The sequence below is a fragment of the Pan paniscus genome, chromosome 6 (assembly GCF_029289425.2).
Source record: "Pan paniscus chromosome 6, NHGRI_mPanPan1-v2.0_pri, whole genome shotgun sequence".
NCBI lineage: Eukaryota > Metazoa > Chordata > Mammalia > Primates > Hominidae > Pan > Pan paniscus.
This window is the reverse complement of record NC_073255.2, coordinates 17,709,777-18,863,209: the sequence shown is the minus strand read 5'-3', so window position 1 is coordinate 18,863,209 and position 1,153,433 is coordinate 17,709,777. Positions and strand designations below refer to the sequence as shown.

The 1,153,433-nt window shown below is 35.8% G+C and overlaps 1 protein-coding gene, 2 long non-coding RNA genes and 1 pseudogene across 8 annotated transcripts; 1 reads left to right on the top strand and 3 right to left on the bottom strand.

Moving 5' to 3' along the window:
* The first annotated feature begins 16,451 nt into the window (after window positions 1-16,451).
* ETV1 (ETS variant transcription factor 1) lies at window positions 16,452-115,698 on the top strand. Of its 5 annotated transcripts, XM_008978692.4 has the most exons (14): window positions 16,452-20,179; window positions 20,278-20,474; window positions 20,603-20,734; window positions 21,569-21,656; window positions 23,054-23,101; window positions 32,260-32,313; window positions 70,473-70,602; window positions 73,823-74,011; window positions 77,961-78,208; window positions 97,636-97,704; window positions 99,236-99,304; window positions 102,330-102,499; window positions 108,099-108,200; window positions 112,880-115,698. In XM_008978692.4, the coding sequence occupies exons 3-14, from the start codon at window positions 20,690-20,692 to the stop codon at window positions 113,099-113,101; spliced, it is 1,434 nt and encodes a 477-aa protein (XP_008976940.1). In that variant the 5' UTR covers window positions 16,452-20,179; window positions 20,278-20,474; window positions 20,603-20,689; the 3' UTR covers window positions 113,102-115,698. The 5 variants fall into 5 exon arrangements, with proteins under 5 accessions (XP_008976940.1, XP_034819617.1, XP_008976939.1 ...); XM_034963726.3 differs by lacking the exon at window positions 20,278-20,474 and having other exon boundaries at window positions 16,452-19,189; XM_008978691.4 differs by lacking the exon at window positions 20,278-20,474.
* A 20,390-nt stretch (window positions 115,699-136,088) lies between these two features.
* Window positions 136,089-138,802, bottom strand: LOC129398305 (large ribosomal subunit protein uL24-like; annotated as a pseudogene).
* An 88,936-nt stretch (window positions 138,803-227,738) lies between these two features.
* Window positions 227,739-247,006, bottom strand: LOC134730735 (uncharacterized). Its single transcript, XR_010112690.1, has 3 exons — window positions 245,389-247,006; window positions 228,609-228,790; window positions 227,739-227,846 (listed from the first exon to the last, which is right to left on the bottom strand). It is a non-coding gene; the product is annotated as an uncharacterized LOC134730735 (long non-coding RNA).
* Window positions 247,007-274,009: 27,003 nt separating this feature from the next.
* On the bottom strand, window positions 274,010-899,342 carry LOC117980882 (uncharacterized). Of its 2 annotated transcripts, XR_008626150.1 has the most exons (7): window positions 899,209-899,342; window positions 785,383-785,506; window positions 692,772-692,886; window positions 305,724-305,784; window positions 279,440-290,384; window positions 276,578-276,650; window positions 274,010-275,384 (listed from the first exon to the last, which is right to left on the bottom strand). It is a non-coding gene; the product is annotated as an uncharacterized LOC117980882 (long non-coding RNA). The 2 variants fall into 2 exon arrangements; XR_008626149.1 differs by lacking the exon at window positions 276,578-276,650.
* Between the last annotated feature and the right edge of the window lie 254,091 nt (window positions 899,343-1,153,433).

The following is a 1,153,433-nucleotide window of genomic DNA, read 5'->3' as shown; positions in this document are numbered from 1 at the left end:
TCCCAAAGTTGGAGATGGGGCCTAATGGGAGGTGTTTAGGTCATGAGGGTGGATCCCTAATGAATAAATTAGTATCCTGAGGGGCTGGATGGAGGGAGGAGTGAATGAGTTCTCACTGTTCCAGGTTGTTAACAAAAAAGCCTAGCATCTTCCTCCCCTTTCCCTTGCTTTCTCTCTCCCCATGTGCTCTCTGCACACAGCTCCCTTTTACCTTCCATTGTGAGTGAAAGCAGGCCCTCTCCAGATGCAGGCGTCCAATCTTGAATTTTCTGACCTTCAGAATTGTGAGCCAAATAACCTTTTTTCTTTATAAGTTATTCAGCCTCAGGATCTTTTAGAGCAACACAAGATGCCCACAACAATAAATTTCATGTCCAAGTGAACAATTCTGACTTTGTTTTTCTTTTGCCACATACAGTTCAATAACAGCAGGCTCTCTTTTTTTCCAAGAATTCTGAAGAAGGTGACACATTGGGTGTGTTATTCATCCCAAGTCACCATAGGTAAGAATGGGTAAAGGAGGTCTCATAGGAAAATGGACCCCCATTTTCAAACTTTCATCAACAAAGAAAATATACCAAAAATTATTTATTATGTCTAAGCATTTCAATTATTTTGCAGTGTCTATAAGGTGGGGTGGAGAGGCAAGAGGAGAATTCCAATTTGAAACAATTTGTGATGAAAATAAGTTGTTTATTTTTATATGATTACCCAGTGTTTTATTAATTGGTTTAGCTAGGGTTCAGGTCAAGGCAAGAGCTATGTGCGAATTACTCTGAAACTATTGCTAACTTTGGCAGTGTTGGTGCTTTAAAAAACTACTCAGCTTTCATTAGGATCATTTATTCCCATTCACAAAAAAAAGCCTTTGAATTTTTCTAATACAAAAAATCCTGGACTGGTAATTAATACTAACTTCACCAGGCAGCAAAGTATTTAATAGTAAGATGTCTCACTCTGGTCCTTAATTTTATTTCCTGTAAAATAAAGAATTAGTATGACATCATCTCCAGTGCTTCCTCTAATCTTAAGATATTGTAGTAGTAGAGACTTGTTTAATTATTTTTTAATATCAATCCATAATTCTAGGCTGTCCTAGGTGTGGAGCATGTGACAGGATAATTTGTTGAAATACTATTTTGTGTTTTGTTTTCACTGCTACACAAGGATTAGAAAAAATCCGATCTATTTTTATTTTTATATCTGTATTCCCCTCCTTCCTCATTCCAAAAAGTAGCTAGAATTTGTGTTCCTTTTGTTACTTGAAGGTAAACTCTTTTTCCGGCTTTTGTTTTCAAAAGGCTTAGCTTATTGAGGGGTGATGCTGAAGGTTGGAGAGGGAAGCAAAGAATTGGGGCAAGGTGCAGGGTACCACAAACATCAAAGAAGAGAAAGAAAGTTGTCTTGACTAGGAAAGGGATGGAGACCTGCTGGGCCCATGATGAACAGGGATCCATGCCCCAGTGCCTGCTGAACCCCCTGGGGTATGGAAGAATTGGGGGAGATTGGCTGAGACATGAGATGTCCAGGGACGTTCCTGAAGGACTTAGCAAAGTTCCCCATGGCTGTCACTATCTACCTTCAAGAAGAAGTGGGCTTGGCATAAAGAAAAATGAAATCATGTCCTTTGCAGCAACATGGTTGCAGCTGGAGGCCGTTATCCTAAGTGAACTAACTCAAAAGCAGAAAATCAAATATCTCATATTCTCACTTGTAAGCAGGACTTAAACAACGGATATATATGGACATAAAGAAGAAGATAATAGATCCTGGGGACTCCAAAAGGTGAGAGGGTGAGAGGAGGGTGAAGGTTGAAAAATCACCTATTGGGTACAATGTTCAATACTTGGGTGATAGGTATACCAGAATCCCAACCCCCACCATTATGCAATACACCTGTGTAACAAACAAATACATGTCCCTCCTGAATCGAAACTAAAAATAATTTTTTAAAAAAGAAGTGGGTTTGGATAATGAGCATGTCATCATAGTCGTGCTTGACTGAGCCATTGAGATCTTCCCTCATTTTTCAGTCATCCAGCAAAATCCTAAATTCCCCAGTGGCTCTGCAGAGGTGGACGGATGTTGCTAGAATAACTAACGTTGGCTCCCTTAACAGCCAAAAAAGATAAGGTTTGGAATCAGATTCAATTTGATTTAATGACATGAAGATAATATGACATTTCTTGCTTGTGAGTTTAGGAACTAAAAATTATAATGACTGCAAGTATTGAGCAATAAAAATGTCCTTAGCAAATGAATTATAAACAGAATTCTGAATAATGAGATTAAAATTATCTTCCTCCGCTGTGCACATCAAAAAGCAATGTTCAAACCATATATATTGAATAAACATATATGTTGCAATAGAATGAAAATACTGTTATAGTTTGTTAGGATAGATTATTGTAGGTAAAGATCCTCTAGGGTTTTTCAGTGCATACAAAAATTTAAAGCTCTTAAATTTATTTTTATAAACCCAAGTGATGAAACCTAAAATTAAAAGAATACAGCATTCTTCAGCACTTATCTGTATATATCACCAAACATTTAGGAGGTTTGACTCTATAAAGCTTAGTTACTTTGAAAGAGAACCCAGCGAACTTGTCACCATTCACGTACTGTGTCAAGTATACTGACTCTAGTCCCAATTCTGATCTTAACACGGTGGATTTGGTTAAATCAGTTAACTCTTCTGATTCTCAGTGGTATCATCTGTAAATTAAAAAGATTGTAACGGGAGGTTCTACAGCTTCAACCAACTTCAAATTTATTTTATAATCATAATTCTTCCAAACATTTTATTTTCCTGACCTTTAGTCAAATATCCCAAACCTTGCCATCTTCAATATCATTTATCTAAAAGAAATACTGTCAGTTAAAGTAGTCACTAAAATGATTCTGTCATCAACTATAATTTTCAGAATTCCCTTTTCTTATCATCTTAAGAGTCAATCTGAGTAACACATCAAAGTCTCAAGGCTACTAGTTAAATTCACATCACTGTTGAATAAAGGCAGCACTGCCCACCTTGTTTTGTTCACAAGAAGCCCTCCAAATAGTTTAAGTTGTTTCAACGAAAACCCACACTCAAAGACTCTCTTATATTAAAATTATTTACCCAAAGTATGTTGCCAGCCTTGACACCAGCTACAAAGGATGAGATCTGAAAATGTTTTAGGCAATGGCAGCATCTTTGAAATCAGCATCATCTTTTAGTGTTATATATTGTATTCAATTCACTAAAAACAAGGAATGTGCATTAGTCTCATTTATGATTTTCTTTTTAAAATGCCTTTTTCTAGACACATCTATTAGGCAAGTGCCAACTGCGGAACAAAGATCCAGAATCTCAGAGTACCAGCATTCTTTTAAATCTAAAGTTCTTAAATATTTGCTGGAAATCGGTCTAATCCCTGTAAAAATCACAATTTGTATACATAGTTTTGTACGTTAGCTCAATGAGAATTATTTGTAATACTTTACTGAGACTAAAATGAAGGCATTCATTTGAACTCCAAATATTTGGATTTGCCCACATGCTTTTAGGACTGGAAAGCAGAGAAAAGTAGTAATTCCATTTATAGTTCAGAAAACTGCAGCATAGACATCATTGATTTCCGCAAAATTATGGAGTAGGCACTATCAAGTCTACAATACAAATAATCTTATGCTATTTGTCTTTCATTTTGATGAGATATGACAATTAACGTCAGATAGATTCATTCTCTCAGTAAACCTTTCTGGTTATACTTTGTACTTACTGAAGTGCAAGAATATTTCCCCAATAAAGTAAGTTTTCTCACATTCTCTGAAGAAACAATAGAAACAACTAATACAAAATAGAGAATACTGTAGGGACAGAAAAGTGTAATACTTCTCTTCACCCATCGTAAGTGTCATGGCCAACACTCCAATAACAAAAGACAGGTTAACAAGAGAAAAGCATAATGAATGTATTTAAATTACATGGGAAACCTCAGAAATGAAGACCTGAAGATCCAGGGAAAACTGTCTTTTGATGCTTAGGTTTGATGAAGAATGGACAGCCAGGTACAAATATGACTGGACAAAACAGTATGATCTTATGCTAACAGACTGAGGGGGGAAACCCAACAAAGCCTGTCTGTTCATATTCTTCTTGGTGGTTCAGTGTAGCATTTCTGCATCCCAGATATGGGGCAGGACTCCTCTGGAACAGAGATCATCAGGGAGAAGGGAGAGGGAAGAGAGTGACCTTTCCAGGTTTTATGGCTTACTTTGGAGAAGAAGGGTTCTAGTTTTTTGACCTGCCTTGGGGAAGTTGAATTCTGCTTTCAATAACTTGCTTCAGTAGAGAAAGTGTGGGAGGGGGAGAGGAGACAGCAGGACTGGAGAAGGTCAGACAGATCTTGCTTCTGAGGCCTTTTCAATATCCTTCAGTTCAAAGTACCTATCACTCCAAGCCACCACACTTCGGGATATTGTGTTCTGAGCCCCAATAATACCATGGGTGATGCAGCCTGTCTTACTGAAGTATCTGTGAAAGTTTTTTGGTTTTGTTTTTGTTTGTTTGTTTGTTTTTGAGACAGAGTCTCACTCTGTCACCAGGCTGGAGTCCAGTGGTGTGATCTCAGCTCACTACAACCTCTGCCTCCCAGGTTCAAGCGACTACAACCTCCACCTCCCAGGTTCAAGCGATGCTCCTGCCTCAGCCTCCCGAGTAGCTGAGACTACAGGAGTGCACCAACATGCCCAACTAATTTTTTGTATTTTTAGTAGAGATGTGGCTTCACCTTGTTGACCAGGATGGTCTCAATCTCTTGACCTCATGATCCGCCCGCCTTGTTTATATTTAACATACAGAACTTATTCTAAGTGTATGTTCTTTGTACCATTTTATTTTCTGTTAAAATGCATCAATGGACAAAATTTAAACAACTTTAGTATAAAGATCATAACTGGGTTTTATTTACTATTCTATTGCTGGAGCAACACCTCATTCCATAAAATAGAATGTGTGTTCTGATGAGCCCAGCAGAGAAACTTGGTTTTATTAACGTAGACAGAAAAGAGCTGAGGAAAACAGAATCAAAAAACAAAAGCAGACTGGTATTTTCTAAGGATGTTTTTGTTTGTTTGTTTGTTTTTTGTAAAGGTCTAAGCAGAGGGGACTTCCTCATCATACTGGCTAAAACTAGCTTGTGGGGAATTGGCTATTATCTCTCTTTCCTGATTTCACCGAGTATCAGATAAATGCTTAATTTCTACTTGGTGGTTTGAAACGTCAGTGTGAATAATTCCATTTGGTTTTGGTCTGTTGAGTGTAGTAGAGGAGTTCATTCCAAACCAATGGCTTCCTAGAAATTTAATTGAACAAACGTATTCTTTTCATAAAACAATTTGATAGTCAAAAGTAGGTTATTCCCCCCACCTTTTTTGTTGTTGTTGCTTTTAATTGACAAATAAAATTGTATATATTTACCATATACAACATGATGTTTGAAATATATATACATTGTGGAATGGCTAAATGGAGTTAATTAACATATTCACTACCTCACATAGCTATCGTTTTTGTGGTGAAAATGCTTAAAATCTACTCTTAGCATTTTTCAATACAATACATAGTATATTGAAAAATGTTAAGAGTATGATAAATACGTATTCACCATCTTTACAATAGCCGTGTTCTTATCTGACAAAATAAAATGTTGTTAGCTTAATGTTGACCTTTCAATATCTTTTTTTAAAATTTTATCAACCTAAAATTTGAGCAAACTGATGAGCTATTCAGAAACATCAAGTCTCTACAAAAAACTGTTCCTGGTATTCTAAATGTGAAACAATTTCTCCATTTTCCTAGATGACTAAGTGGTACCTGATGAACTGATAGACTCAGGGCACCATAGAGGAAAAAAGAAACATAGAGATGGGAAAAAAGGCAAAGAAAAAGAAATGCGCCGCGAGCAATCATTTCAGATAATATTAATTGATACCAACTTACACTAGTCTTATTATAACCTTTTCTTAGAAAACAGCATTTTTATGTCTACATGGTGATATCGAATCAATATATTTAGCAGTTCTCATGGTAAACTCCCTGAAAATTATTTTATTGTTTTTACTGTCATAATTTAGACACATATTTCACAAACTGTAATCCATAGAGCATCAGTCTTACAAGATGTTTTGCCAAGGGAATAAAATAATCAAACACATTTGGAAATTTTAGCGCAGTCTGTCCTTACCTCATCCTGGCTCCACATCCCCATCTCTTGGAGGCATCCTCCCCACCAAAACACTACCCTGAGATTTACTCACAGGAAACATTTTCTTATTAAAGGCTTTGAAAAGGCTGGGCACGGTGGCTCACGCCTGTAATCCCAGCACTTTGGGAGGCTGAGGCAGGTGGATCATGAGGTCAGGATATCGAGACCATCCAGGCTAACACGGTGAAACCGCGTTTCTACTAAAAAATAGAAAAAATTAACCAGGCGTGGTGGCGGGCGCTTGTAGTCCCAGCTAATCGGGAGGCTGACGCAGGAGAATGGCGTGAACCCGGGAGGCGGAGCTTGCAGTGAGCCGAGATCGCGCCACTGCGCTCTAGCCTCTAGCCTGGGCGACAGAGCGAAACTCTATCTCAAACAAACAAACAAACAAAAAGGCGTTGAAAACTGCCAGAGCGGGGCCCGGTGCGATGGCTCACGCCTGTAATCCCAGCACTTTGGGAGGCCGAGGTGGGCGGATCATGAGGTCAGGAGATCGAGACCATCCTGGCTAACCCAATGAAACCCATCTCTACTAAAAAATACAAAAAATTAGCCGGGTGTGGTGGCGGGCGCCTGTAGTCCCAGCTACTCTAGAGGCTGAGGCAGGAGAATGGCGTGAACCCGGGAGGCGGAGTTTGCCGTGAGCCGAGATCGCGCCACTGCACTCCAGCCTGGGCGACAGCGCAAGACTCCGTCTCAAAAAAAAAAAAAAAAGAAGTGCCAGAGGGTTTTTTGTTTAACGTTGTTTAAAATCAGTTTAATTGTGTCCAACCCAACATTTCTCAAACTTTCAAACTTACCCTGGCAACTTTTTGTTTTTCGTTTCCAGCTAACTTCTATTATCATTCCAACATAATGTTCTTTCCTCAGGATATACTTCGGGAAACTGTGTCCTTCTGTTTATTGTGTAATCACAGGTGTTTAGACTGCACATTAGAAAGGGCTTGCAATCAGACCTGAACAGTTAACTAGCAACCAGCTATTCACAGTCTGAGGGGCTCTGTTGGTTCATTTGCTGGCTCTATGACTTTGGGTGAATCCTTTCACTTTCTTGAGCATCTGTTTCCTTCGCTGTAAAATGACACACTAGTCTGCCGAAGCAGGGTTGTTCTAAAGATCCAGTGAAATAATTCATGCAGTAAATAAAGTGTCCAGTTCATAGCCTAGCACCAAGCAGAACTCCATTAAATGTCTGTTCTCAGCCCTCCACCACCCAACATTTAACAAATGAACAGGTAAAAATTAAATTTTTAAAAAATGCTTCTCATATTCAAAGTTTTATAAATCCCAAGGAAATGGTCTACTCTACTAATCTTGGGTTAGTGGGCTATCTGTTATTTCCATGACTACTGAAAAATAATTTTACATATGGATAATTGCAAAGCAGATCAATTTTCAGAACAAATGTCCTTGAAAATGTCTCTTTAATTTCCATTTAATTTGAAGAGATTCACTTGCAGTCCTTATTCATGCAAAACACCCATTGACATCACTTAGTTCTTAACTAAATTAGGTAATGTAAATTATAAAAGCAAAATCATTGAATAGACACAAGAATCTCGTGCTCATATTGTGACTCCACAACTTAAATTAAAAACTAGGGAGAGGATGAGGACTCAGAGTAAAAACGAAACAGTGATTAAAATGTTGAGAAGTAAGACTTTAAGTGAAAGCATAAATGAAACAAAGCAGAATTTTACACCTCATCACAGAAAATCTGAAACAGGATTTATAGGAAAGAGTAATAGATTCCATCTTACCTCAAACAGGCTAAATCCTATGATGAAAATAAAACAGATTAATACGTTAGGTACTGAGTTAGAGGTGTCAAAGATCAAAGTTTCAACAAATTGAGTTTCAGAGACCTAATTAGCTTTTTATTAGTGATTCATGAATCAGACAGCATTCAATCTGTAAATTAGAAGGGAGTTCTGATGAACTAAACTGAGCGGGTGAGTTTTACAGGCAGAAAAAAGGGAAAGAAAGCAGGAAAAAGGGACAAATAGTGGATTGGCCATTTCAAGGTTACTTTCCTGGTAGGGATGTAAACAAAAACATGTTGGTTTAATGAGATTTGGCTATTATCTTCCTCTTGATTTCTTGGAAGATCAGATCTTACAAGTAATCAACTTAGGTTTCAGTTTGGTGGTGTGGAGCCTTAGCATGAGTAACTCCATTTTTAACTTGCTATCTTTTCTTTAACAGAGGAAACATGAGGCGGATTACAGAAGACCCCATGAAGAGGTGTTTCGTGGTTATTATGTCTCTACTTTTAGTTTACTCTCTCGATTTGGTGGGGGGATGTTATATTATCTGTGCATTCCTAACATAATACAATCTTTGCACACTGTAGATGATGAGTGTGAATAGAGACTTTAACGTGAAGAAATAAGTTTAAACTTCAGTATAGCAGATTTCGTTTTGGTATAATTAACATAACCTAACCCCAAGATGTTAATTACCTAAATAAAATTGTTACTTGAAGCTATGGATTTTCTTTATTTTAGCAGCTTTAAAAATAGTATGCATACTTATCAATTCCATCAACAAATAGTCATTGAATATCTACAATGTGGTAAACATTCTGCTAGATGATGAGAATACAATCATGAATAAGATAAAATGCCTGTCCTCCTGGAAGTCATAAGCCTAATTGTGGAAACAATATTGCATTAACAAGGACAGCAAATAAATTTATTCAATCTGTGATAGGTTGAACATCCTAAAAAGAAAAAAGGTCTTTAGCCAACTTCTAAGATGTCCACCAATGATCCCAGCATCCTGGTATTCACACCCTTATGAATTCACACCCCACCTTACACTGTAAGAAGATTGACCTGTGTGATCAATAACATATGGTAGAAGTGATGGTTAAGTCACTTCCAAGAGAAGATTGCAAAAGACCATGGGCTCCATCTCGGGCTCTCTCGGCTTATTCACACAAGGAAGGTCATGTTGTCAGCAGCCTTATGAAGAAACTCACAGGGCAAAAAGTGAAAGTATATGGCCAAAAGTCAACAAGGAACTGAGACCTGCCAACTACCATGAATGAGCTTAGAAGCAGATTTCCTAGTCACAGATGACTGCAGCCCTACTCAACAGCTTGACTACTACCTCAAGAGAAACCGTGAGCCAGAATCTACCAGCTAATTGCTCCTAGATTCTTGAGTCATAGAAACGGTAAGATTATAAATGTGGATTAATTTAAGCTCCTAAATTTTGGGATAGTTTGTAACTCAGTGATTGATAACTAATACAGATCCTTCACTGCAGATAGTTTGGGAAGCAATAATTTAGAGTGTTCTTGGCCAATAAAAAGATATTCAAGGCTTAAATATGAATTGACAAATTCCTATTAAGCATGATTCTGTGTTGGAAAATAAGAAGAGTAGATATGCCATTGATAATAAACTAGATGATCTACTGATGCCTCTTCCTGTTCCAAGATTGAAGTATCCAGAATCCAAGCACTGATATCCCCCATTACATCAGAAATGAGTCAAGTAGCAAGAGCTATTTATAATAAATGTCATGGCCTTTTCCTCTATTTTAACTGATAACACATTATTTTAAGAATTCTCAGTAGATTTTAGTAGGAGTGGGTGTGACAACGTGCGTATGTATAGAAAAGAATATTTTTGTTTTAACTCTAAAAGCAAAGATTATTTTTAGGTCCCATCCATACACGTACCTGAAGTAATGGTATTCTGCTTCCTGAATGCCTTTCTGAAAACGCTGCCTGCCTTTATTGACTCAAATGTTGTCAAGCGTGTTACATACACATTTTTCTTAACCAAGGGAAGACTCTTGTTCCTAAATAACTTATTTTTTGGGTGGATCACTTGCTTCCAAATATATTTGATAAACCAATGAGCATTGATGTGATATGACACAATAGAAATGAGTAATTTTAACTTACAATGTAAAAGTGAATCAAGAACAAAAATCTGAGTTTTATTTAGAGTGTGTCATAAGATACAAAGAAGATTTGTAGCTTTCTTTGATGTGCTCACATGAAATGCCTGTAGTCAAACGGCTATTTTTAAACTTGAGAAGAAATTCAGGACAAAAGGAACATTTTAAATATAAAAGGGAATTCAGGGAGATCACAAAGAAGTGAAATCACTATTACGAAAGTTCAAAGACACATTGTTCTTCAAATATCAAGAAGCTGACTTAAATACCATTGGTGACCCTTATTCAGGGGATACTTTCTAGGGTTTAAGGAAGTGACAGACATGAGGCCATTCTTTTGCCCCCTTTTCAGAAACTCTTGGTTTTGGATCACTATTGTGTTTAACTTCCTTAAGACTAATTCTCCTGTTGTGCTAGACATTTTGAACTCAGTGAGATCTCAACTGCAATATAATTGGTATGCTGTGTCAGACATCAGGTCAGCTGACCACCAGAGACCAGGAAGAGGACTCTCATGTGGCAATCCCCTGTCTGGGCAAAGTGAGTATTGCATATCAGGAATTTGCCCCTACATGGATGGGAAGCTAGAAAATTTTTCTAAACGTAGGCGGGATGTCAGGCTATTGCCAGATGTAAAGGACAGTCCTAAAAGCCATCCGGAAGGTCTTATGGATAGATCTCAGTGGGAACAGGCCATGGAGGCTGAACTAGAGAGGAGAGGTCTATTATCAAATGTTAGAGAAAAAGCTCTAACAAACAAGAATGGCAACTTTTACAGAGTACCAATTCTGCAAGGCAATTTCAATATGTTAGCATATTTCCTTCTCACAGCAATTTTGGAATATAGGTTTTATATCCATTATCCACATGTGGAAACAGACTCAGAGAGATGAAGTAGTTTAACCAGTGATGGAGCCAGCATTCAAATCCATGACTGTCTCATGCCAAATCCTCTTTCCACTACATTGTCTTTTTGTTTTTTTCCTTAGTGAGCTCAACATAACCAATGATTAAAATTTAAAAAAAATCAGGGATTTCTTTTATAATGGATCTTAAGGGCACCAAGTACACATCCTTTATTTAATAAGTTTAAAAAAGAGAAAGAGAAACAAAGTTCACATTAGTACAAGCTATGATTCTGAATTATAAACTTCAGATACTCTGTGTTGGTCACATAAATACCACATCCTTAGAAATCACAAAGAATCTGTTTCTGTGCCAAAGGAAAAAAAAAAGGAAAGAAACCTACGCATTAGAGAAATGTATTTAGCTCAGTACAGCTTTTAATTTTCTTTTGATAATGATTTTAAGAAAAAACTCATTTCTTTTTATTTTTCAGCTTTATTGAGGTATGATTGACAAATAAAACTTGTATATAATTAAGGTATATAACGTGATGTTTTAATATACATTCATGTACTGCATAACAATCTTTTAGTCAACAACAGACCGCATATACAATGATGGGCTCCTAAGATTACAATGGAGCTGAAAAATTCCTATTGTCTAGTAGGCAAGGCATCATAGTGCAATGTGATACTCACCTGTTTGTGTTGATGCCGATATAAACAAACCTGCGGCATTGCCAGTCATGTAAAAGTATAGCGCACACAATAACATACAGTATATAATAATAATAAATGACTATTACTGGTTTATGTATTTGCTGGAGGGGCGGGGCCCTCAGGGACAACCTCTTGCTAGGGCAATGAAGAAGGGAAATGTGGGGTCAGAGCCCCCACACAAAGTTCCTACTAGGGCACTGCCTAGTGGAGCCGTGGGAAGCGGACCACTGCCCTCCAGACCTCAAAATGTTGGATCCATTACCAGCTTGGATTGTGTGCCTGGAAAAGCTGCAGACGCTCAATGACCGCCCATGAAAGCAGCAGAGATGGGCGCTGTAGCCTGCAAAGCCACAGTGGTGGAGCTGCCCAAGACCATGGAAACCCACCTCTCACATCAGCGTGACCTGGATGTGACACATGGAGTCAAAGGAGATCACTTTAGAACTTTAAAGTTTAATGACTGGTCTGTTGGATTTTGGACTTGTGTGGGGCCTGTAGCCCCTTTGTTCTGGCCAATTTCTCCCACTTGGAAAAGGTGTATTTTACCCAATGCCTGTACCCCCATTGTATCTAGGAAGTAACTAACTTGCTTTTGATTTTACAGGCTCATAGGCAAAAGGGACTTGCCTTGTCTCAGATGAGACTTGGGACTTGGACTTTTGAGTTAAAGCTAAAATGAGTTAAGACTTTAGGGGACTGTTGGGAGGGAAGGCATGATTGGTTTTGAAATGTGAGGACATGAGATTTGGGAGGGGCCAGGAACAGAATGATATGTTTTGGCTGTGGCTCTACCCAAATCTCATCTTGAATTGTAGTTCCCATAATCCCCATGAGTCATGGTAGGGGACCTTGTGAGAAGTAATTGAATCATGAGGGGCGGGCTTTTCCTGTACTGTTCTTGTAATAGTGAATAAAGTCTCACGAGATCTGATGGTTTTATAAAGGGAAATTCACCTGCACACTCTGTCTTTTCTGCCACCATGTAAGACCTGTCTTCACTCCTCCTTCACCTTCTGCCATGATTGTGAGGGCTTCCCAGCTAGAGGGACTTGTGAGTCCGTTAAACCTCTTTTTCTTTATAAATTACCCAGTCTCAGGCACTTCTCCATAGCAGTATGAAAATGGACTAATACTCTAATGAAACCGTTTTTTCAGAACATATCCCCATCATTAAGCTATTCATGACTGTATATACGTTGTGAAGTGATTCGTATGATCAAGTTAATTAGCATATTCATCACTGCACATAGTTACCTTTTTTGGGGGGAGAGTATGGTAAGAGATCTACTCTCAAAAATAAGAAAAATCTTTTAACTAAAACTTATTTGTACTCAGATATTCAGGCTGTTTTAATTGTCCAGTATTTTTGTTTGTTTGTTTTCAAAAAAGTCATTTCCCAAAACATTGCTTAGGTTAATACTTAAAGTTAGTTTAAATCTGTAGAGAAAGGCAGTTCGAAAGTATGCTATCCTTTCATTAATTCATTCATCCAAAAACATGCATTAAATACCTTCTATGTGCCACTGAATAAGAACACAAGGTCCTAAAAAGTTTATCAAATGAAAAAACAGTAACAAATATTTATACAGAATATAAAGCTATGGAGAAATGCTAGCTTTGAAAGTTCACAAGATGAGGTTCCCTAAGGCTAATTTGAGGTTCAGAACTGGGGAAAACCAACTTATTCCGGAAAGATCTTACAGAGGAGGTACTTTAGGCAGCCAGGTTGGAAATATTATTCCTCTTAATGGCTAATACACATAAAACACTAACTTTATTGTTTGTGCTTTAAATCATTCCAAATCAAGTTGTAACTCAGGAGAATAAAATTATCTTTCTAAACAAACTTTTGTGATGCTTTTTTTGTCTTTGTTACTAACCTGTCTTTTACATTTAAATAAACCATAGCAACCACACCTGCATCTCTCACTGTTGTCCATGAAGTGGAGATTAGTGAAGTCTGGTAATGTTTCACTGTTTACTTTAAAGTCACCAAAGTCATACTTTTCATTCTAAAAGAAATGCAAATAATCTTTTTTTTTTTTTTTTTTTTTGAGGCAGAGTCCCACTCTGTCACCAGGCTGAAGTGCAGTGGCACGATCTCAGCTCACTGCAACCTCCGCCTCCCGGGTTCAAGCGATTCTCCTGCCTCAGCCTCCCAAGTAGCTGGGACTACAGGTGCACGCCACCATGCCCAGCTAATTTTTGTATTTTTAATAGAGACGGGGTTTCACCATGTTGGCCAGGATGGTCTAGATCTCTTGACCTTGTGATCCGCCTGCCTCAGCCTCCCAAAGTGCTGGGATTATAGACGTGAGCCACTGTGCCCGGCCAAACGATCATATTTTTAAAGGCAGGTAGAGATTTGTGTTTTGTTTCTTGCTTATTAGTTTTTTGCAAACTTTATATATTACTCAAAAATTAAGATCTATAACCACCTAGATATATTGCTGTTCTATAAATAAAAATTTCTGTTGTCCTTGCAAACTCTAATTTGAATGCTAATAATTTATCTCTAATTAATTAACTCTAATAAACTACGAATTTCTTCCTTCATGTAGTGGGTTAAGAAAAAATACGTCTATGAAACTTGCATGTTGTAACAAACCATTTCAAGTATTAGAAAAAAATATTATCTTTTGATTCCCACTTGCAATCCAAACTATTAGAAAAATGTAACTTAATGTAAAAGATAAGTGTGTATCCTTCCCTGCCACTTATTTTATCATAAAAATTTTAATATTTATAGGTAATATAGCATCTTAAAAAATAAAACTATAGATATATATACCTTACATTGTTAGTGGGGGTGATATTACTCCCAAGTGTTGAAAACTGGCTCTTGGAGGGATGTATCTTAGGTGTCATAATGGTTTGTGACACTCTAAAGGACTACAGGACACAAACAGATACACAGTAAAACTGTGGTATTAAAATATAATGAGAAGGAGGTGATAAGGAATAAACATGTCTAAAAAAGCTCCTTGGGGACAATAACAAAAAAAAGGTTGTGAATACATATATATGTGTAAGTGTATATACACACCTTTATGTACACTATTTTTTTCTTTTTAACAAAAACAGAATATATGGTACTGTATATTCTGTCTCTTGCTTTTATTATCATTCAATATGCTATGTCACATGTAAATCATAGTTGCATGCAAATCATTTCAGAGGTAAGGTAGGTAACATCAACAAGACAAACAGGGTTTGGGGAAGAATGTAGACCATGGCAAAACTGTGAGCCCATGCTTCTTCATGAGGAACATCAGCTCCTTTACATCAGCTCCAGCAGATGGTTGCTATGTGGGAATTTAGGCCCAGTGTTACCATATTCTCTAATTTTTCAAGCAATGGAAGTCTAAATGTTTGTGTATAATATGAATTTTGAATGTTGACAATAACTTTCCCATGAGGGTCAACATTATGTGGGTCAAGCAAAACAGGTCTGGACTAGCACACAATGCTGGCTTCCTTTTGGACTTGTGAGGTAGAAGTTCAACTCACGGTTTTTCAAAGAAATGTTGACAGACTAACTGCAACACAACCTCCTGCAACAGAATTCCCACGTGATTTGCTCAAGCCTACGGAATCAGAAACTCTATGAATCCACCCAGGGATGTCACTTTTTAACAAGGAGTGTCTTATATAATCTCAAATTTGAGAACCAACCATATAGCATACTTTTTAACAGGTGTATAATGATAATTGAATTCCAAACTATAAGAGTATCATACTTTGTCAAATCCATTTCCTTATTGGTGGATACTGAAGTTGCTGCCAGATTTTTTCCTTGGTACCTAATATTTCAATAAATGTCTTCATGCACCATTGCTTTTATTTTTGTAGTATAGATTTCCCAAATGAGGATTATTGGATATAATTTTAGGGTCTAATAGATGTTCATTTTAAAGTCTAGTAGACATTGTAAGCTTACTTTCAAAAGGTTTCAAAAAGTCACATTCCAACCAGCAATATACATGAGTGCCCTTATCCTAGGATCCAACTCTAAGTATATTAGAAACTTCCTTCCAAATTGATGAGTTAAAACATTCTTTAAGGCAGGGCGCGGTGGCTCACGCCTGTAATCCTAGCACTTTGGGAGGCCAAGGTGGGCGGATCACAAGGTCAGGATTTGAGACCAGCCTGACCAATATGGTGAAACCCCATCTCTACTAAAAATACAAAAATTAGCTGGGCATGGTGGTGGGCACCTGTACTCCCAGCTACTTGGGAGGCTGAGGCAGGAGAATCACTTGAACCCAGGAGGTAGAGGTTGCAGTGAGCCGAGATCACGCCACTGCACTTCAGCCTGGGTGACAGAGCAAGACTCTGTCTCAAAATAAATAAATAAATAAATAAATAATAAAAATTAAAAAATTCTTTATTTTTTAAGTGTACAGTATAATGTACTGATTTGGGGTGCAGTTAAAAGTTTTTTTTTTCCACATTTATAAGTTGTTTGCAATTCCTCTACTTGAGGGAGTTTACAGATAGTCACCAGCTGAAAATGGCAGTATTGAGAGTGAGAGAGGATACAGCTACATAGTATCAGTTTCCTTGATACCCTTACCTTCTTCCCAGGCTCCCCCCTCCTCTCAAATTTCTACTACTCCTCACATACAGTGTTCCTGAAGCCACTGATTATATTTCACCCTCCTGTGAGGACTCTATGTTTTCCTTTGGAATTATTTTCACTTGTTCATTTTCTTGGCCAATTTTGCTGTTTAATTTTATATCTTTTTCTTATCTATTTGATGTAACTGTGCAAACTAGATCTTTAACAATTTGCCTTACATACTGTTTTAATACAACAAATTTTAAAAGTTACTGTTTTACTTAATACTCTACTCAATTTTGAGCAAACTTCATTTGATTTTAATTATAGCAACCATTTAAAACAAGCAGCGCCATTTTAGCTTGTTGCCTTTCTGTAACTGCTTTTAGAAATTCACTTTCTTTAACAACATGCATTTTCAGCATAATGCCATAGTAAGTTAACTGTAGAGAAGTCACTAATGAATATTATTTTACTTTATTAAATAACAGCAAGGGAAATATAAAAATTTAAATAGTTTTACATGCAACCTAAAAACTTTCCAAACTCAAAAATGGACTTCTTTTTGGAGGGGGGTAGCTTTCTCTCAAGAACTCTTATTTCAAAATCCAAATGGGATTTCAAAATACAAGTAAATAAATGTCAAAGCCTCTTGGCCTCTGCGCTGCCATTCTATGCCTGAAATCCTGCCAAAATGAAATTTTCCGTTCAAAAGGACTGGCATTTACTAAACTGATGTTTTAAAGACATTCTCAAAAAGTAGTGGAAACTTTGTCCAGCTTTTTATGTTCCTGTCTTGTAGACAGAACAGCTGCCTTTGCAGATATTTTCCAAGATCTTACATTTTCTGAAAAACAAATTTTCAGCCCTTCCACTGTCTTCAGCAACTGGGTCTATTGGTTTTTCCCAGTGCCAAGCATAGAAGATAAACAACTGCCAAACTAGAAGCTAGTGTCTCACTGAGTATCAAGGCATAGAAAGTACAGAAGAGATAGTGTTTCAGTAAGTATCAATGCAGAGAAAAGACAGAAGAGAAAGTGGGAGAAAGAAAAGAGGGTGGTTCAATCGTTCACAGGCAAGAGGGACACATTTATCTCAAAATTTTAGGCTGTTTCAACAAAACCGAGCTGTAGCGAGACTAGCTGCTTATTCACACGAGAACATCATTTTCAGTTACTATGAAGATCAAAGAGTTAAAAGATATGAGTTCATTTAAAGAACTCAAAAGGGAAAATATGAAGCCACCGCAATACGTAGTAAAATCTGAGGCTAACAGCGCAGCGCCTGAGAGTGCCAGTCCACTAAAGGGAGGAAGAAGGGGCGCAGAGCTTATGGGGGCCTGGGAAGGAGTGAGAAGTCTTTGGAAATGGAAACTAAAACTATCAGCCAGCGAAAACCATCAATATTCCTAAAAATATATAATACTAATAATACATAAAAGCTTTAAAAAACTAACAAGACACTGTGGGATACAAAAAAAGGTAGAAATGAAAATTACAGAATGTTAAGTGAAAAAACTGAAATCCATCTACAGTCGAACAGTTTGCACCTTTAAAAGCAATGACTTGAAGCAGCAAGCAAAAGTTTCCAGTCCTTAAGACTTTCTCCCCACTCTCAATTCTTTCTCTCCTCTAGTGCAAAAGCTGTCTAAGCAGTGCACGCCGGAATTATCCCCACGTGAGCCTTCCTTTCATTTCGGTCTTAATTTTTTTCTCTCTTGTTATTACTCCCAGACCCCAACCTCTTTTTCCTCATCTAGTATCTGTTTCAGGGACAGGACAAAGAGGAGGCAGCGAGCTGAAAAAAGTTTTGTGGTTTGGGATACTTGGGCCTTTGTTGTGTCATTTCCTCTACCCCTCCACGCCCCCAACCACGTGACCAAGAAGGGCCGGAATTTTGTGAATGGAGACGAAAGGTGGCTGTTGGGGCGAGCGGGACTCCGCCCCCTTCCCTAAAGCGGCCAATCTCCTAGCGGAGCGCTGAGGGGTCAGCAATAAACAACAATGGGCTGGGGATTTACGGCTCGTTATTGGCTGCGGGAAGAACCTCGCCGGGACCTAACCCGAAGCTCCGCCCCCTCGCGGTTACCCTGGATACCCGTCAGGCTCGGGCTGCAGAGAAGGTCTTTGGAAACTGTTGCTCAGATTACAGGCGCTGGGTTATTCCAGGAGTGCAGGGTGGTGGAGGACCCTTGTTATTGACCCCCTGCTTGGTTGCACCCTCAGATAGTACCCATGAGCTTCACTGTTCAGCCTCGGGGCCCAGGCGCTTCCTGGAAGCTCTCCTTGGCCGGGGTTAAAATGCAGTTCCCGCTCAAAATGCTTATAGGTGCGCGCGTTGTGAACTCCGATTTAGTAGTTTCAGGGAATGCGCGGGGTCTGTCTTTGCTGTCCATAGTTATTGGTTGTTTTCCCAGTAATAAGTGTTGATTGTTTGTTTGTTTGCTTCTTTTTTAAGTAGATCTTTCTCCTGCCCAGGTCCGGGGTTGAGTGCTGTGCGCTCTTACACTCCATTTTAATGTGTCTCCATAACGTTCTATTTAAGGAAGGAAACTTTCAAATAGAAATTGAGAACTGCAGCACGTTTCCTAACGGGCGGAACAGCTGCCGGAAACGTCTTTTGGTCACTAGTTCTGGTCACAAATGAATTTCAACAGCATTGAGTCCCTGGTCCTATCCCCGCGGCCTCCCGTCCGCTGTTGGACACTGGCTCCTTAAAGTGACGCTTTACTGTTCTGAGTCCCATAGGAGGATCAGGGCAAGTGGCTTCAGAGATGCAGCCCTCACTGCTTAACGTCCTAGTTATTGTCCTTGAAACCCGAGCCATCTCACCGCTCGCCCCCAACCCTGGGCTCTGGCTGTTTAAAAGCTGGAGAGGAAGTGAAAGCGTCAAGTACAGTAAGTGACACCCTCCGCCTCCGTGTATACATAACAAAAGCTCAGGAAACGTGCGGGTCCTAGGATTTACGAGCAACCCCAAGCCCTCCCTCCTACTCCCCACAGCCACAGTGGACTGGAAGTACCTTTTCCCAGTGCACACGTAGGGACCATTTTGACTTATACTTTTTCACCTAGCTTGCTCTGTTATCCTCCCATCACAACCTCTGCTAATCAGCAATTCTGCATCTCCTAGGTGCCTTCCTTATAGATTCTTTATGTTTCTGTCCCACGAACGATAGGATCTAATTTTAGTTGAGGATGACTGTTTAAAAAATGTTTTGATAAACCATAATGGTGATGGTGGGTTTTGAAAAACGGGAAAATAAATTGGGCCAAAAGCTGAGTGGGAATGAGGATAGAGAGCGAGGTGAGCTCCTAGTCAGGGCAAGAGTAGAGGGGTTGGAGATCCTGAGGGGAGGGCAGCTGAATAAGGCGGTACGGGCTTTGTGGATCGCGGCTCTAAGGGTATACCAGAACCGCACAACAGTACTTTAAGGAAACCAGCCCAATAGTGGACCTAACACCCCAATAATGGGAACTGGCGACTCGAAACACACGGTTTCAGTATCCCCAGGCGCCTTAACAATAAGCAGCGGGTTACAGAGGAAATCAAGTCTCTCCGTGGCGCTTCCAGGCTGAGGACCCAGCGCCTACCGGCCGAGCACCCCCTAGGGCAGAGGGGCGAGGGAGACCCGCGGGAAGGGGCAGCAAGCCGCCTGATTGACAGCCCGAAATCTGATCTTGTGAAAGAGACGCGGAGCCAATGGGAGGAAGCGATCCATCAGTTTGGATTGGAGGCCCCTGGAGGAGAAGTAGAGGAAAAACCACCGAATTGAGCTCTGTCAGAGGCGCTTTCGGCTTCCAAGGGGGAAGTGCTGGGCTATAATTAATGTTTTTATTAAATTTGGAGGGAAGTTTTTGCAGCCTTTCGCCTAGCGTGGCCTTCAGGTGGGTCTTTCCAACAACTTTTTATGTCTCTCCAGATAATTGCATGGTTGTGGGTCGCAAAAACTATCCGGATGAAAGAGGTGTCTCCGTCTCTTTAGTCCCGTTAGGTGCAAAGCAAGTCTCGTTGATCGCCATTGCTAGTTTTGCACACGTTTGCGAATCAGAGCTGCCCGGGGTACACCGACCGTGCAGGGAAACATCGAGAGTGTAAATAAATACATCGCCTCTTGTTCGGATTTTTGCTACTACCGAAAATATGTAAATTGTGAACTCTGTTGGCTCTCTTTGGATCCAGGTGAAGGAGGCGGTGTAGGGAGGGTTATTTTTGTGAATGGGACTGTCGGAGGGTAATTAGCTATGCAAATTCAAGAGCTTCATTCATGATTTTTTTTTAAGCCTAAAAGCCATCTTGTTCCCCTCTAGGTTGATAGAAGTCCAGATCCTGAGGAAATCTCCAGCTAAATGCTCAAAATATAAAATACTGAGCTGAGATTTGCGAAGAGCAGCAGCATGGATGGATTTTATGACCAGCAAGTGCCTTACATGGTCACCAATGTGAGTGATCAGTTTGAAAGTTGCTGTTTATAAACTTGACTCCGTCGGGGGTGGGGAGAGGGAGAAAATGAGAAGGGAGGGGGCACGGGGGTTGGGATTGCAGATACTTATCTGCTTTGTTGCCACTGTAGGGCGACTCTGCTTCTAGAAGCCCAGTCTTCAAAATGAGCTTACCTTTCAGTGATTTGGATAAGGCATAGTTTTGTTTTTAAGACCCCTTTTTCTGATTAAAGTGCCCAACATGAGTGGAAGAGGAGATGGAGGGCAGCAGCAGCTGCTGCACTCAAAGTTTTTGGCTGGGTTTGTCTGCCACATTGAAAAGAATGAAGTTGAGACAAATGCTGACACTTTTTGTTTATATGGGGTGTTTTTGTTTCTTTTTTTTTTTCTCATTTTCTCTTTTTTTTTTTTTCATTTCTCTACTCTTTTTGCTTTTTTTTTGTGTGGGGGTGGGGTGGGGAGGAGGGGCTGTCCAAGAGAGAATAAAACCCACTGTTTTAATCTAGCATTGAACCAGCCTAAAAACAACTTTAAGTGTAAATGCTTCAGGTTGTTTTGATGCTGAGATACCATGAATATATGATTGATAAATAGTAATGTGCTAAGATCGGCACTGGGAAGCAACTGTCCCTGCCTGCTTAACATAAGCTTTCACTGTCAAATAAGTGAGAAAATGAATATTAGAGTTGATACTATGGACTTCTATTTTTCTATTCAGAGAAGATCCATTAGACTTATGTATGCATGTCTGTGTGTGTGTGTGTGTGCGCGCGTGTGCGTGTGTGTGATCTGAGGTTTACATTCTTTTAAAGGATTTTATCTTTCCCTTTGTAGAGTCAGCGTGGGAGAAATTGTAACGAGAAACCAACAAATGTCAGGAAAAGAAAATTCATTAACAGAGATCTGGCTCATGATTCAGAAGGTGAGGTTTGATTTTGGGCTGAATCCCCATTTTTTTACCTACACTCTCCACCCTGCTAAAAGAAAAGGAGCACTTCAGTCTTATCTTAAAAATAATAAACTTTGAAATTACTGAATTTAACTAAGACTTTAACTTGGAACGATTTACATAATGTGGCAGTTTGCATGGGAGACTATTTTATGGTCCTATCACAAAGTAATGAAAGAAGGAAATAAAAACTTCTCAATGACAACCTTCTTTTAATCATTGTTTTGTGTTTAAATACCTTTGTCCATGTGGCATATAACTCACCCCATTCACTAAGATAACAATTTAAAAATATCCAATACAGTGGGACAAATTCAGCAGCTATGTACACTGCTTACTTTTTTCTTTCTCCTTTATTACAAGTTAAACAGTATTAGTGATTGTTTGGTTTCCCACCTCCTTTACACTAAAACCATCTACTATTAACAGAATTTTCAAGGGTGATTTTGATGACTAAATTGTGAGGTCATAATACCTTGTTTATCGACCATAATGTGTTCACTGAATCATACTTAAGGACTCCTTAATAATTATAATACTATTTGGGAAATTAGTTTGCAGATTCTTTTTATGAACTGTTGCTAGGATGTCAGTATGTTACAAATTATTTTAGCCATGAGGACATTCATAATAAACTTAATATACTTAGATTTAATTATCAAAGTTTAGTTGGCAATTTTAATTAGATATACTGAATTCTGAAACTTCCTCAAATCTTCATACTATTTAAATACCTCCCTCCCTCCCTCCCTAACATGACCATATAGTTTAGAACTTGATGAGAACCTGGTGCCAAAGAATTATCTTTCTGACTTTTATAAACCTATTAATGTAGAAATTTTCCTCTAAAAACTTGTATTTGAAGTGGTTTCTTTTAGTTTCGAGGTATTGAAGTTGAAAACATAATACTTTGACAGTTGTACCATGTACCATTATATACTTTATGTAAGATTCAGAAGATATAAATAAAATGCTTTTCAGTCTTTGTAATCTTCCCCCTACTACTATTTTAGCAAGAGTTAAATATATTTAAGGAAGATTTCAGTGAACAGACACATATTCACCTCAGCCTTTTTGTGAATTCTGGTATCCCTGAGCTTATTTATTAAGCTGTTTGTTAAAAAGAAGAAAAGATGATTGACTTTATTCTTTAGTTGACTAAAATAATTTCTTAAAGAGTTGCTTAATAGGCATGAAAAGTAGGCAGTATTACTGAGATATTTAAGTTATGCCTCTTTTTTTATTTTTATGTTGACTGTGTCTCTTGAAATTAAATTTATATTTAATACCAATTTCATGACAAACATTTCCATTTAATGAAGACTAAAGATTTGCAAATCTTATGTTTATGTCTTTGACTTGTTTTTTAGAACTCTTTCAAGATCTAAGTCAATTACAGGAAACATGGCTTGCAGAAGGTAAGGCAAAATTTGCTTTAAAAGGGGGGAAAGCAACTCTAGAAGGAGAAAAAAAAGAAGTCCTGAACTTGCTGTCTTAATATTCAGCCCAATTAATTGAGCTCTAAAAGAGCCACCTCATGTGTCATGCATACATTAGAGCCTCTGATGAGTTTGTCTTTGGGGACTCTGGGGCTGTACTACCCAGTGTCATCACAAATTACCAGGAGAAATTGCTTCCAGCTCACAATCACATCTGCTTTTGGCAAGAACTAATGCACCAAGACTTCAAGTTCTAAGCCTCTGTTCAGATTTTAATTGCAATTGATCAGGTTTATATTATTGTACCTCCAGAGACCTCCTAGAGCCAGAACCCGGCTGGCTTGCTGTTTCCTTTAGAGCAGCGCATATCATTATTTGGTGTTCTGGTGGAGGACTTTTCTGATGGCAGAAATTAGTTTCTCTGGGTTCATCAGGACGGGATGCTTCAAGATTTAAGTGCAAGTGTCTTCTTTCCACCTTGTTCACAACACAGAACGTTAGGTGTGTATCTAATACTTAGGAAATCTATGGGTTTAAAATAAATGGGAGATATGAGGATTTTAAAAATGTTTTCCATGTGTTACTATTCATGTTATGTTTGTTGAAATTGACCGTTGCTATTTTGTCAGTTTTGTTAGGATTTATTTAATAGAGCAAGGATACATTTAAAGGCATTACTTTTATTTTGAATTATTTTTTGTTAAAATTTTGTGGTGCAATCTGTTATATCTTTTATCGTATGCAACTTTATAGGAAAATGAGATTGCTTCATAAAGCTTTATACAACTTCAAAAATGCCTAATGTTGAGGGACTTTTGTTGGCATTCATAATTTGAAATTTTTCTTTTGGATTTGGCATAAAAATGTGAAACATTAATTTTATGGTGTGGTTTGTGGGAAATACAAAGAGAAAAACTATAGATATTTAAGCATTGAGTGTATAACAGTATTATTTGTGTGTTCACATTATGTGGGAAACATGCAAATTTTGGAACAGATTTTAAGATGGTTAAAAAGGAGGGAGTGGGTCTCTTTAAATGGAACCCAGGTGTTACTGTAGCTACTTTGAGGCAGACTGATGTGTTTTATCGGTGGTCTTGAATGCAGTTGATCAAGTTGCTGTTAGCATGTAAAATAAGTTTCTTTGTTTTGCTGATAGTCTAGTTCTCCAAAGAGCTTTTTCAATCTTTATCAATCTTTAAAGTTAAATAGCTTTCCTAATAGTCCTTTGAAAGGATGATTGTATTTATATGTTAATGAAGGTAAGACTTACTGAAAGTTTTGGCTATATTTAAGGATCATTTTGCTAGTCTGTGTAAATGAAACTTACTGCAATACATTACTTTTTATTGCAACATAAGTCATATTCAGATATAAGTTTTTCAAGGAAAATTTGCATGGAGATTCTTGTATTAACTTATGCCTATTAGTTTTGCAAAGTCAAAGGTTGTGAGAACATTACCTTTATGAGAGAATTTTTTTGCTTCTCCAAAATAACTTAAAATATCTATTTTAATTGTTCTGGAAGGTTTGTTGGTTCTTAGATGTTTAAATCTCATTGATTCCAAGTCAGTGCACTTGCTGGCAGATTTTGAATGTGCATAGCAACTCTGTTCCTGGAATTTTAAAATGTGGAATCTGTGACAGACTCTTACCATTTTATAATCAGTTTCAGTACTTTTTTTTTTTTAACTTTTGACTTGTTTTGTGTCTTGTAGCTCAGATAAGTGATTGCAATAATTTATCCAAATTTATCTTTTAAAACTCTGCAGAGAATAGTCTTTCTCTGGGATTATTAACATACCTGTAAATCAAACCTGAAGATTTAGCACTACAAAAAATAAACCTAGAAAATGATCAATGTATTTGGAAGAACATGGACCTTTACTTAGAAAAGAATTATAATTTCAATTAAGTTCAGGAATTAATCACGAGTGTTTTATATGAATTCCCAGGTGGACTACTATTTACAAACTATGGATAAGATTTCATTTTAGAATAATTTAAGCATTTTCAAAACAGTTTATGTGAATTTATCTAATCATGATGTAAGTAAAAAGTTGTTAATGTGATGTTTAAAACCTAATAGTGAGAAAAGAGATCTTTTTAACTTCTTGTTTCTAGACTCCACTTTTTTTTTGTTTTGAGAAATTAAATATATTATTTTGCACTGATATTTTAACTTGACTTATCCCACCTCTTGAACGGTATTAGCTAAGAAGAGATCCCCAAATTACCCTAGTTTATTTGTAGTGAGATGTGTCCATTTATGTCTTTCTGGACATCCAGAAATTAAAACATTGCCAAATTGGCAGACCATGAACCGTTTACATATTTCTTTTCATAATGCTCCATAGCCAAGAAAGTGACCATGGAATTTTAAGACATCTTGACCCTTTTAAAAAAGATCATTGGCAGTTAATCAAGTTTCTCCCATGAGTTAGAATTCCACTGGGAAGTTAAACAGGTCTAAAAACCTTATTAGACATAAGAGTCAAGTTAGTTGTCATATGTCATATGATAATTGTGTTTTTGAAAAATTATAAAAGTCCTCAAATATTTGTGAAATGATATCTTAGCATGTTTAGTTTGTTTTTTTCTGTAAGACTATTCATAAATTTTACCCCAAATGCAAAATATGGATTAGTCATGGGTAATTATTATGGATTATAAAATTTCTTTTATTTCTAAGGGGAAGTTGGAATAGATAAGGCAGGACTGTTTGAGGGTTGGGATGGGACCAGTCTTTTCAGTTCAGTAAAGTCCTCTGTAAAAATACACTTGCATTCTACCAAGAAAGTTAATTCCCATACAGAGATTTAAATATGTTGGTGGAGAATATAACTTTACATTAATATCATTTCCCAAGAAATAACACTGCAATTTAAAGGTTTTTTTTTTTTTTTAACATCTAAACACAGTTTAAAACAATTATCTTATTCTGAAGAAAACTGAAAAGTTAATGTTTTCAGTAACCACAGTAGTTAAAAAAAAAAGAGTCAGGGAATATGCCAATTTTAAAATGTTGCCATAGTCACTTTATGTTATAATTTTACTATGTGCAATTCTTTATTGATTCTTTGTCTTTTAAATTAGACTGCTACTGACAGAAAGGCAATTGCAATTATTTGATCCCATGAAATAATGAGTTTAAATATCAATTCTATCAACATCACGGTGATGTCTTATTCTTAACAACCTGAAAGTCATAGTTAAAATGGAACCTCTTGTGTATCCAGAACAAAAATAGAAAGATGTAAAAAATTAAGACAGGATTGCATTCTTCCAAATTTGCTTCTTAAAGCTCACCTACTAACACAACTTAAAGGGAAATAATAATTTTCAGTATATATCTGATGTAAATGTGTAGCTGCTCTCTTGACTGTTAGTTTGTTTCTGGTCTAGATGTTCTTTCAGGTTCACTTTCATCAACAATATTCTCTGTCTTCAGGGTAAAATGTTTTTCAGTGGTTTTGTATTGAGTCAAGTTTAGTGCTGCCGCCACACTTCGAGTAGGAGTTTTATCTGCAAGAACAACCTTTCTACAGCAAAGCTTATTACATCATACGAATAAGGGTTTTTTCCTTTTGGTTTTATGTGACCTTCAAACAACAGTCAGGTCGACTTAAAAGCAGAGATGTCATTACTTTCCCCTCAATTCGCTTTAATGGCTGATGCTAAATTTATATTCAAAATCATAAGTAATATGTGCTATTGTTACTCACTATGTGTAATGTCATCCACAATATACAGTAGTCATAATACACTCATTTTTATTTTTCAGAAATCCTACTTTTTTTTAATGGAACATAAAATTGGTTATGTGCTCATGAATTGTTTTCCCCCACTTGGTGCAATAAGGATTAAAGGCTTTAAAAACGACATTATTTTATGTGGTTTACATAAAACATGAATTTAGAATTAAGCATTGAATTACAGAAGTCCATATAATTTCTTATAATTGAACAACAATAATTTCATGTGTGTGTGGGCGGGGAGAGGATGGGCTATCACCCCTCTTTTTGATGTGCTAGAAAATAATCTAAAATATGAGAGAAAGACTTCCCATTTGAGTTTGACTTAAAGACAGCAGATAAAGTATATTTTATTTCTAAACATTCATTGGAATTGCATAAATGTTTTTTCATCCATGTTTTATTTACAAAATAGAAATTTTTTTAAAAATAGAAAAATAGGATTTGGTATAGTATAGTGTAGTTTTTCCAGAGGATCCTAATAAATAAAATATTGCTAAGCTTTTCTATTTCAGTTATAGGAAATGTGCAGTTTGTTACATTTTGTAGTATAACTTTATTCCCTTTGACTTGTGTATAATGTTATAATACAAAAATAATAATAGAGTCAGACCTCTGTAGCATTAGAGAAAATATTTGGCTAGAAACAACGGCTAGTTGGCTCTGAGCTTCCCTTAAGTTTTCAAGTTACTGCAGGTCAATTTTAGTTAGGAATTGAAGCTGATTTGACACAACGACTAAAACTTTACTGTTATAGTAAGAATATAGAAATATGGAAATAATGCCTTGGTCAAGTATTAAAGGTGTTTTGTCATTGGAAAGTTGCCTCCTTTTTTGTATGTTTAAATATGTTTATACTTCTGCATAATTAATGCTTTTACATTTGTACAATCATTTTAATGTTAAAAGTGGATGTGGTATAAAACCAAGCTTAGTGGACTCATGATTATTTTGTTCCATGGCCTGTAGCTTCAATTTAGGATTAAACAGCATACCACTGTAGGAAGGTGGATTTTTCTTTTTTTACTTCTTATTTGAAATAAAATTTAAATTTCTCACAAGATATTTGTTTCTAACTCTTTGATTCAAAGAGAAATGCTACAAAGTTCAGCAAACAATCTACAGTATTCTTATGATAAAAATAGTTGGATAATAGGCAAGAAAAATAAGGCATTTCCGTAATGGTTTTTCTTTTCCCTTTCTTGAAATCTTCTTTGCATCTTTCTGTCTTTTCCTTTTTTCTTCCTTAGTTTTATACATGCAAGTTTCTATAACAAGTCACTCTGTAAAGCAGGATGCATGTATGTATTTGTGTGTGTGTATATATATATGTATGTATATATGTATGTATGTAACTTTGTAAACTTGTCATTTATTTAAATGTGTTCCTTTAATGGATCTGAGCTCTGAGACAGAGCAATAAAATTGGTGTGTTTATATTGCAAGTCCAAGTTTACTTGCTTTAGCTCCCTGGAAGGGTGTGACATGAAAAGATTGTGGTTGGGCCACATGGCTCATATGCTGGACTGTGTTTTTGTGAATGGAGGCAGATCTCCAGTTCTGCCTGCTTGTCTTGAGGAATTGCTGAGGAGATCAGCTGTCTCATTCACGGGCAGAAAGAATGACTCATACATCTTCCGCCTTGTTTGGCTCCAGGTCATTGTTACAGTGGATAGAACTGGTTTTAATTAAATATTAACCCCTTTTATACTTGACGTTTGTTTTATTTGTAATTCTTCCACTTTTTCCTTAGCTTTAAAAAAAAACCCAACAGGCACATAGTTTGTAAGAATAGGAGGGTTTTCGCTTCCCTGCAGCCAACCTTGGAAACTTTTTCATCGCTTACTTTTTCTTAAGTAATGATTATTTTTTCATTTGAAAGTTAAAAATAAGCATAACATAAAGGCAAGCTATATTTAAAATTACCCATCCCTAAGGCAATATTAGTTAAGAAAAGTATTAAAATTAAAAAGGAGAATCGGTGAGTTTGTGACATATAGGTCATGATTAATATTTTTATGAATTTCTTTCTGATAATATGCATTGATACGTAGCAAAAAGACAGAAAACAGTAAAACAACTATGGATAATAATCTAGGTAAAACAAATAGCTGAGAGTGCAGATACTGCCCTTTTAAAGCCGAGATCCTGAGACTTGATGGCAACTGGTCTATTAATGTGCAATGAACTGATAGAGCCGCTCCAGCTATTACCAATAAAATCCACATGCTTAATCTCCTTGAAAGCATTTTATTGGTCTTTTGGTATATACTTTCTCCCCTTCTCCTTTCCTCCTCTTCCCCTTCGTCTTTAATTACATAGTGTGGGGAAACATTTTCATTCCCCAAAGGTGATTATATCCAGCACAGTTTATAATAGATAGTAGTGGAAAAAACATTGCTTTTTTAGGTTGACCTCTATTGTTAATTTTCAACTTTGGAGTTGGTATGGCTTGCTGCAAATTTTCAGGCAGCTGCAGTTTGCTCCTTCACAGTATTCCCCTGAATTGAAGAAAAAAGGAAATGTATGATACAAGTGTGGCAATACTTTGTCATATTTTCCTTGCCTAGATCCAACTTGTGTTTTTAGTTAACTGCTTTCCGTTTACTGTAACTTGAAATTAGAGGTATACTTAAGCCTTTGTCTATTTAAGTAGCATGCTGCTTCGTTTGGTCTATTCAGTTTCTTAAGATTAGCTTCTGTGAAAATGTGAGTCATATGTTTTTTGTTAAAATTCTGTAATATGTTCAGGAGTAAGTGTGAAGTATTTATTCAGTATGTTAAGGAGTTAGAACAGAAATAGGAATTCTTATTCTTACTCTTTACAGATTGTTATTGTGTAGCTTTTTTCTGTATATTTGCGAGGTATAACTTCTAGATTATTCTACTCCTAAAATTTGGCCCTTTTTTCCTCACACATATTCCAGCACACATCACACATCCATCAGTGAGTCTGTGCTGCTCTTGCAGTGACATATATTAGGAAGTTGCAAATCTGCTTACGATGCTACAAAAACAAACAAAAGACCTTTAGGACATTCATACCATCATATTCAGTTACAAGTATACTTTTGTTACTCACCAGCTATTTTTAACTTTTCCTGTAAAGGGATATTATGTTTTTATTAGATTCTTATAAATGTTGGCTTTTTAAAAGCCCAGTAATTGTTGTGGTTGATACATTTGCATCTCAATAGTTATATCTGTTTAGCTGTTAATTCTGAGGGAAAACCAAAACAAGGATATAATGGGAAAAATGTGCAGGATTTGAATCTGTGTACTTGCTGTTATTTATTAAATACATATTTAAAACACTTGTAATTTTTTTGATATGAAGACTTATTTGAAAGCACACCCTTCGCCTTGTAATTTATGAATCTTTTAGAACATTTTTTTCTGCAGTGTCAAAAAAATATGTTGTGTTAATAGCTGAGAGAATGCTAATGTACAGATTTTAGCTGTTTCGTTGCCTCTCTAGTAGACTTCATTAGAAGTAAAGATATTAAACTGAGCATTGCAATGACATGTACTTTTTTGTGGATGACTTGAAAGACAAGGGTTGGTGGGTAGAGGACTGGAAAGAAGAAAATAAGGAACATTTCTTGAGTAGCTGGCATTGCGTTTAGACTGTTCCATTTAATCCTCACCAAAAAACTGTATTTTCACTAGTAAACTGATAAGTAAAATTCAGTTCTAAGAGGTTCAGAAACTTAACCAAAGTTGCACAACTAGCATGTCACAGAATTAAGATTTGCAGTTTGCTAACTTTGAAGTTGTTACCCACAGTATCAGATATTGGAGCAATATGAAGAGAAAAAAATTCTCCTTGCAATATAGGCTGATCAAATAGGCATCAGTTAAAACTTGAAAAATTTATTAATTTGTTTGATTTTGTTTGGTAGCGGGGGTAGAGTGCATTCGTAATAAGGTTAATTATTGGCGTACAGAAGAGAGTTGTTAGAAAACAGTTGAATGTCAAACTGCATACATTTTTATAACAGGCACAATTATCAGATTCTTATGCTCTTCATAATATAACGTAAATTTTATTCAGCCAAATGTCTGTTTTTAAACAATAATATTAAACTAATAAAAAGAAACTTTAATTCTGTATATTGTATTCTTTTTTATATAAAATTTTTTTAAAATGTAGAATTCCTTTTTATGTAGATTTTTTTCTTAAGCCATTCAGTTACCAACCTGAAGCATTTTCAAAAGAGACTGTTTATTTTAATAAGCATTCCTCATGCAGAATAGGCTCATTTAAGAAAGTTAATTAACATCTATTTAAATATGACTTGGCTGGATAAAAAAGTTTCATTATTACATAACACTAATAAAGTAATACTACCTAGTCAAATGACAGCTAAAGTTAATTAGGATGATAATTCATTATATTTTTATCAAATTAAAAGTAACCTAACTTCTATTTTTTGGGCGTGTGTGTGTGTGTGTGTGTGTGTTTGCATGTATTTATGTGTGTTTGTGAAAGCTTATTACTAATATTCAGTTTGGAATAGGTTACTTCGATGTCTAAATCAACTGTGATGAAAACATTTTAGAAGTGAAAAATGCACTTGTGTTTTGATTGCTGCCAAATGCATTAAGTCCTTGCTATTCAGTATTTTTCCTTGACTAAAAATAGGAACGTCTTTTGACATTAGGACTGACAAACTAGTGATATTCTTTTTGTTAATGTCTAGTAGTTGCCAGGAAAATATTTTGAATGAAAAGATGACATTTGTGTTATTGTTTGTTATTTTATTAATGTGAATATAATCTTTGAAATATAATACTTTATTATATATGAGCCAAATCAAGGACCATTCTTCCGTTTAAAAACCTTTGTAGCATACTTTGGCAAAATTCAGTGCAAGCATCTTAAAATATGGTGTATTTTGCAGGACAGAGAACATACCAGCAGACGTTTCTAAAAAAGCAGAGAGATGTGTGTGATAACTGCACATCACTTAAAATAATTGTGTGGTTAATTTAAATGGGCTGCTTACACACTGGCAGTGGGTGAATTGAAATAGCTTTTGCTCTATTCTTGAAAAAAAAATGCAGAAAATGGAAATTCTATAGCTTTCTTTATTTTGCATCTCTTTTATTTCCATCTGGCAGGTGAAATTCGGAGGGAATACACCTGCCATCATCCTATTTCTGACATATATATGGTTCCTAGTTGACATCAATGATCCCCTTCCATTTCTCCTCCTAAGTAGTGTTGTCAATACCATTTTAAATAGGAGCTCATTGGCAAATAATCATAGATTTGATCTCAGCCCAAGAAGATCTTACTTGACAGATTTTACTTGACATTCCTTATGCTTTTGGCAGTTTCTCTCTTAATTTTTTTTTAATTTTCTTTTTCTTCTTCAGCTCAGGTACCTGACAATGATGAGCAGTTTGTACCAGACTATCAGGCTGAAAGTTGTAAGTATAGTATGACTCATTTCTTGTATTTTTCTGTCTTTCTGGTTTCTTTCTTTCCTTCTTTCTCTTTGGTTGGTTTTCACGTCCAGTGTCTTGTCTTACATTGTACCAGCGCCTTTTTAACTTACAGCCATAAGATGATTTGATTTGTTAGGTTGTGACATCAGCAGAAACTCTGTTTTGAGCAGAATCCTTGAATTCTGTATATCGGAAGAGAACTCCAAATAGTAGGCAAGGAAGACTGAGTTGATTGAAAGATGGTCTTGTTCTTCATATTGGTAAATATCTTTGGGAGGAAATAGCGTGTGATCCATGAACATGCACATGTTTACTTCCAGTTTGCCAATATGCTTACAGAGAAATGCCTGGATGCTGATGGGAGATAGAGTTAAAAACTACTTGATATTAGTTATTGTATAATTTATAAAAGATTCTGGACCAGACATTCATTGGCTTATTGTAGTATTGTACATTCATGAATTGTCACCTGCTTTTATTTAATTTTTAGCCTGAAATTTTCTGCTTCCTGGTTGCAGTAGCACAAATGGAAGCAGCCATTGGCTTCTCTCAGGGTTCCTCCTTCCGCGTTCCTTTCCCTGAGCCTTGCTCCCGGGTCTGTCAGAGAATGCGCAAGGAGTGATGCGTGGAGTACTCACTGTCCCTTAATTGCAGAGTGAGCGTTTTGCCTGTACAAATGTGGTTGCCTTGGGGTTTACTGCTGATATTTATAATCTGCCATTCTACCAGCTAACTGCCACTACTGACCAAAGGAGCAAATACTAAGGAAAAGGGTATAAATGCCATCTTAATTATGAAACTGGCCTAATGCATTTTTGTTCTGTTGGTGACATCTAAATTTGTTTTATTTTTTCTAATACAAATACCTGCATTACTTCAAGTAACAGATGTTGTGGGCAGTGTTTTCAGCATTTATGTTTGATATGTTAAATTTCTCAGGCATAGAGGGTTGTGCAAGGTTTTGTCCAGATTCTCTAACATGTTACATGTTTCAACTCAGCTTGGTTATACTGTGGTAAAATATACATACCACAAAATTTATCATTTCAACTATTTTTAAGTTTGTAGTTCAATGGCATTAAGTACATTCACATTGTTGTACAACCTTCACCACTATTCAACTTCAGAACTTTTTTGTATCCCAAGCTGAAGTTCTGTACCTGTAAAACAATAACTCCCATTTCTCTGCCCTCAGTCCCTGGTAACCACTGTTGTATTAGCTTTATTTTTGATCCAAGAAGAAAACTGTATAATGCTGTTTGATGTCTAAATACAGGTATTTGACATAGGCTTTCAAGAAACTTACTCAGCAACTATATAGACCTTAATTAGACACCCTTAGAAACACTCCCAGAAGGATGATGGCTAATACAAGTCCTCCCCTTCTTGATTAAAGTATGGGAAGAGAATGGTCATATTTCCAACATTTCCCTTCCTACGGGCAACTGAATTCTTCTTTCTAAAAGCTAAACACGTCGTCTGAGTAAAAGAATTAATCTCGTTGATATTTTACATCCAAAGTAATTGGTAACAATTCCAATACTATACCAATTGTCAGGGTAAAATGAACCACCTACAGGTAATTTTTTACTCCTTTTCTTATTTGACCTCTTTTCAGCTTTTCTTATTATTGAATATTTAGTCTCTTTGAACTCTTTTCTGAAGGTCACACTGGCGTGATTTTCTTCCTTTATTTTTTTTTGTTTTTTACTCCCTTGACCACTCCTTCTTACTCAACTCATCTTCCTTCCCTCCTCTTTGTGGACCTCTTCTTTCCCTAGGGTTCTGTCCCAAAACCTTTCCTTTTTTTTTTTTTCTTTTCTTTTTTTTTTTTTTTTTTTTTTGAGACAGAGTTTCACCCTATTGCCCAGGCTAGAGTGCAGTGGTGCAATCTTGGCTCACTGCAAGCTCCACCTCCCGGGTTCACGCCATTCTCCTGCCTCAGCCATTCTCCTGCCTCAGCCTCCCGAGTAGCTGGGACTACAGGCATCCGCCACCACTCCCAGCTAATTTTTTGTATTTTTAGTAGAGATGGGGTTTCACTGTGTTGGCCAGGATGGTCTCGATCTCCTGACCTCGTGATCTGCCCGCCTTGGGCTCCCAAAGTGCTGGGATCACAGGTGTGAGCCCCTTTCCTCTTATTTTACATGCACCATGCCAGCACTGTCCCATAGAACTTTCTGTGATGGAAATGACTACACCTGTGCCACCTGATACGGTGTCCACGAACCACATTGGCCATTGAGCACACGAAATGTGGTTAGTGGGACTGAGGAAATGAATTTTTAACTTTATTTAATTTTGATTATTTTAAATTTAGACATGTCTGGATACTGGCTACTGGCTACTGTATTGGTCAGCACAGCTTTGAACAGCGATGTCTTCCACATTGTTGTCTCCAGCCTGGCTCTTCCCTCCGAAGCTGTCCATTGGACATCCTCACCTGATCCCTGCTAGTGTCCCTGTGCAGATTAGAAAAAGGCAACACCTCTGGACTCGCTCCCTTAGCCCTTGGCTGTGCATTGCACAAAACACCATCTACACGCCAACTCCAATCTTTAACGCAACACTCCACAGACAATTTACACTCAGCAAGTCCAACAGTGAAATCATGATTTTTCCTGACCAACGTTGCTCTTTTACTTCTGTTGCCTTTCTAAGTTAGTGGCATCACCATCCAAACTGAAATCCTGATATTTATCCTTAGAGACCTCGGTTCTTTACAATAAACCTCAAATTGCTAACCAAATTGTTGATCCTAGCTTTCAAAAATATCTTAATTTCATGGCCTCTCCTTCATCCTTATTTCATTGTTTTAGTTCACACACCTACATTCTGCCTTGACTGAACTTCTGAGTCAGCCTTTTGGTTGGTTTTCTTGTCTTTTGATTTTCCCTGTTTGCAAGCCACCCTGTGCAGTAGCATTAACACACAGCTATTTGGCCTTGTTACTTTTCTTCTTAAACTGTCTGCAGGACAAAGTCCTATTTCTTTAGCTGTACGGAAAATTCTTCTATAACCCAGGCCTTGACTGTCCTTTCAGTTTAAACTCTTGCTACTCCAGTACCCTGACTTTTCCTTTCCTCTGTACTTTAGCCCTTCTAATTTTTCAGTTTTCTGGGCAGATTGAGCTGTTTTAAATCTATTTGCCCTTGCATATGTTCATTTTGCTTTAAAACTTTTCATTTTTGTTTTGCAATCTGGTGAACCTCCTATTTCAGACTCAGCTTAGATTTCACCTCACTGAAGTCTTTCTCAGCCTTTTCTTGCCACCCTGACCCCACAGAGTTAGCTGGACTCCACAGCATCTTGTATATTATATTTATTGTATTATAGTATTTTAGATACATTTGTGTCTTTGATAAGATTGTGAACTTCTTGAGGGTACAAGAAACACGTCACATTCAGCATGGCTTACATGTTATAGAAGAACAATAAGTAAAATTATCATTGTATTCATGATCACCTTCTTAGTGCTTATTTCCTCCTAAGCATCTTCAGAGTCTTAATTCCTTTCTTAAGGTAGAAACATATGATATGCCTTAAAACTGCACGTATAGTCTCATTCTGGGAAAACTTGCCGAAACTATGAAAGTTTAACCAAATGTTTTCAGAATTGTGAAGGTTTATTTTACTTTAATTAGAGAATATTTACAGTTTAACAAATATGGCTTTGGGACATGTAAATAAGACACACAATAATTTAAAAAAACCTATAAACAGAGGCAAAAATAAGTCTGAAATAGCCTAATTTAAAAAAAAAAGTGGAAGGATATGTTATTTCAGGTTTTCACAGACATGAAGGACTATTGTTCAGATCATAATAACCAGCTAATTTTATTCTTCACCGAAGAAAGGACAAGAGGGAAATGATTTAAAAAGAAGAATAGGACATTTGTATTAGATACTAAAGAGGATTTCTGGATGCAGAAGTTTATCAAATATTGGAATTGAGAGGTTAGATGGTCTCCAAAATGCCTTTAAGCAGATGTTTGATTCTCGTGCGTCTGGGTATGCTTAGTGGGGGCAGAGGGATCTATCTCTAGAAAGAGAAAGAAACTGCATCCCCTCTGTGTGGCCTGTCTGTAAATTCTATGGGGATATTTTTAAAAATGTGAGTAATCAGGTTTCCTTGCATACCTCAATGAAATAAGATGCTTCTGCCTTAGCTTTTACTGCTTTAGTCCTTTGGTAAATGAAGGTTAAGAGAGTGAAGAGCAAAATTTTGCTCAATACTAGATTATAGAACATGCATTTGACTGTAACATGTTTAAATGCATGTAGAATAATAGAGACCAGAGCATCCAAAAATTGTGAAAATGAGATTAAATCACAGCACTTCAGAACTTTCTAAAAATTTCCCTGAGCATTGTTTGTTGCTGTTTACAAAATATTTTAATTGGAAATGTGGAATCCAGTGATGGTATATTATAGATTGCTAACCTTTGAAGGACACTAACTTTGAAGCAAGTATAGGCATTAAAAATAAGTGAAAACAGAGCCTGGGCATGGTGGCTCATGCCTATAATCCCGGCACTTTGGAAGGTTGAAGCGAAGAATTGCTTGAGCTCGGGAGTTGGAGACCAGCCTGGGCAACATAATGAGACCCTGTATCTATTAGAAAATAAAAATAAAAACCAAGTGAAAACAAGTTCCTACAAGTGCATGCCAGGAAATCGATGAAGGCTAAGAGAAACAATAACATGCTTTTAACAAACTGTTTATTCCTTAGCAATAAATCTTTTCATAACTCAGACACTCTGTTGGAAAAAATAGAATTACGTTAGGATGTGCTTAATCCAGAAGAAATAGAAGTGTATCTTCTCAAAAAGGACAAATTAAGGAGTATTTCAAACATGGGTGAACCTTATGTTTCTGAAGTGGATATACATTTGTATTTAAACAGAATTTTCCTAAATTGTTTCCTTTAAGTTTAATTACATCAATAATGTTATGTTTTCAATCTTATTTGATTCTGAGACAGGGTCTCACTTGGTTGCCCTGGCTAGAGTGCAGTGGCATGATTTTGGCTCACTGCAAACTCTGCCTCCTTAGTTCAGCAGTCTACCCTACTTCAGCCTCCCAAGTAGCTGGGACTACAGTCACGCACCACCATGCCTGGCCAATTTTTGTATTTTATAGAGAGATGGGGTTTTGCCCAGGCTGGTCTTGAACTCCTGGGCTTAAGTGATCTGCTCAAGTCGGCCTCCTGAAGTGCTAGGATTGCAGGCATGAGCCATCATACCCAGCCTTAAATCATATATTTTAAATTTAGTTATATCATTTTTTTTTTCTTTTTGAGGCAGAGTCTCGCTGTATCATCTAGGCTGGAGTGCAGTGGCACGATCTCGGCTCACTGCAACTCCTGCCTCCCGGATTCAAGTGTCTCTTGCCTCAGCCTCCCAGGTAGCTGGGATTACAGGCATGTGCTACCATGCCCGGATAATTTTTGTATTTTTAGTGGAGACGGAGTTTCACTATTGTTGTCCAGGCTAGTCTCAAACTCCTGACTTCAAGTGATCCGCCCTCCTTAGCTTCCCAAAGTGCTGGGATTACAGGCGTGAGCCACTGTGCCTGGCCGTTATATCATTCATCTTTAAAAATCTACCACCTTTCATTTTGTTCTTCGTAACAAAGTTATGTGTTATTTTTATAACTAGTTTGTTTCCATTTGGTTACATTAGTTCATTTCAGTCTTTTCTCTGTAGTGATTCACATGATAGTGACTTTCACATTTACATTTTATCTTCTTCCAGAGCATTTCCAGGAGTGTGCATAAGTCCCAGGGTTATGCAAAATTCCCAAAAGATCCTTGTAACTCTACTGCTTTGTCTTACACTCAGTAAAACACACTGGAATGCAAGTCAATTGGAAAAAATGTTATTAAAGAAATAACGATAACCCTGACTCTTCACTATTTACAAAAGTAAATCTTTTGCAAACTTCTGTACTTTATCAGATATCTGTAATACAATACTAGCGGACCATACAAAAATCATCCAGACAGACCCTTGTGTGGGGACTCAACTGTTTAAAACCACTATTATTATTACATGGATGGCACTTTAAGTAAATGAAAATCATAACTACACTTTGTTTCTTTAAGAATTTCTGGTTTTAAGAATAGCATTTGGGTCGGGCACATTGGCTCACGCCTGTAGTCCCAGCACTTTGGGAGGCTGAGGCAGGCGGATCACCTAAGGTCAGGAGTTCGAGACTAGCCTGGCTAACATGGCGAAACCCCGTCTCTACTAAAACTACAAAATTATCTGGGTGTGGTGTCGCATTCCTGTAATCCCAGCTACTCAGGAGGCTGAGGCAGGAGAATTGCTTGAACCTGGGAGGTAGAGGTTGCAGTGAGCTGAGATCGTGCCATTGCACTCCAGCCTGGGTGACAGAGTAAGATTCTGTCTCAAAAAATAAATAAATAAAATAAAATAAATAAAAGAAAGAATAGCATTTGACTTTTTTTTTTTCAATGAAGTGGAGAAAATAAATACTTAGATTACTGTTACAAATCTGCTTCTAAAAAAACTGAAGTCAGTCAGGTCTGTGTAGACCCTGACTGAATAATTTATATTAACACGTACTTGTCCAGTATCAGAAAAATTCCATTTGTGGTTTGTTTTCATAATTTCCTGCCTTTTTACTAAGTTACCTTCCTACATCTTGTTTCTTTCAACACATGCAGTGAGTACTTTATAAAGTTGATTTTTTTATTACTAATTTTGAAAACTTTCTTGCCCGATTAAGTTTTTTTGATATGATTGGTCAGGAAAACTTCATCTTCTTTCGTTTTTCTGACTGCTTTTACCAAAATGAGAGCACACACTGAAAGAGAAATGGCATTTTTTTGGATTTAAGAACATGAGTTTTTTGGTTTGTTTTCAATTTCAAAAAGATTTAAAACTTTTTTTGAGGCATATTTAAACATGTTACCAAATAGACTCAAACTATCCATTTCAAGCATGACTAGTTGCATACCTTCTCGCCCAAGTTAGTATTCCTGAGAGTTATACGATAGCTACCTCTTGATGGTTCTGAGTTTCTTTTGGGTGTGCTTTTTGTAGTTGCTGCTTTGTGTGTGTGTGTGTGTGTGTGTGTGTGTGTGTGTGTGTGTGTGTGTGTGTGTGTGTGTTTTGTTTTGTTTGTTTGTTTGTTTGTTTGTTTTGAGACGGGGTCTCGCTTTGTCGTCCAGGCTGGAGTGCAGTGGCGTGACCTCTGCTCACTGCAAGCTCCGCCTCCCGGGTTCACGCCATTCTCCTGCCTCAGCCTCCCGACTAGCTGGGACCACAGGTGCCCGCCACCACGCCCGGCTAATTTTTTTTTTTTGTATTTTTAGTAGAGACAGGGTTTCACTGTGTTAGCCAGGATGGTCTCCATCTCCTGACCTCATGATTCTCCTGCCTCGGCCTCCCAAAGTGCTGGGATTACAGGCGTGAGCCACTGCGCCTGGCCCAGTTTAAATATTTTGTCAAAGCAGTTTATGTACACAGTAGGAAAAAGTGCAAATAAAATTATTCCCCATTCCTGCAACCCACAACTCACAGTCCTCTCTAGAAGCAACTGCCTTTTAGTTGTCCTACATACTAAATAATATGCTTGTACTGCAACTTCTTGTTTTATCAGTTTTAGATTTTACCTGTTGTCCTACGAAGATAGAAAAACATTTTGGATAGGTTTTAATTATTTTAATGCCGGTAATCAGCTGTCTGATTCTACTTCAGTCCGTATTCAGACCTGGGCATGAATAAAAATCATTTGGGAAGCTTGTGCAAATGCAGCTTCCTGTTTCCTATCCTGTGAGAGCTTGACATTACAGGCCTAGAACTAGGCTTCTGTATCTCTAAGGAACTGTTAGGTGATTCTGATGCAGGCCTTTCGTGGAGTACAAGGTTAGATATTTTCTCATATACTTAATTGTAAAATAAAGACAGCAGTATCAGTCTTTTGCAATTAAGTTGTAAGATGAACCTTGCCATTCATACCCATATAAAATTTGTTATGTGATAGAGGCAATCAGTTTCTGGAAAATATTATTTAAGTAATATATTGTCATCTTATTTTTAAAATATACTAGGGAATCAAAAAGCGAAGGCTATATAAAAATGATATTTTAAATATATTCTTATTTTATCATCTTTGCTAGAATTATACATATTTTCCACTTCCAAAGATTATTCTCTATTTTAGCTGTGAGAAAGTCATTGCTGATTGTAGATTTCTGTTATACTGGAACCAATTCTAGTTTAGAAGGAACTTCCCAATGCTGATGAGAGAGAGCCAAGGCATTGATGACCCACCCTGTTCTAGGTGTGTCTAGTAGGAATTCTTGTCATTAGATGTTCTACTGTTCCACTGGTGCAGATGTGTTCCATGTCTGTCACAAAGCCCAGCAGCCCCCTTTCCAGTAAAGCGAAAATTTTAGTTTGGTACTTGATTGTTTTACAAGGAATACATTTTTTAAATCAAAATGAAAATCCAATGAAAAGTACTCTCCACCTTGCAAGTAGGCTCTCTTGCAAGAATTTTTATTTTAGTTACCCTCCCAGGAATCTGTCAAGTCCAGTAAAAGAAATAAAATCTAAATCATAGACCTTGGGTATGTCTCTTAACCTTTACTTACTTATCTGTAAGTTCACAGGGAAACAAATCTTTCAGGCCCAGAGTCACATTATGATTTTGTGCCAGAAGGAAAAGAGAAAGGATACTAGCTAAATCTGGTGAATGCATGCTTGACTTGAAAAGTGGGTTTTAGAAAAAAACGTAATTCATGGGGGAATAATGTAAGTAGAATTTGCTATGAAGGACACTTTCCCTTATAGGAAGTAGGTGTACTTTCTTTTATTGGTATACTTATAATTTTCTCACTGTAAGTATACGGAATATAAGTATTGGACAGGTGCAGCCAATACTTATATTCTGTATACTTACAGTGAGAAAATTACATTAGTCTTGATTTTAGTAAAGTATGCTCTAGTAGATACTTTTCACTATTTTTGGTTTTACCAGTTTAGTCTTGTTAAGGTAGATAGGGCAGGCTTACTGCCCAGATGAAAACCAAAAACTAAAATTCAAAACTCTACAAAACTGGTGCTTGCTCTTCCAAAGATGAAAGCTAAAAATATATATATTAACCCAAGTCTTTAGCTTTTTCTTTCCTATTTTTCTTCTTTAATTTTGTCCTTAATATAACAATATATTGTAGAAATTGACTTTTGAAATGTGCTCAAAGGAAGTTACGTCAGCAAATATTTTTTACTTACCCTCCCTATAATTAGTCACAAGTTATTTTGAAGAAAGTGATCTATACCTTCTTTGGTTGAACTTGACCTCATATTAAATAATTATTTTGTTATACAATGAATGGACTTGATAGAAATATAAGCCAAACAATATTTATTGGAAAAATCTAGGTAAAGGATGTCAGTGGAAAATATTTGCAGAACCGAATATTATACTTTTTGTCCCCATATTTTTAATAAATACACATACATCTATATATTCTGATATGTAAAAAAGTAAACACAACAATTATTAGTATTTGAAACTAAAATAAAAGCAGTCATGAAAATAAATATATTTGGGGGCTACCACCTCATAGAATATGTAAGTTTCATGAAATAAGATATAAAGAAGAAATAACCTGAGCTAAACTAGTACATGTGGACCTTCACATCATAATTGTATACTTAGTGTTTGTTATGGGTTTTTATTGGTATCATTTTTCCCTTTTTTTAAAATCATAATAAACATCTATTTAAGATGCACAATGCATATTTGCTTCTGTCTGTTATTGAATTTTTTCCTAATGAGAGTTGGTGCTGTATCTTACTAGGTAAAAATTTTGGTTAGATGCTATTGTTTTTTTAAATCTAAAGCACTATTTGCATTTGACAGTAGCTAAGGGTAATGTTAACTCAAGAACTCCATTATTGGCAATATATCAGGAATGGCTAGATTAAAAATACTGTTTATACAATGTCTGATTAAGCTTTAAGATCAGAAAAGTACCTTTGTGCAATGGTTTTGTATGTAATCTTTTGAATCTTTTGTAAATCTAGAGTTTAGCAAAGAAGTTTTTTTGGTTTGTTTTGCTGTAGATGTGACATTATTAAACTATTCAGAGATTTGTTTCATAGTTACTCCTAGTTATTGCCTATATAGTCCTGTTTTGACGAGTTTTTAGGTCCTGTTGAAGAGGCTTGAATTGTGATGGACCCTTTAATTATCTTTTATTGTAGCAGAATCTTGTATTCACATTTCTGTTGCAAAATTGGAAAGATTATATTTTGCAAATGAGATCCGTATCCATTACCGTTATTTTTTATGATTTTTAAATATGAATAATAAATCTTAATGTATAACAGTTCTTATTTTACCTGTGAGAGTTTAGTTTAATTAATTTATTTATTGGGTACATACGCTACACAGTTGTAGTCTGTACAGGTGTTACGTAGGGTTATAAGACTCTAGATGTTTATTCATTCAACAAATGTGTTTTGAGTCCCTATTATATGCCAGGCTTTGTCCTAGTCACTGGAGATACAGTGGTGAAAAAAGTCAGAAAAATATCTCTATCATGGAGCTTATGTTCTTATTGCATATAATTGATAAATGAAGTTGTATTTATCACATATTGAGTAATGTGAAATTATATGAGTGATGTGAAATCTATGCATAATCACTGTGTATTCAGACTCTGATCTATTACATATTGAAGAAAATGTGCTTCGGTTTCATGTAATTTTAGGTTTTTTTGTTTGTTTGTTTGTTTTTGTTTTTGAGACAGGGTCTCACTCTGTCGCCCAGTCTGGAGTGCAGTGGCATGATCTCAGCTCACTGCAGCCTCAATGTCCTGGGCTCAAGTGACCTCAATCTCCTGGGCTCAGATGACTCTCCCGTCTCAGCCTGAGACCATAGGCATGCACCACCATCCCCAGCTAATTTTTGTATTTTTTTGTAGAGATGGGGTTTTGCCATGTTGCCCATGCTGGTCTTGAACTCCTGAAACCAAGCAATCCTCCCGCCTTGGCCCCCTACTGTGCTGGGATTACAGGTGTGAGTCACCACACCCGGACTTAATTTTATACTTACTTTAACAAAATGTATTCTGTCCAAAGGCAAGGCCACTGGATTCCCTAGTGGATGATGGCTATCAGTGTCTGTGTTAACACCTTGTTGACCTATGCTAAAATTCATGTTATAGGGGACTGACAAGAATATCTTTGGACTTTTAAAAAATGAGGTACTCTACTGTTAAGTATTACTATTTACAGAGTATTGTCCTATTCATTGAGATCATATTTGTTCTTTAAGATTCAGATCAGATGTTATTTTTCCCTTGATTATCTTAGTCAGAATTAACAAATTTTATGTGCCAATACATACTTTACGTAGATCCTAATTTTAATCCTATTTTCATTGACTTGTAGAGGATGGTTCATGCCTGGTTTATGTGTATGATTCACATGTTTGAGGTATTCATTGAATACTGAATTGAATGAATAGTTTCTTGGGTATTTAGAATCTTATTTTTTAAAGAACATATTCATGCACAGGTGGCTTGAATTGTTTGAAAACAAGTGCCAATATCTGCTTTTATTTCCCTCTGTTTTATTTTTCTTTGAGGGCTAATGGAAAGCTGTTTGCATTTATGTAACATTAGAGCTAAATCTCAGTTATCAGATTAGGGCACTCTAATAAATATTATTAGATACTCCTATCTCACCACACATTTCTCAATAATCTCTGTTAGGACAAATACTCTGAAATAACTTGATATTATTCCTGTTTTACATGAAGAGAAACCCAGGGCATAAAATAATCAAATAACTAAGGCATGTGATGACTGAAATTACACAGCTGAGAATCCCATCTCATGGTTGCTTAGTCTATGCAGATCTTCCCTCCCTGATAGCCAATACTCAGACTACACGTACAAGCTTCAAAACTGTTTCTATTCTGAAAAAAAAAAATCTGCGTGGCTAACAAAGAATGTGTTTCACTAATACTTTTTGAAAATTATTCTCATCAAGGTATGATAGAGGAAGAGAGACCAAGAGCACCTTGCAATAGAGGTTTGTCTCAAGAAAGATGTTCTGTGAACTCATCTGAGCGAATAGCTGTGAGAAAAATAGATGGGAGAACATGGTGTTTGGGAATTATTCCAGTCCTTGTCTAGGCTGCAGTGTGTGCGCTTCTCTGTCTCAAATATTTTCTCTTATTTACCAGAATTCGAGAGATGTTTATGATAACACTGTATATTTATGTGTTGTTTATGCACAGGTTTTGGCCCCAGAATGTTTCAGACATGGTGTATTTTTCTCACTGGAGGAGAACAGCCGTTTGGGAATGGAGGCAGTAGTAGTAGCAGCAGCAGCGGCGGAGGTATTAGTAGTAGTAGTAGGAGTATTACTAGTGTTCATGGAATTCCCATTATAGTAGTAAATATTCATAGAAATTTCAAAGCTGCAGCTTGAGACGATAAAGATTAATGATATCAACACCTTTAATTTAAAGATGAAAAACTGAAATCCAAAAAGATTATCAGGCTCTTTATGATTTTAAAATAAAGACTGTACGCCCTTAGCTGTGTGTTGGGAAAATAGCAAATAAGAAAAAGTAGGAACCTGGATACTTTCACTCATTAGTGATTTTTTTCTTTATCAGATTCACTATTTGTGACACTGGAATAAGAAATACTTTTCTCACCCATTTTGTTATTCAAAAGGGTATTTTTAAATTCTGCTACATCACTAGCACAAATGTATATTTGTTGGATGAAGGAATGAATTCAATTCAATATTTTTATGCCAGGTTTTGTCTCGTTTATCAATGTTAATGTATCTATGCATAATTCTTAGCTTAGTATTATGTCGATTTTTCACATTAAGTATGATCGTGATCTATAAACCAATACAAAGTTCTGGATAAATTTTGATTAGAAATATATGCCCCCCTTTTTCCATTTATCCCCCAGAACTTTTCAACACTGAATTTAGTCCTAAACCATAAGATGTTTTTCTTAGAATTATTTCCAGCTGCAGAGTTACCAGCAAAAGTTCTGTCAAATACTATCAAGGCCACCGAACATGGTTAAAAATGGCTCATCCCTATCAAGATGTATGGGTAGTATTGAAAGAAACCTCTCAGTAGTGTTAGCTTTTCCTCTGAAATGGTGGTCCTGCTGTGAAGTGAACTTTTACTGCTGTTTCGGGTTGTTTTTCTCCATCCTCATGAACACAACAGCCTTATTATGTTGATTTGATTTGATTCCCTAGTCCTTGGCACTGGGGCCAGAATGTCAGGTGATGCAGTTGTCTCAACTCACGGGTCTGTAGGGAAACCCAAATAGCTGGATGTCATTGCTGTGTTTCTCTGGATGTTTTTGCCATCTGAAATCTCCATGTTCTTGTATTCTTTCAGGAAAATCAATCCCTGTTTTCCTTTGTCAAAGCTCTATTTTCATTCATAGTTTTATTGCAGATTAAAGGCTGTTGCATTAGAAAGTTATCAGCTAATCAATAAACGTCAGTCATCCCATTTTGTGATAAAGCTGTCCCATTGATCAAAGTGGAAATGTGGGCTTTTGGCTTTTACATAGCAACTTCTGAAGTTCGGATAATGTGCTTATGGAATATATAGACCTATCCTCTTATTTATAGGTCTTACGTAGAGACGGACATATGAATTTATGTGTGCGTAATGTACATATAAGCAGGCTAATATATACAAACATCTGAATTTTATGTAAAATATAACATTCTTTTCTTAGAATTTTGGTTAAATTCTAAGAAAATGAGAAGTCATCAGTAAACTTCTCTCTCTATATATACGTATAGGTGTGTGTGTGCATGAAGTTTTTTTTTTTTGCCAAGATTGGTATTAAAATGTTTTCAAAAACCTTAATGCAAAATTTCAATAGTTGTGAATATAGTAAAACACACATGAATTTTGTGATTACAAAATTGGAAAAATATGCTCTTATTTTCGTATTATTTATAATAGTTAAGGGAATAGCAGTTTTAGACTCTTTAGATTTGGCATCTTTATTTTGGTAACATGCAGCTTGTCCTGTTGGTTAAATTCTTACCGTGGCTTTTTTTCATAATGAAAAATAAGTTATGTTCACAAATATTCATAGTGCCAGGCATTGTGCTAGGTGCTGTGAACGGAAAGATGAATACAATACTAGCAATAATACTAATCATTTATATTTGTTCAGCATTTTAGATTTCATAGGCCATTTTCACATCCTGTATCTCATTTGATTCTCACAGTTACCTTGGGATATAGACAGAGTAGACAAAGCTCATACAGGTTTAGTGTGGTTCCTTTATAAGGAACTACATTCATAGGTGTTGAATGGCAGAACCAAAACTCACCTTGTAACATTTTCCCTTGTATGCATTCCAGTAAAATGTACAAAGCTGTTATTCATTGATTTGCCATGACTATACAAGTGAATTAAAGACATAAAATAAGTGTTTTTGCCACATCCGTGTATACATACATATATTTGTATGCTTGAGTAATACAATAAAAGAAAAATGGAAAATTTATCAAAAATGATTTTTATTCTTCATGGAATTATTCTAATTTATAACATAATGCACAAACTAATACGTATATGGAAAGCAAGGGTGGAGTAGACAATCCCTGAAGTTCCCTGTTTGTCTATGAAAATCTTTATGCTTGTGCTTTGGATTGTAGAAATGTGGTTAAGTTCTATGTATACATAGGTCTTCAGCTTCAGGAATCCTGAATGTTTGCTTAACAAAATAATGATGCTCTCAAAAGAGAATTTTAAAATTTTGGTTTGGACTCTGTTTGGCAACACATCATTAGGCCAGGAACATTTGCTAATGTGCTGAAATTAATTGAATATCACATTTTGCATCTTGTCTGATACTACTTTTTTATATTATTTCATGCTGCTGATAGTGTTGATGTTGAAGACACTAAAGCCATATGATATAAATGTGATGAGATTTATCTATGGGACTGAGTACATTGTACTGTATAAGAGTAGGACATTGGACCTAGGCCTCTTGAGTTCAAATCTCTACTATTTACTAGCTCTGTGACCTTGTACAAGCAATTTAAGATCATTGTGCCTCAGTTTCCTCTTGCATAAAAATGGGATAAATATTATCTTCCCTAGGGTGACTAAATGAGTATATATATATATATATACACACACACACGTGTGTGTGTGTGTGTGTACATAACATTGTATATGTTTATGTGAAATATCTAAGTAATATATTTGGCACATGGAACATACTATATAAGCTTTTATTCTGTGTATACAAAAATATATAGATATATGAAATACACAAAACATAACATTCATAATATATCACACGTGCATTCATTTCTGATCAACTTAACTTTTTGTGTTTTTCTTCATACTCAAATAATGTCTACGCCTACCAACATGTGGGCTTTATCTACTGTATCTACACATACTGTAAATAGTTGTAACAACTTGACCTTTTGCTGTTGATCACACTAAGTAGTTCAGTGTATATCTGTAATGATACTGTCAGAAGAAACTAAGAAGTGTTGTTTGTTCAAATCTACTTTGACCATAGGAATTCAAAAACAAAAAGTGTTGCACTGGAAACATTTTGTTACTTGTAATACAGACCCTACTATAGGATCAGTTAGCATCTTATGTGTAAGATTATGGGTTATGAATTCTGGCCAATCAAGGACACCCTAATTTGTGGGTCTAACAAAATTGCTTCTATCCTCAATGTTTTTTTTTTTTATTTCAAAGTTGATGTATTCATTGAAAGGGAAAAATGTGTTGATTTTTCAATTAGGATGCAACCTTTACAATGTAAAGCAATAATAATTATAGTGTTCGCTCAGCCTGAAGAAAAAATTTCACTAGTTAAATAGCAATAATCAAGATGAGAACTACATTAGAAGGGTGCTAATTTTATGATCATTGCTATTTAAATAATAAAAATGAATCCACAGGACCCTTGCTGTAACACTATTTGCAATGAAGTGGTATTCAGCTTTAAAATGGTCCTCTTGAAGCCCATTTAAAATTAATGGGCTGCTTAAATTGTGAATGACCAAAGATCACCTTATAAAATAGCTACTTTTCCAATCAATCAATTATTAGGCTATGGCTGGGCTTCTACAGGACCAGATGTATTTGACCCAAAGTATTTCACAAATATTAGTGCAATCATTCTTATATAATAACAGATTCTTTTTCTTTTTCTTTTTTTTCTTTTTTTTTGAGATGAGGTCTTGCTCTGTTTTTCAGGCTGGAGTGCAGTGGGGCAATCATGGCTCACTGCAGCCTCAACCACCCGCGCTCAAGCGATCTCCCAACTCAGCCTCTTGAGTAGCTGGGACTCCGCTGTGCGCTACCATGCCCAGCTATTTTTTAATTGTTATTATTATTTGTAGAAAGGAGGTATTGCTGTGTTACCTAGCGGTCTTGAACTTGTGGACCCAAGTGATCCTTCCTCACAAAGTGTTGGCATTGTAGGCATTAGCCACCACTCCCAGTATATGATAACAGATTCTTATATTTTCAGCCCCCAAGGAAAATCAATAACAACAACAAAACAAATCAGAATTTGAGTTTCATCAATTGGATTCTGCATGCTAAATATAAGAAAAATAGGTTCTAGTTTTTCTCTCTCCAAAAAGAATTACTAGCATCAGAGAATTTGGCACTGAGGTAAAATCTTAAAGTAGCTATAAGCTCACACGGCAACATGTGAGCTTTGGAGTAGATTTAAATCTAAGTTTTATAGATTTATAAATTTTATAAATTTATAAATTTTATAGATTTATAGATTGGAGTAGGTTTAAATCTAGGTTTAAATCTAAGTTTTATAATTTGCTATTTTTGTGATTTTGAACTAATTAACTTCTTTAAGCTGTGTAAGTAAAAGGGGAAAATAAATGGGTGAATGTAATGATTAAATGAGGTATCTTGTCTGAAGAATTTGGCACATAGATGAGTATTGAATAACTCAGTAGCTCTGTAGAAGTCAGGCAGTATCAATATCTACTTAATTTATGTACTGTTTTTAGGGCAGAGGACTTTATAAGCTATAGTAACAGTAATGAAGATTCAGAATAGCAATGTTGATAATATAATTAAAGGAATTTAAGATGATCGCATTTGATTAATTTAGCCATGAAAGAGTTGGTTTGTGATGTCATTACTGCTGCCACATACTGGTAGCATATCTTCCCTAGACAGATGTAATTATTCATTATAGATTGTTCTCTAAGAGGTGAACACCGTTTTCCTTTCCATTGTCCTCCACTAGCAACTCAAAAAGAAGAAATACTTTAGATGTAGCAGCAAATACATTACAGATCTGTGAAAGAGCCTGCTCTTTATTTTATGTGGTAGGTTGTCTATGCACAGTACTCCAAGTATTTAACTTAAGAAAGATAAATAATCTATGTATGGCTCCCAATTTAAAAAAAAAAAGGTTCCAGAGAATAGATCTTTTTTTTTTTTTTTTTGAGACAGAGTCTCACTCTGTTGCCCAGGCTGGAGGGCAGTGGTGTTATCTTGGCTCACTGTAACCTCTGCCTCCCAGGTTCCAGCCATTCTCCTGCCTCAGCATCCCGAGTAGGTGGGATTAGAGGCATGTGCCACCACTCTGGCTACTTTTTGTATTTTTAGTAGAGACAGGGTTTCACCATGCAGGCCAGGCTGGTCTCGAACTCCTGACCTCAAATGATCCACCTGCCTCGGCCTTGCAAAGTGCTGGGATTATAGGTGTGAGCCACTGTGCCCGGCCAGAACAAACCATTTTTAAGCAATCATTTTGAGACTCATTCCATTTTAGACATTATATGAATTACTTGCAGAGTTATAATGCCAGGATAAAGATAGATAGGTACTTAAGTATCTATTTATATGGGATATAATTCTTATGCATAAAAATATTTAAAAAAACATGATTCCTGCCTTCTAAAAGCATACTGTGAAGTATGGAAGAAGGGGAAGCATATGCTGGGACTAGTTAAGGTACAGTAGAGTGGGAAGTTAAAATAGCACCTAAGAGTGCAGGCTTTGGAGTCCTACTAGTTAGGCTCAGTGCCCCATCTACTACTTCCTATTGATAGCCAGGTAACCGTGGTATGTCAGTTAATCTCTTAGTACTTCCATTTCCTCATCTTTCAAAGGGGCTTTGAAGAGTGAGGATACTATAGATGTGTAAGGAGGATAAAATAGAGCATTCATAATTATTAATATTATTACTATTATTGTATTAACGATTAAAAAAATACTACCTGACTACAAATTAAATGAGTGGTCCTTACAGATACTAAATTCTATAGTTTTTTTTTTTTTTTAAGTAAGATCAACACAGATTGGAGTACTTGAGAAAGACTTCATGAAGAAAATGAAGCCTGACCTACAATAGAATGAGAAATCTACCCAATGAAATATTAGGAATGACAGGAACCTGGAGATGATTCACTCAATATCTCTGTGTTTGTTGGATAATAATAGCTAATACTTGTGTAATGCTCACGATGTGCTAGTTCCTCTTCTAAACACTTTATGAATATCTTAATGCAGCCAATCTTCATAACATCCTTATTTAGTAGAAACTATTATTATCTCTTTCTTTTGGTGAGAAAATCGAGGCACAGAGTAGTTAGGTGGATTGTCCTGTGTCACACAGCAGCCAAGTTGTAGATCTCGCTCCAGAGTTTATACTCTTAACCACGATGCTACACTGTCTTGTAGATAGAGCTGTGTGCCAAAACTAAGATTGTCGGGAGCAAAACAGTTTGCCCATAGTAACAAACAGTGCCCAAGTAGTGACAGAACTGGAACGATCTTCCTTGGCACCTAATTTTTAATACATGTGTGCTTACTACATATCGACTGGGCTTCTCAAGGTTTGTATGATTTACCCACTGATGAGGGGAGGGCCTATTAAGTTGGGACAAGACCAGGTATTAATTGCTCTGTCCATCAGAGAGAATGGTAGCAGTGTTTGAATATAGACATACACACTGGATAGCAATGGGAATGAAGTTTCATAGGTCATTTTGTGGGCTAGCAAAAGTCAGATGTATTCAAGGTTTATCTGAACAACAGCAAATGGGCCAACCTGGAAATTTCTGAGGATGAAAATGTCGTGTTATTGGGGAGGAGAAAGTGGAAAGAAAAGCAAAGGGTATAATGTATTTTTGTAAATGGATTTTAGTATATAGGCACACTTCTAGTTAACCATATTTAAAACAAATACATGCTAAATAATGCATATATACCAGAAATTTTATGTCAGTGGAATCAAATGTAGTAATTCAAAGAAATAGTCACTGGCTAGGAATTTATGTATGCCTTGTATGGTAAGAGGAGAATCAGGCTTTATCTGACTTAACTTTTATCCCTATGCACACCCTCATTTTACAAAGCTTCTATTTACTTCAAAGGGGTGAGGAGGAGAATGCAAACCAGGCCTATCATGGTTGTGATCATAGGATTGTTTTGCAGGTGGTATCCATGTGTTTCTCCAAAGTTCATCTTTTCTATTTGCACACTTGGAAGGAGAGCAGAGCGCTCTTTCATCTTCATACTTTTCTAGTTTTTTGGAACTATCAATTACAAAGGAGTGCTGTATAAATCTTCTTTGTGTGTTTAAGTGCTAATATAAGCTGCTGAATATATCAGCTGGCTACAGTATTTGATACACCTTACACCTGGAGTTACAGCAGACGCTTTGGCAGAGCTCATTGTTCTAAAGAGCTAGATTATAATGCAGAAAATAAAATAAGACAGAAATATTAAAAAATTCATTCCATATGCAAGTTTCCACCATTGTATTGTGTTGGTAGACAACCAATGCTGTTTGTTGTCATTGTTTACCATCCTCTTTGATCACCAAGTTATAGAAAAATGATTGTCCCTATAATTGATTTGTGATCTAGAGCAAACATTGTAATACCTGTTCATTCAAATGGGCTTGATGCCACCATCTAAGCATCTCAAAAGGTTACATTTAAATAGGTGCCTTAGGCCGGGCGCGGTGGCTCACGCCTGTAATCCCAGCACTTTGGGAGGCCGAGGCGGGTGGATCAGGAGGTCAGGAGATGGAGACCATCCTGGCTAACACGGTGAAACCCTGTCACTACTAAAAAATACAAAAAATTAGCTGGGCATGGTGGCGGCCGCCTGTTGTCCCAGCTACTCGGGAGGCTGAGGCAGGAGAATGGCGTGAACCTGGGAGGCGGAACTTGGAGTGAGCTGAGATCGCGCCACTGCACTCCAGCCTGGGCGACAGAGCGAGACTCGTCTCAAAAAAAATAAAAATAAAAAATCAATCAATCAATCAATCAATAGGTGCCTTAGGTTTACGTAGCAGTAAATATAGTTTGACGTTTTAAAAAAAGGCAGTTAAACATTAGAACACTTGAGTATTTGGATATACCTCCTCATTTAATAATAGAGAGCCACCTTAATAATCACATCTTAGTTTTTTTGACATTTTGCAACTTTTCTTGGAGTCTTTTAAAAATTTTATTAATCTACAGAAATTAGTAACTGATATTTACTTAAATGAAATTTATGTGACAATAAAATCAAATGCAGAGTTTGTTTCCTATGTAGTGCCTCTGTATACTGTATATTATGTATAACATAAAGACTTGCATTGTGCAAGGATTAGTATGATTTGATATGTATTTTGATGTTTCTACAAAATGCTCTGCCCAAGATAGAAGTAAAAAGATTTGTAATGTTCAAGTATTATTGCTTCCATGCTGAGATTTTCTATTTCCAATAACACCTGTACACCACTGCTACCTAGTTATGCTCTACATTTTATGCTTAATGTAGTAATCTAATTTCCCCTTATTTGCAGTTAGCAAGTCAAAGTAAAAAATATACATTGGAATGTTGCCATGACACTATTGCTATGGAGTCAAATTTAGTAACAGGTGAACTATCTTGGTTCCCATCAGACAAGGCTTGGTTCCTGAAGGATGGAAATGATCTTATTATATGGAGTTCTCTCCTGTAATATAGCCTTAAGGGTACACTCCTGGAATAGTGTAATAGGGAGACTCTAGAGCCGATAAAAAAAAAAAAAATCCTGTGAACTAGCAGCTGGGAGGTTATATCAACAACTCTACAAAGTGTAACAAGAATTTAACGAACATTTAAGAAGGCCTTCTGGATTATTATAAATAGGGTGAAAATTAAGAACATTTCTTAGGTTACAAGTGTATGTAATTAGTGAATACTTGTATAATACTTGATTTTATATTTTCAGCTATTGTAATATTTCTTTATCACTAGATCATATCAACTAAGTCAAATGTAATTGTAATTTTGTATAAATATGACTTAATATAAACTGCATGCGGGGTATTGGTATTGAAATCAGATTTAACAAGCTGCATATCTATGATTACAGCACTTCTCAGTAACTGTTCATTTTAAAGACTGTGCAGGTGGACAAGAGTAATCTCTTAAACTCCTTATGAAATACTGTAATTTGGCTTGGTTCATTTGTGATTCAGAACTCCCAAATGGATCCCGATGAAAAATTAGAGATGTGTTCTTGTAGAAAAAAATGAGTGTTTTAAGAAATCACAAAAATTACTCATAATATGCTAATATAATTCAAAAATTCTTCATTCCAATAATAATTTTCTTGGGAGTGTATCCTCTAGGTATGGAAATGTGATCTGTGCATTCACTGATCCAATACATTTAGTTCCTACAATACTTGCAAAGTATTTAAAGAGGTATTCAAATTAGTTTCTTACATAGGTGTCTTACACAGTGTCTCCTCATGGCCACGGTTAAGTCCATCCAAGGCTTTCTTGCTTGGCTTTCCTTGTCAGCGTTTGGCTTGTTTGCTTCTTGTTTTATTGGCAATGGCTGGCTTTGTGTCAGCAGAGACTCTTAGAGTTCATTATTCTGATGTAGCTCTTGTGCCGTAAATGTTTTTAAGTTAATATTTATTTTATTGTTAAGAAATTAAAAAAGGACTTGACTGCTTTAAAAAAAAGTGGCCCTGCCCAATCACAGTCTTTACTTTTGTATGTCATACATCTCCCCTTATTTTGAGGGGGGATTCTTAATCTCATACAGTTAAATGAAAAATTTTCAGGTTGGGTGAAATACTTTCGGTAGAAGCTTTTCTGTAAGAGTGGCAGTTCCTCATGGAAACTCCTTCAATATACATTGAATTAAATATCAGAAGGGATTTTTAAAGAACATTTTCAAATTTATTTTGGGGTAAAAATTATAAAAATGTGCCAAATTAGTAGTTGGTTCAAATAAAATGTTTTTGCAAGATTTACCCCAGCCAGTATTAACAGCTGTAACAATTGAGACCAGGTGACAGAAAATTTCGTTTTAAGAAGGTGTTTATTGTCAGGAAAATTGTGAAGTTTCCTTTGTAATTACTCTATCTTTGTTATTTTGGCAGCCTGTAAAGTTTTATTGGCATTTACTGAAAGGTACTTTTTTTGGCCCTAGCCAGCTGGCTTTCTTTTTTTGGGCAAACTTTCCTAGCTCTGGTATTCAGAACATATTTTCAGCTTTGATTGTCTACCAATGGGGTTGTTTTGAACAAGCAGCCAAGTGACTAGTGATGTCTGAATTGATCTCAATCATGTCTTCAGTAGGGTGACATCAGAATGCTGCAGGTGTACTTCAACCATTGAGGGTTGTTTCCAGCATGTCATTTTGGTTCTAAAATAGTCAATTTAAGACCATTCAAACTACAGACCCTTTTTACATACAGACTGGAAGAAAAGTCTGTGAAATGATGTATCAAAAGTGAGGATTCAATAACTCAAAAGAGAATAAAATTTTTCAAACAATATAGGATCACCAAACTGAGATTGAAAGATCCTTTCCAGGAGCTAAATATTAAACAGGTAATGCACAAACATTTGAAGAATGGAACAATAATAGTATTTCCCTAGATTCATGAGTATGGTGTATAGATGTGGAGTTTTAGTCATCTTGGTGTTGGCCTTCTCCACTTTGTAAGCCATGTACCATTGCTCTTACCTCTGGGCTTATTTGAAGAATTGTTTAGATCATGCTAATCCATGTGAGATGAATTCTAAATTTAGAATTATAGTGCTCTGGTTCTGAAGCCCACAGTAATAAATTCATTTAAGCAAGTATTTGCATCACTGATTACTTATTTTATTGCCTTTAAAATACTGCTGGAGAAAATGATTTTATTTTATTCCATGTTAATATATTTATTTGACTACTTGTTGTTAGTGAGTAATACTTACAAATCTTAGAAATGCCTTTTTAGTAGTTATTATTTCAAAGCGATGACAGGCATATTAGTATTTGGTAGTCTTCTATGGCAATGCAATATTAATTTTGTTTTGTATGTTACTATGGTGCATTGATAAAATAACTAATGTAAAATCTTAAGGTGGAGCTCCTGTGTTTGTGATTTAATAAAAAAGGAAAATTAAAGATCATATTTATCATTTACTTCTGAATAAGTCATCTTTAGATGCTACATCTTCATCCACTATCGTCTGTTTATGATCTGCTTTCTTTTTTGTAGCACTGGATTTCAAGGAATATATTTACCACTTTGCTCTAAACTATTTGTTAGAGATCTATACAGATTGCCTACAGAGGATAGCACTGTGGAATTTGTTCTGGCATCCTGGTGGAGGTGTGGGGGATGCAGGGTAGAAGGAAGCCCACCTTTTTTTTTCTTTTTTTCTTTTTTTTTTAACACGTTCTTATGGGAAGAACCTGTCTTCATAGTCACTCAGTAGCCAGGACAAAGCACCTCTGGTGTCTGCACATTCTGCAGGCCCATCTGCCGTAGCATTCCTCAGTACTTCATCCTGGCCTGAGAAACACCCGGAAGTGCTGGGATCTTCCAGCTCCTACTCAGCTACGAATAATAACAAACACTTCCCAGTCTCTTCTAAATATGTATTGTCCATTATTTGAAAAAAACTACAGAATTACTAGGCAGAGAAGAGATTTTTATTTTTGGAACTTTGCAGGGCTTAAAGAGTGTCCCTATTACAGCAAAGTGGGACAATTTCTGTAGAAGAGGTGTTTTCAATATTCATAAAGGTCATAATTAGGTAATTTATTAAGTATAGCAAATTTTGAGAGGTGTGGATTTGGATGGGTATCTTGATTCAGGCACTTCATTTCAATTTATTAGATCTGTTTCTCAAATAGCTCCAGCTTGTTCAGGTTTTATTCCTGCCAGTTGGATATGAAGTACTGTATGTTTGGGCTCCCTGTACAGAATTTGTTTCCAAAAAAATAGTGTCGTGCTGCTTTCCATCTACTGGACCAGTAGGGGTAGGAAGATCTGATTTGAAGCCAGTGCAAAATGCAAAACTGATTAGATTTGGATTGTTCATACATTAGGCCTTCCTTTCCCTGTTCTTATCCTTTTTCCAGATGGAAGAACCAGTTTCCTCCCAGGGCACTTTCTCCTGGCAATTAGACTGTGAAGATGAGGATCATTTAGTACTACTACTGCTGAAGTACCATTATATTAAGTTTGGGCTTTAAAATTTAGAGGAATGAATCAACATATTCTGCATTTGGTCTCTTTATTTTGCAATTAATGATGCTTGTGATGCTTTTAAAATTAGGAATCTACCTTCGTCTTTCAGTTCTACCTTTTCTTTATTAATATAATAACATCTTACTTTCCCACATTTCCTACTGAAATGTGGGAGGTCCCTGTCCCACTGAAATGTGGGAGGTCCCCTACTGAAAAGGGGGGGTTCCCTGTAGTCAAATTTTAAAGCATCAAGTGTTTTAAAATGTTAACCGTATTGCATGTACCTCTTTCTAACGTGCATTTTGTACCCTCCCTCCCTTCTTAAATATAGTACTTACACCCAACTTTGCTTTTTCATGGTGATTAAGGGTTGCCATTATGAACATTGGTTGCCACCCTTTTGCTAAAATGCAGCAAATGCCCTCAGTTATTATTGAGGCTTGTAGAGCTCTGTGCCCTTATTAGTAAATGGCTTTAGAATGTTATGCTCTTGGAATTCTTGTATCAGACCTTTGCCATTTTCCTCTTCTCTCTTACATCAGTAAGTGAGCAGGCACTTACACGCAGGCATTACATTTTAGAGCTATAAAAAAGATGACTTGGCCTCATGGCTTCAGCTTGCAGATTAGGAATGGAAGCCCAGGGAGGTTGCACAGTTAGTCCATGATTATGCAGCTAGCTGGGGTAGGAACTGGGTAGAGATTACTCGACTCCTAATCCACTGTTCTTTCTACCAGGCCACACCTTTTGCTTTTTCCTTCTGTCGGGATACCTTGTCCTAATTGACTTTTTCCATGTTTATTTATTGATTTATTTATTTTGCTCTTAGTGTGTAGTTGACTGATAGAGAAATTGGAAACAAGATTAAATAGAAAAAGTAGTGAAGTAACATCTGATGGCTTGAAGCTCTGTTTCTGCAAGTCAGTGTACATCCTTGAGTCTGTTTGTCTTCTGTATAAGGAAGTGGTTGGACTAATACTAGTAGTAACAAACATTTACTGAGTACTTGCCACATGTCAGCTACTATTAAGTTCTCATATGTGTTACGTCATTAAATTCTTACACAGATCCCATGAGGAAGTTCTGTGGGATTTGTGACTTTACAATATTTGATATTATAATTAATAATTTTGATATTACAATATTTGATATTACAAAAGGGGAAACTGAGTAACACAAAGGTTACCTAGCTTACCAGAAGTCCTTCAGTTAGTAACTGGCAAAGCCAAGATTTAGTCTCCATGTTCGTAACCAGTCAGCTTTTATGTGGCTGGGTCATCTATATGTTCTCTTTTGGCTGTAACACTTGATGATTCTGGGTTTGAATAATAACACCAACAATTAACATCATTAAGGACTCAATACACACTTTATACGTAGCAGCTCCCTTGGTCCTATCAGCAACTCTATGAGGCAGGTGCTGTTATTATCCCATTTTATAGATGAGAAAACCGAAGTACAGAGAGGTTAAGTGGATTGCCCAGTCTTATAGTTAATAAGTGGCAGTGGCAAGATTTGGAACTAGGCAGATTTAAGTGCCTGCTAGCTTTGCCACTATGTCTTATTGCCCGTGAGCAGGTACTTGAGTATTTAACTCATGAGTGTAACATAAGTTTTATAATATTTATTTTTGCCAATTAGAGATGATGTGTATGTGTGTGTGTGAGAGAGAGAACATGCACATGCACATTTACTTGTACATATGATGATTTCTTATCTATGTGTTAAATAGGGGGTAGGCAGGCTGATAAGTGAGTGAAGTGAACTTAGCCCAAGTGGTATGGGGAATGGAGTGGTGGGGACTGTGGGACTGTGGCATATAGGAAAGAACAGGTCCTGGCCAAAGGGGCAGCTGAGAGTGGCTCAGCCAACTCCTGACCTCTTTTTCAAGCAGGAAATTGGACCCAGTATTGCTCGATATTTTGTGTGTGTGTGTGTGTGTGTGTGTGTGTGTGTGTGTGTGTTCCTAGAGAAGCCAGCAGTTTGGATTTCTAAACCAGAAGATTTTGAAGCTGATTTTTAAATGATCACAGTTAATTGGTTATTTGCAACCACTCTGAAACAAAGAAATGTTGTCAACCTCTGAGTTAGATCATCAGGGCTGGGGGAAAGTGACCTTCTGAAAGTGAGAGTTGGCCACATCTTGGTATCCCCACTACTTTTTGAAAAGATGAAAGATGGACCCCAATCTGGAATACTTACCCATTCTCTTCTATTAAGATGTTATGGTATTCTCCAATGTAGAGACAGTTGAATTTTTAAGTCTGCTTTTGAGAAACAGCTGCCTTATGAGGCTGCAGCATTCATCCGAAGGCCACTGGTCTGTCCTCAGCTCTAGTTTCCAAGTCTGTAGACACCTGATCACTTCCAGGGCTTTTTCAAACTGTATCTCCTTCATTTAGGTACACCCTGGCAAGACTACTCAGGGATCCCTGCAAGAGAGTGTGAAGTTACTGTTACTGGTAGGAGTTTGGGATCTCTCTCTCTCTCATACACACACACACTCACAAAAGTTTGATGCTCCCTTCTGTGAAATGAATTTTGAGACTCAGCACTTATTTTTGAACTGCCCAGGAAGATCCTTGCACGTGCTAAGGATCTACTTCAGGAAGCAAGGTGGGGGCATATTGATGACTGCTTGCCTTCCCCCATAAAGGTAGCTCCACTCTCATCTGTTTTGCACATTGGGCTTCCAATTGTGATTCCTTTAGTACAAAGGTCTCCGAAGCTAAAACAAACACTGGCTCAATGCTGAAACCTTAATCATATCTAATGTCTGCTTCAGTTTAAAAACGCTGATGTTCCTAAAAAGGGATGAGAGTTCACATAACTTTTCCCCTGTGTTGCCAAAATAACTTCCAGGGGCAAACTGGGTATCTGATCTCTGCAGACTGACAATACTCCTTTAAAACTTGGTGGCATTTTTGTTTTCATGGCTGCTCTCCTTAAAGAATATTATTTAAGAAAAAAATACATATCAACTTGCTGTGCTATGGTCTAAATTCCTGTCTCAGAAATATTATAGGTGAATGTATTTCCAGATGCTGCAAATAATGGAAAATCATGAAAACTTGAATCAGGGTCCCTGTCCTTAAATGTGTTTCAGTTTGCATTTTGATAGCAGTTTAGAAATGTTATCGCTTGTTTTGTCACAGACATAATTCACATGTTTCTTCAGGCACTGTAAACAAGAGAAATGGTTTAATGGCCCCATAAAGGCACTCTGCTGATGGCTGAGATTAGGCCCTTTAGTAATGGATATTGGTGTGTGTATGTGTGAGTGGTATATGTACACAGTGGGGGTGGGGAGGGCTTGGAAGAGGTAAATGTACTAGAAAGAACCTTTGAGAGCCTCAGATGCAGCTGAAAATGCCTTCTGCTTCTGTGTGTCTTAGAAGATGGATTCACAAAGCATGTGACACCATTGTCTTTATTTATACTCAAGCCTTCCCCTTTGCTTCTAGAATTTAACTGAGCACTAATTGAGGTCATTGCGATCCATTTATTACCTGAAATTGAAGTGATATTAACTTAAAGTGAATGCTTTTCATCTACTGAGTGTATTCCTAACTACATATATTTGTATAAAAGGCTGTGTGCATTTTTCATGCCATGCTTGTATCTGGTCTTAAATAATCTAATTTATGTATACCATTTACTTCCCCCCTCCCTTTTACAGATTTTTTTTTTTTTAAATCACTGCTATAGCCAAGTGAAATTTTTTTTACAAGCACTTTAGTATCCACACTATGATTTGTTTTGACTTTTTCAGTTATAGTTTTTAGACAGGTGCAAAAAATTCTCCATGTTATACATCATCACCCTGATCTAAGTAAATTCCTTGAAATTTCTCAAAGCACATAAATTTGTAGTTTTAGTCTCAATTTTGTGTCATTTTTTTAATCAGCTAGTTTGTGTATATTGCTGTAAAATTGGCTACACAAGGCTGCACATTTTTGGTTTTGAGAGTCAGAGTAAACCAAGAGTTAAGAGATTAAAATTAAGTGTCCTTTGTTGACTAGTTGAGCTGTCTCTGTCACTAGCAGGTGTCACTTTCCATCCAGCCACTTTGGTGTTTTCCTTCTCCTTTTTTTATTATAGACTATATTCTGGAACAGGAATCAGCAAACTTTTCTCTGTAAAGAGTCAGATAGTAAATATTTCAGGCTTTGTGGGTCATATGGTTTCTGTTACAACTACTCCATTTGGCCATTGTAGCTCAAAGTAGCCCTAGACTAGACCGAAATGAATGGGTGGGAGAGTGTTCTACTAACACTCCATTTACAAAAACAGGTGGAAGGCCGGATTTGGCCCATGAGCTGTAATTTGCCAGCCTCTGTTCTAGAACAGCATACAGAAGACTATTCTAAATCATAATTTTTGAACAGACCAGAAAACGCAACCTCAAAATAAAGAGACTGTCTTCAAGGCTCTTCCTCCAAAACTATAGATTTTATTTCTGTTTAGAGAAGAATTAAAAATGTGACGTGTTTCTCTTCCCAGGGTAATTGTTTGCTACTCACAGAAACTGATAACCCTATTTCACTCTTAAGACAAGAGTTGGGAGGAAAGCAGAGTGAAAGGTCAGAGCCAAGACAACTTATCACTGTATTTACTTTCGCTGTCCACATATAGAAGGAGACCTTTCCATCATTGTGACATTTTGGTTATCAGAGTATAAGGGAAGCTTCAACTTGAATAGCAACATTCTTCCTTCAGTGGAATATGAGTGGTGTGAATTTTTAAATGCCTTTGGTCACAGTAATAAATTGAAAGAAGGCAGATTGCCTAAAAGCAAACGTGAATACTCTGAGAAGTGTTTTTATTTAGATACACGTGCCAAGAATATAGTACTAATGTCATACATACAGATACCTGTATCTGACACACGTGAATTAGTCAAACTTAAAGAATACTGCCTAATGTCTTTATTAGGGAATTTTTAAAACACCAAATAAAGCTCTAATTGGACTTCCATGAGCTCTTGATAATAAGGACTGTGTCTTACTATTTATCTTCATTCCATAGCTCCATATTCCTTCACCCTTTCAGGACCTGCCGTAGTGTCTGGGGCATGGTAGATGAATTAACAAATGAATTAATGAATTAATTGCTGAAGAAATGAATGAATAAACATCTCATATAATGTGATAGTGGTGCTCATGCACGAAGGAAATAATGAGTGTCTGTGTATAAATCAATTTGAATTATATACTCAAGAGTTCAACAATTACAACCTTAAGATTGAGCCCAGGGCTCTAATTCTTAATGTGTTATGACTTAGTGTTAGATCTTTAGTCAGACATGGTGCTTAGCTTCTTTGTGCCTTTTTAAAAGATCTGTTAAGTGGGAATTATTATACATGTTCCTGTCTTAACTGATGAGAATCAAATAGAGTATGGGACAATTCTTTGAAAATGGTTAAATATTATGTATGTTTGAGTTTGGTTTTTTTTTTTTTTGTATAGTTAGTGTTTTCTATTAGGATTACAATTAGTATTTTCTATTAGAATTCCAAACTCAACCAGAGTTTGTTAAGTCAACACTTAAACATATTATCTTTGTTTAATTTACAAGACATCATCATCTTCACTGTAAAAATATAAACAAAAACATACATCATTCATAGATTTCATTGTTCATTCTCTGGATTTACATTAACCAGTCAGTTGTAACAAACATTATCTGTTTTCAATGTAAGGATACAAATAATGCCCCAATGTTATGATTGTTTGGGAAGTTATTCTCCTATGAGCAAATCTTAAATTCATATTCTCAGCCAGGTGTGGTGGCTCACGCCTATAATCCCAGCACTTTGGGAGGCCGAGGCGGTCTGGAGTTTGAGACCAGCCTGGCCAACATGGTGAAACCCCGTGTCTACTAAAAATACAAAAAAATTAGCTGAGCATGGTGGCACACACCTGTAATCCCAGCTACTTGGGAGGCTGAGGCCGGAGAATCACTTGAACCCGCGAGGCAGGGGTTGCGGTGAGCTGAGATCGTGCCACTGCACTCCAGCCTGGGAGACAGAGTAAGACTTTGTCTCAAAATAAATAAATGAATGAATAAATAAATAAAATAAGTAAATAAATAAATTCATATTCTCCACTTATATTTCAAGTGTTCAAATGTGATTTTACATTATGTATCTACCCTCAACCAAAGCTGTAGTTGTATACCAGCATTGTTGCTTTTAGAAAGCTAAGGGCATTTCTATCCTCTGGTAGAATAATAATGACAAGATTGTGCCCTCTTTCTAAAATATAGGTAGAAAAAATTGAAAGCAATGATGTGTCATAGTTCATAGTTCTAAAATGAAAACAGTTACTAGTTAAGCAAACACTTCATGAGGAATACCATAACCCCAAGTAAACTTCTGAATTAAGAAGTGGTTAAGTTTATTTTGGAAGTGCATTTTTTAAAGTCTTGATATTTTGGAGCTCTTAAATTTAACCATTAGAAGAACTCAAGTGATCATTAGTCAGCCTTAAGATGTGGTTTTAAAGGTCAAGCTTCCATCAAAGAAAAAATGCAAGACACATCTCTTGAGTGTTCTTTCTGCCTTTCCTCCCAAAAATTTGATTGTCCGGAGGAGTTGTGGATCATAAAAGTTTCCATGGAAAATGTGTTTGAAGAATGCCAGAGGAAGACTGCAGATTTTCTAGATAAATTATCTGACCTGTCTGAAGTCAGGGATAAAAAATATAATATCATTTTGAACCACCACTTTGCAAATGAAATGAAGGAGTTAACTCACTTGATTTGGTACACTTGAAGAAGGAAAGATTCACTTTAATTAAAACTACAAACAATGCAGATGCCTGTAACTCTGTTCCAGACTCAGCAAGGATGGTACTGTAAGAGAAATGAAAAGTACCTAGCAGCCTCGGCAGCAGGCTGGAGCCGTGTTCAACGAAAGTAATTTAATTAGTGTTGATCATGACTCCAGATGATGGTGATTTGATAAGGAATAATTTAGTACTTAACAGCCTTTTACATGCACCAACTCCATGTGGGAAGGTAAAGCAAATTGCACAAAATGAATGTGCTGCTTTCGCTTGTGCCTGTGCCAATGAACTGGAAAACCGCCTGTTAGCAGACTCAGATTCTCAGCCCTGTGATGAAATACCCAACACGCTTTCAAGTCAGCCCTCTCTAATGGGAGTCTCTACACTACTCTTATTTAAGAATAAATAAGAGAAGTCATTTTTGTGACATAGAATCTCCAGGAAGCAGGAAAGTTGAAATAAGGAAAATAATGTAGCCTACGGCTTTTGTGCTGTAAGTCGAAGATTTTTAGGTTGGCTTTCTCTTTTTTCCTCACATGCAGCAATTCAAAAAAAAAATTTTTTTTTTGCCAACTCAGATTCATTGGATTACTTATTTGGCTTATGATTAGAAAAAAAAAATCAGTTTCAAGGGCCCATAGTGACTGAGGCACACATCGGTTGAACCTGTTATGGAGAGAGTTGGGGATCCCAAAACTACTGGAGCGGGAGAACTTGTAAGAATCCTTGAGCGTTGGCATCTAAGGAAAAGGAAGGTGTTGCTGGATTAAAAAAAAAAAAAAACTCTTTTCAACTACTGGACCTATTTGAATGCGGCATACATCAGATCACAGTGGATTCAAATTTGCTCAATTATGAGCATCACCTAAAAAGTTTTATAAGATTCAGAATCCTGATACAACCCAGCTCTAATGAATGGAATTTCTGGGAGTGGTGTATTAGTTTTCTCGAGCTGCTGTAACAAAGTATCACAAACTGGGTTGCTTTGTGAAATTTGTTGTTTCACGTTTCTGGAGGCTGGAAATCCAAGATGAAGGATGTCAGCAGGGATCGGAGGGCTGTGAGAGGGAATCTATTCCCTGCCTCTTCCCTAGCTTCTGGTAGTTTCCTGGGAACCTCTGGCATTCCTTGGCTGGTAGAGGCCTCACTCTTACCTATGCCCTCATTTTCATGTAGCAGTCTCCCTGTGTGCATGTCTCTTTATCCAGATTCCCCCTTTTATAAGGATACTAGTCATATTGGATTAGTGCTCACCTTAATGATCTTATGTTAATTTAATCTTCCAAATAAGAGATTCTGGTGTTGAAATTTCAACATGTAAATTTTGATGGGACACAATCCAACCAATAACAAACGAGGTCTGAGAATCTGTGTCTCCAGCAGCTCCCTAGATAATTTGATGATGTGCCAGATTTGGGGCTCCCGTGTTCAGGGATCAGCTTGCCTCTGATAACCCTTTGAGAATCCTTATGCCCTGCGGTAGACTGAATGTTTGTGTCCCCGTCCCACCACCCCCGCCCCAGCAAATTCGGATATTGAAACTTACTCCCCAGTGTGATGGTATTTGGAGGTGAGGACTTTGGGAAGTAATTAGGTCATGAAGATGGAGCCAATGGGATTAGTGCCCCTATTCCCTTACTAAAGAGATCCCAGGGAGCTCACTTGTGATTTCTGCTATGTGAAGTTGCAGCAAGAAGATGGCTATCTGTGAACCAGGAAGTGAACTTTTACCAAACACTTAATCTGCTGGTGACTTGATGCTGGATTTCCCAGCTTCCAGAACTGTGAGCAATAAATACCTGTTGTTTATAAACCATACAGTCTATGGTATTTTTGTTACAGCAGCCTAAACAGACTAAGACATGCCCTTTCTTCTAAGGTCACTTCAGGAAACTCACTGGGCCAATCTGAAAGCAGTAGAGCACCAAATAGCATTTCCACTAGCATGGATCATGCCTTTTGCTTCTAGGTCCATGCTAATGGACATCTTGATAGAAGGCTGTTCTTATGCTAGCAGCCATTCCTGATGGCACCCCAAACATGCCATTCCTCTCCACCCTCCATTTCCTACCCATCTGGAATAATTTCTCCTGTGAAGTTGAAGCACATTTTCAGATGTCTCAGCTGGGTCAGAAGGCCAGACATGTTCAAGTAACTTAATTAGTGTAGCTTTGATTAATGTCCCTCAGAGTTTTTTAAACTTTATATTGATATACATTCATTATAATGCAAAAATCTGAAGTGTATAGTTTGATGAATTTTACATGTGTATATATCCATATAACCACCACCCAGAAGCAAGATATAAAATGTTTCCAGCAAGATATATTTCCATAACTTTGTACCTGTGAGATCATCTGTGTTTTTGCATGTAATTTGTCCCTTTTTATTCCTGTATAGTATTCATTCCGTTGTATGCATATGCCATGATTTATTTATCCATTTGCCCATTGATGAATATTTGAGTTCTTCCAGTTTTTGCTATCATGAATAAAGCTTCTTTGAACATTCTCACACATGTCTTTTCGTGAACATATGCACTCCTTTTTCTTGGATGTATCCTAAGGTTGTATTAATGGATCATAGAGTAGATTTCTGTTGCCCTAGTAGATATTGCCAGAAAGTTTTCCAAAGTGCTTATTATACTAATCCATACTCTCAGCAGCTTGTATAAAAGTTCCCATTGCTTCATGTCTTCACCAAAACTTCATAATGTCTATCTTTTGCAGGTTAGTCATTCTAGTGATATCTGTAACTATCTGATACAGCTATATAGTGATAATCTCATGTGGATTATTTTGCAGTTTTCTGAAGAATAAAGATTTTAAATACCTTTGCATATATTTTGTTGTCGTTCTGATTTGTTTTGCCATCTGGATATCCGCTTTTGTGAACTACTTGCCTGTTTCAAGACTTTTTGCCCATTTTTTAAGTGGGGAATTTGTCTTGTCTTACTGATATTTTGCAATTCTTATTTTGTTAAATATGAGTTCTTCATCAGATCTTTCTACTTAAAACATCTTATAGCTTGTGACTTACTTTCCTTTTTTTTAATAGTGTCTTTTGAAAAAGTGTTCTTCATTTCATTGAAGCCTAATTTGCTGATATTTTTTCTTTTACGGTTAGTGCTTTTTGTGTCCTGTTTATAAATATTTTCCTACTTCATGGTACTCAAGACTTAAAATATAGTAATAGTAAACATTATAGTCTCCAATATGGCTGACATTTTGATAAATATGATAAACTTTACATCATACTGCATGCATATTTATTAGCTATAGAGGTCATCAATTTTTAGTCATGTAAACCTGATCTAATCTCTCAAGTATAATATGATTTGTTACTTGAATTCCTTATATGTTGCTGCTGCTTTTTCTTATGAAAATGTAAAACCAATACTTAATCTGAAGTGCTAAAACTTGGATATATGCATGTTCTCACTTATAAGTAGGAGCTAGATGATGAGAACACATGGACAAAGGAGAACAGACACTGGGTGCTACTTGGGGATGGAGGGTGGAAAAGCGAAGAGGATCAGAAAAAATAACTACTGGGTACTAGGCTTAGTATCTGGGTGATGAAATAATCTGTACAACAAACCCCCATGACACGAGCTTACCTATATAATAAATCTGCACATGTACCCCTGAACCTAAAATGAAAGTTAAAAAACAAAACAAAACTTGGAAATACACACTTTGCTAAATATGTTCAAAGATGTAATAAATAATTGAAAACCACTTGTTTAAAAAAAAAAAAAAAAAGAGGCTGGGCACGGTGGCTCATGCCTGTAATGCCAGCATTTTGGGAGGCCGACGCAGGCGGATCACGAGTTCAGGAGATCGAGACCATCCTGGCTAACACGATGAAACCCTGTCTCTACTAAAAATACAAAAAATTAGCTGGGCGTGGTGGTGGGCGCCTGTATTCCCAGCTACTCGGGAGGCTGAGGCAGGAGAATGGCGTGAACCCGGGAGCTGGAGCTTGCAGTGAGCCGAGATCGCGCCACTGCACTCCAGCCTGGGCGACAGAGTGAGACTCCGTCTCAAAAAAAAAAAAAAAGAAATGCATGGTTAATGTATTACAAAGCTGTGTCATTTAGTATTTGTTATTCTAAGATCTCACTTACACACACACAACACGCAGATATACAATGGGAGACAATTTTCTTACTTTATTTATTTATTTATTCGAGGCAGAATCTCACTCTGTCACCTAGGCTGGAGTGCACTGCCGCGATCTCGGCAAACTCTGCTTCTCGGGTTCAAGTGATTCTCGTGCCCCAGCCTCCCGATAGCTGGAATTATAGGTGGACATCACCATGCCTGGCTAATTTTTGTATTTTTAGTGGAGATGGGGTTTCACCATGTTGACCAGGCTGGTCTCCAACTCTTGGACTCAAGTGATCTCCCCACATTGACCTCCCAAAGAGCTGGGATTACAGGTGTGAGCCACCGTACTGGGCCTAGAGCACTACTTTAAATTCTTCGTGGGTTTTCTTTTCACATTTAAAGAATGTTTACCCAGGAAATTTAGGACACATAGACAAACGTTAAGAGAATAATGTTAATTCCCTCCTGCCCTTCAATTCGCTTTTACCGTTTATCAACATTTTTCTAGTCTTATTCATCACTTTCCTCATACACAATTATTTTTTCTAGAGTATTTTAAAGAAAATTCTGGATATTTTATCTGTAAATATTTTATGAACCTCTAACATTAAAACTTTTTAAATACAACTATTGTCACATCCAACAAAATTAACAATGACTTATTAAATTATCTAATAGCTAGTCTATACTAAAATGTCATATTTATTGCAGAGTTGTCTTTTTATAGTTGGTTTGTTCAAATCAGAATTCAAGTCCTCATAATTGATTCTTGAGGCTCTTAAGCCTTTTCTTTCAGAAGAATTAGAGCTTTCTGACTTGGTAAAGTTAATGCACATGAGTATTCTTGATATATGGAGATAGACAAAATTTCTCTTTTTTCTTTTCTCTTTACTTTGAATAGGCGTACTAAACATGTATGTACACACACACACTACATTAAAAAATGCTTTGAAATAGTGTACTCAGGGTAATTATTTTATTATTATGTGTTAAGTTTCTCTTAGATCACTTAAGTAAAATGTGCGTATTTGGCAAATTTGTTTTCTAGAATATTTCAGACGACTCTTGATTGCTGTTGAACACTTGTATCAAAATTATATGCATATAAAACAAATAGTATTTGTTTTCCTGAAGCTTGGTAGTTTGTGATATCAAATTTTTATGTTAAAAATTATATATAACATTCAAGCTAATGCAAGTTTATAATTCTGTAATGCCATCATTAAGATTGAATGACAAATGACATCATAAACCACAAAATTCCTCTTGTCATATCTTCCTTTTTGGAAAGCGGATTTAACATACTGTGTTTTAATTTCAGTTTGTATAAGAGTTAGAATAAATCTCCAGAACGTGTGTCTCTGTTATGTGTTTATCCCTTGACTATTCATACCTGTGGATATTATATGTAAATTACAAAATCTATTCTTATGACTATTTTTTCCTTTTTTAAACCAATTTCCCATTTATACCAAAAATTTAATTATTCTGATAAGATTTCTAATAGGCATTTCTTCAGTTTCATATCGAAGAATAAAAAATATATAGCTTTTTTTTTCTTTCTTTTTTTTTTTTTTGAAGTGGAGTCTAGCTCTGTTGCCCAGGCTGGAGTGCAATGGCATGATCTCGGCTCACTGCAACCTCCACCTTCTGGGTTCAAGCAGTTCTCCCACCTCAGCCTCCCAAGTAGCTGGGATTACAAGCACCTGCCATCATACCTGCCTAATTTTTGTATTTTTGTTGAGACAGGGTTTCACCATGTTGCTCAGGCTGGTCTTGAACTCCTGACCTCAGGTGATGCACTTGCCTCGGCCTCCCAAAGCGTTGGGATTACCGGCGTGAGCCACGGCGCCCAGCCTATAGCATGTTTTTTATTTATTGGATTCACAGCTGTGATTCCCTCCCCATATACGTATTTTTCTAGTTTTCATATTTTGTGATGTAGCTTTGTACGTTATTAAACATAAATGCATATAAGCATTACTATGCATTAAGTCACAGTAAAAAGGTGAAAACCTCATTTCATATAGAATAATTGTTTCATGGTAGATTACATGTGACAAACAACATTTACATATTTCTCAGATTTCATCTTCACAGTTCTGGTAATTAGATAGGCAGATACTTAATCTCTATTTTATAGATGAGAACTGGCCTCAAAGATGTTGAGTTTTTGCCCAAAGTAATATCAGTCACTTCTGGACCTGCGCCTGGATTTTCTTTGCCCCAGTCTAGTTGTCATTTCATTAAACTATTATTATTGATGCAGTTGATATATTTTCCTTTCAATAATGCTTAAAATTATATTTTGGTCTTTAGTTGATTCTTGGCTAATCAGTTGTAATTTTTCTGCTTTAGTCATTGGAAACCTTTCTGATATGTTTTCAAAACGTACTTTCTTGAAACTGAGCTTCTAGCATTGTTAATATCAGTTAAGCAAATTACAAGTGATTCACTTAAGTAATGAGAGAAAATTCAAGCATGCATTTTGTTACACAATAAAGGCAGAAAAGGAGTATATGAAGATTCTCTGAAATCTTCTGCTACTGAAATTCATCAAACGTGATTTTTCTTACATATGTAAGTTAATATGAAGTGTGAATGACATTTTTAACAACAGAAGTAGAACACATTAATCTCCATAATTCCTAACAGCATTTAATTTTTGTGGATATTTTTGTTCTTTTTTCTAGTGGCTTTTCATGGCCTACCACTGAAAATCAAGAAAGAACCCCACAGTCCATGTTCAGAAATCGGCTCTGCCTGCAGTCAAGAACAGCCCTTTAAATTCAGCTATGGAGAAAAGTGCCTGTACAATGTCAGGTAAAGCCACCAGGTGTATGTATGTAGGATAGTGGTTCTTATTGAATCAAAAAGTCCAGAATAATATGAAATCTCAAGTCATATTTTATGAGTTACATCTTTAATATGTAACAAGCTAATTAGGTAATGCATTTAGCAGAACTCTAAAGAACCATTTACCATCCAATCACACACTTTGGATTCATTTTAAAGCAATAATTTTTATCCAGATCATTAGTTGCTTTTCTACTGTAGTGATGCATCTTGGGTTTGAAAAAGGGGTTTTACTTGGCACAAGCAGCTTTTGAAAGTTCCCATTAGAATGAATGCATTATACACTTTAGATAGAGAGTTTGCAGAAAAAAATGAAACATTTGGCAGGTCTGAGCAGTACATTAGTTATCTGCCAGGCTTTGCAGATGATCTGTAAGATGAGTTCATGGACAATTGCAATAAAACTGGAATTTCATAAGGCTTAGCAGAGGCTATTATCTAATAAAAAGCTGGTTGTTCTTCTGATGATAATAAAGGGTGGTGCAGTAAAAGTGCATTGTTCATTTATTAGAAAATTTGATCACATATATGTTCATTAAAAACCCTTCAAAGTAAATTGTATGATGCTACTTTTCATATTGGCCTTTAATTGCATAAAGAAAAAGTTGGCTGTCTCTACTGAGTATTATCACTCTCAATTACAGTAGAAACTTAGTTCTTAAAAGAAGTTAGTTTGCAGACTTACACAAATTATTCCAAATATTCATACTGTTTTATAAGTTATATCAATTCAGATTCATTGTACATTATGACCCAAAGGGGTCTTCTATTAAATAATTCCTCAGATATTTATTGCATACACTGTTTATGTCCAAGATATGTAAGATTCTAGAAACATAGGCCAGACGCGGTGGCTCATGCCTATAATCCCAGCACTTTGGGAGGCAGAGTTGGGCGGATCACCTGAGGTCGGGAGTTCAAGACCAGCCTGACCAACACAGAGAAACCTCGTCTCTACTGAAAATACAAAATTAGCTGGGCATGGTGGCGCATGCCTGTAATCCCAGCTACTCCGGAGGCTGAGGCAGGAGAATCGCTTGAACCTGGGAGGTGGAGGCTGCTGTGAGCCGAGATCGCGCCATTGCACTCCAGCCTGGGCAACAAGAGCGAGACTCCATCTCAAAAATAAAAGAGAAACATAGACTTGTGCCATTATGGCAGCTGACCAATGCTCAGATATTTTATTACCATTTGTTCTTGCAAACTTGTCTTTTATATCTGCTTTTCTAAGAGGTTCACCAGAGCCTGAAATTATGAGCTAGCTCAATTGAAACTGCAAAGTTTTATAAAAAAGGTCTCTTGTAGAAGGTAACTATTAAAGCATAATGAGTTCAGATAAGACAGTATTGATCGATCTGAGTTTTATTTTATAGTTTAGTTTTGTTTTTGCATTTTCTCCTTACAAGTACTGTGTATCCACAGCATAATTATTTAACATATTGAGGAATTTCTAGTCAATGGCAGTTAGATATAGAATTGTCATTGCCTTTCAGCATTAATCAGAATTGTGACTGTGAAATCATCACTGTTTTATATGCCATATCTGACATCCACAAATCAATAATAAAGGAATTGCCTGAATATTTTGTGTTTCTTTTGGGGGATGAAAAGTCCCCACAGTGATATATGGCATATGCAATAAATTCTGGTACTTCCATCGCTATACAGAAAATATTATTGAGTACAGCATTTCATAGGGGAATAGTATCATTTTTTTCTTCATTCATGAGAATGAGTTAGGTGAACCATTTCACAAAAGAAGTGGGTTTTTCTTCAGAAATACTGGTAAAGAACATAGGTGGAACCAAACATGCAATTCATTATATGAACACTGTTGACTTTGCTTTGAAGCAAGAGCGGCCTTGTGCAGCATATATTCCTTTACTCCTTGTAAAAGATTTTTGCAGCTGGATATAATTCCGTTGCATTGATGGAGCAACATAATAAATTATTACATAATTTAATTCAAAAAGAAATATTTCTTTCTAAAGAAAAAAAGTGTACTGATGATTGCTTTTTATTTTATTTTACTTATTTTTTTTGAGACAGGGTCTCACTCTGTCAGCCAGGCTGGAGTGCAGTGGCACAATCTGGGCTCACTGCAACCTCTGCCTCCCGAGTTCAAGTGATCCTCTCACCTCAGTCTCGTGAATATCTGAGCCTACAGACATGCATCACCACGCCCAGCTAATTTTTTGTATTTTTAGTAGAGACGGGGTTTCACCATGTTGCTCAGGCTGGTCTTAAACTCCCGTGCTTAAGCGATGCTCCCACCTCAGCCTCCCAAAGTGCTAGGATCACTGGCATGAGCCACTGCGCCCAGCAAAATGAAATACAGCATTCTAACTTAGAAATGCCCTGTTGTTAAAAAAAATTTAAGAAAATTTAGTTTTAGTAAAATATTTTATAGATGACCAAAATTAGTTAAATCACATTCCTGAAAGTTACACATAGGAAAGCAGTTTAAAATCATAATATAAAATCAAGCTTACTCATTTTATTCTTTTGTAACTGTGTTTAGAAGTTAGGCTATAATAGGATTTTATTCCTAATAACATTATTTTTTACTTATTCTCTAAGAAAGTTTAAATATATCAGACATTTTAATTTACCTCATTAATCTTCATTATCCCATGTGGGGAAGTTAATGCCAAGCATCATTTATTTAATATAATAAAATGAAAATAAAGTAAAAGCGTTGCCTTCTTAAAATCCCACCACAAATAAAAGCAAGCCAGGTGTAGTCTCTACCTTATTAAGCTGATGTTAGTTCTTGTTTTAAAATCTTACATAATATAAAAGAAGAATATAACATCAGAAGTATTTAATGATTTAGGAAAGATCTATCAAACTTTCTCAAATAGATATATCAAGAATAGATGGAAAAAATACCACTGCTTTTTTGGACGTAATTTTCCCTGTACTAAGTTGTTTGTATATGCGTTAAAAATACACATTTAATATTTGTTCTGTTACAAGGTTTTGCATTAATCATCCTATTTTCTGTTTAAGGGTGTTGTGATTTTGAAGTTTATCTGTTCTGGATTTAAACAACAATAGCAACAACAAAGTTTTCATTTCCATTTGACTTAAGTCTAAAATATCTTTTCTTCCTTTGGATTAGAAACTTTTTTAAAAAATTGCTCCAAAGAAAGAAATGTTCTCTCTTCTTTTGTCCCCTGGGTAGTGCCTATGATCAGAAGCCACAAGTGGGAATGAGGCCCTCCAACCCCCCCACACCATCCAGCACGCCAGTGTCCCCACTGCATCATGCATCTCCAAACTCAACTCATACACCGAAACCTGACCGGGCCTTCCCAGCTCACCTCCCTCCATCGCAGTCCATACCAGATAGCAGCTACCCCATGGACCACAGGTAACCTGCAGATACCAGTTTTCTAGAAACTGTTTTTTGCGTTCTTGGAAGAAATTTCTATTAACAATTCTGAAGGCCTAGAGTAGATTTAAGGTGAGCCTATTAATTTTGCACATCTGTGCAAAATATTTTTAGAAAGAGCTCACTCTATCTATACTTATAATTTGTGGAGAAAGTCATTTATAAACATTCCTTTTATAAACATTTAAATTGGTTGCTAAAATGGAAAATTAATCTATCTACTGACATTTGAGCATTTCCCTTTCGCTTTGCTTGAATTAAATTGCTTCACTTAAACTTTAAATCAGATCATCCCATTTTTATGAGCATATGTGTGTACTTGTTCTGTAAAGTTAGGAGACTAATTTTAGTAGGTAGCTTATGGAATTAGGTTTTCTACCTTATATTGAATGGTTCAGCTGTACATAGTTTTGCAGAATATAACTTATTTGATTAAAACTGTTGACCATCTTTTCCAGGTGATTAATATTTAATATCAGTAGACGCATGACTCTGGACACTGAGAATATACAATTAAAGAGATAGAGACTCAATTAGTATTACTTAGAAAGGAGCAAGGCAAGAAACATAGCATAGATCTAAGGAGAATACTGCGTTAGGTAATTCATGACTCCTTGAGATTAAGAAATTCATATTTAAATAAAATACTAAATAAAACCTGTAGAGGTTCTGAGATGTACTACCTTAATATACAGCTTAAAATCAGGTTGCTTATATACAGCATCTCTCCTTTATCTTCTCTTCTGCCTTGTGCTTCTGTATGCAGTGGTGTGCTGGTAAATGTTTAGCAACAGCCTGCATGAGAGAAAAACAAAACGCCCTCATCAGTAGCTTTTGCTGGGTCTGTGATGTACATATTGCTTTCATGGCCCACTATGAGCCATCACTGTGACAACCCTGAATGCCGAGTTGCAAAGATGCAATAGCACAGCGTAATGTAGTATTTCTAGGATACGGATACCAGAGACATAAGTAACCTCAGGTGTATAATTGGTAATGAAATGTAGTAAGATAATTAGAAAGTGATGAGTTTTGCATTTTTATCTTCTGTTTTTAACATATTTTTTGATTGTGAAATTATATAATTTAACTCTTAATAGTGGCTGTGTTTAAGAACTGGCTCAAAAAATTCCTGCAAGTTTGACAATAAGTCAGTGCAAACTGGCTCTGAGACACCATTGTAAAAATAACTCAGCCAAAGGAATCTTCTAGATCAGCAGAGGAAAGCAGAAGATGTGCCACTGGCAACTTTCTGAAAATAAGGGAGCACTCAAACCTGCTTTTTATAGGTTTTTTCATGGGACTCAATCTCAAATTCAGAAACTCATTTTGCTATAAAGGGCATAAGATGAAAGCGTTCTTTACAATGTGATACAAAGCCTTGTCTTTTCCACCCTTGTTTCCATCACTAAGTCCTCTTGTGGGGTAGTTATTAAATGCTTCCTATTATCTTTTTCTTCTCACCCCGTAGCCTTGAGACTTTGTCAGAGTGCAATGGTATGTGCATCTGTGTAAACAGTTTTGTAAATACAGATGAAAGAATTCTTATTGCAGGGTGGGCCATTAAACAGATGGACATTGTGCAGTGCTAAAACGGAACAAAAAAGTATGAACAAACAAAGTTTTATTTTCTCCACTACTGGTGACTTCTGAGTTCTTGATAACTGAATCTCACTCTTCTGATCAGTGCCAGAATTATAGATTGTATAATTCGCTTTTTGTGCAAACTGGTTATTTCTTAGGGAAGGTGACTGCTGAATAAGCAGTGTGCCTGGTTTTAGGTGACCTAACTTGAAATGCTTTAGCCAAATTCATTTTAGTTTCTCTACTTGAAGTCAAATATTTCAGACTGAGAACAGCCGGCCCGGAACTCCAAGAGGGAAGCTCGGGGTCTTTTCCCACTGACCCCTGACTGAGTTTTGAGGACAGTACCAGCTGGCCAGTCCCAGGAAAATCTCTAAAGCCGTATGTTTCTGAGGAGGATTTCTTAGAGGGCTCTGGCCAACAAATGACAGTCCCTCAGTTATAAATGGCAAATTTGCTCTGGGAACAGATCCTTTCCCCAAAACACCCCCTCCAGCCAGGCACCCCACTTCACTCTGGGAATGCTTTACGGCCAACTGGCCTGCACCCTGCTTCCTTTCCTCAGCCTCACTCTGCTCCTGGGGCCAGCCCTTTGGCACTTTTTCCTGAACCCACTGTGCAGGAGCCCTGTCTCTCTTTCTCAGTGTTTCCACCACTTACACCCTGTTTTTCTTTATCTGGGAGTTCATCAGCATGTTCTCCTTATCTGTTAACTCCTTTCCAGAAGCTTCTTGAATCACTTTCTCTTTACTATTGGTCAGTGGCTCCTAAGAATTGCACCAAAACCTTGCAAATTCCTGAGAAGCATGCGTGTTTGATATATACATGTTCCCCAGCAACTTCCAACTGGAATCAGGTCGACTCGTAAAAACAAATGGCTTGATTCCTTACAAAGCTTTCAGTTACAAGTATTATTAACTTCCTTTTAAGGCTTCACAAGTGAGCCAGTTTCTTATTTTAACTTCAAGTTACAATTTTCTGATTCACTCCTTGACAGTTCTTAATGATAATTTCTGTTTCTTTTTTTGGCTAATGAAATAAGCAAGAGAAGGGAAATGAATGCAGTGCCAGTCAGCCTAACTGCTTTGCAATATCCGAGTTTCTAAGTTTATTTTCTGCAGGTGTAGGTGGAATTTCAGTGCTTTCCATGACCACCAGTGAGCCTAGAGTTAAATCACAGGATGGAGTGTTCTTAGAAATGCTAAAGCAATCGCGTTGCCATTCTTTAGCTTTTACCTTATTTTCATTTAACATTACCAAAATTAAATGCTAACTTTCCAAATTAAAGTCTCAGGAATGCTTTTAGTGGGGGGGTTAATAGGCTTATATTTGCTCATAGAAATGTTTTATAGGTTATTTTTAAGCACTCCTGGGGCATTTTTAGAGCACTTTTAAATCTTTAATTAATCCACATCTTTGTGGTGGGTCAATGATATTATGGATGAGAAACACAGAACAGAACGATTATGTGATTAGCCAATTGTTATAAAGTATAACCAAGAACAAAGAGGCATAGGACTCATTTCTAGCCTTCTGCTGAGGCCTCAGAACTTCCTCATGTCCTAACAGCGGGACTTGCCCCAAACCTATACAACACTATATGTTATTTTCACCTTTGGAGATCAGCTGTGCATTTATGCTTATTTTTATCAACCTGATACTGTATTTGAATCTATTGGAAGCCAATATGGTCTGCATTGCTGTTTGACAGTAAAGAGGTAGTCTTTTTACAACCAGCTTGGGTTTGAGTCCTTATAATACCTAGTTTTGTTTCTTACTAGAACGCAATGTTAATTAGGACATTGTTGAGGAATTGAAAGTCGTGCTGATTTGAGAAAAAAGTCATTCCTCTCTTGCTTCCTCAGCAGGTTTTTGTTTGGTTGGTTTTTTGTTTATTGCTCAGTTTGGTAACAGAATTAAAAGATAGAAGATGCAGTTTGAGATCTTTTTCTGGTATATAATGATTTAAGACTCTTGTGTGGAAATTATCAGTGATCCAATTGATTTAGAACTAGGCATTTTAGCCATTAATCTTTTTGTGTGTGTGTGTGTGTGTAAAATCCTCAAAGTTTTTCATTGCTCTCCAATCCTTACTCAAAGTACATCTTTAATTCATATACTGCAACAGTGCTGCAAAAGACTGATTAGAAGGGGAATATAAGTCATATGATTAAAAAACATAGAGCTACTAATCCAGGAAAGAAAAATGTAATGCTTGTTAAAGATTTACGCTTCAGGTCAGCTGGTATCATGTTCGTTCACTAAGAAATGAAAAACCGTATCCGTATTTTAAAGAATGTTCCATGTTACCGTTTCATCTGAAACACACTCTCTTATTCCCTAGATTTCGCCGCCAGCTTTCTGAACCCTGTAACTCCTTTCCTCCTTTGCCGACGATGCCAAGGGAAGGACGTCCTATGTACCAACGCCAGATGTCTGAGCCAAACATCCCCTTCCCACCACAAGGCTTTAAGCAGGAGTACCACGACCCAGTGTATGAACACAACACCATGGTTGGCAGTGCGGCCAGCCAAAGCTTTCCCCCTCCTCTGATGATTAAACAGGAACCCAGAGATTTTGCATATGACTCAGGTAGGCCTGTGCTCTGCGCAAATTACATTCAAGGCACTTTTTCACCTCCCTTGTCACATTGGTTAGTGTTGGTATCAGACTAGGTAGCTCCTGACCATTTTTTAATAAGATCTTTCAGATTTTGTCCGTTCATTGAAACTTCATCTACGTGTAAAGATTTGAATAATATAAGATCTTTCAGATTTTGTCCGTTCTTTGAAACTTCATCTACGTGTAAAGATTTGAACTATCAGGTCATTTTGACATGAGGTGATGGTTGAAATAGTGTCTGGAAACAAAACCAGTTTAAAGAAAAATACACTTTACAGAATTATGCACAGTCTCAGCTCGAGAGGGACATTGCAATTTTTTTTCTTAATTCTGCACTTCTTTTTCTTCTTATTTTGCTACTACAGTGCTACTTAATAAAAATGTTTACAGAAAGTAATATTCTTCTGAACTAGGTCACATATTGCTTATAACATTTAAGAAACAATTACTGGGGTCCCGGTGCAGTGGATCACGCCTGTAATCCCAGCACTTTGGGAGGCTGAGACCGGTGGATCACGAGGTCAGGAGATCGAGGCCACCCTGGCTAACACGGTGAAACCCCATCTCTACTAAAAGTACAAAAAATTAGCCAGGCATGGTGGCACGTGCCTGTAGTCCCAGCTACTCAGGAGGCTGAGGCAAGAGAATCGCTTGAACCCGGGAGGCAGAGGTTGCAGTGAGCCGAGATCGCACCACTGCACTCCAGCCTGGGTGACAGAGAGAGACTCCGTCTCAAAAATCTCAAAAAAAAAAAAAAATTATTGGTGGCAAAGATTCTAAGTGTTCGTAAGTAAGAATTCTTACATATTAAGAGGGGAATAACAGATTATTCATAGAGTTTAGCTTTGTCTCTGTGAGCTAGAAAGTAGTACAAAGCAGCGGGTCAAGTGCGGGAGTGGGGTTTCCTGAAAGGAGGGAGGGTTTAAAATCTTTTCCAGTGTGGTGGCTCACGCCTGTAATCCCAGCACTTTGGGAGGCCGAGGTGGGCGGATTACGAGGTCAGGAGATTGAGACCATCCTGGCTAACACGGTGAAACCCTGTCTGTACTAAAAACACAAAAAATTAACCGGGCATGCTGGCACGTGCCTGTAGTCCCAGCTACTTGGTAGGCTGAGGCAGGAAAGTTGCTTGAACCCAAGAGGTGGAGGTTGCAGTGAGCCAAGATTGCGCCGCTGCACTCTAGCCTGGGTGACAGAGTAAGACTCCGTCTCAAAAAAAAATTTTTTTTCCAAATAGTACCACCAACTTTGCCAATATTTGAACCTTGAGACTTTAAAAGAATTACTTAACCCTGCTGAGTTTTTCCTTCTATAATCTGCCAAATCAGGACATCTGTTTTTAACACATCTCAGGTATTTTGAAAAATAATCTATGAAATAAAAGCTAATGTTTATAAGGTTACCATGTACCTGTAAAATATTGTTAACATTATTGTATCTGTGGTCAATAGATGGTTGTGGATGTGGAAATATTTGAGAACAGTTTCATTTCCTTTTGTCTGGATATAAAGTTTGGTCATTCTTTATGAAGGGAGTATTGCGTCTTCTGCTGAGTTTTTCTATCATCAGTCTACTTGAGTAAAGAAAACTACCTCCAGGTCTTGAGTTACCAGTTTGCGTATAAGATTACCTGCTTGATAATGAACTGCCCTGAAGGCTCTGCAAAAGAGAGCCCTGTGACTTAGAAGTCTCCCTCTGGTCATCCTTCTACACTGGCCAATAGGTTCAAAGGACGAAGGGAATTGGCCCCCTTGAGGCATGCCTCAACTTCTAGAAAGCATGCAAGCTCCCCAAAACCTATGAATTCTCTGCCCAAGTGGCCTTGAGTCTACTTCCAGGGCCTGAGCAAGTGCATCCCAGGCCCTGTTTTCTGAAAGCAGAGCACATTGCTCCTATATATAGTGCTAGGTTCAAGGGTGGCTAAAGGGCAGTTGTTCGTGAAGGCATGAGGATGGATCTTGATGTGTGAAACTCTCACAGTGTGGCCCAATATTGAGCTCAAGGATAGGAAGAGAGACAAAAAGTGGGGTGTGTCAGGATCTGAAGACTGGGTACTAGCTCTCTCCATACCACATACTCTTCCAGGCTCATTTTAGAGATTTCCTCAGCTACTAAACTTGACGTGGCTGAGAGGTTGTTATGGTATACAGTTGCAAAGATGAGAAGACACCTTATTTATCAGTTTGCTTGGCCGATTTATAATTTAAGAAATTTTAACAGATTGTATAAGAGTCTTTATTTGAATTTTTGCCCCAGGGACTGTAATTTGGGGAGTATCTTGAAATTCCCATTGTGGTTTCAGTTTAGAACCTTTTGTATCGTCCACTGGTGTCTCTAATTAAGAACCCTGCAATACAGTGGGCTTTATTATAAATAGTACACATTTATCTCTGTAAATTTCAAATCCTGTTAATTGATATTATCCTTATTCCCCAAACCACATTTTAATTTGTTGTAGTTTTTAAAATTCATCATGATTTCAAGAAACTTTATGTGGAAATCATATAAATTATCTCAAATAATCATTCCAAAGAACATGTATAGCACAGCACTTAAAATATTTCTTTTTGTGCTCTAGAAATGAATTTTTTTTGAGATGGAGTCTCGCTCTGTCACCCAGGCTTGAGTGCAGTGGTGTATTCTCAGCTCACTGCAACCTCCGACCCCCGGGTCCAAGCAATTCTCCTGCCGCAGCCTCCCGAGTAACTGGGATTACAGGCACCCACCACCACACCCGGCTGATTTTTGTAGTTTTAGTAGAGACGGGGTTTCACCATGTTGGCCAGGCTGGTCTCAAACTCCTGACCTCTGGTGATCGGGCCACCTCAGCCTCCGGAGTAGCTGGGATGACAGGCATGCGCCACCATGCCCGGCTAATTTTGTATTTTTAGTAGAGACAGGGTTTCTCCATGTTAGTCAGGCTGGTCTCAATCTCTTGACCTAGTGATCTGCCCGCCTCGGCCTGCCAAAGTGCTGGGATTACAAGCGTGAGCCACCACGCCCAGCCTGAAACTGTTTTCTTGATTCTGTGATTGCTCCCTGTATATCTTCTCCTCATATTTATATTGTATATACAGTTATATGTAGTGTGGTATTGAGAATGTATAACTTTTCTTAAGAAGATGTGAACCTAATGGAAAAGAGATTTTAAAATTCTAATAAGGGCGAAATACAGCATCTTGTGCTGTAAGAATGACATTCATACATAATATGGACTTCAGAGCCAGTCACTATTTGACCCTCAAAAGCACAGATTGAGTCATATATAATCTTCAAAACATAGTCCAGCATCGTTTGTCGAAGGTATGTATGGCATCTCTTTTGTAAGTTAAGTATGCCATGTCTTGTGGATTACTTGTAAAATTCTTACCTAAAAAGCTGTTAATTTTATACTGCATTCTCCCTTTTAAATTATATTTAAAATTACCAAAGTTGTATACCACCTTTGAGTTCTAATTTCAATATTGCCAGTAGGATACAGTTGTGTTTTGCTTGAAGAGTTAAATGGTAAAATTATATCTTTCTGACAGGATTTAAAATAAATATAGTAACCCCATAACCAGGGCCTATGAAAACTTAATCTGTGGGTATCAAAATGTATTTTACTTGCCACGAAATTGCTGCAGTTAAGTTGACACATATGTATATGTCATACATTGCAATCAACAAATATGATCCGTAGATATTTTGTTTGGTTGTCATTAATTTTTTCATCCTTGCTGAAGGTACACTTAATAACCTTTGAGGAAATCTAATGCATTTATCACTGAATCAGTGATTTCTTTTTTCACCTATTGGTGTTGAACAAATAGCACATTAGGAAGCTCATAGATTTATATGTGGTTTAAAAACAATGTAAAAAGCATTTTCTTTATTTGTATTTGTATTTTGAGATGTAGTTTCATCCTGTCGCCCAGGCTGGAGTGCAGTGGTGTGATTTCGGCTCACTGCAACCTCCACCTCCCAGGTTCAAGCAGTTCTCCTGCTTCAGCCTCCCAAGTAGTTGGGACTACAGGCGTGTGCCACCATGTCCAGCTGATTTTTCTATATTTTTAATTAGAGACAGGGGTTCATCATGTTGACTAGGCTGCTCTCAAACGCCTGACCTCAAGCGATCCGCCAGCCTCAGCCTCCCAAAGTGCTGGGATTACAGGCATGAGCCACTGCGCCCTGCCGTAAAAAGCATTTTCTAAGTCAGTTAACTCAGCATCTATGATACAAAGGCTATTCTTACGGAAGACCTTTAGAACTCTTTATTGCTTAATTCTATACACCATAAATGTTGTGAAAATAAAAGAAGCCTAGTAAGGGAAAAGGTAGCTTATGATTGTGCTCTAATAAAGCCTGACATTAATTATGACATGGGAAATGGGAGGTCTATTAGTTATAATTATAATTACAGGAATGCAATTTCAACTGCCTAATATTTAAGATAAAAAATGCAAAATACTATGTTAGTAGAGTATAAATTTTTATTCAGGAGAAAAGAAAAAAACTTCAATCAGAAGACAGTGAGGAAACAAGAAATAGATATTTAGGGCTAGCTTAATGAACCAGTACAATATGATCATGATTGTATCATGATACTAGGTTCTAAAAGATCCAATCCAGTCCATCTATTATTGTCCCTTTCCTTCTCTTCTCTAGCCTATTATGCTGCATAAAGCAGTACACATTTTTTGTTGTTGTTGGTTGGTTTTTGTCTAAATCCAACATGATATTTTTTTTCATGCCCTTATGGTCAAATGCCCACATAAGAAGTGTTAAATACACATTGAGTGCTTCATCTGGAGTGCGTCATGGAGATTCCTGTAGAAAGTATCCTATTTTCTTAGAGTCAAGACTGTTTTCTCATTTTCATGACCACATAAGAGGTTTTGCAAATTCAGAATGTCCAGTGACGCAAATATTTTAGATGTTTATAGCAATATATTTTATTAGAGCTGAATGTGTTAGGTGGTTGGTTGATATTTTGCTTCTTTGTTTCATTTTATTTTACTTTTTGATATCTTACAGTAGATTTTTTTAGGGAGTAGTGAGCACATGAAACTAAACTTTGACTTTAGAGAATATCAGCACACAATGTTCACATGGTAATTTCACTCTCAGGAATTTATTCTAAGAAATAGTGAAAGATGCATAGTGAATGTTTGAGAGAGACAGAAAGCTAAATATTAAAAATATATAATAGGTGAATGGTAAAGTAAGTTATGGGTACTTGTAAAAGAAATATTATGCAGCCATTAGAAGTCAGATTTTTGAAAAATATTTAATGAAATGAGACTACTGAGTTTTTTAAAGTATGCAAGGCATAACTCACGCAAATTAAGAGCCAGTACAGAAATACCTTGGCTATATATAGGTGGTGATATTATAGGTGATATTTTGTATCTGTGAAGTATTAATATTTTATATTTTAACAATGCTTATGTGCTGCTTTCCTAAGCAAACAGAATGATTATTTAAAAAAAAAAAATCAATCGGGCCAGGCGCAGTGGCTCATGCCTGTAATCCCAGCACTTTGGGAGGGCGAGGTGGGCGGATCACGAGGTCAGGAGATCAAGACCACGGTGAAACCCCGTCTCTACTAAAAAAAATACAAAAAATTAGCCGGGCGCAGTGGCGGGCCCCTGTAGTCTCAGCTACTCGGGAGGCTGAGGCAGGAGAATGGTGTGAACCAGGGAGGTGTAGCTTGCAGTGAGCTGAGATCGCGCCACCGCACTCCAGCCTGGGCAACAGAGCGAGACTCTGTCTCAAAAAAAAAAAAAAAAAAAAAATCAATTAATTTATAGTTGAAGAAGAGAAGTGTCCAAACTCATCACGTCAGTCCTATAAGTGAAAACAAGTAAATGATGTTATAGTCTCACACGTTGTAAGCGTAAATGACTTTCTATTGGTTTGTGTCTAGTACTGCCTTAGAGGAGGGAGGGAAAATAATGCCTTACTTAGTGGGATTCATGTTCACCTTGCACAGTGCTTGCAATGCTACCATTAGGGTTTTATTCCTTTGCACATTGCAGTGTATTAAAAATCTTAACCCAGTAGTTGGTTGGAGGAGTAATGTACATTAATAAGGTGTTTTTAGCCCTTAAGACCTATTCTGTTATCCTAATAGGTTTAAACAATGCTTCTAGGCCATGTGGTGGAGCAACTTAATCAGAGTAGGGAATGAAGAGAGGGAAAGAAGAACTTTCAAAGGCAAGAGGAAGATAGCTAAAATAAGAAAATAAAGGACAATGCTGCATACTTTGAGCTTAGAGAGAGCAGGAAATAAAAGCAGAGGGTAGAGGTGAGAACTCAACATCATATGTTTGCCGAAGAAACGGTTTTTGCATTTTTAAATTGTGTTTCTTAAGGCCACTCCTGCTGCTACTCATGAGGCCTTTTTTCAATTTGGAGGCACGTAACTCTTTGGCAGCAAATGTTGTTAGTGCTATTTTAAATTGGGAAGTTGACACAAATAAATGTTTCATAGAATTCTAAATCCTTTTATCATGAAAGCTCTTGAAGTTCACCTACTTCAAACTTCTTCTCCACACCCAAATTTTACAGATAAATATCTGAGGTTCATCCAAATGAAGTAACTTACCGTCAGTTACAGATATATTGTGAAGCAGCCAAAACTAAAATTAGGATTTTCTAATTCTTAGTTTAGTGAAGAGTTCATGATTTGTCTTTCTACATAATTGTTCAGATTAAAGGGAAATACTGAGTGTTTTTGTATGGTTTTCGAAGGATCTTCATGATCCAGGGCATCTGCTTGAAGATATGAGGTGTGCTTTCACTAATTTGGGAGGAGCACATTTCACATTAAATAGTGCCCACATTTTACTCTAAATGTTAGGTGTTCACCGCAGTGAGGTAGAAAAATAGAGCAATTCAACGATATAAATTATGAAGATGCATTCTGCTTTCTTTTAAAAAATATACCACGACCATTCTTAAGAACTGAGATTATCAAAGAAGTGATCTTTTATAATAGCTCTTTTGAAAAAGACTGAAAAATAATGAGAAGAAAAAGTGGCTAATTAATGGCCCTTCCAAGCTCTAAGTCCTTGATTGCATGAACATAGAGTTTGAGTCTTCTCATTGGACCTCACTCTTTCTTTCTTAATGCCCTTGATGGCTCAGTGGCTTACACTTCACCTTCAGCTGTGCTTTTCAGACCATTGTCAGCTGAATCCATTCTTCACAAGTAAGCTTATGAGGGACTACAGGATCTCAAATCGATGTAAAGAAAGCTGTTGTTGAGGAATAGGGTGCTTTTTCCATTCTTCATTTTATTTTATTTTATTTTTTTAATTTTTTTTTTTGAGACAGAGTTTCACTCTTGTTGCCCCGGCTGGAGTACAATGGCACGATCTCAGCTCACCACAACCTCCGCCTCCCTGATTCAAATGATTCTCCTGCCTCAGCCTCCTGAGTAGCTGGGATCACAGGCGTGCGCCACCACCATGCCCGGCTAATTTTGTATTTTTAGTAGAGACGGAGTTTCTCCGTGTTGGTCATGCTGGTCTCAAACTTCCGACCTTAGGTGATCCGCCCGCCTCAGCCTCCCAGAATGCTGGAATAACAGGTGTGAGCCACCGTGGCTGGCCCATTCTTCATTTAAAATCCATCCATTATTCACCCCAACAACCCCTCCCAGGCTCCTCATATACTTCCTTATTACCCTATTAGGGCTTTGACAAAAGCCAGTAGAAAAGCCTGTAAATTTAGAGAACGGTTATCTGTCCTTAGCACATCGAAAAATTATGTGTAGGCAGAAAAATGATGAAATAAATACTGAAAAAATATTTACCTTATGTTAAATATGTTAAAACTGGAATATGTTTAACTCTCATCTGTCAGAGCTGACAAATCTATCTGCTATTCACATAGGCCCAAGCTGGCACTTTAATCAAGAAATTTAAATACTCTTGGGTTTCTGAAATGGCAAGAGAGGAATGTTTTTATATTGTAAATGTTATTCTATGTTTTGCTGTGTTGGTGGATACTCATCCTAATCAAATAGTAGGAAAAGTATTGAAGTAATTCCTAATGCTGCCTGTAGTAGTACGCATTGCTTGGGCTTCCCCTTGCAGAGTTTATAATATGGTTTGAAAGTGAAAGTTGTAGGATTAAATAATTGGGTAATGGAGCAAGAACAACATGGTTATTTTCTGCATCCATATAAAAATATAAATGTGTAGTGTTTTATAGGTTTGGAGATGACGTGTCAGAGCCTCAATCAACTGACTAAACTTGCACAAAACTTAAGAAAAAAATAACAACATTCAGAGGGCTAAAATATCCCAGTCATTTATTTCTAAACTATTACTATTGCATTTATTACTACTACTCATCTAGCAATATCTCAGAAATTGTGTCATCAGGATATTTTACCTTAAAAAACAATTTATTGCTATTTACTTACAAGATGAGATACGTGTTCTAGGGAAACTAACCTCATACATATTTTCCAATACACTTTTCTTTCATCCTTTCTGAACAATTGGGGCACACATAAACAACCAAAAATATTATCCAGGAAACAGAAAGTATGCAGTGATTACAAAAAGGAAAGCTGTTGAAAGGCACTAATTAAAGTCAGATGGAACACAGGGAGTAGAAATAAAGGTAACTGATATTTATTTTGAATATTCAAGGCTTACCATAAACTAGCAGGCTTCATTATTTCCAAAATGGAAAGCCCATGATCAATAATTTCTCCCTCTTGAACATTCTATGTGTGTGTGTCTTGTTTTGTTTTGGCTGATGTGTTTTAAAGAGATAGGGTCTCGCTGTCTTGCCCAGGTAAGTTGCTAACTCTTGGCCTCAAGCAATTCTCCCTCCTCAGCCTCACTGTAGTTGCGATTACAGGTGCATGCCACCACTGTCTGAATATTCCAATGTCAGTTACTATTCAGTGTTTTCACATTGAAGACATTATTTTATCTTAGTTATTTTTTAAAAATTGTATTATTGCTGGGATTCTAATTAGGCAGCTAAGGAGGAAAGGAAGTAGAATAGTATTTTTCTATTCATATTCCCTTTGAAAGTATGGAAGTGTCACCAAGTTGTTACGAATGTATGCCTTCTTCTCTTCTCAGCAACCACAACAGTCTATCTCAAGGCCCGTGTCCCTCTTATATAGTTATAGAAGGCCTAGAATTATAAAAACCACAATATCTAAAACTCTGAACACCTAAACAAATTATTTCAATATAGATAATGCATATACTTCTCAAATCAATCTATTATGAATTTTATATCCAGCCCCTAATAATTATAAATTTATAATTCATGTATTACATTGATCAGACTTTAAATATATTGAATAATGGAAGTTAGACAACATATTACAATTATTTTAAATATGAAATATTACATTTGAAGATATTCATTTTCAGTTTGTCATTTTTATTTCCATATTTTTGAACCACTTTAAAAAGTAATTCCTTAGAAAATATTGAATATTTTTAAAGCCCTGGAAAAAAGTTAGCAATAAATTAATAATTCGGTATACGTTCACTTTTTGGTGATTTTCCTCTGTCCAATATTTTTTTCTGAATGGTGGGTTCATCTCCCACCTGCCTATGTTAAGTATTTTAGTTTTGAGCTCTAACATATGGCCATAAATTTATTTATTCTGTATGACTGTATTAATCAGATATTAGAAATTGGAGGTTGAATATTTGTCATAATGCCATAATAAATAATCCTTCCCAGGTTTAAAACCAAAGACTGGGCAATTTTTCTGTTTATCCTCTTCCTTTTCTGAGGCATGGTAAGGATCTGTTGCTCAGTGGTTTAGAGATATACACAGGGACTGTTTACTGCAACTTTTTTCTCACATGGCTTCAGGTCACTGGAAGAAAAAAGTGTTTTTTTCCCCTTCGGAGTCAAGGAACAAAGTACAAATGGCTGATAAAACCCACTCCATATTTAATACTATTCAGAATAGGATTGACTCTTCAAAAAATATTTCCATAATTGCTTATATATTGCTTCCTCTCCCTAAAAACTCTGGATATTTTTAAATATTGCCATCTTTAGTAATTTCCAGGGCAGCAGTGATTATGATTCCATGAACTTTGGCCTTTTGTGCTTGATATGTAACACTTCCAAAGGCCAAACCGTGGCCTTATTCCATTACAAAACATCATTTGCTTATGGCTACATTTTCTCCTGAAACATGGCAGCTCATTTTTTCCCTCGTAACTCTAAAGCTATTGCTTAAAGAAATTCAAGTGTAGGATCACTTGGGAACTTTAAAGAGTGAGCTATTGAACTTTCAGAAAATGTTAACATCTTAGCTCTTTCTCAATATCCAAAGATAATTTTCTTTTACACAGCCAGTGATTTGTGGACTAGTAGATCACTTAATCTCTGATTTTTAGGTGCTTCAATCGTGAAAAGTGACAGTGATGTCTTCCTAATTGATTTTGTTATTGCAATAGAGGTCATAGATTGGCCTCACAATTTGACTTTGCCTTTTATTGCTTAGCATGTCTCATATGAGTTTTCCTCATTTCTTTTGGAGTTAAAATTGCAAATCTCCCAAATCAGTACTCTGGCCCACTATATCAGTTTTTCTAAGAAATACTTAAATATGCTCTAAATCTACAGTTACAGTAAGTGGCATTGGCTCTAGTGATTTGATTTGAGAATTGAGACTACAGTCTGGATTTACTCTTTATGCATTAACACAGGCCAAATGGACAGGGACTGCATTTTAAGGCAGTAATGGAAGGCTGAAGGCTGTCTTAAACCAATCATACCAGTTTTACCCATGACTGATTGATCCCTAGGGGCAGAGCCCTGTAAGCATTTCTCTTACATGAATGGACGCTATAGAGCCTGGAGTTTCATTCATAAAATGGAGACTGAAAGGAAACACACACACACACACACACACACACACACACACTCACTCTCTCTGGAATGTCCATTTATACAGAGCTGAAGAGTGTAGTGTTCCATCAGCTGCTGCTTATGCCAGTTGACTGGAAGTAATGATTAATGCTCATTGGTCCTGCTTGCAAGTAACCTGACACTATTTATGGCCTTGCAGTGTTCCTAATGTATAGTGAATGAGAAGACAACATTCTCAAATCAGAAACATAAACAGGAACTGGTGGGTCTGAATTCCATTCAAATATGTCATTTCAGCCCCACAGTGTTTGTCTAACTTGGATTTTACAGGCAGGAAAGGGGGAAGGGATGGATAATCTCCTTGTGAGTTGTACTAGCTTGGAAAAAGGCAATTAGAAGGGAGTGGAGTGTGCTTTTATAGTGTGGGACTTTTAGTTTCTTTTTTAATAAAACAACCAGGATATTTAGGCCCAGAACTGCTTATTTCAAGTGGGTATAGTGAACTTACAACTGTTTTTATAAGTGGAACTGAGATTTGAAATTAAATGAGACAGTTTAAAGATACATGTTTGGATCTCTCTTTTCTCTCTCTCTCTCTCTCTCTCTGTGTGTGTGTGTGTCTTTGTGTGTTTTTGTCTGTTTCATGAATGTGAACAAAAGAAGGGAACATATAACATTTTTTAAAGTGTTTACATAACCAAGTATATGTTTTTAGGTTTCGAATATAGTTTTAGAATTTTTACTCTTAAATGATTTCTATACTTAAATGAGTTAACAAATAGGTTTGAGGAAAAGAGACATTTTATTTCATAAAACATTTTCAACTAGGATATGAACAACTTGAAAAAATTTTCAAGGAATTTTTATCAGATTAAATGGATGGTTATTGTTCTTATTTTGTGTGTGTGTGTGTGTGTGTGTGTGTGTGTATGGTTTCTATTTAGTTGTTTCTAACAATCTGGAAAATTTTACAGGAGAGTAATTCAAAGATAAATATGAAAAGTATCAAAAAAAAAAAAAACAAAGGAACAACAAGCATGTGTTATTGTGATTCACTTAACTATTCTCTTTAAAAGTATTTTTCAACTCTCTGTTCTGGTAATTTTTTTTGTTAGTATGTGGGTCTGTACATTTCACTGCTCCATCTGTTTTTCTTAGTATTAAAAAATAAAACCACTCACTTAGTATGACCCTGGAAATATTATACTAAATCCTGGGCCTGACATCCATTTACGATTTGTGTCATATTGAGCATGTTTTGTAACCCCTTATGCCTCCAGTTTCCTCATTTATAAAAGGGCAAATAACTCTCATCTTTTAGTGTTTTTGTAACAGGTAAATATGGTTATGTTTATAAAGTCACTGATACCGTTTCTAGCACATAATAGGGGTGCAGGCAATAATAAAGGATTTCCATTGACATGATTTTATTTTGACTAGATACTTCTTCAAAGACTGCTAGTCCTTTATTAAGATGCCATTAGTATTTCTAATAATTTAAAGTACAGTATTTGGGGCTAGAGGATAAGATAAAATAAGAGAGACAATACTCTTAAAACAATCATATTGTGCTAGTCCAGCAAGAGAAACAGTCTTGCTGAACTTCTTACTAGTATTATTCATATTCAAAGCAAATAGAAAAAGTTATCTGAATATTGTGGTGATCCAAGGAGAGATGAAAACAAGAGGACAAAGCTGTTCATGGTATGTTTTTTTTCAAATCATGTAGATTCCAGCAAGAGAGAAATTTAGCATTGAAATTCCACATTAAAACTACTATGTCTTCAGAGTTTTGTGTGGCCCATTTTGGCAGCTAATGGCATCCTGTATCGTATTTTCTTTTTCTTTTTCTTTTTTTTTCTGAGACAGAGTCTCACTCAGCCTCCCAGGCTGGAGTGCAGTGGTGCCATCTCGGCTCACTGCAAGCTCCGCCTCCCGGGTTCACGCCATTCTCCTGCCTCCCGAGTAGCTGGGACTACTGGCGCCCGCCACCACGCCCGGCTAATTTTTTGTGTTTTCAGTAGAGACAGGGTTTCACCGTGTTAGCCAGGATGGTCTCGATCTCCTGACCTCATGATCCTCCCACCTCGGCCTCCCAAAGTTCTGGGATTACAGGCGTGAGCCACCGCGCCCGGCCTCATATTTTCTTTTAAACCTCTGTTAATTGTCAGAGTATGGTAGTATGAAATAAATACTCAAAGTTGGTCAGGCGTGGTGGCTCACCCCTGTAACCCCAGAACTTTGGGAGGCCAAGGCGGCAGATCACCTGAGGTCAGGAGTTCAAAACCAGCCTGACTTAAGATAGTGAAACCCTGTCTCTACTAAAAGTACAAAATTAGCAGGGCATGGTGGTGCATGCCTGTAATCCTAGCTACTAGGGAGGCTGAGGCGGGAGAATCACTTGAACCCAGGAGGCAGAGGTTGCAGTGAGCTGAGATCGCACCATTACACTCCAGCCTGGGCAACAAGAGCGAAACTCCGTCTCAAAATAAATAAATAAATAAATACTCAAAGTTAGAGTTGTGTCTATGTTTTCTATCACTTCAACTTTATTTTAAAATTTCAGCTTAGTAAGACTATCACAGGCTTGTAAAACTTGTAATAGTGTGAGCCTAGTAGATCATATAATCTAATGTTGTTTGGATCTGGTCATTATTTGTGTGGGGTATTGTCCAAAAGAAAACCCCAGGTGCTTACAAGAGAAGTTTATAATTGTGTAGATAAAATTCTATACTGTTATTTTTTGCCGTGTAGCCTTAAACTTTCAAAAGCACATAAATTCAGATAACTGCGATAACTGCATTATTTACTTATTTTACTTTTACTTTTTCTTTCTTTACTTTACTTTTACTTTTTTTTTTGGACAAGGTCTGGCTCTGTTGCCTAGGTTGGAGTGCAGTAGTATGATCTGGGCTCACTGCAACCTCTGCCTCCTACGCTCAAACCATCCTCCCATCTTAGCCTCTTGAGTAGCTGGCACTACAGGTGTGTGCCACCACATCCAGCTAACTTTTCAAGTATTTTTGGTAGAGATGGGGTTTCACCATATTGCCCAGGCTGGTCTTGAACTCCTGGGCTCAATCAATCCTCCCACCTCGGCCTCCCAAAGTGCCAAGATTACATGCATGAGCTACTGTGCACAGCCTACTCTTTTTCTGAGATGGAGTCTCACTCTGTCACAGATGGAGTGCAGTGGCGCGATGTCGGCTTACTGAAACCTCCAGCTCCTGGGTTCAAGCGATTCTCCTGCCTCAGCCTCCCGAGTAGCTGGGATGACAGGCACGCACCACCATGCCCGGCTAAATTTTGTATTTTTAGTAGAGACAGGTTTTCACCATGTTGGCTAGGGTGGTCTCGAACCCCTGACCTCAGGCGATCCACCCACCTTGGCCTCCCAAAGTGCTAGGATTACAGACGTGAGCCACCACGTCTGACCTCTACTTTTCTCTCTTTTTTTAAAGATTTTGCAAATGCTATTACAAGCATATTAAAACCATCTGAAAATTAACATAGTTCTCCCCCTATACTCAATCAATAGTAGATTCAGTACATCTGAGCTATTGTGAAGTAAGTATCTCTGCAGATTTTACATTATTTATATTCACAGTTTACTTAAAACCCTAAAGAGAAAGATCCCATCTAAGTGTGAGTGAGGTAATACTAAATTCATCACTCCCTTGTCAGGATTTCTCCAGCTTTGCTGCCTTCTTCACATGAGGTTCAGTAACTAAGATGTTACATTCACGTGAAGTTCAGTAACTAAGATGTTATATTCACATCCAGTTCAGTAACTAAGATGTTACATTCACATCAAGTTTAGTAACTAAGATGTTATATTCACATCCAGTTCAGTAACTAAGATGTTACATTCATGTGAAGTTCAGTAACTAAGATGTTACATTCACATCAAGTTTAGTAACTAAGATGTTATATTCACATTGAGCTTCCTAATGAGCAGCAAATAGGTCTTATAAAACTTGACTTTTTTGCTATCATTCTCACATGAATTCAGATATATATGTCCTTATTTTGGAAGATAATTACTTTTAGACTTGTTCTGCAATAGAGTGGTCCTATGGTAAAAGTAAAAAAAATTTATTTCCATTATCATTCATTCTAGGAAACTTTATGAAATAAGTTTTCTCAATTGACTGCACTCAATTTGACATGTGACAATTGGAAAAGCAGGCTAAAAGTATGGCATATATGTGACGGCTTTGCATTTAAACACATCTGCGTAAAACTCAGGTTATCTATGCACCCTTGTAAACCTTTGGATTTTAAACATAAACTATGAGCTTACCAGCAAATGAGAAGAAGTAAGCAAACAAAAAATCTAGTGAAGTACTAAGTTTAAAAGAGATAAAATATTGGCAAGATCTGTCACTATGCTCATCTTTCTTGAATGAGGTTGGTGATATTAATTCTTAATACAACTCAGTATTTTTTACATAATAGACAAATGTTTTTGAAAAACTAGTTGAAACTCCTAGGTATGCATTGATACACACATTTTTTACTGAGTATATGATAATTTCAGATATGTGTTTACATACACATTTTGGCTCTGGATATTTTATGCGCCAAGTTTTAGAAATCATCAATATACAATAGACAAGTTTATGTGCACTTGATTTTGTCATATCAACTCCACAAGGAGTTAGTCAAGTGTATAATCAATCCAGCTTTGCACTATATACTTATAGGAAAGCAAAACCACATTAAAATACAACATCAAACATATTTATATTTTACTGAGATTTCTCATTTACTCTAAGAGATTCAAATGCTTAATTAAGTTATACAGTCGTTATTGCTAGAAGAATTTAACCAAAAGCATCAAATGAAAAAGACTTGTTTTTCTCCCTTATTTAGAGGTTATAATATGTTATAATTCCAGATTTACACACTATTTGATAGCAGAGTAATTTCAGCCACCTCTGTACAGATATTTCAGACAACTGTGGCAAATCTTTTCTCTTTGCCGTGGCCTGATGTAGATCCTTGAAATTTTAAGCAAACTCTGCCCTAAAGGAGAGCCTCTATTCTGCTATAGAGGCAGCAGATATGCAAATCAGAGAGTGCCTAGCAATTTTAAATGTGCAAATTCAAAACTGCACTTTGTGGTCAAACCTTTGGTAAAGCTTCCCAAATCAATATTATGTTTCCCAGCATAGCTTGAAAATGCAAATCAAGAGACAGAGAAGAAGGTAACTTTTTTTTTTTTTTTTTTTAGTTTCTTGTCTGCGTATTTTAATTTGAAGAGAACTTTACTGATGTTACTAAACGTGAAAACTAATCAAATTAGATAATTTGGGGTGTTCGTTTATTATTCTTCTTAACTTCCGCTACATTGATTAGTGCATTAAAATGACAACAGCGCTTTGTTGCTTTGAATTTTTACAGCATATTAGATCAGCTTTCATCACCATGAAGTCATCTGTAACAAATTATAGGCAGTTTAATTTCTGTAAGCTGATTTGGCCAGTACTAATATGTCATAGAGCTCTTTGATCCACAAGTTTTGAAACAAATAAAATTCTTTGTCCTAAATTAAATTTACATAATTTAATTTTTAGATTTAATTTAAAACTTTTAAAACCAGAGCCCTTTAGGAGCTAACATGAGGGGGTAATACTGTAAAAAGAAGCTCAAAAGAGGTACCCCTGGCCGGGCGCGGTGACTCACGCCTGTAATCCCAGCACTTTGGGAGGCCGAGGCAGGTGGATTACTTGAGGTCAGGAGTTCGAGACCAGCCTGGTCAACATGGTGAAACCCCGTCTCTACTAAAAATACAAAAAATTAGCCAGACATGCTGGCGGGAGCCTGTAGTCCCAGCTACTCAGGAGGCTGAGGCAGGAGAATGGCCTGAGCCGGGAGGCGGAGCTTGCAGTGAGCTGAGATCGCGCCACTGCACTCCAGCCTGGGCGACAGAGCGAGACTCTGTCTCAAAAAAAAAAAAAAAAAAAGAGGTACCCCCAGATAGTTAAAGCATCTACTGGAGAGTCTGGCTTAAACCTTATAAGTTTATAATGAATTTTATTGTATTTTAGATATCATAGATTAATAGATAGATTTGTGAAAAATATTCCAAAATAGATACACTAATAATCAACAAATCAGTCATCTCATATAATTTAAGAACAGCAGAGTAAGATAACAAATGTAACTTATTTAGATATGTAATTATTTTTAGTTTTAAGTACTGTGGTTAAAGTACTCAGTTTAAATACTTGTGAGGATCACTTAAAAATAGTGTTATTAATAATAAGTCCCATATGGTGAATTCTTACAGTGTGCAGATACTGTGCAAAATGTTGCACGTAACTTACTCCACATGGTCCTCCCAACAACCCTTTTAAGGATGTCATTATTATTATTATTCCCATTTTACAGATGAGGAAGTTGGGAGTTAGAGATGTTAAATAACAACAAAATGTTGTACTCCCATGCAATGTCAGAACTGAGATTCAAAATCAGTTCTATCAGATGACAAGGTGCCTGTTTATAACCATTGTGCTCTACTTGTACTAATGATCCTTAAACTATAATCTGTGGATGCATAATAGGACAGTGTGAATATGCTGTCATCTTAATATTTTTGCATGAGTTAAACTACAGCTTGTTACAGTTGTTGAACTTTGTACATTTTATTCGTGAAGAAACAGAACTGAATGCATATGCAATGCCTCCTTCCTCTGCCACAAAACATTTGCCTTTGAAGTCGCCGCTTAGCTAGTTTGGATCATAGTCAAGCATTTAACAAAAGTTAAAATGTAATGCCAAACTTCATTGGTTGGATTTTTTATTAGATAAGGTAGAAATGAAAGCAGCAGGCAATTTAATTAGCAGTAATTTTTCTGGGCAAGTCATTACTTTGATGAACTTCAGAGCAATGTTTATGGCTCCTAATTAACCATGTTAGTCATTTGATTGAATAATCACTTTGGAAATGTTTCTACAATTTGATTAGAGTCTGACCCACTCTGATAGTCATAAATTAACTGATATCACTTAAGGATAACATGACTTTACTTACTTTATGTTGATAATCTCCCCTTAGCCATATTTTTTCAGGCTTCTCTGGACTGTATAAAGGACACCAATTTTAAGTATAGACCAGATTTAAACAATGCTAGCCAAGTGTATCCATTTTAAGAACTAGATGTTAATTTTATTTACACTAGAGTATAAATAGTAACAGGAATTGGCAAAAACACAGTCGTATTCCATATATTTCTAAATTGCCATCCATTGCTTTTTTGAGTTCACAAGTTGGGCCTTTGGAAGTGTAATGGAGATTCTGGCATTAACCTTATTATATGTTATTAATTTATTATGAATTTTAAATCAGTATATCTTAAATATCATAGATTAGAATTTATTAAGAATATTATAAAGTAAATATAGCAATAAACAAATCAGCCATTTGAATAGAGATGGTATTAGTGAAATTATCCATCAGATCTCAAATTTGATGTCAAATATCTAGTTTTCCAGGGTTATGCTAATTTTGTCATATGTTAAAACAATTTTATAAGGTGTTCTTTGACATTAAATAGTGAATTTCTCCAAAATGTTTGCACTTCCTTTCTCCCTCCTTTTCTCCCACTCTGGGAAGGAAAGACTGCATTTAGTCACACTTATATGTAATAGAGTTTAGCCTATCTGTTTTCCTCTGGCTGCCTCCAGAGTCAGCCAGCTGTTTTTATAGCCGCAATCCAGGTGTGCAGCAGTCAATAAAAGTATTTTGTGGCAGGGTGTCAACATTAGTTCAACAAAATGCTTGCCTCAAAGCAGCTGCTGAGCTGATGGCAGAGTTATTAACACTGTCCCTTCCAGTCCCAGCTGCTTTAAGGGACCTTATGTCTGGGAATAAATCAAAATAGCATTAAAAATTAATTTGAAGTACCATTGGTTAAGAAGTTGAGCTAAAATGGATTGCTAACTATTTGGTAACCCAAAAGATTAACTATACTGCAACCCTATTATAAATGCAGATATCAGGAAACAGTGTTAACTCTGTCTTTTATATGGTCAGAATTATATGCTTCATAATACTTCATATGAAGAAGGCATAGTATAATAGCATAATAAAACTTTTGATAATACATTCTACAGTATTTTCAACTTGAAAGCTTCTAAATATTTCCAATGTTGCTATATTCATAGAATGCTATGGGATTATACAAATTTATTTGCTAAATGTCCTGATGCATATTTAAAACTTGTGACCCTGTTTCAAGGACACCATCTCATTCATGTGGGTTGCTGTTTGAGCTGACTTTTAGCAAGGTTTATTTGGGTAAAACTTTGAATTCACCTTCCTATTCAAGAGAATCAGCATTCACCAAGATATATACTCTTCATTCTTTCATTTCATGTGTGGGCCCTGCCTGAAATGTTGATTATATGTTGACATGTTCCCCACATTGGAACCTGTGTCCGTTTCTGTATCTTCTCTGTCTGCACCCTGTGCATTGATAATCGCAGCGTTTCAGCTCCAGACTCTTTGTGACCAATATTGTTTCCTCTTTCAGAAGTGCCTAGCTGCCACTCCATTTATATGAGGCAAGAAGGCTTCCTGGCTCATCCCAGCAGAACAGAAGTTAAGTTGTCCACCACTGAAATTCCGTGTAAATACCGTTCAGAATAATCAGACATTCCCAAATATGACGTCATTTAATTAATCATTATACTATTTGGGAAAAATCATTTATGTTCCCTAAGCAATTGTTTTAAGACTATCTCCAAAGTAAAAAGAAGATGTTTCAAGTAGTGGTATCTTGTTAACATGAGTCATATGCGTAGAAACAACTGAAAAGTGGATTTCTGTGTTCTTTTTTGCCAAGAACCACATCCTTTTAAAATAGAACATACGCTTTATAGATTAGCCCACTTTACTACTACTGAAATGTATCTTTGAGGAATATTTGGTTTTGCTTTTACAGACCTAGTCATAGTTTTGGAGTAAAATACCATCGATTTAAAGGTTTTCACCTTTAAATGTTCTGGATTTTATATTTTTGGACAAATAATTTATATGAATGAGATTTCACATAGGAGGCCTAGAGAAAGAGTTTTCTCATAGACAGGCTTGTGGTAACTGTGGTAGGAAAGCTTTGCCTGTAAAGGACTTTGATACCTAAAAAGTAATGGTAAAAATGATTTCGTCTGGATATAATCCTCAATAAAGGATTTCTGAAATATGTGCATGGTTCCTAACCTAACACTCTGCATCTCTTCAATAGGATTGACTTGGATGCATTCTTTTAGGCTAGGTCTAATATTGGTTATTTTGTGTAAATGATATTAGTAGAATTTTAAAGGGTAGTATGAGATGGTAAATGTAAAATATTTGAAATTAAAAGTTTTGCAGAAATGCAATGTAATTATTGTTGCTTCTGTTGTTAGTATTATATACCCACCATAAAGACCAATACATTTGAGAAATAAAAGTAAACTCTATGAAATTTATTCCTGGTAATCACAGATAGCAACAACGAAAGTTCACAGTGAAGGATATTTGAGAGAGGACATTATTATGAAAAGCTGTTGATTTATTTTGCATTTTTTTCTGTGGACTTACCTTACAGCAAAAAAAAAAAAAAGGGAAACTTTTTTTTCCCTCTTATCTTGCTAATTGAGTACAGGAAGGTTAACCCACCTAAATATTTTTACAAGAAAGTAAGAGGATAAAATACATCTGTCTCAGAGCATCAGACTAATAATATAATGTGAATACCAGTAATTCACCTTGCTTTCTCACTTTTTCATTGAACAATAAAATTTAGACGAAATCTGAAAAAGGAGACGATACATTATAAATCCTTGCCAATGTTTAGGTGAGCTCTGGCTTGAGTTAACAATGTAAATAACTAACTTTTATATTTCACTGTGTACTAGGCATCACTCTAAACTACAGCAACCCTATAACATGATAAGTGGTGTTACTGTCATCCCATTTAATAGATGAGGAAACAGAGGCACAGAGGTTAAATAATGTGTCCAGGGGTCGAGGAACTGAAAGGTGGTGGCAGAGTCATTTTCTATCACAATTTTTATGTTAAATGGTTATATTTTAAGTGTTTGTGAGCTTCATTTCTATCATGAATAAATGTATTCCTTTTTCATCCACAGGCTGTATGTTTGAAAAGGGCCCCAGGCAGTTTTATGATGACACCTGTGTTGTCCCGGAAAAATTCGATGGTAGGTTTTACACTTTGCCTCAAGTTCTGATTTTTTTAAAGATGGAGTGATCACCTTCGCTTCTTCCGAAAACAGTGGACATCCCTAAAGATTCCTATGCACATAATTCATCATGCACTTAATTTTAGCTAACGTTGACCTATTACAATTTATCTCTTCCTTGCCCCAGTAGGAAACCTTTTCTTTTGTGTTAGGAGGGAGTTCATTTTTGGAGAAATAGCCAAAGAGCATCATTCTTGCTGAGCTTTGTGTAGTGTAAGAGGGGGCTTTCCATTGCCCTGCTGAGCACATGCAGCTTGTTATTCGAGATTTATTGAAAGCTGATCCTGTAATTAACAAAGCAGAGCAGAAAACGTGCTGCTGTGGATGGACCGATGACTAACGCGGCCTCTCTTCTTTCATTGTTCATGGAAAGATGCATTATGGAACACAGGAACAACATAACTGCCCATTTAGTTAGTGATTGTTAGTCCCTTTTTTTTTTTTTTTTTTTAACTGGGGAAGATGTATGTTACTAATGTAGCATGACTTTGTAATTGCTTAAAAGGGAGTTAGGAAAGCATTACCTTTTTAATATCACTTACTATTGCAATGCAAAGGTCTCAGATGTTAGAAAAGGGTGTCAAGTTAAATTGAATTTTTTTTTTGACAAAGTTGACAAAAGTTGGCATCTTGAGGAAGCTTGGGTAAAAAGTAAACAGTTAATTGATTTAGTGGTTCTTCAGAGTGGTTTTCGTATTTCCTGCTTTGATCGTTTGACAGGAAACCAGCAGGCGCCCTGTGATTCACTGATTGCACAAACTTTGGGGATCATGGCTATAATGACTTGGGTGCTCTCTGAAGTTTTAAATTGTCATTATTTAAACAGCAATGTACATGCTCAGATTGCTTTTAATTTCTGATTAGTTGCTTGAAGACTACCCCATGTTCCCGAGCTTTCTGCTACCCTTACCCTTCTCAGAAGGGCTGGTAAGTCTAGGGAAGATCTGCTTCTTTATCCTCCTTTAGATTTCTAAATTCATTCAAGGTCAAAAAAAAAATTATAGGAATCACATTTTTTGTTTTATTCTACAATAGATGTTAGCTTTAAGCTTTGCATTTCAGAGGGGTGAGCCGTACTATTTAGCAACATTAGCAGAGCATCAGCATTCTTAAAATATAGCATTTTCTCTTAGACAAAGTATATAAAGCCTCTTACTCTTGGAATGACCTTCATTAGTTTCTTTCGTGTTTGGTGAGCTTCATATTTGCAGAGATCTTGAAAATTAGTAAGGACATATAAGAAAGAAAAATATCTCAAAATTATGGACAGAATTACAATATAATCTGACAGGCCAAAGTCACACTAATATTTAGGGAACAAGCTGCCTTGATTATTTATTCCCTTCGACTTTTAAATACTCTTAAATTTTACACTAATAAAACATTTTTTGGAAGATAGTATTTGTCTTGTATTTTATAAGTAATGTAGAACAAGAAGAAAGAAAAATGAGGGGGTTATTTTTTCACTGTACATGGTCAGTGTGATCAGTCACATTTATAGCCAGAAGCAATATAGAGACTATAAAATGTAACAGTGTTTCACTCTATCTGCATAATTACTCAGTTACTCCCATAAAAAAAATTGTAAATCTCAGAAGGAAAAACTGAGATAAATAAAACTGTCATTGAAATCAATATGAAGATACACTTCTATATTATCATGTTAAGACCAAAACAACATAATGATTTTAGCAGCTATTGACTCACACATTTTATATTTTGGTTTAGGTTTTTCAAATGTTGCCCTTTCTGTAATTATTTTAAGAGGTATATGTCTCTCTATTGACCATAGGTAAGTTTTAGAAAGTGTGCAATTTGGTCTATTTTATAATGCACACTTAGTATGACTACATAGGCTTAGATATATTTTGTCTGGATTGTTTCTTTAGTGGAGAAGAGCAATTTATGCATTAACAATGATATACTTGCAGGGCCCTAGACACTCAATCCCCAATGTGAGCAGTTCCACATATTTTTGAGACATGTGGCTGAAGATGGAAGTAAATAATCAGAAGTCATGAAACTTTGTATTTTTTTTGTAAAATTAATATAACTGACCAGATTTATACCAGAAGCATTGCAACATGAATACTTTTATTGCTGTGCTCTATTTAACAGATTTTTACACTAGATATGAATATCAAATAAATGTAACACAAACTTTTTGTGCTTAAAAATACATACTTACAGAAATCTCTCGTGCATGCGTTTTTAAATTGGACTTTTAGAAAAAACAATAGCAAGTTAAATTCAAGTGAGTGAAGTACAAACAAGAGATAAAGAAAAATGAGAGAGAATTTTTGTTACCAGTTGAAAAAGTAGTAGCTTTAGTAGGAAGGTATATGATGCGGTGAAGGAAGTGTAGTACTATGATAATGCAGTATGCCCTGAATTACCCACAAGATTTTCCTTATTTATATAAAGTGAAGATTACTTAACTCAGTTTAGGATACTATTAAATTTGCTTTGAAATATTTGCATTAAAATTTTCAATAGTTTGTCATGAGCAGGTCAATAAGATATTTATAAATTATAGTTTGCAGAATTTAATTTGTATGAATCAAATGCCCAGAGCATAAGATTGATTATTCCCTCTTCAGTGTTGCCTAGAGCAGTGGGTAATAGCATTAACAATAAAAGCAAAGAAGTCTGATTAGATACGATGGTTTTTAAAGAAATCAATTTAAAAAAAAGATAGTTCCACAATATTTTTGTAAGTAAATGATGTGTGTCATTCATATTGACACAGGATTTATTCTGCACCTGTGTTATATATAGTTATCTGTAAGTTTGTACAGCTTGCTCATTTATATTCAACCATTTAACTATTTTAAATTCCTCTTTAATGGTAATAATATATTTCATAAATGCCCATAAAGTGGTTGATTGTGGTTTAACCATATTAGTGATTGATTTAATGTACATTTTATGTAAGATAGCATAGTATTGCTAATAATAGAAACTTAAAAATGTTTTAATTTAGGAGACATCAAACAAGAGCCAGGAATGTATCGGGAAGGACCCACATACCAACGACGAGGATCACTTCAGCTCTGGCAGTTTTTGGTAGCTCTTCTGGATGACCCTTCAAATTCTCATTTTATTGCCTGGACTGGTCGAGGCATGGAATTTAAACTGATTGAGCCTGAAGAGGTTAGTTTAATAGATTTTAATTAGGACACTCAGACATGTTATAACATAAAGAAACTGACACATTTGATTAATATACCAAAAATGTATTCTTAATCATTTCAAGACTTTAGGGAAACTTTCTGAATTAAAAAGCATGCAAAGATAAAACATGTCTACCTTTAAAATCACCAATGTATTGCATGTTCCTTCCAGTTGTATACAATCCTACAAAACTGATGTTGGAGAAAATTAACCAGAGCATGCTTTGCACCTTTATTTAAGAATGTCTGGCTTCAGGGTTTCTAAAGGAGCATCTGAATTAGAGAAAAGAGGCAGGAGGGAGGTTTTACTGTCCTTAGGAGAGAGGAACGATGTCTGCAAAAGTCAACTGGTTGGGGGACGGGTGAATTGTTCTTTCAAATTAGCAATCATTATTTGGACAACTTGGATTTTGTCATGAGGGTTGGAGAGGAGCATTTAGAGGCCAAAGTTATGTTCAAAAGAAGATTGGGGAAAAACAGCTATGGCGGATAAAGGGATGCAAGGGCAACAGTGGAAAATTCTCAGCCCTTAAGTGTCTCTTACAAGACACAGGCCTGGTAGAAACATTTTCCTTTGTCCGTGACACTTGTTCCAAGTCAGCTGGACTGGCATACTCCATTGGAAGGTTGGGATGAAGTTTAAAATGTTGCCATATCACATAAAAAATTACTAAAATAAGAAGAGCCTGGACAGAGATAATACTATACAGAGAAATGGAGGACACCTTCAACTAACTTCAATTGTCCCCTCCTTCAAAATACTCCCCACATACAAATGGAGTATTTCCATGAAGAATTTCTCAGTTCAGTTTTTATTCTTCCCAGAACTAGCTTTAGGCTTAAGGCTACTATTGTTCCTGTAGCATAACTCATCAATAGCATTTTGGACTGCTGATGGAAAGGTGAAGTTAATATCAAATTGTTGTGTCTTCATTGCTAAAGATACTTTCTCTGCTGCTATTAAAATTGACTTTAGTTTATATCAGCCAAAAAAGCAATGGAAGATTTTTAGCTAGCATACCTCTAACTGATTATATTAGGTATTGAATCTAAACACCTCAGTAATATTGAAAAATTCAGTAAGTTTAAAAAATGTTTGAACCCAAAGTGATTTTCATATACACTGAACATCCACACCCTTGACTACTGGGTCCATCATCTTGAATTTTCTGTCTTTATTAAACCACGTATTCAATTATAATCAGATAATATGCCCTAATTTGATGCCCAGAAGATAAGTTTACATAACTTCTTGAAATTTAAGAGATTATCTGACTCAAGAATATACTGAAAGTATGAAATAAAAGGCACTGGTTAGAACAGTCAAGTCTCCTTCAGTTTATATCAATACTTTAGTAACACTAGAGGGTTAGTTTTTCAGTATCTCCCTTGCCCCACATCAAGCACACACACACAGAAGACTCAATGTCAGTATTTGAAAATTCTCATTATCTAGGATGACGTTTGGGTGTTTGAATGCTGTAGTGTGTTTAAAATTAACTTAGCTGTCAAAGAAGATTAGTTTTTTCATAGATACTCTTACATGATGTAAGTGAAAGAACCACAAAAATGTTAAGCACTAACAATTGAGACTAGAAGCATTTAACAAAGTAATTTGAAAGCCCTTTCGCATGATGGGAGTGTGTGCTCTTCACCTCATGGAAGATGTTAATAATCACTGCAAGAGTTGGTTCATGCTGGAACTGAGCACTTTCTACAGGGATTTGTATCAGTTAAACAGTTATTTCCCTTCACCTGTGATTAAAATAAACTGAGCAGAGGTTTTTGTTGTTGTTCCTGCCGTATATTTGTTAAGATAGGGAACATTACTGAATTATGCCAGTATTTCTTGATCCACTCAGAAGAAGAAAAATTCTTTTGCAAATGATTAAGCTTTTTATATAGCAACTGTTGACTTTTATGATGTTCAGATTTGAGTAAGTAGGAGATTTGACTAGATGACCATTAAGATTCATCAAATTCTGAGTTACTGTGATTTTTAAATGGAGGGAAGAAGTAGAATTACATCTGTTCCATACAACAGACTGACATTTAGACAACTCTTCTGTAGCAGCCTCATAAAGTTAAAAAGAGGCTGGATAATTCAGAGTCAGTAGAGCGTTTCCAAATAATAACCAACTCAATGGGAATTGTGCAATAAGCACTGAATGTCTCCTAAGGCTTTTGTTCAAAATGAAACATCCCATATCTGATTGCTGCATTGCTGACTGTTGCAATTACTTCCATCAGGCAATGACTGTAGGGTCTTGTTTAAATTTCTTCTTTGGAAAGGGTTTGTGAAATTTCTTGTCTTTGTGACCTGTGGTCACCCTGTTCCCTCTACTGCCTAGCAGCTCATTGGGTGCCTGTGTCAGCACAGTCCGTGAAAGATGTCTCTGAAGCCATCTTATTGGAATTACTGATGGGTTCCATTTCTTTATATTTCATCTTGCAGTTTAAAATGATATTGAGTGAGACTCCAGACCTGCACAGATTATCTGCTCAGTGTGTTTAGGGTGACTTTAGAAAACGCATAATCTTTAACATGTCTTTTTCTTAGATATTTGAGATAATGAAATACTATTTTTGAATTAGTCATGTCTCCTAGGGAATTGTTCCGGGAAACAATTTTTTTTTTTTTTTTTTTTTTTTTTGAGATGGAATCTCACTCTGTCACCCAGGCTGGAGTGCAGTGGTGCGACCTTGGCTCACTGCAATCTCTGCCTCCCAGGTTCAAGTGATTCTCCTGCCTCAGCCTCCCCAGTAGCTGGGACTTCAGGTGTGCACCCCCACACCCAGCTAATTTTTGTATTTTTAGTAGGGATGGGGTTTCACTATGTTGGCCAGGGTGGTCTTGAACTCCTGACTTCAGGTGATCTGCCCACCTCAGCCTCCCAGAGTGCTAGGATTACAGGTGTGAGCCACTGTGCCCGGCCGGGAAACAATTATTAACATAGAAAGTCGTCTGTAAGACTCAGTATAAAAGTCTTTTGATGAAATTGAAGCTTGTTGAGCTGGAAGAGTTACCAGGAAGTCTGATAGCCAGGCCCTGATTGTTGTTTTCAGGTTCAGTGTTACATATTCAAGCGTGATATTTTAAAATAAGTTGATTAATGCTTGAACTATTACATTGTCTTATTTAATTTATTTGACAATAAGGGTGAATGCCATAGTGCTATCATCTTTTTACTGTCTTCACTAACAACTCAAGTTTTCATTTGAAGGCGTATATAAGGAAGTCACTGGAAGTTTTCCCACCATTTTTCCCCTCCATATTGGAAACTATGCCTTGACTTTGAGTGCTGTTGGATATGGTGGCGATTGGTTGGTCGTATGTGAAGGCTGAATGAACATTCTTAGTTGGTGGTTGGTCTACCTGGCCTGGAATTATTTACGCTGTTAATTTATAACTTTTGTCTTGTCTGCATCTCTTAAGCATATTGCTCTCTCCCATTTACCTCAACTTTATGAGGAATATGACACTAAAACAACTCTAAGACTACATTTTATTGTTTTTAAATGTCCACTAATACCCGTGATGCTGAGAATGAACTGGCATGATAAGTATCAAACTCCGTGGTATTTTTAAAAATCATATTTCTCTCTCCAGAGACCTCCACAACATTGTATTAAAGTTGTTGTGAGTATGTGAGTATTTTATTTTCTAGGTGCATCCTGGTGAGTTTCTAGAAAATAATCATTTATAAATGAATAAGGATTCAGAAATTATTGTTTAAGGAGATACTAATACTTTATTTTCACATCCCCTCCAGGTTTGCGTATAGTTCGGCTGCTATGCCTATTAAAGGTTCACTGATGTCCATAGTTAGGTTTTTGAAGGAAATATTCTTTAGAAAATGCTTTCATTTCTTATTGCCTCCCCCCAGCCCCCCCACCCCCGCTTCAATTCACTATTGCTCAGAAGATTTACATTAAAATGAAGTTTATCTTTGGGAAATTGAGATGTACCTGCCACTGTGATTGTCTGCTGGGATATATGGTGTTATCCCTGTTACATCGCATCTCTCTACTCTTGAAAAACATACTGATGCATGTCATTAAAGTACTTTATTTCTTCATTCAGAGAATAAAAATTACTGAGAGGGAAAATATCTAGGATCGGTATTTCTAAAAGAAAAAATAAACCTGGAGAAAGGTTATTACTAATAAAGCAAAGAGAGACAGAATGATCTCTTTGAAAAGCATTCTATTTTAGTATATATGACATAGCAACAACTTGGAATTTTATGGAAATGAAGGCACTCCCTAGCCCTATTAGATAATGTCCTCTTGGGGTTGCCTAGGTTTGCATGGCAGTTGCAGTTTCTTCTCAGACTAATAAAAAGTGGAAATTAATGAGAGAGTGACTTTAGCTGGGGTAGGAAAAGCAAGCTACACTATTCTGTATACTGCTTTGGCTAGCCTGGGGTGGTGATGAGGTAGGGATATATATACATTGAGGAGAGAGGATTTTTTTTAAAGCTCTATTGAAAAACTCTTAGATACATTGCTCCTCCAAAGCCACATAATGAAAACCTCTGAGATTTTTTATTAAACAACAGAGTAGACATTCTGCTTTAGAGATTTTTGTTTGTGGACTCATACACATGGTGACCTTTTCCACTTCCTTCTTATTTTTAGCATCCAATTACTGTTCTCTAAATGAATGCTTAATTCTTCAGTTTGATATTGCCACCAGTTTTATTCTGCTGCTGCTTTAGGCAATAAAAAGTATTTGCAGTTTGGTTTATTAATTTGTGTACTGTTTCCTCTGCTACACACATTGTCACTTGTTCACTCTTTCATATAGTATTGAGCAGGGTATCTTTTTTCCTTTGGCTTATCATAACCTCAGTAAAACACCTTTACAAGGAGATCACTAAGCTGCTCTTTATCTATAGTTTTTGTCTGAAAAACCAAGAAGGATAAAACAGACAGTATGTCTCAGAATGAAAAACGTGCCTCATTTTGGTGAACTGTAGCCTGTTCATTCCTGTTGTAAAAACATTTCCTTATTTCCATTTAATTTTGTATTCAAAACAATAGTGACAAATAATTCTATTGTGGTGTTTTAGAAGGATCACTGCACGCCTGGTTTAAAATGCAAACCAGGCCAGGCGCAGTGGCTTACTCCTGTAATCCCAACACTTTTGGAGGCCAAGGTGGGTGGACCACCTGAGGTCAGGAGTTCGAGACCAGCCTGGCCAACATGGTGAAACCCCACCTCTACTAAAAATACAAAAATTAGCCGGGCGTGGTGGGGCCCACCTGTAATCCCAGCTACTCAGAAGGCTGAGGCAGGAGAATTGCTTGAACACAGGAGGCGGAGGTTGCAGTGAGCCAAGTTCCCGCCACTGCACTCCCAGCCTGGGTGACAGAGCAAGACTCTGTTTCAAAAAAAAAAAAAAAGCAAACCAGGAGACAGGAAATCCAGATTACGATAGCTCTTGCTACTTTACTTATATCCTTGAGTTGGACATTTTTGTGGGTTTGGAAGTAATTAATTAATTAAATAATTTTTATGAAATATGCTGATAACTTAATACTTAACACTACAATGTAATTCTGTTTTGCGGCAGGTGGCCCGACGTTGGGGCATTCAGAAAAACAGGCCAGCTATGAACTATGATAAACTTAGCCGTTCACTCCGCTATTACTATGAGAAAGGAATTATGCAAAAGGTGAGCAGCTGATACAGCATTAAAATTCATTGAAATGTTGCACATTAATCTGAATATCATACTTTAAACGCCACATATCATTGCATTGCTGAAGCAAGGTTTTCACTCATTTTAACAAATGCTTAGCTCTTGGTTTTGGTATTACAAGCCTTTCTATGTATAAATGCCTAGACATTGTAGACAAATGTGTAGTGATATTGTATACAGAATAATAGGCTTTCTGGAAGGTCCTACTTTGCTGCACATGGTTAAAAAAGATTGTTTTAGTATTAATAGCACATCTATCTTCAGAAGTTTTTATTGCGCGTTGTCTACAATTATATAATTTTGAAATGCTTTTGTTTATAGCAATAAAGAATCTTTAGAATAAATTTGTACTTTTTTCTTGTTTTGATTCTTAAAAGACATTTCTTTTTCTCATTTGTGAAAACATTTTCTTCCTTGCCTCAAATCTTGCCTAGTTTTATCATCTGATAGTTTGACATCCTAAACCATTCATTAAAAATGAACATTTGATCTTATTTGGTTGGTGGAAGTTCAATATATTTTATTTCAAATGAGCTTCCCATAATATTTGAAAGTAGCTTTTTGTTTGTTTGTTTGTTTTGAGACAGATTCTAGCTCTGTCGCCTAGGGTAGAGTGCAGTGGCGTGATCTTGGTTCACTGCAACCTCAGTCCCCCAGGTTCAAGCAGTTCTCCTGCCTCAGCCTCCTAAGTTGCTGGGACTACAGGTGCGCACCACCACACCCAGCTAATTTTTGTGTTCTTAGAAGAGACGGCGTTTCGCCATATTGGCCAGGCTGGTCTTGAACTCCTGACCTCAGGTGATCTGCCTGCCTTGGCCTCCAAGGGGCTAGGATTACAAGCATGAGCCAATGCACCCGGCCAAAAGTAGCTTTTTAAAAAAGAGTAGAGAAAAAACAAGTGAATTACACTTAAAATAAAATACAACATTTTTGAAGAAAGGAATAAATAAATGAATGAAGATAAAACATGGATATTTGTTTTTATTACACCCTTTAGCTTTGCAAGTGTACAGAAATCTAATTGCTTTGACTGTGAACCAAGTTTATGATTTACCTTTTGTGAACGTTACAGTTTTATTTTGTATCATTTGTTTATTTTAGGGTTTGTAAACATAGTTACATGTTATAGATTGTGGCACATTTTTATGTCACCATAGTTTTACCCAGAAAAACTAGACCAGTTGCTACATGAAGCTTATTAGAGCAGCGAAAAATAGCACTGTTGACTTTCCTAGAACATTGTCTATTGACAAGAGGCATATTATCTCACTGCTCTAGAATTTGCTGGCTCAGACGTTAGAACTTCCATGATCCTTAAAAGAAAAGGCTGACTTCGATTTTCAGTTGCTTCCTGTTTTCTCAATCATGCCTTCAAAATGTATAACAGTTTACTACCTGCTCCTCCTGTCTTTTTCATCTCAACCCTGGGGTCGTTTCTACTTCCTCCTTTTCTCTCACCTACCTTTTTGTAGTAAGATCCTTCAAATACATTCCATTCCTTTCTTTTCACCACCATCTTCCTAATGCGGGGGCACATTGCCTGGGCTGTCACAGATGGTGCTCAGCAGTGTCCCCGGGCAGTATTGCACAGCAGTAACAGATAAGGCAGTCAGGAATTAGGTTTGAATGCTAGCCTCTCACCAGATTACATTCTTGAACAGATTATTTTCCTAGTAAATGGTGATATTCTTGCCTCATTAAAGTTGCTGTGATTATTAAATGAAATAATGTACTTGAGATACTTTACATTGTAACTGGCACAATGTAAAGTATATCTGAACTCCTGGGCTCCAGCAATCCTCCTGCCTCAGCCTCCTGAGTAGCTGGAACTACAGGTTTGCATCACTGCACCCAGCTAATCACATTCTCGGATATGTACCATTCTGATGTTCAAGTAAATTCTAGTATAGTCATTCAGAGGAAAACTATGCTGTCCTTTTTTAAATAGCAAAAACTATGATGTTGAATTATATATTTTAACATGTAGGAGAAAATATTTATATGGCTATATTTGTTCACTAACTTAAAACTTTGTGGGCATATGTGGTGTATATAATATAGAAAATTAGAAGATTAGAGAAAAATAAAAATAACTTACATCTGAACATGTTAAAAAAATTGAAAACTGGTAATTAATTTTAGTAATACGGAAGAAGTAAGAAACAATGGAACAGTGTATATTTACCTTACAGACAATGCCTATGTGTACTTCTATTTCAAAATTAGGAAATGCCTAGAACAATATATACCAATATGTTAATGGTGATTATATTCTGGATGATATAATTATAGACCCTTTGTTTTAACTTAATTGATAATTTCTAATTTATCCTTCAGTATCCCCATATTACTTCTGAAATTTTAAGAGATAAAACATAATTTGAATATCCAGCCATTGAAAGCACAGCTCTAAAGCTATCTCCTTGTTTACTTTTGATTTATCTCCCTGGAAAAATTCCTGTTTTTTCTGTCTGTCTCAGTGTTGCATTTTGGCTATACTTAATGTACAGCATTTTGCACGTTAGTACTTCTATTACTCATAATGGAAGACATCATTCCCCTTGGTTGGTTATCATCCCTTGTTCTAAACTCAGTAGCATTTAACATAGTCCAGCAAATGAAGTAGTAGCCCTAAAAATGTTTATTCAAAAGCAATACAGAAGGAAGCAGTGAGGAAAGGCAGAGTCCTTGAGAGATTGCATAAGCTTGATTGCATGTTACACATTTTAATTCATTTATTACATAATTTTTAAGTATAGCCAATAGCAACCCGTCAAAGGAAGTCCAGTACTTAAAGCAAATGTCTCTTCCTCCACAGCCCCAAACAAAACAAAGCACATTATAAAACACTCAGAGGTATGCAGGCCATTTATTTTATTTTATTTTTTCTCCAAATACTTTGAACAAAGAAAAAAATAAAGGAAAACTAGGATTTACTATCTCAGCTTTGTTCCTGATAGTGCTATTTTTATGTTTATGGTCATTTCATCATTTCACCTTTAAGATCTTAATTTTCTTTGTATGAAGGACTAAAGTAAATAAATGTATGCCAGACTCCTCTGTTTCTGGCACAGTGCTCTGTGCTGGAGACTTCCATCCCAACCTTGCAATGGGCTTTCTGAGGCGCCATTCCTGTCTCCATTTCACAGCAAAGGCCACTGAGAGGTAGTCTAAGAAACAGGTCCAAATTCATAAAAACTACTAAATGTTCATTCTTTCAAACCTAGGTACATTCAGATTATTTGAATTCTCTAAAGTGGTTCCTCTTACTTAAATTCAGGGCAAAAGAAACAGAAAATGTTCTAAATTTGAATTGAGAGCAGCAGCATTCATTGACAATTGTTACTTTTCCCTCAAAGATATAGCAATACTTTATAACCCAGGAACACACTGTTGCCCCACATCAAAAATCAACTAGCAAATGCCTTGTTGATATACAGGAACATGGAGGTGTTGTGTCACCTTCAGCTTTCTAAAATCTCATACCTCTACACACCCATACAAAGTGACTATCAAAGTTAATAGAAAGAACTGTATTCATCCACCCATCCCCCCGCCCCCCCCGGGTTTTGAGAGCATCTCAGCATTGTCTATTAACAAGAGGCGTGTTCATCTCACTCAGTTGTTTATAATTTTCTAGGGAAGCATTACTCTTCAGAATTTAAGTTTGGGGTATGTCATACCCTATAAATTATGCTACTTCTTTATTCCAGGCAGTTGTCACATTTCTTTTTCTCATTTCCTCCCTGTGCATTGTGTATTTTAAATTCCTTTCACTTTTTTACACCTCTTACTTCAATTTGACACTTTACACACATCCTTAACTCTGTCTAATGCATCTTGCCTTCATTTTTAAAAGTGATGTACCCAGGATACTGTCCTTTTGATCCATCTTTCATTTAAATGAGGCTGTGTATCCTTTCTTTCTTTCTTTCTTTCTCTTTCTTTCTTTCTTTCTTTCTTTCTTTCCTTTCTTTCTTTCTTTTTCTTTCTTTCTTTTTCTTTCTTTCTCTTTCTTTCTCTCTCCTTTCTTTCTCTCTCTCTTTTCTTTCTGTCTTTCTTTATTTCTTTCCTTTCTTTCTTCTTTCAACACACACTGCCAAAAAAGAAAAAAAGTAAAGAATCCATTTATTCTGTAAATCAGTGAATTACTAGTCTAGTCTTATTGGGAATAAAGCACATTTTTCTTTTAAATTTTGAATTTAGTTTTTCTACCATTTCAGATATGTAATATTAAGAGGGACAGTGTACCTTAAAAGTACAGATTTGTAGATACTACCTTTTAAAATGCAGAAAAAAAGCTTTCAATATGAAATGCCTGCATTAAATAATTGACTTTTTTTCAAAACAACGATGTAAGTTTACCTCTATATTAAAACAAGCAAATTCCTGTGCTTCCTAGCTATATCTGGAATTAATTAATTATTATTCAAGGTCAACATTTTGCATCTCCCTTGACTGAACTGTAGTGTATTCCACAAAGTAAAGACTTTTTTTTTTTTTATGTGTATCTGCTATTAGTTGTTGGCTTTTTTGGGCCAGAGTTACCCATCCTTTCCTGTATATTAAACCACGTTTTTGGCTTTTTCCTTCCCGTCCTTCCCCATCTGGCGATGGTGAGGATGGGTTTTTCTCTTTCATGTTATCATCAGGTGGCTGGAGAGAGATATGTCTACAAGTTTGTGTGTGATCCAGAAGCCCTTTTCTCCATGGCCTTTCCAGATAATCAGCGTCCACTGCTGAAGACAGACATGGAACGTCACATCAACGAGGAGGACACAGTGCCTCTTTCTCACTTTGATGAGAGCATGGCCTACATGCCGGAAGGGGGCTGCTGCAACCCCCACCCCTACAACGAAGGCTACGTGTATTAACACAAGTGACAGTCAAGCAGGGCGTTTTTGCGCTTTTCCTTTCTTCTGCAAGATACAGAGAATTGCTGAATCTTTGTTTTATTTCTGTTGTTTGTATTTTATTTTTAAATAATAATACACAAAAAGGGGCTTTTCCTGTTGCATTATTCTATGGTCTGCCATGGACTGTGCACTTTATTTGAGGGTGGGCGGGAGTAATCTAAACATTTATTCTGTGTAACAGGAAGCTAATGGGTGAATGGGCAGAGGGATTTGGGGATTACTTTTTACTTAGGCTTGGGATGGGGTCCTACAAGTTTTGAGTATGATGAAACTATATCATGTCTATTTGATTTCATAACAACATAAGATAATGTTTATTTTATCTGGGTATCTATGGTACAGTTAATTTCACGTTGTGTAAATATCCACTTGGAGACTATTTGCCTTGGGCATTTTCCCCTGTCATGAGTCTCTGCAGGTGTACAAAAAACCCCAATCTACTGTAAATGGCAGGTTAATTGTTAGAAATGACTGTTTTTGCACCACTTGTAAAAAGGTATTTAGCGATTGCATTTGCTGTTTGTTGTTTTATTTTGCTTTATATATGACTTGCAGAGGATAACCATAAAATGGGTGATTCTCTCTGAAGTTGAATAATCACCATGACTGTAAATGAGGGGCACAATTTTGGACTCTGGCTCCAAACTGAGTCATAGGCCAGTAGCATTACGTGTATCTGGTGCCACCTTGCTGTTTAGATACAAACCATACTGTCTTTTAAATATTTTGAAGCCCATTTCAGTTAAATAATGACATGTCATGGTCCTTTGGAATCTTCATTTAAATGTTAAATCTGGAATCAAAATGAAGCAAAAAAATCTGTCTCCTTTTCACTTTCTTCAGTACATAAATACATTATTTAATCAATAAGAATTAACTGTACTAAATCATGTATTATGCTGTTCTAGTTACAGCAAACACTCTTTAAGAAAATTATCCAATACACTAAATAGGTACTATAGTAATTTTTAGACATGGTACCCATTGATATGCATTTAAACCTTTTACTGCTGTGTTATGTTGATAACATATATAAATATTAGATAATGCTAATGCTTCTGCTGCTGTCTTTTCTGTAATATTCTCTTTCATGCTGAATTTACTATGACCATTTATAAGCAGTGCAGTTAACTACAGATAGCATTTCAGGACAAAATAGATGACTCAAACCATTTATTGCTTAAAAAATAGCTTACGCCATGCTATGCTATAAGCAGCTTTTATGCACATTGACAAATGAAGAGTAAGCTTCAGCTTGCTAAAGGAAACTGTGGAACCTTTTGTAACTTTTGGTGATATGGAAAATTATTTACAAACCGTCAAAGAATATGAGGAAGTTGCTGTATGACATAGTGCTGGCACTGATATTATCCATCATCTCTTTTTGGACACTTCTGTAAATGTGATTGGATTGTTTGAAAGAAGATTTAAAGTTTCAAAGTTTTTTGTTTTGTTTTTGCTTTGCATTTGGAGAAAATATTGAAAGCAGGGTATGTTGTTTCATTCACCTGGAAAAAACCATGAGTAAATGGGGATATAGAATCTCTGAATAGCTCGCTAAAAGATTCAAGCAAGGGACATGAATTTTGTTCCATCTATCAATAATATCCAGAAGAACAACTTTTTTAAAGAGTCTATAGCAAAAAGCAAAAAAAAAAAAAAAAAAAAAAAATCTAAACACAAAGTCAAAATAAACCTATTGTAAAAGCATTTCGTGATGAGCATGAAAAAGATTGTTTAAAGATGATCCCCCCAGCTACCCATTTTCCAAAACTACACAGATCACAGCTCATTTCTCTAAGTGGAGCAGTTATCAAGAAACCCAAACACCAAAATTGCTACTCTTCACATTTAATCCTACAAAAAATACTCCAATTTCAAAATATGTATGTAACCTGCGATTTCAATGATTGTTGTTCATATACATCATGTATTATTTTGGCCCATTATGGGCCTAAAAAAGAAAACTATGCCTTAAAAATCAGAACCTTTTCTCCCCACTATGCTCATGTGGCCATCTACAGCACTTAGAATAAAAACAGATGTTAAAATATTCAGTGAAAGTTTTATTGGAAAAAGGAATTGAGATATATAATTGAGATTTGGTGAAATTGAAGGAGAAAATTTAAGTGAGTCTTTAAAATATATTCTGAATGAAAACTGTATTGAGGATTCATTTTTGTTCCTTTTTTTTCTTTTTCTCTTTTCTCCTTTTTCTTTTTAATAGTCTAGTTTTAGTCAGTCAGTGAGGAAGAATTGGGCTCTGCTAACGTTATCACAAGAGAACAATGGCAGAAATGGTATTAGTTATATAATATTTAAGGACAAACTAAATGTTTTGCTATTTTAACGTAGTGACTCACTGAACTAAATACATAATTGACCAACATTAAGTGTATTTCCAATACAGAAGGGTTGAAAATATTACATTATAAACTCTTTTGAAAAATGTATCTAAAATTTTTTAAGTTCTGTTTTGATTCCACTTTTTGGTTGAGTTTTTATGTTTTTATTTTCAGGTAGATTAATAAATCTGGCAGCTGATTTCTGCAAGATTCTTGTGTTTTGAATTTCTCATTGAATTGGCTACTCAAACATAGAAATCATTTGTTAATGATGTAATGTCTTCTCTCAGCTTTTATCTTCACTGCTGTTTGCTGTCTCTTGATGATGACATGTTAATACCCAATAGATTAATTGCAACAAACACTTATACTCAAATAACTAAGTAAAAATAATTTTTCTTGTTATGTCCGTGAAAAGTGCTTCAAAATAAAAATCCACAAGACTGACAGTGCAGAACATTTTTCTCAAATCATAGGCGGATCTTGGAGGTCTAGTTTCCCGTAGATGCTGTAACCAATTACCACAACTTCAGTAATTTACACAAATTTATCTTATAGTTCTGGAGGCAGAAGTTCAAAAGAAGCCTTGAGAGACTAAAACCAAGATGTCCTTAGGTCTGGTTCCTTCTGGAGGCTCCAGGGGAGACTCTTCCAGCTTTCACTTCTAGAGTCTGCTGACATTCCTTGGCTCCTGGCTACATCACTTCGATCTCTGCTTCCGTGGTCACATACTCTTCTACTGTAGTCCAATTTCCTTCCTGCCTCTTAGAAGGATGCTTGTGATTACATTTAGGGGATGCTCAGATAATCCAGGACAATCTCTCCATCTCAAGATCCTTAACTTAATGACGTGTGCCAAGTCCCTTTGGCTAGAAAATTATTCATAGGTCCCAGGGATTAGGACATGGATGTAAGGGGTGAGGGCAGGGCTGTTATTCAGAACACTGCACGGAGGAGGAAGACTGTGTAGCAAAGACTCTAATTGATTTACTCAGGAACAGTGGAGTTCTGCTGAGGGATCTAGGATTTGAAAGTACTAGAGTTTGTTTTTATTTACCACTGAGATATTTTCCCCTTATGCTGCATAAATAATTTTGAAAACTTGCTATATTAAATTTCATCTATTCCACTAAAATGTCTGGTAATCACATCAAGCCTTTTGATTATTCAAATCCTTCCCCAGCCCCCAGGAAAACACTAAGTCATGAAACAGAAAAACAGAAGGTATGATAATAATAGTAATAACAGTTAAATCAGTGGTCTAATCCAGATTTTATTTTTTAATACATTTCTTTTGGTGTTAATATGGGTTACTATGTGATCTTATCATTTGCTAGTGATTATTACTTATTAGGTAAGAACAATGTGTAAAATATGTCTATTACTCAAAAGAGCAATTGTAAAATGAGTCAACTTATCTTTATATAACCAGGAAAGAAATATATTGCCAGAAGCTACAGAATTTTGCCAGATGATAGGGATTTCTAAAATGAGCCACTTGGTCTATCATGCAGCCTTTTCAGAGCTTATAATGAGAAAACATTACAGAGGAGAAGGTCATTTGGATGTTTGTTACTTGGAATCCTAGAAAACAAAAACTAACATTTAAAAATAAGAAGTGAGTAAGCTATTTTCCATTTGCAATTTGGTATGGAGAAGAGAGGAAATAGAACTATTAAAAAAATACAAATTGGGTAAAAGTGATGGTGGAAAAAATATGAAGAAGGCAAATGTACATATTAAGCAATTCTACTAAGAATTGCAAAAATCAAGTTTCAAAAAGATGGTAATAGTTGGGCATGATAGTAGAAAATTTCACCCAGTTTATTCAGAGCTCAACTAGTACTTTTAGGACTTCTTTTTTTATATACATGAGACTCACTTTGACATACTTAAAAAAAAACAGTTTATGGAAAGTATAGTTTAAGAGGAGAATTTGATTAGACTAAGTGGATATCTTTATAGAAATATTAATGACTTCAGAATTTTCAATTAAAAGTGTATATACCGTGGCTATTGTTTATGGATTCATATGTAAGGTAGGGTCTTTTTTGCATATAGACTCCAGTATTAGTTACTTTCATTCTAAAATTATATTTATGCTTCTATGGGGAAGAAAATTTTTAATTCACTTGGTTGTATTAAAATTATACTTATGGTTCGAGAAAACATGCTATGAAAATCGTGATTATAGCAAATTAAATATGCTCAAAATTTAAATCTAAAATAAAAGCCCAGAAACTGAAAATATTGGACTGTCGTGATCACTCTGAAAGGTAGCACATCTAAAACTGATAAATGTCATCTAAATTTTTGACTGTCTTCTAATCATCTTGTCATTTTTAATAGTTTATGACCACAGCACTCAAGTAATGTCTTTGCACTACTTTGCCATATATTATTCTTTCTTTTAGATAATTTAGATACCAGGACACCTGATAAATCCTTTTTGAGTTCTACGTTCTAATCTCTGTAAATATCTTGTTTCACATAAATCCTTCAATAAATGTATCATGGAGAAATTTGGGGAAGGGAACTAACTAAATTATTTCAGTGACTCCCACATGCCAGACAGCACAGATATGTGAATTATGTTACTGCCTCCAAATTGCTTGGTTTTGTCTGATGAGAAACTGAAGCTAATGGCAAAACCAGTATGTCTTGGTGTCAAGATATCGTGGTCACAGGCAAATCATGAACCCTACCTTTTTGTGGAACTTGGACCTAGCTACTTTTCTGATTTAATTTCTAATGACAAAAATATCTATAATAATAACACATTCTGCTGAAACATGATGTTATTTAATTTTTTTCTTTTTTGAATATTCCTTGTAGAAAAATCTAAAAAGAAATCAAGCACTATTTAAACAACAGCAACAATAAACTGAGTTGTTTTTTAAATGTTTTTAAGCATTTAGAAATCAAACTGATTGAAGTACCTCTTTGTTTCTTTCTATTGGAGATGGGTACAGCTTAATGAAGAAACAGAAATACTAATCAAACTCTTCAGAAAGTTATATACACTGTCCCCATAATTTATATTATTAGACAGGACTTCTGAAAGTAATAGAATTTTCAGGAAACTTTTAAAGCATGGAAGATTCAAGTCAAATGATTCAGAAAAAGCCAAAAAATTGTTTTTAAAATAGAAAGTAAGACTAAAGGCCGGGCGCGGTGGCTCACGCCTGTAATCCCAGCACTTTGGGAGGCTGAGGCAGGCAGATTACGAGGTCAGGAGATTGAGACCATCTTGGCTAACATGGTGAAACCCCGTCTCTAGTAAAAATACAAAAAATTAGCTGGACATGGTGGCGGGCACCTGTAGTCCCTGCTACTCGGGAGGCTGAGGCAGGAGAATGGCGTGAACCCGGGAGGCGGAGCTTGCAGTGAGCTGAGATGGTGCCACTGCACTTCAGCCTGGGCAACAGGGCGAGACTCTGTCTCAAAAAAAAAAAAAAGAAAGAAAGAAAGAAAGAAAGTAAGACTAGAAACATAGAAATTATTGTATGAAAGAGTACTGTTTTAAATGACATTTCTGCAAAGGGGACTATGGCATTCTTGTACACATTTAAGTAACATTAAAATTATTTGTCTTATAGAAAGTTTAATGTGGGAATTTAATTGGCAATGTTGGTGGGAAGAAAAAAATTAAGATTACACATGTGACATTACTTTTTTTATTTTTATTTTTCTTTGAGACAGGATCTCACTCAGTCACCCAGGCTGCAGTTTCATGCGAACACGGCTCACTGCAGCCTTTACCTCCTCCCAGGCTCAAGCGATCCTCCCACCTTAGCGTCCCATGTAGCTGGGACCACAGGTGTGCACCACTATTCCCAGCTAATGTCTCTGTTTTTTTATAGAGGTGAGGTCTCACAACTTTTTTGACTGTTTTTTGTTTTTTTGTTTTTTTGTAGAGATGGGGTATCCCCATGTTCTTATGTTGCCCAGGCTGGTCTTGAACTCCTGGACTCAATTAATCCTCCTGACTTGGCCTCCCAAAGCGCTGGGATTACAGGTGTGAGCCACCATGCCTGGCCATTACTTTTTAAACTGCAAAATACTATTCTACTTTCAGTGACCACAGAACTATTTTTCTTTATTCTTAAAAATATTTGCAAACGTTACGTTCTTTAAACAAATATTTTTATACTTAAAAAAACTGCAGTAAAATGTATATGAAATACTACTCATCATTTTAACCAGTTTTAAGTGTACAATTCAGTGTCATTAATTACATTCACAGTGTTGTGTAACCATCACCATTATCTATTTCCAAAGTGTTTAGATTTTTTTATTCATAAAGTATTATCAAAAATGGTCAGGGAGACCAGGTGCAGTGGCTCATGCTTGTAACCCCAGCAATTTGGGAGGCTGAGTCAGGTGAATCGCCTGATGTCAGGAATTAGAGACCAATTTGTCCAAAATGGCAAAACCCTGTCTCTACTAAAAATACAAAAATCAGCCTGGCGTGATAATCTGCACCTGTAATCTTAGCTACTCAGGAGGCTGAGGCAGGAGAATCACGTGAACCCAGAAGGCAGAGGTTGCAGTTAGCTGAGATTGCACCACTGTACTCCAGCCTGAGTGACAGCAAGACTCCATCTTTAAAAAATTGTTTTTTAGGGTCGAGCATGGTGGCTCATGCCTGTAATCCCAGCACTTTGGGAGGCTGGGGCGGGTGGATCGCCTGAGGTCAGGAGTCCAAGACCAGCCTGGCCAACATGGTGAAATCCTGTCTCTACTAAAAATACAAAAAATTAGCTGGGCACGGTGGCAGGCGCCTGTAATCTCAGCTACTCGGGAGGCTGAGGCAGGAGAATCACTTGAACCTGAGAGATGGAGGTTGCCGAGAGCCGAGATCGCACCACTGCACTCCAGCCTGAGCAGCAAGAGTGAAACTCCGTCTCAAAAAAAAAAAAAGAAAAAAAATGTAAGTAAAAATAAATTTAAAAAATGGTCAAAGAAATGCTTTTTCATATATTACAATTAGTAATTTAAACATGCAAATTTATGCTTTCTAATAATTTAAGTTAATTGTAGTTTACTTACTAATAGGTTGTTCTTGATTTTATATTGTAGTTTAATAGCTTTATTTATTATTATTATTATTATTATTTTTTGAGACGGAGTCTTGCTGTGTCACCCAGGCTGTAGTGCCATGGTGAGATCTCGGCTAACTGCAACGTCTGCCTCCTGGATTCAAGCAATTCTCTGCCTCAGCCTCCCGAGTAGCTGGGATTACAGGCGCCCCCCCACCATGCCCTGCTAATTTTTGTATTTTTAGAAGAGACAGGTTTCTCTGTCTTGGTCAGGCTGGTCTTGAACTCCTGACCTCATGATCCACCCACCTCGGCCTCCCAAAGTGCTGGGATTACAGGTGTCAGACACTGAACCTGGCCTGATAGCTTTACTAAGGAAAAAAATGAACATTGTATATAAATAGTGTTGTGTAAAACACTATTTTACATAGTTCCAATAGCCGTTGCAAGAAAAAAAGTTTAACTAGCTTATTGAATATTTTGAAATCACTCAGCATTTTATATTTATATTTACAAACAGCCCCTTAAACCACATCAAACAACAAACTGATCTTTTGAACTCATGTTTATTTAGTTCGAATTAATAAATTTGATTAACATAAAGACACAAACATATTGCATAGATTATTATTAAACTTTTTAGGACCGTAATAATTTCACATAACATTTTTTTAGGAAAAAAATTCCAAAACAAACACGCTAGATCTAACAACAGTATTTAATTAAAGTAAAATTAGGCTAATGGGATAAATTGGCCCTCTCTCCACTATCCTCTTACCATATTATTGGTTTAAACATTAATAACTTCCTAAATTAAAACAGAAACTGAATATTTTTCTGTGACTTTTCAGACTTGAATGCCCAGATTTGAGTACATATGGAGGTCCTGGAACCAATCTCTAGCATACACCATGGGACACCTGTGGTACCAACCCTTAATGAGATGCGTTCCAAGTGTGTCCATTGTTTCTGACTTGGCTTTATGAAGAGCTTGTTTTGCAGGTATAAATAGAAAATACTACAAATGTAACTCATAAAATTGCCACTCAAATTATGTCACATGCTTACCTCTGAAAACCAGTATCAAGAAAATTATGAAACAGAATCAAGTGAAAAAAGACTTCTTCCCCTGCATTAACTGTTCACTTATTTTCACGAGAATCTGTGATTCTGTAGAAAGCTTGAGGCAGTATTTCTAAAACCAAAACAAGGAGAAATATGAAAATAAATATTTGGATAATTTACATCCTAAAGGAGAAAAACTGTACACTGATTCATTCATTGAGTGGATATTAATTCACTCATATTAGAACACACTCTGGATTATTCATTTCACTTTGTTCTATGTTAGGAAATCCATTTACTCAATCCTTCAGAATACCCAAATATGAATATCTTCCTAATCAGTTTTAAAGACCACTATAGCATCAGTGGACTGTGTGTTTTCTGGATCCAAATTCATAGGTAGATTCTATGGAAGATATAATAGAGTTATAAAAAGTGATCCCTGTCCTCAAACTAAGACTAACCCACATTGATCTAACACACACTTGGATGATATATGATGTCATATCTCATTTAGTGCTCAACAATGTGGTTTACACCCTATATAAAAGGAGTACAGTAAATAACTAGCTTTAAGATTGCTGATGGCAGTGAAAAGCCTGGATACTTTTATTCAAATTCATGAGTGTTTAAGTTCAATCATATCTGTTGCTATCAAATAAAGTAATTAATCACTAAAGTAGGTCTACATGGCATAAAATGCAGTAGGATGTTGAAAATTTAAGTTAAAATCAAGGCAGGGCAGATCACTGACTCATTAACTTGTGGACTGCCTTGATCATGACCATCTTGATTAAAAGCATTTATCAACTGCCCACTTGCTGTGCACACGTACATACTAGGAATCCTCACTGTGTTCTAAAAGGGTCACTGTATTAGTGAGTGTTTGCTGGTTCCAAGCAACAATTACCAACCGGTTAGGAGGTTTTCAAAGCCAAGAGGCCCCATTTTGTGGATGCTGTGGAACACACCTAACAACTGGCCCCCTGCCCCGACCCCACCACCATGGATGCTCAGAAAGGACACTAGAAGTGAGTCACAGGATCTTTCCGACACTGAGGGATTCCAATCCTTGATCTACCTGTCCATTGCAGTGACTATTTTGTAAAAGGAAGCTCCTAACTTGGTACTGCCTATGTACAACAGTTTGTCTCAGGACAGTTCCTGTTTACATCTATTTTCTCAGCATATTGCTAACAGCACTCACTTTTACTCTCAAAGTTTAGAAAATAAATTGACACTTTACCTGCACCCTAGATCGGACAACCTGGTTGAAATGCACTTCATGGGTTGCCTTGCAGGAGAAATTTTATCATTGAATTATCACAACATCCTTCCAAAACAAATATCCCAAACAGGAAGACTTTTCTGTATCTGGTAAAATTAACCTTTTTTCCCCTTATTTATCTATGGTGACCCATAATAGCTTTCATCTTCTATTTTATCACTCAACCAATTGTGGAAATTTATAGCAATTAAGGACATATGTGTCTGAGTTTGTGTGAGGCTGTACTGGGTAGATTTTAAGGTTTATAAATTTTAGATATATCTTCATGAAAATGAATGTAGCATGGCTATGCCTGCTTTAAGTAGACAAAGAGCATAGCAGAAGGATGTGAATAGATGGCAAAACTGATGGAATAATGGAGAACTTTGCTTTAAAAACTCTTATTTATTGGTTATTCCTATTGATTCTTCCAGCAGGAGACAATCATAGGTCTATTTAGGTCACTGTTGCTGAAATCAATGATCACCAACTACCTTTCCATTCTTGTATTACTTCTCACAAGATTCAGAACCCAAACGAGAGAAACCAAAAATTTTCCCTTGATTTGTATCCCTACCCTGTGCCTATAAAAAGACATGGGGTCTTATCTTACCATCTCATTAAGCCCTTGCCCAATGGATGAGAGGTAATTGAAAACTTAAAAAGAAATAGAATTAACTCCTGGGTGTCAAGTCTTTCTCAAAGTCACTAAAAATAATATAATCCATCTTTAGATGTGGAAAACTGCTGGATATATAATATCCTTTTTTTCTTCCATTTTTTCAAGAATATTTTGATTCCTAAAGTATCTTAAAGCTTGCTGTGGTGGTACATGCGCATAAAAGCAGTAATTAGTAAGAACCAGAAATATTTGTCACATTGCGGAAGAGTGTAATCTAAACAGAATAACGATGATAACAAAATAATGTACATGTACGATAGGCACTACATTGGATGGCCAGGGCTGCTGTAGCAAAGTAGCACAGACGGTCGTTTAAACAACAGAAAAGTATTACCTTGTAATTCTAGAGGCTAGAATTCCAAAATCAAGGTGTGAGCAGGGACGGTACCTTCTGAGGGCTGGATCTGTTTCAGGCCTTTTTATTTGACTTGTAGATGGCATCCTCTCTCTGTCTCTCTCATCTTCCCTGTACGCATTTCTGTTTCTGACTAAATTTCCCCTTTTTGAAGGACACCAATCATACTGGAATTCAGACCTACCCAAATGACCTCATTTTAACTTATGCCTATAAAGACCCCTAGCTCTAAATAAGGTCACATTCTGAGGTACTGGGGTTAGGATTCCAACATGTCTTCTTTGAGAGACACAATACAACCCATAACAAGTTCTTAAATTATGGCCAAATGAAAGTGATCCATAAAAATGAAATGATTGCCACCAGTATATTTGAGATTAAGAGATGAATTGCAAATCTATCTTTCTTATATTACATGACTAATATGGAGAAAGAAATTGTTTAAATATAACCAAGGCGTCGTCCGTTATTCTCAATGGAGATACTTGAAATAAATTGTATTCTCATAGTCTTCTTGTACCTTCACTAACACTTTTCTTAAACAGATATTGTATGAAAATAAGAATAAAGAAATTACTGACATTGTAAATTTAATGAAAATCTAATAAGAAAATGTAGGAATAATAAATTGGGAAAGGAATAATACAAAAGCAAAAAAAAAAAAAAGGTACTGTAATAAAGCTAGTGTAGTCTTTCTGTTCTCTGGTTTTTAGGACCTAGAAACTAGCTATGTGCCAGGAAGAAATCTATGAACAAAAACAGTATAGACTTTTCTGAGCTAAAATGAGAAGTTAGATGAGGAAATTTGCGTTGAGCACTACTTATCATTTAAGCACCATTGAGCAATAAGCAGCATGGATTTACACGGAACAAATCATGCCAAACAAATCTGATTGCTTTTTTTTTATTGAATTACAAGATTAGTGGATGAATGCAATGTGAGAGATGTAATACATTTGGATTTTAGCAAAAACATTTGATACAGCATCTCATGCACTCTAAAACGAATTCAAATAGTCAGGAATGTTAACAGCAAGGTAAGGAATGGAAATTAAATGAAGGATTGCAAAGAAAAAGAAGTAATAATCAACCGTGATATGGCAGCTTGGGAACACATCATTATAAGGTACTATAGTGATCACAGGGTTTATTCAGTACCTATTAACATTCACACTGCTTTCTTGGGCTTGATAAAAAGAAACGGAATAAAGGACTTAGAATGCACCCCATGACTACAGACAATATATACAATCAATCCAGATTTAGAGAAAGAAGAAAATAGATTTTGCCTCAAAGATTTTTGCTGCTGTTGAAAGTTACTTATATTACTAACTCATTTATTCACTTCATGCCCTAAAATTCGGTCGTGGATGCCTTTATTTGGCTTTTCTTGTGTCTTAGGACAAGCCAATTTTTTCAGTCATCCAATCTTCCTGGTCTAATACTAAGGATCCATGGAAAAGATGTCAGAGGCACTCTTGGTTTCTTGACTTTTTAGTGATGAGGATACTTGGATTCCACCAGAGTCTGTGGATACTTTATGTAAGATACTGCCCTCAAGGTGAAAGTTAAATATGATAATTAAGGAGAAGGCAGTAGAAGTATTCTAACCAAATTCACAGTTGATACAAGGTGCTACTAGAAGCAGTGAGGCCAGTAAAATTACACCAATGCCCCGGCACAAGTAAGAACTACATATATTAAATGCAATGCACAAGAGTAACTTGAAAAGGAGAGAAACACGCAGCAGCAATGCCAAGGATGCAACGAGCTGACAGGAAACAGCAACTTGCATATGAGTTTACAGTGTCAGGTATCACCCAAGAGATATAACACAATGTTTGATCTATTAGAACAAGACGAACAAGATTCATCAGTTTCTGAATATAATATTAAATTTTCTTCTGGAAGGCAGAATTTATTCTCTTTAGAATCATTTCTTTCTAGAATAACAAAAAGGTACAGAGGAAAATCAGAGCATAGCAAAAGGAATGATGATGAAGCGGCAGGATCAGCCTATGATGAAAAATCAAAATATGTATGGTATTGTTAAACAAAGGGGAAAGGAGCTATAAAGTCAGTCTGCAGATATATAACATCTGTTAAGGATAGTAGCAAAAGATAATATTTTCTAAAGGGCGGGAAAACATACAACTGGTAAAACTGGGAATAAATATATTTATACCTACATTAGTAACAATTAAAAATCTTGGTAGGGGGGAACAGGTTATGTCAGGAAAAAAGTCTTCATCAGCCTTTGATTAACGAATTGGCTTAAGAATGTACCATAAAATTAGAAATGCAATGACTTTCTGAACAAGGGTTTGGAAGAATACATGTGAATATTCTTGACAAACTAGTAGATTCAGTAATCTATTTAAATGAAGGTTAAATTCTAGTACATGCTTTTGATAAATCCACTATGAAAATAACTAATGAATCTGCACATTTGTCACTGGTTTGCGTGGTCCAGTGTCTCTCCACCAAAGCAATGGGTATTTAGGCTTGACAATTCTTAAGCAGGGCTCTCTTTTGGATTGCAGGATATATAGCATCTGTAGCCCCTAGGTACTACATGACGGTAGGTCCCCCGTAACTATAACAGCCAAGCCCCTACACACATACACACACACCAAAGAGTTCTAAACGTCCCCGTGTTCACTCTCTCCCCACAAAAAGGCTCAAAACACTGTTGAATGCACCATAGCAAACCCAGTAGCTGAGGTTTCCATGTTCAGGCTAATTGTCATATCTGCTTGGGAAATTCTAAGATGCTTATGATTATTCAAGAGTTAGAGTTCAATGTCACAAGAGCATTTCCTCAGGCAGGATATACCAAACCGTGCTAAGGGGTTTGCAAAAGCATGGTGTATTTTGTTGTTTCTTTACATATCCACTTGACTCAACTGCAGTCCTGTTTTAGTTTTCCTTCTGATGGTACAGTATCAACCCAGAACATTGATAATATTTGCTGCATAGGGGAAAAAATAAGCGACTTGGTAATCGTCTGCTGGCTGTTGGAGCTTCTGCTCTGAACTTAACGCTCAGCACTTTCATTCATAGTGATTGGCCATAGAATGTCACATGGCTATGTTTGAGGTGAAGTGAGTGGGGATATACAATCTTTTTGCAGGAATGGGCATTTAATATGTGAAAACAATCTGCCATTATCCTTTAATAACGCCCTTTGAGTTTAAAGGAAAATAAAATTGGAATTCATCATAAAGTTTCCCATAGTGGAGATGACACCTTTAAAGGAGATGATGATGACTACACCGATATTCATAGTGAGAAATTTAAGAACACATGGATAGAACTGCTTTGCATCTAGCCACACAGAGTTTGCTGAAGACAAGGGTGTCAACATTGCAAAACTGGAACTTGCCTTACTTCTCTATTACTTTTACTGAGGGAATTGTTTTATTGTGTTTATAAAACATGCAATTCTTAATTACTTTAATATAATTTATCGAGCATGCTCTGGACGTAACAAAGATAAAGAAGACAGCACCTTCTCTTGAATTCAGTTAAGTAGACAAGAAAGACACAGAGGCCATCGATTATAATTCAGTGTAGGAAATTTTGTATTATAAATATCTAATAAGTATTTGAGTACAGTTATGAGAGCAGTTAATCTTGCTCGAATGTGAATATGTAGACATTTTTATAGATGAGTTGATATATGACCTGAAGATATAAATTTGATGGACAATTTCAGTTGGATAATGGGGCCGGGCAGGCAGAAAGAAGAAAGAGAGAGAAACAGAGAAAATCTAGGATTTTTAGATTCTTCTGGAAAACTTTCTTAAACTATGTACCCTAATCCCCAACTCCAAAGACAACAGAAATCTGGAGGTACACTCGTTCTGATCAAACTTACAAGATCATTTTAATTCATCTTTAACCTGTATGAATGCCACCACCACTCCATGTTTTGAACTGGAGTTCTGGGCTGGGCTCTTTAACATTCAAATTACTTGGGGTTTTATTTTAAAATAGAAATTCCTGAGTTTCAGATGTAGCCCTTGGGTGAAGTTCAGGAATCTATCTCACGTAATTCTACTGTAGGTGATTCATCGACCTCACTGATTGTGAGTGGGTGATTAAGGGAAGTATGCCAGGGGATGAGACTAGTGAAAGCTGAGACTAAATTTTAAAAGTCTTTTGATGGCAAGATAAAGAGCAGGGATTATAGCCTATTTCTCAAGGACTATCTGCTTAATTAGACTCCTTTGAGTTAGGATATATTAATAATAGCCCTCAGGTACTTTTTAAGAACAACATAGTTTAAGAATCACTTATTTGGGCCAATATTTCCCAAACCTGCTTGATCAAAAAATCACTTGTGGCAAATGTGAAAATAGAAATCTAGGACAAAATAAGTAATCTGGCACCTAAAAAGTGAACCACAGAAGCAATTCAATAGAAATATGTAAGTGATAGACTCATGTCTGTTGGCATTCCATAATAAACAAGAGTGAAAAGGGTCTGGACAAAGTGTGGAACAGTCAAAGCAAAAGTGTAGCTGGCCAAGGCTCATCAGTGGGTGAATAGAAACCAGTGGAACAGGAAGGATCACAACAGGGCCTAAAGACTGACTACACCCAGTGTCAACACAGGCAGGCAGGTTACACCAAGGAAAAATGGAAGGAACCTTCTTGCCATGCACCAGATACTTCAGAACATAAGAGGCAATTTCTCCTCTGCGTGGAGAAGGCATGCTATGATAAAAATGCATCTAGCACTTACAGAAATTTCAATTCTAGGATGACTTGTTTGGGATCTAGGGACAAAGCCTTTTTGTAACACTTGGTCCCTTTCTCCGCCTTTAGGAGGCTTCCAGGTTTTGCTTTGCCTTGCCTTTTGAGTCACTGCCTTCAGGTCCCTGTGTGAGTCATTTTTTCTCTGGTGCCCATCCTTAGCTTTCTCCTAGTCTCATTTCATGCATTCCACCACTTATTCTGACATGTTGTAAAAACCTAAATCCTACCACCTACCTCCAAATTCTAATTCAAACTTCTAGTAAGTTTGAAATCTCAAACTAGATATTCCACAATATCCCCAAGTCTCTCACATTTAGTGTGTCCAAAACAGAATTCAGCAATCATCTTTGAACACACTCTTTGTTCTACTGTGTTGGTCCTTTATCTCACCCTATGTTTCCTTCTCTTCTTATAGGCAACCTGCCCTTCTCAGATACAGAAATCTGGGGAGCATTTTAGAGCATCTCTTTTCATATCATCTTGTTGCTTTCTCTGACAACATCTTCCCAACTATTCTCCTTGCCTGAAGTTTTGTTCTTCTCTCATCTGTTCTTCAGAAATGCATTCAGAGACTTTTTCTAAAATCAGCATATAATCCTGTAGCTCCACTGTTTTAACCTTTCAATGGCTGTAATTCTCAAAAGTTAAATGAAATTCCTTAGGATATTATTTGAAGGCTTCATTATTGGACCTACACTATCTTTCTAGAGGCATCCACTTTATTTTACACACACACACACACACACACACACACACACTCCTTCACTCCAGTGTTACAGAACAAGTTGTGGCTTCCTGAATGCATCCAAGTTTCCTTAATGTTTCTATGCTTTTGTTCATGGTCTTCCTTCTGTCTGCAATTCTTCATACTTTATCCTCTAAATCCTACTCATCTTTTAAGACATTTTCACTACATCTTAGATTTCCTCTCAGACCTTATCTCCAGGATACATCAACTGATCTTTAGAAACTATGCATTAGCTAGTTTTATCAAAATCTAAAACACATTGTTATACTAAATAAAGCTAAGTATTGTATCAATCGTATAATCTAGCACTCTCAATGCAGAGAAAAAATATTCTTGAATTAACAGATGAAAGATTGAGTGAATTAAGGAATAGATTATTTATTTAATGTCACAGCCAATGGGCTTGGCTTGGAAACACTTTGTAGTCTGTGCATCAGTCTGTTTTCACACTGTCGATAAAGACATATCTGAGACTGGGAAGAAAAAGAGGTTTAATGGACTTATACTTCCACATGGCTGGGGAGGCCTCACAATCATGGCAGAAGGCAAGAAGGAGCAATTCACCTATTAAATGGATGGCAGCAGGCAAAGAGAGAGCTTGTGCAGGGCAACTTCCATTTTTAAAACCATCAGATCTCATGAGAGCCATTCATTAACACGAGAACAGCATAGGAAAGACCTACCCCCATAGTTCAGTCATCTCCCACTGGGCCCATCCCACAACACTTGAGAATTATGGGAGCTATTAGATGAGATTTGGGTGGGGACACAGAGCCAAACCATATCAGTCTGACAAATGACATCCAGGATGATCCCATGCACACCCAGTATATGTTGTGTACTAGCACAACATCTGAGATCCATGTTGTAAACCCTAAATTATTTGCTACAGCAAACCCAAATTGAAGGGAGAGAGCACACTAGATTCAGGGAAGAGACTTATGAGTGAATATGCCACCAGGGGCTAACCTATGAGGGTTATTCAATCATCCAAATCACATTGTGTCTGCTTATGGGATTTTGGAATCTCTAAGTTCAATTATTTTTATATTTGGTCCAATTTCCAAAGGAAATCATCACAAATCAATTTTTGTGGAAAGATTTTAATTCATAGATTAGTGTGCCCTACACTCCTTAGGACTGGATAACTGTGCCAAGTTGCTGAGGGCAGAGTGATTTACTCATTCAGTCAACAAAGATTTATTCACATGTCAGGCATATTCCAGCATTTGGGATACATCAGTTAAGACAAGAGACAAAAATGCATGTTCATGAGTCTTACATTCTAATGGTAAGACATGGAAAATATGCAATGAAATGAATAGATTAATTAAACAGTATATTAGACAGTTTTAGGTCATATGAGAAAAGACAGAACAGAGAAGGGTATATGTGTGAGAGGCAGATACAATTGTAATTAGTGTGGACAGAGTAAGCCTCATGGAGAAGGTGACATCTCAGAAAATATTTGAAGCAAGAAAATGACTTAATCAGGTAAATATCAGGGAAGGAAAGCAGCCAGTTGAAAGAGGCTAAGATGGTGAATATCTGCCCTATAAGAAGAGCGAGGAGGCCCGTATGCCTGAATTAGAATGAGGGTTGGGGAAAGTAGCAGAAAATGAGCAGCTGGAAAGATGTAATTGCCAACAACTGAAATGTTGAGAAGGGATCAGGCACTCAGTTTCAGACATGTTAAGTTTGAGATATCTACCAGACATCCACTGGAGATAAAATTCATTCTTGGCTAGAATATTCGATATTTATAGGTAGATACAACCACCATTTTGTGTGATGGGAAGTGTTTGATTATTATTTCCTATGAAACAGTTAAAGTGGGAATATCAACACTAAGGAAGAGGAGTTAGCATCATGGAATATAAACTTGAGTTCTTAACATGTAAAATGGTATTAAGCTTGAGTTCTTAACACTTTATATTGTTACATTGGACTGGACTAACAAAAACAATACAATATTTTAACTAGTTTAAAAAAAGGCAGTTTGTTGGTATAGAGAATTAAAAGAGGTAAAAGGAAATGCATGATTCAGGCATGATTTGATCAAGACAACTAGTTCTGCAGTTCTTCCAGTCCTGTCCGACTTTTTGTGTCAGCTTCATCTTGGGTTGTGTATTAGTCAGGGTTCTCTAGAGGGACAGGACTAACAGGATAGATGTTATATGAAAGGGAGTTTATTAAGGAGTATTGAATCCCACGATTACAAGGTGAAGTCCCACGGTAGGCCGTCTGCAAGCTGAGGAGCAGGGAAGCCAGTCTGGGTCCCAAAACTCTCAAAAGAAGGAAAGCCAACAGTTGAGCCTTCAGTCTGTGGCTGAAGGTCCCAGATCCCCTGGCAAACCACTGGTGTAAGTCCAAGAGTCCAAAAGCTGAGCAACTTGGAATCCGATGTTTGAGGGCAGGAAGCATCGGGCATGGGAAAAAGATGAAGGCCGGAAGACTCAGCAAGTCTGGATCTTCTAACTTCTCCTGCCTGTTTTATTCTAGCCATGTTGGCAGCTGATTAGACGGTGACCACCCAGGATGAGGGTGGCTCTGCGTTTCCAAGTCCACTGACTCAAATGTTGATCTCCTTTGGCAACACCCTCACAGACACACCCAGGAACAATACTTTGTAATCCAATCAAGTTGTCAGTATTAACCCTCATGGTAGCAAAATGTCTGTTAGTGTTCAAAATTTCACTGCCCTTCACTGGACTGTCAAGATGAAGGAACTCTTCTCTTCCTTCAAATCTCCAAATGCAAATCTTTGGCTTTATCTTGTGATATAGTTTGAATTTGTGTCCCCACCCAAACCTCATGTGGAATTGTAATCCTCAGTGTTGGAGGAGGGGCCTGGTGAGAGATGACTGGATCATGAGGGCAGATTTCCCCTTTGCTGTTCTCATGACCATGAGTGAATTCCCACTAGATCTGGTTGTTTAAAAGTGTGTAGCATCTCCCCCTTCTCTCTCTTCCTCCTGTTCCTGAAACATAAGACGTGCCTGCTTCCCCTTTGCCTTCCACCATGATTGAAAGTTTCCTGAGGCCTCCACAGACATGCTACCTGTACAGCCTGCAAAACTGTGAGCCAGTTAAACCTCTTTTCTTTACAAATTACCCAGTCTCAGGTATTTCGTTATAGTAGCATGAGAGTAGACTAGTACACCTTGATTGGACCAACTTGGGTTATATGCTCTGCCATAGGTGAATCACTGAGGCAATGATAATGGAATTTATCTGATTTATTTATTCCAGTTATAGCCAACTTTTGGAACTGGGTATGGTTAATTCTAACCAAATTGATTGTCAATAAAGCCTTGGGAAAAAATGGGGGTAAGCCTTATGCATGTTGTGTAGGTACCCACAATATATATCTACTATGTTATATGAAATTTGAGATTGTGGATACATAACTGTTTACTTGAGATGGGCCTGTGCTGTTAGATAGAACCTATGTTTATTTCTACTGCAGACGGTGCATTGTACCTTTAAGTTAGGACATGAATATAGGATAATACCTGTTTTAAGTTAAAACCACGATTATTGGGTGGTTTTGCCCATCTTCATCCAGCTATCTCTTCCAAAGAAGATCAAGTATGCCTTTCTACATTGTTGATGATATGGTTTGGCTGTGTACCCACCAAAATCTTATCTTGAATTCCCACATGTTGTGGGTGGGACCTGGTGGGAGGTAATTAAATCATTGGGGTTAGGTTTCTCCCATGCTGTTCTCATGACAGTGAATAAGTCTCATGAGATCTGATAGATTTATAAGGGAGAGTTTCCCTGCACGAGCTCTCTCTTTGCCTGCTGCCATCCATATAAGATGTTACTTGTTCCTCCTTGCCTTCTACCATGATTGTGAGGCCCCTCCAGCCACGTGGAACTGTAAGTCGATTAAACCTCTCTTTATTTTGTAAATCGCCCAGTCTCAGGTATGTCTTTACTCAGCAGTGTCAAAACAGACTAATACAGTAGGGCATACTCATAATTGTGTTCCTTGGCCAGAAGAAATTCTAGTATAGTATTTCCACTTTCTTTCAAATGTGTCTTCTGTTTTTACGTCATTAAACACTTTGTCTCCCTGTGCAGTACAGCATAATGGTAAAGAGCACAAACTTGAAGTCAGGTAGACCTGGGATCATAGCCTGCTTCTAACACTCTGTATACATTTACCTAAATTACTCAATTTTTTTGAGGCTTGGTTTCTCCATCTGTAAAATATATTTAACAGTGCCTGATGTGTGGAGGAAATTGAGGATTACTAAGAAAATATACACAAAGGGATTGGCAAAGCACCTCCCAGGTAGCCAGAAGTGAACACATGACAGCTGCTGATGTGATTATTACTACTGCTTTAATCAAATTCAGAGAGTTGTTATTATGTTGCTCTCTCTATCTACTGGAGACATGCTTTTCTCAGAATAAAAAAAAAAAAAAGACAGTTTTATGTACTCTGAATTTGGCGGACGTGTTCATAGCTGTTGATTTAGTTGTGGAAATTACTGAAGTTTTCCCAGCACTGCTATATCTTGCTTTTTTGCCAGGATTGTGGTTTGTATTATGAAAGACTCAACCATATCTTTTTTTTTCTTTTTGGAGAGTCTGTGGTATACGGTAGCAGTGACAGCAGCAAATCTGTTTCACTTTTTGTCCTCACTCAATGCTTTCCTTGGTTTAGTTAACCTCTTTCTTCTTAACTCTTCTTAAGAAAATACCTTATATGTCTTTTTAATTTTGCTTTCTATATATCTTGACACTCATTTTCAAGTATAGAAAACCAAATATTGTTCCTTGAGGAAATTTTTGCACATTTATCTTTTCGTTGCTTCATATTCTCTTTTTTTCTGTTCTATCCATGACACAAAGGAATAGCAAAACCATCACTTGTGTGCCAAGACATGTAGTTTCCCACTCAGTACTTTAGTTGTGGCAGAAAGCTATTTCTGGTATCTCTAATTGAATTCCGAGCTCCCTCCTGAAGCAGTAGAAGTGTCTCACAATCATAGGCTTGCTGAGTTCGTGTCATATCTTCTTTACTCAGTCCAGGGGGACAACACACCTCCTGGTTAGTGTGTCAAGTTCCTTCCACGTTCTGCACTGACACACAAAGAAATCTGTGAATGAAATCTCTGCTGGCTCAAATCAGTGAAGTCTATAAAATTTAAGGAGAACAAAATAAAGAAAGAAGAATATAAATTTTAAGTGAATGCTAAAATGAGGTCAGCTGCTGAACTCAGAGAGCTGCTTATTGGAACTGGTAAAGAAAGAGCATGTTTTGTTGCTTCAGGGGAAGGATTAGTAAAAGTCGCATATAACAAGTTTACCAAAAATAAGCTTATTCATTAGTGGGTTAATACAATATACAATAATAGATCAACTCCAGATACTAATTTCATCTTTCTATCTTTTCTCCCATTAAAAGTTTTGTTCTTTGCACCTAGACCCCAAAATACCATTTGACCCAGCAATCCCATTACTGGGTATATACCCAAAGGAATATAAATCATTCTACTATAAAGACACATGCATGTATGTTCATTGCGGCACTATTCGCAATAGCAAAAACATGGAATCAACCCAAATGCCCATCAATGATAGACTGGATAAAGAAAATGTGGTATACATAAATAATGGAATACTATGTAGTCCTAAAAAGAAATGAAATCATGTCCTGTGCAAGGACATGGATGGAGCTGGAAGCCATTATCCTCAACAAACTAATGCAGGAAAAGGAAACCAAATACCACATGCTCTCACTTATAAGTGGGAGCTGAACAATGAGAACACATGGACACAGAAAGGGGAACAACACGCACTTGGGCATGTTGTGGGTGGGGGGCAGGGGCAGATAAAGCATCAGGATGAACAGCTAATGCATGCAGGACTTAATTGCTAGGTGATGGGTTGTTAGGTGCAGCAAACCACCATGGCACATGTGTACCTGTGTAACAAACCTGAATGTCCTGAACATGTGTCCTGGAACTTAAAATTTAAAAGAAAGCAACATTTCAAAAGAAAGCAAAAAGACAATAAAAAAGTTTTGCTCTTTGCGATGTCTCTTCTGGATTCTTCTTCTCCTCATGTTTGTTTTGTTTTTTCTTTCTTTTTTTTTTAAAAAACTATAAATGTGCTTTAAAATGTCTTCTTTCAGGTGACTGGTGCAACAGACACATGTACTGGTTTTGAGTTGAAACAATTTTAGGATAAATAGTTGTGATTTTTAAATTCAAAATGGAATTCAGACTCTATTGGCCACTAGTAAAACATGAGTAGAAAGTAATCAACTAATTGTTTAGCTTTAACTTGGTTTATAAGTTTAGCCAATGAATTTATTACCCACGAGTAGTGTTTTACTAGTGGCCAATGGAATCTGAGCTCAGTTTGGAACTGAAAATCACAAATGCTATTTATATTATTGAGTCACAGAAGAAAAGTATTTTCTTCTTCTTCTTTTATAAAACTGGTATTTAAAAAATTTATTATTTAGTACCAGTTTGGAAGAAAGTATGGCTCAGATAGCATTAAAATGTCTCTCTGTGTTATTTTGCTCTTCTGTTTGTCATATATCAAGGACTATTAGACAGCTTGATAACCTTATGGGAATATAATTAAATTGTCAAATATTTATTCAGAATACACTCTGTGTCAGATCCTGGCCGGAATTTAGAGTCTCTGTATTTGATTGGCACATTCTTTTCCACAACTCTATATCCTTGATTCCCATGGGGAAAAGGAAACACTGCAATGTAGGACTAGGACAGGAGTCTAACAGAGTAGATCAGCATAAGCTGAAATGCATATGCATCAAGTTCAGAATAAATCCTGGGAAACTTAGTCCTGATCCTTCACACTACCTCTCAGTAGGGTGGTAACATAAAGAAGTCTCCAAATCAGGTGTTCTTCCAGATCAGTAATTACCTGGTTCTTAACTGGCTTCAGGGTGGTGCATCTATTCATTTCTTTCTTTTTTTTTTCATTTCAAGTTTTAATCAAAGCTTGTATATAAGATTACTTTGTTCCTGCATCTTCTTAATTGTTTCTTCCTTGTATTTGCCCGTTTCCTTTCCTACTTGGTGAGATTTGGCTTTCCATTCAAGAATCTTTTTGCGGGACACAGGGAGGGGAACATCACACACCGGGGCCTGTTGGTGGGTGGGTGGGTGGGGGGCTAGAGGAGGGATAGCATTAGGAGAAATACCTAATGTAGATGATGGGTTGATGGGTGCAGCAAACCACCATGGCACGTGTATACCTATGTAACAAACCTGCACGTTCTGCACATGTATCTCAGAACTTAAAGTATAATAATTTTCTTTTTTAAAAGAATCTTTTTGTGGTCTTTGTCCAGTTTTAGCCTAGTGATAACCACCTTGCTGGGGTGAATGCCTCCATGGACAGCTGAGCCATTAGCCTTTTCCCGCTGTACCCATTCAATGTAGGTGACATATTTCTTCCTGTAAACCAGGACTGCTTTGCCAATTTGCTGACCTTTGTAGTGTCCTCCTACAAGTCGAACTTCATCATTCTTTCGGATGCCATGGATCACACATTGTACTTCTGTCTCAGCTCTTCGGAAAGTGGGGAAGACATAATCTTCCTGCGAATGTGGGAAGGTGCTTTGAAATGCCTTTTGCGGTTCTTGCTCCGGTCGGAAGTCACAAAGGGATTGAACTTTATTTTGGCTGCTCCCGCTTCGATGATGGCTGCAAAAGGCACATCTATTCATTTCTAACAGTTACGTATCTTCACCTCTGTGTCATCCAGTGTAATAGATGCTCAAAATACAGAGCAGAATAAGATGAGGTCCTTGCTCTCAGAGTTTATAATGTAACAGGGGAAGCACGTCAATCAACTTACCATATAAAAAAACTGTACAAGACTATAAATGGAGTGAATAATTCTTCTTTGACAGTTAGTGAGGAAGATAATACATGAGCTAGTGACTGAGTTATGAATAGAAACTCACTGGTGGTTAAACAGAGCATGATCAAAAACATGGACGTGTGACACAAATAAAAATGAATTCATTTGCCAAGTTCTAGAATTCAGGAAAGTAAATGAGGTTGACTAGACAAAGTTGGTTAACTTAGATGTGAAATTTTAAAAGGAGGAAAATACGACCAATACATTCTAAGGAATATCATGAAAATTCAGGTATTGGTCGTGTCCATAGGAATAGTGTCAGGAAAGTCCACAATTTTAGTGACTAATAGAATTTGCCAGATAGACTACTAATGTTAATGTTATTCAGAATCATGGGAGTCTGTAATATGATTTATAAATACCATCAAGAGTAAAATTAACAAGATGAAAAAAGTGCTTCTACTTTCACAAAGAAGTAAATTAAATGAACTTCAGTTGTAAGTGGTGATTGCAAGATAGTTCTCTAAGTGATCTTGGACTGATCCAGCTCTCCCCACTTTCTTGCTTATGGTTCTCAAAATTAATCATAGAATGTGCTGGGAATGCAACATCTTGAGGTAGCAAGGGACTGGCTGGAACAGCCTAGGCTCTGTTTCAGTCCCCCAGGAGAACAGGATGTCTTCAACACTTCAGCCCAGCACATCCCGTCACCCTGAGGTATAAAACCTAAGGTGGGCTGCTTTCTGGGGTTCCTCAGCTGCAGTTCAGGCAGGGTATGTGCAGATGAGACTCCATTCATTTTTGACAGCTTTTCTGAGCATTGGGGGACTGAAATATGAGGCATAGGCATTCTAGGTTTCTGTTGTTTTTTGTTGCCTATCTGTAAGAAATAAACTCTCTTCATATAATCTGTTGTGTGTGTTGGAGGGGTATTTACTGGACTCAGAGAAGCTGGTAACCAGGGAGCAGTAAACCTACTTTACCCCCAAGCCCATAGATCTTAAAACCGATCTGTCCAGTTGGAGAAAATCATAGATGCCTGTGTTACTTAGTTGTATAAAGCTTCACGGGAGTCCCAATCATAGGATATGAAAAGATGGACAATATAAGGTAAATTTTTAAATAATCTTTCTAATGACCAGATACAAAGAAGTGGAGGTAAAAGGTGAATTTGTTGATTGTAATTTGTCAGTTACCATTTTGTGTTCAGCTACTAAAAACCTCTTGCTAGAGAATAAAATTTTAATTGCACAGAATTATATAAAACATGCACTCCAGGAGTGTTTTTCAACCAGGAATTTGAATTGAGAATGAAAATAAAGAGATTGACAGAAATTAGCTCCTTTGAAAACACAACTGGAGAATATAAGTAAAATGAACATAAGAGTTAATACAGGTAAGCCTACAGTGACTTTTTTCTTGAACTTGTTTGTGACCTTCAGCTTAGGCAGGTTAGCATTAGTACCCAGTGTCATCTGATAGAGATCCTTCAGATATCTGGAGGTATCTTCAGTGGCAGAAACGAACATGTAACACAGCTCTGGAAAGTCTTATAAAATTCACGCTCAACTGTATCTCCCTCTTTTATCTGTATTCTGCATTGGTGTCTTATAACTGATTGAAATAATAAGTTGTTTAAATTTCACCGGTTACAAGATATAATTTAATAAAATAAATATATCATGCCTGTAATCCCAGCACTTTGGGAGGCCGAGATGGGCAGATCACGAGGTCAGGAGATCGAGACCATCTGGGCTAACATGGTGAAACCCCAACTCTACTAAAAATACAAAAAAAATTAGCCGAGTGTGGTGGCGGGCACCTGTGGTCCCAGCTACTCGGGAGGCTGAGGCAGGAGAATGGCTTGAACCCGGGAGGCAGAGCTTGTAGTGAGCTGAGATCGCACCACTGCACCACTTGCCTGGGCGACAGAGCAAGACTCCATCTCAAAAAAATAAAATAAAATAAAAATAAATTAATAAATATCAAGCAAATTGAAGAATCATGTTCCAGTACAAGTTTGATAAACACACAAGAGAACAGTGGAACAATGGAATTCTAAATTTCCTGTGTGTATAGATGTGAAGAGGAGAAGGTATAAATCAATTGGCAGTTTAGAGCAAATCTTTTCCTTTGCATGTGGCCCAGGAAAGGTACTAATGAGTCTGTGATGGTTAATAATGAGTGTCAGCCAGGTGGTGGCTCACACCTGTAATCCCAGCACTTTGGAATGCAGAGGCGGGCAGATCACGAGGTCAGGAGTTCAAGACCAGTCTGCCCAACATAGTGAAAACCCATCTCTACTAAAAACACAAAAATTAGCTGGCCATGGTGGCATGTGCCTGTAATCCCAGCTACTCAGGAGGCTGAGGCAGGAGAATCACTTGAACTCGGGAGGCGGAGGTTGCAGTAAGCCGAGATCGCACCACTGCGCTCCAGCCTGGGCGACAAAGCTATACTCCATTTCAAAAAAAAAAAAAGTGTCAACTTGATTGGATCGAAGGATGCAAAATATTCTACCTGGGTGTGTCTGTGAGGGTGTTGTCAAAGGAGATTAACATTTGAGTCAGTGGATGGGAAGAGGCAGACCCACCCTCGGTCTGGGTGGACACCACCTAATCCACTGCCAGTGCAGCTAGGATAAAAGCAGGCAGAAGAACATGGAAGGACTTGACTTGCTGAGTCTTCTGGCCTTCACCTATCTCCCGTGCTGGATGCTTCCTGCCCTCGAACACCAACTCCAAGTTCTTCAGCTTTTGGACTTTGGACTTACACCAGTGGTTTTCCAGGGGGTCTCTGGCCTTCTGCCACAGACTGAAGGCTGCACTGTCGGCTTCCCTACTTTTGAGGTTCTGGGACTCGGACCGGCTTCCCTGCTCCTCAGCTTGCAGACCATCTATAGCGGGATTTCACCTCGTGATTGTGTGAGTCAATATTCCTTAGTGAGCTCCCCTTTATATATACATCTAATCTATTAGTTCTGTCCCTTTAGAGAACACTGACTAACACAGGGTCTGTTAGTGTCCCCTATCTTTGTCATCTAGATGCAGAAGATAAAAGACATGAAAACCAATTGCAAAATTATCCTGGGCTGTGTTGACTGGGTGTTTCAGATCTGACTTGCATTTATTTACCTTTCACAGGTATATTAAGGCTCTTATGCATAGGCTGTAATATAGCCTTTTCATGCAGCTTCGGGAGAACGCAATCATTTTGTCTCTGGCATAAGATATATCCCAACTTTGTCCATGGGCTGGAGGAAATAAAAGGAGGATTTGTGTGAGGTTCATCACTTTGCTTGGAATGGATAGCTGGATGACTTAAGAAAGTTGACCAACAGTGATAGGTTACGGAAGAGGACTATAAACTGTATACACTGCTGAAAGAGTCTGATGCTCCTCCCTGAGCTTGGTAAGGTCCTTGGTCGAATCCTTAGTGTGACAAGCAGGGAGGCTGAATATGGTGAAGCTCTGAACCTGGGAAGTGGCCATGGGGAGGCTCTTGTTATAAAGGTATATTATTATTGGAAAGTTATTAATACACAAGGCACTGTGTCAAACTGATTTTGGCCCTGAAAAGGTAAAAAACAGAAAAGTATTTTCAAATCCATGTATGTTGTCTGCAGTTTCCCTCAAGAACATTTCTAGTTTTTGCTTTTGTTTCTGCTTTCACTTTGCCTTTGGAGGAAGAAATTCTGTCTAGTCCCAGCTTTTGCTATCTAACCTAGAAGTAATTCTGGAATAACCAACTGACAACCTGTTATTGACCTGAACAATTTTCTATGTTCTTAAATGTTGTACAGTATAAATTTTATTTATTTATTTATTTATTTATTTATTTATTTATTTATTTATTTATTTTTTAGACAAGGGTCTCACTCTGTCACCCAGGCTGGAGTGAAGTGGCACAATCATGGCTCACTGCAGCCTCCACCTTCAGGCTCAAGTGATACTCCCACCTCAGCCTCCCAAGTAGCTGGGACTACAGGTTTGCACCACCATGCCCCGCTAATTTGTTATTTTTCTGTAGAGATGGGGTCTGGCTATGTTGCCTAGGCTGGGGCTAGAGCAATCCTCCTGCCTTGGCCTCTCAAAGTATTGGGATTATAGGCATTGAGCCATGAGCCACTATGCCTGGCCAGTATAATTTTTAAAGATTATGTCAAAGTTAATTGTATAGATATCCTACAATTTTTTTTTTTTTTTTAGATACGGAGTCTCACTCTCTTGCCAGGCTGGAGTGCAGTGGCGTGATCTTGGCTCACTGCAACCTCTGCCTCCTGGGTTCAAGCAATTCCCCTGCCTCACCTCAGCCTCCCAAGTAGCTGAGACTACAGGTGTGCGCCACCATGCCCAGGTAGATTTTTTTTTTATATTTTAGTAGAGACAGGGTTTCACCACGTTGGCTAAGATGGTCTCAATCTCCCGACCTTGTGATCCACCCACCTTGGCCTCCCAAAGTGCTGGGATTACAGGCTTGAGCCATTGCACCCAGCAGATGTCCTGCAATTTATTTAACTAGTTTTCTAATATTTGGTATTTAGTTTTTTCCGGGTTGTTTTCATTTATTTTGCACCATTATGAAATATATATTTATGTTTGTATTTTTAACTGATAGTTTTTTGGCTAAATTTTTAGAAGGGAATATTCTGGGTCGCAGAATAAGCTGCTGTGCCATTATTTAACTTTTGCTGATGTTCAATCAACCAGGAGGCAAATCATGTCAAGGTCATTTTAGAGAAAAATAGCAAAGCCATATCTCTGAATAAAAGGTAACCATGCAAAAACAAATCAATGAAATCTTTTTAGTTAAAGTAAGTGACTATGGGAGTTCAGAGTGGTTTATTGAATATTAGAGTCATTGACTTATTTCTAGCTACAGGGAGATGTAAATATACTGTGGGCTTAGGAGAAACACTGGAAAAGGCCTGGGAACATTGTTTTCTTTCTACTCCTGGAGGAAAAATAATTTTTCTTAGAGAGAATATAATATCTCATATCCAGACAATCATAGAATCCCAATGTACTTCCAGACCTAGGCATAACTGTGGGCATGAGAAGGGGATAAACATAGTGGTGTAGCCATAGCAGGAGAAAGTGGAAACACCAGTTACGTGTTTAGATTTGATGGCAGCAACACAGAGAAAGAATGAGAGAAGGAAACAGCAGAAGGCAACAAGAACAACAGTCTAGTAGGGTATATAGAGAGACACAGAAAGTATAGGATCAAAATGAATATAAAAAGAAGAGTAGGCCAGGCGCAGTGGCTCAAGCCTGTAATCCCAGCACTTTGGGAGGCCGAGGCGGGTGGATCACGAGGTCAGGAGATCGAGACCATCCTGGCTAACACGGTGAAACCCCATCTCTACTAAAAATACAAAAAAATTAGCCGGGCGTGGTGACGGGCGCCTGTAGTCCCAGCTACTCGGGAGGCTGAGGCAGGAGAATGGCGTGAACCCGGGAGGCGGAGCTTGCAGTGAGCCAAGATCGTGCTACTGCACTCCAGCCTGGGCGACAGAGCGAGACTCCATCTCAAAAAAAAAAAAAAAAAAAAAAAAAAAAAGAAAGAAAAGAGCAACCTTAATGTCCAGCATTGTTAAACTGTTAGAACTAATACAAATTTAGTAAAGCTGCAGGTTCCTAAATCAACCTACAAAAATGAGGCAACACCATACTCTCAGGTCTTAAAAAGACAGCTTGTTTGTGTAGGAGATAATAAGATTCAACATGCAAAATTAAGGAGAAATGAGACAGAAAAAAAATTTTTAATTTCATATTATATTTTTAAACCCCTGGGTCCAAGGATATCTGAAACTTGAAGATGTAAGTGCAGACTTCCTTGTTATACTAAGCCAAATCAACTCCCTTTACTTTGAGCCTGTGTTCTGCAATTGTTGGGTTGGGTACACTATATTTGTCAATTATGTCAACATAGTTAATCAAGTTTTTCAACTCTTCTATAACCTTACTGATGTATCTGCTTGTCCTATCAGTTGCTGAGAGGGGTATCTTAAAATCTCTCAACGTATTTGTGAAACTGACTATGTCTTCTTGTAGTTCAGTAAAATTCTGCATTACATCTTTTGAGGCTATGTTATTAGGTGTATACACATTTAGAATTATATTTTCCTAGTGCCTTGAAATATCTCTTCCATCTTTAATAATGTGCCTTGACTTAGAGTCTGCAGTGTCTGATATTAGCGTAGCTTCAAGCTTCTTTTAGTGTTGCTCAGTAATTTTTATCATCTTTTTAAAATGTTTTTGAATATTAAAATTGAAAATGTCTCTTAAAAGCAGCATCGAGTTTAGTTTCTTTAGATTATTTTAATCTTCATTTTTAATTCTAATTTTAGTTCATTTACATTGAAAGTGTTTATATGACCTGTGTTTAAATCTAGCATCTTCCAATTTGCTTTCTATTTGTCATCTGTTCCATGCAATTTTTTATTAATTATTAAATTCTATACTCATTTGCTTATTAGTGACACATTATTTTACTATTTTTACTATTATAACATTCCTTAACATATTAATATCCATCTAGAGATTATGATACTCTCTAATGAAAGTCTAATGGAAATTAAGACTTTTACTATTTTCGGACAATGCAATGACTTCCAAACTGCACACATGCATGTGCATGTGTGCACACAAAGACACACACACACACACACACACACACGCCTAAACATTGGATTTCTTTCATTTAGGTTTCCCTACAGCTTTATCTTTACTGCTGCTCTTCTACATATTCTTTCTTCATTTCTACGCTTCCCTCTTTCATCAGTTTCATCTGCCTAAGAACTTTCTTTAGTATTTCACTAGGAAAATGTATGGACTCTGAGGGTGTCTGGTCAGAAGTGAATACAGCCTTCTTCTGGAGATGCAGATGAGGGATCATTGATAGCTATGTCTAAGCTGTTCCAGTTGAAGAGTGGACAACAGTACACAGCCAAACCCTCTTTCGAATCTCTTCTGGCTCTTGACTTTCTACTACACTGCTATCTTTGAATGTTGGCCTCAGTCCCTAATATTACCTGTCAGACTCCCAGATCTTTATTTTGGATGCCTGGAATGAAAATTGCATGGCTTTATGTCTGGCAATTTACTTGACTTCTCTGTGGCTGAAACAAACTCAGAGGGACAAGATTAATCTGGTTAAACTCAAGAAATTGGAAGTTTTAGTGAATGATACTTATGAGATGATTTATATTGAACAAAAATTACCTTCTAAATAATGTGAATTCCCCAACACCATGCAAATTATAAAACATCTTTACTTCTGTTGTATGCTCCATTAATGCATATAATTAATTTGCTGTGAAAATACTGAATTATGTTGCTCATTTTATAAAATCTAGACCGTTTAACATTTTTAAAGATGGAATTTCAAATATGTTCATGTATACACATTCTAACTACAAAAAGTTACTGACGATTGTTCAATGGGTTTTGTCTACACTATTCAGTTATAACATTCCTTTGAGTGAAAAAGCATTTCATGTTCTCAGCATAAAGTTCTTTGTTACTGAGAGTGTGCTTTTCCCCTGTCTGAATAGCCTGAATTGAGTTTTATTTTGAGTTTTGTATCTGCTTCAAATATTGTTGGCACACAGGCAAAGCTTTATGAAAATACAGAGGTTGTAAATGCCATTTTTCTATTCTTGAAACATATGTCTGTAAATGACAGATGATTATTGATTTGTTGGTAGAAAAATGCACAAAAAGTTCCAGTACCTGAGTGCCATATAAACTCATATATTTTTTATATGTAGCAGAAAAATAACAGACATTATATACTTTTCAACTCATAACAATGGAACTGATAGTGTTCTTGTTCCCATGTGTCCTTCCATTTTGATTCTTGGATTAGTCTCATAAGTATGCCCCTTTCCAACTCCAGCTCTCTACCACATACCTTGACCTGAAAACAGGTAAGATGCTACTTTACAAAGCACTATACTCAAAAAAACCCAGCTGTGCTTTTAACAAGTTGATCTACTGAAGAAAAACCAAATGCAACTTATAGCAAAATATATCTTTATCTTTCTGAGTCCATCAGAGATGAAAAACAGCTCCCCTTTCCACCTCTTACCTAATCAAAAGCTTAAATCTGCTCACAGGCTTTACAGCCCAGCATTGTACTATTGTATATTGATTGCGCCAGAGGGCACCTCCTTGTGGAGAACAATTGATTTTTCTTTGTTAGCAAAGCGATTTTAATAGTCTTTCTATAGCCTGTCATGTTTCAAGGCCCCCGAAGCAAGATGCACCTGTTACTAGAACTTAGTGATCAATCGTTCAATCCACAGAAAATGTGCCTCTCTGCTGTGTGAAAACCCCTCCACAACAATTATTCAGAAGGTGACTTTAACTTGTTTTGATAAATATGCCGCTTGGGAGTCTCAGGTGGGTTGCTTAAGCATTTTTACCTCTGAGCCTGAAATTAGGTGTTTTGTTAAATTGCCATTAAGATAGCATAGTCACAAGAACAGATTTTTTGCCGTTTAATGTTACTTTAGCAGCTTCATGCCAAACTTCCTTGCCAAAGAAACTAGCCCAAAGTAAAGGTCATTGCTTTGAAGAATGAATGATGATAACAACTCTATTTGTATTGCCCTTGATATTTGAAAATGGCTCTTCTGGCTAATTGTGAGGCGTGACTAAATAGTCAAAGGTAGGATCTGTAGTTTAATTCTGCACAATTGCTATCTGTTCTCCTTGACCAGAAGTGACCACTGTTTCCTTAAGATTATATAAAGTGTCTCTTATTTTTTTTTCCTCTTCATGAATCAAGCTCAAATAGTTTCTCTGTGTGTATGGAGGCTTCTCTGTGATCTATAAACATGTTAAAGTCTTTAAAAACTTCTTGAAAGCCTTTAAAAAGCTTGTCAGCACTATAAATAGCAATAGGTTATCTAGGTGTCCTAGACAACAGTATTATTAGCTATCGCTGGTTAAGACGTTGCATATATTATCTTAATCAACTTTCAGTCAAATCCTTTAGGGTGGGGATTACACGTCATGCTTTATAAATTAGAAAATTTGAGGGAAATTTGTGAGAGGCTACTGTTATCAGGTTATATAAATATGGACATATGTGACAAAATCAGAATTAGGACTCAAGTCCATTCTCTTAATCAATACTGTACTATTTCTCATCACTATGGTGAAAATATGACCTAGAAGGGTAGAGGCCTTGCTTGGATCTTAACCTGCATGAAAATCCCTGTCATCTCTAGAGTATAGAAGACAAAAGAAGACAAAACCTTCTCTTCAACCCAGCAGACTTTTTTTTTTTTTTTTGAGACGGAGTCTCGCTCTGTCGCCCAGGCTGGAGTGCAGTGGCGCGATCTCGGCTCACCGCAAGCTCCGCCTCCCGGGTTCACGCCATTCTCCTGCCTCAGCCTCCCGAGTAGCTGGGACTACAGGCGCCCGCCACCACGCCCGGCTAATTTTTTGTATCTTTAATAGACACGGGGTTTCACCGTGTTAGCCAGGATGGTCTCAATCTCCTGACCTCGTGATCCACCCGCCTCGGCCTCCCAAAGTGCTGGGATTAAGGCGTGAGCCACCGCGCCCGGCCTTTTTTTTTTTTTTTTTTTTTTTGGTGTTTTGGGTGAGACAGGGTCTCTGTTGCCCAGGCTGGAGTGCAGTGGCGCTATCTCAGCTCGTTGCAGCCTCGACCTCTCGGGCTCAGATCATCTTGTCACCTCTGCTTCTCAAGTAGCTGAGACTACAGGCTTGCGTTGCCAAGCCCGGATAACTTTTTGTATTTGTTTTTTTCTTTTATTGTAGAGACGCGGTTTTGCCATGTTGGCTAGGCTGGTTTCAGACTCCTGAGCTCAGTGATCCGCCTTTCTTGGCTTTCCAAAAGGCTGGGATTACAGATATGAGCCACACTGCCCATCTTACAGCAAACATTTTTTGATGTCTGTTGAATACCAGGCAACATGATAGACTTTGGGGTAAAGTAACAAATTGAGAAATACACAATCCCTGATTTCAAGAAATTGGTCATGAAGTGGAAAGAAGGAATGGTTACTAAGAGGCTCAGCAGAGGAAAACATGTCAGCCTAGAGGTAGGAAATGTTTCATGGAAGATATTGCTTCTGTATAAGGCCTGGAAATACAAAGAGGGCTATTATGGGCTGAATTTTGTCTCTCTACAAATTCATAGCAAAGTCACATGTGTGTCATATGTTGAAAGGATAACTCCTCTTGCCTCAGAAAGTGATTTTATTTGGAGAAAAGGCCTTTGCAGATGTAGTCAAATTAAGAAGTCATTAAGGTGGGCTCTAATCTAATCTAACTAGTGTCCTCATAAGAAGGGAAAATTTGGACAGAGAGACACAGGGAGAAGACCATGTGAAGCTTGGATATATGTTGCCACAAGCCAGTGAATGCCAAACGTCACCAGCAAACCACCAGGAACTAAGGCAAAGGTATGAACAGATTCTCCTTCACAACCCTCAGAAGGAACCAACTCTTTCAAATAGACTTCTGGAAATTTGCTAACCTTAATTTCAGACTTCTGATCTCTAGAACTGTGAAGCAATAAATTTCTGGTTTTGAAGCCACCTAGTTTGTGGTCCTCTCTTACCGCAGCTCTAGCAAACCAATGAGAGGGTTTTGATAAGAATAATGGTAGAGAGAGAGATACAGAGCTTTGTTTTGTTTTGTTTTTATGTGAAGGAAAGAACAAGGAAAACTTGAAGACAAGGAAATGTTTGTAGTCTGAGGAGGCAGTAAGGAGCCTCTGAATGTTTATGAGTAAGCAGCAGAGTGGCATTTTCAGAACTGTGTTTTAGTGAAGTTACACATCACAGGTAGGAAGACCGGCAAAGGCAGACTTAGCTCACCTTGAGACTGTTCTGTAGCTGCAAGTTACTGAAAAAGAAGGGAAGGATCCTTGATTTGAGATTATTTTTAAAACTGAACTTTCTTTAAAGAACTAATCAACTCTGACCTTTATGTTTGTAAACCACTGGAGGGGGGCGGGAAAATAGATGAGAAAACAGGTTCCAGTCATTTTACCTGAGGGATCAGAACCAAGAATAATGATGCAATATGTTAGATCAACAGAAGAAAAAAACGCTTTGAAAATGCTTCTGTCTTGTTCCACATGTTCAGGTCTCATGAAGTTAGAGCCCTTAGATGGTGAATCAGCGGATCTGGGTTTTAGAATCAGCTCTCCAAAGAACTCTATAACCAGTTAAATAAATGACCCTGAATTTCCTGATTTCATTTTTCCTTTTTCTTTTTAAACTTTTAAGTTCAGGAGTACATGTGCAGGTTTGCTGCATAGGTAAACTTGTGTCATGGGGATTTGTTGTACAGATTATTTCATCATCCAGTTATTATTAAGCCTTCTACCCATTAGTTATTTTTCCTGATCCTCTCACTCCTCCCACTCTTCACCTTCCAATAGGCCCCAGTGTGTGTTCTTTTTTTAAAACATAAAAGAAAATGGTGGATGTATTGGTGGTTACATTCCTTCCAGTTCTAATAAAGTCTTAAGGAATGTAGTAAGCTTACTTCCACTTTAGATGTGCGTTGTTTCATCTTGTTTCTCTTTCTCAGTGTTTCTATGCTGCATTAGTGCAACTAAACTTTTGAATAAAATTGAACTCATAAGAGTTTTCTCACTAAATCTGAATTTCCTAACCATTTGAAGTGCTCTTAGAATTTATGTGTGGCCATAGTCCCAGATGCTATAAGCATACATAAATGTGTTAAAATTAGAGCAGAAGAAGGGAAAGACAGCAAATGAAGTTCAAGTCACATAATTTTTTTTTAAAGTAAAAAATTCAGAAACCAAGTAACCTTTCAGAAAAAAATAGAGGGTAGCTAAGAAGAAAAAGGTACAGGTGTAGGAAATGATGAAGGTCAATGTAAGCAAGCGGCATGCAGGTGATGAACAGGTGCAGCAGGAGGTGGAAAAATGAGTGATCTATTATGGAAAAGTCACATCAAGGGTCTGTTTCTGTCTCTGTTACCCGAGGAGACTAGATGAACTAAGTGAAATACATCAGTGCAGATTACTAACACCTTACCAATTTAAGAGAGGTTAACAGTAATAGAAGAGAAAGTGGGGATGCAGCCTTAAATGCTATTTTCTTAAGTGATGCTTTAATAAGACTGAACAAATCATTTGCCACAGCAGTTAAAAGGAGTCAGGGATTAGCAAACTAGGGCCTGTGGGCCAAATCTGGCTGACTTCTGTTTTTGGAAATAAACTTTTATTGGAACACAGCCGTGCCCATTTGTGTACATATGTCTATGGCTGCTTTTGTACTACCATGGCAAAAATGGTTAAGTAGTTGCAAAAGAAGCCATACAGCTCCAAAAGCTGAAAATACTTACTATTTGGCCTTTTACAGGAAAAGATTTCTGACCACTGCTCTAGAGGGTTTCTAACATTCCTTTTAGAAAATTCTCAGCTCCTGGAATTTAACTGCTTGGGTTAAAGTACTTTTTTTTTTTCTACCTATTAGCTCTGTGGTCTTGGACTTGACATTTACCACTCTTCAACTTTTAGTTTTCCTCATGTGTAAAACAGATATAATAAAAGTCTTTCAGAAATAGAGTTCTTGTTAGGACCAATGAAAGAGTCTAAGCACTCTAAGCACCACTGTGCTCAGTCCACGTCTATTTACACTACTGATTTGTTTCCATGTTTTTTCTCCCAGGGACTACTGCAGTCTCCATCAACCAAGTTGACACTTCAGGGATACTTTTGTGACCACCAGGCATTACAAGGATCCTCAAAGTTCCCCAGGTATTTGTACTAGTTTAGAATAGAATGCCTCATACCATCATATTGTTTTAGAATTTGTTAGGTGCATACCAAAACACTACAAGTTGTGCTCCGAATTTTCATTTCTATTTATTTATTTTTAATTTGCATACATTTAAAGGATACAAGTGTAATTTTGTTACATGTATAAATTGCATAGTAGTGAAGTCAGGGCTTTTATGGTAGTCATCACTCAAAGAACGTATATTGTACCCCTTTCCAGTGACATTGCTCTTTGGGTATTAACTCAGAGTCATCTATAGCCATTAAGACCTAGGTAGAAATTCATAGTGTGGGGCCAGGGACAGTCTGACAGGAGGCTATCCTAAGAATCACTCTTTCCTTCTGAAAATAAAATGTAGTATGGAATCAAGTTCGTCATTGATAGCTCCCTCTTCTCTCGGAATGAGTTTTCATGTGGCACATTCTCAGTTCTCCATGCAAAGAGTCTTCCTAGTTACTCTTTATCATTTTGGCAGACAGTATCAAAAATATCAGATTTTCAAAAGATGACACAGCATAGGCTAAAGGTGGTGACACTTTTGCCACTTCGTACTGTTTTAGTTCTTATACTGCTCAAAATAGAGATTCCTGAATATATTTAGAAATAGTCCCCTATATCCTTAAGATAATGCCAATTGCTAATATTTACTGGACAGTTACTATAAGCCAGGTACTATGCTAATCACACTGATGTATTATCTTATTTAATTCTCTAAAAATTCTGAGGTATTGTCATAATTTCTACTTTATAAATAGGAAAATTACAGAAATGGCCTGAGGTCACAGTTCGTGATGGAACAAGGCCTTGAACCAGGGCTTTTTCATTCCAAAGCCCATGCCCTTGAGCACAGCCTGTACTGTTTCTCAATATCAGTAATTGTTACGGGTTGAATTGTGTCTCACAAAACATGACATGTTGAAGTCCTAATCCCCAGCACCTCAGAATGTGACCTTATTTGGAAATAGGTTCTTTGCAGACGTAATTAGTTAAGATGGGGTAATAGTGGAGTAGGGTGGATTTTTAATCCAATATGACTAGTGTCCTTATAAGAAGACAGCCATGTGAAGACAGAGAGGCACAAAGGGAGAATGCCATTTGACAAACCAGGCAGAGATTGGATTTATGTAGCTATAGGCCAAGGGATAACAAAGATTGCTAGCAAACCACCACAAGGTAAAAAGAGGCAAGGAAGGACTTCCCTTCAGAAGGAGCATGGTCCTGCCAACACCTTGATTTTGGACTTCTAGTCTCCAGAATTGTGCGAAAATAAATTTCTGTTGTTTTAATCCACCTAGTTTCTGGCATTTTTCTGCATCAGCCCTAGAAAAACAGTACAGCCATATAAATAGAGAAACTCTAAGAAAAAAGATGATATACTATAAACAGAGAATCTAAAATGTAATATAGCCTAAGAGGAATGAGAGACTCCAAACATAAAACAACTTTGTGAGTGTGATGGTTAATACTGAGTGTCAATTTGATTGGATTGAAGGATACAAAGCATTGATCCTGGGTGTGTCTGTGTGGGTGTTGCCAAAGGAGATTAACATTTGAGTCAGTGGGCTGGGGAAGGCAGACCCACCCTTAATCTGAGTGGGCACAATCTAATCAGCTGCCAACAAGGCTAGGATATAAGCAGGCAAAAAAAATGTGAAAAGAGAGGCTGGCCTTGCCTCCCAGCCTACATCTTTCTTTGGTGTGCTGGATGTTTCCTGCCCTCCAACATCGGATTCCAGTTTCTTCAGTTTTCGAACTCAGACTGGCTCTCCTTGCTCCTCAGCCTGCAGACTGCCTATTGTGGGACCTTGTGATTGCGTGAGTTAATATTTAATAAACTCTCCTTTATGTATATATCTATTCCATTTGTTCCGTCCCTCTAGAGAACGCTAATACACTGAGTAAGAAAAAGAAGAAGAGGAGACCCAAAAACAAAGAAAAGAAAGAAAAAAGTAAACAAACAAAGTAATCTGGTTGTAAAATGAGTTCGCTAGATTTCTGGTGACATCTGATTTTAATAGGATATTCATAAAAAATGAAAGCAGGGATATAAAACCAAAGTAAATAAATACTTATAACTCATTGCGAACAAGGTTAATATTTAGGGGTTTGGTGGTGGTGACTGGGGAGAGGAAATTACAGACAATTAAAGACCAAAACAAAATAAAGCTTGGATTTAATGTAAACCTCAAATTTAAAATAATATTCCCATGTGGCATCATAGAAATGGCATCCAAAAGAATAAAAGTAAAACTACAGCAATAATTTAGATCTGTAACTATAAATCCTCTGATGGAAAAATAGCTAAAATTGTTCTCTATTGAAATAGTTATGATTGTTATCTTTCTCATCTCAGCTGGTCTCCCTATTTCTAAATATTGGAATAGAGCATCAGGGTGTCCCAATTCTTCAGTGGGCTCAAACCAATTACTATTGGTTTTCATATGGTTCTGAATAATAGACACTTCTAATATGCAGATGCTTTCAGAGATTCATACAAATGTTAATGTATTTAAAAAACCTTTTATTTTTTAAAACCCTAGTTAATCCAAAAATGGACTATCTAGCTATGGAAATTGGAGTTGTGTATGCAAGAAGTGTGTGAATTATCAGGTGTGCAAATGCCCTGCATCTAAATCCATACTCTTTTATTTCTTCTTGCCTCTGTGGCTGCTTGGCTTTCTTTCATTCAGACCTTATCTACTTGACAAATCCTATTCTTCCTCTGAGGTACAGCTTAAGAATCACTTCCTCTGTCAAGCCTCCCCAGGCTATTATCCCATAGCCCTCATTGCTAATTTTCATCTTTGTGCTAACAGTGCACTTCTTTTATATTATTTATAATAATTATATTTTTGTGCTTGGCTGTAGAATGTGGGCTCCCTCAAAGCCAGGGCCAGGTCTCTTCTATGTTTTCATACCTAACACCTAGCACAGTGTTTGGCTAAGTGGCTACAGTAGCCACTTACTGATTAATGAGTTCCATGGACACCTACAGCCCAGACAACCAAAACAAAAATAAACGGGTGGGACTACATCAAACTAAAAGACTTCTGCATAGCAAAGGGAACAGTTAACAGAGTGAAAACTTAACCTATACAATGAGAGAAAATTTTTGCAAACTACATATTTGATAAAAGGCTGATTTCCAAAATATGTAAGAAACTTCTACAACTTCATAGAAAAAAAACTGTAAACTGATTTAAAAATGGGCTAAAGACTTGAATAGACATTTTTTTAAAATGAGATAAAAATGACCATACAGGTACATGAAAAGATGCTCAACGTCAATTAATCACTAGGGAAATGCAAATAAAAACTACAAGATATCACCTCAGACCTGTTAGTATGGCTACTATCCAAAAGTCAAAAGTTAACAAGTCTTGGCAAGGATGTGAATAAATTAGTGCCCTTGTACACTGTTGATGGGAATGCAAAATGGTGCAGCTGCTATGGAAAATAGCATAGAGGTTCCTCCAAAAATTAAAAATTGAGCTACCATAGGATTCAGCAAACTCACTTCTAACTATGTATCCAAAAGAAATGAAATCAGGATCTCAAAGAGATATGAGCACTCTTATCATGTTCATTATAGCACTACTCACAATAGCCAAGATGTGGAAACAACCAAAATGTACATTGACAGATGAATGAAAAGAAACAAACGATGCTATATACATACAAGAGAATATTAACTTTTCCTTCAAAAAGAAGGAAATTTGCTATATGCAACAACATGGATGAACCTTAAGAACATTATGTTAAGTGAAATAAGCCAGTCACAAAAGGACAAAAACTGCATGATTCCGCTTGTATAAGTTATATAAAATAGTCAAACTCACAGAATCAAAGAGTGGAATAGTGATTGCAAATGACTGAGTAAAAGAAAAAATGGGGAGTTGCTAATACATAGGTGTAAAATTGTGTTATTCAAGATGAATAAGTGCTAGAGATCTGCTGTACGGTATTGTTCCTATAGACAACAAAACTGTTTTGTACACTTAAACATCTGTTAAGAGAGTAGAATTAATGTTTGGTTCTTACCACCATACATTTAAAAAAGAAATTTAAAAAATTTCTTTGTGGGGCACTGTGGCTCACGCCTATAATCCCAGCACTTTGAGAGGCCGAGGTGGGTGGATCGCTTGAGGTCAGAAGTTAGAGACCAGCCTGACCAACAAGGTGAAACCCTGTCTCTACTAAAAGTACAAAAATTAGCCGGATGTGGAGGCATGCGCCCGTAGTCCCAGCTACTCGGGAGGCTAAGACAAGAGAATCGCTCGAACCCAGGAGACAGAGGTTGCACTGAGCAGTGATGGTGCCACTGCACTCCAGCCTGGGCGATGGAGCAAGACTCCATCAAAAAAAAAAAAAAAAAAAAAAAAAGCTTGAACATATGTAATTAGAGAAAAATATTAGGGAAATTGCAAAATAATTTATTAGCCTTATTCAGATCTAGAGATGATCAAGGATAAGCTCAGCCTACTCAAGCAGAGATAACATCTGTGTGGAAACGCTAAATGCCTAGTCTGCTTCTATCTTGTGTTTAAAGGAGAATCCTGTTGAAAATGAAGCCACTGTCATGGTTAAGAGGATTTGAAATCTAAGATCAGGAGTGACTGCTTTCGGTGAATACAAGTTTCTAAGACTAGAAGATGGACATTCTAAAGTTCAGAAAAAGTCACTTCTCAAATCACTAAGTTATGTTGTTTCCTTCACAATGTTGACCAAGAATCCCTTCACCCCTTTTCTTGTTATCATTGCAGTCAAACATTGATTATCATGCACTTTAATAAAATAATAGCCAAATTGTTATCTCATTTCTCTGCCTCAAGTCTGTTCTTTTCTCAGTTCACATTGCACACTGCCTGGCTTGGGCCATTCCTTGGTTCAGAAATCTTAAATTGTTCCCCATTTTCCTACAGACTAAAGTTTATTTTCCTTAACCTAGCCCTTCATTGCTCCTCCAAATTTACTCGTCGCACAAACCATCTTTCTAGCATCATTTCCAATAAAGTTATTTTATTTCATTTTTTTTTGAGTGGAGTAATTCATTAAATGGATCACTAAATCTAACTGGATTATTTTACTTTTGAATGAATGCTTTGACAGGGCTTGCCACTATCTGCCAGTGAAGGACCCAAGTTTCCTGGAAACTTTCCTTCTCTTCTGTCCCCTTGATATTTCTGAGAGTGACTTGGAAGATTCTCCCATCTTTGTGGTTCCACCAAAGTCCTTAGATTTGCCAAAGGAGCTGTCCTCCTGGTGCAAAGGGCCTAGAGAGTGGTATCAGTCACAGTTTGAACTATGTTCTCTGCTCTAGGATGTCACAGCTTACCCCAAATCCTGGGTGAATCAGAAGTACATTTATCTCATTATTAATCTCATATCACTTAGTCTGTAACACTCATGTGGCACTTATTATTATCTGTTTGCTAGTTTAATCATCCGGCTTGGTTGGATTATCTGCTATTAACACAGCATCGTAATTGCTTTCTTTATCACAGAAAGAAGGTTGGAACTACATTTCTCAAAATTGCCTTTTCTGTAAGGCGCCAGGTTAGGGGTCATCAACATGAAACACTTGACTGAAATTTAGAATGTGAAGAGCAGTGGCTGTTATTCTTCTCAGGAAGAAGCAGCCAGACATATGGACAGATGTGACTTGCCCTGAAGCTCGGATGATTGTCTTAGTTTGCTGGGACTGCCAGAACAAAATGTCACAGACTGGGTGGCTTAAACAACAGGCATTTATTTCACATAGTTCTGGAGAGGGCCCTCTTCCTGGCTTACAGATGGCTGCCTTCTTTTTTTTGAGATGGAGTCTCACTCTGTCTCCCAGGCTGGAGTGCAGTGGCGCGATCTCGGCTCACTGCAAGCTCCGCCTCCCAGGTTCGTGCCATTCTCCTGCCTCAGCCTCCCGAGTAGCTGGGACTACAGGCGCCCGCCACCACGCCGGCTAATTTTTTGTATTTTTAGTAGAGACGAGGCTTCACCGTGTTAGCCAGGATGGTCTTAATCTCCTGACCTTGTGATCCGCCCATCTCAGCCTCCCAAAGTGCTGGGATTACAGGTGTGAGCCACCGCGCCTGGCCGGCTGCCTTCTTACTGCATCCTCACTTGCAGGAGAAGCAGAGAGCTCTGTTGTCTTAGGACACTAATCCCATCACGTGGGCCACACTCTCAAGATCTCATCTAAACCTAGTTATCTCCCAAAGGCCCTACGTTAAAAACCATCACATTGCGGTGTTAGGTCTTCAACATGTGAGTTTTGAGGGCACACACCGCATCCATAGCAGCTGAGATAATGAGTGAGAACATTCCAGAGAGTCTTGAGAATTACATCACCTTTTGGGAGAGTTTTTGAGAACCATCCCTTCGGTGCTTTCATTTGCGATTGAACGTAGCAATTTTCCTGACCTTAGCTCCCCACCCCTCCCTATGATTGTTTAAATCTTTAGTTTCGTGTATTGAAATCCTTCAAACTTAGAATGCAGGAGGTAACTTTTGTTTTTATTAACTGAACTCTGATGGCTACATGAATCTTTCATAATTTAGAATTAGGATGTCCTGTTGGAGTAACTATTTCTGTTGAATGTACAGCTTGTTCTATTCCAGCCTCTTGCCAACCCACACCTCTCGTTGTACCTCCTCTCTGTGACTAAGCAGATTGCTACCACATTTGCTGCTGGGTAAGGCAATCAAAGTCAATTTAACCTTGGGAACATTTGACACTTTGGCTGGAATCTCTCAGCGTAGTGGTTAACATATGTTGGCCTTAAAAGTACAGAAATGAGACTCCACTACTGTGATTTGTGCTATGGATACACTGTCTGTGTCTTCCATATTTTCTACTCAGCAATCAGCACCCCACTTCATAGCTAGCATCCTGAAATGTGTCAATCGCAAAATGGATTTTCCCTTGCCCTAGAAGGGAATCCCCATATAAGAATCTGAAGATACCTGGATGGCTTGAAAGCAGATGGGAAAAATATTGAAAGGAGAAATATTGGACTTCTTGCTTCAGTCAAAACATGATATTTCTAGCATCGCACTCTGGATCCTGACTGATGTTGTGAGAATGTCCTTCACAGATCTCTTGGACTCCTGCATGTCTTGCCAGTATGCCATGAATGCAAGGCACTGACTGCTCTTTAAGGGAACCATTTCCCAGGGCTGTGTTTACAGAGAGCATCCTCAGGGGATTAGGTAATGTCTTCATGACAAGCAGCAGGCTTGCTTACTGCTTACTATGAAAATTGTAGATCTCCTAGGTGCAGTATTCCTCCCCTGTAACACAATCCACTGTGCATCTGTCCGGGCATTGTGCACCACCCCCATGGACTTGGGAGGGGGCAGCAAGAGAAATCGACACAAACATGTTGATGCTTATGCTGCTTGCTGTGCCATGCATGATTAATGAAGTTCTTTGTCTCAAAACCAGGAGTCTCCTGTCTCCTGCCAGTATCTATGAAGCAGAAACAGGCAAACTTATTAGTTTTAAGCAGGATAAAATCAAATTCAAGACCTGACAACTGGGGCACACAATTTGCATCTCACATACTAAAGAGGGGCACCCAGTTCCATGCTTTCTTTTTCTGTTAGGTGATGAGCTTCATGAAGACAGAAATTTCGATTTTATTTTATCCACTTTTGTAAGCCCAATAGCTTTATATATTTTGCAACTGTATCAGCACTCATTAAATATTTACTGAATAAATTAATGAAAGGTATGAATACATCTTGCTTTCAACACCTTGAAACATTCATTAGAATACCACAAAATCTCTGTGGAAATATAGATTAACATCCTTTATCTCTGAAATTCTGATTTAGTAATTTTGATTTTTTTAAATGTGAGAATGAAAGTTACTTTGTGAAGTAACTCGTAAGTTACAGGTTCTCAATATTAACCACCTACTTCTCTATCCCTTATTTCCAAATCATTCATTTTTTTAAAACAAACTATAAGCAATCTCTGGTGTCTGGATTTTTTTTTATATTAAGAATTTCAACTTAATAATGCTCACAGATAGCTGCAGTTTCCTTAAAAGATTCTGACTCTCCTGGTAAGATCTCTGTGGAATAAAATCAGGCATTTATAAGATGAGTTCAAGGAACTATTACTTCTCTTGCTTTCTTAAAGTAAAAGCATCATCGCTATCAACTACTATTAACTGAGAACTTTATATCTTCAATGGCATAGATGCTACCTCTTCTTTACCATTTCTGCATTATCATGCCTGTTGGAATACAACTATCTTTAACTTTGTAAGTTATGATTCTTACAGTAATACAGTAACCGTATACGTTGTGAGTTTTCAGATTGATTTTTTTTTCCCCAGACAGCCCAAAGACCCCCTGTAATTATCCCCAGAAATTCAGCAATTACATATCACTGGAAGCTCCTGGTGCCCTCTGAAGCCTAATTGCCACCCAGTCTCTGATTCCACAGCTGAGAGTCATGGTTTCATGGCTCTGCCTTGGAGAGGCTGGCAGTAAGCCAGTAAAAGTAAACCAGTAGGTAGGTAAGAGTCAAGTGAAATGGGCCAACATGGTGGAGTTTGCCAACCTCTGAAGTAAGAGCTTAGCTCTTTGGTTTTGGAATGGCAGAATACATTTTGGTTTTAATTTTCTAATTTGTGGTTAAAAATGCCTCAAGATTTAGTCAAGGATTAATCCTGTGGTTTAACTTCCTTTTTCCTGGGGGTATGAAATGTTTGAGTCAAGCCACCAACCCATATCCCAGCAAATGAAACCTATTTGCATTTCTCATGTGTGTAAGCCTAGTAAATGTTGATTGCTTCCAGCTCACTGACACAGCAGCAGTGTGCTTTCCATTTTGTTACCAAATAATCAAACCTCAAACAGAGGCACTGTCTCTGGGCTTAACAGGAAGCATGACTCACACCTCTAACCACGAGAAGGGGAAACAGCAGTGATGCACTTAACTTGTTTAAAATGCTTGTTAGCATCAACTTTGTAACATGCATTAGAAACAGTGGTCTTCCCAGCACAGTCTCTCCTGCTGAGCATGGTTAGGGGCTGAAGGGTAATTTTACTTCAATAAGAGAGTGTGTGAAATAACATACCGTGTTCTAATGGGCCCAGCAGAAGAACCCCACCATACGGATTTTATAATTATAGATTTATTTTTCTGCATCTCTGCTTATGTATCAGGATCTTTTTCCAGTCGAAATGCAAGAAAACTCCACAACCAAACAACAACCACTACCACAAGCACCACAAAAATACACCTCACATTGGCTTAAACAATACAGCTAATATTTCGTTAGTGGACTTTAGACAATATTTGAAGATCAGGCTTGTGCTCTGTATTCTCTAATTGTCTCAGGCATTTTTCTCTTTCTTTCTTTTTTTCTTTCCTTCCTTCCTTCCTTCTTTCCTTTCTTTCCTTTTCCTTTTCCTTCCTTCTTCCTTCCTTCCTTCCTTTCTTTCTTTCTCTTTTTCTTTTCTTTCACTGTTGCTGTTTGCTTGTTTTGTCATAGTAAGAAAATGGCCGCAGTGGTGTCAGGGTGCCTATCTCTAACCACAAGATCTGGAATAATAGAGCTTTTTATCTTTATTCAACTGCTGAATAAAAGTATTAGGCTTTACTGATTAGACAAAATTAGGTCATTCACATCCCTGCCTCTGAACTAACTACTAATCACTGCGGACAATGTAGGGCTTAGGCCTGTACCCCTGACCATCCTGAACCTGTGAAAGCAAAGGCAGTTTACTGGATGAGGCCGCTTAGCCCTCTCCCATCACCCCCCAGAGATAAGAGAGGGCTTGTCCTGCCAAAGTCAGCTAAATCCAGGACACAACAGCATGGCAGTGACATGGTGATTCCAGGGAGGAAAGCCACAATGTCACTATACTGTGCAACCCAGTATTGGCCTAAATTGTGGAGCTTTTTGTTGGTGACTCCAATGTTAGCAAAATTATCTTTGTGATTTTGCCAAATCTCCTAATCTGATTCCTCAGTTGTACGTCCATTTTCCTTTTACAGTGGATATTTCCTACAGAACTACTCCTGGGCTTTAGCTGTGTGTGTGTGTGTGTGTGTGTGTGTGTGTGTGTGTCTGTTTTAAATTTGTATCCAGTTTATGCAACCTCATTCCAACACCAAAAATAATTCAGTCAATTAAATGCCATATGGAATAAATAAATGTTTCAAAACAAATCAAACTTAATTCCCTGTAAAAATCCTCAGCATTGGTGACTCTGATTAAATATGTAAGGCCAGCAAAGGCCCAGGCTATTGGCAGGCTTATAAAGGAGAAATGAAAGGAATTAGAAAGCAAGAGACTAAAGTCACTTTATGAATTGATGAAGTGATGGCAGGAATGTTATTTTTATAATTTCTCAGAATAAAAAAAAAATACGGGTTTGCTGCCGAAAATTGGCTGGTGATCAGAGCCTGCCGAGTCACGCCAGGGCACATGCACTGTGTACGTGAGGGAGTAGCTCATCCAGACTCTCATATTAGAAAATAACCAAAATTGGAGGGAAATCTTACCACTCAGTTCTATTCAATTCAAGAAACAAATATTGATTAAGCACTCTGGGAGAAGGGAGAGATTGAGTGTGTCATCAAGGAGCTTACTATATTTTAAAGGAATGATATAATTATCTAACAGTTAAAAAATTAAAAACACAAGTCACAAGTCTCATTTTAGAAGAAGGAGTTGATAGAGGTTGTCAGTAGTGATATCTACCCTGTATAAGGAAATTAATCAAATAAGATATCTGTAATTTTATGTTCTCAAAAGAAATAAAAGAGCAAGCTGTGAGTTAAACTTTATAATTTTAAGTTTACTGATAAAGTCAAAGAAGAAGAGAAAGAATTATTTATATTTCTCAAAATCTCTGTTCCTAAATGGCACAGCCAACATAAAAAATGGAGTTGTATATGAAACTAAAATATGTCACTTTTTCCCACACCATGTGGCTTCCTTAGGTGTCTTCTCTGGGTTAAGAGTTTGAACATCTTGGTCAAACATCAAAGTCAGATAGAAGTGAAGGAAAACTAAAGTCGTCGCCTCCAGGGAGATGTCATTGTGGAATGAATCTCTGGCCAGATTTTAATAACCTAAGAAAAGGAAATCTATGTTTGTAAATTGTATACATAAAATTTTGTTTTTCCTGTACCATCCTACAGGGAAAGAAATTAATCAATTTCTATGTCAAGATAAAAAGGGAGATCATTCAATATTTCTCCTGCAAACAGTTGTTAGCTTTGTGTTAGTCACCAGAGAAATGAAGTTCACTAAGACACAGTTGCTATCCTCAAGTATTTTATAATCAAATACTATAAACAAATTTATAACCAATTAAAATACAATGGGAAAAGTACTATAAAACAAATATTTATAATTCCTGTGAGAACAGAGATGAAATGGAAGAGAGGGAGATTGCAGGATCGGGGAGATGCACAGATGGTTATATTGAGGATTGAAGAAAGTACTCAGCTGAAAAGAGAAGGCAGAAGAGAATTCAGGCTAGAGACACTCCACAAAGATATAGAAAGAGCATTTCACCTTGGCTAAATTTAAGCACCCAGTAGGTTGAGATATGATTTAATTTGGCTATTTTTTTCTGCATGTCAATTATGAAACGCATCTAAACATTTTTGAATATGCATACCCAAGATAAGTGTATTTCTGTAGTTATCACTGCTGTTACTGTTGTAAATATAGGCAAAACTCAACCTGTGTCTAATTAAAAAATGAACAACAGCAATAATAATAGTAATAACAATAATTGCTACCATTTATTGATCAAGGAACTTTCTTCCAAACTATTTTAAATGCTTTTTGTGAATTAACTTATATACCCTTTGAAACAACCATATGGAATAGATACTACTATTAATCCTTTTTTTATTAATGAGAAAAATGCAGGTGTAAACACACATATTAAATTTTTCTACCCACACTCCATAGATCATCTTGCACACAAGAACTCTCTGCAGTAGATGTTATAGAGACCAGGTGCAATTATTATAGAGACAAGGTGTGGTAGTGACACGCAGGGCCCTGGTTGAGTATCTTGATGAATATTAGAGGTGCTTGAAAGTGCATGTGTTTGTGTGTGTATATGTGTGCGTTTAAGCATGGCAAGAGTCAATATTAAATGTCAATGAACATTCTTTCCTGCCTTTGGTTTTTCATAAAATGGTTTTTATTTTCAGTCCTATAATTAAACAGGTAACCTCTCTGGATCTTTATTATCTCTTTACTAACCTTCACCTTTATCTATTGCAGAATAAGGATGGTGTTAGGGAGAAGAGATTTATTGGGTGCCAGAAACTGCAAGGGATAAAAAAGTAATTTCTTTTTCACCCATTGCTAGGTTCATGTGAAAAAAGCATGTGAATTTATTTAATGTAAGTTTTACATGACATGGGAGCCTTTGTAAATGAAGACCCAAGGAAACAGGAAAACCTATATATTTTTATGCTAGGTTTGATGAAGCGTGAATAGTTGCTTAGAAGTATAAATGAACAAAGTATGATCTAATGGTAATAAAGTAGGGGAATTTCGCAAGATCTTTTGCTTCAGATTCTTCTTCATGTTCCTGTGTCCTCAGAGGTAAAGACATTACTTTCCTCTGGGAATAAGGAGGGCATCTCTGGAATGAGGATCTTATGATCCACTCAGAGGAAGTTTAGATAATAATAATTATTATTTTTTTGAGACGGAGTTCCACTCTTTTTGCCCAGGCTGGAGTGCAATGGCGTGATCTTGGCTCACTCCAACCTCCACCTCCCGGGTTCAAATGATTCTCCTGCCTCAGCCTCCCGAGTGGCTGGGATTACAGGTGTGCACCACCACACCAGACTAATTTTGTATTTTTAGTAGAGATGGTTTTTCACCATGTTGGCCAGGCTGGTCTTGAATCCTGACCTCAGGTGATCAGCCCACCTCGGCCTCCCAGAGTGCTGGGATTACAGGCTACAGTGCTCGGCCAGATAATTCTTTTATGGCTTCTATCAGGGGACAAGTGTGGGAGAATGTGAGAGTGGCCTTTCTGCTTCTGCTGTTTTCTCAGATGCTGAGGTATCGTGTTTGGGGTATCGTGTTGGGAACCCCATCAATAATAAGAGTTTCCTCATTATCTAAAATCAATGTTCTGTTCTGGTGCTTAAGATAATTTATATGGTATTTCTTAAAACCAATGACTTCATAAAGCTTCTAAAGTTGCAATTAACTGGGCAACTGTGTTGTTTTTCTTATTTATTTTTCAAAATAACATGTTTTTCAAATCATATATTTGTGACATTTTCAATGTAGAAAATTCGAGGGAAAAGAAAAACATGATGAAAACATCATGACTGTACTTTCCCTCATCCAAAGAAAATATTTTGGACACGATGTACTTCCGTTGTTAGTTATAGTATTGTTATCATTTCTAGACAGGTTTAGTCCTTCAGTTAAGATCTCCTTCTATCTCCTTATCCCTTCTATAGCTGCACACATTTTCTTTACATGTGGCAATTTAGTTTAATTTTTGCCAGATTTAAATACAGTAATGTAGCCAGATTTCACTTAAGACTACTTATTGATATCTAAATAAGTGAAAATTTCCAGCCCTTTGTGAGAAAATTTCTCATAATTTCCTTTGAAAGCCAACATATTTATGGGAGCACTTTGCTATAAATCTCCTTTAATCTCTTTTAAATTAAACCTACATTGTGTGTGGAAATCTTTGAAAGTTATAAAAATAATTATTATCTCACTCATTCCACTGTAAAACATGGCTGCACCTGAGACAGGGAAACCAGTTATATAGACATTTAAGTGGAATAAAATGCACTAATGCTCTCATAAAAATAAGTAGGGCTCTAGTACTGAGATTAGTATTGGAGACAGAGAGACCACCAAAAGGATATGCATAGGTCAAGTAGATGTAAAATGCATTGTCTGATAAGTTTGTAAATGTCAACACTACACGCAATTTACTACTGGTGCTTCTAGGGAGTGGCTATGTGAGAGTAGAGTGAGATCAGAGGAAGCAGAGAGCAAAAGTAGAGACAATTAACTTATGCGGAGGAAGTGTATGTTCTCAGTGTCACATAAAGAACTTAAGATTTTATATATAGGCACCAGGAGGCAAACTTGGATTTAAATTCAAATTAATTAACTTACCTGTATTTTCTTTATCTGGAATAATAAATATTGTTAAGATTTATTGCCTAGAGTTGCATAGCCAATAGATAGCTCAGTCATATTCAAACCTTGGCATTTTAACATCAGATACCATGAACCTGATAATAACTTTATTATCGGGTTATCACAATAATAACTTTCCAAATAGTGGTAGAATAATTAATATAGTATAAATTATAAAGTTGGGAGCATAAGTTTTGGAGGGAAAGTGCTATTTTAAAAGCATGGAATAGCTTTAAGAATGGAGTCCTGGCCTGGCGCAGTGGCTCATGCCTGTAATCCCAGCACTTTGGGAGGCTGAGGTGGGCAGATCACCTGAGGTCAGGAGTTTGAGACCAGCCTGGCCAATGTGGTGAAACCCTGTCTCTACTAAAATACAAAAATTAGCCGGCCATGGTGGCGTGCACCTGTAATCTCAGACACTTGGGAGGCTGAGGCAGGAGAATTGCTTGAACCTGGGAGGCGGAGGTTGCAGTGAGCCAAGTTCGTGCCTCTGCACTCCAGCCTGGGTGACAGAGTGAGACTCCGTCTACAAAAAAAAAAAAAAAAAAAAAAGGAGTCCTGAGGGTGACCAAGTGGTCCTGAAGATCCTTCTAGGAAGTTTGCAAAGTTGAAAATATTTTATTAATACTACCAGAAAGTTATCTGTTTTAGTACTAGAAAGGTATCTGCTTATTCCCTCTGTGTTAAAATTTGCATTCATGTTGCAAAAGCAATAGTGGATAACATTCCTGGTGCCTTAACACAAATAAAGGCAATGGCACCAAACTTACTGGCAGTCATTATTTTTTTACCACCATTCATTCACAGAGAGGGGGAAAAGACATACAAATTTTTTATTAAATCTCAATCTTTGAGTTCATGCCTATTTAATAGTGTTTGTGAAGAAACAAGAAGTACTCATAAAGAACATCTACTAAATATCAAGATAGGATAGTTATTTCAAGAAAATGCACTGGTACGATTGTTTCAGTTGCAAGCTGAACTTGCCACATTATTATTATTATTGTAGGAAACTGGTTTTACTTGAAAGTGGCTGAAAGACAAAAACTATGACTATTCACACTTAGGCAGTAGACAAATTTTCTTGAAAATGGAAGAAGTGAGTTTGTAACTTCAGAGAAAATAATGGGCAGGTGTTTGTTGTCAATAATAAAGTTTAAGTGTTCAAGAGATAATAATATTTTGTAAAACTTGTATCCACCACTTTTTGGTACTTAAAGTCTTTTCTGATAAGATTGGAAGTGATATTAGTAAATGTGATTTCTAAAATGTATAATGAACGGTGTCAGTATTTGAAAGATCTGCTTAATTCAATAAATTAGTATGATCCAACTGGCCAATAAATTATGTTACAAAGGTTTGAGTGGATAATAGATATATTTATAAAGCATGATAAACGAATGAATGTTAATGCAATACATTCCCAAAAGGTTATTGATATGATTTCAGATACAACATTGTAACAAATATTTTTTTTTTTTTGAGACGGAGTCTCGCTCTCTCGCCCAGGCTGGAGTGCAGTGGTGCGATCTCGGCTCACTGCAACCTCCGCCCCTCTAGGTTTAAGCAATTCTCTGCCTCAGCCTCCGGAATAGCTGGGATTACAGGCCCGTGCCACCACACCTGGCTAATTTTTTGTATTTTTAGTAGAGGCAGGGTTTCTCCATGCTGGCCAGGCTGGTCTTGAACTCCTGACCTCGTGATCCACCCACCTTGGCCTCCCAAAGTGGTGGGATTACAGGCGTGAGCCGCGGCACCCAGCCACAGTGTAGCAAATTTTTAAGAAGCTACTGCATGTTGAGTTTTGCTGTGCTATCAAAGAAGAATATTGACAATTATCTGAAAAGGTTATTAAGATACTCTTCCATGTGTAATTATATAACAGTATGAGGCTCGGTTTTGTTTATTCATTTCAACCAGTACAACATATTTTATCAGATGAAATGCAGAAGCAGATATGAGAATATGATTGTATTAAGCCAGACAATAAAGAGATTCACAAACATTTAAAACAATAGCACTGTACTCATTAAATATTTCTGTTTTAGAAAATTTAGTTATATTTCTTAAAAAAAGTGCAATTAGCAAAATATGGGGCTACTGTTTTGTTTAATGATGAAATTTAAGTCAACACATGTAATTTTAGAATTTCCAGGTATTCTCAAGTATGACCCAAATAAGCCAAAGCTTTTATAGGTCCTTAATGACTTTTAAGAGTATAAAAGTATCCTAAGGCAATATAGTAAAGAACTATATCGTTAGATTTAGAGCTTCGCTGAGATGCTTAGTTGCTGTGTATCTTTTGGGGAAGTTGTTGAACCCCATTTAGTCTCAGTTTCCTACTCTAAAGATGGCCATAAGATTAATAACTACTTTTAAGGATAAAATGAGAAAACTACCATTCCAGAAATAACAATAGAGATTGTGAGAAGGGCTCTGATAAAGTAGGAGACAAAATCTGGAGCAATTCCTGATGAACTATATGAAGATATGGGAAGGGTGTAGACCGTGATGTGAATGGCAGTTTTCTGAATGTGATGACTATAAAAATGACCTTCCGTTTTATCATGATAAGAAATAGGAATATATATGGGTGCTGTTGTGGGGGTTATGATTTCTGGTTTGGACGTGTTGATTTTGTACTTACAGAAGATACCCATTTAGTGATCTTGATTCAAATGTTGAAAATATGATTATCTACCCAGAGAAGTGGACTGGGCAGGGGATATGAATTTGGTAGGTATTAGTAGCTTCAGATATAAATTAATGGAACAGGTAAAATTCCCAGGATAAACATGCATATAGATAAAAGAAGAAAATGGAGAATGAGTCTATCATTCTCAGAATAGGTAGGACTAGAAAAGTTTAAAAAGAATACTAAGAATGAATTATCAGAGAGGCAGAAAGAAAAGAGGATGTTTGGGAGAGTATGTGAGGAAACTTTCAAGGAATCAGTTTTAAACGCTGCACAAAGTTAAATAAAGACCAGAGGTGGTTCATTAGTTTGGGACAATAGTTCTTTTATGACGGTCTAAGCCAACAGTTCTCAAATTTTAGCCGGCATCAGAATGAGCTAACAGGGCTAATTAAAAAAGGTGATTGAGCCTCAGCCCTAGAGTTTCAGTAGGCCTATGATAGGGACCCAAAATGCGCATTTCTAACAAATTCCCAGGTGGTTCTGATGCTGTCAAGGACCACATTTGGAGAGCCATTGGTTTAGTCAGAAGATCCCTGCCAATATTTACAGAGAAGCACAGCAGGGATGTGGAACTAGAGTTCAGGGAGGTTATTGAGAAGTGAGAAAGTGAACCTGGCAGTTTATTTTTTAAGAAATTCATCTATTAATGTAGGACAGTAGTTGCAAAAGAAGAAGAATATGAGAAGGAATATTTGAAACTAAAGTGAATAAATGGATAAATTAAATGGTTGAGACTTAAAATTATCTGTAACTGATGTTGAAGTAGACAGGAAAGTGATGATGCAAGAACTTGTGGAAACAGGTTTCACAGTTCAGGTGTGGGGATTAACATTGAACAACAAGCCATGCTGGTACAGTGAGGGCTACAACACATTACAGGTTTTCTAGCAAATGTTAGATACTCACTTTCACAGTTAATATTTCAATAACCCTATAAGGAAGAGGGTAGGGAGAAGAAGAGACGTTTCTCTAAGATTCATGGGAAGGAGGAAAGAATGGCTTATTTATAGATAGGTTGATTGATTTCAGGTTTAAACTGAAAAGAAATTGTTAAAATTCAGAGAAGAGGGATGCCTTGGAATGAATCAATGGAGAAAGGTTTGACTATGGTTTAAGGAGCTAGGGTAAGCAGCCTTTAGGATGGTCCCAAATGATCTTCATCTCATGATATTTATTGCCTTGTTTAGCTCCCTTCCTTTGAGTATGGGAAGAACCTAATGACTTCTTTCTATCAAACATCACAGACATGCTGGGATACTACTTCTAGGGTTAGATTATAAAAGACAGTCATTTCCATCTTGGGCTCTCTCTCTTGCTGTCTTTCAGATTGCTTGCCCAACTAGAAGAACATGTCAGGCATTTACTACCAGCCTGTGCTCTGGCCAGCTCTTGGCCTCACTGACTTAAACCTCTACTAGTATGTAATGCTGTTTTTCTCCCGAATGTAAAAAACAAACAAACAAACAAAAACAGAAGGAAAGAAAGAAACCCAGTTATTAGATTGTGAGATTTCTTTTTGAATACACAAATGTAAGTTTTTCAGAATAAATTCCTTTATATTCACTATGTTAAGGAAGTATATTTGCTGTTTTGCTATTTACATTTAAGATTATGAGAAATTTCATGAAATCTACCTGCTTATCTCTTTTTGTATACTATTGATACATACAACTCTCTATGCAGTTATGGTGAAGCTATTTTTAGCATGTTTTTCATCCCATAGATTCAGAGATTTGAGTCAACTAATCTGATGGATTATAACTATATATTTGTCTCCTTCTATTCTGCGCAGCCAGATAAGAAGATACTCTTATGATTTGAAGAGGACTGCTATTTACCACCTAAGGAGATTTTTCCTCTATATTTTAATTAAGGTTTAGACAGAATAAAGTTTAATGTATCTTCTATCCAGTCATCCATCCATCCATCTATCTATTTGCTCAATATATATATAGTTATTGGATGTCAACTGAATCCAAGTGCACTTGTAAATGGACAGGTCCTCCTTTGCAGTCATCTCTCTAACACCACCATCCTAAAAGATAGAAGAAAAAAGAGATTTTTAACAAAGGGTAAATAATATATCTTAACATTATAAATTCAGTAGTATTTAAACTCCATGGTTATTGGCAAATTTCCACAGAAAATAAACACCAGTGAGCTCTCTCTATTTTCTTCCCTTGTCTCTTCCTCCTTTCTTTTCTCCTCTTTCCTTTCTTTTGAAAAATGTATGCATCCTTGAGAAATCAACATGCAATAATGAGTTTACACTGGGTGTGTATGGGTGTGTGTGTATTTGTATACACTTGCTTTTTTAAGACCTGCCAAATACAAGGAGTTACTAATCATCACATTACAAACATGTTCCTGAATCAAATATTCATAAGAAAGTAAAGATAGATACTTTTCTAGCAAGTGAAAAAATGTGCTATTCAGATGTTTGTAGCATTGAAAATAACACTCATCTAAATTGTTTGAATAAGGAAATAAACAAAAGTTCATTTTCATTCCACTGACTCTTTCAAAACAATGAAAGGAACTAATTTGTTAACTGAATTTTTATTTCATTCATCAGTTCTTAAAGGATTAAAACATTGGAAAATCAAATATTTTGGTACCTAATGACTAATTTGGATGTAGGAAAAATGGACACTTTCCACGTTCAATATCACTAACAAAACCGAACAGAGGGTTATCTGTGAAAAGCAGTTTCTCAGTAAACAGATTTACAGGTAGCCTCAACAAGAATCAATAATACTGTTAATTTTTTAGATAGCATGTCAAATTTAGGGCAAATGATGCTAAAAATATGTTAAAATAGTCCCTAGTCTCTGCTCTTATAAAAAAATGATCATAGCATTTCTTTCTTACCATCAAAGCAGATGGCTCTAATGATTTTTCAAGCCATAGTTAATTCATTTGCAAACAACAGAGATCGGTTGGCAAATGTGTACTGAGAGTGAGACATTACTGTTCATAAATGCTCCCAAAGTTTGTTTTGTCCTGTCATTACTGGAAAATGGTATTTACCTAAGTTAAATTATTTGTGTGAACCATTCCTGAGACAGTGCTGCAGTTATAATAAATTACCTGTAAAGTAAGTGAACATCACTTGGTTAATGTGGTCGTGGTAGTGCAATTGACCTCATGGAGTAAGTGAGTGCATCTATGTTCTTTAAATTAAAATTTTATAAAAGAAACATCATGTCTTTTTCTATTTTGGAAATATATTTACTTGGATATGTTTAATGTCTCCTCCAAGACACAGAAAGTAGTATATGTATTATCAATAATTTTGAATTAGAAATGTTATCATATAATTAATAAAAGTTATTTAATAGTACAAATATCAAATAAGAGATTATTGAAAACTTCTAGCACATGTCATTCAGGATAAAGCCAAATAAGCTAATTCATTAAAGGTTTTGAAACATACTAAAACATTTACAGAAATTTATTGGGCATTTTCTTTCAAGTTGTTCATAAGCTGTAGTTTTAACCAGAGAATAAACTATAAATAGAATACGTGTGTTTATGTTTTTGGCAATATAAGCAATCTTTTGAACCTGAAATTGAGGGGTTTTTTTTTGACAACTTTTATTTTCACAAAAGCTTTCAGTTGCTTTTATCAATATCTTTATGGCCTGAAGTTAGAAGGTGATTGGAGATTTTAATCTTGTCCATATTATACATTACAGACAGATCTGGGGGATAAATATTCTTTCCCAGAACAAGCATTTATCACTTATGGATGTGAATAATGTTTCCAATTAGGCCACACAAGCCTTGTTTTCTTTCTTAACTGATCTTACTTGAGCTAAAATATGTTTCATGATTTGTGATTGATGGTTTGCCAGATAAACCATTTAAAAGGTAGCGAAGATAGACAAAGGTGTTGGGATGCCTCTGACTATAATAAATAACATGAGATACGTGTTAAGAAAACTGTGAAATTAGATATTGAAGAGCATTGATGCTTGGGGTAGTAGATGCCTTGATTCAAACTGGAATTATAAGTAAAAGAAAGTTGTATTCTAAATTGCTTAAACCAAAGAAAGTTACAGGTGGTATTGGTGATGGCCTGCCATCTGTTTTTCATGTTGGAATAGTATACCTAAGTGTTCAATTAACTTTCTCCACCCCAAAAGATTTACTACACTTGCACTTTAATAAACACTTTGAATTGAAATGTCTATAGTCCAGAATCCTGGAGAATCTGATATGTAACAGCAAAAATAGTATTCTTAATTTTCTCTATGTATTAAAAACATATTTATAATATGTAAAATAAAATGTGCTATCCTAGAATGTATACCATGGTTAAATAAATTAAAAGTCTTTTGCTGCACAAATAATCCTGTGATACTTGGGCATCCATATCTACTTTCGGAAATATGTTTTATTTTCATCCCTAATCCTCTTCTCTTCAAAAGAGACTATATTTTCTCATTAGTTAAGTTCATAATTTTTTTGTAATATTTTAGATACTTTAAACAAACATTTGTGACCTTGTTTTCAGAGAAATCATAGAAAACAAGTGCTCTACCTGTGAAGTTTGAAGAGTAGTGTTGGTTATTAAATAGTAATTTGGAAGTATGGTTGTTTGAATAAAGAAATCAGTTGTTTTTTCATTGTTTTGTTGGTATCTATATTTTCATCTTTAATATGACTCTCTGGGAAAAAAATCTCCTTGTGTTTTAAGTATCTTAGCAAGAAAATGTGTTTGTTCTGAGTTTTTTTCCAACTTTTATCATTAATTAGCTTATTTAAAAATATTTATCAAACCTCCCATGTGAGCCAGGCATTGTGTTAGGTTCTGAGAATAAAATGCTGAACAAGAAAAGGTCCTGAAGAAATGTAGCTCAAACTCCTTTGGTCTACAGACCTTTTATACTACCACTTAACTTGCAAAGGTGTATGAGTTTTTGAAATTTATCAAACCCCTTTACTTAGCATAGCAAGTGAGGCATGACCTGCAATACCCGATTACTGCATGTGACGAACACTGATTGTTTTAATGTCAAGACTGTCAGAGAAAATATGATGTATGAAAATTCCTTTCTTTAAAAATGTGTTCTCATACCTTATGTAAAGAAAAAAACATAACCCTACAGAGAGAGAGTAAACTCTCTCTGTAGGGAAATGTTTAAAAGAGTGAGAGGAACTCAATATCAATTTAATATCATGTTGTGATACTGAACCAATATTTTTAAATCTTGACTTCAACACCCACAGTGAAAATTGTAATTACTACCTAGGTGGTAACAGCTAGGAATCCTTGGCTCTTGGAATTAAGGTTTCCCTCCGAGAATGAAATTAGAACAATCGTCATGAAACCACTGAGATCAGCCATCTGTAGAAATAACTGAACTAAAGTAATAATCCATGGCTGAAGAGTCTAGAAACATCTAATAATACATTTCCATGACTAGGGTGTTGGGTGGCTGCCATAGCATCGCTAAAGCTATCATATACTCAATTTTGTTTGACCCTTTCTGTAAAAAAATGTATGTTATCACAAGAGAACCTAGAAAAACAAAGAGTGACATAAAAATCTCCAGTTGTGAAGCAAGGCTAGTTTTGAATGTCCTCATTTTGGCCTGAATAGTCCATCCTGTTTATTTTTTTTCTTGCTTACCAAGGAGTTGCCTGAATTTGCTTACCTTTGTATCCTGGTTAAGACAGGCTATGACCACAACTAGATCACATCTCTAATAAGTGTTCTCTAATATTTTTAAAGATTGGATTAAGAGTAAATTTTGGATGGGGAAGGGGATTTGTGGCTTTGGGTCAAACTGGAGAGAGGAAGCTCTGCCTAGATAGCTGTCAAACAGGACATATCTGTGGGCCAAACTCAGTGTATAATCTCTGATGGATACTTTTAAACTGAAACAAGAATTTATTGAGAATCACATTAGTTAAAGAAGACTTTAGGATTTCCCTCCTGCTTCTGTATAAATGGAGAAAAAAGTTATGTGATGATTAAAGTATATGTGTACGTATGTATGCATATATATATGCATATGTGAATATGTGTGTGTGTGTGTTCCTATTTATATGTTCCCTGGGTAACAACTTTTTTAAAAAACCAGGAATATAGTTTACTCTCTTATTCTAAAGATGATACTAATTTTTATTTTATATCTGGATTTTTATCAAATCAGTTCCTCAAGATAGTTTCTTCAACGGGGAATTTTTGAGCTTGTAAACTTTTCAGGAGATCTTGTACTTTGAAGGTAATAAAATATTTTAGGTTAATTTGTGATTCTATTTCAAGTGTTCTCTGAATACTGAACAGAAGCTTTTCATTTCTTCAGTTCTGAGAGAGCTCATTGATAAAGGTGAGGTTTGCATAATCTTAAAGGCAGGCAACTTCACCAAAAGCAAGCCTTGGGCAGACCCTCTAAGGAGTAAAATATGCTTTAGTAGTTGTTGAGAGTGTAGATCTTGGGATTTTTCTCACATTTCCCTCCCGTCAATCCCCCTTGCAAAGTAAGAATGAAGTGAGGGTAGGAAAGAGGAGACCCTGAGCCCATGCCACCTGCAGTTGTAGCCTGAGTGACCTCATCAGGATAATCTCCTTCTTCCTACTGCAATGATTGTTTCACAGAGTTTACCACTGAGCCTTGCTTCCCAGGATGTTCTTCCACCAATGGAATTGATTTAGGAATTGGCAGCCTCAGACAAAGAAACTTGGCTGGATGTTTCTGAGTGAATGGGGAGAGTTCCCCGCTCCTCTAAGACAGCTGGCTACAGCCAGCTATTTCTGTCTTTCTGAATGGGATGGTATGTGGGTATGGATTTTGAAACTGTGCAGCCATTTATGTAGCCTTAGAATGAAGGTAATACTATGCAAATCAATATATTAATGGAGACAATAAGTATCTTAAATGACACCCTTGAGCTGTTGAGTCAACCCAATATCTGAAGCCCGTTCTGCCTCTGCATCATCCACATATATAAGCCAATCTCTTTTTCCTTAAGCTAGTTTGATTTTCATTCTCTGTTTCTTAAAGAAAAAAACAGTTAGTAAAATGAAAACTAGTCACCAGATATTAATGTGGTCTTTTTCTCCCATTTTATATTCAGATGAGTGTAGACTGCTTTGCATACATTGAACCTGTGCCCAAATGCCCCTTCCTGTTGTTTAACTTTGGTGAAGAATGGTAATACTTGCTCTCTGTCTTTATCTTAACGTTATAAGACACTGAAGGTGATTAGGTTGTTAAAGTTAAAAAAGTGAACATCATGAAATCCTTCCATTTGTGATAAAAGGGTTATAAAATATGCTCAAAAGAATATGAGTAACTTCAGTATACCGATAATTTACACTGAAGACTGGTTGAAAATCATTCATAGAGATAGATATTTGTAAGTAGATTCCCTTCAACACAACGACTTTTGTCTCACCTTGAGTATATACTATTAATTCCTATTTCTTTGTGATTCTTTGAACTATATCATTCTCATTATGAGAAATGTCATGAAAAAAAAAGGCAGCAAGCCTCTGCATGAAGAACTGTGAAATCCATTCGTGAGTAACAGCAATCAACTCGTTCATCTAACACAGTGCCCACAAGAATGATGCAAAAGTACAAAATGCAGGGAAAACAAGAAAATCTAAAACAGGCCTGGAGGAGATATGCCTTCTAACTTAGTCTGGTGGAAGAGAGGTCAGAGTGGTGTGTCTGGCACTATGACACCAGCAATGGTTTTAGTGGGGATAATTTAGTCCGAGTCTTCATGTCTGGTGCCAGAAAAGCAGCTGGCATCATGAAGGAAATCTATTCTAATGAAGTAGGAGAGGAGATATGGTGCCATTTAGCACAGAAAGGTATTGGTTTGCAGTTTCACTGTGGAATGAATGCTATGTGGCACCAGCATGCTGTCTGGCACCCAAATGTTGGCTTCCGATTTAAAACAGCTCTTTGTGTCCCTGTAAACAGGGAATTTCAGCGAGAAAAGACAGAACTAAGGTGAAATAAAAGCTTAAGAGAGGCAATTAGATCATACAACTGACATTTCATTAACTAAGGTATGAAAATTCTTATATAAGAGGAACAGAACATGCAAACATTTGACAAATTGCATTCTACTGTTGGGAAAACCTTAGTAGCGTCTCCTATCTGACTATATACAGTCAGGCAGGGCTCCTTGGGAACCATAGTCTCTGGCCAACTTATAGGTGATTGTTCTATTTTTTCCCATGTTCCCTTCTCCTTCACACCACTATCTCAAGGCAACAGTTTCGTGTATAGAAGAAAACTCTGAAATATTTCACACACTATATTTACATGCCAAAAAATGGAATTTTAACAGTTCATTGTAGAATGTTTACAAGTCCAGGATATACACTGAAACAATGAGGAAAAACAAAGGCCAGGGAAATAAATAATAAGGTTTAGAATTATAAGCTAACCACTTCACAAATATAGCCTATCTTTAAATAGAAAAGAAGTGTAAATTATCCTTCCAAGGATTCAACTTTATTTGCATATTACACTTTGACTTCATTTCATTCATTCTCATTTTAACTAATCTCTCTCTGGATGAATTCTTGTTCTTAGCTGTTTCATATCCTTTTCTCTCTGTTGTTTTCAATAGGCTCGTATTTAGATGTTGATTTCAGGCCGGGCACGGTGGCTCAGGCCTGTAATCCCAGCTGGGAGGCTGAGGAGGGCGGATCGCGAGGTCAGGAGTTTGAGACCAGCCTGGCCAACATAGTGAAACCCCATCTGTACTGAAAATACAAAAAATTTGCCAGGCGTGGTGACAGGCACCTGTAAATCCCAGCTACTTGGGAGGCTGAGGCAGGAGAATTGCTTAAACCCAGAAGGTGGAGGTTGCAGTGAGCCAAGATCGCACCACTGCACTCCAGCCTGGATGACAGTGTGAGAATCCAACTCAAAAGACAAAAAAAACAGTTGCTTTCAATAATGAAAAGGTACTGCAAGGTAGCTCCAGGGACTTGGAGCTACCTTACAGTAGCTGAGAAGATATCAATTTAAATTTAGTGATTTATTTCTTTAAAAGTAATAAGTAATTTCTGGCTGGGTGTGGTGGCTCACACCTGTAATCCCAGCACTTTGGGGGCCGAGGCAGGCGGATCACAAGGTCAGGAGATCGAGAGCATCCTGGCTAACACTGTGAAACCCCATCTCTACTAAAAAATACAAAAAAGCCGGGTGTGGTGGCACGCGCTTGTAGTCCCAGCTATTCAGGAGGCTGAGGCAGGTGAGTCACTTGAACCCGAGATCCGGAGGTTGCAGTGAGCCGAGATCGCGCCACTGCACTCCAGCCTGGGCGACACAGCGAGACTCCACCTCAAAAAAAAAAAAAAAAAAAAAGGTAATAAGTAATTTCTAATAACTAAAAAAGGGCATGATGAAATAAAATATTCTTGTTTCTAAAATATGCTAAAGAAAATAATTTATCAGCGATACACTCTGGCCTTGAAAGATCTAAACTGGAGAAGAAAAAATATAGAAATTAAGACAATTGAATTTATGGAAATAATCAACTGCTAATACAAAGTGGGGGTCAGAAAAAGTAATATTTTTCATTTTATAAATTTCATATAAATATATTATTTAGACCTTGAATAGAATTCCACAGTATACCTTTAAATTAGGTTATATGGTTATTATTATCTCAATATTACTGATGGGAAAACTATTGGAACAAACCTAAATAGTTCTGTCTAGAATAAAGTCAACATATTTATGTGCTTCTGTTAATGTGTCATGAATTATGCAACCTTTATGTTATCTGATTTGATACTTAGAACAACAACCTCTGAAACCCAGTGGCTTAATCCAGTAGAAGATATTTCTTATTTGCATTACATACCCAAAATGGGGTAGTGGGGAAGACTCTGCATATATTCAGAGACCTAGACTGACGGAGGTCCTCATCTTCATATTAGCTGCAACAATCACAACAGAGACAGAGAATAGAGAGAATTGTCCACTGCCCTTCAGTTTCCCATCCAGTATTGACACATGTCATTGGCCAAATCATATGGCCACATGTAACTTTAAAGGAGGCAGGGAATTACAACCTTACTGTGTGTTAAGAGGAAAAAAAGTAATAATATATTTGGAAAAGTCCTAATAATCACCACAATCCACCACAATCTTTATTATCCTCACATTACTGATAAAGAGGTGAGGTAACTCAGCAAAGACTATTTACACATTCCCTGATTTTTCTCTGCGATTCTTACCACTACACGGTCTCTTATCTCCTATTGATAGATGAGAAACATAACTTGATGCATGTAGGGTTTGAAAACACTACAACTAATTGCCACATAGGGTTTGTTTGCTTGTTTAAGTGACTTATAATTAAGGACTTAAAATAAATAATAACAACAGCACATAGGCACTTTTATTATATTATCTCTTTCAACCTTTATTCTGTAATTACTTTTTACATGCTGGGATTTGAGACTTGGTGATTTTTTTTTTTTTTTTTTGAGATGGAGTCTCACTCTGTCGCCCAGGCTGGAGTGCAATGGCGCTATCTCAGCTCACTGCAACCTGTACCTCCCGGGTTCAAGCGATTCTCCTGCCTCAACCTCCCAAGTAGCTGGGCTTACAGGCAAGTGCCACCATGTCCAGCTAATTTTTGCATTTTTAGTAGAGATGGGGTTTCACCATGTTGGTCAGGCTGGTCTTGAACTCCTGACCTCGTGATCTGCCCACCTTGGCCTCCCAAAGTGCTGGGATTACAGGCATGAGCCACCGTGCCCCGCCCAGACTTGGTGATTTTAACTCATAATTTTTATATCCCTGTTACCCTTAGTTGCAAAGAATAATATAAGCAAATGAAAAACTGTCATCAATAAACTTAAATATGTAACACATAAGGAATTTGGAAACAAGCAGTTAAAGAGTTAAAAAGTTAAAGGAATTACAGTTGTCCCTCGCTGTCTGTGGGCAGTTGATTACAGGCATTCCAGCAGATACCAAAATCTTTGGATGCTTAAGTCCTGTATAGAAAATGTAGTATTTACATATAACCTATGCACATCTTCTTGTATACTTTAAGTCATTTCTAGATTAATTGTAATACCTAATACTATGGAAACAATTGTTAAATGTACTATTTAGAGAATAATGTCAAAGAAAAAAAGTCTATACATGTTTAGTACACATGCAAACATTCATTTTTTTTCAAACATTTTTGATCTGGGGTTGATTGAATTCAAAGATGCAGAACCTGCTGAAAGGCAGGGCCAACTGTATATTGCTAGAGAAATCCCAAGACTGACAATCAAAGTATGTTGTTATTCTGCATTTAAAGCAAAACTCATTACTTACCCCAGAAGAATCTGGGCTACTGAAGGACTCAAACCCTCAGAAAGAAAATCTTCCTCCAATGCACAACTCATATTTGGTCAAGAGGAATTTATTCAAGGAAGATTTACTAGAGAACAGAATTTTGAGAAACTCAATTAATTGAGCAACTTTCTCATTGTCAGGGCAGACAGCCAATGCTCCTCCCATCCCTGGATATTGCTGTGCTTTGAGCCTTGCTATAGTCTGAATGTTCGTGCCAATGTGATAGTATTGCAAGGCAGGAATTATGAGAGGTGATTAGGTCATGAGGGTAAAGCTCTCATAAATAGGATTAGTGTCCTTCTAAAAGAGGCCCCTCGCCCCTTCCACCATGTGAAAACACCACAAAAACATACTATCTATGAATCGGGAAATGGGCCCTCACCAGACACCAAATCTTCTGGCACCTTGATCTTCGACTCAGGACTGTGAGAAATAACTTCCTCTGTTTCTTTTGTTTATAAGCCACCCTGTTCAGGGGATTTTAGTATAGCCACCCAAGCAGACTAAGACAGATTGATAATTATTGTTGCCCTTTGTCCCCTTTTTCAGATGGATGTTTTCAAAGTTATCCTGTTTACCCTCTACCATGGTATATTGATTGTGTTGAGGGAGTTTCATTATTTTTCTTGGTTTATTGCATATTAGGATGTAACAACTGAACAAAATTTTGAATTGTCTCTTGATGGGATGGAGACATTTTTGGTTGTATATGGGATCGTTGCATCATATAAGGCCAGGCGGTTTTGCATGTTTATTTTGGGAGACTAGTGTGAGTGGATGTTAGCAACCAAGGAGCAGAACATAATAAAAACATATTTTTATTTTGGACTGCTGCCCAGAATCTCTGTGGGGAAAACCCCTTCCCTATTCTTAGTCCATGTGATTTTGATAGACTGGCAAACCCCACCCTTATCCTCCAGTTTCAAGCATGGGCAAAAGACCTAGGCTTGGCCAGGGAAAGTGTGCCATCCTCCTGACATAGTACTTGGTTCGAGGATGGATGTCAACACCTAAAGAGAGTGACTAGAGTTATCTCTGGGTAATTGGAGGGAACTCTTGGAAAAACATGCTCATTTCTATGAACTTGCCACCAATAAGGACAATGTAAGGCTTGAACTATTGGTGGCCTTTTCGATTTTTATTCTAAAGGTTAAGATTTCTGATTTTGTAATAATACACATAAAATATTTCTATTCTGTAAGATTGTTATGAAGATTAAATGAAATGATGTTTATGTAGACATCAATCCATGGCTTTGTCTAGCTTAAAATACGTAAACATAAATGTTAGCTAAAGCTATAGTATAAATATACAATGGGGATTTGAAATATACAATGGATTATGTCTCTATAAAATAGTGCCTATATTGTAGTATTCACTGCTTTATTATTTTCAATTATGGTTATGTTTCAATGACTCAGTATTGAACTAATCACTACAAAAATATTCTCCTCATGACATATAAAAGGCATGACAAATACAATGAATTTTGTACATCGGTAGAGATGCATTATACATGCTCATGATGACTCTAGGGCTTGCAAGTTATAAAAGTTGTTCAACATAGCTTTAGTGTTGAGTGTGTTTTATTCCATCCAGATGCTTTGAAATCACCATCAGTAGAATACACGTCGTTGTAAAATTGGTATTGTATAACAAGAACACCCTATCCCCTTGTATAGTGTTGGTATTTTTATGCATTTCAAAATTTCACCATGAGATTCATTAGGCAGTGTTAACATACTCTGTGCAGAGGCCCGTTTTAGAAGAATAATTCATCTCTGTGCAGCTTTAACTTTATTCTCAGCAGTCTCTTGAAACACTATTGCCCTAATTTCCAGTCACTAAAAAAGACAGGTAGCAGATTAGGTGCTGGTAATAATTATCAAATGCAAGACACCTGCTGTTAAACTCAAACTACAGTCTCAGCTACCTGGGCAACATTTCTGATATAAAGCTGCTTTCTTCATTATTCTCCAAGAAGGAGACAGAGTAAGTCTCCACTCAGCTCCAAAAGTGACAAATTTATGTTGAGAATAGTAATTTAAACTGTGATCCCAAGCTACGGGGACTTTCAGGGTAGAAACACAGAATTAGACATTTTCATTGAAAAAATTTTCAGGAACTGGTGTTTGATATTGCAAACTAGAAAACTCGTTAAGTAGGCATTCACTAGAATTCTTCTTTCTGTAATTTACACACAATGACCAGAATCTGAAAAGTGAACATGCCGCTTTTGAGAGTCTTTGTTTTTTTTTCTATGCAACCTATGAATTCCATGTAAACATTCAAATCAAGAACATTTCGCATCTATATATAGACCATCCTCCATAAAATTCAGTCCCATTATGATTAAGGACTCAGGCTTTTTGTTTTGTAAAGTTAGAAATAAAAGGGGAAGGCCGGGCGCGGTGGCTCACGCCTGTAATCCCAGCACTTTGGGAGGCCGAGGCGGGTGGGTTACCTGAGATCAGGAGCTTGAGACCAACCTGACCATGATGAAACCCTGTCTCTACTAAAAATATAAAAATTAGCTGGGCATGGTGACGGGTGCCTGTAATCTCAGCTACTCGGGAGGCTGAGGCAGAAGAATCGCTTGAACCCGGGAGGCAGAGGTTGCAATGAGCAGAGATCGTGCCATTGCACTCTAGACTGGGCAACAAGAGTGAAACTTCATCTCAAAAATAAATAAATAAATAAATAAAAAGAAATAAAGGGGGAAAAGAATAAATAGATATCCTAAATACCAGACTCCAGACTTTCAAATGCCACAAACAGAAAACCTTCTTATCTCCCAATGTGGGAAAAGTAAGTTTCTATAAAAACATTTTTAGATGACATGAATGTTTTTATGAGGGCTGATTTTGTTTCTGACTGTACAAAACTGGATCATACAGCCACAAAGAGGGCATGATGAGAGAAGAGAGGGAGGGGAAAGTAGAAGACAGAGGTAAGATTTTTAATGAATGGTTCTTTTGCAGACAATTTTTTTTCCGTTTTCTCTTTGAGTTAGTCATTTAAGGATCCAAACAATGACATCAGAATTCCTTTCAGAATAGTCTAATTTGGATCATCAAAGCCACTGGATTCATGACATCTTGGAGATTAGCTAAGGGAAGCATGTCCCAAACGCCTTTGACTTGAAAAAAAGCTTTCGGTCCAATATATAGCTCCACACAGTCTGTAGAATTTTAATTTTTAAAGTAATTTTTGGGTGACACGTAATAAATATATTTTAAGTAAGTAAATATATACATATAGTTTTGGGTAAATGAATTATTTAAAAATATAAAATATTTAAGTGCAACCTTAAGAACAGAAATAATACATAAAAATATAAATTTCCACCTTTTCCATTAAAAATCAGTTTCTAAGAAAATTTTAATTTTATTTTAAAGGCCAAAATTTGTTGAAAAAGAAACAATCTAATAGTATGGCATATTTGGTTTTGTGAATAAATAGCAATTGAAATATACATTTAAAATGCATGTTATAATATGAAAAAAACTGCTAAATTATGACCAGATGTGTAGAATTCTTGCTCCGTACTTAAAAAAAAATGGACTCTTTTACCTTTATGATTATCATGTTTTGTTTCTGACTGCATAGATAAGAAGAGATTCAAATTGGTATTTGAAATGTCTGCAAATAACACATTGTTTGTGGGTTAATTTTTTTATTTCTCATGATTCAAAGCCATGTTTAATAATCATTACATTAGTTTATGCTTTTCAAATGGATTTTTGAAGTACTAAATACACATAAGAATTTTGATCTGATGAAGAGAAAATGAACAAAATTTGCAGAATTATATTATTATGTCCCTAGTTTCCTTATTGCATTTCAACATCAGTGTTCCCTGTGCTTCCTGTCTTTAACAAATGGTCAGTTATGGATATAAATTAAACAACATTTGACCTAGAATTTAAAAAAGCAATGTGCTGTTTAAAACTAATGTACTAGCTAGGAGTTATCAACTGAGTCAGAAACGGTAACTGAGTCGTGAGCCAGCTCATCTGACTTCTCAGAGGACCATAAACTAGTCTGTTCTAAAGCAAACATCTCCTATATAATTATTTGATTTTTAATTTAAGTAATGGATGTTGCAATAGGTAAATTAATATTATCTTTTTTTTTTTTTTTTTTTCTTGAGATGGAGTCTTGCTCTGCTGCCCAGGCTGGAGTGCAGTGCCACGATCTCGGCTCACTGCAAGCTCTGCCTCCTGGGTTCACGCCATTCTCCTGCCTCAGCCTCCCGAGTAGCTAGGACTACAGGCGCCTGCCACCACGCCCAGCTAATTTTTTGTATTTTTAGTAGAGACAGGGTTTCACCATGTTAGCCAGGATGGTTTCGATCTCCTGACCTCGTGATCCGCCCGCCTCAGCCTCCCAAAGTGCTGGGATTACAGGTGTAAGCCACCGCACCTGGCCAGTATTATCTTTAGTTACATAAACTGCTAGACCTGAGGATCAATGGTTGGGAAAAACTATTGTGATCTAAGCTCTTCGGTTTCCCCAAAAGGAACTTGAGGCCCAGAGAGTTGATGCTTTCACTAAGTGTTTAACGGTAGTGTGATGTTTAACACAAAATGGCAGTTTATCAATATTTGTTTGGTGTTGTTATTATTGGTATTTATGGTTTTAAAATCATTATTTATTTTTATTCATTTTGGTGTTACATTTTTGTTTCATAGTATATCTTTTATTGTTATCACATTGGAATAAAAAATAAAATTCGGTTTCTCTTCTTAGAATAATTATGCCATTATTACAGATATGAAAGGTCAAGCAAAGTGGGATTACTGGCATTTTCTGTTTATAAAGATTTGATAGTGTTTATTTTCTTCTTTGTTATTGTGCTAGGTGTTGTGCATAGCCTTTAAATCCTAATTATTTGACTGCTGTGTAATAGCCTATATTTTAAAAAAAATCTCGGAATTTCTGACATTGATTTTTCAAAAAATACATTAGTAATTTGGACTCAAAAGCTGATCTTAAAGTATAAAACAAACATGAAAGAAGAAATGAGATAATTATTAGTAATTTCTAACCACTCAATTCTTTGCACAAAGAAGATCCCAGATTTAGAGAAGGTTTACATTTTCCATTCTTAATTTTATTTGTCTGATACACGTAATAGTGTATCAAAGTCAAATAGGAAAGTAAAAATCACAAATTATTTTAAACAGAGGGAATTAAATGGCTAGAATGGGTTGTGCACTTGATGAAAGATCAAAGGAACCAAACAGAGGTTGTTTAGGTAACCCAGAGATTGGTATCAGCAGGAAGCTGCTGCCATTCTGTAGTGTGGAGGACCTCCTGGTATGGAGGTGATGTGGAATCTAGAAACCTGCCAGGAGGCTTGGCCTGTGCCAGAGTTAGTGAGGAGACTTACCCACTACTGAAGATGCTGTCCAAGGAAATGAGAGAAGGACAGAGATACCTTGGCTTCTATCTTCCTCTGCCCTCCAATTTCCCAGCAGTGCCCAACTTGACCCATGCTCAAACAGAAGCACCATTGATTTCCTCTCCCCGTTTCTCGTCTTCTGCATTGGAAAGTATTCTTGTGATACAATGCAGACATGTGGAAGGTTCATATAACACCCTGATTTATTTATTTATTTTGTTAATGGACTATGGAGACAATGTTAGCTACTTCTTGTTCTGCAATCACAATACACTTTACATAAAATATTTTCACACATTTCATGTGACATCCATTACTCACTTGAAGATGTCCCTTCCTCAATACGTTTTGATCTTCCTGAGTAAAGAAGCCACCCTTTCATTTTCAATGCCAGGGAAATCATCTTGTATATACCATGCACCATGTATGAACAGAGCTGTGGAACGTTAACCCACCAGCCCCTATAATTAAATGATGCCCGAATGACAAAAGCTAGAAATAGATGAGTAAATGTCCATCGTAATAACGCCTATGCCTCATAGCTACATACCTTCACATTCTGCTTCCCCTCAGAGCGTTTTTGCTAATGTCACTACTCCCCTCACTAGTAAGAAGCCTATTGTATTCCTTAATAAACTCAACCTCAACACCCAAACATAGGCCCTAAAGGGAAAAATCTCTATATGGGCCATGATCAGGTGATAAAGGATGGCTGCTACTTCACACACACACACACATACAAATAAAAACGTCTTCCTCATTGCTAATTTTAGTATATTTGGTTTGATTTTATTATCTGAGCCAAGAGTTAGTTAACTGCCTGCTAAATTAACATGGCTTAACAAAGGACAAATATTATCTCACACCTGCCTTATGTTTGTTAGAGTTATGGCCTTTACTAGGCATCATTAGATTATAAACCAAAGTATATTGAGTTTTCCTCCCTCCATCAGTCTCAGAAAATATTTGTAAAGCATTAGGAACAAAGCGGGGTTCGAAGGTGTACCTTGGTGTACCCTTTCCTCACTGGCGTGCCTGGCTTTGACAGGTATATAGAAGGCTGACATTGAGGCCATTATTGAAGTATCTGTTCTGTTGACTCTGACTACAGATTTAGAGGAAGAGCTATAATCACTTTAAATCGCATTTCCAACAAATGTGTCCTAACTAAGCTCTGTAAATGAACATTGGACCACATAGTTTCTCTTCCATGCATTTGTTTATTCTGCAAATGTTTACTCGGTGCCTGCCCTTGCCCTATATAATAAGCTGAGAATACAAAGATGAAACAAAACCCTTGTGTTTGGTCCTCAAGAAGCACAGGTTGTTTCAGTCTCACCGAAAGTAAGACACAAAAACATTCATTTAAGTAGACAATATACAGGCTATTCTGATATACGTATACATAAAATGCACAATGAAAGCGTTGATAAAGAACTCACCCAGAAGGTTGTCTTTGGGCTGATGGGGTGAGAAACATATTCTAGGCAAAAAGAAGATTTGCAAAGGCATGCAAGCACAAGAGAGCATGAGGTTATCAAGGAGCTAAAATTACTGCATTTATGGGATCAGGGGTTGGGAGGAAGTAATAGAGATGAGACTGAAGGGGTAAACTGAGGCCAAGACAAAGTTCCTTGTGTGCCAGCCTAAGGTGTTTGAATGTTTATCTTGTAAGTCTTGAAAAGCCGTTGAACATTTTGCAGCATGGTAAAAATACTTCAAAGATCTACCTGTTAACAGTGGGGGAGAATGGACTGAAGTGAAGATTAAGTTTACAAACAGGAAATCTAGTTAGAAATACATTTTACCAATCAATGAAGAGTCTTTTACTTAAAACTCACAAAACAGATATTACATTAAGAGATAGCCAGGGCTGGGCATGGTGGCTCTCGCCTGTAATCCCAGCACTTTGGGAGGCCGAGGTGGGTGGATCACGAGGTCAGGAGTTCAAGACCAGCCCGGCCAAGATGGTGAAACCCCGTCTCTACTAAAAATACAAACATTAGCTGCACATAGTGGCACGTGCCTGTAATCCCAGCTACTTGGGAGGCCGAGGCAGAGAATTGCTTAAGACCGGGAGGCGGAGGTTGCAGTGAGCGGAGATCACACCACTGCACTCCAGCATGGGCCACAGAACGAGACTCTGTCTCAAAAAAAAAAAAAAAGACATCCAGTATGAAGTCAGTCAGTGGGCCTACATAGAGGAAAAAAATGGTCACAGGCTCTACCCTTGTGGAATCATGGTTCGGTGATGAAGTAAGATACTGCAAAGGCAGTTGCAGTGGAGCTGGAGAAAGAGTTGAACATTAGAGAAGTGTGAAGGTGAATGAAACTGAACTTTGAGACAATAGTACATGGAAAGATGGATACATCTAAGATTTTTTATGGGTTGAGTTGTGTTCCCCATAAAAAAATTTAATAAATTGAAGTCCTAACTCCTACTACTTCAGAATGTGTTTCTATATGGAAAAGGGTAGTTGTAGATGCAATTAAGATAAAGCCATGCTGGAGTAGGGTGGGTCTCTATTCCGATATGACTGGTGTTCTTATATATATAAAAAAAAGAAAATTGGTGTATTCGTCAGGGTTCTCCAGAGGGACAGAACTCAGAGGATAGATCTAGATATGAAGGGGAGTTTATTAGGAGACATGACTCACACAATCACAAGGTGAAGTCCCACAATAGGCCATCTGTAAGCTGATAAACCAGGAAGCCAGTCTGAGTCCCAAAACCTCAAAAGTAGGGAAGCCGACAGTGCAGCCTTCAGTGTGTGGCCAAAAGCCTGCAATCCCCTGTCACATCACTGGTATAGGTCCAAGAGTCCAAAAGCTGAAGAATTTGGAGTTCAAGGGCAGTAAGCATCTAGCACAGGAGAAAGACAGAGGCCAAAAGACTTAGCCAGTCTAGTCTTTCCACGTTCTTCTGCCTGCTTTTATCCTAGCTACACTGGCAGATGATTAGATGGTGCCCACCCGGATTGAGGGTGGATCTGCCTCTCCCAGTCCACTGACTCAAACGTTTGTCTCCTTTGGTAACACCCTCCCAGACACACCCAAAAACAATATTTTGCGTCCTTCAATCCAGTCAATTCGACACTTAATATTAACCATCACAATTGGATACATGCACACAGGGAGTACGCCATGTGAACATGAAGACAGAGATTGGGGTGACAGGTCTACAAGTCAAGGAATGCCAAAGATTGGCAGCAAACCACCAGAAGCCAGGGGAGAGACATGGAACAGATTCTACTTCACCACTCTCAGCAGGAACCAACCCTGCCAACACTTTGATTGTGAACTTCTAGCCTCTAGAACCGTGAGACAAATTTCCGGGTGGCTTAAAAAATCCAGCTGGCGATACTTTGTTATGGCACCCATAGGGAAATAATACACATGATTGTCAGGTTCCCAGCTTGGGCAATTTTATTTCAGAGTAAGAAACATAATAGGACCCTGATTTCTTCCCTTTATGTGTCATTAAAAAGGGAGAGCCTTTTTTTTTTTTTCTTGCTTCCCTCGTAAGTCCTGAGATTTTTGCTTTCATCATTGAATTTTTGCAATTCTTACTAATTAATTGTATTTGAAGTTGAAAAAGAACAGACTTTTGATTTCTGGTGCCAACATTGATTCTTGTTTCAAACATTACTGGTTTACTGCAGTCAAACAATGAATCACTTGCAGAATTTTGTTAAAAAATCAGACAAAAATTAAGAAAATCTCTTCTGATTGTTCAGATTGTTCAATCTGTTCTGATTGAACTGATTGTGGGCCACACAGTTCTGGAACTAATAAAAATAAAGTGTATTCCTTGCTCATATAGTTATATGAACAACCTACCTGTATAAACTGTCAAGCAATTTGATGGTTTATTGCTTTATAATACTTTAAACTCCACCTTTATAAAAACCATAGCCTGTTAGCACTTTCTCTTGATCTTTGCAGAATACTATGAAAATAATAATAAACCTCTCGGTGGAATAAACAATCTGCCTGTGACAATTGCCCAACTGCCTTCTGGCAAGTCTAGTCCTTTCTGCTCTCTTTAAAGTTTTAAAGTGCAAATTGCTTCGCAGCAGCAATATATTCTGGTCAAAGTGAGGGGAAAAGTACGAGTCTGACTTAAAACTTGAGGTTGACGATTGAATCATCTGAACTTCATCAGTGGTTTTGTAAAATTGGTTCTTTTCTAGGGAAGCAGTTTTTGCCTATGAATCAGATTTTAAACTACTATTGCCTTCTACTACTCTTCAATAAAAAATGGAAATAGGCAGGAAATACGGTGACTCACAATTTACGGTCATGTTTTAGAGAACACATTTGCTCAGCATATAATGTGATATTGCTTGATAATATTACATGTCCCCAAAGCAAGCCATGTGCTGTCCTTAATCACTATATAAACATGAGGCACTTTCTACTAACATGAGGATGGATAGAAATTGGCCCTTTGTAGGGCAGGGCGCGGTGGCTCACGCCTGTAATCCCAGCACTTTGGGAGGCCGAGGTGGGCGGATCATGAGGTCAGGAGATCGAGACCATCCTGGCTAACACGGTGAAACCCCGTCTCTACTAAAAATACAAAAAAATTGGCTGGGCACGGTGGCGGGCGCCTGTAGTCCCAGCTACTCGGGAGGTTGAGGCAGGAGAATGGCGTACACATGGGAGGTGGAGCTTGCAGTGAGCCGAGATCCTGCCACTGCACTCCAGCTGGGGCAACAAAGAGAGACGCCGTCTCAAAAAAGAAAGAAAGAAAGAAAGAAATTGGCCCTTTGTGAGAATGTCCTCATGGAGAATTGCTTTCAAAGGACTTAAGAATTATAATGTACCATTAACTACTCTTCACACCCCAAATCTACCTTGTTTATTTCTCTTTTCCACTCCTATTATTCTTAGATACTGTTTGTATCATGCGGCAGTGTTGTCTGCCTTTTAATGTTGGTATTACTCCATCTTTTAAAATTTGTTCTATTGGCTGGGCGCGGTGGCTTACCCTTGTAATCCCAGCACTTTGGGAGGCCGAGGCGGGCGGATCACGAGGTCAGGAGATCCAGACCAGCCTGACCAACTTAGTGAAACCCCGTCTCTACTAAAAATACAAAAATTAGCCGGGCATGTTGGCACGCGCCTGTAATCCCAGCTACTCAGGAGGCTGAAGCAGGAGAATCGCTTCAACCCGGGAGGCGGAGGTTGCAGTGAGCCGAGATCGGGCCATTGCACTCCAGCCGGAGCAACAGAGCGGGACTCCATCTCAAAAAAAAAAAAAAAAAGTTTCTATTATAATCTAATGCACATAAAGTATAGAGTCAGAGATTTAGAAAAATTGTCGTATAGTACTAGGTCCCTGATGAAATAACAAAAATTAGTATTGGGTTTTATTTTCTTATTATTGATATTTGAGAACCTGCCCAATTATTTTGCCTGACCGTAGTAACACATTCACCTCTTATTTATTTATTTTTCCACTATAATATGGCTTCTAATTTTTCCTAATAGCAAACTGAGGCCTTTCCTAGTCTTTTTTTTCCTAGTCCTCTCTTCTGTATTTGCCATGTGGGTTATTCTATTTCTCCTTCACTTCGCGTTTGTGATACGGCATTCTCCTGGGTCTTAATCTTTCTTACTGTTTTTTCTTTGTCTCTATCTTCTTTTCATCCACCTCAGTTTCTCATGCTTACTGGGTTATCTAATCTACTCACACAGTTTCATCTTCTAAGCTTAAATGCATGGTCCAAACCCCTCCCCAGATACATATCCTACAGTCTACTGGACATCAACAAATGACCGTCCCATAGAAAATTTACAAACAATATGTTGAAAAGCAAAATTATCTCCCCCTACCAAATTTCTTTCCTCATCCTATATTTTTTATCTCAGTTGATAGAATCATGGCCAGGAAATGTGGGCAAAAATTTGTAATAAATTTACCCCTCCCTCGTGTATACCAACCATATATAATTAATCACAGAATATAGATAATTTTAAAATCCTAATCCATCCTTTCTAATCCATCCCTACAGTCATCAGCTTAGTTTACATTCTCATTATCCCTTATCCATCTGCTGCTTCTTCATTAGTTTATTAATCGGTCTTATTTTCCCTTTCTTGTCCCAGTCAAATCCATCTTCAACCCAGCTGCTAGAATGATTCTTCAGAAATGCAGATTTAAACACATGGAACCCTGTGCTTAAAGTCTTTCAACGTCTTCTTGTAATTTAGGAGATATATCTCAAACTGCTTAACTCAGAGCAAAAGCTCTCTTCTCTGATCCTTGCCTGTATCTCCAGCGGCACCTCCAGCTAGCTGCTCCCTTGCACTTTATGCCTCAGCAATGCCAAACTGCTTGGATTTTTGTCAGACACCGTTAGCTCCTCTGTGCTGCATCTTTGCTTTTGCTATTTGGAAGACTTTCCTTTCCCCCCGTGACCTAGCTAACTTTTGAGAACTCACTCAGGTGTCACTTTTTTCCAGACACCTTTCATTGCAAACCATCCTCTGTTCTCCACAGGGTATAGCAGTATTCAGTAAACATTTGTTGAAGGAATTACTCCACTTCATTTTGTTGATCTAAGTGGTGAACAATCTAAAAACATATCAACATAATATTAGAACTACTAATACTAATTTTCAGGTCAATGTAAAATGTGTATCCCCTGTATTGACTTATTCCATGTGGAGCTATGAAAGTGAGACTGAGCTCTTCTCTACTTTTGGAAAAATTGTTCTCTTAACCTTTGTATAATTATTTTCTCTTTATAGCATCATAGTTTCTCTTTATAGCATCATGTGCTATTATTTGAGTAAGCAGAAAATATTTGTATAAAATTTCTACAAAATATACAAATTATATGTCTTTGTTTAGGATTGGGGAATCAAATATTAAATTCTGTCTATAAGCTATAATCTAAATGTTTATTCTTCAGTTTTGACAGGCACGTTAATAGCATTTCCAGCAGGCTCAGTGTTAAAACAAAACTATAATGCGTCATGGAGGTAGTGATAGAGATACTAATAGCTCTTTCCACTAATTCCTAATTATATTGATAACAGTATATTTTCTTACCATAGAAGACAATACCGGTGGGACACTTGAATTATAATTAACCTTATTTAGTTTACCTATTAGATTGTATCCTTGAAGTTCTTAGATCTAAGGAGACCTACCTGAAAGGTTCGTAGATTGAGATTCTCCTAAGAACAAAAGCAAAGACTATGGCCACTTTAGCGAGGATAGTGATGCTGAAGTAATTCCCTGAGATTTATTCCTGCCATTTCAATTAGATCAATGAGTTAACAGAGTCAGGGGCAGGTCTTTCCTGTCATGTGATGATTTGAGAATCATCACTTCTCAAAGGATTTTTAAACACAATTATGTCTTTTCACTATTTTTAATGGAATGGAATATTAGATACACAAAAGAATACATGCAATGTATACATGTAATTCATGGAGCATATTACAAAAGTGATAATCACTGACAGAGTGATTCTCATTGGTAAGAAAATCCTCTTAATGGAAACTAAATGTTGGGTACTCATGAACATAAAGATGGCCTATTAGTCTGTTTTCATGCTGCTGATGAAGACATACCCAAGACTGGACAATTTACAAAAGAAAGAGGTTTAATAGGCTTACAGTTCCACTTTGCTGGGGAAGCCTCACAATCATGGCAAAAGGCAAGGAGGAGCAAGTCACATTTTACATGGATGGCAGCAGGCAGAGACAGCTTGTGCAGGAAAACTCTGCCTTATAAAGCCATCAGATATCATGAGACATATTCACTACCATAAGAACAGCACAGGAAAGACCTGCCCCCATGATTCAATTACCTCCCACCAGGTCCCTCCCACAACATGTCAGAATTAAAAATGAAATTTGGGGGGGGACACAGCCAAAACATTTAATTCCACCTCTGGCCCCACCCAAATCTCATGTCCTCACATTTCAAAACCATTCATGCTTTCCTAACATTCCCCCAAAGACTTAACTCATTTCAGCATTAACTCAAAAGTCCACAGTCCAAAGTCTTATCTGAGACAAGGTAAGTCCGAGCCTTTAAAGTCAAAACAAGTTAGTTACCTCCTAGATACAATGGGAGTATAGGCATTGGATAAATACAGCCATTCCAAATGGAAGAGATTAGCTGAGACAAAGGGGCTACAGGCTCCATGCAAGTCCAAAATCCAGCAGGGCAGTCAAATCTTAAAGCTCCAAAATAATCTCCTTTGACTTCATGTCTCATATCCAGGTCACACTGATGCAAGACCACTATCAGGGGAAGGAGAGAAGGGGGCAGTGGTTGAAAAACTAACATTTGGGTACTATGCTCAGAACTTGGGTGACCGGATCCTTCATACAAACCTCAGCAACAAACAATACACCCAGGTAACAAACCTCTACATCTACCCCTGGAATCTCAAATAAAAGTTGAAAATAATAATAATAAATTAAAATAATAATAACAATCAAAATAACAACAACAACAACAACATAAAAATCCCCAAAGGATACTTGTGATGGCTGGCTTTATGCATCAAGTTGCCCAAGCTATAGTACCTGGTTATCTAATCAAACACTTATTTAGGGGTTTCCATTAAGGCATTTTATAGATGTGATTAACATCTATAATCAGTCCACTTTAAATTAAGGAGATTGCACATGATGATGTGGGTGGGCCTCATCCAATTAGTCGAAGGCCATAAGAGCAGAACTGAAGTTTCCAGGAGAGGAAATTCTGTCTCAAGACTGTCTCAAGCTGCAGCATCAACACCTGCCTGAGATTTCAGCCTCCTGGTCTGTCCTACAGGTTTCAGACCCGCAGTTCCAACAATCATGTGAACCAGTTCCTTAAAATAAATCTCAATGTCTCTCTCTAAAAAAAAAATAAACATAAAGGTAAAATAACAATAAAAGTTCATAAAAAAGAACACCCTCTTAATGCCAATCCTAATTCCACAGAAGCAGTACAGTGAGCCACTTCAATTAATATTGAAACTGTAAAAAAGGGTCAATGGGAGAAACTCAGAGAGTAGCTATTTTTTTCACTGACATTTGTCTTCTTTTTATCTAGTATGAGTAATACTAAACTGGCAGAGAGAAATATGTGTGCAAATCATTCAATTAATTTCTTACTTTTTCTTTGTCCTGCTGTATAAAGGGTTTTTTTGTTTGTTTGTTTGTTTTGTTTTGTTTTGAGACGGAGTCGCACTCTTTGGCCCAGGCTGGACTGCAGCGGCGCTATCTTGGCTCACTGCAAACTCCGCCTCCCGGGTTCACGCCATTCTCCTGCCTCAGCCTCCTGAGTAGCTGGGACTGTAGGCCCCAGCCACCACGCCTGGCTAATTTTTTGTATTTTTGGTAGAGACAGGGTTTCACCGTGTTAGCCAGGATGGTCTCAATCTCCTGACCTCGTGATCCGCCCGCCTCGGCCTCCCAAAGTGCTGGGATTATAGGCGTGAGCCACCGCACCCGGCCTAAAGGGTTTTTAAAAATCATTATACTTTAAGTTCTGGGATACATGTGCGGAATATGCAGGTTTGTTACATAGGCGTATACGTGCCATGGTGGTTTGCTGCACCCATCAACCGTCACCTACACTAGGCATTTCTCCTAATGCTATCCCTCCCTTAGCCCTACACCTCCTGACAGGCCCTGATGTGTGATGTTCCCCTCTCTGTGTCTACGTGGTCTTATTGTTCAACTCCCAATTATGAGTGAGAACATGCAGTGTTTGGTGTTCTTTTCCTGTGTTTGTTTGCTGAGAATGGTTTCCAGCTTCATCCATGTCCCTGCAAAGGACATAAACTCATCCTTTTTTATGGCTGCATGGTATTCCATGGTGTGTATGTATCACATTTTCCTTATCCAGTCTATCATTGATGCGGATATGGGTTGGCTCCAAGTCTTTCCTATTGTGAACAGTGCTGCAATAAACATACATGTGCATGTGTCTTTATAGGAGAATGATTTATAATCCTTTGGGTGTATACCCAGTAATGGGATTGCTGGGTCAAATGGTATTTCTGGTTCTAGATCCTTGAGGAATCACCACACTGTCTTGCACAATGGTTGAACTAATTTACACTCCCACCAACAGGGTAAAAGTATCCCTATTTCTCCATATCCTCTCCAGCATCTGTTGTTTCCTGACTTTTTAATGATCGCCATTCTGACTGGCGTGAGATGGTATCTCATTGTGGTTTTGAGCTTTTTTTCATCTGTTTGTTGGCCGCATAAATGTCTTCTTTTGAGAAATGTCTGTTCATATCCTTCACCTACTTTCTGATGGGGTTGTTTTTTTCTTGTAAATTTGTGTAAGTTCCCTGTAGATTGTGGATATTATCCCTTTGTCAGATGGATAGATTGCAAAATGTTCTCCCATTCTGTAGGTTGCCTGTTCATGCTGATGATAGTTTCTTTTGCTGTGCAGAAGCTCTTTAGTTTAATAAGATCCCATTTGTCAATTTTGGCTTTTGTTGCCATTGCTTGTGGTGTTTTAGTTATGAAGTCTTTGCCCATGACTATGTCCTGAATGGTATTGCCTAGGTTTTCTTCTGTAGTTTTTATGGTTTTAGGTCTTACATTTATATCTTTAATCCATCTTGAGTTAATTTTTGTATGAGGTGTAAGGAAGTGGTCCAGTTTCAGTTTTCTGCATATGGCTAGCCACACCATTTATTAAATAGGGAATCCTTTCCCCATTTCTTGTTTTTGTCAGGTTTGTCAAAGACCAGATGGTTGTAGATGTGTGGCGTTATTTCTGAGGCCTCTGTTCTGTTCCATTGGTTGATATATCTGTTTTGGTACCAGTACCATGCTGTTTTGGTTGTAGTATAGTGTGAAGTCACGTAGTGTGATGCCTCCAGTTTTGTTCTTTTTCCATAGGACTGTCTTGGCTATATGGGCTCTTTTTGGGTTCCATATGAAATTTAAAGTAGTTTTTTCTAATTCTGTGAAGAAAGTCATTGGTAGCTGGATGGGGATAGCATTGAATCTACAAATTACTTTGGACAGAATGGCCATTTTTACAATATTGATTCTTCGTATCCATGAGCATGGAATGTTTTTCCATTTGTTTGTGTCTTCTCTTATTTCCTTGGCGGTGGTTTGTAGTTCTCCTTAAAGAGGTCCTTCACATCCCTTGTAAGTTGTATTCCTAGGTACTTTATTCTCTTTGTAGCAATTGTGAATGAGGGTTCACTCATGATTTGGCTCTCTGTTTGTCTATTATTGGTGTATAGAAATGGTTATGATTTTTGCACACTGATTTTGTATCCTGAGACTTTGCTGAAGTTGCTTATCAGCTTAAGGAGATTTGGGGCTGAGAGGATGGGGTTTTCTAAATATACAATCATGTCATCTGCAAACGGAGATAATTTGACTTCCTCTCTTCCTATTTGAATACCATTTATTTCCTTCTCTTGCCTGATTGCCCAGGCCAGAACTTCCAATACTATGTTGAATAGGAGTGATGAGAGAGGACATCCTTGTCCTGTGTGGTTTTCAAAGAGAACGCTTCCAGCTTTTGCCCATTCAGTATAATATTGGCTGTGGGTTTGTCATAAATAGCTCTTATTATTTTGAGATACGTTCCATCGATACCTAGTTTATTGAGAGTTTTTAGCATGAAGGGGTGTCGAATTTTATCAAAGGTCTTTTCTGCATCTGTTGAAGTAATCATGTGGTTTTTGTCATTGGTTCTGTTTATATGCTGGATTACATTTATTGATTTGCGTATGTTGAACCAGCCTTGCATCCCAGGGATGAAGCTGACTTGATCGTGGTGGATAAGCTTTTTGATGGGCTGCTGGATTCAGTTTGCCAGTATTTTATTGAGGATTTTCACATCAATGTTCATGAGGCCTATTGGCCTGAAATTGTCTTTTTTTTTTTTTTTTTTTTTTTCGTGTCTCTGCCAGGTTTTGGTATCAGGATGATGCTGGCCTCATAAAATGAGTTAGGGAGGATTCCCTCTTTTTCTATTGTTTGGAATCCTTTCAGAAAGAATGGTACCAGCTCCTCTTTGTACCTCTGGTAGAATTTGGCTGTGAATCAATCTGGTCCTAGGCTTTTTTTTTGTTGGTAGGCTATTAATTACTGCCTCAATTTCAGAACTTGCTATTTGTCTATTCACGGATTTGACTTATTCCTGGTTTAGTCTTGGGAGGGTGCATGTGTCCAGGAATTTATCCATTTCTTCTATATTTTCTAGTTTATTTGTGTAGAGGTGTTTATAGTATTCTCTGATACTAGTTTGTATTTCTGTGGGATCAGTGGTGATATCCGCTTTATCATTCTTTATTGTGTCTATTTGATTCTTCTCTCTTTTCTTCTTTATTAGTCTGGCTAGCGGTCTATCTATTTTGTTAATCTTTTCAAAAAAAGCTGCTCCTGGATTCATTGATTTTTTTGAGAGGTTTTTCATGTCTCTATCTCCTTCAGTTCTGCTCTCATCTTAGTTATTTCTTGTCATCTGCTAGCTTTTGAATATGTTTGCTCCTGCTTCTCTAGTTCTTTTAATTGTGATGTTAGGGTGTTGATTTTAGATCTTTCCCACTTTCTCATGTGTGGCAATTCCTCAAGGATCTAGCTTTTGAATTTGTTTGCTCCTGCTTCTCTAGCTCTTTCCTGCTTTCTCCTGTGGGCTTTTAGTGCTATAAATTTCCCTCTAACCACTGCTTTAGCTGTGTCCCAGAGATTCTAGTACGTTGTATCTTTGTTCTCATTGGTTTCAAAGAACTTATTTACTTCTGCCTTAATTCCGTTATTTACCCAGTAGTCATTCAGGAGCAGATTGTTCAGTTTCCATGTAGTTGTATGGCTCTGAGTTTATTTATTTATTTATTTATTTATTTATTTATTTATTTTTATTATTGTACTTTAAGTTTTAGGGTACATGTGCACATTCTGCAGGTTAGTTATATATGTATACATGTGCCATCCTGGTGCGCTGCACCCACTATCTCGTCATCTAGCATTAGGTATATCTCCCAATGCTATCCCTCCCCCCTCCCCCCACCCCACCACAGTCCCCAGAGTGTGATATTCCCCTTCCTGTGTCCATGTGATCTCACTGTTCAATTCCCACCTATGAGTGAGAATATGCGGTGTTTGGTTTTTTGTTCTTGCGATAGTTTACTGAGAATGATGACTTCCAATTTCATCCATGTCCCTACAAAGGACATGAACTCATCCTTTTTTATGGCTGCATAGTATTCCATGGTGTATATGTGCCACATTTTCTTAATCCAGTCTATCATTGTTGGACATTTGGGTTGGTTCCAAGTCCTTGCTATCGTGAATAATGCCACAATAAACATACGTGTGCATGTGTCTTTATAGCAGCATGATTTATAGTCCTTTGGGTATATACCCAGTAATGGGATGGCTGGGTCAAATGGTATTTCCAGTTCTAGATCCCTGAGGAATCACCACACTGACTTCCACAATGGTTGAACTAGTTTACAGTCCCACCAACAGTGTAAAAGTGTTCCTATTTCTCCACATCCTCTCCAGCACCTGTTGTTTCCTGACTTTTTAATGATTGCCATTCTAACTGGTGTGAGATGGTATCTCATTGTGGTTTTGATTTGCATTTCTCTGATGGCCAGTGATGACGAGCATTTTTTCATGTGTTTTTTGGCTGCATAAATGTCTTCTTTTGAGCAGTGTCTGTTCATGTCCTTTGCCCACTTTTTGATGGGGTTGTTTGTTTTTTTCTTGTAAATTTGTTTGAGTTCATTGTAGATTCTGGATATTAGCCCTTTGTCAGATGAGCAGGTTGCGAAAATTTTCTCCCATTTTTTAGGTTGCTTGTTCACTCTGATGGTAGTTTCTTTTGCTGTGCAGAAGCTCTTTAGTTTAATTAGATCCCATTGGTCAATTTTGTCTTTTGTTGCCATTGCTTTTGGTGTTTTCGACATGAAGTCCTTGCCCATGCCTATGTCCTGAATGGTAATGCCTAGGTTTTCTTCTAGGGTTTTTATGGTTTTAGGTCTAACGTTTAAGTCTTTAATCCATCTTGAATTGATTTTTGTATAAGGTGTAAGGAAGGGATCCAGTTTCACCTTTCTACATATGGCTAGCCAGTTTTCCCAGCACCATTGATTAAATAGGGAATCCTTTCCCCATTGCTTATTTTTCTCAGGTTTGTCAAAGATCAGATAGCTGTAGATATGTGGCGTTATTTCTGAGGGCTCTGTTCTGTTCCATTGATCTATATCTCTGTTTTGGTACCAGTACCATGCTGTTTTGGTTACTGTAGCCTTGTAGTATAGTTTGAAGTCAGGTAGTGTGATGCCTCCAGCTTTGTTCTTTTGGCTGAGGATTGACTTGGCGATGCGGGCTCTTTTTTGGTTCCATATGAACTTTAAAGTAGTTTTTTCCAATTCTGTGAAGAAAGGCATTGGTAGCTTGATGGGGATGGCATTGAATCTGTAAATTACCTTGGGCAGTATGGCCATTTTCACGATATTGATTCTTCCTACCCATGAACATGGAATGTTCTTCCATTTGTTTGTATCCTCTTTTATTTCCTTGAGCAGTGGTTTGTAGTTCTCCTTGAAGAGGTCCTTCGCATCCCTTGTAAGTTGGATTCCTAGGTATTTTATTCTCTTTGAAGCAATTGTGAATGGGTGTTCACTCATGATTTGGCTCTCTGTTTGTCTGTTGTTGGTGTATAAGAATATTTGTGATTTTTGTACATTGATTTTGTATCCTGAGACTTTGCTGAAGTTGCCTGTCAGCTTAAGGAGATTTTGGGCTGAGACAATGGGGTTTTCTAGATATACAATCATGTCGTCTGCAAACAGGGACAATTTGACTTCCTCTTTTCCTAATTGAATACCCTTTATTTCCTTCTCCTGCCTAATTGCCCTGGCCAGAACTTCCAACACTATGTTGAATAGGAGTGGTGAGAGAGGGCATCCCTGTCTTGTGCCAGTTTTCAAAGGGAATGCTTCCAGTTTTTGCCCATTCAGTATGATATTGGCTGTGGGTTTGTCATAGATAGCTCTTATTATTTTGAAATACATCCCATCAGTAACTAATTTATTGAGAGTTTTTAGCATGAAGCGTTGTTGAATTTTGTCAAAGGCTTTTTCTGCATCTATTGAGATAATCATGTGGTTTTTGTCTTTGGCTCTGTTTATATGCTGGATTACATTTATTGATTTGCATATATTGAACCAGCCTTGCCTCCCAGGGATGAAGCCCACTTGATCATGGTGGATAAGCTCTTTGATGTGCTGCTGGATTCGTTTTGCCAGTATTTTATTGAGGATTTTTGCATCAGTGTTCATCAAGGATATTGGTCTAAAATTCTCTTTTTTTGTTGTGTCTCTGCCTGGCTTTGGTATCAGAATGATGCTGGCCTCATAAAATGAGTTAGGGGGATTCCCTCTTTTTCTATTGATTGGAATAGTTTCAGAAGGAATGGTACCAATTCCTCCTTGTACCTCTGGTAGAATTCGGCTGTGAATCCATCTGGTCCTGGACTCTTTTTGGTTGGTAAGCTATTGATTATTGCCACAATTTCAGCTCCTGTTATTGGTCTATTCAGAGATTCAACTTCTTCCTGGTTTAGTCTTGAGAGAGTGTATGTGTCGAGGAATTTATCCATTTCTTCTAGATTTTCTAGTTTATTTGCGTAGAGGTGTTTGTAGTATTCTCTGATGGTAGTTTGTATTTCTGTGGGATGGGTGGTGATATCCCCTTTATCATTTTTTATTGCGTCTATTTGAATCTTCTCTCTTTTTTTCTTTATTAGTCTTGCTAGTGGTCTATCAATTTTGTTGATCCTTTCAAAAAACCAGCTCCTGGATTCATTAATTTTTTGAAGGGTTTTTTGTGTCTCTATTTCCTTCAGTTCTGCTCTGATTTTAGTTATTTCTTGCCTTCTGCTGGCTTTTGAATGTGTTTGCTCTTGCTTTTCTAGTTCCTTTAACTGTGATGTTAGGGTGTCAATTTTGGATCTTTCCTGCTTTCTCTTGTGGGCATTTAGTGCTATAAATTTCCCTCTACACACTGCTTTGAATGCGTCCCAGAGATTCTGGTATGTTGTGTCTTTGTTCTCGTTGGTTTCAAAGAACATCTTTATTTCTGCCTTCATTTCATTATGTACCCAGTAGTCATTCAGGAGCAAGTTGTTCAGTTTCCATGTAGTTGAGCGGTTTTGAGTGAGATTCTTAATCCTGAGTTCTAGTTTGATTGCACTGTGGTCTGAGAGATAGTTTGTTATACTTTCTGTTCTTTTACACTTGCCGAGGAGAGCTTTACTTCCAAGTATGTGGTCAATTTTGGAATAGGTGTGGTGTGGTGCTGAAAAAAATGTATATTCTGTTGATTTGGGGTGGAGAATTCTGTAGATGTCTATTAGGTCTGCTTGGTGCAGAGCTGAGTTCAATTCCTGGGTATCCTTGTTGACTTTCTGTCTTGTTGATCTGTCTAACGTTGACAGTGGGGTGTTAAAGTCTCCCATTATTAATGTGTAGGAGTCTAAGTCTCTTTGTAGGTCACTCAGGACTTGCTTTATGAATCTGGGTGCTCCTGTATTGGGTGCATATATATTTAGGATAGTTAGCTCTTCTTGTTGAATTGATCCCTTTACCATTATGTAATGGCCTTCTTTGTCTCTTTTGATCTTTGTTGGTTTAAAGTTTTTTTTATCAGAGACTAGGATTGCAACCCCTGCCTTTTTTTGTTTTCCATTTGCTTGGTAGATCTTCCTCCATCCTTTTATTTTGAGCCTATGTGTGTCTCTGCACGTGAGATGGGTTTCCTGAATACAGCACACTGATGGGTCTTGACTCTTTATCCAATTTGCCAGTCTGTGTCTTTTAATTGGAGCATTTAGTCCATTTAGATTTAAAGTTAATAGTGTTATGTGTGAATTTGATCCTGTCATTTTGATGTTAGCTGGTTATTTTGCTTGTTAGTTGATGCAGTTTCTTCCTAGTCTCAATGGTCTTTACATTTTGGCATGATTTTGCAGCGGCTGATACCGGTTGTTCCTTTCCATGTTTAGTGCTTCCTTCAGGAGCTCTTTTAGGGCAGGCCTGGTGGTGACAAAATCTCTCAGCATTTGCTTGTCTGTAAAGTATTTTATTTCTCCTTCACTTATGAAGCTTAGTTTGGCTGGATATGAAATTCTGGGTTGAAAATTCTTTTCTTTAAGAATGTTGAATATTGGCCCCCACTCTCTTCTGGCTTGTAGGGTTTCTGCCGAGAGATCCGCTGTTAGTCTGATGGGCTTCCCTTTGAGGGTAACCCGACCTTTCTCTCTGGCTGCCCTTAACATTTTTTCCTTCATTTCAACTTTGGTGAATCTGACAATTATGTGTCTTGGAGTTGCTCTTCTCGAGGAGTATCTTTGTGGCGTTCTCTGTATTTCCTGAATCTGAACGTTGGCCTGCCTTGCTAGATTGGGGAAATTCTCCTGGATAATATCCTGCAGCGTGTTTTCCAACTTGGTTCCATTCTCCCCATCACTTTCAGGTACACCAATCAGACATAGATTTGGTCTTTTCACATAGTCCCGTATTTCTTGGAGGCTTTGCTCATTTCTTTTTATTCTTTTTTCTCTAAACTTCCCTTCTCGCTTCATTTCATTCATTTCATCTTCCATCGCTGATACCCTTTCTTCCAGTTGATCGCATCGGCTCCTGAGGCTTCTGCATTCTCACGTAGTTCTCGAGCCTTGGTTTTCAGCTCCATCAGCTCCTTTAAGCATTTCTTTGTATTGGTTATTCTAGTTATACAGTCTTCCAAATTTTTTTCAAAGTTTTCAACTTCTTTGCCTTTGGTTTGAATGTCCTCCCGTAGCTCAGAGTGATTTGATCGTCTGAAGCCTTCTTCTCTCAGCTCGTCAAAATCATTCTCCATCCAGCTTTGTTCCATTGCTGGTGAGGAACTGCGTTCCTTTGGAGGAGGAGAGGCGCTCTGCTTTTTAGAGTTTCCAGTTTTTCTGTTCTGTTTTTTCCCCATCTTTGTGGTTTTATCTACTTTTGGTCTTTGATGATGGTGATGTACAGATGGGTTTTTGGTGTGGATGTCCTTTCTGTTTGTTAGTTTTCCTTCTAACAGACAGGACCCTCAGCTGCAGGTCTGTTGGAATACCCTGCCGTGTGAGGTGTCAGTGTGCCCCTGCTGGGGGGTGCCTCCCAGTTAGGCTGCTCGGGGGTCAGGGGTCAGGAACCCACTTGAGGAGGCAGTCTGCCCGTTCTCAGATCTCCAGCTGCGTGCTGGTAGAACCACTGCTCTCTTCAAAGCTGTCAGACAGGGACATTTAAGTCTGCAGAGGTTGCTGCTGTCTTTTTGTTTGTCTGTGCCCTGCCCCCAGAGGTGGAGCCTACAGAGGCAGGCAGGCCTCCTTGAGCTGTGGTGGGCTCCACCCAGTTCGAGCTTCCCGGCTGCTTTGTTTACCTAATCAAGCCTGGGCAATGGCGGGCGCCCCTCCCCCAGCCTCGCTGCCGCCTTGCAGTTTGATCTCAGACTGCTGTGCTAGCAATCAGCGAGACTCCGTGGGGTAGGACCCTCCGAGCCAGGTGCGCGATATAATCTCGTGGTGCGCCGTTTTTTAAGCCCGTCGGAAAAGCGCAGTATTCAGGTGGGAGTGACCTGATTTTCCAGGTGCCGTCCATCACCCCTTTCTTTGACTGGGAAAGGGAACTCCCTGACCCCTTGGGCTTCCCAAGTGAGGCAATGCCTCGCCCTGCTTCGGCTCGCGCACGGTGCGCGCACCCACTGACCTGCGCCCACTGTCTGGCGCTCCCTAATGAGATGAACCGGGTACTTCAGATGGAAATGCAGAAATCACCCGTCGTCTGCGTCGCTCACGCTGGGAGCTGTAAACCGGAGCTGCTCCTATTCGGCCATCTTGGCTCCTCGATTCTGAGTGAGTTTCTTAATCCTGAGTTCTAATTTGATTGCACTGTGGCCTGAGAGACTGTTTGTTATGAGTTCTGTTCTTTTGCATTTGCTGAGGAGTGTTTTACTTTCAATTATGTGGTCAATTTTAGAATAAGTGTGATGTGGTGGTGAGAAGAATGTATATTTTGTTGATTTGGGGTGGAGAGTTCTGTAGATGTCTATTAGGTCTGCTTGGTGCAGAGTTGAGTTCAAGTCCTGAATATCTTTCTTAATTTTCTGTCTCGTTGATCTGTCTAATATTGACAGTGGGGTGTTAAATTCTCCCACTATTATTGCATGGGAGTCTAAGTCTCTTTGTAGGTCTCTAAGAACTTGCTTTATGAATCTGAATGCTCCTGTTTTGGGTGCATCTATATTTAGGATAGTTAGCTCTTCTTGTTGCATTGATTCCTTTAACATTATGTAATGCCCTTTTTTGTCTTTTTTGATCTTTGTTGGTTTAAAGTCTCTTGTATGAGAGACTGTGATTGCAAACCCTGCTTTTTTTTTGCTTTCCATTTGCTTGGAAAATATTCCTTCATCTCTTTATTTTGAGCCTATGTGTGTCTTTGCACGTGAAATGGGTCGCCTCAATACAGCACAGTGATGGGTCTTGACTGTTTATGCAATTTGCCAGTCTGTGTCTTTTAATTGGGGCATTTAGCCCATTTACAGTTAAGGTTAATATTTCTATGTGTGAATTTGATCCTGTCATTATGATGCTAGCTGGTTATATTGCCTGTTAGTTGTTGCAGTTAATTCATGGTGTCGATGGTCTTTACAATTTGGTATATTTTTGCAGTGGCTGGTACTGGTTTTTTCCTTTCCATATTTAGTGCTTCCTTCAGGAGCTCTCGTAAGGCAGGCCTGGTGGTGACAAAATCTTTCAGCATTTGCTTGTCTGTAAAGGATTTTATTTCTCCTTCGCTTATGAAACTTAGTTTGGCTAGTTATGAAATTCTGGGTTGAAAATTCTTTTCTTTAAGAATGTTGAATATTGGCCCTCACTCTCTTCTGGCTTGTAGGGTTTCTCCCAAGAGATCTGCTGCTAGTCTGGTGGACTTCCCTTTGTCGGTAACCGGACGTTTCTCTCTGGCTGCCCTTAACATTTTTTCCTTCATTTCAACCTTGCTGAATCTGACGATTATGTCTTGGGGTTGCTCTTCTCGGGGAGTATCTTTGTGGTGTGCTCTGTATTTCTTGAATTTGAATGTTGGCCTGTCTTGCTAGGTTGGGAAAGTTCTTCTGGATAATATCCTGAAGAGTGTTGTCCAACTTGGTTCCATTCTCCCCATCACTTTCAGGTACACCAATCAAATGTAGGTTTGGTCTTTTCACATAGTCCCATATTTCTTAGAGGCTTTGTTTGTTCCTTTTCATTCTTTTTTCTCTAATCTTGTCTTCATGCTTTATTTTATTAAGTTGATCTTCAATCTCTGATATCCTTTCTTCTGCTTGATCGATTCAGTTATTGATACCCGTGTATGATTCACAAAGTTCTCATGCTGTGTTTTTCAGCTCTGTCAGGTCATTTATATTCTTCTCTAAACTGGTCGTTCTAGTTAGCCATTCCTCTAATTTTTTTTCAAGGTTCTTTGCTTCCTTGCATTCAGTTAGAACATGCTCCTTTTCCTTGGAGGAATTTATTATTACCCACCATCTGAAGCCTACTTCTGTCAATTTGTCAAACTCATTCTCCGTCCAGTTTTGTTCCCTTGGTGGTGAAGAGTTGTAATCCTTTGGAGGAGAAGAGGTGTTCTGGTTTTTGGAATTTTCAGCCTTTTTGCACTGGTTTTTCCTCATCTTTGTGGACTTATCTACCTTTGGTCATTGATGTTGGTGACCTTCGGATGGGGTTTTTGTGTGGATGTCCTTTTTGTTGATGTTGATGCTATTCCTTTCCATTTGTTAGTTTGCCTTCTAACAGTCAGGACCCTCTGCCGCAGGTCTGCTGGAGTTTGCTGGAGGTCCACTCCAGACCCCATTTGCCTGGGTATCACCAGCGGAGCCTGCAAAACAGCAAAGATTGCTACCTGCTCATTCCTCTGGAAGTTTCTTCCCAAAGGGGCACTCACCAGATGCCAGCCAGAGCTCTTCTCTATGAGGTGTCTGTTGACCCCTGCTGGGAGGTGTGTCCCAGTCAGGAGACACGGGGGTCAGAGACCCACTTGAGGAGGCGGTCTGTCCCGTAGCAGAGCTGGAGTGCTGTGCTGGGATCTCTGCTGTTCTCTTCAGAGTGGGCAGGCAGGAATATTTGAGTCTGGTGAAGCTGCACCCACAGCTGCCCCTTCCCCCAGGTCCTCTGTCCCAGGGAGATGGGAGTTTTATCTATAAGCTCCTGACTGGGGCTGCTGCCTTCTTTCAGAGATGCCCTGCCCGGAGAGGAAAAATCTAGAGAGGCAGTCTGGCTACAGCAGCTTTGCTGAGCTGTGGTGGGCTCCACCCAGCTCAAACTTCCAGGAGGCTTTTTTTTACACTCTGAGGGGACAACGGCCTACTCGAGCCTCAGTAATGGCAGACGCCCCTCCCGCCATCAGTCTCAAGCATTCTAGGTTGACTTCAGATCGCTGTGCTGGCAGGAGAATTTCAAGCCAGTGGATCCTAGCTTGCTGGGCTCTCTGGGGGTGGGATCTGCTGAGTTAGACCACTTGGTTCCTTGGCCTCAGCCCCCTTTCCAGGGGAGTGAATGGTTCTGTCTCACTGGCATTCCAGGTGCCACTGGGGTACGAATAAAAAAAAACTCCTGCAGCTAGGTCTGTGTCTGCCCAAACAGCCGCCCAGTTTTGTTCTTGAAACCCAGGGCCCTGGTGGTGTAGGCGTCTGTGGGTTGCAAAGACCGTGGGAAAAGCGTAGTATCTGGCCTGGAATGCCCCGTTCCTCACCACACAGTCCCTCAGGGCTTTCCTTGGCTAGGGGAGGGAGTTCCCCAACCTCTTGTACTTTCCAGGTGAGGCCACGCCCCACCCTGCTTCTGCTCACTCTCCATGGGCTGCATCCACTGCCTAACCAGTCCCAATGAGATGAGACAGATACCTCAGTTGGAAATGCAGAAGTTACCTGCCTTCTGCATTGATCTCTCCGGAAGCTGCAGACAAGAGCTCTTTCTATTCGTCCATCTTGCCAGCCACACCTGTATAAAGGGTTTAATGTAGACTGAAGGTGTCCTCAATGTTTCCAACTAGTCATCCATTTGTCTACTGTGATTGTGTTCTTTTGGGAGTAAAGTGTCTTTTGGGTTGGGGCAAAATTAGTTTTTGGCAAGGAAGGTGGTGTTTTTATTGTCAATGCAATAATGGGAAAGGACAGTTAGAAAAGTTATCCCTCTGTCTCATGGCTGTCACTGTAGCTGATACTGATTTAAAACCTAAAATAGGTGCAGCACTGACCTGCTTCAGAATGATGCCTGTAGTGGCAGATGGTGGGATTCTGTTTAAACCAGATTGTTCATGCCCAATCTCATGCCCTTGTGCATTTCAGCTGCTATTTTTCATTTATTATAAAAATGCCATTATCTTGACCAGTAATGCAGTTTCTCAGATATTTTGAAATCCTTAAATCCTTATTTTGTAGAGAGTCTGTGCTGGAACACCACCGGCTGTGCCTTGTGTGCATCACATTAGGCTAATGTAGGGTGGAAATAGCAAATCGACTTTGATAACGGATTTTCAAGTGTGCTCTTTGTGGATGAAATGCTGTTTCACTTACTATGATTTTTTCAGGCAGTAATTTATTTGTAAATGTCTTGACTGTACTTTAATGCCACTCTGTCTCTGGGGGTGAGTCTCTGTTACAACCAGTTATAGAGATAACAGGGTTAGGAATACATCCTCACGTGGTATTTGTCTAGGGCCTGAAACTTTTTTTGTTGTGACAGCCTGACAGGAACAAATGATTTGAAAAGATTTAGCAGCAGAAGGGTAGGGAGGCTACAAATTAGCATATAATTGCCCACAGGCATTATATATGTAGGGTTTTATTTTTTTAATAAGGAAGTCAGAAGATGGCATCTGAACATTAAGAAACCATTTTAATATCTTTTCTGCTAATACTGTTGTGAACTGGTGATGGTGGGTGATAGTGGGTGAGGAAGCCACAAACTGTTTCTTTCCAAAGGGTAAAGAATGTGAGTCAAGTATGTTAGATACTGTTATTATAGGGGTTCTTACTGACTTCTCAGATGGAATGAAAGTTCATGTCCATATGTCAATTGTTAGAGGGATTTATGTTGTAGCGCAGAGTTCAGTATGCTTTCTCTGTAGAAGATCATAAACATTTCAACTTTCTTGGCCATATGATCTCTTATAATGACTCATCTCTGCTACTGTAGTGCAAAAGCAGCCATATACAATGCACAAGTTGAAGAACATGACTGTGTTCCAATAAAACTTTATTTATAAAAACAGGCAGTTGGCCACATTTGATCCATAGGCCATAGTTTGCCAACTCTTGTTCTAGGTTAAGTGAAGAAGAGTGTTTGAAATGCTTACACAATGCACTTGCTACTCTTTTTAAAATAGCTGTGAAGATTCCTTACCCCATATAATCTAAGTTATTCTGTCCTAGGCTCCTTCTCCACAGCTTTGTTAAAATTACAAATTTCATACACTTATCACTATCAACCTCCACTTCTGTGCATTACAAGTGATTTGAATTTAAAACATTTCTTGAAGGACATCAGAAAAATCTTTTAGTGCTGACAAATTCAAGTAAAGTCCTTTGGAGAGAAAGTTATTATTGTCTTAGACAAAGGTTTGGGATGGAGGTTGATTGTATTTTCAAATAATAATCTTCAAGGGCTAAAGGTTTTGTTTTCCAAGCAGGTGGACTTACTTTGCTCTTTCTTTGTTTTTTTCTTTTTTCTTTTTTTTTTTTTAATTTCTCTCTCCCCTCCCCTCTCCCTTTGCCACTTGACTGTATCATACTGTGTTACTGGTTGAGGAGGTGCTGCGTCACCTTCTGTATTGTTGCTTGATCTTTGATTTCCTGTGAAGCACAATGAATCTTACATTAGACTCTTCTGAGTCAGGTGGTGCACCATCTGTTCCCAGGCCTGGAAAACATGAGTAACACAGAGCAACAGAAAGCAACAGCTACCCCAGTTTTTAGCAGAATATTCATATTTACATAGCAAGAGAGAGGGAGACAATTCTGATTTTAGGCAGGGTAGAAGTTTATTTTTCTCACACTCGTCGAATACATTTGACATAAAACCTTTATAAAAATTATTTTACACATTAGTACACTCATAGGATGGGATAGGTTTGAACCTACTTGCCTTTGTTGTCCTGGGGTGATGTTAGATTTAAGTGGTTGGGAATGGTTGTGTAATTGTACATAAGAGCTGCATTGCATGAGGCTACCCAGAATACACGAGAGCAGCTGGCAAACCTAGGTATTGAAGCTGATAGCAGGTAGCCTATAACAAATTGAAAGAATGAAGGCCAACCAGATCTGGCTGCCAACATGTGATAGCATTTAAAAGGTTGAACTAAACTTCTGTTAAGAACATGAGAAGCCCATTACCGCACAGCTTTAAATCCCCGAGCTAAATAATTAACTATAGATAAAACTCTTTTAACTATACATTGCCCTGGTAGTACTTTATTCAAATTAAAAGCAAATCACTTTCATAATACACTCATCAGTTTAAACGCATGGTATACACTAACATTATTAAAACATATGTCTGTCATGAATTAAAGCATTAAAGGCCCACCTCATTAGGGTCACACAGGTCCTCAATATGCCATAATGACTTCCCTAAATATATTATGTTGATTACAGAAAAAAAATAGCATACTTTTAGAAAGTATTTAAAATAATTCATTGATCATCCTGCACTGCTTTAGTTCTTACTAGATATTTTTAAGAACTGGCATTCAATAGGAATCTAAAACACTGCCAAGAAATTGTAAAAAACTGAGGAACCTATAAAAATAAATGACACAGAAAGCTACTTAGGTTAACTCTATAAACTGCTGGCTGTCCCCTTCCGAAGTCTGTGGAATCACCAGGGAGTGGAAAGTTCTGTTTTATTCAATTGCTGAAGGCGCCTCCTTTCAGTATCAACCCTGGCACATCTGGTATCATACTTGAAGGCAAAACTTAACAATTTCAGTTCATATTTGAAAGAGTATCAAGCAATGGTGGTTTATTCAATTTCAGGAGATTATGAGAGGGTAGACACTGTTGAGGACATAGATGAATAGGTGTCTAGTCATCAGAGACAGTTTTGTAGATTTTCTTGGCTTCAGGAAGAGATATTTTGGGACAAAAATTGGACTATTTGGAGCAGCAAGAGGTAAAGAAAATGTGATGTCATGTTAGAGAAAAAGGGAAAAGATGAGTTAATGGAGCACTGCCACTTTAAAAAAATATTATTTTAGTATGATTGATCATAGCCTTACCATATTTTTCTACTTTGCCTTTTCATAACTAGAATTAATACAGATGCAGTCCAAGCTCAGCAAAAAACATTTCTGATAATGGGAATAGCTCTACTTCTGGAACCCCAAATGTAATCTTGACACGTTTATAATCACCTTTAAGAAATACAGAACAACAAGCCAGTGTTGCTATAAACAGCATGCTATTTATTTTCAGAACTGAAAGTTTAGTGTGGAGCATGTTAAAATCCATTCTGCCTGTGTTGAAGGTATTTTTAGACTTCCAAAATTCATGTTGAAATTTTATGTGATTAAAAAAATCTAAGCACTTTCATTTCCATCTTTTCACTAATATGTGGTCCTTCCGAGGGACTTCTGAACTGAAGGCCTTTGACTTCTCTCTATGCAGTCTTTATGTCAAAAATATATGTGGTTCTTGGACCATAGGGTTTTTCACAACATTAAAATAAAAATAGGTTTTCCAACCTTTGATCTACACCCTGGTCTACACAGCTGTGTTTTTCGTGGATCCAAGATCCACATTGCCAATTGGAGCAGCTTGTCAGGCACTTCCAACCCATTCCAGGAGAACACATTGCAGATTTTGCTTCCTGATTCCACTCATGTTTCCATTTGCTTGACATTAGTGGAATTCAAGGACTCCAAAATGTACACAAAACTCACAAATGTTGTGCATAAAGATTCAAAAATGAAGAACTGAAGCAATTTTCGAGCAAGTCAAACAGCAAAATAACTGTGACCTCAGGATTCATATCTCAGTACATCCTAAGATGATTTTTGACTTCTTGTGGGTCTCAACTGGTTTTTTGAATTTCTTTGCATCTGTTTTAGTGTTGTGATGAAGAATTCACTGTCCTGTCCTAGTAAGTACCACAATGCGTATATTTGCCTAACTGGTACCTGACAAGTACACACTGCTTCCTAGTCTATCTTCTTAGCGATGGATTTGCTTTGAGTACAATTGCTTTACATTGTTGAATCATGCTAGATTTGGTAGTGTATAGCCAGAATTTTTCTTCCTTTGTAAAAATCATCTATAATTCCTTTATGCATACTTCCCTAAACTTATTACAAATAAATTTAATTTGGACAATTTCACAGTTGGAATTATTGGACTAGCTCTACATAGCACTTAGAGCAAACCTCTGTGCTCCTCAGTCAGTAGCTCCAGCCTGCCTGTTGGTGCCTCTATCTCTTCTTACTAGTAACCTCATCTTTTCTTCATTTCTTTTTGGTCCAGTTTGAATTCTATGGTCCACGCTTTGAGTAACTCTCCTCCAGTGACATAAGCTCTCTTGCCTTTTCATTATATTCAGGCAAATAATCAACTGACTTCTTTATCTGTGCCAGTTCCTGGGTAGCAGAGCATAGCTAAAGAAAATAATACAAGATAATAGACTGATATGGTATGGTTATACCTCCTTATACCTTCCATGATTTCCATTCACTACCATATTCCATCAGTTTAACATGGTAATTATCTCTTGCATCCATTTATATTCATGTGTGCAATCACTATTCTAGTTAAAACCACCATTATTTCTTTTTCTATTCCTATAATTGTCAGCAGATGATATTCCAAGACCTACTCTTAACCCACTCTGATTCTTTTTCTCTAATACTCTTTTAAAAATTCATGTATGTTTAAGTGCCTCCCCTACTGTTAACGCTCGAAAGCTGCCCAATCCTCTTAGGATTAAAACCAAAATTTTTGACTTGGCCTCTATGATTCTGCACAATCTCTACCACTTCTCAGGCTGTCTGTACTGCACTGGCTGGCATCATCTTCTCATGATCTTTGGTGACCAGAGACCTCTTTGCTACCTTGAATGTTCTTACTCCTTTTCTTTTCCAAGGTAAATGCTATAAAACCTTCAGATCTTAACTTGGATAGCATTACAAAAAAATTGCTTCCTCCTGTCAACCCCACTCTATCTGGTGGCCCTCACCCAGTGACTAAATGACCAGGATTACAAAAAGGACATATCCTGGCCTCAATGTGGCATAATTCAGTGGTATAATTCATGTTCTCCAGAGCTCCCCATGGGGTGAAGTTCAAGTCAGTTTCCAGCTGAGACCACATTCTTGCTTAGCTTTCTTCCCTGCTTATCCTGATTTCCTGAGAACACTTCCTCAATTACTTACTCACACAAGAATCCTGATTTCAGGCTCTGTTTCTAGAGACCTCAACGTAAGGCAGCACTCTACATTTTTCCTTATTACACTATTCAGTCCTTTATATGTATATTTGTGCCTTTGATTTTTGTGTTGGCCTCTATTTTGTAAGCTCATAAGGGAAGGAATTATGTGTGTTTTGCCCTTCTTATATATACAGTACCTCACAGAGTGCCATGCACATGGTGTTCAATATATAATATTCAATGGATCTAAGTATCATTATACTGCCCCAGTGAGGGACAGGGTTTAACTGTAGGTTTCTGACCAATTTCTGGCCATGATGAGTATTTGTAGGCACAGGGATTCCCACTCCAGGAAGAAAGTAAAATGAGAGGTCATGTGTTTATTCTTTGGTCTTTTTGACCTTTGAATCCTGTCTACCATGAGTTTAACATGGACATACCAAATCATGATTTTATCTTATTTTGGCTAATTCTTGCATAGCTATATCAATATACATGTCCAATCCCTCGATATTAGCTAAACTCAAGACCTTTGCCCATTCTTATTGTCAATCCATCATCCAAACCAGTTCATTGATCAAACTGTGACATATTCTCCATGTCTGGAAGTATATGGAAATTTTTAAAGTTCCATGATTTAGAAAATAGAGACAACAGGTCAACAGAAATATGTTTATTTCTACAGAAAATTTAGCTTGCCTAGATCATTTCTGTAATTTTTTAAATCCTAAGTTTTCCATTTTTGTTACTGCTACTCTTTCAAAGTACCTATAAGCATATCTTTTATTAAGTATTTTATTAAAATACTAAATAATTTCAATCCAAGATTATTCTCTCTGTATTTCTGATTATAATATTTTCTGAGATTTTGTATTTAGCATTAAAAAATTGGGGTTCTACTTAAATTACATTCCTCAAATATAATTATATTTTATTTTCTATGTGTTTCTCTGTATGTAAAGGGGAGAATGCTAAAGTTAGACCTTAGTTAATATGAGCAAATTGCTTTCAGTAAAGACGTTTTCTGAAGTAATAAATAAACAACTGCGAGAGGGTATTATGTATTTTTTTTCTTTTTAGTAAATTTTAGTAAATTAGAGTTCCTGTGCCACCATTTATAGTCCCCCTAGTAAAGTTCCTTTTAACCTAATTCACTAGAGTGAATTATTGGGCATTGATTGAGTGAATAGTTATCAGGAGTCACAATCTGGCAGGTGGTGAGAAAAATTTTTATGAGAAAATGTTTGTAAAAATTATATGAGAAATATCTTCTCTTAAGTATGTCTCCAAGGTTGGTTATGAGTTTCATTATGCCATTGAAAAGAGAACCAAAGTTTCCATAGAACCACAGAATTCAGCAATCAAGTGAAGCTAGTTTTAGATTGTGAAGCACATGCATTAAACTCAGCCAATGCTTCATTTCACTGAAGTCACTTTTAGAAGCAATTGTTGCATGATTTTGGAAGGAAAATTTCATGGTTGGTCATTGAAAAGAGAAGAGAACAAACTGACTGATCTGTTTTTTAGTGGTTCCTCATTGCAGTTATCCTTATGTTATGAATACCCCTGCATGGTAATTCATCTTTACTTCTGCCCTTTTTCACGTTATGATCAATTAGCAGGCAATGGTAGAGCTGCTGATTAATTTCAGAAAAAAAGGTTTTAATAATTCTTGGATTCTAATTACTGAAAGGTAGTTAGGACTGGCATAAATTTCCACCTCCCTGGCATCATTTGGAAATACTTTTGCAAAATTAAATATATATCATTAGAAAGAAAAAGTAGAATAGAGGTCTTAAAGAAAAATAATATTTTAATAAAGTACTTTACATTTAAAATATAATTTTCAAAAATTTAAATATATTAAAATTTACTTTTAAAATATATTAATTTTAAATAATTTTTATAATTTTATAAGTATATTTATACTTAAAATATAATAAGTACCAACATAAAAGCTCCATTTGTTTTAGCTTCAAATTCAAACAATTCTTACATAAAATGTGATGGAGAGCTCATTAAGTTAACTAAAATCATAAAAGTATCCTCAGTAATTGGTTGATGGCTTTAACAGGTATTTGTCTCATACAAAATCAGAAATAAGATAACTGATTTCAATTTTGGCAGGAAAATATGGTAAATATTTAATTCTAAAATTTATATCTAAAAATGACCCACAGAAAGTTTCAAACAAGTTTTCATTAACAGATGCTGGGGAAGGAAAGGGGAGTTCTATTGTGGAAAAGGAACAAAACATGTTTAATACACATCTTGCTGCTTGCATTTTTACATCTTGGACTTTAGGAAAGCCTTTTCTTTTTTCTTCTCTTTCTTCTCTCTCTCTTTCTTTCCTTCTCTTTTTTCTTTCTTTCTCTTTCTTTTTTTTTTTGAGATGGAGTTTCGCTCTTGTCCAGGCTGGAGTGCAATGGCACCATCTCGGCTCACTGCAGCCTCCACCTCCTGGGTTCAAGTGATTCTCCTGCCTCAGCCTCCTGAGTAGCTGGGATTACAGGTGCCTGCCACCACGCCCAGCTAATTTTTTTTTTTTTTTTTTTTTTTTAGTAGCGACAGGGTTTTCGCCATGTTGGCCAGGATGGTCTCTGTCTCTTGACCTCGTGATCCGCCCACATCGGCCTCCCAAAGTGCTGGGATTACAGGCCTGAGCCACCGCGCCCAGCCCACATTCATTTTCTATGTGGCACTGTTCTTTTTGAAATTCTTCTCTGATTCTATATGCACTGACATAAGCATTCTCTATTAAATTTTCCCACCTTCTGTGCCATGCTTCTATGCTGTTTTGGGTATATGGAAGTAAATTCCAAACACACTAGTATACTGACCACAAAATTGGTGGAAACGATACTAGTGATCCAACAGCAACAGTGCTGGGTGACTTCTGATGCTACCATGCACGTAATTTTCAAACCAGTCAGCAACTGCACTGGCTTCTTCAGGCAAATGAAGCTTTAATTCATTAAAAGCTCCCAGAATGTCATCAGCTGGAAGGAATGCCAATTTAGGCAAATGATGCATTTTAAAACTAAAGTTTTTGTTGTTGCTGTATTACATGGCCAATCTACTTATCTAAAGTTTTCACCAAATGGATTGCGTTGAAAGGAAAAAAACAAACTTTATTGGTAATACTTTGAAATTCATTTTTAAAAGCCTTGATTGCACTTAATTCCAAATCTGTTGTTACAGTTTGGGGATTCAGTTGAAATCCATTTTCTTCTGTAAAGTTCACCAAATCTTCAAATAAGTGTTTATATAGTGCTTCACTTTTTTCAGTCATTAATACATAAAGGAGATAAGTTCTAGAATTTTTGAAACCAACAGGGGTATGAATTGTATATAGTTGATGAAAACAGTAGGGACAATTTTGAAAGTGTCATCCATTAGCCAAAGTGAAGCATTTGCTAGTTTTTCTGCGTTAGACTTAGTGGTAAATATAAGAAGTATATTTTCTTTGATAGTCAAATCTCCAATCAAGAATACTTCACTATTTGATGTGTTTTATAACACTGGAGAAAGCTCAATATCAGCAAGTGTCTTTGGTTCGGAAAATTGCTGAGTTTGTCAAATTGTTTTTCTTCTCCAAAGAGGGGCATTTTTGAGGGCAAGCATGACACTATGCGTGTTGGGGCAGAAGCTGAATATGATTGATTTGTCAGGGGAAGATTTCTTGTACATTTCTCCTCACTTTTAACTTCTGTGATCTTCAAAAAACTAGCTGCACTTGTATTTGGAGGGTGGTTCTGGCTTACCAATTTTGTAAGTATATGCTGTTCCTATGTGATGGTTAATAGTGAGTGTCAACTTGATTGGATTGAAGGATACAAAATATTGATCCTGGGTGTGTCTGTGAGGGCATTGCCAAAAGAGATTCACATTTGAGTCAGTGAGCTGGGGAAGGCAGATCCACCTTTAATCTGGTGGGCACAATCTAATCAGCTGCCAGCGAATATAAAGCAGGCAGAGAAATGTGAAAAGGAGAGACTGGCCTAGCCTCCCAGCCTACATCTTTCTCCTGAGCTGAATGCTTCCTGCCTTTGAACATCAGGCTCCAAGTTCTTCAGTTTTGGGAGTCAGACTGGCTCTCCTTGCTCCTCAGCCTGCAGACAGCCTACTGTGGGACCTTGTGATCGTGTAAGTTAATACTTAATAAACTCCCCTTTATATATATAGTTTTGTCCCTCTAGAGAACTCAGACTAACACACCCTATGAAAGTCTGGTTATTGCTTGGCTGTCACAAGTAAGCAATTTTCTGCCTTCCCAGCACCAATAATAATTATCTTTTAAACTTTTGTCTTTCACTGTTAAATAGCCTTGTACACTTATCATAGCCTTTTTGCAAGGGAACAATTTTCACAAATCTCTCCATTGTGTTGTAAGAAATACAATCAGGAATGATATTCATCTTCCCCAATACCAAATCTGTATTAGATAGGGTTCCACAGAGAGACAAAACCAACAGGACATACACACATAAATATATGGGATAAGACTTATTAGGGGAATTGGTTCACACAATTATGGTAGCTACAATATGTTAAGCCCATGACAAGCCATCTTCAAGCTGGAGACTCTGGGGATGCCAGGAGTGTGGCTCAGGCCTAAAGTCTTGGAATCCGGGGCAGCTACTGGTGTAAGTTTTGGAGGCCGAAGCCTCGTGAGCTTGGAGTTCTGATGTCCAAGGCAGCAGAAAAAAAGTCTGTCCTGGCTCTCAGAGAGGGTCAAACTCACCTTTTGTGTTTGTTCTTTCCAGGACCCGGTGGACTGGATGATACCATCCCTCTAACATTGAGGACAGATCTTCCTCACACATTCCACTCAGACTCACACACTAATACCTGGAAACACTCTCACAGACACACCCAAAATAATGCTTTATCAGATTTTGAGGTATCCTTTAACCCAGTCCAATTGACACCTAAAATTAAGTCCACAAAGCCACCCCTTTTCAATTTAGCACCCATACCCATCTCCTCAAACCATGCTTAACTTCCTAATACAGACTATAATAAGGCAATAGTTCCACCTAATATGATGCCACTATACTGTGATTGTGATTTTCAGGATTTCAGACTTTAGAAATTTTAGACTTTACGGATTTTAATTTTTTAGAACTTCAAGATCTGGGATTATGGCATTCAGGATTGTGTCTTTTGTGATTACGATTCACACTGGAAAACATAGAAAACACTTACCAGAGAGCATCTTAATAGACATGATAACCTACAGATCACATTTGGCCGGTTTCCAAATTAACGACATGGAGATGGTCTTGTGATTAGTAGCTGACATCCTGTTCCTGAGTAAAAAATCTTATTGTGAGTCCCTCAAACTGTTATACTGATGAATACGTAACCTACTGACACGGAATAAGACACTGGCTTTTTTCTGAATCATAAAGTTTTGCTGATTATCTTGCATGTGAAACATTTTAGCCTGTGTGTGGTCATCTGTAGCCAATGACTGTCACCTCTGTATTGTGCCCTCCAATAAAAAAGGACAACTTTAGTATGAGGAGTCCCCCTTCCTTTTCCTATACTTTCTTATAAAAACATTTCAACTTGTAACAGATTTTGGAACATGCCTAATTTTGTTGGTGTGTCTTCCTGGTTCAATCTTCACATTTGGCTAAACTTTTATCAATTCTTTTCTGCCTCAACAGCCTTAATTTTGGTCCACAGAAACTTTGTCTTGCTTCTCTTCTTTCTGAGTATTTCTTGGACTCCTGCATTTCCCCATGGTGTATCATTTTATTGTAATTGAAACACAGTGATTGGTTTTTGGTGTTTGCAGGTACAATCTTTGGGGGAGGAAATTCCAAAAAATAAAAATTCCAAAACCCTGTGATACTGTCAAATATATTGGGTAAGTGGTAAACAGATTATTCTTGATTTATACACTATTTGGTGCGGACTTTTTGTGATATTGCAAGAGATGATTGAAAATAACAAAAAATAATCAGTTAGCAATTCACCTTACTCTTGGTTATAAGTAAGTTTTTACATTGATCTGTTAAATCAATTATTAGGGCTTTCAGTATTCAATTGATAAACAGGTACGTACTGGTCACTGTGCTTGTGCTATGTGATTAGAGAGATACAAAATAAATAAAGAAAACATGGGGTGCCTGATCACTGGTAACTTGAAATTCCTGCCAGGAGACAAAACTAGCATAGGTAAGACAGTAACAGAACAATAATTTGCCAAAGGGAAAAAATATTTTCTGATTTAGTTAGAAAAGGCTTTAAGCCAGAGTGAAATTCAAGTCAGTACTTCTGAGTAAATTTTATTTCTGTAGGCAGACAGGAAAGAGGGAAACCTTCTATGTCTGGGAGAGCAGAAGTATGTAGTGATAAAGAACTGTGTGTAAGGACAGTTTAAGCAGTAGGACAAACAGGCAGTCATCCTGAGAACCTTTGCCTAAGTGGAGTTGAAACAACACTCAGGAGGAAAAACACCATTGAAATACAAAAAGATGGAGAAAGCTGATGTTTTCTAGACTTTCTTTCAGAGAGAATGAATACTCTATGTTCCTAGAAGAGTATTTTAATAAGAACTGGAGTTGCTATGAATGATCCTTAAACTTAGTTCTTCAGAGGATAGATTTGGTAGGTGTCAGGGCTTGTTTTTGGGAGTGGGATTGTAAGTTTGAGATGGAGCTAAGTTGCCTGGGACAATAGAAAAGAGTCTTTTTCCGCCCTTCTCTTAAAGTGCACCTGGTTTCTGCTCTGGATAAAAGTCACAGTCTACTATTTTATGAGGTTATTAAATTTCTAGCATGATTGGGGCAACCACAGTTTGTCATTGTGCATGCTTTGATCTTGATGCTATTCTGGATGAATGTGGAAGGCCACTATTGCAAAGACCGAGACTATTAAGGGAGAAGGAATGTATGATACAGAAGAACTTAAAAGCCGGGCAAAATGAGTTGTTGGTATTTGTCATATTAAGCAATGATGATAGGCACTTGGTAGGAGAGCAGAGTAGTAGTTTGAAAAAGAACTTGGGCAGAGGGGATGCCAAGACAGAGAATAGCTATAAGGAGACGGGTTTTAAATTATGTCATTTATTTAGGTGTAAGATGATAAATATTTTGACAACAATAACGACTGTTAGAATGAAATGGAAGAGATAAATACAAAACATTGTTCAACTGATAAGTAGTAGGGCCTAGAAAGAGTGCATACAAATAGAGTGAAGAATTGAAGATGATTTTTTTTTCAAGTTTGGTTAAGAAGAGTCACATAAATATTTGGAAAAAGAGGCAATTTGGTGAAGTTAATGCTACACTTTGAATATATGGAATTTTAGGTTGAAAAAGGAATATTTATGCTTTTTTTCTAATGTCTGCTAATTTGTTACAATCCTTACATAATTTAGCAATTGTACAATTTAAGAAAAGAATGCTACCTCACAAGTGAAAAGTAGTTGTAGATAAATTCTAGGATAAATTGAATATGAAGTAATAGTGTTGTACAATTGTCTTGAAATTTAGCTTAGTGTAGTTGTTTTTAAATTTCTATCTTGAAAAATGATAAACTTTAAATGATTATAGAAAGAGTTAAAATCATGACAACTATTCACCATTTGATGATTGTTCTGTTTATGTCCCTATTTTTTAAACTGGTAAGGAAACCACAGTAAATAAAAATAAGATGTAAATAAAGATGATTAAATTATATCTAATTTATTTTATATAAATATATATTATGCTTAATTATTACTATAAATACAGCTACAAATTACTTGTAACCTGGTACATTTATATCTGTGTGATGAATCCTCAAAACAAGATTTGCTGGCTCAAAATATGTGTCTTTTTAATTTTAGTAGACTTAGAAAGCCATGGCAATATATAATCTTACCCACAGAATGTGAGTACTTATTTCCATATGTAGCCTATTAGGTGTTTTCTTTCCGCCTATGCAAATTTGATGTGTGCAAAATGGCACATCACTGCATTTCTTTGACAACTAGCTATGATAAGCATTCTTTTACATTTATTGTCTATTTGCCATTTCTGTTTTTCGAAAGACCTGCTTATATTCTGTGTGTGTTTTTCTGTTGGATGATTTGTCTTGTCCTCATCTTATCATAAATATTAATATTTTTATTTTCATATTGTTAAAACAATTTTCTTTTAGTCCATTTCTTGCCTTTGACTTTGATACTTGTGTTTTTACATGATTTTTTAAAACAGTCAAATGTTTAATTTTCATGTCTTTCAGTTTTTGTTTTTCTGCCTGGCAAAAGTTCATATTCATCTTAATGTTAGGCAAATATTTTCCTAACTTTTAAAAAAATTTTACAATTAACTGTTTTTATCATTTAGAATTTTATTTCATTTAGAATTTATGTTTGTTTATATTGTGAAGAAGTGACTCATATATTTTATTTTTGGGTGGATGGCAATTACATAAAACTATACAACAAATTAAAGATCTTTTTAGTACTCATTAAAATGCCAAATATATAATATATTAACTTCCCAGATAAGTCTATTTCTCTAAAATACGTTTCTATAATCTCTAGTACGTTCACTAATTTAGCTATTTATTCTTGGGTTAATTCCATATAGCTTTGAATAAAGATTTATAATAAATGTTACCATATTGTAGAGTTAATTATACCTCATTTTTTTCAAAATTGTAAAGCAATTTTTCAAATATACTTGCTTATAAGAAATGTAAAATCAGTTTTTAGAAACTCCTTTCCCTGAAATTTCTCTAAGGATTTTGATTAAAATTGCATTAAATTTATGTAATAGTTAGAAAAGAACACATTTCAGTTATTCTGTTTCCCATTCAAATCTGTTTTATATTATATTTTTACAAGTTTTTATATGTATTATATCTATCTTCTTACATTTAGTCTTATGGATTTTATAATTTTGGTCATGAGATACAGAACAAGATTCTACATCAGATGGAGGACCACCTACTAACAGCCATAGATTAATAGGATTAAGACTAAGACTGTCTATTAAGGTGACTTTACTGTTTGATCATCTGCAGTAACAGAACATTATTATTCCAGGAAATTTTTGCTCAAGATAATAACATTGAGAATAATTATGTTATGTGTTTCAGAGATTTCCAGAAATTTCATTTGTTCAAATTCTATGCAACTTGGTCTCATTAGGATAAACAGCCTTCTTTTCAGAAAAATTAGTTTACTTAGTTGGGTTTTACTCTTTACGATTTGCTTCAAAACTGTCATTTTGCTTTTTCCATCAATCCTAAACCATTATATGATGATTCTACTAACAGTCTATGGAGGTTGTGGTCTCCCTTAATGCAGTAAACAATTAACTTGGCTTTACTTGATGAAAATTATTTTAACAGACTGGTTGGCCAGTTGACAGTCAACAGTTATTGTGGTTTTCTTCCCTATTTCCATTTTTAACTGCCTAATAAGAATATTTTTAAAAGCTATTGAGTTATTCACCTATAGTGCTAATCTCTTCTATTAAGTCTAAAATTTTTCAGAAGAATCTGCTGGATTTTTTTTCCAAAGCTAATCATATAATTGGGAAATAAAAATACTGGTTTTTTCTGAATTTCATATATTTATGCTTATTAAAAAGAAATCCTGCCCTTATTTTATTAAAAGCAAGGTGAATGAATACAGTGGCAATAATCATATTCATATTATTTCTGATTTTCTTTGAATTGTCTTTATCATTTCATAGTATAAAAATATTTAATATTAATTTTTATAGTTTTTGCATCTTAGTTTTTTTTCTTAGTCTTATTTTTCTTAGAGGTTTTGTTAGAAATGGTTAATAATAAATTTTAGCAAATGTATTTTGGCATCTATTAATATAATCTTATGGTTTTTAAAAATCTTTTCTTTTTTCTAATAATGTTAAACATTGCCCAGTGTTGAATAATGCTTGCTTTACTAGAATTATAATCAGTGATGGGTTTGATTTAATTTTTAAAGACTTTAATAACTTTATTTTGACATTCTTGAAGTTGCCAATATTTGACTACTTTTGATCTAAAAATGACAATTTTATATGGTTCAACCTAAATAGCAAGTACGAAATAACCATTAGATATGATGAGTCTCTTTTCCTGTCTTTGACCTTGAATTGCTCTCTACCTGATGTTAATATTGCACCCCATTTTCCTTTTGTTTGTACTTCTATAATTTGTTCATTTTCTTGTTTTCAACTGGTCTTTGATATATTGTTTTACATGTGAGAATTCTAAATGAATGCTGCTAGAGTTCCTTATTTTATTCAATCTTACAGTATTTGCCATTGCCTAAATTCAACGCTTCATATTTACTGTGATAAATAATACTTAAAATATTTTTATTATATTTTAAGCTGATTATTGAGTGAATTTTGTTTTATTCCCTTCATTTCCAACTTTTTTTCCTATGCTGACTTGACTAAGTTTCTTTCTGTTCCTCCTTTTCTCCTTATTTTAACTTAGAAATAAGATTGTATTGCACATTCTATTACTAGTTACATTCCCATTGTAACCATATATGTAAATATATATCCACCATCTGAGCAACATTAAATAATTACTAGCCTGCACAGGACATTTTACATGACCAAAATCTCTACTGAGGAAGGTGTTAGGGATGCATTTATTTAATGCTACCACAATTCCTAGGTTTAAGGAATTTTTATTTTTGAACTATGAAAAGTCTTTGAGAATCTTTATTTAATACTTTTGTTATAATTCACAGTCACACCGGTTTATATATATCCTCAAATTTAAATATATATGTATACATACACATATATGTGTGTATATATGTGTGTGTGTATACATATACACATTACACATTGCTATATACACACATATATATATATACATATTGCTCTCCACTTTTTCATTTAATTTTTTTTGTCTTATTCTGAAACTTTGTTCTTATTAATTTGTCATTTGGTAGGAGCATGTCTAGTATTTTCCTCAAGAGTTATGAATAATTACAGAAGGTATATACATTATTTCCTGCATGTCAGAATGTCTTTTTTTCTTTTTTGACCTAAAAAACAGCTTTATTTGACTTTTTTTTTTTTTTTTTTTTTTTTTTGAGACAGAGTCTCTCTCTGTTGCCCAGGCTGGAGTGCAGTGGCGCAATTTCGGCTCACTGCAAGCTCCGCCTCCCGGGTTCACGCCATTCTCCTGTCTCAGCCTCCCGAGTAGCTGGGACTACAGGCGCCTGACACCACGCCCGGCTAATGGGTTTCATCGTGTTAGCCAGGATGGTCTCGATCTCCTGACCTCATGATCCGCCCGCCTCTGCCTCCCAAAGTGCTGGGATTACAGGCGTGAGCCACCGTGCCCGGCTCTTTATTTGACTTTTTATAAAAAAATACAGTGATTATAGAGAAAATAAAACACAACCTTTTCCTCCTTTGTCTTTAGATTTTATAGCATATTTAAAAAATATGAACAGAAGTATAAATCTTAGGGTGAATAGTTAAAAGTTGTGCTACTGATAAAAATGAGATCTGGGAAGCAAGGATGGGAAATGAGCTGAGGTTTTAAAAAAATTCTGACACATTAGACATAGTTATCCTTATGATAATAAGAATTGTAAAGCCTCTATCTTTATAGTAATAAGAAAAATAAGAGTAACATCTCTGTTTGGAGATGACGGGATAAAGTTAACCACAGCAGAAAAGGCAGACCCATTTGAATTTTTTTTTCCTGTCATGTTTTTCTTCATGGAAAACAGTCTTCAAATGAGATAATTTGCCAGGCGCCGTTGCTCACACCTGTAATCCCAGCACTTTGAGAGGCCGAGGTGGGCGGATCACTTGAGGTCAGGAGTTTGAGACCAGCCTGGCCAACATGGTGAAACCCCATCTATACTGCAAATACAAAAATTAGCCAGTCGCGGTGGCAGGCGCCTGTAATCCCAGCTACTGGAGAGGCTGAGGCAGGAGACTCGCTTGAACCTGGGAGGTTGAGGTTGCAGTGAGCAGAGATTGCATCACTTCACTCCAGCCTGGGAAACAAAGGGAGACTCTGTCTCAAAAAAAAAAAAAAAAAAATATATATATATATATATATATATATATATATATATATAAAGTTATAATCTGATATTTACTTGCTTAAGGTTAAATTGAGACTCAAGTTTGCCGAGGAGTAATTATGAAGCCATTTCGCAGCTCTCACTGCGTTCCTGTCTCAGGCCTAGACACTGTTTAACTTTGTGTACTGGAAAAACTAGAACATGTGATAACAGAATCACTTCAATAATTACCAAGTTAATGTGAAGTCTTGGAGCCATGCCAAAACACATACATGTATAATATAGAAACTATAGACAAATACATCTGAAATTTTTTCTAAACAAAAACTTCTAAAGCATATTGCTAGAATATAGTTATTTAATATTTAGAAAAAGAAATTGATCATGACTATGGAGCAGGAAAGACTTATGAAACAGTATTATAATTAACCTCATTTTAAAATTGTAATTGCATTATCAGGTGTCTGTAGGGAGAGTGCTTTTTGTATGAATATTGTATAGACACAATAATGTATGCTAATTTGTAGTTTTAACATATCTATTTTGCTTTTATGTAAGAGTTATATCTTTGCTCAGAGTTTGTTTTTAGTTCTTTGTGTCTGAAAGCCTGTAAAATCAGCTTTATCTTTAGAGTTCAGTTATTTCATAAGTTGTGTCTAGATGTATCTTTTTTATTTATTATAATTTGGATTTGGTAATTTTTTTCCAAATTGAAAACTCGAGTTGATACTCAGCTATGCTGAGGTCTTACTATAGTCTTCTTACATCAAATACAATATTTAAAGCATATAGAAACATAGAAAAAACTAGTAAAATTTTGAACACATGATTTTGCTTTACTTTCTTCCTCCTGTTTTGGCTTGTTTAGAAGTAAAACATTAGAGATTCAGTAGTGACACTGTTATTTTCTTCCCCTTTTTGAGAGAAGTAATTGTTATCCTCAATTTGTTGTTTGTTATTCCTATGTGGGTTTAGTCTGTCTGTATATTATGTATGTTATGTATACATAATAGAAACGTAGTATTTTATGGTTTAAAAAATTTGTGTGCATAGTATTATTGTATATTTATAATCCGTATACTTGCTTTTTTCATATAATATTAGGTTTTTGAGATTTATCCATGTCGATTCATGTGTCAGTATTTCATTCATTTTAATTCAGTATTGAGCTACATGAATAAATAGCAATTTAAAAATAGGCTGTTTAAATTTTTTCTGTAATTCTGAAATACATATTCCTGTACATGTCTCTTTATAGATATGTGCATGGGTTTTTCTTACGTGAGTGTTTCTGTATTGCTTTTCTATAATCTTTGCCCACATTTTGTATTAACTTTTTCTTTGGGTTTAACTTTTTCTTCTTGTTTTGTAAATGTTCTTTGTATTTTTAGATACTAGTCCTTCATTGTTTACATGGAATATTTTTTCTTCTAGTTAATGTGTTTATGGTGTTTACATCAGTGGTTTGTGATTTTTCTTTGCCTACCCGTAGGTATAATTAATCTCAGCATAGCACAGATAGGTTTTGGAACCTTTCAGGCTGTGGGGTCTTGGAGAGCTTTCTGTAGGTTGTTCAGGTAGGAAAAACAGAATATTCTACTGGGCAATAGGGAAAAACTCCTCTCGGGTTAGCCCTCTTTAGTACCAAGCAGAAGAGAAATGGCTCTTCTTGACCATTGGGTCACAAATAAGTCAGTTTATGAGTACACCTTCTTCAAGATTTGGCTTATTAAATAGGGTACTCCCAGAGAAAAGCAAAGTGCGAAAACCACGTTTCCACTCCACAACAGAGATTCCATCAGTGCCTGCCACCAAAACTCTCAGTAGCCTTAACCCCAAGTCTGTTGGTCTATTGATTGTCTCCCAGGCGTTACCAAAATGAAATACCTAACTGTGCTTTTCTCTGGAGTATTTAACAGCAAGATTAATTTATTTGTTAAACCTCTTTAACAAGGAGCTGAGGAGGATGGGGCTGGGGATGTGAGCTCAAGTGGCCATTTTCCCAGAACCCTCTACTCCATATCCTGATTTCAAATTTTTATGAAATAAATATGTATTAAAGGTGCCTAGAAATATATTATCTCATTATCTTCAGGCTCATTATCTGCTTTCCTCTGACTTCTGAGCTTTCCCAATGTGCAATAATGAGATGGAAATTAATCCCAAACTAGCCATCCTTGTTTTTTCTTATTATTGTACCCCATTAAAATGTTTGAATTTTAGTGAGGTTACCATTTTTGACACAATAGTGTTTCTGAGTCACCTGTGGATTCCTGTTACTTATGGTGACAATCTCTCCCATTGCCCTGGAGATTCAAAGTGATGAGCTATAGGAAGATGTTTCTTAAAATAAGGGAAAAAGAGTTGGAGAGATTGGATTCTAATTCCATGCTTCTCCAGTTCTATTGTGCATATGAATCACTAAAACAATCCTTTTTAAAAAATGCATATTTTAGGGTACAATTTTTGTAGGGTTAAGAAATTCACAATTTTTAATGAGCATCCCAAGAGTTTTGATATAGATGATCTGTAGATTAAAGTTTGAGAATCACTGCTTTAAGGAATGGCACTGAGCTTTGTTTGAAGAGTTCAAAAGGATTTTATGAAGGAAAAAGAGCTGTCTGAGCAATGGAAAAATTAGGTCATATAGATGCAAAATTTCTCCATCCAGTTTGTATACAGGCACTCCTGAGTCTGAGAATCACTGTGCATATGTAGAGGGTACATTCTAGGCTACTTATATAAGTATAAAAAACATATTTCTGTTTCTTCTATAAGATCTTTATGTAAAGTCGGTTCCCTCTTGCATATGGTCTATATTGTTCACTCATTCACTTATTCACTGTTTGCCTTGGAATTACCTTTGAGTTCCACTGTGATGATGACAGAATAAGAGATAGGGTAGTGCTAAAGACACATTTCTCCTTATTCCCATCATTTCCCAGCCATATTGGAAACAATTCTTTCTGCAAAATCCTACCCTTTTAATAAGTCTCAAGGAGGAAAGGGGGATTTTAAGGCCATGTAAGTTTGGCAAGCATTATATATTCTTTTCTGCTCTGACATATTCACAATGCATATCAGCATGTTAAAAGGCTCTGAGAAACACTGTTGTAAAATATCTGATCCTTGGTCACCATAAGTTCATTCTGATTAACTTAAAAATACATTTTTAGGAAACATTTGTGTTTAATGGGTGTTACGGTCTCAATGTGTCCCCCTAAATTCTTATGTTGAAAACGTAATCTCCAATGCAACAGTGTGGGCAGGTGGGGCCTTTTGGGAGATGTTTAGGTCACGAGACTCTTCCCTTATGATGGATTAATGCCATGACAAAAGGGCTTTTTGCCCCTCAACCTACTACCATGTGAGAACACAGTGCACTGCCCCTCCAGAGAACGTAGCATTCAAAGGCCATCATGGAAGCAGAGAGCAGCCCTCACCAGACACTGAACCTGCTGGTATCTTGATCTTGAACTGCCCAGCCTCTACAGCTGTGAGAACTAAATTTCTATTCTTTACAAATTACCCAGTTTCAGGTATTCACTTACAGCAGCACAAAATGCACTAGGACAATGGGTCTTCTACTTAATTCAAAGGTGTTTGGTGATGGTAAGAAGAGTGCCAGCTCTAAAGCCTCAGATTTTGTTGTGTTTTTCTTTGTCTTCTCAGTGTTCAATTCAGCATTTAGCTCATAGTAATCAAACAAAAACTTTCCTTAATAACCATTTGTTGAATAAATGAATATATTACATTTGTGTGGTGGATGTACACTACCTTGAAAAGAATGTAAAATCCTAAGTGGTAAAAGGAAAGAAAGTGGCAGTACTTTATCACATGGAATCAGCTAGTGTTTGCTTGAACAATTCTGTGGATGGGAGTTCTGCTATTGGCTAATGTCATTTTCATCAAGGAGAATAATCTTCATATTGCAGTACAGTGAAAAAGTTATATAAAAATAGCTTTTATGACTGTTTACCATTGGGGATTATATTTTATAATTATTAATTATTATTATAATTAATTATTATATTATTAACATGGTGTCAAAGTTGAAATCTTGCAAATATCAAAGAGCAGAAAAACTCCAAGCCATAGAATTGACATGTGAGTATGACAAACTCTGGTCAAGTTCTTAAATGGATTAATAAACAGACACTTTATGAATCTAAGAAAAGAATGCAGTGATTATAGAATAAATTTACTAGAAACTAATGCCAGATCAGACTCAGTTCCTTTTTAGGCAGTGTTTATTTGACTAGAAAATATGGGGAATGCTCTACTCTAGATATATTATAGCTTGATTTTGGAAAAGCATCTGACATTTTCTCATCTTTATATTTAAAGACGAGATGAAAGTAGAACTATGGGAAGAGCAGGCCTTGTTAGCAGTTTTAGAGGGGTATATGAATCTGGAATAGCAGTGGATTACAAAGTATCTAAAATTGTTTTTATTTCTAATGACCTCATGGTTATTTACTATTCTTATCATTAAACCTTAAACAAGCTCCTCTATCTCTCCCACTTCCTTCTTGTCCTTCTTCACCTCTCCCTTCATTACCTCATTCTGCTCCTTTTAATTCTTCTTGTCACATTTCCATGTAAAATGGAAATCCTGTTTGGAATTACTTCTCTTTAGATCTTCCCAGTTAACTCCTTTTGTTAAATCTAAAATGGAAAGGGTAAACTTCACTCTTTGATACACAGGAAATTAGAGGCTTTCAAATGCATTATAAGACAAGTTCTGTAATTTTGAAAAAAAGAGTTTAACAGTTCTTTTAATTGCTGTTAAATTAGCCAAAAAAGTGAAACATTTTTTGGAGTGTTATTCACAATAGTTAAATTAACCATTCAATTATTTGAGCTAGAGTAAATATATAAAAATATGTCAGCATATCAATTTTCACAAATATGTTTGCACACAGAATTATATTTCCTTGCCACGATGAGCAGAGTTAATTACACATATGTGAGTTCTAGTTGAAGAAAGCCCAATGTACCAGAACGTCAGAGATTGCTGGTTTGGGAGTTCTATTCTTATACTACTAATGCATCTGAACATCCCTTTTTAATCTTTCGTATTTTTTGCATGTAAAATTTTAGAAGTAATTTAATGCCTTATTCACTTAATAAAGATATTTTGTATTATCATTTTAAATAGGTGGTTAAGAGTCACTATAACTACATCAAAATATGATTCAATTTATAACTGCCTTATCATGTCACTTCTCAGGGAGCATTTGACTTCCTGGAGTGAACTAGGAAGCTGCCCTTGCAATTGTATCAGTGTATTTGCTCCCATCACACTCTCCCTAAACTCTTCTTTGGTCCCCAGTAGCTCCTGCATATTTTGAGACAGCATAGCACACTGGTTAGGATTCACAACGGACTCCAACAGACTTGAAGTCATGCTTCACTTATGTCACTTACTGTAACAGTGGACTTTATATGTCAACCTCACAGGATCATGGGACACCCAGACATTTGGTTGAACCTTATTGTAGTATATCTTTGAGGATGTTTCTGGATGAGAGTAACACTTGAATCTATAGAAGGAGTAAAGCAGATTGTCCTCCTCAGTGTAGACGGGCCTCATTCAATCTGTTGAAGGCCTGAATAGAACAAGAAAGGCTGAGTAAGAAAGAATTCTCTCTGTCTGCCTGTATGGGAGCTGGGATATCTGTCTTCACTTGCCTTCAAACTAGGACTCTGACCAGAACTTAAACCACTGGCTCTGTTGCATTTTAGACCTTCACACTCATACTGGAATTATATTGGCTCTCCTAGGACTAAAATTCTTAGCCTCCATAATTGTATAAGCCCATTCCTTATAATAAATCAATAATCTATCTAGCTACCTATCAATCATTTACTAATTGATCCACACATCCTAATGGCTTTGTTTCTCTGGAGAACACTGACTAATACAATTACCATTTATTTTATTTGTGGCATGTAGCTTTTTCTTTAGTCTTCAGTTTTTTGAATCATAAATATGTGGTATACCACTCAAAATCTGCCTAGCACTCTGCCCACACTCCAGAACTGAAGTGCTTATCCTGAAGTTGCCTGGCAGGGTGGCTGCTGCTGACTCACAGATGAGTCCCCTTCTGGAGACTGCCCCTACCCTCACGCAAGGCCTCAACCCTCCCTTGGTGCCACCCACATCCATGAACTACCACTGAGGGTGTATATGCCCCCAGCCACTTTGCCACAATTTGCACAACTCTGCAGTGCTCTCCCAGCTCCAGTGCTCCATTCAGTTAGAAAGGGCTGAGACTTGTGATCATACCACAATACAACTTTTTCCTATCTTGCTAACCCCCCCCCTTCCATTACAGATGTTAATCCGGAGAGCTCTTCCCAATAAACTTCCTGTATTCTAATACCTGTCTCAAAGTTTACTTCCCAGGGAACCTGATCTGTAGCAGTACTTACCTCATACGGATAGCAGTGAGGTTTAAATAAGGGAAAATCTTAATAAATGTTACCTGCTAATATCATCATTATTAATAAGGATGTATTGAGCTGTACTTTCAGCCCAAATGCTTTTACAGTTGCAGTCAGTTGCTCTATCTTAGTATCAGATTGGTGAGGGTTGAAATCTGATTCTGTCACTTATTGGCCATGTCATAATTTGCTTCACTTTCCTGTGTCTCAGTTTCTTCATTTGGAAATGAATAAAGATAATTCCACATTACAAAGTTATTTTGTGGGTTCAATGAGATAACTACATGTAAAGGGCTTAGAACAGTGCCTGGATCACAGGAAATTCAATGAATGCTAACTATTATTATAACTCCTATAATCATTGTTCTCTACTTAGCCCCAATAATGTAACAAGATGTCTCTGCCATAGCACTCACTTCAGGACACCTAGAGTTTGAGACATCAACTCTAGAAACTATCCTAGATAGATTATTATTTTTTTTTATTTTTTATTTTTTTTGAGATAGAGTCTCGCTCTCTGTCACCCAGGCTGGACTGCAGTGGCGTGATCTAGGCTTACTGCAAGCTCCACCTCCCGGGTTCACGCCATTCCCCTGCCTCAGCCTCCTGAGTAGCTGGAATTACAGGTGCACACCACCACACCTGGCTAATTTTTTTTTGTATTTTTAGTAGAGTCAGGGTTTCACCATGTTGGCCAGACTGGTCTTGAACTCCTGACCTCAGGTGATCCACCCTCCTTTGCCTCCCAAAGTGGTGGGATTATAGGCGTGAGCCACCGCACCCTGCCAGCTTGAGTAGATTCTAAGTCCTGGGACACAATAGTATACTGGGAGGAAACAGGGGACGAGAACTTAGGACTACAAAACTTGGATCTAAAGTTGACTCTCTCAGGCATGTGTCTTTCATGAAAAACTTTGCTTTAGAAACTTTTGTTTTACTTATTTTTAAATAAATTTTTACTTTGGAATAATTTTTGGTTTACAGAAAAGTCACAAAGTACAGAGCGCCCAAGTTCCCTTCACTCTGTTTTATTCTAGTGTTCACAACCACAGTACATTTGTCAAAAGTAAAAAATTAAGTTTGCCACAATACTATCCACTAAACTAGAGACATTATTCATATTTCACCAGTTATTCCACTCTTGTTAGTTTTAGTTCCAAGATCCAATTAAGAATACAATATTGATCTTAGTCAATTGTCTTGTCTTCTTACTCTTTAGATTTGTGATAGCTTCTCAGTCTCTCCTGGTTTTTCATGAGCTTTAAAGTTTTGGAGAATACTTTTTAGTTATTTTCTAGAATGTCCCTCCATTGGGGTTGAAACGATGGGTTTTTGGGAAGAAAACCACAGAGAAGATATGTCCCCCTCATTGCATCATATCAGGTGGCACATGACATCAATATGACATCCCTGCTGATGTGAAATTTGTCACTTGATAAAAGCGATGTAGTTGTTCCCTAGTTCTGCTGTAACAAATTACCACAAGTTTAAATGGTTTAAAATGACACACATTTATTATCTGATAATTCTATAGGTTAGAAGTACAACATAGTTATCACACGGCTAAAATCAAGGTGTCAGCACAGCTGTGTTCCTTTTTGTGGGCTCTGTTTCTTTGCCTTTCCTAGTTTCTAGAGGCTGTCTGCATTTCACTAGCTCATTTACCTCCATCTTCAAAACCAGATTCAAAGCCTCTTCAAATCTCTCCCTGATTGATCTCTTCATCCACTTCCCTCTTCCCCTTTAAGAACCTTTGTGATTATATTGAGCCCACCTGGCTAATCCAAGATCATTTCCCTATTTTAAGGTTATCTGATTAGCAACCTTAATTCTTCTTTGCCAAGTAACATAATACAATCACAGGTCTAGGGATTAGGGCATGAATATCTTAGGGGAGAATTAGTCTGCCAACCACAGGTAGTGTCTGCAAGGTTTTTCTACAGTAAAGTAACTATTTTTCTCATATATATTTTTGATTCTCAGTTTCCTTATCAGCGGAAAAGAGGTGATAATCATGTTTGCTTCATCCAGACTGCTTGGAGGTTTAAATGACTGTAGTGAAAGTATCTGGCATATGGTCCCCCGAATGGTAGCTGAAGCTGAATCTAATGGCTATCACTCTTTCTATACCTTCTTCCTCCAAGGCAGGAATATGATTATTCTTAACTGTGAAATAAGTGTTCTTAATTTTGTATCACTTTTATTTGAGTACAAAATGTGTGAGATCCTCATTGGTACCAGGGAGGAGACCACATTTTTCAAACTGTATCTAAAATATAGTAAGCTCTTTATTAACAATTCTGATGTAACCAAGGGGCTATTTACTTGTTTGTAAATACTTTTTATTTATATGCATATTCATTTATCCTGCATAGGGAAATGGACAAGGTAATACTGAATAAAGACTACTTGTTAATGATGCACTTTGGGTAAATACAAATATAGAATTCACAACGAAACAGGAATGTCCTTATCTAATAACAAAATGCTTTTATTTTTATCATGATTTTACAATGGACAAGTTATTTCCCTGAAAATAGTCTAAGACTTCACTATTTGCTACAGAGTGGAAGACAGAGAAAAATACAGTGCACTCATTAGTACTGAACTTGGAAGCAAAAACTGTTGACTTGTTCTTGGTTGGCAAAACTAATGGGGCTCATCTACAATACTCAAACTGGACTTTAGTTTGTGGGCAGTCCAGTACAATGATGACTTGGTATTGGGGCTCAAGTGCCTATTCTTTCTATTCAATAACGTAAAGATAAACACTAAGTATTAAAAATAAACTTGAAAAATTTAAATATTAAAACACTAAATATATATGTAAAGTATCAGACTTAAAGAAAGGACTGAATTTTCTTTTCAGATAAAGGAGGTGGGGAAGGAAAATGGATTTTTATTTGTCCTAATAAACACGCAGTGGAGAATGAGGTATAGAACTTTGTAAAAAGGCTACATCTGTCCTGCTATGGATCTTTATAACTTTAGGAGTCCTGCTCCTTCAGGGAGGAACACGCCTAGGTAGGACCTACTTGATGGTGACAGTTGTTTAATAAATACTTGGTGATGAACTGAATAACCACAGATGCTAAGGCATTTCTTGATTTATGGGGTGCTATCCAGCCATTTGCGGTTGCAGACGCCACCCTTACCCTTCATATTGAAAGTCTCAGGATGTTGTAGGAGTCAAAAGCCCAAGTTAGGTGGATAGAGAAGGGAGTTATATTTCTGCTTTGTCACTTTCAGTTACATGAACTTGAACTAACCACCTTACTTCTCTGGGTCTGTTGTAATAATTCTTGATACAGTTGGACAAGATTAGTGATGTTCGAATCTTTATAACAGTGTTTTTTCAGGCTGACCCTTTTTAGGAAATGGAATTTTTTTTTTTTTTTTTTTCTGAAAAGCCCTGTATTGAACACATGTGGTCCAGCAGAAGTAGAGCAGAATGCTGGCCTTTCTTTTCAGACAGACTTTGGAGCTCTTCCTGAAAACCAGGGCATCCACAAAACAGTTTTAACACTACCGAAATGAAAAGCTTCTAACAGTACTTTCATCTCTAGAGTTATCACCAGTCACCTAGGCCAGCAATTCTTACCCATGGAATTGTGATTTTTTGCTGAATCAGTTGTGTTACTAGTTGTGTTTATCGGCAAAAGAAAATCCAGTTGCTGGATCGACTTAATAATATCAGTGGATTAATGCAATGGATGAGTTCTCTATTGCTGGTTACTCAGCCACTCCAAGTTCAGTGAGTTACCAGAGAAATTTGTTATTTTTCATGATTCAGCAGGTCTGCTGGGCAGTTAATCTGGTCTGCAGTGGCATGGCTGATTTCTGCAGCAAGCTGCATGTCAAGGTCAAAATCAGAGTCACGTATAGGAAGGACAAGTCCAGAGTTACCATTAAGAGCAGCATAGCTTCCAACTGGTAATCAATACTCTCCTGTAATGTAGGTATTCCACCTAAAGGTTTCTTCACACATAATGAATTGTAACCTAACTTGTTGTGTAAAGTAGACTCTAACCCTCTCTTGTAAAGAGTAGCCGAGCCTCAGCCAATCACAACAGCCAAACTTCAGTCAACCACTCAAAAGAAGCCGGCGGTTCAAAGCAGGATCAAATAAGGCAAATGCCCAGCTGTAACTAATAGAGCTGGTTCTGTACCGTACTTCCATTTTCTATACAACACTTTCCTTTTCCCAACCATAAATATTATCCAACCAGCCTTGGAGTTGCTCTGAACCTATTCTGGTCCTGAGGTCTACCCCATTCTGGAATTGTTTTTTGATCAATTAAGCCCTATCAAATTTAATTTGTCTACAGTTTTTCATTTAACAGATGGCATCAGAAGTGGGATTCAAAGTAGAGCTTCCTGGGACCCTCAGGAGCACTGACTGACCAAGTGAGACACCTTCCAGGGTCATCATGTCCATTGGTCACTTGCAGCAACTGGGGATCATGGCTAAGTTATTTCTCAGATTCTGAAGTTTCATGGATTTGTGTTTTGAGCTGAGTTTGTTTAGGCAAATTTTGGATCTAAATTGAGTTAGGAAGTTGGCACAAAAACTGGAATGGGTCCAGGATTGGATCAGATACAATAACTAACTAGATTGGATCCAGTTAGAGGCCTCAGATGTCTGACCAGACCAGGCAGAAACAGGCAGTAAATGGCAATCACTGCAGAGGGTACGAATTCTGCTTTGGCAAATTTGCAGGAATTTTGTGTTCTAGTCTTTTTGTTTTTTTTCACTTGCAAGTCTAGGTAGAGAAAAATCCCTGACAGTGTTGATCAAGGGGATCTCAGAACCAATGCCAAGGTTCAGCATAAAAATGGGATCCGTAATTTATGAAGAACTGAGTGCTCCACCTTCCAGCTAAGCCTACCTTTACGTGTATAGTTATTAGGCGTCAGAAGCAGATAATACTTACAAAAATGGCATAATCTTACTAAAGAAAATAATTTAAAATTACAGTGGAACATTCAGAATGAACAGCACTGTACTTTAAAAGTGAATTTAGAAATGAGGGCTCCCAAATTAGGCTCACCCAGGGACCGCTACAAAAACTTCTACAAAAATTTCAGTGTTTTTAGTGCCTCCTTTAAAAACTGTTTCAAAAGACAAATAAAAAGCTTAAATGACTAATTGTTAAAAAAAAGAATCTGCTGACGTTTGGCTTAGCTACTATTCCATCCCAAAGGTGAAAAGAAAACTGCATAAAGTATTTATAAAAGGTGGCTCTCAGGTAAAGTAGGCTTTCTTCTTTTTCAGAGGTATCCACGCTGAGTCCAGGCATAGAAGACAGTTTTTGGTCCTATTTGTTAATGGCCTCCACCCTGAACTATGTAATTTTAGTTAAGAAATAAAAGCTAAGTCAAAAAGCTCTCCTACTGAACTAAATCAGTCATCAAAATACAGTCATGCGCTGCTTAATGATAGGGATACATTTTGAAAAATGTGTCATTAGACAATTCTGTCATTGAACATCATAGAGTGTACTTACACAAACCTGGATGGTATAGCTTACTACACACCTACGCTGTATAGTGTAGCCTATTGCTTCTTGGCTACAAACCTGTATAGCATGCTATTGTTCTGATGTAATACAATGCTGAGTATTTGTGCATCTATGTATAGAAAAGGTACAGTTAAAATATAGTATTATAATATTATGGAACCACCATCATACATGCAATCCATCATTGACCAAAATGTCCTTATATGGCATTGTACACTGTCCTTACGTACACTGCCCTTCTGTACAATTATACAGCTTTCTGGCATTTAGCTGGCTATTTTGAAACCCTTGTGTAAAAAAAAAAAATTACATCTATAAAGAAAATCTCTCTTTGTAAGAGTTTATATCTCTGTGCATTAGGAAGAGAGGAAGGATTGAGTAACTAGAAACTCTTACAGTGGAAAAGGCATTGATTTAAATTTACATAACAAGCCTTATCCTTGTTTAAGTTGCTTTCGTGGCATCTTGTTTTAACTAGGTCTTTACCTATGCCCTCCTTCCTTGGCTTTGGCAAATGATGGTATTTAGGCTTTAGGTAGAAAGCGGTGTTTGGAAAAGATGAATGGGCCCTTAGAAAAATGGGTGATGGTTTGTGACAATATCTGTCTGGGTATGACAAAGTCTCCTTTCCAGTGATAAAAGTTAATCTTTCCTCATTGCTGGATCTCCCTGGAAAGAGAATTAATGACAATTGAGTTTCTTTGGAAAATCTGTCTTTAGATAGGTACAGGGAATTAAAAAAGCCTTGCTTTGCTTACCTATTCATAGCAATAGTATGATAAAATGACATATTTTAGGGTGGTATTTCCAGAGCTGCTTCAATGACTAGCTTAGTTTAATGAGCAATCCATGCATAATTCTTAGGAATGAGTAAATTATCTGAGTGTAAATGGCATAAAAGTTTATAAATGAACTTGTCATAGTTTCAAAAATATTTTTCAGTAATTTAAAATCTTAAAGTCATGTTAAATTAAGTAATATTCATTAAATATCTGAGTCATTTCTAAGTAAGTTAAAATACTGAAACATTAATTATTAAGAATAACTTTAAGTTTATATATTTTAACACTGTTTATATGATATAGAGAAGCTAAATATATTTGGGTTTATTAATCAACGTAAAACACTGATTAAACATATATTTCTCAAAATTATGTAATAGCTTTCATCTACAAATACTGTTACAAAACAGTTCAAATTGCTTATTTTCTAGGTTCTTCACTGGAAATTAAAGTTACTAAGAGTTAAAATTGTAATTAATGTATACAATTAAAACTACTAAAAATAAGGGTAACAATTCTGTATGCAAAATATATAATAAAAAAGGAAAAATATGTTTTTGGTGAGAAAGGTTATAAAGGAGATATAAAAGTGTATTTTCTTTTAAAGTAATTTTATCTCAGACATTATTTAAACATTGCTTCAAAATAAACAAAAAATGATATAGATAAAACTGAATGGACATAGTTTAAAAAAGGAAAAAAGTTAAAAATATTGTGTGGTTAAACTAAGGATAAATAAATTCATTGTAAGAGTTTTAAAAACTAAGCCTTAATATCAAAAGAAAATTAGTGTGAAAATAAAATTTAGCTTTCTGTTTTAAGCAAGATTTTTGTGTTGTATTAATAAGAGATAATAAAAGACTTTTATTCACCTTTTGAGTAAACTGCAAAAACGGAGAGAGAGAGAGAGAATAAAAGAGAAAGAGAAACAAATATTCTGTGCCTTATTCTGACTTTATTAGGTCTTTTGATTATTTGGAAAACCGAGTCTCCTCTTTATCAAAGAGTAAAAGTTTTTATTTTTTAAGATGTTTTAATTATCACTTTGGTTAAATGACTATTATTTTACGGTGACATGTGATCCTATTTTGGTTAGGTATTTTAAAGCCTTAATATATTTGGTAGACTTCCAAAAATCAAATTTTAAAATCAAAATTAAGTCTTTTTGATCTCAAACTAACTTTGAGATGTTCCAGAGGGCCCCGGGAGCATCCAAAAGAGATATATGAAAACCATTTATATGCTATGTTAACTTAAATGGAAAGTATTATCAAATAAGAAATGATACTTAACCTTTTTAGTTTGAGTTATAGTTGTATAGATATGTTATTAATACATGTTCCAAAATTGTATAAGCTCAGGATATGTTATCAGTCATAATTATTTTTATTACATTAAATTACTGTGGGCCATAGAAATAACCAAATTTTCTTGCCAAATGCCTTTTTAACCATAACCATTTCAAGTCTTGTTGTCTGTAGTTAATTGTTCATTCTGATGTTTTTTCTGAAAGCTCTTTATAAACAATTACGATCTTAAAGTGTTATGTCTTCAAGGAGGTTCATGGAAAGACTGGAAATGACTCTGACAAGCACAGGTTGCTGATAACCTTAAGTTCATACCATTGGACTCAGTAAGAATTCCCAGAACTCTAATGAGGAGACTGACTGGCTCATAAAACTGCTAACTCAAGCAGTATAAGAACTAATTAAATACCAAGGAAATACTTTGGCAGATTTTCATGCTAAGTCAGCCAGTACTAAAATTGCTAAGACAGGCAATTTGAGTGAACTTCATGATCAAGTCAAATTACCTGTGTTAACCCATTTAATAAACAGTGCTATGAACCTGAATTACAGAAACAATGTTGATATTTTAGAGAGTATAAATCCAGTGTTAAGCATGGACTCATGGAGAGCCTGGACAGCCACCTGGTCCCTTCTGAGTACTTAAAGCTTCCATTATTAAAAACTATGTACTTCATGACTCATCATAAAGAGACAAAATGATCCAAATTACATTAAAAAATATGGTGTGGTGACTGTTCTAAAATTGGCAAAATTACTATGACTAACGTTTGGTTAGTCAAACCCTTAATTTTGTGAAGACATTCACAAGTTCAGGTACATTTCTGCTGCCTAATGATCTATTTGAACATTTATAGAGGAATTTTTTTCAATTGTGATTTTCAATCCATGTTTTCTGGTTAGATAGAAGCTTTTCCATGAAAGAAGGCTGATGGTATAACAATAATTAAAACGGTTATTAGAAAATGTGCTTCCCTCATGGGATATTCTTGGAGAAATTTCCAGCAGCAGAGGTACTTATTTTACTGGACAAGTTGGAAAAGAAACAAGATATTACAGATAGAATAGCATTAGGTAACACTAACTGAATCAACTAGATTGTCTTGGTCAAAGGTACTTCAGATTGATGACAATAAGATTCACTTTCAGTAGAACATGTAAGTTTTTTTTTTTTCTTTTTTTTTTTATTATACTTTAAGTTTTAGGGTACATGTGCACATTGTGCAGGTTAGTTACATATGTATACATGTGCCATGCTGGTGCGCTGCACCCACTAACTCGTCATCTAGCATTACGTATATCTCCCAATGCTATCCCTCCCCCCTCCCCCCACCCCACAACAGTCCCCAGAGTGTGATATTCCCCTTCCTGTGTCCATGTGATCTCATTGTTCAACTCCCACCTATGAGTGAGAATATGCGGTGTTTGGTTTTTTGTTCTTGCAATAGTTTACTGAGAATGATGATTTCCAATTTCATCCATGTCCCTACAAAGGACATGAACTCATCCTTTTTTATGGCTGCATAGTATTCCATGGTGTATATGTGCCACATTTTCTTAATCCAGTCTATCATTGTTGGACATTTGGGTTGGTTCCAAGTCTTTGCTATTGTGAATAATGCCGCAATAAACATATGTGTGCATGTGTCTTTATAGCAGCATGATTTATAGTCCTTTGGGTATATACCCAGTAATGGGATGGCTGGGTCAAATGGTATTTCCAGTTCTAGATCCCTGAGGAATCGCCACACTGACTTCCACAATGGTTGAACTAGTTTACAGTCCCACCAACAGTGTAAAAGTGTTCCTATTTCTCCACATCCTCTCCAGCACCTGTTGTTTCCTGACTTTTTAATGATTGCCATTCTAACTGGTGTGAGATGGTATCTCATTGTGGTTTTGATTTGCATTTCTCTGATGGCCAGTGACGATGAGCATTTTTTCATGTGTTTTTTGGCTGCATAAATGTCTTCTTTTGAGAAGTGTCTGTTCATGTCCTTCGCCCACTTTTTGATGGGGTTGTTTGTTTTTTTCTTGTAAATTTGTTTGAGTTCATTGTAGATTCTGGATATTAGCCCTTTGTCAGATGAGTAGGTTGTGAAAATTTTCTCCCATTTTGTAGGTTGCCTGTTCACTCTGATGGTAGTTTCTTTTGCTGTGCAGAAGCTCTTTAGTTTAATTAGATCCCATTGGTCAATTTTGTCTTTTGTTGCCATTGCTTTTGGTGTTTTTGCCCATGCCTATGTCCTGAATGGTAATGCCTAGGATTTCTTCTAGGGTTTTTATGGTTTTAGGTCTAACGTTTAAGTCTTTAATGCATCTTGAATTGATTTTTGTATAAGGTATAAGGAAGGGATCCAGTTTCAGCTTTCTACATATGGCTAGCCAGTTTTCCCAGCACCATTTATTAAATAGGGAATCCTTTCCCCATTGCTTGTTTTTCTCAGGTTTGTCAAAGATCAGATAGTTGTAGATATGCGGCATTATTTCTGAGGGCTCTGTTCTGTTCCATTGATCTATATCTCTGTTTTGGTACCAGTACCATGCTGTTTTGGTTACTGTAGCCTTGTAGTATAGTTTGAGGTCAGGTAGTGTGATGCCTCCAGCTTTGTTCTTTTGGCTGAGGATTGACTTGGCGATGCGGGCTCTATTTTGGTTCCATATGAACTTTAAAGTAGTTTTTTCCAATTCTGTGAAGAAAGGCATTGGTAGCTTGATGGGGATGGCATTGAATCTGTAAATTACCTTGGGCAGTATGGCAATTTTCACAATATTGATTCTTCCTACCCATGAGCATGGAATGTTCTTCCATTTGTTTGTATCCTCTTTTATTTCCTTGAGCAGTGGTTTGTAGTTCTCCTTGAAGAGGTCCTTCACATCCCTTGTAAGTTGGATTCCTAGGTATTTTATTCCCTTTGAAGCAATTGTGAATGGGAGTTCACTCATGATTTGGCTCTCTGTTTGTCTGTTGTTGGTGTATAAGAATGCTTGTGATTTTTGTAGATTGATTTTGTATCCTGAGACTTTGCTGAAGTTGCTTATCAGCTTAAGGAGATTTTGGGCTGAGACAATGGGGTTTTCTAGATATACAATCATGTCGTCTGCAAACAGGGACAATTTGACTTCCTTTTTTCCTAATTGAATACCCTTTATTTCCTTCTCCTGCCTAATTGCCCTGGCCAGAACTTCCAACACTATGTTGAATAGGAGTGGTGAGAGAGGGCATCCCTGTCTTGTGCCAGTTTTCAAAGAGAATGCTTCCAGTTTTTGCACATTCAGTATGATATTGGCTGTGGGTTTGTCATAGATAGTTCTTATTATTTTGAAGTACGTCCCATCAATACCTAATTTATGGAGAGTTTTTAGCATGAAGGGTTGTTGAATTTTGTCAAAGGCTTTTTCTGCATCTATTGAGATAATCATGTGGTTTTTGTCTTTGGCTCTGTTTATATGCTGGATTACATTTATTGATTTGCATATATTGAACCAGCCTTGCCTCCCAGGGATGAAGCCCACTTGATCATGGTGGATAAGCTTTTTGATGTGCTGCTGGATTCGTTTTGCCAGTATTTTATTGAGGATTTTTGCATCAATGTTCATCAAGGATATTGGTCTAAAATTCTCTTTTTTTGTTGTGTCTCTGCCTGGCTTTGGTATCAGAATGATGCTGGCCTCATAAAATGAGTTAGGGAGGATTCCCTCTTTTTCTATTGATTGGAATAGTTTCAGAAGGAATGGTACCACTTCCTCCTTGTACCTCTGGTAGAATTCGGCTGTGAATCCATCTGGTCCTGGACTCTTTTTGGTTGGTAAGCTATTGATTATTGCCACAATTTCAGCTCCTGTTATTGGTCTATTCAGATATTCAACTTCTTCCTGGTTTAGTCTTGGGAGAGTGTATGTGTCGAGGAATTTATCCATTTCTTCTAGATTTTCTAGTTTATTTGCATAGAGGTGTTTGCAGTATTCTCTGATGGTAGTTTGTATTTCTGTGGGATTGGTGGTGATATCCCCTTTATCATTTATTATTGCGTCTATTTGATTCTTGTCTCTTTTTTTCTTTATTAGTCTTGCTAGCAGTCTATCAATTTTGTTGATCCTGCAGAATGTTTTCCAACTTGGTTCCATTCTCCCCATCACTTTCAGGTACACCAATCAGACGTAGATTTGGTCTTTTCACATAGTCCCATATTTCTTGGAGGCTTTGCTCATTTCTTTTTATTCTTTTTTCTCTAAACTTCCCTTCTCGCTTCATTTCATTCATTTCATCTTCCATCACTGATACCCTTTCTCCCAGTTGATCGCATTGGCTCCTGAGGCTTCTGCATTCTTCACGTAGTTCTCGAGCCTTGGTTTTCAGCTCCATCAGCTCCTTTAAGCATTTCTTTGTATTGGTTATTCTAGTTATACAGTCTTCCAAATTTTTTTCAAAGTTTTCAACTTCTTTGCCTTTGGTTTGAATGTCCTCCCGTAGCTCAGAGTGATTTGATCGTCTGAAGCCTTCTTCTCTCAGCTCGTCAAAGTCATTCTCCATCCAGCTTTGTTCCATTGCTGGTGAGGAACTGCGTTCCTTTGGAGGAGGAGAGGCGCTCTGCTTTTTAGAGTTTCCAGTTTTTCTGTTCTGTTTTTTCCCCATCTTTGTGGTTTTATCTACTTTTGGTCTTTGATGATGGTGATGTACAGATGGGTTTTTGGTGTGGATGTCCTTTCTGTTTGTTAGTTTTCCTTCTAACAGACAGGATCCTCAGCTGCAGGTCTGTTGGAATACCCTGCTCTGTGAGGTGTCAGTGTGCCCCTGCTGGGGGGTGCCTCCCAGTTAGGCTGCTCGGGGGTCAAGGGTCAGGGACCCACTTGAGGAGGCAGTCTGCCCGTTCTCAGATCTCCAGCTGCGTGCTGGGAGAACCACTGCTCTCTTCAAAGCTGTCAGACAGGGACATTTAAGTCTGCAGAGGTTACTGCTGTCTTTTTGTTTGTCTGTGCCCTGCCCCTAGAGGTGGAGCCTACAGAGGCAGGCAGGCCTCCTTGAGCTGTGGTGGGCTCCACCCAGTTCGAGCTTCCAGGCTGCTTTGTTTACCTAATCAAGCCTGGGCAATGGCGGGCGCCCCTCCCCCAGCCTCGCTGCCGCCTTGCAGTTTGATCTCAGACTGCTGTGCTAGCAATCAGCGAGACTCCGTGGGCGTAGGACCCTCCGAGCCAGGTGTGGGATATAATCTCGTGGTGCGCCGTTTTTTAAGCCCGTCGGAAAAGCGCAGTATTCGGGTGGGAGTGACCCGATTTTCCAGGTGCCGTCTGTCACCCCTTTTTTTGACTCGGAAAGGGAACTCCGTGACCCCTTGCGCTTCCCGAGTGAGGCAATGCCTCGCCCTGCTTTGGCTCGTGCACAGTGCGCGCACCCACTGGCCTGCGCCCACTGTCTGGCGCTCCCTAGTGAGATGAAGCCGGTACCTCAGATGGAAATGCAGAAATCACCCGTCTTCTGCGTCGCTCACGCTGGGAGCTGTAGACCGGAGCTGCTCCTATTTGGCCATCTTGGCTCCTCCCAAGAATGCCAGAACATGTAAGTTGACCGCTTATGACATAGTCACTGAAAGGCCCATGTTTCTAATAATAGAACCTCATGTATTTCCTGCTCTCCTAAACTGTAAAATCGCGAAATGCTACAAGGCTTTAATACATGATACTAATGTGTGCTTTCACAAGGTAAGGAACGCTTTTCCTGATCCACCAACTGAGGAAAATCAAGCCCTTAATGATCTAGAACCCAGAGACTGGGTCGTCTAAAAGCATATTCAGAGAAAGACTGCTCTTGCCATCCACACTGCAGTAAAATGTCAGGGCCTCAAACCTTCAGTGCACATCTCACAAGTCAAAAGTCCCTCTCCAGACTCTTGGAACTGTACACTCACTGGAGACCTTACGATAAAGCTAGTCAGGGAAGTTTCCAGAAACAGAGGCAGCTTAGGCATGAGGAGCTGTCCCAAGATCGTGAATCAAGACTTCTCTGCTATCATGAAACTCTTAGTTCTCTTAATTTTTAATTTTTTGCTTATGCCTACCTCTTTTGCTTGGCAGGTATCTTAGTTCATTTAGTGTTGCTATAGAGACATACCTGATACTTGGTAATAAGTAAAGCAGTTTTATTTGGCTCCTGGTTCTATAGGCTGTACAGGAAGCATGGCACCAGCATCTGCTCCTGGTGAGGGCCTCAGGCTGCTTCCACTCATGGCAGAAGGTGAAGGGGAATCATGTGCAGAGATTGCATGGTGAGAGAGTAAGCAAAAGAGAGGAAGAGGGGAAGTGCCAGGCTCTTTGTAACAACCAGCTCTCACAGGAACGAACAGAGTGAGAAGTTACTCACCCCCTCCCCTCCAAAGAGGACCTTAATCTCTTCATGAGTGATCCACCCCCATGACCCAAACACTTCCTATTAGACCCCATCTCCTACACTGAGGATCAAATTTCAATATGAGATTTGAAGGGGACAAACATCTAAACTGTAGCATTCTGCTCCTTGACCCCTAAATCTCATGCCTTTCTCACATTGCAAAATGCAATCAGCCTTTCCCAATAGTCCCCAAAAGTCTTAACTTGTTCTGTAAGTAACTCTAAGTCCAAAGTCTTATCTGAGACTCTATGCAAGTTTCTTCCTGCTACCAGCCTGGAAAATAGAAAGCAAGCTATTTACTACTAAGATATAATGGTTGTACAGGCATTGAATAAACATTTCTATCTTGAAACAGAGAAATCAGCCAAAAGAAAGGTGTAACAAGGCCCCACACAAGTCCAGAAATTAGCAGGGCAGACATTAAATTGTAAAGCTTCAAAATAATCTTCACTGACTTCACGTCCTGCATCTTGGGCATACTGGTATGCGGGGTAGGTTTTTAAGGCTTCTGGCAGCCCTGCACCTACCTTTGCTGGGTGTAGTCTATGTGGCTGTTCTAATGGTTTGGAGCCTGGTGCCTACAGCTTTCCTAGGCTAGGGTTTTATGCTGGCAGTGGTTCTATAATTCTGGGATCTGAAGGGTGGCAGTACTGCTCCTATTACCCTACTAGGCATTGCCCTAGTTGGTACTCTCTTTGGTTGCTCTGATGTGGCAGCAGCCTTCTTCCAGTGTATCCAGGTTTTTCAATATATCTATCCCTTAAGCCACCAAGCCAATGCAAGAATGGCTCTTGCATTCTGGGCACCTGAAGACTCTGCACCACATGGTTGCTGCCAAGGCTACTGCTTGCATTCTCCAGAGTGTCAGCCAGAGCAGTAGCTGAGGCTGTCCAAGTTGTGGCTGGAGCCAGAGTTGTTGGGATGCAGGAGCAGCATCTGAGGTGACACAGGGCAGTAGTGTCCCAGACCTGTCCCAGGAATATCTTCTGTACTCCTAGGCCTTTGGGCCTGTGATAGAAGGGGTGGCCTTCAGAATTCAGAAGATTTCTGAAATGCCTTTGGGGCCTTTTTCCCCCTGTCTTGATTATTAGCACCTGGCTCCCTTTTATCCACAGTAACCTCTTTAGAAAATGGTTGTGCTACAGCACCCTTGGATGCTTCCCTTGAAGATGACGTTTTCTTCTTTACCACATGGCCAGGCTGCAAATTTTCCAAAATTTTTTTTCTCTCTGCTTTGCTTTTAATTGTAAATTTCACCTTTAACACATTTCTTTGCTACCATATCTAACTGGAAGCTGTAGAAAGCAGCCACACCACTTCTTGAACACTTTGCTGCTTAGAAATGTCATCTGCCAGACACCCTGGGTCATCACAGCCTTCCACAAGGTCTAGAGCATGGACACAATGCAGTCAAGTTCTTTGTGATGGCATAAGAGGTTGACCTTTGCTCCAGTTCCCATTTTCTCATTTCTATCTGAGATCTTCTCAGCATTCTCTTTACCATCTATATTTCTATCAGCACTTTGGTCACAACCACTTACCCAATCTCTAAGAAGTGCCAAACTTTCTCTTTTCCTCTGAGCCCTCCAAGCTCTTCCAACCTCTGCCCATTACCCAGTTCTAAAGCTGCTTCCACATTTTCAGGTATCTTTATTTAAATACCCCACTACAGGTATCAATTTTCTGTCTTGGTCCATTTTGTGTTGCTATAAAAAATACCCAAGACTGAGTAATTTATAAATAAAAAGGGTTTATTTGACTCACAGTTCTGTAGGCTGGAGAGAAAGCTTGACAGCAGCATCTTTTCCTGGTGAAGGCCTCAAGCTGCTTCCATTCATGGCAGGAAGTGAAGTAGAGCATCTGCAGGGATCACATGGCAAGAGGGGTTGCTGGAGAGAGGTACAGGGGAGATGCCTGGCTTTTTTTTTTTTTTTTTTTCTTTAGTTTTCTTTTTGTTTTTAACAACCAGAACTCATGAGAACAATAGAGCAATAACTCAATCACATTTCTCCCTCTCACACCCTCCAAGAGGATCCACTCCTATGACCCAAACACCTCCCATTAAGCTCACCTCTAAAGTTGGGGATTAAATTTCAATATGAGATTTGAAGGGAGACAAACATCAAAACCAAAGCAGCAGAAGAATGCTGTAATTAAAATTTCACAATCAGTAATATCTGTGAGTAACTTGACAGAGTGTTGAATCTGTCATATCAAACCCAGGTCTTTATATGACTTAAGGGATCCTGTAATTTACTTTGTGGGTTACTTTAGTAACATCCTTAATGTAACTGTTGTTTGAATTGTACCAGTGGTAAGATTTCTCAACCAACTTTTTGGCATTCTCTGTTTTAATGGTATGCAGAGCCAGGACCAATGAGTATATCACAAAACAGACTTACTTAAATGGAGTTTTTTTTTTTTTTTGCAAATTAGCTATATGCCATGGTACCACAATGTTATTTTAACCTGTAGTAATTCTGTCTCAGACTCTTGGCCAGAAGCTGTTATAATGTATATGTGAGCAATAGGTCTTTGTGTCCACCCAAGGGTTATACTTTTATTTATGGAGGATTTCACAGCCCATCTAATCCACGGGCAACGTTATGTCTTGTTGGATTGAAGATGAAGGGTCAGTGTGGGTTTCAAATTCATCTCTGCTGCTCCAAGTCAGTAGAAACAGAGTACTGGTCCACTCCTCTTATCTTACATCATACATTAAAGAGAACATTGTCAGGAGGTCTTCACCCTTCCGGATAGGCATCATTTGTTAGGCCTCCTTTTCCATGGCTTGGAGTAAATATATAATAAATGAGGCAATAATTAGAGATGTATCCTTCATAATAGGTTCTATAACAGATTCTACTGCAAAGGCTATAATTGCAGAGCAGACTTCTTTACATTCTCTTGTTAAAGTTGTACTAAATAATAGAATTGCTCTAAATTACCTGTTAGCTGAACAGGAAAGAATCTGCAATTGCTCAGACTTCTTGTTACACATGGAGGAATACATCAGGTATTAGAGACTTGGTTGCAAGGGATTAACAAACAGGCTGCTTGGTTAAAATGGGTAGACTTTTCATCTGGCACATTCTTTCATCTATTTAATTTTAGTTGGTTTGGTTTATGGGGAGCCTGGCTAAGCAGCATATTTGGTATTGTCCTTCTGATAGTTATAATAATAGTCTCTCTGGTGCACTGTATTCTCTCAAAAGTTTTAAATGTTTGCACGCAGCCATCTGTAGAATGTTAAATAGACATTCTTTGATTGGAAGACAAAAAGTTAAAGAAATGTGCATTCATCAGGACACCATAACCTATGAATGACACAGTGAGACTGGCAAGCTTAAATGATGGTAACTGAGACTAGTGCTAATGCCCTAAGTTTTGATCACTCTCACCTAGATGAGATCCTGATGAAAAGGGAGAAATTTTTAAACAAAATTATTGGAGGTCATTATTTTGGACTGAGCTGCTGCACTAGGCCCCAACAGACTAGACCAAATGAAAATGAAGTCACTCACGTTAAGTGCCACATAATAAAATAAAACTTTAAGGAAATAAATGTCAAAACAGGCCCATTTTTGTTTTCCTCTCTTAAACAGATTTTAGGATAGTAAGGAAGCCTCCTCTGCTCTCTTACAAAAAAGAAATCTGAAGAGACCTGATGCTCTCCAGCGTTTTTTCCTGCTGTTCGGTTTCCTTGTTCCCACCTACGAAACCCATTGTTCTGCCATTCTCCAAAGCGATTTGAGACTAAATAAGTCCATTTACAATGGTGACATCAATGCCTAAGGTTTTCTTTAATCTTTTTCAATTAAGAAGTTGACAAAAGGGGAAATTGTTAAATTACGCTTGGCCAAAAGGTTTTTCCATACACAATAAACTGTAACCCAACTTGATGTGTAAACAGATTGCAACCTACTCTTGTCACAAGTAGCTGAGCCTCAGCCAATCACAGCAGCTGAACTTCAGTCAACTACAGGCAGCCAACTGTATAAACCAGGCTCAACTAAGGCAAACACCTAGATGTAGCCAATCCAGATGTTTCTGTACATTGCTCCCACTTTGTGTATGTTACTTTCCTTTTTCCGTCTGTAAATGTCATCCAATCATGTGGCAACCCTGGAGTCACTTTGAGCCTATTCTGGTTCCGTGGGCTGCCCCATTTTCAAATTGTTTTTTGCTCAGTGAATCTCTGTTAAATTTATCTATTTTTTTTTTAACCAAAGATAAGATTCAACAAATTTGTAGGTCTCTTTGGTGAAAACCTTACACACACACACACACACACACACACACACACACACACAAATATATACATATACACACAATAAAATGTATATATATGTACTAAAGTAAATATATATGATGCTGTATATGTATATATATTTTTATACACATTTCTAAAATTTTCATCTAAATGATTAAGATATTCACTGAATATTATCTTGTGGAATAAAAGTTGACTCTACTTTGCATACGGAAAAACTTGAGCCATCATGTTCATCTTGTTTCTGAACAAAATAGATACAAAGCTATACTTTTAACTAATTTTTTTCCAATAAAGAAGATAATAAATAGTATACTGGTAAGGCTCTTTCCTCCATAATATGTCCTTGCATTCCTCATGAAATCAGACTTTAGAGATTTCACTTTCATTGCTTCAGTCTTAAAAGAGGAAACATGTATCTGACTTTCTTAGCTCTTTTTGAGTTCTGAAACAGGAAAAATAAAATCAAAGCATATTGTTGCTATGTCATTACATGTTAGAATTGGGCATAGCAAAATTACAATATTTTCTGACTCATCAAATGATAAATCCTAGTTTCAGAGTATTGGGAAAAACCACTTAGAAAAGGATTTTCTTCTAATTGTTGAAGGCAAATTCAGAAGCTAAAGTTGAAAATCCTAGTGATGGGCAAAAATTGCACAGGCTTGGTTTGATAGCTTTAATTAGTGATCTTGTAATTGGGTATTATGTCAGTTGTCATGTAGCTGGCAGCATTCACTGAGAACACATCTAAATCCCTATTCTTCCACTCCCTCTCAAACATTGTCATTCATTTGGGTGACAATTCATGAATAATATAATAGCCCTGGGGTACAATTAATTTTAGCAGTTGCACAACTTAGTAAGAAAAAAAAAAGCATCACTGGTATTATGTGTGCCTTGAAGGTCAGATGATGCCACAATTTGCACCTTTGTTGCAAGACATGAAAATTAGCAATTAGCATAAATATATTGATTAACTTATGGGTAGTTTAGCCTGATATACTAATAAAGCTAATCATATTTTACCAGCTATAAGCATCCTTTGCACCCTCTGTAATGCAACATATGATAAGTCTTCAAAAAGTGTGAATTGAGATACATTTTGGACTAATAATTATTATTGTATGAATTATGCACTAGAGCAAATAAGATGGGTTCCTGCTCTGGAAAGCTTTAAAAATAACAATATAATTGAATTTATTTGGTACCACCCATGTTATATTAGTGATATACTTGTGTAGTCTGTCCCTTTTATTCTTCTCATATTTCTCCCATTCTTTCCGTAATTAAGGCTGCTGTCTGCATTTAGATCCTCATCATCTTTCTTTTTTATTGTTGACGTAATTTTATATTTATTTATGAGATTTATTTCATATTGTTGTTCAAATACCACCAGAGGGATCTTTCTGAGTTATTCATTTCACTCCTGCCACTCCGTTATGATTTTAGAATAGAGAACTAATTGAACTTTTGGTAAAGAGTACCAAGAATTACCTTGTTGACGTTTCCTGGTGGTTTAATTCATTGCTCTTCTCTTGCCCTTGCAAGGTAGGTAAGTTTCTGTGTTGAATAGACAGCACACATTTTTTAGAAGAACTATTATTTAAGGTGTTAATAACTAACATCTATTGAGCACTTACTGTATCTCAATTATTGTTTAAAAACTTTACATGTATTGTCTCATTTAATCCTCTACACAGTTTTCTCAGAAAGTTACTTATAATTGCTATTTCCATTTTATAGATAAGGAATCTGAGGCATAGACAGGTTATTTAGCCAACGGCCACAAAATTATTAAGCAACGGAGCTGGGATTTGTACTTAACACAAGCTGAATCAAAGCTTACACTTTTTCCAATAAGTATGAAGAAAGAAAGAGAGCAAGTAATGGAAAAATCCAGCAGTCACCTTTTAGCGTTATGTTCTCTGTAAATGTTTGTAATGCTAGAAGTTGTAGGCTAACTCTCTCTTTGGTATTTGGCTAATGGAGGCGTTCTTTGTTTTACTGCAATGTCTTTATTTTTTGATGTTAGTTAAAAACTGAAGGGCATAATCTGCTGTAAACCACCATAAATAAGTATAAATCACTTTGCAGTCAAAACAAATGATAAATGTAATTTAAAGGCTAAAGTCAGTCACTGTTGTATACTGTGTAACAGAGATGTTACATGCACCATTTAACTTCTCTTAAGTAAACAGATACTGTGGCCCATCTTTTCTTTTTCAAGGTTATGTGTAAGAATATTGTGCTTTGAAAAATAAAAGCTGAAGCTGAAGTGGACAGATTTGGAAAGATTTGTTTTAAAGAATGCATTGTCAAGTAGTATTCAGTAGGTATGCATTTCTTTACAAGTTGGCATCAGTTTTCCAATTGTTAAACTCTCTAATTGTAAGTCATGTGATGTTTGTTTCCTAGGCCATCAGCCTGGATTGTAAGTATTGTTTTTACTTGATCTGTCCAGTGGTGACACCAAATAAAACATCTGGCCAGAAGAGAATGAATTACAGGAGATTACAATTGCACAACTTTTGTTGATGAGGCACAAGTGCCAGGGTTGGACTGTGTTTGGGGGAATAGGGCAGTTTTCTGTGTTTTAGTTTGTATCTTTTTGTTGCTGTTCTGGAAAGGGAGAAGAAGAAAAAATTGGCGAGAGGACAGGGAGAAGGACAGGAGATGTTGGGATGGGTTTGTTGGTAATGAGTAAAATGCAGAGAAGTAGTGACATTGTTCGATGTTGATCTTATTGAACACTCTTCTGAGGGCTATAAAATCCTGAGGTCACACAGCTAAGAAAGAACAGAGCAATAATTTAAGCTCAAGCAATGGCAGCTAATATTGTGATCTTTATTTTAATACCCCAACTCTTAATTTGCAGGATATTGAACATTTGGGAATTTCCAGGATGTGGAATATTTCCTAATTTCCAGGAAATAACATTTGGCTAGGTATTTCACATGTATGATTTCATTACATCTTTACACCTGCCTTTCAGTTTTATTACCATTATATAAGTAAGAAACTAAGATTTAAAAGAATCATGAAGATTTTAAAATACTCAATGATTTGCCCAATTTTTTACAACTGCTTATTGTCCAAGCCAAAAAAATTTGATTTCAAGGGTTTATTAAAGCATCTCCTTGTACTGTCACTAGCAAGAATACTCTAAAGACTTTTATTGTATATCATCTATTCTGTGGAAGTCCCGCCTCCAGGGACCTGGTATGAAAGTCAACCCAAATACAGTGTCCTAGTTAGTTCAACTCTGAAAAGTATCTTTTACTATTAATTTTTATTACAGCTGCCTATTGCCTGTATCTAGATTACTGGGAAATTTAGAAGCAAAACAATACCCCACGAGCAAACACTTTTTGATTTGTAGTTTTTGGCTGATTACATTAAAAGAAAATACAACAGAATAATATATACATTCATTGAACCATGTTCTAAATAGTAAACAGATTTTATTTTATTTTAACCGCAGAATCTATCAATAAAAATAAGTAGAACGCATATAGGATGACAGTTACCTGAAAAAAAAAAAACTATCAATAAATCCCAGATGTGTTTCACATACACACAAGCAGCATTTGATGTCTTTGAAGCAATATGCACACTAGACGACACTTTAACTTACATGCAATATATTATTTCACAAATACTCAAGCAATAAATGTGCCCCTATAAAGACCACTAAAAGTGAAATATTAACAGATGAGATCGTACTTATGGAATCAAATTTGTTTATCAGTTTTAAGTAAACACTGAGAGCATTATAAACCCATTGATGCGTTTGGATAACACCTTTCACAGTGGTTCCTATGACAGTGGCTTTACAGGGATGCTAGGTTAGACAAACAACTGGGCAATTGAAAAAATATAACGTTGGCTATGAATCAAGTCAACATCTGTGAGTTTCGGAAAAGTTTGAACTCTCCCACTCTCTCTCTAAATGTGTGCATAATATTTACTGTTTGTATACTTTTGTAAATTATTTCAATAATCAATATATTAGTCAAGGAACTTCCTTCTATTACACATTGAGTAAAATGGTTGTGATACATTTAACTATTGGGCTGTGGAATCAAAATGCTTGCGTTAAAGTCTGGCTCTATAATAGATGTGTAATTTTTGGCACTTTACCTCAGTACCTCAGTTTATAGCTTAATCTGAAAAATGCGATGAAAATAGTAGTTACCTGAAAGGGTTATTGTGAGGATTAAATTAGCATCTGTAAAACATATTTTACTTGCTCAGTAAATGTGAGCTTCAGTGATACTGATGATCATTACATTGCATGCATAATGATGTGTTCTACTTTTCTGAACATTGCAGAGACAAGAAAATAAAATTTGGGCTATTTAAACATTAGATACTATTAAAAACATCCCCTTTCAGCTTCTTAATAAAAATAATAGGAAAAACATTGAACATAACTAAAAATTATTTGAAATTAGCATAGTACTAAAAAATACTTTGACAAATACCTGATTACTATTGCAAACCTAAACAGCCAGATCAGAAAATCGAAATTTAAATTAAAAACAAAAAGAAAACAGAGTGCCTTGATAGTGGAGCCTGGTGCTTTAAAGCTTCCTTTGTTTTTTATATCATGAGAATTGTCAAGTGGCAAACTGCTCTGGGTAAACCTGGGCAAGTGATAGGATCATACCTGTAACTACTTGCCTTGTGGATCCACAGAAATGGCTAGCACTGCATAGGCACTGAAAGATTAAATGGTGAAGAATGTTCCAAGGGGAAGGGGGCTCCAAGAACAACTATTTAGATTCTTACCAAATGGACAGAATTTAAAACATAGATATAGTGAGTATTTTCAAAATGGCCTGGAAAACACATTAAAAACAAAAGGACAGATGTTATGAACATGTGAAAATAGATCTAAGGTTAGTTAAATTACTGTCTGTAATTGCTGTTACATTATTTGGCTACAAGTGAAAATGGTACAGTGTATATCTTTTGTTTGTTAATACTATAAAAACAGGCCAGGCCAGGTGCAGTGTTGCATTCCTATGGTCCTAGCTATTCTGGAGGCTGAGGTGGAAGGATCTCTTTGAGGCCAGAAGTTCAAGGCCAGTCTGCACAACATAGCAGGACCCCCATCTCTTTAAGAGAAACAAAAAACAGGCTAAATCAAGAGGAGACATATGAAACAGAAGGAGAATCCATGTAATTTTAAACCCAAGGCTTTACATGATCAAAGTAGCATTCTAATTTTCTATTGATTATTATATTATTGTGAAAATTAGATACAATTTGGTATACATTTGTCTCAAATCTAATCATTCTTACCTACATTTCAAAGGCATCCACTTCATTTCAGCCAATTAATTTCTCACATTGTTATTAATGGTAGTCACCATGTTGTACAATAGATCTCTTGAACTTAGTCAATTAATTTCATTTCCCTTTTGTCTGATGGCTTCTTCCCTCTAAGTTCCCCCACCTCCCAGTTTCTACTCTCCAGCATGAGGGATAGTCATGGGCCCAGTCTCTAGAATCAGACAGCCTTGGTTTGAATTCCGACTTCTCTACTTACTACTGTAGCATCCTTGGACAATTACGTAACTTTCTGTGATACAGTTTCTTCAACTTTAAATGAAGCTAATAGTAGATCTTGCATCATAGGATTGTCAAGAGGATTATATTAGTAAATACATGTGAAGTACATAAAAACATGCCTGGGACGGAATAAGTGCTCAATAAATAATAGTCATTATTATTTTTCTGTCAGATGCATCTTCCTGGGGCCCACCAGTTTTCATTCTGATCCAGAAATTTGCACCAAGGCCTGCAATTCATTGAACTGGGGGGACTGAATTAGCTGTTTTTGTAGAGCTATATGTTGTCAGTTGTTTGGAGAGTAAATAAATTGCCCAGCAGTTGATGTCACACAGTAAGCATTCGATAACTTGATAATTATTAGAAATTGTTAACATAACTCCAAAGAAAGTTCAGAAATTCTGGTAAAATTTTTCCTTTTTCTGTAAGATACTTTGTGTACATCTTTTTTAGTATATATCTTTGAGCATAGTATTGTTTAATGTCTTTCAGATTTTTAAGCTTCTGAGAAAAGAGTCAAGTATTTTATATATATTTTATTTTCCTTTTGCAGTGCCTGGAAAAGGGTTGAGCAAGTAATTGGGGTTTAATAAAGATTGCCTATCTGCACAAACATACACCAAAATGTATTCACATATCGCTGAATATTTTTTCCTAGATCACATTTTAGAAATTTGAATTTGAATAGGAACATATCTGTACTTTTAAAGTTTATTTAATAGTACCTATTTCTTTTTACTAATTATTAGATTTTTAGAATAAAAATATCTGGTCTTAAAAAGTAATGGCGATTATTGATCTTTTGATAAGCAACATAAAAACTGATCAAAATAACCTGAAAGGCCATTTTTGTCTTCTGGTAGCTTTATATAGTCATGGTCTAGTTACTTTTTCTTCCTTACCAATGTACAGCACCATTAAAAATAAATTATTTGGAGAAACTGGTGAAATTCTAATAATGTATGGAGTTTAATGTTAATATTAATGTCCCAATGTTGGTTTTTTTTAGTTTTGACAAGTGAACCCTGAAAATGTAATATGATAATATTAGGAGTACCTGAAGTTCAGGTGAGGAGTGGGTAGGGAGCTCTTTCTACTCTCTTTGCCATTTTTCTATAAATTTAAAATTATTTCCAAACAAAATTGTATTTTTAAAAAATGAGGAAGGAAATTCAATTACTGACAAGTCTGTTACTTATAAAAGCTAAATGTTAAACAATATGAAAAAGCGATCATTTAATATCCAGTGACATATTCACTTAATAGAGTATTAGGCAGTAATTAAAAAGTATCATTGCGAAAAATGAGCAAAATGTTAAATGATTTTGATAGTAAGTAGAAAAAAAGATTCAGACAGCAACATAATATGATTACAACCATATAAAACATGAGAATGAAAGCAAGTATATCAAAGTAGTAGTGCCGGGGCAGTGGGATTCTGACTCATATTTTCTTTTTGTCACAATTTTCTAAATTTCCATAGCTTTTACTCTGAATAATCCTCAAAGGTGAAATAGAAGCTCCAAATGACTAATTATACTACTAAGGATATGAATTAAGCCATGTTAAAGAAAAAAAGATATCTTACCATGACTTCCCAAATTTTAAAGAAAAAGTTTTTAATCACCAATTTTAGCAGGTATCTTAAAGATAACCTTATTCCATCAATGGCTTAGTCTTTTGGATACTATATTTGCTTCATTCTTGTCAATCTTGAATGCTTTGATCTTCCAAATGTCACCTCATGCAAAATTGATTAATTTACCTGTGCTCAGCTGGATGCTCTAAAACCTCTGTCAAAACTTGTTACCTGGACACTCTTACATAGGAGCAGAAAAGCAACTTACGCAAATTCAAAGTACCACTGTGGTTTTAGATTCTGAAGAGCAAATTGCTACCAAAAAACAAAGACAACCAAACGGGAGGCACACTGTGGTTCTGGAAGTGACTTTGAGACAATACTGATGGCTTTACTCTTTCCTTGAGAATATGTATTCTGACATTATTGACATCAGCACTTTTGGGTCTATCCAGAGCCTAGGTTCTCTTGCTATGATCTCAGGACACTTGCAAACTGCTCTTTTCTGTCCAGCGACTCTATCTCAAGTTCAATTTTTTAACTTATGGTGTATAATTTCATAATTTTCCTTTCCTATTCCAATTTTTATTATTTGATTAATTTCATTTAGAAAAGTAAGGAATAAGTAGAAACTATCTGAATGTATATAAATAAACATTATAATGGATGGTTCATAATATTCTGCTGCATATGGATAAATACTATATTATTTATCTGGTGCTTAAAATGCATTACAGTACTTGAAACATAAATGCAACTTCAAAATAAAAGCAATAAAATTGGGAGTTATGCCTTGTTGGCAAAATTTTTTCATATCCTGAAGGCTCCTATTTGGAAATATATTTGTACTAAAAAAGGTGACATCTATGATGTCTGTATAAGTGTGAAGGGATGCTTGACAGAAAGAGACCTTGGAATATTCCCATTCCTCAAGACTGAAGGAAATACATAAATACACATACGTGTGTATATATGTGTGTATACACACACACACACACGTATACACATAAACAAAGACAGAATTCACCATCAAATAATAGGCAAGATGTGTCCTTGAAAATCATGACAATAAGGTGCTTCTTCCTTGGAGGTGTTCTTCCATCCTTAAAGAGTGACAACAATATTATATTGGATCTTTTGTCAATGCTCGGATAGAACTTGGGCAAGATTTAGAAAATGGGCCTAATTTCAGAAACCCCTCTCTCCATGTTCAATGGAGAAAACATTTGATTGGAACTCACCACTTAAAAAGGGTGTGTGTGAAGGGATCCTTGGAAGATTTTCAACATTTGATGACATAGCTCCTTGGATGATTTTCAAGACCTGGAGGGGTCCATAATGAAGAATCATGCTGCTTCCATTAGTGTATTTTTCCTCTACATGTTTTCAGACAAAGCTGAGAATCTGTCCAATTTCTTGTTTGGCTAAGGTAGTCTTTATTTTAATAGAAAGGCTAGTCGACTTGGCACATTTGCAGATGACAAGAGCAAATGAAAGCTAGTAACATTTAGATAATTCTCATAGCCAATGGGAGATAACTTTGTGAATGTGACAGCTGCACTTTTTTTTCCACAGCAGTTTACCAAAAGGAGTAATATATTCTGAAAACAGTGAAAAAATTTTGTCTAGTTTTACAGTTGTTAATCACCATATGATTTTATAGCCATATTGTGAAAGAAATTTTGTTGGGATATGTGCATTTAAAAAGAGAATTGTACCTTTATATAGTTCATGCATCTTAACTAATATGCCATATTTCTTTTCAATGCTATTGATATATTTAATTACTAATTAGGTTGATGGGTGAAGTATTAGTTTTGGAAATTCCACCAGGAATAATTGATTTATTCTTAATTTAAAAAGTGGAGAGTCTTGATATATCTTAATAACCAGATTTCATTTTCTCTTGACAATAAATATAGTTTTACAACATGTACCAAATATATTTAGGGATAACTGTTTTGAGAGTTAGAATGCTATCATTTACTAAAATCTGATGAATTTGTTTAACTAAACTTTGTTGCTATAATTATGAAAAGAGATGTTATTCCTTATTAACAACAATAAGAACAAAAAAAAAATCCTGCAGAACTAAAAGAAAAAAAATCACAAATTTAAAAAGTCATCTTTAAGGCTATATGATTTGTGGGGATTGACATAAAATTATGCTGCTTGATATTATTCTGTGACTCAGAATGTATCTAAAGCTCTTTAGTTTGCATTAAAATACAACTTAAAAAGTGTTTATGTTAATAATTATTAGAAAATGTATATTAATTGATGATCTCTTAAAGTAATTTAATGAAAATATTGATTATTCCTACCCAATGAAATGTGATATAGTAGTAATTGATATGTAAGGGAAACAGGTACAGAATAGTGCAAATTTTAAGCTGATAATATTCAGGCCAAACGTTTAAAAACTCTCTTTGTAGTTGATATTACCTTTAAGCTTCCATTATCACCCAAGACCAAAACATTTAGTTTCAGCCTCATGATCAGAATAAAACCAATTACACATGAATGATTTATTATAAAAATGAAAGATTGTGGCCTGGCGTGGTGGCTCACGCCTGTAATACCAGCACTTTGGGAGGCCGAGGCAGGCAGATCACGAGGTCAGGAGATCGAGACCATCCTGGCTAACACGGTGAAACCCCATCTCTACTAAAAATACAAAAAATAAGCCGGGTGTGGTGGGGAGTGCCTGTAGTCTCAGCTACTCAGCAGGCTGAGGCAGGAGAATGGCTTTAACCCGGGAGGTGGAGCTTGCAGTGAGTGGACATCCCGCCACTGCACTCCAGCCTGGACTACAGAACGAGACTCGGTCTCAAAAAAAGAAAAAAAAAATGAAAGATTGCTTTGGTAGTTGTTACGAATTCATATATTCAAGGCAGACAGGAAACCAACAACATAAAGGCTCAATTTCTATTATTTCACGAAATGTTTCTGTTATACTCCAGTCAAAGCCAGAACCTCTGCAAATAGCTTATTTAAGACTGCAGTTGGTGAACATCCTTGCACCAAAGGATGGGTTCTGTGCAATCAATTTAGTTATGGCTGTCAGTATAACTCTGTTCAGTAGGGCAGTTCTAGTGAAACTATTCTCACTTTAAAATGGATTTCTACAGGTTCCAAAAAGTGGAAAAAATACTTCGAAATAATTGTTAAGTCAGAAAGGACCTTCCAGGTTCTATTTAACAGAAATTATATGCCTGCTTCCACAAAAATGGATTTTCTATTTAGGTGAGCCATTCAGCTGAAAAATGAAATGGGCCATAATAGCATTTTTACTGCTTAAACTTTCATTTCAATGGCTCCGGTTCTACTTTTCCCAGCAGAATGTGAATCCTTACACTCAAAAGCCAAAAAAGTGTGGGGGAGGGGAATCTGTTTTATGGCTTTAGAAATTATCGTTTTAAGTGCTGGCTGTAAGGTAGAGTTGCAATGGAATATTCCTTTAGCCAGTGGCACAGACGGGTATTTCTGGATGAGATTCTGCCCCCTTGTAGTGGAACGTGATGTACATTTTGATTCCCTGGCATGCCTACACTAACACCCATCTGTTATGATGGCATTGTTCCTAAAAAAAGGTGGTTTGCCAGGTTCCAGAAGTCCTAGGTGTCTGGCATATGTATACATTTCTAAAGGTATTTTCCAGAACTAAAAACAACAACAACAACAACACAAACCAAAAACCAAAAAACAAACCATGATTGCTTAGTTAGGGTGCTTTCTCTTAGAAAATAATTTCATTGGTGGGCTATTACAAGCAATTATGTCACTAATACATACATTTAGGAATAAGCACCCTTTCTTACGTTTAACACTGGAAAATCTCCATGTGGAAAGAAATTCATTGGGACTTTGAATAATAACTCATCTTACTTATAATCAATCCTCATTCATTGTAGCTGCTCTTATTCATGAATACCTATATTGTTTCATTCATGTTATTTTGATCAGTTCTACTAAGTATTCCATAAGATGGTTTGTTAGAGACTAGAACCTCCAGAAGGACTGCTGTGACCAATTTTGAGATGGAAATTCATACCCCAAAAACTTGACAACATACGGTTGATTGCCTGAGGTTAAAGAGCCCAGAAACGGCTTAAGTTAAAGTCAAACGATGGAAATCCTATAGAGCTCTGGGGCCCACAGGGGGTGATTGGATAATTTGGTTACTGAAGAGAAGACATCCCGTTGCTTAGCTACAGGATTCTGGGTGGCAGCTCTTTTCCCTCTCACATTTCCTGGCGTTTTGTTTTTGTAAATGTAGTTTCTTGCAAATCAGAGTGTCTGCATTCAGATGTCCACATTGCAATTGTTTTGATTTGTAAAATGGAACAGTATTTGAGGAAGAAAAATACTAGGAGAGGTAAAATTTGGAAAGGAACTTCCCCCATGTACTTCACTGCTTAAATAGATTAAATCAAGTAATATAAAACATTGTAGAAACTTAAAATTGTGATATGCACTTTGCAAGATGCAGTATTTTGACTGCAGCACTGAAATCAGAGTTTCATTTATCTCTTTAAGAATAATAGCACAGACACCTGTTGCATACACATGATTAAAAACCTCTGATATTCAATCTACTTGTTGAAAAGAAGATTTTTTCAAAAAAACAATGCCAAAGATTGTATAGACATATATACATTATTTATTTATTCCATCTTTGAATACATTTAAGTTAAATTATCACATTTTACTTTGTATTCTAGTTTCTGTTTTAAATTTCTTAGCAGTAAGGCGTAAGGTATAAAGTGTAATAATTTCTATAATGATCATTCCACAACCTATAAAAGTCATCATCATTATCTCATTATAATAAGTTATCTGCTTATTTTGTAGTGTTACAAGGTTATTGAATTATTTAGATTAAAATAGCAAGGGGTTTTTAATACAGTTCCATGGAAAACATACATGGCTATATTTAGAAAATCATTGATAAGTTGTGAAATCAATTCAAAAGTGTATAAAGCTTATATTTTTATAAGGTTAATGAGGAAATGTCAAAAGAGTCATTATGCTCTTCTGTCTTTCAGATTTTCCTTATTTGGGGACAGGCTAAATATATAATGTCTTTGAATTTTTTTTTACTACTGTTTATTATGTATAGCTCTGGATAAAGAGTATTAAAACAAGGGTGACAGAAACCTGTTAGGCTAAGAAAGCCACTAAAGTTTTGCATGATAGATTTAAACTATATGTTACCACATAACTTAAACTTTGTAACTGATTTGGTTGTAAAAAAAAGACATTTTAAAAAAAAATTTTGAAAATAAAAAAACCTACAAGTAGAAATTAGTCATTCTGTGGGCAAATAAACCTAAGACTGTGAGGCTGAGAAAGGATAAAATAAATTGGGAACCTAGGAAAAAACCCTGAAATTGTCATGGTGGCAGTAACAGTAACATTGTCAGAGTCCTTACCACATGCTGGGAAGCCAAAAGACAAAACAAAACAACAAAAATACACACACACACACACACACACACACACACACACACACACACACACAAATATCAAGATGTCACAGGAAACTAGGACAATGCTTAAAGATTTTATAGAGGATATGTGACTTAAATTGAGTTTTGACAGAATGCTATGATTTTTGAGTAGAGAAATGAAGACAGATATTCCAATGAGAAAAATAAGAAAATTTCAATTAGAAAATAATGATAAAGAACTATTGAATCAATGGTCTACTATTGACATTTTCTTTAGAATCACTGAAATATGCATTAATTTCATTAAAGGATAAAATTATTGAACATGGTAAAGATAAGTTGCCTATCCAGAGACAAAATTAAAGATTTCTTTGGACACATTGGGTCAAGCAGATATATACAGACAGATACATATCCTTGTGATTTATGTTCCATTAAGATCATATATCTTTTTTCAGAGAATTTACAGAAAAGAAAAACACTAGAAGAATATACACTAAAACCTATATTTTATGTTTTATGAGCCTTTTTCTGTTATCCTTTTGGTCGTCTATATTTTCTTAAATGCCCAGCAATAAACATGTATACATTGTACAACAGTGTACATTTTTTATTTTTTACCTTTAACGTTGTTACATTTATCTGGGTTCCGTGAAAGCAGTGAAACTAGCACTTGTATTTTTCTATAAAGTACTTACTTTTCTACTTGCTACCTGTGATTAAGAAGTCTAAGTATAGATGTCCAGAAGAGTACTGTACTATATTAAAGCTAGGTCATATTTTCAAATGTGATAAACATTCTTAATGCACTCTTTTTTTTTTTCATTTAACTTGCCTGGGTAAATTTGCATAACTAATGAAAGTTATACAGCCCACAACACAGCTCCCTATACCCTAGGTATTTCTATAAATATCTTTGAGGCTGTTTATGTTGAATAATATTTATGAATAATGAATGCTTTTTCTCTCTTTCTTCTTTTCTCTAGCCCACCCTTATACTGCAAGGCACTGTTAAAATAGCCTGCATACTCAATAAATGGCTTCTGTACAACAGCTTAGTAGAAAAAAAAAAAAAAACAAAAAACAACCTGGTGAGGAGATGACAGATGTTTTTCCCAGTTTCTTCCTCCAAACAAGAATATTAGGTATAGGGCTTTTTCCAGGAGATCTCTGTGGAAACCAATTTTTGTGTTTTATCTTGTGAGCATACCATTGAAAAATGTTATAGAAGCAAAAATTGACAATAATTACTATGGTATAAAGTTTAAAACCATTTTCATCAATAGGCTAAAAAATCATTCTGCTTTTTATGTTTTAAAAAAATTTTAAACAAGTAAATTAAAGTCATGCTCTATGAATGATAACTCTATAGTAATTTAGTATAAAGAAAGGTTATTGCTTTCAGTTTATACTCACAAAAACTTTATTTAAATATCTTCCGTTATGTGTTATTTTTTAAAAGAATGCTAGAAAGGTCAAGTTTATGATATTAGATATATAAATGAGAATCTCTTAAGATACTTCTTATAATAAATACTTAGGGACTAGTATTTAATACATTTATTTGAAGACATTTTGTAGACTAGAATTAATAAAAACCTAAACATAATCTATGTAGAAAGAAGCATTAAGATTTAAAGGGTGAGGATATAAAGGATGATGATGGGCAAATATTAGCAGTCACTTTTTATTTATTTCCTTATGGTGTTATTTATTTATTTATTTATTTATTTATTAGTTTAGCTTCATTTCATTTCTTTTCTTTCTTTTTAACTGTAGGATATGTATGTTGTAATCTCTGGAAATTTTTTTATTGTTTAAAAATGTCAACTATATTTTTCATTAACATTATGAATCTTTTTAAAGTAAAAAAACCCTCACTTTCCTACATTATTCTAAAGATTAAGACATTCTGAGGTGGCCATATTTTTTTGGGCTGGACCAAGTACTTCTGACAGAGAAGGGCATTCTGGTCCCAACTTATTTACACCCTGCTCTTTCACAGCAGCACAAAACAAATTAAGAGGTTTTAATCAACACAGAAAAGTTCTTTCCAAATCCAAACAGCTGGTCTGAATAATTTATTCACTTTTTATTTAAACAACCTGCTCTCATTTTTTTCTGATGTGTTATTTCTATTCTAAAAACTACAATGCCCCATCTCCAGGTTGCGAAACATGAGCCTGAATTCTCTAGTAGAGGGAAGTGTAACATGAAATGAATGTGTTTGCATGTAACAAATGAGGAGCAATTAAATGTTATTAAACTAATGAATAAAATCAAATGTCTATGGAGAGTCCCAGTACAATTCAAGACACAAACACAGTAAAAGGACTAGCTGCAGGTTTTGCTAATGTTTCAGCTCAAGGGTGTATACTTTTATGTTTCTTTTTTCAATAGGTTAGGTGACAAGCAGAAAGTAGAAGACTCAGTGATATGAAGATATACCCTTTACTCTGAATTAGTTTGGGAGAAAAAAATGACAGCTATTTCCATGACAAGGTTCTTAGGAAGAACCTTGGATAACATGTTGAATACAGCTCCCCAAGCATCTGTTGGTTTTAAGGATCACGGTGCGTTGAGTGGAGGAAGAGTCTAGTGTTATGATAGACTATCTACTCAAGTGAACCATTCTGCCTCCCTCACTGTTATTTCAAGTGGATAATTCATTCTTCACTGTCCATCTGAAAACGTAGTGATGTAGAGTGGACAGACAAAGAATAGCAACGAGGCTGCTTTTCAGCTAAGGTGGGGCTTGTTCTATAAATCCAATATGGGGGCAAAATGCAACATGATCTTTTCTTTTAAAGCTGATAAAATGGCTTAGAGTCACTTGCCCTTCCAAAATATCAACTGAATTGGAAAAATAAGTGCTTAGACTTTCATGATGATGATTTGGAAGGCTGTCACTCATGTGGATGAAAATATTTTGATGTCCACTTTCCCCCTTTTCCCTACTGTGCCAAGTTTTATAATCTCATAGCTAGAGACTGTATGAGGGTACACAGTCTAAGCAAGGGATACTGTACAGTGGTGGTGGGAGAGAGCACAGGCATTGAATCACACCATTTTGATTTGAATCCAGTATCTATTACTTACTAGCTGTGGGATCTTCAGCAAGTTAAGTTACCATCTATAAGCCTTAATTACCTCTTCAAAACAGTGGGATAGTAATAGTGCCCAACAAATATAATCAAATGAAATGACAATTATGAAGTGCATGACCATGTACCTAGCATAGCATAAGCACATGATAAATCTTATTTTACCAAGCTATTTTTTTCTGGAGAAATGCAACTTCAACTCTCATAAGGACTTTGTAACAGAACTTTATACATATCTTTCCCCCAGTTTAAGATATAAACTTATGGCTGATCTAAACATACACACACAGACACACACACGTCGTTTCTCTGTGTCTGCCTCTATAGCGCTCTCATTCTCTTTCCTGTATACATACATGCACACATACACACATATACATATATAAGTGAATATAGTGTGTATTCTACATACATACACGTTTTTGACTATCAGATAGATATCTATGACTTCACAAAATTTGGATTTATGAGGTTGTTAAAAGGAACCACAGGACAACATTGGAGTAAGGAGAGAAAAGAAAGACATTAGTGTGAAATCAATGTCACAAATCACAACATTGGAGTGCAGTCAAGAAAGTTGTGTATGAAACTTGTTATTCTGTCTTCTCCCTGGAAAGCTTTACTTTTTCTGAGAGAACTTAATATCACCTAGGAATTATTATATTTTTCCACAGTCTCCCCTGTTAACTAATTCCCTTGTTGCACACATAGAGGTACAACAGTTTAATAAAACAAAGAGTGACTTGACATTGCCAGCACAGGGTTGTTTGTGTTCACCTGTGACATTTACAAGTGAAGACATACAGAACCTTCTTTTGTTTCCTGGATAATCGTTCAGGTGTTAAAGAAGAAGTTGATTCAGTTTTAAATGGCATGATTTTCTCAAGCCTTGGAAAAATAATTGATGGATTTTCTTCTTTTTTCATAGCTCAAGTATACAAACTGCAAAGTCATGTCTAACTGTTTAATTTTACAAGACTGAAAATATTGAATTTAAAGCTTAGGCTTTAGTTTAGGTTTATTCCTGGTGTTCAACATTGTCTAAACTTTCACAGGCAAATCGGAAATGAAACACAATTGAAAGTAAACCATGCTTTTTCTGCCTGAAAGGGGCCTTAATATTTCATTTTATGTTTTCAAATGGAATCTAATGAGAACGTGATTTTATACAGATACCTTGTGTCAATTATTCCCTGTATTCCTTCTAAAGCGATCTGTGCATTCAACTTGAAGCTTCATTAAGGATCAAGCCAAGTAGTCTTTAAAAAGTACAGGGTTTTGGTGATAGACAGATGGTGGCTTTCATGATGTCAGGAAGTGTCAGATATTATCGTTGGCTGCGGGATGGTGGCTACTATCCAAACAGATTGGGAAACAGACAGAAAGAGCAAGAACACCATTTGTTTTATTTAGATACATTGTGAACAGAAGGAAGCAAGACAGAGCATACTTTTACACATCTTTTTTCCACTCCTTGTGAAAACAGTTTAGGATTTGTTATGTTATATTAGCCCTTTCATTATGCAAAAACATGTGAAAGCCAGAGACACTGGTAAAAGAATTTGTCTCATTGTGATTTTCTATGAAGTTTGTTTATTTTTATTCTTACAGAACATGGTTTTTTAAAAAATTTCCTTTCATTGGCAATATTGAGTGCTAGAAACAGAGGGAGCTGAGATGTTGCCCTTTAGAAGTGCTATACTGTTAAGAGAGTATGAAGTGAGTATTGACTTCATGATCCAGAATGAGGGCTTCTCAGAGAACCTTATCAAAGATTCAGTTCCAAAACTGAACTTGCTTGTTTGTGATGAAGCTTAGTTATTTCTGTAAGGATTTAATTCACATTGGCAGCCAGAGGGCAGCATCAGCTCCAGACAAATATGCTGGTCCAGTTACATGAGCAAAGCTGAGTATTTGCTCGGCAGTACACGTAGGCATCAGGGCACTGTAGCATATTGGTGGGGGCCTTCCTAATCTTCATTTAAAAGAAAGTGAAAATTTGCTGGCATAGTCAATAGATGAAACACCTGCAAACTTTGCTTCCTGAGAGTTACTTATATTTACCTGTTACCATAATCTTCTACTTTATCCCATAAGAGGTAACCAAATTTTTGACATTTTGATGTATCAGAGATCTGGTGCCACAATCTGCTGTACAATTGTGTCCCCAAACCAGAGTGAATATATTGGAAATTTGGTTCCTAATGCAGCTCCCATATATTTGAATGTGAGGGGCCATACTAAATAAGGAAGAACACGTTGCTCATAAAAACCAGTAGTATGGTGTTATATAGAATGCAAATATTTAGGACCCGGAAGGACTTTGGAAGAACATTTTAGATTAGTGGTTTTCACCCAGTGCTTCAGAAAGTTCCAAAGTTTCATGCAGGCCCTTTATGGGCTGTGCTAGAGGGTGAGTAAAAGGTCAAGACTCCACTCCACTATCTCCGCTTCATCTCAACAGCTGTGTCAGTGATGTGGCTTTCCAGCCTAGGGACAAACAAGGATTGGAATCTTGGCTTAAGAGATGAGCATTCCTGTAGTAGAAAAGTGTAAAGCATTTGGCTGGGGCTGAGTTGGCATGACTGTATTTTAATTGCTCCCTAAGTTCAAACAGGAGTCAAATTCCAGAAGGAGGTTTGGGATAACTATGTTACAAGGTAGAATAACCTCCCTCTCACCTCCTTCCACACCCCACTGATATTTGAGGCCTGAACATGATCAATATACCCAGAGGCTTTAAAGAGAAAGGAGAGCCTGAAAAAAAGTAATCTTAGCCCCTTCCTAGGACCCCCTAAAGTTGCACAAGGCTGTACTTCAGTCAATGCCATCTAAAGCACTACAGACACCTCTTTTGTAAATGAGCTACTCCACAGCAGCATAAGAAATATTGTGAATTATTTATTGGGGGAGTCTTGAAATCACAATATACATACTGAATAATAACTAATAGTTTAATCATGTGTTCATTAAAAGGCAAAACAAAACTCTCACTTTCCTTTGGTTTTTGAGACAAGCCCATATATAAAGGGGAGAACATCCTGAGACACCTGGTGGAAAGCTGGTCTCTGGATTGTGGGAGGGACTGAAGTAGACTGAAAAGAAGTGTAGCATACCCCCTTCATGCTAAGGGCATCTCTGATTCAAGAGTCAGTCAGTGAATCTCATAGAATTTCTACAAAGTTTTGTTTATACAGTGAATTTTATTGCTTTAAATGAAATTAATCCTTGTTCTATCTTGGAAAGAATCTGAAGCATTTGACAGGTTAAAATTATGTTTCTCCAGAGCATGAATTTAATATCAGCCCTGGTTAGAAGTCATGAACTGTTGCAAGAACTCTTGTAAAGAGAAGTGTAATGTTAGAATATATGCTGAAGCCATTAATTTATATCATGGAATTAAAATATCTGGGAGTCATCTTAAATCTCACTTGGACTTTCAGCAGTAGTACACATTGAATCTATATTTTGGTGGGCTATCAGAAGAGGAAACATTTGATACATAATTTATTGCTCAAATGTTATTATTAGGTTTCAAACAGCTAAATAGAGAATTGTGTGTAAATTAAGATGTCATTGCATTAACAGTTCAACTTCTTATTTAAAAACGACGTTGGGGCTTGTTTTAGTGTACTTTTCTATGAAGTTTATTTTTAATTTTACAGAATATAATTTATTTAAAAATTTCCTCTCATTGAAAAATATTGAAAGCTTCAAACAGAGAACTAATTTTAAGCTCTGCAAAATATTATTTCCTCCTAATTTTAGGAACAGGAAAAAAAACCTCCTTACTTTACAAAAATAGACAAAAATTACTTGCCTAAGCTGCTTGGTGTTAGTCTCACAATTTCTAGAGCTGCAATCTCTGACCGAGTATTCATTTTTCAAATCACATAGATAATTCCGTATGTCACCATCCAACCCTCAATAAATTTATACACACTCACTTGTTTAAAACAACATTTTGAAACGCATGGTCTGTTGTCATAACCTACCTCTTGTGGCTGGAGATTTCTAAATCCCACACACCTACCTAATAATGGCATGAGACTGTTCTGTTGTAGGATATATATCTATATCTATATCTATATCTATATATCTATATATATCTATCTCATATGTAAATACATATCTATGTACTTTTTTATTTTTATAACACCAGCTTTGTCTTGAAGTACTTGTAACTTCAACTATAAAATTTATGCCTTTTTAGAGACAGAGGGAGAATTATAGATGCTGACACTCATTTTTGGATCTCCCCAGTTTCTGAGAGAAAGAGCTGAACTGAACCACTGCATATTGAGAAGGAAGAAAACACTGAAATTCATTCTTAATGTAATATGCAGAGAAGACATATTAACTCTTATAGCAAAAAGAAAATTCATCTACATTCTTATCATTCAAAACAGCCTAAACTGACATTTTAACACATTTCCTTATGGTCTTTTTCTGTTTTTGGCAGAAGTGTGTATCTGTTTTTTTAAAAAATTAGTTATATCATACTATTGTATACAATTTAAAATACTATTTTTATATTGGACTTTTAACAGCATTCTTGAGTAGTGGGGTTTGTACTAATTTTTATGCTTTTTATTGTTATTTCTTCAATATTCAATTTCCCCCTAATTTTATATTTATCTTATAGCCAGAAGAAAGTGTTTAAAATAATGAAAATAAGAAAATCAAGATGGCAGCAGTTTTCTAGGTAGATTTGAGTTAGAAAAATAAGGAAACATGAAGCTATTTGTTATAGTGACTCTTGGTAGGAACTTGGGAGAATGAACATCTTCAACATCTTCAAATTGTAACCTCCTGCTGATAAAGGGTTCAAGTGATGTCAGTAGGATCTATCCCCCTTGGTTACGTTTTGTCTTGACTTTCTTCTCAGACTCGGTGGAGGAAAGTTATATACTTCAGGCTCACAGAACTGCAACACCAGTTCAGAAGAATCTGTTTCCCCAGTAACTCAGAATTCTGTAATTGAACTGTGTTGACACCTATCGACTTGATTTGAGTCCTGTGCCCACTCTTGAGCCAGGTGGGAATGAGCTTGTAGACATGTTTTGTAGACATGTCTTGTAGACAGGAGAGAATGAGCTGACTGGTTTTGCCTATTTCATGTATTCAAATCCAATAGGTATTCATGTATTCAACTTCACGTTTCATGTATTCAACTTTATATTTCATGTATTCAACTTCAATAGGTTTTGCCTATTTCATGTATTCAACTCCTAGACCCTAGGGGTGAAGTCTAAAAAGCATGATTGAGAATGGAATGAAGAGTTTACTCATATCAAAGTTCATGTAGTAACACCATAAGAAGAAGAAATGACTGCTGGGAATAAAAACTAACAAATTCCACTAGAACTTTTATGACAACACTCTCTCCTTAATGTCTTCCTATCTCATCTACATACCCTCATGTACTTCCTATCTCTTCCCATGACTTCAATGGTTTTAAATACATAGCTATGTTTTCAGTGCATTCCCTTTTTGTCTCTGCTTATCTGACTATATCCCTTAGGCAACTTGATACACTTTGAATGCCTCAATCAGAATATATACATATCAAATATTTATTTCTATCCCAGCATTCTCTCCTCAGGAGGAGCCCTGTCTATGTATCTAAAAGACATCTCTATTTGGATGTCCTGCCCTAAAACTTCACAAGTTCCATAGTGAAAATCTTAACTACCTTTATAAATCTGTGTTTTTCCTGTTCACCTTCTCTTAGGGAGTGGCACCTTCTTCCCCATTCTTCCATGTCCATTACATTTTAAATCTTACTGCCTTGTTATCCTGTGATATTATCAATGTCTCTCCATCTCCCTTGCCACTATTCTATTTTTCCTGTGCTGCAGTACTGGTTTTCCAGCAGGCTTAGCTGAGGCTGGGTCCATCTTTCCCTCCTGCCAAAATTAACTTCCTAAAATCTGATCAGGTCAGTTCCTCTTGAAACCCACAAATGATTTTCCATTGCTCTCGGAAGAAGACCTATTCATATTTTTTACAGGAGACTTTTATGCTGTAGTCTCTCCTTATGTCTCTAGCCTCATCTCTCTTCATGCAGGCCCTGAATTAATGGGCCACACAGGACAACTTGCAGTGGCTTGAGTGTGTTGCTTTTTTCTTTAATTACCTCCAAGCATTTGCATGTATTATCACTTCTGCCAGGGAGACCAGCATATTAGCCTGATTATTTTCTATTCTGAGGTCATTTCCTATGGATAAGCTTTTCTGGTCACCTCTCACACCTACTCTAAAGGCAAGGTTATATGCTCCCTGTCACCTACCCTGCCCCGTTGTGGGAGAGTTTTGAGACCTTTTTGTAATTTCTTCCTTACTTGGATATCTTCCCCAGTGGATTAAAATCCCTGAAGATGGTGACTGTGCCTTAGTCAAAGTTGTATTTTCAGTATTTAGATGGTGCCTTGTGCTTAATTATCTCCCAAAATAATGTTTATTGAGTGGATGAAGGCAGTTGTTACCCCATGTTACAAACAACAACCCCAGTCACAGAGAAGTTGTGGCTTTTACAATTCAGACAATCAGTGTTTTAACGTGAATGTGGCTACAGGCAAGTATTTTAGCTTTATAGTCAGCCTGTTAAATTTCTCTCTGCAGATTTTTGGGGCAAAGTCAATCAGAGTGGTCCTGCCGAAGAGGATTGTATTCTTGTATCTTCAGGAGTTTATTGGCATCAAAATGAGGTAGGTTTTTTTTAGAATTATGTATGTAACATCAGTTCAATAATGACAGATTGATTAGGTTTCATCTCTGAAGGGAGTTGATAGCCTAACATGAGGGCAGGAATCATTACCTTTAGCTTGTCATTAATCCTTATGAAATATCTTTTCCTATAGTAGTAATTGCTCTTATAAATTGCAAGTGGAAATATATTTATGCAAGGCTGAAGATTTCTGTTTTCTGCTATTTCAGGTATATGTGCAAGGTATTTCTAGAGACTTAATGTTCTCTACTTAGGCTTATCAGATTGCTTAATACAGGTTTCCACACTCAGTCTGTGTAGTAGGTAAGATTTCCTCCTTCATCACTTCTAACCCTGTGATCAAAGCAACAATCAAAACCCACTTCATGTAAATGTTATTCTGAAGAACATTTGTACCTTTTGCAACAGCCATTCTGCCTTATTACAACATAACTTAGTTGAAATTTCTGGTTATTTGTTTATATATTGTGAGGTTTCCTTATAAGAGGATTTTTATTCTTATGGACAAAAAGACATGTAACGAGAGGAAAAAATATATTCTAAATTAGGCATCTACTTGATAGTTTGAGGGGTATTTCATTTATTGATTTTAACACCATCATTTTTATTTGATATAAAGGTGAGTGGTGATTAATCTATATGAGCAAATGTAATGAAATTAATAGATTTTTGTTTAAGAGATTATCCATAATTGCTGGCTTAAATGATTAGGGTTTCTACAGATGTGTTATGAGAGTTTCTTTCATGTGTAATGGCAAATAACTGAAGGCTACATATTTAAACTATTATTTGTGACCAACTAGACTCTCCTATCTAACCCTACCTGTGGTCAATAACACACATTGGTGACACAGCTGGCCACCTAATAGGCTGTGCAAGATAAAACTTGATGGGTGGAGGAATGATTAGATACTTAATTTGGTCACCTTTGCAATAAGTTCTAAGCAACTGAACAAACATTCTTAGATTATAGAACTTGAGTTACGTCAATTTCTGTGGGCAGGGACACCACTTTCTTTGGAAATCTTTCTTTGTAAGTGGCCTCCATGTAACAGGAAAGCACATTCCCTACAGGTGCCTTTCTTTTCCTTTATACTCAAGTAGAAGGGGGAATAGAGTTGATGGGCCTGTCACAAAGACTAATATTAATGTCACATAGGATAGGAAAGTAAACCAAGTAAATCCATCTGTGTCTCACATTTGGTATACTACTACACTTGAAAGAAATATAGAGGTTTCTAGATGTCCTGCTTTGAGAACTATTAACATAAGTTTGAATTTAAATTGTATGGGTATGCTGTTCCCCACTGTCATTAAGCCAACTTACTTGACTTATGAGTAAGTTAAACTATTGCTCCTTTCCATCAAGCCAGCCATGCTAACATGTGACTCAGTCAGCCATTATTAATTTTTTACCAAAAAATTACCTATGTACAAATCATTTTCTTTTATGTTTTGCTTTCAATTGATTTCCAATTGGTTTACTGAATGTGCTGAGTGATTTTTAGATTATAATGTGAGGGCGATTACTTCAGATTCTTATAATCTCAAAAGAACTTCTGAAAAAGTCATATGCATTTTTAGAAAATATCAGTGATGATGATAAGAAGAGCACTTGAAACAGTATTAGGTATGAAGTCAGACAACTTGTGTTTGAATTGTGACTCTCCTAGAGTTTAGCTACTTGTTTTCATACAAATTACTTAATCATTCTAGGATTTAGCTCTCAGAAATAATAGAAACAGCCTTAGAGGGGAACCATGAGCATGAAGTTTATGTGAAAATCCTTATTAAAGTGTCTTGCTCCTGGTAGATGGGCAATAAAAACATATTTTTGAGTTAACTATTAAATTAATAACTGAATTAAAGAAAATAGGCATGATTTTAAAAGACCAATGCAAAAAAAAGCAATGCACTGAGGATTAAACTGCAGTTGAAGTTAGTGTAAATGAACCTGAAATAATGGAGTTACACAGAGTTCAATTTTAAATTAAGATCAAACTACCCTGAATTCCAGAGGTTTTATTAAACCTTTCCATTGATGGTGGCCTTAATAAGTAAGTTTTTGTACCATATTGAGGAACAGAATTTAAATTTTCAATACACTTAATAAGTTGGAAAAATAAAATGTCAGAAATGACAAACTGAATTTTTTAATAGACTTATTTGTACAGCAAGTACTATAGAGAGAAGATCTAAGTATTAATAATGATAAGACAAAATAAGACCCCTTGGTTATGGTATTCTTTCTGTAAGTTACTAATATTATTATAATGGCTTTTTATGTGGGGTATTGCAGAGGGATATGAAGCAACAAAAGCACTTATGAGAATTTGTCATTATAAATTACCACTTCACACATTCTTTTATACACTTTTTGCTTTTCTAAATACAGAGAACCCACTGTGTGTCACACAGTGTCCTCAGTTCTAGGAATATGAAAGCAAAGGCAAAAACTGGTTTGTTGACCTACCAAAACTATAATCCAGGGAAAAAAAGCTATTAAAATATTTTACAAATATAGTAAGTTTGATGAAAAGAAAACAGTACTAATAGCACAAGTAAGAGATCAAAGACACAGGATAAAGTTCCCTGTAGTGTGACACCTAAAGACCTCGAGAGAGTGGGTATCAGCAAGTGTGAATCGTGTGTGTGTGTGTGTGTATATATATATGTATATATATGTGTATATATATATATATGTATATATATGTGTATATATATATGCACGTGTGTGCGTGTGTGCGTGTGTGTGTGTGTGTTTAGAAAGAGAGAGACAGACGAGGGTTCCATGAGAGAGTAAAGTATATGTTCAGAGACCTGGAGATGAGAGCACATGTCTATGGTCTGGAGTGGAAAGCTAGAGATCAGGTTAAAAAGTAATCAGAAACAGGCCGGGCACAGTGGATCGCGCTTGTAATCCCAGCAATTTCGGAGGCCAAGGTGGGCAGATTACCTGAGGTCAGCAGTTCAAGAACAGCCTGACCAACATGGAGAAACCCCATCTCTACTAAAAATAGAAAAAATTAGCCGGGTGTGGTGGCGCATGCCTGTAATCCCAGCTACTCAGGAGGCTGAGGTAGGAAAATCACTTGAACCCAGGGGCAGAGGTTGTGGTGAGCCGAGATCGCACCACTGCACTCCAGCCTGGGTGACAGAGCGAGACTCCATCTCAAAAAACAAAAACAAAAACAAAAATCAGAAGCAGTTATTGGAGGGAACTTTAAGCCTTCAAAAGCATTAAAGATATGTGTAAGGAGATGCTACTCATGCATTTTAAGCAGGACATAATATTGTCATATTTGTTTTTTTGGTTGTTGTTGCTGTTAAATTCAGTCTTGATGCTTTACAATTTGTTAAAGAAACATCTGTAAAGACCACACAAATAACAAATGGAATGCAGCACCTGGAGAAGGTAAAAAAAAAAAAAAGCATTGCATATTATTTAATAAGTTAAAATATTTTTTAAAGAAAATATATAATGTGAGGAAAAGGCCACCATGCTCTAGGATGGTGGTTCTCAAACTATCTGTGGTGGAGGACTAGCTTTCTTTTTCTTCTCTCTGTTGTTTCCAATCTGTCACAGACTGACACTTTTATGAAATACAATGAAGATGAATTACTTAGAAAATAAACTTTAAAAGAACAGATATACAAAATACGAACCTCATTTTTTTTTTATTATACTTTAAGTTTTAGGGTACATGTGCACATTGTGCAGGTTAGTTACATATGTATACATGAGCCATGCTGGTGCGCTGCACCCACTAACTCGTCATCTAGCATTAGGTGTATCTCCCGATGCTATCCCTCCCCCCTCCCCCAACCGACAACAGTCCCCAGAGTGTGATATTCCCCTTCCTGTGTCCATGTGATCTCATTGTTCAATTCCCACCTATGAGTGAGAATATGTGGTGTTTTCTCATTTTTTATCATCAGATTCAACAAACACAAAATTGCATTTTTATAAATGCAATCAGAAAAAAAAACAGGAAAAGAGAGAAGAGTCTCAAAAAACTGTACATGTTGCTCATTGAAGGTATGCGTGGAGGTGATTAAAATTTCTATGCTTACCTCATTGCAGACCAATAAAAAATGGGACATGGATCACACTTTTAGAGACTTTTGCTTTAGGAATTAGTTTACATACTACTAATGATATTAACTTTGTCTCCAAATTTGTTAAGGGTAAGAAAGGAAGAAAATTAGTATCAACAACTGGGATTTGGATACTATGTAGAAAGATGTGAAACTAAGGAAAAAAAAGAAAAAGAAAATTCTAAGATTTTTGCTTATGTAGCTCCCTTATTATCAAGTAATATTACATTTATTTTTTAAATAAAAATGGCTTTGATGCCATTTTTCCTGTCATACAACCCTCCCAGGCTAAAGGGCATTAATTACATTGACAAATTTGTGTTGGCAGCAAAAACCAATGGGTTTGACTTTTGTCATTTTCTAGAACATTACATTATAGTAGCCATTTTGTATAGCCTAATATTTCTCAGTGTACAGCAACATTCTGCATCCTGAGAAACTTAACATGGAAAAAGTGATTTAAATATTTAAGTAATATTTGCTTTTAATATTTTGAATAATAGGAAACAGGAAAGAGATTTTCAAATGAGCAGATAAATAGATATATGGATGGCAAAGAAAGTTAAAAATTAATTAAATTTATATATAAATAGTAATAGAAATGAAAACATTAAATTTACAGTAGCAGTAACATGCATTAATTCAAAACTATTCTATTTTTTCTTACTTATTCATTACTTTACATGTTAACTCATCTTTATTGAGCATCTAATATAAGCCTACAATTGTGCTGGGAGCTATGATTATTAAAGAGATGAACCCCTAGGAGAAAAGTGCTCATAATATAAGGAAGAGTGGAAAAAAACATATAAGTGATTGCAGTCTGATGGAATAACCATGAAGAAGCAGTGTCTGTAATAGAAGTTGTTTCAGGAAAGGTTCTTGAACACTCCATACACTCTTCTAAAGACTTGGCAGATATCATCATGGGAAGTCTGAGGCTCTGCAATATAAAATTATCAACATATGTATTTAAGGCTCTTGCACAATTTCTCAAGGTCATATCATTTTCGCCAGCCAGCATTCTTAGACTGGGCCCATACCAATTTTCACTTTACTTTTTTTTCTACTGGGACATTAGAATTCAGTAATAACCAACTAGTTATAAGCAACTAGTAATACATATAATGATAATGTTCATAAAAATAACTGTGATTTATTGATTGTCTATTATGGGCCAGTCACTTCACAATTTTTATTTAATCCATTCAAAACAGAGATATTATATCCATTTTAGAGATGAGGAAAGTAAGGTAATCGGCCTAAGATTATACAGCAGTTCTCTGGCAAGGTGAGAAGTCAAAGCTAGACAATTCTGCTGCAGCATTCTTCAGTGGAATTCTATAGACTTCCTCCTCCCTGAGGCCCAAATCCTTTGATTGGTGCCTACCTACATTCCAACCCTTTGCCGCAATAGAACAATATAAACTTATAACTCTTTCTTTTTTCTTGGTGTTGTCTGGTTTCTCCACAAAGACTCAGTCTAGTACATTGTGTTGTAGAACAGATGAGCTAGGCTTCTCTAGATCTGAGAGATTATTTTTGAAAGTTGCAACTCATTCAAACCTATTTTTGAAAGAAGGCAAAACCTGAATCTTGAATATACCCATTTTACTTACTTTTGTAATCATTAAGAGAACATAACAAATAAAACTGATGTTTTCTCATTGTTCTTCCACAAAACATTGAAGAAAAATGCTTAAAAAACTTTAGTTAAGCCCTAGTTTGCCTGATATATTTGTATGAACGCTTGTATTCTCAATGTTGTGTCTGGCAAGCATTGGGCATTTTAAATTAATGAATTTCCCGACCACTTAGGGAGAAGATTTAAAACAAAGTTTACTCTCAAGATGTAACTCGAGACTGAGTTATACCACTGTTTTATTATTCCTAATGGCACTGAGTCAATCCACAGATATTTCATCCTGCAATTTTCTACTGTTATGAAAATGCATAATATTAATCATTGTAATACTTTATAAACTGACCATAAACCAATGTTTATAGTCAGTTAATCATTGTATTACTTTGCTTTAGGTAATTTAGTACATTACCATAATGTAGCAATCTACTTAATACAAATTTTAAAGTGAACACAATAAAGTTGTAGAGCATTAATATATTATGCATTCTAACCTGAAATTTTGAAATATGACCGATGTTTGGACAGAGTTCAGATGTTCTATGACTTTGGTTTCCTCTAGCTTTGCTGAGAAAAGAGTAAAGACTTAATGAAGGTCATCAGTAAACTATTATTCTACTTCTAACTATGCATCCCTTTCTCAACCTGCTTTAGGCCACCATTTAGGAATCTACAACTACTTATTGTTAAAATACTAATAACTCCAATTAAGGGAAGCCTACTCCAAGTTTTAAAAAAAATCAGTAAGTTTGGGAGTAGGTGACAATAATGTCAATAAAGTGAGATAGTGCTTCTCTTTTAAATGACTTCAAGGAATTTTTTATAAGCACTCTTAAAATTAACACAATCATTTGAAGAGAGTGAAATTGGACATCATCTTTGTTTTGAGAACTAACATTTATTGAGTGGCTACTATGTCTCAGGAACAGTGCTAAGTACTCTTTTTTTCATTATCACCTTTAATCCTCATTATAGGCCTGAGATAAAGATTGCATTTTTGGGACATAAAACTTGGAAATCTTTTATTAATGCCAAGCTGTGGTATTAGTTGGGATTTTTAGAAGTGAGTAAAGAAATCTGTATAAATGTAGACCTTTCCTCCACTGTTCATATGATATAAAGAATATTAATCCTATAGACATATTAATGCCTCTCAACTGTGAAAGTCTCAGCATAGAAGTATTTAATGGTGTTTGCACTGACAGGAGTAGATGGTAGATTCAAGGAATGAACAAAGTATTCATATGAATTAGAGAATGGCTGCATATATAAAGCCGTCTTGTCACCTCCAATGTTGATGAAAATCAGTCAAGTAGTTTCTAGACATCAGATGAAGAAATAGACTCACTTCAATGAGATTTGCAAAAGAAAATGTTGGTGTGTATAAGAAAAAGGAGGGGATTCTTCTCTGGTCGCTGCAGTTATTGTGGTTCACTTGCATTTAAAAAATATTTTCACTGTTTTCAAGTGGTTAAGTTCTCTCAAGATTATTATTGCTGAAGAGAGACACTTAGAATTTTAATCATTGTTCTATCAGGTGAACAATCTTTTAATTTTTTTTTTTTTTTTTTTTGAGACAGAGTCTCACTCCATCGCCCAGGCTGGAGTGCAGTGGCGCAATCTCGGTTCACTGCAACCTCTGCATCCTGGGTTCAAGCAATTCTCATGCCTCAGCCTCCTGAGTAGCTGGGACTACAGGCACATGCCATCATGGCAGCTACTTTTTTTTTGAGATGGACTCTTGCTCTGTCACCCAGGCTGGAGTGCAGTGGTGCGATCTTGGCTTACTGCACCCTCTGCCTCTTGGGTTCAAACAATTCTCCTGCCTCAGCCTCCTGAGTAGCTGGGATTACAGGCATGTGCCACCACACCAAGCATATTTTTGTATTTTTAGTAGAGACAGGGTTTCACCATATTGGGCCTGCTGGTCTTGAACTCCTGACCTTGTGATCCACTGCTCCCATCCTTTGCCTCCCAAAGTGTTGGGATTACAGGTGTGAGCCACCATGCCTGGCCTAGTTTTTGTATTTTTAGTAGAGCCTGGTTTTCACCATGGTGGCCAAGCTGGCCTCAAACTCCTGACCTCAAGTAATCCGCAAGCCTCGACCTCCCAAGGTACTGGGATTATAGGCATGAGGAGCCACCATGCCTGGCCTCTTTTAACATTTTTAAAGCAGAATCTGTGCCCTGTATCTTTTTTAAAAATTTTCTTCATCAGTCCCCATCAGAATGTGTTGAACACTGGAGAAGTGGAACATGTTAATTTAATTAAATGATTGAAAAAAGGTGTTTTCTTTGGTGTGTTTTCATTTTCTATTATAAAATAAAAGTTTCTGTAATGAATGTACTTGTTCTTAGAGAAAATAAACAGAACAGGTAGAAACTGCTTGAGCACTAAGAAAAGAAACATAGTGAGGAAGCAAATCCAGTGCTTCCTAAACTTGCTGCACACTAGACTCACCAGGAAGTCTTTAAAAAATTTCAAAGTTGAGACCGTAATGCAGATAATGGAATGATTATCTAGCTGGTGGGTGGGTAGTGAGTCAAAGGTGTCAGTATTTGTTGAAGTTCCCCCATGATTGCAACAAGCAGGCAAGTTAGGAACCCAGTGAACTATTTTATCATATGTAATGGGCATCACTTTTAAACTTGGCTTTATTCTGTTTAAAATAAATCCTTCTTAGATTAAATATTTTTATGTAATAGTTTTGTTCAAATATATACATAACAATGATTGAGTAGAGATTATATAATACACTGTGTATCTTATGCATAAATGTTATAGGTCTAGGTTCTGAGACTTAAATTTCTCTCACTATACGTTAGGGGAAAGAAGACAAAAACAGACTATTTGCAGAAACATATCTTAGTTTAAATGATAAGGTTACTGGAAAAAATACAGAGTTAACAATAGAATATTTAATGTGTTTTCAATAATGGCAATACTCTGTTAGACTTCAGCACTAATGTTTTCCAACTATTAGTTTTGATTGTGAACTATTAGTTTTCATTCTATTTTCAAAAGAAGCTTATTGAGAATACCCAGAAAAAGCAAAATTGGTAAACAAGGAATCAAACTATTTTTTTCTCTTTGCTATATGTTTCATTCCAGTGTTTTGGTTAACAAAAGTATATGCTGAGTTAATACAATCACACAAATATTAATAATATATAATAATACAAATATTAATAATAATATTTATAATCACCAATACACTGGCCATTTATTGAGCATCTATTTTAGGTTCCTTTTATGAATTATTGCCAATCTTGAAATTGACTGTATTAGTCCATTTTTACGCTACTGATAAATGCATACCAGAGACCAGGAAGAAAAAGAGGTTTAATGAACTTACAGTTCCACATAACTGGGGAGGCCTCACAATCATGGTAGAAGACAAGGAGGAGCAAGTCACATCTTACATGGATGGCAGCAGGCAAAAAAAGGGCTTGTGCAGGGAAACTACCCTGTATAAAACCATCAGATCTCATGAGACTTATTCACTATCATGAGAACAGCATGGGAAAGACCTGCCCCCATTACTTAATTACCTCCCACCGGGTCCCTCCCACAACACATGAAAATTCAAGACGAGATTTGGGTGGGGACACAGTCAAGCTATATCATTGACCTTGATATTCACCCCTTGTATTGAAAAGAAAATGGCCATCCAGAGCAACTGGCTTACACAGCACATAAGTGGCAAAGCTGGGATACCAAGCTAGAGGGCTTCACCTCAAAAGCATATGATTTTTGGCTTAATGAATCCTGTGTCTCTAGTCACAATAGCTAAATTTGTTCTGCTTTCATCCACATTTACACTTTCCTTACAATATGTGTACCACTTTATTTTCTTAGTAGACTAGGAAGATAGAGTTCTAGGAGGCATTACTTCTGGCCCAAATGAGATCATATCAAAATCAAGAAAATCAGGAAGAGGGGTGTGTGTGTGTGTGAGAGAGAGAGAGAGAGAGAGGAAGAGAGAGAGAGATTCCTTAAGTGTGCAAATTTTGAGTCCAGTTTTACACATAGAAGGGTGAGATACAAACAAACATTGCATGCCAGTGGGGATTAAAACTGTAGAGCTTTTGGAAATTGGCTCCTCCCTGTGTTTGCCAAAACCAGTCTGGTGCTTTGTGTCACACTTCCCTGCCATATGCAGGCAGGCTGGCTCTTTTCCTAGGGAAACTGTTTATTTTAAAACCCACCCGAAAGATACTATTGGGTAACAGTGGTTATCTCTGTTTTCTACCATAGGAGAACCTAATATTTTGTAATTGTACAGTCTAATGGCTTCCTGTGTTCAAGTGACAAAAATCCAACTCAAACTAGCTCAAGGCAAAACAACCACAGCAAAAACAAAACCCAACAAACAAGTTTACTGGAAGAATTCCTGGGTAGCTCAAACACTGAAGGAAGTTCTGAAGAAATAACACTGCTTTAGAGCTCTTACCTAGATCAAGTGAAAGTCTCGAGGCTTTTTATTTTCTGTTAGTTCTCGTTTCTTGTAGCCGCGTGCATTCATCTCATTCCCTTCTGTTCCCCAAGTACCGAGGAGTGCATGTGGAGGGTTCTGGCAAGAGGCCCAGGGGTTGAGTGAAGCTTCATGCCTATATCATTTCAAGTTGGAGATCTGAAGGAAGGAGCTCTCACCACCCTTCTTCCCAGAAGGGTAAAGAATACCAGGGAATGCCTTTGCTTGTTCTGGCTTAGGTCCCCTGCTCTCTCCTGGACATGTCACAGTGGCCAGGCCTGCACTACATGCCCAATCCCCAGAGTTTCGCAATTGGCATTCCCTCCAGAGTTGAAGCAGAAGAAAGCTAACCCTGAGTGGAAGGGAAAGAGTTTGCTCCAGAAGAGAAGGAAGAAAGAGTGCCTAATGAACTAAACATTCAGTGACAATTACAATGATATTTCATTTCTCCTTATTACTTTACCTCCCATGGAACCTGATAGATAAGTAACAGATTTGGCTTATAAGGCTGGTGCTTTCCCTTCCAATTCAAAGCTGATTGAGGACGTAATTATGTTGTTGAACAGACAAACTACAAGTGATTAGAGTGTCTAGTGGCCATTTTAGTTTTGAATGGTAGATAAAAGTACAGAAATTGGCGTTAGAATTGGGGTAAAGCCAAGGCCACTCACTTGTATTGATGTTTCATAACTTCTCTGAGCCGCATATGCTTTAGAAAATAAATGGGAGAATAATGGTACCCATTGGGTAGTATTTTACATAGATTCAACAAAATCATTTTATTTTATTTTATTATAGAAGGGGTTTCATTATGTTGCACAGGTTGACCTCAAACTCCTGGACTCAAGTGTTCCACCCACTTTAGCCTCTGGATTTGCTGGGAATACAGGTGCTTACCACTATCCCCAGCCTAAAGAGATTATTTATAAAAGCTTGTAATCAAAAACCTGCCATAGAGTAAATATTCAGTGTGTGTTAAATAGCAATAAAAACAGTTAACAGAACCTAATAACAACAACAAAAAGAATTCTACAGTTTAATCATGAGATAGAGATTAGAGTGAAATGGTCAGTTTTAATATACTCACAACAGACCACATTTTATATGTGTGTATTATAGATACACACATATATACATACATTCAATATACTAGTTTAGAAGCTGAGCAGCTTATTTTAAGTCATGTGAACAAGGTATGTAGAACTTCAACAATTGCTATTAATGTCAGTTCTGTTTTAATGTTTCACATATTACTGGCCAGAACTTGAACTTTTATAGTTAAGGTTTTGCATTTAAGTCTTTCCTTTTAAAATTATCTTCCATATCCATGTATATTTATGGAATCCTGGACCTTGTTCCCAAAGCTTCCCCTTTATGAAGAATATTCTATAAAAATCACTTGCTTTATTTTAAAAAGTATAAAAACTCACATATTATAAAACTTCCAAGGACATATTTGTATTTTTCTCAACTCCTTGCATGATTTAAATTACTTCTTTGTAAATACATGAACAATATGGAAAGAAGAGTCCATTTGATATTTGTAAAAAATGAGTGGAATGTACCGTGAAAACAATATATTTTAAAAGTTTCATGCGCAGAATTTATTTGACTAAGCCTATAAGAGTATAGAATTAGTGCCTTTCTAAAAAATAATTCTACTGGGGGAAAAAAAGAAGATCTTACCAAATTTTAAAATTAGACAGCACTTTATTTTATAATAAAACATTATTTAATTTTTAAGAAAAATTATAATTGTTGACCACCAGATGGCTCCCATATTTTTAAAAATTCAGCAGAAAGAGTGGAAACTGTTCAAAATAAACAGATTTCAAAGAAACAAAGGTAAAGAAAATGATATAACCTGTGAAAGTTTTAACCACCTATAAAAATAATTTAAGTAACATAATTTTTACAAATTTCTTTCTCTTAAAAAAAATCAATTATTTGTGAACAGCAGGCACAATATACCCTTCGAATTTATGCCAATGTTTGAAACTACTATTTTTCTGTGTAAACTACTACCCCATAGGTGCTATTATTCTCCCCATTTGTTTGCCTCCTCTTTAAGTATCATTCCACCAGACATATAACAATAATGTCACATTACAAATCAAGGTTCTCCATAAAAGCAAAATAATTTTGACCTGTGTCAACAATGGAGCTAATTCACGATGTGGGATGCATTATGCATCACAGCTCAGCTACGATGTTGCTGGTGTCATGGACAAAGTTCTAAAGGATGTGTTTTACTCATCTTAATATGTAAGCTATTAAGATAATAGACCCTGCACTTGTCACTCTGACAGCTTTTTTAAAGGCTAAGCTGCCCAATTTGTCTTTCATTAAAAGCTCTAGCACTGTTTAGTGATATGCAGTCACTGAGCCATTGAGCTTTCAGAGTGTACGATTCTATTTTGAGAAAAATTTTGTCAATAAAAAAGGCATATGTTTCAATGAGTCATCTTAACAGAGCAAACTCATAAGAAGGGGTTGACCTGCACTTCCACCCCGCTACTGAGTTTTCCCTACCTTTTCTTGTTAGCACAAAGCTTACCCTGGTGCCTCGTGCCACAGGGAAACCAGAAATGTGGAGACAAGGTCTCCTTAGCCCATATGGTTTTATTTGCGTTCTGCTGGCACAGTTATAGTCATACAGTAACCAACATAAATTTTTAGTTTTATTATCACCTCTAAAAAGAGACAGAAATGTGAAAATTGAAGCCAGAAGGTTTGTATCACAGGATTAATTAGGCAGGGCCAAGTGGAGTCTCACTCCTCCTGGCAGCGAGCGCCTCAAGAAGGTGCCTGCCTTCAATTACGGAGCACACAAAGCAATTAAAAACCCTGTTTCTTTTTCCTGAGGTGTTACTTGTTACTTGATAAATCTCTTTTTTAAAATTCTCTGGGGATCTGAATTGGCTAGAGGTGCAATCTACCGGGGTAGATATTCATGAAAAATTGATTTAGCTCTAGCCTAAGTGCAATAGGTTTAAAATAAACCTGAAAGGAATGAACAGTGTGTTTCTTGGCTGACATTTTATTGGCCATTTTTTCTTAATGCACAAAAGACTAGATAATTAAGAATTTAGACATTATGGATCTCCACTAGGAGATATGAATCGAATTGGTCAGCCATCCCAGGCATTTTATCCTAAGTCACAGTGCACATTTGATTAACCTTTCTTATGGGGTTATTTGTACATTCTATGGACAACACTGTGGTGTGCATAAGTCAGATTAAGTGCATGCCTCCCAGAACCCACATTCCCTTTCTAATAGAGAATTGGCTTGGCATGAAATTATATCTTTTTACCTGATTTATGGCCTAACCCAGTGGGATTTGAAACTTGGATCTATTGTTTTATTTCTCCAAAAGGAACTTTTCTTGCTTTTCACTGTTATTTTTGAGAATTACATTATTATCTTAACTCTGGAATGATTTATAAATATTCAGGAGTAAGTTTCAATTGTCTTCTGTACAGCTAGTTTTGTGGACTGGGATTTTACCAGTAGTACGTAAATCACCTAGCTAACCCTTTCCTCTGAAACATAAATAATTTAAAATATGCAATGTGTACAGTGTATAACTGGTACAAAGAATAGTGCTCTATCCAGACATATGAGCTTAAGCTTTATCTGTGATCTCATGCTTCCTGTTGAAAAGAGAAGCAAAAAAATTTTTTTAATCGATAAACAAAAGACCATCATTGTAAATAGAGGAATGAGACTCTACTTTCACTTAAAAAGTATATTAGGTACAATTTAATACAACAATAAAGACAGCAAAAGATTTTAGTGTATGTTATTTTCTATGGTGTGTATTTCTAAATTAAAAATATTAATTTATTTCAGAAAATAAATTATGATAAAAATAATATTTTATCCTCTCCTTACTTCCTTTTTTCATGGTATTTTTTCTTTTTCTTAAGTTTAAACATAATGTAAAGGTTAAACAAATTGTTTTAAAAGGAAAATTTAATAAATGCCAAATAGGAAAAAATTTTAAATGGTGATTATATTTAATCAGAAAAATTCTGCAATGTTTTAGTGAAGATAATTTTGATAAAATATAACCTTGGAAATCTAGATTCTAGTTATTAGAATTTTAATTTAAATTTTATTGAACTTTTTGCTTATGGATGATTATTTATCTATCTTTTTCCATTTCTTAAGAAAAGCATGTTATTTTTTCAGGCTTCTGGCAATGTATTTTTACTCTGTTGTGCTGTGATAATGGGCCTAAATGTCTACGGGAAGAAAATGCTAGGATGGCATTATGTTAAGAAAGGGGAACAGGTGCCAGAAAATAATGCTTATGTTCTTGTATGTTTACTTTAAGTCTGGATTAAAAGTTTCAGCAATAGGTACCTAAATGAAAATATGATACATTTTGCCATAGGTCTTACTAAAATTGATTAATTTATCTTTTAGTTAAAACAGTGTGAAGAATTCAGTCAGTGACATGGTAATTATTTTTATTGGAGATAGTGGCTTTGGGTTGGCCTTTGGGAGCTAGGATAATTATGGGTTTAAAGTTCTTTTATGATATTAATATTTTCTCTTCTCCTTTCAGCTCTCTACTATGTATATTCCTTTCTTTAAAGTTCCCCAATATGGTTTATTGAGTCCCCAGATGTCCTTGTGATTCCCTTCCCCTGGTATCCAAACCTTTGTATAATTCCGTGCCCTTGGGTGGAGATGGGATTTGTGACTATAACAAGTGTTACACCAGTGGTTAGATTATAAAACAAAGGTGATGGGATTTTGCAGATGCAATTAAGTTTCCTAATCATTTGACTTAATTAAAATAAAGGTTATTCTAGATAGGCCTATTCTAATCAGGTGAGCCCTTTAAAAGGGGATCTACAGGTCAGAAACTTAAAGTCACAGAGATTCTCTCTCTGGGCTTGCAGAAGCAAGCCCTGTGAGTCCTACAGCAACAATGAAATGAATTGTGCCAACAACCAGTTGAGCTTGGAAGAGAATCTTCCAAGCTGCAGACCTCACTGATTTCATGATTTCAGCCTTTTACCATGAGCAGTAAACCCAGATAAGCTAAGCCATTGCCTGGACTCCTGACCCTGGAAAACTCTGATATAATAAAATTTACTGCATGGCAACAGATAACTAATATACCCATTGATACTATTCATGTCCTAGACATCTAGTTCCCAAGTTTTACTCAGGGTATTAATATCATGGTATGTCAATTAATGTTGCAGATCACACTGGGCAAATGAGGAAATTTGTGACTTTCTATAACTAGTTAAATCAGTTTCTCAAAGACTTTTCTAATATGCATGGTGAACCTCTAAAAAAGATCAATACAGGCAGTATGTCCTGCACTTCTTAAAACTTCGAACCATTTTTCTCCCATGTGGCTACTTCAGAAAATCGTGTTCCATGGAATCTACTTTAGGAAAGAAAATTTTGTGTCGATTCATCATACTAGTTTAAAAATCATTACCCTGTCTCTCTAAATGAGAAATCTGATACTAGAGCTGATTAAAGAAATTAATTCAGGTTAAGATTTTAATAGCTGTTGGTAGAACAGTGTGCTAAACATTTTGGAATATTTTTAGTTTAATATAACATTAAAGTAACAGGACTTTGACCAGAAGAAATTAATCTCCAATAATGGAGATTTTAATAAATTTCAAAAAAATTATTTTATTGTAAAAGTGTCACAATTCAAAAATACAACTTGAATTAAAGTTCTGTACTCTGATTTTTTCCTTGCTAAAGCCCCATGTGCATTAACATTTGGATTCCTAAAGTAGGTGTCTGACTATGAGAAAACACGTAGGTCATCCATGTTGTTCCCAAGATTCCATGGTGTTTTCTCTTTTTTTTTTTTTTTTTTTTGAGAGGGAGTCTTGCTCTGTCACCGAGGCTGGAGTGCAGTGACATGATCTCGGCTCACTGCAAGCTCCGCCTCCCGGGTTCACGCCATTCTCCTGCCTCAGCCTCTCGACTAGCTGGGACTACAGGCGCCCGCCACCACGCCCAGCTAATTTTTGTATATATATATATTTTTAAATGGAGACGGGGTTTCACCGTGTTAGCCAGGATGGTCTCGATTTCCTGACCTCATGATCCGCCTGCCTCGGCCTCCCAAAGTGCTGGGATTACAGGTGTGAGCCACCGTGCCCGCCCTGTGTTTTCTCTTAATGAAAAGGATGGAAAATGAAAGATGTTGCCAGAGAAGATTTTCTTTCTCTTTAGCAGCAGGGCTATTCTTTAAGTCTGGCTGCCTCTTACCTGATAAAGTTCCCAGTGAGTCCATTTGCTTCCCTTACCTCTTAAATTTGCTGGTTCCCACTGCGCCATTTGAGATCATTGCCCTGAAATCAATGTGAAGAATTTCAACAACCTTTTCTGCCTTTTTTCTGCCTCTGGAAACTAAAAGATAAGTCTGAAAGGTTGCAAAAACAGAATTAATGGAAATGAGTATCAATTAACAAAATTTAACGGAATTAATTTAAATATACATCTTTTACTTTAATCTCCATTATTAATGTCCTTCAGCCTAGTATTTAAACTATCATTATAATATTATTAGGCTCATTGATAGAAATCTGGAGTCAGTTTGTTGATAAGTACCTCTACGTCTTATCTGGTATTTACATAAGAAAAGTAATTGCTTAAAACACTGGAAATTTTTTTGTAAACTCAGAATCTTGGAGAGTTTATCCCTATTTTAAAGCATTTTTAAATTTCAAATTTATCTAAACGATTAAGTTGTACAAAGATTCCAGTGCCTTAGACACTTCCTTTTCACTTACATTCTTAATGGTGTGGTATTATTTTCAGATACAGCAATAGTAATTCTCTTCATCCCTGAAAACCATAATGGGTTAGAAAATACATTTCTTCCTACATACTGATGCTATGATGTTATCGTTATAAACCAGAGGGTGCTCTCTAAATAAAGGAAAATAAATTGGACTTTATGGTAACTCCAACTCAGGATTTCTCAAATCTGGCACCATTGACACTTTGTGCCAATAATTCTTTGTTGTAGGGGGCTGGCCTAGGTGTAAGAGGATGTTTAGCCGCATCCCTGATCTCTACCCACTAGACACCGGTAGCACCCCCTCCTTCATTTGTGACAAAGAAAAATGTCTTTAGATACTGCCAAATGTGCCTTGGAAAATAAAATCTCTCCCCAGTTGAGTTTAATTGATCTAATTTTACAATCTTTACAATTTGTAGATTGATTGGCTTTCTTTTAATTTGGGGAAATTTTGATTAACATTTTGAAAAATTTTATTGTTATTAGTGATTTGGTGCTAAGTTGGCCAGTAGCACAACTAGCATTGCAATTGTGTTTTTATTTGTTTGTTTTAATCCATGTTAACAATTAGTATACAAAACTAAAATCTTTTAGCACTTAGTGAAAAGTGTTCAAATATTGCTATCTGGCACATATTTTTTGATGCATCTATTTAAACTTTGAAAGCATTTGCACTTATTGTAAAAGTATTGAAGATGATTAGGGAGTTTGGTAACTGGTAGGAGTTGAGCCAACACAGACATTCTGTATTGTGGAAACTCATTGCCCTTTATAGAAACTTCCTGATTCTGTCTGCTTTGGCTAGAAATCAATGAATGGACATTTGATAGCTAGAAATAATTACTTTGTCAGTGTTACCTTTTGCTTACTTTTCTTTAACTGCAGCAGGTGGAATTGAACAAGTGTTGCTTATGCATTTTGAAAAAAATCTGCTCTGGCTTGTGCTTTAGCCTCATAAGATTATTTTGCAAACAAATTATTTTACATGTTCTTGTTAACTGGTCCTAGAATCTTACTCCATTCTTCATGGCTTCCTGAAAATTCAAAGTTCAAAGTTCTGAAAGTAGGATAAGAATAGGATGAAAATTCCCAGCTTTGCTAATTTTTGAAAGGACTAAGTTCAATAATGGAGACAATGCGTCACCAAAAAAAATTCAGAACAAGTGGAATTAGGAACTCAGAGTAGAGGAGGGCTACAGAAAAAAAAAAAAAAAAAAATTGGCCAGTGGCCTAACTCACCTCAGTTGGAGCATACTGATTTCCTCAAATGCAAGATTGCCAGGAACAAGGAAGGATGCATCTCCTTTTTTGAAGGTTTCTGTAGGAAAACTGCCTTCACTCTGAAGAATGGTGTAACAAAACTTTCACTTCACATCCTCTGGGTAATTTTTCCAAGGTCCCTCCCCACAGTACCAGGGCATCTGGATCAGGATGGCTTCTGCATCAAACTACATAGTGTGCACAGGAAGCTATTCTCTCTAATCATCCTGTCCTGTGTTGATCCCAAATCACTAGTCTAGAATCTTTCCCTGCCTTGTTTGCCTTTTTGGTGCTATTTTTCTTTGCTATTCCATGATCTTTCATCAAACATGCTTCCGTATCTTTGAAACACTCAGAGACAGAACCAGGTACAAGCCATTCTGCTCCCAGGAAGCTGTTATGCATGTGTGTAAATTCATTGATGAGCAGACACATTTGGGAAGGGCATTATCTGATATCACCACAATCTTACAGAGCCCTCAGAAGCTTATCAAGCAAACATTTTTGTATACTCTCATATCAGCAAGTAGATATTTCCTAATTCTTAATATTACTCAAGCAATACTTCCAAAAATAAGTCATGTTCTACCCAAAAGGTAAATACCATTGTTCACCTTAGAAGAAACTGCCTAAAAATTTAAAATACAGATTTTTTTGAGCTATAAAACCTTAAGATTAAATTTTTATTATAGACTCGATTACATGGTTTAAACAAGGCCATTTTGATATGTCAGGAAATAAATTCCTTTGAATCCATGATTATTCAGCTCAGTTTTACAAATTCTGCTTGACAGCAAGTGTTATTTTGAGGTTATTATGTGTTTGAACACTAGCCATAGTGCCTAAATGGATGTTCTTTGGTTTGAGGATCCTTTCTGGAAAGAGTTAAATATTACTCATATTTTTCTCTTACCATAACTTTTATATTTCTTTCCTTCTCACCATCATTTAATGATTTTAATGTTTCAAGATTTCTGTCTCTTATTCCTTCTCCCCACCACACACACACACACACACACACACACACACACACACACACACACACACACACACACCGTGAGAATAAGAGACAGAAAGAGATATTGGGCTTCTTCATGCCAACTTTCCTGGCTCTTCAAAAGAACCTATACTCTCTGTTCCTCTCTACTCATTCCCTGTCATTCTTCAGCTACCTCTCTAATTCTAGTCTGGCTTCCTCCCTAACAGTTTGAAATTCTATTTTTGCTAAGGCCACCTTTATCTTCTATGTCATTTAATAGAACAAGTAACTATCACCTATGTCTCATTTGATCTCTCATTGGCACTCACCTGTGTGGTCTCTCTCTTCCATTGGCTCACAGGTCACTGACTGTCTGGATTTCTTTTTACTTTGATGAACGTATTTCACAGATTCTGTAGCTGTCATCTTTTTCTCTGTCTGGCAATTTTGGAATTCCTAGGATTCTATTCTAAGCCTCTGCTATGGTTTGAATGTTTGTCTCCACTGAAACTCATGTTGACATTTAATTGCCATTGTAAAAGTATTAAGATGTGGGGCCTTTAAGAGGTAATCAAATCATAGGCAGCACCCTTATGAATAGATTAAGGTCTTATCATCAGAGTTGGTAGTTATCTCAAGAGCAAGTTGTAATAAAGCCAGCTCAGCACCTTGTACAATCCCTTTTGCATGTGCTCACTTGTCCTTCCACTCTTCTGCCATGAGATTACACAGCAAGAAGGCCTCACCAGATGCTGGCACCATATGCTTGGACTTATCAGCCTCTAGAACTGTAAGAAATAAATACATTTATTTTCTTTATAAATTACTCAGTTTATGGAATTCAGGTAACAGAAAACAGACTAAGATAGCCTTTTTTCTTTCATGTCACATATTGATTGTCTTAACCATCTCATGGCTTCATTAACCTCTGTACACAGCTGACTCCTATTTTAATTATCTATTATTTTATAACAAACCACTCCAAAAGTTACTGGCTTAACTATTTCATTATTTCACACTATTTTTAGTGTTGACTGGACTAAATGGGGTTGCTTTTTTCATATAAATTGGATTTGGCTGCATCATCTATGGGCTCAATTGTGCTGGGACAGCCAAGATTTCCCATTTACCTGGCAGCATTTGATGCTGGTTGTTGGCAAAGAGTTCGCTTGAGACTGTCAATTGGATCATCAACATGTGTCCTACACATGTGGCTTGGGTTTCTCACAGTATGATGGGTGAGTTCCAAGAATTGTTCCAAGAATGAGAAACCCTAGAGGGGGACCTGGATGCTGCAATCCTCTTAAAAAATGTGTCTGTAACTGGTATATCATCACTTCCACCACATTCTATTTAAGCTGTCACAGGGCCAACCCAGATTCAAGAGGGAATGAAAATAAATGCCACATGTTGATGGAAAGAGTAATAAAACGTGTTTGGTCATTTTTAGCCCACAACAGTGATCCCTCAGTCATAAATTATTTAAATTCATTCTACATGCAAAATACCCTGACCATTCCCCATGACCCTCAAAGTCTCAATTTGTGACTGAATTAGGTTCAATGTTCAGCATTCCATTATCTAAATCAGATCCAGGTGTGAATAAGGCACCCCAGGCTACTCTTGAGATGAAGAGCTATGAACTAGAAAACAAGTTATCTGGCCCCCACAAACTCAGTATGTAATAGTGAGACAAGGACAATAGAATTTGATAGACACACGCATTCCAAAAGTACAGTGGCAAATAGCAGTCACTGGTTCATAAACATCCTGAAATTTAGGTGAGCAGATGTGGTTTCCTTGGTTAGGGTTTCCTCCAGCTTTCTTGGGTTGATTCTCTCTGCCTCTTAGCTTTTTCCTCTGGGCTCCTGGCTCTTCCATATGTCTCTCTTTTCCCTAAGAAACAGCCCACATGTGTAGCTGAGTGACTTTCTCAGGCTGTGTTCTTTTTGTTGAAAATTGAGTGTCTCAAAGATCTCTTAATTTTTGAACTGTCACTGTTTTTCTTTGTTTGTTTAGTACAAATTGGTACACTTCCTATAGATACTTTGTGGTTTTCCTGAGTATAAAAATATAAGCCATTTTCCTAGACAAAAGTGACACCAAAGTTTCTTTATAAAAGGCCTTTCCCTACTTTGAACAGAGAGTTTTAGAAGCCTCATTGTCTAGAAGAAAGTTTCAAAGAGGCACACCTGAGTTTTTTACAAATGTCAAATCCTTCTGAGTTTTTAACAAAAAGTTCTTATAGCCACATATCTGAGATCTTGACTTTGAAACTGCACATTTACTGACAGTGCCTTGGATTTGATCTTTGTCCTAAAGTAATTTCTTACTTTGAGAGGCTTTTGTTGAGGGAGACTGGGAATAAGAAAAATTCCCAACAAGTCTTGGTTAAGAAATACTCCCTCTAGATCCTGTTTGAAAGCTATTTTTTTTTTAAGTTCCTCTCTCCACATATACCTTATTTTTTTCAGGAAAAACAGTTGGCACTTTCAGTATTCTGCTGCTAAGCTACTCAATAAAATAAAAAAAATTTTCATTTGCTTTATTTTCTATTTTTTGTGTCCATAAAAAACATAAGCCCTCTTCCTCCTTTCCAGCATCAAAAACATTTTTCTCCCTATCATTCTGTTTTTCACTAGCAGTCTGCTTTAGATTACCTTCTGTCTGCTTTCTAGGTCCAAAGCCAATGCCAAATGTTTTAGCTTTTTGTTGTTTCAGCACCTCACTAATTTCTGTTTTGGTTATTATTGCTGTGTATTACTGCAAAATTCATGGCCTAAAACAACAACCATTTCATTATCTCTCATGGTTCTGTGGATTGACTAGGTTCAGCTGGGTGGTTCTTCTGCTCAAAAACCTGGAACATCTAAATGGCTCACTCAAATGGCTGATACTTGATGCTGCCTATTGGCTGGGACAGCTGGGGCTGTCATCTAAAAGTGAACATCCATTTAGCTTCTGGGTTCTGGAGGAAGGTGTCCCAAGTGTGAGCATTTCAAGAGAGAAGAAGCAGTGCTTTTAAAGGTTGGGCCTAGAACTACCACAACATCACTTTTACATCATTGTATTGATTAAACCATCATAGGGCCAGCTCACATTCAAAGAGGAAGATAAATAAACTCCATTTCTTGATTTTTTAGAGTGACAATTTATGGCTTTATGGCCATCTTTAATCTGTCACAACTTGCAAATGTCTATAACAAAATATTTCTCTTGAGCTCCAGACTGGTATACTCTACTGCCTGCTTGACATATATTCCTGGATGCTTCATAGGCGTGAGGGCTGACTTCATGGCATGTGACATGTGCAGTAGCACAGGACCTCACGTTTTGGGGATCACACACTTGGTTTAATGATCTGCTATTGCAGTCTTAAAATTCATAATAATTTTTGTATAAGGAGCTCTGATTTTTATTTTCTACTGGCCCTCTTAGGTAGCCAATCCTGACTGCTATCTTTAAGGCAACCTCTTCTTTCTTCAGTGTTCCTTATCTAATTAAATAGGAGTAAATCTCCTCAATATAAAATTCAAGACCAAATTTGACTTCTTAACTTTTGCTTGCAAAGCACTTAGAGCACTCTTTGTTATTGCATTTATCACACATAGAATTACTTGTTCAAAATTTGTCATTTCTAGAATATAGATTTATCATCTCATGAGGCAAAGGACCTCTTTACTCTATTCATGTCATATTTCCAGCATTTATAAAGAACCTGGCAATATAAAAATCTTGGTATGTTTTGAATGAATGTAGAAACAAATAAATTAATTAAAAATGTGTCAGATTTTAAGTAAGGGAGATTACCCTTGGGATAAAAACACAAGTCACATAGATTGTATAATTGAAATAAGTTTGTGGTGTTTTCAGAAAGAATGATAAGGGCAGTATCTATCAGATTTTATGACACAGCAGCACTGGTGGCTCTGAGGGAAACCAGCTTATTTCATAAAGATGTGGGATATAGTTATGATACTATTAATATTTTTTTTTTTTTTTTTTGAGATGGAGTCTCGCTCTGTCATCCAGGCTGGAGTGCAGTGGCACGATCTCGGCTCACTGAAGCTCCGCCTCCCGGGTTCACGCCATTCTCCCACCTCAGCCTCCCGAGTAGCTGGGACTACAGGCGCCCACCACCACGCCCAGTTAATTTTTTGTATTTTTAGTAGAGACGGGGTTTCACTGTGTTAGCCAGGATGGTCTCGATCTCCTGACCTCATGGTCCGCCTGCCTCGGCCTCCCAAAGTGCTGGGGTTACAGGTGTGAACCACCGCGCCCAGCCGATACTTTTTGTTTCATGTCTTGATGCCAGAAAATACTAAGTCAGGAAACAGTGATTTGAGGCAAGCATCATAAATACAGGAGGATATTCAGTGGTTCATGGATGGGGCCAGATTCATGGAAAACATGATGCCAACATGTTAACAAATTAATTACCAACTCATGGAGAAAAGGAGACTGAGAAACAAGTTTGATAAACTCATTTGTATTATTACAGTGATAATTATAAAAAACAATAGAGGCCTTCATAAAAGAAAAGGTTGGGTGACTGAAAAACCTAGAAGCAAGACAAAGGAAAATTGAACTAATGTGAAGTAATAATGCATGAAAGGCAAGAAAGAAAACTGATTTCTAACAGAACGTATCATAATATGAAAGGGCTAGATAGGCATTTAGACTTTGAGGACTGTACTTTTTATTAAAAGGCTGATTTCTCAGAGCTCTGTTACATGCAGGCAATAGGTGGATGCTTTTCCAACTTCTTTTTTCATTGTGCCTGAAAAGGGTGGTAGGTTATGGTACACTGAAGCTTTATAAGCCCATATGTCATTTGACTCTCTTTAAGATTGTTTTTGATCAGAAATTCCATCATTACCATTAGAATAAAAAATAAAGTTCGGTTTATGTCTTTTAATTCTTCAACTTTCATTCTTTAGTTTATCATAAACCACGTAATCTTGAAAAAACCTCCTTCACTTTGCGCATTTTTCTATCCTCAGTTTTGATTTCCTGATGTTAAATATACTGAGTCGTGGTCAGCTTTGCTTCCTCCTTCCCTCCCTTCCCCCTTCCTTCCCTTCCCCCTTCCCTCCCTCCCTCCCTCTGTCTCAACCTTCTTTCTGTCTCTCTCTCTCTATTTCTATCCTCTTTCTCTCTCTTTTACTTTCTTTCTTTCTTCCTTTGGATACATGCTACCTTCTTCTGTACATAACATGAGTTTTGTTCTGTCCCATTCTTTAGAAGTTTTCCTGATGATAAGTAGGGCTCTGGTAAGGCTCATGTGGAAACATCTGATTGACTAATTTAATTAAGTAAAATAAATGGCCTAAGTTAAAGTTCTGTATGGTAGGACACTTAAAAGAGAATAAGACTGTTCACATTGGGACATCTTCATGTCTCCAAGATTTTCCAGAGGACAGAGTTCCTAATGCTGTGTTGCTTTTTGGAATTCACTAAAGATGGTCCATACTTTCTAAATATTTGATGCTTCCCATTTTAGCTTTCTTTCTCTCCCTTGTGTCCATATGTAAGATATCAGTGAAATACTTCAGCATGATCCTTGAAAAAATAATTTTTAAAAGAATATTTTATTATGATTGGTGTATGACTGAAAAAAGTATATTCATAACTAGTGTTTACATCTGATTGTAAGGAGATAAACATCCCAATACTTTCCATATTCAAACTTAATTTCGTAGCTTCAAATTTCTAAATTTGATTTAAATTTAGAAATGCAAACTTCTAAAATTATGTGAATTTATGTAGATATGCAAGGAATAGGCAACTAGCATAATATAAATAAACATGGACTGCATACTGTGGTTTCTTTATTTGTCAAAGAAAAGCAGTTTATTAGTTTTTTAACTTTTAGGTTCGGGGTGCATGTGCAGGTTTGTTATATCGGTAAACTCGTGTCATAGGTGTTTGTTGTACAGATTATTTCATTACCCAGGTACTAAGCCTAGTACCCAATAGTTATTTTTTCTGATGCTCTGCCTCCTCCCTTCCTCCACCCTCAGGTAGGCCCAGTGTCTGTTGTTCTCCTCTTTGTGTCCATGTATTCTCATCATTGAGCTACCACTTATAAGTGAGAACATGTGGCATTCACTTTTCTATTTCTGTGTTAGTTTGCTAAGGATAATGGCCTTCAGCTCTATCCATGTTCCTGTAATGGACATAACCTCATTCCTTTTTATGGCTACATAGTATTCCATGGTGTATATGTATCATATTTCCTTTATCCAGTCTAACATTGTTGGGCATTTAGGTTGATTCCATGTCTCTGCTATTGTGAACCGTGCTGTAGTGAACATAAGTGTGCATGTGTCTTTATGATAGCACAGTTTATATTCCTTTGGGTATATGTCCAGTAATGGTAGTTCTGTTTTCAGGTCTTTGTGGAATCACCACACTGCTTTCCACAATGGTTGAATTAATTTACACTCCCACCAACAGTGTATAAGTGTTCCCTGTTTCTCCACAACTTTGCCAATATCTGCTGTTTTTTTGACTTTTTAATAATAGTCATTCTGACTGGTGTTAGATGGTATTGTGGTTTTGATTTGCATTTCTCTAATGTTCAGTGATATGGACCTTTTTATTACATGCTTGTTGGCAGTATGCGTGTCTTCTTTTGAAAAGTGTCTGTTTATTTCTTTTGCCCACTTTTTAATGGAGTTGTTTTTCTTCTTCTAAATTTGTTTTAGTTCGTTATGGATTCTGGTTATTAGACCTTTGTCAGATGCATAGTTTGCAAATATTTTCTCCCATTCTGTAGGTTGTCTATTTACTCTGATGGTAGTTTATTTTACTGTGTAGAAGCTCTTTAGATTCATTTGCCAATTTTTGCTTTTGTTGCAACTGCTTTTGGTGTCTTTGTCATGTAATCTTTGCCAGTTCCTATGTCCAGAATGGTATTGCCTAGGTTGTCTTCCAGGGTTTTTATAGTTTTGGGTTTTACATTTAAGTGCTTAATCCATCTTGAGTTGATTTTTGTAGATGGTAGAAGGAAGGGGTCCAATTTCAATCTTCTGCATATGGCTAGCCAGTTATCCCAGCACCATTTATTGAATAGGAAGTCCTTCCCTATTGCTTGTTGTTGTCAGTTTTGTTAAAGATCAGATGATTGTAGATATGCAGCCTTATTTCTGAGCTCTCTATTCTATTCCATTGGTCTATGTGTCTATTTCTGTACTAGTACCATGTTTTGGTTATTGTAGCCCTATAGTATAGTTTGAAGTTGGATAGTGTGATGCTTTCTGCTTTGTTCTTTTTGCTTAGGATTGTGTGGGCTATTTGTGCTATTTTTTTATTCCACATGAATTTTAAAATAGTTTTTTCTAGTTCTGTAAAGAATGTCACTTGTAGTTTGATAGGAATAACACTGAATCTATAAATAGCTTTGGGCAGTATGGCAATTTTAACAATATTGATTCTTTCTATCCATGAGCATGGGATGATTTTTCATTTGTTTGTTTCACCTCTGATTTCTTTGAGCAGTGTTTTGTAATTCTCATTGTAGAGATTTTTACTTTCCTGGTTAGCTGTATTCCGTAATATTTTATTCTTTTAATGGCAATTGTGAATGAGTTTGCATTCCTGATTTGGCTCTTGGCTTGGCTGTTGTTTCTGTATAGGAATGCTAGTGATTTTTGTAGATTAATTTTGCATCTTAAAACTTTGTTGAAGTTGTTTATCAGTTAAATAAGCTTCTGGACTAAAACTTTGTTGAAGTTGCTTATCAGTTAAATAAGCTTCTAGGCTAAGACTATGGGGTTTTCTAGATATGGAATCATATTGTCTGCAAACAGGGATAGTTTGACTTCCTCTCTTCCTGTTTGGATGCCCTTAATTTCTTTCTCTTGCCTGACTGCCCTGTCCAGGCCTTCTAATACTATGTTGAAAATGAGGGTTAGAGAGGGCATGCTTGTCTTGTGCCAGTTTTCCAGCTTTTGTCTATTAAGTATAATGTTGGCTGTGGGTGTGTCATAGATAGCTCTTATTATTTTGAGGTATGTTCCTTCAATATCTAGCTTGTTGAGAGTTTTTAACATGAAGGATGTTGAATTTTAATAAAAGCCTTTTCAACATCTGTTGAGATAATCATGTGCTTCTTGTCTTTAGTTCTGTTTATGTGATGAATCACATTTATTGATTTACGTATGTTGAACCAACCTTGCATCCCAGGGATAAAGCCTACTTGATTGTGGTAGATAAGTTTTTCTGTTCTGCTGGATTCGGTTTGCTAGTATTTTGTTGAGAATTTTTGCATCAATGTTCCTCAAGGACATTGGCCTGAAGTTTTCTTTTGTGTGTGTGTGTTTCTGCAGGTATGGTAACTGGATGATGCTGGCCTCGTATAATGAGTTATGGAAGAATCCCTCTACCTCAATTTTTAACACATAGTTTCAGTAGAAATGGTAACCGCTCTTCTTTGTACATCTGGTGAAATTCAGCTGTGAATCTGTTTCAGGGCTTTTATTATTTTTTTTTTTTGTGGGTGGGCTACTTATTACTGATTCAGTTTTGGAGCTCATTATTGGTCTGTTCAGGTATTCAATTTCCTCCTGGTTCAGTCTTAGAAGAAAAGCAGTTTCATATGGATTTTGATACATGATACAACTCAAATAATAATTTCACTCTGTAGCACTTTATGAACTCTTCAGGTGTCTAAAATAAATTATCCTAGAGACACAGTCTAGCTTACTTAAATATGCAGAAACATATTGGAGTATCTTGTGGAGGAAACTATTTTGGAAGATCATTTTAATCACAAAGATACTGTCCAGTTATTTACTATTTACTTGGCAAACACGGAAAGGTTGGACAAAGGCAATCTGTCTTAAACTGCAGTAACCTGGTGACACCAGATTCCCTGTTTAGAAGAAAATAGAAAAGGGCATAGAATTAAAATAGTCTATTTTCTATGGGTGGGATCTCAGAGAATACATTAACACATATGAATATGGAAGTTTCACATTAAAGTTACCCTTCCCCAGTCTACCATCCTCCAGTAGAAAATCAATAGGCAAAGCTTAAAGTATCTTATCATTTCCTGAAATATGAAGCATATTTTAAGATTTCTTCAAATCAGTTTTCATGAAAATATCTAATTAAGTAAAATGATTTGCTATTTTTCCAATTGCTAGACCAATTATTAATTTAAACTAGAGCTATATTTTTATGACAATTACCATAGAATAAGATGGATAAACAAGATATTTTTATCTACTATTTGATCAAAATTCAATGTGCAAAATGTTAACAAAATAACCTTTAGAAATATGACATTCCTAATCACATTCCATAGTACTGAGATTCCAAATTACTTTAATCAACTAAGCAACATCAAAGTGAAAGTAACAGATTAAATGGAAATTAGAATGCTTTAATGTGAAGAACTTTTGAAGTTACAAATAAACGGACCTATGAGAAAGGAAAAGAGGCAAAGTAAGAGGGAAAATAAGCTGCTGCCACACCTAATTTCAGGGAATAAAAAATAACCTACTAGAGTAATCTCAAATATTTTATGGTAAGACTTGAACTATATGAAAAGTAGCATATAATTTCTCTGATCTCTAATATTCTTTCTATATGTAACAGTTAATTTTAGGCTTTTCTTTAAAAACTCTAAACACCTCCAGCTGGTTTTGTAACTGGTCAGTAATTTGGTTAGCAACAGTGACGCTGAAGCTGTCTCCTGTTGGATATAATCATGAACATCTCTTCCACACGTTGTATGCAGTATAAAGGTCATCATGGGAATATTTACACCATGGATATAAGCAAAAGCTATAAATAAGGCTTCTCTGCCACCCCGGAGAGCCAAGTATAATACATTTACCATCATTAGAACTGACTAGCAGGTACAATAGATGCATACTCTATCACTGACAGTAAAATATAGTATCTTCGTTATGCTTAGAATCTTTCAAAGTAAATTCTAATGAAATTTATAGCAAGATATTGGTAGAACCTTCTCACTCAATGATGGCTGGAGAAAACCAAACAAAACAAGGCCACTACTCAAGCAATGGAGAGAAAAATTCTCTAGACTTTAAAAATATTTTGTCAAAAATTTTCTTAGGCACTTGTACGTTTCTTTCCTTGTGCATGCAAACAATGCCATGTTTTAAAGTTTCTAAAGAGAAATTATAAGTTTGTTAATTGTTTCATATTACAGAATTAAGATTTAAGGCTGACTGATAACCTTAAATACAGTAGCAATAGGGATGTCATTTCCAACAACAACGTTGGCTATATAATAGAAATAAAGGTCTAACATAGGTGATCTATGAAAACTATATAGTTCTGAAACTATGTATGCTTTGTTCAGGAAAAAAAGCTTTGAAATTTTCTTGAGCGTAGTAAATTTTGTTTATTGATAGCAGTATTTATTTAGTTAGTTCTATGACTACGTGGATCCTTGGAGCTACGTGCGGTGTGTTTGGATGCTTTTCGGCATTCATTTCCTCATGTGTGGTATGTGTTTGTGTTTGTATTTGTGTGTATGGTTTGGTTAAAAGTTTTTCCTGTAGGAGAAGCCTTCTATAATTCATTGATCGTAATGTTAAAAGTTCTATGTTCATGCTTAATTGAAGAATGTGTTAATGCACCCATGCCAAAGAGCCAGAATTAAATTTTCCATAGAAAATGGCATACTCCTCTGTGGTAGTTAAATCTTTCCTTTTGATTTATGAGTATAAACCTATGACTTTGACATTATAATGTTTTGAAGTTACTTATTGTATAGTTTTGTCTAATTTTAAAACTAATAGTAATTTTAAAAACTACTGACCTATATAGTCACAAGTTTTCAGGTAACGAATTCTGAAACATAAAATCATTTGTGGAAGTGCAGATTGGTAGACAATTATATATAAATAACTGCAAATGTATGCATGGCATAGAAATTCATTCTTAGAAAATATCAGTGATTGACATAATAATTTATGCATAAAATGTTTTTAAAAACATTGTGAGACAAGTAAAAGAAATAAGGAGATAAGCTAAACATTGAAAAATGGAAATTAGTTAAGTTTTAAAATTTGTATGGTGGAAAATTATAGAGGCAAGTTTTAAAAAATGGAGGTAATGTAAAGATGGCTTTAGAATGTAGACTCTGAAGATAAGCATAGGTTTGAACTCCAACTTCATCATCTTATGACTTTGACCTTCAGCAAGTCAATTCAAAGCTTTAGATCCCTGAAGTATAAAAGATCGTTTAGATGAGTAAGAACAAAATATGTGTGTGTGTATATATATATATATATATATATATATAAGTCTTTAACATGGTTCATTAAGTGCATATCATAAGCATTTAATGAACAAGAGGTGTTATATAGCTTATTTTTAATATTTAGATATATAATTAAAGGCTATTAAATATTATGAAAAATGTTATAAATATAAACACAAGCTATAAAATGATAAGTATAGTATGATGCAAATGTTTTCATTTAATAATGTGTACAGATGCTTTATTTCAGAAGGTATACTATTCAAATATGTTTCAAAAGGATGGGAAAATATTTTAAAAATGGTAGTAGAATAAGTAATTGAATTTTTTCTTCTTAAACACTTCTTTACTTTCTACTCTTGACAATGAGCATGTATTATATAATGAAAAAGTAGAAATCTTCAAGAAAAAGATAGTTTTTTGATGTATGTATTCCAACTTTCTTTGGTAGATTTTTTTACAGAGGAGGACTTGATTTGAATACAAAAACAAAAATTCTAGTAATTAATAACTGCTTGAAAATAAACAAAACATTTTTTGTAAAATTCTTAAGATGTGAATTTAAAAATTCTCTAAATCATAGAAACTTTATGACAAAAGCTACTTGATATTTTATACTTGTACAGGTTTGGCCTTAGCTAAAGTTATAAATAATTGTTTGTCACATACTTAACACAAAGCAAACTTGTTATAAAGATTTACTATTTTATTTTACAAGTTCTTGTTAAATTCACCCTTTCTAATCCAGTCTGCAGTATTGGAGAAAGCAATGGCATAAGATGAATGAGAAAGCATAATCACGTGTTCACTGATGGCTCACGAACAGGGCAGATGACTTAGTGTAGTTGGATTTGCCTTTATCAAGAGTGAAGATAGAAGGTTTGATAAAATAATTGCATAAATCTTCAAGGATAATATTTTTCTTCTCATTCAAGTTATCATGTAATCTGAAAAGGACCATCTACAGTGTGCATTCTAATTTCCAAAAAGTAGAAAAAGGTTTCTGAGACAAGGTTTTCAGAGTAACTTCAATGTTTTTATATTACTGGTAGAGGAACATTTTTCAGTGACAAACTGTTATAATTTATCAAATTATTGAATTTTCTAACTGGAAACAATTTAGTATGAAATCCAAATGTCTCACTTTACAGATGAGGAAATGGAGACCCAGGGTGATAAAGTGACCTACCCAAGGATGCACAGCTAATGGCAGGATGCTGCAAGGGCCTGGGGCTACCCAGAAGCTAAGGCCTGGTTTTTTTGTTAGTTTGTTTTTCATTTTCTTTCCCAAGTACCTCACACATTTTTCTAATGTGTGGACTTTATTTTTATAGTCCAGGTGTCTTCTAACAAAAGGTATAGCTAACAAAGATATTTAAACTGTCTACTTAAGAGTTTTTGCAAATGCAAACTTAAAACAAATAGCAATGCAACAATTTGGAGATGAGTTTATCTTTCACTTGAACATGCAGCTGCACAGCTGAACTCTGAACTTCTATAAGTGGATTTTGCACATGTAGATCCTCGGTTCAAATGCAACCAGCTTACTCTTCAAGTATCACTCATTTGAGCTTTTTAGTAAAGATCTTTTTAAAAACTTTATTAGTATTCACCAACTGCCTAGTAATACTTTTGGATTCTGGTTGCCTGTTATTTAACTTAGATCAATGGATTTTTTAAGGAAAATTGTGTATCAATAATTATATAATATTTAGATGTTTAATTCTAATAAGCATACATTATAGATTTGAGGACATTTTAAAGTGCTACTGGCAAAAAAGAATGTATAAATCTTATTACTAATACTTCAGTCATATATTTAGTAACTATAATATAAAAATATAACTAGATATAGTTAATAATGTTTAAAAAACAATGCTTTTAAAAAGCGGCCAGTGGAACTTTTTTACATTGTGTGTATTTAAATATAAATAATTTTATTATATAGTAATGCATTTTCTGTGCAGAATATTTAGAAAAGATAGATAAACAAAAATGAAGAAAATTCCCTGTAATTGCACTGCCCAGTGAATTAATAGGAATATATAGCTTACTTAAAAAAGATACTGCTGCTCAAAAGTCTTGAAATAATTAGAGTGATTATGTATATGCATATACTTATAATTTATCTCCCATATATGATTTCATCATGGTAGATAAATTAGAACTATTTCACTAATAAGAATAGTAATATATTTTCCTCATTAAAAATATCTTTTTAAATTATTGCTATTGCTATTTTAAATCTTAGACATAATATTTTGTGATTTAATAAGTTTTTGGCATTTCTGTATTTTCTAGATAATGAAGATGATTACTATTTCTGATGCTCTATTTTCTAGCCACTTAGTCCAAGTGATATTTTGTAACTTCGAACTAAATGAGGGTCAACTCTTTAAACATCAAATATGATATTAAACTATAGAAGGCAATATGTTCTAATGTGTTTGTCAATATATTCTCTATCTTATTTTTAGTGTAAGCTTTTTTCCTCAGATAAAACCACCCCACACAAATATATATCCTTTAATGGAAGTATCTGTCAGATGCATTAGAGCCATTCTTGTAAATATTTATCAAAGCTACATTTAAAGTATGGTACTTTCTTAAACCACTACTCATAACCATTTGAAACTGATATGGTATATTGAGTAAATAGAGAGTTCAATCTATTTTAAATGGTATGTTAGTTGCCTAACAAACTGTAAAAGCACTTTTAGAGTAGTAAGAACCTTGAGTGTATTGTGAAAAATGACATAAAATCTTCAACCATCTTTTTTTTTTTTTTTTTGACATGGAATCTCGCTCTGTCACCCAGGCTGAAGTGCAGTGGCATGATCTCGGCTCACTACAACCTCTGCCTCCTGGGTTCAAGCCATTCTCCCGCCTCAGCCTCCTGAGTAGCTGGGATTACAGGCACCCGCCAATATGCCCGGCTAAGTTTTGTATCTTTGTAGAGATGATGTTTCACTACGTTTCACTTTGCTGGCCAGGGTGGTCTTGAACTCCTGACCTCAGGTGATCCACCTGCCTCGGCCTTCCACAGTGCTGGGATTACAGGTGTGAGCCACCACACCCAGCCCAACAGTCTTTTTTTCTAAACTTGAAATATTTTACTTATAACTTAGATGGTTTATCAATGATAATATTAAAAATCATTCAAAACTATAAAAGTAATTTGAAATAATCTCCCAGAGTGACATTTTAATGTTGGTTGGATAAATACTGTGCTTCTTCATATGGTCTTTCAAATTTAATTCTTGCTACAGAGAAAAGAATAAGATGTTAGTTAATTTAATAAGAACATTACATGCCATGTTAAAAAATGAATTAAAAGAACAGTAAAACTTCAACATTCTTCATTTTTCAAATATTCTTATTCTATTGAAAATTAAGGTTTGTTCAAATTGTATCAAATTATTTATGAGAAGTCTGTTAGATGTTGTTTATTTTTATGAGAACGCATATTATCTACTATCTATATTTTGCTATCTAATTCAACAGTTACTCTACTGCTTTTTATGTACTTACAGTCCATCTGTAATGCCATAGCTGATTTTTATATTCTTAACAAGAAATCCTACTTCTGCAAATAAATTAACATGCTATTTACTTAACTATTTCTTTTCCTCTAATTTTATACTTGCTCTATTTTCTTATTTATTCATTATTCATCTATCACTCTTCATTCAGTAAATAATTATTAGGATATTATTGCATGCAGAAATGTATGGGAAACAAGAATAAATATTCAAGGTCCTCTCCCTCAATGAATTTACATTTTAATAGTAAAGATATGATATGTAGTTGACATACACATCTTATTACTGAAGTAATAAATGTGAGTGTGTTATAAAAATTTTTGTGCTTTTAAGATTTTTAAGCCTGCTAACTCATATTACTTTTTTTCAACCTACCACCAAGAACACTTAGAAAACTTAAAATACTAATCGGCACAGCGTGTTTTATTCTTTTCTAAGCAGGAATACTAGCATAGGTTCTTTCAATCTCTCCATTGTTGTGCAGATCTTGACAGAAACCCACCATACTTTTGGGGCCAGGAATGCTATCTAAGAAGTACAAAAGGGCTGGATATACACTAGCATCATAACTCAAAAATTATGTTAAAGCATTATTTCGCAAAGAATGGTATGCCTATCCTTGGTGATGTGGGATATATCTAGATCATGGATCTAAAATATATAGCCCATGGGCCACATCTAGCCTGTTTTTATAAATAAAGTTTTACTGGAACACAACCATGCCCATCCATTTATTTGTCTATGGCTGTTGTACTAGAACAGCAGAGTTGAGTAGCTGTGACATAAACTACTCTGGGTCTAAAAAAACCCTAAATCATTTGTTGCCAGGCTCTTTACAGGAAAAGTTTGTTGATCCCTGGCTTAAGTAACACATATTTATGACTATATATTAATTTTATTGTTTAATGGAATCTCTGTGTGTGTGTGTGTATCTCACACATACATATGTAATACCAAACTGTGATTTCAATTTATTATTGTTTGGGATAAGGCTAAATATATTTAAGAATAAATCTGAGTTGAAAACATACATAAATAATGATACATTTCATACACAGATGTAACAACTATGAAATAAGATTAGATCGAGACACTCATCTTAGGAATAAACTTTCTGTAGCGTAAAATCCCTTGATTTTACATTAGTTAAAAACTTGTCAGCAGACAACAGGAAAACCACAGAATTATAATTTGAAGACCAAAATTTCCTCTTGAGGGGAAATCTGGAATTTAAACTATCCACACCAGATACACCTCTCCTCCTTCTTCCCTCCTCCCTCCTTCATTCCCACACAAGTGACTAGACACAAGAATATACATACAGATGGTTTCTGACTTACAATTTTTTGACTTTATGATAAGTTTGGATGTGACCCATCATGGAGCATCTGTGTGTAAATACTGAAGAATACACATAGATATAGAAAAAAAGAAGAAAGGAAGAAAGGGGGAAAGGAGGGAAGGAAGGAAGGTAGGAAGGAAGGAAGGAAGGAAAGAAGGAAGGGAGGGAGGGAGGGAGGAAGGGAGGAAGGAAGGGAGGGAGGGGAGGAAAAAAGAAAGAAATTTGTCAGTAATATATAAATATTATTTTGTGTAGGAAAATGTTTTTTTCTGAACACACATAGTTTCAGCATTATATATTTTTATAAATATCCTAGGCTATACTCTCAACCCGATTCTGTAGGCAATATAACATTTTAAAGGTATTACCTGATCTACTCAGAATTTCCAAGCTAAGGTATATTTATATCAATAAAGAATGGGAAGTAAAATATATGCAAGTTTTTATTAAAACCTAAGTCTATATTAAGCAATTCAAGATTGAGTTAAGCTTAAATCTCAATTTTAATTATACATAAACACTCATAAATGCTCCAGAGCAAAGGAGAGAAAAATCCCTATCTCGGGTCCAGTTAACTTGACCTTTGATCACTATCTATGGTAGGAGTCACTGTTCTTTAGTATAACTAGAAGTGAGGAAAAGGACTTTGTCTGCCTGCTTCAGTATTCCTAGCACCTAAGACAGTATTGACACGTGGTGGCACTCAGAACATTTGCTAAGTGGTTGCATTAGGATGTTTCCATTTTTCTTGCCTTCTTTTTCTTTTCAACAGATTATTTAACTAGAAGGAAAACCAGTTTCTTCTAGACCTGAAAGTTTATTATGAGCAAATTAGTTAATGGCTTTTCAAAGATACTTTAGAAACACAGGGTGATATTTCATCAAATATAAATACTTAAGCTTTTTGAAAATAAGAATTATAGACATGGATGCGAAAAAGGAAAAGTCAAAAATGTTTGACCTGCAAAACTATATAATTTGAGGTTTGGCTGATACAGTAACATTATTCTATTTCTTCCCAACTGATTCGGCCCTCTCTGCTCTTCCAGGTTGCTGGAGTAAATGCATCCTTGACCCAAAATGAAATGTTTCATCTACTTATTTAAAGGCTCTTTAAAAAATGACTTTGCTTTTAGCAGTCAGTGTTCCCCTCTGAAATACTCTGCTGATTCACAAAGCTGTCTGAGAAATTCATGATGTCGCTGCAATATCAGCCTGAATGAGGATAAAGTATCCATTTGGAGATCAGAAAATTTACTTTATTGGCTAAAGGGGTACTCCCCTTTGGTATAAAGAAAGGCATTAGAAAATCTATTAAGGCTGAGTTATGTTCTGCAGTCACCATCTTTTCTTGTTACAATTAGTATTTCATTTTAATTGCGCTGCTATATAATTTCTTATGAAAAGATACTCAGTGTGAACTCTGAACAAGACTTTTTTTTTTTTTTTTTTACTACAATAGACCATTTTTCCATGGACACTTTTCTACTCTTCCTTAGGTTTTTCCATGGACACTTTTCTACTCTTCCTTAGGTTATGAAGTGAGGTACAGGGATTTTTTTTTTTTTTTACTTTATGTGTTATAAAGGGCATATTTTAATTGTTTCTGCTCATATCCACCTCTTTGGTCGTTTTTCTTGTTGCTACACCAGGAAAATGACATATGCATCCTTTTCAATCAAGCTGCGTTTTGTAATGCCTAGCAAATTAGATTTGCGTTGTCTGTCATTTATGTGGCTGTTTCATCTAGGTGGTCAGAGGAAGCATGTTCTTAGTTTCTTTTTATAAAATGAAGATAGTTTCTCCCTTTTGAGAAAAATAATAGCTTTTATTCTTCTTGAGGACATATTCTATTTTTCACCTTTCTTTGCCTAACACACATTTCTAAGAACTCTTCTACATAACCTCTCTCATTTTCTCACAATATATTCATTTATTGATAGAGCAATTACTGAGCACCTACTATGTGAAAGGGCTTCTTCTTTGTTGTTTTGGCTATGTTAGTTAAAATATGAACAAACATTCTCTGCCTTAACAAGCTCAGAATATTTGATAAAGACAGACAAGTCAGCAACTAACTTCTGCTCAAGGAGTTTTGGGAATGATTTCTTCCCCCTGTCACAGAAGCCCTGGAAATTAGAAGTGAGCCTTGAGAGACAAGACATTGCAAGCCGAGGAAACAGTTTTAGCAGAAGCATCATGTCCTAAAAATAAAAGCATGGGAAATTAAGCCCTGACCCTCAATGTGACTATATTTGAAGATGCTTTAGGGAAGAAAGTAAGGCAAAGTGAGGTAATAAAAGGAGGCCCCAGTCTGATAGGACCAATGTCCTTATAAGAAGAGGAAGAGACAGCACAGATCTTTTTCTCATATATGGTCAAAGGAAAGGCCATGTGAGGATACAGCAAGAAGGTGGTCATCTACAAGCCAGGAAGAGAGGCATCATCAGAAACCAAACCTGATGGCACCTTGATCTTGGACTTCTAGCCTCCGGAAGTGTGAGAAAATTCATTTCTGCTGTTTAAGCCACCCAGCCTGTGGTATTTCATTATGATAGTCAGAGCAAACTAACAGGTCTGGAGTAAAATCCTCTCGTCATCAAGTTCCATATGTCCTCTTTATTCTCTCTTAGGGATTTGGCTGTCTAAGTTTGAGGTCTGAGAAATTAGGAAGCTTCTATTAGAATATAATTCCACTCAACTTTTCACAGTAGGGGTGATGAAAGTGAGGAGGAATTTAAAGAGATATTTGTGCAGACAGAAAGAACTGGATTTGGCATGTGATTGGCTTGAGAGATAAAGGAGAGAGACTTGGTAAAGACAACACCTCTTATTTCATCTGTAGTTCTTAATCTTCATAATTATTTGCTGAAAACATCCTCTTTAATATAATGAAGCACCTGTGTATCTGTCAGGTATGTGGTTTTTCTATCATGGACCTAGCATCGATTAGGCTTGGTGTTTCTGGCTTCTGTGACTGCACTGTCCTGTTTCTCTTTCAAATCTTGGGCATTGCCTCCCCCCACCCCCACCTTTTTTTAATCTGATTCCTTTTATTTTAGCTTAAATATTTTTATTGCCTTAATAACATTTAAGACTGGTTTCATTTCAATGGATGATAGCTAACTGTAAACAAAGTAGAATTGGTCATTAACAGAGAAAATAGATACAAATCTTACAAATTTTTGTTTAATAAAAAACATCTGTAATATCTTGTGATTGTCTGTGATGTCCTCTGGAGTATACTGGTCTTTTGTCTTTGCTCCCTAGTCAAATGATTAAGCTTTCTTGGCTCACTACTTTATGTTAGCTGTTCTGCGTATTTTGTTTATTTTATTTTTTTAAAATTTTAGATTCAGAGGGTATGTGTCATTTTTTGTTACATGGATATTACATGAGAAATGGTGGGGGATGGACTTCTAGTCTACCCATCACCCAAATATTGAATATTGCGCCCAGTAGGTAATTTTTCAACCATCACATCCCTCCCTCCCTCCCTGATTTGGAGTCCCCAGATTCTGTTTTCCCCAAGTTTATGCCTATATGTATCCTTTGTTTAGCTTCCACTTGTAAGTGAGAACATGCAATATTTGATTTTCTGCTTCTGTGTTAGTTCACTTAGGACAATGAGCAGCTCCATTTATGTTGCTGCAAAGGACATAATTTCATCCTTTTTATGGCTGCATACTATTCCATAAAGTATATATACAAAATTTTCTTTATCCAATCAGCTATTGGTGGACACCAAAAAACATGTTTTTTTTTGACTTTTTAGTAAAAGCCACCCTGAATGTTCTAAGATGGTATCTCATTGTGGTTTTAATTTGCATTTCTCTGATAATTAGTGATGTCGAGAATTTTTTCTTGTGTTTTTTGGCTGCTTGTATTTCTTCTTTTTAGAAATACTTGTTCATGTCCTTTGCCTAGGTTTTAATGGGGTTGTTTGCTTTTCTTGTTGAGTTTTTTCAGTTCCTTATAGATTGTCAAAATTAATCCTTTGTCAGAGGCATAATTTGTAAATCTTTACTCCCAGTCTGCCTTGTTCCTGTTCTTAGAGGACATGCTTTCCATTTTTCCCCATTCAATGTGATGTTAGTTGTGGGTTTGCCAGAGATGGCTCTCATTATTCTGAGGTATATTCTCTCTATGCCTAGCTTGTTGAGGGTTTTTATCATGAAGTGATGTTGGATTTTATCAAATACTTTTTCTGCATCTATTGAGATGATAATATGGTTTTCGTTCTTAGTTCTGTTTATGCAGTGGATTACATTTATTGATTTGCATATGTCAAACCATCCTTGCATCCCTGGAATAAAGCCCACTTCATCATGGCAAATTATCTTTTTGATGTGCTAGGAAAGGTCATTTGCTTCTAAGATTTTTATTAAAATTCTTTTTTTAAACTGCAATATATAAATCTATAGTCCTATATACTTAAGTTACACTTACACAAATGCCCTCTAGATTTTTTTAGTTAAATGTCTTTCCAGCAATATAATTCATTGCATAACTTTCTATAGTTGACAAAGTATCTTCATATATACACTGTACAGTTTTTCCACCCAATACTATAAGGTTGGTGGTATTAATTCCATTTTACTTGTAGGATGCTGACCCTCAAAGAGGTTAATTTTTCAAGCCATAAAATTAGGTATGGAAGCAAGAAATACTCAGATATCAACCAGAGAGCTATTTAAACTTGTTCAGAACTTCTCCAAGCTGTCCAAAACTGGTCAAGACACTTCTAAAATGGAATTTGGAGTGTTGTCAATGTTACCTGCCAATGGTCTCCTTTTCTCAAATTCCTCAATTAACAAGGCTATTATTTTCCTAATCGGCCTGTCATCAAGTCCAATATCTGGAAATTAATCAGTAGTTGTTGAGAGTGTGTTGAAATGAATAAGTAAATGGTTTTCTTAAAGTTGATTCTCTCATTTAATGCCTATATAAAATCACATACAAAGTCATTAATCAATATGATACTTCATTCCCACTGCCGCCAGCCAAGATACTAGAAGGAACAAACAAGGGAACTGGCATAAAGAAAGATGGACTTTTGTATCCCTGTTTAGTAAGGAATATCCTATATATTTTTAAATCCAGTGGCAAATTGTTACAAGTACTTAAATTTATCACCTAGAAAATGTAATAAAAATAAAATCTTAATTTTTGATCCTATGCTGTTTTCTGTTTACAAGCACATTAATTACCACACAAAGAGCAATATTAGTAATGTGGTTTCTCATATTTGTATTGGTCTTTCTACCAATTAAACTTAAGTTTTTAAAAAAGACACAATAATAATATAAATTAATATGTGTTTTTTTTTAAAGATTTAGAAAGTAATACTGGTGACTAGTGACAATGATATAAGGAAGACTAAACATTTCTTAATCACAATAAATGTTTACTCTGGTCTGGAGACCATTTCTTATTTGATCATCCTCGGAAAATATAAAATGTCAGGGCCATTATTTTTTATTAACTGGATCTGGCATGGACATAAATAGTAAATTTAACTATCTTTTTTGTGGTGGGAATTGAGAGAAACAGGTTGAAAAAATATTCAGACAAAATATATTACATATAGATACTTATAGATGGGTGAAATTGATTTTAATAGATTTTTATTTCATAAATAAAAATCTCAGGTAATTTTGGTAAAACACAAATAACCTGTCTTGTCACAAAAGGAATAGTTTGTATGTCTGGCTCATCACAATTTTAATTGTAAATCTCAGGAAATGCAGAATATGACAATTAAGTTAGGAAGTGCTCAATGGATTGCAGAGTAGTAAATTTTATTAAATTTCTTCATAAAATAACATTGACAAATAATCTAATACAGAACTGTTTGTGCATTACTGGGTATTGCTGAAGGAAAAAATAGGCAGTTCCAAATTCACTCAGAAGATGAGTTCTACTAGTTTGTTCTCAGTCATTTACATGCTATTCTGTGACATAATTTTTTAAATTATTTGGTTCTTTCCACAAAAAAAGCAGAGCTTTATAAGAAGCAACATATTTAACAGCAGAAAGCTAGTATTTCAGTACATTGTAGGATGTCAAATATAAATCCGTTTATAGAGAACATTAGCTTAATATTTTAATATACATTATAAAATGTATTTGAATGGAAGAATACTCAGAAAGAATATAGGAATAATTTGATATAAAATGGAAACTAGAAGATTTTGAAAAAGAGAAGGCTTTTGGGATTTATTTCCTTTTTCTTTAGCTGGCATGATTTTTGGTGGTGTTAAAAGTCTCAAACAATGTCTTCTTTGTATGATGCGCTGAAAGAGCATTATGTATGGGATGTGTACATGTCTTTTTATATGTCAACAGTGTCCCCAGGAAAGCAACATCCAACCTCAGCTCCACTAAAAACCAGAGTCACATTGTACTGTATATTAGATTTAATAATTCAGGCTCAATAATATAGTGTCTTATGCCAAATATTGTCCACTAATATCCAAAAAGTAACCTAAACCACAAACCAGTCTGAGCTCTTGCTTTTCACAATTACTTCCTGTCACTATCATTAGATATCCACAACATAGGAAAAATCACTTTGACATAGTTACTCTAATATTAAGACAGCCATAATGCACTGGTTTTACACAAGGCTCACCCAAGTTATACTATGGAGTAGCTATCACAGGTTTTAGAATGCTGTGGTGCATACTTGCTGCACAAGCCTAAGAGATGGAGAGAGTAAATGTGAATCCCAAAATTGCATATCTTCCATTCACATCAGACCCACGACTTTCCTTATCATTTAAATGGACATGGATATGATAATATGTTTATATTTGCTCCCAGAAAGTATATAAACTGTGATTCTAAAAGTTGGATCACTACCCCAATGGCACCAAACTAAAAACACATTTAAATTGTTATTTTTTCTTAAATTCAACTTAAAAGTATAAATGTACGTGTGGCATGACTGTTGAAAGTAATGTTGCCTCTTCAGGATTTCTACAGTAGTCCCTGATTGTAATATTTATTCATTTGGGACACTTATTTACCAAAATTATTCTTTACAGTTTTATGTTTTCATGTGTCACTGTCTTGATTAGATAATAAGCATGAAGCTGGTTAACAAGCTTAACCATAGCCTTACTTGATTGAAATCCTTCTTTGAGCTTGTCACACAGGTTATGCACATTGTAGGTCTCAATAAGAGGTTAAGTTCTCCAATTTTTTTAGAATAAAAAAGTTGAAAATGACTCATCAGCTTTCCCTTCTTTCTTGCTAAAAAATCACAAAAATAAATGTGCAAACAGTATTCCACAGGTGAAAAAAATTCGAGTAACGAGTAAGACAAACAGAATTGCATTATCAGAAAAGAACAGAGAAGACTGAAAAAGTACAGTTTAATGCATATGAGTAAAGTGTATGTTTCAAAACATTTGTATTATTGGTTACATTTTTTACCTCTTACTTTTTATTTTTGACCTTTCATAGGTGTAGCCAAAATGAACTTTGATCAATAGGAAAAAAAGTCAGAACAAGATTTTTATTTATTTTTGTAGTCTTTATAGATTTTAATATCTTACAATGCGCAGCATTTCATATAGATACTCTAACCTATATTTTTATTCTTTGCAATTCCTCCTTGGTTAATAGCCATAAGGATCATTTATGTACTTATGCAGTGTTTTTACTGTTTCTATATACCACCCAATCTTGCTGGTTTTCCCCTATCCCTATGAATTTTCCCCTATCCATTTGGATTTTCCCCATTACCTCAAAATTTTCAATGCTTTATCTTGCAGAATCGTTCGGTTTTGTCATAATTTCTAAATAACTGAATCCAGGTGGAATAGAGATCTTTAGGTAACATAAATCATCCTCTGTAGAAGCAGTTTCTATTGGTTTATTAGTTTTTCTTTGTTGTCTCACTTTCACCTGAGTTAAATATGTATCTTGTAAACATATTTGTTGTTAGCACAGTGGTTTCCCATGACAAATCCCCATACTATCAATACATTCCTTTCCATGTCCACTGCACATAATTTAGCATTTCCAAAATGGATATAAAATGAAATCATTTTAGAATACATTTCAGTCACCCAGACAAAATTGATTTAAACTAATATCTCTGACTATATAAAATACATTTATTATTATTCCAACATGCATTAAAAGCTTAGAACTATGTGATAAGGAAGATGAAGAGAAAGAGAATGAGGAACAGGTTGGGAGGAGGAGATGAGGGCATGGGGAGAACAAGAGGAAGAAGAAAAAGAAGTCAAAAGAAAAAGACAGTTATATGTGTGTGTCTTCGGTTCATAACAAGGTTAGTTTCAAAATGGTATTTAAATCCATTGTTTAAAATGTGGACACCTTTCTCCATAAAAGTAAGAGAAAAGTATGGGCAGAAGGTATCAAACTTATTCAGATTAGGGTAAGGCCTCGTTTGATAGTGAAAGAATCAGATTTGTAGGAGCGGGGGCTGTGACATCAGTTCTTTCATGACTCTTGAGGAGAGGAAGGGATGCAGGGAGGTAGAAGGTAGAAGTTTTGGTTGGGTTGGGGGCACAAACTCTGCTGAGGGGTGGGAGTGGTGAAGGAAAGACAGCACATTTGGAGCATGCAGAGTGGTCTTTAGTAATGAGTCTAATATGACAATGGATTAGAATAAAACAGATCATTGTTGTGTCAAGTACGGGATTTGTAAATTGGAAATTAGTTAGTTTCTGTTCACTACCAGGGAAGTGGTATTTTTGTAACCTAAAAACTAAGGACTTCTGATTCAGACAGACTTGTGTTTTGGTTTAAGCATTGTTGTTTATTAAATATGTATTCATAAGTAAATCAAATTCTCCAAGCTTCAGTTGCCTGATCAGCAAATTAGAGTAAATATAAAATTTACGCTCTGCATCATAAACAAGGTAAAGAAAAAAGTGCTGGATATTCAGAGAAGGACTGTGTGGTAGATAGAGCTCCCTCTCCCCTCTCCCCTCTCCCCTCTCCCCTCCCCCCTCCCCCGTCTCCCCTCTCCCCTCTCCCCTCTCCCCTCTCCCCTCTTTCCACGGTCTCCCTCTGATGCCGAGCCGAAGCTGGACGGTACTGCTGCCATCTCAGCTCACTGCAACCTCCCTGCCCGATTCTCCTGCCTCAGCCTGCCGAGTGCCTGCGATTGCAGGCGTGCGCCGCCACGCCTGACTGGTTTTCGAATTTTTTTGGTGGAGACGGGGTTTCGATGTGTCAGCTGGGCTGGTCTCCAGCTCCTAACCGCGAGTGATCCGCCAGCCTCGGCCTCCCGAGGTGCCGGGATTGCAGACGGAGTCTCGTTAACTCAGTGCTCAATGGCGCCCAGGCTGGAGTGCAGTGGCGTGATCTCGGCTCGCTACAACCACCTCCCAGCCGCCTGCCTTGGCCTCCCTAAGTGCCGAGATTGCAGCCTCTGCCTGGCAGCCACCCCGTCTGGGAAGTGAGGAGCGTCTCCGCCTGACTGCCCATCGTCTGGGATGTGAGGAGCCCCTCTGCCTGGCTGCCCAGTCTGGAAAGTGAGGAGCGTCTCTGCCCGGCCGCCATCCCATCTAGGAAGTGAGGAGCGCCTCTTCCCGGCCGCCATCACATCTGGGAAGTGAGGAGCGTCTCTGCCCGGCCGCCCATCGTCTGAGATGTGGGGAGCACCTCTGCCCTGCCGCCCCGTCCGGGATGTGAGGAGTGTCTCTGCCCGGCCGCCCTGTCTGAGAAGTGAGGAGACCCTCTGCCTGGCAACCGCCCCGTCTGAGAAGTGAGGAGCCCCTCCGCCCGGCAGCCACCCCGTCTGAGAAGTGAGGAGCGTCCTCCCTCCTCATCTGGGAGGGAGGTGGGGGGGTCAGCCCCCCGCCTGGCCAGCCGCCCCGTCCGGGAGGTGAGGGGCACCTCTGCCCGGCTGCCCCTACCGGGAAGTGAGGAGCCCCTCTGCCCGGCCAGCCGCCTCGTCCGGGAGGGAGGTGGGGGGGTCAGCCCCCCGCCTGGCCAGCCGCCCCGTCCGGGAGGCGAGGGGTGCCTCTGCCCGGCCGCCCCTACTGGGAAGTGAGGAGCCCCTCTGCCCGGCCAGCCGCCCCGTCCGGGAGGGAGGTGGGGGGGTCAGCCCCCCTCCCGGCCAGCCGCCCCATCCGGGAGGGAGGTGGGGGGGTCAGCCCCCCGCCCGGCCAGCCGCCCCGTCCGGGAGGGAGGTGGGGGGATCAGCCCCCTGCCCGGCCAGCCGCCCTGTCCAGGAGGTGGGGGGGGCGCCTCTGCCCGGCCGCCCCTACTGGGAAGTGAGGAGCCCCTCTGCCCGGCCAGCCGCTCTGTCTGGGAGGGAGGTGGGGGGGTCAGCCCCCAGCCCGGCCAGCCGCCCCGTCCGGGAGGGAGGTGGGGGGGGTTAGCCCCCCGCCTGGCCAGCCGCCCCATCCGGGAGGTGAGGGGCGCCTCTGCCCGGCCGCCCCTTCTGGGAAGTGAGGAGCCCCTCTGCCTGGCCAGCCGCCCCGTCCGGGAGGGAGGTGGGGGGGTCAGCCCCCCGCCCGGCCAGCCGCCCCGTCCGGGAGGGAGGTGGGGGGGTCAGCCCCCCGCCCGGCCAGCCGCCCCATCCGGGAGGGAGGTGGGGGGTCAGCCCCCCGCCCGGCCAGCCGCCCCGTCCGGGAGGGAGGTGGGGGGGTCAGCCCCCCGCCCGGCCAGCCGCCCCGTCCGGGAGGGAGGTGGGGGGGTCAGCCCCCCGCCCGGCCAGCCGCCCCGTCCGGGAGGGAGGTGGGGGGGTCAGCCCCCCGCCCGGCCAGCCGCCCCGTCCGGGAGGGAGGTGGGGGGGTCAGCCCCCAGCCCGGCCAGCCGCCCCGTCCGGGAGGGAGGTGGGGGGTCAGCCCCCCGCCCGGCCAGCCGCCCCGTCCGGGAGGGAGGTGGGGGGTCAGCCCCCCGCCCGGCCAGCCACCCCGTCCGGGAGGGAGGTGGGGGGGTCAGCCCCCTGCCCGGCCAGCCGCCCCGTCCGGGAGGGAGGTGGGGGGATCAGCCCCCCGCCCGGCCAGCCGCCCTGTCCGGGAGGTGAGGGGCGCCTCTGCCCGGCCGCCCCTACAGGGAAGTGAGGAGCCCCTCTGCCCGGCCAGCCGCCGCCTCCGGGAGGGAGGTGGGGGGGTCAGCCCCCCGCCGGGCCAGCCGCCCCGTCGGGGAAGTGAGGGGCACCTCTGCCCGGCCGCCCCTACTGGGAAGTGAGGAGCCCCTCTGCCCGGCCAGCCGCCCTGTCCGGGAGGGAGGTGGGGGGTCAGCCCCCCGCCCGGCCAGCCGCCCCGTCCGGGAGGGAGGTGGGGGGGGTCAGCCCCCCGCCCGGCCAGCCGCCCCGTCCGGGAGGTGAGGAGCGCTTCTGCCCGGCCGCCCCTACTGGGAAGTGAGGAGCTCCTCTGCCCGGCCACCACCCCATCTGGGAGGTGTACTCAACAGCTCATTGAGAACGGGCCATGGAGACAATGGCGGTTTTGTGGAATAGAAAGGGGGGAAAGGTGGGGAAAAGATTGAGAAATCGGATGGTTGCTGTGTCTGTGTAGAAAGAGGTAGACATGGGAGACTTTTCATTTTGTTCTGTACTAAGAAAAATTCTTCTGCCTTGGGATCCTGTTGATCTGTGACCTTACCCCCAACCATGTGCTCTCTGAAACATGTGCTGTATCCACTCAGGGTTGAATGGATTAAGGGCGGTGCAAGATGTGCTTTGTTAAACAGATGCTTGAAGGCAGCATGTTCGTTAAGAGTCATCACCACTCCTTAATCTCAAGTACCCAGGGACACAAACACTGCGGAAGGCCGCAGGGTCCTCTGCCTAGGAAAACCAGAGAACTTTGTTCACTTGTTTATCTGCTGACCTTCCCTCCACTATTGTCCTGTGACCCTGCCAAATCCCCCTCTGCGAGAAACACCCAAGAATGATCAATAAAAAAGAAAAAAAAAAAAAAAAAAAAAAAAGAGTGCAGCCCCAGGCCACTGCTTGACTGAAACATCCCAAGAGAACTGAGCAGAACCACCCAGCTAAGTCCCTCCCAGATTCCTGACCCACAGAAAGTGTGATATAATAAATGTTTTTTGTTTTAAGCTGCTAAAAAAAAAAAAAAAAAAGAAAAGAAAAGAAAAGCCATATTAATAGAAGTGAAACTATCCATTCATTAAAAATACATATTTATTAAAAAAAAAAAAAAAAAAAAAAAAAAATTTACCAGTTCATTGTTACAGCTTAGTCATGTTCTTACCATCCCTGATATCTGTCTAATATTTATTAGGTATTCTTTCTATTATTATATCTCTAAAACATATTGTTTTTGAAAAATTTGTATATACTTTATGTACTTTGAATAAAATTTAGTTCACCAGTTCCTCAAAATAGGTAACAGTTTTAACATGAAAAAAAATCACTAAACTTCTTTCTATTCTCTGTATTTATTGGTGATGAATTTTTTAAATTCTTTTTTGCTTGGAGAATAGATTCTATTAAAAATAATTCCATTTACCTCTCTTAGGGGGTAAGAGGCCATTTATACTTCAGGGTATGATCTTTCAAGACAAAGGTTCATTAATTTTCATTGCAAGGGGAGAGAAAAAAGGCCCAAATGTAGCCCTTTGAACCCATCAGATCATCTTCTTGATGGCCAATTCTTAACCACTCTCAACCCAGTTTCCCTAACTCTAAAAGGGTATTTACCATCCTCTTAGGCAGGATATAAAGATTAATTAGTTAAGATTGCAAAGTGCTTTAAGTATGAAATGTTGTGTGAGATAATAGGATAAATATTAATAATATCCTGCTAGAAGTACAGAGACAGCCATAGTTAGGTAACTAAGAAAAATAAATTGCAGTGCTTGGTATGAAATTGAAAATCACTAATGGAATGAAAGTTTGTTCATACTGGGAGCAGTGTTGCATCATGTATAATGTAATACCAGGTCATTTTCAATTGTTTTAATTGCCATGAGCAACTGATCTTTAGAGCTGTTCCTGACAAGCTTTAGCATGGCCCTAATGATCGTAAAACGGTGCCAAAGACCAGCATTATCCCCTATTGAACATTAAATGGTATCGACCCTCTTCTCTGGGTCCATCACTCAACAGACTCCTTAAAGTAATTCATGACACAATTAACATTAATTAACTTTACGAAAACCCCTCAAACTCTCTGCTGTTTTAAGACTTCAGACATTGGAGAAAGTAAAGAGCAACTAACAAAAAAGTTGTGAATCCTCTGGTGAGAGCCATCAATTAGGATAAGTAAAAGATTCCTAAATTTTTATAACCCTCATTTATCACTTGCCACTCCTGATGAGTTTATCCTGTGCAAAGATATCTTTAAAGCCATTCAGTTCAAAAAGAACCATTCATCTCTGTACTTCACATCCACTTTAAAACTGAGAGTGCAAGCTTCCAAATTCATGTCAGAGTAAACCAAGCATCACAAGTGATTACTGGGCTCTACAGAAATGCTACCCAAGTATCTCTCATGTATGCAAGGAAAGACTTTAGCCTTGCCCTTCTCATCTCTATTTCTACAGAACTCTCCTACGGGGATTGTGTATTAGTTAGGGTTCTCTAGAGAAACAGAACTAATAGGATAGATGCATATATGAAAGGGAGTTTATTAAGGACAATTGACTCAGAGGATCACAAGGGGAAGTCCCACAATAGGCCCTCTGCAAGCTGAGGAGCAAGGAAGCCAGTTCGATTCCCAAAACCTCAAAAGTAGGGAAACTGACAGGACAGCCTTCAGTCTGTGGCCAAAGGCCTAAGAGCCCCTGGCAAACCACTGGTGTAGTCCAAGAGTCCAAAAGCTGAAATACTTGGAGTCCAATGTTCGATGGCAGGAAGCATCTAACACGGGAGAAAGATGGAGGCTGGAAGACTCAGCCAGTCTAGTCCTTCCATGTTTGCTTGCTTTATGCTAGCCACACTGGCAGCTGATTAGATGGTGCCCATCAAGATTGAGGGTGGGTCTGCCTCTCCTAGTCCACTGACTCAAATGTTAACCTCCTTTGGCAACATCCTCATAGACACACCCAAGAACAATACTGTGTATCCTTCAATCCAATCAAGTTGACACTCAACATTAACCATCACAGATTGTATTCCTGCTCTACGTTCAAAGTGATCAACAAAAGCCTTCTCTAGAATATCAACAAAAACAAGAATCTACCATTCCTTAGGTGTGTGACTCTTTATACGTGTGCTCCATTTAGTCTATACAAACCTATAAAATAGACATTGCCATAATTTTAGTTAAACTTGATAATGTTATAATAAAATTTGTTCTTATTCCAACCATCTAAACATAATTGCTCATTGATGAGAGAGCCAGGGCTCAAATTCAGGTCCTTTTAAACCCGAATCTATACCCTTTTTGTTTTAAAGATACAAAAGATAAGCATTTACTGTATTCAAAGCATGGGAGTAACTGCATCTGGAGCAAGATCTGAGATACATCACACAGCACTAACCTTCAAAGAGAAAATAAGCTGGTTTTCTTTGCTAGATGAGAGTCTAAGAGGGAAAAGGGTCAGAGAAAGCTGGAATATCTATTTACAAAGTGTAAATTCACTGCCAGATCCACTAGCTAGCTCAAAACTATCCTGGAAGAGGTCTTGTTCCTCTTAGTTGGAAAGAAAGCAGCTCCTTATTTTGTATACCCCACTCACAAGCCACCAAGACCTTTAGAACAGGGGAATCTTGTTTTCATGCACTCATGGTATTCCTATGGTGCTTCACACATGTCTTTCAATTCTAGGTCATTACTTTTTTGGAATCTTCCAAGAGGATTATACAAGCACAAACTCCCTGCATTATTCTGTTGGTTCTAAAGCCCCAAAGGTATCAAATCCATGTCATTTTCATTTCTCAAGAATATTCAGTATTAAAAAATATATATACTTCTAGCTGCATTCGTAGAAACTACTTCTCTGTTGTAAGACTCTTGTTCTCCAAAAGTAAGTTAGCCAAATTTCTCTATAAAGTCCAAGTGTGGTATATGAACAGCTCCAAAAGGTTATTCTAGTTGTTAGAGAACCCAGTTTTTTTTAACAGTTTTTTTTTTAAACTTAGAAATAAAAATAGAAACTAAACTGTGCACCCAGTCCAAAATAATAATGTAGCAAACTGTAAAAATATTTCCGGGTCTGTGACTTTGTTTCAGATTTTAAAAAAGGAGCGTGGCTTATACATTGTGGGTTTTGCCCTATTACAGAGTTTCTTCATATGTTATTATTTTTAATATTTCTGTTCCTAATGACAGTGTCTTGACCCGCTCAAGCACTCTAGTCAATGCCTGAGAATATAACTAACATGCTTGTGCAGAGCCTGAAGATAAAAATTTTATCTCTTACATTTAGGAATTCTAATTTTCTAAATGTTTTTAAAATCCTAGATATGAGCAAAGGGTATAGAAAACTTACGAAAATTTAGCTAGGTAGACTTTAAAATCCCTGGTCTATAAGCTTACATTTTATAATACTGATGGATTGATTCTTTCATCCAACACATATTGATGAATGCTGATAATTTTTCTGGAGTTCTGTTAGGAAGTAGAGACAAATGAGGACCAAGATCCAGCCTCTTTTGAGAAACCCACAACCTATAAACAACAATTAGAATACAAAGTAATAAGGATAGTGATAGCAATGTGAATGAATATCGTGATGGCAGAGCAACACGAAGAGATTACTTTCCTTGACAGCCCAGGGTGGTCAAGGAAAGCTTTCTATTGGAGTTGTGCCTCAATTTCAAAGGCAAATAGAAAGGCATAGGGACTTTTACAGTCCCCGGCTCCAAGAATAAGGGGATTATTAGCATACTTGAAGATTTATATTCTTTTAAGTAATTTCTTATTCAAATAGAATGGGTAACCATGACCATATCCAATAATTTACTAGGAATTTCTACTTCTTAGGAATATTTACTTCCCTTCAAACCAAAGGATGTCTGGATGTTTAGGGGATCATGGTCTGATGCCAGTCATTATCCTTTCTTCTATCATTACTTTCCAAGTCAGCAAAATGCCAGTCATCAGTGTTACATAAAGCTTCTTCTAGGCAGAGGATGGGCACATACTCAGGGACTCTCTGTTTTTTTCACTTCATGGTGTTAAAATGGAATGAGAAACCAAGTCATACTTCCCTCCCACGCTTCAAAGTCCAAATCATAAGAGTAAGCATCATCCATCCTTTTGTATTTGAATGGTGATACAAAAGATATAAAAACATAGTGACTCACCTTAGGAAAACCATAGCCCAATGGAACAGATAGACACACAAAGAGATAATAATGCATTGCAAATCATCTCTTGATGTAGACATTTACAAAAGGCTATGTTAATAAACTTTTCTAGGTATTAGAGAGAGTTACTGTGAGGAGATAACAGCCCACTTGGGTCTCTAAAGATGGGCATAAGTTTTTGATGAGGGATGGGAAGAGAATTTTAGGCATACAGAGCAGTCAAATTAAAAAGCCAGAGGTGTTAAAATGTACAGTTGCTTCAGAAAACTTGGAATATAATGTATACAGAAGGGAAGTTTATAGTGGGAAATGAAGCTGTAAAGATCATTTGGGACTAAGTTTTGAAGGCTCTTTTATGCCATCATAAAAAGATTACATTTTATCTTGAGGGCAATGAAGAATGAACAAGTTTTTAAAAAGTGATAGTGTCAGGTTTGCCTTTTTAAACATCTCCCGGAAAGAGGATGGAGGTGGGATGGAGAACAATGTGAAGCCGATTGCCCTGGAGCTTTGCAAATTGTCAAATTCTAAACAAGCATTAGGGGCTGCCCAACACTGACCTTGTCAACTCTGTACTGAGTGTAGAGTATCAAGGAGGACCCCCAAATCATGCTTAAATCGATGAGAAAATTGTTCGGTCATTTATTCAACTCAACAGTATTTCATTGGATTAAGTACACACAGATAACTTCTCAAAATTAGTAAATATTGTTAATATTTGTAAAAGATATTCTATTTCCTCCCTCCTGCGAACACTGACACCAAGCAGATATGCAAACATATACATGTTTGCAGTGGCAACATTGAAATTTTTTCTTCTAAGTATTTTACTCACCCATTACTTAGTGGTATCTCACTTGAACAGCTTTTCTATTCTTTATGTATCCTAGGCAGTCCTTTAACTCTGTCTAGCCCTCTGTTCATTTTCCCCAAGGTTTACAGTAAATGATGAACTTATTAATTTTATTTTTTTGAACAATACAATTTATTGTACATGTTACCATATGACCTAGAACTAAAAAATGTCAATGGTAAAATTATTCCGTTTCATATGAGATTTTAGAAAGTGCTGGAGAAAGTATATGTACAAGTGTCAGAATTGCCATCATCTGGCAACAACAAATTAAAAATATAGAGGGGCAAAATGTTGCATATGAGATAGTAATGAGGACTAGAAAGTTAATGGGAATTGAAACAACCATATAAAAACAATTAAAGTAACAATAAAACACCACAACACGAAGTCACAAAATAGAATATATTTTTCGGTAGGGTTACTAAGTGTTTTAAGAATGTTCCTTTTGCACATATTAATTTATAAATTCAATACAACATATATGGGTTTTTTGGGTATAACTTAACAGTTTGAGTTTAAAGTTTATATAAGTTAAAATGCGTAATAATAGCCAATATTTTGTTAAAAAGATAGATTACTGTATAATTCCTCACTAGATAAGAAAAACTTACTTTAAACGCACTGCAATTAAGGCAATATGTTTTTGGCAAAAGAAGAAAAAGGGTATCTATTAATAACCAAAAATAGCCCAGACACAGTCCCTTATAAGTGAAATTCAGTGTATACTAATGGTGGCTTTTCAAGTCATGGTGGATAGAAAGGGCTATTCAATTACTGCATTGAGGACATCTTGCAATTTTGTTGGCCAACATAGGATAGGCCAGGATACACTGTGGCAGAAAATTATCCCTAATATCTTAGGTACTGTAATCAACTCTGTTGGGGCCCAGCCTAGATATTCTTTCCAATAATGTGCTCTTTCCCTAATACTGTGAATGTTGGTTGCTTAACGGCTCTCATCTGCACCCTCTCAGCAGATAAGAGGCACCGTGGATGTTTCCATTAAGCACTTCAAGCTGAGGGTATATGTCAACTAACTCCATCTTTGCTCAGGTGACTTCTCTATGCTATGCTTCCTTCCCTCTCTTAGAGTTTTCACTCCAAGGCACTCACTCAATAATTCCTTCTTCAAGCATCCTCACTAAAGGCTCTGATTCTCAGGAACCTGACCTAAAATGGCCTAATATAGCGAGAGGTTATTTCTCACTTATAAAATGCCAAATGTGATTTGACAGAGGCTCATTTCTATTTGGTGCCTCTGGAATTCAGGCTTCCACCAATTTGTGACAACACTATCTTAACTGACTAACATAAGTCATAACATGACTTATAAGTCCCTGTATTGCAGAGAGAAAAACAAACAAGAGTGCACAGAGGACCTCCGCTTACTAGTCCTAAGTGACAGGACTAAATAACATGCCATTTCTTCTCATTGTCTGTTGGCCAAAACTGAACGCACAGAGACTGGGGAGTACAGCACAGGACAGAAGATATTTAAGCCCCACTGTCTTTGCCATAGCAGTCCTTTTTAAACAGTAAGTTAAAGCTTTCTGTGTGTGCACATGTGCATGCATACATGCATGTGTGTGTGTTCTAAAATCCTGGTGAAGTAAAAATTATCAATTATTAAAGTAATTACAGTCAGATGTCACTTAACAATGGGGATGCAATCTGAGAAATGAGTCATTAGGCAATTCCATCATTGTGTTTACATCATAGAGTGTACTTACAGAAACCAAGATGGTAGTTTACCACACACCCAGTCTATATGGTAGGGCCAATTGCTTCTTGGCTACAAACCCATACAGCGTTTGTATGTTAAACAAACAGTTTAAAATACAGTTAAAATACAGTTAAAAGGTACAGTTAAAATAAGATAAAAAAGGTATACCTGTATAGGGCACTTACAATTAATAGAGCTTGCAGGATTGGAGGTTGCTCTGGGTGAGTCAGTGAGTGAGTGCTGAGTGAACGTGAAGGCCTAGGACATTACTGTACCCTACTGTAGACTTTATAAACACTGTACACTTAGGCTAAGCTAAATTTATCAAATTGACTTTCTTTCTTCAAAGAAATATCCTCATGCTTGCATGTGCATGCATACATGCATGTGTGTGTGTTCTAAAATCCTGGTGAACTAAAAATGATCAATTATTAAAGTAACTACAGTCAGGTGTCTCTTAACAATGGGGATTCGATCTGAGAAATGCATCATTAGGCAATTCCATCATTCTGTGAACATCGTAGAGTGTACTTATGGACCTGCCTGAGGCTGTTTTACAGTTAATACACTTTTTAAAATAAGTAGATGCTGCATACTCTAAAATAATGATTACAGTTACAGTATATTAATATTGGGTGATAGGAATTTTTCAGCTGTATCTAAATCTTAGGGAACCACTATCTGATGTGCAGTCCCTCATTGACCAGAACCATCATTATGTGGCACATGACTATATATGTAAACAAAGGAGAATATTTTCAGAATTTTGATGTCAGGACAACATTCTTAAGTAAAATATGGACTCTGAAGACTTTCAGGTAAAAAAATTTGGATTTCATGAAAATATTTATGAAAAGACAGACATGGACATCTGAATTTTATAACGTAAAATTTGTGGAGCGTGTAAATATTTTATGCAAAATATTAGAGAAAAAGACTAATGGTTCCATATAAAAATAGGCAAAGGGTCTGGCTATTTCTTGTTTGTACCAATTCATTCCTTGTCTTTCTGCTGCAAACTATGCTTCCCATGCACCCTTATATCAGGATAATATATAGGTACGTTGGCTAATCCAAGGCATTGGTAGAAGATTGCTGATGAGAAGAGATGAAGGCTTCAGATATTCCTCCTTCGTTAGTGTTTTCCATTAAAAGGTGTATCTCCACTTCTCCTGACAGGTAGCTTACATCCTGATTGAAGCTGCTGATAGATAGCCCTGGCTTCTGTATATAGTAGTCCCCCATAATGCATTGGGGATGCATTCTGAGACCCCCGGAGGATGCCTGAAACCATGGATAGTACTGAACCCTATAAACACCATGTTTTTTTTTTTAATCTGATAACCTTCCCGGCTACTAAGTGACTAATGGGCAGGGAGCCTCTACAGTGTGGATACACTGAACAAGGGGAGTGTTCAGGTTTTGGGTGGCATGAGATATCCTCATGCTACTCAGAACAGTGCACAATTTGAAACTTACCAATTGTTTATTTCTGGAGTTTTCCACTTAATCTTTTTGGACCATGGTTGACTGCAGGTAACTGAAACCACAGAAAGGGAAACAGCAGGAAAAGGGGGACTACTGTATTGCTACCAGATACACTGATGGCCCATCAACATAGGTAGATAAACTCAAACTCAGTAACAAGCAGAAAACTGCAAATAAAATATTTCAAATCCAGTTCAGTTGTCCCACATCCATGTTATTAATACATGTTTTAAAATGCACACTTAAGTATGGCTTGCTTCATTTTCTGTATAGTGTACTGTGTTAGTCTAGGATCTCTGAGAAGCAAAGGTCATAATAAGATTAGACACATAAGGGTTATATTAGGGAAAATACTTGTGTGTGGAAAAAATGGGCAGTCTCTTGAGTAAGGCTGGGAGTGTTGTCAAACCACTATATATGTCTGACTCTGAATCACATGGGGAAGAAAGCAAGGTTAGGTGGTATACTAGTTTCCTAGGACTGTCATGACAAATTATCACAAACTGAGTGTCTTGAAACAGCAAAAATATATTCTCTCTCAGTTCTGGGGGCCTGAAGTCCAGAACAAAGGTATCAGCAGGGTCATGCTCTCTCTGAAGGCTGTAGGGAGAGCTCTTCCTAGCTTTGGGTGGTTGCTGGCAATCTTTGACAGTCCTTGGTTTGTAGCTGCACCATTCTAATTTCTGTCTCCATCATCACATGATTGTCTTTCCCTTGTGTGTGTCAGTGTGTCCAAAAATCTGTCTCTCTCTTTATGAGGACATCACTAATTGCAGTTATGGTACACTGTAATGAGCATGACCTCATTTTAACCTGATGCATCAGCATAGAATCTATTTCCAAATAAGGTCACATTAACCGGTATCCAGGGATAGAAACTCAACATATCTTTTGGGGGGATGCAATCCAAACAAAGAGAAGTGGCAAGGTAATCACTGAGTAATTCTTGAGCCAAATCCAGCAGCTGAGATCCTGGTTCTCCCGAGCACAGATATCCATGAGTGTCCCTATTGCATTCAATCATTGGCCAGTGAGCAGCCTGTGGGAAGTCTGGCCTCTGTGCTAACCTGGTGATGAATTTCAGAGCATGGCAGCTGGACCCTTGGCAAATTATGTTCTCTGTAATTGGCTATCTGCAGCATACATTCTCATGGCCACCATATGTACCTTTCTGCAGCATTGTGTATTTTTAAACATCTACAACAGATTATTGTCAAATAATATCAGAAACTTTATTTTCAAGAAGTTTCTTTTAAGGTATCTGCAAAGTTAATTGGTACATCAATTGGCAGGTGCAAGTTAATTTTATGGGTACTTAATTACTAATTTCCTATGCAAATCAATATTTGAACTTTTAATTCTCAATTGAGCATGCATCAAAAGGGTATTTTAACTGCTCAAAGTAACTGCAAAATTTCCAAGTGTATTTGCATGCCTCTGTATAAGCTCCCTCTGGTACTGTCACTGTGGTCTCTGGTCTCTGGCTTAGAAGCCTAACATTGGTAACACCGTTTGATAGGTAAATATGTTAAAATCAGAGGTTCTCTTTTTTTCTGAAAATATGATCTTTTTGACTGGCTCCAAAATATGTTTATTTCTTTAAAAATTATAAAAACATAAACTGGGCCGGGCGCAGTGGCTCACACCTGTAATCCCAGCACTTTGGGAGGCCAAGGTAGGTGGATCACAAGCTCAGGAGTTCAAGACCAGCCTGGCCAACATAGCGAAACCCCGTCTCTACTAAAAATACAAAAATTAGCCAAGTGTGGTGGCACGCGCCTGTAGTCCCAGCTACTCGGGAGGCTGAGGCAGGAGAATTGCTTGAACCCAGGAGGTGGAGGTTGCAGTGAGCCGAGACTGTGCCATTGCACTCCAGACTGGGTGACAGAGTGAGACGCCATCTCAAAAAAAACAAAAACAACAAACAAACAAACAAAAACATACATTGTATAAAAATTCTAAAGTTGATAAATAGAAGGTGAACATTAAATCACATATAAAATCATTCCCCACCCACATACATACATATACATATGTATACATAATATATATGATATATAACTATCTCTATCTACCTATCATCTATATACTGCTGTGTTGTATCTATCTTTACAGAAAGCATGCATATATGTGTAAATTTATATGTATTCCTTCATCTCTATATAATTGGAGGCCATAATACATTCTGTTTTGGCTCTGTGGTAGTTACAATCCTAGGATAACCCTCAAGATTTTTGCCACTGGTACCTACGCCTCTCAGATATTCAGTAAAATACTCATTTAGTTAAGGCTGTGAAGGGGTTTTATAGATGTAAGTAAGGTCCCAAATCAGTTGATCTTAAGGTAGGGAATTTGTCCTAATCATATCCCTTTAAATCTGAATCTAGAAGTCAGAGATGGGAGAAGTCAGAGATGGGAGAAGTCAGAGATTCAAAACATGGCTGGAAGATTGAAGGGTTCCTTCCAGGAGCTGAGAGTGTCCCCAGCAAAACAGGGGACTCAGTGCTGCAGTCACAAAAAATGAGTTCTGCTACTAACAAGAATGAGTTTGGAAATATACTAAGTAGTTCCTTAGAGCCTCCAGCCAACACTGATATCAGGCTAATCCAGTGACACTTTGCCAGATTTCTGACCTACAAAATCCTGAGCCAATAAATGGGCATTGTTTTAAGCTGTTAAATTTGTGATAGTTGTTACACAGTAATAGAAAACTAATATAGTATGTTGTTTTTAATGCAATAATATAGCATTTCTAGTTTTCCACTTTATACCTCTGCTACGTTATTGTTAAGTTTCATATCATCCTTTGTAAGTCTCAATAAAATTTCTTTTTATAAACAATTTCTATAAATGAAATTACTTGAGTAGAGATGTATCCATAAAAATTTTAAGGTTTTCTATTCAAATTGCCACAATTGCTTAAAAAATGTACTTACATTAATATCTATATCAGAAGAATTTAAACATGCTCATTTTTCTTTTCTATTTGTCAATAGCACAAATTACAATTTTTTTGCTCAGCTGAAAAATGATATTTCATTTTCTTGGCTTATATTTGTTTGATGACTAAAAGTATATTACATACATCTATTAATTATTTATATTTCTTATTTTGTGTCTTACTGATTCATTTTATCGGTTTTCTTATTCTTATTAAATGAATAGAAACTATTTAGAAGTAATATTTACTTTTTCACTGTAATATATGTTGGCAATATTTTCTGTCAGTGTGTCATTTGCCTTTGACATTTATTCTTTTTAAAAAAATTTTAACTATAAGAACATTTTAAACAACTTGTAGTGAAAAAATATTTATCAGTCTTTTCTATACAATTTTTGCTTTTGGAGCCCTTTTAATTCCTAATTATTAAACAAAAATTTATACTGAATTTATAACAAAATACTTACAAAAATTGTACCTTACATTATGCTTACAGAAAAATTTCTTGATATAAGCATGTTTCCATAATACATTTTAAAAAATTAAGGATAACTTTTTAGAGCAGTTTCTGGTCCATAGCTTAATTGAAAGGAAGGTACAGAGATCTTTCATATACCTCCTGCCCCCACAGATGCATAGCCTCCCCCATTATCAACATCCCCCATCAGAGTGGTACATTTCTTTCAACTGATAAACTTACACTGACACTTCATTATCACCCAGTCCATAGTTTACTTTAAGATTCACCCTTGCTGCTGAACATTCTATGGGTTTGGACAAACATATAATGATATGCATCTACCATTCTAGTATCTTACAGAATAGTTTCACTTTTCTAAAAATCCTCTGTGCTCCACCTATTTAGAAACTTCTCCTTAAGTCTTGACAATCATTGTTATTTTTATTCTCTTTGTAATTTTGCCTTTTCCAGAATGTCAAATAGTAGAAATCATCCAGTAGGTAGCCTTTTCAGATTGGTTTCTGTATTAGTCCATTCTCATGCTGCTATAATGAACTGCCCAAGACTGGTTAATTTATAAAGGAGAGAAGTTTAATTGATCCATTAAGGTCTTTTTCCACATGGCTGAGGAGGCCTCAGGAAACTTAGAATCATGGCGCAAGGGGAAGCAAACCTGTCCTTCTTCACAGGATGGCAGGAAGGGGAAATGCTGAGCAAAGAGGGAAATGCCCCTCATAAAATCAACAGATCTTCTGAGAACTCGCTCACTTTCACAAGAACAGCAGCACGGGGGTAACTGCATCCATTATTAAATTATCTCCCACCAGCTCCCTTCCATGACACGTGGTAATTATGGGAGCTACAATTCAAGATGAGATTTGGGTGGGGACAGAGCCAAACCATATCAGTTTCTTTCACTTAATAATATGCGTTAAAGGTTCCTCTATGTCTTTTTATATAATAACTTGATAGCTAATTGTTTTTAGTGCTGAATATTATTTCATTGTCTGGATATACTACTATTTATCTCTTCATGTACTGAAAAACATCTTGGTAATTATGAATAAAGCTGCTATAAATATCCATGTATAGGTTTTTGTGTGAATATAAATATTCAACCATGTGGGTTTCTACCAAAGGGCATGATTGCTGCATTGTATAGTAAGAGTATGTTAATTTTATTAGAAACTGCCAAACTATTTTCCTAAGTGGCTATCAGATTTTTGCATTCTCACTAGCTTTATATTTAAGGTTGGTTTCTTCTAGAAAACATGTTGCAGTCTTGTTTTTTGATGAACTCTATTAATCTCTGCTATTTAGTTGGTGTTTTTAGACCATCAAAGTTCAAGGTACACACTGATGTAGTTGGATTAATACCTACCGTATTTGTTACTGTGTTCTATTTGATGCCCTTGTTTTTACCTATTTTTGTTTTTCAATCTTTTTTTTCCTTTGTGGTTTTAACTGAACATTTTATATTGTTCTGTTTTCTCTCTTTTCTTAGCGTATCAGTTATATATATATAATTTATATATATGTTTTACTTATATATAAGTACTTATATATGTTTTACTTATATATATGTTTATATATAAGTATATACACACATTAAGTACTTATATATATAAGTACATATATAAGTACATATATACATATATACATTTATATAAGTACTTATATATACTATAAGTACTTATATAGTGTACTATATATAAGTACACTTATATATAGTATATATATTATATAGTATATATAAGTACACTTATATAGTGTACTATATATAGTACACCTATATAGTGTACTATATATAGTACACTATATAAGTGTACTATATATAGTACACTTATATAAGTGTACTACATATAAGTACTTATATATAGTATATATAAGTATACTTATATAGTGTACTATATATAAGTACACTTATATATAGTACTATATATAAGTACACTTATATATACTATATATAAGTACTTATATATAGTATATATAAGTATATATACTTTATAGTACATATACACACTATGTATATATAGTATATATATAGTATATATACTTTATATATACTATATATAAGTACTTTATATAGTGTATGTATATTATATATACTATACATACTTTATATAGTATACATATACTTGTATATATAAGTACTTATATAGTGTACTATATATAAGTACACTTATATATAGTATATATAAGTATATATACTTTATAGTATATATACACACTATGTATATATAGTATATATATAGTATATATACTTTATATATACTATATATAAGTACTTTATATAGTGTATGTATATTATATATACTATACATACTTTATATAGTATACATATACTTGTATATATAAGTACTTATATATAAGTAAAACATATATAACATATAAGTAAAACATATATATAAGTAAACATATATATAAGTAAAACATATATATAAACTACATATATGTAAAACATATACATATTTACTTTATGTATATATATATACATACACACACATATATATACAGTTTACTTACTTTAGTGGTTGCCCTAGAGTTTGTAATATACAGTTACAACTAATCCAAGTCTACTTTCAAATATCACTGAACTGCTTCACAGGTAGTGTGAGGTCCTTGTAATAACAAAACAATCCTAATTCCTCCCTCTGGCTCTTTGTATTATTGCTGTCATTCATTTCATAAGCATACATAAGGATACCCATATACATATAATATATACTTAAGCATACAGAATCGAATACATAGTTGCTATTATTTTTAACAAACTGTTTTCTGTTAGATCAATTAAGAACAAGAAAATTTTTTTTACCTTCATTTATTTTTTCTTTAATGCACTTTATTTTTTTATATAGATCCGAGTTCTTTACCTATAGTATTTTCTTCTTCTCTAAATAAATTCTTTTAACATTTTTCACAAGGTGGGTCTGCTAGCAACAAACTTCCTCTATTTTTGTTTGTTTGAGGAAGTCTTTATTTTCCCTTTACTTCTGGAAGATAATTTCATAGGGTACAGAATTCCCATCACTTTTTATTTCTCTGAACACTTTAAATATTTTACTCCACTCTCTCCTTGCTAGCATGGTTTCTGAAGAAAAGTTGTACATAATTCTTATCTTTGCTCCTCTCTAAGTAAGTTTCTCCCCCCATCCCACCCTCCAGGCTGTTTAAGGATTTTTTCTTTAATTTTCTGTAGTTGGAATATGATATTCCTAGATGTAACATTTTTGGGTTTCTGTCATTTATTCTGCTTGGTATTCTTTATGCTTCCTAGATCTGTGGTTTGGTATCTGACATTAATTTGGGAAAATTCTCAGTCATGGTTGTTTCAAATTATTTCTTCTGTGTCTTTGTCTCTTCTTTATTCATCCCCATTATGCTTATGTTACAACTTTTGTAGTTGTTCCAGTCACAGTTCTTGGTTGTTGTGTTTTTTTTTCTTTTTTTTTTCCAGTCTTTGTTTTCTTTGTTTTCCAGTTTGAGAGGTTTCTATTGATACATCCTCAAGCTCAGAGATCCTCAGCCATATTCAGTCTACTGAAAAGCATTCTTCATTTTTGCTACAGTGTTTTTTATTTCTAGCAAGGTTTTTTTTGGTGGGGGTTCTTCCTTAGGATTATCCTCTTTCTGCTTGCATTGCCCAACTGTTATTTGCATGCTATCTGCTTTATCATTTAGATCCCTTGGCATAGTTGTTTTAAATTCCTGGTCTGATAATTTCAGCATCTCCGCCATGTCTGGTTTTGCTACTTATTCTGCCACTTCATACTGTAGGTTTTGTTTTTGTTTTTGTTTTTGCCATTTAGTGTGCCTTGTAAATTTTTTTTTTTTGGTAGCAAGACATAATGTTAATGGGTCTTAGTAATGTGATAGTAGGTTGTAGCCTGAGGTGAAGCATTCTATAGACCTATAACTAGGGCTCAGTCTTTAGTGAGTCTATGCCTCTGGACTGTGAACTTCACAAGTGCTTCTCACCACTTCCCTTCACCCTGAGGTGAGACAGGATGGCTAGATTGGACTGAAGTGTGTATTTCCCTTCCCTCAGGTGTGCCATGCTCTGATAAAACCCCAGGAGGTTAGGCTCTGGTAAAATAGGTTCTTCTGGGGGCAGGCATTATTAAGAAGAATAGAATTCCTCAATATTTTAATGTTCTGTAATACAGATGAAAGTAGATGTTTGTCCAAGAATTAAAATAACTATTACAGTGTTTGGAAGAAGAGTTGTTTTTTGTTTTAAGAAGCTGATGAGGGGGTGGAGCCAAGATGGCCGAATAGGAACAGCTCCAGTCTACAGCTCCCAGTGTGAGCGATGCAGAAGACGGGTGATTTCCGCATTTCCAACCGAGGTACCGGGTTCATCTCACTGGGGAGTGTCGGAAAGTGGGTGCAGGACAGTGGGTGCAGTGCACTGAGCATGAGCCGAAGCAGGGTGAGGCATCGCCTCACCCAGGAAGCACAGGGGTCAGGGAATTCCCTTTCCTAGTCAAAGAAAGGGGTGACAGATGGCACCTGGAAAATCAGGTCACTCCCACCCTAATACTGCGCTTCTCCAACGGTCTTAGCAAACAGCACACCAGGAGATTATATCCCGCACCTGGCTCGGAGGGTCCTATGCCCATGGAGCCTTGCTTATTGCTAGCACAGCAGTCTGAGATCAAACTGCAAGGTGGCAGCGAGGCTGGGGGAGGGGCGCCCGCCATTGCCGAGGCTTGAGTAGGTAAACTAAGTGGCGGGAAGCTTGAACTGGATGGAGCCCACCTCAGCTCAAGAAGGCCTGCCTGCCTCTGTAGACTCCACCTCTGGGGCAGGGCATAGCCAAACAAAAAGCAGCAGAATCCTCTGCAGACTTAAATGTCCCTGTCTGACAGCTTTGAAGAGAGTAGCGGTTCTCCCAGCACACAGCTGGAGATCTGCGAACGGACAGAGTGCCTCCTCAAGTGGGTCCCTGACCCCCAAGTAGCCTAACTGGGAGGCACCCTCCAGTAGGGGCAGACTGACACCTCACACGGCCAGGTCCTCCTCTGAGACAAAACTTCCAGAGGAACAACCAGGCAGCAACATTTGCTGTTCACCAATATCCGCTGTTCTGCAGCCTCTGCTGCTGATACCCAGGAAAACAGATTCTGGAGTGGACCTCCAGCAAACTCCAACAGACCTGCAGCTGAGGGTCCTGACTATTAGAAGGCAAACTAACAAACAGAAAGGACATCCACACCAAAACCCCATCTGTACGTCACTATCATCAAAGACCAAAGGTAGATAAAACCACAAAGATGGGGAAAAAACAGAGCAGAAAAAGTGGAAACTCTAGAAATCAGAGTGCCTCTCCTCCTCCAAAGGAATGCAACTCCTCACCAGCAATGGAACAAAGCTGGACGGAGAATGACTTTGATGAGTTGAGAGAAGAAGCCTTCAGATGATCAAACTACTCCGAGCTAAAGGAGGAAGTTCGAACCCATGGCAAATAAGTTAAAAACCTTGAAAAAAAAATTAGATGAATGGCTAACTAGAATAACCAATGCAGAGAAGTCCTTAAAGGACCTGATGGAGCTGAAAACCAAGGCACGAGAACTACGTGATGAATGCACGAGCCTCAGTAGCCGATTCGATCAACTGGAAGAAAGGGTATCAACTGGAAGATCAAATGAATGAAATGAAGCGAGAAGAGAAGTTTAGAGAAAAAAGAATAAAAAGAAATGAGCAAAGCCTCCAAGAAATATGGGACTATGTGAAAAGACCAAATCTATGTCTGATTGGTGTACCTGAAAGTGACGGGGTGAATGGAACCAAGTTGGAAAACACTCTGCAGGATATTATACAGGAGAACTTTCCCAATCTAGCAAGGCAGGCCAACATTCAAATTCAGGAAATAAAGAGAATGCCACAAAGATACTCCTCGAGAAGAGCAACTCAGTTTTGAAAAGATGTCAGTACTGTTTAAATTGGTTCTAAGGTTCAGCAAAATCCTTATAAAAATATTAGAAAGCTTTCTTTTTGAAGTAAAGAAGATGATTCTAAAATTTATATGGAAACGAAAAGCAGAAATGAAATCATCAAGAAGATAAAGGGGGAGGACATGCATGGGCATTTTTTAAATTTATAAAACTATAATGACGAGGAAAGCGTGACACAGCACTGACTATACTAATAAATCAATGAAATAGAAGTAAATCTGTATTTACACTCTCTCTTATTTAGAATAAAGCTGGCACCATAACACAGGGAGGGGACAGATGGTCTGTTTAATAAATGGTGCAATGTCAATTGGATACACATGTGACAAAAACAAAATCTTGATTCCTCTGTCATTCCATAAACAAAATCAGTTTTGGATGGATTACAATCTAAACCTGAAAGGTAAAACAATAGAGATTTTAGAAAAAAAAAAAGATACCTGACCTTTGAATGTGGAAAGATTTTTTAAAATCAGAAACAAGCGGCATTAATCATAAAGAAAAAGTGGACAAATTGGACTGTATTAAGATACAAACTTTTGTTAATCAAGATACTTTTAAAGAGTGAAACAACATACCACATTGTGGAAGAAAAGACTGGAAATACATATAGTTGATAACTCATAAAAATATAAAGAATTCCTGTAAATCAATAACAAAAAGATAAAAAAATTTCTATTCTGTAGGTTGTCTGTTCACTCTGATTATTTCTTTTTCTGTGCAGAAGCTTTTTAGTTTAATTAGGTTCAATTTATTTATTTTTGCTTTTGTTGCATTTGCTTTGCAGTCTTAGTCATGAAATCTTTGCTTATGCAAATATTGAGAAGAATTTCTAAGGTTATCTTCTAGAATTTTTGTGGTTTCAGATCTTAGATTTCAGTCTTTGATCCATCCTGAGTTGATTTTTGTATAAGGTGAGATATAGGGATTCAGTTTCATTTTTCTACATGTGGCTTGCTGGTTTTCCCAGCATCGTTTATTAAATAGAGTGTCCTTTCCCAGTTTATGTTTTTGTATACTTTGTCGAAGATCAGTTGGCTGTATTTGGCTTTATTTCTGAGTTCTCTATTCTCTTCTGTTGGTCTATGTGCCTACTTTTATACCAGTACCATGCTGTTTTGGTAACTATAGCCTTGTACTATAATTTGAATTCTGTTAATGTGTTGCCTCCATATTTGTTCTTTGTGCTTAGGATCGGTTTGGCTATTTGGGCTCTTTTTTGGTTCCATATGAATTTTAAAATTGTTTTTTCTAATTCTGTAAAAAATGATGTTTGTATTTTGATTGGAATTGTTTTGAATCTGTAGATTGGTTTGGGATATTTCCTTTTTCATGTATTCCTGGATGTATGCTCATTTTCACAACATTGATTCTTCTAATCCATGAGCATGGGATGTATTTCCATTTGTTTGCGTCATCTATAATATCTTTTGGTAGCGTTTTGTAGTTTTCCTAGTAGAGAACTTTTACCTCCTTGGTTAAATATATTTGCAAACTATGCATTCAACAAAGGACTAGTATCCAGAATCTACAAGGAACTCAACAAACTTAGCCAGAAAAAAACAAATAACTTCTTCAAAAAGTGGGCAAAGGGCACGAATAGACATTTCACAAAAGAAGATATACAAATGGCCAAGAAACATTAAAAAATCATCAAAACATCACTAATCATCAGGGAAATGCAAATTAAAACCACAATGAGATACATCATCTTACTCCTACAAGAATAGCCATTATTAAAAAGTCAAAAAATAATAGATGTTGGCATGGATGTAGTGACAAAGAAACACTTATACACTGCTAGTTGGAATGTAAATTAGTGCCACCTGTGTGGGAAACAGTATGGAGATTGTTTTAGGAACTAAAAGAAGACCTACCATTTGATCCAGAAATCTCATTACTAGGTATCTACCCAAAGGAAAAGAAGTTATTATATGAAAAAGATACATGGACATGTATGTTTATAGCAGTACAATTCATGATTGCAAAGATATGGAACGAACCTAATTGCCCATTGACCCATGAGTGGATAAAGAAAATGTGGCATATATGCACCATGGAATATTACTCAGTCATAAAAAGAAACAAAATTAAAGAAAACCAAAAACTGTACATTCTCACTTATAAGTGGGATGGCTGAATAGGAACAGCTCTGGTCTGCAACTCCCAGTGAGATCAACACAGAAGGTGGGTGATTTCTGTATTTCCAACTGAGGTACCTGGCTCATCTCATTGGGATTGGTTAGACAGTGGGTGCAGCCCACAGAGGGCAAGCAGAAGCAAGGTGGGACATCACGTCACCAGGAAGTGCAAGGGGTTGGGGAACTCCCTCCCCTAGCCAAAGGAAGCTGTGAGGGACTGTGCTGTAAGTGATGGTGCATTCCAGCCCAGATACTAAGCTTTTCCCATGGTCTTTGCAACCCACAGACCAGGAGATTCCCTCGGGTGCATACACCACCAGGGCTCTGGGTTTCAAGCGAAAAACTGGGCAGCCATTTGGGCAGACACCAAGATAGCTGTAGTTTTTTTTTCATACCCCAGTGGCACCTGGAATGCCAGTGAGACAGAGCTATTCACTCCTGTGGAAAGAGGGGCTGAAGCCAGGGAGCCAAGTGGTCTAGCTCAGTGGATCCCACCCCCATGAAGCCCAGCAAGCTAAGATCCACTGGCTTGAAATTCTTGCTGCCAGCACAGAAGTGTGAAGTCCACCTGGGATGCTTGAGCTTGGCTGGGGGAGGGGTGTCCACCATTACTAAGGCTTGAGTAGGTGGTATTCCCCTCACAGTGTAAACAAAGCTGCCAGGAAGTTTGAACTGGGCGGAGCCCACCACAGCTCGGCAAAGCTGCTGTAGCCAGACTGCCTCTCTAGATTCCTCATCTCTGGACAGGGCATCTCTGAAAGAAAGGCAGCAGCCCCAGTCAGGGGCTTATAGATAAAACTCCTATCTCCCTGGGATAGAGCACCTGGGGGAAGGGGTGGCTGTGGGCACAGCTTCAGCAGACTTAAACGTTACTGCCTGCTGGCTCTGAAGAGAGCAGTGGATCTCACATCACAGCGCGTGAGCTCTGCTAAGGGACAGATCTCCTCCTCAAGTGGCTCCCTGACTGCCGTGCCTCCTGATTGGGAGACACCTCCTGGCTGGGGTTGACAGACACCTCATAGAGGAGAGCTCTGGCTGGCATATGGCAGGTGCCACTCTGGGACAAAGCTTCCAGAGGAAAGAACAGGCAGCAGTCTTTGCTGTTCTGCAGCCTCTGCTGGTGATACCCAGGCCAACAGGGTCTGTAGTGGGCCCCCAGCACACTCCAGCAGACCTGCAGGAGAGGGGCCTGTTAGAAGGAAGACTAACACACAGAAGGAACAGCATCAACATCAATAAAAAGGACATCCACATAAAAACCCCATCCGAAGGTCACCAACATCAAAGACCAAAGGTAGATAAATCCACGAAGATGAGGAAAAACCGGCACAAAAAGGCTGAAAATTCCAAAAACCAGAATGCCTCTTCTCCTCCAAAGGATCACAACTCCTCACCAACAAGGGAACAAAACTGGATGGAGAATGAGTTTGACGATTTGACAGAAGAAGTAGACTTCAGAAGGTGGGTAATAACAAACTCCTCTGAGCTAAAGGAGCATGTTCTAACCAAATACAAGGAAGCTAAGAACCTTGAAAAAAGGTTAGAGAAATTTCTAACTAGAATAACCAGTGTAGAGAAGAACAAATGACCTGATGGAGCTGAAAAACACAGCACAAGAACTTCGTGAAGAATACACAAGTGTCAGTAGCCAAATTGATCAAGTAGAAGAAAGGATATCAGAGATTGAAGATCAACTTAATGAAATAAAGCATGAAGACAAAATTAGAGAAAAAAGAATGAAAAGGAACAATCAAAGCCTCCAAGAAATATGGGACTAGGTGAAAAGACCAAACCTATGTTTGACTGGTGTACCTGAAAGTGACAGGGAGAATAGAATCAATTGGAAAACACTCTTCAGGATATTATCCAGGAGAACTCCCCCAACCTAGCAAGACAGGCCAACATTCAAATTCAGAAAATACATAGAATACCACAAAGATACTCCTTGAGAAGAGTAACCCCAAGACACATAATCATCAGATTCACCAAGGCTGAAATGAAGGAAAAAAATGTTAAGGGCAGCCAGAGAGAAAGGTCAGATTACCCACAAAGGGAAGCCCATCAGACTAACAGTGGATCTGTCTGCAAAACCCTACAAGCCAGAAGAGAGTGGGGGCTAATATTCAACACTCTTAAATAAAAGAATTTTCAAGCTTGATAAATGAAGGAGAAATAAAATCATTTACAAACGAGCAAGTGCTGAGAGATTTTTGTCACCACCAGGCCTGCCTTACAAGAGCTCCTGAAGGAAGCACTAAATATGGAAAGGAAAAACCAGTATCAGCCACTGTACAAACATACCAAATTGTAAAGACCATCAATGCTATGAAGAAACTGCATCAACTAACGGGCAAAATAACCAGCTAGCATCATAATGACAGGATCAAATTCACACATAACAAAATTAACCTTAAATGTAAATGGGCTAAATGCCCCAATTAAAAGACACAGACTAGCAACTGGATAAAGAGTCAAGACCCATCAGTTTGATGTATTCAGGAGACCCATCTCACTTGCAAAGACACATATAGGCTCAAAATAAAGGGATGGAGGAATATTTTCCAAGTAAATGGAAATACAAAACAAAACAAAAAAGCAGGGGTTGCAATGATAGTCTCTGATAAAACAGACTTTAAACCAACAAAGATCAAAAAAGACAGAAAGGGCATTACATAATGGCAAAGTGATCAATGCCACAAGAAGAGCTAACTCTCCTAAATATATATGCAACCAATACAGGAGGACTCAGATTCATAAAGCAAGTTCTTAGAGACCTACAAAGAGACTTAGACTCCCACACAATAATAGTGGGAGACTTTAACACCCCACTGTCAATATTAGACAGATCAACAAAACAGAAAATTAACAAGGATATTCAGGACTTGAACTCAGCTCTGGACCAAGCGGACCTACTAGATATCTACAGAACTCTCCACCAGAAATCAACAGAATATACATTATTCTCAGCACTACATCACACTTAATCTAAAATTGACCACATAATTGGAAGTAACACACTCTTCAACAAATTCAAAAGAACAGAAATCATAACAGTCTCTCAGACCACAGTGCAATCAAATAAGAACTCAGGATTAAGAAACTCACTCAAAACTGCACAACTATATGGAAACTAAAAAATCTGCTCCTGAATGAATACTGGGTAAATAATGAAATTAAGGCAGAAATAAATAAGTTATTTGAAACCAATGAGAACAAATACACAATGTACCAGTATCTCTGGGACATAGCTGTAGTGTTTGCAGGGAAATTTATAGCATTAAATACCCACAGGAGAAAGCGGGAAAGATGTAAACTTGACACCCTAACATCACAATTAAAAGAAGTAGAGAAGCAACAGCAAACAAATTCAGCAGCTAGGAGAAGACAAGAAATGACTAAGATCAGAGCAGAACTGAAGGAGATAGAGACATGAAAAACCCTTCAAAAAATTAATGAATCCAGGAGCTGATTTTTTTTAAAGATAAACAAAATATATAGAACACTATGCATACTAATAAAGAAGAGAGAAGAATCAAATAGACACAATAAAAAATGACAAAGGGGATATCACCACTGATCCCAAAGAAACACAAACTACCATCAGAAAATACTATAAACACCTCTACGCAAATAAACTAGAAAATATAAAAGAAATTGATATATTCTGGGACAAATAAACCTTCTCAGGACTAAACCAGGAAGAATTCGAATCCATGAATATACCAATAACAATTTCTAAAATTGAGGCAGTAATTAATAGCCTACCAACCAACAAAAGTCCAGGACCAGACAGATTCACAGCCGAATTCTACCAGAGGTACAAAGGGGAGCAGGTATCATTCCTTCTGAAATTATTCCAAACAATAGAAAAAGAGGGAATCCTCCCTAACTCATTTTATGAGGTCAGCATCAACCTGCTGTCAAAACTTGGCAGAGACACAACAAACAAAGACAAGTTCAGGCCAATATCCTGACGAACATCATGAAAATCCTCAATAAAATACTGGCAAACTGAATCCAGCAGCATAACAAAAAGCTTGTCCACCACAATTAAGTTGGCTTCATCCCTGTGATGCAAGGCTGGTTCAACATATGCAAATCAATAAACATAATCCATCACATAAACAGAACCAATGACAAAAACCACATGATTATTTCAATAGATGCAGAAAAGGCCTTTGATAAAATTCAACACCTCTTCATGCTAAAAACTCTCAATAAACTAGGTATTGATGGAACGTATCTCAAAATAAGAAGAGCTATTTATGACAAACCCACAGCCAATATCATACTGAATGGGTAAAAGCTGGAAGCATTCCCTTTGAAAACCGGCACAAGACAAGGATGCCCTCTCTCACCACTCCTATTCAACATAATATTGGAAGTTCTGGCCAGGGCAATCAGGCAAGAGAAAGGAATAAAGGGTATTCAAATAGAAAGAGAGGAAGCCACATTGTCTCTGTTTGCAGATGACATGATTGTATATTTAGAAAACCCCATCATCTCAGCCCAAAATCTCCTTAAGCTGATAAGCAACTTCAGCAAAGTCTCATTATACAAAATCAATGTGCAAAAATCACAAGCATTCCTATGCACCAATAATAGAGAGCCAAATCATGAGTGAACTCCCATTCACAATTGCTACAAGGAGAATAAAATACCTAGGAATATAACTTACAAGGGATGTGAAGGGCCTCTTCAAGGAGAACTACAAACCACTGCTCAAGGAAATAAGAGAGGACACAAACAAATGGAAAAAGACTCCATGCTCTTGGATAGGAAGAATCAATATCGTGAAAATGGCCAGACTGCCCAAAGTAATTTATAGATTCAATGCCATCCCCATCAAATTACCATTGACCTTCTTCACATAATTAGAAATAACTACTTTAAATTTCATATGGAACCAAAAAAGAGCCTGTATAGCCAAAACAATCCTAAGCAAAAAGAACAAAGCTGGAAGCATCACACCACCTGACTTCAAACTATACTACAAGGCTACAGTAACCAAAACAGCATGGTACTGGTACCAAAACAGATATATTGACCAATGGAACAAAACAGAGGCCTCAGAAATAATGCCACACATCTACAACCATCTGATCTTTGACAAACCTGACACGAACAAGCAATGGGGAAATGATTCTGTATTTAATAAATGGTGTTGGGAAAACTGGCTAGCCATATGCAGAAATCTGAAACTGGACCCCTTCCTTACAACTTATACAAAAATTAACTCAAGGTGGATTAAGACATAAACATAAGACCTAAAACTATAAAAACCCTAGAAGAAAACCTAAGCAATACTATTCAGGACATGGGCATGAGCAAAGTCTTCATGACTAAAACACCAAAAGCACTGGCAACAAAAGCCAAAATTGACAAATGGGATCTAATTAAACTAAAGAGCTTCTGCCCAGCAAAATAAACTATCATCAGAGTGAACAGGCAACCTACAGAATGGGAGAAAATTTTTGCAATCTATCTATCTGACAAAGGGATAATATCCAGAATCTACAAGCAACTTAAACAAATTTACAAGAAAAAAATCAAACAACTCCATCAAAAAGTGGGCAAAGGATATGAACAGACATTTCTCAAAAGAAGACATTTACGCAGCCAACAAACATATGAAAAAAAGCTCATCATCACTGGTCATTAGAGAAATGCAAATCAAAACCACAATGAGATACCACCTCACACCAGTTAGAATGGCGATCATTAAAAAGTCAGGAAACAACAGATGCTACAGAGGATTTAAAGAAATAGGAATGCCTTTACACTGTTTTTGGGAGTGTAAATTAGTTCAACCATTGTGGAAGACAGTGTGGCAATTCCTTAAGGATCTATAACCTCAAGTACCATTTAACCCAGCAATCCCATTACTGGATATATACACAAAGGATTATAAATCATTCTACTATAAAGACACATGCATACGTATGTTTACTGCAGCACTGTTCACAACAGCAAAGACTTGGAACCGACCCAAATATCCATCAATGATAGCCTGGATAAAGAAAATGTAGCACATATACACCATGGAATACTATGCAGCCATAATAAAGGATGAGCTCATGTCCTTTTCAGGGACATGGATGAACCTGGAAACCATCATTCTCAGCAAACTAACAACAGGAATAGAAAACCAAACACCACCTGTTCTCACTCATAAGTGGGAGTCGAACAATGAGAACACAGGGACACAGGGAGGGGAACATCACACACCAGGGCCTGTTGGGTGGTGGGGGGCTAGGGAAGGGATAGCATTAGGAGAAATACCTAATGTAGATGATGGGTTGATGGGTGCAGCAAACCATCATGGCATGTATATAGCTACATAACAAACCTGCACATTCTGTACATGTATCCCAGAACTTAAACTATTTTTAAAAAAATACATATTGGGTATAATGTACACTACCAGGTGACGAGTTCATTAAAATATCAGAAGTCACCACCACATAATTCATCCATGTAACCAAAAACCTCTTGTACCCCGAAAGCTATTAAAATTAAAAGAAAAAGAAAAAAGAAAAAGAAAGAGAAGTGTTTGTTGTGATCAGCCATTAAAAAAAAGAGAGATAAAAAATGCATTCAATTTTGGATTTTGCTTGTTCAAATCCAAAACCCTAGAGTTGGCATTCCATAAAGAGGTTTTCTAAATAACCAATAAACAAGAAAATATGCTCAAAATAATTTGTCATCAGGGAAATGTACATTAAAACCACAAGTATTGTACATTTATCTGAAAATGTTTTTTCAGTTTTTTATAACTTCCCTATTGCTATTGATCCAATACTCAGAACTGTGGCTTCTAGAATTAATTGCAATGCATTCTAAGGAAATTTTATAAAACTTCAGTGTTGGTTTACATATTATACTTTTCCAGATTCAAAGCACTACATTGTGAGGTGTTGTAAGAAAAGATCTAATTAGGAGCTGTGGGTGATAAATGTCTGGGTTAATTGTGGCTTATTGCCTATTGTCTACTTTTGAATGACAAGTTATATAGTTGCAGTAGCTGTAACATTTCTTTCCAGTTTTAATTTGTAATTTAAATTCTTAATTTTGTGGGGCATTCAATTGTTAGCTTTGGTTTACTGTATTCTATTGTTTTGAATGAATCAAACATAGTACTCCATAAAACAAAACAGAACACCACCACCACCACAATTAGATACATCTATAAATGTACCAGAATGAATAAAATAAAAAAGACAGAAAAATATGAGTAATCGTTGGTCAGCATATGGAGAAAATTAAAACTATCATATGTTGCTAAATGAAATCTACACTGCTGCAGCCAAGATATGGAAACAACACAAGTGCCCATCAATGCATGAATAGATAAAGAAAATGTGGCACATATATACAATGGAATACTACTCAGCATTTAAAAGGAAGAAAATTTTGTCATTTATAACAACATGTATGAATCTGGAGAACATTATGCTAAATGAAATAAGTCAGGCCCAGAAAGACAATTACTGCTTGATTTCACTTACATGTGGAATCAAAAAGACTGGAACTCTTAGAAGTAGAGAATAGAATGGTGGTGACCAGAGACTAGAGTATGGGTTGTGGTGGAAGAAAACTGTGGGGAGAAGGACATTAAAGGGGAGATGTTAGTCAAAGCATAGGAAGTTTCATCTGGACTGGGGGAATAAGTTCTAGTGATTTATTTGCACAGCATGATGACTATAGTTAATAATAATGTAGTACATATTTCTAAGTTGCTAAGAGAGTTGATTTAAAATGTTCTCACTAGAAAGAAAGTATAAGTAGGTGAGGTGATGGATATGTTAATTATCCTGACTTAATCATTCTACAATGTATACATGCATCATAACATCACATTTTATCCCATCAAATATTTGCAATTATTAAAGTAAATAAATAGATAAATAGATAAAACTGTTGCAGCCACTTAGAAATCTATTTGATAGTGTTTATAAAACCAAGCATACAACAAACTCTGTTACTCCAGCAGTTTTCATCCTGGGTGTGTAACTGAAGAGCATTATTTGCTTATAGCGAAAAGCTGAAAACAATTCACAAATTCATCAACAATAGAGTGAATTGTAGTATATGCATATGATGAAATGTTATACAGCATATGAATTTCACATAGCTAATGTTGAGTGAAAAAAGCCAGAGACAAAATAATACTTATATAAATCTATTTGTGTAAAGTTAAAAAATGTCAAATTAATTAATGGTGTTAGAATTCAGGATGACAATTACCCTTTCCAAGGTAGTAATGACTGGGAGCAAGCCTGAGGGGTTTTCTTGCAAACTAGTAATATTACAATTCTTGACTTAAATTCTGTGTTTTCAAGTGCATTCACCTAGTAAAAAAAATTACTGAGATAAATGCAGTTTGCATTTCTTTCTGTATGTCTATTCTTCTTCAATTAAAAAATATTTCTTAAAAATCATGTCTCAAGTAAATTAGTACCTAAAAGAAAGTATCATCATAATATGCTACTTGCCTTGGGTGTGTAATGTTTACACAGGCATAAAAAAAGGAATTTTCAATATTTATTTAACCAAAAATTTTAAATGTCCTGATAGTATGGCAAGGTGGGGAAGTATAGTGTGTGTGTGTGTGTGTGTGTGTGTGTGTGTGTGTGTGTGTTTGGGGGTAATTTAGCACAGTGGTCTTCACATTGGGATATTCACATCTTGTTGTATACAAACTCTTAACAACCTTTATGTGACACCCTAGGGACACTCCCAGTAATAACTGGGTGAGATTTTAAGGCAAGTGGATGTCCAATGTTATGTACCTGGAAGAATGTCTCATTAAAATACTTGATTTAGGCTGAGAAAAACCCTCAGTTGTATTAAATTATATATCAATCAAGTTGAAACTTTTGTTTTTACATTACTAACCAAATTTAGCAGGGAACTTCAGCATACTGTGTAGGTTTTACACTTATTTATAAAGTGACAGAGCATAAGAATAGAAGAAAACATGGGTAATTGGAAAACAGTATTGGCTTACCAGCATTCATCTCTAGTGGTAGTTCTGTCAGAGGTGAATATACCTTATCTGTCAAATGAATACTTTCTAATTAAATGATCTGTGAGTCCCTTCCAAGGCTAATGTGCTCTGATTGGTATACACAGAGCACTTTGACAGAGCAGTAAGTTTTCACAGAGGCTTCTATTTAAGTGTTCACTCTGTGGGAGATAATGCCAAAATAATTAATACTCATTTAACTGATTATAATGTGATAATTATATAGGAAAAAACTCTTTAGCTGACATATGATATTACTTTAAGATAAATAAACTGATGTATAAGACTAATTTGATTGATAGTTTTAAAGATAAAGTAAAGAAAATAGAGCTGTTGTATATATTTAGAGGCAATCTGTTTCAGGTTACATAAACTTAAAATAGAATACCTTTAGGTGAAATTCCAACTGTGCATGCATACTTACTTGTAAACATTCAGAAGGGACAAAAGGAATGGGGGAATCATACAGGAAATTTGGTATTGTCCATGATATTTGTTTACTCTTGCTTTATTTCAAAAATGGTTTGAGGTCCTTATTAGGAAAGATGAACATAGTAAATGAACTAAAATGTGAATTGGGGAAAAGTTAACATGTTTTATTTATACATATGTATTTTTACCAAGTATTTAGGATATATTTAAATGATTAAGAATTATTTTAATAAATACTAGATTGACAGTTATAAGAAGGTCTTAGCACTTGAGGGAAATAAATATAAGCCAGTGTATTTGGGAACATATATTTATACTTTGGAATGCAAACAATAGTCTATTAAAATTCTCATTTATATACTCAAGCAGGTTTCTGGGCTGGATAGATTTTTTAAATTTGTTTCACAATTGTTAATCTTATGTTCTACAATTTCCTTTGCATTTTGATAATGCATGTATAATGCTTTGCATTCACATATACATGATGACATTATGGATCAAAAGTGAGACCACCAGGTATGGTAGATTGTGGCTGGCTGAGGACACCCTATTTACATACCATTCTCCAAAGTTATTTCTGCTCAATCTCTGAAATAATCTGCTTTGTTTTAACTAAGGAGGTGATTTTTATATCATTACGTTCTTAACTATGACTTTATTTAATAGATTTGAAATGTACAAGACTTTAAAGCACCACCCTTAACTCCTACATTTTGGATGCTGCTGACCTGTCATGCAGGCTGTGTGACCAAGGCCTCTGTCCATCAACATATTCTACCATCCAGGCCCCAAGGGACTGGAGTAAGCCCAAATCACAGCTGATCCCAGGACTTTTGAGCATCTGGAAAGCAGTATTTTTTCTTTCACAATGGAGCAATCTGGAAAGTTGTGAGGTGTTATTGCAGCCATCTTATGACTATGAGAAATGAAGAAAAGAGGGGATGAAGACATTGATGGAAGAAACAGAGCCTGGTGACAGCTTTTAAAGTTCTCCTATAATCTGTACATGGAGCTGAGCTTGTTGTGGATTTTTTTGTTGTATGAAAAAATGATTCTCCATCTTTAAAAATAGTCTAGATAGGATTTTTTTTTCTTTCAGCTGAAAATAAGTCTGATTTTATGCAACACATTTTTCTTCTGCACATTAATTTATTAATGAATGAAAATTTATTGGAATGCTTACTATGCTAAAGGCACCATTATGGTTTCTTGGATTAGTCAGTCAACAAAAATAGACAAAAATTTATTGCCTTGTGGATTTTTAGTACATGGGGCAAGGTAGGCAATAAACAATAAAAATGATACATAGGTAAATAATTTAATAAAATGGAGAATAATACCTGTCATGGTAAAATAAGAAACTGAGGAAGGTAGATTGAGGATGCTGTATGACAGTGGAGGGCAGCAAGTTATCAGGTTGTAATTTTATAGAGTGGTGAAAGTAATTATTTTTCTTCATTTGAAGGTTTTTTTGAAAAAATCTAAAGTCAGAGTTATATGATTTAAAGATTGTATTGCTGTCTATCTTATTCCTTACATCTAGTAGAAATTGTTTTATAAATTTGAGAGCTCCAGTATTAAGTGCATATATGTTTAGGATTGTATTATTTCCCTATTGGACTTGGACTAATCCTTTTATTATATAATGTCCCACTTTGTCTTTGTAAACTGTTGTTGCTTTAAAGTCTATTTTGTCTGATATAAGAATAGCTACTCCTGCTTGCTTTTGGTTTCCATTCGCATGGAATGTCTTTTTCTACCCCTTTACCTTACATTTACGGGAGTCCTTATGTTTTAGGTAAGTCTTTTGAAGACAGCAGATACTTGGTTGGTGGATTTTTATTCATTCTGCTATTCTGTATCTTTTAAGTGAAGCATTTAGGCCATTTACATTCAATTGTAGTATTGAGATGTGAGGTACTGTTCCGTTCATCATGTTAGTTGTCTGAATACGTTTTGTTTGTTTTTAAATTGTGTTACTGTTTTATAGGCCCTGTGAAATTTATGCATTCAGGAGATTCTATTTTAGCATATTTTGAGGTTTCATTTTAATATTTAGAACTCCTTTTAGCACTTCTTGTAGTGCTGGCTTGGTAGTGGCAAATTCTCAGCATTTGTCTGAAAAAGACTTTATCTCTCCTTCATTTATGAAGCTTAGTTTCACTGGATACAAAATTTTTGACTGGCAATTATTTTGTTTGAAAAGGTTAAAGATAGGACCCCAATCCCTCTGGCTTGTAGGGTTTCTGCCCTGAAATCTGCTGTTAATCTGATAGATTTTCCTTTGTAGGTTACCTGATGCTTTTGCCTTACAGCTCTTAAGTTTTTTTCTTTTGTCTTGATTTTAGATAACCTGATGACTATGTGCCTTGGTGATGATCTTTTGGCAGTGGATTTCTCAGAAAAAAAATTGTAAATTCACTCTTTTTAATGCACAATTTGAGAAACACACATAGTTTTGTAAGTGCCATCAAATCCAGTATCTAGAACACGTCGATCACTGTGCCTTTTTGTAGTCCGCTTCTGCTCCACTTTCTGCCCTGAGAACCTCTAGCTTATGTTGTTTTTCATTTTTTATTGTAGTAAAATACATGTAACATAAAATTTAACATCTTAACTATTGTTAAGTGTACAGTTCAGTGGTATTAAATACATTCATAATGTTGTGCAACCAGCACCACCATTCATCTCCATAACCCTTTTCATCTGGTAAAACTGAAACTCTATGCCCGTAATAACTCATTTTCCTCTCCTCTCAGCCCCTGGCAATCATCATTCTACTTTCTGTCTTTATAATTTTGATGACTCTAAGTACATCATGTAAATAAAATGATACCATATGTGTCTTTTTGTGACTAGCTTATTTCACTTAGCACAATGTCCTCAAGTTTTATCCATGTAATAGCATATCAAAATGTTTTTCCTTTTTTACATTTTAGAATTATATTCTATTGTATGTATATACCATATTTTGTATATCCACTCTTTTTTTTTTTTTTTTGAGACAGTCTTGCTCTGTCACCCAGGCTGGAGTGCAGTGGCATGATCTTGGCTCACTGCAAGCTCCACCTCCTGGTTTCACGCCATTCTCCTGCTTCAGCCACCTGAGTAGCTGGGAGTACAGGCGCCTGCCAAAATGCCTGGCTAATTTTTTGTAGTTTTAGTAGAGACAGGGTTTCACCATGGTAGCCAGGATGGTCTCAATCTCCTGACCTCGTGATCCACCTGCCTCAGCCTCCCAAAGTGCTGGGATTACATGTGTGAGCCACCACGCCTGGTCCACTCATTTTTTAATAAACACCTGGGGGTGACTTTCACATTTTAGCTACTGTAATATATGGGTCTACATATATCTCTTCAAGTCTCTGCTTTCAATTCTTTGCTGTATATACTGAGAAGTGGAATTATTGGATCATATAGTAATTTTATTTTTAATATTTTGAGGAATGACCTTATTGTTTTCTACAGTGGCTTTACATTCCCACCAACAGTTCTCAAGGGTTCCAATTTCTCCACATTTTGGCAACTCTTGTTATTTTCTGGTTTTTTGTTTGTTTGTTTGTTTTGATGGTAGTCATCAAGAGTGTGAGGTGATATCTCTTTGCAGCTTTGATATGCATTGCCCTAAGGATTAGTGATGTGGAGCATCTTTTCATGTGCTTATTTGTTATTTGTATATCTTTTTTGGAGAAAGGTCTATTCAAGCTTTTTGTCCATTTTTGAATCAGGTTGTTCTTTTTTTTTGAGTTTTAGCTGTTCTCTGTATATTCTGGATATTAATCCCTTATCAGATATATACTTTTCAAATATTTCCTCTTATTCCATCGGTTGCCTTTTTTTTTTTTTTTTACTCTGTTGACATTATCTTTTAGTGTACAAATTTTTAAAGTTTTCATGGAGTTCAATTTGTCTATTTCATCTTCAGTTGCCTCTGACTTTGGTGTCATTTCTAATAAATCATTGCAAAATCCAATGTTCTAAAGTTTTTGTCCTATGTCTTCTTCTAAGAGTTGCATAGTTTGAGGCCTTAAAGGTAGATCTTTGATTCATTTAGAGTTATTTTTTGTATGTGGTGTTAAGAGTCTAAATTATTTTACATGTGGCAGTCCAGTTTTCTAACCACCATATGTTGAAATGTCTCTCCTTTCTCCATTGAATGATGTTGTCACTCTTGTCAAAAATCATTTGACCACATATGTCAGCATTTATTTGTATGCTTTCTATTCTATTTAATTGGTATATATTTCTGTGTTTATGCTAGTACCACTGTTTTGTTCTATTTCACTGGTATATATGTTTGTGTTTATGCCAGTACCACAGTTTGGTTAACTTTGCAGTTAAATTTTAAAATCAGGAAGTATGAGTCCTCCAGTTTTGTTCTTTTTAAAGAATGTTTCAGCTATTTGGAGTCCCTTGGGATTCCATGTGAATTTTAGGATAGGTTTTTCTATTTCTACAAAAAAAAAAAAGTCATTGGGATTTTGATAGGGATTACATTATTTTGTAGATTACTTTAGATAGTATGGATATCTTAATAATATTAAGTCTTCCAATCCTTGAACATGAGATATGTTGCCATGTATTTATGTATTTAATTTCTTTCTGCAATGTTTTGTATTTTCATCATAAAATATTTCAGTTCTTCATTAAGTTAGTTCCTAGGTATTTTTTTTGAAGCTATAGTAAATTGAATTGTTTTCATATTTTCTTTTTCAGAATGTTTAGTGTTAGTGTATAGAAATGCAACTTATTTTATGAGCTCATTTGGTGTCCTGCCACTTTGCTGAATTTGCTTATTAGTTCTAACAGTTTTTATTGTGGAATCTGTAGGGTTTTCAACATATAGGATCATGTCATCTGTGAACAGAGATACTTTCACTACTGTCTTTTAAATTTGGGATAGTTTTATTTCTTTTTCTTACCTAACTGCTCTGGCTAGAATTTCCAATACTATGTTGAATAGAAGTGGTGAAAATGGGCATTCTTGCAATTTTTTTTCTTTGAGGAAAAGCTTTCAGTCTTTCACCATTATGTTACTCACAGTGTATTTTTCATACATGCCTTTTATTATGAGATAGTTTTCTTCTATTCCTAGTTTGCTGAGTGTTTTTTATCATGGAAGATTGTTCGATTTTTTCAAATTCTTCTTTTACCACAATTAATATACTCATGACTTTTTTCTTCCTTTTGTAAACATTATGTATTATATTGATCAATATTTATATATTGAACCATCCTTACATTCCAGTAATAAATCTCATTTGGTCCTGGATATAAATATATCCATGATATCTATCTCTTTCTCTCTCTCGCTCTATATATATACACATATATATGTACATACATATGTGTATATAAAAATCCTCATTAAAAATCCTCATACATATATATATATATCTGCTGAATTATTTTAATGAGGATTTTTTTTTTTTTGCATCAGTGTGCTTAATAGATACTGGTCTGTAGTTTCCTTTGCTTATAATATCTTTTTCTGGCTTTGGTATCAGGGTAGTGCTAGCCTCATAGAATTACTTAAGAAGTATTTCCTTCTTTTTTTCCTTCTTTTTTTTTTGGAAAAGTTTGAGAAGAATTTGTGTTAGTTTTTTAAATGTTTGGTATAATTTGCCTGTGAAGCTGTCACATCAAGGCTTTTCTTTGTTAAGAGATTTTTGATTACTGACTTAATCTCTTTGCTAGTCATAATTCTAAATAGATTTTCTATTACTTCATAATTTAATCTTCACAGGTTTTGTTTTCCTAGAAATTTATTTCATCCAAGTTATCCAGTTTGGATATAATTTGTACTGTACAATTTGTACAATTTTTCACAGTGCTCTGTAGAGTCAATAGCAGTGCTCCCCACACACACAGTTTAATTTCTTATTTTACCAATTTGTATCTCTATCTTTTTTTGCGGTTCACCTAGTTAAAAGTTCATCAGTTTTGTTAATATTTTTAAAGAACCAACTTTTGGATTTATTGATTTTCTCTATTGTTTTTCTACTCTCTGTTTTTAAGAATCTCTGCTCTATTCTTTTTTTTTTATTTTTTATAATTTATTATTTTTTTCTTCCTTCTGCTAGCTTTATGTTTAATTTTTCTTCTTTTTCTACTTTCTTACATTCTAAACTTAAGTTCATGATTTGAGCTTTTTCTTCTTTTCATTTAAAGAATATAATTGATGTAAATATTTTTATTCCTTATATTTTGTTTCTAATATTTTTCCTAAAAGATCTCTATGAATCTCATATTTTTGGCAATGTTTTTCTGCAAAGTTCTACTGATGGCCTTCTAGGAAGTTCACTTGGGATAAACCACTTTCTTGTAGTCCATAGAGAAGAGGTACTGGTATTTGTTGATCTTTGTTAGAGAAACTCATTGAAAAGCATGATTATCTTCATGGAGGAGACCATATCTTGCCTGCTTAGTCTATTGGGCATGCTTCAGCAGCTGCTCTGGGTCTCTCAAATCATGACCTCATACTGTCTTGCCTTTAGCCACAGTACTTTGCCATTAATTCAAAATTTCGATCTTCAGTTAGGCTAGTAGGGTTTCTGGTTCATGGCCACTTGCTGGGACATCCTGCAGAAGTAAGACTCACATCAAAGAATATGGTACTGTGGTTCTCAATGGATGTTGCCTCCACAGCTCAAAGAAGCCAGGTAACATAATGGAGGGTGTGGGTGAGTTAACACCCCAGTGACAACTTTCATCAGTGAAAGACCAGCAATAGAAAGGTGAGTTAAATATATACTCCCTCTTTCTTGCCTAACAGAGAATTATGAGAATCAGCAGCTTTTCCATACCACCTTACTGTAGACGTCAGTGTAATGGAGCAGCCAACTGTGCTTTCTGTGGAAGCTGTGTCAGCTTCTTGATGTTTCATTTTTTGTTTTTCTTCATTTCCCTTTTCTTCCATCTTTGTTTTTCTGAGGTTACAAATTCTCCATAAAAGTATTTGATTTTTGCCTCAGGATTTGGGGAAACTGGGCTAAGATACAATTACTGCATATAATGTGGAGAAAAAAAGTTATATCCAAAAAATGTATCTTAAATTTCCATAATTCATATTTTGCAATTTCAACATTTTCACATCTCTAAACAGTAACTCTGGAAGATACAGTTTTCCTAAATACAAACTAATTTTGTGAAGTGTCACTCTTCAAAAACATGCAAGAAAACTTAAACATAATTTCAATAGTGATATGGCTTGGCTGTGTCCCCACCCAAATCTCATCTTGAATTGTACTTTCCACAATTCCCACATGTTATCTGAGAAACCTGGTAGGACGTAATTGAATTATGAGGCAGGTCTTTTCTGTGCTGTTCTTGCAATAGTGAATAAGTCTCACAAGATGTGATGGTTTTAAAAACGAGTTTCTCTGCACAAGCTCTCTCTCTCTGCCTGCCACTATCCACATAAGATGTGACTTGCTCCTCCTTGCCTTCCACCACGATTGTGAGGCTTACCCAGCCGCGTGGAACTGTGAGTTCTCCATTAAACCTCTTTCTTTTGTAAATTATCCAGTCTTGGGTAAGTTGTTATCAGCAGCATGAAAATGGACTAATACAAATAGCATTAGTATTTTCCCCATACTTTAGATATTTATTTAAATATTCTGGAAGTAAATGTTGGAGGTAGCTATTGGAATTAAGTTAAGCCTTGAGATATTGATACTAACATGGGAAAGTCATGGTAGATTTTAGAAACCATGTTCAATTCCATGCTCACAAGGGGGTGCCAGGGTGCCTCTCCAGTGTAGGTTCTATGGAATGCAGAAATGCAGAGGAAATATCTGTTACTGGAACTAAGGGATATTTAGAGATGAGAGTTCCAGGTGGCTAAAGTTAGTAGATGGTAGAAGATATAAAATAGCAAGGTCCCAAAAGAAAGAACAAACTAACCAACCAAAAAAAAAAAAAAAAACAAAAAAAAAGACAAAAAGAAAAGAAAAGAAAAAAAAACCCTACTTTAATGTCATGAGATTTAAGACCCTTAAGATGTATGGGGATAATCGTTTGAGCAAGAAAGTAGAATATGGTATGAGCAAATATAGGAAACTGGATTTGCTGCTTTTATGTGCAAGATTAGATTCGATCCTTCAGAGATGAATTATATCCATAACCAAGAAACATTCTTCTTTACTTTTATGGGTAAGCTATTAATTATCAGATATTCTCCAGTGGGTAATATATCTATAACTTTGTGATGCTAGATTATTTCTATGCCTACAATTGAGTTTATTTGAAATCACAAACTTGTTTTCAACACTACCCTCTCCCTTAATTCTCCCCTGTCCCCATGCCTTCAATTCCTACATTTTAAGTATTGCCATTCTTTTGTTGTTTTGCTTCATAAGGTTTAGAAGTGTGGTGGTATAGAGCTTCAAACAGCATACAATTGATCATAGGATTCAATCCAATTGATCATAGGATTCAATCTAATGTTATAAATTTGTTACTGACAAAGCCGATTCAGCAAAATAGGGTATTTTCCTTTTCCATGACATGAAGCCAAAATGCAAAACCAAAAATGAGCATCAAGTAATACAGGCTTTATTTGATGGCCATGGAACTGAGAAGCAGTAACATGGCTGACAAACCAAGGGGTGAGAGGTTTAAAATATAGGGTTTCTCTAATGAAGGGGTTGGACCTTAGAAGTGAGGGCAGGAATATTTACATGTTTCCTGGGACAGGCAGTGAACTTTCCAAAGCCAGTAGTGCCACCTTTCTTTTTTGTCTTTTTATGACTACTTCCGGTCATTATCATAGTGATTGTCAAGGCAGCACTGGCAAGAGTGTCATTTAGCATGGAAATGAGATTATAATGAAGCTGGAAGTCTTTTTGCAGTCCTTTCTTTGGCTGTCTTCGTTCTAACCAATCTCAGCTGGTCTGATTTTACAAAGGGAACATTTTATAGGAGGCATCCTGTTTTTAAAGAAAAGCAGAGTTAGGGTGGGCTAGAAATTCAGCTATGTTACATAGGCAATACACCAGGTAACAAATGAATAATGATGTTATTTGAGAATTAATTTCTGGATGTATGATTTCAGTTAATTTTGCTGATGAGTTGTTGGGGGCTACAAAAATCTCCCAATATTTTTGGTCTATGTATCCGCCATAATCAAGCTGATACAAAGAGTGGGTTATTATCTTGGAATTAGGAGTCAGCCTGTTGTCACCGTGGAACTCTTCTTGTCATACAAAGTTGACAGCTACCATAGCCACATGTGCTTAGATCTGTTCCATATACAGGCAGACTGTTAGAATGAGATGCTCAAATTTGTTTTATTAGATGTAAAAATTACTGAGCATTTGGGGTTTAATATTTAAAATATAACTTGAGTCTTCTGGGTCTTTTGTTACTATGGACTTAGAATAATGACTTCCTCTTTTTCAAAAACAATATTTTAGTAGCTTATTGAAAAACAACTTACAAAGTCTATTTCAAAAGCTATTTGAATTAGAACCTCAAGATTCTCTCAAATATAGTTTGATGAATAAAATACAATTGACAATTAGTCACATATGGAAGAAATTTTCCTCCTAATACATAAAAGATCAACATTTCAGAGTAAATAAAAAGTAAAGCAAACTATGTCAACTCATTATTTTTAGAATTCATGTCAAGATTCAGATTATACCCACAACATTTTTGATTTCTGTCTTTAAAACTTACACAATGGAGAAATTGCTTCATATGATGGGTCATTGAAATGAGAACTCTGCAAGCAGTTGAGACTTAGTGGGTTTTTTACAAAGTACTCCACAAAGTTCAGTGCTTTTCTTTTCATGTATCATTCAACTGAGCTGAATGTTACATGGAAAATTGTTCTGGGCTTGAAAAAAATATCCTGAGACCCAAGGGAGACTTTCATATTTGGAAAATATACAGATAAGTGAGAAAGCATGATGATATGGAAGCTGTAATGACTATAAAATAAAGAAAAATAAAATTAAATCACAGTTCTCTCTTTACATTTCTTTTTTCTGTATTCTTTATACCACATCGCTATTTTGGGTGACATTAGAATCAAGGATGCAATATTTATAGAAGGATGTTACTCTAGTGATAACATATTACAAAAAACTTTGGCAACAATCTAAGACACAGCAGGGGAGCTGCAAGATAACTATTTTTGTAATGTTTAAAATTATACTAAATTAAAAAAATTGTGCTTCAAGCTTTAAATAGCATGGTGTAGTCTAACTGATCAGAGCATCAGATTCTGATAATTTATTAAATGGAATGCAGAACATGTTGACAAATAATATTTATATATAAAAAGCAATTTTAGGCCATTTTAATGTAATTCAACATCAAAGTCATTTTTCAATGGATTCTAGTCTAAAAATAAAGGGCTATAAAATGAAACTCTATATTAATAACAATAATTCAAAATATTAGACTTCTGGAAAACAACAGCTAAATTAAATACGTGTGTGTGTGCACGCACACACATGCACACACAGACACACACACATACAATCTCTAGCGCAACATTCATTCAATCCTCTGAGACATTCCTATAAATCAGACTTGGATTATACTGCTGTTATGTCACCTTTTTTTCTTATTCTTTTAAACATTTTTTAACAGCTCTATTGAGATATTATTCATGTAACATGGAATTCATCTGTTTAAAATTAATTTAATGGTTTTTCGTATATTCACAGATATGTGTGATCATCACCACAGTCAAATTTATTTTTGTTACCTTAAAAAGAAACCCCGTCCCCTATTGCCCATCCTCATCCAGAAACCCTAAGCAACAACCAACCTGCTTTCTACTTTCTGTCTCTATAGATTCTCTATTCTTAACATTCATATTAATGCAATCCTATATGTGGACTTTTGAAACTGGTCTTTTACTTAGACTAATGATGTCAAGATAGCATGTATTAGTACTTCATTCCTTTCCATGGCCAAATAATATTCCATTGTATGGATAAGCCACATTTATTCATTCATTCATCAGTTGGTAAACATTTGGGTTGTTTCCACATTTTGGCTATTGTGATTAATGCTGCTATGAGCATTAGTATACATGTTTTTGTGTATGCATATGTTTTTACTTCTCTTGAATCTCTCTCTTTTCAAACTCATAAATTTTGTGGGAAAAAGAGAGAATCTTTCATTCTATGTGAAACTTTTGTACACAAGAACAACACAAAAACCTGTTTTCTTACATAAATTTCTTTCCAGGAGACTACCATCAAGAGGCAGTTACTTAAACTTTATTTGCTAAAATTGCAAGATATTTGTTGTTACATCTCCCCCAAAATATAGTTGGCTAAAATTTCCAATGAACAGACGAATTTCCCTTGGTAAAATCTTTCTACCCTTTCTCTTCATGGGATTCATCTCTTACTCTAAAGGAATTCTGAAGGAATCTCAAGACAGGAAACAAAAAGAAAGGAAAATATTTCCAAAACAAAAAATGTTGATATTTGTGATATTTTTGACCTCTATAATAAATTCCATTTGCCTTTGAGAGGCTCAGTGTAAAATAGAAAGATGCTCATGGAATAGTTTTTGGTGACATCTCTTGCCTAGTTCAAATTGCACTTAGCTAAATGTTTTATTTCCCTCGACAATTACATCATTTTATGTGTGTATGGTCCTCTACATTAAAATTTTTTGGTAATAAATCTGTTAGATATTCAGGTTTAATTGAAGTAACTGTAAATTCTTTGTTTAAATTCAAGGGCAGAACTTGGCCCTTAGCATGTAATTAGTATTTACTTTACATACTGGAAGTTATAATTAGAATCTTTGCTGGAGCAAGATGATCTGAAATATGACCAGTGACTCTGACCATAGCACCAGAGGAGATTTAAAACAAAGTGAGAGAAAACTCGAAGAAAACTTTAAATAGTAAGCAAAATTGTATACTAATGGTGTGTGGTGGAGAAAATAATGGTGTGTGTTAAATTTCCACTTGTTTTACTATTATATTTAATATTTTTCAGGACTTAATGTTGTATTATTTACTGGAAACAAGACACTGAATGTAGTTTCTTCAATGTTTTTGTACCAATAATAATGGTATCAAAGATCAATCATGTCTCATAGAATAGTAAGAATTATTAACCTTGAAAAACAGAGTAAACAGCTGTACTTTAAAGAGGATTTTGTAAATTTGGGGTCCTGAATGAATACTTTTCCAGTTTTTTTTCTTAATTTTCCAAATAATGGTTTTATATATATATACACACACACACACACATATATACACACACATATATATACACATATATACACACATATATATATACACATATATATACATACACACACATATAATATGTACATACCATACTGCATATATTAATATGATCATAATATATTATATAATGAATAATGCATGTGTGTATTTAACTTAAAATGTAAACTTCTTCTCTATTTCTATTCCTGTTTCTCAGAATTCTTTATGTTTTTGACTATCAATAGATAAGGACATACAGGTAAGCAAGGGAAAATAATAATTTTGAGGCTTCTCTGCCATGAAAAGAATCAAAGCCTGGCATCTTCTATGTGAAGTATATTAATTCACTTTGAAAAGAAATGTTGGTTGCTGTTGCTGCAAATACATACAAATGCACACACACACACAAAAAATTTTCAATATATTTGTGAAAATTACATTTATAATTTTATGAAATAAAGAAATATTAATTCCTAAATTATTGAAGAAATCAGTGATTGTTTCACAAATTTGATTTAAATATAACAGAGTAAGACTAAACTTTACCTAATTATTTCTATGTACTGGGTAATATTTATGTGTGTTTTGTATCTATTGGTTTAATTATATATAAACATACATATACATTAAATTTTATTTAATATTGGCAATCTTTTTATTTTTATATTTTTTAAGTGAATAAAAACTTTCAGATAAAAATGTTAAAACTGAATAAATTGTGATGATTGTTGCACTCACTCAATGTTGTTATTAAAATCATGGAATCATTTGAGATAGGTAAGTTTTACATGTGTAAAACATACAGCAACAAAGTTTTTTTAGAAACTGAATTGGTAGTCATTATGACAATAATTCTCATCTATTTTCTGTTGATAATTTCCCAGAAACTGTGATACTCTTTATGAATCATCTTATAAATTACTCATAATAATCTCTAAGGTAGGTGATATGGTTTGGCTGTGTCCCCACCCAAATCTCATCTTGAATTATAGTTCTTGTAATACCCATGTGTTGTGGGAGGGACCCGGTGAAAAGTAAGTGAATCATGGGGAAAGTTACTTCCATGCTGTTCTTGTGATAAAGAGTGAGTCTCATAAGATCTGATGGTTTTATAAGCATCTGCCATTTCCCCTGCTGGCACTCATCTCTCTCCTGCCACCATGTGAAGAAGGATGTGTTTGCTTCCCCTTCCACCATGATTGTAAGTTTCCTGAGGCCTCCCCAGCCTTGTGGAACTATGAGTCAATGAAACCTCTTTTCTTTACAAATTACCCAGTCTCAGATATTTCTTCATAGCAGTGTGAGAATGGACTAATATAGTAGGTACTGTTAGTTTTTAGAGATGAGGAAAGTAATAGGCAGAAACTTAATGCAAATTTCCCAATGCCATGCAAGTACTCAGTGATATAGCTAAGAATGTATATACTTCCTAAATGTGTGGTCATTTATACCACATAGAAATTACTCAAACTAAATTATAACATTCAATTAAAGTCAAAGCAAATAATTTTCCAATGTTTCTTAGTAACATCTTTGAGCAGCTGATTGCATAATACCTGTAGCTCCATTACAAACCATTCTCTGGACATTCTGGTATGTAATAGGATATTTCCTTTCATTTTAAAAAAGCAATTTAAGTTGGTAATTCTGTGAATTTCTGCTAAAACCATCCTATCTGGTACTATGCGGTTTTTATTAATGGTGAAAATTCTTCCAGTATTTAGATGAAGTAGAACAATAAGATCTGTTATTTCTGTTAAATTATATGTTTAGTGTTTCAGTGATCTAATAGAAGTTTAGCTATTGATAGTTACAGCAAGCATTTGTCAAACGACTTTATTATCTAATTAATAATTACCTTTAGGGTAAGCATGTTTAGCATGGTTTAAGGAGAGTGGACTTTGTCACTGCTTTCTTCAGGGAGACAAAAAAACAAAGAAAGAAAAAATAAAGTGAAGAAGAAGAAGGAATAGGTGGAGGACAATGAAGAGGAAGGAAGGAAGGAGGAGGAGGAAGAGAAAAAAACAAACACATTGCAAAGAAAGAACAAAGGTTTGATCTCCTATACTGGAGCTGGTATATGTATACAACAGAAAAATACAAAACTGGGTTGGAATAGCTACTATTTATCAGCCCTTGAGACACAGAGTCCTCATTTGGGAAACAGGACCGCAAACATCTATCTGGGGGATTTGTTTCAAGGTTAAGTAAACAATAAGAATCCAAGATCAGTGCTGGTAAAATAGTAGGTACTCATTCATACTTATTAATGATTAGAATAGATTTGAATACATTTGGATTCTCCTTTTTGCATCCATAGGAGTATGTGCATGCGTCTGTGTGTGTGTGTGTGTGTGTGTGTGTGTGTGTGTGTGTGTGTTTAAGTGAGGTTATTTGCCTCACTTTAACAGATAATCCTGGAAAGATAGAATTTTAGTTTTTAAGATTTTTTTTGGCCAGGCGCAGTGGGTCACGCCTGTAATCCCAGCACTTTGGGAGGCTGAGGTGGGTGGATCACAAAGTCAGGAGTTCAAGACCAGCCTGGCCAACATAGTGAAACCCCGTCTCTACTAAAAATACAAAAAAAATTAGCTGGACATGGTGGCAGGTGCCTGTAGTCCAAGCTACCTGGGGGGCTGAGGCAGGAGAATCACTTAAACCCGGGAGGCAGAGGTTGCAGTGAGCCAAGATAGCGCCACTGCACTCCAGCCTGGGTGACACAGCAAGAAACTGTCTCAAAAAAAAAAAATATCTTGAATTGTACTAATAAATAATATTTCAGTATCGAGTTTTTAAACAGTAATGCCCCTGTAAGGAGAAACTAATATAAAATTTTGTTTTTACATTTAAAATTGTTCTTATTCTTTATACCTTGTGGCTGCATATGCTGGGAAATCGAAATAGAGATGTTACATAAATGAATAAACATTCTCTAAGGATAAACAGAAATAATAAAGAAAGATACTCTTTCCAAGAGGGCAACATGAACTGACTCTGATCCACTGGAAGTTAGGCAGAGAACATGTGTTCACTCTTTTTCCTCATCATGGGGTAGGTCCATCTGCCAGTTTTCATTTGCTTACTTATTAAAGAATACATGGTGTCTGCAAAAGTTATAAACAGAAAGGAAGACAAGGTGAAAATCACTGGCATTCTTCTTGGGTGGTCTGATATAATGTGACCTGATGTTACATGAAATGGTGAAGTGATACAAGAAGAGAAGATTCTGAAACAATGTCAACCTTCTGAAGGACATGTACTTTTTTTTTCTATTTATAAAGAAAGGGAAATTGTGAGAGTAACATGATTGCTGGGATGAATCTGGGTTCTGCTCTTGACTAGATATGTGTGACCTTTGGCAAGTTACTTACCTGTTTGGGCTTCATTCCATCTCTTTACATTTAAAACGGAAGCATCTGTTTTACAGGGTGGCTATAAGAGCTCATTCATTCATTTATTTAGCAAATATTTATTGATCATCTCTCAAGTGCTAGGCTCTGTGTTAAGCCTGGGGAATAACATATGAATAAGAAAGAAACAAAGTCTATGCCCTTGTGAGTCTGTATTATATTGGAAAGAAGCATTCATATATAAGTGAATAAATCAACACAGAAGATAACTATTATAGAATGTGGTAAGTTCCATGAAGGAAATACGAGAAAGGGAGATCAATTCTAGTTAGAGTTCAGTGTCAGTCTCTAAGCATAGGTAACATTTGACCTAAGACTAAAATGATGAGGAACATTCACATGAAGACCTTTGAGAGGAATTCTTTAGGCAGAGGGACCTGCAAGTGTAGGGCCCTGGTGGCTGAAAAAGCCTTCCTAGATTGGAGGAAATAAACTGTTGCTCTTGGAATAGAGAAACCTGAAAACATGGCCTGTGTGGATGTCAGGATTGCTATGAACTAGTGGTTACTCTAGGCTTTTTATTACATCTTCTTTTGAATTCAGTGTTATTGAGCTTATATTCTTTTTGTTTCTCATTGTACGTTTGGCGCGTGAGAGGCAGATAAGTTGTCTTTTAAATTCACAAGTCTCCAGATCAAGAGGAGCCACAGGGAGGAATGGTACCTGAGAATGTTCATCCACATTCAGACCTGATTCAGAACACAAGACTCTAACCATGGAGATTAATGCCATAATTGGATAAAAAGTGACCAGAGACTGTATACTAAAGGAACAGAGTGTATTTTGCAAATGGATTGGATGCAAACTGCTTTGCACAACAGGCAGACTGTGATAGATTGTTTCGTAAATGGCAGTAATAACCATCCCATGCTCCTTTCTAATAGGACTTTACCATTCTTATTAAGAGGTAGGACCTATTTCCCCTTCTCTTGAATTTGGGCTGGCCTTGTGACTTGTTTTAATGAATAAATGTGCAGAAATGACTGAAACTGCCTTGAGAAGACGAGAGGCCACACAGAAAAAAGAACCTGGATGATAAAAGAAAAAAGAGAGAAAGCAGGGAAAGAGAAAACCTGCTAGTCTCGAGCAACTTCAGCAATTACACCTGCAGCAGTAGACATGTGAGTGAGGCCATCTGGGATCCTCCCACCACAGTTGAGCTGTCAGATGACTGCAGCTTCAAAAATGTTCCAGAAAAGACTAGCAGGAGAGATTGCCAAGCCAAATGAAAACATAAGAAATAATAAATTGTTGTTTTGAGCCACCAAGTTTTGAGGTTTATAACTTGGCAATGAATAAATGAAAAATAAGTAAAGAATCACCCCCCAAAATTGTAAGGAATACTGATATTCAAATTTAGGTGACAACTGGATTTACATAAAAGTTCAAGAAATTATACTTCTGTAGGGGTGAGTCAGAGCCATTATTATAATTTCATTTTGTTAAAATTCAAAAATGCCTAAAAATACAGACAAAATACTGGCTATGTTAACTCCAAATTAAAATACTTACAACTGATTATTAATGGTCATATGAGCCAAGAATTTAACAACTATTTTATAGAAATTAAAGTAGAACAAATATTAACAATTTAGAGGAAAATAACTTCTTATTTTATTGAATACTCCGTTAATTAGTACCTACCATATGGCTGGCACTGTTCTAAGTGCCTACCATGGATTAATTTATTTAATAAAACAATATTAAGTGTATAATATAACTCCTATTAAGAAACTGAGTAACTGAGAGGGTAACTGATTCCACAAGTTTACCAGCTAATAAGTGAAGGTGCCATAATTTTAACCCAGGAGGCCTAATGTCAGAGTCTGGCTCTCACCCTCTGTGCTATGCTAAGGGTATTGAATTTTATCACCAGTATTACCAGTGTCAGTAAATGCTGAAGATAGAAATGGGGTCTGCTGGTATCACAACTCTCACTAAATTCCATGAATCTGAACTTTGCCTTTACAGAGTGTCTAATGTGACATATACTCTTATCATACATTATTTGAGGTTTTTCTAGAATAACACTGAAAACCGCTTTGATGGATTGACAACAAAGGTTCACTTTGCTGATAGGCTACTTAATATTTAAACTAAAAGATTATCATGGCCTTGATTAGAATATGAACAAAAATATTGAGGAAGGGATTTTTTGGTTTTTCTAAAAGTGAAACAAACAAGATTTAGCAACAGATGCAGTTACAAGAGAGGATTGTTTCCTTTGCTCTTCTTATGTTGCCAGCTGGGAATTGCACCTGTAAAGTCCCCCAACATCTTCAACCTATTTCATCACTAGAACCTCATTAGATTATCACTGCCTTATTACTAGAATATCAGGTTCTGAAAAATGGACTTGCCTACTTTCTCAACTTTATTAATTGTAAATGATTGTTACCTCTTTGGGAAGCAGAAAGGTTTGTTCGATATAATAAAATGATTAATTTCTTGATGCTTCAGTAAAGTTACAACATAGTGTCCTTTAAGTGGGGTTAGGTTATGTCTTCTGCTATGCTTCACAGAATACTGGTTTATAACAATTAAGATCATAATCAAATTTTCATATTTAATTGGCATAAGTAATCAATCCATTAGTTAATTCAATATCAGTTCACTGAGAGTGGAAAACTGAATGTAAATCAATTTGAAATTGAACAATTCAGTGTTGGCAAGCTGGAGATTGGTTTATGATTCCTAGTTACTAGAACTGGGAAATTCTGATTCTTAAAAATAAAGTTTCAACATTTATGGAAGAAAATTTAGAAAATACAAAGTATTATGTTACCATAGGTGACCGATGAAACAGCCATTCATTCTAAAGTACCTCACCACATTTGAGTGTATCAACAAAAATTAATCTAGTTCATTTATTTGGTAGATAAATGTACTAAAACTTTTCTGGAGATTTTTAATAAAGTATACACAAATCATAGTTTGAGTGTTACTTTACCATCCAATTTGCCAGCCATGTAAACCTACTAGTTTTTCCCTGCTTCTAAAAATTTTTGAGTATCCATAATCAATGCTTTTAAAGTGTCTTTATGTTTCCTTTCCCTAGTATAAATTTATGATTTGCAGGGCTATGCATTTACTCAGAAAATCCAGGTTAATCTTTATCTTTTTGCCTAATACTGATAACAACTTCTTGATACTTTTACACTAAAAAAGAAGAAGAAAAGCAAATATGGAACCAATTGGTAACAAAGGTGATATTTCACAAAATCATCAATAGAGATTATTGATGTTCATTGAATGTATGCTGGCAGATTTATTAGAAATTCAAAAATCATTTATGGATTTTTGCTCAAATAATGAGCAACACTTATGCCAGACACTGAGATTAACAGAAGAAAAAGATCCAACTGTCAAGCTATTTCCAGTGTACTGGAAATAAAACAGTGCTAGCTTTCTTTGTATGTGTACAACTCACTGTGGTAAGAGACCAGTTCTGTATATGGAGAACATATATGAGTTTAGTCCAAACTACTTCAGACACTTCTGTTCTATAAGATGATGGTCCAGCTTCAGGACAGAGATTTTATAATTTATTTTCAGCTGCCTTTCTTTTTTTCTCAGGATAGTTATCATGCTCTGTATTGGAGTTGAGGTTATATACAAAGTAAGCTTGTATAATAGTTACTCAAAACCAAAGAAAACATTAAAGGCTGTATAATATTAAATTTTTATGTCGCTGGCTAAGAAATTGATTAATAAGTGGTCATACTGCTTCAGTCTTTAGCACATTTAATATGAAGGCCATCAAAGAAATATCCTTTCACATATCTACAACTTTATAGCTACAAATATCAGAACCATTTAATTTTATTAGACAGCTAATTATTTATGCAGTTTCCATTAAAATTAGAAAGTTATGCTTAGAAAATCTGTATATATTTCCTTGAATATTATTGATAAAGGAAATTTTAAGATCTGTCATTTCAATATTCTAATGAGGTTGTTACATATAATAAAATACCAGGTAATCATTGCATAAAAGTTTATTTTTAGAGCCCTTTATAAAAATCTAATTATTTAGATGTGAATTCTGATCATACTAAACAAATGTTATTCTTTCCCCATCAGATTACAAGCTTCATTAAAAAGAATGTATGCCACTTTTTCTTTTCTTTTTCTTTTTTTTTTTTTTTTGAGACAGAGTCATGCTCTGTCGCCAGGCTAGAGTGCAGTGGTCCGATCTCGGTTTACTGCAATCTCCGTCTCCCGGGTTCAAGCAATTCTCCTGCCTCAGCCTCCCGAGTAACTGGGATTACAGGCGTGCTCCTCACACCCAGCTAATTTTTGTGTTTTTAGTAGAGATGGGGTTTCACCATGTTGGCCAGGATGATCTCGATCTCCTGACCTTGTGATCCACCCGCCTGGGCCTCCCAAAGTGCTGGGATTACAGGCGTGAACCACTGCATGCGGCCGCTACTCTTTATTTCCTCCTGTAACACATTTAAGGCCAAGAATAAAGTAGATAACTGTCTTGGACAGTAATCTAATTGCCCATCACTTTTTCTCTAAAAACAACCTGCCTTTTTTAAAGTGGTCAATTCTTGGCCTCCTTTTTTCTTCCTTGGCACAGTTTCCCCTGGCTACCATGGATGAGTCAGTCCCAGGGAGTGGGAGGACATGTAACCCAGACTGGACTAATCAGCATTTTTCTTTAAGACGATGGCTGAGACAGATAAAAGATGAAGTTCTCTACAGAGAGAAGAAATGGTCGCAAGTGAATCCAGGTACTCATGGTAGCCACGTTTTCTCACGGGTGTGGTGGGATAGTAGAGGAAACTCACCTGCAGAGAGTTAAAGGACACACACAGAGAAGAACAGGGCTGGGAGATCAAGCATTCTGGAGTTCCTGAGCTTTTGGTTCCAAACATGTCTTGAGGATAAATTGCATTCCTGAACTTGAGTTTCGGGAGATATTATGTTACTCAATTAATGAATTCCCTCTTTAGCTCCTCAACTGGGATTTTGATATCACCAAAACAACTATTCCTATACACCATTTTGTAAATATTTACGAGTGATGATTGTTTTGTTTTCACTTTCCCTAAGTGGAAATATAGATGTTTATGACTAGTTAACCAGGATGTGGCAATGTTTTAGTAATTGTAACATTATAGAAAGCTGTGAGGATTTATTGTAAAAAATGAATGTAAAAAATGAGACTACTTTTTTTAAATAAAATAAATCTGCGATTTAGTTATTAGAATAGATATGCTCAATGTAGGAAGTCTCCCTAGGAGGCAAGATATTTATTCTGATGGTATAGTAATTGCTCCAAACATTTATGAAAATACCTTTCTGGCTTTTTTTCTTAAAATTAAGTATACTTCAGAAGAAAAGCAATTTACTTTTTTTTAGCCTTTTTTTTTTTTTTTTTTTTTTTTAAAGAGATGGAGTCTCACTGTCACCCAGGCTGGAGTGCAGTGGCATGATCTCAGCTCACTGCAACCTCCGCCTCCAGGGTTCAAGCAATTCTCCTGCCTCAGCCTCCCAAGTAGCTGGGACCCACAGGTGCACGCTGCCACGTCCGGCTAATTTCTTTTGTATTTTAGCAGAGACGGGGGTTCACTGTGTTGCCTAGGCTGGTCTCAAACTCTTGAGCTCAGGCAATCCACCCCCCTCGGCCTCTCAAAGTGCTAGGATTACAGGCATGAGACACTGTGCCCAGCCTTTTCTGACCTAATTTTTAACACCAAACATTGCTGTTTTGCTTCTTTGTCTAATTTACTCACAAGAATTTGGACTCATATTTGTCTCTTGAGTTGGGTAAATGGAGTCATCGCTCTGAAACTATTTTTTTTTGTAGGAATGAAGACTTTAGCTGTCTTTTTTTGAACATATCATTAACATTAATTTTGAAATTTCCATCTTTAAAGTTATCTCAAGAAGCATATGAGATATTCTGCAAAAGTGATCTCTTTTACATAAGATTTTGTTGGGCAAACTACGCATTACCCCACTCCACTCCCCATTAGTTGAGTTGCACTAAAACTCCTATACTCATTCTAGAGATAGCTTAATCTGGTTTCACATTATAATACAGTTTGAAGAAATGTAGATATCCCTCATTGATTAATTTCCAGTGTGCTACCATTTTTAGAGAAAAGGTTGGAAAAGGAATTCTAAAAAATGCATTTACATGACAAAATCATATTATTGTCAATAATTTGGGCAAAAATAACTTCTTTATTCATCTCTCAAAGAAGTGATAATCAATCAATGGTTTACTTGTTTAAAATCAGAAACTTTGGTAAATCTAAATGATAGTATAAAATAATATAAATTATATCATTTTTGTCATCCCCCTTTTATCAAGAAGAATTTATTTTTAAGAAGTAATTACTATATAAGGACCCATAAACTGCAGATAGTTATATTAGCCATTCAAATTATTTTAAGCTAGTGATCACATTGTTTTTAATTATGTCAAAAGAGTGATGCTTATTAAAATTGTTCAAAACAGAAGTAAATAATGAGAAGCAGCTTGTTTTTCTGGATATATTAAAAATAATGAATAAAGCTAAAGGAAATAAAACAGTATGAAAATAGAAACTAAATAAGTAGACCAATTAAACTAAAGTAGAATGGAAATTGATCCTATATCATAGAAAAATGTCCAGGGTATGTTATTGCTGAATGCAAAAAGTTATAGAATATTAGATATTCTACACCTGTAGAAATATATGTAGAACCATTTATGTATATATAGTAAGTGTTCTAGATGTTTGACCACTCACATATTATGTTAATAAACTCTGGGGAGTGGGATTCCAAGTTGGTGGAATTTCAAGTGTTTACTTTTATCCTTTCCTTGTGTATTGGTTATTATTATTATTATTAGAGATGTAGTCTTAAACTCTTAGACTCAAATGATCCTCCTATTACAGCATCGGTTAGTTGGTTTTTATCTTGAGAGTCAGAGGGAAACAACTGAGAATTTGTAAAAAGAAAGAAAAGAAGAAAGAGAGACAGAAAAAAAGGAAGGAAAGAAAGAGAAAAAAGAAACAAAGAAAGAGAAAGAAAGGAGAAACAGAGACAGACAGGAGGGCTGGGACAAAAATTCAGAAGAAATTTTGACCCCCTAGCATTTCTGTTCTTTGTCAGAGTCAAAGTGAGGATATAGAAGATGTTCTCAATTTTGCCATGTGTGTGTTTAATTTTATAAAAACTTAATTTGCCGCAGTAAATTACATTAAGGATTTGAACCTATTAATCTTCAAGTTACTTTAAATTTCCTTTTCCTCTTTTGCAGTTGGTTTCTAAACATCTGTATCATATATCTCTTTGAACTCTCAGAGCAAATTCTAACTTTGAAAATTGATTTCCATTTAATTTATTGAAAGACTAGATAGAAATGAGAGAGTGATTGTTATAACCTTTTGACTTTCAATGGTTGTAACCTATCAAGCATTGTTTTTATTTACTAAACTTCACTAGGCATTTTAGGAACCAAATGCTCTGATGATATGGGTCTGGAGTGATTTCCTGTTTACTCTGGCACAGTGATATCTGAGCAATTCAGACTTCACTGGGGAAACATCGCAGGCTGTGTGATCTAACAGCTTCTTCCCTGTTCTCATACTCTTGCCAACAGTGAAGCTGATGCCATGTTTACTGCTTAGCATTTGAGCTGTGACACACTGTACAAACTGTGGTATCACATTGGCCATCTGAGTTTTCTCATGTGAATTGTAATAATCTTTTTATGGCTATTTAATCATATTGAGTATATTAAAAAATCTGTTTTTTTGTCCACCTGAGTGAGTTGCACTCAGCACTTGTCATTAATATCATTTTTTAAATGATATTATGGTACGTGGTTTGGGCATGTGCCACAAAGGAACTCACTTTACCTAATAGAAATTACAACCACTCAGAACAAAACTTTCCACATTACCTGTGAAACTATGGTACTAGAACCGTAAGAAATAATGTAGTTTACAAAATTTTTAGTTCCTGAATTTTTTGAGTGCTCAAAATAATAGTATATGTATATCTGTGTTGATGAAAGCTGTTTGGATATAAATTAATATTTTCTATTACCTCATAAATTTTTCAAGAAGGCAGACTAGATAACCATTTACTAGCCAAGATTATAGACAAGCTCCTAGTTTCATTACCAAAATTTAAACACTTCTATATCCAGTATTAAAAATAACTAAAATTTTATGGAAATTTTATGACATTGTGTACAGTCTAGGCCCTGTGCTAAAGTGCAAATACCCCAGAAAAGCACAAAATCCAAATTGTTATTAGTAATTTACTCTCTAGAGTAAATCACGTTATTCTGTCCTTTATGAGTGAAGGTTCTGACAGAAAGGGAATGTAGAGAGACCGTGAGAACCCAGAGTGTCTATTAAGAAGTGAAAGGGTGTCAAGAAAAATAGGAGTGGGATAAGTGGGCCAGGAAGATTGCAGGAGGAAGAAAGAAATGGAAGAAAGGCTGCTTCTTTAAAAAAAAAAAAAAAAAAAAAAAAAAAGAATAAGTATTTTATTTAGGGTTTCCCCAGAAACAGACTCTGAGACAACAGTTGAAGTGCAAGTAGTTGATTTGATAGGCAATAATTTGGGAGGCACTGGAAGGAAAATGGGGTGGGAGAAAGGGGAGAAGGGGCATTTAAGGCAGCAAAGTGAGAGACTAAGACTTGCTTGCAGGTATTTTATTGGACAAGTGATCATAGGAAACAGGAGTGAAGGACATTGGGTGTGAAAGGGGAAGGTGGAAAAAAACCAATACAAACATTGATTAAGGTGGCCATGGTTATGAACGGCTAGGACTCACTACCTCAGGATCTTCTGAGGACCCTTCTGAAACACATCTCAGAACTGTCCATTTATCTCTCTAGAAAATCAAATGGATAAACATTGATTCATTAACCTAGCACACAACACAGTGTGTGGGGAAAGTATATCTCAGTTTTGGAGTCAAATGGAACGGCTTTTGTATCTTGGTACTGCCTACTTACTAGCTACATGGGATCATTGTAATACCTTCCTGAAAATTTTATCTTATATCTGTAAAAGACGGAGTAATATTGCCTATTTTTCTGGTAAAATCCCTGATAAATTACCTCAGAATTTTTCAATAATTCTTCCAAGCTTTTATCTCAAATTATTTTTGTCTAAAAATAGCAAAGAGAAAAATCTTTTGAGACTCAAACCTCTCTTTTGTGAGACAAAATGGAAATTCAGTTGTTGAACACAGCTACTAACTGTTTTACTAGTTTATCTTATATATCTTTAACAGAAGCAGGAACGCAAAGGAAAGCACTGAAAAATGGCGTTAAATAATTACATTTAACCACAACGGTACAAACTGGATTTATTTTCAACATGCACATGGATTCGTAAATATAAACATAGATAGTATTTTATTACTTTAAATATATTTGAATTACTTTGTGAAGGAGTTTGTGAAAACTTTTTTCTAATTTTGCCACTTCTGAGATGATAGAATGGAATTATGGCTTGAAGTATTATGTATGTACAGCCTTGAAAGATACCTAAGAGGTTAGAAATCAACACTGATCTTTAAATAACATGTGAATGAAATCACTAAATCATAATGAAGCAAATTTTGATCAACAAAGTCTTTTACATTATTATATTGGTCTCTCTGTTTTTAATATGAAGGATTTCAATTATGTATAAATAGATGCTCACCCATTTTCTCGGAACTTACTGGCAAAGGTGAGAGTTAGTACAAAATCCGTGAAAAGTCTTTCATGGTAATTACTCCCTTTTTCACATCTCACAGTAGGAGGAAAAGTCCACTCCCAAAGGGCACAACACCTTCCCTCCACTGTCTCACTCACTGGGGAGAGTTTGTGGGATCACAAAGACCTTTGCTCCAGGGTGAAGCAGCTGTTCTGGGTGCTTGCCAACTGAAGTGATGGTCTAGCAAAATCTGTCAACAAGGGAAACATGCCACATCCTCATACTCATGTGGCTGCCTTCTCTTTCCCTATTTGGCATACCCCTTGGGACACTGCCTTATACAAAAGACCAAGACAGGTGACATACGTGTCAACATATGGCACTGCCTTCCTGGGGTAATGTACATGAAAGCATATGGTGCTGCTCTCTTACTCGTCAGCAAACACAGGAAGGACTTTGTCATAGTTACCTTGTTTATTTTCCATAAGGTTCTGAATTGTCCCTGAAAGGGGATAATTTGCGTTATTTCTAGATATAAGGAAATATCACAGCTACATTAAAGAGCAGATGGTTGTCTGATTCTTGAGAAATGCATATGCATATAATATTTTGTATCTATAGTTTATAAATCTTTCTGCATATTTAGAACTATATGTTCTAAATAAATGTATTTCTAAAGAAGTAAATGACTATAATCATGTGTATATATACATATACATGTCTGTCATATAAATAAAATCACACATACACATTCTTAGTAAAAAGATTATCATCTTTTTCTTATAAGTGCTTCGTTTTTAAGTGTTTCATTCTGACATATATTATAAAAGAATTTTCAGTTCGTTGGTCTTTTTTATGTTTTTACATCCAAGTATTTTCATTTGCTCTGGCTAAATCATTCTCACTCTATTGATTTTAGTTTAAAACTCTTCTTTCAGGAAGTCCAGTATCCTAAGTTAAGAATAAATTTCTCTTTTGGGGCCTTCTAAAACTTGGCTCTTCCTTGCCATTGTACTCACCGTTGCTTAAACACTTGACATTACTAACCACAACACATAAACATGGGGAAGAGATGTTTTCCCTTTTTTACCAGGGTGTTTCTCCCATGATGAGCATGGGTTCTAGCAAGAGGTAGGTGGTTAATAAATATTGAATGAATAAATTAAAAAATGCATCCACATAGGTAGGAAATTATAAAGACAGGAAAAGGCAAGAGTAATACGAAGAAGAAATTTAGCAGTAGAAAAGTCAGTATCTACTAAGTGACTTGATGTGGCAATTAAAGAACAAAGCAGAATCAAGAAGGAATCAGATATTTTTGGTAAGGGTGGAGAAAGGAGAGAGGTTAATAGTTTCCTTGGCCTGCTGTCTTCAATGACCCAATCTGATTACCTCCTTTGTTCCCAGTATTTGGGATGAATTATATCATGTTATTATAAGAAAAACAAACATGTTTTGTTACCACCTCATTTTTTCCCACCTATCTGATGATCTGTGGTCCCTTGTTGACCTGCTCCAATGCCAATTCATTATCTGCTGTTGACAAACCAAATGTAACATTAGCACCCTGAAGACCACACAGTTGAGACTCTCCACTGAGACATAAAGATTTTCCTATCTCTGGAAGATAGTGTTCTTTCAACTTCATGGAGCTACCCTAGAAAGTTACTCAGAATAACATCATTCTAGTCTCCAAAGCCTCCTCTTTCTTTGCCCTTGCTTAGACTCTGCTTTTGGCAAACTGTTCATTATTTGTTGAAGGAAGTTATTTCAAATCCCAACATAAGTATTTACTAGAAATATGCACTCTGTACCACTTTAATTACGTCAAACAGTATTTAAAATACTTCATTTAAACGTTATGATTTTGTGAAAATGCCAAACGCAATGCCTAGCACGTAACTGGCACTTTATACACATTAATGTCCTGCCTACATTGTTTGAGAATTATTATCTATGTACCCTAATCATGCCTTCAAGTTCTTTATAGAATAGAGATGGGCAAGCTCTTTTTGTTAATTTCCAGATAGAAAATATTTTCAGCTTTGAGGACCTTGCACTTTCTTTCATTGCAAAAATAAAGATGGATAATATGTAACAAAATTGATGTAGTTGTGTTCCAATAAAACTTTATCTACAAAAACAGTCAATAGTCTGTATTGGCCCATGGACTATAATTTGTTGATCACTGTTATAAATGCTTTGATGTCCCAGGTAAAAGCATGTGACATTTGACACATTGTTAGGCCCCTAAGAGACTTTAACTAGATAGCTAAGCAGTTGTTTGTTTATGTGTGGGACTGGATGGGGAGTATGAAGTAGGATTGATGAGTGCATTTTCTCATGTTTTCCAGGCAGCATTATAATTCATTGATAGTTTTTTTGTTTTTATTTGTTTCTTGTGGATAGCTGAGCTGTATTATACAGTTTAATAGCAGTAGTTGATGGGGTGTGAGCTGTCAATTATATTTTAAAAACCCACAACATTGTCATCAAGGAATAAGTGCCTTATTGAAAGCTTGCTATCCTTGACTTCTTTAAATCAATTTTATTAAAGATGAGTGACATTTTATATTTACATACAATAAAATGAACCCATTTTAATTGTACTGTTTGATAAGTTTTGACATATTTACACAAGTGATGATTGCCAAATCACAATACATACCACATTTCCATTACTCCAAAATGTCCCCTTTATGCTCCTTCCAAACCCTAGTTTAAGACATGCATGGATCTGCTTTCTGGTACTGTAGATTAGACTTGGCTTTCCTATAATTTCATAGGAATGAAATCTTATAGTATTAATTGTTTCATGTCTTGTTTCTTTTACCTGGTATAGTATTTTTGACAAGAATACATGTACGTACATATAATTTGTTCCCTTTTAATACTTAGCAGTATCCAAATGTATTAATGTATCAGAATTTACTTAGGCACTATATTAGTCAGTTCTGCATTGATATAAAGAACTATCTAAGACCAGATAGTTTGTAAAGAAAAGAGGTTTAATTGACTCACAGTTCTGCAGGCTATACAGGAGGCATGATGTAGGAGGCCTCAGGAAACTTACAATCATGGCAGAAGGCAAAGGGGAAGCAAGCACATCTTCACATGGCAGCAGGAAACAGAGAGAGTGAAGGGAAAACACACTTTCAAACAACCAGATCTTGTGAGAACTCACTCACTATCATGAGAATAGCAAGAAGAAAATCTAATCACCTCCCACCACATCCCACCCCCAACACTGGGGATTACAATTCAAAATGAGATTTGGGTGGGGACACAGAGCCAAACCATATCAGGCACTCAGCTACTGATGAACATATGGATTTTCTCCAGTTTGAGGCTATTATGAATAAATCTATAAATATTCATGTACAAACCTAGAAGTGGAATTATTTGTTTATATGGTAAGTATATGTTAAACTTTTTAAGAAATTGCCAAACTGCTTTCCGCAGTAGTTTTATCATTACGTTACCATCAGCAGTGTATGACAATTTCATATGCTCCAGTCTCACCAAAGCTTGATATTATCAGCCTTTTTACTTTTAGCCATTTCTAATCATTGTGTAGTGTTAACTTATTGATTTTAATTTACATTTCCCTGATGATAAAAATAGTGAACACCATCTCATGTGGTTATTTGCCATTCATATATTTCCTTTTGTGACATCTCTATATTTTTTGTCCAATTTTTGATTGAGTAGTTTGCTTTTTTATTACTGAGTTGTAAGAATGTTTGAAGTATTCTAAACTCAAGTCCTTTCTCAGGTTTATACATTTCAAATATTTTCCCTCAGTGTGTGTCTTGCTCTTTCAATCACTTAATGGATTCTCTAAAAAAGGCAGTTTTTAATTTTTATGAAGTCTAATTTATAAAAATATTTTTATCTTAAAAGGTTTTTGAATCTTTTTAATAAATCTTTGCCTACACCAAGATTGCAAGATTTATTCCTATTTTTTACAAGTTTTATATTTTTAGCTTTCAAGGTTAAATCTATGGCCTATCTCAAGTTAACTTACGTGTAGGTTGTGGCATCATTTCACAATTCATTTTCAAGTAGATATTCACTTGTTCCAGCACCATTACTTGAAAATAATATTATTCCCCCATATAATCATCATGGCACCTCTGTTAAAAATGAATTGATGATGTATGTGTGGGTCTTTCTGTGATTTCTTTATTTTGTTGCACTAACCTATATATCTATATGTAAACACTACACTGTATTGATTGCATAAGGTACTGTGAGTTTTTCAACTTTATTGTTTAAAAATGTCTTTTGACTATTATAGATCAATTTCCTCTCATATAAGTTGCAGAAATAGTTCGTCAGTGGAAACTGGCGAACTGAGTGTTCAGTCAACGAACATAGTATGTATTTCTATTAATTTAGGACTTCACTTTTGACCAGCAATGATTTATAGGTGTCTTTGTAGATACTGTACCAATGTTCCTAAGTGTATTCTAAATATTTCATGCTTTTTGTTTCTTTTTGTAAATTACATAATTATTGAAAATTTAGTTCAATTTTCAATAATTAATTGCTACTATATAGGAACACAATTTATTTTTACATATTGCCTTTTTATACTTCAGTCTGCTTAACTCATTTACTAATTCTAGTATTGTTATTGTAGATTCCCTAACATTTTTTATGTATGGTCTCGTTGTGGAAAAAAGACAGTTTTAGTTTATAAGTTTTTTTTCTTCTAGAAGTTTTATGGTTCAGCATGTACATTTATGTCTATGGCCTATTTAAATTTAATTAATTTGTATGTTGTTGAGTACCACTGAAGTTATTTTCTTCCCTTTTATTTATTTTTATTTTTTGCCTTATTGCAATGATAAGGATCTTCAATGTGATATTGAATAGAAGTGGCAAGAATGGGCATCCTTGTCTTATTTTCAATGTTAGGACTTTTACTATTAAGCATAATGTGATATGTAGGTAATTTATAGATGTCCATAATCAGGTTGAATATGTTCTTTTATTCCCATATTGCTGAAAATTATTTTCATAAATGATAATGAATTTAGTCACGTGGTAATCATATGGTTTTCCTTTTATTCTGTTAATATCGTGTATGATATTGATTGGTCTGAAGATATTCTACATATCATGCCTTTGCTGACTTCTACTTATTTTGTTGAAATATACTGATAGCTCTTTCAGTTGACTGCTGTATCCCTTCAACATATCCCCTGGTTTTTGTTGTCATTCTTTACCCATTTGTGGTGCTTTTTGTGCATGTGTGCCCTTTCTGGCACTACAACGTTCTCCAGGCTCATCTAGTATAATTTTGTGCTCTAGCTCTACTGCCAGCTATTTCTACAATGCATCCTGGTTTCTTTGTTGGATAAGAGTAATAGAAAGCAAGATCTGAACACTAGGTATGCTTATTGCTACTGGGTATCATTGCGTCTAGGTCCTTTCAGCTGACATTTCAGATGTCTATATTAAATATATCTATATATGCTAACCCACAGATATGCACATATCAATAAATATTTCTAGATGTAACCATCTGTCTTTGTGTCTATATTGAACTACACATAAGTCCATACTTATGTCTCCAACTCTAATCCATTACCACATGGTTCTTCCTGGTCTCCTCTTCTTGTTTATCTATAAATTCCCACTCCAACAGTGAGAAACCTGACTCATGCCCTCTGACAACCATTTACTTCATTGCTTAATTCTGGTATACGTGCATAGTGGTTCTACAATTATTAAACCTTATCTGAAAGGGAAACAATGTTATCAATTAAAGTAGAGTGTTTACGTAAAAATGCTTTTGTCTATAGTGTTGCAAGCTATACTTATTTCCAAGGTAACTTAAATCTGTACCCTAATACCCTAAACTTTTTTTGAGGAGGTTTCATATAGTTGTAATATATTTAAATTCTTTTGTCAAATTCTGCATTCTCTCTGAGATCTCTGGACCTCTTTAATAATTCTCAGGAAAAAATTGCATTCATTAAGATTTAATCTTTGTTCTGTGATGCTCTATGGATTTTGACAAATGGGTGGTATCAGGTATATACTATTACAGTATCATACAGAAAAATTTCATTGTCCTAAAATAATCCTCTATGCTCCACCTACTAAAACCTCCTTTCCTTCCCTTCAGCTCTAGCAACCACTGATTTTTTACATCTCTGTAGACTTTCCATTTACAGAAGTTTATTAATTAGAATTATATATAGCCTTTTCATCTATGTCTTTTCATGGCTTATTGTTTTCCTTCCTTTCTTTTTTTAAATTCCTTTGTTTCTTATTGTATTGGCTAGAACTTTTAGTACAGTGCTGAATAGGAGTGGTGAGAGGGGACATCTTTGCCTTATTCTGATTTTAGGGGAAAATCATCCAGTTTTTCACAATTAGCTGTAAGTTTTTGTTGTCATTCTTTATCCATTTGAAAATGTTTCCTCTCTGTTCCTTGAGATTAAGAATTATCTTAAACGAGTGTTAAACTTTTTCAAATGCTTTTTCTGCATCAAAACACATGATCATATGATGTTTCTTTTGTTTGGTATTGATGTGGTGAGTGCATTGATCTATTTTCAAATATTGAAGAAGGCCTGAAGACATAGAATAAATTCTACTTGATTATGTGTATATGTATGTTTTTACACAATGTTGGAATCAATTTGCTAAAATTTGTTAAGAATTTTTACATCTATTTTCAAGAGACAGAATTGTCTACAGAGTTTTTCTTTATGTAATGTTTTTATTTGGTTTGGATATTAGGGTATTGCTGGCTTCATAGAATGAGATAGGAAGGGTCATCTTTGCTTCTATTTTCTGAAAGAGATTGTGGAGAACTGATATCATTTCTCTCTTAAATGTTTTGGTAAAATTTGCTTGTGAAACCATCAAGGACTGATCCCCCACTACTCACTTTTTAGTAGCAAATATGAAGTGGGGGGAGAGTGTATAATCTTATGATAAAATCTCAGTCTTTTAATGGATCTGTGTTTCTGGCTTGTGATCTGTACTACTATTTCTTCTTGTAAAGCTTTCTCTACTCTTTAGGTGAAACAAGAAGGGTAGAGGTGGCCGGAGTCAGAAAATAAACTTCCCTCATGGCTTTGGGACAAGGCTCTGGTGTAGCCTTTCCTACTAAGAGTAGGCATTTTCTGATGGAGAAGTCTCTGTGCATATTTCACAATGATTACCCTTCCTCTCTCCTGCCAGAGTCATGAAGGGATCTTTCTTGGCTCTTCAATGTGAGAACCTGATGAAGTTACTGTATATAAATTCTTCTGAGAACTTCAGCCCCCAGGAGTTTCTCACACTTGCTCTAGTGCACCCTTACTTTCCAGCAATTCATCAACATTTCTATTTAAGTATTTGTATTAGTCAGGGTTTTCCTGAGAAAGAGAAATGAAAGGAGATGTAGATATACAATTGGCCCTTTAACAACAAAAGTTTGAACTGCATGGGTCCGCTTATTTGTTTGAATAAATATATTGGAATTTTTTTTTTGAGATTTGTATCAATTTGAAAAAATTTGTAGATAAACCATATAGCCTAGAAATATCAATAAAATTAAGAAAAAGGTAGGTATGAAAAAGATATGTCATGAATGAATAAACTATATGTAGATTTTTTTGTCATTTACTATTATAAAATGTATACAAACTTATTATAAAAAGTTAAAATTTATCAAAACTTACACACATACAATTACAACCAAATATGGCATCATTTGTAGTATAAGCAAATGTAAAGGTGTAATATTAAATCATAACTGCATTAACAGTAGTACATACTGTACTACTGTTATAACTTGGTTGCCACTTCCTAGTGCTACTGTAGTGAGCTTAAGTATTATAAGTATCTGCTAAAACCATATGTTACTAATTATCTCCATGTGAGCAATTCATGTCTGTAGTAAATGAAATATAGCAATAAAAAGTAATCTCTCATGGTTCTCATATAGTTTTATCATATTTAGTGCAAGACCATAAACTTTGAATAACACCAAGAGATACATACTAAGTGCCAGTAGTGATTCTGAAAGTACTTCCAAGAAGCAGATGAAAGTTGTAATACAATAAAAAATGAACTTCTTGATATGTACTGTAGATCGAGGTCTGCAGCTGTGGTTGCCTGCTATTTCAAGACAACAGTTGTTAAAAAAGAAGGACAATTGTTAAAAAAAAGAAAAGAAAATTAATGCAGCTACACCAGCAGGCATGAGAACCTTGCACTTTTTGATAAACACTTTTTAATCATATTGAAAGAAGACATTTATGCAGCCAAAAAACACATGAAAAAATGCTCATCATCACTGGCCATCAGAGAAATGCAAATCAAAACCACTATGAGATATCATCTCACACCAGTTAGTTAGAATGGCAATCATTAAAAAGTCAGGAAACAACAGGTGCTGGAGAGGATGTGGAGAAATAGGAACACTTTTACACTGTTGGTGGGACTGTAAACTAGTTCAACCATTGTGGAAGTCAGTGTGGCGATTCCTCAGGGATCTAGAACTAGAAATACCATTTGACCCAGCCATCCCATTACTGGGTATATACCCAAAGGACTATAAATCATGCTGCTATAAAGACACATGCACACGTATGTTTATTGCGGCATTATTCACAATAGCAAAGACTTGGAACCAACCCAAATGTCCAACAATGATAGACTGGATTAAGAAAATATGGCACATATACACCATGGAATACTATGCAGCCATAAAAAAGGATGAGTTCATGTCCTTTGTAGGGACATGGATGAAATTGGAAACCATCATTCTCAGTAAACTATCGCAAGAACAAAAAACCAAACACCGCATGTTCTCACTCATAGGTGGGAATTGAACAATGAGATCACATGGACACAGGAAGGGGAATATCACACTCTGGGGACTGTTGTGGGGTGGGGAGAGGGGGGAGGGATAGCATTGGGAGATATACCTAACGTTAGATGACGAGTTAGTGGGTGCAGCGCACCAGCATGGCACATGTATGCATATGTAACTAACCTGCACAATGTGCACATGTACCCTAAAACTTAAAGTATAATAATAAAAAAAAAGAAAATGCAGCTTTTATATGAGTGCAGGATTGCTGTAAGAAAGGCATACCTATAGACTCAAATATGATTCAAGAAACAACAAAGTCATTACATGACAAAACAAAAGGAAGGTAAAGATCTAAAGCTGAAAAATTTAACACCAGCAAAGGATGGTTTGATGATTTTAGAAAAAAGTTTGGTTTAAAAAATATCAAGATAACAGGAGAGGCAGCTTCTGCCAACCAAGAGGCGACAGACAAGTTCCCAGATGCCATTAAGAAAACTGTTGAGGAGAAAGAGTATCTGCCTGAACAGGTTTTTAATGCAGATAAAAGTGCTCTAAAAATTATAGCCAATTTCTCCTGTCCAAATTGTAGCATATGTCTCCTGAAATACATAAAAGTGCTATGTTGTGTTTGGACTCTAGTTTTTACGAAAGAGTTCAGAAATTGTCTCTGGGCAGAAAGCCAGGATGAAAAATTTTCTAGTTTTCTATATGTTTATTTAGGAAAACTGATGTTGGAACTTAAACTCCAATGTATAGTATTAAGAGGTGGGACCTTTAGGAGATGTTAAATAGTGAGGATAGAGCCTGCATTAAGGGGATTACTGACCTTATAAAAGGGCTTGAGGGAACTAGCTAGGCCTTTTCTGCCCTTCTGTTCTTCCTCCATGTGAGAGGACAAAGCAAGAATCCTCTCATCAGGCACTAAGCCTGCCATGATCTCTCAATCTTGCACCTAGTCTCTAGAACTGAGACAAATAATTTCGTATTATTTATTAATTACTCAATCCGTGGCTCTTAAATAGCAGCACACCTCATCTTTGACTTTAATGCAGTGGGGTACAGTGACAAGTGTCACCCACATTATGTCTACTAAATACTAATACTGTGAGATGTCCCATTATATAGATAATGTTGCCTTGCTCAATAGGTGTGAATATAATGCATTCTGTAACTTCACTTTGGGGTGTCATTGATTATTAAGGAAATTTTTAAATCTGGTTTAACCCAGGGGTTCCCAAATTTACTTGGTCAAAGTCCCCGTTGTGAAACTTCCACTCAGATAAGAATAATTTAGAATGTTTAAATAATGATAAGTAGGAAAGTAGACAAAAGACAGTCTAATTGATCTACTCTTTTGAGGAAGTAATTTTTTAAAAGTCAAAATAGGACTTCACTTCTAGGCCATGAATTTCAGAGGGGACACAAACATAGAAACCATAGAATGCAGTCCCTGACCCCTGAAAATTTATGTCCTTTTCACATGCCAAATACATTTATTTCATCTTAATAGCCTGAACAGTATTAGCTCATTCCAGCATCAACTCAAAAGTCTAAAAAGCCCAATATCTCATTTAAATATCATCTAAATCAGATATGAGTGAGACTCAAAGGTGTGACATCCTGAGACCAATTCCCTCCAGCTGTGAGGCTATGAAATCAAACCACTTATGTGCTTCCAAAATAAAATGCTGTAATAGGCACAAGATAGACATTCCTATTCTGAAAGAGAGCAATAGGAAAGAAGAAAGTGGCTAACAGGTCCCAGGTAATTCCAAAACCCAAGAAAGCAAACTTTAAATCTTGGGACTTGAGAACAATCTTTGACTCTATGTCCTGCTTTCCAAGACCTCAGGTGGCTCCACTCCAATGGTTTTGGTGGACACAGCCCATACAGAAGCTCTCTCTGATGGGAGTTTTATGCTTGGGGCTCTCTCAGCCTGATGTTGCATGCTGGTGGCTCTGTGGTCTCAGAGGCAGAATGCTGAGTAATGCAGGAACTTCCTGGGGGCAGGTAGATTACATTGGACAACTTTCATCCTGGAAGGAGTCACATTTTATTCTTATGGGAATAGACACTTTATCTGGATATGGATTTCCCTTCTCTGCATGAAATGCTTCTGTCTACACCACCATCTGTGAAGTTACAGATGATTTATCCACCATCATGGTATTCCACACAGCATTGCTTTTGATTAAGAAACTCACTTCATAGTCAAAGAAGTAAAACAATGAATCATGCTCATAAAATGTACTGATATTTCCATGTTTCCTCACTATTCTGAAGTAGCGGGCTCCATAGAATGGTAAAATGGCTTTTTGAAGGTGCAAATACGATACCAGCTAGGTGACAATACCATGCAGGGCTGGGACAGCGTTCTCCAGAAGGCTGTATATGCTCTGAATCAGCGTCCAATAGATGGTACTATTTCTCCTATTGCCAGGATTCACAAGTCCAGAAACAAAGAGTAGTATCACTCACCGTTACCCATAGTAACCCTCTAGCAAACATTTTGCTTTTTGTTTTGTGACTTTGTGCTCTTCTAGCCTAGATATTTTAGTCCCAGAGGGAGGAATGATCCTACCAGGAAACACGACAATGATCCCATTAAATGGAATTTGAGACTTCCACCTGGCAACCTTGGCCTCCTCATGCCTTTGAATCAAAAGGTCAGGAAAGGAGTTACCATGTTGGTTGGGATGATCTGGGCTACCAAGGGGAAATTGAATTACTACCTCACAACGAAAGAAAGAAAATAGTATGTCTGGAATACAGGTGATCCCTTAGGTCATCTGTTAGCATTACCCTGCCCTGTGATTAAGGTCAGTGGGAAACTACAACTCAATCCAGAAAGGACTGTGAATAGTCCAGAGTTTTCTAGGAATGAAGGTTTGGGTCACTTTTCCAGGTAAAGAATCATGACCAGCTGAGGTGCTTTCTGAAGGCAAAGGGAATACAAAATGGACAGAGGAAGATAAATTCTAGCTAAGACCATGTGACCAGTTACAGAAATAATGACTGTTTTTGTCATTAGCATTTTCTTCTTCTTTTGTTAAGAATATATTTCAGTGTGTATATATGTGTATTAAGCATATATCTTTGTTTCCTTTCCTGTCTTATTTTTTAATCATGTAATATAAGATATATTGAGTTTATGTCACTATTTAATTGCTGTTGATTTTATGTCTTCATATTTGTTACAGGATATCAGGTTAAGAGTAAACATGGACTTCACCTAGTGTTCTGGGGAAGGGATTTAGAGTATTTGGGGTTGTATGCAAAATAGTGGTGTTATGCTAGGCAGGACTATGACCTTGTTATTGTTTTTATTTGGTGATTAAGTATGATTTAAGGAGATGCATATGGGAGCCAAGTTGACAAGGAGAAGATTTATGGTAGTTAATTATCGGTGTCAAGTTGCCTGGCTTAAGGGATACACAGATAGATAGCTGGGTATGTCTGTGAGGGTGTATTCAGAAGAGACTGGGGTTTGAATCAGTGGACTGAATAAGGAAGATCTATCTTCATCTGATGTGGAAGGACACACCTAATCAGCGAGGGCCTGGATAGAACAAAAAGGCAAAGAAATGACAAATTTCTCTCTCCCTCTTTCTATTTCTCGCTGTCCTCTAGCTGGGACATCCTTCTTCATTTGCCCTTGGACATCAGAATCCAGATTCTTTGGCCTTTGGACTGTGGGTCTACTGGTGGCTCCCCAGTTTCTCAAGCCTTCAGTCTGAGACTGAAGGATAAACCATCAGTTTCCCTTGTTCTGAGGCATTTAGACTTGGACTGAACAATGCTAACACCTTTCCTGGTTCTCCAGCCTGTCATGGGACTTCTTAGCCTCCATATATCATGTGAGCCAACTTCCTTAATAAATCTCTATCTATCTATTTATCTCTCTATCTATCTTCTATCTTTCTGTCTGTCTGTCTATCTATCTGTCTGTCTGTCTGTATGTGTATCCATTCATTTATTATCTGCTATTGGTTGTTTCTCTCTGGAGAAGCATTACTAATATAGGAAGATTCCTTAAACTTTAAACATATGACTTCAAGAATTGGAAATTAAGTTTAGAGTATGTTTAGTAAAATATCCTTAAAATTTTATTGCTCTTCTTGTAAAGAAAATTTGGGGAATCAATTCTGCTTTTACTTCCTTCTGTTTTTTTTTCATTGTCCATGCTACTTTTCATGTACAAAAGTTACAGATGTCTGTATTCATTTTTCCTCTTCCACTCTCTCTGCCTAATTTATTTATTTTTTTTAACTTGCATGGGTAAGCCAATTCATATTTCTAAACTCTCTTTCTTTATCTCTACAAGGTCAAAAACTCTATTTTGATAAAGCTTACCACTTTGACTGTTTTTCTTTCTCTATCCATTCTTCTTTGTGTCAAACTATTACAGTACATATACTTTTGTTTAATTGACCCTAAAATGCTATCTTTCCCTTGATGTATTCAAGTATCAGGCAACTTAAAGTTACTTAGATATATATTTATGACAGATGTTTGATAGCTCACTGTCTCCTCATTGGCCTTTCCATACTCTCAGACACAAGACTCTGTGAAAGTACTGTATCTATCAGAATATTGTCTCACATTTGTATTCATTTATTCTTGACCCTAGAGCTAAGTTAGTTGACTCATAATGGTTTGGTGTCTCTTTAACATACAACTATATCCTTTTTAGTAGTGATTTCATTTCTAAATAATACTTAAGTGGTCTTTATTCTTGGCCTGCTGACTGGTATAACTGCAAAGCCAGTCAGAGAACATCACAATATTCCCCAGCAAGCTTTTTTGAAATAAATCAGAAGTGGCTGCATAGCTAAAGCACATATAATGTTCTTTTGTTGCTTATATCTGAATAACCATCCAACACATCAATTCCCAAGCTCTTTTAAATCATAGTTCCAAAAACACACAGGTAGTTTTTACTGAATTTGCCTTTGTGTTTGATTCTCATAATGGATTTGTTCCTTACAGGATTGGCCCTGAGCTCAATTGCAATGCACATTTAGTTTATCTTGGGTACACCTGCCTTCTCCTTTTCTTTTTCTTTTTTTTTTTTTTTATACTTTAAGTTCCAGGGTACATGTGCACAACTTGCAGGTTTGTTACATATGTATACATGTGCCATGTTGGTGTGCTGCACCCATTAACTCATCATTTACATTAGGTATTTCTCCTAATGCTATCCCTCCCCCACCCCCAATCCCATGACAGGCCTCAGTGTGATATACCATCCCACACCAGTTAGAAAGGGAATCATTAAAAAGTCAGGAAACGACAGGTGCTGGAAACGATGTGGAGAAATAGGAACACTTTTACACTGTTGGTGGGACTGTAAACTAGTTCAACCATTGTGGAAGACAGTGTGGCGATTCCTCAAGGATCTAGAACTAGAAATACCATTTGACCCAGTGATCCCATTACTGGGTATACACCCAAAGGATTATAAATCATGCTACTATAAAGACACATGCACACGTATGTTTACTGCAGCACTATTCACAATAGCAAGGACTTGGAACCAACCCAAATGTCCATCAATGATAGACTGGATTAAGAAAATGTGGCACACATACACCATGGAATACTATGCAGCCATAAAAAAGGATGAGTTCATGTCCTTTGTAGGGACATGCATGAAGCTGGAAACCATCATTCTGAGCAAACTATGGCAAGGACAGAAAACCAAACACCACATGTTGTCACTCACAGGTGGGAATTGAACAATGAGAACACTGTCTTCCCCTTTTCTTATTTTACTTCCCCAACTGTGGGTACAGCCCTCTCTCTGTGTTTACTCCTTGCTCCTCACTGTTCATCATAATCTGCTTTCTGGAAAAGAGTTCTTCTATTTATTTCTTAAAGTATATTTAGTTCAATGCATTATATATAATGGGGGCCCTTGCATTGAAAACAATGATTGCTTCTAGTGATACTATGAGTGGCTTTGTTCCAGGCCACAGAAGTTGTGGTAAAAGTGAAATCAGTGTTTGAAAAGGTGAACCAGATGTGAGGCTTCTGAATACCCTAATAAATACATCATTTCTGGAGCAGTGTTTGGCTTGATTCCAAGTAGTTCAGTGACAGGTTTGCCTGAAAAGCCTGAGATGATATCTTCCTTTTGTTCCCCAGTACCTTTTCTATTCAAAGTGACAATACCAAAATTCTAGGGAGAACACTTTTTTAGGAAGAATATATGCTATTGTTAAGATCATAGATTCTAAAACCAGCTGACCTAAATTTCTGCTATGACTTTGCTCTTTTCCAGATGCATATTTTTTGGCATGCTATTTAACTTTCCTAACTCGCACTTTCCTCACCCAAAAATGGGACAAATTATTGGAGATGTCCCATGGCGTTATTTGAGAATTAAATGAGAGAACTCATGTGAAACAGTTAGCAAAACACTTCATAATAAATGCTTGACAAATGATAGCTATTGTTATTCGAATTCACATATTAAGAATAACTTTTTTCATTGAAAAATAAATTCCAAGTCTTCAACTAACACTGAGTAGGCTTTGATTAACCCCCATCACTGTGAGTAATTGGAGATACATTTTTGCCCTTTGTATTTTTTTCTTCATATCATGATGCTGATGGTTCCGTATTTATTGACAACACCGAAATCTGTGCTCAGCCTTTTTTGGAAAATGGACTAGTCACAATAATGGTGTAATTTCAACTGAACCAGTAACTCTCATACAAAATTATCATTGGAAATTTCATTCAACATTATTGTTATCTTTCAATCATAAAATTGATTTCTGAAAGACCACAATAGATATATAGATTTGTCGACATTTCTATTCATAAGAAACTTCTAAATCCCACTTGAGGGATGTCAATCCTACAAGAAAAAGGTACTTGGTTAAGTGACATAACTAATTAGTGCCTGATGTTGTATGACTAGGAAACAGATGTCATAAATCCAGGTCATTATCATCTCTGGCCTAATATTCTTTTGATTAAGTTTTTAATTTATGTTTCTTGGGTCTTGAGAAAAAGAACATGTTGATTGTTATTAATTATTTTCCTGTTGTGGGGACACTAGAAACCAATTAGGAACACAAAGAGCCAGGACTAATACATCTTAGAATAATAATAACAAGGAGGGTCAGTTTCACACTTTGCTTAAGTCCTCTCCTATTTATGGTCTTCTCCTTTTTCTTTACCTCCCTTTTTACTTCTTAGCGCTCTTTGTTCCCTTTATAATGCTTGCTTTCTTCTCCAAATACATATCCCATGCCACGACGTAATTGTTCTTGCTTTTTAAATTTTTTAATTGACAAATAATAATTGCATATATTTATGGGGTAGAATGTGATGTTTCCATACATGCATACAGTATGAAATGATCAAATCAGGCTAATTAGCACATCTATCACCTCAAATCCCAATCATTTCTTTGTGATGCGAATATTTAAAATCAATTCATTTAGCTATTTTGAGATATACATTATTAACTATGGCACCCAAGCTGTGCAGTAGATCACCTAGACTTTCCTTCCTCTTATCTAAGTGAAACTTTGTCCTCTTTGACCAATATTTCCCCTTTCCCTGCCAACCCTCTCCCCCAGCCCCTGGTAACCACTATTCTACTCTCTACTTCTATGAGTTTGACTTTTTTAGATTCCACATATAAGCAAGATCATGCAGTACTTGTCTGTTTGAGCCTGGCTTATTTCATTAGGTTGTCCTCTAGGTTGACCCATGTTGTTGCAACTGACAGAATATCCTGCTTTTTAAAAGCTGAATAATATTCTATTGTGTATATATACACCACATTTTAAAAAATCTATTCATCCATTCATGGGAACTTTGATAATTTTCATATCTTGGCTATTGTGAACAGTGCCGCAATGAACAAAGCAGTGCAGATATCTTTTTGGCATATTGATTTCAATTTCTTTGGATAGACACCCAGAAGTGAAATTGCTGGTTCATACAGTTGTTCTATTTTTAGATTTTCAAGGAAACTTTATGCTGTTTTCCCAAATGGATATACTAATTTACAATACCACCAAAAGTGTGCAAGGGTTCCCTTTCCTCCACATGTTTAGGTCTTAGTATTATTTTTTCTTAATCACCTCGCCAGTTCCAACTCCTTTTATGAAAGTATCAATATCTTTTGTTTCTTTGAGGTTGTTATGGTGGGATGGGGCTGGGTGTGTGTATCTGTTTGCTTGTGTGTGTATATGTAAGTAGATATATATGGATGGCAGGAGAGTGTTTTTCCAGCAACCTACAAAAAATTTGTTTTCAGGGAACTACTCTTCATATTTCTTCTCTTTTTTTTATTATTATTATACTTTAAGTTTTAGGGTACATGTGCACAATGTGCAGGTTAGTTACATATGTATACATGTGCCATTCTGGTGTGCTGCACCCATTAACTCGCCATTTAGCATTAGGTATATCTCCTAATGCTATCCCTCCCCCCTCCCCCCACCCCACAACAGTCCCCAGAGTGTGATGTTCCCCTTCCTGTGTCCACGTGTTCTCATTGTTCAATTCCCATCTATGAGTGAGAACATGTGGTGTTTGGTTTTTTGTCCTTGCGATAGTTTACTGAGAATGATGATTTCCAATTGCATCCATGTCCCTACAAAGGACATGAACTCATCATTTTTTATGGCTGCATAGTATTCCATGGTGTATATGTGCCACATTTTCTTAATCCAGTCTATCATTGTTGGACATTTGGGTTGGTTCCAAGTCTTTGCTATTGTGAATAGTGCCTCAATAAACATACGTGTGCATGTGTCTTTATAGCAGCATGATTTATAGTCCTTTGGGTATATACCCCAAAAACTAAGTCTGCTGAAGAACTATGGGAGAGAGGAATTTGAGAAAAGTGAGTGTTACTCCACTGTATGTTATCTTTATTGTTTAGGTTGAGTAATTTCTATTGTTGTCTCTTCAAATTCACCAATTCCTTCTTTTGTTCTCTTCATTCTGCTATTTAGCTCTTCCATTGAGTTTTTAATTTTGGTTATTGTGTTTTTCAATTCTAAAAGTTCTAGTTGGTTCTTCTTTATATCTCGCTTTTTTTTTCTGAGACTTCCTATTTTTTTAATAATATTTGATTGGTCATTGAAGAATTTTTATGATGGCTGCTCTAAAATCTTTGTCAGATATTTCCAAAAAATATGCCATCTTACTAGTGCTGTATTTTATTGTTGTTTCTTACAGAAGTTGTGATTTTTCTAATTTTTGGTGTAATGAATAATTTTTTATTGTATCTGGGGGATATTTTGGGCATTTTGTTATGAGATTCTGGATCCTCTTTTTAAGCAGGATGTTTCTGACATCACTCCGGTTAAAGAAGAATGCCATTGCTTCATTAATGCTCGACGGGAGTAAAAATCCAGTTTCCCCAGTTACTCTCCATTGATACTCTGTAGAGGAGTATGTAACTCATTACTAGTTTTTATATGGCCTCCACTACTAAGAAGGCCTCATTACTTTCAGGCAGGGACAGAAGAACTGTCTCTCCACTAGCCTTCTCTGACACCTCTTTTGCAAGCAGAAAGTGTGTCTCATTACAACTGGGGGAGGTTGGAAGACTAGGCTCTCCATTTGTCCTTTGCTAGCAGAGACACGGAGATGAGTCTGAAGGCTGCAGTATTTTCCATGGTGTTGCCTAGAGTAGAGCATTTATTATTTATTGCTAGACTGCCTCTTTCCTTGTGCATTGACTCAAAAGACCAGGATTTCTTGGGACTTCTTGTTTTGTTTTTCTCTTCCTTTTTTTTTTTGAGACGGAGTCTTGCTCTGTTGCCCAGGCTGGAGTGCAATGGCAAAATCCTGAAACCTCCGCCTCCCAGGTTAAAGCGATTCTCCTGCCTCAGCTTCCTGAGTAGCTGGGATTACAGGTGTCTGCCACCATGTCTAGCTAGTTTTTGCATTTTTAGTAGAGATGGGGTTTCACCGTGCTGACCAGGCTGGTCTCAAACTGCCACCTCAGGTAATCTGCCCACCTTGGCCTCCCAAAGTGCTGGGATTATGGGCATGAGCCACTGTGCCCAACCCTCACTGGTGTTTCTGACTTGCCAGTCTCTTGAATACCCAGTTCAGGGTATATATATGGTCAAAAAACAAACAAACAGACAAACCAACAAACAAAACCCTGTGAAACCACCATGTCATTTCTTGGGTCTGAGTTCTTTAGCTAGTATTCTGCCTCCTCTCTAACTTTCAGAGTCTTATTATACTTGTTTTATATATAATGTCCAAGATTTTTAGTTTTTCTTAGCTAAAGGAGAAACAGGGAAGAATGTGTTAAATGTATTTTGCCTAGAACTGGGAGTCCCCAATGTCTATAACCCGTAAGTTAAGAATAGTTTTTACATTTTAAAATATTAGTAAAAATGGAAATAAGAATAGCATTTTATGACATAAAAATTATATAAAATTCAAATTTCAGTATTCATAATTGAATGTGTACTAGAAACTGACAATCAAAAAAGAAAATTTTGGGGGTGTTGAATGCAGTACTCAGAAATATCTTATCTGAAGAGTAGGGAAAAACCAAACTTAAACCAAAAGCTATTCTGGTTCTTCCTTTAAAAAAAAGATTGGGAAAGAACAAAATATTTCTGAGTAACAACCCCATTGCATAAAAAAGTTCAAGTATATTTATAGAAATACAAAATTAGCAAGCATTCCACAAGATAAAATTCAACATGACATAAATGGGTGACAGATATAAAAAATGATATGGGTGACAGATATAAACAAGTTTCAAAAAATTTATAAAGATGAAACAACAACAATGTCTTTGATCAAATATACATTGGACAGAATTAAAGGCAGATTAGACTTTGCAGAAGAAAAAATATGATCTGGAAAAATACAGCAATAGAAATAATCCAGAATAAAGCATAAAAAAGAATTAAAAATGCAAAACATTTAAACCATTATGTTAATGGGAATAAATGATACCAAATGTATACAAAATTTTCCAGAAAATTTAGGAAGAGATTAGTTTATAGTTAGTATATAAGTCTGACCATATTCTGATACCAAGATTAAAGATGTGAACAGAAAACTTCAGACTATTGTGTATCTAAAACGGTGATACAGAATTTCCTAAAAATACTTTCGCAAATTAAATTCACACACACACACACACACACACACACACACACACACACACGATTAATACACCATGGGGCTTAATTTATAAATACGATACTGGATCAACATTCAAAAATCAATGTAAGCCTCCATATTAACAGAATAAATTTTTTAAAAGATTACTTCAATAGGTGCAGAAAAAGCATCTGGCAAAATCCAACATTAATTCCAAGAAAAACTCTCAGCAAACTAAGAATACGGGAAGCTTCCTCAACATGATAAAGTATATCAACAAAAATCCTATAGGTAACATTATATTTAATGACAAAAGACTCACTGCTTGCCCCATAACATGAGGACTAAGACAAGGTTATCTGTTCTCCTCACTCTGTTCAATATTTCACTGGAGTTTCTAGCCTGTGCAATAAGGCAAGTAAAAAAAAAGAAAGTATCTGAATTGGATAGGGAAAGTAAAACTGTCTTATTTTTACAGCAATATGATCATTTCTGTAAAAAATCTGCTTGAAACTATAAAAAAAAGCAACTTAAGCATATACATTTCAACTTTCAGCAAAGTTGAAGGATATAAGATTAATGTATAAAAAATTAATTGCATTTTTATATACTAGCAATAGGAACTGAAATTAATATTGGGAAACAATACCATGAAAACCTAAAACACCTCAGGAAAATATGAGTAAAGGTTCAAGCTGTACACTGAAACTAAAAATATTGCTGAGAATATAAAGAAAAATCAATGAAGAGAAATACTGTGTTTGTATGTAGAAAGACTCAATATTGTTTATATCATTTCTCCCCAAATTGATACATGAATTCAACTGATTTTTATTCAAGTCTCAGGAGGGTTTTTTTTTTTGTGGATATCGACTAACTCATTGTAAAATCAATAGGGAAATAAAATGGACCTAAAATAGCCAAAAACAATCTTGAAAAACAAAGTAGGTTTGGAAAACTTGAAATATTTAATTTGAAGACATATCAAAGTTACAATATTCAAAACATTGCAGTGTCAGCATGGAGATAGGTAAGTTGATCAATATCTCAGAATACAGTGTTGAGAAATAAACACACATGTATATGGTCTATTGATTTTCAACAAATATTCAAAGCTAATTTGGTGGAAAAAAGAATAATTTTTCTCAGTAAAATGTATTGTGAAATAGTTATATTTTTGTAAGTCTAAAAAGAAAGTTTGGTTCATACCCTACAGAACATACAAAAATTCATTAAATTACTCACAGACCTAAGTGTAAAATCTAAAGCCAAAAAAAATTATAGAAGCAAGCAGAAAATCTATTTGGTTATAAGTCAATCCAAAACCACAATCTATAAAACAAAATTTGATGAATTGGACTACAACAAAATTTAAAAAATTTTCTTTTCATGAGTATATTAGTCCATTTTCATGCTGCTGATAAAGATATACCTGAGACTGGGCAATTTACAAAAGAAAGAGTTTTAATGGACTTACAGTTCCACATGGCTGGGGAAGCCTTACAATCATAGTGGAAGGCAAGGAGGAGCAAGTTATGTCTTAAATGGATGGCAGCTGGCAAAGACAGAGAGCTTGTGTACAAGAACTCCTCTTTACAAAACCATCAGATCTCATGAGACTTATTCACTATCATGAGAACAACATGGGAAAGACTTGCTCCTATGACTCACCTTCCACTGGATCCCTCCCACAACATGTGGGAATTCAGGATGAGATTTGGATGGGGACACAGCCAAACAATATCAATTAGAAGCAGCTAATAGAGTGAAAGGACAAGTGAGACTAGGAGAAGATAGTTGCAAATCACATATTTGATAAAGACTTTATTCAGAATATATAAAGGGTGATCAAAACTTCATAATAAGAAAAGAAACACTGCATAATAAAATGAATGAAAGATTTAAACAGATCTTTCACCAGGGAAGATGCATAGATATCACATAAGCTCAAGAAAAGATGCTCAACCTCACTAGTCATTAGGAAAATGCAAAGTAAAACCACCTTGGACATTTCTTCATACCTATTAGCATGTCTAAAATAAAAACAGTGATAAAACAAAGTGTTGGTGAGAATGCTGAGTAATTCAGCCCTCAAAAATTGCTGATAGGATGCAAAGTAGTACTTGACATGGGACAACAGACATTGTTTCATCGTGTTTTACAGAGTGAAACATAAAACTACCATATGACCCAGGTATTTCACTCCTACATGTTTACCGAGATAAATGAAAGCATGCATCCATAGGTACAAAGACTTTTATAAGAATATTTATAGCAGTTTATTTATAATAGTAAAAAAATTGGCTAATAATCTGAATTTCCATCAATAGGTAAATATGGAATACAATGCAGCAATAAAAATGAATCAACTATTTGTACACAAAGCAAAACTCACGAAAAGAGCCAGACAAAAGGGTATGTATGGCTTGGGTCCATTAATTTTAGAAAGTGTAAACGAATCTACAGTGACAGAAAGTAGATCAGTCATTTTCTGTGTACATCAGGAATAGAGGATGGAGATAATGGAGAGAAATTACCAGTGGGAATGGAGAAACTTCTTTCGAGAGTGATGTTCATTGATTTGATTGTGTTGATTACATGAGATGTATTTATGTCAAAACATATCAGATTGTACACTTTAAATATATGCAATCATTTTTTCAATTATACCTCAATAAAATTCTTTCAAGGCAAATAAAACATCAATTGGAAATGAGAATTCAGAACGTAATTGATAGAACAAAAATAATGCATTTCTCTCAAAAATTCAGGGATTTCATTTACATGCATAGGAGGATATGTTAGCGCTGTGTAGGGATGCTAGCCCAAATAACAGAAACAGAAGTAAAAAAATACATCTGGCAACCCTTCTGTAATAACCTCACTCAGGTAGAAACAGGCTTCTCAGTTAAATCTAGTAGAGCACAAATCTCCATTTATGAATATTTAATACTAGTAACCCACACTATTAACTTATTTTAGCATGTTAGTAGTAGATAGGCTTTTTGAGTAACTGAAGAGTAAAAAGCTATGGCATTTTGTGTTATTAAGCTTCAAAAAAATAAAGTTCTGTTAAACAAAAGTTTGTAGGACATTAGGAGGCTGCAACCTGACCTCATACCATACTGTTTTCTTTTTAAATTTTATCTTATAGTAATTTAATATTTATATATATCTATTGAGTACAAAGTGATATTACATTTATGAATGCAATGTGGAACAAATAAATGAAGCCAGTCAATATATTCATCACCTCAAATGCTTATTTTTTGTGTGGTGAAAATACCTGAAATTTGCTGTCTCAGCAATTTGGAAAATTTTAAATACAATATTATTAACTGTATTCACCACTCTGTGCAATAGAACTGAGAAAAAAAAAAAAAAAAAAACCCTTTCTTCCGGTAACTGAGATTTTGTTACCTTTGACCATCATGTCCCAATTTTCCCAACCCTCAACTTCTGCTACTACCATTCTACTCTCCACTTCTATGAGGTTGTTTTAGATTCTGCAAATAACTGGGAATATTTGTCTTTCCATGACTGGTTTTCTTTTAGAACAAAGCTTTTCAATTCCATCCATGTTGTTGCAACTGACAATATTTCCTTCTTTTTTAAGACTGTATAATGTTTCTTTGTGTATGTATATTATATATTGTTTTCTTTAATCATTTATCTGGATGGACACTTAGGTTGATCGGACACTTGAGTTGATTCCATAACTTGGCTATTATAAATGGTGCTGCAGTGAATATGGGAATCTAAATATCTCTTCAACAAAATTAGTTTAAATTCTCTTGGTAAATATTGAGTAGTGGGATTGCTGGATCAGATGATAACTCTATTTTTCAGTTTTTTGAGGAACTTGCATACAGTGTATAAGGGTTTCCTTTTCTCTACATTCATGCGAACCCCAATGTTTCCTCTTTTGATAATAACCATTCTGAGAGGTGTGAGATGATATCCTATTGAGATTTTAATTTGCATTTTCCTAATGAGTGGTGACATTTTTCACGTCTCTTTTGGCCATTTGTATGTCTTCTTTTGAGAAATATCTATTTAAGTCCCTTCATTTTTCAATTGGGTAATGTGTTTTCTTGCTGTTGTTTGAGTTCCTTATATATTTTGGTTATTAACCCCTTATCATATGTATGGCTTGCAAATATTTTCTCCCAATCTATAGGTTGTTTCTTTACACTGTTAATTGTTTCCTTTGCTGTGTAGAAGATTTTTTGTTTGATCATTTCATCCTTTTAGAATCTCCTTTCCACAGGGTAGTGGTTAAGTGCATTTACTTGGAATGAGAATATGTTCAAATTCCAGTTCCTATACTTACTAGCTGTGTGGTGTGGAGGAAAGTTGTTTCACCTCTGTTTCTCAATTCCTCCATATGTATTCTGGGTGTCATAATGTCACATTAAATGCTTTGGTTGGGGTTAGTACTGATAATATAGAAGTGTTTATCCAGTGTCTGACTTACATTGAACACAGTGTGTGACAGTTATTTTATTAATACTCCAACAGAAACAATATGCCACGGTAATATTTCCAGTGCTTCAGTAATACATACATAGCACAATCTTTGACAGGCATTGTTCCCATTCATTATTTTGTTACTCATTAACTTTCACTGCAAATTAGAAAATTATTTCTTGTACAGAAATATAGACATATAAGTTGTCTTAAACACTAGAGCACAAAAAAGGATTATTCACTGCAAAAAAATTGAAATTAACTTCAAATAATGACAGATAATTATCTCATTTTTTGCTAATTTGTTTGCTTTTTTTTATTTAGTAAAGCTTTTTTACATAACCTACATTCAATATTATGAGAAAAAACCACATACAGATATAGGTACTTGGTATAGTTTTTTTCTCTCTTTAGCCTATTAAATCTTTACTTTTTTGTAGATATTTTTAGTTATTATAGTGGTTACCTGAGTAGAATCTGAAAAATTAAATAATTCCTAAATTATGCTTTTTATGCCTGTGGTTCACTTCCTGCTCTCTAGTCTGTTTAAAACAACAAGCATAAAAACTTCCCATTGAGGTGAACTAAGTTTATAAATGTTAAGTTTGCAGGTTCATCTCTTTTATGATTCAAATATTTTGAAATGTCAGTAGTCTCTAAGTTTCCACCATGATGTAATGAAGGTCATGCCATAATTTCCACAGCTATAATAACAGTCTTAGAAATTAGATGTGGAGATATAAAAGTAAGCAAAAATAAAATAGACTCAAATTTTGTGATGGACTAATCAAGCTCACCTCCTGTGGACTTGTCAGGTTTTTATTTTTATTTGCTGTAATGGCAATGTCAAGTATGCATACAGCTATTTGTAATTTGAAAAGACATAGTCACCATGAATTTGTTTTAAAGTTTTTTTTAATTTGTATAAATTTATGATGGTACCATAGAATTTTGTTACAGGCATAGGTTGCATAGTGGTCAACTCAGAATTGTTAGGGTATCCACCACCTGAATAATACTCATTAAGTAATTTCTCATCATCCCTTCCCTCACGTCTTCACCCTTCCAAGTCTCCATTTTCTATCATTCCAATCTGTATCTCCATGCGTAAACTTTTTTTTTTTTTTTTTAGCACCCACTTATGAGTCAGAACACGTGATATATGACTTTCTGGGTCTGGCTTGTTTTACTTAAGATAATGATATCCAGTTTCATCCATGCTGCTGCAAAAGACATAATTTCTTTCTTTCTTTCTTTCTTTTTTTTTTTTTTTGAGACAAAGTCTTGGTCTATCACCCAGGCTGAAGGGCAGTGTTGCAACCTTGGCTCACTGCAGCCTCAACCTCCTGGGCTCAAGCAATCCTCCCACCTCAGCCTCTCGAGTAGCTGGGACTACATGTGCATACCACCACACCCAGCTAATTTTGTTTATTTTTTTGTAGAGATGAGGTCTCACTATGTTGCCCAGGCTGGTCTTGAACTCCTGGGTTCAAGCAATCCTCCTACCTCGGCCTCCCAGAGTGCTGGGATTACAGCGTGAGCCACTGTGGCTGGTCAATTTTGATATTTTTTATGGCTGAATAGTATATCAATGTGTATATATATCACATTATCTTTATGCAATCAACCATTGATAGACACTTAGGTCAGACACCTGAATTTTTTTTGGAAGTTCGTTACTTGTAATTTTTAAATTTTTTTATTTTTATTTTTTGCAGAACGTGGAGGTTTGTTACATAGGTATACGTGTGCCATGGTGGTTTGCTGCACCTTTTGACCCGTCCTCTAAGTTCCCTTCCCTCACCCTCCACTCCCAACAGGCTGTTGTGTGTGTTGTTCCCCTCTCTGTGTCCATGTGTTCTCAACGTCACCATGAATTTGGTGGCCTTTAGCTGTTATTAAGAATTTGACATGTGCTCCAATCACATTAGCTGTAATAATTATCACTAAACCCAAATATTATTGGGTTGCAATAATGAGTTTTCTTGTATAATACTCAAATGTTACATAAATTTGAGTGGACGTTATTCAATCCAAAACATGAAACTCAATAACACCACATTAGGTGAGAAATGACCTCACTAAAGCAGTGGTGTCAAAGATCATAGAACATCTTTACATACAACACATTATTTTTTCCTTTAGCTTAAAAAAGGGGATGATATAGATTTTTTCCATATTCAAGAAATGTGAAAACTTAATACCTTAACATCTGGTTATGGATAAATATGTCCACATTAAGAAGATGATTTTTTGAGATCTAATTACAGTTTTTATAATTCTATAGTTTTTAAGATTACAGTTTCTAAAATGCATTTTTCAAATGTATAGCATAATTACAAATAGGAATAAGAAAGCTAATCTTAATCTACCTAAATCTTCTCTATTTAATGACTTTGCTTATGTAAATGTTTCTGATTATACTGAAATATAGTATATCATTTCATAACTTTGCACAAATATATTTAATATATATCTTTCATAACTGAATTTTATTATTTAATAACTAAGGAATAGATTGTTTTTAGCTGAAATGTATCTCAACTTAAGAGACTGCGTTTTCAATTAACCTAAATAAGTGTTTTAATATATGTATATACACATATATAAAATATATATAATATATAATGATGTAACACATGAATAACGTTATACTGCGGGGCGAGGTGGCTTACGCCTGTAATCCCAGCACTTTTGGGAGGCTGAGGTGGGTGGATCACAAGGTCAGAAAATCATGACCATTCTGGCTAACACAGTGAAATCCCATCTGTACTAAAAATACAAAAAATTAGCCAGGCGTGGTGGCAGGCGCCTGTAGTCCCAGCTACTCAGGAGGCTGAGGCAGGAGAATGGCATGAACCCGGGAGGCAGAGCTTGCAGTGAGCCGAGATCGCGCCACTGCACTCCAGCCTCGGTGACAGAGCGAGGCTCTATCTCAAAAAAAAAAAAAAAAAAAGTTATATTCATATAATGTTACATTAACATATCAGTTGTATAATACATTAATTTATAATATATATTTAAAGGGTATTTAATATGTATATATAGTATGATCAAATAAAAGTGCAATTTAGGCCAGGTGTGGTGCCTCACACCTGTAATCCCAGTACTTTGGGAGGCTGAGGTGGGCGAATCACCTGAGGTCGGGAGTTCGAGACCAGCATGACCAACATGGAGAAACCCCATCTTTACTAAAAATACAAAATTAGCTGGGCATGGTGGCACATGCCTGTAATCCCAGCTACTAGAGAGGCTGAGGCAAGAGAATCGCTTGAACCCAGGAGGTGGAGTTTGAGGTGAGCGGAGATTGTGCCACTGCACTCCAGCCTGGGCAACAAGAGTGAAACTCCGTCTCAAAAAAAAAAAAAGTGCAATTTAATGCTGCTTCAGTGTCAGTAAATTAATTTTGACATGGCAACATATTTAACTGAAGATATTAGTGAAAGGGAATAACTAACAAGACCAATACTGTCAATAATAATATCATCAACTGAATTTTGATTGAATAAATCTTCTGAAATTTAAATGAACTTAGTAATACATCATAAATATATGTGTTTCAGTAAACTTGACAATAAGAAAGGTAAATTACCTACTGTTAACCTTTAAGAGAAGAAGGAGACTGAATTAATAAAGGATTATATGTATTAAAAAATGTAGACTTGGCTGGGCACAGTGGCTCATACCTGTAATCCCAGCACTTTGGGAGGCTGAGGCGGGCAGATCACAAGGTCAGGAGTTTGAGACCAGCCTGGCCAACATGGTGAAACCCTGTCTCTACTAAAAATATAAAAATTACCCGGTTGTTGTGGTGGGCACCTGCAATCCCAGCTACTCATGAGGCTGAGGCAGGAGAACTGCTTGAACCCGGGAGGCAGAGGTTGCAGTGAGCTGAGATCATGCCACTGCACCCCAGCCTGGGTGACAGAGCAAGACTCTGTCTCAGAAAAAAAAAAAAAAAATGTAGACTTCTACAGAACAGAAATAAACATGTAAGTTGAATAAGAATCTACATTTATAATAAAATCTTTCTAGGTGAGTCATGTCATTACCATGTTTTATTAAATGAGCAAAAGTGGAAATGAGATAAATGAATATATGCAAAATGCAGATGACTGGTAGTCCAATAAGAGAGCATTTCCTAATTCACAGTGAGTACAAATGGACAAGGTTTCAGTGGCATTGTCACATGCAATGTCAGATACTGTATTACCTGAACAAAATGATGTCTTGCCTAGGAAAATTATGATGCAGTAATACTGTTTTATGCTTACTTAACATTATAGACTAATTATACTTTTAACAGGAGATTTTAAGCATAAAAAATCACTAAGAATATAGGAAGCAAACATATTTTCTTTTCACGTAGTTAGCATTTTATGACAGGAAACAATGATAGCATATTGTAAACATCTTTTGCCTACCTTTGTATTTTAATAGTTCAATATAACCACATTTCTCCAAAGACTCATTCTATTATTGAAAGATAATGGTGGGAACCAACTTAAGAACATGTAAAATGCAAGATTTTTTAATCAATGAGAAGCTATTAATTTAACCAACCCTTCCTGTAATAATATTGAGACAGACTGTCTGCCTGTTTTTACATTATAGCTAGCTTTGCAATCTGTGTAGAATTTAATGAGGTGTGTAATTTTTGTGAACTTATTGATTCTGAGGGATTCAAAAATTTTAATGCTACTGAACTTTGGTATTTTCACCTTTCATTTATCTTAGATAAAGAGAATTATATTTTAGTGCCAGCTGTTGATCCCTTTGTACTGCTCTTATTATACATGAACTACTTTTCTCTAATGTACATGGAAAATATCTTTGGAAGATTAGACAATGGAGTTTGCTCCTCTCCCTGTTAAAACTCTTCTTCATACTTCTGTCTTCAGATATATCATAGTTCCAATTAATTTTTTCTTTTGAGTTACATCATTGAGTACTCCTAGATTTGCGTTTAGATCATTATGTCTTATTTTTGCTGTGCAAGAACCACATATCTTGCCTCTTGACAGTATTTTTGTGCTCTGGAATGTTAAGAGTGTTTCTGAGCCATTTAAGATGCACCCAACTAAATAGCACAAACCATTATACTCTATTATTTTTGGTAATCTAAGAGGTCTGATATAGTGGAATATGTCAATAAATTATATTAAAAATAAATATCTCATGTAATCTCAAAACAGTTATAGGGCACTGCATATTGTAAATTGTAATAAGCCACAGCACAGTATTTAATGGTAATTTTTCCAGTGCAAACCATATTATTTTGGTAGCATTTGCTTTGTTTTATAACAGATATTTGAATGTAGGAAGATAATATCTATGATATTTCCATATCTATAACCCCCATTAATATACATACTCAAATTATTTGAGGAAAGGCTACAGAAATTCTCATTCACAGGCTGTCCAAAATTAAACTTAGTGGCTGCATAGCACCCACTTATTATGCTAACCTTAGAAGTCTCTAATGAGAAGAGACTGCTGAAAGAAAGGCAGAAACCAGAATAATCTTGATTTTATTTATTTAACTTTTACATAGATGGATTCCGGGTAAATTTTTATTTTAAGGAAAAAACAAGGTAGAGCAAAGGCTGTTTTCTTGCTTAAAAGGTTTGAAAACCTTTGGATTTGCAAATATTGATACCTATTTTGATTCCTTGAGGATCCATAAATTAAAGGTAGAGTAAGTAGTCCAGAATGCATACTTAGATACAGATGGCCAGCAAACTGAAAAACCCACATGTGTCTAATGGAGAGTTGATGGTTTTTATGTTTGTTTCCTACTTATAACCAAACATTGCCCTCTATTTCATATTGACTCAATATGATCAATAACCGTTAGTCTAGGATCTTGTCTAAGGCATTTCAAAAGTCAGAGAAAATTGCAGCTACTTTTCATTCTTCATGTGTCCAATTGTACAATTTTTCAATATTCTTTAAGTATATTTTTTCTTAAAGAAATTAAGCATTATGTACTCTTACTCATCATTATTTAATGGACTCATAGTTCCACATGGCTGGGGAGGCCTCACAATCATGGCAGAAAGTAAAGGCCCAAAGGTATATCTTACAAGGTGGCAGGCAAGAGAGCATGTGCAGGGAAACTGCCCTTTATAAAACCATCATATCTCATGAGATTTATTCACTAATTCCCAAGAACAGCACAGGAAAAACCCACCCCTATGATTCAATTGGTTCCCATCAGGTTCCTCCCACAGCATGTGGGGATTATGGGAGCTACAATTTAAGATGAGATTTGGGTGAGGACACAGGCAAACCATATTGTTTCGCCTCTGGCCCCTATCAAATCTCAAGTCCTCACATCTCAAAACCAATCATGCCTTCCCAACATTCCCCCAAAATCTTAACTCATTTCAGAATTAACTCAAAAGTCCATAGTCCAAAGTCTCATTTGAGACAAGGCAAGTTCCTTCCGCCTATGAGCCTATAAAATTAAAAGCAAGTTAGTTACTTTCTAGATACAGAGGGGGTACAGGTATTGGGTAAATACAGCCATTCTAAATGGGAGAAATTGGCCAAAACAAAGGAACTACAGGCCCCATGCAAGTCCAAACTCCAGCAGGGCAGTTAAATATTAAAGCTCCAAAATGATCTCCTTTGACTACATGTCTCACATCCAAGTCATGCTAATGCAAGAGGTGGGCTCCCACAGCCTTGGGAAGCTCCTCCCCTGTGGCTGTGCAGGGTACAGACCCTCTCCCAGCTTCCTTCACAGGCTGGCATTGACTGTCTGAGGCTTTTCCAGGTGCACTGTGCAAGCTGTAGGTGGATCTACCATTTTGGGGTGTGGAAGACAGTGGCCCTCTTCTCACAGCTTCACTAGGCAGTGCCCCAATGAGGACTCTGTGTGGGGACTTGCACCCCACATTCCCCTTCAGCACTGCCCAAACAAAGGTTCTTCATGAGGGCTTCGCCCCTGCAGCAAATTTCTGCTTGGACATCCAGGTGTTTCCATACACCATCTGAAAGCTAGGCAGAGGATGCCAAACCAAAATTCCTGACTTCTCTGCACCTGCATGCTCAACACCATGTGGAAGCTGCCAAGACTTTGGGCTTGCACCCTCAGAAGCCAAGGCCTGAGCTATAACTTGGCCCCTTTTAGCCGCAGCTGGGACGTAGGGCACCAAGGCCTGAGACTGCACAAAATATCAAGACCATGGGCCTAACGAAATCATTTTTTCCTCTTAGGCCTCCAAGCCTTCATGGCTGCCATGAAGACCTCTGACATGCCTTGATTGTCTTGGCAATTAACATTTGGCTCCTCGTTACTTATGCAAATTTCTACAGCTGGCTTTACTTTCTTCTCAGCAAATGGGTTTTTCTTTTCTATCACACTGTCAGGCTCCAAATTTTCCTCACTTTTGTGCTCTGCTTGCCTTTTAAACATAAGTTTCAATTCCAAACCATATATTTGTGAATGAATAAAACTGAATGTATTTAAGAGAACCCAAGTCATGCTTTGTTGCTTAGAAATTTCTTCTGCCAGATACCATAAATCACCTCTCTCAAGTTCAAAGTTCCACAGATTCCTAGTGTGGGGCAAAATGCTGCCGGTCTCTTTGCTAAACATAGCAAGAATCACCTTTTCTCCAGTTCTCAGTAAGTTCCTCATCTCCATCTGAGACCACCTCAGCCTGGACTTTATTGTCCATATCACTATCAGCATTTTGGTCAAAGCCATTCAATAAGTCTCTAGGAAGTTCCAAACTTTCCCACATCTTCCTGTGTTCTGAGCCCTCCAAGTTTCTAGGATGTCCCAAACTGTCCCACATTTTCCTGTATTCTTATGAGCCCTCCAACCTGTTCCAACCTCTGCCTGTTACCCAGTTCCAAAGTTGCTTCCACATTTTCAGGTATCTTTACAGCAACACCCCAGTCTACTGGCACCAATTTACTGTATTCATCTGTTCTCACACTGCTAATAAAGACATACCTGAGAGTGGGTAATTTATAAGGAAAAAGAGGTTTAACGTACTACTCACAGTTGCGCATGGCTAGGAAGGCCTTACAATCATGGCACAAGGCAAAGGAGGAGGAAAGGCATGTCTCACATGGTGGCAGACAAGAAAGCATGTGCAGGGGAACTGTCCTTTATAAAACCATCAGATCTCGTGAGACTTTCTATCACGAGAACAGCACAGGAAAAACCTGTACCCCATGATTCAATTACTTCTGACTCGGTCCCTTCCACAACACATGGGGATTATGGGAGATACAATCCAAGATGAGATTTGGGTGGAGACACAGCCAAACCACATCAGATGTCTTTAGTTACCTAGATTCTTTTGGGAAACTGATAGGTTAGAATTCACAATGACTACTCAAGTGTGTCATGTATAGTGTATTAAATTGTTCCAAAATTTGTTTTATTTTAATGATGCAAAAAAGATGAATACATAAGAGCTTTGGGAATTCAGAGGCAGGAAAGGTTATTTCAATTTTGGGAAACCAGAGAATACTTCATGGAGGAGGTAGCCCATTAATGTTTAACTTAGTTTGTCTTACTCTAAATGAAACAGATCATGATATAAAAAGCAGTGGTTCTAATCTTTATGCGTAAGAATCCCCTAGAGGGCTTTTTAAAACACAGATTACTGGGCTATACTCCTAAAACTTGTTATTCAGTAGGTTTGGAGTAGAAATCTAAGAATTTACTTTTTTATCAATTTTCCAAATGATGCTGATACTGAACATCTGGCTGCCACACTTTGAGGACCATTAGCATAAAAATAGACAATGAAGTCTATCTTTTATATATTTTAGACTATATTATCTAATTTTAGTTCCTGAGGAAAATTTAGGCTTAATATTCTCAAATGGTCTCCTAATTCATTTCTATTTTTCTTCTCTGTCATATCCAGAAAACTGAGTCTTTACTTCGAATTCTCTTGAATTGTGACATTAGTCCTCTTTTGGTTTTGTTTTTCAATTTACTCACATATTTTTGTAATTTTTTTCTAATGACAGTTTGTATTACTTCTATCATTTCAAACTATGTTCTTAACTATAGGTTCCTAGATGTTAAGCTGAGAAGAAATACTATTTTTTTTTTGGTATCAAATCAAAGGAAAGACCTACACTTTTTCATTACAACTGTATATATACTTGTCTTAGCCTGGTTTCCTCAGAAAGCAGAGCCTGAAGCAAGAGAAAGTGTTACTCCTTCATTATGGAATACCAGAATGCTGCCCCAGGAGCAGAAAAGGGGGGAAAAAGTAAATGTTGCCCAAAACGTGAGAGCAAGTAAGAGAATATGTTTTCATCCTGACCACCATGTGGGTATCAAGCACAAATTCTCAGTCTCCTGACACCATCTTCCGAGAGGTCTCATACATGACTAATTTTCAGGGAAGTCAAGAAAAAAGCAGAGGAAGGAAAAATAATATAATCATCAGCTCCTTTCTGCCACTGGTCAAAGTGAGCCCACAGGGAATTAAGTTCGTCTTCACTCCCTAATTGTGCACATGAGATCACCAAAGGTTTCAGTGACCCTGTGCTATCGTCAGTAAGGAAACCCCAGGCCCCAGGACTACTGTTCTTTGTGCCACAGAAAGCTCATGGAGAAATAGGCTATTCCTAATGGCTGATAAGAATACAAATGGCCAAATGCCCAACAGACAGTTTAGGACAAAAGAATCTGAAGTGGTTAATAACAGGGTCTATAATACTGTTCATTGTAGAATATTATCTTCCCTGTCACTTCTGCTCCTTTATGAGGGTGGTGAACATGTTGTTTTTGAAATTCATTATTGCCCTGACTTCTAGGAAAACAATCTTTATTGTCTCTGCCCTTCTCTCTGTGACTGCTTGTATTCTTCATACCACTTTTCCTTTATATATCACTTAAATATTGCTTGGGCTACTACCTTTAGCCATCTTTTCTTCTCAAATTTACTTTCTGATGATCTCATCTACTCATATTGTCAGTTGACATCTATATGCTCATGCCTGCAACATGTATCTCCTGTTCAGATCTCTTTATGGAGTTGCAGACCTATATATCTAATTGCCCACTGCCTATTGTTGCATGGATGTTTACTAGAAATTCAGCATTTTTTAGGTTTAACATACTGTCTCCCTTCCCTGAAGATCTGTTTCTCTTGTATTTCTTAACACATCATCAGTCTACACCAGCCCCATCCAGTCTTCATGTAGTTGAGATGATAATTTTTTAAAATTTCTAGAATCTGTTTAGTTCCTTCCACCCTCAGTACCACAGCCTATGTGAGTCACCATCATGTCCAGCTGGTATTAACTGCCAGAGACTTCTAATTGAATGACTTTCTTTTAGCATCCTTCTTTCTTTTCCATTTTTGAGGGACTCGCTCTCTTGCCCAGGCTGGAATGCAGTGACATGATCATAGCTCACTACAATGTTGAACTGCTGGGTTCAAGTAATCCTCTTGCCTCAGACTCCTGAGTAGCTGGGACTATAGGTGGGAGCTACCATGCCCAGCTAATTATTTCGTTTGTGTGTGTGTGTGTGTGTGTGAATTTATTTTTTAGAGATGAGGTCATGGTATGTTGCCCAGGATTGCCTGGAACTCATGGCCTCAACCTATCCCCCTCCCTTAGCCTCCCAAAGTGCTTTGATTACGGGTATGAGCCACTTCACCTGGCCTAGGATCCCTTCTTACTCCAATTCTAAACATTGTTCAGTTGTTCCCCACGGCCTTAAGGAAGAAGAGCAAACCTGCAAACCTTTCGGCCTGTTTTTACATGACTTGCTTTTTGCTTAATGATTTATCTCATTCATCCACTATTCCCAGAGACTTGTTCTGAGCCGCAATCAAATGAAATGATATTCAGTTCCCTGAATCTACCACATTCTGACTCACCTTCAAGTCTTTGTGATTCCTTTTGCATGAACCAACATGAACTTCACTCTTTACCACACTCATGGTTATTGATTCTTTAAGATCTATTTTTTTTAACTGGTCCCACCTTAATGGTCCTGTGTCCAACTCAGATTTGTTCATTCATTCTTCTTGCATTTTTGTTTTGTTTGCCTACATTGCACTGTGCCTACAATAATCAAAGAAGACAGCTAGGTAGTCTGTATTCTAATCTGCTATTTATTATGCATCATTCTCATTTAAATTTTAAATTCCTCGATGGCTGGAGCAGCCTTATATGTATACTCAGGCCCATAAGTGGCCAATATGTATTTGAATAAGCAAATAACTAATAGTCACATTCACTGACCAAGTAATTTGCTACATATATTGGATGAGTTGTTGCATATTATCTCCTTTTTTGGCTGAAGAAACTGAGGCTCAGAAAGTATAAATAATTTGCCCAAAGCCAAACAGCTAGTAGGTGACAGAGCCAGATTCAGCATCAGGCATATCTACTTCCAGAATATTTGTCTTTACTATAGAGCTATATTAAAAGTGTAAGAATTCAAATCCCAACTCTGCCTCTTGCCAAAATAAGGCTTTATTTGACTTCTCTTAAAAGCTGTGTCTCAATCTGCTAAAATGGATGGCAATCCAGTGCATGTGATGTGATTTTTTTTAGATAAAATATGCAAACGTATCCTTCCAACATGTAGTTTTTAAAAAAACATTTGTCATTATTCTTATTTTACTTATTTACTTAAGTATCAGAAAGCAAACATGAGAAGCATAAAATGTAGACCACCTGGGATATCATGAATAGATATAAAAATTCATATTTCATCAGGATTTAACAGAACAATAATCCTCTACTTTCCTAACAATGTGGGAAATGAATACGATTGTATCATGAAATATTATATGCATTAGAGACATTTTATTTGAAATTTATGGGAAATTACTGTGGAAAACTAATACTAAAGTGGAGAATCTTCAAAGACAGTGGATCTTTTTATTGTAACTCTACACTTACAGATGAACTGACAAAAACAAAATTGTGTTACGTTTACCTGGGTTGAACACCAAGGGGGGGCAGTAAAATAACATTTAACATGGAAGGCCTGAGGAAAACCACCTAAGGCTGCCTTGCACTTTTTGGCATGCATGTTAGTCTTTATTCTTGATATGTTTTTCTTAGGAGGGCGAAGAGTAATACATTGTACTGTTAGTGATTTTCAACAATAGTCTTCTCTTGAAGGATTAAGTATACACATATATGAACCATCCAACAACATATGATAAGTTAAACATATTTAACAAGCCTAATTTTCTTTCTGATTTAATAAGACACAATAAATGGAAACTGTGCAGTCCGAATAATGAAAAGAGGACATAATTTATCTCATTCTGTTGGTGTCCTTTCTATGTTCTTTTGTCCTTTGATTGCACTGGTGGATAATATTATTTTGTTCCCAAGGAAATATGTCCCTTTGATTAGGTTGTAGATATTCTCTCATTTGTCACTGTTCTATCAAGCTATGCCATGTAACAGCAGGAACTCTTGATTATTTAATTGCTTGTAAGAACTCATTAAATCCGACTATCAATCATGGGACATATGGTAAACATCACCCAATAGCGTGAGAGGTTGTAGCAATGATCTGTCACTAGGGCAAACCTTTTTTACAGCAATGCAGACTTTGGTTTGGTTGTCTGATGGTGATTATTTTTAGTTGATATTGATTTACAAGGGAGGGTTCATCTATAGTAGTCTTAATCCACACTTTCAAGTTAATAATATAAGCATTTATAATTTTATTAGAAACATACTCAAATGAATCTTTTCTGTTTGTACCTGATTTTCTTCTGTAATAACTGAATTTATTCTTTTATAAACAGTGCATAACAAATTTTGAAATCTATATTTTCTCTTGATAGAATTCAAATAGTACTCCTTAATAAATAGAATTTACAAAGTTAATATCAATACCTGGATATCATCAGTTGTGGGGAAACAATATCTGTACAAATTATTTCTGAAATAGTCCTTTTCAAATTAGAGAAAATCAAAACAGCTATTTTGCTAGGAGCAAATCTGTGTGGTTTAAACTATTCTATCTTCTATTAAATGAAAATAATTTTTAATAATGTGGATTTACAGTGAATCATCTAGCGATCCATTGTATTGTCTTCAGAAACTAGGTATAAAGCTAAATTTAAAATTACATTCTATATCATTCGTCTGTTTCTTAGAAACTCATGCATCTGGTGGTTATCAGCTGCATGTAGGGGTGAGAAAAAATAAAGCTTTAATCTTCCTGTTTAGATGAATTAATACACTTTGAAGCCATTAGAAATTATAACTCTAGCAGCCTTCAGAATTACCTCCCAAAAAAAGAGCCATGGACACATGTAGGACCTTGTTTGGATTCAGTTTTGAACCTCCTCAAGACCTCCTTCAGCAAATCTCTCTGATTGCTACTTAAATTGCAGAAACAGTTCAGTGTGGTTTGTCAGGTCCTTCTAGGGAATTAGAAAGCTTAGAAGACATTAGAACTCTTTGTCCAGGCATTCTGGCATAGAACTGATTACTGTGGAGGTGAATTTCAAAATGTTGAAGACATTTATTACTGCTTTTAAAATACCTTTGGTGCAACGGGATTGATAGGCCCATAATATCAGAATAACATATAAACAGCTACTTACGTTTTTCTGCACTGGAAATGATTATATGTAAATTGGTTAAAATTATGGGACTAAGGTTCCATGAGTATAGAAGCACCACAAGGGCAAAAATTTGGCCACAATTTCACCCACAGTATTTAGAAAGATGATACAGTAGGTATTTAATAAGTATTTATAGCATGAATGGATAAATGAGTGAATTACTCTCATACCACTACATCTATACCTAAAAGTTTTTCCTTGGGAGAAGAAGGATGTTTGTTTTTTAATTTCTGTACATAATACTAAGACTATTAATAATTTTTCTTTATAGTAGGCTAACACTTTAGGAACAATATTTCATTTAATCTAGTTAATATTGATAGAGTGATTATATGTGCTAGGTACTGTTGTAAATACTTTCTCTGTATTATCTCATTTAATTATTACTATAAGCATATATGGAGTAGGTGCCATGATTTTTTCTTTCTGTTTCACAGGAAAGGAAATAGTGGTTTTGTGAGATTAAGCAATTTATTTAAAGAAGAACAACTAATAAGTGACAGAGTCCAGGTTGGAATCCGAGTCTGCCTGACTTTTAAATCTTCACCTGCAGTTTCTTTTCTAGAGAAAGTAAATGTGGGGCCCTTGCACTGCTACTCTCCTCTTTCACTCATTGCAGATTGGTTATGCCCCATGTCCTCAGAGTCCTTTTCAACACAGGGCTCTAGGTAGGCAATACCCTTTGTATTGTCAGTAAAACCATTTTGCCATCTGTATGTTGTTCTCCATCACTCTTAACCTCTAACAATACAGGCACAACTGAATTTATCAATCAGAACTGCATAGAAAAAACACAATTATAAAGTAAATGTGAGAAACAAAGATAGTTAATCAAAATAATGTGTGCAAAAACATGAGTGGCTGGACTTCTTCCACTTTCTTTGTAACATTAGGGATCCCTGAATATACAAGACACATAATAACCATTTCTCAGCTCACATCAGTTAAGGGCTGAGCCTAGAGAAGAATTCTCAACTGTGAAGGACATTTTGTCTTAACCAATTTTTGTTAGTGAGTTGTGACTAAACACATCCCCATGTCTGAAGACCTTATTTTATTCCCTTTCTCTGATTGCTGGGAAAAGCATTAGGCTTTTCCTTTGAGGAGAATAATTCTTATGTTCTATTTTTTGTTTGTTTTTCCCTTTACATTGATCTATGTGTGACCTTATCAGTTATACTAGAAAATTTACTGTTATTTATCTATGAAGTTAGTTCTGGCATTAATAAGAGTTTTTCATTTTGTGCCCTTACAAAATGAGACTTTTTTCTTGTCACAATGATATCATTTAATCTTCTATTATAATTTATATCTTTATATGTCTGTTGCCTCTAGTAGACACTGAACTTCCTGAGGGCAAAAAAAAAAAAAAAAAAAGAAAATCAAAAAACATGTCTTGCTCATATTTGTACGAGTTGAAAAACACAAATTTCATTTTGTAGATTCTAATATTCTTTGATTAAATGAATGAATTAGGGGCACAACCTGGGGTGTCTACCTATATTCTATGACAGTCCATATTCCACCTTTTATTTCAGTTCTCTAAATGACAGTTTACATGTCACCACCCTATCTTTAGATTTTCCATAGCATATATATTTTAAAAACAACAAGCAAATGTTCATTAAATTAAATGAAAGCTATTTTCTAATCATTGATCCAAATATTGAATCTGTCAAACTTCTGGATGAGTTATTTAAGTCAAATACGCACATCCCCCACAATTCCCAGATATCTTTTTGTCGACTGCACAGAACTATTCTGTAGCTATAACTAAGAACTTTTGAATTGCTGGGGGTAACCAGTATTCTTACTAGAACTAAGTAGTACAGTCTAATAAATCTATATAAATTCTCTATCTGAAACAAACTTACAGTTTACAGTATCAAGAAACAAATGCTGCCATATGGAACAAGTGAAAATGACAGAAAGAATACAAGGAGGTCCTGTATTCATAGCACACTCTGTGATGTACTTGTCTTTTTATGATTGATTTAGGCATTTTCACTAATAGATTCAAAGATAATTGCCAGATAAACAGCTGTGCTATCCCTATAACAGGAGAGGAAATGAGTAAGGGATATTAAATAAGGAAAAATGTTTCTCAGGTGCATTAATCTGGAAAATGGAGCTCATTGTAAGATGTTCTGTCTTCCTTGGTATTTGGATTTGAAAACTGGAATATTAAGGTTTAAGGACATGATAGGGCACCATAAGAAGGAATAATCTCCTTATGAAACCAAGTGATTATAATAATATGATTATTTATGAATAAAATATTTTTGCCTTTTAATTATTCAGTCTTTTACTAAAACCCATGTTATACATAAGAGGAAAAGTTTAAAATAATGTTTCCAGAAGTGTAAAATCCTGAATCAAAACAACATGTTTTAGAAAATATTAGGAATACAGAACACTAAAAATAGAATACTCATAGTGTCCTCATGCATTTTAACTCATTGCTTTCATTAATCTTAATTCTTTTTAAAATTTGAGGTACAAATATTTCTGATTGACTAAGTATAAAGTGCTGAAACCATCAATTACTTCAAAATAGTTTATTTTATAATCTTTAATTTTTTCACTCAAATTCCCATAAAATACATCCTGTTTGTAAATCTGGAAGAAGCGTTCTGTACCATCAAATTTTTAAAAGTTGATTTGATGCCAAATGTAACTAGACAATTAAATTCAGTAGTTGCCGTAATAGATTAAGTAATAACTTAGATGCTTTGTTAACATCTGTATAAAACTGTTTTCCAATTGTAGCTGTTTGCTTCACTTTTCATGAGTGTAGTGAATCACTGTACTTTTAACAATCTTTGCTCATGTAAACTATTAACTCAGGTCCTTAAAGACTTAGTGTATTGATGGGAACTGCATTATACTAATTTTATGACTTTCAGATAGGTTAGTGCCAGAGAGGTCAGCTCAAGAGTAATGAATGCCATTTTAAAATACCAAGAAGCATGATTATTTTCATACTGATACTGCCGTGGAAAAACACCAAAGAGGTTGTGAGATTATACCACAAAGTACAGAAACTGTTCCAGGAAGTAAGTGCATAAACTCGGCTGTGCAAGTGTACAGAAAAACCCATTAAAACCCATTAAAAAGACCCAAACTGTAGACAGAAGATAAAAAAGGATTGATCAGCTGCATCCATGAAGGCAATAGATTGTCCGTTTATTAATTAAAAGTACATTTTATATATTGTGATGTGATAAATAGTTTGACTGTATAGGTTAATTCCCTCAGATCTGTGCCGAGGGCTATTAGCATTGATAAATTATGCACTATGACATTTAACATTTCTGATAGACCATCTTAAGGAGTGCTGTACCTGCAGATCTGCATCTGGTATTTACACATCAATTTAGTCTAGCTATAGTTATCTGTGAAGCATTTTGAGTACAAGTGGGACTATACCTTAAATAAGCATTTGCTCTTGTGGTTGGGTGATTATAATTCTGGAACCAGAATTAAGTCTCTTGAACCATAACTGTCTTCATCACCACAAAACACAGAGTACGTCTACCTTACATAAACATTATTGAGTCCCATTGGAATAATGAATTTAAATATCCCAATGTATCTTGAATCCATATGCATAATATAGAAACCTATTTTTTATTTTTATAGTAATAGGGTGACAATATCAATTTATTTTTATAAATTAACATAAGGGCATTATTTTAATTTTTTTCTGTATTTTTGTACTTTCTAGGTTATTTTAAAAAATGCACTTCTTTATTAACCTTACAAAGATGTTTGGAAAATTTTCTGTGTTAAGTAAAGTTTTAAAAATCTGTCAAAACATTTATCTTTAAGGGCCTTTCTTCAAAGGCTTTCTATGTACAAATGGCCCATTTGGGAAAAATAGAACACATAGTGAAGTGTAATTTAAAACTGAACCAAACAAAAAATCACCAGGCAAAATTTGAGAGTATTATCACATATATGTAATACTTTTCAATTTACAAAAGAACTTTCACCTTTGATATCTTAATCTTGCCAACAATTCCATAAGATATAAAGGAAAAATGTTTCTGCCATCATTGAGAGGATTAGAAGAACAAGACTTCACGAGTTTAAATGGCTCACCAATACTGATAGGTTGGAAACCAATGACCAGAATTCAGGTTATTCAAGTCCTGTTTATGTCTGTTTCCATTATAAAACAATGTCTTTTTAAATTCAAGGATACACTGAAGAAGACGAAAGGTTAATACTAGCTATTGAGTTTTAAGTGTGCATCAGGAACTTTATATAGCCTCTTTTATTTAATCTCATAAAGCCCAGATTCATTTAATTAACTATATAAATTATCCCAGTCCATGAAAACTCACTGTTGGACTTCTGAAACAGTGGTTCAACCCTGGCTATCCAATAAGACACTCATGGAAAATATAAACTGTAAACATGTGGGGCTATACACTTATGGCAAAGATAGAATAACAGGACCTGGATTAGTCTTCCTTTCTGAAACATCTGTAATATAGGACAAAATATATTTTAAAAATAGTTTTTAAGGAATTGAACATCAGATGATTAAGAAAAATGATCCCTGAAATAAAGGACACAAATGGGGGTGTCCCAGCTTAATATCCTCAGAGAGTTTTCTGACAAAGAGGAGGATCCAGGCAGAGTCTGGTGGACTCTCTGAGTTGAACTGATGATGCTAAAAGTTCAGCAAAGATAGCTAACGTTCACAGGACAGAGTACCAGAGAGGAGAGAAATGTATATAGAAAGAATTCCAGGGATTTGGAAAAGGCCCCTTGATCAGGGCATATATGTATGAAAGGCTGGGTAAAGAATCACTCAAAGGATTAGACAGAACAACACTAGGAGTTTATACAGGGCTGAAAACAACAGCTTTTCTCATTAGCCACACGAAAAAGCATAATTCATGAAGCATTGGATAAGGAACCAAAAGAGTCCCTCAGTAGTGGGAAATAAAGTAGCCATGGATTAATGCTCTGATTCATCTTCTAAAAAATCTTAAAAACAAGGCACTAAAGGATCAAATTATTTCTAAGTAACTTAACTGTGTCTTACAAAATGGATCAATGATTTTTTTAGAAGTTCAAAACTATCCAGCAGCTATTAATAACAAGGTAAAATTTGCCATGGTTGTTATAATATAACATCAAGGGGCATGCAAAGAAGTAAGAAAGTATGACCCACAACGAAAAGACATTATGATAGAAACTAACCAAAATGAAACACATCAAGAGAGCATCAGTAAGCTGCAGGAAAGTTTTATGTGGCCTGATATGTTATTTGGAGTCCTTGGAAGACAGAAGATCAAAAGGCAATAGAAAAGTATTTGAAATGATAATTGCTGAAAATTTTCCAATTTTGATAAAACCTACAAACACATGGATTGAAAAGCTCAATGAACCTCAATCATAAGAAACATGAAGAAAAGTACAGGAAAAGAAGCCATTATCAAATTGTATAAAACAAGCAGTAAAGAGAGAAATCATAAAAGCAGCCAGAGTGATATGTGTAATAAGATGCATTATATAGGGAGGAACAAATTTCTCATCAAAGTAATGTAAGTGAGAAGACAGTGGAGCAACGTTTTTGAAGTACTAAAAAAGAAAAAAAAAAGGGGTTGTGAACCTACAATTTGTTACCCATTAATAATATCTTTAAATACAAAGATAAAGTATTTATCAGACACACAAAAACTGAAAGAATTCATAAATAGCAGAAATGCATTATATAAAATATAAATGGAAGTCCTTCAAGCAGGAAGAAAATTGACACATAGATCAATAAAAGGAATGAAGAACATAAAAATGGTAATCACATGGGAAAAAATATGATACTTAAAAAATATATACATTTCTTAGTAGATAACTGGCTGCTTGTAAAAAAATAAAGACAATGTGGTATGGGGTTTATAACATGTAGAAGTAAAATGTATGACAATGCAAAAACTAGGAAAGGAGAAAAAATAATGTCATTTTAAGGGGCTTATATCATATATAATATAATATTGCTTGAAAGTAGACTGTAATAAGGTAAAGATGTGTGCTACAAATTCTAAAATAATCGCTAAGGTAACAAAGTAAGAACCTTTAGCTAACAAGCAAACATAGGGAGAAAATTAACAATAAATAAACCCAATAAATTCTAACTAAGCAGAAAGAGAGGAAAAAAGGAAGAACAGGCCAAAAAATAGAAAACAAATAGCAAGTTGACAGACTGAACCCTAACCATATCAGTAATCACATGAAATGTAAATGGTCTAAATTCTCAAAATTAAAATATAGAGATTGTCAGATAGAATAAAGAAGAGCAACACCCAAAAATAGGATGCTTAAAAAGAAAACAAATGAAATATAAAGACACGAAGAGGTTAAAAGTAAAAGGAAGGAAAAATAAATACCAAGCTAACACCAATAGAAGAAAAGTAGAAAAATTCTAACATCACACAAAGTAGACTTTAGAGCAAAGATTATTACTAGGAACAAAAGGGTCATTTTATGATGATAAAGGGGTCAATTAATCAAAGGAATATATAAATTTTAAGCATTTATGTATGTATCAAACAAAAGTCTTCAAGATACAGGAAGCAAACACTGATAGAACTGCAAGAAGAATAGACAAAATCACAATTATAGCTGATCAATATCCCTCTCTCATAAATGATAAAAGTAGACAAAAAATCAGTAAGGATATGAAGAAATTGAACATCACTGTCAATCAATTTGACCTAATGGACATTTTTAGAAGAGTTTACTCAACAAGAGCAGAACACTCATTTTTGGAAAGAGCACATGGACAATTTACTATGATAAGCTGTACTGTAAGACGTAAAACTAGTCTCATATTTCAGAACAATCAAGTTATATAAAGAATGCTCTGTAGTTATAATGAAATTAAACTAGAAATTAAAAATAGAATGATACCTAAAAAGTTCCAAATACACATAAATCTATAAGTTAAAGAGGAAAATTAAAAACGTTTTTGTAAGTAAATGAAAATGAAATTACAACACATAAAAATTTGTGGAATGCAATAAAAGCAGTACTTACAAAAAAATTTAAAACACTTAATGCCAGAAATAGAAAAGAAGGAAGGTCTCAAATCAAGAGCTCCAGCTTTCACCTTAAAAAACTAGAGAAAGAACAAAAGAACTCAAAATAAAGCAAACAAAGAACATAATATCAGAGCAACATTAATAAAATAGAAAGCAGAAAGACAATAGAAAAAATAAATCAAATATTGATTCTTAATGAAATTAACAGAATTTGTACACCTCTAGCCAGACTGCTGAGAAGAAAATGGAAAGAAGATACAACATACCAATATCAGATATGAGAGAGATTATGATGTCACTACAGATTCCATAGATATTAGAATTAAAAAATTACAAATAATTTTATATCAAGAAAATCTCCAGTTTAGCTGAAATACACAAATTCCTTGAAATACACATACTACTAAAGCCTACTGAAGATAAAATGGATAACCTGAGTAGCCTTACAACTACTAAAGAGATTAAGTTTATGGTTAGAAATTCTACAATGGCAACTCTAGGCCCAGGTGGCTTAACTGACAAATTCTAGCAAATTAAAATAATACTGAATATGTGTAAAATCTTTCAGAAAACTGTGAAAAAATTATTTCCTAACTTATTCTATGAAGCAGTACTATCCTGATACCAAAATCTGAAGAAGACTTTACAAGAAAAAACAACCACAGACCAATAACCCTCTGAACATAGATGCACTAATTGTGCACAAATTTTAAACAACTCAAATCTAACATTAGATGAGAGAAATAATCCATGGTGGCTAGGTGAGTTTTCTGTCAGGAATGTGGATTGGGTTTAACATTCAAAAATCAATGTGATTTACAATATTAACAAATGATTTAAAAAGTTCACCAAAACAATGTAAATGCCTACACATCCTGTTATATCCATATCCATACAATGAAATACTGCTCCCAAATAAAAAGAAATAAACACTTAATTCATACATGAATATTAAAATAAACATGCTGAATTAAAGAAAACTTCCTAAAAGAGAACATGTCCTACGTGATTTTATTTACCAAACGTTTGGAAAATGCAAACTTATGGATAGTGGCAGAATGTATATTAGTGGTTTCATGGGGAAAAGTTGGGAGAGGGGGCATGGGGGATTTGGAAAGAGCTTGGAGGAATAGATTGCAAATGGGCACAGGGAAACTTTTGGAAGTGATGAATATGTTCACTATCTTGGTTTAGGTGATTGTTTCATAGGTGCATGCACATAAATCTTATCATATATGCTGTTCTTTACATATTCACTGTATTTCAATAAAGCTGTTTTTTTGTTTTGTTTTGTTTGTTTGTTTGTTTGTTTGTTTTTAAGAGACAACTATAGAATCGCAACGTCTGTCTGACATGCAGTATCAGAATCTCCAAAATCATGGCATGGACCTCAGTGTTAGCCCCATTTGGCTGAAGGGAGTCAGTCTTTAGCACTCACCCTTCTTGCCCACCAATTTCCAATTGTCTTATCTGATTCTGAGAGGGGAAGAAATTTTATTTTCTCAACTTATTTAAATAGCTGTGAGAGTCAAGCTTCAAAACAATTTTTCATGCTTCCTTTGACTCAACTGTTGCACACAAAAATTACTTACAGAAATTCAAGAAGCACCAACTGACTAGTAAATATTTATTTAAAAACTTTATGGGAGGGCCCGGGCGCGGTGGCTCACGCCTTTGGGAGACACCCAGCACTTTGGGAGGCCGAGGCGGGTGGATCATGAGGTCAGGTGATCAAGACCATCCTGGCTAACATGGTGAAACCCCGTCTCTACTAAAAATACAAAAAAATTAGCCGGGCGTGGTGGTGGGCGCCTGTAGTCCCAGCTATTCATGAGGCTGAGGCAGGAGAATGGAGTGAACCCGGGAGGCGGAGCTTACAGTGAGCCGAGATTGCACCACTACACTCCAGGCTGGGCGACTGACGTAGGCTCCGTCTCAAAGAAAACAAACAAACAAAAAAAAACACTTTATGGGAAATTATGCTTTTTGACAGGATTGATACAGTGTCAAAGCAATTTTACTCAACATCAATATGTGGACATTGCACTAAAAGAAATGTACAAGCATTATCATAGTAGCACCAAACTGTAACCAATGTGTCCATTATATAGCATGGGTAAATAGTAATATATTTATGCAATAAATTCAGTGTGGTAATAAAATACTATATAGCCACTCACAACAAAAATGGATGAAATTTACGAACATAATTTTGAGGGAAATAAACCAGCACAAATGGCACATAACATATGGTTTCCTTTTACATACATTTTAAAAATGAGCAAAATCATACAATAATGTTAAAAATCGAGATAGTATAAGAAGAAAGAGGCTTTAGCAAGCCAAGATGGCTGATTAGAAGCAAGGGTGATCCATGATGCTCACCAAGAAGAACAAAAATGGCGAGCGAATTCTACACCTTCAACTGAAAAATCCAGGTTCTCACATTGGAACTGACTAGGTGGTTGGTGGGACCCAGGGAGAGTGAGGAAAAGCAGGATGGGGTGATGGCCCATCCAGGAGCAGCATGGAGTCAGGAGAGCCCCTACCCCCAGCCAAGGGAGGCAGCAAGCGATTGTGCGAGCCTGCCCAGGAAAGCACGATTTTCCTATGGATCTTTGCAACCCGCAGATCAGGAGATCCCCTCAGGAGCCCACACCATCAGGGCCTTGGGTCGAAAGCACAGAGCTCTGCGGACTCTCAGCAGCCATGTGGACATGCACGGAAACCCAGGAGTTTTTACATACTCCCGCCCTGGGAATTCCTGTGAGGCAGGAGATCTGTCCATTTCCCTAGAAGAGGGGCCCATGCCAGGGAGCCAAGTGGCGAGGTTCAGTAGGTCCCTCTGCCATGGCACCTCACAAGTTAAGGCTCACTGGCCTGGAATTCCAGCCGGCCAGTGGTAGCAGGCTGGAGACTGCCTGAGATGACTGACTTCCCAGGTGGGAGGGGTGGCTACCATCTTGGCAGCTCAAGTCAGCCCTTCTACCTTGTCAGCACCAAGGAGTCTGGGTGTTCAGGACCAGGAGGAATTCCCCACAGTGCAACACAGCTGCTGTGGCAGATCATGGCCAGACTGCTTCTTTAAGTGGGACCCTAATCCATGCCTCCTCACTGGGCAGGGCCTCCCCATGGGAATTTCAGCAACTCTAGCCAGGGTTTTAGGAACAGAACTCTGATCTCCCTGGGACAGAGCCCCTGGGGGGTATGGCAGCCTTGGTCCCTGAGGTGCAGCTGACTTAGCCTTTCCTGCCTGCTGGCTCTGGAGAGTCCAGGGGGTTGACAAGGGGGAGTTCCCCCCAGTGCAATGCACCTGCTCCAGAAAGGGGCAGCCAGACTGCTTCTTCAAGTGGGTCCCTGAACCCGTTCCTACTGATTGGGTAAGATCTTCCAATGGGGGTCTCCAGACATTTCCTAAAGGAGTGTTCGGGCCAGCATCAGGTTGGTGCTCCACTGGGATGGAGCTCCCAGAGGAAGGAGCAGGCTGTCATCACTGCTGTTTTGTAGCCCTCACTGGTGATACCTTCAGGTGCAGGAGGGGTACCAGGTGATTAGGGTCTGGAGTGGACCTGCAGCAATCCACAACAGCTCTATGGAAGAGGTGCCTAACTGATAAAAGAAAAACAAACATACAGAAAGCAACAACAACAACATCAACAAAAAAGGCCCCACCAAAACCCCATTCAAAGGTAAGCAACCTCAAAGATTGAAGGTAGATAAGCCCACAAAGATGAGAAGCAATCAATGCGAAAATGCTGAAAACTGGCCGGGTGTGGTGGCTCACACCTGTAATCCCAGCAATTTGGGAGGCTGAGGTGGGCGGATAATGAGGTCAAGAGATCGAGACCATCCTGGCCAACAACCCCCGTCTCTACTAAAAATACAAAAATTAACTGGGTGTGGTGGCACACACCTGTAGTCCCAGCTACTTGGGAGGCTGAGGCAGGAGAATCTCTTGAACCTGGGAGGCAGAGGTTGCAGTGAGCTGAGATCGCGCCACTGCACCCCAGCCTGGTGACAGACAGAGACTCCGTCTCAAAATAAATAAATAAATTAAACATAAAAATACAAAAAAATTACCCAGGCATGGTGGCACACACTTGTAATCCCAGCTACTCAGGAGGCTGAGACAGGAGAATCGCTTCAACCTGGGAGGTGGAGGCTGCAGTGAGCTGAGTTTGTGCCACTGCACTCTAGCCTGGGTGACAGAGTGAGACACTGTTTCAAAAAAAAAAAAAAAATATATATATATATATATATATATATATATATATATAGTTGAAAACTAAAAAAGCCAGAGTGCCTCTTCTCCAAACAATCACAACACCTCTCTAGCAAGGCCACAGAACTGGGATGATGGTGAGATGGCTGAATTAACAGAAGTGGGCTTCAGAATGTGGGTAATAATGAACTTTGCTGAGCTAAAGAACCATGTTCTGACCCAATGCAAAGAAGTGAAGAACCATGATAAAACATAACAGAAGCTGATAACCAGAATAGCCAGTTTAGAGAGGAACATAAATGACCTTATAGAGCTGAAAAACACAACAGAAGAACTTCACAATGCAATCACAAGTATTGACAGCAGAATAGACCAAGTGGAAGAAAGAATACCTGAGCTTGAAAACTATCTTTCTAAAATAAGACAGGCAGATAAGAATAGGGAAAAGAGAATGAAAATGTATGAATAAAATCTCTGGAAATATGGGATTATGTAAAAAGACCAAAACTACAACTGATCGGGGTACATGAAAGAAATGGAGAGAATGGAAGCAAGTTAGAAAACATACTTCAGTGTATCATCCAGGAGAACTTCCTCAACCAAGCAAGACAGGACAAAATTCAAATTCAGGAAATCCAGAGATACTTCATGAGAAGATCAACCCCAAGACACATAATTGTCATATTCTCCAAGGTTGAAATGAAGGTAAAAACGTTAAGGGCAGCCAGAGAGAAAGGTCACGTCACAGTGGATCTCTCAGTGGAAGCCATACAAGCCAGAAGAGATTGAGGGCCAATATTCAACATTCTTAAAGAAAAGAAATTCCAGCCCAGAATTTCATATCCAGATGAACTAAGCTTCATACGTGAAGGAAAAATAAAATTCCTTTCAGACAAGCCATTCTTGAGGGATTTCGTCACCAGCAGGCCTGCCTTGAAAGAGCTCCTGGAGGAAGCCTCAACACATAAAGGAAAAACTGTTATCACCTACTACAAAACACAGTGAATTACACAGACCAATGACACTATGAAGCAACTCCAATAACAAGTCTGCAAAATTAACCAGCTAGAATCACAATGACAAGATCAAATCCACACTTAATAATATTAACCTTAAATGTAATGGGTTAAATGCCCCAATTAAAAGAGAGAACGGAAAGCTGGGTAAAAAGACAACGTTCATTGGTGTGCTGTATTCAAGAGACCCATCTCATGTGCAAAGACACACATAGGCTCAAATAAAGGGATGAAGGAAAATTTTCCAAGCAAATGGAAAGCAGAAAAAAGTAGGGGTTGCAATCCTAGTTTCTGACAAAATGAACTTTAAACCAGCAAAGGTCAAAAAAGACAAAGAGGGGTAGGACATAATGGTAAAGGGTTCAATTCAACAAGAAGAGCTATTTAAAATATTTATGCACCCAATACAGGAGCAACAGATTCATACAACAAGTTTGTAAAGACCGACAAAGAGATGTAGACCCCCACAGAATAATAGGGGTTACTTTTATACCCCACTGTCAATATTAGACAGATCATTGAGACAAAAAATTAACAGAGACATTCAGGACTTGAAATCAGCTCTGGATCAAGTGTATCTGATAGATATTTACAGTACTGTCCACCCCCAAACAACAGAATATACATTCTTCTCATCATAACATGGCACCCAGTCTAAAACTGATCACATAATTGGAAGTAAAACACTCCTCATCAAATACAAAAGTACTGGAATCATAACAGTCCCTCAGACCACAGTGCAATCAAATTAGAATTCAAGATTAAGAAACCCACTCAAAGTCGGGTGTGGTGGCTCACGCCTATAATCCTAGCACTTTGGGAGGCCAAGGCAGGCGGACTGCCTGAGCTCAGGAGTTTGAGACCAGCCTGGGCAACATGGTGAAACCCCATCTCTACTAAAATACAAAAAGAAATTAGCCGGGTGTAGTGGCATGTGCCTGTAGTCCCAGCTACTCGGGAGGCTGAGGCAGGAGAACTGCTTGAATCCGGGAGGTGGAGGTTGCAGTGAGCCAAGAGTGCACCACTGTACTCTACCCTGGGTGACAGAGCGAGACTCCATCTCTATTTAAAAAAAAAAAAAAAAAAAAAAAAAGTAAGAAAGAAAAAGAAACTCACTCAAAACCACACAACTATATAGAAATTGAGCAACCTGCTCCTGAATGGCTCCTGGGTAAATAATTAAATTAAGTCATAAATCAAGAAGTTATTTGAAACTAATGAGAACAAAGAGACAATGTACTAGAATCTCTGGAATGCAGCTGAAGCAGTGTTAAGAGGAAAATTTATAGTACTAAACCAAACCCTAAAGCCAGCAGAAGACAAGAAATAACCAAGCTCAGAGCAGAACTTAAGGAAATAGAGACACACAGAAAAAAACCGTTAAAAAAAAAATCAACAAATCCAGGAGACTTTTTTGAAAAAATCAATAAAATAGATACACCACTAGCTAGTCTAATAAAGAAGAAAAGAGAGAAGATTCAAATAAATGCAATCAGAAATGAAAAGGGGGATACCATCACTGACCCCACAGAAATACAAACAACCATCAGAGAATACTATAAAACCTCTATGCAAATAAACTAGAAAATCTGGAAGAAATGGATAAGTTCCTGGACACATACACCCTCCCGAGACTGAACCAGGAAAAAGTTGAATCCCTGAATAGACTAATTACCACTTCTGAAATGGAGGCAGCATTAAATAGCCTACCAATCAGGCAAGAGAAAGAAATAAAGGTTATTCAAATGGGAAAAGAGAAAGTCAAATTGTCTTTGTTTGTAGATGACATAATCCTATATCTAGAAAACACCATCATCTCAGCCCAAAAGCCTCTTAAGCTGATAAGCAACTTCAGCAAAGTCTCAGGATACAAGTTCGGTGTACAGAAATCACAAGCATTTCTATACACCAACAATAGAGAAGCAGAGAGCCAAATCATGAATGAAAGCTCACAATTGCTACAAAGAGAATAAAATACCTAGGAATATAGCTAACAAGGGAAGTGAAGGACCTCTTCAAGGAGAAATACAAACCAGCGCTTAAGGAAATCAGAGGGGACACAAACAGATGGAAAAACATTCCATGCTCATGGATAGGAGGAATAAATAATCATGAAAATGGCCATACTGCCCAAAGAAATTTACAGATTCAATGCTATTCACATAAAACTACCATTGAATTCTTCACAGAATTAGAAAAAACTATTTAAAAATTCTTATGGAACCAAAAAAAAGAGTTTGTATAATCAGGATAATCCTAAGCAAAAAGAACAAAGCTGGAGGCATCATGCTACCTGACTTCAAACTATACTGCAAGGCTACAATAACCAAAACAGCATGGTACTTGTACAAAAGCAGCCACATAGACCAATGTAACAGAATAGAGAGCTCAGAAGTAAAACCACGCATCTACATTCATCTGATCTTCAACACACCTGACAAAAACAAGCAATTGGGAAAGGATTCCCTATTCAATAAATAGTACTGGGAGAACTGGCTATCCATATGCAGAAATTGAAAGTGGACCCTTTCTTTACACCTTATAAAAATTAACTCAAGATGGATTAGAGACTTAAATGTAAAACCCAAAACTATAAAAAACCTAGAAGAAAATCTAGGCAATACCATTGTGGACATAGGCATGGGCAAAGATTTTATGATGAAATCACCAAAAGCAATTTGCAACAAAAGCAAAAATTGACAAATGGGATCTAATCAAACGAAAGAGCTTCTGCACAGCAAGAGAAACTATCATCAGAGCGAACAGACAACCTACAGAATCGGAGAAAATTTTTACAATCTATCCATCTGACATAGTTCTATTCTCTAGAATCTACAAGGAACTTAAGCAAATTTACAAGAAAGAAACCAAACAACCCCATTAAAAAGCAGACAAAGGACATGAACAGACACTTCTAAAAGAAGATATACATGTGGCCAACAAACATATGAAAAAAAGCTCAATACCATTGGTTATTAGAGAAATGCAAATCAAAACCACAATAAGATACCATCTCATGCCAGTCAGAACAGCAATTATTAAAAAGCCATGAATGAACTCACACTCACAATTGCTACAAAGAAACTAAAATACCTAGGAGTACAGCTAACAAAGGAAGTGAAGGACTTCTTCAAGTAGATCTACAAAGCACTGCCCACGGAATTCAGAGGACACAAACAAATGGAAAAACATTCCATGCTCATGGATAGGAAGAATCAATATTGTGAAGATGGCCATACTGCCCAAAGTAATTTATAGTTTCAACGCTATTCCCATTAAACTACCATTGACATTCTTCACATAATTATTGCTCTCCACCTGGGAATAACTTGTCTGACTTACAAGCCAAGCATCTTCTTGTAAACTGAAAATCTATCATATAGTAAAGATTATGGGCCTTGGTTTTTCATGATCACTACAATGTCTAAATAACAGTTTTATCATTGACATTCCTTATTTGTATATAAACAACTACATAACACCTTTTTTTGCCTTCTCCTGTCATTTTTTTCCCATTCTACTAACCTCTAGAAGTTTAAAAGATAAAAAAAATGTTTTTTAAAAACTGACACATTTTTCAGTAAGCATAACTCATTATTTTGAAAAATACATGCTCAAGGTTACATGAAATTTATGTAACCTTCATGAATCAAACTGACTTACATACACATTTTTGATATAACATTGAGTTTGTGAAAAAAAATTAATGTGGAATAATGTTCAGTAAACTACTTTAAATAATCAGTTTGTTTTTTAAAAACCAGTGTCTTGAAGCAAAATTCCAATAACTATATAAATAACACAGACAGACTATCATGATAATGCTCTCCTCTGAGGATACGTTCTGGAGCATCACTGGTCAACTCATACAGTTGAATATCTCATGCATTCCTCTGAGAATTTAGATGTTATTCTGAAGTATTATCATCAGTTAGCTACCTTTTTCATTGTTAGCAATGAATCATGTCAAATCTTCATTAGATCCTGGTTGGTTAGATTCTAAGGTTCCGACTCAATTTAGCTATTTTTAGAAAAATAATTTTTTATTTGGATTTTAAGACAAAAATTACTGACTTTGACTTTATTTTGTAATCTGAGCTGCAGTTCAGAAAACAATTCTAGATTTTAAAAACTTACCTTCTTGTCATTGGAAACGTCTGAGCATATTGGGTTTCCTATCCTGCTTTAATCTGTTATTTGCATTTTAGTTCCTTGAAGAGTCGGCCATACTTCAAGGGTGGCCTTGAAGGTGGTGGTAATGATGGGTTAAAATGTCCAGAATACTACATTAGGGATCAGTTTCAACATTGTTACTTATACAACAGGCAGCTCATTTCATTTATATAATCTTCAGTTTTCTTACCCAATGAAAGTAGAAATAAAATGAGACAAAAGTAAGCTCCTTTCTAGCTGAAAAGTATGAAGTGCTACCTGATTGATATTGTTTCACTGCTTTGAGATTCCTTTGATGATGAATTTATTGCTATGCTAGTTAAGTAATGGATGTTGATCCTAAAGCTATGAAGCAATGTTTTTCATCTTTATCCCTGTTCATTTTATTGCATTTATTAGGTTTCAGATAGCTTTCTGGGATGTCAAGACAATATACTGAGCACCTTTCCCTACATGTCTCAGGCTTCAACCATGTGCACATTCAACACTAAAACACACTACATTAGGGCTGAGCACAAGAGAAATCTGGTTGTCCTTATCTTTAAGTCTATGAAAGCCTTTGATATGATAACATTTTGACAGTTTTACCTCCTTTGCCTATCTCCATTTTATCTGTTCTTCATTTGGTACATTCTAGCTCCATTTCTTAATGGCTCAACTTCTTATAGCTTTATATGGCTCAACTTTAAAATGAGGATTACAAAATCAATTTCAGAGGATTATTGCATGGACTATATATAGTCACATATAAATTACCCAGTAAAATAACTGGCAAATAATAGTCACTTAGGCCGGCCGCAGTGGCTCACACCTGTAATCCCAGCACTTTGGGAGGCCAAGGCTGGTGGATCACTGAAGTTAGGAGTTGGAGACCAGCCTGGCCAACATGGTGAAACCCCATCTCCACTAAAAATACAAAAATTAACCAGGCATGGTGGCACACACCTGTAATCCCAGCTACTTGGCAGGCTGAGTTCGTATGAAAATCTGTTGAACCTAAGAGGTAGAGGTTGCAGTGAGCCATGATAGTGCCTCTGCACTCCAGCCTAGATGACAGAGTGAGACCTCATCTCAGATAATAATAATAATAGTAATAGTCACTTAATAAATGCTTAGAACCTCTGAAGATGGAAGGAGGCATAGGAGAGAGAAGGAAAGAGAAGAAGGGGATGTGGGAATAGTAACAAAAAAGGATTATTATTCTAGGAGCACAACAGTTTGTCTTTTTAACTAAGGTGATTTTGAAGGGAAAATTCTTTGTGCTAACACCATGTCAAAATATCCAGAATGTAATATTTAAAATACATGCACAAATGCTCCTTCTCACATGTCACAAAATTCATTTTTAAGTTGATTTTAAAACGTATCTCAAAATACATTTAGGATTTTAGTCTATCTTTTAACCTATCTAATAGGAAAATGATATGAAATTGTTACATTGGTAGGGGCAATGTAGGTAAGTGATGAGTAGAACTTAACAAAGCAGTACTTTATTATTGTAAAGCTAACTTTTTTGGCAAAAAGCTATAGGCATTAAAAAGGGGGAAAGTAAGAAGAAAATGGAGCAGGAGAAGGAGGAGAAGTAACAATGAAAGGCAGCGATGTTCAAGAGAGCATCCCAGCTTGTATAACAGAAAGAAGTTCTGAAAATCTTCATTTTTGCTCACTATGCTTTTCACAAGCTCTTTCTTTTCTGTTGATAAGCCAAGTGTATTAACTCCATTTGATTTTTATACAAAACTTGATGAAAAATTGTTTCATTGATAAGCCAGGAAGATATATCTAAATATACGCTGGTTCTCTTAAGACTCTTCACCTGAGTTATTATGTGATATGTCTTGATGCCCCTGAACTTTGTCCTGCTTTGGTTTTATAATAAAGTTGCCATGAAAACTCGTCACATCTGTTGTTATTCCTCCAGTTTTAGGATTTATTGTAAAGGTGAAAAATCCACTGAGCTATTTGGATCCTATTTTAATTTTAGATCAAAAGTTTGGTGGGAAAATATGAACCTCACAAACCCATATGCAATAGGTAGATTCAAATCTTCAGTTTTGTAATATTTGAAAAATTTGATATAAAATCATATAGTCTCAAATAGAGTGCCCTTAAGAATTCTGTTTGCTAAAACTAGATGTTGTAAGTCTTTCTACTTTTGAAACTGAAAAGATGTATTAAAAATAAAGAACAACAAAAAAAAGAACATAACTTTTTTAGCAGCTATAATGAGCTTGGATTTACATGTTTCATATCTTCTTCCAGAAAAGCAACACAAAGCTACCTATACAGATTACACCTTTAAATAGAATATTAATGAAACACAGGACTTCTCCTCATTATATTCCAAAATACACATGAAATAAAAACATATATTGGAATTTTAACTAAGAATACATGGATAAAACCACAACTAGATGAAGTAAAAATAGATAAATGTTATTATCCAGAAAATTTAAAGAGCAAGTAAAAAATGTAACATACAGATGTTCTTGCTTAATGGTAAATTTATCTCAGTTTGTACCTTACTTCAAATGTTGTTCTCCTGTGTAGTATGATTCACCATGTCTATGCAGTATTTCAAAAATTGACAGGTTTAAAGTAAAGTATGGTACTGGTATACTATAAACTTTTATATCCAACATTTTAATTCTATATTTTTAAATTATAGTGACCTTTTTGGACAGTAAGGTGTGATATCATTCAACATTGTGCTATTCCACCAAATATTTACGTTCAGTATCCAATATGTGGTTTTGTTAAAATTAAGTATGAATCTCCTGTAGTGGTACTTATCTGTTTCTAAAAACAAACAAGCACAATTAGGAAATTTAATAACCCCTCTTTTTAACCTTGTTAAATTATAATGAAATATATACATACAGAAAAAGCCTATAGTATTTGTAAATTCTTACTTTATGACTTTTAACTGCGTGAACTTGATCCCAGAGTCTTTCATCTCTAAAATGAGATTAACAGTATCAAACTTGCAGGTTTTTCTACAGAGTAAAAGAGGTATCATGACAATGCCTAAGTATGTAAATGGTCAAATGATGGAAAGTCTTAAATTTCTGAATTACATTACTTTTTGAATAATTCCTCAAAATTGGCTGCTGGCATATCCTTACTATAGCTTATTCCTAAAGTCTTGGTACAAAAATTCCTTCCATGGGAGATCCCAGCCTGCATGTGGATTATGACAGCATATGATAACCATCAGGCTAACTGCTATTAAAATATGTGGGAGTGTGATTCTAATAGAGCTGGAAAGAGTAAAAGAAAGAGAGTGAATTAGCCTTAGAGTGAGTATTAGGACAAAGACCCTGATAAAGAGGACACTAAAAGCTAGCATTTTTCATATGCAGTATAAGTAACTGAAATAAATATTAGAGTTTTATTTGGCACATTTTTGGCACTATTTCTCCATTTGCTATCTCTAATGGGTACAGGGCATGGCCCTATTAGAATACCATAAGATGTTTTCATAGCACTGGGATGGAGCTCAAGTAGGATTTGAGTGTGAGTGAGGAGGATGTTGTCAGCCATGAAACAAAATGAAGAATTTACTTTCTGTGCATTCATCAAGGAGTTAAAAATAGATCAACATTTATCTTTAAAATTCTTAATTTTTTGGGGTTCCTTTCATGTTCCCTGTTTGGGATAATGCCATTTAAAATGACATTACTACTTTTGATCAGGATAATACACGATATTAAGAAAACTAGATAAAATTCTAATATGTTATAGCTAATAAGTTTTAAATTGTATTATTTTAATATAATTAGTTATATTTACTTCTGGTAATGTGAGATAAATGAAGAGTTTTCATAGTCATCAACTAACATTACTTTATTAACAATAATTTTTGTTAGTCTTAATCAAGTAGCATTTAGAATTTAATATGTGCAAAATTTTATTGCATATTAAATGTCTGCTTGGAACTGTTTTATCAAGATCTTGATGTTTAAAACTGTATTAAAATATAACCTAGTATTGTACACTACATTATATTAATGTCTTTAGAGACATCTTCAGAATTGTAATATTGATTGAAAACTTAACAAATATTTATTCATTCACTCTAGAGTATGATGTGATAAACAATGATAACCAAACCTCAAACCTTAAATCTGTTACATAGTAATGTCATTTTAATTTTTGACCCTTTACAGTTTTATTTATTTTAGTTGATAAATTAAAATTGCATATACTTATGGTATACAACATATATATGTTACATAATAATTTGTTGGGAAAGGAAATCTGAAAAAAGAGAAGTGAAGGAAAAGGAAAGAGGAAGAAATGGTAATTTGGGTTTTTTTTTTTTTTTTTTGGTGGTCCCTAGGAGTCTGCATTCAGATGAAGCCTAGGAGTACGGTAGAAGCAAGTTTACATTTCTGATACTGATTTTAATTTAATCTTCCTTTTTCCTATTGCATTTGTGTATATTCAAATCAAGAAAATCCAGAATTTATTATAACTAGAAAATATCTATAATAACTGATTATCAGTATTGCAAATACGACTCTGGAAATTACATATAGGAACACAAAACCTGGTAGAAATATGTCTGCATATATTAACAGAGTGAGTAGTTCAGACTTTGTTAAAACTTTCATTTTGACTGAAGACTGTGACATAAAATTGAATATTCTCATATTCTTTGCATCAGTATTGGCAGTTACATTTTATAAAACAAAATCATGACAATGCAAAACAGCAGGTAAAAAAAAATCCAGTGGAATAATTTGAAATATAAATAGTCAATGAATGCTTCATAGTGAAAAATTCACTGTATAGTATTAGAAGTTGAAATTTCCTAAGAATGATTTTTTATCTAAATTATTTCTTGCTATTCCAATATTTCTGATCAATGAAAATAAGTTCCTATATATTGCCAACATATAAAGACTACTTTTGCATATATGTGAACATGTGTGTTTCTATCAGTTTCAATACAGGATATTTGTTGGGTATGAAATTTGATTTTATCTTACTTACAGACTAGTAAGTTAGCCTGTAGCTGTTTCATGTATGCTGATAGAGACATGAAACTTCAGGCTAAGAGAGAAATATTTTATTATTCATGGCACTGAAGTCAACATGATCATCAACATATTTGCATTGGTTCTTCTTGCCTCAAGTTCCACATGGGTAACATGATGTGGCCCAGATGAATACTATATGCACAGTGGATTTCTGTTATAACTCATGGAACACTAACCTTGGGACATCTATCCCTTTTATTATGAAATAAGAAAGCCTGATCTTTGTTGGTGGGGAGGGATTGTGGAAGGAGATGTTCACGTATATTTTAAGGTTACCAACTACATGGACCTCTTCAGAAGAGGCCAAGGTTAAAAAGTAGTCATTCTACTTCTACCAGTTCACAAGAGCCAAATGTGCAAATTTGTCCCAAATCCACATTCAGGGAGATTATCTCAGTGGCTTGAGATGAGCCATGGTGAGAGTACTTACACCAGGGATACCATTAAAATTAAATATGAGAGATTTCTTATTATTCCCAGAGAACTGGTTGTTAAACATTTACCAGCATACCACTGTACCACTATATGTGTTATTGGTTTTTTTAAGACAGTAGTTTGGGGATTATGTATTTAATAATAGGTACTAATTCTAACCAATTTTCAAAGAATCTCTGTGAGTGTGTGTGTGTGTGAGAGAGAGAGAGCCAGAGAAAGAATAAGGGAGGGGAAGTTCCAGTCAAACAGCTTAACAACGGACACAAAACTGCATCTCAGAGGGTCTCAAGGAATATTATGTAGGCTGAACCAAAAGAACAAAGACTTTGAATGGAATAGTTTCTTAGAAAGCAACGAACTGCTTTGGAAGCTGAGAAGAACAAAAATGTTATTTTCAAAACATATATTATAGAACTAAAATTTAGAAAGACCAAATTAAAAAGAAAGCAATTAAGAAAACTGGCAACTCTGTAGGTCACATGGTTTAATGCTGTCACTAACCTCACAGGTAGACCCTGAGGCTCCACTAACCCTTGAAGACATTTTTGGAAGAGTCCCTCATAGTAGAAACTGGATTTTAACAAATCACATTATTCTTATGCTAAAAGATAAGGGTTCAATACCCATGTTGAGCAAAAAGTCAGCATTATCTTCTAAATTACGTTAAGAATGAGTCATTCATCAACAAACTATTCTGAAGAGCTAAGAAGATTATTTAAAGTTTTTCTTTTCACTACTTTCAACAATCTGTCTGTCTGTCTATCCCTTGTGTCTATCCCTACTTCAACTCCTTACCAAAACCTTTAGGATCTCTGTTTTACTAACTACACCCCATTTAACTATTTACATTACTTCACTGAATTCTGTATTCTCCCAAGAAAACCATTCCTCTTTCTTTAGACCATGTATCAGAATGCACCAAATCAAAGTGAGTTTTATTTTATGTCTTGGATGACCACATTGCTAGCAGTTTGCAACTCAAGAAAGACAGAAATGTTGTTCAAAAACTTTCACTTTTTAAAGAAAAATATGGTGTAGCGGTCCATGGTATTAGTAACAGAATTGTAGTAGAAACTTGACTTTCTTAACACAAAAGCCAGCCAGCCCTCTTTGCTTTCAATACAATTCTTTGAAGACCAGCTTGAACTTCTGAGGTCGTGGGGCTGAGTATGTGGACAGCAGCTTGCTGGTTTTTATCTTTAAAATCAACATTATCTCAAATTATGAAAGGTTTAAGAAAATAAATTTGCAAGTGTGACCTGTTTCACTCTCTTGAAAGAGTTTGAATTTTCATAAATTCTACAATGAGTCACTAAGCATAAAAAACCCCTGACATCTCTTGGTCATAGTTTTGGAAAAAGGGGGATCCCCTAAGCAAATCCCAATTCTTTAGAATGCATTAATAAATATAAACAGGATGTTTCAGCACAGAAAGCATAAAATTGCCTGATATATGCAAGGCATATCTTTAATGATGTTTAAAAAGGAGCTAAACATCTCCCTGGGAATTCTGAAAACATTTATCTTTTAAGCAGTTATTTAGCTTCACAAGTCTTTGTTGTTTAACAAGCTGGAGAAAATAGGTCAGCTAATGTTATATTAATCAGTAAATTAATATTTTAATTTGAGTTCTTTCTAGTTAAAATGCTTGCAGCTTTTCCCTTTTGTTTTTCGTACTTCAGCACTGATGTTAACTGATATCATTATCATATTGTACCTTGGGGTTGTGAGATAACAGGGTCCAGCAATAGCTTTATTCTTAGAAGAGTGAGAGTTTTATCATATCACTTCCACATTTAAAATGACACTCCATGGCTTCTGTGTAACAAAGTGTCTTAGAGCTGAGTCATAGAATTCTCCAAATTATGCTTTTGAATTCATATTCTAAAATCATACCTTTCAAATCTGAGTAGATAATACATTTTGATTAGTAGAAATCCTGTCTTTATTCTAGGAGAAAGAAATCTTATTCAAATTACCTGAACAATATAAATGTAAGTTTCAGCTTCTATTTTCTTGTTTCTTGTATCAACCAACAATTCAACAGTAAGTTAGATTCAAAGGGTTTGATGGCCTATTATCTGTAAGTGAATAAAGATCCACTAAAGTTTTACAGTAGATATTTAACATAGGCTAGATATTATTCTTTTACATTTCTCAAAAACAAAACACAGAAAACTCTATTCATGTTTTTGTTTACTTATTGCACTGTTTGAAGAATTAAAACATACTAGCAATTGCATAAATTTGTATGATATTATTTCTGTGTTGATCTTAATTTTTCTTTTATAGCTGTTGCTGTGACATTTTGAATCCAGATCTCGCATGATTAATGGAGAGACTGGCCATGCTGCCTCAAGACAGAGTAGCTGCAGCCAGTGATGGAGAATGTGGCTGAGGTATATACTCTAGTATACTCTAGCATTCTTCTTAAAGAAAGATACAATACTCAATCTTTCTCTGCTTTGCTGTAATTCAGCTGGAGTTTATTTAAAAAAAAAGAATGTTAAGTAATTTTATGGTGTTGAAAGTACATATGTATTAAAATATATGTAAGAGCAGTGAAATAAAATGTAAACGTATAGCTAGGAGGTATAGTAAAACCTATCAACAGGAAAATCATCTAGGATTGATGTGTTTCCATCTTAGCCTTTATTTTCATGGACATATAAAATTTTGAATCCTAGATATGTAGATCTACAAAGTTGTTAATATGAGCTTTAGCATAACCTAATTGCAGAAAACTATACCCCAGTTAGAAAATATATGCTTAACTGGTTTAAATTACTACTAAATGCATTATTTCCATTTGGTCCATATCTGCTCCATGGTTCTCTGGTGTATTTTAAGAAGAAAAGTTCCAATCACTTTGCCAATGTGAAAAAAGACACATAAAATTCTCAAAGAAATATTCAGGCTTATAATCTAAGAGGAAGTATAGTCATTTAACCCACAAAGACTTGTTATATAGCTATAATATTTTAAACATTATTATTGTTTACATTATTAATGTAGACAAATGTTAGAAATTACATGAACAGAATGTTGAATATGTAGAATCCATATGAAATTCATATGGTTAGATGTTCTCTTTAGTCTGGTTAATCTGCTACATCTGGTTTTCATAGGAAAGTTTTAAATAAAAACAGTAAGTAAATGGAGATATAGGAAATCAAAGATTGATATAAAAAATCATATATATATATATATATATAAAATACAGATTCATAAACATTTACCAACAGTGGTAATTAGCTCTGAGAGGGGAAGAGAAAGTTATTTACAATTTGGGGCCATGAATTATGGACCAGGTCTTCTGCTAGACACTTGATACATATACCAATAATAACAAAATACCTAATATTTACTGAGTGCTTTATATATGTTGGTTCCTGTTACAAGCATGTCATGTTTTCAGCAATTAGTTCTCACAATTCAGTGGTTAGAATGTTATTTACTATCCCTCTATGCGTATGAGTAAACCAAAGGAAAGGGGTCAAATTACTTGTCTAAAGTTCAGTGTATGGTGTAGCTGGGATTAGATGCAAGTTCTGGTTGTGACCTACATGATGTTAAATCAAGTTTAGTCTAAAGTTGCCTCCTTACATATTTTAAGTTTCTCTGAAAATAGTGAACTATAACCTAAATGGAAGTGTAAACAGACTGTAACCTACCCTTGTGCCAATCACTGAGTTTTGGCCAATCAAAGGGGGCCAACTACTCAAACCATGTTCAAAGAAGGCAAATGCTGAGCTGTAACCCGTCCGGCTGTTTCTGTACCTCACTTCTGTTTTCTGTACGTCACTTTCTTTTTCTGTCTATAAATCTTTTTCAACTACGTGGCTGTGGTGGAGTCTCTCTGAGCCTACTCTGGCTGGGGAGGCTGCTCAATTTGTGACTCATTCTTTGTTCAATTAAACTATGTTAAATTTAATTTCACTAAGGATTTTCTTTCAACATTGATTAATCAGTAGACTTTCTTAATCTTTTTTTTCTTTTTTTGAAAATGATGGTGAATGAATAGAATAGACGTTAATTTAATTTAAAAATGTGACAGTTTATTCCTGAATAATTACAATTCCCTTCTTTGCACTTTTCAGAATTTCTCTGCATCCAAATTTCTATTTTTTCAGAAATAGAATGTGATTGCTAGGCTCATGCTATGTGTCCATAATTGAGTGATCCACTCAAATGTGATGAAGGGACAGATCACATGATCTCGTGGACTATCTCTTTGGGGGCTCTGCTAAGGCATTATTACTAAGAACTGGGTCCAGGTGGAGAAAATTATTAAAATTTCTTATACCGAGGGTTTAAAGGAGTTTAGAGAGTTTCAGAAAAGATTTCATGGAAATAACATGTGAAATGAATGTTAGAGAATAAATATCATTTTATAATTCACATAAATAAAACTATACAGACAGACAGAGTTCCTAAACTTATATTGGCTAATAATCTATATGTGAAAGTAATTTCAATTGTGCCATATACAACTAAGTAAATTGCAGAGGAATAAAAAGTCTTGCCTAATCTTGGTCTTAGGGAAGACTTCCCTAAAGAAGTTGCAGAAAAAAATCTTATTTATGGCAAATGAAAACCAGGGATATGATACCAAGGAAAAGAATTTTAAAATATATGTTTGACATGGTAAGGAAGCTAAGTGTATTAGTCCATTCTCACCTTGCTATGAAAAAATTCCTGAGACTGGGTAACTTATAAAGAAAAGAGGCTGAATTGGCTCACAGTTCTGCAGGCTGTACAGGAAGCATGGTGGCATCAGCTTCTGGGGAGCCCTCAAGAAACTCACAATCATAGAGGAAGACAAAGGGGAAGCAGGCCATGTTTTACATGGCAGGAGCAGGAGGAAGAGAGGGGAGGTGCCACACACTTTTAAACAACCAGATCTCTAGAGAACGCCGTATTCAGTAACAAGACTGGATGGTGCTAAACCATCTGTAAGAACTCCACCCCCATGATCCATTCACATTCCACCAGGCCCCACTTCCAACACGGGGTATTACAATTTGGCAAAGCATAAGGCCCCAAGCCACATAAGTGAGAGTCAGCAAACTTCTTCAAGCTGTACATCCAAACATACAAATCATGTGGACAGTTTGAATTATCAAATATAGAAAATAGCATAAATATATTTTTATGTATAAGTAAAGAAATAAAAGGAGGCATTGGTAGTGTTATGAAAGACAAGTGATTATCAAAAATATACCAGCAGATTTTTTTAAAAGATCCATCTATAAAACCCCAAATGAAAAAAATACAATCATTGAAATGCAAAAGATGAGTTAAACAGCAGATTAGACATTACTGGAAAAAGATTTGGTGGACTTTAAATAAATTCTCTGAATACGACCTTAAACAAAAAAAAACACACACACATTTAATGAATTTCTGGGCTTGAAATAAGTAAGAAAATCTCCCAAAATATCTCAACTATACAAAATCCTGAGCTGACACTAGAACATAGATGTAGAGCTATGAATAGATGTGAAAGGCAAGGCTGCTGGAGAGAAGAGCCCATGCAAGCATCTCCATCATGGAGAGTAAGCCTTGATTCAGCTGTAAAAAGGAAGACACACCCCTTTCCAGACAAACAAATGCTGAAAGAATTTGCCACTACCAAGCCAGCACTACAAGAACTGCTAAAAGGACTCTAAATCTTGAAACAAATCCTTGAAATACACCAAAACAGAACCTTCTTAAAGGATAAATGTCACAGGGCCTATAAAACAATAACACAATTAAAAACAAACAAACAAACAAACAAGGTATTCAGGCAACAAACAGCATGATGAATAGAACAGTACCTAACATGGCAATACTAACATTGAATGTCAATGGCCTAAATGCTATACTTAAAAGATACAGAATGACAGAATGGATAAGAATTAACCTACCACGTTTCTGCAGTCTTAGGAGACTTGCCTAATACATAAGAAGTCACATAAACTTAAGGTAAAGGAGTGGAAAAAGATATTCTATGCAAATGGACACCAAAAGTGAGCAGGAGTAGCTATTATTTTATCAGATAAAATAAACTTTAAAGCAACAACAGTTAAAAAAGACAAAGAGGGACATCATATAATGATAAAAGGACTAGTCCAACACGAAAATATCACAATTCTAAATATATACACACCTAACACTGGAGCTCCCAAATTTATAAAACAATTACTGCTATAACTAAGAAATGAGATAGATAGCAACAGAATAGTGGGGGACTTCAATACGCCACTGACAGCACTAGACAGGTCATCAAGACAGAAAGTCAACAAAGAAACAATGGACTTAAACTATACCCTACAACAAGTGGACTTAACAGATATTTACAGAACATTTTACCCAACTGCAGAACATACATTCTTTTCATCAGCACATGGAACATTCTCCAAGATAGACCATATGATAGGCCACAAAACAAGTTTCAGTACATTTAAGAAAATTGAAATTATATCAAGTACTCTCTGAGCCCACAGTGGAATTAAATTGGAAAACAACTCCAAAAGGAACCCTAAAAACCAAGCAAATACATGGAAATTAAATAACCTGCTCATGAATGATTATTGGGTCAATAATGAAATCAAGATGGAAATTAAAAAATTATTTGAATTGAACAATAATAGTGACAACCTATCAAAACCACTGGGATACAGCAAAAGTGGTGCTGAAAGGACAGTTTACAGCATTAAATTCCTACATCAAAAAATTGGAAAAACACAAATAGACAATCTAAGGTCGCACCTCACAGAAATGGAAAAACAAGAACCATCCAAGCCCAAATGCAGCAGGAGTAAACAAATAATGAAGATCAGAGCAGAACTAAATGAAATGGAAACAAACAAACAAACAAAAAATGAAACAAAAGATAAATGAAACATAAAGATGATTTTTCTTTGATAAAATAAATGTAATTGATAGACCATTAGTGAGTGAGATTAACCAAGAAGAGAGAAGATTCAAATAAGCTCAATTATAAATGGAATAGTAGATATTACTATTGATATCACAGAAATACAAAATATTATTCAAGGCTACTATAAACACCTTTATGCACATAAAGTAGAAAACCTAGAGGAGATGGATAAATTTGTGGAAATATATAACTATCCTAGATTAAACCAAGAAGATATAGAATCTCTGAACAGACCAATAACAGGCAGTGAGATTGAAATGGCAGTGAAACAATTGCCAACAAAAAATGTCCAGGACCAGATGGATTCACAGCTGAATTCCATCAGTCCTTCAAAGAAGAATTGTACCAATTAAATTGACACTATTCCAAAAGATAGAGAAAGAGGGAATCCTCCCTAAATCACTCTATGAGGCAAGTATCACCCTAATACCAAAAACAGGGAAGGACATAACAAAAAAAGAAAACTACAGACCAATATCCCTGATGAACATAGATGCAAAAAATCCTCAACAAAATACTAGTGAATCGAATCCAACAGCATATCCAAAAGATATTCCCACCTTGATCAAGTGGGTTTCATAACAGGGATGCAGGGATGTTTTAATATACGCAAGTCAATAAATGTGGTACACCACACAAACAGAATTAAAAACAAAAATCACACGGTCATCTCAATAGATGCAGAAAAAGCATTTGACAAAATCCAGCATCCCTTTATGTTAAAACCCTCAGCAAAATCCATATAGAAGGGATATACCTTAAGGTTATAAAATCCATCTACGACAAACCCAGAGCCAACATTATACTGAATGGGGAATAGTTGAAAGCATTTCCCCTGAGAACTGGAGAAGGACAAATATGCCCACTTTTACCACTTCTATTCAGCATAGTACTGGAGGTCCTAACCAGGTCAATCAGAAAAGAGAAAGAAATAAGGGACATCTAAATTAGTAAAGAGGAAGTCAAACAGTTGCTGTTTGCCGATATAATCATACACCTAGAAAGCCCTAAAGAATCCCCCAATAAGCTGCTGGAACTGGTAAATAAATTCAGCAAGGTTTCAGGATACAAACATAATGTACACAAATCAGTAGCTCTGCTACACAACACAGTGACCAAGCTGAGAATCAAATTAAAACTTAACCCCTTTCATAATAGCTGCAAAAAAAAAAAAAAAAAAAAAAAATACTTAGGAGTATACCTAACCATGGCCGTGAAAGACCTCTACAAGGAAAACTACAAAACACTGCTGAAGGAAGTCATAGACAACACAAACGAATGGAAACACAGTTCATGATCATGGAAGGGTAGAATCAATATTGTGAAAATGACCATGCTGCCAAAAGCAATCTACAAATTAAATGCAATTCCCATCAAAATACCACCATCATTCTTCACAGAACTATTTTAAAAATCCTAAAATTTATATGGAACCATAAAAGAGCCCACATAGCCAAAGAAGGACTAAGCAAAAAGAACAAATCTGGAAACATCACATTACCCCACATCAAACTATAAGGCCATAGTCATCAAAACAGCTTGATATTGGTATAAAAATACCCACATAGACCAATGGAACAGAATAGAGAACCCAGAAATAAAGCCAAATACGTAGAGCCAACTGATCTTCCACAAAGCAAACAAAACATAAAGTGGGAAAAAGACACCCTACTCATCAAATGGTACTGGGATAATTGGCAAGCCACATATAGAAGAATGAAACTGGATCCTCATCTCTCACCTTATATAAAAATCAACTCAAAATAAATCAAATACTTAAATCTAAGACCTGAAACCATGAAGATACTAGAAGATAATGACAGAAAAACCCTTCCAAGACATTGGCTTAGGGAAAGACTTCATTACTAAGAACCCAAAAGCAAATGCAACACAAAGATAGATGAGACTTAATTAAGTTAAAAAGCTTCTGCACAGCCAAAGAAATAATCAGCAGAGTTAACAGAAAACCCACAGAGTGGGAGAAAATCTTCACAGTCTCTCTCTCTCTATATAAACACTAATATCCAGAGTCTAGAAAGACCTCAAACAAATCAGCAAGAAAAAAACAAACAATCCCCTGAAAACATGGGCCAAGGACATTGATAGACAATTTTCAAAAGAAGATACACAAATGGCCAACAAGAATATGGAAAAATGCTCAACATCACTAATTACCAGGGAAATAAAAATCAAAACCACAGTGCGATACCACATCACTCTTGCAAGAATGGCCATAATCAAAAAAATATAAAAAAAAGATGTTGATGTGGATGTGATGATAAAGGAACACTTTTACATTATTAGTAGGAATGCAAACTAGTACAGCCACTATGGAAAACAGCATGGAGGGTCCTTAAAGTACTAAAAGTAGATCTACCATGTGATCCAGCTGTCCCACTACTAGTTACTACCCACAGAAAAGAAGTTACTGTATGAAAAATACACTTGCACATACACATTTATAGCAGCACAATTTGCAATTGCAAAATATGGAACCAGCCCAAATGCCCATCAAACAAGTGGAAAAAGATACTGTGGTATATATGTATGATGGAATACTACTCAGCCATAAAAAGGAATGAAGTAACATCATTCGCAGCAACTTGGATGAAACTGGAGACTATTATTCTAAGTGAAGTAACTCAGGACTGGAAAACCAAAGATTGCATGTTCTCACTCATGTGGGAGCTAAGCTATGAGGATGCAAAGGCATAAGAATGATACATTGGACTTTGGGGATGGGCGAAAGGGTGTAGGGTGGGAAGGGATAAAAGACTACACATTGGGTACAGTGTATACTGCTTGGGTGATGGGTACACCAAAATCTCAGAAATCACCATTAAAGAACTTATTCATGTAACCAAACACCACCTGTTCTCCAAAAACCTATTGAAATAAAAATAAAGGAGTTTTTTTTTTTTTTTTTTTTTTAAAAGGAAGAGCTAAAGTGAGACACCCACAGCAAGCCATTGCCCTGGAAGAGAGCCAGAATGTTCCCAAATCGGCAATATTCTTTTGGTTCCTGACACAAGTAAATGCAAGTCGTTTCTTCAAGAAAGCATTCCTAATTTGCCTTGAGAATTTCTGAGGGTTTAAACAAACATACATAAAGAATTAAAAGCTCACATTAAAACATCAGAAAACACACAAAAAGGTCAGTAGTTGCCAGGGATTAGCAAGGAGAGAAGATTAAATAGGCAAAACAGAGGATTTGGGGGCAGTCAAAATACTCTGTATGATGCTATTTATAACATGTAATTAAACATTTGTCTAAACCTGTAGAATTTACAATGCTGAGCTTGAACCCTAATGTAAATTATGAACTTTTGATGACAGTCGTGTGTCATTGTAGGTTTATCAGTTGTAACAAAGGTACCACTCAGGTGGGGGATGTTGATAATGAGGGAGGCTATGCATTTGTATGGGGCAGAGGGAGTATGGGAATTCTCAGTACTTCTGCTCAATTTTGCTATGAACCTAAAACTGCTCTAAAAAATAAAGCTTATTTAAAAAATTAGCAAACACACAGTAAGGATATAGTAGTTATATCCTTAAAGATTTCATATGCTGAATTTAACACATAATAGAAAAAATAATGTCTAAGTAGAAGCTGAGCTTAGTGGCGCATGCCTGAAGTCCCCACTGCTCAGGAGGCTGAGGCAGGAGGATCCCTTGAGCCCAGTATTCTGAGACCAACCTGGGCAACAAAGCAAGACCCCATCTCTAAAATAAATAAATAAATATTTTAAAATATAAGATGGAGTCACAAAAATGAACAAAAAATGGCAATATATAAAATGACCAGGTAGATTTGAAGTGGAATGGTTTCAAACTTTTAGAATAGAAAATGCAATTTTTATAGCAGTTATTTAATAACTGAAAAAAGTCTTAAAATAAGATCAGCTGCAGATCAGACAGCTGAAAAGAAAATCAAGAGTTACAATGTGTTGGGACATAACCAAAGTGAAATTAAGAACGAGAAGGACTAACATATTCATCGTCATCATTCTGGAGGAGATAGTAGAGTCAATGGAGGGGGAAAGACAGTAGACTATTTGAAGAAATAACCATTAATACTTTCCAGATGTTAACAAAAGATATCACAGATACAGTATGCAAAATATTCAAGATGATTAAGACACAGGAATTCATTCATGGATACCTTGTAGTAAAACTGCAGAAATCTTTAAGACAAAAAAAGAGAAAAATCTTAGAAGTGTCAAGAAAGAATAAAGAGATGACCAGAAAGAAGTTACAAGTAAATTTACAGAATACTTCTCAATAGCAGCAATGGAAACCATTTGGCAGTGGAACAATCTCTCCACAGACCTGAGAGAAAAGTATCAATATACAATTATATATAAAATAAAGCCATGTTTAAGAAAAATTCAAAAACACAAACTAAATAACTATCAACTTATTCTTAGTTATAGAAATTTCTCAATGATGTATTTCAAGAAAAAAAATGGGTGCAGAAAGTATCAGATGGAAGAGGGAATACTAAGCAAATAAATGTTAAACAAGCTGTGAAATTTAAATATTGGTTGTAACATCATAACTAGATGTTTATCTTGTTCAGTTAAAAATGAGATCTAAAAATCTTGAAATAGTACAGTCTAAAGCAGAAAATTCCATTAGATTACATTAAAGTCCTTAGAGGAGGGTAAAAGTTTATTTGATTAAAACAACCACCTTACAATTTCTAGGGAAATTCGTAAGAACATAGAAACAGATTGCTGAACTTTCTACCTAATACAGGGGGGAAAATCTAGTAAGGAAAATAAATGTGAATGACTAAAACCAAAATTTAAGTGGGGAAATAATAGAAAGTAATGACAATGAGTTTTTTTTAAAATAAAATATTGACTTTAAAGATTGTCAGTTTGGTCTCAAATATTTGATCATATTTTGTTTATAATACATAAATTTACAAAATAGGCAGGCTGAAAGAAGTGTTGAAAAATAAAGGCCAGGCTAATATTAATACAATTACTGGTGTAGCAATTAGACCAAAATATTTTATAGCTAAAACAGCATGACAAAAGGGTATTAGTATATATTAATGGAAGCTTGAATTCATTGAGAAGATATAACAATTCTAAACTGGTATGTGCCCAATAACATAGGTTCAAATCATATAAAAAAGTGACAAATGTACAAAAAGAATTTGAAAAATTCACTATCAGAGCATATAATTTAATGCAACTCTCTTCCTACTCAATATATTAAACTCAAAAGAAGAAAGATTTTAATATTGGAAATATTAATCTTAATCCAAAAGTCCCATATAAACCCTGCACTTAAATGGAGAATAAATTTCTTAAAACACAGAGTACTTTACCAACATTGACTGCAGAATAGTCCATAGAGCAAGTCTCAGCAAATTTCAAAGCTTACATTCCTATATTACAGCATAAAGTAATTATAAATCAGTAAAATAAAATACTCTAAATATTTGGAAATTTAAACATACAATTCTTAGTAAGTCAATAACAAATAAGAAATCACAATGGAAATTATTCACAATTATTTAGACCATCAAAATAATGAGACACTACAAATGACTTTCAGCCTTGCCCTCTCTCTATATATATATCTAGATATATACACACATGTATACACACTCTGTGTCTCTCTGTATATACATACAAACACACATTCACATGCACACATACGTATATAAAACTGACATTTCAGATCATAAGTGAAAATATGATAATTGCATTGAATAAGAATTCAGTAAAAGGAGCTTCGATGCTTGTTATTGTTTGTTTTTTTTTTTTTTTTTTTTTTTTTTTTTTTTGAGACAGAGTCCACCTCTGTTGCCCAGGCTGGAGTGCAGTGGCACTCTCAGCTCACTGCAAACTGCCTCCTGAGCTCAGGCGATCCTCCCTCCTCAGCCTCGCAAGTAGCTGGGACCACAGGCACACGCCACCACTCCCAACTAATGTTTGGTACTTTTGGTACAGACAGGGTTTCACCATGTTGCCCAGGTTGATCTCGAGCTCATGAACTCAAGCAATCTGCCTGTCTCAGCCTCCCAAAGTGTTGGGATTACAGGCGTGAACCACCACGCCTGGCAGGTGCTTGTTATTCTTGTTTGTCCTTCTTGAAAAAATAAACCAATAAAAAGGAAATAGGATCCTTGTATCGTACCATAGAAAAATCTTCAAAATATTAAGAACATCTATGTGGAAATTAGTACAAGAGAATATATGAGAGGATCTTTATAACATTAAGATACGAAGTATGTTTTTAAAAAGATACAAAAAATCCCAATCCATAAAGCAAAAGGTTGGTGCTGTATATTCACTAAATAAAATCTATACATATTAGTTAAGCTCTTAACTAACTGAAAGGCACGATGAAGAGAATAAAAGAGAAGCCACCACTTAGAAGATATTCTTTATAGTAATCAACAAAAGATTAGTATCTAGAACATGTAAAGGTTTCCCAACAACCAATAGGAAAATAAATTTAAACAAAAAACTAAAAGTAGATTGGTCAAAACACACAAATGGAATCTTGAAGAACTATGAATGATAAATAATTTTAGGAATGCCATTCAAATCTAATTTTTAGAAATCAGAGAAATGCAAATAAAAACTGCAATATATTAGCATTACACACCCACCTGTTTTGAAAACCTTAATTTGGACTCTATAAACTGTTGATAAGGACATGAATAAATAAGGGTTCTCATACATTGCTAGTGGGGATATAAATTTGTACAACCACTTTGTCAAGTATATATTCAACGTTATCTATATTGGTGTTGTATTACTGTTAAATTATTTATTAAACTATATAAGTGTGTATTATTCACTCTTTTTTTCTATGGTATATTTACAATGTGAGCTAAGATATTGAAGGATAAGCAAGAGTTAGCTAAATGAAAGTTGGAGCCACTCTTGTAAACAAATATTTGCAATAGAGCCAACAATTGAAATTTATTATAAACATTTTTATAACATATGAGCTATATATCACTTAAACTTTTCAGCAGCCCAAAGAAGCAGGTATTAGTTTACTTACATTCCCAGATGAGGTAACAGAAGCAAAGAAAGGTCAAATAACTTGCCTAGGAATATATCACATTTAGGTAGTAAAACAAGAATGAGAACTCAGGTGGTCTGATTCCAGAGTCTACTCTGTTCACCTCCTCTTTTTGCCTCTCAAAGGAGTACTCAGTCCCTATGCTACCAAAGTTTTCAGTAGCTAAATTAGAGAATGCAGAGTGTGAGTGTGAGCCATTATGCATGCTTAGACAGTTGTTCTGAGTCTCTACCTGGAATATTTCTCTGCATCACAGGTTTAAGGTTCTTATCCAACTAATGTCACAAAAATCTCTCCGTGTAAGCCAATACTGACTATATAAATATTTAATTTCAGTATCTAGGATTTTTTTGTGGCTAAAGTGTCTGCTTTCCAGTTTTATGATACCTTGGAAGATAATTAGTAATTATGTGGTTGTTTGGTGATCATGAAATCAGAGTGAATGCAGATAGATATTATTGAGGGATACTCCACCCATGCCATCAATGACTAGGTGAAAGATCTACTGATAGAGAACATCACTCCATTCACTGCAGTGCTTTTCAAAGTATCTGTGTATTGACAGAATTTTAGCTTCAAGGTCAAGTACTCAAAGAAACATTTGCTTATACTCAAGGTTACATTTTCTGACTGTTCATTCTGTATCTCTAGGACACAACATAGAGCCTAGCATATAGTAGGTACTCCATAACTATGAACAAACACCCATGCTCTTCCTCTTGTCACCCTATAGTTAGAGTTTCAGATTTAATGGAGACTTGTCTCTCCATCTCTTCATCTATTGCTCTTTCCTTCATAATACATTTGTTTTCCTAGTGGGAACCATATCTTGATGATCAGCTTTAATTTTTTTTAGTTACAATCAAAATCCTGTTTTGCTTCCAGGTGATCTGCTACTATTAACTTGCATAGACGTAGACGTAGCTGTCCTCCAAGCTTCCCAAGAACACGCTCATGAATTTTCTTTTAAGATTCGGTTATTGTCATTCACCAAGTGGCCATTTTTTCAAAGCTGTGCCTTAAAAAGCATCCTATCCATTTGGCAGCCAGAGTCATAGTGTTCCTTAGAGAACTGAAGAGGAAATGGAAAGGACATTCATGGGCCAAGAAAAAAGTTTGACAGAATGGCCATGGGGAGTTGAGAACACAGGGGAAGAGGTCAATGTGAGGTCTGGCTGGAAGCAGTACAGCAGAGCTATGCATTCAGAAGAGAAATGGTGTTGAACCAGACAGACATTTCTGGAAGCCTAGGGGCCATGTTCTAGGTCAGAGAGACTTTACAAGCATTGTTAATACGATGCTTACTCCCTAGTTGACTTTCACAAATATTTGTCTTATAAATTCATGTTTTGATATGAATTGGAAAGTTAGACATGAAAGAAAGTGCATCACAATCAGGCAGAAACATTGAGAGGCATGGGGAAGCAGAGGAAAATGACACAGCATTTGACTCAGAGAGAATGCCCAAAATACCAAGAGTTGAAAAGTATGTTGTACATTATATAGAATGAAATATAGTTCACTGGTACTTGTGGTTGGTAATGTGTGGTTACTTGACATCACAGGCAACCCGAACGACGCATAATGGGAACTGACTTCACAAGATCAACCACAGGTCAAGAGTGTAGTTTCATCTTCTGGGTTCCCAAACTTGTTCTTAACAAAAGGGACACTTGTGTCTAAATTCTACATTGACTCTTTGATCTGAATCAGGCTGTTCTCAGCAGGTCCTTGCACCCCCACTATGAGAAAATGTATCCTTTACTGTGTTTGAATTCAAAGCAAAGTGAAATTTGAGTGGTAAAAAATAAAAAGGTCCTTCCAGCCCCACAGTGATTTGAGATTCCTACTTTTCAGACTACTACATGCCATAACTAAGTCAATATGTGATAAAACACATAGGCAAAATTCTTAAAAATATCTATTGTGCAAAGATGCTAACAAGAAGGATAAATGATCTATTTAAGATAACTATGGCTAATCTATTAACAAAAATAAAGTTGGAAATTATTTTGATATGATAATTTTTGTTCTTAAACAAGAGATGTACTATTGTGCTTGCCATTTAAAAAAAATAACATTTATTAAAGTTGATACTAAAATCCCATATTTCCTGGCTTCTGCATCACTCTTAAATAATATAAAAAATAATATCCTTGTAGTTTCATTTGTGGTTGAAAAAAGTGTTTGACTCACTAAGGTTGAATGTCAGGTAATTTCATTTAATGTTCACTTTTAAAAGAGGAAAGGTGGAGAAAGATTTAGATGAAAAGTAGAGTGTGTGACCTTAGAAATGTATTTATAAGGTCTGACTGCAGCAGCCAAAAATAATAACCATTGAACTTAGTGAATAATTTAAGGCCAATGAGCTAACAGTGATCTTTGCAATGAGATATTAATACGTAAATATTTTAGTCAGCTTTTTCACACCCAGCATAAAAATGCCTTGTATTTTATCTACAATCTTATTCTAAGTGAAATTTCTGAGAGACTTTGTGTTCTCACTGAAGTCTTTATATACACATTCACACATTATAATTAAATGATTTTACTACGCAAATACATTCAAGAAAAAAGATTATATTTTCTAAAATATGCAGTGATGATACCTAAGGCCATGTTTCATTTCACACATTGGGACACCGTGATAACTAAATTTAGTTCCTTTATCCGGGTCTATTTGCTGTGACAGTGTAATTTATCGAAGATTAGAATCATTTGCTTTTTAACCAATACCTAGCCTTAAAGAAATATTTCTAAAGTTGATCAACAGGCATAAATATTTCTGAACCTGCAAAACCTATTTCCTACTCACACATCCATAGTATACAGATAAATATTCATGTAATTATATCCACATATAAATTAATATGGGTTAATTCCTTTGTGTTTATTTGATATTAATAAACAAAACAATGACTGTAGTTTTCAGGCAAATGATTTAGTTTTGTCAATGTGTTTACTTGATAGTTACTTGAAGGTAGGAATATTTGATAGAAACTTAAGATGGGTCTCTACTACTGTACATGGGAGAGTGGAAAAACAAACCTAGAAAAAGCATTACTGGGGAAAAGTCTAGAGGTTTAAATTGTGGCCCTGCTCAGTCACATATGGAGCAAGTTACTTCATCTGTCTCAAATCATTTTTCTCACCTTAGATGCAAAGATATCTCTGGGTAATTCATAAGGTCCTTCAAATTGCAATCATGAATGAATAAACTGTGGTGACAACCAAGTCCCCCCAAAATTGTAAATAAATGGAACTTTGAAAATGCAATCATACTTTAATGGCCATTTAAACATAATGTGATATAGACTATGAATTTTCATAGGCTATAAACATGGCCATATAGAAAATGCAACTGTCTTTATTGAAATCCATAACCAAATTAAGATCATACGAGCCCAAGTAGAGGAAATGTTTTTATCAATGTAGAGTTTTTTCCATCAAACAGGTTTGCCTATGTCCATCCCCATTTTTCTTACCTGAAAGAGAGCCCAGGTAGTAGTTCAGAGAAGCACCTGCTGAGTTACCTTAGCTAGAATTGCTGGAGCTATTTGCATCCGTTGGCCTGGGATCCATTTATTAGGTCCCTGTAGGTTACTACCTTTTCCTTAGTCTACCCAACCTCTTCATGTCACCAGATCTCTTTGTTCCCTTTTGATTTCTTTCTCAGAGCCACACAATTTTTTTTTTCATAGTCTGCAGAGCTGTTTGGGAGCTACAGGAAAGCAGTGTGTTCTATTTCTATCCATCTCTGATGAGGTACATTATCCCCATGTCAACTCTATAGCTGTTGTACTCCATTTGAGTCCTGGGAACTCTGTAAGGCTTGTCATGAACCCTAGACTTGTTCTGGAAGTCAAAAAACAAGTTTCATTCTTTTTAGGATCCCAAATATTTGAGGATTCCATTTTCTATCCTCTCTGAAAACTTGAGCCTGGAGGGAAGAGAAAATTAAAGGTCTCTTATCAAGGCCCTGCCATTGTCTAGGTTTTATTATTCCCTTCAAATAGTCCCTTCTCTCCCAACATGAGAACATTTACCTCTTTTCTGGGTAAGTTCAGCTTTCCATCTACTGTTTTCTATCTCTTTTTGTATCTTTCAGGTCTCAGCCTTTTGAAACTCAAAAGAACTAGGTTCTTGTAAATCAAAGCATTTCCTCTCAAAGCTTTAGTATCTTTCTTGACTTTCAAAGATTGTTTTTGAATCCAAAATCAAATAATTTGATTTCTTACTTCTCTCTGGATTTCTGTGTGCCTTCCTTCTTTTCCTTTCTCTGTGCACTATGCTGAATCACTGGAGGAGTCTGTGATAACCATGATCTATACTTCAAACTTGTGTGACTCAGAAAAAGACATCACCTCTGGGTGGATGCAGTAGAAACCACACAACGTCTGGGTAGACTGGCCTTCTATGTGCAATGCTTGGCAATGGGACACTAGCTTTTTTTTTTTTTTTAATACAGTGAAGGTTTTAATTTCTTAATAGTTTTAGTTATATATGTCAGGAAATGGAAGGCCACTATTATATTTATTTCATTTTTAAAACATCATATTATCTATCATTTAGATGAATAAATACATTACCAAAAGTGAAAACTTTTATTATTCTGAGAAAATAAGGTCTGTGCATTTGCTGCTTAATTTTTAATAGCCAATTGTTACTTAGAATTAATTTAAAAGTTCATGTAATCATATATATGAATAAATATTAGTGGTATTCCTTAGCTTTTAGCAAGGAAAAATTCCCTTCCAGTCATTGCGGCCACAGCAGAGGATTGGTGAGTGGCTTGGTGAGTAGGGTAGGGACCAGATTCCAGCCCACTCAGATTTCTTCATTTCCTTTGTACAGGGCCCTATAACACTGACATAAACTGCATTTTTAGAGATAAATAAAATGCAAGAGGGAAAGCATTTCTAGTAATATTTTGGAAGTTTATCCCACTACCTATATTTGGTGAAAGTAAGGTAAATTTGATGTTATTGGAGCCCAGGTAGTAATATACAATTGTGATTTGGAACATGTTGTAAGAAAAGTAAACTACGTCCCACTGAAAAATGAAGCCATATTTTAATGAATGCTCCCAGAAATAGGAAAATGTATACAAATCTTAAATTGTCAATTACTCAAATATGTTAAGCAAATGCAGTCAAATTTTCAAGTGGTAGAAATAATTTTCCTATCCTCTCATCATCTTCAACTGTTTAAATATTATTCTGGTTTAATTTGGTCACATTTGCAAAAACACATCTGCCAATACTTACTAGATAAGTAAAACTTTTTTTATTATCTTTCAGTGTTTGTGGCATTCATAACTGGGTACACATCATTAAGAATGTATCTAATATAATTAAGTAAGGAATTCTGAAGCCAGATGCAAGCAATATTTACAACTCAGTATGAAGTTATGCACAACATAAATATATCACAGTCTCTTTTACTTTCATAATGTACAGTTTTGAAAAATGAAACATGGGCTTTAGAATATTCTCCTTGAGCATGTGCCATTAGGAAAACTACTTAAACCAATGTATATAGATCAAAACAATTTGTATAGAATTTTATTTCATTGATTATCAATCCACTTTATTTGAACAGTACTAAGATCAAAATCATTTTGCAAAAATGACTGTAAACCTGATAAAGTAGTAGCACTAGAACACTGTGTTACACTGAAAGTATATTTAAAAGTGAAAGTAAATCAATAATTATACCACCCCAAATAAATTCTTTTCTTATTAATACTGTGATTGTAAAAAATGTAGTATAGATGGATTTTTTAAAGAACACAATCATCTACTAATTAAATTTGTCAAAAGTATGTTATTCCACTAATTTTCAGATGTCAACTTCAATTTTTAATAAGTGAGAGGAGGGCTGTAGAAATAAAGCAGAAGACAGCAATGAAATAAAAATAAGAGGTTTAAAAATTATTTTGCTAGTGTTCTAACTTTTTTCACAATTAGTGAATGAATAAAATATGTAAGCAAGACATTAATTATTGGATATAAATAAAGATCCATCAGCATGTGATTCTATTGAAGACATATTAAATAACTCAAGAAGTGGATTAGTATCTGTAACCTTCTTGAAAATTTCTAAACCATCTATTTCTACATCCTTACTAGCATTGATTGCAATCAGTTGAATCAGTAGTTTATGTTCATTTCCTTTCATTTGCTGTTATTTTACACAGGGGAATATTTGCATTTGCATTGTATTCCTGACATAAGTAAAACCCATTTCAAAATTCATACCTGCTTTAATGTGGTAGTATATTTGTATGCAATTGCTTCCTCTAATAAGTCATCATTGTACAGGAATGTTGACTCTAAGAATCTTGCTTTAATAATCCAAGAATAGTTATTTTAAAAGAGTAATAGATAAATAAAAGAACTACAAATGAAACCTGGCAGTTAAAAAGAATTGTATTACTTTTTACCTAAATATTAATCTCTAGGGAGAAAAATAAAGAAAAATGGAGAAACTATAGATTAAGAAGTGCATTAAGGTATTCATTAAAAAGGCATTTAGTGAAACAACCAGAATCTCAAACACGAAACCACTCAATAATTCTAGTCTTGCTGCCTGGTCTAATGTAATGCTGTAGATGGGATTGAGGTGATGGGGAGGAAGTGTCTACACCACATGTTGAGCAAAATGAAAGGACCTAAGCTTCCCTGGCTTTCATTTAGTAACTTCCTGAGCAGAGTAGATATTTGTTTCTCTGATCAACTGTTCTTTTAAAATTATTTTCTTCTTAGTTTTTGTTTTTATATCTGATGGAGGTATCATTTTTTCTACATGAAATATAAAGGAGTGGCTTTGTGGCTAATTAAAGCACATTTGTTGTTTTAGGTTCCCAGAGATAGGTTTGTGTGTGTGTGTGTGTGTGTGTGTGTGTGTGTCAAAGTGCTATCTATCATAAAGCTATGTAAAAGTTACTCTGTTTTGACAGAAAGTTATTATTTTTTAAATGCATATATACTGCTAGTGAAAATAAATACATTCTTATTATCCAGTCTAATTTACAACATTGCAGTGTTGAGTTCATATTTTTCAGTTGAACTGGTTCATATAAAGAAATTTACTCATCTTTTTTTCAATCCCTGTTTTGTATGGAATTAACAAACATAACATTCACACTAGGAGTCTTGAGATTTATATTTTAATATTTTGCATTGCTCATTTTGAACACGTTTGTCTATTCTATCAGATTGAAGAATAACTTGTGAGATAAACGGGCAAGTCTAGGTAATCTTGAAATCCATCTAACTCGTGAAACTACTTCTCAAACTCTACTGGGACACCCAGCCCCTATTTTGAACATCCCTAATTATAAGTAAATGTATTTTCTTATGCTGCAAAATAATCTGAAACTTTTATGCAACGAATCTTGTTCTTTCACTTGGAGTCTCAAAAAATAAATTTAATCCCTTTTTCAAACACATACTTTTAGGAGTTTAAAAACAACTTTTGCATCCCCTATAAACGTTTTATTGATCAGGCTAAATATTCCCAGTTTTTTCGAACTTTTCTGACATAGAATTCTTTTTAATATTTTCTTCATTATCCACTATACCTGCCACATCATTGTTCACTACACTTGCTCTATTTTGTTATATTAGTTTCTAAATGTGTTATCAGAAATATGTAAATGGGATATTTTAAATGTGCATTATGATATCAAGTATAATATCAGCTTCATTTTCTAGCTACCTCATTATAATTAAGAGCATCGTTGCATTATAACGTGATTTTCTGCAGTCCTATCATTCAGATGGGTTACTATGAACTTTCTAAAACCCCTCTTTTTTATAGGTTCTAACTAAACCATTTATCTCTCTCTTTTTTTTTTTTTTTTTTTTTTGAGACAGAATCTGGTTCTGTCGCCCATGCTGGAGTGCAGTGACATGATTTCGGCTCACTGCAACCTCCACCTCCCAGGTTCAAGCAATTCTCCTGTCTCAGCCTCCCAAGTAGCTGGGACTACAGGCGCGTGCCACCATGCCCAGCTAAGTTTTGTATTTCTTTCTTTCTTTCTTTCTTTGTTTTTAAGTAGAGATGGGGTTTCACCATGTTGGTCAGGCTGGTCTTGAACTCCTGACCTCAGGTGATCTGCCCACCTCAGCCTCCCAAAGTGTTGGCACTGTAGGTGTGAGCCACTGCGCCTGGCCCATTTATCTCATATCTGATTTAATGTGGCTTGTACTTAGGAAGCATTAATAAGGTATTTCTGGGGCATTTATTGCTCATTGAAAGTGAGTTTGTACATTACTTTTTTATTCCTTGTAAATGTGGTCCTGATAGGCTCAGGACCTTGATCTAAAATTAAGTTTTGCAGTCAGGGCTAAAGACTTAAAGAAGGGTTAAATAGGTAGGGAGGCATTTGTGAACTTTTATTCCTGATATCTTGCCAATTCTGTTTGAGGAAGACCACAAATTAGGACAGTACTCTTGGAACACAAAACTAGACAGTTTATTATTCTATTTGGTTATAGGTAAAATAATTACTATTCAGTTTCTTTATACAATTATAGTTTGCTATGCAAGCCAATATGAATATTAATCAACTTACATTCATTAGGAAAATAAGAAACAATATGTTGTGACCAGTAAAAACGGGCCCAGAGCAAAGATAAATGCCCTCCCGTTCCCTACTCCCTCTGCCTTAGACAAAAACAAAATTACCATACTTCTTCAGTGAGTGAGGGTCATGTGTTTGGCTAAGGACATAGGAGACTGGGATGAAGGCATTGAGGAAAAGGGGGTGAGCAAGCTTTTTCCTCAGCAGTGGAAGGAAGCTTACTAAATGTGGCTCAGGGATGTAGGTACAAAAATTTTTATAGCTTCGGTGTTTTCCTGGAAGTTCAAAGTGGCTGCTGGATTGAAGAGACTCTGAGCATTGCCTGGGGACGCTGACTGTATGGACCATGGGGGTCCAGTGATAACACATCAGCTGAATTAGCTTCATTTTCCCCCAAGTAATGAGATCTGGGTTCTAGGCACAATTAAAAGTACGGTTGTATTTTCTTTTGTTTTGTTTTTAAACAGGCCAAATTGAGTTATCTTTTCTGGTACTTCACTAATCTATTTTTTTTTCACTAACTCTCTAAACTCACCACTTTTGGGGAAAAAGCTACCTTTTTTCCCCCTTTCTCATAAAGATTAAAATCCTCAATATAACAGTTTCCCAGAGGCCTTGCTGTTCTCATTTCAAATAATATCTGAAGTAACTAGTAACTTCACTCTAAAAAATCTTCCAGATGATTAATGCTCGCAGGCCTGAAGTTATATTTTGTGCTTTATATGTCTTTAGTAAAAAGCAAGCCATGTACATTTTTCTTTTAAGACCTAGGCAAGGGCAAATTTCTATATGTCTATTTTGGGTCACAGAGAGACCCGGAAGCTTATTACTTCAGTTTGTTTTCCTCTAGGCACTGTCTTTATCCAAGTATTTACCTCACCATCCAAAGCATTCACACTTCAAAAATGTTTAACTTAATTGTGTACAAATTTGTTTAAAACCTAGCATTCTTGAAGAGTAAATACCAATGAAAAGAATAAAATACATATGTGCATATCTGGTATAGAATAACTAGAAGGAAACTAGATAATATTTCAAATATTTCCAAACTTATATTCCATTATTATCTTTAGTACAGGAAGGTACTAGGAAGTTTTCTCATAAAGTAAGAATCATAGTAGACAATGTCTTCCCATTTTTAACTTTTCTTGTAACAAAATTTTCCCACTTGTCTTAGATGGTATGAATGAATTAGCTATTCACATGGGTGCCTACAAAAGTAGACAAAGTTTTTACATTTGTAACCATAGTCCTTTAAGTATTAGGTCTAATTAACTTTAAAAGATTATAATAGCTGTAAAACAAGGCAATTAGGCAAATTGAAGATATATTTCAGGAGGTCAACAAACTTTTTCTGTAAAGAGCCAGATAGTAAATATTTTCAACTCTGTAGGCTATACGGTTTCTGTTGTAACTACTTAACTTTTCTTTTGTAGCAAGAAAACAGCGATATATAATACATAATGGAGTGGATGTGGCTGTTTCCCAATAAAGCTTTATTTAAACAAGCAGACACGGGCTGGAGGTGGTAGGAGGGCCATAGTACATTGAAGTGGGCCTCAATGTAGCTGATATTGTCATCAGAAAAATGTTTCAACATTCTCAGTATAGCTTCATAGGTATTCTGTTGTACCTGAAACAGTTTAGATTCCATAAGAGGCAAAAGAAAATTCACTTTCAGCTCATCATTATGTATTTTGATGTGAATAACCATTTGTCTTAAATGCGAATTGAAGTGTGACAACCACATTTTTGTATTTTTAAAATTAAATGAAGTCTGTGCTGAATGAACTTTTGAAACATAGAGATCAAATTTTGCCTTATCCTTTCTTTAAAACAACTTATTTTTGCTTCACATTTATTCCATTTCCTCTTTTCTGTTCCCAGTAGACTTACTCATTTTCTTATGCATAATAGGGCCAGATAAATAATCATCCTAAAATTATTCATAAACAGATTTTTAAACATTATAATTGATTAAAATGTTTTATTCTGGGGGAGGCAAAATGGTAGCAGATTGGAGTATTTTGATATTCATAGGAACAGTAGTCTTAAGTTTCAATCCCATATTTAATTCTAGAGAACACATATCATTTTATGAGAAATATACTGATTAATTTGATTTTTCTTTCCCACACATAGGTATTCTTTGAAAAATTAATAAATATCTATAGCACTCTGCTGTAAATCCTGAGAAAAGGGAACATGATTCAGGCAGGTAAAATGCATTAAATATTTAGAAATGTGATTTTAGTGACAAAACAAAATCAAACTAAGGAACAGAAATGCCTGAAAACAAATGTCTAAATGATATTACCGGTGATGGGGTTAAATTTAATGTGGAGATTTTTATCCTGAAAAAGAGTACTGGAAGCCCTTTTCTTGCTGAATTATACTCAAGGAAATAAGTTTTCCGGTTTTTGAGTATCACATCTTTTAAAAAGTTATTTACCCATCTTTTGTATTTATTCTTATCTGTCATGCCAATAAAATTACCATAATTTTTGAATTTACTTCTTTTAGAATATAAAATGCAGTCATAATTCTCTCTAAAGTTTTATGAATGAGCCATGTATTTTTGTGAGTGAAATAATAAATAAAATTTAGTTAGCTTGAATTTTTAAAAGTTTAAAAATTTAAAATTTTTTTTTCTTTTGGGAGAATGTTCTTGTAAAGCAACCCATACAGGTTCATGAAAATACTGAAGGCTACTTAAAATCAACTGAGTATGGGAGTTCTCCAAAAAATTGAAAAGTAGAACAACCATGTGATCTAGCAATCCTACTACTGGATATATACCTGAAGGAAATGAATTAAATATTTTTAAAAGATATCTGCACTCTTATGTTAATTATAGCATTATTAACAATAGCTGAGATATGGAATCAACCTAAGTGTCCACTGATGGATGGATGAGTAAAGAAAATGTGGTATGTATACACAATACAATGTTATTCAGGCTAAAACAAAATGCAGTCTTGTCATTTGCTTCAACATGGATGAACCTGGCAGATACTGCTAAGTGAAATAAGCCAGGCATAACAAGACAAATACTGCACCACCTTATTTATGCGTGGAATCTAAAAAAATTGAATTCATAGATGTAGAGAGTAGAATGGTGGTTTTCAGGGACTGAGGGGCAGGGGTTGCAGAGTTGGGCTTCGGAAAATGCTGGTCAAAAGATACAAAATTTCAGTCGGATAGGAGGAATAAGTTCAAGAGATCTATTGTACAACCATGGTGACTATAGTTTATAACAATATACTGCCTTCTTTGCAAATGCTAAGAGAGTAGATTTTAAGTGTTCTCCTGACAAAAATGCTAACTAATAAGGTAATGCATATACTAATCAGCTTGATTTAGCCATTTCATAATGTGTATATATGTCAAAACATCATGTTGTATGTGATAAATAAATGCAGTTTTGTTTGTCAATTTAAGTAGAATTAAGTTTAAAAAATTAACTAAAATATCAAAATACTTCAAAATGAACCTAAAAATAACATAAATATGAAGTTCCTGACATGAATGAGAAAAACACAGTAAATAGCAAACTTGCTAAAAATATTCTGGAAAACATAAGAACTTCACTTTGATGAACTAAAAGAGAGGAAGAAAACAATGTTGACTTGTTTTGTAATTTATATTTGAATTACTTAGAAAACTTATTTTAACAGTAACAAATCATAACATAATAACAGTAGTTTCTTTCTATTGTATGTATTAACTGTCAGGCACTCTACTAAATGCTTTACAAAATTATCTCTGATACTGAGTGAAGTTTAATTTTCCAACTATAATATCATAGTCAAAAATTCCTATTATTAAAAAAGACTCCATTTTAATTTTGTAATACTTGTCATTTAAGATAAAATAAATACATTTTAATAGTCCTGTAACAAATAGAGCAACATCCAATTTCTTAAGAGATGATATCCAAACTTCTGCAGATAATCTAGAATGTCCTAATTGTTTAGAAAACTTCCATCTAAGGATTATCTTTATTTTTAAATGTACATAATCCAAGTTTCTCTAAGATACTAATATACATTCTTGAATATCAAATATTGTTGAATGGAGGCCAGTACCTCAGTGACTCACTCAAAAGAGAATCCCTGTAAATCGGTGCAGTTGATTGGCTTGGAGAAGGGCTGTTGATTTTAAAATCCTTTCTTCTTTCTATGCAAATGAGATGTTATGTGTTGACTTTGAATACAAAGGTGGTGGAAGGCCAAAGTTGAATTAGGTGTTATTTTAGGGTAATACCAGGGTCTGTAGTCCTTTTTATTATGCTTGGAAATACATGTTCTATACCAAGTGCTAATCCTCATGAATGGGGTTGTTTTTAAAAATTTTTTTTGTATTATACTATCTGGAAATAACCTCATTTTTAAAAAAGACTAATGAGTCAATCAAAAGTTACAGCTGATCCCTCCTGAAATTTCTTAAGTTCTATCACTGTAACAGGACCATTTTTAAACTGGGCTCAGGCTCAGATGACATATGATCACTGCCAGCTGCATCAAGTGGCAAAGTCTGGGTAAAAATAAGTTATTTGACCAGAACAGCCGAACAAAGCTGAAAATCTTCTGACACCTGATCCCTTCAGCAGCTGTGGAAATCTATTGAAAGGGCTCTCTTTCTAATGCATTTGTCAGAATGCTAATTGGAAAAATGACTTCATGTTATGAGTCATACAGTCACCTCTACGGACCTCATTAGACTTAAATGAGCACACTCAAGTCCAGCGCAATCATTCAGTTCAGCCATATGTTGGTAAAGAAGATCTCTCAGTAGTTGGGCTCCTGGCCAACTGTGAACGTTGTCCAGTGAAAAAATGGGGGGAAAATTGAATGGAGATATTTATGGCAGATATAGGTATAAGGCATTATACTTCCCGGAGTAATCCAAAATATGTGTTTGGAACTATAAGAAGTTCAAACAAGCTAAGCCAAAGACATTAGACCAAATTTTATGGCACACATAAAACGTGCTCTGATGCAGAGGGAAACTCAAAATTAACTAAGACAAGGACTTAGGGTCTCACAATTTAGAAAGGCAGATAACCACAAACATAGGTAAATGATAGGAGAGCTATGAAAAATGTTTAACAATAATGTGCCACTTAAGATCCTAGAGGAAGGTCTGGAAGTAAGGGATCAATTATGATTGTGTTAGGTGGGGAGGAGTAGAGGCTGGAGGAGTGAGGAAACTTCTTAGAGCAGGCAAAATGTGACCTAGGACTGCAAGGATGGAGACAAATTCTGGAAGCACATGTGGGCCTTGGTAGATAAGAAGGAAGTAGATGGGAAGGCTTTTGCAGTAGCAGATACTGCCAGGGAAACAACAGCATTGACAGGGAACAGATGATAGACAATTGTGACTATCATAGAAAGTATTGGTTCAAAGCTGCTTTGTTGCTGATAGGACAATAATGGCAGAAAAGTTTTTAAATGTAAGCCTAAGAAACCTCTAGAATAAAGCTAGGTAATTGCAAAAGATTTAATCAATGGTTTTAAATGAAAACCAGTTGTCTCTAAACGTATAGAGAATAATATTAGTTTTTCTACAGGTAATAGAATGCTTACAATCTCTTCACAGGTGTGTATATATGCAATGCAAAATGTACCACATCATCAAATCAATTAAACACTTTGTTAGACTCTCTGCTACCAAGAAGGATAACTGTCTATCTAAACTTTTTTTTAATTTTTAATTTTTCTGGGTACATAGTACGTGTATATATTTACGGGTTATATGAGATATTTTGATACAGGCATGTTTAATAATCACATTAGGGTAAATGGGGATATTCATCACCTCAAACATTTATCCTTTGTGTTACCAACAATCTAGTTATACTCTTTTAGTTATTTTTAAATGTACAATTAAATTATTTTTGACTATAGTCACCCTGTTGTGCTACAAATACTAGGTCATATCCATTCTTTCTATTTTTTTTTTCACTTGTTAACGGTCCCCACCTTCTTCCCTACCCACCTCACAGCCTCTGGCAAACATCCTTCTACTCTCTGTCTCCATGAGTTTAATGTTTAGCTCCCACAAATAAGCAAGAACATGCAAAGTTTGTCTTTCTGTGCCTGAATTAACATGATGACCTCCAGTTCCATCCATGTTGTTGCAAATGACATGATCTTATTCCCTCTATGGCTGAGTAGTACTCCATTGTGTATAAGTGCCACATTTTCTTTATCCATTCTTCTGTTGATGAACACGCAGGTTGACTTCAAATCTTGGCTATTTTGAATAGTGCTGCAATATATATGAGAGTGCAGATACCTCTTTAATATTCTGATTTCCTTTCTTTTGGGTATATATTCAGCAATGGGATTGCTGGATCATATGGTAGTTCTATTCTTAGTTTTTTGAGGAACCTCTAAATTCCTCTCCATAGTTATACTAATTTACATTCCCACCAACAGTGTACAAGAGTTCTCTTTTCTCTACATCCTTGTCAACATTTGTTACTGCCTGTCTTTTGGATAAAAGACATTTTAAACGGGATAATATGATATTTCACTGTAGTTGTAATTTGCATCTCTCTGATGACCAGTGATGTTGAATACCTTGTCATATACTTGTTTGCCAATTGTATGTCTTCTTTTGAGAAATGTCTATTCAGATCTTTTACCCATTTATTAATTAGAATTGGATTATTAGATTTTTTCCCTGTACAGTTGTTTAAACTCCTTATATATTCTGGCTATTAATCCTTTGCCACATAGGTAGTTTGCAAATATTTCCTCCCATTCTGTGGGTTGTCTCTTCACTTTGTTGATTGTTTCCTTTGCCATAGGAAGTTTTTTTTTAAACTTCATATGCTCCCATTTTTTCCATTTTGGTTTTGGTTGCCTGTGCTTGTAAAGTATTACTCAAGAATACTCTACAAGGCCAGTCCAATGTCCTGGAGAGTTTCCCCAATGTTTTCTTTCAGTAGTTTCATAGTTTTCAGCCTTAGATTTAAGTCTCTAATCCATTATCATTTGATTTTTACATATGGTGAGAGATAGGGGTCTAGTTTCATTCTTTGGCATATGGATATCCAGTTTTCCCATTTGTTGAAGAAACTGTCCTTTCCCCAATGTATGTTCTTGGCACTTTTGTCAAAAATGAGTCCACCTTAGATGTATGAATTTATTTCTGGGTTCTCTATTCTTTTCCCCTCATCTGTGTGTCTATTTTTATGGCATTACCAGGCCTTTTTTGATATTGTAGCTCTGCAGAATAATATGAAGTCATGTATGTGATTCCTCTAGTTTTATTCTTTTTGCTTAGGATAGTCTTGGCTATTCTGGGTCTCTATATAAATTTTAGAATTTTTTTATTTCTGTGAAGAATGTAATTAGTATTTTGTAGGAATTGTATTGAATCTGTAGATTGCTTTGGGTCATATGGACATTTAAATAATATTAATTATTCCAATCCATGAACATGGAATATCTTTCCTTTTTTGTGTCCTCTTCAATTTTTTGCATCAATGTTTTATAGTTTTTATTGTGGAGATCTTTCATGTCTTTGGTTCAGTTAATTCCTAGGTATTTTGTTTTATTCATAGCTATTGTAAATGGGATTATTTTATTGATTTCTTTTTCAGATTGTTTGCTATTGGCATTGAGAAATGCTACTGATTTATGTTGATTTTATATCCTGCAATTTTACTGAATTTGTTTATCAGTTTCAACAATTGCTAGCTGGTATCATAGGATTTTTCCAAATACAAGATCATATCATCTGCAAACAAGGATAATTTGATTTCGTCCTTTCTAGCTCGAATGTCCCTTATTTCTTTTTTAAGTCTGATTGCTCTAGCTAAGACTTCCACTACTATGTTGAATAACAGTGATAAAAGTGGGCATACTTGTCACGTTCCAGATCTTAGAGGACAGGCTTCAGATTTTTCTCATTCAGTATGATACTAGCTATGGGTCTGTTGCATGTGGCTTTTATTATGTTGAAGTATGTTCTTTCTATACCAAGGGTTTTTAGGGTTTTTCTTCTTTTTTTTTCTCATGAAGGAATACTGAATTTTCTGCGTCAGTTGAAATCATCATATGGATTTTGTTCTTCATTGTGTTGATATGCTCTATCACATTGATTTGTGTATGCTGAGCTATTCTTGCATGCCTGGGATAAATCCCACTTGTTCAGGATGAATAATTTTTTAATGTGTTGTTGATTTTGGTTTGCTAGTATTTTGTTGAGGATTTTGCATAAATATTTCTTTTTTGATGTAGGTGCTTATAACTGTAAACTTTCCTGTTAGTACTGCTTTTGTTGTATCCCATAGGTTTTGGTATGTTGTGTTTCCATTTATCATTTGTTTCAAGAAAATTTCAATTCCCTTCTTAATTTCTTCATTGACTGGTCAGTCAGGAGCATATTGTTTAATTTCCATGTATGTGTATAGTTTCCAAAATTCTTCTTGTTATTGACTTTTAGTTTTATTCCATCGTTGTCAGAGAAGATGCTTGATATTATTTCAATTTTATTGAATGTTGTAAGATTTGTTTTGTGACCTAACATATGATCTGTTATTGGGAATAATCCATGTGCCGAGGAAAAGAATGTCTTCTGTAGTCATTGGATAAAATGTTCTGTAAATATCTATTAGGTCCATTTTGTCTATAGTGCAGATTAAGACTGATGTTTCTTTTTTGATATTCTGTCTGGAAGACCTTTCCAATTCTGAAAGTGGTGTGTTGAAGTCTCCAGCTATTATTGTATAGGGATTTATCTTTATCTTTAGCTCTAATAATATTTGCTTCATATATTTGGTGCTCCAGTGTTGGGTGCATGTATATATTTACAATTGTTATATCCTCTTGCTAAATTGACCCCTTTATCATTATATAATGACCTTTTTTGTCTCTTCTTATGGTTTTTATCTTGAAATTTATGTTTTCTGATATAAGTACAGCTACTTCTGCTTTGTCTTGGTTTCCTTTGGCATGGAATATCTTCATCTCTGTATTTTCAGTCTACATGTGTCTTTATAAATGAAGTGGTTTTCTTGTTGGAAACAGATCATTAGGTCTTATTTTTTGGAATCATTCAACCACTAAATGTCATTTGATTGGAGAGTTTAGTTCATTTACATTCAGTGTTATTATTGATAATTGAGGATTTCTGCCATTTTGTTATTTGTTTCCTGGTTGTTTTGAGGTGTTCTCTTTCTTCTTGTCTTCTTTTTTATTGAAGGTGATTTTCTCTGGTGGTATGATTTAATTTCTTGTTTTTTGTTCTTTGTATATTTGTTGTATAATTTTTGATTTGAGGTTATCATGAGGCTTTCAAATACTGTGTTATAACTCATTATTTCAGCTGATAACAACTTAACACTGTTTGCATAAGCAAACCAGCAAAAAGAAAGCTAATAGAAACTTGACAACTGAACTTCTTCCTCCTGCGTTTTAACTTTTTATAGTTTCTATTTATATCTCATTTTACTTTCCACGTCTTGAAAAGTTGTTGTAGTTATTTATTTTGTATTGGTTCATCTTTTAGTCTTTCTATCTAAGATAAGAGTAGTTTACTCACCACAGTTACAGTGTTATAATATTCTGTGTTTTTCTGTGTACTTACTATTACCAGGGAGTTTTGAACCTACAGATTATTTCTTATTGCTCATTAACCTTTTTTTTTTTTTCTTTCTGATTGAAGTATTCCCTTTAGCATTTCTTGTAGGACAGGTTTGGTGCTGATGAAATCCCTCAGCTCTTGTTTGTCTGTGAAAGTCTTTATTTCTCCTTCATGTGTGAAGGATTACTTTCATCAGATATGCTATTCATTGGTAAAAGGTTTTTTCCTTCAGCACAATAAATATGTGATGCCACTCTCTCCTGACTTACAAAGTTTCCACTGAAAAGTCTGTTGCCAGACATATTAGATAGGTCTGGACTAAATGCTCCCTCTGTGGGTAGGCATTAGCTGAATTCAGCTTGGTTTTGCTTGTGATAGGACAGCACTGAGTTCAGTGCAGAATCTCACAATTATTGCACTCTCCCTCTCTCAGGCACAGAGATTCTCTGTCAGCACCATGTAGCCACTGCCTGGGGATGGGAGAACCGTACTGTAGGCAATTCAGGGCTATCTTTCCTATCCTCTTCAGTGCCTTTTTCAGTGATATAAAGTTAAAACCAAGTACAGTGAGTGCTCACCTAATTTTTGGTTTTTATAAAGGTGCTTTTGTTTTGTGTAGATTGTTGTTAAATTTAGTGATCCTCCAAGGGACAGGGTTGTCAATCAGTGGAGTCTTGTTTGGACATCTTGATTTTCCTCTTCTAAGATGGAATACATCAACTAGTTAATTGAATACATCAACTACCAAGGGCCCCCAAATTCTAGTAAGAACTGTTATTTCTGTTAATTATAAACAACTCAAATGAGCAAACATTTGTTGAAAGATTATTTTCATCAAAATTTTATGTGTTAGGGACATAATGATGACATAAGGAAGAATACAAACACATAAGGTAACAACTGCTGCCTTGTTTGTTTGTTTTTTTTGGTCTTTATTGCCCTAAACTATGGTCTAAGTCCAACCTATTCTCTGCTGATAGAATAAGTCCTAAACAAGGCCAAGCTGTTAATTTGGAGAACAATGCTACTATCTCTTTCTGATATCCACTGCTGTCACTATTAGTCACAAAGACATTATGTCTCAGACTATGCCACTTTTTTTATCCCGATTCCCTGGCTTTCTGGATATACTGTTCATTTCAGTACTTCTGAGTATGCCAATGTTGTTCAGCTACATTTAGATGGCCTGCATATTACAGGTAAAGGGCTGGCTGGAGGGCAGAGAACTTTACCGCATGGTTTAATTTAATTTTTTGGCAGGGTGTATATATCCACTGTTGTTCTCATGTTCCACTATTTTCTCCTCAACGTGACTTTTTTAAAAAAGAAAACTATTTAAATTAGGCATAACATAAGTAAACATAGGTACATAAAGACTGTCACATAGGTGAAGTTTCATATGGTGAACAAGGCCATGTAACAATCACTCAAATCAGAAAATAGAGCATATCTAGTACTCCAGAAGTCTCTCTCTCCATACTATCTCCCAGTCTCTACATTCCATCTTAATCCCTCCGCTTCACTCACAATGTAATTCCTATCGTGACTTCTACAACTATAGTCAAGTTTTCACTGTGTTTGAACTTTATATTAATATAAATGAGATCCGATATTGTATACTCTGTTGTGTCTGAAATATCTTGCTCAACTTTATGTTTGTAAGATTCATCCACATTTTGTGTATAGTTATCATTTGCTCAGTTTCCTTTCTATAAGTACACTATGTAGTCATAGGGATATATAATTTTGTTTTAAATTTTGCTATTATGAACAATGCTATAGTGTACATTCTTGTCTATCTTTTTTGGTGCACTTATGCAGTCTTCTATACCCAGAATTAGAATCGTTGAGTGAAAAGCCATGTATTTTGAGCTTTAGTGCTTACTGCCAAACAGAGGACCAACATTACACTCATTTACACTCCTAACAGTATGCATGAAAATTCCAGTTACTGCACGTCCCCTTCAAATTAAATATTGTCAATCTTTAACTTCAGCAATTCTGATAGGGTGTGGTGGTATCTCATTACAAATATAATTTGCATTTTTCCAATGATAATACTGGACATATTTTTTAGATTTAGATTACTTAGAAGTATGTTGCTTAATTTTTGATTTCTAGTTTTCTTTTTGTTACTGATTTCTAACTTAATTCCTCTGACGTCAAAGAACACAATTTAAATCATAAAAAATTTGTTGAGATTTTCTTTATGGGCCAGCATTTGGTAATGTTCCATGTCCATTAGGAAGCATGTGTTTTCTCTAGATGTTAGCTGAGTATTCTATATAGCTTTATGATCCATGTATTCAATGATGTTCAAATTTTTTACAGCCTTACTGTTTTCTGTGTCAGTCAGTTATACTGACAGAAATGTGGGAAAAATCTCCTGGTATAATTATACATTTATGTATCTCTTTGATATGTATATTTTCTCTCTTAAAGATTTTCAAGAATACAATACATTGTTATTTACTATAGTCAACATGTTGCACAGCACATCTCTTGAACTTATTCCTTCTATCAAATTGAAATTTTCTAGACTCTGACCAACAAGCATGTATCTTTTTACTTGTTTTATATATTTTAAGAGTAATTAATTTAACATCCTGAATTAATTGATATTTGTTATTGTAAAATATTAATTTTTATCTTTGGAAATCTTTTTAGCTTAAAGTTCACTTTGTTGAATATTAGTATAGCTACAAGCCCTATTTTGTTTACTCTTTTACATGGTGTATTTTTTTTTCCAGAGAGTTTCCTACTTTTATGTGTTTGAATATTTTGTTTATTTCCTTTCTAAACAATGTATACATTTTTTCAGTGTGATAATGCTTCATTTTAATTGGACATTTTAACTCACTCACGTAATACAAATACTGATAACTTTTCTTTAAATATATATCTTAGTACACTATTTCTGGAGTTTCTGCTTCGTTTTTATTTCTTTTCCATTTTTTTCTAGGCTCATTTTATTTGATGATTTTATTATTCTCAATATTCTCTGTTTGCTACTTAAGAACTTTTGATGGTTTTTGTATGTTTACTCTGGAATTACAATATGTGTCACTGACATATAAATGTCTCTTGTTAATTGTGTTAATTGGTACATTTGCCTCTTTTCTGACAGTAAGAGATCTTAGAACATTATAATCCATTTATTTCCTTTGACTTATTACTTATGTTGGGGCTACTAATTTTGATTATATTACTATTATTGCTTGATAAAGCCAGTAGTTATTCATATTTATGATTACAATTAACATTCTCATTACACCGCATTCCTTTCCCAAGGAATATTCAAAATATAACATTTAGTTATATTTTGGGGGTAATTTTTTCTACTTTTAGAAATAACCCTGGGTATCTATTTTCTATTGGCTTTTTAAAACTTAATTAAAGATAACTTTCAGGTTATATTGTTGAGAAGTCAAATCTTTTATGAAGGCAATTTTCCTTGTTTTCCTTTCATTACTTTTTACATGTCCTTTGTCATTGTATTTTCAGTAGTTGTGGTAAGATGTGCTTAAGTGTGGTTTTCTTTGCATTTACTCTGCTTGGGGCTTGAAGATTTCTTTGCAGGTGTGGTTTGATGTCTTTCATCTATTTTGGAAATTTTCCAGCCATGTATTTTTTTAAGAATTGTTTTTGCTCAGATGTCTCCTCTCAGTTTGAGACACCAATTATACACATGAAGGCTTACTTTTTTCTCTGATTGTTTTCTGTATTTCCTATTCATTTTATTGCTATGCTAAATTCAGAGTTTTCTTCTGATATATTGTGCAGTACATCAACTTTCCCTTCAGGGAATTTAAATCTGCCATTGAATCCATTTTCTGAGTTCTTATTTCAGTTTTATTTCTTGAATGTATGTTTGGTTTTCCTTCAAACATGCTAAGGTCTTCTCAAAAAATAATTTCCAGTTCTCTAATAAAATTATCAGTCTTGCTTATCTCTTTAAATATTTTAAGAATAAATTTTCCAGTTTTTGACTAACTAACTCCAATCTTAAAATCTTGTTGGCCTGTGTTTATTACTCGTTTGTTCTTCTAGTTAGTGTTCATGGTGACTGGTCTCCTGCTGTGCATAGTATTCTTTTTTTCTACAGTTCTTGTTATGCAAAGTTTTCGGGGCTTGGTGTGGTGGCTCATGCCTGTAATGCCAGCACTTTGGGAGGCTGAGGTGGACAGATTACTTGAGGTCAGGTGTTGGAGACCAGCTTGACCAAAATGATGAAACCCTGTCTCTACCAAAAAAAAAAAAAAAAAAAAAAATTAGCTGGTCATGGTGGCGAATGCCTGTAGTCCCAGCTACTTGGGAGGCTGAGGTGGGAGAATCGCTTGAACCTGGGAGGCGGAGGTTGCAGTGAGCCAAGATCGCACCACTGTACTCCAGCCTGGGCAACAGACTGAGACCCTGTCTCAAAAAGTAAATAAATAAAAAAATAAAAATAAATAAAGTTTTCAGCACAGGGCATGTTAAAAGATTGTTACAGTAAATATGCATATACAACGCTATCTATAATTCACTATTAACATTTTAATATGTTTACTTGATTACTATCACATATCTATCATTTTATACATTCCTCTTATGTCCATAGCTTATTTACTATCAATTATAAAGTTGAAAATATCAATATTCTACTCTATTATATTTTTGATATACATAAGATTAACTATACTTCAATATTTATAGATTTTATATTCTTTTTGATAAGACTCTAACATAATAAATTAGATTTTGAGATTTTTTTAAAAAGTGTCCCACACGACTTAAGCCCATATCAAGATAGGTAACACTATCATCTCCCCAGAGTGCATTCATGACCCTTCCAAATCAATCTCTGACCCCATTTTAAATCTAAAATCATATTTTGTTTTTATTCATAATACATTTGTTGTAGCTTTTTTGGAACTGTATAAAAATAGAGCCATATAGTATGTGTATTTTTTGTTAGAAGGCTTATATCACTCAAAGTTCTTGAGTTTCATACATGTTTTTACATATATCAGTAGTGTCTTCCTTTTTGTTACTGAGTAGTATTCCATTGCATAGGTGTATATTAGTTAATCTGCTCTCCTATTGACAGATACCTTGATATAATTAAGGTTTTGGAAATTATGAAAAAAATTTGTGTGAACATTTGTCTCATGTTTTTCTGTGTACATATTTTCATTTTTCTTGGGTAAATTCCTAGACTTGGAATTATGTGCTTTGGTTTATAAGAAATTACCAAGCCTTTTTCAGGAGAGTTTGTACCATTTTGCATTCCCACAAATGTTATATGAAAATCCTAGTTGCTTCATATCATCACCAACAGTTGGTGTCTACAATCTTTATTTTTATTCATCCCTGTGGATATACTGTGGTATTCAACTGCAGTTTTAATTTGCATTTGCTTGATAATTAATGATGTTAATCACTCTTACATGTTTTTATTTATAGTATATATGCCATTTAAAAAAATTGTGTGGTTTGTCTTGCTGAGTCATATATTTTATATTCTTCTTGCCAGTGCTCAGTCATACCCTGATTAATATTTATGTTTTGAAAAGTATTTTCTTCAAAAATTGTTGTAGAAATAATTAAATGCCAATGATGATATTACCTTATTACAGACACAATTTCTATTTGTTCTCTATTAATACTTTGGGCTATTGCAATCTGAAAATGATTTAATGCCATTCTATAGAACAAGATGATTCTAAACTAGGCTACAGTGCCTGCTGGAAATAATCTTTTGTCATTGATGTTGTTGCAGTAGAGGGTTTCACCCTAAACCAAAATGGTTGCACCACTAAATCCTCTCTAATATGGGACCTAAACTCTCAGATTTGTCTTACCTACACTAATCTGTTTCTTTCTTAATCTCTGGGTTGTATTCAGCTTATTAAGGTATTGTCTTCATCTCTATACTCCCTCTTCTAGACTCCGTTTTGTGATATTGAAATTAGATATCTGCAAAACACATTTCTGCCCTGCTACCTGGCTCAATAACTGGCTCTTCCCAAAAGATGCTCTAGAGAAAGACTACAAGCCTGGAGGAAGAAGAGGGACTTTCTTGTTCCTGTTTTTGTGGCATCCTGTGAGCTCCTTATCTGCTTGTAACTTTGAGTCACTGCAGCAATGTTTCTTTACCCAAGCAGGAAAAATTTCTTCTTACACCAGCAGCTACATCTGGTTTGCCATTTTTCCAGCCCTTGCATAATCAGTTTCATTTTGTCTCACTCCTAGAGAGACCAACACTAACTAACTTGGTGTCCTATTTTTAGAAGTCAGGATTCCAGGCTTATAAGATTCCAAGATTGGAGACACCAACATTAGCTGTGCAGGACCTCTTCATCAGAGGTTTTAGTTTTGGCTTCTTAGGGTCCTTTCCTATAAACTTTAATAACTTAAATATAATTTATCTATCCTTTCAACTCCATATTTGTTAACTATTCTTTGTAATTGCTACAATTATGATACTTTAGAGATCTCATTTTAGGCTTCCAGATAACCAGTTAACGATTATTTATATTAAGTTTTCTCTTTTCAAATAACTGGTATGGTGTCTGTTTGCTGAATGGACCTAATATAGAAATTGGTATTAGGAGTTGCCCCAACAAAGAGACGCAAATATGAAGTTGTAGGATATGGTTGTTCATGTTATTGGGCTTGAAAGTGGGTTGAGCTCCTTTCCAAGGGGAAATTGGCTGTTGTTTATCCACGGTAGTATTAAACAAACCACTTCTTGTAGTGGATTGTACTGAAATGCCAACTGATGCAGGAGTTTCTGGGGAGTGAGTGGCTCCTATCCCTGAGTGTGTTAGTTTGTACTGATGAATGTGAAGATCATTGTGTGTAATGGTTTTGTCTGAGCTCTCTCGAGTATTTACAAATATAAAATAAAAAGCTTCAGTGTTTAATCTGTGTATTTGTATTGTATATATTACCTATATTCTTTTCATTCTTCTCTTTTTTATTTCATTCAAGTTAAACTGAAAGCATTGAAATTTGTTCTTTATATGATAGGATATTTAGATGAATCCAGGACTGAAATGGGGCAGTAATTAACACAGCTCATTATAATTTATTTTTCTAGCTCGTATACTCTAATGTCCCTGTATCAATTGTTTATTGCTACATTACAAACCATTAAGATGTAATAGCTTCAAATAACAATTTATTAGCTCATGAGTTTGTGTTTTGGCAATTTCTGGTGGTTATTGCTAGTTGTCAGCTAGGTCTCTCTCTCTCTTTCTCTCTCTCTGTCTCATATATACATGATCTCTCATGCCCTAGTTTTCTACATGGTGGTAGCAGCGTTTCAAGAAGGCAAATGAAGAAGCTGTGAGATATCTTGAGGCCTAGGTTCAGAAGTTACACAGCGTCACTTCCTCTGCATTCAGTTGGCCAAGGCTAGTCACAAGCATAATCCAGATTTAAGGGGTGAAATAATAGATTCTGCTTTTCATGGGTGTGATAAAAAACATATTGAAAATGAGTGTGCATACATAGCTGGAAATAATTTATATGGCCATATTTGCAAATAAACTACCATAATCTCATTCTAAGAAGTGATTGACATTAGCTTATTTTTTCACTATTTATTATTTCTTCATCTCCTCACTTCTTTTCTTGTGCTTATAGATTTGTTACTAAAAGCATGCCCTTTGATCCATGTTCAAATGCTTTGTGAATCTCTCCCTCAGGCATACATTCCTAGGAAATCCAAACTCACATTTAACAAGCTCTTTACCTATAGTATGCCTGTATCCAGGAATATTAGTAAAAATATTTCACAACTATTTAATATGATATGACTATTTAGAAAGGATTCCTCCCTATAGAGTTTAAATATTATCCTTGACTTCATTTGAGTATTTAAAGTTGCAAAACACACACATACACACCCGCCCACCCCATGCTTTCTCATCTCATTTTCATTCATGACAGCAAATCCCACGCTGTCTCTAACTGTGCTTAGTAATTCTGCCATCATTTATTCTTAAACGCTTGAGTTGACTGTTTTGTAGTTGTTTCTTTAACCTTCTGCATCAACCCTTTCAATTTTCCCATTGTCAGCTGATAACTTCACTTTTTATTTCAATGATAAAATAGCAGTAAGCAGAAGAGACATATCTTATCTTTTCCAACTCCAGTTCAACTTTCCATTCCTCTTGTTCTAATGAATAAATTCTTTCTGCTTCTATCTCTAGCCACTTCTGTACTAAATTAAATTTCTTGTCTCATCAAAGATTTTCCTTATCATTTTTTTCACTTCTTCCTGTCCTACTAATTTCATCAAAATATAAATATGCTTCAATATATCTTATTACTAAAAAACAAAACCCACAAAACTTTCCCGAACCCATTTGTCTAAATTCTTTCCAGCTCTTGCCCATTTATCTAATCCTCTTTTTAGCAAAACTCCTTAAGAGAATTTTATACACTGCCTGTTTACTTATTTTCCTTCACTTTCTCTTAAGTTTGGTGAATTAGATTTTCTTCTCCACTACTCTAATAAAATTCCTCCAATATAATTGAAAATTCAATCTGTGTTTCTTCTAATATGACTTAACAGATGCAGTTCAGTTCACTACTTCTTGAAACACGTTTTTGTTGTTGTGGTTGTTGTTATGTTGTATTGTGTTTTTGCTTGGCTTTTATATCATACTCTGGTTTTCTTCCTGGCTGCAACTTCTTATCTTTTGCTAGACCTTCTTACTAGTTTGGGTCACTAAAGGTTGGAGTGCTCCTGGGCTCAGTTCTTGAGTTTTTTCCTCTTCTCTAACTGTATATACTTACTAGTGATCTCATCTAGCTTTAAGGCTATAAATACCATCGAATGTCATCATCATTGACTCCAAAGAACACATCTTTAGCCCCAATTTTCCACCTTGAGCTGCAGACTCATACAGTAAATACCTAGTGGGCATAATTTACTCTAACACCAGTCTTCCTAATTCGGTAAACAGCACTATTCTTCTACTTGCTCGGGCCAGATTTAGAAGTGATTCTTAACTGCCCTTTCCTTCTTCACCCATAATAATATATTACCAAGTCCAGGCTACTACTTTCAAATGATTTCTGACATGTCCATCATCTTTCATCTGTAAGAGCTTGCAGGTTCTACATGTATCCCTAGAACTTACTCTTCCTATCTCCATATAGTAGCCAGACAAATCTCCAAAAATTCTACTTCACATCTCATCACTCCTCGCTTTATAAGTCTCCAGTACTTCTCCATTACATTTACAATAAAATCCAAGCTCCTTAACAAAACCCACAGGAGCCAAAATGAAATCACCCAGCCTACTCTTTGGATCAACTCCCATCACTCTTTTCTATTCTGACAGTTCTCGAGGTACCGTGGAATTCATATTGTTCCCTAAAAAATCCAAACTAATTCCAACCAAAGGTGCTCCACCTGCTGATCTACCTGCCTTTCTACTTCTTTATATTTTTCATGTCTCTTCTGAAATGTCACTCTACAAAGAAAACTTCCCTGATCGGCCAATATAAATCATATAGAATTGTTCCTATCTTTTATATATTTTCCACAAGGTCCATATTATTGTTATTTAGTTGTTCATTTTCTTGTTTATATTCCATATCTTTCTTAAAATATTTTTGCTCTAAGATTAGTATTCTGTGTTTTTCACTATGGTACCTACACATTAAATGCTAGCACATAGTAAATGCTAAATTAATATTTAAAATGAATGAAATAAATAAATATCGCAGTTTGGAATTAAAACTGAAATATTAAGGAATTTTTAAATAAGCCCCAATTAACTTTATGTTAAAGTAGCAATATAAATGATTTTCCATTATTTTTCCCCCTCCTATATCTGTGTTGTAAAGCTACATGGTGCAGCTTATTTTCTGCAGGACTTTAATAACTGTCAAAACATTATTATTTAGATAGGCATCAGAGTATGCTTACAAACTGGCATTTGTAGCCTATAAAAGGAGTTTTTAAAATTCAATATAAAGCTATTTTTTTACAAAAGAGATACCTGCATAAAAAGTGGGAGTAAAGATTAACAGTATCCACCCAAATCCATATTACCACAATTTTTAAATAAAATTATTAATTACTTAAAAAATGAAATATTAATGTAACTTAGAACCAAATGTATAACACTTTAACTTAAAGGTTGACTTATTTATTTAACATGTTAATGAAGGGCCCAATACATGCTATGTATATTTGTTGTTACTAGATAAACATTCTACAAAACATATGTAATCCCAATTTTATGGAGTTCCACCGTTAGTTATGAGGAGACAGACAAACATCAATAAATAAAATTGATAATTTCAGACATTAAAAAGTGCTATGAAAATAAAAGGGTATCACGTATTAAGATTTTAATTGAGAACACTGGGAAACCTTTAACTTATATTACTAAAAGTTCTTAGTCCTAAGTTCAACTTTTTTGCACTGACATTTTCATATTATTTTACACATTATGGGAAATTCAACAACAATCACTTAGATCTGTGATGTGCTGGCACTAGCTAGTACTGCCTCCTAAGACCCAGGTGTACATATCTCCTTCCAATTATGAGGATTTGGTAACTTGAAATTACCCATGGTACAAGTATGTACACCATGGAAACTGGAAAATGGTATAAATAATATAGGTTATTAGCCTAGGTAGATATGGGCACATTGTCCACTATTTTTGCAGAGAGATAGATATCCAATTGTTTTGTTTCTTATTCAGTTTATAGATATTTTCAAGGAAGTTTAATGATTGAGAAGCTGGATTATAATTATTTCACAAAAACCCTGTTATACTATCCATAGAATAAGAATGCTATTTCATTGACATGTCATTTCTAACTTTTGGAAGAAACTATAATTATTGTTAAATTAGTGGTGGCTTTTTCTTAAGTAGGTTTGACTGTGGTTATTTTGTAGGTAGGGTTGTCTTTATTGATTTGTCTAGGTTCAACTTGTACAAACTTTTTTGAAAAAACTGAACTATCAAAACCTCTGTTCAGAGAGTATACCCTGAAAACAAATCTTCAGGCCTCAAACAAAAATAATATAGAGTATGAGTAGCCTGTGAATCACACAGGAGTTTTTTTTTTTTTTTTTGAGACAAGGTCTTGCTCTGTTGCCCAAGCTGGAGTGCAGTGGCGTGACCTTGGTTCACTGCAACCTCCGCCTCCCAGGTTCAATCAATTCTCCTACCTCAGCCTCCTGAATAGCTGGGATTACAGGTGCACCCCACCAGGCATAGCTAATTTTTGTATTTTTAGTAGAGATAGGGTCTCACCATGCTGGCCAGACTGGTCTCGAGCTCCTGATCTCAAGTGATCTGCCTGCCTCGGCCTCCCAAACTACTGGGAATTTTTTGAATTGATTAATCACAAAAGATATGATAACATCCATGGCAAGCAAGAAAACTGCTTCTGGATGGAAAGAATATCTTGCTGGAATTGTTAGCTTCACTTATCTGAGAATATTACTTTGACTTTTGTGGAGCCATTCAACAACAGGCTTGCTGATTTTGTATCATTCCTTCCACTAACAAGAAAGCATTTGCCTGATGCAAATGCTTCAGGCATCAGAAACAGAGTTAAGACATGTTAGGAGTACAAATTTCTGGAAAAGAGAAAAAAAGTAGCTAGGCCAGGGGAGACATTAATAGCTACAGAACAAACTTGAACATCAAAAGCACATCAAATAAAAAAACAAGAACTCTGTTGAGTTCGTGCAGAAGCTGACAGTCTTCTATGAGTTGTGGGAACCTTCATAGAAGGCCACACTAATATAGAAAAAAAGCTGCCAATTAGGGCAGAATATTTTTACTTTTCCCCTTACTTTAAATATATTATTTTTCTTTTGATTTAAACATGCATAAGTCATGTTAACCATAGTGTTAATTACAGTGTTTCTTTGAAATAGCAAATGTGCAGAACATTTCTATGCAGATATGGTTGCCTTTGTATTTTACATCTGAAAGTACAAAAACTACACCTGGAGAACTCTCACACTAAGCTATTTTTCTCCTTCTTCATGATGCCAAGAATCCATAACATGCAAGGGATTCTTTGAAATAATTCTATATGTATGTATGTGTGTGTGCTTGCATATGTGTATTTATACATACATATGTGAATATAATGTATACATATGTCTACATTTTAATAGTTATGAAATTCTAATATACCAGTTATAAATTCACTTACTGTAATTTCTTCTATAAATAGCTGTTACTAAATTGTCACATCTTCTAATCAATGATATTTTAAAAAACAAAGAAAATGTATTATTCCTCTTTCTTTAATGTGTCTTAACCATTCAACTCTTTAGTGACACAGCACTACAATTATAATTTTATTCTTTGTATTTAAATTTCAAACATACTAAGGTCATTATTATTATTATAGTATCATCATGTATTTAGGAATATTTTTAAAATAGCTGTTTATTTTGCTTGGCTAGCATATCTGGAGAAATATTTTGATTTTATAAATTTAGAAACAGTGCATGTTGCAGTAAGTAGGGTTAAACTTTAAAGCAATTGTGTAAGATAAGAAACACTTATTGAGAGAATTATTTTTGTTTGTGATAAAGGAGTTGACAAGAAATATCTTCTCACCCATCACAAATCTCATGGCTGAGATGTCTATAACAGAAGACACATTAACAAGAGAAAAGCACATGAATTTATTTAGCATAAATTTTATATTACACAGGAGGCTTTAAAAATGAAAACACCAAAGAAAGAGGGAAAACTGTATTTTTATAGATATTTGTGCAACATGATTGCAGGACAATGGTATGATCTAATGGTAATGAAATGCAGGGGCATTTAAGAAATCTTGTTTGTTGCGATTCTCTTCTCCCTGTCCCAGTGTCTTCAGAGATAAGAGTATTCTTTTCCTCTGGGTATAGAGAGGGCCTCTCTGGGATGAACTATTTCAGAAAAAGGTCAGTCAGTTTTTATTGCCTGCTTCAGGAAAGAAAAGTGGTTGATTGAGAGTGGTGGCTCATGCCTGTAATCCCAGTACTTTGGGAGGCTGAGGTGGGAGGATCGCTTGAGGTCAGGAGTTGAGACTAGCCTGAGCAATGTAGCAAGAACCCAGCTCTACCCAAAAAACTAGGTGGGTGTGATGGCATGTGTCTATACCTCAGCTACTTCAGAGGCTGGGGTGGGAGGATTGCTTGAGCCTAGTGAGGCATAATTGTGCTATGACACTGCAGCCTGGGTGACAGAGTGAGACCCTGTATCTAAGAAAAAAAATAAAAAGGAGAAAAGGATGGAAAACATGTCAGAAAGACTTTCCTGCTCCTGCAGTTTTCTCAACTTCCTTTGGCTTAAAATACTCAGTATGCTAAGGTATCATATTTTGGGGTAGCATGTCCTGAACTCCATCAGTGAACATTCCCCTTTGAGGAATGATTTCTATAACTATTTGAAAAGCTAACTGGTTTGATCTCCAACAAGTATATGTAAAATATTATGAGTAAAACTTCAAAGCTATGTTTTTTCATCTTTATCTATTAGGTCACCCAAGGCACATATTTCTTCCTGTGACTCTGATATTTATAATGAAGAGAGCAGTTTCATAACTGACAAATACTAAAATGGAATCAGGAGAGTAAAATAATAAATGTCTCTATTTTTACCTTGCTTTTCTGAGCCAGTAAGAGAAGCCTTCATACTATAATACAGTTCCCCCCAAAGTCTATTTAGATTATGTTGCCAAACATATAGCACAGAAAACTGTTTCTACCAAGTTATAACTACTTTTAAAATAATTGATCAAGTTAGAATGTCTTTTATGAATTATTACATTTAACATGCAAGCTAAATAGTGGTTCTATCAAACTACTTTTCCTGACTCCTTGTAAATGGCGAAATATATTAAACTTTTGAAAATATAAGCTTTTTGCATGTTTCATAATAGCAAATCCCAACCCATATCAAAAAAAAAAAAAGAAAAGAATGGAGAGAGAGAAGAAAAAGAAAACAATTCCACAAAATTTACAAAACAGTTTGTCTTAAATATTTATTATATTGGATGAATTGTATTTGCCTAGTAGTATGGCTATATCCAGTTCAAGGAATAGAGAGATGAAAGAAATTGTCTATTTTCTTAAATACTTGCAGAAGATTATTGTACTTTGTCTACCCCACCCTCAAATGCATGTTGACACTTCATAGCATTTTTTTGACACTTAATCTTCCTCACATAGCACTTTTTTGGCCTAAGGCCAAAAAATGTCTTCATTGCCTTCAGAACTAGGTAGTTTCTCTTTTGTTTCATTTCTGCTTTTATTTCATTTGTATACATTTACAAAGTATAATAAACCAAACGCCATATATTAACCTTCATTAACATATTTCCATCGGAAAACTCATACCGTGTAATGACTACATTGTATTCTGTCAATTTTATAAGTTCAGAACTGTAAGAAATTGCCATAGCCCTGCATTAATGTGGGAAATCCTCTTGAGTGCACTTAGCTATTAAACCAAAATTTCAGCTCTATGCATTGAATTAAATGATAAGAGTGATAAATCAATTACCACAGAAGAGCTTTTAGTAGATCACATGACTATGCCGTTTTGAATGAGAAGACAAATCACTGACTTTATAAAGCACTGATCAAACCTGAGATACTTGCAGGGTGGAAAAAAAATGAGAAAGCAAATGTAGGTAGAAATGGGTGGTACATGTAATCCCCTGTCAGATGAAGACCCAAAGTGGAAGATACAGCAGGTTGGTATTGTATGCATGCAATTTTACATGCTAAGGTTTAAATGTGATTATTATGTAAAACACACAGTGCAGTGCTTGGAAGACAGTAGGTACAACAGCCCCAGTGAATGTGAATAGATGTGATTAGAAAGAGAGGAAATTGCATAAAACTCTGATCGAAAGCAATAGAAAAGTCCAATTTGCCCCCATAGGCCTACTTCAGTGGCTTAAACACCAACCATCAGATTAATTCATTGTTTTCAGGGAAACAAAGGTCAGAATTCAAATGTGCTACCTGGGCTTCAGAACTCTAAGAAATTGCCATAGCCCTATATTAATGCAAACATTACCAAGATGACAGGCTTCACCAATGAAGATATCTGCAGAACTGAAGATGGAGGAAACAATAGAGAAAGGGGCTTGTAAAGGAAACTTCAATAAGAAAAAGCACTCTCTGCATAAAGGCATTCTGGAAACCCATTGCCTTTATAAAGCCCAATGGCCCTTTGTGCTCTGACATGCTCCATCTTCCCATTTTCACATTTTGCTTTCCCTTAAGCTACACTCTCTTTTTCCTCCACAAAAGTTATTCTCAAACAGCAATGGAACCTTAGTTTACATGCAAATTGTATGCAATACAAGTAGGAGAAAAGAAAGTATAAGAAGGGAAATATTCGTAGAGAAAAGAAGGAAGGAGAGGTGGTAGAGGCTGGAGGACAGGCTGACAACTGAACAAGTCAGAAAATGTGTATGTAGAGCCAAACTCAGCAAAACTTTCGAAAACAATGATTTCCCCGTTTTCCTAAAGTCCTACACTGTGTGGCATGCAGCTAAGCACACACTACTTAACCATCAACATCCTTTAATAAGTCTCTCCTTCCCCAGACTTGTTTTTCCCTCATCCTTATTTCTCCTGTCATTTTCTGGAAAATTCTTCTTATAATTCAGTACCCTTAGTGCTACTTATGTCACTCTATATGGTGTTAGTCAGTATAAGAAATCAAACTAACAAAAATTCTCGTTAAAAATAGGGGGAGGAGGCAAGAGAAGGAAGAAGAAAAGAAGCACAAATAACTATATTAATTTTCATCTTTTTTCTATATTCCCATACCCAACATGATTACCTTCAAATTAATAATAATACTAACCACAGTGAAAAGAGTTTTCTAGCTTTTTAGTGTGTTTGCATTGTTCATTTGGTTGAGGTTCCTAAATTTCTTATTTAGTATGAATATAGCTTAATGTTTTTGAAGGTGTGATTTTTTTGATGGTGAGAAAGAAAATTTATGTTATGATTCTATATTTAATCAAAATTACAGTAATCTGTAACAATATACAAGTTTGGATAAAACAAAAATAATCTGGTTATGACTCGTATTTTCCCATCAAAAACTAGTATTATAATTTAGTGCTACTATTAATTTTTTGAAACATGAAGAAGAGCAATTAGCAACATTTTTAGTGTTTATCTACATGTATGTTTATGTATAATGTGTATGTATATGTACATGTATATGTATATACTTTTTAAAACTTCTAAGTGTAATTCAATAAGGCTACATTGAATATTTCTTGTCTAAATTCTCAAATAATTCAGTGTTCTATACACAGAAGGAACTCAAATGTTGGTCCACATAGTATTAGCAAATTTTACTTTCAATAATCTACATCAAAAGGAACTTTTTATCTAAAAATTAAATCAATTTTTAGGAATGCAAGTTCTGCTTTTAATGTCAAATCCACCATGTAATAAGTTCAGAAACTATTTAAAGTCATCTGTTTCAAAATTTAACTATCAGTCAAAACTTGTTTGGAACATCAACATTATTTTTAATATATTGCTAACACTACTTAGAATGCTTTGTACAGCACATTATGGATGTGTCTCTCATAGTGCATCATCTACCGCACAAAATTGATCGATGAAAGTGGTTTCACTGCTTTAAATATCAATAAAAGTTGACTTTGGTTTAGACATTCTAGAACTGTGAACTTTGATGCAATTTTATTTTTTTGGTTCAATTAAACCATTTGCCTATATTCCCTCATGTGGTATTAACCACTGCTGTGCATCACTCCAAGTGCATTTTCATATAGCTATTATTCTAGTTAATTTATCTTGTCTTCTAGACAAGAATTAAATATTTATCCACTTGATATTTCAGTTAACTTGCATTCTCAGAAAGGATATGTAAGGTTATAGCAATGCCTACCTGTTTCTCAGAAATCTCTCATAAACTCTTTCCAGTATTATGCAGCAAGTCATAATACATAACCATGTTCTTTTGCCTATGTAATGTTGATAAAGTCTTGACAATTGAATACTTCTTCACAATAATTTTCTGATAATTTTATAACTTTGTAGTTTAAGAATATGTTATGTTTTATATAATTTATTATAGCCATCTGTTTGAATATATTCTCATTTTTTGTTAGTCAAATTACTCAAATATTAACAGATTTCATGTAATTAAATGTACATTTACCCTTTAAGATGGAATTAATCGTGCATGCATTGAAAAAATAGTTCTGCTGATATAAATAGTAATTATTACATTTTATTAAAAATTTAAGACAAAACTATCAAGATTGTTGTGATATTTATTGTCTCATGATTAGATAGCAGAGTTAAATTCAACAAGTACAATGACTGTTCAAATGCATGGAGTATTACACTCATAGCCAAAGTTTAGATGCATCTTTGGCTGGAAAACTGCAGCCTCAATATGTGTTCTTGGTATTTGATGAACCCTTGTTTAAGAATCTAAGTCAAATTTGCTTTGAAATTCAAACAAATCTGAATATATATTGAGAATTGGCAGCATAGGTATTCTGAAAGTTTCTCATAAGATAATAAGCTGCTTAATTAATGGTAAATTGCTATTTTCAAGGATAAAGATTCAGAATTGGTGGGAGTGGGGGACAATATTCGATACTGCAAGATGTTTACTATTCAGATTGTCCCACACTTAAGCTTCCATTGATAGCTGACTTCTAATGTAGAAATCTCCAATAAACCATGAGAAAAAAAATTAATGAACTCTTTGACTAAAATTTAAGCAAGGCTAAGCTCCTGAAACTGGGCATGACTACTCACAACATTATGCTATTGTGTGTCTCCTAGTTATTAAAATAGTACAGGAAACATGTAGCATACCTGTTTGGAGGAAACAATTTCCACCTGACTTAAAGCTGGAAACCATCATTCTCAGCAAACTATCGCAAGAACAGAAAACCAAATACCACATGTTCTCACTCATAGGTGGGAATTGAACAATGAGAACACTTGGTCGCTGGAAGAGGAACATCGCACACCAGGGCCTGTCATGGGATAGGGGGAGCGGGGAGGGATAGCATTAGGAAATACACCTAATGTAACTGATGAGTTAATGGGTGCAGCACACCAACATGGCACATGTATACATATGTAGCAAACCTGCATGTTGTGCACATGTACCCTAGAACTTAAAGTATAATAATAAAAAAAAGAAAAAAGTCCATTATTTTCATATGAAAGCATTACTCTTTCATGGAATAGAATAAACTTTGCATAGATTTTAAGATAAAGCAAAGTCCACAGAAATTGTAGTTGTTACTTGCCTCTGGTTGCAGGAATGTGTTAGTAGAAAAGTTTGAGGAGCCGTGGTCAAGATTAAGAATATCAAACAGCTAACAATGCTGCTGATAGAAAACAAAAGGCACATTGCTGAATGAGGTTTGATGTAAATTCATTAAGACAATGAACAGATTGAGATGAAGCTGCTTTCAGCGGAATCTGTAGGGAAAGTAGGCAGTATTCCTTTGTGATTTCAGTGATCTAAATCCGTGGCTTTTGCAGCCATATTATGAACATACAGGATCTTGTATACCGGAAGTCAGACAAAAGAGAAGAAAAATTTACATCATATGCTATGCTGAAGAAATAGTTCATACATACAAAAAACAACTAGCAGTCAGCGGTTGGCAATTGAAATTTAGGAGGTAAACAACACTAACTGTTAATTTTATCATGGCCCTTTATTTCCTATAAAGCTTATGTGGTCCATAGCAACACAGGTTTCACTGATAATAGCAAATAAACATTTAGCACTGTGGATGCAGTCACAGGCATTGAGATAATTTTGTTATAAACACATAATATGCACAGATGTATCTTTATTTTATTATCACAAAGCATGTGTACATTTTATGTGAAAAACATCTTTCATTATAGAGTTAACTCTGCAAAACTAAGTATCTTTTTTTTCCTCATTCAATTGTTTTATTTATTTGACACTAATGTTAGGCACCTATCATGTGCCAGGCTCTGAGGACAAAAATAAATAAGTAAATAAAAAATAAATTAAACAGAAAAGACTAATACTTGAATTCAACAAGTTTATACTAGGGATGCAGTTAATTAGGCAGAGGGAAATCATACAGTTATAATTGTCTCCAAAGGATATGCTAGTAACTGAGAAAAGTTAACAAGTGGTCTTAAATTTCACGTTCTCCTGGCTAGCAGCTGAGGACAGCAACACGTGTTGGTGAACAACAGCTCTTAGAAGAAATAAGCAAGCAGACAGGCAGGAAAGAAGATCTGCACTTGATGATTCAGCATCCTTTGCTTCCTAATGTCGGAAAATACGTAAAGGGTGCGCCTCTGCCACAGCTACTGGGCATCTCAAATGCGAAAAAAAGACACAATTTTGACTTTGGGAGAAACTATTCTCACATGCAGACAATGACAGGGAAACGCGGAAGTACTCAGCCTGAAAAATGTATTCTGTGAAATACTCAGCAAGTTTGAAAATGTGTTTAGTATAAAAATGTCTGTTATGAGTTATTTGACAGCTATCTTATCACTGATACAGAAAATTAGTTAAAATCCACAGCTTCCAATCTACTAAGATTAAAATTCCAAATAGAAGTTAGAAGATTTGGATTTTAAACTCGAGTTTATTATCAAACTCCCTTTTAATATTTGGTAATTTTTTTAACCTTTTTGGTTTCAAGTCTTCTAATTTTCTGAATGCTAGATTATTATTAAGAACTAATGAGGCCTAGATTCCATAGCTAATGTAAGAACGTTTCTGTAAAGACTTGATTACAAACCCAGTTTTGGAAAGATGTGGTCAATAGTAATAAAGAACCAACCTATCTGATAAAAGCATTTTAACTATACCCAAATTCAGAACTTGCCCAAAAAGAAGCCTGGAGCCAGGATGAAATCAGGAATTCATACTGTCCAAATTATAATACTTATGAAAATAACTTATATTTACTAAGAGAAGTGGTTTGTTAGACTTTAACATGCATCAGAATCACATGGAGGCTGGTTTAAACACAGATTGCTGGAGACCATTGTCAGAAATTTTGATTCAGGCGGTGGGGGGATGGAGACAGACTGGGAACTAACAAGTTCCCAGGGGTAAATGATGTTAATGGACCAGGATCCACACTTGATAACCACTGAGTATTACTGGTAGGTTCTCAACTTACTTTGTGCAATTAAAAACAAAAAAAAAATAAACTTAGAATACAATTATTATTTGATTTCCTCTCTCTGTATCTATTTTAATACAGGTACATGCCATATATACATATAGATATACTATATACATAAGCATACATATTTGTATTTATAATTTTATATATTGTACTTATTTGTTTCTATTTTAACCACTCAGGGACCAATTCCCCTGAGGTTAAAAAATATACCTTCAGTTAATGTTTGTTGTTAATTAAAATAATTTCTGAATGTAAGGGTCATAAGAGATACTTGCCGTCAATGACATGGAACTGCCATGACATGCCATTCAGTGAGTCAAGAAAACACCAATTCTTATTCTTCATACCAAGAGTTTAAATATAACTGACTGCCTGAAAATATCAATCAGGTGGAAGACGAGAAAATTTAAATGCTAGTATTTATGTTTCTGACCTTGGGAATTTCATTTTTTCATAAATCCAGACACCTCTATGCCATTCTAAAAGGCTTGACTTTTAAAGTAACATTGAAATAAACCATTTGTCAAAATGGATTATCTATAATTGATCGTTCTGTTAATGATTTTAGAACCTTCAAATTTTTGTATATAGAGTTTTTATAGAATGAGACACTCACGTATTGGCTTATTGACATATCACAAAGCTTAATACAATTATAAATTTAGAGTAAGTGCCCAAATTTAGTCATTTTTAAAATTTTTCCTGAGCACTCACTTAAAAAATCTTATACTTTAAATCTCTTTGCATGTTTGTGCATGTATTTCATAAAGTATACATCCATGCATTTACATAATTATACAAATAAATGAAAACAAAAAATGAAAAAACATATTTGAAAATCTTTCTAAGAAGTCCATTTAGATTGTAATATGAAACAATGTGTCAGAAGTATCTCCTACCTTTCTAATTTTCTTATGTTTGTACCTTGTGTTATTTTTCATATCAGTAGCTGTGATTTATCCATTTAAAATTTTTATGATATTTCTTTTTTTGTCATTTGTTTATTATATCAGCATATATTGTGGGAATATTTTCTTTGGACTTTTTTTGTAATTGACTAGCTTTCATCTCGGTTTGTTAAAGAGAACCAGCTGTTTTCTTGAAAGATAATTTTCTGAAGCTGTCGTGGGCCATAATTACACTGCAATTACACAGCAATATCCATAAAAGCAGATGAGGATTCTATGTGTCCTTTTACCTCATTAGAGGTTGCAAAAATGATAGATGCAGCCTATCCTAGTTTGACTATTGCCCTCTATTGGCAAAATCAATTTTTGGCATAATCCAAAAGATAGCAGCAATAAAAACTGAGATAGACTGTGCTTGTTTGCTTTTGCTTTGTTTCGTTTTCAAACCATAGTAGTATATTGGGTCACCAGTTTAACATTATCAAATATTTCAAAAACTTTTTTTTTTACAATTACAATTTAAAACATACTTTTAAAACCTAGCTACTTAAAATTACTTAAACTAGTGTTATGTGAATTGGGGCTTTTTTACAGCACCAAACTGCAGAGCACTAATCTTTTCTTCCTCACTGGAAACCTACTTGATCATATCCATCTTTTCAGTAGAGAATCAGTTGGATCTTTTCCTTGTTCCCAGTATGAATCCTCCTCTTTGAAGCAACACTCTCCAAGCAAATTGAGATTTTTTTTTTTTTTCTCCTGAGATGGAGTCTCACTCTGTCACCCAGGCTGGAGTGCAGTGGCGCGATCTCAGCTCACTGCAACCTCCGCCTCCCGGGTTCAAGCAATTCTCCTGCCTCAGCCTCCTGAGTAGCTGGGACTACAGGTGCGTTGCCACCACGCCCGGCTAATTTTTGTATTTTTAGTAGAGACGGGGTTTCACCATATTGGCCAGGCTGGTCTCAAACTCCTGACCTTGTGATCCGCTCACCTCAGCCTTCCAAAGTGCTGGGGTTACAGGGGTGAGCCACCGCACCCTGCTGAAAATGGACATTTTTAAGTCTTTTACTATTTCCAAAATCAGCAATTAATCATACCTTTATTATCACCATGACAAATAAATATTTGGTCATCTGCAGAAGAAAAATTTACTCCAAATAAATTGCTGAGAAAAAGAATTTTCATTTTAGGACAGGCAATAATATTTTCCATATTATGATTGAGAAAGAAGATGTGAGAAAACCAGCTTCACAAAGCAGCTGAAACTATCTTGAGTGTTGCATTTAATGTGTGTTCTATGGTGGGAAAGGTGCACATGTACAAATAAACATCATCTTTCATGGATCTTTGATTCTGACTGGCAGATGGGGAATATAGTATTTTAATAACATTTATTTTGGCAGAAGTAGAAGGAAGTAATCTAGTTTTGTAACCAGTTGGGCAACCAGAAAAAACAAATCTTCTGTGAGTCCTTTTATGACCTTCTAGGAATGAGAACTTTTGAAAGACTTGAACATTTTTAAAAGTAAAAATAAGGTTTTTTCTAAATTTCACTTTCTTGCACTTATACCAGGTAGACTGCTGTCTTCCCATGTGACATTCTTAATGTAAGTATTTGCTGTGCAGCAAACGTACATAAGTTTAGTTGCAAAGTTTCTGGACTGATGTCAAATTTAGGAGTTGAGAGAATTAAAATTAGTTCATTTCTTTGCCAACACTAACATAAATCTTGGAGCACATTTCCTCAGATGCACTAAAATGGTAACAGCTTAGTTAACCACTGGGGAAGTTTTCTGTATGATAGCTCATATTCATTTAACAACTTCAGCTGAACATGATCCCACCTCAGTTGCCTCTTCCTTTGTGTAATTAATAACACCATTGGCTTTTTTGAGAAGAGGATTTATCTCACAAAACAAACAAATTTCAGGCAGAACCCATCGTGCTACGGAAAAGAAAAAGAAAAATTGTATGCCTAGAATGTCATGTCTTGTTTTTTGTTCAACTCTTTTGCCAAATGTCTGTTTGCAACTACACAGCATTTTTGAAGTGGAACATAGCTGCATAATTGACAGGCTTGTTTTTTTTTCTAGCAATTTCAGTCACTGACTGCGAACCACTGTTGATTAGTCTTTAACAGTTGACAAAACTATGTGCACATTCAGAAAATAACCTGACAAGTACCTGGTAATATATAGAACTGGACTCTGTTATTTAACCTGTTAGCAGAGAGAGAAAAAAAAAATCCCTTTCCTCCGCTTTCAACTACCTCACTGGCTTATTTTCTTAATGCTAATATTTCTAAGCCATAGTTCAAGGATTTTTATTTCTCCCTGATCATTGTTCCTCTTTATATATTGATATTATGATTAACCAAAAATGTCTCTTGCAAAACATATAATTATTATTTATTCATAAAATAAATATGTATTGAGTACTTACTGTGAGTCAGGCACCATTATACATGCTATGGATATGCCCCTGAACAAAACAGAAAAACTTCCTGTCCACAGAGAGAACTTACTTTCTACTGGAGGTGGTCAGAAAATAGATATTTAAGCATTAAATCCTTACCATGTCAAGTGGTTCTAGCTCTTATTAGGAAAAAATAAAGCAGAGGATATCTGTTAGGACTCAAGCAAGAAAGCAGAACCACTATGAATGGTACAGAATATAGGAGCTTACAACAGGAACTTAACACAATAATTGACCTAATGGAATTGCAGAAGCTGATAAAGAATCTGTTCAAGGCTGTTGCCTTTGCATCTGGTGGTGGGCCTGAAGTTTCTGTTGGTCTTCAGTGCTAGCAGTTGGGAAGAAAATATGGAATTTAAGCAGGAGGAAGCAAGGACACACTGGAACTCAAAAGAACATACTAGAATCAGAGTTTGTCTCTCAGTACCTTCAGCCTTGATCACCAGCAGGAGATCACCAGCTGAAGAAGGTCACACTCTTCCCCATGGAACTGTACTCCTCTCTGGCCCAGGACACAAAGAATATCTAAAAGCCATAGCAACAGAGTAGAAGTCGGGGAGCTAGCTTCAGTGGCCCTGGTTTCTTCTGCAGACAAACAAGATGAGGCAGGGCTATATGAAAAAGGGGTGACAGCCTTTATACTTGTAAGGACTGTGTTGGTACCACACACAGACCTCACAAATCTCACAAAAATTTCTCTTGAGTCCAACCCAAACTCAGAATCATACAGGTAAGGGAATTCTGGGAGGTGTAGCCCCAGTTTAGCTGAATTGATATAGTGTAATACAAAACCACATGTAGGCAGTGATGTCAAATAGGCAGGTGAGTTTATGAATGTGAACTGTAGCAAAACTGTCTGCCTGAACATATAAATGTAGCAGTGTTTAGCATAGACTTCTAAGCTATAAGACTGGTTGAGATCATCTACAGCGAGTTGACAATGACAAAAATAAGAGCCCTTTGTGATTCCATGTTTAGCAGTCAGGGAGCTATGAAGGAGCTGGTAAAGAGACTCAGAATGGTAACTGAATGGATAAGTGGAAAATCTGAGAGCAGCTTCAGAAAATAAGAGAAAAATGTGATTCAAAAAGGAAGGAGAAAGAGAACCTCTTCCAACTGTTGATGATGGGCTGAGTAAAATGAGGGCTGGGCTGGACATCATGATTGGGCAATGTGAAGTTCATTGGTGGTTTTCTAAGTGCTCCTTCTGCATATGCTAAAACTGATTAGGTTGGGTTCAAGAGAGAATGGAAGAAAAAATAAGTCAAACAGAATTCATAGTCAAGTATTTTGAGGATTTTTTTTTTTGTAAAACAAAAGAGAGAAATGAAATAGCAGAGAGAGTAATGAGACCAAAGATTTTTGTCCATATGTCTGTTTTAGGATTGGATAGTTGCATTAAATTGCAATGTTTGCATGTTAATGAAGATGTGCCAGTAAAGAGAAAAACATTGATGATGTGAAAGAGATGAAGGCAATTTTAATGGTCGGATTATTTATTCTAAAATAATCTATATGTCAAATGTGTAATATTGAGGAAAATAGCATGCATGTTTTAAAAAAACTAAATTTAGTTTATGTCAGTATTATTTCCAATCCTGGAGGATACTAGAGAGATATTAAGAGACAGAGGGGGAGAGAGACAAAGAGAGAGAGAGGGAGAGGAGGAGAGGGAGCAAAAAAGACACATGGGAGTGGAGGAGAAGGAGAGGGAAAAAGAGAGAGAGCATTTAAATGGTGAAATGATGAGGTGCTGGGAAATTCTGTCATAAGACATTTGTGGGAAGAAGGGTGTCTTATTGGAGAAAAGGAAGCCTAATAGATAACTTCAATATATGAGGACTGGTGCATGGGAAGGAGTACGTGATATGGATACACAAAGAATGAAGCAACCAAAAGAAGGAATCTGAAGAGTGGTGGTAGAAGAAACACCTAGTGAGGAGTTAGAGCTCTCTTACAGGGTGCCTCAAATTAGTGAGCTGCCATTCAGGAATATGTGCCAAGGAAGAAGCTGAGGGACCTACTATACTGCAGCCCTGTACTTCTATTATTAATTTGTTTTCTTTTTATTTATTTTTTCAACACAAAGTTCAGGCTTTATTTTTTTACCTTTCCTCAGATAACTATTATGCTAGTACTCTAAGTTGTTTTTCCCCGTCTCTTTCCACATCTCACATGATTGTCAAAGTTTGTTTTTGGAAGCACTGCTCTCATTTTGCCATCACTCTGCTACAAACATTTCAGAAAATTTTCTTCCTTTACACCAGAGTCAACGAACTTCTTCTTAAACGGCTAGATCATAAAGGTTTTAGGCTGATGGGCCATACATATGTCACTGTGACTATTACCTTTAATGCTATAACTCAACAGCAGCTTAGACAATACATAAATGAATGGGGTGTCTGTGTTCCAATAAAAATTTAATTAAAAAATGGAGACAATCCACTGGCCATGATTAAACCCTAATTTAATCAATAAAAATTCAAATGACATAGATTCTTATTAAGGCATTGTCATTGGTATCCAATTTATCTTTTCAACATTACCATTTTACTGCAGTATGAACCAATACACAATCACTGATATGAATGCCATTTCAAAGACATGGTGAAATCTATCTCAAATGCAGGATTAGAAAATGTTTACTATTACATAGAATTGACGGGTATCTACTTTTTTTTTTCACAATTGTACAGACATACCATGATAGAAGGATAGCAACAGTCAACATAAAAATCTCCTGTCATTCACATATTGTGGTGCTATTAATATCCCCAAAGAAAGACATTTTATATGTAACCACAATATTCCTGGTGTCAAATATATTTGTCCTTGATACACTGAATTCATAATCAAGAAAAAATAATTAGCAGAGCATGGTGGCTCATGCTTGTAATTTTAGCATTTTGGGAGGCCAAAGCTGGAGGATCACTTGTACTCAGGAGTTTGAGACCAGCCTGAGCAATAGCAAGATCTCATCTCTACAGAAAAAAAAAAAAAAAAATTAACAATAAAAAATAAACTAGCTGGGCATGGCGGCATGTGCCTGTAGTCCCAGCTACTCAGGAGGCTGAGATGGGAGGAATACGTGAATCAGGAGTCTGAGGCTGCAGTAAGCTATAATTGTGCCACTGCACTCCAGCCTGGGCAACAGACCAAAATCCTGACTCAAATTTTTTAAAAAAAGAATAATAATAAATGTCCCCTCTAGGAGTACGTGCATGTTTGTATATGTGTGTGTGTAAGCATATTTGTGGCTGGGAAATATTATGGCTCATTAGAGACAATGAGGATTTTTGTAATTGTAGAGACCAAAGCTAGAATCATAATTCTATTACTCCAATTATTTGTGATCTTGGCCAAGTTATTAATCATCATTTAACTTTAGTTTTCTCTTCTATGAAATAGTATTATTTTAAAGATTACATGAAGGAATTAATGTATTTATTTTTATATGTATTTTGTTACTTGCATAGTGCATATTATATCATAGGTAAATAAATATGATATCAATTATATATAGTCAAATGATAAGCATGAACCTTAAAAACCCTGACTTTTATAAAACTTTTATTCAGTGTTTTGATACCATGATTATATGTAGTATGATTAATAATGTTGAAATCCTTCAAAAATCTTTTCTCAATAGGTAATAGATTTATCATTAAATATTCTCTTTGGATATTTAATGACAAATTTATTCTCTCTCTGAAACCTCTATATCAGCTGTTCCTTTGCTATTATTTCCTCTGTTAATCAGGGTAATTAATACAAACTGCCAAAACATGCAAATGTCATAATGCCAGTGACTTTTAACAGCCAATAGGATTCTTCTTGCACAGCTTTCCTCCAATCCGCATTCAGGAACCCTGGGTGACCACTCCCCCCGCCACTTCTTGCAATCCTGCCATCTCAGAATCCTTCATTTTCAATCAAATGGACAGGAAAAAGCACATGGTAAAACCACACTGCTCTTGATTGTTTTAGATTTGATATGACGTTTCATTTCCCCTTATCTTCTTGAAACTCAGTTACACAATACCAAAATGTCTACTAGAAAAGCTAAGAAATGTAGTCTTATTGTGTGTGCAGTAAAACAAAAGAGAGTTAAGAACACTTAGAATTTGTTGTAAAAATGATACATATGTTGAAAATAATATGTATAAAAGTAAGGAAAACCCATTATAACAGAATAGTTGGAAACTTTGTCAAAAAAATTGTGAAATTTGGAAAGTTGTGCAATCTTGAAGATTATTTAAATTTTATAGACAAAAGATTTACCAAATTATTCATGCAGAAAAAAAATTGACTAAGGTAAAAAGCATTTCATTAAAAACCTTACAACATAGAACTAACGTAAATATGCTTGGAAATTATTCTGTATTAGATTAATTGAGATAGATTCCTACAAAGGGCCCAATGGGTCACTTATAGGTCTTTCCGCATATACTTTCATTAAAATATTCTTTAATATCAGTTCTTGGTCTCAACATTCTTGATATATTTCTGCTAATTATAAACTACCAATGCCCCGGTACCAAAGAGTTTGAGGTTATTAGCTTCTTAGTCATTGAACATGTTTGAAACTAGCTCTGTGGTCTTTCCTTTAGCCTCAGAATATGACCTTTAGTCTAATGTCCCTTGCAACAGTAACTGACGGAATTTTTAGAAGTATACAGGATCTAACTTAAATTCTAAGTGGCAACACCAAATCTGTAACTTAATGTACACATTTGGTTTATTTAATAATCTAATTGACAGATGTAAGTTCTCTAGAGTGTAGGAATTAATCATGTACCCCTATGGGACTGTGATTAGCAAGCTATAAAAACTGAAAAGGGCTCTGAACCATGGCTTTCCTGAACTGAGTTGGTTCACATCATTCAGTATCATCTCTCATGACCTTTCACATTTCATGTAAAATGACAAGTTATTTGGAAACTGAGCCTGAGTGACAAGAAACCGTTTCTATCTTATTACTGTACATGGTAATTTACCCATCCTCTATTTTTCCAGAATCTAAGTGAGCATGGTGTTGGGTAAAGCCTGCTGTGTCTTGTGATTTTGAATGCAATATTATTCCTGCTGGTTGAACAGAGTGCATAGTGAACAGGTCAGTAGGCACAAAAAAACAATAAGCAAGATAAGAAAAAAGTAGCATATTATATAGTATCAAGGGCTAAAGAGGGCAAACATAGCAGGGAAAGGGAATATGGGAAGTCACAGTGGGGCATTAAACTTTTAGAGGGTAAACAGCAAAAGCCTCACTAACAAGAAAGACCTAAAAACAATGAGAAGGCAAGCCATGTTAAGTGGCTGAGAAATTTCTTTCTGGACAAACACAACACAAAGTGCAAAGGCCCTAAGGTGGGAGTTTGTCTCCTGCTTTTTTGCTTTTGCTTTTTGTCTCTGCTGCTGTTCTTTACTGTCCCAATGCAGTTCAGTAGATAATTCCTCAAACCACTGAGAGAAGAGGATTTTTTTTTTTTCAAGTTTAGGAAACTTCAGTGGAGTTCAGGGAAAAGCCATGACTTTAACTCTTGGTAGGTTTCTAATTTTACACATATACACAAGTCCCTTAGATACTCAGTTCTGACGACATGAGATTTATGTTACATCTAAACATTGAAAAATTTTACATTAATTTTACAACAGTTATATGAATAATGTTCACAAACCATTCATCTATAAAACAGTGATTTTCTCTTCATAGTAGCATCATACTCATCCATAATAGCGAGTAATTGTTTAAACCTTTCTTAGCCCACCTATTAATCACCAAGCAATGATATTAAAAATGTGATGGTATATATGAAAGGAAGTATTGACTCTAGAGACTTTTTATCCAGGAGAGAAAGAAAAATTAAGTTAACTTCTTAGCTGTTTGCACGATCTAGATTTTTAGATCATGTAGGCAAGTCTTTAGGTGCCAACAAATGAAATGAAGAAAAAATGGATTCATTGAATAATAGTACATTTCATTCAGAATAATTGAAATTTCATTGATACTTGACTGATTTTTTAGGTTTGTTCTGACATCATTTTTGCTCTTAGACTCTGTATTAGCTTCCGATTGGTACTGTCACAAATTACTGCAAACTTAGTATCTTACAACAACACAAAATTATTATCTTTTATTTCTAGAGGTGAGACATCCAAAATGGGTTTTGATGGGCTAAAATCAAGGTGTTGGGAGAGCTGCTTTGCATCCCTTGCTGGGGGTTATAGGGGAAAATCAGTTTTCTTGCCTTTTCCTCTTTTTAGAAGCTGCATGCTTTCCTTGGCTCATGACCCCTATTTCTCTACCTTCAAAACTAGCGAGATCAGGCTACATCATTTGCATGCTGCTGTCTCTCTGGTTTTCTTTCTTCTGTCTTCCTCTTGCATTTATAAAGACTCTTAAGATTACACTGAGCCCATTATTTGCATGGTCCAGGATAATCTCCCCACCTTGAGGTCAGTTGATTAACAACCAAATTCCATCAGTAACTTTAATTCTTCTTTGGATGTATGTTAACACAGTCACAAGTTCCAGGGATCAGGACGTGGAGATCTTTGAAGAAGCCATTTTTCTGCCTACCATAGCATAGTCACAGTGATTCAAGCAGTACTTGATAAAATAAAATGATATGCTTCCATTTGCTGTCTGATAGTGTGATATTATGAAATATATATTTGATCTTTGATACACACTCCTTTCCTGTCATACAACTTCTAAGATTCTTATAATCTCCAGGCCGGGCACTGTGGCTCACACCTGTAATCCCAGCACTTTGGGAGACCAAGGTGGGTGGATCACCTGAGATCAGGAGTTTGGGACCAGTCTGGCCAACATGGCGAAACCCCATTTCCACTAAAAATACAAAAATTAGCCAGGCGTGGTGGCAGACACCTGTAATCCCAGCTACTCCAGAGGCTGAGGCAGGAGAATCACTTGAACCCAGGAGGTGGAGCTTGCAGTGAGCCAAGATGGTGCCACTGTACTCCAGCCTGGGTGATAGAGTGAGATTCCATCTCAAAAAAAAAAAAAATCCTTATAATCTCCAATGTTATGTTTGTTCGTATGCTAATGAGTTGACTGATGTCTGGCAGCCCCTAGGTAGTTTCAGGATGGGGGCTGTTCACAAGAAAGACCAAGGCCTGATTAGAAGGTTAGGACTTTCAGCGCTGCCCATCTACCTCTTGGGAGAGAAAAGGAAAGAGAGACTGAAGGTTAAATTGATCACCAGTGGCCAATGGTTTAATCAATCATGCCTATTTAATAAAGCCTCCATAAGAACCCAAAAGGACAGAATTGGAGGAATTTCTGATAGCTAAGCATATGAAGATCCTTGGAAGATGGCTAATCCCTTCCACATGCCTTGCTTATTATGCATTTTTCTATCTTTATCCTGTGCAATATTCTTTATAACAAACCAGTAAACATCAAATATTTCCCTGAGTTCTGTGAATGACTCTAGCAAATCAAAGAAACCCCAAGAGGGGTCATGGAAACCCCGATTTATAGCTGGTCAGTCAGAACCACAACAAAAACTATCTGGGGCTTGAGATTGGCATCAGAAGCGGGAGGCAGTCTTGTGGAGTTGAGTCCCCAACCTGTGTGATCTGACAGTATCTCTAGATAGATAGTATTGGAATTGAATTGGAGGACACCCAGTTGGTGTCCACTGCAGAATCGATTGATTGTTTAGTGGATGGGGAAAAAAATCCCACACATTTGGTCATAGAAATCACTGTGTTAATAGTTGTGGAGAAGTTCTGTTCATGTCCTTTGCCCGCTTTTTAATGGGGTTGATAATTTCTCTCCTGTAAATTTCTTTAAGTTCCTTATAGGCACTGGATATTAGACCTTTGTTAGATGCATAGTTTGCAAAATGTTTCTCTGTAGACTGTTTACTCTGTTGAGTAATTCTCTGTAGATTCTGTAGATTGTTTACTCTGTTGATGGTTTCTTTTGCAGTGCAGAAGCTCTTAAGTTTAATTAGATACCACTTGTCAATTTTTGCTTTTGTTGTGATTGCTTTTGGTGTTTTTGTTATTAAATCTTTGCCCATTCCTGTGTCTAGAGTGGTATTGCCTAGATTGTCTTCCAGGGTTTTTGTAGTTTTCTCCTTTACATTTGTCTTTAATCCATCTTGAGTTGGTTTTTGTGTGTGGTATAAGGAAGGGGTCCAACTTCAGTCTTCTGCATATGGCTAACCAGTTTATCCCAGCACCATTTATTGAACAGGGACTCTTTTTCCCATTGATTGTTTTTGTCAGCTTTGTCAAAGATCAGATGGTCACAGATATGTGGTTTATTTCTGGGACCTCTATTCTGTTCCACTGATACATGTGCTTGTTTTTGTACCACTACCATGCTTTGTTACTGTAGTCCTTTAGTATAAAGTCGGGTAACGTGATGTCTTCAACTTTGTTCTTTTTGCTTAGAGTTGCCCTGGCTATTCAGGCTCTTTTTTGGTTCCTTATGAATTTTAAAATAGTTTTTTCTAGTTATGTGAAAAATGGCATTGGTAGCTTGATAGGAATAATATTAAATCTGAAAGTTGCTTTGGGCAGTATAGCCACGTTAATGATATTGATTCTTTCTATCCATGAGCATGGAATTTGTGTGCATGTGTATCTTCTCTGATTTCCTTGAGTAGTGTTTTGTAATTCTCATTGTTTCTCATTGTAGAGATCTTTCACCTCCCTGGTTACCTGTATTCCTGGGTATTTTATTCTTTTTGTGGCAATTGTGAATGGGATTGCCTTTCTGATTTGGCTCTCAGTTTGACTGTTGTTGTATAGGAATGCTAGTGATTTTTGTACATTGATTTTATATCCTGCAACTTTGCTTAATTTATCAGCTGGAGGAGCTTTTGGGCTGAGACTATGGGGTTTTCTAGATATACAATCATGCAAAAAGAGATAGTTGGACTTCCTCTCTTCCTTTTTGAATGCTCTTTATTTCTTTCTCTTGCCTGCTTGCTCTGGCTAGGACTTCTGATATTACATTGAATGGGACTGGTGAGAGAGGTCATCCTTATCTTATGCTGGTTTTCAAGGGGAATGCTTCCAGCTTTTGCCCATTCAGTGTGATGTTGGCTGTGGGTCTGTCATAGATGGCTCTTATTATTTTGAGGTAGGTTTCTTCAACACCTAGTTTATTGAGAGTTTTTAACATGAAAAGGTGTTGAATTTTATTAAAAGCCTTTTCTGCATCTATTGAGATAAACATGTATTTTTCTTTTTCATTCTGTTTATGTGACTAATCACATATATTGGTTTGCATATGTTGAAACAATCTTGAATCCATGGATGAAGCCTACTTGATTATGGTGGATTAGCATTTTGATGTGGTACCGGATTTGGTTTTCAATAATTTTGTTGAGGATTTTTGCATTGATGTTCATCAAGGATATTGGCCTGTAGTTTTCATTTTTGTCATATCTCTGCCAGCTTTTGGTATCAAGATGATGCTTACCTTATTAATTGAGTTGGGGAGCAGTTCCTCCTCCTCAATTTTTTGGAATAGTTTCAGTAGGAATGGTACCAGCATTCCTTTGAACATTTGGTAGTATTTGGCTATGAATCCATCAGGTCCTGGACTTTTTTTTTGCTTGCTAGTGTATTTATTAGTGATTCAATTCCAGACTTGTTATTGGTCTGTTCAGGGAAACAATTTCTTCCTGGCTCAGTCTTGGGAGGGTGTATGTTTCCAGGAATTTATTCATCTCGTCTAGGTTTTCTAGTTAATGTTCATAGAGATGTTCATAATTCCTTATGATTGTTTTTATTTCTGTGGGGTCAGTGGTACGTTCCCTTTATTATTTCTAATTGTGTTTATTTTGACCTGCTATCTTTTCTTCTTTATTAGTCTAGCTAGTAGCCTACATTATTATTTTTTTCAAAAAAGAAAATCCTAGATTTGTTAATCTTTCAAATGGTTTTTCGTGTCTCAGTTTTCTTCAGTTCAGCTCTGATTAGTGTTATTTATCATTTTCTGTTAGCTTTGGGGTTGATTTGTTTTTGCCTCTCTAATTCTTTCAGTCATGAAGTTAGGTTGTTAATTTGAGATCTTCCTAACTTTTTAATGTGGGCATTTAGTGCTATGAATTTCCCTCTGAACACTGCCTTAGATGTGTCCCAGACATTCTGGTATGTTGTATCTTTGTTTTCATTGTTTTTCAATAACTTCTTGATTTCTGCCTTAATTTCATTATTTATCCAAAAGTAATTCAGGAGCATATGTTTAATTTCCACGTAATTGCATGGTTTTGAGTGGTTTTCATAGTCTTGACTTCTATTTTTATTGTATTGTAGTCCAAGAGTGTGCTTGGTATCATTTTTGTTCCTTTACATTTGTTGGGGATTGTTTTATGTCCATTTATGTGGTTGACTTTAAAGTATGTGCCATGCAGTGATTAGAAGAATGCATATTTTGTTGTTTTTTGATGGAGAGTTCTGTAAAGGTCTATAAGATCCATATGGGCCAACGTTGAGTTTAGGTCATGAATATGTTTGTTAATTTTCTGCCTTGATGATCTGTCTAATACTAAGTGGAGTGTTAAAGTCTCCCACTATTATTGTGTGAGAGTCTACATCTCTTTGTAGCTCTCTAAGAACTGGCTTTATGAATCTGTGTGCTCATGTGTTGGGTGCATATATATTTAGGATAGTTAAGTCCTCCCATGGAATTGAATCCTTTACCATTATGTAATGCTCTTCTTTGTCTTTGTTGATCTTTGTTATTTATTTATTTATTTATTTATTTATTTATTTATTTATTTTTATTTTTTGAGATGGAGTCTCACTCTGTTGCCCAGGCTGGAGTGCAGTGGTGCGATCTTGGCTCACTTCAACCTCCGTCTTCTGGGTTCAAGCAATTCCCCTGTCTCAGCTTCCTGAGTACCTGGGACTATAGGCACACACCATCAAGCCTGGATAATTTTTGCACTTTTAGTAGAGATATGGTTTCACCATATTGGTCAGACTGGTCTTGAACTCCTGACCTTAGGTGACCCACCCACCTTGGCCTCCCAAAATGCTGGGATTACAGGCATGAGCCACCACACCCAGTCTTGGTTGTTTTAAAACCTGTTTTGTCTAAAATTAGAATTGGAACCCCTGCTTTTTTTGTTCACCATTTTCTTGGTAGCTTTTCCTCCATCCCTTTATTTTGAGCTTATGAGTATCATTACATGTGAGATGGGTCTCTTGAAGACAGCATACACTGGGTCTTGCTTTTTTATGCAGCTTGCCACTCTGTGCTTTTTTGAACAGACACTTCTCAAAAGAAGACATACATGCAGCTGAGAAGCATATGAAAAAGAAGCTCAACATCACTGATCACTGAGAAATACAAACCAAACCACAAGATATCATTTCACTCCAGTGAGAAGGGCTATTATTAAAAAGTCAAAAAATAACAGATGCCTGTCAGGTGGTGGAGAAAACAGAACACTTATACACTCTTGGTCAGACTGTAAATTAAATCAACCATTGTGGAACACAGTATGGCAATTCCTCAAAGAGCTAAAAGCAGAACTACCATTTGACTCACAATCCCATTACTGGGTATATCCCCAAAGTAATATAAATCATTCTACCATAAAGACACATGCATGCGAATGTTCATTACAGCAGTATTAACAATAGCAAAGGCATGGAATCAACCTAAATGTCCAACAATGACAGACTGGATTAAGAAGATGTGGTACATATACACTATGGAATACTATGCAGCCATAAAAAAGAATGAGATAGTGTCTTTTGCAGGAATATGGATGGAGCTGGAGGCTATTATTCTTAGCAAACTAATACAGGAACAGAAAACCCAATACTGCATGTTCCTATAAGTGGGAGCTAAATGATAAGAACTTATGAACATGAAGAATGAATAACAGACACTGGGATCTACTTGAGGGAGGAGGGTGCAAGGAAAGAGAGGAGCACAAAAGATAACTATTTGGTACTGTGCTTAATACCTGGATGATGAAATAAACAGCAACACAAACTCTCATGACATATGTTTACCTATATAAAAAGCCTTCATGTGCACCCCCAAACTTAAAGTTAAAGTTAAAATAGTTTTAGAATGAGAGCAGAGGGGTATGAGTTTGTTGTGAAGGACTGAGGTCTGTTTCTTATATTACATCATTTTCCTAGTCAATCCACTTAGTGTTACCTAGCTAACATTTTTGTTCTTCGTAAGTCAGTGCTATGACCTTCCTGTATGCACTTCTCAAATGTATATTTAATTATTTCAGTCACTTTTTTCCTTCAAACAGAGCATATACTTTTCAGTAGCAAAACAGCTACCAGTGTGTTAGCTGTAACTGAGTTGCTTGATCATGACACCTCAGGGCAGAACACTTGGCTTTGGCGTCTACAAAATCAGCAAATCAAATCTTAGCATGAATAATGGGCCATGTCTTAAAAGAAATTTTAGGGACTAATTTCCCTTAGTCTCCACATCCTGTATTATTTTTTTCTGGAACGTTAGAAATTATGATGATTTTAATTGGTCCTAGAAATATTTTCCCCCAAATGACACAAAAACAAAAAATTTAATTGGAGCTTAGAAAGCATACAATTTTAAATGATGTAGACTTGCTTAGAAATATAAAAACAACTAAGCTTGATATGAGTCTGGATTTTGTAGTTTCATTAATTGGCTGTCAAAAGATAGATTATAGAAAACTACTGGTGCTTTGAAGATGCTCCGCTTTGCTTCCTTAAAAGTAAGTTACTTTGGTTTATTTATCCCATCCTTGGGCTGACCTAGTGCCCATCACACTTGACTGAAGGAAGAGTGTCATTTATAGGGCAAAGGAGGAGGACAAAATCAATATCTGTCTTAAATGTAAATCATCAAAGAGATTTTATATAAATGATAAGGAGAAGGTGAAGGATTTTGTTATTTTTAATCATTGGCTTTAAGTAAACAGTTACTTATATTACAACCTGAAAACATGATTTTCAATACTTTGAGAAGAGACAGGTTGACAGTAGTACATCTAGGTAAATGCTGTTGATTATTTAACTGCTGAATTATTTTGAACTGAACAAAATCCTTTGGCTTAACACGATCAGAAAGTATTTTAAATTATTCAGCAGATAGAAAACATAAATTTCCCAAAGAATTCAATCAGTGGTTTCTATGAAGCAAATTTGATGAAACAGAATGCATTATTGTATAGTGTTTCTGTTTTTCAGATATATTAGTTATATTAATAACTTTTAAATTAATTTCTCTTCAGAGGTCTCATGAAGATAACATAAATATTTTATAGATAACAAACTTAAAACGCTTTAAAAAGGACTTAAAAGTACAGAAAAAGATAGGTCAGTTGACAGTAGGGATGTTTTCTCTGGATTCTTTAAAAGTATCTAGAACTCTACTCTCAAAGATGAGCGCTCACCTTTGAACTGCTGTGCCCTCAGTGACCCATCTAACGTGCATTTATGTGAGGCACTGTGAAGGTACAAAGAAAAATAAAAGGCCTTACTTTTAAAAGTTCAGATCATGGAGAGTGGAGAAAGAAAGAGATGAAAACAAACAATCATATTAGAATCTTACTAATACTATAATGGAAAGCGGGGCACAGAGATGAAGTAACTCAGAGAAGCAAATGGTAACATTTTAGGAGTACACAGCTCAAGTTAAAACACACAATGGAAATTACCATGGGAATTCTTTCCATCCACCCCTCAAAACATAGCTATACCATGCAACTCTGAAAACATTCTGTACCTGTAATTTAGACTAGGTCAGCAGCACGTGGTCTAAAGGTATGACAGTAAGAACTTTCTAAGCCTGTGTTAATTTGATCAGATGAATTCTGACTGATGACATGGAGTGCATTGCAAAATATGTTTTTAATACTGTGACAGGCTCAAAATCAAATAGACATATCTTTTTTAAAAAGTGCTATAAAGTGTAATTTTTCATAGGTAAATTGTCCGTTGGCATGTGATTATCATGAGCCTCAAGCCCTAAACTGAAAGGGTTCATCAAGGAAAACAATAAGCTCCCTTTTACTGGACTCCAGGGAATGAGTTTGTAGAGTAGAGTTTGTAGAATGAGTTTGTAGAATAAAATCAGACAGCACTAACCAACAAATAAAAGGTTTGTATTCTAAACGGTATAGATGATAATATGGGGCTCAAAGTGAAAGGACTGGTTAAGAGTAAATATATAATAAAAGCTAAAAATGACAAATTTGGACAATCAGACTTTGGATTTCTGTGTGTGTGCAGTACTCTCTCACAACAGAGGAGACTGTGAGCTTAAGTAAAACCTTTGTTAGAATCCTGTGGACACTTCACACTGCTTTTAATTTTGTTCCATAGCATTCCATAGCATTGCAGGTTGTGCACTGCACAACCCTAGGGGCACCATTCACTTTGCACGATTCACTTCACAGGATACTTTTCCAGAAGACAGCAGTGAGGTTTCATGTTTCAGCACATCACTGCATTTCAACAGATGGAAGTCGTGTTTGGAGGAAGGGATGCTTATTTTTATTTTGCACATAAGCCCCAGGTTACTCTTCAAAGGAATTTCATAGTATTCAATTAAATGCTACGGGAAATTTTTCCTTTTATTATTTTTGCTTTGATGTCAAATTGATAAAAACTTGAAAACAGATTGGAAAATAAAGTGGACAGTTCAGCCTTGACAAGCACACATATCAGAAAAGAGTTTGTCTTAGCACCAAGGGAAATGTGGAAATTGAAACCTCTCCAGCCTTTTAATGTGGCATTCACAGAATAATAATCAAGAGAAAAAATTAAAAAGAAAGAAATAGAGTTAACAATATGTATTGGGCAAAAATGTTGCATAAAAACCTTCTGAAAAAGGACATTTCAGAATTTTCTTGTCTTATAAAGACTGTTGCTGAAAAATGCTCAAAAATTTAAAAAATAGTCTATGTTTAAATAATACTATTGTTATGTGTATATCATATATAGATGAAACACCATGCAATGTATCCATCTCCTATGATATACTGTAATACACATTATATGGCATATTATAGGCTTTGTAAAGGTCTGCAACAATGAAATCCTTAATAAACCCAGTATTTCTGACATTATTTTGCTCTACAATATCTTTTTCCTCCAAAGATCCACCTAGTCACATCCTGTGGAAGAAATGATGTGGGGAATTTGTGTTGGAAAGCACTGTTTTCATGAAATTCTACATATAAGAATATAGATTATATATGTAAAATCTATGTATAGATTTAAAGTATCTCATCAAATATATTTGGCCATACTTATTTATGTTTAAAGAGTTAAACCTAAGAAAATGTAATAAATATGGTTAGGAAGAAGGACATTGACTTGAGAGGTGGAAAGAAAACTATTTTTTATTTTAATCATTTTGGATTCTTAGCCATCTTTGCCTTTAGAGTCTGGGTAAAAGAACTTCCACTTAATTAACTGACATTGTTGATCTGAATTAATGACAAGATTCCTAGCACCTGTTTCCAGCTTTCTCCAGGGAGCCAGTTGAGGGGAAAGGGCAGATTGAGAGAGTCTCAGTAGGGTAACTGAATCCAGGAGGTAGGGAAGAGGCTAATTTCTACTATAAGACCTTCATTAGTCATCTGTTGAATGTCAGTTACTGAGCTTGGAATATTGCTTTAGGAAGAGGTGAAAATATCCTTTTTAAAAAAAATCTGCTCAAATGTGCCTGACTTAAGTTTCCCTTTAACAAGAAACACACTTAAAATTTCAGCTAGTTCAGTCAAGTAGCAATGAAATAAATGTGAAAGCCAGCGGATTTTGGCCTCAAAAAAATCTCATTGTGCAAAAATTCAGAAAGAAGAAAATCAGTTGTTTAAAATGTATTTCAAGACTATTAATAGACGGAGCCCAAATTCTGACACTGATTCTCTTTGTTATTCCTTGTAATTAATTCTACTGATGGTAAGGACACATTCTCTTTCCACAGAACTCTAATTCTTTTAATGCCAAAAGACTGATGCTTTACTCACTTGGTGGAACTAAAAATAACTAAAGATCCAAAAAATATCTCAATTGCCTTCTGTAACCTCAAAATAACTCTTGACCATATCTCAATTAAAAAACAAAACAATGAGAGAGACAGAAATGGTTTATGTCCTCACGATCTTCCATAGTAAGAGCTCATTGCCATTTTTTTACAGTAGTACTTATTGGCATAGATAAAACTGCTAGTGTAAAAGAAGTAATTAAATGCAAACTTTTGAGGCGTCAATATACGTTTAGCTGTTTAAAGATTATTTGCCTTTACTATGTATAGTTAAAAAAATTTTTATAACTGTTAAATTGCCCAAGGATATTCCCATTTATAATTCCACAGGGGAAAAGACAGTGTTTTCAAAAAGTAAATAAAATTCCAGGAAACATATAAATCATAATAGGATAAGATAATTTATAGTAATTTTAGATATTGGTAGAAATAATTAGTATCAAAGTACTTTATTTTGAGATTGCAATATTTGAATAATTTTTAAATCAAAATGTTAATTTAGTTTTGGCCACTGGCAGTAAAACAAATTAGATATTGTAACAAATTATTTCATATACAAATAACTAGTATTTACATAAAATTAAAGTAACAGTTTGCATTCTGCTGCCGACCTGCTTATAAATGGTAAGGGTAATATAAAAGAGACTCTTCATTCTTCCCTATAAAATAAGACAGAGAAAATAATAGACTAAATACAAGCTGTGAATTCCTGTGAAGTTCAGTTTCTCCTAAGGGCCTATGTGGTGCCAATCTGCAACTGGCTCCTAACATAAAAATTTCAACATTTAGCTGTGGATCCTGAGAGCGGCCAAAGAAAGGCCATTTTACTGATAGATACTTCCTGGTCCCTGGTGGAAAAAAATGTAAATAAATTTTGGTGTGAAACATCTTTAAGATAGGCTCCCAGGATTCTTACTGATTAAAGAAAGTCATCAAGTACCCAAGGGAAAATCAACATTATTTAGACTAAGCAAATAATATTAAAATCAAATAATATTAAACCTCCACTCCCCCAAAATGAAGATTGAGTGGGGCAGCAATGAATGGATTAAAGAGCAAATAAGATGCAACTTAAGAGAGAATGAGTTATCTGGAAGATAGAGCAGAGTGACCCAGAAAGTAATACAAAGAATCACTAGATGGAAAAATAAAATGTTTAAAGAGATATGAAGTTGTATTGTATATCTAATCATGGCACCAAAAGAAGAGAATAGAGAAAATGAGGAGAGGCAAATTTGAACAGAAAACAACATACAAACTGGGCATGGTGGCTCACAACCATAATTCCAGCACTTTGGAAGACTGAGGTGCAAGGATCGCTTCAGACCAGGAGTTTAAGTCTGGAGTAAGCCATGATCTTGCCACTGCCTCCAATCTGAGTGGCAGGGTGAGATCCTGTCTCTTTAGGAAAAAAAAAAAAAAAGATAAATTTCTGGGATTTGTTCAAAAGAATCCATAGATATTGAAGCAAAAGTCAAATAAATAAAATCCATATTAGGTAGAATTTTGTGAAAGTACAGAATATTGATGCAAAGAGATGATTTTAGCAAGCTCCAGAGAGAAAATACAGATGATTTTCAAACAAACTACAATAAATTAACAGTTGACTTTTCAAGAGCAGCTAGAAGTCACTGGAATAACAGTTTCATTCTAAGGAAACAACTACTTAGAATTGTGTATCCAGGCCAGGCACGGTGGTTCACACCTGTATTCCCAGCACTTTGGGAGGCCGAGGTGGGCAGATCACCTGAGGTCAGGAGTTACAGGCCAGCCTGGCCAACATAGTGAAACCCCATCTCTACTAAAAATACAAAAATTAGCTAGGCATGGTGGTAGGCACCTGTAATCCCAGCTTTTTGGGAGGCTGAGACAGGAGAATCACTTGAACCTGGGAGGCAGAAGTTGCAGTGAGCGGAGACCATGCCATTGCACTCCGGCTTGGGCAACAAGAGCGAAACTCTCTCTCAAAAAAAAAAAAAAAAAAAAGTGTATCCTGAAAATCTTATTTTGAAAAAAGAAAGTTTAAGGCAAACACAAAATTAAAATTAAGAGATTACCAGTAATAACAGATTTAAGAAATTTTTGAATGTTATTCTTTAGGCAGAAATAAAATGATTTCAGAAAAAGATTAGAGATTGAAATAGAAATGTTGAGTAAAGAAATATTAAAGTCTGTAATCTAAACATATCATTGCTGCATAAGATAATAATGACAATGGTTACTTATCTGTAGGATTTTACAACAGCAGAAGGCAGATAAAAACATCAGATGATCATAGCAGGTAAATTGAGAGACAAGGTGATGCTGTTAAAGTGGTCTGAGGTACTTCAACTTTTGGGGAGAGGGTTGTAATAACTTTAGACTTTCTTGAGTTAAAGACAGTTGGTAAAATTAAAGGCTAACCAATTACTGAAATAATAGAATATATACATTAAAAAATATATGGCGGGAGTTAAGATTAAAAAATAAAAATCAGCATAAAAGAGGCAACAAAGTCATAGAAATCAGTAAATAGAAATAAAATATAACAGATTAGTTGAATTAATATAATGAATTATAATCAATGTAAATTTGCTATAAGAATTACATTTCACAGTAAATAAATAGCTGCAACTAATGAGCAAATGTTCTAGTTTACAGAAGAATGTCAAGCTAATAAATATGCTAACAGTGATAAAAGAATGAAAGAGAATGGGACATTCCTATAGTGCCAAAGTGGCATCATGACACCACACAGATTATTTTCTGATTACAAGAGGAAAAGTGCAACTTTACATAAAAAAGATTAGTCTGTTGCTATCCTAACCAGTAAGTACCTAATCGTAGGACCCAAACGTTGTATGTCTCCTGATATGATGCCATACAAAATTTTAAACATTAGCTCTGATAAATTCTTGCCAAAACTGTTGATCTTCAATTGAACGAAGACTTTATCTCTAACATCCAGGACATAACAGGCATATAGGAAGATCATCAGAAAGTAATCTATTGATTCTCGAATGTGGGACATTGTACAGGACAACTGTTAATATTTATTCAGCAAATTGGTATCATAGAAAAGATTACTCTAGATTAAAGAGGGTTGAGGGACATAACAGCCTGATGCAATGTATACTCCTGAAGTAGACACTGACTTAAACATTTAAAGGAATCAGGGAAATTTGGCTAAGAACTGGATGTGAGGTAATATATAATTTTTTTTTTTTTTTTTTAAAAGACAGAATTTCACTCTGTCACCCAGGCTGGAGTACAGTGGCACCACCTAGGGCTCACTGCAACCTCCGCCTCCCGGGTTCAAGCCATCCTCCTGCCTCAGTCTCCCGAGTAGCTGGAATTACAGGCGTGCGCCATCATGCCTGGCTAGTTTTTGTGTTTTTAGTAGAGATGGGGATTCACCATGTTGGCCAGGCTGGTCTCGAATGGCCTCAAGTGATCCACTCACCTCGACCGCCCATGCCTGGGATTACATGCATGAGCCACTGCGCCCGGCTATATTTTATTAAATGTATTACATGTTCTTTTAGTCAGGCTTCACCACAGAAATAGAACTAATTAAAGATACAGCTATATCTATATTGTCTATATCTGTATGTGTATCTGTGTCATCTATATCTATATCTATATTGAGGTAGAAAAAACAGAGAGTGAGAAGAAGGAAAACAGAGAGAGATTGAGGTTTTTTTCTTAAGGAATTGTCTTACTTGATTGTGGAGGCTGACAAGTCTGAATTCTGTAGGGCAAGCTGGCAGGCTGAAAATTCTGGAAAGAGTTGATGTTACAGTCTTGAGTCTGAAATCTGAATGGTAGGCCAGCAGGCTGAAACTCAAGCAAGATTTCTGTTTCTCTCTTGTTTTTTTTTTTTTGAGACAGATTCTCGCTCTGTCGCCCAGGTTGGAGTGCAATGGTGTGATTTCACTCACCGCAACCTCTGCCTCCCGGGTTCAAGCAATTCTCCTGCCTCCTAAGTAGCTGGGATGACAGGCACCTGCCACCATGCCCAGCTAATTTTTTGTGTTTTTAATAGAGATGGAGTTTCACCACATTGGCCAGGCTGGTCTCAAACTCCTAACCTCAGGTGATCCACCCACCTCCACCTCCCAAAGTGTTGGAATTACAGGCATGAGCCACTGTGCCCTGCTGCAAGATTTCTATATCGCAGTCTTGAGGCAGAATTGTTTCTTATTCAGGAAAGCTGTCTTTGTTAGGACCTTCACGGATTGAATGAGGCCTACACACATTATGAGAGGTGATCTGCTTTTACATAAAGTCAATTGATTGTAAATCTTAATCACATCTAAAAAAATACCTTCACAGTAACATCTAGACTAGTGTTTGAGAAAACAACTGTGCACTACAGTTTACCCAAATTGACACAAAAAATTAAGCATCACGGGTGTTGTCCTAGTCAACACTACTATACCAAAATACCAAAATACCATAAACTGGGTGTCTTATGAACAACAGAAATATATTTGCCATAATTCCAGATGCTGAAAGTCTGAGATCAAGGTGCCAGCATGGTTGAATTCTGGTGAAGGCCCTCCTCTAGGTTACAGACTGCCAGCTTCCCATTGTATCCTAACATGGAAGAAAGAGGGTGAGAGGGGCCTCCGAGGACCCTTTTATAGGAACACTAGTCCCATGCATAAGCACCCCATCCTCATGACCTAATTACTTGCCAAAGGCTCTACCTCCTAATACCATTGCATTGAGGGTTAAGAAATTAATGTATGACTTTGGGAGGCACACAAACATTCAGTCCATAACAGGTAATAATTTTTTTTGCATATAAAGAATGTTTTTTGAGATTTAAGGAATTTTGTAGTGGAGTATGCTGTTTGCTATTTTCTTTGAAGTATCCCAGAAAAGTAAGTGATTTTTTAAAAGATTGAATTTTCAGATTGGGTTCATACGAATCTACCTATATGGTATTTATAAAAGACACTTCTAAAACATATGTCATGGAAAGGTTTGAAGTAAAGGATTAACAAGATACACTAGGTAAATAATAATCTAAAGAAAGCTGAGTTAACTATATTAAGTAAGACAAAATAGACTTCAACTTAAAAGCATTATTATATACAGAGTCCCATCATGTAAAGGGCTTGATTTGGTAATATTATAATAACAATTATAAACTTATAAGTCCCTAATAACAATAACCTCAAAGTATACAAGAAAAATTGGAAAGAATTACAAAATGAAATGGACAAATTCTCTACCAAGGAAGGAGATTCCAACACATTTCTTACAGTCACTGATAGATTAATAAGACCAAAATTAGTAAAGATATGGATAAGATAAGCAAAATTATAAGCTTGATTTATTGAATACAGAATTCTCAGTACAAGGAATACATGTCTTACTGTTCTATTCAATTTGAAGTTTCTATGAGAGAATTATCTTATTTGTTATTTCAGGATACTTTTGGATCTGACACTACTGTTCAAATAGACCATGATTAGATATACCTGAGATCTTAGAATAAAGGTTTAATAATTATTCTATATTAAAATTGATTTTTCAGGTTACCTCCTAGGAGATGAGCTTCAAAATCAGGGTCAGTTTATGAAATGGTTTCATATAATGTATGATAACTTCGAAAGAAACACTTCTAGACTTAAAATCATTTTGTTCTGAAGCTACATTTGTAAAACTTCCTTTAATTCAAAATTAGATTATAGTATCAGCCCAGGATAAGTGAGCATTGCTCATTTGAACCTAAATTTGAATCTCTAAATTATATTGAATCTTCATAAGACTCAAGACTCCACTAATCTTAAGGAACTTATAAAATTAATGATTTATATCTGGACTCAAGACTCCACTAACCTTAAGGAACTTATAAAATTACTAAGAATTTTTGGTTTTATATGACTAAATAAATGATTTATATCTGGATTTTGGTAATTAAGTTTTTCATCCAATAAGGATCAAAGTAAGTGTTGGAATATTGATAGTGGGAATTATCATTTCTAATTCTTTCACATGCTTTCATATGTTTTCTTTTCCAATGAATGGAAATACTGTGATGCATCAGCATGTCTTCCCACAGGAAAAACATTATTTGTGGAATGCCCTTTTCTTCATCCTGATTCCAAGGGTCATTCTACACTTTAGAGCTGCTAAACATTTCAGTTTCATGAAGTGCTAAATATTTAAATTTCATGCAAAAGCTATGTATGTATAAGTTTGGGTGTGCCTGAGTAAATGTATTTGTCTAATTAATAGCATTTTACCTATGAAGAAAAGTCCACTTTAGTATTTTAGAGTTTTCCTTTGTTATTAAAAAGTATAGATTTCTTACATAATGATTCCAGTAAAGATATAGTGTATTTTGTCTATAGACACATAGATTCCTATATATATTTTTGTCAAAAGCCTTATGTTTTCTCTTATTTTGAAATACATGGAGTTTTTCTTATCTAAATTAGATACTTTCTTAATTTCTAAGGCAGTTAAAAACAAGTATTATTCACTGACTTCTGTTTCAACACTCGGCACAGTATAAGAGCTTAAATAAATGGTTGATGTGTTTTTTTGCTGTCACTCAAAGAATATGAAGATATTTCCAGGTGACTCACATAGAAAGGAAGCACACAAATTCTCTTGCAATTTGTTACTCTTTCTTTTGTCAATATTCTACATTTATAAAAATTTAATTTAACTTTTTAATCTAACTTGTGGTGCCATTCACTGTTCTTATGAGTTCAACATAGCATTTGAATTCAAGAGTTAATACTTGCAAGCATGTTTATCTTGATGCCAAGAGTATAACTCATAGATTTATCTTCAGAATTATAGCAATTTAGTATACTAAGCCTGCCCTTAATGTTTATATTATAAGCAACAATAAAGTAATTGTTCCTTTCCCTAATTTTATTTAGTAACGATCTTCTAGGAGCTTAGCAAATTATAAAAATAAAAGAAATCTGTAATCAGGGGATACATTATACAACCATGTTAAATCACATTTTAATTTAAGAAAGAGCTCTTACTGTGTTTATGCAATTGGAAATTGCTACAAAGGAGGGAAAGATGAGCAAAGAGGAGTCACTGTTTGCAAGGACCTCTAGATGGAAAGGCAGACATACATAAATCTATGGAATATGCAATGACAATCATTAATAAGTTGCTCAGTGAGTGCATAAGAGAAATTAATTTGATATAGAGGAGCAGAAAAAATTTATGGAGAGAGGGATTTCCATTAAAATTTTGGATATCATGCAAAACTAGCTTCAGTTTTACATACAGGCATGAGAAACAGAAGAGATCAATGTTCTGAAATATTTCTAGTGAGTAGAACTTAGAGTTAAGTTGAATGTGCTTATTTGTGCCCTTTAAACATCATCTAACTTTTCTCAGTTTTACTCATAAATCATTCTAATCAAAGTAATATGCTTTATCTAGTAAAATCTCAAGCAGAGGAGTCATTTCTCCTGCTGACATTCTGTTATTTCCCTTAGACTCAGCTAATGATGAGGTACCAGAGCCAGAGATATATCCTAAAATTTGTTAGCATAATTATAAAAAGTAAGCTTTCACTATCTCACAGCTGTAACTCATTAGTTTCCAAACTTTGAAAATGGGATTTTGACACTTTTTATTTCTAAAAAGAGACCCATAGCCTAGTATATCCTAGTACATAATATTTCATATGGTTTTTATATGTGTTTCAAATCTTGTGGAAAGAGAATATAACTTTGTCCTATTTGTAATATCTATCATTTTTTACTTGTGTAAAGTTGAGTCTTGTAATAGACTAAATTGTGGCTAAATGGATGACAGAAATACAAATTACACATCTCTGTTTCCCAGATTGAATGAAGGGGGAATTTGTAATGATTTTTGATTAAATACAAGTTACTTTATATTTCACATATAGAAATCAAAATTTTGAGAATTAAATCATAGTAAAATATAAGGTAATATCTCTCCTAATTAAAATTTGATCTTTTCAGAAAGTAGTTAAGAATCTTTAAGATCATGATCATTTTACAGTAGTTCACATATATTATTGTACATTTCTGGGGATGTTACTGGATGCACTTTTTAAAAAATAAATCGTGAATTTTTGGCAATTCCAGTGGACTAAGCTAAGTGATATAGGCACCTCTTCAATCCCCTTTTAATATTATAAAGAAATATTATAGAAAATATAGTATGTCTATAAAAGTTTACAAAAATAAGGAACACTTGGATTAAAGAATCGAGGAATAAGGAAAGCCAAAATGGCAAGTTTGAAATGTTACCTTTGAAGCCTCTGGGAATTTTAGACTTAGAGTCTTGCAAGAGGCTGTAGCTCAAGTTATGCAGATGTGCTCTCTAGCCTCATAAAGGAGGGAAAATTTAGCAGACTAGAAAACACATGCAATTTATTGCTTGATGTATGTAAGTAGTGAAAGTAGTATGGCTATGGTAGTAGCAAACCATACTACTATTTTTGTGCACCACTGATTTTCATTTGGTAGTACTTTATTTACAATTTCGTCATTATATTTAGATTAGATAGAAACTAATGTGTTTGCAGTTTCTTTCTAAATGGGGGTTATACTAAGAGGATAAATAGTCATCTTTTCTATGCTATAGATATTTATACTTAGAGATTTTTTAAAAAATTCCTTGAAATGGTGCTAGAAATAATCCATAAAGCCCTGTGAGATTGCTTCTTTTTTCTTCATTTCTTTAAAAAAATTCTATATTTATAAAAGGATACTGGAAGAATGAACTACAAAGTACTGACTGCGGCTTTCTTTTGCATGGGGACATGGATAGTCAAAGGAAAAATAGGGTTGTGCTTCATATACATTTTTATTCTTTACATCTTTATTAAAAAATAATGTATTCATTGATTTTTTTATACAAACAAAACAACAAAAAAATATACATTTAAATCATTGCTTGTAAAAACATAAAATAATACTTTTTTGTATATTTCCTATTATTCTATAAACTTTAAAATGAAGTCAAAGTTATTATTCTATGAATACTAATGCATAATAAATAAAAATAATTATTCTGTGATCTTGCAAGTCAAGTAAAAATTCAGTGGTTTATATCTTCAAACCTTGCATTGAAACAGACTAGAACTACCGTGTAAGCTTCCTCCGTTGTATGGAAATACTGCTCTATTTTATATGACAGTCAAGTGAATATCAAACTACCTCTAGATGGTTTTAGGAAGATTAGTAAAAACAAAGTGAAGAAATAAGGCCAAATGTAAACAAACCAAATTTTAAAAATGGAGAAAGAGGCTCAACTTAAACCCCTTTAGTCCAGTGGTTTTACACCATGGTTCACAGACCTCCCTTGGGTCTTTGGATAAAACTAAGCATATTAACCTAAGGAAAACACAATCATTAAAATTTCTAGTAGGAAACTCTATGTAACTAGACCTCTTAAGATTTGTAAAATTATATGTTTTAGCTTGCAGCTATCCATTCTCTACATTGTCTATTAAATTGAACATCAGGTAATTAAATCATAGAATTTGAATATTTTCGGATAGCAACAACCAACTGCACATTCATTGTACCTCCTTTTGGGGAGAAAAAAGTACCTTCCTTGTTTGTGGCAAACCAAACAATTCAATATGGAAACATATGAAAAACAATAATCTTTTGGCTGAAACATCTTATTTAAAATGCTTTAATAACTACTGTGGCATTAAATTGATCTTACTATAAGAAGGCAACAGTGAAGGTCATGATTTGAAAACTGCATAAAGAACTAATTGCCAGCCATGAGTTGGCAAAAATATGAAACACAATTATACTTAACAGGTAAACGGAAAAGCATAGCTGCTTTCTATAGCAAGATTATGCTCTGAGTGAAGGGAACCAAAGAAATCTAGTATGCTTGTATGTGAGTAACACTTCATATTTAGTGCTTTCATAGACTTAATCTTGATCTGAGTAACATTTTGAGGAAGGAAGGGCTTATTGCCCTGGAGTACCAGCAAGGAAACCAGATAAGAAATACCAAACAATCCTTCTATGGTTACAGTGCTAGGAAGCAGTAAAACCAAAGTAGCATCCATACCTCTTGACACTTAATGTAATGTTTTCTAGATGCTTATATTGTAAGGCTTGGTGAAGCAAAGCCAATAGGCATTGGGAAGGGACTATCATCAGGGCCAAAGTGCAGAATAGTCAAGATATGAGGAAACTCAACTCTACCTTTCTTCTGCTGCTGCTCATTTATTAAACTTGACAGCCCACTGGATGTAGTAGGATGTTAAAATAGGGATGTTTCCATTTTACTTTTGTGAACTCTCAAGAAAACCTATTTTTGGCACCACTACCCCCCTCACTGCAAAATAAGGAGCTAGCTAACCATGTGGTAATGACAAAATATGCAGGAATTAGTTTTGGGCCCCCTTAATACTTCGGTCCCACAGAGGACTTAGAAGAAGTGAAAGAGGTCAGCAGGATAGTTGGCTGTTGGTTGGCCATCCAGGAGATTATATTTATGAGAGGTGATAGGTGCTAAAATGGCTTTGCTATTGTCTTGAATATGTCAGAAGCCACAACTAGTCCAGGGTAGAGAGAAGTGAGTGATGGAAAGGCAGATGGCAACTATCCATTTGTTTTCCCATTGCTGGGCTAATTTGGGGGAACAAGAAGTTATAGGTTTGATGGACATTTACAGTTTGGGTTATTATGCTGAGAGAGAGAGAGACAGAGAGACAGAGAGAGAGAGAGAGTGTGTGTGTGCATGTCTGAAGTACTGAAGTAATCATAGGATTTATTTTTGAACTCGAGAATGACAAGCAAAATCATAAGAACCTTCTTTCACTTTTATCAAAATAATAAATAAAAGGGAACTTTTGGAGTTTTGAAGATGCAATTGCTTGCTGAAGGTGGCTGTGGAAAAAGGAAGATTTTTGTTTTGTTTTGCTTAAAAAGATCCATTTGCTTTTATTTTTTTAAGTTTTATTTTAGGTTTTGAGATACACGTGGAAGTTTGTTACAAAGGTAAACTTGTGTCACAGGGTTTGTTGTACAGATTATTTCAACACCCAGATATTAAGCCCAGTACCCAATAGTTATCTTTTCTGCTCTTCTCCTCCTCCCACCCTCCACCCTCAAGTAGACCCCACTATCTCGTTTCCTTCTTTGCATTTATAAGTTCTCATTAATTAGCTCCCATTTTTAAGTGAGAACATACAGTATTTGATTTTCTGTTCCTGTGTTAGTTTGCTAAAGATAATAGCATCCAGCTCCATCTGTGTTCCCACAAAAGACATGATCTCATTCTTTTTATGGCAGCATAGTATTCCATAGTATATATGTACCACATTTTCTTTATCCAATCTGTCAATGATGGAAATTTAGGTTGATTCCATGCCTTTGCTATTGTGAATAGTGCTGCAAAAAATATTCACGTGCATGTGTCTTTATGGTAGAATTATTTATATTTCTCCGGCTATATAGCCAGTAGTGTGATTGCTGGGTAAAATGATAGTTTTGCATTTAGCTCTTTGAGGAATTGCTATAATTCCTTCCACAAGGGCTGAACTAATTTACACTCCCACCAACAGTGTATATGTGTTCCATTTTCTCCACAACCTCACCAGCATCTATTATTTTTTGACATTTTGATAATGGCCACTCTGACTGTTGTGAGATAGTATCTCATTGTGGTTTTGATTTGCATTTTTCTAATGATAGGTGATATTGAGCTTTTTTCATATGCATGTTGGCCACATGAATGTCTTCTTTTGAAAAGAGTCTGTTCATATTCTTTGCCCATTTTTTTTGGGGGGGTCTCATTTAGTAGTTTTATTACCAGTACAATAGCCAGATTCCTATTACTAAAATAAATTTTTGAAATAATTGTTTACCAGGATAACCCATAGGTTATTTTATTTTTTCATAAGTTATTGGGGTACAGGTGGTATTTGGTTGCATGAGTAAGTTCTTTAGTGCTTATTTTTGAGATTTTGGTGCACCCATCCCTTGAGCAGTGTACACTGTACCTTTATCTGTAGTCTTTTATCCCTTGACCCCTCCCATTCTTCCCCTTGGTCCCTAAAGTCCATTGTATCATTCTAATGCCTTTGTGTCCTCATAACTTAGCTCCCACATATCACTGAGAACATGCGATGTTTGGTTTTCCATTCCTGATTTACTTAGACTAGCAGTCTCCAATCTCATCCAGGTCATTGCAAATGCTGTTAATTCATTCATTTTTATGGCTGAGTAGTATTCCATCGTGTATATATATATGCCACAGTTTCTTTATCCACTTGTTGATTGATGGGCATTTGGGTTGGTTCCACAATTTTGCAATTGTGAATTGTGCTGCTATAAACATGCCTGTACAAGCATCTTTTTCGAACAATGACTTCTTTTCCTCTGGGTGCATACCAGGTAGCAGTATTGCTGGATCAAACGGTAGTTCTACCTTAAGTTCTTTAAGGAATCTCCACACTGTTTTCCATAGTGGCTATACTAGTTTACATTCCCACCAGCAGTGTAGAAATGTTCCCTGATCACAGCATCCCACCAACATCTATTTTTTTTTTAAATTTTTTAAAATCGTGGCCTTTGTTGCTGGAGTAAGGTGGTATTGCATTGTGGTTTTGATTTGAATTTCCCTGATCATTAGTGATGTTGAGCATTTTTTCATATGTCTGTGGCCATCTGTATATCTTATTTTGTGGATTTTCTATTCATGTCTTTAGCCCACTTTTTGATGGGCTTGTTTGTCTTTTTCTTACTGATTTGTTTGAGTTTGTTGTAGATTCTGGGTATTAGTTCTTTGTCAGATGTATAGATTGTGAAGATTTTCTCCCACTCCGTGGGTTGTCTATTTACTCTGCTGACTGTTCTTTTTGCTGTGAAAAAGCTCTTCAGTTTAATTAGGTCTCAGCTATTTATCTGTTTTTATTGCATTCGCTTTGGGGTTCTTAGTCATGAAATCCTTGCCGAAGCCAATGCCTAGAAGGTTTTTTTCCAACGTTATCTTCTAGAATTTTATAGTTTCAGGTCTTAGGTTTAAGTCCTTAATCCACCTTGGTTGATATTTGTATAAGGTGAGAAATGAGGATCCAGTTTCATTCTCCCACATGTAGCTAGCCAGTTATCCCAGACTATTTGTTGAAAAGGGTGTCCTTTCCCCTACTTTATGTTTTTGTTTGCTTTGCTGGAGATTAGTTAGCTATAAGTATTTGGGTTTATTTCTGGGTTTTCTATTCTGCTCCATTAGTCTATTTGCCTGTTTTTATACCAGTACCACACTGTTTTGGTGACTATGGCCTTATAGCATAGCTTAAAATCTGGTAGTGTGATGCCTCCAGATTTCTTCTTTTTGCTTAGTCTTGCTTTGGCTATGTGGGCTCTTTTTTCATTCCATATAAATTTTAGAATTGTTTTTTCTAATTCTGTGAAGAATGATGGTGGTATTTTGATGGGGACTGCATTGATTTTGTAGATGGCTTTTGGCACTATGGTCATTTTTACAATATTGACTCTACCCATCCAGGAGCATGGGATGTGTTTCCACTGTTTGTGTCATCTATGATTTCTTTCAGCAGTGTTTTGTAGTTTTCCTTGTAGAGGTCTTTTGACTCCTTGGTTAGGTGTATTCCTAAGTATTTTATTTTATTTTACTGCAACTATTGTAAAAGGGGTTGAGTTCTTGATTTGATTCTCTACTTGGTGTCTGTTAGTGAACAGAGGAGCTACTGACTTGTGTACATTAATCTTGTATCTGGAAACTTTGCTAAATTCTTTTATCAGTTCTAGGAGCTTTCTAGAGGAGTCTTTAGAGTTTTCAAGGTAAATAATCATATTATCAGCAGACAGTGACAGTCTGACTTCCTCTCTACTGATTTGGCTGCCTTTTATTTCTTTCTCTTGTCTGATTGCTCTGGCCAGGACTTCCAGTATTATGTTGAAGAGGAGTGGTGAAAATGAGCATCCTTGTCTTGCTCCAGTTCTCAGATGGAATGCTTTCAACTTTTCCCCATTTAGTATTATGTTGGCTGTGGGTTTGTCATAGCCGGCTTTTATTACATTGACATATGTCCCTTGTATGCTGATTTTGCTGAGAGTTTTAATCATAAAGGGAATGAGATGATCATGTAATTTTTGTTTTTTAATTCTGTTTATGTGGTGTATCACATTTACTAACTTGCATATGTTAAACCATCCCTGCATCCCTGGTATAAAACCCTCTTGATCATGGTGAATTATCTTTTTGATATGTTGTTGGATTCGGTTAGCTAGTGTTTTGTTAAAAATTTTAGCATCTATGTTCATCAAGGGTATCAGTCTGTAGTTTTCTTTTTTGGTTATGTCCTTTACTGGCTTTGGTATTAGGGTGATGCTAGCTTCATAGTGTAGATTAGGGATGGTTCCTTCTTTTTCTATCTTGTGGAATAGTGTCAAAAGGATTGGTACCAATTCTTCTTTGAATGTCTGCTAGAATTCTGCTGTGAATCCATCTGGTCCTGGACTTTTGTTGGTAATTTTAAAATTAGCATTTCAATCACACTGCTTGTTATTGGTCTGTTTAGGGTATCTAATTCTTCCTGATGTAATAAGCCAGGAGGGTTGTATTTTTTTCAGGAATTGATCCATCTCTTCTGGGTTTTCCAGTTTGTGTGTGTAAAGGTGTTCATAGTAGCCTTGAATGATCTTTTGTATTTCAGTGGTGTCAGTTGTAATATCTCATTTTGTTTCTTAGTGAAGTTATCTGAATTTTCTCTCATTTTCTTGGTTAATCTTGCTAATGGTCTATCACTTTTATTTATCTTTTCAAAGAACCAACTTTTTCTTTCATTTATCATTTGTACTGATTTTTGTTGTTGTTGTTTCCATTTCATTTAGCTCTGCTCTGATCTTGGCTATTTCCTTTCTTCTGCTGGGTTTGGGTTTGGTTTGTTCTTCTTTCTCTACTTCCTTGAGGTGTGACCTTAGAATGTCAGTTTGTGCTCTTTCAGTCTTTTTGATGTAGGCGTTTAGGGCTATGAACTTTCCTTTTAGCACCGCCTTGGCTGTATCCCAGAGGTTTTGTTAGGTTGTGTTGTCACTCAGTTCGAAGAATTTTTAAATTTCCATCTTGATTTCATTTTTGGCCCAATGCTTACTCAGGAGCAGGTTACTTAATTTCTATGTATTTGCATGATTTTGAAGGTTCCTTGTGGAGTTGATTTCCAGTTTTATTCCCCTGTGGTCTGAGAGAGTGCTTGATATAATTTCAATTTTCTTAAATTTATTGAGGCTTGTTTTATGACCTATCATACAGTCTATCTTGAAGAAAGTTTCAGGGGCTATTGAATAGAACGTGTATTCTGCAGCTGTTAGATGAAATGTTCTATGTATATCTGTTAAGTCCATTTGTTCCAACGTATAGTTTAAATCCATTGTTTCCTTGTTGACTTTGTCTTGACGACCTGTCTAGTCCTGTCAATGAAGTACTGAAGTCCCCTACTATTACTGTGTTGCTGTCTATCTTATTTCTTAGGTCTATTAGTAACTGTTTTATAAATTTGGGAGCTCTAGAGTTAGGTGAATATATGTTTAGGATTGTGATATTTTCCTGTTGGACACAGCCTTTTACCATTGTATAATGTCCTTCTTGGCCTCTTTTAACTGCAGTTGCCTTAAAGTTTGTTTTGTCTGATATAAGAATGGACACCTGCTTGCTTTTGGTGTCCATTTGCATGAAATGCCTTTTTCCACTTCTTTACTTAAGTTTATGTGAGTCTTTATATGTTAGGTGACTCTCCCACTGGCAGCAGATACTTGGTTGGTGAGTTCTTATCCATTCTGCGGTTCTGTATCTTTTGAGTGGAGCACTTATGTCATTTACATTCAAGGATAGTATTGAAATGTGAGGCACCGTGCATTCATTGTGCTCTTTGTTGCCTGTGTACTTTGGTTCTTTTGTTTTTTGTTTTTGCTTTTTAACTTGTATTTTTGTTTTATAGGTCCTGTGTGATTTATGCTTTAAAGAGGTTCTGTTTGATGTGTTTCCAGGAATTGTTTCAAGATTTAGAGCTCCTATTAGCAGTTCTGGTAATGGTGGCTTGGTAATGACAAATTCTCTCAGCATTTGTTTGTTTGAAGAAGACTATATCTTTCCTTCATATATGATGCTTAGTTTCGCTTGATACAAAATTCTTGGCTGATAATTGTTTTGTTTGAGAAGGCTGAATATACGGCCCCAGTCCCTTCTTGCTTGGAGGGCTTCTGCTGAGAAATCTGCTGTTAATCTGATAGGTTTTCCTTTATAGGTTACCTGGTGCTACTGTCTCACAGCTCTTAAGATTCTTTCCTGTGTCTTAACTTTGGATGGCCTGATGACAATGTGCCTAACTGATGCTCTTTTTGTGATGAATTTCCCAGGCGTTCTTTGCACTTCTTGTATTTGGATGTCTAGGTCTCTAGCAAGGCCAGGGAAGTTTTCCTTGATTATTCCCCCAAATATGTTTTCCAAGCTTTTAGAATTATCTTTTTCCTCAGGAACACCGATTATTCTTAGGTTTGGTCATTTAACATAATCCCAGACTTCTCAGAGGCTCTGTTCATATTTTCTTATTATTTCATCTTTGTCTTTGTTGGATTGGGTTGCCTTGTCTTTGAGCTCTGAATTTCTTTCTTCTACTTGTTCAATTCTATTGCTTAGACTTTCCAGAGCATTTCACATTTCTAAAAGTGTGTCCAAAATTTCCTGAAATTTTTATTGTTTTTTCTTTAAGCTCTCTATTTCCTTGAATATTTCTCCCTTCACTTCTTGTATCATTTTTTGGATTTCCTTGCATTGGGCTTCGCCTTTCTCTGGTGTCTCCCAGATTGGCTTAAAAACTAACCTGCTGAATTCTTTTTCAGGTAAATAAGGGATTTCTTCTTTGTCTGGATCCATTGCTGGTGAACTAGTGTGATTTTTTGGGAGTGAAGAGCCTTGTTTTGTCATATTACCAGGGTTGGTTTTCTGGTTCCTTCGCATTTGGGTAGGCTCTGTCAGAGGGAAGGTCTAGGGCTGAAGGCTGTTGTTCAGATTCTTTTGTCCTACGGGGCATTCCCTTGATGTAGTACTCTCCCATTTTCCTATGGATGTGGCTTCCTGAGAGCCGAACTGCAGTGATTGTTGTCTCTCTTCTGGATCTAGCCACCCAGCAAATCTACCCAGCCCTGGGCTGGTACGCGGGTACTGGGGATTGTCTGCACAGAGTCCTGTGATGTGAACCATCTGTGGGTTTCTCAGCCATGGATACCAGCACCTGTTCTGGTGGAGGTGGTGCGGGTGCATGCAATGGACTCCATGAGGGTTCTTCGCTTAGGTGGTTTAATGCTCTATTTTTGTGGTGGCTGGCTTCCTGCTGGGAGGTGGTGATTTCCAGAGAGCATCAGCTACAGTAGTATGGAGAGGGACTGTGGTGGGCAGGGCCCTAGAACTCCCAAGGTTATATGCCCTTTGTCTTCTGCTACCAGGGTGGGTATGGAAGGACCATCAGGTCAGGGCAGAGCTAGGCATGTCTGAGCTCAGACTCTCTTTGGGCGAATCTTGCTGCAGCTGCTGTGGGGGATGGCGGTGAGGTCACTGGAGTTCTGTACCTAGGAGGATTATAGCTGTCTCTGCTGAGTTGTGTAGACTGTCAGAGAAAGCTGGCAGTCACAGGTTCCACTCAGCTCCCACAGAAACTGAAGGGCTGGTCTCACTCCCACCATGCCCCCCACCAACAGCCCTGAGTCTGTTTCTAGGCAGTGGGCAAGACAGGCTTGAAAACTTGCCCCAGGCTACCCGCCTCCCAGCTGTGAAAGAAAAGGGCTTGGTTCTTCCCCTGCCTGTGGAGTCTGGACACCAGATTTGCACCCTCCCTTGAGTTCTGGCCAGGTGGCTTCTTGCCCCCTTCAAATTGTTATGAAGTTCATCTAGAGATTTCCTTCTCCCTGTGGAGTTTTACCTCTGGCCACCCTCCTGATGGATCCCTGTGGTGCCAGACAGGAATGGCCTGCTTGGGGACCCAGCAAGCTCCAAGGGCCTTTCTGCTGCTTTCTCTACCCCTGTATTTGACTCGGCTCTCTAAATTGATTCAGCCCCAGGTAAGGTCAGAAACTTCCTGCAAACAGACCTTTAGTTTCTCCAGTGGGGTGTGTGTTTGGGAGAGGAGGGTCTCCCTTTCCCACTTCTGCAGTTGGGCACTCACAGTATTTAGGGTGTCTCCTGGGTCCTGCAGGAGCAGTCTGCTTCCTTCAGGGGGTCTGTGGGTCCTCTCAGGATTGCTGGTTTGTTCTTGCAGTTGATCTGGAGCTAAACTTCACGATGCGAGCCTCTGTATGATGCTCTGTCTGGAGCTCCCCTTTGCTCACTTTTTAATGGGGTTATTCATTCTTTCCTTGTAAATTTGTTTAAGTTCCTTATAAATGTTCAATATTAGACCACTATCAGATGCACAGTTTGCAAAAAGTTTCTCCAATTCTGTAGGTTGTCTGTTTACTCTATTGATGGTTTATTTTGCAGTGCAGAAGCTCATACATTTAATTAAATCCCACTTGTCAATTTTTGGTTTTGTTGTGATTGCTTTTGGTGTCTTTGTCATGCAATATTTGCCCGTTTCTATGTCCAGGATGGTATTGTCTAGGTTGTCTTCCAGGGTTTTTATAGTTTGGGGTTTTACATTTAAGGTTTTAATTCATCTTGAGTTTATTTTTGTACATGGTGTAAGGAAGGGGCCCAGCTTCAATCTTCTCCATATGGCTAGCCAGTTATCCCAACATTATTTATTGAATAGGGAGTTTTTACCCCATTGCTTGTTTTTGTCAGTTGTGTTGAAGATCAGATGATCATAGGTATGCAGTCTTATTTCTGGGCTCTCTGTTCTGTTCCATTGATCTATGTGCCTGTTTTTGTACCAGTACCATGATATTTTGGTTATGGTAGCTCTGTAGTATAGTTTGAAGTTGGATAATGTGATGCTTCCAGCTTTGTTCTTTTTGCTTAGGATTGCTTTGGCTATTTGGGCTCTTGGGTTCGATATGAATTTAAAAATAGGGTTTTTTTTCTATTTCTATAAATAATTTCCCTATTAGTTTGTTAGAGATAGCATTGAATCTGTAAAATTGCTCTCAATAGTACCTCCAACTTAATGATACTGATTCTTTCTATTAATAGGCATGGAATGTTTTTCCATTTGTTTGTGTCTTCTGTGATTTCTTTGAGCAGTGTATTGTAATCCTCATTGCAGAGATCTTTCACATCCATGGTTAGCTGTATTCCTAAGTATTTTATTCTTTTTGTGGCAATCATGAATGGGATTGTTTTCCTGATTCGGCTCTCAGCTTGACTGTTGTTGGGGTATAGGAATGCTAGTGATTTTTATACATTGATTTTGTATCCTGCAACTTTGCCAAAGTTGTTTATCAGCTGAAGGAGCTTTTGGGCTGAGACAATGGGGTTTTCTACATATAGAATCATGTCTTCTGTAAACAGGTAGTTTGAATTCCTCTCTTCCTATTTGGATGCCCTTTATTTCTTTCTCTTGCCTGATTGCTCTAGCTAGGACATCCAATACTCTGTTGAATAAAAGTGGTGAGAGAGGGTCTCCTTGTCTTGTGCCAGTTTTCAAGGCAAATGAAAACTTTTAGCCATTCAGTATGATGTTGGCTGTGCGTTTGTCATAGATATCTCTTGTTATTTTGAGGTATATTCCTTCAATACCTAGTTTGTCGAGAGTTTTTAACATGAAGTGGTGATGAATTTTATAAAAAGCCTTTTCTGCATCTATTGAGATAACCATGTGGTTTTTCTTTTTTTGTTCTGTTTATGTGATGAATTACATATATTGATTTGCATATGTTGAAGCAACCTTGCATCCACAGATGAAGTCTACTTGATCATGGTGGATCAGCTGTTTGATGTGCTGCTGATTTTGGTTTGCAAGAATTTTGTTGAGGATTTTTGCATTGATGTTCATCAAGAATATTGGCCTGAAGTTTTCTTTTTTTGTTGTGTCTCTGTCATGTGTTGGTATCAGGATGATGCAGGCCTCATAGAATGAGTTGGGGAGGAGTTCCTCCTCTTCAATTTTTTGGAATTGTTTCAGTTGGAATGCTACCTACTCTTCTTTGTACATCCAGTAGGATTTGGCTGTGAACTTATCATTTCCTGGTCTTTCTTTGGTTGCTAAACTATGTATAACTGATTCAAGTTTGGAGTTCATTATTGTCTGTTCAGGGAATATATTTATTTTTGGTTCAGTCTTGGGAAGGTGCATGTGTCCAGGAATTTATCCATCTCTTCGTTTTCTAGTTTGTGTTCATAGAGGTGTTCGCACTAGTTTCTGATGGCTGTTTTTATTTCTTTTGGGTCAGTGGTAACATTCCCTTTGTTATTTCTAATTATATTTATTTGATTCTTCTCTCTTTTCTTCTTTATTAGTCTAGATAGTGGCCTATCTACCTTATTGTTTTTCAAAACAGGAACCCCTGGATTTCTTGATCTTTTGAATGTTTTTTTATGTCTCGATTTTCTTCAGTTCAACTCTGATTTTTATTTCCTGTATTCTGCTAGCTTTGGGGTTGACTTCTTATTGTTTCACTAATTCTTTCAGTTGTGATGTTAAGTTGTTAACTTGAGAACTTTCTAACTTTTTGATATGGGTATCTGGTGCTATGAATTTCCCACTTAACACTGCCTTAGCTGTGTCCCAGGGATTCTAGTATGTTGTACGTACCTTTGTTATCATTATTTTCAAAGAACCTCTTGATTTCTGCCTTAATTTCATTATTTGTGGAAAAGTCATTTAGGAGCATGTTGTTTGATCTCCATGTAATTGCATGGTTTTGAGTGATTTTCATACCCTTGACTTCTGTTATTATTGGGCTGTGGTTCAAGAGTGTGTTTGGTATGATTTTGGTTCTTTTGTATTTGCTGAAGATTGTTTTATGTTCATTTATGTGGTCAATTTTATTTATGAATTTATTTGTTATTGTGTTTATGTATTTATTTATTTATTTTGAGACAAGGTCTCATTCTGTCACCCAGGCTGGAGTTCACTGGTGCAGTCTTGGCTCACTGTAATCTTTGCTCCCCAGGCTCATGTGATGCTCTCACCTCAGCCTCCTGAAGTGGCTGAGACCATAGGCACACACCATCACACCCAGGTTTTTTTTTGTATTTTTAGTAGAGACAGGGTCTCCCCATGTTGCCTAGTCTGGTCTCGAACTCCTGAGCTCAAGCAATCTGCCCATCTTGCCCTCCCAATGTGATGGGATTACAGGCATAAGCTACCACACCTGGCCTTATGTGGTTGATTTTAGATGAGAATAATGTATATTCTGTTGTTTTGGGGTGGAGAGTTTGTAGAAGTCTATCAGATCCATTTGGTCTTATCTTGAGTTCAGGCTCTGAATATTTTTGTTAATTTTCTGCCTCGATGATCTTTCTAACACTGCCATTGGAATGTTGAAGTCTCTCATTATTATGGAGACTATTAAAAATTCAAATGCTGTTTTTTGACTTTCTGGTAATAGCCGGGCTACAGAGGAAAGGGAAGGCTGCAGAGGAAAGGGAATGCTTAAAAATTTCTAGTCACTGTGGAAAGCAGCTTGGAGATTTCTCAAAGAACTTAAAACAGAGCTACCTTTTGACTCAGCAATCTCATTACTGGATATATACCCAAAAGAAAAGACACGTGCACTTGTATATTCATCACTGCACTATTTACAATAGCAAAAACATGAAGTCAACCTAGATGCCCATCAATGATAGTTTGGATAAAGAAAATGTGGTATATATACATCAACGAATGCTATGAAAAGTTACCCTTTACAGCCAAACCATATCACAACACTCCCTCCCTTAAAATTCTTCAACTATTTTCTTACTTTACTTAAATAAATTTCAAACTTCTTTCCATGGTTTACAACTTCCCATGTGTTCCCCTCATTTCATCTCTAATTCTGCTGCTTCGCATCTACTCTCTAGCAACTCTGGCATTCTTGTTGTTCCTCTGACAAATCAAACCCATTTATTTGTAGGGAATTTCCATTTGCTATTTTTCTCTGCTTGGATTTGTTTTTCTCAGCTATTTAAATGGTTGGAAGCTACTCATTATTCTTTCATGTCTCTGCTCAAATGTCATCTGTTTAAAGGGATTTTTGACCATCCTGTATCCTAGTTCCCCTTTATTCATTTAAACAGAATATTATCTTTATGGCACTTGTCATCATCTCCAGCCTTTAAAAAAATATTGTGTTAATCTCCCTTCCATATAAAGTGCAAGTTCTATGAATGCTGAAACTTATTCACTGATACATCCTCAGAGTCCAGAGGCATCCCTAGCTTAATAGTAAAAAAAAAAAAAAAAAAAAAAAAAAAAAAAAAAAAAAAAAGGTGTTCTTTTCGTGAATAACCAAATATAAGTAGGCATTTCTGAATTTAAATACTGGATCAAATTGGACTTTTAACATAACTTTGGAAATCTTATAGACTATAACTATACAAAACAATGTAAATTAATTTTAATTTTCATATAATCTGTGCTTCATTTAAAAAAATACAGTTAAGTTACCCTGGTTCATCAATGACATAAGAAGAAATAGCCTTTCACTGGCTATAAAATGTCACAAAGTTTTCAGTGTATTTATTGTCTGCCTAAGACAAGAGAGAAACTCATTGGTAATTATAATCCCGTATTTCTAAAATGTCACCTAGATTTGCCAAATATGTGAAATTAAAGCTGCATATCCCTATGCAAAACAATGATATTAAGACAAATAGAGGCTCACTGTTTCTTTTCAACCTGTCCTTGAAAATCAGACAAAAAGTTGTCAACCCTGCTGTAAAGGTGCCCTAGAATACCTTGACAATTAAGCCACTCGAAGCTGAGAATAACAGTGAAATTGACTGATTCAGCAGGATACCACTCTTCCCAGACAGGTGTGACCAAAGTAAGAGTTTCTGCAAATCTGTTGAGGAGGATGCATTTTTCCATCGTGAATAATTACATCAACTGTTGCCTCAGGAGGGGAAGATAAAGAAATTCAATATTCTAGATACAGGATAATGATTTATTCACATTTGAAAATCCTATAGTCATGCTGAGAAGTGGGTTCCTATGTTTTGGTTACAGAAACTAAACACATTTTCTAATCAAGGGAATACTTTTAAATTCTGGCACACCAATCACACTTTGGAAAGGACCAACTCTCCATATTATAGTACTGAAAATACACAATATATACACTACAGAAGCTGATCCAATTATATGGCCAAAACTCAGTGAGTCTGTCTTTGGTTATATATGCTAATTTTAGTTCACCACATATTTACTTAGCATCCACTGTTCCAAGCATTGAGGTTAAGGAGGTAAATAATGTCATGTCCTTTTTCTGGGAAGCTGTTTCAAAAGGGATTATTTAACTACTATGCAGCAAGTACCAAAACAAGAGTTTGGTTGTCTCGAATAACAATCAACATATATGGAGGGGTCACAAAAGATATCCTGGAATAGTGAACACAACAGAAAATGTACAAGGTTTGAGATAATATTACAGAACAAAACACTAGCCTTGAAACATAAATCAACAAAGAAGAAAAGGGTATTCTAGGAAGTGGTAATAACATGTTTAGATGCCTAATGTGTCGTCAGATTTAAGAATGAATTAATCATTTGTACACCAGTGAAAGATGCTGCACAATTTCCATGTGATGCAGTGAAATAAAAAGCTTCCATACTGTTGGAAGGTAAAGTTCTAATCAGAGTTTAGTGGAACATAAGACTTGACTGATAATCTTGGGTAGGTCTAAAAGGCCATTACACATTAGTTGTGATTAGTGGGAAAATCAAAATTATTGAAAAACTTCCACTTCGGAAATCTGGTTGTTATCCACCTATAACACCATATCCTAGCCATTTGTTGTTATAAACTTAGTTGCATTGAAGTGGAGGTTCTTAATCTTATAGCTAAGGAAAGAGAACACTTGGTCATGGCTGATAAAAAAGGAGATAGCTGGCTGGCAGCAGTGGCTCACACCTGTAATCCCAGCACTTTGGGAGGCTGAGGCAGGTGGATAGCCTGAGGTCAGGAGTTCGAGACTAGCCTGGCCAACATGGTGAAACACCATCTCTACTAAAAATACAAAAAATTAGCCAGGCATGGTGGTGGGCACCTGTAATCCCAGCTACTCAGGAGGCTAAGACAGGAGAATCGCTTGAACCTGGGAGACGGAGGTTGCAGTGAGCCGTGATCATGCCATTGTACTCTAGCCTGGGTGACAGAAGGAGACTCCATCTCAAAAAAAAAAAAAAAAAAAAAAAAGGAGATAGCTTGGCAGAACAATGATTCAAAGGGCATACCTGCCTACCACTATCCTGTTGATTACTAGCAAGTTGAATTCCCTGCAAATAAAGTCCACAGACAGTCAAATCAGGCTTTATGAGATAGTAGTCCCAGAAAACTCTAAGACTGGCAAATAGGAACTCTGCTATATTTTTTACTAGATGATAAAACTCACTGAGGGTAGAGACTGTGGATACTTTGACCACCATCTTATAACTAGTACCTAAATCAATACCCAGCATATTATAAGTGCTCAGAAAATAATTGTTGAATGAATGAATAAATCAAAGACCTTATAAACGAAATTAAGTTGAAATTTTAAAAAGATAAGTAGGAGATTTTGAGCCCTCTGTCAAAAAATAAACTATTGGTAAATTTCTGGAGCTGAGGGACAGTAAATACAGAGGGAACTGTGAGATTAGTACAGTTCTAGTGGTCTTGGACATTTCAGGAGAGGAAAATACGTTTGCAATAAACCCTACAGAAGAAAAAAGAGAGGTTCAGTATAAAACAGAACACTTGGTGGCACTGTGCTAGTATGGAGGGCTTATGGAGATAGTGAGTATGAAAATGTACCAATCTTCATAGATGTATGACTTTTCCTCATGATACTCAGTAGCCTAGATATGGAAAAGAGAGTTATATTCAAATGATTCAAATTTGTTCTAATACTGTTTCCATTTCAAAATTCTAAGAAGTGATTACCAGAGGTATTTAAATTTGAAAATATGATATCAATAGTATGTATTTTAGATTGGTAAAATTATAAAATATTTCAGTAGAAAAGTAAAATACTTGTTTGTAAACAATTGTTAAAAGAAAAACTTCTGGTGAATTACATTTAAAGAAGTTTAATTGATCAATGAACCATTCACGAATTGAGTAGCCCCCAGAATTACAGCAGATTCAGCCAGACTCCCATGCAGCCATGTGGTGGAAGAAGATTTATAGATGAAAGAAGGGAAGAGACATACAGAAATTGGAAGTGAGATATAGAAACAGCTGGATTGGTTAGAGGTTGGCATTTGCCTTATTTGAACACTTAGCAATGTATGAGTGGTTGAAGTATGGCTGCTGCTATTGGCCAAGACTCAGCTATTGTTACAGGCACATACTTCTAAGTTAGGTTTTCAATCTTGTCTGCCTATTAAGCTAGGTTACAGTTCATCCACAAGGACTCAAATATAAAGGTACAGAGTCCTTGTCAGGCCATATTTAGTTTGCTTTAACACCATTTATTTTAAATAGATGTTTAGGAATGAGAAGTTTATTATTAAAGAACTTAAGAACTTCTAAAGAAGATTATCTTATGCTTTTACTTTATTTATTTGTAGCCCATGACTTTATTTCTTGGAATAAAAGATTTATATTTCCTTGAAAAAAATTGGAGTACTGTTGTATACAGTAGATACACTAGGGGTGATAAATGTTTCCTTGAATATAATTATTTAAGTGCAATTTTTTAAATCTTAAAGAAGTATTTATTTTATATACTGTTAAAATAGACATAATATTAGGAAAGATGTATATTAGGCTTTTATGTCCTTTTTATGCAGTTGTACTTGTACTTTGGTAGTTTTTAAAAATGTTGGTCCTGTGGCTTGCTCATGTCATAAGATTTAATAGTGAATTAATCATTCGTACACCAGTGGAAGATGGCTTAATCAATATCAGAAATATAGCCTTTACTAAAACAACGTACACTTTGAATAAACTCCTCTTATGAACTGAGAGTCATATTTCTTAAAACATTAAACCAATAGCATTAAATCTGGTTTGGAATAAGAGTGATCTCAGAATCACATCTGACCAGTCTAACCCAAAATGTGCCCATCTATACATTCACATCTATGCAATAAACTCATCTAATACATTATTAACACAGGTTGAAAATAATAATGGACCAAGAATTAATTTTTTATGTGCAATATGAATCTTCAGTCTTGTGCTTCACGAGAAGCAAATGAAATTTTCTAAACCAGCCAAGAGATTGGAGGCAAAAATGATTAAAATATGGAATCTAATTTCAAACAATTTCTTAGTGAAATCAACTTACTGAAATGGTTCAGAACAATAATGACACTTACAAATATATAGTGAATAGAACAATAAGCGCAAAGGAATCATCACCTTAACACTGGTTTGCTTTTTGAGCAGCTTTTGAGCAACATTCTGCTTTGCTGAATCCTGTCTTTACAATGTAGGGTCCATTTCCCAAAGTTCTTAAAGGAGGCAATTAAGATGTTGGAAGGAAGTTCAAATATTTACAACTAGACAGTTGCTTGCTATTTTAAAGTCTTATTTTGATAAAAATTAATGCTTAGCATTATAGTATCTTGCAAACCCTTGTCTCCATTCTTTAACCATAAGAAAGCATAGGAATATATGTGATATCCCCGAAATCACCACAATGGGAGGGTTCTTGAAACATAGTCAGTTCACATGTTCTTTATTGAACTGAGAATTATTTCTATTTTCAAAAAAAATGAAAAAAATACACACACACACGGGAAACACAATCCTCATCTACATACTTATGTATATGTAAATAATTTTTAGAGAAAGCACGCTGCTGCTTCCAAGCGCAAACTTTAGAATGTTTCCTATATGGCAGCAAGAACCACAGGATCCATGAAAAGGTAAGGCTTTCTGTTGGCTGTGTCATATGTTCCCAGTGCTTTGAAGAATGAGTGGTATGATCTAGGCCCTTTGTAAGGATTCAATTAATGTTGCCAAATGTGTCTTCATTTGGATGCAAACAGCTGAAAACCAAAGAGCACTGAGTTTTCATCATTTTTGTTTGACCCACTATATATATAACCCTAATACTCTTTTCGGAAAAGTTATGTTATCCAGAAGAGTCATGCAATGATTTTTCTAAGAAATAAATTTTTGAGTTGTGGTTCATGTAGAAATAACTTGTCTTGAACACTTTGTACTGTTTAAATGCATATATTTTGGAAAGTGCCTTAATACTTAATTCGAGAGTAGATTTGTCACTGGCTAGTTATGATATGTACTCTTAAGTGAGAAATTTCTCTCCTTGACCAAATGTAAGCCAGGCTCTTCTGAGCCCTTTTCTTGACTAGGCCTCCACCTTTGCTATAAAGACTTGAAAAAACATTAACATAGGTTCTAACAGCTCAAGGCCACATCCCTAACATAATACAAGCCCCCGTTAACGTGCCTGCCTGAGAAGACTCAAGTCTGGCCCCAAAATTTTACAGCTGATTTCAGCCAAAACCTGAGGATAGGGCCTCTGTCTTCCCAGCTCTGTGTGAGGATAGAATACTAACTTTGATAATTGCTTGCTGGCAGACACAGCTAGCTTAATACCATTTACTCTGGGTGACCCCTTGTAATTTTTCACTTCCCTGATTCAACTGATCCCTAACTCTCTCCTCTCCGTATTCCCTCATTCTTAATTTAAACACTCAGTAATTTCTATACAAATTGAAGCTGAGTTCAGTCTACACTGGACAATTTTTTCTATTGCAATAGTTATTATTAAAATCTTTCCATATCACTTGAGTGTGCAGATTTGTGTATATTTGAAACAAGCTATCATTTAACATTTTAGGGTCTCAGTCTCCTCATTTGTAAAGTGTGGATACTAATTACTAGTATACAGTTTTATAGGACTGTTGAGAGGGTGAAATAATACATGCCATGCACCTTGTCCAGTTTTCAAACAGAAATTAGAAATGCTTTTGCTATTTTCCTTTCTCTTTGCCCATGGTGATAAGTTTTATATGACAATTCCAAACATGAATTTTCATAAAACCAGACAGTAAGTAGTATGTCCAACTGGCTTCCAGAATATTGAAACAATACATTACACACCATCCACTCAAATGCATTTAGATTGTCCTGAGCACATTTTCATATTTTCTCAATAATGAAATAAGTGCCTGTCTCTCATTCTCCCCCTACCACCTTTATGTATGGTCATAGTACTATACATTTTCAAGTTTTATATGCTAGGCCTAATGCATCATGTCTTTTGCTCCTTAACAGCAGAATAAATATTCAGAAGCAGGATATATGCCTGAATTTCCAAGAGCATTCAAAAATAAGGGTCACATAGAGAAGGTCATGAATGTGTTCTGTGCCCTGAGTCCCCCATTGAACTACTAGGCAGAACAAGTGTGCTAGCTCTGTCTTCCTAGACTCAGAAGAGTTGTCTATAGACAACACCATAGATGGCATCTTCAACAGTCATGTATGGTGGGCAGCATGGACTGTCTACGAAATTGCTTTAGGTAGACACGCACCCACTGATTCTCTTCTCTCATATTGCTGATTCTGTATCCTAGCTTCTGATTTCTGCTTTTGAACTCTTATGATTTTAAGTTCAAGTTATGCTTCCCTCTTTTCTCTACTAGAATTCCCATTCAGCATGATGGACATTGCTAATGTTAATGTTCCCTCTGCACGGACTTCCTTTAACTGCCTGAAAATGCAGACTGTTTGTCTCCTCTTCCAGAAGAAAAAACCGAGGCAGGAGTAGATGAAGAGCTGTGATGGAAAGAATAACCATTTTCTGATTGTGATTTTCCTAAACTCAGATAATAGTTAGAGGGAAAAAAGAGAGAAAATAGATGTACAGGTAAGCACCTGGATAGTACACAGGAGAAATGTGAGAATGCCATGATTGATCCCACAATCATCTAGCAATGAGGATTATATAATGGTGAGAAGACTTTCCCTTTGCAGTGTTGTTATTTAAATAGTTAATAACTTTTATTTCATATTATATTATTTGTATTCCATAACGCTTTTGGAAGTTTAAAATCTGGATATTTATTTAGAAAGGAATACTTATACTTCACTTACAAACTGGGTCGATACATGATATTATAAAAAATACTAGAGTAAAGGCTCACTGGCTTCTATTCTACTTGTTTAGAGTTTTTTGTTTTACACTGTTGTTTATATGGTTTCTCTATATCCATAGATCATCCAGTGATTCAGGCACAGTGAATGAAATGGGAATCGAGTTATCAGAATTGGGGTAAAAGTATCTTGTGAACAGATAACATTTTATTATGAGGACTAAGGCACAAATTTAAAGACTGTTTAACAAGTGGTAGCTGAGTTTCAGATTATTGGGCTAAAATTCTTTCAGCTCCTGTTGAATTTGACAGGCTATATTAAATTGAGAGAGGGTCTGAAGCATGATAGGGAATGTGCTATGACTTGACCTCTGCTGTAGACAAGAGGTGGTATTAATGGGAACACAGAAAATCCTATCAGTTTTCTATGAAATGTGGAGGCAAATCATGAAAAGGATTAATAAACATAATTCCAAAAGCATGTATTCACTTTGTGTCTCTGTTATATTTTGGTAATTCTTGAAATATTTCAAACTTTTCATTATTATTATATCTATTATGATGATCTATAATCAGTGATCTTGATGATACTATAATAATTGCTTTGGGATGCCAGAAACCACTTCCATTAAAGATGGCAAGCTTAATCAATATATGTGTGTGTTCTGATTGCTCCAGCAAGTGGCCATTTCCCTGTCTCTCTTCCCTCCCTGGGCCTCCCTATACTCTGAGACACAACAATATTGAAATTAGGCCAATTAATAACCCTACAATGGCCTCTAAGTGTTCAAGTGAAAGAAAGAGCTGTACATCTCTCACTTTCAGTCTAAAGCTAGAAATGATTAAGCTTAATGAGAAAGGCATGTCAAAAGCCAAGACAGGCCAAAAGTAAAGCCTTCTGTGACAAAACTTTAGCCAAACTGTGAGTGCAAATGCACAATTTGTGAAGGAAGTTAAAAGTGCTACTCCAGTGAGTGGATGAATAATAAGAAAGTGAAACAGCTTTATTGCTGATGTGGAGAAAGTTTGAGTGGTGTAGATAAAAGATCAAACCAGCTACAACATTCCCTTAAGCCAAGGCCCAATACAAAGCCTTAACTTCCTTTAATTCTGTGAAGGCTAAGAGACATGAAGAAGCTTCAGAAAAAATGTTTGAAGGTAGCAGAGACTGGTTCATGGCATTTAGGAAAATAAGCCATTTTCATAACATGAGAGTGCAATGTGAAGTTCCAAGGGTAGATGTAGAAGCTGCAGCAAGTTATCAAGAAGATCTTGCTAGTATAATAGATGAAGGTAACCACTAAATAACAGATTTTTTTGTTGTAGATAAAACAACCTTATATGGGAAGAAGATGCCATCTAGGACATTTGTAGTTAGAGAGGAGAAGTCAATACCTGGCTTCAAAGCTTCAAAAAACAGGCTGACTCTTTCATTAGGGATTAATGCAACTGGTGACTTTAAGTTGAAGGCAATACCCATTTACCATTCCAAAAATTCTAGGGCCCTTAATACTTATGCTAAATCTACTCTGCTAGTGCTCCGTAAATGCAAGAACAAAGCCTGGATGACAGTACATCTGCTTATATCATGGTTTACTAAACATTTTAAACTCACTGTTAAGACCTACTGCTCTAACAAAAAAAAAAAAGAGATTCCTTTCAAAATAGTATGCTCATTGACGATGCAATGAGAGACCCAAGAACTGTGATGAAAATGTACAAGGAGATCAATGTTGTTTTCATGACTGCAAACACAGTATTCATTCTGGAGTCTGCGGAGTGAGAAGTGATTTTGACTCTCAAGTCAAAAAAAAAAAAATCAGTTTTATAGGGCTACAGCTGCCATAGATAGTGAGTTGTCTGATGAAACTGGCAAAACAAATTGAAAGCCTTCCAGAGAGGATTCATGATATCTAAAATATATTTTAAATATCATTTAAGAACATTTGTGATTCAAGGGGGAAGGTCAAAATATCATTAACAAAATTTGGAAGAAGTTGATTCCAACTCACATGGATGACTCTGAGGGGCTCAAGATTAGTGAAGGAAGTCACCGCAAATGTGGTGGAAACGGCAAGAAAACCAGGATTAGGAGTGAGCTGTGAAAATGTGACTGAATTGCTGCAATCTCATAACAAAATTTGAATGGATAAGGAATTTCGTTTGATGGATGAGCAAAGAAAGTGGTTTCTTGAGATAAAATGTACTCCCAGTGAAGATACTGTGAATATTGTTGAAATTTAGAACAAAGGATTTAGAATATTACATAAACTTTGTTGATGAAACAGCAGCCAGGTTTGAGAGGATTAACTCTAATTTTAAAAGAAGATCGACTGTTGGTAAAACGCCATCAAACAGCATCACATGCCAGGGAGAAATATTTTGTGAAAGGAAGAGTCAATTGATGTGGCAAACTTCATTGCTGTCTTATTTTAAGAAATTTCCACAGCCACCCCAACCTTCAGCAACCACCATCCTGATCAGTCAGCAGCAATCAACATAGAGGCAAGACACTTCGCCAGCAAAAATATTTTGACTCACTAAAGGCTTAGATGGTCATTAGCATTTTTAGTAATGTATTTTATAATTAAAATATGTACATTATTCTTAGACATAATGCTACTGCACACTTAATAGACTGCAGTATAGTGTAAGCATAACTTTTATATGAACTAGAAACCAAAAACTTTGTGTAACTCACTTTATTATGGTGGTCTGGAACTAAACCCATGATATCGCCAAAGTATGCCTATATATGTACTACAATTTCTTTACCCATTCATACATTGGTGGCTACTTGTTTCCATATCTGGGCTATTGTGAATAATGCTGCAATGAAAAAGGTGTTGCAGATATCTCTTCAAGATACTGATTTCATTTTCTTTGTATATATACCCAGTAGTGGGATTGCTGAATTGTATGGTAGTTCTATTTTTAATTTTTGAGAAATCTCTATACTGTTTCCATAATGGCTGTACCAATGTACACTCCCATAAACAGTGTATAAGAATTTATTTTTATCCACACCTCCACCAGCACTTATTATCTCTTGTTTTCTTGATAATAGCCATCCTACCATGTTTGAGGAGATAGCCCAAACTTTGTTCTTTTTCCTCAAAATGTATTTGCCTATTTGGTGTCTTTCACGGTTTCAAAATAATTTTAGTATTCTTTCTAATCTGTTAAAAGTGTCACTGGAATTTTAATATGGATTGTATTGATCTGAAGACTCCTTTAGGTATTATGGAAATTTTAACAATATGATTTCTTCTAGCCCATGTTTATGGCATATTTTTCCATTTATTTGAGTCTTCCCCAATTTCTTTTTAATCAATGTCTCATAGTTAGTGTACAGAGCTTTCTCCTCCAATTAAATTTACTTCTAAGGATTTCATTATTTTTGATGTCATTATAAATGGAATTTTTAATCTTTATTACTTTTTCAGAGAGTTCATTGTTAGTGTATGGAAACAAAAGTGATTTCTGTATATTGATTTTTATTTATTTATTTATTTATTTTAAGATGGAGTCTCGCTCTGTCCTCAGGCAGGAGTGCAGTGGTGTGATCTCAGCTCAGTGCAACCTCCACCTCCCGGCTTCAAGCGATTCTCCTGCCTCAGCCTCCCGAGTCGCTGGGACTACAGGTGCAAACTACCATGTCCAGCTAATTTTTGTATTTTTAATAGAGACAGGGTTTCACCATGTTGCCCAGGATGGTCTCGATCTCTTGACCTTGTGATATGCCCGCCTCAGCCTCCCAAAGTACTGGGATACAGGCGTGAGCCACCGCGCCCGGCCATATTGATTTTTTTACCTGAAACTTCCTGATTTTATTAGTTCTAACAGTTTTTTGATGGACTCTTTAGGGATTTTATATATAAGATTATGTCATCTGCAAACAAGCAATTTATCTCCTTTTTCAATTTGGATACCTTTTATTTCTCTTGCATAATTGTTCTGGCTGGGACTTTCAGTACTATGTTGAGTGAAAGTGATGAGAGTGGGCACCCCTGTCTTATTTCTGATGTTGGAAAAATTTTCAGCTTTCACCACTGAGTGTGATGATAGATGTGGTCTTGTTACATGTAGCCTTTATTATGTTGAGGTAAATTCTTCTATCCATAATTTGTTAAACATTTTTATTATGAAAGGATGTTGAATTACGTCACATGCTTTTTCTGAGTCTATTGAGATGATCATATAATTTTTATACTTCATTCTGTTAATATGTTCTATCAAATATATTGATTTGCATATATTGAACCATCCTTGATTCCCAGGAATAAGTCCCACTTAATCATGGTATATGATACTTTGAATATGCTGTTGAATTTTGTTTGTTAGTATTTTATTGAGCATTTTTTTAAAAATCTATGCTCATATGGGATACTGTCCTGTAATTTTCCTGTATAGTTTCATTACCTGGCTGTGCTTTGAGGGTAATGCTGGCCTCATAAACGTTAGTTTGGAAGTGTTCTCTTTTTGCTATAGTTTGAATGTTAGACCCTTCAAACCTCATGTTGAATTGTAATCCCCAGTATGGCAGTGTTAGGAGGCAGAGCTTGGTTGGAAGTGTTTGGATCATGATGATGGATTCCTCATATATGGTTTGCTGCCCTTCTTGACGTAGTAAATTCTTACTCTCACGAGACTGGATTGGTTCTTTGGATAAAATGGATTAGTTCTCAAAAGAGTAAATTTTTAAAAGGAGTCTCACACCTCCCCACCTTTATCTTGGTTTCTCTCTTGCTTTGTAATCTCTATACATAAATGCTTTCCTTTGCCTTCCTCCATGAATAGAAGTAGTCTGAGACTTTTGCCAGAAGCAGATGCCAGCACTATGCTTCTTACACAGGCTGCAGAACTGTGAGTCAAATAAAGATCTTTTTTTTTTCTTCTGAGACAGAGTCTCACTCTGTCACCCAGGCTAGAGTGCAATGGCACAATCTCGGCTCACTGCAATCTCCGCCTCCCAGGTTCAAGCAATTCTACTGCCTCAGCCTCCCAAGAAGCTGGGATTACAGGCTGCTGCCAACATGCCTGGCTAATTTTTCTTTTTTTTGTTTGGATTTTTAGTAGAGATGGGGTTTTGCCATGTTGGCCAGGCTAGTCTCAAATTCCTGACCTCAGGTGATCCATCCATCTCAGCCTCTCAAAGTGCTAGGATTACAGGAGAGAGCCACCACGCCCAGTCTCATCTTTTCTTTACTACCCAGCTATAAGTATTCTTTTACAGTAACACCAATTGACCTAAGACATTTCTTCAATTTTTGGAAGAGTTTGAGAAGGACTGACATTAGGTTATCAATTAAAAATTTAGTTTAAATGTTTGGAAAAATTCAGCAGTATAGCCATCAGGATCATGTCTTTTCTTTGGTGTGAAGTTTGTTTGTTTGTTTGTTAAGAGGAAAATTTTATTGTCTTAGATCCAGAGGTTAGAAGACTGAGATCAGATGGTAGGATTGGTTCTTTCTGAGGGAAGTGAGGAAGAACCTGTTCCATGTTTCCCCCTTAGTTTCCGGTGGTTTATTGCCAGTCTTTCTTTGGTGTTTCTAGACTTGCAAAAGCATCACTCAATCTCTGATTTCCTTTTCACAAGGTGTTCTACCTGTGTTCCTGTCTCTATATCAAATATTTCTCTTTTTATAAGAACTCCAAGAATACTGAATTATGTACAAGAATATAATTTTTATAATTTTTATTTAAATCAGGGATTGATAATTTTTTCTGTAAAGTTAGATCATAAATACTTTAGGCCTTGTAGGTATCATTTGGTATCATGGCATCTTCTTTTTTAAAAAAAATTCTCAAAAAATATAACCATTCTTAGCCTGTAGGCCATTCAAAAACAGGCTCCACTGGTGACATCTGGCCTGAGTACCATGTAGCTTGAGGAACCCTGCTCTAAACTGACATTTTGCATTTGTCATTATTTTATTTTAGATTATTCATGTATGGTTACTAGTGAGATAGATAGCCAGCGGTTTTTCTCTCTTACTGCGCTTCTCTGGTTTTGACTTCAAAATTAAGTTAGAGAGATGGAATAAGATCTAGTGTTCAGTAGAACATAGAGTGACTATATTTAACAATAATTTAGTGTATATTTCCCACTTACTCTGATTTGATCATTACACTTGTAAAAAGCAGATAAGGAGAGAAGAATTAAAATCTATCACTATAAAAATTAAATAAATCACAAAGGAATACAGAGAGATTGGAAGAAAGAAACAACAGAACTATAAAGCAGTCAGTAAACAATTAGAAAAATAAGAATAGTAAATCTTTACATATCAATAATTACTTTATATGTAAATGAATTATTCAATCAAAAGACACACAGTGGTTATGTGGATTAAAAAAAAAAAAAAAATCACAAGATCCAACAATATGCTGCCTACAAGAGCCCACTTTAGCCTTAAAGTTGTATACAGGCTGAAAACAAAGTGATGAAAAAAGTTATTCCATGCAAATAGTAACCAAAAGAGAGTGAAGGTAGCTATATTTATAAGCAAACAAAACAGATTTGCACTGAAAATCTGTTACAAGAGGCAAAGACAATCACTATATGATGATAAAAGGTTCAATTCATTGTAAGTTGTAATAATGGTACATATATGTACAATTATATATATCATATATATTGCACATATATATGCACAATTATATATAAACACACATATGTAAAATGTTGGGAATAAACATACACACATGTGTATGTACAATTATTGTACTGCAGCACCTAAATATGTAAAGCAATAGGAAGGAACTTTAATACCCCATTTTAAACCTATAGATCTCTTCTTAATTCACTGTTTTTCTCTCACTCACTGTTCAACTGCACTAATGACTGAAAAATTCATCTTGTAGTGCCTTATCGAATATGGCATTTACTTTGAAAGTTCATCCACAGTCTTTCAGCTTAGATTCCAGCATTTCCCAACTTAGAAAGTATTTTACCAAATTAAAGCCATATCTTCTCACAATTAAAGTGATAATGCATTCATTTGTGGTCTCTTGAAGAGCTCAAAGTATTTGAAAATATATAGTATTTCTGTTCATTCTCAAGTTACTGATTTCCCTAAAACAATTAAACTTTGCATCTGGGCTAACTAAAATGGTCACTGTATGTTATTTACTTGTAAATTTAAATATATGTGTCCCAGTTAGTTTGATAATTAACATTGGTTTAATGTTGAAGTCTTACATTTCCTTTCTGCAAACTATATGTCCCTTTTAATAAAAATTTTTTGATGATAAATAATTTCATATTGGAAATATGAAAAATGGCATCTGGTAAGCCAAGCATAGTCACGTCAAGTCAAAAACAGTTCTAGAACTGAATCTCACTTAAAAATAAGTATTTAAAATAAAAACAAAATCAAAACAGAGTAAGGAATTTCAATCATTTGTATATTGCTCAAAATTTCAGATGGATATAATAAATAATGTTTAATATTTTCAGTGGAAAGTAATATAACATTTTGTAAGACAATTAACAATTTAAAAGATTTATATTAAATGTATTGTTTCTATTAAAATATAACTTTTTGTTTTCTATCATGTAAGACCTAAATTCTCATTACTAGGTTTACTACCTCTTGGAAACCCAAACTGCTTAAGTCATTTTCGCACGACTATTTTTCTTATTAAAAAAGAAATAAGTGCTTACCTAAAACATTCAGAAAATTATAATATGAGAGGAAAATTTAACCATATATTATGCCACCATTCAAATACTATTAAAATGTAGGTATGAGACCTAGCATAAGTCTGATAGGTATATATCCTACCAGAATATTATCTTTATAGTCTAAATATTTTAACATTTTTTTCTTACCCTATTTTCTTTTAAAAGATAATATCTACCAATAACATTTTCCATATTTTAGCGTATTTGTTTAAAATATAACAATGTATGGATATAATTTTGTGCTATAGAAATACTTACACACTTACCTATTAAACTTGATCTCTAATTTGTGGAGACCAAGATATTTCCAAAGTTCTACTCTATGACAATGTGATGTATTCTTGCCTCATGATTAATATAATTTACTCAAGAAAAATGACCAAAAGTGGGATGCTGAACCATAAGTTATCAAAAAATCAAAACCTTTTGTTAAACTTTACTAAATTATTTTACAGAAGTGATTCTGCATTTATTGAAGGAAGGTAATTTCCTGTTTTTCTGCCTTTGTCGAGTATTACTATTATTTTTAAAATCTCTGACAAATTAGTATGTCAAATATAACATCTTTGTCTTAATTTGCATTTCTGTGAATATTGAGGATGTTTTACATATTTATTTGTATGTGTTTGTATATGTATTTACTTTCAAATTATTTTTTTCTTTCCATTAGCTTATTTTCCAATGGTAAATTTATATGATTTAAAATTCATCTGTGTATGTAATAATATTGAAAATTGTTTTGCAGTGTAGTTTTTCATTATCCTTGTTACTTAAAAAATTTTAAGTGTAAAAGCATGAGTATACTTTATGTGGCCAAATCTGCTTCTATTTTCTTACAACAGTAAGTGTAACAGTGCCTTTACTGTCATACTTGAAAGGCACCATCTAATCTATCCAAGATATTTAAGTTCTCTACATATTTTCTAGTAAGTTATTTCTTTACGAATATTTAAATCCTCATCTACTTAAACATTTTTTGGTATGAATATGATTTTAACTTTAAAAATGTCCTTAATTCTATGGTATGACTATGATTCTAATTTTAAAAATGTCCTTAATTCTAATACCATATAAAAATCATATTATCCCATCCATTTGGAAGACCACATTGTTTTATAAAATATTTAAATTAATTTACATCTAATTATATACTTCTTAGTGTAGTCTTTTGCTTTATCTGTGCCTATGCCATATATATACTATTTTCATTCTTATAGCTTCCAGGATATGTTCCTTCTCAATTATCTTCTTCAAAATTTATTTGATGCTTTTGCAGCTTTTTCCCCCTTCTAGGTACATTTGAAAGTTATTCTAATACATTTCATGAATATATTTTTTGATGATCTTAACCAGTATTATATTTATACACTTACTTGAGATAAACTGATATTGTGATAATGTTGTATCTTCTCAAAGGAGAATATTGTTTATGCTTTTCTAAACATATTTTACTACTAGAATATTGGGTCTTAGTTACTAAATAAATTTGGAATACTTTTATATAAAGAGAGGTACATTTTTGACCCATGTATATTATTGAGTATGATTCACTATAGTCCTTAATATTGGATTTAGTAAATTTTGTTTCCAAACAGAAACCTGTTAGAAAGCAAAAGATAGTCCCAGTTTTTTGAGAAATATAACTGTTTCTGTCTAAGAAAACTAAAGTTTGGTTAATAAAATAAATCCAAGGACCCAACGTTATTGTTAAATAAAGAGTAAATCAATGAACAAATATTATTTAAAATCTCTGTCGTGAGTTTTTTCTAATACTAAAATTTGGATTTTTGCTCTAAGAAAAAGTATGTTAGGAGACCTAAATATGCTTTATTTAAGATGTATTCTCCATACTACTTTCTGATGAGTGACTGAGGAATGATTCTGAGTGTAACTTTTTTAGTCCGATTGGTATCGGTGATCAGCCTAGTCAATGAGACCTGTACTAATGGATACCTCTTGTTATTTGCTAATCGTGAGACTGTTTAAATGAAAAATGAGCATTCATTCAGTGGAAAGTTGTAATACAAATAATTCACCAATGACTTTATTATCGAATGTTTAAACACAGTCTTTTCATCAATTCCCATCCATATACGTATAGAAGCATGAAAATGGGTGTGGCTTGTTCTATATATATAGGATTTGCAACTTCTGAACTGTGCATATTTTTTTGATTATGAGAATGACTGATGATTTTGTATTTTCCAAAAAAGTAAAACACTATATCCATGAAACTATATGCTTTTCTTGGATTATTTTGAAATGCGTGGTCCTTAAATTTTCCAGACATAGTTTTGCTCTGTTCTTCTAACTGAAATTAATTCTTAAACTTAAAAATTGATATTAAGTAAAAATAAAGTTAGGAGATCCATGTCATTCTGCTGCAAAGTATTTTTTTAAAGTCTTGTACTTGAAGATGCATTCACAAGTAGATACAATGAACTTAATCTGAGGTGTTTTAACCAATTCAAAGTTCCCTGTAGTATAGCTATTTTAAAAGGTTACATAAAACCATTTTGTTGCTATAGATTTTGAATTCACATATCACTAAGTTCCACAACAGTGAACTTGTATTATCACTTAATAAAACTCATTCAGCTTCATCATTCCAGCAAAGATATGACAAGGCTGTTTATCAGTAGGTAATAAGACAGATAATTTAACTGTACAAGCTCTAATTGGTCTAATTCACTAACTGACCTCTCACCACTTGATTCACTAGTACAATTGAGCTCTGATAAAGCCTTTAATTGTAAATTGCACACAGCTGTGAGCTGCTTCTCACGCTGGCACAAAAACACTATCATCGACTGTTTCATCTCTGCGACCTGCTAATTTAGAGCATATGTAACTGTTTTTAATGCTGAAGGCTTGACATACCACAAACAGCAGATGTTGCAGCTGCCCCTGAGACGCTTTATTTAATTCAATTACGTCTTTTGGAGATATGTAAAAAAGCTAGGCAAGATGAGAGAGGGCAGGAGAATGTTAAAAATGGAGCCCCTGGTTGAGGCCCAGGTGGCTCGATAGGCAAATGATTGGGTGAATGTCTAAATGATCTTTTTAATTGAGTAGACTGACGGCTAATCAGGGTCATGAAGTGTTATCACACTGATGAGCTGAGTGGAGCCCTGGGCTGCTCTGCAATTAATGCTGCTTTTGTGAAAGGAGAAAAAAGAAAGATAATGTATACCATCTGGCAATTGTTTATGATAAAAGCAGCAGTTTGCTGCAAATTCAAGTTAAATGCTATTCATAACATTATTTTTGCTGCTGCTGAGGGCAAGGACACGAATCCCAGGCCTTTGTCTTACTTCTCATTCTGATTCTCAACCAAAATATTCATTTTCTTTCACGTGTGTTATTATTAATTACTTGGCTGCTTGCTAATGTATGGCCTGAATGCTTCCCTGTTTGATATGCCAATAAAAAGCCCAGCATATACTTTTGGAATCTGTTACAAGTAGTTTCATGCCAATGTATCTGATTACAATAAAACAAAGCAATGGCTAAAGTCACAGCCAAAACTCAGAGAAAAACCGTGAGGTGTTTTTGGGTTTTGTTTTGTTTTGTTTTTTGTTTTTTTGTCCTAAAAGGTTTGTCTCTTTAGTATCTCTGAGATTAATAAAAAGAGGGGAGGATTAAGTTTTAAAAACAATTTAAAAATGTCTGTGTGAAGTGATTTTTTTCCTGCCTCGAGATCAGCATTTGCAAACTTTAAAGCACATTAGGATTATTCAAAAACTGCTCATTTTTTCTCTTTATCACTTAAGATATATGTAAAAGGAATATCATAAAAATTGATATAAGGCTAAAAACTTAAAGTATTGATTGATTTGTTAACTAAACATGAGGGTTATACAGGAGTTTGTCAGACACAACCATACAAAAAATAGGTTGGCTTTTTATCTTGAATCATCAACGAGACCAAAAGCTTTAGCAAGGTCAACTATGGTTTAGAAAAGACAGAAATGTACCATTTCTTTCAAACACATAGATACGAGACTTTTGTGTCACTGTCACTTCAAATTATCAAAAACTACAAGAGCATATATATTCTGGAGTATAACCTGAGAAAATAAAATGCAACCTAAAATCAAGGAGTTAGCTTTAAAGTGGTAAAGTAGATGTAGAATTTAAACACATAAATATAGTTTATGCAGCCAGATTCCATCATTTGGAATTTCTTTGGTTGCCTCAGATGTAGCTGAGAAGAATGCTGGCTTTAACTGTTATCTATTAGTTGGAAGAAAACGTAGTGCCCGACCCAGAATCTACTTTCAGAAAGATAAAGGTATCACTAAGTATAATTTATCAAGCATTTATGGAAGTTTCCTACTACATTCTGGACTCTGTGCTAAGTACTGGGAAAACAATGATAATAGACACAGAAATTGCCATTAAGAAAGTAAAAGTCTGGTGGAGGAGAAAGATAAATCAGCAACATTCACTGTAGAGTGCCATGAGGCAAGTAAGGGGCTGTGAGAACTTACAGGTGGAAAAACCGAATCCAGACTTTGAAAAAAGGTAGAGGCGGCTATTAGGGAAAAGTTCCTAGAGAAGATAACAGCAAAGGTGGGTGGTAAACATTTGTTAGAGTCTATAGAAGGCTTCACTTTTCTTCAGAATGTGTGAGAAACTGAAAAAAGCTGTTACAGAAAAACCTTCTCATCAAAGAAACGTAAAGTGATGTGACAGAAAGGTCTTCCTGAAACAACCCTAGAAAGGCTCAATAAATACTTGCTAAATAAATACATGGATAAATTTATATAAAGTTAATGCACATGTGACATCAGAGAATAATTTATACTCACAGTCCTCATCTGGGGGTGCAGAGACTTGTATCCCATAAAGATGACAAAGAAGAGCATTAGTGAACACAATTACTCCACCACACAGAATTACTACAGATATGCAGTAAGATTAATTGTCTGTGTCAATTTTGTCACCTCAAGTAGATTGTGACCTCCATAAAAGCAAGAATGATATTTACATTTTTCCATTTCTTCAATTGTTTCTAAAATGACTTCCATAATATTACAGTTGCAGACATGTGATGACTACCTGCACAATATTAGCAAAAAATCTTGGTGGTGGAGGGGCCAACAGTATGGCTACGTAAAGGTGTCTGTTTTCTTCAAAGGGCAGGTTTGTACACGATGATGGTCACGGAGGGGGAAAGGAAAGGGAGCAAACACAAAAATCATAAACTAGCCTCAAAGTTACTTAAGATAAAATCAGATCTACTGTTGCATAAGATTTTTAGGAAAAGAATCCAGTTGAAAGTAGCAAAGAAACAAACAAAACACACACACCCTACACAGAAAAAAACAGTCATTTTGATTTGAAAGAAGCATTAGACCTACCATGTCATATAAATGCAAATGAAAACTGGATAGTTTCCTTTTAGGAAAACCATGCTGAACAGGCCCTCACTATTAATAACAGTGTCAGCTAGTGGACATAGGATACTTCTTATATACTACAGGACTGGAAAGGAAAAGAACAGAAATAAAAGGTGTCAGGGTTAGAAGTCAACCTCTAGTGCCTGGAATTATAAAAGGCAAGTTTATTTCAAATTATCTGAGGGAACATAGTATTAATTTGAATAATATCCATTAATATCAATACCAATGCTTATTATTTGCCAAGGATTGTGCTAAATGCTTTATTTATTTATGTAAAGATGTGATTTGATCTTTATAACATCCTTTCAGATAGATGTATTATCTCTCAATTTCTTTTTTTTTTTTAACTTATTTTCAGTTCAGGGGTACATGTGCAGGTTTGTTACACAGGTAAACTTATGTCATCGGGGTTTATTGTACAGATGATTTCATCACCCAGGTATTAAGCCTAGTACCCATTTCTTATGCAGAAATAGAGACACAAGAAGGTCCTATAACTTAGGCAGATTTATAAAGTTAGTAAAGGAAGGAACTAGGATTTAAACCAACTTCTGACTCCAGAAACCGATACTCTTTAATATACTTTAATGATTATGTTGGGTAGTGTTTAGACATATGAGAATCATTCTTGAGCTAAACCCTGTTTTTATTTTCTTTATATAGACATAAACGAGTATTTCAAAATTATTTTATTGGTATATTTGGTAATATTCTTTAACTTTTCACAATACCTGTAGGCTAACCATAAAATATTTATTTATTTAATGCAGAAAATAGACCTTCTCATGCTCTAAAACTTCCAACAAAGGAAACTCAAAAGATTGCCTGAACAAGGAATCCAATTCCACCGAAGGTTTAGAAAAAGTAGTGGTTTTCTTTCTTTTTCAATATAATCTATTAATCCAATGGAATAATTGTTACTGCACTGACAAAGACAAATAATTTTTTAGTTTATGCTATGTTTTTTTCACGCCATTATGCATTTACCTATTATGTAGCAGGTACAGAAAGTAAAGGGAAATAAGTGATTTTTTTCCTATTCTTGAGGGGTTTCCAGTATAGTTTAGGAGACAGAAATGTAAAGGAATAACGACGATACAAAGACAACTAACACATGCCTAAATTTGCTTAAAATATGTTCATGATTCCCACATGAACTGATCTTGCTGATCCAGCTAAGTTCCTAAGCACTGCTTGAGGAAATGTCAGAGTTGTGTTCCAAGTGAGAATCTAGCAATAAAAGGCACATGCAGAAAGGGGTGGAAGCTGGGGAAGAGTCCCAGAAAAGCATCCAAAAGCAAATAAGAGGCCAAACCAAGGAGTCCTGTATGGGAAAAGCACATGAAAACAGATTTAATAAATCTCAAGGTCAGTCAACCAAGTGATAGAGAGGGAAGAAAATGAAAGATAGAATTTACACAACATTTTAATGTTCTAGTTCACTGCAGAGGATTGACAGGGGAGCACAATGCTGAACGTTACAATGCTAAGTCACAATAACAATGGAGACTCTATGGGAAAATCATCTAAATCAGGATCCAGTGACAAGAAGGCTCTTCCTACTCTTATATTGCCTTCGTGGAATTATAAATTTTTACTAGAAAGACTGAGAGTCAATAAGTACATTATGTTCGAACACTGTAAGTTTTTTTTCTGTCTATCTATATATCTTTGTCACTTTTCTTGTTAACATTTGCACAAATTTGAGGTGATTCTTCAAGACTCGTAATTTTGCCCACAAAATGCTGTGGGAATCAAGATTCAACTCTGGTAGAATTGTATTAATAACCCAGGAAGTGGGTGATTATTTTTAGGCTATGAGATATACAGAGCATTTTGGCACTAGGAAAGAAGATGAAAAAAAGAAACCATACTAGTGTGGACTAAATTTCAAAGGGAAGGTGGGCTTCGGGTTGATCTTTGAAAGCTGGGAGCACAGTGGGGAAGAACAAAGGGCTTTGAGACAGTCCTGCCTAAGCTTACACTAGCTGTGCTACATGCATGCTGGCTAACCTTGGACTAGTTATCAAATATCTCATGTCTCAATTTCCTGATCAATAAAACAGAAAAAATAAAATACCTACCTCATAAAGTTGTTTCAAGGATTAAGGCTGTTAGCATAGTGGCTGGCAAGTGGTTAACACTCAATAAAGGCTAGTGATTGTTTTTATCCTTATAAGGATTAACAGGGGGAAAAAACGTCTAGTTCAGGTGGCATAAACTAAATGTGCAAAACTATTCATGTAGAATGAGAATATGATCTATACAAGGCAGCAAGATCAGACATTCTAGTATAGGGACTACACTGAGACTGAAAAGAAAAGAAAGCATATGGAGGCTCAGAACTTTCAGTGGACACATATGTCTCATCTCTTCCCATAAATTGCTAACCCTCCACAAATGTCCAAATAGATGCCCTCTTTTAGAAGGCCTGTGAGGAAATTTTACAAGATTTCAGGATGTCCCAATCCTTCACTCATTTGAGATATTTTACACAATCAGTGATTTTATATCACATGATATAGGCATAGTGAATGAGACTTCACATTTTAGTGGGTTAGGTAGACATTTTAAAAAATGAAAGAACATGAGATTGAGGTAATTTCAGATAGTGGTAACTTCCATGAAGGAAATAAAGTGACTAAATCTAGGGTGGTTGGGGAATGAGGAAAAAGTAGGTAAGTTCGCATGGTCAGGGGAGGTGTTTTTGAAGAGGCAAACTTTGAATTTATATCTGAATAGTTGAAAAAGAAGGTAGCTGTGGATTATCTGGGGATGACTGGATTCAGAGGGAACAGTAAGAGCACAGACTTGAAGGGGAGAATAAATTCGGTCTGTGAAGCAACAGGAAGTCAATATCATTGCCGGAGAAAATTAGTGATTTGGAGTGTTGGATGACATGAGATAAAAAGAGATAGGCAGTAATCAGTTTATATGAAATTTACATGATTATATAATATATACTTATACAGATGATGTATACATATATATGTAGAGGGAGACAGAAAGAATGAGAAAGAGACAGAGACAGACAGAGAGGCACACAGAGAATTTCAAGCATTTTAAAAACTAAGAAGAGAAAGATCACATATAAATTCCATTTATTGAACTGCCATCACCTGACAGCCAATCGACAAATGCCTCATACAAGTTATTTCATGTATATATCATAATGATACCATGAGGTAGTATTGTTATCCTTATTTTACAAATGAGAAAGCTCAGCATAGAGAGTGCAAGCACATTCTAAAGTCACATGTTCATTCCAAATACATTTCTCAAAGTCAGATTTATCTGACCCAACCCATACGCAAATAGTACTGTATCCTTTTTTTACTAGTTGCAAATATTTCAATTTGTTCCCTTCCGGAAGAGTTTCTAAGCAGCATAAATCACCCACTGTTGATGTGGTTGTGATATGACTTTAGGGAACAAAGTGATATCATAGACATGTTTTATGTCAATTACAACAAAGGTGCAAAGAACAACATAACCTCAGAGGTACAATCACTGAGCACATAGGCCTATTAATATGCGAACACTGCCAGTTACCTAACAGATTTGGCTGACCTGATGTAGCCATGATCCCAAAATATCTTTGATTATGTCTTATGACTAAGGGAATGAAAGAAACTAGGTTTATCCAATTTAGGTTGATCCATTTTTGTGCAGAATATAACAATTTGGTAATAAATGCATTTTGAGTACTCCTCATGGTAAATAGCACAAGCAGATTTTAAAAGTCATTGAAAAACTAACCAGAAGACTAGTTCTCTTATCTTGTACTTTTTTTTTGAGATGGAGTTTCTCTTATTGCCCAGGCTGGAGTACAATGGTGTAATCTCGGCTCACCGCAACTTCCACCTCCCAGATTCAAGCGATTCTTCTTCCTCAGCCTCCCAAGTAGCTGGGATTACAGGCATGTACCACCATGCCAGGCTAATTTTCTATTTTTAGTAGAGATGGGGTTTCTCCATGTTGGTTAGGCTGGTCTTGAACTCCCGACCTCAGGTGATCCACCCGCCTCTGCCTCCCAAAGTGCTGGGATTACAGGCGTGAGTGACTGCGCCTGGCCATCTTATACTTTAAACATGATATAAGAGCATTTGTAATCCAAAATTCCGAAACCCAAATGCTCCAATATTTGAAACAGCACTGACATGATGTCCAAAGTAAACATTCATTGAAGCATTTTGGATTTCGGATTTTTGGATTACAAATGTTGAACCAGTAAATACAATGTAAATATGTTCCAAAATTAAAAAAAAATCAAATATCTGAAATAATTCTGGTCTCAAGTATTTCTGATAAAAGATATTTAACCTGTATAAACCACTTAGAAAAGAGAATATTATGTGTGCCAGGAATTAGCCATGAGCATTATAAAGATTATTTCATTTAAATCTCCCAACACACTATGAGGACATTTTTAGCCATTACATAAATAATTTATGATTCAGTGAGGTTAATTGATACAGGGTCAAAAATATTGTAGATAGTAAGTCAAGAAGAAATGTGTTTCCTTGAGTTTGAATCACATAAGCTTCTCTTTTTACCACTTTATAAAATAAGCTATATTAGGACTAGGATAATAGAGTGGAAGTCTTTCTCATCATTCATTCTTCTTTTTTCTATAAGAACAGAAAACCATCCATTCTTCCATTAAAGCAACAATATGTGATGAGAATTGAAAATGATATCAGGAATAAATGATCAATTTATTGCCTCTCAGCTCCAAATGTATCCTTTTTGCCTACTCTGTGAAAATAAATTTGGGCCCTTTAAATATTTTTCCATTACCAGCTGGCACAATATGAATTAAGCTTTATCACTAATGGGAAAAAAAAAGTTTTCTTTTTGGCTCTGGTGTGTTCAGTAGCAAGGCCCCACAGAGCTTGGCTTCTCCAACACCAATCTCTTTTAGGGTAGGGAGATTCTCCAGCCTTGGCTCCCACAGCTTCCCCAGAGCCCGGCTCCTGAAGTGCATAGCAGCCAGCAATGCCAGCATCCAGAAGTTTCCCTGGTCATCTTCAGAAGGCTTCGTTGCCCAGTGCCTCTGGTGAAATACCTTCCTGTGAACACTTCCCAGTATCCGAGAGGGCTGATTTCCAGCAAGTTCTGTGGGCAGGACACTGTAACAACTGGTTTGTCCACCAGTGAGCTACAGCTGTGCCCTCCACAGCAAGGTCTTAATTTCAGCCCTGGAGCAGAGTGGGAGATGCCTCTTCCTAAGGAAAATGTCTTCTTATATCTGCACTCATTATGTTCCTTAGAGTTCGCCTTACTTCTTACTAGGCAATCTCTCAATATTTCGATCCTCTGCACTAGTCAATAATTATTTTTATTAAACTTTCCTTATGGAAATTCCTGTGTGGTTTCTCTCTCCTGATTTGACTTACACTAATACTGAGAACAACGTATTTTTTTTAAATTAGAATGTCAATGTGGCTTTAAATGCCATTTCTAAATAAGTATACACATTGTTGTTGTGTTGTTCTAAGTGTCATATTCAACCTTTGATTTACTCATCAAATATTTATTGTGCACATTCTAAGTGCTGCAGATAAAAGATATTAATTATGATATACTCCTAAACTCAAATAAGGGTCTGGGTTTACCCCAAAATAACAATTATGTGGTGTGATAAGTACTGCAGAAAAGGCATGCAAATTGCTATACAACTCAGTGATATAAGTTTTGTTTTTTTTTTTTTTTGACAGTCTCGCTCTGTCACCCAGGCTGGAGTGCGTGATCTCAGCTCACTGCAACCTCTGCCTCCTGGGTTCAAGCGATTCTCCTGGCTCAGCCTCCCGAGTAGCTGGGATTACAAGTGTGCCCCACCACACCTGGCTAATTTTTGTATTTTTAGTAGAGGTGAGGTTTCACCATATTGGTTAGGCTGGTCTCGAACTCCTGACCTCATGATCCATCTGCCTCAGCCTCCCAAAGTGCTGGGATTACAGGCGTTAGCCACCATGCCTGGCCAGAAGTTTTATAGCTCACTTATTTAAGCAAATCACCTACAGGACATAGAAGATGGTATGGAGTAGTAGGAAAGCCCTGAAATAGGAGGCAGAATGTCTAGGTCTCAGCTTCTTGTGTGAACTTAGATAAGTCTCATTATCATCTTTGCTTTTTATCAGTTAACTGGGGGATAATGTATGGGGAAAATTAAATGTAATATAATATTATATTACATAGAAATTACCTGCCACAGCATCTGGCTATGATGCAATAAAAGTTAACAACAAATAAACTTACCACTCCCCAATAACATTACAAATTTGTAAGAATCCAACTAAAATAATAATATATTTGAAAACACTTTGTATAGTATAACGTACTATCTGAAGGGATGACATAGTTATTCCATATATAATATTAAATAAAATGCTGTTACTTCATTGGAGTGGGCTGGACAAATGTAGGGAACAGATGATAGCAAGAAGATCTGGCAAACACTGCATGATGAGTTGAAGAGTCACTACAGAAATGAGGTTAGGGACAAAACTTTTTTCAAGGCACACTGAAGTATGCCTTCAAAGACAAGGCAAAGATGTGAGTGGCTAGGAAAAACAGCAGCGGCAGACAGCTCAACCTGGTATTTGGCAATCAGTGGTGGGTGACTGTTTGAGAACAAGGGCTCTGAAGAGAACACGAAGCAGAGGCATAAATAGTGCCAGGCTCTGCAAATAACAGCTGCAGCTGCAAACCCATGCACACTGTGTGGAAAAGATTATATGTCACATGCCAGTCTCTCAAATACACGTGCATTGGCTACTATCATCACTAGTTCTAGTCTTCACACACATCAGGGAAACACATATATGCTTCTTATTATGAACCAATGTTATTATTTTTAGTACATTAAAAATTGTTTCATTAGTATTGAACATTTGGAATAAAACTTGAAAAATTATTAAACATTAGTTAGTATTTTTTGGAAATCAGGAAATGTGTTTCTTATTTGAATAAATTCATGGTTTGGTCTGGTTTCCCTAATTTTGATGAGAACATGAGCATTTATTTGTAGAGGAGCTAATAAGATATCAAATCTATAAAGCAAATGAAAAAGCCAAAGGTCCTTCTTAATGATTTTTAACTTTATTTTAAATGACATTATATAAGACCTAGTAAATGCAGAAATATTCTCTTAAATAGGATGACTCAATGTTACAAGGATGTCTATTCTCAATCTTTAGATTTGTGGCAGATTAAAGATAGCCATGCATTCTCTGACTTTCCTTCCACAGATAGGTGAAGACTATGTCCCCTCACTTTAAATCTGGGTCAGCTTTATGGCTGCCTTGTCTGATCAGGTATGGTGGAAGCGACACTGATCCTTCTGGGATCAGGTCTTAAGAAACTTACAGCTTCCACTGCTACTCTCTTGAAATATTCCCTGTGAGTATCCTAGTCTGACATACACCCTAATCTGCCATGTAAGAAATTCAACTATCTTGGGACACATATGCTGAAGAAGCCCCATACGGGCACTTTAGTAATGGCTAAATTCAGCCTTTCAGACATCTCCACCAAGATGCCTGACATGAGTGAAGCCATCTTGGATGCTCTGACAGTCCATCCACAGCAGAATACCACAGGTGGCATGTCAAAGACACATGGAGCAGATGTATCATCTAATTCAGTCCTGCTTGAATGCCTGGCCCACGTAATTGTGAGCTTAAAATACAATTAGTGCTTATTTTAAACGTCTAAGTTTTAGAATAATTTTCTATGAAGCAATAGATAATTGGGCTCGATGCAATTTCAATAAAATTTTTTGTGGAACTCGTTATGCTGATTAGAAAATTTATATTCAAGAGCAAAGGACCAAAAATTAAAAAGTGACACTTCTGAAGAAGAACCATATAGAGCTAATTTGCTTTACGCCATATCAGGATCAAACAGAAGTCTTCAGATAATGTGGTATTGACGCAGATAGATAAATAGAGCATTGAAACCAAACAAGGAACCCAGAGCAAACTCTCGCTTTCATTCTCATACACACACATACATACACACACAAACACACACACACCACACACCCCTACACCCACACCCACAAATATAACAAAGCTCTAATTGTTGATCTGTAGGGATATGTACAATATATGGTGTGGGACAGTGGCTTTCCATAAAGAAAAAAATGTTGAGAAAGTATTCTTAATTTTTATTGTGCCATAAAAGTAATTTCAGATGCATTAGAGACTTAAACATGAAGTCCAGAATTTTTTTTTGTTGTTGTTGTTTTTGTTTTTCTTTTTTGTACTCTGTCACCCAGACTGGAGTGCAGTGGCACAATCTCGGCTCACTGCAACTTCCACCTCCTGGGGACAAGTGATTCTCCTACCTCAGCCTCCCGAGTAGCTGGGATTACAGGTGTCCGCCACCATGCCCGGCTAATTTTTGTATTTTGTATTTTTTATTTTTTAGTAGAGAAGGGGTTTCACCATGCTGGCCAGGCTGGTCTTGAACTCCTGACCTCGTGATCCACCTACCTCACAGAATTTTAAAGTATTAAAAATATAACCTTATGACTTTGTTGATAAAAAGGATATTTTAGCTAGAAAATTTGACATTACAAACATTTAATTACAAGACAAGGGTGAGAAGCAAAGCCCTTAAGTAAAAGAAGATATTTGTAACACAGGTAACCAATAAAGGATTAGTACATAGAATATATAAATAATTCCAATATAAGAATTTTAACAAGACAAACAAATAGAAAAATGGGCAAAAGATGTGAGCAAATATTTACCTAGAAGAGGAAACATTAATTACCCATAAATCACAAAAAAGATATTCAACTTCATTAATCATTAGGAGATGCCATTAAAACTACAATTTTTTAACATTTCACAACAGGTTGCCAAAAAAAAGAAGAAAGAAAACAAATTACCACGTATCAGGGAAGATAAAGAGCATTTCAAGCGTAAGTATAAACTAAGTAATCACTGTAGAGAAAATTTGCTTTACCTGTCATCTTTTGTTTTGTTTTGTTTTGTTTTAAGATGGAGTTTCATTTTTGCTGCCCAGGCTGGTGTGCAGTGGTGCAATCTTGACTCACTGCAACCTCCATCTCGCAGGTTCAAGCGATTCTCCTGCCTCATCCTCCTAAGTAGCTGGGATTACAGGTGTGCACCCCACCACGCCCAGCTAATTTTTTGTATTTAGTAGAGATGGAGTTTCACCATGTTTGTCAAGCCTGCCTCGGCCTCCCAAACTGCTGGGATTACAGGCGTGAGCCACTGCACTGGGCCTATCCGTAGTCTTAAATATGTGCATATGCTTTGACCTAGCCATTCCTCTCTCAGAGAAATACTTGCATGTATTCACCATAATTCCTGTATAAGAATATCCACAGCAGGGTTAGCAGAGATTTTTAGCTGTTTCCCATGATCTGTTCTCATCTCTTTTTAAAATACTAAAACCTCAGACTATTGGCTGTGCCCACAGTCAGCCAGAATAAAGACTACAGGTAGGCATGGTGAGAGGCTTAGTTTTATGCAGTGGGATTTGAGCAGAAGTAGTGTGTGTAACTTCTGGTTAGTGTTCTTTAAAGGATGACGTGTGCTGTCTCCTTCCTTTTTTTCTTCCTGATGGCTGGGCTGCCAACATGATGGTTGAAACTGCGTGTGCAACTGTGAATATGAAGCTGAAATTGGCATTGGAGGCCCGACATGATGAAACAATATGATAAAGGAAGCCTGGGTTCTTGATTACGTGGAGCACAATATAGGCCCTGAACTGCCTATTTGGTTTTTATATGGAGGAGACATAAATTTCTATTTTGTTTAGGCATATTTATTTTCTGTCACTTTTCTGTCAGACAGTTTTCTGTCACTTTCAGCATAACTTAATCCTAATTACTATAGCAGTCTTATTCTAGTAAGAACAAATTAAAAAAAAAAAACAACTAAAGATACTGGCATGAACTAAACATACTGGCATGGATGAATTTCCAAAAAGGATAATGTTGGATAACAAAACCAAGTCATAGAAGCATATGCATAATTTAATTTATAGAAAATAAAAACAAAGCAACTAAACAATATAGTGAATATGTAGATGTGTATGCACTAAAGTGAAAACACTAAAAAGAGAATGTTTAAAAATATAATTGAGAGAGGAAAAAGAATGAATTTGAGAGAACTGTATGAGGAGGCTTCAACTACTAATATTTGAGTTTTTAGGCTAGACAGTGAGTACATTAGCATTTCTCCTATTTTATTCTGAAAGCTATATACATACTTTATACATACTTTTCTGCACATATATTTATAAGATGATATATTTAAAAATAGGTTTATAATAGAAGCTGAAGACATAGATATAAATATTGACATAATCTCAATGGAATTCAGCTCTAAGAATGAGCAGAGGAACGTAGTTGTAACTCTAGGGAGTTATGGCATCAAGGGATGGTATTTCCAATAGCATAAGACATATCATCCACTGGAGAGGGAAAGGCTGATAAGGCAAAACAGGTACAGTAGTTAGCAAAGTGTTGCACGCAATATTTACAAGTTCTCCATCTATACTATGTGAGTCCCAGAGAATTTAGGTTAAAGGAACTATGTATACCTAGCAACCATGAAGAAGCATCAGGTGGGTGTACATGTATCTTTTGGGTCTAGAAAGTACTGGAGACTGACTAAAAGCAACTGGAAAACAATCAACTTCATGAATATAAATTGAGCCAGAGATTGAATGTGACCCAGCTGTCTGCAAACTCAAATCAGCCTGTCTATCTATTTTGTTTGGGTTGGCCAAAATTCACCAATACAGAGTGTAGAAAAAAAAATACATCATTTAGTCCTAACCTGTAAATTCAATTCAATCCAATAATTTAAAAGGTGTCTTATGTAATTTTGTCTTTCCTTGGATTTTTAATATAAAATTATATTTTTCAAGAGTTCTTCATCCTTCTCTTATATCCCTCTCAATCTGGGTCTCAGTTGGGGGTTGGAGAGGAGGAAGGTAGAATGTATATGATCTTCTGGCACATTGGGTAGCAGTTCTCATCTCTGCAGTGTTGTCTGACTCTTCTCACCTCCATGATTGGGACAATTTTAGTCCAGGTGCTGTCTGCTCTGTTGGCATTTGAGGATGAACTCAGCCAAAAAGCATCAACAGTGAACTAGTCACTCCAGTGCTGAATACCTGCCTGGGGTCTGACCACGATTTCCATTTGTCTGGCCTAGGATGTCTACTCCTGCAGCTAAGGCCATTCCAGCTCCTCTTTTGTAGCCCCCTTTAATATATCTATATTTTTTGTTTATTTTTCTTTTGGAACACTGTCTTAACCTAGTCTTGGGACCCTGACTGTAGGCCAGTCGGTTCCCTTTCTTGAGCAGTTAAGTATACATCCCAACTAGTTCTCTTGTTGGGCTGTCACACTGTGGGCCACTAAGTACCTGAGCTAATAATACCAGACAACTAGGGAGAGCCCTTATGCTCCAGAGTCCATAAAATAATTCCAATTAGCCAATCCACAAGGAGCCTGGAAACCTAGCTAACCTCACCCCATGTGACATAAACTGTCACCTACAGCTCCAGTTTTCTGTTACCGTGTCCTCAGGTGCAAACCTTGTGTGGTGGCCTTCCCTGGTTTGGAGCTGAAAGTAACAGTGGGAGTTCATAGACTATATATGGATGACACTGTCACCATCATAAGTGATGGAACTCAGTGGAATGTGGCTGGTTTCTATCCGCTAACTGGGATGCTCCTGATAAAGGGTAGGACCCAAAGGTTCAGCACAATTGCCAAACTTCAGGCAGTCTTCTTAACACTGGATGCCCTGAACAACAAATGGCTCCATCTGCACATTTTTACAAACTCTTGGGCCATTGCTGAAAAGTTGTCCCCTTCAGGATAAAGAATTCTGGAAATAGTTTGCCTCATGGATACCCAAACTATAAATCAAGGTCATAGACATTTCTACATATATTAAGGCCATACTAAAAGGCTTCCCAGACACTCCTTATCCCTTTTCAAGTTCTACACACTACTTATCGTGATCAATGAACACACTTCACCTCTTAGAATCCAGTGTTGGGCTCATTCAATGGAACTTTTACCTCTCCAATAGGTTCCAGACAGCTGGTGTAATTTAGAACCTAAGAAGCCCTTCCATGAGCCCCTATTTATTTTACAAAATGACCAAGTTACCCCTAAATGCATCTTTATTTTGCCCTCGTTCTTACCCTCTCTTAATTCAAGGTCACTTGGCTGACTTATACCTCATACTAAATTTGAAAAAATTTCCCATCATCCTTTCCTATGTACATGTCTTGCCTCCATGTATATAAGGACTCATAATACATGAGGCCATTTAAAAATGTTTTATTTGTCTGTTTTCACAGTACTATAAAGCTACTACCAGAGGCTGGGTAATTTATAAACAAAAGAGGTTTAACTGACTCATAGTTCTGCATGGCTGAATAGGCCTGAGAAAATTTACAGTCATGGTAGAAGGCAAAGGAAAAGCAAGTACCTTTTCAAGGCGGCAGGAGAGAGCACACACAAGGGAAACTGCCATTCTTAAAATCTTCAGATTTCATAAGAACTCCCTCACTATCACAAGAACAGCAGAGGGGAAGCTGCCCCCATGATCTAATCCCATCCCACCAAGTCCCTCCCCTGACACGTGGGGATTACTATTTGAGATTAGGTTTGGGTGGGGACACAGAGCCAAAGCATATCAAATGGATATTTTTAACTTATCCCCATCCCATAAAGGTAAGCCAAATTGGGCATTTACTTCCCTGCCACCCATTCACCATAGACTGCCCCATGGGCCGGGCACTTTTTCATCTAGTGTAGGACCCATTTGAGCCTGAATTCCTACCATCCAAGAAAACCTTCCCAAAATTTGCATTATAAGAGGGTGGATAACTAATCCAGACTCTCCTTCCAATCTCCTCTAGGAAACTACATTAGTTGTCCAGGGCCATTCCTACTTAGTGTGGACTACCAAAAAGGGAGATATAAAACTCCACTTAGTAAATTAAAAATTACATTTGGAGATAATAAAATTAACACTATGTGTCATAATGAAGACGCCAGAAAACCCTCACTTGGCAATAATAAAAGGTGGAGGAAAGTCAACATCAGACAAGAAAGACCTGCTGAATGCATCTACGTAATATATTGTTGACTCTTGGTCTTGTTACTGTTGGCCTGGGTGCGTTCACTTGTTTGCAACCCAGAGGCCACAAACCCTCCAAGTAGGCCATTTTTCAGTCAAATGTGGCAAATCCTGAGGCCCGCATTCGCTGAGTTGGGCTAATACAGGCTGGGGACCCCAAAGACCTCAATGGCTGGTGATATGGTTTGGTTCTGTGTCCCCACCCAAATCCCATGTCTAATTGTAACTCCTACCTGTCAAGGGAGGGACCTGGTCGGATGTGATTGAATCATGGAGGCAATTTCCCCGATGCTGTTCTCATGATAGTGAGTGAGTTCTCACAAAATCTGATGCTTTAAAAGTGGCATTTCCCCTTTGCTCACTCTCTCCCTCCTGCCACCATGAGAAGACATGCCTTGCTTTCCCTTCACTCGCATGATAGTGAGTGAATTCTCACAAGATCTGATGCTTTAAAAGTGGCACTTCCCCTTCGCTCATTCTCTCTCTCCTGCCACCATGAGAAGACGTGCCTTGCCTTCCCTTCGCCTTCTGCCATGATTGTCAGTTTCCTGAAGCCTCCTCAGCCATGTGGAACTGTAAATAAATTGAACCTTTTTCTTTTATAAATTACCCAGTCTTGGGTAGTTTTTTTATAGCAGTGTGAAAATGGACTAATATAGCTTGTCTGTCATCAACTGAACCAACAGCTGAGGCAAACAGCTCCTAGTAATTGGTGAAATTGGAGGGCTTGCCTACAGATTAATGCTGGAACTCTACTCTCAGCCACAGATATTTTAATTGGTAAACAAACTGGTACCCTACTGACAACATATCAGGCCATATGATTTAAAACCTATCTGCAGCAAAATTCCTCTCATTATCTACATGGGCAAAACTTTGGACTATTAGGAGCTTTTAGATTTGGCAACCCTTAATTAGAGCTTTCATTGTCCCAGTAGTATTCTGAAGCTTTAGTCCAATTACGGCAGTATCAATGATGCTGGCAACATCTTTATTTGCTTTGTGCCCACCAAATCCCTTGACCATAAAAATATTTGCAAGTTGGGCAGGGCGCAGTGGCTCATGCCTGCAATCCCAACACTTTGGAAGGCCGAGGCGGGCGGATCACGAGGTCAGAAGATTGAGACCATCCTGGCTAACATGGTGAAACCCCGTCTCTACTAAGAATACGAAAAATTAACCGGGCGTTGTGGCGCGCGCCCGTAGTCCCAGCTACTCGGGAAGCTGAGGCAGGAGAATCGCATGAACCCGCAAGGCGGAGGTTGCAGTGAGCCGAGATCGCGCCACTGCACTCCAGCCATGGGGACACAGCAAGACTCCATGTCAAAAAACATAAATAAAAATGAAAATAGGCCGGGCGCGGTGGCTCACGCCTGTAATCCCAGCACTTTGGAAGGCCGAGGCAGGCGGATCACGAGGTCAGGAAATCGAGACCATCCTGGCTAACGCGGCAAAACCCCGTCTCTACTAAAAATACAAAAAATTAGCCGGCCGTGGTGTTGTGCATCTGTAGTCCCAGCTACTCGGGAGGCTGAGGCAGGAGAATGGCGTGAACCCGGGAGGCGGAGCTTGCAGTGAGCCGAGATTGCGCCACTGCACTCCAGCCTGGGCGACGAGCGAGACTCCATCTCAAAAAAATAAATGAATAAATAAATAAAAATTTAAAAATAAATAAATAAAATAAAAATATTTGCAGGTTAATCTCTCATGCCCAGTGTTGCCTTCAAATTCCATGACTAGCTCAGCCTCATAAAATACCATAGAGCCACCTAAAAATAACCCACATCAACTCAAGTGGGTATCCACTTCCCAGATGACATCACCTCAGCCCAAGACTTTGCTGTTGGAGATGCTTTCATTGCTGTATTGGATATGGCTTAACTCCAGACACTGAGACTACTGCCCCAGCAATGTCCATGGACTGCCCCTCCTAGGGCACTAGCAAATTAGACATGGGATATTTATTGCTTTTGTTCCTTTGATATTAGGGATTCTATTACATTTCCTGAGCTTGCTATTTGCTTGGCCCATGATGCCAGTATACTTCTTACTTTCTGCAAGACTTATATCACTACACTCTCATTACTAAAGGAAAACCTTTTATTATTATTATTGTAATTTCTAATTGGGAAACAATAATTGTACATATTTGTGAGATACAATGGGATCATTTAATATATGTATACAATGTGGAATAGTTAACACAAGCTGATTAACATACCCAGCACTTTACTTATTTATTTATTTATTTATTTATTTTGCAGTAAGACATTTAAAATCTACTCTCTTGGCAATTTTGAAATACATATTTATATTAACTATGGTCATTATGTTATGTAAAAGATCTCAAAAACTTATTCCTCCCATCTAACTAAAACTTAGTGCTACTGGAAACGCATCTCGCCATTCTCCCCTCCCCATTCCCAGCTCCAACCCAGAGCCCCTGGTAATCACCACTGTACTCTCAACTTCTGTGAATTTGACTTTTAAAAATTCCACATATGAGTGCAATCATGCAGTATTTATCTTTTGGTGCCTGGTTTATTTAACTTAATGTTCCCCAGGTTCATCCATGTTGTTGCAAATTACAGAATTTTATTGTTTTTTTTTTAAAGAATGAATAGTATTCCATTGAGTATATATATCGTATTTTCTTTATCCATTCATGCATCACTGGACATTAAGGTTGCTTCCACATCTTGGCTATTGTGAACAATGCTGCAATTAATGTGAAGGAACATATACCTCTTCTATATACTGACTTCAATTCCTTTGGATATATACCCAGAAGTGGGATTGCTGGATCATATGGTTGTTATATTTTTAGTTTTTTGAAGAACCTTGATCCATTTTCCATAAATGGCTATCCTATCTAACACGCCCACCAACAGTGTACAAGGGGTCTCTAAAGGAGAATCTTGTGGAGGTTACTACTATAATTGCCATTCTAAAAATTAATGGAGATTATTGCTTGCTTCAGTAGGTAACTGCCTCATACTGGTGTACCACTTAACTGGACTTCCCATCCCCAGAGCGTTTTCCTACTTCCCCCTCTGATGTGCCACCACAAGCTCGAACTGTGTGTCTGTAACCATGACTACCACTTGGTCAGAAACAAATACTACTCACTTTTAAATACCTTACAGAATTATAAGTCCATATAAGCCAGTAATATAACTGTTGGACCTGCCACCTTCAATTGACCCGATAAGTACACCAAAATATTATTGTCATAAATAACTAATGCTGTAACACACTTTACAACCTCACCAAAATATTGTCAGAGACTCTAAGCATTTTAAATTTGTTTTCTTGACTAATGCCATATAAATGGGACCTTAGATATGGGGCCAGCCTACAGGGAGTCCTTAGACTTTTCATTCCTTTCTACTCTCATAACAAAATTCTTTCTATGTTATTTAGGGTAACTTAAGTCCTACACTCTAAAAATTTCCTCTACTACTTGGGCCACTCAAATACCCCAAATAATCAGGCTCAAAACTGATGTCAAGCCATCAAGGAGTTAATTATAATATATTTTGTTTCATTTTGTTTTTTGAAGTGCCATCTTAACCCAGTTTTAAGGCCTGACTACAAGCTTATCGGTTTCCTATCTTGAGCAGCTGATTAAATACACACCCCAAACACTTCTGTTATGAGGCTCTTGCATTCCAGGCCACTATGCACCTGCCCTCGTGGCCCTGGGACCAGATCCCAAACAAAAGGGACACCTCTTATGTCTCAGAGCCACAAAATGATTCAAATTAGCCAAGCCACAGGAATCCTGGGAAATCTAGGGTTACTACTTATTTGCCATAAGTTAGCTGCCTTCCACAATTCCAGTTTACTGTTACCGTGTCCCTGGGTACAATCCTCTATGTGGCAGCATTCTCTAGCTCAGCGTTGTAAGTAACGAAGACTTCTGACTTTCATTTATCTGAAAGTCAGTATGTTGTGTCCTACCATCAAAACAATCCTTAAATCTTATACAACACTCTCTTGGCTATCTCTTCAGCCAGATTTAGCTTCATCTGGGTTCTGTGCAAGCCCACCAGAACTCAGGATGTCCCAAAAAACTACAAAAGACGTCTCCTTCTGCCACCCCTACTACTTGCTAGGTTTTCTAAGAAGCGATGCCTCAGGCTGATTGCCTAAAAGATGATCAAACATGAAAGAGCAAGATCTTCTTGGCTTTCATGTACCTGGATGGTTCTAAACACTTCCCAGTTTCTGTCTGACCTCAACTCCAGGTATATAAAGTGGACAGGGGACAGAGTAGGAGGCAGAGATGGAAGGTAGGAATAATAACTAGAAAACTCCAAACTCCTGGCAGCTGTTTTTCTCTTTCCTTGATGTCTGTTTTTCCCTCTTGTCTACCTTGCTCTTCTTACTATATCCCCCAAAGTGGGAGGCTTTTATTTTGTTCTCAATTAATTTGAGTACTGAACACAAAAATCTGTATTTAGGAGTCACGCGGGTGTGATATAGTGCCTGTTTCAAGAGATCTCTTTGAAGTCTGACCTGGTCAAAGAGGTCAACTTGAAGTAAGCACTGTGTTAATGGCATACTTTTAGGATATCTTCTTTTGGGCAGTCCCATGATTTCATGAGTACCTCTGTTACACTGAAGAGTCCCGAATGTATTAAAAGATTAGCCTGTATGTATATAATTTTTTCCAATATAGAAGAATAACTAATTTTTGCTTCGATCAAAAATTTATATTTTTATGTTCTAAACATCATCATGTTTGGCTGACCAGATAGCTTTTGAAAAATATCATATACCGTATTGGGCAAAGCAGGCAAATCAGACAAAATAACAGGGTTACCAATTGGGCAGTAAATGCTTCAGACAGATAATGTTCATATAAAATTTGTTTGATTGATGTGAACTTCAGCTGCTTTTATTTTCCTTAGAGGATGTGCTAAGCAGTGAAAAAACAAAATCAAACTATCTAGTACACCCTCAATATACATAAAATGTATTTTTAAGTAATTGGAAGCTGATTGCTCTTTCTGTTGAAAAATGAAAAACAGGTTTATTAAAGGATTAGCAAATCATAACAAGCGTTAGCACTGAGTTCTTAAAGATATCCATTCAAGAATTTGGATTTTGGTGCTATAATTAATCTCCTGTATCCTCCATTCCAAATATTAAACACATCATGAACTTAGTTTAAAACTTTAAAACATATCACAGGATAATTCTTTATAGATTCCTGGAAGTGACTTGAATTTGTCCACTTATGTATATAAAATATGTCATAGTGAAAATAACCACCTAAGAAATCATGTTTATCTCCGAAATCTATGATTGCACTACAGGTTCACACGACAATCTAAATCTCCTGTAACTCATGTAGGATTATGTTGAAATGCATTTCCAGAGAAAACATTTACATCAACAGATGTTCTTTATAAATTTGCAAAGAAAAAAATTGTATGACACTTTATCAAGATTAATATTAAAAGTTTTAGCTTTAAATATTTCTTAATTCTCTATGCAAATGAAAATATAAAATTAGAGAATAGAACAAATTAACCTACAGCATCTCAGTGAAAGGATCCTTGCTTGTAACTCGAATTCACTGGTCTTTTATAAATTCGGTAGTGATTAAATTATAAGCTTCTCCATGAACAGAGAATTATTTCTAATCAAAGAATTTGCAAATATTTGTAACCAGCAGCTCTGATTGGAAAATAAGATTGTGAGTTTCAGAGTGCAATCTGTAAAATTCTGATTAAATTGAGAATAAAAACCTTGTAGTGCAGAGTAGTCTTGCAGAGCTTGTAGTTATTTGTTTTGGCTTGGATTCTTTTTAGTCTACCTTGAATGTGGCTATAATTTCAAGGAAGGAATACTTACGTCCAATATTCTATAAGTTACTGTGAACACTGCTGTTTAGAAAAATATATGAGAAGGGGAGATCTTTCTTCTTATCAAATTATTTTTTGTCCTTGAATATAGAGTGATTTTTAGCAAAATTTGTCAAGGGTACTTCATATACTTCATTCTCTGAATTATATTGCTTTAAGGTTACTAAAAAGAATAACACCAATTTGCTGCCTTTGGTGTACGGAGCACATCGAGAAATGTTTTTTCAGGTACTTTCAAGGTAGACAATAAGACAGTTTTTAAAATAAACTATATAAAATATCCAGTAACAACACTTTTTGGAAATATACAAAACATTAATTCTATGTTATATATTATAGAGATATAGGTAAAGAGTAAAAGAGGAAGAGAGTGAAGGGATAGAGAGATGACAGGATATGCACCAACATTTTAAGACTATGGGTGATTTTATATATGGGTGCGTGTCTGTATATATAAAATGGGTGATTTTTACTTTCTGATTTTCTTCTATAATACAAGAATTTAATAAGAAAAATTTTTTAAAAAAAATCTTCAAAATGAAAATTTTATTTCATTTTAAATAAACGCAAACAACCCTTCTGCCTAGGTACATAATATGTGTATGTGTGTATATATACATATCTACATGCATATATAATGTTACGCTCAATATATTTTTTTAAATGTGAGTAAATATTGTATTAAATATGTACACACACATATTTTTTTGCTCAATACATCTGTACAAAATGTAAGTATTTAAAATCCTTCATTTACAGTTCTCCAAAATTAAATTATAAAATAGTGATAGAACTCACAGAGGTCTACAGAGGTAAAGTGATTCATTTGAGGTCTCATTGTTCTACCAACATCAGAATTGGAAACAAGATCTTTCAATCTCCACCCAGTACTCTTTCTCTGCGCTGTTAATTTCTTATTTTCAAATACCATTGAAAACTGTTATTATGTTTATTTTTATTCTCTAAGTCTTTAATTCTGTATGGCTTTCAAAGTGTATGGACAGAATTTGTATACTTATTTTATATAATAAGGTTGAGAGAGGGAGACCACACAATCGTCTCAATTTTAGAGTAAGATATGTTGGTTAGGCACATTAATATCAGTGGCAGAATGAATAAGAGTCCTTTTAGAAAAGAAATGAAACCTCTTTTAGTTATAACAATGACCTTGGAGATAATTTTTATAATACCCTTCGTCTCCACATCTGAGTCTGAGCTACCTGGGAAAAATAAGGAAAACACATAACGCAGATAAGAGGAAAGGTGAGGCCTTGGGAGATGTGGTTTATATCTGGAGGCAAGAGAATTTCCCAGTACTCTAACACAGAACTGGAAAGACTTATCTACCCTGGCCTAACGTGGGCTCTCCAGCATGATGACATGGAAAAGCAGAGTAGAATATGTGCCCTCTCTGCAAAAAAGGAGAGAAAGAAAAGGCTAGGCTGATATCCTTGTTTCTCCTTCCAAACTAGCCAATCACTTTAAGTCACAGATCCTTCCCTGGAGAGATGGAAGTAAGGAGACTTGAGGAAGACCTGGAAGATTAAGCAAGGAGAACTTATACAACATCGAGGGAACTATCAAAAGAGAAAAAGTGTTCTCTGCCCTCACCCAACCCACAAACATACACTAATGTATTCTTATTTGTGGACTTTAAATGATTGGAATGAATGTATGATTCATATGCTTAGCTTCTCATGGTCCTAATATTATTATCCCATATGTGCATGCACATACATTCTATGACAAATAAGGTCTTTAAAAGCATATGAGTATATTTCATTAGTTGTCCCCTACTATGTCAGTTTCCTCTCAAAGAGAGAAATTGGGCTTAATTTTAACCCAAGCAGTTCCTAATTAGGGAGACAAAATTTGCTGTAACAATACACTGAGTACAAAGTTAAAAACAATTTCATTCATTTACTGTCTTTTCATTTGTTGTTCTGTATCTGGCTTTTATTCTTTTTAACAATTTAGAATAGACAGTGTTGTTGGTTAAAATAGTTTATTATTAAATGAGAATAAGCATGGATATGTCCTCCTCAGGTAAATTTTAAAAAACCTGGAGTTTTCTCAGACCATCAACAGAAATACCAGGATGTGATGAAAAATACCTTGAAATAGTTTATCGTTGTAATGTAGATCTTGTAAAATTTCAGTGAAGTATAAATATAAAACTGATTTTCTTTCACATACAGCATTTCTTATGTAGTGAGTAAGATGGCCACGTAGTAATTTTAGAACTTAAGTCTGGGCATTCAGAAAATCTACACAGCCTATAAAAGTTTTCAAGAAGAAGAAAATAAAGGTTGAATAGGCTTTCAGAGAGAGTCAAGAGAAATGACACTGTTCTTGGGCTATAATCCACCATTAGTTTAACAATACTGGAGAAAATGAAGACCTAGAATATATAAGAAAGAGTGTTGTCTATGAGGGACTAGACAAGTGCGATTGAAGTGGAAACAGAGGCCCACGTTGAGTAGGAAGGCATTACTGGAAAATCACAAGGTTTTTGAGAGTCTGTAGAGTGTTAGAAGAGAAGGAGCTTGGCACTTATTACTATTTCTAAAGTTATGTGTTGATTTAGTAATGCATACTTGGTTGCATGTCTATGCCCATATTCATTTCCGTAACTATGTCTTTGTCTACATGCATAGCAATTTATCTATATATCTATACTTGTGCACATATCTGCTATATTTCCTAATTGAGTGTTAAACGTTTTTGTACATTCATCTTAGATAGCATTATGAGAATTTTTTTATCAGCTACAAAGTTACCATGTCCATGAAGCATTTTTTAAATTTGCATAATATTCTGCATCTGAATGAAGAAAATTATTACCTCCAAATGGCATATATTTCCCTTTTTCAGCAGAACACATGGATTTATGTAACTCTCTAGTTGTTCTTATAGTTCAGGCTATTAATATTTTCTTGAAGATTTTTACTGACAACAGTATTAAAATCATCTGGTTCAATTCATTTTATATAAATATATAGAAACAATTTTAATTTGGTCCTAAACATATCTTTGCAATTTACCTCAATATGAAGCACCATTACTTTTTAAAAAATACTTGTCAGGTCACATATGTAACACACTGGCAGAGTTTAAGAGGTGCTATTTTAATTGCAAACACATTGCATGATTAGTCAACATAGTGAGTCTTGCACCCTAAGGCACAGATGTTTTCTGGCTGGACCTCCTGGGCAACTGGCATTCTGACCATTTCTACTGCTTACTATTAACAAGAAAGTCTACTGTGGAGTTGTATATGCTTCATTATTTCATGTGAGACAACTGTGGAAATCATGTTCAAATTTTATATTCTTCAACTTTTTGTAACAGAGGAAAGCATCACTTTCTCATATAAATACATTTTTTGGAGTTAAATATAAAAATAAAAAAGGAACAAACTAAAAAGTTAATGGCATAAAACTCATTAGTAATGTAAACTCAGGTATTTCTAGAGCTCTATTTTGTGTTGTGTAGAAGATTTTTTTAAGTTAAAACTAAACTATGTTAATTGACACAGCTGGAAAGTACAATGTAGAAGACATTTTGATGTCTGGAAAACTATTATGGTTTTTCAGGTACTTCTGACTCATCTGTTAGCTGGAACTTTGAATCTGCTGTTGCCATCCAGATGTTTAAAAGGCATTTTTGAGGATTAAAGAAAAAACCTATAACTGATAGATCAAGAACATGGAATTTTCATTATTATATTGGATTGTGGTAGTTAATAACACACAATAATCCTTTACAATTAGATCTCTTTGTAGTTTAAAGTAGTTTTACATATATTTTTAAGTTATTTTAATAGACAAAATTGCATATATTTATGCTGTGTGACATGATGCTTTATATATAATTTTAATAACATATATATTCATGTAACTTGCTATGAATTACCGTAACATTATGATCATAAAACCTGTCCAATAAGACAATGTTTGCATTATTATTGATACTTGACCAAAGAGGCTCAGTAAATTGAAATGATTCATACAAGAATGAGAAATTAATAATTAACAGAATTGATACCATAATGTCAAGCTTATGTCCCCAATATTCTTTTCATTAATATACTCTTGAATTATTAACTATTTAATTGACTCTTATTTATCACTCATTTATTGAGTATTCAGAATGTAAAATGCATTTCTTGTGGAGGCACAAACACAAAACATGATTCTTATCTTCAAAGAAATCATAGTTTATTTAGTGACATGGATGTTTAAAAGAATATTATCATTTAGAATGATTGGTATGAAAATAGAGAAAAATATGACAATAAAAGTGATGGCTTAAGGAGAACATAATGAACTCTGTAAGACTGAAATAAAGAACATTTTAGAGTAAAGATAATTGAACATGGTGTTGAAGAATATATAGGTGTTTCCTTGTAATGTAAGGCAGAAAGGACTTTCCATTTATACAAGAATCAACATGGACTCATGAAGCAACCTGGGATTTACAAAACTGTCAGTAACTATGGCTAGCTGGACAAATGGGATGAGGCTGCATCATGAAGGGCCTTCTCCTTTTAGGAAGTATTTACAGAGTAACATGCTCAGAACACTTCAGAACTAGAGGAGATTATTGAGATTACAGAGTCCAATTTCTTTATCTTATCCATGAGAAAATTTAAACTCAGAAAAAAACTGTCTAAGATGCAACTGGTTAGAAGGAGGCAAAAGTGACCCACTGAGCAAGAACTGGCTCACTCTAGTCTGAGAATCAGGCCATTGTGGATCATATCTGTAGGCATATTTATAAAGATATGAGGAAAAATTACATGAAGATGATATGTGTGAAATATATTTTTTCAATCTACTGATTTTGAATGTTTGACCTAGGGAAATAAAAATGCTATTCTGCCTCTGGCTTAGTAGATTCTACTACACAGAGGACCAATGTATTCACATTTTTTTTTGTATTTTCACTAAAGAGATTGGATAGCAACTATTTAAAAGAATACACTTCACCCCACATCTAGAAAAGGTTCAAAAATTAATTCATGACTTAGAACCATTCAATTTCTAATCATCTTCTAATACCTTGGAGGGGAAATCAGTTGTTGGAAATTCTCAAGATGCCATTATTATCGTTGTGCTGAATTATTAAATACTTGTATCAAAGCACCAGATTAAATTGCTTTGGTCTTATGTAAAATTCCTCTGATCTTTGGCAATCATTACTTATTTATAGCTTCCATAATTTTCCCCTTTTGCAAAAACAAAACAAAAAAAGGGTTGCTAACTATAGCTACAAGGCACTATTTTACTTTTACAGTAAAAACTGTCTCTAACATGAAAAAAGTTAAGACAAAAACTGTAGTCTCTAAGATTTAGAAACAAGATTTTTCTATGTGAAAAGCAGATTATCTAAACAGTTTCTTTCCCTGAGAGAGATATTCATAATATTTATTGTAAAATATAAATATTAGGTTTCTTGCTTCATGTGAACTATTAATAGGTATAGTAAATATAATTCTTCTAAAACAGAACTAGGATAATAGCAACAGTTAATGTTTACATTTATTGAAGGACATGTGAAGATTACTTTAAAAAGTTAGAAAATTAAATAAAAATTTCCCATATGACAGGAAAAGAATATTCAACATGTGATGTTGTGCTGAAATTGGCTGCACTTTCACATTGTGGCTTTAAACAGAACAAGTCTATGTTAAATTTGGATGTTTTTCTAAAACCTGGGATTGGGTAAGTTTGTACAAGAAAAATTGTGCTAAATATTCTGGTTTACATGTTGATCTGTAGCAGCAAATTTGTCTTTAGCTGAGAACTATCATCTACTATTACCCTGGCAGCCTTAAGCAACACCTTAGATAAATAATAATGAGGGTGTTTTGTTTGTATGTTTTGTTTTTGTATGTGTAAGTTTTCATTGTTGTTAAAGACTAGCAGGAAGTCTTTATAAGATTAGAATAAAAAATTAAATGATAATATAAATTACAGTTACAGTTTGGTATCTTTTACCTAAATGGAAAAACCAAATGTCTTGTGATACCATTAGTCCCAGAAACTAAAACACTTTTGATATCTGATCATTTCTGTAATATCTGTGATTTTTGGCCAGCAGGATGCTATTAACAATAATGCATTTTTATTAATAATTGACTAAGGTTAAATTGATCTTTAAATGATTGAAGAAATCTTGTTGTTTTCAAGGCATAGGGATACTTAACAAAAATAAGCAGTAAACTATGAATAAAAGGTCTAAAAGCATTCAGAGTAGCGTGCAATGAGCAGCATGCTGTAGTATTCTCTATTCTCTCCTCCTTCCCTGGATAGGAGACACATAACATGGGAGGAAAAGCATCCAGATAGAAAGAACTGAATTTAAGTCCAAGTTTGTGCTAAATTAGTAAGTTGACTTCAGGTAAGTCAAGATTGAACTAAGTATATTTATTTTTCTGTAACTAGGAAAATAATGCAGCTTAGAATAGCTAATATCCCATAAAGTAGACACTGTTATTAGGCCCATTATAAGAGGCATAGATTAAATGTTGACACAGGGTTTCAAATCAAGTCATAACAGGTGCTCTTAAACGCTATGAACTACTGACTCCTTAGCTGAGCCGTTAACTTTCACTTGATGGTTGGTTATGCATTTCAGGGACTTTGTGAATCACAAAGGTCTCAGTGAATTAAAAAGCACCTTCCAAATGTATCATAGATTATTTTATTATTTCTCCAAGTGATAAGATCATTTTGTTCCTAAAAGTCTATATTTTTTTTCGGGAAATCTGAGTAAAGTATCTAGTCTAGTTAATCTAGTGTGTCAGTGTCATTTCCTAGTTTTGATATGTATGACCACAAAATTAGAAGAAGTTGGATGAAGAGTACGTTGAACCTCTCTCAGCTATTTTTATATCTTGTAAGTTTATAAATATTTAAACATAAAAATGTCTAAATAAGAATGGATCTTTCCTACAGTGTCTCTATGGAAAGTGCACAAGATGTTTCATTATGACATAAAAAATTAAAATCTCTATTTCTATTATTTTGAGGTATGTTCCTTATATACTCATTTTATTGAGAATTTTTATCATGAAGGGATATTGAATTTTATCAGGTTTTTTTTAGCACCTATCGAAATGATCGTATGGTTGTTCTTCATTATGTTAATGTGATGTATCTGGATTATTGATTTGCATATGTGGAGCCATCCTTGCATCCCTAGGATGAATCCCACTGATCATGGTGAATGATCTTTTTAACGTGCTGGTGACTTTGGCTTGCTAGTATTTTGTTGAGGATCATTTCATCTATGTTTTATTGGTCTGTAGTTTTCTTTTTGTTGTGTCTTTGTTTTTGGTATCAGGGCAATGCTAGCTTCATAGAATGAGTTTGGAAGTATTCGTTCCTCTTCAATTTTTTGGAATAGTTTGAGTAGGATTGGTATTAGGTCTTTAAATGTTTGGTAGAATAGAGGAGTAAAGCCATCAGGTCTTGGGCTTTTCTCTGATGGGAGACTTTTTATTATTACTCCTATCTCATTACTCATTGTTGGTTTGTTCAGGTTTTCTGTTTATTTACGGTACAATCTTGGTAGATGTCCAGGAACTTATTTATTTCTTCCAGGGTTTCCAATTCATTGCCGTATAGTTGTTCATAATATTTTCTAATGATCCTTTGTATTTCTATGGTAACAGCTGCAGTGTCTCCTTTGCCATCTCTGATTTTATTTGAGTCATCTCCCTTTTATTTAGTCTAGCTAAAGATAAGCCAATTTTTTATGTTTTTAAGACACCAACTTTTTGTTTTCTTATTTTTACATCTTATTTTCATTTATTTCTGCTCTAAGCTTTATTATTTTTTCTACTAATTTTGAGTTTGGTTTGTTCTTGCTTTTCTAGTTTTTTAAGGTGCATGGTTATGCAGTTTAATTGAAGTTTTTCTACTTTTCTGATGTAGGTGTTTATTGTTACAAACTTTCTCCTTAGTACTGTTTTTGCTATATCCTATAGGTTTTGATATGTTGTAGCCATAAATTACAAACCCACAGCCTACATCATACTGAACAGGGAAAATCTGAAAGCATTTTCTGTAAGAACTGGAACAAAAGAAGGATGCCCACTTTCACCACTTTTGTTCTGCATAGTACTAGAAGTCCTAGCCAGGTCAATCAGGCAAGAAAAGGAAATAAAGGGCATTGAAATTGTAATGAAAGAAGTCAAATTGTCCTCATTTGCAGACAACATGATCTTATATTTGGAAAAATCTAAAGATTCTAAGGTAGAAGGTGGGACTTGTCTCCAGAGGTGGGACATAAATTCTGGACCAGATTGAAGACTAGCTGAAACAGGGAAGGGGTAAAAGCACCTCTCTGTAAGACACAGCCACCAGTGCCATGTCAGTTGAGCATTGTCATAGCAACATCTAAAAAGTTACTGCCTCTTCCCATAGCAATGACCCAGAAGTACCACCCTTTTCCTAGAAAATTCTGAATAACCTGCCTCTTGATTTGTATGTAATTAAAATTGGGTATAAATATGATGACAGAACTGCATCTGAGCTCCTGCTCGGGGCGCATTGCCTATGAGGTAGCCCTGTTCTGCAAGGAGCAGTACCTCTGCGGCTGCTGTAAACTGCCACTTTAATAAAAGTTGCTTTCTGACATCACTAGCTAATCTTTGAATTCTTCCCTGGGCACAGCCAACAACCCTCCCAGGCTAAGACCCAATTTAGGGGCTTGCCTACCCTGTATCAAAAGCACATGCAACAAAAACAAATATTGGCAAATGGGATTACATCAAATTAGAAAGCTTCTGCACAGAAAAGAAAACCATCAACAAAGTAAAGAGACAATTTACAGAATGGAAGAAAATATTTTCAAACTATTCATCTGATGACAAGGGATTAATAACCAGAATACGTGAAAAACTCAAACAACTCAATCACCAAAAAAAAAAAAAAAAAAATCTGATTTTAAAATGGGCAAAGATCTAAATAGACATTTCTCCAAAGACAACAAACAAATGTCCCCCAGGTATACGAAAAAATGCTCAACATCACTAATCATCAGGAAAATGCAAATCAAAACCACAATGAGATATCTCACACCAGCTAAAATGGTTATTATTAAAAAGACAGAAAATAACAGATGCTAGCTAGGATGCAGAGAAAGGAGAACAGTTGTACACTGTTGATGGAGTGTATAAATTAGTATATCTACTGTGAAAAACACCACGGAGGTTCCTCAAAAAACTAAACCTAGAACTAACATATAATTCTGCAATCCCATTTCTGAGTATATATCTAAAAGAAAGGAAATCAGTATACTGGAGAGACATCTGCACTCCCATATTTATTGCAGCGCTATTCACAATAGCCAAGATATAGAATCAGCCTAAGTGACCATCAGTGGATGAATGGATGAGGAAAATCTGTTATTTGTACACAAGGAAATATTACTCAGCAATAAAAGAGAATAAAATCTTGTCATTTGCCGCAACATATATGAAACTGGAGGACACTATGTTAAGTAAAATAAGCCAGGCACAGAAAGATAAATATCACATTTTCTTATTCATATGTGGGAGCTAAAAGAAATTGAGCTCATGGAGGTAGAGAGTAGAATGATGGTTACCAGAGGCTAGAAAGTGGGGGTGGGGGGAATAATGAAGAGAGATTGATGAATGGGCACAAAAATAAAATTGGAGAGAAGGAATAAGTTTTAGTGTTGAATAGTACAATAGCATGACTATAGTTAACAGTAACTTATAATGTATTTCAAAATAGCTAGAAGATTTAGAATGATTCCAACAAAAAGAAATAATAAATATTTGAGGTGATGGATATTCCTATCATCCTTATTTGATCATTGCATATTGCACGCATGTTCCAAAAAACACATAAATGTGCACAACCATTATGTATCAATAAAAAATAAATTTTAAAATCTGGCATTTTTCATCCTTTCAAAGTTTCTATTTTTTATGTTGTTTTATAATGTATGTAATGTATTATAATACATATATATTTGAAAGTATATATATATTGAGGATTCTGGAGTAAAATTATTTTTTACCATTATAGATATACTGTGAAAACTTCTGGTTTAAAGTTATGGTGGAAAGAGAATATACTTTAGAGCCAAATTTGGAACATAATTTGTGTTGTAATCCAGGCCCTTTCACTGATTAACTAAATGATGCAAGACAGATTACTTAATTTCTGTAAGTCTCAGTTTCCTCATTTACAAAAAAAAAAAAAAAAGGATGGGCCAGCAGTGGTGACTCACGCCTGTAATCCCAGCACTTTGGGAGGCCGAGGCAGGTGGATCACCTGAGGTCAGGAGTTTGAGACCAGCCTGGCCAAAATGGCGAAACCCCGTCTCTACTAAAAATATAAAAATTAGCCAGGCGTAGTGGCGCGTGCCTGTAATCCCAGCTACTCAGGAGGCTGAGGCGGAAGAATCGTTTAAACCTGGGAGACAGAGGTTGCAGTGAGCCGAGATCCTGCCACTGCACTCTAGCCTGGGTGACAGAGTGAGACTCTGTCTCAAAAAAAAAAAAAATTAATAAAAAAAATGATGGAAACGGTACTAGTTACTGTGACGTTTATTTGAGAACATTTGTGTTTTGTGCTTAACATACAGTAAGACTCCAGTAAATGTTTGTTTTTCTCTCCGTTTGAGAAAACTGTGACTTCTACATATTTATTTTCATTAACTCTCCTTTATTAGAAGTATTTGGAGAAGCTGGAGGTAATTAGAACCATGTCTACACAACAAATTACAAATTAATCAAAATTGCCCAAATCATGAAATTCCTGCTTTGGGAAAATCACTGTTTTCAGCCTGATTTGCAATACATTTCAGTAGCATGGAGGTAATAGTTTCTTCCTAAGGGAAGCCAAATATATTAAGAAAAAGCAAAGTTTTGCCAAGTTTTCCAAAGTTTTTTAATAGTTTCCGAATATTACTATCTTATTTCGTAGTGTCTGTAACTGACTGGGTAGCATGTCAAATTCTAAAAGAGCTGAGCTTTGTTATATAAACTGATATTTGTATAAGCAGTCATGTACTGGCTTTAAGGACTGAAAGACTGCTCTTCCACTCTGATGTACACAAACTACTCACTGCAATATGTTCAAAATTTTGAATTCAATATTTTCATTTCTGATATTTACCCAAGTAATTGACAATGTCTTAGTTGCATTTATAGACTTAGGTACCAAAAGCTTTTTTGATAAAATTTTTTCAATCAATGGTACAGCTTTGGTGGAGAGAAAGATTGGCTTAATGCTGGTGTCCTCACCAAAAATTGTATTTGCAACCTTGTATTTTCCAGCAATCTCAGTGTTATGTTAGAACCCTATGAGTACTTCTGGCCAATGAGGAGTGAGCAGAAGGGATAGGTGTCACTACTGGACAGAGTCAACAAAGAGTTACTGTGCTTCCTTTGCCCTTCTGCTGCTGTAGTGACTCTAGAGAACACGGGTTTCAAATGTCATGGCTACAGGCTGAAGGAGGACCAGTTGACCACATTAGACGTCATCTCAAATGAGAAGATGAGCCTCTGAGATTTCAGAATTTAATTAATTGTGGCAGCTAGCTACCCTGATTTAAACAGTGGCTTGGCTTAAAAAATTTATATACATATATTAACTTTTATATGTGTAAATATATAAATATATAAATTAAAATATAAAAATAAAAATAAATAAAATTTATATGATTAATAGATTTAATATATATTAAATTGATTAATATATAGATTAATTTTTTAAATATATAAATTAAAATATAATCTATATATTAATATAAATTAAAATTTATATAAATTTAAAATATATAATTATATGGTTATAATATTTAAGTTTCTAATTATAGATATAATATATAATTTGTACATTATATATTTATACACATAAAATATTTTTATTTAATAAAATATAATTTATATGTAAAATATAACACATATTTATATATTAAGTTTTATATTATCTATTATATATGTTTCTACATGTTTATATACACACACACGCTCTCACACTGACTTTTATTTTAGCTTCAGGGGTACATGTGCAGGTTTGCCATATGCAGAAGGTTGAAACTGGACCCCTTCCTTACACTATATACAAAAAATCAACTCAGGATGGTAAAATTTATATTTTTGAGAAGCTAACAAACTGTATAAACCATCTAAAGACTAATTTTAGTATCATTCAGATTGTAGTTAATTGTATATAAATCACACTTTTATTAAAACACAAGTAATATATGACTTAAAAATATAATGAAGGGTGAAATATTTTTAAAATTTATTCTCAATTATCAATAAAGACGGTTTCATTCAAAAGTGACCTCCACATACAGTGCCTTCATGCTCAGATACCTGCTAAAGTTCTCTAGAACGCCCAAACTGAGCGCTGATTATCACAGCAGAAAGGAACTCTGTATATACTAGTTCTTTCCGACTTAGGATGAATTGTCTTCTCCAACTAAATGTAGATCTAAGTGTACTCTACGATGAGCTTTATTCTCTGAATAATCAGTAAATGAAGAAGCTTATCTTCAATTGCACATAAGATGCTATTAGCAATTTTCTGATGTGAGTACCAAAGCTGTGTGGAATAATTCCTGCTATTTAAAAACAAAATGTTTCCAAAAGGTGTAGTATTACTAGTTGTACTTGAAGATAAAAAAGGTAATCATTTTACTTCATTGTGAAAAAATGTTGCTTCCAGGTGAAAACAGCAAAATCCACCCCAGAAAGTAAAAGTTTTAAGCTTAAAGACATGAGAGAAAATTCCCTTGGCACCAAAGCAAAAAGTTTCTCTGTAGAAACATGAAGTATATCGTTGGAGCTTTTAAATCTGAGACCTATGAGGAAACCAAACAACTAATTGTCTCTACAAGAAATATTCAGAATTTAAAACCAACTGCTAGGAGTGACAACTAATGAAATACCATTTAATTACTTTGTATTCATTTTAGCTATAAAAAAATGGTGAAAACAATCCTTGTACAAAGGGAAAGTTCTGAAAAGTCTGTAGAAAGTCATTTGGATTTGGATACATTCTTTTTACTGAATTTGCCTAGCTTTCCAAGGTAAACACTCTGAGACTTCTGTAAATAGCCAAGGAACCTCTGATGCTCCAAAGCAATCACAACCTCAGCTATGCAAATCATTCCAAATGAAGCAGAACTTCCTAGAGAATTGTAGAATTACAATTAATATCAGGATACTGGTTTTGAAACCATAGCTTCTTCACAATTGAATAGTAAAGGCAAGCCCATTTATTTTATTACATATTTATTTTCTGTAACGGTAAAAATAAACAAGCAAGCTCTATTTAGATAACAAAATGTAAGGGGTCCTTTCCTTTTCGTTTTTTCCACATTGAAGCAAATTTAGCCAAATTTCTTAGAGAATAGCAAAATAACCATATCAGGATACTGATATTTAAACTGAAGGAAATTTAGCTGAAAGGAATTTTAAGAAATGTGATTTTTCAGAATGCATTTAATTTTAAACATGATTTTTAATACTAGATTATGTAACATTTTAATTTATAATAATGTCAAATAACTTAAATGTATAGTAATGTAATATTTCAGCTTTAAGTCTTAATTCCATAGAAGAGAAAATAACACCAACTAACTTAAGCAAAGGAAACTTAGTAGGATTTTAGGTGGCTCACAAATTAATTAGACCCCAAGTTAAGAAATGGTCAATATACTTAATAATAGAGCATTTCAAATTGCTGAGAGTAAATTTCAAATATTCTCACCACAAAAAAATGTTAACTATTGAGATGATGGATATGCTAATTAGCTTCATTTAATTATTCCACATTGTATGCATAAATTATAACATCACGTTGTACACTATAAATATATACAATTACAAATTGTCAATTTACTTAAAAAAAGATCAAGGCACAGTATATATCTGGAAGCTTAGTCGGCTTAAACCACAACAATGATTTTATAGAACCAACAGTTTAATGAGAAACTTGCATATGTGATGACTGGTCTGCACCTAAAAGGCAACTGCTTCTTTTATGTTTACATCATAGTCAAAATTCTGGAGAAATGTGTGCCATGGGTTTAATTCATGGCATATTTTGCTCTCTTGCATGAACTAATATTTTTATTGCTTTGAAGAGAGAGAGAGCAAGAGAGAGAGAGAGGGACAGAATTGTCCAATACACTGCACTTCGACTGTTCAACATTCTTTTAAACTCTTTTACATATTTGCATTTCCAAAAGTGACTGTTCAATATAATTTTTAAAAAGTCACTACAACAGCTTAAAACACAGTTATCTCATTTGTTACTGTCTTATTCTTTAAGCCCAAATAGCTATTCCTACATTGGTGATACTCTGTGTATCTAGCGTGATTGTGCAGCGGATTGAATACCTCTCTTCCTACCTTAGCCAACAAGAAAATACACATCCAATTTTATACATCTAAATGAGCATATCAATACCTAAGACAAGTGTTGAAAAATATATGAATATGCTTCCTAGTTCCTGCAGAGATAAATTTCATATAATTGTATACAAATTGAATATTGTTATATTTGAAGACATTCCCAAATTTTAAAACATACCATCTTGAATAAGAACCCCCACCCTCATTCATTTGTAGGGTGATTTATTGTTCACCTAAATTTCATGCTACACACAGCTTTTTAATTAAATAAAGCATTTATATGTTAATACCTTTCTTTTGACCATCTTTCATTAAGTAAAATATTCAATTATTGTTTAAGAATTATTAGAAGCTTTAAAAGAATTTAAATTGTTTTCTCAGAATGATGTTGAGTCAGTCAATAAGTAATATGCAAATTGACATGCCTGCCTTACCAAGACTTTAACAATGGAGTCTATCCCTGGCATTATTCCATTCTCATCCTATGTGTACTAGGAAAGCTCTACCAAAAAGTTTGGCTTCAATTACTACTTTTCTGTAAGTGTTTTTCTAATTACATAATAAAAGCTGTATGTTTTCCTGGACTTGAAACCTATGCCTTCAATGGTGTCCTATCAATGCCGCATGCTCTTTCAAGTCAATAAACCAGAAAGAAAATTCATCTACTTCTTTTTAAATCTAATTTCTCCTGGTATTTTTGTATTAGTGAGTAGAACAGGTCACATTTAGAAATGTGGAAGTTATCTGAGACTCATCTTTTTCCATATTCAACCTATATCCAATTAATCAAATCAAATTGATTAACCTTTAAACATTTTTCTGATTCCTCTTATCTTTTTCAATTTTGTTGTCATTCACCTAAAATACTAAATATTTTAACCTTGATTATTAGAATAAATTCTAGTTAACTTTTAGATTCCATTTTTTTCTGTTTCACAGCCATATTTTATGTTTTTACTACAGCAAATTTTTAATAACTAATTGGGAGAGGTTATGTTTCTCCCTTACACAAAATCCTTCACTTGCCTTCCCTTGGATTAAGGACAAACTTAGGAATATTTTGCGATGTCATATAAAAAAGCCCATGCCTAACATTCTAGCTTCCTCTCCTATCAACTCTATATACCTTTCTTTCTTTTAATTGTAACAACCCATTTAGATCTTAATATATGTCTTCTCTTATCTTTGATGCCTTTATTCATTATCTGTTCTCTATTGAAGACCACTGGATAGCTTCTCTTCTCCTTCGAAGTACCTGCAACACTTGGATGACAGGCTGAGACAGGCACACCCTCTGGATTTGTTTCTTCTGTCTCTTCCACTAGTTGTTGAGTTCCATGGATCTTATTTAATTGAATGTCATTAAGATCACTCACAGCTAATGAATTAACTTTCACAACAGAATAATAGCCTCAAAATATTAATATTTATAAACACTTACTGAATTCTAATGAAATACTAGGCTTAGTAGTTTGCATACGTCATGTCACTTATCCCACAAGAGTATTTATAAACTGGCCATTGTTTTCACTGATTACCTCTGTTTGCCTTTATATTAATTATCCAGCAGCATTTTAGCACCGTTGATTACAATCTCCTTCTTGAAGCACTGCTTTTTTCATTCGATTTCCAGATGCCACTATCTGTTGATTCCATCCCTTCCTTATGGAAACATATTGTCTCTCTCTCTGCTATTTCTTTCTTATATTTATTCCTATGCATTGAAATGTACAAGAACTTGCTTCTAAATATTTTCTCTACTTTCAATCATTTCCTAGGTGATCTTGTTCAGTTTCATGGCTTTAAACATATCTAAAATGCTATTGACTTCCATGCATATACCTTCCTTTTTAATTTAAGATTTGTAAATGCAACAACCTACTCAAATTCTACATTTTGATATCTAACAGATATCTCAAACTACACGTCCTAAAACAAATGTTTTTTATTTCCAACCCTCTTAATCTACTCCTTCTATAGTCTTGTCCATTTCAATAAAAGACAGCTTCATGTTCCCAGTTTCTTTGATCACAGGACTTGCAATCATCTTTCGTTATTGGCTTACTTGAATACACCAATGCATCTGGAAATTTTGTGGTCAATTGCCTCCGAATAAATTCTGAATCAGTCCACTGCCCATCACCTATTTTCACTGCACATCTTACAATAACCCTCTATCACTTCTCTGAGTTATTACAATTTCTTTTTTTTTGTCTTTTTTTTATTATACTTTAAGTTTTAGGGTACATGTGCACATTGTGCAGGTTAGTTACGTATGTATATATGTGCCATGCTGGTGAGCTGCACCCACTAACTCGTCATCTAGCACTAGGTATATCTCCCGATGCTATCCCTCCCCCCTACCCCCACCCCACAACAGTCCCCAGAGTGTGATATTCCCCTTCCTGTGTCCATGTGATCTCATTGTTCAATTCCCACCTATGAGTGAGAATATGCGGTGTTTGGTTTTTTGTTCTTGTGATAGTTTACTGAGAATGATGATTTCCAGCTTCATCCATGTCCCTACAAAGGACATGAACTCATCATTTTTTATGGCTGCATAGTATTCCATGGTGTATATGTGCCACATTTTCTTAATTGATCTTCCAGCTTCTACTTTTGCCCCCAAAATACATACTCCACAGAACAGCCAGAGTGATTCTTTTAAAATTTAAGTGAAATAATATCTTTTCTTTACTCAAAATTCTCCATTATATTTAAAGTGAAAGCAATGTTACTTGCCAAGGACTGGAAGGATATACAAATCTCAACTCCTCCCTGACACTCTAACCTCTATCTTTTATTCTCTTACTCACTCGCTTTTAGCCACATCATCCGATGTCTCCTCCTGCTCCTGAACCTCTTCCTCCTGCTCTTCCCACTTTTTCTCCTCCTTCTCCTCAGAGTTCCCAGTATTTATTTCCTAGACTCTCCAGTTTTCAATGTGTTAATATATAGCCATAAAATGTAATACACATTCAAATTATTTATAAAATTTAGCAGCTTTCAGATCCCATTAATTACTGATGTCTTTTGACTCTAATTTTTTGTCCAACCTAGAAAAAAAATTCACCAGCTACGTGCCAAAGTTATTTTTTATTGCCACAATCTGTTCCCTGAATAAAATCTATCTCCTTTAAAGTTAAAGCTAACAATTTCCATTGCCCAATAATACCAAATATTGCTTAAACAAAATGTACTGAAAAAGGCACATTTAAAATTATTTGAAACAGTTGTTTCTGATCGTATTTTACTTAACTCAGTGAATGTTTAGTGAACTTTTCTAGTAATTCAATGTGCACAGAAATTATTATAGACAGATAATTTATATTGTCCACATTAATACCAATTAAATGGCCAACATAGAAAATTATTTTATGAAATATGTAAATCATTTTGCAGTTATTTAAAATAAGTAATAGTATGTAAAAGTATGATAATGTTAAATATAAAACTTGAATACAAAATGCATATATTGTTTTATAAATTGTGGTAAGAACACTTAACATGAGATCTATACAACTAACATTTTTTGTTTAATTTGGAATCAATTTATTTAAAGCCACGTTCTTTGCAGCTGTTGTTCATTAAGATACTTTTATTGATGCGTCCAGAAATCTTTCCTAGTAGTTTAAGCCCATAGAGGCTTTGAGCCCTATGAAGTATAGTAAATTGTAGGTGAATTGGTCCAGAAGTGTAAGTTTGCTTTTAAAAAAAATGCTTTGTAAAATAGAAAACTCTCAAGGGAGTGGTTGGTGGGGAAAGAGAAGTATGTGCTGACACTTAAAAGATCCCTGACTTTCTGGAATGCACATCTAAGCTTTTGCAACAGTAGCCCAAGAGGACTGAAACTCCGTGTTCAAAAACCACTTTTAATAAAGCCTGTCTTCTCCAAGGATCCCAAACCAAATAATCTAGGGATAATTAGTTTATAATGAGACAATACTTGTTTTAAGAGACCAAAGAGCATCCTTTGTTTTGGTGCATCACAGATTTTATTTTTTAACTTGTATTAATATCTTAAGTTCAAGGGTGCATGTGCAGCTTTGTTACACAGGTAAACTTGTGTCATGGAGGTTTGTTGTACAGATTATTTTATCACCCAGGTATTAAGCCTAATACCCATTAAATATTTTTCCTGACTCCCTCCCTCCTTCCCACATCCCTCTCCGATAGGCCCCAGTGTGTGTTGTTTCCTTCTATGTCTCCATATGTTCTCATCATTTAGCTAAAATAATGGCCTCCAGGACCATCCATGTTCCTGCAAAGGATATATTATTTTTTACAGCTGCATAGCATTCCATGTTGTATATGTAGCACATTTTCTTTATCCAGTCTATTATTGATGGGCATTTAGGTTGATTCCATGTCTTTGCTATTGTGAATAATGTTGCAATGAACATACATGTACATGTGTCTTCATAGTGTTACAATTTATACTCTTTTGCGTATATACGTATATACCCAGTAATGAGATTTCTGAGTCGAGTGGTATTTCTGTGTTTTGGTCTTTGAGGAATTGCCACACTGTCTTCCACAGTGGTTGAACTGATTCGCACCCCCACCAACAGTGTATAAGCATTCCTTTTTCTCCACAACCTCACCAGCATCTGTTATTTTTTGACTGTGTAATAATAGGCATTCTGACTGGTGTGAGATGGTATCTCATTGTGCTTTCAATTAGCATTTCTCTGATGATCAGTAATATTGAGCTTTTATCCATATGCTGGTTGGCCATATGTATGTCTTCTTTTGAGAAATGTCTGTTCATGTCCTTTGCCCACTTTTTAATGGGGTTGTTTTTCTCATGTAAATTTGCTGGACAGACTTTTTCTGACTGTGGATTCTTGGCACCTATGTTAAACATCTGTTGACTCTATATGTGTCAGTTTATTTCTGGACTCTGTTTTCTGTTTCGTTGGTCTATATGTTTGTTTTTATGTCAGAATCAAACCATATTAATTAGTATAGCTTGGTAATATATTTTGAAATCAGAAAATGTGATTACTTTATCTTTGTTCTTTCTCAGAATTGCTTTGGCTATTTGGGGTTGTTGGTGGTTCCATATGAATTTTAGGATTGTTTATTTTTTATCTCTGTAAAAAAAAGCTGTTAGAATTTTCACAGGAATTGCATTGAAAGTGTAGATTATTTAGGTAGTATTGACATTCTAACAATTTTAAATCTTCCAATACATGAACAGAATGTATTTTCACTCATTTGTGTATTCTTTAATTTCTTTCATCAATGTTTTAAAGTTTTCAGTGTATAAGGATTTTATCTTCTTGGTTACGTTTATTTCCAAGTATTTTATTCTTCTTGAGATTATTTTAAATGAGATTATTTCATTTACAGATAGTTCATTGTTAGTGTAGAAAAACATAATCAATTTTTATATATTGATATTTTATTCTGTACCTTTGCTGAATTTATTAGTTCTAACAGTTTTTTGGTGGAGTCTTTAGGGTTTTCTACATATTTAATCATGTAATCTACAAACAGATAAGTTTGCTTCTTCCTTTCAATTTGGATGTCTTTCTTTTTTTTCTTGCCTAATTACCCTGGCTAAAACTGCAATACTATTTTGGATAGAAATTGACAGAGTAGGTACCCTTCTCTTGTTTATAATCTTAGCCTATAATGTTAGCTGTGGGCTTTTCATAGGTGGCCCCTCCTACGTTGAATTGAGTTCCTTCTATGTTTAGTTTGTTGAGGGTTTTTGTTTCTATTGTGAAATGGCGTCAAATTTTATCAAATGCTTTTTCTGCATCTATTGAGATTATGTGATTTTTTTCCTTCTCATTCTGTTAATGTGGTGTATACATTAATTGACTTGCATATGTTCAGCCATCCTTTCATCCCAGAGATAAATCCCACTTTATCATGGTGTGTGATATTTTTAATTTGCTGTGCAATTCAGAATTAGGGCTGCTAGTATTAATATTTTGTTGAGTATGTTTAAATGTATTTTCATTGGGATATTGGCTTGTAGTTCTCTTTTCTTGTAGTCATTGTCTGACTTGGTAGTAGGGTAACGCTGGCCTCATAAACTAAGTTTGAAAGTATACTTTCTTTTTGTATATGTTGAAAGAGATGAAGAAGGATTAGTGCTAATTATTTTTGTAATGTTTGGTAAAATTCATCAGTGAAGACATCTAACCCCGGGTTGTTGTAGTTGTTGTTTTATTGGAAGGTTTTGATTTATGAATCAATCTCCTATTCATTATTGTTCTATTCAGATTTTCTATTTACTTACGAATTATTCTTTGTAGGCTGGATGTTTTTAGGCATTTATCCATTTAGTTTAGATTATCCAATTGTTGGTGTATAATTGTTCATAGCAGTCTTTTTTATTCCTGTGTAACCTGTGGTAATGCCTTCTCTTTCTGATTTTTAAACATTTTCCATTTTTTTCATAGCTATTCTAGCCAAGGAGTTGTCAATTTTGTTTATTTTCTGAAGAAAACGTCTAGGTCTCATTAATTTATATTGTCTTTTTAGTCTCTATTCTATTTATTACTGCTATAATCTTTTATTATTTCCTCCACCATGCTAATTTTGGGCTTTTGTGGCTCTTTTTCTAGTTTCTTGATATGTACAGCTAGGTTGTTTAAGATCTTCCTTTTTTAATGTACATGTTTATTGCTGTAAACTTTTATTTTGGTACTGCTTTTGTTGCAACTTGTAATTTTTATTATGTTGTGTTTTTGTTTACAAACAATTTTAAATTTCCCTTTGCATTTCTTTTATGACCCATTGGTTACTCAAGAATATTTTTTAAAATTTCGACATATTTGTGCATTTCCCAGCTTTTCTTCAGTAATTAATTTCTAGTTTCTTTCCATTGTTATTGGGAAATATATTTGAAGTGATTTCAGTCTTCTTAAAGACTGAAATGTTAAGACTTCTTGTTAAGATTTGTTTTGTAACCTAGTGTGTCATTTATTTATCGAGCAGACATTTTTGTGTATGCTGGAGAAGAATGTGTAATCTGCTGCTATTGGGTAGAATGTTCCATATGTGTCTCTTAGGTCTATTTGGTCTACAGTATTGTTCAAGTTCATTGTTTCTTTATTGATTTTCTGTCAGAATGTTCTAGCCATTATTGAAACTGGCACATTAAAGTCTTCTGCTATAACTATATTGCTATCTATTTCTCCTTTCAGTATTATCAATATTTGCTTTACATATTTAGGTGCTCTGAAGTTGGTGTATATGTACTTATAACTGTCATGTCTTTCTGGTAAACTGACATATTTTTATTATATAATATCCTTATGTGTCTCTTCTGACAGTTTTTGACTTAATGTCTATTTGGTTTTATATAAGTATAGCCACTGCTGTTCTTTTTTGGTTATGATTTGTATCTCTACATTTTTCTATTCTTTCACTTTCAGTCTATGTCTGTTCTTTAAAATGTAAATTAAGTCTCTTGTAGACAGTTTGTAGTTGGATCTTATCTTGTTTTTTTTTTTTAAATCCAAACTCTCTTTGTCTTTTGATTGCTGTGTTTAATCTATTCATGTTGAAAGTAATTTGATAGGTAAGAACTTACAATTGCCATTTGATTAATTGTCTTCTGTCTGTTTTGCAGAATCTGTTAACTATTATCTTCATTTCCTTTCTTACTATCTGTTTTTTTATTTGTGGATTTTTTTGTACTGAAATGTTTTTATTCCTTTCTCTTTTTGTGCGTGTGTGTATATTCTATATGTATTTTCTTTGTTATTATCACGAGGCTTACATAAAACATAGTCGTAACACTCTAAGCTGGTAACAACTCCAATTTTCAAAACAAAACACTCTACACTTTTACTCACCATACTCACACTTTCATGTTATTGAAGTTGCAATTTACATGTTTTGATATTGTGTATCTACTAACAAATTATTGTAGTTATAGTTATTCCTAATAATTTTGTCTTTTAACTTTTATATTACAATTAAAAGTGATTTACACACTGTCACGACAGTACTATGATATACACTATTTGTTTATATATTTACCCTTACCAGTGAGTATTTTACTTTCATATGCTTGTGTTGCTGCCTAGTGTCCTTTTGTTAAATTTGAAGAACAAAGGTAGGTATAGTGGTGACAAATTTCCTCAACTTTTGCATGTCTTGGAAAGCCTTTACCTCTCTTTCATTTTGAAGGTCAGTTTTCCCAGGCATTATATTCTTGTTTGACAGATTTTTTTTTTTCTTGTAGCAATTTAAGTATATCATCTCACTGTCTCCTGGCCTATGAAATTTCTGCTGAGATATCCATGAATAGTCTAATTGGATCTCACCTGTACACGACAAGTCACTTTTATTTTGCTGCTTTCAAAATTCTTTATCTTTGACATGTAACAATTTGATTACAATGTGTCTCAGTATATACTTTTTTGGGTTCATCTTACTAGGTGTCTTTGAGTTTCATGTATCTAGATATCTATATTCCTTAGATTGGGAACTTCTCAGCCATTCTTTCGTAAAATAACATTTCTTTTCCTTTCTCTCTTCCACTTTTGGGACTTTCATAATATATATTTTTCTCTTGATAGTGTTTTATAATTCACTTAGACTTTCTTCCGTGCTACTTATTCTTTTTTCTTTTTGCTCCCCTGACTGAATAATTTCAAATGACCTGCTTTTGAGTTTTCTGATTCTTTGTCTTCCTCAGAGCTGATATTAAAGCACTCTGATGAATTTTTAACTTAAGTTATTGTATTTTTTCAGCTCCAGAATTTTTGTGGGTTTTTTTGTAGAATTTTTATTTATTGATATTCTCCTTTGGTTCACATATTACTTTCCTGATTTCAGTCAGCTGTCTGTGTTCTCTTGTAATTTACTGAGATTCTTTAAAGTAATTATTTTGAATTCTTCATCATGAAATTCATAGATCTTCATTTCTTTTGTTGCTGGGTACTGGGGATTTATTTTGGTCCTTTTATTGTGTCATGTTTCCTGAGTCTTCAGGTTCCTTGTAGCTTGTGTTGGTTTCTGCACATGTTAATAAAAGTCAATTTGTTCAGTCTGTGTAAAGATTGGCTTTAATGGGGAAAAACTTTAACGAATTAACCTAGAACGAAATTCTAGGAAGTTCTGTAACCTTTCCTATGGATGTGTATTCTCTGAACTTGTGTGTGTAGGTTCTTAATTACAGGAATTTACTGCCCTTTGCTTTTTCAAGGGCCTGTGAGCTCTCGCTTCTTCTTTTATGAGACTGTAAACTGTAGGTCAAGACATTGGCAGCACACTCCACTCCTTTCCTTCCTTCTGTGTGGAGAATATACAACCTCTGCACTTTCTCCAAATTTTACAGAGCCGTGCGGGGTGTAGAAAGCTGCAAGTTCTTTTTCCTTCATTCTTAGCTGTCCCTCCAAACTATACCAGTTTTGTCAGCATTCTAAGTGAGAAAAAAATGGCAGCCAACCTGTTAAACAGTCCACTGAAATGGCAGGACACTGGAAGCATGCTCCGCTTCTCTCCATTCCACCTAAGGGAGGAGACTTTGGTTTTGTGCTTTCTCTCAATCTGACAGAGCTGTGCTGGCTGCAGCAAGCTGTCTGCCCCTTTTCCTTTATTTGTAAATGCCCCCAGCCATTTGAGCAATACCAGTCCCATTAGCATCACATGTGAAGTGAGGCAGAAACTGTCCCCTTGGGCAACGAACTAAAAGGCTAGGAACTTAGAGGCATGCTCCACTCTGTTTTTCGCCTTGAGGCTAAGACAATTTCTCTAGGTGCTGAACTATGGCAGCTTGGAAGACGGGCTGACACAGGGAAAGCAAAACTGCTCTTACCAGTTTCAATGTGGCCGTTCTCACTTTTGTGCCCATCTGGAGTACTACATCTTCTTAACTGGATTCTGGACCTCTCATAAAGGCATTCTGATACATATAAAATTGTTAAATCTGTGTTTTTGTCAAATATCAAGGGCCGGGACTTCTTATTCTGCCATCTTGCTGAAGTCACTCATCTACTTGCCTCTTGATATGCTAAGCTACACCCTTACCTGACTCATGACCTTCACATTCGCTGTTCCCTCTTCCAAATATCTGTAGTTTTCTGCCTCACTTCCTTTAGGTTTCTACTCAAATATCATCTTATCAGTACAATATTCTACGCTTTCCAAATATATTTTTTAAAAAATCATAAGCAACTATTGCCCCCTTCATCATTTTATGTACTATTCCAGTTAGCCTAATTCCCGTTTTCCTAACAACACCTACCAGTCTATGATGTATTATATATTTCCTGCCTTTTTGTTGTCTCTATACCCACCTTATCACCATCACTGCAGTTTAAGATCCATGAAGTCCAGAAAGTTGGAATTTTCTGCTTACTGCTTTAATTGCTCAATTAGGAATAATGCTTGACACTTTGATGGTGACTGGGTAAGCACTTTTACTGCTCAATGAGAGCCAATTTATTTGGACACAATGTTCTTTCCTAACATTCTAAAGTTAGATGTGGACATATAACACACTTTTTCAAGAAATGGGAGAGAAAATGCTGCATGTTACTTATAGATACTTGAATCTAATTGTTGACTCAAATTTTCAGCCATCATTTCCCCCTTGTGTGAAAATCTTGGAATCTCATGTTCATATGGCGGTGCCAAACAATTGAAGCAGCCTGCAATGCTGAGTGTACATTTGGAGGACAACTGTTATGGAGAGCTGCCCAGACCTAGAATGGATTTTTACAACAGGAAAGTAAATTTCTGGTATGCAGCCACTGAAAGGGAGTTTATCTGACCATGGCATAACCCAACCTATCTTGGCAGATGTAATAATCTATAAAAATGTATTGAATAAATGAATAAATTATCGCTATTTTTTGGATGTGGAAGCAGAATCACCATGAGGGTATGTAGTGTAATTATCTTTAGGTCGTCATTGAGAACCTGGATTCAAAGCCTGGCCACTTATAATATGTAAAATATGTAGCAATCATTTTAACCAAGAAAGATAAACTGTTTATTTTACGGTTACCTGTAATATAAATAATTGACCAACAGATCATAATCCAGTAACTGGCTTAAAACATTGTTGACAAAGATATGCTATGTAAAAAATATCTGGCTTTTCCAAGCATTTTCTTCATCTTCTTATAAAACTAAATGCCTGGGACTCTGTTATCTTGGTACCTGGAAGACTAGTTCAGTGTCCCAAGGCTTAGTTTAGTATAAATTTCTCTGTCTTTACAGATCAATGAAAAATTCATAAGACACGATTTTTCTATTTTATGCATTCACTTCTTTCAAAGGAATGTGTTGTGCATAATAATTCCTTGTGTAAGGACTTTGTAATTATTATTTGAGATTAATTACAGAAAAAGTTTTTATTTGCAGGCAAAAATGTTTGCTTTCTTTTAGGAGATAGTAAAAGTTAGATAAGACAATACATTGCCTGCTACCTTGGCTTTCAGTTCTTGAAGTCAGATGCAGAATATCAAGGAAGAAAAGCCAAAGTCAAAGAAAAGGCAAAAGAAAAAGTCCTAAATACTCACTTTAAGAATACGTAAGTACCATGGCCTAGTAATATTGGATTTGAAAGGCATACAGAACTGTTCAGATATTTTTATTAGCTATTGAGAGTCATATTTTAAAAATCAAAAAACAGGCCGGGCGCGGTAGCTCACGCCTGTAATCCCAGCACTTTGGGAGGCCGAGGTGGGCAGATCACGAGGTCAGGAGATCGAGACCACCCTGGCTAACACGGTGGAGCCCCGTCTCTACTAAAAATACAAAAAATTAGCCGGCGTGGTGGCGTGTGCTGTAGTCCCAGCCACTTGGGAGGCTGAGGAAGGAGAATGGCGTGAACCCGGGAGGCGGAGGTTTATACTATGTTAAGAGTAAATTCTTTTTTTTTTTGAGACAGAGTTTTGCTCTTGTCGCCCTGGCTGGAGTGCAGTGGCGTGATCACGGCTCACTGCAACCTCCGCCTCCCAGGAGCGAGACTCTGTCTCAACAACAACAACAACAACAAAATTAAAAACATATCAGAACTCTATTCTGTGTGAGACACTGGAATTTAACTAGACTAATTGAAAAGATAATTCATTTAAATAAAATATGTCAAATTTTTTTAAGTAGGTAAATTAATAATTATGTTATTAGTCTATTCTATATTGCTGTACTATATGGCTTTTATGAGAATTATAAACTCTGTCTCCCACTTTTCTCTCATTTTAATAGTTTTCTTTCTTTGAAATTGTATAGAGAAGAGGATTTCACCACAGCCTTTTAGAATTTAATTGCTATAGATCTCTGACAGTGTTGATTTTTAGCAACTTATAAATCTTTTAGCCTATTTGGCATAAAAACCAAATATTATATTTCTATTTTAAAAGATTTTTTTGACAATTTTTATAATTACTTATAAAATATTTTAAAATATGTAATACATATTCTAAATGTGCATACATGCTCCATTAATTCATATATATCTAAAAAACTCTTCATTTTCATACATCTGAAAGATATACAGACATTCTTTTAGAGGTTTATCTTAATAATTTAACATTAAGAAGCCAACAGCATAAAAATAATAGCTTCTCATCCTTATGCCAACATTGTTCACTAACACATTTATTTTTAAATGTAATTAATAATTAAAAGACCACCAGTCTTTTGTAAAATTTTCCAATCATCTTTTTATTGGGAAGTCATTTGTAAATTTTTCAAGAATACTCATGCATAAAATTTTCCTTGAAAGGTACATGTTCAACAGTCATGTGTATGTATACACCTGACCACTGAAGTGATAGTTTGGTTGGGTATAAAATCCTGGTACTATACTTTTTTTTTTTCTTGAATATCTTAAAAAAAAAAACAGTGCTTCACTCTTTGCTGAAACTCGATTTTGCTACAGAAATGTTTGATGTCAAATATTATTTTCTTGCTTTATAAGTGACTTACTCTTTATGTTTAAAAGCATGGGAGATTTTTCTTTTTCTTCAAACTCTAATTTTACTGAACTATTTCTCAAGTTGACCAGGTCAATTTTTCAAGTATAACTTATACCATACATCTATGCAGAATTGATCAGTTCAATCAGCAGAGAGTTTAGTGACTTTTTTAGTGACTTTTTTAGTTTGTTTCCTTTTTCAGGTTTCTTGGGTCTGTTTTTGTTTTTAATGTTAACTGTTACTTCTGTTTTACTGTTTTAATTTTCTTATTTATGAAAACAAATATTCTAACTCAGGAAAAAAGTAAATGTTATATTTAGTGGGTCATTTTATTTATATTTTCTCTTTATACTTCTCTTTTTATTTTGGCTTGTTTCAATTTGCTTCTCTATGTTCCTTACTATAACTTACTTAACCTTTGCTCAGAAAATTCTATATTCTACAATGTATTACGCAGTCGTTTCTTTCAAGAGTTTTATAGTTTCTTGTTTCTCATTTTCTGCTTACTTGTCTATCTGGTCTTTGCTTTTCATTTATATTTTTATTTAATAAATTTCTTTCACATTTGTAATTCTTATCAATTTATTTTAACTCATGTTGAATTTTTTTTGCTCCCTTTTCCTTCATGATATGATTGCAACTGCCAATTTATTTTATTATTATTGTCTCTTCCTTTAATAATTGTTACATGGATGCTACAGTTTTATATTTGAAACTTGTTTTTTATATTTGAAAGTTGAATTGGTCCAGATTATCTGTTAATGGTGAGGCTCCTGGTACCTGGGTAGAAGAATGCTCAGGGTAGACTTATGAGTTCCTTTACCAGGGGCTTATGCTTTTTATTAGCATAGCTTACTTTGGTTCATCTATAGCTCTTATATTATCTATCTGATTCCCTTCTCTCATTATTGGCTGTCCTTTTATAAGAGAGACTGATGGCTTCCAAAGCTCATCGTTTTCTTTCTTTCAGAAGCAGTACCTTTAGAAAATTGTAATTCTGGGCTATAAAATGAAAATTCATCTCTGACTTAAAGTGAAATTAACCACATTCTACATAGAGAAGCAAGCCACAAACCTGGATTCAAAATAAAGGGAGTAAGAAAAATTGTTGGGTACCTCCTTCCATGTTTAGATTTCTTGTCTGGATCACCAGGTGCCCATTAAAACAGTTAGATTAACATATTTTCACTGTAAGGGTTGATCTTTACATATTGCTAAGACAAAAATGCAAGTTTTAGAGAAATGTCTTCAGTAAGATTCCCTTTTTTATATATCTGAAAGTATCCAAAAAAGATATTATTATGAATTTCAATATGCTAGGTACTGTTCTAAATCTTACATGCCTTAATTATTTATGCTTAAAACAAACCTATAGTATAGCTATTCTTATTATCACTTTACTGATAATAATACTGAAAAACAGAGAAGTTAAATAACTTGTCTAAGGTATGATACATCAAGTAACCATCAGAGCTAAAACACAAGCTTTGTCAGGGTGTCTTCAGAGTCTGCAATCTCAAATCCTAAATGGTATACCAATCTTTCCCTCTGTGTGTGTGTATTTACATTTATATTACGTATATTTATTTGAACAGTAAATTTTTATAATGGCTCCCACTGAATTCCTTGATTTTTGTGACTTCCTATAACTAATAAAATTCATAATAATAGAATGTGACTTCTAAGATTGGGCCCTACAGACCTTGCAGCTTCTGTTTTCACCTTCTTAGAGTGCTTCAATCATCATGGAAAGATGCCTATTACAACTTTTGGCCTATGAGAAATCAGGTGGTGGAGAACCGAGGTCACCTGACCAACAGCCCCCAGAGCTTTACCAGGCATGTGCAGGAGGCTATCCAGGACAATCAGGCTCAAGGTGCTGTTACAACTAATCAAAAAATGCATAACTGAGGCCATCCAGCATCACGTGATACACAGAGGAGTTAACCCAGACAATTCCTACCCAAATTGCTAATCCATAGAATTATGAACATAGAAATGGTTATTTATTTAAGCCACGAAGTTTTGGTGTAGTTTGTTATGCAGCAAAAGATAGCTGCTACAATATAAATTTATATTTGCCTGGAGAAGGAGAAGCAAATAAACACATCAAATTTTATACTAGTTAATTAAAGGAAGAATAAATTATTTTTTTTAAAAAAAGCTTTACGTCAGGAGCAAATGCTTATTGGCCAGTTTTGCTCCTCGCTTCTGTGTAAAAGTGCTCAAATTGTGGGACCCTCTTTTGCCTCCTATTTACTCATTCCACATTAGGGGATGTAATAAAAGTTTTCTGGAGAATAAATTGGTTGGCTTGCCAGACCACTTCCACTTTCCATCTTTGAAGTTTGGTGACTCACAGCAGCAGCCCCTTTACCTATTGCACAGAAAGGGCCGATTCTCTTCTCTGAATAACAGAGCAGGATGTGGGGAAATCTGCTATGGTCATACTCACATGACTACATAGGTGGATTTGCCTAGTGCGATGGCTCAATATAGAAAAGCCACATTCTCTAATGATAATAATGGTCCCCCATTGTGATATCACTTTCTTTCTCAATTGGTTCAGAAATATGTATTATTTTGTTGTAACAAACATTGTAGAATAATATAACTGAAAAGTGCATAGTTTGAAGATGTGTTCTAGGATAGATTAATGTCATAGCTAGGAAAAGAATTAGTATCCTGCTAGGCAAAGTGGTATGATATTTTGTTAAACTGATTTTTCAAATGTATCTACATAGGTCTTAAAAAATCTTTTTTTGAGACAGAGTTTTGCTCTTGTCGCTCAGGCTGGAGTGCAGTGGCACGATCTTGGCTCATGGCAACCTCTGCCTCCCGGGTTCAAGCGATTCTCCTGCCTCAGCCTCCTGAGTATCTGGGATTACAGGCATGCGCCACCACGCCCGGCTAATTTTGTATTTTTAGTAGAGACGGGGTTTCTCCATGTTGGTCAGGGTGGTCTCGAACTCCCAACCTCAGGTGATCCGCCCGCCTCGGCCTCCTAAAGTGCCGGGATTACAGGCATGAGCCATCGCACCTGGCCTTAAGTTTTCTCTGAAATTTTCATTGGCCAGGTCAAATGTCTAAAAGGGTAATCCATTTGCTCACACTTTTTTATACGTCTGGAGAATTTGATATTTAGAAAGAAACAACAGATAAAATGTGTTTATTCATTTCAATTGTATTTTGGGCTCCCTTGGAAACCCCACAGAATAGCCATCTAGAGTGATTTAAGTGTAACTGATCTTTTAGATTGCTCACATAACCCTTTGACTTTGGTTACTATATAAAGCTGCAGACTTTCCCAAAATATTTTTGTATCATCATGTTTCATTTATTTTAGAAAAGTATGCTGCACCAAGCCAAACTAAATGGAAATGCCTGAGTTTACAGAAGCATTCTATACTATGACCTTTAAGTCACCTGGAAGAGGGCTCAAAGCACCTTTTACTGCTTAATCAAATTATAAACCTCTAAATTTCACTTCTTTCCCAGAAAGAAAATATACATCACTATTATAAAATAGCTCATTGTTCTATAGACCTAGCTATAATGTAGAAAAAATTCAGTCCTCTGATTATATATAGATCTGTATTCTAAAACAGCTGACATAGCAAGTTCAGCCAACATCTCTCCTATTGACATGGAATGACTCAGTGTAACCACAATAGCCGTGACTGAATTTGGAAAAACTTCTCATGTCTCCGAATAGGGCTACCTGATTTAGGAAACAATGTAATCATCTACTGTGATCAAGCCAGGTAGCTATTTAGCCAATCTTTAAACACTTCCAGAAAAAATAGATGTTTCAGCATCAAGTCAAAGTTAGCAAACACCGATTGTTTGACCCTGCAATGACCGGCTCCAGTGTATCAGACTTTAAGAGACAGAGTAACTTAAAATAGAACAAGAGTGCAGCCATCTGGAAACCAGTGCAGCACAGTGTATATCAAATCTACCAAGGCAGCAGGAGATACACCTGCAGGCTGAAAGATCGCTATGGCAGTGTACTGCAACACCTTGCAAAGTCTAGCACAAGCCCCTCATGCAGCACACATGTTCACAATGAAATGTGGTTTTAGGAAAGCAATAAAGAAAATACACTGCTGGTATGTCATTCACTTGGAGGCAAATATTCACTTACGGTAATTAGCTTGAATAGTGAGATTTTAATCATTTCATTCTCAACATAAATATTTGGCTAATCAATATGAAAGGTATTTATTTTCTCTATAGTTGGCTTTGCTTCTCAGCATTAGTACTGTGTGACAGATGGCTGATGTCATCTTTGCTTGGAAAAACTCAGTTGGCAATATTAGCATGGCATATTTCTGGGGACTTGTGATACGCTATGAGATGATAAAAAATAAAAGGGTCCAAAAGGGAATTCCCCAAAGCAAATATATTTATATGATTTGACACCATATTTTACTAATCCATCATACAAAGATATATATCCCATTTAATTAATGTTTTATTGAAACATATTCTGGTAAATATTAACAATGCCCTTGATCTTATTTTTTGAATTCTGGTAGTTTACAATATGATAAGGTTGTTTATATTTTCGTTGTCCCTATATTTGTCTAGTATATGCAGACAGAGCAGTCTCTTAGTACTAGTAACTGTACCCTCAATTATACCAACAATGATCAGTTTATAGCAATGAAAAGACCGGGAGTGTGCTGTGAAAAAAAGTTGACTTTTATGAAGTTCTCATCTGATGAGTCTGAAGTCACCCTTATTACTTGGTCCTATGTTACAAATTTTGTTATTGCTGAAAATGGTCCATTACTATACTTTTCTCTCTACATTCCCTTTCCTTTATGCTGCCTGTAGCCACTAAGTGGCATGTGTCAACACTTTTTATTTTTCTTTTTCAAGATAATTTTATTTTTCATGTTATGAAAATGTTAATGTAATTGTACTAATCTTTTTTTTTACATGTGCCCTAAAACTTAAAGTATAATAATAATAAAATTAAAAAAAAACTTTTGCTTTTGAAAAGGAGGAAGAATATGGGGTCAAAACTAGGATGCATAGTGGGGACACTAGAGGAGGAAAGGATATGAAAATTTTTAATTTTTTTAATGGGAGAAGGGTCTTTAATAATGAAATGTTTACTATTTTCAAGAACTCTTCTGGGCACTTTACATAAGTTAACTTATTTAATCATCTGAACAAACCACTGAGGTAGGAGCTTATGTTGTTTCTGTGAGAAAACTGAGGCACAAAGAACTTAAAAAAACTTTCTCAAGGTCTTTGAGCTGCTTTGTGGTGGAGTTGGGTTACAAGCTGAGATGGTTTGGCTCTAGAGTCTGTGTTCTAACTCTTATGCTAGAGACAAGAAAGCAAAAAAAGTCATCTGTGAAAGGAAAGGCAGAATAGTAATTTTAGAGCCTGACTTCTATCAACAAATACATATTTGGTTTATAGAAAAACATACCTCATTGAAGAAAATGATTATATTTTTTGTCTCTTTTGTTTTTTACACAGAATGCTTAACGTGGTTACCTTAAAAAATAAATTAAATACGAGCAATGACCATAACAGTAAGGAAGTGATTTTACAAATTGAAGGACAATTCAGAAAAAAAAATTGCGAATTTGCTAGTGTGTATAAGAAAAAGGAAAAGGTCAAAACAACAGCACTTAATAATTCCTTTAAGAATGTGATAATTTCCTATAAGACATTATTATTTCATTGAGGTTCTGCATATACTGTATATACAATTGATGGGACTATTAATTAAAATGAACTAAAAAGTTTCCTGAATTTAATATTAGATATAGTAGTAATTCTTGTTTTAAAAAACCTACATAGTCAAATAATCAATACATTTTCTCTTTTTCTTTTTTTAATGGCTCCAACCATTGGAATACCTCTGAATTATTCCATTTATTGATATTATTTTAATTTTTCCAAGAATCTCCCAAGTGTAATATCCATAGTCATTCAGCAAAGAGAAGTAGATATCATATATTTGGTTAGTTTATCTGCTTTGAAGATTTTTCTAAGATTTCACATCCCAATTATTAGAAACTAATGACAATTACTTAATTATATAGAATTTGACCAAAAATGTTCATGTTTAAATACATCTTTTTCAGGTATCACAGGAGTTTATTATTAACGATTTTAATCTCAGACTAAAAAGCTAATAAAAATGTTTACATATATATAATTATCAGCGATACTATAGGTACTATTTCTATATTAATGTGAGGTATTTAGCAGATGTAACTAACATAAAGGTGACTAACATCTTGAGACATATGCCTTTGTCGCCAAGATTTAATAATCTTCATGTACCAGAGAAGGATACAATTAAAACATGGCCATGCTACTTATAAGACAATGTTCTTATTCATTTTTCTTGTTTATTTTTTAAAAGGGAATACGGTAAAATTATCATATGTGACATCATTAAAGAAAGTTTCATGCTGATCTATTATCTGATAACATTATAATCAACAAATTATAATTAACCTAAGATATTTGTAAGTACCTATGTCGGCCTCGACCATTATGCCAGCAAATGTGTAACAAATTGGCCTTATGATGGGAGCATAAAGGTGTCCCATTTCACCTCGCTTATGTTCACTGTGCATTGCAGACAAACCCGGCTACAGCAACTGAGAAATGGAAACTGACAAGAAAACATTAAAACTGGTTTAACAGTGCTGTGTGTTTCTTCTTTAAGTATGATTAAATAATCATAAGAACTTCTCTAAGGGCTAATCTGCTATATTTTCCAGATTTTCACCTTGGGGACATATTGTCCCTTGTTACTGAAACCTCAGGGACAGAAGGGGACGCCACAGGGTGGCACAGCAGGAAGCTGAAACACTGATGAAACAGTGTTCAGTTAATGAAGGCATGGCCCATGGCCTCCGCTGCTCTGCCATATGTTTGAAGAAATGCTAATGACTGCAATTCAAATACCTTTTTCATCTTAACTATATGTAAATGTGTTTATAAATGCTCTCTTATAAATATACGATCACATTTTTAAAAGCCAAGTGCTAATGTTGCTTTCAACATCTATAATACACAATAATTAAAACTTAAGCAATTCTGCTTAATTATACCTTATGGGAAACTGTACAGTAATTTATAGAAATTAAGCAGAAAAACAAAGATCAACAGAAATAAAGCAGCAGTTGAGCAACTGAATAATAAATCACTTTGGTCATTAATTTACAACAGCAAAATCATTGTAAGTAAAAGACTTCAATCCTCATGCTTAAACAGCTGACATGTGAAAAAGAAGGTGTTAGAAATTTGGGTATTCCTTTTCAGAGCACAGCTTGAACTGATGGTGGCACTGTCTACTTTGTTACTTTGTTCTTATGCTGCCCCCCAAAATCAAGTGGTAATTTCTAGTTGAAAACTTTCATTATTCTAATATGAGACATCTATCCTCATTTTCTTACACTTTTCCTCAACATTGCAGATAATTATTTGCTGGTAAATGGTCTCTTTTATGACAGATCCAGTTGGTACCCAGTTTGGGATATGTTGTACATTACATAATTTTTAAAACTACCCTAAAAGCTAAGTTGACTAGACCTATAAAACTGTAGATAACTATACATTCTAATCAGTAGAAATGACAAATTCTCACACCCTAAAATGTTCCCACTAAATACCAAAAATGATTGTTTGTGGCTTAAAATTCCCATTAATTAATTAGATCAATAAACTTACTTATGCATGTATTAATAGGAAAAAACTTCTAAGTTTGCATTAGCCATTATTTTGAGATATTTCATTAGAGTTGTTATTTTCTGCCATTTGTTTTCATTTCTAAAACAAAAATATTTGCTTAAACTTCTCTATACTACATCTCTGACTTTTATTTTGTCAGTAGAAATTTTTTAAAATGTTATGTAATTAATTCTTTTATTGTCTTCAATAGCTGCTAAATTTCTAGATTTCTTAGTTCTTCCCCCACACGGAGGTTATGAAACTATTACTTTCATTTTCTTCAATGCTTTATGGCTTCCATTTTAATATTTATAGGCTTAGTCCATTTGGATTTAAAAAAATAGAGAAGTAGGGATCTAGTTTTATATTCTTTTAAATAGAGAGCAATTTTTTTCAGACTTTTTTACAACTAACTGTTGTACATGTTCATGGGGTACATAATATTTTGATACATTTAATGTATAAACAAATTTTTCAACACCTTATATGCATTTCTCACTAGATTTATATGCAAATATCATATATTCCATATGCATGCATGCATTTATCTGTTTCTGAGTTCTCTATCTTGTTTTTCTCACCTATTTGTTATTTTTCTGCCAATATTTTAAACTTGTATTTCTGAAGATTTATGATATATTTAATACACAGCAGAACAAGTCCCTTATTCCTTGCATGGTCTCTTTTTTACCCAAAATTTCTTGACATTTCTCCCTATAAATTGCAGAATTTTTGTGTCCTGGTGCACACCTGTCCCACTTTGCAATATTATGTTTGATTCGCAAAAAGAATAGATGAAAAGTTATGAATCAGACAAATAGAATAATCACCCTGAATTTAAGATTCACCTTCAGAGCTGGCCAGTTATAGATAGGGTTACATCTACCCTATATAGAAAACCCATCTACCCATCTATAGAAACCCATATAGAAAACCCTATAGAGAAAACCCATCTACCCATCTATAGAAAACCTATCCTATAGGTTTTCTATATCCTATATATCCCATCATTCTGCTTTCACCTCCAAGGTAACCACTATTTTGAAGCTTGTATTTATTATTTTATTTAGTGTATAAATACTCATAAAGAATATGTAATTCTTTATAGAGATTTTTAAAGTTATACTTTATTAGTCTTCTTGAACTTTTTTCCATCAACATTATGTATCTGACTCATTCATGTGATTACATAGAGATAGAGTTTATTCATTTTTACTGCTACATAACATTTCCTTGTCCTAATGTGCCACAGTTTATTTTTCTATTGTTTATGATAGAAATTCGAGATTTCTAATGATTTTCAAAAATTATAACCAGTGCTGGTATGAACATTTTATGCATATCTTAGTTCAAACGTGCAACAATTTCACTAAAGTACATACCTACAAATGAATTACCTGACTCACAGTGTAGGTGAATAGTCAACTTGACAAAGTAATGCTGCATTGTTTTCTAAAGTGTTTGTAACAAACATTCATGCCTTTAATATTGTGTTTTTCTCTGTGTATGTGTATGTATAATATTTGAGTTCTTTCTCTGTAATATTTTAGATCTAATATGTATTAAATTATTTCCACACTATTCCACAAAATACAGTGATCAGAAATTTTGTTCCAACCCATTTTGTAAAATCTTTAATTGCTACTGTCATCATAACAATGGGACCTTGAACAAATTATTAAATAGATGTAAACTGGTTTTATTTTAGGGAAATGAGTAATAGAACCTAATTCACTTAGCCATTGCTGAAATAAAATGAAAGAGATAGTTCAAGAAAGTACCTTAGTAGGTTGGAATATAGGAATGATCAGTAAATGCCAAGTGCTTATTATTATTGTAGTTGTTATTATTACATGCTGAGTAAAATCTCTGGGCCTCTTTTACTCAAAAATTCAAAGATATGAGGACAGTAAACCATTTGCATAAGTTTAGTCGATCATGTGAACATTGGGGAAGGTAAAAGATTAACATATGTATTTTTAATATTAATCTAAATAACTGTACAACCCATTCTTCAATGAAAATCTAAATATCAATTACCCAGATGGTAAAAAATACAAAATTCTGGTTATATAAGAGGAATCAATTCCAGATATCTATTCTATCACATGGTGACTATAGTTAATAACAATATATTGTATTTGTGAAAATTGCTGAGTGAGTTTTAAGTTTTGTCACCACAAAAAAATGATAAGCATGTAAGGTACTACATATGTTAGCTCAATTTAATCATTCCATGATGCATATATACTTCAAAACAACCCGTTGTACATAATAAGTATTTATCACTTTTATTTGTCAAAAAATCAACTACCCAGATATTTTAGCTATATATACTCAACCGTAAAATATGACCATAATATTTATCTGAATGTGTATGACTCTTATACATAGATTTGGGCAGGATTCCCAGTCCCTCCAATGGTCTATTTTCCTTATAAATTAAAAAGTTTATTTGGTAAGGAAGGCAAAAACATTATTTAAAAATGTTAAAAGTAAAAATGGAGGTAAGGGATGACTGTTTAACACGTTTAAAAAACAAAGCAAACAAACAAAACAGAAGACAAGAGTTAAGCAGCTTCCTCAATACAGGCTAAAAAGTGAATGTTGAAAAGCCATTAGACTGATTTTGCAGATCTAGAAAATAAAGGTCAGTGATATTTCCCCAAATGGGCTTGGCCACAAATATATCAGGATGCATTTTAAAACAAGCAGATGCATTTGTACCCCTCACTAGGAATATCTCAGCTCTGCTTTGCTTTAAGCACATACTAAGGAATTCTGATTACATGGGTCAACCAGTCCTTTTTCAAACAAAAGCCTCTTAGTAAAGAAATGTCACATGGTTCAGAAAAAAACTGACAAAAGGGCAAATTCTCCTTCTCCTTTCTTCATTGAGGTTGATTACAGGGTGGAATACATTCAAAGACCAGAACGTCTTGAAATTCATTTCCGAGACAAGAATCACAGCAAAGAAATACAAAATGATCAGTGATAGAACTAGACATTGTTTACCAGTAAATCATTTGCATAATGTTTACATATGAATGTATTATTGATGAGTATGGACTTTTCTCATATTATTTTTTCTTAATGAATTTGATTTAGTTTTTTAACAATGACCAGTGCGTCTTGTTCTACCTCTGTCTGGTACTATTCCCGGTTTTTGCAGACTGTTGTCAATCTATTTTTCCTCTTATGGCCACTTAAAGATGGAAACATGATGCATTTATCCTGGGGTTTGTAAAATGATTTAATGATGCAAAGCATATGGAAATGCTTCTAAATAATGTGTAATAGCAAGCTTAGCAAGTGGAGGCTGTCTTGAATTTTGATAACTTACTAAGGGAAATATTGATGATTGGGAATGTTGGATGTTTAAGGGGAGAAAGTGAATAATTTACCTATGTTACCTGGATTCTTGACACCTATTCCTTGGACCTCAGGGAGGATCTCTGATTCTCCTTTCAAAAAAAAAAAAAAGCAATCTTCTTTATGGTTCTTTTCTATGTGGTGAACCACACTCGTGAGTGATACGTTTACCACAAAATGAAACACAAAATTATCTCAGCACACTTTGAACAAGTAGAAATCTTGGGAGTGGGACAGTTTTCCTTGCATATGGATAGAATTTATGTAAACAACTCTAATGAGAACTTTATATGGCATTCCCAATAATGAAATCCAATTTACTTAAAGTGAATAAGAGAAAAGTGGAGTGCCATGTACGGGAATATTCTTTGCTAGTCATTCAAACTGATCTTACTCTTACAAGGAATGCGGGCTTCCTCATCAAACTTCTAGCTGGGCAAAGTGCTGCCATCTTCCCATCACTCTCCCTCTCCCAGTGGTCTTGTCCTTTTAACTATTAGCCTCTTTCCAGATGTGATTTCTCTTCCAGAGGTTAGCAAAACCCCAGCCTCTTTGATCATGGACTCTGCGACATACCATAATCAAAAGCTTTTCTGTTTGAGGGTGGGAGAATTGGAATTTCAAGGGTAGAATAATCATGGAAATGATCCTATATATTTCTGTACAGTATTTTAAAATTATGTTTCACCTATTTAAAAAAAAAAAAAGAAAAACTCCGCCAAACACAAACAAAACAGAAATATTTTGTTGACAGGTAATCTTTTGCCAAAAGTATTTCCTAAGTCTAAATAAAAAAATGATAAATCACCCAGTTGCACTGATCCATTGTTAACCGTTGCAGTGCAATAGACTGAAGGATTAAAATTCCTATTCATTTTACCAAGGGATTGGGGAGGTAAGACCTCTCAATTCTACTCAACTGTGTAAAAATTGGGCCTTCCCTTTAAATAAATAATTGATAGCTCTTTTATCCCAATTAGTTGTCAACTCAAATTTCTTTGAAGGAATGAGGAAGAAAACACAAAAAACATAAAGATTACATTTTGTAGATGTTTGGTCTATTTTTCATAGCAAAGTCTATAATTTTTTATTGTTTTCTAATAACATTTATTTATATTTAAAGTAAACTAGTATTTAACATAGAGTTTGCCACAAAATGATATTTGAGAAAATAAAGTAAAATATTGGTCATGGATATTCTTTTAAAATTATGGTTCAAAATAACAGATTAAGACTGTACTCTAAAGTATGAATTCTGAGGGAACAATGACCCTTCAAATGTCAAACTTTTGTATCTGGTTTTTAAAAATACAATTAGTCATAAGAATTAAATCAGTGAGCATGCATTTTTAAACAAAGACATAGGTCAAGCATATAAATAGTATTGCCAAAAAATTTAGTTTTCTAAAACTATGTATATTGATGCATTGAATATTTTATTTATATTAAATCACTTATAAGGCAACAATATAGCAATGTACTCTAAACCACAACAGCCAAGAATTTTAATAGGGCAATATGCCAGACTTTAAAACTTGAAATGCTATGGAAGAGGCCAACTTTTATGATTAATTCAATTTTTTTCTTCAATGTGTTAAAAATTTCTGCTTTTAGAACCTTCCAAACATACTTTCAATACATATTTGTGAACATAGAATGGCAGTTCATTGGCCAGATACATCAAGCGATGAACCATGTTTGGGGAAAGGTAATGATTAATCAGCTTAATTGATCAACAAAAACTATTGAACATCAAGTAAGTTTTAAGGCATTATTATAAACTTCCTTATTTAGTTCATTTAATGTCCATATGTAACAAAATATATTTAGTTATGTGTTCTCAGAATGAAAGTAATGGGATATGGGCAAACAATTCTTGAGCTCCCTCATTTTAATAACATGAGTTAAGACTCAGATTTGCACAAAGCTAATACATGTCAGAAACAGGATTAAGTCCAAGTCTTCTGTCAAGTTGTATAGGTATAAATAATGGTATTTCTTACTCATTAGGGACTCATTAGAAACTATCTTTTCATTTCAAACACGATGTGTAAATGTTGCTGAATTTAGCCTAGTAAGTGACTGATACTGTTAGAAACTAAAAAGCAGCCTAGAAAATGAGTATCCCACTTTGAACACTTTGAAAGTTAATTTTAGGGTAAGTTATTTTCATCATTTGTTAGCCTCACTTTCTGCACTTGTAAATTTGAGAATTTGAAGAGTTGATTTCAAGGAAAATTGTATAGTTAAAAATAAAAATATAAAATGTCTATTGTCTGTACATTTAGTTGATAGCTGGAATTGATGCTTCCCATAACTGATACATTATAGAGGCTTTGGTTTTCTGTACCGTTAGGTGATTTTCTTCTGTCTGAGTTGACTATAACGTATGACTGTTACCTGGTCATCATGCCACCATCATTGTCTCTATATGCACTCTTTTATTTTACATTTCCTAGGTGGTACAGATAAATCTTACACCATAAAAATATTTTTTCTATTACTGATGCTCATTTTCATTAAAAATCTTCATTTCCCACATGGCTGAAATTCAATTTCAATCAACTTAAAGGTCCTCAACATCTTTCCAAAGGATTATTACGAGGTAGGTAAAAGTTACTTGGTACCAGCTTACTGGGATGAGGATGGAATATTTAGCCTCAGTCAATGACTGTTGACCATGATCACAGTCCTTACACCAGTCTATTACAGTTACCTCACACACAGGTCCCAGTTACATCAACCTGTGCACTCCTTCAGTTATAAGTCTCTCTCATTTTCCACCCATGTTCTATTTTCTGAGTCAAACACTTTCACATCCTTGATCCTAAGGGCATCATGAGAGCCCCTATGCTATTCTTCAGCACATAAAAAGTATTTCACTGTTCTCATGCCATGTCTGGGGTGTGAACAAATCATGTGATGTTGTTTCAGGCTATCTGCCTTTACACAACAGGCAATCTTTATTGTTCTTTTGTCATGGCAGTTTTCAGGGCTTTTCTCAGAAAATTGGAGTGCAAGTCATCTTCAGGTTAAAATTCATTGCTATTTGAGTTTTTATGTCTTATATCCCTACTACAGTATGGATGAAATCCAATCCCAATTTTTTCATGGATTCACTCTTCATTCTATATGGCTGTATTTCTCTACCCATTTTGCTTAGTCTTTATCTAGGCTGGTGCCTAAGTTACCATGCATTCTCTTTATTTTGAGTATCATCTGGGATCTAAGCTATTGATAACAAGAAGCACTTTTGATAGTCTAAGATCTAAAAAGTTTCGCTGAAAGTGAATATCTCATGATCTAGCTTCCTAAGTGGGAAAAGCACTAAGCAAATGTAAAGGGCAAAAAAGTTAATGTTTCAAAATACCATCCTACTAAATTCATATTTACTCATTGCACACTGAAGAAGAAAATTTGGGCAAACTGGACATTCACATTTTATTGACCATTTGAGGCTACACACCAAAAAGGAGTTGCTGTTATTGGTTGTCTAAATATGCAGGCTATTAAAAATTATTCTGCATACCTTTTGATTAATCTTTGTAGTTTAACTATCATAAATACTAGTATTTGGCATAATCTTGTTAAAACACTGTTTATGTAGATTTTTCTTTGGGACAAGACTTATTAAGAAAACATACCCTTTAGAATAATCACAATACAAAGGAGTATATTCATTGAAAATCATCCATTTCACTTAATTAATGTTGATTTACCGACAATGATTTTTTTCCCAAGTAATTATTAGTGGATAATTTGTTGTTTAGAAATTGCATATTTTGTGATTATCACCATCTCACTGATCAAAAAATAAGTACAAACAGAGTGACCTAGACTGTTGGTTGGCCTAGGAAACTCCCGGTTTTTGCCTGCTGCCATGTGTAATTATTTATAGTGTCTCCTTTTACTCTGAAAAAAAGTTTGTCTTGGACTATAAATTATTTAGTTCCTTAGTTATCATAGATTATATCTGCCTTACATTTTTCAACACAGGTCATGAGTGGATTTAGCAGTTTGAAAGTTTCTGTTAGACAGAATACACTAATCGCTGATGATGCTTCTGGAGTATTTACCACTTTCCATTCCTTCTGATTTCTAAGAAACAGTTTTTCTACTGTTTACAGATAAAGCCAATCATTGAGGAAAAGGAGAATATTTCAATTAAAAAGGAATTTTGATATCAGGAATTATGGGTAGCAATAGCCTTAGGATTCACTCAGCTTAAATATATTGTTTTCAAAATCCTTTTTTCACTTGCATGTCCCTTGGAGGTCTGACATGGAAGCAAGGCTTTAGCCATCAGCCAAAATAGTAGTGCTTCATAACCTTAAGTTGTAGAAACAGCAATCTTTTATCTGACTCTTTAAAACTCAGTATCAACTTAATCTTTATTAAATTTCATAGAATTTTAATCAAGTATCCTACTTGATGAATAAGATTTTAGTTTCAACTATTATTCTCCATTTTTGTTGTCTGTATTACATAATAAAATAGTGTTCAAGAACTTGAAAATCTGCCATTTTTACTCAACTGATTTTGTCTTTATACATAAGCCAAGTTGCGGACTCTCAATATTGATCTGAATCTTTAAACATTCTTTTGGAATAATGTTATTACATTATTGTCCTAAGGATCATGGTGTTCAGGAATAATCTGATGGTGCTAGTATCCTAGTATTCTTACTACACTGTTTAAACAACACTTGTCCAACATTACGCAGTTATTTTTAGTCTGGTCCATAGCAGCCCAGAAGCAAGTATGTTTTCATGTGTTCCAAACTGTATTCTAGAATAAGCCTTAGGAAGCAACTAAACATAATGGGACATTATAAAAGAGAGTTAGACATTATTTTTATTCAAGCCAAAAGCACTACTTTTAGAAAAATAGATCCTAGTGTTCAGATAAAATATGCTAAACATACACACCCAATACGTTCTTACATTTGGTTATATAAGACTTAAATTTGTCACTAAGATAAGGAGAAGTTGTTATTATAAGTGTTGTTGTTATTATTATTTACTTTTTAGTTATGTCCAAAATTGAATTTTATATCACTAATGTTAACAACAATTTTCACTCTTTTAAAGACCTTATAATCATCAAGATACTGTTTTCCTACCATATAAAACTAAATTTTGGAATTTAAATAGAGAATTAATATAATACTTGAACACAACCAAAGCAATTTTTGAGTAAAATTAAGTCACATGCTATTCTTCTTATAAAAGTGGGGTGTTCTTCAATGTTTTTTCAAGAAGGCACATTTGAAAACAAAGCAAACAAAAAACAAAATTATGGTTTCTTACCACCATAATCCAACAACAAAAAGACATTTCAATGTAAATTATTTAGGTCATAGTCTCAAAGTAAAATATCCTCTTAAATAGATTACAACTTTGAGAAAATAATAAACTGTCTTTTTTTTCAGATGATGCAGATGATTAAAAAGATGATCATGAAGACACACTCTTTAAATGACTGGGGAAAACATTAGACCAAGGGACATGATGGTCATTGGTCAAAATTCTTAAATAGTTCTCTTTCTACTAAACCTCATTACCAGAAAGCTAAGCATATGAACGTACTACTCTGGCCAGCTATAGAATAATCTTAACTAATCTTTAATTAGTCTTTTTATTGCATAATGCAGGATCTTGTGTATTATTATCAAATTACTATCAAGTGCCTACTATGGCGTCAATATGCTTAAAATTCTGACATAATATTTCTCTCCATTTTTTACATGAAAAAAGTCAGTTTTTGCCTTTATTTTTAAGAAGTTTAAAGTTAATTTTTACTGCACATTGACAACTTTCTCTAGTCTGAGTTTGGGGACACAGTTCTATTTTCTTTTTCCTTAACTACTTACTAGCAGTTGTTTGTTTTGTTTTGTTTTCATATATTAGGTATATATTTAATGGTAAGGTAGCCCCAGTTCTTTTTGGAAGTATGAAGGTCAACAAATAGCACGCTTTTAATTAGAAATTAAGTGCCCTGTATCCAGAGAATTTTGTCCCCTGAATAAGACTTCTGCAATTAGACTAAGCAGTAGCTTGGTTTCTCATGTAACTTGAGCCATTAGGTTAGCGTTGCCTACTTGCTTGTTTGTTGTGGATAAACATCACACTATCAAGTGTGTTATGCCGTTAAGTTTAAATTTTATTCACCCTTCCCATGCTAAAAGACACTATTATGAATTCTTGCTTCTTATTTAAAAATGAGAAACTAAACTAAGAATCATTGTACACAGCCTTCAATACATGCATTTTATGCCAAACACTGTTTTTTTAGGGGATTTAACCTGAAAAAAGGAAGAGGCACAAATTCTTGAGTCACAAAGACCAAGCAGATATGCACAAATATCTCCTCTTAGCCTTACATGCTTTTCATACGTACTTGCATAATATATCACATTAAAAACCTGTCTGGTTTTTCCTTTGTGTGTTTATGTTGTTGTTGCCGTGTGTGACTTCTGGGTCATGAGATTTTGAAGTCCCAAACTAACAACACAAGATGTTGGTAAGAATGGCAGGTGAATAGTCACCTGTTTTCTTTGCACTTTCAAGTATTGTTTCAACTCATAACAAGACTGTCTCTGGATTGCTCTCAGGATGTAGCAATGGAGTGAAACCTGAAGCATGTTTTCTCTGGAAATCCTGCTTCATTCTGATTTGAATGAACTTGTGTGAACTTAAAAGCATCATTCAGCTTTGAGGTTGCTGTCCCATGCAGAAACCTAACATTTGTTGAGTTCCACAGAGAGAAGAGATATTTAAGCTCTTATGTATTTCTTAGCTTTCTCATCTTGGAGCATAAGATACTGTAGTGGAGTCATGGATGGATTGGTGGCAGTGAGGGGCAAGTTCCATATTCAGCAGTCTGCTTCTCTGCTACCTTAGAGTCCATTTGGATTAGGAAAAGAACATTTTTGATTACAATATGTTTATTTGTTTCCATTTTTTCTTCTGAGATTCTTGAATTTATCTGATTTAAACATATTTTCCTGCTACTATTCCTAAGAGTCACTGCTAAAACATGGTTCATTTTATTATAGAAACAGAGTAAGCTAATTATCTCCTGAGAACTTGCTATAATTTTAAGGGTTATGCACAAGATGTTAACTAATCACACAGCTCCCAGATATTTGTAACATGCAGTGTGACTCTGAGGTTGCATTTAAATGAGTGCTAGGCATGACTTATGATGTGTTGTTTCTGGTGCTGCATGGAGGAAAAAATAGTGCACTATGCAGGGTTAAATTCACAATACTTTACATGTCTTATTTCAGATAGAATAAAAGTATATAATATTTTATCACAATTCAATAATTCACAGCATTTTCTAAAATTTAATATTTTTGGCCAGGCACGGTGCCTCATGCCTGTAATCCCAGCACTTTGGGAGGCCAAGGCAGGCGGATCACGAGGTCAGGAGTTTGAGAACAGCCTGGCCAACATGGTGAAATCCCATCTCTACTAAAAACACAAAAATTAGCCAGGCACAGTGGTGGGTGCCTGTAATCACAGCTACTCGGGAGGCTGAGGCAGGAAAATCGCTTAAACCCAGGAGGCAGAGGTTGCAGTGAGCCGAGATCACACCACTGCACTACAGCCTGGGTGACAGAGCAAGACTCTTGTCTCAGAAAAAAAAAAATATAACAAGAATAATATTTTTAGTTTAAAAATATTTATAAAGTAAGAGAAATTAATTGCCAATTGTAAATATAATATAAATTAATGCAAACTAGTATGAGTTAATATACATGTGTTAAAATAAATATCCTTTTAAAATCAGATCTTAAAATAATTTCAGTAATGTGAATAGGGAAACCTGAGGCTTATTTTTTCAAATCTTATGTTGAAGACAACGTAATTGCTGCAAGTAATAAGAAATCTATTAGAACTGTTCAGAATTGTCAGATTAAAATGAAAAATACGTAGAACTGATGCATCTGATTTGCAGACCTGTTAACTAGATATCATTATGTCAAGGGTAGCTCTTTTTTAATTTATAAATTTTCCTTAAAAGATGTCTACATTCACTATGTTTATTTAGTCACTATCTATTCATTCTTTAATGCTTTTAGTTTCACGTATTCTAACCAACTATTAAATTTATGCTGCTTATAGTCCTAATAATAAGTTTAAAGGTCTTAAATACCAAAGGAAATGAATCTCCAGCCATTACCCTCCAAAATCTATCTGAACTTGATATGGCTACTTTCCTATTTTCACTGAAAACTTCTCCTCTGAAAACATGTATTATGTTATCTTGTTTCTTTACCTACAACCCAAATCATTTTTTTTCTGTTTTAAATATTTTCAATTTTTAAAACTGTTTTTACATCTTCTTTCTCTCTAGAAGACAAGTACTCTATCTTTTTTATTATTTTTTATTTTTATCCAAAGCACTAACTACACTAGCTTGCAAGTAACACTTGTTCAAAAATTACTCATGGGTAGAAAAAGAATGATAAAGATCTTTTTGCTTTGAAAGAATTTTGACCTGATCTTGTGAGATTTAAGTCACTTTGGGTACGGCTTTAGATTCCTCCTTGTGTCCTCAAAGAACTGAAGATCTTTCTTATTCTTCAAATATGTTATTCGGGAATCACAGAATCCGGAGAGAATTCAAATCTCTTCACTTAAATGGCTTTTTTTCCTTTTATCTGAAATTTATTATAGCTTATTTTTTGTTCCTCATAATAAATAATTGCAATTTTAAAATGAATTAGAAAATTATTTTTTATTCTCCAGTAAAACAATATCTTATCAAGCATATGAGATCAAAATTCTGCACTGGTTTAGTAACATACCTTTTCTGCTGCCTATTTTTAAACAGAGCATTTTTGTAGTATATACATACCAGAGTCAATTAGGAAATGTAATGCAGAAGTATAACAATATTATTTACAAGTATAGTAGTGTACTTACGGCTCAAGTAAATACACTGAGAAATAATCAGATAATTTATTATACTAAAGCAAATGTGTATTTACATTTCCTCTTTTATCTTTCATAAAAAATGTTCAAAAATGTTTGTATTAAAAATATTCAGAGTATGCCTTCATCTAAAGTAAATCTCTTTATTTAATGTTCCTTTGAGGCTTCCTGTATGTAGCTTAGTATGTCCCCTTAGAAATATATATATTGCATGGATTCTAAGATTTTAATACGTTTTTTATTTACAAAAATGATATCTTATTTTTTCATCATGCTCACTTTTTTTAAATGAGGAATTTGGCATAAAGTCTTTTCACCTTGTTAATGTCTATGACATGGAGACTATGAGAATTTATTCTAGGTATAACTACAATGAGGAACCATGTTCCCTAAAACAAACACAGACTTACGTTTAAGTCTTTAATCCAACTTCAGTTAATTTTGTATAAGTCTGTAAGGAAGGGGTCCAGTTTCAGTTTTCTGCATATGGCTAGCCAGTTTTCCCAACACCATTTATTAAACAGGGAATCCTTTCCCCATTGCTTGTGTGTGTCAGGTTTGTCAAAGATCAGATGGTTGTAGATGTGTGGCGTTATTTCTGAGGCTTCTGTTATGTTCCATTTGTCTACACATCTGTTTTGGTACCAGTACCATGCTGTTTTGATTACTCTAGCCTTGTAGTATACTTTGAAGTCAGGTAGTTTGATGCCCACAGCTTTGTTCTTTTAGCTTAGGATTGTCTTGGGTATATGGGCTCTTTTTTGGTTCCATATGAAATTTAAAGTAGTTTTCTCTAATTCTGTGAAAAAAGTCAATGGTAGCTTGATGGGGATAGCATTGAATCTATACATTACTTTGGGCAGTATGGCCATTTTCACAATAGTGATTCTTCCTATACATGAGCATGGAATCTTTTCCCATTTGTTTGTATCCTCTCTTATTTCCTTGAACAGTGGTTTGTAGTTCTCCTTGAAGAGGTCCATCATATCCCTTTTAAGTTGTATTCCTAGGTAAAGAGGTTCTGCACAGCAAAAGAAAATATCATCAGAGTGAACAGGCAACCTACAGAATGGGAGAAAATTTTTGCAATCTATCCATTAGACAAAGGGCTAATATCCAGAACCTACAAAGAAACAAATTTACAAGAAAAAACAACCCCATCAAAAAGTGGGTAAAAGATATGAACAGACACTTCTGAAAAGAAGACATTTATGTGGCCAAAAAACATGAAAAAAAGCTCATCATCACTGGTCATTAGAGAAATGCAATTCAAAACCACAATGGGATACCACCTCATGCCAGTTAGAATGGAGATCATTAAAAAATCAGGAAACAACAGATGTTGGAGAGGATGTGGAGAAATAGGAACGCTTTTACACTGTTGGTGGGACTGTAAATTAGTTCAACCATTGTGGAAGACAGTGTGGTGATTCCTCAACGATCTAACACCAGAAATACCATTTGACTCAGCAATCCCATTACTGGGTATATACCCAAAGGATTATAAATCATTCCACTATAAAGAAACATGCACACATTTGTTGATTGCAGCACTATTCACAATAGCAAAGACTTGAACTAACCCAAATGCCCATCAATGATAGACTAGATAAAGAAAATGTGGCACATATACACCATGGAATACTATGCAGCCATAAAAAAGGACGAGTTCATGTCCTCTGCAGGCACATGAAGCTGAAAAACATCATTCTCAGCAAACTAACGCAGGAACAGAAAATCAAACAGGAACAGAAAATCAAACACCATATGTTCTCACTGATAGGTGGGAGTTGAACAATGAGATCACATGGACACAGGGAGGGGAACATCACACACTGGGGCCTGTTGGGGGTTGGGGGGCTAGGGGAGGGATTTCATTAGTAGAAATACCTAATGTAGATGACAGGTTGATGGCTGCAGCAAACCACCATGGCACATGTATACCTATGTAACAAACCTGCATGTTCTGTACATATATCTCATAACTTAAAGTATATATATAACACAGACTTCTGGGAAGATCAGTTTACAAAAAGCAAAACAACATAACTCAAAACAAAAGACCCACAACTAAATCTGCTCACAACTCCCTTCTTTTGCACTATGCCCACCAAAACCATTCCATGTTTTAGCTTTAGTTTAAGAAGAACAATTTTGGTTTCAAAGGTGATTCATTTATTATTTAAGGCTTCATGCGCTACTTCATTTTTTTGTGCTAATTCGGTCCACACTTATTCACTAAAGCAGCTCCTCCTACTCTTATTTCTCTTTCCTACTATCACCTAATCTAGCTACATTATGCCAAAAATAGCACAAAACTGGCTCTTTTATATAATTTTTTGTGTGTTTTCTGAGAATTGACTGACACTACTACCTGCAAACTGGCTACTGGTTTTGCCCATTTCTTAAACAATGGTCAAATGTTCACCCCCTAAATATGCACAGGTACTGTGAAAAACAGCAACAGCAATCAGCTTGCTTTAAGGCCTTCAACTTTTACATGCAGATAATGAGGCAGAGGTCAAACCATATAGGAAATGTCCTTCAATTTGACAGTGCAAAGGGAATAGATCTTTCACAAACTGGTTCAATTGATGAGAAAACACAAGGTGACCAGACGTATATCTGTTTACTTTCATTTCCCAGCTATTTCCATGTCCTATGATGGGAATGGATGGAAAGTTTCATGTTATGTTTCGGCTTCTACTAAATTAGTCCTACTGCTTCTGGAAAGAAGTCTTTTTCCCTCCCAGAAAAACAGACAAACAAACAAAAATACACATTTTAACTGAGAAAGAAAACCGGAGCTAAGCTGAGAGCAGGATGAAAACAGCACAGGGGTCATAGATATCAATGTGTAAATATTTGAAAAATCTCCTTCAAAATTGGGTTAACTTGATTCATGCTTATAAACCTGGGATATACGTATCCCAAGGGATGTGCAGTATTTTTCAGAAACATATACAGATCCATGCTGTAAATGTGGGATGCACCTTGGGAGAATGAGGAAAATAAAATATATGGAAAACTGGGTAATTTTATTGGTAATCTTTAAAATACTATTAAAAATAAAAATTAGCAAAGATATGAAGCCCACAAGTGGATTACTGAAATACCATCACCAAACAGGACATCAGGTATGCCTAATGTGAATAAGTAATAAAGTTCTCTTCATGACTGAGGCAGCCCTGTGGTGTTTTATAATAAAATAATTACTCAGGTTCTGTGCAGCCTTGTCCTGTTTTCACTCCTCCTCTCTTTAAAAATTTGGTGCCACCCTGACTTTAGTCATCCCTAAGAAAGGAGAAATTGGACATGGCCAAGCCTCTGGGAGTTTCCTGTGACCTCCACTGATGAGATTAGGAAGATTTATTTTGGCATCTCTGCTTTTCCCTTTAGAGTGACCAGTCAGAAACTGGTATCTAGAAGACTATGGTAACAGTGAAGTAGGATACCTCTCGTCACCGCATTTCTAGAGCCTTTATGTTGCTTCCTCTTCCTCAGTGGCTTATAAGCAGGGAGACTATTCATTCTGTGGCAGACAGGAGAGTGAAAGGTGTGCAGGGCCAACAGAAGTGTCCTAAGAAAAATGGACCCAATTTTCATAATAGCTAACAGGGAAGTTTGAAGAGGAAGAATTAAAGTTTAAGTTAATTTGATACATCAATTTTAAAGGTGTTTCTTGGGGCAATATATGTGAGAATAGAAGAGCCTGATTTCATACAGTGTGTCAGTAGCCAAAGCATGTAGCAGAAAATGTCAAAATTACATCAGGCTTAAAATAGGGCATACAATCTCAAAAACACTCAGCAATTTCCATGGGAGTATTTTAATTTACTTTTCCAAGACTTTGAGGTTGCTCTTTTACTCTTTAGGAGTTTCTCAATGAGAATTGTACATATTTAGAAACTTCTGGGAGAATCAGGGTGACTCCTACACTGCTCTATATCATCCATGATTAAGTAACTCATTAATGTAGCCCTTGCATAATTATAAATGGGCAACTGGTCATTTGAATTAACGTCTTCACTATTTGGTTAAAACAGAATTAATTAAATAATGAAAGTTCCTTTCAGATATCATAAGGCAATAAGAAAATTTTTACAAAAGTAAATTTTGATATATTGATGTTTAATTAATGAAAGGTTGAGAAAACCAAAGCTACAACTTCTTTTCTTGGAGCAGAATTAAAACACAAAAATTATAATTTTCTCTTTTTCTATATATATACATTTTGATATTTTATTTACATATAATTTCAGACTTACAGGACACTATTAAATATATATACATGATGCTAATTTGTGTGTTAGTCTCAGCAGAGCTGCTTCAAACATAATTTTTATGCAGCAGTACCACATACAATGTGTTTATAATTTTTCTAAATTATACATATAATATATAAAATAACTTTACTTCAAAATGCTTTTATTTCTTCCTCATCTCTGTATGTTGTCTTTTGTTATATTTTTAAATTTAATAATTTTTCAAACTAAATTTACTTTGTTCTTGAGATACTAAAGGTATCAAATTGAGTATAAAGAATATTCTTTGTGGCCGGGCGCAGTGGCTCACGCCTGTAATCCCAGCACTTTGGGAGGCTGAGGCGGGCAGATCACGAAGTCAGGAGATAAAGACCATCCTGGCTAACAGGGTGAAAGCCCATCTCTACTAAAAATACAAAAAAAAAAAAAATAAGCCAGGCGTGGTGGTGGGCGCCTGTAGTCCCAGCTACTCGGGAGGCTGAGGCAGGAGAATGGCATGAACCCAGGAGACGGAGCTTGCAGTGAGCCGAGACTGCGCCACTGCACTCCAGCCTGGGCGACGGAGTGAGACACCATATTAAAAAAGACAAAAAAGAAAAAAAAAGAATATTCTTTGCAAATGATCTTAAATAGTTCAAGAAAATTCAATTTTGAAAAATGAATATTAGTAATGAATATTAGTTAACTACCACAAATATTTTAGAAGTAAACCTCTAAGGTTCTCAGAACAATTCCAAAAGGGGACTTGTATAATACGAGTGCTTTCTGACATTTTTCTAATTTCAGTTTCATCACCTGTGAAATTGAATTAAACATTTTTACCTCATAGGATTTGGTTGAGGGGCTGGTGGGGAGATACAGGTCATTATTTTTACGTCTAACTTAATGGTCATTTTGTAGCTGAATCAGTGCCTTGAAGAAATGGAATTTGGTATAAATGGAAGTTATTGTTGTTAGGAGAAGGTTACAAGTTTGGAGTCATGGGGCATTAAAGTGGGAATCCTTTATGCATGTCATTCCCTTTGCCTTGATGCTTTCTCCCTTTTCTTCTTAGGCCAACTCTGACTTACCCTTCAGTTTGGCTGAGGTATCACCTCACCTGGGAAGCATGCTCTCATGAGACAGACTATAGTAAATTAGTTTGTATGCGTGCCTGTAGTATGACATGTATTCTCCTATCACAACATAGCTGACCTATGTCTTCACAGTGTTTACCATAAGTGTTGTGCTTACCTAGCTCCTCAATTAGAATTTGGGCTCCATTTTTTACATTGCAAGATTTTCAATTCTATCGCCAAAATGTAGTGCCTTAATGTTGAACTATTTAAAATTCCATCATTCTAATAACCAGTGGGCTCCTGCTATGTCAGACACTCTACTAGGCTCACTGCACTTGATAAATCCAAACATAGACTAAATCTTGTTCTTGGTGAAGAAGTGTATTGTAACTATATAGAACAATAAAGATAAAACGATCATACTAGTGACCTAGAAGGGAGAAGGACAGCCCCAGTGTTGTGAAATTGCTTCTAATGGACTCAGGGAATTCCCAAGCAATCAGAACACACATATGCTACAAACGAGCTGCAGGTGTTCCCCCCTGCATACTCCTACCAAGTGAGCATATTTTCATGTTCCTTTTTCTCTCTCTCTGCCTCAAAATAGGTTATTTTTTCCTCCACAGTAGAATTATGCCTTCCAGAGAAGCCCTACACATGAAATAATTAAACACAGGATAAGTACAGGTTGTTAAATGAATCTGTACTCCAAAAATAACATGAGGTGAGATTTCTGCCAAAAACAAGCAGTAAAAGCAAACACAAAACAACTAGGGAAACGTCATACAATGTTTACAAAGTTGAAAGTTGAAGTATTACTGTGTAATGTATTTTCTAAATACAATAATCAAGGTAGAAATAACATCATGTAGCTTAAGATTTGTGAAGTGACTCTTAGAGCTTTCATTACTTGTCAAACTTTCTGGAATGCTTCTTATTGCACAGAATGATCTATGTGGAAAATAAAAACTTTGTAAAATATGGTTTATCAAGTCCAAAATATATTTCTTAATAATATGGTGTGCTTACTGTAGAAAACTTAGAAAATTCAAAGAAATACAATGTAAAAAATGCCTATATTCTGACCACACAAAAGCAATTACTGTTAACACTTTTGTTATATCTAATCCATTAATTATTTTCTATGCATATTTGTCTTGATATTTTTACATAGTTACTTTCTGCCCACCCAAAGGTTCATTATATGTTTGAGTTATATTATGTTTAATTATAGAGAGCTTAAATATTAACTACACTTACCAGAGATATTCCAGGCTGCAGAAAATGTTAAACTTTCCTGCCTCATTGAGTACCACAGTACATTTGAATAATGGTTTTACATTCTCTTTTTTTTTTCATTTTGACTTATTTATTCTTCATACAAAACCCGTAAGAAATAAGAATACCCCCTTTCTTCACGTGTGTCTATAGAATCAAGTGACTTACAAAGATCACTCATTCTAATAGGTAGAGTAAGAGCGAATGTATTGTCCCCAAGGTTCTCCTTCAGAGTTTTTCCTGCTACTGCACAGATTTATTTTTTTTTCTTTTGAATCTTGTAAGTCTTATATTTTCTTTTTTATTATACTTTAAGCTTTGGGGCACATGTGCAGAATGTGCAGGTTTGTTACATAGGTATACACATGCCATGGTGGTTTGCTGCACCCATCAATCCATCATCTACATTAGGTATTTCTCCCAATGCTATCCCTCCCCTAGTACCCCACCCCCTGACAGGCCCCGGTGTGTGATGTTCCCCTCCCTGTGTCCTTGTGCTCTCACTGTTCAACTCCCACTTATGAGTGAGAACATGAGCTGTTTGGTTTTCTGTTTCCGTGTTAGTTTGCTGAGAATGATGGTTTCCAGCTTGAACCATGTCCCTGCAAAGGACATGAACTCATCCTTTTTTATGGCTGCATAATATTTCATGGTATATATGTGTCACATTTTCTTTATCCATTCTATCATTGATGGGCATTTGGGTTGGTTCCAAGTCTTTGCTATTGTGAATAGTGCTGCAATAAACATACGTGTGCACGTGTCTTTATAGAATGATTTATAATCCTTTGGGTATACACCCAATAATGGGATGCTAGGTCAAATGGTATTTCTGGTTCTAGATCCTTGAGGAATCGCCACACTGTCTTCCACAATGGTTGAACTAATTTACAGTCCCACCAGCAGTGTAAAAGCATTCCTATTTCTCCACATCCTCTCCAGCATCTGTTGTTTCCTGACTTTTTAATGATCACCATTCTAACTGGCGTGAGGTGGTATCTCCTTGGGGTTTTGATTTGCATTTCTCTAATGACTAGTGATGATCAGCTTTTTTTCCATTATGTTTGTTGTCCACATAAATGTCCTCTTGAGAACTGTCTTTTCATATCCTTTGCCCACTTTTTGATGGGGTTGCTTTTTTTCTTGTAAATTTAAGTTCCTTATAGATTCTGGATATTAGACCTTTGTCAGATGAGTAGATTGCAAAAATTTTCTCCCATTCTATAGGTTGCCTGTTCACTCAGATGCTAGTTTCTTTTGCTCTGCAGAAGCTCTTTAGTTTAATTAGATCTCATTTGCCAATTTTGGCTTTTGTTGCTATTGCTTTTGGTGTTTTAGTCATGAAGTCGTTGCCCATGCCTATGTCCTGAATGGTATTGCCTAGGTTTTCTTCTAGGGTTTTTATAGTTTGGGGTCTTATGTTTAAGTCTTTAATCCATCTTGAGCTATTTTTTGTATAAGGTGTAAGGAAGGGGTCCAGTTTCAGCTTTCTACATATGGCTAGCCAGTTTTCCCAACACCATTTATTAAATAGGGAATCCTTTCCCCATCGCTTTTTTTTGTCAGGTTTGTCAAAGATCAGATGGTTGTAGATGTGGCGATATTTCTGAGGCCTCTGTTCCATTCCATTGGTCTATATATCTTTTCTTTTACATTTTCTAGTTGAATAAAAACATTTCAGATTAATATCCTTTCAGAACTAGAATAGGATGAAGTCTCTACAAAAAGAAGTCTTATGATGGGAAAGTTGAAAAATTCTGTTTTCTACTCAATAGTATAAAAAAACCTACCATTTGAACTTTTGAGATACTTAAGATTAAAGTACACATTTGGAAAATCCTAAGATAACAAGAGTTCAGAGGGGCTAGATGGGATCTGAGAACTGCTAGGACAAAAGATGAAGATTGCTAGTGCTTGCTCCTGATCATGTGTGAGTGCTCAAACCCTTCTCTTGTCATTTTTGTGAAAGTGGCTAAAATATTAACATAGAAATGCTGGGAGTACACTTGGTAAATTATCTCAAGATTGGAACCTATATAGCCTATGTCAAACCTCGTATTTCTGAGGAGATCTTGGTCTGGAGTTCTGTCAGATTTCCATGGTATGGGGAATTACATGTGGTAAAAAAACCGTCTGGAGATTCTATTGAACAATGGTCTCAGTTTTCACTTATATTACTTTTATTATTTTATATCAGAACCTAGAGAACAATACAGCAAAGGAGACATGGACAGTCAAAACAAATATTATATGTTCAATAGGGTATTTGTTTTCTTACTTATCATGATGAGATTTACATGGACAACAATTTATGAACTGACACAGCCAAGGCTTCTTGTTCCTCTCTCACTGGAGGGGAAGGAAGAGGGGTAGTGGATACCAGTCCTTTGTGTCGCAATGAATCCCAACTGCTGCCATGTTCTGCTACCTCAGCATGTGTTTTTGTCTTATCCTCACCCCTGCCTTCATCAGGGGACGTAGGTCCAATCTGTACAGATACAGCAATGTAAAGCTTTAAAAAAAATTGGCCCCCAGTCTTTTCTGCAACTTTAGCCTTCTTGATTGTGGGAATACCAGAGGACTGGGCCAAAGCCGTGTTTTATTTGCCATGGCAGACCTGTAGATTGATCTGTCACCTCAGCATTCCATTGGAACTGATTGTCTTAAACATTAGGCTGAAAGAAAAGCAGCCTGGGAGGGGTATTTTATCCCTCCCAGGACAAAAAAAAATGTCATTGGCTGTTCTCCCTTCTGGTGAGTATAAACTGTGTGTGGAGTTGACTGTGGCTGATAGTATGACTATAATGCAATGATCAAGAAAGTGCTAATCAAGACATGCAGTATTGCTCCAATACCTCTTTCAATGACTAGAGAGCCTGGAGGTACAGGGAACCTGGAAAAAGAGGAAGAACAGTTCTCCATGGCTTATTCAATTACAGATCCTAGAGTCCATTAATATCAGTTAGTTTCATTAGTGGATATTTGATAGAGTTGCTCAATAGAGTACATCAGAAGGCTCAGGGGCACCATGATCAGGGTGGTTGTCTTAGTCTGTTTTCTGTTGCTGTAACTGAGTACTTGAGACTGGGTAATTAATAAGGAAAAGAGGTTTATTTCTTACAGTTCTGGAAGCTGGGAAGTCCAAGAGCATGGTACTGACATCTGGTGAGGGCCTTATTGCAATTTTATAACACAGAGTCTCTCTTTGTTGCCCAGGCTTGTCTCAAGCTCCTGGATTCAAAGTACTCCCGAGTTTGCATTTGACTTTGTTTTATAATTTATACTCCTTTATTGAGACTTTCTATTTGATGTCTCGTTTTCATACTTTCATTTAATTACTTAAAAATGACTTTCTTTAGTTCTTGAACATATTTATAAAAGCGTCTTTGAAATCTTTGTTTGCTAAATCTAACAATTGGGTTCACTCAGAGACAGTTTCTATGTTTGCTCTTTTCCCTTGGTATAGGATATACTTCTTTGTAATAGGTCTTATGATATTTTTTTGAAAACTGATACTTTTATATAAAATATTATAGCAACTCTAGATTCTGATTGCTCAGGGAGATTGTTGTGCTGTTTTCTATTTCAGTTTGTTTTATGCTAAATTGCCTAGACTAATTCTCTGTGATGTTGTGCAGCATCTGAAGTCTCTGTTCAATTTTTTTTTTTTATTCTTAGTTTTAGTTTTAAGCCTATATTCTCAGGAGTTATTCCTCTGTCAGCATAGCTTAGTGTTCAATACCTGGATTATTATTAGTATTAAATACATATCCTTATATATTCAGGCATTCACTCTTTGCTGATGAATCTGTATGGAAGTTGAGGAGCACAATTAGAGTTCAAGCAATTTGCAAGTCTTCCCAACTTTTCACATTGCACTGAATTCTTTCATATTTCATATGCAAATGCAGAGTGTATCACATTTATCTAGGGATGTATGGATAGCTAGGGCCCTCTCCATTCTCTACTAGGTATGCCATATAGTTTTCCAGACCACTAGAGATATTTGGGAAGTATCAAATCCCACTTTGTTGGCCTCCTTTTCCAGATAACCTGGTTAAGGTCTAGATGGTCTACCAGTTTGTGGTTTTCCCTACCAAGGTTTTCAGTGACAGAGTGCCTGTAATATTGGCTTTCTCTGTTCATTTGCTGCTGAAATTGCTACTGGCTCTGACAATACCTAGGTTTTTTTATGCTTTGCCTAAAATCATATCCACTCCCTCTGTGGTAATGTTCTAATATTAAGGGCTTGCCCTACCCTGTAGGGTACATTTTGTTGCACTTGACAGAGGTAGGGTGAATGGGGAGGCAAATGGGAATAGCACTATGCTAAAATCCCACAAAATCTCACAGTTAGTACATGAAGTTTAGTAGATATTCTTACATAAATGCTTTTCAGCTACGTCTATGCTTTTGATCAATATCCGGAGTCCTGAAATGGCTGCTTGTGACAATTTTTTTAATTGTTGCTTTTTTGAGAGAGGATTTACTGAGCTACTTAAGCCATCATTCGAGAAGTTCTGTCTTTGGTTATTTTTAAATTGTAAATGGACAAATTATAGTTGTATGTTTTTTATGTTTTAATTATAGTTGCATATATGTATGGTGTTATAATTTATAAGTACAATGTAAGATAATTAAATCAATCTAATTAACACATCCATCACCTCAAAGCCTTTTTTTTCAATTCTGAACAAATTGTTTGATTTTTATTAACTTTTATTTTAAGTTCAGGGGTACTTGTGCAGGTTTGTTATGTAGGTAAACGTTTATAAGACCCTCTGGTGCTAAAAGAGAAACTCTGTTTGCTGTATCAACTGTCAAGGTTCAGGTGACCCAAGAACATGTCCACCAAGCCCTCTGAAATAGCATTTCCTGAGAAAAACTCATGGCAACAGGAACAATACCAGATATAGATCATCTATGACTTATTGCCTTATGGAGCAACACACACAGAAGCTGGCTAGATATCAGACTTCAGTAGAGGGACCCCAGATAGTTTCACAAAATGCTGCTGCTCTTTCATCATCATCTTCTTCTCTTATACATATAATTTTTTAAATTAGGTGCTGGAGACAGAATTATAGAATTAACAACGATGAACATTTTTAGGTCTCTGGAAAAATGATATTACATTGCAAAAGAGTTTTATTAGTGTATAGCCTTCCTATCAGTAAATTATGAAAGTGTTTATTTCAATAGACACAAGCAAGCTGAGACTGACAAAACAGGAAGGGATATGACACATCCAATAGGCCTAAAGAGTAACTTTTAAATTTACATTCCTTTGATTTGTATTAAGAATAAAACCCAAATATTTTCCCTACTTGCATTTTCTTTTCTATGATTATTCTATTTTTTCTTTTGTCAATTTCAGTTATTTTTTTAAATTTACCATCTTACTAGATAAATCCTCTTATTTTTTTGCTTTGTAAATCTGTTTATTTGGAAATTTTCAAAGTTAATTATACCAAATGGCTCACATTATACATTAATCATTATATTATTAAAATATATCTCAGCATGTAAAAACAAGGTACAAAAACATTTAAGTGCTTACATTCAAGAATTTTTACTTGATTAGTATTAATCAGTCCACACTAATTGGCTGCTCTCTATTTCTGACAATAGTAGAATAAGATAAAGGAACAAATAGAATATATTTTGCTATATGGTAATTAGATTCTGGTAGAGATTAATTTATATAAGAGGCTGTGATATGACCTTTAAACATCTTTAAAACTCTTTTTTCCTTCTTCTACCAGTAGCATTTTTATTCTAGTAGGAGCTCTAGCAACGAATAATAAATGTTTAGAAACATCATTTTATAAATTAATCAATAATTATCAACTGCAGCTAAGTTTTACTGGTACAAAAATATTTTCTGGTACTATTTTAATATCAATTAATTTCATTGTCTTGGCTTCCAATAAGGCCTTTACACATATGCCACTAACCTATGACTCTTCAATTCTTTTCCTTTTCTGCTATTATTTATTTTTAACTATCTATAAATATGCACAGTCTGCTTTTACAATAATCACACTGTACATAAATTATATGCCTCATTTTTTCCAGTATGTTTAACCCATATAATTTATATAAATGTTACAACATTCCCAACCAGTGTTATTTTTCTTGATGTCTAACATGGACATCTGCTTTACCGTAGAATCAAGGGGCCAACTCTTTGGCTGGGCATTCATCACCGCTACTGACTTGAAAAGGAACATTTAAAACTCATCCAAGAAGAGAATTTAGCTCATGAAAATGGAATAGCTAAGAAGGTTTAGACCTTTATATTTGTGTGTCAATTTTTATTGTTTTATCAATAGCATAAACACTAGAAAGAAAAAAAAACTGACTACAGAAAACATGCAAATGATTACTATTTTAACTTATGATTAACTATTTTTTTTATTGATGTTTCTACTCAAATATCTCACTATCCTTAAGTCATATACTATACCTATTTTATTATAGTATATTACCTATTTTAAATTGAGTGAAAAACAAATAAAATAATTCTTTAAAGTTTTGCTTCCCTGATTATTCTTTTGGAAACAAAGTGTTTTCATAAATTTACCACCCTCCTTTTATATTTTTAATTTTTTAAAAAAGATTCTATATAAAAGTCCCCTATATTTACAGAAACAATTTGTTAAGTCTGTTTGGATGTAATCACTTAATTAGGTGTAGTTATTTGATTTTTAGTTATATTCTTCCTTCCTCCTTCTCTTTTGTTTCTCTCCTTCCCTCATTTCCTTGCTCTGAACATACTTTTCTATACCTAAGTACTTAATGTGATATCACTCTCCACAGGAATTATGGCATTTGAACGATACATTTCTTAAAAGAAACAGCTTCACAAGCAGGAAAAGTAAATAAAAGATTTTTTTGTGCTTTTGTTTACCTACCCACATGTTGACTGGATACCCTGATGTTATAAACAGATTGGATTCCAGTCATCTGCTAGATGGCTATGTGAAACTCAAAACTGCATTTTTCTCAGCTCTGAATTCCCTGGACAAGCTATAAAACTAATTTAAGGTAACCACACCTGGGAACAGAACTGATTTTAGCTATCCATAACCATTTTTATTACACCGTTCTTATCTCTACCTTTACATCTTTATTACGTAACATAGTTATGTATCGTTGTATTTTCTTTGGAAAAGAAAGGTCAGTTGCTTCTGTACAGCATGGAGCTCTCAATTCAGACCTTCTTGGTACCTGCTTCCATGAGTGGTAGGATACTTTATTGCGATAAGCGAAAATGTTTTTCCTGGATAGCTCTGTCTTCTGCATTTATTTGCCTTATGGATGATTTTGCAGGGTTTATTTTACAAAAAGATACGTTTTAATTTCATAAAAGCCTAAACTCATGAAAAAGATCACACCTGGTGTGTATGGGAATGCAAATGACATGTAATGAGAAAATATGCCTTGAAGAAGGAAACAAGAGAATGTTTTCAGGGACCAGTGTTCATGATTGGGGAAGACCACATTCTACTCTATCATAGCACTTTGGGCAATTAGAAAGAACTCAGAGAAGATGGCAGAATAAAGCAAGGGATGAACCCTGAGATAAACCATAGTCTCAAAAACCAGTTAGGGTACATTGCCACCAAAACTTTCAACTGTGATAATAGACACTTTATCATCAACTACTGATAACTGCCCACCAAAGAGCCTGCTTGACTTTCAGCGCTGCCTAATATCCTGACACTTTGGCATAACCCTAAGGGAAGCTTCAGTGAAAACAGAATAACTTGTCAGCATCTGAGGCTGCTCAAAATCCCATTTCACTAGATTTAAAGAAAAAGCTTGTTATGCAAGAAGTAAAATATTCTGGCAATGACCCTAGACACTCAGTTCACGTTTTCTGCAAAATGATTGAGGAGGGACCTGGGAGTGATGATTTCCTTTTTCCCATATGAAGGTGTAGGCACTTCAGCTCAGCTTCTCATGGAACCTATGACATACACCTACTGGAAGAGGTGCCACTTCATCCAATAACCTCTAATTTCCCCCAAATTTATCAAATACAGAGCAACTAGCTTTTCCAGACAACTATTATAAATACCTGGTAACACAAACTCTGGCAGTGGAAATCTGATCATTCTTGCACTAACAAGGTTGTTATTATGCTTGCATTATGAAAGAGAAAAGAGCAAAAGTGAAGGGCTCTAATTCTTGGAACAAAATCCATGCTTGATCTAGGTCTGACTGGCTCCCTATGAAAAACAACAGGCTGGAGTTTTGATGGAACTCTGTTTTTCTGAACTTCACCTTATGAGTTTTCTTTTTCCCTAATAGAGCTAAAGCCTTGCCCATGTCCTGTGACATTGTACAAGTTCTTCTAAATAATTTTCATGTCCTAGATAAAATGTACTATGGATGACATTACTTCAGTGTTGTATTTCTGGTATAGCTGAATTTATGGACTGGCATTTATCCTTGATACACACAAACACACACACACATATACATATATACATATACACACACACATATATATACATATATGTGTGTGTGTATATATATATTATATCTATACACACACATATTATATACATATATATGTGTGTGTGTGTATATATATATATTATATATATATATATCGTGCTTAAATATACATGAAATGCCATAAATCAGAGTCTATCTAGTGGCTACACAAATGCATACATTTTACCAATTGGATACAGAATCCGTTAAACTCTTAAGAGATAAGAATTGAAAATACTTGTAGACAGAAGACAATCAGCCAGTCATACTGAGGCCTTTACCGAACCTTTAAAATAGAGATTGGCAGGGAATGGTTTCTAGATTTTTAAAGTTAAAGAAAAAAAAAAGAGGAGGAGGAGGAAAAGAGAAAAAGGAAAGAGAAGGAGAAGAAACATGGATAAAAATAAAATATGGCCCAAAAAGTCTAAAGTATTTATCATCTGCCTCTTTACAAAGTTTAACAAACCCTGCTTTAAAATAAAGAAAAACATTCTCATTATTTTAGATAACAATTTAGGATTTTCATAAGAATATATATGTGCATTTCATAGGAAAAAATATTGATTATATTTGATATAAAAATTGTAACTTCATTTTATAAACATGAGAAACTGTACAGCAAAATGGACCATGGTGTGCAGAGCAGGTAGCCAACCCTAACTTTGAAAGCTAATTGGAATTTCGCTAACAAATTCAAGCATTGTACCCTCCAACTTTACAGATCTTCTGAAAATCATCAAAGCTCAGAGGGCTCTCTCTTATGACCAGTGTATAGATATTTTAAAATGCTATCTTGAAAAATCATGTTTCCCAATTTTCATTCTTCATAGCAATTCAAGGAATCTTTGGAAATATTGGGAGACATTAGCCTAGTTATGTTAGTTACACTTGCAGCCAGTGATTAAGTCTAGCTTTAAATGACCTGGAGTTGATGGTAAAATAGTTCTTTAAGCTTTCAAAATGCGTTTTGCCCTGCTGGTTTGCTTGATAGTATCATCGGTTAGGATCTCGGAATGTGGTTCGTATCTGTTTCCCCACCTCCATGCTCACACTCCTAACCTTGATGCTCCTTAAAGGGTAGGGTAGCTTCTCACACTCCATTTATTATCATTAGTCCCAGGAAGCTTTGTTTGCAAATTACTAGAGTAAAATTTTCTCCTTTATGTCTCCTTTGGGTGACCAGATCTGATAGCAAGGAAATACTCAAGTGAATAAACGGTTTAGTGTCTATCATTTGATTAATTAGGTACAAAGTTGAAGGATGATTTTATAGAACAATGACTCATGAATTAGAGTTTTTGTAAAATATTGCCTCACTTTAAAATCTAAAGTCTACTTTTTATTTAGAATAGTTTGGAAACACTTATGCTGTTTGTTAAATAAAATTCAATAATTACCCAGCTGACAAGGGATTACTAACCAGAATATATAAGGAGCTCAAACAACTCTATAGCAAAAAAATCTAACAATGTGATCAAGAAATTGGCAAAGGATTTGAATAGACATTTCTCAAAAGAAGACATACAAATGGTAAACAGGTATATGAAAAGGTGCTCAACATCATGATCATCAGAGAAATGCAAATCAAAACTACAACGAGATATCATCTCACCTCAGTTAAAATGGCTATACCCAAAACACAGGCAATAACAAACGCAGGCGAGGATATGGAGAAAAGGGAACACTTCTACACTGTTGGTGGAAATGTAAATTAGTACAACCACTATGGAGAACAGTTTCCAGGTTTCTCAAAAAACTAAATATTGAACTACAATATGATTCAGCAATCCCACTGCTGGATACATACCCCAAAGAGAGGAAATCAGTATAATGAAGAGATATCTGCACTCCCATATTTGTTGCAGCATTGTTTACAATAGTTTAGATTTGGAAGCAACCTAACTGTCCATCAACAGATGAATCAATAAAGAAAATGTGGTACATATAAACAATGAAATACTCTTAAGCCATAAAAAGAATGAGATTCAGTCATTTGCAACAACATGGATGGAACTGGAGATTATTATTTTAAGTGATAAATAAGCCAAGCACAAAAGACAAACATCGCATGGTCTCATTTATTTGCGTGATATAAAAATCGAAACAATTGAACTCATGGACATAGAAAGTAGAAAGATGATTACCAGAAGCTGGGAAGGGTAGTGGTGGGGTGGGGTTGACAGAGGTGGGAATGGTTAATGGCTACCAAAAAAAGAAAAAAATTAGAAAGAATGAGTAAGACTTACTATTTGGTAGTACAATATGGTGACTATAGCCATTAATATCATAATTGTATATTTTAAAATAACTTAAAGAAAATGACTGGATTGTTAGTAACTAAAAGGGTAAATGCTTAAGGGGATGGGTGCCCCATTCTTCATGTTGTGATTATTATACATCGTATGCCTATATCAAAACATCTCATGTACCCCTAAATATACACACCTACTATGTGCCCACAACATTTCTAAAAATTCAGTAATTGTTTCAGGCCAAAAGTGTGTCACCAATGGTCATTTATTTTAGTACACAGAGTACTTTAACAGATTATTATATTGTTAGCTTTTAAAGTCCTTTCACATTTCGAGATATAGATTGTGTAAGTACTTATATATATTTTTGATAAAGAGAAAATGAGTCATTGTGATGGAAACTGACTCATTAAGGTCCACTTGAAAGATCAAAAACTTAACTCTGGAAGTTTAAAATTTGATTCATACTTTTTCTCAGAAAAAGATGTTAAATATAAGATTTAGCAGATAATTCGGTTTAATAATGTATATAATTTTGCCAGTAAGGAATTTGGATTGCCACATTTTTCTATAAGTCAGTCAGTTAAAACAATTAATAACATTGAACTTTTAAATATTGTCTCTAGGTTGAGACTATAAATCCAATTGACTCACTGTAAATGAAAATGCAGGTTTATGATGTCAGTGTCATTCCAGAATTCTTCACAATCTTCCAGATTTGCTGCACATCAGGTAAAATAGAACTGTTCTTAAATTTGAGGATGAAGATCAAATATTTTGTGTTTTTGGAACATATAATTTATTAAATTATAAATCTCACATGAATTTATTAATAAAAATATTCTTCAACACATTATTTGCAGGAAGCTTGACGATGCTTACTTTAGCAAATCCTTAATCCCAGAAGGACAAACAAGAAAAGGTATTCATTAAAATGGAAGAGATTCTAATAATTTATACCAAGTCTGCCAATCACTGTACACTACTGTGTGAAGAATTAAGATTAAATGTCTTTCCTTGATGGAATGGATTATTCTCACACCTTTGACAAGACAGGACAATGTCATCAACTGAATGAGAGAAGACTGAAAAATTAGAAAGAAGTTGAATTTTCTTAATTTGGAATGACTTCAGGAAGCATTGCAAAAATAAAGCTTGTATTTTAGATATTTTGAAGGCTGCAAAATGAACATACAGAAGAAATTTTGTAATTAAATTTATGCAGGCCAAGCCTATGCTGAAAAGAATAGCAAGAAATAAAAATAACCTAAAGCAAAGGCACATTTCAGCAAAATGAGTGTCAATGTTTTAAAAATACATACAAATTCTCAGCACTCTAGTTAAGAAGATAAAAATAAAAAAGAAAAGTGGGTTTATATGTTACTTATCAAAAATGAACATGGGCTGTTAAAATACATAGGGGAAACCATATGTGTCACAAAACCCAAAAGAACAGCAGGGTTAATAGAATAAAACTTTTGGAACAGTTGGTTATTTGCTATCTCTCACAGTATACAGGCCGCTAAAAGACTAAGAAAGTCCTTAGACACCTGAATTAACAATGCTAAGAAAAAGCAATTAAATTTTTTCTTCCTTAGGTTTGCTCACTGCAATAGATTGTTCCTTCATTTCAGCTCTGCCTGATATGATAGCATCTGCTTATATGTAGCTATTAAGCATTTAAAATGTGGCCAGTGTGTTGGAAACACAACATTTTAAATATTATTAAATTTTTTTTCTTTTTTCTGTTATTTCATCATTTCATTAAGGCCATATTTTTTTCTTCATGTTTTTTTTTATTGTACTTTAAGTTTTAGGGTACATGTGCACAACGTGCAGGTTTGTTACATATGTATACATGTGCCATGTTGGTGGGCTGCACACATTAACTCGTCATATGCATTAGGTATATCTCCTAATGCTATCCCCCTCCCCTCTCCCCCCACCCCACAACAGGCCCCGGCGTGTGATGTTCCCCTTCCTGTGTCCATGTGTTCTCACTGTTCAATTTCCACCTATGAGTGAGAACACGCGGTGTTTGTTTTTTTGTCCTTGCAATAGTTTGCTGAGAATGATGGTTTCCAGCTTCATCCATGTCCCTACAAAGGACATGAACTCATCCTTTTTTATGGCTGCACAGTATTCCATGGTGTACATGTGCCACATTTTCTTAATCCAGTCTGTCATTGTTGGACATTTGGCTTGGTTCCAAGTCTTTGCTATTGTGAATAGTGCCACAATAAACATAACGTGTGCATGCGACTTTATAGCAGCATGATTTATAATCCTTTGGGTACATATCCAGTAACGGGATGGCTGGGTCAAATGGTATTTCTAGTTCTAGATCCCTGAGGAATCGCCACACTGACTTCCACAATGGTTGAACTAGTTTACAGTCCCACCAACAGTGTAAAAGTGATCCTATTTCTCCGTATCCTCTCCAGCACCCGTTTTTCCCTGACTTTTTAATGATTGCCATTCTAACTGGTGTGAGATATTAAATTTTAATTACTTAAAATTTAAAATGTCCCATGTGGCAACTGGCCAGCATATTGAACTGTGCAGTAAGACTTTATAATGGACTACTTTTGTTGAATCAAAAAAGTTGATATTGTACTAGTTCATTTTCATGCTGCCATAAAGAAACACCTGAGACTGACTAACTTATAAAAAAGAAAAAAGTTTATTGACTCACAGTTCTGCATAGCTGGGGAGGCCTCAGCAAACTTACAATCATGGTGGAAGGCACCTCTTCACAGGGCGGCAGAAGAGACAATGAGTGCCAGGAGGGGAAATGCCAGATGCTTATAAAACTATCAGATCTCATGAGAACTCACTCACTGTCACCAGAACAGTATGTGGGAAACCACTCCCATGATTCAGTTACCTCCAGCTGGCCCCACCCTTGATGAGTGGGGATTATAGGGATTATAATTCAAGATGAGATTTGGGTGGGGACACAGCCTAACCATATCAAATATTTTACCACTTTTTTTTCTTTTCATACAAATTAATTTCTGACCCTAACTTTTTCATTGTTTTCTCCTAAAGTAGGTTATTCAAAGTGACATAAATCCTAAAAAACATTATTATTATAGTCACTTGTTCTTGTTTAAGTATTGTTTCAAATTTGAGTCACCTCTTTTCTCCAAATTGGAAATTCTTAGTAAATATTACCCTAATATAAATTTAGACTTAGCTAGTTTTGTCTTTTGAAGGAGAGTAAGAACAGATAGATGCAGAGACTTATTAAAGCAAATATGCCAAGGTCAATGAGAAAAATGTGGTGATAAAGCAATATCTGAAGAGGGTCCGTCCACTCCTTCCCCCCTACCTGCCTTCCCAACTGTGTGTGGGCCTCCAGCCTGCTTCTGCTCTCTTTATTTCTTCATTATATGCCACATACATTGGTGGGGAAGTAAGACACTGATGTTTTTCTACCATCACCACTCCCTGTGTAGCATTGGATAGATTATTTAATCTCCCTGCCTTTAGTTTCTTTAATTTCACAGTGAAGAAGTTGGATTAGATCAATGGTTAAAAATTAAAAGATGTGTAGTAATAGAGGACTGTGAAATATGATATTTGGAAATATATGTCTTATCTGCAGGCCCTCAAAATCACAATGAAACAGTAAGCAAGCATATAGAAATGACATCAGCAAGATGGTAGATCAGGAGGCCCCAACCTTTTCCTCCACCTACAAACACACCAAATAAACAGCTACACACAGATCAATTTCTTCTGAGAGAAATCCAGAAACTAGCTGAGAGATTTCTGCATAAGGAAACTAATTAAATGCACACATTTAAACAGGTAGAAAAAATTGACATACTCTTGCAATAAACCTCATGCACCTCACAGTACTATGAAATATATATATTATATATTATATAATATATATAATATAATATATATTATATTATATTATATATATTATATATTATATTATATATACAAACATAACTATATATACATAAATATAATCTATATACATAATATATATACATATATTATATATACATATATGTATATCATATACATATATGTATATCATATACATATATACATAATATATATTATATATAATACATATATTATATACATTATATATACATATATTATATATACATATATGTATATTATATACATATATTATATATACATATATGTATATAATATACATATATGTATATTATATACATATATTATATATACATATATATGTATATTATATACATATATACATAATATTATATATAATTATATACATTATATATTATATATTATACATTATATATTATACACACATAACTATATATACATAAATATATTATATGTACATTATATATAATTTTAATATTATATAAAATTATATATTATATATAAAATTATATATAATTTGTATATATTATATTATACATAATTTTAATATTATATAAAATTATATGTTATATATTATATATATTATATAAAATTATATATTATATATTATATATAATTATATAAAATTATATATTATATAATTATATATAATTTTATATATGTATATAATATATATTCATATAGTATATAATATATATTTATATATTTATATATTATATAAATATTATATATTTATATAATATTAATATTTGTATAATATATAAATATAAATATTATATATAATATATAAATATAAATATTATATACAATATATAAATATAAATATAATATATAAATATAAATATTATATATAATATATAAATATAAATATTATATATAATATATAAATATAAATATTATATATAATATATAAATATAAATATTATATATAATACATAAATATAAATATTATATATAATACATAAATATAAATATTATATAATATAATATATAAATATAAATATTATATAATATATATTATATATAAAATTTTAAAAAGGAATGAGAATATCTTTTCCATACTGAGATACTGATGATACATTTAATGAATTTATGAACATTTAATGATGCTCATATGATGTACATTTAATGGAATTTGCCTAAATAATATGCTGTTTACTGCTTTAACAACTTTTTCTGATTCTGATATTATTTTTCTGATACTATCAAGAATTTATTAACTTAATGAAAACCCGTCTGATTTAAGTTTTAGGTCAGTTTTAGAATTTTTTTAAATAAAAGTACATTAAAATCATCAGTGTTTTCATAAAAATGAATAGCATTATAGTTTCTTCATAAATAAAGTTAGAGAAGAAAGTGAAAACCACATTAAGTAAGGCAAATTAAATGAATTCTAATTTGCCAGATATGGTTGATTTTCTAGTTTACAGTCATTATTTATGATGACTGCTTTAACTGTAATTGTGAAACACTGAAGATCTCATAATCTTAAGACACTTTCATTTAATCAGGACTGTTTTGTACAAGCCGCTTTATGTAGATGCTGCACAACAGTCTCTTTTTTTACCTTTTTCCTTCAATAACTACTGAAGTCTTCATTTACACTGAACAAATTATCCTGAGCAGCAGGTAGAAGCAATCAGCAAGGTGCAGCTGGAAATAGGTCTATTTTCATTATGAATTGGAAAGGGCTAGGGGCCTGCCAAAGGAAGACTCTATTAAGCCAAAATTAATAATTAAATAAAATACAATCAAAGCAGAAAAAAATACACCCACTGTTGACCTACTGTCTTACTGACAACACATGATAAAGTAAAATTTTTTAGAATACATAGTTTATGTTGTAAACGTTTTCTGCTATTGCATATGATGACAAATAAATTGAAGATGAATCTTTAAGTATGGCCTTTTAAGGCATATTTTCTTTTTTCTATTCTTTCTAAAATAATTTTCATCTATCTTTCTCTTTGGGGCTCATCAAATTACATTTATATAAGTAAATAGAGAACACACAGTGTCAGCCGGGAAAAATATTCAGAAAAAAATCGGAAAAGAGTATCTTTTTAAAATATGGATAGGAAGTTCTGACCCAGCTAAGTCTCAGTGTGGTGGCTACAGGGTGCTTGTGTCACCCTTCCCCAAGCTCCAGGCAGCTGAGCACAGAAAGAGAGACTCCATTTATTCTGCGAAAAGTAAGGGAAAAGACCAGACATTCTGCTTGGTAATAATCCAGTGAATTCTTCCAGATCTTACCAAAGACCACCATGGTGGTATCTCTATGAGTGGGTAAGAGAAACAATGTTACTGGGTTTGAAGGGCCCCCTGATGCAGATACAGCTGCAGTGATCAAAGACTTAGATTACAACACTTAATTCCTTTGGAATACCTGGAAAGCCTTCTTAAAAAAGGATGGGCACAAACAAGCCTAGACTGCAAAGACTACAATAAATACCTAACTCTTCAATGTCCAGGCATTGAAAAACATCCACAAGTATCAAGACTATCTAGGAACATGACGTCACTAAACAAACTAAATAAGGCACCAGTGGCCAATCTCAGAGTGATGGAGATATGTGACTTTTCAGATAGAAAATTCAAAATAGCTGGTTTAAGAAAGCTATAAATTTCTTAATTTTATAGATTAAAATTTAAAATTTAAAACACTATAGAGAAAGAATTCAGAATTCCATCAGATAAATTTAACATAAAGATATGAATGATTTTTTAAAAATTGAACCGAAATTCTGGAGCTGAAACATAACAATTGACATATAGAAGAATGCAACAGAGTAAACAGCAGGATTGATCAAGAAGAGAAAAGAATTAGTGAGCTTAAAGACAGGCTATTTGAAAATATACAATTGAAGGAGACAAAAGAAAAAGAATAAAGCAAGCCTACAAGATCAAGAAAATTTAAGTTATCTCCCTTAAAGAGTGAGAGTTCAGGGTAGAAAGTTTATTCAAAGGGATAACAGAGAACTCTCTGTATCTAGAGAAAGATGTCAATATTCAAGTACAAGAAGATTATACAACACCCAGAGGATTTAAACCATGTAAGACAACTTCAAGACATTTAATAAACGAACTCCCAAAAGAAGAGAATAAAGAAAGGAGTCTAAAAGCAGCAAGAAAAAAGAAACAAATAACATCCAAAGAGATCCAGTACATCTGGTAGCAGACTTCTCAGTAGAAACTTTACAGGCCAGGAGGGAGTAGCATGACATATTTAAAGTGTTGAAGGAAAAAAAAGTTTTATCCTAGAATAGCATATCCAATGAAAATGTCATTCAAACATGAAGAAGAAATAATGACTTTTTCAGACAAACAAAAGCAAAAGCTGAGGGATTTCATCAATACCAGACCTATCCTGCAAGAAATGCTAAATGGAATTCTTCAGTCTGAAAGAAAAGGATGTCAACAAGCAATAAGAAATTATCTGAAGGTACAAAAGTCATTGGTAATAGTAAGTATACGTACAAACAGAGTATTGCAACACCGTAATTGTGCTGTGTAAACTACTCATAATCTTGAGTAGAATGACTAAAAGATGAACCTATCAAAAAGAATAACTACAGCAACATTTCGATGCATAGACAATAATATATCAATATGAACAATAAAAAGTCAAAAAGGGGAAATGAAGTTAAAGTGTAGCACTTTTATTAGTTTTCTCTTTGCTTGTTTTCGCAATCAGTGTTAAGTCGACATCAGTTTAAAATAATGGCTTATAAGATGTGATTTGCAGGCCTCATGGTAACCTCAAATCAAGAAATCTACAACAGATATCCAAAAAAATAAAAAGCAAGAAATTAAAACATACCACCATAAAAAAATAAACTTCACAAAAAGGATGACAAGGAAGGAAGGATGACAAGGAAAGGAAGGAAGGAAGGAAGGAAGGGAAGGGGAAGGGGAGAAGGGGGAAGGGGAGAAGGAGGGAGGGGAGAAGGTGGGAGGGAGGAAGAGAGAGAGGAAGGAAGGCAAAACAACCAGAAAACAAATAACAAAATGGCAGTAGTAAGCCTTTATCAACAATAACATTGAAAGTAAACGCACTAACCTCTCCAATCAAAACACAGAGTGGCTGAATGGGTTTTTAAAAACAAGGCCAATGATCTGTTGTCTACAAGAAACATGCTTCACATATAAAGACACAAATACTGAAAATAAAGGAATGGAAAAGATATTCCATGCAAATGTAAACCAAAAAAGAATAGAAGGAGCTATACTTATATCAGACAAAATAGATTTCAAGGCAAAAAGTGTAAAAAGAGACAAAAATGGCATTATATAATGATAAAGGGGTCAATTAAGCAAGAGGATATTACAATTGTAAATATATATGCACCCAACAGTGGAGCACCCAGATATACAAAGCAAATATTATTAGAGCTAAAAAGAGAAATAGATCTCAATACAATAAGGGCTGGAGACTTCAACACTCCACTTTTAGCACTGGACAGATCATCCATTCAGAAAATCCACAAAGAAACATGAGACTGAATCTGTGGCACAGACCAGATGAACCTAGTAGATGTTTACAGAACATTTCATCCAATGTCTACAGTATACATATTCTTTTCCTCAGCCCATAGATTATTCTCAGAGATAGACCATACATTAGGCCACAAAACAAGTCTTAAAAATTTTAAAAGATGAAATTATATCATCTCTGATCACATGGAATAAAACTAGAAATCAATAACAAGAGGAACTTTGGAAACCATACAAACACATGAAAATTAAACAATACGCTCCTGAATGACCAGCAGGTCAAATAAGCAATTAAAAATAAAATAAAATTATTTTTAAAACAAAGAAAATGGAAACATAACATACTGAAACCTAGGGGATATAGAAAAAGCAGTACTAAGATGAAATTTTATAGCACTGTCTCCATGAAAAAAGTAGAATATCTTCAAATAAGCTAATAATGCATCTTGAAAAATTAGAAAGAACAAACCAAACTCCAAATCTGTACTCACAAAAATTAAAAATTAAAAAACTAAAGTAAAAAGTAAATACTTTATACTGTATTAATGAAGATGCAATACAAACTACATAAAATTAAAATAATTTTTGTCTTAATATCTGAATTTTATTATTTTAGAAATTAATATTTTACATATACACCACGGAATACTATGCAACCATAAAAGGGAACAAAATCTTGTCTTTTGCAGCAACAAGGATGCAGCTGGAGGCTGTTATCCTAAGTGAACTAATGCAGAAACAGAAAACTGAATACTGCAAATTCTTACTTATAAGTAGGAAGTAAACATTGAATACATAGGGACACAAAGATGGGAACATAGACACTGGGGACTACTTGATGGGGGAGGGTAGGAGAGGAATGTAGGTTGAGAAACTGCCTATAGGATACTTCACTCACTACCTAGGTGAAGGGATCATTCGTACACCAAACTTCAGCAACATGCAATTTACCCATGTAACAAACTTGCACATGTACCCTCTGAACCTAAAATAAAAATAGACAGGAAAAAAAAAAGATTTTAGTACTCTGTAATTTTCTTCTCATAAAACATTTTTATTATGAAATATTTCACTCATAAATGAAAGGAAACAAAATAAAATGTATGGTTCAATAAATTTTCACAAGGAGAATACCTTTGAACCACCACCAAGACCAATAAATCATATACTGTGTAACTTTCTATAGATTATAGGTTTACACGAAAATATACATTTCTAAACACTATGGAAACTATACAAACACATGAAAATTAAACAGTATTCTCCTGTTCAATTTTGCCACTGTTCACATTTTATATACCTGACACCTCACTATATGTATTATTTTGTATAGGTTTCATTCATCCAATATTTTAAGAACAGCTATGTTACTTAATGGAGATGTAATTTGTTTTTTTAAATTGCTTCACTGAATTTCTTATATGAATATATTATATAATAAAGTATCCACTATACCATTTGCAGACTTTAAAATTGTTTCTAATATTTGATTATTATGAATGATAAAGTTTTGAAACTCCTTGTCTTTGGGTACAAATAAACAACATTTCTGTTTTTATAAAAATGAATTGCTAGGCATAAGGAATGCATATGTTATACTCAATATATGAGACCAAAAGAATTTTAAAGAGTGACTCTGCCAATTTGTACTTCCACCAAAAGATAGAGCAGTTATGTTTGTGCCAGATGTTTTCTAATATCTGATGCTTTGGCATATTAATTTAGCCACTCAAATAACTCTGTTGCAGTATTTCATTGTAGTTTTTTATTATTTTCCTAATAACTAATGCTGTTAAACCTTCTCATGTTTATTGTCCATATTGATATCATCTTTTGTGAAGTGTCTGATCAAGACCTTTGCCATTTTTCCATTGACTAACCTCTTTTTCTTATTAATTTGTAGGTGATTTCCACGTATTCTCAACAAAAATACTCCGCTAGGTATACATTTTGGCAATATCTTAAGCATGTCAGCTGTATGTCTTTTGATTATTTTAATGGTATATATTGTGAACAGAAATTCTTGGCTTTATTGAAATATAATTAATCAGTCTTTTCCTTTAGATAAATGTTTTTATGTTACATTTTGGAAGTCTTTCTCTATATTAAGCTTGTAAAGATTTTTATTTTATATTTTCTTCCAGACACCTAGTTTTTTCTTTCACACTGTAATTAACAATCTCACTATTAAATTTTCTCTGATATATAGAAGAGATTATGCTTCACATTTTTCATATGAATATCCAAATTCTTCAGTAGCATATATTGAAAATACCATAATTCCCCACTAATCTGCAATACTACCTTTGTCATAAGTCAAAAGTGATTATATCTGGGGTCTGTTTTCAAACTCTTTCTTCTATTTCCATGACCTATCTTTCTAATCTTTTATTATCCTTATTGTTGTAGTGATACAGCTCTAATGAATGGAGGAACACCAGGTTCTTGTCTCGCACGATTTAGATAAAACAACATGGACACATGTGGAGTGGAGCAGAGTTTAATAAGCAAGAAAGAAAAGAGAAGGCAAAAGGAAGAGGCTCCCCAATAAAGACACAGAGGGACGGGGGCTCCAAAGCTAAAAGAGGAGACTCCACGTCCCACAGATACCAGCCAGGTATAAGAAGAGGCTGGAGGAGGCGGTGTTGGATTTGCATAGGACTCAGGGGATTGCTTTGACCAGGCCTGTTTTTCACATAGCTTCTAAAAAACTAGCCCTCCCACCCTAGCCTTTTAATATACAAATACAAGGCACCATCATGTTTTACATATGTGGGGACATGTGGGGACAACCATGTTGCCAGGTACATGTGGGGCAAGGGCAAGAAGGCCATGGGAATTGCCATTTTTGGGTGGACCCAGTCTCTAATGGCTGGCATTCGCCTAGTAAAGGTTGCCTCCATGGCTTTAAGAGCCGGGACTTTGCTTCTAGACAAGAAACGTTTTTGGAGCTGCTTTAAAAGAAACCAAAATGTTTCCTCTTTATCTGCCTAAAATAATTTCTTAAAAACTCCTACCACAGTAATTATAAAAAGTCTTGGCCGGGTGTGGTGGCTCATGCCTGTAATCCCAGCACTTTGGGAGGCTGAGGTGGGCAGATCACGAAATCAAGAGATGGAGACCATCCTGGCCAGCATGGTGAAAGCCCGTCGCTACTAAAAATACAAAAATTAGCTGGGCGGTGGTGGTGCATGCCTGTAGTCCCAGCTACTTGGGAGGCTGAGGCAGGAGAATTGCTTGAACCTGGGAGGCAGAGGTTGAAGTGAGCCAAGATCACGCCACTGCACTCCAGCCTGGTGACACAGTGAGACTCTGTCTCAAAAAAAAAATAAAATAAAATAAAAAAGTTTTGTTATTTGATAGGTCAAGACCTCTCACCTTGTTTTGTTCAAAAACAACTTGGTGTTCTCAGTGATTTTAATTTATCTATCTATCTATATATATATTAAATTCACTTAAGTTCAAAAATGTTTGAAGACAATATTGCTTCTTTAAATCTACAAACATGGCATGTTCTATCACTTACATGGGTCTTTATTACTCTTAATATTTTATATACTTATTCATATATCTTATGTATTTATTCAATTTTCATGTATAGTATATATTTGCATGCTATTTTAGGTATTAGTTTTTTTTTTATACTTTAAGTACATGTGCACAACATGCAGGTTTGTTACATATATATACATGTGACATGCTGGTGTGCTGCACCCATTAACTCGTCAGTTACATTAGGTATATCTCCTAATGCTATCCCTCCCCTCCCCCCCACCCCACCACAGGCCCCAGTGTGTGATGTTCCCCTTCCTGTGTCCAAGTGTTCTCATTGTTCAATTCCCACCTATGAGTGAGAACATGCATTTTTTTAATGCAATTTTCTGTTACAAGTAGATACAAATTCAATTGATATTTTTATAATGAATTTGTAACCTTCAATTATGATAAATATGCTCAATTTCAGTACTTTCTCTGTTGATACTTTTAGCATTTTATGTGAATGACAGCATTTTATTCAAATGATATCAATCCTGCTTATTCCTTTTCCATTTTATTACTATTTCTTTCTTTATTCTTGCCATATTATATTGGGTAGCATCTCCAATACAATGTTACATAGAAGTGATAATAGCAGATATTGTTGCCCTTTGCTTAATCTCAAAGGAAAGATTTCAATAATTTGGAATTATTTATGTTGATGATATGGCCTCTAAAAATCCTTTTTATCTATAGTTCCCTTCTATTCCTAGTTTAGTAAGAGGCTTTGCATGAAAGATATTGGCTTTATGAAATCTTTTTTTCTACATCTATTAAGATGTTGTATATCACTTTCTCCTTTATTTGGTTAATGTGAATAATTGTTTTTATTAATTTTGAAAGTTTAACCAACATTACATTTCTTAAATATATATTCAGTTGTGAAGTATTATTTATCTCATTTCACAAAAGTAAAAATTGAGATCAAGGATATGAAATGATTTACCAGTTAGTGTTTGAGAGATAGTACAAAAACATACATCCGTTTCTTAATTTTATGCTCATTTTACTATTGCTTGTTATAGTAAAATGAGTGGGATCTTTGAATCAGAATTACATTGAAATTTCAGATCTACATTTCATAATCATAGAACCTCGTATATATTATTTAATCTTTCCCAGACTAATTTTCCCTTTAAATTGGGGCTTGTGATTAGTTTTAAAGATAAATATTTAAAAAGGACAAATGCAGTACATAAGAATGGTAGATCTTTTAAAAACGTCTTTTTTATTATAAGTTATAGTGATTTTCATTTTAAATGTAGATTTTTTGATTTTTAATAACCTAGGAATTTTAGACAACAAAATATAGTTTTTATAAATGTTAACGCTCTTACCATGAATTTTAAATTATACAATGCTTTTACTCTTGACTTACGCCCAGATTTTTACTGCATATTCCTGTTCTTCATTATAAAGTTATAATATCTTATATGTCTAAAACTGTTTTATATCTTTTACAGTGAGCCTGTACTACTTGTGTTATAAACTGAATATTAGACAATTTAAAACCATGTATTTTTGGATAAAATGAAAAGACAGAAATCCTATGTAACAGCCCAGAAAGGTAAAACAAGATGAAGGGGGTGCAAGGACTAGTTAGGTTCATTGATTGGCCACTTAATAATGTTAGGGTGTCAACACTTCCCAAGGTGATCTATAGATTCAATGAGATCCCCATGAAAATTTTAGATGCGGTGGACCCCCAAAATTTGAGACAGGTCTCAGTTAATTTAGAAAGTTTATTTTTCCAAGGTTGAGGATGTGCACCTGTGACACAGCCTCAGGAGGTCCTGACGATATGTGCTCAAAGTGGTCAGAGCAGTTTGGTTTTATACATTTTAGGAAGACATGAGACATTCAATCAACATATGCAAAATGAACATTGGTTTGGTCTGGAAAAGTGGGACAACTCAAAGCAAAAGGGAGACAACTTGAAGCAAGAGGAGGCTTCCAGGTCACAGTTGAGCGACAAATGTTTGCATTCTTTTGAGTTTCTGATTAGCCTTTCCATAGGGGGCAATCAGATATGTATTTATTTCAGTGAGCAGATGGATGATTTTGAATAGAATTGGAGGCATGTTTGCCCTCAGCAATTCCCAGTTTGAATTTTCCTTTTAGCTGGGTGATTTTGGGTGCCCAAGATATTTTCCTTTCACAATGCCTATTTTGTAGAACTTAACAAACTGATTATGACATTTATATAGAAATGCAAGGGATCTGAAATATTCAAAACAATATTAAATATGAAAAACAAACTTGGAGGACTCACATTTTCTGTAAGTACTGTACACAGCTATAGTGATCAGCACAGAATTGATTAGACAGAGTGGTACTGGCATAGGATAGACATGTAGATCAATGGAATACAACTGAAACTCCAGAAATAAACATATAAATTTATGCTCTAATGATTTTTAATAAAATTGTTAAAATAATTTGATGGGGTAAAATAGTCTTTTGAACAAATGGTATTTGAACAACTGGATATACACATACACAATTATGAAGTTGGACCCTACCTCACACCATTTATACAAATTAACTCAAAATGAATGAGGGGGATTTAATTTAAATAAGAATTTAAACTGCAATACTCTAAGAAGAAAATATAAGAGTAAATAATCAAGACTTTAGATTAGGGAATGGTTTCTTAGATATGACAATAAAAGCACAGTGACTAAGAAAATAATTGACCTTTATCAAAATTAAAAACTTTTATGCTTCAAAGCATATGACCGAGAAAGTGAAAAAGCAATCCACTGAGAGAAAATATTTGCAAATTATATATCTGATAGGGCATTATGGCCAGAATTTATAAAGGACATAGGCCAGGGGCAGTGGCTCACGCCTGTAATCCCAGCACTTTGGGAGGCCGAGGCAGGTGGATCACGAGGTCAGGAGTTGGAGGCCAGTCTGACCAACATGGTGAAACCTCGTCTCTAATAAAAATACAAAAATTAGTCAGGCATGGTGCTGCATACTTGTAGTCCCAGCTACCCGGGAGGCTGAGGCAGGAGAATCACTTGAACCTGGGAGGGCGAGGTTGCAGTGAGCCAAGATCAGGTCACTACACTCCAGCCCAGGCCACAGAAGTAAGTCCCAGTCTCAAAAAGAAAAAAAAAAAGGGAAGAAAGAAAGAAAGAAAAAATAATAGTAATTAATAACAGCTAAGAGTCTTACTAAATGGGTGCTTAATAAATACTAGCTTTCCTCTGTCTTCCATGCTAGTACTCCTTTAAGGGAATGTTTGTGTGTGTGATGGGAGGGGTTTATAATGTATATGATTATATACGACTATACACACACACACACACACACTCATACACATCAGAGTTCCCATTTCAAAATTTCTACAAAATGTATGCCTTAGCTGCTTAAGAAATTTCAAGGTTTAAAATGGATTTATGCAATTCTAGCTAAAATTTTTCAGATTCCACATAATGGAATCTGATGTAAATCAACATTAGAAATATAATCATGACTTGCCACTGATACATTTTACCTTTATAAAGAAAGTAAACAAATCTGTAACAGGTTATAAGCACAGTGACCTCAGTCTATTCCTTAATAGAAATTTGTCTTTCTTCCCAACTATGTAGTAAGGTTGTCAGTCTTTGCACAATAGATGCCAAGTAATTAAGTAGCAGTGGCATTACAGATTTGCTATGAAGATGTGTGTGGGTAGATCTGTGTGAACAAGCCTGGAGAATAGCCATATGCATTTTTCCTAACTGTAGTCAGGATTATCAGCATCACAAACTCTTATTAGCACCAAACTTAAGAAATTTATTTATGTCATAAAAAATATAGAGCCAAATATAAATAGACTGGAATAAACATCTGTGATTACTGAAATCAACACATTTTCTCTATTAAATAAGCTTTCCCTAAGGAAAATCTTCCTACAGGGCAAGAAAATTATTCCAAATTCCCTTTTGGTTTGCATTTGAAGAAGTAGTCTCTGTCTTTTATGAAAGATGTTTGAATGTCTATCAAAAACAGTGTTTGTTTTTTAAAAAAGAACAAATAAAAAGTAACATTTCCAAGAAAGTAGACTATGGGGAATGTTACAAAGAAAAATATGCAGTATTCTTTTTTAAAAAAATTCATCATCATATTATATCTACTTTTAATTAATTCTATTAATTAATACAAACAGAAGAGTCTGGAGGCATAGAACAGCTATTCATTAACATTTAGTATTCATCCATTCCATGGCTTGCTTAGCTTCTGCCATTTGGTTAACAACCACTTTCCTTTGTTTTCACCCCCACCTCTAAAATTGTCCAGGGTTTTGTGATGGTTGCTTGAAAACATTGAACCTAAAGCCCCATAAAAACCTGTATTTTAGAAATAGTATAGAATAAAGACAAGAGAATCATATGGAAAATTTTACAAATTTTCTTTCTTTTCTATTCTGAAAATTGTCTGAAAATCTCAATAATTTTAACAGATTTCAATTATTCACAACACAATTTTTCTCCCTGAATTGGCAGACAAGTAGTCTTTGTAATATGGAAACTCAGAATATAGGTACTGAAAATTATTAAATCAAGTTTTACATTATTTGTAAAATATATTTGTACATATATGTGCATATATACCTATATATTTATATTATTGCTTAGTCAATTTTTATTTTACACACAATAATAACATTTACCTCTTTGGTGTTCAGTTCTGAGTATAGACAAAGGCACACATGACAAAAATTACAATTCAAAAGAGGTCTATCACCACTTAAAAAACTGTTGTGTTGCTGCTTGTTTTAAATAAGCCCCTTTCTTGCTCAGCTCCTGGCCACCACTAATCTGTTTTCTGTTTCCATAATTTTGCCTTTCCCACAGTGTCATGTAAAGGGAATAGTAAAGTGTGTAGCCTTTGAGTCAGCCTTCTTTTACCTAGCACAGTATACTTGATATTCATTTATGTTATTGCACGTATCAACAGTTAATTATGTTTTTTAGTATTTGAAGAAATTTATTAAGCCAAATATGAGTGACCATGGCTCATGAAACAGCCCCAGGAGATCCTGAGAACATGTGCCCAAGGTGGTCAGACTACAGCTTACATTTTAGGAAGACATAAGACATCAATCAATGCATGTAAGATGTACATTGATTTGATCTGGAAAGGAAGGACAGCTTGAAGCCGGGGCTTCCAGGGGATAGGTAGCTGAAGACCTGAAATCAATAGAAGGGAGTGTCTGGGTTAAGATAAGGGGTTGTGGAGACCAAGGTTCATATTATGTAGATGAAGCCTAGTTAATTGCTTTTTTTAAATCACTGAGTAATATTCCATCTTATGTATGTTCCACTATTTATCATTTTATTTATTGAGGGACATCTAAGTTTTTTCTAGTTTTTGATGATTAAAATAGAGCTGCTATAAATGTACTTGTACTAGTTTTTGTGTGAACAAATATTTTCATATCTCCTAGTCTCCTAGGTAAATACCTAGGAGAGGGAATATTGTATTATATCATAATCATGTGCCTAACTTTATAAAAAATGAAAGTTTTGCTGTGCCATTTTACATTCCAACCAGCAATGTATGAAAGCTCCAGTTGTTCCCCATCCATGTCAACACTTGGCATTGTCAGTTTTCTTCTTTTTCGTTATAATAGTTGCAAAGTGGTATCTCATTGCAGTTGTACTTCCATTTACCTAATGACTAATGATATTGACTATCTTTTCACGTATTTATTGATCATCTGTAACTCTTGCTTGGTAAAGAGTCTATTCATGCCTATTGTCTAAAATATTGCCTATATTTTATTGGGTTGTTTCTTAGCTGTTGAGTTTTGAGAATTCTTTCTATATTCTGGATATAAGATTTTTCGTGATATATGATTTGCACATCTTCTTTCCTAACCTGTGGCTCATCTGTATTCTGTTAATAATCACTTGTCATTAATAAATTTTATGTAGTTTGATTTATCATTTTTCTTTAATAAAATGTATTTTTTGTCTCATATGTAAGAAACATTTGACCTAAAGTCATAATTTTCTTCTATCTTTTTCTATAAGTTTCATACTTTTAGGTTTTACATTGTAAAATTTACATTTTAAGTTAATTTTTGTATTAAGGGTGAGGTATGGATTGGGTTGCATTTTTATCAGTACAAATATTCAATCGAGTAGGTAGTTAAATTTTTCAAAAGTACAGAGAAAAAGGAATAAACATGTATAACAAATAACTGAATTCCTATTCTCACAATCCAGGTTTAGCATCTCTTAACCACATGTAATATTTGTTTCAGCGACTTTATTCACTAAAGATGTATATTTTACAGATTATGCATGAGACCACTATTTTCCCTTATGAATCCCATTCCCTGAGAAATGGTTACTTTCTCAATCTGTTTTTTAATCAATTCTAATAAATGTTTAAGAAATATTTTATAAAATATATATTTATAAAAAATACTGTTTTGCATACTTTAAGATTCATTGTCATATTACACCATCGTTATTCTGCAATGTTCATTTATTTTGGTCAACAAACGAGATTTAATTATGCTTATATATGTAGACCTACTGCTTTCTTTGTACTGCTGTACCACAATTTATTTATTCATCCTCCTATTGACAAATACTTATTTAGGTTGTTTACAATTTTTTCAGTAAATACAAATGTGGTAAGCAGTGTTTCTGTGCATGTTTCCTTGTGCACATGTGCAATGTTTGTCTAGGGTATGTGCATAAAAATGGAAAGTCTGGATTTCAGTGTATAAATAAATATGCTGAATAGTATTTTATATTGGAATATTATTTTCAAAGATGGATGTAATAATTTACCATTTCACCATGAGGCTATGTGAGTTTTCACTACTGCACGTGGTCAGCAATATATAATACTTTATTTCTTAAAAACTGTGTTTCATGGACATGGAATTATTGAATATCTTTCCATGTATACAGTGGCTATATGTGTTATATCCTCTGTGTATTTATGGTTGATATATTTTGCCTATATATCTATAGGATTATTCTTTTTTTGTCATTATTTGATATTCAAGGTATTTCTTTAATTAATATCATTACATTTTTTCAAATATAAAATTATTTGACCTTTAACCTTTAATGTTAATTTGTGTTAATAAATTTCTCTCCTAATATAATCAAATACATCAATATTTTACATAATTTTGTTTTCCCTTGATTTGATATCATGAAAATATTATTCAATATTTTATTGAAGGTGTTAAAACTGTATATTTCAAACTTAGTCCTTAATCCATCTAAAACTAGTCATTGTATATATGCTGAAATAGTAATTCAAGTTCAGTTTTTCCTCATGTGAACAATCAGTTGCCCTAATAGCATTTATTTCATTAAAAATCCATTCCCTTCTCATTTTTAATCATCCCTCTGACATATATCAATTTTTCAAATATGCGTGCATCTGATTTTGAAATTTACGTTCTATTTGTCTGTCTACTTATATGTTATCATAATATCTTAATAACTGTCTTAAAATATATCTTGATATTTGATAAAGCAAGTTTTCCCATCTTGTTTTCTTCCTCAAAAAATTATCAAAGTTTTTCTTTACCCTACAAATTTTTTGAACTTTAAAAAAAAAACGTTTTTGTAAACCATTTTGAAATTATTTGGTTGCAACAACAGTAAATTTTTAGATCAATTTACAGAAAACTGATAGCTTTATAATACTGAGCCTTCTAATTCATGCTGCATCTCATTTTTTTTTTTTGAGACAGGGTTTCACTTTTTCACCAGGCTGGAGTACAGTGGCACAACCTGGGCTCACTTACTACAACCTCTACTGCTCAGGCTCCAGCAATCCTCCCACATCAGCCTCCCTAGTAGCTGCGACCACAGGCACACACCACTATACCCGGCTAAATTTTGTATTTTTGGTAGAGATGGGATTTCATTATGTTTCCCGAACTGGTCTTGAACTGAGCTCAAGCAATCCACCCTCCTCGGCCTCCTTAAGTGTTGAGATTACACACACACACTATGTATGTGAGTGTGTATATATAGATACATACACACACGCACACATATATATACACATATACACATATACATATATATACTATGTGTGTGTATATATACACACATGCTATGTGTATATATGTGTGTGTATATATATGCATACATGTGTGTGTATATATGCATGTGTATATATATGCACATATATGTATGTATATATATGCACGCGCACACACACACACACACACACACACACACATTATGATTAGACTCATAGTCATTTATTTAAAAACCAGACAGTTACATATTTGGTAGATGTGCCAATTATTAAGCTTTTGATGCCAGTTTCCAATCCACCCAGCTATACTTTGCTTTGTGATGCTAAGGCTGGAACTCTAAAAACCGTGTTTCTCCTTTGACACCAGACTCCCCTTTGGCTCTGTCAATAGAGGGCACTAGAAAGAGCCTCGAAAACTGGTGGAAGAAGGGATATGCTCCTTTGTGTTCATTTTCCCATCAAATCAGTTTAGCACCTTTCATGGTCTATGTTTAGAATCTAGCAATATTCACACATGAGTCAATTCCTTTGTTATCTATTTAAGGTATCCCCTGGACTGCTACATATTTTCCTGCTGGAAGGATGTTGTTTCCTCTTTGTAAGTTTCCTTTTTTCCATACACATACACCCAACTCCAGACGTAGCAGTGTGCTGCCTTATCTTTCACTAATACCAACTGGTGCTTGCCTCTCTTTAAGAATTTTACATGTCCTAATAACAATATACTCACACAAGACAGACACAAATAGCACAAACTGTCAAGCACACTCGGAGGATAGATGTCTGTCAAGATAATTTCATGTAATTTCTGTTATTTCTGCCCTCTGCTTATAGCAAATAATGTATGAGGGCTTTTTTAGTACCCTTAAGAAGAAAATAATGGGGCCGGGAGCAGTGCCTCATGCCTGTAATCCCAGCACTTTGGGAGGCCAAGGCGGGTGGATCACAAGGTCAGGAGTTCAAGACCAGCCTGGCCAAGATGGTGAAACCCCGTCTCTACTAAAAATACAAAACAAATTAGCCGGGCGTGTTGGCGGGAGCCTGTAATCCCAGCTGAGGCAGAGAATTGCTTGAACCCAGGAGACGGAGGTTGCAGTGAGCCAAGATCATGCTACTGCACTCCAGCCTGGGCAACAGGGTGAGACTCCATATCAAAAAATAAAATAATAAAATAAAATAAAATAATAATCAATAGTATTGAAAGGTGGTCTTTATGTATCAATCCTAATAGCACCTATTTTAGTGAAAATTTATATTAATTACGTCCAAAAAGGCATGATACTGTAGAGACAGGTCTGAAAGGTCTAAATTGATATCTCTGGGATTATAAAAAGGCATTTCCCATGATGGTGAAACTTAGCTAAAGTAGGAGAAAAATGTTTTAGTGACTTGAGCTAGATGATACCATCTGCACATGTGCATTCTTTTTTTTTGGAGAGTTGGGATCTCGTTCTGCTGCCCAAGCCTGAGTGCAGTGGCATGATCATAGTCCACTGCAGCCCTCAAATCTCTGTGCTCAAACGATCCTTCCTCATGGCCTCATGAGGCTGGTCTCAAACTCATGGCCTCAAATGATCCTCCCACCCTAGCCTCCCAAAGTGCTGGGATTACAAGTGTGCCACCGCACCTGGCCCACATGCAATCTAAAAAAGCAGTTTATAAATTTAAAAACACTGTTTTGATATTTACATTAAAGGATTATAATTATTGTGCTATTTGTCTAGAAAAGAAGCAAATAAAAATTGCGTATTTATTTAACAAGTTAATTGTTGAAAAGACAGACTTTGAGTCACTTGAATGAGACTTGACTGATAGGGAAACTTTGTTAATTTTTAAATATGAGGAAAAATTTAAATAATTGAAACAAGAATAGAGTGATACAGTGAAAGAACTGAAACAAGAATAGACAAATTTAGATCCCTTTACCAATTACACAAGGCCATTTTCACATAGCTCCTATCTAGCTGTTTAAGCTCACTCCTGGCCACTAACTTCCTTACACATTTTTGCAAGATTTCAAGAGACTTAGCGAAGACAAATAGAATATTTTAAAGTACATCCAAGGCCGGGCACGATGGCTCATGCTTGTAATCCCAGTGCTTTGGGAGGCTGAGGCGGGCGGATCACCTGAGGTCAGGAGTTTGAGACCAGCCTGACCAACATGGAGAAACCCGGTCTCTACCAAAAATACAAAATTAGCCAGGCATGGCGGCACATGCCTGTAATCCCAACTCCTCGGGAGGCTGAGGCAGGAGAATCACTTGAACCCGGGAGGCAGAGGTTGTGGTGAGCCGAGATGGTGCCATTGTACTCCAGACTGGGCAACAAGAGCGAAACTCTGTCTCAAAAATAATAAATAAAAAATAAAGTACATCCAATGATAAAGAACTAATCATAGTTCCCAGAACATATCATACTCATCATCTTTCTAAATATTTTTCACATGAGCCTTTCTGTCAACATTTAAATTTACTATCAAGTCTCAGCAAAAATGCAACCTCTTTGGAAGCTGTTCTTCATTCAGACAGATGTGGGAGCTCTTTTTTATATGTCCATCACATTCTGTATTTATCAATGATATGGTTTGCATCTGTGTCCCTGCCCAAATCTCATGTTGAATTGTAATCCCCAGTGTTAGAAGTGGGGCCTGGTGGGAGGTGACTGGATCACAGGGGCAGCTTCTCATGGTTTAACTCCATCCCCTTTGGTGCTGTCATTGCAACAGTGAGTTCTCATGACATCTGGTTGTTTAAAAGTGTGTCACACCTCCCCACTTCCTCTCCTGCTCCTACTCTGCCCATGTGATGTGTGTGCTCCCCCTTCACCTTCCACCATGATTATAAGTTTCCTGAGGCCTCCCCAGAAGCTGAGCATATGCCAGTATCATGCTTCCTGTACAGCCTGCAGAACCGTGAGCCAACAACTAAGCTCTCCTTTCTTTAGAAATTATCCCGTCTCATTATTTATTTTTAGCAATGTGAGAACAGACTAATACAATCACCATTGCAGCAGTCTTGCTGTGTAACTTTTTAAGAAAAGTAATATTGTTTTGGATAAATGTCCATGAAGATTATAAGAAAAAATTTTTAAAACCTGCAACTATAGGTGGTAGGTTTTTGCTGAAAAATGAATGCTGAAACTCTAAGTAAATGTAAGGTGTCCTATTGAGAAGACAGTGTAAATATATAAAGACATAATTCAATGTGAGGTAGTTGGAAAGATCAAGTGAGAAGTATATGTTCTTGCTGGGATTCCACTTCTTACTTTGACCTCTCATATGAACTCATTTCTTTTATGGGTTCTTCCAGCTAGTGAGAAAAATAAGTGTCTGCATATTTCTGAAGACACAATACATGCATATTTCCTTTCAAAAAATCCAAATTAAAAAAAACATTTACTAAGTAGGCAGTTACTATGAAGTTTGTCACTTAAAATAAACTTGATTCTTTGCTTCAATTATTTAAAAAATGAAATTGTTAGGAAAATACTGTCATTGTGTTATATTGAAATAAGGTTATCAGAAATATCCAGATACTCAACCAATTAACTAACATTTGTGATAAAAATCCTTTTAGATATATTTTGTAAAATATACAGTAACAGTTTAAACTGATATTTGATGGTTTAGATTTATAATTAAAATAGATATTGTTATAAAAAGAAGATGCAGGCTGGGTGCGGTGGCTAACGCCTGTAATCCTAGTACTTTGGGAGGCCGAGGCGGGTGGATTGCCTGAGCTCAGGAGTTTGAGACCAGCCTGGGCAACATAGTGAAGCCCCATCTCTACTAAAATACAAAAAATTAGCCTGGTGTGGTGGCGTGCACCTATAATCCCAGATACTCAGGAGTCTGAGGCAGAAGAATTGCTAGAACTCAGGAGATGGAGGTTGCAGTGAGCCAAGATCGTGCCACTGCACTCCAGCTTGGGTGACAGAGCAAGACTGTCTCTTAAAAAAAAAAAAATGCAGATTAATATCATTATGGCTTCATTTAGATTAGACCTTGTATTTTTGCCTTATCTTATTTTTGCATTCTTTTATTTAAATTTTATGTTTCAGTATTTTGTAATTTACTCTTGTTCTCAACATAAATAAATTCATAAAAAATTGTGAAAATTAATAAAAGTAGAGAAAGGCATAAAAATAATTAGTAATAACATTAGTCAATACTTTGATATACTTAATGCAACCAGTTATTCCTAGTTCTTCTTTCCATATATCCATTATGTAAGTTATAGACCCCCTCAAACTAGCTTCATACTTAGAGTCAGTGAAAACTTCACATACAGTGTTCACTAGAAAAAGATGTAAACACAACTGTCAAAACCATCGCAAGTCTCCCTCTTCCTTCTTTTACCACTTTTTAAGTTATGAAGGCCAAAGAAAACACAATTAGAATAATCCACCAAGAGGTTTATTTGCCACCTGCCATTCTTGGAATGCCTGCTGATAAAAGTGAGTTTTTAACTTGCAGATTCTCCTTGATAGGCTAGAATTAAGAAAGTTTCTCTCTAAAGTGAGTGCTCCAGCTACCACAGGGGGATAAATATAGAATCAATCAAATCAAAGTTTGGCAACATGGAATAAAAAATGCATTTGATCTGTCCCAAAGATTTGTTATTTGCATAAAAATAAAATTATTAATCATTTGTTTTTTAAATCTTCCAGAGTTTAATTATGGTTTTTTTGTTATTTTACCTGATTTATCTTACCTCTGTGTAGGAGGACGGGTTTAATAGAGTTGTCTGAGAATTCTGACAATTTGTAGGTGGAATAGCTTTCCAGACCCAAGTTATAAGAGACAGCAATTTTTGTTTCTTGGCTATATAATTAGATATTTATGAGCACCATATGATTTCAGCAGCCCTGGACAGGGACATAAAAACTCATGTAAGAGTTAGTAAAAGTATCTCTATCTCTATCTTTTAGCAGCTACAATGTGTAAGTGGTAGTTTTTTAAAAAAATATAAATAATAATTCTTTAGACATTGGGACAATATAGTGTCTGCAAGGAATATTGACCACACTCCACCAATCTTTGTCTTTTATTTTTATTTATTTATTTTTTTTGAGATGGACTCTCGCTCTGTCGCCAGGCTGGAGTGTAGTGGCATGATCTCGGCTCACTGCAACCTCCGCCTTCCCGACTCAGGTGATTTTATTGCCTCAGCCTCCCGAGTAACTGGGACTACAGGCACGTGCCACCACGGCCAGCTACTTTTTGTATTTTTAGTAAAGATGGGGTTTCACCATGTTGGCCAGAATGGTCTCGATCGCCTGACCTCGTGATCCACCTGCCTCAGCCTCCCAAGATGCTGGGATTTGCAGGTGTGAGCCACCGCACCCAGCCCCACCATTCTTTAAAAAGATGATTGGCTCCAAGAAGGTGGATTGGAGGCAATTTTAGCATGCCTCTCCCACTTGGAAAGGCAAAATAGTGTGTAGATTCATACTGAACATCATTTTCAAGAAACAATACAGAAACTTAAAGGAAAACTGAAATCCACAGATTCTTTGAAAGAAACAGCAGGCTGCAGGCTATACCATGAGCCAGGCAAAACCTCTAAGTACTGAGAGTATGAGAGGGGAAGACACTGCCTCTAGGACATACATACCCACTGGGGAACCTGGCAATCCAGCCCATGCAGAAGGCCTTAACCCTACCCAGCATTGGAACTGGTTTAGGGAGCAGTGAGAAATAGAAAAGTAGGAACTAGGAATGGCAGCAGGAGGAGCCTGGTATGCACTCTCAGTCTACAGCGTGGACTGAAGGAAGTCATTCCTTATTTTGCCTCACTGGGACCCTTGTGGAAGTTTGCCAACTAAGGCAGCAGTGGCAGGTTAAAAGAAGCTCCCAACTGAATTTAGCAATATAACCTCAAGTTGGGAAGAAATCTCTTGGCCAGAATCAGGGGGTGAGTGGGAAATGTAGCTTAACACAATGGATGAAAACTTTGGGGAGCTTTATGGCCCCATCCACCTCCCGAGAAACCAGAGTATTGCAAAAAAACAGGCACAAATCCTGCTACTACTACCACAGCTAGTGCTGTTTTGCAACCAACACCTCCTGGGTGGAGGCCAGCTGACACAGTCCATTACAGCATTCAGGTAAAATAACACTGCACCCAGGAAGGAGAAAACTTGTTCATGACCTCAGCTATCACCATCGCCTATACCACTCTGGCTAACCAGGAGGTCCTGAGTCTGTCCATGTGACTGTTCATTACTATCACAACTGGTATTTGAGAATGCCAATACACTATGACCACCTATATCCAAGAAATCTCCGAGTCTATGTGACTCCCCTGTCATTCCCAACATAGCTGGTGCCAGTACCCACTGCTGGGAGACTTGTGGACAGGTCACATCTGTGCATTCCTTGCAGATATTCCCCAGAATCAGCCTCTCTATAGTCAAGGAACTCATACAGTCTTCACTCCTGAAAATACCAAGAGCTGAATTAGACTACAATAAACCATAAGCATTAAAATTATATCCTTAACGGGGGAAAAGAAAAAAAAAGCAGTCAAAAATAATTTCAACAATAATTAGTCTTACCAAATTAGAAGGAACCAGAAAAATAATTCTGGTAATATGACAATATGGGATTCTAAAACACCCCCAAAAGATCACACTAGCTCTCCAGCAATGGATCCAAACCAACATAAAATTGTTGACATACCAGAAGAAGAATTCAAAAGGCTGATTATTAAGGTACTCAAAGAGATACCACAGAAAGGTAAAACCAACATAAACAAATGTAAAAAACAAAAACAAAAAAAAACCCAATGAACAAAATTTTCTAAAGGAAGAGGTATCTTAAAGAAAAATCAGTCAGAACTTCTGGTAATAAAAGACACACTTAGGAAATTCTAAACTACAGTGAAATTTTTCAACAATAGACTAGAATAAGTAGAAGAAAGAATGCGAACTTGAAGACGTAGAAGAAAGAATGTCAGAACTTGAAGACAAGGCTTTTGCATTAACCCAACCAGACAAAAATAAGAAAAAAGAATCTAAAGAAATGAGCAGTCTCCAAGAAATATGGGATTATGTAAAAGGGCCAAACTAAGAATAATTAGTGTTCCTGAGGGAGAAGAGAGAGCAGAAAAAGTCTTGGAAAATTTATTTGAGGGAATAATTGAGGAAACCTTCCCTGGCCTTGCTAGAGATTTAGATATCCAAATACAAGAAGATAAAACATCTCCTAAAAGATTGATTGCAAAGGCCAGGTGTGGTGGCTCACGCCTGTAATCCCAGCACTTTGGGAGGCCAAGTGGGGAGGATCACAAGGTCAAGAAATCGAGACCATCCTGTCCAACATGATGAAGCCCCATTTCTACTAAAAAATATAAAAAATTAGCCAGGCATGTAGTCCCAGCTACTCAGAAGGCTGAGGCAGGGGAATTGCTTGAACCCGGGAGGCAGAGGTTGCAATGAGCTGAGATTGTGCCACTATACTCCAGCCTGGCAACAGAGCAAGACCCTGTTTCAAAAAAAAAAAAAAAAAAAAAAAAAAAAAGATTCATTGCAAAAGGGCCATCACCAAGGCTTATAGTCATCAGATTATCTAAATTCAACATGAAAAAAAAATTTAAGAGCAGTGAGAAAAAAATCATCAATTCACCTCTAAAGGAAAATCTATCAGACTAACAACAGGCTTCTCAGCAGAAACCTTACAAACCAGAAGGGATTAGGGTCCTATCTCTAGCCTCCTTAAACAGAATAACTGCCAGCAATGCATGTTGTATTCAGAAAAACTGTTTCATAAATGAAGAACAAATAGTCATTTTCAGACAAACAAATGCTGAGGAAATTGGTTACTACCAGACCAACCCTACAAGAAATGCTAAAAGTTCTAAATCCTGAAATCAAGGTTGGATAAGCACCAAAATAGAACTTCTAGAAAATATAAAACTCAGAGGGCTGATAAAACAATAACACAACAACAGAAAACAAAGCATATAGCGAACAATTAACATGATGAATGGAACTGTATGTCACATCTCAATACTAACATTGAACCCAAGTGGGCTAAATGCTCCATTTAATGATAAAGATTGGCAAAATGAATAAAAAGTCACAAATCAAATATCTGCTGTCTTCAAGAGACCCTCCTAACACATAATATTTTATATAAAATCAAAGTAAAAAGGTGGGAAAAGGTATTCCACAAAAATGGAAATAAAAACAAGCAGGAGTAGCTATTCTTGTATCAGATAAAACAGACTTTAAAGCAACAACAGTAAAAAAAAAATGACAAAGAACCTCATTACATAATTATTAAAAAATTCAAGCCAACAAGAAGATATTACAATCCAAAATTTATCTGCACCTAACACTAGAGCGACCAGATTCATAAAGCAGTTACTACTTGACCTAAGAAATGAGATAACAACACAATAATGGTGAGGGAGTTCAATACTTCACTGATAGCACTAGACAGATCATCAAGACAGAAAGTCAATAAAGAAACAATGGACTTGGGCCAGGCGTGGTGGCTCATGCCTGTAATCCCAGCACTTTGGGAGGCCGAGGCTGGCAGATCACAAGGTCACAAGGTCAGAAGTTCTAGACCAGCCTGGCCAGTATGGTAAAACCCCATTTCTACTAAAAATACAAAAACAAACAAACAAACAAACAAACTAGCCAGGCATTGTGGTGTGCACCTGTGGTCTCAGCTACTCAGGAGGCTGAGGCAGGAGAATCACTTGAACCCAGGAAGCAGAGGTTGCAGTGATTGCACTACTGCACTCCAGCCTGGGCAACAGAGGGAGACTCCATTTCAAAACAAAACAAACAAAAAAAATTAGCCAGGCATGGTGGTGGGCGCCTGTAATCCTAGGTACTCGGAAGGCTGAGGCAGGAGAATTGCTTGAACCTCGGAGGTGGAGGTTGCAGTGAGCTGAGATTGTGCCTGCCATTGCATTCCAGCCTGGGCAACAAGAATTAAACTCCATCTCAAAAAAAAAGAAAAGAAAAGAATAAAGAAAAGAAACAATGGACTTAAACTACACTCTTGAGCAAATAAACTAACAAATATTTACTGAACGTTCTACCCAAGAACTGAAGAATATACATTATTCTCATCAGCACATGGTATATTCTCCAAGATAGACCATATTATAGGCTACAAAACAAGTCTCAATTAATTCTAAAAAATTGAAATTATATCAAGTAGCTTCTCAGAGCACAGTGGAATAAATCTAGAAAACAACTCCAAAAGGTACCACCAAAACTATACAAATAAATGAAATTAAGCAATGTGCTCCTAAATGATTTTTGGGTTACCAATGAAATTAAGATAAAAAATTTAAAAAATTCTTTGAAATGAATAATAGTGACACAAGTTGTCAACACCTTTGGGATAAAGCAAAAGCAGTTCTAAGGGGAAAGATTACAGCACAAAATGCCTACATCAAAAAGTTTGAAAGATCACAAATTGACAACTTAATGTTATAACTCAAGAAACTAGAGAAACAAGAACAAACTTAACCCAAAGCTAGCAGAAGAAAAGAAATAACAAGAATCAGAGTAGAATTAATTGAAATTGAAACAAAAAATACAAAACGTCAATGAAACAAAAAGCTGATTCTTTGAAAAGATAAACAAAATTGATAGACCATTAGCTAGATTAACCAAGAAAAGAAGAGAGAAGCTTCAAATAAGCTCAATTAGAAATGAAACTGGAGGTATTTACAACTGATACCACAAAAATACAAAAGATCATTTGAGACTACTATGAACACCTCTATGCACACAAACCAGAAAGTCTAGAGGAAATGGATAAATTCCTGGAAACATACAGCCCTCTTAGATTAAACCAGGAAGAAATAGGAACCCTAACAGACCAATAATAAGCAGCGAGATTGAATCAGTAATAATAAAAAAAAAGGCCAATTAAAAAACAGTCCAGGACCGAATGGATTCACAGTTGAATTCTACAAGATATTCAAAGATGAAATTGTCCCAATCCTACAGAAGCTATTCCAAAAGACTGAGAAAGAGGGAATCCTCCCTGAATCATTCTATGAGGACAGTATCACTGTGATACCAAAACCATGAAAGAACATAACAAATAAATAAAAATATAGACCAATATCCCTAAGGAACATAGATGCAAAAATCCTCAAGAAAATATTAGCTAACTGAATCCAATAGCACATCAAAAAAGATAATATACCATGATCAAATGGGTTTCATCCCAAGGATGCAGGGATGATTTAGCATACACAAGTCAATAAATGTGGTACCTCACATAAACAGAATTAAAAACAAAAACTATATTATAATCTCAATAGATGCAAAAAAGCATTCAATAAAATCCAGCATCACTTTATGATAAACCCTTCAACAAAAATAGGCGTACAGGGGCCAAACCTCAAATTAATAAGGGCCATCTATGACAAAACCACCACCAACATCATATTGAACGGGAAAAAGTTGAAAGCATTCCCCCTGAGAACTAAAACAAGACAAGGATGCCTACTTTCACCACTTCTATTCAACATTGTACTGGAATTCCTAGCCAGTGCAATCAGGCAAGAGAAAGAAAGGGCATCCAGATTTTAAAAAAGAGGAAGTCAAACTACCACTGTTTGCTGATGATATGATTGTATTCCTAGAAAACCCTAGGCACCTCCAAAAGACTCCTATATTTGATTAAAAAATTCCATAAAGTCTCAGGTTACAAAATCAATGTACACAAATCAGTAGCACTGCTATACACCAACAACCACCAAGCTGAGAATTAAATCAAGAACTCAAATCCCTTTTACAACAGCTGCAAATAATAAAAAATAAAATACTTAGAAACATACTTAACCAAGTAGGTGAAATATCTCTACAAGGAGAACTACAAAACACTGCTGAAAGAAATCATAGATGATACGGACAAATGGAAACACATACCATGCTCATGGTTTGGAGGCCTTAGCCTTCCTAGAGACTTAGATATCCAAATACAAGAAGATAAAAAATCTCCTGAAAAACTCATTGCAAAAAGGTCATCACCAAGGCATATAGTCATCAGACTATGTAAATACATCATGAAGGAAATTATCCTAAGTGCAGTGAGAAAAAAAGCATCAATTCACCTATAAAGGAAAATCGATCAGACTAACAGCAGATGTCTCAGCAAAAACCCTACAATCCAGAATGGATCAGAGTCCTACCTTTAGCCTCCTTAAACAGAATAACTGCTTATTGTAAAATTGACCATACTGTGTTATAAAAATGATCATATTGTCCAAAGCAATCTACAGATTCAATGCAATTTCCATGAAAAGAGCAATATTATTTTCCACAGAATTAGAAAAAAAGACTCCAAAAATTTGTATGGAACCAACAAATAATCCAAATGGCCAAATAATTCCTAAGCAAAAGAACAAATATGGGGGCATCACACTTCCAGATTTCAAGTTATACTACAAGACTATAGTTACCAAAACACCATGGTGCTGGTATAAAAGTTGGCACACAGACCAGTGTAAAAGTACAGACAACCCAGAAATAAAGACAAATACTCACAACTAACTGATCTCTAACAAAGTATATACAAAAACATAAACTGGGGAAAGGACATCCAATTTACTAAATGGTGCTGGTATAACTGCTAGCTGCATGTAGAAGCATAAAACTGGATCCCTATCTCTCACCTTACACAAAAATCCACTCAAGACAGATCAAAACCTTAAATCTAAGACCCAAAACCATAAAAATTCTACAAGATAATTTTGGAAAAACTCTTCTGGATATTGGCCTAGGCAAAGAATTCATGGATAAAACCCAAAAGCAAATGCAAGAAAAACAAAAATATACAAATGGGACCTGATTAAATTAAAAAGCTTCTGCACGGAAAAAGAAAGAATCATCAGAGTAAACAGACAACCCACAGAATGGGAGAAAATATTTCCAAACTCTGCATGTGACAAAGGACTAGTATCCAGAATCTACAAGGAACTCAAACAGTATCAGCAAGAAAACAACAAATAATCCCATCAAAAACTGTGCAAATGACATGAAAAGATATTTCTCAAAAGAAGATATACAAATGGCCAAAAAACATATGAAAAAATGTTCACCATTACTAACCATCAGAGAAATGCAAATTCAAACCACAGTGAGATACCACCTTAATCCTGCAAGAATGGCCGGTATGAAAAAGTCAAAAAAACAACACGTTGGTGTGGATGTGATGAAAGAGGAATGCTTTTATACACTGCTGATGGGAATATAAATTAGTACAAACTCTATAGAAAACAGCATGGAGATTCCTTAAGGAACTAAAAGTAGATCTACTATTTGATCCAGCAATCCCACTACTGAGTATCTACCTAAAGGAAAAAAAAACCCAGTAATTATATGAAAAAGACACATGCACACTTAACGTTTATTGCAGCCAAATTCATAATTGCAAAGATAGGGAACTAACTTAAGTGCCCATCCACCAATGAGTGGACAAAGATAATGTGGTATAAATACACCATGGAATGTAACTCAGCCATAAAAATATAACCATGAGATATAACTCAGCCATAAAAAGCTATGAAATAATGTCTTTTGCAGTGGTTTGGATGAAGCTGGAAACTATTATTCTAAGTGAATTAACTCAAAAACCAAACACCATATATTCTCACTTTTATGTAGGGACTAAGCCTTGAGTGCCCAAAGGCATACAGAGTGATGCAATGAACTTTGGAGACTCAGAACGGGGACATGGTCAGGAAGGAGTACGATTTAAAAAACTGCATATTGGGTACAGTGTATACTACTCAGGTGACCTGTGCACTAAAATCTGAGAATTCACTACTATGTAATTCATCCATGTAACCGAAAACCACTTGTACCCCAAAAGCTATTGAAATAAAAAAAAAAAATTTAAAAAACGATTGCCATATAGACACACACTGTGTCTACATCATAAAGCTCTATGCTTTGGAGTTGGATTTTTTTGGTTTGGGTTTTTTTTTGTTGTCTGTTTGTTTGTTTTGTAAACAGGGTCTCACTCTGTCATCCAGGCTGGAGTGCAATGGTGTAATCTTGGCTCACTGCAGCCTTGATCTCCTGGGTTCAAGCAATCCTCCCCCGCCTAGCCTCCCAAGTAGCTGGGACTACAGATGCATGCTTGTTTTTAATTAAGAAACCACCTCTAAGAGGTAAGTTGTACGATGGTATATGTGACAATTATCTGTCATTTCTGCAGACATTTTTGGATATCATAACTCATCTCTAGTCTTCTATGCAGAAGATACTCTGGGTTGATTAGAGCCAATATAAAAGTTGAAATGTTAAATTGGACACATATTGGGTTAGTTTTCAATGGGATCAGATATATTGACTCAGAGTTATGTGGGCACTTGGCTACTTTTCCTGCTGTTTCTCAGAATATGCTGCTGCTCCGTCACCAAGCTGATCATTATTTCAGGAAGTAACTTTCCCCATATCTCCACTGTGTGTGTGTGTGTATGTGTGTGCGTGTGTGTATTTACACACCCTCCTTCCCAATCCCTACTCCAAGATAACAGCAAATAAACAACAAAGAAATTTTTACATTTATTCTTGGCATCGTCTTTAAATGTCTCAATAAAAATTGTCTAAATAAACACAGGATGTCACTTTTGAATTATTTTTAAACTAGCTAAGTACCCAGAGAGAGAAAGTATTGTGCTATTGTTTGCTGTTTCTGCTGTTGCTCAGTTTTCCTCCTACCACATTGAGATTGCTTGCTTCTTCTGTTTCAGCTATGTGAATAAGAACTCCAGGTTTCTTTCTCAAAGAAAGCACAGACAGAGAAAGAATTATGCTTAGAGAATGGGAGAGGAGAAAGTAAATGAAAAATAAAAAATACGGGAATGTCCTTGCATCAACAGAAATTTCCTCCGAAGCCAACTCTGCTGAAAATATAATATACCTGTTCTCCAGGAAAGAAAACAACAATATATTTTCTGATGCTTCAAGAAATGACATGGGATCTTGAAAAGCACTAATTTCTAGGAGCATCTATCCTGAGATTTGAAACTTGCTTCATAAAGTTCAAGACCTCAAATTTTGTGTAGTTGATGAATAATTCGTTTCATCAAACCAGTCTACAATAATGATTCAGGTATTCAGTCTTGTTTTCCTGAAGAGACTTTTAATACATGGATTACATTTTATGACCAATATTTATTAATCTTTGCAATAACTATATTCAGTTAACATTATTATCCTAGATTATAGGGTAAGTGATTGAGGGGAGCCTTTGACTTGCTGAAGGTCAAACTGGAATGAGAAGCAGAAGTAGGAGGAGGTATGAAAGTGATTCCATGACTCTAAGTCCTAAATCACAGTGTCACGTAGAAAGGCCTTTTTAATTTTCAAATTCTTTTTCCTCTTTTAAAATTTGCCCTTATTACATAATTATAGCTAAAATGTCATTATGCCATTTTAATAAACTGTTAATATGGAAACCTCAAATAGAGCCTTCCTCTTCAATACTAAACATCACTGCAATGTAAAATTATATTTTTCTCTATGAGTTTTAAATTTTAAAATAGCAGCTACAATACATTTGAGATTTTGTATTTAAAATATATGGATATCAGCTTAATTTCAATCCTGTTATTAAAAGCATCAGCTGGTTGCTGCAGAATTTTTATATAGAAAGAAACTAGGATAAATGTAACAGAGAAACAGGGATATAGAGTTGGAGAAAAAAGAAAAAGAAGATGCCATGAATTTCTTTCAAACCTTAAAAAAATGGGTAAAAGTTTCTCTCACTGATGAAATGAGCTCTTTACATATAAATGATATTGTAATAACAGAGCTCCTGGGTGGAAAAGAGTTCCTTCTCCTGCTGGCAAAAATTAAAATAATCACAGATGGCTAATGATCAAAAATACTGACTGACAGCTCTGAAGTATAAGACACAGAGAAAATTCTCAAAGGAGTGAGAATATTCTCAGTTTCTTAAGCCAACACTCAAATTTGGTTCAAGAAACGCACAAAGATTTTCTTACCAAATATTCATGTATAGGAAGGTTTTATTCTATTTTCAAGAGTACTATATGTTCTCATAGAACTCTTTCAAGAAAGTTAATGAAATTCTTTGTCCATATGATTAATTAATATTTTGGGTAAAATACAGGAATTCACTAAGGAAAGAGGGTCTATATTCCTAAAATAGTACGAAAAATGTGTTAAATTCAGGCATTAGGAATCCAGTTTCTTATTTTAAAATATAGGTGGAAAAAGAAGGATCTGCCTAGTGGAATTAGCTAAGTCTTCATAAATATGTCAAACAATATTAATAATAGTAACAACTAACAGTTGTTGAGGACTTTCTCTATGACATTTTTAAGCATGTTACTAATATACCTCATTTAATTTATCAAATAGTTCTGTAAAAAACATTACATTATTATTCACATTTTTCAGATGAGGTAACCAAGTGTAGAGAAGTTTAAAACCTTAGCCAGGATCCCCCTACAGCTGGTGAGTTGTAAAGCAGGGGCTCAAAGTAGTTTCTAAGCCTGGTGCTTAATCCAAATATAGCAATTATATTAATTATACTAGTAGGATACAAATTCAAGAATATCTATGGTAAGACCAACAACAAAATGTCACATTCTATATCACTTTAGAGAAATTTAAGAAGAATTTGATCTTGCAATTACCAAATAAAACAATTATGGTGTTACTATAACTGATAATGATTAAACTGTGACTTAAAGTTTACTCATTTATTCATGTATTTATTTTACGAAATTAAAAGACTAATATTTTAATTGCCTGAGTTCTAATTTTTGCAAATGCAAATATACATACATATAAAATATAAAACACTGTCACTGTCTTTTAAATGCTTATATTCTAAAAAGTGATGTACATTGCATGTATGTATTAACATTTATGCATATAGATAATTCATATGATGTGTGTGTGCCAAGGGCTACAGGCGCAAAGTAGAGAAAATAATCCATGGTACCTGCGTCAGAGTTATCAAAGAAGGTATGGCATAGATTTTAGATTTTGAGTTATAGCTGGAAATTTGTTAGAAAGATGAAGTTGAAAAAGGTATATATCTTGGTGCCTGGAGTAGTTCTGCACACGCTAAACATACTTATTGAATTAATAATTCTATATTTTCTATATTCAACTTGATAAATTATAATCATAAATATACAGATTCCCTCAGGAGTACAGTAACATTACTAACAAATATGAAATATCATAAGCAAAAATCTTTTTTAAAGTGATTTTTTTAAAAGGATCTTCGCAAACTGAATCATCAGCGTAGATTTTGGAGAACATTTTGGGAAAAAAAAAAACCCATAATGTTCTCAGCACTGGCTGAAAGAAACACCAACAACAGGCCAGGCGCGGTGGTTCACGCCTGTAATCTCAGCACTGTGGAAGGCTGAGGTGGGCGGATCACGAGGTCAGGAGATTGAGACCATCCTGGCCAACATGATGAAACCCCATCTCCACTAAAAATACACAAATTAGCTGGGCATAGTGGCACGTGGTGGTGCATCCAGTGTCTTGATTTTGAGTCCCAGCTACTTGGGAGGCTGAGGCAGGGAAATAGCTTGAACCCGGCAGGGAGAGGCAGAGGTTGCAGTGAGCAACCTCTACACTCCAGCCTGGGCGACAGAGCAAGACTTTGTCTTAAAAAAAAAAAAAAAAAGAAAGAAAGAAAGAAAGAAAAAAAGAAACACCAACAACAAATGGTTACAGTTAGTAACCATTTAAATGGTTGCTTTTTTATATCCCTGCCAGAATTGCTTATAATGTGGGACTTCTCCATTTGGATGTTACTTTTTCCAACTAAAATATTTCCAAGTCAACTCACTGTATTTCACAATACAGTGAAATGAGTATAAGTATTAAAAGCATGCCTGAGGCGACAGAAACTTTGAGGTTAATTTCCATTTCTTCAAGTATATTTGATGAATGATGTGACAAAGGAATCCTAATTAAGGTTGAAATCCTGAATACTAAATAAATCAGAAGTGCCACTACATTCGTCTTCCACAGTGATAATACTGCCACTTCTGCTTCTCTTTAGCCCAGCCCTTGACTTTTCAGGAAACCTTTTTCTGTATATTTTCTTCCTCTATAACTTTTGCAGAGAGTAGATCGTGAGTATCCTACCTAGACTTAGTCAAGGCAAAATCTAAAACGTCTGTGCCTCTTTGTTTTGTTTCTCACTTACTCTTCTACATCAATAGCAAATGTTTAATTTTTACATTTAACCTCAAAAATAGCTCCATTTGTGACATGATAATTCCTGTTTCATCTCACATTATAATATTTAATGGCAAAAGTATAAGGTACATCTTTTAACTTCTAAGGAATGAAACATAACACAGAACAGTTTCATAAAAGCTGTTTTAATGGTGCCATTTTCATTATCATTATTATCATGAGTTGACAAGTAAGGGTGCGAATTCTTTCATTTCTCACTAGATGAGTAATGTTAGGCATGTTACTTAATATTTATGTAACTCCAGTGTCTTGATTTTGAGCCACTCTTGCCATTCTTGGTAGAAAACCCATTGACCTTAATGTTCTGGTTGAGTTCTATTTATTTTATTTTGAATATTTTCATCAGTAATGAGATTGGGTTCATTTTCTATTTTATTCTTTTTAAATCAGGTTCTAATTTTAAGTTATATTGCCTTCATAAAATACATTTAAGACTTTCTAGCTTGGGCCTGAAATAATTGCAATAATTTAAAATTACCTGTCTTTTAAATTTAAGTAGAACTTAACTGAAAATCCATCTAATCTTGGTGCCTTTCACCAGTTTGTACTGTGGTAATTGATCCATTCAGATTTTCAACTTCTTATTAGGTCAGTATTGATAATTTACACTTGAACAGAAATTGCTAATTCTTTGTGGCATTCAAATTACCATGGGTTTGCAGGTAATATTCATGAATAATTCATTTAAGCCTCTCTATATTAGAGGTGTTTACTTTTATATTCCAAAATTTGTGTTTTCCTCTCTCCTTTTTAAAAAAACAAACATCAATAAGTATTTATATATCCCATTAATATTTTCAAATACTCTGCATTTGGATTTAGACATTATTTGTTTTATTTATTTAGCAAACATTTATATAGTATTTGCTCTGTGCTGAGAACAGCTTTACACACTTTACAAATGTTAACACTTCTGATTTTTATTAATTGGATTATTTCGATTATCATGGCAATTGTATACTTAGATATAAGGGTTTAAACACTACATGTCAAAGACAGTTGTGCTGGATATGTCAATCATGCAAAAGTTCATTCCAAGCAAAAAAGTCCTGTTTACAATCTTCTCTGAAAGATCAGCCTAAAGAAGCCACGTGAGCCTGAAATGCTTATAGCACTTTGGATTATGGGTGAGGATGAGGCACAAAAGAAGTCAATCCACATACTAATCAGCTGCTCATAAAAAGGCCTGACATAAAAAGTCATGATGATAATAATTTGCTGAATCCATCAGAATACTTATTTCAGGAGTAAAGAAAGTATAGGCCTATAGGTAGTGAGAAGAGAAGCAGAAAAGAAAACCGGCAGGTAAGATCATTAATTAGACATGACAGATAAGAGTGAAAATTTCTTTTCACTTAAATATATAGATGTTGGAACCCTAAAGTGAAGTCACAAAGTTCTGATATTTGAGAATTGCCTTGAACCCAGAATAACCATCTGCAAGGTCCCTCTCTATTTTTGTTCTCATCTTGCAGTGCATCAGATTGTTTTATCTTGAATTAATGAATTTCCTTCATTATTTGAAGAAATCAAGTCTCTGTTTATTCCAACTTAAATTAAAAACAGATAGGATAAGAAACAATACGGAAACATTAGACAAATAAAAGTCTTAACAGAGTTAAGAGAAAACATATAAAATATGACAATAAATATAAATGGGTTAGGCAGTTGAATCAAATGTAGAAGTAACATTTTATTTTTAAAAACATACAAAATTTGGAGCTGAGCATTCTCACATAATAGTAATGACAGTTAGTGGACTAGGTGAAATTTGGAACCGAAAGGATGTTTTAGAATTCAGCTTCCTGTAATGCAGCTACAGACTGTATCAAGAGAAAGATAGTAGCAAGAGAATCTGGCATGAGGATGTCAGGAATTAGCTATAACTTTTTTTGAATAAAGTCTGTGGGCTTCCAAAATGTATAAGAAGTAGAACTGCACACAAGATAGCTTCTGCAAAACAAAAGCTTCTGCCTCAAATCAAACAGCAAGTCTCTTCTGTATAGTGTTTTTAAGAATATTGGACATTAATTGGTTTTTTGAGCACCACTTCATGCACACAGATAGTAATCACCATGAGTAAAACAAGAAATAAAATATTTTTTGATTATTGTTTATCACATTTCAAAACTCCTTTCACATTTCTCTCTCTCTCTCTCTCTCTCTCTGTGTGTGTGTGTGTGTGTGTGTGTGTGTGTGTGTGTGTGTGTGTAGGTGGGGCAAGGGGGCAGTGAATGATGAATTAGTATGAGAAAACTTTTCCCTTTTATCTCATTATCTAGTTTTGTCTCTTTCTGATGGGAGGGTAAGGGAAGGAGAGACAAAGAGAGAACCTTCACAAGATGGATAAAATATTCACAGAATTAGAGGCCGTGTGCATTTTCTAAGAAACAAGAAAAGCCTTGGCAGTCTCTGTGTTAGAGGACTGTCATATTTTTGCTCACAGTTTCAGGACTGGTTGTAGGAAATGCTGCTTTCACATTTGATTTGGAAAAGAATATTGGACTGTGTGTAAATATGAAACCTTTGAGACTGCACCATCTGGATCCAATATTTGAAGTGATTTACACATGAAATAAAAAAACCAGAATCTTCATGAAAAGTGTGCTTAAAAATTTTTAAATACATTAACTAGATTTATTTACGACCTCCAAATTGTACCTAATTATGAATTAAAATGTATTCCCTTACAATGTTGGCTTTTGTAATAATCATTAAACAAAAATCACTCAGGTTTTAAGATATGTGGCTATCACTTGAGTCTTGCTTTTTGGCATTTTTTTTTTTTTTTATCATTTGACTGTCTCCTACTTCAATATATGCCTTTCCAATCCCAATACACTCAACATATGTTGAGTTTAGTAAATGCCATACATCGTGCTAAGATTTAGGAAGCTAATGGTGAATATTTTTAAACAATGGTCTCTACATTTTGGGGATAAGAAATTTGTTGATAAAACAGACTCTAATCAAAGGGCCACAAAGCAATCACTTATTTTTATAAGAATTTCAATGAAGACCATAATCATTGATGCCATATAAGTTAATCAGAATTAAATGACTATTGAGTGAATAGTATCACTCCAGTGATTTGGAAAATTATGTAAAATATTCTTAGGATTCATTGTACCTCTTCATGTGGAAACTTCCAGGAGAAGCATTTGGGATTTCTATGAATCACTATACTTTTTCCAAATTGATTCCCCCTAAACCATGGGTAGTATAGATTTGTGAGAAGTCTGTTTAAGCATCTAAACTGCACACCCCTTCCACCTTCGTAGTTCCACCCTCTCAACACGCGCACATGCACACACATGAACAAGCACATATACGCATAGAGGTGTACATTTCTTGCATCGGTAAATGCATCCAGATATTGCAAAGCAATTTAAAAACATTTTCCAGCTGGAATTCCAAAGTCTAGTATGTTTCAAGCTGGTCTGATCCAGAGGCTCAAGAAAGTATCAGGAACTCAGTTTCCATTCCAATCTTTTTTATGCTTTCCTCAGTATTTATTTCTGCCTCATGTTGGTTTTTTGTGTTGGTTAAGACTCTCTTCCAATAGTGACTGGAGCTATATATTCTTTTCTTTGGTTCTCATAGAAAGAATAACAACCCCCAGAATACCAAGGACGAAGTCCTAGAATCACCCTCATTGGACCACGTAGGTCCTTGATAAAATGACTATGTCCAAGGGAATGGAACCTGCTGCTTGCTTTAAGGCATCATGCCTACTTCCAGAAATACAACATTTTCTTCCAGCGTCTTCTTAGGCTACTGAATATTCCTACACAATGGGGAAGCCAAATTGACATTTACACATACTTCTAAATCACTAGTATCCTTTTCTATATCTTGGTTTGCTAAAGCCTATTGCTAGTCAATGCCAGACATGCACTTTTAACACTTACATTCATAGATTTTAAATCATTTGCTCATTAGTTATTGGATCAGCAATGGCATCAGGGATTCAAAACAGCCTGTTAATGAGAGTTGCTGGCAATTTTGAATGTGTCAATGTCAAGCCAGTTTTTCAACAGGTATAAAATAGGATTTATCTAAGTACACAAAGTCACTATTTTGAGGAGAATTGAAGCATACATTTCTCACCTGGTAAAGACCAGGTATCTAACCCATTATAGTGTTGCATTCCCAAGGAATAGATCAGTGAATGGATGTATAATACAATAAAATAGAAAATCCAAGGAAGTCCACGACAGCTTCCAAGTAATACCTTGACTACATTTAACAGATAATATTCTTCTTGCAACAATATTATTTTGGTTAAGACTAAACCAAGAGGACTTAATGATCATCTTTTATAATTACTTGCTTATAGTGAAAAGGAATAAAGATTATCATTTGCAAATGGCACAGGATAGCAGGAAAATGATCACACTTGATCTCAGATAGGGAAAAAGCCTTTTAAATAGCAACGTCTCCTATAAGCAATAGCAAATGGACACTATCAAACTGTGTCAATAAGTTGACTGAGCCTCACAGAAGTAAAGTAACTTGCTGTGTATCTTGTGGATTATAAGTGACAGACAGTCTATAACAATACAGAGACTCAACCTTAGGGTGAAGCTAATTCTGGGGAGAGACAGAAGAATCAGACAGAAATTAAATGAGCTCTACCTGACTCAAAATTCCATGCTTGTGTTAATACATGATGCACATAAATGTTTTGCTCATTTATCAGTCAGTTCAACAAAATAGGCCTTTTAAATAGTGTGTCTGCAGTTGTATCATCTAGAGGTAATCAGCAGCTTCTTAACCTTAACCATAATAACACATTATCACTATTTTCAGTCAATTAATTTGCAAAAAAACAGTAGCAACCCTACCCCACACGTAAGAATTGATTCCTCAGTTATTGGCACTGAATAAATACAGTGACCCTCACTGGAAATGCCAGGGACTCAGAAAACAATAGCAGTATGCCACAAAAGAAGAAGTCAGGTTGAAGAGCTCATGAGGAAGTCACAACTAAAAGCAGGCATGGTCAACCCTTAAACATAAACTGATGGCAATCAGAGCCAGATTTAGAGTTTGGAATGAAAACCAGTTTTATTTTCTCCAGTGTATTATTCTACTTTACTAAATGTAAGAGGGAATAGGTTATATACTTAGAGCTTTGATCCATGAGCATTGTTGCTAGTAGGTCTCCTGATAGCTACAGAGAAAATGATACTATATAAAAATGTAATAAATATATTGGCTGGGCAAAGTGGCTCACACCTGTAACCCCAGCACATTGGGAGACCAAGGTAGGATGATTGCTTGAGGCCAGGAATTCAAGACAAGCCTGAGGAACATAGCTAGACCCCATCTCTCTCTTATCTTTATCTCTCTCTCGCTCTCTCTCTCTCACTCTCTCTTTCTCTCTCTACATATATTTACGTAGAGATATATATATGTAGATATATATACATATATATGTAGAGAGAGAGAGAGATAAGTATATATGTAAGTGTGTGTGTGTGTGTGTATATATATATATATATATATATATATATATATATGAGATATAAGTGTGTCCAGGATACAGAGGTTGCAGTGAGCCAAGATCTCACCATGGCATTACGGCACAGGGAACAGAGCAAGACCCTGTTATTTGTTGTTGTTGTTGTTGTTTTGGTTTTCTTTTTGTTTTTTAGAAATATCAAGTCTACAATTATTATTTTATTCTCACAAATAGTTAAATTTTCTTTCAAGCACAACAAAAGAAGTAAGTTACTTAGGTTTCCAGATCATATCTTTTGTATCTGTTTTCTGTTGGCTTAGGCTAAAAGCAAGGATCTAAAGACATTGGTCTTAAAAAGCAATTATCTGCCTTGTTTTATAACTAATTGAAAGCTGCTGGTCCTTTGCAAGCCTCTCTACAGATCCATGGAACTGGGAAAAATCAAACAAACAAACAAACAAACAAACACCACCAAAAACAGCAGGATCAGCCTAAGGCTCAACATCTATTTTGCCCTTAGAGCAACACTAAAAGTTAATCATATGGATTTAATTTCCTTCTTACTGATTTTCTCTGATTTACCCAGGAGGTATACATTATTGGAATGCTGACTTTATATCCTCACTTTATTACGGACCAGAGAAAAGTTTGGAAATTCATTCACATATATTATTTTTAAAGAGATTAGTTATGCACATCTATTTAGGACAAAGGAGAAAACAGAACACAGAACACAATGTAAGACAGAACTTTTGCTGAACATAAGGCATAGAGATAACAGATATCAAGTCATCCTGATATATTCTAGAATTTTCTAGAATATTCTAGAGGAGAAGCAGTTATATATTTACCTATAAGTTTTTTACATTGCTGGCAGGCTCTTTTTCTTGCTTACTGTTTTCCAGGCATATGATTTCCTTGCTGTAACTCTTAACATGCCACATGTTCCTTTATTAGGACTTTTGCACTGGTAATTCCCCCTGCCTGGGATGATCTTCCTCAGATATTTACTTCCCAATTCTCTTACATCTTTCAAGTATCTGTTCAAATGTTATCCCAGCACACTGATTACACTTTAATACAGTATCCTGCCCTCTCTTCCTGCCCAATCACCAGGTACACTCAAGTCCTCCTAACCTGTTCTACATTTTCTTTATTCCATAGAACTTATCACCATGTAGCACAGTATAATTTATAGTGTTATTCTGTTTATTGTTTATTGACTGTCTCCTTCTGCTAGAATGTGAGCCCTGTGATGGCAAAATCTTCATGTTTTTTCCAGTAAGTATTCAAAGTGCCAAAACAGCCTAGTGCATAGAAGTCACTCAATAAATATTTGTTAACAGAAGGAAAGAATTCTAGTAAAATGTGATAGATAAGAGCATAAGCTGCCTGGAAGCAAAAGCACTACTTTACTCAGCAGTATGTAGCTAGTGCCTATTGCAGTGCCTCACAAATAGTAGATGCTCCAGCAGTGTGTTGAATTAGCAAATAAAATAATAGGTAAATAAATAAGTTTATTTTATGAGACACAAATGAATTATACATAATAAAAAATAATTGGTATGCAAATTTGAAAAATATCCTATAAAACAGTAAGTATTTGATCTGAGTTTTAAGTACTGGTACAGAGGAGTTGTTTAGGTTAAAATACTGAGAAAAGGATAATTAGGGCACCCTTTGAGAGTCAAACATATTATTTATAAATCAGGTTTGAATCTAGTAAAGAAATAATTAAAACAAAACTTTGAATTTCCTACCAAAAGAAAAAAAAATCTTAAGCATCATATCCGTCCATTTCTATTTAGTTTACAATATTTCTAGAGTTATAAGAAGTATGCAACCTTTTAAGTTATTATTCAAGAACAAATTGTAAATCCCCAGATTCATAGATCTTGAAAATATGTGGAAAAATTAAAATACAATACTGAAGTAAAATAAAAAGCTGAAATACCACATTTAAAAGAAATACTCAAAACTGTAAAGTATAGTGGGACTTCTAGAACATAACATTTAGGTAAAATTACAACTGCATTTAAAGAGATGTTTTCCAGAAATATTGAGAAAACTGCATTAAAAAGTCTTTCTTGTACAGTAAAGCAACAGAACTTTACTTTTTTTGGAGGCAATATTTCCAATGATTCATGCTTTATTCCCATAAAACTTAGGAGAAGCAACCACCAAGACTTTGAGTTTAGTATTAAATAAAAATGTGAAATTAGATCATTGACTATAAAAATCTTAAGCTAAAACACTCATATTTGGGGAATGTATTGCTCCTATAAAAAAGTTCAAATCCCTGAAATTTGGTACGTAAATTTCTATTAACACTAATTTTTTTTTTAAAGAGGATGAGATCAATAAGGGTAGTATGTACTTTCTCAGAAACTAAGTCTATAGAGTAATACTTGGTTAGCCCAATCCCAAGACACCTTTATCATAGTACCAGAATCCTTGTTTTCCAAATGAAGTATTTCAGATATACACAAGTCACATCCAAACTATTTATCATTTATTTTTTCTTTTTCCCTACTCTATCTATCACTACCATAGCTACATGCCATTGTTATCTATGCCTGGAGAACTGCCCAGGACACCACATTGTTGGCTTGCAGTAGTGATTCAATCAATTCATTCTTAACAAGTTGACAGCAGAGATATTTCTAAATACACACTAAATCATGTTAAATTCTAATTACAACCCGTCAACAGTCTGCCAACGATCTCAGAATAAAGCCCTTACTAGTCAACATGGCTTTGCAGGTGACTCTACAATTTCTGACATCATCTTTATAAATCATTCCGTCAACAAAGCATCTTTTATTTAATGTGAGCACATCACTTATGAGGTTATAATTTGCTATTAGCTTATTTGCCTCAATAAATGTGTACCCTGTTGAAAGGAATGCATGTATCTTATTCTGGAATATGATCAAATACTTTGTACTTAACATCACAGGAAGAGATGAGGGCATTAAGTGGGAAGAAAAAAATTGTCATTTAGTTTTTCTCAGCATTCTTATTTCATATAATTCCTGCAGAATGAGAAGACATAAAAAACAAAAGTAGAAGGTAGGAGATAAAAAATCTAACATCCATATAAATCATAGCACAACCTTAAAATCTGTATTAAAGTTGTAATTACTCTTTTAGGTGTCAAAAATGCTATTTGATTTTACACATCAATATCAATAAACAAGTTACAGAAGTCACGATTTCAAAAGGGTGCATTTGCCATTACTAAAACCTAATCAACACATACAGAAAAAAATATTCAAAATTTTCCTTTGACTTTACCTTTTTTTCTTACATTGTATTTCTGTTCCTTTTTTGGGGGAAGTACATTGAGGTTTAATTTACATACTGGGATTACAAGTGCACAGATTAATGAGTTTTGATAAATGGATTTGCCCTTGTTAAGGTATAGAATATTTCTACCAACCCAAGAAGTTTTCTTGTGCCTCTTTCTCGTGACCCCACTCCTATTTTCAGCTCCAGGTAATCACAGTTCTAGTTTCTAGCATACAGTTTAATTTGTTCTAGAAAGTTATCTAAATTAAATCATAGAGTATGCATGTTTTTGTACTATTCTTTGCATATACTCTGTGCATGTACTCTTTCATGTAACATAGTATTTTTAAGATTCATCTATGATGTTCTTCATAAGAGTAGTTTTTCTTTTTATTACTATTTGGCATTCCATTATTTATCCATTCACCCATTGAGGGACATATAGGTTGTTCCCAGTTGGAACTATTACAAATAAAGTTACTGTGAATTTCTGTGTATTTAGTGTGAACATACGTTAACATTTATCTTAAGTAAAAACCAAAGAGTGAAATTTGTGAGTCATATGGTAGGTTTATGTTTCACTATATAAGAAAATCTCAAACCTTTGTTTCAAAGTGATTGTACTATATTATGTTCCCAGCAGAAACTTATGAGAGTTCCAGTTTCTCTACATCCTCACCAACACTTCATAGTGTCTTTTTTTTTGGTGTGTTTTAGCTTTTTGAGAAAATAAGCTCAGTGGTTTTTATTTGCATTTTTTGGCATTGTGTTTTAATTTGCATTTCCCTGGTATACTGACTAATATTACTGAGCATTTCTGATATGCTTATTGGCCATTCCTATACCTTTTCTTCAAGTCCTCTGATTATTTTTTATTGAGCTGTTTATTGTTGTTGTCATTGTAGTAGTTCTTTATATATCCTAGGTAAGTCTTGTCAGATATATGTATTACAAATTTTTTTTTCCAGTTGCTGTGTTACTTTTCCATTTTCTTAAACAGGACTATTGAAAAGCAGCTTTCTTTTCTTTCTAATTTTGATAAAGTCTCTGACCCTATTTTAAATGTGGAATTCTCAGACCCTCTCTTAGAAATACTGGCATTAGTCATAAAATATTCTTTTATTTCTGGAACCAAAATTTGGTATAGATCCCTAATTTTTCTATGGCATGCATAATTACCATTATACTTTCAAATTTATTCAGACTTATCAGGATTACATATCTGCTTGGATTTTGTGAGAAATAATGACACCAAAACTAAAATCAGCTCCAAGAAGTTCATATAGAAGATTTGAAATTTTCAAAGTTAGATTGACTCCTAAAACTCAACAGATATTGTATAAAAATTCTAAGATATTTAATTAGTTTACACGATGTATACATTTTCTTAATAAATTATATAATATCCTCAGCCTAGTTTTCCTGAGTTTTTTTTTTGCTTATAATACTATTAAAAATAATTTTGCATGGAAATTGTAAAATGCCTAAGTATGTTAATATACAAGATAAATGTTGAAATGAGTAGTTTCTGGTAGCCTCAGCATTTATTTAGAGATGGGTAGCTATAGAAAGAATACCATTAAACCATGTTTTACTGCCGCCCCCCCATTAACTGGCTATGTGGCCATGGGAGTCCTACAGTCTTTCTTGGCACTTAATGCTCCTAACTATAAAATGAGGGTAGATAGCCTCCCAGAAACTTGTGCTAGGATAATTTGGTAGTCACATTTTGTAGAAAAATAGCTATTTTGTATTTTGATTATATTTAAATATACTATCAGCTTCTGATACATGATTGCTGTGTTTAGGTAGGTCTTAATATTTAACATCTTTCACAGGGAATTATTAAAAACCCAAATGTCTTTTCTAAATGTACCTAAGTGTATTCTAAAAAAATGAATGTTTTCACTGTAACGACCCCCTTTAATATGACCACAAGCTGTAAGGCAAATATGCTTGTGAAATTAAAATACAGTTTTTGCTGACAAATTTTAATATGTACCCAGAAAGCAATGTTTTAGAATAACAGACATATACAAAACTCAGAGTGGTTATATACACATGCTTTCTCACCACAGACACTGTTTAATATACATTTCATTATACAATATACCCAATATTCATGCAATAATATTGTGACTCGAGGAGCGTCTTTATGCCAATCCTTGAGTTTTCAGTTATTTATTAATAATTACAGGAAACATCTTAGAGTTTCCGTATTCTCTTTTTCATACTTAAGTAGATATCCTCTAAGATTACCCTGGAGGACTCTTCTCTTCTTTGAAATTTGTTCACTTAGGCAGCTCAAGAAAAGGAAGAACTCCAAGGTAGAGTGTGCATACTTGAAATCAAAGGTAAGAGGAGTCAGGAGAAATGTCTGTAAGAGGGCTCATTAGGTCAAATATATTTTATTTAACAGGGAAACAAAAATTTCATAATATAGTAAATTATATTATTTCTGCCTGCATATCACTTATAATTTTTGTGTCCGAGCAAGGCTCTAACGGTAATTAGGTTATTTTTAAATACTACCATTTTCTTCTCTAATAATCAAAGCAAAACATTGTGTATCACACTTCTATACAGAACAAGGAAAAATTCGGGAGGGGGATTTTTCTTTCAGAGTAAAGATGAAAGACATTTTAGTATGAGAAGCTAAGCGTTTCTGAAAATGTGATCTCTTCATATGAAAATGGCAATTGTATAAGAGATTTTACAAATATTATCTATGGCCAGAGGACACAGACTTTGAAAACGTTTAAATGGACAGACCTTTATATGAGATCTTCAAATATTGTCAATAATATTTTAAGAGCTTATATAATTAATTTTATATAATTAATTTTAAGTAAAATTAATTAACCAATTAATTTTATGGTCATTTATGCAATCCATCTGGAAATTAGTTCATTTTAGCATAGATCCTGAAATATCATATTTAATATTTAATCACTCATGGTTTCAAAGTTGATAAATCCTAAAGCTATACAACACATGGTAGTGACTGCAGGCTTTCCATGAGGTAAAGATAGGGGGTGCTTTTTGACATCCATCTCCAGTCTGTCTGGAGTGAATAGTTGGTGGTAACTCTTAAAATCATCTTCCTTTGAATTCTTGGTTTTAACATCCCCTTGGCTTGGGTGCTGGCTTCATGGAGCAGAGTCTTTGTGTACATTTTCAAAGTACAGCATGTGATTCAGGATCTCCCTCAGATTCTCTGCATGGAAGGCTATGCTTTTCTCAATGACATTCCTCAAAATGCTGGCTCTAAGTCTCCAATTCACCAGTTTTCTTCCCACTCTAAAGCTGACTGCTCTCCATCTGCATTCTCTCTGCCAATATAAGCATGTATTTGGATAGCTACAGTAGAAAAATAGGTAGATGCCATTTGGCCAAATGAGGCCTTTTACCTCTTACTGCTCCTATAGTACTTTAATCATACCGCATGTCACATCACTTAATTTCAAAATATATTATAGTCTATTGCTTATGTAAACATTTTCTTTGTTCCTCTAGAACCATGAATTCCAGAGGACAAGGCCTCTTCCCTGTTGATCTAGTATCTATTGTACTGCTTGGGACTCAGGAACAACAGAATACATATGTTATGTTCTTGTGCTAAAGCAAAACAGAACGAGTACATAGAGTTTCTCAATCTTACTAGCCCACAAAATGAGTGAACAATTCTCTTGAAGCCATTGGTAATAGCTAAAATAAATCATAGATTAGGTTAGAAAAGTTTATTTCATGCCCCTCAATCTCTTCTATTATATACTTAGACCCTCTGTGAGAAAGCATGATGCCCTTGTAAATTATAATAATTAGGTTTTGAAAACATATAGAGTTTAGATATAAAAAATACTTCTGAGGACAACACAAATACATGGAACCTCCTAGACATTTGTGGCTGAAAGGAGGTGGATGGTTCTCTCATGATAGGGCTCAAAGGAAGAAGAGGCCAGAAAGGAATAAGATTAAGTAGGGCAGGTTTACCACAACTTGGTTATGGAGTAAGCAGTTGTGGTCTGTGCTGGAAAGGGGTGAACACAGATGTCTTCACTCCCCTTACTAACTTGTTTCTTTTTTCTATGTTATAGCTTTGGGGGACTTAGGAAGGGAAGGTATTTTTCCAACCTACAAATATGTTCCAATAATGAAGGAAAATCAGGAAGAAAAGGAAAGAAAATGAAATTCTAAATAAAGTAGGTTAAAAGGAAGGCTTCTTTCTTTCTTTCCTTTTCTCTTCTCTCCCTCCCTCCCTCCTTTCTTTCCTTTCTATCATCTGTCAGTCTGTCCTTCCCTTTGCAGAAATAGCACCAAATTCAGCATAAATTATTCATATTGAATAATTATAAAGGAAGGTGAGGTGGAGCAGCAACCGCTAAATCTGTGCATCTAATTTAAACTAAAACTTGTAGACCATCAACACTTAAGATTAGATTAGGTCTTCTTTTATGGAAAAAAAAAAGGTACTCATCATATTAACTGATTCTTTGAGACATTTCCCTAAATGACAAATGGTGGGAACACGGCATGGAATCAAATTTCTAAGGATAGCTTTTCAGCTAATGATTTGTTTGAAAAACCTAAATTGATGTTCAACTCTGAATAGGAAAATAGACCCAGTTTACACTGCAACTGGCTTGTCTGCCCTCCATCCGTTAAACAATGGGTTAGGTTTGAATAATTGATCTACATTGATTTACAATATAATGGCAACATGCCCCAACATCATAAAAGATTTATGTTTTTATTCAGTGTTTATGTTGATATCTTAAGTAGCAAGCACATCGCACAGCACATAGATATGTAGTGACAAGACCAAATGCTCTTTGGCAGAGCTTCAGTATAAAAATGAGAAGGTGTTGATTTCATTACCACTCTGGCAATACATTTGAAAGAGTGTTAATGACTATTAATGGCCTAGTCCTGAGCCAGAAGAACGCCTGAAGTCAGTGAAAGTGGCGTTTTATCTGCTCTTAAACATTAAAAAGAGAGAGCCTCCTACAGTTGCATTTGTAAGTGCCTTTCCTGCTCTACAAATAATCACATCCCCCACTTAACTGAGCTTTTAAAAATGCTGAAATTCAAGGCAAACCCAATTTCTCCACTCTGGAGGCTTTAGCTATCTTCCTTTTCTTATAACAACTAACACATTTTGTTCTTGTCAAAAAGTATTTGAAGGTGAATTCGAACAAAATTATTTTAAGAGGACCTTTTGTCTCTTTTAAACTTTGCAATATAGAAACTTCATTGTTTCAGGTTTAACAAGAAGAGCTACTTATTTCCTGTTCCTATTTATTTTTGGAGACACAGATGAGTCCAAACATTCTATGATGGAATGCACTATGAAACCCAAATGTTTTCAGGGTTTGATTTTTTCTTCCCTCAAACAAGTTTCCTTTTTCCTTTTTTTTTTTTTGATTTGTTTTTTGGTCCCTTGAGGGTCCCAAATCAACAAGTTATTAGATGAGGAATGGAAACTTCTGTTTCAGAAATCACGACTGCAGCTAGACAACAGAAAACAGATGCCAATTATTTGCCTATGGCTGCTGGAAAACAAAACATTTTATGACATTTACTTTGCCTTAGCAGAACTGCTGCTGATGCCAAAGAAATATAAACTAGTCAAATTATCAGCAGCCGGTTTTGAAATGTGAGGTATTACAATTTGGAATCTTGTTCTACAGTTGGTCATTCTGTGACCTACATATTTCTTTATACACTGATTCATCATGCAATTTGATGTAAAACTCAAGCATTTTAACAGCTTATACAGGAAAAATATGTGTAATAGATATGTATAATGAAATATTTGATATAGTTCAATATCTTATGCATTTTCTTCTAATTCCACTAGTTTTTGATTCAGGGATAAAGATAATGTTTGATGTTTGCTACTCGAAAGTAAGTTTCTTAACACATATTTTTATTTCATGTGGCAAAAGCTTCAAATTAAACATCTTTCTTACACTGAATTCAGCTGAATTATTCATTGTTAATGTGATGTCACAAGCAATGTTTAAGTATTTTTCCCACAGTAGTTGAAAGGCTTAATTTGGTCAGAATCAATATCCACCTAGCCCCATAAGAATATATATTTTATACATATTTTTAGATTAAGTGTCTCACCTTTGAGACACATTTCTGAAGCAATGCATAGGTGGACTTCACTAAAAATAGCAGTTATGACAAATAAATTTCTGCCCGTATAGCCATGATAATGTGCTATGTTGAAGATCTGGATTTGCGAGTAAAATCTTTTGAACATCTTATACCATGTGTGCCTAGTTTTCTTTCTTGTCATGGTGATTTGGGTTACCTTTTAAGGGGTGAAGAAAGGCAGCTAATACATTTTACTTGAGAGTATGGATTTACCACAAGCAATGGTGCTATAACATCTGTCATACAAGTGTCTACATTGCCTCAAGAAGTGTCCTGAGTGAGTGAGAAGCAAGCTATATTAGGGATTAGAATTATATCACCCAGGACTGGTTGAATATGTAAGATGAAAAGTGATGATCAAAGTAACTGAAAGAATATTTCTCTGTTTTTAATATGCACATGAATCACCAGAGATCATGTCAAATGTAGATTCTGATGTAGTAGTTCTGGGGTGGGGCCTGAGGCTCTGATTTCTACAAATTTTGATGTGAGGATGTCAAGCAGCTTGTCCATGGATCACACTTTGAGAGGCAAAAGTGTAGATGACATGGGGTGGAGCCATTCTCCACTGAATAACACCAATTTTCAGAACTAGTTAAATATTTCCAACCTCAACATGCAAGGAGGTTGATTAACTTGCAGTCAGGCCTCAAAGAACCCTAGTCCAGCCCTTTTGATGAGTAATGATTGTCATCAGCCACCTGGTTCTAGTATAATGTGTGGAGGCTGCATGATGGGCTACATAAGACCTCCTCCATCTCCTTCTTAGATATGATAATGTCTTCCATGGTGTATGTTATTTGTGTGTGTGTGTGTGTGTGTGTGTGTGTGTGTGTGTGTGTGTGTGTGTGTGTGTATGCATGGGGAGAAAGAGCAAGAACGTAAAATCAGAGGCAGAAGCATATAAGAACATTATGGCATCATTAGAAAAAAGGGAAAACATAACTGCATCCCTAGGGATGACCCAAACAAGTGGTGCATCAAGTTCCCAGTAGCATATCTTCCTAACTTCAGCATCAATCACACTGAATATCTGAATAATCATCATAGCAAAGGAGGGGGAAATTTAATCACATTTGTCTTTGCTCCCATCCTTTCAAGCAATAGAATCTGTATATAGGCATAGATTCTAGACAATATTTTAGCATCCCTGATGGACATTCATTCAGCTAGCATTTAGCTGAAGTTCACCTCTATCTATTATACTCCATTTCCAGTCAAAGGAAGGCTTCCTATCAAATTAAAACCACAAAGATCATTTCTAGGTAACATTTTCTGCACTTCTACACCCTCCCCATCATACTCCACAAACACCTGGGACAAATTTATGGATGCTTCTTCAGTAGACAGGAATTTTGGCAGATTTCCTGTCTAGCTAGGGAATACCTGGCAGGATGTCATAGCCGATTAGTGAAAAAAAAAAGCATTTAATATCCTTTTGGAAGATTTCGGACTCATAACCACATTAGATGAACAGATCTTGAACCATATCATACTCCTCCCACCCAACTCCCAGTCCCAAGTACCACTGATCCTTTCACAGACATTTTTCTCTTTTTAAAATTTTTTTTGTGTGCTCAACCTGCCCTCACAAACCCATGCCTGAAGTGTTGCAGTTGTCTTCTAACTGGTCTGCCTGTCTCCGTTTTCATGATTTTAAATAACAGTGTCTCATTAGTTGCCAGCACTCTCTTAGTTGTTTGTTTAACAACCCTTAATCAACTTCCTTTAGCTGTAAGAATAACTCTGAATTCCATGCTCTGTCACTCAAGTTGTCCACAAAATCTATCGACAACATTTTTTGAACTCTCAAAAGTTAGCCTCTTGCAATATCCCAAACAATCCATGCTTATTATCATGCCTGCTTAGACTTTACGGATTTCCAACCCCGATCTGTAATCTAAATACTTCTCCATTAATTTTTCCTTGAAGTCTCTTGACCACACCAATTTTTACTGATTTCTTCCATAGCAGTAATTACTACTCATTTTATTATTTGTTAAAATGCTGCCTCATGTTTTGTTTCTCTTGCTATTATTTGATTTTTAAATATTATGTTTGTTCTATATAGGATTCTTGTGCTTCCATGAGGTTTGGGAAGGTGGATATTGGAGTCAGTCTAGATTTGAGTCTCAATGAGTGAACAGTAATTGTCATCTGTAAATCAGGGATGAAAGCATTCATCTTTCGTGACTATGGTGGGGTTTCAGAGATAATAAGGGTAACATATCTAGAACAGTTCTTGATAATATTTTGTTTTCAAATAATGTTAGTTTTTCTTAACTGCTCAACATTAAGGACTTTGCAAGATGTGACATACAGTATATAGAAGAGGGTTCTGTACAAAGGAGAGATATGAGATACAAAAATATTTCTTTATTTAATTAAATTGTGTTGAATTAAATGTTAATCCGTAGCTAAGGCCTATTCTATGGAATTATGTGATGGAAACCCTGGCAAATTTATTATGAGTCTGCTGTTATTTTAAAGCACTTCCCCTATGGCTATATGTAGCACATTCATGGCTTCTATCCCTTTAAGATATTATCATTTATTTGATGTACCTGAACTTTTCATAATCACTCATCATTAGTACACAGAATATAGGATGACTTTAGCAAAATAATTAACTGGAATCAGAAGAAAATCTAAAAATAGATCTCACAAATAATTTTGTCCTCAAGAAATATAAAAATAATCCAGGTTTGACGTAAACTATGAGCCTAAATAGGCTAACCCAAGGCCTTTAAGAGGAAAATATAATTTATTTCCACACAAATTCTGCAAAATTTAGCACATGGTAGATGTTAAATAACTTTTCTCTGAATTAGTGAATAAATGAATGAATATAATTCTATAAAAATTTGTATGAATCTCTAGTAATAGCTTTGTCTTATTATTATTGAAGGATTTTTAATCTATGAGTGATAAAAATACTTTAACTTTTTTAGTAAATAGTTTACTAATTCATCCTATTAATATAAATATTTACTAATCCTACCGTATGTTAGAGTATACAGTAATTTGGAGATACGGAAATTAATATCTGAATGTTTGCCATCAAAAATTATTTAGCAGCAGTGACAGTGTGTTCCCATCACTGCACCTAGTATATTTTTAAGAGAAACTTCATATATATTAATATGATTTGGTTTGTAAAAGATTAGATACTATATTTTATGTGTTGCTGATGTAATTAATTTTGTTTCATTGAATTCTTATACATCTTGTCCCCTCCTTATAAAGCCAAATTTTCATGACTGGTCTATCAATTTAATTAAAGATATGATTTCTCTTCCGTGTAGTTTGCAATACCATTGAATGTAGAACATTTCCAAAGTACTAGAAGTTTAAAAGCAGTTTTCTGGAGCCTCTTTTGGAGGACATTATTAGAATTAGATGTTTACGTAAAATTGGTTTTCTGTATCTGACAATATCTTCTAAATGCCTTTTATGACCTTCTCTTGAAGATTTATTATGAAAGACCTGGTATTACAAACATACTTTTGACATCTATAGACATCTTAACAAATTAACCTGCCCAGGGGAGCTTATGTGTATTAGTGTTCAAAGCATCCACTTGCCTCAGAACCAAATATTGTTGTGTAGAGTTTGAATCTTTATGTAAGCAATCTTTCTCTGAAAGATTTGAAGTCATCCTTCATTTCTGTTTAGTAAACTAGAATGCCATTTTGCTCAAATCAAATACCTGAATCTAACTGCCTCCCTTCCTCTGTTTACTTCATTAAGATGTAACTTGATTTATGATCAGCACTCTATTTTCTTGAGACAGAAATTAATCACAATAAGTTTGGTGGATTCATTCCATCAAGGGTGAATCCAGTTTCATTATTCTGAAAATCTACAGTGGACTACATAATAATCATCAAAGCATCAACAAGAATTTTCATTTAATTTTTGAAATCAACATGTGTTTATCTTAAAGGAAAATGTTAAGAGGAATAATATATTGAAAGCTGAAACAGGTAGTGCTAATGTTACACCTATACTATGTCATTCTACTTTTGAGTCCTCAGTACTTTATGACATCATGTTGATTCATGTTCATAAGTCAGATTTGGTGTAATCATGGTCAAGGAATTATCATTTCATTTTTTAAAAGCATAAGAAAATGTTAAATGGGGTATAATAATTTCATAAAACTTGACTTAAAGTTGGAAACTATATTTGGCATTTGCTACATTTAAAAACTGAATCTGTGATTTTGGGCCAATATATTCCTTTTGACAGCTTGTCTGTTACCTGAAATTACATAGGTCAGTGTGGCATTAAGACTGGGAGAGAATGGGAAGGCTTATCATATGGTTTCCTTAAGATGAGAAACATTAACTTCTCAAATAACCAAGAGTGAAATTACATTTCAGACTAAATAAAAATCAAGAAGGATGTTCTGATACATTGAATTGAAATTAAGAATCTGGTTATCTTACGGATTCATTATCTCTAAGGTGTGCAAAAATTATTTCTTCCTCATTTTTAGTAGATCCTGGAAACATTTTAATTCTACTCATAGTCAGGAACTAAGGTGACAGTACGTTGTGAAACTTGGAAGCTCTTTTAAGAAAAAAATTAACGTACAAATACATAAATGGATACTTTTATTTAGAGCAGGGGTCCCTAACCCCCCAGCCATACACTGGTATCAGTCCATGGCCTCTTAGGAACCAGGCCGCACAGCAGGAAGTAAGCAGAGGGCAAGCAAGCAAAGCTTCATCTGTATTTACAGCAGCTCCCCATTGTTCACATTACCACCTGAGTTCTGCCTCCTGTCAGATCAGTGATGGCATTAGATTTTCACAGAAGCATGAATCTTATTGTGAACTGCACATGTGAGGAATTGAGGTTGCATGCTACTTATGAGCATCTAATGCCGGATGATGTGTCACTGTCTCCCATCACCCCCACATGGGACCATCTAGTTGCAGGAAAACAAGCTCACGGCTCCCACTGATTCTACATTACAGTGAGTTGTATAATTATTTTATTATATATTCTAATGTAATGATAATAAAAATAATGTGCACAGTAAATGTAATATGCTTGAATCATCCTGAAAGCACCCCCCCAAACCCAGCCGATGGAAAACTTGTCTTCCATAAAACCGGTCCCTGGTGCCAAAAAGGTTGGGGACTGCTGATTTAGAGTATATCTGCTTATTTATATATATGAGGCAATGTTCAGATTATGATACATTCTAATCTACAACAGGAAAGGGTAATTTGGAAACTCTTCAACTAGTGTTTGGAGTAAACATCTATCGTCAGAATTAACGTTTTTAATAAAATACTGTGTATCAGTGAAGCTCATTATGAACCTAAGCAAATATACGTTTATGTGTACTTAATAAGTCTGAATTTCACAAAATGTCATAGATATAGTGTATCTTTTTAATGTAAATATTTCATTCGTTTTCCTATTGAAATTCTGCCTCACTGAAGATTTCTTCTATTTCTCTCATTCACTCTTAGTCAATGTGTTACTTCCCTTGGATTTTCTTTGCAATTTCTGTAGTTTTTACTTGTTTTTCTGAGTAAATTATTAGTTTTCTAACAGTAGGTTTCAGCACTCTTCTTTAATAAGTATCAACGAGCACCAAGCATGTTAAAGTTTGGCTTAATCCACATGACAGTAAGTATGTAAGTTCATTCTTGATTGTCTCTGGCAGAGTAGTTGCTTAGTTCAACTATGTGCTATCATAGAATACAGGAGACAGAATAAAAGGAGTGAAAACATTTGTTAGTAAGGAATGACTAAACACATGTCAAATTTGATGAAAAACATTTATCTATATATCCATTAAGCTCATTAAATTCCACATTGGATAAATACAAAAAGATTTGCATGTAGATGTATCATAGTCAAACTTTGACAGCCAAAACTAAGCAGAGGCCAGGCACAGTGGCTCACACCTCTAATCCCAGCACTTTGGGAGGCCAAGGAGGTCGGATCACTTGAGGCCAGGAGTGGGAGACCAGCCTGGCCAACATGCTGAAACCCTGTCCTACTAAAAATGCCAAAAATTAGCCAGGCGTGGTGTCGCGCACCTGTAATCCCAGCTACTTGGGAAGCTGAGCCATGAGAATCACCTGAACCCGGCAGGGTTGCAGTGCGCCAAAGAGGTTTGCAGTGAGCCAAGATTGTGTCACTGCACTCTAGCCTGGGTGACAGAGCAAGATGCTGTCTCAAAAACAAAAACAACACAAATAAACAAACAAGAAAAAACAAGCCAGGCCCAGTGGCTCATGCCTGTAATCCCAGAACTTTGGGAGGTCGGGGTGGGCAGATTACTTGAGGCCAGGCGTTTGCGGCCAGCCTGGCCAACATTGCCAAACCTTGCCTCTACTAAAAACACAAAAATTGGTTGGGCATGGTGGCTTGCACCTGTAGTCCCAGCTACTCAGGAGGTTGAGGCAGGAGAATCGCCTGAGCCTGGGAGTTGGAGGTTGCAGTAAGCAGAGATCTTGCTACTGCACTCCAGCCTGGGCAACAGAGGGAGACTCTGTCTCAAAACAAACAAACAAACAAACAAATAAACAACAACAAAAAATAAAAAATAAAAAGAAAGCCACCAATGAGATTAAAAGCTATTTAGCACATAAAAGGGAATTATAATAAAATTAACATCTCAGAATTAATGGAGGCTAGAATGCAGTGAAGTGACATACTTATATATCTAAAAAAATGAAGATGTCAAATATTAATTCAATGACCAATAAAACTACCCTTCAAAATGAGAATAAAAATACAGACAATCCTTGCCTGTTCCCCAAAGACCTGTACATAACTGAAATCTATGGAACAGTCCATCTAACAGCAACAGAATACACATTCTTTCCAAGGGCATATGGAAAATATACTATGATAAACCGTATGCTAGGCCATAACATACTAATCAATAATCAGCTTTAAAAAAAAAAATAAAGTACATTATCAAAACAAAGATATTAAATTAGAAATCAACAAAACTATGGAAATTTTAGTCTTCAGAAAATAAACCACACACTACTAAATAACCCATGGACCAAAAGATAACCTACAGAGGAAATTAGAAAATACTTTAAAATGACTGAAAATTGAATCACACCATTAAAAAAAATTAAGCAACGTAGGCAAAGCTGTATTTGGAGAAAAAAAATTTAGCTTTAAATGCCAATGTTAAATAAAATCTCAAATAAATATATTTCTACCTTAAGACTTAACTAGTAAAATGAGAAAAAAATCAACTCAAAGCAGAGAAAAAAATAAAGATTAGAACAGAATTAGTAAAACTGAGAAAAGAGGAAATCAATGAAACCACAGGCAGTTTCACTGGAAAAATTAGCAAAATTGACAAAAACTTATATATACTGAACAAGAAAAAAGAGACACAAATTTTTGAAATCCAAAATGAAAAGTAGTGTATTATTATAGATTTTACAGAAATTAAAATGTACATAAAGGAATAAAAGCAAATTTATGCTGAAAAATTAGACAACTTAAATAAATGGACAAAGATTAAAATAAAAAAACAAATTATATATACTGAGAAGAAAAGAAATAGAAAATGTGAATACATGTATACCAAGTAAAGGAGTTAAACTGGTAATTAAAATGCTTCCAAGAAATAAAAATTCAGATTCAGGTGATTTTACAGGTAAATTCTATCAACTACTTTAAAAAGAGGTGACATAAAACATTCATAAAGTGTTAAAGATTTCAGAAGCTGCAACATTTTCAATTCATTGTGAGTTGCCCCAATGCTAACTCCAGACAAAAATATCACAAAAAAGAAAACCACATATCAATATTTCTCTGAATATAGACAAAAAGTCAACAAAATATTTGCAGCCCAAACTCAGCAACATATTAAAAATATTACACATCATGACCACGTGAAACTTATCCCAGACAGAATTACCACACAGAGAATTTCTTTTACAAGGTTAATTTTTACAACTCTTCCACAACTTGTTCAAATTTTTAGATTTATCTAAGTTAAAACAATCTTCTAACCCTCTGGCAAAGATTTACTTCCCCATGACTTCTTATAATCTTTTTTTTTTTTTTTTTGAGACAGAGTCTCACTATGTCACTCAAGCAGGAGTTCAGTGGTGCAATCTTGGCTCACTGCAACCTCCACCTCCGGAGTTCAAGAGATTCTCCTGCCTCAGCCTCCCGAGTATCTGGAATTACAGGTGTGTGCCATCACACTGGGCTAATTTTTGTACTTCTTGTAGAGATGGGGTTTCACCTTGTTGACCAGGCTAGTCTTGAACTCCTGACCTCAAGTGATCCTCCCACCTCAGCTTCCCAAAGTGCTGGGATTAAGGTTTGAGACATAGTGCCTGGCTGCCTTCTTATAATCTTTAACCAAAAACACATTTCACGCTCCTCATACACCTTGCATGTATCAATAAAACTATTTTTTTAGTAGTCTTAATTTCATGTTATAATGGTAACTCTTAGGAACTTTTACTTTTGGTGCATACATTTCCTTTCATCAATCATTTCACGACTTACACAGACCGTCTACGACATGCTTGGATTTTCTGGCTTGTCCTAAACATTCCTCTTTGTAAACAACCAGTTATTTTAATTTAGGACATGAATTTACCATATGGGATCCTCTCTTATATAAACTCTTTTCTTTATAACCTTCTTGGCATAGCTAGGGGGCACGGCTAATTCAACACGTCCCAAGGCCTTATCTAGAATCTAATGTGTTCATGGTAGGTAAACTGAACAATTTTCAAAAGTCACAGCAGTTTATGACCTTAAAGTCTTTGGAATACCTAATATCTGACCTGCCTAATTTAGACTAAATGTCCTTATTTTACCAATAATCTTTAAAACCTTTTATTTCCCAAAGATTACTAAAGTTATGTGAACTAAAAAGAATTAGTTTTTATTTTTCTTTCAAAATATCTGATTTAAGCACTTATTTTTCTTTAAGCCAGTTAATTAGAGTTCTTTTGTATAAACATCACACACACAACACATACATAACTACACAGGCAGACAGAAGAAGATCTGGTAGTTGTAAGATTTTTCACTTGCCAGTTTTGAAGTTTCTTAATTGGATTACTTGCTTTAGGGTGCATCCTTCAAGAAATAGGGCTGGGAACACAGGTAGTTTTTACAATATCTAGAATCTTTGAAGGTAGCTTGAAGACAGAAAAATTCAAGAAGGGAAGACAGAAGTTGTTCATGGAGGGGAAGAGAACTATCAAATGGTAAATGTCACACAGATACCAACCAGAAAGTACTCATTTCCTAAGCCAGGATTGAACCTGGGCCACCACTGTAAAATGGCAGAAACCAAAAGAAAGTACTGACATATGGTTACAAGGTTAAGCTCCCAAGGACATAAAACAAGATGCAGACCTCATCCAGTTTTTCTTTTGTTTTTTCAGAGACCTGCAGCAAAGTTTGTAACTGACCAGCTTGCTGGGCCACCTTGAATATTGAGCTTATGGGATCCTAAGCCCATGTATCCTAAGGTATCCTAAGGTACCCCTATTCATGACAGAATGACACAGAAAGACAAATTCATAGCAAAAATACACCAGATTCACCACAGTTTAAGACTAGCCTCAGAATCCTTTTTCACATTAATCACAACTTTACAGAGGAGATAAACAGTGATTTTTGTCATTCATTCAACTGGTTTGCACAGAGAAAGAGAGACCAGAAGCCTGACTGGTAGGAAATTCTTACCCTTTTGCTAGCATGTCAGGTTTCTGGGTTCCTCTTCCATGAGCAGCCCTAGCAACCCTGTTTGCCACACCATACCTCTGGGAACCAAGCTGCATCACAATGGAAAATCATGGAACCACAGGCAAAATCCTCCTCATTTTGCAAGATGCTGCCCAAGGAGCTTTATGTAGTAACCAAATTAACATTTTCCATTCTGGCCAGAGCAAAATATGTGTGACAAAACATAGACATTAGCCACTCTGGTTAGCACCCAATAATGAACTGGAAAAGGTCAAATTTGCCCCTGGTTGGGCCCTGTCACCTTTAATCCATTTTAACAAGAGGGACTTTAGTGAGGAGAGGGCCTCTAACCCAATCCCATCCTTTACTCAGGTGAAATGTACGGCAATACTTATCCAAAGTCAGCCAATTGGTGTTGCAGTCTATTTCCTTTGGATCGGAATAGTAACTAAGCTAAAAAGTCAGTAGATGTAATTTTGGGGAGCCCTCGTTTTTAAATTCACTTCAATACATCGTTGTTCATTCAGAGTGTTCCACTGTAAGTTATCTTTGGTAAGACTTCACCATTTCCGTAAGACTTTGTTGCTTCCTGAGCCTAATGTTTAAGTTGAAAGGAAATCAGTCTTTTAGAAATTAAGGATCCCATTTTTACCTAAAATATTGGCTTTACTCTCAGGTTCCCTTGATTGCCTTAGCCAGTGATTTTTCTAGGAAACAAAGGGGTAGAACACAAAAATCCCTGCAAATTTTCGAAAGCCAAACTTTACAACCCCAACAACATTACCATTTACTACCAGTTTCTTTCTGACCCAGTCAGATGTAAGAGGCCTCTAACTAGATCCAAGCCAGTTAATTACCAGATCAAATCTGACCCTGGACTCAGTCCAGTTTCTGTTGTTACTTCCAAACCCAGTTTAGAACAGAAATTTGCTCAAAGAAAATCAGAAAGCTCAAAACACAAATCTGTGGCACTCCAAAATCTGAGACAGAACTTACCCACTGCTCTGAGAGATCAAAGGACACAAGTGGGTCCTTGCAGGTACCTTGCTTGTTCACTCAGCACTTCTGGGGGTCATTAAAGCTCTACTTTGAACCCCGCTTCTGACACCATCTGTTAAAAGAAAAACTTCAATCAAATTACATTTAAAGGAGTTTAACTGAGCAATGAATGATTCACGAATTGGGCAGCCCCCAGAATCACAGCAGATCCAGACAGACTCCCTGCCCTGCATTTTTCGATATCCTACTTTTAGATCTAGTTTATACTAAATTGGTTATAAAGCAGTTTAATTTTGTAAACATACAAAAAATTTACAAGGATCTTTGATGTTAAAAAAATCACATATGCAGAATTTTATTTTAGTTACTTCAAACCACTCAGTAATCTAATTAGCTGGAAGCATACAATAAAATTTACTCTGTACTTTTTGCTTCTAAGTTATTATATAACCATAATGGCATTCAATTTATCTCAACTTAATGTTACTTTTATCAGTATTAACCTCAACATACTGATAATATTTTACTAAATGTTTTTAGACATAAATTTCACATACACTTGATAAAGCACTCAGCTCCTCCTAGTGGATAAGCTTTAGCTAATGGTGTCAATATTTTCATATTTTAATAATGTTATAGTTAGTTTTAAGTATGTCCTCAAAATTCATAAAACATAAAGCAAATGGTGTCTACAAAGTTGAAACCAAATTATGAAAAATATAAAAAATTTCTTTTTAAATAAAATCAGTTGACATTAAGTGGCACTTAATTATCCCCATGTTATTAAATATATTAAAAAGCCATAACGGAGATTTTAACCAACAGGGTATTCATTGATTTTCCACTCATTCTGTTACACTTTACAATTTCTTACCAATGAAAATAAAAAGAAGTAACTGAGAGAAAAAAAAGGAAGTAAATAATATTGAAACCTAGATTTTTAAAAGGTAGAGTACAGAAGATAAGATTTTTAACTATCATATTAATGAGCAGAAATAAAATACGAAGTATGATTTGAAAGAAATATACAGAATCAATGGAGGTATTCAGCTCTTTCCGGTGGGTGGGCAACATGCTTGTGAAGGAAAAATGCATTGCCTAAAAACCATACCCACGTGTGATGGAGTGTGCATCTGTTCAATACAGGCCAAGCCAAAATCTGCAGGTGTCAAAATGCCAGTAGTATACACAAAATGATGGAAATGAAGACAAATTATCTTTTGAAAAGTACCAATGTTCATAAATTTTTCTTATTTCTGCATGCGCGAAGATATCATTGGCTTTCTTCCCCTTTATCATGTTGTCTGTGTTAACTGATAAAAGTCAAAAACTGAACAAGAAAAAATGTCCTCTCTGCAATCAACAAAGCAAGCAAATGACTAGCCTGACATTTCATCAGTTCTTCTAGGAAATCCCTGGATAACAGCACCACTGTTTTCATTTTTGCTAAAAAGCTGATTAGAAAGATGAGGTCCAATTGTTGGCATAAAACTTTTCAGAAATATTTCTGTGAAGTGTGAAAAAAAGACTTGTAGATTTTGTAAATTATTGGTCCTGTGTTTGTGCACTAAAAAGCCAAAGTTACAAATTGCAGATGCCACTCATCCACTTGTTCTCAGGTTTGCAAAATGGCTCTAGATAACCTTCCAAAAATGACAACCTGAATTATGAAAATAATTTTGACTCTGATAAGCTTCTCTCTAAGCCATTAAGATAAGCACATTGAATGAACAGTGATTTTCCATTATACCAGAACATATGGCTTGCAAATGTGAGTTATATATATTTCATTCAAGTACCTTCTTAATTAACAAATATAATAAACTTCATATTACTATACACTTTAATAAAGTAGTACAAGTATGTTCATTTCTCAAACAATCCTGTGAAATGGGAAGTCTGACATTTTTATTTTCTGATTACAGATGTAGAAAAATGTAACGGCTTGCATAAAGTCATGCACATTTAAATTGTAGCAGCAACACTGGAACTCAAGTGTTTTGATTTTTATCCTTACGCCTCTTCTGCTATGCCATCCTGCTTTTATTGTTAAGAATTTAAATCTTAATTTTTGTAATCTTCATTTGTACCATTCGTGGATTGTTTCCTAGTAATACATAAAGCCACTTATTAGATGTACTATGCAAATTCATACCTTGTTTTTCACACATGCACAGGCAATACAAACATACAGTAGTAGTTCATTTACTATATCAATAAGTCAATAAGTGGATCTAATTAGCATTAGAACTTAAAAGTTAACATAATCAAAGGGATTATTATAAAATAGAATTTGCCATGGATTTGCACACACCATATAACCAGAAAACACTTATTTGTATTAAGTTTCCTAGGACTGCTATAACAAGGTACCATTAAACCAGGTAATCTAAAACGTAGGAATTTAATTTCGCACAGTGGTAGAGGCCAGAAGTCCAAAATCAAGGTGTTAGCAGAGCCATGCTCCATCTGAATGGTCTAGAAAAAAATCCTCCCCTGCCTCTTCCTAGCTTCAGGTGATTTCAGGCTTGTGGCAATATAACTCCAATCCTTGCCTCTCTTGTCATGTAAGATTCTTCCCTGTGTGTCTCTACATATTTGGAGCTTCTCTTAGTATAAAAACAACAATCATACTGGATTTAAGGCACATTCTAATCTCTTATGACTTAATTCTAACTAATTACATCTGCTAATACTTTATTTCCAAATAAGATCACATTCTGAAGTTCCAGGTGGACCTGAAATTTGAGAGGATACCCTCACCAGCTACCTATAGAAATCTCCTCTTCCTTCCACAATACTACACAGGAAGACTTCCTTTTTTCCTTTATTTCAGAAGCCATTGGAACTCTCATACATTATAGAGTTCTTTTTAATCTTACTTGATCTAGGGTGTTATGTAGATGTACTAAGCATCATAGGTAAAGGACAACAGAGAAGGAAGAGGAACAACTGGTTTTGGTAGCACAACTTAATTGTTGGCTCATCACAGTCCATTTTAAATCTTTACTGTAATAGTTTGATTTCTGGCTGCTGATAAAGACATACCCCAGACTTGGCAATTTACAAAAGAAAGAGGTTTAATGGACTTGCAAATCCACACAGCTGGGGAGCCCTCATAATTATCATGGCAGAAGGGAAGGAGGAGCAAGTCATATCTTACATGAATGGTGGCAGGCAAAGAGAGAGCTGGTACAGAAAAAGCTTCCTTTTTTTACTTTTTTTTTTTAATTTTACTTCAAGTGCTGGAATACATGTCTGAACATGCAGGTTTGTTACATAGGTATACATGTGTCATGGTGGTTAGCTGCACCCATCAGCCCGTCATCTAGGTTTTAAGACCCACGTGCATTAGGTATTCGTTCTAATGCTCTCCCTCGCCCTTCTCCCCATCCCCCAACTGGCCCCACTGTGTGATGTTCCCCTCCCTATGTCCATGTGTTCCCATTGTTCTCACTCATAAGTTCCCACCTAAGAGTGAGAACATGCGGTGTCTCATTTTCTGTTCCTGTGTTAGTTTGCTGAGGATGATGGTTTCCAGCTTCATCCATGTCCCTGCAAAGGACGTGAACTCATTCTTTTTTATGGCTGTATATTATTCCATGGTGTATATATGCCACATTTTCTTTATCCAGTCTATCATTGGTGGGCATTTGGGTTGGTTCCAAGTCTTTGCTATTGTAAATAGTGCTGCAGTAAACATACAGGTGCATGTGTCTTTTTTTTTTTTTTTTCTGAGATGGAGTCTCGCTCTGTCGCCCAGGCTGGAGTGCAGTGGCGCGATCTTGGCTCACTGAAAGCTCCGCCTCCTGGGTTCAAGCCATTCTCCTGCCTCAGCCTCCCAAGTAGTTGTGACTATAGGTGCCCGCCACCACGCCCAGCTATATTTTTGTATTTTCAGTAGAGACGGGGTTTCACCATATTAGCCAGGATGGTCTCTATCTCCTGACCTCGTGATCCACCCACCTCAGCCTCCCAAAATGCTGGGATTACAGGTGTGAGCCACTGCATCTGGCCCATGTGTCTTTACGGTAGAATGATTTGTAATCCTTTGGGTATATACCCAGTAATGGGATTGCTGAGTCAAATGGTATTTCTGGTTCTAGATCCTTGAGGAGTCACCACACTATCTTCCATAATGGTTGAACTAATTTACACTCCCAATAACAATGTAAAAGCATTCCTTTATTCTCCGCATCCTCAGCAGCATCTATTGTTTCCAGACTTTTTAATGATTGCCATTCTAACTGGTGTGAGATGATATCTCATTGTGGTTTTGATTTGCATTTCTCTAATGACCAGTGATAATAAGCTTTTTTTCACATGTTTGTTGGCACATAAGTGTCTTCTTTTGAGAACTGACTGCTCATATCCTTTGCCCACTTTCTGAACTAGAAAAAAGTACTTTAAATTTCATGAAACCCAAAAAGAGCCCATACAGCCAAGACAATCCTAAGCAAAAAGGACAAAGCTGGAGGCATCACGCTACCTGACTTCAATCTATACTACAATGCTACAGTAACCAAAACAGCATGGTACTGGTACCAAAACAGAAATATAGACCAATGGGACAGAACAGAGGCCTCAGAAATAATGCCACACATCTACAACCATCTGATCTTCAACAATCCTGACAAAAATAAGCAATGGGGAAAGGATTCTCTGTTTAATAAATGGCTAGCCATATGCAGAAAACTCAAACTGGACCCCTTCTTTACACCTTATACAAAAATTAACTCAAGATGGATTAAAGATTTAAACAGAAAACATAAAACTCTAAAAAGCCTAGAAGAAAACCTAGCCAGTACCATTCAGGACACAGGCATGGGCAAAGACTTCATGACTAAAACACCAAAAGCAATTACAACAAAAGACAAAATTGACAAATGGGATCTAATTAAACTAAAGAGCTTCAGCTCATCCAATGAAACTATCATCAGAGTGAATAGGCAACCTATAGAATGGGAGAAAATTTTTGCAATCTATCCATCTGACAAAGGTCTAATATCCAGAATCTACAAGGAACTTAAACAAATTTACAAGAAAAAAAAAATCAAAACTTCTGTTTTTAAAACCATCAGATCTCATGAGACTCACTCACTATTACGAGAACAGCTCAGGAAAGACCTGCCCCCATAATTCAGTCACCTCTCACTGGATTCCTCCCATGACATGTGGGAATTATGGGAGTTACAATTCAAGATGAGCTTTGGGTGGGGACACAGCCAAACCATATCATTTACTTCTTTACTTTCCACAAATTCATCTTTTTTCATGTCTCAACAACTCTGGAGACCTTATCCTACTCTTCAACATCAGCTAATTTGAAAAACTGCTCAAAGATCCACAAATCTTCTGTACTGATCACAGAGAGAGAGGAACACTGATTGCAATACCAGATAGTGGCAGTTGAAAGGAATTGTGCCCGAGGATGAAAATAGCATTTATTTATTTAAAAGCAATCACATACACAAACATATATACCAATACATCTAAGTGACTACGTGTCAAGCAATTGTAATAGTGTGTAATGTATTCTCAGGCTGATCTCTAAAAAACACCAATTGAGTTTTCACCAGTTAGAATTCTATGACAGATGTTACTTTTCAATGTAATTTTAGAAAAAGATTTTAAAAATTAACTCTTCTCTGGAAACTTCATTTTTTAATTTTTATCCCTCTCATATTCATCACATCCATGATAGAAGCCTCTTATGATAGACATCAAACTATGCAAACCTCTTTGTGTGCTTCTTCCCAAATCTAGTGCATGGGGAGATATGTTATTGGCAGCACAGACTAGAATAGTGAATGGCATTGCCCATGAAAGCATCACTATGGTTTTATAATTCAAGATCATTTTACTTTCAATAATACTTCTGAGCTAGTCTAGGCACGAATAGCACAATATACTGTGGTGCTTTAGTTTCCATAATGTAAGTGACACATTGTATTGCAATTGCATAGACAGACAGATAGATAGATAGATGTCTATTTTTATCTTCTTCCTAGTCATTTAAGGTATTTGAAGGCAGTATCTGGGACAACTTAGATGCAGATCAGTTTGTTTGCTGAAAAGTGACTAGAGATTTTAATGTTTCTATTATGTCTTTTCCCAAATAGCGGTTATGTGCCCCACTCAATTTAACTCTTGGGTACTGTGGTGATCATTAGGGTTCTTTGATAACTATTAATTGTTCTCCCAACTTCTGGCACATAGAAAGATTGAAATTACTGGCCCTTTACGGGTATGGCCATTTCAATGAGTTGTGAGCAGAAGAGACATGCGTCACTTCTAGACTGGAATATTTAATTGCCCATATGATACTGTCTAGAGCTCCTTTTTATCTGAATATAACTTCTTGCCAACATGCATTAAAGGTGTAGTGTAGGTGAGCAATAAACCTTTGTTGTTTAATAGAACAGAGATTCAGGTGATATTTGTTACCATAAACTTTTCTGACGAATACAAATGCTATTTTGCAGTATTACTTGATAGTATCTAATGTCATATAAGACATACTAGATTATATATTCATGAGAGTCAATGACAAAATTTCTCACTTTGTTTTTATTCTTCCAATTGTGACATCTCTGCATTGACCATATTTTGAGAACATTAGTCAAAAGGACTAATGAAATGAAAATATTTTCGTAATTTTTCACTTGATCCTGGTAAGCATGGCTCTCTTTGCACTATCTCTTTTCTAGGTGTTTTCTTGAAATTCTGATTTTTAAATCAGCAAATTTAATCGGCCCACCCTGTCAGTTTGCCTAAACCTTACATAGTAATGTGGTAAATACAATATAAAATTCTACTCTGTAATTTCGAGAGACTCAAAGGGACTTAACTTGTACTTTGTTTCAACTTTTATACCACTCAATCATAATTAATTTTGATGATTTTTGGCTAAATGAGAAGCAATGGGTAGCTCTGCAGGAAAGGAAAAGGATAAGAGCACCTAACAAAGTTCCCTGTAGGTAACCCCAACCTAATTTAAAGCACACTTGATATGTAGCAATAGACCCTGGTAAAATGGCAGGTGATTCTCTAAACAGAATAAAAGTAGCAGTTGTATCCCTGCCCAGACTCAGTAAATTTGTATGAACATGGTGCTTTTCATTAGGCAATCAATAATATATTTTATTGGTTCCAGAACACTGCACAAAACCCACTAGAAGTCATTTCACTCCACTGTTTTGAGTGTGAACACTACAATTAAGCAAAGAAAAAAATAAATTAGTTTTTCTGAAATCTGGAGGTTTTCTAGTTGTAAAAACCCAATTACAAATTAGCAAGCTGTGAATAATCAGATTAAAAAATAATCAGGCGCAAAGCAGCAAGTGTTTCACTTATAAAAATCTGCAAAGACTCACAAAGTTAGTTATACGGTAATTGATGGCAAATGGGAATATCAATGATATTACATTGAATCACAATTTTTTAACCTCAAATATCAATAGTTTTACTATATATATATGTGTATATATATATATATATATCTCTCTCTCTCTCCTTGAAATCTCTTATTTTCTGTTAAGGAAGTGTAGAGATTTTGTAGGGGTGCATATGCCAAGTTGAAATAGTTCTTATATGTTTGAAATTCAGATTATTTGCTAACAAAGGATGATTATGAAGTATTTGAGTATATATAAAAACAATATGAAATAATATTACAAAACTAAGACTAAACATATTGGTAATATCAGCAAATATCAGAGAACTTAACCTACTAAAAACACAGCTTTTCAGATTGGCTAAAAAATCAAATTTTAACATTATACATGAAACATCATAATACAAAGAGATTCAGCACCATTATACTTAAAAAGTAAACCAAAAACACACACATACACACAAATAGAAAGAAAGACAGAATTTTGATGCTGATATTTGATGAGGTGAAATACTGTTGTGAAAGCATAAAAGAAACAAAAATGACATCTCATGATGCTAAAAGTTACAGATTATAATGATGACAGTTATTGATATTTGTACAGCAACAAGTTTTAGGAGGCTAAAACTATAGTTACGAAAGAAATAAGCAGAAATATATTAATAACAGTAGAATTTAACCCAACTCTTACAATCCAAGACTGATTAAGTGGATAAAGAGTTAGAAAGTATGTAAAAGAACTAACAAATAATTAGGTCTGTGCAAAAGTAATTGCAGTTTTTGCCATTCCTTTTACTTTTCAATAAGTTGATCAGTGATATATATCCAAGTAGGAACCTCAATAAAAGAGGATAAATTATGTTCAAGTAAATATGAAGCATGTACAAAATATGGCCATATGTTAACCCACAAAATATGCCAATAAATATTTTCTGCTAGAAATCATAAAATTATTTTCAAAAGAGATTTTAATATAGAAACTGAAAGTGTGCTAAATAAATCTCAGGTTAAAAGGGAAATACAAAACAAAATTATGAAATTGCTTAAATAATAATAAAAACAGGACATTTTATTTTATCTTACTGAAAACAGGATATTTTAGAATTTTGGCTTACAAGAAAGGCAGTTATAGAGTAAGACTGATAACATCAAATACCTATATCAATAAAAACTATAAAAGTAAAAAAAATTAGAACAATTATTAAAACCAAAAATGTACAATTAAATAAATGTAGAGAGATAAGAAATAAAAATTGAGGCAAAAAAATAAACCAACAAAAAGCTATGAAACCAACAAATAAATCTCACATATTGATCTTCAATAAAATCAGCGAAACTGACATGATAAGCTAAGTAAGCGAAAAAAGTAAAACCACAAACATACAAATTTAGAAGTAACAACAATATAGACACTAAAACAGAGGAAGCCAGACATAGCGGCACATGTCTATAATCCCAGCTACTTGGGAGGCTGAGGTGGGAGCATCCTTTGAACGCAGGAGTTGGAGACCAGCCTGGTCAACACTGCATGAGGTGGAGTTCAAGACCAGCCTGGCAAAGATGGTGAAACCCTGTTTCTGCTAAAAATACAAAAATTAGCCGGGCATGGTGGCGGGTGCCTGTAATCCCAGCTACTCCGGAGTCTGAGGCAGAGAATTGCTTGAACCCAGGAGGCGGAAGGTGCAGTGAGCAGAGGTTGTGCCAGTGCACTCCACCCTGGGCCACCACACCAAGATAATTTTCTTGCATTTTTAGTAGAGACGGGGTTTCACCATATTGGCCAAGCTGGTCTCAAAGTCCTGACCTTGTGATCCGTCTGGGCGACAGAGCAAGACTCCATCTCAAAACAAACAAAAAAGAAAAAAAACAACAACAAAAAAACCAAAAACAAACAAAAAAATAATATTTACAGCCCAACCCCACTTAAGAATATTTATGCAAATATTAAAAAAAGAAGAATCAACAGCACATTAGTAGAATTAATCCTCTATTATAAAGTATTTTAATAAAATCTTTCACATTAATAGAACCAAGAAAAACCATCTGATAATTTTTACAGCAGCAGACCTTTTGCTTGACAAAATCCAAAATCCACTTGTGTCAAAAAACCCTGAATTAAATAAGAATTGATTGATAAGTCTTAACAGAATAATATAATAAATATACCTCAGCCCTGCAGTAAGTAAGCGTTCCATTTAATGTAGAAAAAAAGGCATTTCCAGTAAAATAAGAAACAATGCAATACGGTATTGTCTCTACTACCGATTGATCTTATCTTGCATTTACTAGTCATTAAAATTTGACAATAAATGAAGTTAAAGACATAGATTTAAAAAACAATAGGTAGAAGTATCTCTATTTGTCTTACCTCAGAGGTGGTATATTTAATAATTTCAAACCATTTACACTCATACCTGTTCTGCTTTTTCAAATGACTATAAGCTCTTTGAGGACTTGCTGAACTGCTTCATTTTTCCACTATGCAACAAACCTAATACATATGATAATGCCTCCATAATTTGTTAACAAATATAGATAATGACATTGTTGACCAACATTTTTTATTTTTTATTTTTTGAGACGGAGTTTCGCTCTTGACGCCCAGGCTGGAGTGTAATGGCACGATCTCAGCTCACTGCCACTTCCGCCTCGTGGGTTCATGAGATTCTCCGGCCTCAGCCTCCCAAGTAGCTGTGATTACAGGTGTCCGCCATCATGCCCAGCTAATTTTTGTATTTTTAGTAGAGACAGGGTTTCACCATGTTGGCCAGGCTGGTCTCGAACTCCTGACCTCAGGTGATCCACTTGCCTCAGCCTCCCAAAGTGCTGGGATTACAGGCGTGAGCCACCGCACCCAGCCGACTAACATTTTTAATATTCCAGAACATGGACAAAAAAGCAAGCACGGACATTTGATGTGTTTGATAAGGACCATAATTACTTTTGTTGATTTTCATGATGACCTTTATTTCTGAGACTTTGAGAAATCTTTGAAATATTAAGTATTTTTCATAAACAGCTTAATATGCAGAGATGAAGAGTAAAGAAGGCCTCTCTTTGGAAAGAATATCTTCTACTAATTAGCAAGAAACCACTTATATAAAAATACCTTAGAAATGTAGTTTTTACTTAAGTAGATTCCCAAGCAGAAGCCCTGCTCTGACTAGATAAAAATGCATTAATAACAAATAGAATATTTAAAAATTTCAAGTTATTCCTGTATAGCTTTTCATAGCAGCTCAGTAAGGCACCAAGATCTTGAATTCAGTATCCAGATATTGATAAACTGAGTTTTCCATGCTGTGATTTGAAACACAAGGTTTCATAACAGCTCATAGAGGCAAAAAAGACTAACAACTTCCACATTCTGTTTTCTGTGGTGGAATCTTCCCTGAATATCCCCAGGCCACTGTTATTGTTTATTTCTGCAAAACAAGATTATTTTAGGTTGTGAGAGAAGAAAAGTTCACTTAATGAACATCATTTGGAGAATACCGTTGTGAGGTGTTTGATTCCGATTGACTGTAAGTGTTTCAGCTAGTCACCAGAGGCTACAGACTCACACACAGCTCCGCACATGCACATCTGAACTCCCTGATGGGAAGAGATAAAAGAATCCTATTGTGTTAACCACTTTTTATGAAGAAAGCCAATTACAGTTAATTCTGCATTGCTCATTGTACAGTTTGTGGAATATTCAGGCAATTGTTTAAACACCCATAAGCTTGAAAATCAAAACACTGGGTTTTAATCCAGGCTCTATCACTTACAGGGAGAGTTTAAGAGGAAGTAAATTGCACAAAAAAAAACTAGAAAGAGAAATAACACTGATACTCTCAGGTTGGTGTAAAGATTAAATAAGGCATCATGTACACAGTTATTTAAATTTTGAAGCCCTATAAAAGTTTTAGTTATTGTTATTAAAACTCTTGTCAGCTTTGTTGGAAAGTATGCTGAGATTTCAAAAGTATGTACCTATAGAGAAGGGAGAAAGTATCTGTTTGCCAGGACTGCCATAACAAAGTAGCACAGACTAGGAGACTTAACCAACAGAAACTTATTTCTTCACAGATCTGGGGATAGAATTCCAAGATCGAGGTGCTAGTACGGTTGGTAAGGCCTCTGTCCTCAACTCATAGATGACCGCCTTTCATTGTGTCCTCATATGATCTTCCCTCTGTGTCTACCTGTCTATGTCCTATAAGGATACCTATCATAAGGATTAGGGTCTTATCCCTATGTATTATAAGAATACCTGTCATATTGGATTAGGGTCCATCCTCATGACCTCATTTTAACTTAATTACCTCTCTAAAGATCCTATTTCCATGTGCAGTCACATTCTAAAGTACTGGTGGTTAGGATTTCAACATATGAATTTGAGGAGTCTTGCAGGGAGACATGACAACATTTTGCTCATAACAATGACTTTCAGGATTATCAGGATAAAGGAAAATGGCAAGTAAACTGGTTACCGATTCCCTACAAGGTCACTCAGACAACCTGAAGCACAGTTTAGGACTGAAAGACTTGAAGGCAGGAGCCATACATGGACATTTTTAGAATCTCAAATAGCTTAGAGTGCCTGACACAGAGTAGGCACTCTGCTGTTGCTCGTTGGATGTGTCGAGTCCAAGTAAACTCAGGATTCATTTGGGTAACTGTTCATATATCAATGTATTTATAAATAATAATTTTTCTTTCTATATTAATATATCAATACATCAATATATCATATTAATATATATTAATATTTACAATTTTTAAATATATGATATATGATAGTTATATAATATCTAACATGCCATGTAATACTATCTTAATATACATATGTGTATTTACATATTTATATATATAAATATGTAGAAGTATAAAGACCAATTACGAGGAATGTGCCATTTGAATGAGAGATAATAAGTGGGATAGTATTTAGCATTTCAAGAAGAGAAAGGGAAGTTTCATTCAAGTAATAGTTGGGAGATAAAATCTGCAAAATGGAGAACGTTTTGGATATGAAAGTTCATAAAAGTTAAGAATTACTTCTACATTTCAGGCTTGTATAACTGAATGCATAGACGTGCCATTTCTTAAAATGGAGAATACTGGGTGTAAATAAGTTGTAGGAAAAAGATCTTGAGTTCAGTTTTGAACATGATAATCTTGAGATGCATCTGAGATTACCAAGTGGCTATTTCAAATAAATAATGGTACATAAGTCACTGGAATAACAAGTTCCTCTTAGCTAGAGAATTGTATTTTTAAATGATTATGTACAGTTGTTAATTTTAGGCTTACACAGTTGAACATCCACTCTGTTCAAGAGTAGAGCAATAATTTTAAAGTTATTCTCTGGTCTCAGTCTAGTGAGGAGATAGCTATTAATCAAATATTCACACAAATAAGTGTAAAGACCTGTGATAAGAACTGTGAAGCAGTCCATTGGATTTAGTGGGGTTAATGTTATTGATGATAACCCTTCACAAATTCCTCCCCCGATGACCACTGAAACTCTCCACAAGCATTGGTGTAGGCTGAAGTAAAGGTAGTAGGTGAAGAGGTGGTTTCTGTACGTATATATACATATGCACCTTTTTGAAAGGTTTGGATTTAAGAATGGGAAGAAAAATGACAGCAGCAGGCAGAAGGGAATATTAGATCAAATGAAGGAATTACTACTTTTTTTTAAAAAATGGCATGTAATCTGAGGAAGTTTACAAACTCATAGAAAGAACACGGCTGAGAGATAGAGGAGATACCTACAATAATAGATAGGATTGCTGATAAGTTGTAAAGAGATAGGCTAGAAAACCTAATTGATGAGTTTGGTCTTAGATGGGAGGAGAGGTGCTCCTGTATTTAGCAGGATAGAAGGAAATTAGTATGGGTGAAGGTGTCAGGAGGCTTGTAGTATCCTTTCCTTTCTAGTGAGCCTTTTGAGAGTGTTATGTAAAGACCTCTTGTTTTTATATTTTTATTTTGAAATAATGGTACAATCACACAGTAGTTACCAAAAAATCTTTTTACTGTGCTTTATATTAATTCTTTTCTATTGATGCACGATAGGTGTACGCAGTTTCAGAGTGCATGTAATAAGTTAATACATTCAGATAATTTATAAATATCAAATCAATGTATTTACAATATCCATCATCTTAAATATGTATTTTCTTTATGCTGAACCATTTAAACGATTCTCTTCTATTTTAAAATACATAATAGGTTATTATAAACTGTAGTTATAGTACTGATTATCCAACACTAGGTCTTATTTCTTCCATCAAACCTTATATTTGCACTACAAATCTTCTATCTTCATGGGATTCTGTTTTTTTTACTTCCCACATATGAGTGAGAACATGTGATGTTTGTCTTTTTGTTCTTGGCTTATTTCACTTAACATAATGACCTCCTGTTCCATCTACATTACTGATAATGTCTTATATAACCAAAGTACAATGATTAAAATCCGAAAACTGGCATTGGCACAATATTATTAACTAAAATATGGGTTATATTCAGATTTTACCAATTGTTGTCTAGTTTATTCGAATTTTATCATATGTGTAGATTCATGTGAACACTATCACCATAAACCAGGACACAGAACTGAGCCATCACCCCAAAAATACTTTCTCAACCTCCCCCTTGTAGTCTCAGCAACCACCCTCCAACCTAGTTCCTGGCAATCACTCATCTTTTCTTCATTACTACAATTTTGTCTTATTAACACTGTTATATAAATAAACTTATACAATAGAAAACCTTTTGAGATTGTTTTTCCACTCAGCACAATGCCCTTGAGATCCATCCCAGTTGTCACATTTAACAATTGTTTGTTCTTTTGTTTTGCTCAACAGTATTCCACTATATGGATAAAGGACAGTTTGTTTATTCATTTACCCATTGAAGAACATATGAGCTGCTTTTTTGGGCTATTACAAATAAAATTACAATGGACAATGAAAAATTTTGTGTGAATGTAAGTTTTCATTCTTTATGGTAAATATCCAGGCATGGAATTACTAGGTTATATGGTACATATATGCTTATAAGAAACTGTCAAATTGTTTTCTAGTTAAGATGATCTAAAAGTGAGATAGAAGATGGGGGGGATAGGATTGCAGGGAAAAATACTTGAGAAGGGTAGAGTAGTTTTTAAACATATGCTGGTTTTTATATAAAACTGATATTTACCATTGAGATTTTTCAAACATTCTTCCATCAAAAACATATATACACATAGAATATATTCAAGTAGCATCACATTTTAACAGGCACATACATGCCTACTGAGAGCTTGTTGTGTGTCTGTGTACACTCACACTTATCACAGTATAAATGCAGAAGCCAATGAACAAGGCTCTGTTTGAAGAGATATAAATGATTGCAAAAATACTTTTTAAAAACGATACACAGATTTTATTTGTTTATACCTTCATCACATTTTTGTGGTACCTAAATATTGTAGCCAGCCTGAAGAACAATGCGTGATGTGTTTATCTGCATATGTATTTATTTGATATATATTATTTAATTACTATAAGATAGTATATCTTATATACTTATTAATTACATTTATCAATTATAAAAATGATATCTGGGTCAGGCGTGGTGGCTCAGGCATGGTGGCTCACGCCTGTAATCCCAGCACTTTGGGAGGTTGAGGTGGGTGGATCACGAGGTTAGGAGATCAAAACCATCCTGGCTAACATGGTGAAACTCTCTCTCTACTAAAAATACAAAAAAAAAAAAAAATTAACTGGGCTTGGTGGCGGGCAGCTGTAGTCCCAGCTACTTGGGAGGCTGAGACTGGAGAATGGCGTGAACCCCGGAGGCAGAGCTTGCAGTGAGCCAAGATCGCACCACTGCACTCCAGCCTGGGCGACAGAGCGAGACTCCATCTCAAAAAAAAAAAAAAAAAAAAAGACAACTGTATTTAAATAATGAGAAGACACTGACCTTATTTTAGCCTGAAGTCGATTTTTCAGGTACAGCTAAAGCTGTAAACTTAGCAACAGTCAAAAGTTTTAAAATGCTTTTTGGGAAGACAACACTACAGGTGTCCTCAAGTTTGGAATGTGTCTTCACTCAATGTTCACTGATGCTCAAAAAGCACTTTGTTTTTCAACATGAATGTTTCAATTATATGTATAAGCAGTTCTTTACCTTGACAATAAGATACATGCTACGACAATAACCACTTACTGTTTATATTAAAGGCACCGAAGTTTAGAGAAAAAAATTTAATAGCTTTCTTTTGTTTAATCTTACTTTTTGTTGATACATATTAGATGTACCTATTTAGGGTAAATGTAATAATTTAATACATTCATATAAGCAAATCAGGGTAATTGGGATATCTATAATCTTAAATATTTATCTTTTCTTTATGCTAGAAATATTAAAATTATTCCCTTCTAGCTATTTTGAAATGTACAGGGAGCGAGTGGTCACTCCTATAGAGGCACAGTCTTGTGCCTTCCCCAGGCCTCCTGTTCTGCTTTCCACCCAGGCCTGATGTTTACTAACCATCTTGTGGCTCTCAGAAATCCTGTTTCCACAAATTTCTCCCGGTCCAAAGTAGTGCAAAATGAAGATTTTTTTTTCTCATATCTAGAACATTATTCCATGTAAAAATTCATCTTTCTGAGTTCTTCCACAGGACAGAGAAGATTCAATGTAAATTTTATTTTGGAAGATTCCTCTGGAATTCCCACCATTCCCTAAGGTAGATGTTAAAATTGATATTAATACTGGGAGACATACATATATATCCACCAGGGCATGTCCACATACATCTCAAAATATTCCTGTGCTTCAGCTATATGTGTCTGTATTAGACTTTAAACATGTATTCAGAATATTTTGCCTTTTTACTATTTTCACTTTTGAAGGGATTTTAATTTGTATTTTAATCCTGCAATATCCCAATTGTGGATAAAATGAAACAAAGGTATCTCTAAGAAAAACCTGAACTAAGTGTCTTAATGAGGGAAAGATTTGATATATATGATGTCATCTCCCTATATCATGTATGCCAACAAGCAGAACAGAAATACAATACAACTCAGGCAGTACTGGAAAGCCATTTGTTAGCTATTTTCAGCTTCAGAGAATGAAGCCAAACCTATGAGGTTGGAATGCATTAGTAAAGTCCTAAAAGCTTTACCAAGAGTTTTGCTTTGACATGAATATTTTGCTTTCCTAATATCCAAATGAAAGGTGAGGGATAGCAATCCAATTGGAATAGCATAATGTAGCTTCCTATATACCCTGTATTTACAATTTACTTTTTAAAAGATCTCCTAGCTATTGAAGAAAGAAGAGCAACCAAAATCAACTTTAGAGTCAAACAGCACGGGGTGGGGGGGTGGTGAGGGGCATCAGTAATGTTTATCAGCCAATTTATTATTCAAGGACAGCTCATTTCCTCTATCTAAAAGGAATGCAGACAGATAATGCAAATAGAAAAATTATGTCTCTATGGATTTTAGAGTCATTGCTAATCTAAATAAACAACCAAACTTTTGGCAAAAGAAAAAAGTTCTGAATCTGTGGTTCTTGAATCTCTACATCACCCATTGATAGGAAGCCAGGAGGCCAGATTCTAGTGGAAATATATGAAAATTCAGTGGGTTTGCTCACATACATGCATTTATCTGCAGAGAAATTCCAGATTTCCAAAAAGATCTATGATGCAGAAAGTTTCAGAACCACTGCTTTAGAGAACAATTACTATTTCCTTGTTCCTTTCATACTTTGATTTACAAGACTTCCAATATAATTTAAGGTGAATTAAAAAATCATAAACTGAAAGATAAAAGGGACTTTAGCAGTCATTGTAACCAGCCTTCTAAAAGTTTGCTGAATTCTAATTCTCAATTTTGTATTAACTAATAAGACAAAGTCATAAAACTCTTTCTTAAAGGATGATACAGCAAATATTTCAGGCTTCTGAAGACAAGAGAGAACATCAAGGATATTATATAGATAAATATATATTTAAAACATAACTATTTAAAATTGTAAAAACAAAAATAGTCAGTGTACCCAATTTTGCCTGCAGTTTATTGGACTCTGTTTTATGAGGACAATTCAACCTTTATAATATTAGAGAAATTTTAGCTTCATGTTATAAATTGACAGAATTTTTTAAATTATAAAGAAAGAGAGGACTTCCTTGCAGAACCTTTAATTTAAATTTGCTCAAGTGCCACACTATCTCAAAGATCTTTTTCTGTAAAATACTTATATAAATTTGTGTTTTTGTCTGCCTTCCCATCAGATTTCATGACTGTTGGGCTATGCTTACTTCATCAGTGTTTCTCTAACATTTGTTACATTGCTTTCCATTCAATAACTACTTATTAAGTGAGTGTATGAAATAAAAACAATAACACACTTTTTAATCATAGTTGCAAAACTTTATAAATTTAGTGTAGATACTAACCCTATTTCAAAGAAAAATTGATTATGTATACTTGTTTTACAGTCATCAATTTTTGTGTCTCCACATAAATAGAAAGGTAGAATTATGTTTTCATTTAATAATAAGAATATATTTTAAGAATGTAGCAGAGCCTCTGAACTTACATGACTGGGGTCCAAAATCCATCTTTACTCAGATGGCTTTATAACTTGGGCAAATTACTTATATCCTCTGAACCTCAGTTTCCTTCCATAAAATACAGGGATAAAAACAGTATCCATTTCATAAGATATTGTGAGAATTAATAATATAAAATATAATGACAGTAATTATAGAGCCTGAAACACAATAATATGTATTCAAGGAATTGCTATTATGTATACTACTGATTTGCTAATAAATTACATGTTTGCATAGGTTTGTCACTGTGATAATTTTTTCTATTTAGGTTTACATTTTTAGATTATACTCAACAAAGAATTACAAAACAGACCGATTAGATACAATCAAGGCAGAATTCAAATTTTGTCATAAGCTTTTCAACAAATATTTATTGCGTATGTGCACATTAGAATAAGCTTTTCTGCAAACATTGTTTATTTCACTATCTTCATTTTAAAAATACAATTACACGTGTTACCAGATCTGAAATTCTTTCCCTATTGCTACTACTCACCTTGATAACTGAAATCCTCCATTTCTTTGCCCCCAGATATAAATGGAAAAAAGAAGGCATTCTGACTTCCAGAGAGCTATACGAGGATTAAAATGTAGTTTAAAGTTTAGATACCACAGACATTTCCAAAGACATCTTTTTGTCTTTTATGCTGGGGATAGAAGCTCTTTGATGGTGTTTTTATTTTAAGTATCTATAGGCTTTTATCCATATGAGTATGATATAATTTTGTTCCTGCTGTAACCATTTGCTTATTCTTTTAATTGTTCCACTATGAAAAAATTTGATGAGTGCAAAAAAAAAAAAAAAAAAAAAAAAAAAAACGACAACAACCCATAAATTCCTGTATGGCCTCTTGTCCAGAAGTAAAGCCTTGCTTAATCATTGTAATCCACTGAATATACAACTGATAGTGTACCAGGCTGAAGATGTTGCCAAATGATCTATGCCTGTTGAAAGGTATGCCAGCTTAAACCTTGATGGATTATTACCAATCCCCTAAGGGAGTACCAAATTTTCAGTGGACACCTGACAGCCATTAAGCAAGTCTGGCTGCCTAGAAATACTCACTCAGTTTCTAAGGTTGATGGAATGTCTGTACTTAGGGAAGTTGATGACATTCTGTGTCTAGCCCATTTTTCATCACTAGCAGAGTGACACATGATTTCATAATTGGTTCAGTATTATTCACTTTCCCTTATGTGGCTATGAACAAGAAAACAATAAAACAGCTGGAAACTGATTTGAAATACAATGTTCATATTCTGAGAAACACTTTACTTCAGTGTACATGCTGCCCCAAGCATCTCTGAAGTAGTCAACCAGGAAATGTGCCTTAGTGGTGATTACTTTGTCTTTATGAAAATGCACATACGGAATAAAGTAAGCTTCAATAAACCAGATTAAAGAGTTGGCCAAATACTAGGAGCTGATATATTTAAAAAGAATAAACACACAATTTAGCCTCAAAAGAAAATATTCACACAGACAGAGGTTTAGTTATAATATGAAGATGATAATTAAAATTAAATTCTGCTACTTTTTAGTACTATCTCTATGGTTGCACTAACAAAGATATGGAAAACTGACAGAGAGTTGTAGAAACATATTTCAATAGATAGCAGTTTGTTTCTTTAAACATTTTAATCCCCCTGTTAAACAGACATTGAATCCACTCAATTCAATTCAATCAACACACATCAAAGGCCTTCCATGCGTCAGGCACCAGTAAACATGTTGGGAGCGAAAAAAAAAGAGAGAGAGAGAGAAAATTCTTGCCTCCAGGTATCCAATTATTAAGGCATCATAAAAATGATATAAATTACATACACAACCCTGAAATGTTAGTGACTAAAAATCAAGGACTACACAAATAATATTTTATGTTAATATCTTTAATGTCTAGCAATTAGTTCAAACAGATCCTCAATTAATATTTGTATTATGAAAGAAGAATTATAACTCATTAGGAAAAAGATGGTGCTGATATACACCAAAATCTCTAGTTACTTGATTATTGGAGGCTTCTTATACATAGGGGAAATGAGAATGCCACTGATTCAATGGAACAGTCTTTTTTTGGTGATTTCCCCCAGACCCACTGCTCTTCTTTATCACCAAAATTAAGTTGATTGTCAGGTGGCCAAGAATCTCTCACTTTTGCAGTATTTTCCTCATAATTCTACATTTTAGCCACTGTTATAAGAAAAGCTAATTTTATAGAACTACTAGGAAACAAAAGACTGTTTTGTTGTTGGTTTTCTTTTTTTTTTTTTTTTTTTTGAGATGGAGTCTCGCTCTGTCGTCCAGGCTGGAGTGCAGTGGCGCAATCTCAGCTCACTGCCAGTTCTGCCTCCCGAGTTCACGCCGTTCTCCCGTCTCAGCTTCCCAAGTAGCTGGGACTACAGGTGCCTGCCACCACGACCGGCTAATTTTTTGTTTTTGTATTTTTAGTAGAGACGGGGTTTTACAATGTTAGCCAGGATGGTCTTGATCTCCTCACCTCGTGATCCACCCGCCTTGGCCTCCCAAAATGCTGGGATTACAGGCGTGAGCCACGGTGTCCGGACAAAGACTGTTTTTGAATTTTAGTGATGGAGAGTTCACTGCCTTCAGATACTTTAACATTCAATATGGCCAGAGCTTCCCCACTAAACAAGTAGAGCACGGATCCAACAGCCAGGAAGAACACTTAGATTTTGTAGGATATGAAAATCCTGATGGCTGAAGCAGGGTATGTAGGGATCCAGTTGATTATGGATAGTAAGGACAGTGGTAATAATCATTGAGCATATCTTTTAAATGTTAGGGTAGACAATCTGAAGATATTTATTTTCTGCTAATGATGTTTTACATAGGATTTTTGTTCCAAAATTTAATATTAGGAGATACTTGTCCAACATATGTAACAAAGCACACACAAATGTGTGCGTGTGCACATGCATGCATGCACACATACTATGTAGTTCTAGGCCTAATGTCATTCATAAAAGAAACTCCTAAAATGTATTCACAAATAATAAAAGACTATGGCTTTGGGACAGCCAATTTTTTTCTTTTTCAAACTTTTAGGTATCATTCTCTAAAAAGCTCTTTGGTACCACATATAAACTGAGTTACATAAATTAAGACAATTAAGGTATCGTTTGAGGATTTATTTTGTGGGGGTAGAGCAGCCTCCTAAGCCAGAGTAGGCTCAGAGACTCCTTCATTTGGGATTTTCTGACGAAAACAGCAGAATTGTGAAGGATCATCTGGGGGTACTTAAGTAGTTATTTTGCTAGTAGTCACTTCATTTGTGGGTGGCCAAATGGATAAAATTCCAAATGCCAAGATGAGGATGGCAAAAGAACTCCTGGCAGAAAAAAACTATATGAGCATAAGCACAGAGTAAGCAAGAAAGAATATCATGTTCTGCAACTGTGGATATGCTACCTTGAGTTTCCCAGAAGATTTGTACTGGGAAAGTGTAAGGCTGGTCATATAGGTTAATATAAATTTACGAAGAACCTAAATGTTTGAGTTATGGAATATGGATTTATTGGAAAATAAGTGAGGAGGCATTGAAGGTGGTTAAATAAAGTGCTGACATCATCATTTAGGCAAATGATTCAGACAGTAGCAATCAGGATATGTTGAAATGGTTTAATTATGGAAAGATAAACACTTAAATATGTTAAAGCACTATTGAGGGTAACTTGCTATGAAATTACTATTAAATATGCCTGCCTGTTTTTTTCCTATATCTAGCTCTTTAAACATTTCACTTACTGGTGAACTATGAGCACACACATATATATGTATGCATAGATAGTACTTTTGTACCCATTAACCAACTCCTTCTTATCCTCCTCCCCACTGTCTTTCCCAGTAACAACCATTCTATTCACTACCTCCATGGGATCATTTTTTTAGCTTCCCCAGATGAGTGAGAACACACAAACAACATTTGTCTTTCTGTGTCTGGCTTATTTCACACAATGTAATGTCCCCCAGTTCCATACATGTTGCAAATGACAGGTTTTTGTTTTTTATGGCAGAATATTTTGGGGTTTGTGTGTGTGTGTGTGTATACATATATATATATGCATAATTTCCTTTTTAAGTAAATTTCATATCCATCTATGACAGTAAGTTGTGAGATATATATGTGTATATATATATGTGTGTGTATATATATATATATACACACACACACACACACACACAAACATACATTTTCTTTATCCATCCATTCATTGATGAACATTTAGGTTGATTCCATGTCCTGGCTATTTTAAATAGTGCTACAATAAACATGGGAGTGCAGATATCTCTTCAATGTATTGATACACTTTCTTTTGTATGTATACCCTGGCATTGCTGGATTGGTTAATGGGTACAAAAATATAGAAAGAATAAGATCTCGTGTTTTATTACACAATAGGGTGATTATAATTAACAATAATTTATTGTATATTTCAAAGAAACTAGAAGGTAGATTTGGAATGTTTCTGATACAAGGAAATGATAAATATTTGAGGTGCTTGATATTCTACTTATCCAGATTTGATCATTACACATTGAATGCTTTTATCAAAATATCACGTATAGCGCATAAATATGTTCTACCATTAAGTATCCATAAAAATTCCTTCCTTTTTTCTTTCTTGCTTTCTTTCTGGCTTTCTGACTTTAAATCTTACTTTCAAACTCTCCTGCATTCTTTTTTCCTTTCGTTAAACTCAGTGTTGCTCATGGCTGTTATAATCAATTTCCTTTTTAAGTAAATTTCATACCCATCTATGACAGTAAGTTGTGAGATCTGTGGAGGCACACTAACTAGATCGTCTTAAAGCTCATTAATGCTCAGTAATAGCCTGTTCTATTATGCTGAAGGTCAGCCATGAGAAAGAGTAACAACAAAGATAACTAGTGCTTAAAAGAAACCAGCTTAGAAATAAAAGTTCTATATAAATATCATTGCTGTGTTGCACATAAATAGTCCTTACCCAATACAATGAAATGTCATCCTCATCTATTGACATCATTCCTTTGAAACCATTCACATACCTACCATAAGAGAATGACTGTTTATCTGCTTGATTCATTGGTGCGAATGTTTCTTAGCCCACACAGAGGCCAGACTCTGGGATGTGGTTTCAGAGATTGGTTGAAAATATAACTCAGTGCATGCATTAGAAAAAGAAAATCAGAACATTAAACCACTTGTTTTACCATCTCTGATCCCCCTGAGGCTCAGTGACATTTGGTACATTTATCTTCCTTGTTAAAAGCAGATTCTCTAACTCCTTGTAGCAGGTGGAGGAAAGACGTACCAGAATGTTTACAATAAGGCGTATAAATCTGTTACACGTGTGTATGTCTGAGGAAAGGGAAGGTCATTGTTTAAATTTCAGTTTACTTCCTCATTTTTGGTGAAATTTTTCCCTAGTGCTCTGCAAATTAAATGTCTCAGAGGACTTTTTATAAAAGAAATAAAGAAAAAAATAAAAAGCAGAAGCAGGGTATACAGAAAGCAGAAAACCATAATGAGGTAATAGAAAACACAATCTTTACAAAATAAAGACATCACACATACTGCTTTTCCGGGGTTTCATTCCTTAAGTTTTTGGTTCATACTCGTTTGCACTTTAATTTTATAAGTATTGTTGTAAATTCTTATACTTTGTGGGACTGGCTTGTACTAGGAAAAGTCAATGACAGAGATACTGCCTCTTCTCAGAAATGTTGCATTGTTTTGGGTTAGTGGAGTGACTGGTAACCTTGTCTTTCAAATTTAAGGATGTTGTTTTTCTCATTTTTAATTTTTCGGTGCATTTTGTATATTCTTATCATAAAGGAATGGTAAAGAAATTTTGACTGGGCCCTGTTTTTTCTTCCTTTATGAGTTTAAATGCATATGAATCTGTATTTTTCTCTTTCTCCTATCTACTTAAATAACTATGCTCTTCTTAGGGGCTTTCAAATTTCATTGATTTCTCCCTCACTTGCTTTCTGCATATAAATATAACCATGTTTTAATTTAAGGAACAGCCTATCTACTATATAGCCCTCACCCACTATTTCTCCCTTTTTATTCACATTCAACCGCTTAAAGGAATCCTCATGACTTCCTCAAATCTGATTCTTTCTAGGCTCTCTCTCATTAATTCAATTTAGGTCATCAACTGTTTTTGGGTATGTATATGCTATTTGGCAGTAATTCTGTATTGGAATCTAAGGAAAATCAAATAACCATGATATAATTTTTTTTAAGACAGAGTTTTGCTCTTTGTTGCCCAGGCTGGAGTGCAGTGGCGCCACCTTGGCTCACTGAAACCTCCGCCTCCCGGGTTCAAGCGATTCTCCTGTCTCAGCCTCCCGAGTAGCTGGGATTACAGGCACCTGCCACCATGCCGGGCTAATTTTTGTATTTTTAGTAGAGAGGGGTTTTCACCATGTTGGCCAGGCTGGTCTCCAACTCCTGACCTCAGGTGATCTGCCCGCCTTGGCCTCCCAAAGTGCTGGGATTACAGGAGTGAGCTACTGTGCCAAGCCAGCATGTCATAATTCTTGACCACACAGAAGGTTCGGACATACAAACAGAAAATTTCAATAAAATAAGATAAAACCATGGAACAATGGTTCTCAACCTTGGCTGTGTATTAGCATCACTTTGGAAGCTTTTAAGATCCCAATGCTAAGGCAGTAAACTAGTCCAATTAATAGAAAATTATTTTGTATGGGGGCCAGATATCCTTTCATGATTCAGCGAAGTTGAGAACCATTGTTGTAAATGCATGCATAGGAAGCTAAAGGAACACATGGGAAAATATTGCAAGTCAACTAGAGTGAGTTAGAAACCCCAGAAGAGGTGGTATCCGCACAGAGCTTTGTAGATTGAGTTGGTCAATTAAAGGTTTGAGCAAAGGACCTTTGGAATAAAAACTGTACAAGCTACAGATGATGTATAACATTATGTGCTGTTAGGCACTTGTATCAGTCATCCTAGACTGTAATATCTGAGGCATAACATGGAAGAATATGAGGCTTGAAAAAAATGACAGGGACTTTTACGAAAGAGAGCAATAGGAATGGGAAAATCTGAATTAGAATTCTACCTCTTCACAAATTTAAAGTGATGATTTAACAAAGTCTTCAATATAGTCACCAAAGAACGAAAAGGAGCTGTTCTGGTTCTCGGACATTTTATTGACTTTCAACATCATATGGACTCTCTTCCTGACTATCCCTTCCCTGAAAAGTCTTATTACAGACATGAATGGGACACTCCTAATTTTTAAGTTCCCTATATTTCCGAAACTTTCATATCCAGTCTTTATTAAGTTGGTGTATGTTTCCAAAGTGGGGCTGTGGAACTGCTTAATTTATTTCAGATGAAACAACATTTAGATAGTGCTATATAAACAAAGAAACGAACTTTCTTGTACATTCTTAATACCACTTCAAATGGGAGGAAGATTCATTGTTGACTTGAGAGGTAAGTTTCTTTTCTTCTGAGTTTAATTTTGAATAACAAAATAAAACAATTAAATTAGTGGAATAAAAATGTTTGCAGTCATGAAGTGTTTGACTCAGACAGTCACAAAATAATCCATTTAAACTTGGCTTTTCTATATTTGAGCCATTAGTCATCTCACTAAATTACAGACAGAACTGTATAGGTGAGGGGAAAAAAAACTAACATGTCACCTATTTTTCTGCTGCAAGCAAATGTAATAGGTATTGCATTGTTTTATTTTAGCACTTCCTAACATGAAGTAAGTGTACACAGGAATAAAACTAAAAGGTTGAAATCCAATTTTACTGTTGTATTTCTTGAATTATTAACAGTACTTTTAGTATGGGTTACTACATTCCAACTTCTGTCAAAATTCTAGCAGTCAAGGACCATTCAGTATTTCAGGGAATCTTGATAAGGATAAATCTGTTAGGAGGGAGAAGGCTCAGGTGGCTGGAAGCCGTCCCTATAAGTGACAAACATGGCACCTTGAATAAATAAAGCTTGATTGTGGATTTGACAAGGTCTATGTGTTGATTCTCAGGTAGAAACATCTGCATTTTTAGGGCATTCTGAATGTTTACTTGTTCATTAAACAAGTACCCATTAGCTTTTTCTCTATTATAGATCATGTAAAAGGCACTGGGGATACAGCAATGAGAAAATGAAGAATAAGAACAATAATTACTCATGCAATTAGAACAGTATCACTTGCTATTACTGCTGAGAGTATCCTTAATCATCTATTTACTGAACTGTTACTAAGATTCTACTTTGGACTATGCTTTATCTTGGGCACAGATGCTACAATGGCAGACAAGGTCTAAACCCTACTGGGAAGAAGGTATGTGGCCTAATGTAACCTTTCCAGGCCTGAATATCCTGAGAAACCCATAAGATTTATTAAATTGTAATATTTACAGTTCTACCCAAGGTATTTGTATTAAAAGAAAATAAAAATGTAAAAAAAATTCCAGATGATTCTGACAAACTGCTAATTGTGAAATCGTTCTCTAGTCTAACAACACAAGAAAATACTAAATGCTATCCTCTTACAGAACTTTGACATTTGGAAAACATTTACCCTCATATACTTGGGCTTTTGTATGTGTTATTCCACTTGGCAAATGCAGAGTGTCCATTTCCCTGAGCAATAATATAAAATCAACATAAAATAATAAAACATCATTTTAATGTAATTTAGTTTACTAAGGCTTTATTTTTGTACTTGTGTTCTTAAACATTCCAATTTTATTTTTAATGTAGAGGCTATTGATGGTATTTACTAGAGAGATAATCATGGCAATCAACTCGACTCTGCCATATACATATGGTGTTATGCTTGTAGAACATTGGATTTTCTTGGCAAAAGTTACTTTCCCATTCTTGGACAATAACACTGGAAAAACTGCCCCAAAATTCAGTATTGTCCTTGGCACCTAAACTCAATCACTGCCCATCTATTCACAGAGATTCTTCTTTTACTTTTGCCCTGTATAAATTAGTTGTCAATATGGCCCCTCAAGATAAACACTTGACTAAGAGGGCCAGAATTACATCTTAAAAGAGTTATCTATATTTTGATATATCAAGTTATTGCCATTTGTTGACATAATTTTATGTAATTTCTATAATTTCAGTCATCATAAGGCTGCCTGCCGTAGCATAACATTTTCCTGCCTAATTTTGACTAGTCGAGGGATGAGCAAGCATATTTAAAATAGCTATGTTACTATCCACATAGATCACTGATGTCAAAGTCCAGAATAATTTGCTTAAAAGCTGGAAATTAAGAAATGTGAAGCCATTATTTCAAGTTTGCTAAATCAAAAAAATTTTCATGATAGTGTTAACCCAGGTGCCATTTGAAACAGTTTGGCTAACGATCTTCTTAAGAGTTAAAAATGAAACAAAGTGACTTCATTGGAGTTTAATCCTATCCTTCGATTGCTGGATGCTATATTAATTTTTTCACCAGTTCAGCTGTTCCAATGTAACAAATTGGCTTTATCTTCATTGGTCAGCTTCTTCCTGTAATGCAGACAACTTAATGGATTTTAGTTCTAAATAGAGTATGGTTTCTTTCTGAGTATTAATTTCAACTTTAGTTATTGTGCAAATTATGCCCTAACTTAAAATTGAACCACATTGACCACTAAAACAGAAAAGTCTAATGTATGACCCAAATTAACAAATTTTGCCCAGACAGCAAAGTTAAGTTGGCTTGATTTCCTCATTCTCATATACTATTTCACAAAGCATGTTCTCCATCTAGTGGCTGGAAAGCTCAGAGGACAAGCTTATCTCATTATTACTAATTCACTATATATTTATGTATCTTTATAAGAATAAACAAATCACATATATATGACAATTGAGTTTTTATTCTTGCCTTCTACACTATTATAGGGGACAGGACAAGGATTCGGTTTTATTAACTTTACATTAACTGAGACCTTCAACATGACAAGACAAACAATTCTTTAATTGCTTGAAATAAGAATGAGAAAGAATACAGTAAGTAGATTTCTGCAAAGTATAAAATAACATAAATGTCATGTATAATTGTTATTAAGTGCTTGTTTTTATTATGGAACCAAATCAGGTAACAGAATCCTGGATTATAAAAGGTATCTCTTGGAATCTATGTTCTTGCCTATATTTCTAATCAATTATTTGTTTGTTTATTGGGTCTGGTACTTTCTAATGGATCCACATTATGAGCACGAACAGCTCATTTTTCCTTTCTCTACAGTTACTAATGAAATGTTCCTTTCCATTTCATCACACTACTTCAGCTCTCATTTTCTGCTAGTCGTCATGTTCTTGGAGCAGTTCTTATCCCAGAAAAAGAAAAAAAAACTTTAATCAGTAAAAATACTAAATACTATCAAAGATCATAAGAGGATATTTTATACATATATGCATGTCTATTTTTTTAACTGGAAATTTCAAAGGTTTTCCTTGACCTTGGTGAGTGTTGCTTTGGTAAAACGAATGCCTTGGGGAACTAAGTCAACTCCGAAAGAGCTGAAAATCTTCCCTCACAACACCAGAGAGGAATATTTTAGAATCAGAAGTATGTTAGGATTCATGTTCTTGTATTTGCCCATTTTACAGATGACATAGATGGAGCTAGCCCAGAGTAGTAAAAGGATGAAGTTGAGGTAAAGTAGGCTTCAGAATAAGATATGTTCAAATACTCCCTCTGCCACCGGCCAGCTTTGTTATCCCAGGCCAGTGACTTAAACCTGCAGAGCCATGGTTTCTGTTCCATAAAATGTGAGTACTATTACCTGAAGTGTAGGGTCATTATTAAGATGAAGCAAGACACAGACAGACAGACAGACAGATGATTGACAGACAGATGATTGATAGACAGATGATAGATAAATCGATAGCTATTATCAACACTTGAGACATGTATCTGGCAATCTATCATCTATCTATCTATCTATCTCAAGAGTTTATAATAGTGCCTGGTACATAACAGAATTTTTTAAAACATAAGGTTAATTACATAGTAAGTTAAAATGAAAGACCTAGGTCTTGAACCTGTCTTAAGCCCAGATTTTCCATCATGCCACATGGCTATACATTGATCTTTTAAAGACTTAATGATAAAATGGTATTCACGAAGCTGAGTGAAGAAAGTGCTTTATAGCAATTGCTGACTTAATAAACTGATGTCTCTAAAAGTTAAATGATGAGAAAATTAAATATAGCTTCATCAATTAAATAATTTTTTTCCACATAGCCTAAAATCTGGCAATTAAAAAAATAATTGTTATATTTATAACTATAAAACTATAATTATACTTCTGTAGATATGTAGTATAGCTTATATGTTTCTAGAGTATGTGAAAAATGCATCAGAACACCTCTCTCTCCCTCTTTCTCTCAATACCTCATTAGATAAGTTTCCATGTTAAATAAGTAGTTTCCTCAAGAAAAAATGGAAAAATGATGTTTAATAATTAGCAGACATATAGAACAGTGAGAAGGACTATTAAAGAAACACATGGATTTTTTTTTTCTATTTTAACCAGGTTTTGCTCGCTATACTACTCAATGTCATCAGGTAATTAGCACTGCCACACTTCTTTTAGGTAAATGACAAACTGGAAGCACAATCCAATGCATGTATTCATTTTACTAACATAAGTGTATCTAATAATTAACACTAATGAAATGAATTCAAATATTTCAGTAAAAAATTATAGACATCTCACACAGCTATCACAAAATACAAATGTTTCCCAACAGATTTCTTCTCACTTTGACCAATCTTTGTTCTTCATATCTTTGTTTTCAAAGTCAATAAACATCTTTCTAATTGAAAGGGCTTTTTTTCTTTTTTTTTTTTGGAAATCAAGGCCTATAATATGTAAGTATGGACATACACATGAACAAAATGTTAAAAAAGACAACTTATTAAAAGATTCATCAAGGAATTTTATATTTTTTCTGTGAATTAGAAAAATATAGAGTTCTTGAAAAGTGAGCATGAGGACTCACATGTACACTACCTTAGTGTTTAACATTTGCCTAATTTCTGTCTCATTTTCTAAGTTCACTATTAAAACTGAATGAGGGTTCTAACATTCTAAAATAAACTAATATTATACTTCTCCTTAGTTAAATATTTAGATCTTTTTGTAAAATTACTTTTTTAACAACTATAATACATTAAAGCTCTGAGTATAAAATTTCACTAAGGCCGTATCAAAAATTTCAGGGACCTGTTGCTAATAATTTATAAACTTATAAAAGCCAATCTCGCCACCTAGTGGTTATAGATGAGAAATATGAATTAAAAGATTGAAAGTAACCGTTTCTATTTTAAGACATTTCAAATTAGCCAAACATATTTACTTGTGCAGTTTTTTAAAAGGTACAAAAACAATTCAGTAGAGAAAAGATAATCTCATCAACAAATGATGTTGGATAGATTATATTCCATTGGCAAACAAAAAGAATATTAGCCTATACCTCACAAATTAAACAACAACAAAAAAGCCCCTGAAAAAAATAGATTAAAACAGAAACACTAAAAGTTGTAGAAAAAAATGGGACATAATTTTAGAGATTTAGGGATAAGCAAAAATTCTTAGACGATACCAAAAGCTTGATCCACAAAGGGAAAAATTGAAATGTTAAACCTTGTAATTAGAAACCTTTGCTCTGTGAAAGGCAGAGGATGTTTCATTCTGTTAAGAGGATGGAAAAAAAAGCTACCTACAGACTGAGAGAAAATAGTTTCAAAACACGTATTGGAGAAAGGAGTAGCATTTTAAAAATATGAAAACTCAAGTAAAAAAACAAATAACTTAATAGAAAATGAGCAAAAGATATGAACAGCCACTTCATTGATGAGAATATGGAAATGGCAAATAAGTACATAGGAAGATATTCAATATTATTATCCATTAAGGAAATACAGATTAAAACCACAATAAGATAGCATATGCTTTTATTAGAATGGTTAAAATAAAAAAAGTAGTACAACACAAATCCTAGTGAGGATGTAGAGAAACTAGATCACTCGTACATTGCTGGTGGGAATGTAAAATGGTACAGCCATTTTGGAAAACAGTTTGGCAATTGCTTATAAATCTAAATAAGTAAACATAAAACTCAGCATTTGCACTCTTGGATATTTATTCCACAATAATATAAATGCATGTTCATGTAAAAACCTGTATATAAATTTATTCATGATATCCCCAAACGGAAACATCTCAACAGAGGAATGGTTATACAAACTATGATACATCTGTACCATGAAACATAAAGAAATGAAAAAATGAACTATTTACACATGTAACAACTTGGATACATCCTCAGAGAAATGCACTCAGTGAAAAGAAGCTGATCTGAAAGATTATACGCTGTAGGCTTCTATTTAAATAATATTTTGGGAAGCCAAATTTATAGACTAGGATAAGTGACAGATTAGTGGTGGTCAGGACTTAGGGGTGGTGGGGGTGTTGGGGAAAGAACATGGGTGTGGCTATGAAAGGGCAACCTAAGGGATCCTTGTGGTGATGGAACTGTTCTGTACCTTGACTACGGTGAATGCACAGACCTACACATGTGATAAAACTGCATGAAATGTAATACGAGCGAACTCCAAAAAGCTCATTGAAAAAATTAAAAAACAAAAACATAAAATATAAACTTTATTTCTCAATGTAAGTTCTATCAAGTTCAAGACACTTTTGAAAGTGATGACAGCAGCCATTTAGTCGATCCCTATAAAGAACTGAGGGTCCTGGGAATTTAACCATGTCAATGCGCTCTTTTTTGCATTATTAACTGAAGAGAAATGGGTGACCTTTAAATATTTTTTAAGATTAAAAACAAACACAAGTCAGACAGAGCCAAATCAGGACTGTGAGATGAATATCTAATGCTTTTCTATGAAAACTCTCACAAAATTTGATCATAGGACTGAGCAGGAGCACTGCTATGGTGAAGAAAGACTCTCTGGTGAAGCTTTCCTGGGTGTTTTTCCACTAAAGCTTTGGCTAATGTTCTCAGAACACTAACAAGGAGATGTTATCCTTCATTGGCCGCCCAGAAGGTCAACAAGCAAAATGCCTGGAGCATCCCAAAAGGCCATTTCCGTGACTTTTGCTCTTGACTGGTCTGCTTTTGCTCTGACCTCTGAGTCAAATCTTGTGCTTTGTCTTCAGAACAGTATTGGTAAGGCCATATTTTATCTCCTGTTACAATACTACAAAGACATGTTTTAGAATCTTGATTCTACTTGATTAAAATTTCAGTTGAAAACTCTGCTTGTCTGCAGCTCATCTGGACACAACAGCTTTTGCACTTATGAAGCGGAAAGTTTGCTCAACTTTAATTTTTCAATCATAATTGTGTAAAGTGAACCAGTTGAGATGTCTATGGTGGTGGCTATTGTTTGTGCTGTGGTCAGGCTTCTTCCATTAGAGCACAAACAAGATGAATTTTTTCCTCACAACTTGATGCGGATGATCTGCCTCTATGAACTTTATCTTCAACATTATATTGTCATTTTAAAAAATGAATTATAATTTGTAAACTACTGATTTCTTTGAGGCATTGTTCCCATAAACTTTTTGTAAAGTATCAATGATTTCACCATTCTTCTACCCAAGATTCACCATAAATTTAATGTTTGTTTTTGCTCCAATATTAACAAATCCATGTTGCTGTGACAGGGACTCTTTTCAAACTGACGTGTTATCCTACGTAATGCCTTAAACTAGATCCTGCTCAGAAATGTGATAATAAGTTACTACAAGTTTATTTTGGTGCAAATCCATTCATAGTTTTTTTCATAATACACATTTTCCATGAACTTTTTGAAGACCACTTGTATAACCTCCACTCCTACACACACACACTCATGTACGAGTAAAACTGGGAAAGCCTGAGTAAGAACAGTGGATTATACCAATGTTAGCCTCCTGATTGTGATACTGTACTATAATTTTGCAAGATACCAAAGACAGCAAGATACCATGTTAACACTGGGGAAGCAGTATAAAAAATGCACAAGATATTTCTGTGTTATTTCTTCCAGTTGCATGTGAATCAGCAATTATCTCAAAATAAAATATTTAATTTTTAAGAAAAGTGATTCTGCCACCTGGTGGCTGCAGACTAGAAATAAGATTTAAAGGGTTAAAAGAACATAAGAGTTAATTCCTATTCTGGGACAATTAAAACAATCTAACATATTTACTTGTACATACATTTATAAACAACATCTTGAGAATCCTCATAGACCACCTGGGAAAACTTTGAAGAAAATTTAGATAGAGGCTATCAGGTTAATATACACATGAATGACCTACCCCGACCAGCTGCTAGGCATATTCATAAAGTTTATTGAAACCTGTCAGGCCTGCAGAACCATAAATGTCACCAAAGAACACATTAACAGCTACTATTTCCAAAGATGCCTAGCTAACCTACGGAAATTGTATAGGTAATAGGTAAGTAATAATCAATATGCCAATGCTTTATATTAAAAGAGTAACTGTTTTACAAATACATTTTCATACATATTGTTTAATTTTTAAAAAATTCCAGGGAAATATATGAGATGTCAGTCATGTGTAATTGTTCAAGAAACAACTGAGGTCAAATCATTTTTTTAAATTTTCCTTTGGGAGAGAACATCATCTTTGGTGATAAAAGTAAATCATCTGTTAACCTCAATGCTGCTTAAGATATTATTGAGTCGATATGTATACAGTTGTTAATTTCAGAAGTTTTAAAATATCTAGCATTTTACCAGCGTATACTATAAACATGCCATTTTGATAGGTATAGGAAATGGGTGTTGGGGGGAGTTATTTGCTGACTCTGGTGAGATAAGTTATATTTTGGTATTTAAACTCTACATAATTGTTGCAAATAATTTTGGTTTATTATAAATGTACAGATACTTTAAATTTCATGACAGAATGAGATAGCTTGCCTATTTAAAATATTTACTAGAAGTAAATATTTACTAGGGATGATCCACCTCTACGAAGTATGATACTACTGTCCCACTTTTTGTATTAGCTTAATTAATTCCTGCTTTTGTTTTCTGCACCACATTTATGGTTCTTGTTTGTATTCTTCTCTTTTTAACTGCTTAGAATATGTTTTCCTCATCTATTTATATACTGTAAGATATCCTAAATTCTTCCTAAACAAAGGGTAGGATAAAGAAATAATTTCACCAAAATCACACTTTGGGGAACTCAACGTCCTAGACAGCCATTGTATTGTTTGAATATGTTGACACTGTTTTTACTAGATAGAAGAGCTTCCTCCAAAGCACACTTCATAGGATAAAATGCAGTGACAATCTCAGCTAATTAGAATCTATCTTGGGCACTGCCATAATATGCAGTTCAGAGAGTCACATGCTGCCATTGTTCAAGTTTCCAAAATTTCTGGACTGCTCTGGTGGATGCCCTTCCCAAATAATGCAATTCTATGTGTCAAGGAATCAAGAGATGAAAAACCAAACAAAATCCCAAAGGCTGTACCAAGTATACCCTTATATTGTTAATAATAATAATAATAAAAACATAGCTAGACAAGGTGAGTACTATGTGCCATAAACTTATCTGGAATTTGAATGCAATTAAATTTCACAAGCATTTTTGAAAGCTTAAGATTTATAATATTAATAATGATAGCATATTGATTATTTACATTAATATATTTTTATCAAAAACTGCTAATATTTTGATTATTATAGTACTTACTATATCTAACCCAGGCATTATGCTAGCAAAAGGGATAGAGCATTTACAGTAATAAACTAGATACATCCATTTCTATTATGGAACTGTTTGGCAATGACAAGACAATTGGAAATCCTGATGCTGAATGATAGAGGAGATCAAGAGTGCACTCTAGGCATATTTTTCCATTTGCTATGTGGTACTTTGCACTGTCCCATATATCCCTGAAATAATAAACAGATGACATTATGGAAGAGTAGAAAAAGTGCCAGCAGCAAACCAAAAATTTTGAGGAATTCCTAACAACAAAAAAGCACATAAGAAAGAATGACAAAAGAAACCACAATCCAAAATGCATGGAAGAAAACAGCTGCAAATGTGGTTATGGCCCTGTAAAATCCCTGAGCACTGAGGCAGTAGATGTAAGGAGCCGCATAAGAACCTTGAGTATCAGGAAATCAAGTAGAGAACTGTAGCTGCATCAGGTGAGCCATGAAACTCTTTCTCCTGACCCCATCTGTGAAGAGGAATGGCTGACATGGTGTGTGCCCAAAGGTCAAAGCACTGAGAATGTGCCCTGGGCTGGAGAGGACGATGGTGCTTCCCAGAACCACTGAAGCAAGCCTGTAATGGGAAGGTCAGCACACAAAAGGCATTTGGGCTAAATTCAGTAGTATGCTGAAGGTATGAGTCAAGGAATACTCCCAAAATACTATGCAAAAGGGGAAAGGAAGCAGAAGAGTATTAGGCTACTTAGAAGATGGATTCAGAGAGCCAAGACGGCCGAATAGGAACAGCTCCGGTCTACAGCTCCCAGCCTGAGCGACGCAGAACACGGGTGATTTCTGCATTTCCATCTGAGGTACCGGGTTCATCCCACTAGGGAGTGCCAGACAGTTGGTGCAGGACAGTAGGTGCAGCGCACTGTGTGTGAGCCGAAGCAGGGCGAGGCATTGCCTCACTCGGGAAGTGCAAGGGGCCAGGGAGTTCCCTTTCCTAGTCAAAGAAAGGGGTGACAGATGGCACCTGGAAAATCGGGTCACTCCCACCCCAATACTGTGCTTTTCTGATGGGCTTAAAAAACGGCTCACCAGGAGATTATATGCTACACATGGCTCAGAGGGTCCTATGCCAACAGAGTCTCGGTGATTGCTAGCACAGCAATCTGAGATCAAACTGCAAGGTGGCAGCAAGGCTGGGGGAGGGGCGCCTGCCATTGCCCAGGCTTGATTGGGTAAACAAAGCAGCCAGGAAGCTCGAACTGGGTGGAGCCCACCACAGCTCAAGGAGGCCTGCCTGCCTCTGTACGCTCCACCTCTGGGGGCAGGGCACAGACAAACAAAAAGACAGCAGTAACCTCTGCAGACTTAAATGTCCCTGTCTGACAGCTTTGAAGAGAGTAGTGGTTCTCCCAGCACGCAGCTGGAGATCTGAGAATGGACAGACTGCCTCCTCAAGTGGGTCCTTGACCCCTGAGCAGCCTAACTGGGAGGCACCCCCCAGTTAGTGGGACAGACACCTCACACGGCCGGGTACTCCTCTGAGACAAAACTTCCAGAGGAACGATCAGGCAGCAGCATTTGCGGTTCACCAAGATCTGCTGTTCTACAGCCACTGCTGCTGATACCCAGGCAAACAGGGTCTGGAGTGGACCTCTAGCAAACTCCAAGAGACCTGCAGCTGAGGGTCCTGTCTGTTAGAAGGAAAACTAACAAACAGAAAGGACATCCATACCAAAAACCCTTCTGTACGTCACCATCATCAAAGATCAAAAGTAGATAAAACCACAAAGATGGGGAAAAAACAGAGCAGAAAAACTGGAAACTCTAAAAAGCAGAGTGCCTCTCCTCCTCCAAAGCAATGCAGCTCCTCACCAGCAATGGAACAAAGCTGGACAGAAAATGACTTTCACAAACTGAGAGAAGAAGGCTTCAGACGATCAAACTACTCTGAGCTACAGGAGGGAATTCAAACCAATGGCAAAGAAGTTAAAAACTTTGAAAAAAAATTAGACGAATGGATAACTAGAATAACCAATGCAGAGAAGTGCTGAAAGGAGTTGATGGAGCTGAAAGCCAAGTCACGAGAACTACGTGAAGAATGCAGAAGCCTCAGGAGCCGATATGATCAACTGGAAGAAAGGGTATCAGTGATGGAAGACAAAATGAATGAAATGAAGTGAGAAGGGAAGTTTAGAGAAAAAAGAATAAAAAGAAACAAACAAAGCCTCCAAGAAATATGGGACTATGTGAAAAGACCAAATCTACGTCTGATTGGTGTACCTGAAAATGACGGGGAGAACGGAACCAAGTTGGAAAACACTCTAAAGGATATTATCCAGGAGAATTTCCCCAATCTAGCAAGGCAGGCCAACATTCAGATTCAGGAAATACAGAGAACGCCACAAAGATACTCCTCGAGAAGAGCAACTCCAAGACACATAATTGTCAGATTCACCAAAGTTGAAATGAAGGAAAAAATGTTAAGGGCAGCCAGAGAGAAAGGTCGGGTTACCCACAAAGGGAAGCCCATCAGACTAACAGCAGATCTATTGGCAGAAACTCTACAAGCCAGAAGAGACTAAGGGCCAATATTCCACATTCTTAAAGAAAAGAATTTTCAACCCAGAATTTCATATCCAGCCAAACTAAGCTTCATAAGTGAAGGAGAAATAAAATACTTTACAGACGAGCAAATGCTGAGAGATTTTGTCACCACCATGCCTGCCCTAAAAGAGTTCCTGAAGGAAGCACTAAACATGGAAAGCAACAACCAGTACCAGCCACTGCAAAAACATGCCAAAATGTAAAGACCATCAAGGCTAGGAAGAAACTGCATCAACTAACGAGCAAAATAACCAGGTCACATCATGATGACAGGACCAAATACACACATAACAATATTAACTTTAAATGTAAATGGGCTAAATGCTCCAATTAAAAGACACAGACTGGCAAATTGGATAAAGAGTCAAGACCCATCAGTGTGCTGTATTCAGGAAACCCATCTCACATGCAGAGACACACATAGGCTCAAAATAAAGGGATGGAGGAAGATCTACCAAGTAAATGGAAAACAAAAAAAGGCAGGGGTTGCAATCCTAGTCTCTGATAAAACAGACTTTAAACCAACAAAGATCAAAAGAGACAAAGAAGGCCATTACATAATGGTAAAGGGATCAATTCAACAAGAAGAGCTAACTATCCTAAATATATATGCACCCAATACAGGAGCACCCAGATTCATAAAGCAAGTCCTTAGTGACCTACAAAGAGACTTAGACTCCCACACAATAATAACGGGAGACTTTAACACCCCACTGTCAACATTAGACAGATCAACGAGACAGAAAGTTAACAAGGATACCCAGGAATTGAACTCAGCTCTGCACCAAGCGGACCTAATAGACATCTACAGAACTCTCCACCCCAAATCAACAGAATATACATTTTTTTCAGTACCACACCACACCTATTCCAAAATTGACCACACAGTTGGAAGCAAAGCACTCCTCAGCAAATGTAAAAGAACAGAAATTATAACAAACTGTCTCTCAGAACACAGTGCAATCAAACTAGAACTCAGGATTAAGAATCTCACTCAAAACCGCTCAACTACATGGAAACTGAACAACCTGCTCCTGAATGACTACTGGGTACATAACGAAATGAAGGCAGAAATAAAGATGTTCTTTGAAACCAACGAGAACAAAGACACAACATACCAGAATCTCTGGGACACATTCAAAGCAGTGTGTAGAGGAAAATTTATAGCACTAAATGCCCACAAGAGAAAGCAGGAAAGATCCAAAATTGACACCCTAACATCACAATTAAAAGAACTAGAAAAGCAAGAGCAAATACATTCAAAACCTAGCAGAAGGCAAGAAATAACTAAAATCAGAGCAGAACTGAAGGAAATAGAGACATAAAAAACCCTTCAAAAAATTAATGAATCCAGGAGCTGGTTTTTTGAAAGGATCAACAAAATCGATAGACCCCTAGCAAGACGAATAAAGAAGAAAAGAGAGAAGAATCAAATAGAAGCAATAAAAAATGATAAAGAGGATATCACCACCGATCCCACAGAAATACAAACTACCATCAGAGAATACTACAAACACCTCTACGCAAATAAACTAGAAAATCTAGAAGAAATGGATAAATTCCTCGACACATACACCCTCCGAAGACTAAACCAGGAAGAAGTTGAATCTCTGAATAGACCAATAACAGGCTCTGAAATTGTGGCAATAATCAATAGCTTACCAACCAAAAAGAGTCCAGGACCAGATGGATTCACAGCCGAATTCTACCAGAGGTACAAGGAGGAGCTGGTACCATTCCTTCTGAAACTATTCCAATCAATAGAAAAAGAGGGAATCCTCCCTAACTCATTTTATGAGGCCAGCATCATCCTGATACCAAAGCCTGGCAGAGACACAACAAAAAAAGAGAATTTTAAACCAATATTCTTAATGAACATCGATGCAAAAATCCTCAATAAAATACTGGCAAAACGAATCCAGCAGCACATCAAAAAGCTTATCCACCATGATCAAGTGGGCTTCATCCCTGGGATGCAAGGCTGGTTCAACATACGCAAACCAATAAATGTAATCCAGCATATAAACAGAACCAAAGACAAAAACCCCATCATTATCTCAACAGATGCAGAAAAGGCCTTTGACAAAATTCAACAACGCTTCATGCTAAAAACTCTCAATAAATTAGGTATTGATGGGACGTATCTCAAAATAATAAGAGCTATCTATGACAAACCCACAGCCAATATCATACTGAATGGGCAAAAACTGGAAGCATTCCCTTTGAAAACCGGCACAAGACAGGGATGCCCTCTCTCACCACTCCTATTCAACATAGTGTTGGAAGTTCTGGCCAGGGCAATTAAGCAGGAGAAGGAAATAAAGGGTATTCAATTAGGAAAAGAGGAAGTCAAATTGTCCCTGTTTGCAGATGACATAATTGTATATCTAGAAAACCCCATTGTCTCAGCCCAAGATCTCCTTAAACTGATAAGCAACTTCAGCAGTCTCAGGATACAAAATCAATGTACAAAAATCACAAGCATTCTTATACACCAGTAACAGACAAACAGAGAGCCAAATCATGAGTGAACTCCCATTCACAACTGCTTCAAAGAGAATAAAATACCTAGGAATCCAACTTACAAGGGATGTGAAGGACCTCTTCAAGGAGAACTACAAACCACTGCTCAAGGAAATAAAAGAGGATACAAACAAATGGAAGAACATTCCATGCTCATGGGTAGGAAGAATCAATATCGTGAAAATGGCCATACTGCCCAAGGTAATTTACAGATTCAATGCCATCCCCATCAAGATACCAATGACTTTCTTCACAGAATTGGAAAAAACTACTTTAAAGTTCATATGGAACCAAAAGAGAGCCCACATCGCCAAGTCAATCCTAAGCCAAAAGAACAAAGCCGGAGGCATCACGCTACCTTACTTCGAACTATGCTACAAGTCTACAGTAACCAAAACAGCATGGTACTGGTACCAAAACAGAGATATAGATCAACAGAACAGAACAGAGCCCTCAGAAATAATGCCACATATCTACAACCATCTGATCTTTGACAAACCTGACAAAATCAAGCAATGGGGAAAGGATCCCTATTTAATAAACGGTGCTGGGAAAACTGGCTTGCCATATATACAAAGCTGAAACTGGATCCCTTCCTTACACCTTATACAAAAATTAATTCAAGATGGATTAAAGACTTAAATGTTAGACCTAAAACCATAACAACCCTAGAAGAAAACCTAGGCAATACCCTTCAGGACATAGGCATGGACAAGGACTTCATGTCTAAAACACCAAAAGCAATGGCAACAAAAGCCAAAATTGACAAATGGGATTTAATTAAACTAAAGAGCTTCTGCACAGCAAAAGAAACTACCATCAGAGTGAATGGGCAACCTACAAAATGGGAGAAAATTTTCGCAACCTACTCATCTGACAAAGGGCTAATATCCAGAATCTACAATGAACTCAAACAAATTTACAAGAAAAAAACAAACAACCCCATCAAAAACTGGGTGAAGGACATGAGCAGACACTTCTCAAAAGAACACATTTATGCAGCCAAAAAACACACGAAAAAATGCTCATCATCACTGGCCATCAGAGAAATGACAATCAAAACCACAGTGAGATACCATCTCACACCAGTTAGAATGGTGATCATTAAAAAGTCAGGAAACAACAGGTGCTGGAGAGGATGTGGAGAAATAGGAACACTTTTACACTGTTGATGGGACTGTAAACTAGTTCAACCATTGTGGAAGTCAGTGTGGCGATTCCTCAGGGATCTAGAACTAGAAATACCATTTGACCCAGCCATCCCATTACTGGGTATATACCCAAAGGATTATAAATCATGCTGCTATAAAGACGCATGCACACGTATGTTTATTGCGGCACCATTCACAATAGCAAACACTTGGAACCAACCCAAATGTCCAACAACGATAGACTGGATTAAGAAAATGTGGCACATATACACCATGGAATACTATGCAGCCATAAAAAAGGAAGAGTTCATGTCCTTTGTAGGGACATGGATGCAACTGGAAACCATCATTCTCAGCAAAGTATTGCAAGGACAAAAAACCAAACACTGCATGTTCTCACTCATAGGTGGGAATTGAACAATGAGAACACATGGACACGGGAAGGGGAACATCACACTCCGGGGATGGTTGTGGGGTGGGGGGAGGGGGGAGGGATAGCCTTAGGAGATATACCTAATGCTAAATGACGAGTTAATGGGTGTAGCACACCAACATGGCACATGTATACGTATGTAACAAACCTGCACATTGTTCACATGTACCCTAGAACTTAAAGTATAATAATAATAATAACAAAAATAAAAAAAAAAATTACCACTAAAAAAAAATGATGGATTGAGAACTTCCAAGGTCTACGGAGTAAAGAAAGAAAATAGCAAGTTAGAAATACTAAAAGAAAATTATCTAGAGCTGAAAACAGATACATATCTTCTATCAAACTAAGTGACTTACAAGATGAATTTTAGCAATAAATTTACATCTGGACATATCATTTTGAAAGCATAAAGAAAATGTTAAAGGCTGCAGAGAAGTAAAATTAAGAAATGAGAGGGAAGGTTATCTCCAAAAGAATGAAAATCAGATTTACACGAGATTTCTCACAAGAAGAGTGAGACAATAATTATATTTAAAGCTGTGAGATAAAACAATTTTAACTTAAGTCTGTACTCAACCAAAGGAAAATTTAAGTGTGAGGGGAAAAGGGCATTTTTTGATAATGGTAAATCTTAAATTGGTCCTATGCACTGCCTGGAATATTTTCCAGGTGTTTTTTAATCCCTTTTCTTGGAAAATGGTAGTTTTACACATCTTTTTTTCTTCTCATATATCATGACTCTTTCCCACGCTGCCCCCACATTCACTGCCTTTATGTTGTGGCTTGCTTCATGGATTTCATTGAGAAACTAGAGGCAGTGAAATGAAATTTCCATATTCTCCTATAATTCATTCAACCATCTTTTCTACATGCGTCAGGCTCCTCTTAAAATAAACATTCCCATTCTCTCAAAGGCTACAAGCATTTTTCTTATGCCCTATATCTCTATTCCTCTTGTTATCCCAACAATATTGTTCTTGTCAATATTCCTTTTTTCTTCTACAACTTCATTATATCCCTTTATAGCAGATGTTTCCACTTAAATATGTTCCAATACCCCTCAGCGAACCATAGCTACCACCTTACTTCCTGTTTCCCTTCATGGCATGTGTTGTCTATAGTCACTGTGTCCTTTCTCACCATCACAATTTACTCTTCTTCCCAATGCAATGAACCTCCATTCTGGCCAACCACAAAAATGGTCTTTTGTTGTTGTTGTTGTTGTTGTTGTTGTTGTTGTTGTTGTTGTTGTTGTTTCAGCTGTCACCCAGGCTAGAGCGCAGTGATATGATCAATAGCTCACTGCATCCTTGAACTCCTAGCACAGGGATTCTCCTGCCTCAGCTGCCCAAGTAGTTGGGACTACCACAAAGTCTGGCTATTTTTAATGTTTTGTTTTGTTTTGTTTAAGAGAGACGGGTCTGCCTATGTTGCCCAAGCTGGTCTCAAATTCCTGGCATTGAGTAATCCTTCCACCTTGGCCTCCCAGAATGCTGAGATTACAAGTATGAGCCATTTTCTCACCTTCCACCCCCAACACCCTTTTTTTACTTCTGTAAAATAATGAAGGTCATTTTTCTTCACGGTGGATTCTGTGTCATATTCCTGGTTCTCTAGTTTGCCTGGCTCTTTCTTTTTAGTCCCTTTTCTGGGTTTCCTCGTGGGGTCCACCTCTAAGTGTTCAGATCTTAGACCTGAGCTCCCTTTTCCTTCCACACTCTTCTGTCTCCCTGCAAAATGGTTCCCCCTGTTTCACCAGGCACCTGCCTATTGCCTGCTTACGATTTCATTCTGAGCTAAAATATCTCTTCTTCAAAAAAGCCTTTCTAACCACTCAATATCTCTTGTATCATATTGTTTTGTTTTCTTCATAGCAGTTACCACTATCAGACTTATCAAATTATGGTGTTTCCCATCTCTCTAGAATAAATTTAAAAAGCATGAATGAAAGAAATGAACTCATTTGTAGCATTCACCACCAAATCTCAAGTACAAACAACAGTGTCTGGTAAGTAGTAAGCTTATAATCTGTAAATGAATTGCAAAATATGTTGATAAATAATTAATATATAAAGATCACCTTTCATTTTGAAAAAAGACAAATATCTTAGAAAGTTGGAAAGTTATCACAATTAAATGCAAATAATATTTAAACATATGAAAATAGTCTCACCTTTATTAGTAACTGGAGAATAAAAATTAGGTCTATAATATTTATTGCTTTGAATATTTTTAAAATATTAATAATGGCAACATAAACTTCAGGAAAGGCAAATTGACAGCATCAATCAAAATGCAAACTTCATGTATTCTTAGCATTGTTTCTATAAAGCTATCATGATTCCAACATACACAGAGATTTATGTACCAGGATGCTCACTGCAGAAAAAAAAGGAAATAATCTAAATATGTATTCATAGAAAAAGGTGGATCCCTTTCCATCTCTCTCTCTATCCCTCTCCCTCTCGCTGGATAGTCATCTAAGACATCATTTTAAAATGATCATAGAGAGTCACAGATGCATAGATGTATAGGTTATTTTGCAGTTTAAAACACATTTATTAATTTGTATGTTATTTGTTTTGTATGTTAGAGGTCTGATGGTATAATGATTGGTTTCTCTGTTCAGGGTATGTTGACTGAGTCCTTATCCAAAGGCTTTAGCGAAAAATCTGCTTCCAAGGTCATTTTTTGGTTGGAGGAATTCAGTTCCTGTGGTTGAATGACAGAAGTTTTCTTCTTCTTGCTGCCTGACAGCTCAGGGCTCTATCAGCTCCTACAGACCATCTGGATTCCTTGCCATGTAGCCCCATCCCTCTTTCAAGCTAGCAGTGGCGTCTCAAATTCTCCTTTTATTAGAATCTCTGATTTCCCCTTGTTACCAGCAAGAGTGAGCTCTCTGCCATTAAAGGGTCATGTGGTTATGGCAGGCCCACTCAGATAATATGCCTAATTTAAGCTGACCTGACTCAGAACCTTAAGTACATCTGAAAAATCCTTTTGCAGCAAACTGAGATTAGTCTTTAAGTGGGAGAAGTAGGGGCCAGGGAACATGGGGAGCCATCTTAGAATTCCACCTGCCACACTGAGACTTAAAGAAGTTATGTAATTTGCCGAAGGTAGAACAGGGATTTAAAATCTAAATACCGTGTTTTATAATATCTTGATTTACACTATATGGCATATATATATAATGTTTTATAAAATTTACAATAATAAGCTAAGTGTAATGTTGCATTTCCTATTGTATGTGGCCAGTTAATACACAGAGTTCTGTAACCTAAAAATTCTTTACTTGTGATATTTTCATTCACTTAAATTCATGTTTTTTTGAGGAATACGAAGGGAAGGAAAAAGTTAGAAACTCGGATGTATTTAGTACCTGTTATGTGGTCTAAATATTCCATATACCTATGAAAATGACATGTCTATACTCTGGCAAAGTGCCAGATATTTTTAAAACTTCTGAAATTAACAACTACATAGCATATTGACTCAATAAATTTAAGCAGTATTGATATTAGGAGGTGATTTACTTCTATCATCAAAGATGATGTTCTCTCCAAAAGAAAAATGAAATAAATACGATTTGACCTCAGTTGTTTCTTGAACAATTACACATCACTGACATCTTATATATTTCCCTGGATTTTTATTAAAATCAAATAATATGTATGAAAATGCACTGGTAAAACACTTAGTCTTTCAATATAAAGCATCGGCATATTGATTATACTTCCGTATTACCTGTATAATCTCTGCCGATAAGCTACGTATCATTGGAAACAGTAGCTGTTAATTTAATGTACTCCTTGCTGATTATGTATAGTTCTGTAGGCCTGAAAGGTTTCACTAAACTTAGCGGATATGCCTGGCAGCTGGTGCAATTTTTGGGGTGAAGTATTTACTTACATTGGCAAGGTGTATGTAATACATGTTTTTTAAAAAAGTAAAAATTACTCAAGAGGCAGCAACAAATGCTATAGTTGAAACAAACTATGTTAACATGTAATGACACGTATTATGGAAATGTACAGAAAGCGAATACAAGGAAAAAAAGTGTACTGCAAACCTCTTACCTCTGAGAAGGAGAGAGGCTGTCCTTGTGTGTATCTGTGTGTATGTGCTTGTGTGTATATAGGTGTGTGTCTGAAAGTAGGGAGATAGCAAAAGAAAATTCACATTTTACTCTATCTGCCTCTACAATGTTTGAATCATATACATACAGAAAGTCTTCACTTAACATTGTCAGTTGGTTTTTGGAAACTGGCTTTAAGAGAAATTATGTATAACAAAACCATCTTTTTTCTCATCAACATTATGACAAAATGACTTGAAGGAAATGAAGTTATTTAAGAACCTGCTGTAAGTTGTTTTGCTTAAAGTCATAGTTTCCAAGAATCTATTGACAACATTAAGGAAGGACTTACTATACAAGAGATAGTGATCATGTATAAAAGGTAAGGTTTAAAAGGGAAAATAAATTATATTAAAAACATAAAATATGGTTACAGGAGTCACTGTGATAATGGTTTTTAAATGGTGCTACTGGAGAGCAAACAAGAGGGTCCCTAATGTAGTGTGAGTTCAAGGAAATGACTTCCATAAAACAAGTGACATTATCATTAAATAATTGGATTACTGAAAGAGTAGATCTTGGGATATAAAAATATAAATCTAGACAGAAATTGGGAATTTGAAGTCATCAGCATATATTGATACAAATTGGAGTTATCAAATACAATGTTCTCAGCACAGGAAAATGGACACAATGAGACTTCTAAGGAAGAAAAACATGTAAGGGTTGGGTAATGGAATACGACCAAGAGAGGGAGGCTGAGAATGAGTACCAAGATAAGCAGGAATAAAATCTGAAAAGTATGGATTCTAGGAAACTAAAGAATGTCTGGAGAAAAAGAGAATGACTAAGAATTTCAAATATTGCCCAGTGGTTATGCAAGATAAGTATTAAAATGTGTTCACTGATTATCTAACAAAGAAGCCAATGGTGAATGTTGGGGGGCAAAGCAGTTTCTGTGGATTCTTATCTGAATATGGACTGAGGTGGCTTATTAAATCCATCTGAATAGAGAACGTGAAGGAGGTAAGTGTAGGTCTTCTTTGAAGAAGCTTGACGATAAAGGGAAAAGCAGGGGAAAAGAGAAGAGGTTGGACCTGGCAGTTAAAGGTTTTGGCTGATTGGTGGGTGCTTTTCTGCTACAGTTGTTTTGATAGTGGTTGTTTTTAATTTTTTCAATGTTTTATGATGGTGGAGAGTTGTGCATATTTAAATCCTGATAGGGAGAAGCCAGAAATTAGAATAGGTTATTGATATAGGACAGAGAGAAGAATGGACGAAGCACAAAGCGTGGATGGAGATTATCGTCTAATGGGTCTCTAAGATGAATAAAAGGAATAGAGGAAGAATTGACTGCTTTTTAGTTCGTAAGTACAAAGTGGAGGTAGTTTTTGGCTGAAATAATATATTTTACATATGTTGTCTCTAGTATTCACAGTACCATATCTAGGGTGGGACACATTTTATATATCAGAAGAAAAGGCTTTAGCCAGCAATTGATCACTGTAACATACAAGGACAGATACTATAAGGAAGTGAGTGCATTATGTACTCGCAGCTTTGTGCTTATCTACTTTTTATTTAGGTCAAAACACTGCTTTGTTTCAATGCATAAAGTATACTTAATTTCTAAATTATAATAGCAGACATGCTTCTTTAAAAATAACTTTTTTGTTTTGCATTCTCCCACTAGGTGTCAGGACAACACTACAGACGGTAATGGTCTGAAATCTGTCAGGACACTTGTTACTAGAAACCAAAAATAACTGAATGAATGAATAAAGAAATAATAGATTTATATTTTTCCTGTACAGTTGTTCTCTCCTCCAGCTATTCTCACATGTTTAGGAACTGTCATTAATAAGTACACAGTGTCCAAGGAATCTTTCTCTTCTAAAAACTGTGGAGCCTTGGGGAAGAGAAATAGGTTTTATTGAGAGAGAACTAGTAACAGCTCTGTGCTGATGATTCCTTGAGAGAAAATGTCAGTAGAGCATAGGAATGTTAATTTAGTATGGACTACTATTAAGTATCTCAAAATCTTGACTTATTGAAAGGGCCATGGAATCAATAACCTCATTTCTCCTGGCTACATCTCATTATGCCCAAGGAAGCAAGGCAGAACATATTGTCACCAGAACATACTACATTATTCTAGTAAAACAATGGTTGCAAATGAGACAAGACCAGGATTGTGAAAAGAACTCCTTTGTCATTCACTAGCTCCAGGATCCAGGGCAAACATTTAATTTCTCTAAACCTCATCTGTGAAAGGTTGAAATATGTTTTGTCCCTTTCTTAGGGCTATTTTTGTGTAGCCCCACATTTAAGGGAGTTAACTCAGTGAATGTCACTTCTCAGTCCTTCTGAATGCTGCAGGGCCTAGAATATCTCCATGCCTAATGAAATCTCAATCAAGATTTTCTCCATTAGAATCTTATCTTCGGTGCCTAAAGTTTTCAGATCAATTTTGCTTGAGGGAAGTTGCTGGGCGGGCATTCTCAGGAGAAGATAAAGTCAACCAGCAGTGTGATTTCAGTCACAGACCCCTCTCCTTGAATGGGGTCCTCTTTGATCTTTTGCTGTGGACTACATTGTGCCAGGAAGTGTGGGTAAAACGTAAAAAAACATCGTGCTTGGGACTCTTCTCCTGAAAAGGCTTTACCAGGAGCAGAAAGCTGACATTTGAGTCACAAGTACCTTCTCTCTAATCAGACTGACTGGTACTGGATTCCAGCCCCATCACTTAGAAATGACATGACTTTGAAGAAATTGCTTACTCTTTTTAACTTTGGATCCCCCTTGTATTATTACTTCAATCTATAAAATCGTGGTAATAATAAAACCAACCTAAACATTTTTTCTAAGTAATAAATGAACTAATACTTTTAAAGAGTCGAGAGTTCGAGACCAGCCTGACCAACATGGTGAAAACCCATTTCTACTAAAAATACAAAATTAGCTCAGCATAGTGGCAGGCTACTGTAATCCCAGCTACTTGGGAGGCTGAGGCAGGAGAATAGCTTGAACTCATGAGGCAGAGAATGCTGTGAGCCGAGATAGTACCATCGCACTCCAGCCTGGGCAATAGGAGCGAAACTCTGTCTCAAAAAAAAAAAAAAAAAAAAAAAATGCTGAGTCCGGTGGCTCATGTCTGTAATCCTAGCACTTTGGGAGGCCGAGGCGGGAGGATCACCTGAGGTCAGGAGTTTGAGACCAGCCTGGCCAACATGGTGAAACCCCGTCTCTACTAAAAATATAAAATTAGCTGGGGGTGGTGCCATGCGCCTGTAATCCCAGCTACAGGCTGGGATACAGGAGGCTGAGGGAGGAGAATCGCTTGAACCCGGGAGGCAGAGGTTGCAGTGAGCTGAGATCCCGCCACTGCAGTCCAGCCTGAGCAACAACAGCAAAACTCTGTCTAGATAGATAGATGGATGGATGGATGGATGGATAGATAGGTAGGTAGGTAGGTAGATAGATAGATAGATAGATAGATAGATAGATAGATAGATAGATAGTAAGTACAGAACAATGCTTTAGCAACTAGAGGATCTCCTACCATTGTCAGAAAAGAACTAGCTCGGGTAAGTTCGGATATATTTTGAAAATCAGAACTTTCACCATTGATAGCTAAGTATAAACTGCATCTGTTAAAAATTATTCTCTTAACATAAAACAAATTAGAGCCAGAGTAAAAGGTACAAATATCATATTGTACATATCATACTTCTCAACATTATACCAGAATCTGAAATTTTAAAATCTAATATTCTGAAAACAAATTAGAGCCATACCACTCTGAGCAGTTCTGCTCAAATGACAGGCATGAGAAAGATTATAATTGTTGGCACTCCACACACACGGTTTTATTTAGAAAGTGTTTCTCCTTAGTGAGCAGCAGGCATTTATGCAGCACCTATATAGAAATTACCAGTGAAATGGGAGGTGTAACTTAGAAATGAATATGGCAATATGAGTGCCAGGCAAGTACCTTTACTAAACAATGCATTTCTAGGTTCTAGGCACATGTGGCCCAAGCACACTTGGAACTTATACAAGCTCTTTTTTTCTCTTCTTTTTTTTTAAACTAACAAATAGAAACTGTATATGTTTATGGTATACAACATGATATTTTACATATTGTGGAATGATTAAATGAAGCTAATTATCATATCCATCACTTCATACACTTATTCTGAGAACATTTAAGATCTCCTCTTTTTCCAGTTTTCAAGTCTATAAACATTACTATTAAGTATAGTCATGATATTGTACAACAGATCTCCAGAACTTATCTGGAATCGGAAATTCTGTAAACTCTCTATTTAGACTTTTAGTTAACATATATCTGCCATTATAAAGAATTGTTTGGTCCTATTGTATGTAACAAGGGCTGTCACAGGCCACTGTCATAAGACAAGTTCCCTAGAAGCAGAGCCTGAGACAGATTCTTGTGCAAGGAATGTTTGACTGAGGGAGTGCTCTTAGGAGAAACCTGTAAGGAAACAAATGAAGAACAACAGGGTAGGGGAAGCAACTAAATAAAATCTATTTCAACCTGATCTCACAGAGAATTGTGAAGGGAAAGTACCCATAAATTTGTTCCCTCAGTTAGGTCACTGGCTATGTTCTATCCCCAAGGGATCTGCACAACTCCACAGGAGTCTCTGAGCCTCTAGTCAGCTGAGTGAATTCACCTACAAAAGTGAAGCTGTGAACCATGAGCAGACAAGACTCACAGCAGCTACAGTACTCCCAAGACTTCACTAGCCTGGGAAAGGAAACTGGGCTGGGCACAAACAGCATCCACTGGCCATCACACTACACAGACATTACCAGATAACATGGACAAATTTAGTCATGAGTGAATGACAGCTCTACTTCTCTTCATTCTAATTTCCATTGTCTGCTTTCTAGTATCATCTTTGTGATACTTGGACTTTTATCTGCATTATAATATTAACTTATTTTACCTGCGTATAATTTAGTTGCTTATAATTTACTAAATTATAAGCAGGTAAAATAACAGTTAATATTATAATGCAGATAATAATAACATAATTTGCTTCTTTGAGAAGCAAAATAAACATTATTTTTTCAGGGCACAAGGCGACTATTAAGTATAGAGAAGTTTATGATAAATTTTAAAAATAATAATAAATGCAATTAACTAGGAGGATACAATTAGATGTCTCTATTTAACATTTAATTATAATAGATATACCCAATCATGACACCCAACGCTAACTAGCTGATGCAGTAGGCTCCTTGAAAGTGAAGAAGGGACAGGAAACCATCTACATTGTTTAATAAAGGAAACATCATGTTTAACACCACTGGTAAGGCTGATGATACCATCTGCTTTCTAACTCTTCCACTTTTGTCTTTCACTTGTTTCTTTTCAACCGTATCTACCACTTTTTCAGTTGAAATGGCATAGTATTGGCCGGGTGCAGTGGCTCACGCCTGTAATCCTAGCACTTTGGGAGGCTGAGGGAGGTGGATCACCTGAGGTCAGGAGTTCGAGACCAGCATGGCCAATATGGCAAAACCCTATCTCTACTAAAAATACAAAAATTAGCCAGGCATGGTGGCAGGTGCCAGTAACCCCAGCTATTTGGGAGGCTGAGGCAGGAGAATCACTTGAACCCGGGAGGCGGAGGTTGCAGTGAGCCAAGATCACGCCACTTCACTCCAGCCTGGGCAAAACAGCGAGATTCTGTCTTTAAAAAAAAAAAAAAAGGCATAGTATTATATGAAAATGGTACAGAACACAATGATATACATTTATGTTTCTTCATGGGGCTGAAATACTCAACACATTTTTTTATTGGAAAAGTACATTGAGATATGTCTTTAGGGGCTGTGCTTCTCAAGACTCTTATTTCGAGATTTGTCAATGAGTGCCTTAATATTGCACATGGACAGTCACTTATGGAGGAGATCAATACAAATGGTTCAGAAAATCTTGATACCACAGGAGAGAAGAAGGTAAAGATTCTCTATGGGTAATTTTAGAGTCTTGGTTGAGGGTGCCTAATACTCTTACCATTTATATATTTGTTTATGTTAAGTAATACTTTGCGTTTGTGTATATGGGATTTTTAAGATGTATCCATCTTATTGTTAAGCAACACTTTGTTTAATATACAAGTGAAATCTAGATAATTTTGGAAACATATATTAAAGTGGCAACTTTCACATACCATTTTGCTTGCTTGCTTTCCTGTCCCCTGCTAACAAATTATTACGCAATGTCTTATGCTTATTGAAGTTACAGGCATCGATATATTTCTGACAATTTGACATGCTAACATGGAGAAAATGAGTTAAATGACATAGTGTCAGCTGTGAGTTTGTGATGAGATGCCTTCTCACATCTTCAAATAGTTTATACAAATTCTATATTTTCTACTAGCATGACTCTATAAAGATCTGATTGATATTCCTTATTTACAAACTGGCTGCATGTTTTCTTAAACTGATTAAAATACACAAGTATAATTTGAATATGGAGTTGACTTTGATTTCTTTTGCATTTATTTAATTGCCTTTGCAAAAAGGAAAATGTCAAATAAATGTGGGTGTAGAAAGAAAGGCACAGCCCCGCCCAAAATGTCCCCATACCAAAGCCAAGTTACTTGGTCCTATGGAAAATCAAATGAGGACACAGGCCTCCAGCACCTGTGTGGCTATTCACTAGTTGCCTACTTTACCTAAGGGAAGTTAAACACCTCCTTACATTTCAATTTAGTCATGTAACAATGAAAGTAATAATACCTTCATCTCAAATTGTTTCTGGCTTTAATGAGACAGGGATATAATAATGCTTGGTAAGGTAACTGTACGAATGTAAGGTAATGCTGTTATTTTATGAAGTGGGGAGACATGGATATATAAGGGGTTAATCAGGAGAGTGCCAGAGAAGAAGCCACGTGTTTCTCATAGGACTACATTCACCACTTCAGGCGCACTGAGTCACACACGCTTAGAAAGAGGGTATTTTACTAACATTCCACAAAACCACACAGCCGGATTGAAGAAAAACTAATTGGAGAAGAGACTGTGGAATGTACTTGAAGGGATATGGATGCTGTTTTGTATTCAGGAGAGAACACTGTAAAGATCTTTTAAGCCTCCGAAGAATATTTCGGGATTATTTTCTTCTAGTACCTTAATTGTTTCCTTGAGAAGCAAAATAAACATTAATTTTTCTAGGACACAAGGTGACTATTAAGTATAGAGAAGCTTATGATAAATTTAAAAAATAATAATAAATGCAATTAACTAGGAGGATACAATTAGATATCTCTATTTAACATTTAATTATAATAGAAAATAATAATCCCATTATGATTGATTTTGGTTCCTGATTATGTTCTTAAAAGTCTCCCAGAAGCAGAGATGGCTATGAAAACATTTGTGAAAGTGCAGCCATAAAGAAAGTTAACATACAAAACAATAAATTTACATTTATTTGGTTCACATACAGAAAACGAGCACTGGGTCCACATTTGAGAAAGTTAGCTATAAAGAAATGCAACATTCCAAAGAACACATCTATACAATGCATTAATATATTAATTGATACATAGAATATCAACAGTATCCATATATAATGCTATACATTAATATGTACCCAGGACTTTCTTTGTGCTAATCAATACTTATCTTTAAGGATATACAGTTATGAAGTCCTAGGGAAAATGGAGACATAAGCTTACATATTTTACCATATTACTGATATTTAAAAAGTAAAATATATACACACTGAGAAAAAATATAAATACAACACTTTAAAAAATTATCATAATCTAGCACATAATGCTTTCTTAATTAAAATTTTTTTAAATGTACAATTAGGTACATATAAGTATAAAGTTACATATATAGCTAACCACCCATAAACAGCACATGTTTACAGGTATGTGTGTGTGTGTGTGTGTGTGTGTACAAGTCAAATCAAAATCTGTTGCCCAATCAAAGGGAGTGCTATAGAAAAATATTAGATTATCTTATGAAACCTTTATTATTCTCTTTTTATTACTGGACCTACAAGGCAAAATAAAACTCCAGCATTAGTTTTCCTTAAATATATTAATAAACTATACAGAACTTTCATTTCTGTTTTCCTTTTTTCTTTTTTTTTTTTTGAGACGGAGTCTCACTGTAACCCAGGCTGGTATGAAATGGCATGCTCTTGGCTCACTGCAACCTTCGCCTTCTGGGTTCAAGCAATTCTCCTGCCTCAGCCTCCCGAGTAGCTGGGACTAAAGGCAGGTGCCACCACACTGGGCTAATTTTTGTATTTTTAGTAGAGACGGGGTTTCACTATGTTGGCCAGGCTGGTCTCAAACTCCTGAACTCGTGATCCGCCTGCCTTGGCTCGAACTCCTAAACTCGTGATCCACCCACCTTGGCCTCCCAAAGTGCTGGGATTACAGGCGTCAGCCACCATGCCCGACCACAGCTTTCATTTCTTAAACGTCAAAAATTAGTTTTTAAATGTATGTACATGTTTCTTCATGACTCCTTCAGGAGACTTGGAGGCTTAATTTAGATGGTCATCCCAGTTTTTCCATGATTTTCTTATTAGTTTTAAGCAATTTGATTGTGAATGATTAAAGCAAACAACATTTAATTTTCTTACTACTTATATACCAAGAAGTCACAGGTATTAATTACAGTTATAAAAGTATCTTTTAAAATATGAATGATGAGTGAGTATAAGAAATACTAGTACAGAAGTAAAAGGAAGAAAAAACACAATTATGAGAAGGGGGATATGAAGAAGTAAAATGCTAAGGCATTATTCTCAGTTGTGGCTCCAGATAAACAATTATTTAGAAACCTTTTAGGGTTTGAATGAATGCTAGTGTTATTGATGACAAAATAAAATATAATAATGAAAGTAGGACTAATAATATAATTTTAGCACTTGTAATTCTGTAAACTTTGTTGAGCTGACTCCTGAAAAAGTTGGGGTTAGGGGCACCAACCCACCTTACCCCTTAACCCCAGAACTTATCCCCCAAAAAGGCAAAAATCTTTGTGTAACTTGACTCCCCAAAAATGTAACAACTAATAGCCTAGTATTACCCAGAAGCCTTACTGATAACATGGTTGAAGAACACGTATTTTATATGTTATATGTATTCTACACTGTCTTCTTACATTAAGCTGAGAAAACAATATTAAGAAAGTCATAAGGAAGAGAAAATACACTTACAATGCTGTACTGTTTACTGATATCTAAGTTTACATAATTTGTTTACAAGATGAATTGCCTAAAATGGTGGGAAACTGCAGCTGCAGACCTATCTAGGGTACAGACCTATCAAGTAATTCAACTTGTTTTTTAATGTCATTTTCTCTGCTTCTTGGGAGCACTTCCAGCAACACTAGTGGCACTTCATACGAGTCCCATGGTGTTATTTAAGGTTTATGGTATTACACTAAACACGATGAAAAACAGGCAATAGCCATGAGAGATAACTTTTTACTGTGACATGCAATTTACTGAAGAGACAAACTGCTCCGCAGAAGTGTTTAGCATCACAGGGCATTTTAAGTAGACACTCCCGACACTTGAGCTCAGGGCAATAGCAGCGGGAGGTGGCTGTGAAATTATTACAGTAATATAGTATTTACTATAGCTAATTTATGCAGTTATGATTTAATACTGCATCTTTACATTTGTTGACATTACTCTTGACTGTGAATGTCACTGTGTATGGTCTGTAAGTGTTTGTGGGGGTAATTTTTAAATAATGGATTTATGTATATTTTATGGTAGTAAATGATAAAACAAATATCTACATATATTTTATGCATTCATGATATACTTAACTTTTTCTTAATTCTCTTGAGATTTCTAGACTCCACAGCTCATCTGTGAGTTTTTTCAAATTGTCACAAATCTCCAAAATTTTTCCAATATATTTAATGAAAAAATAATCAGTGCAGGTATATTCATTCAGTTCAAATCCATATTGTTGAAGGGTCAAATATATATATATACAAGGAGATTTATCATACGTTATTGACTCACTTGACTATGGAGAGTGAGAAGTCCCACAATCAGCCATCTTCAGGCTAGAAACCCAGAAAAGCAAATGGAACAGTTGAAAGGCCCAATGGCTGGGGAGCTGATGGTATAGAATCTGGTCTCAAACTGAGCCTGCAAACCAGGAGCAGTGAGGACAGGAGACTATCAGGAGAATATCAATGTCTAAGCTCTGCAGTCAGGCAGAGTGAATTCAATCTTCCTCTACCTTTGTATGCTATTCAGGCCCTCAACAGATTAGCTGATGCCCACCCACAATGGGGAGGGCAATTTGCTTTACTCAGTTCAATTCAAATGCTGATCCTTTCCAGAAACATCCTCATAGACCCTCCCAGAAAAAAAAAAAAAAAAAGTGTCTAAAAAGATATTTGGGCATCCCAGATGTGGCCTAGCTGAATTAACACATACAATTAGCCATCAGAGTCTGCTAGTTTCAATATTGGTTTCATATCAAGGTCAGACTTAGTTGATATCTTTACTTGAAAATGTTTTCCTTTTTTCTTTTTATTTTTTTGATGTTTTCTATGTTAGGTAATTTGGATCAATTGTGGAGATTCTGGACTCTTGTTATTTTTCTGTGATGACTGCTGCTTTTCCGTGATATCGGGTAGTTTTCTGGAGCAGGTTGAACAGCAAGCCCTGGTTGTTGTGCAGCAGCACCATTCCCTGGTCTAACCTTTTGTCTTTATTTAGGCTCCTTCCATTCTGTTTTGTGCATGTGCAGAGATATGGATACCCGGTTTAGAGATTCCTTTTGGACTCAATCAATCCCTTTAGCAATCCCCATACTTTCCTCAGTGTTTATGATCCCCTGGCTTCTCTTTTCTAGTTCTTCAAACACAAGGACCACAGTTTTCCCATAGGTACTCCCTCCTTTTCCTCCGATGTGTCCAGCGTACCCAGCGCATGGAGCTGTGCTTAGCCCCAGGCTAAATGCTAAAGAAACAGGAGTCACGTTCTCTGCCTACCCTCCTTCAAATGAATGTGCATTCTAACATGGGCTATCTGCTGCTGTTCACTCTCCAGGATTATTCGTGTGGCATCTTCAGTCTAAGCTTAAATATTTTAGTTTTGGCTGAGCGGCTTTGAGTTTGTTCCATCCATGCCTCCTTCAGCAATCAGTCAGAGAAGGAGATAGAAAGATTTTAGAGATACTCTCTGGGTTTTTTTTCCATCCTAGATTTCTCCTTTTTTAGCATCTCCTTTTCTCTTTCTTAGCATTCATAATTTTTCCCTGTTTCATGTTTCTGTTTCACAGGACAGAAAGATTACGGGGTGAAGTTCCTGCCAAATTTATATTTTATTGTTCTACTCTTTACTGTCTACAGGTAGTTACTATAGGTACTATGGCCAGGTGAGGTCATCTGGCAGGGTCTTAGTCCTATCAAATCCAGAGCCATGATTTTTGAACAGTTTTAATGAGCAATAATGGGCAAATATTACAATTTTTTGAGATCCTTAAGGTGTACTATTTTAAGTAGGTGTGTACACCCATAAAATCACCAAAATGATAAAGATAATAAACATATTAATCACCCTGCAACTTTTTTTGAAATTTTTTCGTTCAGCATAATTATATTTTTTTCTTCAAAGCCCCAGCATAATTATTTTGAGATTCATCTCTGTCATTGTAGTTCATTCATTTTTACTACTAAATAGTATTCCATTGTATGGATATGCTATAGTTGGATTATCTATTTCCCTGTTGATGAATATTTAGGATATTCCTACATTTTAATCATTACACATAAAGCTTCATTCATGTACAAGTGTTTTTATGGACACGTGCTTTCATTTTTCTTGAGTAAAAACCTAGAAATTTAATGCCTGGATTATATAATAGTTTATGTAAAAATTTTTAATAAAACTGCCAATTTGTTTTTCAAAATGATTGATTGTACCATTTTATATTACTAAAAGCAGTGTATGATTGCTTACTTATTTAATGTGGAGAGTTCTTTATATATTCTGTATAAAAGTCCTTCAAGAGATATAGAATTTGGAAATATTTTCTCCCAGAAAGTAGCTTGGCTTTTAATTTTATTAACAGTGTCTTTCGAAGAGGAGAAATATTTTATTTTGATAAAGTTTAATATATTAAATTTTTCTTTAAGAATCATACTTTGTTATAGTTAAAGATCTTTGCATAAAGATCAAAGATAGTTTACTGTATGTTTTATTCTAGAAGTTTTAGGTTTTATATGTTTTATATGTAGGTATACAATCTACTTTGAATTATTTTTTGTATATGGTGGCACATAGGTAATGCAGTTCTTTTTACATTTTAACATATGGACATCAATTATTCCAGATGGTTCACTGAAAAGGCTATTCATTTTCCATTTGTTATCCAATTTTGTAAAAAATCAGTTGTCCAAATATTAGTGAGAATATTTATGGACTCTATTTTCTTTCATTTCTTTTTCTATCTTTATGCTAATACCACATTCTTTTAATTATCAAAACTGTATAATAATGCTTGACATCACAGCGTGTAGTATTATTTCTTTAACTTTGTTCTTCACTTGCAAAGTTGATTTGGAACCACCATGAAAAATTCACCAAATTACAGAAGACAGCAAGAGAGAAAGAAAGGAAAAAATGATGTATTAAATAGTTAGAAAACAATTAACAAAATGGCATTAGTAAGTCCCTGCCTATTAATAATTACTTTAAATATAAATGTATTAAGTTCTCTAAAGACATGGAGTAGCTAAATGAATAAAAGAAAAACCAAATGATATTCTGCCTACAAGAAACTCACTTTAGCTTTAAGGGCACACATAAGCTAAAAGTGAAGGGGTAGAGAGAGATATTGCATACAAAAAGTAACCAAAAGAGAACAGAGGTGGTCATACTTACATTAGATAAACAAAGACATTAAGTCAAAAATTGTCATGATACAAAGAAAGGTATTTTATAATGATAAAAGGGTCAATTCATCAAGAAGATATAAAAATTATAGATATTGATGCACTCAACATCAGAATGCCTAAATATGTAAAATAAATACTAACAGAAATGAAGGAGAAATAAATAGCAATGCAACAACAGCAGAGAATCTCCACACCCTACTCTCAACAATGGATAGAACATCCAGGCACAAAATCAAGGAAACAGCAGATTTGAACAACACTGTAGATCAAATAGACCTAACAGACATATACAGAAAATTTCACCCAACAGAAGCAGAATATACATTTTTCTTAAATGAACACGAAACATTCTCCAAAAACAAGTCTTAACAAATTCAAGAAGATTGAGCTAATATTAAGCATATGTTCTGGGCACAATGGTATGAAATAGGAAATCAGCAATAAGAGGCATTTAGTAAAAGTCACAAATACGTAGAAAATTATATAACTTCTCAACAACCAATGGATCAAAGAAGAAACCAAAAGAGTAATAACAATATATTGAGATAAATTAAAATGTAAATACAACATACCTAAGCTTATGAGATGGCAAAAATAGTCAGAAGAGGGAGGCTTATTAGCCTACACGATTTTTAAAAACTCAAATAAACAACCTGTCTTTACACATTAAAAATCTAGAAAAAGAAGAATAAACTAAACTCAGGCTGGCAGAAGACAGGCTGTAGTAAAGATTAGAGTAGAAATAAATAAAATGGAGAATAGGAAAGCAACAGAAAAAACTGACAAAACTAAGATTGGTTTGTTGAAAAGATAAACAAAAATACAAACCTTTAGCTAGACTAATCAAGAAAAAAGAGAAAATACTCACATAAACAGAATTGTATATAAAAGAGAAGACATCACAACTGATAATACAGAAATACAAAGAATCATAAGAAATGAATAATTATACTCCCCATAAGTTGTATAACCTAACAGAAATAGATTCCTAGCAACATACAACCTACCAACACTGAAGAAATACAAAATATGAATAGATCAATAACAAGATATTGATTCAGTATTCAAAAATATCCCCAGGAATAAAAACCTAGGACCAGATGGCTTCACTTGAGTGTTCTATTACACATTTAAAGAAGATTTAATGTCAACTCTCAAACTCTTTCAAAAAAATTCAAGAGAAGGGAATGCTCCCAAGCTTATTTTATAAGGCCAGTGTTACTCTGACTCCAAAATCAGATTAGTACACTAACATAAATAAGATTAAAAGTCAATATTACTGATAAACTTAGGTGTAAAACTTCTCAAAAAATAATATCAAACCAAATTTAATGATGACCATTAGACAGTACACCATAATCAAGTGGGATTTATCCCTGGGATGCAAGGATAATTCAATATATGCAAATCAATAAATGTGCCATATTACATTAACACAATGAAGGATAATCTGATCATCTCAATATATGAAGAAAAAGCAGCTAACAAAATTCAACATTGTTTCATAACAACTCTCAACATACTAGGTATGAAGAAATTTACTTCAACATAATAAAGGCTATATATATATATATGTAATCTCTAGTTAATATCATGCTCACTAGTAAAATGAGGAAAGCATTTTCTCTAAGTAAAGAATAAGACAAAGATGCCCACTCTCACAGTTTCTATTCATGATTGTTCTAGAAGCCCTAGCAAGAGCAATTAGGCAAGTAAAAAGAAATATGCAAATCAGAAGGGAAGAGGCAAAATTGTCTGTTTACCAATGACACTGTGTTATTTATAGATAACCCTAAAAACTTCACCAAAAAACTGTGAGAACTAATACATGAATCTAGTAAAGTTGGAGGAATAAAAAAAATACAAAAATCAGTAGCATTTTTATACACTGAGTTACCTGAATATGAAATCAAGAAAACAATCCCAGATACAATAGGTTAGAAAACAATAAAATACTGAGAAATCAATTTAACCAAGGAGGTTATAGACTTTATAAAGCTGATATACTAAAAATTATAAGACACTGATAAAAAAAAGTTGAAAACAAAATAAACAGAAGCCTATTCTACGTTAATGGATTAGAAGAATTAATATTATTAAATATCCATGCCTCCCAAAGCAATCTATTAAATGCAATCCCTAAAAATATTCCAATGGCATTTTTTTAAGGAAACAGAAAAAACAATTGTATAGAAGCACGAAAGATTTCAAATAGCCAAAGCAATCTTGAGAAAGAATAAAGCCAACAGCATCACACTTCCTGATTAAAACTATATTACAAAACTATAGTAATCAAAATAATATGGTACTGACATAACAACTGATACATTTACCAGTGGAACAGAATTAAGTGACCTGAAATAAACCCATGTATATATGGTCAAGTAATATTTGAGAAGAATATACAATGAAGAAAGGATATTCTCTTCAATAAATGTTTTTAAATTTAAGCTTTTATTTTTGTGGGTACATATAGGTATATATATTTATGGGGTACATAAATGTTGGGAAAACTGAATATTCACAAGCAAAAGAATGAATTTGGACTCCTAAGTTATACTACTTACAAAAATTAACCCGAAATTGATTAAAGATTTAAATGTAAGACCTGAAGTCATAAAACTCTTAAAAGAAAACATAAGGGAAAATTTCCTCGACAAGTTCCTCGACATTGGTCTTTACAATGATTTTTTGAATGTGACAACAGTCCACATAACAAAAGCAACAATATCAAATGGGGCTGTATCAAACTAAGAAGATTCTGCACAGAAAAAGAAAAAATATGCAAAATGAAAAGGCAATCAATAGAATGGAGAAAAAAGTTTGCAAACTATGTATCTGATAAAAGGTCAATATCCAAAATATGTAACGAACTCACACAACTCAACAGCAAAACAAAAACAAACCAAACAAACAGATAACACCAAAGCAAATATACTTTGATTAAAAAATGGGCAAAGGACCTATACAGGAAATTTTCCAAAGACAATATACAAATGGCTAAACAGTACATGAAAAGATTTCCAACATTACCAATTATCAGGAAAATCCAACTAAAAACCGCAATAAGATATCACCTCATGCCTGTTATAATGGCTATTATCAAAAAGACACAAATAAGTATTGGCAACAGTATGGTAAAAAGAGAACCCTACTATGCTGTTTGTGGGAATGAAAACTGATACTGTGAAAAACAGTATGGAGGTTCCTCAGAAAATTTAAAAATAGAACTACTCTAGCTCTTCCTTTCCTGGGTATATATCTAAAGGAAATGAAATCAGTATCAGCATCTTGAAAAGTGATCTTCATCCTTTGTTCATTATTCACAATAGCCAGGACATAAAAACAATCTAAGTATCTGTCTAGAATGAATTTTTAAAATAGGATATATTTCATATATATACACACAGCATGCACACAATGGAATATTATTCAACCATAAAAAATAAGACAGAGAGAGACAAATACTTCATCAACTCTCTTAAATGTGAAATATAAAATGTTAAATGTATAGAAGCTGAGATTAAAATGGTGGTTGCCAATGGCTGGAAGGTGAGGGAAATGGGAACATATTGGTCAAAGGGAACAAAATTTCATTTAGAAGATAAATAAGTTCTTGAGATCTAATGTAAAGCCTGTTGACTATAGTTAAAAATACTGAATTGTACAATTGTAAAATGCTAATACATCTTAAATGTTCTGAATATACATGCACACACAGAATAGTAAATAGGTGAAGTGATGAACGTGTTAAATAACTTCATTGTGGTAATTATTTTACAAAATTTACACATATCATATCATCACATCATACACCTTAAATTTATACAATTTTATTTGTCAGTTATACCTCAATAAAGCTGGAAAATAAGTAAATAAAAAGAAAGCTCATGTATTCACAACTGAAAACAAAAAACAAAAAAAGATTTGGCAATTCTAGGTTATTTACATTTCCATAGGAATTTCAGAAACATGTAGATTTCTACAAAAACCGTTGACTAATATTTTGATTGCGATTGTCTTGAAGGTATATATCAATTTAGAGAGAATTGACTTTTTTTGAGACAGAGTCTTGCTCTGTCGCCAGGCTGGAGTACAGTGGCACAATCTCGGCTCACTGCAACCTCCGCCTCCTGGGTTCAAGCGATTCTCCTGCCTCAGCCTCCCAAGTAGCTGAGACTACAGGCATACGCCACCATGCCCAGCTAATTTTTGTATTTTTAGTAGAGACAGGGTTTCACCATGATAATCAGGATGGTCTTGATCTCTTTTTTTTTTTTTTTTTTTTTTTGAGATGGAGTCTCGCTCTGTTGCCAGTCTGGAGTGCAGTGGCGCGATCTCTGCTCACTGTAATCTCCGCCTCCTGGGTTCAAGCGATTCTCCTGCCTCAGCCTCCCGAGTAGCTGAGACTACAGGCATACGCCACCATGCTCAGCTAATTTTTGGATTTTTAGTACAGACGGGGTTTCACCATGTTGGCCAGGATGGTCTTGATCTCTTGCCCTAATGATACTCCCGCCTTGGTCTCCCAAAGTGCTGAGATTACAGGCATGAGCCACCGCACCCGGCCGAGAATTGACACCTTAACATGATTGAGTCCTCCAACCCAATATCATGGTCTATCTTTCACAAAGATCTTTAATTTCTTTCAATAATATTTTGTAGTTTTCAGTGTATAGTTCTGCATATATTTTGTTACATATATTTCTAAGTATTTAATTTTTGATACTTTAGTAAATTATTGTTTTGTTAATTTTAATTTTCAGTTGTACTCTCCTAATATAGAAAGATACAATTGATTTTTGATGCTTGATCTTATATCCTGCAACATTACTAAACTCTAGTTCTAGTTGTGTTTTTGTATATTCTACCAGATTTTCTACTTAATCTTGGACTTGGTGAACAAAAATACTTTTCCTCTTTTCATTTATTACCAGAATATTTGTACAGCTGACCACTGAATGATACAGGTTTGAATTGCATGGGTCTACACATATGTAATTTTTTTTCAATGAATATATCAGATTTTTTTGGAAATTTGTGACAATTTTTGAAAAAAACTCACAAACTTCATAGCTTTGAAATATCAAAAAATTAAGAAAAAGTTATGTCATTAAGGCATAAAATATATGTAGATACTAGTTTTGTCGTATCATCTACTACCGTAAAATACATATATAAATTCGTTATTTAAAAATTACCCACACAAACACTTATAGATAATCTGTGGTACCATTTGCAGTCAAGAGCAATGTAAACAAAAGTAAAGATGCAGTATTAAATCATAACCACATTAAATTAGCTATACTACATACTATATTACTGCAATAATTTTATAGCCACCTCCTGTTGCTATTGCCCTGAGCTCAAGTATTGGGAGTATCTGCTTAAAATGCCCTGTAAGGCTAAACATCTCTGCTGAGAAGTTTGTCTCTCCAGTAAATTGCATATCATGGTAAAAAGTCATCTCTCACAGTTTTTGCCTATTTTTCATCATGTTTAATGTAATACCATAAACCTTAAATAACACCATGAGACTCATATAAAATGCTACTAGTGATACTGGAAGTGTTCCCAAGAAACAAAGAAAAGCCACCATATTAAGGAAGTTGAATTACTTGATATGTATCCTAGACTGTGGTCTGCAGCTGTAGTTTCCCACCATTTTAGACAAATGATTCATCTTATAAACAGAAGATGTAAATTTAGGTATTAGTACATACAGTACAGTAAGGTAAATGTATTTTCTCTTCCTTATGACCTTCTTAATAATGCTTTCCTTTCCCTAGCTTACTTAATATAAGAAGACAGTACACAATACATATAACATAAAAAATACATGTTTGTTGGCTATGCATCAGTAAGGCTTCACGTCAACAGTAGGGTAATAGTAGTTAAATTTTCAGGGGGTTAATTTATAAGGGGATATTTTTGCTTGTGCGGGGATAAGCTTCCTTAACCCCCTTATGGTTAAGAGTCGTGTGTGTGTGTATGTGTGTGCGTGCATGCACACGTGTATCTCTATATATCTGTCTGTTTCTCTGGAGAAACCTATTTCTAGAACTGAAAAATATAACTTCAGAAAAATTAACTAAATTGCTTAGCCAAATGACCATGACAGAGGAAATAAGTCAACTTGAAGATATCTTGTTCAATAGAAATAATCCAAAGTGAGAAACACAGAGGAAAATAAATTTTTAAAATATGAATAGGGCCTCAAGCACATGTTAGATGATATCAAGTAGTCAAATACACCTGTAATTATATTATCAGAAGTAGACAACCTCCTGAGACTGTAGGAATTACAATAGAGTAGAAAAACATCTTAAATTGCTGAATGTAGGAAACCTGACAAATTAGATTCTATATTTGAAAAAAAATCAAGAATGAAGATAACATAACAAAATTTCAGATAAAACAAAACTAAGTAACGTTATTGCCAGAAGACCTGTCCTATAAAAAAATGCTAAAGAAAGTTCTTCCTTTAGCTGAAGGGAAATCAATGTTAATAGAAACTCTGATCCATAGACAATAATAAATTTTACATTTTTAAATTTCTTTATAAATCATATAATAGTTTAAAAATATTATATTGTGGGTTTTATGATGTTCATAGATGTATTATATATAACAACTACAACCTACAGGATAGGGATGGGAGATATACGTCAGTCAACGTTGCAAGTTTTCTGTATTTTACTTGAAGTAGTGCATTAACTATCCTTATGTTAGTGATGCATATTACAAATAATAGGAAAACCAATGTAAAATAATGCAAACAAGAAAAACTAAAAAGTGAACAGAAAAATTAAAATAAAATTCAAATTTTGATACCTTGTTAAAGGGCAAGAGGAATAGAGAGAAAAACACGGAAGTAGAAAACAATAAATAAATAAATAGATAAATTCATCCTTCTACTGAAAAATCATCAAGCATGTCATGGGCTTATCATTTATCTTAATGACAGTTTTAAAATTGGGTGCAGAATGACCATCATTTTTCTTGTTTTACAAATAGATAGCTGAAGCAAAAAGAAGGTAAATGACTTCTCCTGGGTCAAACTTAGAGACTGTGTTAGATAAATATTTGTTGTCAACAGAAGATAAATGGGTTTCAACTTTATAAATTAATTCTGGCTATTGACAGGTAAAGTATTATATTTAGCAATGAATTAAGCCCAGAGAAAAATGTATGAAATATATGTACCCAAAATAATAATTCTATTAAGTATCTTTAGTTACTTACATGCTAATTACCAGTGTCTTATTCAGAGAAGCTCTTGCCACAAAAAAAATATGGCCTGCAGTTTAGCAAGAGCAGTTTCATAAGCATGAATGAAAATATTTTTAAGAATAAAATCAGTTCAATACTTTTTTATACCTTGAGATTTACTTTAAAGTCTTCTAATCAAATGAACTTCTACTTAGTGTTGAATATATTTTATAGAGTGTTTGTACTACTCTACCCATTTTCTAATGATAATATTTATAGTTAAAAGGAAATGCTCTAATATTTAGATGAGGTAACTGAGGCACAGACATGTTAAGCAAATTGACAAAGGTCACAAAGGCTGATGATAGTTGTTTTTCAGTTTGAATGACATAGCTAGAATATGTGGAGCTGTATTTTATTGCTGTGTAACTGTAAAAAAGGGGGAGTCAACAAACACTGTAAAATAAATTTTAGATAAACTAATTTACAGAATTATTCATATAGATGCACTATGGAAATAAAAGGTCTATTTTAAATACAATTTTAACTGGAGAAATAAGGATGTAAAAGTCAGTTTTTCACTCTAAAATACTAACTGGTCATATATTGGATTACTCATTACTGAAAAGTGGCACTCTCTTCCACAGGTTGAGAAAATTGTTGGTCCAAGAGACCATACCCAGCCAGAAGCCCCTTCTCTTCCAGATCATGCTCCAGGTACCATGGACCCTTGAGTTATTTTCCCAAATGCACTTTAGCTTACTTTCAAGTTTCGTGCAAATTCCTTTTTCTGGTCTGTCCTTGAGAAGATCAATTGCTGCCAGTGTGTTACCTTTAGATCCACTGGATAGCCAAGAGATTTGCAACTGATTGTGAGGTGTATGGATGAAATTTAGACATGTGGGTTGGGTTGTCCAAATGCATGCACAATAGGCTGCCTGTATGCCTCAGGGAAGGGAGAGTAGGCCTTAGTGTGGGGACTTGGATTTATACTTGCTTGGGCTTTTCAAATGTGAGTGCTCACAAATATATCTTATTTTAGTTTCTAGAGAAGACTACATATCCAAAACACTAGAGTGAAAACTCTAATTCAGCAGTGACAAATATCACCATCTTAGTTTGTTCAGGCTGCTTTAACAAAATATCATAGACTGGGAAGCTCCTCAACAACAGAAATTTACTTCTCACAATTCTTGAGTCTAGAGAAGACCAAGATCAAGGTGCCAGCAGGGTTGGTATCCTGCAAGGGCCCATTTCCTGATCCATAAATGGCACCTCTGGCTATGTCCTTACCTGGTGAAAGGAACAAACAAGCTTCCTCAGAGCCTCTTTTATAAGGGCACTAATTCCATTCATGGGCGTTCCACTTTCATGATGTAATCACTTTCCAAAGTCCCCACCTCGCAATACTATCACATTGGTGATCAGGTTTCAGTACATGAATTTTGGATGGATACAAACATTCAGACCTTAACATCTTCTGATGATCCTAATTAGCAATTTTTAAATATATTAACACTGCTTTTATGTTCAAAGCTTATAAATCCATTTCAAAAGATCATAAAGTTCTAATAGGAGCTGTTATGTTACCATAATGCTAATATGTTTTATATATATTTTAAAATCTATCTTTAATCACCCTTTTGCTCCTAAAGCTTTTTTCTTCCTATTTAGGTATTTAAAAGGCAACTGAATGTTCTAAGAGTGTCTCGGTATTTACTGGACAGAACCATATTTATTGATATAAGAAGCTTCCTAGGCTAGCCTCTTCTTCTTCTAGAGAAGCTTTTAAGTTGATATTGTCTATTTCTTTCCCTCTCCAATTTTTGATGAGGTTTGTGCTATTGCAAGATGGTTTCTGTACATTAGGAAAACAGGGGGAGGGGGAGAAAATAAGATGTGATCTAGAGCTTGTGCAAGAGATTCCAGAAGTTTAGAGGGGGAAAGACTATGTGTGTTGTGGAGAGTAACAAAGCAAGGAAAAATCATTGTTGTTTTTTCCCAAGATATATTTTGGTTGATTATAGCTTCCTTTCCTGATATATGAGAAAAACATGTAAAAAATCTTGAAAATTAATATTTGACTCAGTAAATATTACATGATTATATATTATATATATTTTAATAACAGTGCTGTGAAAGTTCTTGTGGCCTTGGCTTTAATGGAGTTGCATTTTGTTGTTGCTGTTCAAATACTAACTTGAATTATTGGTTATCAGTTTGAAAATAGCCACATAAGCTATTCAAGCTATGGCCCAGAGAAAATGCAAGACATTAAAGATGAGTTTAAAACTTAGCATGATGAACTACATAAATAACTAAGCTTAGTACTGATCATGAGAAAGCCACCTCCGAAAACTATCGTATGAAGTTTCAGGGAAGAAGAGGTCCATTCCATTTGGAAAGATAACAAAAAGGTTTTATTGTACATTTTAGAATAGATCATCATTAATGGGAAAATGAAGGATGGCAATAACACCCAATCTAAGTTACACAGGCCATTTTAAGACAGGACAAAGTATTTTGGCTGGAATATAGGGTATATATTGAGATAATGGTAGATGGGTAATGAAAAGTAGGTTGAAATCAAACATGAATAGCTTTAGATGTAAGGCTTAGGAGACAACTTCATATAGCAGATAATGGACACTTTTGAACATGAGAAAAATATAATTAAAGTGATATTTAAGAAGCATTTGGTAGTGGTGTCCAGGATGGTTGTTGATTGTAGCCATAAATGCTGGCGGTTTGTTCATAAGACATGTGTCTCATGTTCATATATGTCTATTGCAATGTCTGACCTTTGACAATGTACAACCATAACTTTTCCCATAACCTCCTAAAATTTTGAGATTACTTTGAGGAAAGCCACATAATATAATGCTAGGACACTGATTTTAAACCTTGTACAATTTCCTTAATTTCAACTTTCTTCTATCTCTATGACCTTAATATTTTGTATCACAGATTTTTATAAATTAAATAATTTAATATATTAAATACTTGGTATAGCTCCTGATAGAGCATACACAAGTAAAAAATATTAATTTATTGTTACATTTTAAATTTAAAAATATATTTAGTAATATATTTTTATTACTAAATATATAGTATTTAGTATATATATATATATATATAGAAATATATATAGAAATAAAGATCAGTTATAATGAGAACTTACTGCTTATCAGTAAGAATTCCTCTCCTGCAGGGGTGAATGAATACTTTGACAAATTGAAGACTTTATCAGTCAAAAAAACCTGAGGAAACTTATCTTTCTTATCTTCTGAAAGGCCGCTATAAGTAATGTATCACTTGCAACACAGATTTTCTTAGAGGATGCAAAATAATCTCTAAGAAAATCTTTGCTTTTGCAGAATTCTGTCAGAGAATTCCTGATATAGGGATCTCTTTCAGTTATTACCCGTTAGTTTATTCACCAGAGAGGAGGAATATTTGGAAATCCATGTCATCTCATCAAAGTAACTGACACTAAAAGTAATAACTTCTCTGCAACAGTGGGGTGGTGCAAATTTGTTGCTCAAACTGCAGCAAAACATACCTTCGCAAGATGCAGGCAAAAATCAAACAGATAAAATGCCACAGTTCATATTTTAGATAAAGGAAGAAATATTAAACAGTCCAGAACAGAGTTTTGATATACCATATGGCAATGTATTGTCAGTACGAATATCAGTATAAAAGATTCTGACAATTAATCTAGCAGTAAACTTAGTGAAATATAAAAGTAAAAATATATTTTGTAGAAATAAGGTGATGTAATAATTTCCATCTCCAGCCTGCTACAAACACATAAATGTGAGTATAATGGCTGTCAAAGCTTCAAAATGATTTTTATTATTATCCATACTACCAATCCTTAGTCATTTTAGTTATGACCTCCAACTATCATGGTAATTAATCTTTTTTAGCATGATACCCTATTTTCACTACCCTACTTACCAGAGTTCTTTTTGGACAATTAACCTTGTATTAGATGAAAGTGCTCAGCAGAGACACACACCTTCCATCATCTATTATATCTGCAGTGATTAATTATTTTAATTTTAGATTAGAAATTCTGTTTCAGTCAGGGTTATTAGCAGCTGCAACAAAAAACGATGCAGGCTATTTAAAGTTTAAAAGGAAATTACTCGAAGACTATGAGGTATCTCATAGAGAAGCCCAGAAATTTTCAGGAGTCTTGGTTTTCTGACCTGTGACTTACAGAGCTAGGCAATCAGAACCAAGCCATAATTATGCCTCAGTAACAGTATGGTGAGGTCTGAGGTCATTGCCACTGCCAACACTGGGAGTGAAGTACTCCTGCTGACACCATCAATGCAACCAAGAGGAATTCTTTACTATGACTCATTACCCTCCTGTGAGAGATTCTGGTCCTGGGTAGGAAGGTCAAGATTGAATTCCTAGGCATATGCCTGTTTCCCACTATCATAGAAGTAGGTTAGAAAAAATAAAGCATATGGATGCTTGAGCTTCCACAATGGAAACTGAGCCCTGTCCCTTGGCAAGACTCATAGAGAGAGGGATTGCTCCAACATAGGGAAGGTCAGTCAAAAAGGCAAAGAAATGCAAAGCAGGGTCATCAGTCAAATTACAATGTTTATGACTATACAATTTACAACATTATTATGTTTTACTTCTTTTAAATCATAAAAATCGTACTAGATGAAATATTTTTCAAAATATTTAGTTATAGAGCAATAATTGTTGACTAAAAATATCTTGGCATCCAAGTCCTCATTTTTTGTTGTTCTTTTTGTTTCTTTTAAAAAATTAGTAACATTTCTGGCCATATAGAGTACTTGTTTATCAATCTAATGATCTAAAATATTATATCTTATAGTCTTCCCTTTAGAAATAGAAAATACAATAACAGAAATGACAGTTATTTGTGTCTTTAAATGCCACCTCTCAACAGACAAGATATTCTTTAACAGCTAGAGATTTGGGAGGGGGTGAACTGAAGGCCAAATTTATATAATATATGCCTTATGTTCAGTATAATCAGGCCTATTAGAATAACCATAAATAAAAATTTGGAAACTCCAAGTGAGGTAAGAATGTGACCCAGGGACCTATTCTGCTGTCATCAACAATCCCCACTGGCACTTTAAAATTAAGCAATAATATTGAGGTACTTGCTCGAATGTCAATGAAATGTGCTTTTATTCATCACATTAAAAAACATTTAATAAATCTTAATACTAAGTGTTACAGGGAATGTTGGGAAATTAGACAGTTTTATGTCCTTATAAGTGTTTAAACTGATAAAATACTTCAGATGCAATAGGCATTATATTAAAACTACTATGCACTTTGAACCAGCAATGTCACCTGTCAAATTTATTTTAAAAAAAATCAATGAGAGAAACACATGTAATTGAACAAGAATGTTCTGTTGTATAATTTCTGCTAAGAGAAAATACAAACTAAATGTCCAAAAATGTGGAACATTGTAAAAAAAATTATGATGTATCTGACTAGAAATGCATATTAAGATATTAAAAACTAGAATTTCTAAGGATTTTTAAGGATTTTGGAAAATTTATGATATAGTACTGTTTTTGTTTGTTTGTTTGTTTGTTTTTTGAGACAGAGTTTTACTCTGTCACCCAGGATGGAGTGCAGTGGCAGGACATTGGCTCACTGCAACCTCTGCCTCCCAGGCAAGCAATTCTCCTGCCTCAGCCTCTTGAGTAGCTGGGATTATAGGCATGCACCACCACGCCCGACTAATTTTTGTATTTTTAGTAGAGACATGGTTTCACCATGTTAGCCAGGCTGGTCTCGAACTCCTGACCTCAAGCAATCCGCCCCCCTCAGCCTCCCAAAGTGCTGGGATTACAGGCATGAGCCACAGCGCCCGGCCAGTACTAAGTTTTTTTTAATTTTAATTTTCACTTTTTTTAAAGATACCAACTTAATTCAACAGATTTCTATTGAAAACCTACAATGTGTCACTCGAGCCATTCTAATTGCTAAGGATATAACAGTGAACTACATAAACATGCTTGTTTCTACAAAACAAATGTCTAGATAACAAAAATTAAGACTTCCTATTAAGGATATTGAACACTAAAAAGCTGTCATAAATTTTAACAGACCTTTTAAAATATAAAATTAATTTCTGATTTTCGTGGTTCAGCAGAATTAATCTAGGAATAACAATGTTCTCTTCCACACAATTTCATATAGGTGCAAAGTGAAAAGTGTCACAGGTTTAGTAAGAAGGAACAAGATTTTATAACATTGTTTTATTAGAAACTATTTTTCTCCTTCTAATAATAGATCATTAGCTCAAATTACACAAAAGCATATGGCTTGAAAAGAGTATTTTATCACTCACATGGATATTTTTTGTTTCTTTGAAGTCATTTTGCAGGATATATTGAATATCAGGAGCAGTCCACGTTGATCTGAGAGCTGCAATGCATCACTCAGTACATTAATCTTGGCTAATAATGTGTCCTGCTTGTTGCCAGGACCACACCAACACCTGGCCATGCACCTGGTCACAAAATCCTGAAAACTGTTATCCAGAAGTTATCAGTCTGTGTGTATTTTCTATTTTAAAGTGATTAGAGACAACCATTTTAAAAAGATGATTGTATTTTAGTCATCATTTCCAGCTGTATTCAGTTTCAAAAAGTGTTATTGAGCTAATTGATTTTGAGTTGTGTGAAGATGTTTTTAAATGCTGCATACAAATTAATACAACTTAACTGATATATTTGTATAGTTACAAATACACAGATATGTCTTTATTTTCTTCTGGAAAAATATATGTGAGCCAATTTCACCCAAGAGGCATTACAGTGGAGTGGTTAAAAGCACTCAGGACCTTCATGTACAGCTTTGCAGGTTGTATATTGCTCAGCTTCCAAGAATTGTGCCAGTGTGGCCTTGAGACCTCTGGCTCTAAAGGAGAAGAGCCAGTGGGTCTGAATTCTAGCTATGATACATTTAGATTTTATGAACTTGGATTAGGAAACTAATTCTTTGCTGCTTTTCTTTTAAAAATATGATTAGTAATATCAACTCCTTCATAAGAATGTGAGGGGAGAGTTGATTAAATTAGTAAGAATATAGCATTTAGACACATTCTTGGAATGTGGTAAGCAAAAAAGGTGAGCAATTTTTATTCTTCTCATAATCTTTTTAAAAATTTATGAAAAATTTTCAAAGTTATAATTATGGGTCTCGAATAACTTTCTTAGGCCTCACTCCATCACTGCAACTGACTTATTGTAGAATTAGACTTAAATAATTTACCTCTTGGATATCAAACTTTCCATATCCAGAAAATAACATAGTTAAAATGATGTAGTATCTCAAATTGTATGTTCAGTTGAGGATAAAAATGCAAACTGCAATTATGAATCTCATATGATTTATGGGAAAAAAGAGTTGCTAGTAAATATAAATACCTTGTTTAGGCAGCATTTTATTTATGGAAAATAACAAGCAAATGCCCGTTAGAATAAAAGCGGAGCACTATCTTTTGCCAGTGACAATACAAGGTGGTGACTTCAACATGGAAACAATATGGTTAATCTCCTGGTACATTTCTCTGATATTATGAAAAAATTGTGTTTTTGTCTAAAGTGCCCAAATAAAGCCCAAGGAGTAAATGTAATGTGGTAATCAGTCACTTAAAAAATTGATACTGCAAAAATAAAATAAAAATGTGGATATAATTAAGGGTCGGAATAGGGCACATTTTGAAGAGTTTATTTAACAAATCATTAAAGGACATTTTTATAAGTATAGTCTCAAGTAGCTCTTACCTCTATGGTTTTTAAAGGGTTAAGGAAAAATAAAAGACACTAATAGTTGTGAATGTATTATATTATATAAACCAAGCTGTTTTCTGATATTATATACATATATATTTATAATTTTAATTCAAAAATGTTTACTGCCATGCTAGATTCATAATGTAAAATAATATTTGTAACAGATATATCCAAATCAATAAGACTGTAGTAGCTTAATTTTCAACATTAGTTCAGCCACTGGTCAAAGGCTCTTTAAGCTTTGCTCTGTACAGACTCCACTCACTGAGCAATAGATAACCGCTTTCCATGAAAACAATAAATTTCATTTGGAGGTAGATATCAAGGTAGCATTTATTCTTTTATTTATTATACATCTACTGAGTGCCTTCTCTGTTCTAGAACTGATGTTATAAACATTGATATATACTGCTTTTTCTTTAACCAAGTAGATTTCAGTTTGGAGGGGAGAAAAATGTGGAAATTTGTATACTATGAGAGCAGGTTTTAATGTAGGGACAAAATAACAGAGAAGAAAGAATAACTTACATAAGCCTGGAGGAATCAAGGAGTAATGGAGACTAGAGACTTTTGAGTTAGTCCTTATTTTAGGAACCACCTAAAATACACTTCTAGTGTATGCTTATGCCCGACTGAGAACAGAAGTCATAGGCATGGCAGCAGCTTCTAGAAACTGTAGGAACACCAGTACAATTACTTTACCTACCAAGAAAGATTGATGACTCCTTCCAGTTCCCTTCACTGAGTATTGAGAACTAAGCACCATCCTTCTAAGGGGCTTTGCATGTAGTCATTAATTTTGTTCTATTTATGTGAGAGTCTGCTTTAAGACTGTGTCAGGGGTAAGCAAGAATTTCCACATACATGCGTCCATTCAATCTAAAAATACCTCAGATCAGTACCCAGGGGATAACCCAAGGCAAGAAGCACTTATTTTTTAGCACTGTGTGCCAAACAGTACAAACATTATCTTCTGCTACACAAATTACTTTTGAGTATGCTAAGGATAAAAATTACAAGCAACAGGCACTTATTTCTCTTTTTAATACTAGGAAAATACTTTAAACTTTTGCTGCTTAGAATTAATCACATCTAATCAATCACTAAATATACTAGCAGATAAAAAAATATTTGCAGACAGAATCAATTTGTGATCCTATTTAGCATTAGGTGACTGGATATAAGGCAAAAAGTCTTGAAACAAATATGTGGATGGAAAAAGTATGTTCTTGATAAAATAATTGCTAGGATGCTACTAAAGTGTGTAAAAAAAAACAAATAACATCTGATATCATCACATTTTCCCTTTTCCATGCAACAGTCTTATACTATATAATTATAATTTCTTCAATCTCTGATGCAGCTTGATGTTCTGAACCAGCTCATAGTGCTTCCTATTCACGTACACAAACATTTACATATTGACCTAAATCCTCTCACAGGCTGTTCAAAAAGGAAAAAGAAAAAGCTTTCTTTTTTTTTTTTTCCCTTGGTCCCTGATCTCATTTTCCCAGATGGTATTAAAATTGAGTTCAAGCCAGCCTAGCACCTGTGTGGATAGTTTTTTTCCTCTTTGCACAATTTATTTTTAAATTTTCTTATAACAGATCTGTTATTTAAGAAGTATTTATACAAATAAAGAAAAATTCTGTAAAAAATAAATGAAATAACTTAAAAAAACACATTTTAGTTTTTCTCTCTGCCTAAATTTTTTTTTGAAGAGCAATGAAAATATACAAATGATTACATTATTCTGTTAAAGGAGGATTATACTGTAACATCTTATGGCTGCTTAATTACATAACTGGATAGTATATCATTCAGTAAGACTGAGTTCTGGAATCTAAATTATAGCAATGATTTTGAATTTTGATTTATTTTATTTCTAATATATACATGTTCCCTGTCATCAAAGAGAACTTTCATCTATTTGGTAAACAGTGGACACTCAGGAAGTATGTTTTGAATGAATTGAAAAGAATGAATGAGTTAATTAAGTAATACATAAACCATGAGGATTTTTAAGGACTTTCTTTTTCCTATGTACCACATCTTGAAATAGGTCTTCAGTCAATTTCTATGGACAAGGGGGATGCAGTAACAACTATGCTATCATTTTTTTTGAAGGAAAGCAATAGTAAAAAATTAGAAGGCAATCTTCTTCATATAACAAGTACTTGTTAGAGAAAGTAACTCTCAGGTATCTAACAAATATTTAAAATATTGAAAAGAAATAAAACAAGCAAGACGTAAAGAGAGAATACCCATGAGAGACTTTCATAAATAAAATATAATAGGAACGTTTGTGAAAAAAAGGCTGAAAAATTAAGTCCAAATATCGATATGAATATAATTAAAATGTTAAAAGGTTTATATTTATTTATTTTAAAAAATTAAAAGTAACGAGGAAATAATTCTTGGATAATAACAAATTGGACCTCTAAAATGAATAAGAGGCATAGGAGAAAAAAAGCCCTAGCTAATCACATTTCACAGTGGAAAGAAAAATGAATAAATAAATACATCACACTTTCATCCAGAAATTTTGTAATCCCATTTTCATAAGACATTGAGAAGGCTTTTCTTTGGTGTCTTATCGTTTTTACTATGTCTCAAAATATAAGGCAATGAGATACTTAGAACCCAATAGCCCAAATTGAACTGTCAATAATTGGAAGGAAACTACTCAAAACTGACCTCACAACCACTAGCCACCACTTAACCTCCTCTCCATTCCCAGAAGAGGATGGTCAGGAAGAAAAGGAGAAGAATGAGGGCAGAAGTCAGAGAACCCCAACTTATAAGAAGTGCAGTAGTATTATGCTGAGAAATTGCATCTATGGGTACCCAAATTAAAGGGTAAGATGGGGATCCAAGAAAATGATTCTGAAAATGCAGGGGTGTCTACAAAATGGTGAGCGGCTGTTTGATGGTGGCTTGGATAGCAGAATTGCTGTTACCATCTTTCATGTCCCTCAGCAAGATAAATGGGCAATGGAGTCAGATGGCAAAGGTCTATCAAGGAACAGAATTCACCAAAATGTTAACAGTGCCTGTCTCCTCTGTAGCTGGATTTTGGAAGACTTTTTAAAATATCCATATTTTTCTTTATTTAAAATGATGTCAGCAATAAGAACATGACTTTTCTATACTCAAAGCCAATTAAACATTAACATAGAAAAGTAAAAAACACTAATCTTCATTGGTCCAAGTAAAGAAAATATTTTCTTAAATATAAAAAAGGGCTTGGCCGGGCTCGGGGGCTCACGCCTGTAATCCCAACACTTTGGGAGGCTGAGGCGGGCAGATCATGAGTTCAGGAGATTGAGACCATCCTGGCCAACATGGTGAAACCCCATCTCTACTAAAATACAAAAAATTAGCTGGGCATGATGTTGCATGCCTGTAGTCCCAGCTACTCGGGAGGCTGAGGCGGGGAATTGCTTGAACCCGGGAAGTGGAGGTTGCAGTGAGCTGAGATGGTGCCACTATACTCCAGCCTGGCAATGGAGCAAGACTCCGTCCCCAAAAAAATAACAAAATAAATAAAAAATAAAAGAGATTTATTTTTCCTTTTAAATTTATAATCTATTATTTTTTAATAAAATATTTTTCATCAGCCCAATTGGGAAATTGCTGACTTATGGACTACTGAAAATATAAGGAAATGTCCATATTTATTTTTAAGAAAATTTTTATATAAATATTTAATTTAGCAGTATTAAAGGATTGTACATTCCAGTATTACATGGTAACAAAGTCAAGGCTTGGTAAAAAATGATTAAAGCTTTTGTAGATTATTCTAATTGGCATATTAATCAAAGTTCAAGGGATAGTTAGTACACTGGAATTCAATTTAAAAAAATGTGTGGGCAAAGCCTCTGTCTCATGAAGTTGAGAGTCCAGAGTGCAGGGTATGTTAGAGGAAGTACAGCACTATAGGAGTATGTAACAAAACAAACAAAAGGGACAGTCAGTAAATAACTACACATTCATTGATTATACATATAATACATATATAAAGAACAATTACATTGCTCAGTTCCTTTACACAAGGTAACTGGTTGACATGGTTAAACCAAACAATTGTCCTAGCTGGATAATTCTTTAGTACACATTAAGTGCAAAATAATGAATAGTTTCTGTTTAAGTATTAAGAAAGGCTTACTGGTTTCTACTACATATATACTGTACACTTTTTATGTTCTTGAATGTATAAACAATACAACTAACTCAGCTAAACAAACATTTATTTTACACCTACCACACACAACATATTGTACTGTATACAAAATGATGTACTGTTTCTACCCTCAAGATGCTTTCACATCTAGAGGAACCTTGTACAAAACATATGACAAGATTCATATTTCAGTTTTTAATGAGATATCATTTGAACTAGGATAAGGCCTCCAAAGCTAGTGAAGGCAAGAAATACAACTTAGATGACTTAGGAATGTTTGAATACTCTGATTGGTACTTTACATGTGGCATATCACCTAATCTCAATAACTGCAAATTAAGTGTTATTTTAGTCATTTTACATGCCAGAAAAATGATGCAAATAAGTTAAATAATGTTTCCCAATTGATTTCATTAGGACTTAACCATTTTATTTTCCAGGGTTTTTCCACTCTGCCTCCCTAGTTTCTAAAGGAAATTTGGATAATTAAGATGAGCCGGGTGGCTTTTTCCCTCTCATTCACCATCCTTAGATATGTCTTCAGTATGGTTCACTTCCCAGATCACATAAAAAATCCTACCAGCGGGGAATAAAGGCAGCTGAATTTTGTACATAATGGGGTAAAAATTTTGGTTTGGGGAAAACTGGGAGTGTCAGTGGTAGAAAGTGTTAACATAGAAACAGAGATAATGAATATTATAAGATATTGTTTGAACTGTCTGGAATATTGTTGAAAGTCTGGAAGCATAAATACAAACATGACAGCAGAACAAAATAATGAATTTAAATAGAAGAAACATGATAATTTAATCACTACCTTCTCCTAAGGTCAACCGAGCATAATTACCTTGATCACAGGCATGCTAGTATTTTATGAATAGAAAAAAAGAAACAGCCAACTCTGTATTTACCGATTTTGATGACATTTTTTGACACAGGAATAAATATGCCTCACTCTTCAGAGATGTAATATCCATACTCAGAGTCCTTAGATAATGGATAGCCATTTAAGTACAAATGAAAAGAATTAATGCCTTATGAGTGGACGGTTTCCTTGTCTCCCATTTAGTTCAACAATGACCACCCATACTAATGGGCAGTTGATAATAACCTCTGGGTGATAAATGCTCAATTGTGACCTTTAATTATGTCAAAGAGTCAAAAAGAGAATGCAAGGTAAATTTTTCTCAGCTAAATATTCCTTTTTACTTATTTCATGCATTCAGTTATTGATTTTTAAAAAGAAATTTAGAAATATAATGGACTTTTATATAAATTAAATAGCCTTCCTTGTCTAAAATGTATAAAATATTTTAAATTGTAAGTTGATGACCAGTGTAGACACTGGAAAATCAGGGTGATACTGTTTTGAAGACCATGCAAATTAAATGCTGAGCTCTTTGATGCAAGACCATCTGCGGACTCTGCTGCAGCTTCTGCTGGTCTCCAAAGGAGGGTGACCTGTTTGACCCTGAAAGTGCTTCCATCTGCAGGAAGAATGGAGCTGCTTACTAGCAGACCTGACAACTGTGCCTTGGAGACCAATTTAAAGGGGACTGTCTTTGTTCAGAGATTTAAATTCTGGGAATCAAAGGGAAAAAAATGAAAAGTGCTAATAATGAGCTCACAGAAAAATATATCTATTGTCTCGCACATATACACTCACTTGTGAGTGTGTGTGTATGAATATAATATATTCCTTTGTTGATTACGAAGTAACAAAGTATCAACTCTTTAGTCAGAGGTAGCCCTAAATTTTGTTCTTTATCTATATAAGGTGAAAAGACATCGTTGAAAGATCTTGTGCTGTAATTATACAATGCAAATCTTATGCAAGTTTGATAGATTATATACCAAGTTAGTATTCACTGGTAAGAAATCATTTAGTATATGTAGGCAACAGGCTAAGACCACAGGAGCTGCACAGATCAGCAACAAATCATCTTTCCTTTCTGCACAGTATAAAATGATTAGAATAGATTAATGATGATGCTGTACAGAAACCATATTTCCCTAATTTTCTTCTGGAACAAAGTGTAGAATATGTAAATACATATTAAAACACATTAATAGTCTGGATATAATACTATGTATGAGCATCTCAACACATTTATACAACTCCATCCTCACTAAATGATAAATTGCTTTATTAAGGGACCATGGTTATTATTTTGTTTTGTTTTATACTGTGTGTTTCCATGGTGTTTTAAGTAGCATCTTAAAAAGAGAAAATCTTCCCTGTAAGTGGAAAATAAATTCTATAATCAATGGATATGGGTCTGTGTACTTCTAAGGATAGGCAGATAATTTTAAAAATAAATATATGCTTAAAATATACTCTTAATATTCATGCTCACTTAACATAGTATATAATGTTAAAATTATGTTACTTTTTACTGAGTTTAACTAAGAAGTACTGATTTACTTCTACCTTTGAAAAATAGACTAGTACAAAAGATAATTTCTAGTATTTAGAAAGCAAAGGAAGATAAGGAAGAAGACAGCTATCAGAGACAGGTGGAGAATACATGAGGAAGAGTCGAATAAAGAGGAAAGAATAAGAAATAACAGAGAATAGGAAGGAAGAAAGGCAGTAGGAAGAATGTAAATAAAGAGGAAATCAACTGAGGAAAAGAAAAAATGAACCAGATAGGGAGGAGGGAGAGAGGCAGAATAGAAAAGGAATAGAGTAGCATCAGATAAAACAGGAAGAGCGAAGGAGGGTTAGTGGGATGAGCGAAAAAGAAGGCAAGAATGGAAGAAGAGAGACAGAGGAAAAAAGGAAAGAGGAAGGAAACTATATATAAAGTGATGCCATAAAAGGACACAATCCAATTAAGTGGAAGGCCTAACTCTGTACAGTCCAAATGGGCAGATAACTTTTATCCATCACATTGAAGAAACATAACAAATCATGAAACCATTTCTGAGAAATCTAGATTTGATGTTAAAAGTGAATCAGCCTTAAATACTCTAATGCCATTCTTACAGCACATATAACTTTTAAAGAAAACAGCAAGTTATAAACAAATCATTTTTAGTTTTATTTATATAAAATCTTTTATTTTTATGCTATTTTTCATCAATGGGTAATACTAGGTCACTAATAAAATCTACATGATAAAATGTTGAGGCTAGAAAAACTGCCATTATTCGAAGTTATAAGCACTTTTTTAGGATAAAAAATATAAGGTAAGGTAGATTACACTTTGTCTAGGTACAATTAATTGAATGAATCCTTTTAATTTTCCAAGTGTAAGAAAGGAACTCACCTTCTCTTCTATGGTAGAATGTAAAAGAAAATAAATAGATTGTGAAGGTGCAAGTGAAAGATTCTGTAGAGGGATTGAGGTGACTGAGGTATCTATTTGCACTTTCAAATTCACATAATGGTGTAATGATTTGCTTGGGGGAGTCTAAGAAATTGACCTTTTGACATTCAAAGCCATAAACACAGTTCTGATGAACAGAGGTGACTACAATCAAAAACAGATTATAGTGAAGAACACTTGGAACGAAAAGCACCTTAAATGATGAAGGGAACATTTGAGCTGGAAACTCAGTCTTAGCACCAGGATCTAGCCCTTCAAAGAAGAGTCTAATTTTGTGTGGAGCTATGCCTATTACAGAATCCCTCCTGATGGGCATCCTGGGCTTGAGGAAATGGCTACATTAAGATGAACTGTGTAGCCGACCCCTATGAATTAGTAGCTGTAGCAGCATACCTCTGAGGTACCCCTGGATGATCATGACCAAGGCACCAAGGCTAGTCCTGCTGATAACAAACAAATTAGGGATACATGCAGAGAGCCAACACATGAAGAGGACTGAAAAGCATCCCTAAGAACTTTCACTGCCAGAGCTCTCCTCCTAGTAAAGGATGACAAAACCCATACTCATGAATGTTGTCACAACCACGGGACCTTAACACTTAGGTAACCCCAGGCCTGATTAGCTTACGCTGGGAAAGGTGGTAAAGAGACAAATGAGAGGTGGACAACAATTTTAGGAAGCAAACTAGTTTTTGGAGCAGAGAGCAGGTTGTGGGAGGCTTTGGCGGATGGATGTAGCAGGAAAATGAAGGAACGCAGTGTTGAGTTGGCGTAAGAACTGCAGAACAACAAGAGGATGGGAATGCAGGTGATTCCAGAGCTGTCTACCCAGGCCTTTGCAATGTGTCCCAGCATAAGTCACCATGCAACAGCATGCTTAGAAAAAATTATCCTAGTATATACACCTGAACTTACCGAAAATTTAGCAGTTCACGTATGTGCCTCAAAATCTGAGTATAGATATTATGACTTTAATTATGCGTCAGTGAAATCTGGACAGGCAGGTTATATCTCTATGAACATGTACGAATAAAATGTAGCCCTCAGTGTTAAATAATGAGTTTTTGTTTTAAAGTATATTTTTAATATTATAATTTTAGAATTTTCTAATTATTAATATTTAATTTCAAACACTTTGTGTTTCTACACATATTTTATAGACAGTATTTGGCTACATTTTAAATTTTTTCCCAATCTGTCCACCTGTCATTTCTATACCCATAATAACTACTTAGAAGATGAAATTAAAGAAAATATTTTATAGTAGCAACTAAAAGAATCAAATAATCTCAAGTACCTTCCTAAACAATGTACACTATCTATACAATGAAAACATTAAAATGCTATGAGATGTCATAAAAGAGACCTAACACCAACCAGGTTTCTAGATATAAAACATAAATTGTCTCAGAATTACTGTACAAATTTATATAATCACATCTATCTATCTATCTATCTATCTATCTATCTATCTATCTATCTAATCTGGGGAGAAACTAAGCTAACTGATTTTAAATTCCATGAGAAAAAGTATTAAAATGCAAAAACATACATAAAGCTTTTGGAAAAAGAAAGGTATTTGAAACACAAAATTGTACAGTAGTTACTGCAGTATGCAAAGACAGTCCAGCAACCAGAGACAGAGCTAAATACTATTAGAATTAGATAATTGGTAAACTTTATATATCAAATCAGTGGGATAAACAATGATTATGTAACAATTGTTATTGGAACAATTAGGTAGCCATCTTGGGTAAAAATTCATTTAGATCCACCAGCACACTTTACCATATACAGCCCTACATTACCTCAATGCTAAACCTGTCCTTGTGTGAAAATGCTGACATTTCACTTGAAACATCAGAGATATTACAGTAGAGACCAAGGTCACTCGCAAATGTGCCATCAACCCCTCCCTACCTACTGCCTCCAACCACTCACAGCTGTTTATCATCAGATGTCTCATCCATGATCTATTTTCTTCTGGACTCTTGACATCTTGTGTTATCTACCTGCCCCTTGTCTCAGGAAAATTCCCTACGGATCAAGGTCCTTGTGTATGTTTGATGTTCAGTGCTATTGTTTCCCTGATTATCCAGAAAACATCTAGCTAGATTCCATAGCTCCTAGCAATGTCCCAGTTACATGACAATTGTTTAAAAAGCTAAATACACTAAAATTAGAGGGAGTATGTGACTGAGAGATAAATTAATCTTTTTAAGACGATATTTGAAGGAAATCTAAAAAGGGAGAGTACTGCAGTGAATTTGAGATATCTACTTTTCTTTGCCCCTACAGACGAGTGCCTCTTATAGCACACTCAAATTTTGGTTTAGCTTTTTTAGCATGTGTCACACAAAATTAGAGGTGGATTCAGAGTATAGAAAAGTACATTTTAACTTTAGTCAGAAAAATAAAGGAAACAAAAGAGCTTTTGCAGTTCAACATATCTGATTTGGTACAGGCCAACTAAATGGTAGAACCTTGGTTAATCTCTACATCAATTTCTCTTCTAATGTATATTCTGAAAAGATAATTTTAATAGTATGCAAGTGAACAGGGACAGAGACCCAGAGTAATTCACCCACTTCACCTGTTGTCATATATACTTATGTTCAAAGATGAGTAATAAAAAATCACAATGGTTTCCATTAGATATCTTTGACGTATATGAGAAAGTAACTTTTAAATAATTCTTAATATGGGGTATGTAAAAACCTCTAGCAAAACAATACAAAACATGCTGGCTGTAATGAATCAAGAATAGAAATACACATAGACTATAGTAGTCCGTTTTCACAGTGCTGATAAAGACATACCCAAGATTGGGTAATTTACAAATAAAGAGGTTTAGTTGGACTTACAGTTCCACGTGGCTGGGGAAGCCTCATGATCTTGGTGAAAGGCAAGAAGGAGCAAGTCACATCTTACATGGATGACAGCAAGCAAAGAGCTTGTGCAGGAAAACTCTCCCTTATGATAACCATCAGATCTCATGAAACTTACTATCACAAGAACAGCATGGGAAAGTCCTACCCCCATGATTCAGTTACCTCCCACAGGATCCCTTCCACAACATGTGGGAATTCAAGATGAGATTTGGATGGAGACACAGACAAACCATATCATAAACACATAAAGATAACAGTAAAATCCTAATGTATAAATAACCACTTTTATAAGGGGTTAAAATTATATTATTGATAATTTTGGAGAAGGGAAAAAATATTTATGATTTATATGAATTGCAAAACAGGATTTATTAAATATTACATTATTTTATGATCTCAATGATGTAAAATATACATTTCTGTGAGAAAAAATACCTATTAAAAGTAGTTATATATGAATATACTAAGGACTATTTATACATTTTTTTAATATATTTTCCTATATTGTCAAAGTGATGTGTCTTCCTTTTTTACTGGTGTTGGTACAGTATTTATTTAGTTAATTTATTTAAACAACAGGTTTTATTTGGATTTAAATATTTTTTCCAGTATTGTCTTATTTTCTAAGATCCAACGATGCATTTAGTTGTCATATTTCATTAGTCTCCTTCAAGCTATGAGAGAGTTTATCATTCTTTCCTTTTTATTTTTATTTTTTTTATTTTTTGAGGCAGGATCTTCCTCTGTCACCCAGGCTGGAGTGCAGTGGCACGATCACAGCTCACTGCAGCCTGGACTTCCCAGGCTCAATTGATCCTCCCACCTCAACCTCTTGAGTAGCTGGGACTACAGGCATGTGCGCCACGCCCAGCTAATTTTTGTATTTTTAGTAGAGATGGCTTTTGCATGTTTCCCAGGCAGGTCTTGAACTCCTGGGCTCAAGTGATCTGCTCACTTCAGTCTCCCAAAGTGCTGAGATTACAGGTGTGAGCCACCACACCTGGTCTGTTTTCCTGTATTTAATGGCCTTGGCATTTCTTGAAGAGTACTGGTCAAATATTCTGTTGAATGTTCCTCGACTTGTGTTTTTCAGATGTTTCCTCATGGTTAGTCTGTGCTTATGTATTTTGGGGGTGAAAACACATAACATTTCACCACAGAGGTGAAATGTCCTCATTGTATCACAACAGTGGTTACAATGATAACATGACCTATTGCTGGTGCTATTAACCTTGACCACTTGGATAAGTAGTGTATACCAGGTTCTTCCATTGTAAGGTTACTATTTTTCTCTTTTCATCTTCTATTTATTAGAAGAGAAACACTAAGTCCAGCCCACACTTAAGGGGGAGGTGAACTAAGCTCCACTTCCTGAGGGAGGAGTATCAAAAATTTGTGGACATTTGTTAAAACCACTTCGATGATAAATAAATGTGCATTTGCAGGGAGATAATTTGAAGCTATGCAAATATCCTCCTTTTCCTTAAATGTGTGTTTTTTTATAGCCCAAAAAAGTAAAGAAAAAGCATTCTTCAACTACAAATCTCTGCAAAGAATAAACCACTGGATATTATATAACATACAGTTCCAGAGGCTTCCCCCTTCTTCCTTCTTTGTGTCTTCCTTAAAGGCACACTAGAAAAGCTAAGTATGCTATTTTTATTATTTAAGATTTTGATCTTTCTCATTTTATAGGATGCCAGTAGTGATCCCAGCTGGAAAGAAAAAAAAAAAAAAAAGGGTGTGGGGTGGGAAACTGTATTCTGCTATTTTTCTAAAGCTGAGAGATTTGGCAGACTGCAATTTTTTGAAAGGTTCCCAATATGTTTTTGATAATCTGCAAGTGTTTGAGAATAATTGCCCTAGATAATGTTGCAGTTTACTTTATAAATGAATGTATGGGAGGTAAATGATAATGTTGGAAAATTTCTTAAAATGAGATGGCCTGAACAAAACATACTTTGAAAATTTCACCTTGAATCAGTATAAGATTCAGAAAAATATCCCAGCACTTTTGGAGGCTGAGGCGGGTGGATCATCTAAGGTCAGGAGTTCGAGACCAGCCTGGCCAGCTGGCCAAGATGGTGAAACCCAGTCTCTACTAAAAATATAAAAAATTAGTCGGGCATGGCGGCAGGCGCCTGTAATCCCAGCTACTTGGGAGAATTGCTTGAACCTGGAAGGCAGAAGTTGCAGTGAGTCGAGGTCGTGTCACTGCACTCCAGCCTGGGCAACAAGAGTGAAACTCCATCTCAAAAAAAAAAAAAAAAAAAAAAAAGATTCAGAAAAATAAATCATTTCAAGCACTTGTGATTATTTCTGTCACAGACATGAGAAGAACTGTTGTTGTAATTACTCTTCACTTTAGAACATATGGCCTAAAAGTAACACAAGACTTCTTAAACTTAGGGTAAGGTGTAGTTTTATGTTATATTATTCTCAGGCTTTCAGTAGGCTAGAGAAAATTCCTCAAAGAATTTATATCATTGTTTAAGTATCAACCTAGGAATATTTAAATGGGATTCCCAGGGCCTGGCAGATACTTTAGAAATTTGTTACTGTGGTGGTTGGCAGTTGCAAATATAACCTGCCCACCACCACCATGCACACACCCCTGCTGCTGCCACTTTACCACCTAAAACTTTCTCAGCATGACAGAGCTGACATTTTAGGAGTCCACAGAGTATGGAACAGAATCCTACTTCACAAATTACTTTTGCTTTTGGCAAGATATCATTTCACCAACCAGAAATGAAAAATATGGTTCCTAGACAACAGCACAGTAGTTACTCAAAAGAATATTTGCATAATTTTGTTTTTGAATTTGCATAAAAATGAAATGCAGACCAGCATGCAATTCTCAAAAGGCCTCTAATCATCTTCTTAGTAAATCTTTGCCAATAATATTCTAAGTGTCCATAGCAAGCTTAACTTTTTTGCTGGAACAGTGTTATTTATGAGTTCTAAGCTATGAGGAAATTATACAGACACTTTGACATCCATCATTTGGTGACTGGATGTGAAATAGTGTCCGGTGTAGCTGTCCAGCATTTGTATTTGGTTAAGTTGCTTAATATGTTTGAACTCACCAATACAAACCAAGGTATTCTATATTTCACATGAGTTATTAAGATATGCTTAGCAATCATTAGCTGTATGTAATTCAATACTAATTGGAAGAATGATTATTGAAACTAACCCAGTATTCATAGAACAATCCAATTTGATTTTTTAAAAAGGAAATAAAAGTAAAAATAACAACATGATAACAGCTATACTGGTAGCTTTCCTTGTGATATAACAGCTGAAATTTTATTAAGGTATTCAATATCTGATTAACCCAAATAGTGTCCCATTTCAGGCGTGGGGATAGATAGAATAGTGATAAATAGGATAGGGATGATGAATTTAAACTTGTACATATTTCAAGGATGAAACTAAATTTAATGAAATCAATCTTTGTGTGCAAGGAATTGGGCATCATGATCGTAATGGGGAGAAGACATTGAAATTGAGTGGAGCATGGATCTGTTTAATCAGAGAATAGTAGAAAAATTTAGAGGGCTAAGATATCTAACTACCACATTTCTAGGCAGGCATCACACCTAAGCAGTGCTAGGCGGGGAAACTGGATATCTGGAGGTAAGGGAAAAAAAAGAAACATTACTTGAAGCATTTGCTGATTTGTAAGTACCGCCATGTAAGGTCATTTCTGAGCTATCAATGTTACGTCATTGAATATGGGGTAGCGAAAAATGATGCAAAGAATTAACTCTTCTAAGCGGGTATGAGCCTGCTCCAAAACGCTTTTACAAGAGTGACATTTGAACTCATCTTACCCCAGAGGCTGAGAGGTTCCTGGGTCTCGTAAGTTGGATCTGAAGGGAATTCATATCCTAGAGGAGATCTTAATGCTGCTTACAATATACTTAATTGTTTTGTTCAATATTCTAACACACCTGTCTTCCATATACATCATTGATGCAGCCATACTCTAAAGATTTTGTGAGGTAAATGATTTTATATATATATCTGAAAAGTCCAGAATTTGGAAAGAAATGCTTTCAAATGTTTTAAGTTCTAAATGAAAGAGGTAAACTGAAGATGAACCAGCAGTATATGCTCAAACAATATAGTCATATCACTCTTTGGATAAAACTCTTTTATGGTTTCTGTTGCCTTCAGAAGTCATACGATTTGATAAGACTGACTTCACTGGTTTTGTATCTATCCTATTGTATCTCTTATTTTGCAACACTGTGGTTGTCTATTTTAATTTCTCCCCAACGGGTAGAAGCTATGCTGTCCACTATACTTTGTGCCTAGTGCCTCGTGCAGTGCCTAGAACGTAATACATGCTCAATTCAATAAAGGTTTTAACATGTATTTCATTTGTTAATGATCTGACTGAAAAGAAGGATTTAAAACTCTTCCTGTTTCTTCTGAAATTAATTAAATTCTAAAGTGTAACCATGATTTAAAGGAAGATAAGTTGTAACGATTTATCACCATTTGTTGAAAAGGGTGAGAAAAGGCCTGGCACGATGGCTCACACCTGTAATCCCAGCACTTTGGGAGGCCGAGGTGGGTAGATCATGAGGTGGGGAGTTTGAGACCAGCCTGACCAACATGGTGAAACCCCGTCTCTATTAAAAATACAAAAATTAGCTGGGTTTGGTGGTGCATGCCTATAATCCTAGCTACTCCGGAGGCTGAGGCAGGAGAATCGCTTAAACCTGGGAGGTGGAGGTTGCAGCAAGCAGAGATTGTGCCACTGCACTCCAGCCTGGGCGAAAGAGCAAGACTCCGTCTCAAAAAAAAAAAATAAATAAAAATAAAAAAAAAAAATAAATAAATAATAAAGGTTAAAAAAAAGAAACGTGTGAGAAATATTATATAGGCAAGTTATATTTACAATTTTAGAGGCGTATTGTTACTATCTTACCAGAGAGCCTTGGAACTCAATACCAAATATGTTGTTTTTTTGTTTTTTTGAGACGGAGTCTTGCTCTGTCACCCAGGCTGGAGTGCAGTGGCACGATCTCGGCTCACTCCAAGCTCCACCTCCAGGGTTCACGCCATTCTCCTGCCTCAGCCTCCCGAGTAGCTGGGACTACAGGCACCCGCCACCATGCCCGGCTAATTTTTCGTATTTTTAGTAGAGAAGGGGTTTCACCATGTTAGCCAGGATGGTCTCAATCTCCTGACCTCATGATCCTCCCGCCTCGGCCTCCCAAAGTGCTGGGATTACAGGCGTGAGCCACCGCGCCCAGCCCCAGATATGTTTATAAGAGTGTGTGTTGTACTGTTCTCTCTTTCACTGGTGGTTTTTGTTTCTGTTGCTATTGTCATTCTTTGTGGTATAGACTTTATTTCTTGTAAAATTTCAGTTATCATCATCTTTCTCCTCTATATATAAAGTAGTATTCTGTTAGGACAACAGTTTGTATAATAAGACTACATGTTCTATCTTGGATTATTGTTTCATTCATTAGATCATTGAATTTACTCACATTAACTTTAAATAATATTTCCCTAGTTTTGCTGAAAATATAGAAAAAATGAGAATGCATGAGATGCTATATTCACAGATGTGAAAAAATTCTAAACACATTCAGACTTCAGTAGGCAAAGCATGTGAGGCTAACTCTGGGCTCACAGATGTGACAGGAAAGAGGTGCTAGAGAATAGTTAAGACAGAAATGGCCTTTGGAACTTAGAACTTTTTTTTTTTTTTGAGATGGAGTCTCGCTCTGTTGCCCAGGCTGGAGTGCAGTGGCGCAATCTCGGCTCACTGCAAGCTCCACCTCCCAGGTTCACATCTTTCTCTTGCCTCAGCCTCCCGAGTAGCTGGGACTACAGGCGCCCGCCACCACGCCCGGCTAATTTTTTGTATTTTTAGTAGAGACGAGGTTTCATCGTGTTAGCCAGGATGGTCTCAATCTCCTGATCTCGTGATCCACCCACCTCGGCCTCCCAAAGTGCTGGGATTACAGGCGTGAGCCACCGCACCCAGCCAACTTAGAACCTTTCATTCAGATTTCTTTAAAGGAAGTTATTTTTGAAAAGCAAAATACAGCACACTGAGAGTAATACAAAATAAGTCTAGCTTGATTTATTTTATAACAGTAAAGGCCAAGCATTGGAATAATTACTGCTAATATTCCTGGGATAAGTTTATGTTTTGCCTTAAAGAAAATAAAAATAATTCACCTCTTGTTGTTCATTTGAAGAATAACTATTTATTGTCTATGATGTGTAAGGCATTATATTATGAACTGAAATGATAAGCTAATAAAATTATTTAGATTTAGTCACTGCTTATAAGAAAGTCTTAGTCAAGTAAGAACAAAATGATGTGACCTGTGGAAGATGCTATAAGAGTGATGGCCATTCAACGATATGTTAGTGCAAATTATATAGATGTAATCATTCCACAAAGTCTATGTAGTTCAAAACCTCTTGCTATATATGGTGCATATGATAAATACATACAATTGTATATGTCAGTTTTAAAAATAAATGAATAATTTAAAAACAAATTTGAAAGCTATTATCTTAATTGGCTATTGGCAGCTGACAGGGCCAGGTTAAGATACACAGGTATTTGTGCTTGAACTTGAGCAATGTATAAACATTGCTCTCCCCAACTTTGCCTCCTCCCAGTTTTGTGCCTCTGGAAAACATTTACACAACAGTCAAGTTCAATCAACTCAAAGAAAAAAAGAGTCCAGAAAAATTAAAGAATAACAAAAACATGAATTAAATAGCTGTGAGAATATCATGAGTCACTACATAAGAAGCAAGAATTATGCATTGTCTATACCTGAAGGGTGTCATCTGCCACTTTACACTTGGTCTTTATTTTCAGATAGTGGCTTTTAAAGTGACTGGTGTAACCAGAGCTGTGATTTAGAAAGATAACGGACAGCAAGGTAAGTTCAGAGAAGTTTGGAGACTTAATAGAGTCAGTATGAGACTTGATGATGGTTCAGGCTCTAAGTGACAACAGTAATGATGAAGAGTGTAGAGAATGGAAAGATTTTTTGAAATACTATTAAATAAGGCTTTATAACTGACTAGATAAGAGGTAGTAAGGGGAACAAATCAAGGATAACTCTACAGTTTCTATCAGGAAAAGACAAAAATGTCAAAAAGTTGAGAGAACTAGAAGGCACTAGCCATGTAAAACTGGGAGGAATTTGGAAATTTTCAGGCTACTGGTAATCTGAGACAGCTGCTTTGTTAAAAGGTTCAAATTACCTCCCAAGCCATCATGGACACCACACCTCTGTGACTCTTTACTGTGTTATTTCTGTCTATAAGGCCGACCCCTCTTCACAGCTAAAATTACCTAGCAGTCAAAGTCTAGCTTCAATGTTACTACTTAGGATGACAATCATGGTTTACTGAGAGACAACTGCTGTGGATGGAGGAATAATTCCAGGCTTTAAAATCAGACAAGCCTGGGATCTCATCCCAGCTCCTGCTACTTACCAGCCTTGTAACTTTGAGTAAGTCACCTCTCTGTTTCCACTGTTTCTCCTGCACATACTTCATATGAAATGTGTGAGGAATAAGTTAGGTAATGCATGTGACTGACTTACCATTGCATTACAGACTCATCTACCTTTTCATAGGACAAAGAGCAATTTCTGAAGACAAAGTTCTAAGAACTTTATAGTTATTAACTCACAAGGCCTCCTATGAAATGCAGCAGAACAAAGCTAATACATGAAGGCTGGCTTCAGATGCAAAAGTGGTACTTTTAGTTTCTGTTTTAACTGAAGGAGTAAAAAAATATGTTTTCAGATTAAATCACTGTTTATTAGAAATCTTGGACTCTAAATAGAGTCCAATGGTTAAATTTGATTCTGTTTTGATTCTATTTTGTTTCTTAACTTCTAAATGGTACAGCTACCCTTTACAGCCTTTCAAATTATAGTTTTAAACTACCCAAATCATTGAGAACACAATGTGTTCTAGATTAATTATATTTTTTCTATCCTAACTGAAGCAACCCTGGTTTTTTTTTTTAAATAAACATTTTATGGATGATCCACTTTGAGAACTCTGTTTTGTTACTAAGGTAATTTAATGAGTATCTTATAAAAGTTTCCCACTTTTCTTTTTATACTGCGGAGGCAATAAGACCATCATAAAGCCAGAACAAAAATACTTCTCTTTTGGAAGTATTTTATGGATCTGTTATTAGTTTTGCTGTCACACTAGGATGTGAAAAATAAAGTATTCCACATCAAGTCCCTCGGTGAGTACAAATGGTTTCCTTTGCAAATAATAAATTCCAAAGAAAATATTTGAACTTTATTTGCCCCTCATGCCTTGGCCCTGATTTGTGCCTATTGGGGAAAAAAAGAGCAAAACAAAAGGAAAAGCCTTCATTCCAAACACATCAGTGTCATCTCTGACTCCTGCCTTCCAGTTGAAGCATTCCTTGTGGAATCCTTGGCAGGTAGCATAATGCCTGGCACATAGCAGATTTAGATAATATTTATAAATAGATGTATGAATGAATAAAAGCATTAATGAACATTCACATATTTGCATGTTCTTAACTGAAGCTCTTCACTGGAAAATAAACAGCCACGATCTACCCTTCTTAGGACATGTTTCTATTAAAAAATAATTTTTTAAATAAAAAATCAAGCCAGACACAGTGGCTCATACCTGTAATCCCAGCTCTTGGGGAGGTTGAGATGAAAGCCTTGCTTGAGCCCAGAAATTCGAGGCTGTAGTCAGCTATGATCGTGCCACTGCACTCCAGCCTGGGTGTCATAGTGAGAATCCATGTCTAAAAAATATATCAGTAAATAACATTTACCATCATAAAATCAATACTCTTAAATTATTTTTCTATTGGAATATTTATTAAGCCATAAAAAGTCATGTTGTGGAATAGCATTTAATGACCTCGTAAAATATACACATCAGATTTCTAGGCTTAAAAACAAATGACAAACAATCATTTTATAAGTATGTAAGGACTATAACTGGAAGGGCACTACAGGTAACAAAATTATGAGTGATTTTAGTTTTAAGAAATAATTTGTATATTCTCAATGTTTTACAATAAACAGGAATCATTACTGTATTCATTCACTCATTTGACATTACTGAGCAGCTACAGTATAGAGCAACTCTACATAGAGCAACTAAGCACTTGTGTAGAGATTCCTCAGTATACCCAATAAAGTGGATCCTTGAATTTATCATTTAAAAGTTTTAAATGGTCAGATACTATTGTATCCCTGCCATATTAGCAAATATTTTACACACATGCAAACAAAGCATGTATACACTTAAAATAACCAGTGTTGAAAATGTTGGCAGAAAAACAGTGAAAAATTGCTAGTGAAATGAAACTTGGTACTGTCCTTAGAAAAAATCTAATAATATATTTGGAGAGTCATAAACATATGTGTAATTTGTGATTCATTTATCTAACTGCAAAGAGATGCCATGAACAATGATTTAAATGAAGAAACACTGAATGTGTTAAGATACTTTTTGTGTTTCATAATGAGAAAATACTTTTTTATAAAAAGCAGCTTGTAGGCTGGGCGCGGTGGCTCACGCCTGTAATCCCAGCACTTTGGGAGGCTGAGGCGGGCAGATCACAAGGTCAGGAGATCAAGACCATCCTGGCTAACATGGTGAAACCACATCTCTACTAAAAATACAAAAAATTAGCCAGGCGTGGTGGCGGGCACCTGTAGTCCCAGCTAGTCAGGAGGCTGAGGCAGGAGAATGACGTGAACCCAGGAGGCGGAGCTTGCAGTGAGCCGAGATTGCACCACTGCACTCCAGCCTGCATGACAGAGTGAGACTCTATCCCCCACAAAAAAAAAAAAAAGCAATGTATCTATATACTTAAAGAACCTTTGAAAAACACTTAAAAGAAGAAAGAGGGAAACAATGTTATCACTAGTAATACCTCCCTGAGTCCACTTTTAAAATATTAATTCAAGTTAAATGCAGCAACATTACAGAGTACAACGTTGTTTATAATTTGGATATTTAAATAATCCATTTTACCTCTACTTGCAATAAGAGGCTTGCTATCTATATCAGTGGTCCCCAACCTTTTTGGCAACAGGGACTGGTTTTGTGGAAGACAATTTTTCCACGGACCAGGGATGGGTTGGGGGATGGTTTGGGGATGATTCAAGCACATTACATTTATTGTACACTTCATTTCTATTATTACTACATTGTAATATATAATGAAATAATTATACAACTCAACATAGAATCAGTGGGAGCCCTGAGCTTGTTTTCCTGCAACTAGATAGTCCCTTCCGGTGGTGATGGAAGACAGTGTCAGATCATCAGGCATTAGATTCTCATAGGGAGCATGCAAACTAGATCCCCTGCATGCACAGTTCCCAATAGGATTCATGCTCCTAAAAGAAACTAATGCCTCCAGTGATCTGACAGGAGGTGGAGCTCAGGCAGTAAAAGTGGCTGTCAGTACAGTTGAAACTTTGCTTGCTTGCCTGCTGCTCACCTCTTGCTATGTGGCCCTGTTCCTTACAGGCAACAAACCAGTGCTGGAACGTGGCTTGGGGATTGGGGACCACTGATCTATATAACAAATAATTTGTCAAGCATTTCCTCTGCCTGAAATCGTTTTAATTCCTTAAAGTGCAATCAAGGTGAGGCTAAAACACACCCACTCTCTAACGTCACTTATAACCAGCCTCTCAGCCACAACTGACTCCCAAATACACTTAACTAACACCCATTCTCCAATACTTCCAGGCATGCCCTCTCATGAGGATGTCTCTTAGACCCTAGGTCTTCATTCATTTTCCCTTATCTATTAACTCCATCCATTTGCTGAATGCTTATTCCTCTTTAAGGAAGTAGCTAAAATGCCAGCTCAGTGGTAAAGCTTTTAAAAGTTCTGAGAGTAAGGTTCAATTTTTCTTTTTTATACTTTTTACTTGCACTTGCTACATCTCTTTTGTTTTTATGGTTAGTCCTGTATGTATTATTCTCTCCATTTAGGCTATAAATCTTTCAATGTAGGGTGTTTCTAATGTCATATTCTTCCAAAAAAAAAAAAACAAGCACATCTTATTCCTCCTGAGAATGTGATATTTATTAAATTAATTCCATTCAATATTGCTGCAAGTCTCTGTAAACAACCTTCCCCCAGGAACAGAAGAGCTCAAGAATTGATGTGGGAATATCTGATTTCATACAATTTAGGCTGTGCTGCAAAATATTTTTTAAAATTACGTACTCAAAGTCCAAACCATATTGTTTTAATAAATTATAACTTTATGGTATAATTTCTGTAAATTTTTATAGATAACTTATTAATATGACTTGTGATCTGCAGTTTTAATTTCATATTTAACAAGCATTACTTTAAATATGGTATTTCTAGGTATTTTTTGTCCAACTTCACGCTCACTTTGGGTGAGCACATTCTATCCTATGACTTAAATATCATCTGTCAATGAATATTTCTAGTTTTGATAGGGCTAGAATTCCACACTAATATATACACTAAGTGACATAGCCTCAAGGAAGTCAAATGAGCATTTAAACTGTTGCCCAAAAATTCAGATCTTAAATTCAGATCTTACCAACTCTTTTATCAGGGTCAGAAGATGGCTCATGTAGTCATGATAAAATTGTCTGAATAGAGGCTTTTGATATTTTCTGTCACTTGTTCTGACCCTTTTACTACTGCCACTGTTGATGCACCTACTAATGTTGTGAAGAAGTGTAATATCTTCCACTTCTCCCCAAACGACTCATGAGCATCTCATAGCTGCTATGTTATTGGCACCCAATAAAGTTATCCAGGGCACTGTGACCCTACTGTACCTTCTATAAAATGTGCTTCTTTTGCTTCCTGCCAGTTACCTGTGCCACCATGATGTCAGCTAGCATCACTGCAGTCATAAGTCCTATGTTTATAGTTCAGAACTGAATTTTATCTCAAGGTGGGTTTCAAATTATTATTTCAAACCCTATTAAATTTTGCTTTCAGGCCGGGCATGGTGGCTCATGCCGGTAATCCCAGCACTTTGGGAGGCTGAGGCGGGCGGATCACGAGGTCAGGAGATCGAGATCATCCTGACTAACACGGTGAAACCCTGTCTCTACTGAAAAATACAAAAAATTAGCCTAGCCAGGCGTGGTGGTAGCTGCCTGTAGTTCCAGCTACTTGGGAGGCTGAGGCAGGAGAATGGCGTGAACCTCGGAGGCAGAGCTTGCAGTGAGCCAAGATCGTGCCACTGCACTCCAGCCTGAGTGACAGAGCGAGACTCCGTCTCAAAAATATAAAAAATAAAAAAATTATGCTTTCATTCACAGTCTGCATATTATTTTAATAATTTTATTTAATAATATCACATTCTAGCATTTTTTTAAAGATTATCATAAATAATGTAAGCTTCTTTTTACCTAGATTAGATAATTATGTTAAGGTTTGAACCTTTTCCCTCAAAACTAATATTAATTGAATTATATATTTGATCCAATTAATAGCATTTTTTTTTTTTTTTTTTGAGAGAGAGGGTCTCACTCTGTCACCCAGGCTGCAGTGCAGTGACATGATCTGGGCTCACTGCAGCCTGGACCTCCCAGGCTCAAGAGATTCTTCCATCTCTGCCTTCCCAGTAGCTGGGACTACAGGCATGTGCCACCATGCCCAGAAGCTCAAGGCATCCACCTGTTTTGGCCCCCAAATTTCAAGGATTACATGTGTGAGCCACCATGCCCAGCCAATTGTTTATTTTAAAATGTAAAACTACATTTTGAATGTGTGACAAAAGATTTTTGTTTATCTAATCAAAATCTTCTGTATTAAATTCCTTTTTTAATGCCATCTAATTAGGAATTATTCCCTCATTTTAGGCTTTATAACACATGTAATATGACTTAAAAAAGTCTATCGTGCATTTTTAGGTTTGTTGACTGACTACCTAAGCTTTCATTTACTTTCTCCCTAATGCCCATTGAAATGACAGAGAAGCAATCATAGAAAGACAGGAAAGATGCCTTCAGAGGGCAAGGATTATTAAAGAATTTTTTAAAGATATTAAGCAGATGGGATTTAATTAGAAAAGAAACCCCACAGAGGTAAGCAACTGACAACTCAATAGGGACTTCTGAAAAAAGAGTTTTCCAAATAGAACACCAGAAAACTCCCCAGGATCAGAAAAAATCTGGCTTGGGAGGCAGAGCAGTCCCTGGGGCAATTGACAAAGTAATTAATTAAAGTGCTGTGGAACTTCTGTGATGGGATACTGCTCTCAGGCACAAGCTAGCAAGCTCTAAATTAAGTGGAGAACATGCCTTAGGGGACTCCCAAGGTGAGCTTGGTGGCAGGAAGAGAAGTAGGGCAGTGCCCTCGTCAACTTTCAATGACAAAGTATACATTGAGACCCCTCAAAGGGATCACTGAGACAGAATCAACAGTCTCTACATAAAACATAAACATTCTGATAGAAAATGTGGTAAATATATTTAGAAACTTGGATGAGAAAACACATTACAATCTTAATACAAATTCCAGAAGTCATGAGGAAAAAGTGGCATATTTGACCAAATAATTATTGATATGGTTTGGCTGTGTCCCCACCCAAATCTCATCTTGAATTGTAGCTCCCATAATTCCCACGTGTTGTGGGAGGGACCTAGTGGGAGATCAATGAACTATGGGGGCGGCTTCTATCATACTGTTCTTGTAGTAGTAAGCCTCACAAGGTCTGATGGTTTTATAAGGAGAAACCCCTTTAGCTTGGTTCTCATTCTCTCTCTTGCCTGCTGTCATGTAAGTCATGGCTTCTGCCTTCTGCCATGATTGTGAGGCCTCCCCAGCCACATGGAACTGTGAGTCTATTAAACCTCTTTTTCTTTACATTTTACCCAGTCTTGGGTATGTCTTTATCAGCAGTATGAAAAGGGACTAATACAACTATCTTTACCTTCATCTTGAACACATGTATTATAAAAAAAGGCAACACACGTGAAAGCATGAGGAAATATATATATTACATGTAACAGACAAAAATATGATCTTCCTAATATATAAAAACTGCTCTAAATCAGTGACAAAAAGACAATCCAATAGAAAAATGTCATATGAGCAAGTTAACTTACTGACAAATATTAAATTAACATAGGTATTTTCAAAATTACCCATGATAAAGGTAATGCAAGTAAAAATATCAATGCATTGTCTTGTCAAACTTAAAAAAATATTTAAAATATACAGTGTCAGAAAAGTTGCGAGGAAAGTAACACTCTCATTTACTCTTGAGTATAAACTGATTCAAACTTTTTGGAGAAAAATTTGACAGGATTTACCAAAATTTAGCATTGTGAGTAAAAGTTTAACAAAACCCATTCACTTGTGCAGGAGGAGTGCACCTTGCGTTCAGTTAAATCTATAGCCTCTTTTATTGGAAACACGATAAATGTAAAACATCAGCAGTGTTTTCAAGCCAATCTGCTCATTGTAAAAATAGCTCTCATTGATGAAATGCCTCTAGATTGATAGAATGATAGATAGTGAGAAGCCATCTGCATGTTGTAACTCTCGTTGAAGGAAAACATCTGACTCTGATCCTGACAAACTGGGTTTCCTATCTTAGATCCTTGTAAGGAATATGATACTAAGTGATATGTTTAGGCTGTGTCCCCACCCAAAATCTCATCTTGAACTGTAATCCCCATAATCCCCACATGTTAAGGAAAGACCAGGTGGAGGTAATTCAATCATGTTGTTCTCATGACGGTGAGTTCTCACAAGCTCGATTTTTTTGTTTGTTTGTTTGTTTTCTTTTTTTGAGATGAAGTCTCACTCTGTTGCCCAGGCTGGAGTGCAGTGGTGCCGATCTCAGCTCACTGCAACATCTGCCTCCTGGGTTCAAGTAATTGTCCTGCCTCAGCCTCCTGAGTAGCTGGGACTACAGGCCCACGTCACCATGCCCGGCTAATTTTTGTACTTTTAGTAGAGATGGGGTTTCACCATGTTGGCCAGGCTGGTCTTGAACTCCTGACCTAGTGATCCACGCGCCTCGGCCTTGCAAAGTGCTGGGATTACAGGCGTGAGCCACTGCGCCTGGTCGAGATCTCATGGTTTTATAAGTGTGTGCTAGTTCCTCCTGCATTCTCTTCTTTGTGCCGCTTTGTGAAGAAAGTGCCTTGTTTCTTTTTTACCTTCTGCCATGATTGTAAGTTTTCTGAGGCCTCCCCAGCCATGCTGAACTGTGAGTCAATTAACCCTCTTTTGGTTATAAATTACCCAGTCTGTGGCAGTTATTTATATCAGTGTGAAAATGGACTAAAACACTAAGTATGCCCCATAGTAATCTTATAAGCCTGAACGCTTAGAGAGGCCTATTCATATGAAACAATTAATCTAAAGCTTCTGCTCAGGAAAATAATTAACAGTGTGAAGAGAAAATATATGGACTGTGGGAGAAAATATTTTGCAAGCCATATATCTGATGAAAAGATAGTATGCAAAATATGTCAGAGCTCAAACAACTCAATAGCAAGAAAACAAAAAATCCAAATAAAAAATGGGCAAGAGACCTGAGTAGACATTTCTCAAAAGAAGACACACAAATGGCCAGCAGATAGATGAAAAAATGTTCAGCATCACCAGTCATGACGGGAATGCAAGTTAAAACCACAATGACATATCATCTGACACCTTTAAGAATAAGTATTATCAAAAAGACAAAAGATAACAAGTGTTGGTGAGAATGTGCAGGAAAGGAGTCCCTTGTATACTGTTCATGGGAATGTAAATTAGTACAGCCTTTATGGAAAACTGTATGAAGTTTCCAAAAAAAAAAAAAAAACTAAAAATAGAATGATTGTATTATTTAGCAATCCCACTTCTGGTTTTTAACACAATACATTTGAAATCAGATTGTCAAAGAAATGTCTGCACTCACATGTTCATCATAACATTATTTACAATAGCCAAGTGAACCAACCAATAGCCAAGGAATCAACCTAAGTGTTCATCAACAGGTGAATGTATAAAGAAAAAGTATATATATATATATATATATATATACACACAATGGAATACTATGCAGCCTTAAAAAGAAGAAAATTCCACAACTTGTGGCAACATAGCTACAATTAGAAAATATGCTAAATGAAATAAGCCAGGTGCAGAAAGACAAATACTCGTGTTTTCACGTATAGGTGGAATCTAAAACAATCAAACTCATAGAATCAGGGAGTGGAATTGTGGTTATAGGATGAGGGAATGAGGAGATGATGGTCAAAAAGTACAAAATTTCAATCAGACAGAAGAAAAACTGTTTTTAGTTCTAGTATACAACATGGTAAAAATATAGTTAATAGTATATTGTACATTGCAAAATTGCTAAGAGGGTAAATTTCAATTTTTCGTTTTTTTTAGATGGAGTCTCGCTCTGTTGCCCAGGCTGGAGTGCAGTGGTGTGATCTCAGCTCACTGCAAGCTGTGCCTCCCGGGTTCACGCCATTCTCCTGCCTCAGCCTCCTGAGTAGCTGGGACTACAGGCGCCCACCACCATGCCTGGCTAATTTTTTGTATTTTTAGTAGAGACAGGGTTTCACTGTGTTAGCCAGGATGGTCTTGATCTCCTGACCTCATGATCTGCCCGCCTCAGCCTCCCAAAGCGCTGGGATTACAGACATGACCACCGCGTCTGGCCCAGATGTTTTCATTACCACAAAAAATTTTAGGTATTCGACACGATTACTATGTTAACTAGCTTGATTTAATTATTCCATGTTGTTTTCATGAAGCATAACATGACTTTGTACCTCATAAATTTATGCAATTATAAATTGTCAATTTATAATAAAAAAGACCTCTGGTGGGCACTGGAACTTGCATAAGCCACTTAAATTTGTTTCACACAAATACAAATACCAACATACACATAGTAATATATTATTATTATAAATATAAAGGTATTATAAACATCCAGAAACAACACAGCTAATAATTATATTTTTGTTACCTATGCCACGTAATATTTTCTACATTCTAAATAGAATGAGGTAGACTTTTTTTACCAAAATGAGAAGGGTCCCATGTTATATTGTTGATTGAAAAGAATACCCTGCAAAACAATATGCATTATTTTTTATATGTGTATATATGTTTCATTCTCTTTTAGGACCTAGGAAGTTCTGAGCACTGACTGGTTTGACTGGTCCCCTAACCACATTTTTCATCTACGAATTTCAATCTTTCAGGAAACTAGACCTTGCTCTTCTACTCCTACACCCCATGTTTATGTCTTTCTATAAATGACTTAACTAATATAATCTTGGAGAAACTCTACTGATGATATGTATTCTGTCACTCACAAAAATGAATCTCTAGGTCAGCCGTGGCTACACATTATGACAATTAGGGAGCTTTTAAAAAAATACCAATGCTGGTTGTAATGTCAGCAAGCTATTAGATAGGAGGTCTCTAACCCTCATCCCCCTACAGAATCAATGATTTGGTAACCATCCAAAGACAAAAGTGCCTTTCTGGGAGCTTTGCACTCCAGGTAAATGGTTCTCTCTGGTATGAAGAATGGAAAACAAAACTATTAAATACAATTACTATAATTTGTTGGAGATAAGCAATATAAGAAGTATAAATTGTGACACTGAAAAATCAAAACGTAGGGGAGAGTGGAGTTAAAGTGTAGTCTTCTCAGTTGTCTTTCTTTCTTTGCATCACACAAGTTTTTCCAGTCTAAAATAACTTACTATAATTACAGAATGTTTTTGTAAGCCTTGTGGTATCCACAAGACAAAAATCTGTAACACACTAAACATAAAAAGCAAAGAATCAAAACATACTACTAGAGGAAATCACTTAATCACAAAGGAAGACTATATGAGAGGAAAAAAGGATCTACAAAGTGACTAGAAGACAGGTAACAAAATCGCATCAGTAAAACCTCACCTATCAACAATAACCTTGAATGTAAAAGGATTGAATTATCTAATTAAAAGACATAGAGTGGCAAAATGAATTTAGAAATGTCCCAACTAGATGCTGACTACAAGAAACTCATTTCATATGAAAACATATGTATACTAAAAGTGAAGGGATGGAAAAATTATTCCATACAAATGCAAACCAAAAAAAAGAGCAGGAGTAGCTGTAATCCTATCAGATAAGATAGACTTTAAGCAAAAACTGTCAAAAGGGATAATGAAGGCCATTACATAATAAAAGGATCAATAGAGCAAAAGGATATAACCATTATGAATATATGTGTACCCAACATCGGAGCACCTAAATCCATAAAGCAAATATTAATAGTATTAAAGGAAGAGATAGACTACAATACAGTAACAGATGAGGACTTCAACACCACAACTTCAGCAATGAACAGATCATCTAGACAAAAAAATCACAAATGAAACATCAGGGTAAAACTTCACTCTAGAATAAAGGGACCTAAAAGTTATTCACAGGACCTTCTATCCAACAGCTTCAGAATACATATTCTTCTTAACTACCCATGGAACATTCTGCAGAATAGACTGTACATTAGGCTACAAATCAAGCCTTACCAAATTAAAAAAGATAAAGATATCAAATATGTTTTCTGAACATAATGGAATTAAACTAGTGGGGGTACTTTGGAAACTAAAATATATGGAATTAAATGATATACTCCAGAAAATGCAAAGGATCAATGATGGCATTTAAAAGAAAATATAAAAATGTATTGAGACAAATGAAAATAGAAACACAGCATACTCAAACCTATGAGATACAGCAAAAGCAGTGCTAATGGGAAAGTTTATAGCATCAACAAATGAGAAATATCTCAAATAAACTACCTAATGTTACACCTCAAGACATTAGACAAATGCCCAAAATTAGTAGAAGAAAATTAGTAATAATAGATTATAGCAGAAATAAAGAAAATAGAGACTGTAATGTTACAAAAGAGCAATAAAATGAAGACTTAGGTTTTTAAAAATATAAACAAAATTGACAAACCTTTAAGAAATAAAGAGATGACTCAAATAAATTCGGATGAAAAAGAACACATTACAACTGTAACTACCAAAACACACAGGATCACTAGAGACTAATATGAACACTTGTCTGCCAAAAAATTAGGAAACTTAAAAGAAATTGGTAAATTCCTGAACACATACAACCTGCTATGATTGAATGAGGAAAAAATAGAACACCCACCCAAACAGACCAATAATAAGTAAAAAGAATAAGTAATAAAAAGTCTCCCATCAAAGAAAAGCCCAGAATTTTAGAATTGCAAAATTCTAAAAACATTTAAAGAACTAATGTCAATTCTTCTCAAGCTATTCCAAAAAAAAAAGAAAAGAAAATGAATTGAAGTGAATAAGTGAATTCTTCCAAACTCTTTCAATGAGGCCAGCACTACTCCAATACCAAAACCAGACAAGGACACAACAAAAAATGAAAACTATAGGCCAATATCCCTAATGAACATAGATGCAAAAATCCTCAGTGAAATACTAGCAACTTGAATCCAACAGCATATCAGAAAGATTATTCACCATGAGGTTCAAGAATGGTTCAATAAACAAAATTCATAAACATGATATATCGCATTAACGTAATGAAGGACAAAGCCAGATGATTATATCAATAGACACAGTAAAAACATTCCATAAAGCCAGATGGTTATATCAATAGACACAGTAAAAACATTCCATAAACTTCTATGTCCCTTTGTGATAAAAACTCTAAACAAATTAGTTGTAGAAGGAACATACCTCTACACAATAAAGGCCATACATGACAAACCCATATCTAACATTATATTGAATGGGGAAAAGTTGAAAGCTTTTTCTCTAAAATCTGGAACTAGACAAGATGCCCACTTTGACCACTTCTATTCACTATAGTACTGGAAGACCTAGCTAGAGCAGTTACACCAGAGAAAGCAATAAAAGGACATCCAAATAGGAAAGGGGAAAGTCAAATTTTATGTTTGCAGATAATGTGATATTATATCTAGAAAACCCTACAGATCCACCAGAAAATGTTAGAACTAGTAAGTCCAGTCAAGTTGTAGCATACTAAATCAACATATGAACATTTATGGCATATCCATATGCCAACAGCAAACTCTGAAAATGAAATCAAGCAAGAAATTCCATTTATAATGCCTACAAAAAAATGCCTAGGAGCAAATTTAACCAAGGAGGTAAATGATCTCCACACTAAAAACTTTGAAACATTGATAAAAGAAATTGAGAACAGTAATAAGTGAGAAGATATCCTTTATTTCTCTATTGGAAGAATTAATATTCATAACATGTCCATACTAACCAAAGTAGTCTATGATTCAATGCAATCTCTATCAAAATACCAGTGACATTCTTCACAGAAATAGAAAAAAACAATCCATAAATTTTTATGGAACCACTAAAGACCCAGATAGTCAAAACAGTCTTGATCAAAAAAGAACAAAGCTAGAGGCATTACATTCACTACTTGACTTAAAAGTATACTACAAAGCAGTAGTAAACCAAGCAGCAAGGTATTGTCATAAAGACAGACACATAGACCAATGGAACAGAGAAGGGAAACTGGAAATAAATTGACTCATTTATAACCAACTAACTTTCAACAAAGGCACCAAGAACATACAATGGGGAAAGGGCAGTCCCTTTCATAAATGGTGATGGGAAAACTGAATGTCCACATGCCAAGAATGAAACTAGACACCTATCTCTCTCTACTTACAAAAATTGACTCAAGATAAAGATTACATGTAGACCTGAATCTATGAAGGAAACAGACTGGAAGAAAACAGGGGAAATGCTTCATGATATTGGTGTGAGCAAGGGTTTTTTTTCTTTTTAATAAGACCTCAAAATTATAGGCAACAAAAGTAAAAATAGTCAAATGGTATTTACATCAAACCAAGTAGTTTCTGGACAATAAAAATAACTAAGTAAAGAAACAACCTATAGAAAGGGAGAAAATATTCACAAACTATACATCTGACAGATGGCTACTAACCAGAATATATCAGAAACAAGCAACTCAATAGCAAAAGAATAATCCAATTAAAGAATGGGCAGACAATCTGAATAGACATTTATCAAAAATATAACATACGAATAGCCAACAGGTATATTTGAAAATGCTTCACATCACTAATCAGAAATATGCAAATCACAACCACAGTGAGATATGTCACCCCAGTTAGAATGGCTATTATCAGTAAGACAAAAAATAACAATTGCTGGTGAGGATGTGGACAAAGGGTAACTTTTATACACTGCTGACCACCATGTAAATTATTACATCCATTATGGACAATAGTATGGAGTTTCCTCAAAAATTAAAAATAGAACTACCACATGATCCAACAATCCCACTACTGGGGATACATCTAAAGAAATAATATCAGTATGTCAAAGACATAGCCGCACTCTCATGTTTACTGCAGAACTCTTCACTGTTAGCCAAGATATAAAATCAATCTAAATGCCCATTAATAGATGAATGAATTAAAAAGTGTGATATATATATACAATGCAATACCTCACATATACAGCACATATATATGCAATGAATATATATACATTCAGCCACATAAAATAATAAAATCCTGTCATTTGCAACAACATGGATGAACCTAGAGCATTTTATGTTAAGTAAACCCAAGCCAAGCACAGAGGATGATTTCACTCATATGTGGAATCCAAAAAATGTTGGTATCACAGCAGTAGAGAGAGAATAGTGGTTACCAGAGGCTGTTGATGGGAAAAAGAAGGAGGCAATGGGGACAGGTTGGTCAATAGGTAAAATATTACAGTTAGGAAAAAAAAAAAAAAAAGAAGTTCTGGTACTCTATTGCACAGTAGGGTGACTATAGTTAACAGTAATGTATATTTCAAAATAGCTAGAAAAGAGAACTTTGGGTCTTTCACTACAAAGAAATGACAACTCTTTGAAGTGATGGATATTCAAATCAAGGATTACCTTGATTTGATCATCACAGAATGTATAGATGTAACATTTCACTGTGCCCCATAAATATGAACCATTATTATGTGTCTACCAACACCTACAAAAACGAAGTCAATAATAAATAGAAAGCCTTCATACAACAATAACAAATAAGGATATTAAATCAGTAATCGAAAACTTCCCAAAAAAGAAAAGCCCAGGACAAGACAGCTTTATGGACAAATTCTACTAAACATTCCAAGAATAATTAATACCAATACTTCTTAAACTCTTCCAAAAAATAGAAGAGGAGGAAACACTTCCAAATTCATTTTGTGAGACCAGCATAGGCCAGAAAGAGAGCCACACAAATATGTCCAACATGTTTAAGAGCATATTTTTGGCAAAGGTGCAAAAGCAAGTGAATGGAGGAAAGACAGCCTTTTCAATAAAGGACACCGAAGCAATTGGATATCCACAAGCCACAAAAATGACCCCTGACCTCAACTTCACACTGCATACTCACATTATGTCAAAGTGAATCATAAAAATCATAAAACCACTGGAAGAAAAAGAGGAATAACTCTAGGACCTAGGAATAAGCAAAGAGTTATTAGACTTGATAAAAAACATGATCTTTAAAAGGAAAATCTAATAAACTGAACATCAAAATTAAAAAATTTCATTCTATAGATGACTCTTTCAAGAGGTTGAAAAGACAAGATATCATCTGGGAGGAAATATTTGCAAACTACAAATACAATAGGGAATTGTATCTAGAATAAATAAAGAACTCTGAGAACTCAACAGTCAAAAGAAGAGAATACAATTAGAAAATGTGAACAGACATTTCTCTGAAGGAATGGCAAATAAGCACACGAAAGTAGATACAATATCTTGGCCAGGAGTGGTGGCTCACACCTATAATCCTAGCATTTTGGAAGGCCAAGGCAGCACTTGAAGCCAGGAGTTCGAGATCAGCCTAGCAAACATGGCAAAACCCTGTCTCCCCATATCTACTAGAAATAAAAAATATTAGCCAGGTGTGGTAGCACACACTTGTAATCCCAGTTACTCAGGAGGATGAGGTAAGAGAATATTTGAACCTGGGAGGTGGAGGTTCAGTGAACCAAGATCCCGCCACTGCACTCCAGCCTTGGGCGACAGAGTGAGACCCTGTCACAAAAAAGAAAGAAAGAAAGAAAGAAAGAAATACAGTATCTTTAGCCATCAGGAAAATGCAAATTGAAACACAATGAGATATCACTACACACCTATCAAAATGGCTAAAATAATTAATAGTGACAACACTAAATGCTGGAAAGAATGCAGAGAAACTTGATCAACTGTACATTGCTGATGGGAATGTAATATGGTACAGACAAACTGAAAAACAATTTGGTAGTTTCTTATAAACCTAAACATGCAACTACCAGCAATTACACACTTGTGCAATTTATTTCATTAGAAATGGAAAAATATTCACACAAAAGTCTGTGCACAAATGATCATCCCAGCTTTGTTTGTGACAGTCCAAAACAAAAAATCCCAGATGTTCTTTGATTGGGGAATAATTAAACACACTGTGGTGCATTTGTACCACGGACTACGACTCACCAATAAAAAGGAACACACTATCGATACACACAACTCAGCTAAATCTCCAGTAAGCTATGCTGAGTGAAAAAATCCGATCTCAAAAGTTTACATACATTATGATACCATTTATATCGCATTCCTGAAATGGCAAGATTAGAGAGCTCCGGAACAGACTGGTAGCTGCCAAGGGTCTCCAGGGGAAGAAAGGAGGTGGCTATGACTATAAAGGGCTAACATAAGGCATCTTTGTGATGAACTGTTCTGTATCTTGACCATGGTGGATGTCACACAAATCTACATATGTAAATGCACACAAACACACATGAGTGCATGTAAAATTGGAGTGGTGTGAATAAGGATATAATATATAAGTTTTATGAATGACAATTTCCAGGTTATACTCTAGTTATGCAAGATGTGACAAATGACAGAAACTGGGTGAAGGGCATATGAAATTTCTATGTATTATATCTGACAACTGCATGTTAATCTACCATTACCTCAAAATAAACTTAAAAAACAATAACAATCCAAAGCTTCATGACAGAGACTCTAATTTATTTTGTCTGTGGTGGAGCCCAAGGTATCTGTATATTCTTATTATTTCTTTATAACTTTTAAGTTCAGGGGTACAAGTACAGGTTTGTTACATAGGTAAACCTGTGTCACGGGGGTTTGTTATACAGATTATTTCCCTATCCACGTATTAAGCCTAGTACCCATCAGTTTTTTTTTTTTTTTTTCTGATCCTCTTCCTCTTTCTACCCTCCACCCCCTGAAAGGCCCCAGTGTGTGTTGTTCCCCTCTGAGTGTCCACATGTTCTTATCATTTAGCTCCCACTTGTAAGTAAGATCATGTAGTATTTGGTTTTCTGTTCTTCTTGTTAGTTTTCTAAGGATAATAGCCTCTAGCTCCATCCATGTCCCTGCCAAGGACATGATCTTATTCTTTTTATGGCTGCATAGTTTCCATGGTATTAAAAAAAAAAAGCTCTTAAATCAGATCTATGTGAATCTCAAGTTGAGGACTATTGCTAGATGCTATTCCCACTATTTAGACTGAACAAGTCTGTGTTCCATCTGTATTTCCTGTCTTTTAAACACTGGTTATTCTTTTTGAATTCACCCATTACAGGTGGATTCACTGAAGTCTCTCTCTTTCTTTCTCTGATTTAGACTGAGCTGGTATTCAGCCCCAGCCTACAATACTCAAAGCTTCATATTGTTATAACATACATTACAACATTTAGTTCAATACTATTGTCAGTAATATAATTGTATTAATATTTTAATAAATTATGTAAAAGCCACCAACAAATATAATTTAACAAAAATAGGCTTATAAATATTTTGATATCAGAATTTCAGAGATATTTACAATTACTGTTTTTAGATTTGTTTTGTTTTCACCACTTTCATGTACTAGAAACAATGTAAGTTTAGCCTCAATTCAGAAGGCATTTTAACTTGGAATATCAATACAGTTTTTATGTGTTTTTAATTATTTGTTCTGAAACAAATTAGCTCATTACTGTAGACACCAGCAAACATTGTTAGCAAATAAAATGGCAAACAAAAATGATAAAAAGAGAGGTTAAGTCTCATTTGGAATATAGTACAGTTGTTATGAAAATACTTGTACATATTTACACACACACACACACACACAGAGAGCTCATACTTTCAGCCCACTTGTTTCAAACAACTCCTGATTAAATAAAATTCCATGACAACTAGAAAGTCTGTCTCACAGTGCCTATTGTAATCAAATCAGACTTGAGTTATAAGTGAAAATCAATTAGAATTTCACCTCCTCCTATGTGTTTTTTTCTAGGGAATAGGCATTCTGAAATAAAGATGCTGTCAGAAGAAGCTGACAAACAATTATGGGTTATAATCGAAACCCACACAACTTCTTTGATATAGTTACTTTATAGTTATTTTAAACCATAGTTTAAAGTTAGTTTAACTTTAAATAACTAATACATAAGTAACATATAGTTACTTTGTTATAGTTACTTTATAGTTACTTTAAACCATAGCGTTTCTCTGGCTAGAGACCTAACATAGGATGCTGGAGAGGATTCATTTTTTCATAATGTGGCATTTAAATACTTTTTGTGAATTGTGATAATCATTACTAACCATCATGACTGCTGGTATTTTTCTTATTGCATCCTCTTCCAAAGAAGTTTGTGGTACATTTCATGTGAGCCAAGTATAGCTAATGATCTCAGTAGTACTTAATGCCTTGGGTGATTACCCTTTCCCTGACTGCTAAGTAGGCTAAATGGCTAGGTAGCCATAATTATATTGCTGTGATTATGAGTGCCAGAACCCTGAATTGGAATCAAAGCACAGAACTAAAAGCCAGCCATGCCCATCACATAGCAAATACTCTTTTTTCATGATCATATGATTTACTGTTTTGTATTTGAAGCTCGGTCTTGCACGTTTTTCATTTAATAGCATGGGTAAATGAATCATAGGACTTACTGAAAAAGAGTATTTAAATGATTGAATGTTATGAGAATCAAAGGTAACTGACGGTATTGCCAATACTGGGTTTTTCTAAGAACATACACATTTGCTTTCTAAAAAACAACATTTTCTCGTCATAGTTTTGGGAGATTTTCTCATCAAGCTCTTTTTTCCATTCATGCACTCAAACTCGAGTTAGAAGTGTCTGATTCTGACTCAGTTTTAGAAGACTTGATTTCCTGTGGGTTACAACAACCCTCAGCAACAGACCAATCTCACCCTTGGATGATATTTAAACAACTTCACTCAACAGTCTGACCCTCAAGATCTAGTTATCCTAGCTGAATCCACTTGTTTATTTTCAGACTTGATCTCAACTGGAATAACCAAAATTCCACATTTTTTCCTACCTTATTAGTCTCTGTAAGTCCCACGTTGTTTCTCCTGCACCTTTTCAGGGAGGAAAGTGTATATACTCATGCCCCACTAGAGAAAGGGAGGCTGGAGGTGTCCCTCTCTCCTTGGTTCTAGCTTGAGAGCTACATGCTTGAAAAGAGCCCTTTGGGGCCATGGGAATGTAGAAAGGGGTTTTAATGTTTCCTGGCACTCTCCTTTGGTAACTTTTCTCCTTGTGAGATAGCATTTCATTTGGCAAATGTTTGAACAATTTGGGGCTTGAGGCCTTTCTGTTTCAGCCCAACTTTTTCTCCTAAACAATAAAAGAATTCAGGGAGCAGCCAAGGAAAAGAAAGCCAGAAGTTAGCTGACTGAAGCCTAGCCCCAGATTTAAGGACAGTTTTCTAGATTGTCCTAGGACTGAGCTTGCCTTGTTTATGTCAGCATCTCCCCATTTTTCTCCGGTGCCACTTCGCTATGTCCTCAAACTCTGGTGTATCTAAAAGTCACCTCAGATTCTTATTTACCAGGTCAGTTTCTGAGCCCCACCCTCAGATTTCAATTCAGCCTGGCTAGTGCACAGGCATCTTAACTTAGGACTAAGCAAAGAATTGTTAGATCTGATGGTAAAAAAAAAAAAAAAAAAAAAAAACCATAAAAGGAGTAAATGTGATCAACAGAGCCCGTGCCTTTAATATCCTGGTAAAGATAATAGGGTTGACTCATGACAGTGTCAATAACTTGTGAATAGTAGAAAATCTGAGCTCAGCTCGATCTCTTACATAATTGCATCTTCTCTTAACAAGTAGAGCAGAATCTCCTTCTCTTAGGCACCTCTATTCCAAAATTTACCAGCTGAAATAGATTCTTATCTCTCATTCCTCTTTATAACTATTCAGAGGAAAAAAAAGGAATTGGCCTTTATTGAAACAATTACTTTATCTTATCTGTAAAGCTCCATTTTTCTAACACTAGGATTGCATGATATGAAGTAGAGGTTGAGATTCATTTTAATTCTTGTCAACATTTCATCACTCTGTTGACAAGTTTTATTTCTCCATTGGAATTATTCAGCTCCGTTGTTGAAAATTAAATGACTGTGTGAGTGGAGCTCTTTTTAAGCTCTTCTGTTCCACTGATCTATTTGTCATTCCTTGTCCCAGTACTGTGTTGTATTGATTATTCTGGCTTAATAGTAATTCCTGAAATCAGCTAATGGGAGTCTTCTAGTTTTTTTCTCTTTTTTAAGAATTCTAGGTTTTTTGAATTTCTATAGAAATTTCAGAATAAGCTTGTCAAATTCTATTTAAAAAAACTAAACCTTTTGGAATTATTACTGAAAATATGATTTTATATATTCATTTGGACATAACCTAAAATAACAAGAGAGACAGGCTCTCCCCAAAAAGTTTATTCGGGAATATGCAGGAGATTGGAATCCAGGATATGTATGCTATGATGAATCATAGGCATATCTGGAGCTATTAGGATAAGGGGAAACTTTTAAAGACAAAGAGGAGAGGTCCATATAAGCTATTCTGAAACAAAAATCACTGGTCACATAGGCTTGTTGAAGGAGCCATTGCTAACTCATTGGTGGAGACAGCCATTGCTAGGCAAGTGTATTTGTAGGAGTGGCTTATCTGGAACACTACAGTTTTGACAGATTTCTTGTGATAAGCCCTGTTACAGACATATGTGTAGGACCTTCAGAATGAGCAGGATGTGTAGAACATGCAGAACATGTGGTAATTTCTTATGAGTTTTCAGACGGTTCTTGTGGTACTTTTTATACCAGACATAGCAGTATGAGATTCCCCTCCTTCATGACTCCTGGCTTACTTTGTTTGGGTCTAGTGTAAGCCATTGCATCTTGGCATCAGTGACTTTTACATTTCCCACTTTATATTAAGATCTTTCTCTGAAGGTATCACTGATCAATTAACCTGCAGTTAGGTTTTTACTGTCTCTCAATGCCAGGATAGACCTTCCTTACTGGTCTGGTCATACGCTGGGGAAATAGCCAGAAATTATGAGTCAGTGTCAAGAAACTTTGAGCAAGAAGGTTTGCAAGTAGTGGCTCTTGTTAAATTTGCCTGGGGTTCATTGTTAAATTCAATTTTGTCAGTTTCATAGTTGTTGGTTACTATTTCAACATGTTGGGCTAGCATTATTCTGCTATGTGTTGTATTTCTGCAGAAATTTGACATGCGAAAGGTACAAAATTTAAAGAAAATAATACAAAGCAAAACCGAAAGGAATATAACAAATTCACAATGATTCTGAGTCAAGAGCCCAAACAACCAACAAATTAAAAGACCACTGGGGACTGAGTGAGACCTATCATAGTCACCAAGACTGTTTTCTTATTTTATGCAGTGGGTCTCAATTTCCTCAGAGGAATTTATCTAGCTACAGCATATGGTATTAGCAGTGGTTCAGATACATCTTTGTTCAGCTAGTAGGTAGCAATTATATTAGTTAGTACCCTGTAACTAAATTAAATTAAAGCAGATATTGCTAACTCTGTGAAAAGGGATCATTAGTACAATTTGAACAAAAAGTTGTATGAGGGATATGTTTAAGTTACTTATTAGGTAGACTAAACGCTCTCTTTAACAGAAAGACTTGGGTTAGGCACGCTGTCAAGTCACCTGCAGAATCTGTTTGTGAAATTCTAATTACAACATTATTTTTGGTATGAAGAAAGAAAAGAAAGAAAGAAAGAGAGAGAGAGAGAAAGAAAGAAAGAAAGAAAGGAAGGGAAACAGAGAGAGAAACAAAGAGAAAGAAAGAAGAAAAAGTAGGCATAAACAAGGCAAAAATAAGAGGGGTAAGAGTTTCATGATAGAAGTCTTGTACTAATGTCTTGGGAAAAGCTGTCTATAACCTGAAGCTGTCAACCTCTTGTCCTGGTTTGCAGTTTGAATGTCTATGGTTATGGCATCAGGTGGCTTGGTGAATTTTTATGTAGCCCACACATGAGACACAATGTTTTCCTTTGAAATTTGCATGAAGTCATCCAGCTTCAGCTTATAGCGTTTTAGGAACAAAGCAATTCTTATTCCTGGTGGGAGAGTTGCAGCCAGATATTGTGGGAAACTAGAATAATTTAGGATCTAGTCCTGTAACTGCAGTTTAATAAATCAAACAAATTTCATTATTTTTCTTTTAAAAGAGCAAAAAAATCTAAAGCCCAGTACAGAAGCAAAGAAAAAGTTCAAGGTTAAACATAGTTTTTATTGCTTTAAACATTTCATAAAGACGACACAAACCTGTCTAACCATCAAACCCAGCAAAGGTGTCTGCACTACATTTAATGCCAACAATTCTGAAGGCATTCTTAGTGTACAAATTTTCACACTAGATCTATTTGCCAAAGAGTATCTCAGATCACACGAACTAAAGGACATTTCAGTTAGTTTTTATTTTTCTGATAAAATACTTGATTTAAACACTTGTGGTAGGTTTCTTAAAGTGAATTAAATAGAGCCCTTTATAAATTCTGGCAACATCATTAAAGTATCTTTAAATTATTTTAAAATATCTTATCAGGTTCAGCTGGAACAAACAATATTTCCAGCAGTATTGAACTCTTTAGGTGAAATGAGATAAAATTTACATCTCAAAAGAATACAACTTAGATCTAAACATCATTATTAGTTGAGACAAAAAAGAGGCTATAAAAGCCCAGTTAAGATAAGATAGCTAGGAAAAACCATCTTAAACAAGGTAAGGCTTACTATGTCCATTTTAAACCAATGCCTTTTTCATCTTAAGAGTTTCTAGTGACTTAGTCTTTCCTCTTTTACTGGTGTAGAGAGGTAGATACCCTTGTAAATGAAGACTTTCTTTAAAGATGTAATTTTTTTTCACTAAGATTCTCAAAATAACCAGCCAAATGTCAGAAATGTGTATTTGGAGACAGATTTTTTTTTTTTTCGGTAAGTGGTCTTTTTAACTTAGCTTGTTTCTTAATTAGATATGTGAGTTAAGGGTGGGGTCCTTTAATGAAAAGGGCAAAAAATAACCAGTAGAAGCTTCCTGGAACATCCCTCCAAGCCCCCAACAATGCTAGTGGTTAACATAGAGATTACCATCAAAAGGTGGGCCGCCTGCTTTTTAATGTCCTGTTTGTTTGCACAAATGACAACGGTTTTCTGGAAACTGCTATTTTAGGGGTTGCTTATTAAAGTAGGACCCTGGGGAAGGCCCAACAGTCATTCTAGGCTGTTGGTTGGCAGGAGCTGCTATAACCGCAAGGCCATTTATTTGAAGCTCTCCCCGCAACCCCTCGGCTGGAATGCATAAGAAAAAACCAAAACTTTCCATGAGCCTTGAAATCAGTAACACATCTGTCATTCTTTCATGGGTAGGTCTGGTTGTTTGAGCAATCAATCCAAGTAGGAAAACACTTTCAGAATAAATACCTTTTATTATTGCCCTAAACTCAAGACTTTGGCCTAGGCATAAGGGTGGTTTAAAAAAAAAAATACACTAGGCTGGGCGCGGTGGCTCATGCCTGTAATCCCAGCACTTTGGGAGGCTGAAGCGGGTGGATCACGAGGTCAGGAGATCGAGACCATCCTGGCTAACACGGTGAAACCCCGTCTCTACTAAAAATACAAAAAAAATTAGCCAGGCACGGTGGCGGGCGCCTGTAGTCCCAGCTACTCGGGAGGCTGAGGCAGGAGAATCGCGTGAACCCGGGAGGCGGAGCTTGCAGTGAGCCCAGATGGCGCCACTGCACTCCAGCCTGGGCAAAACAGTGAGACTTCGTCTCAAAAAAAAAAAAACACTAAATGAATCTGAGAGTCAAACTTTTATAAATACTTATCAAGTTTTTTCATTTTTTCCTTTGGGGCATTCAAATAATCAAGTGAAAAAAATCAGCCTATTCAAAGTAAGCAGGGAAAGATAGAGAGGTTAGAAGCCTTTATACACCAATCAAAAATATAGTAGATCTCTTGCTTAGCCCCAGGAGTTTAACTACAAAGTCACTGCCCCTAACTGCTACACTGCACTGCTCCTCAGTTTAGCAACTCTTCTCAATATTCACTAAAGGGTCTAACTTATTATGTGGGAAAGTTAATTTTTACATATTTAAAACTTTCTCCATTAGAGCAGAGTGGTTATTCACTCATTCACTAATTCAGTAATTATTTACTGAGACCTATTACATAATGATGAACCATTTCAGCCAGCAACATTCTACAGAAAACTAGCAGAGAAAAACTTCCTATACTGTGCTGATTACAACTACTTTTCCTCCTTCCTTTCCCCATTCAGGTGCAGATATCAATTTTTTTTAGTTAAATATCTAGGCCCACACACAGATGTTTTGTTGCTCATCATGTAAAAAAAGAAACGCATTACTAAATGAAGTTTAAAAAATCTGCTAAGTATCTATTCCAGAGAGAAGTATCACTACATAGTATTTAGCAAAAGCCCTTAAAAGTTTGTATTTCTTGCTAAATGTATTTTTAAAATTGTTTTACTGGGACTGAAGTCTGCCAGAAACACTAGTATTTATAATGAAAAAGACAATGTGCATAATTTCTTGCTTTTTTTCATCCCAAGCACAAATCCAGTCTACAAACCATGAAATTAGTTGAATAAGCAGTACTCTAAAGAAAGTTTGTAATAATTACATACATGTGAAATATCAATAAAGAGATTTTCTGTGTGTGTGTGTCTCTCTCTCTCAACAATGACTGTCCTAAAAAGAGCATTAGTCATTGGTTTAGAGAATATATTTGAAAATCCAAACTGTCTGTGTTTATATCCCAGTTTTGACTCTTCCCAGCTGATAATCCTGGGAGAATTTATTGACTTCCCTGAGCCTCATCTTCCTCAACTAAAAATGGAGATTATAACAGCTTCCAAATGATAGGACTGTCACAAGAATTGAGTGATACCATACATATAAAGCTGCAAAATGCTATATAAATATTAGCTATGATAATAACAATCACAATTATATTAATCTAAAATTAAATCTAATTGCCATTCCAAAGTAGCAACAGTGTTTTGTATGCCATAAAGATAAATTCCATATAAGATAATTATGACAGAAGAAAACCATAATATTTTTTAGTTCAAAATGACAAAAATCTAACTTTGATGGTCAAAAGGATCATTATTGAGTTTAAAGATGACAAGATCCAGAATCAAAACAAATTCATTCAACAATCTCTATCTTTCTCTCTTTCTCTGAATCTCCCCCTCCTTCCACTTGTCTCTACTTCCAATGTTTTCCCTTTATATCCTTGACAGGTTTTCTATAGGTTTACTCCAGGGACTTAAAGCTCTATTCAAGAAAGGGATACGCCCTCACTTGGTGCTGCTTGTGTCACCTGTCCACCTCTGGATTAGTAGCTGTGCCTGGGACAGAGAGGAGATGGATGCCTCTAATTGTGTAGGCAATGTTAGATTAACTGGGGGTCTTTTGTTTGACAACTCCGCCAGATTTACCCAGATAAGTAAAAGGGTGTTCTTAAAAAGAAGGAATGTTTCCTACAAAAGCAGGTGGTGATGCTAGTGCCTAAAGAAAAAGTGAAGAGCAAAGATGGTATTTACCCTTTTGTTCAGAGAGCAGCATTAACCAGACTGGTTATCCTGGGACTTTGCCAAGACTCCCTGATGGGTAGCATCAAATTGGCAGACTGTACCCTGCTATAAAAATGTACAACTTTGATGTGCTTTGACACTCAATTGAATTAGTGTACTTAGACTTTCATTTATTTTGCTACTTCTTATATATTCTTATATATTCAATTCTAATAACATTCTAGGGATGATATTTTAGTCACAAGTATTATATTTTAATGCATGCATATGGAGGGATTAAAAAGGCTTTAATAAGTCTGGTGACAAATGCATCTAAGTTTTAGAGCATGTTATGCTTACTAAAAATGAACTATTCGGCCAGGTGAGGTGGCTCATGCCTATAATCTCAGCACTTTGGGAGGCCGAGGTGGGCAGATCACGAGGTCAGGAGATTGAGACCATCCTGGCCAACACAGTGAAACCCTATCTCTACTAAAAATACAAATAATTAGCCGGGTGTGGTGGCATGCGCCTGTAGTCCCAGCTACTCAGGAGGCTGAGGCAGGAGAATCACTTGAAGCTGGCGGGCAGAGGCTGCAGTGAGCTGAGATTGTGCCACTGCACTCCAGCCTGGGCAATAGAGCGAGACCCCATCCAAAAAAAAATGAAGTATTCAATTAAAAATTTCAACCACTTGGTCCAAATGATGCATTAATTCCAAGATCAGTGTAAGAAGGTGATGATTAGAAAACCCTTAGAGAATCTGTTGATATTTAGAAATTTATCATCATTTGAAAAACTTGTAATAAATTCAACAAATATTAACTATTTAACAAAAACAAGACATTACTAGTAAGTTGTCAAAAGAATTCTCCTGCTGGCCTTTTCTAGCAGGCTGGTTAATTATTAGGACAAAATGGTTCACCTAATTGACAAATTTATCTCATTTGGTTAAGTTGGGGTATCCCTGAGGTAATATGGATCATGTGTATTAATACTTGAAATGTATTTATTCAAATACTGGTGTTTTATTTACTTGTTGTTTGACTTCAGGCATAAATCTAACTTTGTGAACATTGTTTTGTCCTTCTATGTGGCAGGAATAATAATAAAACCATATATGTTACCCTGAGGATGAAGCGTGATTATAAGTTAGTACATAGAAGTATATGACTGATTCTCCTCAATTCACATAGCTTAGGCTGCACAGGTGGATTCATGAAGCCAAGATACAAGGAATTTTGAAACATGAAGAACTAACAGAACTTTTAAAAACCCAATTACTATTTGAAAATCAATTTACATTTTAAATAATACCTTTCTATTTGAATTACACTTTAATATTTTTCTTTTTCTATTATCTAGCCAATACAAACTAACCCAAAAAGTTATTACTCCAACTGTGCTTATAACAGGTGGTCAGGATTTCACCTCCCACGTGGCTCTAAATGTAACCAATACTTCTCCAACAGCGGCAGTGAAAGCATGTTATTTTTTATTATGTGAGCCTTGTAAAATTTTGAAAATGCAACAAACTGTTTCTTCAACAGAAAATTAAATCTAAATATAATACCTTATTGAATTTCCTTGGAAACAACTAAATATAAAGACACTGATGTTTCCACATTCTAACTTTATCATATCAAAATGAGTCCACTTCCAAGTTTGCAAATATGTCACTGATGACATCGTAAAATATTTCTGACATGGTAAGATAGACATTCTGAATCTATTTTTTCTTTGCTCTAAGAAGCATATTAGCTAGCAATTACTAGTTTCCATGAGTAAATCCTTTCTTGAAATCAGTCATAAATTCAGTAAGTTAATTCTACCAATGTAAGAGTAGACTAAAACAAAACACGATCTCCATTAAATATTGGGAATTTAAAAATGTCTTTTCACCTTTAAACATAAAGTTTTGTCTCCATAGTGGAGAACAAGAGAAAGATGCGAAGAAAGTGACTGTCAGGATGTTGAATCTAAGTATCCTGAGGCTTTGCTGAGTTTTTTGTTGTAATTAGAGGTCCTCTGTCCCACTTTCTCACATTCATGAAGTCTTCCAAAAAGATATATGTGCAAGGAACAAGTTGAGACAAATGTACAAATATTTTTATCATTAACTGAGATGTTGGTCCTGAGAATCAATATAATTTCCAAGCAAATACAACTAGACTGAAATGAAAATCAGTGGAATCTCATATTTAAAAAGAAGGTGGTCCCAGTTCAACTTGCTAAGCTAGTTGCACAGAATTCCAAGAGAGAATTACAGTATTTGAAAGAAACAGTGAAGTTCAAAAAGAGTTTTAAAAAAAAAAATCCAACAGCCCACTGCCAAAGAATGCTGATTTTAAGTTTTCTGTTTGTTACACTAACAATCTCATTATCAAACATGTTGGATCTTGGATTGAACCCATCTCTAGTAACGCATCTCTTACTTGAGAGTAGAGAAAAGACATTTGAGCATTTCATAGTGAAAAAAGTCTGCTTTGACAGTAATTATTTTGCTAAGTAGTTCAGAATAACAACCAGGTCTAAATCATCAACCAAGGGAAGAATATAAAATTTCTGCTCATAAAATTTGTAAATGTTTCTATGAATTGTGTGGAAATAAATGACATGAGAATGTTTCTTCCTTAGAGATTTCAATTAATGTGTTTTGATGTTTCCTCTAAGACATCAAGAAATAAATCAGGGAAATATTTTTCTTACATTTTTCTCAGTTCTTTATATGGACTCTCCACTCAGCTGAGAAATCTTCTTTAATCTATGTTGCATGTTAGAGTTTGTTCATGTATAATGGAGACCACAATGAGCAGAATTCCCTGGCTTCCACATTGATGAATATCATTAAATAAACATGTACTGTTTAAACCTACTGGGATTTTAGAATTGTTACTCTGCATAACCTAGCCTATTGTGACTGATATACAGAGAGAAACAAAGAATATTAAAAAAGTAAAGTCCAATTACCACAGGCTAACATGTTCTGCATTTTTTCACCCCACATAAAATTGAACCACATTAACCCCTCTCAATAAATCCCTTGATCCTAGAGAGAAATTAAATTTTTGCAAAATATAGGGAAACAAACCTTGAAGAACTTTTTATTCTATTCAAATAAAACCAGAGGGATCTTATTAAGATGCCCAGTTGGAGTATGAGTTTCTTCATTACTGTTTGAAACCAGGGCTTTGCTCATCTGGAACTGATCTAACCTTTTAAGCATATCCAAAGTTACATTACGCAAACTGCAAGCCTAACGTGTTTCAATTTTCCAAAGTTCCATACAGACAAAAGGGAACACAAGAAAATCACAGTCCAACACCATGAATTATAGAAAACACAAGCGCATCCCAGAATCAACTGTGATGACTGCAGCATGACTCTCTACAGTCCAATTCAACCATTACAGAAAATTCCAAGCTAAAATAGTGTGTCCCCAAACCACTTTTAGTTAGCATAAATCTGGGCTGCCTCTATGTCTATCTTAAGATAGCTTTTTCTTAAAGAATAACACCATTTTGGCATCTTTTTTCTTAAAATGTTATGAAATGAGAGAAACTATAAATACACTGTGCACTAATATTTTATCAGTCTCATAATTCTACATAAAGTTTAGATTCTAGTCTACAGCAACACATAGTTCTCTGTTACTGATTATAACAGAGACAGTGCTTTTTTTTCTTTTCTTAGAAATGAAGAGAAAAAAAATAAGATAAAGGAAAAATCCTCCTGAATTCAGCCTTGCCATGTGACAGTTAAATTAGGCCACTTATCCAAAGTTCATCCTTGTTCACAGGGACATATATTATATCTGTGGTCCTAGGATTTTCATAACTGGGGAGATAAAAATAAGGCATTACTATTAAATATTCTTTCTTATAGAGCATCACTGAAATATCTTCGTCATTTTGCTATACTCTGACTTTATACACATATGCAAAATGAGCAATATACACATGGAAACACACACATGTGCTCTTGCATAAGAGTTCAGATATCACTGCTTATATAAAGAACAAACCTACATCAATATCAGACAAGCATGTGGTTGAAGATCTTAGCGAAATTGAAGATAGAGCCAAATTTAGGAATTTGTGTGTCCTACCAACCATTTCTCTCAATGCTGAATGAAATTGCAAAAAGTAGTCAGATAAAGATAAAGACCACCACAGTCATGTAATCTTTTGTAGCCAGTTCCATAACATCTAAAAGTATCTTACCATCAACAAATAAACAAATGAAAAACCAGTAACCTTCACATTGGAGTTTGTCATGCTTTCCGCTAAACAATTTTCAGAACTAGATCCACACCAGCCAGAGAAAGTTGTGAAGGCAAAGTAATTTCCTGTGAGATTTTGATCACTAAATTGTGGCTGCCCCTAATTTTTGAGAGGCCCTTCTGTTCATTCCTCATGGAATATTAGCCAACAAACCTTTAATTGGCAAAGGAACTCTTAAAATAAAGCAGGCATTTTTTTCACACAAGATTTCACTCCCGAAACATACCCATCTGCATTCACATTCGACGTGCCAATCAGTGGCAGACACCAGCCCTGCCTTCAAGCTGGAGAGAGATAGAATTGCCCAGGATTTTGAGTGACACCCAGGTGCTAAACGGGTGAAGATAATAATTGGCACCATAGCTAAAGCCTGTCCCATTACATCTATCCCCTTTGTGGCCGCCACAGGAAGTTATAAACACAGAATAAACAAATACTTCTTCACTATAGTTGGTACCTGGTCAACAACCCCCATAAGAAACATTCCTGGTGAACCGGTTTGGGCCAGGTTATGGTTAACAATAGTCTCCAAATATTTTTAATATTAACAGATAGACAACTGATGATTTATTTGTTAGGGTGTCCATGACTTATTTTATTCTTTACCATTTCCTTCACATTTTTCCCAAATAAGATAGCAAAAACATTAAAAAATTCATTTTTGCAACTGTGATTTAAATTCCCACATTTGATATCTGAGACAGTCATGAAGTAGTTTAAGCAAAATAACAGATGGCAGTAATTTAATTTAGCTCAGTTATTTGTAGACATAATTCTCAAATTTGAAAGCATGGTGGTTAAACTCCACAGTTACTCTGCAGAAAATTTTGAGACAAAATCATTAATACTAAGATCTGCTAATAGGAACAACTACCACTCTTTTCCACCTCCCCAAAAAAGTTTGATTTATACCCTTGCATGTAAGCACAGTTAACACTAGACTTAAGTTATTCAGCTTTTAGAAAGCACTAGAAATGATACATTTTCCTAATAGGTTTGAATGAGTTCTCACATTTTTTTCATGCATTGGATGTGACAAACCAGCCACCCTAATGTACTATAGCACTAAAGTAGTGCTTCAAATTAAACCATTGAACATATATGTTTTTAGTAACATGTAAAAGGATTTATGACTTATGGCAATGGATACATATTTCTTGAGGTAGTTCATCGAATCGAGATTTCTAATAAATCTTCTGATATAAAACTTTTTATTTTTATTTTTTTGGTGAGATGGAGCCTCACTCTGTCACCCAGGCTAGAGTGGCACGATCTCAGCTCACTGCAACCTCCACCTCCTGGGTTCACTGATAATTTAGAATGTTAAATATTAAGCTGTATTTGTGGGAATATCAGTCTTGTTAATTGCATCCCAGCATATTATGCCTCCAAATGAAATTTTGTATTTATCATAAATATATTAATTTTTTTCAGCAAAGCATTATCAATTCTATGGTAGGCTATATTATAAAATTATAACTAAATATAAAAATGTATATTAAAATATAATTAGTACATATTAATGTATTATGAAAATGAAATAAATGTCTAAGGTGATATTTTCTCTAAAATTCAAACCCATGACAATTTTCAAAAATGTTTTTACTTGATCCTATTCAATAGTAACCCTAATCTTGGAAGACATTCTGCAGAATTTCTACTTAAGAACATTGAATTCAAAACAGATATAGCTGACATCATGTGACATGTATGTTCATGTTGTTTGTGTGTATGTGTGCATATGCAAGTTGGTTTGTGAAAGTGACTTATATTTGTCTTTATCTAATATTCTCTAGGGTTAAGAGAAAAAATGGAACCAAAACTGCCTATGGTATTAATTCTCTTATACTGATTTGATTTATACATTTTTAAAATAAATCAGTGTATAGTCAATTAACAAGACTGATATTCCCACAAATACAGCTTAATATTTAACATCTACCTAAATTATTGTCTCCCCTTCATAATACTTGTCATTATTGTCAAACCCTGTATGTTATTATTTTCTTTTATTTTTATTAAGGTGTATACCGTGTTTTGATATACATAATGAAATGATTAGCACAGTCATGTGGTAGATGATTTGACAGTTTTTAGATTCCACATATAAGTGAGAGATCATGCAGCATTTTTGTGTGTGGTTTATTTCACTTAGCATAATGTCCTCCAGGTTCATCCACGTTGTCCCAAATGACAGTATCTTTTTCTTTTCTTTTCTTTTAGACAGAGTCTTCCTTTGTTGCCCAGGCTGCAGTACAGTGGTGCAATCTCAGATCACTGCATCCTCTGCCTCCTGGGTTCAAGCAATTCTCCCATCTCAGCCTCCTGAGTAGCTGGGATTACAAGCGCACACCACCACGCCCAGCTAGTTTTTGTATTTTTAGTAGAGATGGGGTTTCGCCATGTTGCCCAGGCTGGTCTCAAACTCTTGGCCTCAAGTGATTTGCCTGTCTCAGGCCCCCAAGCGCTGGGATTACAGGTGTGAGCCACCACACCCAGCCTCATCTTTTTTTAAAGTAGAATATTTCATTTATATATAAACCATGATTTTAAACTGATTCATCCATTGATGGACACTTAGGTTGTTTCCATACCTTGGCTATTGTAAACCACACTGCAATGATCATGAAAGCAGTTATCTCTGTGAGGTGCTCATTTAATTTCGTTTGGGTTTACTGGGTCATATAGAAGAATTTGAATTCTTTGAGCACTCTCCATGCTGTTTTCCATAATGGCTGTACCAATTTATATTCCCACCAACAGTGCACAAGTGATTCACATCCTTGCCAACACTGGTTATCTTTAGTCTTTTTGATCAACAGCCATTCTAACAGGTATGAGGTGATATCTCATTGTGATTTTAACTTGCATTTTTCTAATGAGAAGTGATGTTAAGTACCTTTTCATATAACCGTTGGCCATTTGCATGTCTTCTTTGAAAAAGTGTCTACTCAGGTCCTTTGTTCATTTTTCGATTGGGTTGGTTTTCTTTTGTTGTTGTTTGCTATTAAGTTATATAAGTTCCTCATGTATTTTGGATGGTAATCTATTAGATTTATGTATTTTAAAATAAAATGGAGCTCTAATGATGGTCTGAGTTGTGCAAAGGGTTGTAGTAATGAAGAATGAGATGGAAGCATTTGAAAGCTAACAGAAAACATTTTAAAATTTTGTAAACTTAGATGAACATATTAGCCCCTAATTGTAAATTTAAAAATTATATGAAAATGATAACATATGTTTTAAAATGTCTTTGATAATATTTAACATTAATGATATATTAAGTAACTTAAGAAGTACTTAAGAAGAGGGCCTTATAAAACTATGTAGACTAGGGTAGGGTAATAATCATGTTCTTTGTTTTCTGTATTTTATGATCCTTTGACCTCTTGGGGGCCTTGTTGGTCAATGAGAACCTGCCCCTCCCAGGGCTACTTAATTCCCAGAGTTAGCAAACAACTCCCCTGTGAGCATGCCTTTCATATACAAACCAACAAATTCAAAGTCCATATTCTAACCACCTCCTTCATCTAACTCTCTTACACCAAGCCAATATTTCCTCTGCCCTAAGTCACCCCAGGGCCAGGTGCTGGACAACTGGAGCTCTCCCTGTAGTAAACTGTAAATTGTACTCAATAGTAAGTTGGGTAAACATAGGATAGGATAGTTGGGGAGAGTCCACTGAAGTTATTCCAACTATCCTATCCTATGTTTACTCAAATTTACCTTCCCTGCATTAGTTCGTTTTTACACTGCTATCAAAAACTACCTGAGACTGGCTAATTTATAAAGAAAGAGATTTAATTGACTCACAGTTCCACATGGCTGGGGAGGTCTCAAGAAACCTACAATCATGGTAGAAGGTGAAGGGGAAGCAAGGCATGTCTTATATGGCAGCAGGAGAGAGAGAGGGGGATTGGGGGACCCACCACACACTTTTAAACCATCAGATCTCTTGAGAACTCACTATCACAAGAAGAGCACGAGGGAAAATGCCCCCATGATCTCATCATGTCCCACCAGGTCCCTCCCTCAACAGGTGGGGATTAGGATTTGAGATCAGATCCCTTTTGGGTGGGGACACAGAGCCAAACCATATCACTGCCACATTCATGTCTTCTCATGGAAACCACAATAAAGGCTCTGGGCCATAATTTCCCTCACTCCTCTGCCTCCTGAATGACCCTGGGGCTTCCCCATGTGGCCCTGTATGGTGTGGCATGCCCCCTTTTCCTGGAGACTATGAGTAAGAAAATTCCCTTGAGTGGCATTAATCTCACTGGGTTTCAATCAGTCACCTCTATAAATTAAATCCTACTTATAGTCAAAACAGGTAGTAATACCAATTATAAATTATAAAAGAAATACAACTTATTTCTGCATTTGCTTCACTTCTAGTAATGATTCTGTTAATACAGTTTTTGTGCAAACTAACTTGTTAGTGTACCTCTCCTGATTAGTCTCTGAACTGTTCTTTTTCTTCTCACCAAGTTGTTTGTTGTTCCTGTTTCTTTCCTGCTACCTATTAATCTATACTTATTCCATATGCTTGCCATTCTGTGTGCCTTTTTTCTCATTTATGTTAATTTACTCAAATTCATATATTTACCTAGTCTGTGACTTCATGAGAATAAAACTAAATTAAAATTTTATCAAGCTTATCTTATACCCTGTGAAAAGTCAAAGTCTAAATGGTATGTTAGTTCAAAGCAATTTTATTCCATTGGACAACTGTCTATGCTTCTGTGAATTAGTCTCTAAGGCAGTCTTATAAGAATCAGAATTCTCATATTCAGGACATCATTGTGTGAATCAAATATTTAAACCTGTAGATATTATAAACCAAATATTTTCTTACTTGCTGTACTGTGTATCACTATATTTGTCCATCATGTTTATTAGCGCACTTGAATCTCCCTTTTCCACTAGTTTGAAAGCCCTAGAATGGAGAGACTTCTGGTAAAGCCTAGCTGGGGCTTATAATCTGCCATAATCTTGTCCTGACTATGTACTCAGATACTGAAGAAATTCAAAGTCAGGGGTTTACTTGGGGCACGTTTATCGGAGATGAGAAAATGCCCTTTGTGAAGACCTAAATATTTTAATGTCTTCTTTATAGCTACTTTCCATTTTCATTTCTTGGAATCAGGCAGATTGATAGAAACAAGAGTAATTTTGAAGAAAATGTCAGAATAACACACTGGGAAGATATAGGTATATATTAGCAGAGTGTCTTTTCTTGGTTCATATAGATATTAACTAGAGAGATTCTTGAAATGAATCTGGTTTATTGTAAGTTTGATTGCCTACACACCCCTAGCACATTCTATCACACAAATGACAGCTTATACTTAATAAAAGAGGCCACTTATTTAAAAGCTGATTATTCTGAGAAAATCCTTAACCCAATTCCCTGTTTAAATGAAAATAGAAGGACTAGACTTTTACCAATCGTCAAAGGAATGCATTTCTGCTTTCTAAAGAAGGGAGGGTGGGATGAATGTGACCCACCTTTCCTCACACATCCTCCCAATTTAGACCTAGAAATTAAGATGTATAAGTATCTATAATAAGTGTTTTCCCATGGGTATAAATGTTGTCCCAGAGACTATGAAGAGGGCAAAAAGAATGGCAACCCGACTCAAAGACAGGCAACCTCCATCCCTATGTTGTCTTCCTATAGGGCTGCACACATTGCTTACTCTTGGAGCAAGGTTATGTTGTTGGCATTCAGAGAATACGCCCACAAATAATTATCCAAGGAATAGCGCAGTTTTTTTTTTCTTTTAGAGGGTAAGATAATAGATTTTTATCCCCTGCTGTAATTATGAAGCGTCTTTCCTCATGCTATTTCTAAGCTTAGTCGAAAAAGATTTTAATATGACTTGACTTTGATAACAATGATAAACTGTCTACTGATAAAATTTATTAATATCTATCTTTCTTTATTAGTGGAATATTAGCATAAAAATCTAAAAATTTTATTGTTATAGGTGGATAGTATATTTTTCTCATTTTTTTAAAGAAACGAAGTTTTATTCCTACATTAATAACATATGATAAATATAAAACATTATTGCTGAGCGTGGTGGCTCACGCCTGTAATCCCAGCACTTTGGGAGGCTGAAGCAGGCGGATCACCTGAGGTCAGGAGTTCGAGACCAGCCTGGCCAACATGGGGAAACCCCGTCTGTACTAAAAATACAAAAAAAAAAAAAAAAATTAGCTGGGCGTGGTGGCAGGCACCTGTAATCCCAGCTGCTTGGGAAGCTGAGGCCAGAGAATCGCTTGAATCTGGGAGGCAGAGGTTGCAGTGAGGCGCAATTGTGCCATTGCACTCCAGCCTGGGCGACAATAGCGAGACTCCATCTCAAAATAAACAAACAACAACAAAAAAAGAACACACAAAAAAACCATTATTGAGATGTTTTCCTCTTTTGGACCAAATCTTCAAAATCCAGTGTGTACTTTGTACTAACAGTGCATTTCAGTTCAGACTAGCTGTAAAGTGCTCAGTCACCATACGTGGATAGCATAGCTAGCTCTGTAGAGTTACAAAATTCTATTGGAAGAATTCATTTAGAATTATATATGGATAAGATGACAGCAAAAATGAAAAAAAGGGATGGGGGGCTGGGGCAGGGATAGCATTAGGAGAAATACCTAATGTAAATGATGAGCTGATGGGTGCAGCAAAGCAACATGGCACATGCATAGTTATGTATCAAACCTGCACGTTGTGCCCATGTACCCCAGAAATTAAAGTATAATAAAAAAAGAATTAAGTAAATTTCTTGTAGATTTTGCTTATGAAGGTAAGTTTATCATTTACATTATATTATAATATTGGGAGCTTTTAAAAATTTCCCCACATTCATCTTTTAGAGTACTTAATACCTCTTAGTTAAATCTAGGAGGAATTCAATTACGTGTAATAATCAGTATAGGTAAGTTGCCATCTACTAAGTGCTTTCCATTGTCAGCCTGAGTCTTGGTACCTTGAACACCAGTCTCTACAATTTTGCAATAAGGTGCTAATTGGATCAGTTTCATAAATTAAATATTCCATTCCTGATCTTTCCACCCACAGTTAACCCAAACTCGAGATTTGTTCTCAGTAAGCCAAAATTTTTCCTTCTCTGCGATCCTGGAGTATAACTGGCCTGCCATTCTTGAGAGGAAATTCTTAGTAGTGATTATTGGTTGCGTTTCTCCTTCAAAACCCATGGCTCATTAATCCCCATCAAAGCAGCCTGAGCAAAGTCATTTCTACTCAGCAGCAGATTAAGGCTGATCCAATGCACAGGCTAAGCTGGCAGCTGCTCAACTGAGATTTGAAGGATCCAGGAAGCCCCCTCTGGCTTCTGGTTCTCTCGTTTTAAAAAACAAACAAACAAAATCCCTGTTATTCACCACACTGGCATTCTCTACTAGATCCAGATTTTACTGAAAAGGCAAACGTGGGAAAACATATTCACCTGACTAGTATTCAGCATAGTCCACATCCTGAATGATAAAAAAATTAATTTTCGATTAGGGAAGAAATTAAAGAGAATTCATGCCTTCTTGTGATGATGTTGCAGTTAAGGACAGTGATAGACAAGGAGACTTGGGAGCACACTGGTGACCTGGGATAGGTATGGGGACACAAAAGGGAGTCACCAAGAAGAAAAAAAATTTGAAAGAAATACATGAAGGAATAGCGTTACTTCATAATTTTCTAATAGATCTGAAGTTGGAGATGTTTTGAATATATTTATTTGCTTTATTGATCTTTCTACTTTATAAACTAGTAAGCTAGATTCTGATATTCCTAAAAGAGAACTTATCAAAGAAATAAATAAGGTAATTTTTATTACAAATTCAAAAAGTGAAATAACTAAATTTACTTTAACCTTGTGTTACTTTGCTAGTGAAGTAGCCAAATACTTTGCTATCTAAAAAATTAGATATTTCTTTCCTCTGCAACTTTCATAGAAAAATAGTCTATTTTTCTTCAAGGAGATACTGAATGCCCCGCTTCTGAAAAATGTTCAGAGTCCTCTCTTAAGGTATAATTTGAATGTTTCAGAAACTATAATTTGTTCCAGAGAACTAAGCGAGAGGGTCTATTGTGAGATTTTAAATACATTCTTAATGGCTTCTAAATCCTCTTGTGAACTACATTAGTGTGAAATGTTATTTATTTAATCTAATAGAGCCATTACTCACAAAAGGAAATGTACAACTCCATCTCCTCAGAGAACAAGAAAGAGCTTCTAGGGTAAAGAACAGAACAGAGCTGTTATTTATGGGTACAGATTAAAAAAAAAACTGAATGAGTTGAACTTCCTCTCTCATGCCTACACTCGGAAAATGGAATCCACAGCAGAATTAGTTACCCAAATTCCTTTTCACAGTGTGCCTTTCCAGTGAACTCTCCTCTTTAGAAACTCCACAGCTGCTCACACAAATTAATTTTGCAATGAGGTTTTCTAGGAAAGTGTTGAACTGCAACCCAGGCTGCTTTGGATTCCTTTCTTTTTCGCTTACACAAGAGGCACTGTCCACGAGTGATGATATGTGGGCTCTAGAGGTATGTCCATGAATTTGAACATGCTGCTCAAAAGAGAGCATCTTTATGGGGTAAGAGCATAGTGATGATTTATTTTGCCTCTGTATGGGAGTTATTATACATATGGAGGTGGTTGTACAACAGAAGGTAAAATCTACACAAAGTAAGATGACACAGTAGTTAAACCTATGCTATGAAATCTGATAGGTGCAAATTCTAACTTGGCCACTTGCTAGCTGGATGAGAGCAACCATCATTATTCTCAGGCTGTTTTGTGTATCAGTCTATGTGACTGCCACAGTAACCCTTAAAACTATTATTATTCTTCATTTGAATGCAGAAACTGAGGCATAGAGAATGTAACTGTCCCACATCTGGGAAATGGTGAAGCCTGGTTTAAATGGGAGCTGGTTACTGCAGAACATGGGCTCTTAGCAAAAATGCGGCTCAAGCAACAGACTTCTTACTCATTTTTTAGTTATTTAACCTCTCTTTTCTGTTTCCTCAGCTGTAAAACGGAAATAAATATATGACCTGCCTCATGGAATTAAACAAGATCATGAATGTAATAAATTGAGCACAATGCTGGACACTCAGCAAATAGTAAATTAGCTTTATCAAACGCTTACCTTTCTTACAGTCAGTCTCTAGAGAACAATATATCTCTAAATGTTAATTAGACAAGACAGTTAAATCTGTTTATTGGCCCAGACCTTCACAGCATCTCACCTTAACATAGTTGATGAGTGTCTCAAGCAAGTGTCATCTGACATTGCAACTGTCAACTGTTATCATTGCAGCTGATGGTGAAACTGTAAACAGCCTAGGTGGAATGATTAATAATGTGACGAAGAACAAATCCATACTCAAAGCATGGTCTAAAGCCCTTTAACAGGTGGAATGATTGCTGGGACTTAATATCTCTCCTGTCTCAATCTTACTGAAAGGCAGATATTCAAAGCGACCTAGATCTTATACTAGGTGGCAATGTTAAAATATGCTGGGCTAAGTCAATAATCTGACCACATGCATTCTAGTGAGCGGGCTGACAAGACTGCACAGAGAGTTCTGTGCACCTGCTCTTCTGCTGCGGACAAATAATATGCAGCAGGGAAAAGAAGTTGACCTAAAAATACACCATGAGACGTCATTATCGGCATAAATCCCAAGAAGTATTTAGTGAAAGACACTGGGTTTTACCCTGGGTTTTCCTATTATAAATGATTTTGGGGAAAAAGTGTCAAGACCTAATATATGTGTATATAAAATATGTTTCTAAATAAAATGTGATCATTAAATAAGAATACAGTTATAAATTAAGGTATTACTATGAAGTATCAGTCTTGAAAAAAACAATATCATACTACTTTGAAGGAAAAGAAATAAAATTTAGATTAATAACAATGTCATTACTAGCAAAAGGTCAATGGTAATTTTATCAAGCAAAGAAAACATTATTCCCTTCTCTTATATGGTTGATTTTTTCCTGAAACACTGCATTTAGCAAACAGGAATAATTTGGAGAGAAATAATATTGTAAAAGATATAAATTCTGATGACAAGCATACAATTTTCTAATTAATAGTCCTGCCTGAATCTTTTCTGAAGAAAGATTCTTAGATTCTCATTTTAAAAACCACATACCAAAATGATAAATAGGACAGACACCAATTATACTCACACATTAACCAGATGCAAACAAGAAGTAATGTTAAAATGCATTAGTCACCATATACCATGGACACAATTTTGTAATGACTGATTACTCAATAACTGGCTTGCAGATCTCCAGTAGCTACAAATATTTGACCATATTAGCACGTTCCATTAGTACCATTTTTTGAAAGTACATTTTATGACCTACCTGACATGGGAAAAATCTTGAAATGTGTTTAATTAGAGAATATTCAAAGAAAATAATAAGAACATATCAATCTAACACCAAAAATGTAAGTTAAATGTAAGTTCTGGGCCATTAAACAAAATTTGATAGAAAAAAAATTTGCATCACACTTTCTCAATACTCCCTGTGCATTGACCCTTTGTTGTGGATATACACATTTTTCACACATTAAATTCGTGTTTAAGCCATCTAGCAATACAGGATGCCAACAACCAATAATTTCACCATAGGCAATGGATGGAAAATTTGCATAAGTAGATGTGTCACAAAGAATCACTTTTATAGATACTTTACAAATATAGGGAGATCGGGGCCCACTGTCCTAGAGGAAGTGTGCACAGATATTGTTCTTTTTGCAGAGATTTAACAAAAGTACCTTTTTCTTTTCTGTGTGATATGGTTTGGCTCTGTCTCCACCCAAATCTCATCTTGAATTGTAGTTCCCATAATCCCCATATGTCTTGGGAGGGACCTGGAGGTGAAGTAACTGAATCATGGGGGTGCCCCCATGCTATTCTCATGGTACTAAGTTCTCATGAGATCTGATGGTTTTATAAGGGGCTTCCCCCTTTGCTTGGTTCTCATTCTTCTCTCTCCTGCCACCATGTGAGGAAGGACGTATTTGCTTCCCTTTTCATCATTATTGTAAGTTTCCTGAGACCTTCCCAGCCATGTGAAACTGAGTCACACCTCTTTTCTTTATAAATTATTCAGTCTCAGGTATATCTTTATTAGCAGCATGAAAATTGACTAATACACTGTGTAAATCATGATCCAAGCAGGTAGTAGACCAATTTGATAAGAATCCCTGAACCTTCTAAAATGGGAAGGATTACCTCTTCCAGAATGAAAAGACTCGAATTTCTTTTGGTGTTAGAAAGAGCCAATAAAGTGTTAGATGAAGCTAGTGGGGGCTAATGAAATGGTGAGTGGCAACAGGTGAGCAGACAGCTTACTCAAGTACAGAGACAAAAACAAAGTATTTCTTGGTCCTATTTGTGGCAGAAACTTTAGATGATTCAGTTTCCTGTGGCCACCTTGTACCTGGGAAAATTATTGTATGTATAAATTAAAATATCTGTGGGAAAGTAGAAGAGGGACGGAGTCAAAGGAGCATTAACTCAAAGGCCCTGCAATCTACAGATGAGACTCTTCATTGAGAGAAACACTGGACACTTTACCCTCAGATGTACCAGAGAAAGGTGATGTCCCTGCTATGGGTGAGACCAGGGGCTTATTTTCACTCTCCACTATTCTTAAATAACATTCTACCAACCCCAGAACTCAATTTGTACCAACAGCCTTTCCATTATTTGGAGCATATCAAAGGACTGATGAGTCTCCAGCTCTGTTCGTTAGGGTACATTTAAGCTTTTTGGGCTTCCTAGGCACTTAAAAGAGAAAATTTGCTCCTTGGAGAGGAACAGACTAGACTTTTGAAGTTGCTGAGCAGTGGGGTCTCTGGCATTGCCCTCTAGGGACTAAGTGAGGAATCTTATTTTCACCTAATTTGGGGGGATGCTCTTGTCATTGCACACTACTATGAACCATGGGTCATATCTTGCCTGATACCTTTTTTTTTTTTTGCAAACTAAGGATAGTTTGTACATGGTTACATTTTAAATGGTGATGTAAGTACCTACAAATCTTCAACATTTGCCTTTCCTTGAAAGCCTAGAAAATTTACTACCTTGCCTTTACAGCAAAAGTTTACCAATTTCTGCTTTATTTACACAGAGTTAGATCTATTAGAATAACTAGTCAGTTGTTTGAATGGTAGACTATTGTGGCTTTGCGTCCATTAACATTTTTATTAGAAATTTTATAAAAAGCATCATTACATGGATGCTACTGGGACATACAGCTCCTTGAAAGATATGAGATAATTCATATATATTGAGTTTTAAAATGTTAGTCATGTCACTAATGACTCCAGAAGATACCAATTTATATTTTCTGTGTAGTAAAAATAAGAACCCAGTAACCATCAGGGTAAAAAAAAAAATAGCATTTCTTAAAAATTATACACAGTCCATTATTGTCCCATAAATTATTAATAGGTCGAATTTTTAAGTTATCATATTGAAGAGTATTTGTGGAATTTTAGACTGAAAAATAAAATCAGTTTTTCCTGCAGGACTGTAGAGAGATTTTATGGAGGAGCCATACTGTGCATTAGTTTTCTTTTCAAAACAGTGGATGATTTTTGTTTAGGAAGCTCTTCTACATTTTCCCTTCTTGAGGTTCAAATAGAGCTCCACCCCATTACCAACAGGAAAGAGGCACAGAATCTGGGTTTCAGGTTATCAGTTGATAACAATATTCATGCACATTCAAGATAAGCTAGACTGAAGATTTTTTTAATGTTTTGGAAAATGCAAGCTCATTTTAATCTCCCTCTTCTCTTCAATCCACCATCACTTCTGTAGAAAGACTGGCATTCATATTTTAACAATTCTATTTAGAGTACTTTTCCATGAAGTTTGTGTTTACTATTACTTTATTAAAGAACCATTCTTCGACAATATTGCATCTAGGAGTACTAAAGTGAATAAATTATTTATGGATCAAAATATCTTATGAAATATTTGCATCACATATTGTGTACAACACATAAATATTGCTGATGGGCTGTCAAATAGAAAGGGAAAACTGAACAGGACACAAATTTACATCATGCGATGAAACTTGAGAGATATTTTTCTATTATACATAAATAATAGCACACAAAGGAACAAAGTTCTCTCAAACTGCTACAGTGCAGCAGCTGCAGATGCATGCTATTTAGAAGCCCAAAAAGGTAAAGAGAAGTTAGGATAAGTTCTGCATTTTTCAAAATAACAAAACATGCAGCTACTTACTAAAGAAAAATTTATTTGTAAATATGAAATGTATTCAGAAATATTTCTCGTATAAGAAACTTTAAAAACTGAAAGAATTTTGAGGTAATTGTTATCTTAATTATCCCTGTTAATATTTAACAAAAGAATGACTATATGTAGCTTAATTCTATTCAAATAGATGATTTTTCTTAGTAACTTTCCAGCAGCTATCCTTGTTTCACTGTTCTTTATCACTGTGTTTCCTCATCTAGGCATTGATTGAGCCACTTATTAAGTGGGATTAACAAGATTCCTCTACATACCTACTTCATTAGGTTGTCATGAGGATTAAATGAACTGATGTGTCTCTAAAGCACTTAGAAAAGAGCTGAAGACAGAATGTTAACTATTAACATAACAGTTTAATCATCATTGTTGCCATCAGCTATTTGTATAAGTTATTTGTATAAGGAAAAGCAACATCTTATGTTGCCTCTTTATCACCCAGGACACTACAGAGTTGGTTTTAGCAATTGTGGGTACTATCTAGAACATGATATGCTTGCTCTTAAATGTTTAACCACTGGCATCCGTGGAGCGGTGGGGGTATACCAAATTTGTAGTGCCTGCTGACTTCCACGGTATAATTTCATATAACCATGAGTTGTTGAAAGGACTTGAAAAGAAATGAGCACAATCAGCTGTTACAAAACAGCAGGGCAGACTCCAGACCACCACTGCATCTAACCATCTCCTTGTTTCTTTCACACAAAGATGTGTGCTTATCAATCAAGAGGAATATACTTGATGACTGCAAGATCTGATGACAGTTGAGGCATGGAAATCAGTTTACCCGAGAGTCTGCAATTAGACTCACAGAGTAGAATTCTCACTGCAGCTAACCTTACTCATGTTAAGCACAAAAATATGACCTTGGGAAAAGAAAAGGCAAGCCAACTGAATTTGGATAACAAAATTAATCTAAACCGTCAGAGTATTCAACAAGTATTTATAAAAACATGTCATTTGCAAAGCTGGGCTTTTTGGAGAGCATCTATAATAACAGAATATTGCCCCTGCCCTTAATTGGCTTATATCCTGATTGAGGTGATAAAGATATACAGTAGGTAAAAAATACAAAAGATGTAATTCATAATGTTATTTATGTAAGTGTTCAAGGACAAATGCTAGAGACCATCACCCCAAGTGAAATAACTCAGAAACAGAAAATCATATACCTACCATATGTTCTCTCTTACCAGTGGGAGCTAAGCAATGGGTACACATGGACATAAAGATGGAAATAATAGACACTAGGGACTTCAAAGGGGGAGAGAGTAGGGAAAGACCAGGGATAAACAATTACTTATTGGGTACAATATTCACTATTTGGGTAATGGGTACACTGGAAGCCAAATCTCACCATATGTAATATACCAAGTAATAAACCTGCATATGTACCTCCTGAATCCAGGAGAAAGAAAAAAAGAAAAGGAAAAGGAAAACAGGAAAGGGAAAAGGAAAGAAAGAAAGAATTGTAGAGTAATGGAAATGGGATATATGATGCTAAAATAAAACTCTTTTTAAAAATGCTTAAAATGTAAAATAAGTTTTTAAATGAGATACATATACACAGTGGAATATTATTCAACCCCCAAGAGGAAGAAAATTCTGTCATTTGTGACAACATTTAGCTAAGTGAAATAACCCAGGCACAGAAATACAAATAGCACATGATCTTACTTATATATAGAATCTAAAAACTTTGAAGTCATAAAAGTAGAGAGTAGAATGGTGGCTCCGAAAGACTGGGGCAGCAGAAGGACAGGGAAAGGGGAAGGGTTGGTCAAAAGGTACAAAGTTCAGTAAGTTCTGGGTGCTTTATTGCACAGCATAATAACTATATTTAATAATGTTTTATATATTTCAAAATTGCTAAAAGGATTAATTTTAAAGTTTTCACTGTAAAGATTATAAGAATATGAGGTAATGGATGTTAGTTAGCTTAGTTTGATAATCTTACTGAATATATGTGTATGACAACATCACACTATACCCTATATATATGCACACACAATTATTACTTGTCAATTGAAAATAAAATACAATTTAAAAAATATATATTTATTTTTAGTTTGCTTTCTGTCCTAATTGAATAATATAAGATCTTTGTAATGTTTTAGAATTTATGTCATGGTAAAAACAATTTTTGTAAACATGTTGTATCATTCAATGTAATAAATATTCTTCAATTTTTCTATGAATAATTCTACACTTGGCCTTTTGAGTGATTTTGCCACTCATTTCTCTCATTCATTCTTTTTTGGTTTTGTTTTTGGCTTTTGATAATATCCATGGCTTTCTTTTTCTTTTGCTACCCTTTTTAATTATATATACCATCCAGCTGTTTTAAGAGCGATTAAAAATGAAGCACCCTTCTCCTCTCATTTTCTCAGGAAAAAAATGACTAAACATAGAAGAAATGAGAGAAATTACAAATTTTTTCAAATTTATTTTAGTTGCAAAGTATACACATCTCACTGTAAATAAAAATGCAAACAAAAAATAGAAAATAGGTGAAAGATGTACCTCACTGCAGTTTCTCTCCCTTTCCAATAAATAAATATTTCCACTTTCCAGGTGTATTAGTCTGTTTTCACACCACTATAAAGAAATACCCCAGACTGAGTAATTTATAAAGAAAAGAAGTTTAATTGACTCACAGTTCTGCATGGCTGGGAAGGACTCAGGAAACTTATAATCATGGCAGAAGGGGAAGAGGTATGTCCTACACCGCAGCAGGTAAAAGAGACAAAAGCAAGCAGAGGAAACGCCAGATAATTATAAAACCATCAGATCTCACGAGAACTCACTCACTATCACAGAACAGCAGCGGGGAAATAACCACCATGATCCAATCACCTCCCACCTGGCTCCTCCCTCTACACGTGGAGATTATGGAGATTACAATTCAAGATGAGATTTGGGCCAAACCACACACCTAAACTGTATCACCAGGGAAGTACAATCACTAATGATAAACTCGTTTTGTCAATATTTCCTGAATTAAAATGTCAAGTTAATCTTAAACAAGAATAAGACAGTATCCCTAAGAAAAGGATGACTGCTGAGAACAAAAGCAACTGTCTAAGCTAAATTTATTATGTCTCTGTTACTAACACAATGAACAAACTTCTCAAAATTAAAATCAATTCTTGGATTGGGATTATTTCTCAAATATCCAATAATAGCCCTTATCCACAACAACAGTGCAGTAAATTATTACCACATTATCAAGAGTTAAGTTCATCTCAAGGCTTGTAATGGAAGAGATAGCAAATAGCAGAGAAAGAGCCATGTTTCTCAATCATTAGCCTGCAACAGAAACACCTGGAAGATTTGTTAAACACAGGCAGCTGGGATGGGAATTAGGCCCTGAGTTTCTAACTCAAAAGTTCTGGGACAGGGCCTACAAATTTGCATTTCCAGCAAGTTCCCAGGTGATGCTAATGCTACTGGTTTGAGGACAGCTGGTCTAGTCCCTAGAGCAGCATTATTTAAATTATGGCCCATAAAACAGTGCCAGTTTGTGAACTGTGAGTATGAGATAATTACATAAATTTAGCATAAGCACTTTAAAATGTTTACAACAATTTGATAGAATTATTTCATGTCTGCTATATCTAACAATATACAATTTAAGGACATCATTTGAATGTCTTCTTGTTTTAGTTTAATTTTTCTTTTCTAGAAATTAAATTTTGTTGTATTTCATACAAGTATTGTTCAATGCTGTGTCAGAGGCAAAAGCCAACATGTTCTTCTCCACAGATAGTCTGAGGTGTACTGGTATAGAGCACAGGGCCCTTTGAGAAATGGTAAAATATCTAGTGCACACAGCAGTATTTGAGTAGAAATAGAAGAGAGATTATCAATATGTACTTGGATGAGACTTAAGTGTTAGGAAAAGGGTACCCATCAGAGAAGGAAAGAAAGGAGAAGCACCTGCATGAGAGAATCCTATAATGGCACAGTTAGAAGGGAACTTAAAGATGATTTAAGAACTCAGACATGTTTTGTAGGCATGACTTTCACTTAACTAGTGAAGCTCAGAGTACCTGCAATTTAAAATTGGTAGGTAATATATCGTAATCGAAAGCTACCCTGTGAGATAGGTGTCATCCTGACTTTGAAAATCAGGAAATTAAGCTAAATATAATTTACAGAATGTAATAACAACCTCACAGCTAATAAGGGACAGACCCAATTCTCATTCTAAATCTCTTTCCATCAAACATAATAAATCCACAGCTTACACTGAATTGAGTAAGTGTAGGGTGCTTCTTTTTGCTCTCCCAAAAATGTTATATGAAATCATTTTGTCAGTTTCATTACTTCCCAGTTATTTTTGCCAGTAGCAAATACTAGTTTTCATGAATGAACCTGTAATACTGTTCAGCAACAATCAATTACAATGGTAAACTTAGGAAGTAACAAACTGCTTATGCAATTTAGTGCATTTTCCATGAGTAATCAGCATATAGAAAGTCTGCTAACACTTCCCAATAAACCATGGCATGGTCTTAAACAATTTTGCATTTTTTAATATCATGACTATTTAAAATTCCATCATTTATCTCCTTCTCTAGATGCCCTTGCCTTTCTAAAAGATAGTTTTTTGCTTTAAAAAATTATCCATGAGCAAGAATAAATGATTTGGAATACATTAATATCTAATGTATGCCATTTATACATATAAATGCAATCTTTTTATCAAGAATTATCTAGACAGCAATCTTTCATATAACAATCCAAGTAATTTTATACTTTATTGAGGTAATAAAAATATCAAATTTACCACAATTCTAAGATTGCAAGTCTCTTATATAGTGATTTTCTATAATAGTGATGGAGATTAAACAGAAATAAAAAGCATTTTTTAAACGCTCTTTTTTCTTTTAAAATGAACATTATAATTGTCAGAAAGGGGATCTTTACTAACTTCCATTCTACCTTCTAGTATACCTCTTAGCAACCCAGAATTAAATGCTGTCTGTTTTGATTACTTAGTACAAAAGTTCCCTAAGCACCAAACCAGGTAACAAGGTTACAATATCCCTCCTGGTTTCTTAGGATAATAGGTAAGTTGATAACAGTGAATAGGGAAACAAAGTGAGAAAATATAAATCAAATGAGGAAAATAAGATGCTTTGATAGTTACTTCGTAATTCCCAACCTTAGTAACTATTTCAAAGGGTCACTTTCTGTCTTCTTTATCCCACTAAAATTTTGTTACTGTGAAACTTTTTCATGGAGGATGAACACAAATGATACACATGAAGTGGTGTTTAACATCATCAGTTAACAAAAACATTAAATTAAATTTTTGTGATGTGTATTTGGAGAGGTAGAGACAGAAAGGATATACATCCCTTGAAGCTGTAGATGCCCAATATCAGTTCTCATGCTGGTGATATTTTGAATATCAGGTGTATATCTCAAGAGTGCGTTAAACAGAAACTAACATTCTACCTAAGTAAGCCCATCCAAGTGAATGATTTGGTAATGTATATGAAGATTTTTCAAAATATAATATCCTTTGATCAAATAATCCACACATATAAAACCATCTTAATAGCCAGAAATGTAGAAGATTATTTTCAAGGAATTGTTACTTAATATTGTTAAAGTTATGGCTTTACATACTTAAGTATTTAAACTGTAATTCATCACTATAATATTTAAACACAGTAAAGTGATTTTTAAAACATAATGACATGAGAATATTCTCACAAGTAAGACTTTAAGTAAGTGACACATTGATGCGGTTTGGCTGTGTTCCCAACCAAATCTCATCTTGAATCGTAACTCTCACAATTCCCAGGCATCATGGGAGGAACCTCGTGGGAGGTGATTGAATTATGGGGGCAGATCTTTTCTGTGCTGCTCTTGTCATAGTGAATGAGTCTCACAAGATCTGATGGTTTTAAAAAGGAGAGTTTTTCTGCACAAGCTCTCTCTTTGCCTGTCACCATCCATGTAAGACCTAACTTACTCCTCCTAGCCTTCTGCAATGGTTGTAAGCCCTCCGCAGCCATGTGGAACTGTAAGTCCATTCAACCTCTTTTTCTTCCCAGTCTCTGTTATGTCTTTATCAGCAGTGTGAAAACAGACTAATACAGTAAATTTGTACTAATAGAGTGGGGCACTGCTAAAAAGATACCCAAAAATGTGGAAGTGACTGAGTAATAGGCAGAGGTTGGAACAGTTTGAAGGGCTCAGAAAAAGACAAGAAACTGTGGGAAAGTTTGGAGCTTCTAGAGACTTGTTGAATGGCTTTTACCAAAATGCTGATAGTGATATGGACAAAGAAATCCAGGCTGAGGTGGTCTCAGACGGAGATGAAGAACCTGTTGGGAACTGGAGCAAAGGTGGCTCTTGCTACGCTTTAGTAATGAGACTGGCAGCATTTTGCCCCTGCCCTAGAGACTTGTGGAACTTTGACCTTGAGGGAGATAATTTAGGGTATCTGGCAGAAGAAATTTCTAAGCAGCAAAGCATTCAAGAGGTTACTTGGGTGTTGTTAAAAGCATTCCATTTTAATTGGAAAGAAGAGCATAAAAGTTCAGAAAATGTGCAGCCTGACAATGCGATAGAAAAGAAAAATCCGATTTTCTGAGTAGAAATTCAAGCTGGCTGCAGAAATTTGCATAAGTAATGAGGAGCCCAATGTCAACCACAAGACAATGGGGAAAATGTCTCCAGGGCATGTCAGAGGTCTTCACAGAAGCCCCTCCCATAACAGGCCCAGAAGCCTAGAAGGAAAAAGTGGTTTCATGGGCCTGGCCCAGGGTCCCCATGCTGTGTACAGCCTAGGGACTTGGTGCCCTGTGTCCCAGGCACTCAGCCATGGGTGAAAGGGGCCACGGTAGAGCTTGGGCCATGGCTTCAGAAGGCACAAGCCCCAAACCTTGGCAGCTTCCACATGGTGTTGAGCCTGCAAGTGCACAGAAGTCAAGAATTGAGGTTTGGTAACCTCTGCCTACATTTCAGAGGATGCACGGAAATGCCTGGATGTCCAGGCAGAAGTTTGCTGCAGCAGCAGGGCTTTCATGGAGAACTTCTGCTAGGGCAATGCAGAAGGGAAATGTGGGTTTGGAGCCCCCACAGAGAGTCCCTAATTGGGCACCACCTAGTGGAGCTGTGTGAATAGGGCCATCGTCCTCCAGACCTCAGAATAGCAGATCCACGGACAGCTTGCATCATTTGCCTGGAAAAGTCTCAGACACTCAACGCCAGCCATGAAAGCAGCTGAGAAGGAGACTGTACCCTGCAGAACCACAGAGGTGGAGCTGCCCAAGAACATAGGATCCCATCTCTTGCATCAGTGTGACCCAGATGTGACACATGGGATCAAAGGAGATCATTTTGGAGCTTTAAGATTTGACTGCCCTGCTAGATTTCGGACTTGCCTGGGCCCAATTTTGGACTGTCTGTAGCCCCTTTGTTTTGGCCAACTTCTCCTATTTGGAACGGATGTACTTACCCAATACCTGTACCTCCATTGTATCTAGGAAGTCAATAACTTGCTTTCGATTTTACAGGCTTATAGGCATGAGATTTGGGAGGGGCCACAGCCATATGATCTGGCTGTGTTTCCATCCAAATCTCATCTTGAATTGTAACTCCCACAATTCCCACATGTTGTAGGAGGAACTTGGTGGGAGGTGATTGAATTATGGGGGCAGGTCTTTCCCATGCTGTTCTCATGATAGTGAATAAGTCTCATGAGATCTGATTGTTTTAAAAATGAGAGTTTCCCTGCACAAGCTATCTCTTTGCCTGCCTCCATCCATGTAAGATGTAACTTGTTCCTCCTTGCCTTCCACAATGATTGTGAAGCCTTTCTAGCCATATGGAACTGTAAGTCCATTAAACCTCTTTTTCTTTCTGTTCTTGGGTATGTCTTCATCAGCAGCATGAAAATGAATGAATACACACATACACAGAGACATAGATGATGTGAAGGAGAAACAATAAAATTCACTACAGTTCTCTCAATAGAGTGAGATTTTTATTATTACCTTCTATATTTCTTTATATTGTCCAGCATAGCTATTTCAATAAAATGTGCGTCTTTATGATTCAAATATATTTAATGTAAATATTCTAAATTGAAATTTCCTTTATGTGGAAAAATACTAACTTCTCTACATTCATAAAGCAAAGTGAAAAGGAAATGCTAAACTACCACAGATTGTACCCACAAGACTTCTGACAAATTGCTTAATTAGAAAAATCAGAGACCACTGTTAACATCTTTATATACTGCCTGTTTCTGAATTCAGCTTTCCTATCTTTAAGCAAATTTTCTCGTCCACCTCACACACCAACTTGTGTGCCTCCTCTCCACCCAAACCCCACACTCCAGGATGATGAATGCTTCTGTTCACTGTTTTACTAGTGGAAAGGATGGGGCTGTGGTGGGAGGGAGCAGGGGAGTTCATTAGAGAAGATGCCAGAGAAGGCTAGAGAAAGAACAGGCAGGAAAGATGGCGTGGTAGTTGGGAGTGATATTTACATTTTGAAAATAGGCTGGAAAAAATAAATCAATGTTTAATTTGCATTTATGAAACTCCAGATAAAACTATAATTAAACTGTAAGTGTTCCTCCTTTAATTATATAATACTTTTTAGCTTTTGTGATATGAAATCATAGAAAATGCCAACTATTTAATGAAAAAAATTAAAGTTAATCTGATATTTCTTTAGTATTTTAAATAGTATAGACTAGTATTTTTGGGAGAGGTTATTTTTAAAAATCAGCCACTCACCTGACATTGCATTAACAAAAGAATTTCAAAGGATTGGACACAGAAAATAAGACTAAAAATGTCCAAGTACCTTCTTCATTAGTGGATAGGCCTGAAGATCTGCTTATTTTGTGATAGAAGATTAACTTTCAAAGTTTTCTTTGAGAGCCAATAATCAAATATATGCTTTGAAAGAAGCTCAAGAAAGACCAAAGTAATCATTTTTGAACATGAATTTTAGTAACAGAAGAGAGATAAGAAGTGAGTTCTTAATGAAGTACAAAGAATGAATATTGACAATGTTTATTCCACTTGTCCTTCCATTTTTGACAGCAATTCCTCTAACAACACCTTTTTTAATGTGTTTATTTAAAAAAAAAGGGGGGGGGATACAGGAAGAATAAGGGCCTTTTTTTTTGCCTCCAGCACTGAATAATAAGAAACAGTTGTCTCTGCTCTATTAAGGGTTGAAAGGAAAATTGTGGTGGAATGAGTCTGGCTGCTGGAGGCAAGGGACCACTGACAGTGCCTCAGCTTGTTCATCCATGACAGCGCTGCAGCTGAGAGCTTGCTATTTCCCAGGAGGAAGGAACAGTGGAAATGACAAAAGGAAATCTGAGAATGGAGATAATAAAATGATGGTTGCATTTGAGGCTGTTATCAGTACTTCTCTCATGCCAACATATAAAGGAGAAGTAAAGATTTTAATATTATGAGAACTGTAAGTATCCATAATTCAGATTTCAGCAGTCTGGTAGTACGGTAAGTCACATCTTGGTGGGATCCACAAAAACTTTTGCAAAAGTGTTTAATTGTATGATAGCATTTCAAAATCATTTCCCTTGATCAGATAAGGACCTTCATGTGAATCTATTTTATCAATTAATGGTCAGTTTCATGTAGCTAGGTTACATAGTATAAATTACTTTTAAAACCCCCTTCCAAAGAAGTCATGTTTTAATAAACTATAGTAAATGACACTGTGTCTAAAACAGTGTAGCAACTAGTTCTGTGATTGGCACAGTTAATATACCATTAATGTCTCACTGAAAGCTAACTTCTGTTTTTCAGTGAACCTGCCTACACACAAATATTCTACTGAAATGTGGTTGTGATGTGAATATTTTACATTAATAGGATTAATGTATTAATCAACTTTCCACAATTGCTATATCACCTACATTTTAAACGTGTTTTTATCTTCTGCTTTTCTTACCTCATTTTCTTCTAAACAGAACAATTGTCTTGCTTCCTCTTATCTCTTTATTGCTGTTAATCTTGAGGACATATAAAAGGATTACCTTATTCACAGGGGGAAAAAAGGTCATTAGAAATCCTCACTCCTTTATTTTCTCCTTCCTGCCTTTCACTGATTTCATGGAAGAAATCTTAGACTGTTTTTCCATTGCTAGTAGAAGAGTAGTTATTAACACACAGGAAAGCAAGCACACACATTCTATCAATAAACATTGCTCGAGCCATGGGTTCACAATTCACTAATTCATTTATTCAGTCAGTTAGCCCACAAACATTTATTAGGTATTTATTGTGTTCCAGAAACTGCGATAGACTCTGGAGATTAAAGGATAGATTCAACATGTTTCAATAAAGGAATAAATGAATGAATAAAGAAAATACTGAATCAGTGAATGATTAATTAGAGATAAGATCAGCTATTTATAGAAATGCACTAATTCAGAAACCCAGTGTGCTGGACCAGTTTTCTTGAAGGAGTGGAAAAAATGAAGAAGACAATATTGCCTCAGAGTGAAATCTTCATTCTTTGAGGGAGGTGTTAGATCATAGCAATCTGTTTTTGTTTGGGGTTCACCTCAGTAAAGAAAAGGGGTAGGTTTTACCTGCTACTTGGTTAAACTGACAAGGTACTAATGGTTTTCCAATTAAAATGTGATGTATACGTGATTTCTTTTGCTACTTTTCCCTTAACTTCCAACAGTTATCTGAATACCAGAAAAAATTTGTCAGAAAGTAAAGCACACACCAAACTTCGTAACCTTTCTATTCTGGAGGAGAATGTGGCAGGAGTTGAACTTCAGGAAACGAGTTTCCATGTTTTTAGTCTTCCAAATGAAGACAAACATGGTTGTAGGGGCTAACGAAGTATTACTGAGAGGTCAACATTTGTGAATGTTGCAAAAGCCCATGAGGCTTTGGTGGTGGGGGAGAAACGTAGGGGGATTTTATTTGGAAAACTAGTGCAGGAAAGAAACAGTGGTATTTGCAGGGGAAGGAGAAAAGGGGATAGGGATTCCTCCTCCTGTCACATTCCCTCTACCAACACTAAGCTGCTACCAGGAACTCATGTTCTCTGCTGCTCTGAGATCATTGAGATTTATTGTAAAACTTCAAGGAAATTAGTAATGTACATTCTTTAATGGAATCATGAGATGAGACAATAACATTCCAACATATCCAAATAAAAAAGGTTGCCAGAGCAATGGCAGAATCATGAAAAAAAAGAATTCAATATTACTCAATATTAGATTGTTGCTGGAGTAGACAGAAACTGCCCCAAAATTTCCAGTTTCACAATGTGAAAAGAAAAACTTGAGCCAAATTAAATTTAAAAGAGTTTGAGCAGCGAATGATTCACAAATTGGGCAGTCCCCAGAATCACAGCGGATTCAGAGAGACTCCAGTGCACCAACGTGGTGGAAGAAGATTTATGGACAGCAAAAGAAAAGTGATGTACAGAAAATGGAAGTGAGGTACAGAAACAACTAGATTGGTTACAGGTTGGCATTTGCCTTATTTGAACATGGTCTAAACACTCAGTAGTGTATGAGTGGTTGAAGTACGTGGTCGAAGTATGGCTGCTGGGATTGACCAAGACTCAGCTATTATTACAGGCACATACGCCTAAGTTAGGTTTTCAACCTTGTCTACCTATGAAGTTAGATTACTGTTCATCCACAAGGACTCAAATATAGAAGTACAGAGTCCCTCTTAGGCCATTATTTAGTTCACTTTAAGAACAGTCATTTAATTTATATGTATAAAAATATTTCTTGAACTTCTGCCTTGCCAATGGCTCTTTGACCAATGGATTTCTGGTGAGACTGACGATTCTTATGTATCATGTTGCCAAAAATTTAAAAATTTTCAATATACTTCGATGGAAAACTTGTGTCAAATTACTCATTTATGGAGGGCAATTTGGAAAAATCTATTAAGCATAAAATTCATTTGCTCTTTGACACAGCAATCTCACTTCAAGATAGTTATCCCTCAGATACACTCCACACATAAAAGAAATCAGGTTTGCACATTATTTGTGGTAATGAAAGAGTGAAAACAATCCAGTGTCCTCTATGGAATAACCACCCTGCCTTCCATCTCTAAGAGAGAATGAAGATTCCCTCAGTATTATGGAAAAATCTCCAGGACATGTCATGAAGTGGAAAGACGAAGGTACAAGGCAGTGGATATAGTATGTTAAATTCTGTATAAAAGAAGAGATGAAAATATAAAAGTATAAAAAGATATTTGCTTATATTTTCAGAAAGATAGACTAAAAAGATACAAAAGAAACTAAATAGGCTAAAAAGATACAAAAGAAACTAAGTTAGGAATGGGGACAAAGTTAGGAATACATGAACAGAGACAAAAATGAAAATTAATGTATGTTTTTTAAATCTCATTTTTATATTTATTTTAACTAGGTGAATGTATGACTATTCAAAAAATAAAATTAAAATGTATAAATAAGTTAAGATTAGATTTTAATCTACTTTACTTTTGCAATCTTGACATAGATAAAATGATATTCTCTCTGGTCTGTTGATGTTCAGAATTCTCCATAGCACAATTACCTTATCAGGCCTATCAATCTTTTGGTTTTGTGAGGGTAAAGATCCAAATGATCATCTAACATTCTGGTGGTCCACTTTGATTTTTGTGCCAGTGAGAATATTCACAAATATTATTTGGAGCAAAATAAAAAAGTAAGATCTAAATCTGTGTAGTGTAAATAATTTAGTCTATTTTTAGGGTTTTTAAATGGTGATAAATTGTTATCATAAGGAACTGCTATCAGGCCACTGGGAGCAGCCTCAACTTTCCTCCATGTGGGGAGAAGGGTCCTCTAGACCTTTCTAGAGTCTGAACAAAAGCTTGTACCTTGGATTCAGCAAACCTGGGTCTGTGCAAAACAGATGATGACAGAAGCTTCCTCAGACTGTTGTGTGTGGGTGTCCTTAGGAATTCCTCTCTCCTTTTCCTCTTGACGAAATCAATTAGAAATAATTCTTCCCAGGTCCTGAATAAATCTCTTCTGGAAGAATTATAAACCAGTGTGACCCTTGTGCCCGGCAGTGGCAGAAAATCTGACCCTCCAGTCCTGTGGACTATGAAAAATTTGCTCAGGTGAAGATCACAAAAAGTAGTCTTCAGCAAGAATAAAGATTATTGCTAGATTTTATTATTTTGTGAATAGTTTAGCCTAATAACTTATGAGGCAAAAATTAAAAAGTTTCTATATTTATTTTAATTGGAGATATCATGTGTTTGTGTCAATAACTTTATTAAAATATGTTTTTAGAATGAAACCATAAAAAGAATTTTCCCAAATATTCTAATTCTCCATCTTCTACATCTATTATAAGGCTTTGCTGCCCTTATTAAATTTAAGTAAGATTACCTGCCATTATATTTGACTAATAAAATATGAGTGAAAGTGGCATGTGACTTCTGGAAAAAGGCATTAAATTACCAGAGTGACAATCCTTTATTCTTGCTGAAATTATTTTGGGAGCCTATATGAAGAAGAATTTTTCAGCAGCCTGGTCCTTAAGTGTCTTAGAAGGCAGTTTCCCTGCTGATCCATGCTGAATATGCAAATGGAAAGAAATAGAAAAGACAGGGACCAAAGAGCCTTTACTTGCAATAGGTCTTTACTTCTGTATAGAGAAGGATAGTCTCTGATCTGAAGACCCAAAGTTTACCCTGCAGCAAATATGCCCATATATTTCTCATCATGATTTTAATAGGAGAGCCATCTAGACAACTCCAAACAAACAGATTGCTGCCTAAAAGATATTCAGACTGGGAGATAAAGGACTGATGAATGGGCTTCAGTGACCAATTCCCTCATCAGTTATCTTCCTCACTGTAAATCAATTGCAAACCAATCTCTTAAGAGTTAGCATTAGTCAGTCAGCTACTGGTACCTTCTGAATACAAAGAAAATATCAAGACTCTGGGACTGCAGATCTCAAGATCGGACTGAATAATCTTACCCTTTGATCTCACCACTTTCAAACCACAACATCCCAGATGATATCTACAATGCAAATGTTAATGAAATCATCATTACTTTCGTATTAGTACAAATGAAAAAATCCAACCTACCAAAGCCTACACACCTACTCTAAATTTATTTAGTACTGTTTTACAGTATTTTATAAGAAAAGAATTAAAATAGGAAATATAGAGGTATACTGATTGTTAATAAGGGTATCAGAACAAAAAAAAAAAAAACAATTATATTCAGGATGAACATTAGCTAAATCTGAATAACAGAATTCACTGACCAATTTGGTCTTCGAAGGTCTACAGGTGAAAAACAGTTCAGATGTGAAAAGGTTTACAAGTGAAAAGAAGTTCTGTAAAATCTCCAATCTAATAAGAGCACACAAAAGTGCTGCTCATTTTGTTCTCACTTTCCTCAAGTTCAATTAGGTTGTCAAAATTAAAATGAGGTTTAACACAATCCAAATCTCCTCCTTTCAGGGTAGCATTCAAGATTTCTTTTATATTTTATTATATGTTGCTGAAGAAGATAGTACAGATGAAAACTGAATTGCAACATTCAAGGAATATTCATATATTCAGAGTTAAAAAATATGCTTAGCTATTTATACACACAGATGTTTAAGAGATGAATTACATGTTCTGCCTTCAAACTTAGAAATAAAAATTAAGACCAAAAAAAAGAAAAAAGAAAGGAAAAAGCTGTATTATCTAATTTACCAAGACTTTTGCTTGTTCTGATATTTGTTTTCCTCTTTTGTTAGTCATCAGAATCAAGTTCTAAAGTCTTTTTCTTATTAAATTAGATAGGTGAGCTTCACTCAATTTGAGAGAAAAATTTGAAACTTACATTAGCTTCAGGCTAATCTGTTAAATGACTATGGCCATACTGAAAGATGTAATACATCCCCTGTCTATGACTATGGCTATGGTCTATAACCATGGACTATGGATGTCATTTAGGCTTTGTTCAGCTTATCATTTTAACCTTTGAAAATATTCCTATCAGAAACTAAAGGTGAAATGTAAAATCATTTTTTGAGCAAAGCCCACTCTCTAAATATGAGTCATTCCTCAAATGCCAGCTGTCAATTAAATGTACTGTAACAACATTACTGACAGACTTAAAACAAGTCCATTTGTCAGTTCATTACAGAAAGTTTACTTGTTTAGCTACTTTTTAAATTTGATCTGAGTTTGGGCGCATGTACATTTCTATGTGTTGGATTTCAGTTTCATCTTCTGTTTTCAGTACTTCTGTTTTTTCTTTTTTCAAATTTGGTCTCATGTGATGTTTTTTAAGTACATGGGGAAACACTTTGGTGACTTTTATCATCTTCCTCACCTTTCTCTTATACCTCTCCTTTCTCATCTCCCTCTTCCCCATTCCTTTCTTTCCTTTTCCCCATCACCCTTCTCCTCACATTTCTTTGCCTGTTCCTCCTCATCTTACTCCTCCTCCCCTACTGTTTCCCCATCCCCCTTTCACCATTGTACCAGATGTACAACTCCTGCTTCAGTGACAGCATCAATAATTAAGAAAATGAAACAAGAAAACAGCTGATGTGAGCTCAGATGAGAGATCTGCAGATGAATAAACACGGTTTGCTTAGAATCTCATTTACAATGTGTAATAGCCAATATCAAGGAATAAATATAGCAAAGAGCCTTTATTTATGTATGTGTGTGGGAGTGTAATTACATGCACGTGTTCATATTTAGATAGCTTGAAAATCATACAAGCAAATATTAGTGGTTTTACACTTAATATCTTCCAGGGGGAAAAATGATGATTTTGCTGCTAACTGAATGCAGTAATGTAATTTCACATGAAATCCATAACTTGGAAAAAGGAAACATTAATATCAAATATGGGTACCATATAATTGTGCTAAACTAGGAGAAGTCTCTGCTTTTTAGTTTTCTGTTCAAGTTTTATTCCCAGAGCAGAGAACTGCTAAAGCTGTCAGCAGCTGCACAAACACTGTCCTCATTTCATTTAAGGATAGTCACACATCAAAAGATGCCTTCCTGAGCACCCTATGGTCTCATAAGAATGAAAAGTCAGAGTTACTAATGCAAGATGTTAGATAGTAAGTCCAATGATTTAGAATCATTGTTTTATTTTTATGTGTTTTGGTAAAAACTTCATTTTGAAAATGTGCCAAAAGCATCGAATACAAAAAAACCAAATATGACTATAGTTCTGTATCTAAATTAATGTGTTAATTAATAGACTTCATTTCCTTTATGTAGTTTAGAGGAAAAGTCTTTGTCACTCCAAAGAATTCACACAAATGCTTGTAACAACACTAGCATAGAGCCCATATATTATGGGGAAAAAAAGGAAAGGGGAGCAAAGGAGGAACAAAAAAATGTAATTCTTGCGTATAGCTTATAATGCAACCAGATTCTTCTCTCAGCTTTTGAAATTTTGCAAAGTGAGACTATATCTCAGCTTCCAAAATAGCAAACTTTGTTAACTATAAAACTAAAATGACATAAACAAACAAGTTACCTTAGAGAGTTGTTTTTTTGGAGAATTAACATCATTCATTCATTCAAGCAATGTATCTACTATGTAGTAAAGAACACTACAGTTAGTGCAAAGAAGCTATGAGGAAGCCTAAGACAGCAGTAGTCCTTTGTTAATTTACAGTAGAGGACAGAGAAGATCAATACAAATATAATTATTATAAGAACTGTTTGATTAAAAAACGGTAGCTGATCTCTTATCTGGCATGATACAGAGGCCAAAAGATGGATCTGGAGTTAGGCAAACTTGATTTTGAATATCTATTCCACTACCTGTGTGACCAGAGAAAAATTATGTAAACTCATTTATAAAATGGGATAACACAACTTAAAAATTTTCAATGAGGATTAAATATGAAGCTACATATATTTTGCCTTAAAATATATGATATGTAAACCTAGCATGGTGGCACACACCTGTAGTCTCAGCTACTCAGAAAGCTAAGGTGACAAGATCACTTGAGCCCAGGAGTTCTGAGCAGCATAGCTAAATCCTGTTTCAAAAAAAAAAAAAAAAAAAGTGAAATGAAATACATGACATGTAAACCCTTCTATACTGCCTAGTCTGTAACAGACATTCAACATGTGGCAGTTATCTTTTGTGATTAAAGTGGTAACGAAATATTAGAAACATTAAAATTTAAATAGAAAATTAAAATCCAGAAAAAGTTGATAAAATTAACATTTATAGGTGCCAGCATTGCTTTGACAATTTTTAAAAAACATGCTGATATTTATTGTGAACATATTAAAATTTGGATAATTTGCTGTGTAATGAATTCGATTTTGAGAGTTTAGTACTCACATTTGAAAAATTTACAGTGGAGAGTACATATTCTGAAAATCCTAAAATGGCAATACAAAAATTGTAATCATATATGTTCTCAATTGCATCACACCAGCTGAATGACTCATTTTGTAGGAAAGGGTTTAATTACTAACATTTTGCCTATGCCATGGAAAGACAATCCTAGGATCATTCTATTATGGTAGTTATTGGCATATACCATAGACTGAGTAGGGAGAAAGCCAGCCAGTATTATTAGCGTGGCAAGCAATAAAAGAAAAGTTATTGTCTTTCTTAAGCACAACATTTTATATTTTTAGCAGAAGATTGTATGACTTAAATTATAAATCTAAATATGTTATTTGAGCTGTCAATATTTACCAATCTTTATTTTATATATTTTGGTATAGCAAAAAGCTCTCATAAAATGAACCAATGTGAAGCCAGGCACGGTGGCTCACACCTGTAATCCCAGCACTTTGGAGGCTGAGGCAGGTGGATCACCTGAGGTCAGGAGTTCGAGACAAACCTGGCCAACATGGTGAAACCCTCTCTCTACTAAAAATACAAAAATCAGCCAGGCATAGTGGATTATGCCTGTAATCTCAGCTACTAGGGAGGCTGAGACAGGAGAATCGCCTCAACCCAGGAGGCGGAGGTTTCCGTGAGCCGAGATCACACCATTGCACTCCAGCCTGGGTGACAGAGCGAGACTCCATCTCAAAAAAAACAAAAGAAAAGCACCAATGTGATCTGTCACACCCAAAGGGGCACTGCATATAATATAAACAGTGTACGACTGGGTGGAACAGACTTTAAGTGGCATAAATGAGTTCAGGTGAAGACAGTTACCAGAAGATGAAAAATGATAATGATACAAAAGGCTAGTGCATGTCTAGTTTTAATCAACAAAGGGGAATGAATTATCATGTATCTTAACTTCATTTTGCCCTTCTATATTCTACCCTGTACTGTTGGGTTTTACATATGTATATGTAGTGTATATATATATATATATAAAATATATAATATATATATACACTACATATATAAATATGCTGAATATTGTATTTCCCTGACTCCTTTGCCAATTATCTTTCTCTTTACCCAACTGGAGAGACTGGAGGGAAATATAAAGATGGGAGAAGAAAGAAGCATTGTGGTTCAGGCTTCTTCAGTGTACTCATGTAGCAGTGAGGGCAGGGTAAAGGGCTGGTAGCCTCCGGCCAAAGGTATTATCAGCTTCCTAATTTTTAGGACCACACATGTTCTTTTCTTTGCTCTTCTTGTTCATCCAACAACTTTATAACAAATTCCTTGTAATTATTTTCCTCTGTTTGAAATATTTGAATGATTCCTGACTTTGTAATATAATCGGTACAGTTGATGAACTTGTATATCATGCCGATATCAACTTAGAGAATCTTAAAAAACAGGAAGGATAATCAGGAATGAGGAGTTTGTGTAAAGTCAGATTCAAATGTCATATTCAAATTGTAGTAAACAAATTTCAAAGAGTTCAGAAAAAAGTAAAAGCTAACCTCAGCCTCTTAAAATGAATATAGTACCAAGCCCTCAGGCATTTCTCAAGGAGGAAGTTACTATACTGATGTTGCGATTGTCAAGGTACACTTTCTATAAAGGTGAACCCATATGAAGCACAAACTGTGTACCTCAAGCTGGCACCAGCAAATAAAAAGAATGTTAAAAATAATAATAATGATAATATGCCTGCCACCTAGAAACCTAAAGTAGGTAAGAAAGTGGGTTTTCTTAATAAAAACAATCACTAACTTTTTTTTCCTAACCCTAACTTTAACTCTAGCCCTAAATCAATCTCTCTCTCTCTCTCTCTCTCTCTCTCTCTCAAACTAGGGAGGTAAAAATACCTGGAATGGTTACTCCCATGTCCTCTAAGTCTGCCTCTAGGTTTCAGAGATAGCCCTAGAGGATACACGCATTAATTAGCTCTTTGAGTGAATGAGGCCAGCATATGCTTCATGATAGATAATAATTTTGTTGGTGACGTCTTTTTAAATTTTCAGCTCCTGCTACATTTCTTCTTCCATGAAACTCACACATAATACAGAATGTTTAAAGAATTACTCCTTAATCATAACTTTATATCCATACAAGTCTGAGTTCTGTGGGCTTCAAGAGAAGCTCACAAAATTCCACTTATCTAGAACAAATGAAGTTTCTCTAAATCCACAAAGTGGATCTAGGCAAATTCATAATCTTTAAGTGTTCATCTCCATCACCCACTCCTAAGCATGATAAAAACTTGCTCTGTTCATGGGGTTATCATTGCGGTTTCTAAGTTTGGCATCAAGCCTAGAATTTACTATCTTCATATCACTTTTCTAAGGAAGATGATAGCCCAGGTGAAAGAAATCCCCCTAAGAGCAAGACTTGTTCCTGTACCCCTTCTCAGCAGGCCTTCTCTCAGGTCTGATACGTGAGAACTGCTGTTTACTTAAGAGTCATTGATGGCAAATTCTTGCCATGTCACTGAAACTGAAAGATGTTTAGGAAAAAAAAACTCATGTGTTTGAGCTGATAAATGGTTTAAAACATTTGTGTACATATTAAAAACTATAGAGCTGTAGTTGAATGCACAATTTTTATGAATTTTTACTTAAAAAAGATTATGTCACTGCATTTTGCCTACTTGTCTTTGTTTATCAAGGAATTTCAGATTATGTTTCTAGACTGGCAGAAATTATCTTTATCCAATCACTCCATTAGAACACTTTTGTAAAAGAAAAAAAAAGGCAAAGTTCTATCACCTTCGTTGACTATAAATTATTTAAAGCTGCAGAGGCTTACAAAATTAGCTTATTATATTTAGTTCTGATATTTTAAAAATTCAATTTATTTGCTCATATATGACTCCATTGAGTTTAATGCTTGAGAAACAGGAAGAGAGTTTTTTTTTGTTTTTGCTTTTTTGAGACGGAGTCTTGCTCTGTCGCCCGGGCTGGAGTGCAGTGGCGTGATCTCAGCTCACTGCAACCTCCGCTTCCCGGGTTCAAGCGATTCTCCTGCCTCAGCCTCCCAAGTAGCTAGGACTACAGGCGCATGACACCATGCCCAGCTAAATTTTTTTGTATTTTTAGTAGAGACGGTGTTTCACTGTATTAGCCAGGATGGTCTCGATCTCCTGACTTCGTGATCTGTCCATCTTGGCCTCCCAAAGTGCTGGGATTACATGCGTGAGCCACCGCACCTGGCCGGGAATTTATACAGTGGTTTGAAGAATGACCTCGTGATCTGCCCATCTTGGCCTCCCAAAGTGCTAGGATTACAGGCGTGAGCCACCGCACCCGGCCAGCAATTTATTCAGTGGTTTGAAGAAAGCTTTACCATGGTAACATGCAAGCTGATTTTGCATCTGGTATAAAAATGGATTTTAATTTTCTATTTTATAAATAGGGTAAAAATATTTCTGGACTTGGCAAGGTTGCTAATGAGAAAAAAACTTAAAATACTAATATAAGCCTTGCTCCAAACACGTTAAGGGTTTCATTCACTTATTGAAAATCTTTTAACATCTCCAAAGTTAGTGAGAGTTAGAAATGGAGTTGAAATGGGTTTGATGATGTCTAGAAAAATTGGCAGTCAATATTTATCTTAGACATTTTAATTTTTTTGTTGCTCAAATTTTTAAATTTACACAAGAAGAAATGCAAAGTAACTATCATTTGGAAAAATTGCTGCTCAAAATGTGGTCTGCTAGCTGTCTCCTGGGAACTTGTTAGAAAGGCATATTCTGGGGCTTCTATAAGTCTTAGGGAATCAGAATGTCTGGGAGAGGCCCAGAAATGTGAGCTTAACAAGTCCTGTAGTTGACTCTGAAGCCCATTTAAGTCTGAGAAGTTCTCATCTAAATGTTGCTGCATTTCTCCTGAGTCACTTGTCAGTATTCAAATCTAATTCATTAAAGTGAAAGCTAGTCTTTTAAGATACTATCTGGTAAATCTCCTTACTCCTGTTATATGATAAAGAGCCTACAATTTACAATGGTAACAGCCTTTTAAGAAGGCAGTATGTCATGGTTTATGTTATCTGTAATTGGCATATAAGAACACTGGAATTTCACTGGACCAAAAGAAAAAGAGAGATGGACATTCTGTTGCTCTATTACCCGGTATTAAATCAAGTTTAGCCTGAAACTACCTCCTTACATATTTTAAGTTCAGCCTGACGGTTTACATAAGTAAACTATAACCTAAATGAAAGTGTAAATGGACTGTAACCTACTCTTGTGTCAATCACCGAGTTATGGCCAAAGTGGACCAACTGTTTAAACCATGTTCAAATAAGGCAAATGCCAAGCTGTAATCAATCCTGCTGTTTCTGTGTCTCACCTCTTTTCTGTACCTCACTTTCGTTTCTCCATCTATAAATCTTCTTCCACCATGTGGCTGCACCGGAGTCCCTCTGAACGTACTCTGGCTTGGGAGGCTGCCCAATTCACAAATTTTCTTTGTTCAATTAAACTTTTAAATTTAATTTGGCAAAGATTTTTGACACTAGGAAAGACTTACAGTTGAATGAATCTCAAATACTCATGGATGTGTCTAAATCCTCTCCATCCTTGATCACCAGATCTTGAGCTTCATAAAATCTTTCCATGGAGATAACAGTTTTCATATTAACTTTAAAAGTCACACAAAATCTATTGAATCAGTCTGTAAAGACTCAAACAGGTCCATGCTTTTTCTAATTTAATATATATTAAAATTTTTATATTGGTGACAATATGGTCCAAAATAAACAAATTCATATTTGATTATATTCTCTGGCATTTAAATTGATTCAGAAAACTAAAGTAGAAGGTTTAATGTGCCTTATGCCTGAAGACTGATCTTTTAAGTGGTTTGGATGTTAATCATCAAGACAGCAGAGGAAGTACTAGATTTCTAGCAAAAACAAAGCTTTGGAATAAAAGCAAGTTATAAATGTTAGACCTCTGCTGATTCCAAAGTTATTCTGTTGAAGTAATTTATAATGACCAATTAATTTAATTTAAAGTAATCATAGAGCTGGTCATAATTTTTTGAAATTACAATACAGCATTTATTAATTTAGTACATGGTTATATAGCAAAAATGAATGTAATGCTATGTTTAAATTAATTTAATTAATAATGAAACTAGCCAACAGTTAATTACAGATCATGTCATCTTATCAATAATTAGGAATATAAAATGTCATCAAGAGCCACTTACTTTAGTTATATTTGCCTAATGTCTGTGTTTAGGCCCTGTTCTATTTTATATGCTTATATTCTCAAGATTATTCCTGAATTTGAATTTCAAAGGCCAAGAAGCTCTGTTTCAAGGATCGACATTCATGACTTTTTTTCAGAGTAGAGTTGAATCGCAAATTATAATAAAAATGAATTGTGTATTTTAAAATGTGTTACCAATGGATAGTAAGAATATGTGTGACATTTGCTTTTTATGTATTTCAAATAATTTTTCTAAAATAATGGTACAATATTTATGAATAGGGTAGAAGTATTTAAAAACAGACATGGTCTGTCATTCCAGGAAGTGCTCCCCTGTCTACTTGGTCTTTTTCAATTTAAATTACCCAATAGCAACTTTTGTGAATTTTGAGCAGAGTTGAAGAGAGGATAAATGGAGCCCGAAACCTAGGATGACTCATAGTTATTTAAGTTGTCACTGTCTTAAAGCCAGTTTTGTCCCTTTTGTCATGGACAATGCATTACCTAAGTATGTAAGTCTGAAGACAGTGTCCCACTCTCTCTAAAGATTTAGTTAATTAATTCTACATAATATCTCCTTGCTGTGCATTGATACATGACCTGGCTTTGTAAAGTAGATATTGGTGTTTTATTTGGCATTTAAAGTGGTACAAAACAGAAGTACTAGACAGAAGTAAAGAATGGATAGAAGCATTAGAGGCTTTGAAATCAAATGAAACTTGGTTTAGATTCGGAACTTTGTTAGTTGTCACCCTTTGGCCAGTTATTTAAGTTTCTGAGATTTTAAGCTTATAAGATTTAAGATGGAATGTTGTACAGATTCAGTTAGACAGTTTATGTGAATTCTTAGTAAAATGCCTAGCATGTAATAGATGCTCATTAAATTATATTTATTACTCTTCCTAATTTTAAGCATAATGGCATAATCTCAGCAGAGATAACTTTAATACCTTCTAAAAAATGTCATTTGCTACTTTAGTATTATGTATTTCCCAGAGGAGCAGAGTCATAATATGACCTCATCTTTCAAATCCCTTATGTATTCCCAACTAGGTCTACATGAGGCAAGGATATCCAAGCTCATGACTTTATTACTTCTAAATGTTTAGAACATTCACTTGCTCATAAAACCAACATTCATAATCACAACATGTCAATTGCTGCACAAGGCTCTGCATATGCAAAGATTGAAGATAGCTCCAGTGAAGTCCCTATCAAGTGCTTGGGCATGCCATGAAGATGTTTTATTGTTAATTGTCCCATCCCATATATCTGGATTATAACGACTGAACAGTAGGTACATGACTTTATACCTCATTGAAAGTATTGTCTTCTTGACATGAATATTGCTTTATAATGTTTATTATCCAGTTGATTAAATCTTATATGCCATTATGAAGACCAAATAACAAATATATATTCTTCATACCTATGCCTTATTATTTTTTCATGATTCAAAGAATAAACATTTATATTTTAATGCAAACATTTATTAGCCCAAAAGAATGAAAAAGAAATCTATAAGCCATCGCAATTCAGAGTAGAACAATTTATAATTTCTAAAATAGTGTTTATTATAACCATTTAAAGGAGAGAAGCTCTTTGGAAAAACAACAATGCATATAACAGAAAACTGTAAAAACAAAAATGTTCATTTTCATTTGCTTTAATAATGAATTTGAAAACTACTGGCAAATAAAAATTGGCACAATTTTCTTTTTTCTAAAAATGGAAGCTTTATCTAAAAGAATGCCTCTATTTAGTGAGTGATTATACTGCATGGAAGTATACAATGTCTCTGAAACCACAGATGCTTACGGGGTTAGGATTTTTGGCACATATTTTGTTAAAATATGCCAAATAGGTGTTTTTAAAAATGTGTTCCATTCTATATCCAGTCAGGAGCCATATTTGGTATAGCTTAAGTGTAAAAGCAAATGTCATAATAAGCTAGAACATTGTTTATGTTTTTCTACCTTGTAACTCTCCTGTAGTCAACACTGTCAAGACCTCTCTCCTTTCTTAGGAGAGTTGAGAATAATAAGTGCTGCCCAATGACCAGAACATTGTGTCAGTTATGTGTAAGTTTTGGCCTTATAACACAAGCATGCTTTGGGAAAGAAGGGTTAAATGTCACTGCAAAATGATTTCTAGTCACTTTATGCTTCTGGGGACAGAGGGGAGAGAGGGAAAAGGTGTGTGAAAACATTGACCAGAGTTGATAAGCCAAGTCAGTGAGGAGGACATGAAGGTGGTGAACTGTTCACTTTCTCCCCCAACCCCTAAACCCATGACCATGTTTGGGCATTGCAAATGGTGTGATCACGGTTTTTCATTCTACAAACTGGCCTACAGAACAAGGCAGGAATAGGGTTGATGGACATTACTATGTTTATAGTCTTGAAAGTTGAATTAGAGGTCATGATTGAAAGCAATAGTAAGAAATCAATGGTGCACAGCTACTTGGGCAGATGGCCACACCACTAAGAAAGCATCAAGGGTTCTCTCAGAGAAATGTTCATCATGCAATTCCTTTTTCCATCTTTTTCTTTTTTTAGTTTATATTCATTTTTCTTAATATGTATTCTATACTTTATTTTCCCCATTATTTCTTCCTTTTGTTGACATTACCTGTTGATTTATCCATTTATATTTTCATAATAAAAAAACTTAATCCTTAAGTTTATTTTGTTTAAATAATCTGCTATATCGAATATTATATATCAATAATTTATATGAATGCATGGTTTTTGTATATTTAGTTGCATTCCATATATGAGTCCTATTAGAATTGATTTTAATAGAGTATTAAAAGATAAAGACTGGTAGATTTTCATTAAATTTACAAAAATTTGAAAACCTGAACAGTGCTAATATTCAATCAAGCAAGGATGTAAAATATTTATTCCCTTTGAAGTATTTCAAAGAGTTATTAAGGTAGCATTCAATGACTTACCAATAATCTTTTATGATATCCTCTTTAAAAAATATTGATGGGGACATTTTGAGGCACAAGTGAGTACGTCTTGCTATGGTAGATATTCAGAGCTTGTAAGTTCTAGTTTTGACTGTAACAAGTGATCATGGGCAATTTACTCACCTTCTCCAATAAGTTTCTTTATGAATAGACTGTAGCCCATGTCTAACTTATGTGCAATTCGTATCAGGTTTGTGGGATTATTTAAAACGATGCATGTAAAAGAGTTTAGGAACTGCAACATAAAACAAATTACTGATGCACTGTTGTTCTCTTATTAAAAAAAAAAACTCATTCTTGAAGTTAGTTTTCCATTCTCCTCAGAGAAAACAGTGTGGTGTTTAAAATAAAGAACACACACACACACATTTTAATGACTTGCTATAAAGTTTAGGAAAATAATAATACCCCTCACTATGGTCTACCATGTCCTACCTACATTAGCCAGTTTTACCAGTCTCTCCAATTTCAGCTCTCTTGCTCATTGTTTTCTATCCACAAAGCCCCCACTTCTGTCTTTCAAAAAACCAGACTCACAGTCTTTGCTCTACTGTGTTAAAAGAAAACCTGTAGAAAAGTTAAATGTAATAGAGTTTATTTGAGCAAAAGATGATTCATAAATGAGGCAGCACTCAGAAGTAGAAGCAGTTCAGAGAGTCCAGCTTTATAGACTTTATGATATATAATCCAAGATATATATCAATAATTTATATTTGGGTGTATTAGCTTTGCATTCATGAATTTTTTTTGGGGGGGGGGGTTGAATGCAAGGAGTTTTGCATGGAAGCTAAGTAGAGAAATCACCTACCCAACCACAGCTAGACATCTGCCTTATTTGGGCATAGTGTGATGAGTGGCTGCCTGTGATTAGAAGAAACCTGGCTGCTTGTGATTAATTACAACTCAGTAGTTACACTCCTAAATTGGTTTTGGTTTGTTTAGTACTGTCAGGTTGCAGTTTGTTTATAGGAACTCAAAGCACAGATGCAGCCTTCAGGTAATGGCCTCTCACTTATTTAACAAATGCTTTCCTCTGCTTAAAATCCTCTGCTTTAGATAAAGCAGTGAGTGCATTCCTCACTGTTTTATCTAAAATAATCACCACCAACCCTCACCAACCCTTAAAACACCTCACTCTTCTCCAATAAATTGTAAATTTGCAATTATTTGATCTACTCATTTGCTTACTATTCTTTATGCCCTTCCCACTAAAATAGTTATCACATTTATATAACAAAACTCAGATGTAGAAAAGACCACACCACACTGTATCAAGTGCCACATTATGTGTTAAAATATATTCATTACGGCCCGGAGCAGTAGCTCACGCCTGTAATCCCAGCATTTTGGGAGGCCAAGGCGGGCAGATCACGAAGTCAAGAGATTGAGACCATCCTGGCCAACATGGTAAAACCTCATCTTTACTAAAAATACAAAAATCAGCCAGGCATGGTGGCTCACACCTGTAGTCCCAGCTACTTGGGAGGCTGAGGCAGGAGAATCACTTGAACCTGGGAGGTGGAGTTTGCAGTGAGCCGAGATCATGCCACTGCACTCCAGCCTGGCAACAGAGCGAGACTCCATCTTAAAAAAAAAAAAAAAAAAATTATCCAAAGACAAAAAACCATTCAAATCTCACCCTATTGGTCCAGAGGGACCTGAGGGAAAAAAATTAACAGAAAGAGAAATAGAAAAGTACTTGTCTCTCTTCACCAAAACTTATCTATCAGCTGAGTAGGCCTATTCAACCCTAGAGCCTTGTATCATGGTTCAGAAGTGTGATCAGAGAAAAAAAAAAAAAAAAAGGAGGGCTTACAAGTATTTATCTTCAACTATAGTGCACTAAAAAATGAAATAACAAAAACAGGGTTGATGAATTTCATTATTTGACATTTTAAAGTTTTTTCTTTAAAAACATAACTGCTAAATAGCTTGCTTTCCTCAAAATAGAGTGATTAAACCAGCTCTATAGTCAGTGTTATTTCCCTGATAAAGTCTTGAAATTCACAGATGTAATCCTCACATTTGGGAATGTGCTGTAAGTGCCCGATAATTCTTAAGTATAATAATTTGTAATTGCTGAGGCATAAATTACAATCCTGTGTAAAAACTCTCCCGGAGTAAGTGGTTGACACTATAATATCTGAATATAATGAGGCGTTGTACGAGACTTTGCACATCAACAGGGATACAGAACTTATCTACATAAAAAAAGCTTTATAAAGGACTTTCATATTATTTATATCAAGGGAGAGTAGCAGAATGCCCAGTTCCACCCTAGAGTCACACTCTCGGTGCACATTATATTCCTTCCACTTACTAACTAACCACATTGGGTGAATTACTTAACTTCCCTGAACCTTAGTTTTCTTAATTTTAAAATGAGAATAACAATAAAATCCACTTCATGGGGTTGTTGTGAGGGTTAAAAAAGGTGTGAAGTAATGCATAGCATGTAGTTAGTTATCCATAAATGGTAGCTATTATTGTCACTTAAAAGTTGATGATGAGGATGCAAAAATCATAGATAGTCAATTATTTTCCACTATATTTTATTTGGAAAATACTATTCTATAGTTGTGCTTGAAGTGAGTCCTGCTGCTTTGATGTATAGACTGTTTGTTAAAATAGTAATAAAATAAATGCTTTTTTTTTTTTTTCTGGCAGAGTCTTGCTATCGCCCAGGCTGGAGTGCAGTGGCGCAATCTCGGCTCACTGCAAGCTCCACCTCCCAGGCTCACACCATTCTCCTGCCTCAACCTCCCAAGTAGCTGGGACTACAGGTGCCCGCCACTGCGCCTGGCTAATTTTTTTGGATTTTTAGTAGAGACAGGGTTTCACCGTGTTAGCCAGGATGGTCTTGATCTCCTGACCTCATGATCCGCCCACCTCGGCCTCCCAAAGTGCTGGGATTACAGGCGTGAGCCACCGCGCCCAGCCAATAAATGCGTTTTTATTTATCAGATCAAAGATTTAAAAAAAAAAAAAGGTTAGAAGAGCAATAATGGTTTGGCTTTACTTAAATAAGAAAAAAAATATAATAATAAAGGACAGGGCAATTGTGGGCAGCCTGGTTTCATTTGCTAGTTTTTATGTTCTAGATATTAAGAAAACCATTTCCTTTGTATATGCAATTGATAAATTGAAAGAGAAATATTGAGAGTTTATAAATATATATTAGAATTTTTTTCAATGATAGAATTTTTCTAAGGCAATGCAGAACACTTCCAAACTCATTACTGAATAAAATAGATAATGAATTCTCATTGAGATAATCTAGTGTCAAATCCACTTAAAATCACAAATGTTCATAGTTACCAAAGATTTCATATGGAGATTCAAGTAGGAATGAATTTTGATTAATTTAGATCCAGATGGGCCATCTCTGTTGATAGTATGCGATCTAATATCTTCTAGAATGGTCAACTTTGTAGACCCTAGTAGAGTTTTTATGACTGTAACTAATAGTGACTAAAAGTTTTTACTTACTGACAATTTTAAAATATGCTAACCACCATGCTAGACACTTCACTTGTAAACTTTTTCTATGACTGAGGATAGTGGAAGTCCAGAGAGGTTTAGCAACTTGCCCAGAGTGACACAGCTAGTAACTGGTAGAGCCAGGCAACCTGACTCCAGAACCCCTGCTCTGCCCAGCACATGTATACTAGGAGAACAAGTGCTTAGGGGAGCTTTCTGGTTAATTTGAAAGGATAAACTGCCTTGAACTTCCTTTAAACTTTTTCTAGGAACAGTTGATCAATGGAGGCTAATGGGAACACGCTTTTCATTATTTGGACACTTAACCACAGTTAGTACAAATACATCTTAGGATGGCAACAACATAGAACTAACAGTATAATAACAATTAAAATGGGACTGTCGCTTTTATATTTTTAGAATTTTATGTACATAATTAAGAAACAGTAGTTCCCTTTTATTTCATTATGATGATTTATATAAGAGTTAAAGCAATCAGGTTAAAAAAAAAAAGGTGGGGGGGAATTTTCTGAAAAAAAAATTAAGTTTATTGAATGCCTAGAGTCATTATTATTACTATGATTTCCTATAGATGCATAATTACAATTATTGGATTTTCTGAACATGGCGCAGGCCAACTAAGCTTCATATTTTTATAATAGCTAACTTTTTTTACTGTTTACTGTGCACTAGGCACTGAAGTAAATAGGCTCTTTCATTGAATCACCATAACAGACTAAGAAGATAAGACACCACGAACATGTCCATTTTAAATTTAAGGAAACTGTAACCCAGAGAGGACAAGGCACATCTCCCACAGCTAGTAAGTGACAAAGCTAAGCTTTGAACTCCTCCTGTAAGTCTCTCACTAGAGCCAAGACTAATATTAATAAATAGGCATTCTGTAGAAAGAACTACCTCCAAAGATTGTATGCTATTTTGTCACCTTCAGAACAGCTTTCCATGAATTAATTCATCCCTTACTCACAAGAGCTGCCTGATATACACAGAAGAAATTAAGAAACTGAGTTTCAGAAAGGTTAAGGATTTGCCAAAGATCACAAGGATTTTAAAGTAGTAACACTCACACTCTTGACCAGATTTTATGTCTCTTTGTTCCACAGTTTTCTAACATAGAAGCTTCTTCCTTGGATGACAATAACCAAATGCTTGTATTTTAGTACAAGTCTTAGGCTCTTGCTTTGATTTAGCTGTTGAATTCTGGCCACACAAAGTACAGCTGCTGCTTCTCAGAGACTTCAGCTCTTTTTTGACCTTGGCAACGTAATTCAAGTAGAGGGAAAGTCAACCACAAATGTTTATCCATCTGCCCAGTTATTCTCCATTCCCTCCCGGCTCCGACTCCCCGTACACCCAGGGTTTCCCTATGGACCTCACATGTGTCTTGCCCCAGTACAATCCCACATTCAGAATTTAAATTAGGGTCTGTTGAAGACTGTTGGTCTTCTCTGTGTTTTTTCCTGTTGCATTTTGAAAAATAAACAAGTTCTTACGATAAAAGTGTAACAATCTTATTGTCCTCTCCCATTGTATTATGGTTGCTATGTATTTGTAAACTTCCAAGTTCTCCAATTTTTCTCTATACTTTTAGCACTTTGAGGTTATTTAGCAGATACGATTTTATTCTAATGCCACTCAACAAGACAATTTTCCCCAAAAGTCTTTATTTTTTAAATTCATTATTAATCATGATTGACACTGCCTTCTGCTGTTTTAAAAACCCTCCAAATTACCTCAGAATCAGCTCATCCATTTTTAGTGTTATCATTCTCGTTTAATGACATGTTACAGCAAAATATTTAGCTTCTACAAAAAGAAAGAATGTAAGAAGAGGAAGGCACACTTTTCAGTTGAGTCCTACATTGAGCAATGAAGTAAGTAATTTAGTGCCACTGATAATGTCACAAGACCCCAACATCCAATATACGTTTTTTAAAATATTTTATCTCTTATCAATATTTATGTACACATAAGCTCTAGAACTGCTGGTATTGCTCTTCATATTTCACACTGGTTGTTATTTCATTCAGCCAAAGAGGTGCTTCAGAAACAATAAATTATATTGCTTTTTACCATATTTTTATAATAAGCTGTTAGGTTAACAGAGCAGTTACTCCAAATAATGAATGTACCAGAAATAGCACTCCGTTATACTGATTGCATTATATGTAAATTCCAATGAAGGACAATTTCTAAATATACAGAGGCTTGGGGAAGGAGTGTCTGTTTAAATTTCTTTTTGAAATCATTGCTGAGAATGAGTAGAATGATAGAACTGAGAACAAATTGGGGATATTTATATTCTAAATCTAAATCTGATAGGGAGCTTCACATTGTTTTGCTTATTATAGAGCCAAACTGAGAAGGCCAGGTATCTGCAACAGTGGCCAAAGAGGTGTGAAACAAGTTTGGTCAGACTGTCTTCAGGGTCCAAACCTGTGATAAAATCTGTCCACACTCAGTCCACCTAAGGGCTCCTGAGCCAAAGGAATGCGTTTGCCTCCCAAGCCCTTGGAATAATAGACTTAGAGTACAGAAATAATATAAAGAGAATATTGAAATTACCTGTAATTCATTCAGCGATGACCACTGACATCAGTCAACATTTTAGTGTATTTTTAAAGTTATGACTATAAAATTGATATGGGTGTCAACTGATAAAATCTTTTAGATACTAATTTTTCAATAAACATCAGTATCTTTCAAAATTATGCAAAAATTACATGTCTAGATAATTATCTTCAAGAACTAATCAGAAATCTGCAGAAAGATTGTATATGTGTAAATGTGCAGTGATACACAATACAGGTTTGTGTGTATTAACATATTTTTGCATATACACAAATATATACATATTTTTCACCTACCATAAGAGCTTTTACTCAAATTCTTAGTCATAATTCTATATGATTTAAATGACTACATAATACTGTATATGTAGACATGCCATAACTTATGTAACTGGTCTTCTGCCATTGGACTTCACATTGTTTCCTCTTTACTTCATAAATAACAATGTAAAATATTATTCTTGTGGATACGCCTGTGTATGAGTCTCTAATTCTGCATTTTGGATAAAACTTTATACAAGTAATTGCTGGCTAAGTACATTCTGAAGGTTTGTAGGACAACTTATATTTAAACTACCAGTATACAAGAATGCCATTTTCTTCACACTGAGGATAGTACCATAAAAATAAACAACAGCACAAGGTACACTAAAGATAAATATATATGATATATTGCTGTTTAAATCTTTGTTTCTTTAAATCTTTCCTGATGTATTATTGTTTGCATTTTTGCCCTCCTTATGTTTGTTGATCACTTGTATGCCTCCCCTTTTATTGCTTAGTAAATTGACATTTGTGTTCCTTGCCAAGTTTTCCAACACGCTCTTAAATTTTTTGGTTTTATATTCCTGGAAATATATTATCATTGTCTATTAATAATTTTGACACTGTGTTACATTTTCAGCAGTTTGATACTTGTGTTTTTGATTTTTATACACAAACACTTCTTGATAAAATATAGTCATTAAAGCCACATTCTGGGATGTAGAAGTTTCAATATGTAAAGCATTTTTCTACCAATTTGTTCTGTTTAATAAAGAAAAAAATTATTGGTTTCCTTGGAAGAGGAGTTTTACTTATAAAAACTGCTTTAATAGAGATATCTTGGCATTGCATTCTTTCTTTTCTCATTTTCCTAGTGCCTTACTAATCCACATCACTCACAGCCAACACATTTCACCAGGATGCATATTATCAGAAAAGCATTAAAGAAGATAGAGGGTGATCTAATGTTTTACTCAGTTTGGGTTGCTATAACAGAATAATATAGATTGAGTGGCTTATAAGCACAGAAGTTTGTTTATCACAGTTTTGGAGGCTGGGAAGTCCAATATCAATGTGCAGGCAGATTCAGTGCCTGAGGAAGGCCCACTTCCCAGTTCATAGGTGGCCGTCTTCTTGCTGTGTCCTCATATGGTGGAAGAGGGGAGGAAGTTCTCTCAGGCTTCTTTAATAAGGTCATTAAACCCACTCACCAGGGCTCCACCTTCATGACCTAATCACCTCCCAAAGGCTCCATCTCCCAACATCATTACAGTGAGGATTAGGTTTCAGCATATGAATTTTGGGGCGACACAAACAGTCTGTAGCACCTAAATATAAATGATTGTTTGTCTCAATTCTGACTTTCTTAACCCAAGGCTATTGATTTCTAACAAATATAATATCAGTTAATTTGTATAGTAATAGTTTGCTTTTATGTGTAATATATTTTACCAATACTGTTGAATTTACATAGTATAGAAGATATTATGTCTTCATATTTCCATTAGAACATGAAAAGGTAATAAATATCACTCCCTCTCCATCCTCTAAAACAACAAAAGAGACAAATGTTTTGGTAAACTGCATTTTATTTCTAAAACGTTATGGTCTGAATTTAAAACATCCTTGATGAATTTCTCACCTTCTCAAAATTTTTTGATGTACAATTGATTCTCCTGTTTAAAATGTCTAATTTATTGTTCTGATACTGTGCAAAATTCCAGTTAAATTAATTATTGGCTTGAACTGGGTTTAATGTTGGGCTGCTACTGTGCAAAAGAGTGACAATTCCTTCGTAATTGTAGTGGAACGTTCAACCTTCCAACTAATAAGAAATAAAAGCATATAAAAGTGAAGAGATGCAACTGGCTTCAGGACAGGGACATCCTGGGAATCAGATTATGTTCTCCATTAATGTTAGATTTGGAGAACAAATTCACCTGTAAACTTGATGACAGTGAAAAAAAAAGTTGTAATTTTTTAATTGTCATTTAAGTTTAAAAAGACACAATTTCTCCATTTTTATATATTTTATTACTTATTTTTATAATTAATCACGTTTTCTTTCCTTGCAAATGCATGAATTAGTTGAATAAAGTAGACAAATATCTTGAAGAATTAAATTTACCAAAGCTGACAGAAAAAGGAATCAAAACTTTTAATAGTGCATTACCTATTAGAGATGTTGAATCCGTTACAAAGAAAAAAAAAAAAAGTCAGTCTCAAATGGCTTCACAGATGAACTTCTTTCAAACATTTGAGGAAGAAATAACAACAATCTTTCACAAACTCATCAACAAAATAGAAAAAACAAAAACAAACAAAAAAACCCCTCTAATTCATTTTTTTTTTTTTTGAGACAGAGTTTTGCTCTTGTTGCCCAGGCTGGAGTGCCATGGCATGATTTCAGCTCACTGCAACCTTTGCCTCCCAGGTTCAAGCAATTCTCCTGCCTCAGCCTCCTGATCAATCTGGGATTATAGGCACCTGACACCACGCCCAGCTAATTTTTTGTATTTAGTAGAGACAGGGTTTCACCATGCTGGCCAGGCTGGTCTTGAACTCCTGACCTCAGGGGATTCGCCCTCCTCGGCCTCCCAAAGGGCTGGGATTACAGGCATGAGCCACTGCACCCGGCCCCCCTCTAACTATTTTTATGATGTCAGTATAACATTGATTCTCATACTTACAAAGACTCAAAAAGGAAAAAAAGTTACAGATAATTATCTCTCACAAACATAGATGCAAATATATTTAATAACATATTAGTGAATCAAATATGATAACATATAAAAGGAGAATTCATCACAATCAAGTGGACTTTAGATATGAAAGAATGATTTAAAAATTTCTAAATAAATCAATGTAATTTATTACATTTACTATAGAAAAGTAGATTATACAAGTGTCTCTAAGATATAGAAATAGCTTTTGAAAAAAGTTAACAGTCATGACAAAAAAAACCTTTTAATAAATTAGAAATAGAAGAGAGCTTTCTTAATCTCTAATGAAAAATATCCACCAAAACCCCACAGCAAATGATCAATTTAAGAAACTCCTCTGAGTTTCTTAGGAACAAAACAAGAATGCCTAATAACACCACTTCTATTCCATATTGCACTGAAGTCCTAGCCAGTGCAATAAGGCAAATAAAGAAATAAAGCAGTAAGAATAGGAAAGGAAAAACAAAGTTGTATATGACATAGTTGTAGTTAAAGACCTTCTGAAGAATCTATGTATAATTAGAACTAATAAATAAACTTAGCAACATCAACGGGTATGTAAAAATAACTGAATTTTTATATACCTTCAAAAAATAATAGAAAATACTATTTAAAGAAAAGAGTGTTTACAGAAACATAAAGTTTTAAAAATCTAGTAATAAGCCTTAAAAAATGTATAAAAGGATATTTTCAGAGAGGAAATAAAGACCTCAATAAATAAAAAACTTTATGGTACTCATGGCAGAAAATTGAAAACTTAATATAATAAGCTGTCAAACCACCTCCCTCTCATGTTTTGCCCTTTTTGCGAGCCCACTTCCCCTTCTACTTCTATACCATGTGATGCAATCCACCATGTTAGGACATAATGGTTAGGCCCTCACCACATGCACCCACCCAATCTTGCACTTCCCTGCCTCCAGAACCATGAGCAAAATAAACCTCTTTTCTTTATAAATTATTCAGTCTCAGGTATTCTGTTATAGCAACAGAAAATGTGTGAAGGTAATTATATATCTAACAGAATGGCTAAAATGAAAGACTGATAATTCCAAATATTGATGAGGATGTGGTACAACCAAGGCTTGTCCACTGCAAGTGCAAATATAAAACAAAATAACCACTTTGGAAAATCTCTTAGAAGTATTTACATAGGATTAATATATACATACTCTATAATATAGCAATTCTGCTGCTAGGTATACACTCAATTGAAATATATATGCATTTTAACCAAAAAATGCCCCTGTACTAGAATGTTCATATCAGCAAGATTCACAACAAATAAAGAGAACCTAACTAAATACCCATCAACAGAAGAATGGATAAACAAATTGTGATATACACAGGGAGTGGAATATTAAAACAATGAGAGCAAGCAGGAAAAGGTTAATGTGGTAGGCCTGGGTTACTCAAACCCTGCACATTCCAAAGAAGGTTTGTCTTCATGACTGTTGCTTGGTCAACTCCTGGGAAATAAGCTCTGAGCCCTTAAAATATCATGTGTGATAAGAGTGTTTCTGCAGGCCTGAAGGCTTGGGCCATGATGTACCAGTGTGACCAGATAAGTTTATCCTAACAATGTGACTTATAGTGAATGCCTGCTTTTTCTCTGAGTAGCTAAGGTCAGTCATGCTGTCATTATTGGTCCCAGTAGAAACTCTGGACATCAAGGCTCAGGTGAGATTCCATGTGAGCCCATGCAACTCCACTAAAGGAAACACATGAAAGTGTGGGTCTGGTTTCTCCTGGACTTTGTCCCATCTGCTCTTTTCTTTTGCTGATTTTAATTTATATTTGTTTGCTACAGTAAATTGTGTGTGTATAAATAGCTTCTGATTCTTGTGAGTCTTTCTTAGCAAACCATCAAGTTGGAAGGTACTCTTGGGGAACCAAGACACAATTTGATTCTATTTATATAAAGTGCAAGAGTGGACAAATTTAATCCACACTGTTAGAAGTCAGGATATTGATGGAAGGCAGTGATGGGAAGGAAAACAAAAGGTCATTCTGGATGCTGGAAAGGTTGCTTTTCTTACGCCAGAGGCTGGTTACATATGCATGAAATTCTTTGAGTTATAACAACTGCACCCCAAAATGTAGTTTTTGTGAGTTGCCAATATCCTTTAGGGAGAAACTTTTTCTCAAAACTAGTGTCTTCTGCTGGGAAGTATCATGGGATTTTTATGAAGAACAGAATGCAGAATTCCAAATAGCTTCTTGGTGGTGATGTCCCTGAATGTCAGATATGCAAAGATGAGCATCAGCCTCCTCTGAAGTATATGTTATGGAAACCCGCAACTGACAGTGTTATATTTTTCTCTTCCTTAGAGTAATCTTATACCTTTCTTATGTTTCTTACATTAATTAGCAATGTAATTTGCTTTTGCAAAGAGAGGGAGGGACAAGTTTTTACATAAATTAACAGACTTCAAAGTATTTTCCTCACACTACTTCATGAAGATACATCTGTCTGCCCCTCACTATTACCCCTATAAAGAACTCTAAAAATGGAGAGAGGAAGGGCACACATAGAAAACAGAAATAAAATAAAATAAAAATCTGTAATGCTCTTTTCTTCATTAGCATAAATTTGATTTATTGTAGGATACTGAGACACATTCACAATTCGATTTTTATGTGAGCTCCATTTTCTATCATATATGTGTTTCATTAAGACAAAAAGCCTGAGTTTTGCTGGAGAACTCACTTATCTTATATCCCAACACAAGATCAAGGAGCAAATAAATGTTGAATCAGGTTTATCAATATTATTCAATTCGGGTATTTATCTGAGTCTCTACTGATATTTATTTTCTGGTGTATATGTATGGGAAGGGGTACACTTGCTGATAATAGTAAGTACGAAGAACAGACAGTGCCTAATTTAGAGTGTCAGAATTCTTTAATGAATAAATTTAGAAGCTTGAATGTTTTGTGTTTGGCTGGGTGCCGCTTAAGATATTACCAATCATAGTCCACAAATAAAGGAGTCCTGTTAAAACAAAACATGTGAGTTGTTTGGAATTTCTTTTTTTTTTTTTTTTTTTGGCATTTTGAATTTCTAAAATATCAAAATAATTGTGATTAATTAGGAATTGTTTGGAAAATAAATTAAATCAATTTAGCAGTCTCCAAAGTAGAGATTTAAGAATGTAAAATAGAAAAAGAAGAGCATAATCTACATTCCCTCTAAGCCCAGTGCCAATACCCCTTACACTGAAGCTCAGCGGAAAGAAAATTGCTTCATGTCATTTCCAAAATTCTTTTTTGAGAAATGATTATGAACACATCAGAGGGAGTTATTCAAGTGCTATTATTCTTGATTCAGGTTACAGCATGCTGATGCTACCCATGCTGTGAGTTGAGTGCTTTCTGATGAGTACAGCTCTTTAAAGATAAGAACAAACCTACAGATTATCCTTCAGGTACTGAATAGTAGTTTACTCTTTAAGAAATAATATAATTGTCTTTTCAGAAAGGAAATTTATAAGAAATATCATTTTAAAAATTAAAGTAATGTGATCTTATCGGGGGAAATTCAGCCCCTGATATTTCAACGTGAGTCCCTTTCTATTTTCCCTAAGTGTCGGCTGGTCTGAGAAATAAACGGAAAGAGTACAAAAGAGAGAAATTTTAAAGCTGGGTGTCCGGGGGAGACATCACATGTTGGCAGGTTCTATGATGCCCCGCAAGCCGCAAAACCAGCAAGTTTTTATTAGTGATTTTCAAAAGGGGAGGGAGTGTACGAATAGGGTGTGGGTCACAGAGATCACATGCTTCACAAGGTAATAAAATATTACAAAGCAAATGGAGGTAGGACAAGATCACAGGACCGGGCCAAATTAAAATTGCTAATGAAGTTTCGGGCAGGCATTGTCATTGAGAACATCTTATCAGGAGACAGGGTTTGACAGCAGACAACTGGTCTGACCAAAATTTATTAGGCAGGAATTTCCTCCTCCTAGTAGGCTTGGGAGTGCTATGGGAGACCGGGGCTTATTTCATCCCTTATCACAACCATAAAAGACAGACGTTCCCAGAGCAGCCATTTCAGAGGCCTACCCCTAGGAAGGCATTCTCTTTCTCAGGGCTGTTCCTTGCTGTGAAAAAGAATTCAGTGATATTTCTCCTATTTGCTTTTGAAAGAAGAGAAATATGGCTCTGTTCCGCCTGGTTCTCAGGCAGCCAGACCTAATGGTTATCTCCCTTGTTCTCTGAACATCGCTGTTATCCTGTTCTTTTTTCAAGGTGCCCAGATTTCATATTGTTTAAACAATTTGTGCAGTTAACGCAATCATCAAAGGGTCCTGAAGCGACATTCATCCTCAGCTCACGAAGATGACGGGATTAAGAGATTAAAGTAAAGACAGGCATAGGAAATCACAAGAGTATTGATTGAGGAAGTGATAAATGTCCATTAAATCTTCACAATTTATGTTCAGAGATTGCAGTAAAGACAGGTGTAAGAAATTATAAAAGTATTAATTTGGGGAACTAATAAATGTCCATGAAATATTCACAATTTATGTTCTTCTGCCATGGCTTCAGCCGGTCCCTCCATTTGGGGTCCCTGACTTCCCACAACATGATCTGATGTTCTATTTTTGGTTTCCTTCAGTATTCTTACAATGTACTTAAAGTTTATGAACCACTAGATACACAAGGGTTACTTTTTTATTATATAAGATTATTTCACTTTGATATCTATTACAAAACAATGTAAAAGATACATTTTCCCATAGAGCCTGCAGTCTATAAAATATGAATATTTTAGCACTTAAGAAAGGCAGAAAATGTATCTTGTAATCTTCATTCCATTTTAGTTCTATGCTGATTGATAGTTGGCCCTTAGAGTCTACTTTAGTCCTGACTGTCATGGTCAAACTAAAAGAAGCACCTGTAAGCATGTGTGTACACACTAAAACACAACCTATATTCATCTTAGGGCTTTGATGATTTAAAAATACAAATTATAATTTGTCTATTTGTTTATGAAATTTCATGGTTTTTCCAGACACTTTTAAACCTGTAATTTTGTAGATGAGAAAAAGAAATTCTGAAACATTAACTAAATTCTTCAAAGTTGCATAGTTTACACTGACAAATACCTAGTCCAGGACTTTTCCTTTATACCATACCCCTTTTCATCATCCTCAAAATGACTTATTTTTGTAAATTATTAAAAATATAAAATATGAGGTTAAAATGTATCATATAATCTCTAAGGATTATAGTGTAATACCTGGGAATATTTAATTTTCATATTAAAATTCTGGTATCTTTTTTTTTTTTTTAGACCAAGTCTCACTCTGCCGCCCAGGCTGGAGTGCAGTGGCATGATCTCAGCTCATGGCAATCTCTACCTCCCGGGTTCACGCCATTCTCCTGCCTCAGCCTCCCAAGTAGCTGGGACTACGGGCGCCCACCACCACACCTGGCTAATTTTTTGTATTTTTAGTAGAGACGGGGTTTCACCATGTTATCCAGGATGGTCTCGATCTCCTGACCTCATGATCTGCCCGCCTCGGCCTCCCAAAGTGTTGGGATTACAGGCGTGAGCCACTGTGCCCAGCCTCTTCTTTTTAATTTTAATTTTATCCTTTTAGCTAATACTAAGATTTTTTTTTTAAAAAATCAGGCTGGGCGAGGTGGTTCAAGTCTGTAATCCCAGCATTTTGGGAGGCCAAGGCGGGTGGATTACCTGAGATCAGGAGTTCAAGACCAGCCTGACCAACACAGTGAAACCCCGTCTCTATTAAAAATACAAAAATTAGCCAGGCATGGTGGCACATACCTGTAATCGCAGCTACTCAGAAGGCTGAGGCAGGAGTATCACTTGAACCTGGGAGGCGAAGGTTGCAGTGAGCCAAAATCATGCCACTGCATTCCAGCCTGGGCAACAAGAGCGAAACTCTCAAAAAAAAAAAAAAAAAAAAGAAAAGAAAAAGAAAATCAGAGGACTGTGTTCTAATTTCTCAAATCATTTAGCATCTCTTCTAGCACCTGTTATGTTATTTTATTAATACTTTATTTGAAGAATTGGGACATATATTTTATTATCCTCAGCATATGTTATGTCTTCGGATATATTCATATATGCCTTTAATAATAAAACGTATCCTAGGCCTGGCACGGTGGCTCATGCCTATAATCCCAGCACTGGGAGGCAGAGGCTGGGGGATCACTGAAGGTCAGGAGTTCAAGACCAGCCTGGCCAACATGGTGAAACCTCATCTCTACTTAAAATACAAAAACTAGCCAGGTGTGGGTGGTACATGCCTGTAACCCCAGCTACTTGGGAGGCTGAGGCACAAGAATCACTTGAATCTGGGAGGCAGAGGATGCAGTGAGCCAAGATCACACCACTGCACTCCAGTCTGGGCAACAGAGCAAGACTCTGTCTCCAAAAAAATAAAATAATACAATAAAATGTACACTACATAAATACAATATTATTTTACTTAACCTTGCTCTGAATTTAAATATTTTGAGATTCATCCATGTTGTAAAATGTAACAAATTCATTTCTTTATATTGCTGAGTAGTATTCTATTGTCTGAATATTCTAATTTGTTTATTCATGCAGTAATGGATTTTGAATTGTTTCCAGTCCTTGACAAATATAAATGAAGTTGCTATGAATATTTATTAACAATTTTTTCTGGACACATGATTTTCTTTCTCTTGCATATGTGTATAAATAACTTAAAGAGACTACCAAGCTGTTTTCCAAAGTGCATGGATGATTTCACATTCTACCAAGAGCATATGAAAGTTCTAGTTTCTCCGCATTCTTGCAAACTCTTGTATGGTTGAGAGTTTGGAAGACTAAATAAAAAATAACTTTTTTTATTCTAGCTCTCCTAATGAATTCTTAGTACTATCTAATTATTTCTGTTTAGCCAAAGATCATAAAGATTTTCTTCTATGTTGTTTTAAAAGTTTTTGAGTTTCAGGTTTTACATTTAGGTTTATGATTCATTTTGAATTAATTTTCACATATGATATGAGGTATGGATCCAAGTTAACATTTTGGCACATGGGTATTCAATTGTTTTAGCATTATCTACTGACAAGATTATCCTTTTGTCACTGAATTGCTATTTTACCTTTATTAAAAGTAACCTAGTTGTCCATATTAGGGTGTTTTAATTTCTGGAATCTCTACTATGTTCTATTGACACATTTGTCTAACCTTACTCCAGTCTACACTGTCTTGATGCCTGTGGCTTAAAAATAGTAATAATATCTCACAATAATAATCTCAAAACTCATTTTTATTATTTACATTAAGTAGTAAATTATCTCTTAAGAAATAATACATGTATTTACCAATGTACTTAACAACTTCTGGTAACTCCTTCTGCCTAAATAATTTTCTTTAACATTTATTGTATTCTGAATCTGCTAGTGATGAATACTTCCAGCTTTTGTAGTTTGGAAAATATTTTGTTTTATCTTCATTTGAGTATTGCTTTTTTTCTGGTTATAAAATCCTAGAATTGAAGTCTTGCTTTTATTATTTTTCATATGCTTTCCCACCATTTTCTCAACTTACATTATTTTCAATAAGAAATCTGTTGTTGTCCTTATCTTTGTCTAAGCAATGTCTCTTTGCTTTGGCTGACCTAAAATTATTTTCTTTATAACTGATTTGACAAATTTTCTTATGATATGCTTTGGTTAGGTTTCTTCATGCTTCACAGGGGGAAGCAAATCCTATCTCTGTTACTCCATCCTGTATGGAAACAAAAGTCATCATGTGTTTTAAATTGAATATAGTTTTTGTGACTTTCTAGGCAAATTATGCATTACCTGATTAGAACTTAAATTACTTGCCTATAATTACATGCTACTAAATAAAAATTACTTAGGTTTTAAAATTTCAAAATATACAGAGGATAGGCTGAAACTCAATAAATATTCAAGGTAAGCTTAGCTTTTACTCATGCTGGAAGGCAAAGCAGGCGCTTACATGTCATGTGATGAAATCAAGAGCAAGAGAGAGAGACTTGGGGAGGTGCCACACACTTTAACAACCAGATCTCATGAGAACTCACTCACTACTGTGAGGACAGCTTGAAGCCATGAAGGATCTGCCCCTATGACCCAAGCACCTCCCACCAGGTCCCACCTCCAATGCTGGGGATTACATCTCAACATGAGATTTGGAGGGGACATCCAAAATAAATAAGCCTCTATCTCTACTTATCATTTTCATATAAAACCTTCTACTCTTCCAAGAACCATCATAAATATATATATCTTCTAAGCCAAGACATGTACAAATTATCCTAGACTCTTTGGTTTCCCTCCTTCACCCATTAACCAACCAAGTTCTATTCATTCTATTTCAAAATTGTTCTCTTTTGATTTTGTCCAGCATCTTCACTATTAATAACTCTGCCCTATTTTAATCCTTTCTTTGTTTTTTTCTATCTCTGTGTTCTTCTCTCACTAATCCTCCTTTCCTACCTCCTTTTATTTTTCTGATCCCTAATAGTTGAGAAAGACCCAGCTTGGTTCACTTTTGTCAGGGAGGGGAGGGTATCTGCCTTGTATTAATTAGTTCCACTGAGAAGCCCAAGCCCCGAAAATATTTTATGTCTATGTATTTTTTAAATTCCCACATGAAGGTTTGTTTGTCCATCACCACAGTCAAAATTTGGGGTTCCTCACTGCAAAGATTTCTCCAATTGCACTAACACAGCCACACCCATATCCCTTTGCCCTGTCCCTACCTTCAACCCTGATTTCCCTAAACCCTTATCCAAGCACTAATCTGATTTCCATTTTAACTATTTTGTCATTTCAATTTGTTATATAAAAAAAGCGTGTAACCTTTTAGAGCTTGCTTTTTACACTCAGCAATTCTGGCATTGCCAATTTCTTAAAACTTTGAGTCAATTAATTAAACATTCTGTATCTCAGTGTCCTTATTTGAAAATTGAAATAATATTCGCATAAAACTCAATGAACTATGGATAAAACTAAAGGATTAGATAATAAAAGTAAAAGTTTTAGAATTCTAAAAAGCACTTAGTCATTGCTCAATAAAAGTGAACTATTATATAAATTATCTTGAGAATCTTTGCCAATTAAAGCATCTTTAATATTGGTTTAGTCTTAAGTGCCCACATTATATGCTAATTCTATTCAAATTTATAATCCAAGAAATGTTTCAGTGAAAAATGTTTTGAACATCAGAATATTTGATTAATCAAAAGGTTTCATGCACCAGTCTACTGCAGTGATAGTATACCATATGTTAAGAGAGGTTAGCTGCTACTTGCTCCTACTCACAAGCTTGCCTTTCTTTTTCTTTCTTTCTTTCTCTTTCCTTCCTTCTTTCCTTCTTTCTTTCTCTCTCTTTCCTTCCTCCCTTTCCCTTTCCCTTTTTCCTTTCTTTCTCTCTCTCTCTCTCTCCTCTCTCTCGCTCTCTCTCCCTCTCTTTTTTTTTTTTTTCTCACAGTCTTGCTTGGTCACCCAGGCTGGAGTACAGTGGTGCGATCTGAGCTCACGGCAACCTCTGCCTCCTGGGTTCCAACAATTCTCCTACCTCAGCCTCCTGGGTAGCCTGGGACTACAGGTGCATGCCATCACACCCAGCTAATTTTTTGTATTTTTTAGAAGAGACAGGGTTTCACCATGTTGGTCAGGTTGGTTTTGAACTCCTGATTTCAAGTGATCCACTCGCCTTGGCCTCCCAAAGTGCTGGGATTACAGGTGTGAGCCACCACACCCAGCCATCACAAGCTCTTAAGAGGTGGGCTCAGGATTCATAATCAGGATGGTCTCAGGAGACTGACTTTTTAATTACTGTGTCATCTTGTCTCTCATACTGGTAAATTCATTATGCCAAAGTTTATAAAGTTTTCACAATTTCTTAATTTTTAGTTGTCCGCATTCCTATTTCCATTACATAGTTATCATTTGATACTTAGTGATTTTTTTGCACAATAACCATTGTGCAACTTTTTTTGCACAATAACTATATATACTAACCCTGATGTTTTTCATGTCTCATTCATGTACTCAAGCTATGTACAAATAGCTAAAGTGAATGAAAAGAGTAAGACACTGATTTGCACTTCAGAATGAAGTTGTACAAAAGCCTGTATTTAATCAAAGTTAAAAAAATATTGAACCGAATGGAAAATGCTTGAGTCTTCATGCTTTATCTACTAATGCTGATATCAGCTGAGGACAGAAGAGATGTGCTAATTGCATTAGATATATATTACAAATAAAAATCACTGATGAAAATATGTTTCAAGTATGCATATGCATTTAAAACTGTATAAAAGTCAGTGTTGTTATGATAAAATTTTCAGTCTCATGGATAATTTTTTGTCACTCTATGAAAGTGGTCTGTCTCCACAGTGTGTTGTAAAACATACTGATGGATTATTCCAATGAATAAATCAAGTAAAGAATCTTACACACCTACAAATCCTGCTTATACATATTACTTACATATTAAGCAACAAAAGCTCCTGCCTATTCATTGGTCTCTTTCAGCGTGACCCTCAAAAATTAATGTGCACAGCTGGTTTTCTCCCACCTGTTCTCCCTATCATCTCATTCATGCACCATTCTTCTCCAAGACCTCAAAGCCAATCATAGGGGAACTAGACTAGCTACAAATATGATTGAAAATCTGAAGTATTAGCAGTACCTGGAAAACAGATGTGTTAAAATGCACAAGATAATATAAAACAACCTCTAAATCTCTCATTGCACCTGCCCTGTAATTCTATAAGGATTCTTTCTGACAAATTGTAAAGAGTGATTAGAAATGGCTACATATGGCAAGTCATCAATAATTGGTGAGAAAAAACTCTCAAAACAAAACAAAAAAAATCCACAAACTATAAACTGGAAGTCCTAATGTTAAAAACGTTCTTTACATAAAGTCTTGTTTGAGAGGAACATCAATTACAGTTTCATTGATGGGAAAAATTGTAATAAAAAGCATAGACAACCTTGAACAACTTCATTTCCTTTTACAAACATAATGCAGTAGCATGGGAGTGATAGCTCTTCAATAAAAGTTATACTCTCAAAGAAATCAATATCATTCTAAATCTGTTCTTTACTTTTTACTCCACAGGGCAAACTCTGATATTTCTTTTCTGTAACAGACAAATGAAAATAGTGCCAACATGTCCCTGTTCAACAGCTTATAGTGATTGACGTAAAAATTCACTAAAATGTACTTTATATATACTATAATAAGATTTTAGTATAAAGTATAAATTGAACAACTGTGATATGAAAACGAGATGTCAATTCAAATCTGATAGTTTATATTACTATTGAGATTATAAACTCCTCAGAAAGAAGCCTTTACAATACAATTACTTATTTTAAGTATTTTAAGATTACAGCTGAATTGACTCAAGTGCCAGATATGCTCAAGACTGTCCTAGCAAATATGCTGTATATCTATGTCTATATATAGATACAGAAACTGATATGCACACACGAACATACAAAATATGCTCATGCATTTAGAGATGTATGCTGCGTTTCACCTCTCATTTCCTCCTTACTCCTCAAGTCCATGTAATAATATCACTTCTGCCCCCATATTACCAAAACTACTTTTCTTCAAGAAGACTTTTGATTTCCAGATATAATGATTACAGGCAAGAAACCTGAGAATCATTACTACCAGTCTTATTTATAATTTTTTTTGTAAAATCTTGCTAATTCTACCTCCCATATAGCTCTTAAATTTATTCACACCTTTATATTTTCTGAACATTTCCATAATCAGACCTGCATAAACACTAATATGGACTATTTCATTCGTCTGCTAACTGGTTTTCTGCCTATAGTCATCCTGTTTTAATTCACTTCCATCCTGAACCATGGCAATATGTATAAATAGATAGGTCGACAGATAGAGGGTATTATTTTACATGTGACATTATTAACATATCAAAAGGTAACATAATTATATACATGCATTCTTTGCTTAAATCCTTTCACTATTTGCTTTTCAATATTCAATCTGTTGGAAAGACAAGAGATGAATCTGAATCACCCACTGGACTTTTTCAAACTGCACATTAACTTCTAAGATTCTGATGTATTGACAGGCTTACTTGAGTATCATTTCCAGAAACAGCTGATGTTTCTAATGTGAGAGTCTCATATTCTTCAAATTTATTACAGAACGCAAAAGAGGAGAATCACTGAGTTACTGGATAAAATACACACTCTTCAGGATAGCAAATAGATGCTCCACAACCTGGTTACTCTCTTCCCCTTTAACCTCATATTCTCCAACTAAACTTAGGCACCTGTTGCTTCAAGAAATTTTCCTGAACCTCCCACCCACACCCAGCCCAGGCTGCATTAGATGCCTATCTTTAACTACCCCTAACACCTCTAACAGGTTGAATTGTGTCACCAAAAAATTCATGTCCACCCAGGATCTCATGTGACCTTATTTAGAAATAGGGTCTTAATAGATGTAATTAGTTAGAGATCTTGAAATACAATCATACTGGACTTAGGATGGGCCCTAAACACAATGATGTTTTCCTGAAATAAATGAGAGAGCAATATGGAAAGAGACACAACAGAGAGGAAGGCGATGTAAAGATGGAGGCAAAGATTGAAGCAACTGATGCATCAGTAAGCCAACAAACACCAAGGGTTGCCAGCAGCCACCAGAATCTCTGCATGGACAATTCTCTCTGAGCCCCCAGAGGAAATCAAAAGTACTGACATCTTTATTTTGGATTTCTGACCTCTTGAAGAGGGAGAGAAAGATTGAGAGAAAAACTGTTGGTTGTTTAAACTACCCAATCTGTGGCAATTTGTTATGGTAGCCCTAGAAACTAATACAAATGCTTATATTCACCTCTAATACAGCATTCATCAGATTATATCAGATTATTTTGTTTGTTTAGCCCACTCCCACCATCAACTATATTTCAAACTCTTTAAAGAATTACATCTGTTTAGCTATATAAACAATGTCTACAGGTTCTAGATAAATGCCTGCTATATTAATATATGAATACATTTTAACATTTTAAAAGATATTGGGAATTTGGGGAAAAGGGTTGGAGGGGGGTGAGATATAAAAGACTACAAATTGGATACAGTTAAACTGCTGGGGTGATGGGTACACCAAAATCTCACAAATTACCACTAAAGAACTTACTCATGTAACTAAACATCCCCTGTCCCCCCAAACCTATGAGAAAAAAAGAGTAATGAAAAGCTTCCGCTAGCCCTTTTTTTGTGCTGCTTCCATCTGTAATGAGAAGGGCCCATCTCAGGTAGGTGCTGGTTCCAGGAGAGACATATGGAACTGATCAGTACTCAACCCACCACCTGAATCACAGCACCTCCACCCAACCCACAGACTGTGAATGAGGAAAATGTTTGTTTTTGTAAGCCAAATAAATAAATAAATAAAAGACATTTTGCCAAAAAAAAAAGGTGTATAATTTGATTTTATGTTACAAGTTGCTTGTAGTCACAGAATTACAAAGATTTTAAAACTGAAAAGAGGTCGCTTCCAAGATGGCCGAATAGGAACAGCTCCAGTCTGCAACTCCCAGCAAAATCAACACAGAAGATGGGTGATTTCTGCATTTCCAATTGAGGTACCTGGTTCATCTCACTGGGACTTGTTGGACAGTAGGTGCAGCCCATGGAGGGCAAGCTGAAGCAGGGCAGGGCATCGCCTCACCTAGGAAGTGCAAAGGGTTGGCGGACTTCCCTTTCCTAGCCAAGGGAAGCCAAGACAGACTGTACCTGGAGAAACAGTATACTTCTGACCAAATATTGTGCTTTTCCCAGAGTCTTAGCAACCAGCAGACCAGGAGATACCCTCCTGTGCCTGGCTTGGTGGGTCCCACATCCACGGAGCCTTGCTCACTGCTAATGCAGCAGTATGAGATCAACCTGCAACACTGCAGCTTGATGGGGGGAAGGGCATCCGCCATTGCTGAGGCTTGAGTTGCACACAGTGTAAACAAAGCGGCTGGGAACCTCGCACTGGGCAGAGCCCACCACAGCTCAGCAAGGACTCCTGCCTCTCTAGACTCCACCTCTGGGAGCAGGGCATAACTGAACAAAAGGGAGCAGACAGCTTCTTTGGACTTAAATGTCCCTGTCTGACAGCTCTGAAGAGAGCAGTGGTTCTCTCAGCATGGCACTCAAGCTCTGAGAACAGACAGACTGCCTCCTCAAGCGGGTCCCTGAACCCCATGTAGCCTGACTGGGAGACACCTCCCAGTAGGGGCCGACAAGCACCTCGAACAGGAGGGTGCCCCTCTGGGATGAAGCTTCCAGAGGAAGGATCAAGCAGCAATATTTGCTGTTCTGAAGCCTCTGCTGGTGATACCAATGCAAACAGGGTCTGGAGTGGACCTCCAGCAAACTCCAACAGACCTGCAGCTGAGGGGGCTGACTGTTAGAAGTAAAGCTAACAAACAGAAAAGAATAGCATCGGCATCAACAAAAAGGACATCCACACAAACACCCCATCTGTATGTCACCAAAATCAAACACCAAAGTTAGATAAAACCACAAAGATGGGGAGAAACCAGAGCACAAAAGCTGAAAATTCCAAAAACCAGAGTGCCTCGTCTCCTCCAAAGGATCACAGCTCCTCGTCAGGAAGGGAACAAAACTGAACAGATAATGAGTTTGACAAGTTGACAGAAGTAGGCTTCAGAAGGTTGGTAATAACAAACTTCTCCAAGCTAAAGGAGCATGTTCTAACTCATCACAAGGAAGCTAAAACCCTCAAAAAAAGATTAGATGAATGGCTACCCAGAATAAACAGTGTAGAGAAGACCTTAAATGACCTGAGGGAGCTGAAAACCACGGCACGAGAACTTCGTGATGCATCCACAAACTTCAACAGCCAATTTGATCAAGTGGAAGAAAGGATATCAGTGATTGAAGATCAAATTAATGAAATAAAATGAGAAGATGAGGTTAGAGAAAAAAGAGTGAAAAGAAATGCACAACGCCTCCAAGAAATATAGGACTATGTGAAAAGACCAAATATATGTTTGACTGGTGTATCAGAAAGTGACAGGGAGAATGGAAACAAGTTGGAAATCACTCTTCAGGATGTTATCCAGGAGAACTTCCCCAACCTAGCAAGGCTGGCCAACATTCAAATTCAGGAAATACAGAGAACACCACAAAGCTACTCCTCAAGAAGAGCAACCCCAAGACACATAATTGTCAGATTCACCAACGTTGATATGAAGGAAAAAATATTAAGGGCAGCCAGAGAGAAAGGTCGGGATACCCACAAAGGGAAACCCATCAGACTAACAGTTGATCTCTCTGCAGAAACCCTATAAGCCAGAAGAGAGTGGTGTCCAATATTCAACCTTCTTAAACAAAAGAATTTTCAACCCAGAATCTCATATCTGGCCAAACCACGCTTAACACATGAAGGAGAAATGAAATCCTTTACAGACAAGCAAATGCTGAGAGATCTTGTCACCACCAGGCCTGCCTTACAAGAGCTCCTGAAGGAAGCACTAAACGTGGAAAGGAACAACTGGTACCAGCCACTGCAAAAACATGCCAAATTGTAAAAACCACTGATGCTATGAAAAAACTGCATTAATTAAGGGCCAAATAACCAGCTAAGATCATATTGACAGGATCAAATTCAAACATAACAATATTAACCTTAAATGTAAATGTGGTAAATTCCCCAATTAAAAGACACAGACTAGCAAATTGGATAAAGGGTCAAGACCCATCAGTGTGCTGTATTCAGGAGACCTATCTAACGTGCAAAGACACAGATGGGCTCAAAATAAAGGAATGGAAGAAGATCTACCAAGCAAATGGAAAGAAAAAAAAAAAGCAGGGGTTGCAATCCTAGTCTCTGATAAAACAGACTTTAAACCAACAAAGATCAAAAGAGACAAAGAAGGCCCCTAGGTAATCATAAAGGGATCAATTCAACGAGAAGTGCTAACTATCCTAAATATATATGCACCCAATACAGGAGCACCCAGATTCATAAAGCAAGTCCTTAGAGACTTAGAAAGAGAATTAGACTCCCACACAATAATAATGGGAGACTTCAACACCCCACTGTCAATATTAGACAGATCAGTGAGACAGAAGGTTAACAAGGATATCCAGGACTTGAACTCAGCTCTGGACCAAGTGGACCTAATAGACATCTACAGAACTCTCCAACCCAAATCAACAGAATATACATTCTTCTCAGCACCACACCCCACTTATTCTAAAACTGACCACATAATTGGAAAGAAAACACTCCTCAGCAAATGTAAAAAAACAGAAATCACAACAAACTGTCCCTCAGACCATAGTGTAATGAAATTAGAACTCAGGATTAATAAACTCACTCAAAACTGCACAACTGCATAAAAACTGAACAACCTGCTCCTGAATGACTACTGGGTAAATAACAAAATGATGGCAGAAATAAAGATGTTCTTTGAAACCAGTGAGAACAAAGACACAACATACCAGCATCTCTGGGACACATTTAAAGCAGTGTGTAGAGGGAAATTTATAGCACTAAATGCATGCCCACAAGAGAAAGCAGGAAAGACCTAAAATCAATACCCTAACATGACAATTAAAAGAACTAGAGAAGCAAGAGCAAACAAATTCAAAAGCTAACAGAAGGCAAGAAATAACTAAGATCAGAGCAGAACTGAAAGAGATAGAGACACAAAATCCCTTCAAAAAATCAATGAATCCAGGAGCTGGTTTTAGGAAAATATCAACAAAATAGATAGACCACTAGCAAGACTAATAAAGAAAAAAAGAGAGAAGAATCAAATAGATGCAATAAAAAATGATAAAGGGGATATCACCACCGATCCCACAGAAATACAAACTACCATTAGAGAATACTATAAACACCTCTACGCAAATAAACTAGAAAATCTAGAAGAAACAGATAAATTCCTGGACATATACACTCTCCCAAGACTAAATCAGGAAGAAGTTGAATTTCTGAATAGACCAATAACAGCTTCTGAAATTGAGGCAATAATTAATAGCCTACCAACCAAAAAAAGTCCAGGACCAGATTTACAGCCGAATTCTACCAGAGGAACAAAGAGGAGTTGGCACCATTCCTTCTGAAACTATTCCAATCAATAGAAAAAGAGGGAATCCACCCTAACTCATTTTATGAGGCCAGCATCATCCTGATACCAAAGTCTGGCAGAGACACAACAACAACAAAAAAAGAACTTTAGACGAATATCCCTGATGAACATCAATGCAAAAATCCTCAATAAAATACTGGCAAACTGAATCCAGCAGCACATCAAAAAGCTTATCCACCACAATCAAGTCGGCTTCATCTCTGGGATGCAAGGCTGGTTTAACATACACAAATCAATAAACGTAATCCATTACATAAACAGAACCAATGACAAAACATCACATGATTATCTCAATAGATGCAGAAAAGGCCTTTGACAAAATTCAACAACGCTTCATGCTAAAAACTCTCAATAAATTAGGTATTGATGGAACGTATCTCAAAATAATAAGAGCTATTTAGGACAAACCTACAGCCAATATCATACTGAATGGGCAAAAACTGGAAGCATTCCCTTTGAAAACCGGCACAAGACATGGATGCCGTCTCTCACTACTCCCATTCAACATAGTGTTGGAAGTTCTGGCCAGGGTAATGAGGCAAGAGAAAGAAATAAAGGGTATTCAATTAGGAAAAGAGGAAGTCAAATTGTCCCTGTTTGCAGATGACACGACTGTATATTTAGAAAACCCCATCATCTCAGCCCAAAATCTCCTTAAGCTGATAAGCAACTTCAGCAAAGTCTCAGGATAAAAAATCAGTGTGCAAAAATCACAAGCATTCTTGTACACCAATAACAGACAAACAGAGAGCCAAATCATGAGTGAACTCCCATTCACAATTGCTTCAAAGAGAATAAAATTCCTAGGAATCCAACTTACAAGGGATGTGAAGGATCTCTTCAAGGAGAACTACAAATCACTACTCAATGAAATGAAAGAAGACACAAACAAATGGAAGAACATTCCATGCTCATGGATAGGAAGAATCAATATCATGAAAATGACCATACTGCCCAAGGTAATTCATAGATTCAATGCTATCCCCATCCAGCTACCACTGACTTTCTTCACAGAACTGGAAAAAACTACTTTAAAGTTCACATGGAACCAAAAAAGATCCTGCATAGCCAAGATAATCCTAAGCCAAAAGAACAAAGCTGGAGGCATCACACTACTGACTTCAAACTATACTACAAGGCTACAGTAACCAAAACAGCATGGTACTGGTACCAAAACAGAGATATAGACCAATGGAACACAACGGAGGCCTCAGAAATAACACCACACATCTACAACCATCTGATCTTTGACAAACCTGACAAAAACAAGAAATGGGGTAAGGATTCCCTATTTAATAAATGGTGCTGGGAAAACTGGCTAGCCATATGTAGAAAGCTGAAACTGGATCCCTTCCTTACACTGTATATAAAAATTAACTCAAGATGGATTAAAGACTTAAATATAAGACCTAAAACTATAAAAACCCTAGAAGAAAACCTAGTCAGTACCATTCAGGACACAGGCATGGGCAAAGACTTCATTACTAAAATGCCAAAAGCAATGGCAACAAAAACCAAAATAGACAAATGGGATCTAATTAAACTAATGAGCTTCTGCACAGCAAAAGAAACTATCATCAGAGTGAATAGGCAACCTACAGAATAGGAGACAATTTTTGCAATATACCCATCTGACAAAGGGATAATATGCAGAATCTAAAAAGAACTTAAAACAAATTTACAAGAAAAAAACAACCCCATCAAAAAGTGGGCAAAGGATATGAACAGACACTTCTCAAAAGAAGACATTTATGCAGCCAAAAGACACATGAAAAAATGCTCATCATCACTGGTCATCAGAGAAATGCAAATCAAAACTACAATGAGATACCATCTCATGCCAGTTAGAATGGAGATCATTAAAAAGTTCAGGAAACATCAGATGCTGGAGAGGATGTGGAGAAACAGGAACGCTTTTATACTGTAGGTGGGAGTGTAAATTAGTTCAACCACTGTGGAAGACAGTGTGGCGATTCCTCAAGGATCTAGAACTAGAAATACCATTTGACCCAGCCATCCCATTACTGGGTATGTACCAAAAGGATTATAAATCGTGCTACTATAAAGACACATGGACAGGTATGTTTATTGTGGCACTATTCACAATAGCAAAAACTTGGAAACAACCCAAATGTCAATTGATAGACTGGATTTAAAAAAATGTGGCACATACTATGGAATACTATGCAGCCATAAAAAAGGATGAGTTCATGTCCTTTGCAAGGGACATGAATGAAGCTGGAAGTCATCATTCTAAGCAAACTATCACAAGGACAGAAAACCAAACACCGCATGTTCTCACTCATAGGTGGCAGCTGAACAATGAGAACACATGGACACAGGGAGGGGAACATCACACATCAGGGCCTGTTGAGGGGTGGGGGTCTGGGGAAGGGATAGCATTAGGAGAAATACCTAATGTAAATGACAAGTTGATGGGTGCAGCAAACCACTATGGCACATATATACCTATGTAACAAACCTGCATGTTGTGCACATGTACCCTAGAACTTAAGGCATTAAAAAAAAAAAACTGAAAAGATCTTGGAAGTTAAAATATTTTTTTAAAAATTTTGGTATACCATTAGCTTTTTCAACCCTGGGCACTCAACCTTTTCTTCCCTTATAAAAGTAATGTGTTTGGCATAAAATGTCTTCAGAAGAGTAATGTATGTAAAGGTGAAAGCCTGACAGTGTAATATTAGATTCCAAAAACCAAATAGTTGGAAGGAATTCTTGGTGAATCCTGACATCATTACTAAGGAAGGGATTTAGATGTCTGGTACCAATAAAACAGATCCTCTTAGACTTGATTCTAGTATCTATAGAAAGGAAAAGTTGCTTCAATTTTTGATTTTCTGTGTCAGTCTGTAATAGACAAAGTACAAGGCCCTATAATATTATATTTTGTAGAATTTATATAAGTATTTATATAAATACAGGCATATATTGGAGATATTGTGAGTTCAGTTCTGGACCACTGCAATAAAGTGAATATCACAACAAAGTGAATCACACAATTTTTTTTGTTTTTGCATAGAAAAGTATATTTACACTCTATCGTAGACTATTAAGTGTGCAATAACATTTTGTCTAAAAAAGTACATACCTTAATTAAAAATACAAAAAAGTACATATCTCAATTTAAAAATATTTTATTGCTAAAAATGCTAATAACCATTTGAGCCCTCAGTGAGTTATAATCTTTTCTGCTGCTGGAGGGTCTTGCATTGATGTTGATGGGAGCTGAATGATGAGGGTGGTGGTTGCTGAAGGTTGGCGTGCCCATGACAATTTCATAAAAGAGAACACCAATAAAATCTGCTGCATCAATGGACTCTTTCTTTCACAGAAGATTTTACTGTAGTGTGTGATGCTGTCTGATACCATTTTACCCACAGTATACTTTCAAAATTAGAGTCAATCCTCTCAAATCCTGCTGCTGCTTTATCAACTAAGTTTATGTAACACTAAATTATTTGTTTTCAACATGTTCACAGCATCTTCACCAGGAGTGGTTTCTATCATAAGAAACTTACTTACTCTTTGCTCATCCATAAGAAGCAATTCCTCATCCGTTCAAGTTTTATCATAAGATTGTAGCAACTTAGTAGCATCTTCAGCTCCAATTCTAATCCTAGTTCCCTTGCTGTTTCTCCCATATCTCAGGTACTTCTTCTACTTAAGTCTTAAATCCCTCAAAGACATCCGAGAGGGTTGGAATCAACTTTTTCCAAGCCCTTGTTAATATTTATATTTTGAACTCCCTCCATAAATCACAAATGTTCTTAATGGCATCTAGAATGGTGAATCTTTTCCAGAAGTTTTTCAATGTACTTTGCCCAGATCCATCAGAGGAATCACTACATCCCGCTGCTATAGCCTTATAAAATATATTTATTAAATAATAAGACTTGAAAGTCCAAATTATTCCTTGGTCCATGGGTTGTAGAATGAATGTTGTGTTAGCAGGCATGAAAATGACATTAATCTCCTTGCACATCTCCATCAAACCTCTTGGGTAATGAGGTACACTGTCAGTGAGCAGTAACCTTTTGGAAGAAATATTTTTTTCTGGGCAGTAGGTCTCAGCAGTGGACTTAAAATATTCAACAAACCATGCTGTAAACAGAGGTGCTGTCATTCAGTCTTTCTTTAATTTCTAGAACACAGGCAGAGTAAGTGCCCTAGGATTTTCAGCATGGTAAATGAGTATTGACTGCAACTTAAAGTCTCAATCTACATTAGCCATTAACAACAGAGTCAGCCTGTACTGCAAAGCTTCGAAGCCAGGCATTGACTTCTCTCTAGCTGTGGAAGTCCTAGATGGCATCTTCTTTCAGTAGAAGACTGTTTGGTCTACATTTAAAATCTGTTGTTAAATGTAGCCACCATCATCAATTAACTTAGCTAAATCTTCTAAATAACTTTCTTCAGCTTCTCCAAGAGCACTTGCCTCTTTACCTTGCACTCTTATGTTATGGAGATGGCTTCCTTCCTTAAATTTCATAAACCAAGCTCTGCTAGCTTCAAACTCTTCTTCTGCAGTTTCCTTGCCTCTCTTAGCCTTAGAGCACTAAAACTCTCCTCATATCAGCAATAAGGCTATTTTACTTTCTTATCATTTGTGTGTTCACTGGAGTAGAACTTTTAATTTCTTTTGAGAACTTTTTCTTTGCTTTCACAGCTTGGCTAACTGTTTGGCACGAGGAACTGAGCTTTCAGCCTATCTCAGCTTTTAAATTACCTTCCTTGATAAGCTTAATCATTTCTAGCTTTTGATTTCAAGTGAGAGACATGCAATTCTTCCTTTCACTTGAACACTTAAAAGAGACAACTGTAGGGCAATTAATTGGCCTAATTTTAATATTGTTGTATCTCAGGAAATAGGGAGGCCCAAGGAGAAGGAGAGGGATAGGAGAACAACAGGTCAGTGGAGCAGTCAGAACACAAATTACATTATTAGGTTTGCTGTCTAACATGGCCATGGTTCATGGCACCCCAACACAATTACAATAGTAACGTTAAAAATATGTAATAATGACTGATATAATAATGACAAAGTTTGAAATATTATAAGAATTATGAAGCTCAAAGAGACATGAAGTGAGCATATGCTGTTGGCAAAATAGCCCCAGTAGACTTCCTTGAGGAATGGTCGCCACAAATCTTCAATTTGTAAAAAATACAATAGCTGTGAAGCACGACAAAACAAAGTATGCCTGTAGACAGCACACCACATCAGAAAAACTCATTCGAATACTCAGAGTATTTTGTTTGAATCCTCTTTGAATACCTACTTGCTGATCCATAATGATATATGTGAGCCACATCATTAGTCATATGATTTATTTCTTTTTTCTGATATTCTTCCTTAAGAATTAGCATTTAGATAATATTAACATTGTTGCAAAAATAAACATTTATGTTCTCCCCATTTCCCATCAATTGTCTTTGCTGCTCCAGAGAACCACAGCATGCAGCAAAAGATTAAACAGCTCATTTTTGTTTCTTCTAGGACTTCAAAGAATCAGTTGGTTTCCACATCAAGTTCAAGTTTATGCAAAGTAGATTTAATTGCTTGTCACTCACATTGGGAAATGTTTCAAACATGGGTTGTTACTTAAAACAGTTTCAAGTTCATATTTTTCAAATCTCCATATTCACTTCAATATAAATGCACTGCAAAGAATAAATTCTTAAAATCAGAAAACATATCTAGCTAAGAATTAGGAAATTGAAATTCTAATAAGCCAAGTTTTCTTTATTTTGTTTTGTTTTTCATAATAATTTTTCTCTATATTGGCCAAAAATGTTCGAAGTGACTGTTGGGAAAATATACAGCAGACTAAGGACAAATTCATATAATATTATCTTAATTTTGGAGAATTATTCAGATGCACGTTTTTCTTACAGAATAACCTGTCAGACTTCAGAGGAATAATCTTTCTAATTTTGTTTTCAGACATTTCCTCCAAAAGATTGCAGAGAAAATCTTCCCACATATCCTGGGGCATACTTCGATGTGCCATTAGAGGGTAGTATTGTAACTACAGAGCTGTTAACCAATATTATTGATATGCCCAGAGGATACCACACCCCCATCACCTATAATCATACTTCCTAGGTACTTTAAGCAAATGAACACTCTAACAGACATTATAGTTGATTGCATACAACTGAGTGCTGAAGACAGCACTTTATGTCTGTGTTCATAATAACTTTCAAATGAATTGGCAGCTTATCTCAAATGGATAAAAGAAATGATAAATCAAAAACTGCAGTACAGGGGAGAAACTCTACACCATTCTACCACTTATGCAATGGAAGAGCCTAGAAAAAAAGAGAGAGGAAAAGTACAAAATAATTTAGCATCTTATAAGGTTGATGAACCTAAATCCAATGATTCATCATTCTGCCACAATCTTGACCCAGTAAATGTGTTATGTGTTTTGTGGGACATACATATACACATTTTTTTCCAAATTCAAATTCAAAAAGAGAAGATAACTGAAACAATATACACAAAGAAAAATATTACATAATTTTGCAAGTGTTGTATCTATATACAGATATAAGAAAAAGCAATATGTGGATAAATATAACAAGAAAAATAATTTTCATCCTCACTAAATTTAGATTTCTCTTTTGGTCTTGTAAACTTGCCTGTGAAAACTATCAAAAGAAAAATTATTTGAGATCTCCCCTGAAGAAAGAGATGGAAAATGGAGGCTTGTGATTTCCCTGCTTCCCCGGACCCCTCATCTTCCTTACCTGAGTGATATTGTGTCAGAAGAAGAGCATGGTATTTGTTGTCACTCACTAGCTATAATACTGTGGATTCTCAGAGCCTCAATTTCCTCAGCTATGAAAAGATGGTTATAAGATTTACCTCACACAGTTCTATTAGGATTATATTAGGTTACGATTATAGAAATAGTAAGATACAGAGAATGACACACAGTAGAAATTCCACAAGTGCCATTTCTTTCCATCATCCCCTTTGAAACCCAATAAGACTCTAACATATTTAAAGGTCACAATTTCAGATTAGAATTACAAAACCAAGAGACTTAGAGGTAGAATATAGGTTTTTCTGTCTGTTGCCACTTTTACATAATGACGACAGTTATGTAACTTGTTAACAAGGAAAAAAAGTAAAAAGTATGCTAATGGATGTGTAGTACTGCAAGTATCAAAATGAATTACATTTGATCTACATAGTACTTCTTTCCTCCGTATCCACTGCACTGTAATCTACTTGTGGCCTATGTCTTACCATCCTTCTATTTCTGTATTCCATGTGACATATGGAAGCTCCCAGACACCCCTCCACTCCAGCATACTGATGACTTAGCAATAACTGGGAGAAAGGTAATGATGGAGTAGCTAAAGAATTTTAAATTCCATATGAGGAAATATTTATCACTAGAATATAACCATTCCTACATAGAAACCTTTAATCCAAAAGTGTCTTACATCTCCAGGGTTTATGCAATCTGAATATTGAGAAGATATTATTTTAAATTTCCATAAAAGAAGTAAATTATTGTTAACTAGGACATAAAACATGCAGAGACTCCCATTTCTCCACTCTTTCTTCTAATAGTTGGACAGTTTCACAGCTGCTACAAACATCTTCGGGTAAAATTTTGTGTGCTTGGGTGGGGATGGAAGTGATTGAGGGTAGGGGGTTTTAATGCCCATAATCCCAGGCAGCTGAATTCCCCAAATGCTTCAGCTGCCTGGATTCTTTTCTTACTCGTGGGTATGTAGCAGAGCTAAGCCTTCCCTCCATTCCTACTTTAGTCTTTGTTTTCCGAAGTCTGGCTCCCCAGCAGAGGGTACTCCAGATGAATTCTTGGGAACACAAAGTTCCAAGCAATGCTGTCTGTGCACTCATTTCTGACACTACTTATGTACAGCATTGATGGATTAAAGATACTGATTTTATCTCTGTGGGGAAAAAAAAGAAGGCAGTTTGCGTGTCTTATCTTGTTATGTTGCAACTCCTTTTGAATCTCTAAGAAGCCTTTGCTTAAAGACAAACATGGATACGTGGCGATGTTTTAAAACCCACTCTGTATCCCTGGCTTTTCTAGAAGAGTCCAGTGCAGGGCAGCCTTGGGAGGTAAGCTAGGTTTCATTTTGTCCCATTGCTTAGAATGAGCCCTGGATTAGAAGTCAGGAAATCTGAATTAAAATACAAGCTCTGCTTTATTGAGTGGTCCCCTAGGAGAGATACTGATGGCTGCTGATTAGAGATAAAAGTTAAGAGAAGTCATTAGAATCCAGATGATATCTGACATTAGAGCTGATGAGAATTGCTGATTGACTGAAAGTGGGCTTATGAGGTAAAGAGTGAAGCCAAGGATGATTCCTTTTTTTGGTCTGAGCAGCTGAAGAATAGAGTTTTGATTTGCTAAAATGGGGATGGAAGGGCTGTGGCATGAGCAAGTCTTGGGGGTAAAACAAGGAATTTGGAACCTGTTAAGACTGAGATGCCAATTAGACATGGAAATGCTGAGCTGGATACCTAAGTCTGGAGTTCAGAAGAGAGATCAGGACTCAGTGTTATCAGTGCATTGAAGATATTTAAAGACATGGGGGGCCGGGTGCACTGGATCACGCCTGTAATCTCAGCACTTTGGGAGGCCAAGGCGGGTGGATCGCCTAAGGTCAAGAGTTCAAGACCAGCCTGTCCAACGTGGTGAAACCCCGTCTCTACTAAAAATACAAAAAATTAGCTCGGCGTGGTGGTGGGTGCCTGTAATCCCAATTTCTCGGGAGGCTGAGGCAGGAGAATTGCTTGAACCCAGGAGGCGGAGGTTGCAGTGAGCTGAGATCGCACCACAGCACTCCAGCCTGGCGACAAAGTGAGACTCTGTCTCGAAAAAATAATTAATAAATAAATAAATAAATAAATACAGACAGACATTGGAAAAGAGTGATAACTGAGGCAATTAGTGACCGAAGAGAAAAAAAAAGTCTGACCATTGATGATAATCTAATGTTTAAGGTGGGAGGAAATAAGGAACTAGCGAAGGCAATATGGAAGGAGAGGACAATTAGGAAGACAATTAAGGCAAATTGTGGTCTGGGAGACCAAACAATGAAAGAGTGTGTTTCAAATTGGAAGGAGCAACCACTGCATGAACTGTTGCTGACCAATGGAAAAAGGTATCTGTTCTGTTGACTCTCCTATCCCCTGCTTTGAATAAAGTTTCCCCTAAATAAATATAAAAATACAAGCCTTTGCCTTTGATTGTGTGACCTTAGGAAGAGTGATTTAGAATCCATGATAATTATTTTTCTCCTAATAAATGGAAATATGGTCATACATTTTATTTACTATCCACTAAGTACACAAAAATTGGTCTTACAAAAGATAAAATTGCATTTGGTAAAATCAAGAGCAAATGAAAGATTTTTAAAGCTTTCCTGCAAACTTGAAAAGAGTTAAAGAGAGTTAACATTGGGCAGCCTGGTTTTCTACTTTCACTGAGATACACAAGAGCCAGGTGCTTCCCAGCCAGTCTCCAATAACTGCCAGCCAATCTCTTCCTAAGCCATAGGGAGCAAATACACAATAGTTAAAGTGAAAAAGTTAAGTATTTCCCCAAAATCTTGTTGGTTTGTTTTTAAATTCAGTTGTTAAGAACCCACAACATTTTAAGGCAGAAAAAAAAATTAACAAAGGGAAAGTGTGGTGATGGTGCTATAGTATTGATATGTGTATTGTGATTGGTACTGATTGAACTTGTAGCATAGTACCAACAAGAGTAAGTTTTCCTAATAATGATACAGGATTAAAGAATTTTTTTTTTTTTGGACGGAGTCTCGCTCTGTTGCCCAGGCTGGAGTGCAGTGGCGCCATCTCGGCTCACTGCAAGCTCTGCCTCCCGTGTTCACGCCATTCTCCTGCCTCAGCCTCCTGAGTAGCTGGGACTACAGGCGCCCGCCACCGCGCCCGGCTAATTTTTTGTATTTTTAGTAGAGACGGGGTTTCACTGCGTTAGCCAGGATGGTCTTGATCTCCTGACCTCATGATCCACCCACCTCGGCCTCCCAAAGTGCTGGGATTACAGGTGTGAGCCACCGCACCCAGAAAAATTTTTAAAATGCAAAAAATAAAACACTTTTTATTCTATATCTGGAGTGTCCAATCTTTTGGCTTCCCTGGGCCACACTGGAAGAAGAATTGTCTTGGGCGATACATAAAATACAGTAACACTAATGCTAGCTGATGAGCTTTTAAAAAACTGCAACAAAATCTCATAATGTTTTAAGAAAGTTTACAAATCTGTGTTGGCCCACATTTAAAGGCATCCTGGGTCATATGCAGCCTGTGGGCCATGGGTCGGGCAAGCTCATTCTATATCATTCAGTTTATTATAATAGATTCCAAGGTTTATGAAATTGATCACAAAAGCCAACTAACCCAGACTCCATAAGTGACCTGTCCACATTTTGACAGCACACCTGGTTGGAAGTAGAGCTGGTATGAGTAACCAGGGTCACTGACTCCACATTCGGTGTTTGTTGTTGTTCCTTCCCACCCCTCCCACAAAAATGGGTTTGGTTTTGGAGTATAATTTCTAGTTACAACAGTTACATCTTTATTCATTTAGTTCTAATTTTACTTTTCCTTTTAAATACACATCTTGGGGAGTTCTAAAGCTAAGCGGGACTATTAATTCTAAGTTGCCTAGATCAACCATGCAATCTGATAGATAAGATTTATTTATAAATTATTAAAATCTAAATTTCAAACTCTAGGAAAACGGGATCTAGCCTTGTTAGTTTACCAGGGTTTTTCTCACATGCAGTAAACATTCAATAAAGATCTGTGGCATAAAGTTTTTAAATATTTCCCTCCCGTTATCCAATTTTATACCATGGCTCACACCACACCCCCTTTGAATATCAACTTTTTCATGGGTGTTTATTTATTTAGCGACAGAGTCTGGCTGTGTTGCCCAGTTTTGTTTAAAGATAGGTTCTCACTACGTTGCCTACGCTAAGCTTGAACTCTTAGGTTCAAACAATCCTCCTGCCTTAGCTGGGATTACAAGCCTGTCCCACCACACCTGGCTTTGATTTAAATTTCACATTTTTAGTGAGACTTTCTCAGGCTATCCTATGTAAAATGCAAACTCTCACTATTTAGGTCTCCCTTGATTTTTCTCCTTAGTACTTATCTAGTTTATTTTTATATATTTTCTTTTCTATTACTGAATTTTCTCTTTTATTATATATCTTCCCCATCAGAAAGATGCTCCATATGGTAGACACTTTAAGTCTCTCTTTTTTTTTTTTTTTTTAATAAGATTTGGAGTCTTGCTCTGTCACTCAGGCTGAAGTATAATGGCACAACCAGAGCTCCTGCAGCCAGCCTCAAATTCCTGGCCTCAAGTGATCCTCCCACCTCAGCCTCCTGAATAGCTGGGTATATGCCAAACATCTAGCTAATTGTTTTCTTTTTTCAGGGATGGAGTCTTGATATATTGCCCAGCCTGGTCTCAAACTCCTGGCCTCAAGCAATCTTCCCATTTCACCTCCCTAGTTGCTGGGATTAAAGTCATGAACCATGAAACGTGGCTACTCTTTTTCACAGATGAGTACCCAGTGGGGAGAACAATGCCTTGTACCTAATATTGCTCAATGAATATTGGTCTCACTGAATGAATTAGTGAATTTAATGACAAAAACTTCATACTGTTAAAAAAGATGTTTTAGATTATGTTTATTTTTGGAAGATATGAGGTTGTAGAAAAATGTTTTAATAAAAAGGCAAAGGCAGAAAAACAGAGAGTTTCTTAGCATAAATAATGAACCTAGCTGGCACCACCCAGATCAATAAATTGACTCATCTGATCTTGTGGCCCCCATCCAGGAACTGACTCAATGCAAGAAGACAGCTTTGACTCCCTATGATTTCATCTCTGACCTGACGAATCAACACTCCTGGCTCACTGGCTTCCCACCACCCACCAACTTGTCCTTAAAAACTCTGATCCTGGGGCCGAGCACAGTGGCTCATGCCTGTAATCCCAGCACTTTGGGAGGCTGAGGCGGGTAGATCACGAAGTCAGGAGATCGAGACCATCCTGGCTAACATGGTGAAACCCCGTCTCTACTAAAAATACAAAAAATTAGCCAAGTGTGGTGGCGGGCATCTGTAGTCCCAGCTACTCGGGAGCCTGAGGCAGGAGAATGCCGTGAACCTGGGAGGCGGAGCTTGCAGTGAGCCAAGATCGCACCACTGCACTCCTCCTGCCTGGGCAACAGAGGGAGACTTCGTTAAAAAAACAAAAACAAAAACAAAACAAAAACAAAAAACACACTCTGATCCTGGAATGCTCAAGGAGACTGATTTGAGTAATAATAAAACTCTGGTCTCCTACAAAAAAAAAAAAAAAAAAAAAAAAAAGAGGATGTTTAAGGCTCACTTCTGACACCTGGTTTTATAACTCTAAGCACATTATTTAATCACCCAGGCTTTCTGTGGTGATTTACAAACCAAGGATTATTAGATTTCCCTAGAGTACATAATGTAAAGAATAAATAAAATGATGGCTATGAGAGTTTTTTAAACTCTTAATCACTATACAAATATGAGGTGTCATTATGATATGAGGTAGTAACATTTTCATTGTAAATTTCAGTATTAAGATATACAGAGTAACTATAAGAATAGAATAAAGTTTTCTCCAGTCTTTTTCTTGCTCAAGTAGGACAGACTACTTGTTTTGAGTTGATTTCCTAAAAACTTAACAGTCATAAAAATATAACTGCAGTAATACAAATATTTTCTGCTTGTTTAAAAATGTTATATATTTTATTACAGAAATCTTAGGAAAAATAAGCAAATCACAAAAAAACCCAAATCTTACCACTGATAGATAACGACTGTCACATTTTCATCTATGTTCTTTTATTTTTTAAAAAAGATATAATAATTTTCTAGTTTCAGGTTCTTTTTAACACAATGTTGGGATAATATTAATAAATTTCTCTTTACGTTTTAATTACAAGTTGAGGCTGAGCCCGGGTATTGTCACGACTGGACCGGGTGTGCATGCATTTAGGGTACACCAACACACCAGCCTCCTGACACCTTAGCCCCTTCCGACTTTGGTCGCTGAGAAGCACTGGAGGGAGGTTGGCAGGGGCAGGGGGTGTTGAGGGTGGCTCAGTGCAGGCCTGCAGGCACCCCTTGGCATGAATAGCCTGAGCGTCAAGGGTGGCAGGCTGATGGCAGCAGAAGGCAGGCAGCTAATGGGTAGAAAGGGGTGGGTGCCTGGTGAGGCACAACCTTCATGCCTGGGACAGCCTGAAGCCTGGGGGTCAGGCTGCCAGTTCTGTGAACTGGAGTGAGAACTTACGGTGCTTTTTTCTGGGCCCACCCATGGCTGCCTATGGACCAATCAGCATGCACTTCCTCCCCTCTGAAGACCATAAAACCCCTGGACTCAGCCAGAAGGGCAGATGTCGGGACAACCTACCTGCAGAGAGGAGCTCCCCACTGTGGGTCTCCTCTCTACTAAGAGCTGCACTAATCGGGATGACCTGCTTGTGGAAAGGAGCTACCCACTTCAGGTCATCTGACAGCTGTACTGTTGCCTCAAAAAGCACCTCCTTGCCTTACTCACCCTCCAGTTGTCCCCATACCTCATTCTTCCTGTTTCAGGACAAGAACGTGAATGGTGGGACTGAAAGAGCTATAACATAAACAGGGCTGAAGCATGCCCCTTGCTTGCCACATTGTGGGTGACAAGAAAGAGAAGAGAGAAGGAGATAAGAGCTGCAGCCCTTTGGGGAGCCCAGACTTAGGAGCTTCCCAAACCAGGGCTGTGACACACTCTTTGGGAATGTGCAGTTACTGATGTCTTCAAGCTTGTGGGTGCCACCACGTTTCCTGGTGCCAGCAGTGGAAACAGTTGCCTAGTCCAGCCACAGCCTTGCAGGGAGCTGGGGGCTGTGCCGGTGCCTGGAGCTGCCTGCCCCGTTGCACCCAGCGTGCATGGCTGTGCACTGCAGCCAGACCCTGTGCTTGCTTGCTCACTCACACACCCTTGGCCACTCCACACCTGGCTTGCCCTTGGCAGGTATGGGATTTGGGCAGGTAGCATGAGCCAAGCGCAGTCTGCCAGGCCAAGTGGACAGAATGATCCCAGTGGGCCCAAGCAAAACTTGGGCAAAGGTGCCACCAGCCACAAAGGTTTCCAGCTGGCAAAGCAACACTCCAAGGATCCTGTAACAATGATAAAGTTTTGAACATACATACAAGTCACTCTTCAACCAGAGCTTAGTCCACTTCTTTCATGTGTGATCTGACATCATCTCTCAAAGCTATTAAAATTTCTGAGATTAACTGGATTGAACTTTTTGAAAAGATAGCCAGAAAGTTGAAAAAATTCTATTTAAATTAACTGAAGGTAATAATTAAAAATATATGAGTTTCTTTTAAGGGAATAGTTTATACTGTTTATAGCATTTCTTTCAGCTTCTGGTAGAGAGTAAGTACCTCATAAACATTATGTTGGCTTTAACTGAATGTGTAACTTGTTTTTAAAAGAGCATTTAGATGAAAGTTTGAGTTCTCAACCTAACAAAATAAAAATGAGAAATTTGTAAACAAAGCTAAGAATAACAGATTCTTGAAACAAAACAAGTAGATATAGTAGATAAATCTTACAGATAAAATAGTAGATAGGCTTGGCGTGGTGGCTCATGCCTATAATCCCAGCACTTTGGGAGGCCAAGGTGGGTGGATCACCTGAGGTCAGGAGTTCGAGACCAGCCTGTCTAACATGGTGGAACCCGGTGTGCACTAAAAATTCAAAAAAAATTAGCTGGATGTGGTGCCGTGTGCCTGCAGTCCCAGCTACTTGGGAGGCTGAGGCATGAGAATCCCTTGAACCCGGGAGGCGGAGGTTGCAGTAAGCTGAGATCATGCCACTACAATCCAGCCTGGGCGACGAAGCGACACTGTCTCAAAAAAAAAGTAGATATATAAAATTAACAGGATTAGCAGAGAGGTTTAGTACAAACATAATCATCCATAAATGATATTTCTTTTCACTATAAAGCTCAACACTTTTCCCTGCTTTAAGTTTTAAATACTTATGTGGATTCAAGTGTGATTTCTTCTTGGCACCTAGTAAGTAACATATGGTGTAACAAACTATTGCTTCATTGGCTTCAGTACTACCCTCATCCTTGCATCCTTGTTTTCTCCTGGATGTCTCATAAGAAAATGTGTCAAAGTCAACACATCATTACAGTCTTTCCTCTCCCTCTGCCCCTCCCCTACTCTTCATCCTACTCCTGTCTTCTCTATTTCAGTAGCAGCCCCATCCACACTGTTACACGATCCAGGAACCTGGATTCATCCCACTTTTTCTGGTTCTGACGCCTACATTTCAGCCAATCATCAAGTCCTGCCTGCTTTACCATCCACATATTTTTCATCCCCACCTTGTCTTCTCCACCTCTGCTGTTGCTTCCTCAATATGAGTGGTCATGATCACTTCTATTACCTTTCTCTCTCTTCTGTTAAAGAAGCCTTGGCTTCTTTAAATGTATCTTCCACACATCAACCAGAGAGCTCCATAGCACAGCTCTGCTTAAATATGGTCATGGGTTGCTTAATAACAGGGACATGTTCTGAGAAATGCATTGTTAGACAATTTCATTGTTGTGCGGACATCACAGAGGGCACTTACACAAATCTAGATGGTATGGCCTACTACACACCTCCGCTGTATGAGATAGACTATTGCTCCTAGGCTACAAATCCATACAGCATGTTACTGTACTGAACACTGTAGGCAATTGTAACAGAATATTTGTGTATCTAAACATAGAAAATGTACAGTAAAAATATGACATAAAAGATAAAAATACTCATCCTATCTAGGGAACTTGCCATAAATGAAACTTGTAAAACTGGAAATTGCTCTGGGTGAGTAAGTGAGTGAGTGGTGAGGAGTGACTACAAAGGCCTAGGACATTACTGTACACAACTGTAGACTTTATAAACCTGTACACTTAGGCCACACTATATTTAAAATTTTTTTCTTCAAAAATAAACAGCTTACTGTAACATTTTTATAATCCTATAAATGTTAACATTTTAGAAACTTTTAAATTTTGTTTTAACTTTTTGACTCTTCTGTAATAACATTTAGCTTAAATTACAAACACATTGTATAGATGTACAAAAATATATATCCTTATTTTATTTTAAATTTTTATTTTTATTTTTTACTTTTTAAAATTTTGTTAAAATCTAAGACACAAACAAACATGTTAGTCTAGGCTTTCACAGGGTCAGGATGATCAATATCACTGTCTTCCACCTCCACACCTTGTCCCACTGGAAGGTCTTCAGGGGCAGTAGCACATGGAGCTGTCATCTCCTATGATAATAATGCCTTTTCTGGAATATTTCCCGAAGGACCTGTCTGAGGCTGCTTTACAGTTAACTTCTTTTTTATAAGTAAAAGGAGTACACTCTGAAATCATAATTAAAAAGTGTAGTGTTGTAAAAAATAAACTAGTTATATAGTTGTATATTATCATTATCAAGTATTATGTAAAGTACATAATTGTATGTGATATACTTTAATATGATTGGCAGTACAGTAAGTTTGTTTACAGCAGCATCACCACAAACACATTATTAATGCATTGTGCTATGATGTCATGCCCACTAGGTGACAAATTTTTCAGCTCCATGATAATCTCATGGGACCACCAACATGTATGCAGTCTATCATCGACCACACCATTGTTAGGCAGTGCATGACTGTACTTTACTTGGTTTCTATCACTCAAAGAACAAAGGCCAAGCTCCTTAGTATGGTATTACCAGGAGAGTATTTATCTCAATTCATTTTCCATTTTTCCCACTTTGTATTTTACTGTTTGGAATTCAGCGAGTTTTGGTTGCCTGCATATAGCAGGGTGTTATATAGCTCTTAGCTATTGCTCAAGCTTTCTCCTTCTAACCCCCTGACTACATTTCACTTAGCTTTCATGATTGTGTGGAAAACCTTTGCTGACTCTCCACATTGGGGTGAGTACCCTCTTCTGTACTGACAGTGTACCCACTGCATGTCTTTATCCTAATACAGTGAAATAATTTCATGTGTGTTTTCTCCCCAGTTAGATTGCTGAGAGCCTCCATGAAAGGGTCAGTTTCTGACAGCTTTCTAATCCAAATGCCTCACTCAGAAAGAAAAATAAATACAATGCTAAACCAAACTGAATATTAGAAAGTAAAAATTAGTAAGAGGTAGCAGGTATAAAGCCCTTCCAACATGCCAGACATTATGCTCAGAATTTTTCTATAGTATTATCTTGTTTAATTTTTATAATATCCCTGGAAAGTGGCTGCTTTAATGACCCTCATTTCACAGATGGAAAGCATGAGGCCTATGGGATTAAGTAACTGGCTCAAGGTCACACAGGCACTATGGCCAGAATTTCACACAGAGGCTGACTCTTGGGCTTAAGCATCCAAGCAACATGCTACTAGCTGATTTACAAAATTACTTTTTGGAAATAACTAGACTAAAATTTATAAGTCTAAATACCTAGTAGCCAAAGCAAAACCTGTTTTGGTGAAGTGGATAAATTCATCACTGCTTTATGTTTATAATGAAAGGTCTTTTCACCACTAGAGAAGGATAGACTTAGCCCTGCACTGTTTAATTTTACTCAGTTTTATTAGCAATCAGGCTGTTCACTTTCAGTATCCCTTACTGAAATAGGTTGTTTGAATGGTAAATCCCTACTTATAGGAAGAAACAGGCAGAGGAAAAGTAAACGCTAGGATCACAACTCATGAATTAATTTGACCCCTGCCTCAAGAGAATCTCAACTATCAAACAATAAGCAAACCATCAAATGATACCCCTCCTGGTTTCTATGAGAAGTTAAATATAAAAGAGCAGAAATAAACATAAACCTAAAAATACCTGAAGGGAATTTGCACATATGACAAACAGCTAACCTACAAATGCAGAAGTTGAGCAATGTCAGGCAAGCCTTGAAAATCAATACAATCAGGAGGTTACTTACTATAAGCAAATATAGAACATCCTTCACAAAATTTATTTCTAAGGACTTTGGGGCTTCTTCGTGACTTTATTTTAAGATTTGAGAAATGTTTCAGTAAGAATAAAAATGAAATGAAGGTGAACATTTTAAACAGATTTATATCATCACATAAGATAAATTTGGGGAAAAAAGTAGACTTCATTGTTGTAAGTCAATGTTTTCAGAAACATCTTTAATATTTCTTAAATAAAATCACAGCCCAGAAATAAAAACGAGAAACAGAATAGTGACTAGGGGAAATATTAATTATATCATTAGTAAAATTGAAATTTTCCTAAAGTAGATGACGCTCACATTTCCAAATAAAACTTCTCCAGACTTGTCCATTCTCCAGAAGGTCTTAAACCTGCTTTCTTTTCCTTCCTTCCTTCCTTTTCTTTTTCTTTCTTTTTTTTTTTTTTTTTTTTTGAGAAAGGATACAGTGTCATGAGAAGGTCTTAAACCTGTTTTCTTTTCCTTCTTTTCCTTCCTTCCTTACATCTTTATCTTTCTTTCTTTTTTTTTTTTTTTGAAAAAGGATGCAGTGTCACGATTATGGCTCACTGCAACCTTGATTGAACTCCTGGTCTCAAACAATCCTTCCACCTTGGCCTCCAGAGTAGCTGGGACTAGAGGCATGTGCTACCATACCCAGCTAATTTATTTTTTTAATTTTGTTTGTAGAGACAGGGTCCTGCTGCTATGTTGCCCAGGCTGGTATCAAACACCTGGCCTCAAGCAATCCTCCCACCTTGGCTTCCCAAAGTGCTGGGATTACAGCTATGAGCCATAGCACTCAGCCTTAAACCTGTTTTCTATTATAACAAAACTTAAATATAAGGAAATATTACAGTTTTCATAAAGATCCACACAGTACTCTGAGGAGTGCAAAAACAACTAGATTTGAGGTTCTAAAGGTCTTGTGAACTTGGGATGTGGCACTAATGTGACAAAAAGCTTCTAAGTATACGATCTTGCAAGCTAATCTGCATGTCATGAAACAGGAAGTTTCACAAACCAAATTGAAATGCTTACATCACACAGCTTATTGAGTCAATCTTAAACACACAACAAAAATCAACAGGAAAGAGATAGATAAATTAATACACTTTGCACAGGGTGTAAGCACTTACTGAATCCTACTTAAGCCACGTGCATTTGTCCTGAATTCCTCATGAACATTTTGTGCCTAAGTCCTTCTGGATTAGTTTGCTAGAGCTGCCATAACTGGGTACCATGAATTATGTGGCTTCAACAACAGAAGTTTACTGTTTCAAAGTTTTGGAGACTAGAAGTCTGAAATCAATATGTCCACAGCATTGATTCCTGCTCAGAGCTTTCAAGGAGAATCTATCCCACATCTCCATCCTAGCATCTGGTGGTCTGCTTGCAATCTTTTGCATTCCTTGGCTTCTGCTACATCACCCCAATCTCTGTCTTCATCTTCACATGCCGTTATCCCTGTGTGCATGTCTGTGTCCAAATTTCTTTTTTTATAAGGACACCAAGTCATATTGGATTAGGGGCTCACCCTACTCCAGTATGATGTCATCTTAACCATTTACATTTGCAACACCACTAATTCTAAACAAGGTCACATTCTGTGATACTGGGGGTTAAGACCCCAATATATGAATTTGGGGGACACAATTCAACCCATAATACCTTCCATTCCTTCTTATTTATATGTGTTACTTTCTTTCTGTCAATATATTTCACAAGCTACATACTTCTATAATCCATTTCACCTACCTTATTAATTTCTCTTATTTTCAATAGATAAAATAGAATATTCTTAAATAATGCAGCAAATGAACACCACTGGGCCAAATGTTTTCATCTAAAAAATAACACAAACAGATAAGAACCCACTGACATACAGCTTTTCTGTGGTACAGCCACATATATGAAAATCCTGCCCTTGAATTCCAATTACCCAGAAAGTCTTTATTCATCATTACAGAATGACCTAGCTCTTCTATCAAAGGTAACACTACTCACCTATTCCCAGAGGCAGGAAGCTAAATGATAGCAGGTTTCATATCCATAAAATCTCAAAGTCTTGTAAGGCTCAAAAGCCTATTTAGTAAATGAAAAGAAGGAAGCAAGATTGAGAGAAGAGAGATGTTTTTGATCAGTGCTTTGCAAATACTGAAGAATAACATGTTTCCTGTGGGTTTCCAGGCTTAGCATCTATTCTGATTTTGTTAGACTTGATTCTTAATATAGTAGAAACCGTGACAAGCTATAAAATCTCTGCAGTACCTAAAGAATAGTTCTCACTAAAGATAAAACACTACAAGGAATAATAAAAACGATAATTCATAGCATTTTCTAATTCTCCAATATTTGAAAATCCATAGCATAGGGGCAAAAAAGAAATAAGGTGTTAATTTTTTACAGTACAGAGTCTAAAGTTATATATAAAGATAAATACAAAGGCCAGAGATTGTTCTAGAAAAATGCTACTAGAAATATAACCTTTTCTTTCTACATTTCTATCTGTATCTCTTTCCTCTGTTCTGGAAATCTTCCTAAATACTCCTATCTATATTTGTTATATTTGTAAAGACAATAATTAGTAGCTAGCTTATTAACTGCTAAGGGTTTAAGTCAGTTCTTATCATGTTTGCATGGATGCTGGGTTTCATGGAGATACTGGAATTGATTTAGCAGATCTAGGGCTGTGCAAAGACTGTCAAATTTTAAAAGACTTCTGCAGGTGATCCTGATGCTCATCCAACTTGAGAAGCCCTAGTTTATCTTTTTTAGCAGCTAATGCAATAATTTGAAATCATGTAAATAAAAAAGTACTCCCACAAGCCACAAGACTCACATTGTTCTCCAGAACACTGTTTTCCAGGATGGAGGTCTCTAAAATTTTTGCTCATGATTCTATTGTTAAAACACCTTTGCATATAAACTGAAAAAAATGTAATTTGGCCTATTTATAAATAATATAGTTGTAATACTCTATACACACAATTTAGTATTATAGAACATACAGGAAGGGGCCAGGCGCGATGGCCAATGCCTGTAACCCCAGAAATTTGGGATGCTGAGGTGGGTGGAGCACTTGAGGTCAGGAGGTCGAGACCAGCCTAGCCAATATGAGGAAACTCTGTTTCTACTAAAAATACAAAAATTAACTCGCTGTGGTGACGTGCACCTGTAGTCCCAACTACTCAGGAGGCTGAGGCAGGAGAATCACTTGGATCCAGGAGGCACAGGTTGCCTCACTCTGTCACGCCACTGCACTCCAGCCTCAGTGACAGAGTGAGACTCCATCAAAAACAAACAAACAAACAAAAAACATAGAGGAAGGGGAAATTTAACAGTGAGATAAAATCAATTAACTCAACAGTGTATGGGTCATTCTGACCACATTGAAAAGTGGGTACCTTCCACTTTGGTGTTCCCTCCACATATATTTATTGAGAGGGAACATATTGAGAGAGAGTTCACTTTTCCTGCCACTCTCCACAGTCTTTTAATTATGCCACCTTATGTTTCAAAAGCACTTTACAGTTTACAGAACATTTTTATACCCAGAATCTTATTTGATGCTGAAACACCCTATGACATAGGCTTAATTAATATGAATAACCTTTCATAGATGAAGATACTAAGACCCATCCAGGACATTTTCAAAGGCACTGGTGTAAAAATGGGGAAACTAAGACTGAAATCTCTTTTGCTTCAAAATTGACTACTTTATAATTCAAGGCTTAGTGGTAAGCCATATGATTGTGTCTACCTTCTCTTCTACTCTAAGGCAAAGAACAATAAATGGTTGCATTTTTACTATGCTTATTTAGGGATAAATACCGTTGCCTGCTGGAATTATATGTGTCACAAGATGTGGTAAGAATAAAATAAAATGTTATATGCCAGTAAAAAAAAATACCTCTAAGTATTATAATATCTGTACTGTAGTGTAGTGGTTCTCAACCTGGGATGATTTCTCTTGGGAAAAGTTTGGCCACATGTGGAACCTGTTTTAGGCCCCAACTGGTGAGTATAGGGAACAGCGGCTACTGACACCTAATTGTTAAGGGTCTGGGATGCTAGTAAACATCCTACCATCTTAAAACACACAGGACATCTCCCACCACAAAAATTACCCGACACCGAATGTCAACAGTGCTAAGACTGAGAAACCATGCTGTCATGCATCTACTTGTTTCAGTTATGAATCACTCTAAGTGACGGATGAAACCTGTGCTGTCACCCCAGCACCAGCACATACACACCAAATACTGCACGCTCTTTTACAGTGTTTATTGACTTGCTGAAACATACTCATAGATCACAGGGTGGGAACCCTAGATCTACAGAGTGTAGCAAACAATAGGTCCCAAAGACTTCCATTGAATTGACTTTGTTTTTATAGCCCCTCAGAGAAGTCAATCACTGTAAGACATGTTCTAGGACTCCTGTTATTAAACTAGAAAGTCAGAAGTTCATATGCAGCCAATAATCTGAATGCATCAATGCTTTGAGGGATATTAAAGTCATTCATAACCCAGTAAAGTAATACTTGTACATTTTAATTGAGAAGCGGTTCATTTAATCTCACTCCACAAGATATTTTTAATTATAAAAAAAGGCCACTAATCTCAAAGTGGAATTTGTGGGTTATTTTATTTCCTCTAGCCCTTTTGAGAGAGATTAGAGGATTTGTTTCATAAAGCATATCATGTAGTGATTAAGAGGGCCCCTAGTGGATTATAATATTTTATCACATAAGAATGAGAATGAATACTCCATGAAAGTCTTGTCACCTGACTTTCTGAATTTAAGAGTCAGGAGGAAATTATGAAATAGGCAGTTTGTCTTCAGTAACTTTTACAGCCTTTTTCTCTCCTTTCCTTTGGGGTCAAAATTCCCTCTGCCCAGTTTCCTTATTCTTTCTTGATCAAAATGTGTCAGTTATATATACAGACCATGAATTCAACCACTATGTCCTTTTCTCAGTATACATTGTTCAAAGGTAAAAAAAATCATGGAATGGAAGTTGTTTCTATTTTTCCACTATTAAGTGTTTTAAGCCTAAAGAATAAGGTGAAGCTCGGTGTGCTGGCACGTGCCTGTAGTTCCAGCTACTTGGGAGGTTAAGGTGGTAGGACAGCTAGAGCCCAGGAGTTCGAGGCTTCAGTGAGCTATGATCATGCCACTGCAATTCAGCCTGGGCAATAGAGCTAGAACTCTAAGAAAAACAAACAAACAAAAAACAGGGTGAATAAATATTTAGGGAACAAGAGATTCTTAGGCCATGTAGTCTAACAGCATACAATAATGGTTTTGCCAAAGAAATATTGATTCAAAAAATATTTTATATAACTTTCAACACAGGTTAAATTTTACAATATCATCTATATAGACTGATCACATTTTATCTTAGCTAAAATAAACCAGTTAAAACAATTATTTTATTAATATCTATTCAATGTGCTATATACAGACTTTATATGTTTTAAAATTATTGTCTTCTTTTTCTCAGTAATAGAAATTTAATTTTATGTCTCCTGCGCTATTTGGATTAAAAGCATGGAATTTTCTGCATATGTATTTAAACTTAACAAATATTTTTGAAGGCCTGTTATCTGTAGGATCTTAAAATATTAAAATACTCCAAATTCTAAGCAAATTCTAGGCCATAACTCATTCAAAAACAAACATAAAGCATTAAAAAAGGCAGAATTGTATTCAAACTGTAAACAGAATTATTCTATGTTGCTTAAAAATACGGTTACCCAAGTCTCTCCCATGACACAAAGACGGAGAAAGATATATTCACTGTGCAAGCAGGTCAGGGAGGAGGCCAACAAGTCCTCTTCTAAAACAAACAAACAAAACTCTCAGCCCTAGGGATCATCGAGCTCTTTTTAGATTTCCAAGCCAAGCTTGCAATTGTGTTGGGCAACACTATAATGAATCTAACACAATTCTTTCCCTTTCATGGTACTCATTACAGTCAGCATTACAAAACAAAATTAAGGTTTTAGGGAAGCTATTTCACAGTGTCCCAGTGTGCAAACCAAATCAACATAACCCAACCAACGATTTGTTTCTTAAGTCTATAATTCTTTACCACAGCAGAAGGTTCATTCCAAATGTGAAATTTCATTCCAAATGATGGTCTAACAAAATTCCAAATATCACTAGCCAAAAGAAGTAATTATTTCTTTTTCCAAACCCAGACTTTTCACTAACATTATTATATATCCCTCCCCAAATACCTCCATATTTATGCAAACTACACTTTTGATTTCATGTATTTTCATTAATAACGACCCACACTCACTTTTCTCCCCTAGTGGACAAATATCCAAAGAATACCTTTGCAGAGCAAGGCCACCTGCCACAGGACCATCATGTATATCATGGCATACCATTGTGAATCTGTCTGGAGACTTTGTCATCAGCTTTTTACCTTCATTCATCAACGCCCCTCGAATATTAGCCAAATAGAAAAACTTAATGGTAGACCAGTTACAGTTGTCCCTTCCCATAGTGGATACTTAGAGGCTCTTTCTCTGGTTTGATTGCCTTTTCTTGTTCCATGAACTGTACTTCCTTTTTATACTCCGGATGAGTGAGGTAGAGAGAAAGTGTTAAAAGTCTGAGTAAATCTTGACACTATAACTACCTAATAGACAAGAAAAAACATTAAATATAAAATCCTACTTGAAACTTGACATCCATGCCCACGGCCAGCTATATAATTGGTGGCTCCCAGTGAAAAATGGAAATGCTTGGTTTCTTGTTCAGAAAGCAAGAAAAAGTGCCATTAAGTGTACTGAAATATCAAACATGTTCCTTTCTTCTGCTGCCTCTCAAGCTTTCATGGTGCTTTCTATTTGTTGCTGGGAGAGTGTAGATCCTCACAGGCACACTTGGGGCCCCATCTTGCAACTCAGTTCATGTGTGCACACAGCCTACCCTTTCTCACTAGGGGTCAAACCAAAGTGCTGTGCCCTGGCTGGTGACAGGGAAGTCCATTTCCTTTTCTCCTTAGCTGCTGCTCGAAGTACAGCAGGCAAATGATCCTCAAAAAAATTGCAACCTCTAAGCCAAGATGCCCTGACTACCTGCATAAGTACGTAAGAGATTGGCACCATGCAGTGACCATGGTCAACCAGCCTGGCCATGTCCATTCCCACTACCTCATAAACTTTCAGTGCCAAGTCCACCAAATATAGGCCTAAGAAAAGTTTTGGGACTTATCTGTTAACACAGGGCTCCATAAAGGTAAATGAGTGAGAATGGCTTTTAGACTGCAAAAGTCCCTCCTTGAGCTTAGCTTTATTGCAGTTATTCTTGCCAGTCTTGCTGACTTACATTCTACTGGGATCTATTCAGTCTGGTGTTTGGAACATCCGACAGAAAAATGGAAAGAAAAAAAAAAACGGCACAGTTGGCTAAAAAAGTATCATACATATCACACTGATGGATAATGTATTGCCACCATAATGTATGACACAACACGTAACAATTATTGACAGAATGGATAATGTGTTTAATACCTTTAGGTAATTCACCAACCCTTGGACTGAATGCTCTGTTTACACAAACATTTTAGCTAAAGGGTAAAAACACTTTTTAAGTTACTTTTTTTAATGTTGAGCAAAACAATCCACAGGTCACTTGCTGCTTTTGTTTTAGGATCCCTCAGAATTAGGCATGAGTTAGACTGTACATTATTTATTTAATTGCTTTGGAATGGACATTTCTGAACAACAAGGGAGAAGGTGAAAATGTGTGTGTGTGAGAGAGAGAGAGAAAGAGAGATAGAAAGGGTATATCACCTTTTTTTTTTTTTTTTTTTTTTTGAGACGGAGTTTTGCTCTCTCACCCAGGCTGGAGTGCAATGGCCACTGTGCCCGGCCCCACCTTTTTAAAAAAATTAACAAAAATTCCATATAACTGTAGTGTAAATTATACTGTTTCAATATATGTATACATTGTGGAATGACTACATCAAGGTGATTAACACATTCATTACCTTATATACTTATTTTTTGTAATGAGAGTTTTTTTTTGCTAGCGAAACAATCTTTATTGACCACATTAGCATTTCAGATGGGTTACGGATTGGCTAGAAGAGAGCTTAGTTTAACTATTCTTTTTTTAAAAAAAAAAATTTATTTCTTCTGAAAAAAAAAGGGGGGGAGGGTACATGTGCAGATGTGCAGGTTTGTTACATAGGTATACATGTGCCATGGTGGTTTGTTGCGCCTATTGACCCATCCTCTAAGTACCCTCCCCTCACTCTCCGTCCCCCAACAGGCCCTGTTGTGTGTTGTTCCCCTCTCTGTGTTCATGTGTTCTTAATGTGTGAGAACACTTCATATCTATTCTCTTAGCAATTCTTAAGTATGGAATGCATTATTAACTATGATCACTATATTGTACAATAGATCTACTGAACTTATTCCTTCTAATTGAAATTTTGTATCCTCCAACCAGTATCTCCTGAAACCCCTCCCTATCACATCCCTCGGTCACTACCATTCTACTCTCTGTTTCTATGATTTGCACTTTTTAAGATTCCACATGTAAGTGAGATTATGCAGTATTCGTCTTTCTGTGCCTGGCTTATTTCACTTAACATAATGTCTTCCAGGGTTATCCATGTTGTCTCCTCCCCCATTTATTTCTTGCAAACATCCATTCAAATTGCTATTGCACTTTCTGCAATTTCTGACTGTAAGAATTCCCAATCAAAAATTCAGCTTAACATATCAGCAAAAGATATAATTTAGTTTAGAAACCACTATTATTCTGTTTCTATAAAGTTATAAACCTAAAAGTACCTCTTGAAGTCAAAATCAAAGCATTAGAAAGTAAGATCTAAGAATGAATTTGTGTAAATGATGGATGCCTTATTGACTGAGTCCCCCACACACTTGCAGAGCGCTTTCAGTGAAAACAAAAGAGAGACTAGGAAAGCTGGAGACACTTCTAATTCTTAAAGGAACTAGATTTTAATTCTGAGAGATATTTGGTAAATAAATAATGTATCAATAACAGATATTAAAGAAAATGATAGAATGGGAGACAGAACAAAAAATAACTTCAATATTTTATAACTAGTAAGTGAATTGTAACAAGAAACAACAGGAAGCAGTAAGTGGGAGGAAATTATGAGTTCATTACCAACATATTAATTTAGGCAGAAAAGGAACTAACAATGAAGGTTATTTGGCAGTTACTGAAAAAGGAAACTTGAAAAGAACATAAGATATAATAACTAGAGTTGTTATTTTAGGTATGCCGTAAGTACAAGAAGGTAGCTGAACCATGGAAGTCTCCACTCACAGTGGAGAGGAACATTAGAGCTGAAGGTTTAACAGGAGCAACTCCAAGCCTGATGATGGAAGGAATGAAAAGGAGTCAAAAGACTTAAAGAAACACAAATAGCGTAAAAGTGAATGCACTGGAGAGGGTTTGATCAACAAGTGGGAAACATTAGAATAGAACTGATAGAGTTCTGAACAGAGAAAAGCAACAGATTTAGAGCTACGTCTGCAATTTGCATTTGATTCCAACTTCTATTCTAGAAACTCCAATCTCGCTTGATTAAGCTAAATATGTGAAATATAATGACAAAAAAAGAGTCAAAAATCAAATATGGAGTCCTTCTCTCTGTGAATTTCCTAGTATTAATAGTTCACTGATATTTACTATTTGGAGAAATAATAAGTATTACTAAAAAACACATAAAATAGGAAAAAGTATGTCTAGTATTTGGCAGTTTTTTTCTATTTCATAATATTTGGAAACCTGAGCTTACACAGAAAAAAGGTTTTTTAACTAAAAGTGGATGTTATAAATTCACTAATATATAAAATGTAATAATGTTATATTTCTTATTATGATAATTCTCAAATTATCATTTTTCTGTTACTTTTTATGTTAACCACAGGGGATAGGTTGAAGAAAATACAGACCACTCCAGCCCACGGAAACAGCCTGCTTTTTAATTAATATTTGAGATCTTTGGTTTTCAAATATAATTAATAATTCAGCAGATTGATGTTTTACCACTGTTCTAGAAATTGCCCCATGGAAACCTAAATTACCTTACCTGCTATTTCAAGCACCTTGACTTAACTTTTTTAAATATTCCTTATATGTTCATGCTTCTCTTAGTTCTTGGCATTTACACCTGCAATTATATTCTGCATGCTGCCTGTAATTATCTTGCTGCTATCAGAGTCTGCATGGTTTCCCACGTTTCAGATCCACACAAGCATACTCATGATCATAATTACAGTCCTGTATTTTTGTTCAGCAATTTTAAAACCTTCTTGCTTTTAAAGCAACAAATCTTCTGTAAACAGAGCTTCTGGAACATACCCTACATAAGTGACTATCTTTTGGAATTTTTGAACCTCTTTGAAAACTGGGTAAATGCCTGTTTTCCCTAGTAAAACACACACACACACACACACACACACACACACAGTTTTCATACAAATTTAGAGTGTTTACTTATCCCCTGAAGTCTTTCCTTATTTCATCTAGGGACCACAGGCTATTACAAAATCTACTGCATTAGATGTTTTCCAAGTAGAAAAAACAAACACACTCGCCTTTCCTCGCATTATGAGAATTTTCATAGCAATACAAAGTATCTTTTTAGAAAAGACTCCCCTCCACGTAGCATCCCTCACTCAGTCTTACTGCTATATTTTAACACCATTACATTGAAGGAAGTTTACAGGATGTTCCATTCTCTTTCTTATCTTTGTGCCATTTCCTAATGCTCAATGTGTCTTCTGCCCCCTTTACTCTTTAAGGAAATAATACCTCTCCTCTCCCAGTATCACCAATAATCTTCATGATCCCATATTTAATAAGTGTCTTTTGGCTCTTTATTTTACTTGACTCTGCAGTAGCATTCTATGCTGTTGTGAATCACCTGAAGTCTGAGCTACTATTCTTTCTTAGCTTCCATAATCTCCTGCTTTGTTGTTTTATGTTCCATATCAGCTGCGTCTCTACTTCTATATAATTTCATTTTCTTCACCTCGAGTAATACATGTAGTATTTCCCAAGATTGTTCACAGTTCTGCTTATCTTACTACTCCACATTCTCTCCGTAGACAATCCATGCCTATCAGAGCTTCAGCTGCAATCCACACACTGATGACTCCCATCATATTATGCATCCAATCTTGACGTCTCCTGAGCTGCATATGCATATATCCAAATTCCTCCCTAGTATTTTCTTCTGCAGGTCTAAATTAGTTATTAAGTCCAACTCAATGAATGATCTTTTAGCCCTAAACCTAATCTTTTTTCAGTTATCTCAGGGCAGTGAATGCACTTCATAAACTAAAAAGCTAAGAGTTATTCTTGGGACCTTGTTGTCTTACCCTCCGTTCCACAGAATGCAGAGACTAGAGCAATGTTGTATATGTTACTGCTTCATCAGCAAGGACAATCACATGGAGCTGCAGTTAAGAACGGGAAAGAGATGGAGAACCAATATGAGAATGCATTAATTGCTCCATCTCCCAGACAACTCTCACTAGTAACCATATAAATTGCATTTCAAGAGAGTTCATGCAAGAGGAAAAAAGAGGAAGAATTTATTCACATCTAATTTTCCATGAGTCAAAAACACTAAACCTCTAACCAAGCTGAGACTAATTTTGCAGGGCTAAGAAACACAAATTTACCTCTTGGGTCACTGGAATGATGGTGAGAACCACTTCTACATCTACTCCTTGATTCCCAGATCTGAGTACTTCAGCTGTTGCAGACAGAATGTTATATATTATCTGCCAGTTTCTTACATAACTTCACTGGGGATTGTCCCCAACCTCACACCTTAATTGAGACAAGCCACTCAGGGCTGCCTCTGGACATAGGGACATAGCAATCAGATGTGGATCTTATGGACATGGACTCACTGTCACATTGCCATTGTCACAAAACATGTTCATTGCTCTGACACACTGTTGTTTGGGCTGAAAAGGTTAATAGATTATTATTCTATGAGCTTTTTGATAAAGCTCAGAGACTGAATACACAAATAGACAATGGCCAAACCATAACGAAAAACAGTACTCTAATTCACAGACTGAAGATGCCAGTCTGGTGAAGTCAAACCATAACCTCTGTAGCAAGTAGCCCAAAATGTTTAAGACTTAATCAATAACTATCAGATTCCCTAATTTTGCCTCTATTTTCTTATCAGAATTAACTAGAGAAGCTAAATATGCTCCACCAACCAATCACATAAGATGCCTGCTTCTAGTTAGCCTGCCTTCCACTTCCCATTCCAACAGCCTCCAATCAGGATATACCTGAAGCCTTCCCTTTATTTCACCAGAAATTGTTTTCATTACCCTCCCTGCCCTTAATTATTAGCCAAACTCAATTTAAGCTGGCTGGCGGCTTGCTATACCAAGCTCTGAATGGTGACCTTTGCTATTTATTCTAATTATTGATCACAGGGTGATCTTGGAGACCCACAAATAGCAATCTGTTCATATGCATTTCTCCTAGCTTGACTATGACCTCTTCCAGGAAAGAAGCCTTATTTAATTTTATTTTTAATCCTTGCTTGTTAAAAATACACATGTGATCTACATTTGTATGAGGGAAAGCAGAAAATGAAGAGAAAGTAGAGTAGTATTCACTTACAATAGCAAAAATATTAGTGAGAATCAGAAATGGAACTTGGAGAAGCAGGATAAATGTATGATTATGAAAATTTATAGACATAAAATAATATTCTCAAAAATAAACTCAAAGTTGTAATAGTGAACTAAATAAAGCTCCATGGTAAAGAAGAATAAAATGGAATTTTGAGAACACTGATGACAAATGGAAGCACAGAGCTCATTTACCATGGAAACTTGTAAACATCTCCATATTTATGAACCAGTTTACCACAGAGAGTATGATTTTATCAAAAGATAAAGACAGGCCTTGGCACCAGGTGGAATTGGTTTTAACTTATTAAACTACTTTTTTTAAATTTATTAAACTACTTTTACCTCTGGTAATTTAAGGAAATACTTTACTGGTATTAACATGGCTTTATGTTTAACTAGAAGTATGATTTACTACAGGCCAATTAATAAACAGAAACTATAACTCAACACATTGCTTGCTTAATAACTTAAAACATACTGCTAAACCTTCTCAGGTCTTCAGTATTCTCATATGAAAAGTATGCATTTGCCTCATGGTGTTATCACAAGAATAAACATTTTATAATAAATGTAAAACACCTACAATCTACTTTACCTGGCAGGCACTTAATGTTAGTTTTTATCTCCACAAAGACACCAATTAGAGAGACAATTCAATGTACCTACCCACTATTTTTGAGGTAAGACCTATAAACTCCAAGTAGCTCTCAGCTAAGACTGTTATAAATTATCACCAAAATAAGTTCTCCTTTCTTGGGCACAATTAAATACCAACTATCAGGTAATTGTTCTTCAAATATCAGTAAAGGTATATAATTTGCAGCCTATTCTTGCAGTACATAAACTTGGTAGGGAGAATACTAAATGGAATATGCTTTTTCATTGACATCATTTACATACAGATGTTTTACTTCCCAGGTCCAATTGTTTGTTTGTTTGTTTTGAGAGCCATAATCTTATTTTTTTTCTACCCCCACGAGATGAAGTCCCACTCTGTTGCTCAGGCTGGAGTGCAATGGCACCATCTCAGCTCCCTGCAACCTCCGCCTTCCGGGTTCAAGCGATTCTCCTGTCTCAGCCTCCTGAATAGCTGGGATTACAGCACACACCATCATGCCCGGCTAATTTTTGTATTTTTAGTAGAGACAGGGTTTTACCATGTTGGCCAGGCTGGTCTCGAACTCCTGACCTCGGGTGATTTGCCCACCTTGGTCTCCCAAAGTGCTGGGATTACAGGCGTGAGCCACTGTGCCCAGCCAAAAGCCATAATCTTTAGCCTAAATAAATGTTGACAACATGTTCGTGATTGACTTCAAAGTCTTTAGTAATAATTATCATCATAAGATTTCCATAGTTGTTACTGTCAAAACCCCTTCACTTTCTGCCTGGCAGGTAGAACAGTTTGCATTTAGAGCAGAGGTACTGGTGACTAGCTCAAATGAAAAGGTAGAGAGAGCACACAGCATGCAAGGCCTCTGAGCCATTCCTTCAGTTCCGTATCTTCTGGCTCTAACGTTATTTCTATTTGGTAATTCAACAAGAAAACTATTCATGGTGAAGCAGGAGCTGATGTGATCAACTGGAAGAAAGGGTATCAATGATGGAAGATGAAATGAATGAAATGAAGCGAGAAGGAAAGTTTAGAGAAAAAAGAATAAAAAGAAACGAACAAAGCCTCCATGAAATATGGGACTATGTGAAAAGACCAAATGTGCGTCTGATTGGTGTACCTGAAAGTGACAGGGAGAATGGAACCAAGTTGGAAAACACTCTAAAGGATATTATCCAGGAGAACTTCCCCAATCTAGCAAGGCAGGCCAACATTCAGATTCAGGAAATACAGAGAACGCTACAAAGATACTCCTCGAGAAGAGCAACTCCAAGACACATAATTGTCAGATTCACCAAAGTTGAAATGAAGGAAAAAATGTGAAGGGCAGCCAGAGAGAAAGGTCGGGTTACTCACAAAGGGAAGCCCATCAGACTAACAGCGGATCTCTCTGCAGAAACTCTACAAGCCAGAAGGGAGTGGGGGCCAATATTCAACATTCTTAAAGAAAAGAATTTTCAACCCAGAATTTCATATCCAGCCAAACTAAGCTTCACAAGTGAAAGAGAAATAAAATACTTTACAGACAAGCAAATGCTGAGAGATTCTGTCACCACCAGGCCTGACCTAAAAGAACTCCTAAAGGAAGCACTAAACATGGAAAGGAACAACCGGTACAAGCCGCTGCAAAATCATACCAAAATGTAAAGACCATCGAGACTAGGAAGAAACTGCATCAACTAACGAGCAAAATAACCAGCTAACATCATAATGACAGGATCAAATTCAGGTATAACAATATTAACTTTAAATGTAAATGGACTACATGCTCCAATTAAAAGACACAGACTGGCAAATTGGATAAAGAGTCAAGACCCATCAGTGTGCTGTATTCAGGAAACCCATCTCACGTGCAGAGACACACATAGGCTCAAAATAAAAGGATGGAGGAAGATCTACCAAGCAAATGGAAAACAAAAAAAGGGAGGGGTTGCAATCCTAGTCAACATTAGACAGAACAATGAGACAGAAACTTAACAAGGGTACCCAAGAATTGAACTCAGCTCTGCACCAAGCTGACCTAATAGACATCTACAGAACTCTCCACCCCAAATCAACAGAATATACATTTTTTTCAGCACCACACCACACCTATTCCAAAATTGACCACATAGTTGGAAGTAAAGCTCTCCTCAGCAAATGTAAAAGAACAGAAATTATAACAGTCTCTCACACCACAGTGCAATCAAACTAGAACTCACGATTAAGAAACTCACTCAAAACCGCTCAACTACATGGAAACTGAACAACCTGCTCCTGAATGACTACTGGGTACATAACGAAATGAAGGCAGAAATAAAGATGTTCTTTGAAACCAACGAGAACAAAGACACAACATACCAGAATCTCTGGGACACATTCAAAGTGTAGAGGGAAATTAATAGCACTAAATGCCCACAAGAGAAAGCAGGAAAGATCCAAAATTGACACCCTAACATCACAATTAAAAGAAATAGAAAAGCAAGAGCGAACACATTCAAAAGCTAGCAGAAGGCAAGAAATAACTAAAATCAGAGCAGAACTGAAGGAAATAGAGACACAAAAAACCCTTCAAAAAATTAATGAATCCAGGAGCTGGTTTTTTGAAAGGATTAACAAAATTGATAGACCGCTAGCAAGACTAATAAAGAAGAAAAGAGAGAAGAATAAAATAGACGCAATAAAAAATGATACAGGGGATATCACCACTGATCCCACAGAAATACAAACTACCATCAGAGAATACTACAAACACCTCTACGCAAATAAACTAGAAAATCTAGAAGAAATGGATAAATTCCTCGACACATACACTCTCCCAAGACTAAACCAGGAAGAAGTTGAATCTCTGAATAGACCAATAAGAGGAACTGAAATTGTGGCAATAATCAATAGCTTACCAACCAAAAAGAGTCCAGGACCAGATGGATTCACAGCTGAATTCTACCAGAGGTACAAGGAGGAACTGGTACCATTCCTTCCGAAACTATTCCAATCAATAGAAAAAGAGGGAATCCTCCCTAACTCATTTTATGAGGCCAGCATCATCCTGACACCAAAGCCGGGCAGAGACACAACAAAAAAAGAGAATTTTAGACCAATATCCTTGATGAACACTGATGCAAAAATCCTCAATAAAATACTGGCAAAACGAATCCAGCAGCACCTCAAAAAGCTTATCCACCATGATCAAGTGGGCTTCATCCCTGGGATGCAAGGCTGGTTCAATATACGCAAATCAATAAATGTAATCCAGCATATAAACAGAACCAAAGACAAAAACCACATGATTATCTCAATAGATGCAGAAAAGGCCTTTGACAAAATTCAACAACGCTTCATGCTAAAAACTCTCAATAAATTAGGTATTGATGGGACGTATCTCAAAATAGTAAGAGCTATCTATGACAAACCCACAGCCAATATCATACTGAATGGGCAAAAACTGGAAGCATTCCCTTTGAAAACTGGCACAAGACAGGGATGCCCTCTCTCACCACTCCAATTCAACATAGTGTTGGAAGTTCTGGCCAGGGCAATTAGGCAGGAGAAGGAAATAAAGGGTATTCAATTAGGAAAAGAGGAGTCAAATTGTCCCGGTTTGCAGACGACATGATTGTATATCTAGAAAACCCCATTGTCTCAGCCCAAAATCTCCTTAAACTGATAAGCACCTTCAGCAAAGTCTCAGGATACAAAATCAATGCAAAAAAATCACAAGCATTCTTATACACCAACAACAGACAAACAGAGAGCCAAATCATGAGTGAACTCCCATTCACAATTGCTTCAAAGAGAATAAAATACTTAGGAATCCAGCTTACAAGGGACATGAAGGACCTCTTCAAGGAGAATACAAACCACTGCTCAATGAAATAAAAGGGGATACAAACAAATAGAACAACATTCCATGCTCATGGATAGAAAGAATCAATATCGTGAAAATGGCCATACTGCCCAAGGTAATTTATAGATTCAATGCCATCCCCACCAAGCTACCAATGACTTTCTTCACAGAATTGGAAAAAACTACTTTAAAGTTCATATGGAACCAAAAAAGAGCCCGCATCGCCAAGGCAATCCTAAGCCAAAAGAACAAAGCTGGAGGCATCACGCTACCTGACTTCAAACTATACTACAAGGCTACAGTAACCAAAACAGCATGGTACTGGTACCAAAACAGAAATATAGATCAATGGAACAGAACAGAGCCCTCAGAAATAACGCTGCATATCTACAACTATCTGATCTTTGACAAACCTGAGAAAAACAAGCAATGGGGAAAGGATTCCCTATTTAATAAATGGTGCTGGGAAAACTGGCTAGCCATATGTACAAAGCTGAAACTGGATCCCTTCCTTACACCTTATACAAAAATTAATTCAAGATGGATTAAAGACTTAAATGTTAGACATAAAACCATAAAAACCCTAGAAGAAAACCTAGGCATTACCATTCAGGCCATAGGCATGGGCAAGGACTTCATGTCTAAAACACCAAAAACAATGGCAACAAAAGCCAAAATTGACAAATAGGATCTAATTAAACTAAAGAGCTTCTGCACAGCAAAAGAAACTACCATCAGAGCGAACAGGCAACCTACAAAATGGGAGAAAATTTTCGCAACCTACTCATCTGACAAAGGGCTAATATCCAGAATCTACAATGAACTCAAAACAAATTTACAAGAAAAAAATAAACAACCCCATCAAAAAGTGGGCAAAGTATATGAACAGACACTTCTGAAAAGAAGACATTTATGCAGCCAAAAGACACATGAAAAAATGTTCATCATCACTGGCCATCAGAGGAATGCAAATCAAAACCACAATGAGATACCATCTCACACCAGTTAGAATGGCAATCATTAAAAAGTCAGGAAACAACAGGTGCTGGAGAGGATGTGGAGAAATAGGAACACTTTTACACTGTTGGTGGGACTGTAAACTAGTTCAACCATTGTGGAAGTCAGTGTGGCGATTCCTCAGGGATCTAGAACTAGAAATGCCATTTGACCCAGCCATCCCATTACTGGGTATATACCCAAAGGACTATAAATCATGCTGCTACAAAGACACATGCACACATATGTTTATTGCGGCACTATTCACAATAGCAAAGACTTGGAACCAACCCAAATGTCCAACAATGATAGACTGGACTAAGAAAATGTGGAACATATACACTATGGAATACTATGCAGCCATAAAAAATGATGAGTTCATGTCCTTTGTAGGGACATGGATGAAATTGGAAATCATCATTCTCAGTAAACTATTCCAAGGACAAAAAACCAAACACCACATGTTCTCACTCATAGATGGGAATTGAACAATGAGAACACATGGACACAGGAAGGGGAACATCACACTCTGGGGACTGTTGTGGGGTGGGGGGAGTGGGGAGGGATAGCATTAGGAGATATACCTAATGCTAAATGACGAGTTAATGGGTGCAGCACACCAGCATGGCACATGTATACATATGTAATTAACCTGCACATTGTGCACATGTATCCTAAAACTTAAAGTATAAAAAAACAAAACAAAACACTATTCATGCTGGTTCATCTATTCTTTGGGTTTTTTACTTGTGGGAATTATTTTATCCTTCATTTTTAATCATTCATGTTTATCCATTTGTTCATTCATTTATACATCAGAAAATATTTATTCAGTGCCTAAAATGAATAAAATGAGAAAAATATAACTTCTATTAAGGAGTTTTAAGGTGAGGGAGTGGAATGGGGCAAATGAGACATACCTGTTCAAAAATAACCATAAAATATTGTGATATTGTTGATAATTGGCATTCTAATTGGCAATGTCATAAAGCTTTTTAAAATAACATATATGAAGGAGAAATTACTTCCAACCTGAGAAATTGAACAACGTCTCACGTAGCATTTGAACTATATCCCAAAGGTTTTCAAGTGAGAAGGATGTTAATAGAGAAGACTTTTAGGAAAGAAGGTTTTTGGTAGAGGAAACAGAAATTACTAAGGACCAGAGACTTGAAAGTGAATGGTGCAGTGTAAAAATGGATCTTAGTTTTGGTATGGTTGGTTAGTCTATGGGTTGTGTCCATTGCGTGTGTTTGATGGAGGTAGGTGTGAAGAGTTTGGGGAGAAATCATGTAATTATGTGTCAGATCGTAAAGGGAAATGAAGATATTATGAGAGTTTTCGAAAGACTCTAAGAGACTTCACACGTTTCTGAACAGAGTCACTTGAATTTTGTGTTTTTAAAAAACAAAACCTGAGGTTCTATGTTCAACATATTAGAAGAAGAAAAATTGGGAATTTGGCAATCACAAACCAGATGTGAAGGTCTGAAAAAGTGAATTGCCATTAGAAATGAAAATAAGAAAACAGATGTTATGATACATTTTATATTTAAAATTAAACAGCCTTCATGATCAAATGGTTATGATCAAGTGGATGAAAAACAAGAACTCAAATCACCTTAAGACTCTTGCTTGAGTATCTGGTGAAGGAATTGGATGATTTAGAAACAGAATTATCAAATTAGAGTTCATATACCATTATAGAGGCCTGGAGGTTATTTGAATTAGATATGTCCAGTCTGCCTTGGATTTTCAAACTTAGATAATGATCTCTGAAACTCGTGTTCAAAGAGTATATATCTAAATTCATACACTCTAACATTGGTACGTGCCTACCCTCACAAAATTCCAAATCTTTCCTTGCCATTGAAACAACTTCAAATAATGCCCCAAATGTTAACTTTTTGGAAAAGGAACTTTAATGCACTTCAGGGTAAAAATTTGGTACCACTTCTTAATATTAAAAAGAATCTCAGGCTTATATAACTATATGGTATTTTTTAATGGAAAAATTTAAACAACAAGATAAACCCAGTCTCAAAACTGGGGCTACAGTTTTAATATAAATGAGCTTTTGATGGTTTTCATTTAAAGACTTTCCTGGTTTACTGTTTGCCTGTAGGGGCAGAAAAAGTTGGGAATTGTTAAAGAAGCAAGAGGTAACTCTTCTTCTTTACCAGGAGAGATTCCAACAGGGCAGACAGTTCACAGTAATGGATCTGGAAATTATGGGGCTGTGAATTTTACACGTAGATGTAGAAATTATTTCCACCAAATAGCAGTTGAAACCATGGAATGGTATTAGACATGCATACAGAAATTCTATAGTTTAGTTAAGTTAAAAATCTGTATTAAAACATATACTTAAGCATGTTATTATAAAATTTTAACATATTGGGTAAAGTAATATATTAATTTATACTGCCAGCTTAGCCTGTTTTATGAAAACCACATAATAATTTTTTTTCTACAATTTCAGAATAAACATTTGCACTTACTTAGAATATCTCATTGTTAAGGAAGATTAAAAATGTGTATATTAACTTAAAATCGACTAGTAATCACTCAACTACAGCAAACAGGGCAACACCCTGATGAACGTCAGAAGACTAGGCCTGGCACCCTGTCCTCAGTGCGTGCTTTCTCAGTAATGTGTACCAACTCTAGTCCTTATAACACGATGTAAGAGATAGTTTCAAAGTTTTTCTGGCTTTTATAGTGTTTCTCTGCCCTGAATTTATTAAGCAGATGAACTCAATCTGGCAATGTAGATCATAATGTTAACATTCTGATCTACACATAATGTAGATCTTCCACAATGTACAATGTGGAATGTATATTACATTATATTACATTACATTCACAATTATACAGTGAAATCTGTGTAGATAAAGTAATCAATGGCTCAATGAATGAAAGAAGAATATACATTTGAACTTAGTATGCAAAAAAAGACAAATGTGACTGCCTTGAAATGTTGAGACAATTTCTAATAAGTATAGGCATGAAGCAGTTGATACGTGTTATTTTATTGTTAAACCTCTTATTACAAAAAATGAATTTGAAAGAGTATTTTCTAGGAAACAATTACAAGTTAGACCGTAACTTGTAATTGTTTGAATTCAATAACTTAATAATGAAATTATGGAACAATGACTTCAATAATTTCATTGTTCTTATTAACAGACTTTTTTTTTTTTTTTTTGAGACGGAGTCCCACTCTGTCACCCAGGCTGGCTCTGCCTCCCCGGTTCACACCCTTCTTCTGCCTCAGCCTCCCTAGTAGCTAGGACTACAGGCACCCGCCACCATGCCCTGATAAATTTTTGTATTTTTAGTAGAGACGGGGTTTCACCATTTTAGCCAGGATGGTCTCGACCTCCTGACCTCGTGATCCTCCCGCCTTGGCCTCCCAAAGTGCTGGGATTACAGTCGTCAGCCACTGCTCCTGGCCTATTAACAGACTTATAATGAGCATGTTATATAAATTTAAATTTAAAATATCCATTCATAAAAACTTTTTTATCTGATTTATATATTGGAGTTTCATATAAATATTTTATCTAAAAATCATCAAGAAGTGAAGAGATATAGGAAACTTTTTAAATAACACTCTGATAATGTTCTCATGTTGATATAAGAAATGAAAAATATGTTAAATAAATTTTGGTACACAATATGCCTAGCTTCAAAAGCTATTATCACATTAGACTTGGTGTCTACATGAAAAACTCTCAATTGAATATTTAACTGTATGAGAACAGGTTCACATATTAGATTTTGCTGCATCATTTTGATAAAAATGTCCAGCAGCTTCTCTTTATTTTAAATGAAGAGTATCTTGAGACTTCAGGGCAGGTTGTTGTGAAAACAAACAAATGAAAAAACAAAAACCAAGGATATCATTTGTAACATGTGAATAAAGATTTTCTCATTTCTGTAAAACCGAATAATACAGAAATCAATTTGATGCTATAGCTAATATAGGATTACAACTATATTCCCCAATATACCTTTCACATTTTTTGTGTGAATCAAATAATTTTATTGCTGTTAATATATTCATAATAGGCATATTATTATAAACCCAAATATAATAAAAATAGAGAAAACCACACTTATTTAAGTTTATGTTTAAACTCATTTAAACTTAAAATATACTTTACATAAAACATTTTTATCTAATATACTGAAGTTTTTAAATAAGAATTTCACAGAAAAACCATTTCCTTAAACTCTACCAGTACAAATAAAGGACAAGTGAAATTTTAAAACAGAAATATTGAAGATAGGAGACACCAATGATACCCTGTATTTTAAGGTCTGAAGTAGAGTAGTGAAAGAAATTTTCTAAATAATGTTGTGAAAATGTTCTCACCTTGAAACACACTGAATATGTTTTGATACACAATGTGCTTAGCTTCAAAAAGTTGTTAACAGATCAAACTGAGTGTCCACATTCAAAAAAGAAAGAAACTAATCAAACAATTCAACGCTATGGTTCTCTGGACTAATCTTATGACTAAATCAACAAAAAATGAATATCATAATAATGACTTGGGCAGAGGTATGGTTGCTAGATTTAGAAGAACAAAAACCAGGATGCGTTAAGTAATTTTAATTTCAGATAAACAATGAATATGTTTTAATATAAGTATGACCCCATGTAATACTGTAAAATAATTATAATTTTAAATTATTTATCATTTAAAGTTTAACTGAAAGGCCAGGCGTGGTGGCTCACGCCTGTAATCCCAGCACTTTGGGAGGCCAAGGTGGGCGGATCACGAGGTCAGGAGATCAAGACCATCCTGGCTAACATAGTGAAACCCCATCTCTACTAAAAATACAGAAAAAAATTAGCTGGGCATGGTGGCGGGTGCCTGTAGTCCCAGCTACTCGGGAGGCTGAGGCAGGAGAATGGCGTGAACCCGGGAGGCGGAGCTTGCAGTGAGCCGAGATTGCACCACTGCACTCGAGCCTGGGCGACAGAGCAAGACTCCGTCTCAAAAAAAAAAAAAAAAAAATTAACTGAGCATCCTGTGTTTTATCTTTCAACCCTTGGTGGATGATCAAGAGCCCTCATCTGGAATTAGACCTATCTTGCTTGTTCAGGTAATGATTTTAATATTTGAGATGACTCTTTGATTCACTATGTGAATAACAATGTTGTAGTCATTATTTCTGTTTAAAAACAGAACACAGTTCCAGTTCTGTTTTATTCCTGGGCTTACAATAGAATTATACTTCCTAATCTCTCTGTAGTTAGGAGGGACTTTATATCAAATTCTGGCCAGAACACTTAATTGCCTACAAAAGCCCCTTTAGATATGTTTGATTTCATGACTACTACATTAGTCCTCGGATGACTATAATAAGCAAAGCCTGCCTTCTCTGCAGTTAAGATGTAGAATGATTGTTTTAAGCTATGAATTTTTGGGCCATTTGTTTGCATGGATAACCCATCCCATATTGACTAATACACAGCATCCAAAGTTGAGGGCTAAATGCAGTTAAGTCATGAAGATTGAGAATGTACAGCTAACAATAACCAGATACAGATGAAAGTAGATCTGCTATTAGACTGTGAGAACATGCCGTCTTGGAATCAGATTTAGGAAAAAATGAGGCCATAGGTACCTTCTATATTTTCTTTCCTTTCTTCATTTACTACACCTAATATGTAGACAAATATTTATTTGCAATTGCCTATGTTTTGGTGTTCAATTCAATTGGCCCAGTTAAGTACATTAAAACAGATTGTAAAAGCTCCATTTTAAAAAATCCAGCTCTGGTTTTATTTTCATTGAAGGAGGCTGAGAATAAACAGATAAGTTGGAAGGTGACCAGAGATGTAAGAAAAAACTGAAGTGAGTTTTTTGTCACTCTTACATGCCAAGCAAGGAGGTAAATTTCAACAACAACAACAACAAAAAACCCATAAAACTTTCTGTGTCACACACAAGGACAGGATACTTGTGAGGAAAGGGGATGTCTAAAGCACCCATGAGAGAGCACATTCATGGAAAAAGTGAAAAAAAATCTCTGTCCTCATGAGAATTAGGGTCTATTAAGAATCTGAAGACAATAGATAAAGAAGTAAAACACACAGCATGTCAAATGGTGAGAAATGCTAAAAAGAAAAATGAGGCAAGCAAGAAAGATAAACTGCAGTGAAAAGTGAGTGGGCAGGAAACGTGAAGAGCAGGGTGAGGGAAGCTTCTCAGAAAAAATGCGTATTTTCAAAATGAGACAAACTGAGGAAACACAATCCTCATCTCTTCCATTTTTGATTCCTTAGTGTGAAAGTTTGCAGCTTGTAGCTGTTGTAGTCATCTTACATTCTTGAGGGTCGAAATCTAATGACAATGTAGAGGAGATCTGAGAACATAAAAATTAAATACTTTTGGGCCTTTGGTAATGTTACTAAATCTATTTTTATGTGAAATAATGAAATCTTAACTTTTTTTTTTTTTTGAGTGGAGCTTCGCTCCGTTGCCCAGGCTGGAGCGTGATGGCTCAATCTCGACTCACTGCAACCTCCACCTCCCCAGGTTCAAGCGATTCTCCTGTCTCAGCCTCCTGAAAAGCTGGGATTACAGGCGCCCGCCACCTCACCTGGATAATTTTTGTATTTTTAAAAGAGACGGGGTTTCACCACCACATTGGCCAGTCTGGTCCGAACTCCTGAACTCTGGTGATCCGCCTGCCTCAGCCTCCCAAACTGTTGGGATTACAAGCCTGAGCCACCGCGCCCAGCCAAAATCTTAACTTTTAAAGCCAATTAAGTCAAGGTTTTTGTTATTACTTGGAGCCGAAAGAAAGGAACATCACTGAAGATGCACAGAAACCTTGAACTGTAACAGAGGAAAGCTGAAAGAGTTTCAGTAGCTTTATCTTCTTATTGAAATAAAAATAATACAAATTTTTGAAAGTTTATGTTTCAGAAGAGTAGTGATCATTTTTGAAGAGCTGCATTAGAAAGAAAAATAAATTTAAAAATTACAGATAGTAGTGAGGTTAGCTAACTTACAACCTGACAATGTGTCAGTAGAAATTCAAAATTTAAACACTCTTCCAGTACATATTTACACTCACATAACATCCTACCATCTCCCAGGTACTCGATTCATACAGGAAAAGCCATAAGCCATCTATCACACTCATCATTTTTTATGCCTGCTTCTGCTGCTTTTTCTCTGGGAGCAATTTTATGAAACTCCTTAGCAACAGAACAATAACTGGATGCATTTTATTGGAAGTAATACTTTGTTTAATAACTTTTTCCCGACAAATTTGCTCATGCCTGACACTAATTTTATTTTTTCCAGAGAAGTAACTAGGCTTAAGACCTTAGGATTAATTTTGAAAGAATCAATCTATTTCATTTACTGATTTGTTGCTAACATGCTCATTTTCTCAAATTGTTAAAACCTCCCATGGTATTAACACTCACAATCACGCACCATTTCAGTATACCATGTGTTGAAATTAGCAGGTGAGAAAATACCCATTCCTAAAAGAACTCCAATATTACTACTTATCCTACACTGAATGATATGAGACGAGTATAGGTAATGCTAGGCAGGCATATTTAGCTTGCTATAGTTCAGCTTCCTAGTATAGATTATGTTTCCTTCAATAGTGCTGAAATTAAGACAAACACTTCTTCTTTTAAAACTCATACGGGGTAGAAAGACTGTTGACCTAATATACGACTGTGTTATAAATAATTTGCATTCCTTTAAATTCCATACCAAACTCTGAACATGACTAATGTCTCATTCATTCAACAACTATTGAACAGACCTTTTTAGGAGGTTTTGTGTCGGACACTGTGGGTGAGAAGTTTTTAAAGGATATGATTCCTAACTGAAGAAGATCACAATCTAGTAGCTGTAAGTCCACATAATCAAAATATGACTTTTAATGAATATTATACAAGTTGAATAAACTAAGGGCTGTAGACAGGCCGAGGAATGATTAGATAACTCTGTGTCAGAATATAATTACAGGAGATGATAAGTTTGAATTCAGGATAAAGTATATAGAATGAAGACAGAAAAAAATATAAATAAATTATGAAAAGCAAAGAATAAAAACATGATAAATACTTAAGAAACAGGAGAAAACCTTATTACTTACACTATAGGGGTCCTGTGCAATGCTTCCTACACATTAATGTTAAAATGTAGATTATTCAGTAGGTATAAGGTGAAACCTTAGATTTTATATTTCTAAGAGCTTCCAGATGACATCAACTCTGCTCATGCAGAAAAATAGTGGGATATAAGATAGCCAAGACAGCTTGTAAACTGACTGTAGACAGTGCTAAAAATCATGTCAAGAAATTCATCCTCTACCACTGAAGCCAGGTGATTTCAACTTGTGCCCTAAAGATCCCTGAAGGAGAAAAGAACTGCTGGTATCCCAACCTCAACGCAGCAAGTTTATTTTATGTGTTTTACATGTTGTCCTGATCCAAAAACTGGTTTTTTAACAACAAGATTCACAAGAGGAAAAAATATTTTAAAAATATGGATTGACTGCTCGGAGAAAATTTAAAATCTTTTGAGCAGGTAAGTAACATCTATTTTGAAAATCAAACTGTTAGGCTTTGTAGAGTGGATTGGAAGGGTAGAATGAATGGTCTGAACAATTAGCAATAATGGGGCTATTTTAATAAAATAAGTAACTAAAATTAGGACATTTAATAAAGTGATAGAAGGGGAAATCATAAAGATCAATACAGATAGATACCAGGAGAAAAGGTGTATCAAGCATTGACTTTGGTGAAGGGAATAAAGATTACAAAAATGGTTTGTGCTTATGTACTTTGTGCAATCATATAATCATAAAAAATTATTTAAGGACCAAAAAAATAGTTTCTGAACCTCTAAACTTCCTTTAATAAATTATTAGAGATTGGACAAAAAAAAACCCAGAAGATTATTCACCAGGATAAAATATCAATTAAAAATATCCAGACTGTAACATAAAGAGAAAAAGGGGATGGGAAATACAGACAAGAGTGTGAGAGATATAGTACCATCATGGGAAAAAAAATAATACATGTGTAATTTTTATAAGTGAGAGTGTGTCAGAGCAGTATATAATGAGATAAGTGTAAAGAATTTTCATAGCCATAGAAGATATTGAGCCCTGAATTCCAATGGTGATACAAATCCCACATATAATAAAAATAGAGAAAATCACACCTAAGCACTATGGCAAAACTTCTGAAAACCAGAAAGGAAGAAACCAGTCTGAAAAACAGCAAGAAGAAGGAAATAATAAAATGATATATTTCCTGCCACGAAATGACAGTGAGCATAACAACTGACTTTTCATTAAATTCATGGAAACCTGACAACAATGTAATAATATCTTTAAAATGCTAAATGAATATAACTGCCAACCTTTATTTCCATATCCAGTAAAAATATTTTTTTCAAAATGAAAGCAGATCATCTCCCCTTCTAGTTAGGATGTAGAACAATGTAAAATAACTTCACTCCTGTACTAATTACAAGGAAAAATGTACGAAATGTAAATCAAGCTTCTCTTTGGGGCTATCATAAGTGGTGAATGCAAGGAAGATTTAATGAGCTACATATTACACAAAATAAGCCCTTCATAACCAAGCAGACAGTATACAATTTCCATACCGAGAATCAGGTTCCTAGTCCTGGAGTAGGCTGGAGAAGGAAAAGGCCTACCATTGACTAAGAGGATGTAAACAAATGTGAAGAAAAAGTTATGCCTTTGATTAAAATATAGCCTACTGGGATATATTGTCATATTGAAGAGCCTCAAATACAAAAGTGTATTGCTCAAATGTCTTTTGGCTCTAGTAATTGCAAGACAGATTCAATCAGCATAAGATTCCCACTAATAATACTAATTATTAAAACCTTAGGGGAAGGAAGGGAATGTTTTATGCCCTAAAAGCACTTTTAAATAGAAACAGGCCAGGCGCGGTGGCTCACGCCTGTAATCTCAGCACTTTCGGAGACCAAGGCGGGGGGATCATGAGGTCAGGAGTTCAAGACCAGCCTGACCAACATGGTGAAACCCTGTCTCTACTAAAAATACAAAAATTAGCCAGGTGTGGTGGCACAAGCCTGTAGTCCCAGCTACTCAGGAGGCTTAGGCAGGAGAATCACTTGATCCCGAGAGGGGGAGACTGCAGTGAGCCAAGATCCCGCCACTGCACTCCAGCAACAGAGTGAGACTCCGTCTCAAAAAAATAAAATAAATAAAATAAAATAAAAAGAAGCAAAATAGTCAGAAACTGTAGGGAATTCGACATTCAGCTTTTTCCAACATCTTTCAACATGGAACATGGAGAATTAAAGCAAAAATATGAAATTTTACTAGCTTGAACATCATGAAAGAAACGTGAGGCTGCCAGAACAATGGCAACTGACACTAAAAATACAATAAAGGGGCTAGGGACAGTGTCTCATGCCTGTAAAACCAGCACTTTGAGAGGCTGAGGTGGGAGGATCACTTGAGGCCAGGAGTGGAAGCCCAGCCTGGGCAACATAGTGAAACCTCATCTCTACAAAAAAGTAAAAATAAATTAGTCAGGCATGGTGGTATGTACCGTATAGCCAGCTACTCAGGAGATGGAGGCTGCAGTGCTACGATAGTGCTGCTGCACTCCAGCCTGCGATAGAGTGAGACCCTGTCTAAAATAAAATAAAGGAAGAAGATTCAGGGGTTGCTCCCCTCTCAAACATGTATTTAAATGCCCCTCTTACCATTATCTGATCCTTGAAATGCACATGTATAGTGAAGACTTCAAGGAACCCAGGAGAAAGTAGTCTATAAGAAGACTGAAAAAGTGAGCAGTTACCTCAGATGCTGACCCCTGCAGAGAAGGCAGAATTAAGATTTTGAATCACACTAACTTAGAGGGTCTTAAATACCTGAAGCTTTCCACTAAAATCCCCAAAGGGTCATACCTTTCAAGTAAAGGCTATGTAGCAGGGATACTTGTTTTTCTTTGCATTAATGGCAACACTGAAATGTATCTGCCTTAAGAAAGTATAAAAACAAAACACAGATTCACAGTGATCAGCCAGTAACATAACTGGGTACTAGAAAACAACAAAACACTCTGCAGAAGGAGATAGAATCCAGAGGATCTAGAACACATTATCCACAATGTCAATAATTCAATAAAAAACACAAGATGAGAAGAAAGAGGAGAGCGTGAACCATGTTCAAAGTTAAAAACACAATAGGAACATAGATATAAATGAGACGTTAATAAGCAAAGAGTATACAGCAGCTATTTTTTAAATGTTCAAAAACATGAATAAATATGATCACAAAGGATATACAGGGAAATTTTAGAAATGAAAACTTAAAAAAGACTCAAATGGATATTATAGAACTATAGTATATTTTAAAACATAAATTTCACTAATGCAAATTTGAGACAACAAAAGCAGTAGTCAGTGAACTTGGTTGCAGATCAAAATAAATAATCCAAACTTAAGTACAAAGAAAAAAATAGAAAAAAAACACATAATGTTGGACAATATCATACTCTCTAACATAATTGTAACTGGAGTCTAAAGAGAGAAAACAGAAGCAATGGAGCAGCAAAACTATGAAGAATTATTAGACAAAAATTTTCCAAATTTAATTTTCAAAAAAGGAATAAAAACAGAAAAAAATCTAAGCAGAATAATAAAACACTAACAAATCACAATAAATATGCATACAGTCAAAAATACAGAAAAAATCCTGAGATAACCAGCACCTAAATACAGATACACAGATGAAGAGCAATAATGACTGTCGATTTCTAAAGAAAAATAGCAGAGGCTAGAAGAAAACAGTAACTTTAGACTAAAAAAACAAAAAACCACCACAACAACAAATCCACAAAAAACCTGCAGCCTGGAATTCTAAAATAAGTGAAAACATCCTTTTTAAAATAAGAGCAAAAATAAATTAGAAAGCAATAACAATATAACAAATATACAACTAGAAAATGGCTAAGTATTTGAGAATGAAGCAACACCCTTCTAAATAACCCAAGAGTTAAGGAGTGATTCACAAAAGAAATTAGAAAATATTTTGAACTAAATGATAATGATAAGCCAATATGTCATAATTTGTGGGATGCAACTAGAGAGGCACTTACCAAAAAAGTTTACAGCAGGATAAATGATTATACTGTTAGGTAAGAAAAAATAAATGATTATACATGTTAGATTAAATTCTTTTTTTTTTTTTTTTTTGAGACAGAGTTTTCCTCTTGTTGCCTAGGCTGGAGTGCAATGGTGTGATCTCAGCTCACCGCAACCTCCACCTCCTGGGTTCAAGTGATTCTCCTGCCTCAGCCTCCCGAGTAACTGGGATTACAGGCATGCGCCACCACGTCCAACTAATTTTGTATTTTTAGTAGAGATGGGGTTTCTGCATGTTGGTCAGGCTGGTCTCAAACTCCAGACCTCAGGTGATCCACCCGCCTCTGCCTCCCAAAGTGCTGGGATTACAGGTGTGAGCCACCGTGTCTGGCCAAAAACAATGTTTTAAATAAAGTGACTAAGCAGGCACCTTAAGAATTAAATGAATAGCAAATTAAACTAAAAGTAAGTAGAAGTAAAAAAAAAAAAAAAATTTTAGTAATTGATAAGCAAATACAGGTTGAGCACTTCAATTGCTACAGAAAGGACCAAATACCAAAAATATCAGGGGTGAATGGAAATACATTCAAATATGTTGTCCTACATTAAAAAAAATTTTTTTTAAACTAAAATTAGTGAAATAAAATGGAGAAAAACAATAGAGAAGACCAATGAAGCCTAGAATTTGGGTTTCTGTAAAGATCAATAAAATTGATAAACCCCTGGGCAGACTAGTAAAGAGCAAAAACACAAATTATCAATATTAGAAGGAGAGTGGACCTATGTTAGATCTACTGGTCTCCCTGCTGTCTTCCACTGTATTACACTTCTCCTTCAATAACACACATACAAGAAAGCCCAATTCCTTTTTACCCCCTCTTATTAGACGTTCTTGAATTGGTAAATTTGTGTGTGTGAGTATGAGTGTGTGTGTGTCTGTGTGTGTGGTTTAACCAATGTATTTCCAATGCTCTTACATAATTGTTCTCAATTAGATGTGCCTGAGGGAAATTTGAATAGAAACTGAGAAGAATTTTTTTGATAGGCAGCCAAGTAAGCCACTCTCTGCTTTGAACAAAAGTGTTTAGATGACTGAGATGTTATTCTCATATTTTGAGTCAAAATATGCTGACTTTCCAGGAGAAGACAGTAATAAGAGTACAATTCCCAGTCAAGCTATGAACAAATTTATGCAGTTATCTGAAAATAACAGGCTTAGTAAACCCAATCTCTACTCTGTAAAATGAAATGTCTCATGTTTTCTCAGATTCTTCAAGTTCAGTTTTATTTTGTTTTCCTAGGAATTTAACAATGTTTTATGGGAACTTCCAGCCTTTCTCAGCAGCAATAAGGAAAACCAAGAGTAGGAGTTTTAGTCCACACATGGCCAAGGGCCAATGGAGAAGGAAGTTCACCTGTTGGAGGCAGCCCGAAGTTAACTGCGGCAAAACTGTGTTACAAATTCCAATTCATTCATTTCCCTGTTAACTGTGGCAAAACTGTGATACAAATTCTAATTCATTCATTTTCCCTTACTCCTAAGCATTCCCTAGGCCTATTTCTATCAAAGTTCAAAGTTTTAAGATTATCAATTTTGTTCTATAAGGATGGCAGGTAGCCTTCTTTCTTAGTATAGGATATTGAGGCGATCTACTCCACTATTACCACCCCAAGTTTTAGCACTGAATAAAATCAGCAAAATGGGATACCATAATACCAGAATGCTATAAAGATGGCTCAGGCAAGCAAGAGGATATGGGTTTGCCTGCGTGTTTGATGCAAATGTCTAAAGTTCCAGAAGCAAAATTTATTTATAACAAGTCAATATTTATTAGCAAAACGTCTGCATTGATATATGTTGGTATAAACCCAAGATTTATATATTTATCAAAGTATGCTCAAGCTTACACAATAAAGCTAACTTAATAAAGTCATATATTGGTTTGTTTCTTTCCCATAAATTCTTCTCTTTGTTTGTTTTATTTAGGCCTCAAAGACTTTCTTTAAATGCTTATAAACTAGAACTACAGAAATCCAAGTAACTTTCGCCAGTTATTACCTTGGTACCTAGAGAAGAATTAACATTTATCAGATATTCAAGATTATAGAGAGTTCTTCCAATGCAGTATCTATGGGAAATCATTCCACCACATTAATTTTCTTTCAAAGATTCCTGCTTAACTTAGATTTCATATATTGATATGAAAATGATTTAACATAACAGCTTCTGGCCTCGCACAGTGGCTCAAGTCTGTAATCCCAGCACTTTGGAAGGCCGATGAGGGTGGATCACCTGAGGTCAGGAGTTCGAGACCAGCCTGGCCAACATGGCGAAACCCTGTCTCTACTAAAAATACAAAAATTAGCCAGGCATGGTGGCACGCGCCTGTAGTCCCAGCTTACTCGGGAGGCTGAGGCAGGAGAATCGCTTGAACCCATGAGGCAGAGGTTGCAATGAACCAAGATCACACCACTGCATTCCAGCCTGGCGACAAAGTGAGACTCTGTCTCAAAAAAAGAAATACATACATATATATGTATACATATACAGATATATACACACATATACATACATGTATATGTACACACATATACATACATGTATATATACACACATATACATACATGTATATATACACACATATACATACATGTATATATACACACATATACATACATGTATATATACACACATATACATACATGTATATATACACACATATACATATATGTATATATACCCATACATATATACACATATACATATAAATATATACACATATACATACATATAAATATATACACATATACATATATACATATATAGATATATATGTATATACATATATATCTATATAGGTATATACGTATATATCTATATAGGTATATACATATATATCTATATACGTATATACATATATAGATATATACGTATATACATATATATCTATATATGTATATACATATATAGCTATATATGTATATACATATATACATATGTACACATATATATGCAGAGAGAGAGAGCAGCTTCTGTGTCTCTACATTTATTAAATGGCCATTGGTCTTAGGGTATTCATAGATTTATTCCCTGAACTGGCAGCTTTGAGTCTTGCTTCTCTGCTGTAATTTGATGAATTGATTCGGATGCTGAAGGGCATCTGGCCTAGCCTGTTACTGTGCTCTCCTGTTATGGCAGTTGCCAGAAACTAAAACAGAGCTCCATTGCAACTAAATCCCACAGACAGCCTGTTTCTATCCTGGCTTTGTTCTGTCAGCTCACTTAGTAAGGTTAAAATCTTAAGAAAAATAAACAATGTCTTCTGAAACATCTGTTCTCCTTTGATTTTGTCCCAGTCCCAACTTTATGTTCTACATCTTCAAAATAACAATAATAACTTTCTAAACATATGTAATGAACTACGCTTGTTACCAAGAGAAGAGCATTACAGCTGTATGACTATATGATAAGTCAGACATCAAAGGAAACCAACTGGGGAAGATTTTTAGAGGCTTGGTTTTGATTCAGGGCTGTATGTGATGTTGACAAAATTAGGATTTAATGCAAGTATGTATACCCTTAACTACCGTTTTCATAATTTCTCTTTTGCCAAGCTATTGTTTCATGCCAATATAGTGATTATTATAAAGAGTAACATAACCATTCTGATAGAATGGATTATTAAAACAAAATATCAATCTCAGGATAGGAAAGGCTATTTATTGAGAGAGACTGTGTGAAAAAATAGATCTGTCTGGGCTATTCTGCTGATCGGTATAAATTCAGTAGGCTCTAATCCTGAAATGACCAATGTCCCTATTTCTTTACGTCTTGAGGCTGTTTTCCTTCACTGATTTTCATGCCTAACATATCAGAATGTCCGCTAGAGCCTGGCACTACCATTATATGTGATTTTGATTATCAAAATTATTTGAAGAACTCTTAATAACATTTCTGTTGCTCTCTGGAGTCACATATAAGTGTCTATACAATCTATAAAGTGTCAAATCCAATATACTAATTTAATGGATAAAACATGGTGTGTGAAATTAATAATCTTAAATTCTGTTCCTGACTTCCTAAGAACACAATGGGTGCCTGGGGAGGTGTCTTTTAAATTATATAATGATCCAATTTCCCCCATCACTCCAATAGGGAATACAGATAATTATATTCACATGACTGAAAATGTAAACTGTGCTAAGTCCCACAGTTAATGGGATATAAGTAAAATATGTATGGTGAATTATTAAAAAGCACTAAAGCACTGAAAATAAAATGTTACCCTTTGTCATGACAATAAGACAGATGATCAGTTTAAGAAAATTTCCCTTCTTGTTATTTAGAACTATGTTTCAATCACCTTTTGCTTTTTGTCTTTCCCTGTAATCAGTAGGCACATTCTTTTTCCCCAACTTTTATTTTAAGTTCAGGGGTACATGGGCAGGATGTGCAGGTTTGTTACATGGGTAAACATGTGCCATGGTGGTTTGCAGCACAGCACATTCTTACCTAGGAAACAATGCAATGCAACCTAATTCCATCATAACTTTGCGAGCCTATTTAAAACCATTCATTTTATTCTGCCTTAATAATTATATATAGCATTTCCACATTACTTTTAAACTAACGTTTAAATGAATAATAGAATCTCTATTTGCAGCATTATGTTGCTTAAAGTATTTCCAGTAATATGTTAAACTCTGATTTCCACTATCTAATGGATTAAAATGCTTCTAGCAGGAGAAACATGATTGAGATTCACTGGGAAAGAATTGTGTTTTTTAGTTTACTTACAAAATAATTGTAAACATATTTCACTTCAAAATCTTTTTCTGTGGAGAGTAATCATGGAGAAGCCTCATGAAAACCAAAGTTTCACAACCAAAAAAATTTGGGAAACGTTATGTGTTCTACCCACCCTATACTAGGAAATTTAGAAATTACAGTGGTATATGAAAATGTCTAAAACATCCTAAATTCTGTGTGTCTTGGTTTATCTAATCACAAAACCTTCTTTGAGAAACATCTATTAACATCTTCCATCAGAATGGCATGAAAGTCGATCTGAGATTTGCTGATAAGACATTCTCCCATTTATTAAACATGTTCACCTTCAATATCACATTTGAGCCTTGAAAATTCATGACATATTGATATAGAAGTCTTCAGAAGAGATTTTCCTGGCTTTTAGAAATAGGGCTGGAGTAATTTGGGCTATGAGCTGAAATGTTAGCTTATAGACTCTGAAATAAAGACAGCTATCACTTACTGAGAGTTTTTATGTGCTATGTACTCTCCTAGACAGTTATAGTCACTATTTCGAAACCCCAAATATACGTGAAAATATAGATTTTTCATATGAAGAAACTAAATCTCTGAAATTTTAAGCAGCACTTATACACTAAATATATAGACAGATGGTATGTAATCTTTAGTGTCCACTGACCTCCAAAATGTAGCTTCTCTGTAGCCTACGTTACCACCCAATATCTTTGCTCCCAGCATGATAGAGTAAAAACTCAGCTGCAGGTAAGTTCAGGAGTATGAGGATGAGAGTTCGTTACATTTATGTTTTGTTTTTTAACTGGGTTTCGAAAGTAAGATAGTGTGAGAAGAAAGGTCTTTCCCATTTCTGGGTTTATAGCTGAGGAGGGCAGCTTTTGTTTTCTTTTGTTTTTTTGAGATGGAGTCTCGCTCTGTTGCCCAGGTGGGAGTGCAATGGTGCCATTTCAGCTCACTGCAACCTCTGCCTCCTGGGTTCAAGCAATTCTCCCTGCCTCAGCCTCCCGAGTAGCTGGGCTTACAGGCGCCTGCCACCACACCTGGCTAATTTTTGTATTTTTAATAGAGAGGGGGTTTCACCATGTTGGCCAGGCTGGTCTCAAACCCCTGACCTCAGGTTATCTGCCTGCTTCAGCTTCACAAAGTGCCGGGAGCTTTTGTATTAAATAAAGTGATCTGCCCCCTTTTCTCCATTAAGAAACGGCAGGAAAGACAGCACCATCTTTGCCCTCACTGCAGTTCTGTGGCTTCAGCCCACTGCTTCAGGCATCTGTTGTCTCCTGTCTGCTTAGCCACTCACAGTGCCGCCCTCTTGAGCTCTTCAGGCCAGCTCAGTGCCATCTCCTATCTCAGTCACTTTGGAGCTCAGCAAAGAATAAACAAATTTGGTAGTTTGTTTTTTAATGCACAGGAAACATTTACTTTTGTGGCCCTGTGGAGACTGATAAGAGTAAGCCCTTCTTAGGATGATCAAACAAGAACAAGAACTATTTCTAAGTCAAATTTTAAAATTTGTCTCTTGATCCTCTATTATATTTTTTTCCTTTTCCTTCACAATTTTTTAAAAATTATTTTCCTCAAGAGGAAATTCCTGCCATGATCCTAACAGCTGAAACATGTGAGCCACTGATAACGATAAGTGAGAATGAATGTAGGCATTCCTGATCTTGAATTCTACTTGATATATATTGTATATTTATTACATAGATATTTATTATGTATTTATTGTAGCATTTTCTAAAACATTGCTAAAAGTGTAAAAAAAATTGCTTCTTACAAAATTTCACTTTTGCTTTAATTTCCCAAAAGGGGATGCTCCCTTAAAAATGGGAAATGGGAAAAAACTTTCACTGCTCTAATAAATATTTCATTTTCTCTTCACATTCTATGGTTTTCTAGTTTTAAATAAATTACTAAACATAATGTCAAGACATCTGCCAAAGTGCCTCATTTATTCCTAAGAAATATATTATTTACTGAAACATCTGTTTATATAAATAACATAAACTCAGTAAATATCTGATTTAATAAATAATATAAACAAAACGATACTTATTATTCCAAAATGCATTAATTGGCTGTCCCAAAAAATTAGATTACTAATCATACTCTATAGTGTTTAAGGAATCCCCAGCACTGCCTCAGCATTTCCTCAGCACAGATATTACTAAACATTAAAGAATTAGGATGCTAACCATGTAGAAACTTGTATAGTTTATGGTTCAAAGCTGTTTCTTACAAATTTAAAGAGCTAATTTCACCAATATTGTCATCAAAATATCGAAAGCTTTCATGGAATTTTTCAAAATAAACTAATTGTTGCTCACTTTTTTTTTTCTTAAGCTATATGACAAAAATAATTTCAGGATAATTTTCCAGATTCAAAAAAAACAATGGTTAGGATTTTTTTTTTTTTTCTGAGACAGAGTCTCGCTCCGTCGCCCAGGCTGGAGTGCAGTGGTGCGATCTCAGCTCACTGTAAACTCTGCCTCCCGGGTTCACACCATTCTCCTGCCTCAGCCTCCTGAGTAATTGGGACTACAGGCACCCGCCATCACGCCCGGCTAATTTTTTGTTTGTGTTTTTAGTAGAGACGGGGTTTCACCGTGTTAGCCAGGATGGTCTTGATCTCCTGACCACGTGATCTGCCTGCCTCGGCCTCCCCAAGTGCTGGGATTACAGGAGTGAGCCACCGCACCCAGCCAGGATTGTTTTTTAAAAAGGCTTGGGAAATACTGAATTATAGAAATGCCTACCTGGGAATATTTTAACTCCTTAGGTTAGATTCTCAAATATTTTATAAGCTGGTTTCTGCCTACTCTTCCAGAATTATCTACTTACACTGTTTCCTCTTTTAATATTCCAAAATGTACTGATAATTCACTAACTGCACTTTACAGTCATCCATCCAAAGCACTTTCAGTTGCCTTCTCTACCTAAAAGGAATGTCCTTTCCAAGATGGGTTGCCTACTAATTTCTATGGCTGTCAATGTGAAGTAAAAATGTCTATTTGGTATCTCTGCTACCGACCACAGGCAGACAAATGTATGAGTCTATGCTATCATGTATTTATGTTTATGCCGGTTTTTAACTTGTTCCATCATGTCAATTGCATCATTATGTTTGATTGTTGGCCTACTTGTGTCTTCATTAGAGAACAAGTCACCTATGAGTAGAGACGATAGTTTTTCCTCTTGGTAGACATTTATTTAGGTAATTAATAAATATGTATTGAATAGATGAATTAATAATTAATGATAACATATGTTTAGCACCTAAAGCACAGTTTATACTCAAATAGTTGATAATCAAATATAGTTATGTATCAACTATTAGTTGATACTCAAATGCTCATTGTGTTTTCAATATGCAACAAATGATTCATTATTCATTCAACTAATACTCATTAAATTGTTATCATATACTAAGTGGTGCTCTAGACAATGAAAATGAAGAATAAAATGATAATGAAGGATTAGCCTTTTTCTATTGTGAAGCTTACGTTCCAGTAGGAGAGACAGACAATAAATAAGTAAACCAATAAATTAACACAAACACAATAAATAATATGAAGTCAATAAAACCAAAAATAAGTAATAGTTCTAGGGTAAGTAATTTTATTTGGATGTGCTGAGAAATTCTCACAGGAGATTAACACCCGAGCTGAACCTGGATGGAAAAAAGAGCCAAGCATTTGAAGACATGCTGGGTGATCTAATAGATTTGAAAGTTAAAGGGTATTTGGAGGAAGAATAAGCTTGCTACAACTGAAAAGCAGAAAAGGAAAGTGAAGGAAGGAAAAGTATGGTAAGATAGATATGAGGTGCAAGACATAGAGGCAAAAGACAAATAATGTAAGGCCTTTTAGAATATGCTGGAGTTTGTGTACTTTCCTTTTCTCACTAAGTGGAGGTGGAAGCCATTGGAGGATTTTTATTCAGGGAGTGACATGGTTTTAATCACATTTTAAATTATTACTCTGGCTGCAGAGCATAGATTATGGGGAAAAAAGGAGTGATTAGTTAAAAAAATCCACTGAAGAAAGTAAGGTGGCTAATGATAGTTGTTTGGGCTGAGAGGCAGCAGTGGAGGTTGAAAGAAAGACAATTATTTTGGAGACACAGCTGACAGTACTTGTTGATTGATTTCATATGAGAGATGAGAATAATTTTTTAATTTTTTTGCCTTTTTAAATGTTTTTTTTTTCTTTGCTTCTTTTGAGCTTGAGCATCTGGGAGGAATAGAGAAGCAAGTAAGAACAGGTTTGGTCATAGTATCAAGAATACAGTTTTGATCATATTTAATGTGAGCCAGCCTACTGGAATTCAAGTGACTATGTCAAGTAGGAGTTTGTCACTGAGGAAAGATTTAGAACTAGAGATATACATCTGTAAGTCTTTAAATATAGGTGATGTTTAGAGAATTAGAAAAGACTTTTTTCAAGAAAGAATATAGGTCGAGAAGAGCAGAAGATTTCAGACTAAGCCTAGGGTCCTAGAATTCAAGGGTCAGCAGAGAAGGAGAATCTAGCAGGGGAGACTGAGCTAAACTACTTAGTAGATAGGAGGAAAACCAAGGTAGTGCAGAGTTCTGAAAAGGAGAAAAAAATTCAACAAGAATAAAATGGTCAACTAATCTGTTACAGAAAGAACAAATAAGACGAAGAATGATGAAACATGGTAATTTTTGTTTTGTTTTGTTTTGTTTTTCTGAGACAGAGTCTTGCCCTATCGCCCAGGCTGGAGTGCAATGAAACGATCTCGGGTCACTGCAACCTCCGCCTCCCAGATTCAAGCGATTCTCCTGCCTCAGCCTCCTGAGTAGCTGGGATTACAGGCAGTGCCACCACACCCAGCTAATTTTTTGTATTTTAGTAGAGATGGGGTTTCACCACGTTGGCCAGGATGGTCTCGAACTCCTGACCTCGTGATCCACCCTCCTGGGCCTCCCAAAGTGCTGGGATTACAGGTGTGAGTGACCACGCCCAGCCAAAACATGATAATTTTATCTGGCAAAATTGAGATCATTGATAACCTTGGCAAGAGTAGTTTCAACAAAGTGTACAGGGGCGGTGGGGGGGTTGCCCAAATGAACTAAGTTGAGAAGAGGCTGGAATCATCACGTTACTGCAGAAACAAGCTCTTTCCAAGAGAAACGGCTGCACATCAGAACTTTGTAAAGAAAGAAGTTTAAAGCAACTCTATCGTGTAATTTACAATCGTTTTCCCATCCTCCACAATGACAGCTGACTGTATGAAGCCTCTGAGGTGGTTTAGCCCACCTTACAGTAAAGTGCAGTGATAAGAGGCCAGATCAATTGCATTCTCTCTTTCAGCACTGACTTTGAAGTGGAAGGATATAAGCAGTGGGAGCTGAAGTTATTCAGATACACAGAGCAAGGCCTTCGGACGAGAGCTTTGATTCAGAGTCCTGAAGCAACTGAAGTCATGAATACGCATAAGCTATACCTTACAAGGCAAGCTATTTGGGACAGAAGATAAGGCATCCACTTCTTAGGAAAAATGAGCTACGCGCTCTACGGTGTCTGGGGCAACAGAGATGAGAAGAGTAGCTGGAGCTCATTAACAACAGAGTGTTAAGAGTAAAGATTTACAACCTCTTGATGCCAACATCTCTACCTAACTTTAATTTCCCATTTTGATACCTTGGTTCCTGCTCTCTCACAATGCCTTATTCTTTGGATCTCAAGGCCTGACTCATCTTTATTACTGCTTTAGCATTTGCACCCTTATAATAAATCATTAACTCTGGAGATTCCTGAGAGTGTTTCTGTTCTATATAAGCAATAGATTCTCACTAATACAAGGCACAACATACAAAGAATAGTTTATTAGATGCTTGGAATAAAAAGGTCAAATAATAACCACTGACAGAGCATTCAGAAAATTGGTAGATTCAAGAAGTGATTTAGAAAACAAAAACTATTCAGTGTTTTTTGTCAATGAATATATATTTATTCATTGTATTATTTGCATTGTGCTTGTTCATTTTATAATAGAAAATAATGAAGTATTGAAAGTAGAAGACAGAGTGGTTGATTCTTCATAAGCAGGAAGGGACAGGGATATGTTTAATTTTTTGCTATTTAACTTTTGCTATTACCAATCTCTAGAAGCTGATACGTTTAAGTGTCATCCAATTACGTGTGTGGGCAGGTGTGAGGGAGAAGAGATTCTTACCAGGAAAATTCCATAATCCAAAACTTTATAAAAATGATATGCAGTCAGGTACTTCCATCCTTCCTTATTTTATTTTTCCAAAACATTGCCAATCTTGCCAACAGAAATTTTTCTTTAAGGATATGCTATACAGGAAGAGAGAAAAAAATTGCTGTTTCTTTTAAAAATAAATCAAGAAATTATATATTATGCCATAATTGAAGATGATTAAGTTTCTTAATTAAACTTCTCTCTTCTTTAGCCAAAGTAATGGAGCTTTAAAAAGTTACATTCTAAACTTTGGTAACATGAGTGGCCAAAAAATAAAAAGATAATAACACTTAAAATATAACAAAGAGATGTTTTAAGAGGTTTTCATAAAGTGCTGAAAGACCTCCAAAATAAGCCTCTCAAGGTTGTATTATGATAAAACTGCTGGTTAGGATGATGAAACAAGGCTTTTTGACCTTAAACACATCACAGCTTCTCTTAAGGATCCTAAGTACACCGTGGCTGAATAAGAATGGACTTTTCCATTGCCCAGATAATGGGACCTGGAGCCCCTTGAGCTGAGCCCCTCATAATGTAGCTGGGACAGCTGCAATGTAAAATCAAAGATACATCTGTGCTTATAATAGTGACAATCTCTCCACTAAATAATTAAAGGATTCCATACCAAGAACAAGGACACACAGGGAAGGTGGCAAAGACCAATATTTGATATTTTTCCTACTACTCTAAGTAAACCACAGAGAAATAGTTAATTACCTTTCATATCAATTAACAGTATAAGCCAGAATAAATATGATTTTCTGACATTCTGAAACAATGAAAGAATGACAAGCTTCTACATCCTTAATAAGTGTTTCTTGAAAATTTTCCATGTCTTTCTCTTTCATAATCTTCGACATTTCTGAAAATGGATATGGCTCTTTTGCCTAAACATAAGAATGCATAGAGAGTAAATAGAAATATAAAACCTCAAGTTGAAAGTGACCTTTCAGGTAATTCAAGAACATGACTAATATTTCAATTTCCACCAAAACAATCCTTAGAGTAGTTGTTCAAGTATATATTTGAATGCTTTTAAGGGAGAAACTACTTCTATCTTTTAATCTTTTTTCATAAGACATACAGATTTTTTTTCTAAATTGTTTTCAGGCGAAAACAGGACTTTTAATCCCACTGTACTTACACTAGTGTTATCATGAAGCTCTGCGAATGCTGGCATCTGCACACTTAGCATATGCCTTCAATAAAGACTTTGACATTAAGAAGAGGCTCACAAACACATATCTGGTTTTACTTTTACTTTCAAAGTCATTTCTTAAAAAGTATAGTAACCTATACTTAGGGCAACTGCATATCTCAGTTTGCCCCAGACAAGAACAAGTTACGCCTTTTTTTCCCATCAGAGTAATTATCACCAGTGTAGCTTCACTTTCAAAATGGTCTCACTTAGACAACACATTAGATAGGCTCACCATACATATAAGGTTATTTATTCTCCCCAGCCTAGTCTGTCAGCACTCTTTATAATAAATAAGAACTCAAAGTGGCTCGTCCTTTTTAATTTCAGAAGTGTTGACATTCATTATGATTTCCACTCATATGTTTTTCTCCTAATTCTCTAAACCAATGCCTATATAATTACATCTAAAATCTAGCAAACTTCTGCTTCAACAATATGGTAGATTAGATATCCTGCACAACCCTCCAACGAAACAATAATGCAGTATAAAATATGTATTTAAAAAGTCATTTTAAATGCAACACTGAACTGACATCAAAGTATGAAAAACACAGAGCTTCAAAATGAAGTACAACCCAGAACGCTGAGATGTAACCTAGTGTCAAATACTCTTTCACCCTTAAAGTTTCTGCTAGACCCTGCCAAGTGGATTTTGATAACTTACAGAAGATAAAGCCCTGGACCTGCAAAATGTTGACACATCAGTGATCTAAGAAACAAACACTGGGTATTCAAGTTACTATTATTTCAACTTTTCTCTAGGTTGAAACATTATAAAAAATAAAAAGTTGTAGAGAAAAGTTCACACACAGGCAGACTGGATATTAAGGTGATAGTTACTTTTGGGAAGAAGTGAAGAAATGGGCACCGGGAGGTTCCTGAGAAAATCCCATTATTTTACTTGAATGATTAGTGTCTTTAGCTTTTAATAATTCATAAGGTCAATTTTTGACTTAACACACTTTTCTACAGGTAACTTATATTTCCATAAACATTTTTCAATGTCAAAAATATTGAAATAACGTGGCCTTTGATAGTTTTCCCCAGTCTCTGACACAATTTCTTTTCTGGAGAAACTATCTATAAATCAAGTCTTAAAGAATCTTTACACATAAGTTCTCAAGGAAAATGAGAACTCAGAGTTTTGAAAATTTACAAACACAACAGGAAACTAAGCACCATAAGAAAAAAACAACTAAAACAAAAAGCCAATGATACAGACTCTCACAATTTAGACATAAATTGTTAGACATAGATTATAGGTATGATTTATATACCTGAAGAAATAAAAGATTAACTTGAAAATATAATCAGCAAAAGGGGAGAGTTAAAAAATAAATTATATATGTAATATAATATGTATATTATATGTAACGTAATATGTATATTATATGTAACGTAATATGTATATTATATGTAACGTAATATGTATATTATATGTAACGTAATATGTATATTATATGTAACGTAATATGTATATTATATGTAACGTAATATGTATATTATATGTAACGTAATATGTATATTATATGTAACGTAATATGTATATTATATGTAACGTAATATGTATATTATATGTAACGTAATATGTATATTATATGTAACGTAATATGTATATTATATATTATAAATTATATATTACAGTTAAAATAGCATATATATTATATTTGTACACATGATAAATATAAAGACTCAAAGATTTTAAAAGATGTTTATTCCAGCTTTTTAAAAAAACTGAATTACTAGAAACTAAAGAAACTAAATTACTATAGTTATTGGAATTAACATTAAAATGTTAGAAGATTATTTCTAGAGGTTAGTTTGAAAGATGAACGGAAGAGGACTTTTACCTATTTCCATATTACAAACTAAAAACAATTACATAATGCAGAACAATTTTAGCTTCCATTTTGTGTGCCTCTTACTTCTTGAATATATTCTTTTAAGAAGTGAAATCTAGAAAAAAATTATCAAATTGTAGAAAGTCCAGGAGGATCTGGCCTAAGAAAATATCACTGGACTTGGTGATTCACTGGACAAATGGAAGAAATAAAATTGCAGTGTTAGAATATGCTGAGAGGAGGTGGAAGTAGCATGTAGAGGCCACTCATGTATGAATAACTATTCATGAAAGGATAACTTGATGATTGATAAAGACAATAAAACCAAGTGACCTTTTAAGAGGCTGGTATATTTCAAAATTGAAGGAAGAATCCTAGAGGGGAGGTTTTTGAGGATTATGAAAAGAAAAGGAAAGACTGACAAGAAAGTAATGGATGAGAAGAATATAAAAATATGGCAAGACAAAGCTTGGAAATAAGGGTGAAGAAAACTTTCTCTAAAATGAAAGGAAAGAAAAAGATAATGGAAGAAAGATATGAAAGTAGAAATAAACAGAACTAAATGAGGTGTAGTTTAAGGTTTGTGGCCTCAATCTTCTCATTATGTAGATAAACAGGAAAGTCATTCTGGGAAAAAGCAGAAACTACGGTTTGATGGAGCCAATTTTTTCTTGGTAAGTAGGTAATGGTGATCCCAGGCACTGACGTAAGTGATCAATGTCCTGTGAGGCTGTTCTAGGCTCGGAAGAAACATATCCTTAAATGATTAGCTCTGTATAATCATTAGACTGCACACTTACAATACCTATATTGACTTTTCTGTTTTTCCTTATCACCAGGCAAGGAAACAAATCATCTGTTTTTTTGTTTGTTTGTTTGTTTTGAGGTGGAGTCTCGCTCTGTCGCCCAGGTTGGAGTGCAGTGGCGCAATCTTGGCTCACTGTAACCTCTGCCTCCTGGGTTCAAGCAATTCTTGCGCCTCAGCCTCCCAAGTAGCTGGGACTACAGGCACGCGCCACCACACCCAGCTAATTTTTGTATTTTTAGTAGAGACGGGGTTTCACCATATTGGCCAGGCTGTTCTCAAACTCCTTACCGCATGATCTGCCCCCCTTGGCCTCCCAAAGTGCTGGGATTACAGGCGTGAGCCACCACAGCTGGCCCACATCATTTGTTTTACGAAGGCAAATTAATGAGATAATAAACAAGACAGACAAATAACACTTCCAAGTTCTTTTAAAGATAAAGTAAGTACCGCCATGGCGAATGAGACAAGTTATTGTGCGAGTGGAGAAAAGAGAGCACATGGGGGGAGAAAGAAAGATGAGAATTAAAGAGAAGCAAGAAGGTCAGAGACAAAGACATGAAGAGAAGCAGAAGGAAAGGGAAATAGAAAAGTGGAAACTGTTGACTAGAAGACCCACATGAGGAGAAGCAGAAAGAAGGAGGAGGAACAACAGAGAAAGAAAAAGAAGAAAACTGCAATGAGTAAAACCAGGGAGCACAAATTGATAGGGAAACAGTAACAGCCGAGCAAAGTGAAAGAGAAAGGACAAAAAAGGAAATGAGTTGATATTTATAGAATGCTTACATTTTGCCTTAACTTTCATAAAAAAATCTATGAGGTAGGTGCTATGATGTCTGCATTTTATAAAGTTCTCATGCACGGAGAGAAGAATTCACTTTCTAAGTTTACAAACCATTATAGAATATGTAAGTTTAGGTCGTTGGATTTCTGTGTTTTTAACCAATAATGTCATACTACAAGAAGCAAGGGGATGAAGAAAAAGGAAGTGAGACAAAATATGACCTTTTTTGTTTTCTTGGACTGGAAGCAGTTTGCCTCTGCACAAACTCCTGCCCTTTTCACATCTCATAAGCCTGTCCATCTTTCCACGCTCGTCAGTTCTTCCTTTTCAGTGACTAACAAACTTTTATCTATAAGCGGAAGATCAAATCCTGTCCAAAAACCAGACCAGGAAACTCCCTGGAAATGAAGACAATAACCAAGTTAGTTTCTTGGAAGCTAATGATAATTGTCCTTCTTGGTTCTAATGAACCTCACTTTCGTTTAATCAAGCCCTGTTCAGGTTTAACTGGGAAAGTTTTCATGACTGTTAAGGCCAGTGCAAATTTTCATGTCTAATTTCCACATTATATTTATGTTTACTAAACTGCCAAGCAAATAATCTAACAAGTTCAAGTCTTTATGAATAATAAAGGATGCATTAAAATCTTAGGTATCATTTTGGAGGAAACTGATACAATAGTTGAAGCAACGCTTATATGACCACAATGGTTATGACATTAAGGATTTTATAAAATAGCTTTTTTTTCCCTCAGAAGAAAGAATAATTTGGAAAAGACTGAAAATAGCCTGCTAGCAGATTCTAACAATCTCAATCCCAGTAAAGCAGAGATTTGGTTATAGAAACAAGATAAAACTGCTTGACCACATTCTCTGCTACTGTTGCACTGGGATTACCTGATTATTGAGCAGGGTTTGATCACTACTTCTCACTGACAGCTTCCCAAAATTAACATGAAAGAAACAATGACCTGATATTCTAGCTAAACTGTATCTTAGCTGTAATATAAACTTCTTTTATTTATTATCTCGATTAGAGTTTGAACATATTATCAATTATAGGTCCTTTGCTTTTCTTTTTAGTCTCTCTCTCTTTAATACACACACAAACACACACACATTATTCTTCACACATTAGCCTAGACATCAGCAGATTTGATGGGTGCTTTCAATGTTTTGTTTCAAATTATTATTCTAGATAATTCCAGTTTACAAAGAGAACTGAAAATACAGACTAACTGAAAATCCCTTGGACGACCAAATTACTATACATATATATTGCAAAAGCCAGTTTCAGCCTTCCCACTCAAGGTTAGGTATCTGGGATTATTTATTGCATTTAGTATCAGATTATTATATTGATTAGACCTACGGAGTTTAGTATTTTGCCTACTCAACAGCATCTCAATAAACAGCCTATCTTCTAAATAATATCCAGGATCTATGTTGTGTAAGGAAAAATGAAAACGAAAAAACATTCCTATCAAAATGAACCTAAATATAGGAAATTGTTGGATTGACACAGTTATGTACTGTATGGGTTAGCTGCCTCTTGATTCTCAGCTTTATTTCTATCCTATGCTTCCTGTGTAACTCAGGAGGCTAGAAAGGTACACACTACATTTCCCATTTGCTGGGAAACTCTTGGTTAGTTTCTACAAGTGGTCGCTCTGACAGGAAGTAGGAAGACAGACAGAAGCGAGATTTTTGTTCTGCTTTTCATAGCCTTGCAGCACAAGCAACAGCAATAACAGATGACTGTGGACTATTGTGGGCAAATGTGGGTCTAGTAACAACTGCAGGTGACTGTTGGCTTTAGAATTTTTGCTGATTAGCTGCATCAGGAGGCTAAGATTTTATTTAGTAGCATCAATAAGGTTCCAGCAGCAACACTAAAAACAACAGTAGTACTGCTAGCAGATTAGCATACAGTGAGTTTGTAAGTTCCAGCCTACTGGTTCTCTCCCGCCTAAAATTAGGCTTGGTTCTAGGGATCAGAAGAGGGCTCTATGGAAATTTAATAGCCCCTATCATAGGTAGAGAAAAGTAGATATGGCTTAACATTCACAAGTATTTGTTAATATGTTTTTCTACACAATGGTAATCCAGCTCTTTCATAGCTGACTTGGGGTAAGAGTGTAGCAGTCGATGATGATACCTGAGATCATGATTATTGATCAGGAAGGTGGAAAAGGAATAGCCTCAGGAAGCAGCAGGCATAAATGAGATAGAATAGGAAGCAGAAACCTGAAGCAACACTGAAGAAGGAAAAGAACAACTAATTGGAGTTTTGCATAATAAGTTGGAAACTATCTAGAGCATCGTATTTTTATATAAATCAAGCATTTGTTCACAACCCTAGAGAATGCCAGCTCCATTGCACTTTTTATAACATTGATATATACTTCTATTTATAGTCTGTTTTTCTTATAGTCTGTTTTTCCTGTTTGTTTGCTTTTTTTTTTTCAAAGTAGGTGGAGGTAATAGCCATTTGGCTGGCAGTGCAACTACCCAAATTGCTACTCTCAAAAGGAGAAAAGGCAGTTAAACACAGATGTAGGGTACTGTGTCATGGTAATGAACGTAGAGCAACACTATATTTAATATTGGCCTTGCTCTGAAAGTAGGAGCTATATATAAACACTAGAGAAGAATAACGTGAAAAAATGCAATTCTACCTCTATAATGTCAGTATCCTTTAAAGTGTACCAGTTTTCCTATCATGAGAATATCTGACAACATAAGGAAGACATTATCAGAGGATCACACTGAAAAATTAATTCCATTCACACATCATACTTCATACTTCCTCTCTGTTGTAAATATCAGTAGTTTACTCCTATTTATTTTGAATAGAATTCCACTGATGAATATACCACAATTTTTCAAGGTCATCTATTGAGGTACTTTTGGGTTATTTCCAGGTTTCAGCTATTATGAATATGACTTCTGTGAACATCCATTATTAATTATCTCTGTACTTATAAGTTTTTATTATTTTGGGGTAAATACTAAAGGTAGAATTGCTGAGTCCTAAGATAATTATACGTGGATTTTTGCAAGACCTAGTAAGGCAGCTTTAGGCAACTATTACAGTCAGGAAACTATTATCCTGGTTTGGATAACTGTACTGAAGCTATGTACAATGTGAACATTTGGGAAAGAAGGAGGTAACGGAACCAGGAACACTTTACTCCTGTTCCTTTTTTTATTTTCTATTATTTAAAATTGAAAGATTTGAAGAGTGTAGTGGGCAGGTGGGTAAATTTTTCTTAAAATCAAGATAAGTTTTGTAGCTTCTCTTACCTTTAAACAACAACTACAACAGAAGCAACACCCAGATCACAAATCATAGATAACTTAGTGATAATATCACTTGTGAATACCAGGATGGTGCATTTTAACTTCTTTAACACATTTTCTCATTAGAAACAAATAGTAAAAATAAAGAAAGAAATAAAGAATAACAGACAAAAACACTGGCTTAAAGTTTTATTACAGGCTCTAATGCATCTAACTGTTACACATGTAAATGAGATCTAAGTTACCATAAAGGACAAAATTAAAGATGTCCCTAAGATGGAGATTTTTCATATGCACATTATTTTGTTAAATTCTAATAAATTTTTCTTCAAGCCCCAGGTTTTCATGGTAGTTAGTTGGGGATTTAACTTCAAGAACACTTAGTGTGGCTGGGCACAGTGGCTCATGCCAGTTATCCCAGCACTTTGGGAGACTGAGGCAGGTGATCACCTGAGGTCAGGAGTTCAAGATCAGCCTGGCTGACATGGAGAAACCCTATCTCTACTAAAAATACAAAAATTAGCCAGGTGTGGTGGCATGCACCTGTAGTCCCAGCTACTCAGGGGCTGAGGCCAGAGAATCACTTGAACCCGGGAGGCGGAAGTTGCAGTGAGCCGAGAAAAGGGCCAGCACTTATTTTTTCATTCACCAGGTAACAATCTAAGTTTTGTAGGAGCAGTTAAAGTTTGTCATCCATGAGTTTGTCATTTTTTTAAGGAAAAAAATCAAGGGTGTGAAAAATCTTGGGGCTTTTTATTCATATTCAAGATAGTTTTATGTAAGAGAAACAGGAAAAGAATACATGCATAGACACACATAAATGAGACACAGAAAACACAAGACTACATTGAAATGGTTTCTGTGAAAAACACAGGGGTATCCCTGTAAACCTAATGACTGTACACGGCTGCTGAGTGGAGAAACATAGAATTTACCTAAAAGGATTTACCTAAAGACAAGAAAAGTTATACCAACATCAGTGGCATATGATTCTTCTACTCAAAATACATTATCAAATTACATTCTAGGGGCAAATAATTTTCAAGAACAAGATACTCCTCTCCCCGTAACACAGCTGATTTCTAGGTCCTTCCTTTAAAATCTCCTTTGCTTTGCAATTAGAAATAATAAGAACATTTGTTTAAGAAACGCAAATGACTGGATTTCAACTTCAGAAACATGGCAGTTAATAACTACCCTCTTCTTCCTGCAACCTCATAGAAATTTTGTATAAAATATAGTATTGAAACAACGGAATACACAGGTCATTGGAAGAAAGCAGCAAGCACTGAAATCAAATTCTAGATATAAATGAAATTAAGAAATGACAAATGTGAATTGAAGAGAGAGTAAAGATTGTCTATCAATATAGAAAAAAATCAGATACTATGTTACTTAAAGAAATAAGTTTCAGAAGGATTAGAATTCAGAACATGAAAAAACATTAAATTTAAAAATAAAATGTGCACAAAATCAAAGAATTGAAAAGATTTTGAATTTGCTATATAAGTATTTATATGTTCAGCATGACAAAATTCACCACAAACAAAGTTAAACACAAGCAACTGATGGGTGATGTCTACAATGCAAATATTCTGCAAAGAATTACCATCTCAACTATAAAGAACCCCTACAAACCAATAAGAAAAAGATAAAAACGTATTTCTCAAATGGGCAGAATATTGAAAACTGGCAATTTACAAAGGAGAAAATCCAAAAGACCAATAAACACATGATATAATAATTCACTTTACTAGTATTCAAGAACATGCAATTTGAAGCAAATATGATACCATTTCATATCTAATTAGCAAGAAACTTGAAGTTTTTTTGTTTTTTTGAGACGGAGTCTCGCTCTGTCACCCAGGCTGGAGTGCTGTGGCGTGATCTCGGCACACTGCAAGCTCCACCTCCCGGGTTCATGCCATTCTCCTGCCTCAACCTTCCGAGTAGCTGGGACTACAGGTGCCCGCCACCACGCCCGGCTAATTTTTTTGTATTTTTAGTGGAGACGGGGTGAAACCGTGTTAGCCAGGATGGTCTCCATCTCCTGACCCCGTGATCCTCCCACCTCGGCCTCCCAAAGTGCTGAGATTACAGGCATGAGCCACTGCGCCCGGCCAAAACTTGAAGTTTTGATAGTACTCAGTGTTGGTAAGGAGAAGATTCAATGAGACTCTGACTTTCGTCCCTTAGACTTTAAAGAATGATGTGTTCTTATCTAAGCTGTAGCTTGAAGTAGTAGAGTTTCAAGAATAACACAGATGGTCTATGACTTATGATGATTTGACTAATGATTTTTTGATTTGACAACAGTACAAAAGTGATGCATATTCAGTATAAACCATACTTCAAATTTCAAATTATGATATTTTCTCAGGCTAGAGGTATGCAGTTTGATACACTCATGAGGTTCTAGGCAATAGCAGTGAGCTACAGCTCCCAGTTGTTCACATGATCTCTACTAAGACAACAACCTATACTCTACAGTGTACTACGTTGCCAGCATTTTTTGGATACAATTTTGCCCAAATGTGCATTAATGTAAGTATTCCAAACATGTTTATGGTAGACTAAGCTAAGCTATGATGATCAAATGTATTAAATGCATTTTCAGTTCATGATATTTTCAATTTACAATGGGTTTATTGGGATGTAACCCCATCATAAGTTGAGGAAAGTCTGTAATGAAAATAATTCCACTTCCACGCATAAATCCTATACACACCAGAAATACTCAAGGAGACAAGTACAAATATATTTTTCAAGGATTTGTTTGTAACAGCAAAAACAAAAAAGCCGAAACAAAAATAAATGCCCATCAATAGGAGACTAGATGAATAAACAGTAGTGTATTTAGATAATGAGATCATACTCTGCAGTATTTCATTTCAGAAATGACAATAACAATGAGTGACTAGATCTGCATATATCAACACAAATGCTTCTTGAAAAAAGTGAATGAATAAAACAGATTAAAAGAGATGCAAATAACATATGTAAACATTAAAGACATAGAAAATAAGATATATTACCATGGTACACATATTAAATAAAATGAAGTATATTTAATAAAATGCAATATGTTTTCCAGAAAACATGCAGGAAAAAATATAGCTACCATCTCAAGATGTGTGTTACCTGGCAGAAAACGGGAATGGGAGAGGGCCTGATGTCTTGGGTCTCTCTAAAACATTTAATGTCTTTAAAAAGTAATAGCAAAATAAGCAAGTATGCCAAAATAATATTACTCATTAAATCTAGATAAAATGGAAATGTGTCATATTCTTCTCTGTACTTTTTTATATATTTGAAATATTTTGCGACGAAAATTAAAATTATATTTTAAAATATTAAACAAAGAAAGAGTATGGTAGGGTAAAAGAAGGATCAAATAGATCAGTGAGACTCCATATTGACTTTCTTAAATTATTATACTGTGCAATATATCATCTCTAAAATCTGAAGTGTTCTACTGCCAGGAATCTAATACACTTAATAAGCTGCTTTATCTATGTGAGTTGACATGAGTTCATATAACTTTACTTAGTTTTTGTCTAAATATGTAAACTGAAGCATGTTTTCAGAATTGCTTATCATTTTCGGGTAAATACTAACGGTGGAATTGCTGAGTCATAAGACAAGCATATGTGTACTTTTGCAAGACCTATTAAAGCAGCCCTAGGCGACTAAAACAGTCAGAAAACCATTTTCCTGGTTTAGATAACTGTATTGAAGCTAGGTACAATGTTAACATTTGGGGAAAACTGAGGTATTGTCACTGGAATACTGACTGGCCTGTAATCACTTTTAACTCTAGTATGAAAAAGGACACATGTATTAAAAGTAGTTGTAACTAAAAAGATGTTAAAAGATACACAATATTAATAGATATAATTTGTGACAATAACATAAAATTGGGAGGCCTTATGTAGAGTTTTTGTATGTGATTGAATTTAAGTTATTATAATGTCAATCACATGATGTCATTATGACTACCAAAACTGTTGCATGGTATAAAAGATTTTTGAGTAGCGTTTGTGATGTTATTTTCTTCCTCATTTATTTTTTTAAAAATTAGTATTTGCAACATTGTATTTCCTAGACTAAAAGTGGCATCTCACCCCTTTAAAGCATTACTAGTTCTAGGAACTGAACTAAACTAAAAATTGAAAGAGTGTTTATAATTATATTGCTTGTTTTTGTCCAGGATGGCAGCCAGAAGTTACCATGCTGAACAAGCTAGAAGGAAGAATAGCCACAGAGAAGGTGATTATGGCATTTCTGCCTCCACATAAAGACTGACATTGTTTTCAGCTTTTATTTTTCATTTACAATAGCACAATACGTTGGAATAACTGTTGCTTTTCAGCAGTTCCATTCCAGGCTATGTTCTCTAGTTGACCTCTAGGCCCTAAAGAACAGTTTAGTCATCTGTTTCACTTTTGAATCGATTAAATTTATATTTATACTTATTTTCAATGCTCCTTTTTCTCCAGAGACTTTGAGAAGGGTTGCAAAATAACCATACATTGTCCTCAAACTGAGACACTTTTGAAAGTTGAAGAAATGCTATTAATAATTATCTCAGGACTACAGGCATAAATTCATACTATTCCAAGCAAACTAGGACATAGGATCAGCATAACTATATATGTTAGGATAACACTCTTCTTTCTGATCCTTGAGCCCTAAATATTAAACACAGATCACACATCAAATTGTTCTATCAGTTTCTTTACAAAAAGAAACTGGCAGCTCTAAACATGTTTTTAAGAAAACTTCAGTGTAATATCAACCCATTAAACCAAAGTTAAAATAGAAAAAGAAGTAAAAAAGATAGTCCCTAAATTTTTGTCTAAATAAAAACATATATGTATGTGTATCATATGAGCATATGTGTGTCTATGTGTGTGTGTTGAGAGAGAGCGAACGCTCAGTCACATACAGAAAAAGGAATGAAAGCTAGAACCCCTGAGATTTAGCTTCATTTATGCTACTATATCATATTTCATTTTGTACACCTCAGTATTTTTTTATTTTAAAAAAAGAAGAAAATATCTATGTTGTCTCACAGAGTTTTCCTGAGAGTAAATTGAAATAGTCATTGAGAAAAGTAATTTAAAAACAATTTAAGGGTTTTTTTTTAATGTATATTGACTTGAATCTAAAGATTTTGAAAGCCAGGTATTGTATAGTATAATTATACAATCTGTAAACTCCTGGCTTTTAGGCCCAGACAAGTTACCAGAAGGCAGCCTTATTTAAAGAATAGAAGACTCTGGCTAGGCGGGGTGGCTCACACCTATAAACCCGTCACTATGGGAGACCTAGGTGGGCAGATCACTTAAAGTCAGGAGTTCAAGACCAGCCTGGTCAGCATGGTGAAACCCCGTCTCTACTAAAAATACAAAAATTAGCCAGGCGTGGTGGCGCGTGCCTGTAATTCCAGCTACTTGGGAAGCTGAGGCGCAAGGATTGCTTGAACCGGGGAGGCAGAGGTTGCAGTGAGCCAAGATTATGCCACTGCACTCCAGTGGGTGATAAAGCAAGACCGTGTCTCAAAAAAAGAAAGACACAAAGAAAGAATAGAAGATCTGGAGCCAAAATTTCCTTGTGAAAAGAATCTCTGAATTGAGTGCTCCATGTAAATAAAACATAGAATTCCTTAATGTTAAGTGTTTAAAAAATATATTGGCAAAACACTTTTATCAAATATTTTGGTGACACTAATGTACAATTAAGTAAAATAAAAAATATCTTTGTATGTCCAATTTTAATACTATTCCAGGACAACAGTAGATATCAATAAGCTTATCCTTATAGCATGGCTTTTGATGAGAGAAAAATAACTTTAAAAAAATCAGATAATCATCAGTCAAAGTTATTTTCACAGTATTATTCTCCATAATGATCCTCACAATTTTAAATTAAATAACTTTATGTGTTTATACTCTAATTACCAGGAAGTTCAGAAACAAATTTGATTGAATTCTATATACTTGTGTTATCAATATATTTTTGCTATCTCTCTGTAATACTTATTTTTATTTTTATTTTATTTTTTTACTAAATGCATTATCTAAAAGTCTTTTACCTTTTCTTGATGCTGCTGCCTATAGTTTTGGAAGGAGAAAGGTGAAAAAATAAATTGTCCATCAGTTAAAGCCCAAAATGTTCAGCCACAAAATACCAGTATTCCCAATGTAACATAATATTTATCTCAATAAATAAAACTTATCCTAAATTTGTTTTTGAGTGTTAAAGTGCTATATTGGTCTTCCATTACCATGGTTACCAAAATAATCTAAACAACAAAAGTAAATTTCAATTTTCCTTCCAATTGTTGTCACTCTGTCCTTGGCATAGAACTCCCATTGACGGTGTAAGAAGCTGTATGTGTGGGAAAACCATGTGGCTATTAAAAAGAGAATAAATAATCATTCTGCCTAATTCCTGTTCTTAGGGTTCCTTTACTAAACATTAGCTTTCTAAAAGCAACAGATGCTCCTAAACAGAGGGAAATGGCAAAACAAAATGCAATATTAGTTACAGAGACTTCACTCTCTCCCTTTCATTTGGCTTTCAGCATATTCTAAGACAAATACTGTTACCATCCATTGAATTTTTCTTTCACAAAACATCACAATTAAAAACTACATACGAGAGTTAAATTAAGAATCAAGTCAGTCAACAAAAAAAAACTATTTATTTATATAGGTCTATTCATACAGATAGATTTTATATGTGTATATGTATAAACAAATAAACATACATGAGGATCTATATAAAATTATATACCATCACCCAATGCAGAAACTCACTCATTAAATAAGTAAATAACATCAGCCTGAGACTGATGTTAAAGTGACAATTGTTTTTAATATCCAAATATCTTTTCAGTACCTCATCAGGATCTCCTAGGCAAAAGCTGTGAGACAGATGATGCCTGGACATGAAATTTTAAAAACCAGGGTGAGAGCCAGAAGTTACCATGCTGAACATGCTAGAGGGAAGAATAAATACAGAGAAGGTGATGATGGCATTTCTAATAACATAGCAAGCTAAGTTTAAGAATTTTCTTCTATGCTTTATCTTAAAGTCCTTTATTTACTAGGTATATCTATCTTTAGGGAAGTGGTTGTCAAACAACGGCAATATTGTCTGGGGACATTTTCTTTGTCACGACTTGGGGGTAGGGATAAACAGAGTAGTTGCTACTGGCCTCTAGTGGGTGGTGGCCAGGGATGCTGTTAAATACCCCACAAGGCACAGCACAGCCGTGTAAAACAAAGAATTATCTGGTTCACATTGTCAATAGCGTCGGTGTTGAGAAATAAGAGCCCTAGCTCAAGGATAACAAAAAGTTTCAATCCTACGTCACTGTAATCTGTAAGAAAGGTTTTGAGGCTATTTCTAACTATGAAGAAAATAATGTTGGTATTTTAATGATATCTGACATGGGTAAAGGATCAAGATAGGAGGAATATTTTACATTTATAGCCTGGGTTCTGTATATCTAAGAGTTCTAATTGCTTTTCATGCATCCAACGACTAAGAACCTAAGAGCTTACTATTTGAAATAATTCCTCATCTTCTGTTTACTCATTCTTCCCTATGTGTTTTGGCAAAGAAAATTTACTTGCGAGTGGTCAAAAATGTGTGGAATTTTTTTGAGTTTGGAGGTGTTTTGTTTGTCCCTGAGCCTACAAGAGTCCTGCACCATAACCTATTTTCATTCTGATTTCCATGAGCCATCTTTTACATGTATTCATAAACATCTGAAATTCTACCACTATTGTTCACTGTACAATGTGATATAGCAATGAAAATGACACATTTGAAATTGTAACAAAAAATCATTAGGCAAAATGTCTTATTTTATATGTTAGATCACTACTGGTGGTTTAGATGTTTCACATGCTAGAAACAAGACAGAAATTGACACAGTCAAGTTTAGCCGTTTCTAAAAAGTATTTTCTAGATTATACTTATTTACACATAGAATATAATGCAGTTTCTTTACCAATCATAGAGCATAAAATATTTAAAACTATCCAAAAATAACACCCTGGTGATGACGTCCAAAGTCTAATATGTTTACTTTCCTGAAGCAGCAAGCAACAAAAACATGTTTTTCAGAAAATGATATAACATATGTCAAGATGGGCTGGTAATTATCATCAGCTTTTATGTTTAATGGTGATAGGATGTTATTACAGCCGTCATATCTACCAGTGTCTTATAATCAAGTTTACACATAGTCTCAGGGTAGCAGAGCCCAACTCTGTGATTTAGCAACAGGGAAAAAAGTGCATTTCATGAAAGGTTTTAAACATACCAAAGAAGAAAACAAAGTCACTTACACAGAGTTACAACTAATGCTCACTTCTTCCTGGGTTTCTCTCCCTGGCCTTAATGCCTGCAGAAAAGCAGTCTCTTTGTAGTGTTTACATGTATTATCACTTCTATGATTATCAGATCATTTTTTCTCCTCAAATTTTTTCAGTGATTTTTCTCTGTCTCAGAATAAAGCAAACATCCTTATAATGGTCAATAAGGTCCTGCATAATCCAGCCATTCACTGACTTAATCGACATGTTTCATTCTTGCTTATTACTCTGTTTTAGCTTCACTGGCCTCCTTGCAATTCCTCTAAAAGAGTAAACATATTCCTGCCTCATGAACTTTAATTTCGTCCAGTCTTGGTCACCCTCTCTCTTCCCTCCCTGCATCATTTTTCTCCATGGCGTATATTCTCTTTCCTGTCATGCTTCCTCCTATGTAGTCTGAATAAATTTTGCATTAATCAGAAACTTTTTACCTTATGTATTTTCACACCATTGCATATAATGTACTTAAATACTGTTACTGACATCTGAATGATCTAATCTGAAATAAATCTAAACCATTATTTAATCATAAATCATTCTTATTTTCTTAATTTCCCTTATGCACATAAACTTTCATGAGTTTCCATAAAATGCAATTTTTTAATGTCAGCTGAAACAAAGAGTATGCAGTAATTCAACAATCACATGAGGGTAAACATGAATGACTTTGTTGTTATTCTGCCTTTCCTCTCTTTGAGTTGCTTTTTAATTATTAAATAAAGAAAATGAATTTATTTTGTGGATATTTATATTTCCAGCGCCTTGCACCATGCCTGGCACATATTGGATAATTAATAAATGTTAGTTACATTAAAGAATGTGTAATTTAGTAATATAATTACTTAATAATTAGTAATTTTAATTAGTAATAGGATAATTTCTAAATCCATCTTTCAAACCATGCACTCTATAATTTTTTGTCTTTCCCTAGTTTCAAAAATATGTAAATATTAAAACAAGCTAATTCCTATGATCTTTCTGTTTTCAAAGGCATACTGATTAACTTTTTCACTTTCCAGTTAAATTCTTTCTTTACAACGATGTCAACATCTACATATCTCTTAAAATGATATGTGTTCTCACTGACATCACATAAATATACTACAAATTTTCTGAACTTGGGGACTAATCTTTTAAATAAAATTCTATGCCAAAGAAAAAGCCAGCGTTTCTCTGAGATTTTAAAATTTAAAAAGGGCATTCAACCAATTTTAATTTTAGAGTTACACATTCTGAGGCTGTGACAAGTTTAACTTAATATTTCACATTTTGGTCTAAACTGTGTTGTTTTGTAAATTGTATTAGATTCACAGGGCTGCTGTAACAAAGTAACACAAACCGGGTGATTTAAAATTACAGAAATTTATTGTCTCACAGTTCTGAAGACTAGAAGTCCAAAATCAAGGTATCAGCAGGACTGTGCTCCCTATGAAACTTGCAGGGGAAAAATCTCCCTTGTCTCTTCCTAGCTCCTTATGGTTTCTTGGCAATCCTTGGTGTTCCTTGGCTTGCAGCTCCCATCTCTGCCTCTGTTGTCACATGGAGCTCTCCCCTTGTGTGTCTCTGTGTCTTTTTCTCATAAAAATACCAGTCCTGTTGGATAACAGAACCACCCTACCCGAGTATGACCTCATCTTAACTAATTATATGTGCAATGACCTCATTTACAAATAAGGTATCATTCTGAAATACTGGGAATTTCAATATATCTTTTTTGAAGACACAAATCCATAGTATAATCATTTTCCTAAAGATGGTAAAAATTGTAAGTCAAGACTTCAGACGTTAGTAAGAGCATTTCATTGATTCTTGCAGTAAAACGTGTTTGATAACAAGACAGGAGAAAGGTATTCCAGACTATTCCAAAGGCACGTATGTTTAAAGCCACAGTGTTGTACAATTCATGGTGAATCTGAGGAATTATGTTTTGAAATAAATGAGGCAGAAAAACTGGTTTCAAAAATAATAGAAAATAATGCCTACAGAAAAATCCAAATAATAAATATAGAATTAGTAAATTTGTTTTAAATCACCATTAAATACCACAGTAATAATTATTGCAGTGAAGATTCACTGATTAATGCTAAAAATTAGTGAATAAAACTTTAAGAAGAAATAGATATTTACAGAAGAGTCTCAAATACCTCCCTCAAATCATTTATTCATTACCACGTGGTTTTGACACAACTTTAAACTTTGATATTCCTTCCTCCCTCCAGGTGGTATAGCATAATTCTCTCTCCATTAACTGTGGGCTGAACTTAGTAACCTACTTCTAATGAACTAAGTATGGAGAGGGAAAAATTGTAAAGCTTACAGTAGAGAAACCCGACAGACACTGCCTTACAATCAAAAGATCAAGGTGAACGTCACCAGTCATAAGTCATGTTGATATCATGTACCCCTATACTATGTGATGAGAAGGGCACCTGGCCTCTGTGATATTCTTCCCCAAATTCCACAACCCGAGTCTAATCATAAGAAAACCCCAGTTAAGGTACATTCTGCAAAATACCTGACCTGTACTCTTCAAAAGTGTCAACGTCTTCCATGACTGAGATACGTTCATATATTGCCAACCAAGGAGACATGACAACAAAATACAACATGGAACTGTGAATTCAATCCTGCAACAGAAAATGGAAACCAATGGGAAAATTATTGAAATCCAAATAGAGTCTAAAAATCCTACAAATGTTAATTTTTAAATTCTGTGGTTATATGAGATGTTACACCGGGGAAGAAATGTGAGAAATACACAAGAACTGTCTGTGCTGTCTTTGCAACTGCCCTGTAAATCTCAAATTATTTCTGAATCAGAGGTTCTTAAAAAAAAATAAAAGAATGGAACAACAATTTTAGTAACATTAGCATAAGTAAGGGAATCCTCTCCCCCAAAACTAGTGAAAAACTGGGAAAAAATGTAATATCAATTTCAGAGCTCTAGCGTTTGACCAGTGGGAAAGCACACATTGAGAAGTGTTTACACATACAAAGCTGCTAGATCTCTGGCTAATAACAATGGGAATCTACAGTCCCATCCTTGCTGGGCAGCATACAGCACAGGCAGAAGGTATAATCCAACTGTAAGCAGAGTGTAAAACCAAATGTCTAGTAGTGTTGTTAGTGAAAGTAACAAGTCCAGTAGGAAACAAATAGTAAAACCTGTATCTCTGCAACCATGAGGTTACTGTCCCAGTTGGGACAAGCAATGCATGATCCAGAAATGTAACAGGGACACCCTGTAAATAAGAAAGTCATAGAAAGAGTAGGTAAGCACACATTCCTGGCTGGCTCAGAAATTACACATATTTGCAGGAGAGATCCAAGGGCCTGGCAGAAAGTAAAAGCTGAAACAGACTTTAAAGTTGCTTGAATTTTGAATGTTTTTTTTTTTACCTATACACAATTACATTGTCAAATAGAAGCCTCATAGGTTTGAGGCATTTGACTGTAAGTTCTGCCCAAACCATTGGTTAATCACATAGCAGTGCCTACAAGGAAATGACCCCTGGAAATCAGGAATTAAAAAAGAAGAAAAATATTGTAAAGAGATATAAAGAGCTGAATACCATGGCAAGACAGATCCCACAGTTTAAGTACAGGCACAAACAAAATCACAAAATAAAATAATATCCAAAAACCTTTAGAAAAAGCAATCAAAATCCAGTCTTACTATAGTATATCACATAAAATTGATAAAAGTGATTTATATCATATAAAATTGTCCAGCTTTGACCAGAAACTTAGGAGTGATGTGGAAATGCATATTTGAAAAGCATATGGAATAAATTAGTCAATAGAAAGTGATTTTGAGTGGACCCTATGTTGGATTAAGCAAAGATTGCTACAAAATAGTTACAAAGTAGCTATTACAAATACATTTCAAAAATTAAGAAAAACTATGTTAAAATAATTAAAGGATAATATGCTGACAATGATTCAAGAAATAGGAAAATTCGATGGAAAAACAGAACATATAAACAATAAGCAAATAGAGAATCCAGGATAGAAAAGTGTAACATTTAAAATAATCCACAGGCTGGGGTTTTTTTTGTTTTTGTTTTTTTGTGAGACAGAGTCTCGCTCTGTCGCCCAGGCTGGAGTACAGTGGCGCGATCTCGGCTCACTGCAACCTCCCACTGCCGGGTTCAAGCGATTCTCTCACCTCCGCCTCCTGAGTAGCTGGGACTACAGGCGCACGTCACCACACCAGGCTAATTTTTTGTATTTTTAGTAGAGATGCGGTTTCTCCATGCTGGCCAGGCTCATCTTGAACTCCTGACCTAGTGATCCGCCCACCTCGGCCTCACAAAGTGCTGGGATTACAGGCATAAGCCACCGCACCTGGCAGGCTGGTCTTAAATACAGTTATGAGGTAGCCGAATGAACCGTCTTCCATTTATGATTCACAGTTCTTTGAAAGCAGGTGCCAAGTACTTGCTTCATATTAAGCTTAATTTTTAACCCTCTTTGCATTTACAAAGAAAGTGGCAGAGGACATAATAGCAAAATGAGACTACACACACATACACACACACGCACACAGACACACACACACATACAGTGACAATGACAACTATCACCAAATAAAAACAGAAATCCAAAGGCTATAAATAGGTTAAGGAGAGATGTGGCATGTGGCAGAGACAGACAATAGTGACCAATATTGATTACAAAGTTTTTAAAAATCATATGTCTTAACGTATTAAACACTACATAAAGTTTTTCATGACTTTTTTTTAAATATTTTACTGAAACAAAAAAATAGTGAGGATCAAGGTGAGAATTTCTGGCCATGTAATATATAAAAGTTACGTAATAAGAGATTTGCCACAAACAAACTTCCCTTGTTTAATCACTATGTAGTATGTGGACCTAACTGTGTCTTGACTGCAATTAAATGAATTAAAATAAGCCAACATATAGGTGAATTAAATTTTTCATCACAATACATGTAAAAAAAACTTTTCTATGTCAGATGCTAACACCTAAAGAATGTGAAAATCTTGAGTTGCAATGTTTTTTATTTCATTTTGCTTTTGTATTGTTTTCTTTGCCCTCTATTTTGAATTCTAAAATTTCAAAATAACTTTTGATGATACAATTGATTTTTCTCTCTAGTTTGTTGTAAGACCAACTTAATAACATCCCTTGCTATGAAATCAATTTAAACTAATGGCATAGTGTTATATTAATAAAGAAATGTCAGTTTTGCCTTAATTATTTCTTTTCTTTTATTTTTATTCATTTATTTTTTTGAAACAGAGTTTTGCTCTTGTTGCCCAGGCTGGAGTGCAATGGCGCTACCTCAGCTCACCACAACCTCCGCCTCCCGGGTTCAAGTGATTCTCCTGCCTCAGCCTCCCGAGTAGCTGGGATTACAGGCATGTGCCACCACGCCCAGCTAATTTTGTACTTTTAGTAGAGACGGGGTTTCTCCATGTTGGTCAGACTGGTCTCGAACTCCCGACCTCAGGTGATCTGCCCACCTCAGCCTCCCAAAGTGCTGGGATTACAGGCGTGAGCCACCACACCTGGCTGCCTTAATTATTTCTATATTAACTTTTAGTTTGATACTTTGTCTCCTCCTAGAATTGGTTTGCTGTATTGTTGTTTTCTATCTATTTTTGTGGTTCTAGAGTCAGTTGCTGAATATCTCATTTTGATTTGCATGTCAACAAAGAGAGAGTCCAAATTCTTTTTTTCATCTCTTATCTTGAAATCTTGCAGTAAATGAAAGATATGTTGATGTGAATTTGGCTTTAACCTAGACAACCAGAAGTATGGTTGTCTAGGTCAAAACACAGACACATGTTCTCCATAAATTCTCACAGGTTAAAGTAATCTTACATAAAATTTCACAGATTAAAATTATTTCATGTGGCACAGACAAGCTGATGTTTGCTTTATTTTCCTTCTACAAATGAAACCACTGCAGCTTGGGCAAATGCTAAGATAGCAGGCAAGAGTGGTATTGTTCCGTTAGACTTATTTTGTTTTCATTCTAAACAATATATCAGATGTGAGTAGCAGACAGGCTCACAGGTTAGGTGAATGAAAGGACACATTATCAGCAAAGGTAGATATGAAATGAAGCATTTTTATCTAAACATCATTTAAGAGGAGAGTTCAGTATCTCAAATTTAATTTCTTTTCTTTTAATGAATCTGTAATCATTTTAGAAAATAGCACTGGTCAAAGAATAAAACAGAGACATGAAATACACCAATTGTGCATCATCATTACTTCAAATTATAATCACCATGTAGTGGATCTGGCTCTCAATTTATTTCTCAGTTGTATAAGAAATAAAACTTAATTTTATAAAATTATTTTAGTTCTTAAACCCATATCCACTACTGGAGTGGTAAAAATCTAATCTCAGTCAATCTTGGATTCCCCATTTTCCCAGGTCAGTTCTAAATTCCAGGATCCATACCTAGTTTTAAAGGATTGGAGAGGAAGGAACTACCTGGTTCTCAAATGTCTTTTCTGTTATCTACAGAATAACAGAAAATTTTCGCATATCATCATGGAGATCTCCCTGGTGGGTGGTGACCTGGCCTCTTCCGATCCAAATAGTTTAGCCCACAATGGTAATCCCTGGGTGATGGAAATCACGTTACATTCTCCACGCTACCCTAGGGCATGACCTACACTCTGATTGTGCCTAAAACCATCTGCCTGAACTCATTATGCAGCCAGTCTAGGTCTCACTATGTCCCTGAAGGCAGAGAGTGCACTTTTCTCTCAGATCTCACAAATATTGGGTTTTGCTGCTTCCTTTTGATCACTTTATCTCTCATTTCCCTCTCCCAACTAGGGCAATTTTTTCTGTCAATCAGGTACTCGGGAGAATAAAATTGCACAGGTGAGGAAGAGAACCTTGACCCTCCTCAAACACAAAATTTTCAAATATGTATTCATTAAATTAAAAAAATACAGTTCCTGTGCAAGCAAAATTGGCATCACCCAGAACTTGTTAAAAATTCCATACTCCCACCTATGAATTAGAAACTTTAAAACTGGGGGGAAGAGATAGCGTAATCCATGATTTAACAAGCTATCCATGTGATTCTAAAGCATACTACATTTGAGAGCCACTGATTTATTCCACTCTAAACCAAGATTGGCTTTATTCCCCTAAAGGACATTAGCTTTTAAATAATAAAAATCATTAAAAAGAAGTTACTTTTTTTTCACTTTTTATGTGATCACATCTGTCTCCTGGGTTCATAAGGATAGAGTATTCTAGGTATTTGAAGAGGAGGCAGCACATGGGGAAAACATTAATTATAAGATTAAAAAGACACACTGGTAGTATTTCAAATACATTGCCTCCCTAAAACCTTTATGAAAACTCAGGACAATCATCTTTAATTGATTAAAATGATTAAAGCAGAAACAAAATTTAATTTAAATTGATTAAAGCAGAAAAATATTGATACCTTTTGTAGATATGTTCTAAGTTGTCTATTAACATGTAGGTTGATGAGGACATGTTGCTCATCTTGATGACCTACATCTAGGGATTTTGAAGCTTTAATATGCCCAAGAATATTTTAGGAAGGTAATTTTAAATACAGATTATCAGGCCTGACCTTATGGTTTGTGGTTCTAAAATCTCAATTTTTTTAAACAAAGGCCATGAGTATGCTTTAAGTGGTTCATGGATTATAAGTCTAAGAATATTTAAAGAGTCCTTGCCCAACACTATACAGTTTTATATGTACATGCGTATTTACTACCAAATCCCTTTACCTCTTCAGAAAAAATTAAGTACAGCATATTTTGTTTAAATATTGCAAAACTTCAAATATTGTTGAGAAACTATGCATTCGATAAAGTTGACTTTTCTTTAGAGTTTAATAATTATTCTTCAGTAACAGAACTTTTAAAAAAGAGCCATTTTAACTGAACTTGTTCCCTTTCCTTCAAAATGGAGATGAACAAAACAGTAGCTTTTTCTTAATGACTTAAAGTCAGGGACTCTGTATTTTTACCATATATCCAAAAGTGATTGGTAGAATGCCTTGTATATAGTAGATGTCAAGTAAATGCTTAATAGTTGAATACAGAAGTATTCACATTGAGAGCTATTAGGCTTTTCAAAACTCTGGTAATGTTCCTTGGCTCTATTAGGATTCACGAATATTTGAAATATTTCCCCAAATGGTTTCACTATTCACAAATTGAAAAATCCTCCCTACCCCCAGGCCAGGCATAGTGGCTCACACTTATAATCCAAGCACTTTGTGGGGCCAAAGCAGGTGGATCACATGAGGTCAGGAGTTTGAGAGCAGCCTGGCCAACATGGCGAAACCCCATCTCTACTAAAAATACAAAAATTGGCCTGGCATGATGGCATGCACCTGTAATCCCAACTACTCAGGAGGCTGAGGCAGGAGAATCACTTGAACCCAGAGGCAGAGGTGGCAGTGAGCCGAAATTTTGCCAATGCTCTCCAGTCTGGGTGACAGCAAGGCTGTCTCCAAAAAAAAAAAAAAAAAAAAAAAAAAAAGAAAGAAAAGAAAAAAAGAATCTTCCCCAAATCTTTCTGGAACTTCAGATAACATGCTGACAGGGTAGCAAATATTTTCCCCACTTGTAAGTTTCTCTGAGTCTTCAAAAACCAGCTAAACATGCTCAGTAGAAGTGTTTATAACTTGTATAAACAGGCTTTGATAAAGAGCTTGCAGTCATGGACATAATATCCAATTTGCCTACTTAGAGGATGGTGCTTCCTTTGTGGCTTTCCACCATGTTCTAAACAAAACTTTCTTATACAGATGACATTATTTTAAGATTATCTCACTTGGGAGCTAATACCAGATTTGTTGAGTAGTCATAGGAACTGACTATGAGGCTTTACTGTAAATCTTAATGATGTTACATGGTTGAAGTGTTTTTATTTGTAACAAGGAGGCTGAGAAGACCCTAGTATCTTTAAAATACAGTGATGGTCATCCGTAAACAAGATACTAACTATCTACTTGATCCTCATATGGATAGACTGGATTACATTTTTTCTTTAGGAATTCAAATGATACCTATATTATTTCAGAGGATGAAAATTAATAACTGCTTGCATTCTCACTTTCTATGGAAGTACCCTATCACATTTTCACATAATCTATTATTATTATTAAAAGACCTATATATAAGCACAGGAGAATTCACTTTGAGTTAGGTTGAATGAATTGGGGAGATGAAATTCTTTCTCAGGTGTTGGGATAAGAAAATATTACATAAAGGTCTATTAAATGCCTACTATATCAAGAACCATTATAACCAATAAACACCCAAATAACATAAGCAAAGGAAAAAAAAAAAAAAAGGAAGAAAAGGCAATGTGTTAATTCAACTGAAAAACAGCAAGATATGACTGCCTTTAAGTAAAACCTGCCTGATCTGGTAGCTAAGCCCATAAGACTGAGGATAGATTTTTTTCTATTTCTCTTTTCTGTCTACTTGTGATGTTGTTACATTCTTGGTAACTTTCCACTGCAGTCCCAAGATGGTCACCAGTTGCCCTTGTGACTCCATGAGAGAGGAAGACATTATTTCCCAGCATTTCAGTAAGGATTTCCAAGGTTCATTTTGATTGCATCAATGTAGAGTTTAAGTCTATCCTTAAACCCTAAGCCTATAGGGGGCTAACCTATAGCTATTGTGTTAGTCCATTTGCACTGCTACAAAAAAAAAATCCTTGAGAATGAGTCATTTATAAAGAAAAGAGGTTTGTTTCAGCTCATGGTTCTGCAGGCAGTACAGAAAGCATGGAGCATTTTATTTTATTTTATTTCATTTTATTTTATTTTATTTTAGATGGAGTCTTGCTCTGTCGCCCAGGCTAGAGTGCAGTGGCGTGATCTTGGCTCACTGCCATCTCTGCCTCCCTGGTTCACAAGATTCTCCTGCCTCACCCTCCTGAGTAGCTGGGATTACAGGCGTATGCCACTGCGCCCGGCTAATTTTTGTATTTTTAGTAGAGATGGGGTTTCACTATCTTGGCCAGTCTGGTCTCAAACTCCTGACCTCGTGATCCACCCACCTCAGCCTCCCAAAGTGCTGGGATTACAGGCATGAGCCACCACACCCAGCTAGTGCCTTTTAATTAAAAGTTCCAACTTTAAGTTATTTCTTTGTTCTCACATCTAAACACAGGTTGTTAGAAGCAGCCATGCCACATCTGAAATGCTCTGCTGCTTAGAAATTTCTTCTGCCAGATACCCTAGGAGAGCAGTCCCCAGCCTTTTTAGCACCAGGGACCTGTTTTGTGGAAGGCATTTTTCCACAAACTGGTGGTGGGGGAATAGTTTCTGGATGAAACTCTTCCACCTCAGATCAGGCATTAGATTCTCATAAGAAGTACACAACCTAGATCCCTTGCATACAGAGTTCACAATAGGGTTTCACATTACTGTGAGAATCTAATGCCAACACTGATTTGACAGGAGGCAGAGCTCAGATGGTAATGCTTGCTCACCTGCTGCTCACCTCCTACTCTGCAGCCTGATTCCTAACGGGCCACAGACAGGTACTCATCCATGGCCCATGGGTTGGGGACTCCTCTCCTAGGTCATCACTCTTAAGTTCAGCCTTCCACAGATTCCTAGGGTATGGGCAAAAGGCAGCCAAGTTCATTGCTAGGGCGTAACATGGGTGACCTTTGCTCCAGTTCTCAACGAGTTCCTCATTTCCATCTGAGGTGTTCTCAGCCTGGACTTTGCTATTCATATTTCTATCAGCATTTTGGTTACAACCATTTAACAAGTCTCAAGAAGTTCCAAACTTTCCCTTATCTTCCTATATTTTTCTGAGCCCTCCCAACTCTTCCAACTTCTGCTTGTTACCCAGTTCCAAAGCCACTTCTAAATTTTCAGGTACCTTCATAGCAACATCCACTCTCAGTACAAATTTTCCGTGTTAGTCCATTTGTGTTGCTGTAAAGAAATACCTGAGGCTGGATAATTTATTTTAAAAAGAGACTTATTTTGGCTCATAGTTCTGCAGGCCATACAGGAAGTGTGGTGTCAGCATCTGCTTCTGGTGACGGTCAAAACACAAAGGGGGATTGGATGTATCAGATGGTGACAGAGTAAGAGACAGAGAGGGGAGGTGCCACACTCTTTTTCAACAATCAGATCTCAGGTGAACTCAAAGTGAGAACTCATTCATTACCATGAGAATGGCACCAAGCTATTCATGAGGGATCCACCCCCATGACCCATACACCTCCCACCAGGCCCAACTCCCACACTGGGAATCACATTTCAGCATGAGATTTGGAGGCAAGAAACATCCAAATTATATCAGCTGGTATGTAGTGAAAGAAATCAGATGGGACGGTGGGCTTACCAAAAAGGAGATCAGAATACTGATCTCAAAAGTATGGTAATGCCAGTCAGTGAAATCACAGATGTCTGCCACTTTGTCTAGGTCTTGCTATATATATATATATGCTTTTTATGTAATGTAGTTATCAAACATTTTTATTTTAATAAAATTAAAATTCTAATTTTATTGAGAAGAAAATTGAGGGTTTTTAAAAATTGTGGTAAAATATATAACACAAAACTCACCATTTTAACGATTTTAAGTGTACAAGTCAATCACATTAAGTACATTCCCAATGTTGTACAGCCATCACTGCCATCTGTTTCCAGAACTTTTTCATCATTCCCAACAGAAACTGTGAACCACTTAAATAATAACTACTGATTTCCCAGTCTCCCCAGACATTGGTTTGCCTAGTTTAGGTACCTTAAGTAAATGGAATCATACTATATTTTTCATTTTTTGTCTGACATACTGCACTTACCATGTTTTCAAGTTTCATGTATGTTGTAGCATGTATCAGAATTTAATTCCCTCATATGACTGAATAATATTCCATTGTAAATCACATGTTATTTATTCACCTGTAGATGGACATTTGGATAGTTTTCGCTTTTGGGCTATTGTGAATAATGCTGCTATGAATATTTGTGTACTAGTGTCTGTTTCAATCCCTGCTTTGTTATCTTGAGTATATATCTAGAAGTTAAATTGTTGAATCATGTGGTCACTCTATGTTAAGTTTTTGAGGCAAACTGTTTTCCACAGTAGCTGCCACTATTTTATATTCCCACCACCAATGCACAAGGATTCTAATTTTTCACATCCTCACCAACACTTGTTATTTTTCCTTTTTTTAATAGTAGCCATCATAATGGATATAAAATGATATATTATTTTGGTTTTATTTCCATTTTCCTAAAGACGAGTCAAAGTTGAACATGTTTTATGCGCTTTTTGGCCATTTGTTTATCTTTTTTGGGAAAATGTGAAAATTTTTTGCTCATTTTAGAGTTGGGTTTTCTTTCAAGAAAACTGAGATTTAAGGAATATGCAATTTGTCCAAGATTGTCCAATGTAAAGTGGCAGAAATAGCATTCAAAACCCATGGGATGGTTTCTCAAGCCCTTGCTCTCTTTATAATTCCACCAGCCCTCCTAGTAAACCAGTGTATGCTTAGCTAAAGTTCATTCTCCCTGACACTCTGGGATCAATCCAAGAGGGAAAACAAACATTTATAAATTATAATAGCTGCTGCTCTCACTATGAATATTTCTCAAATAACAAACTCAGACTTTGCTGCTATAAAAATGATAGGCACACCTCCAGGTAGTGGCCCAATTTTATTGTTGTTGTTTTTTTTTTAAAAAATAAAAGCTCTTCAAAAGTTACTTTTTTATTTAGGTAACATTTTCTTTTCACATAAAATTCCTGCTACCACAGACACGTTTTTAGGTAGTTTCCCTAATGGGGAAGTACACAAGTGGGTACTAAATCTCTAAGTGCAGTGTGTAGAAAGCACACTATTGAAAAATGAGGAATAAAGAAAACTCTCCTATGAAATAAACAATAATAAACACAGACTCAGTTTTTTCTTTGCTTCTGTTAGGTTTTCTATATGCGGGAAGAAATCTATATGCAATCATGGATTGTATTTAAGAAAGCTGTTTCAAGCTGAGATTGTTGTTTCTTGTCAAGACAAAAACCAGTTGATGTAATATATATGTAAATGATTGACTGGTTTTATATCATCTGTGGGGAACTGAGATCATCTTTTTATATGGAAATAAACATTTTTTTTCGGGAGAGAAAGCCAGCTTGATTCTGGCTGTGGAGACACTAGTTTAGAAGGACTTTGATCCTGGTGCCTAGGAAAAAAGAATTATAGTGTATCACAGAAAGACTTGCTCAGGCTTTAAAGAAGGAGGCCACAGAAGAGCCTCATTTACAATTGCTGCCTGAGAGCCTCCAGACAACAGTGACTCTCAGGGTGAATGAGGAGGCAGCCTCTCAACTGCTCCCCAGCAGGTGGCAAAAAGACATCACCTCATCCATCTGCAATTGAACAGGGTTATAGCATGGTCTGACATCCTTTGCCAAATTCCCATGAAAAAAGTGACTATTATCAGAGCAGCAATGGAGAAGGTCACTGGAAGGGTAATTAGAAACTCACAAAAGGCAAAACAGTACAACAAAAATAAGGCGATAAAATAAAACATTGCTTCCAAGAGTGTTAACCAACAGTTTGGGCTATTTTTAACCTGCATTTTATTTTTCAACTCTAGTTATAAGTTTAAGAACTAAATTGGAACCCACTCATTTGGGAAAACTGCACAAAAAAGCATTCCTGCCTTCATTGTCTACAGTCTGAAAGAGTTCAAGTCAAGCATGAAGGTGGCCAGGAGACAATGTGTCCTTAAGGAAAGCATCACACAGCTAAGGGAGGCCAAATCTAAAAAGCCTTCCAGCAATTTGATCTGCAAAGATCCCTTCCAATTGTTCTATCCATTGACCTTTGAAACTACTTTTCATCATGTAAAATTCTTTGCAGCCTCTCTGGAATGATGCTTGCCTTTCCTTTTACCATTCCCTCTCAATATTGTCCCTTTGTAGAGACAGCTCCAAACATGCGGATAAATACAGGCCTCTGAGAATCTTCATCAGCAGACATCTGTGTTTGTAGGAAGAGCATCATTAAGCTCTTGTCCTTTACTGATATCTTTTTTAAACTGATGGTCAAAGTTGATAAACATGTGGCTTTAAGTTAGTAGACACTGATTTTCTACCCATAACTCAAGGATATCAATGCAAAAAAAAAAAAAGTGTGTTTTAACCTGAAATCACCCTGGGCATTTTTGAAAGTCAGCACATAAACCTGTGGCAAAGAACTTGGAATGTATGAATTGCTGCCATCACCCCAAATACTGGAATTGTTCTCCGAACTTTTTATGAGTCACACACAAAAATTAGTCTCATCATTTCAATTAACCCAGTCTTGATCAATCACCTTATTCATCAGGTTTGGCTCCAAATGCCTGTTTTCTCAAATTGAATTCTTGGGCAACTGATGAAGATTATCAAGCACTGACTCATTGTGGATATGTTTGTAAATGCCACTGGCGAATTCCAGAAGAATATCTCAAAAATAATAAGAAGACAACGTCTTTTGGTGAATAAATATCTATCTTTCAATTAGGGATTACTTTGAAGTTAGCTCACTCTATTTTACTATCTTACTTTGAACATAACATCAAGGATTTGTGGGGTATACTTTTATTTTAGCACTAAGCCCAATTCCACTTAAACATACAGATGATACTATAGGTTAGCACTAATGCACTTGGTAAAGTTTAGTCAAGAAAAACATATTTGCCATTTACCAAATCTAATTTGGAATATAGTAGTGATCCCACTAATTTTGAAATATAAATTTATAGCTAATAATAATAATTAACATTTATTCGGTGTTATAGCCCAGCTGATTTTTGCTAGATATGGGATTAAGGTGATTTATGTGCATTAATTTGTACCATTTGTACCACATTATTTATTTGTAATTATTGTGCCTGTGTTACAGATGGAGGAAAAAACAAGGTTTTATAAATTAACAGAGAAATAAAAATAACTTGGCAAAAGTTGGTAAGCTATTTAAATACAGGCAGTGAGGCTCCAGAATCCATTCTCTTAATTATAATAGTACATTTCCTTTTAAATTTTGTGGATAATTTATAATAGAATGTTAGTATGAATACAGAGAAGACAGATTTATTCCTATATTCCTTATTTTCTTCCTATAATCTCCTTACTGACTTTGACCTTAACAAATAGACACTTCCATTCTTTTAGGATTTTGAATATAAACCGATGATTACGTAAATCATTAGTTTTAAAAAACTCTTATGTTAATATTGTTTTAAATATTTGCTATATATTTCACTTGCCTGTCTTATGCCAGTTAAAGTTTTATTAGTTTGGCAAGTTCATATATCACATTTTTCTAGCTTTTACAATTATTTGGAATACATAATAAACCTGATGAGCTCTGATTAAGGTTTTGAAGCACAGAGAAGTGCGTGATACTTCAAAAATACTTGGTGTCTTTTGCGAGTAAAACCTAACTAGATTTCCTTGCTCTAAGTTCTACATTTTGGGAAGCAAAGCAGTCCAGGTAAGTGGAACATATATGAATTTGATGTCTGACAGTTCTGAGTTCAAGTTTAGATGCTGATACCAGCTACTGTACTTGGACAAATTACTTGCCTCACCTTTCTAGTCTTAATATAAGACTAACATCACTTTTTATCTAAGCCTAAAATCACTTTTTCTTTACTAGAGAAGTAAATTAGATTTGTGTAAGTTGCCACCATGATATTTCTTCATTTGAATTAATAATTTGTAATGCTGGGTGGCTAATGGTGGGTGGAAAGGGAATGTCTTTGTTTCTTTTTCCAGTAAAATACTAGGCTGCTCGTCCTGGTCAGCATTTGTTATTTTTTGTCTTTTTGATAATAGCCATTCTAACTAGAGGGAGATATCTCATTATGGTTTCAATTTGCATTACTCTGATGATTAGGAATGTTTAACATTTTTCATATACTTGTTGCCCATTTGTCTGTTATAAAAAATGCCTACTCAGATCCGTTGCCCATTTTTTAATCAGATTATTAGCTTTTTTTGCTGTTGAATTGTTTGAGCTCCTTGTATATTCTGGATATTAGCCCCTTTTCAAATGTGTAGTGTACAAATATTTTCTCCCATTCATAGGTTGTCTCTTCATTCTGCTCATTGTTTGCTGTGCAGAACCTTTTTAGTTTAATATAGTCCCATTTATCTATTTTTGTTTTGCCCGTGCTTTGGAAGTCTTACCCACAAAATCTTTGCATAGACCAATGTTGGTGGGAATGTAAATTAATATATCCATTATGCAAAACAGAATAAAATTCATCTAAAAACTAAAAGTAGAACTACCACATGATCCAACAATCCCACTACAGTGTATTTATGCAAACAAAAGGAAATTAGTATATCAAAGCAATATGTGCACCCTCATGCTTATTGTAGCACTATTCCCGACAGCCAAAATATGGAATTAGCCTAAATGTCCATCAATAGATGAATGGAACAAGAAAATATGGTGTGTGTGTGTGTATACATATATATATATATATGTATACACACACACACACACACACACACACACACACACAATGGAATACTATTCGGGCATAAAAAAGAATGAAATTCTGTCATTTGTAGCAACATACATCAGCCTGCAGGAAAACTTTTTTAAGTTAAATAAGTCAGGCACAGAAAGATAAATGCTGCATCTTCTCATTCATATGTGGGAGCTGAAAATGTTCAGTTCATAGAAACAGTAGAATTGTGGTTACTAGAAACTGGAAAGGGTGGAGGGGAGAGGAGGATAGGGAGAGGTTGGTTAACAGATATGAAATTGTAGCTAGAAAGGAGGAACAAGTTCTAGTGTTCTATAGCAGTGCTGGGTAAATATAGCTAACAATCATTTATTATATATTTTCAAAAAAGCAGAAGAGAGGATTTTGACTGTTCCCAACACAAAGAACTAATAAGTGCTTGAGGTGATTAATATGCTAATTACCGATTTGATCATTACACATTGCATACATGTATTGAAATATCACTTTGTGTCCCATAAATATGTAGTGATTATGTCAACTAAAAGTAAAAAAAAAAAAAAAACTGTGCTAGGGCTTATAGTCCAAAGAAAATATACTTTCCTTCCTGTTATCTTGTTTGTACTGTTTTTCACATGCCTTTGTAGTCTGCAGTATCTCCCATGAGATTAATTTAATGCGCTTTTCAACAGCCCTTTTGTATCAATAACAAAAACATTAAACACAACCAGATGTAATAGCATCTCCCCAAGACGTCCTGACAACCATAGTAAATAGCTCCTTTGCTCCATCTCCTGTTCCTTAAGCCATGATAACTTCTAATAAAATTCTACTCCTAGGGATCAAAAATTAAAGGTCATTCTGCGGAACTAGATTTTAAAAACCAAGGAAAGAAATGTTCAAAGAAATGGTGAGACTGGCCTCAAGAGATTCAGATTTAGAATATGTCCCAGGTTATCACTGTTTCACAGAGCCTTCGGGGTGCCATGCTTCACATAAAATACTGTGGAACCACAGATGTCCCATCACATCACAGAATGAACAGGCAATGATGTCAGAAGCTAACTGTTTAGTAACACAACATACCTCAGGGTCACAATGGATTCCTCTCATTGTTTATCATTAATAAGCGAAAACACTTATCTTTTTATAATTAATTTTGGCATTATTTTAGTTATGTTTTTGATTCAGGATATAAAATAAGAAAGAGAAGCTGAGTTTATTCCTTAAAAATAGAGTCTAAACATGAAGAACTTTTAGAAACACCTCAAACAATTTCTAGGAAGCATAAGCAACTAAAGAACAGAAAACATCCTAATCATAAATTACATTGGCTCAGCTTCAAGGGGTGGAATTTTTTACATCATTTTTATTTTTACATTGTTATCACAATATCCCTGAGGTTAAATTCAGAACAATGGTCAATTTTGAAAGTAAACCACAGGATTGTTAATACTAACATGAGGTAGATTTTCTTGTTAAATCTTTTAATTAATATGTTAGCTAAACTTAAAATATCCTATTTTATTTTATAAAATCTAACTTAGAATAATACTTTGTGTATGAACTCTACTCAAAATGCTTTTGAGTGGAAACTTTAGTTCTTTCACATTCCAATTTATTAGATCCCCTTGTGAATATTTGTTAATGTCTAGATTAATATGTCAATAAAGAGTCTACTGAGAAGAGTCCATTAAGAAAATAGAGGACAGGGATTTTGTGTTTCTGGTATAAGTGTGAGGATATATAATTCTGGATATTTACAGAAAGATAAATCCTTGACAATAGTTTTACCAGAAAAAAAAAGATAAAATTATTAGGAGTAGTACGAAGAAATATGTTTCAGTAATTGTGGTATTGGGTAATATTTAAAATAAATGTTGACCATATACTCCATAGCACTAGATTTGGGGAACACTGCAATTAAGTTTATGGTTACATTTTATAAAGTAGCAGGTAAATACCAAGTTACCTTCAAATAATATGCATGCATTATTACAGGCCAATATGTTATACTTGGATCTCTCTGATGAAAGTAAGATAAAACAAAGATTCTTTGTTACAGTTTTGGGGAAGTTGGCAAGAAATTATGCATCTGTTTCTGTCAACATTACAGTATTGGGGATATGTAGTTTCTACATTTCTATGGATGTTCAATGTTTATCCTGTTATCGATGCTTATTCTTTAGAATTATCCTAAATTTCTTATTTTCTTTTCTGTTGGTGTTGTAACAAGTTTATGTTATAAGCTAATTTTTAAGGGGAAGCCATATTGTTTAGCCCAATGTAAACAAAAGTAGCACCCTGGACCTTACATATACCAACTGTGAAATAGATGCTTTTCTACTATCTTTGGTTTCACTTAACGACAGAGAAGCAGAAGTCAACATTACACATTTTCAGCATATTTTCAAACAAAGCTCTCATTGTATGCATAATATTAGGTAAATGACTACATGTGTTGGATGTGGAAGAGATGTAGGAATGGGCGGTTGGGTGCAGGTGAAGAAAGATCTGTATGCTAGGTACATGTTTAAATAAGCATATTTGATTTATACTTTATGCAAGAAGACGAAAATCTAGGCCGGTAGTGGTGGCTCACGCCTGTAATCCCGACACTTTGGGAGGCCAAGGTGGGCGGATCACCTGAGTTCAGGAGTTCAACACCAGCCTGGCCAACGTGGTGAAACCCCATCTCTACTATAAATACAAAAATAAGCCAGGCAAGGTGGCAGACGCCTGTAATCCCAGCTACTTGGGAGGCTGAGGAAGGACAATCACTTGAAGCCAGGAGGCAGAGGTTGCAGTGAGTTGAGATCGCAACACTGTACTCCAGTCTGGGTGACAGAGTGAGACTCCGCCTCAAAAAAAAAAAAGAAGAAGAAAATCTAAAATAATTTGGATATACATTCATATTTGTATATATTTAGACAATACATGCATATAAGTACGCATATGTAATTATATGTAATGTATATACATACATTTGTGAATATAGAAATGTGTCAAATTATATAGCTAACATCTATAAAAATACAAACTTTGTTCTGGGAATGTGTTCAATGCTTTACACAAATATTTTAATCTTTAAAAAATCCTTTAAGGTAGATCTTAATATTATCTGTTTTTATCAAATTAAGACATTTAGACTCAAAGAAGATACTCTTGGACTTCACACCACAAGCAAGCGGCAAAGCTAGTTTTAGAATTAATATCACCTTGAATCTGTTGCCCAATGACTTAATTCCATTTACACAGAAATCACACAGAAAAAGATGAATGTACAGTTCTTAACTACAATTGATGTATTCAGGGTCTATTATAAAAAAAGAAATTTGACCCTCAATACCATGGTCAACTTCATATTTTTCTCTAATAGAGCCATATATAAGTGCTAGACTGATTATCAGGGTATATATTATTATAATAATACTATGTTAGGTATCATTTTATACCCAAGACCCAATACTGGTATCAATATTTCCTGTATTGATGACTATAATGTTGAGGTTCCTTACCCATTTGTGGGGGTTTTTTTCTCTCTTTTTTTTATTTTATTATTATTATACTTTAAGTTTTAGGGTACATGTGCACAATGTGCAGGTTTGTTACATATGTATACATGTGCCATGCTGGTGTGCTGCACCCATTAACTCGTCATTTAGCATTAGGTATATCTCCTAATGCTATCCCTCCCCTCTCCCCCCATCCCACAACAGGCCCCAGAGTGTGATGTTCCCCTTCCTGTGTCCATGTGTTCTCATTGTTCAATTCCCACCTATGAGTGAGAACATGCGGTGTTTGGTTTTTTGTCCTTGCGATAGTTTACTGAGAATGATGATTTCCAATTTCATCCATGTCCCTACAAAGGACATGAACCCATCATTTTTTACGGCTGCATGGTATTCCATGGTGCATATGTGCCACATTTTCTTAATCCAGTCTATCATTGTTGGACATTTGGGTTGGTTCCAAGTCTTCACTATTGTGAATAGTGCCGCAATAAACATATGTGTGCATGTGTCTTTATAGCAGCATGATTTATAGTCCTTTGGGTATATACCCAGTAATGGGATGGCTGGGTCAAATGGTATTTCTAGTTCTAGATCCCTGAGGAATCGCCACACTGACTTCCACAATGGTTGAACTAGTTTACAGTCCCACCAACAGTGTAAAAGTGTTCCTATTTCTCCAAATCCTCTCCAGCACCTGTTGTTTCCTGACTTTTTAATGATTGCCATTCTAACTGGTGTGAGATGGTATCTCATTGTGGTTTTGATTTGCATTTCTCCGATGGCCAGTGATGGTGAGCATTTTTTCATGTGTTTTTTGGCTGCATAAATGTCTTCTTTTGAGAAGTGTCTGTTCATGTCCTTCGCCCACTTTTTGATGGAGTTGTTTGTTTTTTTTCTTGTAAATTTGTTTTGAGTTCATTGTAGATTCTGGATATTAGCCCTTTGTCAGATGAGTAGGTTGCGAAAATTTTCTCCCATTTTATAGGTTGCCTGTTCACTCTGATGGTAGTTTCTTTTGCTGTGCAGAAGCTCTTTAGTGTAATTAGATCCCAGTTGTCAATTTTGGCTTTTGTTGCCATTGCTTTTGGTGTTTTAGACATGAAGTCCTTGCCCATGCCTATGGCCTGAATGGTAATGCCTAGGTTTTCTTCTAGGGTTGTGGGGGTTTTTATGGGTATATAAGAACGGTATGATCTACAACTCTCATTAACACCAGCCATCATAACAATTTTCAGGTGCAGTGAAAGTTAATGTGACCTTAAATATCATTAAATAATAATTATCAAGAACTAATAGAAACGATCCACTTTATAGAGATATGAACAATGGGAAGATACTTTGTGCAAATTTTAAGTTATTTTTATGGACTAGGATGCAGGCTAGTTACACTTTTTTGGCTTCAGTCTGTTGTGTTAAAGAATCACTTTCTGAGGTTCATCAAATATAGCTTGTGGTCCTGTGACCATCTGACGTCAAGAATTTCAACAATATTCATAAACAATGATATGCACATAGATGAGGAAATAAAATGATTGCTTTGGTTCTTTTCCCAAAACCATCTTGGCAAAGAAACTTTCACACCCCAAAGCTCCACATCTGCAATTGCAAAATAATTAATTTGTTGCCAAGCCATTGTGCATATTCCAGGATACCAGCCAAGATCTAATACTGGCATCATTAAGTGAAAAATATTGTAATGTTAAATACTGTATTTCCCTGCTTCATTTTGCCAATCATTGATGTCAGTAGTATCCTGTTCTTTAGGAAATTTAATTAAATTCTTTCATTCAGATAATCAACATTTGTGCTTCCAACCACTCTTTAAATAGAGTCATTCTTTGTCTGGCAGCTGTGAGAACTTTTTACCCCATCCCCTCACAGAAACAAATAGAGAAAAAAAAGTTCATTTAACACTAGATAATGAAATCCTTTTTGACACTGGCATGATGCAGTTTTAACAGTAAAGCTTAATCCTAAAATTTATTCAAGCCAAGTGAGAATCTGAGTTAATGAAGCTTGGTAAAAATGAATTAGCTGCCTTAAGTGACCATATCAAAATGCCATTCTCTCCTTTCAGATAGACAATATAAATATTGCTAATGGGACGGCTTTAAAATTTTAAGATACAACAAGCCAAATTCATGCAATCATACATTTTTACATTATGGTTAATGTAAAAAGGAATGTTTTAGCTACAAATAGACACAAATAAATTTAATAAAATCTTCACACAAATCAAAACTAAACATCTCTTAATTTTACAGTATCTTGGTAAAAAGAGATTTATGGATGTGTGTGTGTGTGTGTGTGTGCTGTCAAGGGTAGGGTCTGTTTATTTGTTTAATTTCTTTGGCTAGCATATTTCTGCTATTTAATATAACAGCTGGCATATATGTATCAATAGTCATTCTCTCTCTCTTTCTCCAGCTCCCACTCTTTCTTCCTCCCCTTACCTTATATGCATACACATACACACTTTAGGTCATTTTAAAAACTTGTGTCTAGGCCGGGCGCGGTGTCTCACACCCGTAATCCCAGCACTTTGGGAGGCCAAGGCAGGCGGATCACGAGGTCAGGAGATCGAGACCACCCTGGTTAACATGGTGAAACCCCGTCTCTACTAAAAATACAAAAAATTAGCCGGGCTTGGTGGCGGGCACCTGTAGTCCCAGCTACTCAGGAGGCTGAGGCAAGAGAATGGGATGTACCCAGGAGGTGGAGCTTACAGTGAGCCAAGATCACGCCACTGCACTCCAGCCTGGGCAACAGAGCAAGACTCTGTCTCAAAAAAAAAAAAAAAAAGAAGAAGAAAAAAAAAAAAACAACTTGTGTCTATACTATACTTAGGTCATTACATGAAGATTTCTTACCTATTTACCCTGCATATCTCTAATACAAACTGTGCATTTGAAGACTTTGGATCAAATTGTCACAGAACTTTAGAAAAAGCCATTTGGAAATATTTAAAATGCTTATGGAAATACTGATCTTTGAGTATCCTTGGGAATTAGGATATAATTTAAAACAATGCATTTATTACTGTTATATGGCTGCCTCAAATGTAAGCCCTAACAACAAGAGGCAGGCACTAGAAAAATGCATTTATAAAATTCATCCTCACCATCTACTTAACCTACCACCAGACTGCAGTTGACTATCATTTGCCTTACATGTCTTTCACATTTCCGATTGTATAAACATTTTAGATAACTATATAATAAAAACTGTGGAATTGACATATGTAGTTAATGAGACAACATCAAAACACAATGATGTTAGAAAGTTCATGCCCTTCAAATAGCTTTTATTTGGATTTAATTATTCTATTTTATGTTAACAAAGCTTAAATTAATTACAACACTTAACTTTTTGCTTTGGATGCATATGAAGTCTTTTCACTCTGACTCAGTTGGAGGAACTGTCTCCCAAGAGATATCAAGACCCCTTTGAATCCAGCTGTGTTTGACTTCCCCCTCCTGAACTCTCCAAGCCAAATAATGGCCCAGCATCCATATAATTATCTTTACAAACACACTTTTAGCACTAAGCATATTTGGCATTTACTAGGAAAAAGGAAAGCTTTGCCTCTGAATCTAAAAAGACAACGAACTAATCATATACTGCATGTGTGTATTGATCAAGTCTGCTTGATGTCAAAGCAGGGCACATGAAGAAATAAAATCATAAATCTATTACTTACTAAATTCAAACATACAATCATTGTGGTTTAGTTTCTTAGAGCTCAGTACACATATTTATTAGGATCAAATTCAAAATAATGTAAAAAGTCTTGTTCCAATAGAACGAAGCTACTGTGAATGAATAGGAAAATATTTTCTTGAGCAATGGTATGAACAGTGCCTTTATTCCTTAATGGATTTTCTATTTTTACACTAAAAGTATACAGTACTGTTCTCTTTATCACATGCAAGAGGAAAGCATAGTCATCCAGTGCAACTGCTGAAAATAAAATATTCTTTCCTATTTGAAGCTTTACCCATAGCTCCTCGTCCATGTGCTTGTTTCTAAGATCAATGCTAAACCCATGTACGATTTGCATGTAAATGCTTTGTGATCCTAATATTGTAACTCCTTTCTTAAGATAAACATTTCAGTCACTAAAAGTATGTATTTTTACAATACCTCAGAAACCTTAAGGGTGTTTTCAACTCAATGAAAATATATGCAGCCCACACATAATGAATTTCAAAATCCTTGAACAGATTGTGTGCATTGTAAACAGTGCATAATGCTCTTTGCTGTGAATGGACAGGCATGTGTGAGCCTTTAACCACAGAGAGGCACATAGGTCACATTCTCACAACAATGCCTTCAAAATGAGAAGGCCCCCCCATCTGCAAAAGAGCATGGTAAGTTTTTCTGGGGCGGCTTTACGGTTTATCATATTGTCAACACTGCATGTGTGAGCTGAGATTCAGTTGGTTTTCTTAGAGTTGTAATATACACCATTGTTTTCTTTGGTTCTCACCAAAACATAATCTCTTCTGATAAACAAGCAGTGACTAAAGGAGAGTAAACTCTATCAGTTGGATTAGAGTTATAATATAAGATTCTATGGTTGTTTCTTAAACAGACATAGCTGATGGAAAATGTTAAGGGCTCACAAAAGTATTTCTCTATGTCTGATTTTTCTCTAACTCCAGCTGCCTATTCCACATTTCTAAAATTTCAAACTTATCATGTCCAACACTGAAGTTCTGACATCTTTCTTCAAACCTGTTCCTCCCTGTCTTTCTCATCTAGTTAATGGCCATTGCATATTCAAACACAAAAAAATCCTTTGGAGTCATCTTTGACTATTTTCTTTCTCTCACTTATTTCCCACACTTATTTGAAACTATTCTTATATCTGGTAATTATTAAATATAAAAAAGATGGTTAAAAATATAAAAGGGAATAAAATCTATTGGGAAACGTTTCTTTTTTTGGTCACTAGACCAAGGCATAATAAACCATTGAAAGAAAATCCTGCTGGAAAATCAAAATCACACAGTGACTCCAAGGGTTTCTATGCCTTTACCTTGGTTTAGAAATACAATTATTGTAGTTAAGTGTTATTTTTTGTCCCTCACATTGTCAAATCAGTTTTAAAATAATAACACAGAACAAAAGAAACAGAAACTCTCATATATAGCTGATGGGAAAGCAAGAGGTGAATCATTTTGGATTTCATCTAGGCTCATGGTTTTAAGTATGATACACATACCCATGGCAGAATTAATTAGTGTTCTCATCCCTTCACTTCTGTCTGTATCCACAGGCTTTACTAGGTAACTTTGAATTTTCTCCCAGAAGAAGGGGAACGGAACTCCCTATTTCCTGACTTCGGGATTGGCCTTGTGACTTGGTTTAGGCAATGAGACAATATTAGATATGAAATGTGTTTGGGCAATGGTACCCACCCTCTTATGTCTATGACCGTAAGAAGACAGCTGAGTCCCCGCAGGGATACAGGTGGAGAAGACTAAAACCCAGAGATCGTAGAGAGTAGCGACATCCAGTGCAACCCTTAGCTTAAGCACAGCTGCCTAGCTAAGGCCAGTCTAGAAGAGCCAATCATAAGTCAACTAGCAGACACGTGAGAAATAAAATCATAACGTCACATTCCACTGAGATTCTATGGTTGTTTCTTACACAGCAATAGCTAATGGAATGTTAATGGCTCGCAAAAGTATTTCTCTATGCCTGACTTTTCTCTATTTATCATGTCCAACACCAAAGTTCTGACATCTTTCCTCAAACATGCTCCTCATTGTCTTTCTCATCTAGTTAATGGTAATTGCACACTCTACTCAAATACAAAAAAATCCCTTGGAGTCATCTTTCACTATTTCTTCCTCTCACTCCCTCTTACAATCTTTCAGTAAATCCTATCAGCTTTAGCTTCAGGATTTGACCAAATTTCATTATTTTCAGCACTATTACTTGTGTCCTACTGGCATCATTTCTTTCCATGGTATTGCAATGGTCTCCTAACTGGACTCTCTGCTTCTGCTCTTATCCCAAATAATGCTAGTTTTGGGATTAGATTTAAGATTAGTCCTAAGATTAGTTCAATCATGTCATTTCTGAACCCAAATCCCTCAACGACATTTCATCTGAAAAAAATTTTAAATGTGAATTACTTTTGATCAAATAATCCCATTTTCAAAAAAAAAACGAGAAGAATATGTAGATCTATATCCATAAGGATATTTATTACAGATTTATTTATAAAAAAAGAAAAACAAGAAAAATCAACCTAAATATCCAACTTAAAAGGCTTATAAAAATATGGTATAGCTATATCATGAAAATAGTACAACTGAAAAAATGCAAACGGAAACATCATGTAGACTAATAATCACTTTAATCATGTGGTATGGAAACACTTACGTGAAATAAACCACCTTGCCAACCATATTGATATTAATAACCCAATTTTTTGTAAAATATTGTTTAATAATTAATGAATACATAGATATACATCAAAATTAAAACTATCTCTGTGTCGAGAAAATCAGAAAATTGTGTTTTTTTATGGTGGGGGTTGTTTGTGGTTTGAGAGATTTTTTTTTAAATTTTCACAGTGAAAGCGGCTACTTAATCCAAAAAACAAAATATCTATGATACATACCTACATCTAGGGAGCAAGAAAATCCTGTTGTTTTCATCCAAACCACAGCTTTTAAAAAGCAAGACAAAACTTTAGGTGACAAATGTATTCGTAAGTATCATAATTCCTACCTCAGCACTGCCTGAGTAAGACTTCACAGGAAGTTTAGAAAGATAATCCAGAACTTCAAGACTAAAACTGTACCAGAAGAAATTAGATCTGTTGCTATATATATAAATCAACTACAATTATTCATTTATGTCCGTTCCCATTTGAAATAGCTGCACTGAGCACCTGAGTGGCTCTGGAGTGAATATGTGTAAGACCTTAAAAGAGGCCACATGTGTTTGTTCCTGACTCAGGCCCTCAGTGGCTGAGCTGAAATAGATGGCCTTCCATGGTGATTTTGAACAAAACAGAGTTTTGAATTGTTTTAATCCAAGTCATATATTGTGAAATTTCCACCCAAGGTAGACCATTGCTTGCGGACGTAAGGAACATTGATATTGAAGTGCAAATTAATGGGGCAGATACAAATAATAATTTTGCAAGTATGTCTCCTGATTTATCAGATTCATAATTTGCATTCATCTCACCAATTTTCTTATTTAGCTTATTTCTTAGTTATTTCTTGTATTTCAAAAAAATAGGAGAGTACAAAAAGTACTGTATTCATTTTAGTCTTTCATGTATTGAAAAACTATTCTATCCTTGCCCAGAATGTGTTATTTGGATTTGCAAGAACTGGAAAGTAGCCTTAGCATTTTTTATCTTTTCATTTACAAATAAAAATCAAGAAATTATTTTAAAAATGAATTTAAGTGCAAAATGCAAGAATTACAAATACTAGCTCACTGAATCATTTTCTCATACCCTAACACATATTTCAACTCAGTATAAATTTTAACATACAGTCAATCCTTAATTCAAACATAACAAAGCAAGTAATCTTTAATTTGCCAAAAAATATTAATATTCTGCGTGAATATTGAATACTTCTTTAAAATATTTCTTTAAAATATTCTACATAAATAGTTTTTAAAAAGAAATTTAAACATACTATTTGGTTATTTGTAAATAATTTTTTTAATATTAGAAGGTATCTTTTTATTACACAGAAACTCAAATCAAGAAATAATTTTTAAATCCCTAAAATGGGGGCAAAATATATTTGTAAATATCTCTCCTTAAAGGAAGACAATTCACTTTTGGAAGGTAGAAGAAATGAAACCCTGTGGAAACTGCTGCAGGGTAAGCTTCTCACACAGTAAGGAGGCAGGGCTAAATCCTAAACTCAAGAGTTCAGATTCTATTTCCTTAAGACCTTTGTGGTTTTATAGTCTGGCCAATTTACACAAAGAGGAAAACAGAAAATAAAGGTAGTCATTGCCCTGAACATTACTTGTGAAAATTTAGAGCCACATTTTTTCACCTTGGGTAGGAAGAAAAAAAAAGAAGAGGAAGAAAGAGACAGAGGGAAATAGAAAGCAAGCAAGCAAAGGAGCTTATTTATCTCCAGAAAATTCATTACTTTCCCAATAGTGGGTAAGCTGGAACAGGAAGGCAACACCAGTTTTATTTTGGATGATAAATGTTATCTTGTGCAATTTCACATATAAGGTGTGTTCCTTCTCCTGCCTACTAAGTTATGGCATGTGGGCGTCTGAACATTTGGCTTAGAGCTAAAAATGCCACGCCGAGATTTGTCTTTGCTCTATAGGACTCAAATTGGCAGAAGAACATAAACATGGTATGTAAAACTTAGTGTTCCTGCTCCTCCTTTAAGACTTAAAACAAACAGACTGGAATCCTACAGCTGTGGATGACTCAGATCCACAAAGGAGACAACTTCAAAAGCAGCCTCTCTAGTCTCCCTTTCATCCTATCAGTAGCGAATTGATTAGACTGCTCTCCCATTATCCAAAGCATTCCACACTCTGTGGGCCTCACATAACCTTTGTGTGGTAGAGAAGCTGAGGCTCCCACACAAAGAAAAAGAGAGAAAGGTCACCCAGGACTGGCAGGTATGGATCTCATTGAAAGCAATCACAAAAATCACATTGAAAAAAATCCATGTAAATCAAACTAGATAATCTGTGCAATATCACTGATTCATTTTCTTCACTTCAGATCTTCAAATCTTGTCCTTTAATATCTGTTTCTTGACATTTTATATGTAATGTACATATATAATGTATTGGAGAGAAAAGCAATTATGAAGGCGGCTTTTGAAGTCTGTGAGTCATGTGAAGTTACAAAGTTCAGTGAGAAACAGCTTGAAAATGGAAATTCAGTCAAAGATGAGTGATTCAACCTGGCAAAGCTTTGTTAATCGGTGCTTTAAAGTAACACAATGATTAAAATATAATCATTGTTTTTCTAATTTTTATTTCAAAATATCTTGCCACCTTCTTAGCATAAGGATATATGCATTTTAGCTGAATGGATGTTTTTCAAAATCTATTTGTGAAGAATGTTAGTGAAACAGGAAAGGTTCCCTTGTCCCCCTTGGAGGGCGTGCAACAGGGGGAGTGGCTTGCTTCTTCACTGCCCACTTCTCAAACCTCTAGGGGAGCATACAGACGGCAGGCTGTGAGGCTCCGACCCCACGTCAGTGTCTTGGGGTGAGTGTTTACAGCTGAAGCATAGATGGGCGTGTGTTACAGGGTACTCTCTTAGTTGGCCGTCTATAGGCGGCTTGTGTCAACCAGCTCAGTTAGACCCCCTTCCTTATCACAAGGACAGGGGGATTTCTGTATCCTGGGATTTCTTGCTTTGGTGTACTGGAAGAATCAGATCACATGTGGGCTTGGAGAATGAGTGCAAGGTTTTATTGAGTAGAAGTACCTCTCAGCACATGTGGGAGCCAGATGGCAGATGGTTTTCCCCTGGACCAAGTGGCTGGACTTTTCTCTGACTGCTCCAGCCAAACTCCATGTCCTTCCGCTGGTCGATGGCCTGCAGGTGCCCATCAGCGTGCTCGTCTGCTGGCGTGCTCTCAATGACCAGCCACTTGTGTCTTCTTCCCCGGATGTGTTCCTCTCCACATCTAGCTGCTTCTGTGTGTCTGCCCACTAGGGTCTCGGGTTTTTATCAAGATGGGGGCATGGTGGGCCAGGGTGGTCCTAGAAAATGCAACATTTGGGCAGGAAAGCAGGAGTGGCTGTCTTCACCTAGGCCCGTGGGGGTGGAGCCCTAGCCAGGGACCCGCCTTTCTCTTACCCAGCACTTCCCTTCCCCCTTCCATATAATTTAAAGGGACCATGCTCTTCCCTTCCCAGCACTCCCCTATCATTAGCATGGTTATTATGCAAGACTTGCTTTGTCAGCAAATAAGTTTATTGTATCATACACGAATTAGGCAACTTTTATCGTCTTTTAAGATGTAAAGAATTCCATCATCATAACAAGCAATTCCGTGCAGTTGTGAACACACTCTCTGTTCTGTGGCTGTGAGTTTGAAATGTCATCTATAATCTAAAGAATGGATGAAGTTTAGATTTCTTGGAGTTGGGCTATAATAAACTCAACATATCATCATTCTCTGTAATGCTCATTCCTGGCTCCATGGTGTAGATACATAGTTACTGGATTTCTCAAGTGTTCCAGGAAATGCAATTTAAAGGAAAGGAAGAAAGGAGACATCTTTCTAGACAGCTTTAAGCTAGTTATTTTTCACATTTCTTTTCTTTGTTAATAAAAATATTTCAAATACAAGATAAAAAAGGAGGTCCAACCCATGTGTATATGAAGCCATAGACGTACCACCAGATGCAATTCAGGGGTCTAAACACCATAGCTGAACAGGGCTGCCTTTACACTTGACATAAAATGCAGATTATCTTCCAGTTCTACTGCCATTTTCTTTCCTTCTATTCATGAGTTTTCTATTACCTGCTGGACTATTGTGTTACTAGTAGTAACACACAGTTCTTTGTACAGAAGGACCATCCACAAAATAAGCAGTCCTTTAGCCGTTGCAAAGCCTATTTTTAGAACTAAATACATTCTTCCCAAAATGTGAGGATTTTATCAGGTTGGTAAAGGAAGAAGTAAAATATAGAGAAAAAGAAGAATATTCACTTTTGAGCCTTTGCATTCCTTAAATAACAACAGTCCTTGTTTCTCTCAATTCCATCAAAGCATATTTTTTAATTTATCATTTTAAATTCTGAATATTGTAAGCAACAAATGAGGAAAACTGGGGAGCAGAAGATATGGAATCTGTCAGTTTATTCCTAGATTTCAGGTGGAAAAATATGAAGTGACCCATTATGCCCCTGTATAAGGATTTTTGATTCTTCAAAAAGCCATAAAATTAATCATGATTAAAATTACTTTATAGTGTCAGATCTCTGGTATAGCATAAACAAATTTATTCTTTACTTATTGGTAGTAGTAGTAAAGCATAATGGGCCTTTTATATGGTGAGCCAAAAATATTTTTTTGTTAATATTTTCTTCTTTTGGATAACTTGGACTATTCAGTTGACATTTAGTCAGCTATTCTTGCAGTAATATAAGCCATTCTGTCCACTGGATTCATTCTCCTCTAAAGTGGTGTTTCACTCCAAATTGTGGGTGGTTCTGATTGCTAGTGTTACCTAACTGAAAAGATGACTTTTTCAGATAGCTAACTTTAAAAACAGATGTCTACACAAAAGTAGAGTAAATAAATAAACCATATAACAAGAATGGCTAGTAGCTACCTTCTAAAGTTGAAACAGCATTGTGCAGGAAAACATAAAAATTAGAATGCAAATAATTGTCTTTTGCTGATAGAGTTTAAAATTTAACAAAATAGACAAAAAAACATACATGTGTTTACATGAATCTTCCTGTATACAGCAATGTGAAATTTACTTAAATCTCCTTCAACTTGTATTCATTTTGCTAACTCTGGATCAATATTTTAACATCAGCTTTTAAAAAGCAGATCTCAATAAATACTGTCTCACCTGAATGCCTGCATTTTTCAATTTTATATTGAAAGGGTAATATTGAGTTATCACTTCTACTCATCATATTATCCTAAAACAGGGTTTTTTTAAATGTGATCTATGCAGGAGGTCCCTGAAACCCTTTTTGGGATCTATTAGGTCAAAACTATTTCATACTAATACTAAGATATTATTTTCAATTTTATACTGATTTTCTCATGAGTGTACAGTAAAATATTCCAGAGGCTACATGACATGATATTGCAAGAGATTAAGTGCTGAAGCAGATATAAGACTCCAGCTGTCTTTTCTAAACCAGACATTAATGAGCTTTGCAAAAATGTAGAACAAGGCCAATTTTCTCATTTCTTTTGTTGTAGAAACATTTTTCACAAAACCTACTATTTATGTTAATATATAATAGATTTGTTTTTGCTGTTTGCAACCGATGAATAAATATTTTTGAACGCCTCAATTTTAATTTCTAACATGGTAAACATTGACAGATATTAAGTACATAAGACAAAGTTCTTTGGATTCCTCAATAATTTTAATAAGTATTTGAAAATCTCTGCCTTAGAACATACTTGAGCTTTATGATATATTTCTTTTATAAAACTTAAAAATTAAAATAAATTCTGAATTCAGGTACCAGTCCTACCATTTTCTTTGTATCTGCATTTTTCACCTACAGTAATGTGGTCATAGAATAAGAGCTCAGTAAATACCTTTAATTGATTGACAGGCAATGTTTCATCTGGAGAAAAAAGAAAAGACAACATAAATTTATAGACACTTGGCCAACTACAGATACCCCCTTTGCTGGCTATTTCATTAAGTTGTATCAGTTTTCCTCTACCAGATTTTCCTGATAGTGTAGCAAACTATTTAGAAAAATAATACTCCAAGCAGTACTGAAGATAATGAATCTGTTAGGTCTAAAAGTAATGATAGATAATGTCTGGATGTGAACTTGCATCTTCATTTATTTAATGAGTTCTCTGTTCTCTCCCCAGGCATGGTACAGTGTAGCTAGTATAAAGTTGCTCTGGTAATGTTTAATATCATTCCACCCGGCATATTAAAATCAGAGCTGTTCCCACAAGAGGCGTCAGAAAAATCAAAGGCCATTTTACAGATCTCCTACATAATTCTGAGTCACTCTTCTCCTATCCTGATCTGACACATTCTCATTTGAATTAAAACCTAGGACACATAAATTGAGATTGTTCAATAGATCTAACTTTTTCTCAGCCAAACTCTCTTGGGATCAGAAATACTAAACACTGAATTTGTTCTCCCAAACTTGGGTGTAGAATTCATTTTTTTCATTTCTGATTGATGGTTGCTAACACTTTGACTACCAAGAAAGTCTCAAATGTGGTCTTGATTTCATAAAACAAGTCTAGATAAGGAATCTTTTCCTTACATGCTAAAGCGTAACTAAAAACAAGGAGTATTTCTCTTATTTGGACTGGAGTATTTCTCTTAATTGTACCCTTCTGTCCATTGCTGTTCTAGATAGAATGAAATTTCTAACTAGCTGGGCACCACCAAGTTTAGCATGTTAGCGTACATTTTATCAGGTGAATCGATTAGGTGATCTATGTGCAGGATGGCACTCCCTCCATCACACAACCCCAACTGGAATCATGAAGCTGATCTTTTCAACAAGTGGAGGGTGGTGTGATAGAAATTGATCAGACTGTTAAGCCAGGAAGGCCTATATTTCAGATTCAGCCTTGCCGCTTGCTAGCTTTGTGATATTGACAAGTTCATTTTAACCACCCTGAACCTCAGTTTCCTTTCTGTAAAACTGAGAAAAGCAATGGATATGGTGAAGAACAGGTATGAGGCTATATGTAAAAAAAGTCCTAGCACATTAACTGTCACATAGTAGGCAAGTAAATATAGTAAAGATTGTAGAGCTAATCAGGTAGATATTTTGTTATTTTATACAAGGGTATCTATTGATATATGGAGTTTAAAGAAAGCTGGAGGAGAAAAACTAAATTTGCTTAAGAAATCTAAGAACTTGATATAATAAATGAGATTAAAAAAATCCCAATTCCCCTTTCAAGAGAAAAAGTTTTGAATTTCTCTAGATAGACTAGAATAACAGAATCATACATGATAAATAACGTTAATGGTTGGACTTTCCAGATTTGGGGAATGATAATAGTAAAAATGACTTCTGAACCCAATGACAGTAGCAGTCATGGAATCATCCAGAATTTGAAGAAAATGTCTCAGTTCATCTCAAGCTACTAAGCAAAAGCAAATACAAAATCAATTAACCACTACCTTGAGAGGTTTGTTGGCTGGAAGACAGGGGTGGTGTGAGCAGAGGTAACACTGGACTTCATGCTAATTTTGATAGATGAGTTCTTTAGTGTTATAATTTATCACCCTATTGGGTACCCCAACTAAAAAGGAATATTTAAGGAAAATTAGGCAAGTAAACATGGGATATTACAACTTTTGTTCTATGGCACAACCCATTTTTTCCAAAGACAATTTTAGTAATATTAGATTACAGCCAGTACTATCTGCTCATTTTCTTGTGTGTTATTTGAGATTACCCTGTAAGGATGCAGCATGAAAATGGAACTTGACTTGCCCAATCTTACTGGTGCTGAGAAAGCAACTTATTGGTATTGTGATCAGGAAGTGATTGTAGACACCTTAATCACTAAAGCACTACTTATGTGATTCTCTGTGATGTTTTCACAGCCATTCAAATGAAGTTTCATTGAAAGTTATTGAGAATGTGAAAAGTATTCTGCAAAAAGAAATATTTAAAAATCCTATTTCTTAAGTGGCATATCAAGCATAGTGACATCTGCTTCTGGGGAGGCCTCAGGAAGCTTCCAGTCATGGCAGAAGGCAAAGCGGGAGCAGGCACATCACGTGATGAAAGAGGAGCAAGAGAGAGCGAGTGGGAAGGTGGTATACTTTCTTTTTTTTTTTTTTGAGACAGAGTCTTGCTCTGTCACCCGGGCTGGAGTGCAGTGGCGCGATCTCGGCTCACTGCAAGCTCCGCCTCCTGGGTTCATGCCATTCTCCTGACTCAGCCTCCCAAGTAGCTGGGACTACAGGCACCCACCACCACACCCAGCTAATTTTTTTGTATTTTTAGTAGAGACAGGGTTTCACCGTGTGAGCCAGGATGGTCTCAATCTCCTGACCTCGTGATCCGCCCACCTCAGCCTCCCAAAATGCAGGGATTACAGGCGTGAGCCACTGTGCCCGGCCTTTTTTTTTTTTTTTTTTTTTTGAGACAGTCTCACTCTGTCGCCCAGGTTGGAGTGCAGTGGCATGAGCCCCACTCACTGCAAACTCTGCCTCCCAGGTTTAAGCAATTCTCCCACCTCGGCCTCCCAAGTAGCTGGGACTACAGGTGGGCACCACCACGCTGGCTAACTTTCATATTTTTTGTAGAGCCTGGGTTTCACTATATTGCCCTGACTGGTCTCGAACTGCTGGTCTCAAGTGACCTGCCCGCCTCTGCCCCCCAAAGTGCTGGGATTACAGGTGTGAGCCACTGTGCATGTCTGCTATACACTTTAAAATGACCAGATCTCACTCACAGTTATGAGGACAGTACCACAAGGGATGGTGCTAAACCATTCATGAGAAATCCGCCCCCATGATCCAATCCCCTCCCACCAGGCCCCACCTCCAACATTGAGGATTACATTTCAATATGAGATTTGGTCACGGACACTCATCCAAACTACATCAACTACTATCAAAAGCTGAAATAGTTCTCAGGATGTGCCATTATCACACAATCTTCAAACACTGTTAGCACATTATGTTAGCTCAGATTTTCTACCTCCATGTGGTCTTGCCAAAATATTGAAACTCCTACATCCTTATGACAATAAATTCTTCCCCATTGAGCTTTATATTCAGCCTTTCCCCAAGATAACTCCATTCAAATTCATTTTCACATGTTCTTCTGGATCCTTTCTGTGCTTCGAGTTTTTTGGAGTAAAAGCTATTTCTTACTGGCAAAGGTCGTTCTTATACCTCTCTGCTCAAGCTGTTTTAAGACTTGATTTCTTTTCTTTTCTTTTTTTTTTTTTTTTTTTTTTTTTGAGACGGAGTCTTGCTCTGTTGCCCAGGCTGGAGTGCAGTGGCGCAATCTTGGCTCACTGCAAGCTCTGCCTCCCAGGTTCACGCCATTCTACTGCCTGAGTCTCCCAAGTAACTGGGACTACAGGTGCCCGCCACCACACCTGGCTAATTTTTGTATTTTTAGTAGACACAGGGTTTCACCATGTTAGCCAGGATGGTCTCGATCTCCTGACCTCGTGATCTGCCCGCCTTGGCCTCCCAAAGTGCTGGGATTACAGGCGTGAGCCACCGCACCTGGCCAAGACTTGATTTCTGTTACATATCTAGGAGCAATGAATGATGGTGACAATAAGTCTTGTGGAAAACAGACATCGTCTTTAAAGTCATCTGCTTCAGAAAAGTCATTCCAGAATTCTCCTCTGGCAATGGGGAGGTTTTGTTTTCTGGGTTGTTTTGTTTTGTGTTGTTGTTGTTGTTGTTGTTGTTGTTGTTGTTTCCAGCCAGGAGATTCTAGGAAATCTGGGAAGGGTCCAAGATTTTTTAGCTCATCCACTGAAATGTCACTATCCCAAGTCTCAGAATTCCACCTCTTCTCCATTAGGATTCTGTCTTTGGTGGAAGATCTGTTTAGGCTGAGGATTTATTCTCCTTTTAAGTATATAACCAAATCCTAAGCCTGGTGTTCAGCAAGTATGCCCTGTGGCTGCAGGAAATAAAAATCTCCTTTACAGCTGCCATACAGGTCCTCTGGCTGTAGAACATGAATTTTAAGTTTGTAATTAGCTGCCTAAACCTATCATTTTCCTTTTAAAATATCCTGTGCCATTAAAAGGAGTTACTTCACTTTATTATCCTTGAAATTATCATTGTTCCTATAATGATCAAATGCTGCAGGTACTTGATTTCTACATTTCTTCCCTCCAACTTCACTTATTCCTTATTAACTATAGTGATAGCTTGAGGTAATTTTGATACCCGAAGTTAGTATCACACCACTATCTCCATACAAGGGTTCTTATTTATTTTATAGAAATGAGCAGTCCATCTCCAATTCTCTTCCTAAGGGTTTGCTTCCTAGAACTATCCTGGTTTCCTAGAAAACAGAGCCTGAGGCAAGGATTAACGGACAGTCATTTATTTAAAGATGAAATCCCAAAAAAGCAAAGCAGAGAAGGACAGGAAGTGAAAAAATATAATATGTGAATGCACTGGCTTCTGCTTCATAAGACCTCATTGGATATACCTGCCTAGCCACATGAGCAATCTATAGAAAGGAGGAATGGTGGAATTGTGCCTAGGAAAGTTCCATCCACTGGAGAAAGTGAAAGGTGATTTATCTACCTACTTTATTCTTCTGTCTTTCATTGGTCAAAGTTTTCTTCAGCCGGATTTAACTTCATCACAGTTTTAGGTTGAATCATCTGGGCTTTTTGGCAGCTACTTGAAAGGCAAATCCATGGCTTGCTGTGTGATATTTTATTAGAATCCAGAAGTAATGAGAGCTATCACAGACTCAAGATGCCATTGATCTCAGATGGGTGAAACCACTTCGGCTAGTAAGGAGTCGATTATCCACAGTGATTGCTGGAGGAGGAGTATTTCACCTGAGGCTCCAGGAGACAGTTAGGCCAAGACTACTTACATATTAAAAATTATGTAATATGTACATATTACACTCAAATTTATGAGTGATAAATTCAACAAGCAGCAAACAGCCAATATTGAGGAATCCTTCCATAACTAATATTTAGACCTTTCATAATCTTAAGGTAAATAATGTTTGATGATGATGATCAAGTGCTCCAGAAAGGATTTGGGAAAGTTCAGAAGCAGAGGGCTGTATTGTTAAGCCTCCTGACCACATTGCAGATTGATGGAAAAGAGATGTTTGCTCATAATTCAAGGCTAAAGACCATATAATAGACCAGTGAAGAAGACAGCAAAGTGTTTGGAAATACAGATCAAGCCTCTTAGTTTGAATAGAATCATTCAAGCTCTGACTGCGAAACCACAGACCTTGCCCGACATATTCAATTTACTGAAAGATAGGTAAGAGAAGGAATAACTTTCTTAGAGCATCAAGAGAGGATAAAAAAGCAGAAAAGTAATAAAAGCTACTAGCAAAGCTGTGCTCACATACCACGGCAGTGCTTCTCAAATTTTATGTGCATATGAATAATCTAATCATCTTATTAAAATATAGATTCTGATTCACTGGTTTTTCAGTGGGGTCTGAGATTCTGTGTTTCTAAAAATCTCCTGAGTGATGCCAATGCTACCGGTTTGCAGATCACAATTTGTGATACTACAAAATATCATACAGTATTAACAACTAGTACAGATAATACCCAACACTACAGGGGAAATCCTAGGAGAGCCTTATTTTTTTCCAAAAAACAAGATTAAGTCCTGTTTCATAGTCTGATAAGGGGCAGGTTACTGAATCAACATCACAAAATGGGCAAACCCAATCTTACCAGGATGCAAATGAGGGGCACAGGCAGTTAGTTATCAGCAAAAGAAAAAACTACCTATGCTACTATGAAGGCAAGGTAAAAAGAATCTAGGCAAAGTTGGAAAATAGTCAAAGGACTTGAGGAATGGGCTGCTCTTGGCACCAATGTGGTACACTCATGCCAAATGGGATTATAAACCCTACTGCCAATGGTCTCATGAAGTGGAAGGCAGAGGTAGCAGAGACCACAGAAGGAATTTGGGTCTCGATATTTCTGAATAATTGGTCAAAAAAGTGGCTGTGGTTTTAAAATCACTTAAATAGAGAAATATAATCCATATCCCATCATGGCAAGCAGAGATTAACATTTGAGTGAAATTGCCATTGTTTAATTGTTTTGCTATTAGAATTTTGCTAATCAAATTCCTGGGCAGCCAAGTGATGTTTAGAGAAGAAAAAAAAAACTCTGATTAAAGTTATAAGCCCATATGTAAGAAAATATGTTTGTGGAGAGAGCAGGGGCTTATGTTGATCAAGACTTTTACTCTGTTGAAACACTTGCCTAGTGTTACAGATGTCAGGCTTGCACAGAAGCCTATAAGAAAATAGGAGCAGAAAAGATAAAATTCTTTTATTCTCCATTTGCTCTTTAGCGACAAACTCAACTGGATCCTTTAAATTAAATTTAAAAAAATGTGTTCCCAGGGAATTTTTAATACTTAAAGAGTAAAAGAAAGAAAGAAAAGTGAAGGAAAGCTATAAAATGATATAAGGAACATTTTTTCCTTTACATAAACAAGGTGTAGTCTCAAAGTGGATCTTTAAGACCCACAACACCCAAGACATTTGGAATAGGTCTATAAGATTGTGAGGTTTAATATGTGCTTTGTAAAATCATACTAAGAACTTCTTGATAAAAATCATCATGCTAAGTGCATTAACATGTTTCTCCCATTGTACAGATAGGCTGAACATTCCTAAGGATAGGATGAAATTGTTTCAAAGAATGCTGTGAATAAAATTGATTAAAATGTCCTCAATAATTACCTCCGCAGATTGAAAAACTTCAAGATAAAAACACCAATATTTGTGCACCAGACATGTCTCTTAAACTTCCAACTACACTTAATAAAAGATCTTGTCCTTGATGTTCTCTGGGAATCCCAAACTTATTATATGCAATAATTATACTCATCATCTTATCCCCTATCACAAAAACTTATTTTTTTAATTTCTTGTCTTACTGCATTTTGGTTAGTGTTGACATCATATACATCCAGTGCTCCAAAATCAGATACCAATAATTCACAAATAGAGAATTAAAAAATAGAAAAAAAAAAATAAAACACAGTTGATTTTTTAAGGTAAAATTGACAAATACTTAGCTAGACTAACAACAACAACAAAAAAAAAAATGAGAAAACTCAAATAAATAAAACCAGAAATGAAAGAGCGGACATCATAACTTATGCTACAAAAATAAGCAGGATGATAAAATCTAATATGAACAATGATATGTCTCTAAATCAGATATTGTGATGAACAATGATATGTCTCTAAATCAGATATTGTGGTATGGATGAATTCCTAGAAATAAGCAACCTATCAAGACTGAATCATGAAGAAATAGAAAATCTGAATAAACCAATAACAAATAATGAGATTGAATTAGTAATCAAAACCTCCAAACACAAAAGCCCAGTACTAGATGGCTGCACTGGTGAATTCTACCAAACACTTAAAGAAAAATTAACACCAATGTTTCTTAAACTCTTTCTAAAAACTGAAGAGGAGGAAACAATTCCAAGCCCATTTTACAAGGCCAGCATTATACTGATACCAAAACCAGATGAAGACACTACAAGAAAAGGAAACTACAGTTCATGATGAACACAGATGCAAAAATCTTCAGTAAAATGCAAGCAAATAAAATTCAACAGCACATTATAAAGATCATATACCATGGTCAAATGGGATTTACCCCTGGGATGCAAGGATGGCTCAACACAACCAATGCAATTAATGTGATGCACTACATTAACAGAATGAAGGATAAAAATCACATCATTGGCCGGGCATGGTGGCTCACACCTGTAATCCCAGCACTTTGGGAGGCCTAGGTGGGTGGAGCACCTGAGGTCAGGAGTTCGAGACTAGCCTGGCCAACATAGAGAACCCCTGTCTCTACTAAAAATACAAAAAATTAGCCAGGCCTGGTGGCAGGTGCTTGTAATCCCAGGTATATAGGAAGCTGAGACAGGAGAATCGCTTGAACCCAGGAGGTGGAGGTTGCAGTGAGCCAAGACCACTCCATTGCACTCCAGCCTGGGCAACAAGAGCAAAACTCCATCTAAAAAACCAAAACAAAAAACAAAAAAAAAACCCCACATCATTATCTCAATAGATGCAGAAAAGCATTTGATAAAATTTGACTTCCTTTCATCATGAAAACTCTCAACAAGCTAGGTATAGAAAAAATTTACCTCAACATAATCAAAGGCCACCACTACTCAATGGTGAAAAATTGAAAGCTTTTTCTCTAAGATCACAAACAATAAATGGATGCCCACTCTTGCCACATCCAGTTAACACAGTACTGAAAGTCCTAGCCAGGATAATTAGGCAATAATAATAATAATAATAATAATAAAAGAAAGAAAGAAATAGAAAAGGAAGGGGTAAAATTACCTTTGTTTGCAGATGTCATGATTTTACATGTAGAAAACCCTAAAGATCACATCAAAAAAAAAAAAAAAAACTGTTAGAACTAGAAAATGTTCAGTAAAGTTGCAGAGTTGCAGGATGCAAACCAACATATAAAAACTAGTTGTATTTCTAGACACTAACAATGAACTATCTGGAAAGGAAATTAGGAAAACAGTCCCATTTACAATAGCATCTAAAGAATAAAATACTTAACCAATAAACTTAACCAAGGTGGTAATAAGACGTACATACTGAAAACTATAAAACATTGATAAAAGAAATTAACATAAGACACAAATAAATGAGAAGGTATCCTGTATCCATGGATGGGAAGAATTTATATTATTAAAATATCCATACTACCCAAAGCAGTCTCCAGATGTGATGAAATCCCTATCAGAAATCTCAATAGTAGTTTTTACAGAAATAGAAAAAACAATCTTAGAATTAATATGGAACCACAAAAACTCCCAAATAACAAAGTAAATTTGAGCAAGAACAAAGCTGAAGGTGTCACACTTCCACATTTTGGAATATTACAAGTCTGCATTAATCAAAATTATATGGTACTGACATAAAACAGACACATAGACCAATTGAACAGAATGGCCCAGAAACAAACCCAGTCATATATAGTCAACTAATCTATGATGGTGTTAACAATACACAATGAGGAAAGGAGAGTCTCCTCCATTAAAAAATGTTGGAAAACTGGATATTCACATGCAAAAGAATGAAACTGAAGGCTTCTGTTACACCATACACATAATCAACTCAAAATGGATTAAAGATTTAAATGTAAGATGTGCAACTGTAAAATTCCTAGAATAAAACCTAGGGAAAAAAACTCCTGACATTGAAGTTGGCAATAATTTCTTAGATATGACACCAAAAGCACAAGCTTTATACAAAAGCAAAAATTAACAAGTGAGACAGCATGAAACTAAAATGCTTCTGCACAGCAAAGGAAACAGTCAATAGAGTGAAAAGGTAACCTATGGAATGGAGAAAATATTTGCAAACCATATCTGATGAATGGTTAATATAAGAAATTCTTACAACTCAATAGCAAATATAAAAAACAAATAACCTGATTAAAAAGTGGGTAAATGACACAAATAGACATTTTTCTAAATAGGTTCTCGACATCACTAATTATCAGGTAAATGCAAATTAAAGCCACAATAAGTTATCATCTCATTAGGATACTGGGATTGCTATTACTTAGAAAAGCAAAACACAACAAGTGTTGCTGAGGATGTGAAGAAATTGAGACCCTTCTACACTACTGGTAGAGATGTAACATGGTTCAGCAACTCTGAAAAATAGTACGGAAGTTCCTCAAATAATTAAAAGTAGAACTACTGTATAATCCAGCAATCACAGTTCCATGTGTATATCCAAAAGAATTGAAATCACTATCTCAAAGAGATAGCTACACTCCCATGTTCACTGCATTGTCCACAATAACCAAGATATGGAAGCAACTTAAATGTTGATCAATGCATGAATAGATAAAGAAAATGTGGTTTATGCATGCAATGGAATATTATTCAGCCTTTAAAAAGAGAAATTCTGGGGCAGCTGACAAGATGGCTGAATAGAAACAGCTCCATTCTGCAGCTCCCAGCGAGACCAATGCAGAAGGTGGGTGATTTCTGCATTTCCAACTGAGGTACCCAGCTTATCTCACTGGGACTGGTTAGACAGTGGGTGCAGCCCACAGAGGGTGAGCAGAAGCAGGGTGGGGTGTTGCCTCACCCAGGAAGTGCAATGGGTTGGGGAACTCCCTCCCTTAGCCAAGGGAAGCCATAAGGGACTGTGCCATAAGGTATGATACTATCTGGCCCAGATACTATGCTTTTCCCACAGTCTTCACAACACGCAGACCAGGAGACTCCCTTGGGTGCCTACACCACCATGGCCCTGGGTTTCAAACACAAAACTGGGTGACCATTTGGGAAGACACAGAGCTAGCTGCAGGAGTTTTTCTGCTTTTTCATACCCAAGTGGCACCTGGAACACCAGTGAGATGGAACCATTCACTCCCCTGGAAAGGGGGCTGAAGCCAGGGAGCCAAGGGGTCTTGCTCAGCAGGTCCCAATCCATGGAGCCCAGCAAGCTAAGATGCACCGGCTAGAAATTCTCGCTGCCAGTACAGCAGTCTGAAGTCAAACTAGGAGGCTGGAGCTTGGTGCGGGGAGTGGCGTCCGCCATTACTGAGGCTTGAGTAGATGGTTTTCCCCTCACCTTGTAAACAAAGCCACCAGGAAGTTCGAATTGGGCTGAACCCACTACAGTGCGGCAAAGTCACTGTAGCCAGACTGCCTCTCTAGATTCTTCCTCTCTGGGCAAAGGCATCTCTGAAAGAAAGGCAGCAGCCTCAGTAAGGGGCTTATTGATAAAACTGCCATCTATCTGGGACAGAGTACCTGGGGGAAAGGGTGGCTGTGGGTGCAGCTTCAGCAGATTTAAACATTCCTGCCTGCCAACTCTGAAGAGAGCAATGGATCTCCTAGCACAGCACTCGAGCTCTCCTAAGGGACAGACTGCCTCCTCAAATGGATCCCTGATCCCCATGCCTCCTGACTGGGAGACACCTCCCAGCAGGGGTCAACAGACACCTCATACAGGAGAGTTCTGGCCGGCATCTGGTGGGTGCCCCTCTGGGATGAAGCTTCCAAAGGAAGGAGCAGGCAACAATCTTTGCTGTTGTGCAGCCTCCAATGATAATACCTGGGCAAACAGGGTCTGGAGTGGACCTCCAGCAAACTCTAGCAGACCTGCAGAAGAGAGGCCTGACTGGAGATCGAGACCATCCTGACTAACTCAGTGAAACCTCGTCTCTACTAAAAATACAAAAAATTAGCCAGGCATGGTGGTGGGTGCCTGTAGTCCCAGCTGGTTGGGAGGCTGAGGCAGGAGAATGGCCTCAACCTGGGAGGCAGAGCTTGCAGTGAGCTGAGATTGCGCCACTGCACTCCAATCTGGGTGACAGAGCGACACTCCATCTCAAAAAAAAAAAAAGAAGAGGGGCCTGAATATTAGAAGGAAAACTAACAAACAGAAAGCAATAACATCAACATCAACAAAAAGGATGCCCAGGCAAAAACCCCAACCAAAGGTCACCAACGTCAAAGACCAAAGGTAGATAAATCCACGAAGATGAGGAAAAACCAGCGCAAAAATGCTGAAAATTCCAAAGATCAGAATGCTGCTTCTTCTCCAAAGTCACAGTTCCTCACCAGCAAGGGAACAAAACAGGATGGAGAATGAGTTTGACGAACTGACAGAAGTAGGCTTCAGAAGCCACTGGGTAATAACAAACTCCTCCAAGCTAAAGGAGCATATTCTAACCCAATGCAGGGAAGCTAAGAACCTTGATAAAAGGTTACAGGAACGGCTAACTTGAATATCCAGTTTAGAGAAGAACACAAATGACCTGATGGAGCTGAAAAACACAGCACGAGAACTTTGTGAGGCATACAAGAGTATCAATAGCCTAATTGATCAAGTGGAAGAAAGGATATCAGAGACTGAAGATCAACATAATGAAATAAAGCATGAAGACAAGATTAGAGGAAAAAACAATGAAAAGGAACAAACAAAGCCTCCAAGAAATACGGGACTATGTGAAAAGACCAAACCTACGTTTGATTGGTGACCTGAAAGTGACAGGGAGAATAAAACCAAGTTGGAAAACACACTTCAGGAAGAACTTCCCCAACCTAGCAAGACAGGCCAACATTCAAATTCAGGAAATAGAGAACACCACAAAGAAACTCCTCAAGGAAAGCAACCCCAAGACACATAATCGTCAGATTCACCAAGGCTGAAATGAAGGAACAATGTGAAGGGCAGCCAGAGAGAAAGGTCACGTTACCCACAAAGGGAAGCCCATCAGACTAACAGCAGATCTCTCTGCAGAAACCCTACAAGCCAGAAGAGAATAGGGGCCAACATTCAACATTCTTAAATAAAAGAATTTTCTACCCAGAACTTCATATCCAGCCAAACTAAGTTTCATAAGCAAAGGAGAAATAAAATCCTTTACAGACAAGCAAGTGCTGAGAGATTTTGTTGCCACCAGGTATGCCTTACAAGAGCTCCTGAAGGAAGCACTAAACATGGAAGGGAACAATAGGTACCAGCCACTGCAAAAACATACCAAATTGTAAAGACCATCAACACTATGAAGAAACTGCATCAACTAATGGGCAAAATAACCAGCTATCATCATAATGACAGGATCAAATTCACACATAACAATATTAACCTTAAACGTAAATGGGCTAAATGCCCAATTAAAAGACACAGACTGGTAAACTGGATAAAGAGTAAAGACCCATCAGTGTGCTGTATTCAAGAGACCCATCTTATGTGTAAAGACACACATATGCTCAAAATAAAGGGATGGAGGAATATTTACCAAGCAAATGGAAAGCAAAAAAAAAAAAAAAGCAGGGGTTGAAAACCTAGTCTCTGATAAAACAGACTTTAAACCAACAAAGATCAAAAAAGACAAAGAAGGGCATTACATACTGGTAAAGGGATCAATGCAACACTAAAAGTTAACTATCCTAAATATATATGCATCCTATATAGGAGCACCCAGATTCATAAAGCAAGTTCTTAGAGACCTACAAAGAGGCTTACACTCCCACAAATAATAGTGGGAGAATATAACACCCCACTGTTAATATTACATCAACGAGACAGAAAATTAACAAGGACATTCAGGACTTGAACTAAACTCTGGACCAAGCGGACCTAATAGACATCTATAGAACTCTACACCCCAAATCAACAGAATATATTTTCTTCTCAGCACCACATAGCACTTTTAATGTAAAATTGACCACACAATTGGAAGTAAAACACTCCTCAGCAAATGCAAAAGAATGGAAATAATAACAAACAGACTCTCAGACCACAGTGCAATCAAATTAGAACTCAGGATTAAGAAACTCACTCAAAACCACACAATTACATGGAAACTGAACAACCTACTCCTGAATGACTACTGGGTAAATAACAAAATTAAGGCAGAAATAAATAAGTTCTTTGAAACCAATGAGAACAAAGACACAATGTACCAGAATCTCTAGGACTCAGCTAAAGCAGTGTATAGAGGGAAATTTATAGCACTAAATGCCCATAGGAGAAAGCAGGAAAGATCTAATCAACACTCTAACATCACAATTACAAGAACTAGAGAAGCAAGCACAAACAAGTTCAAAAGCTAGCAGAAGACAAGAAATAACTAAGATCAGAGCAGAAATGAAGGAGATAGAGACACAAAAAACCCTTCAAATAACGAATGAATCCAGGAGCTGGTTTTTTGAAAAGATTAACAAAATAGATACCAATAAAGAAGATACTAATAAAGAAGAAAAGAGAAAAGAATCAAATAGACACAATAAAAGAATGATAAAGGGGATATCACCACCGATCCCGCGGACAAACTACCATCAGAGAATACTATAAACACCTCTACACAAATAAACTAGAAAATCTAGAGGAAATGGATAAATTCTTGGATACGTATACCCTCCCAAAACTAAACCAGGAAAAAGTCAAATCCCTAAATAGACCAATAACAAGTTCTGAAATTGAGGCAGTAATTAATAGTCTACCAACAAAAACAAGCCCAGGACCAGAAGGATTCACAGCCGAATTCTACGAGAGGTACAAAGAGGAGCTGGTACCATTCCTTCTGAAACTAATCCAAATAGTAGAAAAAGAGGAACTCCTCCCTAACTCATTTTATGAGGCCAGCATCATCCTGATACCAAAACCTGGCAGAGACACAAGAAAAGAAAATTTCAGGCCAATATCCCTGATGAACATTGATGCAAAAATCCTCAATAAAATACTGGCAAAGCAAATCCAGCAGCACATCAGAAAGTTTATCCACCATGATCAAGTGGGCTTCATCCCTGGAATGAAAGTCTGGTTCAGCATACTCAGGTTAACAAACAGAATCCATCACATAAACAGAACCAATGACAAAAACCACATGATTATCTCAATAGATGCAGAAAAGGCCTTTGATAAAAATCAACATCCCTTCATGCTAAAAATATTACAATAAACTAGGTATTGATGGAATGTATCTCAAAATAATAAAATTTATTTATGACAAACCCACAGCCAATATCATACTGAATGGGCAAAAGCTGGAAGCATTCCCTTTGAAAACCAGCACTACGCAAGGGTGCCCTCTCTCACCACTCCTATTCAACATAGTATTGCAAGTTCTGGCCAGGGCAATCAGGCAAGAGAAGGAAATAAAGGGTATTCAAACAGGAAGAGAGGAAGTCAAATCATCCCTGTTTGCAGAAGACATAATTGTACATTTCGACAACCCCATCATCTCAGCCCAAAAACTCCTTAAGCTGATAAACAACTTAAGCAAAGTCTCAGGATACAAAATCAGTGTGCAAAAATCACAAGCATTCCTATACACCAATAACAGACAAACAGCCAAATCAGGAGTGAACTCCCATTCACAATTGCTGCAAAGAGAATAAAATACTTAAGAATACAACTTACATGGGATGTGAAGGACCTCTTAAAGGAAAACTACAAATGACTGCACAAGGAAATAAGAGAGGACACAAATGGAAAAACATTCCATGCTCATGGATAGGAAGAATCAATATCATGAAAATGGCCATACTGCCCAAAGTAATTTATAGATTCAATGATATTCTCATTAAGCAACCACTGACTTTCATCACATAATTAGAAAAAACTACCTAAAATTTCACATGGAACCAAAAAAGAGTCTGTATAGCCTCTAAGCAAAAAGAACAAAGCTGGAGGCATCATGATACCTGACTTCAAACTATACTACAAGGCTACAGTAACCAAAACAGCATAGTACTGGTACCGAAACAGAACAGAGGCCTCAGAAATAACACCACACTCTACAACCATCTGATTTTTGACAAATCTGAGAAAAACAAGCAATGGGGAAACGATTCCCTATTTAACAAATGGTGTTGGGAAAACTGGCTAGCCATATGCATTAAACTGAAACTAGACCCCTTCCTTATACCTTATAAAAAAATTAACTCAAGATGGATTAAGGACTTAAACATAAGACCTAAAACTATGAAAACCCTAGAAGAAAACCTAGGCAATACCATTCAGAACACAGGCATGGGCACAGACTTCATGACTAAAACATCAAAAATACTTGCAACAAAAGCCAAAATTCACAAACGAGATCTAATCAAACCAAAGAGCTTCTGCACAGCAAAAGAAACTATCATCAGAGTGAACAGGCAACCTACAGAATAGGAGAAAAACTGTGTAATCTATCCATCTGACAAAGGGCTAATATCCAGAATCTACAAGAAACTTAAACAAATTTACCAAAAAAAAATACAAAACTATAAAAAAGTGGGCAAAGGATATGAACAGACATTTCTCAAAAGAAGACATTTATGCAGCCAACAAACATATGAAAAAAAGCTCATCATCACTGGTCATTAGAGAAATGCAAATCAAAACCACAATGAGATATCATATCCCACCAGTTAGAATGTCGATCATTAAAAAGTCAGGAAACAACAGATGCTGGTGAGGACGTGGAGAAATAGAAACACTTTTACACTGTTGGTGGGAGTGTAAATTAGTTCAACCATTGTGGAAAACAGTGTGGCAATTCCTCAAGGACCTAGAACTAGAAATACCATTTGACCCAGCAATTCCATCACTGGGTATATACCCAAAGGATTATAAATCATTCTACTATAAAGTCACATGCACATGTATATTTATTGCGGCATTATTCACAATAGCAAAGATTTGGAACCAACCCAAATGTCCATCAATGATAGACTGGATAAAGACAATGTGGCACATATACATCATGGAATACTATGCAGCCTTAAAAAAGAATGAGTTCATGTCCTTTGCAGGATGAAGCTGGAAACCATCATTCTCATCAAACTAACACAGGAACAGAAAACCAAACACTGCATGTTCTCACTCATAAGTGGGAGTTGAACAATGAGAACACATGGAGGGGAACATCGGACACAGGGAGGGGAACATCACACACTGGGGCCTCTTGCGGGGTGGGGAGCGAGGGGAGGGATAGCATTAGGAGAAATACCTAATGTAGATGACAGATTGATGGGTGCAGCAAACCACCATGGCACATGTATCCTTATGTAACAAGCCTGCACATTCTGCACATGTATCCCAGAGCTTAAAGTATAATAAAAAATAAATAAATAAAATAAAAAGAGAAATTCTGCCACACATGACAATATTAATGAACCTGGAGGACATTAATATGCTAAGTGAAATAAGCCAATCACAGCAGGACAAATATTGCATAATTCCACTTAAATGAGGTATATAAAATAGTCACAAACATGGAAAAATACAGAGTAGAATGGTGGTTTCCAGGGCTGAAAGGAGGGAGAAACAGGCAGTTGCTGTTCAACTAGTATAAACTTTCAGTTGTATAAGATTAATAAATTCTAGAGATCTGCTGTACAAGACTATGCCTATAATTAACAATAGCAATTTTAGACTGTAAAATTTGTTGAGGGTAGATTTCATGTTAAGTGTTCCTACTATAATTGAGAAAAAGAAAGAAAGAGAAAGAGGGACAGAGAAAGAGAAAGAGAGACAGGGAGAGAAAGAGGGAAAGGAAAGGAAAGGAGAAAGGAAAGAGGAAAGGAAAGGAAAGAAAGAGAAAGAACGAAAAGGAAGGAAGGAAAGAAAGAAAGAGAGAAAGAAAGGAAGACAGAAAGAAAGAAAGGAAGAAAAAGAAAAAGAAAGAAAGAAAGAAAGAAAAGAAAGAGAAAAAGAAAAGAGAGAGGAAGGAAGGAAGGAAGGGAGAAAGGAAGGGAGGAAGGGGAGAGAAGACTGACTCACCTTAGGTTTCTTTCTTTCATCTCTTATATCCAAATCTTGAGTGATTCTTATAAAAAATTATTTTTACTTTGAAAATCTGCATTATTCAAAACCTCATCGACTTTTAGTCAGACTGTTGAAACAGCTTTCTAACTACTTTTCACCACTTCTTATCTCACTCCTTCTCAAAATATATCAAAGCTGCCAGCAATTTGTAAGTCCCATCATGTCTCTCACCTGGAGTTAAGATTTTTACTGATTCTTTATTTTCTATAAATTTCAAATTCTTTAATATAGAATGTTAGGTCTTATATAATTTATCTATCCATCTCCCACCACTTCAATAACTCTTGGTTCTGCAATGGCAAAAAAATAATTTAGATCCCTAAATATATCATGATCTGTGCCCTTTCACATGCTGCCTCCTCTTCCTGAAATGATCTTTCTGGCCACATTCACTGGAATGCCTAGACATTAATATTCATTTTCAAAACTCAGCATAACCACTACCACCTAAAAGAAGCTTCTTTTCTCCTCTTCCTTTCCCTCAAGACAGAATTAATCACTCCTTTTCTGTGCTGCTTATATATTTTAGACATAATTATATCATTAAGTAGATTCTGTAATTGTTTACGTATCTATGTTCATTACTTGAATGTGATATTAAAGTCAAGTGTATTGTATCTATTCCTCTCTTATTCACCCATGTCAAGTACTGTAAACTGTGACCATTAACAAATCTGTATTGAATGAATCAATGCCTATTTGCATGCAAGCATGATAAATCAACTGATTAATGCCATTGCAGTTTCCAGCTATCCAGCTTGCTTGAGTTCTCTGTAACTGGCAATCATCTTGATCCTCCTTTGGTATATTCTTAGTCTTCATATAGTAACTGGATATCATCAGAGAGATAATTATTTTCTTCATATAGGCAAAGTAAACTTAGATTATTCCCATATCATAACTGCAGGACTCAATATTGACTCTATATTAGAGTCATTTTGGGAAGGCTTTCAAAGAATATTCCAATATCTAGATCCTTACCCCAGAGATACAATTTATCTTTATTGGGACTCAGGCATTATATTGTAAAAGCTTCCCAATGATTGTAATGCACAGTCAAGGAAGAGATCCACCATTAATAAATTTTAGAGACACTAGTGGAAATTTAAAGTACAAAGCACTGGATAAATAACCCTTCTCAGATACAACAGCAGGTTTGAACAGGGAGAAATAATGCCAAAACCTAAATACATATACCCCATCTGTGTGCTAAGAGGTGCAACGCCTTTTCACAAGTGTCATCTCTTCTATCCTCTAATCCCCTCTGAATGGTCTTCACTATTTATCCTTTACTCATCCAACTGGTAAGCCAGCCAGGTGGAGAAATGGAAAACCTACCTATTCTGGCACATTTTCCCTTGACAGTTGGTAGATAGCAATTTGGTTCTGACCTGAAGGAACACAAGTGGTAAACTAATCACTGGTGTGAATAGTTCCCAGCCACTGCCCAAATAGAGCTCCCTTGGAGTGGACAGTGGTATAAACAATTAAACCGAATAATCTATTCTCTATAAGCATAAGAATCTTATGAGCATGATGGTCAAATAGTGCATTTTTATCCATATATGGTATTCTCAAAACCCTCCAAATTTTCTGTCACCTACATCTGTAAGGGAAGCCATTAATAAACAGCAAATTAAATGGGTCTGTAATTCTATCTTCTTTCTCTGCTCTTATGAAGCAGTGAAGAAAAAAAGTTTTCAAAAAAGCAAAAAAGAGAGCAATATTCTAATTCTAATATAACCATAATGGGGAGGAGAAAGAAGGAGAAAAAGAGACAGAATTGGAGAGGGATGGATAGGGAGGGAGAATCAGAAACTTTATAACAGATTAAAGCCTATATAGAAACAGATGTAGACATCTTTACAATTAAGAAGTTTAAGCCAGTTTGAATAAAATAACTATTATAAGACCTTAGGAGGAAATTTTAAAACTAGAAAGATGATGGAGGTTTTGAAAATATATGTTTGAAACCCTGTGCTTCAGTATCAGTGATTCTTTTACCAAAATTACACTTGCAGGGTGTATGTCTGTGTGTGTCTCAAAAAGTCTTAAATCTGAGAAGAACTTATAAACTTAGTGAATTACAAATTAAGAGTAATTAACATTAAAAACATTCTGAGAGGAAAAATTGGGGGAAAGGGATTTCATTAATAAATTATTTTTTAATATATAATGGACTAATCAGCCTACACTCTCTCTCTCCAAATGCATACAATATTTTTACAGTGCATATTTATTTGCATATTTATTAAGCACTTGTGGTATGACAGGTACAAGGTGTTAGGGACATAGGGATGAGCAAAACACATATGGTCCCTTTTCCTGCGAAATTTACATTCTGGTTTGGGAAGGCAATGAGAGACAACAAATGAATAATTCTGGATTGTAATAAATGTCATAAAAAATCTGAAAAAATAATAAATGTTGCCTGATAATTTTATCTATGGTAGACAGAAGTTTGATATTTCCAGGATAGACAACTTTAGGTATATGGAGACATTTTAACAGTGTGTAGCTAGCAAGATATTGGGTGCTGAATCAGGAATGGTTTATGGGTTATTTTATCCGTGATGTAAGCATATAGCTTTCTATTTCTGGTTGCTGATATCTGCTTATTTTTTCTGCCAAGCAATACATACTCAAACACATACAGTCACAGAATGCTGTAGTTTCCTTTTTGGGGACAGAACAGTTTTATAGCCTCAATTTATTACACAGAAAATATATGTACACACACACACACACACTCAGATATCTCTAGTGATGGGTTAATTTGCATGATTCATAGTCTGCAGAGAGAGAAATCTCATGAAAGACCTTCTTTAAAATAACCTGTTGACACACTGGAAATTCATACTGTTGATACAGTAAATATGGTTGGCCTAATGTGAGTGAATGGGAAAATTTTCCACTTGTCATTTTGAAAATCTAACATCTATGCAGCTATTAACAAAAAGCAAGGTTGGATTTTTTTTAATCTGAAAATTTTTTTTAAAACCTAAGCAATTTTCAGTCTTATATGAGGCTTTCCATGGGTACATACATGTTGGGAAGAGGAACAAGGAAAGAATATTAATATTATAAAGGAGTTGCTATGGAGATGTGGTCATCTTTTATTGCTTCAACATGTTTGAAAATGCATGTACATTTTCAGAGACATTAAGGAAACAATTTGGTTAGTACCTAGGATTTTCTTTCAGTCTCTTTTCTTCCAATCATGTGGAAAATAAGGATGAGGAAAATATCACCTGTGCTCACAAAATTTCATACCTACTCTTATCCTCAGTCTCTAACAAGAAGAATGACACCAGTTTTGAAACATTTATGATTTATAGATATGGAAAATGTCCTAACAACAGCTGGGTTGGAACTGGTTTATTATTACTTTGTAAAATTCAGGTATGCAAAATAAAACATAAACTTTGATAGTTAACCTCTCCATCACCCTCCCAGAAAGTAAAAATAATGTTTGCTTGTTTTCCTCAAGTTACAAGCAGTAGAGCCCACCACATAGCAAAGACATGAAAGAGGGAAGAATTAGTAGAACAGCATGGAATGAAAAAAACTGGTAAAAAGGAACTCCAGATGGAGTGCTCCCAATGGCAAAGTAGTTGAAATGTAGGCCTAGAGGTGGCATGACTTTACCTATAGAGCTGTAACCCTCAGAGTTTGCTAAAATATGCAGAGCTCAACAAACACATTACAGACTGGAGGTGCAGTGAGATATTTCTGCTTACCATTTCCTACAGGGAAACGATGTAAGTGAGTAAACTATGGTGCAGTTGAGATGAGAGAACTGAGTGTTAATCCCAGGACTCCCACAATATTATTTTGGGACCTCGGTACGCAGGAAAAATGTCTGCAAAACTAATTTGTTCCTCCCTCTTAATAGACTCAAAGATCACTAGCAAGGTGAACAGTAGCAGGCATTTCATAAACACTGATCCTGATAATGGCTGTTAGGGGAGACCACTAAAGATAGGCCATTTAAAAGCAAAGTGATGCATAAATGTTGAACACTAGCAGAGTCTACCTCTGAAAAGGGAGGAAACATATATTTTATGGGAGATATGGAATAGGTAATAAGATTATTACATCTGGTTTGTAGCTAGCCAAAGAAATGGGAAATACAAATTTTCCTGAGTATCAGTTTCATGACTATCATGTACATAAAGCTAGACTTTTTTCAATGCACATAGATAACCAAGCAGACAATATATTGAAAATGTCCTTTTATAAAAGTAGTTCAATTTTATCTGCTATTATAAACAGTAGTAGTAAAAGTAGTGATCAATTTTATCTGTTGAGTATCTCAGGAGTGAGGTACAAAAATAGGATACAAGGGACATAATTAAGAACTATGGAAAAGAGAAGTGAATTTTAAACAGATGTATACCATTGCCTTCACAGATCACAATTGTTTTCTAAAAACAGCTTTATTGAGATATAGTGAACATACTATTCACTCATTTGACGTGTAAAATTCAAACATTTTTAGTATATTCATAGGATTGTGTAACTATTACCACAAAATCTGACCCTAAAACATTTTCTAGCCGGGCACGGTGGCTCACGCCTGTAATCCCAGCACTTTAGAAGGCTGAGGCAGGTGGATCACAAGGTAAGGAGTTCGAGACCAGCCTGACCAACATGGTGAAACCCCGTCTCTACTAAAAATACAAAAATTAGCCAGGTGTGGTGGCACATGCCTGTAATCCCAGCTAATCCCAGCTACTCAGGAGGCTGAGGCAGGAGTATCGCTTGAACCCAGGAGGCAGAGGTTGCAGTGAGCCAAGATAGCGCCACTACACTCCAACCTGGACGACAGAGCGAGACTCCATCTCAAAACAACAACAAAAAAAACCATTTTCTTTCTCCCTAGCCTCCTGCCCTTTAGCTGTCACTCCACATTTGCCCACCCTCACCCCCAGTGCTAGGCAGTGAATATTCTTATTTCTATCAATAAAGTTGCATATTCTGGACATATCCTATAAACGAAATAATATAATACGCTTAGCATAATATTTCCAAAATTCATCTGTGTTTAGCATACATCAGTACTTTTCCTCTGTATAGGCAAATAATAGCCTATTTTATGGATTTAACACACTTTATCCAATCATCAGTTGATAGATATATGAGTAATTTACACTTTTTGGATATTATGAATAATGCTATTATGAACACTTACATACAAGGTTTGTGTGGATCTATGTTTTCGTTCTCTTGAATATACATAGCTGAGTAGAATTGCTAGGTCATATGGTATCTGTTTAACAGGTAAAGAAACTGCTGAAATGTTTCCCAAAGCAGCTGCATTTACCTTCCCATTAGCAAAGTATGAGAGTGTCAGTTTCCCAACATCCTCACCAACCCTTCTCATTATCTTTCTATTTGATTTTTTTCTTACTTTCGGCACTTTGGTTATGACTTGCAATGCCTTTGACCTTCATTGTTTTTGAGAAGTTAATTCTTCATGTTACTGGACTTCCCTTGTACATGATGAGTTATTTTTCTCTTGCTGCTTTCAAGATTTGCATCTATCTTTCAACATTTTGACAATAATGTGTCCGGTTGTCTATCTCTTTCCATCTGTCCTACTTAGATTTTGTTGAGCTTCTTGGAAGTGAAAATTAATGTTTTTCTTCATATTTAGGGAATTTCCAGACATAATTTTTTTTGATATTTTTTTCTATCCTTTTCCTCTTACCTCTGGTACACTCATTACACGTATTTGTGTGTGTGTGTGTGCTTAATAGTGCCCTTTATTTCCTTAAGTTTTTCGTTTAATTATTTTTCCTCTCTGTTCTTCAGATTGCCTAATTTCTATTGATCTATCTTCAGTTTGCTGATTCTTTCCTCTGCCAGCTAAAATTTTTCATTTGGGCTTTTTCTTTTTTTACTTTTCAACTCCAAAATTCAATTTGTTTCTTTTAAGTATTTTTTCTTTATTGATTCTCTATTTAATAAGGCATCATCATCAGACCTTCCTTTAATTCGTAAACATGACTTCTTTTAGTCTTTGAATATCTTTATAATAGCTTTTTTGAAGTCTTTGTCTGCTAAATTCGCCATCCTACCATTAGGATATCTTCAAAGGCAGTTTTTATTGCCTGCTACTTTTTCCTGTGTTTGGGTTACATTTTCCTGTTTCTTTGCATATCTGATAATTTTTTTATTGAAAGCTAGACATTTTAGGTTTATTTTTAGCAAATCTGGATACTGAATACTGTTGGGGGGGGTTGTTCTTCTTGTTTGCTGGGTCCTTTGCTTATTTGATTAATTACTTAATTAAACCAATTCTGCAAATTCTAATTCCCTCCAAGTGTGCAGCCTCTGATGTCCCTGCACGGATTTCTTTCCCTTGTTTTAGCTCTTGGCCTCATTCCCTAGGGATCATCCTTGGGTTTGCATAAGCCACTTACTCATCAAGGGCTGGTGGCCTGGAGGCTGCTATCAGAGTTCAGGGAGTTTATATTTGTTGCCCTGTGTTTTTGCCACAGCCAAGTAGCTTGAAAGTTATCTTTCCCAACTTTCTCAAGAAGGAAGTAGCTTTGGGCATATACAGTCATACAGACTGTCTGGAATTAGTGTGATTCTATTTTATATTTATCCTCCTAGGAGCAGCTCCCAGGTTAGAGCATGTTATTGTTTGATTTGTGTTTGATCAGAGGCTGTTCTTAAGCCTGTGGCAGTGCGGGTTCTGCCTTGTGTTGATGGGCCTGTGCACTTTGTGGGGATGCTTCAAGTCTTTCCATATCCTGCTCTGATTGTTTCTTTTTGAGACGTGGGCGACAGCCCAGGCTAGAGTGCTGGAGTGTAGTGGTGCGATCTGGACTCACTGCAAGCTCCGCCTCCTGGGTTCACGCCATTCTCCTGCCTCAGCCTCCCTAGTAGCTGGGACTACAGGCGCCCACCACTACGCCCGGCTAATTTTTTGTATTTTTTAGTAAAGACGGGGTTTCACTGTGTTAGCCAGGATGGTCTTGATCTCCTGACCTTGTGATCCGCCCGCCTCGGCCTCCCAGAGTGCTGGGATCTCTGGTTGTTTCTGAAAGCACATGTGCACAGTCTTCCTGCCCCCAAGAATTGACTATGATCCCAAGAGGGCTCTTTTTGGTTATCTTTTTCTCTGTCACTCTCTATTAAACCTTTGGTTGCTCTGCCATTTTGCATACTTCATAGAGCTACCAGCCTTTTTAAATTGCTTTCTGCCAAGATCTCCATAATTTTTAAAAATGCTCTTAAGTCATGGAATTCTCTATGCTCTGTTCCAAATAAAGGCAGTTTCCTGAGGAAAAGATATAGAGCTCCTTGTCTTTATGGCCTGCCTTTCCTCCTGGGTGGTACCCTTGCACTATTTCACCAGAGCTGGGGTAGGGACATACTTTTTCAAGAGTACATCTGCTCTATGAATTGTGACGAGCAAAAGGGCAGGGTGGCTGCCACTATTCTCTTAGCTTGCCCCACTGACATGGAACTTTCACCCTATAAGTATGTTGGGGCAAAGGTGATAGGGGTCCCAGTAGTTTCAGCGTGTTGCATTTGGGGTTGAGCTTCATCTTTATGAGTAGGTACTGAGTAGGGAAAGGAAGATCTATTTCTCTAAGCCACATCTGCTTGGAAGAGAACTTCTGCAACAGTGGACTAGGATGACGGTGAGATGTAGAAACCGTGGCCCGAGACTGGGAGGCTGGAGGAGAGGGAGCCCCTCTCTTCTTGGTTGCAGCTGCCCAGAGAAGAACACCTGGGGTAGCACCTCTGTAACATGGAGCTGGGGGTGGAAGTTAAATGGACACAACCTCGTGGCTCAAATGCCACGGCCTCTCACTGTTTCATTTACTCTACGGTTTTAGGACAATTTCCAGGGACTTTAAATTACTGTTGTTTTGCTGGGGCAAGGGTTCATCAAGCACCTTATGCTGCCATCCTGGAATTTCCATGTCCTTCACATTCCATAGTTTGATATTTAGCCAAGTAGCATAAAGGTATTATTCTGAATGACATGCCCCTTTTAAATTTCTTTTCCTACTTTACAAGGTTAGGAGTACGAAATGAGAAGAATGGCAGAAAAAGTATCCATGTGGAATACATTTTAATATGCTGATAACTTCCATGACCACATACACTGTACAAATAGGACTCATTTATTCTCAGATACAGGAATCAAAACTATTTCAGAATCAGGCTTTGTCTATAAAGGCCCCCTCCGACTTCTGGACTCCTAAAACCTAGTTAGGCAGCAATGACATTTATGCTTTTTCCCTAAGGTGGTTTACTTTTTAAAATCTGACGTTCTTTCAATTTGATAAATACTTTCAAGAATGATAAAGCAAGTTTAGTTCTTTTTTTTTCTTTTATTTCCAATTCAAGAGAATCCCTTGAAAAGATATTAAATGTCAACTCAGGTAATAGGCATCTCCAGCTGGAATCAATATCCACAAGTATTAAGGATATTTTCTGACTATTCATTAAAACAGTAGGTTACATTTCTGGCAGAATTAAAATACTTAAAATTGCCTGAAGGGGTTAAGCAGGTCTAAGTTTCTGCAGAGTGTTTGTTTACTCATTAAATTGTGTTGGCTGCCAAACCTGGTAACCCAACCTTTATATTGATAGAGCACTATATCTTTTTCAAGGAGTTTGGCTACTTGTTATTTGAAGAAGAAAGTCATTCTAAAAACAATACAACACGGTTAGAAATGGCACAAATGAAATTGCACAGCAAAAGAAAAATCCAAGATTGGTTATTCAACAGGCAAGATAATTAAACTCTAAATTGATAGTTCAAATGCAGCAATGTAACCTAATATTATACCAAATATTATTCTGACTATACAAAAATAATTAGCTATAAACAGCATGGTTATCAAGAACCAACTCCAAGTAATATGGGTATGCTGATAGGTCCCATCTCTTATTCTACCAAATATTTACCACTAAAAACTCGTGAATGTAATATTCGTTGGCAAAACTCTATGCTTTTCTGTATTTTTAATTACATAATGTCATGTTTGCTGTTCTTAAAAAGGCTTTGTTTCCAATAGTCTTTTTCACGTGTTCACTTATGTTTTTACTTATTTCAAATGAGATTTTCGTGTTGTAAAAGAAAAGCTATTGATATGCTAACAATGATGGTATTAGCATTTAATACTAATATTAAAATGTTATTGTTTTTTCCTCTCTATTTTCCAAGTTTCTGAAGAAATATTTTTAAATACATGGATATTTACTAATTCATACAGGCACAAGTAGCCAGTAATTTTAACTGGCTGTTTTTTCCTCATTGTTTTTTCCTCTTTATTGTCTACGTTTCTGAAGAAATATTTTTAAATACACGGATATTTACTAAGGCATACAGGCACAAGTAGCCAGTAATTTTAACAGTAAAACATCAAATTTTTATGAATTATGTAGTAAAAACTAAAATATACTTTGCAAAGGTCCCCTGGAAATGGAAAGATCTGGAAAGCTGAAGTGGAAGCTTTTCTGGCCTCTCAGATTCATCCGAATGAGACTTTACCTCAAGTCTCCATATACTCTTTGAATCAGCACTAAGAGAAATAAAATACAAGTCACATATATAATTTTTAATTGGTAGCCATATTTTTAAAAAGTAAAAATTAAAAGGCAAAATTATTAATCATTTTTGCCATTTCTCCATGTAAAAATGGTTTCTTATTTAAAAAAACCTAGCTTATTTACAAGCTTAGTTCTTTTGAAAAATCATTAAAAATTTTTTGTTAGTCTTTTAATTCCAATTCTAACCAATTCATCAGTTCGTTTTGTCTGTTCTTTTAAAATATTATTTCAAGTGGCTAAACTCAATGACTTTTTGTTAGAAAAAATATCTTATCAAATTTACTATAAATTTGTTGAAAATGTCTCATATTGTACACTTCTTCCACAACAAAAACGCTGCCCACTATTTTTACCTTTTAAGGAAATTTACATAAAAATAAAAGCGCTTTTTTGTTCTGCTGTGCCCTACTGAAATGCAATTCCATTCCTCATGAAATTTGTAACATGACTACTAATCCCTTGTTTTCTGTTTACTATTCTGGTGGTAGCATTTTGACTCAATGTTGCATCAGTAGTAAGCCTTCATTTAAAATGTAAAATGCATTCAATCTGAATCAATCTATTAACAATGACTAGATGCATGCAGCCAATCTGCATGTTAACAATAAGGCAATAACATCTTATGCAATGTGAAATGTAAGTTCTACCAAAACAATAAAGTTGGTTTAATGGAAAAATATTTTATACTACTTTGGTGTTGTAATTTAAATTAAAATTATATAAAATTAAAAATTTTTTTTCTTAAGTCACACTGTTTAGTGGTTGCTACAGTTTTAGGTAAACACTTACCAGATCTTACTAATTAAAACAGATAATCCTAATATTCCCAGGTAATCCCCGCATGCTATTTCTCAATGATTTAATCTACCCACAAACAGCTTTGTTATCAGAGCTGGCAACTGCCAAACCCCTGGTGCAGGCGGACAAATTGGAGCCTGCAAAGGAATCTAGGGAGAAAGGCACATACAGCTGTGGACATGGGGCCATGTAATGTTGCTGGGGTAGTTGTCTATGGAAAGCTGTTGCCTTTGTGTAGCTACTGCTTCTGTTAGTCAGCAGCCCAAGGTCCAGTTATGGGGCCTGAAGGCCATGGCTGGGCAGCAGGGCCAGCAATCAGGAGTGATGACCTGGGGAGAGTGAGGACACACTTGAACCTGCCCTCACATCTGGGTTTTTTGACTGCCTCTCACAACACTGGCCTTCAGACACTAACAGCTACTAATTCACTTCCACCTTCCAAGTCTCACACAACCCAGGACCACAGAAGGGTGAGGGTTTGGAGAAACATCATTCCAGTGTAACCAAGCTGACACAATACAAACCATCACAGATACTGTGCTCAAAATCTCCTCTAAAGCAGAAGAGATAATGATTTTCTTTTCAAATCAGTGTTTGAAAAATAAAACCAGAATTCCAGTTTCAACTATGATAATGTGAATAGATTAAATGCTTACTTCTGACAGAAATTCTACATAGAAGGGTAGCAAAGTATTGGGTTTATAATTCCCTCACTTGAAAACAAGTACAAATCATGTTTTTCTCAGTAAATATATAATTTCAGTCATATTGTGCCCATCTTTGGCAATATTCTGACAAAAAGACAAATACTACCAATCTGAGAAGAAGTATTTCTAAATAATTTAACACTCCATTTGCTCAGGACACTGTCATTGAAGGAAGCAAACACTGTGGTGCACAATCCTTCCTATTTATTGCTGCACATATGGGCAAATATGAATTATTTCTATTTTCTGAGTAGTATAAAGATGCTGAAGTAGATTTAGGAAAACAATGTTAATATAGGATTTAAAAACAAGATTATATGTGAGAAGTGGTTCAGCCTTACCCAGACAGACACCTGATCTGTAATTCACATACTTCTCAGAACAAGGTAAGTGCATTATTAAAGACCAGGCTTGTTAGTAATTATCTATTAGTATTTTTTTTTGCAGGAATGCAATTTCAGGGAAATAAATCTGAAGGCTACTTTCACTCTCATAAGAAAGGTAATCCCAGACCATTTTAAGTTTCCATTTACCCTAAGGCTAACAATTGGAAAGTTGTGGACCTTTTTAACTTTCAAATGGTCAGGGGACTTAGAAAAGCTCACACGTGGCTTCAACCAGTAAAAAGTTTCTTTCAATTCTGCTCTTTGGCCGGAAGAACAGTCAACATTAATGAAATGATTTGTTAGATTAACTGTGTAAAGAAGGCTAAAAATACAATCTTTTTTTTTTCCTTGGTGGAAATTACTCTGACCAAACTTTACTCCTTTTGGTGAATTAACTTTTAAAATGACTGAATGGGAAAGAGGGCTTTTTGCTATTTTGCCTTGTATTGGTTTAATATTATTACTTTCAGTAGTTTGCCTGAGAAAAACAATGACCTCCTCCACTAATACCAGGAAGACCTTTCCAGGAAGCCAATGCCAAGGAAAGGAGAAAGTATTCACAGATGAAGAGGTACATACATCATGTGACACTTCCCCAGATTGCTTCATCCAAGTCTGTTGCTAATCCCTCCATCCTCTCCTCCAAGCACCCACCAGAATGCATGTCCCAGTACACCAGGAACAACTTCTGGCACACTATAAAGAATGATTCCAGTTGCGAGCAGAAGATACCAGGGCTTTTCACACAGAAAGCCTGATTGGAGAGACAAACAGTATTCACAACCTTCCTGGAAAGGAATCAGAAGGAGAAACTACTCCCCAGCAAGCATGGACCATTTCTAACAAAAAAGAGAAAGTGACTCAAGTCATGAAGCTAAAAGCCCAGATGAAGGAGCCAAGAGCCACAGAAACCCACTCCCAGGAACTCAAATGGCAACCTACGTAGAGCTAGAGATATCTGCCTATCTACATCTCAGAATTTGCTTGGGACTAGTGACCGCTACGTTTCTCCTGTTCTCTCTCATCGTCTCTGCCATCCAGTATCCTACTGAATAGGAGTATCTGTTATGGCTATTCTGTCCCTGTCTCGCCACTCTTATTGGGTGTATGGAAGGCAGCTAACTTATCTCTTTAGTTCACAGATTTTCCAATTGAAAGAAACCATATTTGTCTCATCCTTACCTGGAACCGACTGGAATATCAAGATTCTAGACCTCAAGCCTAAGCCTAATCCCAGAATGGGCTGAGACACTGAGACATCTTGGGAAGGTGGAAGTATATTCTCCAGTTGTTAAGAACGTGGATGATGGTGAGTATACTAGATGAAGAGAGGGCAATTAGGAACTATTACAATGCTCCAGTAAAAAGTATGTATTATTACCTACATTAGGAAAATGTCAGTTGACCTACAGAGAAGTGGAGAGATTCAAGATATCTATACAAGGTAGAAAGGGCAAGTTTTGAAGGCTGATTGGATGTCAGGGTTGAGAGAAAGGCAACATTTTTGAACGATGCGACTTTAAAGTTTATATCTTACACAACTGAGTGGATAGTGATCCCAATTCACTATAAAACATGGGCAAACAGGAGGTTCATTGAGGAGAATGAGAGTTCACTTTTAGACACTGAATTTAAGGTGCTTATGGAGCATTCAAACAGAAATATCCAGAGTATGGTTACATACACTGGTTTAAAGCTCAGAAGAGATCTGAGTGAAAGATACAAATTTTAGGCTATCTGTAATAACTAAAACAATGAAAATGGATGATAGAGGCTAGTGGTAATGTGTAGCATGCTAAAAGAATAAAGCCTAGAGTTGAATCCTGATAAACACCAGAACTTAAGAGTAACGCACAGAAATAGAAGGCAACAGAGAATAAAAATAAGCAGTCACAAAGTAAGTGCAAAGTTGTAAGACTGCAGTGACAGGAAAGGTAAAAGTGTTCTGTGAAAGCAAAAGTGGTAAGCTCTGCTTGCTCCCTGAGAAGCAGGAGGAGATATGAATTAGGACAAGGCTAGAGGAACAGCACTAACTAGGAGGAGAAATAATTGTCCATGGTAGTAAGAGGTATGAGAGAGTTATGGGTAAATTTATCTGATACTTTCAACTTTCCCCCTTCAACAAGTATTAAAGTAAATAGAAATGGAAACCAGGACTGAAAAATTCCTGAGCAATCAAATCTAGTCAGGCCTCTTAAGCGACTTTAACCTTGCTCAATATGCAAACATAAGTGAAACTTAACTTGAGCTATTTATTGTGAATGCATACATTAAAGAAAAACAGAAATTAAGCTCAATCAATTGGAAGCAGCCAACAGACTTATAATTATATAACTCAGGACTATCCAATAGTATATACCAAATAAGGCAACTGTATAGCTATAGCCAATCAAGTATCTTCTTTGCTTTACTTCTGTGTTCATTTCATAAAAACCTCCCTCTTGCATTTTCCTGGTGGATCTCCTGAACCACTTCTTGTCTGGAACTTCCCAATTCATGAATCATTGTTTGCTCAAATAAACTCTTTAAAAAAATTTACTGTGCCTCAGTTTACCTTTTTAACAAGGGGGTTATTTTTATGTTTTAATAATAAATGAGATGGGAGGTAAAGTTTGAACAAGTACAGATGATTTGATAGAGTCACTACAGAGAACTGGAGAGTCAACCAACCAGAAGACTTTGGAGAGAATTCGACAGCTCAGTTGAGATTTGAGATCACAAATGTATACTTTCACCCATCTGCCATGGAGAATAAGTGTTCATTACACTTAGCAATAGGCAGGCCAATGTAAACTGGCAAAGGCAGTTTCAACAAAGTGTGAAGGCAGATACCATGGTTAGGAGTATAAGCTCTGGAACTTGATTTTTGGGCTTTGTAGCCTAGTTCCAAATCTCAGTTGTGCCACCTTAAGCCATAATTTTAACCATATTTTCCTTTAGTTTTTTTCATATGTATAATGAGGATAACACAAAAGTTACCTATGGAGTGGTGAAGATTAAACTAGACACTACATGCACAGAGATTAGAATAATGTTGGGCATGTAGCAGGTGCTCAAAAATGTTAACTATATTAGTACTGGCATTAAATTTAATATTAGTTTTAACATGGAATTAGTATTAATATTAATACTATCTGTGTAGAAGAAGAGTGGATGAAGTGATAGGTCATGAAATCTAACCTTGCAAAGATGGGAAGTTACTACAGAAAGTGGCTGATGCTTTGAGGCAAAGGAAAACATTCAGTGGACATGAGGTTCAACCCTTAGATTCAAGATTAGATTTAGTTTGAATAACTGGCTGAATAACTGAGTTTAGTGCAAAATAGGAAATCATGGTCAGAAGACTACAGGTGGAAACTGATTATATCAAATGTGAAAGCTTTGCAAGTGTTGGCAAGGTTCAAGGTGTGGTCCTGGGAATGGGTAGCTGAAGGGGAGAAGGGAAAGGATATTGGAAATGAAGATGAGAAAAGCATTGGATGCAATATCTACCCAAGATCCTGTGGTCAGAAGGCTATTGGGATGTGAATGCACATGACCAAATGAGAGAGGGCAAATATATTGTTTCTAGGAAAGCAAATTGGATGTTTTAAAAAAACTACTTACAATATCAATTCTAAAATTTATTGTGATTTTAATTATTAATATAATCATACCCTTGAGTTAATGTATTTTACCACAGAGGCGCTTCATAAATATTTTACAGATTCTAAATTTTTAATTAATCTATTCCTCTACTCAGTCTATTAAGAATGCTTTTAAATCCTTCCTTAAGAGTTAAATCTCTAGCCTTGCCTAAAAATGTATTGTGATGTTTTGCTTTTATGGCTAGGAATTTCTTCCATATACCTTCATTTATTCACACATATTTATTGAATGCTTATTATGTGTGAGCATTATTCCAGGTGCCATGTGTACATCAGAGAACAAATCACACAGATCTCTATCCTCTTGGAAGTTAGGTTCTGGGAGGGGAGATAAACACAAGTATAAATATAATAAATAAGTCTATGAACTTTTAGAAGGTGGTAAGTGCTATGAAAAAGGAACACACAGAACAGAGTAAAAAAAAAAAAAAATCCAGATGAAGGAATGGGTGGGTGAATACAGTTTTTAAACGGGGTGTGGTCCAGGTAGGTTCCATTGAGAAAATGCCCTTTGAGTAGATATCTGAAGGGGTCTTGTACCATTCCAAAGAAGATCCATTTAATTAGATGGTATTGCACTTTCTGGACAAAAAATCTATTTGCATCTCACAATGTCAAATGTGGTTTGAGGAATAACATCTACCTCCATAAACCTTCTCATTTTTTGACTTATTTCTTACATTCTTCACTGTTTCTTGATACAACCAGCAAATGAAAATAAAGAATGCTGATTAAATATCTTTTTATCTTGATTAGCTAGAAATACCTTATACAGACAAACTCAGATGCAGAATAACTCAAATCCTTTTCTTTCATTTTCTACTCCACTGAAGTCCAGAAGAAAATGATTCTTGAACTTGTGAGCTAAATAGCATTCTCAACTGTTTTTGATGTAAACTTTAAATAAAACCATATTATCTAAGAGAAGGATTTTACATAAATAAAAACCCAGACTCCTTCTTTGCTGATGACAGAATTGCTAATCTCATAACATGTTTAGTAATTTGTTTTAAAGAATATATGAAATATGCACTACAAATCAAACACTTGTTCCTTGTTTAATTTTGGTTGGGCTTTCCTGTTGTATTTTTCTCCATCACATCTATTTACCAGACACTTTTTAGAGACTGTGAGCCACCATGTTGTACACTAAAAGAGTTGTGAGATTCTAACAGGAAGGAAAGAAATAATGTGGTTTTAAAAATTAAAATTTTGACAAGATATATATTTTTTTATTAGTTTAAATAATGTTGTCATGAAATATTAATGACATATTTCCTGGAACTGAATCTAATTTTAGCTAATTGAGAAAAATAATTAGAAACAAATCCAGATATCTTTGATGTCTTCCCAAGAGCGTTATTTTATTCCCTTTTTCTTTTTTATTTATAACTCTTCTCGTTTTGTTCCAATCCCTTTGAGTTCAAATTATCTTTCTGTAAAAATAAGACCACAGATCCACAACGCTCTGCAGTCGGCTCTCCTCACTTCCATTGTAGACATCCTCCCTTTAACTATCTAACAAGTTCATTAATAAATAACATGCACTGGTTAATGTACAATAAAATGGTATGTCACTTTCATTTCACAAACCCACTTTCTATCCAAGGCACAAACACAATTAAAATTTTTTCTTAACATTTGAAGTTGAAATTTAATATTACAGAAGACAAATGTGACTATATCATTTTCTAAAAATGTGAGTACATCATACTCTTTTGCACTTTAATTTCTGCCACAAATATCACTTTTTCATTTGTGAAAGGATGTTCATTTTAGCATTGCTTCTAATATGGAAGTAACTGAATGCCTAGCCACAGGTTATATTTACATAAGTTATAATATGGTCCTAAATTAAAAAATATGTGCTATTAAAGTAATGCAGATGTTTGTGTGCCAGATCTCAAAAGTTTCTGTGATACACTGTTCAGTAAAATCTATTCACCAATGTCTATTATCCCCTGGTTCATTATGAATTCAATTTTATTTTTAAATTTAAAAAAAGTTCAGAAGAAATGCAATATTTTTCCCCAAAGAACTAACATTTGCCTCAATACCACATACAAAAATACATGAAATCAAATTTTATGCTGAATTCTCATACGAAATTATAGCTATTTTATACTACTATTCTGTTCTATTTTTCTATCCTTGAAAGAGATATGGAAAATTATTTTAAGCATGATAACGTCTCCAAATGAACTCTGAAACCAAATTGTCAAATTATTTCTTTTAATGCTAGTTTTTTGTTGTTGTTTGGGAGCACTTTTAATTTAATGAATTAATTTGGAGATTTCTGACACATTTTCAGGACGCTTTTTAAATCAAGAACAATGTATTTCTACTTAGTTGAGCTTTCCTTTATAAAAGTCCATAACTAGAGTCAAAATGTTTTTTATTTAGATCCCTTAGATGTCTTCTTAAATTTGTTCCAATATATTTTATCTTTTACTATTTGAAATAAGATACCTTTTTATATTTTCTAACGCATTTTTTTGTTTGTGTATACGAATGCTATTGATTTTTTAAACTTATTTTTTAGTTGACAGAAATTGTATACAGTTTTTGTTATACACTGTGGAATGACTAAATCAAGCTAATTAACATATCCATTACCTCACATACTTATTATTTTGTGGTGAGAGTACTTAGCAATCTACCGTTTTAGCAATTTGCAAGTATATAACATATTATTATTAAGCTGTTGATTTTTACATCAAATTTGTAACCAGAAATTTTAGTAAAATATTTTTTCTTTCATATCATGTATCATTTAAAACTAATTATTTCGGATTTTCCAGTAAATATTATATCAACTGCAAACAGTAATAAATTTGTCACTTCTTTCTCACTACTCACACTTTGCCTTCTTCTAATCTTTCTGATTAGAATTTATAGAATTATATTAAATAGAAATGACAGTGAATGGCAATTCTTCCGCTAGACTTTAATAGAAATGAATCCACTGCTTCATCATTGAGAATGACCCTGGTTTTTGGTTTAATCTGTTTCTTTTTGATTGGGTGTTTTTTAAAAATAAGAAATGGATATAAATCATATCAATTGCCTTTTCAGCATCTCTGTAGGATTTACCCTATTGACTTATTAAATGATAAATTATAGATTTATTAATATTGAATTTCATTATTTTCTTGATATGAGGTTTACTTGTCATAATTCATTATTTCTTTAATGTGATTATTTATCTGACATTTTATTTAGGATTCTTCAATAACACTTGTAAGTAAGCCTAGTCTCTAATTTTTCTCTGTTGCATTAGTTTGTCAGATCAATACTATGCTGCTTATTTTTTTAAAATGAAGCATTTTTATTTTTCATTCTGTGTGCTTGAAACATTTTTAAAGCCTCAAGGATATCTGTCTAAAAATGTTTGATAAAATTCACCTAAGAAGTCATCTGAGTCTGGAAACTTTTAAGGAAAGTAACCACGACCATTTTATTTTTTGCCATCTATGCTGTCTATTAAATTTGTGTATATTTTCTTGTATAAGTTTTAGCAATGTATAATTCTCTGTAAATTTATTTACTTATTGTAGGTTTTTAAAAAATTCATTTGCCTAGAGTTGAGTCAAGTCACCTCACTGATTTGGTAAATATATTTTGAAACTATAGTAAACCCTCCCTTCTCATACTACCACATTAATGGAAACGTATGTGAACCAAGTAAAGTAAGAAAATGATTCCAACATGACAGATTTTAGTTAACACAGTGTAAAGCAAATGACTACAAGAAAATGATAAAAGCAGCCAGAGGGAAAAGATACATGTACAGGGAAACAAAGAATGACCATAGACTTCACATCCAGAATCCATCCAGGCAAGCCAAAAACTGGACGCCATTAAAATGTGCAGCAACAAGTGAATGATACACAAATTATGGTACGTCTAAACAATGGAAAGTCACTCAGTAATGAAAAGGAACAGATTTCTCATTAATGCAATCATGTAGACATATTTCAAAGTCATGATATTTTCTTTACGCTAAAAAAGTCAGCCAAGAAAGAATGCATTTGGTGTGATATCACTTATATGGACTTCTAAATAATAAAACTAATTATATTACCAGAAAGCAGATAGAGTTTGTCTAGGGCCTGAGGTATGTGGTATGAAAATCAAAGGGCACAGGGAAGTTTTAGGGACAATTGAGATTTTTCTCTATGTTGACTGTCAAAACTCATAAATTTGTACCCTTCAAATTAATACATTTCACTGTATGTAAATTATTTTTTGATAATGTGGATTTTAAAAATACAACAGGTAGAGAGATAGGCCACCAACAGCAGTAAGATCTATAACTTAGCATCTGTGCAGGAGAAAGCATGGGAAGCAACAGAGAATCTGACAAATTTTAGAACCAAAAATTGCTATTAGCCAACAGGTACTCACTGTAAAGAGGCAGCCCAATTTGAAAATAACTTTAGAAAATGGAAGGACCATTGTCCATTCGTAATAAGGGTGACTGTGGGAGACCCACGGTAAAATGTTCTGAAGGGTCTACAGTAATCTAACTTCTGCGTGTCTCAAAACTATTCTGTCAGGACTGTCTTGCAGGATACGACCTCATCATGAGGAAGAATCAAAACTAGTGGTATCCAAGGCTGGGGGATGGAGGGATTAGGGAGATATTCATCAAAGGATACAGTATTTCAGCTAGAAAGGTGAAATAAGTTCAAGAGATTTATTGTATATCATGACAACTATGGTTAATAACAATATATTTTATAGTTGAAAATTTCTAAGAGTAGGTTTTGTGTTCTCATCACAAAAAATAAGTATGTGAGATAATCCATATGTTAAATAAGCTTGATTTAGCCATTCTGCAATGTATACATATATCAAACATAATATCGTATACCACAAATATATACACTTTTTCATTTAAAAAATTAGAAAATAGTAGTATTATTGGTATGAAGTTATATGTGTAATGTGAGAATTTTAATAAATGAACTATTGTCGGATACTTTCATCTCTGTGTTCTTAAGAACCAGGATTCTCAGCATGGAAGAAAAAATACAAATTTATATAGAAGAGTTTAGGAGAAAGCTTCTTAATCCTCAATTTGAATTGACAATATCAAACTTATGCATAAATTACTTTATCTCTAATTCCTTTATCTGTAAATACATCATATCCTAGCTTTATCTAAGACATTCTAGAAACACTAACAACTTAGTAGCAACTTATTCCAGAGAGTTGTCATAAAATACTATTTCCTATTAAAAGAAACCAGAGCTTCTTGGATACATGGCTGAATCCAGGCCTGGGTCAGGAAATACTCTGAATGAGCCTGGAACATTTTGACATACCAGACACCTAGCAAGCTTCCATAGACTACTCTGCTAAAAAAAAACCTCAGGAGCCAACTTAAACAGATTCCCACTAGCCAAAAAATGGGGCAATTTGAGTTTGAGTTACAATAAGAATTACAATGCATTGAATATAAAAAAATGTTCAGTTCATCAGTTCATAATGACATATGATTTTTTTAAAACTACCTAGTTTCTCAAGGTGATGACAGGAACTTAATTTATAAATGTTGAAAATGGACAAATAAGATAGAAATATTAAAAACATATTCTTCCTTTCCTATATAAAATGACACTATCATAAAAGATGAAAGGAAGCATATTCTTATAAAAATCATCTAAGTTAATAAATGTAAATGAAGTGATAAAACATAAGAATATCACTATTTTGTCTTCCCCAATTAATTAATGAACCAGATATTGAGAATTAATGGCTGGTAACTCAAAAAGGAAGGACAATCACGCATTATGGATTTTCTGATGAAAAAACACACTACCATCTATATACAGTCTTTGCAAAGGGATCAAAACTGAGTCTGATTAGATTTCTGAATAACGTTGCCAATTTCCAGAAAAAAAAGGCAGAGGAACCTGTCAAATTGCGCCATTAGTCAACAACAAAATCCAGATGCAGGAAACTGCAGATAAACTGTCCCAGGTTCTTCAACAGATAAATTGTGAGGAAAAGAAAAGGATAGTGGTAGAATATGAAATAAAAGTAGAACTACCATTTGATCCAGCAATCCCACTACTGGCTATCTATTCAGAGGAAAAGAAGTCATTATATGAAAGATACTTGCACATGCATGTTTATAGCAGCACAATTTGCAATTGCAAAAATATGGAACCAGCCCAAATGACCATCAATCAACCACTGGAAAAAGACATTGTGATATAGATAGATAGATACATACATACATACATACATACATACATACATACATAGAAGGAATACTACTCAGCCATAAAAAAGGAATGAATTAATGGCATTTGCAGCAACCTGAATGGAACTGCAGACTTCTATTCTAGGTGAAGTAACTCAGCAATGCAAAGCCAAACATCGTATGTTCTCACTCATAAGTAGGAGCTAAGCTATAAGGATGCGAAGGCATAAGAAGGATACAATGGACTTTGGGGACTTGGGGGAAAGGGTGGGTGGAGTTTGAGGGATAAAAGACTACAAATTGGGTTCAGTGTATACTGCTTGGGTAATGGGTGCACCAAAATTTCACAAATCAGCACTAAAGAACTTACTCGTGTAACCAAATACCACCTGTTACCCAAAAATCTGTGGAAATAAATTAATATATATTTATATATATATGAAATATATATTTTTATATATATGAAATATATATAATTTAATATATTTTATATATATATAAAAACAAAAGATATATCAACTTAAAAGTTGGCCAAGACTACACTATAGATTCTAGAAATTCACATCTGGATAATAAATACACAAAGAAATGCAAAAAAGAAAAAAGTGGTTACCATAAACTTCAGGATAGTGGTTACACTTTAGGGAAGTAGAAGGCTATAAATGAGATACGGCACATGTAGGAGATGACGGAACAGCTTGGCAATGTTCTGTTTCTTAACCTGGGTAGTAGTTGTGAGGACAGTTTCCTGGGAGCTTGTGAGAAATGTGGTATCGCAGTCCCCAGATCTACTGAATCAGAATCTGCAGTTTAACAAGATTCCCAAGTGGTTCTTATGTGTAATAAAACGTGAGAAGCAGTGTTCTATAGCATCCTTAACAGATTATTATTTGAATAGTACTGGTTACATTAAATTTAATATTTCCCAAATTGTTTATTCCAAGTCTGCTAATTACTAACCCTTTCTTTCATTTAATGAACTGAGCACTTTCTTCTTATAAATTTTCTCTATAGAAGTACAGCATAAATTGAGCATTTTCCACATGGTATGCATCTCGATTTCAAAATAGTCTTCTATTCCACAAGCTAGGCATCCTAAGTTGTTCAGTTATTCATTGTATGGACTGATTTTCAGACCTTTTCACAATCTCATTATATTTCTGTGAATGTACAATATCCTTTGGAAAATGTGGCTATCCAATTGTCTAAGCATGTCGTAGACCCTTGCAATTTATGTAGGAAGAAGTAAACACTCATGAGTATATTGTTATAAAATGACAACTAATACGTATCATTTTCATTTTAGAACAGAAAGGAAAACAAAGGTCCAATGTGAGAAAAATAGTAAATGGCAAAACCTGATATTTTTATTAATCATGATCTGCACACTCCATTTTTTGATGGATACTTTTCTGCACCTTCAGATTATGATAGGCTTGGAGATAATTTAAAATTTCTGAATATTTTGCAAATGAACTTTTTTCTTTCTTGAGACAGAGTTTCACTCTGTCCCCTAGGCTGGAGGGCAGTGGTGCTATCTTGGCTCAATGCAACCTCCGCCTCCCAGGTTCAAGCAATTCTCATGCCTCAGCCATCCAAATTGCTGGAATTACAGGCACACACCACCACATTCGACTAATCTTTGTATTTTTAGTAGAGACAGGGTTTCACCATGTTGGCCAGGCTATCTTTAACTCCTGACCTCAAGTGATCAGCCTGCCTCAGCCTCCCAAAGTGTTACATATGAACTTCTGTCAAGCTTGCATTATTCTTTTCTTGACATATATGATTGATTTTTATTATTAAAATGTAAGTTACTATGCTTATTCATGCTAAATCTCATCTTATTGTGTAAATAAGGTTTTCTTCCTTATCAATATCTAGTCAATCATACATCAATAATGTTGTCAGGGAAAAATCCTACCTTTGTACTTTCTGAAATTTTATGCTGCATGTTTGGAATATAAACTTAGGACAATGTTTGGAAACCAAGCGTTACCAGAGATCAGTAGGGTAGCATATGAAATACATTATTTGTTTATTGTTACATTACAGTAAATGTACTCCACCTTTTTATTGAATAGCCAGCTTTTTAGTTATATCTTGTTTCTAATAAATAAAGTCTTCTATGTATTACCTCCACTTTTATCTAAAATTCAACAGAGGAGGATGAGGAACTGATGGCAGGTGGAGCAAAGAGTAAACTTACTAGTTCAGGGAAGGGCATCTCATTTATTGAATAATTACTGTGTGTCAGACACTACAGATACCAAGATTAATGTAGTTCTTGTGTTAAAGAGCTCACAGCCTAACTAATAGGAGAGCCACACATATTTATGAGTTAAGAGTACTGTTCAGTGTTCAAAACGCAATTGTGGTACAGAAGGGATAGCTCATTTAGCCTGGAGGCTCAAAGTCATGGCAACTATTAATAAGCAGTGAAAGTATAGTTTTTTCCTTGAGACTATGACCTACTTTGGAATAAAAGGGGAATATGGCTACAACCAGACAGAAGAGTGAAAAGTACCCAGGAAGAATTAAATTTAAATCTGACTCTGCCACTTTCTTTTATTATTTTTTTTTTTTGAGATGGAGTTTTGTTCTTGTTGCCCAAGCTGGAGTGCAAAGGCATGATCTCGGCTCACCGCAACCTCCGTCTCCCAGGTTCAAGCGATTCTCCTGCCTCAACCTCCTGAGTAGCTGGGATTACAGGCATGTGCCACCATGTCTGGCTAATTTTGTATTTTTAGTAGAGACAGGGTTTTTCATGTTGGTCAGGCTGATCTCGAACTCCTGACCTCAGGTGATCCGCCCACCTTGGCCTCCCAAAGTGCTGGGATTACAGGTGTGAGCCACCATGCCTGGCCTGCTCTGCCACTTTCCAGCTTTGGGATTTAGGGCACAGTTTGAGTTCCCTCATCAGCAAAACAGAGATAATAATGCCTAGAATGTTGGGTTGTGGGAAATTAAACTTAATGCACCCAGTATGTTATTTGACACATGGTAGATATTTAAAACAACAATCGATACTGCTACTAACGATAATAAACAAATGAACAAGCAAAAAAAAGAAGAAGGAATGAGGGAATTGGCCTGAGACACGTAATAATATTGAAATTAAAGACTTTATAAAAGCCTTAGAGACCAGCTTTTCTTTCGGGGATGACTTATACTGGAGTTAGAATTTAAATGCCCACTTTGTGATAATAAAGACACAGCACTTATTCTTAACCAGACATTCAGACTTATTTAGAAAAGAATTTAGGACTGTGAGAAGGGGAAGTGAGAAGAGGTTAGGACACAGCGAGGCTAAGCTGCAGTTGGGGTCTCTCAGGCGGACAATGGAACCCCAGGGAGGTCACAGGAGATCTGGCTGTTTCAATTCAAGCCCATCTGTGTTCACAAATTGCTCCTCTCCAAGTAAGCACTTTGCCCTGGGCCATCACACAATGGAAATTAGATTATTAAGAATGTAGGCTACTCAAATAACAAAAATAGGTGGCATTCTAAATCAGCTTTGTATTCGCCTCAATTAAATAAAAGCCAAGCATTTGCGTCAGCCAAAGGTTTGGTTGAGAAACACTGCTGCAATTTTCTGCATTGCTGGTCCAATGTGAGCATTCCAATGTCTTAATAAACTTCCATCCTGACATGCTGATAGTCTCTCCTATAAATGTGAATTAAAATGTGTATAAAAGAAGTAAGGTTTTAGAGAAGGAACCTCATACAGGCTGTTTTTGCTTAGCTCAAGCATTTATGAAAACAATGGCAATTCAAGCAAAAAGATCAAAAACTAATTGCCTGGTGGTTGTTAGCCTTCAGGAGGATGCTGAAAATACTGCAAAATTCAAGAATGCTGAAAGCAGAAGCAGTTGTTTAGGTTGATTTCAAATTATGCTAATAAGCCATATAAAAGAAAAATCATCTCTCACCCTCATTAATTCCCACAGCCATTAATTTAAACTTGCATGCCCCTTTGCTACTTGCTTAGATTTTTTTACAGCACATCTCTTCGTATATAGGTCAGACTAAGCCTTATGAAATGTGAAAGAGAAACAGAACTCACAACCCATAGCATTTTAAAAAGCAACTGCATAATTATCTCAGTTTTTAAAAATGAGATAAATATCAAGAGATTCATTAGATTCAGGTCAATGTGAAGATTAACCTGAAAGAAGAAGAGTTTTATATTTTTCCTTGGTGGACAGAGACCAAACTATGTATCATTCTTTATAAGTTTTCACTAGATAGAGCTTTTTAAGACTGAAAAATTAATAAACTTTCACTATTTCTTAATGCTTAGCTTTTCTTAAAATAATGCCTAAAAATGTCTTAAAATATTCCAGGAAAATTTTACTACTCTTATTATATTATGTTTTCATTGTTAAATATAAATGGCAAAAACAATAACTATTAATTATGAATTTTTCTAAACAGCTATACAAAAACTGGCAAGCAAACAAACAAAAAACACTTCAATTAAATTATTCGCCATGCAGCAATTAACCACAGTTGATGATTTGGGGTTCACACTGCCAAATTTTAGATATTTTTTGTCATTGTCAACACAACTGCATATGTGTCTTATTCTCAAAAATGAACCATACAACAGAGGAACATGTTAAACAATATGGGGGGGTACAATTCTCAATATCTAGACGGTAGGAGATGCTAAAGGAAAAGCAACCTGGTTTCCTTCAACAATAACATCATTAAAAAATTGCAAAGCAAAGAAAGAGAGAGATTATCTTTTGATGTATACCAAATCACATAAACTTATCGTATAAAATAATAATCAATTAATAATGGATTTAGGAGCTTATGGGTTCAATCCAGTGGTTCTAATTTGGGATCTCTGATGTTTTTGCATTAGGACAGTGGTTGGGGCTAAATAAATAAGACACAGGTTTTTTTAAGTTAATAATTGATTATTACCTTTAAAAAACAAAACCTGAAAAACAGAAACAACTAGTGGTTCTTTCTTGACGTATAAAGATGCTAATGCATAAAGATGGTTCACCTCTATACAACAAGGAGAATGTATGCAAAGTCAGATTCCCTCTATTCAGGAGAAGTTATTTGTCTGGACAGACTCTCTGCTTTAATCTCTTCACTGAGAGTCTTTAATTCTCTGCATTGAGTACCACCAGCAAAAGTGCACTCTGCAGTTCTAAGGCAGTGAAGCAGATCTCTGCTTGCAGAAAGGATGATACAAGGCACTGCTTACCCCATTCTAGAGGGAAGCATGTTGGCTCAGTATGTCTTATCCTCTCTTCAAAACCATAGCCAGGGCCACTTGCTACTGGTTAGAATAGCTTGCAGTTTTCCCAAGGTCATGAGTTCTAAAGTAACTAATTCCTGGAAAACAATGCAAGCATTTGATAAAGTCTAGTCGAGTTATTTCTCAGTTCTGACCCTTTGCCCAGCTGGCTGGCAGAATCTAGTACAGTAAATCCTCATTTAATGTCATTGATAGGGTCTTGGAAACCACAATTTTAAGCAAAATGACACCTCAAATAATGTCGTTTTATTCAACATTGTTTCATTATATGTTGATGAGAAGGAAAAAAATGATTTTCTTATACATCGTTTTGCTTAAAGTTGCCATTTCCAATAAGCTATTAATGACATTAAGTGATAACTTAGTCCAGCTTTTAAAGTGGACAGACCCACGGGGAGAAAAGTTGAAAGCTTCATAGAGATGGTCCTTTGAGAGTTAAGTATCCGAGAATGAAAGCAATGAGACCATATGATTGAGAATTATGAGTAACTTTGAATATATGATTTTGTGTCCAAAATCCCTTACACATGGGAAATCAAAAACTGAATCTTTTTTACTATACACACGAGTAATTACATTGTTACACAGGTGAGGATTAAACAATAAGAACAGAGATGGTAAGAGAAGGCAACATTCTTTTGGTTACAGTGAAAGTTATTGGAGCCAGCGAAATAAAACCCTCCAAGTTTCTATTGGGAAAGTTATGTCCTGAGTTGGTTTCACTTTAGGAAAAAGAGTGATGACAAGGAAATATGGAGAGAAGATTCACTGTCTAGAGAATGCTACTCAGTAACTGAAGGCTCAAGGGAGTAAAATCCATACATTAATGGCAAACCCTAGGGACAGAGATTGTAATATTAGGTGTAATGAGGTAGGGCCAATGACTGAGCCTACTTTGATCACCTCTTCACATGAAATGATTTGACACAGAACAATAGCCCATTGATATTTACTTTTGTTTCGGCATGAACATAAAACTTTATATGAATACTGATTTCAGATTTCTATCTTTCCATGAATACTGATTTGTGAATGCCAGCTTAGCTTTATCAGACAAACCCAAAGAGTTCCTTAAATATTCAGACTTCCAGGTCTCAACTGTAGAGATTCTGATTCAGTAGGTCTGGTTTAGGGTCTGTAAATCTGTATATACAAATTCCCCGGATACCACTAATGTATAACTAAACTTCAAAACTGACAGCATGCTCAGCAAGGCACTAATTGACTAGAAAACATCCATTGAATACAAATTTAGTATGGATGCTAGTTTAAGAAACCTTCAGACTATGTGTCTGTAACCTACGTGTTTAATCCTAACAGCATAACCCATTAGATTATAAACACCATGAGATCAGGGATGATGTCCATCTGATTCACTGTTTTCTCCTAAGTAACTGGCATTGGTTAAGTCGAAGGCAAGGAGTATTTGATGAATAAATAAACAAGTAATTCACTTGTTAAATAATGTTTAATTTCCAAATAACCTCGTGTTGCCAAAAAAAGCAAATCAAAAACTTGTATTTTTTCATTTATCAACTTATTTTATCAACTCACAAAGTAACAACTATTTATTGAAAGCTTACTGAACGATAGATATGATGCAATATTTGTATATCCTATGGTATACAAAAGTGCCTCTTTCTAATGAAAAAATAAAACCTTTTGAGTCTCCAAAATGAGAGTCATTCTTTGAGTACCTGAATGCCTCTATTTTCTGCAAAGGTGATTATTACGCAGCTGTGAGACACTACAATAAAACCCCAGACAAAATTTCATGCTCTCTGTGACTTTTATAGCTGAGGTCTTGAATCTGGTTCATTTTCCCAATGATCTGTGTAGGGTTGAATGCCCATTTTCCCATAACAGTCAGAAAATTTCAACAAATTCTTTCAGAAGCAAACCTTTCAAATTTATGACCTCTTAACCAAAAGACAATCTCTACCAGTTTTTTTATTTACTAAACAAAGGATTTTTAAAAAATCAATACATAACACACATGCACACCTGTACAAATATTTTCCTAGACATGCATATGGAAGGTATTACATCAAGACTGAAAAAGATAGCTAAGGAAGGTTGGCTTAGGTAATCAGAGTAACTATGCAATTATAAATGACAGATACAGTAAAACCAGAAAAAAATTTCAATCTATTTCCTATCTCTGCAGTATTATCATGGGAGAGTGTTAGAATAGACCTGGCATCCTATTTCCTTGGAAGCAAGATGAACCATTTCCTCATTGCCTTCACAGAAAATCCCATCAGAAAAACATCTGTCTCTAAAATTTCAGTATTTTCCACAGTTCTCTAAGCCATTTTTTATATCAAGCTATACTCTTTGAGACAGTTGTGTTTATCATTTCGGGAATGTTGTGAGTCTCATACCCCTGGCTCAGAGCAGCAGGGCATAACTGGATTTGAATTTTTACATATTCAAAGGGGTCCTAAATGGTGGGCATAGGGGGTGGTAATTTTGTGAATAAACAGAACCAAACTGGTATGCCTTTTATGTGTGCATTGTTTTGTAAGAATCCAAGCATTTTCATTTTTCATTATCTAATTATGGCAACAGTGAAAAGAATATATTCCAGCCAGTTCACAGCCTTAATAAGTTATAGTCTGTTTTAGTTTATTTAAGGAGGGTGGTGGTCTTAGAAAAGTACTCCACAAAAATGGGATTTATTATGATTATAGTTTTAGAAATTTATGTAGGAGACTTCAATATATCAGGTCAAATACCCAATAGATCTTAGAGTTTGTTTGAAATAGAAGATAACAGTAAAAGGCATTCCCTGAATTATTTCAATTAAACCCTTAATTTTCTTGAAGGTTAATAATTTCAAGAATATTCAGAGTGGTTGCCTCACTTCAATTTAGTTAATTAAATTGTATTAATCTTGGTTGATTGTATCATACAACACATGATTGTATAATCATCCATTATCTGGTAATTTGGCACAACCTGAGCCAAGGAGCTGACATAACAGATTGCAAATTTTATTTTATCTGGTTTATTTATTAAGTTTAGTTTGTTGACTAAGCTACTTGAATCAAACGTTAAAAAGAAAACAGCTTTCAGATTCTTAAAGTAAGTGTTTATCAGAGATCAAGGAAAATTGTGACTCATTCCCAGGTGTGCTGGATTCACTTCATCTTCAATGGGGCATTATGTAATTTTTTTACAATAATCTATGAATACTGAACCAATGAGTGGCCTCTCCCAAATGGCATGGCAATCATGGCAACATGCTCTGAAAAACACTAACCTTATTAAAAAGTGATGAACAGATATGTCAGTTTATAAATGTCATACCGATTTCAAGTCCCCATGCTTAAATAGGTTTTAAGCAAGGAAACCCACAACTTGGATTGTAAAGTAGCTATCTATTCGTAATTACTTGCAATAGCAGAGCTAAATTTAGGTCAGAATTCTAGATATTTATAAGACTAATGTAAATATAAAATGTACCTCAAAAAGTTTCAGACCTACCAGGGTAGGTTAAAGACCTGTTTGAAATTTTTCTAGAGTTGGTTGTTTAAATGACACAGCAGTAAAACACAATTTTCAATATTATATGGCATAGGTTTTCATAATATAATGGGTGTTAGACCTAATTAGATACATAATTCAAAATATAATGGAATGCAAAGGAAAGTATAGGAAATCTATGACAGATTTCTCTCGCAAATACATTTCACCTTAGTCTTTAATAGAAAGAACATATATCAAGGAAGGAAAAGTAAGAATCCAAGCAGATCAATGTAAGTTGCACTTGAGAACAGTCAATGAACAAGATGATTCGTTGGCCACTTATACTCTATCTAACCCAGAAAGCTTTCTGAAGGTGAATTCCTCATGGTAGCAGTGAGGATGAGAGGTATGCTGAAGACTTTAAAAGATGTGCTTATGTGGAAATGAAAGATGTTTAATTAAAACCTAAAAAGACCCTTTTTGGGGAATTCAAATAGTATTTTCTAAAATCAAATTGTGAAGTTATTTTGTCTAACCAAAAATGCCTCCAACTAGAGGCAACAAGCCCACTGCCATTCCAGATGATTCACAGCTCTGTAATCAACAGAGCAACCAGAGGACCCATTTAAAATACAAGTCACATCATGTACTTTCTCTACTCCAAATTATCCACTGTTTTCCCTTATTCAGAGTGAACCCAACCCGCAGGTGCTACAGGATCGTCCCCTCCTCACTTACTGCTGGCCTTCATTGCCTGCTCTGCTCCACTTTCCTCCCTGCTGCCACGCTGGCCTCCTTGTTCCTCCTGCAACATGGAAAGCAGGAGCAGGGCATTCATTTTCCTGACATCCACATCTCCTTGAGGTTTTGCTCACCTTCTCTATTTGAAATTATGATCCTCTTGCCTTCCCCATTTACAATTCCCACTTGACTTCCTTGCTTTACTTTCCTCCACAGCAATTATTTTCCATAGATAGAATATGCCATATATTTTGCTTCCTCGAACTATGTCAGTTACATAAGGGCAGAGGTTTATTCTGTTTAGTCACTGCTGTGTCCTCTGCTCCTAGAAGAATTCTGGGCAAACAACATGTGCCCAATAAATATTTGAGATATAAATAAATTAATGACAACCACAAATCCCCAAAACTCTGGGAATATTAGCACATAAACTATGTATTGCGAATTCCCAAGTGTCTACTTTTTTACCTTAAGTTTCAGCTCTTGCCAGCATCCTCCAACACCATGTCATGAAAACTGCATGTGGGAGGTTGATCTCATTTCTTCTACTTGCCATTCGTGTAAATTCTAATTTTTAAACTCCTGATAAAGATACATCTCCTCTTGGAAACATAACTTCTCCAAAAGTATGTATCAAAACTTGCAATATATTAAGTAGTCCTCCAGGCATAACATTCCTTATAGATATAATATTTAAGAGACAGAATATCTCTCCTTGAGTAGTTTTCACCCTGTAAAATTTGGGGAAATGTGTATACCCAAGAATTTCCTATGAATTTCCCAGTGATTATTACCTTTATCAACAATTTGGCTCTTGTGCAGTTATATGTATCTTCATTAATAAGTTCCTTCCTTCGTTCACTTAGTAAGTACTTATGAAGTCCCTACCACATGTCTGGCATTGTTCTAGCTGCTGAGGATACAGACACAAACAAAATGGACAATGTTCTTCCCCTCAAACAACTCACAGACTAGTGGCCAGAGACAGCTGGTAAACAATAAATAAGTACATCAGATGCGTAAGTTGTGTAAGTATGTATAAATTGATGATTGTAAGTGTCAAAGAGAAAAATAAACAGGGTAAGTGGAATGAGGTATATCTGCATATTTTATATTATGGAGTCAAAGGAGCCCCTACTAATTTCTTGATATTTGAGCAGAACCCTGAGGGAAGTGAGGGAGTGATGTCTTGAAAGGAGAAACCCGAGAGGAGAAAGAGCAAATGCAACCTCCCCTCCCCCGCCAAGAAAAAAAGCCTCAGAGGCAAGTGTGTGCAATGTCTTATGGATGTCAGTGTGGGTGGGGCAAGGTGAGGGAAGTGGGGAGGGAACTGGGACAGTGGGGGGCAAGATCATGGTAGGTCTTGGAGGTAATGATGTTTCCATCCTGCCTCCCCAACTCCCAGATAAAGTTTCTTGAGTAGAGAACTGTCTTATATATGTACTTTATACCTTCCACAGAATGTGCTATACGATCTTGCAGAGTGGATGTTCAACAACATTAACTGTGAGTAGAAATTACCGTTGGTACACACACAAAAATCAGCTACAAATACCTTGATGTTCCTCAAATGAGAACAATTTACCCATGGAAACATGAAATAAATTCCAAACCTACTGAATTATCCTACCTGTACAAATGTATACAGTTCAGGCCAGAAATAGAAACTTTCCTAAAATTTATGGCATCTCTCTCTCTCGCCCTCCCCTATAGCCCCAGAAACTACTGAATCATTCTAAACCTTTTATTACTATGCTTAGTCATTTTTAAAAACTTCTCAATTAATCTTTATAATTTCAGAGTTTTTTCAACAATTAAAATGTTTTCAATTGAATTCTTTTTTCAACAATTAAAATCCTTTGGCTCCCTATGCTTTTCTTTCTTTAGACATGCTGTTTGCACTTTCAGGCTGTCCTGCTGCACAAATGTTAATATGTAATCAGTCATTCACTAAGTAGATATGGATGCTGGACACTGAGAATGCAAAGGCAGGGTACCATATAACATTTGAGATTCAAACACAGATGTTGAAATTGGAAAGTCAGACCTGGTTTAGAATCTCTCTGCTAGCTGGAAGATCACATTTATAAAAGAAGGATGAGAATAGTAAGTAACTCATAGACCTCTTGCAAGGTTTAAGTGAGAGAATTCATGTAAAGTGCTTATCATAAGCTTACAACATAGTAAAAGCTCCATAAACATTAAATATAAATAGTATATTAAATATTACTCATATAAATATTAATATTAAAGATGATAGACAATTTTAAACTTTCTCTCCATGCCTACTCTTTCTCCTGAGCTTTGTTACCAGGCATGTTTCTACCTGATGCTATTCCAGTGACTACCATCAATGAATCCAGAAGAGAAATTTCATCATCACATTTTTACAGTTTCTGCCTTACAATAGTATTTCAACACTTGCCCCTATATCTGCAGACCCAAACATAGCACAAAAACAGCTTTCTAAATGATCTGTCTGCCTCAGATCTTCCTCTCCTCCAAAAAAAAAGGACATTACCTAACATTAATATTAGTAGCCATTAGTATTATATGTTGCATGAATGAATCAATGGATAAAGAAAAAAGGCAATGTGATAGAAATTCAGGTTGGCATGTTCATTGGGTTCTTAATTATTAAATGATGTGCTTTTTCTCTCTCTCTCTCTGGTTTCTCTGAGGGGAAGGTCTTAGAACAAACTCCCCTAAGGCCAGCCTGCCGCCAGCTTACTAGAGTGAAAGTGATTCGCTGCCTTGGGCAGATCACAAGGCTAAAGCTGGGCATGTGGGACAATGATAAGCAAATAATCTTTCCATGAACTATAATGGGAAGGTTTTCTCTCCTCTCTAAGTACTTTTCCTTTCCTTTGTTAGCTGCACCTAAAATTATGGTTAAGCATTTTGCTCTGTATCTTGTCCTATTTATTTAGGAGTCCTATAAATAGCATGCTTTGCAAATCTGTGATTTTAAAAGCTAAAATATCCACGTTCAATTCAATTGTTTCAGAAACCTCAAGTAACAAGCACACTCTGATATAATTTCAAAATACTTCTAGATCAGAAGATCCTAAAGTGTTTATCTATACCTATAGAATTAAAATAGTGTCATTATTAGATTAACTGCACTGGTCTTTTTTACCTAGTAGTGAATAAATATAAACTAATTGGTACATATGATATTTCAGTGTGACAATAATGCATATTAATTTGCCTTTAGTGTTTTTATTTGGCTTTTTCAGTTTAGCCAAACAAAGGCTAATATCAAAACAAATACCTTGAGAAAGTCTTGAGAACTGTGTTGTTTCAAAATAAATTTTCAACAATTCAAATAGAGTTTTTAGATGTTTAATAAAATTATAAATTAACTGATTATCACACTGTGCTTCTCTGGGTTTGAATATAGTAAGCAACATGAAAACGGCTTTATCTCCATAATTTCTTCATTACCATATATGTTATGAATGCAAGTTTTCTTTTTAAAAATAGATAACTAAAACCACGTAATTACATAAAACCATTATTTTAGCTGGTAACTGACATTACCAATATGTCAGAATTTTATTAATAGGTTCCCTTGCCCTTTTCTCTGAAGTAAAAATGTATAAACTGCTTACTCCAAGAATTGTGGGCTTTCCTGTCCCTTAGCTGTGATTCTTTCATTTGTTTTCTGCTTACAGTGTCTGTCTGGTTCCCCATTATTCTGCAAGGCATAGTGCATGGAATTTGAAATCCAGAAACTTTTTTTCAACTAGAAAAGCTTTCCCTTTTAATAAGTCACTTAGAAGAAGATGTTGGTCCTAAGGAAACTCCTTAATATGGGGAATAGTAATCACTTTTTCGATCTTTCTTACATATAAAATATTTCTTGCCAGTTCTATGAGAATGGATTTTTTTTTCTTGGAAAAGCACTCATTTTTAATCAATAATAACATAGCAGAGGTTTTGGTTGGTGAATACTTGTTAATTAATTTTGTTTAATTTTCTTTTTAACTATGTTCTCAGGTTTCTTTGGTGTCAGATTCTCAAAACATAAGACAGGATCCCAGCCAACAACTTTAATTTTCTCACTGTTGTTTTCTCTCTCCACATCTCATCTCCTTTCTCTAAATACAGAAGATGTCAGAAAAGTTAGAGAAAATGTGAAGCATGGAGGCAAAACTCTCTCTAAAGTGGCAGGATCAAGCATTGGGCTGTACAATTTTTCTCAAAAATTTTTATCACAGTGGAGCATTCTAAAGTTCTGTAGAGGAGATTAAATACACCACAGGGCAGTGAATGGTCCATGCTGAAGCGAACTATTACAAAGCTTGAAATTTGTTATTTTACAGTTTTCATGTGAACATGGATTTCGTATTCTACATTCTGCACCACAGTTTATATAAATGTAGGTACATGTATAGATGTATAAATAGACATACACACAATAACTGGTCAGTTTTCAACTTTTCATTATAATGGCTCTTGAAAAGTTACACTATGGTTTTGTTTGTTTGTTTTTTTGTTTGTTTGGCTGGTTGGTTTTTTTTGTTTGAGATGGAGTCTTGCTCTGTCACCCAGGCTGGAGTGCAGGGGCGCAATCTCAGCTCACTGCCACCTCCACCTCCCGGGTTCAAGCGATTCTCCTGCCTCAGCCTTCCAAGTAGCTGGGACTACAGGTGCGTGCCACCACACCCAGCTAATTTTTGTATTTTTAGTAGAGACAGGGTTTTACCATACTGGCAACACTGGTCTCGAACTCCTGACCTCGTGATCCACCCACCTCAACCTCCCAAAGTGCTGGGATTACAGGCATGAGCCACCCCGCCTGGCCCCATGTTTTATATAATGATTTCTTTGACATTCTCCCTGTGTAATGACTATTCACCCAAAGCACAATAAATATGTAAGAGTGCTATGTCTACAATATTGCTTGAGGCAAATACACTCTATTTGCTGGTCACTGCGAATTCTAAGCAGAGAATATCATATAAAAAATATAAATTGTGCCCTATTTTTGAATGAACCAAAAAATGCTTTTCCTTGAGTACATACACCAAACAGGAGGAATACTGGTACAAAAGTAGATACATATATCAGTGGTACAGAAATAAAGGCAAATACTTAAAACAAACCGATCTTTCACAAAACATACAACAATATAAACTGGGAAAAGGACACCTTATTCAATAAATCATTCTGGGGAAACTGGATAGCTACATGTAGAAGAATAAAACTGGATCCCTATCTCTAACCTCATATAAAAAATCAACTTAAGGTGGATTAAGACTTAAATATATGACTTGAAGCCATAAAAATTCTAGAAGAAAATTTAGGAAAAACTCTTCCAGACATTGGCTTAGGCAATGAACTAAGGACTAAGACCCCAAAAGCAAATGCAACCAAAATGTAAATAAATAAATGGGACCTAATTAAACTAAAAAGCTTCTGCACAGCAAAATAATAATCAGCAGAGTAAACAGACAATTCACGGAATGGGAAAAAATATTTGCAAACTATGCCTCTGACAACTAGTATCCAGAGTATAGAAGGAACTCAAACAAATCAGCAAGAAAAAAAAATAATCTTATCAAAAAGTGGGCAAATGACATGAATTGACATTTCTTGGAAGAAGATACATGAACAGCCAATAAACACACAAAAAATATGCTCAGCATCACTAATCATTAGAGAAATTAAAATTAAACCACAGTGAGATGCCACCTTACCCAAGCCAGAATAGCTATTATTTAAAAGTCAAAAACAACAGATGTTGGAATGGATGTCATGAAAATGGAAGGCTTATACACTGCAGGTGGGAATGTATACTATTACAACCTCTATGGAAAACATTATGGAGATTTCTTAAAGAACTAAAAGTTAATATACCATTCAATCCAGCAATCCCACTTCTGGGAATCTATCCAAAGGAAAATAAGTCATTAGATCAAAAAGACACCTGCACGTGTATGTTTATGGCAGCACAATTCACAATGGCAAAGATACAAAAACCACCTCAGTGCCCACTGATCAATGAGTGAGTGGATAAAGAAAATGTAGTATATCTACACCATGGAATATTACTCAGCCATAAAAGAGAATAAAATAATATATTTTCAGGAACTTGGATGGATCTGGAGGCCATTATTCTAAGTGAAACAACTCAGGAATGGAAAATCAAATACTACTTATTCTCGCTTATAAATGAGAGCTAAGCTACGGGTCAGCCCACTGAGGCTGGCAGAGATCAAGCTACCTGCCCGGGTCCACACTACAGGTGGACTGAGACTCACACCTCAAGTGCCCTGGAGTCCCCATAAATCTCATTAAGGATGCTGGCTCATCTGCTTTGGGGTGATTCAGGCTTTGAGGGTCATAGCAAGCAACAAACCCAGGCCAGGCTAGATCAGCACAGAACAAGATTATAGAGTCCTTCCCAGAATTGTGGGGCCTGAGACTGCTGTGGCACTTCTCTAAGCCTCTGCAGGGACCCCTTCTCTGGCCCCAGCCCTCTCTTCCTCAGAATTCTTTAGTTGGGGGGTCCTGGCCTTTCAGATCCCATTTCTCTGGATGGAGGATTAAAAATACCTATGTCATCAAATACAAGACATCTTTGGGAGTGAGATGCGCTATCATTTTGTGAATTACCATGGAATTCATTAATTTGATGACACTCTGGATTTAAGCAGTCATGGTGACCTCCAGGTTGATAAACTGTGAAAAATGGTCATACTATAGTAATAAGAATTAGTGATATTTATTACAATTAAAAAGAAAAAAAGAAAACGCTGGGAAACCTCTGCACTACCTTCACTTATGCGCAATGACTGGGGCAATCTTAATCAGTTCAATCAATGCAAGTGGAAATAACTGAAGAATGAGTGGTTGAATACTTAGATTTCATTTTGCTTCAAACTGATCATCTTTACAAGTGTTTCTTAATTCAAGGCTAAAAGCTGGGGATATGGGACTTCTGTATGAAAAACAGTCTTTAGCATCAGAGCACCTCTATTTTGGAAAAAAAAAAAAAAAAAAAGGAGGCGGGGAGAAATGCATTCTGAACCAAAGCTAAACTCTCAGCTCCAGTTGATTGAAATTGTGTCCTAGAAGAAAAATGAGTTTGGTGTAGTTTCGCAAGGAGCCTTTGCTGAAAAACTCATGAGCAGGCAGAATTACCCTCATTCTACACTGTGCTTTTATTACTCCAGCTAGTGCTGCTGTGATGGCATTTATCACACCCTTCCCATCATGAAATCAGTAGTCCACACCCTGGTCCTCCCTCTAGACACTTGGGCTGCACAAGACCAGGCAGATTCTGTCAATCTTCTGTTTTATTTCTTATCAGTCAGTGTATGATTGTCTTGAACAGTGTTTGGTGCAGAACAACTTTAAGAAATGATTATCGAATTAAAATGTTCAACTGCAAATTAACTGATGTCATGAAAGATATGCATCTTTCTCAGATAAAGTGTGAAACTAACCAATGTTCTTGCATGTAGACAGTAAAATATATTTAGAGATTTTTATACTGCAACAGGAATTTTGAGTCTGAGAAGGCAAATGGAATGCTGACATTGCTTATATGAACATTTGCTTCATCCATTTCCCATTTCATTTTATAAAGGAAACAGCCTATCCTTTTCCCTTTCAAACTCCTATGTTAGCTTTATCAGATTTGTTTTTTACTCAACACTGTAAGGTTTGATTCCATTCTTCCTGCTAACTTTCCTTCTTCCTCCCTGATACTCACCTTTTTTCCTTCTTTCTTTCTTCTTCCCAACACCCACTTGTTTTTTTACCCTTTTAAAGAAAAAAGTTTTTCTTAATTCTCAGATTTTTATGTGTAGGCACCCTAAGGACAGTACCTTTCTTTTACGTCACTTATTATTCTCATTTCCATCTCACCTTTCTTGCCCTGTTTTAGAACATAGATGACACATGATCAGGAATACTTGTGGGGCACAAAAAAATACATCCCTTTATTCTTTCTAAAATAATAAAGCTTGGAGGAATTATTTTCACAGGTTTTTATGTTTTCCCTCTTTTTTTCTTGCCATCTCACTTTTCAATACTATTTTACCATTTGAAACAATTTCTCATGTCTCATTTTACTCATGATATCTAAGAATACTTTATCTTACAGAGACTATTCAAAAGTCTCATAAAAATGAACAAATATTTTCATAATGAAATCAACGTTTTTGTTCTCAGATTACTTAATGTCTCGGATAATATTAAATAACTACTTTTATTTTATTTTTTGAAACTCTCCCTCTATGGATTCTGTCTTTTATTGTACCTGATCTTCTTACCCCATGTCATGGGGTTCTTTTTGTTGGGAATGGTAATGGTGAATGTGAAAATAATAAAAACAACACTGATTATTTATGTATCATTTTATATTTTACAAAGTATTTTCATACGGATCATCATGCTTTAAAAATATTGACTTATCACACAGTAATCATAGATATCATATGGGTGCACATATGTACATCTACTCCGCACATCTTCTTTTTCTTTTTTTCTCAGACGGTCTCCTTCTGTCACCCAGGATGAAGTGCAGTGGCATGATCTCGGCTCACTGCAGCTTCAACCTCCCAGGTTCAAGTGATTCTTATGCCTCAGCCCCTGCAAGTAGCTGGGACTACAGGCACCCAGCAACACTCCTGGCTAATTTTTGTATTTTTTGTAGAGACGGTGTTTTGCCATGTTGGCCAGGCTGGTCTTGAACTCCTGGGCCCAAAGGATCTACCTACCTCAGCCTCCCAAAGTGCTAGAATTACAGGCGTGAACTACCAATAGCCTGGGCTATTCCAACATTTTCTTTTTTTTTTTCTTTAGCTTTTTTCGAAGAAAAGTGACTCTTGTTCATGTCACTGCTTTTTTTTTTTTTTTTTTTTTTTTTGAGTTGGAGTCTCATTCTGTTGCCAGGCTGGAGTGCAGTGGCGTGATCTCTGCTCACTGCAACCTCTGCCTTCTAGGTTAAAGTGATTCTCCTGCCTCAGCCTCTGAAGTAGCTGGGACTACAGGCGCATGCCACCACACCCAGCTAATTTTTGTATTTTTAATAGACAAGGGGGTTTCACCATGTTGGCCAGGATGGTCTCGATCTCTTGACCTTGTGATCTGCCTGCCTCGGCCTCCCAAAGTGCTGGATTACAGGCATGAGCCACCGCACCCGGCCTGTCATTGCTTTTTTTTACTCTTTCCTGCAACCTCGTGACATTTACTTTCTTATACTGATGACTGTGACGTAGTTTGAGGAGATTTTTTCACTGACTCGAGGTTGGATAATCGTATTAATAATAGTCAACATTATGCTAAGTACTTTATGTGCATTGTTTCCATTTAACCTCACAAAAATCCTCTGAAGAAGGCACCATACCGTACTGTTTACAGATCAGTAAAGTGGTGTGATGTGTAAGAAACATACCTGAAGTCACTAAAATTCTTGTATATGGTATTAATAAATCTGTATTCTTAGCAGTTACAATATCAGACTCTTCTAGAGCTGCCAAAACACAGCCTACTGTTGGCCACTCTGCTGTGAGCTTAGGACATAAAGTGAATCAAAAGCTAGGTTATCCTCTGATTTCCATCCCAAGGTTCATCTCATTGCACTGTTATTTTTTAATTCAGAAGACACACAAGATGACCAGCTATGCAAAGTGTACATACATGGTCAATAATTTAAAGAGATATATAAATTAAAACGATCTATTATGTAAAAATAAAATTACAGGTACACTTTGGAAGTCTAGGCCTCTGCATTTGTAGGAAAACATCCCTTGCATAGTTAACAATTTTTAATCAGGAAAGCCTTCTTCCAGAAATGAAGATTCCTAAGCTATTTGAGGAATGGGAGAAAATGACACATTGGGAAAACTGAGAAGGGCTAGTCTTGCATAGGGTGTAGCTTGGGGAAAATGGTGTAAAGTGTCAGGTGATGGAGTGAAGAGTCCATGTTCCTTCCAGGAAACCATCAATAAATCATTTTGTGGAAAACCTATGTAACCTTCACAGAAGCCTGGAGCATGTTTTCCCTCTGAACAGTATGGCATCTGGCATAATGAATGGATGTTCCCCACCCAGCTATGCTTAAAAAATATCTGGGGAATACCTCAGATATTAAGGGCTCACTGGAATATTCTCTGTCTCATTTAGTCATCCCAAACAGGCTGCTGACATCTGAAATTAGAAATAAAATGGCTGAAGCACTTCAAAGAAAACAGATTCCACTGATATTCTTATTTCCTCATAAAAAAGAAATAGTATTTCAGTATGTCAGCTGCTCCAGATTCCAAAGCAGGCCACACGTTTTGTGACAGCTGCTGACATAAGCAATTTCCTCAGATTAAATTTTCCAGTGTATTTCATACAGAAGTAGAAGCCTTTGCCTGCAGACTGAATTTTAACCTAAAATATGGTCCCATTCTGTTCTCTCAATGTGTATATAAAACAACATAAAATAACAACAGTAAATGCTACTAATGTCTTTAAACTATTTATAGAAAATGAATAAAGTACTAAATAAAAGAGGTGTTGAGAAACTATTTAAAATGATTTTGGGGGTTGTCAGGATAGAATAACTTACACTCTTGAGAACTACATGAAACTCTTCTTTTGAGAATCCAGGCCTGGCATCGGTGGCACTATGAAGTTTATTAACTCATCTCTCCAAATCCAGCCCTTACTCCTCCAGACTCACATTGATCAAGCGCAAAAACTAGACAAAATATTCTATTTCTAAAAGAGGTTTAAAATCTATTAAAAAGCACTAAAGAGCTTACTGAAATACATGTAAATACTGAATATGTTTTTAGGTAATTCCTTTTGCTCTGGAAGACTGAAAACAAACATACAATTAATGAGGGAAAAATGCCACCATCCACAGAAGAAAAGTACATATGCTCAAAGGGAATGGAGGTGCATTAGCCAAGTATGTGAAGCTCCAAAACACTTTTTCCAGGAAGAAGATAACAGACGTTCTTTGTAAGACAAGTATCCTGCTCTGGAAATCATCCAGACAAGCTCAGGTGATGACCCACTCCTGGAATTAGACTTTTTCTTTTAAATGCCAGGAATAATCCAACCTCCTATTAGATGGCAAAAGACTAAGAAGGCACCACTGTGCTCTGTACTCTGGTTATCTCCAGGACCTAGCTGAATCCTTTTTTTCATAGAGAAAGTAGTCAATTTGGCTCGTGACACCACAGAGATGTGACTTTAGTCAATCCTGGAGGTGGTCTTCATGTATTACTTTATTCTGTAAGATTCCCAGGTGCATTCAGACTTCCCATATTTTATATCAATTTCAATGTAGGACACTATTTGAAGATGGTTGGATTACAATAAACTTCAATCCAAAATTTCATTCCAGAGAGAAAGATGTGTTCCTGTTTAGCAGAGACATTTAGTACTTAGATCAAAAATGATATATCCAGCCTTCTTTTTCAACAAATAAGAAGGAGCAACATATAAAGGCAAAAACTTGGCTAAGCCCTGTGTTGCCTACATCTTATGTTAGGTCTCTGCCAAATCTTGCTCTTCTGCTCTAGATACTGACTGTTTTAGAAAAAAATCATGCTCAGAAAAATGTGTTCTAATTAGAATTATTCAAGGACCATTTTAGATTAATGGGAACAATAAAATGTAACCATTTCACAATAATGAAACTAAGCTGAGAACTGTATAGTCCTAATGTTTGTGTACTGAAATACACATTGTTTATAGCAAATATACGGCTTTAGAAGATCTTATTAATATTTTTAGGCCCATGAGGCGGTAATGGAGTACAGAAATCTGGATTCATCTCATATTAAAATTGCAAGGTTGAAAGTATTCTTAAAGATCATCCAGTTCAACTACTAGTCTACAGTCTGAATCCCTTTGCTATCATGTCTTTAACGATATTACTCAGCATATGTTTGAATGTATCCATTAAAGAGCTTTTTAAGTGCATCTAAGAGAAACTCAACTTAACTTAAATAATAAAAGTAATTTATTGGTTTGCGATGCTAAAGTTCAGAAGTAGAATCAATTTCAAGGAAGTCTTAATTGAATGGCAAAAAAGGCCATTATGGTCTACCTTCTATCCATGTCTCTATTGGGTCCTTCATGATGTTAAATCCTCCTAAAGGCAACCCCTCTCATGGTTAGAAAAGAGCCAACAGCCCTCAGGGTCACATGCCACCTTCTTCACTTACAGGAAGAACTCTGTCCTGACAACCCAAGCAAAGGCCCAACTTTGCTAGGATATGCTACCTTAAATCACATGCTCACTCAAGAACCACTCAATGTGGCCCAGGGGCTGAATCACCTACTGATGTAGCCTTGATCATGTGCTCCTACTCTCAGAACAGGACTTAAGTCAGCTTTTCTAGAACTATACGGATTCCTCATGATAAATCCAGACTTCTGAGGAAAAGTGGGCGAAAGAGAATACATGGCCACAACATTGAATGTGTCCGATGACAATGATCTCATTTATTCCCAAATTGTTCCTTCTGTATTTGGTTTTATCTGATAGAACTATTCTAAACCATAGGTAAACGTCTATATAATAATTGATCCCACGTCATATGTGTGAACAAAGCATTAAAATAATCATACCTATATTAAATTTTCATCACCACAGAAGAGTTATATCGAGTGAAAATGTTGGCATGTTACCTGTAAGTATTGCTCTATTTTTATTTAAAAAGACAACACCAATAAGACAAGGCAAGACAGGTAAATTGTGGTTAAGTAAGTAGTATGTTTTGTGTAGCTCTCATCTATTTGAGCTGTTGGTGAAGCGGCAGCTGACAATTGTAATTGGAGTCTAACAGGCAAATTTTAGTAATAGGGATAACAGATATGTCTTCAAAAATATACATGCCCTCATAATATTCAGAGAATGCCACATTTGTGCATGTATATGGTTATTCCCACAAACCAGCTGGGGTAACTCAGATCATCTAAGTTGCTATTTACAAATTCTTATTTTACTTTTGACTCTAATGTTACCCAAAAAATGTGCTTTTATTTGTTGCCTTGCCAACCCTGGATTTATTTTCATGACCTAGGCCATATCCCAAATAATAGCAAAATCAGGAAAACTGAATTCTTCTGTTAGTTCTTCTTTAGCCTTCAACTTTTCTCAGAATTACCTTCTTGATTTGACATCTGTGACTTACAACTGAAGCTTTGTTTGTTTAAATGACTCACTTTCTTATCCAGTCATCTTCTCCACATACGGTGTGAGTAAGTGCCAAGAGAAATGTGATTGTTTGTGGAGAGAAAAACAGAAAGAAGCTAAAATACTATTCTTTTAAAATGTTTGCTAAATTAATTAGAAGATAAATTCTTGCTCTGTCACCCAGGCTGGAGTACAATGGTGCAATCCTGGGTTCAAGCGATTCTCCTGCCTTGCCTCCCAAGTAGCTGGGATTACAGGCACCCGCCACCACTCCCGGCTAATTTTTTGCAGTTTTAGTAGAAATGAGGTTTCACTATGTTAGCCAGGATGGTCTTGAACTCCTGACCTCGTGATCCGCCCACCTCAGCCTCCCAAAGTGCTGGGATTACAGGCGTGAGCCACAATGCCCGGCTAGATAAATTCTTTAATATAGAATTACATTTCATAAAGTCATAGTAGCTTGTAAGTTTCTGAAGAAGAGATAATTTCTTATTTTTATTTAACCCTAGGTCTGAGACCAGTGCCAAGAACAATACAGGTCTTAATGCATGTTGGACAAATAAATTTGACAGTCTTGACATATTTGACCGTATATTGAAACAGATTTCCTTTAATAAACTTTTTAGATAAAATAATGATTTAGCAATTTTAAATTATTTTTACTTTATAGGTACAAATGCCAAGTGAATGAACTGAAAATATGTGGTCAGTTATTTCCGATTATTTTCTGCTACCATAAATTTCTTATAAACAAGCACTGGAAAGTGGAGCTGGAGATAACTAATTTTCCTGTTGTTTTGGGGACCTGTTGTGGCACAATTGACAGACTCTTCAAATGGTTTCTTTATAAATATAGTCCAAGACTCTGCCAGGCATCATCCTTACACACTTGGTGACAATACTTTTTCATTAGCAGTATTTGACTCTTTTTAGTATCTATTTCAGATTCCTCCATAGTCTACAGCATGTGAAGTAAATGGGACCATATTTGCAGACAGGAAGAATGACAAGAATAAATTAAAGTGCAATATTTTTTCCTTTGGTAACATGAACCATTTTATATATTATGGCAGCTATCATATACAAATAACAAACATTTAACTACAATGATATACATTTGGTTTTATTTTTTAAGTGAACTAAAAACTGACTTTTGCTGTCAATCACATCTTTACATTTAATACGTGTACATCAACATCTTTAGTTGATAATATGTAGAGTTCTGCATTACATTAGAAGGTATTACCTGTGTACCATTCCATCTTCTACACACCTTTGTGTAATCACAGAATGTAGCACTATTAAAGTGTAAAGGTTTATTGTGTGATTGAATAATATCTTTAGACACTGCCAACTGAAAAATCATTCAGTACATATAATCCACATTAGTGACCTATACTTTTTGGTGGAGAAAAGTAAGACAGTCTGAATTAGAAGATGAAATGAAGCAAGTCCATATAGGCTTTGTATTATATATATACATATATATATATGTAGTCCTTGTATGTGTATCTACATGTGTTTGTGTACATATGTGTATATATACACACATATATACATAGCTCTCACAAATTATATTCCTTATAAAGCTTTATTTTCTAAGGAGAAAAAAGAAGTTTGGAGTTTTGGGGCATAGGGATTCTAACTACATGTAATATCATCTGTCATTTTACTGCTGGACTCTGAATATCACCAGCAAGCTCCTTCTCATGTCTTTGCATCTTTGCAAACTCATAGCTTGTTTGGACCCACAAACTGGGTTTGTACTTGTAGTCCTACCATTAATCCTGTTATATAAAAACAAGTTTGTCTGGCTGCTGACCAGTTTAAAGACAAGACAGAATCTCTTTGTACTCAGTGCACAATTATGAAGCTGTGCTGCTCAGAAAGGACACTTACATATTGACATCTCTTTATTTTTTTCTTTGGAGGACTTTATATTTAACTTGTTACCGCCACATGCTTGATGAAACATGTAGATAAATACACAAAGAATGAGCGCTGACTGGGACAGCTATGAGAAGAGTTAAAGCTGAGTTAATGTGAACTAAATTAGGCCCTTGGGAAATTTTCACTTGCTACTTCTAAAAGTAATAAGAAACTCACAGGAGGTGATGCAAGATACTGCACTTGTTTTTATTAGATGCGAAGAATGCTTTGACTTAAGTCAGTGGGCTGCCACTGTCATTCCCTATCAATGCTTATTCACAGTCACTGTGTAAACAGGACACCACGGTCCCTTCTAGTGCAATGTTTTTACATAGTACACACACACACACACAAATTTCTTACCTGATTTTTTTCACTTCTGCTGTAAGCATTTTTATGTCTTATCATCATCTTCATAGTCATTGTTTAATGGTTACAAATCATTTTATCCAGTTAAATAGATTTATTATTGGCTCTTTCAGTTTCTATCTAGCACTCTGATAAGGAGAGAACCTTAAATTGGCAGACCTTAAAACTGGAAAATTTGCATGCAGCTGATGTTATCTGTAGAGCTACTGTCTACAGGTATTGTTTTAGGGGAAAAAAAAAGGCCACTTAACAATTTTATGTCTTTTGAAAGTTAATGCCATGATTTTTCCAAAAGGAACAGATCAATTTTCACTGATATAGTGATATAGGAGTGTCCCATTTTCACTACACTTCACAAGGGGATGGCACTTTTCCTAGAAATCCTCTTAATAAAAGTTAACATGTGTTTAGTACTTACAGATTTCAGACATAACAATGAGGATTTTGGGATATAATCTCACTTAATCCTGCAACAACTATATGAAGTGGGTTCTACTTTTATTCCCACTTCATAGCTGAAGCAACTTAGTCCAGAGTGACTTTGTAATTTGCCCAACTTTACACAGTCTGTAAGCAAAGAGTCAGGGCTTATCTGCGGTAAAACTGGCCAAAATCCATGCTCTTAACCTACAGATTAATACGACCATTTCCTATGTATAAACTATCTCTTCTAACATTTGTCTACTTATTTACTGATTATGCTATATTATTAATCTATACTTTATTTCCATTGGGAAATGGTATGCAATAAATATGCCAATCTGCTTTTTCCTTCACATTCCAATATCAATAATCGATTACTTAAAATCTAGCTTCAAAAATACAAACATTTTTCCAAACTATACTGCAGATTTACTATTTAGCCATGGAACATCACTCTGCCTCAGTCTTGCCTTTGTTATGGAGTGAGCTATGTAACTTCACTAATGAAAGGTACTAGGAAAACAACGTGACATTGCAAAGAGGAAAATGATTTTAAAGCGTTATTGCATTACTGATGACTTTGGGAGGTGGATATCTCAAGCTAATATCAGTCTCTAAGAAAAAAAAGCAAGGAATAAAAAACTGGTAATCAGGTCTTGATTTTCATCAGAGATTTATACTCTAAAGTTTATTATTGGCACCCAGCTATCAATTCAGAAAAGATAAATCAGGTTGGGCGTGGTGGCTCACGCCTGTAATCCTAACACATTGAAAGCCAAGGCAGGAGGATGGCTTGAAGCCAAGAGCTTGAGACTAGACTACCCCAGGTAACAAAGCAAGACCCTGTCCCTAATAAAAATAAAAAATAATTTAAAATTTTTTAAAAAGAAGAAGGAGGAAAAGAAAAAAAGAAAAAAAAACCCAGAAAAGATAAATTAAATTGTTTAAAAAACCTTACATAAAATTACTACAGAATTTTTCATTAAATATTTTATAGAGCTTTTAGTTCTAGTATATAGTTTATCTTTTCTCTCAGTAAACAAAATCCCTTTGTATTTTTGTGCCAGATACAATGCTTCTTATGCTACGGTTTTAAATGGAATTTAATATAATGTCATATAGGTTATAAGAATGTATCTTAAACTATTCTAGTTGTCTTCAAAACGCCTCTTGGTATTCAATATAAGCATAACATAAAAATATGGATATTTGAACAAACGAAAAGCCAAGAAAGAGTTCCACATGTCTAAAAACGTTATTGGAGAGATAACATTCATAGCAGCATTATACGAATGCAAAATCCTGAAAACAAAGCTAATGTCCATAGACATGGAAATGAGTAAGCATATTTTGGTATCATTCATGCAATATAATTTTAAAGAACACTGAAAATTAGTGAACTACAACTTTCCTTATCACATAGAAGACTCTTATAAAAATAATGTGTAAAAAAAAGTATGACAACATAACACATATTACTACTGTATTTATGTAAATTTCTAAAAAATTGCAAAACTGAAAAATATTGACAAAATTATTTTAAAAATAAGAGGATAATTAACTTCTGGAGGATAGTGGCAGGGTAGAGAGATTAAAGATGAATATACCTGTCACTTCAAAATTTCCTTAAACAGGATTTTGGATTAGTAGTACAGTACATACTTACATGTACATTATTTATTATTGAGTATATATGTCATGTTTAATTTCCAGAAATATAAACTCTAATAACATCCCTGTGTTTGTAAAACTAGAGAATTAAAAGGATTATTTTAAATATAATAACTAATGGAAACAGAGTAACTAAATAGCAATTTGGAAAGAAAACTTGGAAATGTATCTTGAAAATCAAACCAAATACACCCCAGCTAGAGTTAAAAGTTCAAGAAAAATTTTGAAGGTCAGAGAAATTTATAGGCTGTTTATCATATCTGGAAACAAATTATTATTTTGTCAGCAAAAGAAAAAACTGTATAAAGACATCACTGAGAGATTAAAATAAGTTAATATTTTAAATATCTGTACCCTGCAAGAGGCCGGGCACAGTGACTCACACCTGTAATCCCAGCACTTTGGGAGGCCGAGGCGGATCACGAGGTCAGGAGATCGAGACCATCCTGCCTAACACAGTGAAACCCCGTCTCTACTAAAAAAATTTTAAAAAATTAGCCAGGCATGGTGGCAGGCGCCTGCAGTCTCAGCTACTCGGGAGGCTGAGGCAGGAGAATGGCATGAACCTAGGAGGCGGAGGTTGCAGCGAGCGGAGACCGTGCCACTGCACTCCAGCCTGGGTGACAGAGGGAGACTCCGTCTAAAAAAAAAAAAAAAAATCTGTACCCTGCAAGAAAATAAAAAGGCAATGAAAATTATTCAACTAAGATAAAGCTAAAATATGTTAAGAGTTCTTAAATTTAAAATAATCCTTAAATGCTCTAACTGGTAAATGATTGGAGAATCTTACAGAAACATGAAATTATTATTATTATTATTATCACTATTTTGAGACTGAGTCTCATTCTTGTTGCCCAGCCTGGAGTGCAATGGTGCGATCTCAGTTCCCTGCAACACCCACCTCCCTGGTTCAAGCGATTTTCCTGCCTCAGCCTCCTGAGTAGCTGGGATTACAGGTGCCCCCCTGGCTAATTTTTTTGTGAGAAACATGAAATCATTTAGGGATACCTACACAATTGCTTCTTTATAGAATTCACCACTCCTGAGTTTTAACTTTCCCAAGGATACTGGTCTTCCAAAGGAATTTTAAAAACAAACTAAAGAACCACACTAGGAGTAAATAAATGTATAATTTTTGCATTATCTTACTTACGTGGCTTCAGATTTTATCTACCCATAAGAAGAAAAACACAGTAAATACTAACTGGCTTCTTGCCATGAATCCACTGGCAAAGCAGGCACATTATTTTGCATAATATGTTTACTTTTATTACATTTCTCTTGGCAATAGAAAATATTCTTGTAAAAGAGGATGACCACGAAGACCATTTGAAGTACATGATATATAAAATAAGTCTTTCCATACTTACACCATTAAATTGGATTATCAAAAAAAAGTGGTGTTTTTCTTCATTATCTTATAGTTATTCTAGGAGAAAACTACCACTCTGCTCTTGGAAATGAAAATAAATTATGATAGTTGTTGAGAATAAATCTCCAGTTTTTACATCAGAATTGTGAACTACCCAGAAAACATTTTAGCCTTAGATAAGAAAAATTATAGAAGTTTATAGAATTAAACAAGTTCCTAAAATAGAAATATAAATTTAAGTTAACCACAAAAAATACATTTTATTTCTCTACGATGACTCAAAAGGGGTATTTACATGTGTAAAAATGTATCTTTGTGATTGAAAAGATTATGTGAATTCATTTTCTTCACTGATGTAGGTACAGAATACACTTAATACCAAATAATTATTTTAGATATGTATTTTAATGTCATATCAACAATTTATTTTCCTGAATCTAGTAAGTCAAACTATTAAACTGCCCTCTGATAATTATTTCATAGTATTTACACTATTTGAATAATTGAAAGATCAATTTACATATGACTAACCTAAATTGTCCAATGAAGTATTATTTTTATGAATTTTGCTAATCACACTGATGAGACTATTTGATGGGATTATTTGATCTCAGATATACTTAAAAATGAAGGAGATTCTCTAGGAGAAAATTTTCCTACATTTTTATATTATTTCTCTCCCATTGTCATAAGCAGGCTATTGGTTCTATGCATGCTCCATAAGTGGATGTACTGCTGTATATGAATGTGTTATGGCTGGGGTGAAGAGAATTTAGAAGTAAGCTAAACTTGCCAGGCCAAGTCCAAGGATCTAGGCGGAATAAATACAGTACTGAGGACAAAGGATACAGTTAAAAGTCAGTGTGTGAATTGTGAAACATTCCTGGGAAGATGAATCTTGAGTTTTGGCTCTAAAGATCAGTGTGGTTATTTTCATTCACTGACCAAAGATAGTCTAGGCAAAAAGGTAACGTGTGGAATAGAAGGGAAGACATTCAAGAAGTTCAATACAAATTAGTCAATATAAAATTGATGACAGAGAATCCATGTATAGATTAGATTTTAAAATGCCTAAAGGAAGAGACACAATCAGCATTAGGAAAATATTTTCTTAGAAAGCAAAGCCCATGACCACTAGGCTTGAGTGAGAGGGAAAAAATATTATACAAAAGTGGGGAAATTCCTGGAAGAATTTTAGAATATTAAAAAAAAGTTTGGTTGGACGCCGTGGCTCACATCTGTAATCTCGGCACTTTGGGAGGCCGAGGCAGGTGGATCACAAGGTCAGGAGATTGAGACCATCCTGGCTAACACGGTGAAATCCTATCTCTACTAAAAATACAAAAAATTAGCCAGGCGTGGTGGCGGGCACCTGTAGTCCCAGCTACTCGGGAGGCTGAGGCAGGAGAATGGCATGAACCCAGGAGGCGGAGCTGGCAGTGAGCCGAGATCGCGCCACTGCCCTCCAGCCTGGGTGACAGAACGAGACTCTGTCTCAAAACAAACAAACAAAAAAAGTTTATCAGAGAGAATACGGTGAGAGGAAATTGGCATGCCAATCAAGATTCTGGCACAGGCATACAGAAGTAAAAATTTGGGTGCAATATTGAAGTTGGGGATTGAACCTCAAGAATACAGACAGAAAAAAATCCTGTCCAATCATAATTCGGGAGCTAGTCTAAATGACAAAGGTAAAGGTAAAATATAGATAATCAGGCTAAAACTCCTTGAAAACCCCTCCTGCTTATATTAAGATTATTACTGAAGACAACAGTGAGTATGTAAAAATTTGGGAATATCCACAAGTGTTGGGAAAAGAAGAGCTAACCAGTGTTGGTAATTTAGCAGAAACTATAACTAGGTCTTTAGAACCAAATCTACATTGTTACTCGTAACATGGAAACTTCATTTATGTATGCACTATACATTTTGTTCTATGAATGATCAAGGCTTTCACAGAGCAGTGGGTGAGTCAGAAGCAAACCAACAAACAATGGTATATGATCAAGGCTTTATTTCATTCGAAGGATGAGTGCAGGTAGGAGGCCTAACCACAGGTGGGAATGTTTCTCTGAGAAGGTAATGTTCCTGCTGCTGGAAAAGAGGTATTTGGTAAGGAAGGGAGTTAGATAAGACAGGTAAAGGGGACAGCACAGTAAAAAATGTGTGAAAATATTGCAAAATCACAAAGCTGTAATACAGTGTGAAATAAGAAAATTTATTTTAATTTAGGCATTTGAAGTCTAATCCTCCCTCCATTTTACCCAAGATCATCTACAACAAAAATAAACAACTGACTTGGTGTCTTAGAGCAGTCATTTTTCTACTGTCTGGATTTCCTTAGTGATAAAACAGGTATAACATCTATCATATTTATCTAGTGGAATGTCAATATCTAATGGAATGTAAGGTTCAGGAGATAGATAGATATGCTGTGTTAGTTCATTCTCACACTACTATAAAGAAATACCCAAGACTAGATAATTTGTAAAGGAAGAAGGTTTAATTTACTCACAGCTCTGCATGGCCGGAGAGGCCTCAGGAAACTTACAATCATGGTGGAAGGAGAGGAAAAGCAAAAGCACATCTTACATGGTGGCAGATGAGAGATAAGAGAGTGTGAGGGTGCAGGAAAAACTGCCACTTATAAGACCATCAGATCTCATGAGAATTCTCTCACTATCACAAGAACAGCATAGGAAAAACCACCCCTATAATCCAATTACTTCCCCAGTTCCACATGCGGGTATTACAGGTCCCTCTTTTGACATGTGCAGATTACAATTTGAAATGATATTTAGGTGGAAACACAGAGACAAACTATATATCATATATATGATATATATGACATACATATATATGGCATATATGTCAAATGTAAAACCCCAAGCCATTTTTATAAGGCTGCTTGGTATCTACTATATTGGGACATATAGAATTCTTCACGCTATCCCCCACAAAGACAGTGGGTGGATGGGAATCTAAGGTAACCTATTTCCAGCCATGTCCAAGATAGGGTAATAAATGTCCTGGAACTACCCAGGTGGTAGCTATTTCTGACCACTGAAGACTTGGAATACATATCTGCTTATCTGTTTTGTGGTCTTTATTCCAAGTCCAACTCTCTCGTTAAGGTCTAGGTTAATTATTGCTTGAGCCAAAACAAGCTGGCAAAGCAAAAAATCCACCTGAAGAAATCCAAACAAGCTATTGTTGACATAGCTAACATCATGTCTGCCTTGAAATTTTTATAGGGCTTAACTACTTGCCAAGCACTTTCGCCTACAATAATTCACTTATCCTTGCACTCATCCTGTAAAGTGAGAAAAATAGATGTCACTGTCCCATCTTAAAGGTGAACACAGCAGACTCTGCATTAAGTGACTTGTCCAAGGTCAAGTTACGGGGAAGGCTAGAACTTAATTACTGTTTAAGTAAAAATGCAGTGTTTTTTCTTACTGTGACCTACATTCTATCTAAAGGCCACCTAAATCACGAAAGAAGGAATGTACCTGTTTAAAATGCCACATTCCTTTCTAAGTTCACTTAAACTTCCACATTCCTCCATTGGAGAAGTAATTCATTTCAAAATATTTAAAGTGGTTAAAAATAGCTTTTTCGTCAAAAACCACTTAGTGTTTATTAACAGATGGTTATGAATGTGTGTAACAGTTATAAAAGTGTGGCTGGATGCTCACTTTTAAAAGAGAGGGGTATTTTATGTTTGTATATGCTTAACCAACTAGTCTAGTACATGATATAGGCAGAGAGAAAGATTTGGATCCCAGCCAATAATTGGCACTGAATTATAAAACCCTAAGAGAACCAGAGAGTGAAAATTTCATATAAATCTGTCTGTTTTGAATCAAATTGGGTAAGAACTCATATCCTAGTTGACATATTTATAAACATATTTTCTAAAATATTTAAGTATCTTGAGAAGGAGGCAGGCTGTATAAAACCTGAAAACCTTTATCTGGCTCTTTTTGTCTCATTGATATTATCCATGTTCTTAAGCAGATAAAGTCATTCTGGCTTCTGGAATATCCCTACAGGAATAAACGGGGATATCTCAAGATGGCAAGATTTTGGTGGATTGTACATGAGTAGATAACTTGTATTTTCAGATCGTTCTTAGAAAAGCCCAAAGGCAAATAAGTCTTCGAATCGTACAAAGATATTTAAGTCAGTTTCACATAGGATGAACTGTACAGACTTGTCGAGTTCCCGGCTGAGTTTTCACGTGTCCTTCATTAAGTACATGGATCAGCCTGAAAGGAAGTCAGGTTCTGCTTGTGCAATCTAGTGTGTTTATACCTTTCTGTTTGACAAGGAGGCTTTTTGTTGTCTAACTCTGCCTGTTCACACAAGTGAAGGACAGATATAATCTCAAACTCATATACCTAGCAGAAAAAGAAAATAAAATTGAAATCTACGTATGCAGAGTTTGATTTCCTACCTTGTTTTTTTTTTTTTCAGATAACTCCCAGATGTTCTCTCATTTAACAGAAATTGTACAGACAATTATAAATATGTCTATTCATTAAAAGCATCAACATATTTAATGATATTGGTGCATTCACCAGTTATATTTATATTGTGCTTTTCTTCAGTTTTCCAAATATTTTGAAATATTATAAAATTAATAATGTACATTAAAGAAACTTAGAAATATAGGTAGGAAAATAAATCACCCCAGTCTCATCACTCACCTGGTCATGCTGACGTTTTAGAAACTTTTCAGACTTTTCTCCTATGTAAATATATCATCATTTTCATCATATCGTAGATAACCTTAACATATTTTTTAATCTTACATGCATTTCTTCCATGTATTCATTTGTTTCCTCACTCTTTCATTTATTGCACTCAGAAATGTATATTAGGCACATAACACAGATTAGTACTCTGCTAGATGCTGGAGATTAAACAAGGAAAAATGTAGTTCTCATGTTCATGGAGAACATGCCCAGGGAAAATAAAGACTTGTGCATTAGAACTTTCCAAACAGTTTGATAAGTGCTGGAATAAAAAACTATATTACAACAGCAGGTAGGCAGAGTTCCTCCTGGTAGGGGAAAAGCATGTGTAAAGGACTCAAGACAAGAGAGGGCATGACTTCAGAAAACCGAAAATAAATTCCATATAACTGGAACATAAAGTTTAAGTTGAGGGGATACAGGCAACAGAAATGACTAGAAATGCAGCTGTGCCAGATCACTCCTATATTCATTTAGCAAATATTTACTGAGCATCTACCTAGTGCCAGGCACCTGGGATAGACTGATGAACAGAGTACAAGCACAATTTCTATCCTCACAGATCTTGCGGAAAAATGCAAATGACCAAAGCCTTCAGTGATGGCCCAGACTTAGCCAGATAACTGAGGAGTAAGGAATGAAGAGTCAGAAGGAGAAAGAAATGTTGAGAGGCTTCTAAACCATGTTAAAGAGTTAGGTTCCATCATGAGAGTTTTAGGGTTTTAAGTAAAGAAATTAAATATTCAAATTCTCATTAGAGAAAGATTTGCAATGAAGAGATTGGATCAGAAGAGCAAGACTACTGGCTTGTGAGTGATAAAGTGGTTGCATTGGTCCAGATGAAGAAAACAGACACTCAGCTAGGGCTGTGCATTGGGTTGGACCTGGCCAGATACCCAGAATAAAGATTCAATAGTACTTGTAACTAACAGAATAGAGACAGAAAGAAGAAAATTATGAGTAATACTCACCCTAACTGAAGATAATGGCCATTTTCGTTCCAAGATGGCCAAATAGGAACAGCTCCAGTCTATAGCTCCCAGCATTAGCAACACAGAAGATGGGTGATTTCTGCTTTTCCAACTGAGGTACCGGGTTCATTGGACTGGTTGGACAGTGGGTGCAGCCCACAGAGTGTGAGTTGAAGCAGGGCAGGGCATCACCTCACCTGGGAAGCACAGGGAGTCAGGGAATGCCCTTTCCTAGCCAAGGGAAGCCATAACAGACAGTACCTGGAAAATTGGGACACTCCCGCCCTAATACTGCGCTTTTCCAACAGTCTTAGCAAACGGCACACCAGGAGATTATATCCCGTGCATGGCTTGGCGGGTCCCACGCCCATGGAGCCTTGGTCACTGGTAGCACAGCAGTCTGAAATCTAACTGCGAGGTGGCAGTGAGGCTGAGGGAGGGGTGTCCGCCATTGCTGAGGCTTGAGTAGGTAAACAAAGTGGCCAGGAAGGTCGAACTGGGTGGAGTCCACCGCAGCTAATGAGGCCTGCCTGCCTCTGTAGACTCCATCTCTGAGGGCAGGGCATAGCTGAACAAAAGGCAGCAGAAACTTCTGCAGACTTAAATGTCCCTGTGTGACAGCGTTGAAGAGACCAGTGGTTCTCACAGCACAGAGTTTGAGAACTGAGAAAGGACAGACTGCCTCCTGAAGTGGGTCCCTGACCCCCGAGTAGCTTAACTGGGAAACACCTCCCAGTAGCGGCTGACTGACACCTCATACAGCCAGGTGCCCCTCTGAGACAAAGCTTCCAGGGCAAGGATCAGGGAGCAACATTTGCTGTTCTGCAGTATTTGCTGTTCTGCAGCCTCCACTGGTGATACCCAGGCAAACAGGGTCTGAAGTGGACCTCCAGCAAACTCCAACAGACGTGCAGCTAAGGGTCCTGACCGTTAGAAGGAAAACTAACAAACAGAAAGGAATAGCATCAACGTCAGCAAAAAGGACATCCACACCAAAACCCCATCTGTAGGTCACCATCATCAAAGACCAAAGGTAGATAAAACCACAAAGATGGGGAGAAACCAGAATAGAAAAGCTGAAAATTCTAAAAACCAGAACCCCTCTTATCCTCCAAAGGATCGCAGCTCCTCACCAGCAACGGAACAAAGCTGGATGGAGAATGACTTTCACAGGTTGACAGAAATAGGCTTCAGAAGATCAGTAACAACAAACTTCTCCAAGCTAAAGGAGAATGTTCAAACCCATCACAAGGAAGCTAAAAACCTTGAAAGAAGATTAGAAGAATGGCTAACTGGAGTAAACAGCATACAGAAGACCTTAAATGACCTGACAGAGCTGAAAAACATGGCACGAGAACTAAGTGACGCAAGCACAAGCTTCAAAGGCTGATTCGATCAAGTAGAAGAAAGGGTTTCAGTGATTGAATATCAAAGTAATGAAATGAAGTAAGAAGAGAAGTTTAGAGAAAAAAAGAGTAAAAACAAACGAACAAAGCCTCCAAGAACAATTTAAGGTTCACAACAATTTAAGGTAACCCTCTATCTAACTGTTCCCCCTTTCCCGTTTTCATGAACTATTAAATACCTAGGAATTTAATGTAGTCACTAACCTCCAAGGAATAATAAAGAATCTGCACACATTGACTGCAGGCTTCTACACAATACTTCTTTTGAAATTTTAAAATAATTGTATTAATATTTAGAATGTATAAAAACATATTTTTACAAAGTAGCAAATCCTTGTGTCCTGACCCCTTTGTTTAAGCCATGAAACACAACCAAAATATTTGAAAGTTTGTGGATACCATTTCCCCACCCAATTCCTCCATCCCAGAGGTAACTGTTCTTATGAAATTATGGTTTCTCATTCGTGTGCATTTATTTACATTTACAGAATAACAATGTTATCACTAAAAATGTATTTTTTATATTTTAACTTATATTAATGACATTAAAAACCTATATTCATCTACAGCTTTTTTCTCTCTCATTCAAAATTATGCTTGCAAGTTTCATCAATGTTAATCCATGTAGCTGTAGCTTATTTATCTTCACTGCTGAATAGTATTCCATTGTGTGTGAGTGTGCGCGCACATGTGTGTATATATGCATACATATATCTTGATGTTTCCAATATTTACCATTAAAATAAAGCTCATATATACACCCTTCTTTATTGTGTAAATATTTCTCTTTAGAGCTCACAAGTGGAATAAGTTGGGACATGGGATGCATATGTCTTCAGCTTTGCCTAAGATAGTCAAATTTTACTCCAAAGGTTACCAATTTATCTCTCTACATAAGGTGCATGAGAATTCCCTTTGCTCCATATACTCCCTAAAAACTGTCTGACTTAGAAATTTTTTCACGAATTTGACTCATAAGAAATAATGTTTTTAACGTACATTTTTCTGATAATTTCTGTAAAGCAATATCTCTCAATAAAATTTTGATACAAAAATATGCAAGGGTCACGTATTTATTAATATCTGTTGCATAAAAGGAGAAAAAGTGCATATATCAAATATGATTCCATTTTGCTTAACAGAAAATTTAGATGTTTGTATAGTTGTTAACAAAAACCAAGAATTGATGCATTTTATGCGACCACTTTCAGTCTTGGAGACTACTGATTCCACTTTATCGATTAGATTTTTGTGGTCAGAATTCTACTAGAAATTGTTAGAAACTTAAAATGCAATAATGTTATTTATATGCACACTATGTTGTATGGATTAAATCCTGGGCAAAATTAGCCAAAGTAAGAGAAATCTATATGACATAAAATCTTAGAACAAATGCTCTCAGAAATATCTTCCTTATTTGTCATTGCTATATCTACTAAACAAGAGTTGTGTCCATCTGTTTATTTGCTTGAATCATTTGGAGATTATTCTTGCAAGTTGTACTCCTCTTTTACTGTATGAACATTAACTTTGGTGGAGAAAAAAGGAAGTATGATGATCTACATTTAAATCTATTTTCTCTTTTTTTGCAGGTAGATTATTTAGTTAGAAAAATAGCCATATTTTTTAGTTCATGTGCAGATACAGTGCCACTGTTAATCTCAGTTCTTTAGGGCTTTTGAAACAACAATATTGACAGACCAAATGATACCTCTCAATATATACCTTCAGATATAACTTCAGCCCGTGGCTGCCTCATTTTTTTATTTCCTGAGGTCATTTTTTCTTACTAAGAAATCTCCCCAGGCATCCAACCTTCCCATAATACTGGATAGCTACTTTACAAGAACATTATACATGTTTATATACAAAATATTATACGTTGAATATTTTATATATATAAGAATATATAATATATATTTCCGTAATCTAATTTTCTATAGTCTATATATTTTCCAGCACTCCTCTCTTCCTATATTACATATATACTAAATACTGTACAATGTGTATTTTTCCTTGTAAATATTTTATCAGCAAGATGAGGTTCCTTTGTAAGTCTGTTACAAATTTAATATTTATGATTGATAGGATAGACAAGTATTCTGACAGCACGTACTTACTTTTAAGAAACTAGAACTCTTTCAATGGTTTACAACCTCTTCAACTGTTTAAGATTGATGAAGACAACTGCATCAACTTTTTCCATGCAAAATTTAAAATAACACATAAATTAGGAGGGACTTTGCTCAGAAATCACATAAAAATTATTAAAATAGTTATTAACACTCACCACTGAGAAGAGATGCTTTGGAGAACAAGGTAAAACCACCAGTCATGGCCACTACACCACTTACCTAACCACTAAACCGAGGCCCATGTGTCTGAAAATATTTCTGCCCAACTTCTTCCTTTTGAAATAAAAAGGTCTTATTCAAATTATCCTTCAAAGTAATGTGTGTGAGCATACACAAACACACAGACACACACACACACTCATGTTTTTGACACCAATTTTTATACTGTTTATTGAGAGATTTTTGAAACATTTAAAAACTTAAACTTGAGAAAGCATCTTGATGAGTCAAGCTATTTCTACCATTATTACTAGATTGTCCCCAAAACTAAATTCATGCATAAATGCATATAATATTTAAATTTTTTTCTTTGTGTTAAATGCATCTTGATTTAAAATTATGTGCACTGCATTTTCAGGTATTTTTCCAATGTTCTAACCAAATAATTCCTCACACACACAGATATAATCTTTATGTTTGCAGCCCAACCACTCACCTCTGCAAATAGGCTACTGGCCATATTGCACAAACAGTCTTCAAATTTATTTTTTACAAGAGAAGAAGAACACGGTACCATAATCCTGCATATGTAACAATATCTCTCAATTTAAGAACAAAAGCCTCAGGATTGAACCACATCTATGTGTCAGATTGCTTTGTAGTAGAAACCCTGGCCACAGACAGTGTTTTAGGAGAAAACAAAAATGAAAACATTTATTATTTCACATTGCCAACAATATAAAACTTCTTAAGTCACTCCATATTTTTAAAACAGTATTGCTATAGATTAGTATGTCGTGTAAATTTCATGAACTTCCACATTTTATGTTCTAATTTTTTCAGTACCTGAGGTTTTGTTCCAAAATAAAATCCAAAATAACAAGTAGAAAAACAGGCTCATTGTGATAATACAATTATCTGGTTCATTGTGATAATACAATAGAGTAATATGTACCATTATATATAGTCATGTATATGTATAAAGTTTCTTTTTTAAGACACTTTCCTGTAATATTTTTAAAGCTTTCCATATCAAAGTAAGAGCTTGCATTTCTTAATGATAATATTAATATAGCATAAGAAAATGTGCTGGAATTACAATAATGCAGACATAAATCTATTTTCATTTAATTTTTCTATAGAGATACAATACGGCACGACAAAGCAAGTTATTTCCAAGGGCACTGCCCCTGACCCCTCCAGATCTCACGTCCTCACATTTCAAAACAACCTCAGCCTGGACTTCATCGTCCATATCACTATCGGCGTTTTGGGCAAAGCTGTTAAACAAGTCTCTAGGAAGTTCCAAACTTTCCCACATTTTCCTGTCTTCTTCTGACCCCTCCAAACTGTTCCCACCTCTGCCTATTACCCAGTTCCAAAGTCGCTTCCACATTTTCAGGTATCTTTTCAGGAACACCCCACTCTACTGGTACCAACTTACTGTATTAGTCCGTTTTCATGCCGCTGATAAAGACATACCCGAGACTGGGAAGAAAAACGGGTTTAATTGGACTTACAGTTTCACATGGCTGGGGAGGCCTCAAAATCATCGCGGCAGGCAAAAAAGACTTCGTACATCGCGGCAGCAAGAGAAAAAGAGACGAAGCAAAAGCGGAAACCCCCGATAAACGCATCAGATCTCGTGAGACTTATTCACTATCACGAGAACAGCAGGGGAAAGAGCGGCCCCGTGATTTAATTAGCTCCTCCTGGGTCCGACACACAACACGTGGAAATTCTGGGAGATACAATTCAAGTTGAGATTTGAATGGGAACACGGCCAAACCACATCTGGCACCTAAAGCATACACCTGCTGAGCTCTCTTCCTGTGAAGGTTTTTGCTTAGGGATTAAGTTGCCCTCATCCTTTCCTTCGAGTGTTAGATTGGTCTTCTGTGTACCTGCATCTTAGCAGTAAGACAAATAAGAGATGTTAAGACATTTTAGATTTAAAATTATCTTCATTTTATACACAAGGAAAGCAAGAGGTAGAAAGTTTTAATGACTTAATCTGAATAACCCAACCAGAGCTCCCTTTCCACTCTGTGCACCCAATCCATGTTTCATTATGCCCTGCTCTTGATCTTTAAATGTAGCACGTCTTCCCAACCCCACCTTCAGTCTAAAGATTAAAAGCTCACCAAATCAGTATGCCCTCGAAATCTTTGTTTTTGTTCTTTTACCTTAAACTATATATAATCATAAGTAAATCATCAACTAATTTTCTGATCACTAAAAGTGGTATATTGATCCTTGTTTCAGTTCTTCATTGTAGGGACCAGAATTATCTACAAAAGTTATCACCATAATCATGACTCTATTTTAAAAACAGGATGAAGAAAAAACAAAGCCATATGCTAAATTCTAAAGCCCTTCTATCTAAACTGTGTAAGTTTAAGGGTCATTTGCTGTCTTGAAGCATATGACCTAAGTAGGATACGTTATCTACAGACATGCTTATACACAGGAAATTTTGCACATAGAGATAAACATACTTTATTGAAGACTTCTTGAAAGATAGTGCAAAGTATATTCATCGCATCAACTCTTGATATATTCCTCTGATAGCCAGCAAGCAGCTGAGTCACATTATTTTTTTTCTTTGTGTGTGTATGTGTGTGTGTGTGAGTTATTAAAGTCTTTGATGCTGTGTTGCAACAGGGTCTTGTGAAGTAAATCTACTGTCCTTATGTCTGGGAGAATTTCTGGCAAAGAAACTATAAAGCATTTTTATGTTATTCAATCTATGTTCTGCTACGTTTTTTCCCTCCTTTCCTAACAAAGAAAGAAAAAAGAGTAAGACATCAAACAGGAAAAGAGACCAGAATGGGGATCAAATAAGAATATATATGATATATATGAAAGCGGTTGGAAACCATGGATTTCTATATAAACATCAGGGTTTATAAACCTGGTGATCATCAATATATGGAAGAAAAATAGTTATGTCTTTACTCCTCAACACACAAGTCTCCCTATCATGTCCGTCACCACAAAAAAAGCACAAATGAATTAATTTAAATTTTGTCCAAAAGATGAAGTCTCCTGAGACAAGAAATGATATTTCTGTGATACATTCCTCAATGAATATTAGATGGTATCTACTTAGGTGGACCTGAAAATTAACACAAGTCAAACAAAACAACAACATTACAACTCAAAAACAAGAAAGAAAGTGAGAAGGGGATGGATGTATCAAATTTTGTAGCCAAAGGGCATGATCAAGGATATTCAAGCTGGAAAAATTCATGAAAATGGGACTTGGCTGCTTTTGTTCTCTGAATCCTCAAACTTTCCCATATAAGGGCTGATCTCTCTAGACCTGACACTGTGGTGATTTCACTTTAAAAAACAAAAAGCATTTAAAAACAGGCTCTTGTTGGTGTCAGAGATAGTCAATTCTCTTACTAATCTTCTTGAAGGTCCTGTTTCTATCCAAAGCCAGCTGTTAGAGCCTATAGGTTACAGGTCTTTCAACAATCTAATCTTTAATTCAAAGTTTAAAAAGCTTAAAATAACTTTTGACCTACAAGCAGGTTTTGCTTGTTCATACAGACATATTTATATATACTGTTATCAGAAGCCTCTAGAAGTCTATGAGATAGTACTTTATGAGATAGTGCATTTGAATGAATATCTCACTTCAGCCAACCTCCTGAGGTTTTAGTAGGTATCTCCTCTCTGGGGACCAGTGACTCAACTCACTGAAAGTTAATAAGTTATTAGTAAAGTATAGGGAAATTTTAAAAAGCAGTGAAGAAATACTGATAAGTAAGTTAGATAACGGAAGACACTCCCTGCCAACTTTTATAAGCAAGTATTCCATTGAGAATAGAAACTTAACGTTCCTTTGTTGGATTATCAATACACAAAAGAAGAGCAAGGAACTTATTTTAGATTTCTGTTTTGTGACAAAATTCCTAATCTTTCTCCAGTGGTTCATAACTGACATACTTCTTAAAGCCTTCCCTGGCTGTAATTTTCTCCCCCCAGTGTTCTTTCCTCTCTTTTTGAAAGGCTGCAGAATTGTTCCTTAGCTTCATCTCTATAATATTTTTGTCTCCCCTCCTAAAGTTATAATCTCTTTGAGGATGGATTCCATAGTTGTGAAGTCTTTGTAACTCCGGAAGTACAATATTGCTACACAGAATATACAACCAACTGTGGAGAGAGAAATGATTTGTTCTCTTAGTCTCATTTCCCCAGTATGATACATGAAATTTTGCCTCTATTACCTCCTAATGCATAGGTAGTTTGGACTTAATATATATTATTTATTTCCATAGGACTTATCTTTTGAATGTCTTTCCAGAGATCCAGAAAAGATATATTTCGTATGTAATGTATGTTTACCTTTCAGAAAGTGACTTGTAAGTTACCGATGCTTTGAGGGTACGAGAGAAGAAGGACTGGGGCGAGGAAGGCAAAATATGGGGAGAGGAATGGACAGTGCTGTGGGGAGGAGGCGGCGTGTCCTGTGGGCAAAAGACCTGGAGAATCACCAAGCCCAAGATTGACATTTCCAATTCAGACTCATAAACTCAGCAAAGATTCATCAAGATTTGTAGCCTTCTCTTTTGAATAGAAAATAATCTTATCAAGGGCTTGTAGGATCAATCGTATTTAAATGTTATTGGTTTTATCAGCTACCACAGAGGGAGAAGTAATTTTGCACCGTTGGATAGTTGAAGGAAGGCAGGCCCAGGCGAGTGACCCTTGATAGATAGATCACAAAGAGAAATTGGAGAAGACAAACTTTACCTACTTGGCCATTATGCTAAGTGTTGGCAGCCACTTTTCCTTGTGTCAGAGGGCTGTAGTAGAAAGGACACTAAATACATTTCAGAAAGGACACAGGAGACAATGCTACTAGTGACAGTAAAGACAACTAAGCAACAAAAGGAGCCCATCATTTATGAAGGGCTTTCTGTAGACCAGGCACTACCTCTTCACCCTCTCTACTGGTTTTTATTCGTTAATTTATTTACAATGTTACACTGACCTCTCCCTGTCTCATAGCCTTCCTTCTGAAAAATGCTTCTCTAATTGTATGTTTGTTTTGGGTGTGTCAGTCTTGGATCTTTGGAACCCTGCAGAAAGGTATTTAAACTGTACAGTAGGTGAACCTTGGTGATGTATGCCCCTCACCATGAAAGAAAGAAAGAGAGAGAGAGAGAGAAAGGAAAGGAAAGGAAAGGAAAGAAAGAGAGGGAAGGAAGGAAGGAAGGAAGGAAGGAAGGAAGGAAGGAAGGAAGGAAGGAAAGAAGTTAGTTCAGAACACTCTCATTCATGTTTTTCAGTCTGGCTAGAAGAAAGGAGACTTTTTGCTCTCTAATAGCAAAACTGTAAAAATGTGATGCTTGGTATGTAAACGACTGTAACCTTTATCTCACAGAGATACATACACAAAGAGAGAAGCAGGGAAAAGAGATAGAGAAGGAATCTGGCAGGGTTGTATGTTTAAGCGGCCCTTACTTCTAGGGCTCCCTAAAGCTAGCTCACATCTCTCCTTCCTAAAGTTGCTGATGTGAGCCATTGAGTGCATCCTTTTCCTCCCTTTGAATCCAGTTGAACTCTTTTCTTCATTCACAAATATGCCTGGAACATTTACTTCTCACAATCTTATGCTTCAATTTATTATACAAAGAAACAGCAACTTAAACAGTGTAGTTAAATAACTTTCCTCAAGGTCACGAAATTAATAAGTTGTGGCCCAGGTCCAACTTGTTGTCCCTGCACTTTTAATTGCTTGCTTGTCCACCAGGATCCTTAACCATCTTAGCCTTTGTTCCTCAAGGTCAATTTTATTGGACTTTTTTTTTTTAAATCTCAGGAGGGTCAAATTAGATAATCTAAGGAAAATCATTCTGACTGCTGTAAAATGCCATAGGCAAAAGTATTGTCCCACTGGCCAAGTGCCTAATGCCTGCTGGAGGCTACATGGCATTAAACTCAATATATTCTATGTTGAACTGGGCTTGTAAAATTGTTTAACGATTCTAACATTTATGTATTTCTGGTCTGTTTAATCTGAGGTTTATTTTCTTTATACTTTACCAAAAACTTATTATCAATTATATATGACTACAACATAAATTTAAACTTTAAAACAGACAGTGCAGCCTTTAAACCTCTGTATTCAGCATGAAAAGATGTGAGCACCAGGGAGGGCTTTAGAATGAATATCCAAGAAAATAAATGACAGCTCCCATCACTCTCAGAAAAAAGAAATACTACATCATTCCAAAAAAAAAAAAAAAAGAAAAAGTATCTTACATGCTACTGCTACCAACATGTGTAAAAATAAGAAGGTTGATGTATCTGATGAATTGTAATCCATGAAAGAAAAATACTATTTTATAACATTTATTGAGCCTGATACTATTCATGCCAAAGAGTTAATTGCTCACTGGAGTATCAATAATTATTTTAGACCACTAAAATATGATCTTTGTGTTACTAGGGAAACAAAACCCAGTTTTCTTGCATGCAAGATTCTAACCAAGTCAGAAATTATATACAGATTTCCTAAACTCTGTGCTCTTTTAAATAATGATTTTTGCAAAGAAACAGAAAGGCATCCTTATATTCAGAATCTCTAGACAGACCAAATCAAAGCTAAATTTTATGAGACATGTTAGGATATTTCTGTTCAAACAATAAACAGTGATTTTGAGCAATGTCTAGACATATGAGAAACCAAGTTGAACCAAAGTGGCAAGAAAATAAGCAAAGCTAAATATTGTCCCTAATTGTAACAGAAAATACAAGTCTCTAATACTTCTAAACATTTCCTGTCTGTAAAATCCAGGATGGTGTGATGAAAGCCTCTTGTTCTCTCTCAGCCAGGAACAAGTTAAAGCTGACCTCAGCCATAACATGGTTCTCAGAGGAGGGGACTTCAATGCCCTTAATTCTTCTGGAAAGCTGATAACTTTTGAATGCAGGCAGCAGGGAATCTGGCACAGGCTGCTTTTTCTTTGGGTTTCATGCAAAGATACTGCCAGGTTGACTAGAGCTACCCAGGGCAGGAAAGTAGGGCAGTAGTCTCTAATAAGAGGCTAAAATTAACAGGAAAAAAAAAAAGCCTTCTTTGCAAATTTCACTTGAAAATAGTTTAAATATTTAATAATTATCAACAAACTTATCTACAGATTTTTTGAAAAGGACTGAATTATCGATCAGTAATATGTACATGACATTGCTCATGTTACCAACTGCTATTATTTGTCATAAGAAAATAAGCATTTCAAATGTAAAGCCTCTCTTTTTCTTTGAAATAATTTAGGTTAAGTTTCCTTTCTTCTTCACTTTGAAAACTCGTGTGCTCCCAAATTTTAATAATACAATAATTAAAGGTAAAACATATTTCTTTTATTTCCAAAGCAACTCTAGCTGAGAAGTCTGAGATGTTATAGTAAGAAACCCCAGAGGTCAATGGTCAGTAGTGGAAAGATGGCATGCACTTGAGCAAGCAAACAAAGCAGGCCAGCTTTGCCAGCTATATACCTGACATCCAAAGCATACAGATCTCCTTCTGGTCAACAGTGGAGAGCACCTGAATTTTAGAAACTTGTTAGCTTTTGATAGACCCACTATTTCATAGCTTCTGTCAAAATCTCAGTTAAGAGAATATATATTCAAGACAGATTAAGAGACAAGCTGTTCAATTATTTCTCAAGATCAGCGGCTCTTAAATGTTAATATGCAAAATACACACACACACACGCATCACTGGGGGTCATATTGAAAATGTGTATATGTGGCCAGGCTCGGTGGCTCACACCTGTAATTCCAGCACCTTCAGAGTCCGAGGCAGGTGGATCACGAGGTCAGGAATTCAAGACCAGCCTGGACAAGATGGTGAAACCCTGTCTCTACTGAAAATACAAAAAATTAGCTGGGTGTGGTGGTGGGCCCCTGTAATCCCAGCTACTCGGGAGGCTGAGGCAGGAGAATCACTTGAACCTGGGAGGTGGAGGTTGCAGTAAGACAAGATCATGCCATTGCCCTCCAGCCTGGGCAAGACTCCATCTCAAAAAAAAAAAAAAAAAAGTAAAAGAAAAAGAAAATGTGTATATGTGAGATTTCAGAAATTCAAATTCAATAGGACAGAAGTCCTTATTTTCATCATGTATTATAAGCAATGCTAGTGAGAATCACATTTTGACAAGCACTCCTAGTATCCTTAAGCTTCATTCATTTACCAAATCATAGCACCAGAAAATTTATATAAGAACTATTTACTGTAATTTCTCACAGAAGTGGCTTTGCAGAATTATAATTCACTTTTCTTCCCTGATTTTCATCAAGGATTATCATATGAAGTAACTACATGAAAATCCATTTTACATTTTAGAGAAACTTAGATTGACAGTACTGTCCATTTTTGTTCAAATATGCCTTTTTAATGGGCAGTATATTTCTCATAGCACCAAGGACCAGAAAAAAAAATGTATCAAACAATTTGTTAACAAGTCTGTAATTTATCATAACAATGTTTGTCTTGGATACCTGAAAACACAGAGAGAAACTTTGTTCTGAATCACAGTGACTTTGAGCCTTTACCTCGATTTTAATCATGTGTTTGTCTTTAATCATAAGTATATCAAATTCTTTTGGGAAGCAACTAGACTCATAATAATCAGTAAAATTGCAAAGCCAGATGTCATTTTGTAATGAGTGCCTATGCACTGGGGCTGGGACGGGGGGTCCAACCAAGTTTGTTGACCCATTTATTTATGTAAATTTTCAATACCATAAATTCAAGTTGTATAAGTACAAAGTCAGGACAGCTTACCAAGGCACACTGTTAGTATGCAGTGTATTCATACTCCTTGTAGAATTAACTCTGATAATGGCCACTATTATGCTGTCCTGTTAAAACCTATTCATATATTTCCTTCACTACGTCAAACAATGCCTCTCACATGTAGTTTTCTTTTAGATCCCTGTTAGTGCTTTCCTCTGTTCAAACCAAGAGGTTTGACAGATTGCTACCTCTGTTCAAACCAAGAGGTCTGACAAGTTGCTGCCTTTCACCTGGATTGCGTCAGCCTTGGAACAAATCTTCCTAAGCCAAAATCTTTTACAGATCACTGCCAGATTAATCTTCCTGGAGACTAATTCTAATGAAATTTAAATTATTTAGCTGGTCATCCAAGGCAATCTATGGTCTTGATGCTACTTGTCTTACAAAATCAATTTTCTACTATGTGTCCCATAAGCATCCACTCCAGCCTAGCTCATTTTCTACTTTATTTCCCTCTGCTTTCCCACTCCCAGGTAGAACGACATTTAGTTGGTCTTTAAGAACATAAATTGTATTCATCCTTAAAGCCATCAAAAAGCCTCATTAGAAACTGCTAATAAAAGTAATTTCTTTTCCCTGTGTGACTCTCATAATACCTTTTAGATTTTCCCTTACTACATATATCTTTCATTATCATTATTAAGGAAGAGGTCATATTTTCCCCTCAAGATTAAAAGCAGATCTGTTATTACCATAAGACAAACCCAGTACATTGTGTATCATATAGGTTGAGTTCAATGACACTTAACGACTTGGAGAAAGAACTGAACAAATTGCTTCATTTTCAAGAAACTATTCACCATTTGAATTTATCTCAGCAACATCTTACACAACAAAGAGGTAAAGCAACCTGAATATCGTTGTGCAAAGAAGGGAATCAGCCAAACAGGGCATATATCTGACTTCTGGAGCAGTGTTCACCAGAGAAAGCTTATGGATTCAGGATCAGTAGCAGGTAACCCTGTCACCGTCGCCCCATCACATTCTGGGGCAATGCACAGCCATCTCACAGGATCAGACAACTGACTCTGGAAGCCAGATGCCCCCCAGATGTGTGGTGCTGAGGGGTTTTTAAGACTTGTGTGACATGGCAGAATCTTGTGTCCAGCTCTGTGGGGCTGAATACTAGGCCTTTATATAATCAGGCATCCAAGCCTTAAAATTACAGCTACAAGGCATAGGAAGGTCATAGTAGGATTCATCACACCAAGATTCTGGTCAGGAATGCACTAGCCCCTGCCTTGGCATGATGGGGAAGCTGGGTTCCAAGTTCAATGGCTTTTTAGTACCAGAAACATAAAGTCATAACTGCTTTCCATGGTACTTTGCAAGAAGCAGTTCTTTCTAAGGGATCAGCTTGCAGGAGATCAGCCTTAGACAAATTTCACTCTTATCTTTCCTACATTCAGAGTTCTAAAACAACATGAATTGTATTTGCGACACAAAATTCAGGTATTAGGAGACTGACCCGTATGTACACTATGCAAACCACTCCCAAAACCTGTTACATATGTGCAAAGCACTAGCTGGCAGAGATGAATCCCTTCACTAAAGTAAAGCTCATCAATGAGCTAAATTAGTAGGAGCCCCCCAGCTTAATATGGTGCCTCAGATGTCTTGGCCCTCCACTAGCAAGGACAGACAGTAAATCTTTCTCGAGGGTCTTGCTTAGAAATTAACTGAACAGGTATATTATGATGTATTCTCACAATATGGAAAAATATTAACATTAATCTTGTATGGAACAAGAAATGTTGTAAACCCAAATTATTCTCTTTTTTCATTGCTTTGAAGTTCAGAAACATGATTCTGGCTGTTGTCAAGTTTAATAGACTAAAGATCAGAGGAAGAATCATCTGAGTCAACCACATATCTAACTATGGGCCCCATAAAAACATAGAGACTATGGATTATTAAATACTGTGCTCTGGCAAGATGGTGGTGCTCAGAAACACTGTCCAAATTCATATCCATATAAAGTTCCCTCCTCCAAAAGTTTTTGTTTTTCATTAAAACACGAAAAACAGAAACAAAAACTATTTACTCTGTCAATTAACACTTAGGCAGTGCAGAACAGCTACCTTCTCCTCACCACACAGAGGTAAGATTAAAAAGAGAAAGGACAACTCTAATTTATATGTGCTGGGGTGCGGTAGCAGGGCAGCTGTCAGAAATCTAAGTCCAGAAGCTCAAAGAGAGGCAAAAGCTCCCTACTCCCCAAGACCTGGGCTGCTTGCCATGATGAAGTAAAGGACCCAGCAAAGAGGAAGGAGGAGCAGGAGGAAGAGGAGGAGGAGGAGGAGGAGGAGGAAGAGGAGGAGGAGGAAGAGGAGGAGGAGGAGGAAGAGGAGGAGGAGGAGGAAGAGGAGGAGGAGGAGGAAGAGGAGGAGGAGGAGGAGAGGGAAAAAATCAGGGCATAAGCACAATCCCTCTAGCAATTGCAGGAGAGAGAAATAAGAGGAAAAGAGTCAGGACAGGGTCAAAGGTGGAGCTCACACATGCATCCTGGCTCCCTGGAAAATGGTCTCAGGGTGTGGCCGCAGAAGGAGGAAATCCTAGAGCATAAAGAAGCAGACACTCCTGGGCAGAGCCAGCGCCCTAGGTTTTGGTGACTCCTGGCTTCACATCTGAGCTTTGTTCTGCTTAGTTGCTCGACTTGGAAATAGACTGTGATTTTCAAAACCCATTTGCTATTTCTCTGAATAAAGTCCCTGCAACTGGGGGAAATAAGTCATTAGCAATAATTTAGGGTTCATTGTCTTCGCTTAGATTGTAGTTTCAAATAAATATTCAAAAGAACCATATTTAAAATGTTCAGAAGTCTTTCCATGGATATAATTGTTAAAGGAAGAGAGGAAAGTGAATTTTTAAAAATAAAAAATATTTCTCAAAGGAGACATGGTTGCTTTTTTTGTTAACAAAACTTGACTCCTTCTTCATTATTCATAATTTAAACAGTACCAAACATTATTATATATAGTCTTGAGAAATTTCTAGCTTTGTACACTGAAAGTATTGCATCCTACTACTATACTGAACAGCATACAATATTTTATTCCTGATATGTAGTTTTATAAAATTGTACAGCTTACCCATAGCAGGATACAAATTAATAATTAACATGGCCCTGTCCCCATTTTGATAATGATATATTTTTACTTTTGAGCAACAAAAAGGAAAAAGAAAAGAAAGGAAAAGTCTTATGTTTTTATAGTTTCCCATGTTTTCTCTGTCTAAAATTTTAAGAATCTACTATATTGAAAACTATATTACATTCCATATTGTCATGAAAACAGGAAAAACAGAAACTGGTGATATTTTATTTAAAAAGGGGGAATTTATATTTTCCTTCAACCGACTTACCAGATGTTAGAGCTTTTTAAAAATTCTATATCTAAAATTTCTTTGCCACTGATTCAAAGCAGCCTGGCATTTCATTTATACATTTAAAAATATATATGAGGCAATATTATTCACTGAAAAGAGTAAAATATTACTTGCTCTCAAGTGGGTGTAAGACAGAAATTGAGTTAATAGTCTCTGCCTTGTCAGAACTGCTAGGCCAACATTTTCTTAAGTCTTTAAAGTAACAAATGGGGTATTTGCAGTTATACAAAACACAAATTGCCCATGATATTTTCAGAAGAATTAGAACAACCACTATGAATAATTTATTTGCTTTCACCAAGATAATACTTACTTTATGAAAAATAAACATTTAACCACTAGAAGGGTAATCAGACTTCATTTAATTTTTCCTTTATAAAATTTAAACCAATCCACAGATGTCTCAATTTCTAAAATGCTTAAATTTAATATTATACTCTCTTATGCCATTTTATCATTCTATATATTGCAACATTTTCATATGGTTTCACAAGGACACCAATTAATATGACTGAGCACAAGACAGAGAAAGGAAAGAAATAATTAAGAGAGAAGTAAAGAAAGAACAAAAGATAGAGTAAAGGGAGTGAAGGAGCAAGGGAGGCATGGGCGGGGGGAGGGAGAGAGGCAGGGAGGGTAGGTAGGAAGGAAGGAAGGAAGGAAGGAAGGAAGGAAGGAAGGAAGGAAGGAAAGAAAGTTATCCAGAGGTTTATGGGAAGACACAGATATTCGTAGCTGCCCATCATTTTGAATACCCTTTTCTACCTTGAGTTCCACCTTTCCAAAATGGAAATAATTACAGAACTTCTGGTGTCCCTGCCTAAGGATAATCAACACCACATGGCAGGCTGAGGCCCAGAGTTATCTTCATGTAGAACAGATTCCATGTTTGGTTGAGAACTCTCCCAGCTAGATAATTTCTCATCACTTTTTTCTAGCATCTGATGTTGCTACCTTTGTGAAAAGACAGGCCCTGACTGTCACACATGGTTGACTTGTGACTCCCCATGTTTTCTTTTATTATTTCTCTATGTCTTATATCGAGGCTAAAAGAGTACATGCAATTATGTGAACTCTTATTACAGCATAGATTTGCTTGAGAAATATCACATACCCAGCTATTGCAAATTTTAATACAACGTCTCAGTGTTTTTCACAGTGCCTCATGCTGGAATAAGCATCCAGTGAATAAATGTGATAAGTCAAATGGGTTGTCAATAGTAATAAATAATTAAAATCTACTCTTTGCATGGCATTTGATGGGGCATTTAAAGTAAGTTTAAAGTAATTGCCCCTTCCCAGTAATTTCACCCTATTTGTCTCCACCTAATATCCAAATAAAAGTAAAATAAAAAATTGAATAGACATACCTCACAAGAATGTATATACACATATTGAATAGCACATGTAACATGGCCAATATTATTCAGTACAGCCATCGGAGCAGTTTGGATGATTCAAGTGGAATCAGTCATCAAAGTGAAGAAGAGTCCCTTTTACTTTCATGATTCTTAATTAGGGGGATCAATAGAATAGCTGTCACATTATAGAAGATTTTAAAATCTGCTAATTAATCAAAAGCAAAGCTCATCAAAGCTTGGTGTGTACTAATTGTACTTCATTTTCTACCATTAGCAGTTACAAAGCTGAAGAGCTTTCCTTTTTAGTTATACTCTTGTCTAATTAATTCAGCGGTGCCACAGTCTTGTTTTTATCATAACACAGTTACACATAATACCCACAACCGCTAACACTGAAAAGACACCAGGATCAGGCTCTCCAGACTAAATTATGACACCTCTCATTGGAATTGGACCATTATGTATCCCTGACCTCAGTTTTTCTGCACTGAGGACAGTGGAGGTCAATTAGAAGTATATAAAACACTCTGAAAAAGCACCCTGCTACACATGAGATCGTGAATTTAAAGTATCTTAGACTCAAATGGCTGGAAAGATGGTTTCAAAAGCCAAAGGCACTGTAGCAATACTGCATTGAGGCATGTCACTAATCCCTAGACTTTGTTTTTATAAAATTTAAAGTTATTGTTCCTTTCACTTACATTGTCTTAACACCTCCTGCCCAAAAAAGGCAATATAATCTACATAACATCTCAATTTTCAACTGTTTTTTAAAAAATAATCACATATGAAAAACATACCTGTTAGTACCATTATGTCAAATAATACTTTCGTCAAATAATTCAGAAATAGCTTTTAAGTGCAGCTTCTTTTCTTTATACCTTCCCTCATAAGTATATACTTCATCATTCAGGCAACATAATTTTTAAGCACAAATTGGGTCTGAGGTACCTGAAGACATAATGCTTGAAATACATTCTCCCTATCCTCAAGTAACTCAGAAGTCAGGCAAGAAAAGCAATGAGTAAGAACAGTAATAAAGTATGCACAACATGGTATGACAGTAAGGATAAAATACACCCCATAGGGGTGCCTACTTAGATTGAAAGGAAGTTGTCAGGGGAGGCATCTCTGAAGTCTTTGATATAGTTGTCTGTCTCAGTCCACTTTCCACTGCTATAGCAGATGGGATAATTTATGAATAAAATAAATTTATTTTTTACATTTCTGGAGGCTGGGAAGTTCAATATTAAGTTGGCAGAATCATGTGAGGGTCTTCTTGCTGCATCAGGACCTGGCAGAGGACATCACATGGAAAGAGAATGCATGGGAGAGAGCTCATTTTTATGACAAACTCACTCTCAAGATAACAGCATTAATCTATTCATGGGGACAGATTCCCCCATGTCTCAACCACCTTTTAATGGTCCCATCACCTAATACTGTTACAATGGCAATTAAATTTCAACATGAGTTTTGGAGGGAACATTCAAACCATAGAACTCTTGAAGATAAAGAAAGAATTTACCTAGTTCAGCCATTCTGGAAGGCAATGTGGCAATTCCTCAAATAGCTGAAAACAGAATGACCATTTGATCCAGCAATCCCTTACTGAGTATCTACCCAAAAGAATATAAGTTGTTATATCATAAAGACACATGCACTTGTATGTTCATTGCAGCACTCTTCACAACAGCAAAGACATGGAATCAACCTAAATGCCCATCAATGGTAGACTAGATGAAGAAAATGAGGTACATATAAACCATGGAATACTATGCAGCCATAAAAAAGAACAAGATTATGTCCTTTGCAGAAATATGAATGAAGCTGGAGGCCATTACCCTTAGCAAACTAACGCAGGAACAAAAAACCAAATACTACATGTTCTCACTCATAAGTGGGAGCTAAATGATGACAATACATGAACACAAAGAAGAGAACAACAGACACTGTGGCCTACTTGAGGGTGGATGGTGGGAGGAGGGAGAAGTGCAGAAAAAGTAACTATTGGGTACCAGGCCTAGTACCAGGGTGATGAAATAATCTGTACAACAAACCCCTGTGACACAAGTTTAACGATATAACAAACCTGCACATGTTACCCCAAACCAAAAATAAAAGATTTTTAAAAAAGAATATTTCAAAATTAAATATTATTTACTCTTAAAAGAAGAACAAATTTACCAACCAAAACCCAGGAAGAGGGTGTGGGGAAGGGTGATAGCCACAAAGGCCAAGTTACAAGCATGTCCAGAGGGAATAAATCCTATATGAGCATCTTCACATATCTCCATGCCACCCTCACCCTGTGATCCTTGGAGGATGAACTTGTAGAAACTTCATGCTTATCACATCACAGTAGTTTACCCAGAAAGTTTCATATCAAATTTTCTCTTTTTTTTTCCTCATTAATGTAACACAGGAGTCTAAACAATATCACTTCATATAGTGAAGGTGTGACATTTTAAAACTCGAGAGGTGTAGGGATTCTCGATCATTTTCTGTCTATATCCTTGAAGCTAAATAATGTGCTTCTAAGTAATCTATACCCCATCACAAGTCTTTTGGAAAAAAAGCAATGGGTGAGGGAGGGAGGTGGTGAGGTTGAGCAGAGAGTACTTCCAATGAGTGGTAATTTTAATATAATTACCCTATTTATCATCACAGATTACTGAACTGATAAAAATAGAATAACAAAGCACTCCTCATGGAAAATAAATGTGTTGTATAACCCTTTGCTATTATTATGTGGTAGGTCATTTTTCATTGTAGGTTTTTGTCCAAATCCTACATCTAAATACAATTTTACCATTTGCTCCATGAGGACTAGTATTTTAGCTCAAATAAGGCAAGATGAGGCAAAAACCAAGGAAAAGGAATTTGCCAGGAAGCCAAGCCAAGGAAAAATATATAAATGAAGAAAGCGGAAGAGAGAAGAAATAATAAACTTTCAGGGAGAGTATGCCAAGGGAAGATATTTTTAAAATTTTTGGTTCTGAAATCAGCAGACTAAATATATAATCAGAGCATGGAGATGCTATTTAATACTGTACATGGAGTATTAATGTACATGAAGGAAAACAAGATTTAATGAAAAATAAAATGTTTCTGGACAGTTACTACTACCTCAGATTATCAAATAAGTTTTCCAAGGAATATTGGCAAATAAGATGATTTCTATGATTTTTTTCCCTTACTTTTAAGGATTTTTATTCTAAAAATATTATTTTCTGTTTGCCATCTTAAACAGAGCATAAAATTTAAAATATTTTGATTTTCCTCAAGCCACATTTTTTTGCTGGTACAAAAGGATGCTTGACTTGTTCTATACATGTCAATTTAGTATTTTCAGATTTAGTGAAAGTTTACATAAATATTAAGGCTATTACTCCATGGATGCAAATTGACCAGATATGTCCATTTAGTCAAAATAGGATTATATAAGGAAGCCAACTTGAGTATGGGAGAATTTGGGTACATGCAGCGATCCTGGAACCAATCGCCCGAGTATATAGAAGGATGACTGTACCTCCTTACATAATGCCAAAATATGGACCCTGATGTATTTATCCTTTTATTCTTTTTCTGATTAGTGGGATCCAATGTTGTACATACTGATTCTTGTTATAGAAAAACTAGACCTCTGAGGCTGGGTGCAGTGGCTCAAGCCTGTAATCCCAGCACTTTGGGAGGCCAAGGCGGGCGGATCACAAGGTAAGGAGATCGATACCATACTGGCTAACACTGTGAAACCCCATCTGTACTAAAAATACAAAAAATTAGCCAGGCGAGGTGGCGGACACTTGTAGTCCCAGCTACTCGGGAGGCTGAGGCAGGACAATGGCATGAACCCTGGAGGCGGAGCTTGCAGTGAGCTGAGATCATGCCATTGCACTCCAGCCTGGGAGAGAGAGTGAGATTCGGTCTCAAAAAAAGAAAAAAAAGAGAAACTAGACCTCTGAGCAAAAAGTATTAGTAAGTGTAAAAAGAGGGAAAAAAAGGTGATTGATTGGAGAAGAATATGTTTTTATGACTTCAGAAACTATTTTGAGGATAACCAAAACTGAATGTTTGTTTTTCACATATTTCATAGCTTGATTATACTAATGGTGACAAGAAGTTTCCCTATAATTTGAAGAATCTTGAAACTTCTCAAATATGATGAGCAAGTTAAAGACCCTAGATCTTTGTCTTTAAATTAGATGAATATAATTTAATAGTTTCTCTACTGCTGAAGTGCATGAGATCGTCTGGGGTCCTGCCATCTCACTTCTTACCAAGAAGCCAACAGTGTTTAAAAATCTAAAATTTAAGAGTGTTACACAAGAGCCCGAAGCAAGTAAACATCAGTTTGGTAGAGATTTCAATGAAGACTAGAAATAATTGAAGACTCAAAGGCCAAGCGCCATTGACATAATTTCCTTCCAAACTGCACTGCCAGAACTGGATTAAGGTTGGACAACCTTTGGCATATTTTAGCAATTGAAGGAGGGTCTTTCTGGCTAAAGCATATTAAGTGAGAGAGAGAGAGAAGGAGATAATTGGTATTTCATCTGGAGAGATACTGTGCTTAACCTTGCAAGCCTCTTAAAGAGTTTGGTCTTTACATTAAGGACAAAAGGAACCCATTGAAGAGTTATGAAGAGGTACTGGTATGATAAGATGTTTTTAAAAGTTCACTCTGGCTAAAGTGAAAAGATTAAACAGAAGGAAAAATGGTATAAGGAGACCAAACAGGAAGCTATTCCTACAGAAGTCCAGAGATAGGTGGAGGTAGCCTGGATGAGGAGGGCACATAGGAATGAAGAGACAGACCAATTCAGAAAATATTTGGTTCTCCTAGTCAGAAAACTGTTATCTTTGATTATTCTCCTATGCTTTCCATATCAGATCAATCTTACAGTCATGCCATTTTGATAATCTAATTTTATTTTACATGTCTCCAATTTTCTGATTCCTATAACTATGTTGTGGTCTAGCTTAGGTTCTGCAATAACCAGTTACATGATCAATTTGCAGTGCCACATCACAAGAGATCTCAGTAATATATTCTTATCATATCACCCCCTGTTTAAAATGTTTCAATTTTTAACCATCCTCATATAGAATAATGTAAAAACTTTCTAACACGGGTTAAGGGTCTCAGTAAAATTCAAGGACTCTAATTACCTTAAGCCATATCTTTTAACTCCTCTCACCTCCAACTGTATGCTCCAGCCATATTGAATTGTCTCAAGTCCCTCTCTCCCTCACAAATTGGGCCTTGTTCTCACTTGCTTCCAGCCCTTTCCATGTGCTAGCCCTTCTTCCTGAACACTGTCCAACAGCCACTCACAGATACTCCACATCCCTCCCCTCACAAGCAAACTAGTTATCTCTTGCTCAGCCTTCACTTCTTGGTGCAGTTGTCACTTCCATTTCTGAGGATCCTTTCCTGGCCTCTCGATCCTTTGTCCTCCAAAGCACTGCCTAGCTCTGTGGAACAATTTACCACACTAAGTGATATTTTCTATGAACAGGTCCTTAACTCCTTTTAGCTTCTTGAAGGTGGGAAATGCATTTTACTCATCTTTGTATGTTCTGTGCTTTGACATGTAGTAAACCCACAATAAAAATTTAATAAATGATAAAGAAGTGAATGGTGTCATCAATCCTTAGTTTAATCTCAGCTTTTTTTCTTAGCAGCTGCATTATTTCAGTCAACTCACTAGTCTTGGGAACTTTGGTTTCTTCATCTTTAAATCTGAGGCGATAATAATACATAACTGAATTCAAAATTGTACAAGAGTCAACAATGGACACAGTTTTCTAAACATTAACTCTGTGTGTGTATATATATATATATATCATGCTTGTAGTTGACTTCCTGGTAACTTGATTTCCTCCTGTGTAGAATAAGGAAGGTTTGACCAGGACAGGCTTTTAAAAGGAGCTGAATAGGTGAGTGAACGAGTGAATGAATGACTGCCAGACAAATACTCTCAATTTGATGTTCCTTTGTCAGCAAAACTTTGTAATTATCTTTTTCTTGAGTCCTTTTGAAACTCTACTAGTGAAGCCTTAATTGCCTCATTCCCTCAAAATCCCTAGTTATTTTCAGTATTATTTACTTGCATTGTTATTTATTCAACCTCAAAACCAGAAAAGGAAAATCCTTCCATCTCTCCCAATCTGAGAAGGAGCTTCTGCTTCTGAAAAATAAACAACAACAACAAATACCAACTGTAAATATAGCCGCTCTTACAGTATTTTTGTTTTCTCTGTTTTCTTCATTTAAAAAGTGAACTTGCCACACACATCCACACCTCACTTTTTTCGGGTCTTCTAATACTCATTTAAAAATAACTTTACTAGATAAAATAATTTTTCTTTACAAACAACCAATGTAACAAATATAGGGAACAGCAAAAAAAATTACTCCACAAGACTTTTGCAAAATATGGGTTCTAAATTAAGAACTTATAAACATAGAGTTCAGCGGACCTTGCTGTGTTCCTGTGCAAAGTCAGTTTAGATATTAATTTAACATGCAAGCAAAATAACAGGAGAATGACCTCTGACCCTTTCATCAGTGCTTTTCTTCTCCCATAGTGACCCACTGGTCAACCAACAGTCAGTAACTTAGGCAGTAATGGAAGGTGAGGTCAGACATAGTTCATGTGCTTCTGTAATCTCTTTGCATCTCTGCGAGTTAAACTTCTTCTTAGAAAGCTTTTTCAAGATGAAATCAGCTTGCCAATTTTCCCCCTTCCTTTCAGAGAAATGCCTTCAAGCACTTGATGAAAACCACTGTACTCATCATTTTACTAATTTACATGTCATGTAGTATTTATCATCTTTATACCTATTTCACATATGTTTATACCTATTTCACATCTTTATACCTTGTTCACATATATTTCGTGCTTATTCTATGTATAAACCATAGCTTTGAATTCTCATCATCTTCAAGAGGCTTTGAAAAGTGAAAGGAAGCAAGGAAAAGAGGATGGTCTTCACAGATAAAAGATTCCAAACATTAATAATTTCTTAAAATAATCATATTTGACAGGATATTTTCTATTCCATTACATATCTTTTAAAACATATGTTTACTAAGAGTCTCAAAATCCTACAGGAGAGTCTGGGCATAGTGGCTCATGCCTGTAATCCCAGCACTTTGGGAGGCTGAGGCAGGTGGATCACCTGAGGTCAGGAGTTGGAGACCAGCCTGGCCAACCTGATGAAACCCCGTCTCTACAAAAAACACAAAAATTAGCTGGGTGTGGTGGTGTGTGCTTGTAATCTCAGCTACTCAGGAGGCTGAGGCAGGCGAATCACTTGAATCCGGGAGGCAGAGCTTGCAATGAGCCTAGATTGTGCCATTGCACTCCAGCCTGGGTGACAGAGTAAGACTCTATCAAAAAAAAAAAAAAAAAAAAAGAAAAAAAAGAAAAGAGAAAGGAAGGAAGGAAGGAAGGAATCTTTCAGGATAGAGAATGTGCATGTGTGAACGTGTTTGTCTTAACACAAAGCCCATATTAAAAGGCTAGCCAAGATGTAAGAGAAGAAGGCCCCATCAGAGGTCTCCCAGCTTCCTCCTAGGCCAGCTCCTGTGCGCAGAAATGGGCCCAGACTTACCCCTCCAGTATCATTCACAGGGCATAGTTCCTCCACTATCAGGGTCTCATATTCTCACGCACTGAGTTGCTCTGAAATTACAGTGAGGGGAGTGTAAGCTTGGGCAAGTAACCTAACCTCTCTGGGTAAGATAAAAATATATGTATTTATAGCTTTGTAAAGCATGTATATTTATACTTTGTAAAGCATGTATTGTTTAAATACATAAGCAATTCTTTTTTTGTTTTATTTTTTTATTTTTTTGAGACAGAGTCTTGCTCTGTTACCCAGGCTGGAGCGCAGTGGCATGATCTTGACTCACTGCAACCTCTGCCTCTCAGGTTCAAGTGATTCTCCTGCCTCAGTCTCCGGAGTAGCTGGGATTACAGGCATGTGCCACCATGGCTAGCTAATTTTTGTATTTTTAGTAGAAATGGGGTTTCACCATGTTGGCCAGGCTGGTATTGAACTCCTGACCTCAGGTGATCCACGTGCCTTGGCCTCCCAAAGTGCTGGGATTACAGGCATGAGCCACTGTGCCCAGCAAATACATAGGCAATTCTTTTAAGCCTTCACCCTTCTGAGTCAGTACTAGAGTAACATCCAAATCACAAGAATAGAGTCCCCATTAATTTCAATATAACCAAAGTCCCTTAGTAGTATTTCTTAAATGTCATAAACAATTCTCCCCAGCAATACTTCTTAGGATCCACTTACTTTTTCCTCCCCCACTCACTTGTTCTCACTCACACAATTGCTTCAGTACCAAACCTTCACTCCCTAAAGCATACTCCTCTACTCCCACTGTTGACTCCCTGAAACACACTTCTCTACTCCCACTGCTAAGACTATTAATACCTACTTATTCTTCTCATCCTCTATATTCTGTAAAATGCCACCTTCTGTCCCCAAGTTTTGTAACCTCCTCTTACTGCCCACCTGGCCCTGGCACTCGCTGCCTGCTCTCTGATTCACCATCACAAAACAAGAAGAGCCTGTCTAACAAAGCAAGATGTTCCTTAGAAAAGAATAAGAAGAAAAGATCATCTTCTTTGGAGAACTGGAGGAAAAGAAAGGCAGGAAACATGTCTATATAAATATTCTTGTCCTTCCAATAAACTGTTAACGTTTTCACCTCATAGTAAGCTCAACAGATCAACAATATGTGTGATTACAAAACAAAGCTATCTAGTTTTAGATTTCACACAAAAAAATACTGTATCAGGAAAGATCAGAGTAAATCTGAAATGAGGTATGAGGAGCACATTTCAAAAGTATTGTGTACACATTAGAATATGTTTCAAAAATGAAAGTAAGAATTGGAAAGGAAAATAAAATAATATTCCTTGAATTAGGATTAAAGATTAATGAAGTTAAACATTGAGAATAATATGAAAATTAGTGGTTTTAGCTATTTAAAGTCTTGTACTGAGAAGAAATAAGATGTATTACCTTTTGCTTCAAGGGTCAGTGGATGGAAACTTTAGGGAGAGAAACAAATTCAGTTGAAAAAAATAAATGTCCCAATGTATTACCCCAAAATAGAATTTTTACACTGGAAGTTGGTGAGGTAAGCTTTCCAATGAAATACTGAAGAACAAACTGGATAACCATTTGAAAGGGGTATTACATACTTCACCTTTATTGGGACTCTTACAACTCTAAACTGTACTTTTCTAATATTCTAGATTTAAATTTGTGATATAATCCCTGAATTTCCCTCAAATTTCTTCTACACAATGTCCAGGCCCAAGAAACCTAGATGGATCTGATACTAGTTACATCTGTTTGTTTTTAACCTTCAAATGGACATATACCATTTACATGCAGATTTGGTGTTTTATAATGAAAATTCTGCTTATACATACTAACAGTACAGCATTTAATCCATTTACTTAAAGATTCTTCTTTCATCCATTCCACAACAATGTAATGAGCATAATCACGGAAGCATTTGGTAGAGGGAGGAGCTGTGATGAGTGGGTGCAAAGGTGTCCATATCTAGCCTCAAGAAGTACAATGTAATGAATTCGTGGAGCAGTCAGCCAGAGATTGAGAGCCTTGAGATCAGTCCAGGCTTTTCTGCTATAGATGCTTAAGCACTAGAACCAGTGAGTTACTTTATCTATAAAATGGAAAGGCTGGACCAGATGACAGCTACTCCAGTCCTGGGGTTACCAGCTGTCCTGAATTCTTAGGGACCTTCCTAGGTCCCTGAGAAGGCCTGCATTCAGGAATCCCCTCAGTTCCTGGCAAATTGGGAGAGTTAATGAATGAATATAAGATTAAAATTTCAAAATCACATACAATAACAAAGTTCCAGATAATATATTAACTTTCAATTTTGAAAAAATATGGAAGGAAAAATTTTAATTGTTGGAGGGAAGACAAAGGATGTGAAGTTCGCAAATCATGACCAAGATCTGACTCAGCTCTTACTTCACCAAAGGAGTTGATTTAACAATTAGTCCCACCATGTTCCACTTACAATAGATGCCATAAAAGGGAATTTGCATGTATTCACTATGAGAAAATTTCATGAGCCTCATTGTAGAATGGAGACAAAATATTCATAGAGTTGTCTGAGAAGTGAGTGACTCAGATCCACACCTTTGGCCATCTATTAACTGATTATGGGCTATGGCTTCCTGGGATCTCAAACAGCATCCAGGTAATCCAGTCCCATTTTCTCATTTCCTATGGCAAAAGTGCCTAAGAGTTCCAAATCAACTTAGGTTTTAATAACAAATTTTAAGATGGGGTATGAGAGGGTGAGGAGGCAGGGTTTATTTCAAGGCTAAAGAAGCAGTTCACGGACCCAAGGCAATAATTTAACTCAATCTTAGGGGACATCTGTAAACAAAAATAATTAAACTAGAAGTTCATCACCTTCTCTTCTCTTTCTCTGTAGATGGGCTTTAGCCGTTTCTCCCTTTTCCTACTAGGTATGCCTATACCATACTCCCAACTTTACATGCTACAATTCCTGACATATATTCGTAATTTTGGCTGTCTCTTGGTCTTTGTTCCAATTCCTCAGACAAAGCACCTACTTAAGCTGCTTAAGTGCTCATCTCTTATTTAATAAATATAGCCAGAGGAGGGATAGGGAGGTCACAGTGCAAAGTACTAGAGGATAGTCTGCATGAGGCTGAAGGAGAAGGCTCAAAAATTTTTTTAATTAATTCTCATATGCTCAGTTTTGAGACTAGTTCTTTTTTTTTTTTTTTTTTTTTGAGACAGAGTCTTACTCTGTCACCCAGACTGGAGTGCAGTGGCATGATCTCGGCTCACTGCAAGCTCTGCCTCCCGGGTTCATGCCATTCTCCTGCGTTGGCCTCCCAAGTAGCTGGGACTACAGGCGCTCGCCGCCAAGCCCGGCTAATTTTTTGTATTTTTAGTAGAGATGGAGTTTCACCGTGATAGCCAGGATAGTCTCGATCTCCTGACCTCGTGATCCACCGCCTCGGCCTCCCAAAGTGCTGGGATTACAGGCATGAGCCACCTCGCCCGGCTTGAGATTAGTTCTGTGCAGAAATATGAAAAATTTTCCCATCCTTGGCAAGATTATAAACTAATTAAAGAGATAAGGAGAATATATGAAATAATCAGAAAAAAGCACTGTATAATTGGCAATTAAATCATGGCATATAAACAGTAAGTGTTATAAACTGGTCATAAGGATAGATCACTTAGGATAAAATGTAATGACTGGAAGAAAACTGCTTGAGGATAATTCTCTGTTCCATTATCTAATGGAGGCTCATGTGTGGGTATCTGACCACTGCCCCTCTGAATTCTAAACTTCAGGAAAACTGGACTTGTGTTTGTCCCCATAAAACAAGCTTGTCCAAACCACTGCCCACGGGCCACACAACCTAACACAAATTCTTAAACTTTCTTAAAACACCATGAGATTATATATATATATATATATAAAATTATTATTTTTTTTTTTTTTAGTTGATCAGCTATCATTAGTGTTAGTGTATTTTATGTGTGGCCTAAGGCAATTCTTCTTCCAATGTGGCCCAGGGAAGCCAAAAGATTGGACACCCCGCTATAAACTACTATGTTTTCTCTTGACTCATGTCTGCCTATACCTCTTCCTTTATTGCCAAACCACACTATATACACTCTCACCCTGGCCCTCCTTTCTAATCTTCACTCGTCATCCAGCTCATTTTTACTCAAACTTCAGGTTCAGGTGGGGCTAAGAGGGGCTTTGGGAAACCAGGGGACTCTCCAGAGCACTTGACCTCCTACTGCACTCATCTGCAACTACAGAGCTGAGTCTTGCTTATTCCTGGTAACCCACAAGAGAAATGCTTCTTAAACCAGAGTGGAGGGCTGGCAGAATCTCCCATGGATCAGCGTTTATGCCCTAGTTTTGCTCAAAGTCTGCATGTCAAAATGTCATTTCATGACTGTTCCTTTATGCTAGCTTTGAGTGCCAAACCCTACCTCATGCCCATGTTCTTGAATTTTGTTGCTGCCCGAGCTGGCTTTCCAGCTTACCGCTTCCAGACCAAGTGAGTCCCTGCCTGTACACCGTGACTAACCTTTGTTTGTGCTACTTACCTGGGTTGAACATCTGGGAAATTATGATAATGGCCATGATAGTATTAGATTGGTTCAAAAGTAATTGTGATTTTTCCCATTACTTTTAATAACAGCTTTGTTTCTTGTTGTCATTGTTAGAGAATGAAGGAGGTGTATATTTGTTTATATGATGAGAAGAGGGGAAAAATCAGCAGAATTAGACAATTTTCTGGTGCAGGAGCACTTACATAGGGAGAAAAAGTCTCTGTAGGATCTTAGATATTTATGAAAAAATACCTGAGATACAATGAAAATAATATGGAGAACCTTTAAGAACATGTTGGATTTCAGCTGGGCGTGGTGGCTCATGCCTGTAATCCCAGCACTTTGGGAGGCTGAGGCAGGCAGATCACGAGGTCAGGTGACCAAGACCATCCTGGCTAACACGGTGAAACCCTGTCTCTACTAAAAATACAAAAAAATTAGCCGGGTGTGGTGGTGGGCGCCTGTAGTCTCAGCTACTCAGGAGGCTGAGGCAGAATGGCGTGAACCCGGGAGGTGGAGTTTGTAGTGAGCCGAGATCGCACCACTGCACTCCAGGCTGGGTGACAGAGAGAGACTGTCAAAAAAAAAAAAAAAAAAAAAAAAAGAATGTGTTGGATTTCACTTGAATTTGATATTTTTCTCTTTTTTTTTTCAGAGAAATCTTGCTTCTCATGGATTTGTGATATTTTGATGCTCGCTGTGAGAATTGGAAGATCAACTTTTTTGTCAATATGGTATTGGAATTGATAATTATTTTCTTAACTTCCACTTAAAGCTAATTCTCTTACTTAGAATATTGAGAGGTATAAAGCACCTACTTGTAGTAGGGCTCTTGTCCCCTCCCACAACTATTAGTGTTAACCTATTTGTCAGAGGTTCCAAACTTTATTGAACATTAGTTTGAATCACCTGGAGAGCTTTAGAAAGTTACGTGGGCCTCACGCCAGAGAGACTGTCGTAGTCCTAGGAATCCAGATTTTTTCCAGGCTTCTCAGTGATTCTAATAAGCAGGCAAGGCTGTAAAGCACCACTGCAGTTGTTCTCAAAGTATGGTTTCTGGATCAGCATCTGTGGTAACAACCTGGGAATTTGCCAGACATGTGAATTCTCAATTTCCCTCTCACATATACCAATGCAGAGGTAACAGAGGTGAACTCAAGCACTCAGCATATTTTTTAACAGCTTTCTTGAGATGTACTTAATATGCCATACAATTTTTCCACTTGAAGTGTAAAATTCAATGACTTTTAGTATATTCACAAAATCGTACAACCACCACTACAGTTAATTTTAGAACATTTTTATTACTTGAAAACAACTCTGCATGCCTTAAGCCATCACACCTTCATTTCTTGATCCATCCATACCTAAGCAAACACAAATCTACTTTCTGACTCTACAGATTTGCCTATTCTAGACAGTTAATATAAATGGAACCATACAATGTATGGTCTTTTGTGACTGACTTTTTTCATTAAGCATAATATTTTCAAGGATCATCTATGTTTCAGCATGAATAAGTACTTCAGTTCTTTTAATTGTCAAATAATATTCCATCATATGGATATACCACATTTTATTTAGCCGTTCATCAATTGAGGGATGATTAGGTTGTTTCAACTTTTTGGCTATTATGAGCAATGCTGCTATGTGCATTTATGTACAAGTTGTGTGTGGACATATATTTTCACTTCTCCTGGGTATATATCTAAACATGAAATTGCTGAATCATATGGTAATTCTGTGTTTCACCTTTTGAGGAAATGCGAAACCGTTTTCCATAGAAACTGCACCATTGTAGTTTCCACAGAAACTTTCCACCATCAGTGTATGAGAGTTCTAATTTCTCCATATTTCTACCAATTCTTGTTGTTATCTGACTTTTTGATTCTCAACATCCTTGTGGGTTTAAAACGATTTCTCATTATGGTTTTGAAGAGCATTTCCCTAACGTGTAATAATGTCAAATATTCATATGATTACTGGCCATTTGTGTATCTTCTTTGGATAAATGTGTATTCAAGTCATTTTCCTATTTGTAATTGAGTTACATGTCTTTTTATTATTGAATTATAATTGTTATTTATTCTAGCACAAGTCCCTTAGATATATTATTTGCAAAAACTTGTCTCATTCTGTTGGCTGTCTTTTCACTTTATTTATAGTGTCCTTTGAAATACAAATGTTTAAATTTTGTTGTTGTTTAATTTAACTATTCTGCCTTTTGCTGCTTATGCTTTTGGTGTCATATCTGTGAAACTATTGTCTAAACCACAGTCACTAGTTTATTCTAAATGTAATACTTTTTTTAGTTTCGGCCCATATACTTAAATCTCTAATTCATTTTGAGTTAATTTTTGTGTATGATTTGAGGTTAGGGTACAACTGCATTATTTTGTATGTGATTATCTACTGGCTCTAGCAGCATATTTCAATAAAAACTGTGTTTCAATACATTGCCTTACGGATCATTCTGATGCATGCTAATGTTTGAGGACCACTGCACTAGTATGCTAAACATCTGTAATCACTAAGAGACTCTTGTAAGCACAGTATATAGGATGCTCTATTACATAAAATCATCAATTCCCTCTTTAAAATCATATAGATTGGTCAACTGCAATACTATTACTCTACATTCATAGGCAGAAAAAGAATCAACATAATTTTTCATGTATTAGTCCCAAAACTTTTCAAAGCTAGGCAGAAAAATTACACTTCATTATATTTTGAACATCATGTGTTTTCCAGCTTTGAGTATAAATATACGTAGCAGTTCCCTTCCCAGCGGCCCCAGTTTACTTCAGAAACACGTTTAATGCTCTGCATGAGCAAAATTGTGAAACCGCTTAACGACTGTTCACGTTATAAACAAAGGCATGTGCAAAAATCCAATTAGTTGTTCTCTGCTCTACTTCTTTTTGTCCTTTTTCAGAGGAAATAGTAAGGATCTATTTTATAACTAAAGGGGTTGTTTTTCATGATGTAATGAGGATGTTTTATTTTCTCAGCCAGCTCTATTATTATATTTTCAATTCCGCCAGGTTGAAATTGGATTGTTTAAACTTAAACATGGCCAATGCCTAAGCCATCTGTCAAGCAAGTGTGACTTACTTAAAAACTACTGTTTCAAATTTGCTACCATTTTTAGCATGTTGGGGAGCTTCTCTTGGTTTACACATCTGAAGAATATAGCTTGCTCCATGTCTTTCCATATTGGCACTATCAAAGTGAAGTTATTAAAGCTATAAATAATTGAAACCTAGAACTTATTTTATTTTATTTTAGTTCCGGAGTACATGTGCAGGATGTTACATAGTTAAACACGTGCCATGGTGATTTGCTGCACAAATCAACCCATCACCTAGGTATTAAGCCCAGCATCCGTTAGCTATTTTTCCTGATGCTCTCCTTCCCTGCACCCCCACCCCAGCAGGCCCCAGTGTGTGTTGTTCCCTTCCCTGTGTCCATGTGTTTTCATTATTCAGCTCCCACTTATAAGTGAGAACATGCAGTGATTGCTTTTCTATAGAACTTATGTTCAACCTAATACAATTTTATCTTAATTAAAACTACTATCTATGTATCTATCTTTCTCTCTATCTATCAGCTATAACAGTTACTTTGGAAAACCATACGTTTCCAGCTCTGAACTAATCCTCATAACACAGTAGGTATTTTACCACTGCTTTACAAGAAAGAGAGCCTAAAAAATATTCAGCACTGTCATATATCCAAAGTTACATAGCCAGATAGTGATAATAAAGATTTGAACAAGGATTCTTCAGACTCCAAAGGCCCAGTTCTTGCTGCTGAACTGCATAAAATCAAGTGTGTGTGTATACATATATTTGTAGTAAAATAAAATTATAAAAGTGTTGAAGCAGAAAAACGTAGGCCCAGTTTAGAAGTACAAGGTCTTCTAAAAATATCATAAATTATTTGACACAATATGCTCTATGAATATAGCTTCTATCCCAGAGACATAATTAGTAAATAAATATAGCAGTAACCTTTTATTCCTTAAGCCATAAATTATAATATAGAAAAGGAATTCATAGTGACAGAATAAGAAGAATACCTAGCTGCCATCTGGGCAGAAAGTGAACATATATTTCATTTGTTTGCCTTGGACAGTCCTGGTTTACATCTGTTGTCCAACATGATTATTATTTTTTATTTTTATTTATTTTTTTGAGATGGAGTCTTGCTCTGTCGCCCAGGCTGGAATGCAGCAGCTCAATCTTGGCTCACTGCAACTTCTGCCTCCCAGGTTCAAGCAATTCTCCTGCCTCAGCCTCCCGAGTAGCTAGGACTACAGGCGCGTGCCACCACGACTGGCTAATTTGTTGTATTTTTAGTAGAGACGGGCTTTCACCATGTTAGCCAGGGTGGGCTGGAGCTCCTGACCTTGTGATCTGCTCGCCTCAGCCCCGCAAAGTGCTGGGATTACAGGCGTCAGCCACCGCGCCCAGCAGTCCAACATAATTATTAATATCTTTCTTTTACTCTCAAAAACATCCGTATTATATAATTATATAATTATGTGGTTACCTCATATACTGTTGGTACTAGCTGTCCAGCAAAGTACAGACTCTTCCCAAGATAAGTTGATAACTACTTAGAAGAATAACTCAATGAATCATAAGCGCATTCCCTCATTAAGTCTTTTCTTTCTGCTAGCTTACTATAGGAAGAAAAACACACCGTTTAGAATTATTTCTTTGGGTTAAGACATTGCATCTCCAGATGACCTATACTGGCAACAAGATGGAACATAATCTATTGTCAGGCACTATTCTATTGACGTGGCTTATTTATCAAATATCAAACAACTGCATAAAAACTGAGGGATAGGATTAATGCCTGAAGTGGCATGAGACATGGGTATTTACTTCAGGAGAAGAAATGGCTTTTCGCTTGGCCTTCCTGTTAGTTTGCAGTTACCTAAAGGAAACCTTAGTTGCGGCAACAAAGCATGATAAATTGGAGGGACAGAGAAAAGAAAGGCATGAGTGTAGACAAATGAAGGTCAATGTCTACAGTGTTTATAAAAAGTAACTCTAGAACCAGTACCACCTCTGAGACATTGTAGTTTAGTTGATAAACTCATCAACTGCCTTTCTTCAAAAATCTGAAGTGAATTGGAATAGAATTAAATTTCCTTTTTAAAAACCTGGTGATTTCTATTTGGATTTACTAATTAAGCTGTTTTTTCACATCAGAGCCTGACTTTAACCACCAATAGCGGTTCCTGATTTTTGAAGACTAGGTCCTTAACATGTTCCCAGAGAAATAATTTGGTACTGTTTTCCACCATGGTTAAGGGCTCTTGGGGCTGAGCCCACTCAGAGAGTGTTTGCATTTATGGTTTGTAATTATGCACACAATACAAGAAAATCAATGTGATAAATCTGTTCATGCTTCCTGGTAGGCATAGAAATAAAGATTATCTAGCTCAACCAAGCTTCAACAAAACAGCACAACTAGTTTATTATTCATTCACCTTGTAAAATTAGGTCATTATCTGGTTCTCTGCTTTTATAATGTCAGATTTTTATTCTAAAATGAAGCCAACTTGCAATTATTTGGAAGGAGTTATAGCATTTGGGCTTGGCTTTCTACAGGGCAAGTTAGGACAGACATACAAGATTCTGGGAAATTGTCCTTTGACACTCCTCCACCTCTCCACCCTGTCGATGATCTATAGAAACCCTCCAGCAGAGGAAATCAGAGAGTTTCACCATCATTCCCCCCCAATGCCATAGAGTCTTTCTCCATGTGCTGCTGCCTTCCTAGAAAAGATCCGTTGACTAACAGAAAAAGGGGTACATTCCATGTCTATAGCCTCCTTCTTCACCCACAAGTCCCTCTCACTAAAGGAGAAATGAATAATTCAGCTCTGATTAAGTTTATTTTCTACTTTTTCATTCTCTGTCACTCTTTTAAGTTGCTTGAATGAATCTTTAACTTCTTTCCAAGAGTCACATGAATTTTCTTTATTCATTTTCTCTTCTCTCTCTTTTCCTGTTAAGTATACCTCTTCTTATTCCCTAGACCTAAATCTACACTGGTGACTTATTATTTCATGGCATTCCTTAGAAATTGTGTAATCATCGTTTACCAGGAGCACGAAGAGTTGTGGATGTTTTCCCACCCCGAAATTGTCTGAATGTACCAGAATGGTCTTTGCACAGGTGAGGTCAGTTCTAGCATTTAATCATAAAAATAGTTAGCAATATAGCACTTACTATGAGCCATACAGTATTCTAGCTGCTTTTAATACATTAATACATCTAGTTTCATAACAGCCCTGTGAGTTTAGAAATGACTGACATCATCCTAATGTTATAAATGAATCTGAGACCCAGAAAGACTAAGTTTATTGTCCAAGATTTTACAGACTATAACAGATAGTGCTAGGCATACACCCAAGGCAGCTTCACTCTCTGGTGTGTGCTCTGAACTGCTGCCTGCCCTATACCATGTCACCAAGAATGTAACTTAAGTGAAATCTGAGCTTGCCAAATTAAAAAAGTCATACCACTGTAACATCATTTTAATATATGCCTACATTTAAATACACCATCTGTAGTGTCTCACAATTAGAACTTCTCCCCACCGGCCGGGCGCGGTGGCTCAGGCCTGTAATCCCAGCACTTTCGGAGGCGGAGGCGGGCGGATCACGAGGTCAGGAGGTAGAGACCATCCTGGCTAACAAGGTGAAACTCTGTCTCTACTAAAAATACAAAAAATTAGCCGGGCCCGGTGGCGGGCGCCTGTAGTCCCAGCTACTCGGGAGGCTGAGGCAGGAGAATGGCGTGAACCCGGGAGGCGGAGCTTGCAGTGAGCCGAGATCGCGTCACTGCACTTCAGCCTGGGCAACAGAGAGAGACTCAGTCTCAAAAAAACAAAAAGAACTTCCCCCCACCCCCACCTTACAATTGGCTAATAAAAAGAAAATGAAATAAATAAATTTCATAAAATTATCCGACAAATAATGGTAGAAATAACAGAAAAAGGATATAATCTGTCTAGGCTCCAAAAATAAATAATTTTCATCTTTAAGTACGAATAAGACATTTGTGGAACTATTTCACATAACCATGGATATTTTGTGTGGCAACCCAAGAAAGTAACAAATGATTCAAAAACAATAAAAGTCTTTTGGAATTTAAATCTTACATCATGTCTTTCTTCTGGTGAACTCTGTCTGCCATGCTTCTTTCCCTATGTGGCATTACTTTTAACATTCTCTTCTCTCCCACCAGCCATTAGCCAGTCATCTGTCATGCTTCCAACAAAGAAACTGCTATTATGAAAAAGCACACTCACACAGAAAATTATTAAATGTCCTTTATATCACCGTTGTAACAAGCAATTAAACCTGGATTTCTTCCATATGGTCAAATTGTAAAAGGAAAGAATGCAAATTATGGAGTTTTTTTTTTTTTTCAAGACAAAAAGGTATTTCAGTAAATCTTGGTTTTAGTATTTGATGCCTGATTTTCCCAGTTAAACTGATTTATCTTCTAGTTCTATATTATTTTCCAATAAATTTATATTAATAAATGATGACTTTTTTATAAGTAGAAATGACCACATTTAACCTTACAATTAATATACTTACATATATTTGTAACATGTACATCACCTTGTATTTTTGTATTTTTCGTAAAGCACAAAAACATTAAAATAAAAGCATATTTTTTCAATTTCCCACCCACATAGTCCTCTACATGTATATCCTAGGTATTTCCAAAATTAGTTAAATAATAACATTATTATTAATATAACATTGGGCCAGGCAGATGGTTTTTCGATTTAAAATGTCATTTCTTATATAATATCTAATTTCATTGTTTGCAAATTTTATAAACTTGATTTTTATGACCTGGGAAGTTGAGTCAATGTGAAATTTAATAAGTGGCATTTAAATAATGGTAAAGCACAAGTTCAAGATTGCTCTGGCTTCCCCCAAGAATGCCAAATAGAAACATGATATTCCGGTGTTGTGGACACATCTCAGAAAGCAGCTTCCTTTGTGTAAGAAGCCCTAGTCTTGACAAACTACATTTTTTCTGCGGTCAAACACATGTCAGTCATTCATTTATAAATGGACAAGAAACACAGCAAAACCTGATTTTAGAAGTGCTGTGTCAAAACCAAACATATTCTGAATTTTATTGTTCTTAAACATCGGGCTCAGAGATCTGTTTATGAATATCACATGTATCAGTGCTGCTAAAAACAAGTCATTCTGCAGGGGTAAGGACAGGGATTGTTTGTGCATGAGGTGCTTAATAACTTTTTTGCTCTGCAGATTGTAATCCCCTCTGGTGTTTCAACTGAACACTCAGGTTTTTAAGGAATCTGGGGGCCTTGTCTGCTCACTAATTAGCTCTCTCTTCTATCATGAAACTAGGTTAGAATCTTCCACTTTCACATCAAAATATCAGACTTACTTCTGTTGCATCCTTTCACTCACTCAATCAACAATCTCCATTCTTGCAACTAGTGTTTTATTTTTTGAGCATGTGTTATGTGACAGAAACTGTCTTAGCACTCTCCTAGGAATTCAGGCAATAAAGATTAGTTAAATTCTCAAACATACACTAAGCACATACTGTGCCGGGTGTTGATTGGGCCTGGCTGTACAGAGGGAAGATAAAGAGTCCATATCCAGACAGTTGATATTCTAGCTTGGGATATTGGTTAGCAAAGCAATGACTCAAGTAGTCCGATTTGTGTGATAATGTCTAACTGACTACAGTTAGGCATAATGTGCTACAATTATGATATAAGTAGATACAGAGGGTTATGCGCTTGTATAGAAAAGAAGTGGAAGAGCTTTCAGACATCTTCCAGAAGCGTGTGCATCTTTGAAGGAATAAAGAAGAGGAGGGCTCTGCCAAGGAAACCAATAAAATGAGGTATTTCCAGGCAGAAGAAGTTTACGTGTGGAGGTAATGAATAGCATGCACCTCTCTAGGAACTACAAAGTACTTTGTGTAGCTGGAGCCCCGATTGCAAGGGAGAGGTAAGGAGGAGTGGTGAGATGTGCTACTGGAGAGAAAGGGAGAGCCATAAAGGGCTCCTTTGACTGTGGAGTCTAGGGAGGATCATTAAGCGATGTTAAGCAGGACATGAAAATCCATCCAACTTGGATCTGAGGCACTCATAGTCATGTGGAAAATGGACTGATGCAGATGAGGGTGTAAGGAGGCCAGTTAAGGAGCCATTGCAGTGATCCCTAAAGAGGTGGACGTGGGAGAGGATCTCCTCTCAGCACCAGAGACAGCACCAGTTTAGGCGCTGTCTTAAGCCCCTCAATAGCATGGTCTTGACCTTTCTTCTCTGGCTGTCATCGTAAGACCAGCTGAGAGAAGTTCCATTTATGGAGACATTGTCTGATAGGACATCTTGCTATGTGCTTGTCTACATTTTCTGAGTCCTGTCCTTGAATTAAGTTGCACTAAAAAGCCATTAGTTTAACCCTTTGTAGAAAAATTTCTGCTGAGTTTGATTATAATGACATAAAAAAGTGTATGTTTGCTACTGAATATCTTTTAGAGATGTAACCAGTACGCTGCATGTCTCCTATATAAGATCTTATGTGATATATATATTTTAGATATAGAATGAGGAAAAAATTCTTTCAAAGATTATTTCTCTTGTTATTTGAAAATTAATTATAAGATCTACCATATATCTTTTTTGCTTTGGTTGCCATGAAGCTCAGACCCATTCCCCAACCCCCCAATATCAGAAATACTAATTCTACCCTCAAAATACAGTTGCTGTCTCCTTTTCTTGTATATGTGTCTTTTACTTTACATGTGTCTTTTACTGTAAATCAACTCATGTCCACTTTGAAAGTAGCTAGTATACAAATATAAAAGAAATTGTATCATAGCATCTTCACATGGGTAATTCCTGCAGAATTTTTTTTAACATCTTAAACATAACACAATGTACTTCCATAAAAAATTATGTCAAAGGCTTAACATTTTTATTAGGCCATAGTAACATTTCTGATCAATTTATAAGAGACCTAATTTTTTAAAGTGGGAAAACTATTTTTGTAACAGTGTTTTGAAAAATTTTAACTACCCAAATATAGGAATTTATTCATTTTTATCCACCTCCAGAGCATCTTAAAAATTATGGCTATTACATAAATGAGTTCTTCTAAAAAGAATTTACTACACACCAATGATATAAGAATATTACATGCTTACCACATCTAGTCTAACTCAGAAAGCTGTTCCACTGCACTATTATCTTTAATCTAATCACTTGAAGCTATTGTAGACATAACTCTTAACAATCACAAATCCTCAAGAACAATTCTAGAAGGAAATGTTTCAACAAACATTTCAATAAATTTGGAGTGTGATTAATTTGTCAAAGAGAAATTAGAATAAACAGCTTATGAGTAGGTATACTAGATGTTTGCCTTTTGATATGCAGCCCAGAAAGCTAACAGTAATGTTATGTAACCAGTCACTGTCAGAGAATTACCTCTAACATTGTGTAGACCACCTTCAATGCAGTCTGACATCCAACCTGAATTTAGGCTGCAAATATTAGTTGGGTACCCTCAGTCATATCTTAGTAACACCTTAAGGGTTTTGCTCATCCTATTTATAGTTTTATAACCTGTACATAATTTTATAATACCCATGATGCACTGTAGATTATTCAGGTCTTCTCAAACTCTTTTAACATAAAATATATCAGTCACTTCTCTCTGATATAAATCAGAAATAAATTTTTTTCCCTGAAATAAATCTTTTGCCCCAGTGTTAGGTATGCCTAAGAGAGGTGCTAATCCATTTATGATCTCAGACTTATTGAGCTGTTCTTCTTTATCTAATTCCTCCTGCGAGGGGCCTGGTTTTCCCTCTGCCCTTGTCTTTTCTGAACAAGTCATTATAAAGAAGAAATGTAGACAGCTGTGGAAGATTAAAAATAAAGGGAAGTAGCCTTCCTTTTTTAACATAAGAACTGCTTAACTATTTAAAATGTAATTAATTGCATCATTCAAAAATGGAGAGAAATGCAAATATGGAAAAGGAGGAAATGCTGATCCTAACAAGATGAAAGAAAACATAATATAGTTGCCACCATTTGAGGGAGAGTGTTGATAAAGGAAAGAAGTTCATTTAAATCTATCAATAGGTGAACCTATCTTTTTTGGAATTTATAAGATTGTCAGGGGCATGAAAACACAAGGCCTCTGTGAAATGCCATTATCTTTTTTAATACATGAATGTATTAGGCCATTCTTGTGTTGCTATTTAAAAAACCTAAGACTGCATAATTTATTAAAAAAAAAAGAGGTTTAATTGGCTCATGGTTCTGCAGGCTGTACAGGAGGCATCGTGGCATCTGGTTCTGGGGAGGCTTTAGGAAGATTCCAATCATGGTGAAAGGCGATGGAGGAGCAGGCACATCACACGGTGAAAGTGGGAATCAGAGAGAGAGAGTTGGGGAGGGAGGTGCCACACACTTTTAAATGACCAGATCTCAGGAGAACTCACTATCGCGCAAGACAGCACCAAGCCACGACAGACCCACTCCATGATCCAAACACCCCCCATCAGGCCCCACCTCCAGCACTGGGGATTACAATTCAACATGAGATTTGAGTAGGGACAAATATCCAAACAAAATGAAATTCATGAAGATTAAATTAACAGAAGGATTAAGAAAGACAGGCTTTAAGTGAAACGTAATAGCACTTTCAATCTAATTCTGTATTCTGAATAAGTGGATTGTAAATTATATTAAGCTAAAAGTATTTAACCAAGATCTAAGTTAAGTTAAGCCATAAAAATGAATAATAAACTTGATGGGGAAGTGCAACCATTTATCAGTTACTAAAAGGACATAGCTGAATTTGAATCTAGCTTTTTAAAATCGTAAACTATTTTAAGGGACACATTTCACATTCCTGTGATTGTGAGAGCCAGTTTTGAAACAAAGAAAGCCTTAATTAGAGTAAGATGCAAGACTTCTTCCAATTGCCAATTTCAGTTTTCTGGAAAATACCCATTTGTTCGGCATGCAGTCTTTCTTGCAAATCCTATGCAGCTAATGGTCAGCTGCAAGAAGTTCGACATTTTAACTTTGAACAATTTGTTCTACTTGAGAAGTAAAGGCATGCTAAATGATAACCAAATTTGTAAGAAAATTCAGCACAGCAATGGAACTCTTCAGATAATGCCCAAGGCCATTAGATTCCATCCCTTTCTTAGATCTGAGTCCAAAAGATGGTTTCTTCCCACAGAAACTCGAAGATCAACCAACCTTAAGATTTCCTCACAAATGTCAGGTAGCTGAGTAACCCTGACAGGTTTATGTATATCATATTATTTAATTCACACAATATTCTTATAAAAAGAGCGGTATAATTTGTCCCAGGTTTATAGCCAACAAAATGGAGCTTAAGATAATTTAAGTAACATAGCATGAAACTGGCCAAAAAAAATTTTTAAAAAGTTATAAGTAAGGGGCATCCAACTGAAAATCTCATGTACTTTCTAATACACTATATAGAATTTATCTCAATGTCCTATAGCCTTAACATAGAAATAATCTAAAATTGGTAGAACTTTGGAGAGGCTTTCCATGAGATCACTCATTAGGGAGATTCTGAAATCATTCACTATATACAGGTAAAAAATAGAAGTTACATGCTATTGAGACATTTTATGGCTCACAGGGTCAGACATGTTTTCCAGCTATAAATTGCAATGTTTCAACCGCATTATTTTTTCTTAATTTTTGTCACATATTTAACTGATTGATCACAAACAGCAACATTAACCTTTTATTTTAAGTTGAGCATCTATAAAGTATCATTCACTGGAAGTTTGGGGATTTCTTGGTATGTTTTATAATGTCTTGAAAGATGGCCAACGTGTTTTGCTCCTCCAGCTTTCCTTAAAGTGTGAGGACAGCATGTTATAGGCACAAGTGTCAGTCTCACAAGTAGAGGCCTGAAATAAAAGCATGAGTCACAGAAATGTGTAAGAAGTGACTTTCCCTTCCTGTGCTCTACATTGACTTTGAAGAGCTTATCGATGGGGCAAAAGAATTCTCCATTAGTCTGGCCGGGCATGGTGGCTCACGTCTGTAATCCCAGCACTTTGGGAGGCCGAGACGGGTGGATCACGAGGTCAGGAGATCGAGACCATCCTGGCTAACACAGTGAAACCCCGTCTCTACTAAAAATACAAAAAATTAGCCGGGCGCGGTGGCGGGCGCCTGTAGTCCCAGTTACTTGGGAGGCTGAGGCAGGAGAATGGCGTGAACCCAGGAGGTGGAGCTTGCAGTGAGCCGAGATGGCGCCACTGCACTCCAGCCTGGACGACAGAGCGAAACTCGGTCTCAAAAAAAAAAAAAAAATTCTCCATTAGTCAAAGAAAACCATTAACTAAACCATTAACGGGAGAGTGAAGAAATCATTTCACAATGACACATCACATGTCTGGGATCTTTTTTCCTGAATGAAGCAAGAGAAGTTGAAATTGTGCTCTTGTGGACAATATCCCCAACGCTGAATTGACGTGCACACGTAGAATGAGAGTCATTCATTCCATGCAATGCGCTGGACGCTATGGGGCATACAAAGAGGAACAGAATCCAAATCATGTCCTGGGAAAACTCCTTATTTACAAGGGGAGACAGAAATTCAAACTATTATCATTATTACAGTACAACCTGACAAGTGTCATTATGAATTCATAGCAATATTGGGAAAGTGCGATAATACAAAAATTTTTTCCACAGATATTAGAAAAACTTTACACTTGAAAAATGTTATGCAGAGTGTGGTGAAATATTTCACACACAAAACGAGAAGTAACAGAAGAAATAGAAAATATAAAAATACCAAGCTGAAAGGATAGTGTGTCAACAGGAAACAATAGTTTCCATTAGCATGAGGAGAGGAGTAGCAGATGGTGATGAAAGAAATTGAGAAAGTTCTTTCCTGTGAAGTCATTAGCCGAATCCCAGGACTAGTCTCAGACATGTCTTGGCAGCCCTGATGCCAAATTCCAAGGTGGCATATCCCATATATTAAAATTACATGAAACTCATGAGGGTTAAATTAATTGAAAGTTTAAGAAATATAGACTTTAAGTGAAACATATTTTTACCTTACATACATGCAGAAAGCTTACTTGTAGTTTGTTTTTAAAACATAGATTCTGAGCCGGGCATGGTGGCTCATGCCTGTAATCCCAGCACTTTGGGAGGCTGAGGCGGTGGATCACCTGAGGTCAGGAGTTTGAGACCAGCCTGGCCAACATGGTGAAACCCTGTCTCTATTAAAAATACAAAAATTAGCAGGTGTGGTGGCACGTACCTATAATCCCAGCTACTTGGGAGGCTGAGGCACAAGAATCACTTGAACCTGGGAGACGGAGGTTGCAGTGAGCCAAGATTGCACCACTGCACTCCAGCCTGGGCAATGGAGTGAGATCTGTCTCAAAAAAAAAAAAAAAAAAAAAAAGATTCTGTTCTTATCATCAGAGATTCTAACCCAGCAGGTCTGAAGTGGGGTCTGAGAATCTGCCTTTCAGCAGACTCACAGGGTGGACATGGTGCTGAATGACTGCAAAATAAACCTTACGTTTACTACATAGATTACTGTCTGCTCTGCAAGGTATAAAGGTTACATTTCCCATTAGCAAAACTTGAGTTTGATATTACTGTGCCAAATCAGAAGCCAGTTCCAAAGTATACTTTATTGAAAATGTATTACTTACTAGCTCAGCAAATTATGTAATAACAGGCCCAGAGTAAAAACCTAAGCTGTGTACCCACTGCAAATGTGAGTATACTTGGGCAGGCACAATGGCAACAGAGCAATGTGGAACTGCCAGGAGCTCCCAGTTATCTCACAGATGAGTTCAGCTGCCAACTAGGACTCCAGTAAGGACCACAAAGGCTGTGATTATGTCTGTCTTATTCACTACTCTATCCCCAGCACCCAACATTGAGTCTGACATGTAGTAGGTGCAATATTTAATGAAATATCTGTGGAGTTAAACGCAGCCCCAGACAACAGAGAAAACATTGAATACCATTTGGCCTTCCAGACAGTGCACTTGATGAAGAAGTAGCGCATTCTCCTTCTCCATGAGGGAGAGCCTGAATATGCAACAGTAATCAAAAGACTGCTCAGAGACCAGAAACAGGTAAGATACTAGTGACTGTGGAGATTCATTCCCTGGCTTAAAGCCTGGGGAAACATAAATTTCATTTACACTGAATTTCACTGGAAATAATTTGTGTCCATTATGACTTTAAAAGTTTAGTTGTAAAACTTTACTTATAAATATGATTTTCACTTGTATCATATCATCTTTCTACATACGCCTTTAAAGATAATACATTTCAGATTTAATTACTTTTAAAAAGTGGTTCTTATGTTGGAATAAGAATATGAAAGCCATCACTTTTGCAGTTAACCTTCATAAGAGAATCGTAAGTCTCTTTTTTCTTGCCACAGAAGTATACTTTTACTAGTCCGTGCAAAACAGTTATAATCATTCATAAGTCTTGATGAAAATAAATGATCTGTGACGTTATTTATGCAAATATCCTAGAAATGTAAACTGATACAATAAGCTTTTAAAAATCAAATTGAAAAAAATAACATTTAGGTAGTTGTCTCAGTCTGTCTGGGCTGCTATAACAAAATACCATAAACTAGATAACCTAAAAATAACAGAAACTTATTTTTCACAGTTCCAGAGACTGAGAAGTCCACAATCAAGGTGTCAGGAAATCTGGTTCTGATGAGGGCTTGCTCTCTGGTTCACAGACGGCACCTTCCAGCTGTATCCTCATGTGGTAGTAGGGGTAAACAAACTCTCCCTTAGGCCTACATTATAAGGCCACTAATCCCATTCATGAGGGCTCTGCCCTCATGACCTAATTACCTCCCAGAGACTCCACCTTCTCCTACTATCAACCTTGGGGGTTAGGATTTCAACATATGAATTTTCATGGCACGTATAAATTCAGACCATAGAAGTAGTAATTTTTTTAAAAAAAGCAAACGAGCAAATAAAAGCTAAACAATTATGCTTACAGAATGTTAATTCAGTTAATTAACAGAAAGTTAATTCAGAATTATAAGACGGAATATTAGACGTTATCTTATAGTGTTTCCTGTGTCTATGAAATGAAAATTATGTATTTTCCCTACTTAACTGACCCATTTTTCTAAACTTTTTCTCTTTCCTAAAATTTTAAGATATGAAAACTTCCCTGGTTTGATTTAGAACCTAGGGCTATACACTGAGTTCCCCTTCAATGGTCCTAATACTTCAAACATTAGAAAATTCAAAGCAGATTATTCTCTCCTCCTTACCAAGTAACTCTCTCATTCTCACCCCTGCTCTTCAAAATATACCAGGGTAAGCTATTAATTTTCAGAATTTTCTCAGAGTACATGAGAGAATAATAATAACAACAATAGGATAATAATGGAGTAAAGAGGTGAAAGACAGAAACGTTTTTACTGTCTCTGTAACTCTTGCCTCTCCACTACCCAATGGAAAACAAAATGAATAGGTTTAGGTAATGAAAATAGAATCTCAATGTGGATCTGTTTTAAGGATAGAAAAGGCTCTACAACCCTGGTTGCGATTAAGATCATAAGGAAATTATCAAGATTTTTATAAGAGGACTGACTCACTAGGAATTTGTCCGCATGCTACATGGCTCTAATAACTTAGGCCAACATATGATTTTATTTACAAATATTGATTGAGGCAAGTGTTCTTTTGATTTTTTTAAATCAAGAATGGGTTTAATGATTCATACCATCAAAAATTGATGCTTTGTTTTGAATATGTCAAATCAGAAAATTAGAAATAATACAATTCAAAAGTGTTGCTTTAAAAAAAAATATATTGACAACCAAATTAACAAAATATCCAAGTAAAGCTTCAATATTAATGACTTTTGAAAAGCAAACAAAAATGATTCATTAAGTCTCCATGTTCTTAAAAATACATTTCTCTTTGAATCTCTTGAAAGAGATAATGACATAAGTGAATAACTAAAACTTTTTACTCTTTCAGTCAGATTATGACTCTTACCTAAAAAGACATGCAATGAAAATGACACCTAACGTTTGCTTGTCTAGCATAAGAGAGTAGCTTATTATATTCTAAAAGATTTTTACATATCATGTCATCCCGGGCTTTAAAAATGCCTTGGGAGCTAGAACAATATTTTATAATACCCATCAGCAACATGTTAAGCAGGTAGAGACAGGAAAGTAACAGCTTGTTAAAAGCAAGTTTCAAGTTACTATCATTGAATCTTCTATAGTCACAGCATTGGGCCCTCTGTAGGAATCAAATAAATAAATAAGCAATTTTTGCCTTCCATAAACCCTCAGTAACTTCTACATCACTTTATTCTTTCTTCTGATCCATGTAGCCCCTGGGTAGTGAAGTACCAATTGGTACAAATGTGAAAGGCCCAAATAAATTTGTCAAAACTTAAAAAAAAATAATTTATCCTTTTTTTTTTTTTTTTTTTTTGAGATGGAGTTTCGCTCTTGACGCCCAGGCTGGAGTGTAATGGTGCAATATGGGTTCACCGAAATCTCTGCCTCCCAGGTTTAGGGATCACAGGCATGTACCACCACGCCTGGCTAATTTTGTATTTTTAGTAGAGATGGGGTTTCTCCATGTTGGTCAGGCTGGTCTCGAACTCCCGACCTCAGGTGATCCACCCTCCTTGGCCTCTCAAAGTGCTGAGATTACAGGAATGAGCCACTGCGCCTGGCCCCCCCTTTTAATAAAGTAGTAATATCTCAAATTCCATTTGGATATAGTCATTTCTTAAGTCAAAAGAATCTAAACACCATGAAAGATAAAAATAGAATTTCTTCACATTTTTCACATGTAAAATGTACTGGAGGAAATATTCATTGAGGTGGTTATGGAGATTAGAACTTAAAAGTTGTGAACCATATAATTAAATGTCCTATCCAAAAAGACTAGCAGCCAGCAATTTGCCACAGGACATTCACATTGGATTCAAAGACTAGAGTTAGTAAATCACTAAGTAATATCATTTGGAAAATTGCAATTGTGCTTTTGTTCAATTTAATGTACTAGGAAATGGCTCTGCATGACATTTCATTTCTACAAACAATATCATTTAAGAAATCCTTGTAATCTCCTTCACAAATTCTACAAATAGAACAGTAGTCTGTTCAAAGGCCATTTGGGTAAATATATAAAATTCAAACTTTTGACAAATTACAGCATTTTTCTTTTAAGATCTATGTTGGGTTTCCTAATTTAATTGCTCAAAAGATTTCCAGGGGTAAGCTAACTTTTAAGAGTAAGATATTCTGTTCTAAAGTAAATTAACTATTCCCTCTGTAATGTGTATTAAGTAAATCATATCCTCACTGACAGTTTTACTTAAGTACCGCTGTGACTAGTTCTCCTATTTCAGAAGTACATGGCTACATGCCCTTCAAATAGAAAGGTCTCTCTCCATTCAAACACAACACAGAATTTTCTTCATCATTCCAAAACATTATGACTCCACTGGAATGGAAACAAAATACCACGGCAACAGAAAAAAACAGAAGCTAAATTGTGGTTTAAAAAGAAAACCACAACTTTTGGCCAGATGAGGTGGCTGACACCTGTAATCCCTGCAATTTTGGAGGCCAAGACAGGAGGATTGCTTGAGCCCAAGAGTTTGAGATCAGCCTGAGCAACATAGGGAGAACCCCGTCTCTGCAAAAAAAAAAAAAAAAAAAAAAAAAAAAAAGAAAGGAAGGAAGGGAGGAAAGAAGGAAAAGAGAAAGAAAAAGAAAGGAAGGAAAGGAAAGGAAAAAGGAAAGGAAAGGAAAGAAAAGGTGGCTGGATGTGGTGGTGCCCATCTGTGGTCCTGGCTACTAGGGAGGCTGAGGTGCAAGAAAAGAAAAGAAAAGGTAGCTGGACGTGGTAGTGCCCATCTGTGGTCCTGGCTACTAGGGAGGCTGAGGTGGTAGGATCTCTGGGGGCCAGGAGGTTGAAGCTGCAGTGAGCTGCAGCCTGGGTCACCAATGCACTCCAGCCTGGGTGACCGAGTGAGACTCTGACTAAAAAAAAAAGTAAAAAATAAAAATAACACAATGTCTGAAAATTGTAACAACTTCTGAAAATTGTTAATATTCTACATGACACTCAAACTGGGGAGGGAGAGGCATGGCTGTGTACTCATTAATATAATAGTATAAAAGTACCCGATCACTCAGGAAAGTGAGTCAATATTCTTGTATTAGGATGCCTAAATAGAGAATTCTCTCCTATATTCATGGTTGTCTACGGTGCTCCAAAGAACAGAGATTTCATTGACTATGTTATTTTATTTTATAGTAAATGGCCTGAAAATTAGGTACTGTAGAGTAGCTTTAAGTTCTAGAAGGGTAATGACTTAGTTCTCTTCATCTGAAACTTATAGTCCAAATGTATGTATTGGAAGATTATTTCCTCCTTGATAATATAGTTGACAAATCCCTGGAGATCACTGCAGTGTGGGTGAATTCTTTGGTTCTATTAGGTCAAGTTTATCAGAAATGAAAAAGTAGTTACCTCATTCCTGTTTTGATGTAAGATACATCATCCCTGTCATTCAAGTAGGAAACGAAAAAAATGAAAATCCTAAGATTCATTCTCATCTAACATCCAGAATGACACATGAGTTTCACCTCCTTTGACAAACCTACCTGATGGGTAGGGGTTGTCCAGAAGGCCATGTTGAAGATTACTTGGGGCTGCAGCTAGTCTCAGACATAAAGAGTACCCTGGAGGCTGAGCGATTTTGTCTATGAAGGCAGGAAATGGCAGGCTGTATGTTGCATACGCTGTTTTAAAATGATGTAGATTGATTGCCTGCATTGAATAAACTTGCTGAAAAATACACAATCCTTATTTTCATATTGTGTTATTTCTTCTAAAATAAGTTAGTACCACTAAAATAAATACTCTTCTACAAACTTTCAATCTACTATTTGAATAACATAAAAAAGTGCTAATGTTACAGTATGTACTATAGAAAATGTATACAAATAAAAAATTTAAATAAATCATATTTGATATTTAAGCATGATAAAAACAAAATGATTCATACAGAACTACAGAGTTTTCCCCCAAACTATTTAATAAGGTTTAAATAGTTGGGGATGGTCAATTAAAAAAAAAATTAATTCTGGAATTTACTTTTACTAACTGGCAATTATGGATCATTCTTATTTTTTAAGTGATATTTAAAACCTTCATATCAGTGGAATAATGTAAACCCATAAATTAATTTAAATAACAAAAAACTATCTACATGTGCATACATATGTTTGAACCTATTGTCATGATTTTATTTTTACTTCCCTTTAAAAATTTTCAGATAGAGTAGGCATGGCTATGCCATTATAAAATTGCAACATAGCTTTTATTAAAATTAACTATATAAATACTATGTAAAGGAACAGTGGAAAGATTAGAAAATTGCACATACAATTTTGGAAGATTTTCCTTAGTAAAAATTATACTGAAAAATGTACTACAACTGAACAAAATGCAAATCCAGATAATTGTCTTCATTCCATTCAAAGCAGAGATATACTAGAAAACAACTTCCCTTCTCTTTTTAATCAATGGAAGCCACATATGGCTAATTATTAGTCTTATTTAAATTTAAACAGATATATTTTGTGCTTGGGGTAAAAGTATTATCATAAGGGTCGTGAACAATCATTTCTTTTGCTGACAAGTTCCAATAGGGGCAAATCCTGACTACAAGTGTCACAGGATAAGACAATGTGAAGAAAAAGATAGGAGTAGAAGAGATAGAAGAAGAGAGAATCCAGACATAGAAGAAGAAAAGGTCATAATAGCAATGACAATTTTTATTACGTGTCATTACGAGGCATAGTGCTAAATATTTCCATGCAGTATTTCCTTTAGCCCTGAAACAGCAGTATAGTATAAGGTAGATGTTAATTTCATTTTTTAGCAGCTTTGGTGAGATAATTCATATACTGTACAATTCACTCAAAGTTTACAATTCAGTGACTTTTAGTATATTCAATGTATGTGCAATCATCATCACAGTCAATTTTAAAACATTTTCATCACCTCAAAAGGAAACCCTGTATCATTTAACAATTATATCCATTCTCTCTTCTCCCTTCCCCACTAATCTACTTTTAGTTCCTATAGATTTCCCTATTGTAGGCTTTCATGTGAATGGAATCATATAGAACATGGTCTTTTGTGACTGGTTTCTTTCACTTGGCATAATGTTTCCAAGGTTCATCCATATTGTGGCGTATACAGGCACTTCATTCCTTTTTATGGACAAATAATATTTAATTGTATGAAAATAGCATATTTTGTGTATGCATTGGTCCACTGATGGATATTTGAGTGGTTTCCACCTTTTGGCTATTATGAAGAATGCTGCTATAAACATTCACACACAAGTTTCTGTGTGCCTATGTTGTCATTTATCTAGAGTATATATCTAGAAGAGGAATTGCTAGGTCATATGGTAACTCTGCATTTAAAATCATTTGAGAAACTTCCAGATTGTTTTCCAAAATAATTGTACCATTTTATATTTCCACAAGCAGCATACAAGTGTTCCAATCTCTCCAAATCTTTGTTAACATTTATTGTTATATGACTTTTTTATTCCAGCCATCCTAGTGGGTATGAAATTGTATGTCATTGTAGTTTTGATTTGCCTTTCCCTGATGACTAATGATGTCCAGCATCTTTTTGTGTACTTATTTTGTTAACTCCTTTTTACATATAGCTAATAAGTTGCAGGGCTTGGCTTCAAATACAGGCTTATTGGTTTCTAAACCTATTCTCTGAATCACTCTTTCTAGGTGCTTCCTAACCAGCAATTGCTATGAGGCCACCCTGCCCTCAAAACAGTAAGACCACTGATTTTAACTCCATATCTGCAGGGTAATTTGCCAAAAGTTGGTGACGCTGAAGTAATTCTTTCATGATTTCTCCATGCCCACAATTTCTCAGCCAGAGTTTACTCTTCCTCAATAAAGGTGCTATCATCTCTTAACTGCTAAGTGGAAGATCCAAGTATCAATATCACTTTCTAACAGCAGTAATTATTGAAGTGACTGAGTCAACTTAACACTAAACTCAAAAAAGGAAAAAGAATCCTCTTTGTGTGAATTCTTAGTTGTGTGGTGATAGGAATAACAGTGGTTATACAGTTAGTAGAAACAGGAAGAAAATGATTGAAATAAGTAATAGTATGACTCGGAACAAGAAAATTCATTTGAAGCATAGCATGGAATCTTTAGCTGCCCTCCAAGGGGCAGTCAGTTGGCTTTGGATCTCATCACCCAGGAAAGCATGCTTATACTAGGACCACAGCTTTGTCAAAGAATTTACAGAAACCGTTTTGTTCTGTATATGTATATTGGCAAAAATGCAGCCATTATCACACACTTGTATTATTGGTAGACATTAGAATAAACTTGAGGGCATTACTAGAAAACAAAAAAATTAAAAATTATTTTTGTGCACAATACAATTATTGTGCAAAATGAAAGGATCAAGACACCTTCGACATTGCTCCTGTTTAGAAATTCTGTGTTGTGTTTTTCTGAAGGACACCTAACTTCCAAAATCAGGACCAAAATACACAAGAAAAATATAATTAGAGGGAAATGAAGATATATCACTACAGAAATGCTGAAGCAATTCAGTTATTCTATGGTGTCAATGATAAACTAATTGAACAAATGTTTGTTGAGTAATTTCTGTGTACTATATCATCCTTGTTTCTGAGGAAGAAACAAAGAAGCAGTAAATACATTTTAAAATCTGTATTAGAGAATAGACTATAACTGAGCCTTTGCAATGGAATAAGTACAGTTAATCTGAAATAAACATAAAGGTTCTACTTACAGAAAACTGATTTGTTAATAATTACTCACATTAAAATGCCAGACATGAGTAGAAAGAGATGAAGTGGTACATGAATATCAAATTTCCAAAGCATTTAAAAATTCTACTCATTGTAATCTCACTTTTTTTACATTACTCTAAGTCTTAAGTTTAGTCCAGCACACATTCTGGCATGATCTAAGATCCTAGCCCACTCACGTATATTAATAACTACATTCCTTGGACTCTGTATCTATGATGTAAAAGTGAGACATTAGCCATACAATAACTAAAAATGGACAAACATCTAATGCCAAAGCACTTCTTGTAATAGAGAACATTTTTTATTTAGTAACATTTGATTCATGCATACAAACCTGTGCTTCTTGAAATAATAGGTAAAATCAATTTTTTTCTAACAATTTTCCTTGGTGCTACTAGTTTCTTGCCAGATTTGTCATATAAATTAATGGCTTCTAAAGTTAAGGTCAGGACTAAATTTTTTTTTTCAAAGGCTGTAGATTCTGTGCCTTATTTTACTTTGGAAAAAAGAACTTGAAGTTAACATATTTAACACTTCATTATCCTTTAGGAAATGTCAGAGAGTGGCTCAGGGGAAAAAAAGAAAACAAAACCCAAACCAGAAACACTGACTCTGTTTCACCAAGAAGAGGAAAAAAAAGTAACCTTTACTTAATAGTGCTAGCTGGATAGAATGCCCTCCTCCAGGTTCACAGTCCCTCCTTCCTACCTTCCTTCCTCCTTTCTCCATCTATTATCCATCCATATATTTTGCCTATGCTTCCTCCAGTTTCCCATGGCTGCTAGCACTTGAAAAGCTGAGGTAGGAGGATCGCTTGAGACCGGCAGTTCAAGGCCAGCCTGGGCAACATACTGATGCTTTAGTATCAAAAAAAAAAAAAAAAAAAAAAAAAAGGTAAGAAAGAAAAAGAAAGAAAGCAGAACAAGCTGTTTTGTGACAACCTTCCAATGAATCGAGTTATGATATTTAGAATTTCAAGCTTGGTTCCAGTTCATCAATTATGCTTAATAATCATGAATGTAAAAAACGTATTTGCTTTTATGTTGCTTTTGAGAGTACAGTTACTTAAAGGTCCAGAAAATATCCCAGGACTGCAAAGAGTCCAAAATTGTCCCTCCTCACCTATTGACCAATGTCAAAATTCCCTTTAGGGGTAGCAGTTTATATTTTTTATTTTACATGCTTGTGTGAAAGAAAGGATAGAAGAAAATATTTAATATGAGCCAGGAAAGAAAAAAAGTGCTGAGAGGGAGTAGGTGAGTTCTATGAAGATTGCAGTTTTAGAGAGGTTACAGGAAACAGTCTCACTCTCGGAGGGATAATGTTATTTTTTCCCTTTTTGTTTGAATACATGTTCTTCATTTAAATTACTTTTGAAAATATATTTCTGTCTTCTTGAAGCTATGGCAGTGACACTTGCATCTCAGTGTCTCTGGACAAGAGTGTGCTCCAGTATGAGGATAGGTCTGAAGCTCACCTCTGCCACTGAGCTGTGTGACCTTGGTAAAAAGCACAGCCCCTCTGACCCCCAGTTTCTTCAAAGTGAAAGGATGATAATAATTGGTTTAGAATTGCTATATGAGTAATTGAGACAATGTATAAATCACTTAATACTCCTTCTGAAACCACCCAATAGTCCCAACAGACAGTTGTTTTTGAATTAACATAGATATTGACCCTTCTGCTGTTAAAGCTTGAAACTTGTATTTGTTTTATCTGAGTTCCTTCCTCAGGAAAGGATCTTCAGCCCTCTCAAAAAGGTATCAGAGAACTGAAACTCACTACATCACTGCACCAGGTACTTCGTTGCCCCTCCCTAGTTCTTGTTTTCTTATATATTGTTACATTTTTTCCCTGCTACATAAACCTGTAGTTGTAGTCAGTCAAGGAGATGGATTTGGGACTGAGCTCCCATCTCCTCAGCTGCAGCATCTGATTAAAACCTTCTTTCTTGTCAATACTTGTCTCAGTGATTGGCTTTCTGTGGGGCAAGCAGCAGGATCTAGACAAAACCCCTAGTGTTTCAGCAACACTTCCGTCACCAAGCATGAAGATAATATGTTTTTTTTTAAATCTATGTTCAACCATGAGGCAAGCCTTCCTCAACCTCCTTCCCAAACAATGCTTGCTTCTCCCTCTTCTTTCTATAATACCTGGAAATCACATTCTCTATTTTATAATAAGTTTAGCTCTAAGCCAACAAGTTGATAAACGATTAATAATCAACTAAAAAAGGAAGCCAATGGAGGAATAAACTTTTTTTACCAAAAGTCTTTTACTGGCACCCGGTATATACTTAGAGAATAATATATGTTTACTGAAAAGATTAATAAAAACAATGGAAATTAGATCTCACAGTCAAAAGATAAGGAACTTTTTTTGCATTTATTTGAATTAATTTGACTTTCTATGGTAAATAGGAGGAAAATAATGCCAGTATAGCAATATTTGAACTCCCTACCTCTGAAGACCAGGTCATTGAACTCTTTCACCTGCAGAAAAGACAGAACTTTGACAGAATTCTTTCACCTGCCAAACATTCCCATGGATCTTTAACTTGGGAAAGAGAAAGGACTTAACCATTAGAATATTCTAGATATATGAGGATGAGGTAAAAGGATATAATATTGTCGTAAAATAACAAAAATAGAATTTTAAATTCGTAAAAGTAATCTGAAAAAGAAAGAGTAAAGTACTTATAAAATAAGATGTTAGGAGATGTGAAGAGATGTAGCAACTGGAGAATTAGGACAGGAGAGGTGAAGGGGAAATGGTGGAAAACATGGCTGAAGAGAGAAATTCTCAGAGAATTTTTAATAGTGATGTTTAACATGAGTTTTTAATTTTTAAATAAGTAACCCATTTATATATTTGAAAACCAGAACAATCTAAAACAACTATATAATATCTTAGCTGTTTGGTTGGTAGCTATTAATACACTCTCCCTATGTGTAATCCATATTCTAAGTTTTTATGATTCCTTCTAGAGGTGCTTTAAATAAGTGTAAATATTGTCATTTTCCCTTTTTGTACAAAAAGTAGCATGTTGATAAAACTATATTGAATCAATTTTTTTCACTTCAACTATGCTTTGTGGAACTTTTCATATGGGTAGATAATGAGTTATCTCTCTTTATAGCTGCATACTATTCCACTTTATAGATGCAACATGACTTATTTAACAAGTTTTTGATGGATAAAATGTGGCTTGTGCTGAGTCTTTGGCAACTCTGAGTAATGCTGTAATGAATAACTTTGTACAAGTTACATATGTGCAAGTATTGCTGTAGAATAACCTCCCCAAAGTGGAGTTGTAAGATTGAAGTATAAATACCTTTAGTTTTTGATGGCTACAAATTTCTATTTATTGCAGTTGTTTGTGATCCATAAAATGATAAACTCTCTTTGCATTACTCGAAGCCTTCAGAAAAACTCTACAATGTGGTATGGTGTTGGGTTAATTCGTTTATGGGAAATTAAATAATAGGACAGTAAAGAGAACTGGTGCTTTCAGTAATGGTATCATAGAAAGAATGAAGTACACACCCCAAACCCCAGGTGGTTGGTGGTGGGCTATAAAGGCTCCAGCCGGACTGGAGCCGCAGAAAAACACACTACAACATGGGCTGCCTCCAGAGAGCACATAAAAAAAAAAAAAAAAAAACTCTCATTCTGCAAATATAATAGATGGGGTAGACTCTTGAAAATAGTACACATACTTTCTATTTAAAGAATACCAGGCCAGGTGCAGTGGTTCACACCTGTAATGCTAGCACTTTGGGAGGCCAAGGCAGGTGGATTGCTTGAGTCTAGAAGTGTGAGATCAGCCTGGGCAAGATGGTAAAACCCCATCTCCACGAAAGTACACAAATTAGCTTGGCATGGTGGCACGCACCTATAGTCTCAGCTACTCAGGAAGCTAAGGAGAGAGGATTGCTTGAGCCCAGGAGGATGAGGCTGCAGTGAGTGGTGATTGTGCCACTGCACTCCAGCCTGGGTGACAGCAAGACCATGTCTCAGAAAAATAATAATAATGATAATAATAATACCATTAAATGAGTGTTCATATATAAATATATTAATTTTCTTTCCACAGCTCTCCATTTATTAATACAAGTTTAATTAAGAACCCCTTACTATATGGAATCTTCCATTAAACATGGGAAATTTCAATACCAACATTAGAAAGAAATACAGTTAACCCTCAAATAAATTTGCCATGAGCATGATTTCAGATGCCAGCAAACACCTGCTTTTATGCGTCAATGGTATGATATCATAGGTTGTTATAATAATTAAATTTGACTAAAGTATGGGTGCTTTCTCAGTAGAATAATGGCTTTTAAAAACTTAAACTATTAATGGCCCAATAATGAAGACCTACATGGAAAGTCTTAACATTATACTTGAAAAAATATAGATACAGAAAAAATATTATCAGGTCCAATAAAATTTGATTTATAATCTTTAACTGATTAATGTAGAATATGGTTAAACACTATTACACATTTTCCATGTTTGCTTTTGTACCTTAAGGAAAAATAACATCTAAAATTCTAAGCAGAACACCTCCCCTTCCACTCACTTCCTACAAAACGTAGAGATTTAGGAAAAGTAGCCCCATGCCAGGTTTTAGAAATCTTTCATTTCCATAGATTTAAAACTGTGTTCTTCAGATTCCAAGGGTTCCATTAGGGTGCTTTAGAGTTTCTACTAACATTTGATTTGAATTATCTTTAAAAACATTGATATTTATATTTGTTTTTGAACTGTAATAAAAAAGTTATTTATAGTTAATATATATCAGAAAACGTTACCACACCGGTGGCCCTCATCCATTAGTTTGTACTGTCAAGCTACTTATTTTGGAATACAATGTAAATAATTTTTCATTTCTCCACCTACATATGAAAGTCTTGTAAACATATCATGTATTGTAATGACTATCTGCAACAGATTTTTTCTTTTTAATTCAAGACTAAGCTTGCATCTTAAAAAAATTCTTTTTTAATCAGACACACCAGAACTTTAACAATGTGTAATTAACTGCCAAGCATGACTCAGGTAAAACTGGTCATATATTCAACTCATGGAATAACCATCAGCATAAAACATAACCATATATCTTATCCTTCTGAGATAAGGTTATAAATAGTTCTCATACTTCCTAGACTGAGGTATTTCTTAAATGGATTTTTATTTTTAAATTTTTAACATTTTCCTCAGTAAAATGAATTAACATTTATTGAAACTAAAAATGGGTTACTGTTTTATTTGTTATTGTGGTTTAAAGGAAATTTTTGTTATACAGAAAAGCACTAGAGGATGCTTTCAAAAGTGTTGGTAATAGCATATAATTTATTCATTTAAATAAGGGTCACAGTCTTTAAAGATTGACCCTTATTTAAATGTATAAATTATATATTATTTATAGTATATAATGATAATAAGTTCCAAAATTTATAATACCAGGCTAAAGTCATTGGTTACTTGGGGAAAAATGCCAGTTCAATGATATCAAATGAAATAAGATATCCTGATTGCTTTCTCATAAATAAGTTCATCAGATAAATATCTTTCATAGTAATATAGCTGTGTTATCTTTTTTATCTTGTTAGCAATTTTAATCACATATATATAATTTTGCTTTATACAAATAATGTTACAGTAATTTTGACTCTGGCTCTAAAAAATGAGAAATTTTAAAAACAAACTTTTGGACTTGGTATGCAAAACAAACAATTTTCATTCATTTGAAACTTTTTGGATGTCTCTTAAAGGAAAACCATGAGATATCTGAAATTTTTTGTTGTTGTGTTGTTTTGTTTTTGTTTTTGTTTTTGTTTTGAGATGGTGTTTCGCTCTTGTTACCCAGGCTGGAGTGCAATGGCGCTCTCTCAGCTCACCACAACCTGTGCCTCCCAGGTTCAAACGATTCTCCTGCCTCAGCCTCCCGAGAACTGGGATTACAGGCACGTGCCACTACGCCCGGCTAATTTTGTATTTTTAGTATAGAACGGGGTTTCTCCATGTTGGTCAGTCTGATATGGAACTGCAGGTGAACCACCCGCCTCAGCCTCCCAAAGTGCTGGGATTACAGGCGTGAGCCACCGTGCCTGGCCCAAGATATCTGAAATTTTAAAAAATATACATAACATTGTAAGATAGATTGGAAAAGTATTCTTACCAAACAATCAGTTTACAATAAATAAGGAAGCTATTCAATTTTCTTCAATTAAACACTAATTAAAGAATTTTAGTAGCTGTTAGATATTTTAATAGTCCACTTTGAAACCAAAATGTCTTATGATTATTTAAAATTTATGTTTAATATTAAAATAAACTAATATAGAGAGGCAAGATATTAAAATAAACAAATATCTTTAGCTTAGACTCCAAAGCGTCAACTCATTTTTAAATAATTTGACTGTATCTCAGAACAAAGCTCAAAAGTATTTCTAGAAATAAAAAAATTGAGCATGCAAAATATAAAATTCATAATGTCTGGCATTCAATTTAAAAATTTACCAGATTTCCAAAGAAGGAACATGGAGATAGATAAAACAATGAAACTAATACAAAATGAAATGGATATTAAATTAGCAGACAGGCCAGGTGCGGTGGCTCATGCCTGTAATCTCAGTGCTTTGGGAGGCCGAGGTGGACAGATCACCTGAGGTTGGGAGTTTGAGACCAGACTGACAACATAGAGAATCCAGAGGGGGAGTTGATATGCTAGTAACGATCTACAGATTTTGTTAACAAAGGTATTTTTAATCAAATTCAGAGCAAATATATTAAAGACAGTTGCTAAAGGTGAAATTGTGCACTCACGACAAACAAAAATTACAGTCCACATTATGACATTATTTTTGTATAAAAAATGCTCAGATTTATACTTTTCAGAAGTTTGAGGATTTTAAATGTATATTTTATAGCAATATTCAGATCCCAAAGATCATCCTCAAATTATACTGTTCATCTCTATGTCAATTTGTCATTTAAGTGTTCCTTGCACAATCTTAATACATTTAACTCCTGCAGAGTGCACTTATTCCACTTTACATTCATTACTTTCCCTAACACAATTGTCTCATTTTAATAATTGTTACAACATGTAAGTGTCACGCAATATCGATAGATTATCCTTAACAATTCAAGCAGTATTGCTGGGTAAACACTGATTCTAAATATGCCATTCTCCATTTTCTCAAAGGAGTTACGTTGTTTGCTCATGAATCTTGCCATACTGTCTCTTTCTACATGTATGACATAGTTAATTTAGCTTATAATTTACCAAAAGGATGCAAATGATTATTTTTTAAATCTCATGTAAATAGATAATTGTTTAACATTAGAAAAATGTTGAAATAATTTACTCCTAGCATGAAAACAAAATGTAATTTGACTAGAGAGCTTGAAAATTGGTGTTAACAATGATTAATAATAGATCATAGATGATCTCACTCAGCTTGCCCAACTTGTACAGCAAAGTATTTTATAAATTGATGAGTCTAAATCACTCCTTCTTGAGAGCTTGTTTGGAGGTTCTAGCAGGGGAGCACAGCTACTCGTCTACCCTTGACTGAAGACCAGTCCGCTTCAGGAGGTACACACATGGAGGGCTGAGGGAGGAAGAGGACACCCGCCTAGCCAGCCAGATCAGCCGAATCAACCCTGGTAATCAGTGGGGCGACAGATGTCGCAGCCAGATTGCCCTCACATCCTAAATCACTTCTTCTTAAGTGTAAAATTGGGTACCTGGGGCCTAAGCTTATTGTATTCTGGAGGCTTGTATAGTCATAAACTACAATGGATTGTTCATTGTTGTGGTGTTAGTCAAACTCCATGTCTACTTACTTGGACAAAGAGGTGGGATTCTCAAACAAAGAATACAGAATACTTATTGAATTCCAAGGGTGTCTCTACTCCACCATGCTGCCCAAAGAGCTACTACTCATACTAATACAGAGTTTACCCTAAATTCAAGTCTATTATGTTGAGGGGTTTTTTTGCCTCCCTTTAAGAGATTCAGGTTATTAATACCATAAACGTTACTGTGGCATTAAAATACATTTTAGTAAACCTTAAAGCATAAATATTGAAAAATAGAAAAGATCCATGTCCTTAAATAAAAATATAGTCCCTATAATTAAAATACACCTGTTTCTACAATGTCTCTCTGTTAAAGGGCTTTAATATATATTTGAATGTTGATAAAATATGTTAAATATTAATAACATAAAAAATTGTCTTCAATATAAAACTAGAAAACAACTACTGATGTTGTTACCATTTAAAATTATATGTGTGGCATGAAACTCATTTCAATTTCTGTCTCCTGAGGGTCACCTTGCATAATTTTCTTAAAAAAAGAACCTTTTAGTATTAATGTTTATATAAATATATTTTTGTGTAATAAATTCATTTTTCAAGTTAGTCATCAGCATTATGTAATTTGTAGCTTTTTTAAAGCATTTTTGTCTCTAAATGATTATTTTATATACAGGATATTATTTCCTATATTCTACCAAATAGTGAAAAATTACTAAAAGTGATTAAAAGGGTAAAATGATTAGTAAGGGGGCAATTCTATCATAGATGGTATACTATTTAAAATTGCACACATTTTTCTCTTGAGGTTGATATTACCATAATTCCGGTTACTAAATTATATGTAGTTCATCAATTTCCACATCTTCACTGCCCAGTATAAATGTGTGACACATTCTTTATGTGATATAGGACTTCCTGTATCCTTTCACTCTTTTTTTATAATCACTATCTAAATTAGCATTACAAGTCTACATTATCTGGCTACATCCTAATATTTTTGTCTTACATTCTAATTTTTTAAATCTTGAGTACTTTTCAGTCTAGTCAAACTGCAATGCTTTATGTCTTAAACATGCATCTCATCTCTATTCCTTTAAATAGTATTTTTCCATCATTTGGACTGCTCTTCCTCCATCTCTGCATACTGAAATCCTGTTGCTCCAAAGACTGCTGCCTTTGACCTGCCCCCAGCCCCACCTCCCACAAACATCCTAGCTGGAGAAGAAAGAAAAAATAAATAAATAAGAATGGAACCAATACGTGTTGATGAATAAGAAATATGTGAAGTCATTGTCCTGAACTTAGTGATTTACTTCTATGAATTCAGATAGTGAAACTGTATCCTACTTTTTATTTTAATATTTTCATATTGGTCTGCTGGATTGCTCTTTAAGAGCAGAGTTCTGGGTTTTACCAACATTTATGAATCATCTCAGTTGCCCTTACTCTTTGTGATCTTTTCCAAACTCCCAGGAAGTTTTTCATTCCCCTCATTTGCATCTCACACTCTTACATACCTTTACTAGAATTGTTAAATATAACATAGTATAAAAGCTTCTATTTATTGAACACTATAAGTAAGAACTGTGTGAAGTGCTAAATTGGCATTAGCCCAACAAAGACTCCCTTGTGTAGATGTTACCATTACCCTCCTTTTATACCTGAAATAACTGAGGCCCAAATAGGTAAACAACGTGTCTAAGGTCACTCAGGTAACTAACAACCCATGTTAGTCTAGCTCCAAATACTGTGCTCTGGGTAAACACATTTGTATTTGCAGCCCCAGATTTGTAGAAGCTGGGAGGATCACTGTGGCTAAGAAATAGTGGGCTCAGGTGCCCAGTGACATAGCATGACTTTCACTACCGTCCAAAATCCCTAATGCCCCTGGCAGACGGTGCCCAGCTGATGCCAGGGCTAGATACGAATGAACCGTCTGTAAACAAATTGTCCCTTCTCTACCCAAATTATGCTTTGTCTGTGAAAACAGACTGAATTGGATTAATCATGTACTTTTCTTTTCTTTTCTTTTCTTTCTTTTCTTTTCTTTTTTTGAGACGGAGTTTCACTCTGTCCCCCAGGCTGGAGTGCAGTGGAGCAATCTTAGCTCACAGCAAGCTCTGCCTCCCGGGTTCATGCCATTCTCCTGCCTCCGCCTCCCGAGTAGCTGGGACTATAGGCACCCGCCACCACGGCCAGCTAATTTTTTGTATTTTTAGTAGAGACGAGGTTTCACCGTGTTAGCCAGGATGTTCTCGATCTCCTGACCTCGTGATCCGCCCTCCTCGGCCTCCCAACGTGCTGGGATTACAGGCGTCAGCCACCACGCCCGGCCAATCAGTGACTTTTCTTTATCTTTTATTATATTGATTTAATCTAAGTACAAACCAGTGAGTCTTGAAAAAACTGCCTGAAGAGAAATGTAAATTTGATTTATAATTTAATATTTATATCTCCTTTAAAATGTTAATAACTCTATAAAGATTAATCAGGATGTATGTTACAAAGAAGTTTACTGTCTTTGGATAAAAGCTTCAACTACAAACTTTCCTACTATCGGAACAATATTTTCTTCATCCTCTAACATTTACAGAAATACTACTGGGTAAAAGGAATTAGAATGTATCAAAGATACCAGCTCTGCACTGTCCCCTATTATGCCAGATTCTTTCACACACACTATGGAGCTTTATGAGAACAGTAGACTACATATTTCAAAGTTATCTGAAAATACAAGGAAGTTGGGTGGCAGTACTAGGGCCAGTCTCAAAATAGGACATCCTTTTACTCCTGAGAGAGAAGGTGGAAAGTACGAGGTCATAAAAGCTGAGTGTTTTACACAAATAATAAAGTACTAAATCTGCTGAGTGTGGTTGTAAACCTACCCTCTGTATCCTAATTATAAGAATTCACGTGTTGATTATTGCTGTTTTTCCTTAAACTGTATCTTAGCAATTTTTTTTCATGTTCTTTAGCAAATCCATCTTAGGAATGATCTGTTGCATCCCAGAGGAAAGGGTTAATTTGTGCTACCCAGAGTACATTGGGGTAAGTTTAGCTCTTGAATAAGGTTAGCTCCAAGGGTTGAAGATATGGAGCCCTTTACCTCAATCTGCCACAGTTTTGGAAAAAGAGTTGAGCAGCTGAGATGGGCACTAGAGAGGGGCTCAGCAGAACTGCAGCATCAGGACTATGGATGCATTTCATCCATGTTATGGTGAAAGCTCACCACTGGAATTTATCTTAGTGTATCAAGTTTTATTGCTATAAATAGTTTGTCTTTATGCATCTTATTCATTTTAATCCAGGGAAACTATTACATGATTATGAGTAAACATGCTTTAAGATTTTAGTGTTTGTTTCAGAAATGACTATATATCCATATAATTCTCTATATAGAAGCTCTCTCTCTATATAGACGCTCCCCAGGTAGAGGGCATGAGTTCAGTGTGAAAATGGAAGACGAATTTAAGAAAAACGTCAATAAAGATGGATTATATTCATAGAGATTGATGTTTTGCACAATTAACACTTAGAGTATTTCCATGTTATTGCCAATAACTAGACTTATTCTCCATGTTAATTTTATTAATAAACTACAATTAAAATTAAAGTTTATCCCTTATATATACATATATATGTATATATATGTAATTTCAAAACTTGCTTCCTGAATTAATTATTTTAAAACAGAGCTCCATTGGACAGTAAGCATTTTATGGACAGAAACTGTTATTTATTTTTATTTGCCCTTCACTTCTCACAGTACCTAACATGTAATCGCGAATAGCACTTAAATGTTTGCTGGAGAAACAAGTCACGGAAATGTAAGGGAAACAGATAGGAAGGCAATTTAGTGCATACCTCGAAGGGTGTATACCAAACTAAGGAAAACGGTTGATGGTGCAATAAACAGACTTGTCTGAAAGTGACCTGCGAGCCCGTTCTGTGTGACCTGTACCAGGAACCTTTTTGGATGGTGGAAAAGGGAAAGAGGTACTTCTCTCCATACCCCAGGTGGAAGACTGCAACTAAACTCACTTTCCCAAAGGACCAGTGTCTTTCTTCTTCCAGCATGGGGAACCATAACATCCTACTGGCCCAAAGTCTCCTGGTGCTATAAAGTTGGCATTCCCAGATAACTTGTTGGCAACTGGTACCCCAAATCCAGACCTCCTGCTGCTGAGCCACCCATGTATCCTCCCAGAGATGAGGTGGTTCTCAGGGCTGCACTGTAAAAAGTGAGAGCAACTGAAGTGAGGGCGACGTCTGCCCACTGGCATAGACACCCACACAGCTGCGGCCACAGCTCAGCCCCACCCTCTGCATGCCTTTCAACAACATGATGGGAAAATCAGGGAAATTCACACCAACTCATGCTTTCCTTCCTCTGTGTAAAATTTCCCTGTTCCCTGTAAAGCCTGTTTCTTAGCCCATACATGTTACAGTATGAAATTATTTTCCAAGTCCTGTGGCATGACAGATAGAAACCTAAAGGGATGGATTTGGCCTCACAGATACTATTATCTCCTCATTACATGTCATTTCAATTCAGTTAACACTTATTGAACATTTACAATGTGCAAAACTCTGGGCTAGACAGTGTTAATAAATATAAAGATTAATAATTTATCGTCTATTTTCCTTGGTAAATCACAATCTAGCTGTGGAGACACTTTGAAAATCAATATTCAATTAGGTATAAGACAGTTACTATGGGAAGTAGAAGACAGCAGGGAATAGCTGAGTCTGAAGAGTTGGAGGAGAGTGTCTTGGAAGGCTTTACCATGGAAATGGATTTGAATTAACTCAGGTAAGAGCATTCAAGGAGTTATAAATGATCTGAGCAGAAGCACAGAAGAGAACTATTCCTGCAATCGTCAGAACTTCTTCGTGATAATAAATGTAAGTTTCTAGATAATGTCAGGAAGCTGAAAGTATGGATTGAAGTTACATACGTTTGTGAGTTATATATGTATATATGAGTCATATATGTTTCACCTAAATAGCATTAATAATATTTTGTATTTTCTTAGGAAATACAGAGACAGAAACAAATCTCTCTCTCTTTACATAGTAAATAGGCCTTCCCAAAACAGTTTGCCAGGTCTAGGTTATTTATTTATTCACTTATTTATTTTTTGAGACAGTCTCACCCTGTTACCCAGGCTGGAGTGCAGTGGTGTGATGTCAGCTCACTGCAACCTGCACCTCTCGGGTTCAAGCAACTCTTCTGCCTCAGCCTCCCAAGTAGCTGGGATTACAGGCATATGCCACCACGCCCCACTAATTTTTGTATTTTAGTAGAGACAGGATTTCACCATGTTGGCCAGGCTGGTCTAGAATTCCTGACCTCAAGTAATGTGCCCACCTCGGCCTCTCAAAGTGTTGGGATTACAGGTATGAGCCACTGCCCCTGGCCCTTCCAGTTCTAGGTTAATGTAAGAATCATAATCATCAATACTGTATGAATGATTATCTTACAAATTATTCCACTGAATTCTAAGGCAAGCAGCTCTTCCTCTGTCAAGCAGAATGCCAACATACAGGGTCACTTAACCTTAACTGTTAACATAACTGTAACCTGTGGAAGTTTAAATATGTATAAAATTTCTGGAGCAGCGTAATGTGCAAAGAGCATAAAGTTGTTCATACTTTGACCTAGTAGTTCCAAATCTAGAAATTTATCTCAAAGAACTAATTAGAAGAACGCACAAATATTTAATTATCAGGATTTTTTTTACACGCTATTTATAATAGCAGGTTAGAAACAACTAAATATATGAAACACTAGAACATGGTTTTACAAACCACAGAATGAGCTCCCAGGTCACTTTCAGACAAGTTTGCTTATCACATCATCAACCATTTTCCTTAGTGTAGTATACACCCTTTGAGGTATACACTACATGCCTTCCTATCTGTTTCTCTTACATTTCTATTACTTGTTTTTCCAGCAAACATTTAAGTGCTGTTTGTTATTACACATTAGGTGCTGTAAGAAGTGAAGGAGAAATAAAAATAAATAACATAGTCTCTGTCTATAAGGTGCTTACTGTCCAATGGAGTGCTGTTTTAAAATAATTAATTCAGGAAACAAGTTTTGAAATAATATATATTATTAATATGAAAAGATACCTATTAATTATTAATATATTAATCATAATAATATAATTAATATTATATTATATATTTATATATTATATATTAAGAATACAATTTTAATGTTTTAATGGTAGTTTATTAATAAAATCAACATGGAGAATAAGTCCAGTTATTGGCGATAAGAAGAAAATATTTTGTTAATTATATCCATGTTGCAGCAAAGAACATGACTTCATTCTTTTTATGACTGTGTAGTATTCCATGGTGTATACGTACCACATTTTCTTTAATCCACTGTTGGAGAGCGTCTAGGTTGATTTCTGGAAACCTGGGAAGTGATATCTTAAGAAATGTTTCAAATACCATAATGGAGTAAAAGTGGTAGTGTAGAAACTGGTAAAAAGAAATATGGTCAAGAATGGCCCAAGGCAGCCCAGAATCTTCTGTGGCCTCAAATAGAAGGGTAATTAGCTGAACCTTTCATGTGTTGCCATGGAGAAGACAAGGTCAATGGATTCCAAGAAATCTCATGATCATAATTCAGAAAAAATGTTTTAAAAAAATAGAATTGATTGTAGTCTGAAGCCCAGGTAAAAATAAGTACATCTGAGCAGATGCCAACTTGAAGGTGGCTGACACCAAAGAACAAGATAGAAAACTGAACATATCTCTTCTGCCCATATTGACAGAGGCTGAGAACCAAAGAACGGATGCCTCTCCCCAAAGCAAGGAGGGAGATACCACTATAACATGTATGGGAAGTGACTAAATTTTCTGCCAAAATGTAGAATAGAGCCTTGCAATAGGACTTCATTTGAGCTATAGGAAAGTAAAAGTTGTATTTTGCACATCCAAGTGTATGAAATAATTGAAACATAAAAAAATGATTAAGACCATGTTTTCTGCCATTGAAAATACACAAGATCTCAAAATAGAAATTAAGTTAAAGTTATTTTTCTACACCCTTTTATATCTTGACAAATTTATAATATTTAAAATAACTCACAATTTTTATAACCTTGTTTTGTCATAGCTGATAGTCTTAGAATATGAAAGAGACCTAGATCTCTAACAACCTTCAAGAGGCCCTGATACCCAGATGGAATGATCCCATTTTGTTGTTTCATTGGAAAATTTTTGGCCAGTGTTTTGTGGACTCTGCAGATATCAACACAATATTATCTAGTAACTAGAATGGAATATTCACCAAAAAGAAGTTCAGCACTTGGACTAAAGGACATAATGTTAGTTAAATAATTTTTTGCAGTACTAGAGCTGGTAAGCAACAGAGGAGTACAGCTTCATCTCCAGAAGTGGCATAGCCTCCATTCCACAATTGGATGCCTGTTAAAGAGCTGGATATCAGAAGATCATCTTCATGGAACGAATTCTATGTAGATAAAACATGACCAGTTACATATTACGTCTTTATATTTTTTTGGAATCCAAATGTATCATAATAATATTTACTGCTACAACTTCCTGAGAGATTAGAATTTTGCATTGAATCTCATAAGTAATCACTTTCAAATCGAGGTTTAAAACCCTGAATCTAGGTACAAAGATGCTCTACAAGGTTGCCTCTTAGGAATCTCTCAAATTACTGAAAGTTAGCACCAGAACTATTAGTCACTATTCTCTGGTTAAATTCTATAAGCAGAATCAACAGTCTAGGGAGAAATTCTATTTTGTTCCACCATCAGCTTCAAAAATAATACTTTTTGAGCTACCTCAAGTAATTTTTCCATCTGTATGTTTTTCTACTAGTTCTCGAGTTCAGTGAATTGGTTTCATCAAATATCAGTTTATGGGCTTCAAGACTTCAGTCTGCTCTCAAGAATATCAAAATGTAAGAAGATAAATGGTCTAAAAACCCTATTAGTAGCAATAAATGGCACATGCTTTTGAAACTTTGAATTTTTATTATTTGGGTTCACTTTTCTTCTTTGTTGTGTGAGGAGGCAAAGCATCATTTCCCATTGGTCTCCATTACGTACCCTATATCTCCATCCCAGTCTAAAACCTTCTATGGAGCATAAAAGAGGACATTGAATCAGCTCACCTTTCCAGCCCCCCTTCCAATCCTCCTCTAGGAACGTTAATATTATTGTTTTGCTTCAACCAGAATCTGCCCATGCGGATGCTGGATTTCACTACGCCATTACAATGGAAATATTGTCTCAACAGATTATTGAAGCACTTATTTCAATTGATGGTATTATAAGTAAAAGTGTAGGATATATGTGGACAGAGTCTTAATATGTTTGTAGAGTGAGTAGGCAATGAGACATTTGACCTAAGAAGTCAGTCTACTAACAAAATGTTACTGTATCCAAAAGGGATGAAGTCTTTCTTATAATAAGAAGTTACTGGTATCATTTTCTTGGTCATTTTTAATCAGCATAGTAAACGATTCTTTACAAAAAGAGATTAGAAAGTATCTATATATAATGACTCATTATTATTAAGGCCATAATAATGGACTATAACATCCATTGGGCAAGAGTATTTTGGTCAAAAGCCCATACTGATTTTGTACAATGCTCTAAGGAAAAAACGTTCTTATCATAATAAGACCATCTCAAAATGGCTTCTGTGAATTTGCTTCATCTCACACATCTATTGTAACAAAATTTTGTAATAGGTATTTGAATGTCCATATCTCCAGACACTTTTCTTTCAGATAATGGCTGCCCTTTATCACCACCGAATTGAAGCAACGTATGGAGAGATATCTTGTCCAGGATGTCACTATCAAATCTTAAGGGAATGAGGAGGTTGAGAAGATCATAGTACTGGAGATTCCCTGAAAGCAGACTTGGAGCTAACATGCCAACAAGACCTGCTAGATCACCTTATTATTTCATTTTTCAGATGAGATTGTCCTATGCCTCGACTACCTCTCTAAAGATATTAATAAAAAACATTATAAAATAAATAAACACATTTTAATTGCTACACTTTCTACCTAACAGTCTTCATTCATGTTTTCCATAAGAAGTTTCTGCAGTGGAGCTAGACTAAGGTGAGTTTGGGCCAGAGTAATTCCAGTTGTGAATTCACTGTATCAGTGAAAGCCCAGAAGACCAATCGAATCTGTGAATATTAAAATATTTATCAATTTGGAAGACATTTCTGTGAAGTAATTCAAAACAGTAAACCCTAGAAGAGCTCTGTGGATTGAGGAGTTAGCATTATTTCTGAAAGAAGCTATAAGTACTACAATACTATCATAAGTGTTGAGTTTGTCACCAGGCAATTCTATGTATATTAATATAGTATAAACAGCCCTGTAAAGATTTAAATGGTACACTTACGCTCTTTGAACAGTACCTATGCAATAGGAAACAATTCTATAAAGTGTTTATACAGAATATTTCATTACTTTGCATTATGTTCATATTGCAAATGTATAAATGAAACTTTAACAACTTAAAATAATGAATTTTAACAAGTTAATATAATGAATTTTTAAAAGTTTTTCTATATGTGTTATTACACGGTGAAAAAATTCTTTTATTAATGAGCTGTGTATGTTACACCCCCCTCCACCCCCCTACTGGCTACAGAAATATACCTCTACCCCTATAATACCTTCAATCATTATATATTCACAGAATATTCTCTATTTTTAAAAAGTTTTTTAAAGTTCTGAAACTTTTATTCACATGTGGCACAAGTTTCGTACTACAGAGTAAGTTATTTCCTATTAATATTATTAGCTAGGAGCATGATTAAAAAAATAAAGAGAGAATTAGTATATGTTATTTTTAAAGACCCATTGGGGTATTAAGTGAAATTGAACCTCTTTTAGTGGATATGAACGATATTGAAATGTATGTTATTTTGAAGAGAAGAATATTTTATTAAAATTACTCTGCATTTGTCTCATTTGTAAAATGAAATAATGACATTTTATAATATATTACTTCCTGACATTAAAAGCTTTATGTAAAGTCTTAGCCTTTGGAATCTTCCAGTTATCGTGTTTCAACACATTGTACTGGGTGACATTTAAAGTCTTTACAAGCTCATGTGTTATTTAAGCCCTCATTGTCATTGCTCTGTTGCCTCACAGCAGATTTTTCTCAGGAATGAAACCCACTGACCCGACTAACACCACCAAAAAAATATGAACTCATTAAGTCCAAGTAGCTCTTATAAACCAAATCACTAATCCCTTAAACTATTTTGCTTCCCAGAAATCTTTTGTTCTTAAAGACTTAGCTTTGATGCGAAGTCATCCATAATTATTTTCAATAGGGCTATTCCAAAGACACCTAATCTAATTAAAGCTGTCTAAAACAATGTTCAATTCCTCCCCCTTTAGAAGTTTCCAATGAATTTTAAGAGTTTTTCCCTTGTGATTAACGAAGAAATCTATTAAGGATAATCTTATTATTCAAGATCACCTGTCAAAATTCCTCTGTCTTCATTCTATTACTATTTACCCACTCGAACTTCTTTGAGTTTCTTCAAAACAGCTATTTTGAATTATCTCTCTGAAAAGTCACATATCTTTGTTTCTCCAGAATTGGTCCCTGGTGTATTTAGTTCAGGGGTAAGGTCATGTTTTCCTGCATGGTCTTGATGCTTGTAGATATTCACTGGTGTCTAGGCATTGTAGAATTAGGCATTTATTGCAGTCTTTGCAGTCTGGGCTTGTTTGTACCTGCCTTTCTTGGGAAGGCTTTCCAGGTATTTGAAAGGACTTGGATGTTGTAATATAAGCTGTGTCTGCATTCGCAGGCATCCTAAGCCCAGTAATCCTGTGGTTCCTGCAGACCCATGGAGGTACCGCCTTAGTAGTCTTGGACAAGAATTTTCTGGGTTACAACTACAACTTCTGTAGAGACTCTTGTTCTCTTCCCTTTCTCCCAAACAAATGGAGTCTCACTCTCTCTGTGCTGAGCCACCTGAGCTAGGGGTAGGGTGCCATGAGCACTCCTGTGGCCACCACCACTGGGACTGTGCTGTGTTAGACCTGAGGCCAGCACAGCACTGGTTCTCACCCAAGGCCCACTGTAACCACTACTTGACTACTGTCTACGTTCACTCAAGGCTCTAGGGCTCTATAATCAGAAAGAGGTAAAGCCAGACAGACTTGTGTCCTTCATGTCAGGGTATTGTGTTCCTCCAGACCCCAGATGGGTCCAGAATGCTGTCTGGGAGCCAGGGACTGGAGGCAAAAACCTTGGAAATCTATCTGATGTTGTATTCTACTGCTAAGCTGGCACTCAAACCACAAGACAAAGTCCTTCCCACTCTTCCCTCCCCTTTCCACAGGCAGAGAAGCATCTCCCACCACAGACTCACAGCAGGTACTGCCAGGCTACTGCTGATGTTCACTTAAGGCTAAAGGGCTCTTCAGTCAACTTGTGGTGATGCTTGCCAGGCTTGGAACTCAGCCTTCAGAGCAGTGGCTTCCCACTGGCCCAGCACAGGTCCAGAAATGCCATCCAAGAGCCAAGGCCTGAAATTGAGGACCCCAATAATGGTAGCAGTGAGCCATCCAGAGCGGCCGCTGCCATTGCACCAGGAGCAGTGGCAGAAGTGGCTGTGGGAGTGGCAGTAGTGGCAGTGGGACCCCTGTGCCCTGTGGCCCCTGTGCCCGGCATTCCTAAGGCAGCCAACTGCACCACCCCCACCCTCACGTGGCGGGGATCCACTCCCAGGCGTGAAGCCTCCGCCACTTCAGACCCTGGACCTGTGTCACCACTCTCACCCTCCACCACTGCACAGAGGGCACAGGGTGGAGGCAGACAATCCCCAGGGCTGCCCCTGGGAGCCCCCCGGGAGCCCAGCCCTCTAGGGGCCACTGCAATGGGTCCAAACTAAGCCACCCAATGTAGGAAGAGCAGTGCAGTTGGGCATAAAGGAGCAGGCAGAGAGGGGCCCAGCTAGGACCTGGAGCCCCCACCCCGAGCTGCAAGGAGGTGCAGCCAGGGCTGCATGCTGTACAGAGCCAATGGGAGCCAGGGACGAGTGGGAGCCCTGCTCCTGCAGGTGGGGTGGGAGCTCCCAGGTACATCTGCAGCCTCCCTTCTGCAGCTGTGGACTCAGGCATTTCTGCACTCTCAGGCACCTGGGACGGTCCCCTGCCCTACCACAGACTTAAAAGTGCCTGCTTCCACTGCCTGGCTTCTCCCTGATGTCAGCCTCCCTACAGACTTTGGGTGCCAACAAGCAGGGGAGGCAGGCCAAGGAGGGACTGAGGACAGCCTGGTACTGGCCTGCAGGCATGCCTTGGCATGAACAGTCTGGGTGCCATTAACAAGCAGCAGGAAGCAGACAGGCTCCTAGGCCGAAGAGGGCTGGTCCTCAGTGAAGCCCAACCTTCAAACCAGGGAGAACCTGAAGCCTGGGGGTCAGGCCACCAGTCCCACAGACCGGAGTGGAAACTTGTGGTGCTTTTCCCTCGGTCTGCCCATGCCACCCATGGACTAATCAGCATGTACTTCTTCCCCTCTGAGGCCCATAAAAACCCCAGACTCCGCCAGACTCAAGCACAGGACAGAGAGACTATGGGGAGATGATGGGACAACCAGCTGCAGAGAGGAGCTGCCCACCCCAGAGTCTCCTCTGTGCTGAGAGTTGAGGAGAAGACAGGATAACCAGCAGCATAGAGGAACTTCCCTCTCTGCTGAGAGCTGAACACTCGACAGGACGACCTGCCTACAGAGAGGAGGTGCCTACTGCAGGTCTCCTCTGAACTGTTCTATCACTCAATAAAGCTCCTCTTTGTCTTGCTTACTCTCCACTTGTCTGCATACCTCATTCTTCCTGGACTCAGGGCAAGAATTCAGGATCTGCTGAATGGCAGTGCTAAAACAGCTACAACACAAGGCTAAACACACCCCTTGCTTGCCACATTGCGGGCAACAAAAAGAAGAGAAGAGAGAAGGAGAGAAGAGAGAAGGAAGATAGAGCTGAGGCCCTTTGGGGATCCCAGACTTGGGAGCTTCTCAAGCCAGGGCTGTGAGTCCCTCTTTCGGGCCCTGCAGTTCCTGGAGTCTCCAAGCTTCCAGGCACCACCTCATTCCCCGGTTCTAGCCATGGAAGTTGCTTGCAGTGTGCCTGGTCCAGCAGCAGCCTCATAGTAAGCCAGCACCTATACCAGCACCTGGAACCGCCCACCCCACTACAGCAGCCAGCATGCCTGACTGTGTGCAGTGGTCGGACCCTCACGCTCACTTGCTTACACACCTCTCATCACTCCAGTCCAATTTCTTCAGAGTTGTGGCCAGTAATGCAAGCTGAGCATAGCCTGCCAGAGTGAGTGGGCCCAGCGGGCCCAGCAGAACTCGGGCAAAGGCACCACTGGTCACAGAAGTTTCTGGCTGGAAAAGCAACATTCCAAGGATCTAGTAACACCAAGAGCCCACTTGGTACTCCACCCTCCATGGCCAAGCTGGTACCTGATTTTTGATTCTTATGAAGATGCTTTTTTTGTGTGTAGTTGGTTGCTAAATTTGGTGTTCCTGCAGGCAGGACAATTAGTGGAGACTTCTATACAGCCATCTTGCTGTGCCCCTACCCTACATGTTAATTTTTATTTATTTTTTATTTATTTTCTTTTTGAGACAGAGTCTCGCTCTGTTGCCCAGGCTGGAGTGCAGTGGTGCATTCTTGGCTCACTGCAACCTCCACCTCCCGGGTTCAAGTGATTCTCCTGCCTCAGCCTCCTGAGTAGCTGGGATTACAATCACCCACCACCACACCCAGCTAGTTTTTGTGTTTTTAGTAGAGACGGGGTTTCACCAGGTTGGCCAGGCTGGTCTCGAACTCCTGACCTCAGGTGATCCACCCACCTCGTCCTCCCAAAGTGCTGGGATTACAGGCGTGAGCCACCATGCCCAGCTCCATGTTAATTTTTAAATCAGGTATACTCATTAACTTTTAGCCTGGAAATGGACTTTTAGTTTTAGACCATAATATGAGGTACACCCATTTTTCTATTTTATCATTTCAAGCAAACTTTAGTGAACATGGCAACATTGTAAACATGATTATGAGTCCTTGGTAAAGGCTGGGTGTGATTGCTCACCCCTATAATCCCAGCACTTTTGGAAGCAGAAGCAAGAGGATCACTTGAAGCCAGGACTTCAAGGCCAGCCTGGACAACACAGCAAGACCCCATCTCTACAAATAATAGTAATAAATACTTAGCAACGAATGTAGCATATAGTGAGTAGTCAATAAATGTTTTCTGAGGAAATGGATTAAGGACTATGTTTGCTCAGAGTATGCAGGGCTGCAAAATGTAATCAGCCTAAATGGTATGAGCTATCTGATATGCATATACTGTGTAGTACCAATACATATCTCCTTTATATTTTTTTGTAAAATGACAGGTTATGTTATTTGGGAGCAGTGACTCTCAAGCTAGGTAGCACTTTGTAATCCATCACCTGAGAACCTTTAGGGACAACTACAGATCAGGCATTGGTTTTTTAAAACTCCCTGGGTGATTCTACGGTGCAGAGAAGTCTTATATTGTAGTGTACTACCCAGATTATACACCAAACTGGAACGTTAAATCAGAATCTCTAGAAGTAGGGCATGGGCATCAGCGTGTTCTTAAGTTCTCTAGGTCAATATCTATGTGAAGACCAGATTAAGAACCACTGAAAAGGATTTCAATTCTCCAACCCATTCATTTTACAGGTGAGGCTGATTGAAGCCCAACAGCTGAATAGTCTTGCCCCTAATTAAATGGCTAATTAGAATCTGTGTTAGCAGTCAGTCCACATTTAGCATAAGAATGCGAAATATGGAAGAAACCATTGTAAAGGAGAAAGACATATTTCAGACTACCAAGAATATATGAAAATGGACCATCATTTAGAATCTTCTAGAAGAGCAAGCCAATTATGCACCTTATCTATTTACTGCTTCCACTCTCTGATGATTATGAAAAGTCTTTCACCTAAATTTAGAGAGAGCCTTGGGACTATGAGTGTTACACCCTGAGGAGTCCTCTGCCCCAGTTATGGGTCCATTAATGTGTTAATGGCTGGAGTTTAACAGAATGAAAACAATAGGAAAAGAGAAGATATATCTTTAGCGGACTGGCTGTTCTGTGCTGGGTTTCCTGTGTGGAAAATCAAACGACTTGCAACTAATTGTTTGTGTGCAAAAGTCTTTGGCAGTGATGCCAACAAAAGCACTGGATAGTGTGTCTGCTCAAAGCAAAACACGTCAAATTATGTATTCAGCAAATCCTTATTATCAGAACCTGGGTCATGTGAGTTATTTGCTTTTTAGTTATGCTTCAGGAGGCCCTTCCTGTGAACATAATGTCTGGCCTGTTAAACACATAGCTGCCAAGACAGAGCCACAGGTGACCATGACTTGGCAACTGATAAAACACCAGCCACACTGGAAATAATAAAAAATGGACAGGATTTTCCATCTGGTTTTCAATACAGATAGACAGCACAAAGAGTTTCTTGAAGAAAATTGATATTTACAATCGAACATAATGCCCGATACATTTCCCCACATTACCAAGCTGATACTTAAAATTTGGGAATCTTTTATTCCAAATAACTAATTTAACAGTCTATATAAATACAATATTATGGTTAAATAATAAATTGTTATATTCTTTTCCCTTTTCCCTTATTTCTTCTTATGCTTTTAAAGACTTGCTGCTAATGTTTATATTCTCTCTAAACTTTGGAAAATGGCATGTAGAATGTGTGTACCAAGAATTTTACAAGTACATAGTCAAACTTCTCCTTCTGTCTCACTCTCTGCCACAATACATGACAAATGGGATGCTCACAATTGGTCATTCACCTAACAATGTCAACTTTTGCACTGATTCTCTCTTAACAGTATGTATTTCTTCATCAGCTGGATCTCTCAAACCCCGAGACACTCATGTAAACTCAAACCTTATTGGAGCCTCCACTTTTTAATTTTCACCTTACATCATATTCTGCACATGATCACATCTCATACTATATATTTCATCTCATATAAATCCTCCAAATGAATATATGCATATATATATGTGTGTGTTTTTCATATACATATATGACAAAGAGCATTTGAGCAAGCTCTTGCACCTGTGAACAAGCTATCCCTGTTCTCTGGGGTTTTAAATTCCAGCCCCAAGATGTGGTGACTGAAAACCAAGACCAGTGCCAGGGAAACGATGTCCTATTCCAGGCTCTGCCACTTTATAGGCGAGCCAGATGGAACAATTTTAGGGCTCTATTTTCTTCATCCATAAAATTGGAATAAAAATGTTAACAGCCTATTTTTCAGACTTGTTAAGATCAAGTGAGCTAATGGTCATGAAGGTATCTTTAAGAGGCATGTAATTGATATTCTTGTGTCATAAAGAAGAATTCCCATATAGTGAAATTAAATTACCTTATAGTTTAAAAGGAAACTTAGAATAAAACGTCTCTTACACCTAAATGCAAAAATTCATTCTTGTTATCTGGCAAATGGCCATTAGTTTCTGCTTCAATACATTTAGTTATGGGAACTCTTTATGTCAGAAAGCAACACATTCTAATCTTAATAATGTGCATTTAACCATGATAGTGAAAATAATGTGCCATCTCTAATACCAACCCCTGTTCTCTGACATTTTAAATTCCATTCTCCAAGGTGTGGTGACTGAAAACCAAGACCACTGCAAGGAAAACTATGTCCTATTCCAGGCTTTATAAATTGACAAATTTATAAAGCTTAAATGGACATATATATATACACACACACACATATATATATGTATATATATTAAATTGATATATATATACAAATTTTTTAATTGACAGAATTCTCAATTTGATATTGAGAAAACAAAACAACGTAAATTGTTTCTTTGTGTGTGCTTGCCATTAGCATCAAAAGATAGGCAGTTTAATTATATCTAAGCTTCCTATTCAAAAAAGAAAAAACCTAGTCAAAGACCACAAGCGTAAAGACAAGATTTTCCATTCTGAAACTTCAACTCCTACACTCTGGGATATTAGAGGATGAATCTTGAAGTGATTTCTACATTTAGCAAAACTAGGTTTAGCCTAAGAATAGTAAATAAATGGCAACAATCTTAAGAGATAGTAAGAAACTAAAGGCCAAAAGAAATGTTTGAGTACTGATGTCTATAAAAGGTAACTGGTATTATGGCCAATAACCATATAATAAGTGCTTAACAGATTAATCCAGAGAAATGGAAATTAAAACTATAATTAGTTATCAATATACAATGGAATGTTTAATAAAAAATAACAATACAAAGCAATTGTGAGCATATAGAGCCACTGGAACTTTTATATACGGCTAGTAGGAGTAACTAACGATTGACACAGCCTCCTAAAGCGCTGGAGATATTCCATATTGATATTGATCAACAGATACAGATCTGTATGGTGGTTACATAGGAGTCTACATTTATAAAAATTAATTGATTTATATATTTAAGAATTGTGCACAGAAATGCTAACAGTAGGGGCTTAGAGCTTTAAAATAGTACATTCTAAAATATAATTCATCTTTCTTTTCTTATCTGAGCCTCTTTAGAATATATCAAAATAACATTTCATGCGATAGAGTCAAGTTGGAAAGACTCGCCAAGAGCTTAATTTGATTTAATTACTGTGTTTGCAGAAAAGAAGCTACTCTATAAATGTGTTTGGGCAGTAAGACAGTATATTTAGCTCTTGTGAATGTCCTTCTGTTTACTTAATATAATAACTTATAAAAATGAGTTGCAGTGTTTCTCACTGATGAAAGAATTCTTCAAAAATAAATCTGGGGCCAGGTGCGGTGGCTCACTCCTGTAACCCCAGCCCTTCAGGAGGCCAAGGCAGGCGGATCACGAGGTCAGGAGTTTGAAAACAGCCTGGCCAAAATAGCGAAACCCCATCTGTACTAAAAATACAAAAATTAGCCGGGCATGTAGCGCGCGTCTGTGGTCCCAGCTACTTGACAGGCTGAGGCAGGAGAATTGCTTGAACCTGGGAGGCAGAGGTTGCGGTAAGCCAAGATCACGCCACTGCACCCCAGCCTGGGCAACAGAGTGAGACTCCATCTCTAAATAAATAAATAAATAAATAAATAAATAAATAAATAAATAAATTTGGGGCCGGGTGCATTGGCTCATGCATGTAATCCCAGTACTTTGGGAGGCCAAGGTGGGGGAGGATTGTTTGATCCAGGAGTTCAAGACGAGCCTGGACAAAGTAGGGAGACTTCATCTCTTCAAAAAAATTTAAAAATTAGCCAGGCACGGTGGTGTGCACCTGTAGTCCCAGCTACTCCAGAGGCCAAGGTGGGAGAATCAGTTGAGCCCAGGAGGTCAGGGCCACAGTGAGCCATGATCATGCCCCTGCATTCCAGCCTGGGTGACAGAGAAAAACCATGTCTCTAATAAATAAATAAATAAATAGCATTCACTTTATTTACTACTAAGGTGAATGAGGTATGACCTGAGTCAACAAATAGACCTAATTGAGGAGTGGCCTTGCCATTATGGAATTCTATAGCAAATTCTAGTTAAAATGACTTGTACTCCACAACTCTCCTGAAAAGTGGAGTTTTATAAAGACAGCAGTCATTCAGAAAAGTACAGTAATGTGTGTGCCAGAATTTCATGACCTCAAGGATCTGAATTTTCAAGTCACTGCAAAAAGGACGTGTTCTTGGGAATTTTACTAATTCCCTTAGGCAGATACTTTGGGGTGACGGGGAGGATGTTCATCCTGCCTAACATCTCCCTTCTCTGAAAACTGTACAGCTGCCCTGTAACTGGGTGGGCCCTAGCACCAGCCACAACTATACTCAATACTTTCACTTATTCCAAACTACTCTAAACATCTACCTCCCTTAGAAAGAAGTACTAAAAATAAAGGCAATCCTACTCTTCTGTTATTAATAAAATAAAAATTAAACAAACATAGAAGACTGACTAAGTAGAACATCTAGTACTGTAAAAACAATTCATCTAAAGAAAGGAGAAGGGAGGCCAGGCATGGTGGCTCATGTCTGTAATCCCAGCACTTTGGGAGGCCGAGGTGGGTGGATCACCTGAGGTCAGGAGTTCGAGACCAGCCTGGCCAACATGGTGAAACTCCATCTCTACTAAAAATACAAAACTTACCCGGGCATGGTGGCAGTCACCTGTAATCCCAGCTACTCCGGAGGCTGAAGCAGAGAATCACTCGAACCCAGGAGGGGGAGGTTGCAGTGCATTGAGATCGTGCCACTGCACTCCAGCCTGGGCAGCAAGAGAGACTCCATCTCAAAAAAAAAAAAAAAGAAAGAAAGAAAAACTCTAATCCTGTCTTGAGAAATTTTTTCAATTGAATGAAAAGAGAAATTAATCAGGCAAAGGAAGGAAAAGGGATTCATACAAAACTGAATGTAAAAATCTGTACTTTTTATTCTGACATGACATTTCCTGAGGGGAGCTTATAAGAGAAGAGAGAGCATTACTGAGCCAGAAACCCCGCTCCATGGGAGAGTAGGTAACTTAGGTCGTGTCTTTTTTGGAGGTGCAACCACCATGAGAGAGTACGTTTTAAGAATCTCTGCTGGGCCAAGTACAGTGGCTTACACCTGTAATCCCAGCACTTTTAGAGGTCAAGGTGGGAGGATTGCTTGAGGCCAGGAGTTTGAGATCAGCCTAGGCAATATAGCAGACCCCATCTCTGCAAAAAATTAAAAAAAAAAAAAAAACACGTGTGGTGATATGTGCCTATAGTCCTAGCTGCTCAGGAGCCTGAGGCAGGAGGATCACTTGAGCCCAGGAGGTCAAGGCTGCAATGAGATATAATCATGCCACTGCACTCCAGCCTAGGCCACAGAGCAAGACTATCTATAAAATAAAATAAAATAAAAAGAATCTCCACTGATACTAGGTGCTGCTCACTTTCAGTGTGTGACTCTGTAAAGCTCATGGCCTGCCTCTCCCCTGCACCAAAACCCCTGCCCTCCACTTCCTCCTTCTTTTGGTTTTTATACTGAAAAAGTAGAAGACATACTCTAAAATGCAGGGAAAATGCTCTAGTTTTAGGGTTTAGCCCAACTCTTTTGTGTTTATTTAATAAACATTCAGTAATAAGTATTCTTCTAATGATAGATCTGGGACAAGAAAGCCTATAAAGGGAAATAAAACAGATTTTTTGAAAGTGTTGTGTGGGCCAGGTGTAGTGACTCACACCTGTAATCCCAACACTTTGGGAGACTGAGGTGGGCAGATCACTTGAGGAGTTCAAGACCAGCCTGGCCAACATAGCACAATCCTGTCCCTACTAAAAATTCAAAAAATCAGCTGGGTGTGGTGGTGCACAACTGTGATTTCAGCTACTTGGGAGGCTGAGGCACAAGAATCACTTGAACCCAGGAGCTGGAGGTTGCAGTGAACCAAGAGCACCTCATTGCACTCCAGCCTGGGTGACAGAGCAAGACTCTGTCTCAAAAAACAAAAAGAAAGTGTTGGGTGATGAATTATTTTATTTGCCAACCTGACAGGGCCATGGGGTGCCCAGATATTTGTGCAAACATTCTCTGTGTGTTTCTGTGTAGGTGTTATTTGATGAGATTTACATTTAAATTGGTAGACAGAGTAAAGCAAATTGCTCTCCATAAGGTGAGTGGTCCAGAAGTTATCTACGTTTAGGAATACTTTGCTTTACCAATTAGGTGAAGGCCTGAATAGAACAAAAGACTAATCAAGTTGGCTTCCAAGGGCTTAAAAGTCGTGGAGGGATTGGGGGTGGTGGGGACGTTGGAGACCAAAGGGAAAACACAAATACAATGAAGGATGTACAAGAGGGAAAAGGATATCCTAAAGTCATCATATCTGGAATAATTCAATTTTACTTTTCCATAGGAAATAAGGGTGTTATGAGATGATGAAGGCCAATCTGGTCCCAGCATTGTCACGAAGACAAAAGTCCTGATGATCTTTAGGGATGGGAATGTAAGACAGAGCTAAACTCAAAATGTTCGTGAAAAGACAGATACAGGCAAAAACAAGCAATTATGGTTTTAGGGAGCAATTCAAGTATATTTAAATATTGCTAGCACTAATTACTGCTTTGGCAGCTCCAGAAATTCCTAGATAGATGGGCGTAGGAGAATGTTCTAGTAGAAAGGAAAGATAAGCAGACTTGCCTTCAAGCTGAATTTTCATATCAAACAAATGCATTTTATTTCACTTATTTATTTGGCATGACTTATGAGAAGCTAATGGATACCCCTCTAACTTCCCCTCCCACCTCCCACTGCCTTGCATCTCTTGGTGCCTCAACTGACCACAAGTAAAAACTAATAATAAATAACATGAAGAAAAACTAAATCATTATTCCCTAATTAATCATTTTGAAGGGGATAATTTAAAATAATTAAACGTTGTTTAGCATTTGATAATCAAACAATAATTTGCACAGCTATCTATAGTTTGGTGATTCTTAAATTTTTGAGGGGTTAAAAAAGCCTTTGAGAATTTCACATAAACTATGGAGCCTCTTCTTCCTAAAATACACACATTTGCCCCCTCTCCTACACATGCGCAGAATTTTGCATGTGCTTAAAGGGGGTTATGGAAAATATCTGGGAAATCCACATATTTTTCTTCTTTAGCTTCTTAACAGATTCCGCCCCCCCCCCCCCCGCCCCCACCTCACAGTGTGGAAGCAATAGATTTCTATTTTCCTTCTTTTTTTTTTTTTTTTTGAGATGGAGTCTCGCTCTGTCTCCCAGGCTGGCGTGCAATGGCATGATCTCGGCTCACTGCAACCTCCACCTCCAGGGTTCAAGTGATTCCGCTGCCTCAGCCTCCTGAGTAGCTGGAACTACAAGCATGTGCCACCACGCCTGGCCAATTTTTGTATTTTTAGTAGAGACGGGGTTTCACCATGTTGGCCAGGCTAGTTTCAAACTCCTGACCTCAGGTGATCTGCCTGCCTTGGCCTCCCAAAGTGTTGGGATTACAGGTGTGAGCCACTGCACCTAGCCAGATTTCTATTTTCTTAGTGCTTATTATTATCTTTTTAAACAAATATCCTTCATTAAAAAAAAGAAAAGAAAAAGAAATACAGAGGTGTTGGGGGATACTATAACACCTCTGTATATAGAGAGGTGTTATAGTATCACTATATATAACACTAATATATAGAGATTATAACTATAATCTCTATAAGATTTTGTTATTTGGGGCTTATCACTGATTTCATTTTTTAGATCAATAAAGAGAGAGGAAAAAAATCAAGGATTATTTGGCTAAAATATGTGACTTTGGTGTCTGTAGTAGGCTGTATTTACATGCTGTGACTTTTTATATGTCTGGTAGTTTAAATAGAGATAAATTATTAAAGAAAAATAGGCTCATCCTGCCAAATCATTATTAACTGGACCAGGCCTTTTCAAAACTATGAAGTAGATAGTCAGGGCCTGTGAAGTGTGCCAAAGAAATAATCCCCTGCACTTTAGGCCATACATTTCAATCCCTGTATCTTTAACCTCCTTGTTAAGTTTGTCTCTTCCAGAATCGAAGCTGTAAAACTACAAATTGTTCTTCAAATAGAGCCCCAGATGCAGTCCATGACTAAGATCTACCGCAGACCCCTGGACCGGCCTGCTAGCCCATGCTCCAATGTTAATGACATTGAAGGCATCCCTCCCAAGGAAATCTCAACTGCACAACCCCTACTATGCCCCAATTCTGCAGGAAGCAGTTACAGCGGTCGTCGGCCAACCTCCCCAACAGCACTTGGGTTTTCCTGTTGAGAGGGGGAACTGAGAGGCAGGACTAGCTGGATTTCCTAGGCTGACTAAGAATTCCTAAGCCTAGCTGGGGAAGGTGACTGCACCCACCTTTAAACACGAGGCTTGTAACTCAGCTCACACCCAACCAATCAGGTAGTAAAGAGGGCTCACTAAAATACCAATTAGGCTAAAACAGGAGGTAAAGAAATAGTCAAATCATCTATCATCTGAGAGCACAGTGGGAGGGACAATGATTGGGATATAAACCCCAGGCATTCAAGCAGGGAGGGGCAACCCCCTTTGGGTCCCCTCCTCTTGTATGGGAACTCTGTTTTCACTCTATTAAATCTTGCAACTGAAAAAAAAAAAAATAGGCTTATCCTCAAATTGGGGATCAATTAATAAAAAATGGTAGATCTGAAACCATAGTAACAAAATGTTCAACAGTAATAATTTATCTGCCTTAATAACTTCTATCAGATTTACAAATGCAAACAAGAGAAATAAAAATATGAAATAAAAATATTTTTATTTAAAATATTATATGATTTATAACCAAGCAAAATAAATATTTATACCCAAGGAAAATAAAAATTATTTGTTTTAAGATATTTAATTATTTATTAAAATTATTCCAATTCCTTCTACAAAGCATCTCTTCAGCATAATTCTGAGGACTAAGTTTTGAAAAGAAAGAAAAGCAGTTTGTCAGTTAATATTTAATAAGTGTTTCTCCATATTCCTGTTGAGCTGAAAGCAGTAAAGGAATGGATAATAAACATTAAAACTTAAGTTCTTCCATTAACCCTAGGTAAGTAATAAATGATACATTCTTACCCTAGGTAAGAATAAATGATACATGTTATTAAAATGATCACTTTGCCATTATAATAAAAAAAGGCAAAAAGGAATCATAAAGGGACTGATAATTTTTTTATTGGATGGTCCTTATAAATTGTTTATTACATCCTGTTTTAAAGGGCGGAGGAAAACAATATGAAGGGTCCTCAAAAAATTGAAAATAGAATTACCATATGACCCAGCAATCCCACTACTGGGTGCATATCCAAAAGAATTCAAAGTAGAATCCAATAAATATTTGCACACCCATTTTTATTGCCACATTATTCATAATAGCCAAGAAAAGGAAGCAACCCAAAGGTCTACCGAAAGATGAATGGCTAAAGAAAATGTGATGTATACATACAGCGAAATGTTATATAATATGAATTACAACATATTTGAACCTTAAGGAGATTATGATAAGCAAATATGCCAGTCCCAAAGGGACAAATACTGTATGATTGAGTGCATGAGATTCCATTCATATGAAACATCTAAAGTAGTCAAAATCATAGAAACATAATAGAAAAGTCGTTGCCAAAGGCTGGGGGAGAATGGAGAGGTGGAGTTGGTGTATAATGGTGTAGAGTTTTAGTTTTGCAATATCAGAAAGTTCTAGACATCTCTTGCACAACAATGTGAACATAATATTGATAAACTGTACACTTAAAATGGTTAAGATTGTAAATTTAATGTTACATATTTTTATCACAATTAAAAGCAGGAGGCAGAAAGCAGGGAGGTATCCACATTAAGGAATATATTATTTACAAGAAAATCTGTACTTGGACTCAGATGATTTTGATTCAGAATACAATCCCCAAACTTAATAAACTGTGCCCTTAGACAAGCCATTTAACCTAAAGGTTATCAGTTAGATTTAGCAACCTCCTAGGAGGGTTAACCTCATAAGATAGTAAGGCTTAAATACGATGTTCTATAGGAAGTTGATTTATGTTGTACATTGCTTTCCTCAAATATTGATTATATTTTTGAAGCTACTGAACCTATTTTGAAGCTATTGAAGCTGTTTTGGCCCGTGTCATGAAGCTATTGAAGAGGCAGAAGCAGAACTAGAAAGCCGGGTTTATCCACTCTGTTCTATAGGTTTGGTGAGGGCATGTTACTGCTTGAATCCCTGAGGTATCCTGTGAAGACGAGTAGGCCTAAATTGCTTACAGCTCACAGGCTGGTCCGTTCTGGGTATAATAGGCTTTTTCCCTTTCCCCCAATGTACTACACAAATAAGAACCCTTTCTGCATGTGCAAATTTAGAGCAAAGTTAGAGAGCACTTTTTATTTTTGTTTGTTAAGTGTGGACCCTGCTGAAACCCCTCTGAGGGTCTGTCCTAGTTGTCAAGGACAAGGTCTGGGTAGGCAGTTGTGGCCCACAGGCAGCTGGCCAGAAGCAGAGCTGCAGTGCCCACTGAAGCCAGAAAGAGTGCCATGATCTGAATGTTTCTGTTCCTCACCCCAAACCCAACCATATATGTATTAAAGCCTAAATTCCCCAATGTGATGGTATTTGGAAGTTCAATTAGGTCATGAGGGTAGAGCCCTCAGGAATGAGATAAGTGCCCTTAGAAGGGGATAAAGAGACCAGAGAGCTATTTCTCTTTGCTCTATGCCATCTGAGAAGGCAGCCATTTGCAAACAAGGAAATGAGCCTTCGAGACCAGCACCTAGATCTTGGACTTCCCAGCTTCCAGAACTGTGAGAAATAAATGTTTGTTGTTTAAGGTACTCAGTCTTTGGTATTCTGTTACAGTGGCCTGAACTGACTAAGACAGAGGGCTTGCTGGTGGCCACAAAAAGTGTCCTTCCAGCTAGTCCTGTGGCAGCTATGCAGTGCTGTAACGGTGTTGTCTGAATTATGGACACAAGGCTCAAGTCTGTTTCAGTGTCCCTTTCCAAGAAAATGCTGCTTTGATTGGCTGTACAATAAAATAATGGAAATGAGCTAGCCAAAAGATTTTCTGTCTGAGTTGAAAAGTGTCATAAAATTAGTGAGAAGAACAGACTCATTACAAAGACTTTCAAGTTCTTGAGTCACCTGCAGTGGAGGCCAGCCCTCTGAAGTCACAAAATCTGTGTTTGGGAAAACTTTGTAAAGATATGAGTAAGTCCATATTTTCACAAGGAGATACAGTAGACCTTCTTGACCAAAACCAGAAAAGTCCCCTAAATTTTATTCCATCGGGTGGTGATGGACAGTCTTAAATAACAGACACAATCACTCAAAGAGGCATCAGAAGTTCTCTGGTTCCATGTGATTGGGGCCAAGATTATTTCAAAAGCATCTCGGAAGAATACACTACAACATCATAGGGAAACAGTTAATGGTTTTGAAGAAACTGTTTACCTTCAAGAAAGCTGAAAACTACTCACCCAAAAAGACGTTTGGTAAACGGAAAGAGTATGAGTGCTAAAAGAACAGAAAGAAATGCTTGAAAACTTCAAAACACAAGGAAACCAGTTGTAAATGAGAAAGACAGCCAATTAAAATATCTGACTGAATCTGTGCTGAAGATGATACATTTATCTGCTTTATGTATATATTACATGCTAACAGCCACAAGGAATTAGAGAAAGAGGATGAATCGATAAACGGAGACTAAGAGGATAAGTCGGGTATCAGCTTGATGAAACTTCATTGATAATGTTAACTTAAATGTTGATTTAAAAGAACTAAAAAGAGAAAAGAAAAAAAAGTATTTTACAAGCTATGCAAAAAAAAAAAAAAAAGCATAAAAGACCTGTAGTTTAAATCAAAAGTCTCTAACCAAGCAGTGGTGAAAATGCAGCTTGGAAGTTAGAATCAAAACCTGCATGTGGTATTTCAGACACTGCCTAAACTACATACAGAATGTGAAACGCAACTTTGCAAAAAAGCAGTGGGAGAAGAGAATTGACTGCTTAGAAAAAAGAGAAATGTCCTATTGTATATGAATGCATCAGCCTTATACAGCAAAAGCTTGACTGTTTCAGGAAAAAAAAAAACAAAGACCAGGAGAAAGAAAATGGAAAGCACCATTTTATTCAACAAAAGACAGGTCAGCTCCCATGAGAAACTAACTCAAGAAAATTGGTTGACAGGCCTGTTGATCAACAGAAAGTTTAAGAATCTAAGGAAAGAAAATGTTCAAGCAAAGATTTGTTGAATTAGAATTTGAGATCCAGCCTTTTCCAAGGCCTGCTATCCTACATATGGCCCACAGTGTCAGCCTATGAGGGTCAGAGTACCCCCGGCACCCTCCAGTCCCCAGTGGAGCAGAGGGGTGATCTGTGAGGGCTCAGGGATGCATGAAGATGTGCAGGTTTAATTCCAATTTAGAGCATCGAACTTCAGAACACCCACAGACAGAGAAAGATGCCTGATGTATTTTCTCCCTTTAAATTAAAATTCTGAGTGATGCCTTTTTAATTCAGCTTGTTACTTAATTGATGTTACATTTACTCTCATAGAAGTTTTACATAATTATTCTAAGATAGTATTTCCAGAATATAGATGGCTTTAATATAATTCTTAAGAATATATTGTTCCCAGTTCATTGGACCCTCTAGAATTGGATTGTATAAGAATTGCATTTTAATTTAATTAATTGGTTCACTGTTACTTAAAACATAATTGAAGTTTGACGTGATCAGGTGGAGACATTTGAAACATTAAAAAACCATTTCTCTATGCTATGGGGTGTGAAAAGAAATCTGTACAAATTATCTAATATTTATTTCAATAAATATTGATTTGTTTAAGGCAAACAAAAAACCAAATCAACAACAACCATATTTCTTGCTAACTTATTTGTATTTCAGTTAGTTTAGCCCTAAATTCATAGATTAAATTTAGAGAGTTGATACTTGACAAGCATTTGATTTTTTTTTTTTCTTTTTTACCAATGTAATACTACTTTAAATATTTCTCAGTTTTATACAGCCAAAATAAAAAGTCCTTGTACAGTATCTGGGTTTTGTTTTTGACTTGGAAACAATCTCCTTTATTTAAGAATTTTTAAATTTTTCTTCTCTTCTTTGGTATTTTTATGGCTTCAAATTCATCTATTTAAAAGTTCAATTCCACTCTGTTTTACATGAGAAAACAATTGGAAGTCCTGAAGATATGGTTTGGATCTGTGTCCCCACCCAAATCTCATGTTGAATTGCAATCCCCAGTGTTGGAGGTGGGGCCTGGTGGCCGGTGATTTGATCATGAGGGCAGAGTTCTCATGAATGATTTAGCTCTATGCCTCCTTGGTACTGTATAATGAGTGAGTTCTCATGAATGTTTTAGCTCTATGCCTCCTTGGTACTGTATAATGAGTGAGTTCTCCTGAGATGTTGTTGTTTAGAAATGTATGGCACCTCTCCTCTCTCTCTCTTGGTCCTTCTCCTGCCTGGTAAGATGCCTGCTCCCACTGCAGCTTCCACCATGAATGAAAGCTCCCTGAGGCTTCCTCAGAAGCAGATGCTGCCATGTTTACTCTACAGCCTGCAGAATCATGAGCCAATTAAACTTATTTTCTTTATAAATTACCCAGTCTCAGGTATTTCTTTATAGCAGTGCAAGAATGGGCTAATACAGAAAATTGGTACTAGGAATAGGGCACTGCTATAAAGATACCTGAAAATGTGGAAGCAGCTTTGGAATTGAGTAACAGCCAGAGGCAGAAAAGTATAGAGGGCTCAGAAAAAGAAAGGAAGATAAGGGAAAAGTTGGAACTTCCTAGATACTTATTAAATTGCTGTGAGCAAAATACTGATAGTAGCATGGACAATGAAGTCCAGGTTGAGGAGGTCTCAGATGGAAATGAGGAACTTATTGGGAAGTAAAGCAAAGGCCACTTTTTTTTTTTTTTTTTTTTTTGAGATGAAGTCTCGCACTGTCACCTGGGCTGGAGTGCAATGGCATGATCTCAGCTCACTGCAACCTCCACCTCCTGGGTTCATGCAATTCTGCTGCCTCAGCCACACACCACAGCACCTGGCTAATTTTTTGTATTTTTAGTAGAGATGGTGTTTCACTATGTTGGCCAGGCTGGTCTCGAACTCCTGAACAAAGCTCACTTTTGCTATGCTTTAGTAAAGAGAATGGCAGTATTGTGCCCCTGCTGTAGGGATGTGCGGAACTTTGAACTTGAGAGTGATGATTTAGGGTATCTAGCAGATGAAATTTCTAAATAGCAAAGCATTCAAGAATTGACCTGGCTGCTTCTAACAGCCTAAGCTCATATGTGTGAGCAAGGAAAAGATCTAAAACTGAAACTTATATTTAAAAGAGAAGCAGAACATAAAAGATTGGAAAATTTGCAGCCTAGCAATGTGGTAGAAAAGAAAAGCCCATTTTCAGGGGAAGAATTAAATCAGGCTGCAGAAATTTGCTTTAGTAAAGAGGAGCCAAGGATTGATAGACAAGACAATAGGGAAAAGGCCTCAAAGGCATTTCAGAGACCTTTGCAGCAGCCCCTCTCATCATAGGCCCAGAAGCCTAGGAGGATAAAATGGTTTAATGGGCCAGGCCTAGGGCCCTGCTATCCTGTGGGTCCCTGGAACACTGCTCCCTGTATACCAGCCACTCCAGCTCCAGCCATGGCTCAAAGGGGTCCAAGTTCAGCTCCAGTCACTAATTCAAAGGGTGCAACCAGTAAGCATTGGCAGCTGCCACATGGCGTTAGGCCTGCAGGTGCACAGAATGCAAGGGTTGAGGCTTGGGGGCTTCCACCTAGATTTTAGAGGATATATGTAAAAGCCTGGATGTCCAGGCAGAAGCCTGCTGCAGGGGCAGAGCTCTCATGGAGAACCTCTACTAGGCCAGTGCAGATGGAAAATGTGAGCTTGGAGCCCCCACACAGAGTCCAGACTGAGGCTCTGCATCATGGAGCTGTGAGAAGAGGGCCACCATCTTCCAGACCCAGGAAAGGTAGGGCCACTGACAGTTTGCACCCTGCACCTGGTAAGGCCACAGATAACTCAATGCCAGCCCATGAGATCATTTGTGGGGCTGAACCCTGCAAAGCCACAGGGGCGGAGCCACCTAAGGGTTCAGAAGCCTACCCCTTGCACCAGTGTGCCCTGGAAAGACTCCTTGTCCTCAAATGGGGCCCTTTGCTCCTTTCTTTTGGGCAATTTCTCCCTCTTGGAATGGGAATATTTGCCTTATGCCTTTACTCTCATTGTATCTTGCAAGCAACTAACTTGTTTTTATTTTACAGACTCATAGGTGAAAAGGACTAGCCTTCTCTCACATGTGACTTTGGTCTTCTGAGTTTATGCTGAAATAAGTTAAGACTTTGGGGGACTGTTGGGAAGGCATGGTGGTATTTTGCAATGTGAAAAGGACATGAGATTTGGGAGGGGTCAGGGGCAGAATGATATGGTTTGTATTTCTGTCCCTGCTCAAATCTCATGTCTAATTGTAATACACAGTGTAGGAGGTGGGGCCTGGTGGGAGGTGATTGGATCATGGGGGTGAAGTTCTCATGAATAGTTTAGCACCATCCCCCCTTGGTACTGTATAGTGAGTGAGTCTTTAGGAGATCTTGTTGTTTTAAAGTGTGTAGTGCCTCCTCCCTATCTTTCTTTCCTACTCCTGCCATGTAAGATGCTTGCTCCCACTTTGCCTGAAGCATCCCCAGAAGAAGACACTGACATGCTTCCTGTACAGCTTGTAGAACCATGAACCAATTAAATCTCTTTTCTTTATAAATTACCCAGTCTCAGATATTTCTTTTTTTTTTAAATTATACTTCAATTTCTGGGTGACATGTGCATAACATGCGGTTTTGTTACATAGGTATACATGTGTCATGGTGGTTTGTGGCACCCATCAACCCATCATTAGGTATTTCTCCTAATGTTATCCTCCCCCTAGTCCCTCAACCCCCACAGGCCCTGGTGTGTGATGCTCCCCTCCCTGTGTCCATGTGCTCTCATTGTTCAACTCCCTCTTATGAGTGAAAACATGTGGTGTTCGGTTTTCTGATCTTGGGATAGTTTGCTGAGAATAATGGTTTCCAGCTTCATCCATGTCCCTGCAAAGGACATGAACTCATCCTTTTTTATGGCTGCATAGTATTCCATGGTGTATATGTGCCACATTTTCTTAATCCAGTCTACCATTGGTGGACATTTGGGTTGGTTCCAAGTCTTTGCTATTGTGAACAATGCCACAATAAATGTACATGTGCATGTCTCTTTATCATAGAATGGTCTATAATCATTTGACTATAAACCCAGTAATGGGATTGCCAGGTGAAATGGTATTTCTAGTTCTAGATCCTTGAGGAATCGCCACACTGTCTTCCACAATGGTTGAACTAATTTTATACTCCCAACGGTGTAAACGTGTTCCTATTTCTCCATATCCTTTCCAGCATCTGTTGTTTCCTGACTTTTTAATGATAGCCATTCTAACTGGCATAAGATGGTATCTTATTGTGGTTTTGATTTGCATTTCTCTAATGACCAGTGGTGATCAGCATTTTTAATGTGTCTGTTGGCTGCACAAATGTTTTCTTTTGAGAAGTGTCTGTTCATATCCTTTGCCCATTTTTTGGTGGGGTTGTTTGCTTTTTTCTTGTAAATTTGTTTAAGTTCTTTGTAGATTCTGGATATTAGCCCTTTGTCAGATGGGTAGACTGCAAAAAATTTCTCCCATTCTGTAGGTTGCCTGTTCACTCTGATGGTAGTTTCTTTTGCAATGCAGAAGCTCTTGATTCCTATATTGGTATATAAGAATGGGATGTTAGTTTAATTAGATCCCATTTGTCAATTTTGGCTTTTGTTGCCATTGCTTTTGGTGTTTTAGACATGAAGTCTTTGCCCATGCCTCTGTCCTGAATGGTATTGCCCAGGTTTTCTTCTAGGATTCTTATGGTCCTAGGTCTTATGTTTAATTCTTTGATCCATCTTGAGTTGATTTTTGTACAAGGTGTAGGGAAGGGGTCCAGTTTCAGTTTTCTGTATATGGCTAGACAGTTTTCCCAACACCATTTATTAAATAGGGAGTCCTTACCCCATTGCTTGTTTTTGTCAGGTTTATCAAAGATCAGATGGTGGTAGATGTGCGGTGTTATTTCTGAGGCCTCCGTTCGGTCCCGTTGGTCTATGTATCTGTTTTGGTACCAGTACCTTGCTGTTTTGGTTACTGCAGCCTTGTCGTAAAGTTTGAAGTCAGGAAGTGTGATGCCTCCAGCTTTGTTCTTCTTGCCCAGGATTGTCTTGGTTATGCGGGCTCTTTTTTGGTTCCATATGAAGTTTAAAGGAGCTTTTTCAAATTCTGTGAAGAAAGTCAGTGGTAGCTTGATGGGGATTGCATTGAATCTATAAATTAATTTGGGCAGTAAGGTCATTTTCATGATATTGATTCTTCCTATCCATGAGCATGGGAAGTTTTTCCATTTGTTTGTGTCCTTTCTTATTTCCTTGAGCAGTGGTTTGTAGTTCTCCTTGAAGAGGTCCTTCACATCCCTTGTAAGTTGGATTCCTAGGTATTTTATTCTCTTAGTAGCAATTGTGAACGGGAGTTCACTCATGATTTGGCTCTCTGTTTGTCTGTTATTAGTATATAGGAATGCTTGTGATTTTTGCACATTGATTTTGTATCCTGAGACTTTGCTGAAGTTGCTTATCAGCTTAAGGAGATTTTGGGCTGAAACGGTGGGGTTTTCTAAATATACAATCATGTCATCTGCAACCAAGAGAATTTGACTTCCTCTCTTCCTATTTGAATACTCTTTATTGCTTTCTCTTGCCTGATTTCCCTGAGCAGAACTTCCAATACTATGTTGAATAGGAAAGTTGAGAGACGGGATCTTTGTTTTGTGCCAGTTTTCAAAGGGAATGCTTTCAGTTTTTGCCCATTCAGTATGATATTGGCTGTGGGTTTGCCATAAACAGCTCTTATTATGTTGAGATACGTTCTATCAATACCTAGTTTATTGAGAGTTTTTAGCGTGAAAGGCTGTTGAATTTTGTCGAAGACATTTTCTGCATCTATTGAGATAATCATGTGGTTTTTGTCATTGGTTCTGTTTATGTAATGGATTACATTTATTGATTTGCATATGTTGAACCAGCCTTGCATCCCAGGGATGAAGCCAACTTGCTCGTGATGGATGTTTTGATGTGTTGCTGGATTCGGTTTGCCAGCATTTTATTGAGGATTTTCACATTGATGTTCATCAGGGATATTGGCCTACAATTCTCTTTTTTTGTTGTGTCTCTACCAGACATTGGTATTAGGATAATGCTGGCCTCATAAAATGAGTTAGGGAGGATTCCCTCTTTTCCTATTGATTGGAATAGTTTCAGAAGGAATGGTACCAGCTCCTCTGTACCTCTGATAGAATTCGGCTGTGAATCCGTTTGGTCCTGGATTTTTTTGGTTGGTAGGCTATTAATTATTGCC

Coding starts and splice junctions, on each gene's coding strand:
- ETV1 (XM_008978690.6), top strand. CDS start 20,976: ATGAGTGGAAGAGGAGATGGAGGGCAGCAGCAGCTGCTGCACTCAAAG. Junction 97,705..99,235: donor TCATCCCAGCAGAACAGAAG/TTAAGTTGTCCA, acceptor TTTCATCCACAG/GCTGTATGTTTGAAAAGGGC. Junction 102,500..108,098: donor AACTGATTGAGCCTGAAGAG/GTTAGTTTAATA, acceptor GTTTTGCGGCAG/GTGGCCCGACGTTGGGGCAT.